Genomic DNA, 1153433 nt, shown 5'->3' on the forward strand with positions numbered 1-1153433 from the left:
TTAACATAACAGAGTTAGCCTGGGTGAGTTTCTCAAGTAATCCCAGCTGTTCACTTATCCTTTTAGAACGTTCAACTAAAGGTAAAATAAGGGATTTAACCAGGTGTTCGATATTTACTAGCGAGCACTCTTTACTCCTGTCATCGTTAAATGATATTTCTACTATGTCATAAAAGGGGCTATGATGTTTAAAACCAATTTCCTCAACCTGTGGTAATCTATTAATCCTGTCCTCAGTCATCTTGTCCCTGCTTTTTGGTGAAGCGACTTTTTTCTTCTTGGAACTTCCGCCTATCTGTTGCTTTCCACCGTGTTTGCGTTTCAAATTAGGGGCAGAGTCAAACGCGTGTTCTGATGTAGTTTGTTCTATCATTGTCTTAGTCGCCATTTGCGGGCTATTACTAAGGCCAGAGACAGCTCTTGGATAAACCATAAAAGAGTCAATACTAGGGTCTGGCCCACTTAAATCTAGTATGGTAGATAGATCTTGCTGTTGCTGGGGTATGGTATCATTTTGAACACAAGTGGTAGGTGGTTGATCAGGAGAAGGTGCTAGAGAAATCCCCCAGAGTGATGATCTTCTCAAAAACATAGGGTCAAGGGATAAGCGACGTTCAGTTAGGGCTATCTCCTTCTCCAATGCAGAAGCCGCCCTTGTAAAGAATGCGTCTAGGATGCCAGTTAAACCCCCCCCCCCCCCCTATTCCTCAGCTTTATCCCTTTCTGGATTTTAGGTGCCATTGGCTGTGTCTTAAAGACTATGGATGTATCAAAGTTCTAAAATACGTAAACAAAAAGAACAAGTATTTAAAAGCAATAAAATACGATTAATCTCATTTCAAAAAGGTCTTACAAGTACGGGAAACTCAAGGGTAATGGCCCAGTCCAGTCTCTTCCTGTCTCTGACTGGCTCAGACGGGCCCGCCCTTGGCCCGGGCTTCGCCCGGCTCGTCCCGTGCGCGTCCCGCGATACGTGGTGCTGGTGCAGGATTTAAAGCACCTGTGGAGGGCGTGGCGGGAAGGTGCCTCCTGGCCCCGATGTCTTGTGGACGATGTAGTTTTAGCCTCCCTTTTGGCCACCGGTCCCCCGAACAGCAAGCGTTTCCCGCGGAGCGGGAAACGCGAGAGGTGGACAGATATCAAAAGTCAAATGGCGCTGCAATGACGGGGAGCGTGGTTCTCCTCCTTGTCGTGGCCCAGCTATACAGAGAACAGTCCGATTCACAACAGCAGCAGCAAGAGTTTCCCGCGATACGCGGTGCTGGTGCAGGATTTAAAGCACCTGTGGAGGGCGTGGCGGGAAGGTGCCTCCTGGCCCCGATGTCTTGTGGGCGATGTAGTTTTAGCCTCCCTTTTGGCCACCGGTCCCCCAAACAGCGAGCGTTTTCCGCGGAGCGGGAAACGTGAGAGGTGGAGAGATATCAAAAGTCAAATGGCGCTGCAATGACGGGAAGCGTGGTTCTCCTCCTTGTCGTGGCCCCCGCTATACAGAGAACAGTTCGATTCACAACAGCAGCAGCAAGAGTTTCCCACGATACGCGGTGCTGGTGCAGGATATAAAGCACCTGTGGAGGGTGTGGCGGGAAGGTGCCTCCTGGCCCCGATGTCTGGTGGGCGATGTAGTTTTAGCCTCCCTTTGGCCACCGGCCACCCAAACAGCGAGCGTTTCCCGCGGAGCGGGAAACGCGAGAGGTGGACAGATATCAAAAGTCAACTGGCGCTGCAATGACGGGGAGCATGGTTCTCCTCCTTGTCTTGGCCCCCTCTATACAGAGAACAGTCCGATTCACAACAGCAGCAGCAAGAGGTTCCCTGATTACTTACATGGAACACGAGCACACAAACAGATCTATTGTTAGTAACGTTGAAATGTATGGGCACACACATAACATGTCTCAGCATCGCAGCTCTGAGGATTATTTGTCATCTTATGGGTTTAAAGACTGAACCCAATGGCACACTCTGATGAAGGGGTCACTGGCTCCCAGACTGCGATGTAGTTTTAGCCTCCCTTTTGGCCACCGGCCCCCCAAACAGCGAGCGTTTCCAGCGGAGCGGGAAACGCGAGAGGTGGACAGATATCAAAAGTCAAATGGCGCTGCAATGACGGGGAGCATGGTTCTCCTCCTTGTCATGGCCCCCGCTATACAGAGAACAGTCCGATTCACAACAGCAGCAGCAAGAGTTTCCCGCAATACGCAGTGCTGGTGCAGGATTTAAAGCACCTGTGGAGGGCGTGGTGGGAAGGTGCCTCCTGGCCCCGAAGTCTTGTGGGCGATGTAGTTTTAGCCTCCCTTTTGGCCACCGGTCCCCCAAACAGCGAGCGTTTTCCCGCGGAGCGGGAAACGCGAGAGGTGGACAGATATCAAAAGTCAAATGGTGCTGCAATGACGGGGAGCGTGGTTCTCCTCCTTGTCGTGGCCCCAGCTATACAGAGAACAGTTCGATTCACAACAGCAGCAGCAAGAGTTTCCCGCAATACGCGGTGCTGGTGCAGGATTTAAAGCACCTGTGGAGGGTGTGGCGGGAAGGTGCCTCCTGGCCCCGATGTCTTGTGGGCGATGTAGTTTTAGCCTCCCTTTTGGCCACCGGCCACCCAAACAGCGAGCGTTTCCCGCGGAGCGGGAAACGCGAGAGGTGGACAGATATCAAAAGTCAAATGGTGCTGCAATGACGGGGAGCATGATTCTCCTCCTTGTCTTGGCCCCCTCTATACAGAGAACAGTCCGATTCACAACAGCAGCAGCAAGAGTTTCCCGCGATACGCGGTGCTGGTGCAGGATTTAAAGCACCTGTGGAGGGCGTGGCGGGAAGGTGCCTCCTGGCCCCGATGTCTTGTGGGCGATGTAGTTTTAGCCTCCCTTTTGGCCACCGGTCCCCCAAACAGCGAGCGTTTCCCGTGGAGCGGGAAACGTGAGAGATGGACAGATATCAAAAGTCAAATGGAGCTGCAATGACGGGGAGCGTGGTTCTCCTCCTTGTCGTGGCCCCCCCCCTATACAGAGAACAGTCCGATTCACAACAGCAGCAGCAAGAGTTTCCCTGATTACTTACATGGAACACGAGCACACAAACAGATCTATTGTTAGTAACGTTGAAATGTATGGGCACACACATAACATGTCTCAGCCTCGCAGCTCTGAGGATTATTTGTCACCTTATGGGTTTAAAGACTGAACGCAATGGCACACTCTGATGAAGGGGTCACTGGCTCCCAGACTGCGAAATTATCCTGCCTGACACTGTCAGTGATATCCTGGAACGTCAATGGACTGGGGCACAAGAGAAAACGGGGACTAGTTCTACAGTACCTGAAACAAAAGGGCCCCACGGTCGCACTGCTTCAGGAAACACATTTAACGGGCGGGGCCTGCAAAGCTCTAGACCGGTGGGGGTTCAGAATGGTCACCGCGTGGAATTTACATCCGGATCGCACGGGGTCGGTATACTGGTCCACAAAAGCTCCCCACTGGTGATACGAAAAATCTACTCCGATGACCAGGGCCGCTTCACCACCATGTCTTGTCAATGGGAAGGACGCAGGTACAACATGGTCTCTGTATACATTCCCCGGTGCTTCACCAGACGGCCTTCAGAGACCTGGGTAAATTCCTATTAGACCTTCCGGAGGGAGAGCTGATCCTGTGTGGGGATTTCAACGCTGTAGTGGACGCCTCCATGGATCGCAAGCCTCCTAGGGACGCTCACAGACACAATCAGGCCCTGAGGGACTTCTTAGATCTGATGGGACTGACTGATTTATGGCGGCTTAAACACCCTACAGATTGCCAATATACCTTCCACTCAGGGGCACACAATAGTCTTTCACGCATAGACTATTTATTGACGCTAGCTGCCCCCCCCCCCGAAAAAGTGAGTGCAGTGGAACATCTGCCGCGAGGCATCTCTGACCACTCCCCGATACACCTCACCTATAAAACGCAGGTGCCTAGTCGGCAGCGGATCTACCCGCTATATGCAGGCTATCTCCAAACCCCTAACATAGCTAAGGCCCAAACGAAATCCACTGAACAGTACTTCACAGAGAATACACACTCAGTAGATTCGCCGAGCATTTTATGGGAGGCCTATAAGTCGGTGATCCGCGGTCAGGCCATCTCTGCCATTACTCAACACACTCATGAACGCATGGAACACTTAGACACACTGGAAATGGCGTTACAGAGGGCGGAAGTGCCACACGCAGAGACTCCCACTGAAGTGACAGCACAAGTCTTATCACTGGCAACCCAGGAATACAGGGCGTGCCCATGGGACAAGCGAAAACTAGACACATAAACACCTTACACAGAGTGTATGAACTGGAGGACAAGACAGGGAGGATGCTGGCTTGGTTGGAGAAAAAGGAGAGAGCGAATAGATGCATCGCACAGCTGACGCTAGGAGACGGAACCATCACCACTGACCCCCAGCTTATTGTGGAGGAGCTAGTGACTCATTACGAACGGGTATACATACCACGGGCCACGGCCACAGTGGAAGACAACATGCAATTTTTGCAAACTATAGAATTGCCCGCGTTGCCGCTAGAGGATATGCAGGCGTTAGAAGCAGACATCACGGCTGAAGAACTGGGATTAGCACTAGCTGCCCACCACACGGGAAAGCCATGGGGCCCAACGGCTTGCCAGTAGAACTTTACAGAAAGGTGTCAGGTACCATCACACCTCACTTACTCGCCATGTACAATAACTGCCTGGGGCAGAGAATCTTGCCCAAAGATCAGAGACTAGCGACGATCGTGGCAATTCATAAACCTGGCAAACCTATGGCACAACCATCTTCTTACCGCCCGATCTCACTGTTAAATGCGAAGGTAAAAACACTGGCAAAGGCACTGGCGCTCTGGCTACAGCCATACCTTACAACCTTGGTCCATCCAGACCAGTCTGGATTTATGCCTGGCCGCAACACCTCCCTCAACCTATGGCGCCTCCATGGCGTAATGGCCCGCATATCCCTGATAAAAGAAAACACAGCCATCCTTTCACTGGAAGCCACGATGGCGTTCGACCTTGTCGAATGGCCGTTCCTCTTTGCAGTGCTTAGAAAGTTGGGATTTGGACCCAAATTCTGTGGGTGGATTGAATTGTTATATACGACGCCGCTGGAACATGTAGTAGCGAACAGACATGTCTCAAGGGAAATTATGTTGGGGAGAGGAACGCGACAAGGTTGCCCACTGTCCCCTCCCCTCTTTGCCCTCATGCTGGAGCCTCTGGCTGCGTGGCTGAGTCAGGAGCCACAAATTCGGGGGATACGGTGGGAAGCAGACTGGAAGTACCGGGTTTCCTTATATGCCGACAATGCTCTAATATACCTAACATCCCCGGCAGAGTCCCTGAGGGCCCTAATGGATATTTTTACGGAATACGGGACAATGTCCGAATATACCATCAATTGGTCAAAATCACTATCATATGTGCTGTAGGGGCCTACGCCCGAGCTGCCTCCGAGATGTACACTCCTAATTGCAAGCAACGGATTCAAATATCTGGGGATATATGTCACCCCGCAGGACAGTGTGTTCATGACAGAAAACCTAACAAAACCCCTCACACAGCTCAAGGCAGACGTCGGACATTGGCGGTCTCTGCTGTTGACACTGCTGGGGAGGGCGGTGTTATTCAAAATGTTGGCACTACCCAGGTTCCTCTACGCCCTCCAAAACACCCCTTTCCCGGTCCCTCATTCTTACTTTAAGGTCATTGAGGCGGAATTCACCTCGCTGTTGTGGGATGGTCGACCACCCTGTATAGCGCAACACAAGCTGGTACATAGCTGGTATGACGGTGGCATTGCCCTACCGGATGTGAAACTTTTCTATTGGGCTTCGCAATTGATGATCATAAACTAGTGGCTGCATGTCCCCCACGATGAGCCAGCATTCCGGTTAGACAGGGCCCTCCTTCCTGCACAAAACCTGATGAAAGCTCTCTACACTAACACGAAGACACATACTCACAGGTCCCACCGCACACACAATTAAAATCTGGCACACCGCGCAGAGGGCGCTGGGATGGGAGGGAGCACTAACACTCGCCACTCCACTTTGGGAGACTCAGCGGCTCGGCACATTAGTAAACACTAAAGGGTTCAGACAATGGGACCTCATTGGTATTTCGATGATTGGAGACCTTTGGGTACGAGGAGAGGTACTCACCTTTGAGACACTACAGGCCAAATATGACACGGGAGATACAGAACATTATCGATATTTACAAATTAGACACACCCTTCAACGTGCAATCCCCCAGGGCACCACGTTGGCTGATTCCTCACTCCTTGAGGATAGAATTCTAACAGATTACATGGAGAAAAAAGCTATCTCACAAACATACCAAAAACTAGTCAATAATCAACCAGATCACACCCTGACTCTTCGGGCCAAATGGGAAGCAGACCTGGGAGACATAGACGACACCGATTGGTTGGGCGCATTGGCGTCGGCCCGTGAGGCTGCGATCCCATCGTGACTCAAGCTGATACAACTTAAGGTGTTACATCAGGTGTACTACTCCCGCACCCTCTTACATAGGCTCGGGCGCGCACCAGATCCATTCTGCCTTAGGGGTTGTGGGCAAGTCGGGACATTTTATCATGTAATATGGGACTGGCCCAAAATACAATCATACTGGGACGAGGTTACGACGGAAATATCGAAGGTGGGGGGGGGGGGCTGAGGTCCGGCGAGACCCCCGGTGTTGCCTCTTAAATATCTGGCCACCTACTGACCTACACTTAGCACTGCAAAACTGGGCGACACTGGGCATGACCATCGCTAAGCATAACATTGCCAGACACTGGGGTTCAGGGTCACCGCCAACAATGAATCAGTGGGGCACAGACATGGACATTGCCATGGTAGCTGAAAAAGCGGTCTACACTCACAGGGGCTGTCCCAAAAAATGGTCCAGAATATGGGGAAAATGGAACGAATCAAGATGGAATATCTGCGATCCGCCACGCGCGACATCAACCCCAGAGAAAAGCCCATGAGCGGGGGCCAGTCTAAAGGGACAGAGCTATGGGTCCACATGCAATGGTACAGGAAGAAGGGCGACATGAAGAACGGTATTGCATACGTTAATGGAATGTTGAACTGACGGGGTTCGACTGTACTCTGTGTTATGATATGTAATTTGCTCAAATTATGCACAGTTGGAGAAGATTGCTGTTTAATGATATTCAAGCTGTTTGTGATTGTACAAATACGAAATGATAATAAAAATGTTAAAAAAAAAAAAAGTATATTTATGGCTGAAGGATTTATTGACAAAGATAGCCAAGGGTTAGCGATAATTAATGTAGATTTACAATGTAAATTCAGATATGCTGAGGAATCATTTATGTATAAAATCTCTCCTTGACCTTGGCATCTAATATCAGATGTATTAGCGTTAATATTTGTGGCTTAAATGATGCCTGGAAGAGACAGAAGGTGGCTCATGGGCTGTGTCTACTGGGGGCCCCCTTTGTCTGCCTCCAGGAAACGCATATTGAGGGCTCACAGTTATATCTATTGGACACACTTGGATATAAATTAATTGGGCGGACCTCCCAATGTGCATGGGTGAGAGGGGTGGTGTAAAAGGGAGACTGGGCGGGAGGAGGATGTGTCCCCCTCAAGTGACTGGTGGGTTGTTGACTCTGCCTTACCCCCCTCTTTTCAATTACCCCAGAAAGACTGGTGCACGGACAAATATCCACTCTTCTCATCGCCAGAAGAAGACACGGGAGACGGCTCCTTTAACTGGGCGTATATGAATGATGAAGCCACGCCCCGTCTAAAGGAGTAGCTGAGCTAGGAGGCCACCGTCCCCGCGAACGGCCGTGCCACACTCCCGAGGGAGGAGTGTGGCTTAGGCAGACACCTAGTGAAAAAGCACGTGTGCAGCGGTGACCCTAGCACTTCCCCGGTTCCTCTTGGGCATTTGGACCGAACAGCAGTATCCTGATAGCCTCTTCTCTGTGTTCCTTTCCCGCATGGCTGGTGGTGAGAGAAACCCAGGACCAAGACGAGAGGAATAAAAGCAGGAATAACAAGGCCATTGAAACTGTAACCGGTTGGAGGGATACCACAAACACGGATCCGGCAGAATCTGCAAGAGAAAGACTCACGTCCCGTTATAATAATAATAATAATAATAAAACATTTATAAAGCGCCTGGCTGCACAAAACTGTGTGTCCCCGCGCTAACTGCTAATACAAAACAATTCCAGAGGAGTAGTGGCGTGGAGCTCAGCAGAAAAATTACTTGCTAGGGAACAGATGAGTTTTTAATTTTGCCCTAAATCTCATTTCGGAGGGTTCCATCCGCAGGTGGAGCGGAAGTGCATTCCAATATTTTGTGGCCAGGTAACGGAAGGATTTACCTCCCATTTTAGCTTTTGTGATACGGGGAAGTTTAAATAACATCATACCTGATGATCTTAGATCTCTAATCGGGCGGTGAATGGTGAGAAGACTTTTCAGGTAGTCGGGGCCTCTGTTCTGAGCGATACGGTGGGCATAGCAAAGGGTCTTAAATTTAATTCTCTCTTTAATAGGGAGCCAATGGAGTTTGGATAAGGCAGCTCTGGTAGATGTTTTTCTTGGGAGACCGAGCACCAGTCGGGCTGCTGTGTTCTGTACACATTGTAGTTGGTGAAGGCCTTTCTGGCTGAGACCTATCAGGAGGGCATTTCCATAGTCCAGATGAGGTGTTATCAGAGCATGGACTATTGTTTTCCTGGCTTCGGTGGGAAGAAGGCCAAGTACCTTGCGGAGGACTTTTAATATGCCAAAGCATTTTCCCGTTATTTTATCGACTTGGGTCTTACCGGAGAGGTCGGAATCCAGCATAACGCCTAGATTTCTAACCGTCTCTACGGGAATAGGCAGTTTGCCCAGTTCACTGGGCCACCATGCATGAGACCATGCAGAGACATCTCTCCCCACCACCAGAACCTCTGTCTTATCTCCGTTCAGACGGAGACAGTTGTTGTTCATCCAGGTTGCTACCGCCGACATACAGTTGGAGAAATTGGTGGCAAGTTCTCTTCGATCCGGGGTCAGCTTGAACACTAACTGGGTGTCGTCAGCGTAGCTGACAATGCCCACCCCAAAATCCTCTACAATGTGTGCCAGGGTTTCCATATAGATGTTAAATAAAGGAACCTTCATAAAAATGAAACCCTACTTACCCAGAACAAGTCGCCTGTCCCTTCCTGTAACCCCGCCACAACTGGTGTCAGAAGTAAGATTATCCACTTCCATCCCGCCACCCAAGATGGATCAAATTACTCAACATCTAATTAAGTGACAGGAGAAGTTAGAGTGGGCCATCGAACGTCAAATGAGTTCAGCCCAGGCTGACCGAGAGGTATTTAAAAATACAATTTCGGCACCGATTGAAGGACTGCAGAAAGTCATGCAAGAGGCTGGCTCGACCCCAGTAGTAGAGAGGAGGGGCCCCATGCCACATCCATCGGGGGTCTCCCTACGAAAATACGTAATGGGAGATGATCCAGACGCTTTCCTAACCAATTTTGAAAGGGCGGCCAGGGCCTGTGGGTGGCCAGAAGACAAGTGGCCCTTCTTCCTGGCACCCCTATAATCAGGAGAGGCTCAAGCAGCCTACCAAGTAGCCAATGCAACAGGCAACACTCCTTATCGGGAAATTAAAGAAATCATACTGGATCACCTTGGACTTGATTCAGAAGCCTACAGAGTCCGCTTCCGCAAGGAGAAGGGAGTCCCGGGAGAGAACCCTAAGACCCTGTTCTTCCGACTGAAAAAGGCCGCAGACAAGTGGCTAAGACCAGACTGTAGACGCAAGGAAGAGATCATGACTAGTATATATTTAGAGCAGTTCATGGAGGCCCTCCCCTACAGAACTCAACGTTGGTTAAAAGAACACTTGGGGCTTACAGTAGCACAAGCCATAGAAATGGCGGCCAACTACTCTAGAGCCCAACCACGCACCTTTCCTTGGGACAGTGAAAAATCCACTAAGACAACTCTCAACCTCAAACAGGAGAAGAAAATCAAGACTGGTCTGGAGCAGCTTAAGCCTAAACCCTTCAGATTTGACCCTACGCCTATGAAAGGAACACAGTGCTTTGAATGTGGGGCCATATCGCCCGCATGTGTCCTAGAAGAAAAACAACTGAAGAACCGATGGAGGTTGGGTACATCCCTAAGGCAGTGATGTACACAGCAGAAATGGGACCCTCCTTCTATGTATGTGTGCAAGTTAACAATAGAAGTATAAGGGCTTTATTAGACTCTGGGTGTAGGCAATCGGTCATACAGAAAAGGCTAGTACTGACCCAACCACTCCTCCCAGATACTACAGTCCACATTAGGTGTGTTCATGGTGACGTGAAGCCCTATCCCCTGGCCTAGATGACAATACACCCAATCGGTAGGAACCCCTGTACTGTAAGAGTAGGTACGGTAGAGTCACTCCCGTAGGACCTAATCATAGGGGTGGATAATCCCGATTTCCTATCCTTGTTCCAAACCGAGCTAAAAGAGGTAGAAAAAGAAAAGAATCTCCCCCGACCGGCTTTGATATCCTCTGAACCCTGGTTACTTGACCGGAATTTCAAATTCGCTCAGGCTAATGATTCCACCTTTTTTAATGCCTGGGAGTCACCACATGTAGCACTAATGTCCCCTCCCGACACCTACCCTAGATTTACGATAGAGAATGATCTGTTGTATAGGATAGGAAGACCGAATGAACCCCACCAGTTATTGGTACCTAAAGTGTTCAGAGAACAGGTACTCTTTTATGCGCGTACCCACCTGACCGCCGGACACTCAGTGCAGAAAAAAAACACCCCAAAAATAACCAAATACTTCTATTGGCCAGGCATTTATAAAGAGACCGAGGAGTATTGTAAGAAATGTGAGACCTGTCAAAAGAGGAACATGTACAAACCTCCAGCAGTACCCCTACAGCTCCTTCTCATTATAGGGAATCCCTTCGAGAGGGTGGGAATGGATCTAATAGGGCCTCTTCCCCGTACGTCAAAAGGGCATGTCTACGCCCTGGTTATAGTAGATTACACCACTCGTTTTTCTGAGGCTTTTGCACTTCGAGCTCCCACCACTAAAAACTTTGCGGAGAAGCTGCGAGAGCTGTTCTCAAGAGTAAGCTTCCCCAAGGAAATACTTACTAACCAGGGGACAAATTTTGTGTCCCGTCTAATGAAAGAAGTATGCAAGATGTTAGACCTACGCCACATACGCACCTCGAAATACCACCCCCAGACCGATGGTCTGGTTGAACGTTATAATCGTACCTTAAAGACCACGTTAAGGAAGATGTTATCAGTAGAGAACAAAGGCTGGGATCCACTATTGCCCCTGGCCCTCTACGTACTCAGGGCCCATGTGCAAAGCAGTCTAGGATGCTCTGCATTTGAAATGCTTTATGGATGGCAACAACACAGGACCTTACTTGAGATCACTAAGGAAGCCTGGGAACAAGAAGGCGTGACAGAACAAAGGACGTTGCTGGAGTATACCCAACAACTGAAGTCCAAACTGGGGAAGCTACGAGATCTGGCTTACTCCAACTTGGAGAAGAGTCAACACCAACAAAAGAAATATTATGATCGTGGAAAAAGATGGAGGAAACTATCAAAAGGATATTGGGCATTGGTCTTACTTCCATCCTCGACCAAGAAGTTTCAGAGTGAATGGCTTGGACTCTACTCCATCACCGAGACACTGGGGAACTCCACCTATAGGGTACACATATCCCCTTCAAGAAAACAGTGTTTTCATATAAACCTGTTAAAAAAATGGACAGGTCCTTTACCTAAATCCTCTCAGTTTGGTCTCCCCACGTCCTCAGATGTCTCTACCCTAGAACAACTGCCGGTGAACCAGGATCTGTCCGGAGACATGAGGAAAGAGTTACTAGAGACCCTACAACCCTTTGCACAAATGTTTTCCGACACTCCAGGGAGGACCCATCTAATCGAACACAAGATAGAGACAAAAGAAGGAAAATGTGTAAAACTCAGAGCGTATCGGATCGCCGCCGCAAGGAGACAAGATGTCAAATGGGAGATACAGGAAATGCTCCGGTTAGTAGTAATACGACCCTCCAGGAGTAACTGTTCGTCCCCGATTGTAATGGTGTCAAAACCTGATGGGACGACCAGGTTCTGCATGAATTTCCGCACTTAAAATGCTATACCCTTCTTCGATGCCTACCCCATACCTAGGGTGGATGAACTAATCGAACTGATTGGGGAGGCTCATTTCATCACCACGTTGGACCTGACCATGGGTTATTGGCAGGTCCCCCTAAGAGAGGAGGACAGATGAAAGACCGCCTTCGCCACCGAAGAAGAACTGTTTGGGTTTAACGTCCTCCCCTTTGGCCTCCACGGGGCTCCTGCAACATTTCAACGGTTGATGGACGACATATTGATCCCATATACAGCTTATTGTTCGGTGTACTTAGATGGCATTGTCATCTTCAGCAACACCTGGAGAGAGCACTTGAAGCACGTGAAGATGATTTTGACAGCACTACAAACAGCCGGACTACACGTCAATGCCAAGAAATCGAGGGCAGCGTACCCTAAAGTCAAATATCTAGGATTAATGTTAGGGGAAGGAGTAATAGCCCCACAAGAAGAAAAGATTAAGGCGATGCTGAATACCCCCTTTCCCTCTTCCAAAAGAGATCTAAGAGCTTTCCTAGGCCTGATAGGCTATTATAGGAGATTCCTTGATAACTTCGCCAACATGGCTAGCCCCCTCACAGACCTGTTAAAAAAATATGTTAAAACATCCCACATACTGAACCCCCCTGAAAGCGCTCAACTGACCTTTCAGCACCTAAAGGAAGCCATAACCACGAGTCCGGTGCTGATACCACCCAACTTTAGTAGACCATTCTCCCTGGCTACAGATGCCTCCAACACGGGGTTAGGGGCGGTGTTATCCCAACTAGGTTATGACGGCCTGGAACATCCAATCCTGTTCATTAGCAGGAAGCTACATCCTAGAGAAAGCAAGTACCCTACCATAGAGAAGGAGTGTCTGGCCATACCATGGGCTGTTGATAAACTCAAATACTACTTAGAGGGAAGATCTTTTGTCTCGTATACAGACCATGCACCCCTTCAATGGATGTATAGACACAAAGCCCAAAACCCAAGAGTCCTCAGGTGGTTTTTATTCCTTCAGCCTATCTCTTTTGAAATGAAGCACAGGATGGGCACTCTAAATGGAAATGCAGATTATTTGTCCAGGTCCTCTTTTCTCCCTGATCGGGAGAAACCAGGGGGAGAATGGGTAAAAGGGAGACTGGGCGGGAGGAGGAGGTGTCCCCCTCAAGTGACTGGTGGGTTGTTGACTCTGCCTTACCCCCCTCTTTTCAATTACCCCAGAACGACTGGTGCATGGACAAATATCCCCTCTTCTCATCGCCAGAAGAGGACACGGGAGACGGCTCCTTTAACTGGCCGCATATGAACTATGAAGCCACGCCCCGTCTGACGCAAGAACCATGGGATTGGCCAAAAGTGAGGAAGAGCTAAGGCCAGCGTGTGACAACACCCAGGAGGAGTACGGAGTTCGGTTGTTGGAGAAGGAAGAAGGAGTTGGTTACCGGAGCGAAGGGGTACGACGAGCACTAGCTGAAGTAGTAGCTGAGCCAGGAGGCCACCGTCCCCGCGAAGCGCCGTTCCAAACTCCCGAGTGAGGAGTGTGGCTTAAGCAGACCCCTAGTGAAAAACACGTGTGCAGCAGTGACCATAGCACTTCCCCGGTTCCTCTGGGGCATTTGGACCGAACAGCAGTGTCCTGGTAGCCACTTCTCTGTGTTCCTTTCCTGCATGGCTGGTGGTGGGGGCAGCCCAGGACCAAGACGAGAGGAATAAAAGTAGGAAGAACAAGGCCATTGAAACTGTACCCGGTTGGAGGAATACGGCAAACACAGATCCGGCAGAATTTGCAAGAGAAAGACTCACGTCCCGTTATAAAAGAACCTTCATAAAAATAAAACCCAACTTACCCAGAACAAGTCTCTGGTACCTTCCTGTAACCCCGCCACAGGTGGGAATCTTGTTACAGAATAGATCTTCACTACAGCCCATTGGTTCCTAGGTCGATCCTCGTGGAAGTTGGGTTTTGGTTGAATGTCGGTTACCCTCAGGGTTTTCATTCACCTTATGCTCTGTTTATGGGTGTACTGTAGATGATCCTAAAGTATTCTACTTTCTTAACAACAAATTAGCTCATTGGCCCCTTCCTGTGATTCTGAATGGAGATTTGAATATCAAATTACCCAGCGACTGTGGGGGGAGTAATCAGTGGAAATACACAGGTTGAAAACCTAAGGTATTTCAAGCCATTAGGAACTTAATGGATACGCATGGTCTTATTGATGTCTGGGCCTCTCTGAAACCAAGCCAGCCTGGTTATACTTGCTACTCTGCCCCCCCATCTTTCACTAGCTAGGCTACATTATTTTTTTGTTTCATCCTCTCTGATAGACAAATGTGATATTGATATTGCTCCTCACTTTTTGTCGGATCACAATCCTCTAATTTTAAATATAACAGGGCTACCCTCTCACAAAGAAGTCTCTTCATGGAGCTTTGAGCGAGCGCTTCTTAAAGATGATGGGTTTCAGATTTATATGTGAGGATGGATCTATACATTTCTGGCTGAAAACATTGGTTCTGCCCTGTAATGATTGTTTGGGATACACTAAAACATGTGTCAGAGGGGAGACCATACAACTTCTGCAAGGAAAAACAAACAGGAAAAAACTAATTTTGGCGTTTCAGGGAAAGCTTGCAAAGCTGAAAACAAGTTAACTGAAGTGTTCTGAAAGGGCGATGATACAGAACTGGCACAATTAGAAGCATTGGGCATTAGGGCTAAAATTGGTACTATTTTGGCCGAGAAAGCAACAGCTAAGTGGGCCACTTCAAGAGAAAAAAAATACGAATGTAGTGAGCTTATCAGCCATCAGCTAGACATTAGAACAGGGCAACAAGTAACCCTTAATGCAATACAATCAATACAGATGCCCACAGGGATAATAACGAGCGAGCCCAATAAAATTTGATTAGTCTTTCACGAATTCTATCAGAAACTATATTCCGAAGATGGTGGTGAACGCAAGAGCAGACAAGGGAAAAAATAGATAATTACGTAGACACGGTTTCCTTAACGCAACTTAGCCCAGAGGATCATGACTTATTAGAAGAACTTCCTTCATTAGAAGGAGTTACCACGGCTTTATTTAAGCTACCTGATGGCAAAGCGGCCGGACCTGATTGTATCCCCGTGGAATTTTATAAGATTGTTTTTCCAAAATTAAAAGATCTCTTTATGACTCTAATCGAGCTAATATTTAATGGTACTTCTCTACCTGCGTCCTCGGCAACAGCTAAAATTGTTATTTTCCCACCAAAAAGATAAATCACCTGTACAAATGGGCTCCTATTGCCCAATTACTCTCATTAATGGGGATTCTAAAAATTTCGCTAAGATCTAGAATATCCTCTATCATCAAACACCTAGGGCTCCATTAGGATGACGGGCGGACTTTGCCCGCCCGTCATCCCATCGTAAATCGGGGCCGCCCGCCCAAAGGGCGGGGGTCCCGACATTGCCATTGACATTGACATTAGGATGCGCCCGCCACAGTGGCGGGCGCATTCCTCAAATCAACATTGTGGCGGGCGGTGCTCACTGCACCGCCCGCCACAATGTTAAAAACAAATGCACGCATTTGCATAATTGAAGCAGCAGGCACCGCGCGGTGCCTGCCGCTGCGATTATGCAAATGCAGGGGGGGTACCACAGGTACCCCCCTTGTGCCACCCCCCTTTGGCCATCACTCTGGGGGCCCACAGGGGCTCCCCCAGAGTGAACACCGCATGCCTTTCCGTGGCGGCATTGCCGCCACGGACAGGCATTGAAAAATGCCTATTCTAATATGGATGGCGGTGTCTGATAGACACCGCCACCATGTTATCCCTTTTCCGCCCCGGCCGCAAGGCGACCGGGGCTGAAAACAGGCGGGCGGTGTTTCCCACAGCTGCGGTCCCCTCCGCCATCGTAATATGGCGGGGGGGAATGCAGAGAAGGATGTCGGGCGGATTGCCTCCGCCAGGGTGGCGGTAGCCACCGCTACCCTGGCGGAGGAAATCCGCCCGATATCCTAATGGGCCCCCTAGTTTCTAAATGGCAACACAGGTTCATCCATGAGAGAGACACTATCGATTACATTTGTCGTACTGTTACATTACTCAACGCCGCACAGACTACGTTTGCGTTAATATTGCTTGATGCTGAAAAAGCATGCAGTCGGGTCTCCTGGGAGGTCCTGTGGAGAGCTATGGGAAAGATGCACTTTGGGATTAAATCTATTCAAACAATAAAAGCCCTTTATTACAGTCCTACATCTAGACTATCGATCAATGGGCAGGCTACTGAGCAGATAGTAATTTTCACGAGGGACGGGACAGGACTGTCCCTGCTCCCCGTTACTTTTTGCTTTATATATAGATCCCTTAATAAAACAACTCCAAAACAACCCAGACATTAGGGCTATTACTAAATTCGACTTATATACTAAAATTATGGCCTACGCTGACGATCTGGCCCTGATTACTTCAGATCCAGAAAAAGCCATAACAGCTATTGAATCAGAAGCTCAAGAATTTGAAAAAATATCTGGTTATGCTCTAAACAAAGACAAAACCCAGGTTATAGTTAACGAGAAAATAAAATGGACTGACAAGAGAGTCGTTACCAGGGCAAAATATCTGGGTGTAAGCATAGCTGCGGACATAGATTCAATAGTCTCAGGAAAGCTGATCCCCCTGGCGGCAGAAACAAAAAGAGCTTTGAACAGATTGAATAACTTGCATTTGACCATAGTAGGACACTGCAACGTGTTAAAAATGATTTTCTTTCCAAAGTTACTTTACTTTTTTAGAGCCATCCCTTCATTACAAATGAACTACTGCAGAAATTTGAACAGCTCTATTCTCAATTTATCTAGGCACATTCACAACCCAGAAGAGCGTTTAGATTTCTATCCCTTCCCCGGGACAGAAGGGGTTGGGCACTCCTTAACATAAGATTATATTATTGGGCTACAGTTCTGCAAAATTGTTCTATATTGATGCAAGAACAACTATTGACCTCAACAATGCCACTCCCGACTCCATTTGAATTACTGCTTGGGCCTGAGGCCTGGGGATGTTTGTGGCTTCAGGTGGAATATGGCTATTATAAAAAGGTCAGATTTAAGTCTTTGATGGGTACATTCAAGGTTTTTTCCTCTGTTCAGAAACTTTTGGGTCTAGGTAATCTGAATTATTATACCCCTACCAATCATAACCCTAATCTACCCACTATTTTTGGGAGATCTTATTTTCAAAACTGGCTTAATTCTGGCATTCTTAAATTAAGGGCCTTCTTTTCAATCAAATGGATACAATCTGAGCCATATTGAGTCTTTTGAATATCTCGCAATCAAGGATTTCCTGACCCCTACGACTGGCGGGCCCTGAGGTTTTATTCCCAGCGACTTAATTATTAAATTATGCGAATCCCCATGGCACGCATCAGGTATATCTACTCAACCTTGAATAATCTTATGCCGGATGACCTGGTCAGAGTTTCTTTTAAATTGCAGCAAAAAATAGATACTACTGTCAATGATTTTAGTGTGGCACCATGTGCTGCTCAGAGTGATCTCCTCTCAGCCAAGCTTCAGGCTCAGCTTTTTAAAACTGTGTTTTTCCTCTAATTTACACCGAGTAGAATTGCAAAATGGGGGACAGGCCGGGGAACGCTATGCCCCAGATGTGCGGAATTTAAAGCAGACTCTATACATATGTTTGCCTCTTGCACACAATTGGGGCCTCTAATTAATCAAATACAGTACTTTTTTAAAAAGGTCCTATTACAAGATATTCCACTATCACCTACAACTATCGTGTTGGGTATTCAGGATACTGTTGACAGAAAAAATGGTGGGCTTTGATATTTGTTGCCATGACAATTTATAGGCTATGTATTGCGTCAGCATGGATTGATCCAAACCCTCCATCATTCTCTCAATGGCTAGCCCGGCTTATTGCCTCATGTAATCTTGAGGAAGCCATCTACTCCAAAAAAAGGCATGCCTGTCAAAAAGAAGGGTTTATTAATATGGGAACCCCTATCTAGGTGGCTCGCTCAAATCAGTGACTAAGTTAAGGTTTTTTTTACACGTAGCTTTGAGGTCTCACTGAGCCCAGGCCCAATTTTTGCTTATTTGAACTAACAATGATTCTCTTTGTATGGATTATGCTAAAACTAACCGGCCATCTAGATGGATTATTGTTACTCACTATATCAACTTATCTAGATCATATTTGCTTTTGGAGAGTAGGACACTATGGTATGGTTAAAAGATTTGTATTTTCTACTACCTGGCCATAAATCGCTACGGTTTCTTTAATCTAATGATACACTCTGGATGGCTGAGCTGTCTGATCCAACTTGCTCAATTTTACACTGAGAGAACAGGTCTTTTTAACTGCAGTTTTTTAGGCATGATGTGCTTGATGACTATAGGCTCACATTTGAAGTACTTGCACTTTTATTTTTATACTTTCCCTAACTTAGGAATTAACTTTATATATATGCTTCAAATTGGTGAATACGCAATGTCTTAAAAATCATGTTTATGCTTACGATGTACAGGAATTATCTCTCTACTCGTTTTCCATTTTAAGTGGCTAATATATTTTTGATGTTTGAATTTATGAGGAGGGTGAGGGGTGAGGGGGTGGCTGAGGTACTTAACACTACTGTGTTTCTTTTTTCGTTGTTTGTACTGCTTTAATAATACAAAACAATGAAAGGATTTACTCCAGACTTGAAATGAAATTGAAACTTTCCACAGAAAGAGTGATTTGCTGGTGTGGTATAGTCAGTTTTGAGAAATTGGTGTTATAAAAAGTTGCAGAGGAGATTTAAAGGGTTAACTCTTTTGTATATCTCTGCTTTTCGAGATTTGCGAATTATTTGCGAGACCAGTAATACCCTGAATGGAATAAAGAGACTTTTCCCCATCTTCCCTTTTAGAACCACAGCCCCAGGACATAATTTTAGGTGTTGGGTATTCATGATTAAGGCATTAAGATAATTACACAGCAAGTTTCAGAGTATGAAGCTTTAAGTCAGATTCTGAATGTAAAAAAATTAATAACGGGCCTGGCCCACGCACTATGAGCCAACCCATGTGCATCAGCCACATGCCAGGCACTGTACCCAGTCTCTTCTGCTTGCGGTACAGTCAAAATATCGAGTTGTAAATATCGACCTACACAAATATCGAGTTAGAAATATCGAAGGTAAAGAATATCGATGTCAAGAATATCATGGGACAGAATATCGACCCTAAGGTAAGTAATATCGATTTTTTTTTATATCGATGTTACTAATATCGAAGTCAGTAATATCGATATCAAATATATCGATGTTAGTAATTTCGATGTTAATAATATCGATATTTGTACTATTGTTATGTATTTTAGTTTGTATTTAATATGTATGTGTTATATTTTTTTTGTTGAGTATTTTACTTGTTTTAAGTTATATGTGAACTATTTTCATATATTTATAATGTTATTTTTAAGTCAATTTTATGTTTTAGTACCGGAGCGGGTTGTGGGTTTATAGGGGAATAGGGTGGGAAGTAATTTATTTATATTAAATTAATTATTACTTTTTAGGAATTATAAATTAATTTTAGTTAATTTAAATTATGTTTAGTTATTTAAAATATTAAAACATTAATAAATTTAAATATAAAAATTATTTCTAAGAATGTTTTACTTAATTTGTATGGTATCCAACGCTTTCCCTACTGTTTCACTCTTTGGAGTTGGAATAGTAATTTTTACCCCTACGCTATCCAACGCTTTCCCTACTGTTGCACTCTCTGGAGTGGGAATAGTAATTTTTACCCCTACGCTATCCAACGCTTTCCCTACTGTTTCACTCTCTGGAGTTGGAATAGTAATTTTTACCCCTACGCTATCCAACGCTTTCCCTACTGTTTCACTCTCTGGAGTGGGAATAGTAAATTTTACCCCTACGCTATCCAAAGCTTTCCCTACTGTTGCACTCTCTGGAGTTGGAATAGTAATTTTTACTCCTATGCTATCCAACACTTTCCCTACTGTTGCACTCTCTGGTGTGGGAATTGACATTTTTACCCCTACGCTATCCAGCGCTTTCCCTACTGTTTCACTCTCTGGAGTTGGAATAGTAATTTTTACTCCTGCGCTATCCAACGCTTTCCCTACTGTTGCACTCTCTGGAGTGGGAATTGTATTTTTTACCCCTACGCTATCCAGCGCTTTCCCTACTGTTTCACTCTCTTGAGTTGGAATAGTAATTTTCACCCCTACGCTATCCAGCGCTTTTCCTACTGTTGCACTCTCTGGAGTGGGAATAGTAATTTTTACCCCTACGCTATCCAACTCTTTCTCTGCTGTTGCACTCTCTGGAGTGGGAATAGTAATTTTTACCCACCCGCTATCCAATGCTTTCTCTACAGTTGCACTCTCTGGAGTTGGAATAGTAATTTTTAACCATACGCTATCCAGCGCTTTTCCTACTGTTTCACTCTCTGGAGTTTGAATAGTAAATTTTACCCCTACGCTATCCAACGTTTTCCCTACTGTTTCACTCTCTGGAGTTGGAATAGTAATTTTTACCCCTACGCTATCCAGCGCTTTCCCTACTGATTCACTCTCTGGAGTTGGAATAGTAATTTTCACCCCTACGCTATCCAGCGCTTTTCCTACTGTTGCACTCTCTGGAGTGGGAATAGTAATTTTTACCCCTACGCTATCCAACGCCTTCCCTACTGTTGCACTTACTGGAGTTGGAATAGTAATTTTTACCCCTAAGCTGTCCAACGTTTTCCCTACTGTTGCACTCGCTGGAGTGGGAATAGTAATTTTTACTCCTACGCGATCCAGCGCTTTCCCTATTGTTTCACTCTCTGGAGTTTGAATAGTAATTGTTACTCCTACGCTATCCAATGTTTTCTTTACTGTTTGACTCTCTGGAGTGGTAATAGTAATTTTTATCTCTATGCTATACAATGTTTTCCCTAATTTTGCATTTTCTGGAGTGGGAATAGTAATTTTACATTTTACGCTATCCAATGTTTTTAATACTGTAGATTTTTTGGACATTAAATAGTAGTTTTATTTATTATTTAGAATGAATGTAGATAATGTATTATGTTATTAATTTTTAAAATATTGAAAGTATATTTAATTTTTTGATTTATTAAAAATAATTATTTACTTTTTTATGTAATTATTTTATTTGTGGTGATCTATTTGTAATTTATAGTATTTTTATATAATTTATAAGTAATTATAGTAATTATTAAAATGTAATATTAAGTAAATATATAATATATATTTTACATATGTGTTTAATAATGTTATATTATTATATATCTATTATTTATTAATTTTAAACATTACTAAATATTTTTAACAATGTTTATTTTATTTATAAGTATTATTTACTTTTTTTTACACATTATATTTTAACAGATATAAAACGATATTTTTAATTACGATATTTTTAACATCGATATTTTTGTTTTGATATTTTTGTACTTACCATGTTGTAGATAGGATGTCGATATACTTGCCTTCGATATTCCAGCCTCGATGTTTCTGTAGGTCGATATTTTGTCTGTCGATATTCTGTCATAGATCCCTGCTTGCAACCAGCACCTGCATCATAAAAGAGAACAATAAAATTCACTGGAAAACCACAGTTAAAAAGTCATGGGTCTGGCTCAAATGCAAAAAATCACGAAGACTCACTCAATATGGTTTCCATTGCACACAACACACACCATCATTTGTTCCACCTGCTGCTATGTTCAAAACAACAAAAACAGGAAACAAAAAAGCAACGCAACACAGTGAACGGCGTGAGGTATGGGGTGTATTGTCTGCGTTTAAGCCAGAAACATAACTCAATTTTTAAATGTGTATTTTTCAGTGACACATATATATATATATATATATATATATATATATATATATATATATATATATATATATATATATATATATATATATATATATATATATATATATATATATATATATATATATATATATATATATACAGCAGCGTGTTTCTTGCACAGGAGGTTCGGAAAACTTTTTTCTACATTATTTTCAAACATTAAGGTGGCGGCCCTGAAAAGGATTTTTTTTTTTAGGGTTTGAGCAGTGATCCGGATTTTATTCACTTTATATATTGATGTAAGAACTCTTGCACGGATTTTAATTGACAATTCCGTTGATGGGGATTCTGGACCTTGTAGTTCTACTAGCCAGTAGAGGCTGCCCGGAGGCTGACATTCAGGTCGCAAGTGCACTCAGTTGGTGCAATTTGAGCCCCATGTACTTATTACGAAACCGTTTCTCCCAAATGTGTTTCAGATGGTGCATGTTAACAGTAATGATATCAGTTTCCTGCCATACTCGCCGCTTCTGTTATCTAGGGAAATGTGTTCCTTCTAATCATGTGACTAGATGTGTGTTTCCGACCTTCATGACAGCAATAACGAGCACATCTTTTAAAGTTGGTTTAATTTTATAGATATATTGGATGGGCTGCATATTTTGAGAGCTTTGGTGCCGAACTTGCATTAATTACTAACTCATTTAGGAATGTTATTTTTTTTTATATGCCACTCTCCCAGTCTGATAATGCACTGACATAATTTATATGATAGGACATAATTTATATAATAGGATGGCTTTGCATTATGCGGCTTTTGTATTTATTAACTTGCATTATGCACTTTACCTGACTAACATGCTATGTATGTTTTTCCAAACAGGAATTTACCTATGTAGTCAGTCAGAATACTTTATTTCGCTAAATCAATATCATAAAAAGATAACGGTACAGTACAAAATATACATTATTTACTCAAATAGAGTAAAAAATGTGTAGCCATTAAAAAATTTCCAAAGGATTTCATAAAATTACATAAAATCAGAGTATAAAAAACCATCAACCAATTTAGTTACCCTCGCTATCAATTTTACAGGGTGAACTAGCATCATTCTAATTTACAACATCCAAGTTCATTTAGGTACAATTAATCCTTATCCTGATCCGGGCAGCACCCACTAAAAAACAGGCAACATGAAAAATAATACGGTGGCTATTTAGTAATTGTAAATACAAGAGAGCAGGCTTAACTTGCAAGAACCCTGCCTCTTTAAGTATAGGAACCAAAAATGTCATCCTTAATTCCGTATAATGTCCACAGAACATCATGAAATGCATTGTGTTCTGAGTGGAAAAGTTGTCGCAGTTACATGGCATAGCATTTTCCGGGGTACTCCAATTAGGGAAGTAGCCTAGATTCAGGTGGATCAGATTAAAGCGAAAGCGAGTTAAGAGATACCTGTGATAAGGACGGTTCACCATATTAAGGTAAAGTTCGGATCCTGATAAGTTAGCTACAATGAGGGTAGCCCTTACAGTGGGTTTTCTAAGTTCTAAGTCCTCTCTCTCCAATGCCAGCATCTGTGACATGGCACCCTTAATTTGTGTAATATCCTTAGATGTTATTAACTCTGGTGAGGAGAAAAGCTCCGGTCTCCCTAGTTTATAAAAACAATTTTTAATATATGTCAACCACCGGATCTTACTAACATTTTCTAATAGGAGACAATCTTTCATGATAATGTGGTTCAAGGAGATTTCCTGATTCAGCCAAGTCTTCATCCAGCATATTAAAGGAGCCATTTTTATCATGTCAGAAATTAAGCCTACCCCCAAGTCAGAATGGATGGTGCATAAGGGAGTGGACTGTGGCACTGTTAGGACTGTTTTTCATGTTAATCAGTACCTGCATTAGAGGGGAGGGCTATATATACTTTTGAAATTTAGGCGCCAAATGGGATTGACAAAGCCTGCTGCGCAGGCGAAACACGTCTTTCTGTCTTTTGCGGGGTCGTGGGAGACCTGAACCAATAAATTTGCCCTATTCCTACCGATCATGAGTACGTGCCATTTATTCTCCGGAGCGGATGGATGTTTGGGATATATATATATATATATATATATATATATATATATATATATATATATATATATATATATATATATATATATATATATATATATACATACATATATATATATATATATATATATTGGAAAGTGGCCTTTTTTATGGTCACCCCCCACTTTTTGCTGATGGTCATGACTCTGATAGTGCACGGGGGCCTGCTGCCCAGACCCCATTGCCCGTGCTCTCTCCCAAAATTGTTATGTCTGACTTGACAATCCCAAAATAGCAAAGACTTTACCCCCTTATAAGTCCTCAGTATATACAGTACCAAGGGGAACCCAGGGCATAGGTGGTAAAGGGGCCTCCAGGGCTGCAGCATAGTCTTGTGCCACCCTGAGTGACCCCAGCAAAATACTGATAGTAGGCCTGCCATTGCAGACTGCAGGAGCAGTGCAAATTGCTCACACTCGACTGTGCCCTCACCATGGATGCCACAGTCCAAATACTATTTTTAATATATGTCAAAACCCATAAGGAAGGCCTCCTGAGCCCAGGAGGCAGGGTGCAGTAGATTAGAGGTGAATACATATAAGTGCAAGCTTACATGTCCCTAAAGTGGCTTCCCCCAGGGGCAAAGCAAAGGGACCCCCAAGGGGAAGGTGGAATCGATCTCAAAAACGCAATCAAACACAAGCGGAAATGCCAACTCAGTAATAAATCTAACTAAAACAGTGTTAAATCGGCAAGAAGAGGCCGTATTGTCCCTGGGCTTGTCATTTTGTCCACCAAGTGACTTCAATTATGCAGATGCACGAATGGACACTTATAGATTTATTCGTAAATTGAAACTGAACAAATTCCATTGCCTTCAATCGAAAAAACAAAATCCTGTAGAGACTAGAAGCCCCACTTTGCTGGCCGTATGGGACCAAGATGATTTGAATGAAATTTGGTCCCTACAAAAGGAAACTATTGGTAGCCAAGGAGGCGATTTCAACCTGGAGAGAGACAATGCAGCTGCGGGTTTAACGTCTTTTAAACCGAAGTCCACGTTCCAACCGGTAATGCTCCATGACAATATTGACGTTTATCATGACTTAGTGGTAAAGGAGCTCAAACATCTATACATTGCCACTAATAGTAGACGCCACAAAATCACCAAACAAAATTGGAGCTACATACAACTGGTTAACAAATTGAGCGCGGACAATAATATATTGGTGCGCCAGGCGGACAAAGGGGGAAATGTTGTTTTGTGGCCCCGGGAGTTATATTTGGAAGAGGCAGAAAAACAATTAAACGACATTTCCTGTTACAGAAAAAGCAATTGGCCCACCCTTAGAGCAACATGGGGGGACCAAATAGCGAAACTGCAGGCTTGGAGGAGTGGGGGAATTATCACTGAGGACGAATTTCGTTTTATGAAAAAAGAGCATCCAGTGGTACCTTCTTTTTATTTAATCCCCAAAGTTCACAAGGACTGTAACAGACCTCCTGGGCGCCCAATTATTTCTGCAATCGATAGCTCCTTGGAGAATGTATCTAAATACATAGACTTTTTCTTACAGGATTGGGTCAAAGGATTGGGTTCTTATGTTCAGGATTCTACAGACTTCATTCGTAAAACAGAACAGTTGGTATGGGGTCCAGACTTTTTGCTTATGACCCTCGATGTTTCATCGTTGTATACCTCTATTGGCCACTGAGATGGTCTCAAGGCGATTGAACATTTCTTGAACAAACGTCCTATATATTATGGGGTGCACAACAGGATGCTGTTATCCATGGTTCAAATGTGTCTAGAGCAGAATTTCTTCTTGTTTAATAATCAAATTTACCAACAAATAAGAGGTGTCGCCATGGGGGCCTGTTTCTCCCCCAGCTACGCATGTTTGCACATGGGGCTGTGGGAGGAACAGGTCCTGGCGGGGGATCTGCGAATTATCATGGAACAGCATGTGTTCACCTACTTAAGATATATAGATGATCTATTTTTTGTTTGGAGAGGGACGGAGGAGGTAGCATTGTTGAAAGGCTGAATGTTAACAGTTTGAATTTATGTTTTACATCATGCATTCATGCAAGGACTGTCAATTTTTTAGACATGGAAATCTATATTGATGACAACCGCATACAAACGAAATTATTTAGAAAGCCCACAGTGGGCAATACCATCCTGCATGCAGCCAGTCACCATCCCAGCCACCTGATACGGAGCATTCCCTATGGGGAAATGTTACGTATCAGGCGGATCTGCAGCAGCGGTGAGGAATGCGAGTTAGCTCAGGAGGCGAGCAAGAGTAGATTCCTTGCCAGGGGATATTCGAGATCTATAGTTGAGACTGCCCAAAAAAGAACTCAACTAATATCCCGGGAGAATGCTCTAGTCCCCAAAAGTAGAGAGGTAGATACATCCCCGGCTGGGGATGTTATCAGACCACGCATGATTGCTACATATAGCCGGCAACATTCAGCCATTAGAAAAATATTTAATCAAAACTGGAACCTCATATTGAGTGATCCAGTTATTGGCAACAAAATATTGAATAAACCACTCCTCACTTTCAGGAAATCAAAATCTATGGCCAAGGCATTGGTCAAAAATACCTTGGAACCACAAATGTCGGCCACTTGGAAGGCCTTAGGCAGCGGATTTAAGAAGTGTACACAATGCAAGGCGTGCAAATATGGGGTCAACAAGACTAAATATGTTGTCCCATTTTCACAAACACCTAGAAATATCACTAAACGCCTACATTGCAAGACAGACTATGCGGTCTATGTGCTGGAGTGCACTTGTGGACTCAGGTGGATATATGACGTTACAACGCGTACTATTACAACGCATACCATTACAACGCATTTTTTACAACGCAAAAACTATTACAACGCATGTTTTTACAACGAGTACTATAACAACGCAAAATAGTAAATGTAATGTAAAAATACCATTACAACGCAACAAATAAAAACGCATACCATTACAACGCAAAAAATCTAATTATATATATATATTTTTTTTGTACAATAAAACCTGGCACGGAATGCAGGGAAAATAGGGGTTTTGGGTGGGGAAGTGTATTAAATAATGAAGAGAGAAACTACCATATTATTATCAAACCTGTGGTAAAAAAAAATAATACTCGAGTATTAAAATTAATACTCGGGAACTTAAATTAATACTCTTTCTGTTAAAAATCATCTAATTTTACCAGACTACTTTTCGAAATCGAAATAAATATACTTAAATACATTTATTTACACAATATTAATCACAAAACAAATTCGATCATATATGACATAAAAAGTAGACGCCATTTTGAGACAGTATTTTATAGATTAGTCCTACTATTATTTTTATGAATTAATACCACAACACATTAACCAAAATGGATGCCAAAACGGCACAATAAACGCAAAGCAAATATCTTTTAAGTAATTTTTAAAATAGACTTTTACAGAGAAATAAAGCAAAGAAAAAAAAACAGATCTAACGCATATTTTATAAATTAAAATAGAGTCAGTGACCCAAACTTATAAATACGAGCCAGACACCATTTTAGAACCAGTTGATCCTCAACTACCCGAGTGACCAGGCGTGAAATCTGAACCTCTGACCTATTCACCTTTACAAATCCGTTTTCCAAACTGAGCAAAATAATTAATCGATTATCAAGTAAGTAACGTTATTAGTAAACGATATAACAAACTAAGTAGATAATTTTTAAAGAATTTAGAAAAATGTTAACAGTTATTATTAATAATATTTAAAAATGTAATTAGCATTCAAAATATATTTCTGAATAATATTAAACAGAAAAACGTGAGGAAAACCCATATTTTATTAATACACGAAATATACATTTCTAAATGCAACTATTTTTCTAAACAAAAAATTATTAACGCAATACTATTTTTTGGAATAACATATGATTATAATGTGTTTACATTAATAGTCAACTAAATCACGACTTGACCGAAAAAAAACGTGTGACCACAGAAAATATTCTTGTCAAGACTACCAACAATACTTGGCGATAATAAATAAAAGGTACATAATCACAATTATTTCGAGTACTTTAAAATAAAGTAGCCGAAATAAATCGCTTAATAAATACCTGTTTTTAATTATTTTCACAGAAAACCTCACTTCATAAATAAATACAATTTGATAACTAGCTGAATAAAGTCACCCAACATCTTAAGAAAAAGGTAACTAATTTTAATTTCAGTATCAAGAAATACAGAAATTAGATGAAACAATCCTAGTGTAATTACTAACCCATAATATAAAAAGTTGAAACCATATCCTATATTTTTCAATGTTTTAGATACGTAAACCGAGCTTTGGACACAGTAAAGAAAAATTCATCCATTTAAACGAAAATCAAACAGCAAAGCTTCGTTTCAAAAGGTAAATTGAAAAAAAAAAATATTAATGAAAATATTTTGAAATGTATATCACTTTATGTTTAAAAAAAAAATTTCGAGTGAATTTAAAGGATTTAATAAAAATGTATTAATGTCTATGAGAAAGTACTGAATAGTTTAGAGGTAAAAAACACCATTCCAAATACAAGTGAGTGCTGCTGTACAGAAAAAAATAGATAGTATAGAGGTAAAAATTACTATTCCAACTCCTAGAAAGTGCTGTAGTAGGAAAAGTGCTGAATAGTATTGAGGTATAAATTACTATTCCAACTCCGGGTAACTGCTGTAGAATAAAAAATGCAGGATAGTATAGAGGTATAAATTATTATTTCAACTCCGGGTAAGTGCTGTAGTAGGGAAAGTGCTGGATAGTATAGAGTTGTAAATGACTATTCCAACTCAAGATAAGTGCTGTAGTAGGGAAAGAGCAGGATACTATAGAGGTTTAAATTACTATTCCAACTCCAGGTAAGTGCTGCAGTTGGGAAAGTGCAGGATAGTATAGAGGTTTAAATTACTATTCCAACTCCGATAAGTGCTGCAGTAGGGAAAGTGCTGGATAGTATAGAGGTATTATTTACTATTCCAACTCCGGGTAAGTGCTGCAGTAGGGAAAGTGCTGGATAGTATAGAGGTATAAAGCTCCGGGTAAGTGCTGCAGAATGAAAAGTGCTACATAATATAGAGATTTAAATTAGTATTTCAACTTCGGGTAAGTGCTGCAGTAGAGAAAGTGCTGGATAGTATAGAGGTATAAATTACAATTCTAACAGCATTGAAGTCCAACAAAACAGAACGATCAGGTTAATTATAAAAATGTCAACTATATTATCTAACTCTATCAGTGCACATCAATGAAATGAATAATAAATAGAAATACATGTAAACATTGTGCTTTTACATAGTCTCTCATTCTTCAAAAAGCATAAATAAGATATTTTTTTCCAAATTTTATTTCCAAAGTACTACCCACAAAAATCAATAACCAGACAAACAACAACCAAAGGAAACATCCACATCAATTACACCTTTCCAGTGATAAAAGCACCAATCTCATAAGTAAGTCAAAGTCATAACAATTGATACACATAACAATAGTCCATGAAATGCAAATTTTTATTTTTTAAAAGTAACTAAAAATAAGTGTAGCTATACAGAAAATGCACAATTAAGTGCTACAGTAGGGAAAATGCTGGAGAATCTATACGTATAAATTACTATTCTTAATCCAGATAAGTGCTGCAGTAGGGAAAGTTCTGGATAGTATAGAGGTATAAATAACTATTCCAACTCCGGGTAAGTGCTGCAGTAGGGAAAGTGCTGGATAGTATAGAGGTATAAATTACTATTCCAACTCCGGGTAAGTGCTGCAGTAGGGAAAGTGCTGGATAGTATAGAGGTTTAAATTACTATTCCAACTCCGGGTAAGTGCTGCAGTAGGGAAAGTGCTGGATAGTATAGAGGTATAAATTACTATTCCAACTCCGGGTAAGTGCTGCAGTAGGGAAAGTGCTGGATAGTATAGAGGTATTATTTACTATTCCAACTCCGGGTAAGTGCTGCAGTAGGGAAAGTGCTGGATAGTATAGAGGTATAAAACTCCGGGTAAGTGCTGCAGAATGAAAAGTGCTACATAATATAGAGATTTAAATTACTATTTCAACTCCAGGTAAGTGCTACAGTATAGAAAGTGCTGGATAGTGTAAAGGTTTAAATTACTATTCCAACTCCAGGTAAGTGCTGCAGTAGGGAAAGTGCTGGATAGTGTAGAGAAATAAATTACAATTCCAACATCATTGAAGTGCAACAAAACAGAACTTTCAGGTTAATTATAAAAATGTCAACTATATTATCTAACTCTATCACTACATATCAATGAAATCAATAATAAATAGAAATACATGTAAACATTGTGCTTTTAAATAGTCTCTCATTGTTCAAAAAGCATAAATAACATATTTTTTTCCATATTTTATTTCCAGAGTACTACCCACAAAAATCAATATCCAGACAAACAACAACCAAAGGAAACATCCACATCAATTACACCTTTCCAGTGATAAAAGCACCAATCTCATAAGTAAGTAAAAGTCATAACAATTGATACACATAACAATAGTCCATGAAATGCAAATTTTTATTTTTTAAAAGTAACTAAAAATAAGTGTAGCTATACAGAAAATGCACAATTAAGTGCTACAGTAGGGAAAATGCTGGAGAATCTATACGTATAAATTACTATTCAAAGTCCAGATAAGTGCTGCAGTAGGGAAAGTGCTAGATAGTATAGAGGTATAAATTACTATTCCAACTCCGGGTAAGTGCTGCAGTAGGGAAAGTGCTGGATAGTATAGAGGTATAAATTACTATTCCAACTCCGGGTAAGTGCTGCAGTAGGGAAAGTGCTGGATAGTATAGAGGTATAAATTACTATTCCAACCCAGGGTAAGTGCTGCAGTAGGGAAAGTGCTGGATAGTATAGAGGTATAAATTACTATTCCAACTCCAGGTAAGTGCTGCAGTAGGGAAAGTGCTGGATGGTATAGAGGTATAAATTACTATTCCAACTCCGGGTAAGTGCTGCAGTAGGGAAAGTGCTGGATAGTATAGAGGTTTAAATTACTATTCCAACTCCAAGTAAGTGCTGCATTGGTGAAAGTGCTGGATAGTGTAGAGAAATAAATTACTATTCCAACTCCGGGTAAGTGCTGCAGTAGGAAAAGTGCTGGATAGTATAGAGGTATAAATTACTATTCCAACTCCGGGTAAGTGCTGCAGTAGGGAAAGTGCTGGATAGTATAGAGGTATAAATTACTATTCCAACTCCGGGTAAGTGCTGCAGTAGGGAAAGTGCTGGATAGTATAGAGGTATAAATTACTATTCCAACTCCGGGTAAGTGCTGCAGTAGGGAAAGTGCTGGATAGTATAGAGGTTTAAATTACTATTCCAACTCCGGGTAAGTGCTGCAGTAGGGAAAGTGCTGGATAGTATAGAGGTATAAATTACTATTCCAACTCCGGGTAAGTGCTGCAGTAGGGAAAGTGCTGGATAGTATAGAGGTATAAATTGCTATTCCAACTCCGGGTAAGTGCCACAGTAGGGAAAGTGCTGGATAGTATAGAGGTTTAAATTACTATTCCAACTCCATGTAAGTGCTACAGTAGGGAAAGTGCTGGATAGTATAGAGGTTTAAATTACTATTCCAACTCCAGGTAAGTGCTGCAGTAGGGAAAGTGCTGGATAGTGTAGAGAAATAAATTACAATTCCAACATCATTGAAGTGCAACAAAACAGAACGTTCAGGTTAATTATAAAAATGTCAACTATATTATCTAACTCTATCACTACACATCAATGAAATCAATAATAAATAGAAATACATGTAAACATTGTGCTTTTAAATAGTCTCTCATTGTTCAAAAGCATAAATAACATATTTTTTTCCAAATTTTATTTCCAGAGTACTACCCACAAAAATCAATAACCAGACAAACAACAACCAAAGGAAACATCCACATCAATTACACCTTTCCAGTGATAAAAGCACCAATCTCATAAGTAAGTCAAAGTCATAACAATTGATACACATAACAATAGTCCATGAAATGCAAATTTTTATTTTTTAAAAGTAACTAAAAATAAGTGTAGCTATACAGAAAATGCACAATTAAGTGCTACAGTAGGGAAAATGCTGGAGAATCTATACGTATAAATTACTATTCAAAGTCCAGATAAGTGCTGCAGTAGGGAAAGTGCTAGATAGTATAGAGGTATAACTTACTATTCCAACTCCGGGTAAGTGCTGCAGTAGGGAAAGTGCTGGATAGTATAGAGGTATAAATTACTATTCCAGCTCCGGGTAAGTGCTGCAGTAGGGAAAGTGCTGGATAGTATAGAGGTATAAATTACTATTCCAACTCCGGGTAAGTGCTGCAGTAGGGAAAGTGCTGGATAGTATAGAGGTATAAATTACTATTCCAACTCCAGATAAGTGCTGCAGTAGGGAAAGTGCTGGATAGTATAGAGGTATAAATTACTATTCCAACTCCGGGTAAGTGCTGCAGTAGGGAAAGTGCTGGATAGTATAGAGGTTTAAATTACTATTCCAACTCCAGGTAAGTGCTGCATTGGTGAAAGTGCTGGATAGTGTAGAGAAATAAATTACTATTCCAACTCCGGGTAAGTGCTGCAGTAGGGAAAGTGCTGGATAGTATAGAGATATAAATTACTATTCCAACTCCGGGTAAATGCCGCAGTAGGGAAAATTCTAGATAGTATAAAGGTTTAAAATACTATTCCAACTCCGGATAAGTGCTTTAGTAAGGAAAGTGCTGGATAGTGTAGAGAAATAAATTACTATTTTAACTCAGGCTATCTGCTACAGTTTGCAAAATGCTGGATATTCTAGAAAATTAAAATAATATACCAAGTAAGTGCTACAGTAGAAAAAGTACTAATACAGTAGGGAAAAACCTGAAAATTTAAACGTATAATTCACAATTTTTAATCCTTGATAGTTGTTCAGTACTAAAAATACCAGAAATTGTTGGAGTATATTTTACAGTAATCCAACACAAATATCATATACTAAACACAAAATATTTGTTATTTATGCAGAAAATAAAATTATGAAATATTGCCAAAAATTTTAATATCAAATATTTATCTTTTCAGGAAATGTCTACACATCCTACCGCTAAATACATCAACTCCAGGAAAGGTAACCGACTCCTTAATCATGCCGGTTACATTTATTGTAAGGAAAGGATAAGTTTTCCAAGGAATCATTGGAGATGCGTGCAATACTTTACAACCCGTTGCAGCGGCAGAGCGGTTACGGTCGATGATATTATTGTAAGAACAACCAACCATAACCACTCTGCCTCTGCAATGGAAGTTGATGTAAGAGAAACAGTCAATGAGATGAAAGTAATTGCAAGCACCTCCAATGATTCCACAGGATCCATTTTGAGAGAAGTTGCTCAGCATGTCCCTACCCATGTAGCTAGTAATATGCCTACCATTCATAATTTGCGTAGAATTATACAACGACAAAAGCAGGCAAGTAATACTCAAAGTAATACACCACATACCTTTTCTGATATAATTATACCACATGAACTTACTATTTCTTTTGCTAATGAACCTTTCCTTCTGCATGATAATGAAAACCCTCAAAAGCGTATCTTAATTTTTAGTACTCCCCGCAACCTTTTAAAGCTAGAAAGTAGTGAAATTTGGATGATGGATGGGACGTTTAAAAGCACGCCCCATCCATTCAGCCAAATTTATACTATACACGCAAAAATTAACAATAGTGTAATTCCCCTAGTGTATAGTTTGCTGCCTGATAAGACTTCTGCAACTTACACAGAATTTTTAACTGTGATTAAATCTAAAACTAACCAAAGCCCTAGGAAAATAATAATGGATTTTGAATTGAGCATGATCAATGTGATCAACAAAATGTACACGGATACCCAAATTCAGGGGTGTTCTTTCCATTTTTCCCAGGCATTCTGGCGTAAGTTACAAAAAACACCCTTGGTTACAGAATACTCAACAGACAGCAAACTTCAAGTTGAATTAAAAAAACTAACCGCTCTTTGTTTTGTCCCTCCCGAAAGTGTAGACGAGTACTACACTGCCATTACAGAATATGAATATTATTTAACAAATGAGGATAAATTGGCACCAATTCTAAATTATATGGAAGACACATGGATTGGACACCTAGGCAGATCGGGTCGCAGGAGGAAGCCACGTTTCCATGTGGAGTGGTGGAACTGTTATTCGAGTTGCCTATAGGGAGAGGCTAAAACAAATAATGCCATTGAGGGATGGCATAACTCCTTCAATCATGTAATTGGAAAACCCCACCCGAATTTCTACTCATTTCTGGAAACTTTGAAGAAGGAGCAAAGTTTCCAAGAAATGAGAATATCTCAAACTCTCACAGGTAGTCTAAACTCACGGATTACTCAAAGAACTAAAGAAATGTCTGAACGACTATTGGGACTTATACAACAGTTTTCGTTGTGTGTGGCTCTAGATTACCTTGAAAATCTAGCTAACATCCTGTCTTTTTAAATACATATACACATTACTTTCCTGCTTTGCTCTAAATTTACTCCCTCTCTAATTTAAATTGGCAAAATTACCATTTTCTTTCTAAAATTTACTAAATTATATGTTGGGTCACCTATCTTATTTTTTACAAATTTTTGAAATAACTAATTTTGTAAAAAATTTTTAAATCATCCCCTTACATTGAAATGATTTTTGTAAAAACAAAATAATAATCGTTTTTTAATTCAAATGATTATTATCCAATATTTTTTTTATATATTAAACAATACATTTCCTCAAAATCTTTCAAAAAATGATAATGCATTTTTGAAAATAAAAACTCTTCTTCTTTTCACTGTACCCCGTACAATTGTTGATAAAATTATTTTTCAAATAAGTACGCTGATATTTTAATAATGTAAGCTATATTGGCATATTTTTTCAAAATTTTCTCGAAATATAGTTACCAAAATTCTTCTATCTGCTTCAACAAACACTCTATATTTTTGATCAAAAACTAAATTTACAAAACTTGAAAATACAGAAAATTATTTTACCAACAATATATTTTTTTTGTTTAAAACAAGTGAACATCTTTTTCTAATTTGGTAAAACAACACATCCAATATATTTTTTTGTCAAAAATCAAATGACATTTTTTTTTCAAAGGAAATGAACGTATTGGTTATCCTTTAAAATCAATTACAATTGCACAAGATCAATTCAATTGTCTAAATTAATATCATCTTGATATATCTAGAATAAAATATATCAAGTAAAACGTTTTTCCTATTAATTCACTACTCTAGGTATTCATCCAAACCAGAAATTAGCAAAGTTTGTATATTTTTTTCTAAATGTAATAACCAAAAAATAAACCATAAATGCAAGCTTCACCATATTTTTCAAAAATCGATTTAAAACAATTCTACCTTCATAATCTTTTTAAACCGTATTATACAATACTTCCAAACTAAAAATCAGAAACCTTTTACTCCAACAAACAAAACAACATTTGAAATATCAAAGTTTACTATCGATTAATCTTTTATCAACAATTATGTAAAATTAATTTTCATAATCTTTCTTTCTCTATACTTTTGATACTATCAAAAATGCATTATAATACATTGCTTACAAAACGATTTCAAATTTATATTACATTTATAGAAAATCACTTCTTCTCCTTTAAAAACAACTATTTCAACAAACATTTAAGTTTGCGATCTTCCCCCACCCACAGACCCAACATAGGCATATTCTAGATATACGGTTAGCGACATGTCTTCATATTTTACATTATTTACTTTTTGAGCAACCTCAACTTATCCTTTCCTTACAATAAATGTTAATCGTTTTAACAATATTTAGAAAAAAGAAGGTTTAAAGTGTTTCCTACCTGGACGTAAATCAGCTTCCAGCTGCTTCCTGCTCCGATGCTCCACAAAATGGCCGCTTACGCTTACGTAAATGTCATGACGTCAAAATGTGCTGCAACGATAAAGGAAGGACTACTGTATATTTATATATATTTCTATTATTGTAATAAAATTAGTTTTTTTAAATATTATTTCGTTATGTTATAAAATGTGAAAAAATATACATTAATACAATAAAAAATCGTACATATTTTCTGTATATTTATGTAAAATAAAACTTCAACTAAACTTATTTCATCATATGTTTATTGTTTTTATTTTCAAAAGCATTATATCTTTAAAAATACATTACTCTTCTAAATTATCTACTTTCATAACTTACCTGTTTTCTTCTTTCTACTCCCTTATTTTCCTTTTCATTCTTTGTCTTTACTTTAATGTAATTCCGTACCGCTATACACATAACCAGAATCCCGGAAATAAAAAAAGGACAAATTCACCCATAGCAAACAATGGTAAACCGTGGGAACCTAAAAAGAAATGATAAATTTAATTTTATTTTTAAGTATAATTTTCTTAAATTTAATTATTAATTAAAAAAAAAATTAAATACAATTCTATTCATTAATACTATAGTATAATTTTATTTTTTCTAACTTATAAGATTTATTAAATATTCATTAATTTAAACAAAGTTTAATTTAAATTCATTACATTTTCTCTCTATTAGTCTAATATGAAAATATTTTAATTTTTAAATAATATTACAATATTTTCATCTAATACTCAAGTATAAAAAAAAATTTTTTAATAAATGTATTAATTAAAATAATATAAATTATTTTAATAAACAAAATAATACTCTTTATAATACATTTATAAAAAATAATACATTAATATTTATAAATTATAAATTAATACTATAGTGCCCTTTTAATAAAATAAATAAATACTCTAATATTCTTTTTAGTTTTTAAAAAATTTAAAAAAATTAGTATAAAGTAATAATTTTAATAAATTAAAAATAAATATTAATTTGAAAAAAAATGAAATAAAATAATAAGTAATAATTAAATAATTATAATTTATCAAATTATAAATTTAAATAATATAAAATAAATAATAACATACATTATTTCTCTTTATAATAAATTAATTAAAAAAAAAATAAAACAATAAAATGTAATATATATTAAATATAAATTAATACTATAGTACCCAAATTAATACTCTATTTAATAAACTTTTAACATATAATAAAGTAATATTTATTAATTAAAAATTAACACTAAAGTACCCTTTTAATTAAATAAATAAATACTCTTAAAATCTAATAAAAATTTGTAAAATAAACAAAATACATTAGTATGAAATTATAATTACAATAAATATTTAAATAATTTAAATAAACACATATTAATAAGAAATGCGTTGTAAAAGTACCTGCGTTGTAAAAGTACTGGCGTTGTAACAGTATAAGTTATAAAAGTATGCGTGGTAAAAGTATTTGCGTTGTAAAAGATGCGTTGTAATGGTATTGCGTTGTAAAAAATGCATTGTAACAGTTGTATACCGGACTCAGGTATGTGGTAGTACCCGCTTGCCGGTCCACAAACGTGTGCTCCAGCACATTAGAGCCATAAACAATAAAGACCAGGCCTACCCAGTGGCTAGGCATTTTGAACAGGAGCATAGTTCTAATCCGGTGCATTTATCATATTATGTAATTGACGCAGTGTGGCCAATCAAGAGAGGTGGGAATCAAGATGCGAAAATCCGTCTTCTCGAGACGAGATACATCCTGGAGTTAGACAGTAAGCAACCGCATGGGCTGAATGCAACAGAGGATCTGTACACCTGTTTGTGAATTGTTATGATTCACGTGTGTTTAGACCTCAACTGCATTTAATACTAGTTGGATATCCTCACATTTCCCTCAAGAAAGTAGAATTGTTATAATGAAGTGCAAAGGGCCATTCCACAGGGACGTATATTACATTTTACAAGATCTGTCAAATTTGTTTCTGGAGGGAGGGAATTGGGATTCCGATTTACTAATTTGCTGGTTTTGCACTGTTGAAATGGTATTTGTTTTTTTATACATGATGAAAAATATTTTTCCATAACAATTGAATACCGCTTTTACCTCATATTTTGATTATAAGAGCTTTTCAAGTAAAGAGGGGCAACCCCGGAGTTGTATCTGTGGGATTGGTTATTAGCTTATTTCTTTGAATAGAATTTTGTTTATTTTGAAGCACTTTTTGCACCAGCACTTTAGAGAAAAAAATTAAATATTGCACTTCTTCAATTGCCGATGACAAAGGAACTAAACTGTTAAATGACTGCAATTTTCTAAGGGTTTCAGCCCACTGGGGCTTGATTTTTTACAATGTGCATTGTACATTTGGGATGTGAAATGAGCAATGAGATAGTAATATTTATATGACCTAATATGATGTGATATTTGATCACTCCTACTCATTGTTTTACCTGTATTCATACAGAGATAATTAACAGTGGTTTTTTAAAAATGTTTAAATATGTATTTATATATTTTATAAATTTAGCCACTTGTACATCTAACATTGTATTATGAAATTGTATGCAAATGTTAACGCATGAGAAAGTAGTATTTTTTCCATGTTGTTATGACCCATTTGAAAAGTTGCGCGCGCATTAGCACTTTAAAAGATCGGCATTGGCTCTCAGCAACTCGCCATGTGATCAAGCTTTGTAAAGGCGAAACGCGTAATGGCGGCGGCAGGCTTGCTGGCAAGAATAAATCACCTCGATTAAGCACTCATCATTGGGTCTGTTCTTTCGTCATTTCTTGATTCTGGGACTGAGGCGGCTGCTTCAGCTTGTGGTGACGAATTTGCGTGCATATATGTGTATATATATATATATATATATATATTGGAAAGTGGCCTTTTTTATGGTCATCCCCCACTTTTTGCTGATGGTCATGACTCTGATAGTGCACGGGGGCCTGCTGCCCAGACCCCATTGCCCGTACTCTCTCCCAAAATTGTTATGTCTGACTTGACAATCCCAAAATAGCAAAGACTTTACCCCCTTATAAGTCCCTAGTATATACAGTACCAAGGGGAACCCAGGGCATAGGTGGTAAAGGGGCCCCCAGGGCTGCAGCATAGTCTTTTGCCACCCTGAGTGACCCCAGCAAAATACTGATAGTAGGCCTGCCATTGCAGACTGCAGGAGCAGTGCAAATTGCTCACACTCGACTGTGCCCTAACCATGGATGCCACAGTCCAAATACTATTTTTAATATATGTCAAAACCCATAAGGAAGGCCTCCTGAGCCCAGGAGGCAGGGTGCAGTAGATTAGAGGTGAATACATATAAGTGCAAGCTTACATGTCCCTAAAGTGGCTTCCCCCAAGGACAGTTAGGACAACTGCAGGGTAAAATTTAACTGAGTGTTGTGGCTTGGCCTTGGGACACACTTTACCTTAACCCTGCAAGGGTACAAAGCAACTCAACCTGCAACTGACCGATAGTCACTAGTGTTTTTTCCCATTGACCGCAGAATCACATTTTCACTGTATTATTATCCATTGATTTTCTATTGCTTCAAAAATCTATGACTCTTATATGTATGCTATTCCTTTCATTTCAGTGTCTAAATTAAGATAAAAATACAGTTTGTTTTTATAAATTGGTGTTGGATTTCTCTCGAGTCGTGTCAATTACTTATTGTTGGAGACTGGCCCTATCTGAAAGGTCACCGAAAACTTTTGCCTTCCTCCTCTTTCAGCTGAATTCTTTTTGTTGGCTTTAGGACTCTGAGCACTTTACCATTGCTGACCAGTGCTGAAGTGCATTTGCTCTTTCCTATAAACATGGCTATATTTGGTATGTCCACAAATGGTATATTTAATGTACCTGTATGTCCTTAGTAGAATGCACTACTTGTGCCCGGGGCCTGAAAATTAAATGTTATTCATGGGCCTGCAGCACTGATTACGCCACACGCAAGTAACCCTTTAAATATTTCTCAGGCCTGCCACTAGAGAGCCTCTGTGTGCAGTTTTACTGCCATTTCGATTTGGCATTTGAAACCATTTGCCAAGCCTTAAACTCACCTTTTTTTTCACGTCACCCCTGAGGCTGGCCCTAGATAGCCCACAAGCCAGGGTGCTCTGTGAGTAAAAGGTAGGACATGTACTTTTAATGTTTGCATGTTGTGGTGGGGAAAAAAAACTACATTTGTTTTTCACTACTGTAAGGTCTACTCCTCTCAGGTTAACATTGGGAATTCCTTAATATACTTTTAAGCTGTATTTCCTGATTAGAAAGGAGTAGCTGTTTCATGTTGTATATCTTTGGAATGGTAATAACAAATCCTCTTTACTGGTAAAGTTGGATTCAACATTACTATTCTAGAAATGCTACTTTAAAAAAGTTTACATTTCTCTGCTCTTACAACTCTGTGTGCCTGCAGCATGTCTCCAATATACATCTGAGGTTGGTGACAGCTACACTTTGTGTATTCCCTCTAGACAGCCAAAAGCACAGGAAGGTTAGGTGTGTCTGAGTAATCATCTGCATTCTGACGGCTCTTCCTGGGCAGGAAGGGAGGGAGAAGCTGACACACCTGAATAGGCACTGTCCTATCCCCACACAAAGGGCTGATTATCCCCCAGAGCTAGTCTGGCGCCAGGACTGGAAATAAAGGGCTTATGTGCACTTCAAAGACTCTTCTTTGAAGTCACCCCCACTTCAAAGGCACAACTGGGTATAAGTGCTGGGGCTCTGACCCCACCAAATCAGAGACTTCCGGAATTATAAACCAGATTGTGTCAGAAGAATTGCTATGCTGCATCAAGGACTGACACTCTGCTTGACTGCTGATCTGGAAGACCTGCTTTTCTGCTGTGCTGCCCTCCTACCTGCTGCTCTCTGACCCTGCTGAGAGAGAGTTGGACTCTAATTTGTAAACAAAGTGACCCCCAAGGGCTTGTTGGCTTGCCTCCTGTTGCTTGAGACTCAGGGCTATCAAAGTCCCGACCCCAGCTCTTGGTCTGGTCCATTGGAAATGGACCCAGATATTTGCACCAGAGAAATTGGTGCATCTCCAGTCTGAGTGTAGCAGAACGGGTGCATCACCCCTGTTGTGGGAGTAGAATTGGCACACTGCTCTCGGAACCAACACATCACCTCCATAGTCCAACTCATCAGAACAGCCATTCGCTGCTGCAGCGGTGTGGCTAGATCTACGCATCCCCTTGACTGTATAAAGAAACTAGACGCATTGCAATTCGGAACCAACGCATTCTGGCTCAGCGTTTCATTCATCATTGCCGCCACTGCGTGCAGAAAATCAACACATCACCTCAACCACAGGCTGACATCGACGCATCGCTCGTCTGCACCCAGCAGCTCGCTGTTGCAACCAGGCTCATGGTAAAGGTCCTCTGTTCATTGGGCCTGTGCTCCATCGTGGTCAGCCTGTGCTGTTGACTTTACACTAGTCCTGTGTGCCCAGATAACCCCCATTGGTGATCTTCTAAGAACTGGAAACACTTTTATTCTTTAAATATCCATATTTCAACTTCTACATTTTGAATTTTTGTCATTTTAGTATTGAATTATTTATAGAATTATTGTCTATTTTTCTAACCTGATGTGGAGTCTTTTTGTGGTGTGTTCATTGTGTTACTGTGTGTTGTCTTGCACAAATGATTTACACATTGCATCTTTAGATTAGCCTGACTGCTCTGTGCCAAGGTGCCAGAAGGTGGACACATGCAATCTTTTAGTGTACATCTGATTTACCCTGACTAGGACTGTGGTTCCTGCTTGAACAGGGTGCATACCTCTGCCAACCAGAAAACCAATCTCTAACACTTATTCTCCATGCTGGTACTCTGAAAGTCTTAACACATATTCCTCTAGTAAATCCTGACTTCTCTTTGCCACACTACTAGGACTGAGCTGGTGATCTATTAAGATGAATCCAATAACCATCTTTGTGGTATCGTGAGAGTATTACACGGTGAGGACTAACCCCCACACCACATAATACTCCATATACATATATATAGGTAGATCAGTGTTTTCATCTGGAAGGTTTTTTTTTGTATTGTTTGACGAATCTCCATGAAACTTTCCCAAAAAGTGCTGTTTGTTTTCCAGTGTGTTCATTGAATGTTTCCTGGTGTTCCATCAAGCTGTTGGGGAGCGAGAAAAAAGGGGAATCCTTAAACGCAAAATCACCATGCATTTTCCATAGACTTCTTTAGGCAGGGCTACATCAAAAACTACGGAACAAAATTACACCATTCCGTTCAGCAGTTTAAAAATTAAGGGTAAAAATATTTGTATATCTGGACAGTTTAGTGTTGGGTCCGCAAGAGGCTTGAGAGGATCTTGCAGGAGCGCAATTTAAAAAATAGAGCGATCTGATTGTCCAAGGCAGCATTTTTTCTCTAGGGGCCATCTCACTCCAGCAGGAGCCTGCCTCTTGCGGGAGTGAGCACTCTGTTTGTCTGCCAGCAACATGAGAAAAATATTGCTTGGAGCCATTATAGAACTCAGGGACTTAGTCTCCTGTCCTGAACTTTAAAAACAAAATGATTATAAGGGGGCAGTTTAGCGATACCTTACCCTCTAAGTCCTATGGGGGACCCAGAGGGAACCCCCCCCCCGGGTGCCAAAATAGCAAACAATCAGCAGTTATTTGTCTGCAATCTCGGGAGACTTCCACAGGACCGCAGCAAAACCCAAAAAATGACAGCTGCTGTTTTTTTTAACTATATGGGGAGTGAGGCATGAGTAGGGCACCCCTCCCCTTGCCCATTTTGGGTACTGGGACTCCAGCCCCCATGGCAGGGTTGAAGATTTAAGGGGAGTGGGATTGCAGATGATACCCAAATAGTAGTATCTCTATCATCTAAGGATAACCACAAAGGAGAATCCTTCAACACCTGTCTTCCTCAAGTTTCATCTTGAATGAATATAAACTCACTAAAACGTAATGGGGACAAGAAGGAGGTTCTGCTGGTAGACAACCACCCCCATCCATGGGGTCCTCATCTATGGCCATCAACTATGAGTCTCATACTTTCTCCAATTTATGTGGTAAAAACTCTGGGGGTATGGCTCGATGACAAGTTGTATGTGAGAAAACCAGATCAATAATGTAACTGCTAATGTTTTGGCATCCTTTTGGCATCCTTAAGCAGTTAAGGAAAATATTAATATGCCTCCTGGTCCCTGCTCAAAGAACTGGAGTCCAGATCCTGATAATCTCCAGACTGTACCATGGTAATGTATTATACCTGGGGGCTGCAAAATCTCTGCTCAAATGGCTTCAGATAGTACAAAATGTGGCAGCACGTCTTCTCCATCCACCGGGATTCACCTCATCAGCTAATATCTTACATCTTATATACTCTTCACTGGCTGCCAATTGAACGTGTTGGGGATTTGTATATCTAGGACAAACGTTGTGGAACACCTTGCCACGAGCATCGAGAGTCTGAAAATCTCTTACAGTTTTCCGCAAACTGCTCAAAACATGGATGTTCCCACTTCTTCTTTAAAGAGTTATCCTTTGTTCTTGGAAATGCTTGTTTTAGTGAGGAGACTAGCACTGGGAAACCTTTTTTAGTTTTGGAAGCCATGCGCTTTACAAATCACACAAATAAATAAATAAATAAAGAGGGTCTGTGCGGCCCTCCTCCCCAAGCCAATTTTGGCCCCGGGGACCCCGAACCTGGGTCCCAATTCAATTGTTATGGAGAGGGAGTATGTGGCCCCCCTCCCTAGGTCAATTTCGGCCTCAGAAACCCCATCCCCTGGGGTCAATCAAATTAATTAGGTGAGGGGGCATGCAGCCCTACTCCCCATGCCGTATTCAGCCTTGGGCACTCCATCCCCCTTGACCACTGTATTTTTTAAGGAGAGGGGGAACGCAAACCCGTCTCCTTGAGCCTTTAACTGGCCCTGGAGCCCCCATCCCCAAGGGGCATTGCTATTCATTAAAGGGAGGGGGCTGCACGGCCACCCTTCTCAGCCATCCCCCAGTGCCGGCTCACATGCTAAGTCCCAGGGAGTCCACCCTTGGACAAATCATTTTCCCTGCTCGCACGTGTATGGGCAGGAACACATGGATTTGCTCCCGCCTGGCGGGAGCATTTTTACAACTGCTCCCAGTGGGAAGGGGCTTTAAAAATGCTACCCCCAGATGGGAGCAGCCTTTTGATCTGTTCCCCTACCTGCACTCCTGTGGGCAGAGAAGCTGAAGATATCACTCCTGCCCAGAGATAGCTGCATAAATATCTGCTCTCTGCAGGCTGGAGGAAACCAGCTTCCGCAGCAAGCTAGGAGCAGGGTGGGGCCGCTGGGTGCCCTGGGCCTCCCCACAGCCCCCAATGAGATGCAAGGTGGATGCCTTGGGTGGGCACCAGGGCACCCACCTATATTAAGCTGAGTACCCTGTGGAATGGGTTCCCGGGGACCAGAATAGGCCCTGAAAAGAGGGCAGCGCATCCCTCCTCCTCAATACATTTGTGCCCCCATCCCCTGGGGTCCAATCTGTTAATTAAGAAGAGGGGGCCCTGTGCCCCCTCTCCCGTACCTTAGAAGGCCTTGGGAACCCTATTCCACAGGATCATGGTTTTGTTTTTAAGGGGAGGAAGGCCATGCTGCTCCCCTCCCCGAGTCTTATATGGCCCTGGTGACCCCCTTCCCCCATGGCCACATTATTTTAAGGTGGAGGCCCAGGTAACCATCAAGGGCACCCACCAAAAAAACACGTTGGAGTTGCAGGGGGAACCCCAGGCCCTGCAGAACCAGCTGGCTCCCCGCATGCTATAGAAGTCAGCATTGCTTCCGCCGCAGGGAGCAGCTATTTATGCAACTCTCTCTGGACAGGAACAATACCTTGATCTGTTTCCCTGACTGCATCAGTGCGAGCAAGGAATCAGATCAATAGTCTGTTCCCAGCTGGTGGAAGCTTTTTTAAAGCTCATGCCTGCTAGGACAGAATTTGTGTTTCCTCCAATCTGGCAGGAGTTTTAAAAATGCTCTTGAGAGGTGGAAGCAAATAAAAGCTTCTCTGCCTGGATGGTGCGGGCAACGAAGCAAGCTGCTGTGTTCTGCTGGTGGGCTCACTGGGGCACAGAAATGGGGTCGCCAAGGCCGTAAAGGCTCCAGGAAGTGGACTGCACAGCCTCCCATCCCTTTGAAAGTATAGTAGTGGCCTTGGGAAATGGGGTCCCAAGGGCCAGTTTTAAAGACTTGGGGAGGGGAGCCACAGGGCCCCCTTCCCTTAAAAAATACAGGGGGGTGGTGTCCCGTGGGCTGAATACAGCATTGGGAGGGGGGCTGCGTGTACCCTCCCCCAATTAATTAGAATTGACTCTGGGGATGGGGTCCCATGTACCAAAATCAGCTTGGGGAGGAGGTCGTGCAGCCCCCATTAAATAATAAACCTGGCCCTGGGTGATGGTGTCCTCAGACCCAAACTGTTCAGGATGAAGGGTCCCCTGACCAGGAGAAAAGAAAGAACCCACTCATCTTGGATAGTCACTACAAAACAGATTGCGCTCCAATATACCAGTGATACATTCACCTCCATCAAGGATTTCAGATAATCTTTTAACATGCAATTGTAGAGAAAACAAACTGTCCATCAGCCTGGAAAATGTCAGGAACATAGCTGGATACTACAACCGTGGAAGGGGCAGGGTCAAATGGGCGGAGCTTGTAGGTGATTTGGAGCCTTTGCATACTCAGCAGCAAACAGGGAGAACTATGGCTCTGCTCTCAGATGAGGAGACAACAAGAAATAACCCACGCATCTTGGACAGTCACTACAGAAGTGATTGCTGTCCAATAAATCAATGATGCATTCACCTCCATCAAGGATTTCACATCCTTTTCGATGTGCAATTGTAAGGAAAAAACACTGTCCATTATTAAAAGGAGGGGGGTCCACGTGACCTTCTCCCCAGCCATATTTTTTTCAAAAGGGAGGGGGCCTTGTTGCCAACCTCCTGCTGTGCACGACCAAAGGCTGTGCGAAGTGTGGGGTTGGCTGCCTGTGAGGGGTTTGACATAGGGCTTGGACAGAGGCCAGGTCTTGTGGACAACCCACCGCCATGCACAGCAGAAGGCTGTGCTAAAGTAACGCTATAGTTAGGTGTGATAAAAAGATCTGTTCTTGTTTAAAACAAACCCTTACATATTTACTGAAAATACCAAAGGTTAAAGTAATGTTATAGTTAGGTGACTATGTCAGTGACATTACCATAAATGTGTTGAGCTAAAAAAAACAGAAATTCACCAGTTATAGTAAGTAGAGCTATGATTGGCACCCCCCATATTCTATGACAACCATTATGACATCACTGACGGCATCTCAAATTACATCCTTGATGAGATCCCTTAGGACATCATGCAATGAGTGTGTTAGTTTGTTTTATAGTTTACACAATAGCTGTAGGAAAGTGCCTTTTTTGTATGGTCAAGGCCCACTTTTTGCTCAAATGCTGGTGGTTATGAGTCTGATACTACACTGGAGCCTGGTGCCCTGGCTCCCAGTGCCAGTACTACCTCCCTAAAACTTTTATGTGTAAATCAACAGTCCCAAGTGACAAGGACTTTACCCTCTTATGAGGCCCTAATACATAGTACCAGTGGTACCCAGGCCATGTGTGGTAAAGGGGTCCCCGGGGCTTGCAGCACTGGTTGAGTCATCCTGAGTGACCCAAAGAAACCACTAGCAGCAGGTCTGTCATTGCAGCCTGCAGGAGCAGTGCAAACTGATTGAACTCGACTTTGCCCTCACCATGTGTGGCAAAGTCAATGCCTATGTCTGATACATGGCAGTCACCCCTAAGGAAGGTCTCCTAAAGTCTAGGAGGCAGGGTGCCTTATTTCAAATGTGTGGACATATAAGTACAAGCTGATATGACCGTATAGTGCCCTTTACCATTAAAGGACATAAGTATTAGACGGTCCATAGGATAACATGGCTGGCACCCAGGCAAACCCGAGGTTGGCAATTCCATTATAGTACCGCCTAAATATGTTGTGTTTGCTACCTTACTGAGAAAGGGTGAAGAGTACCCCCTGGTTGAAGAAGTTCTGGCCAAAATAACCAGTGAGACCAACTGTTCCTTCTCGGGGCGGGAGTGGGAGGATATAGCTCAGTTAGGAAGTAAGGCCCTCAGAGCAGCCAATTTCAAAAGGATGGCCTTTTATCTCGGTGGTTGGCCTATTTTACCCCGAAAGCTCTTAATAAACGTTTTCCAGGAGTGGAAAATAAATGCTTTCGTTGTCAGGCTCAGGCGGGGGCGATTGGCTTCATATATTTTTTACATATCCGAAATTTGAAACTTTTTGGCGTAAGAACTTTTTGTCAATAAGCCAGGCCATTAATAGAATGCTTTACCCAGAGGCCGAGGTGGTTTTTTTTTTGGCATCTCCAAAAAAAAGGTCAGATCTAACCAAAGCTGAAGAGACACACATGGCGATCTGTTCCCTAGTAACTCGTTTCCTAATCCTCCAAAATTGGAGGTCAGAGGATGTACCATCTTACTCAAATTGGGTGAACAAAATGCTAAAGACAAGGAGGTTCGAAGAGGCCTACGCCAAGAGAGTCGGGGCAACAAAAAAGTTTACTACTGTTTGGAAGTTCTCTGATATCTGGGAATCTATGACTGATATTTAGCCCTTTAGCACTCTGCACTTTATTTCTGTATGTTTAAGGATAGTCAAATTGCATTTTAATGCTGCAGGGCTCATTTGCCTGGATAGAATGTTTTTTCAATTAATGAATATGATCTATATTGGGGGGGAAAGGTAAACAACATCAACAATGATGTTTAACCCCGCAATATTATAGTATGTAGCACTGTTAGCACTTTTGAAATTAGTAGGAATGTTAGCACTTGGCACTTTCTTCTTTCATGTTTACAGGAAGATACAATGATATTTTATGTAGCAGGGCTTCGTGATTGGATAGAATGTTTATTCGTTTAATGAATATGACCTGTTTTGGGGGTAAAGGTAAACAACAACAATAATGTATGCAATTGGTCAACCCTGCTGTATTTTAATATCTAGCACTGTTAGCACTTTAGAAAACATGGTAGTAGGAACATTGTCTTCTGTTGTTTCTTGATAATGTTATTGACCAGAAGATCTCTCTAGACTTCGCTTGTCTTTCTTAAAGTTGTTTTATTATTATTCCTGATCATCGATTACTGTATATTGTATAAATTGCCCATCTGCTCTGCTCATTAAAAAAAAAAAAAAAAAAAAAAAAATATATATATATATATATATATATATATATATATATATATATATATATATGTTGTGTTTGGTATCAACAGCACGCCTTCTCACCCCTGACATGAATCTTGTGTCAAGAGCGATGCAGCATGCAGCTAGATGGCTCCCTTAGAGGTTGCCCACCTGGTTGCCCCATCATCTCTGTGCTCTTACTGGCAAGCCCGAGTTTCCCACATTTGCTGCAGTCAAGACAGGATTCTGACCTCCTGCCAGGCAGTGTGATCACTCCCAGGAGTCAAGAACAAAGGCTTGAGCAAGAAGGAGGTCATACCTCCCTCCTCCTAAGCAGGCTAGTGAAGTGGCATATCAATGCGGTGAGCTTCAAAGGCTGCACCAACTCTGATATGCATCAGGGCTTACTACCAGAGGAGGAAACAGCCCTCCCCATGTCCCAGGCGCATTTGCACCTGGACCGGTGGGAAAGTAGTTAGTCAAGGAGGTGTACGCCCCTAAAAGGCTAGCCACACCTACAGGGTAGGAAGCCTGGTCTGTTGAATAAAATTAGATTTCTGCCATCTTTAGGAGTAGCAGAATAGAGAAATCTGGATAGAAAAGGTGACCCACTCCGGGATGTGGTTACCTGAGGGGAAGACTAACTGTAGGGACAGGCCATTGGCTACTTGCTCCCACATCACAAATTCTCCTAAATCTAGGATTTAAGGAACACCCCTGACACCAGATCTTAAGTTCTGAACAACCTGTATCAAAGAAGACAGAAGAAGAAACCAGTGTCAGTGTCAACTGGACTTGCACAAAGGAAAAGAGAGATACCCTTCACCAGTGGCAATGCTCCTGGAACTGCCTGATCCCGACTCGTCCTAGGCCATCTATTGGTTCCCCCAGACAGAGGCACCCCTGTAGAAACCTGAAGCATCCTCAGACTCCCCAGGACTAGTGGGACTAGTCCCCTGCAAATGGCAGGTAAAACAACGCTCTGGATTGGAAGAATCACTGGCCATCGGGTCCTGCAAAGGGATCCCCAAATCCACATGGTATTGTGCATTGTGGGAACTGAAGTCCTGCCTTCCACGAAGTTACAGTCGGCTACTGCATTACCCATGGCCACTTGACTTCGAAGTTACTTTCTGTTCTACTTGCAGTTGCCAAGGCATGTTGGTCACCAATCCAGCAACCCGGCCCCTTTACTTGACGCTGCACCTAGATGGAACTCTATCCGACCATCGACCGACATCAGCAACCACCCCATTGTTGTGTTTTTGCATCTTTTTACCCCACAGCACAGTTTTAGCAGTGAAAGCAGCTCTCTCTCTCTCATCTCATCTTCAGCACCAGGGACAGCCAGGACAACTCTGCACAAGGGCTCCACAAGCCAGGTTGAATTGAATTGTACTGGTTTGGTCCTGGAACCCGCATCACCTTTCCCCTCGAAGGGTAGCATGGAACTCAACCTGTAAGTGACTAATTGTCACTAATGGTTTTTCCCATTGACCTTAATGATAACGTTTTACTGTATTATTTTGAAATGATATTCTATTGCTACAAAAATCTATAACTCCGGGTATATGGTATGCTATTCCATTTATTTTGGTGTCGAATTAATATAAAAATACACTCTTTTTATAAAGTGCTGTCATATTTTTCTTGAGTCGTATCAATTACTTATCGTACATGTTGGTACTCTGTAATGTTTAACAAATGCTCCTCTGGTAAAGCCTGTCTCCTCTTTGCCACACTACCAAGACTGAGTTAAAGATTTATTAGCTTGAATCCCAGGAACATCTTTAGTGTATCGTGATATTATTACATGGTGAGGTCTAGCCCCATACCACTGAATACTGCACCTTCCTACAGTGGCGGGTAGGTACCATATTACTTTAATACCTAATTTTGTGCAGCCTGTGTCCAGCTAATGGGTGTAAGTGTTTATAAATGCATTGCTCTAAATTCATCATAGGTGTGTAGAAGTATTGAACACATTATAAATCTTTGCCGCTGTGTGCAGGTGACAGTTGCCAACTTACGTTCAACATGTTCCACACAAGTTTATGTACTACATACCAAGTATTGTAAGCAGCCTTGAGCTGTCATGAGTGATGTCATCAGTGATGTCACTGACCATGTTATGAGTGATGTAATAGGCGAGGTCATAAGCAGTGCATTGCGGGGGCGCAAGTTAAGGTTAACTCAGGTAACTGCAACAGCTGAATTTCTCTGGTTTTGTACGAGTGAAATGTCAGTCTGACTATAACGTCCGTGTAACCTTTGTTTTCTTGGGTGAATTTCTAAGGTTTTTCATCCTATTTGCTAACTATAACATCCCTTTTAACTTAGTTTTTTTAGTCTATTTCTAACATTTTTTAAATGCTAATTCCTAACTATAACGTCTGTGGAACCTTTGCTTTTTTTGTGAATTTCTAAGCTTTTTTAAATTCTGTTTGCTAACTATAACATCCCTGTATCCTTTGTTTTTTATAGTGAATTTCTAAGGTTTTTTAACTAGTAGTTATGTCTGCAGAGTGGTGGACAAAGAGGCTGGGCCTTCAACCAGCTCTCTGGAATTCCGCTGCGTAGGACTTACAGGAGGTACCAGCAGAGCATCTTGGCCCCAAAGGTCCCTCAGGACTCAAGTGGTCTTCATCCCCCAACCAGTAGTGCACCAGGAGGCGTGTTTGCAAAGTGGTGGAGAACGGAGGGCATGGCCTCTGAAGACCTCTTAGCAATCCCATTGTGTGGGACTTACTGGAGGTAACAGGAGGGGTAGTTGGCCCCCAAGGCCACGTAATTGGGGACCTTGGTAAGGAGCCTCAAGGCTCCCGCGGTCCCTACAAGCTACCCCCTCCTGTGGGAGCCGGCATTGTTTTTGGGTAGAGGGAGCTGCAAACATCCAGCTCCCTCTGCCCAATGGCAATTCTGCTCTGCTTTATGGAAGTGAAAGCATTTTTCATGCTCTTGCTTCCATGAAGTGAAGCAGAGTTTGCTATGGCATGGCAGGACCGCTGCTCCCGTCATGCCATAGCAAACTATAATATCTAATGGGTGGGCAACCCGGGACATTGCTGGAGCAGTCCCTAGAGGGTGACGGTCCTCAGGGACATGCATGGCTCCTGGAGAGGGGATTGCGAGGCCCCCCTCTCATCTTGTAGATAGTCCTGGGTAGTTGATGGTCCCCAGGGCCAGGGGTCCGCAACAGACCTCGTCTGTACATAATTTGTGCCCTGGGAAGATGTCGGTCCCCGGGGCTGCGGGGAGGTTGTGTGGCCCTCCATATCACAATACATTACCACCGGATGCCCCTGGGGCTGCGGTGGTCAAGAGCCCCCCATGCATTCTATTATCCATATAGTGCCGGGGAGGTGGCGGTTCCCGGGACTGCGTGGTGGGCTGGAGCACCCCAAGCATTCTATTATGTATTTGGCCCCGTGGAGGTGAAAGTGGCAGTCCCCGGGACTGCAGGGGCCCAGTGACCCCCGCATTAATAATTCAATTGCCCCTGAACCTGGCCCACCGGGGGCCTAATTAAACGAAGCGCGGGAGACCGTGCTTAGTTTTTTGAAAATTTTTGACAGGATTGCCGGATCCAACGTGACTACAGCTGAATTATTTTAAAGAAAAAAATGCTTTTTTGGCCTTGGGTGGTCCCTGTGGGACCCCCTGAACAGGCCTAGGGTGTCAGGGTGTTTCTACTCTGCGCCCTTTTCATTTTTGTCACGTTTTGTCTTGTGATTCGGTTTAACCGAGTCACAACATGGCTGCAAACACTTCCTGGTTTGAAGTGTTGGCAGCTAATCAGATCTTAGGCACAAGATCGAGAGGGTTCGAGGATCCACTGTGGTCACATTTCTATATCTGATAAATATTACACATTTTAAGGAACAACTGAACGGTTTAACACCATTTAACAAAAGGAGTGCTTTCTGGACCAAAAGCTACCTTTTTGCCAATTTTGGTGTGATTCCGTTCAGCAGTTCTGGCTGTAGGGACGTCTAAAGTTTCCTATGAAAATGAACATGAAGAAAAAGCATTTTGGGACCCCCTTTTTCTCGGTCCCCGCTTGACAAATCACCCCGAAACTTTCAACACAGCAGCTGCAGTGAGTGGCATATTAGTTTTAAAATTTCGTGAAGATTCGTCAAACGACGCCAACAATGTTGGCAAATGAAAAAACGCTTTTTCTATAGAAACAAGGTGCTAACTATAACTACCTACCAGTGACTGCCAGTAGATAATATATATATATATATACATATCTATATATGTATATATATATGTATATGTATGTCTATATTCACTGACAAAAACAAAGGTTACAATAATGTTATAATTAGGAAATAGAATTTAAAAAAACTTAGAAATTCTATGAAAAAATCAAAGGCTACTGGGACGTTATAGTTAGGCTAAGATTTCACTCGTACAAAACCAGTGTAATTTAGCAGCTATAGTTACCTGAGCTAACTATACCATTGGCCCCCGCAATGGGCTGCTCATGACCTCACATATTGTTAGAAATGGGATTTCTGGTTGGCTAGGGCTTGCGCCTAAGCCAGGCAGCAACCACCACTCTAGTCAGGGCAAGGGAGTTACACGCTGAAGATAACCCCTGCTTACCCCGTTGGTAGCTTGCCACAAGCAGTCAGGCTTATCCCAGAGGCAATGTGTAAAGCGCAACACACTCACACAGCAGCAACACACTAGAAACACCACAAAAGGAACTCCACACAAGTGTATATAAAAATAGCCTTTGTATTATCATAAACACATTAGAAACATAATCACAGATTTACACTGTGCCAAATGGCACTGGCAATATTCACAGGGGATTATATACAAGACAGGGCCAATTAGGCCACTGTCAGAACCATCACAATGCAGGTAGTAAATATAAAACACAGCCAGTAACTACTGGTACCATAATGACCTAAGCATTATCATATTAGCATTAGACACAATTCTAAAATATCATAACATGACATTAGGCGTAAACACATTAGGCCCAAATCTCATTAGCATAAATACATTACGCATAAGGCCTCACCAGCATAAACACCTTATGCAATAACCTCATAAGCATAAACACATTACGCATTAGGTATCGCCAATATAGACACATTATGCAATCACCTCATAAGCATACATACATTACGCATTAGGTATCACATAAGGAACTTGCGCCCTACCAACATAGAACTGACCCCAGACCAACTGCCCTTCTGCTGGGGCTCATATGCCCTCTGTCCAAAAATGTCAGGGCTTCTAGTGGGGCCTTCCAAATGGCCCTTTTGCTGCCTATGCAGCCAAAGCAAAGTGGGCCCTGCGCTGGGGCCTGGGGTGCTTCTCACCCTTTCCTGCTGAAAACACAAATGACCCCAAGTCCCACTCCGAGACTTCTAGAAATGATCTGGCCCCCAACATAAATCACACTGGCACCAGCTGTGCCTCTGGGGTCCCCACTGGGACGTCCAAACCAAATTGCACCAATGTTGCAGCTGCCCACTGTCCGGTGGGGCAGCTGTGGCAAAATTAGCCTGGCACTGTGCCGCCTGAGCCCCACTCCCGGACTCTTAAAAACAAAGGTGCCACCTAACATTGCAGCAGCCTGCTACCCTGCAGGGTCACTGAGGCAATGGCACCAACTCGGCACCAACAGTGCTCACCGGGAGCCCCACTCACCGGGGCTCTCCGTCGCTACTCCGGTCCTCGCGGGGAACCAGAGAGCCAGGACATGGACCTCCGGCTTTCTCGTACCTGCTATCAGGCAGCATCCCTTCACTTTGCAAAGTGCGGGTGGCTCCTGCCAGAAAAATAAAATACTCATGCGGGTTGGACACTCGCTCTTCACTCGAGGCGCGGGGTGGGCCCTTGCTGTAAATAAAACCAAAAGCTGTAATGCGGGGTAGGCTCCAGCGTAGAAAAGAGCATGCAGAGGCAGTGTGGGCACCCGCCCTCAAATAAACATCAGTGCAGGGTGGGCACACGCTCCTCTGGCGAAACATGGGAGAATCCCCACGTCGGGATTCCCTCGGAGCACACACCACAGCCCTAGCGCCGCAGGGCATTTTTTGGTACATGTTATGCGGCGGTTCCCTGCTGCAGAGGGATTGCACCACTCCAAGCCATTGGAGTGTCCATGAGGGGAGCAACATCCCCTCCTATACGAGTGAAGCAATGAACTTGATCGAATGCGGGCAAAATCTCACCCAGGCTCAATGGAGGGCCACAAAACTGAGTCCTAAAGTATGTGCAGCGGACTGGACCCACTGGAGGGTATGAATGGGCTTAATTGTAACTATGAATCCCAGCGTGAATCAAAAAATACAAGTACTATCTAGCAGATGCACTGGAAGCCAATAAATTATTTAAACACGCAGGGAAGTCATGGTTCAGCCGTCAATTACCTTCTGCTGTCCCGGCCTCTGATGAGAAGCGATACCGGCTTTAAAAAGTGTCAGTCAAAGGACTTGAAATAGGATGTGAAGCTGCCAGCATGTTCTAAAGATTGTTTTCCTACCTGCTACGTTGTGTGGCCTCAAGCTTCTGGCCATTTTTTGGTACATGTTATGCGGCGGTTCCAGGCCACAGAGAGATCACACCACTCCCAGCCATTGGAGTGTCAATGAGGGGGGCAACATCCCCTCTTGTAAGAGTGCAGCAGTGAAGTTGATCGAATGTGGGCAAAATCTCATCTGGGCTCAATGGAGGGCCACAAAAAGGAGTCCTAAAGTATGTGCAGCAGATGGGACCCACTGGAGGGTATGAATGGGCTTTATTGTAACTACGAATCCCAGTGTGCATCACAAAATACAAGTACTATCTAGCAGGCGCACCAGAAGCCAATAAATGAATTAAACACGCAGGGGAGTCATGGTTCAGCTGTCAAATACCTTCTGCTGTCACGGCCTCTGATGAGAAGCGATAACCACTTTGAAATGCATCAGGCCAAGGACTTGAAATAGGATGTGAAGCTGCCAGCATGTTCTAAATAAAGGTTGTTTTCCTACCTGCTACGTTGTGCGGCCTCAAGTTTCTGGGCATTTTTTAGGACATGTTATGTGGCGGTTTCAGGCCGCAGAGGGATTGCACCACTCCCAGCCATTGGAGTGTCCATGAGGGGGGGCAACATCCCCTCTTGTACGAGCACAGCAGTGAACTTGATCGAATGCGGGCAAAATCTCATCCGGGTGCAATGGAGTGCCACAAAACTGAGTCCTAAAGTATGTGCAGTGAATTGGACCCACTGGAAGGTATGATTGGGCTTAATTGTAACTACGAAAACCAGCGTGCATCACAAAATACAAGTACTATCTAGCAGGCGCACCGGAAGCCAATAAATTAATTAAACACACAGGGGAGTCATGGTTCAGCCGTCAATTAACTTCCACTGTCACGGCCTCTGATGAGAACCGATAACGGCTTTGAAACGCATCAGTCCAAGGACTTGAAATAGGATGTGAAGCTGCCAGCATGTTCTAAGAGAGAACTCTGGGTAGTTCTCAGTTTAGGTGGAAAGCAGCTCCTATTGGAGCACTCTCAACACCAGTGACACTCTAGATCTGCTCACCTCAAATGTTTGTTTTTCTATCAAAGTCTTTAAGCATAGGATTAGCACAGTGCCATCCATGCCGAGATAGAAAAGGACAAGGTCTTTTGCCATTTCTATAGCAAAGTCTTTAAGCATACCATTTGCCGAGCTGTAAAATGACAAAAGCCATTTATCACTCCAGGCACAGTATTACAGCTATGAATTGGTAAAATACCAACTCAAGCCAGCCTGAAATGAGTAAAAGCAACCCCTGACACAGTGTTTAAAAACTTTGATAGAAAAGCAGACATTTGAGGTGAGCAAATTTAGAGTGTCGCTGGTGTTGAGGGTGCTCTATACAGGAGCTGCTTTCCACCTAAACTTGGGAACTACCCTGAGTTCTCTCCTTCTTTTTTGCATATAAATAAATATATATATATATATATATATATATATATATATATATATGACGAAGGCAAGTGCTGAAATGCATCTGTTCGAATTTCTTTTTGTGCAATAAACCCTGAGAAGGTTTAACCTACTGCGAGTGCTGGTTTTGTCTTATTGACTGTGGAGCGTTAATATATATATATATATATATATATATATATATATATATATATATATATATATATATATATATATATATATATATATATATATATGTATATATATATATATATATATATATATATGTATGTATATATATATATATATATATATATATATATATATATATATATATATATATACATACATTAAAGGAAAGGGCACATTTTTATGCCTGGGGACCATCAAATCCCCGGGAATTATGTTTCTATTGCGGGGACCTCCACTGAGCTAACTACCAAGAAATCCGAATGGATATATCTCCTTGTATTTGCGTCCATAGTGGAGCAAGTTTCTTGCCTCACGATATGGGCTGGGATGCCGACAGAGACACCCCCCAAGTATTCAAATCCTCTGTGGCTACCATCACATCCTTTGGCAGTGTGCCCAGTTCACTTGCTCCTTGCAGTAGCAATAGGATTGATTTGCAGGCACTCATAAACAGACCAGATGCCTTGCCAAATATCATATTATTTGAAGTATTCTCGGTCCTGTGCTATTAGGGTAATTGAGAAAAAATAGACCAATGTCAGCGTATACTGCTATGTGATCTGAGATCTCCCTGGACCACTCGAATCCCCGGACCTGAGCGTTGATTCTAACCCAGCCTGCCATTAGTTCCAAAGCCCCCAAGGACCCCCAGGAGTAAAGTGGACTTCATTCCCCAACCAGTAATGCGCCAAGAGGCATGTTTGCAGAGTGGTGGAGAAAGGGGGTGTTGCTTCCAAAGACTTTTCAGCAATCTGGCTATTTGGGACTTACTGGCGGTAGCAGGTTTTTAAAACTTCAACACCAGGGACCCATCCCCAGAGGCCCAGTATTTACATTTTGTTTATAAATTAAAGGAAGAGGGGCCGATTTCAGCCCCGGGGACCCCATCCCCTTGGGGCGCGGCCTCTACTCTCGGTGTCCTGGTCCCACCCAGTTCCCCCATTCACAACTGTTTGGGATATATATTGTTTGCGCATACATGAGCAGCATTAAGATCATTTATGAGAAAACAACTACCTGATTACTGTGCGCATTGTTGGAACAGTTGATATATGAATTAGTACCTTCAACACAAATGAATGTGGTTAATTGAGGAATTTCTTTTTAGAAATCTGATAAGTGCATAGTTAGACATATCACTGTGTCCAGCCTTTTAAGGAGTACTTTTTAACTTTTATAAAGCATTTATATTTATTCTTATCTATATTTATATTTATATATTTATTGAATGAATGATGCTTAAATTATTACGCAAGATGATTTGCACAGTTCTCATGTTGAAGCTGCTAGTAGTAACTTGTTGCTTTCCATGCTGAATTTTGCACTATGATGTTGTCATTTCCTGTTGTGACACCTTAAATGCCGCCTTTTCCTGTTGCAATGCGTCATGTGATCAAGATCCGAGTGGGGTTGAAACTCGTAATGGCGGACTGGTTGGGCGATTAAATAAAGCACTTTGATTGGCACCATTTTCGGGGTCCGCTCTCCGTCATTTTCTGTCCAAGCGAGGCAGCTGCAGGCGGCGATTTGCACCTATTTGAGTACCAAGAGGCTGCAGCGGTACGAGCAGAACCCCTCCCCTCTTTGGGCAGAGCAGCAGGAAGCAGCCGGTTCTGGTCACCCGGAAGTGATTTGGATACTCCGGCAAGGAGGAAGCTGCAGGAGCCCCTGGGAGCTGTGTATTGACCTACCTTCATCGCGGAAGTCGGTGCATCCCGTGTCGGCTGACCCTAGTGAGCATCAGGCAATCTGTTGAGGTAGGATCCAACAGAATTTCCAGTGTGGAGTGTGCGCAGCGTCTGCTTTGGACATTGTTTCAAGTAACCAACGACCCTGATAGGTTTCATTTTCCGATGCTCCACCCATTAACAATTACATATGCAAGTTAGCATCATGTGTCTAACTAACGAAGTATATACTTATGCCTTTGCGTTATTTTTACTCTTCATGTGATTATTCATTTATGCGTGTGGTGATATTCAGTTCCCTTAGCTTAGCTTGTGTGCCTCCATTTTAAGTATTCCTCTGTGCCTGCGAGTCGCACTCGCTCATTCCCCCTCTCGTAGGAATAGAAAAACCCTAATACAGCAGTTTTTCGTTTCTCAGCTAGCTGTGGCCGAAACTAACAAGTTCCTTATCAGTAATGTTCTCATGCGCCAGAGACGCTGAGGCCTGGCTCTGCGGCCTTGGGCAGAGATATCCAAATGTTGCCTTTGCAGGTGCAGATGCCTCTTGTATGATGCCATTGTTCCTCTCTCTGGGGTTCAGTATTTTTCCAGAAGGGGCGTGTTTTGCTTCGCTGTACCATGTTATAATGTATTGCTGTGATGATATGAGTTAGTCCTCTCGGCGCACTCTCAGGGGTGAGGTCGGACAGGGCCCTCTCATATGGGAGTTTGTGGCCTAATAAAATACCTTGTTTATTCTTCTCCACTGTCCGGCTGACTTCTTACTGAGTAACTGTAAGTGAGTGTGGTATTCACTCGGGTGGATTTGAGCCACGCTTATCAGATGGTGCCCGAATAGGTACCCCGCAATTAGGATCTTTCTCACCCGTAAGTGGGTAGCAGAAGACCGGGGACCCTCTGGTCGGCACGGTGGGTCCGGGTACCCACTTTGATGCCGAGCTTGGTTCTCGCAGCGCTGCCCCACCCTGCTGATCGGGAGAGGTCCCTGTTCGGGATCCTACGCCGGGGTCCGGAAGGCGGAACTTGGAGCTGACCGTGTTGGTCCTGGCAGCCGGAGGTGGAGAACGGTAGAGGTCGGTAACGCATACGGAAGGTGAGTGGTCCGACTGTTGTTTGAAGGAGCTGGGGTGCTCCGAGAGACCAGTGTGTCTTTAACGGTTGGAGGAGCCGGTGTGCTCCTGGGGCTAGTGTGCTCCAGGGAACTCAGAGTGCGAGTGGCGCTCTGACAGACTTAACAGGAGGTGTGAGGACGTTTGTTTGCGGTCATCCGACCAGGTGGCACTGTGGTGGAGACGTGGCTAATTACGGGTAGGTCCCGGAACTCACCCCGAACGCCTAGAGTGGCAATTTGGTAGGTGTGAGTCCTAGGCCTCCTGTGGTAAAGTGCGTGGCGATCCGCAGTGCCGCTCGAGTGGCGGATGTGTCTTTTAGCCTCTGAACAGTTAATGTACTGTTCAGTCTGTGGTAGGGTCCAGGTTCCCCAGGACTTGGTCGACGGGCCTTGTCCCATCTTGGTAACACGTGTTGAGCAGGATTTTGATGTATAAAATATATGTATGTATGCGTTAGGAGCGGTTGTGTAATGGGAGATTGGTGAGCAGATGCGAGAGAACTTGTGACAAGGTGTGATTGTATTGGTGTGAAGATGCCGTGTTTCAGTAAGTTGCGGTGTTTTGGATGCTGCTGCCGCGCCTCGGATTCTAGATTGGCTGAAAGCCAACCCGCCCCGGTGGAGGGCTCTCCTAATTTCGATATGTATGTGAAACATGGATTGACCCCGATTTTGTTTAGTACCTTGTGGCACAGATATACCAAGGGCAATGTGGATTTGCAGTGGCCATTGACGGGCTCTTTTGATGTGGCAAAATTAGATTATTTACAAGACAGACTGTTTGCTAGGCGTAGTCGTCAGAGCATGTTTGATTCATTACGGTTATGGCAGAAGGAAGTGAGAGATCGTCAGTTAAGGGAGGAGAAGGTGGCCCAGAAGAGGGCAGCGCAGACGATGGCACAGAAAGCGAGAGAGCATACAAAGAAAGAGAATGAGCAGCAGATTGAGCGCGCAGATAGGCTTTTCAGGCTGCAGGAAAATAAAAGTTATGTAGTACGAGAGGATGAGCAGGATGAGATGGAGGATGTTTTGAGTGCCCGGCCCCCTCCCCCTTATTCCCCGCAGTCATTGTATCCCACGTTGCCGGGTTCGGCTTCTTCCGGTGGGGTTTTGGATCCACAGGCCAGTGCCCCACACCCGTCCGGTGCGTCATCTTCTGTATCCCCATCATTGCCTGCATCCCTTGTTTCTTTGCTTGCGACAAGTTCACCCGCCCCCTTTCAGTTCCCCTCCGCACTTCCCGCTGCCTCTGCTAGCGCTACTCCCAGTCAGGAGTTGTTAACACCGAATAGAGGTATGGGGAGTGGGTTGCTCTCTCAAGTGCGAAAACTGCTTACGCGCTCTACAGTTGGCTTAGATGAAAAAACGGTGGTGGCCAATCAAGCTTGTCAGTGGGCCAGAAATAATATTTATTCGTTTGAAGACATTTGGTCCACAATGAAAGATTATGAACCCTTGATGCAACAGCATGCTTTGTGGCATATGTCGACGACGTTGATAATGCTATGGGAACAGGGGTATGGAGGAGCGGCACCCGCAATTCTGCATGACATAAAAAATGGAGCTTATAGGGCTAACACTGGGGTACGGGAAGTGATGCGAAGTTTAAGATACATGTTAGAGTATAGAAATGAATTACCATCTGCGGGTACACCCCATTTTCCTGGGATACATCCAATGCGTGAGGTACATCCTATTTTTCACCCTGAAGTTCCCGAAGTGATAGATCCAGTAACAAATGCTGTCACTAGGGCTCGTATAGACGCCCATTTTCAAGAACAGTGGGTATATACGCCATGGAAAAGAAGTGAGGTGTTAGCTTTAAAGGCTCAGTTGCCTGATTCCAGAAAAAATCCGACTGCCTATTATAAAGAATTGACAGAAGCTGCATCCTCGACTGTTATGAATTTAGCGGACATTGAATTATTCTTCGGATTGTTAGTTCCGGTGGACGTGTGGAGACAGGTGAAGGGCACTGATCACACGGAGGAACTAGGTGGTACCTGGGTGGAATTGCTGAATTGGGACAAGGAACGAAAGCCAGGGGAGAAACCGAAAGCAGAGACTTTAGCGTTGCCGGGGCGGATTATTAAATACATGCACTCTCTCATACCCCCAAAGAAGGTGTATTGGGATAAGTTGACAGCCTGTAGACAGAAAAAGGACGAAGCTGTTTCTGATTTCTTTACTCGGTTCGAGGAGACTTTTATGGACATCAGTGGTCAGGACATTTCACAAGATGGAGGGTTACGACTTTTCGTTAACAGGTTCGTAATGAACTTGTTACCGGAAATATCGGCGAGGTTGCAGGCGTCAGAGAGTACGTGGACGACATCCACTCCCTCTGGCATTTTGAGCATGGCTCAGTATTATGAACATAGAGAGAATGAGAGTAAGGACAAACAAGAGAAGAAAGCCAAGGATTTGAAGACAAGGGTTTTGTTACAGCAGGTGTCTAAAGGTCGGGGACGAGGTGCCTTACCTACGGTAGCGGGGCGAGGGGGAAGTGGTTACGGAAGGGGTGAGAAGAGAGGGCGATTGGCACAGATTCAGTGTGCAAAATGTAAACAGGAAGGCCACTGGTGGAGAGATTGTCCAGAGCTTCAGTCGAATGCCGGACAAGGCAGAGGGCGAGGTCGATGTGATTTTCGAAGAGATGACGGGCAGTCTGATAGTGTGAGGAGACCAGGAGGAAATTGTTTTGACGGAAGCAGGGATCGACAACACTTTCAGAGGGAAGGTGGACAGTATTATAATGATGACTATACGATGGATGACTTGACCGGATTTTCCCATAACTCGGACAGCGTAGGACAGAGCGAGGGACCGGTTTCTGTGGATGTTGATCAACGAGGACCCTATGTGACTGCAGATTTGTCAGGGTCCCAGCAGAAATGTTTGGTAGATACGGGTGCAATGAAAAGCTCAGTGGCTCGTTCTCAGGTCCCAGGGGCAGCTCTGTCTGGCAAGAATAATATCTCCGTGGGGTTCTCAGGTACTCCGGTGATTAGCCCCATCTCTAAACCACTTGCTCTTACGATTGGCCCTTTTACTGTTGATTCCCCTTTTCTGTTGACTTCAAATTGTGGTGAAAATTTGTTGGGTTTAGACTTGTTGAAGAGATTGCATGCTACCATTTATTGTTCTCCGGACGGTGTGTACCTCACATTGAGTCCTACTGTTGCGCGTGCGCAGCAGTGTTTTTCAAAAGATGAACAACTGCCGGCCGAATTTGAAGGGATTCCAGAGAGCTTATGGGCTAATAGCGATACTGATATGGGGAAAATGGATATTGCCCCTGTGTCCATCAAGGTTAAGGTGGGAGCTCGATTGCCCAGAATACCCCAATATAAGACATCTAGGGATGGCGAAAAGGCCCTATTGCAGATAATACAGGATTTGATTCGGTCAGGAGTAGTGGAGGAAACGGACTCTAACAGGTGTAATAGTCCTATCCTTCCGATTCTTAAAAGACAGTCAGCTGATGCCAGGGATGATGCACCTGATGTCTATAGATTTGTGATTGATTTACGCCACATTAACAAGGTGGTTGAGCCCCAGTACCCAGTACCCATTAACATTTACATATGCAAGTTAGCATCATGTGTCTAACTAACGAAGTATATACTTATGCCTTTGCGTTATTTTTACTCTTCATGTGATTATTCATTTATGCGTGTGGTGATATTAAGTTCCCTTAGCTTAGCTCGTGTGCCTCCATTTTGAGTATTCCTCTGTGCCTGCGAGTCGCACTCGCTCATTCCCCCTCCCGTAGGAATAGAAAAACCCTAATACAGCAGTTTTTCGTTTCTCAGCTAGCTGTGCCCGAAACTAACAAGTTCCTTATCAGTAATGTTCTCAAGCGCCAGAGACGCTGAGGCCCGGCTCCGCGGCCTTGGGCAGAGATATCCAAATGTTGCCTTTGCAGGTGCAGATGCCTCTTGTATGATGCCATTGTTCCTCTCTTTGGGGTTCAGTATTTTTCCAGAAGGGGCGTGTTTTGCTTCGCTGTACCATGTTATAATGTATTGCTGTGATGATATGAGTTAGTCCTCTCGGCGCACTCTCAGGGTTGAGGTCGGACAGGGCCCTCTCATATGGGAGTTTGTGGCCTAATAAACTACCTTGTTTATTCTTCTCCACTGTCCGGCTGACTTCTTACGGAGTAACTGTAAGTGAGTGTGGTAAGTCACTCGGGTGGATTTGAACCACGCTTATCAACCGTATTTCCAATCGGGTTTAATAAGTAAGCCACAAACACAGCCAATATGTCCGCCAACCCGTTGTGCCATCGAGAGGAGGCAGCCAGTTTCATGTTTAACGACTCCCCGGCTGGGGGGTTGGTGACTGTTGAAAATGTTATTATTACACCAGGAAGCCCCAAAACCAGGAAGATGTATAAAAGATTGGAGAAATCAATGCGCTCAGAACAGTCCAAGTGGTGGGAGCACAGGTCATTATCCCGCTACGTGGAGGTCGGAAGAGTGCAGAGAGAGCTGCGGATTACCTTAGCGCCCAATTATGAGAATCCCGACCCGGCAATGCTTTCAGAATGGGGGGAATCCAATCTTAAATCGTCAAGCAAACTCATAACAATATTGATCAAATACGCGGAAAGTGACCGCGCTAAATTACAAATTCATATAGAACTATTGGAAGTGGAAATTGATAAAGGAGAAAAAAACAAGCAGACAAAAAACTAAGAAATGATATGCTGGCCCGCTTGAGTAAGGATGAGGAAGTTATAAAGAGAAGGAAGGCTTTTAAGTTTGAAAGGGATCGGGCAGACTATCAGAATGGTCAAGTATTTACGTATGCCCACAGATACTATGCGGTAAAGGCACGAGCCAATAGACCTTTTCAAAGAAAATCAAGCGAGGCTACTGTGGCATCTACCTCAGCTTCGGAGTTGAGCTCGGCCGCTGAAAGTGACCCAGAGGTCGATGTTACCAGGGCGCAAAAACTGGGGTTTACCAAGCTATCCCTAGCACAGGAGGTCGACTGCCTGTGCCAAGCCAGACAAGATACTTTGAGGCCCCGCAGGCCTCCTGGAGCCAAAAGCAAAGACTCAACTTCAAGCAGAGCCAGAGACAAAAATGTTATACAAGAAACCAAAAGTGTGGGCAAAAAAGCAACACGGGGCAGATGGAACTGATTCCAGAACAAGAATCAGATACAAGCACAAACTCCAACACAGTAATTAACTTAACTAACGTGCCATTGACAATGGCGGAAACAACGGTCCTGGGATAATACTGTCATATTGCCCACCCTGCAATTTCAATTACGCGGATGTGAGGATTGACACCTATTGGTTCGTGAGAAAACTCAAGCTGAATACGTTTCATACGTTGCAACCCAAAAAGAAAATGGCTTTGCCTGCAGGTGAGAATCCTACCAGCCCTTCCCTCTTGACAGCCGGGGACTTGAATTTGTTTGAGGATGCTTGGTCTCTGCAAAATGAGCAAGAGGGAGCAACACTGGACAGTGAACTAGTGCAGTTGGGAGACAGAGGGGCTTGTGAAACGCCCTTCAAACCCAAATCAGTCTTCAAGCCAATCATGCTGCATGACAATTTGGATGTGTATCACGAGCTTGTCACCCAAGATTTGAAAAAATTGTACATTTCCACCAATAAAGTCCGCCATGGGATTAGTAAAAATATCTGCTACAAGCAACTTATGAGAAAGTTGGAATCTGATACCAACATCATTGTAAGACAGGCGGACAAGGGGGGCACTGGGGTCCTATGGCCATGCCAGCTTTATATGGAAGAAGCTGGACTACAATTAGCGGACACAGCGTGTTACAGAAAAAAGCAACATACATACTGTAAAAGCGGCACGGAACGATCATTACCTCAAACTACTTGCTTGGAAAAATGGGGGGGTTGTTAACTGATGCAGAATATCGGTGTTTAAAGAAAGAATATCCAGTCATCCCCACCTTTTATCTAATACCAAAGGTTCATAAAAGCAATGTAACACCGCCTGGTAGACCCATCATCTCTGCCATATATAGTGCAATGGAAAACACTTCCAAGTATATAGACTAGGGATTGGGTCTGGGGATTGACATCCTTTGTACAAGATACATCTGATTTCCTACGTAAAATAGCGCATGTAGTGTGGAGCCCAGATTTGCTGTTTATGACTCTTGATGTAGCATCACTCTACACTTCGGCACTGTGATGGTTTAAAGGCAGTAGAGCACTATTCGAATTTGCCACCGATGAATTGTGCGGCACATAACAGAATGTTGATTTCAATGGTATCTGCATGTCTTGAACAGAATTTCTTCCTTTTTAATAATCAGATTTACCATCAAGTTTGGGGAGTCGCAATGGGGGCCTGCTTCTCCCCCAGCTACTCTTGTTTGCACATGGGGCTGTGGGAGGAGCAGGTCCTGATGGGAAGACACAAGGCGACTATGGAGGAACATGCTATTGTTTATCTAAGATACATTGATGACCAGTTTTTTATTTGGAGGAGCACAGAACAAAGTGCGAATGAATTTGTGAACATACTTAATGTAAACTGCTTGAACCTACACTTCACATCAACTATAAGTGCCAGATCAGTCTGTTTTTTAGATGTAGAGGTGTATGTGGACAACAATTCTTTAGCAACGAAATTATATAGAAAACTTACTGCTGGCAACACAGTCCTCCACGCGTCGAGCCACCACACACATCATCTGATACGCAGCATCCCATATGGTGAGGTGCTGCGTATCAGGCAAATATGCAGCTCAGATGTGGAGTGTGAGATTGCACAGGAAAAATTTGACAAGAAAAATTTATTCTCGCTCGCACACCATATCTTACTGTGGTTTCGAACGTTGTAGCGTGCCCCAGGGTGTATCCTCCTTCAGGATACTCTTTAAACAAACTGATAGCGTGGCCCTTAACCTGAGCAACGTCCCCTGGTCACAGCATGAAACCCATTCCTTGGGCTATGCAGATTATGTCATTAATCAAAAAAAATGTTCGTATTCCTTGAAGAAATCTGGGTATTTATTTTTTCTCTTTCATGAAAGTTGTATCATCACATTCATATTCAACAATCCAGCCTTGTGAATTTCTAAATTATAATGTCCATGTCCAATGCATTTCGGCTAGAAGCTAGCCTTCATCAGGGACTGGGATCTATAAACAAACAGATATGGGGATATATCAGGGACCTAGGTCATAATACAACAGTAATTCCTAACCTAACATAGTGCAAGCCAAGTGTAGTCAAAACCAGAGTCAAACAGGTAGCGTATATAGACTGATAGGATATGAAGGGTGAAATGAAATAGAAAAGCTTCCACCACAATACTCGTGTGAAAACGGAAAATGAATCGTGCACAAGTAGATTAACGCTCTAAGTAATCCGATGTGTCCATCCGGGAAGATTATCAAACGCAGAAAAAATTACCAATTAACTTCCACCTAACATGCTCGAAATTACAGCAAAGCCGATGTGCAAGAAAACGTGGTGTTGAAGATTCGTAAAGTGCCCGAAACCTGTAAAGTAAAGGAATATAAAACGCAGGGAGGGATAGTTTAAGCCGCTTACCGGTGAAGTTAAATAGCGTGCCCGTGAGCCGCTTCACGGAGGGTGTGTTAACTCGTACGAAGAGCCCTCGTTTACTGGGTGCATAAAGATTAAACCAAAACATAAACAAAGGACCAAGTTCCGATGTGAGTCATGGAAATAGAGAACGGGAGTGTAGACAGCTAGAGAAAAGTGGTGCCATAATGGAAAAGTATATAGAGTGTGTTAAAACGGGGAAGAAACCAGAAATATCTGAAAAATACATGAATCGACAGTAATCTGGAATTAAAGGCAAGTCATACAAAATTAAGGTAACTGTAATAGTGCTAAAAATTAATAAACAAAAACATATAAATGTTCATGCTACATGATCAGTCTCTTGGAAAAGCAAAACAGGCAATTATGAGACAACATGCAGAGTCCATGCTAGTAACAAGATATACAGCTCTCATTAAAGGTAACATCTAAATTCAGTTCTTTCATTCATTCCGGTCGGTTTCAGTGTTTCCAGTTTAAAAATCCAGAAGTTTTCTCTACGAAGCATATTGTTGTGGTTATCAACACCTTCACACTTTCGAACAATTTCAAGAATGGTGAATCTGAGTTGGCTTACATTATGCGAAGCTTCACAAAAATGTGTTGCAACTGTGGATTTAGCCTGTTTATTCCGAATGTTTGATTTGTGTTCATTCAGCCTTACTTTCATCTTTCTCTCAGTTTTGCCCACGTAACCTTGTCCACAGGGACATTTTAATAGGTATATAACATTCGCCGAATCACATGTTGCAGAAACACGTAGCTTGATCTTGTGGCCTTTGCTAGGATGCGTGATCACATTCCCTCTGATGATGTTGTTACAGTGACTGCAGTTATGGCAAGGCAGAGTGCCATTGAAAGCTTCCTCTGAATTCTTGGTGCAAGATTTAATCATGGTCCCCAAATTTGTGCCTCTCTGGTATGCAAAAAGAGGCATTTCGTTGAATATATTATTGAAATCAACTTCTTGGGCTAATATCGCCCAATGTTTTCTAATGATGTTTTTGAAAACTTTGCTCTTGGTAGAGTATTTAGAAACCACCACAGTTCTTGTGTTCTCTTTTTTTGGAGTTTGAATCAACAAATTGTTCCTATCCTTTTGAGCACATCTCTCTTTTGCTTCATCCAATATTTTCTGGGGGTATCCTCTTTCTTTGAATCTCTCTTCCATTTCATGGATTCTAATGTCTGATGTAACTGGGGAAGAGACAATCCGTTTCACTCGCAACATTTGCGAGTAGGGCAAGTGCGTTTTCAGAGGATTGTTGTGAAAGCTGTTGTAATGCAACAGATTGTTGCGGTCAGTCTGTTTTCTGTAAATGTCAGTTTCAAAAAGTGGCCCATTTCTACGTATTTCCACATCAAGAAACGTGATTTTATTGGCACTCATTTCAGAAGTAAATTGTATGCGTTCCTCACGTGAGTTGAGTTCAGTAATGGCATTCCTTAAATCTGGTACAGAACCGGACCAGATCACGAACATGTCGTCAATATACCTCAGTATTATTTTGGCGTGAGATTTCCATGGTTCTCTATTGAGGATATATTTATTCTCGAAGTATTCCATGTATAGATTCGCGTAGACCGGAGCCGCCGAGTTTCCCATGGCCGTCCCGGTCAACTGCAAATAATATTTACCTTGCCATTCAAAATAGCTGTGAAAAAGAGTGAAATGAAGGAGCTCCATAAGGAACACTTTAAAGTCTGAACACACAGAAATGGATTCAAACCCAAATCAGTCTTGATGTGGAAATACGTAGAAATGGGCCACTTTTTGAAACTGACATTTACAGAAAACAGACTGACCGCAACAATCTGTTGCATTACAACAGCTTTCACAACAATCCTCTGAAAACGCACTTGCCCTACTCGCAAATGTTGCGAGTGAAACGGATTGTCTCTTCCCCAGTTACATCAGACATTAGAATCCATGAAATGGAAGAGAGATTCAAAGAAAGAGGATACCCCCAGAAAATATTGGATGAAGCAAAAGAGAGATGTGCTCAAAAGGATAGGAACAATTTGTTGATTCAAACTCCAAAAAAAGAGAACACAAGAACTGTGGTGGTTTCTAAATACTCTACCAAGAGCAAAGTTTTCAAAAACATCATTAGAAAACATTGGGCGATATTAGCCCAAGAAGTTGATTTCAATAATATATTCAACGAAATGCCTCTTTTTGCATACCAGAGAGGCACAAATTTGGGGACCATGATTAAATCTTGCACCAAGAATTCAGAGGAAGCTTTCAATGGCACTCTGCCTTGCCATAACTGCAGTCACTGTAACAACATCATCAGAGGGAATGTGATCACGCATCCTAGCAAAGGCCACAAGATCAAGCTACGTGTTTCTGCAACATGTGATTCGGCGAATGTTATATACCTATTGAAATGTCCCTGTGGACAAGGTTACGTGGGCAAAACTGAGAGAAAGATGAAAGTAAGGCTGAATGAACACAAATCAAACATTCGGAATAAACAGGCTAAATCCACAGTTGCAACACATTTTTGTGAAGCTTCGCATAATGTAAGCCAACTCAGATTCACCATTCTTGAAATTGTTCGAAAGTGTGAAGGTGTTGATAACCACAACAATATGCTTCGTAGAGAAAACTTCTGGATTTTTAAACTGGAAACACTGAAACCGACCGGAATGAATGAAAGAACTGAATTTAGATGTTACCTTTAATGAGAGCTGTATATCTTGTTACTAGCATGGACTCTGCATGTTGTCTCATAATTGCCTGTTTTGCTTTTCCAAGAGACTGATCATGTAGCATGAACATTTATATGTTTTTGTTTATTAATTTTTAGCACTATTACAGTTACCTTAATTTTGTATGACTTGCCTTTAATTCCAGATTACTGTCGATTCATGTATTTTTCAGATATTTCTGGTTTCTTCCCCGTTTTAACACACTCTACATACTTTTCCATTATGGCACCACTTTTCTCTAGCTGTCTACACTCCCGTTCTCTATTTCCATGACTCACATCGGAACTTGGTCCTTTGTTTATGTTTTGGTTTAATCTTTATGCACCCAGTAAACGAGGGCTCTTCGTACGAGTTAACACACCCTCCGTGAAGCGGCTCACGGGCACGCTATTTAACTTCACCGGTAAGCGGGTTAAACTATCCCTCCCTGCGTTTTATATTCCTTTACTTTACAGGTTTCGGGCACTTTACGAATCTTCAACACCACGTTTTCTTGCACATCGGCTTTGCTGTAATTTCGAGCATGTTAGGTGGAAGTTAATTGGTAATTTTTTCTGCGTTTGATAATCTTCCCGGATGGACACATCGGATTACTTAGAGCGTTAATCTACTTGTGCACGATTCATTTTCCGTTTTCACACGAGTATTGTGGTGGAAGCTTTTCTATTTCATTTCACCCTTCATATCCTATCAGTCTATATACGCTACCTGTTTGACTCTGGTTTTGACTACACTTGGCTTGCACTATGTTAGTTTAGGAATTACTGTTGTATTATGACCTAGGTCCCTGATATATCCCCATATCTGTTTGTTTATAGATCCCAGTCCCTGATGAAGGCTAGCTTCTAGCCGAAATGCATTGGACATGGACATTATAATTTAGAAATTCACAAGGCTGGATTGTTGAATATGAATGTGATGATACAACTTTCATGAAAGAGAAAAAATAAATACCCAGATTTCTTCAAGGAATACGAACATTTTTTTTGATTAATGACATAATCTGCATAGCCCAAGGAATGGGTTTCATGCTGTGACCAGGGGACGTTGCTCAGGTTAAGGGCCACGCTATCAGTTTGTTTAGATTGCACAGGAAGCCAGTAAGCTTTGCTTTTTGGAAAGGGGCTACTCACAAAATATGATTGATAGTGCTATTAAGAAAACGAGAAACCTATCTAGAAGTGATACATTGATCCCTAAAGTCAAGCAATCTGTGCAAAATAACACTACTTCTAGTATTCAATCTAGGGTTATCTTAACTTTCAGTAGGCAACATCAGGAGCTCAGGAAGATTTTCAACTGTAACTAGAACCTGGTACAGTGGGATCCGGTTATCGTGGTCTTGTTGCAAAGAAACCCGGACTAACGTTTAGAAAATAATTCTCGATGAGCAATAGTTTGGTGAGCAGCAGTCCTGAGGTGGCCATTTCAACAACTTGGATGGCTCAAGTTAAGGGATTCAGAAAATGCCTTAGTTGAAGGCGTGCAAATTTGGATGCAGCTAGACCCATGTTTCCAATCCTTTCAAATCTGAACCAATCCTGATCAATAAAAGATTGACGTGTAAAACTGAGTTTGCCGTCTATGTGCTGGAGTGTCCGTGTGGGCTCAGGTACATTGGTAGTACCAAGTTACCGGCCCACAAAAGGAAACTCCAGCACATTAGGGCCATTACAGGTAAAGATCAGGCCTACCCTGTCGCTAGACATTTGGAGCAGAAACATGAGAGTAACCCGAATTTTCTTCACTATTATGTGGTGGATACGTGGTGGTAATCGGGAGGTGAAATTGCGCCTCCTGGAGACACGTTACATTTTAGAGATCAATACAAAAAATCCGGCTGGATTAAATGCTAGTCAAGATTTTTATACCTGTTTATAGTCTCCCATGTATGGTTATTAGGTAAATTTTAATGTGAGCTCACATTACGAACCAATTGAGAAATAGAGCTGCTTTGTAAATATTCAAATAGGTATTTGTAAATAGGAGTGTCTGTAATAGATTTCTCTGTTTACTTGTTTTATATAATTTTGCACTGTTTTGCACATAATTTTTGTAGCAGCATTTTGTAGATAAATTACAGGACATTATTTATGATGGGCATAGGTTGAAAAAAGGCCCACTTGGGCATAATTGTTTGCGCATACATGAGCAGCAATAAGATCATTTATGAGAAAACAACTACTTGATTACTGAATTAAATTGAAATGAGTCCCAAAATAACATGCAGGAACCGAACCCACTAGAGGGTAGTAAAATGTGTTAAGCAACTACATGGCCCAGCATGCATTGTTGAAAATGAACTCTACTAAAAGAGGGTACACCTGAGACCAATGAAAGTTTTTTTGAAAGCAAGCGGGGAAGATGGGACAGCAATGGACTTTGTTTTCCTGCGTGGGCCTCTGATGAGAAGCGTAAATGCTTCGAAACTCATAAGGCCAAGGGACGGATTGTCGGGATGGAAAGCTGCAATGTTTCCAATAAAGGTTTTGTGAACAACCTACGGGCGGTATGCGGCTTCATCTCAGAGCACCTTGTGGACATATATAGATATATATATATATATATATACACACACACACATATATCTTATATATGTAAGCTTACATTTCCAGTTTTCTTAACACCGGACTCCGACACAGCAAGAAGGCTGGTAAGAATATCACACTCTTTAGTTTATGCTGTTGTAACGCGTTTTGGCAGTATCTCCTGCCTTGCTCACACACTGAGCGCCATATATATAAAACCTTGTGGTGGTCACAAATGGGTAGGTATAGTTGAGATAGTGTTTCCATGGGAATTTTTTTTTTTTGTGTTGCTAATAACTTAGGCACCATTTAATGACTCTCCATGAAACTTTCCAAATAGTGCTATTTTTTGACTGTATTGCACATGGAAAGTTTCTGGATGTACCATCAAGTGGGGGCTGAATAAAGAGGGGTCCAAAAATGCTTTTTCCCCATTAATTTTCCCATAGGAACTTGAGACACAGCTAAAGCCTAAACCGATTAATGGATTTAGAGAAATGTTTTCAGAAAGCTAGATATTGGTCTAGAAAGAGTGCTCTTTGTATTTTGGTTTAAATCCGGTCAGTAGTTTTTGAGCAGTGTATGCTAAAAAACTTTGTATATCAAGAGACGCAGAACGTCTAAAGCTGAGATCTGATTGGCTGCCACCACCACAAACAGGAAGTAGTGGCAGCAAAAAAGTTTTAAAAAAGACTTAAGGGGCAGGGTACGGATACCCTGACCCCTAGTCCTGGTGGATTATCTACAAATCTGTGATGAAAAATGTTGAAAGGAGGAGTCGTAGACATCAAGTTGATTGCTTCTTCTTTATTCAAGATTAAGGGTTACAATGCAGCGACACCGACCACAGCAGGAACCTCCACCTTCTACCTTCAGCAACCGTCTCTCACTCACTGCCCCTACATTCTCACCTAACATCCATTCCACGCATTCCACACGTGCACACACGACACGCGCAGACACACACACGAGACATACCATGCGCACACACACACACTACATATACAACCAATACCACACACCCTCCTCCTCACAAACTTGAACAACATCAAAAGAACTATCCTAACTTAAAATCAGAAAACCGGACAGGCATCTTCCTTGTCCTATTACCACGACGTAGGGTCTCACCACCAACACCAGAATTGGCACGAGGTGAACCAACGTCAACAATATCTCCAACACTACCTCCTATGTCACATCTAGTACTACAGCCGCCAGAACTACCAGTTGACACCACATCCTTCATTAATCCAAAATCATCACCTAGCATGTAACCGCTACACGCTCCTTCATTAGCACCGCCAGAACGTGAGACACCACCAGATCCCACACCATCTCCCTCATTGCAAAAACTCAATTGCCGAAAATTCCACCTCTTGCCATCCTCCAATTCTACTGCACTACCAAACACCTTCACTACTCTCAAAGGTTTGGACCATAAGCTTTCGCCCTTCAACACAATCCTGGGATTCTTTACTCTAACCATTTGGCCAATTTTAACTAAAGGCCAATTAGAGCTACCTCCATGATACTGCTGGCTACGATCTTGATACCTTCCAACCTCAGCTCTGATCTCTTTATCAATATGACTATTATTACATAACATTTTACTATTCCTTTTCCTTAACCACCAAGGAACTAAACCAGTAAATGGTTTCCTGCCTCTCAAAATCTCAAAGGGAGTTTTCCCTGTGGCAGAATGCGGCGTGACACGATATGCAGTCAACCTCTCTCGTAAAGCTTTCCTCCAAGGTAAACCTGCACTCAATGCTAATTCAATCACTTCCTTAACCACCCTGTTAAAGCGCTCAACTTGACCGTTACCTTCAGGATGATATAATGATGATTTGATGTGCCTGATACCCATTACCGCTAGAAATTCTTCCATCTTTTGCGAGACGAATTGTGGCCCATTGTCCGAAACCAGAACTTGTGGTACACCTTCCCTAGAAAATACATCCTCTAAAAACTCAATGACCACATCCGTAGTCATCCCATTTACCATCCTGACTTCGGGCCATTTTGAATAGTAATCAACTAATACGATAGCATAACAATCCTTTGCTGATAAGGCTGAAAATGGACCCATGAAATCAATAGCCACTTTTTGCCATGGATACTCAGGTAACTTCACCATAGTTAAAGGCACACTCAATGGCTTTGCCACCTTATCACTGGCGTTACAAATTTTGCAATTCCTTACTAATCGATCCACCATGGAATCAATCCCTGGCCACCAAAACCATTCTTTAATCCTTCTTTTAGTACTAGACATACCGCCGTGCCCCATGTGACTCTTCTCAACAATGTCCTGTCTTAAGCTAATTGGAGGTACAATTCTGTCACCTCTTAAAATAATCTCATTAACCACACACAGTTCATCTTTAATTTTTGACAATGCAGCACATTCACCCCTCAAGTTGGACTCTCTTGGCCAACCATCAACTATGAACCGTTTAACCTCTCTCAAAACAACATCCTTATCCATCTCACACATCCAAGATGTTTCGGAGACAACACTATTAATATCCTTCTCATCTACCAGAAATACATCCTTGACGGTAAAAGCTATTTCACAATCGCTATTGGTCCCAATACCTGTCAAGTCCCCATTCGGTAACCTTGACAAACCATCTGCAACAACATTATCCTTACCAGGAATATATTCCATCTCAAAACTAAACATTTGTAATTTTGAGGCTAAGCGAGCCAACCTAGGAATCAAGTTTTTCCCACCTTCAGGTCTCAAAATATTTACCAATGGTTTATGGTCAGTGCAAATTTTGAACTTTTTCCCCCACACATACATTCTGAATCTTTCAGCAGCCCATGAAGCAGCCAATAACTCTTTCTCTATTACAGAATAATTACGTTCTGATTTTGTCAATGTGCGTGAAGCATACGCTACTACCCACTTCTCTGACTTGACATGTTGAGAAAACACAGCACCAATACCATAACCAGATGCATCCACAGATAGTATACATTCAGCATTAGGTAAGAAGGGTTTCAAACATGGTGTTGTAATTATTTCTTTCTTCACCTTCTCAAAACATAACTTTTGATGCTCACCCCATTCAAATGCTACACCTTTTTTTAACAATAATCTTAACGGTTCAACTTTAGAGGCATAATTTTCAATAAAACGAGAATAAAATTCCGTCAGTCCTAGGAATGACATCAGTTGTACCTTGTTCGTTGGTTCAGGGACAGCTAGAATAGCATCAACATGACTAATTTTTGGTCGAATACCATCTTTAGATATGACATGTCCCAAATACTCCACTTCAGATTTTCCAAAAACACATTTTTCATTCTTGATGGTCAAACCACTATTTCTTAATGCATCTAGAACGGCATATAAGCTCTCATCATGACATTCCTTGTTCTTTCCATATATTAAAATGTCATCCTGGAACACTTTAGCATTTTTAATGCCTTGTAAGACTCTGCACATTTCTCTTTGGAACACAGCAGAGGCACTTGCAAGACCGAATGGCATACGTTTATACCTAAACATTCCCTCCGTGGTAATGAAGGCAGTACAATGTTTGGAATCATCGTCTAAGACAATTTGGTGATAAGCACTCGTCAAATCTATCTTGGAAAACCAAGAAGATCCACTGACGGAAGATGTAAGTTCTTGCAAATTTGGAAGAGCTACCCAAATAGCTTCATTTAAACATCTTAGGTCGACACACAAACGTAAATCGCCATTAGATTTAAGAGAAATCACGACTGGCGAAACCCAATCTGAGCTTTCAACTGGTTCCACAATTCCATCCTTGCACAATTTCTTAAGTATTTCGCCCAATTTTTCTCTATAGCTAATAGGCACGTTTCTAAGTTTCTGCCGAACAGGACATACACCTTCTCGTAAAATAATTCTGTGTTTGAATCCAATCATCTTACCAATACCATTAGAAAATACCTCAGGAAATTTTTCCTGAAGGTTCGCATAACTGTCACTCTCAACGCAATCTTTCTGAATGGCATAAACAGGGCAATCTAAACTAGGATCAATTTTCATGCCTAATTCAAATATATGAGGCCACCCCAAAATAGTTGCACCTTTGTTAGCCACATAAATTTTTCCTTGGCACGAATTGTATCCAAAGGTTATTTTAGCTAATATGAACCCTTCCAATGGTATTTTGTGACCAGTGTAACTACCAGGGTGTACATCAGGTCCCATTAATGATCTATTGGGCCAAAGAGATTTAAACAATTCCATGCCCATAATGGTATACCACGCACAAGAGTCCACCATGACTTTTACTTCCAGACCATCGATGTTAACAAAACAAGATGGTAACTTTTTAACTTTACTCGTCCCTTGGACTAACTCATCGTGTACGCTACATATTTCACCTACTACATGAAAAGTATTATCTTGGTCATCCAATTGGACACAATTTATATCATCTTGCTCATCATCTTGGAGAAAATTTACCTTAGCTTTAAAGTTATGACACACTCTAGTGAAATGTCCCTTTTTTTTACAATTAGTGAATATTTTATCAAGAGCAGGACACCACTTGTAATTCGCTAAATGGTTGGAGGAGCCACACCTATAACATGCGAACTTCTTTTGCTCATTACCCTTCTCATAACTTTTCTCATTACTCTTCTTGTTAGGGTAATAACTGGTAAATGGTTTGTTCTCACTCTTAAATTTAGGTTTCTCACCCTTATTTATCACATTAACTGAACTAGATTCAGAATAATTGTTCTCATTCCTAACTTCACGAATACATTGATCTGAAATTTCCACACCTCTAGCTACTTCAATAGCATTTTTTAACGAAGTACTTCCCGATGACCATAACTTTTCTTGGATTTTTTTAGACTTAGTTTTCATGAGAATTTGGTCGCGTAACACCTGGTCATAAGTCATGTTTTCAAATTCACATGTCACAGCTAAACCTCTCAAGGCTGACACAAATTGATCAATTGACTCATCCACTTTCTGAGCTCTTGAATAAAACTTAAACCTTTCCATGACAACATTAATTTTCCTACCAAATCTCTCTTGCATTTGTAAATTTTTGAATTCCCTTAATCCTACAGCGCCAAGTCTGTGTTTAAGTAAAGACACTTTCCTTTCTTGGGAACACTCTTCTTCTTCTAAAACTTCAACATACGCTTCAAACATATCAATCCATAAGTCCCATGCAATAGGAGGTTCACCAGATTCTGCTAGGAAAAATGGTGGTGGATGAATTGAAGACATTATAATTAAATCAAATATAAATGCACAATAAATAAAATATAAATGCACTAAGAAGAAGAGCAAAAAAAATAATAAATGTAAGTTAATGTAAATATTTATCTCCTGATGAGTATAACTCTTGCGCAAAAAGTTCACCAAAGTTCCATGTAAATAATTGTATTTGAATCTGGCAAGTTTGGGAAAAGTGTTCACCAAAGTCTCAAGGAGAATAAAAAAAAATGTATTAAAAATTTCTAATAGCTTACTTAAAATATTTTTTTTCAGGAAGGTAAGAGTTCCTTGACGTAAAGATGTGGATTTATATTACCGCTGGATCAGTTTCTTAACGTGTTAGCGCTCAAACAGTTTCTCACTCGTTCGTTGCGATGTTAGAGAGAAAAAATATTGGTTGCTAGGTAACGTTAACAATAATAAGATGGCCGCCACGTTACGTTACAGAGCGTGATGATGTGACACGCTAATGACTCACTACGGAGGCTCGTAGAGAGATCTAGCATGTCATTCAATGGGAAAGAGTTTGGAACACAGAATGGCCACGCCAAATGACTCACGCGTCAATTGATTGAGGAGCGCGATCCATCCGAAAGATGCAGGTTGTAACGGCATGCATGGTAAGGCATAAACGAAGATACAAACTTTGAAAAGGAAATTTTAGTTCCACACCAGAATACGTAGCCGAAACGTGCATCAATGTCCGTAACTCAGGAAATCAGCAGAAAACCATGTAATAAATCCAGTATAATCCACAAAAATATCATAGAAGTTGAAAATTAATTTCAAAGATGCTCAGTGTCGCTGCTCCCGCTCGTCGCCATATGTTGAAAGGAGGAGTCGTAGACATCAAGTTGATTGCTTCTTCTTTATTCAAGATTAAGGGTTACAATGCAGCAACACCGACCACAGCAGGAACCTCCACCTTCTACCTTCAGCAACCGTCTCTCACTCACTGCCCCTACATTCTCACCTAACATCCATTCCACGCATTCCACACGTGCACACACGACACGTGCACACACACACACGAGACATACCATGCGCACACACACACACTACATATACAACCAATACCACAAAAAACAAAAAAACAAGCACGGGATCCCGTTGTTTTTTACAAAAAAACAATCCAGTGTGGGCCAGGGGGTTCATTTTTGGGGGAGGGTGCACATGTGCCCCCCAGGCCAAGTTCGACCCCTGACTTCTAAGTTCTTCCAAGTTTGACCCCTCTCCTCAGGCCAATCTTGGCCTTGGGGACCCCATCCCCTGGGGTCCAACATGTTATTTAGGGGAAGAGGAGCAGATGGCCCTCCTCCTTGGGCCGATTTCGGCCCCAGGGACCCCATCCCCAGCATATTTTTTGAGGGGAGGTGGGCCATGGGACCCCCGATCCTCTGAAGTCCCTGGAACCGAAAAACAAAGTAAAAGGGTGGGGGGCACGTGGCCCCCTACCTGAGCCATTGTTGGCCCCAAGGAGGCCAACGCTTGGTGCAGACTCACTAGCTATGTCCTGGGTAGCCTATCCCCGGGACATAGCGGTTTCTCTGCCCACACCAGTGTGGGTAGCGAAACCTGTGTTTGCTTTTGCTTTCGGCATACATTTCAAAACTCCTGCCTTAAGGGATCAAACACAAAGTCTGGGCCCAGCAGGTGGAAGCTTTGAAAATGCTCCCGCCGTCTTGAAGCAGACTTTTGTTCTGTTTTGCAGCCTGCACTGATGTGGGTAGGTAAACAGATCAAAATATTGCTTCTGCCGTAGGGAGCAGCCTTCGTAGCTGCTCCTTCCAGATGGGAGTATGGCCGGCTCCTACTGCACACGAAGAGCTGACTGGGGATGCAGGGGCATTGAGGCTCACCTGCTGAGCCCAACAAGTACATGGTGGGTTTCCTGTGTGGGCACCCTCCTTTAAGAAGTGCTAGCCCCGGGGAAGGGGTCATGGGGTCGATAGTGGTTTGGGGAGGCAGCCCCCTATCCTTAATTTTTAGTAATGTGCCTGGGTGATGGGGTCCCTAAGGCCTAACTAGGCTCGAGGGGGGCATGCAGCCCCCTCCCCTTTTATTAAAATAAACAGCCCTGGAGAGGCTAGTGAAGGGAGGCCACAAAGCAGTCCTCTCATTTAATTTAAAAAAAGGCCCGGAGGTATGGGGTCCCAAGAGCCTAACAAGGCTCGAGAAGTAGGGACCATGCGACTCACTGCCCTCCGCTTTAATAAAAGAAACAGCCCTGGGGGATGAGGTCCCTAGGGCCTAATAAGGCTTGAGTAGGAGGACTATGGGGCCCCATCCCCTTTATTTTAAGTGGTGGCCTTGGGGGATTTCATTGACATGGCCTAATAAAACATGTGCTGGGGCCCCCCTCCCTTTAACAAAGAAGTCTGGGGGGATAGGATCCCCAGGGCCTAATGAGGCTTGGGAAGAGAAGCACGTAGCAGCCTCCATTTTAAAATATAAATGGCCCTGAGGGATGGGGTCCCCAGGGCCATAATAAGTTTGGGGAGGGGCTGTCCATGCACCAGGCTTTGTGACCATCCACTCAAGGCCAAAGGCATGTGCAGCATGGAGTTGGCTGCAAGTTGGGGCCAGACCCTGCGGTCAAGCCCCCGCGGTGCATGACCGAAGGCCCTGCACAGTGTGGGGTTGGATGCCTTTATAAGCATTGGTCATTGGGCCTGGCTGGAGACCAGGCCTTGTGGCCAACCCCCGAATGCACATGGACGAAGGCCATGCACTGCGTGGGGTTGGCTACATGCAGGAGGTTGGCCCCAGGCCCTGGCCATAGTCGGGGGTTGGATTTACATACGATAATTAAATATTACTTTACGTAAAAAAACTAGAAATTCACTGGAAAAAAAGCTTTAAGCGATATTATAGTTAGAAATTGTAATATTAAGTTACTCTACATACAAAAAAAACATAGAAAGTTGCTGAAGAAGCCAAAGGTTAAAGGGACATTAAAGTTTGGTGAAAATGTATCTATAACTCATACCCTCGCCATTCACTGATAATCACTGATAAATACCTGACATATTGTAATAGGGTCGGAAATATTTTACATCTATTTTTTTAATCATTTATATTTTTTTAAATAACATTTTATTTATATTTATATACATATATACTGTTGTTATGCTCAAGTGGGAATTCTGACCCCCTCCAAAATTCAACATTTCCCCTACTAATGTCATATTAGTAAATCTAACTTCTCTAAAATCTAAAACTTTCCCTACTATTGCTTATGTTGAAGCAGGAACAGTAAATCGAACCTCTTGATAGTCCAATGCGTTACCTACTGTTGCAGATGTTGAAGTGGAAATAGTGACATTAACCCCTCTAAAATCCAACACTCCCCTTACTGTTGCTTATGCTGGAGTAGTAATAGTACATCTTACCCCTACAAAGGCCTACGCTTTCCCTAATGTTGCTCAGATTGGATTGGGAATAGTAAATCTGACCCATCCAAAGTCCAATACTTAACCTACTGTTGCTTACTTTGAGGTGATAATAAAACATCACATCCTTCAAAGTATAATACTGTTGCTTACATTAGAGTGGGAAAAGTAAATCTGACTTTTCACAAAGTCCACCACTTTCCCTACCATTGATCAGGTTGGAGGGGAAGTAGTGAATTTGACCCGTCCAAGTCAAAGTTTATCTGATTTTTTTAATTGGTTTAATATATTTGATCTTTTAATTGTAAAAGTTAGTTTAATGTAAATCATGTTTTTATTATTTATTTTTTGTAGTAAATGCTTTATTATATTTTTTTCTAACGTTATTATATAACTAATTTTTTTAATAGCTAATGTTAGTAATTATTATACATTTTTATACGTTTATTATGTTTTTCATTTTGTTGCAATTAATTTAAGGTTCATATGTATGTATTTTATGTTTGTAAGCTATATATGCTTTAAATATATATTTTTATATGCTAAGAATGTATATTTAAAAAATATATTTTCATATTCACTTTTATAAAAGTTAAGTTAATGTAAAATAATTTAAATTTTATACTTACATATTTGTACTTACATATTTGTGATGATATTGTAGTTTCCTATATTTTTGGAGATTTTTTTGAATTTACATAGAAGTATGTAAAGGACGATATTTATGTTATTGATATTTTTAGGTCATATTTTTGTTGCTGATATTAAGTCATACAATTATTGTTTAGGCCAAACATGTAGGGGATCAAACAGCGCCTAAATATCTTGATGTTTTCAGGTTTAGTGGATCTTGCAGCTTGGGAGCATTCTCTGGCCTAGATAGACAACAACCCCCACCCCCAAAACAAGCTAGATGGCCACCCAAGGTGAGTACGTGGACCCTGATGCAGGACTCCTGCCTGATGCAGTTCTCCTCGGGCATCTTTGCTTCTTTCTTGTGGGGACCAAGGACTAGGGTCTGGCTTTTCTTATTGCCTGTGGCTTTTTGACACTTAGTCATTACATTGGAGCTCAAACAGATGCAAATTCTTTGATATCCTCCATCCATGCTGTGAAGACACTTTGGAGGCTCCGCCCACTTTCGCAAAGAGTTCCAAGTCCTCTCCTGCTGCTATCGCAGGTGTATTCTGCTTATCCTACCTTGGCTACTTCATTGCCATTTCCTTCTCAGCGGCACTTTACTCATGTGAAGCCCCTTCTGATGTCCTTCTTAAGTTATTGGTAAGCTCTGTGTCTTAACCCGTTACCCACGGTGCGGGCGTTTCCGTGCGCGGGTGGGGCCGCGTCGGCCATTGGCCGACGGCAGCACTGGGGAGGTAGTGCTGCCGTCGGCAGCTAGGAAAGGGTTAAAGCACAGTCTAACAGCCTTTCCTGGTAGACCTGGTTGAAGGTCTCAGGTTTCTTGTCACTGGCAAGAGAAGTTGGTATTGAATACCTCAAATCTCAAGCAAATAGAGTTCCTTGTTGTAACTGAAAGTTGAGACTCTGGATTCTGGTAGAGAAATCTTGATATTCTTATGTATGTTTCTGTGCTATAGTTATACTAGAATTACTGGCAGACGTTATGTTTTCCAACAGCTCTGAGACGGGTTCTGGGCAGTTGTGCCCCTGTTTGTTTATTCCATTTTGACTGGTCCAGCCAAGGTATTTGTTTCAAGGTGCTAGCAGAAAGTATAATGGTACTGGGAGTCTCCAGGCAGAAGGCATCTAAAGCAGGGGTACAACAGAAAAGGCGGTGGTCCATTTTAACTACCTGTTAACCTATGGGGGTTCGCAGCTCCAGTGAACAATGTACCAGGGAAAGGCAGGGACAAGCTCCCTTGCTTGAAAGTGCCCCTCCATCTCCGCTCCTTCAGGCTCAACAGTCTCATCCACTGCAAAGGATCTCCTAGACAAGGGAAGGTGAAAAGGCCTGTCCTTTCACTGTAAGCTGCATTTCTGTCATCACTGTCAGTCACGCGCAACACATTGAGCTGACAGTAGTTGCGCTCGACAAGGAAGGTGCATATAGTGTACCTGCTCTAGGTGCTAAACCACGTCACAGAAATGCATCCAGTGCACAAGCATGGTAGACAATTTAGACATGAATACTCAGGATGGGCCGACGGGGCAAAAAGCCAGAGTGTGCTGTGAGGGACTCAGTGCGGGGCCCCATGCTAATCAGAGTCATGCAGGGACCTTGTCCTTCCCTCAAATATCCTTAATTTTAATTCATACCACAATTCCTTCTAGACACTATTGGCATACCGATACTAGAATGCCTTCTTATATGCTTAGGATAATAGCGCCTACAATCAGTTAAGTCTATGTTGTTAGTATATTACTATTTGCATTCATTCATTTATTAATTAATTACAAAAATTATATTCCATAATCAACTTGCATGAGCTGTACAGTTTTGCAAAACATCCCCTATCATTTTGTTACATTTTATTACAAACCGTGGTTTGGGCCAGTGATGTGAGATTATAACAACACCGACTTCCCCCAAACATTTAATAATATTTAGGGCAGCGTTTATTGTCTTATGTTTCGGTGCATAGAAGTTTATTTTGGTGAACCACCTTCAGCATGATAATTAAATCCTACAATTTACAGGGGCCATACATTAACAATCCCATGACAATCCCAGCACCAAATCGACCCCACGAGTCTAATTAGAACTTCTTCCGAACCATGGGCATCCGCAGAAATTTTTCGGGGGGGGGGGGGCTAACCTGGCAAACGATGGGGCGTGGCTAATTTTAATCAATAGGGGCAGGGCTACAATGGCAGACAATCAGGATCGGGTAATGCTCAGGCCAAGGTGAGAAAAAAAGTGGTGAATTATGTATTTGAAATTGGACAACAATTAGAGCACCCTTATAAACCCTAATATTACCCCTCCGGCCCCTTAAAACTCATACATTCCCTGATCCCTAAAATTAGCCACCTGGCACCCCAAAACCCATAACCCATACCCACCCTGAACCCTAAAATTGTCCCCCTGGCACCTCATAACCCATACCCGCCCTGAACTGTAAAATGTCCCCCCTTGCAACCCAAAACCCATACCCACCCTGAACCCTAAAATTACCCCTGGCACCCCTAAACCCATATTCACCCTGAACTCTAACATTTCCCCTGGCACTCCAAAACCCATATCCGCCCTGAACCCTAAAATTACCCCTGGCACCCCAAAACTCATACCCACCTTAAACCCTAAAATTATCACTGCCACCCTAAAACCCATACCCACCTTGAACCCTAAAATTACCCCACTGGCATCCCAAAAGCTGAACGCTACATTGCAGATTTGCAAGCCAACTGGCATGGGTGCAAATTCAGGACAGTGAGTGTAAAAATTCAGGACAAAGGGTCACAATTCGGGACAAAAATTCAGGACAGCAGTTTAAAATTCAGAACAAAAGGTAAGGTTTACAGACATATACTATTGCGCAACCTTCTCTAATGTAAGTAAGTAAATAGACAACCACTAAAGTACAAGTGAAAATAAGTTTATATTAGGTTGAGACAATTGTGCACTTCATGGTTTGTCAGTATACGCGCAGCTTTAAGCAAATGTGCAGGTCTTTTTGTGGTAACAAAACTGCCCCCACCTTTCCTGCTCCCAGAGAAAACACCCGATGCCCGGTCCAGCCAGTCTGGCCTTGAAACCACCCTCCAATAGCACCCCTCATCCTCACATAGACCCTCTCTCATCTGTATTTAATTTCTTCTATAGTGCTAGTCATCCCAAGTATGTGGGGCAGAGTTTTGGAGTGCCTTACAACACACACATATTATAAAGAGACAATCACTCATATAAACGGGAAAGTCAATGTATAGGAAATGTTACTTAAGATAATGGGGCTTGCAATGTGTAATCATACTTTCATCCATCATTCAAACTTTCACCATTCATTCTGTCCTTCCATCTGTGTGCCCAACAATGTCCATATTCATCCATTTACAAACCTATCCATCACGTTTCCTTCCATCCATCATTTCACTTATCTATCCCTCAATCCACCCTTTTACTCATCCATCATCCATCCATCTACCCTTTCACTCTATCCATCCATACACTCATCCATCCACTCTTCCACCCATCCATCCATTGGCTCATCCATCCAGCCATTCACCCGTTCACTCATCCATTTACCCATCCCCATTCCTCTTTCAATTCCCCTTTCACTTAGCCATCCATCCTTCCAGCCACCCACCCATCCATCCACTCATCCACTCATGAATCCATCTATTGAACCTATCATTCATCCATCCTTTCACTCATCCATCCACCCTTTCACTCCTTCACTCATTGATCCATCCTTTTGTCCATCTACCCGCCCTTTCACTCTCTCATCCAGCCTTACATCCACCTTTCACTCATCCATCCATCCCTTCACCCTTTCACTTATCAATTCATCAATCCACCCTTTCCCTTATCAATTCATCAATCATATCACTCATCCATCCACCCATTCACTCGCCCGTCATCCACCCTTTCACTCATCCATCCATCATTTCACTCATCTATCCAGCCATTCATCCACCCATCCTTTCACTTACTTACTCACTCACCTTTTCACATTAATTATGAGACCTATCAAGAACTCCACCCTTGCTGTAGTTCCTAAAGCAAGGAGTGGGGTGGAGCAGGGTTCTCTATGCCCATTCACATAGACAATATGAAAAAGTGGAAGGCATGAGTCATGCATAATGCACAGTGCCTTGACGTGGGGCGACTGACATGGTGTGGTTTCCAGAGCGTTAAGTGGGATGAAAAAACTAGGGGGGTCTCTCCAAAAGGGTGTTTAATGTAATAAAATGTGTGGCTTAAAACACATAAGCTAAATATCTGTGCTTAATATAATGGGCTGCCCAAATGGTATATTTGTTGCTTCTGTCATTGCATCCAGATATATAATACAACAAGTAACGTTACACTTGGAACAAGTAACGTTACACCTACAACAAGCCAGAACTATTGGCTTTGTCCATGGTTGTTAGTTGCATAAAATAAAAAAGCAGTAACCATGGCTGCTATACTATAACTATAATTCTTTCCTTTCAACTTCTTTCCCCGCCTTCCTTTGGCTAACTGGATTCTCAGGTAGCAGCAGCATTGGCGTTTTTGCACGTCTGTGTGACAGAATGCCCTGCCCTGGCCCGAGACTGGAGGAGGCCACCACATGCTGTGCCAGCCCAGACTGACCCATTGTCATTCTGTATGTGGCAATCAGCCCCACACAGAATGATAGTGGGCGGGTGGGGCTGCTCTTGTGCACAGGGGAGTGCGAGGCGGCCCCATCAGGGAGCTGAGGCCTTTTGCAGGGGAACAGCTCTGTTCCCTGCAATGCCTAAAATTAAGGTGTCTGTAAAAGGGATCCTCTTTACGGACGGTTGGATAAGGTCCTGCCTGAGGATGAGCCCCAGCGTCAGGCCTCCCTCCTGGATGCATTTGTGCACATGGGCGTGCGCAGGGGGGACAAGGAGAGGTGCCCCAGGGGGAGCAAGCACCCCTCCTTGCCCCCCCTGCAGACGCCCATGTTCCGAACTGTACTGTCCTCCCAAGAGGTGGACAGATGCTAACACGTACAAAAAATAGCATTTCTGGTATCGAAACCAACTACACAAACCTCACAAATGTCAGTTTCTGGTATCGAAAACATCTACACAAACCTCACAAATGGCAGTTTCTGGTATCGAAAACACCTACACAAACATAGCTGCCAAGGTTTCAGATTGACATGTGTGACATTTTCATAATTTCACTGTAATTATGAGTGACATTTCAACGACTGTGCGTGACACTTTCTCGCGTGCAAAATCAAGCAATGACGACGGGGGAAACCACCTATAAATATCATTAATTACACCTATTTGAGCAATGAGATGGTCTTTAGGATCATATGTTTAAACACACGTAGTTAAGATGAAAGGGTTTAGACCAGACTGGTGACCAAAAACTCTAAAAAGCGATAAAACAGGCAATTGACTTTCCCATCTATGCATGAAGGGACTGGAAAAATATCCCTGTATCCATCAGGACTGTCTCAACACTGCTGCAACTGAGGAAAGAGTTGTAGACGCACCTTTTTTTAAAAACATGACAGCACAATGCAGTAATATTATATGTCTCCCCAAAGAACCCAGGTAACTCTCCCATCACTTGCTGACTGCACTTGTGCCTTTCTCCACTTGCCTTGGTTTGTGCTACAAAAATAGCATATACTTAGAATAATCTCCCCTCACAGAAATAGAACTTCAGAGTACACTACATGGACAGGTGCAAGAATGCAAACGTGTTGCTTAGTTATATATGGCGACTACCAACTAGAATGTCATCAGCAGAGATGTGATGTTAAATACAATAATCAAATAAAACAATCTTTTTATTCAAATAGTAGCACTACAGATCTGGATAACAATGTTGAAGTTATTTTAAAATACTAATGTATTGATTTGTCAGTGCACGCTTAAACAAATGAAAATAGCTAAAGTGCTGTTGTACCTTAAGGAATGTCAGCCGCTCTACAGGCGAGAATCGCAGAGGCTGCTCCCGAAGGGGGCTCGAGAGCCGGCGCCATAACCAGCGCCGTGCCCCCTCCCCCCGGACAAACTGGTGGGGCGGCATTTTGGCGCGAAGAGGACAAAGAGGCCAAAATAAGCCCCCCTCCCTTCCCCCCACAGCGGCGGCCAGAGCAGCGACGATGACCCCCGGCCAATGAGGGGACAGGGCGGGGATCCAAACCCCCCAATGGAAAGAGGGCCGCCCTGGGGGCAAAGGCGAGTTGAGGGACACATAACCACTGCTTCCCCAGGCTTTTTCTTGTCATGATAAGGAATACAGCATGGGGGTATATGCGCCATACAGGAGGGAGTGGGGCAGAGTACGAAGGTTATCAGACCGGCTGCAGATACAGCTCTGCCTGTGGTTGTTTCTCTTAACCTTTTCTGTTTATTTGCTATCATTCTGGTACCCAAACTGGCTTCTAACAGTGCGCGTGCCTGGAAGCCCTCACTGCCTGTGCCCTTACCTAGCTCCAGCAGTTCCTAGAGGCCCTGGCTGCCTGTGCCATAACCCGGGTGTAAATGTCCGAAAATCCCCCGCTGCTCTGCAGACAGAACACGACAGACATGGCGAAAGGTTTCAGGCTCCCCCTGCATTAGTCTAGCCGCTCTCCGGCAGAGATAGCGCCTCTAATACGGGAGATGGGCTGAGCTCACAGAAACGGAGGCTTAGGTACGGGGGTGGGGGAAGAAAGAGGGAATACATGTTTGATTTCTTTACGTTAATTTTGATATAGCGTGCACATTTATGTAAATACATGGATGGTTATAAACAGTTACAATCCTAGAATTAAAAAATTGACAAAAGTAGGTTACACAGTAGGAATTTACAATAGTGAAACTATCGGTAAGTACAACAGTGAACTAGTGCTACTTGTGAGCAGCAGCAGCACTCACCCGATGTCGAGGAGCTGGTCTCTTTCAATGCCAAGCGGCGAGTGTGACCATAATACTGCAACTATTGTCTGAAAGAGGACTGCTACTTAAAAGGCACCCAGTGTGACACACGTAGTTGTGGCGTGGGGAAGACTGCAGCGCTGTCACCGTACGAGTCAGCCAGCTCCCTGCACCTTGACTCAAGGCCTGGACCCGTGGCCTCTGCCATGGTGTCACACTTGCTTGAACCTGGAGTCAGGAACTAACACCCTGCAAACCTGAGTGACTATCCACAGTGTCACAACCAACCTAAGCAGGGATAGCAGGTAATAGGGAGAACTTCACTGTGAGCTCGATGTTGTGCCGTCCCGCCCGTCTAACATCGCGGCTGGGTTAATATTATAATACATGATCGCGCAAATAACCTCTCCACGCATGTCTTAGCGTAAAAGGCCATTTATTAGGACAGGTATGACAACCAAATTTCAACATAACATCAATAACAGTTAAAAATCTCCTCCAAACATCATCCATTCACATACTCCACTACTCACTCCAATTCACACCACAACCTCTTCACGCATACCATTCACTTGCCCCCTTTCACCTTCATCCTCCTCCAGCATCTCCCGTCATCTCACCTCCATCTACCACCCCCCCCCCATCCTGCACTTGTAACCCCCTCCCCAGAAGGGTAATTCTGCCCGTCATGGACTCCCCACCCCTCCCAAGTTCTTCAAACACTCTCCCAATGTCAACCCATCCTAAACTGGCACGCCAAATAACTTATAGCAAAACGATAACACTGCCACTACCCCACTCCTGGAAATTTGTAGGGTGAGAGGGCGGACAAACTAACTGCTCCCTGCGGCACCGGGGACAGGAAGAGGAAGGACTTCCTCCCCTGTCCCCTTATGTACCCTCCGTAAATCCCCACCCCTAAGCCCACCCCCAGCCTATCCCGACATACGTGCCCTAGTATCGCGCGAACACCCCAGGGGAAGACTGGTCTGTCGACCTCACTTCCCCTGGGGGCCGCATTGCCCCTCCTGTGCAGGCAGCAGCGCATTCAGTCTCAGACACACTATGCACGAGAGGGACACCGCGCACAGCAGTCAGTCCAGCTGCCGTTTCTGACCGACCTCTTCACTTCCTGTTACCGGAGGACTTGAGGTCATATTCCCGACCCCTCCACGGCGCCACAGCCTATAACGCAACGACCGCCGCGCCGGGGTCTCAGTATTAATTGGGCTGCAGTAAGTGACTCACAGTGACTGACACTAGCCGCGCAGCCGGCGCAGCGCGGGCGGGAATCTTGCAGGCACCCGGGCAGATATTGTAACATTGTCTAAGAGCAGATCTTTAACTATTGAGCAGCTGCTGCTGGCAAGTGAAGTCTGCTGCAGCCCGGGGCACACATAGGTGGCGGCGCGAGTAGGCACTTGGAGTCGTGGGCAGCCAGTTTCAGCACTGGCAGCAGAGTGTGGACAGTGACAAAAATGCGTGACAATGCATTTCAGTGCGGTGATGCGGGAACACCACACTGAAATGCAGTAGCGTCACGCCTGATGCGTGATACTTGGCAGGCCTGCACAAACCTCACAAATGTCAGTTTCTCTTGCTTGGCTCCCAGTTTGCCTTGGCATCTCCATGCAAGCAGTGGAAACATCAGGTCTGGGTCATCTTTCTCCAGCTCATTAAATGTTCCTTTCCCTTTTTAAATCACAGAGCAAGTAATTTCCGCTCTTACCGACACAAACTTTCCAGTCACCGTTGTGGTCCAAATATTTAGATAGCTAATTGGACACAAGATTGTATTTCTTGACAATATCATTAAGCAATATCCGTCTTCGCTACGTATGAAATCTGTTTTTTGTATAACTGAGAAATGTACCTGAGCCCCACAGGGAATGTAATTTAGATAAAGCGATGCACCTATGGATGTCAGTTCATCAAAATGACTGGGGTAGTGGAAGTGACGTCACACGCCCTTTCACTTTCACGTTCACTCACTCACACACATGCTTAAGCACAGGGCTTTTAAGTGGGGAAAAACTGGGGGGTGCTCTAAAAGGGGTGTGGCAAACCTCTTAAAGGGGTGTGGCCTATCCAAGTAGGGGCGTGGTCTAAATAAAGATATGTATGGCGGATGCTTAGACCCGGCCCACTTAAAGCCCTCTTTTTACTGATCTGTGTACCCTCTAACTTTTCGCAAAAAATAACTTCATGCATTCATTTGACATAAATGACTAGCACATTTTACTCTGGCCACATCCCTGACTTTACACATGTCTTCACTTTAGGTGTCCTCCAGATGGTTGGTGGAAAGCATGTCGCAGAAAGAAAGCACACACCAGAAATGGGGATAGATTTCATTTATACCAACCAGCATAACTCCTCAAATTTTTTTTTTTTAAGTCTAACAGTGAAATCCCCCAAGTTGAAGAAACTGACGAGTACAAAATGTGCACGTCTATTAGACTGACTGACCTACCTGTTGAGCAGTGCAGAGTGTGGGGCATTTCAGAGGTGTTCTTACGTTTTGAAAGAGAGGGCTGGTAATTACTAAAATATGTTCGGAACTATAATCTTCCACCGTGGCATGCAAGGGGATTTTTTCTGATCTCATGGGCCACTCTTTCTGCCAATGATATCACAATAAGTCATGGCAACGACTCCTATATCTAAGCAGCATTCTTTGTTATCTTGCTAAGAAGCTGACTTGACTGCATGCTGTGCTTATTGTATGAATGATGAATCTGTTGTGTTTAGGTGCCTGATCGCAGAGTATTGTTCTTGGAAATCAATGGGCTTTCTTTATGTTATTTCTTTGCACCTGCTCTGTTTTTTGTAAGTGTTGTCTGCAAAGAGCCAAGTGTGGATTTTGCTTTGCCATTTCGTTCTTCTTTCCCTTCTTCAACACTTCAGATTTTCCCTAGAGCTGGCTGTCTGGTGTGTAAAAAAAAGGTAAAGTGTTGGCTGGTAAAACAAAGGTATAGCTGCTATGCCGTTTTTCTGAAACACAACAATAGTAGTGTTTTAGAAACATAAAGCCCGCAGAAATACCAATTGAGGGTGTTAGGAAGTGCATAAAGAATCAAGGGACAGTGAAAGAACCAATGGGAACAAAACAGGCGTGGAAACATCGAGAAACAAAGGAAACAAAACAAATCCAAGGGCTAAAAGAGAATCAAAGAACAGAAAAAGACTTGGATAACAACCGATTTTAAGGGCAGAAAAATAAATGAATGGGAAAAGAATCTAAGGTGACAACATCGGAAGATTAAAATAAGAGAAAAGTTAAAAAAAAGAATAGAAAGAGCAAACAAAAACTGGAGAGAAAGTTGTTCAATGGTGATAGAAAGAACTGGACAGAAAATTAATCGAAGAAAAGGAAATAAATCAAAGGAGAAAAGAAAGTAAAATAAAAGAATCAAAAAGGGGAAAAGGAACCCAAACCTTGCTTTGTAAAATAATGAAAAGAGGGAGAAAAATAATGAACTACTCCAGAGAAGTGGTTATGAACAAGTTGTACTGCAAGAGTAGCAGAGCACACTGTTTACAGCTTAAGGTGAAGGGAAAGATTTGATTCATTACTCCTCCTCCACCCAAGAGACTTCCGTCTATTTGAGACAGCAGTAAAAACCATGAGAAAATAAGTGTACATGAGAATTCAAACTCTGTTCAAGAGGGGTGGAAAACAACAAAGCCCCGTTAACATATAAATGGTCTTTTAAAGACATGTGAAGTACTCAGGTGCGGCAGTGTGTGTGCCCGGGAAGCTGTCTCAGCCCAGGCTGACACACACAACGGGGGTGGGGCTGAAGCCCTTTGAGCACAATGGGCATTGCACACCTGATCTACAGCATACACAAAGGTCAGAGGCCTCAGGATCTAGCCTGGCAATTCCAGCTAGAGCAAAATAAGTTTGGTGCAAGGAAAAAAAAAAGAAAGAAAACGGACTACCTCTGCGAGGACCAAAAATAGAGCCAAATAGAGACCTGTTTCGAGGCCCCATGAAAATAACTGCCGGTGCTCAGACCCAGATAGACCCGGCTCCCTTAAAGCCCTGCTTACACACCTGCATCCAGACATGCACATACTCCCACATAAACCTACTTTTGCAGCAAGCACACACACAACAAACTTTTTAAATAAATTAGTTTACTTACCTCAGCTGCCAGGGAAAGTCACATACCAGCTTTTTTACAGTAATTGACTATTCTATTGTTATTTACTAGTAGTGAAATGAAACAATTACCGAAAACAGGGAGAGTAGAACCCTAACTGACATCCATTATGGCGAGCTCCCTTTCTGTGTACCAGGCAATGTTTTTGGCACCTCTTAGCCCAGGGGTCGCAAATGTGGTGCCAGAGGTAACAAGGTGCAAGCCTGCAACCGGTGCCATCCCCTAAATGACATCCATAGACGTACAAAGGCAACATTTTTTAACCCCTTTGCCACAGGGGTAATACCCCCACGGCGCAGGAGGGGGGCTGCGGTACTTGTGACAAGCCCAGCTCGTCATGAGTCACAGTAGAGCTGTGCTCATGATGAGATGGGCTCGTCACAGCCCGGCCCACTGATTAATTCTCCCGCACAGGTGGGGAATCAATGGCGCGTGGATGCTCCACTGCAGTTATGACGAGTCCAGCTCGTCATGAGCACAGCTCCACTGTGCCTTATGACGAGCTGGGCTCGTCATGAGCATGTACCGGGTAAAGCCAAGCGCTTCCACAATCATCTGTTCTGTACAGAGCACAACAAAAATATTTTAACAAAAGATAAACAGAATTATTGAAATAAAAGGAGAGTAGAGATTCTAGGCAATCATTCCAAAGGAATAGCACTTTAACACTGAGCGTCAGGTTTACTAACAAGTGGAGTACTACAGCCCAGCAAGCAAAGTTCCTTCCCTGCATTGTGCCACATGGAGAGAGCAGAACAGTGTCATATCTATAAAGAATTGGTGCAGTTCTGCCCTCTCCATGTGCTGGCACACTTTGTGCAGCCATGACCCAACACAGTCACACTTGTGCCATTAAGCAAGGGTGCTTGTGTTGTGGTTATAGGATAGTTCTTGTGCGGGAAGGGGTTCCTTCTTCCATGAAAAACACTATCCATTGTAGCTATGTCTCCTTTGTATGTGTGCTGCAGAATGCATATAGATATTTCCCCGGCTTATGGCAGCCTCAGGGGGTTCATGATTTTGGAGTAAAATCCTTGCCTACAAATCTTTGTACATATGAGTGTGGGTCAAAATCCATAGGTGTATACACCAATACGCCCATGCACCACAAAGGGAACCTGTCCCTGACGCAAAGTCTGCGTTTCGCTACTTTTTCTTTTACAAAGCAATGCAAATAGCCTTTAGCGTTTCTTTGTAAATACCCAGAAGTTTTTTGACTCAGACCTGCTTTAAAACAGTAGTGCAAACCTGATACAAAACCTTTGTAAAATGTGGGCCTAAATCCTCGGTCTACTAGGAAATAGCTCTATGCAAGGATAGTTCAAGCAGAACATGAGCTAGTGCCACAGGACTACTGGACGCAATAGCAGGAAATTGCTTATTGTTGCATTCCATTGCTTCCAATGCCAAATAATTTATGCAGATTGGGTGTAATGAGACATGTAGAGTTCAAAGCTCCCAAATCACTGCCTTACATCCAAAATTCATCAATAACCTCATGTGAAGAAGCGCTGCTTAGCACAGATGACAATAGGTCCATAGCCTTTCTCCAAATGGAAAGAGGTGCAAACAATAGGCAAAATTCAGATGCAAAAACGCACATAGAGTGCCCCTCCCTTTTCCCTTAGCCAACCATAATGGAGGTTGGAATATGCAAATGTGCAAACACAGACTCAGGGTACGATTACAAGTCTGGCAGTCCACGGACTGCCAGACTCGTGAGGGCATAGCAGTGGCGGTTTCCCGGCCGCCCTTTAAGATTCGGGCAGTCGGACTGCCACAGACCCTCCGCATCTGCCAGGGAACCGCCATTCCCTGGTGGTGTTTCGGTGGTCAGGAGGCTGCAATATGCTTTGGGGGGACTGCTGCATGTATTTAGTCTCTGTGATTCCGGGATCGCAGAGACTGAATACCTTCCATCTAGAGAATCACAAACATTACCTGCCTACATAACTAAATTAAGCCTTGAAAAAGCCCACGGCCAATAGGCCACTAGGGCCAAGCATGTGTCGGCTGCCATTTTTGTGTATGGAATAACAAATAAAGACCACACACGTAAAACCATCAAGGAACGTTTGATAATCTTTTTATACTAACGTTGACAAATCGAGAGGGCACAATCCTCCATCTCCCTCTACACTTACCCCCATAATGGCTCTTGGGTAAAGCCTTTTGCGAGGAATGTGCCACAACACAATTAGGCCCTGACAATTATAGCACCAAAGCCCAGAGACTTCCACCCAAACAGTTCACTATATGTAATATACTAACGTTTTAACAAAAAACCTCTAAATTTAATGCATAGTACAATAAATGAATCTCAAACTACAAACATATTTAAAATAATAGAAGATATAAAATAATATAACAATGTAAAATGTTCTAATTCTAAATTTAATTTAAAACCACTAAGACAATTAGCTAAAGATATATTTAAATACAAATAACATTAAAACACTTCCCACCCAAGTGCCCTATAACCACTTAACCCATAGTTTAAATATAAAACTATTACATATCCCAAAATTCATGAACCCAACATTTGCAAATATATTTTTTATATAGGAATTTTAAAAATGAAAATGTCATTTCAAAAAGAAGAATGTTACACAATCGTCATTTAATATTTCATCATTAAAATACTACCCAAAAATAAGATCCCCACCCCAAAAGAACCTTAAAGACAACAAATACGATAATTAAGGTTGTACTACTCACCCACGAAAAATCATTACCCCATTCTCCAATAATCTCCAAAACCCATAATATTTTAAAAACGTAATTATTCAGCCTAGAATAAATTTAGCTAATTTTTGAACAAATTTAAACATAGTTCAAATTTGATTTAAAATATTTTTGAACTATTTAAAATAAACTAATAATTGTTTTTTAAAAAGAGAGAAAAACAAAAACAACCTTAAGCCCCAGAACAACCCAAAACCAAAATATTCAATGATAAGAGCTTAAAAGATATACCATGACAAGAAACAACGCATTTTACAACAATTATTTAAATAAAATACATTTAATAAACACTGAGTACAATAATATGCGTAACTATATTAAATATCACAATTTTTCAATGATCAATATTTTAAATGTCCACATTATTGACAAAAATGTTAAATAATATACATACCCCTAATGCCCCTCAATATTTTTATAGTTATGATATTTTGACCACAATATTATGTTCAAAAGATATTTTGAAGTCGATAGACAAGTATTTCAGGACCAGAATAAAATAAATAAATTGGGCAAAGCCTAGCCACTGCTAGCCAAAGGAAGTGTAATACTTCCTAATGCCTCTTAAACATGTATATTAAATTAAACAAAACTAGATATTTTTAAAAAAAGAGAGAGATATAAGGTGGAGTAGAAAACAATAAATACAAGAACTTCGGTAGAACTATCATGTACATAATATTGCACTGCCCCATCACAGAAATCAGTTGTCTCTCCTAGACTGTTTTATTAGTGGGCTATTTTGAGAAGATGATCTTAAAGTTCTGTAGCAATTCCTGAACATAAGATTGGGGAGCTGGTTACGATCCGATGCTCAGGAATTGTAACAGTGAAATGTTCTGTTTGTGGAGCTGGATTTGGTATCTCTTTTCTCCACATTTAACTGCTAAATACATACATATCCAAATTTTAAAGTCAATGTGGTAATAAGCTAATTTGGCTTCATATGTTTCGATAGGGTAAACCAATATGTAATGCCTTTTGCATTTGCTGTCACCAAGATTGCCTGGAACTAATTGATCACTGGTGAAATTCGTAGGTCTGCATGAATCATTGTTATAAAAGGTTCTACATTTATTGCTAAAACCAGTGGAGAGAAAGGGCTACTTTGCATGTCCTACTTGCTATTGAATAATAATAATAATAATAATAATAATAATAATAATAATAATAACAATAACAATAATAATAATAATAATAATAATAATAATAATAATAATAATAATAATAATAATAATCGGATTAGCCCACCAGTGCCTACGTGCCCACCAGTGTCTCATGCATGGTCTGAATAAACTGAATATCAGTTTTTGATGGCATAGCATTAGACATTAACCCCTATAAATACTGGAATGCCACCCTATCAAATGCTTTCTCGGAATCTAGCCTAATCACAACAATAGCTGGTGTTATGGTCACCGAGATAGCAAACACCATGCTGTATTTAATTGTTCTGTTATGTCCCTACTGAATATATACACATATTGTAATTTTGAGTCTACATTATGAATTAATTGTACCAATCTATTTGCTAAATCTTAAAAAATATATTATGATATCTACATTAAACATAGATAAAGTGATGAGAACTACACCCAGCTTCAGGCTTTCCTTTCTTATGGAACTCTACAATACTAATGTTTTAGCCAGGATTCATGGAATGGGTTAGATACTTCTTATTTTTAGAATAATATTCTGAAGAATAAGAGTAAGGCCATTGGAGCACATCTTGTAAGACTGTGGCCTGATCGCAAGCAGACCATGTAAATCTGACACCATGGAATTTGGAATTTATCAGATCCGAACACTATCAGTTTTTGAGGTTTGTGGATTAGCATGCAGATTTGGTTCTTACTGCTCCAAAACTCAAATGTACTGGTAAATACTGGACCTTTTCCCTGTTTAAGTCCTGCAAGTTTGACTTGTCAAAATTTGAAATAATCTTTAACCACCTTATAATTACCTGGTGCGATAAACATTGCAATCTCTGCTCAAACAGGTGTGCAAGGATCACAATTTAACAAGCCACTTGCCATCAGGCCCTTAGTCGAAGGACCATCCTCCTAGAGGTCTTGGTATTTTTCAAGTTGTTAATGGTTGAAAGTACTCCTTTATAGGATGGGCAGTCCTGTTTGCCAAACAATAGAAGTCTCTAGCATATGGGATGTATACTCCTGAATAATGTGATCACATTTTTTAGTTGGAGCTTCCCCATCCTTTGTATAGAGTTCCTTGTAACAGCCAAAGCAAGCCTCAAGTATCTCCTGCTTCTCATTGGTAAATTGTTTTTCAATTTTGCTCATTGAATTCATGTGTACAAAGGCACATTTTTCAAGATGTTTTGCAATGTTATGTTTAAATGGGCTGATTAGAAAGAATGGGTACTTGTAAGGATGTGCATTTGGTATATAGATGGATACATAAGGGTATGCTGTCCGTGGGAACCCCATGTCAGTAAGGAGAAAGGGATTTGATGATACCCAAACTTAAGCCCCTCCCTCTGCCAAGTTTGTACTCGTGTGTAAGAAATGTATTATTCATAAAAAAGATTCAGTACAACAGACAAAATAAAAATTTAAGAAGATGTTAAGAAGAGGTCAACATTTCTACATATATATTTTGGTAACGGGGAACATCCTTTACGACGCGGATGTTACCCCGCGCTACCATTACGACGCGTCTCCACAACTTGCGCTGGAGGGCGCTCAAGGACAAGGAATAGTTAATTTACTATTCCAACACCTTCCCTACTATCCACAGGGACTGATGTTGGAATAGCAAATTAAACTATTCCTAAGTCCGCACCCTACAGCGCAAGTCGTGGTAATGACTTGCATTGTAAAACATGCGTTGTAACGGTATGCGTGGTAATAGCCCGCGTCGTACCGTCATACATCCTATGGTAACTACATTGAAAAAAAAGTTCTTTTCTTATATGATTTGTAGCTGAAAATGTTTTGGAAACTTATTTTAACACATTGTATGAACTTGTGAAATACTACAGTCAAGGCTTTTCTGAAGACCTCTATTCCCAGATCTCTGAATATCAAACTCTTGGGAAAATGCAACTACAGTAGACCATTTGGAATAACTGCAACATGGTTACAAAATGGCATTTCATCTGGTGAGGGACACCGAGGTCAATAAGCTATCGGTAGGAACTACCAAAGTAAGGTGGTATACATATGATGACAGCAACTTTACCTTTGGCCATCCTGTTACAGTTAGAGAAGCATAAGGTAGTCCTTTAGATGAGCAGCAAACCTGAACTGCTGTCAAACCAGGGTTCAGCAAGTCATTTACAAGGCTTAACACTTGCATCCTGAGGCCCACATGACTTCTGGCTTTGATGCTTTTAAGGCTGTCTGGGCAGAAGGTGATTCGGTGTGAGAGTCAGCTTGCAATAATTTCAGAATAAAGGTCCTAAGGTCCAGAAAAGGAAATAAAAATATCTAGAATTAATTTAAAACAAATGAATAGAGGAAACACAATAGAAGTGGAACAGCAGGCTTTAGAATACAGGAAACGATCAGTGAAAATTGAAAAGTTGTGCTTTTGTTTAGGAACTTAGAATAAGAAATGGATGCATGCGCGGGTACACGATTTTGGTAACTGGTCTTACATTTTCAAAACAGGTTTATGCTGGGATTTCACCAGGCTTATCTGTTTAGTTTACATTTTGTAGTGAATAGTGATGTGTTCTGTCACTGATGACATGAATTTCAGATTTAGACCTTTGAAAGCATTGAACCTTCTTTGGTTTCTTAAATACTGCAGTACTTCATTGACCTCGAGGTCTTACATGCTGAAGTGAAAAACTTGTGCACCGCAATTACCTTGACCATGAGGAACATTATTACCAGTTGAACTGAAGGCGGGGCCAGGAAAGGCGCAGCCGGACCCATTGGCGGCCAAGGGGCAAATGCTGCCCAGAGGCGGCAAGCCCTAACCCGCCGCAGAGCCCGCAAAAGGAGGGGTGACCAGGATTGGTCGCCCCAAAGATAGCCAACACCCCCCCCCCCCCAAATTAGTGGGCGAGTTTGCAAGCAGCTGGGGGGTTTAAATTAGGGCAGAAGGCCCTGAGTTAGCACACAATGCTCCCCTAAAAAGAGAAGAAGGAATCCCACCACCCACCCCTAAGGTAGCGGGAGTCGCAGCCGCAAGACAGAGGTGAAGCGAAAGAAACCCAGGAAAGATATACAAAAGAGAGAAAATTTACTAGAGCTAGATGGAAGGCTCACACGGTCTCCTTGGGATGCCTCATGGCAGGGGCAGTGAGGGAGCTAATGACGGCACACAGCCACAGGCAGAGTAGATCTGATGCTCCCACAGGGCCCTTGGGATGTCTCAAGGCAGGGGGACTGAGGGAGCTAAATAATAGGACACAGCCATAGGCTGAGTAGATGAGATGCTCACGCAGGGTCCTTGGGATGCTACACTGCAGGAGCCCTTGAGGAGCAGGTGAGGGTCCGAGAAGGGTCGAGGGCAAGCGGAACGGCACTTGCAGCCCAGGCAGGTCCTGACGGACACCCACCAAATTCGGTAGCAAGATGAAGCCTGGAACCGCAGACACAGAGGCCTGGCCAAAAGGGCACCTCGCAAAAGCTATACTGTTTTGGAGCGAATATTAACAACGAATGTACAAAGACAATAGAAGTTTACAATAACATGGATGTTATGAATGACCAATGAAATTGCTAAATGTACAACCATGTTATGCCTAAATAAACTGCGACCTTTTAAGGCACCAAATCACGTTGTCAGTGGTGTAATGTAGCGGTAAAAGGGACGCAGTTAAGCGGGCGGGACTCGCCCCTGGGAGGGGTTTAGCAAAACATGTCTGAGCAGGGAATGAAAGCATCGCACTCACCCGCCTCAAGAAGGTAGGATTTAGTCAATTAATCACTAAGTTCACTACTCAATGCTCAATTTGAAAACAAAACACCTCACTGGCACAAGAGGTGCATCTTGAACTTCCTGGACAGCAGTTGGTTGTAATAAGCACATGATTTATTGGAGCTGCAGGAAAAGGGTGCCACATTGGCTCTTAGATTGTAATGGGTCGAGGTCATTGTCCCAATGCCTCTGGGTCACAGCACTCTCATAGGAGAAGTACCTTTTGATTTCTACATAATTGAGGACTCATCAGTGGCACAAAAAGCCTGTCAAAGATGTGGAATGGTTACAGAGTGCTTCAAAAACATTTCTACAAAAATCTGAACTTTTATGGATGTATGAGTAATATTTTGTATACGATGGTAATTATAGAGAGCTCATCCAGCTAGAGAGCAACCTAGTGAAGTATTCATGTGATTTAAGAACACATATAGTAGACAGGGGTGAACATCATTTGAGCGGGACTCCTGCTTGTAGAGGGAACTGGCAGCCCTTAATTATGATGCATAAAATGCTATTTGAACGGTTGTGCCTTCAGTTCTTTTCTGGATTTCTGGAGTGACTGTGTAAGTCTGATGTGTTGGGGTTTATTGTTTCATACAATAGACGCACAGATGAAGATGTTAATCTCCAGACTTTCTTTTGCACTTCTTCATATATAGTTTAAGCTTCAATATGTTGTGCTGGCTCCAGATGTTCATTATATTGGCCATTTAGAGCAAAACTCTATTAATTAGTGCTTTATTTATGAATCAACATGTCTTGAAGGTATTTAGGGGCTGATATTAGAGGTGGACCAAGGCGGCAAAGATATATAGGATAAAGTACGTCCTTATGTACAGTATAAATATATTTCAAGCCACCTAGGAGTCGCATGACTCTATAGAGAAACAAGACCAAAGGCTGAGTTCCTTTATAAGGTCATAGAACTCTGAGGTGACACTTTCACCCCTCAAGTAAACCGCTTAAATCCTTGCACTTTTATATGAAAGAGTTAGCTTTGTTGCAGCTATTAAGAATACAAGTAGAATCTAGTGTGAAATAAAGCAGTTAGTAACTTGTTGCAAAAAATTATTAGAACCAGTTTACTGTAAGTCAAATTAAAATGAGCTGAGGCTCAGCCTGTATTGAAAAAGTAAGAGAGATTCAAATGTCCCCGTAATGACCTTTAGTATTGAAAAAATAAACATGTTTTCTAAATATCTAATTTTTCCTCATGTATGTTTTAGAAAAACAAATCATAGGAATAAAAAGGCATTTCTCATTGCATACATAGCACTTTACAAACTGAAGCTGTAAGTATGCTGTAAGTTGTAAGTATGCTCTGTGACTTGCTATTCTCCTTGGCTGTTGGCTCCGGTAGGAGAAATAAGGACAGCACAACCCAACTCTAATAACTTATTAGTACTGCATACAGCAGTATACAAGAAAACACCTACATGGGTTTTGTAATATAACAAATCAATTTGCAAAGTTACATCAGTTTAAACAGAATCTAGAATTTAGAGCAATTGTGGTGGGGCGCATCCCAACCTCCTGGCAAGAGGCGGTAGTGGTACCGATTTTTAAAAAAGGCAATAAGGGTGACCCGTGCTGCTACAGGATATCTTTAATAGATGCATCCTGCAAACTGATGGGCAGAGTGATATTGGCACGCCTCGAAACATGGGCGGAATCTGCAGGTATTATCGTGGATTCCCAGTATGGGTTTAGGAGAGGTAAGGGAACCACTGAACAGTGTCTCAATTTCGCATTAATAATGGGTAAGTACATGAAGGCCAAGCATAGCTGTATCCACTTGGCCTTAATGGACTTATCCAGTGCCTTTGACACTGTATGTAGGGGTAAGCTGTGGCAAATGATGGAGACCATGGGGTTTGAAGAACCACTGGTCATCCTGCTTCGTAGACTCCATGCCGCCACATCAGTGAGAGTTAGATTAGGTTTAGGTGGGGAAAAGACAAAATCTATTCCATCTACCGAAGGTGTCCGCCAGGGATGCATCTTAGCCCCTTTCTTATTCCTGGTATACACTAATGGTCTAGAAAGCTTTTTGCTGGACAGTGGTGTCGACTTTCCCCAGGCTAACGGTAAACGGATACCGATGTTGTCATATGCAGACGACACGGTCTTAATGACCCTCACTGCTAATGGCATGCAGACTTGTCTAAATGCCTTTAAAGTCTTTATGGAAGGTTTAGACCTCGGGGTCAATTTCGCTAAGTCTTTTGCTATGGCCTGCGGTCCGAAAGGGGTAAAATCTCGCAGGTACATGGTGAAGGACTCTATTATTGCGAAAGTTGAAAATTTTAACTACCTGGGTAATCTATTTAACAAAAAACTGAATTTGGATTCCTTAATCTCAGCCCGTGTACAAAAGGTTACACAATCGATTGAGGCCCTCTTCCGCTTTTCTAGTAAATTTGGTCAAAGGCCGATTCTAGAATTGATAACTCTATACAAAACTAAATGCCTTTCTGCCGCAACATTTGGGGCAGGAGTGTGGGGGACCCAAAACTGTGACAGGATGCAAGTCATGGAAAACAAATTTATAAAGCGTCTCCTATCTGTCCCATCTGGTACCTCAAATAGCTTTTGCCATGAGGAGGTGGGTATTGAGTATGTGAGCGACATCATTCATGTGTCTCCTTTGTTGTTATGGTCTAAAGTTTGGCAATCTGAAGAGCTGAAATTGACAAAGGAAATCCTGCAAGACTGCCTTAAACTTGACAAATCTATGGAGATCCCATGGTTGTAATACGTTAGGAACACTTTTTATAAGATTGGGTTGGGGCATATGTTCCAAAATCCTGACATGGGTGGTAAGGACTCCAAGTTGAAAATTAAAAATGCCTATTACACCAGTTTAGGTATTTTGAGAAATAGTGAGCGGGCATTATATAAGAGGGGTAAGCTGCAGCAGTAGTTTTACCTATCAAATATCATGCACACACAATGGCGTTTTTATCTGACAAGGTTTCGTCTTAGCTCATTACATTTTCTTTTTGATTTTCCAAAACAAGGGGGGTGGTGTGAGAGGCTACCCCGTTGTCCCTGCAATGATAGGGTTTCACAAAGTACTCTGCACCTTATTCTTTTTTGTGCCTTGTATAAGGACTCAAGAAATCAGTTTATTAAGCCTGTTTTGTTAACCCTAGGATCCCGCTATTATAAAGAGGGCTATGAACATTTATTGTCCTTGTCAACTCCAGTGATATGTAGTGCTGTACTCAGTTTCATTAGAGTGGCCCTCGTTATCAGAAATCGATACTGAACAGTATTATGAGTGGTAATTCTCTGTAAAAGACCACTATGTGGATTTGTTACTTAAATGCATATGCACTTTATGGAATGTGTACAAATTTGAACTGTTTGTCTCAAATGTATTGTAATCACAATATGCAATATGTATGTTGGTTCTTAAGATAACTTTATGTTTTAAAAATGTTATTGATCTTTTTTTAATCTGTGTACACTTTTATGATTCTATCCATGAATCGAAATAAAGTTATTTGAATTTGAATGTGAATTTGTATACATAAAGGCCTTGAAATAAACCCATCTAAAACCAAATATATGACTCTGAACCCCCACAAGTGTTTAAAAAAAAACCTTGTCTTAAACAACCAGCAACTAGAATATGTTGAAAGTTTTAATTATTTGGGAATTACTCTGGAAAATAAAATGGCCTGGAAGGGACAATTAGAAAAAAGTAGGATAACGCAGAGCTCGATCCCCATATTAAAAAAGCATAGAGCTAGTACTTCCAAGGCTGTTTCACCAGCTTTGGAAGTATATAAATTTAAAGCCCAATCGGCAGCACTTTACGGGGCCGAGATTTGGGGATCTCACTGTAAAAAGAAATTTGAGCGGGAAGAAAATAAATACTTCAGACAATTGTTAAAACTTCCAAATAGGACACCTTTGTTGCCAGTTACTATAGACTTGAATATTAAACGCACAGATCACTGTGCTGTACTAAGACCACTATTGTTCTGGATAAGGATCTGAGTGACCCCAGAACTAATCCATTATAAAGTTGGCCTGGAGGAAATTACAAAGGTGAATTGACCAAGAGATATCCCATGGCTGAAACACATAATGTCCTGGATGCAAACATTAGGCCTGTCCCACTATTGGAGCGACCCTCAAAATCTCACGCCACTTTGCAAAAAGAATCTAAAATTGACTTATTGGAGTTATATAGCCAATAGCCTGTTGAACAGTGTTACTGTGGGTTCTTTAACTCTAAGTTTCCTAGCTTTTAAAGATGTTGATAAACGAGAACCCTTTTTAGATGAGATAGAACCACCACTGGCAAAATCGCTATTTTTACAATTCAGGTATGGAATTTTGCAAATAGGCGCTAATACATCTAGCTGGAATAGAGAGAAAGGAGAAAAGGGAAGTGACCTTTGCCCCATATGTACAAAGCCGGGAAAATGATGTGCACATATTATTTTTCTGCGCAGCATATACTCCTGCGAGGAAACGCTGGATTAAACCACTTTGCAGGCTGTTAGGCACCAGGAGCTGTAGTAATGCCTACGTATTTTAAGAACTGACTCCTCGCAAAAAATAGTTTTTGCTGTAAGCAGATTCTTATTTAATGTATTCTTAACAAGGAAGAGAAGGGAACTAAAGCTATAAACGGAAAACTGTTTGCTAGTTTATAACATAGACCAAGATAAGCACTTGCAGTTTCAAATGGTCAAAGCTGTATGATTCATCCGTCCTATTTTTGTAAATTTTTAATGATGTAAAGGTTTTTAATTTGGTAAATAGATGGCCAGCATGTTGATTTTTAATGCTATTTAAGGATTAGATAGGTTTTATGGCGAAGCTGAGGCAGTGTATTTTAAATCTTATTGTAGAATTAAGATCGATGCCCCGTCCTTTGTGTCCTAACCGCTTTTGATTACATGCGAAATCATGGAGGAAGTATTGAAAATGTATTGTTTTTTTTAAAAAATGGTATCTTTTATGGTTAAAGGTTGACGGAAATAAAGATTAAATGAAAATGAATCTAGCACATGTACATGAGCCCCTGTTGCTCTCTTTACCACTCATATTCTCTAGCCCAGAGGCTCCTGCTGAGGAATGAAAGTCGTGGGACGAATATTTTATCCCATTGGCATGCACTGATAGAAACCAGCAGTGCCCTTAGGGCCAACAACAAAGGCCTCAGCATGGTCCATTATAATTTTTTTTTTAATGTGTGCCAAGATTGAAAGCTTTGCCGGCTGCCCAGGGTCCACGAAGGAGACCCGCCAAGAGGGCGGCCGCCTTAGTGCCACAAGAGACAAAGGAGGCAGCCTCCCTGGGTTTGGGACCATCAGGGGTCCTGTGTGCCGCATCACTTCCGGGTAGTGGGGTTGGGGGGTGAGGTACATATACCTCTTCCTGGGGGTGAGGTACATATACCTCTCCCAGCCCACTGGGCACCCTCTTTTCCCACAACCCCGACGCCGTTTCCCTCCTTACCGCATTCCTGGCGTTCAGGCAAGGTGTGGGGGGGTTCTGTCTAATGTATTATTTTGTGTTGCAGGCGGAGTTACAGGGCGATCCAGAGGCTGTAAGGTACAGAAGGGTACCCTCTGCACGAGCACAGTAAGGGTGCTAAAGCCAAACAAATATCCCCAGGGAGGTCTGCACGTTGGACCCTGGAGGAGCGACGGCGCCCCATTAGTCCTACGGGCGGTTGTGGACCTAAGCAACCGGGGTTTGCCTGGAAGGCTCCGCTCCCCTCTGGGACGGGAGAAAGGGAGTGGACTGGCGGTCCACCGGTGGGAGGGGTCACCCCTCCCCCAAATCTGACATACACCGATTGGATTGGCCACAGTGTAATTTGGCTCATCAGGTGGCAGGCGGCGAGGGGCTGCCTGCCCTGGGATCGCCCGTAAGATAACCCACCAATCTTGGCATATTTGTAATGCTAATAAACCTGCAGCAGTTTTCTCCACAAAGGTGTATTGTCTGGTTATTTCTCTAGGAGATTGCTGTATGGGGGGATGGGGAGTGTTGCAGATATTGGCACTATGAACTTCACACAGTCCAAGTTTCTCACAGTGCCTGTCAGTGAGTGCGGCTATGTGACTCGGAAGGCAGACTCCTCTAACCAATCCAGGCACTGCTCTCATGCTGGTAATAATGTTAAGCAGCATGAGGGAAGTGGCTGGAGCAGGCTGGTTTGACACTCCCTCGGGTACTGGGGGTCGGTGCCTGCTTTACACTCAGCTGTCTAATACAACATGGGTTGGAGAGGTTTAAAGTGTGCATGTCAGACTGGCCATCTCAAGACAGCCAACCAAAGTGACAGGCACACTTTAAACTGAAGAGTCCACCACTCCTCCCTGCTTCCAATCAGCAGCAATGGCCCGCCTGGCCGACACTACACTCAGACTGGGAGCAGTGAAAAATAAAATGATAACTAATTCAATGTATCACTGTTTTATTTTTCACTTTTGCTGCTCTCAAAGGGGGTGACACTCCTCTACCCTAAAGGAGGAGCCGATGTTGCTCGAATCATTTCTCAAACCAGGCCTTCTGTTTCCACAAGCATAATTCTCCAACTGATGCCCCATCCAGTACCTGCCAACCAACATTGGTACTACCAAGCATTATTGCATCATTCAGAAACCTCTTATTTAGGCATGGCACATGATCTGCACATTTAAATCACAAGACTTCACACAAAACTTCATTAAAGCCCAAATATCTGTCTCCTTCAGCTATGTTGACTAATCTGAAATCTTCTGCAACAGCAAATTATTACTCTCAAGCTCTCAAACTGTCACTTTGGGTGCCTTAATACAGTGGGAGTCCTTGAATTCTGATATCTGGTTAGGAGATCCCAAATTCCTACTCAAGCATGAGCTTTCAATAAGACAGTTTGAGTATCTGAAGCACTGAGAGTACTGGTAATCTGACCTTCAAAATTAAGATCTTGCATTAGCATCAAAATCCAGAGAGAGTATAAATCCACTGCTATTCACAAACTACACTTCTTTTTTGGGGGGCGGGGGTAGTTTTGTATAGCATAAACTAGACCCGAAGGTATCAGAGTGCTTTACATGAGCACCAGTTGCATTGCATGCAGACATATTCATTTTTTTAGACACAGGGAGATTAAGTGATTTGCCCAGAATCACAGGATGTTGAGCGTCCCTGCCGAGACTCGTACCCGGTTCCGCAGCTTCGAGGTCAACTGTCCTAGCCATTAGGCCACATACTCTCCCCAAAGTTACTACTGTGGAAAAAGAACCAAAAACAGAAGTAAATGCACGCCAGCCCAGGCTTGGAGTAAATCCAGAACCACACATGGTCACTTATAGGTACTGCAACACACTCCCATCAAACACAATGGAGCCAGGGACCAATAAAAATACCTCCTTTGAACTAATGTTAAATAAATACTATTTAGAAATGTGTCTCACACACATATAGTGATTCGTAATGGGGTCGCTATTGACCTACTTCATCAATATTCATGAGGTAGGTCGCAAATTGGGGCAGTGGCAACACGATCCACAGCCAGGAAACAAACACACTAGGCCACCAGGGATCCATGTTAGGGGGTCAGCCATCATGGAAACGGACCTACCACCCCTGAGGGACAATTGTTTTTTTTTGTTTTTTAAAAGGTGTTTTTCCCCTGGGAAGCCCAATCGCTTCACCAGGGAGCGCAAAAAATTAATTTGAGTAAAAATCAAAAGAGGAGAATTTATCAGGTGGCTTAATTTGAATTTGAATTTAAAAATACTTGTAGAGCGCACGTACACTGAGTCAGTTTCATGGCGCTGGTGAGGTCCCTGGGTGAGGATAGATAGGAGAGCTAGGTGCCAAAGGCCTGCTGGAATAATAACGTTTTTAGTGACCTCCGAAACTCCATGTAGGAGGAAGAGAGTCTTAAAGGTAAGGGGAGGTCATTCCAAAAGGTGGGTGCAAGTACGGCAAACTTCTGCCCCCCTGCCCGCTTCTTTTTGAACCGGGGCGTAGTTAGTAAGGCTAGGCTAGAGGAGCGGAGGTCCCTAGAGGGAACATAGGGAGAGATTGCCGAATTGATAAAGGCAGGGGCTGTGCCCGCTCTTGCTTGAAAAGTTAAGCACCCTAGCTTGAACCTGGCTCGTTGTTTTATGGGGAGCCAATGTAAGCTCCTAAGCAAAGGGGTCGAATGATGGGACCTAGACAGGCCAAAGACCAGGCGGGCAGCCTGGTTTTGTACTAACTGTAGGCGCTGCAAAGCATAAGCAGGAGCTCCGTTATAAATGATGTTGCCATAGTCAATCTTTGACAGGACCATGGCCATCAGGATCAGTTTTAGTGCAGAGGTGGAAAAGAATCTGGCAACTTTCCGAATAACTCGTAGTGTAAAGAAACAAGAAGAGACCACCGAATTGATGTGTGAGTGGAGAGTTAATTGGTTGTTAAGCATAATCCCGAGAGTTTTAACTGAACAAGAAGGGAGAGGAGGGGGTCCAAGTGAAGAGGGCCAAAAGGAAGAGGACCAGGGATTGGCAGCACCGCCCGTCGCCACAAGTTCTGTTTTATCCGGATTGAGTTTTAACTGATTGGTGTTCATCCAGTCTCGGCTTAGTGAGTTTCTCGGCGATCCACAGCCATAAACATGTTTCTGGGAGATCTAATTGGAAAGGTGTGATTCTCCCTTTTCCAATTAGGTCTCCCTGAAATGTGGAGAGGGTTTTTTTTACTTTTTCCCCATCGGAGCAGTAGAGAGCACTCCGCTAATTCTACTCGTCACTCCTGTGGGGAATCTTTGACAGCCAGAAAACCCACTAGGCCACCAGCGATCTATGTTAGGGGTCAGCCCTCATGGCAACGGGCTGACCACCCATCAGGGACAATTTTTTCTTTTTTTGTAAATGTGTTTTTCCACTCGGAAGCGCAATCGGGATGTCAGGGAATGCAAAAAATAAATACATTTAAAAAACAAAAGAGGTGAATTTTCGAGGTGGCCTAGTGTGTTTCCTGGCTGTGGATCATGGCGCAACTGTGATCCACAGCCAGAAAACTGTTTCTGGGAGATCTCATTGGAAAGGGGAGATTCTCCCCTTTCCAATGGGGTCTCCCTGAAATGTGAGGAGGCCTTTTTTGACTTTTCCCCCATCAGAGCAGTAGCTCACTCACCTCCTTCTGCTCGTCACTCCAGTGGGGAATATGTATTGTCAGGGCGCCTCTCCGTGCGCTGACTTCTCAGGTGGGTGGGAGGGGGAGTGGGGTTGACACAGAAGCAATTCCACATCCCCCCACCCTTTGTTTTAAAAAAGGAATCCTCTAGCGCTTGGGATCCTTTCTAGCCCTCTCCAGTGTCTGCCAATGGCTAACAGATGCACTGGGAAGGGAGGGCAGCCGTTGGCCAATGCCACACTTATAGGGTGAATAATGTAACATGTATTTTAGGTAACATGATTTTAAATATAAATACATTATATCCTATTTTTTTTATATAATTTGAAATGTATTAGATATAAAATGTGTTGTGGGTTGTGCATTATTTTGAGGATTTGAGTGGGTGGTGTTTTAAATTGAAATAATGTGATATTGCTAATTCCAATGTTTACAGTTGTATGTTTTTTTATTAGCTAAATGATATACATTTATAATTAATACATGTTTTTTATATGAATTGAGATATATATTGAAATATATCTTAAAATACTTGAGTTGGAAGAGTAAATTGGACTCCGTAATATAGGCACTTTACACAATGTTAGTGGGACGTGAACTGGAATAATAAATACCCTCTGCTCATCCTCAAAATATTCAATTTCTCCCAGCATTTGTGGAATTTGAGTGAGAATAGTAAATGCTTCCACCCTGCACATATGCACTTTTCCTAATGTTTCTAGATTGATTGATTTGCAAAGGCAACATAGCTATGCAGTATATGCTTGTTTATCGTTGTTTGTGAGATTTGAGTTACTATATCAGATCCCTTCAAAATATGCACTCTCCTAATGTTTGTGAGATTGGAGTTATAATATTAAACCAGTATCTTGCAATGTGAGCACTTTACACAGCGTTTGTCAGCTTGGAGTGAATAGCAAATAATAATCCCCACATATATTTATTTTCAACAATGTTTCTGCTATTGGAATAATAATAGTAAATCGGACCCATCCAACAAGTGTATGCAGCTTCCTCAAAGTATGTTCAATGGGGTTAGAATAGTGAAGATGACCGCTCTCACTATATGCTTTTCCCCTTTTTGCATTTTTTGGGATTCTATTCAGACTAGTAAATTAGACATCTTTAATATATGCACTTTCCAAAATGTTTGTGAGCCGGTAATTAGAAGAGTTGATCAACCCTCCATTAAGTATACTTTCACCAATGTTTGTGGGATTGGAGTTAGGAATGTAAATCAGATAATCTTAAACTCTTAAAAAATACTTACACTCACTGGATGATGTCATCAGTAATGCCATCAGTTATGACATTTGAGATGTTGTCAGTGATGTCACTGACCATAGTATGAGTGATGTAATATGTGAGGTCATAAGCAGTGCATTACAGGGGCGTAAGTTATAGTTAGCTCACGTAGCTATAACTGCTAAATTTCACTGGTTTTGTATGAGTGAAATTTGAGCCTAACTATAAGGTCCCTGTAACTTTGTTTTTTTTTCAGTATATATATACATACTCAAAGACAAAAACAAAGGTTAAAGCTTAGTTATAGTTAGGAAAACTTAATTTATTATTTCTTTATTTCTATACAAAACCAACTTAAACGACAGAAACATTAGAAATTCAAACGTTATGGTTATAACTTTGTAGTTATAACCTAAAATTATACTATGAGTAGGGGTATAGGGAGCTTTTGCAGTTGCACTACGTGGAATCCTGCAGGGTTGCATACAAACTCTGTGGAATTCTGCGGAGTTCTGCGAGCCGGCAGAGTTGCTCAAGTCGCCCACCACTGGCTTTGAGTGGCAATATAAAAGTGCCAAGAAGCCGGCAGGCATACGTTGGACTTATTAAGGGCCAGATGTAGGTAAATCCTTTTTTCCGACTCTTAAATATCCACTCATACCGAATCGGTATTTTAGAATCGGAAAACGGGATGTAGATAAAAAATCGGTAAAATATACCGATTCGGTACCAATCGGAATATCCAATCGGTATTTACCGATTCTGTAAATACTGAATCGGTAAATCCCATTCATTCCTATGGGCCTTCTGGCCCATAGGAATAAATGGGATTTACCGAATCAGTATTTACAGAATCGGTAAATACCGATTCGGTAAATACCGAATCTGTAAATACCGAATCGGCAGTTCGAAATATTGACATGTGAGCCTGCTAACCAATCAGGGACACCCACCACACCCCACAACAAAGGCCCAGAGTAACCAACCAATCAGAATGAAGCAACCCTCCCCAGTACCTGGAAGTGGCCACACCCATGCAGGTGCAGAGCAACTGAACAATTTGCAGAGCAGGAGGAAACTGAGAGGAGCTGGCTGTCCAGAGCTTACCTGGTACACAGAATGGAGTCTCAGGAAGGGCAAAAGGATGGTGGAGAGCGCAAAATAAAAATAAAATTCAGCCCAGCAGAACTGCAGGTGCTTGTGGAAGAAATTGTAATGCACAACACCCAAATTTTTGGGAAACAGTCTCTGCATGTTGCAGAGTCTGTTAAGAGAAACACATGGCTTGACATACAGGCAAAGGTCAATGCCATTGGGGTGACGCACAGGGAGATCGATGACATCAAGAAAAGATGGTACGACCAGCGCATCATCACCAAGAAGAAGATTGCTGCTCAAACAAAGGAAGCTGGTGTAACAGGAGGTGGAAAAAACAGAGCACCAAAACTAACTGAGCTTGAGGAGCTCGTTGAATCAACCCTGGAGCCAGAATGCATACATGGAATTGGGGACTTGGATAGTTCTGCCAGAGCAACAAAGAAACAAGGTAAGATGCATGTACCTCAATCCCCACCCATTACCCTGACCCCCTTCCCCACTGTGTGTACGCATCATACTCCTGAACAGCTTTTACTGGGGGCCAGCAATGCATCATGGGAGGCGTAGTCATAGTCACATACATGCAATGCATATACCATACAATTCAGCAAGGCATGCCACACACAACTTCAAGCACACAATGTACACTAGGCAAATGTGTGTAATCAATTTATTGAAGTAATACAAACAGGTGAATAATACCATTGGCCCTATATCCATATGTTTTCACAGGAGAGTCCTCATGCAGTACAGCACCAGAAAGGGAGGAGAGGGCACCAGCACCTAAAAGGAAGGAGAAAAAAAAACGCAGGTCATAGCGCTGTAGAGGGAGACAACAACACATCCCAGGAAGCCTCAACACCTGAGCGAGCCACAAAACCTCTGCAGCAATCCCCTCTATTGTTTGGAACCCCTGAGTTGGAAGCACCCCCACTTTTGCAAACACCAACGACCAAGGGCAAGGAGGGCTGATGTGCCCCCTCTTAGAATTCTGCAAACCTCAGATGAGGAGGATGAGGAGGGCGAAATACAAAGCATTCCACCTGTGGCTGACAAGGCCAGGCAGCAGAGATCAGCAGGCACTGCGCGGGCCAGTGTCCTTGGCAGAAGGGCATGTGAAAGTGGCGAGGGGCAGGAAGGAGAGCGGCTTCTGTGGGCTGGAGTCCACGATGGTTAAAGTACAGCGTCTGCAGGCGAAGTCAATGTTGGCCGTGCACAGGCAGGTGCGCAGCGTCAATTACAAACTGTCACACAGTGACAAAGGAATAGGCAACATTGCTGGGAGCATGGAGACAATTGCCAAGGGGATGTCAGACATAACTCATTACATGGCTGCACAGTCTGAAAAGTTGGACAGGGACAACTTAGAGTGTCGCAGAGAGCGGCAGTGTATGCGGCAGCAGTCCAAGGCCCTTAACCGCTTTGCCACAGCAACATCACTGCTGTGCCGGCGTTCCATAACCATGCAAGATGCAATAGTGCACTGCTGCACAGAATTAACAAGGGGTATGGGTGGAGTCACCTCTGCAATGGAGCAGATGCTCACGAATCAAACAGGCACTGCTGGTGACACAGATGTGGAGGAGACAGAAGGGTCCACCAGCAGGAGTGGCTCCAGCACACCTGTACCAGAGATGCGCAGGAGCGTCAGGCGCAGCAATGCTGAGTCAGCCCCCAGCCAAGATATGGATACCCAGCCTCGTAAATCCCACAATGTAGTGCGTGGCCGTAAACATTAAACAATGCCTTAACCCAGGACTGCTCACAGTGAGGGTAACTGTGCACACGCAGTCATGGACACAGACATTGTAGGACAATGGTGTTTGTTAATTTGCATGCTGTAGTGAAATTTAAACCACATTCTTCAAACACTACACCTGTCTGTGTCTCATTAATTACCTAGAAATAACGACGTGTGATCTCTGCCCGTCTCAATTTACCATCTGTTGCTGCTGCTCCTGTTGCTTGGGGCTCTGCCTGTTCTTGGTCATCATCAATGTCGTCGTGATGTGTCACCTCCACCTCTGTGCCTTCTTTGGTGGCAAGATTGTGCAACATGGCACAGGTCACTATTATCTTGCAACACAGGATGGGGGTGTACTGCTGTGCACCTCCACTCTTGTGAAGGCAGCGGAACCTGCTTTTGAGTAGTCCGAATGTGCGCTCCACTACGTTGCAAGTTGACCTGTGAGCCACATTATAACGCCTCTCACTCCTGGTAGATGGATTGAGGTAGGGTTTGACCACAAAGGAACGAAGGGCATATGCACTATTGCCTATGGGGAAAAAGAGAGCACCATTAGTTACATATGCATCACACATACATCTGCCATGACTATCAGGGTGTGTCACTGTTGTTTACCTAGCAGATATCCATCGCCAAAATTTTCAGCAACAAGCTGTGTGTATATCCCACTATTCTGGAAGATGTAAGAGTCATGGGTACTACCTGGAAATTTGGCCACTATGTCTGTGATGATGTTGGCAGCATTGTATATGACCTGCACATTGGTGGAGTGCGTTGACTTATGGTTTCTGTAGATGTGTTCAGTGGCTGCAGGTGGACAGAGTGGAATGTGGGTGCCATCTACGCAGCCTATCACGTGAGGGAAGTGTGCCAGTTGAACTTCCGGAAGAATCTTGATAGGCAGCTCTGGGACACACCACCAACTGCAGCAATCACACTCTGGTAGCTCCCAGAGGCAAGCAGGTGTAGGCTACAGAGCACCTGCACATGGGGTGGGATGGCGTGGGCCCTGGGTGTTGGGTGATCCAGGTATGGGTGGAGGTCCCTAATCAAGTCCAGGATGGTTCTGGGGTGTAGCCTGTACCTCTGCAGTATCTCAGGCTCAGTCAGTTGGAATAGAGTGATCCTCTGCCTGTAGACCTGCTCCTCCCTTCTCCAAACCCTCTCTCCTGCTGCCTGTAGCCATTGCCGCCTCGCAATCAAATAGAATGCCGCCATTCTTGAAAAAATGTTGCATTTTGGGCCCTTTTTTATAGGCTGCACCTGGTTACCACCTGCTTTCAATCCATGGTAAATACTGACTCTTAAATACCGAATTTCATTGAATTCTGTATTTTTTCCCTTTGCTACATCTCGATGGGCCTTTTTTACCATTTCTTATTTACCGATTTGGTAAATAAGAACTCGGTAAATAAGGATTCGGAGAATTCCGATTCGGAAAATTACTGACTCTTATTTACCGAATCGGAACATTTTTGGCACCTACATCTCCAATTCGAAATACCGGTCGGAAACGGCCGAAATGCCCGAATTTCGGCCGTTACCGACCGGTATTTGCCTACCTACATTTGGCCCTAAGTGCTTGAAGGACTCCACGTAACATGTACCTACAGTTCTAAATATATTTGGGTTGCTGGAGCATCAGGGTGCAACAGGTGCAAAACTGCAGGGAGCACCAGAGCGTAAATTTACACAGAATGTGGCAGCATACATTTGCAAATGGAGCCTGAGTGGAAAAGTACCCTGCATCCAGCAGACTGCAAGTACCCACTGTGCTGTAATGTAACAAGATCCAGAGTGCAACAGAGTGAGGGTGCCGACAGCTGCACCATACCTGTGCTTATGATGCCCAGGCTGCGCTAGCATGACAATGTGTGCCTACCTCTGCGTAATTGTGCCCAGCCTTGTATCTAGCGTGCCAAAGCAGCCATGTCTAAAGTGCTCAAGCATACATGTGCCCAGTGTATCACAGCAAACATGAGGCCAATGTGCTGCATCATACTTGTGGCCAGGGTTTACTACAGGATTCTGCCCAGTTGATAAAGCATGTGAACAGATATAATCTGATTTTATCTGTGCAGGTAGAACAGCTCTGAAGCCTTTTAGGCACTCCGTAGAAAAGGCGCCATTCGAGAAGATACAGAAAGTACCATTGACAGTCCGTAACACAAGCTGTCATAATTAGCTATTAAATGTAAATGCACCAAAACAAACGTGCATAATTCAAGGGCCTTCTTGTTCCGGTGCACCGAAGCTGACAGAACAGAAGGAGCATGAGGGAATAGTTAAATGACTGAAATAACTACCATACCAGGCTTTGCTCGAGCTGAACAGACAAGGTATAACTACCAGTGCACCCAAGGGGCTTCATTTTATTCCAGTCACACAGGACAAGTCCATTCTGTTTCTCACCAAGCATGGGATGTTTCCACCAACTAAAATGGCCCTTCAGGAATGTAGTCAAATTGCACATTTTAAATCAGGTTTTCAAATCAGGTGACAGGAGGATGTGCTACCGAAGAAACTCCAGAAAGCCACGCTGAAGAGTCTACTCAACAGCACTGGTCCTCTTCACTGTCACTGGTGCCTGCCGCTGGCCTCAGGTCCTGGCTCACTCCGACAGACATACAGCTGCCCCAGGGGCTCAGATTTTAGCACACTCAGTCACTCATCAAAGCCTGAGTCACCATCTTGCTGGAGCCAGCCCACTGCTGGAAAAAGTTGCGAGGTCTAAAACCAAGAAACAAGCACAACTCCCTGTGCAAAAAAGCCCAAGGCAACTGCAAGAGCTACCAAAACAAGGCCAATAAAACCAGGAAAGTATAGGTGAAAAGTAATATGTGGTGGTGGGTACCGGTAAACTCCGCTACATGACATAGGCGGGGATTTTGCCAAACTCCACCCTCCAAGCAGAATGCGGAGTGACAAAGACTCTGTGAACTCGGCCGGCAGAGCGGGGTTTACCGCCCACACTTTAATGTGAGCGCTTCTCAAAATGTACTATAACTCATACACCTCCATACAAAGTATTGTCAACTCATTAGCCATGTTTTCAGACCCCCCTTTTTCTTTGTATCTCCTTAACTAATCACCACAAGATTTTGCAACATCAGTCAATGTAGACAAATGAATTGGTCTACAAAGTTTTGTGGCAATTCATCAAACTGTAGCAAAGTTATTACCAATCAAAAATCCAAAGAATTCCTATCTCTTAGAATCCTAATTATAACTATAGAATAGTGACCACCACTCGATAATATATTTCACTATGACAGTCACTATTTATTTTTTGCTATGCCTATAACTTCGGCTCATGTGGGTGGAACAGCACCAAATTTGACACTCTCTTGGCACAGTCACCTTGCTAAGTTTTGCGCAGGTCAGTGGCAGGAAAATAGTTATTTTGGATCAAAATAGAAGTGTTGGCCCAATGTAGCTGTCATAGGAAATCTTCCTGGCGCCTACCACCAAAATTGCTAAATGATTTCACTCTTTACTTGGCTTGGAAGAAGAAACTTTGACTTAGAAGTCTTGCTTTTGTTTATTGGCTAAAATCAGTTCAATAGGTTCTCTGAAGAAAAGTGTACATAAAAGATGCAGAGTCAGCTTGAAAGTGTTAATAACTTTGTGTATATTGCCATTTTAGTCTGTGTATGGTACACACGCAAGTCTGCGTACAGCAAAATTAAAAAACAATTAAGGCCACCCATTGGATGAGGGCGCTGTTTGTTTCCATCATCGGTTTTGGGTCTTCTACCTAACATATAGGCCATGGACCTGGGGCTGTAATTGGCTGGCTGCAAGAGAAACATTTCTTATACAGAAGCCTTAACAGGACGCGGGGCATGGTCCCTATATCCCCCTTCAGAAAAGTCACATAAGGGGGAAGCATGAGCACACATTGACTTCCAGCCCTAAGTAGGGAACTGTCAATAAGCCCCCAAACATTAAAATGTAAACAAAATTATCAGTGTCTCATTGTCCACTAACTTTTGGAGATGTGTAGTGCACAAATCTGAAAACTAGACAGTTTTCTATGGACTTCATCTTTAGGGTACTGAATCTACAACCTAGTTATCAAGGCCACAGACCGCTGCCTTCTCCATTTTAGGTATTTTAAGTCTGCAGCCTTGAAACTAGTCTGTGGACTAACAGCACATTGATGGTCAATTACAATTTAAAAAAAATACTTTATCTGCATTAATGTCCCCTTATATGTGACCTCAGATCAGCTACAATTTTTTGTGGGTCTATGATGATCTCAACTTTTTTCAATGAGTGCCGAGTCTGAGGCCTCTACAGTAGAACTGTGGACCCGATATACTTAGCAATGAGGGCATGTGTTCCTGCATACTCCATGGACATCTCTGGACTATTTTACATTTTAAAGGGCATTCTGGGTTCCTCATTAACTGAAAGCTCAGGCATGCGTACAACACAGAACAAAGTGCTATTTCTTTGCCAACAGTAGTCATGTCTACCATTTTGTTAAAAGCTTGAGATCTGACATGGAGCTGCAAAGACTCATCTATTTCCTATCAGAATGTTGCAAACCAGAGACAAAGATCCACAAGGTCCAAGTTGCCAAGATGGTGGAAGTCGTCCAGTGTCCTAGAATGACTGCCAATGTGGGACTAGGGAACAAGGACTCTGATGTTTGGTAGAGGCTTTTTTTTCCTGTCCTCAGGGAGACAAGAGACAAATGCATACCCGGTCACATGTATGATCTGTGAAATAATATAGGGAGTGGGAAGAAACACTCAAACTGAACCACAAAACAGAGTGAGAGACGGAGAGAGCGAGTGCAGAAGTGCTAGAAGAGGAAGGTATGCCAAGCATTCCTGCAGAGATAGTGGACAAGGAACAAGAGGAAGGAAACCCACATTTGAAAATGTTTGCAGTCTGTTACATGGAGTGTAGGTTTCACATGTGACGGATTGGCAAAAAAAGAAGAATATCAAAAGTTCCATTAATAATATAAAAAAAGTTTAAAAGTGGCTGTTTGCCATAACAGTTCTTCAAAAAATGTTAACAAAAAAAGTTTAAAAACAGAAAAACATTCTTCTGAGAACTACCATCAAAAAACAAAGAGCTTGTCTCTATTAACTGATTGATCCTACATAGCTGCCCATGGTGGGTGTGCTGCAAGGGCTGGCCAGTAGCAAGGCTCTTTGGTCAACTATCGCTTCAGGTGCTTCTCTCATCCATGTGCACCAGGGATATGGTCATTCATGGCGGGTGGGGTTCAAGACCCGTCAGCAGACAGGTCTCTGTGGCCATCTCCTGCAGTGCCTGGCCTTACACAATGATAATGAGCTGTCAGTGGTGGATTGGACACAGTGCCTGACCACAGTCAAGTGCTGAGGCAAACCTGGAAACCATGCGCAGCAGGATTTTGTGGCCTGTAGCAGTTTGGGAACAGGGGCTAACTGCAGACAAGGTCCTTCGCCAGCCCCTGCTGCATACAACCAATGACTGGGCACAATTGGGCTGGCTTCCAGATGTGGGATGAACATAGGAGCTAATGGTAGCCCAGGGCCTGTAATCATCCCATGCTGTGCATGGAGAAAGGACATTTGCATTACAGTATGGATGCCCATGGCATGTTGGATACAGGGCCTCTCCACCACAGTCCTGCGTGCATCCAACCATTGATTCGCCCAGTCAGCGGTGACTGGATTCAGAGCTATGTCAAACTCCTACTGTGTACGGCCAAAGACAGGGTTCAGCAGAAATTATGAATACAATTTAGCACAAAAACCCCTATAACTTCGATGAAATCCCACAGTTGGGAATTGAGTTATGGTTCTGGCTCTAAGCTGAAAAAAGCACTGAAATTTGCCATTATAGGACACAAAGTTCAAAAAACCTATTTACCATGGTCTGATTATTCAGGTAAACAGTGTCAGGTGAAGGGTGCTGGCTGTTAGGGCCTGGAAATGGTTTATGGTCCAAATCTCTGCCTCTCCACTTTTAAAACTACAAGTAAGCAGACACTCATTTATTCAGTCGATATCAGCATTTCCCATACTATCGGTCGGGACCCACTGGTGGGTATCAAGCCGATTTTGGTGGGTTTTGAAAGTCCGGGTCTATACATAAGTAATATTTAAAATAATTAGCCCTGTTAGTTTGTGCACCAGTGAAAAGGTAATAAATAATGTCCCCAGGTCCATTTTTAAAACAAGCCCTTGCAAGTATTCCCAATCAAGACTGCAGGTGAACCTGCAAATATTTGTTGCTGAAGTTTATGTACTTCACAAAGCCATTTCAACAGAGGATGTGCTCACTATACGTGATCAGATACAACTATACCACCATAAAGCCATTTCAACAGAGAATGTCCTCACTATACTTGATTTTGGACAAACCACTTAATCTCCCGTGAGTAAAATAAAATGAATTTTACCTTGTGTAATATAATCTGGTGCTTCTGTAAAGCGCTACAATGCCCAATGCTCTGCCTCATGTTTGCAATATATAAAACTAAAGTCCAAAATGCACCACACCACTGGGGCTTGTTTTAACACCTAAATGGATGAGGCCTTCCCCAAAATTCTGCTGCAGAGGGTGTTTCTCAGATTTGCTAAACTTGCTAGTATCAACAACAAGATTTTTCAGAAGCCTTGTGATTTTAGTAAATGGTTGCCATATGCTAACACCCAGCTCCGAAAAGTGTTCCAGCTCCAGGCTCCAATGCAGTTCACCATGTATCACTTTTATGGGCAGATCAATATGCTCTCCAAAAGTTGATATCGAAAGCAGCATTTTGCTACATATTGTAGGCATTGCATAAAGGATGCTGCCGCTGGAGAAACAAATCAACGTTTTTTTTCCATGGCCATTGAAGAACATCTATAGAAAGAACTCAGACTTGTGAAAAAATAAAAAGAATAAAACAATTATGTTACATAAAAATGTTTTTAACGTTTTAAAAAACTACAAGGTTAAAAAACAGTAGTTCAAAATAGTAAAAAAATAAAAACTTTACAAAAATGTAACATGTAAGTAATTCTTTATTGTTTGATTTAAACAAATGATTACAATTAGAACATTACTGTCATGTAAAAAAAACAATTCATCAATCATTTTAAAATGTAATATTTTATTTAGATAGGACCATTTCAATTCACAAATTTGCGAATTATTATACAACTGTACACAAAGATGCTTCCTTGGTTACATACCGTACTGGGACATTGATAAAACATATACACATCTTTATCACAGTCTTTCATTGGTCATAGTAAAAGTAACATATAATGATCAAATAGTACAATAAACAATTCAATAAAAACTGTAAGCATATGTACCATAAACAATGCAATAAGAACTGTAAATAAGGGCCTGGTCAGAAGAATTATAAATAAATAAGGGGCTGATGAGCAGAACTGTAACATTATGTACCGTTGTGCAAACGGACAATAAAGTGCCTAAGTGCTTACACATGGTCTGTAGAGTCTAATCACACAAGTAACTAAAGGACTGACCACCAAAGAACCATAAAATAAAAGGCCATAAAATAATTCAGTAAAACTATAAACATTATGTACCATCATGAAATGTTTTAATTGTAATGATTTGTATTAATCAAACATTAAAGAATTACTTACATGTTTACAAAAATGTAAACTAAAAGATTTTTTTTAAATGTAGATAAACAACAGACAGAAACAAGAATTGGCATAGCCAATATGTCTCGCTTTTGGGACCTTCTAAGTATTTAGTTATGCAGCACAATATATTTGGTGCAATAACATCAACTATTGCATGGCTAAAAACATATACTGTCCCAAAGGCGAGACCTATTGGCTATGCCAATGCTTGTTTTTAGAGGCCTGGCATGCAGTTTTAAATGTAGGCTGGTAAGAAAGGTGCCAACCCGAGGGGCAAAGTCTAGAGAGAAATAAGATAGGAAGAGAGGTGAGTTATAATGAGGTAGCATACATAGAAAAGTGAAGCACAGAATGACGGTTCATGTAAACAAAGTAGTGAGGCAGAGAGGCAGGTAGAGCCGGTGGGAAGAAAAATAGAAAGATATGAGAAGTAGAGAGGTGCAGATGAGGTAGAGAGATGAGGCTTATACAGAGGAAGGGTGAGGGAGAAGTAGAGAATGGTGAAATAGGGTGAGAGAGACAGATGTATTAAACGAGCGAGACATTGGAAGCAGAGAGAAACAGCGAAGGAGATAGAAAGAGAGATGAAAGCAAAGGGAGTGATAGATGGAGTGGAAGAGGTAGAGAGAGCATTGTAGAGAGAAAGAAATAAAATAATGGAAAAGGTGACATCAATTAAAAGAGAGACATAGAAGGCCAATAGGTGAGGTAAATTGAGAGGCTAGATAGTGTATGAGAGGTCGGGAAGAGAGAGAGGAGGCAGTGAGTTGTGAGGCAGAGAGAAATGAAAGAGAGAATGGTGAGGTAGAAAGAGGCATGCGAGAGGTAGAGAAAGGTATGGTGTAGATGGCAAAAATGATAGAAAAAAATGATAGAAAGGGTAAGATAAAGAAAGATGAAATTGAGAGGGAGGTGAAGTACATGGAAGAAAAATGAAGGGGGTTGAGATGCAAACAAAGCAGCAAGATGCCGAAAGAAGAGAAAGTAGAGAGAGAGAGAGAGAGAGAGAGAGAGAGAGAGAGAGAGAGAGAGAGAGAGAGAGAGAGAGGCACTTGAGGAGAAGAGAGGGGCAGAGAACTGACCGAGAGCTAGAGATCTAGAGGAAGGATCGGAGAGAGGTGGCAATTTGAGGTCATGAGAGGTAAATGCTGTGGGGCACTGAGGTTTATTGAAAGAGAGGTGTGACATACAGAGAGAGTTTAAAGGTAGAGCAATAGTGCGGGAGGTACGTAGCCGTGCATAAATAGACAGGTAAAAAAGGAGAGTTTAGGTAAAGGAATGAGACATGAGGCAGAAAGGTGTGACAGAGAAAGAAATGTATTGGGTGGTATAGAGAGGTGACAGCTAGTCACAGAGTGTGGTATGTAGAGAAGTAAGTTAAAGAGAAGGCCAGGGATTTAGTCTCTGGTCAGGTAAAGAAAGTTAACTTACAACTCCTAGTGAGATATGTAAGGCTACTCACTGGTTGCATGCAACATGCAACACCTTCGTTCAGAATTTTAGGTTGATGATTAAAATGGGAGAAGAAAAACTATGCCCACACCAGCAATTAGCTAGTAAACCAGGAGTGACAAATAATGTTACATGAACCAAAGTAGCTTAGTATAGATGTACAAACCCAGCAATAAGTAAGGAGAGTGGTGAAGATGCAGGGGGAAATGATATGCAGAAGAGTATTGGAGGATAGGTGAAATGTCTGAAAAAGAAGTAGAGGGTAAAAGAAGGAGTATGACATAATTTAAAGTTACAATCATCTTCCAGAATACACAGCAAAATTGGATATGAGAGCATCGCTAATTTTTATACCCCAGAAAGAGTAAGCGCTAGTGACAGGCATTACCGTTCAAAGAATAATAGGTGCATAACATGTATGCATTATGTGACAATATGTAGCGCACCTCCAGAACAAGGTCTCAGTCAAGAAATTTTCCGATCCCTATATAGCTGCTATTAAATAAAAAAATCTCACCTTACCAAATATGAACTGACTGATGTTAGGAATATATAGAAATAAAAGGTACGTGAATTGCTGCTCTCCACTGGAGAACTGTATTCTTCTCTGATAATTTCTGGCATTCATTAAAGTTCAGTGTGCGTTCTGGTGTCCTTAACAGACTACAGGTCAAACACTCAGAAGAACAGCCACCGACAAGACGATTTGGCTAGTCTGAAAGCATTCAACGGCTACAATGCCTGACCCATAGCCATGTGGGGCTTGGGGTGGGCATCCGACCGTAGGGAGGTCCCCCACCCGGGCGGTTTGGGAGGGGCGGGTGTGGTTGGTTAGCAGCCCTACCTGCGGGTTTTTTATAAATTGGGCTTCTTTTGCCTACCAAATGGAGCCCAAGCATAAAGGCTTGTGGCTCCGCCTCCCAGCCACCATTTTTGGCTTGGTGACCTGGTGGCCGGGAGGTTACTGTGTAGGAATTTTTTGTAGGAATTTGTTGAATTCTTTCTGCGTATATAATGGCATCAGAGGATTTCAGGGTGCTTCAAGCCATTCGGCTTCTCAGTGAGGCAGGACGTCTCGATCTTGTTATTGGTGATGTAGCTGGGCCGTCGCGTCCTCAGCGGCAGGCCTCAGCTGGTGTTGCGGCGGTGCTGGCAGCCTGAGTAACGCCTAAGCGCCCGAGGCACGAAGGGGTAAGTGACCGGGGCCGTTCTCGCACTAAGAAGGCGGCCCGGGGGATAAAGTACAGTGTTCTGTTGTTTGTGGGCAGCTGGGTGGTACGGGCCGAGATGAGGAGGCAGTGCAGCGTTCATGTGACGCTGCGTTTGAGGGGGAGGTGCCGCAGGCGTTATCTCTTCAGCCGGCGGCTCCTGTCAGAGCCGTGTCAGCCCCCGCACCACGAGTGAAGCGGGGCGTGAAACACAGAGGTAAGAGGTGCTCTGCTTCTGCCTTCGCGCTCAGTGTTCAGGAGCCGGAATTGGGAGGGGGGGCGGTGTCGGTGTGCGGCGCGAGGGTGACAGAGAATGTGCCGCCTCAGGCAGAATTATTAGTCGGGAAGGGACAGGATGTTTTTATCGTCCCTCCCCTTCGCGAGGCTCAGTCTGTTGGTGTGTTTGTGAGGGAAGAGGAGGGGGCTGGCTTTAAGACGCCGGTTCGCCCTTCTCGGTTGGAGCAGGAGGCAGGCATTGTGGATGAAGTTATGCAGGAGGTGGGGGAAGGTTTAGCTGGAGGGAATTTTGTGCCTTTCAGCCCACTTTTGTTTTCTCTACTAGTTTCTACTAGAGGCGAGGTTGTTTCTTTCCATAGTGGCTCAGTGGGTGAGGGGGAGTGGGCACAGGTTGGGGGGTGGGGGTAACGCTTTGGAGTCTCAGGGTCCAGATTTTGGCATTTTGCCCACAGCCCCTCTCATTTCTTCCTCGGGCAGGGCTATTTCGAGGAATGTACTCAGGGTTGATACTGGTTCTCCTTTTCAAGTGGGAGGGAAGAGGCATGGTGTGATGGCTAGGTCTTGGGAGGGGCTTGACGTTTTTCCCTCTTGGGCGGAAGGGGTTCGAGAGGCTGGTTTTGGCGAGAGTGGCATGGGGTTTGGTCCACAAGGCAGTTTTGGCGGTACTTTGGATTTTCCAGGTTTGAAGGTAGGGAGTAGGGGCAGGGATAGGGGGATCAGGATTCAGCACTTCAGGAGAAAGGAGAGAGGAGTGGTCAGGTTTTGGGTCCGGCGTCAGCAATGGTGCAGGCAATGTTGGATTGGAGCAGTGGTGAGGAGGAGGGTGAACCTTCCCCCCCTCCTCATAGTGTCTCTGTTCAGGCGAGGGGTTCAGTTTTGCAGCGTGGTGAGCAGGCGAAGGTTCAACGGTCTGGGGGATGTGTGGCAGGTGGGATTGAGGAGTTTTGAGTTTTTGGTAGTAAGGGACCCGTCACATCAGTCCAGCCTTTTTCTTTGCAGGTTAGGGAGCGACATGGAGCGGCGGACTCGGTAGGGCGAAGTGCGGCCCAATGGCGCAGCGGAGAAGGGATGGTGGAGCCTAGCGCCGCACATTCCTTACCATCGGGGGATCCCGGCGCGGTCAGTAAATGTAGGTCTGGCGCGACCTCGCTGGCCCCAAGGTCTCTTCAGCATCAACGGATGGACTTGACAGCCGAAACATTTCTTAGGAGTGGTCAACTTTTGCGGGAGTACCGGCGGTTACAGTCGGCTCCCCCGCCAAGTGTACAGAAAAGGGTTGGTAAGGGCAATGCAGGACCGCAAAGTTACGAGACGGTGCATAAGAAGTTGCTGGTGTCAGGTCCTTCCCAGATGGAGGAGTCTTTGATTTTAGACTATGATGATGATAGCCCGGAAGAAGGCGAACTGCGTGATAATGTGACTGGGGGGGGGGCAATTTCATGTTTCTCATAGTCTTTTGCAGGCACCGGTGGTGGTGCGACCAAAGAAAGAGTGTCCGGACCATGTCGAGAGCGCGGCCCCTCGGTGAGGGTTCCTCGGATGGTGGACAATGTGGAACACATGGCATGGAGATACACCCAGGTGAGCTTTCTGAACCACAGGCCAAACCAAAAATGGTGTCTGTGGGGACGGGGTGGGAGGCGGTGTCTGAGGGAACTGTCGGCAAACTGCATAAAGGTCGTTATGTTAAGGATCAAGGGGTAGGTACAAGTGACGGGGAGGGAAGTCTGGGCACCAAGGTTGAGAGTACCATGAACACTGAGGCTGTTGAGATAGTTAAAGACACTCTACATAGTAAGGAGCTAAAAATAAAGAAGTTACCCTATATGGGTGTTACCAAGCCTCTAGGAGCTCATTTGATGTTATCTACAAAAGAGAGAATTTGGAAGGATGAGTATGTTGAAATATTGAAACTACTGCATAGGGAAGTACGTTCTAAAGAAAGTTCAAAAGAGGAGGAATATGAGTTGGCCAAGCGCCCAAAAGTCCCCCTGACAATTGAAAACTGGACGGCAGCATTTTTGATATACGCTAGCGTGTATTGTGAAAAGTTTCCTCAGCGCTGCATATCTATTTTTAAGTATATGGATGTTATTAGAAAAGCACAGATAACGGGTAGTGGTTTTGCGTGGGCCCAATATGATGAGGAGTTTAGAGCGAGAATGGCCTGGGAACCTGAGGCGAAGTGGGGAGAATTAGATACGGATCTATGGCAGCATAAGATGGGCGCCTCGGCCGGTGGTAAGACAATTTTTACTGCTAGTGGCTTACCGTTAGTTTACCGGCCCTTTCAGGGAAAACCCACCCGGGGAGGGGTGGGAAGTGCAACAACAACACAGTCTGGGATGGGAGCATGTTGGGACTTCAACAAGGGTCTCTGTACTAGAGAATACTGCAGATTTCGTCATGAATGTTCACAGTGTGGCAAAAGACACCCCTTGGTTAAGTGTTGGGGCCTCGGACTTCAGGCGGCCAGCAGTGGACACAGCAGAGTACTAGCATCTCAGGTCCTTCACAACATACTCAGTCAAATAAGGGAGGAAAAAATAACTCTGGGGTTGGGCTCAAAGGCTCGTACGCCGGTTAATTTGGAACAGCTGGCATAAGGTTTGAAGGAGTATGGGGATGCTAGGGCACAACAGTTTTTGTTGACAGGTTTTCAAGAAGGATTTCATCTTGGTTATTCGGGCCGCGGCTGCAGCGCTGGTCCAAGAATTTGAAATCAGCGGACGAACACAAGGCACCGGTACTGGATAAACTGAATAAGAAGTGCGGGAGGGAAGAATGGCAGGTCCTTTTGACGAATGGCCTTTGGATGATTTGATTGTTTCACCCATTGGAGTGGTTCCTAAAAAAGGATCAGGGCAACACAGATTAATACAACATTTGTCATGGCCAGAGGGGTCCTCGGTTAATAATTTTATTGATGAGGAAGCTGTCTCTGTGTCCTATTCTTCAGTGGATGTGGCTATGTCACTGGTAGTGGTGGCGGGCCCTTCTGCAGAAATGGCAAAATGCGATACAAAGCCTGCATTTCGATTGCTTCCAGTCCATCCTGAAGATTGGAATCTTCTGGGGATCCATTTCCATGGGAAGTGGTACGTGGACAAGGCATTGCCAATGGGTTGTTCAATGTCCTACACCCTTTTTGAAACCTTTAGTACTTTTCTGCAATGGTTTTTCACACAACACTCTGGACATAAGTTAGTGACACACTGTTTAGACGACTTCTTTTTCGTTGGGTCCCCGGATTCATCTGAATGTCAGGCAGCTTTGGTTACATTCCAGAAACTTATGGACCTTTTGGGAGTACCATTGGCACCGGAAAAGACAATGGGTCCTTGCGCGACCATGTCTTTTTTGGGTATTGAGATTGATTCACAGGCAATGCAGGCCCGCTTGCCAGTTGAGAAGAAAGAAAAAATGCTGGAGCTCTTGGAGTCAAAGTTGACAAAAACAAAGGTTACAGTCAAAGAAGTGCAGGTTTTGTTGGGTCATCTTAATTTTGCATGTAGGGTGGTCAGAGCAGGTAGGACTTTCTGCAGGCGTCTGGGTAGGGCTCTATCGGGGCATCACTTGCCTCATCACCATGTGCGTCTATCATCTGGAGTCAAGGAAGATCTGCATATGTGGATGGCTTTTTTGCACTCTTTCAATGGTGTTCCTTTGTACAGGGAGGAGGACTGGGTGTGGGACGTACAGATTTTCTCTGATGCGGCAGGCAGTGATGGTTTTGGTTTGTATTGGCAAGGCAAGTGGTGTCTGCAGAAGTGGCCTGATCGGTGGCAAAATGGGGGTAGGAGCATTGCCTTCTTTTAATTGTTTCCAGTGGTGGTAGCATTGACGCTGTGGGGGCAGGAGTTGGCTCACAGGAAAGTGCTTTTTCGGATTGACAACTTGGCTGTTGTAGAAATCATCAATAGACAGTCAGCCAGGGATACACAGATCTTGAAACTTATGAGTCTTTGTGTTGGGTTGCCTTAGGTATGACATCAGCTTTAGGGCCTTACACATTCCTGGTGTGGACAATGACATTGCGGATGCTTTGTATCGTTCGCAGTGAGATAGATTCCATGGGCTAGCTTCGGAGGCAGACAGGACACAGACCCTCATGCCGGAGCACCTTTGGAGTGTAGGCGACACAGGGTCATACAGTTGGTGGTAGGTTCGCTGTCTTCGTCTACTTGGGCGGCATATGACCTGGCTTGGAAAGAATTCTTGTAGTCTGGGGCCTGCAAACGTGAACTTAGCTGTAGACGGTCAGAAGATGTTGTTCAGTTTATCCCTGATTTAATGGATAAAGGCTTAACCAGAGTCACCATAGCAGGAAAGTTAGCTGGCATTTCATTCATGGGCAAGCTGCTTTGGGGTTACTCTATCTCTGCTGGGGAGGTAGGGAAGAGAATGTTGGAAGGGTGGTCCCGGGAGCGGGGAGGGGAGCAGTCGGTTAGGAGCCCCTTGTCATGGCAGAATTTGGCCCGGGTATTAGAGGCATTGCCATGTATTTGTAGGGATGCTTTTGAAGCGTGTCTTTTTGCAACGCTCATGGTTTGGATGTTTTTGGTGCTTTTAGAGTTTCTCAATTGTTGGGTTCCAAGTTGCATGGGGGGGTGGGGTGGGGGATGTTCATTTGACAGAAAGAGGTGTCCATATTTGGCTATCTCGTTCGAAAACTGACCAAAGGGAAAGGTATTTGGTTGGAGGCAACCTCCCCTTCCGGAACATGGCCTTTACAGTGGGCTCGGAGTTGGTGGGTGGTTTCTGGGGGGGACCTGGAAGCTTGTGTATTTCAGCATGCAGATGGATCTAAGGTCACAGAATATCAATTGCGTATGGTGCTGCGCAAAGCTTTGCGGAGTATCGGTCTGGATGATAAAAAATATGGTACTCATTCTTTTAGGATTGGTGCAGCGACAGAAGCTCATAATAGGGGCTGGTCGAAGCAGGACATCATGCGCTTAGGGCGTTGGTCATCTAATTGTTTTCAGCGCTATGTGAGAGATCAAGCGGGGGAGGCGCTTGCGTCATCCTCTTTATCTTAAATCTGATACTGATTTTCTCTTTCAGGTTCCGTGGCTGGCCCCTGTTCAGTGGCTATGTCCATATGGATTGTGGGGCATTCATTCGTGAAAAGAGCCCATGTTCAAGCATGCAATAGCTACTTTGCTCCTATGCTGGGTTTTAATGATCGTTTGTTCAATGTACTGTGGAAAGGCAAAGGGGGCATGCTTTGGAAGGAGTTAATCCCTGCTTTAAATTCTTGGTTGGTGGGGGATATCTGTCTGGATGTGTAGGTTATCCATCTGGGGGAAAATGATTTGTGCGGGGTCAAGGGTGTAGTTTTTTTGAGAGCGATGAAGAAAGATCTTTCTCTTTTGAAACAGCAGTGGTCAGGTTGCCATGTCCTGTGGACTGAGTTGGTTCCGCGGAGGTCTTGGGGAGGCGCGAATAAGCCTAAGGCGATAGATAAGGCGTGTAAGAAGGTTAATCTTGAAGTTTCACGAATCTGTAGAGGTTTGAGTTTTGGTCGAGTGTCCCATAGTGATATTTGGTATGATACTGTGGAATTTTTCCGTGGCGATGGTGTTCACCTTTCTAGGATTGGTATGGATTTGTACCTTTTAGAGTTGAGAGAGGTTTTGTCACATTGTTTGAAGATTCAGGAATTTGCTAGATAGGTTTTTCCTTTCGTTGCTGTTAAGTTTGTCACTGGTTTGGGGGGCAGATAGCAGGGGTCTTGTTTTTTCCCCCCCGCTTTCTGAGTGGCGGAAATTAGTGGTTTTTGCCAGGCTTGGCATGATTGTAGTTGGCATTTGTTGAGATGAGTAGAATAAACAGCAAAAAAGTTACGTGGACGCACAAATTAGGAAGTGGATAGATAGAATCAGTTACCACAACCAGAACTTGTTTCAAAAAACATAATAATAGGTGAGTTAGTAAACACTGTGAAAAGAGAACCCTCAGGTACCAACAAAAGTCAGTAACCAGTCATCTTCATTGGGTCCTTGGTGTGGGTACGTGAATTAGTACCATATGGTGAAAAGGTGATAATTAAAAGGAGTTATAACAATTCCCAAACCTCAAGCATTCCTTTCAATAAAGGGATAGTATATGCTCCATTAAAAGCAAGTGTGAAAGCTGCAGACATAAAACGGTTGAGTTAATTTGAACCGGATATGTCCTAAAACGATTATACAAAGGTCAACATGTTTCTGCTTTCATGAGCTACCTGTCAGCTCAGCATTCGTCAGGACCATACATACCCCAACCGACGTACGACGCACGCTAAGCCGCCAACTTCAGGGATGGGAAACAAACTACTATACTCTGCAACACAGGAAGTACCGTGTGCAGGCCCTCAAACATTAGAGGGGTATCCCATCTGAAAAAAGGAAATAACCAGAAATGTGAAAATTGTGCGTTTTTCAACAGAGTGTTACATTTCAAACAGTTTTTTACATTAATTGAAGACTGTTAAATCCCATCCTACCTAAAACACAGAGGATGGTCAATTTATAGTGTGAAGGTAACTCACCACACCCAAAGTGCAAGGGAGATTTTGTGTGATATCAGCGCAATCAGGCAATTATGCCATGCAGGCCGAACACAAGGAACACACCCATGTTGTACCTGGATTATTTATACGTTTTGCGGTGTGTCAATGCACCAGGATACAGTGTGACTGGCGTAATTTTTTAGAACAGAATGAACAGTGGATTACATGTTCGCCCCCGGGATTTGAATCGTAACACCCTTAATGGTGTATGATCACCAGGGTTTTGCAATATTAACTGCCCTTAAAAATGAAACAAACATTAAGAAAAACACTTTTCACTGTGGAAGATCAAGAGTATTGTAAATAAAATAATAATGGCATTTGAACACTCACTTTGCAATTACGAAAAGGATACAACAAGGGCTTGTGGCAGGGGAAAAATTCACACCCAGAGTATCTGTAAAGGCAAATGTTCATATTTTGTTGAGTTGGGGCATTGTCAGGGGAAGTTGGGCAGGATGATTTGTTGGGGCGGTTACATAGGTTGGGGTACCAAGAGTTGTTGGAGGGCAAACGGGGAAGTTTGTGTTATGGTTTGGGGGATTGGATAAGTTGAAATGAATATGCAGGGTTTTTGCATTGTTTGAATTTTTAATAATGTTATGAATGGGAGGGGCGGGGTTGATGACATTTTAGGGGCGGGGACGGTGATTGGGGGTGAAGGAAATGTCCTATTTAGTGAGGACTAGTTTTGTGAGGCGTTGGCCGAGGTTTTAATGTGTAAATGTGCACCTGTTTCAATAAAGCGGCCTTTTTCACACACAATATCTGTCTGTTGGTCTGCTCACCGCCCACCCCTCCCTCCCAAGACTTTTATTTCAGACAGCGCGTGGCTGCTGAGCGCCGTTAATATCAGATAGTGACATAGTTCCGCCCCAGAGCCACGGAAACGCTATCACTGGCAGAAGAGGGAAGAATGACCAGGAAGTTCGTAAGGCTCTGTTCCTGTTAGGTTAGCAAAGACCTAAAAAAACAGTGATTACCAAACCGGAATGAATATGTAAAACAAAAATACAGCTTTAGTTTGAAGTAAAGAGAAAGGTTTCAATTTTAGATTCACTCACAAGCTCCAAATATGAATATAGTCTTGATGCTATTGGCATTGTAAATGACAATGCCTTGTATTTATGTTTTAAAAACAAAAACAAAAATAAAAGGCATTGTTAAATGCAATGTCAATATCTCATGATTCTCGTTTTCTGTTTTATTGGCAGTGGCTGTGAGAAAGAAAAGGCGGGGCCGACATCGGCCCGCTGCAGTTATGGCGGGGCGCACCGGCCCCACCCGCTACCCGGGTCACCTGGTGACCCGGAAGTGATTGAGTCACTACCGGGTCACTAGGGAACAAAGGTCAGGCCGGTTAGATCCGGCCTGGCAGAGGAGGGGTTAAAAGGCCGTGGAGCGGGAGAGTCTGCATCTTTGGCTCCTGCGCGCCACGGCCTGCCCTTCCAGCCTCTAGGAGGCTGTAATTCTTTTCTTGTTCCCCGCAGGCACAGCACCCGGGCCACTGGGGGCCCGTAATTTGTTTTCTTTTATCCCCTGCAGGTCTGTGGCGGAGTGGTGCAGGATGACAACCGGCAGAATTGACAGGACCGGAGTGCGATTGGCGGCAAACGGTGCACAGACATAATATCGAGTCCAAAATATTGTTTGGACATAATATCGACAGGACAGAATATAGATAACCAAAATATTGTTTTTAAGGTAAGTGATGTAATATCGACTGTTAAAAATATAGAAAGTTAAAATATCGAAGTATATAATATAGATAGTTAAAAATATCGAATTTTTAATAATATATAATTTTTTATAGTGTATTTTTATGTTATTATATGTGTGAAAAGTGTGTATTTATGTTATAATGAATTTTAATTAATGAATTTTGTTTTTATAATTATTGCGTAATTTAATTCTGTAGCGGGTTGTGGGTTTATAGGGGAATAGGGTGGGAAGTAATTTAATTATAAATAATTAAATATGTAAATTTATTTATTGATAGTAATTTTTAATTAATTGTTAATTAATTTATATTTGTTAATTATTACATTTTAATTGGTAATTAATTTTAATTAATTGATTCATTGGTAATTATGTTAAATTTACTCATTTTTTTTCTGCAGCTGGTTGTGGGTTTATAGGGGAATTGGGTGGGAAGTAATTTAATTATAATTAATTAAATATGTAAATTTATTTATTGATAGTAATTTTTTATTAATTGTTAATTAATTTATATTTGTTAATTAATAAGATTTTAATTGGTAATTAATTTTAATTAATTGATTAATTGGTAATTATGTAAATTTTACTAATTTATTTTCTGTAGAGGGTTGTGGGTTTATAGGGGAATTGGGTGGGAAGTAATTAAATTATAATTAATTAAATATGTAAAATTATTTATTGGTATTTATTTAGAATTAATTATTAATTAAGTATTTATGGGTAATTATAAAAAATGTATTTGCCAATTAATTTAATTTAATTGATTAATTGTTAATTATGTTAATTTTAATAATTTATTTTCTGTAGCGGGTTGTGGGTTTATAGGGGAATAGGGTGGGAAGTAATTTATTATTAATTAATTAAATAATTAAATTTATTTCATTTTATTTAATTGGAAATTGTAAATAATTGTTAAATAATTTTTAATTATTAAATAATTAATTGTTAATTTTTAATTGATTTGTATTAATAGGTAATCAATTGAAATATTTATTGTTAATTAGTCATTTTAATATATTAATTATTATATTATATTAAAGTTTTAATTATTTTTTATTAATTATTAATAGATATTAATTTATAAATTTTTAAATAATATATGAAGTATTTACTTTCCCTAATGTTGTATTCTCTGGAGTGGGAATAGTAATTTTAACCCTTACGCTATCCAAAGCTTTCCCTACTGTTGCACTCTTTGGAGTGGGAATAGTAATTTTAACCCCTTCGCTATCCAACGCTTTCCCTACTGTTGCACCCACTGGAGTGGGAATAGTAATTTTAACCCCTACGCTATCCAACACTTTCCCTACTGTTGCACCCACTGGAGTGGGAATATTAATTTTAACCCCTACGCTATCCAACGCTTTCCCTACTATTGCACTCTTTGGAGTGGGAATAGTAATTTTAACCCCTACGCTATCCAACGCTTTTCCTACTGTTGCACCCACTGGAGTGGGAATAGTAATTTTAACCCCTACGCTATCCAACACTTTCCCTACTGTTGCACCCACTGGAGTGGGAATAGTAATTTTAACCCCTACGCTATCCAACGCTTTCCCTACTGTTGCACTCTTTGGAGTGGGAATAGTAATTTTTACCCTTACGCTATCCAACACTTTCTCTACTGTTGCACTCTTTGGAGTGGGAATAGTAATTTTTACCCTTACGCTATCCAACACTTTCTCTACTGTTGCACTCTTTGGAGTGGGAATAGTAATTTTTACCCTTAAGCTATCCAACGCTTTCCCTACTGTTGCACCCACTGGAGTGGGAATAGTAAATTTTACCTCTACGCTATCCAACGTTTTCCCTACTGTTGCACCCACTGGAGTGGGAATAGTAATTTTAACCCCTACGCTATCCAACGCTTTCCCTACTGTTGCACTCACTAGAGTGGGAATAGTAATTTTAACCCCTACGCTATCCAACGCTTTCCCTATGCTTGCACTCTTTGGAGTGGGAATAGTAATTTTTACACTTTTGTTATTGCACGTTAATAATATTGGCTATTTTTTAATTATATTTTGTTACTATATATATGTTTTAACAAATATGAATTAAAAAAACATTTTTTTACATTTCAGTAATTATTTAATTATTATAAGTTAATTTAAGTATTTTTAAGTATATTTTAGTAATTCATTTTTAATATTATTTTAATTTAACATTGTTTTTAGTAAAGTCGATATTATTAAAAATTATATTTTAGTAAACGATATTTTTAACTCGATATTTTTGTACTTACCTGTTTGTAGATAGAAACTCGATATTTTGTCTGTCGACATTTTTTCAACTATATTCTTGATGGTCGATATTCTGTCCCTCGATATTATGTCAGTGATCCTCGGTAAACTGTTGGAGTCTCAGAAGCAGCTGTGGCATGGGCAGGAGCGGAGTTGTGGCGTGTACTGCGGCGAGACTCCGGTGGGGTGCGCCGCCCCGCCCGCGAGCGGCTTGGGCTACAGCTTGGAGTGAAGCGCCCGGCGGTGGCTCCAAGCGTGGGCATGGTGTCCCGATGTCAAGGTTGTTAGGTGAGCGCAACAGCTACTGTGTAATGCATGAGTAGCGTGCTTAAGATGTGGCCTAAGGGTTAGTTCGATGGACCTCAAATATGGGGATGTGAGTGTGGCTCAATTGTCAGAGCTCTCACCTTTGGCCTGGGAGACTCGGGTTCGAGTATCAGTGAAGGCAGTAAAAACAAATGTTTAATACTGCGATAATAATAATGGCTGTCTGTAATTTTCTCAAATGTAATGCAGTTTAAAAAGAACCGGGTATGAGTATCGGCAACGACGCTCACATCCCGTGATTCTGGGCAAATCACTTAATACGGTGTAAAGCGGCGTGCAAGTACGAGGCGCTATTCGTGGTTGGAATGCGTTCACTCAGTGGTGGCTCGCGTGCTTGACGCTCAGTAGTGGTTCTACTAGACCACACATTAGGGGATGCAGTGAATGCATGCAGGGACTCTGGCCTTCTGCCCTTGGTAGCCCTGACTGATTGCCCAGTACAAGAGAGTATGGTGCCCACAGGAAATTCAGACACGCTTTTCAGTTTAATTAAATGGTTACCAGGGTGGAGTTAGCAATCGACATCAGTTCTGTGGGTATTGCACATACCGCTGTTTGAAACTAGTTCTTATTTTAAATACTAAGGAAGCTTATTTGTGCTGGTTTCAGTCCTAAACACAGTTTTATTAAGGATAACTAACGACATTATGAAATGCGCTCTCTCTGAGAGATTAACTTTGAGGCACTGGGCAAGAACTGCCCTTCCGTGCCAGATTGCCCCAGCAGAATTTTTTGCATCAATTTCCCTTTCCTTGCCAGACTGGCCGTTAGGCAATATGGTGTAGATTAATTTTCCATATAGAGGCTTGAGGCACCCACCTCATCTTGGCCCCTTGATATCTCACAGGTGCAGTTTTACCATTTGAATGACTGATACTTTGGGGGGCACAGAAGCTTTGTAAAGTTGGGACTGTTGGAAGTGGATTCCAATGTATATTGGATAAAGGATTAATAGTTGGATTCTACAAATCAGCCATTTCCGATAATGACTTTAGGGGATTTGCCCGGCATAGATACAAATGAAGGACGAGTGGCACACGCGCACACATAGCCGTTTATAAGCTTCTCGTGCGAATAGATTTTGAACTACCAATTGGGAGCTCTCGTGTGTGCAGGCCAGCCTATTTGGAACCATTTTCTTGGGTGAATACCTTTATGCAAAAAATGGTGTATTCAAGACGAAAAAGTGTGTAGTTTCAAAACTCATAAGCTAATTGATGATTCACGTGGGGAGAATTATTACTTTTATGCCAGGGGCACTGCAGCTGTGGCTACCATATTTTAGCTGCTTAGAAGCATTCCAGGGTGACAACATTTTTACCTTAGTTCAAGTTCAAGTTCAGGAATTTGTATAGCGCACTACTCACCCAGAGGGTCTCAAGGCGCTTGTGGGAGGGGAGTACAGGCAACCCTCCGTGTTGCACTGAGGTGATGGCTGGTAAAACTTGCAGATGGGGGACACTAGTGTAATTATGTTTCATGTGGTCACTAGTAATGTTAGTAGCTGTCAAGGAGTTTCATGGAACATAGGCAGCTCTTATAAAACAAAAAGGTTGGAGAGTCCTGGCCTATTAGATTGCAGTGTAATAGCATAGTTCGACTTAGTAGAGGACTCATTATTGTCCTTCTCCTCACCTTTCCTAAAACTGTGTAGCATCTGGTTCCACTGTTAAGTGCTTTGCTGCCCTCAGTCCAAGCTAATGCTGCATAAAATTAAAAAATGGAAAAGATGTGTATGTGTACGAAATTGATACCTGTATCAATATTATTGAAAATTCAATTTCTGGTGTTGCTTGGTTTCTTGCTGCTTCATTCCACCACTAGGGTCATTGCTTCACAACATTTGGGATCCCCATTTTATTGCCTCGGAAGTGGGAGATTTGTATTTGGCCCTAAGATCACTCATTGATTGTTGCTGGGGGGAATGTTTTATTTCACAATTATAAGTTGAAGTATAACCCTTTAGAATTACTATTATTTGTATCCACTGATTTTTATAGTTGAAGCAATCTTGGTAAATTTCGCTATGCTAATACTCCCTCTCTTGGGTCCTCCTTGCGAGTAACGTGTATTTAAGTATAGGGCTAGGCGATGGTGCGAAAGCCAGTTTGCCCGTACCTAGATTTGTCTTTACCGGGGTATTAAATCAATGGGAATAACACACAGAACAGTAAGGGTGTTTTTAGTTTTATTATGGGTTTTGAAAACAGTGACGTGTAAAAGACTCCTATCTCATTTATTATTAGGTGTAGACCAAAGCACTAAGCTCAACAAGGCACAGGTGTTGAGAGTGCTCTATACTGGAGCTGCTTTCCACCTAAACTTGACTACCCAGAGTTCTCTGCTTCTTTTATTGCATAATTTATGCAGCACTCTATTCTGAACGAGTTGTGCTTAGACTTAAACTGGGTGCCCCCTTGTGTCTGGACAGAGCTATACCTCTCGGAAGGCTCTAATGAGAGTGAAACACATGTCAGGGGTTGTTTTTAATCATTTCAGGTTGGCGTGGATGGTATGTTACCTATCCAAGGCAGTACTGTTGTGCATGGAGGGGTAAAAGGGTTTTGGGACATTTTACAGCTTGCCATGGATAGCACTGTGCTAATCCTATCCTTAAAGACTTTCTGATGAACTGGGAAAAGACTGTGTCCCTTTCTGTCCTGGCGTGGATGCTATTGAGCTGATCCTATGCTTACGGACTTTGATAGACAAGCAAACATTTGAAGTGAGGTTATGGGCTTCCAACATCATGTCTTATTACAACTATGCTGGATTTACACCTCTCAGTCACTTAGCTTCAGGTCAACCAGCCCTGAAAAGAGCTGACGCACTATTACACTATTGCAAGCGCTCTCATTTGAAAGTACGACATCAAGGTTACTCACGTAAGAACAATGGTACTGGGCTTAGCGGGGGGATCTTTAATAAGGGCACTGGAAGAGCTCCAATTTATACTCCGTACCATCCTTAAGTAACCATGAAGGCGCTATTGGTTTGTTGTAGATATGGCATATGCCTTCGGTGGAAATTGTAACAATAACTAGGTTTACATTTTTTTCTGGAAGCTATAAGGGGGGGTGACATGGCCTTTAAGCCAAATGCTGGTAGTGGGCTTGCACCACTGGTAGGGCCTCCCCCAGGGGTGTCCCTGTGAAATGTGTTTTCAGACTTATCAATGTAGGGTCAGCTCACGAAGTTAGTGAATTACCTAAAAATGGCCCAAATCTTCTTTCTTTACATATAGTTTACCTCTGGGGTGGGCTCCAGGTTTCAACAAGGGGTTGTTACTTACTGAGGGAGGTATGCTTTGCATATTACAGCTCTTTCTGTACATGGTGGGGAGGGCAGGCCTACTGGTGATGTCAAAACAGTACACCCCAGGCCCTGTTGTCATACCTTCACGGGTATCCCTGCGCACAGTTGCAGCGGTACATAGGAATTTGCGGCCTGTGTCTAACGCCCTAGGCTCCATGGGCTGGTACACATAAGCTTTTGGGGGGGGTGTCATGTCATACAGATACGCTCATACACGTATGTGTTGACAGACTTCGGGAATACCAATAGCATTGGCCTGGCAAGATATGTGCTTGGCGGCAGCATACCTTTTAGTAACCATGGATGCGCTATTTCAATGCACTTCACACATTGTACTGTCCTTAAGTAATCATGTAGGTGCTTAGGCATTCACTGTAGACTCCAGGTCTATTCCTTAATGAAGATCATACTACCAGACACCCTTACTGTAAAACTAATTTAAATGCTCCGCATGGGACACAAACTGATGCTATGCTAAACACTTGCAGTTGCAAGTTTGATGGGAATGCATCTGGTGCTAATCTTAGCTAAGGCTTAGCATGTGACAGCAATGTAATACAGGCATGTGTACTGCATCTTTCGTCGGGAAGCCAGAAACACTAATCGTTTGTGTTTGTTTTCCATTTATGTATGACCAGATCCAAGGCGGATACCTAGGAAGTGCTCCCCACCGCAACAACTGCAGGAGGTGGACAGCCAAGGGGACCTGTACATCCGGAACGGGAGTGGCAAGCAACAGCATTGAGTGTGATGGGCGATCAATTCAACGGCTCAAGCGGTCCAGCATGAGAAGGTGCTACCCATGCATGATAGCTAAAGTGTGTAATTGTCACCCATTTGTTTTGCCAGTTGTGGGAAATGGGCAGTGCACTGCATTACAGGTATATACCATCACAGCTTGACCAGGAGCACAAGTATTACAGGGGAGGCGTCACAACAACACCCTTGTTTTGAAACAGTTACTGCTATGATGGCACCTGTGCTCGCGGGCGCCTTCATAATTGACACTGCGTGGTGTTAGGGGGCTCCGTAGTAGGAGGGTAGGCTTGCACAGAGCTTAGCCTTACAATGGTATAGTTACATCAACAACAATTAGCATTGACAGGGGAGATGTGAATATCCGGTGCACCATGATACTAATGATGGAGACCAGGTAGTGGCTCCAGGAGGGTGTGTCAAGCTCTTATGAGTAGGCCAGCCCCAGCATTATGACCCTGCAACTTGAGCAGGATTGGGTGGTCAGGACCACTGAAGTGGGTTGGTTTTACGCATCTAAGGCCAAGATACGCCCTATCACAGCGACTCCAGGGATTCCAAAGTTGTGTCTGTCCGTCCAGAGTAGGGAATGAAACCTTCGGAAAGATCTTTCGGCCCAGTTAGTGGTGTATAGTGGGGCGACATGTTGGTGCACCAGGGTACACCAGACATTGCAGAGCCTCCAATGGGAGGAAGTGAGTCTGTGAGGCCATTGGGCCCCCAGAAACAAATACCTAGTAACAAACTGCTGAAGCTAGCTAGGGCTTGACACTTACAGACTATAGCTCACGGGTGGATCTGGGGGGAGCCGTGCTTCTTAAGAAGACGGTGTCCATTTGTTCATACCGTGGGATATAGCCGTCACAGGGAACCTTCTTGCCTAGTTAGGGGCGTATTGGGACATGGCATGACCCTGCAGTGAGTTGGTAGGGCCTGATAGTTGGGCTGAAAAATATAATGGCTTGGCTAGGGGAATGTTGAGGCAGGGCATGACCTTTCAGTGTAGGAGGGTAGGGGGGGGCCAGATAGTCGGTCAACTACGCTGGCCTGTGCGGTAAGGTCATGATTGGTGAGGAGTTAATATAAGGTCCTTAGGGGGAGGCGCCATTCTCGAATGGGTCGGCCAAAGGGAGGGACATGTGGTCTCTCCTAGAACTCCAGGGGCAGTTACAGCCTACATGGGTGTAGGGGAGGGGAGAGTCACGCTTTCTCTAGGCTGGTTGGCCACCCCGCACGTGCACAATGACGCCAGTAAACAGCGCAGAGATGCAAGGGCCCCCTTGAATGGAGTTAATACAGCGTACAGGGGTAACCGGGGGGCAAAAGTACCCTCACGGTAAGTGGGCCCTCTGCGCATGCGCACTTCGACGGTAGGGCGGGGTTAATAGGGGCGTACGGGGGTAACCGGGGAGGGGGTATACCCCCACGGTAAACGGGCCCTCTGCGCATGTGCACTCCGACAGGAGGGCGTGGTTAATAGGGCATACGGGGGTAACCGTGGAGGGATGTACCCCCACAGTAAACGGGCCCTCTGCGCATGCGCGCTCCAACAGGAGGGCGTGGTTTAAGTGATAAGGATCTGACACCAGTTAGTGACCTTGCCGTAGGCCCCAAATAGGATACGCAGAAAACAAATATTGTATAATGTGTCTGTTACGTTAGATTCTATTCTGATAGGAAATACCTTGTACTAGAAGTATGTTAAGGTTGGCCATCTGATATCTGTATATATCAATTGTAATAGTCATGGAACGTTTTCTGCGTAATTGTATAAATATTGTTTATTTAAATTTTTGTTTTATTTGTATGTTTTTAATAAATACGGCCGGGGGGTTGTATGACCCCCCCACCTCCAAAGAAATCCCTCTCTTGTCCTGGTTAATAATGTTGGTTAACGGAAGGGTGTGTGTCCTCCGGCAGTCCCTGGCATACATCATGAGTCTCGTGGGAAAAGCCCGTCTGCCATTTCCCGAGTTTGTGTGCTGGAGAAGTTGAACCCCGAGGTCAGGTTTTTAGTTAAAGAGCCGGGTGTCAGTTCAATATTTCCCTTATTCAGAGATGTCTCCGAGGCTGGACGAGCCACCAAGAAGCACATGATCTAAGCGCCAAGAGCAAATGCCAGAGAGGAGCAGCATCACTATTCCAAGCTAGGCACCGTGCAAGGGACATCAATCACTTGTGCAAGAGGCCTTGGGTATACTACACACCAATAGTTACCAACATATTCTTTTTGTCAAGGAGAGTGGTGAAAAGTGTCAGCTGGAGAATCTCCGAACTCCTCCGTCACAAGTAACCATCAGCCATCTTGTAGGGGGGCACTTTAGTGCTACGCTCATGCACAGGCAGCTGATAGTGGCGCTGGACACTGGTACAAAAGACTGAGTGGTGGCGCTGGACACTCGTTCAAGAGGCAACGGTCGGAGGTAGACTTAATGAGGAGCTGGGCAGTGAGGCTGGATACTCGTGCAAGAGAGAGAGAGCGGTCAGGCTGGACACTCGTGCAAGAGAGAGAGAGCAGTGAGGCTGGACACTCGTGCAAGAGAGAGAGGGCACTCACTGCTCTGTTTCTTTATGAACGCCAGTAAAAGACCCATTTCAAGAAGGACGTTTTTCATAGGAACGGACGCAATCCTGTTCTAACATCAGCCCGCACCCTTCAACTAATAGATCTGTCTGATTGGTGTATGACAGGCTTTCCTGATGCATGGCGATCTATTATTTGCCAAAATGTTCGGAGTTTAACGTGACGTTTCTTCCAACTGGTGGAATCGGCTTGTGAAAGGAAAACAAACGGTTTCGGTTGGCGGAGCCGCGCCTGAGTCGACTACAGCTAGTATCTGGGACAGAGAAGTGTTTGTGGCAAATTGCTTGTAGTGGCGGCACAGACACCGGAAGTGGGCAGTCAAGACCAAAAGTATGGTTAACAATGGGCACCTGGGGTGCTAAAAGTGGCTGGTGAGAACGTGAGTGGTGCGCACAAAAGTGATTGGGTGCTGTAAGGGTGGTGTGCGCGCACCATGACGAGAGAGGAAAGCCATATGGCACCTCTGATCGTCATTGTGCGCGTAACTGCACGCTCTATGCCACCAAAAAAAGCTTTGGTAGGATTTCTAAAACTCCACTGCTAAATGTCTCGCCAGTCAGCGCATGCGCTGGTTCAGGCGAGACCTAAAATCAAATCATCCAGAAGCCAACGCCTGCTTCTAATCTCATCTGCCCACAACCAAAGGTTGTGTGCCCAGGGGAATCAGATAGGATGCTTGCAAAGAGTTGGGCACAACATCTGGGCAAAGGCCTGGCCCAGCGACGAACCCCCTCCTGGATATGGCCAGACTTCATGTGCAGTAGGGTTCCCCACCTAAAGTAGCAGTTAAACATGCTACATTTAGAATATGATCAAACAACCTGATAAATTCACTGGTTAAACAAAAGTTAAAGTGATTTTAGGGTAGGTATGGAAATAAGACCTTAACTTACATTAAAAAAACTAGAAATTCACTGAAAAAAACACAAATGTTAAAGTTATGTTTTAGTTAGGTGACAAAATGATACAATACCTAATGTTTCAAAAATAAAAAATTACAAATATTCACCAGTTGCAGTTAACTCCACTAACCATAACTTACGCCTTTATAATGAACTGCCTATGGCCTCACATATTACACCACTCATGGCATGTTAAATGACATCATTAATGCAGCTTCAGAGCACTATGTGTAATACAGCAACTTTGGGCACATTGGTTCTGTATACCATCACCCTGTGTATATAAAGGTCTTGAAAACTGCAGAAATAATACAATATGGCATTGTTTTCGTTTATATGGTACCTAATCTGTTAGAAGTATTGTAAAAGTCATAGCTGTGGCCTTGGGAAGCCTGCAATTTATTATAGATTTATTTATTTTGCAAAGTTCAGGAGACATTAAAAGAATGTGTAATAAAAAGTTAAAATAAAGCTGTGTAACTGTGCATATGTTGGTTAAAAAAACGTATGAGTACAAAAACTAACCATTACAAAAATAAATTCAAGACCCCAGGAATGGAAAGCAGAGATTTTTGGCCTACCAGCCCTGACACTAACAGCTAGATTCATGAAGCCAAATTACGATCGCAATAGCTGCGAATTAGCAATTGCGATCGCAATTTCAATGAAAGCAATTCATGATAGGGAAAAAAGCTAAATTGCGAAATCGCTAAATAAAATTTGCGAGTTTGCAAATAAAATCGCAGAATCCTGGAACAAGCCCATTTGCTATTCTGAAATAGCGAGAAACCATGGATTCTGCGAAAACATTAGCGAACTCGCAAAATAATCGCAATCGCCATTCATGAAAAATCGCAGATTGCGAAAAACCCGAAAATCGCTTTTTGCGACGCGCAATTTAAGGAGAACCCAAACCAGGTGGTAACCAGTAACAAAACAAAAAAAATGAAAAAAACTTTAGCAAACTACCAACAGGTGCAGGCCTGACCAAACACACTTAAGGACATGCAGCTGGAGCCTGAGGACTCTCACAATGCCAGGACTCTACATGGTGGTCAGGCGGCGAAGGCTACAGCGAGCAGCACGGAACAGACGTCGTATCCAGGAGCGGATATTCCGTCAGCGGGTCACCCTTCTGGGCCAAACCAGGGAGCAAATTTACGCCAAGTACCGCCTAAATGGGGCAATTATCATCAAGCTGATATGGGACCTAGACCCCCTCCTGCAGCACCCAACAAGGAGGACCAATGCCGTTCCCACCCATGTGCAGGTATTGTGCAGCCTGCACCTACTGGCCTCCGGAAGCTTCCAGGGTATAGTCGCTGTTGCAGGGTGGATATCCCAGCCCACCATGTCCCGCTGCCTAAGGAATTTCCTGGAGGCCATGCTGACCCGCCTACACCACTACATCTCATTCCCCACCAGCCAACAGGACTTGAATGACATCAAGCTGCAATTTTACAATGTAGCACAATTCCCACATATAATAGGATGCATTGACTGTACCCACATCCACATCTGCCCACCAGCACAAACGGAATACATGTATCGCAACCGCAAGTCCTACCACTCCCTCAATATCCATATGGTGTGCAATGCAAAGACAATCATCACGGACATAGTGGCACAGTACCCGGGGAGCACACATGACTCCTTCATATTCCGGCACAGTGGCATTCACACACGACTGGCCAGGGGAGACTTTGGTGAAGGACACCTACTGGGTAAGTACACATGCCCCACAATATTACACTGTGATAATGTAGCTGCGCAGCACAGGCACTCACCCTCTGCTCCTATCATTCAGGTGACAGCGCTACGCTCTCCGTGAGTACTTCCTCACACCATACCTCAACCCTGCAACACCACAGCAACGGCATTACAATGCAGCACACATACGCACAAGAATTTGCATTGAGATTACATTTGGCCTTTTGAAGAGCAGATTCCGCATAGTGCACAAGACTGGTAGGGCCATCAAATACGAGCCTGAGGTCTGCTGCCGCATCGTGGCCGTGTGTGCAATCCTCCACAACATTGCTACCAAGCGCAGGATACCTGTAGACATCTCTGGCAGTGAGTCGGAAGGGGACAACCGACCACCTGCACATGTGCGTCACGCACGCAGTGAGAATCCTGCAGAAGGACACAGGCGCGGCAACCAAATCTGCATGAACTATTTCTAGTGCACCCACTCCCCACACCCATTACTCAACTCATGCATGACAACATAAATAATGACATGAGTCAGATTAAGTTAGTCAGAATTTTTGTAATTGTTACTGCACAATAAACTGGGCATTCTGCTAACTGGTACATGAATGACATATTGCGTCATATGTCTGTTTGTCTGGAGGGCATGCTTGTAGCGGCAGCATGTACCCTCATGCTAATGTTCAACAGTTCAGTGGCGCCTCCGGGTAGTTGCCCCCGACCTCCTTTCAACGTCCTCCTCCTGATTTTGACGTGAGGCAGCAGAGGGCCTGCTGCTGCGGCGGGGTGCTACAACCGGAGGAACGGACTGGCTGCTATGGCTAGATGTAGCCTCACTGGTGTCGTCAGCCCCCCCCCGCCTGGCCATGGTCGGTAGCATGCATGCCCTGCACAGCTGTTGACACCTGCTCCAGAGCTCTTGCGACGTCCTGGCAGCACTGGACCATTTGGACCTGCATGGCCAGGGAGCATCGCGAGAGCTGGGAGGTGGTCAGGGCCGGACTGGGAACCAGAACCGGCCCTGGCAAAGTGCTCGGCTGGCCCCCCTCTCCCCTCCGGGAGGAGAGGGGAGGGGGGAGAGGTGCGACCGCGCTCTATGACAGGGCTGGTTTTCGGCCGTTTTTGTTACAGAGCCGTTTTTGCAGCATAACGGCCCTGTAACAAAAACGGCCCCAGGGGCCCAAAACCGGCCCCCAACCATGCGGCCCACCGGGGAATTGCCCGGTGCCCTCAACGGCCAGTCCGGGCCTGGAGGTGGTGTCCCCAATTTATAGTTGGACCGCGTGTACGCTGACAGGCGGGTCAGCAGCTGGCGGTGTCTGCGACGATTGAGATCCCGCTGGCTGAACATGGCCTGTGTGTTGGCCTCCAGAGCTGCTGTCATCCTATCCATACGGTCTGACATGTGTGCTACATTACGGGCGGGCTTGTCCAGTTGGAGGTGGATGGCCGCAAGATGACGGTCCTGGGTTTGGTGCACATGTAGCATTCTGCGCTCAATGGAGAGCCCACCTGGATGCACGTTTCGGCCCCTGCCAGCGCGGGAAGTGTTGTTGCACTGCTCCCTCACCAGTCCGCTTGTCTGGCTCCTCACAGCCGCAGGGCGGCGGGTTGGTTGGCGAACTGCTGCTGGTGTTGCAGGCCCCACTGGTGGTTGTGTGACGCGCAGTGGTACTGCAGCGCCTGTTGGCACAGAGGTGGCACTGGCCACAGGGGCAGGTGCGGCAGCTTGCCCTTATGGTCCGGGCTGTGGGGTTTGATGTGTGTCTCCCTCTGTGTCCTCCGTGATGTCCTCAATTACCAGGGCATCGCTGTCTGTGCTGGGGACATCAGCGCCACCTGTGATGTAAAGTGGACATTGATTAGTGACATGTTTCTTACACATTTAGGCTTGCTACATGCATGCAGACTACCATTCCCTGACTCGCTACAGGATTGACTCTCACTGAACATGTCTGGCTTAATGGTGCAGGATGGCAATTGTGGTCAGACTACATGTCCCACAATGCAATAGCGCTTTAGTGGTGTGCTTTGGCTGCATGACTGGGGTTCGATATGGGATGCACTGGAGTCATGGACATTGTTAGGGGACAGGGGGTCGCAGTCACATGGCACTTACCTTGTGTGTCTTGGGTGAGTCGGGAGGAGTCAAGCTGGATCACACCCACGCAGGCCTGTGGATTGATGGTGTCCTCCACTCAGTCCTCCAGTGGTGTGTTCGGTGGGACAGTGGGCTCCCCTCCACCTGTCGCCACACGCTCCCCAGCCTCTCTGCAATCTTTTCCTTTGCCCGCCCTCTGAGGTCATACCATCGCTTTTTGAGCTCGTCCACGGAGAGCTGGGTCACCCCCACGGAGTTCACTTTTGCGCGGATGTGCAACCATATGCGCCTTTTATCGGCCTCAGGCACCCTTCGGGAGTCTTTGCCAAAAAGCCGATTGTGGTCCTTAGATACTCCTTCAATCAAGTATTCGAGCTCTTGCTCAGAAAATTTTATTTTCCTCTTTCTCCCACTGGTAGATCCACCTGCTGCATCATGTGACATGCTTGCCACTGGGGTGTCTCCTGCTTTACTCCTGTAGGCACTCTGGAGGGGAGCTCTGACACTGCTGCTTGTACTTCAGCCTCTCACTGCTGAATGAGGGTGGAACCTGCCTACTTCCTGGTTGTGATGTCATCACTGTGCTCAGGATGCGACTTCCCGTTTTTGCGATCTCGGTAATTGCGAGATCGCAATTTCAACACGGGTATCGGCCGATTCTGCGATTATTTACCGATTTCTGGGGACTCGCTATCGCCGATTGGGGGCGGTTGCGAATCGCATTTTTTTTTCGCAAATATTCATGAATTCCGTTCTGCGATTTCTTAATTGTGATTTGCTTTTTCTCGCAATTTAGAAATCGCAGAATTTGACATTGATGAATCTGGCTGTAAGTGAATTACTTTTTAGTCAGATGTGCACATTTCCATGAGCCAAAGGCACCGCTCACAGTGAAGACTGCCAGGGACGTCCATTGCCCCATGCTGCATGCTGTGGTGGGTCAGAAAAAAAATGTGGATGAGAATTGAACAGTGCAATGGATGAAGGAGGGATTGACCGAAAATCCCCATATGTTTTTATACATGTATGCATTTTTATTTTGAATTTGTGGGAACAAGTGAGGCTGGTTAAACAGCTAAAACTATCTCTATGCCAGCCCTAAAAATGCAGTGATTTTAAGTGATTAACTATTTGCTGGAAGCATGTACTGAAAGCGCTCCAGGCAGTCTCGGGATATTGTGTGGTTAGTGATTGGTACACCATTAATTATAAAGTGAATAATTAACTTGGAAGTCCTAATTATGTCAGTCTTGCAGTTTCCCAAAAGAGCGCTACGAGGTAAGACACATTTTACTTTGCCGATCTTTTTAATAGAAATTCTTTTAAATCATAAGGCAGGCGCGAATGTACTGTTTTGTGCAATAACTTTGGCTCTAATGCGACCAACTTTGAAGTATAATTTCTTCATTTGCATTAAAAAATGTGCCTGTGGGCTGCCAAAGCGAATCTTTAACCGCTATGATTGCCATCAAAGGCGTCTTTTAGTGTAAAAAAGCTATACGTGCCCGATCATCCTCATTTAATAAACACAACTTAAATGGGCTGTGGGAAAATGTGCTCTGCATCGATAATCTTTGATTTTCATGCTCCGTGTACGCGTGCCTCGTTCAGTGAAAGCATTCTTCACAAATCCTTATATTGGAGGCATTTATCTTTTTCCACTGTCTTATTAAATAATCAATGGGCAACAGCGACTGAAATTCTCTTCTTGTCGAAGCTATCATGACGTAAATGAAGTAACTGGAGGCATGAGAACAATTGAACACGATTTGACCGTTCTCTTGAGTGTCTGGAAAGACTTATGACGCAGGTCAATTTAGAAACTCAAGAATACAGGACGACATTTTCTAAGGGGTGGATTGAGTAGGTCAGCAGTGCTAAAGACCCCATCAACTAACGGCCCTTAATTCTAGTTGACCCTATATCGTGTGTGCCACCTTCATTCAGAGCTGGCTAGCCAATAGCTGTGGTTGAATTACTAAACCGATGCGTACTATGTTAATACCTATATGTTTTATGTTAAATGTGGCAAGTCAGACAGGCATGGAAGCTCAGGCATATGAACCCTTCGAAAGATCAAGAAACGTCTTATTGCAAAAAGGCCAGACTGGGAGGCTGGATGTCGCATAAAAACAACATGGTGGCATTTGGTAGCTGCGTAATGGCACGAAGAGCCGGGTTGCACTGCTCTAAAGCAACAAGGCACATTTGGCCGTACATGCATATATATATATATATCTGTGTGGCATAGCATGTTTGGTGCCCTTGTGTTTGTCGACTACTAACAAACAACCTTTTGTTGGCGACATGTTTTCGTGACATCACCATTATTTTTAAGTCCTTCTCAAAAGTTGTAAGAAGCGTACATTTTAACTTTTAATTTTACACATAGGAAATTACCGCCTGCACAAAATTCATATACTTAAATATAATATGTCCATAGCCTTAGATGGCATTGCTAACTGGACCCTTTACTCTTTGCTCGATTGCAGTTAAACATTGATCATTTTCCGTGCTTGCAGTAGGGCCCATGGCGTCCTTGCTTCGCCATCAAACTTATAACTCAAACAGCGAATGGCTAACGGATTGTAAAATGACGTACATAAAGGACTGACTGTTTTAGGACAGAAATAGACACGCGTGGGTAAAATGTTTCCCTGCATAGCACCGTCTGCCATATTTAACCTTGAATCGACGAATCTACGGAAGCCTGAAAAGGCGGGGCACGACATGGGGTTTGCTCTCGTAAGGTCACCTTGCTGTTAATAGAATGTCGGCTCACAAAGGGCAGTGCCATTTGCTTACATTAGCTCTCCCAGGTGGGCACATTTCCCAAGGGAATCCGGCTATCGCCTACACGCATTGGGTGTTTTAAAAGCAGCCAGAAAACAAAAGGCGTACAAATGGAACGGATTAATGCAGACTTCAATGCAAATTCAGCAGGAACTAAATTACAGTTTATAGACGCGGTGCACCCTGCATCTAAACCCCTCGCAGAGTATTGTGAACGTGTACTAAATGTTCTAACAGCCAGTTTTCACAGAGGAAATGTTGGTAGAAATCTAAAATCATCTTAGTGACTTGTATCAAATCATTTTCATGTTATGACAAGTAACAATAGGAAACAAACATAAATTGTTTGGTAAAAAGTAAACAACCCTATAAGGCGAAGGGCTAATGGCATTTAGCCAGTTTTTAACTATCTTCCTAGTTTGCAGGTAAGAGTTTGAAAGTGACTATATATCCGCCCACTCAATAAGGATGGGTGGACATAAAGCCATTTTTTTTACTGTCCACCTCTGCCAGGTAAACAGGGGCAGTTAATAATCCCCCCTCACTATGAGAGATGACTTCCATGGTGAAGGAGGCATTTTCTTTTTATATTAAAAAAGAAAATTCAGGTTTGGGATTTTCTTTTTGAAAATGAAAAAAGAAAACAGTTGGATCCCATGGATCCATCATGTTGAAGGAGCCCTGCACCAAACAGCGAAGAGCATTGACAGGAACCGCCCTTACGGTGGTTCCTGTCAATGCATTATAAATGACCGCCAGCCTGGTGGTCATTTATAAATTCAGTGGGTAGTCCCTCCACCAGGGGGATGGAATAATCTCCACCCCTTTGGCGGTTTAAGGTGTCATCCGTTGAATTATTTTCCCAAGAAAAAATAATTTAGTAAAGTGGAAAGCACAAATATAAATAATTCTTGTTTCCAGAGTCTTAAATGGAAATTTTGGCAACTAGATTACATCTTTATATTACTGCTTTATTAGTGTCATGAAGCATCTGGCATTTCACTACGCTTTGCTTTGGAGTCATGAGAGCCAGAGTTACAAAGAGACACATTGCAACCAATGGTCATAAATTGTGCACTGACTATATGAGACCTTTCTATCTGACCTATGTACTAATATATTTTGCTGCCTAATGAATATTATTTAGACAGGTCACTTTTTGTGAACCCCTGTGTTTGGATACAAACAAAGTGTGGATGGTGTGCAATGGAGTGGAAGGAATAGCAGACCACCATTCCTCATTTGCATTCCTAAATGGGAAACCTTTTTTATTTTTTAAAGCAGTCCCATGTCCTGTAACCTCTTAATGCAGGTGTCGGCCAACACCCACACTCCCTCCCCAGCCGCTGGCCAACACTGGGGGGTGGGTGAGGGGGGGGGGTATAAAGGCCCCTCTCGTCCTTTGCACAAGAGGGTTTCCTTTTTTCTTAGTGCAGCTCTGATAGCTTGACAAGAGCTGCTCGAGCAACCTAAGTATTTTTTTCTTTGTAATGATGATCAGCGTGAAGGGTGCTCTGAGGTCCTTACATCTAAAAGTGAAAGTAAAACAAGCCGAAGGGCTCATTTTACTTTCACTCCATCAGTGCTTGGGAGGAAGATCTCAGCCCCTGAGCACTGATCCTCTGAGGAGAGGTTTCTTTGGAAATGGGGGAATCTCCCCTTTCCAATGGTATATCTGTCTAGTTGATTCCTGCTTGGCATCGCCACACGAGAGTGATGCCTAAGCAGGGATCAACCCACTAGAGTCTAGACACCAAAGATTCTGAGAGAGAGCGCCCCTTTGGCAAGGGCTTATCCTACTTACTTACTTTGATAACTTTATTTCGGTCTCAAAGGACCATAAAAGTACAGGATAAAAATACATAAAACAATACATTCCAGTAATAAATAACATAGAATATACTATAATCATATATATACACACTCTTATTTACAGGTATAAAAACAGCATATTTAAAATTCCAATTAAATTAATCACAATAGCTATCAAAGAATACATTTAAGTTCATAGAATATGTGGATCACAGCTTATATCTTTAAAAAGGTTCTGCGTATTAACCACATTCCATTTAAGAAACGGGAGACGGCAAAAACAATAGGAGGATGTGTGTCGTATTTTAGTACTCTAAAAGCATTTTCACATTCTCTGTATCCCATATTCCTGCAAATTTGTTTCACCCAGCGATTACGCACCAGCTGGTATTCAGGACAAAAGAAGAAAACGTGGATTTCACTTTCAGATTGTTGTCTGCATGCTGGGCACTCTGGGTTGTTGTTCGAATCCCATTTACTAGTAAATGCCCTAAGCGGCAGACAACCCATTCTGAATTGCAAGCACAACTTCCTTGCCGATGCTGGATATATAAAGTCAAGGAAGTCCTCCTTTTTATACTCCTCTTTTATTTGGAGGAACTGCGTAGTCAGTCTACCCACTGATGAACTAGCGTGAAGTGCTGCTAGATTGTAATGCCTATAGTGATGAACCAAGTACGCCCTAGAAAGGGCCGGACATGCTACATCAGGTGAATCCCAGAGCTCTGGTAGGCCAATCCTACTACAAAGAACCTTGATGTGGGATAGCCACGGAATTTTCTTGTGTCTAATTGCTATCCACACATCCCTGAGCTCATTTCGGTAGGAGACCAGTTCCGGGACAGACCAGAGTCTTCTTCAATAGGTAAGTGGCCTTAATGCCACCTCCTCCTCCAGAGGGAATAGCACCCAAATCCAGCCTAAGGGGAACTAACGGGGTACTCACTGGCAGTCCTAGCAAGTTCCTCATAAATGAGTGTTCTACTCTAGCTAGGCTTGAAGGCCTATAGTGCCCCCATAGTTCCGCCCCATACATAGACGCCGCTCTCACTTGTACTTTGTAGGTTTCTATCACTGGGGCGGCCGGCTTGTAGAAGGAAGCTCTATGTAATTTAGTTAGCCCACCCACCGTTTGGGTCAACTTTAGAGCAGACTTAGCCACTTGGTTGTCCCATCCCAGATGTTCCTCGAGAGTGATACCAAGATACTCAAAGGTCTCTACTCTCTCTATGGATGTTCCGTTCAATACTGGGTTTGGGCGCATCTTCCTGAGGGGGTTAAAAATCATAAATTTCGCTTTGGCTAGATTAATCTGAAGGCCTTTTGACGCACAGAATTCTGCAAAGCCATCCAGGATGCGTTGAATACCCGTTGATGTCCTGGACAGTAATAAGGTATCGTCCACCAACATCAATGCAGGTACCCTACCTGAGGCTAGTCTAGGGGCATCAATGTCCTTTACACCTAGTAAGTGGTCTATGAGCCCTTTAATGTATGGACTAAAGAGGGTGGGAGCCAACACACATCCCTGGCGCACCCCCTTTTGTACCGGGAAGCGAGCCAACAATTCCCCATGTTTCCCACATCTCACCTGGGCAAAGGTTTCTGCATGGAGCCTTCTCAGCACATCAAGAAGGTAATGAGGGATGCCGAGGTCCAGAAGGACTGTCCACAGTTTGTCCCTAGGGACCAGGTCAAACGCCGTCCGCAGGTCCACGAAGATGAGGTAGAGGCTACCACCCTCTACACTCACTGATTTCCAGTATATGACCTGGAGGCGAAATATCTGATCGTTCTGAATCCACGCTGTGGGGTACTCAAAATCTAATTTTCCCCTTCCCAGGTCTGGATCCTTTCCAAAATTATTCGTCCCATCAACTTCTGGGCAATATCTATTAGGCTGATAGGCCTGTAGTTTGATGGTAACAAGGGGCAGCTTTTTTTGTGGATGGGTACTATCTCTGCTCCACGCCAGGTATCTGGCGGGTCCATCCCCATTAGGATGGAGTTGAACAGGAGACAGAGATAGGGGGCCCAAATTTTTGGTTCTGAATGAAATAGGTCCCCTGGCAGTTTGTCGAGCCTGGGCGCCTTGTTAGGTAACAACTTGGCAATGACAGATTCGACCTCAGTGATAGAGATCTCCTGCACCCCCCCCCCCAGTCGATGCTTGTGGAGGGAGTACAGGGTTATCGTAGCCGAGTCGTCATCGTCCGAGCATGCGTACAGGGTTCCGAAGTGGGCTTCCCATACTGCTGGAGCTATGTTGTGGGTAACTGCTGTTCTATCTTCCCTCCCCCCGTTGCTAACTATTGCCCAGAATGATTTCAAGTCCTTGTGCAGTAGGGCTAATCTCAGGTTCTCCCACTTGTCCATCTCGCAAGATTTCCTTTCCCTTTCTATCACCTGCTTGTACTGCGTTAGTAGTTCCTTGATCTTATGCTTATTCTTAACCTTAATGGCTTGTATTAGGTCTCTTTTCTTTTTACAACAGTTGGCATTGTACCAAGGGTGGGTCGGCGCCCGTTTTTCTTTAGTGCTCCCTTCCGGGTAGAACGCCTCGAGCAATTTAAAGGTCAGCCGATTGTGAATTTCAACAGGACTATTAGCCCACCCTACTTGGGAGCTCCGCATCCCAGCCCTGGCCATTTCAATGAGATGCGGGACAACCTGCTGATATATATGTGCCAACTTTTTCGGGGAACCCAATATATGAGGCCACTTAACTCTCCGTCTATTATTGTGTAGCAGGAGAGGTTGTTGGTCTGGGTTGGGCTCTGCTTGGTGGTTTGACAGGCCCCAACTCCCGGGCTTAAGTGTCATTACCAGGGCGTTGTGGTCACTGTCGTGCCGCCTTAAAATCCGAAAGTCCAACACCCTATCCCAAGATATAGACTCAATCATAATATAATCTATGATTGATGTTTGCCCTACTCTATTAAATATTGATAGGCCAGGTCTATCTGATTTTGATCTACCAATACAGGGCCTCAGGGATAGGAAGAGAGTGAATGAAATAATTTGTAGAACCAATGGCGTCCATGCTTTGACTGGAGGAATCATGGGGTCAGGAATGTTCCAGTGCCGATTTTCAGCATCCAGATCATCTAGGCCAATGTTACTGAGGGGTTCGAACTGGCAATTAAAATTGCATCTAATAGTACAATATACTCTGGGTTGAGGGACAATATATATTCTCTCAAGTCATTTATAACAGTAGACTCTTGCCCACTCTGGGTTGGCCTGGAGTAGATGTTAATTAGGGCGATGTATTTTTTAATTGGGAGGGTTAAAAGGACACATTGTATATCGAGTGAATTTGTTGGCAGCTGTTCTGCTTTGGCACCCAGGTGCGTGCCCACCCATATGCTTAATCCACCCGATGGTCTACCCCTACCCTTTGTCGTGGCCAGTATGTTAAAAGTAGCAAAGCCACTCCGCTGGTTTTTTTCCAAAGCCTACGTCTCCTGCATAAAACAGATGTCGTGTTTGTCTATGAACAGCCCCCAGTCTGGTAATATTAACTTGTTTTTCATCCCAGCCACATTCCATAAGAGAATGCTAATAGTGCCTTTGGCCTCCCCAGCCCTAGTCCTCTTATTAGTGCCACAGCTTACTAGCCCTGGCGGGTGGTCGTCCATTTGTATATGTGTCCCACCACCCCTCTCGCAGCTGGCCCCACTATACCTAGGTTCTCTGTTTCCAGCCCCCCGCAGTCCAGTTTTCCCAACCCAACCCCTTTGGTAGCGTTATTCCAAGCTCACCAAACCCGCTAAAGGAGCACCCTCTATTGATACAATTTTTTTTCGCGAATGTGCCCTCTCCCCCCAGAATCCCATGTTGTAAAAAACACTTCATCTTTGCAAAGCCAGCCTTGACCTCTAGGGAACTCATCGTCAACATTGGATATATTCAAACTAGGCCCCGACCGTCAATCTACTAGATCCAGGGTACTATATCTGTTGTTATGGTGGAACATTTCACGTGCCAACGAACGATTTTGAGACCCCTTCCAGTTGGCATTACCCAGTAAGGAAGTGCCGCTATGATTTTCCTCACCCCCCCCGTACCACCCTTCTCCTATTAGGTTCCGGGTAGAGGTTGCAAAAAGCAACCGGATAAAAATAGGTTAGGGGAAACGATTGTATTTGCGTTTCTGGGCTACCTTCCTCCCAATTACAAATATGCTTAACGGCCCAACTACTCCTAAAGTTGATGACAACGCAATCGCCCTGTATGTTTTTAGCCCGGGACCCCACCCAGTCTACACGTCTAGCGAAGAGAATTTCACTAGATCCCTGGTTAGGGAGGGGCCTATTATGGTTTAACCAGTGAATACATTTATTCTTTAGCTCATTGTAGGCTTCCGTTTTCCCCAATAGCAAGCTAGGGACCCCAGCCAAAACCTCCACATAAGGTATGGACTCGGGCGGGAGGTCCAAGCGAGGTAGCTCATTCTTACAGACATCAGAGGACCTTGCCCTATCGATCATATTTACTGCTCGATCAGGGCTTCGGGCCCCCCTGTCCCCTCCTCCCTCCCTGTTCATATCAATTCCTAGTGCATTAGAAACAGCAGGAGCAGAAGGCATTGTATGTTGATCGCCCAAAGGAGCAAGTGGAACAGGAAAAATCATTGTGTCATTCATTACTTGCTGACAACCTAAATTGGTTGGCCCTGAAAAGCCCCGGCCGTTACTAGTACTGTCCACAGCCCGCAGACCCTCCCCACTCTGTGCTGAAGTGCATAGTGATTCAAGATGGGAGAGTCTGTGTTCAATAGAGTCCAGTCTTTGTAGATGGTAAGGCAAGTTTCTGTAAATGTTTGCTCCAGTTTGACCAAGAAATCTCCCCTATTCTCAGGAGGGATCATATCATCAATGGCAGGATTAGTCAGCGGTGCATTTGCCGTTGGCTGTACTGCTTCCGTGTCTGTCACAATAGGATTACTCTCTTCATTGCCACGTTTCTGCATTTTTGTTTGTCTATTCAGTAGCGCAGTTCCTCCGCACTTTCTTTTGACTACTACATCAGGCACCTTTTTGGTGGTTCCATGTCTATTATCGGATACCGACTGTATTGACAAACCCGATCTGGTTGTTCCTGGGCTTTGTAGGGCAATACATGAGTCAGTTGTAACCGTTGACACGGTCGCTGTGGGGTTGGGCGACCCTCCTACTATATCTACTGGCCGGTTATCTTCTCCTTGGGATCTTAGGGATCCATCGGGCATGGTTTCGGCCGTTATGTGAGCCATTGGTGAAAGCTCCTGGGCCGAAATTTGAGTCACTGGCGAAAGTACATTAGCCAGTCTACCCAGTGATGACCGTTTCTCAAAGATTGGCTCCATAGACAGCCTTTTTTCGGTTATCTCGATCTCACGTTGTAACACTGATGAGGCCCTTACTAGGAATTTGTCTAATGTCCCCACAATGGTACCACTGGTGGGCTTCCTTCTTCCCTTCCCCAAGCCCGCTGCAGTCATTATCCTGGTCGATGTTGCAACAGTGTCTCTAATATCTGATATCAAAAAATAAAGTTGGCAGCTATGAGACAGTGGTATATGAGAATTTGTAGTGAACTGACCTTACTATATTGTTCCAGAGGGAGTTCAAGAGGGGGGCCCGTCCCGTCCATGGTCGTACTCGGATGGGGTCAGACGGGCCCGCGAGCCCGCGCGCGTCCCACGCCGCGGGAGTCTGCGCTGTAATTTAAAGCCCCGGGGCGGGAGAGATGCCTCACACCTCTCGCGGGACCGCGCTGCCCTTCTGGGAGATGTAGTCCTGGGCAGCGCGCGGTCCGCTGGGTAGAGGAGGCAGCAGGCGAGCAGCAAGGGTCCCCCCAACAGGCAAGCAGTCTGTTAAACAGAAGAACCCTCTCGCGTGCAGCCAGAGGCAGCATGAACAACAAGAGGGTAGCCAAGGTGGGTGTCCGTTTCCGAAAGCGCGTCCCCAAGGGCTTATGCTCCCACCACCTTGCAAAAAGATTCAGTCTTTCTGCCTTCGGAGTCAAATGGGGGTAATTCCTCCCAATCTACTCCAGTAGGGAGCATAAAGCCCACTAGACACCAGGGTAAACATTTTAAAAAATAAACATGGGGAGGGCTGCCATGGCCTGGCCATGCACCCACCCCAAAAACAACACAGACAGCATTTCTGCCCCCAGAGTGAAAAAAAAAAACATTGGGGTGGGGCTGGCCACCATGAGCATGGCTGTGTCTCCACTCTAGTTACCCCCAATCTTCCCCCGGGGGGGGGGAGCAGAGAGTCCACTAGACAGCGGGGTGATTTTAAAAATAAAACCATAGGGATGGGGGCTGCCCACCATAGGCATGGCCATCCCTCTACCTTAGAAAGGGCACAGACAGTCTTTCTGCCCCTTGGTGGAAAATGAGGGTTATTACTCCTAAAATGCCTCAGGGTCAGAAATCCCAATAGACACCAAGGAGAAAAGCACCAAGAAAACGTTGTGGTAGAGGCAGCCAACCATGAGCATGACTATACCCCCAAAGTAAAAGGGCACAGACAGTCTTTCTATCCCCCGGGTTGGATGGGATGATTACCCCCAATTTGCCCAACTGGGAAGTGGGGGTAAAAACCACAAGACACCAGGACAATAAAATGGGTGTGGGGGCTGCCCCCATGGGCATTGGTACACTCTTACCCCCAAAAGGGGCACAATAGTCTTTCTGCCTACCCTGTGAGGTGGATGTTGGCAATTACCCCACTAGTCACCAAGGATTGCATTGATGTAGTATTTGTTGATGGGATAGTTACCCCCAATTTGCCCAACTGGGGAGTAGGGGTAAAAAAACAATAGATACCAGGAAAAAAAATGGGTGTGAGGGCTGCCCCCCATGGACATTGCTACACTCTCACAGCCAAAAAGGGCACATCAGTCTTTCTACCTATCCTGGGAGGTGGATGGTGGCAATTACCCCCACTAGGCACCAAGGATTGCATTTATGTAGCATTTGTTTGTGGGAGGCCCACATTTGCCCCTGTGGGTGGCAGAAAGCCCAGTAGACACAAGAACTGAAAATGGCACCAAAACAAACAAAAGGAGGGGCAGCCTACCCCAGCATCAAGCCATACCCCCACCTAAAAGGGACAATAATGTCTTTCTGCTCCCCTGGGGACAGATAGGAAGTTTGTCACAATTGGGGAGGTTGCCTCAAATCTGCCCCCTCTGGGGAAGATAGCCAACTAGACCCCAGACAGTTCAAAAGAAAAGGGTGCATGTGCTGCACTCGACATTAGACCATTCTCCCACCCAAAAAGGACAAACCAGTATTCCTGCCTACCATGGGTAGCCAGGAGGTTTGCCCTCAATTTGCCCCTTTTGGGGGGAGCAGAAAGCCCACTAGACAGTGGGAAACTCAAAACAGTGGCAAAATTAACAAAAGGAGGGGACGGCCTACCCTGGCATCGAGCCATACCCCAGCTCCTGAAGGCGCAATAGTGTCTTTCTGCCCCCCCTGACGCAGATAGGAAGTTTGTCCCGATTCGGGAGGTTGCCTTAAATCTGTCCCCGGAGTGTCGAAACCCCACTAGACGCCAGGCATTTTGCATTTCGGGTAAAGGGTTGCGTGCATTGCACCATGTCTGTGCCTGGTAGGTTTTCATGGGTGGTGGCCCAGCACAGCCCCAAATACAGAAGCGGCCCCTATATCTGATCTCTCCACTTAGAGCTTTAGGGCCTTTTGTGTGTTGGACTCTTGCTTCACACACACAAGTCGGATACCATTGTTATTGGGAGACATGCAGGAAATCTGGGTGCTATGAAATTTGTGGATCCCCACATATTCTGGAGGAGCTTTCCTGCACAGGAATGTGAGGAAAGTGAAAATGTATGCTTTTAGTCAAAGTTTAAGGTTTGAAAAGGCTTCTGGGTAAGAAAACCTGTCAAGAGCCACACAAGTCACTCACCCTAGATTCTGTTAGGTGTCTAGTTTTTTTTTTAATTACAGGTTTGCTAGGTTTCCCTAGGTATGGACTGAGGTAGGGCACAACATCCACAGCTATCCACTTTGCAAAAAAGGGTCAGTTTTGAATAGAAAAATGTGATATATCCATGTTATGTTTTGAGCCCTTTCCTGTCAATGGCACTAGGCGTGCGCATAGAAGTGAGGTAACTTTATTTGGGACAGTATGAGGAATGTTGAGTGTAGGAAAGTTTGTGGCTTCTTGCTCCAATACATTCCATTCCAGAAATATGAGGAAAATGTGTTTTTTCAGACAAAGTTTGAGATTTGAAAGGCATTCTGGGTTAAAATACCTTGTGAGAGGCAGACAAGTCACCCCTCCCCCACGGAATCCACCAGTGGCCAGTTTAAAAAACTGTGCACATATGCTCGGTTTTCTGCTAGACCTGTCAGCCATAGGGTGGTCCCCGCCAAACCTTTTGCCTTACTCCTGCATTTTTCCTGATCTCATGATTACTAGCCTTAGGACTCTGTGTATTTTACCATTGTTAACCAGTACTAAAGTGTATGTGCTCTCTCCTTTAAACATGGTAACATTAGCTTATACCCAAAAAAGTGGTACTACATGAAACCAGGGTTTGTAAATATAATGCTAATAGTGGGCCTGCAACATTTATTGTGCTACCCACTTAAATAGCCCTTTAAACATGTCTCAGGCATATGTGTGCAGTTTACACTACCATTTCGACCTGGCAAAAAATACCTTTTGCCAGACCTAAACCTTCCTTTTTAATATGCATGAGTCACTCCTAAGCTATGCCATAAATAGACCAGAGGGCAGGGTGCAGTGTATTACCAAAGTTGGACATGTACTTTTAACTTTCAAACGTCCTGATAGTGAAAAACTCTCACATTTGTTTTTTGCTACTGCTAGGTCTACCTCTTCCTTAGGATAACATTGAGTTACCTTATTATATTTAATATGTAATAACTTTCAATTGGGAGCAGAGACGACTATCTAGTTTGGTGTCTAAAGAATTACAATTTAAAGCCATCCTTATTGGTAACTTATGAAAATGTCACGTTTCAAAAGTTGTGATGTAGAAGAGGGGTTAAGCCCTATATTGATAGCCAGAAGGGGCTTGATTAAAGTATTACGAAAAATAACGAAACACTGTTTTCTGACAACAATTCAAATGTATAAACAAAATCAATAGCACCACCACTCATAAATAGTGCATTCTCATGGTGAACAATAATCAAAGTAGTGCAAAGAATCAATTTAGATAAAGGAAACTGTGAACATTTAAGCATTAGACCAGTCAGTTGATTTCTGAAATGTCTAAACAGTATGTTCACCTATTACACATGATTTAGTTCACTTTTTGGAGAGATGCTAGCCATTGGGAATAAGCTTAGAGGCGATTGGGGTTGAATCAATGTTCACTGCCCCTCTGCAGTATCTATGCTCAACTTTTAGTTAGTCCCTCATGGTGAAAGAAAGAAAAAACTGCTGACGCGTTTCAAATCCCAGTTTCATTCATGGGATTATCTTCAGGGTATTGACATGGTGTGATCTGCAATTAACAAACATAAAGGAAAAATAATCAGTGGTTTGGGACCTTTCTCTGTGTCACCTAGCTGATTCATAAATTATATTTATAATACTTGAATTAATTTGGAGATGTTCTTTCTGGTGTTGATTATTATTTACTTTCCAGACGTTTTTGACACAAGTCTTTTTCAGTATGAATGGGGAAGAGTTGCAGTAGTGAAAGAATCGATTTTAGTGGAGTGTTATTTAAAAAAGGGGAGGACAAGCTTTTGTCAACATACTTGGCAAATCAGCTTACTTTGAATGCTACATTGTATTCATTTTGCTTTCGAAGCATGGAGAGCCCTTCTGCTGCGCTATAGATTTTCTTTCTAGAATGGGAAGGCATGAAAACATTGTTTAATATAGCCTTGTAGCCCGCCATAGCGGGATATAGCGGCTATTAAAAGCCTTCTCCCGCATTAAAGGCCCAAGCCGAAGGCAAGGGACTTTAACAAGGGACGGGACTTTAATAGCCGGTATAACCCTGCTACGAAGGGCTATAAGGCTATTAGAACATTCTGCAACTAGAGGGCAGAACGTTCTAACAAATTAAACAAAGGCTTCTCGAAGCTCGAGGGGATTTAAATCCCCTCAAACTCCGAGAGGCCTTTGCAACACACTGGACTGTTGCTCTGCGAGCCTTTACCGGCAGGTAGCGCTCCATTGTCTACAATGGAGCTCCCAACATTCCAGTGTTCTAATTTTTGTTTCAGCATGGAGCAGTGCCTTCTATTTTGTATTTGTGAGGGAAGTAAAAAAGAGTACTTAATGATTTGAAAAGAATTCCTCATGCCGCCAGCTGACCGAGCAGATATCTCCTTTGGACTGAGCTCACTACTCACTTGTTCGTTCATTTCCGGTTACACCACACTTTTTCTTATTTCTTTTCATCAGAGCCGGAAGTGCTCGATATGGTGTGTTCTGGGAAAGGTAGTATTTTGCCGAAGGCAGGGTGTGTAGCTTTTGTGAACGTAAGCTGGTCATGCTTTGAACACATTTGTGTTGGTTGATATTGTGGTATTTTTGACAAGTACTGTAATAACTCGTTCGCCTTCATTAAATTTGGCAGTCATGCGTTAGTTGTCATTTTTGACAACTCAGACATTTTATTTATCCCTTTCTAGGCACTGTTGAATTTCAAAATGAGATACCCTTCGTTTTTTCGCCAATGCAGTTTCGACTTCGCCACCTCGAGGTGGTTGTTTTATTGCTGATAGCACTGTCCATACAAAATCTTTTTCAGTATATTTCTTTTCAACAAAGTGGGATACCATTGGAGCTGTGAAGACCTGCTTTTTAATCCTGGAATGCTGCTGTACCATTCTTTGATTTACTTGTTGGTTCGTTTTCCCAATGTAGATCTTTAGACATGGGCATCGAATTGCCTAAATATAATTTTTTGTTTTGCAATTGGAGAACTCTTTGTGAATCTATTTAATGGAATTATGTATGAATTTAGTTCCCTCTACTGTGTTTTCGCAAGCTGAACAATTGCTGCATTTATGGTGGCCCACTATAGGTTTTATGTTCCATTGCGCTCGGAAGTCTTTTTTCTGCAATTGAGGTGCCAAATCCGCACGTATACTACTTTGACCAATACTTGTATTTTTTTCACTGCAAACAAAGGCTGTTCTAAAGGACATTCCAAATGTTTCAGAAGATGCCAGTTTTTCAAAATCATTGGCTGAAATGTGTTGGCATGCGGGCCATGTGTTGAGACACAGACTAATTTGTCTATTGTTTTTTTGCTGTTTTTATGAGCAGGTTTTCTCGCAGTGCATACCATGCTCTTTTGGTCGCATATTTAAGAATTTTATTTGGGTAGCCTCTGTCTCTTAGTTGGTCACAGAATACTGCTGCATGGATCATGAAGTCTTCTTTCCGACCACAGTTTCTTCTGATCCGTAGTAGTTGACCATATGGGAGATTGTCCTTTAAATTTCTTGGGTGAGAACTTTGGTAGTGTAAAATTGTATTCTTGTATGTCGGTTTCCGGTGCAGGGTGGTAACTAAATGGTGCTCATACGGGATGACTTCTACATCAAGAAAAATCAGACATGTTTTGCTTTTTGTGGTGCCAAATTTGATATCTTTATGTCTTGTGTTTAGTCATCCATGAATTGTTGAAGGTCATCTTCTGAGCCATTCCACATGCACAAGATGTTGTCAATGTACCGGTACAATTGGTGTAATGCTTAAATGTTTATACACCTGAATTGTTGTCACAAAACAGTGTTTTGTTCAGTTTCAGACTATAGAAATTGGTAAAATGATACAAAGAAACTTTGAAAAAATGGTTAAATAAAAAAAAACCACAACCAAGGATTATACACATTGGCCCTAAGTCTGTTTAATTAAATAGCAGCACTCCAAAAGTTGTAGCCAGATTCTTTTGCTTTCAGAAAGTTGGCATGTTCTTGTCCCAGCCATTTTGTGCCTGCAGCCTGTATCCTGAGTATCATGACTAGGTGTAGCTGGCAGCTGGTCTTTGTGTATTGCTCCCAGCCAGTGAGACAAAGGGGAATAGCAGCGGGAAGGATGGGCCATATCTGACTTGATGATGGGGAGGAGCTGTCATCTACCACACTTGCAAATCACAAATGCACTGCCCAGCACACCCACAAAGGGCCTTGACACTAGTCTTTTGTGACCCCAGACAAGCTGGGGCCAGGGCAGGGAGGCAGGAATGACCAAACACCTCTGAGAATGGAAGCCACCAGAACCTTCTCCTACTTAAAAGTAGGCACTGTGCATAAATAGTGGACAATCAGATGTAACTCTACAGAGCACCCCTGGACCTGTGGAAGACTCAGGACTGTTGTGCTACTCTGCAAGGACTGATACTCTGCTGCCTTGCTGCCCTGCTGCCTGAGTGAAAGGACTGAACCTTCATCTTGAACCCAGGACCACCTGATTGACTCCAAGGGCTAGTTGAATGCCCTCCTGGTCAGATCCTCAGGGATAGAAAAGGCTCCCACCATCTTGAACCCAGCACTTGGACTTAGTCTGCTGTGAAGCTTGCCCCCCAAGTGATGCCACCTCAATCCTGTTCCCTTGAAAGTGGGCCTGAAGGTGATCTGCGAGCTCAACTGTGGTCCTGTATGATGCAGCACATCACAATACATGTCCTCAAGGCTGCTTCAGGACTGCTCAGCTAGACACATCCACGGCGTAGGTCCTCGCAGTACAGCTTCTTTGGAACTGCCACTGCACGATGCAACCTCGACGCATGCCTCTACATTGCAAGCCCCTCATCAGCAGCGTCCTCGAGAAAGATGCAGGACTACTCATTGTCGCCTTGCAGCTCCTCAGAACCGCTTCTGTGATATGCGTCCTAGACGATGGAACTTCCAACACTCCACAATGAGGATTTAAGGTACAGTGTTCAACGGGCCAAACATGGTCCCTGTATCAAGCCCACTCTCCAACGCAGTTGCCATGAACTTGTGACTTTGTCCTGGTCCAGCGCAACCTGAGATAACCACAGTTGACGCTTTGTGATCATAGGCTCTATTTTCACTTAAATCTTTAAAATTCCATATCTCCATGATTGGATTTTCAGTTTTGATCTAAAATCATTTATTAAAGTTCACTCTATTTTTCTAAATTGTTGTGGCATTTTTCCTATTTTGTATTTTCACTTTATTACTATTTGAAGTCCTGCATAAATACTTTACACATTGCCTCTAAGTCAAGTCTGACCGTCTTTGTGCCAATCTACCAGAGGGATAAGCACCTGTTATTATGGGGTTTGCTTCGTACTTAACCCTGACAGAAAGGGTGTTTGCTGCTTTAGTAGGGTTTGACCCCCCTCACCAGTAACCCAATTTTCATCATTACCCTAGGTGCCAGCTCTCCTAGGGCCCAAAATCCACAGCTACCTACTTTGCAAAAAACAGGGAGTTTAGAGTGGAAAGATGTGATGTTTCCATTTTGCGTTTTGGGACCTTTCCAGCCAGGGGCACTAGGCCTACCCACATAAGTGAGGTACCATTTATATCGGGTGACTTTGAAGACTGCTAGATGAAAGGAAATGTACAGCTTTCAACAAATTCCAGAACTATCCATCGCAGAAATATGAAGAAAATGTGTTTTTATAGTCACAATTTGAGGTATGCACAGGATTCTGGGTGAAACAAAACTCGTGAAAGCCATGCAAGTCACCTCACCCAGGATTCCTCCAGATTTCTAGTTTCTTTTGAATGTGCAGGTTTGTCAGATTCACTTGGTGGCGGCTGCGATAGGGCCCAAAATCCACAGCAACCCACTTTGCAAAAAAAGGGTCAGCTTTGAGTGGAAAAATTAGATATTTTCATGTTGCATTTTGGGCCCTTTCTTGTCACGTGTGCTAACCCTGTCCACACAAGTGATGGGCCATGTTTACCTGGAGACATGGGGGAATGCTGGGTTGAAGAAGGTTTGTGGCTTCCAACAGATTGTAGAACTTTCCATCACAGAAGTGTGAGGCAAATGTGTTTTATTAGTCAAAGTTTGAGGATTCTGTGTAACAAAAAAGGCGAGTGGGAGCCATGTGTGTGACCCAACCCTGGATATCCCTATATGCTTAGTTCTAAAAAATGCACATGTTTGCCAAGTTTCTCTAGTAGCTGCCTGAGCTAGGGCTCTAAATCAACAGCTACCCACACTGGGAAAATGGGTCAGTTATCAGTGGAAAAATGTGATGTGCCCATGTTGCGTTTTGGCCCATTTCTTGTCACATGCAGAAGGCCTACCCACACAAGTGAGGTACCATTTGTATTGGAAGACATGAGAGAACATATAATATTAGAGCATTTATTATTACCAATTGGATTTTGCTGCACTTATGCCTTCCAAAAGTAAGTCAGTGTGTAAGAAAGAAGACATTTTGAAAAATGCCCTCTGAATCACATGCTAATAAGGGTGCCCACTAATTCAGAAATGTACAAATAACCACTGCTCAAAATTTCCATATCTGGTACCCATTTCGGAAATACATAGGTTTCCTTGACACTTAATTTTCACTCTACCTATTTCACCATATTAATTGGTCTATACTCGGTACACAATGAAAACCCATTGTATGGTGCAGCTCAGTTGGCTCTGGGTACCTTGGGTTCTTGGAGAACCTACAAACCCTACATATCCCTACAACCAAAAGGGGCTAGTGAACGTAATGGTATGCTGCTTTTATAAATCGGGCACTATGACAAGATACGTACGGATGAAAACGATAAAAACAAACAGTAATTTCTTCCTGCTCATTTCATTATTTCTTTATTTCAATAGTTATTTTCTTTAGGAACACCTTGAGGGTTCTACACATATGACCCCTTGCTGAATTCTGAATGTTGTCTACTTTGCAGAAATGTATAGCTTTCATGGATCACTCATGGTTTCCACCACAAACTGGAAGTAGGTTGAAAGCACAAAAAATAGGAAGAATAGGCCACCTCTTTAAAAAGGTTCAAAACTTTGGTAAAAAAAGAGTTTTTTTTATTCAGCTCGTCATTATCCTGAAAGCTGGGAAATTGTGATTTTAGCTCATTAAACGTTAGTTAATGCCATTTTTAGGGAAAAAACACAGACTCTTTTACGCGGAGCACTTTTTTCCTACTTTTCCTCCAAAACTCAAAATCTAGCTATATTTTGGCCATTTGGCCAACGGAGCCGCGTTGACTTTATTGAAGCTGCTTAGTAATCCGAGACGGCGGCTGCCGTTTACTCGGGTTTGCGATTGCTGAGTCTTTTGTTCTGGTGAACGACGTGGGAACGCTGAGGGCTCGCGCCTCTTTGATAGAAGCGGCTGCTTCTGTGCTATTCCTTCCTACGCTGTACCCGTTTATTTGGGAATTATATTTCGGGCTTTCTGCTTCGCTTTAACAGCTGATACGCTGCAACCTTACCTACCTGTTTGCTTGCATCCTGCACTGCCACTGCCTTGCTGTGACCTTCCGCCGCCTCCCGCTGCCCGTGTGCTCGCAAGACATCTGAGCTGGGCTGCAGTGAGGAGCGCGGTGAGGGGCTGCGACTACAGCTACCAGCAGCCCTTGGGTCCCACACCTGCGTGACACCGCCTCCAAGCGCCAGGAAGCGCTTTAAAAACACGCCGCCCCTGCAGAGCGGGGCTTTCTGCTTCGCTTTAACAGCTGATACGCTGCAACCTTACCTACCTGTTTGCCTGCATCCTGCACTGCCACTGCCTTGCTGTGACCTTCCGCCGCCTCCCGCTGCCCGTGTGCTCGCAAGACATCTGAGCTGGGCTGCAGTGAGGAGCGCGGTGAGGGGCTGCGACTACAGCTACCAGCAGCCCTTGGGTCCCACACCTGCGTGACACCGCCTCCAAGCGCCAGAAGGCGCTTTAAAAACACGCCGCCCCTCCCTCGCGGGACGCCGGGCAAAGGGCGGGCCGTCTGTGGCCGTCCGGGGACGCCGGAGGACGGGACGGGCCACACCACTTGGCTGTTTAAAACCTTGCATTACCCTCCAACTAAGCAAGCAAGGTAAAATCTTAATTATCACACTGTATCCTGTCAGCCTAAGCTCAATTGTTGACCAGGGCATACAACGAAATAACAACTGTGATACAAACCAGTCAGTAATCAAACAGGTTATTACATATTACATACTATACAGAACTTCCATGGCCCTGAAAAAATTAAGATCAAGAACAATATTCTTAAAAAGAATTGGAACGGAGGAGGCCATTAGGAAATCATCTGATAAAGCGTTATCACAGGGTCGGTTATCAGTCACTCCGGCTATAACCAATTATTTTTCAGGTCTTTCACCTAAGCAAACAGTAATACCTTTTGAGCCAAAGCCAGAGATGCACTCAGAATTACTGCAACCGAGTGGTGAAGTCTTATTTACACCTAACAATTCACCACTGGTTGAAAATTTGAGTACTCAAAGATCAGATAGCGATTCAAAGGGAATTTTTACTCCCCAAGATTCTCTAAAAACAAATATCGAAGAGTCGAAATCTAATCCTGAAACTCTTGCAACTAACATAGCTCGATCTGTGGACGCAGAAGAAATTGAAGGTCATAGAAACAAAGTAGTAACTAAACCCCAAGAAGCACTACTAAATACAGGCAACTTGTCAATTATCTTAATGGAAGAATCTCCTGAAACTGAAACTGATCATGATCTAGAAATTACCCCAGATCCTTTTATCATGGATAACACGAGTCTACCAATACCAGTAACACCTATGTCCAAAGCCCTCTTTTCTCTACAGGAAATCCTGGAGTCAGTTTTAACTTTCCTGGGCCACATATTAGAAAATTCGGACCAAACCTTGGATGTCCAGATTGGCTTACTCAAACATTTAGTAGGAGAAAAAAGAAAGAAAGAAAGCTTGGACGGGAAAAACACACAACAAACACTTGGCAACAACCAAAACAACAAGAGTGAGAACACAACGACTAAAGGCACAAAAAAAGACGCAACTACTCAAACGCCTGAACATAAGTCACGAGAATCACTTATGAATGAACCCCGAAAAAAACAGGAAAACGAGGCCATCTATTCATTGAAAAAACTTTTCAAAGAACCAAAAACAATTAGACAATATCCAATGTTTTCAAATACAAAGGATAACAACTTTATATCTAAACCTGATGAAGGAAAAGGAGATAATAATTCAAAAACAACAAATGAAAACTCAGAAGAGGAAAATATGGAAAAAATTATAGAAGAGCAATCAGGCCAAAATGGGGCTAAGAATCGAAGAAGAAAACCGCAAAGAAGAATACAAAAGAAAAAAGCCCGTAAATTAAGATTTCAAAACCCCAAAATTTATCCCAAAACTGAGGATAAACAAACAAAGGAACCAATCATCGGTGCCCCTCTTAATGAGGGTAAGGAGGACAACACAATTATTCAAAATTACTCACTACTAAATCCTAATGCGGGGGAATATCTACCAGTTAAATCTTATACACAAATATGTTCAAGAAACCAAGAAGTAACTCAAAATTCTGAAACAAATTCCTTATGTATGGAAGGCCTATCCTCAAAATATCTCCTGTTTGAAGAACTTTTCCCAAATGACAACGAGCCTTTAAACCGAGGGAGAATTGTTAACCTATTACAACAGATATCATCACTACGATCTCTGACTAGCAGAGAAATTGCACTGGTGTCCTTTCCAAATAAATGTCAAAACAAAATAGCTATGGTTACTTTCTGGTCACCTACCTTGCCAAGGATCATTCTAGGAGACAAGGAAGTTATATACAAATGTGGGTTTGACGTAAGAGAAATATCTGATCCTAATGAAGTCAAACCTACGGAAAGACAACCAGGGAATACAGTACGAAATCTGAATATGTTAAGTGGTAATGGGAGTATATTCCAGCAAAAAAACTCAACTTCTCATGGAAAAGAGTCTCTGAAAGTACAAGTACATAAAGGTGCGAGAATAGTGTGGACTCAAGATTTACAAGCGCAAGAACCTTTAGCAAACATTCAATCCTGGGCATGGATCTCAGAAACATTAAACAGCAAAACTAACTCTTACCATCATCAACCTATGGTTTAACCCTGGCTCTAAATTTAATATAGTATCTTGGAATATGGCTGGAAAAACTGACAGTAAAATGATTGATGCTATAAAAAATCAACCAGACATTTTAGCTCTACAAGAAACTTGGTCTACAAATTCCTTTAGTATAAATGGCTATTACGTATACGACACTCCAGCAAAGGAATCAAAGAATGGACACGCCAAAGGGGGGTTGGCAATACTCCTTAGTGAGGAAGATCAATGGGACCAAGAGATCATTGAGACCAACTCTGTTCATGTACAATGTATTAAGGTCCTAATGTATACCAACGACTCAGACAATCGAAGATCATTATTATTGTTTAACGCATATTTTCCCCCTGGTTCCAAGGGAGATAGTATCTTTTTAGAGAATATGGAAACTATGTTACAGATACTTGAAAGTCTACAATATCCGCAGTATCTAATAATGGGTGATTTAAATGCAAAAATTTCAAACAAAGATATCAGTAATTGGGCAAAAATGTACAAAGAGGAATCAGTAGAAGTGCCCATTCCTACATTTCCAATAGGAAATCGCTCAGACTCGAGAGGCAAAAGTCTATTATCGACCTTACCCAGTCTAAATGGGACTATACTAAACGGCAATGTGGAAGGCGACATTCCGGCAACAACAACCAGGCGGGGAAATGGTACCAAGTCAACACTGGACTATTTCATCTGTGAATTTGATCTCTTTGAATCATTTGATCATTTACACACAATTTTTACAGAGGAGAGTGATCACGCTCAGTTACATCTAACCTCTAATTGGATAGCTTCTCCCACCCCGACCTGTCACATAATTCACCAAGAAAGCTGTGTCAATATCAATCCCACCCAACGGCACATATTCTGGAATTCTCAAGCCCTAGATCTAATCAGCTCTTTAATTCCTATCTTGCCAGTATTAACTGATGCTTATTCCTTAGATCCAATTACCAACTTTGAATACACAATTAATAAACTAAAAAATATTCTCTTAGATGGATTAACAAAAAAGGCCAACGCAAATAACAACAGAAAACACATAGGAAACAGAGTGTGTAATTCATCATTGGCAAAAAAACTAAACAAGCTAATCAGAGCACAATTCCTGAAGTTCTCTCTATCCACCAAGTCGGACATAAATAGACTAAAGAACAAACTAAGAAGAGAGAAAAACGGCAAGAAAAAGAAATTCCATGATAAAAACTGGATTGATATCCAGAAAGCCTCAAAGAGCCATAATCAAAAAGACTACTGGGCGTTAATTGCTACTATAACAGGGACAAAAAAGAAACTACAACCAATCCCTGTTACACCCCAAGACTGGGAAATGTATTTGACAGACCTATACAAAACCAATTTGAACGTCACAGAAGTGTCTGATGCTGCTACGAGTCGAGTCGAAAGAATAAGCTTGATTGATAACACCACACCATTTTCAATTGAATTGCACATAAAGAACGCAAGAGCTACAGGTGCATCAGGTCCAGATCAAATTCCCATTAAAGTACTGCAAGCTAATCCAAAAGAATGGAGCCAAATGTTGTGCCCCCTCTTCAATCATCTATTTAAAATACAGCAAGTTCCAAAATCTTGGCAGGGGAGCATTATTATTCCAATCTTTAAGAAAGGAAACAAGAACGTTGCAGGCAATTACCGCCAGATAGCATTGATGGATGCTACGGGAAAGATCTTTGATATCTTTATGTCTTGTGTTTAGTCATCCATGAATTGTTGAAGGTCATCTTCTGAGCCATTCCACATGCACAAGATGTAGTCTATGTACCGGTACAATTGGTGTAATGCTTAAATGTTTATACACTTGAATTGCTGTCACAAAACAGTGTTTTGTTCAGTTTCAGACCATAGAAATTGGTAAAATGATACAAAGAAACTTTGAAAAAATGGTTCAATAAAAAAAAACACAACCAAGGATTATGCACATTGGCCCTAAGTCTGTTTAATTAAATAGTAGCACTCAAAAAGTGGTAGCCAGATTCTTTCTCGTAATGCTTTCAGAAAGTTGGCATTTTCTTGTCCCAACCATTTTGTGCCTGCAGCCTGTATCCTGAGTATCATGACTTGGTGTAGCTGGCAGCTGGTCTTTGTGTATTGATCCCAGACAGTGAGACAAAGAGGAATATCAGCTGGAAGGGTTGGCCATATCTGACTTGATGAGGGGGGGGAGCTGTCATCTACCACACTTGCAAATCACAAATGCACTGCCCAGCACACCCACAAAGGGCCTTGACACTAGTCCTTTGTGACCCCAGACAACCTGGGGCCAGGGCAGGGAGGCAGGAATTACCAAACACCTCTGAGAATGGAAGCCACCAGAACCTTCTCCTACTTCAAAGTAGGCCCCTTGCATAAATAGTGGACAATAAGATGTAACTCTTCAGAGAACCCCTGGACCTGTGGAAGACTCAGGACTGTTGTGCTACTCTGCAAGGACTGATACACTGCTGCCTTGCTACGCTGCTGCCTGAGTGAAAGGACTGAACCTTCATCTTGAACCCAGGACCACCTGATTGACTCCAAGGGCTAGTTGGCTGGCCTTCTGGTCAGATCCTCAGGGACAGAAAAGGCTCCCACCATCTTGAACCCAGCACTTGAACTTAGTCTGCTGTGAATCTTGCCCCCAAGTGATGCCACCTCAATCCTGGACCCTTGAAAGTGGGCCTGAAGGTGATCCGCGAGCTGAACTGTGGTCCTGTATGATGCAGCACATCACAATACATGTCCTCAAGGCTGCTTCAGGACTGCTCAGCTCGACACATCCACGGCGTAGGTCCTCGCAGTGCAGCTTCTTTGGAACTGCCACTGCACGATGCAACCTCGACGCAGGCCTCTACATTGCAAGCCCCTCATCAGCAGCGTCCTCGACAAAGATGCAGGACTACTTATTGTCGCCTTGCAGCTCCTCCGAACCGCTTCTGTGATATGCATCTTAGACGATGGAACTTGCAACACTTCACAATGAGGATTTAAGGTACAGTGTTCAACGGGCCAAACATGGTCCCAGTATCAAGCCCACGCTCCATCGCAGTTCCCATGAACCTGTGACTTTGTCCTGGTCCAGCACAACCTGAGATAACCACAGTTGATGCTTTGTGCTCATAGGCTCTATTTTCACTTAAATTTGTAAAATTCCATATCTCCATGATTGGATTTTCAGTTTTGATCTAAAAACATTTATTATAGTTCACTCTATTTTTCTAAATTGTTGTGGCATTTTTCCTATTTTGTATTTTCACTTTATTACTATTTAAAGTCCTGCATAAATACTTTACACATTGCCTCTAAGTCAAGTCTGACCGCCTTTGTGCCAATCTGCCAGAGGGTTAAGCACAGGTACTTAACCCTGACAGAAAGGGTGTTTGCTGCTTTAGTAGGGTTTGACCCCCCTCACCAGTAACCCAATTTTCATCATTACCCTAGGTGCCAGCTCACCTAGGGCCCAAAATCCACAGCTACCTACTTTGCAAAAAGCAGGGAGTTTAGAGTGGAAAGATGTGATGTTTCAATTTTGCGTTTTGGGACCTTTGCAGCCATGGGCACTAGGCCTACCCACATAAGTGAGGTATCATTTATATCGGGTGACTTTGGAGACTGCTAGGTGAAAGGACGCTAGGTTGGGACGCACCGATTGCTACCTCATATACTACCTCATATACTTTGATTGTTACCTCATACACTTTGATTGCACACTAATGTCAATGCTACCTCCATATATATATATATATATATATATCAATATTATACTTTTACCTGTATTTTGTTCACTTTTGTAACCTGCACCCAGTTCACTTTCTCTTTGGGACGCACCGATTGCTACCTCATATACTACCTCATATACTTTGATTGTTACCTCATACACAGTTCACTTTCTCTTTGGGACGCACCGATTGCTACCTCATATACTACCTCATATACTTTGATTGTTACCTCATACACTTTGATTGCACACTAATGTCAATGCTACCTCCATATATATATATATATATATATATATCAATATTATACTTTTACCTGTATTTTGTTCACCTTTGTAACCTGCACCCAGCTCACTTTCGCTTGGGTCGCACCGATTGCTACCTCATATATTCTGATTGCTCTCTAAGATCACTAATATCATCTTGATTCTGATTGCTACCTCATATATTCAGTCTGCTCACCAGTGTCACTTTCGTTACTTGGAATTTGTTTGTTTGCACTTGTATTTTGGCTCCTGTATATCATTATTTTACACCCTCCTGCGCCTACCTTTACCACCATCCCAACATGGATCCCATCGGCAAACACACATATAAAATCAACTACCCATCATTACTCAACAAAAAAGCCGCTAAGCGCTTTAAACATAACTTCCTTAGGACCCACCCTGAAACCCCCTTTGTCGACACCTACTTCTCATCGGTGAATGGATCCATGAATATTGACATCATCTTCCACACCACACGAAGAGCCCAATGGAGAAAAGCGTTCCGCACCTTACTCTCCGTCTCCTCTACCAGGAAATCCGCTCATGGCTTAACACTCTCCATCACACCATCTCAACTCTTCCCAGGCAGAACCACCATCACTATCTACAACAACGGGATTGTCCTAATTCAATCCTCAGACAGGAACCTGGAACTACTAGACAACCTGTTCCCCACCTTCAAACAGCACCTCTCCAATCCACGGACCCCCACTCATAGCACCCCCAGCCCTCTCAGCCCTGCCCACACAGCCTTCAATCACAACCCGTCTAACATAGGTCAGCCCCAAAACGACTCGCACCTCTCCTCTACCCCCAGCACCCTAGTCACTCATTCACCTACTGTACCTACCCCACACTTCTCAATCACAGACATAGATCTCTCCCCCGTTACTCCCAGCACCTTAGTCACTCACCCACCTACTGTAGGTACCCCACACCTCTCAACCACAGACATAGACCTCTCCCCCATATACACCAGCCGCACACCATCACAGCAGAGGAACATCTCACACCTCTCCCCTCCCCCCTGCGCGGTAACCAGTCACCCACCCTATCGTACTGCCCAATTCATACCACCCGTTCATATTTCCCAAATTCCCCCATGCACTGGCGAAGATCACCCCCCGTGTTCATTCCCCTTACCCCCACCCTCCCCACCCCCCACCACACGACCCCTGCGAACGTCGCAGATCCTTCTGTTATCAATCACCCATCCGCAGAACCCACCCCCACTGACTTGAGCATATCTCCCACGTCCCACGACATGACCAACTCTCACCCTTTCTCCCCCCCCACTCTCACTCCCCACTACCCCACTCCATCGGCCAGACTCACGGAACACACCACCTCTCTCAACCTCACCCCTTATCATCTATCCCCTCCCATTCTTAGCCCCCACCATCCTACTGTCACTACTTCCCTCTCCAGCCTACACTCATCCCTCAACGCACTAGCGCCACATTCCACAAGCGCCATCACCCACACTATCAACCACCCCCTGTCCTCATCCTCGCCCCCGGCTCACAAACTCTCTCTCCCATCGAATGCTACCCCACCTACTAGGACCCCAGAGCCGTGCTCCATCGCGCGCACTTCCTGCCCCATTCGATCCAGTGCCAATCCCATTACCTTACTCAAACACGCACCCACTGCTCTCGCTTCCAATTCCATCCCCAACCCAACTCTGGACATGATCATCTCCACCCTCCTACAAGTCAAAGAAGAGCTCCATACCATCAAAGAACTTCTTCTCACACACCCCAGGCACCCCCTACCCTACACTTCCCCGCCCAACAAGGACTCCACTCGCCCCTCAAACCATTCCACGCGTCTCTCCCCGCGCTGGCCCTCTATTCCTGATCGCAAGGCCACCGGCCGCCCCCGTCGCACCTCAAACCCCCTCTCGGGCCGAGACTTACACACTCTACTCTGCTCATATGGCCCAGGTCCCACAAAACGCCCACCCACCACACACCTCCCCATACCCACGATTCCTACAAATCCCCTCAGGCCACCCACATTGAACAACAGGAGCTCTGTCCCCTGTAATCTCAAAAAAATCCCCCTCTCCTTAGAACATTCACCCACTCTCCTCACCCCTAGACTAAAGTGTATCCTGCTCAACTGCAGATCGGCCCGGAGACACTCCCCTGGCATCGCGGATCTCATCTTATCAAGGGACCTTGACCTAGCCATTCTGACTGAAACGTGGCTAACTGAAGCATCCACACCTATAATGGACATATTAGTTCCCCCGAACTATCTCATTATTAGACTAGACAGGAATGGCAAGACGGGTGGGGGAATCGCATGCATCTACAGGAGCAACCTCGCTATCACTGAAGGCCCCTCCCCCTCCCTCTCCTCCTGCGAACTCATCTGCCTTGATATTACTAGTGAGGGCAAACCTGTGTGCTCCCTTCATGTTATTTACCACCCACCCGGGGACAACCTCCCCTTCTCCCAACAACTAATGGACACGATATCCACCAACGCCGGTCGACAGCTCAATCAAATTTACCTGGGAGATTTCAACCTCCACTGGAACGACCAGAAAGACGCAGTGGTGAAGAGCCTTAAGAGTTTCCTCAACGCGCTTGACCTCACCCAAATCTGCAACGGTCCAACACATGAAAAAGGCTCTACCCTTGACCTTATCATCGCCAAAGAAGACTCTACCCAGCTGGTGGCAATCGAACCATGTGACTGGTCAGACCACCACATCATCACCTTCTTCATCAACGAAAAGGTCAAACTTAACCCAGCTCAACCTGCCAAAACCAAGATTTGGAAGAGGGACATGAAGAATCTCAACCCAAACTCCTTGCCTGCCCACACAGGCAGTCTCCTCCTTCCCCCGATGGACGTCTCTGATGTGCACTCATTGACGGACCACTACCTAGACACCATGTCTGCCATAATCAATGAAGCCGCACCCCTGCAACTGAAGAGAGTAGCCACCAAGAACTCGAACCCATGGTACGATGGCAGCCTCAATGAAGACAGACGTGCTATGCGCATGGCTGAGCGCTCGTGGAGATCTGACCCCTCAGCACTGCACCTTAGAGCGCTTAAGAGTAAGAGAAACGCCTACTTCAGAAAAATCAAACGCTCGAAATCAGTCTTCTTTAGCCAACAGCTGGATCAAGCTAAAAACCGACCTAAAAAACTGTTCGAGTTAGTCAAAACCCAAACCAAAACGCAACCTCCACAACCTAACAACTCAACAAAGGCTATTCCAAGTTGTGAAGACTTTTCTGCTTTCTTCAAACAAAAGAACGACACTATAAGAAGTGATCTCCTCAAGGATGTAAGTCGATACTCCGGCTCCATAGGCATAACTAACACTCAACCTAAAAACAACGCTTCATGGTCGTCCTTCGACACCTATTCTGAAGAATCAATTCACAAGCTGCTTGTCACCTTGAAACCCGCCAATCACCACACAGACCCCCTACCTGCCAATGCGGTTAAAGCCCTCACCCCCCTGCTCCTCCCACTCTGGACTAAAATCATCAACTGCTCCTTGCAACAAGGGCTCATCCCAGACTCCCTCAAGATTGGGCAAGTCACGCCTATACTCAAGAAACCCACAGCTGACCCGACCGACCTAAACAACTATCGTCCTATCACCAATATCCCCACTCTGGCAAAACTGTTAGAAAAATGCGTACAACTCCAACTGACAAAACACATTGAGCAGTTTGAGCTCCTCAACTCTCACCAATCAGGATTCAGAGCAAAGCATAGCACGGAAACGGCCATGACACACATAATTGATGATGCCCTCCAAATCCTTGATCACAATGAGTCTTGCCTCCTCATCCTTCTTGACCTCTCCTCAGCATTTGATACTGTCAAACACGAGAAACTACTGGAGCTCCTAAACACCAGGATGGGCATATCCGGGACTGTTCTCAAATGGTTCACATCCTTTCTGCGCAATCGGTCTCAGAAGTTCAAGATCAACAACGCTCTGTCCTCACCTGTGCCAGTAACACTAGGCGTCCCACAAGGTTCCTCCCTATCCCCCACACTGTTCAACCTTGTCATGGAACCACTCACCACCTTGCTTCAATCTTCAAAGGTACACTTCCATATGTACGCAGATGATACTCAGCTCTACCTCAAGCTTCAATCCCCTGAAGACATCAAACTGTTGAATACCACACTAAGAAAGACCCAAGCTTGGCTGGCCGACAATCACCTCAAACTAAATGCTATGAAAACTGAGTTCCTTCTGATCTCTCCTCCTACGAAAAAGGCCATCACCCAAACATGGCTCAATCATCTAACCGCACTCAATGTCCAGCCCACCATCGTGGACTCCGCGAAATCCCTTGGCATCACACTGGACTGCAATCTCGACATGCAGCAGCATATTAGCAAAGCAACTAAAGGAGCCAACTTCCAAATCAACACGCTGAGAAAACTCAAACCCTTTCTTCCACCCAAGGACTTCCAAACTGTTGTTCAAGCCTTAGTCATTCCTCGGATAGACTACGGTATTGCGGCTCTCAGCGGGCTCCCCCTTACAACAACGGCTCCCCTAAGAGCCTCCCTTAACGCGGCCGCGAGACTCATCACTGGCTCAAGAAAACACTTGCATATATCCCCTGATTTAAAATCCCTAAACTGGCTGCCTATTGAAGCCAGAATTCAGCTGAAAATTGCCTGTATGACGCACTCGGCCATACACCACAAGTCACCCAACTACCTCACTCAAAAGCTGACCATTTCAGGAGGCTCAAGATCCAACAGAAGCACAAAAACCCTCCTCCTGAAACCACGGAGATTCCGGAAGGAAAAAACATACAAACGCTCTTTCTCAGGAATGGCGCCTAGGATCTGGAATGCACTCCCGCCAGAAACCAGGCTTATCCCTTCCACTGTACTCTTCAAGAAAGAGATGAAGGCCATCCTTCAGGCTAAATTCACCTGAATTCTATTGATACTGGAACAATGACAGTACTTGGCTCCTACATTAGCGGCCTTCTGATTGCTTACCTATGCAAGTCTCTTTTCGACTGCTCTCGGATCTAAATCATCGCACGGATGCTATATTATTGGTTTCCAACTTGGCTATTGGGTTGTACACTATGACTTGAGTGCCTCACTAACGTGCAACGCACCCATTGCTGACTACTACTCTGCTTTCACACTGTGTTTACTCACCCTCTGGGGTGCTATAATCTTACCCGATTGGACATTGTACTGCTTCCATATTATGGTTTCTTGATTGTTATTAGTCTGCATACTCTTGTGTGATTGCTACCCTATTTTGCAACTCACTGACTACTGAATTTTATATTGTTTCAAGAGTCTTGTTTACCCTACCTACTGTTTATGTAAAGCGCTCTGATATCTGCAAAGATCTTGTTCGCGCTATATAAAACCTTAAATAAATAAAATAAATAAATAAATGTATAGCTTTCAACAGATTCCAGAACTATCCATCGCAGAAATGTGAAGAAAATGTGTTTTTATAGTCACAATTTGAGGTATGCAAAGGATTCTGGGTGAAACAAAACTCGTGAAAGCCATGCAAGTCACCTCACCCAGGATTCCTCCAGATTTCTAGTTTCTTTTGAATGTGCAGGTTTGTCAGATTCACTTGGTGGCGGCTGCGATAGGGCCCAAAATCCACAGCAACCCACTTTGCAAAAAAGGGTCAGCTATGAGTGGAAAAATGTGATGTTTTCATGTTGCATTTTGGGCCCTTTCTTGTCACGTGTGCTAATCTTATCCACACAAGTGATGTGCCATGTTTACCTGGAGACATGGGGGAATGCTGGGTTGAAGAAAGTTTGTGGCTTCCGACAGATTTTAGAACTTTCCATCAAAGAAGTGTGAGAGGAAAATGTGTTTTATTAGTCAATGATTGAGGATTCTGTGTAACAAAAAAGGCGAGTGGGAGCCATGTGCGTGACCCAACCCTGGATATCCCTATATGCCTAGTTCTAAAAAATGTACAGGTTTGCCAAGTTTCTCTAGTAGCTGCCTGAGCTAGGGCTATAAATCAACAGCTACCCACACTGGGAAAATGGGTCAGTTATCAGTGGAAAAATGTGATGTGCCCATGTTGCGTTTTGGCCCATTTCTTGTCACATGCAGAAGGCCTACCCACACAAGTGAGGTACCATTTGTATTGGAAGACATGTGGGAACATATAATAATAGAGCATTTATTATTACCGATTGGATTTTGTTGCACTTATGCCTTCCAAAAGTAAGTCAGTGTGTAAGAAAGAAGACATTTTGAAAAATGCCCTCTGAATCACATGCTAATAATGGTGCCCACTAATTCAGAGATGTACAAATAACCACTGCTCCTAATTTCCATATCTGGTGTCCATTTCAGAAATACATAGGTTTCCTTGACACTTATTTTTCACTCTACCTATGTCACCATATTAATTGGTCTATACTCGTACACAATGAAAACCCATTGTATGGTGCAGCTCAGTTGGCTCTGGGTACCTTGGGTTCTTGGAGAACCTACAAACCCTACATTTTTTTAAAATTTGTTTTATTCACACAGTATGCAACGTAATGCAACACATTTAGCAGAGCATCGTCATGGCATATCTATACATATTAAATGCACTAATGCAACAAAAGACTGTGTTTTCTTTTCTAATACAGGTTGAACTATTCCCAACGAGTTGAAACGCATTTACATCCCCCCCAACCCCCCCCCCCGGCACTCATGGTACATGGAGTATTAAACAATTGCAGTTGGTGCCCATCAGGCAAAGTCTCTTTCGCTGTATAGTAAATAAAATGATTCTCCGTCATCCTCCCAGTAGACATAATACATTGATGTGCGGAATACATCGAAGTGATCTGCATCTCGGGCCTTGCAAGGTATTGGGGCATCATAGACTCTATTTACTGAATATCAACCTTTTGTAGTATGTTCACCTTTCAGTGTGCCGACGTTTCAAGGGATATATTGGTCTCAGTCATCAAATGTTTTGGAGTGCGTTTCGAATTCTCCTAGAATCGCGTGCCAGTCTAGAGAAATGTGTGTTTTACTCAGACCCCTACGTTCTTCCCTCTGTAATTCTGCTCCTTCTGCTTTCCTCCACCTCAGTACTTCTCCACGCCAATTCTCTATATCGGGTGCCCTGGCTGATTTCCACTTCATTGCTATTGCTCTTTTCGCCAGTAACATAGCCAGATCTGTGAATCTTGTACCCACACTCTTTTTCTTTTCGGTATGACCCAGACCCAGAACCCCATACATTAAGGATGAGTATGGCCTACCAGGTACCACCGCTAGCAGTAATTCATGGACCTCCCCCCAGAACCGGCAGAGTCGGGGACAGTCCCAGAACATATGCATTAGGCCTGCATCTTCCTTTCCGCATCTGGGGCAATTGTTTGTCGCATCCGGGAACATCACGTGTATCCTGTGGGGGGTAAGGTAGGCCCTGTGTACTATCATTAATTGGATATATTTGAACTTAGGGTTCTGTGCCACTGTTTTGGGATATTTTAGCACCCTTTCCCATTCTTTGTCCCTGAAGGCCCTACCTACGTCCTCTTCCCATCTGGCCCGGAGGGGTTGTAAGTGTATCGCTCTGCCCGACCGTATCCCATTTGTAAGCCATTTCGTTAGGTGACTACCCGTCCCCATGAGGTATTGCATTGTGAGTAGAGGATTAATGTCTGGCTCCGTCCCGGCTCTTGCCCAGTGTACAGTTATATAGTGCGCTACCTGTGCGTGCATTATAAACAGATCTCTCGGGTATGGTGCAAGTCTGTGAAGTCCATGTAGGTCAGTTGTTTCCCTTCAGAGAAAAAATCTCCGACATTTTGCACTCCTGCAGCGTGCCACTGTCCCAGTCTATGTTCCGTCAGTGTTCCCGTCCCCAGTGGTATTCCCAGTAGTGGAATCATGGGTGTGTATGTGGACGTTCTGTTGGTGTATTTTACAGCCCTCTTCCAGTGTTGCAGTGCCATTCTCAGAAATGGCGGGGCAGTAGGCGGTATTTTGGCTTGCGGTAGAAGGAGACTGTGTATAGTTCCTCTGGCTCTGTCGGAATCCGACATATCGAGTTCATGCAGGTTGCGGCCCGCTAACCAATAGGCTAACCATTGCAATTGGCAGGCATAGCTGTATGCTATCAGGTCAGGGACTCCCATACCTCCTCCGCCTGTCGGCAGCTGTAACTTAGCCAGACTTATACGTCGCCTACCAGTGCCCCATATCAGTTCTGTCAGGACCGTATTTAAGGCTTTAAAAAAGTGTGGGGGTACTAGTATCGGTAGGTTCGTGAAGAAATATAGAAGTCTGGGCAGCACCACCATCTTCGAAATTGTAACTCTACCAGCCACCGACAGCGGCAGTGTGGTCCAGAATCGTGCTTGTGCCTGGTAGCTTGTCTCCTTTCTGGTGAAGAATTGGCTTGGTAGTTTAGTCTGCCCTGTTCCCATGATGCACTGGGCCAGGGACAGACTGATTTGCATATAGCCAGGTTCTGAGCTGGGATGGTGCAGTGAGATAAATAACGGTGATGGATCAAGCCCTGATCTTTGGACTGGGTAAGAGTGGTCTGCTTAATTCAGACACTCTGTTCATCACCACCCCCTTTTCTGAATTGTGCTCGTAATGTGTCAAGGGCCCGACCCAAGTTACCCTCTAAAAGGTCCTGTAAACCTGAATGCCCAGGTATTTAAAGTTCTCAGGGGCAATCCGGAAGCTGTGCGGTGAGAAGTGTAGGCGATCATTTACAAGGGGCTTGTGGAAATAATAGCCATAGGACTTACTTTCGTTAATCATAAGACCCGATAGATTCCGGAAGTCATTGAATAATTCTGGGAGTGGCGTTAGGGGGCCCGATACGTCGTTAAGAAACAACAGTATGTCGTCCGCATAGGCGGATATAATATGTCTGGTATTTCGATTAGTTATTCCTCTGTGTATCGCCACCGCCCGCGCTTTCAACAGTAAGGGTTCCAACGCGATGATAAAAAGCAGGGGTGATAGGGGGCACCTTTGTCTGGTTCCCTTCGCAATGGCGAACGGCTCCGAGACACACGCGTTGGTACGTACTCTCACTGTAGGGGCGTGATAGAGCAATTGCACCCATGCTACATATTCCACAGGAATGCCAAATTTGAGCAGCACTGCGAACATGTAGTCCCACCTCAAAGAGTCAAAGGCTTGCCTGAGATCTAGCGAGATACACCCCTCGTTTGCTCCCTCATTCCCTTGCGTCATCATCAGTTGACTTAACCTACGTAAGTTTAATGCAGTGCTCCTCCCTGGCACGAATCCGTTTTGATCCGGATGTATGAGATCTGTAATGCATTGTGAAAGTCTCATCGCTAGTAACTTACTGAGGATCTTAGTTATAATCCGTATTCAGTAAGGATAACGGTCGGCTTCAGTAGGGAAACTATTACTGCCTGCAGAGTCGAAGCTGGTAGAGCACCATCCGCCAGGGCTTCTCCGTACCATATACGCAATCTCAGGGCCCCCTACAAACCCTACATATCCCAACAACCAAAAGGGTCTAGTGAACGTAATGGTATGCTGCTTTTATAAACCGGGCACTATGACAAGATACGTACAGATGAAAACGATAAAAACAAACAGTAATTTCTTCCTGCTCATTTCATTATTTCTTTATTTCAATAGTTATTTTCTTTAGGAACACCTTGAGGGTTCTACACATATGACCCCTTGCTGAATTCTGAATGTTGTCTACTTTGCAGAAATGTATAGCTTTCATGGATCACTCATGGTTTCCACTACAAACTGGAAGTAGGTTGGAAGCACAAAAAATAGGAAGAATAGGCCACCTCTTTAAAAAGGGTCAAAACTTTGGTAAAAAAAGAGTTTTTTTATTCAGCTCTTCATTATCCTGAAAGCTGGGAAATTGTGATTTTAGCTCATTAAACGATTGTTAATGCCATTTTTAGGGAAAAAACACAGACTCTTTTACGCGGAGCACTTTTTTCCTACTTTTCCTCCAAAACTCAAAATCTAGCTATATTGTGGCCATTTTCTCAGTCCCCAAAAGGAGAATCCACAAACTCTGGCTACCTTTAGAATCCCCAAGATGTTGTAAAAAAGGACGCAAATTTGGCATAGACACCTTATGTAGAAAAAGCTAGCTACCCATGATAGCCAAAAAAGAGCTTGAGACTGGGGGCAGAGGGTTGCCACAGCAGTTAAGGGTTAAAGGACCCAGTGCTGCTTTAAATAATTAAATAATATAAAGAATAATTTAAAAATAGCAAATTAGTGAAGACATTGGGTGAAGCTGGCACTACTTCCTTGAGAAGGTGGTGCTGGAGACCACATTTGTGGTAACAAACCACTGATATATCTCATTCTGATTTTCACTTGGGAGGGGATGCCAACTTTTTCTTTGCCTCTTCTTTACTTATTTTCCCTCTGGGTTTGCCCCCACTTCCTTCACCTTGGCCTTCCCCTCTTTTCTGATTATTTGCTTGCTGACTCAATTGAAGTTCCTGTTGTTCTGCCATTTTAACTTGAGCCCACATTACCTTTTCTTCTCATTTCTTCTGTTTATTATCAATTTCATCCTCACAGTATTTTGCATACTTGAGAATTTCGCCGACAGGCTTCGCTTGCCAACACAGTTTATGCTCTTTAATCGTTTGGGAGATTTCAGGTTTTAGTCCAGACACAAACCGATAAATAAAATGTGTCATGTCCTTATTATCAATGTTTTCTAAACCACTGTACTGTTTAAATACCTGCAAGATGCGTTCATAATATGCATGTACAAATTCATCTTTAATTTGGATGGTTCTGTCTATTTTTGTCCAATCCGTTGCTTTTTGAGGAATCTTTCCCTTTAAGTAAGTTATCACCTGATTGTATTTCTTCATAATTTCCCCGAAAGGGGCTCCTGTCTTTGGATTTCTAGGGTATTCATCATTAGGCCAATCTATTGTAATTTTACACTCAGACCACAAATCAGCTGGAACAACGATGTCAAATAGACCATCTAAATCTTTTAAAAATAGTTTTGACACTTTCACAAACCTTTCAACTTCTACCATTCTACAGGTTTTTCTCTAAGCTTTGGGAAATCATTAGTAAACAATAAAATATCCTGTCGGGACCATGGGACATGCACATAACCACCTCCTGGCACTTCTCTCATTGGACACAACCTTTCGACCTTTTCTGCTTCTTTTAGTAAATACTCAAAAGACGCTTTATTTGCCTGTACCTCATCCTCTTTCTTTGTACATCTAACTTTCCATTTATCTAGATCTCCCCATTTTTGCAACAATGACAACAATTCCTTTATCTGCAATTTACGACCTGACACATTCATGTTTTCCAAATCTTTGTCAGGAAATTCAGCTCTATACGGTTTCTGCAATACCTTTGATTTGCCAATGTCAATTCCCATTTCCAAAGCCAAATTCATTAACTTTTCATGATATCTTTTTGTATTGCGAGTAATACTTCTGCATATAAACAACAATTCATCTTCATCAAATGAGTTCAGTCTGTCCAATCCCACATTTCCTGCTTACCATTTCTTCTAATACCACCCTCAGTTTGAATATGTCCAATACCTTTGACAGTGATTTAGGCTCCTCTATGTTTCGAGTCCATCTATCTAATTCTTCTGGGCTTACTACAGTTGCATGTCTCGTTCCTGAGGATGTCTCAATCTGTACCTCTTTTGAACATGGGAGTGTAATTTTCCTGATCGAATCACTTACTGGTTCTTGTATAGGTAAATCCATTAAGGAAATTACTGACTCACATTTACTTGCTTGATAATCAACTATTAGGGTTTCTTTTCTTGGCTGAACTATGGGTGTAGTCAGAACGGGAGTTTTAGAATTAGCTTTCTTATCTCCATATAAAGGAACTACGGGACCTATGGTTACATTCATTCATTAAATCTTTATTTCCGTTAAAATAAACCATAAAAGAGTACAGCACAATAATTATACAGTCATCATGAATTAAGGCACCGAAGGAATAAGAGAACTTGGTACAAACAAAAGAGGATCTACGCAGTAAAAGGGTATTAGAAAGCATTACAGACACAGTTTAAGTTCATCGATGAGGAAATCCATTTTTTAAAAATATAAATAAATACAATAAATGGTAATTTCAAAAGACTTAAAAGATACCAGAAGCTAATATAAGAACGGGCAAAGTGCATAAGAATCCAGATCATGGCAGTATATAAACATTATACAAGGAAGCAATAAGACTTAGAGTAAAAAGTGACTTTAGTACATATCCATCTTACTTAGCATACTATCATTCAGTGAATGAGCTTTTGAAACCAGATAGTGTCTTTTTAGTACGCATCCTGATGATAATATTTCATTTTTAGGCCATATCTTTTCCTAATTATTGCCACAGCAAGAAGAAAACGTCTCAGACTAAATACTATAGTCTGTGACGTGTCCCCCTTAAACACACTTTCCCCCTCTTTAATTTTCAGGAACCCAAGGAGGAGGCAAATGGGTTTGATCAACTTTTTCCTGGCTAGCAGATATGCAGGGCAAAGGAATAAAACAAGGGCCTCATCCTCCCTAACGCCCATATCACACAGTTCGCACATATCAGTTTAAATGTTTGCTATGGGCCCCTTGTTACACACCCACTTTGATGTTCTAGATTTAATTTGTAGAATGCCATAGCGATAGTTTAGATAAAGTGATTTGGCTATTGCGGGCAAAATTTCATCCATGAAACATTCAAATTTGCTTTCAATTTTTACATCAAAAATTTTTTGGGTCAATTTACCAATTTTAGGATTTTGTAAAGTGCAATTATGGATAAATTCCCAATACCTTTTCTTCAAAAGTTTCTTTGAGAGGTGGGTGAGGGAATCAGGGCCTATCTAGAAGCTATATAGGCCTAGTTTTAAAAGCCAACTTTCAATGTGGACTAACCAGGCCAACCGAGTGGCGATCTTTATTTGTATTATTTCCTTTAATGCTTCTCTATAGTCCACAAGCTCATCAGTAGCCCATAGGCGAACCCAGTATAGCAAGGGACGTAGGGAGGCATAGTCATCAGAACGGCGTATATTCAGATCCCAAAATAAGGGGATTAGGGGGGTGCAACCTGGAACGGCTAATAGTTGTCTAAAAGCTATTTTCTTGTAGAGAAAAGGCATCACTTCCTGCGTGGCCCCACAGTTCTGCACCGTATAAAGTGGCCGATTGAGCTTTATACTTAAATAGCTCAATTGCTGGTGAAACTGCTCTGCCATAGCTATTCTTGTATTTCCTAAGTCTGGGAGCTTGATTTTGTATTAATAATAACCTAGATTTATCTAACTGTGGTTTCCAGCTCATTTTAGTATCAAGGGTAATACCTAAATATTTAACATTTTGAACTTTTTCAATCTTTTTATTATTTACATTAAAATCTTTGTGAGGGCTAATCACCATAACCTTTGTTTTTGAAGAGTTAATTTCGAGGCTTTTATCCGAACAATAAGACCAAAACTTATTCAACAAGTTCTGCAAGCCTTTAGGGGTCTGTGAGATTAAATTCGTTTCATCCGCAAATAACAGTGCCGGAACGGCTTGACCACACAACTTGGAAGAGTCATGCTCGCAGCCCAAGAGGGTGTCTGGAATGTAATTTACGAAGAGAGAGAAGAGTGTTGGCGCCATGACGCAAACTTGCCTAACACCTCTCCTTATATCTTTTCTCTCTGTTAACTCTCCGTTGGGTCCCCACCTCACTCTTGCATAGTTTCCCTCAGGCAGCCTCATTAATTGATGAAGGATGTCCGCGGGGACACCCATGTCCCTCAGGGCTCCCCATAATTTCCCCCTCGGGACCAAATCAAAGGCCGCCCTGAGATCCACAAAAGCAACATATAGGTGAGAATTCCTTATATTAATGTGTTTCCAAATTAAACATAAGAATCTAAAAACCTGATCCACCATACTTATTCTAACTCTAAAACCTGCCTGGTATTTTGTAAAAATAGAATTCTCCTTGATCCACACATTCAATTTGCTTAAAAGTTGACGGGCAAACATTTTTTGGAGGACATCTATCAGACTAATAGGTCTGTAGTGTGATGGATTGCATCTGTCTCCCTTCTTAAAAATAGTTACAATTTCTGCACCCCGCCATATCTCCAGAATTGGAGCTCCTCTTAGGATCTCGTTACTGAGTAAATTAATGTACGGGGCCCACAAGAGGTTCTCGTGTTTCCAGAGGTCGCCAGGTATTCTGACTGGACCCGGGGCTTTACCCTGTTTGACTGCATTGATAGCTAATATAGTGTCAGCCAAACTGAATTTTAGGGATGTGTCACGGGTGTCTAGTTCTGTACTTCCTTGTATACACTCTTCATCACTTCCACCACATGAATACAATGTTGAGAAGTGTTTTACCCAGACACTTTCCACAAGGAACCTATCCCTTGATTTGGTTCCTTCTTTGGTGCCCCCTGCAATAAGCTTCCAGAACAATGATTGGTCTCGCGATTTGCATGCTAAAAGCAAATCCGACCATACTTCCTTGTCCCAGCCCTTTTTTGCTAATTGGATGTTTTTTTTGTAAAGCTTTCTTTTGTCCCTGGTAATATTTATTTGTTTCCCTTTAACAGCTTTTATTAACTCTGATTTGGCCTGACGACAGGCTCTGTTGTACCAAAGTCCTTGCCTCAGGCAATTATTTTGGCAGGGTTGAACTTTTTTTGTCTCTTTGGAGAGGATCTCGCTAAGCTGCAGCGTCAGTTTCCCATGCACTTCTATTACGGAAGGAGCCTCAGTATTGATGGCAACTAATGGTGACATTAGTGTTACATAGAGGTTGTACATTTTCTTGATGATATCCACATTGCCCATAACGGCAGGCCATTTTAAGGTCCTGCGGTTATTGGACTCTATGGGGTAATCAGATGGGTTGTGATCACATGAGAGCATCTCCGTAGGGGACAAAAATAATGAACCATGCACAGTCAGGACAAGGGGAAGGTGGCCACTTTCAATACGGTTATCTACCTTCAAATCCAGGAGCATTGACCATAGGCACATAGAGACCAATATATAGTCTAAGTGGCTGACATAACAACCTCTCTTGAAGGTAGGTTTACTTGGGCAATCTGTTGGTAAGCGCCCGTTACCGGTGCGTAAGCCGTGTTCAATTGTCATTTTTAGCAGTTGGAGGGCACCTTTTGTGCAAGCTATAGCATTGCTTGCATCGATACAGGGGATATTATTAGCATTATCTTCTTCCCCGTGAATATCTTCCAAGCCCATGACTGGTTCGAACTTCCTATTGAAGTCTCCACCTATGATAAACACAGTCTTATGGTCTAAAATAGAAATAACACTATCCAACTGGGCTATTGTTTCTGATTCTTTATGTGGCGTTTGTGGTCTGTTATAGATATTAATTATACAGATTACTCGTCCGTTATGATCTTGAGATTTTATAACCAAGATATCAGGACAGCTAGAATCTATTTGTTTAAAAACAATGCCCAATGTGATTTGTACCCAGATTATCAAACCACCAGATGGTCTGCCTTTATTTGTTTTTAAAGCTGGTATATAAAATGACCTGTATCCTACTTTAAAATAATTCTACTCCCCATGTTTCCTGGAATAGGATAAAGTCCCCGGTATTGATACAATCATTCCATACTGGGTCAGATTAATTTTTCCTTATTCCAGCAATATTCCAGGAAATTATTTTAGCTTCATTTATATCCTTGCCATACAGTTGTTCATGGTTCATATCTATATCCCCTTCCGTTATCGGTGTTAACAGGTTAATAGAACCCGACTCATCCATCGAAACTGGGTAAACACCCTGAATGGCTACATTCCTTTTGATATGACTAGTCTCATTTCCCGGAATAGCGTTATCTGTTGAGGTTATTGTTTCCTTTCCATTAGTCAGTCCCAGTCAGTCAACCTCTTCTAACCCATATAATTCTGCAAAGCGATTTCCCGTAGCCATCAGAGGATAGGTACAAAACCCTCCCTGCATCTCTACATGGGCCATAGTTTGTTGATATCCAAATAGTCGCTTTGTCTTTGAACTATAAAAATATGTGAGGTTTTTTATCTGGATAGGGCCCCGTCCATAAAATGGTGACCATTGCAGATTAATCTTGCTACCTTGCTATCCCTAAAGTTAACAATAATTGTGTCACCCTGTATGTCTTTAGGTCTTCTTCCTATCCAGTTAACCCTCCTTGTAAACAGTACTTCTCCATTCAGATGTCTAGGAATCGGTCTGTTCTCATTTAACTAGAATATCACTTTGTTTTTTAATTCTTGATACGATTCTGGTTTCCCACTTTTTAATTCTGGCACTCCAGTGAGCACCACTACATAAGGTAATGACTCTGGCGGTAGGTCAACCGTAATCAATGGGGCTTTTAAGTTACTATCATGGTTATCATTATGTTTTTGTGTGCCTTCTAAGGGAGGAACTTTCTCCTGTGTGCTTTTGCCTGTACTAATTGCTGTATGTTGTGTAGTCTTACCAGGCGCTTTTTTATTCTGTTTATTGTTAGTGGGATCCTTCTGGGATTCTACTTCTACCTGTTTAGTAATAGCTGCGCCTGCCTGTTTGGTGGTGGCTACGGCGGTTATAATCCCTGTGGTGGTGACAGGATCCTTAGGAGGGGGGACCATATTCACCATTCTCCCTCTAATTTCATGTTTTATCAAATTTTTTAATGAGGTAAAATTATCTAGCGTTAGTTTTTCTAATCTCTCCAATTCATCGTTTACCAGTTTTAGCCTTTCAAGGAGGGGAAGGATCAGAGACTTTACAATATGCTCGATTTGTGCCACTGACCCTCCTACATCCTCTATGCTGGCAAGTGGGAAAGATCCTGGGCAGACACCCCTAGTAATTGGGATAGGTCCCTCTACAACACCATTTGGCCCTACCTGAACACTACCTGTGTGTGACCCTGATTCAGAGTTTACAGGATCCGCCGTTTTCAGTACTTTCTGTTTCCGCCCTTTCTGTACAATTTCTGTCTTTTTCCTTTTTATAATCCCTCCTGTATTTGCTCGAGTTTGGGGACGTCTATTAGTCATTTCAGATGATGGAGCGTCATCATTAAGAGATGTCTCCTGTCCTAGAGATATGGCAATATTACTTAGGAGGCTAGCTTCCTCATTAGTTGGTCTACAAGGTGGCCTAAATAGCGCATCAGAGGGGTTTCCCTGCCTTAAAGGGCCCAAGAGAGAATTATCTAATAGGGAGGAAGAGTCTGCAGCTAGAGTTTTAGGCAGCAGAGTAGGTGTTTGTGAAAGCCTACTAGCCCTGGAGAGCAATACAGGGGGTGGATCTCTTTGTGGCGAGGTAGTATTATTGCTCTCTGCCCCCAGTAAATCAACATAAGAGTCCAAAAGTATGGAGTCAATAGAATTTACCTGTGCTACAGTGGTATTGGAATGTAACAGGGACAGACACATATTTGGGGGGAGCGAAAGGCATCTCTCAGTACTTTCGATAGCAGTTACGACTACGCCAATAGTTTTCTGTAACATCCTATCAATAGCAGTCAAACTTGGTATTGGGGTAGTGGTACATTTTTCTGTCTGGTACTAGACCGTGTAGCCACAGGGGTATTTTTACCCATTGTTTAGAAGTCAGGAGCAAAAAAGTGGAAAGAACCTTGGGTTTAAGGAGAGTATCCGAATGGAACAGTTTAGCAAAACCAAGAGGGATGGCCCAGCCCAGCCTGGACAGCCCCGGACGGCTACAGATGGCCCGCCCTTTGCCCGGGCTTTGCCCAGCTAGTCCAGCGCGCGTCCCGCGACGCGGAGGGAACCGCGATATTTTGAGCGCCTCCAGGTGCGGAAATCAGCGTGGGTGGGCGGGGAGGAGCCACCGGGAATTGTGGGGCTTGTAGTGCCCCCACTCTGCGGCCGCTTGGTAGAACTGGCGGCGGCGGGGGGAGCAACAGCCCAGGTCCAGGTCCCAGCGCGCTCACAGTGCGATACAGCAGGTGAAGGGCTTTGGCTTTGTCAGCAGCGAAGTTCCAGGGATTCTGAAAGTCGGAAAGCAGCACTTGATACTAGCAGCCCACTCCACCGAGGGAGCTGCGATGTTTTGAGCGCCTCCAGCTGCGGAAATCAGAGTGGGTGGGCATTAGAGGAGCCACCGGGAATTGTGGGGCTTGTAGTCTCCCCACTCTGCGGCTGCTTGGTAGAACTGGCGGCGGTGGGGGGGAACAACAGCCCAGGTCCAGGTCCCAGCACGCTCACAGCGCGATACAGCAGGTGAAGGGCTTTGGCTTTGTCAGCCGCGAAGTTCCAGGGATTCTGAAAGTCGGAAAGCAGCGCTTGACACTAGCAACCCGCTCCACCGAGGGAGCCGCGATGTTTTGAGCGCCTCCCGGCGCGGAAATCAGCGTGGGTGGGCGGGGAGGAGCCACCGGGAATTGTGGGGCTTGTAGTCCCCCAACTCTGCGGCCGCTTGGTAGAACTGGCGGCGGCGGGGGGAACAACAGCCCAGGTCCAGGTCCCAGTGTGCTCACAGCGCGATACAGCAAGTGAAGGGCTTTGGCTTTGTCAGCAGCGAAGTTCCAGAGATTCTGAAAGTCGGAAAGCAGCTCTTGATACTAGCAACCTATAGTTACGGGTATTGCCAGTGCTTCAGGACTTGTATTTAACTGTGACATTTTCTGAATTAATTCACTACGCTCTTTAATTAAAGCTTCCTTTTCTCTCTCTTGCAGTACCTTTTCTAAAGAGGTTTCATGTATTACACTGCGGAACTAAAGGTGGTTTTAAAAACGGAGCACTAGGAGTAACTCTCTGAGTTTCTTCTTGATAAGGTGGCGGATTTTTCATTAACAATTCATCTAAATATTCATTTTCCGAATCACCACTAGTCATTAAATTTCTCTTTGTCCCTGTACTTTTAGTTCCTGAGAGTTCTTCTGTGGTAAAAACAGGATATAATCCTTCCAGTAGCATGGACTGTCTCCACTTTGTCATTTGCTTATCTCTTGTCTCTTTTGGAAATCTGGGATAAAATTTGCTCCAATTTCTGTCACTTCTGGACCTGTCTTGCTCAAACGCCTCTGTCTCCTACTCTTCTAGAGCTTCATATTGCGTTAATCTTGGTCTGGGATCTAACTTGTTCATACAATTTCTTAAGTTATACAACATTCTACCATTGAAGGTAAAATGTTCTGGAAATGCCAAAATACTGTCTTCCTTGGTGTACTCTATCCAGTTCTCTAACCACACGCATGTTTGATAGCCCCTTTCCACCATCATGTATGATGAGGGCGTATTAGGTGGTGGAATAAGAATCCCTTTAATAACTTTGCCTTTTTTAAAATATTTCCTTATTCTTTTAAAAAGTGACATCTTATTCTTTTCTCCGTACATGATATAAGGTCTTCCTCTAATTTGTTGTTCTCTCGCAAATCCTAAATATTTTCTATCAGGACAATTTCCTATAAATGCTGGATCTAAATGCCACTTATACCACTATTTAAATTTGTACGAAATGTCAATAAATTCAATTAATTCAGTTTGTTTACTTTGCAGAAATATTTCTCCAATACCAGCGCGTCTCATCATTTTAATGACCAATGCGGTTTAGACTTACAATCAGCGTTAACCAATGATTTGCGCTGCTTTTCTGTGACGTGGATCTCACTCTCTGCACTCACCCCTCCTTTACAATTTTCTCATGGTTACACACCCGCTGTTTCTACCAATCCCAGCATGGCTCTATATGACATCAGTGCAGCACCCGCAGCTGACTCCCTCCTTTGCAAAGTAATACGACAATTTAATTTCTTTAAAAATTCAATTATACATTTCATTATTTGACAACATGAAAACATTCCCTACTGTGCCTGATTGACTAAAGGAAAAGAAAAGATAATTTCGTTCACACCGAGTAAACCTAATTCCTTCTACTCTTCACACACTGTGAGTAAAAACAACCTTCTGTTTACTCTTCACTTACGCAAAAAGAACCTGCTACTCGTTCAGAATTACCCTTTCTAGGTGATATAAGACCAAAGTTTCACCAGCAAACTCCTTGCTATCAATCACACTCACTTGTATACTAGAAAAATAAACCCTAACTAGTGCTTCAAGTTATACCTAACTTTACGCAACTATTCCTCTACGCAAGTAACCTCACAGCAGTATGGCTTCTATTTACCAACTGCTTTCTTTATCCCCGGATATTCCATACAACATTTAACAACACAAGCAGTTTTGGTTAGCACATAAATCAATAAACAATCGATAATCAATAGTCATTACACAACTAACTGCCTATTTTTAACTAATCCCTAACCATAGCTCTGCTACCAAGAAAAGTATACTGATAGAGCGCGGGGACCTACTAGCTCAGTTTACCATACTCACCTGGGGCCCATGCAACATTCACACTTTGAACAAGCAGTCCTGCCTAACCAATTACTAAATTTAGTCACCCTATCAGTTTGCCCAGAGGTTCGATTTAGGGCCTATACCTGTAAACCATGACTTACCAATCCTCGTCACCTTACTATGAGTCCTGTGAATCAGAGAGTTAGAATAAACAGGCAGTATTTAAACACAAGAGATTTTCTGAGTCAAATGAATAAAGGCCACAATCTCGTGACCATAAATTTTACAAACAAGAATATAACCAGTAGGACATAAAGTTTGTAAGGAATCACAGTAACACATTTAGACATTGGTACCTGGGAAGGGTGAGAAAGGGAAATATCACAAGGACATACCACATGTATTATATTTACCTAGAATGGTGCAATGACCAATCCTGGTCACAGGCTGGGGCAAAGAGCTCAGGACCAGGCTCCTGACTAATCAGGTGCCCATGAGACAATTCAGGTGCAGATCAGGACAGGTGATCTCAGCTAAGTGAAACACCAGCATCACACCCCTCTCCCTAGGAAAAGCCAATTAGTACCCCGATTGGGTAATCGTTTCTTCTGACAGACTGCTCCGCCAGCACCTCTGTTCTCGATCGCCTATTGAGTGCGTTGGGTCAGTGACAGGTCAGCTATTCGGACAAGTCGGAAAATTTCTCTATCTAAACCTACCTTAGTTATACCATTTTGAGGGCAATGTACCACCCCTAAATGTTGCAAATCTATGTGTTCCCCTTCAGTGATTGTTTAGAAAGACAAGGAGAGGTCATCACACCATACTAAGATGATGTAATTTCAGTGTGATTCATATTAATTGAATCCCCACCCACAATTTACTTTCCCATGATTTTATTCCGCCCATCAATTCTGTTCGACAAGTTTGATACAATTTATATGATTTCAGTTCCTCCAGAGGTCAGAAGGGCATTTTCTCATAGACATCGTGGGTAAGATGCTTCTTGGCTGAGGTTCAATGTCAATGCTTCATTTTCCGAATCACCACCAGTCATTAAATTTCTCTTTGTCCCTGTACTTTTAGTTCCTGAGAGTTCTTCTGTGGTAAAAACAGGATATAATCCTTCCAGTAGCATGGACTGTCTCCACTTTGTCATTTGCTTATCTCTTGTCTCTTTTGGAAATCTGGGATAAAATTTGCTCCAATTTCTGTCACTTCTGGACCTGTCTTGCTCAAACGCCTCTGTCTCCTACTCTTCTAGAGCTTCATATTGCGTTAATCTTGGTCTGGGATCTAACTTGTTCATACAATTTCTTAAGTTATACAACATTCTACCATTGAAGGTAAAATGTTCTGGAAATGCCAAAATACTGTCTTCCTTGGTGTACTCTATCCAGTTCTCTAACCACACGCATGTTTGATAGCCCCTTTCCACCATCATGTATGATGAGGGCGTATTAGGTGGTGGAATAAGAATCCCTTTAATAACTTTGCCTTTTTTTAAATATTTCCTTATTCTTTTAAAAAGTGACATCTTATTCTTTTCTCCGTACATGATATAAGGTCTTCCTCTAATTTGTTGTTCTCTCGCAAATCCTAAATATTTTCTATCAGGACAATTTCCTATAAATGCTGGATCTAAATGCCACTTATACCACTATTTAAATTTGTACGAAATGTCAATAAATTCAATTAATTCAGTTTGTTTACTTTGCAGAAATATTTCTCCAATACCAGCGCGTCTCATCATTTTAATGACCAATGCGGTTTAGACTTACAATCAGCGTTAACCAATGATTTGCGCTGCTTTTCTGTGACGTGGATCTCACTCTCTGCACTCACCCCTCCTTTACAATTTTCTCACGGTTACACACCCGCTGTTTCTACCAATCCCAGCATGGCTCTATATGACATCAGTGCAGCACCCGCAGCTGACTCCCTCCTTTGCAAAGTAATACGACAATTTAATTTCTTTAAAAATTCAATTATACATTTCATTATTTGACAACATGAAAACATTCCCTACTGTGCCTGATTGACTAAAGGAAAAGAAAAGATAATTTCGTTCACACTGAGTAAACCTAATTCCTTCTACTCTTCACACACTGTGAGTAAAAGCAACCTTCTGTTTACTCTTCACTTACGCAAAAAGAACCTGCTACTCGTTCAGAATTACCCTTTCTAGGTGATATAAGACCAAAGTTTCACCAGCAAACTCCTTGCTATCAATCACACTCACTTGTATACTAGAAAAATAAACCCTAACTAGTGCTTCAAGTTATACCTAACTTTACGCAACTATTCCTCTACGCAAGTAACCTCACAGCAGTATGGCTTCTATTTACCAACTGCTTTCTTTATCCCCGGATATTCCATACAACATTTAACAACACAAGCAGTTTTGGTTAGCACATAAATCAATAAACAATCGATAATCAATAGTCATTACACAACTAACTGCCTATTTTTAACTAATCCCTAACCATAGCTCTGCTACCAAGAAAAGTATACTGATAGAGCGCGGGGACCTACTAGCTCAGTTTACCATACTCACCTGGGGCCCATGCAACATTCACACTTTGAACAAGCAGTCCTGCCTAACCAATTACTAAATTTAGTCACCCTATCAGTTTGCCCAGAGGTTCGATTTAGGGCCTATACCTGTAAACCATGACTTACCAATCCTCGTCACCTTACTATGAGTCCTGTGAATCAGAGAGTTAGAATAAACAGGCAGTATTTAAACACAAGAGATTTTCTGAGTCAAATGAATAAAGGCCACAATCTCGTGACCATAAATTTTACAAACAAGAATATAACCAGTAGGACATAAAGTTTGTAAGGAATCACAGTAACACATTTAGACATTGGTACCTGGGAAGGGTGAGAAAGGGAAATATCACAAGGACATACCACATGTATTATATTTACCTAGAATGGTGCAATGACCAATCCTGGTCACAGGCTGGGGCAAAGAGCTCAGGACCAGGCTCCTGACTAATCAGGTGCCCATGAGACAATTCAGGTGCAGATCAGGACAGGTGATCTCAGCTAAGTGAAACACCAGCATCACACCCCTCTCCCTAGGAAAAGCCAATTAGTACCCCGATTGGGTAATCGTTTCTTCTGACAGACTGCTCCGCCAGCACCTCTGTTCTCGATCGCCTATTGAGTGCGTTGGGTCAGTGACAGGTCAGCTATTCGGACAAGTCGGAAAATTTCTCTATCTAAACCTACCTTAGTTATACCATTTTGAGGGCAATGTACCACCCCTAAATGTTGCAAATCTATGTGTTCCCCTTCAGTGATTGTTTAGAAAGACAAGGAGAGGTCATCACACCATACTAAGATGATGTAATTTCAGTGTGATTCATATTAATTGAATCCCCACCCACAATTTACTTTCCCATGATTTTATTCCGCCCATCAATTCTGTTCGACAAGTTTGATACAATTTATATGATTTCAGTTCCTCCAGAGGTCAGAAGGGCATTTTCTCATAGACATCGTGGGTAAGATGCTTCTTGGCTGAGGTTCAATGTCAATGCTTCAGCAATTTCAGAGTCAGAGTGCGCGTGCGCGGCATCATCCAAGATGGAGGATTTAACAATGTTCAGGCCCAAAGTACGAACTAGTAACAAAGTCAAAAAGAAACATATTAGAATACAAAAATAAATGAATGCACTGTATACCACTTATCTGTACTCTAACCCCATTACTTTATCTTAACTTTTGCATTAATAGTTAAGTAGAAAGAACAAGCTTAGTACAAGCTGCAGCATAAGCGTTAGCATGTGAAATTTAAAGCCGCCATTTCTGGCACTAGTGCGCAGAAGCGAGAAATTCCCTCCAAGGCAGAAAGACGTCACACCACGTTAGTGTGACAGACGCATGCTCAGTACAGTTCCCACGTTTTTGGTGGCCATATTAATACATTTGAGTTATTGTTAGTAAAAGCACATTGTCAAGCTTCCCCTAGATACTAGTAATGTCGTATAGTGCAGATGTTAATGAACAAAACATGTTGGTAAATATATTATAGGTTATTTAGAGAGGGCTGAGTACAAGCAAGTTTCTATATATGTGAAACCTTGCTCCATCAACACAAACAGCAACATACTTAGGAGTATGTATTAGCAGTCGAGTAGAGGAAGTGATCAAATTAAATTATGAATCTTTACTTAAGAGGGTGGTTGCTAAATTGCGTAGTTAACATCGCCTCCCTCTTAGTGTAATTGGTAGGTGTAATATAGTAAAAATGAATATTCTCCCCAAATTTTTGTATTTATTTTGTAAAATTCCGCTGAGGGTACCGTTGGCATTTTCCAAACGTAGTAGATAGTATTATTTGGAGTTATCGGCGTGGAGGGAGAGCACTAGGGTATATTAAGCTGTCATATAAGCAGGGCGGTTTTAAACTACCAGACTTTAAACTATATTTTTGGGCTGCATTTGTTGGCCGAATTCAAAGCCTGCTTCAAGGACCCGATTTTGGGACAACTTGGTTTTCGTACCAGGTGGCCTGTGGTCCTGCCACAGGGTTTTTGCTATATAAAATGGCTGACCCTAACTACTATAAGAGGGTTTGTTGTAAGGTGGTTAGGGACATTGTTAGGATATGGCAGGATGTTGCTATGGCATATTCTTTTCCAAAGCTACATGTGTATATTAGGCTTTGGGGGAACTCCTCACTACCTGAGACATTTCATGCCTCTTCGGAAAAGGTGGCAAAGTAAGGGTCTAGTACAGTTTGGGCAATTGTATGATGTGCAAGGGTTCCAGACGTTTGCCGCTTTAAAAGAAGAGTATGGAATATAGGACAATACATTCTTTAAGTATTTGCAAATTAGAGATTATTTTACTCTGGGACTTGGTTTATTACAGATGCCCTTTTCATCGGAGGTTTTGTCCGCATTTCTTCAGATTATAGGACGAGGGCAAATAGGTAAAATATATCAGGCACTGCGAGCTAACGCAAGTGATGATGGGATGCAGATTGCATTAAAGCGAAGTTGGATGTTCAATACAGTTATAACTAAAGAAGTTAAACAGGAATCGTTGGAGACTTTAGATTTAGCAGTTGCATCTGTGAATCTGAAATTGCAACAGCATCGTGTTTTATTCATGCTATACTACACTCCTGAATTTATCTCTAAATGGGCTGTGAAACAGTCATTTTTACTTAAATCGTATTGCCCGAAATGTCACTGCCTTCAGTGAAGGTGAAGGTGGAAGTCCACAGATTCACCCATGTGGCCTGATTGTTCGGGCACCCTAAGACGGCAGATTGACTACGCAGCCGGATTGGATGTGATTAGAAGCTTTGGAATCTGGTGATTCACACCCGGTTTCGACCTGCCCCCTCCTGAGTCAAGCTAACAAGCGAGGAACTTCCTAAAGGTCCTGGACTGTAGGTCATTTGCAGACCGTACATGAAGTGCTCTCATTATACATTGTCCTGATGAAGACCCCAGAATGAGGCGCGAATAACTCTTGTAACAAGCGGGGTCGAAACGTAGACTACACCATCACCTCAAACTATGGGACTTAACTAGAATTGAGGAATCCATCCCATGTGTGAAGAGATTTAGGGAACTATTGATCTTGTTAGACTGTAAAGGTCTTCTTCCAATTGTACTGTGATTGTGTTATTGTCACACCACCTTTACCCAGTCCCCCACCTCCCCAATCACCCCCATCTTACCCAAATACCCTTTTCTCTTCCCTCACTGAGAGCACGCTCAATTTTAATAGTATATAGATAACTTTGACTAACAAGAGTTATTCATGTATTTTGTTGACCTAATACTGTGAGTAATACTTTTGGAGCTACATAATTGATTTTGAGTCTCCACTATCTTTATGCTCATTAAATTCATATTTTGCTAAAGTTATATGTTGATTATGTGATGAATTTTTGCTTTTCATTTACCATTTGAATGTTTGTAAGTCATTTCTTATTTGAATTATCAAACACTGACCTTTTCTCTTTTGTACTTAACCCATGACACAGGTCAGGCAGTTTTTATCAAGTTCAGTTGTGGAGCAACCAATTCCTTAGGGTATTTTCACGCTCCTGGTTCATCAGTAGCCCTTAGGTTGAGGACCGGGAAATACATTATATCAGATTTCATGTGTCCTTGTTAGTCACAATATAAAGTCTGAGGTGATCTTATCCAGTGAGAAATATTGATCCTCTTCAGGGATATGATGAACCACTTTTGAGAGTTAACTTTATTTTCTCATGATGTTACCATAGAGGCTATATGGAAGGTAAAATGAGGCAACATTTTCTATAAATTCACAATGACTTCCTCGGTCACATGAAAATTAAGTCTGATATTCTTGTATGTAACTTGTCCTTTCACCAGAAGCGTCAGACTGTCCCTAATTTTATACTGGAGCCTTCCACTGTGTTCTAATAAACAACTCGAGCACTAGCATTCTGGTTTCATGACAAATACTTTCAAGGTCAGCAGCAGTCTCTCAGTGCCCCCGTGTGCTAGTGCAGCTTCCCACAGTGCTCTAATAAATAACTAGAGTTCTAATATTTGTATTTATGACAAATGTGTGGCACACTTGAAGCCGTCTTGATTGAATCAAATCTGTATATCCTAAACCATTCCTTTGGAAATGAACAAAATAAGGAGGCTCTGTCTATCATAGAAAGTATTGTTAGTGCTGTAGAAAGCTAAAATGAGGACAAGCAGGTGGCGTGGGCAGTGGCAGCATAATGGACCTGATGAGCAGGAAGTAGGTATCAGGGGCATGCACACAGACAACAGAGTCCAGGGGGAGGAGGGCAGTTGCTGCAGCGCCTCCAGGGACGCAGATGGCAGAGGCAGAAGCAGCACAATGCACCATGGACTGGAGGTGGGAGGGGGAGAAGGACACACATATGGATTACGGAGGGGGGGGGGCAGGTGGGAGGAGGGTGGGACAGAAAGCTGGCTAGACCGGGCAGGTGGCAAGGGGAGTGGCAACAAATGGATCTCTGAGGGCAGGAGGAAGGTGGCAAGGGAAGGGGCATGCACACAGACACAAAAGGGGATTTGAAAGGGGGAAAGAGGCCACAAGCTGACCAATCATGGCTGGCAGCATGGGCTGGAGCAGCATAATGGGCTGCAGAGAGCATGGGGACAGGGCAGGTGCACACTCATGACAACGGATGGCAGGGGAGAGTGTGACAGGGACAGCCAGGCGCCTACAGAGGGCTGTCAGCACAATGGATAAGCAAAGGGCAGGATTGAAGGTGCAGAGGAACCTACAATGAAAATCGAAGGCAGCAGGGAAGACAGGGGCAGCAAGCCTACCAGTCTGGGCTGTTGGATGGGGCAGTGGCAGACCAATGGACTGCAGAGGTCAGGTGGGAGAAGGCAGAGGCACACACAAACACGCAGAATGGAGGTCAGCTGGAGGGGGCAGGGGCAGCAAACTGACCTCAGTGGGCACGTTGGCAAGGGCAGGCACAGCAAGCTGACCATGGAGGGCATGCAGGAGAGTTAAAGAACATTTAGATGGAGAAATGAGTGCATGTTGGCAGGGGCAGCAAGCAGAGGGAGGGCCGGAATTGGCAACAGCAGCACCATCGAGCAGGGAAAGCAGGAGGGAGGGAGCAGGGGCATGCACACAGAGAATGGAGGGCAGGGGAAAGAGGGCAGGGATAGCGAGCTGGCCACCAAGTGCAGGCTGGCAGGGTAGCACAGTGGATTACACAGAGCAGGAGGGAAGGGACAGGGACATGCAGAACAGTGGCTGGAGGAAGTAGGAGAAGCAAAGTCTTCAAGTTTACTTCAGAGAACAGGATGGCATGGGAAAGGGTTAGAAGTTAGGGGCAGGGGAAACATATGGAGAATTAGGGCATGGGCAATGGGGCAGGGACAATGAGCTGACCATGGAGGGCAGGCTGGCATGGACAGGGTCGGCAAGCTGAAAACACATGGCAGAAGAGTGTTGGCAGAGCCAGAAAGCTGACCATTCAGTGCAGGTTGACATGGGTACCACAAATAATCATGAAGGGAGGGTAGGGGCGTGTGAGCACTCACATGGAGAACGGAGGATGGAGAGCAGGGGCAGCAAGCTGACCACTGATAGCAGGCTGGAGGGGGAAGGGATACACAGAAGGAGAACAGAGGACAGAGGTAAGGGAAGCAGGGGCAGGTAGCTAAACATGGTGGGCAGGTTGGCATTGGCAAGGGATGCACAAAGGATCACCGAGGGCAGAAGGGAGCAGATAGCGACTCACACATGGAGAACAAAAGGCAGGGAGGAGGGATGAAGGACAGGAACAGCAAGATGACCACAGAAGTCAGATCAGCATGGGTGTGGGCATCACAACAAACTATGAAGGGCAGAAGAGAGGGGGCATGGGTACACACACAGACTGTAGGGCAGACATGAGGGCACAATGGCAACAAGCTGACCACAGAGGGTGAACTGGCATGGACATGGGCAGAAAGCTGACCATGTAGGGCCGACAGAATGGGGCATGGGCATGCTGATGGAGAACAGAGGGCAGGTAGGATGGGTGCAGGGGCATGAGCAGCAAGCTTACTGTTCAGGGCGGGCTGCCGAGGGAGCACCGCAAGTTAACCAAGGAGGGAGGATGGATGCTGCAGGGGCACGTAGACGGGAAACAGAGTACAGATAAGAGGGGAGCAGAGGAGCACCAATCTGACCACAGAGGTCAGTGTGCCGTAGGTTGGCCACTCATGGGAGGTGGGCCTGGGCCAACCCCCACTACACATCAATCAATCAATCAATCAGTGACACTTATAAAGCGCGCTACATACCCATAGGGTCTCAAGGCGCTGGGGGGGGGGGGGTGCCGCTACTGCTCGAACAGCCAGGTCTTCAGCTTCACATGACCAATGGCCATAAGCAGTTGGGGTGTTGACTCAGTATAATTAAAAAAAACTCCAGAAATTAATTAGAAAAACATCAAATATTCATTATAGTTAAGTATGGCAATATGATCTTACCTTTTATTCAGAAAAACTGAAATTTACTTCAAAAAGCAAAGGTTCATGTGAAGTAATAGTTAGGTGTTGAAATGGGTTAAAAGCTAGCATTTACAAACCAAAACAAAACCCACTGAAATTAGCCAGAGTTTAGTGAACCAAGTAGAACTTGTTCCACCACCATGCACCGTGTATGGCCTCTCATAGTATATCACTCACAACATGCTAAATGACATCATTGATGTCATCACTAATTGCATCGCTGATTACATCATCCTATGAATTTGACAGTTTTCTATGCACTTTTCATAATTAAAGGTGTTCACAGAGGAACATGTAGACTCTATTTTCTATCAAACCCTGTAGTGCAAATGGGTGTAACCGTTAGCAATTTTCAGAGCATGAGGCATATCTGAGAAATCAGCCATTTTTAGTAGAGAATTTTTTTTACTGGTATTCAGGTGCATAAGAAGCGTAATGTCTATGTAGACATTAATGCGATCAGCAAACTATGTAAGAGTAAACTCATTGGAAATTACTTCAAGTCTAAGTTACCTTTGTGAATTGACACGGTAAGGTCGATGTACATATTAATGCAATCAGCAATTTATAAAACCTTTAAAATCTGTCAAAAGCGTGTTTGTGATTATTTGTCTTAATGACATGTACCTGTTATCTACCCCATCTGGCACCACATTTTAAGTCAACTGCTTTACATTAGCCACTGATAAGGTATTCACAACCAGACCCTCTGTAGTTTTTCAAATACCATACACATATTCCTGAGATGAGCCAAATGGCATACAACTTTAGGACAACACTTACACCTTATAAACCACCATTTTATACGGAAATTGGCAATAGTACTACACAGCGACTCTTTAACGTTGCGTGTGCACAGAAATCCACAGGTGAATAATGTATTTTAATGATGAGTGTTTGTTTTTCTCATGTATTTCGGCAACAGGGCTTTGATTTAAGCCACAACCTATTTGTAACATACGTCTACAATTCGCACTACGTGTGCTCTGTCTCTACTTTGTGTAAATGAAGTAATGTGCACACTCTGCACCGTCCAACTTCCACATAGTGAATCAGACTTGCCTCGAATACTGCACTATTTCAATTTCAGACATGCACCTATATATAAAATCAATCTATACTGCATATATTTGTGGGTACCTACATCATTTTTTAATATATTCTAAGGGGGTTTATACCGAAATTAGAGAAGCAGTAGCTTTGATGATGTTATGTGAGATGTCATCAGCGATGTCATACATGATGTCATTTGACATGTTATCAGTGATGTCATTTAACATGTGCTGAGTGATGTGATATGTGAGTTCTAGTGGTCTCAGAAAACTATAACAGGTGAATTTCAGAGTTTTTTTTTTCATTTTTAAATGCTAGTTTCACCTTATTTCAACATCTAAATAAAACATTAATTTAATCTTTGATTTCGTCAGTGGATTTCTAGTTTTTTTTCTAATGTAAGCTAAGATCTTATTAGCATATCTAGCTATAATGTTGTCACTGGGTAGTTATAGTCAGGACCATCTTTCCATTGCAATGTATTATTTGGTTTGCTATTAACTTTGGTGTCATTTGAAGAATCTTCACCAAACTTCCCAAAACATACTCTCATTCACCTCAGCTCCTTGCTGGAAAGTTCCGGGGTGATCCGTCAAGCGGGGGCAGAGAAAAAGGGCAGGTACCAAAACACGTTCTCCACATGCAGTTTTCCATAGGAAAATTGAACAACGATTCAGGAAAACCTGCTGGACAGAAGTACACCAAATTTGGCAGAAAACTAGGGGCCATATGTAGGTAAATACCATTTACCGATTCTAAAATACCGAATTTTAACGATTCGATATTTTAAAATCGGTAAATGGTATCTAGGTATTGATTCGGTAATTTTTACCGAATCGTTAAAATTCAATAAATACCGATTTGGTATTTACCAATTCGGTATTCCCCATTCATTCCTGGAGGCCCATAGGAATGAATGGGAATTACCGATTCGGTAAATAAAGACTTACAAGGGTGGCAGGGTGTCACATTGACAACCTGTTGCACCCCTGAATAGTGCATGGGGGCATGTATGTCTGCCACATGGCACTTTTGAAAAAGCACAAATTTGCTTTTTCACAGTTTTTCGATATTTACCACCAACTTGTAGTTGGTGGTAAATAACAAATCCTTGAATGACAAATACACTCTTTTGAGTGCTCCCTACATTAGGGATTCGGTAAATTACCGAATCGGTTTTTAAGAATTCGGTAATTTACTGATTCCTTAAATTACTGATTCAGTAAATTACCGAATCCTTCAATTTGGCCTGAAATTCGGTAATTTCGGCCGTTACCGACCGGTATTAGGCTACCTACATCTGGCCCTAGATCTTTACGCAGAAAGTGTGCTTTTTGTGATTTGATGTAAATCTATTCATTAGTTTTTGACAATTTTCACAGAATTTCTGCACGAAAATATGTGCAACATATAAATGCAGTGCACAATCTATTTTGATAGTACAACATGACAACTCTATCACGTGAGTTTGCTTGCTAAAATGTATGGGCAACTAATATATTGAAGAGAGAAACTTTTCTTTTCCTGTTAAATGTTTCGAACTTGCCTTTGCTTAAAGCTGCAACCTGCCTGAAATGTATGTCTGCAACTCTTATTATTCGTGCACCATCCTTACCTTGGTTTTATAAAGTATTTATGGATACAAAACTTTACTTGTAGTTAAAATGTGCACCATTTAACTTTTATCACAATGAATAACACTTGTGTTCAGGACTGCACTATTACTATTTTGTACATGCGCACATAGACGCTAAACTAACAAAAATGGAAGCGATGTTAATTGTCAAATTCAATACAGCATTTTCCGGGTTGAATGAAATGTCAGAAATGTTCAAACTCTGAGTCAACACCCGGAAGCATTGCACATTGAGGACGCCCGGCAGTGGCAACAAAATTCTGCTCCGCACTGACGCGACCCACTTGAGGTAAGAACCGCTACTCCAGCCAATACATAGAAACTTTACAACAGTCACACCGTTGTACAAGTTCTAACAGGAATTTTCGATCTAATTTCCAGATACATCTTCGCTGACGGCTATCCCCGGCTACAAAGAGCCATTCACTGTCTTCGAGGTGAGAGCACTCCTGCCCCCCTCGCCCCATTTGATCACGCCCCACCACCGCGGTAAACTTACAGGCTCCTTTGTTACCACAGAGAGACAGCGCCCGCCAGGCGGACCTTACATTCAACTGCGGGATACAGACTCGCTTTGACTATGTAAGCACAAATGAGAAGTGTATGTCTGCATGTGGTGTGACAAGTAAATATGTTTCAGTAGGTAATGGTGTTATACATTTCTTATGACAAATGGTTGATTTTCCTGGACACGCACACACTTTATTCTGGTTTCCATTTGACTGAGAGGTAAGAGGCACTAGCTGGCAGTAGGAAAATGCAGTGTAGCTTTATAGTTGAAACAGCATACCAATAAGTTTCCCCTTTCTCTTTTACAGACCTTGGTCCTGACGAGAACTCACTAATTGCTTGAGTTCGAAACGCGTAGACTTTATAAGCCTAAAACTGAAAAACAAAACTGTGATAAAAATCTTAAACGTTTTTTTGACAAAATACGAATGTTTTTGGCTTCTTTGTAAATCTAAGTGATTACATTGTTGAAATAATTCATATTGTTTCTTGTTGATGTGTTTGTATATATAGTGTAAATAGTGTGGTTTGAGAGTTGTATGACTGACCGTGTGTGATTTATGTTGTCCAAAGTGTCCTAATTTTGCTATTTGTAAAAATTTCTTATTTTGAATATATGCCATTTGTTGTTGTACATACGGTCTTAAATAACGAACTTGAAAAAATCTGATTTCTTTTGAGATAAAAATAAAATAACTCTAATTTGAAATAAAAATAAATAAATGACACATTATGGTCAATATAAACATTTGTTTCATCTCTGATGTTTAACCAAAAATAAGGTAGGCAAGTCTTTAGCAGCACGTGCATCTTCTGTTGTTTATTATCACATACACGCTCAGGCAATTTTTGTCTTACATGATTCTGTACCATTCACTGTTCGCTTTTTTATCTCAGATGATGTATCAGTTTATAGAGTAATTTGAATGGCAGTACATTGGATGATGTCATTAATGATGTCATCAATGATGAACTAACAAAGAGTTCTCTACAGAACAAAGACTGAACACACCCTTGGTTTACCATGCCATGTGTATTTGACTGCCCACAAGCATTTTGCTATCCTCAAAGGTACAAAACGGTGCAAAAGTAGTGACTAGTAGGGCCACCTGGGGGGGGGGGGATTACTGTGTCTGGACGTAATGACTTCTCCATGACGAGTTGTGAACAGAGCAATGACCGTTCACAGCACAAGCTTACCTACCCATGTGTAGTTACCCACAAGAGGTTGGCTGTCAGCAATGGATCCAGAACAGGGCAAAAGCAATGGATCCAGAACAGGGCAAAAGCTGTGCATAAGAGGGGCTGTGCTTGTTAAGGAGACTTGAGTATCTGAAAGGAGTGGGCTGTCTCTGAAGGGTTGTGCACAGGGCAAAGACCCTGTATGGCAGAGGCTTTCTCACCAGAATCCGGGTGGGTGCCTGAAGGGAATAGTCTCTCCATGAGGGCTTGTGCCCAGAGTGAAGTCTCTGCACAACTAAGGCTTACCCACATGTGCGCGATTGGTTGCCCACAAAAGAACAGCTAGCTGTGAACAGTTCAGTACAGGGTGAAGGCAGTGTGTAGGGGCTTCACCACCCAAGGAGGCTTGAGTGTCTGGGGGATTGGCCTCTCTGTGAGGGCTTGCACCCTGGGAGAACGCAGAGTGCAGCAGGAAATTGCCCAGTTGTGTGCATTTGATTGCCCACAAGGGCATTGTTTGTCCACAAAGGGTTCAGGACAAGGCAAAAGCTGTGCTTAAGGTTTGGCTTCCTAAAAGGCCTTGAGTGTATGAAGGGAGTGGACTTTTTCGTGCCCAGGGCAATCACTGAGCACAGGAGGGGCTTGCCTGCCCACGTTTGCTTGTTGGCCCAAGAGAGGTTGGCTATCTGCGAAGGGTTCAGTGCAGGTCGCAGGCTGTGTGTAGTAGGAGCTTGGCCACCTAACACGACTAGGGTGTCTGGAGGGACTGAGCTGCCTGTCAGGGCATGAGCAAAGGGTGAAAACCATGCACCATGTGCGGTTGACTGTCCACTAAAGATTCAGAGCAAGGTGAAAGCTGTGTATAGTAGGTGTTAAAGAAGCTTGTGTGTCTTTAGGGAGTGTGCTCTCCATGAGTGCTGCATAGTGTGAAGGCCGTGTGCAGCAGGAGCTTGCCCACAAATGTGTGCTTGCTTGTTGACAAGGAGTTAGCTGTCCACAAAGAGTTCAGAACAGAGCAAAAGCTGTGGGTAGTGGAGGTTTTCCCACCTAAGGACTTTTCAGCGTCTGGAGGAAGTGGGCTCTCTGTGAGGGTATATGCATTGAGAAAGACCATTTGCATCAGGAGTTTGCCAAGCCATTTGTGATTGGTTTCTCACAAGAGATTGGCTGTCTGTGAACAGTTTGGTAGAGGGTGAAGGCTGTGCAAAGTAGAGGCGTGGGCACCTAACGAGTTTTGGTTGTCTGGAGGAAGTGGGCTCTCCATGAGGACTTGTGTGTGAGGGGAAGATACTGAAGAACAGAGACTAAGACTTAGCTGTCCTCAAAGGGCTCAGCATAGTCTGTAGGCTGTGCAGAGTGCAAGTTCAGCGACCTTACGGAATTGGCTGGCTGCAGGAGGTTAGATTTGTTCCCACAGGAGTTTGGGTACTTTTGTTTGCAGTTTTTCAGTGGTGTTGTGATACTCTCACAGGATCCAGCATGGAACCCAGTGTCATATTTCAAGAGTCCCACCGGCCAAGTGGGGGTACGCACTGAGTCCTGTAGGAGTACCACAAAACCATGGAGCTAAAGTTTTGTTGGGAGGGCGTCCCTCTAGGACCCCTTTCCGCATAACTGTCAGGGCATCAGGGTACCACTACCCTACCCCTTTATTCCTTAATATGTGAAAACTTCAGGCCATGGGATTGAGACTCCATGTCCTGTAAGGGCTGCCACAACATCTCTGTTTAAGTTGCAGCTAGCTAATCAGATCGCTCAGTCCTGCAGGACCGATTGAGATGACTGATGAGGAAAAAAGCCCTCTCTGGTTATTAGATCACTCTGTTTTTTTAATGTGCAATATCGCAAAAGTACCGCAGTACTCCTGGCAGACCAACTGTCCAGATCGTAGTATATTTTGAGCATTCATCTCTCAAGGATGACAGAACAGATATACACCAAATCACACAAAGCATGCTGTCTGAGTAAAGATCAAGCTTTCTGTAAAATGTGATATATTTCTGTTCAGCCATTTTAACTGTATTGCTTCCCACATTCCCTATGGGAAATGTGTTTTGGGGCACCCGCTTGATAGCTCACCCCACAACTTTCCAGTAGGGAGCTGAGGAGTTGAATAAACCTTTTTTTGTAAAGTTTACATTACATATCTGTATAATATATACCCAGTGCTGGTCGTCACTGGGTAGTTAGAGTTAGAGGATCATGTTTCCATAAGAAATGTATTTTATGTGTTGCCATAACTGTGGCACAATGTTACAAATATCCATGAAGCATTTCAGAAAGGTGCTACTTTGTGACTAGTTTCCATATGGAAAGTTTAGGGGTGATCAGTTTAGCAGGAGCTGAGAAAAAAGGGGGTTCCCAAAACACGTTTTCCCTATTAATTTTTCCATAGCAACTTTAGACACAGCTGCAGCCCAAACTACTGAACGGATTTACACCAAATTTGGCAGAAAGCTAGATCTTGCTCCAGAAAGATTGCTTTGTGATTTGGTGCAAATCTGTTTAATAGTTGAGCAATTAATGCTCACAAACGTTGTATATTTCACATAGTGGAGGTTCCACCCCATGCCACCCCTGTGTATGTCACTCTACTGTACACCACTCCACTCTATGCTACTCCATGCCTTTCCACTACACGCTATTACACCGTTCCAATTGACACCACTACTCTCCATGCTATTCAACTCTATGCTACTCCACACTACAGCACTCTACGCCACTCTATGCTATTTCATTCTATGCTATTCCACTGTATGCCACTCTACACCACTACTCTCCATGCTATTCAACTCTATGCTACTCCACACTACAGCACTCTACGCCACTCTATGCTATTTCACTCTACACCACTCCACTCTATATCACTCCACTCTATGGAACTCCACTCTTTAACATTTATTTCTACACCACTATTTGCCACTACACTCCACATTATTCCCTCTATGCCATCCAATTGTACGCCACTCCACTGTACATCACTCCAGTATATGCTATTCCATTCTACACATTCCACTCTATGCTACTCTACTGTATGTCACTCCACTCTGTGCCACTCTGCACCATTCCACTCTACACTATTCCACTCTATGCCACTCTGCTCTATACCACTCCACTCGACACTATTCGACTCAATGGGAATCCACTCTACACCACTCCACTCTATGCTATTCCACTCTATGCCAGGCCACTCCACTCTACGCTATTCCGCTGTGCGCCAATCCACTCCACTCTACACTTTTCAACTCTATGCCACTCGAATCTATGTCACTCCACACTAAGCTATTCCACTTTATGCCACTTCCCTCTATATCACTCTACGCCACTCCACTCTATGCTTTTCCACTCTAATCCATGCCTCTCCCTCTATCAACTCCATTCTACACTATTCCACTCAATACCACTGCACTCTATGTCACACCACTGCATGCCATTCCGCTCTATGCTGTTGAACTACATGGCACTCCACTCCACTCACTCTACGCTGCTCTGCTCTACACCATTCCACTCTCCGCTACTCCGCTCTATGCCACTCCACTCTACACTATTCGACTCTCTGCACTCCACTGTCCACCATTGCAATCTACACCACTTTAGTGTATCCCACCCCACTCTATGTCTCTCCATTGTATGCTATTCGACTCTATGGTACTCGACTCAACACCACTCTATTCCACGCTTCTCTACGGTATTCCACTCTATGCCACTCCACTGCACACAACTCCAATGTATGTCACTACACTGTACGCTATTCCACTCTATGCCAGCCCACTCTATGATATTCCAATATACGCTGCTCCACTCTATGCTATTCCACTCTAAGCCACACCCCTCTACACCCCTCCCCGTACACCACTCCATTCTACGTTATTCTAATCTACGCCACTCCACTCTGCACCACTCCACTCTATGCTGTTCCACTCTATGCCACTCCCCTCTATGCCACCCTATGCCACTCCACTCTATGGTATTCCCCTCGATAGCACTCTAAGCCACTCCAGTCTATACTATTCCACTCTACACCACTCCACTCTTCTAAGTGCCACTCTACGCTATTCCATTCTGCACCACTCCACTCTATATATATCTACACTGCACGCACTCCACTCTATGCCGCTAAACTATATGCCACCCCACTCCACACCACTCTACGCTATTCCACTTTATGCTGCTCTGCTGTATGCCACTCCACTCCACACCACTACGCTCTATGCCACTCCACTAAACGGTCTTTGACTATATGCCACCTCACTGCACACCACTCTAATGTATGCCACTCAACTCTATGCCACTCCACTCTATACCACTCCACTGTAAGCTCTTCTACATAATTTGACTCTGTGCCACTTTATGCCATGCTACTCTACCGTATTCTACTCTGGGCCACCACACTCTACGCAATTCCACTCTGCACTATAACACTCTGCAGCACTACACTCTATTTCACTGCACTATAAAATGCTCCACTTTACACTCCTCCCACTCCACGCTATTCCACTATACTCTACTGCACTCTACTCTATTCCACTTTATGCCACTCCACTCTGTGCTACTACACTCTATGCTATTCCATTCTACGCCATGCCACGGTACACCACTCAATTCCACACCACTCCACTCTAAGCCACTCCACTGTACTCTATTTCACTCTATGCCACTTGGCTCTATGCAATTGCACTCTACATCACTCCACTCTACGCCACTCCGTGGAATGCCACTCCACTCTACACCATTCCATTCTATGCTATTCCACAATAGGACTCTCTACTGCGAATGACTCTATGCCAATCAACTCTACTGTATTCCTCTCTACCCACTTAACTATACTCCACTTCACTACATGCTATTCCACTGTATGGCACTCACTCTGTGCTACTCCACTCTATTCCACTCAAGTATATGCCACTGCACTCTACACCACTTCACTGTACTCCATTCCATAACACCTCACTACACAACACTATGCTCTGTGACACTCTACTCAACTCTATACCAGTCCACTTAACGCACTCGACTCGATAACACTCAACCTTACATTGTGAAACACTTTTTTATTAAAAAATAAAAACCATTGAAATTCAATGGAAAAAAACAGAGTTCAAAGATTTGTTACGGTTAAGGAAACTTTACTTATTCCTTATACAAACCAAACTTAATCTACACAAAACATTAGAAATTCTAAAGTTATAGTTATACCTTAAATTTATCATTGACACATCACCTGTGTGATACTGGGAGCATAGTGGCACACGGAGACGTATTGCAAGTTGCAAAATATTGGGCAGTATTGCTTCATACAAGTCAGCACTGCATGAAACTGGGAAGTGTTTCATCACTTGGAAAAAGACAGTGAGAATGTGGACGATGTGACCTAATGGCTAGAGCGGTCAATCTCGAACCTAGGGAACCCAGTTCGAGTTTGGCAGAGACGCTCAGCAGCCTGCCATTCTGGACAAATCACTTAGGGCCAGATGTAGGACGGCAAATACCGGTCAGTAACGGCCGATTTCGGCCGTTACCGACCGGTATTTGCAGATGGAAATGTAGGGGCCTGAAAATATAACAAATCGGTATATTTACCGAATCTGTAAATTTACAGATTTGGTAAAATACTGAATTGGTATATTTACCGAATCAGAAAATCTAGATGTAGGTGGCACTGTAGTTAGTGCCACAGGCCCTTACCGATTCGTTATTTACCACCAAATACTATTTGGTGGTAAATAACGAATTCCTGTGTACATGCACATCTGTGCATGTACCATGTGGCACACATACATGCCCCAAGGGCATGTATGTGTGTCACATGGCACACAAGCCAGAATCAGGGGTGCAACAGGGTGTCAAAGTGACACCCTGTCCCCCTTGCAAATTCGGTATTTTTACCGAATCGGTATTTACCGATTCGGTAATTAACATTGATTCCTATGGGCTTCAAGGCCCATTGGAATCAATGACAATTACTGAATCGGTAAATACCGATTCCGTAATTACCGAATACTACAGAATTGGTAAAAAATACCCAATTTTTAACTACATCTCATTTACTGAATCTAGGGCCAGATGTAGGTCGGTCGGTAACGGCCGAAAATCGGTATTTTCGGCTGTTACTGACCGGTTTACAAGTTTTGGCATGTAGGGGGCAATATTTTACCGAATCGGTAAAATTACCGAATCGGTAATTTTACCGATTCGGTAAAATAAAACATCGGTAAATTTACCGATTTTAAGCCACCCATATGTAGGTGGGACTCTTCAGAGTCCCAGGAGCCTTAACGAATCGGTATTTTACCATCAAAACCAATTTGATGGTAAAATACCGATTCCGGTGTGCATGCACATGTGTGCATGCACACCTATGTCATGTGACAGGCAGACCTGCCCTTAGGGCAGGTATGCCTGCCACATGGCACCTGTGCCTGTTTTGGGGGTGCCAGAGGGTGTCAAAGTGACACCCCCTGCACCCTTGTGAATTCTTTAATTACCGATTCGGTAAATACCGAATCGGTAATGCCTAATCATTCCTATGGGCTTCAAAGCCCATAGGAATGAATGGGCATTACCGATTCGGTATTTACCGAATCGGTAATTATAGAATTGTTAAGGATTCGGTAACGAATCCAGATGTTGGGACCTACATACCATTTACCGATTTTGAAATACCGAATCGGTACAATTCGGTATTTTAAAATCGGTAAATGTTTTTTACCTACATCTGGCCCCTAGAATACCAAATCGGTAAAATTCGGTATTCTAGAGTCGTTAAATGAGAATTACCTACATCTAGCCCTTAATCTCCCCGTGCCTAGCACAATCAATGTGTCTGTCTGTAAGGTCACTGGTGCTCATGTAAAGCGCTCTGATACCTTCGGGTCGAGTACATGCTATATAAAACTCCAAATATATGTAGTTTAGGACACAATAGTTTCTATTGGCACCACACAGGTTTATACCATGCAAAGTGAAAGTCAATGGCCATGGTACTGGTAAGTTCTCCTGCTACTTGACTCAGACTGATGAAACACATGTGAAAGTTGCACATAAATTAGCTCCTGAATTACGGCATGAGTAAAATAAACACCACTAACACTTTAAAGGACTGTAAGGATAAAGAAGCTATATGTAAAGCGGTGAAGGCAACCAATTACCTCAACATAGACTCCTAGCTGGGCATCTAGTATCCATCAAATCACCACAACCTTAACATGAAAGATCCACTCTGCCCTAACTCCAGAAGTGTGTGAATTAATGGATAACGAAAACTGAGAAAGCACATTGGAACAGAAAGAAACTTTAAGGAAATATACAAAATTGCATTAAACTTGGATGGAGTTTGTGACTTCTGTGTTTTTTTTTGTTCAGGGATGGGTTATGCATAGGGTGATGAAGGTTTTTAAGGGTCAAAAATAATTTGTGGTTAGGCTTAGAAAAGGGCTTTTCAGAGCTCAAAGATGGGTGGAGAGTAGGGGAGGTGAGGGATTTTTAGGGTTTATGGATGAGTGGTGTTGAAGTGTGGGAGGTGTTTTTAGGTTTGAGGGAAGGGTGACATGTAAGGGTGTGGAGGAGTTTTAGCATTCATGGATGGGAGGAGTTTAGGGCTGGTGAGGGGTTTTAAGGTTCAATTATAGATGGCAGCTGGGATGGTGAAGAGTTGTTAGGGTTCAGGCTGGGGTGGAGTTTACGGTTCTGAGGGGTTTTAAGGATTTAGGGATAGGTGGAGTTTAGATGTAGAAAGGGTTTTTTAGAGTTCAGGGATCAAAAGTTTAGGGTGATGAGGATTTCATATGGGTCATGGATGGCTGGTGTTTAAGGGTGAAAATAGTGTTTTAGGGTTCAGAATGGGTAGAGTTTGGGTGTGCTGAGGTGTTTTAAGGTATAATGAAATGGGTGGGGTTTTTAGGGTTCAGGAATGGATGAAGTTTGAGGTAGTGGGTGATTTTATGGTTCAAGGTTGGTAGATATTTGCAGTAGAAAGGGGTTTAAGGTGTCAGGTATGGTTTAGGTGTGGCAAGGAGTTTTAGGGTTCAGGTGGTGTTTAGAAGTTTCAAGCCGTCATAGAAGGATGGTGTTTACAGGTGGTGATGGGTCAATGAATTAATAGCAATCCAAAGTAATTGTTTGACAATGTAAAAGAGCTAAATATGAAATAATCTCCCCTAAAGTAAAGCACTGAAATTGCTATCTCCAACAAAACTATTCTGAACAAAAAACCTGCAACCATTCCATTTAGACTTAAAAAATAAGCCTGTTTTGACCAAAAACTCCTTCTATATATTGGTTTTTATGAAAAAGTAAATACCACTCATTTTGAACATTTCCTTTAAACAGTTAAGATGAAACGATATTCCATGAAATTGTTTTCCTATGAAATCACATACAACCCCTAACTCAAAAACATCTTCATCCCCCCCTACCACTGATATATCAGCTGTAAAGGGAACAAAAGGTAAGACTCACCATTTCACAGCATCTTCAGAGAAGACTTAGCTGCAGCTTCCTGGGTGTACATATAGTTTCTGCCTGTGTGAGTTACTTGGCCTGGAAAATGGGTCATTAACCACAATAGCAGAATGTCTAGTTGCTTCTTCACTGCAAACCGGGCCTTTTCTCTGACCAGAGTGTCTGATCAGAGGTCTGGCAAATGCCGAGCTCCTTTTCAGAGCACCTCTTTCTACCAAAATGCCCCTCCCAAGATCTGCTCTCTCAATCCACATGATCACTATCGCTGTGCCACATAAGGCCCACCCAGACTGAGGTCCCTTCTTAGGTATCTGAAAGCAAGTATAAATTAACGATCTTTTCGGTTGCCTCCAGAGGATCCTGAACCACTTAATTAATTTTGTTCTAAAGCTGCCTGCAGGTTTTTCCACCTGGATCGTGGGATCTTCATTTTTGTGCTGCTCCAAAGAGTGTCCAGGATCTCCCCAGGAGCCTATCTACAGCACTCTGTTCACAGCACACCTCCTGAATTCCCTCACTTCAACTAGAAAGAAGGAAGCACTTGCCTATCTCCAGTGTAACGAGGGAGACTTCAGTTCTCCCCAGTGCATATTGACTTTCCCTAACTTGTTTTCCATAGTAGCAACTGTTGATATCCTCTATCCTTGATATCAACTCAATGTGTTTTGCATTGTTAGACTTCAGTAAGGTCCACTTGCTTCATGTGAGGGGTGTCTCTTCCTCATTTAGTATCTCATTGGTGGGTAGAATTGTGTGTCCATTACAAGATGCCGGGCCTTGGCTTGAAGAACTACCCTCAAGCATACTTCTTATTTCGATGCTCTTGGAAGCTCAGGTGGAGGAGTGGGGTCGACCAGAGGGGCAAAAGAAAATAAAGACAAATTCCTTTGAAATAAATCCCCTAACAACTCACTGTAATGTCCCATAGTGTAACTTAGAAAAAGTGAAGAAATAGTGCTAGCCACTCTCCTTGCATAGGCAACCACTCCAGTGTAATCCCCAGGTTTTAAACGGCTGAAGAAATATCTCCTTCTCAAAGTCTGCCCTTCTGATTCCACCACCAACACCTATGGCCTGATTACGATCTTGGCGGATGGGATACTCCGTCTCAAACGCCCTATTACAAGTTCTATAGGGTATAATGGAGTTGTAATTTGGAAGGTCGGGATATCCATCATGATTGTGATGGAGTAACCCTGTCTGCCAAAATCATAATCAGGCCCTTTGTCCCTTTCTTTTCCACTTCACTGTGGGCTCTGTGTTATTCTCTTCGGCATCTGTTTGTCTGTTGCTCTCCCCACCATCCAGCAGTCCATCTTGGATTCTACCACCTGTTCCGGGGCCTCTCCCTACGTTCCCTTTAGGTGTGGGAGAGGGGAGAAGCAGGACCTGCCAAACTGTAATCTCTGTCCCTAGTTGTGGTTCTCTTCAAAAATACCCACTGCCACCACTACCCACTCCTACTTGGCCCCTCAATCTCACATTCCTTAGAAGTTGAGGTTGAGGTTGTGGTGCTGGATCCAATGTTTACCCTTTGAATTCCTTCCTTTTGATACTCTCCTTTACAGCCTCCTTCAGGTACAGTCACATAGATAAAACCCTAGTTCTTCAGTTTCTTCATGAATCTAATAGTTTTCACCCTTCACTCCTGACAAAGGAGGGGATACTTTCACTTAGATTCCTTCTTCATTGGTCCTACCTCTGTCATGCTATTCACTTCATGATACCCTTCTCTGCCTGTTCCCTAAGTAGATATAACATTGTATCCTACCTCAGGGTAAAGTGTTCTGTGCTCTAAACCCTGCATTGAATTCCACTAGTTGATTGTGAGGAGGTTTATCTGGCTGGCACTCTCTTCAAAGTGAATTGATCCATGCTTTATTCCTTTTCCTTGTTGCAAAAGCCTGCCTTATCCGAATCTTGTTGAAGAAATAGAAACCTTCTAAGGGGTTCACCGATACGCCTGGAGCTTAAACCAACAAAGAAGAAATTGGCACGGATGCTGTAATATGAAAAGAACATTTTTAATAAACTCACATGAGGGAGACTGCGGTATACAGTACCCTCAGGTTACTGTAGGAGACAGTCTAAGGAGTACAGAGAACAGGGGCCTTATATATGCATTTGTTACATAGTCAGCATAAAACCAAGGGGAGTTTCTGGCACATACAAGCATGGTTATTGACTAATATGGGTGTACAAATTTGCTTTCTCAACAAAGTGGGAGGGGAGACTAAACTGAACACATCAGTAAGAATAGCCTGACAGTTCTACACTAGGAGCAGGTGCATTCTACGAGCTAGGCCTTTCTGAGCATGTGCAAGGCCCTGGAAGAGGAAGAAAGCACATGGTAGGCACATGGCTAACAAAAATCGCTGGCAAGAACAAAATGGCTTTTAGCTCATGCTAACAGCGATTCCTGCAATCTTTAACAGGCGGTCCTTTTAGCATGAGCTAAAGACATTCCTATGATCTAGTAGGAACATAGAAAATATTTTGCACATTTATTCTCATACATTCATCAATATCCTAATCCATTGCTAGGTGGGCATCTTTCATTCTAAACATTTCATTAAGCGGGTATATATAAGGTACAAAGGAAACAGACCTTTGGGTCATAATTAACATGCAGATAGCAGGAGAGAGTAATGACTATTATTACAAACAGAACTATCAATATTTTTCAACCCCCAGCAGAAAGCAAATCCTGGAACCATCTAGTCCAATTCTATGTAAAAAACATTTGCTCCTATATGTTTCAGTGACCATCTATTTCAATTTCAGAGTAGCCAACAGCACATATCTAATAAAAACATTTTCAATAGACTTTTCCAGTGTTCCTTTTATGAGGGCTAGAGTATTAATTAATATTCTCAAGGAAAGGGCAAAGTAACATTTGTCAACGGGTCAGAAGAACGTTTCTCTTGCAGAGAAAACATTAATCCTTTTTTTTTCCTTATTTTTTTTCCTTTTTTATTCAGATTTTTACAACATGTTATTTAAAGCCCTTGGTTCCCACCCCCCCCCCCCCCCACCCCCCATGAGGACAGGTATTTCTAACATTATTTACAAAGAGATTTACATTACACAAATACAAATTCCTAAAGAGGGGGTAACAGAGAACAGAAAAAAAAAAAAAAAACATATTAACATCAAAACCCAATACACTATTGATCATACATTTCATTTTGCGATGATTTAATGAGACAGGTATTGGTATTCTCAATGAGGTTCAGTTGCGTTATTTGGTGGATGAAATTTTTTAGCATTTATCCAAGGCATTTTTGAATCCTATATTCAATGCGCCTGTATCCAATCTAGCAAAGGTGCCCAGATTTTCATGCCTCTCTGCCGAATATTACGCCCCTTTTGTTTATAAATGGCTACCTCGAGGCTACATGTCGCAAGTAATCTAGCCTTCCATTGGGAAAAGGATGGTGGAGTGGGATCGAGCCAGGCTGATGCGACACATAGTCGAAAGATTGCCATTGCCACGAAGATCACCCCTTGAACTTGTCTAGGCCGATCTTTATTAGTGATGCCCAGTATAATCTCTTCAGTTGTCATGTTAATCCCAGCGCCGGTGATATCAGCAAGAAACCCAGATATTTCATTTATAACGTTTGATAGAGTATTACATGTGGCGAACATATGCACAATGTCTGCAGCAGGAAATGCACATCGCGGGCAAGTAGTGCCCTTACCTGTCCCCCATTTAGCAACTTTATACGGTGTATAATACAGCGAAAAGTATGTTTTATAGAATTGTGCCTGTAATTTTAAGGACATTAAGTAAGTAAGTGACAGGTCATATGCCATAAGTGGAATGCTAGGTGGAACTTGTAGTTTAATTTGCCATTCCGCCCCATGTTTGTCCATATCATCTGGGAGCAAGGCATTAAAGTTTTCATAAATCTCGCCAATTCTTGGGGGCGTGTTGTTGCGCATATTTTCTATGATTTGGCATATTTGAAATTTAATACGACCACCCCCTTTTTTTAGCAGGAAGTCTCTCACTTGAAGATATTTAAAGAAATCCCTGTTGGGGATGTTGTAGTCTTTTTTTAATTCATCAAATGATTTCAATCCCTGAGTAGAGTAGAAACATCCGAGTTGCTCTATCCCTAGTGTACACCAGCTCTGTATATAAGAGTCATGAAATATTCCTGGAAGATCTGAATTCTGAAGAACCGGTGTGTAATGTGAAAATCGCCCAAGACCAAGTAATTTCTTGACCTGTCTCCAGACTTTGACCACATTGTTGATGGTTTTGAATTTCACCCTTTTAAGGTGATCATCATTAACGTGCCGCCAGAGACAGCCAGTACTCCCATTCCCTAGGATAAGTTCTTGTGGAGTAGGAATACTCAGATCATCTGGGTTAGATTTTAACAATCTTGTGCTGTAATTCATAACTGTAGCCCAATAATAAAGCATGAAATTAGGTAACGCCCACCCCCCACGCTCTCTAGGTAGTGTGATCCATTTTAGTGCTCTCCGAGGTTTACTATAAACCCATAAAAATTGTGAGAACATTCAATCTATTTTCTTAAATACATGTGGTGGGAATTCCAAGCAAATTGCCCTAAAAAAATATAAAAACGTAGGAAAAAAAAACATCTTCACTAAATTTGTTCTACCTCCGATAGACAGATGTAGGTTATCTAACCGTGACAATTCTCTCTTAGTGTGTAGCATAAGTGGCTCCAGATTGTTATTTACAATATTCTCAACATTGGCACTAATGCTAACACCCAAGTATGTTGCTTTATCAGTTATTCTCGGGTCTCTCATCACAATCTTAGTATTAAGCACGAGCAGTGTCTTGCTGGAATTTAGCTTGTACCCCGAAGCTCTACCGAAGTTATGTGCTTCATTTTCAATGAGATTCATAGCAGTTGTAGGATCCCCTGTGACAATAGCAATATCGTCAGCATACGCTAAGCATTTTGTTTCTAAACCGCGCACACTTATAGGGGCAATTAACACGTTTTTTTCGAGCCTGTGTATGAACCCATCTATGTACATGGCAAAAAGGAGGGGCGAACAAGGGCACCCCTGTCGTGTCCCCCTGTTAATTTTAAAATTGTCGGTTAACTCCCCGTTAATCAATACCCTAGCACTGGGATCAACATATAGCTGTTGGATCGCTGTAATATATTTCTTACCTATGCCACAGTTTCGCATGGCGGCCCACAGGAACTTCCAGGAGACCCTATCAAACGCCTTCTCTGCGTCGAGCAGTATAAGCGCCATAGGGTCTCCTGTCGTTCCCGTGTAGTCAAAGAGGGATATAACTCTTTGCACATGGTCAGTTGTAGATCTCCCTGGTATAAACCCATGTTGTCTTTCAGAGACTATATTATGAATCCGAGGTGCTAGCCGTGACGCTAATAATTTGGAATATATTTTGGAATCCCCATTAATCAATGTAATTGGTCGATACGACCCCATTTCCTGGGGATCTTTGTTTTTTTTGGGGAAAACTATTATTTTTGCATGTGACCAGGATTTCGGGGGATTCCCGCCTTCAAAGATGTTTTGAAATAATTCAGTCATGATAGACTTGAGTTGTGGTATAAATTTTATATAGAACTCAGTCGGAATCCCATCTAAGCCTGCAGCTTTTCCAGTTGCTAGGGAGTTCATAGATAGTAGGATTTCCTCCCAGCATAATGCACTATCTAAGATTTCTTGATCTTCTAATCCCAAGCCCTCTGTAATAGATGGTTCAATATAGCTCATGGGATCCTCGCATGCATTCTCATCCTCATGATATAATTTCTGATAGAATATTTGAAAAGCTTTTCTAATATCTGCAGGATCTGTCTTCAAACCAAGCGTAGGATCATTAATTGCTTTAATTAGGGTACCGGATATCTCTTCCCGAGTTCTGACCGCTAGATGATGACCCATTTTCTCCCCCAATTCATAAATAGTCTCCCTGCTGGTAGTTGCTCTCACAACTGCGTTCTCAATTAGAATTTCCGATATACAGTTTTTAGCTATTGCCACCTTATTCACTTCCCTGTCTGTCTTCTTGCCATCCTGTACTGCCTTGATCAGGTCTTCTTCCGCGATCCGCAGACTTTGTTCCAGGGACCTCATTTTTTGTTTATCTAAATTGTTACGTCGGAATGAGAATCGCATAGTTTCACCCCTGATACATGCCTTCATAGTGTCCCAAACATTTTCTATTGAGGTGGACCCCAAATTGTCCTCCAGAAAGGCCGGAATCCAGTTCCTCATATGCGTGCAATATTCCTCATTATTCAATAGCGCTCTTTCGAACGTCCAACTAGTAGCTGTGGGTCTATTGGCCCCCACTGTTATAGTTAGTTCAAGAGGATTGTGGTCCGAGAGAGTTCTCGTGTGTTTTTTTATTTGGCAAGTTGATTTTAAAGCACAGGACATGAGCATATAGTCCAGTCTTAAATGTCTAGAATGCGGGTAAGAATAATAGGTATAACCAGGATTCCCCGGGTATGTCTCTGACCACCCATCTATTAATCCATGACGTACACACAAATCATTCAGAAATTGATATACCTTTCGTTTCCTACCATTGTAAACAAAGCCTGGGTCAGCTAACCATTCGTTAGGTAAATGGATATTAAGATCTCCACAGACAATAATAGGGAGGGGCCAATGTACCAGTTCGTTAGAAATATTGTTCATCACTTCCTGATCATCACTAATATTGCCATAAACAGTGCATAATGTCAATTTATTTTTCCCTTTATTATAGCAGCACTCAGTTATCACAAATCGTCCGAATTTATCCGCGATTGAACGCGAGAACTGGATCCCTCCACCCTTCGCCAAGATGGCTACCCCTTTTGTACGTGACCCCTGGGATGTAGCAGAGATAAGTCTATATCCAAGTGTTTTCAGAAGATATTGTTGTGATCCCTCAATGTGAGTCTCCTGGAGACATATAATATCTGCTGCAGATAGCTTAAACCCTTCTGCCACTTTCTGCCTTTTCTTAATATCATTCAGCCCGCATATATTCAATGAAAGTATTTTCAATTTAGTCATCCATCTCTTTCAAAGTTACCATATAGATCAAATGCGAGCCCTGGATCCAGCCTTTCCTCATCAGCCTCCATTCCCATCTCCCCCTGTATATTTTTTGTGCTCCTTGTGTAAGATCCGATTCCTGTCCCCACCCTCCCCTCTCCCCCTAAAACCCCGTTGGATCCCCCCCGTCCCTACACCCCCCACCCCCCCACCATCTAGTGAGACTGCCTGGTTCCCTTGGAACCAGGTTGTGGGCATCGAGTGATTCGTTGGCAGCTAGTGTCACCGCATCCTGACCCCTGTCGCTGTGGGAGTTTCGGGGAGGTATGTTTTTACGACTTTACATTTTCTTATCTTCATTGTATATAAACATAACATCTGTCTATATAACATAAGATACCCCCCTCCCTCCTGCTTTCTCAAGATGTCTTATTCCTTATGCCGCGGTTGCCTGGTTAAAAAGATATTTAGTAACAACATATTTTTAGGTATTTTTCCCCCCTCCTTTTTTTTGGGTTTTTCTTTGCCATCTTTATTTTTTGTAATCTCTTCGAGATAAGTTTGTGCTTGAGGTTCGCTAGTGAAGCTTCTGGTGACACCATTATAGATAATTTTCAGTCTTGCAGGATTCTGTAGAAATACCGTCGCTCCCAACTGTTCAAAAGGATCAAAGAGTTGTCGCATTCGCCATCTTCTTTCCACTGTCGCATGGGCAAAGTCTGGTCTGCTAAAAAATGTATATCCTTTGTGTTCTCTTTTATGGGTTGGGCGTGCCAGGTCAAATATTGCTTCACGTAGGAGGAAATTGCCAAAATACACCAACATTGCTCTTGGGTACATCTCTGATGAATGGGATCGTTTATTGAGGGTTAGCGGAAAGCGATGGGCCCGCTGGATTTCTTTGTCCCAGTCCCAGGTGGTGAGCTCCGGAAAAGATTCTTTAAAGAGCGATATCATGTAGCCCCTGGAGTTGGTCCCCTCGACTCCCTCCGGAATTCCCAAGAGGCGTAAATTATTTCTCCTGGCCCGATTTTCTTGATCCTCCACTTTCACCATCAGGTCTCTCACAATCCCTTCATGCTCTTTTCCCTGTTTCTGTAGAGCGGATACATCCTTTTCGAGGCTCTCTGTCCGTAACTCAACCGATGCCATTCTATCTGATATTTCTAGACAAGTTTGCCCCACCTTATTGATTGCTCCTTGAAGTTTCTTATTGTCAAGTTTCACGACTTCTTGAAATTTCATAATTGAGTTGAATACATCGCCCAGGGACGGTTCAGTTTGGCCCCTCATCACATCGGGTGTTTTATGGTCAGATACGTTTGTATCTCTTAGCAAGTTGTATTTTGGATCGGACATTGATGTGCCTTGTGTAGGTGGATTCCTGTGGCGATGCTCTATCCGCTCAGTGTTACTTCCTTGATCCGTGGTATCTTCATCAATAAATTTATTATGTCTCCTTAGTCTTCTTTTCTTTTTATCTTGTCTTTTCTTTGCACTGTTGTCTTTAGAAGAATCATCCATCTTTTTAGAGTTGGAGTAGGAATTGGAGTCAGAAGATTCTAAGTTTTCAGATTGTATCTGTTCCTGGCTTAGTCCATGTGGTTCGCTTGATGTGGACATCCCCGTCTCATATACTTCCGACTCTGATAGTGACTCTGATTCAATTTCAGATCCATCTGGCAATAGGGTTATATTGCCAGGATTTCCCTCGAGGCTTCTAGGTGGATCTGTAGTGTAGTTCCTAGTTTCCCACTAGGCCCTGCGCATTGGAATAACATAAACAGTAGTATCGACGTGGAACTGCGGATATTCCAGGCCTCCACTGACTATGCTAAACTTAATTGGGTTGTGTTACCAACTAGCTCAGAGGTCACTGGAAACTTTCTTCTCTGCATAGGAAGTGATCAGCTTCCTTGGCACAGACAAGAAGGGATTCAGCTTTCCAACAACCGTGCAACATGACAACTTTGCTCCTCAGATCAAGAGTCGATCTCTAGGGTCGTGTGAAACAATAGACATAGATTTCACTCAGTCAGTCTAGTGCAGTTTATTTTCACGAGATGTAGAGAATAGAGAGACGGGCGTGTATCAATAAAGGTTAACATTTATTGAACAGTCTTTCTTCTCGTACAAGAGAAATGTATTGCCACAATTGCAATAATTGTTATTATAAAAAGTACGTACAGTAAGATAAGTATTGCGAAATAGAACTGTAAAAGCATTGATATGGTTTCTTAGCCATACAATGGTTTAAAAGTAATAAAACATATATACAGTCATATATACATTAGGCTAACATACTCAACTGGTGCTTCTAACTAAGCCTACCCCAGTGTGCCTGACCTAAGCCTAACACGTGGAAGGGGAGTAAGTAAGTAGCTTTAAGTTAAGTTGGTTTTGCCAAGGTTTGTTTCAAGAATTCTCGTCTAAGGGTTTAGTCAACACCATACCTCTGAATAGAATGATGGAGGATTGGTATCTCCTTCAGGGGTCTCTCTCGATATCCCAGTCACCCGCGAGGGTAAACCGGAAGCGCCGGGACTGGATTTCTCTGCACGAGAAATGCAGCGGCTTCTCTTCAGCGCGTCGAGGAAGGAGGGGTGACAGCGTCCGCGGGCAGCTGGAATCTGCTGGATGTCTTCGCAGAGGACGGCTGTTCAGCTCCTTAAGCGTACTGCACCATAGTTCGCGCTGTAGCGGCGATAATGGTAATCAGCAGCTTCACCACCACAGGATAGCAGGCTGCAGCGACAGAGTGCTAGATTTACCAACACAGGGTCATGCAGGCAGCCGGCATCAGCAACAGGCAACGAACTCGCATTGCTTAAGGCAACGTTGGTAATATTTATACCTGACAGGTGCCGGGTTTGACGCAAGTTTGCTGGACATAAGACGTCAATTAAAGATGTCACTAGGAAGTGACAGTTATCAGTTGCTCATTAGAGTTCCATTACTAATCAAAACATAGCAAGCGGGGATTTCCAGGTTTGCTGAGTTTTTATCTTGTTGAAGAACTCGGAGTGTTATCTAGGAATATCAGATAGTGACTGCTGCTCTGTCATTGCACTAATTGGTCGCAAAGGAAGTAGCAGAGAGTCATGCTGGAATGTGGCTCTGTTCGTGTGAGGCCAGAGATGACTTTTCAGAAAATCGCACTTGAACGGTTATGCCAATATAGGGAATAAATGGATTTATAGCCGAATAGGGGCATAAGGTCACAGTATCGATCAGGAACCTAGATAAGCACGCAACACCCACTCCACGTTTTCATGTCCATCAAAATTACTAAAACTAAGCAATAAGATGCATGTGTAACATTGCCCACCCCAAAATACATAAATGCATTCGAAATAGGCGTACTTGTAATACATGGAATTTAGGTACTGTACGTTTTTTTAAAGCATAATAATCATTCAAAAAACTATTGCATATGAAATCAATGAACGATTATGCAAAAGGAATTACACATGAAGTATCTCTGACAGAAGAAAGGCGAGATAAATCATCACATAAAAATGCATTGTAATAACATGTGTGCTAGAGGCTGGTGTAATATTGTTATGTCTCTAGATGTGTTTAGAAATAGAAGTGTGAAGCTTCTGTTCTCTAAGAATAATTTTTACGTTAAGCAAAGAATTGTTCGTGCCAAAAGAGAGGGTCAATATTTAAAAAATTGTCCAATTCAAAGAAAATAGATTTCCAAAGCTCCTGGCAGTTTTTGTTGATCAAAACTGAAGGCCGAATTCAGAGTTCATGGGAACGCTGTGTGTCGGAAAGCTTTTAAAAGTTATTGTTTCTCTGTGGGTGAGAACATCGTATCAGACAGGCTCTCAAAGAATTGGTCTACAAATTCAGGTGATAGTTCAACCAAATTAGATAGCGCTGTAACTTGGCAGGTGTGAGAATGATTGCTGTCATCGAAGGCAGGACCAGCAATGCTCACAGAACGTTGTACCTGGATGATGTTGCTTTTGTCACTCGCTCCACTGTTACCACTTGGCTGTAGTACAGGAGTTTCCACAAATGCCGTCATCAGGATTGGTAGCCGCTGGGGACAACACAATGCGTGAGCCGTTATTGGACTGAGCAAAGTATCGACGTCCATTGGTACTGCTGATGGAAGTGAAAGACAGATGTCCAACACACATTCATCACCGCAAAGCATACACCGTAGCACAGGTAAAATGCAATTTTGCCATATCGGTCTGAATGAAAGGAACCAGGTCATGTTTAGATCTCTCAGCCTGGCCAATCCGAGGACGTTAGTTATCCTGTCCCTGTAGCGCATTGCTAGGATTGTCTCTTCCATTCCCATGGGAGCTATGTCTGAGCCGAGGTTTGCCATAACGTAGCAGGAGGATCAAAAATAGAATCCCTGCAACGAGTCCCAAAAATAGTGGTATGCCGCCAAAAATGGAGTGCACAAAATTAGGAAAGATTCCCAAAATTGCCTGGAAGGGTGTTAGCAGTCCCGTAAAGACTGTCTTAAATATGCCTGGGATGCTTGTTGCACTAGACATGTTAAGGAGTTGGCTGAACATTTCTACGAAATGCACGGGGCAATTTGTTGATAAAAGGTCATGAACCTCAGTAGCCGTCCTTGCAACTAGAAGATCATACGTCTCTTTAGATGACGTTATAGGCACGGTTGTCTGTAAAAGTACAGATTTCATTTTGCTTAATGTATCAATTCGTATAGAATAGAGATTCAGACGAGGCCAGATGGGAGTCACTATGTCTGGAGGCCCGCTCGGAAACAATGCTTGCATACAACATTTGACCATTGACGTAACTTGTATTAGATAACTTTTCCCTGGCGTCAGGCCACAACATCTGTGATCCGTTCTAAGAATGTAACTCCCGTTTGCGAGTTGCATAAAGAAGGGCTCTATCTGAGTTGCAGGTGTGACTAGCTGGTGGCATGAAAGGTTGTTTGAATTTCCATCACATGCTCCGTGTAAATTAATACCCTGACACAAAAGTATACCGCTTAGTGAATGCTTACAATTTTCACCACTAAGAAATACATTTTTGTCACTGTCACTATAGCAAGAATGAGTGTATGGTAATTTCCATTCGGATTTTACATATCCCTTACCCAATTGTTCATATTGGCCAGCAGGTATGTACTCAAGGCACTTTTTAAATCGGAAAGTTGTTATCGGAATTGTGATAATTCCGTGTATTATCCATTCAATGACAGGACTCTCTGACATTGTCAATGGTAATCTCTCGAGTTTTTGGATGCTCAGGATTGTATAGTCTGCTCCTTTCTGTGCCAAACTGATCTGTTTATCAGTAAGGTTAAAACTGGAAAATAATGACGTTGTGTTGATTAAACGCCAAGGCACATAGCCTGAACGAAGATTTTGCAGCGTCCAGCCTAATTCTATAATAGAGCGTAATTGAGATTGGCCATGTTGTAACATAAGCAAATCTCTGTCTATCATATCAAAGGCAGAGGATACAATATTGTCCAAAGAATATATTCTGGAAGACAGAGTCGTTAACCCATTGTCTACCACAGAAAGTGATTTCTCCAAATTAATACGATCAATTTCTCGTATTTTTTCAGCAGTTTCAATTTGCTTTACTTTCCAAGCCTCGTTGTAAGCAGCATAGATACTGGTCGCTATGAAACGCTTTTGACGCTTTGCGTGGTCCAAGAATGAAATCGCGCAAATCAGCACCATCTTTTATTAAAGACAAGTGTTGCTTAATTTCAGCCAGTGTGGACGAGGTTAGCCATTCAAGGCAGAGCTTCCCTACACTGTATGTTGTTATAATCCCTGGATGTTGTCTCTGGGAGTATCTAGGGTCTAATCTGGTCATTTTTAACCCCTGTGTTTTATTCAGGAACCTATCTTGACAGCTATTTGTGTCTGTAGGCCAGATTAACCACTTTTTCCAATCAGGATGTGTTCTGTTGAAATGTAAAATTTGTGACACGTCTAACTCAATATCTGTGGTTGCATTTTCAGGTATTGGCTTTGGTATAGACGGTGTTTTAAGGTCTTTGATCTTAGCTAGGCCAAGACAAAATGTTTGGTGTATTGTGTCATTTAAAAATAACATTTGTTCAGGTATCATGCAGGTTCTAAACAGTGCTTCAATGCCTTGCACCTGCCATTCTTTTGTACCCCAAATTGTTTTCGTTTCAATATTATTTTTCCAATAATCAAAACCAAATGTCATCATTCTATCATAAAATGCTTCTGAATATATCAATTTAGAATTTGTCAGCATTGTTTTCATTCCTGTTTTATCTAACAGTTTGTAATAAAACGTTTCTGCATCACTGGTGTTAAACCCTGAGAAGTATTTGAATTTCTCAAAAAATGCTTTAGAACTGCTTTTAGGTGGTGTAGCACAATGTTCCCATTGATTATACATAAAAACATTTCTAGGCTGTGCAGATTTATGCAAGTAATGATCCCCATAGTGGGTATAACAGAATAACTGCTCATAACTAGATGAACCTTGTAAATAATCATGATCTGTGAATCTAGCTGACATTACTAAATCAGACATCATGTCATTAATACTGTTAAAGTCCCAATCATCAGAGAATGTACTAGGTGTCACAAAGTCACTTAAGGAAACCTTTAGTTGATGAGGATACTTCAGGATTTCGACCGGACCATAGATCTCATAGTCTGTTTTCTCCCATACTACCCCACCAGGTATTGGAATTGCTGTGACATTTACTGTTGACAGTTTTCTTTTCTTCACGTGGGATGATCTGTGTGGTTTCAGGACTAGGTTGATGTTCTGACTTGCTCTGTCCATTGTAATATATTTTCCTTCAATGAATTTTCCCAAACACAGTACCATTATGAGCCAAAGCAGGAGGAAAAATACACCTAGACCGAACCAGAACTCTAGCCAAGGGGAAATTAGGTAGATTTCCTTCAGTTGATGAAAGAGTTCCGTTGCTTTTTCTTTAAAAGTCTTTTTTGTTTCTGGCATCACTTCGGGGTCGTTTAAATCTTCAGAGAAGTTGTCGAAGTTGATGAAATAACCAGAGGCAGTTCTGTCAATTGATGGGATTGTTCTTTCAATCTGTCTTTCGGTAGCACTTTCTGATGCCACATCATTGTAGACTTGTGTTGTTTCTTGACGAACTGTTTCAATCTGTGTTTCAAGAGGCACGAGTTCCATGGCATTATTGCATAGTCCTTCATTGTGCACTGCAGGCCGATCGAATGTGATGAGTCTTTCAGTTTGAACCTCTTGGATTGTTGCAAGTTTGGGTATTCTGTTGTTTCTTGGGAGTCCACTGGGCCTACTGTTGATTATAGGCCACATGCTTGTGGTTTTACCAGATCGATAGACACGACTCTGTTCTCCTTTTTACCAGCAAGGGGCGGTAGCACAACTGATCTTGTTCCGGTGACTGCTAAGACAGGTACTGCTTTTCTGTAAGAAGGCCCAAATTCCTTCTTAACCGCGATCTTTTCTCTGACTAGATCCCCAATCTTTGGAATCCAGACAGGCCTTGCTGGGGCTGTTGCGGGTGGTGCCTCGTCAGTGGTACTTGGCTGTTGCTTTAACTTTATGTTGCTTAATGATTTTCTTGTTTCATTCAGTTCCTGTAAAACAGCCAAACGGTCTTTTACATCAAAGTGCGTTGTTTTTTCTTGTACCACTGACATCTGACTATCGAGGTCCTGAACGCTCATTCTAATTCCGAACAATAGTTCGTATGGGCTGAAACCTTTTAGAGAATTTCTTGGCATGTTGTTAAGACTAGTCTGGACACTTATTAAATGTTTGACCCACCCAGCGCCTGAACCTAATACCTTCGCTGTTATAGATTGCTTTATGTCACGTTTTTTTCTTTCTACCACACTATTCCCTTCGGGGTGCGACGGACAAGAATACCGCAACCCAATTCCCATGTGTGCTTCCAGTAATAGGAAGCCCCTCCTGCTCCTGTTTGGAATTACTCTGTCCCCCACTCCAGGGATTCGAGCAAAAGGAACGGAGTTTGCATCGATTATGTATGCATAATTGAGTGGATAGTTTACGGGTGGTGCTGCACAGTCGCCTTTTACGGTCGTTTTTACTGCTAGCATGGTTTCCCCGTCTATGTACTTATCTGTACGCTTTTTTGTTGCTACGGAAGCCGGTTTAGTTGCTTCCGCTGTGGCTGTATTAGCCAATGAATTCCCTGCAACGTGAACGCCATCACGTTGAAGACTCTGTGCGTGAATCACGTGAGTCTTTTGTAGTTCTTTGTGTAAAAGAGCTACCTCGTTCCAGAGCAATTTATGCTTTATTGTGGCACCTGTGTCATCTTTGTAGTCGTTTTCGATCCAACTCTGCAGTTTATTGTTGTAAGAGTTGACGCAAAAATGAGAATCGCACACTATAAGTGTCGGGAATTCACGTTCTGCATTTTCGAGCGCCATCTTTAAAGATCTGATTTCAGTTCTTTGAACCGAACAGTTTCTTACAGATTCAGTTTTTGTTACTTTCGGTCTGAATTTACCGCACAGCCAACGACCTTTAATGATCGCACACGCTGCATTGTAGGATTTTCTCTCTACGTTAAAGTGCTGTACAAAGCTATCTGTATAGATTATACAGGCGTATTGTGGGAGAGGCAGAATTTCGATTGGCAGAGGATATTCTTCTTCATATTCTAAATCATTCAGTTCTTCAAATTGCGGGCCGAAATAGTATTTCACATCTTCCGCTCCTAGAGAATCTATGTACTGTATCCATTTCGGATCCAGTGACACTGTAGGCAGGTTTACTGGGCTGAATAGCGCCTCGAAGGCGGATTCCGCTGTAAGGATATTAATCCGTTTGCCGTGTGCTAGTTCTCGTTCATTTGCTAATGCGATTTGCACTGCGTTCACAGTTCTGTCTGTGTGACTGAATGTTTCTTCTGCTTGTGTGTACAAGTGAGATTTAATTGAAATAGGTACCTTTTCTCCCTCATTAGAGGTCAGGTACGTGAATCCGCATCTTCCTGGGATGACTCGGATTACAAGATCACGTGTGTTGTCACGTGTATCTAATTTGGTTTTTGCTAACATGTCTGTTTGCAGCGATCTCAAAATTTCTGTGTGTTTTTGAGTCCAATTGATTTGTTTTAAATCAGGTTTTATTAGTTCGTAGAGAGGTTTAACCCTCTCTGCGTAATTTAGTATGTAAGTTCTTCCGAAATTCAGAAAACCCTATATTGATTGTAAATTCTTCAGCGTTTTTGGAGCTTGGAGTACAGCGCACTTCTCTAAGAAGTTGTCCGCTAGGCTTTTCCCTTCACTTGATAATTCGTATCCTAAAAATAGTACTGTCAGATGGGCAATTCGGGACTTTTTAAAGTTGAATTTGTAACCCTCTGCTGCGAACCCAAGTATAATGGTGTTCACTCTTTTCAAGTGAGTATCCAAGTCGTCGTCTGTGAGATAAATATCATCTACGTAAGATAATGCTTCATCATCATAGATTTGTAGTAACTCTGTTACCCTAGCTGAGAATAGTCCTGGGCTGTTCTTGAACCCTTGTAGGAGTCGACAGAATTTTTTCTGCGACCCAAATGCAGAGAAAGCGGTCAAATATCTGCTTTCTGGTGCAATGTTTTGACAAAAGAAACCATTAGATATGTCTAATGTCGTTTTGTATTTTTTCCTAACTATGTTATTCATTAGGGCTGCACTATGCGAGTTTTGTACTGCAAAAGTTTTGCAACATGTATTAAGATGTCTGTAGTCCAAAACTAGACGATATGAATTGTCTGGCTTGGAGACAGGAAACAAAGGATTGTTCATTTGAGAGGTGCATGTTTCAATCACCCCCTGGTACTCAAGTTGATCTAAGATCTCCCTGACTTGTTTTTTAGCTTCTTGCTTTATGGGATACTGCCGTTGGGCAGTCGGTTCACTTTTTAAATGGATTTTGTGAGGCGGTGAATCCTCATCCCATCCTACATGATTTTTATATAATGCAGGTGCCTGGGCCACTGCCCATTTCCTTGCATAGGTATATTTTTTGTGAATCGGAATGTGATTCGAGAAGGCAGGCATAATCACTTCTTCGCCACGAGGGCACTCCCTGACAAACTCTGGGGGCCAATCTTTTTCAGCTAACAGAATATCATAGCCTTTTGAGAGCTTATCCCAAAATAGACCCTTAATTTTCCTAGTCTTATCACCCTCCATACGCAATGTTATTTCGTATATTTTATGGGGCTCGCTAAGTCTGGCGTCGGCAGTTTCAACCTGAATGAATTCATTCGTGTCCACTGTCTCCAGATGACTCATCAAGATCTTGCGCGCTATACTGATTTCTGCTGCACTGTCCAACATTGTCAATGCCCACTCCCCGTTTTTCAACTGTGTCCTCAGTATTCTCGGCATGGTTGATTACTCTAATACTGGCTACCTTCTTTTTCTGAAATTGAGATTTTTTACTCTGAGCAGGTTCCTTGTCTTTGGACTTGGTGTGCTCTCCTGGGTCTGACCGTCCTCTTCTTTCCGAATTCTGTGGAAGAGATCGAGAGGGACGTGTATCAATACTTTGATATCTATCAGGTTTTTTCAGATTATCCCTATTTCTAAGGTTATATCTTTTCTCAGAGGGCTCCCGTTGGGGAGACTGGCGTTCTCGAGTCAGAGTTCTTTCCCTCCGTCGAGGAGACCTTCCTCTGGACTGGAAAACTTTTTCCTTGGGAGTGGATTGTTTATTTCCATCCCAGCTCTTTTTAGGAGTGTTTAAATTATTTTTAATAAATAATTTTTCAGGATTTTCGAGCAGTTGGGGCTTAACTGGTTTTCCACCCAAGCTGTCTCTACCTAATTCTTCATAGCATTTTTCTATGATTTTTGCAAGCTCAACAGGATCTTTTATATCTGTTTCCCTCAACTTCTGGCGGATCGCCACAGATGCTGCTTCTCCTTTAATATTGGCTAATAATATAGCCGTGACCTGCTTGAAGTCTTTCAGTAATTTCATACCTAGATTTAAAGCGGGCTCTGGACCGAATTCATTTTGAATCTGTTTTAGCACTTCTGGTATTACCGCCATAGACGGAACACCGTGTGTTTTTGTGTAAATGGAAGCAAAGACTGTACCCCAAGTGTCACAGTCCTCCACGTGTGGTGCGATTCCCATAGGAAGGCAGATGGTCAAGATTCTGTGTTTCTCAACAGGGGTAGTATCAGGAAATACTGCCTCTATTTGAGTGATTTTCTGGGCTAACCAGAAAGGAATTTGTTCCCGTTTTACGGGTGTTTTACCAAGACATGACTGTATGTTCTGTGGTGTGATTTTATTTGTGTTCCCCTGATGAGGGGTCAGCTGTGGTGTATTAACAGCTGGCTGGACTGTTGCAGTCCGCATTACATATTGGACTAATTGCCTATGTATTTTTATTAATGTGTTTAGCTGTGCTAACAGCTCTTCTCTAGACATTCTTGCAATGTCAGGATGTGGTGTGTAGCTGGCTAGAACCGGCCACGTGGCTCCTGGTCTACCTAGTGGACCGAGCCTGGTAATGTGATCAGTATGTTTTAGGGCGCCATTAAACCAGAGCAGGTGCTCTTGAAATTTAAGTGGGATTTCAATCTCCTCGAAAGGAGCGTACTCTCCCGGAGGTTCCTCTATTTTGTAATAGTGAAACTCTTTTGTTATTGCGTTTACCGCTGGAAAGTTTATCCATGAATAGAATACCTCTGTCTGCCGATACTCGTGAGCCTCTATCACGAAAATTACTGTACCACCTAGAGGTGTCAGTCCGTTTTCTATAAGTTTTAAAGTTATAGATCTTCTTAAGTGTGCCGGGATGATTATTGCATCCGGGTCTGTGTATTCGGGACCTTGCTGAGTCGCATCTGCTGCGGCCCCAGTGGTTCCGTTATTTTCTACTGACATTTTATAAATGCAGGTTTTGCAGAGTAGGTCTCCAAGGAGACAAAGATTAGGTGCACAATATTTTGGAACACTGTATCCTTCAACGTTGAATAAACCAGAGCTTTACATAGGAATCTCTTCCTACTAAGGTCGGGCGGATTTTAACCTTTCACCCACTCCAGACGTCTATTGGAGTATTTACGGGAGAAAGGGGTGTGAAATATGCACGACTGAGTTACTCTACAAGTCTTGCGTTAGTTTATCGCCTTACCAAACGTTTGGGCGCCATGTAGTGTAGTTCCTAGTTTCCCACTAGGCCCTGCGCATTGGAATAACATAAACAGCAGTATCGACGTGGAACTGCGGATATTCCAGGCCTCCACTGACTATGCTAAACTTAATTGGGTTGTGTTACCAACTAGCTCAGAGGTCACTGGAAACTTTCTTCTCTGCATAGGAAGTGATCAGCTTCCTTGGCACAGACAAGAAGGGATTCAGCTTTCCAACAACCGTGCAACATGACAACTTTGCTCCTCAGATCAAGAGTCGATCTCTAGGGTCGTGTGAAACAATAGACATAGATTTCACTCAGTCAGTCTAGTGCAGTTTATTTTCACGAGATGTAGAGAATAGAGAGACGGGCGTGTATCAATAAAGGTTAACATTTATTGAACAGTCTTTCTTCTCGTACAAGAGAAATGTATTGCCACAATTGCAATAATTGTTATTATAAAAAGTACGTACAGTAAGATAAGTATTGCGAAATAGAACTGTAAAAGCATTGATATGGTTTCTTAGCCATACAATGGTTTAAAAGTAATAAAACATATATACAGTCATATATACATTAGGCTAACATACTCAACTGGTGCTTCTAACTAAGCCTACCCCAGTGTGCCTGACCTAAGCCTAACACGTGGAAGGGGAGTAAGTAAGTAGCTTTAAGTTAAGTTGGTTTTGCCAAGGTTTGTTTCAAGAATTCTCGTCTAAGGGTTTAGTCAACACCATACCTCTGAATAGAATGATGGAGGATTGGTATCTCCTTCAGGGGTCTCTCTCGATATCCCAGTCACCCGCGAGGGTAAACCGGAAGCGCCGGGACTGGATTTCTCTGCACGAGAAATGCAGCGGCTTCTCTTCAGCGCGTCGAGGAAGGAGGGGTGACAGCGTCCGCGGGCAGCTGGAATCTGCTGGATGTCTTCGCAGAGGACGGCTGTTCAGCTCCTTAAGCGTACTGCACCATAGTTCGCGCTGTAGCGGCGATAATGGTAATCAGCAGCTTCACCACCACAGGATAGCAGGCTGCAGCGACAGAGTGCTAGATTTACCAACACAGGGTCATGCAGGCAGCCGGCATCAGCAACAGGCAACGAACTCGCATTGCTTAAGGCAACGTTGGTAATATTTATACCTGACAGGTGCCGGGTTTGACGCAAGTTTGCTGGACATAAGACGTCAATTAAAGATGTCACTAGGAAGTGACAGTTATCAGTTGCTCATTAGAGTTCCATTACTAATCAAAACATAGCAAGCGGGGATTTCCAGGTTTGCTGAGTTTTTATCTTGTTGAAGAACTCGGAGTGTTATCTAGGAATATCAGATAGTGACTGCTGCTCTGTCATTGCACTAATTGGTCGCAAAGGAAGTAGCAGAGAGTCATGCTGGAATGTGGCTCTGTTCGTGTGAGGCCAGAGATGACTTTTCAGAAAATCGCACTTGAACGGTTATGCCAATATAGGGAATAAATGGATTTATAGCCGAATAGGGGCATAAGGTCACAGTATCGATCAGGAACCTAGATAAGCACGCAACAGATCAGTCTTTTCCGACTCTACTGCACTCGGGCTGAGAGGCATTTGTACCAAGGCATTTGGAGCAATGAGATTCTTTGTTTGTATAAAATCTTTGAGTGGTGGTGCAGTCAGATCTATAACTGGTCCTTTAGGTTCGGCTGGTTCAGCCCTGCACGTCTCTGTTGCTGGTCCAGTCGTGGTTCTCCCACTCATAGCTGCTGGGATCTTACTCCGATTACTGAGTGTTTTGGGCAATTCACTTAGGTTACTTGGATTGCTGTCAATCTCTGATATTTTCTCTTGCGGGGTTTGTCCCTTAGATACTGGTGTAAAAATGGTTGAGATCAGGGGTTGAGCTTCGTTGGCCTGACCACTAATTTTGGCCGCTGATTTCAGGTTTTTAATCGCCTGTAGCCGCTTGGCTTTTTTTTCCTGTAATTCCAGCTTAGCTGCTGCCTGCAGGTTATCAGGACCCTCTTCTGTGTTATATTCCTTGGCCATATCTTTTGCTTTGTTTTCTTTGGTCTTATCTTTTGTTCTGTCTTTCTCCTTGTCTTTCTCCTTGTCTTTCTCCTTATCTTTCTGCTCTTTCTGTTCCTTCTGCCTCTCTTTATCTTTGTCGATATTTTTGGATTTTTCTTCCTTATTTTTAGTCCCTCTTGTCTCCGGTCGCCGTGTTAAATTGGCCGGGCCTTGCATGCTTACATCCTCGAGCCGAATACCTGCCCCCCGTGTACTTGTCACAGTTAGCTCACTCTGCGCTTGCAAGGGCGATTCATAGCCTTCTGTTTCAGCCATGCCGGCCACTCTCTTCTCACTCTTCACAGTCTGTCTCTGACACCGCTGCTGTCTTTCTTGGATTTTCGTGCACCAGTTCACATAAGAGCAGCTTTCTTTCACATAAGAGCAGCTTACTTTCCCAACAGTTCTTAGTCTCTGGCTGTTTTCCTTTAATTTTTCTTTTGTTTTTGCTTTTGATGAGCTCCAGCACAGAGACAAGCAAGAGAATCGTTTCCCAGTGCCACTGCTCCACAGTAGAGACACGTATCTCAAGATTGCTTTCTCTTGGCAACCAAACCCACTGATGCAGCAGCCTGCATGGAGACACAATGGGACTAAGCCTAGCCCTAACCGTGAGCTCCGTGTATGTTTGCCCCGCATCGAAAGCTGTCTTCTGATGTTTTCCCTGGTGTCTCCCTGACAACGTGACCACGTGACCCGGGAGAGCAGTGGAGCACCGAGGCTTTGGAAAAAGTCGATCTGCCTCGTGGTTAGACCGAGTGCATCGGGGCAATGTCAGTGAGCTCCCGGGCAGTCTCCTCTCTCCCTCTCTCCCCCCTCCTGGTAAATCTTGCCAGCGGCTTTACCTATTTCAGATTTCTCTTTCTCTGAGCTCCTGAATCGAGGCCACCCCCCCGCGCTTTCCAGTTGAGAAGCGATGAACCCCGATCGCGGTAAGTTGACAGTGGGAAGTAATGAGGTAATGAAGCAACAGAGAGAAAGCAGAGAGCCGCAGAGAGCCGCTAAAGAGCCGTAAATAAAACTGAGTCTCATGCTCTCATAGATCCTGTCCAGATCCGGTGCGGCATCTTATCGTTAATAGCGGTTTAATAGTGTAGTGTATATTTTCTTCCAGACAACAGAGTACTCCGGACACTATGTATATGTCTTGTGATTAATTGCTGCAGGATAGATAATAGACGATATACCGACAAGCAGACAAGCATGCGAGCAGCAGCTATAATGCGTAAGTGTGTGAATAGGCTTTTCAGAGTTTTCGCAGAATTTTCACACAGTCACCCTCACCAGACCTCTAGCAGCCTTTAACAGCCTTTAACAGCCTTTAACAGTCTTTTACTAATTGCCGGTAACAGTCTTTTCACCTTATTGCAGGTGGTTACTGCCGATAGTTAGGCTTATCCGTGTCAAGCCGTGCAATTTAGCTTATCCGTGTCACACAGTGTGCTTATTGTGCTGTGATTATTGTGCTGTGTGCTTATTGACTGCCCGTAGAGGACCTCCTCAATTTTATCGGAGCTTACTTGTTACTTATTACGCATGTACAGTCTGTCTGTGTCCGTCTCTATCCCCTGGCTGGGCTGGGCTCCGGCAGGCAGGCAGGCAGGCAGGCAGGCAGGCTCCGACAGTCAGGCAGGCAGGCTCCGGCAGGCTCCGGCAGGCTCCGACAGCTAAGGTGCATCCCTTCCCCACACTTCGTTCGTCGCTCGTAGACTCTCTTGCAGGTGGCTCACAGGGGGCTCATAGACAGGTCTCTGGGTACCGGGTAGTACAGAATCCATTGCACTACATTAACCACGGCGATGAGCGGCAGTATCTCATATCAGAGTCTATATCTCCATCAGGATTACCAGAGGTCAGAACCTCGCAGAGACACAGCTTGCAGCAGCGATCACACCGACGCCATCTTCATCTCGTTCCATTCCTAACGCAAATCTTAAAGCAGTCAGACATATTATTACAAAAACAATCCTGGCTGCAGGGGACCAGGAGGACCACAGACCATGAGAATGGACAAGGAGCTGCAAAGGGCTGCTCCTCCTCAAAAATGGGACGACTGAAAGGGTACATTACTAACAAAAAGAAGTCCTTGGGAAATTGAAGCCACAGTACAACCAGCCAGAGGGAAGTCTTCTACCTGGGTCCGTTTGAGCCTCACAGGCAGGCTCTTGTTGTTCCCACCGAGGAGCTCAACAACTCGCAATTCAAGGAAACAATCACGACTCACTTTGAGAAGAAAAAGTTTTTTTTTCAGGATAGGGAAATCACCTTCCAGGGCAAATACCCGATCCTGTCCAGTGTCTCAGGCAGTGCACCAGTTTTCTTCACTTTAATGTAACAGACATGAAGGGCACATCACCTGTACCCTAAACGCAAATCCTTTCCTAACTCCTGTATTGCCCCGCTGGGGCACTGCTCTTTTGTTGGGGCCACAGATTGTACCTAGTGTAGTATCCCTTGATCAACAAACAGAGGTGTAAACTTTCATTCACTTTGGGATAAGGATTCAAAGGCTTATTGCTGGGATCTCTGAAGCAACCCTTGTTTCAAAAGGGGGTCACCTCAAGCAAAAGCCTCCTTGCCGTCCTTGTCGGTCTGTGACTCTCTCAGCTGGGCATCAAAAACTTGATCCACAACTTCTCCTTTCTGATTTGTGACCCCGTCTTTCGCCCATGACAGTGGCAGGGGTACACACTTCCCATCCCAGTGCTTCCGCCTACACTGAGGTCCTAATTGCCAGCAACGCCTCGCTGTGTGCTGGTTACCTTCACCTTGGCTTCAAGCTGGACTGGTGCTTACTCCCCAGGCTGGATATGATGGCCGGGCCCCTCTGGCAATGGTTGTAAGGCAGCAAAATATCTATTGGTAAACAGAACAAAAGGTCTTTAGACAAGGCATACAAATAATCTATCAACAGAGAGGATAGTCTCAGAATACTTCCTAGTTTTGGGGTGCCCCATATATTAGCAAAGCACCTAAGAATCACTTCATCTATCTGAGAAAAAACGAAAACCCTGGACCTATTACACTATTTGAAGCAGCTAAGGAAGTCTGTGTTCATTTACTAAATGCTGACGAAAAGAGAAAAACAATACAGACGCACTCTAAATCCTTTCATTTGTATATTCCTATATTATTCATCTGAAGAACCCTCAAGAAAAGGAAATTCTTAGAACAAGCATTCTTTTGTGCTTCTTGTCTTAACAAGCTTGTGTTTCATAAGTTATAACCTTTCACTACTTGTACAGGACTGCAGACACTTCTAAAATGATTTTTCTTTCATGAAGACACCTACATTATACGCTTAGGACCATGCTCTCATGTTATAGGTGCAGCGGGAAAAATCTAAAACTGCTAATTTAACAGGGATTCTTATTACATAAAGAACTTAAAAAAGCTTCAACATAGTGGGTACATACATTTCTCCAGCAGAACATGTTGTGACAAACAAACTCCTATAAAACAATATTTTCTTAAAAAAAATGTTTGCTGAGGATCACATGGGTGTCTTTCCTGCATTCTACCTTTCACGATCCAAACTGTGCAACATCAGCTCTAATAAGAGCTGTCAGTTTATTTACACAGATTAGCTAATAAAAGACTTACAATGCCCTTGCAAAACTGTATATAACATGAGAATAACATATAATTCCCCTTAAAGGTCAAATAAGGGATCATCAATCTAGACTACTCATCCTTTCATAATTTAATCAGACAGGATGGGCAGTAACATAGCATATATATATATATATATATATATATATATATATATATATATATATATATATATATATATATATATATATATATATATATATATATATATATATATATATATATATATATATATATATATATATATATATTATATATAATATATATATATATATATTATATATAAATATATATATATATATTTTTTTTTCTTTTCATTTTATTAAATGCTAAGAATTTTAAAACAGTATTACTGAATAGCCAATTAAATGTCTCATGGCTGTTTCCTAGACAGCTTAGACAGGCTCAAAAGAGAGTGAGCGAAAGAGAGAGAAAACATAGATTTGCTTACCCTTAATTTTCAGAAGAGCTAACCTCCTTCCCCCATTTCGACAGTAGATAAACCTGAAACAGGTTTATCTACTGTCAAAACACTATCTACCCCTATTTTGGCCAACTGGGCACAAACAAACTTGTAGGTGGTAAATAACACATTGAGCTAGCTAGAAAACATTAAGAACCAACCACCAAATCCTTTCGCAATTGTACTAGTGTAACATGAGGGCGAATGAATGCAAACTAAATCCCATTGCCTCCTTATCTCAGCCCTTGCACAGTAATCTTTAAGCTAAAACCATTATTTTTATATACATGGCAGAGCTGTGCTCTACTAAGGTCCCACATACACCACTATCTTTCCTTCTGTTCATGGGACTGCGCAAAAACTTGCTTTTGCCAAAAATAGTAAGCAAAGCTTCCCTTTCTCTCTCTGCGCTGTCATCTCGTCTTTCAGAATTTTTCAGAGGCCGAAGTGTCAAAGCAAACCTTGCTCTTAGCTCTGCTAGGCTGCTAAATGCAGAACTCGACCTCTAATCCTTATTAGCTGTCTTATTTTGTACAAGGCTTTTCTATATGGTTTCTCCAATCCAAAGTAACTCTGCAGACTGACAGCTGAAAGGCAGTCCTGTTCCGTTCCTGTTTGCCAGTAATTTAAAGATAGGATAATAACCTCTAATGGTTTTTCATACTTTTTTCATTTGTGTGCAGTGTGTGGTGTGCTTTTCTAGCAGTATAGAGGTCAGCTGCTCGTTCTATACTTACATGTGTGCATTACTGAAGCATGAGATCAGTTTGAAAATTGCCCTGAGTGGCAGAACTGCTTTTAAAAAGTAAATGTTGCCCAAATTCGACTTTGGTGGTATCGACTTTGGTGGTAGGGGCACTGCACTTAAAAATGGATAACCTACAATGTTTTGGCATATTAGAGACCCCAAGAGTGTTCTCTAGATATCCTAGGAATGGGGGATCAGAAATGTATAAGGTACACCCTTAAAAAAATGAGTTTTGTACACCTGGGTAAAGTGACATTTTACAATTTATTCCCCACCTTGTGGGTAAAATACTGCTAACATTCCAACTTTGATGCTAGGAGTCACATATTATTCACAGTAGGAGTATTAGATATTATAAGGATCAAAAATGATTTTTAGTGCAATCATTTTTAACCAAAAAAATCCTCAATTAGTAAAAAAAACAATTCTTAATAATGATCACCAACCCTTTTGATGGTTCCACATATGAAAAGCAAGCCTCATTCCTTTCCTATCAGCTTTACATGCATTCATTTAAAACACTAAGCACAAAAGCCTTACTGAAACATGAAAAGTCTGCGCCACTTTTAAAGGACATTAGAACATTGGAATGTTGGGAGCTCCATTGAAAACAATGGAGTGCTCTGGGCTTCTAATGGCTGGTATAAGCCTGGAGCTCCAACATTCCAATGTTTCTTTGTTCACAGCTCTGGTTGTGAACAAAGGTTTCAGGGAGCCTGAGGGGATTCCAATCCCCTCACGCTCCTAAAAGGCTTTGTTTTTTTGTTATAACATTCTGTCCTCTAGTGACAGAATGTTCTAATAGCCTTATAGCCCTTCGTAGATGGGCTATACCGCTATTAAAGTCCCTCTTCCTTGTTAAAGGCCCTCACCTTCGGCTCGGGGCCTTTAACGCTGGAGAGGGCCTTTAATAGCCGGTATAGCCCTCTACGGCGGGCTATAAGGCTATAGTAATTATTTAACATCAGAACCACGGATGTGCTTATTTAAAGGCCAATAAGAAAGAAAATCCCTTCTTTTAATCTTTTTCTCTGTTATCCAAAATAATGAAACTGTCTTTTCTAACTTTTAAAATCAGCAGTCTTTAATGCACGACTTTATACCAGGTTTGCACTAACGTAAGATCTAGTTGACCCAGAAGTTTTCCTTGTGGCTTGGGACCAAGAATAGCCATGTGTTATTGACTCAGCTGTGCTCTGACCAGCTGGCGCCAACATCTCACACCTTTCAATCCAGCACAAATATATTGTTCTGTAATGTGGTCTTTATTTCAGCAACAACCAATTCACTCAGATTATGTGAATGCCTTTTAATATGTAATACAATGCATCTAAGGAGAATGCTGTAACATTTTGTATTTTAGTTCTAGTTATTGTAAAGCACACAATTTCGTTTTTTTTTCTTCCTTTCTATGAGACCTATTTTATTCCTATTGAATGTGAATTCTAATGTTATCTTTAGCATTGTGGCAATTTGCACACATGTATAGTTTCCTACTTTTTCAATTTTAATAGTAGCGTGCAGCTATTTAACATATGTTACGTAATTTCATTTCTGGATTTTTTTAAAATGTAATTTATTCAATGACATTTTGCATAACAGAATGATGACAACAAAAAAAACCACATTGAGCTCATTCCAGACATTTAAAGTAGGGGGGGTCATACACTCAGAACACACGATACAGCGCGCTTCAGGCAAGCCATTCTCACACAAAGAGCGCAATCGCTACTCATTCACACAAGTACCACTGGTATCATACCACATAGACATTCAAACACACAATCAACCCACAAATCAACACTTAGAATAAAACCAAGAGACAGCCCACAGACTGTACTTAAACCAAACCTCGTAAATACTAATTGTAAGTCATATCTACAAGAAAAGCTCTCAAAAGTCGTCCAAAAGACTGCACAAAGGCAGCCCAAAGACTGTTCCATGTCCAAGAAGCTAAAAAACACCAAATTTGCCTGTTTTGCAGGAAACCTTTTATGTATATATTTAATCCCATGGTGTACTCACTCACCAAGGAAGAAATACCTTTTTCAATATACCTAAACCTATTTAGGTATCCCCTCTAGGGTAACCGGCTGAGTTCATTCAAGGTTCACATTGGTACCTCCAAAAAAAAGCAGCACACTCTTCTATGTGCGCTTAAAACAGGCATGCCATGAATATTGCAGCATATACAATATTATACAGCAGTGGCATTTAACACAATATGCGCCGTTACGAATTTTCACAATTTAGAGAAAAATCTCTTCATTACCTGCCTACATAAATTGCAAATTACATATATCCAGACACATCACGTAAATCACGTTTTTGGCCAAACAAGCAAACAAATGTTGACGACCTTACCAAGCACAAATCTCCAGCCTCTCACTGCCAAGTTCTGAGTGACCTAACGGTCGTTTTCGAATACTCACGCCAAAGAAGTTCTCAGTTGGGAGCGGCAAACACTTGGAGGATTAGATCAGGAAGACCAGAAATATACTGGGATGCAAAGACAATGAATCTCTGTGTGCAGGGTACCTCCTCATTAGATTCCTGTCCTGTCCTCCTAAGTAGATTCCTGTCTCCCGTCAAGACCACTCCTGTGGATAGCCGCTTCTCTGATGAGGTGCACGTTTTGGCGCCATTTGAAGAAATAGAAACCTTCTATGTGGAAAGTGAGCCCATATTAGTATCGATGCCCGGGCTGCTGGCGCAAGTCGCCTCTTAGTTCCCATTCTGAATAGTTACTAAATAAAGAGACGGGCGCTGGAAGCAGGAATCACAAGAACAGAGTTTTATTTCTCATGAGGAGAGCCTGTCATTTCGGACACGAAACACAGTGTCTTTCGGGAGGTGCTCTAACAAGTGTTCTGAGACATCGCCTTTTATACCTTACAAAACACTCCTTATTACAATAATGACATTGTGAAACAAGGAAAAGACATTCCCGTTATCCTCGTGTCAATCCCACCCCACATGAATCCACAATAGAGACCCTTGAACTGTCGATAAGAGAAGGGGCAATCACACAGCTGAGTGTTCCGCTGATTATTAGGATGTGTGCGCCTGATCGTATCACAAGGGGTGGGGAAGCCAGGATCAATAGTGGGTTCTTTGAAGAGGAGTGACTCCATACAATGAGGGGCAATAAACAGTATCTTCCGGCTTAGGCGATGGCCTCGGACATGTGTGGACAGTCTATCGCGGAGGGAGGGTTTACTAACAGAGGGGTTATTAATGAAAGGAAAGGAGGTATTGGTCAGGCGCGGCCGTGACTCCCAAGGACAGAGTCTTGCAGAAGAAGGAGGTTTATGACTTGTCCATGTGAGGGGGGAGGGGGGGGGGGAGCCAGGGTGCGCACAGGGACAGAGTCGCACAGAGAGAGAGGTCTTATGACCCGTACATGAGAGAACGGGGGCAGTCAGATACAGCTGGGGGGTTATGTCAGCTGAGGCGAAGGATGCTTCTTCAAGAGGAAATGGGGGGCTTTGCGTGGGTCAAGCAGGAGGGTTGCTTTTCGTAGCAGGGTCGCGCAGAGGGAGAGAGTTTCATGGTCTATGCATGTGAGAGGGGGGGGGGTTCAAATACGCACAGGAGGGAAGCCGGGAATTCCAATGAGCGGGCAAAAGGCCATGGTGCCTAAAAATGGCTATCAGGTACATGTGGGCACGGGCTTTTACTGGCGGAGTGGTGCGGTTAACGTACAGGGAAGGGAATGGGAAAAGGCAAATGAACGCCGCTTATGTACATCAATTTCGTTATTTTCCACAGTCGCCACTTTTTACATAACAAAGTTCATTTTCCCTATTCTTCCTAGTTAATGGGCGTACATATAAACATGTGTGGTTGATGAAACGGCATTTGTCAATACTAACATATTGCATATAATCATGAACAGTTGGTGTGATTGGCAGAATGCAGCACATAGGAAATTGCATTTGCAAACGTACTTCATAGCATAAATGCTTCCGACTTTCTCAAAAAGGTGACCAATGAACATTTTGACCAAGTAGTTGAGGGAGGAATTCAGTCCAACAAGATCTCTTCGTCACAGTGTCTTTTTAGCAGTGAGCCATCACTGGTAGGCTCTAGTCCGTGTCCTTTCGTTGGCGCTGTTGAGCACCGGCGGTGGAGCTATAGGTCCAGCTCGGATCCATCCTTACGCGTTGCAGGGTGCGGTCAGTCCTCTGCTGTTAGACCACAGTCCTGTTCCCTAACCAATCCTTTCAGTGGCGCCTTATGCTCGGCACTTATATTCCTGTGGCGTAACCCCATTTCCACCTAAATGCTGTTCTTCCTTTTGACAAAAAGTCACGTGGAAAAAGGGGGTATGGTTCAGTAGTCGATGGGAGAGAGAGAGAGCGGAGTGGGGTCAGATTTCCTGGGACACACCAAAGGGACCAAGGGAGCAATGGATAACAAGCAGGCAAGCCCATCAACCGGGCTTGAAAAGGGGGACGGAGGCTTCAGGCACGCGTGGGTAGGCGGACAGAGGGCTTCAGGACAGCCTTTCATCCTTTCGTTTACCACATTGGAGAGTGCTGCCTCGTCCCGTATTCCTGCTGTGCTGTGGCTCCACCTTTGGTCGAGGTCGCATGTGTCCCATGATCTGCAGCCAGGCTGTATGTCACGTCCGACCCTTCTCCTCCGATGATCGTATATCTTTGAAGGGGTAAAAACAAGTTTTTAGGGAACTGACAGGAGAAGAGATTTTTACATTCGAATTCCACCCGCAATCCTAGCACCTGGGTGTTATGCTCATTGGTCATAGTCAGAAGTCTATTACCGTGAAGTAAGTATGTGGGTATTTCTACTGTGTTTGTACCAAGTCTAATCGGCGTTCATTCATGACATATATGGACAGAGGTCAGACTCCTATCACTTGCATATTTCATCAAAAAACTCAAAAATAAACATTCAGGGGAGACTCGTCCTTCCAACCCGAGCCTTAGCAGTCTTACATTTCCCTTTTTAGAGCCAGCCAACTCTTTTAAACAGAGCGAGGGTGCAATCATCGAGAGACAGGATTAAACAAGTTTCTCTCGAGGGGCGACAGGTACTCATGGCCATTATATATATCGGGGACAGCAGCTGGGATCAATCAAGTGGGGCGGGGACGCCTTGGGCATTCGCGCTTGGGTGCAAAGGGGGTGGGGCAATCTGGGCATTGGGGGTCAATCTAGACGTTGGCGCTTGTCTCTGATGAACTAAAAATAAGGTGCCATTAACATATAGTTCCCCTATAAAAGGTCAGATTGGGGGACCTTAGTCGTCTTACCTGTCCTTTCTTTCTTAGCCAATTCGAGTTTTATTCATTTTGCAGAAAGGAGAGGTAGTAATATGGCGAGATACAATCATTTTAGTTTCTGTCAATTTCACTGAACACCTTCGCGTTCAATGAGTATCCAATCAGACCGGTGCCAGCGAGGCACAATTTTATCACAAAAAGGAAGATGGAACAGGGGGACTCTCGTAGAAAGTGAGAGTCATCCGCAACCTAAACGAGCCATTCAGTACACGTATGACATGTAGAGAGAGAGAGAGAGAGAGAGAGAGAGAGAGAGAGAGAGAGAGAGAGATAGATAGAGGGGGGGGGGAAAGAGAGAGAGAGAGAGAGACGTGTACGAAAATAGGTCATTTAGTGTGCTCACAACACAGAACAGCAGGGGTCAGGTAACAAAGAGACGCAAACAGAGGGAAGACACAAACTCCTACACTACACACACACACTAAAACAAGGGAAGACAGTACCTGTTTTACATAAAAAGAAACATTCACGACAAAACATAGAACAGTTATTGGCCATAAAGATCTTTTTCCGCATGCTGCGCATCTTTAATATCCTATTTCTCTACTTTCTGAGCTCTTTTTACCTCTTCCTCCTTTTCCTTTCTTTTGCTATCTTTGCGAGCGTTCTCGATCGCTAATACTTACACCCCGGTCGGCCGGTCAGAAATTAACCTGGTCGGGCTATTGCCCACGGTTGGATCTTAAACCACTTTGAAGTTTCTCCTTTTGGTGAGAAGTTCTTCAGGCTGAGGCAACGGAGGGTATTGATCGGGAGAACAGTCGGACAGCTTGGCTAGATCTATAAGAGTGCGAGAAGGAGGTGGTACATTTCGAACATCAACAACATTCCTACTTTCCCAGACGGGTGGTGCCTAGGTAACCCTTACCCCGGAACTTTTCCTTGTCCTTTCCCTATCTAGTAAAACGTCATAGGTGCACTATCTGGCGTGCTGGTTCGAGTCAAATTTCGTCATACAGTACTAACCCGTCAAGTTTCTATGTCAGTCCTTCCTCCCAGTCGCTATGTTCTAAGGAGGAACAGTCATATCTAAGTCTACGTCTTTCGAAACTCGTCAGCATAAGTACTATACTCAGGCCCCCTCCTTCCCCTTTCGTCGGTGGTTTGATCATCACTCCTTCATACGTCAGCCGATGTTCCGGTGCAACCTGCAGAAGGGGGGGGAAAGAAGGGGGTGGGGGCAGCATTCAAAAACACATCAACGCGCATAAATCCGAAAATGTTTTTACCTACCACATACTTGACCTATCTCCACGGGGTGCATTCTCTACCATCTCGGCGCTTGAGCCCAGAGGGACCAGTAGTGTTAGATAGATAATCATTGATGGTCTGCATACCTACATGAATCACTTGGTCGTGGCCTTTTAGGTCATATGCAAGGGTGGTGGTCAAGGGGTATTTCTCTGGTATCGTTTTAAGGGCGTCTTAAAACACTTTTCGGCTGCCTGCGACGCATAATGTAGCTGCTAAGTGTCGGGCCCTTTTTAACCTTCAACCTTAATCATGCTGTATGTATTTTACTTATGTCGGTGACAGTAGCCATACATTTCAATAACATTCATAAATACAAACGCTACGATAATATTTGCGTGTTCAAAGATTTTAATGAAAAGGTTGGTGCACAAATACGGGCCTACAACCCAGTGGGCCGGCTACGGAGAAGACTGGGACTGTGCATAAGAGGAACGAAGTCGGTGGCCATCTATTTCACAAAGTGCGGCAGTGCAATGAAAATCGTATCGAACCTTCTTAAGGGGCAAGTATAATGCGTGTCAAGCTTTCAATAATATCATCTCATTATCCTACTATTTACTCAAGACCCAACGTATATCAATTCATTGTCTAATGCTCAATCAGTGCCTATTTCATACCAATTCATTGCTTCCAACACATAATTAGTACCCACTCTAAATCAGTTCACCGTCCCAGCACATAATCAATATCCCTCTTATATCGCTTTCTTTTCCAAGCACATACTCAAGATCCATCTTATCCACTTTCATTGTCCAAAAACTGCACACATATCTTGGAGCATCAAAGCTGAGCAATCAGGGTGCAACAAGGATTTTTTTTAAAAAAGTCTCATGTTGTATCGGCGCCATTTTGGGCGAGGTCAGGCAAGTCCCAATATAGTCAGATTGCCTCCACTGACTCGTGGTTGGATCAGAACTTCTTTTGGTAGTTCAAAAAGTTTTTCGCAATGGGGTAACAGTCTAGCAATATGGACCATCAGTCAAAGAGTGGGGAGGGCGGCAACAATCTTTCCTACCGGGTCATTCTGGTGTTCCACCGGAACTGAACAAGTCTGTATCTTTGCTGCATTTTAGCCATTTCCAAACTGAGGCTGGCGCCGGCAGGAGTGCGCCGACGTCTCGTGGCTCCATCGGAGGACGGGGGGCGGGGGGCGCCTCTTGGAGAGGTAGGCCCCCCCCGGCTCTTTTAGAATCTTCAAGGTTGAGGAGCACAGGGCGTGTGCCCGTCCCGGGCAAAAACCCGCTTTCTGATATGGACCCTCTTCAAGCAGGAGCGTTGGGGTGTCGCTGGAAGCCTCCACCTGGAGGGAGGTGGGGGAGGCTCGTTCGCGCCGCCTCCCCCTTCCCGCGACCCCGCGCCGTTCTTCGGCTCCAGCGCTTCGGTATTGGCCGTGCCAGGTAATGAAGATGGGGGGGGGTCGGAGGCAGAGGCAAGACATCCCCCCCTTTTCCGTGGCGGGACTACCTGCAACTGTCAGCGGTTGCCGCTGTGGCTGGACTACCTGCAACTCTCAAGGGTTGCCGCTGTGGCGGGACTACCTGCAACTTTCCAGAGTTGTCCAAGACATAATTGAAAAACGCTGCCGACCTCGCCTTGGCTCCAGTCTTCGATGTGGCCGGATCAGGCAAGAGAGGGGGGGGGGGTCGGTGGCTGAGGCAAGACATCCCCCCCCCGTGGCCTGCAGGGCAGCAGAAGAGGGGAAAAGGAGAGACCATTACGATTTTTCGGGCCGTCCGCCCTACAGCCTCCCCTTCCGATGGCGGCCAGCCAGGCCCTGCTCTGGACACGCGCTAAGGCCTCGCCGTCCGGATGGGCATAACCGCGGACCTGTTGCACTTCGGGAGCTTCCGGAATGGGGGTAGGTGTTTTATTGATTTGTATCTATTTCATGTTACCGTTATTTGGGCCTGGCAGACAATGAGGCAGACATGTTGGGAGCAGGAATAGGCAGTGGAGCCTAGCTACCTCGTGGCTGTCTTGCTGTCAAACTTTCCGCCATTTTATATTTCTTATTACGAACTGTTTCTAATGTTTCTTATTTTTAGTGAAGTCGAAAGCTCATCAGGGGGTTACTGACTTAGCCCGATTTCTTTTTATTTTTCCTTCTTTTCCTTAGCGTGTTTCGAGCTAAAGTTTCTGTTAACAGGGTACGGTGATCACTTCATATTTTATATGTCCTTTTCATTAGGGGTACTCCTGGACGGACCAGGTGAGTTACCTCCAATAAATGGTCCGGGTGGAACTAGATTATCGATCAGTGGGGAACACATGTCCCTTCATTATGGTATCATCCTGGGTAGGCCTGACGAATCATAAAGGGGCATAACCTACCCTTTACTACTTGCAAAGACTAGACAGAATATTGCTATTCCACGTTATTTGCAAACAGAAAATACCTCAAACGAACAATTCCTTGGACAACAATGTCCAGTCAATCAATCAATCAATCAGTGGGGAGAAAAACAGGCATGACGGATTACAACGGGGACAAACGTCTGCATTACCTGCCCTTCGCTATCTGCAAAGGGAGACAGAATATTCCTATTCGTCTGTTTGTGGACAGGGAAGATCTCAAAGAGCAATAATCGATTATTAATCGATATCAAACAATCAGTGGGGAGAAAGGTAGGCATGACGAATCATAAAGGGGCATTACCTACCCTTCTCTATCTGCAAAGAGAGACGAACGTTCCTATTCGCCGCTGTTTGCAAACAGAGAATGTCTCGTTCTCAAGAAGAGAACCAATATTTCAAGTAGCCACCAAAGCTAAATGAACCAATAAACAAACAATATCAGTATTCAAATACTGATTCCAATACAATCAATCAATCAATCAGATGGAAAAAACCACCCTACCAATCAGGCGTGAAAACACCCTACTTAATCTTACCCGGACCGGACCATGCGGACGGTTCTTCGTCTTCCTCCCCCAGCGCCCGATCGTTCTCTTACTCTATGCAGCATTCCTGTGGGATTCCAGTCAGGACAATAGGTCACTCGAGAGAGGTCCGTTCAGAATCGGTGAAGTTCATTCAATCGGCAGCCGGACGAGGGCCCTCTCAAGGCAGGTATACTCCAATCGTTTAGATGTTCACCTCATCGTCTGGATCTCTCTTACTGGACCTTATGTCACTGATGGGCCCTACGTTGGGCGCCAATTGTGGAAAGTGAGCCCATATTAGTATCGATGCCCGGGCTGCTGGCGCAAGTCGCCTCTTAGTTCCCATTCTGAATAGTTACCAAATAAAGAGACGGGCGCTGGAAGCAGGAATCACAAGAACAGAGTTTTATTTCTCATGAGGAGAGCCTGTCATTTCGGACACGAAACACAGTGTCTTTCGGGAGGTGCTCTAACAAGTGTTCTGAGACATCACCTTTTATACCTTACAAAACACTCCTTATTACAATAATGACATTGTGAAACAAGGAAAAGACATTCCCGTTATCCTCGTGTCAATCCCACCCCACATGAATCCACAATAGAGACCCTTGAACTGTCGATAAGAGAAGGGGCAATCACACAGCTGAGTGTTCCGCTGATTATTAGGATGTGTGCGCCTGATCGTATCACAAGGGGTGGGGAAGCCAGGATCAATAGTGGGTTCTTTGAAGAGGAGTGACTCCATACAATGAGGGGCAATAAACAGTATCTTCCGGCTTAGGCGATGGCCTCGGACATGTGTGGACAGTCTATCGCGGAGGGAGGGTTTACTAACAGAGGGGTTATTAATGAAAGGAAAGGAGGTATTGGTCAGGCGCGGCTGTGACTCCCAAGGACAGGGTCTTGCAGAAGAAGGAGGTTTATGACTTGTCCATGTGAGGGGGGAGAGCCAGGGTGCGCACAGGGACAGAGTCGCACAGAGAGCGAGGTCTTATGACCCGTACATGAGAGGACGGGGGCAGTCAGATACAGCTGGGGGGTTATGTCAGCTGAGGCGAAGGATGCTTCTTCAAGAGGAAATGGGGGGCTTTGCGTGGGTCAAGCAGGAGGGTTGCTTTTCGTAGCAGGGTCGCGCAGAGGGAGAGAGTTTCATGGTCTATGCATGTGAGAGGGGGGGGGTTCAAATACGCGCAGGAGGGAAGCCGGGGATTCCAATGAGCGGGCAAAAGGCCATGGTGCCTAAAAATGGCTATCAGGTACATGTGGGCACGGGCTTTTACTGGCGGAGTGGTGCGGTTAACGTACAGGGAAGGGAATGGGAAAAGGCAAATGAACGCCGCTTATGTACATCAATTTCGTTATTTTCCACATCTAAGGGATTTACTGATCCACATGGTCCTTAAACCAACAAAGAAGAAATTGGCACTGAAGCTGTAATATGAAAATAAATTTTTGTAATAACCTCACATGAGGGAGACTGCGTCATACAGTACCCTCGGATCACTGTAGGAGACAGTCTAAGGAGTACAGAGAACACAGGCCTTATATATGCATTTGTTACATAGTCCGCATAAAACTAAGGGGAGGTCCTGCCACAGACAAGCATAGTTATCGACTAATATGGGTATACAAAATTTGATTGCTGAACAAAGTGGGAGGGGAGACTAAACTGAACACATCAGTAAAAATAGCCTGACAGTTCTACACTAGGAGCAGGTGCATTCTACCAGCTAGGCCTTTCTGAGCATGTGCAAGGCTCTGGAAGAGAGAGAAAGCACATGGCGAGCACATGGCTAACTAAAGTGGCTGCCAAGAACAAAATGGCTTTTAGCTCATGCTAACAGCGATTCCTGCAATCTTTAACATTTTGACTGTGTTTTAATTCCACGGTGGTGAAATGGATGGCTTTGGTTAACAGTGCAAGTTTATTTCCTTTGAGGTAACCCATCATATTTCCAAGCCCTATTGCCAGAGCTCTTTTCATCCCATGCTTAGGGGGTCGTTTTTCCGTCACAGTAGGAGATTTCTGAAAGCGGTGAAGCATAATATTTGGCTCAAATTTCAGTAAGCAAGCAAAGTGTGTGAGCACAAATCCTCTAGTAGCGTTCATGGAAGGGTAGGAAGGCTATGAGAAAATGTTCCAAAAATTGGGTCAAATAATACATTTTAAAAGTGCAATTTTCACTCATCTGTGCTCCAAATCCCTTGAATTGCTAAGCAAATGAAGCATGATGCTCCCCAGAAGTTGACCCGTTTTTTTATAAATGTGCAGTGGGTGCCCTTCATGTCATTAATTGCCGCTATTGTGCAAGGGCCAAAATGTTGTCATAGGTGCCCCCCCTAATCCATAGATACCCCACTATGCTAAGAACCAGGAGTGAAATGTCAAATGATATCTCTAGCATGTCAGGGCCAGCATTGTGTTGTGGTCCCCCCACTCCAAAAAATGACTTCCAGTATGGCTGCACCAGCATTTTGACACAGGTATCCCTTACGAAAAGAGCTACCACTAGTGTGTCAATGCCAGCATTTTGCCAATGGTGGCTCTTATGCAAGGATTTAGCTCACATATGCCAGAAACCAGAATTTTTGCTATGGATGGCCCTATATGCTAAGAATTATGTTCAGAATCCCTTCACCATTATTTAACCAGAGGTGCCCCATATGCCAATAATTACCTCTAGTGTGCCAGAGCTAGCATTTTGCTATGGGTGCCCAGATAACCCAAAATCTACTTCAAGTAAGCAATGGACTTGCATTCCTCACTCACACTCCATCATTCATTCACAGTCACCCCCTTCACTTATTCTAACTAGGGGTGGGTGGTGAACTCTGCTCTGCCATGCCAGTGGAGTTCACAGACTTTTGCCACTCTGTACTCTACTTGGAGCACAGAGTTTGGTGAAACAACTCTGTCGCTGGAGTCTGCCAACCGTCAGTGGAGCCGAGTTTACTGGTGCGCACACTGCACACCCCTACTCAGCACTTGACCCCTCTCTGCGGCTGATGGATTCCTCTCTTCCAGAGACTCGACAGTGGATTACCGTCGACGGACACGCACAGACCGCCAGGTGGTCCACTAATGAAAAGTTAGTGCAGTCATTTTATTGATACGTCTGTTGCTGGGAGTGCGACACTATCAAGGCGTTATGGTGATTCTGCTTGTGATCTGAACCTCAACAGCTGAGGCGGTCAACTTCCAGAAAGACCAGAGACAGAAGCATCCTTGTGGAAAGCGTGTCGGTTTCATGCAAGCTATTTTCTGTCTAACACCATAAGGGCTGGGTAAAAGTCAGTCACCAACAATGTGGGCCTCAGTAGCAGCATCTGCAGCGATGGGAAACCGCTCTCTAAGCGCCATCCAGAATGTCAAATGTTTCAATCCGTGCACTAGCCCATGGAGTGTCACTGTTGCCAGTCATGGTAGCCGTATGTCACTCACTCAGTGCTCCAAATGGTGCTGCACAATAGTGGTCATTCGTTTGAAAAATAGTAAATACCTTGAATTTCCCCGCTCCATCCCAAAGCTTATGATTTCATTTAGCATGTGTTACACACCATTCTCAGCTTTTTACGTTCAAGAGTTCAAAGCTGATAATAACACGGGTATGGTGAAGTCGCAGATTTCAGCTATATGGCTTAGTACAGTTGGGACAAACTATAACTCCCAGAAACCTCTTAAGAAGTGCATACGGAGCATGGGGTGAAGCAGAGGAAGTCAGAGTTTAGTAGAGGCGGAATGGAGACAACAAAAAATGACAGAGTCTGCCCAGCACTTCCAGCTTGAAGGAAGTAGCCTACCTGTTAGGGTGTTGGACTTCAACTCTGGGGGACCGGGTTAGAGTCTCAGCAACGATGCTCAACAGTCTCTGATTCTGGGCAAATCACTTAATCTCCCTGTGCCTAACAAAAATAAACATGTCGTCATGTAACACAACTGGTGCTCATGTAAAGCACTCTGATACTTGATTTCGTGTCAAGTTCGCGCTATATAAAACTTCGAGAGAAAAAAAAAGGAAGCACCTCACAGCCCAAGTAATGGGCTGCAAAGTGCTGAAAGAAACCCGGCATGAGGCCCTGCAGGAACTCGCCCATGCGCACATCGATTCCATCAACCAGCCGCTAGGAGACGGACTGAGCCTTGCATTGCAAGTGAGATGGGACCGAGTGCACATGTGCCAAAATACCTTTTATATTAAAATAAGACCCATAACCGATATAAAAATGTACACATGCAAATTCTTTTGTAGTACTTTCCAAACTAAATAATGTTTTGTAACCTTGCAATACAACACTACCAGCTCCTGTAATTCCACAGTTTTTTGACAACTCAGTGAAATTCTGCAGAGTGAAACTTCGCGAGCTCTGGCCAGGCCTAATTCTAATACACTCAGACTTCCTCACTCACACTTACTCCTATTGATTCTCACTCTCACAAACACTCACACATGTACACCCGGTCTTTCACACTCACTTAATCTCACTCACTCCTCCTCTCTCAATCAAATACTTCTCTTCACTCATTCATATTCGATAGCATTCTCCCTCTCTCACACACACTCCATAACTCACTAGCACTACTTCTAACTCATATTTATACCCTCTTCCAGTTGTTCAATCACACTCACACACACGCACACACATGCGCACACACACACACACACACACACTCACACACACTGGTATGCACACACACAAACACTAATTCTGCTTGGTAGTCTTACCGTGTAATACTATCACTATTCCCCAAAGATGGTCTTTGGATTCATGCTAATAAATCCTTAGCTCAGTCCTGGTATTGTGGCAAAGATCATTCAGGCTTTACTAGAGGAACATTTGTTACGCTTTCTGAGTACCAACATGGATGATCAGTAATTGACACGACTAGTAAGAAATCTGACACCAAGTTATAAAAAATAAAGTGTATTTTTATCTTAATTTAGACACCAAAATGAATGGAATAGCATACATTTACCCAGAGTTATGTATTGTTGGAGCAATAGAAAATCAGTGCAAAATAATACAGTTAAATATAACATTGAGGACAATGAGCAAAACCACTAGTGACAATTGGTCACTTGCAGGTCGAATTGCGTTGAACTCTTGCAGGGTTAAGGTAATGCAGGTCCCAGGACCAAGCCACAACAGTCAGCTGACATTTCACCCATGGAGCCCGGGTGCAGAGTTGTCCAGGCTGTCCTTGATGCTGAACGGGAACTGCTTTCACACTGAGATGGTGCTGTGGAAGAAAAAGAGGCAAAAAGACAACAATAATGTGGTTGCTGACATCGGTCGAAGGTCGGATGGAATTCCCTCTTATTGCAGCTTCAAGTTAAAGGGTCAGTTGCCATACTGGCAACAAACAAGCCTTGGGAACGGTAAGCTGTATTGAAAGAAACTTTGATGTCCGTAAGGAAAGGGGAACGTGATAGCTGCCTGTAACTTTGTGGAATAAGGAAAAACAGTGGTCCATCAATGGGGAAGTGTGAACCTCTACTCCCTTGGAAAAAATTGGTTTAACCATCAATATATTGGTTCCATTTATAAACAAGACTGTTTTCAATTTGTTTAACAATAGAATAAATCAGTGCAATTACAGGTTGAAGCCAATATGTAGGTAAAAAGGTGATCCCAAAGAGAGCAATGTTGCAGTTCAAGTGGAATAAGAGAGTGTAAAGTGCACTGGTGCTATACAGTCGATATACACAAATATTGACTGATTCAGGATGTAAAGGTGGTACACACTCTGACACGGGGTGAAATGTACCAGAATCAACTCTAAACAGTGCACTATTATTAGGTCAATGTTTTAAACCTATGAATACAATTTAGACAGAGAATTTCCAGCCAGAGCACAGAGAAGCTGGGGCACCCAGTGGGAAACCTCTCAGATAGCCTCCCGGTTACATTCCACATCCCCCAGGGCACGAGGTTCATGTCAAGCGTGAGAAGGTATGTTGTTTGATACCAAACATGACATATTTCAACTGTACCATAAAGGAGCTGCCAAACTCGAAACTGCCCGGGTGGCAGCCCATGTTATCCTATGGACTGCTAACACTTGTAGTAGTTTCCGATGGGGAAGGCATCTATAGGGACATATAGGCTTGCACTTATATGTTCTCACCTTTAATAAACTGCACACTGCCTCCTGGGCTGTGGAGGCCTTCCCTAGGGGTGCCTGATATGTATTAAAGATAATGTATTGGCTGTGCTACACATGGTGACGTCATCATTCGAGTCTGAGGAGTTGGCACGGCTCCAGCAGTCTTCAATGGCAGGCCCACTGTCAGTAGTTTGCTTGGGTCACCCATGGTGGCACAAAACCATGCTGCAGCCCTGGGGATCCCTTTGCTACCTATGCCCTGGGTACCCCTGGTACCATATACAAGCGACTCATAAGGGGGTAATATCTTTGCCAGTTTGGGATTACCAAGTCAAACATAACAGTTTTGGGAGAGAGCATATGCACTGGGGTCTGGGCAGCAAACGCCAGTGCACTATCAGAGTAAGAACCATCAGCATTTGGAGCAAGAAGGTGGGGTGACCTCACAAAAAGGGCACTTTCCTACACTCACATTCACTCACATCCTCACTGTTCTCATTCAATTTCATTCACTCATAAACACATTTATAAAACTTACCTTGCTCTCCTGCTGGTGACTCTTCCAAGGTAGCAGCAGGGAAAGATTCTAGTTCTGGAAATAGGAAATTAGAAACTGGTTAATGGCCAAGATCGTGAGAGCATATTAACATTCATCTATTTGGGCATACACTTAAATTCTAAAAGAGATTAGCATGGTAAAATAGGAAGTGCTGCACTCATTTTAAGAAGGTCATCTAACACTTTATTAAACTTTAATCATAAAATTGGAAGTCAATCCTTGAGTTTACTATTCAAGGTATATAGCAGCAAGCCCGGCAGTGTATGGAGCAAACCTATGGGGCTCTGGCAAGTTTCTGTTAAAGTTGGAACCTTGTACACCACTGGTCGGTTTGTATATGGAAATGGATATTTCTGACATTATGGCACTAAGGCCTGTGTTGTATTCAGGGCCTGCCGGCACAGGTAAAAGTGGCGGGCAGGCAGAGGGCGAGGCAGGTTGGGAGAGGGGAAGTCATACAACAGAATAGGTATAATAATATAAATAAATAATGCCTAATCCGTCGTCTGTCGACTTCCCCGTAGCACCCTGCCCTGCTCCCCCTCGCTCACATGTGATTGCCCCAGCTGGTTGTATTGGCTAAGCATTACCAGGATCCACCACAGGGAAATACACCTAAAAGCCATAATAGAAGTATCTCTCCAGGGCAAAGTCTACAAAAATGTTTGGCCTGCCCATCTTTAAAAAGTCTCTTAAAGATAGATTTTCATCATTTATGACCAATCCTGTATTGGTTTGTCTAGATGCAGGCAAACAAGCCAAAGAGACATATTGGTTGCTTAAGTATGGGAGAAAGTTTGAGTTTTCAGGGATATCATTATTGACCACCAGTTTTTTTTTTAACTAAAAAAGTCAGTTGAATTGGAGTGTTTATCTTGATTGTATCAACTGGCAGGCATCTCGCACTTGTCTTGAATTTAGGTTGGATACCATTCCTAATGCAGTTATTTGTCAAAGCTTAAAAAAGCCCCTGCAAGCAATTCGTTCTGCAGTTGTGAACATACTGGACATGCAGAATACACTTTATGGTTTTATTTTTAAAGAGACTAGGGTTATACGTCACAGCTGGATATTTTCTTTATTTAAGTCATTCTGTATAACATCATGTACTAAGACACTGGCACTTTGCTACAGAGCAGACCATCCTACAATATTCATGTCTGTAGCAAGTTACATTTGGGAGGCATGGGCCATCTTGAAAAAACAGTAATGTGATTAAACCTTGGATCATCGACATGTCCTGACGATTAATGGTGCTTAGTGCACTACTAATGCCTCATTTTATCATCAATGTGTTTTAGAGTTATCATTGTTAGAGTGTTATGACTATGAGTATTCTATGAATGATTGTAACTTTTAACTACATTTCTTATTGTTATTGTTATTGTTATGGCTTATCCTGAAGACTATAAAATATCATAACATGTGATTTCATAACTTTAAGGGCGTAGCCGGACTGCAGAGCAGGGACAGGATTATGACAGTAAGACCTAGCTCAAGCCCTCTCCCAAATGCAAAAAGAACAGATGATGGACGGAATGCTTAATTAATCAAACATTCACCCCAGACACAGATCTGGGTTAAATCCATTTTTTTTTGCTCACCACACCTTTCCAGTTTAGACCCAACCATATGCTAATCCGTCTTGAACCTGCTCCCCATGGGAACAGTCTGGCCCAAACTGCCAGGCCAGGTCCTCCCTGGTCCAAAAACAAGCATCCTGGGACCGGTTTCGGGGTATCACCACTCATCAGCCAGGCTAGCTTTAATCTGGTGGCAAGCCCTCTCTCAGCTTCTGATGGGGCTGGAAGCACAGCCCTGTTAGATGTTGGGACAGGGTTTGAAATTCCACCCCTGCCACTCTGCCTGGATTCTCATTGGGCACGGGAATGCACTGATTAGTGCCTCTGCAGACAAACCAGTTTTAGCAAATATACAATGCTGCCTGAGGCATGTGCAGTATGTCAGGTGATTAATATAGTTGGTGCCCATGTGAGGGGACATGGCTGAAGTAGTCCCTCACACATGCATAATCCCAGTATTCATTCACAGAGTGCTGTGTTCTTAATTAGCACTTTGCAGGTGGTTCATGATGTAGCACCATCAGCCCTACTCCTCTCATCAGAAGCCAGGAGAGGACTTGAGATCTGACCTTCACACAGACAGTGTACATGAAAACATAAATGAAATACATTTCACTCTGAGCAGTTCTCTGGGCTATTCGGTGGTGACTCACAGGTAGCTGGGTACCAGCCTAACCTTACTCTTGATGAGGCAGCACTGCCCTTTTCACCGGAGGGTGCCATTACCCACTTTCTTAGTCACTAAAGGGCTGGCAGTTGGCTGGTTCATTCTAAAACCCTGGGGCATATTTACAAGCTCCTTTCGCCACCGGAGCATCACTTTTTTGCATCACTTTTTTTCACGCTAGAGGTCTAATACCATTTCCCATATTTACAAGGTGTGGCACTAAGCCACTTAACGTGGCTTAAGGCCACCTTGTAAATATGCCCCTTTCTGCCGCAGTCCTCTGCAGCAAAGGGGCGTGCAATGGGTGTTGCTGTGGCTGTTCCACCGCAGCACCCATTGCTTTTTAACGCTGCCCCAGATTTACAAGGCTGAGGCAGTGCCAAAAACAGCGCCATCCTAACGCCATGCATTACCAGGTGTTTAGAATGGCAATCTGAGGAGAAATTATTAATTTCTCCTCATTTGGTTTCGCCTTCCATTCTGCAACGTACATAGAAAGAGCAAATCACCATGAATAATTGTTTATGAGCAGGAAGGTGTCCCTTCCTGCACATAAACAATCGCCTGCAAGCACAGGCACCCTTGCAACATGGAAAAAGGGTGCCTTCGCTGTGGTAAACACAGTGTAGTGCCCTATTCTTTTGAATTTGCTGAATTTGCTGAATTTGCGCACAGCTCTGACCTCCAACATGTTTTTGTGACAATGCCCCCCTGCTCTAAGGGCCTGCATCACTAAGAAAGCAAGTTCCATTAAGCAAATAGATCACAAAAGCACAGACTTGCAATGAAGAGCTAGAGCAATGAGTCAGTCTCTGAGTTTGCTCACCCCTCCTTCCACATGTAACAAACCCAGACTCTACTAATTAGTTGGCGGCAAACGCCTATGCTTAGTAGGGACCACACCGCCTGCAACAGCAATCCTTCGGGTGAGTCGGTGGAGACTGTGTCCACATCTCCACTCTCCTAGCGCTCCCAAGAAGCAGAGGAATACAGTTCTCACAGTTTTACTCAAAGAACAATGCGCCCACTGATTTACACCACCGGTGGGACAATGCCACTGTCAAATTACAAGATCTCCTAGCAGGTCCTGTGGCTCATCATAGATCATCTGGGCCACACTCGAAGCAAACTTTTGATTCAGTATTTACCTCTCAAAGAATGATTCTTAGGAGGGCTGTGCGCCAGCATAAACTGATTGGAACTGTACAACTGCCAACAACTTAGCCTCACTGTGAAAGGCCTTCAAGAAACTCTCATGGGAGGCCAAGAGACTAAAGGATCAGAATGAATGGCTAAAAATATTTGCCTTGTTAAAGGGCAACAATCAGTCCCAGTTTTGGAGTTACATGAACAAGCTCCGTTCCACGAATAAGATGATAGGAAACGCAGTTCGTGAAGAAGATTGGGCCCTGCACGTGTCTCAGCTATACCGCAACGATGCCTCGGATCCCGTGGTGATTGCATTAAGTGACCGTGCTGATTCCATCCATACAGAAATTCACGAGCTGACCACTACCGCTGAGGTCTCCAAATATCTGCGAGCCATGAAGAACGACGGTGCCCCAGGGCCCAACGGCCTGCCTGCTGGGGTTTTTAAATGTGCCCTGGTAGAGTGGGCGGAATGTCTGACCCCCCTATATAACAACGTGTTTAAGTCATGTCAGCTACCTGACTCCTGGTTAGGCTCGATTCTGTGCCCCATATTTAAGAAAGGAGACCCCTCGTCACCGGCCAATTACCGACTCATTGCCCTACTAGATCTAGAGGCAAAGGCATACGCCCGGTGTCTTCTAAGGTCACTCGAAAAATGGGTCGCAGAAAGTAACATCATACCCTATTACCAAACAGGGTTTCGGGCATCGGCCTCCACAATAGACAATATCACAACCCTAGCCATTCTGAGTCAACAAGCAGCACAAAAAACCATCTCCTACTTTACTGCTGCTTTATAGACTACAGTGCGGCCTTTGATAAAGTATCTCGAAACATCTTATGGAGGAAACTGAACAAGTGGGGGATTCCGCAGAGCCTTCTAGGAGCACTCATTTCCCTGCATAAGAACACGTGGGTGCAAATTAAAACTGGCCCAAAGACTATCTCTTCAAAAATTGCTACAGAAGACGGGCTACAGCAAGGCTGCGTTCTTGCCCCTCTCTTGTTCAATCTTTATACAGCCAAAATTGGAACATTCTTGGAGAACAGTAATCTTCTTCCGCCAAAACTGGGCCCTGCAAAAAGGTCTTTGCACATATTACAATACGCTGATGACATTGTAATAATGGACCAAGCAAAATCGGGTCTCCAAAGAGCCTTAAGTATGCTCCACATATACAACACCGTCATCGCCCTTAAAATCAACCAGGAAAAGACCAAGGTACTGATATTTGGCAGATGCAAGAATAAGAAAAGCTTGAAGTGGAACATTGGGCCTACCAGGATTAAAACAACCCTAAAATATAACTACCTGGGAGTCTGGTTCAACGAGACGTCTAGACCAGCAACTCATCTAGCCTTGAAGAAGAGAGCAGGAACAATTACATACTCCCTGACACGATTGAACCTGTCCCTGAGCAGCCCCTCTGCTGCACCCATTTTGAAGGTGACCAAAGCCACTCTACTTCCTGCCCTAACCTACGGGCATCAGGCCTTCCCCGGTGCATGCTCTGTTAGTCTTGATCTCGCTCAAATTACCACCTTTAAAAAAATCTTCCATCTCCCAAGTTTCATCCAGCGGGCAAGACTACGTTTGGAGCTGGGCTTACAAAGACAATCAATCTACTGTGCGGCAGACACCCTGAAATATTTTATAAGGTCAGTAAAAGCCAGTGATAATACCTTAAAATCCCAGCTAAAAGAAACTCTTTCTAGTCCTGGTAACCCCTGGAACACTCAGATTGAAAAGGCCATAATAGTGCTAGAGATTGACAACTTATCTCTCCTTTCAGACACCATTCCATACTCAGTCTGGAAAAAACTTATCAATAAGCAGGTCAAACTAATCTCCCATCGGATGGCCCCCTCAGGCTGTAAAAGCATCTACCATTTTGCTTCCCTTGAACAATTCTTACCTTCCTGGGAAATCGCAACCTTATCTCCAGGAAAACTTAAATGCAGCAGCACGGAAGAACATAATGTTTATGCGACTCTTAGGCCTGCGTTCGACGGCCTTTAACAGATGGGCTCCAACAAGCGAGGGGGGGGGGCTTGCAGATTGTGTAATTACCACTCCGAATCATGGCTGCATCTCCTGTGCTGTTGCCCCGCCCTGGCTGCCCCCAGAAGGTCTCTCTTAAAACCTTTGTCTTTAAAATGGGGCATCAGAACATGCTGGGAGGCATCGGCCCTGTGATTTACGTCTACAGACATTCAAGTACTTGCAAGGTCTGGAAAATATGTGAGACTTTTGGACAATCTTTTTTTACCTCCTTTGATTCCTGTGTTTCCATCCCCTCCCCCTCAAAAACTCATCACAGACTTTTTCTGTCTCCCGGTTTAGAATCTTATGTCATAATTTATTTTTTATTTTAGGTCTAGCAAAGTAATATGTTTACCTTGACCTTGGCAAATATAAGACTTTTTCCTTTACAATTGTAATGGTCATTAAGCCTGGAGAGTTGTCTTTTAGCTTTGTTTCTTTTAATATGATAAACGTGTAAATGCTGACTTTTATAGCAATGGTTTTAAGTAACTGTGCTAAAGTAATAAAAACAAACTATATAACTTGAACCTAAACTATACTCAAAGAGTGTGTGTATTAAACTTTCCACAGGTTGGGCGGGGGGAGCTACCAGTCACCCTCATCAGCCAATCAATAAGAGCAAAAGTGGCTAACATGAGTTTTGAATCAAGTAGAACAGCAGGAAAATCATACCCCAAACATCGGTCACAAATTTAGGAGGCGTGATTACGTGGAAAGTATTTAAACATATATTTACCGTGTGTTATCGAATATTTTTTATAGATATGCTACAAAATGAATTCAATGAAAATAAATGAATGTTAACATATGATATTTTGCTTTGAAAGCCATTAACATATTGTGGCTCTCCTTCACAGGCAAATGATACATCTTAGCATTGTCCTAAATCCTCTGATCCCCTTGTTGTTTGCCACAGGGTATTAAACAGCATGAATCCTGCCTGGAAACTGACCGCCTGGAATCTCATTTTTCAAGTAAGCAACCTATTTTAATAAATTCACAGCATGTTACATGAAGTTAGATGGAGACCCCAGGGAGTGCATGATGGAGAAAAATGGATCAGGTGTTGAACTCACGCCATGATTGGAATAGGACAAAATGATTGCTGGATCTTGATTGCTTTCTTGAAGGAACAACCTTTTGCTAGGAAATCTAACCTCTCAACCTCCAGGCCATGAGGTGAAGATTTATCAAAACCAGTATTGATATGGTCAGCAAGCTAAGCTGGGAACTGCACACTGGGAGAAGTGAGAATGGACTTAATGATAGTTTCATAAGAGAAAACCATGACCTAAAATGGAGCTAATCAGATAACTTTCATTGTCTTGTTCCTACTTGCTGCAGGCACCCCTCAGAGTACAGGAATGGGAGGGAAGGCATAAATGAGCCTCCTAACTATGCCAAAAAAAGATAGCATCCATGCCTCCAAACCAGATCTGAAGTCAGGCAGTCCTGTCAATCAACAGCTGAGAAATCTGCCCAAAGAGGCATGAGTGGACTAAGGCAAAACAAGAGAGTTGTCAAGCATTCTTTCTTAGTGTAATATGCGCTGGGTTGTCAGTGGCTGTAGGAAAGCAGAATATTATGTGGTATGGCTGGGTGTTCTTACTATGTAATATTACTACAATACCCCAAAGATGGTCCTTGGAATCACACTAATAAAACCTTAGCTCAGTCCTGGTAGAGTGGTAAAGACAGACCTGCCTACTTGAAAATAAAATTGGCAGTTTTAGAAGGGGATGTGGCCTTGGAGGGGGCGTGGCTGTATGCTTAACTACCTTTGAGGCCAGTCTGTCCCCATGCGTTGCCCCCATAGACCTCCTTCCCCCCTTTCGACAATACACAAAGGTTGCTGGGGGCGGCAGGCGATGTCCTGGGGTGTTTTCACATCTCCTAATGGACATTGGCTGTTTACTGCCTCCAAAGAGGAGCTGGAAATCTGCACTCTTCAGTCTTCACAGCTCCTCTTGCTTGCCACAAAGTGATTTTGACTCCTCAACAGGTGATCGTGTGAAAAGAGTCTAAATCGTGTGACACAGTCACACCGTCTGAGTTGGCAAGTCAGAAAAGAGCATCCAGGCTTTACTAGAGGAACACCAGTCGTCCTATGGGTGTACACAGCCTGCATAGCTAATTTCTGCCTTGCCCAGGTGCAAGCACACCTAGGGCAAGGGGACAGCTGTTTCCTCCTCAGGGGGACAGCCCAGATGCATCTCAGAGGCAGTTTGGTCTTTGAAGCTTACCTCCTTACTGACCCAATGTACTAGCCATCTGGGGATGAGGGAAGTGTGACCTCCTTCCTGCCTAGCCTTTGTCTCTGACTCCTGGGGGTGATCACACTGCCTGACAGGTGACGAGAACCCTGTCTTGGCTGCAGCAGATGCAGGAAAGTGTGGGCTGGTCAGTCAGAACACAGTAAAGCCAGGGGCAACAGGGGTAACCTCTTAGGTGCCCTCTGGGTGCATGCCATGTCACCCAGGGCATGAGAATCTTGTCAGGGGTGAGACGGTATGTTGTTTGATACCATGACTTATTTTAGTGGTACCATAATGGAGCTAGCAATCTCGAGGGTGCCCGGTTGGCAGCCCATGGTATCCTATGGATCTCTAACTCATACACCACTATAGGGACATATAGGCTTGCACTTACATTTATGTACTTTAAATATAAGACACCCTGCCTCCTGGGCTAAGGAGGCCTTCCTTACGGGTGTCTTAAATACATTAAAGGCAGTGCATGTGACTGTGCCACACATGGTAAGGGCAAAGTCGAGTTTGAGCAGTTTGCACTGCTCCTGCAGTCTGCAATGTCAGGTCTGATGTCAGTAGGTTGCATGAGTCGCCCAGGGTGGCACAAACTCATGCTGCTGCCCTGAGGACCCCTTTACAACCAATACCCTGGGTACCCCTGGTACCCTATACTAGGGACTTATAAGGGAGTAAAGCTTTGCCAATTTGGGATTGCCAAGTAAAATATAACAGTTTTAGGAGAGAGCACAGGCACCAGGGTCTGCACAGCAGACTAAAGTGCACCATCAGAGCCATAACCGTCAGCATTTGGAGCACAACGTGGGGGGTGGCCATACAAGAAGGGGCACTTTCCTACAGTGATACAGCATAAAATGATAGGGTCATCCTGAAGAAGGACATGAGGGAACCCTGATCCTTGCATGTTTCCTAAATTTTCATTACCCATCGGCGGAATGGGGCCCCCTGAAGAGTTGGGGGCCCAATAAAGTGTTGGGGGCCCCCATGTGCCACAGTGACTGCTGGGGCCTGTGTTACACCCCTGTGTGTCCTCAGAAATGGGTTATTAGGCTTGGCTATTGTTAGATGATGTGCAATAACCTAGTTAGAGAGTAACAGATAGCCCCTTCCCCCGAGAGTGAACATGACTCTTGGAAACCTCACCTTTTGTCTGTTCTAATATTGCACTTACGTGAAAAAGAGGATCAAAAATCTGAATAGCCTACAAGATGACTATTAGCTCCCTCTAACTAAGCAAGTGGATTATTCCACAATCCTTGTGTCACCTGATCCTCAAACATTGCTTTCCATGCCCTGAGGCTGGCATCAGTCCTGAATAACAGAGGAGCTGAACATGATAGCAGAACCTCTAATCTAGTGAGTTAGGCCGGCTCAGCTACCTGCTACCTCTCTTCAGACCACCAGTGAGACAAGTATCATGATCACATTTATTTTGAAAGTGGGAGACTACGAGCAAGTGTGAGACATACAGGGGCTTCATTTAAAATCAGACTAATGGGACGAAGCAGGTTAAGACTGCAATAAATCCAGACTGCAGCGTGTTGTTAAATCATTGGGTAGGTTTTGGATTGTGGAATGTCACTAACAATGTATGAGACCCGGGTAATTGTAATTTTGAAGGGTCGGTTGCCCAGATGCCTGGTCAATTGGTGAGTGGTTCTGGTACAAATAAAGGAATGCTCAACTTTCAGAGTCCGATTGGCCTTTTACGAGGGACTAATAGACTCAGCACATGCTGATCCCTGACTATCGCTTGCTGCTGCTCAAAAAGTGCAGTATAAGCTTCTGTAGCACAGAAGCTGCCTGCCATAGCCAGGATACCAATCGGAAGTGCATGCAAAGGTTGCCTTCCTGAAGAACAGGCTCAGAGCTGGCACAAGGGGTTACTTTGCTTCACTGATCAGAAATAAGCGCTTTCACATGATGGCTCAAAGCAGCAGGCATTTGACTGTACCTTGAGGAAAGGAGCATCAATCATCTCTAGCTCTGAATTTGGAGATAACTCACGAAGGATTCCACGTCTCCTTAAAAAAAAAATTTGGAGCAGAAGATAGACTGCAAGGATAATCAGTTAGCTGGTAGTACACCAGGGCCACAGTAATTGAGGGGAACCAGCAATTCATCTCAAAGATAGGTTTATGAACATATGCATTCTTTAGAGCAAATGACGCCAAAAGTTCCATCTGGATGCAGGTGAAGATGGCATATAGGTAGAGTCAGCATCTTTCATGGCCAGGAAGAATATATAAATGTTCTCATTTAAAGACTGCCACTGCATGAAACCCCACCTATTAACTTTTGCACAAGGAGCAGATATGAAAACATCCCCATATCATGATCCGTAAGGGGAGCAACTGATATTGTTATCTCCAGTATGGATATATAGACATGCTATGAAAGGAGATTCCTCTTGATCTGGCATCTTAGAAAGGGAGTCTAGATAAAGGAATCCCTCTGAGATATAGCACATAAGTCTAAGCAGTAGTCCTTGTTGCTCAGCTTGAGATACCACTCCTCAGAAATGGAAGTAGCTGAAGGACAAAGGGCAGACATTGAATTATGATATTGGTTGAAGGGCAAAAGGCAGGCTCAACCCTAATGGCAGTTCATGGGCAAGCTGTGCATATTTATAGATTTGGTACTGGTGGAGGAGGAGGGGAGCTACAGTTGACATGTACATTATAGACAGCCATCGGATCCTGGTCCAGCCACTTTCAGGAAAAAGAAAATGGGTTGCCTAGGTAGGCCGGTGTATGTGTGAAAGCAAACTAGCCAAGTGAACTTGAACTCTGGCACACAACTGAGAGAAAGGGTACAAAGTACCCTAGTTCTATGCAGCTTTCACCTAACTTGAGAAGACATAATAATTTTTCTGCAGTTATCACCTCTTCTGAGAAGCTTCCATTTCCTATGATATGTTCCAGTTGTATGGTCAGGCAGCAACCCCTGATCCAGATGTGTCTGTAATAGAACAAAGTCCCTTGAAGGTCAAGTTGAGAAGAAATGTGACTTGTTGCTCCATATCTCGCGAATTAGTCATCCCTGCCCTGGAACAGAGAAAAAAGATGCTAAAAGTGGTTGAGCAGTAATTAGGTGCTGAAAGCAAAATACAAATTAGTTAGTAAAGAGCAAGCCAAGATTGAAAATAATCTCTTTATTTCACTTTCCACCTTGGTGGCCATATTTATTGAAGCTGCAGCTTCTCCACACCATTCTTTTAATACAGCATTCCTGACTGTGCAGGGAAGTGGCAATGTCCCTGGATCTCCTTAAGTGTGGAAGAAAACCCCAGCTTCAGGCTAATGTGTTGTGATACTTCCTCCAATTGAGAGCATTGGTAGCGATTTCCTTTGATTTCAGGCTTTACTCCCTCCCTCAGGTCCTCATCTTCTTCCATGTATGCTCTCCTCTGTGATGGTAGTGCTGCTGTTCTGTTGTCACAGCCTGATTATTCATTATTGATAATGCATGCTGCAATATGATCATTGGCTTAGGCAATATGCTCATTTGTGGCCCAATTAGCAACTACTGCACAAAAGATGGCTGCAACTCGTGCACCTACCAATTTCAGTTAACATGAGCTGCTCCCTATATTGCACAACAATTACCCTGAAAAAATAAATAATCAGCTCAAGCATCTAGCATTACCCTTTATTTTGATGTAGCAATTCACCATCAGTAGTGGTCTTGTTTCCTTCTACTTTCCCCCACCAGAACTATGCGGCTTCTTTACAAGCCCTTCCACCACTGGTACATCACTTTTTCTCTCATTAAAAGTGAGTTACCAGCGGCGCAAGGCACTTGCAAAGAAGACCCTATGTTTTTTTATAAAGAAGGAACATGGAAGGTCCAATTTATTCAGATATTTTTTTCTTCAAAACTCCCTTCCCATAAAAATGATTAGTCTTCTGTGAGTTTTGGAGACTAAAAAGTTTTTTTTTCCGCATTGTGAAATATTTGTTTTGATTTATTACCCACCAATTTATATTTTAGTCCTCAAGGGAGTCAGCCATGACACATAAGGATGTTGCTACATTTAACCATCTGCAGCCTTAAAGATGATAACAAAGGACTGTTTTTAAGTAGGTCTTCTGCTACACTTGCGTGTGTTTTTAAACACCACTGTCACCTAGATTGACTCACACTTATCCAATCTGAATTATTTTGCTTGAATTTTCTGAGCTCTTTTGTGCACTATGGGCTCATTTTAGGCATTAGTTTACCCACCATTCCATGAGGTCGTTTACAGATCACCTCAGCAGGACCCTTAGGATAGGCAGGTCTGACATAGATGGGTCTTGGAAACAGGAACATGTTCTATCTACGGATCTGTCAGTTCCATTGTCTAAAGCCTTTAGAAAGGATTCCCCTATGGTCTTTGTAAGTGTCAAGGTCAAACACCTCAGGTTTTTCTAAAAGATCTGTTTAAAATGAAGAAGTGTAAGTTCATCAATATAGAATCAAGGATAATAGAGTTGTCTTATTAAATCATAATCAGCAGAGGTCCACCTTGATGTTGGATTCTTTCTTAGGGGCCTCTATCCTTTCAGTGGTGCATTGACAGATACCTTGCTTACTTAACTAAGCAAATTAGACACTGAATTGCTGCCTGCAAATTCAGTTTGGATTCCTTCACAAGACCTGAGCCAACAAGTGTGTGTGAGAGGAGGCAAATGACATGGTATTTGGTAGCTACTTGTGCAAGCACTAGTTGACCAACAGAAGAAGTCCACCTGGTTGATTGTGTTGTGACTTCATTCAGTATGATATGCAGTACCATTCTTCGGGTTACATCGAGCATACCCATGCTAGCCACTAACGCTGTCCAGGCCTTCGCATTGAGTAAAAATGCACTAAGGTGGGCTTTTAGAATAACAGAGTGTTGGACAGACAAGATAATAATCTTTTTTAATATGTCTTCAACAGTGGAGCAACACAGGCCCCCGCGGTGCGGCGTGGGGCCTGAGCTGCAGGGGGCCCCCTCAGCACAGTACTCTGGACATAGAGCTGCTGATTAAATCCGTTGCGGGGGCCCCTCCATGTCCCTTGCACGGGGGCCCCCTCAAGTTTTATTACCCCATTGGTCTTCAATTATATGTTGCAGAGGTCATTGTAGTGTCTTGCGACATTTAATGAAGGAACCCTTTTGGCTCCTAATGGCTTCTATGGAGCTGTGATGTAGGTGTCAGCTCGTAACGCAATGAAAGATTGTTTTTTGGGATGTTGAGTTCGTACTTTCATGCAGCAGAATAAGGATGTGTAATACTAACTTCCGTGTGTGGCATAGGCATTGGCAGGTACCCAAGCTGGGGTAGACGCTACAAATGGTGGTGAGATAGGGGATAAGTAACCTGAAGAATGACTATGCTCTCCCAGAGAGTTTGCCGTGGTCCAAGAAAGCTGCTTGGACATGCCACATACCGCTGTTGAAAATCAGAATCATTGCTTATTGCATGTGGAGTCAAAGTGCAAAAGTGCTGGCTAACAAAACAAGGAAGAAAGAAAGGAGACCAAGAAGAGTAGGAAGGAAAACACAGAAGGCATGCCTACTCCATCTATGCCCTCAGAATTTGGAACAATATGCACATCGACATAAAAACTACCCAGACCCTTCTATAAATTAGAAATAAGCTGAAGAAATATCTCTTCAAGTGTCAGTGACCTCTTAAGTGCTTGATTGCTTTTTAACTAGATTTGTACTATACAAGTACCCCTACATATCTTGATGCATAAATACATCTATACATATACGTATAGGGTCTGATTCACAAAGGTAAATTACACTTTTGTGTTAGTTTACTAATGAAATTAATTTTTTCATTGATATAGACATCTTCAGAGAACCACAATATGTTAAAATAATATATAATATATATATATACGTTTTTCAGTTCCATACTACCACAATATAGAAATACATTAAATACAGAAGAGATTATTATTCCTAGTTTAAACATCTCTAAAACAACGGAAATTCATCTGGTGGGGCTCTTATTAGCTCAATCAAATCCATAGTTTTAGATAGGGGAGAGCTGACCTGACGCCGAAGCTGTTCCTGGGCCGCCCTCTATCCCTCACGCTAGAGGGATACCGCCAAAACCACTACTTCTCGCCGCACCCGCTTCGCGGGTGCCGCAGCGCGGTAAGAGGCGAGGGGCTTGACGCGCTGGTGGAGTTGCTGCTATCCAGGACTTGGGTGGAGTGGAAGAACTTTTGGCGAGTTTGCGAAGGGTGGTGAGAGGCAGGGACTTGTTAGACCAGGAGTCCCTGCACAGCCACGGTGAACTTGGCCGCGCCCCCTCGAAGCCACGCCCCCCACCCAGCTGAGTCTTAAAAGTGAGTGAAGCAAGGTCTACGGTGGGAGAGCTGACTTGACGCCGACGCTGTTCCTGGGCTGCCCTCTATCCCTCACGCTAGAGGGATACCACCAAAACCGCTACTTCTCGCCGCACCCGCTTCGCGGGTGCCGCAGCGCGGTAAGAGGCGAGGGGCTTGACGCGCTGGTGGAGTTGCTGCTATCCAGGACTTGGGTGGAGTGGAGGAACTTTTGCCGAGTTTGCGAAGGGTGGTGAGAGGCAGGGGCTCGTTAGACCAGAAGTCCCTGCACAGCCACAGTGATCTTGGCCGCACCCCCTCGAAGCCACGCCCCCTGCCCGCAACGCTACCTATTTTAATAACACGGTCGGCGCATAGCGGAATGCGAGCGGAACGCCGAGCGAAGCCTGGGCAAAGGGCGGGCAGTCTGTGGCAGTCAGGGGCTGTCTGAGGCTGGGCTGGGCCACCCCTCTAACATCGGTATCTCACTTCAGTGTGGGTGGTCCTTCTAACAGCCGTGAGAGTACCTGCTCCTCCTGTATATTTTGAGTTAATGTCTACACGCTCAGGGAAGAGCTTGAGGGGAGGGGGCGATGTGTGTCCAAGTGATGTTATAGGCACCATGGATACATTTATTACACGGGTAGCAGTTGTTATTGAGAAGGAGATAGCTATGACGGAGCGGCGACTTTCGCAGGAGCTCCATCCGTCTAAGAGATCATCCTTGGGTTCCATAGCTCTGGCTGAGTCACCCATAATCAATTCTGCCCCCCCTTTATCCCCTCCTCACATGTCCCACTTGCCTGATGAACCGCGGCTTGCCTCACTGAGGGCTAGTATCGACAGATTGGAGAGCCTGGCTGCATCATCTATTCCCCCTCCTGAGGTTGACGGTATTGAGGCACTCCCACCTATTGTTTCCCCTGCTGCTAAAACCGGCCCTGTGTCTACCCCTCTTACAGCTGTAAATTTTAAGCCCCTGGGCAAACCGCTATTGGTCTCTAAGATCCCGGCACTTACAAAAAGGAAAAGGAAAAGGATTGCTAGCCCGTGTAAAGGAAGTTCCTTGAAACTGTTCAAGAAAGCACGGAAGCAGGGTTTCAAGGGCTTAGGTTCCAAATGTACAACAACTTCCTCCTCTTTTACTAAGGGGATGGGTTCCACCTCAGAAAATGTAAGTGCACCTCCCTTTCCTGCCCATCAGCCTTTGTCTACTTGTGCCCCGGCTACCATTGTCCAAATTGAGGAGCTGTTGAAAACATTGCTGTCTCCGATTGTCTATAGAGTAACAGGGTTGGGAGATAAGCTAGACAGGTTTGAACAATCAACCCTAGATAGCTTCTTCTCGCTGAAATCACTCATCAAACTGCACTCTAAGTTAAGGGAGGAGGGGCAGGGAGGGTCCTCTGAAAATAGTAAATCTATGGTGTCGCAGCAGGCTTTACCTGTTGCATCCCCTGTGGCTAGTGTGGTAACCCCCCAGCCGACCTACAGTGCACCCGTAGTGCCGCTGGAGGTTCGCTCGGGGAGCGCTGGTCGAAAAGCGCAAGCTCTTCCCAGTGTCCCAATGCCCCCTAAAGCGCCGGGTTTGAAGCCGGGTCGGGCTGAGCTGCCTGGCGGGAGTGGTTCTGTTAAATCAAAGGGAATCCCAAAGGGGACGGGCAAGGGTAAAGCTACTTCTCAGGTCTGTCCAGTCAAAACTTTGTCTACTAACTCTGCCCCTATACACCCACAAACACAACCATCAAACGTGGCCCATAAAGTCGTAGCTGTCAAAGCTGCGCCAAAATCTCGCCCAGTGAATTTGCCCCCAGATTGCCACCCGTATGTTGCGGTCCTTATAAATGTTCCCACATTGAAGGCTGGTCAAAATGAATCCCCTCAAGCTTTATTAAACAAAACAATGCACTGGCTTAAACTCGACTCTGGCGGTGTTCCAGCTGTGACGGATCCAGTTCTCAGGATTTTCAGCTGAAACATCGCGGGAATCGACAGGAAGTTGGAGTTGCCTGACTGGAACGCCCTTGTGGAGGGATATTGCATCTGCATATTTCAGGAGACATGGGCTATGGAGCCATGCCATAAGGTGGGCTATTCGTCCCATTCTGTTCCAGCGGTTATGTCTCTGGCAGGGAGGGGGCGCCCTTCGGGTGGCCTCCTTATTTGGGTTGCAGTCTCTCTGGATTGCAGGGTGGAGGAACACCCCACAAACTCTCCTGATATCCTCAACATTATGTTAAGTGATTCTCTGGGTTGCCTGCTTTTAGACATTTTTAATGTCTATGCTAGAGGCACTAGGGGAGGAGTGCATTCGCCCACCATTGCACTCTTGGAAGATCTCCTAAGGCAACGGCCGAGGAAATCTTGCACTTTGGTGGCAGACGATCTAAATTGCACGTTCGAGCCCCTAGGCCTTGATGACATGTTAGGCATAGAAGAGGAGGATGCGAGGAAGGGGATTCCGGCCCTGGCTCTGCCCCCCATTAAAAAGTGGTCGCAAGTGGCGTTGCAGATCAACGCACTCAATTTGGAATTCGATCTGAGGGTGGTAAATGGGAGGTCCAAATCTGATCTGAAGGGCGCACCCACATACAATAGGCCCAACCATACGTCGAGAATAGATTATATTCTTCTCGACGTATGCTTATGGAGCACCCTTAGCGACATGGAGATTATCCAGAGTATTGAGAGCAATCATAATCTTCTCTCTCTTGTCTTGTCTCCGGAGTGGCTAAGGGGTAATGATGGGTCTCAACAATCATTGTTGGTATCCAACCCCCAGACGACCAGTGTATCCAACTGTGGGAGGCGGTTAAAATGGCCTAAAATCACCCTGTCTAGTGAGAAATTAACTGCCTTAGGGGCCCTGCTGGCTGCAGCCCAGAGCAATTTGGGCTCATTGCTTAGTGTACCTAAGGAGGCCACGCAGGTCTTTTGTGGCTTAATTGGGGAACTGAGCAAGTTTTTCATCTCGCCTAGCGGTGCCTCGGGTATGACTTACAGGAATAAATCCTGGACTAGACAGGGATGGTATACGACCAAATGCAGGACCTTGAAAAAGGCCTTGATAGGGGCTGTTAAATCTAAATCCCCAGTAGCAGTTAGGGTAGCTAGGAAGGACTATTTTCTTACCATAAAGGCAGCAAAAAGGGAGTGGGAGGAGAAGTTTTGGGAAGATCTTTTGGCTGCAAGCAAGGAAAAGGATGCAAGGGGCTTCTGGAGTTTGATCAGAAATAGGAATAGGCCAGGTGCTGGGCAAGGGCAGTCTTTATTTGGCCTTTATTGACCTGAAGACTGCCTTTGACCTAGTACCTAGGGAGGAGCTCTGGAGGGTTTTGCAGGGGCTGGGGTTGCCCCCATACATCCTGTCGCTTCTGATTAAACTTCATTCAAACAATTTTGCACAGGTGCGGTGGGGCAAGAATGGGGAGAAAACCAACAGGATTCCAGTGTGTAGGGGTGTCCGCCAGGGATGTGTGCTGGCTCCCACACTATTCTCATTGTATGTGAATGGTGTGGTTGAGCACCTGCTTAAGGAACCAGCAGATGCTCCGTCTCTGGCGGGCTCCCGGATCCCCACCCTGTTCTTTGCAGACGATACCCTGCTTATTGCAAAGACACCACAGGGTCTCCAAAAGCTCCTCACCCGCTTCCAGGAGTTCTGTTCCCTTAGGGGCCTGACAATCAACGTAGATAAGACCAAATTCCTGACTATGAATCCTCCCAAAAAGCTAGGGCCCCCTCCGGTTCTAAATACTGTTCCCCTGGAGAGGGTCCGTGAGTATGACTATTTGGGGATTCGCCTCAGCAATTCTATGAGTTGGACCCCTCATATCCAAAAGATGTTGCTTAGCCACAAGAGGGTGACTGGTGCCCTACTCAGGGAACACCGCTCATCCCCCAAACATTGTATCTCCCCGGCTATAGATATATACAAAGCCAGAGGGGTCGCTGCTGCACTGTATGGGGCGGAGTTGTGGGGCTCCACAAACCTGGAGGTATTGGCCAAGTCAGCAAGCAAATTCTTGAAAGAACTCTTGGTGCTTCCATTGAGTACTCCGACATTACCAGTGCTTCTTGACTAGGGTTGTAAACCAATTGCGGACCAGGCGCGGTTACGGCCTCTGCTTTTGTGGGCCCGCTTGTGGAGGGTCCCGGAACTAGCCTCCTATGCAGCAGGTCTGTCTGAGGTAATTGCAATGGAGGGATGGCATCGAATCAAATGGCTACGGGATGTTAAGAGCCTGTTGGTGGGGATCTATGACAGAATTTCGACAGACAGAATTTCGACCTACACAAATATCGGCGTAATTATATCGATAGCAAAAATATCGACGCCCTATGTACAACATGGATTTACAAAAGGGGGTGGTGATGAACAGAGTGTCTGAATTGAGCAGACCACTCTTACCCAGTCCAAAGATCAGGGCTTGATCCATCACCGTTATTTATCTCACTGCCCCATCCCAGCTCAGAACCTGGCTATATGCAAATCAGTCTGTCCCTGGCCCAGTGCATCATGGGAACAGGGCAGACTAAACTACATTGCCAATTCTTTACCAGAAAGGAGACAAGCTACCGGGGACCGGTTTCTGGCATTTCGGCCTCTTCGGCCCGGCTTGCTTGAATCCTGATGGAGCAGTGAGAAAGGGACTCATGTCTGAGTATACCCTGCCACACCTATAGTGGCCAAAATCGATTTACAAAAGGGGGTGGTGATGAACAGAGTGTCTGAATTGAGCAGACCACTCTTACCCAGTCCAAAGATCAGGGCTTGATCCATCACCGTTATTTATCTCACTGCCCCATCCCAGCTCAGAACCTGGCTATATGCAAATCAGTCTGTCCCTGGCCCAGTGCATCATGGGAACAGGGCAGACTAAACTACATTGCCAATTCTTTACCAGAAAGGAGACAAGCTACCGGGGACCGGTTTCTGGCATTTCAGCCTCTTCGGCCCGGCTTGCTTGAATCCTGATGGAGCAGTGAGAAAGGGACTCATGTCTGAGTATACCCTGCCACACCTATAGTGGCCAAAATCGATTTACAAAAGGGGGTGGTGATGAACAGAGTGTCTGAATTGAGCAGACCACTCTTACCCAGTCCAAAGATCAGGGCTTGATCCATCACCGTTATTTATCTCACTGCCCCATCCCAGCTCAGAACCTGGCTATATGCAAATCAGTCTGTCCCTGGCCCAGTGCATCATGGGAACAGGGCAGACTAAACTACATTGCCAATTCTTTACCAGAAAGGAGACAAGCTACCGGGGACCGGTTTCTGGCATTTCAGCCTCTTCGGCCCGGCTTGCTTGAATCCTGATGGAGCAGTGAGAAAGGGACTCATGTCTGAGTATACCCTGCCACACCTATAGTGGCCAAAATCGATTTACAAAAGGGGGTGGTGATGAACAGAGTGTCTGAATTGAGCAGACCACTCTTACCCAGTCCAAAGATCAGGGCTTGATCCATCACCGTTATTTATCTCACTGCCCCATCCCAGCTCAGAACCTGGCTATATGCAAATCAGTCTGTCCCTGGCCCAGTGCATCATGGGAACAGGGCAGACTAAACTACATTGCCAATTCTTTACCAGAAAGGAGACAAGCTACCGGGGACCGGTTTCTGGCATTTCAGCCTCTTCGGCCCGGCTTGCTTGAATCCTGATGGAGCAGTGAGAAAGGGACTCATGTCTGAGTATACCCTGCCACACCTATAGTGGCCAAAATCGATTTACAAAAGGGGGTGGTGATGAACAGAGTGTCTGAATTGAGCAGACCACTCTTACCCAGTCCAAAGATCAGGGCTTGATCCATCACCGTTATTTATCTCACTGCCCCATCCCAGCTCAGAACCTGGCTATATGCAAATCAGTCTGTCCCTGGCCCAGTGCATCATGGGAACAGGGCAGACTAAACTACATTGCCAATTCTTTACCAGAAAGGAGACAAGCTACCGGGGACCGGTTTCTGGCATTTCAGCCTCTTCGGCCCGGCTTGCTTGAATCCTGATGGAGCAGTGAGAAAGGGACTCATGTCTGAGTATACCCTGCCACACCTATAGTGGCCAAAATCGATTTACAAAAGGGGGTGGTGATGAACAGAGTGTCTGAATTGAGCAGACCACTCTTACCCAGTCCAAAGATCAGGGCTTGATCCATCACCGTTATTTATCTCACTGCCCCATCCCAGCTCAGAACCTGGCTATATGCAAATCAGTCTGTCCCTGGCCCAGTGCATCATGGGAACAGGGCAGACTAAACTACATTGCCAATTCTTTACCAGAAAGGAGACAAGCTACCGGGGACCGGTTTCTGGCATTTCAGCCTCTTCGGCCCGGCTTGCTTGAATCCTGATGGAGCAGTGAGAAAGGGACTCATGTCTGAGTATACCCTGCCACACCTATAGTGGCCAAAATCGATTTACAAAAGGGGGTGGTGATGAACAGAGTGTCTGAATTGAGCAGACCACTCTTACCCAGTCCAAAGATCAGGGCTTGATCCATCACCGTTATTTATCTCACTGCCCCATCCCAGCTCAGAACCTGGCTATATGCAAATCAGTCTGTCCCTGGCCCAGTGCATCATGGGAACAGGGCAGACTAAACTACATTGCCAATTCTTTACCAGAAAGGAGACAAGCTACCGGGGACCGGTTTCTGGCATTTCAGCCTCTTCGGCCCGGCTTGCTTGAATCCTGATGGAGCAGTGAGAAAGGGACTCATGTCTGAGTATACCCTGCCACACCTATAGTGGCCAAAATCGATTTACAAAAGGGGGTGGTGATGAACAGAGTGTCTGAATTGAGCAGACCACTCTTACCCAGTCCAAAGATCAGGGCTTGATCCATCACCGTTATTTATCTCACTGCCCCATCCCAGCTCAGAACCTGGCTATATGCAAATCAGTCTGTCCCTGGCCCAGTGCATCATGGGAACAGGGCAGACTAAACTACATTGCCAATTCTTTACCAGAAAGGAGACAAGCTACCGGGGACCGGTTTCTGGCATTTCAGCCTCTCCGGCCCGGCTTGCTTGAATCCTGATGGAGCAGTGAGAAAGGGACTCATGTCTGAGTATACCCTGCCACACCTATAGTGGCCAAAATCGATTTACAAAAGGGGGTGGTGATGAACAGAGTGTCTGAATTGAGCAGACCACTCTTACCCAGTCCAAAGATCAGGGCTTGATCCATCACCGTTATTTATCTCACTGCCCCATCCCAGCTCAGAACCTGGCTATATGCAAATCAGTCTGTCCCTGGCCCAGTGCATCATGGGAACAGGGCAGACTAAACTACATTGCCAATTCTTTACCAGAAAGGAGACAAGCTACCGGGGACCGGTTTCTGGCATTTCAGCCTCTTCGGCCCGGCTTGCTTGAATCCTGATGGAGCAGTGAGAAAGGGACTCATGTCTGAGTATACCCTGCCACACCTATAGTGGCCAAAATCGATTTACAAAAGGGGGTGGTGATGAACAGAGTGTCTGAATTGAGCAGACCACTCTTACCCAGTCCAAAGATCAGGGCTTGATCCATCACCGTTATTTATCTCACTGCCCCATCCCAGCTCAGAACCTGGCTATATGCAAATCAGTCTGTCCCTGGCCCAGTGCATCATGGGAACAGGGCAGACTAAACTACATTGCCAATTCTTTACCAGAAAGGAGACAAGCTACCGGGGACCGGTTTCTGGCATTTCAGCCTCTTCGGCCCGGCTTGCTTGAATCCTGATGGAGCAGTGAGAAAGGGACTCATGTCTGAGTATACCCTGCCACACCTATAGTGGCCAAAATCGATTTACAAAAGGGGGTGGTGATGAACAGAGTGTCTGAATTGAGCAGACCACTCTTACCCAGTCCAAAGATCAGGGTTTGATCCATCACCGTTATTTATCTCACTGCCCCATCCCAGCTCAGAACCTGGCTATATGCAAATCAGTCTGTCCCTGGCCCAGTGCATCATGGGAACAGGGCAGACTAAACTACATTGCCAATTCTTTACCAGAAAGGAGACAAGCTACCGGGGACCGGTTTCTGGCATTTCAGCCTCTTCGGCCCGGCTTGCTTGAATCCTGATGGAGCAGTGAGAAAGGGACTCATGTCTGAGTATACCCTGCCACACCTATAGTGGCCAAAATCGATTTACAAAAGGGGGTGGTGATGAACAGAGTGTCTGAATTGAGCAGACCACTCTTACCCAATCCAAAGATCAGGGCTTGATCCATCACCGTTATTTATCTCACTGCCCCATCCCAGCTCAGAACCTGGCTATATGCAAATCAGTCTGTCCCTGGCCCAGTGCATCATGGGAACAGGGCAGACTAAACTACATTGCCAATTCTTTACCAGAAAGGAGACAAGCTACCGGGGACCGGTTTCTGGCATTTCAGCCTCTTCGGCCCGGCTTGCTTGAATCCTGATGGAGCAGTGAGAAAGGGACTCATGTCTGAGTATACCCTGCCACACCTATAGTGGCCAAAATCGATTTACAAAAGGGGGTGGTGATGAACAGAGTGTCTGAATTGAGCAGACCACTCTTACCCAGTCCAAAGATCAGGGCTTGATCCATCACCGTTATTTATCTCACTGCCCCATCCCAGCTCAGAACCTGGCTATATGCAAATCAGTCTGTCCCTGGCCCAGTGCATCATGGGGACAGGGCAGACTAAACTACATTGCCAATTCTTTACCAGAAAGGAGACAAGCTACCGGGGACCGGTTTCTGGCATTTCAGCCTCTTCGGCCCGGCTTGCTTGAATCCTGATGGAGCAGTGAGAAAGGGACTCATGTCTGAGTATACCCTGCCACACCTATAGTGGCCAAAATCGATTTACAAAAGGGGGTGGTGATGAACAGAGTGTCTGAATTGAGCAGACCACTCTTACCCAGTCCAAAGATCAGGGTTTGATCCATCACCGTTATTTATCTCACTGCCCCATCCCAGCTCAGAACCTGGCTATATGCAAATCAGTCTGTCCCTGGCCCAGTGCATCATGGGAACAGGGCAGACTAAACTACATTGCCAATTCTTTACCAGAAAGGAGACAAGCTACCGGGGACCGGTTTCTGGCATTTCAGCCTCTTCGGCCCGGCTTGCTTGAATCCTGATGGAGCAGTGAGAAAGGGACTCATGTCTGAGTATACCCTGCCACACCTATAGTGGCCAAAATCGATTTACAAAAGGGGGTGGTGATGAACAGAGTGTCTGAATTGAGCAGACCACTCTTACCCAGTCCAAAGATCAGGGCTTGATCCATCACCGTTATTTATCTCACTGCCCCATCCCAGCTCAGAACCTGGCTATATGCAAATCAGTCTGTCCCTGGCCCAGTGCATCATGGGAACAGGGCAGACTAAACTACATTGCCAATTCTTTACCAGAAAGGAGACAAGCTACCGGGGACCGGTTTCTGGCATTTCAGCCTCTTCGGCCCGGCTTGCTTGAATCCTGATGGAGCAGTGAGAAAGGGACTCATGTCTGAGTATACCCTGCCACACCTATAGTGGCCAAAATCGATTTACAAAAGGGGGTGGTGATGAACAGAGTGTCTGAATTGAGCAGACCACTCTTACCCAGTCCAAAGATCAGGGCTTGATCCATCACCGTTATTTATCTCACTGCCCCATCCCAGCTCAGAACCTGGCTATATGCAAATCAGTCTGTCCCTGGCCCAGTGCATCATGGGAACAGGGCAGACTAAACTACATTGCCAATTCTTTACCAGAAAGGAGACAAGCTACCGGGGACCGGTTTCTGGCATTTCAGCCTCTTCGGCCCGGCTTGCTTGAATCCTGATGGAGCAGTGAGAAAGGGACTCATGTCTGAGTATACCCTGCCACACCTATAGTGGCCAAAATCGATTTACAAAAGGGGGTGGTGATGAACAGAGTGTCTGAATTGAGCAGACCACTCTTACCCAGTCCAAAGATCAGGGCTTGATCCATCACCGTTATTTATCTCACTGCCCCATCCCAGCTCAGAACCTGGCTATATGCAAATCAGTCTGTCCCTGGCCCAGTGCATCATGGGAACAGGGCAGACTAAACTACATTGCCAATTCTTTACCAGAAAGGAGACAAGCTACCGGGGACCGGTTTCTGGCATTTCAGCCTCTTCGGCCCGGCTTGCTTGAATCCTGATGGAGCAGTGAGAAAGGGACTCATGTCTGAGTATACCCTGCCACACCTATAGTGGCCAAAATCGATTTACAAAAGGGGGTGGTGATGAACAGAGTGTCTGAATTGAGCAGACCACTCTTACCCAGTCCAAAGATCAGGGCTTGATCCATCACCGTTATTTATCTCACTGCCCCATCCCAGCTCAGAACCTGGCTATATGCAAATCAGTCTGTCCCTGGCCCAGTGCATCATGGGAACAGGGCAGACTAAACTACATTGCCAATTCTTTACCAGAAAGGAGACAAGCTACCGGGGACCGGTTTCTGGCATTTCAGCCTCTTCGGCCCGGCTTGCTTGAATCCTGATGGAGCAGTGAGAAAGGGACTCATGTCTGAGTATACCCTGCCACACCTATAGTGGCCAAAATCGATTTACAAAAGGGGGTGGTGATGAACAGAGTGTCTGAATTGAGCAGACCACTCTTACCCAGTCCAAAGATCAGGGCTTGATCCATCACCGTTATTTATCTCACTGCCCCATCCCAGCTCAGAACCTGGCTATATGCAAATCAGTCTGTCCCTGGCCCAGTGCATCATGGGAACAGGGCAGACTAAACTACATTGCCAATTCTTTACCAGAAAGGAGACAAGCTACCGGGGACCGGTTTCTGGCATTTCAGCCTCTTCGGCCCGGCTTGCTTGAATCCTGATGGAGCAGTGAGAAAGGGACTCATGTCTGAGTATACCCTGCCACACCTATAGTGGCCAAAATCGATTTACAAAAGGGGGTGGTGATGAACAGAGTGTCTGAATTGAGCAGACCACTCTTACCCAGTCCAAAGATCAGGGCTTGATCCATCACCGTTATTTATCTCACTGCCCCATCCCAGCTCAGAACCTGGCTATATGCAAATCAGTCTGTCCCTGGCCCAGTGCATCATGGGAACAGGGCAGACTAAACTACATTGCCAATTCTTTACCAGAAAGGAGACAAGCTACCGGGGACCGGTTTCTGGCATTTCAGCCTCTTCGGCCCGGCTTGCTTGAATCCTGATGGAGCAGTGAGAAAGGGACTCATGTCTGAGTATACCCTGCCACACCTATAGTGGCCAAAATCGATTTACAAAAGGGGGTGGTGATGAACAGAGTGTCTGAATTGAGCAGACCACTCTTACCCAGTCCAAAGATCAGGGCTTGATCCATCACCGTTATTTATCTCACTGCCCCATCCCAGCTCAGAACCTGGCTATATGCAAATCAGTCTGTCCCTGGCCCAGTGCATCATGGGAACAGGGCAGACTAAACTACATTGCCAATTCTTTACCAGAAAGGAGACAAGCTACCGGGGACCGGTTTCTGGCATTTCAGCCTCTTCGGCCCGGCTTGCTTGAATCCTGATGGAGCAGTGAGAAAGGGACTCATGTCTGAGTATACCCTGCCACACCTATAGTGGCCAAAATCGATTTACAAAAGGGGGTGGTGATGAACAGAGTGTCTGAATTGAGCAGACCACTCTTACCCAGTCCAAAGATCAGGGCTTGATCCATCACCGTTATTTATCTCACTGCCCCATCCCAGCTCAGAACCTGGCTATATGCAAATCAGTCTGTCCCTGGCCCAGTGCATCATGGGAACAGGGCAGACTAAACTACATTGCCAATTCTTTACCAGAAAGGAGACAAGCTACCGGGGACCGGTTTCTGGCATTTCAGCCTCTTCGGCCCGGCTTGCTTGAATCCTGATGGAGCAGTGAGAAAGGGACTCATGTCTGAGTATACCCTGCCACACCTATAGTGGCCAAAATCGATTTACAAAAGGGGGTGGTGATGAACAGAGTGTCTGAATTGAGCAGACCACTCTTACCCAGTCCAAAGATCAGGGCTTGATCCATCACCGTTATTTATCTCACTGCCCCATCCCAGCTCAGAACCTGGCTATATGCAAATCAGTCTGTCCCTGGCCCAGTGCATCATGGGAACAGGGCAGACTAAACTACATTGCCAATTCTTTACCAGAAAGGAGACAAGCTACCGGGGACCGGTTTCTGGCATTTCAGCCTCTTCGGCCCGGCTTGCTTGAATCCTGATGGAGCAGTGAGAAAGGGACTCATGTCTGAGTATACCCTGCCACACCTATAGTGGCCAAAATCGATTTACAAAAGGGGGTGGTGATGAACAGAGTGTCTGAATTGAGCAGACCACTCTTACCCAGTCCAAAGATCAGGGCTTGATCCATCACCGTTATTTATCTCACTGCCCCATCCCAGCTCAGAACCTGGCTATATGCAAATCAGTCTGTCCCTGGCCCAGTGCATCATGGGAACAGGGCAGACTAAACTACATTGCCAATTCTTTACCAGAAAGGAGACAAGCTACCGGGGACCGGTTTCTGGCATTTCAGCCTCTTCGGCCCGGCTTGCTTGAATCCTGATGGAGCAGTGAGTAAGGGACTCATGTCTGAGTATACCCTGCCACACCTATAGTGGCCAAAATCGATTTACAAAAGGGGGTGGTGATGAACAGAGTGTCTGAATTGAGCAGACCACTCTTACCCAGTCCAAAGATCAGGGCTTGATCCATCACCGTTATTTATCTCACTGCCCCATCCCAGCTCAGAACCTGGCTATATGCAAATCAGTCTGTCCCTGGCCCAGTGCATCATGGGAACAGGGCAGACTAAACTACATTGCCAATTCTTTACCAGAAAGGAGACAAGCTACCGGGGACCGGTTTCTGGCATTTCAGCCTCTTCGGCCCGGCTTGCTTGAATCCTGATGGAGCAGTGAGAAAGGGACTCATGTCTGAGTATACCCTGCCACACCTATAGTGGCCAAAATCGATTTACAAAAGGGGGTGGTGATGAACAGAGTGTCTGAATTGAGCAGACCACTCTTACCCAGTCCAAAGATCAGGGCTTGATCCATCACCGTTATTTATCTCACTGCCCCATCCCAGCTCAGAACCTGGCTATATGCAAATCAGTCTGTCCCTGGCCCAGTGCATCATGGGAACAGGGCAGACTAAACTACATTGCCAATTCTTTACCAGAAAGGAGACAAGCTACCGGGGACCGGTTTCTGGCATTTCAGCCTCTTCGGCCCGGCTTGCTTGAATCCTGATGGAGCAGTGAGAAAGGGACTCATGTCTGAGTATACCCTGCCACACCTATAGTGGCCAAAATCGATTTACATGACCCTTGCTCATTGCACCATCAGGATTCAAGCAAACCGGGCCGAAGACGGCTGTAATGCCAGAAACCGGTCCCCGGGAGCTTGTTTCCTTCCCAGTGTAAGAATTGGCTTTTGTAGTTTGGTTTGCCCTGTTCCCATCATGCACTGGGACAGGAACAGACTAATTTGCATACAGCCAGGTTCTGAAACTGGGATGGTGCAGTGAGCTAAAAAACGGTGTTGGATCTAGCCCTGATCTCTTGACTGGGTGAGAGCTTTCTGCTTAATTCAGAGACTCTGTCCCTCACCACCCCTTGTTGTAAATATTTTTGTCCACCCTAAGCGTGGAAGGGTATTCTCAGATGTGAGACCCTTGCTCATTGCACCATCAGGATTCAAGCAAACCGGGCCGAAGACGGCTGTAATGCCAGAAACCGGTCCCCGGGAGCTTGTTTCCTTCCCAGTGTAAGAATTGGCTTTTGTAGTTTGGTTTGCCCTGTTCCCATCATGCACTGGGACAGGAACAGACTAATTTGCATACAGCCAGGTTCTGAAACTGGGATGGTGCAGTGAGCTAAAAAACGGTGTTGGATCTAGCCCTGATCTCTTGACTGGGTGAGAGCTTTCTGCTTAATTCAGAGACTCTGTCCCTCACCACCCCTTGTTGTAAATATTTTTGTCCACCCTAAGCGTGGAAGGGTATTCTCAGATGTGAGACCCTTGCTCATTGCACCATCAGGATTCAAGCAAACCGGGCCGAAGACGGCTGTAATGCCAGAAACCGGTCCCCGGGAGCTTGTTTCCTTCCCAGTGTAAGAATTGGCTTTTGTAGTTTGGTTTGCCCTGTTCCCATCATGCACTGGGACAGGAACAGACTAATTTGCATACAGCCAGGTTCTGAAACTGGGATGGTGCAGTGAGCTAAAAAACGGTGTTGGATCTAGCCCTGATCTCTTGACTGGGTGAGAGCTTTCTGCTTAATTCAGAGACTCTGTCCCTCACCACCCCTTGTTGTAAATATTTTTGTCCACCCTAAGCGTGGAAGGGTATTCTCAGATGTGAGACCCTTGCTCATTGCACCATCAGGATTCAAGCAAACCGGGCCGAAGACGGCTGTAATGCCAGAAACCGGTCCCCGGGAGCTTGTTTCCTTCCCAGTGTAAGAATTGGCTTTTGTAGTTTGGTTTGCCCTGTTCCCATCATGCACTGGGACAGGAACAGACTAATTTGCATACAGCCAGGTTCTGAAACTGGGATGGTGCAGTGAGCTAAAAAACGGTGTTGGATCTAGCCCTGATCTCTTGACTGGGTGAGAGCTTTCTGCTTAATTCAGAGACTCTGTCCCTCACCACCCCTTGTTGTAAATATTTTTGTCCACCCTAAGCGTGGAAGGGTATTCTCAGATGTGAGACCCTTGCTCATTGCACCATCAGGATTCAAGCAAACCGGGCCGAAGACGGCTGTAATGCCAGAAACCGGTCCCCGGGAGCTTGTTTCCTTCCCAGTGTAAGAATTGGCTTTTGTAGTTTGGTTTGCCCTGTTCCCATCATGCACTGGGACAGGAACAGACTAATTTGCATACAGCCAGGTTCTGAAACTGGGATGGTGCAGTGAGCTAAAAAACGGTGTTGGATCTAGCCCTGATCTCTTGACTGGGTGAGAGCTTTCTGCTTAATTCAGAGACTCTGTCCCTCACCACCCCTTGTTGTAAATATTTTTGTCCACCCTAAGCGTGGAAGGGTATTCTCAGATGTGAGACCCTTGCTCATTGCACCATCAGGATTCAAGCAAACCGGGCCGAAGACGGCTGTAATGCCAGAAACCGGTCCCCGGGAGCTTGTTTCCTTCCCAGTGTAAGAATTGGCTTTTGTAGTTTGGTTTGCCCTGTTCCCATCATGCACTGGGACAGGAACAGACTAATTTGCATACAGCCAGGTTCTGAAACTGGGATGGTGCAGTGAGCTAAAAAACGGTGTTGGATCTAGCCCTGATCTCTTGACTGGGTGAGAGCTTTCTGCTTAATTCAGAGACTCTGTCCCTCACCACCCCTTGTTGTAAATATTTTTGTCCACCCTAAGCGTGGAAGGGTATTCTCAGATGTGAGACCCTTGCTCATTGCACCATCAGGATTCAAGCAAACCGGGCCGAAGACGGCTGTAATGCCAGAAACCGGTCCCCGGGAGCTTGTTTCCTTCCCAGTGTAAGAATTGGCTTTTGTAGTTTGGTTTGCCCTGTTCCCATCATGCACTGGGACAGGAACAGACTAATTTGCATACAGCCAGGTTCTGAAACTGGGATGGTGCAGTGAGCTAAAAAACGGTGTTGGATCTAGCCCTGATCTCTTGACTGGGTGAGAGCTTTCTGCTTAATTCAGAGACTCTGTCCCTCACCACCCCTTGTTGTAAATATTTTTGTCCACCCTAAGCGTGGAAGGGTATTCTCAGATGTGAGACCCTTGCTCATTGCACCATCAGGATTCAAGCAAACCGGGCCGAAGACGGCTGTAATGCCAGAAACCGGTCCCCGGGAGCTTGTTTCCTTCCCAGTGTAAGAATTGGCTTTTGTAGTTTGGTTTGCCCTGTTCCCATCATGCACTGGGACAGGAACAGACTAATTTGCATACAGCCAGGTTCTGAAACTGGGATGGTGCAGTGAGCTAAAAAACGGTGTTGGATCTAGCCCTGATCTCTTGACTGGGTGAGAGCTTTCTGCTTAATTCAGAGACTCTGTCCCTCACCACCCCTTGTTGTAAATATTTTTGTCCACCCTAAGCGTGGAAGGGTATTCTCAGATGTGAGACCCTTGCTCATTGCACCATCAGGATTCAAGCAAACCGGGCCGAAGACGGCTGTAATGCCAGAAACCGGTCCCCGGGAGCTTGTTTCCTTCCCAGTGTAAGAATTGGCTTTTGTAGTTTGGTTTGCCCTGTTCCCATCATGCACTGGGACAGGAACAGACTAATTTGCATACAGCCAGGTTCTGAAACTGGGATGGTGCAGTGAGCTAAAAAACGGTGTTGGATCTAGCCCTGATCTCTTGACTGGGTGAGAGCTTTCTGCTTAATTCAGAGACTCTGTCCCTCACCACCCCTTGTTGTAAATATTTTTGTCCCGCAGCGCGTCGTAGCCTGCCTGTGGACTGCCCGGAGGAGCCAGGGAGGAACGCGGGGGCAGGTAAGAGAACCAGCGGGGCTGCGAGCTAGCAGGGGACTCCAGCGACCAGGAGCCCCTGCGCGCCCAACTAGCAACACCTGGGCTGCTCTCCCCGCTGGCCACGCCCCCCCGCCAACGGAGTGAAAAGTTGCCGCTGCCCCTGTGCCTGTGGGACACCCTTTTTGCGTACTTTGCTGTAGGAGGAGGAGCGCGTTGTATCAGCTGCCCAGCGGACCTGTATTGAAGCCCACGACTCGCCGGACCCGCTTCGCGGGTCCCGCAGCGCGTCGTAGCCTGCCTGTGGACTGCCCGGAGGAGCCAGGGAGGAACGCGGGGGCAGGTAAGAGAACCAGCGGGGCTGCGAGCTAGCAGGGGACTCCAGCGACCAGGAGCCCCTGCGCGCCCAACTAGCAACACCTGGGCTGCTCTCCCCGCTGGCCACGCCCCCCCGCCAACGGAGTGAAAAGTTGCCGCTGCCCCTGTGCCTGTGGGACACCCTTTTTGCGTACTTTGCTGTAGGAGGAGGAGCGCGTTGTATCAGCTGCCCAGCGGACCTGTATTGAAGCCCACGACTCGCCGGACCCGCTTCGCGGGTCCCGCAGCGCGTCGTAGCCTGCCTGTGGACTGCCCGGAGGAGCCAGGGAGGAACGCGGGGGCAGGTAAGAGAACCAGCGGGGCTGCGAGCTAGCAGGGGACTCCAGCGACCAGGAGCCCCTGCGCGCCCAACTAGCAACACCTGGGCTGCTCTCCCCGCTGGCCACGCCCCCCCGCCAACGGAGTGAAAAGTTGCCGCTGCCCCTGTGCCTGTGGGACACCCTTTTTGCGTACTTTGCTGTAGGAGGAGGAGCGCGTTGTATCAGCTGCCCAGCGGACCTGTATTGAAGCCCACGACTCGCCGGACCCGCTTCGCGGGTCCCGCAGCGCGTCGTAGCCTGCCTGTGGACTGCCCGGAGGAGCCAGGGAGGAACGCGGGGGCAGGTAAGAGAACCAGCGGGGCTGCGAGCTAGCAGGGGACTCCAGCGACCAGGAGCCCCTGCGCGCCCAACTAGCAACACCTGGGCTGCTCTCCCCGCTGGCCACGCCCCCCCGCCAACGGAGTGAAAAGTTGCCGCTGCCCCTGTGCCTGTGGGACACCCTTTTTGCGTACTTTGCTGTAGGAGGAGGAGCGCGTTGTATCAGCTGCCCAGCGGACCTGTATTGAAGCCCACGACTCGCCGGACCCGCTTCGCGGGTCCCGCAGCGCGTCGTAGCCTGCCTGTGGACTGCCCGGAGGAGCCAGGGAGGAACGCGGGGGCAGGTAAGAGAACCAGCAGGGCTGCGAGCTAGCAGGGGACTCCAGCGACCAGGAGCCCCTGCGCGCCCAACTAGCAACACCTGGGCTGCTCTCCCCGCTGGCCACGCCCCCCCGCCTATCACATAGTTCCACCAATATAAGACGTGCAGGAACACCGCTTCGCGGGAGCGAGCGGGAGCGACCGGGAGAAGCCCGGGACAAGGGCGGGACCGTCCTAGGCCGTCAGAGGCCGGAGGAGGCTGGGCTGGGCCCCCCCTCTTGATCTTTTCCTGCACCTGAAATCAGGATATGCATACGCCCCCCCCACGGGAAACTCCCGCCAGGGAGGGAGCCTCCTGCTCTGGGACACTGGACAATTATTTTAAAGCCAACAAAGGTGACACTGACTCGGAAGGTTCACTCGAGCAACGTAGGGCGGAGCGTAGGCGCTCCATTGAATCCATGAAAAACAGGCCATTGTCAGATATCACCCCCCACCCCACTACCCAGGAAGTAGGTGCGCTATCCTCTAGCTTAGATATATCTACAATGGAGGACTTCCCTGCTTTATTAAGGGAAGATGCTACGACCCAGGGGTTACCATCTGAAAAAATCATAGAGTCAGCCCCTTTAGAGATCTCCCACACTCCCGTGGATCTGATAACCCAAATCCAACCAGCACTAATGGCCAATAAAAATAAGCCCAAATTAAAAGTTATGGCTGAGATACATAGGCCCCCACCCAGTAAACGGGCACGGAAATCAGCGGGGGGACGGGGGAAACCTAAAACATCACATCTGGACTTTGGCAAGAGTAAGACTAACTCTATTACATTGACCAAGAACACGGAGTTAGCCCCACCACCCAAGCTCTTAAAGCCCAGCACAATCCCCATTTCCAAAGAGCCAGAGGCTAATACACCGAATACTAACCACCCTCTCTTTGCAAAGGGGAGTATCGAATTCTTACTCCGCTCCCTCCTGCAGCCTATCACCGATAGTCTCAAAAAAATTGAGATCAGGCTTACCTTACTAGAGACTTCTCTTACCACTCTTAACTCTCTAGTAAGTAAACAGACAAAACCAGCGGGAACCCAGTCCCTGGGTGGGGGATCCACTTCAACAGAAACTGCAGCTAATGCTAGCAAAGCCCCACTTAAAAGTAAGCCACCAGCAGCCCCCCTGCAACCTCTTATGTCTGTGCAACTCCAAGTACAGCATAATAATCCAAGCAACAGACCTATTCATCCAGCGGTTTTAGCTCCACATAGCTCACAAACGGAGCCCACTGGAACAAACCAAGACGGGGTCATTGATCTTCCACCAACACCAGGCTGCCCAACTCCTAGACCACGGAGGCCAGATCTCCCACCCGAGGCCAATAGATTGATGGTGGTCTTAGCAGGTGCCCCCCATCTAAGATTAGGAGAACATGAGGACTATCAATCCCTCAAGAAGAAGGTAATTAAATGGTTAAACTGGAACCGACCCCTGCCTTCTCACTTTAACAATGAAATCATTATGGTGAGGAGGGTGCCATGGCTGGGGAAGACCAGGAAAACCATAGTGGGGGATTGCATCATGGTAACCTTTAAAGATCCAGGCACGGTTCGACACATCTGTGAAGGAATGAACCGATCCCTTGATTCCACGATACAAACCCTCCCAGTATCCTTTTTCTTTCCTCCTATCCCTAGGCACCAGGTTCAAACTTATGACAAATGGACAAGGGTGGACTATAGATGCAACCATAAAGGCTCAATCCATCGCCCATACCACCAACCACCGGATACACCCTTTTGCGACTTCAATCGCTTTAACTGTCTCAATGGGCTAGATGGGGTCGACTGACTGACCACCAATAATTCCACACCAGGGGAACCTGACTTCCGTGGCCCTTCGGACCCCCAGATGAGGTCCCCCGTTGCAATCCCTGGCCCACTAAATGACTCATTCACCCTAGAACATGGCCAAACTGAGCTATTTAACTCTGCCACTGATGGAGAAGCTACTGAAGAGCGAATAGCTGTAGTTCCCCCCCCCAACGGAACGGGGGAGTCTGGATCCCTGGACCCACATCTTCCCCTTGCCGTAACACCCCCAACCACAGAACATTTGAGGATAATCTCCTGGAACATCGCGGGACTAACCAATAAGCTGGAAGACCCCACATGGGGAAATTACATAGAAACTGGCGACGTATGTATGTTCCAGGAAACCTGGGCCAGAGAGGACTGTGAGTATCCAGGGTATGCATCCTTTTACATCCCAGCCAGGTGGGAAGGCAAAGGCCGACCCTCAGGGGGTCTCATGACATGGGTAGCTGCACATCTGGGTTGTGTGGCTACAAGGCTCCCATGCGGCTCCGATGATATCCTCGCGGTCACACTGACATGGCCAAACAAAGTCACCCTCCTTCTGGTCAATATCTATTCCAGGCCCATGGGAAAGGCAAAAGAATCACCGGCTTTTAAGGAACTGTCAAACTTTTTATCTGAACTGCCAATTGATTCCTTCTACGTGGTGGGTGGAGACTTTAACTCCCACTTTGAGCCACTTCCCGGGCTCCAGGAAGGTTTTTTATCAGAAGAAGAGGAGAGGTGGGCTGTACCAGGGGCTGATGTGACACCACCGAAAGCTTGGACCCCGTTAGCATTACAAATTATGGCTCTCACGCTAAGGTATGGTCTTAGAGCGTGCAATGGGCGAACTACCTCGGACACACCAGGCAAAACCACCTATAATCGTCTAGGAAGGGAGTCACACCTAGACTATATTTTGATCCAACTGTCGAGGTGGCCATTAATACAGGATTTCAGGGTTACCGTCAGGGGGGATAGTGACCACAATGCACTCGAGTTAGACCTCGCCCACCCAGCACCGCAAGGTCTAGCGACCCAAGAGGTAGGGAATCATCTCTCTCTCCTTATAGATAACACCAGGAGAAGAATTAAGTGGGAGCAGATGGTCACAAACAAGGATAAAATCCCTCAGCTTTATAAAGAGATCACCCCAATCCTAGAAATGGTTGGGGCCCTCGATAGTGTGGCTAACCAAACGGACATAAGGTGTAAATTGTCTGACGTCCACAAAATACTCATAAAAGCGGTGGTACCCCATCTGACGTGTAAAACACAAAAGTCAAAAGCGAGGCCCATAGGCAAAACACAATGGTACAACAAAGCCTGCAGACGAGCTAAAACAGAACTGCTTGGAGTTATTAAGGAGGGCATGGGAGGGGACCACCTCAAGCAGTGTAGACAAGCTTACAAGAAGCTTCTCATACAAGCTAGGATAGAATGGGAGGAAAGTCAGTGGGAAGTGCTCACAAAGGCCCTAGCAGTTCAAGACCAACGACTGTTCTGGAGAATAGTGAATGGGGGATCTGGGAGTCTTCGTTCGGCAGTGGAGCCTAACATAGCGCCGGGAGTGTGGCAGGCCCACTTCGAGTCGCTATATAGTGCCGAACCTGGAGAAATTCCTGCGAGAATTGAAACAGTGACCCAGGGCTTGCAGGTGGACCAAATAACACTGAGTGAGGTAACAGCTGCAATCTCAGGCTTGGCTGCGGGGAAGGCGCCAGGGCTGGACGGCCTACCGGGAGACCTGTACAAGCAGGAGCCCACCGTCTGGGCGCCTTACCTCGTAACCCTTTTTAATGGTGTCCTTAGTGGGATGGAAATCCCTAGTACTTGGCTGGGGGCTGAGGTGGTCCCGATTTTTAAAAAGGGATCTCCCCTGCTCCCAGCCAACTACAGACCAATTAGCCTGATAGATGTAGCACAGAAGCTGTTTGGAAGGGTCCTCCTGAACAGGCTACAGGATTGGATCGAGGAGGTGGGCGCCCTTAGCCCATACCAAGCAGGCTTCAGGAAAGGGATATCAACTGTGGACCAAGTTTTCAGATTAAATCTGATTTACTGGAGGACAGCCAGGTTTGAAGGCGGTAGTTTGTACACGATTTTCGTGGACTTAAAAGCCGCCTTCGACCTTGTGCCGAGGGGCAAACTTTGGGCCATTTTAGCAGAGATGGGCGTTCCACCAGATATCCTACTGACTCTGCAGAGGCTGCATCACAATAATTACGCCCAGGTGAGATGTGGGAGGTCGGGAGAGCTAACAGACAGATTCCCCGTGGGCAGAGGGGTGAGACAGGGATGTGTGCTGGCGCCGACCCTGTTTTGCCTCTTCGTCAACGGGGTAATCGCCCATCTAAATGCCACCGACCACACAGATGCCCCCAAACTGAATGGCAATAGTGTACCCGCAATAATGTTTGCGGACGATACACTATTGGTATCCAAAACACCCATGGGCATTCAAAAGATACTGGACGCATTTGTGACCTTCTGCCAGGATAGAGGGTTGGAAATCAATGCCTCAAAAACGAAATACATGGTATTGAACCCAAAAACCAAGCAGCGCCCAAACCCCCTACTGGGTCCAGCAAGACTGGAACGAGTTGACACGTTCGAATACCTCGGGGTGACACTATCTGAAAACATGACCTGGGAGAGCCATCAAATCAGGGCAAACCTTAAGCTAGTTCAAACTACTGGGGGAATTTCCCGAATGATGACTGGTGCTACCTACCGCCCTCTGGGGGCCCTAATCCAGATATATAAAGCACAGGCTAGGGGAGCTATTTTATACGGGGCTGAATTGTGGGGGCACATCCCATGTCGGAATTTGTCACATACAGAAAATAGGTTTTTAAGGCAAATTACCGCACTTCCTCCCAGTACACCCCTTCTCCCCCTGAGGCTTGACTTAGGGATACGACCTCTTGCCGACGAGATAAGCTTAAGACCCATCGCCTTCTGGCGCAGGCTATGGAGCAGCGATAATCTCGCCGACTACAGGGCGGAACTAGTCGAACTATTGAAACATCCAAAGGTGCTCAGTATCCCCTGGGTCCAAAACATCCAGTCAGTTTGCATTGATATGGGGCTCCCTGAATTGTGGACTGAACCAGCACATACAGCACCAAGAATTTCCAAGACACAATTGGCGAAGCTGTACCACGAGCATAAAAGGGTAAGGATCATAGCTACCCAGACGGAGGGGTCCCTATCCTATACATTCTTGCAAACCAAGGATCTGTATGCATTCGAGAAAACTTTGGACCCTGTTTTCCCCATATTTTCCAGGAAGCTATTTCTCCAGTGGAGATACAGCACACTCCCACTACGGTCCTTTTGCAGCACATGGTCTAAAACCCCGTCCACCAAATTCTGTCCTGTTTGTGCCGACAAAGAGGAGAACGACTTGCACGTGATCTTCTTTTGCCCAGCATACAGGGCAGCAAGAAAATACTGGCTATTGCCTTTGATTAAAAATCTGGGTGGAAGAGAATATAGACCAATGTATAGGATTTTGAAAAGTGATGTCTCCGGCCCTATTGTATTTGCACTCTCCAAATTTTTTATGAATGTGTGGCACACGCGTAGTCGTCTTTTAAAATCTGTTGGGTAAGAGTGCAGAATTGCTACATCTTTTTTTTTTAAAAAAAAAACAATCACCTGTATTGTCTGGCTTTGATTTTAAAATTACGCTTTGATGGTTTATGATTGTGTCACAATTTATGCGAATGTATTGTACATGTTTCTTTTATGACCGCATGGTCGAAATAAAGATTTAAAATGAATGAAATGAAAACTGACCCTGAACCCTAAAAATACCCCTTTACCCAAAAACTGAAAACTGACCCTGAACCCTAAAAATACCCCTTTACCCAAAAACTGAAAACTGACCCTGAACCCTAAAAATACCCCTTTACCCAAAAACTGAAAACTGACCCTGAACCCTAAAAATACCCCTTTACCCAAAAACTGAAAACTGACCCTAAACCCTAAAAATACCCCTTTACCCAAAAACTGAAAACTGACCCTGAACCCTAAAAATACCCCTTTACCCAAAATTAATTAATATTACAAATAAATTACTTCCCACCCTATTCCCCTATAAACCCACAACCCGCTCCAGTAGTAAAACATATAATTTAGTTAAAAATATACATAAATTATCAATTAATTAATCAATTAATCAATTAAAATAAATCATTGCCAATTAATATTTAATTGCAAAATAATTTAATCATTGAAAAATAATTATTTAATTACAAATAAATTACTTCCCACCCTATTCCCCTATAAACCCACAACCCGCTGTGGTAGTAAAACATATAATTTAGTTAAAAATATACATAAATTATCAATTAATTAATCAATTAATCAATTAAAATAAATCATTGCCAATTAATATTTAATTGCAAAATAAATTAATCATTGAAAAATAATTATTTAATTACAAATAAATTACTTCCCACCCTATTCCCCTATAAACCCACAACCCGCTGTGGTAGTAAAACATAATATTTACACTATATATTTTTAAATTATAAAAACATATTAAACACATATTATAACAATTAATTTAAATACTTAACTAATATTTCTAACACATATTAGTAAATCGAAATTACTTACATCGATATATATGCTATCGATATTAGTAATTTCGATATTACTTACCTTAGGGTCGATATTCTGGCCATCGATATTCTGGACATCGATATTCTGTCCCATCGATATTAGCAACTCGATATAAGTGTAGGTCGAAATTAAAAACTCGATATTTTGACTGTTTACCGTTGGTGGAGCTGGGCTTAGAAGAATCCTGGGTTACTCGTTCTGCTCCTCCAAAAGCCACCCTGAAGAAGCTATATTGGGACTGGATAGCCTCTAAACTCATTCGCAATCCTAGCCACTGCAACTCGACCGCAGCATTCTTGAGAATTAAAGACGTGGCCGCATTTGAGCCTTACCTGGACCTAATCTCCCTCCCACTGGACAGGGCTCTTTATTTTAAACTCAGAGTGGGCACCCTACCCTTTGGCAACTTGATGTCCAGGTGGAGATCTTCATCTTCCCAGTCCTCACCTTTCTGTGCTATGTGCTTGACACGGGTAGAGACGGTGGCACATCTCTTCTTCGAATGCCCGGACTATCGTGCTCCAAGGAGGCACTGGCTAATACCATTGTGCAGGCTCTTAGGTACACGACAGCATCTGGTGGCCCTCCGCATTTTATTGACTGACACATCCCCGCCCATTGTCTGTGGTGTTTCAAAGTTTTTAAAATGGGCATGGGTGATTCGTGCCAAAAGGCTTGCTATTCCTAGTGCTTGGACGCCTCCGGGCAGCAAATCGCGCTCTACAAATTTACATCTATTCTATTCTATTTCAATTTAATTCTCTTTTTAACTATTTATTGTACTATACTTGACTATTTTAAAATTCATAATCGTATGTTACTATAGGCCTTGAGAATGTATTTTTGTATGTATTGCTTTCAAGATATTTACGTATTGAAATAAAGCTTTTACAACACACAACATATATTATATTTTGTGCAAATAGGTTTTAAAAATCGGGAGCGTGCATCAACCAAGCAGCTATTGGGACAGACAAATAGGACATATACTGAATCTTGGATTCCTCTGCTACACAGATCACATTGGCCGGTTTTATCAAAATTACTGCCCCAATTTTTTGTTATATCTTTTAGTGGTAATGCCCTCAATCTGAGCATCAGGATGCAACGTCTAACCTTATGGTCCAGTGTGACTCTATTCACAAAGTTATTTTACTAGTATTATCTTTACCACTGGGGAGTCCTCGCACATGAAAAGATAGGACAGTCCTATCTCATTATGTGCACAGATTCCGCAGTTGTACAGATATTACTAGTAAAATAGCCTTGCGAATAGCAAACAATCGTAAACTTGCACAAAAGTGTACGTTCGCCTTTGTAAATCAGGCCCATACTGCAAACAATATTGTGTTATGATTTAATAAAATCTGTGAACTGAAAGAAATAATTTCTTTGGCAGAATTGTGAGGACTAATTCTAAGATTAATACCAAGAAGGGTGATGTATGGTTGTTTTCAGCGGAATGGGATTTCATTTTGCATATGCTATGTTATAGGTGAAAAGATTATGAACACATCTCCTGATGTCTGGTAGATAGATGAGACAAAATAAAAGATGTCTTGACTTATTAGGTGCTGGTAAGTGCAAAATCTCTAAAGGAATTTGGGATTAATGTATTACTTGACTAACAATGAGTTTTAGAAGTTTAAAGCCCTCATTAACCAAGTTGGATGGAATTTGGCGCCGGGAAATTGAGTGTATCAGAAATTTCCAGCACCAAGTTCCAACTATGCTGAGTTTTACCCGAGAATAGGCAATAAGTGCTAGTACCGGGAGATACTGGGTCTTTTACTGGGCAGCTTTTTTTCATTCTGTCCCCCCAAAAAATGGCTGACATTTTTCACTACTTTGAGCTGCCCGAAAGATTCACCGCAAGTGTAGGAGGAGGAGCAGGAGTGGGTGGATCAGCATGTGGGCAGGTTTATATCAGTCTGGGGTGGACGTTGTCTGCTCCTCCTTTACTGCTGCAGGGGTCGGGCTAAAACCAGGGCCGGACTTGCTGTTGCAGGCACCAGGTGTTTCCCGGTGGGATGGGGCACATTTTTGCCGGTGGGGTTCTTTTTTTTTTTTTACTGGGGACCGGTTTTGCAGCAGTGCTGCAAAATTGGCCCATTGTAACTGCACATCAGCAGTGTCGCCCCCCCCCCCCCCATCTCAGCTGGTGGGACAGACGTAATTGCGATCCCAGCCCAGCTCTGGCTGGGACCGGGCTCTACTGATGCCTGCAACCCCAAGGGGTGTGGCTCGGTCAGTAACTTTGGGGGGGTGCGAGCTTCAGATTTTCCAACAATCTCCCCGGCATATAATGTTACTATACATTATACAACACAGAGCACATGAAAGGGGCTAAAGGGGCAGTGGAAAGGGAGACAAATGCAGATTGGTAGGGGTATTAAGTGAGAGAAAACACAATATTTTGTAAAAGAACCATCATTTCTGAAGCCTTTCAAGGCAGAGAAGGAGAGAGTGTGTGTGTGTGTTCTTGACTAAAAGCATCTAGACCCAACTATTTTCCTGAAAAAATTATATGGGGTTGTCACACCTCAACCCCCCCCCCCCCACACACCCCTCCCACCCCCTGAAGCTATGCCCCTGCCAGCCCCTGCTCCTTCAATTGCAAACTCAGGCCTGTTAAAATAGGGGCTGGAGTTTGTGCAGCTAAAAGGCTTGTAATTATAGCGCTTTGAATATTTTCTCCTGGAGTTATCTCACTGTGTGAAATACCAAAACTGAGATTGAGGGCCTTAATAGTGATACAACAGTCAGATGACCACTGAGAGTGTTTCCAAAAGCAAGTGTAGAAATTCTACTGTCACAATGGAAACGTGTGGCCAATACTTACACATATTTCAAAAGGACTTAAAACACTTATTTGGCCAATTTCGGTCAACTGCCTGTTTCACATATGTGTTTGCTCACCAGTAACACAGCCTTTTGTCTTGGGCAGATTTTGACATTGCAGTCAACCTTCCAGTTCGTCCAGTTGGTCCAGATAGTAGAAGTTCCTGAAAACTATGATGGACTATTTCCTTGGTATCTCATTAAGGTATGACCATTGTTTCTTAGGTTTATTTCATTATATTGCAATTGTGTATTATTGTATAGTGCTACTCAAATGCACTCTACATGGAACCAGGGATAAAAGTTGCATGGTCCAGCAGTGGACAAAGGTAGTATTAAGCCCCCTGCGCAGTAGTCTTTGCTTCATCCGCATGACAGTGATCCATGAGGAACCTGTAGGACCAATAGCAGATCTGACTGATGTGGTCTAAGTAGTGTGTAAGCATCAAGAACCTCTTCAATACATTTTCAATCTGTGCATTTGAATGTATATAGACTCTGTTTTAATAGTGGCACAGGACAAATTGTAACTTTCTGCACCAGAGACAGAATATTCTCCTTTCCCACCTTCTGCCTGATTGGATTCACGGGTCAAGGTATGTCGATGAGCCATTTCATCAATATGCCCTCACAAATTCTGTTGCATGGGAGTAGGTAATGATGATGTAGAGGACCCGGACATCTCAAATGGACTTCCTTACTGCCTGACAGAAGTGCATACAATGCCACCAGCCATCTCAAGAGTCTTCCAGTCCATGCAGTTCTTATGTGGCATAGTCAGGAGTGATGTGTGCTGTCTTGGATGAGTCTTGTGGATAATACAGTGGTGTCCCACTGATGTTCCTAGATGGATTAATGCTTTCTGGGCCTCTGACTCTCGTGAAAATAACATCTTGCATCCAAGTACCCATACCAGTCTTTGTGGGGTTGGGAATGTTTGTTGATTCTTCTCCTCCAGTTCATCATCACCAGTTTTGGCCCAGAAGATAATTAATAGAAGGCAGCTCTTTGGGTCCCACGCCCTTTCCAGTCCCTCAAGTGAATATGCTGGTGGGATGCAACCACTCTCCTTGTGGCCACTGCTACTACCTTCTTATTCTCCTATATGCTATTTAATAACAACTTTCCTTTTTCCCCAAAAGCTTCACAATTTGTTCTGCTTTCCTCGATATGGAATGAGATGGGAAGTTTTTCATAATGTTTTCATGATTTATCCCCTGCTATGTTGCCAGCTAAGAGGATCAAACTTCAGGTGGAGTAAAACATTTTGAAGGCCAGTTTCCTTTCATATCCTTAGGATCAGATACCTCTGCACCTTCTGCTATCACTGCCATGTGGGCGATAAATTAACTAGCGTTAGACCCAGTGTTCCTGAAGCTCATGACATGTTTTTTCAAGAAAAACATATAGACCAGGCAAGTACTACTGGGAGGTCAAATAGAAAATAAACTTACTATCACTGGTGACAGTGACTAGCACTAGTACATTTAAATTAATAACAGAGATAAAGGAAGACTTCCTATAAATCAGCCTTTTGACGAGATTTACCTCTGAGACAAAAGTTTGGCGCCAGTTAATGTTCCTCACCGTATTATAGGAAGTCCCAGAGGAGCCAAAAGAAGAAGGCAAATAAGTGAAAAATGTGAGCTAATTGATACTGGTCCATTTTTGGCCTGTCCGTTACCTCTGACAAGGATGACTGAAAGTCATCCATTTGCTCGAAGGTTAGTCCGGTAAATATATGGGGAGGTGGAGTGCACTGTACGCCACTCTACACAACTGCACTGTATGCCACTGTACTGTACCCTGCACCACTCCACTCTACTCTGCACTACTTCGCTCTAAACCACGTCACTCTATTCTGAATCAATCAACTCTATGCCACCGCACTCCACGCCACCAGACTCTACACCATTTAACTCCACTCTGCGTCACTCTATTCTATGGCATTGCACTCCATCCCACTGCTCTCTAAGGTGCACCACTCCACTCTATGCCACTCTACTCTACTCTGCACCACTTGACACCACTGTACACTGTTCCATTCTACTCTAACCACTGTGCTCTACACCACTACACTCTATGCCAATGCGCTCTACACCACTTTACTCAAATTCAATGCACTATACGCCACTGCACACTATGCCAATCTACTCTGTACCACTGTACTCTACACCAGTATACATTACTCTGCAACACTCTACTCTATGCAATCTGCACCGTATGCCACTCTACTCTACACCATTGCACTTTACATCACGGCACTCTATGCCACTCTGTTCTTCTCTGCACCTCTGCACTCTACGCAACTGCCCTCTACACCACTCCACTCTGCACCACTCCACTCTATGCCACTGCAGTCTATGTCACTCCACTCTACATCACTTCACTCTAAGACACTCTACTCTGCAACACTGAACTCCCAGCCACTGAACTCTATGCCACTGCATTCTACACTACTGCACTTAACTCTGCACCATTCTTCACTACACCTCTGTACTGCATTCTACCCCAATGCACTGCACACCACTATACACTATTCCACTCTACTCTGCATCACTCCCCTCTATGCCACTGCACTCTACACCACTGCACTGTAGTCCAATCCACTCAAATGCACTCTAATCTACTCTGCACCATCTGATCCTATGCACTGCACTCCACGCCACTCTATGCCACTGCAGTATAAGTCACTCTAATCTACACCACTGCACTCTACCCGACACTACTCCACTCTACGCCACTGCACTCTACTTTGAAACAATCTACCCTACACCACTGCACTCTATGACACTGCACTCTATGCCACCCTACTCCACTCTGTACCACTTCACTCAACGCCACTGTACTCTGCACCATTCTACTCTACACTACTGCACTTTATGCCACTCTACTCTAAACTGATGTACCTTATGCCACTGTACACTTTGCTAATGCACTCTACTCCTCTTTACTCAAAACCAATGTGCTCTATGTCACTCTACTCTACTCCACTGCACTCTACGCCACTCTATTCTACTATGCACGCTACACTCTACATCACTGCTCTCTATGCCACTCTACTCTATACCACTCTACTCTATGCCACTGCACTCTATTCTACTGCATTCTACTCTGCACCACTTTCCTACACTCTACGCCAGTGCATTCTATGCCATTACTCTCTACTCCGCTCTACTCTGTATCACTCCACTCTACACCACAGCACTCTACACCACTGCACTCTACGCCACTCTAATCTACTCATCGAAACTGCCCTTTACGCCTGTCCACTCTGCACCACTGCACTCTACATGCCGCTTCACTCTACGACACTCCACTCTATGACACTTCACTCCAAAAAACTCCACTCCACTCTACTCCACTCTGACTCTCTACTCCATTATACTCTACTCCATTCTATGACACTCCACTCTATTCCTCTTCATGCTATGCCCCTTCACTCTATACCCCTCCACTCTACGCCCCCCCCACTCTATGCCCTTCCTCTCCATTTATAGCCACTTCACTTTATGACACTTTACTCTAGGCATCTCTACGTTATGCTATTCCACTCAACTCCACTCCACTCTGGCACTTTAACCACTCTATGCCACTATCGGACACTTTATGCCACTCTATGCTTCCCCACTATATGCCCTTCCACTCTATGCCACTCCATTCTACAACAATCTACTCCACTATATGCCACTCTATGACGGTTTACAACACTCTATGCCAAGATATGATGCTCTATGCAAATCCCTCTATGCCACTCCATGCCACTCTACTCCACTCCACTACTCCACTCTACAGCACACCACTCTATGCCACTCCACTCTGCTACCCTCTACTCCACTCTACGCTACTCCACTCTACCACACTCTACAACACTCTACTTCACTCTATGCCATTCTACTCTACTACATTACACCACTCTATACTACTCCACTCTACGACAATATACTCCACATCACTCTACTCTACGACACTCTGCTCTACTCTACGCAATTCCCTCTACACCACTCCACATTACTTTACTGTACTCTATGCCACTCTACTCTGCTCTATGCCACTTCACTCTATGACACTCTATGCCTCTCCACTCTATGCCACTCTATGACACTCTACTCCTCTCTACGCCACTCAACACTATGACACTCTAATCCACTCTATACCCTTCCACACTATGACATTCTACCCCTTCCATGACATTGCAGAACACTCTACGAAACTCCACTTTATGCCACTCTACTTTACTCCACGCCACTCCAGAACAATCCACTTTACTCTGCACCCCTCTATGCCACTTCACAACAGTCTATGCCACTCCACGACACTCTGCGCCACTCCACTCTACCCCACGCCACTCTTCTTTATGCCACTAACTGCTATCCATGCTGAACAGTATCCAGGCAGGTGTATAACGTGGCTACCTCACATTGGCAAAGACAATAGCTCTTGCACAGGCGAGAATAATTAGATTTGCCAATGCTTCTTCAGGTATTTGATTCGCTAATGGGGGCCCTTTTGATTTTGGTGCCTGTGACTGGTTTTTGTCCCTTTACGGCCCTGTGTGAGGGCAACTCTCACTCGGAACCAAGTTTTACGTGAATAGCAACATTTCACTAAAATATTCAAGAATGTTAAATAAAGGACCCTGTTATTAGCGAAACTGGAGATTTAAGAACGTTTTTCTGCAGGAAAGATGTTACCTCCAAACTGAGCTGTCCAGACATGTAAGTTCACTTTCAAGCTGATGACTGTAGAGGAGAAGGTATGTAGCAACTTTACAAATACAAAAAAAGTAAAAGTTTCTGCACAAAGCTATAACTTCTGCAGGGTAAAGACACTCAATCTAAGTCCTCATTTAAGACCTAGTAAAAACCTGCACAAAGTAAATTTACTCACAAATACAGACCATGTTGATATATGTCAAGGGCTGTGATATATGTTACCATCATCAATATACTTATTGATCTTGCTACATGTGACACTGGCTGGTGAAATTCCCATTCTTCACATAAATTTGTGGGTGAAGTTTACACTCCGCATATCCTTGTTGATAAGGACTGTGTCAAGGAAGAGTTGTACTCCCTCTAATGAGGTTATGAAGATGCAATTCCCCAGTCTTCAGTCTGTGCTGCTGCATTTCCCCTCACTGGGAAATGGTCTGCACTGGTGGTTTGAATAATCAGAAGCAGACTGGGAAGATATTCACCAGTAAAGCACCAAAGGAAACCTCAGTTAGCAAGGTGGGTGCCCAATGCCTTAATAGGAGTGAAGTGAAGTCTGTGACCATCAGATTATATTAATGACACATATACTGACTGTTGCAGTCAAGAAAGCATCAAAGCTTTAATTTCTGGTCAAAACTCAACTGTAGATGGCTTTTACATACTAGCTTGAAATACTGATTCTGATGGGTACGTTGATACAAAAAGCCTTTAACAATGACACTTTAACGGTTGAATATCATTTGACACTACATTCCTGTGCCACATATCAGTTACAAAATATATTATCTCATTGGGAGTAGGTGTTCTACTTTAACTCCAATGGGATGATATTTATGTAAACAATATTTTTAACACAATAATATGTTAGAAGAGAGCCTTCCTTGATATGATTTACTGGTAATACGCCCATTTGAACATGTTGTAAAATTATTTTTCACCTAGGTGATGACATATTTTATGTGTACATATTGTCGAAAAGATATTATTATTTTTTTGTCCTCATTACGCAACAAGTTAAAGTTAGGAGATTATCAGGGTCCCTTCTCTTGCTCCACGCTTTCCTTATATTCCCCAGAGTCTAGATCTTTCCAGGGTATCAGAGAAAGGGAACCCCTTACTTACGTATACTTGTAAGGAGAAGGATTCTTAATTCGATCTGGGGTGAGCTAGCCAATATGGCTCCTCCTGCATTGTCGAAAAGATTACATGAAACTCCAAGGCCACCTTGTTTTACTCACAAGAATTGTTTCACTGTGGACTCTGTGGATACACTTCTACTGAATTCTCCACAAAGTAACTGACTCTTTCTTTTCAGGTCAATATCACAACGGATAACTACTACAACATTGACCTGGCTGGGAATGAGGAAGGCATCTTCGGCATTGATCCAGAGTCTGGTTTCCTGTTTGCGATTAGAGCCTTTGATCGAGAGAAGCAGGATTCATACACACTTCAGGTATAGTTATTGAATAGCCTTCTGCCGCTGCTGGGACGTAAGGCCCAATACAACCCAATAAACCACAGAGGAGCTTATGTCAATTTTTCTCAAGAGAGGTTGCTTTCTGATGAATGTACCAACAATCTTAACAGTCTTTGTCTACTTTCCCTGTAGGCTGTTTTGAATTACTTGTATTCTTCATATGTTTATGCAACCAATCATTTAATGTAATCAAATTATATCAAAATCTATTTTTAGGAGTTCATCACAGACCATGGAAACAAAATTCAAGAAATCACCTATGAGTCTAGGTGTTTAAACTGAAACTACACATCATCAGGCCCAGAAATCCACTTCCAGCCTCATAAAAGATGTCAGTAGAAGTATCAGGCCTACATGATGCACCCATTGCCTAGGAATCTTGTACCTGAAAACTCTACAAAAATCCAGTTTTCGCACATAAGGCTTGGACTCAAACTGTCATTTCATTTACAAAACAGAAAGACCTTGAGTGTCCCATTTGTTGAAATCCCTAGATTAGGAGCAGTTAATAGGGCCACTTTTAGCTCATTTATATTGGGGTTCTTCTTTTCGAGGTGTTTTGGAAGTCAGTTTCATGACCAGAATTTTAACCAAAGCAATCTAGAAGTTAAAGACGCTGAACCTCAGACCCATCCGGGTAGAGACACTCCCAACTGCTGTATAGACATCTTGCTTTAGGTAACAAATGCAGGTGTAATATGTTGTTGATTCCACTCTGAATATGAGCTTTAGTCAGCTTCCTCAATCCTGATACCCTCTTAAATAGGCTGAAGGATTTGGCATAGACCCTGGGCAGCAGCCTTCCACTGTTAACATATTTTATTCTGGACAGTTGGCAACATACAACTGTTTCCTTTAATTAATCACCCCACGGTGTCCTACACTCTTCAAATAATTCAAACTTTGAACTCTTACATTGAGGTAACACAGAGATTTTAGCCGGAGAACTGTCAATCTCAGCTGGGAAGTTTGGGATTAATTATATTAGAAATATTCAAACTCAGGCAAGACAAAACCCATTGAACCCAGTGATTCTCCACATTTGTAATCCTGCTAATATCATGTTCACCACTTAATATTTTAACGGAGTTCCTCATTGGGATCATAAACTACCCAACCTCAGCCTGACGTATCTAGAAGAAAGACATCTTTTTCTGGGAAGGAGCATAATCATTATTTGATTCAGTAAATGTTACCAAAATCTATTCTTCTTCATCACACTCTTTCCTGCAATTTATCCTTTGACCATCACAAAAGCCAGGACCAAGGTCAATACTGAAATTATTTACATATAGTTGTTTCAACCAAAATAAAACCTTTTGAACCATTTTCTGATGAGTCATAAAAAAAACGTCAAGAATTTCAACACCCCCACCCCCCAGAAGAATACACCCCATACATGTGCTGAGTGACCTACCCTGACTTAATGAACCATGAAGGGTGCACTTTAGAGACCGATCTGGAGTTCATGGAAAACATAAAAATGGTTTCAAAAATAATTATGCCATCCCCATATCTAAATATGTGAATAGCCTACATTTAGAGTAATTATTGGCTCTCAAAGGGTCTCTTGAGGATTTATTTACTCTCTTATTGATTGTCCATTGGAATTTGCAGTCTCATCTCATTCTAGTCTATTTCTGACCTGCTTTCCTAAGGTACTCCTCCCTCCACCAAAGTTTTTAGATGCAGGGGCTAATATGCTACATAAGAAGGATACATCTTAAAGTATTTTATGCACATCATTAGCAGTTTGGTTATGGGGTAGAAAGCTTCCATAAGCACTGAATTAAACTTTTTGTAATGTGTGTGCCATCTTTCAAGCCTGATTGTAATGATATAAATCAAAATATTAAGTACATTTCATTTGCCCATCATGCGCTTTATAATTAAACTGTCAAGTGTTCCAGTAGAAATGCAAGTGAATCGCATTTTATTGCAGCATTTCCATAGCACTTTCCTACATCTTGCCACGGTCTCAAAGTACTTTGCAGACCAGAGGTCAGTGGTGCGATTCTGAGGTGTGCGGCTGGGAAGAGGTTGTTGATATTGATATCTTCTATTACATCTGTGCTGAGTTGCATACAAGTGGGGGTGTTGATGACCTGCCTGACCTGCTGAGGTTGATCAACTGGTGTGGTTTCTCCTTTGTGAGTTAACTGAGGCGACTAAAAGCCACTTCTGAGTTCTAGGCTTAGCTGAGATTTCAGTGGCCACCAGGTATCTCCCATGTCAATCTTACTTTTCAATTTGATTACTTCAAAACTTGATGTAGGGTTTGTGTGCAATTGCTTGGTGTTGTAAAGCGTGATGGTCGTCCGCAAATGAGACGTTGCTTTCTAAGCTTTAGGTAGTACAGAACACCGCCGCACATCTCATCTGTAACCTCTCCCCTGGAACAGCATCTGCTCCTCTTCTACAGACCCTACATTGGTTACCTGTGAGAAACAGAATTATCTGTAAGATCTGCTGTCTAACTCACAAGGCTCTCTACGTGGTAAAGGGCCTACTTATCTATCATCAAAGCTCACCAGCTATACCCCTTCCAGACTCCTAAGATCATGCGGCAAGGCTTTGCTTAAAGTCCCCAGGTTCAGAAAGGCCAGATCAGGACGCAGATTGTTTTCCTTTCTCGCCCCCCACTATTGGAGTAAATTGCCACTGCAATGATGTATTTGTGAAGACCACTTCCATTTCAGGATAGTACTCAAGCCTCATCTATTTTAGGATAGCCCCCTTTATCTGTTGTCCTGGTCTCGCGCAGAGAATCCCCTTCGGGGGTGCTCCTAGCGCGTAATAAATCAGAATAACATAACAAGGTAAGACAGTAATCATGTTGGGATTTCGTTCTAATTTGCTGTGGCCATGTTAGCTTTGCCCAGTCCTTCTTTAGCTGAGATTGATTAACTCTCCTGCATGGATGTACTGGGGTTTTCAGCCTGCCAAGTATGTTGTTGCAGGACCAGTTATTGGTTGTGATTGTACTGTGCTCATGCTTCAGTTGCATGGGAGTTGGTTGCAGGGGTGTTCCCAAGCAGGTACATCGTTGGTGTGGTTTTATGATGTATCGGAAGAAGGAGATTTGTAGATATTGATCTTGTATCTATGTGATGGGCTGTAGTGTTAGTTGTAGAACGCCTTCCTGGGTGTAGGTGTTCTGCAGGAGTTCTGTTTCACTTTGTGTGTTTACTGGTTTTCATAGTGTGTAACCTAATACAAAAGAGTTTATGTACCTGAGAATTTGGCAACCACCTTCATGTGTCTTGAATGCGTGAATTTTTTTAATACTTTAGGGCTTAGAAATGATGGCAGGGTCAGCATTTTTGTGATGCAAGTTTGACGGTAGATTTAAAACTGTTTTGAGAATTTGTCTACAACAACATTTACTGAGTTTGGCTATATTATGTGTGCACGATTTATGGGGGTCATGCACCTACCAACTTAGATTTACTTTATTTCTTGTTTCAACTCTTATGGTGTTCAGCTCTGCACAATCTGATGTGTCATTCACCAGTTACCCTTTGTCACAAGACACATGTATTCCTAATCCTGTTTTCAGTTTATAGGTGCTATTTAATAGGTATCCATTTTAAGGCCAAATGTGTGTCATCCAATGCGCTGCCATAAAGACATGTAAAATTTGAAGTATACATTTAAGATGTATGTATGTATGTATGCATGTTTTGGAATGTCTAATGGAGAAGCTAGCTGCCTAGCAATGGAGTAGGGAAACATCCTTGACCTGCCTTTATTCCCCAGTCCCTACCCCAACTGTGACGTTACCACATGTTCCTTTTCCCAGCAAGTCTTTACAACGACTTGCTTTGGGGAGCATGTTGTTGGACTGGTGTTGGATTTTAAGTCCAACACCTTCCCTACTGATACACTGACTGGAGTTGGATTATTAACTTATACTATTCCAAAATCCAGTGCCCCCCCCCCACCCTCAAGGCAAGTTGTGGTAACGACTTCCATGGTAAAGGAACGTGTCAATGTCGCAGTTGGGGGAAGTGACTGGGGAGTAAAGGCAGGTCGTAGTTCTCTGGAGTAAAGGCATGCATGGGAAGTGCATGTGGGGGTCCGACATACATCCAATGAAGAAGTATACAAAGAGGAACCCCATTGGGGATACATGGGACAGGGGAAAGAGGGATGAGGTTGAGCTAGTGGGTGGGGCAAGAAACATGCCTTTCTGAGGTAGTGTTCAGTTTCTTCCTGGATTGTAGGAGGGAATGTTGTTCCAGAGCCTTAGGTGTAGGTTGAGAAAGCTGGTTTTCTTGTTTTCTCATTCTCCCAGTGTTTAGTTTCTAATCTGGTGATCCTGGTGCTCCTTTCCTGTCACTGACCTCCAGATATTGCTAGATTGTTAGATAGGTAGATGGGGTGTTTATGTAGAGGGCCTTGTAAGTGATGCAGCTAATCTTGAAGAAGATTGGGACTTGCAGGGAGAGCCAGTGTATATTGTTTAGTCCGAGGACCATGTGGTTGGATTTCTTCAGCCCCTTAATAAACTGTGCAGTTGCATGAAAAATACCTTTCAGGGGACTGAGCGTGGTCTCTGAGATAGTGTTGTGTGGGGTTTTGACTTCATTTATCCATTTATCTGGGAAAGGGTGAGGGCTTGAACTCTCATTCAAGTCTTCTTCTGGGAGAAAAGATTTTACTTTTTTCATTAGAGTGATTTGGAATCAGGCAGTTTTGGTCTTGGCAATGTGTTTTTTTGTGAGAAAGTCTTGACTGGAGGGTGAATTCAAGGGATTTGGCCACTTCTGTCAGTTGGGTGTTGAAGTCCATTAAGTTTAAGTTGGAGAGCCATGGCTGAATCAGAGATTGGTGTTGTCGGCAAACAGAAGTAATTTGTTCTTTGTGGGGCTGAGCATCAGGTACTTTGTAGAAATCCAGGTTTCAATGCATTAAAGGTAGGCTTTGAGTATCTCTATGTCTCTTATTTAGGAGATTTTGAAATAGATTTGGATGTTGTCAGCATACTGGTAGATCCTGAATGTTGAAAATAATGTGTGACTGGATAGAGCCCTGGGGAACTCCGCATGTGACAGGGAGAGTTTGCTATCTGGTAGCTCTTATCTAAATTAGGAGCTGTTGGCCCGTGAGGTAGGATGTGAACCATTGTAGGATTGTGCAATTGAATCCCACGTGAGTTTTCAAAGTGTAGATCAATGCTGGAAACTCAACAGTGTCAAAAGCTACAGAGAGACTGCAATGGACAAGGACACAAGTCCTTTTTTCAGATGAGAAAGAGGCGTCAGGTTCTTGGACTACAGTGCTTTTAATATTACAGCATGGTCTGCACCCTCATTGATAGTTTTGGAGCAGGTTATGCTGGCTGAAGTTGTTGGGTGAAGACTATCTTCTCAATTTTTCCAACAAATGGGAGATAGGTTATAGGATGGAAGTTGGCACGGTTGGCTGGACCTAGTGTAGGCATTTTCAGCAGGGGAAGGATCTGTCTGGCGTTGAGGGTGTCCAGGAAAATGCCCTGGGTTAGCAAGAAATTGACAATGTGGAGAAAGTGTGTGAGGGCTTCTCATTGCAGAGACTTGATTATGGAGGAAGGAAGCACATTATCTTTGTAGGAGGTGGCTTTGAGTAAGTTCAGAATGTTGGGAAGGCCTATGTGGGAGACAGTGCTGAAGGATGACCAGTCAGTTGTGTGGTGACTGGGCATTGGTGGTAATGTGATTGATGACGATAAAGGGTCTATAACTGCACATTTGCCACTTATAACACTTGTGAGTTACACTACATACACAAGGACTGGCAATGATGGGTGTACGAACAGGAATGTAGACAGATATGTGTGTGCGGAGAACAACCAGACGGACAAGCACATGTATCCATGAGGACTATTTGACTTTGGAACAGTTTGTGTTATCTATGATTGTGTGACAGCGTGCTGCCTGTGTATTTGTTGTCTGGGGACTCATATCTGCCTCCAGTGTTGGTCTGTGTATGAACTTTAGAAAAGCCAAACCTGTTGACTTTGCCACTACTTATTACTAATATAGAAAGGATAAAGCGAATGGAAGGGGCAACAGGCCAGATGAAATCACCTGGAATGTACTCCTGTATGTATGAGGTTTTCATAGGCACCGCGGCAATAAAATAGAAAAGAACTGCTGCAGTCATGAAAACTGACTTACAAGGGAGACCTGCATGTCGTTTCCCAGGCCATTTCGTATGTATATAATTATGGGCATGTATATACCTAGAACCGAGCAGAAAGAAAGAAATAAAAAGCCAGTGCAGCCTTAGATGATCAGTGGCCAGTTTTCACTGAGCCCACAGTGGGATTCGGAAATGTGTAAATGCATTGATTCAATCAAAGTAATACTGTCTCTAAACAAATGAATATTTCTAATCAGGCCACCGCAAAAAACCGAGAGGAAGAAATGTTCCCTGAAACTGTCACCATTCGAATAATCATAAAAGATAAGAATGACAACAAGCCGCTATGGACGAAGGACGAATTTCATGGTATCTTGAGCAAAGGAACCAAGCAAGGTAAGAATGTGACCGTCTAAAATAAATGTACCTCAGTCTTTCAATTTACAAGAAATCAGCTTTGCGCTGTATATGCCGTTACCCCTTCCCTCCGTTTAATTTCTAATGTTGTTGTTACTTCGAACTTCCAAGGCCCGGGGCGCGCGCTGACGTCGCGTGGCACCACGGCCCACCCGTCCCGTCCGCGTCACCCGTGGCGCCAGGTGCCAGGTGTGGATGTGAGCAGCAGAGTGTGGCGCAGCGCGGGATTAGCCGGCCTCTTCAGCTGCCATTTGCGGGAACCGAGGATGAGGAGAGACGGCGCGTGGCAGGTTTTTCTGTCCCCCCTGGCTGGAGAGCTTTTCTCAGATGTCACTACAAAGCTTCCCGCGCTCTGACGGGCAGCACTGAAATGTCAGGCCGCAGATAGGCTCTTTTTAGACTCCTTATCGCGCGGGCAGCACTGTTGTTCTATCCTTAGTCCTTAGATAAACTTCAAACTCACATTTGCAGATTACGGTCCTTCCCGCAGTGTTGCTGAAAAATGTAGGCGTGGCGTTACATCCATAGGACGAAGGCCCGTTTGTTGCTTAACCATTAATGATTGTCAGAGTACACCTTCTGTAGATCTGATGATGACTGGCACATCAGGTGTTCGATAAGCCTCCCCCTTACTGTGCCTGAATTGTCTTTTCCACACACTCTTTAACGGACAGTGCTATGAAGTGCTATGCAGCATATTGAAGGAGCAGGAGACAAAGCTGAATTAATACTGTCACATGTATTCACTCTTACTAGGCCCTGGCCCACGTATGCTCAGTGAGAAGCTTCATTGTGGTTTTGGACTCCCACCTATTCATTCTTAGGGCCAGACTGGGAACGAAAAGTAGTCCTGGTAAAAATGTTCAAACTGGCCCCTCTCCTCTCTCGTTCATCCTAGGACCGGTTTCGGGCTATCAACCCTCATCAGCCAGGATAGCTTGACTCCAGTGGCATGGAGAGCACTGGACCCACGTCTGGGCATACACGTCCCACTCTGGGTGAAAAGTGAAAAACCACAACTGGTCCTAGGATGCTTGTTTCTGGTCCAGGGAAGACATGGCTTGGCAGTTCGGGCTGGACGGTTCCCATGAGGCACATGGTCAAGACTGATTTGCATATGGCCAGGTCTAAACTGGGGTGGCATGGTGAGCAAAAGAATGATGGATTTAACCCAGATCTCTTGACTGGAGTTGAATGTTTTGGTTTATTCTGCATTCCGTCCATCAATTGTGTGTCTTTTGCTTTTGCTCCCTAAGTGCGCCAGGTATGCCCGGACGTGGGTCCTCAGCTCACTGTGCCACTGGAATCAAGCTTTCCTGGCTGAAGAGGGGTGAAACCCAAAAACCTGTCCTAGGATTCTTGTTCCGGGTCCAAGGAGGACCTGGCTTGGCAGTTCGGGCTGGACTGTTCCCATGAGGCACAGGGTCAAGACTGATTTGCATATGGCCAGGTCTAAACTGGGGTGGCATGGTGAGAAAAAGAATGATGGATTGAACCCAGATCTCTTGACTGGGGGTGAATGTTTTGATTTGTTCTGCATTCCGTCTATCAATTGTGTGTCTTTTGCTTACCCGAGTTACCTATGCCAGAGGGGCCGGGTGCATAGGGGTCAAGTGGTGTCGGAAACCTTAGTTGTTTTCAATGGAGTGCTGGGAAGAAGTACTGCTGCAGTGAAGGTGAAGAGTGTCTGGTGGAATCCAAGCCTGGATTCTGGAAGGAAGGAACCTGAAAGCAGAGGGTACAGAATCTGGGTCACTTCAGGTGACCAGGGGCTCGGTAGTCGAATGCCCACTGATGTCGGGTGCTTCAAGTGTGATGAGGGAATGCTTGCCTCTGCAGCCACGAGGACCAGGAGATGTCAAGGATGGCCAGGATCTGGAGGTGAGCTGTGCCATGAAGGATGTCGAGTGCTGAGGGGTTCGTGTCCAGCTGGAACACCAATCAAGCCTTGGCAAATGCAACCCATGCAGGAGGACAAACAGCTTACGATGTGGATCAGCAAGGTCCAAGGGACTCTCCAAGCAATGGAGAGTCAGGGCATGGCTGGAGTAACCAGGAAAGCCCAAAAACAAACAAGGTGACCCTTGCCTGGACCCACCTGGCCAATGGACCAGGAGTCGCAAGGAAACCTCAAGCAAGTTTGCGAAGTACCAGCCCACTGAGCACTCAGTGCAAGGAGGCTGGAGTTCTTCAGTGCAAATACTGCTCTGGGTCAGGACTATATGGAGTCCAGTGCACAAGCTCAGGAATTGCCAACAAGCATATGCACTTGCAAATGTACGTAGTGCACAGGGGTTCAGGTCACGCAGTCCCCACGAGGGATACTGACCTCAGAATTACTGAGAGGGCAGATCGACCTCAGGGACCTCCTGTCTTTCTGAAATCTTCAGAGTCCTCTGGAGCTCTGGAGCAGCAAGCTGGTCCAATGCGCTTAAGTGCCTGCTAGTGCAGGGGAGTAACCCTGCATCATGCAGACAGTCGAAGTACTTGGTTTCTTCTTAGTCAAATCTTGTCCAAGTAAAATCTAAAGTCCTGTAGGCAGGTAACCCACTTTATACCCATGGGAAAGGGTTGGACAGATTCAGTGGACCCTCCTAGGGGGGGGGCTGGACAGAGGGGTGGCTACACCCATGTCCTTTGTCCAGTTTTGCACCAGAGCAGGAGCTAACAGCTCCCAGAACTGGTTTGACCTGGACTATGCACAGGGACACCAAATGTGTGCACCCACCGTCCCAATATACTAAACCCTGTCTGGGAGGTGGATTGTAATGCCTTCTTCTGCTCGAGCTTGGCTCAGAGGCAGGAGGGCAGACATGTGTCTGTGTCCGGGTCGAGAAAGCTGGTACCGGGTAGTCCAGTGACCCACAAAGGTTACTTCTGAAGGGTGGAATCATACCTCCCACACCAGTTACTGGTCTGGAGGTATGATTCCAAGGTGTTTGACCAAACACATCATGTTTCTTTTCAGCCATTTTAAAGTTAGCATTTACTGCAAGGTTATGATGCAACTTAACCTATATGTCAGGCTGCATCACAGACAACCCCAGAGAATGGTCTCCAAAGGCTGCAGAGGAGCTCTACTCATGCAGGGGCACCCTCTCACGTTAAACCCAGCACCCTGCCTTCAGGATTGATAAGGCCTGCCATAGGGGTGACTTAATGGTTTTTAAGTGTAGTGATGTAGATAGATGTAGTTAACCTATATCTAAGTAAGTGGTGCAAGCACCAGCTTACACAGGTTGATGTAACTGACCTGGTGTGTCATTTTGAATGCCCTCCCATGGGTGGCATAATAAATGTTTGAGCCCATGGGTGGACTCTGGGGTACCTATGCCCAGGCACATGTGTACCATATACTAGGGACTGATAAGGGTACCCCAGTATCCAATCTGGAGTGTACCTAAAGTACATACATAGCAATGTAAGGGAGAAAGCAGATAGACTAGGGTCCTGACTAGCTGGATCCCAGTCAGACTGGTCCAAAAACAATGAGACATCAGCAAAAAGTTGGGGTAACCATAAGAAGCAGATACTACTTTCACACACTGGTCTCACATTATCCAACCAACTGTCTCAAGCCATAAAGATACTTGACATGGATCAAATTTCCCTACCTCCTTCACTCACACTGACAGTAAAATAAAGGATTAGGTTTAGTACTATCAACAATCTTAATAAGGTTACCAGTGGAAAACTTAAATACACCTTTATACTCACTATTTAATTTTGGTCATTTATGTGTATTGCTTTGTGAAGCTCCCACAACACCACAAGTCTTTTTCAGACCTCTTAGGGCTGCAAATAGATGTAGAAACATGAATTCACGAGGTTCAGGGGAAAAATTTAGAGGGCTGCAAGAATTTACAGAAGAGAAGGATTTTGTGGACAGCCCAATATCAATGGAATGCATGTCCAAGCCTGATTCTTGAAGCCCTTGACTTCAGGAGATGAGGGCAGGAGGCAGCTCAAAATGATGGTCAGCTGGAGTTTTATGGAGGCAGAATTCCTCAGGAAATGAGGGGAAAAGGTGCCAATGTGCAGCATAATGTGAATGAAAATACAGACCAACAGAGCAGGGCTCCTCTCAATGGGGCCTTGGACCAGACTGATATAGGTATTCTTGTCCGTGGCCTCAACTGGAGACTGGGCAGTAGCCAGCTGAAGGTGATCGTATACATAAGACACTCTGGATGCTAAATATCTAAGAAAGCAGGAGAATGAGGCCAAACACCCACACACCAGGGCTCCTCTATTGTTAGATCTAGATTTAACAAGTGACCATGACATACCTTCAGCAACCATGATCGAAATGCTGATTTCCCTCGAGATGGTGTTGATAAAGTTGGCCAGTATTTATAGTGTTGCTGTACAGATGAAACACCATGGTTCAAGAAACTTCACTATATATCAAAATGTGTAGATTGAGGAGATGAGATGAAGGATGAGGTGGAAGCAGATGTAAACGAAGTGCGGAAGAATACTCAGGCAGACCTAGAGCACATGGTAAAAAGGCTTGAGTAAGTGTGTACCCTTTTGAGACTGAGAACAGTTCCTGAAGCGGCAAGGAAAATACAGGGAAGGTTGTAATTCCAGCTTTAATAATTCAATCATGTTCTCAGATGCTCAATATTTATAGTTGGATGTCTGGTTTAAAAAACAATAATTCAACAGGGGGAAAGCTTCAAATAGCACCCTTCCCAGTATTGGAGCCATGCAGAATTGCAATGACCTCTGTTTGTTTTTTATTCTACGCTACACGTCTTTAATCTTATGTATCTTTTGATGTACAAAACAAGAAATATGTAAAGGTGGGCCTGGCCAACATGCTCGTACTTGGGATTTTAAATCGTCTTTCTCTATCGCGCAATATATGGGCGCCAGTATGCAATTCAAGTTTTTTTTCAGGCTATCAGGTGCAGTTGCGCCATGAAAAAGGGATTGTGTGACTATTTCATTTGTCCTTGAAGTGAGTGAAACTCAGTCTCTGGTGAACGGCTTGAAAATTGAAGTTTTGTCACGATCCCTGTTCTTACTGTGGATTGGTACAATTGCAGGGACACAAAGTTGTGCTCGGAAGCCTGGCAGTTGGCTCTGATGAATGTGAAGACTGCCAAATACCAAGGCTGTGTAGTCTTGATTCCACCTCATGGCTCAGACACTCCCTAACCCTTAATCGCCCACTTGGAAGTTCTTTTTTATCCCTTCTTTCTTTCTTGGTCACTGTTTTTCCATTTTTCTCACCCTACTTCTTCTAATATTTTGTATTTTTATTTCTCTTGCTCTGGATAAAAAATGTGTGCGAAAAATAAGTGCAAGTCCTCAAAAATGAGTGCTGGTGGGCTTCACTTGCAACCACTGGCTCAAATTAGGCACTGGATGAGCCTGCGTTGAGAAAACATAATAATAATCCACATTTGTAAAGCACGAACAATCACCCGTAAGGGTCTCTAGGCGCTGGGGGCCTACACTGTGCCTCATGCATTGCTTTAATCCAAACTCCCATAGCATGTGTGGAAGAGGGAGGCAATGTTTATCGTTGTTATTTTTGTTTTAAACAATCGGAGTTGAAAATTAATTTAAAAAAAACTTTCCTGAAAGGAGAGAAGTGAAGTTCTACCAAGAAGCCATTTTGTGTATTCTGCTGAGTGGTGGAAAAAACAGGGATTTGGCTGGCACTGTTAGTGATGTGTAGATATTAAGTTGGTGTGGTGCATGTGGTGAGACTTCATGATACATCACTTCAGAAAAGGTTTAAAATGACTGTTGCTATTAGACAAGCTCTTCTCTGCCCCTGCTTGTGATGCAGGCTTTTTCAAACAGCTGGAAGGGAGGCAGTGACAGAACAACAGCGTACTTGGAAGATAGTAGCACTAAACATTTATTTATTTTATTTTATTTTGTCAATTTGTAGGGCGCGACAGCTACCCAAGAAGGGTTTCCCGGCGCATAATCTAAGGATGATACAATCTTCACCAACACCAATTTAATATGCTAATACGATGTAGAGTGGGGTGAGGTAGTCATACAAATTTATAACACTTGAGTATATGATGTGGCGGAAGGAGATTTAGGTGTAGCAGTGCAGTGGTAGGGCAATGTAATTGTGGGTGAACATGTTTCTGGTAATCTATATCTTCCTAGTGTGTTAAATTCTACTTCCACAATATATACTGCACAGGCCAGGGTATGAACAAATTCAATTTTAGGTGAATGTCCTATGCCTACAGAGGCTCCTCTTTGCTTTTGTATTTTCACACATACGCGGTTGAGTCTCTCATTCTATATAGAACTTCAGTTTGGTGTGGTAGTCTGTAGTGCCTCGCCTCCTACTTCCACAACAAGATCGCAGATATTCACAACAGCTTCAGCACTCAACCGACGCACGCCACGACTGAACCACCGCCCCCCACCACCACCCTCCGTGCCTGGACCCCGATCAGCACCGAAGACACCCTCCGCACGACGAACTTCTTCGACTCCGGATCTCCGACCGACCCCTGCCCTCACCACGTCTTCAACAAGGCCGACGCTGTCATCGCACCCCACCTGCGGGACATCATCAACACCTCCTTCGACACCGCTACCTTCCCGTAGAGCTGGAAGCACGCCAAACTCAGCGCTCTACTAAAGAAGCCATCAGCCGACCCCACCGACCTCAAGAACTACCGCCCCATCTCACTGCTCCCGTTCCCTGCAAAAGTCATCGAGAAGACCATCAACAAGCAGCTGGCCGCCTTCCTCGAGACGAACAGATCCCTCGACCACTCTCAGTCCGGCTTCCGGGCCAACCACAGCACCGAGACCGCCCTGATCGCAGCCACCGATGACATCCGAGCCCTGCTTGACAACGGAGAAACAGCAGCCTTCATCCTCCTAGACCTCTCCGTGGCCTTCGACACTGTCTGCCACCGTACTCTAGTGCAGCGCCTCAGCAACATCGGAATCCAGGAGAAGGCACTGGAGTGGATCATCTCCTTCCTTGCCGGAAGGACATAGAGAGTCCACCTCCCCCCGTTCAGATCTGAAGCCACCGAAGTCATCTGCGGCGTTCCTCAAGGCTCCTCGCTCAGTCCAACCCTCTTCAACGTCTACATGAGCCCCCCGCAGACATCGCACACCAGCACAACCTCAACATCATCTCCTACGCCGACGACACCCAGCTGATCCTCTCCATCACCAACGGGCCCGCCACCGCCAGAGCCAACCTTCACGAAGGGATGAAAGAGGTAGCTGAATGGATGAAGAACAGCCGCCTGAAACTGAACTCGGACAAGACAGAAGTCCTCATCCTGGGATCTTCACCCTTCGCCTGGGACGACTCCTGGTGGCCCCCGCCCTAGGCAGCGCACCCAAACCAACAGACCACGCACGCAACCTCGGCTTCATCCTGGACTCCTCCCTCTCCATGACCAGACAAGTCAATGCCGTCTCCTCGTCGTGCTTCAACATCCTGCGCATGCTACGTAAGATCTTCCGGTGGATCCCCACCGAGACCAGGAAGACGGTCACCCAGGCCCTCGTCACCAGCCGTCTGGACTACGGCAACTCCCTCTCCACCGGAACCACCGCCTAACTCCAGAAGAGACTCCAGCGGATCCAGAATGCCTCAGCACGACACATCCTGGACATCCCCCGTCGCAGCCACATCTACGGACACCTGAGAGACCTGCACTGGCTCCCGGTCAACAAGAGAATCACCTTCCGTCTCCTCAACCACGCACACAAAGCCCTACACAACCAAGGCCCAGGATACCTCAACAGCCGCCTCAATTTCTACGCTCCCAAACGCCAGCTCCGATCGACCGGCCACGCCCTCGCCGCCGTCCCCCGCATCCGAAGAGCCACCACAGGGGGACGGTCCTTCTCCTACCTCGTCGCCAAGACATGGAACTCCCTCCCGACCCACCTCCGCCTGACCCAGGACCACCTCGCCTTCAGGAAGCAACTCAAGACCTGGCTGTTCGAGCAGTAGCGGACCCCTCTCCCCTAGCGCCTTGAGACCCTCTGGGTGAGTAGCGCGCTATATAAATGCTTTGATTGATTGATTGATTGATTGATTGATAGTGGGCTGCCCACGTGTTTAGGTGACAAACTAGACGTAGCCGAGATGATTTTATGTAGTTTATTGAGTCCATAAGTAGATGTTACAGCAAGCCCATAAGTAGAGTAAATACAGAGCCCCACCAGGAGCAGCCTCTTAGTTGCTCAGCCCATCTTCCAACTGACCACACACAAACCAGGCACCCAAGCATTCCATTCACACTAACATTCTACATGGAACACCCAGGATACTACATAGTCTTGAACCACAACTTGATCTGATTGACAGTACATTGTTTTTTACTATTCCATCATTCAGAAACTTATGAGATCAGAGATAGGAGCAGTAGTCTGTCTGATAAATCTTGCTTACTTGTCTTTTATCTGATGCCTGAAGCAAGTATTTAATTTACAGTGGTGCTCTGCATGCTTTCACAAAAACTGCAGGTCCGTTTTAGAGAATACGACCACTGTTTAATAGCTAGATAAAAAAATATGTGCAGCACATATCTTAATGAGATTGTCCTTTTAGGACAAGAGAACAGAAGTAAGGAGATAATATTGACTTATAGGGGTTGGCAGAAAACCTTTAGAATCTCGAAATAGGTGAAATCTAATTGTTTTTATCAATTGGTTTGAAGATTATATTTGGGACATAAAAACCGATCAAATCCATTCTGAGGTGAACCAGAGAAATTTGTGAATTTCTGGAGTTTCCTGCTAGCTATGAAAACGTGGAGTAAGGAGAACCATGCGAACTTCTCACTGCCCGAACTGCGCATAAACTTTCATTGACTCACCCTACTTCCCACTTATCGAGAAATAAAACACAAAAAGTGCCACACCATGTGCAAATCAAATTTCTCTTTAGAAATTAATTTACAATGCATTATCTTACAACCTATACTCTCAGTGATGATTTATTATTAGTTAATACACATAAGTGATGTACTAACCTATTGACTACGGATTCGTATTTTCACCTTCGGGATACCTGATCAGTTTGCAGGTAGGCATGTTCACAACATCATTGTATATCTCATTAAATAAAGCTGTCACTCATTACAATATGGGTTCTTGGTTGAGTCTGTCTGTATGGGATTGTGTAGGTCTATTGTGTGGACTAGAGAAGGAAACTGCAGATGAGATTCTTTTAATCTTACTGCCCTTGAATGGTTCTTTGCATGTTCTTTCTGAAACCTATTTCAATGAAGTTAATGTTTGAATTGTAAATGGATGTTGGTGGCTAGCACTCTTCAAATAATGTTTGATTGAGTCTTAAGACTTAAACATATAATTTTTATGATTTGTTACATTTTAATGGTTTTTAGTTTGTAAATAATGCACTTTGTAAATTATGTGTTTTCTATTTTATGTGCTGAAAGGTTTCATGAACTATAATTTACAAAAATAATAATAAAATCTAAATAATCGTTTTTTAATCAATTATGGGTACAACCGTAGGAATTTCAGAATGCAATTTCATGTGCCTAATGTAGCAAAGGGTTCTGTGTTAGCAAAGCCTATGAGTTACACAACTGCTGGCTTTGTTATCACAAAACTCAAAGTCAGTGTATCAAAGGTACATTGTGAGTCGCAAATTTATTTTTTGCTCACAATGTACACATTGTGAATTGTTAGGAAAAGGGACTGTGAAAGGGGTGTCCCCCATTCTTAGTGAATTACATTGTGATATTTCAAATACAATATAAGCTACAAATTATTGATAGGGTACCAGGACCAGAAAAGGTGTGGTATCCATTCGCAAAGTGGAAGCTGTATTTGAAGGATAATTTCCACCTTGTGAATATGGGCTGTGGGCATTGTGCCCCCCTCCTCTAAATGTTATATGGATCATAAATTGTCGATCCTAACCCTTTAAGCACCATTCCTTGCACTTTAACGAATAGGTGTCCCAGTTCTGGAAGTCTGCAAACTCCTATTCAGTGGAGGTAAGCTGGCTGTCTCATGGGTTCATCACTACAATTTTGGTCGGAATCCTGCCTCATTATTATGCATGAGACTTGCTTGTGCAAAAACTACAAAAACTTCAATTTTGCACTGCAACAGATTAGTACATCCATCACAGCGCTAAATAAGCCTCGAGTTGCAAACCAGTCAAGGTGCAAAAATTGTGATTGCTTTGAAACCCAATGCTTAGTACATTGGAGTCTATATGTTTTCTTTTGTTTTAAGAACAAATTGTTTTGACCTTCATGAGCACGAACTATAACTTTTTTTTAACAGGTGTCACATTTATGCATATTAGTGCAACTGATCAAGATGATGAATCTGCAGCGAATGCCGATTTGCGATATAAAATTGTCGCTGTTACTCCAAAGACGCCTTCTGAAAATATGTTTCATATTGATCCAAAGACTGGAGCCATCTCATTAACGGAGGAAGGTAGGATCTCAAGTCGCTACTGGGCTATCTTGCTAAAGCAACATTGACACTCCTGACTTGCCTTTCACTGTAAGCCGCTGAATGTGGATTTGTGTTCTGGGGGACTCAGTTAAAGTGATTGAATCTTCCAGGGCTCACAGGTCACCTAGTTCTAAGTGTAGTAGTCCATCTAGTCCAGGTTTTTCCCCCAGCATGTTGGGATTTGTGGTTCTCTTTACCCATTATAAAACCAGGATTACAAGTCCCATAATTCAAAGAAAATTCTTCAACTGGATGAGATACTCATGAATGGAAATGGGAACCTTCAAAGCTCAGATCTTTTAATAACACCCTCTCACCGGTGCATTGAAGCTAACACAATTTTTTTTATCTCCGCAGTTTCTTATTTCATTTTCATGTGTTCTTATGTAGGAAGACTTTTTATGTTTTGTCTTATGTTGGCCCGAACTGCATCCTCCAATGAGCCCATAAGAGCACCGAATGCAGGAGCTCCTGTGCATGGCAGACGAGGAGGGTTGATGGAAGGCCAGAACTGTACATGTTTGTAGGTGAGAGGGCAGCATTCGGACACCTAACGGATGGGAACCCAGGTGTATAAGTCTATTCACCACCAGTTTTGCTTCGGGTCGTTAGCTGCTTGTAAGGTAGCATCATATCAACATCACTTGCTCTCACTTAATTTCACTGCTTCCAACACTCATCTTTCTAAGCACGCTCTCATCCGGGGAGTTCTGTACTTGAGACAGCTCTGCACCCTCTACCTCTTACATCCTCCGGATCAACATCCTCAGTATCCTGGTCCTCACATCGTGGAGGCCAAACAAAAGCCATGGTAAATCCAATCAAATCCACCTAAACAGTTATGCTTTCAGCAGTTTCCTTAATCGTAGGTAGCTTGCATCCATACTTTCAGGACAGAGTCATGGGAATTGCATAGTTTTTACCATTGTACTCCAAGCAGCCAACCAATGTGCATTTAGCTTTTGGAGAATCGTAGGGGGAACCAAGTCAGGACTGGCAGAGTGAAGAGTCATCATGGGATTATTTTATCCAAGCTTTTTGTTCCAATGTGGCTCATGAGTGATGCTGAGTTTTCCCTTTGACCCGATACTTCACCGGAAGCTGGTTTCAGGGCTGGTTTCACATGGTTATATTTCCTCAAGTTTAAAGACATCCTGGTGGCTTCATTTAGGGTTTTTGCAGCCGTCTGTGAGCTTTTTTGATGGGCACATTGCAGCAATCCATGCATGCCACATCCAGACATCTCATCAACTCAATCAGGTCTGTAGACTGCAGGAGTATAAGAATATTTTGAAAGATAGAGAGTTGCGATTTGACACCTCTGACTAAAGCGTTAATTTTGGGGTGCAAATGAGAGATTGGCATACAAATTAATTTGAAGGGTCATGAATGACTCTGACCGAGATGGTGTAGACCCCATGTTTATACCATCCAGGCAGCACTTGGATACCCCCACCGGGTGATTGGCGAGCCCTACAAATACTGATTGATTGATTGATGAATTGATGCCTATGCAGTCATATCAGCATTTCCTACATATGCATGCATTTTGGTGCTGGCATGTTTCCTGCACCACATAGTCATATATATCATGCTAGCATGTTTTATGGCAGATACATCCCTTCTTGTGATTATGCTCATTGTGTTGATATCCATGCTTCTGTTATCATATCAGTTTGTGTCGCAACGCCCTAACAAAAAATCAAGCATCAATTTTTATATAAATCCAGTCTTTTATTAATTCATCCTACCACAATGAAATTATGCACCATAGAAAACCTGCCTGGCCTTCCTGTTCTAAAGCCACACGATAATGCTTTGCATTGTTCTAGTGGTTTTGTTCTGAAATGCATTAGGAGACTTTGATCTAATTAATTCACTCTCCTAATGCTGCTGAAAAGAATAGGCTATGCACGTCAAGGCCATTTGGATGTGGTTAGAAGATGGAATCACTCCTTAAAGCATTGAAGCAACAATTGATGTTTGCTGCATTTGACCTGTATGAACTCATAGTCACAAAAGTCAAACATGGCATTCAGACACATACAATCAACATGCAATGAAGGATGAAATATGGAAGAATGAAAGATGAGATATATTGAAGAAGTTACAATACAAATATTTCAGGAAGCATCTCAAGGCTATATTTTCTGACTGCAATTTGGAATGTAAAGGCTTTGACAGCACTTACTGTAAACGAGATCACCGCTACTTCCAGAAAAGTAGTGTGGAAGCGAAGAAAGGAGCCTTGGGAGGAAACTCACCACTGACGCTTTGTTGTTGTCATAAGGCTGCTTTAATCAAGGGTGCAAATAAAAGACTATCCTTCAGCCTCTTGCTGCACAAACAAATATAGCCTAACAATGTTCTAACACATGAACTAACCCATACCCCCACCCTGGACAGTTCCCACCTCAATTAACAATCTTCTTTTTAACTTAAATTTGACCACTTCCATTTCTATGTCCCCTTCGGGCCTCCTGGCCTTTCCACTGCCTCCACTGCTTTTCCACCTAACTGGCTTGTCCACCCTTGGATCAATCATACACTCCTTTACTTTCTTTACTCTTTCCTTGTTTTCAATTATACCCTGTCCTGTACCCCTAATCCCCTCCTTAGCACCATTTGAACTGACACCAGAAGGCCTCTTCCCTGAAGTGATCCTGTTTCTCCACAGCTCAGCGTGCTTGCTCCCCCCTACCATAATCTCTTGTTCTCCCTTTTTACCTGTTCCAAATAAAGTTGGTTCCCCAAGGGGGACAAATTAACCCCATCATTCCTGAACACTTGTCAGCTTTTATAAGCTGTGTCTATGTGCTTAACCACGGCTATCTCCTATACCTTAAAAAAACCTCACATCTCCCTGTTTACCTCCCTCCGGGACATGTTGATGACCACTGGCTTGCGTGTCCCCCACCACACTCTCTGGGGCAACAACTACATCCACATCACTACTATCTTTGGCTATAGCTCCCTCACTAACCCCAAATCCTTTTACATTATTTTTAACAGTTCTGAATTTGCAGCTTGAAATAAATCATTCTCCCCCAAATGTATCAACAGTGCATTCAACAGGACTATTTTTCTCTCAGCTCCCACTGTGCCTGTATCATCTGCCTAAACCTTATGCCACCTTCTCCAAACCATCTCACCACTACCTCATCTGTGTCCAAACCCAACTCGACACCTTCCGTCCGTTGCTCTGCCTGCACTCCTGCCCACTCAAAGATGGAGTGGCCGCTGACCCAAATGTCCTTTTTTCAGCTATCACCTCTTTATCCCACTTGCTAGTCAAAAGAACATTACCTCCAGTCTGAAACCCCCATTATCGGCTCACATATCCTCCCATGCAGTCATGCCTCCACTTCTCCAACTGCTTAATCTCTCGCTCTCCTATACTGCTTCCGAAGACCTTTGTGGCTGCCCCTATATGGAAAGTGTGTTCCAAAATATTCCCCTTTCCTTCTTGTCAAACAGTCTCAGTACTTACAGCACCTGCCATGCCATCACCATTCTACCTTCCTCTCATACTAACAAGGGGCCCCTCTGGCTCCTCCTTTTTACCAACCATCTTTTCAGTGCCCACACCTTCATCTCTCCTCTACAGCAACCTAAATGCATTTTCCTTTTTGATCCATCTTGCCGCATGCAAAGACACACCCATACGTTTCCATCTTGATCTTCATGTCTCCATATCTTCCTGCTGAAGAACTCACAAAACTTCGAGTGCCCCACTTTAAACATCCTGAATGCCCCAGAAAACATCAGACGCATGAAAGTCTTGCTTGTTTCTTACCTTTCCCCAATATCACCTCGGTTATTGGTATTCTCCAATCCCCCTTCTCCCATTGCGGCCTCACCTAATCTTTCAATACTCTCTTTACCATTCCCCCAAGAGACAATTCTTGTAAAATTATGTGTCTGACATTTTCCCAGTTATAGCTACCTGTGAACATTGATTAAACCCCATCACAAATCACAGAGCATCATCCTGTCTGCATCACTGGGCATCAAGTCCTCAGTCCTTCTTTGCCCCTATTCCACAAGCTCGCTCCAAGTACGTCTGCCCTGTGAACTCCGCTAGTGATTTTTCCTGCAGCCATCTGACTCTCAACCAGGGTCCCACATCTCGGGTGGCACTGCTGTCATTGCCTTGTCTGCTTCTGGGGCCAAACAACTGATCCTCTCTCACTGCGAATAAGACTTGGGATATGGATAACCTGGAATCTCATGTTCCAATGTAATAACATCAACTCAAATTCTTTCAGCAGTCTCAATACATACTGATCCTTTGTGGTCTGTCTTTCCATCACACAAGCCACTGCCCCATTTTTGACCTAGAACGTCACCTTTCTCTTTAAGTTCCTGACCCCAAAGTCTCACAGCCATTAAAACCAGGGAAAATTCCAAAAAGGTTATACTGTATCGTTTCGAGTATCAACACCCTTGCCACCACACCTCTTCCCATTCTAATCCAGTTCAAAGCCTCTCTTTCCCAATGCATCTGACAATATCTCTACCATCCAGACTAGGGGTTTATCCCACTGCCAAACTGTCACTCTGTTGTAAGATGATATAAAGTGCAACCACATACCTACGTCCAGTCACACTCTGTCATCCATATGCATTCATGGAGCTTCAACATTCCTCTAATTGCAAACTCTGTCTACTGAATGCTCTACCAAGTGCCACTACTTTGCGCATATAGTTAAGATGCTCTAGTATCTGATGAATGAAAAGCATCCCACACTTTTTCTTACTCAGTCCCTGTGACAGCAGGTCCAGAGGTGTCCTCAATTTGTCTGGGACAGGCACAATTTCACTGTCTTAAAGTCAAGTTCATTGCTCAAAAAACGTAAGCATGTAGAGGATCCTTTCATTTTGTCTTCTGCCAATCGAATTCCAAGGTGCATGGTCATCTCCTTGAAATGTGTCAGTAGTCTCTCCCACTCCTGTCTCCCTTCTTTTGTTCCAACCATTTGAAAGTCTTAAGGCAGTGCTGCACATGTTATGATTTTTCCACTTCCCCCATAACCTGTTCAGTGGATTCTGTTTGGGTACAACCTCAACCATTTTCCCAGTACCTTCCCCTTAATTGATGCAGCTTCCTGTACCAGGCACCCCACCCATGTCACCTTGCTGTGGCCCTGGTCCCCCACTGTAGTGAAATATTGAGTTTCTACTGTTACACTTGTGGCAATTGTGTCTGAATTTGCATGGTTATCTCTAAGAAGCTCCCTTCTAATAATTCCAGTATGTGCCAACAACTCCTGTCCGCCATGTATGTCCCACCACCCCAGTGTGGGACACCTGGAAAATGCTGTAGAAGTTGGAAACCATTTGCTGTGTGCAAGGTTTGCAGCCATACGTTGGAACCATAATTCATTATCTAAGGCATCCAGTGCTTTGGACGGGATCACGCTCCTTTAGGACTGGAACTCCTTGTCATATCTCAAGCATGCTCGCCCCCCAAAGCTGACATTCGATGTCCTGATTTCATCCATGTATTTCCATAACACCGCACTTCTATCACTCATGCAGATTATGAACGCTGCCATCCATGTGTATATATTTGTGGGAATTCACATATGTTTTGCCAGTTTCCAACTGCTTCCCCTTTCCCTTTCTTTTCCCTGCTTCTCTTCAATGACTCTTTTAAGGTCCTTTATCCCTACCACCATTCACACCCATACTCACTCACTTGTCTTTCCCTGCTCCATGTCCTGGCACTGCTTTCCGTGACCTCTTCCACCTGTTCCAATGTGACCATTCAATGCTGTCCCTACCACTTCCTTTTCTGCCTCTGTTCCATCCTGCTCTGTCTCTGAGGGCTATCCTCTCATTCTGTGCCAGTGTCATGGCCCCTTTTCCATCTCCTCAGCTCCTCGCCCCGTCTCTCTGCCACCCGTCCCCTCCTGCCTTCTTTTACCCTATAGGATTCGTTTTCCCCAATGTGCCTCATTGCAGCCTCAATAGCCAGGAACTCCTGCTCACTTGTCATTGCTGTTCATAATTTAGCCATCTACTTCCTGTCCTCCTCCATCCGTTTGTGCTCTCACCAACTGGCCACTCTGTGGCAGATTTCTTTTCTCGAGGCATGGGGTGCTTGCTCTAGAACTTTTACTCTGCAGCACCGGAATCCTGGTCCTCCATAATGGCAGGCTACTCTCACCACCCTAGACTGCATCTTGGGTGACCCTTGTTCCTGACACCTCTTCTCTGATCCTGCTTGTGGCGCTCTCTATCCTCCCTCTTCCATATTTTAGCTGAGTTGGGAGCACAATTGAGTAACTGGGGAACTGCTTCCAGGTAATCTGCTTGCTGCCTGTAATGACCGGATTCTCAGACCAAGAATCACCCACTCACCAAGATACAACCAACCCGGCCAAAACGTAACACCATCCCTTCGCGGACCCTATTTACAATGGTTCCTGAATACTTACCTGGGAATGGGGCACTCGCAATATACAAGCTTATATCATCAAAAACACTACTAGATCTAAGGGGTTACTAAGAATTGTCACTAATAACTACGGAATTCCATGTCCCATCATATGATCTTACCTTATAGCCCGCGACAATCTGGCCCGGACTATTCTACCCTCCTTCTCATGGTGGAGAGCAGCTCACTATACCACACCAACCACAATTGGTGTTCTCATTAACGCCCTATCTTGAGCGATCTCACTACACACCAATCACAATTGGTGCTCTCATTAATGCCCTATCTTGAGCGATCTCACTACACACTATCCCCAATCGGTGCTCTCATTAACGCCCTATCTTGAGCGATCTCACTACACACCAATCCCAATTGGTGCTCTCTTTAACGCCCTATCTTGAGCGATCTCACTGTCCAATTAATACCTTCTCTCTCTCTACTGGGGAAGTTTCTTTATACCTAATATTTACTGGGGGTCTATCTTATATAAATTGTTATCCCTCATGTGATAGATAGATCTGATCCTCTCACACAAGAACTGCCAAATTGTTACACTTAAGAATTATTCCCTGACATTCAACTCACATCAATCTCCAGCATCAGTTACCTGTAGGAAGGGAATCGCCCATCCTTCCATACGATAGCACCTGGCTGTAAAGAAAGGTTAGCTTTATCATAGAAACAATACTCAAGTATGTGTTTGTTACAAACTGGGGTCCCTTTATTACACAATAACAGACAAAGAAAACATTATATTATAAAGTCACAATACTACCTAACGATCTAAGCATAGCCTGGAAAGTAAAGGAAAGAATTAGTATAGATGCGTTCTATAATAGCAGGACAGACTTCACCTTATAATTACGGAGTCCGGTTCTAGCTGTCATCTGGGTCCCTCTCTCGTCTGTGCCTTGGCTATTCTCAGATTCTACTCTGCACCCAAGGATACACGTCTGCACCTCTATGCTCCTTCAAAGCACTGGAACCTTTCTCTCGTCTTCTTCTCTGTTTCTCAGCTCTGCACCGATTACTTTGAACTGGCTTCCTCTCTCCCACAAACTGTTTTCACCTCCAAACTTCAATCTAATGATATAGTTTCAGCCGCTTTGGAAACCATCTATTCAACTAACTTCTTCACTCTGATTGTTCTAACTTCGACGGTTAACTATCTCCAACTGCTCTAACAGACTGACTCACGATGTAGCTTCAGCCGCTCCAAAAGATCATCGGCCTTCGATCGCTCCAAACTCCAACTGTCGACTGCTGCCTCTCCTCTCTACACCTCGATAATATAAAGAGTTCCTTGTTCAAGAAAATGTCCAGACAATAACCTGCCGCCCACCAGATTCCTGTACTAGGCTCCGGACCTCCGGCGCTCCCACAGTGGCCAACTGTTGTTTCGTCTAAAACCCGAGCTCTGCTTACATTCCTCCGATAAGGGCCAGCTCTGACCGGTTCCTCTCCAGTGAACAACAGCTCATAACTAAAACATCACTCTTGACCTACAAGCGCCTCGAGCAGCCGAGGCAGGAAAGAAAATGGAATCTCTCTCGTTTGGGCCCTGTAGGCCCGAATAAGCTGAAAGAGACGCATAGCTCTATCTAAATACATAAGCAAGCCCTACCAATAGGTAATATAATATCAGGAATAAAGGATCTACCCTCTAATATAGGCCTTCAGGCCCGAAAATGATAAGAGGACATATTATTATGCCAAAGTCAATAGGCTAACCCTAAGAATAAGCCGAAAATAGGGATCTATCCACTATACTAAGATGGTAGTAGATTAAAGTCACCATCACTCAGAAATAGGACAAAATATCCGGTCACTACACTTCACCCTTGACTTTTGTCAACTAACATCTGTCAAACTGAGCGAACGTCTGATGAAGAATAATAGGAAACAAAACTAACAGACCTAGACATAGTGTGTGGTCTACAAATTTGAATTAAGGAAGGGACACATTGAATAGGGGGTCATTTGAAGCGCACACAGCCTACCTGACCACACGCCAGCACTCTGCCTCTGCCCCTGGGTTGCCAACGCTGTAAGTCTCGCCGCCATCGACATCCAGGAGCGGCTGGAGACTACAGCTCCCAGTGGGCTTTGCGCGGACTTCCTGTCCCCGCTGTCTTCGCGCCCGGAGGCGCTACAAAGCGGAGCCTTGACCTCGGTGGAGCGGGGGTCATTTGAAGCGCACACAGCCTACCTGACCACACGCCAGCACTCTGCCTCTGCCCCTGGGTTGCCAACGCTGTAAGTCTCGCCGCCATCGACATCCAGGAGCGGCTGGAGACTACAGCTCCCAGTGGGCTTTGCGCGGACTTCCTGTCCCCGCTGTCTTCGCGCCCGGAGGCGCTACAAAGCGGAGCCTTGACCTCCGCGTCGTGGGACGCGCGCGGGCGACGCCGGGCGGAGCCCGGGCAGAGGGCGGGCCGTCTGTGGCCGTCAGGGGCCGACAGAGGCTGGATTGGGCCACGTCCCTTTCTTTTCTTTTCCACCAGCCGTGAGGACATACGCCCGGTGCCTGTCCCCGTTCTGTTGCCCAAACCATGTCTACCCGTTCAGGAAAGCCTCTCAGGGGCGAAGTTGACAGGGGATCAAATGCCGCGAGCCCTGTCATAGGAACAATGGACCGCTTTATCACCAGGGTAGCGGCGGTGATTGAAAAGGAGATCGCCATGTCTGAGCGGCGTCTATCTGAAGTATACCTCCCCTCAAGACGCTCATCCTTGGGGGCAGTCGCCCAGTCGCTCACACCTGCCATCGTCCGGGTTCAAGCGGGTACCCCCCCTAGTGTGGTCGGCGTTCCCTCAGAACCCCCCCATTTGACTGGTATAGAGCAAAATATAGATAGGCTGGAAAATCTGGCCGCTCTTCTACCTATAGTTACAATGGAAGACGGTGGCCCTAGTAACCTGTCCACATCATCACCACCTACTCCGACAAGTGATGTCATCAGAGTTCCTGAGTCCCCAAAATCGCTTGTACCCCCCATAGTTACATCAGACAGGAAGTTAGTTGGGGCTTCACCTATCACCGTGACTCCTGATATTAGGCAGGAGTTTCTCCCCTTAGGTAAAAAGTCACGTAAACGCAAGAAGGGTAGGCTAGTGAGACAGGCCGCCCTCTACCAAAGAGTAAGGAAGTCTCCTGTATCTAGTACGAGAACTACAAGGGGTGCCCCTATGCTGAACGAAACAGATATAGAAGGGGATGTACTGATCTCTCCCAAGGGGTCACACTCAGCCAAGGTCACAAAGCCAACTGACTTAGTAGCAGCTGAAAATATTCTGGAGAAGGTATATACCCTCTTAAAACCGTTACTAACACAAGTCAAGGGCCTAGGAGAGAGGATTGACAAACTAGAGCAGTCAACCCTGGACGGGTTTCACTCACTCAAAACAACAATCAAACAAACTACTAGAGTGACTGGAAATAAGGACGTGGGTGCAAAGGGGAATGAACTACCAGCTCATAGTGGCCCCAAGCCCCTAACATCTCAAAACAAAGCTATTCCTAATAGTCCAGTAATCCCAACTCCTAAATCTCCTCCCCATCCCAAAGCAGGCCCAAGTCACAAGGGACTTTTAACACATACAGAGCCTGAGAAAAATAAGTCAAAGCCTCTTCCACAAAAACAGCAACAGACAACTAGTGGTAAAAAGGAAGTCCAACAAAAAACAGAGGGGAGCAGCAAACCCAGCGGGTTAACGACAGGGAAAGCCCCTAGGCCTGTAACCCAACATTCTGCCCCAACTACCTCCCCACCGGCCCCCAGTAATCCACCACGACGGATCCCCCCGATTAATCTCCCACCAGACTGTCAACCTTTTGTTGCTGTCATGGTTAATGTGCCTCCCCTAAAGGATGGCCAGATGGAAAACCATCAATCACTCAAGAACAAGTGTATCCACTGGCTGAAGGCAAACAAGCCAATCCCCCTGGGTGTGGACGGCATTATCCTAAGTGTCCGCAGAGTGGGATGGGTGGGGCAAGGGAAAAAAATGCAGGAGGGGGATTGTGTAATCATAAACTTCCAAGACCCCAGAGTAGTACCATCCATCTGTACCCCTATCAAAAATATGGGGGCCCCGGGGGTTAAACTAGTAGATCTTTCATATTTTTATCCTAGGCACCTTGTTATCCCTAATGGAGGAAGTGTAGGTTCCCCTAATTCTGGCCAAAATTGGGTTGGGGTTGTAGGGGGCAATAGGGAGAATCAAATGTGGGCAATTGGCCCCTGCTGACTGGAAACAGCGAGCAGAGTAGACCCAGTAGGAGCACCACCCACCCAAACAAACCTTGCAAGTTGAATGGGAGACTCTATAGCAATTCCACAAGATCCCTGCTCTCCTCGGATATTTAGGAGGAGTCCTACAGATAGGGGCTTCCAGGCGCCCAGCGACCTTCCAGCTGTGACGGACCTAGTCTTTAAGGTTTTCAGCTGGAATGTCGCAGGGATTGCAGGAAAACTGGTTCTTCCAGATGTTACTGCATGGGTTGATGAGCACTCCTTGTGCCTCTTCCAGGAAACATGGAGCCTGGTGCCGGTCCATAGGGTGGGATTTTCCTCATATTCCTCTCCTGCGCGAGTCTCGGAATCTGGGAGAGGCCGACCTTCGGGCGGCCTTCTTATCTGGGTCGCGGCTTCTCTAAACTGTAGAGTAGTGGACTCTCCCACAGGTTCCCCGGACATACAAAATATCACCCTTATAGACCAAAGGGGAAGAATTGTTCTAAATATCTATAATGTGTATGCACGGGGTACAAAGGGTGGGAGAAAGTCTCCAGTAATAGCTCTCCTCGAGACCCTGTTAAACAACACCCCCCATAAGACACGCACCTTGGTTGCAGGTGATTTGAACTGCACGTTCGAGCCCTTGGGCTCGGACGTTTCCCTCGACCAAGATGAGGAGGATGCTAGGTGGGGGATCCCGGCACTGGACATACCACCGATCAAAAGGTGGACAGAAGTGGCGCTCCAGATATACTCCCTGAGTCTTGAATTTAACCTAAGGGCAGCGAATGGGAGGACTTCCTCGGATAGGGGGGGTGCCCATACCTACAATAGACCAGGGCACACCTCTAGGCTGGATTATATTCTAATAGACGTGTGCTTATGGTCTTATGTAAGGGACATGCAGGTGGTCCCTTCGACAGAAAGTGATCACAACTCACTCTCCCTAAAAATGGAACAATGGTGGCAACCCTTAAGGAGGGCCAACATCAACCTGGCACCCGTACCACTAGATGAATCGGAAGTCACCCCATGTGGTAGAAGAATTAAATGGGCGAAACTGGTTTTATCCGAGGCAAAGGTTGGGGAAATTCAATCCCATCTAAACCGTGCGGTAACATCTCTCGGAACCTCCCTAGAAGGGGTGGGTAAAGCGAGTGGGTTATTTGTCTCCCTGATTGAAGCCTTAACCAACGTGTTTACCCTGTACTCTAAAAAGCCGGGCAATACAGGAACTAAAAAACCAGTTGAGGGGTGGTACACCCAAGCATGTAGGGGCCATAAGGCAAAGTTAGTTGAGGCAGTCAAATCCAAATCCCAAAGTGTGATCCAGGAAGCAAGGAAGGCCTATAAAAAGTCCCTTAATTTGGCTAAAAGGGAGTGGGAAGATAAATATTGGGAAGACCTACTCCAGGCTAGTAAAAACAGGGATTCAGGGGTCTTTTGGAATCTTATAAGTAAACGGAGCAAATCCGACGCAGCCATGAGACCCTGCAACATCCCGCCTCAAAACTGGGTAAAACACTTTGGGTCCCTATACCTCCCACCAGATGGGGATCTGTCTGTGGGGAGGGACCTCACACTGGCAATTGAACCTCATGCCTATGACCTCTTCACTCCCTTAGAGATCGAGGGGGTTATAGGCTGGGTAGCACCACGCAAGGCACCGGGCCCGGACGGCCTTCCGGGTGATCTCATGAGGGCTTACCCAGCGGAATGGGGAAGGATCATAGCTGCTCTCCTAAATGATATTATGAGGGGAGGAGTAGTGCCAGAATCCTGGAAAGGGGCGGTGGTTGTCCCTATTTATAAAAAAGGGTGTAGGGAAACCCCGGGCAACTATCGCCCCATAAGTCTGATAGACTCCACCCAAAAGATAGCTGGTAAAGCTATCCTTGGTAGGATTCTCCATTGGGTGGAGGAGAATAAAATCCTATCAGACTTTCAGGCAGGTTTCCGGGCTGGTATGGGGACTATAGAGCAGGTGTTTAGGCTGTCCCTTTTGGGGTGGAAGGTGGTGGAACTAGGCAAGGGTAGTCTTTACTTAGCCTTTATAGACCTGAAGACTGCCTTTGACCTAGTTCCCCGGGAAGAGCTCTGGAGGGTCCTTCATGAGTTGGGATTACCACCTTACATCTTGTCCCTTCTCATAAGCCTTCATGCCCACACCTTTGCACAGGTCCGCTGGGGTAAAAACGGAGAGCTCACTGAGAAGATACCAGTGTCTAGGGGCGTAAGACAGGGCTGCGTCTTGGCACCCACCCTATTCTCGTTATATCTGAATGGGGTGGTAAAACATCTTCAACAAGAACCAGCCGACGCCCCCTGTCTTGGAGGTGTCCGCATCCCAACCCTGCTTTTTGCGGATGACACGCTCCTGATCTCGAAGACCCCACAAGGCCTGCAGAAACTATTAACACGATTCCAGGAGTTCTGTGATGCAAAAGGGCTAATAATAAATGTGGACAAAACGAAATACTTAGTTGTTAATCCACCTAAAAAATTGGGCCGCCCACCTACACTCAACTCTATCCCCCTAGAGAAAGTAGCCGAATTCGACTACCTTGGTATCCGGATTACGGACAGGATGACTTGGGCAAACCACATTGAAAAAATGGTTCTTAACCACAGGAGAGTAGGAGGAGCTCTCATGAGGGAATACAGAGCCTCAACTAGGAGATCACTTACCCCAGTACTCGACATCTACAAGGCCAAAGTAGCGACATCAGCCTTGTACGGGGCAGAACTGTGGGGCCACTGCCGACTGGATGCTCTAGTCACAGCAGAGAGCAAGCTTTTAAAATCCTTCATCTCTGTTCCACTGAGCACACCATCAGTACCAGTGTGGATGGACACGGGATGTAAAAACATCAAAGATCAGGCTCAGCTTCGCCCGCTCCTGTTGTGGACACGGATTTGGAGGAGCGAAGAATTAAAATCCTATGCTGATGCCCTGGGAGATATAATGAGCCAGGGGGGTTGGGCTAAGATAAGATGGTTAAATGACACCAAAAAGCTTTTGGAGAATATCGGACTAGGAGATTGCTGGTCATCCCGTTCAGCCCCCCCAAAAGAAGTTGTCAAGGCGCTTTTTTGGAAATGGACTGCTGAGCGTCTAATCACAAGCTCCAACCACTGCAGGTCCACTGCCGCCTTTCTACAAATTAAAGACACTGTGGCCATTGAACCCTACCTGGACTTGATCACTCTCCCCTTTGACCGATCTCTTTATTTTAAATTTAGAGTTGGTTCCCTCCCGCTAGGTGCTCTGGTATCGAAATGGTCATTAGCGGCCCGTACTTCTCCCAACTGTGCATGTTGCCCGAGTAAGGTTGAGTCCATTGCGCATGTTTTATTTGAATGCCCGGATTACGCAAGGCCTAGGAGCTTCTGGCTGAAACCACTCTGCCGAAATATGGGCACACGCAGTCATTCAGTAGCCTTGCGTATCCTAAGCACGGACACTTCCCCCCCCATTGTGTGCGGAATAGCTAAATTATTAAAGCAGTTTTGGCTCATTCGATGTAAGAGATTGTCAGTAGCTGTTTAATTCTCTTTTTAGTTAATTTATTAACGGTCTTTTATATCCTTTTATCTCTTTTAATATTTCATACTGACTTCTTGTGGCAATGATTTTTTTGTACATTGTATTGATTGTATTATAAATGTGCTTATAAGATATCTCTGCATATCGAATAAAAGCTTATGACTGACTGACATTGAATGCAACAACAAATAGCAACTAGAATACAAATAGCAATCAAGACACCCCCAACACTTGACGTAGGGCGTGCAATTCAGGCAACCAACTGAAAAGCCAATCAAACCACCCTTGATCTATGTGTTGCCTAACTTCCTCAGTTAATTCATGAAGTTTATCAATGTGGGACTGGATGGATTTGGAATGGTCCAACAGATTAAAACAACAAAGGCCCTCAAAATCTAAGCAGCCATGACCATGTTTAAGCAAAAGATAATCTATTGCAGCTCTATTTTGTAAAATGGCTCTACACTCACCTTGAGCATCTCATAATAGGTCAGATAAAACAACAGAAGTATGGTTAATAGATTTGACCATCCAGCAAGCCAATTTCCCGATTGATTTAGCATTGTATACAGATAATGCAGGAACACCTAAAATAGAAAACGCTAAACTAAGGTACTCAGATGGAGAGAATAAATGTAATGAGGAATCACAATTGGCTTTCAAAGATGGGGCATCACGTGTAGTTCGGGAAACAGCATTAGGATGTGAAGAAAACATTCATAAACTCAATCTAGTAATAGCACATGGACCTCCAGTAATATTAGCAGGAATATAGGGACAAGATGAATTGCCACATGAAAATAGCCATCCAGAAGGTAATAGTACCATACGATAGTGACTAGGGGTAACTATAAGACGCCTACAAGTCATATAATTTCTAACAGAAGTAAATGATTTAGATAGTCTTTCAAAACATAGAGTTCTTTCATGGGCAGTAAATGAAGTAATATTTTTCTGTCTCAATTGAACGCACTTGCCTATGATTTTAGGATCACAGGTCATCAAAAAGCAAAGATCACCCTCGGTAATATTGTAGGTTGTTATTTGGGAATTCAAAGGGGGCAATAAATCAGGCAAAACCGTGCATAAAGCACAGTAATCATAGTCCGCAAAATCACTAAAAATTACATTGGGATGAGCATTTGATAAATTGAAAATATGGGCAAGTGTCTCCATGGAAGCTGGGACAGCAACCAAACAGGTCGCTAAAATATCAGTCACTGAATGCATAGGGGTCAAACAGAAATGATTAGAGTTAGTTAGTTTCTTGGCTAGAGACGTTCAAAAATTGGATGACGAATCCCACGACGCAGAAGAACGACGTCTTCGGTCCAAGGAATTATTCCAGTCCTGGGGGCTCTCCCGTCTCTCGGCGCAGCAAGCCAAAAGGAGTCCAGCGACGACACTTCCGACAGGAGCAGTCCAAATGATGGTCTAGGAGAACGAGATCAAATACAGGTATTATTCATTCTCGCAAATAACATTTATTAGCTGGGACAGCTTCCCAGCTATCTTGCCCTGGCCTCATAACTAGGACGGTATTTTCCTGACCGGTTGCAATTATTTCGGCCTGTTCAGGGCGATTTTTAGGCGACTGAACCCACACTCTCGCTCCGGGATTGTCAGTGGAGCCAAAACCCTTTTTTCCACAAACAGATAACAGAGTTGGGGCAGTACCTTTTTGAATCTCACCACTAAAAACAGGCATAATTAGCAATAGAGCAACTCGGTCTGCTTTGTGTATCAGTAAATCAGAATCACCACTGTTTAATAGGATCACTTTAATCTCTCTTTGATAATCACTGTCAATCACACCTCCGAGCACCTGGATACCTTTTAAAGCCAAGCCAGATCTCGGGGCAATTAATCCAAAACTTCCAGCAGGTATTTGGACACCAATGTTGGTCTCCACAACAGTAATGTCTTCTTTCTTTAAAGTAATGGTGTTTATAGAATGCAGGTCCAAGTCTGCAGAACCTGGGGTTGCTCTGCATGGAGCCAAGGCTCCAGGGGAAATTTCCCAATACATCACTGTACTCTCCACTGTGTTAGGTTTGACATCAATAGCTGGAGGAAATAAACACATTAATGGGGATTCAGAATTCAAATAAGGACGATTATTCAAAATTAACAATGCATCAAACAAATGAGCTCTCCAGTTCCTATAATTGTCCTTTGATAACCTACATAATTGATCTTTCAGGAAACCATTCATTCTCTCCACAAGGCCTGATGCCTGTGGATAATAAGATATATGAAACACCCATTCGATGTTGTTCTCCACACAAAATTCCTGCACTAGTCTGCCTTTAAAATGAGATGCATTGTCAGATTGCATTTGAAGTGGAACACCTTAGTACAACATGATTAATTCTAACGTTTTAATAGTATTTATTTGAGTAGCTCTCTTACAGGGAAAGGCCACTAAAAGACCACTGAAAGTATCTACAACTGTACAAATATATTGACAATTTTTACTCATGGGAAGAGGACCAATATAATCTATTTGCCAAATCTGTGCAGGTGATTTTCCTCGATGCAATTGACCTCTTACAATTTGGGGAACTTCTCGCTGTCTAGAGTGCTGCCATATGGGGCAATGAAGTATGACGTCTTTAATCAAATTGAGAGGAATATAAATTCCTCGGTCAGCAGCCCACCTGCTATTTATTCTTTCTCCAAAATGTCCTGACTTCTGGTGGGCCCATTTCGCCAATCCCGCCAAATCAAAATCTTGTTTGTCCACCATTGCCTCAGAAATTTTAGATTTCTCATCTGCAATTTGGTGAAAGAGTTTGTCAAGGGATTCTACATGTGTGTGTGCATCAACATGAAAAACTGTCACATTACTCTGAGGAAGTAGTTCCCAAATCTCTTGCCATAAATGTTTACCCCAATTCTGGAGAAAGGTGTGCCTGTTTCTAAATGCGCGTTATTGCCAGCGTGCTATAGGTGCTTGCAGCGCTTTTTGCATTTTAAAAATACCCGTTTTGCATTTGTGTAAATTTATGTTATTTAGCCCCTGATTTTAATGTTCACTATAGCGCCCACACACCTGCACCATAATTGTGCCCCCACCGCTTTGTAGAGCGGAGTAATTCCTCTGAGCACCGGCTACTCGTGGTGTCTGGCCGCCATCTTGGAGGTGATCGAGACCTTCACTGTGCCACTCGCCTGAGCGCTCTAGTGCTCAGCCTATTAGTTCAGGTGAGCCTCTACTTAAGGCGAACACCTTGAGGAACTCGCCCCTGGAGAAAGGTGTGCCTGTTTCTAAATGCGCGTTATTGCCAGCGTGCTATAGGTGCTTGCAGCGCTTTTTGCATTTTAAAAATACCCGTTTTGCATTTGTGTAAATTTATGTTATTTAGCCCCTGATTTTAATGTTCACTATAGCGCCCACACACCTGCACCATAATTGTGCCCCCACCGCTTTGTAGAGCGGAGTAATTCCTCTGAGCACCGGCTACTCGTGGTGTCTGGCTGCCATCTTGGAGGTGATCGAGACCTTCACTGTGCCACTCGCCTGAGCGCTCTAGTGCTCAGCCAATTAGTTCAGGTGAGCCTCTACTTAAGGCGAACACCTTGAGAAACTCGCCCCTGGAGAAAGGTGTGCCTGTTTCTAAATGCACGTTATTGCCAGCGTGCTATAGGTGCTTGCAGCGCTTTTTGCATTTTAAAAATACCCGTTTTGCATTTGTGTAAATTTATGTTATTTAGCCCCTGATTTTAATGTTCACTATAGCGCCCACACACCTGCACCATAATTGTGCCCCCACCGCTTTGTAGAGCGGAGTAATTCCTCTGAGCACCGGCTTCTCGTGGTGTCTGGCCGCCATCTTGGAGGTGATCGAGACCTTCACTGTGCCACTCGCCTGAGCGCTCTAGTGCTCAGCCAATTAGTTCAGGTGAGCCTCTACTTAATGCTCACCCCTCCCGCGCAGCGGTGACGCGCAGCGGGGGCGCCTGACTCGCTCCTGAGTCAAGCCAGAGTCTGCCCGTCTGCGCCCGTCAGCGCTAAGGAGGCGTGAGAGGCGGGAGACTCTGTGTAAACACCGTTGTTTACGACCCAGGTATGTCGAGGGACTTCCTGTTATCTTATCGAGGACCCCTAACCCAGTGTAACTGTGTTATTCTACCCCATAATTGGTATGGGCCTGTTTGTTGTGCCCAATGTCATATGACAATAAATCCTGAACCTCCTGTGGTAACACCCTCAGACTCGCTTATAGTACGGGGTGGTTTAATTAATGCACATTCTCTACCTAAGAATGCCCAGAACATTTATGATCTAATTACTGATTCACATTTGGACTGGCTCCTGGTCACAGAAACATGGCTAAAGCCTTGGTGTAATCCTGACCAGGCCATAGCCCTCCCACATAATTTTTTTGTACAACGCCTGGATAGACCTGAACAACGGGGAGGAGGCCTTGCAATTATTTATCGCAATACTTTTAAATGTTCTTCTCAAGAACTGCCGGATATAAAAGGAGCAGAGGCATTAGCATTTTCCTTGGAGATTCACGACACTTTCGTTTTCTCTGGGGCTCTTATCTATCGTCCCCCGGGGTCTTCTTTGAAGTTCTTGGAAACTGTAGGCGACACTCTAAGTGATTTAACACTCAGATTTTCCAATTTCTCCGTATTTGGCGATTTAAACTTGCACCTTGAGTCCCCAAATGATCCTGGAGTTAGCTGTTTCATGGATATAATTGAAGTGTTAGGACTTACACTTGTAAACCTGGAACCCACCCATCAGGCGGGACATTTATTGGACTGCATTTGCTCCAACTACTCCAACCTGAGAGTCAAATCTCCCTGCCCCCAAATATGGACAGACCATTTTTTTTATCCCTTTTAATATTGTTGGGAACCTGAAACCTACTTCTAATTCTACGAAGTGCATAAACAAACCTATATTTAAATCTATTCCTGATTGGAAATCACTAGCCAGCAGACCTGATGTGATAGATAGTCTAAAAGATAGCATACCGTCCCTAGTCGATATCACCTCGATAGATAATCAGGCTTTCTGTAATTGGATTGCCAATGCGGGATTCCTGCTAAAGTCATCCAGAAATAATAATGCTAAATCTAGTAAGAATAAAAAAAATGCCCCTTGGTTTTCAACTACCTTAAAACTTGAATTAGGTGAAGTTAAAACCCTGGAACGGAGATGGCGTCGAAATTATGATGCCGATGCTCGTAACAACTACATTGTAGCGAGACGGAAGTATCACGCAGGAATAAAAGCCGCAAAAAAACACACTATCTACAGGCCTTGTCTATGGCAGGCCAGGAACAAAAAGCAATCTTCAAGATTGTCAAGGATGTTATGAATCCCTCAGCCCTATCGCAAAACATTCCACCATCTCAAGATCTTTGTAATGCGATATCGGAATACTTTGATAATAAAATCCTGGCTATTACGAAGACTTTTCCATCAGAAATAACGGTAACTGTGGACACTGAGCAGACAGTGGAGACGACAATGTCCCCCTATTTTGATGAATTTGCTCCAGTATCCCTCGAGGAAACTGCTAAGGCAATTCTGGCAAGCAAATCGGGATCTCCTTTTGATCCCTGTCCCCCTCCGGTGTTGCATCTTTTAGTAGAGACGGTTAATCCGATGATCAATAGGATCATTAACTCCTCTCTAACTACGGCAAGTGTTCCTAATGAGTGGAAACTTGCAGCTGTTAAGCCCCTCCAAAAAAAGGCCCTCGCAGATCCCACCACCCTTTCTAATCTACGCCCTATTTCCTTGTTACCTGTTATATTCAAACTGACTGAAAAGTTTGTCAATAGTCAACTGACCAACTTTCTGGAAAATAACAACATTCTCCATCCCAATCAGTCAGGATTCCGGTCAGAACATTCTACCGAGTCAGCACTGCTTTTCACCGCAGAGACCTTACGGGCAGCAACGGATCAAGGAAAGAAGGCTGTCCTTATCCTACTTGACCTGTCGGCAGCCTTCGATACGGTCTCACACAACATCTTAGAGGACCGGTTGGCTGCCGCAGGGGTAGGAGGACAGGTCCTGGCATGGTGTAGGAACTTCCTTACCAATCGACGCCAAGTGACAGTGCTAGGTCCATACCAGTCTGAGGCTAAAGACGTCAGCTCAGGGGTTCCCCAGGGCTCTAGTTTGAGCCCTGTCCTTTTTAACCTTTACATGGTACCCCTTATGAAACTGATCGCGTCATTCCAGATCAGTTCCATTTCATACGCTGACAACACTCAACTCATACTGGTGCTGGATAGGGAATGGCCTGGTGCCGAAGAAGATCTTAAGGATTGTCTTGCAGCCACTTTTAAATGGATGACTACTAACCATTTAAAATGTAACGCCGGAAAAACTGAAATCCTACCAATAGGGAATCATAATCTCTTTTCCCCAAATCTGTGCTGGCCGGCGGAAGCAGAAGCTCCCCCCAATACAATCACTTCTGCCCGCAACTTGGGCATTAAATTTGACAATCAGCTATCTTTTAAACCCCAGGCTGTGGCAGTAGCAGGCATGTGCTTTCAGATCATAAGAGCATTGAGGAAGTTTTTCGATCTACTTCCATTATCAGCGAGGAAAACTGTCGCAGTTGCCTTAATAATTTCTAGGTTGGACTATTGTAATGGACTATACGTTGGAGCTAATAAATCTGTCCTCCACAGACTACAAATGGTCCAAAATGCGGCAGCCCGCCTGGTACTGCGTTGGCCTCGTAAATCGTCAGCCTCAGCAGCACTTAACACACTTCATTGGCTGTCTATAGGTAAAAGAATTTTGTTTAAACTTCTTTTAATTACCTTTAGGGCATTTCACCAACGAGGCCCAAGTTATATACACAGTGGGTTTAAAAGATACCACCCTACGCGCTGCTTGAGGTCTGCCAACCAGAACCTGCTCACTCTCCCTCGGTTCAAGCTGGCGACTAAAGGTGGCAAGCCCCTCTTTGTATTGGGGACCAAAGCTTGGAATAAGCTTCCTCTCTTCTTACGCTCTTTTTCCCAAGAAGCCCCTTTTAGGAAGGCATTTAAAACTTGGATTTTCTCTCTGCCCAACGCTACATGTAGGACTCTGCTGTAATCGTGGTGCAGAATGCAGGACTCCCCTTTCTCTTCCAACTCCTCTATCTGAGTTGTGTGAGCGCCAAGATACTCCTTGGAGTGAAAGCTGCGGTTAGAAATGTCCCTTACATTACATTACATTCTCTTTAGAATGCAGTTTCCAGTCATGGGAATACCATGTTGGTAACCAAACCGTTAAACCACTAGCAGTGGACCAAGAATCAGTGAAAATATGACATGTACCGGGCAGCTCCTGTTTCAAAACTTGATAAACAGCATATAGTTCAGCAAATTGACTACTTTTTCCTTCACCTGTGGTACTTAGCAATTTCTGTGTTATCTGATTGTAGGATACTGCCTTCCAATGTCTCTTCTCTCCAATGTACCTCGCTGAACCATCTGTAAACCACACTTGTTTTCTGTCCTCCACGGACAAATCATCAAATGGCTTACCCGGGGATTCCTGTACTATAGGTACGAAGAAATCACTTTCTGCCTCTCCTAACGGCGCCAGCGCCACTTGCTCATGTAGCATCGCAACGCCCTTCGGTCCTACACGTGCTCTGTCTTGTATATACCATTTGCATTTAATCACACTTGCTTCTTGAGCATGTCCAATCCTATGAGTTTTTGGTGAACTCAAAACCCATTCCATAATAGGAATTTCAGGTCTCAAAATTACATCATGTCCCAAAGTCAGTTGCTCGGTATCCACCTGAACCCAATAACATGCAAGTAACTGTTTCTCAAATGGTGTATAACGCTCACCAGCATCGGGTAACATTTTAGTCCAGAAACCTAACAGTACTTTTGTACTACCTTGTTTTTGCCACAGACTCCAATTCGCATAAGGTCCTTGCACAGACACATTCAAATCCACATCACCATCACGTACAGGCCACAAATCCAAAGCATGCTGAATCGCTTCTTTCGCCAAATCAAACGCATCTTGCTGCAGTTTATTCCATTCAAACACATTCTTTTTACGGGTAACTTTGTACAAAGGGGCTAATATCTGACTCAAATGTGGGACATGTTGACGCCAAAAGCCAAATAAACCAATAAATCTCTGTGCTTCTTTTCTGTTGCGAGGAACTGCAAATTCTGCAATTTTCTGTTTTACCTGCGGAGTCACTTCTCGATTCCCTTCATGCCAATTAATGCCTAAAAATTTCACACTTTGTGCTGGACCTTGCAATTTGTCTGGATTAATTTCCCAACCTCTACTTTGCAAATGAGCTACGATTAGATCTAATTGGGTCTGAACTTGTTCCTGTGTTTCACCCTGAATCAAAATGTCGTCAATGTAATGACACACATGTATTTGTGGACTTATCGGTTTTCAGTTAAATGTTCTGCCGCCAGCTGCTGACAAATCGTAGGACTATGCACATAGCCCTGGGGAAGACTTCTGAACGTCATTTGACGTCCATTCCATGTAAAACTGAACTGTTCTTGACACTCGGGGCAATTGGGATGGAAAAGAAAGCATTAGCAATATCAATAGAAGCATACCAAGTTCCTGAATGTTTTTGAATTCTCTCAATTAAAGTAATAATGTCAGGTACTGCAACAGTTAAAGGGGGTGTATGTTTGTTTAATTCACGATAATCAACTATCATGTGCCAAGAATTATGACTTTTACGCACCGGCCATATGGGATTAATCCAGGCAGAAGTAATCGGGGTTATAACTCCTGCATACACTAAATCCTGAATTGTAGAACTGATCTCTTCATGCCCACCTGGAATGCGATACTGTTTCTGGGAAATTACTTTTGTAGCTTGAGGGGTTTTTACAGGAGGAATTCTCAAACGACCAACTCTCACGGGCTTTGATGATATGTAGTTCCTGTCTCCAAATCGATAACATCCATCATCTGAGTGTAATGTCATACCTTTCAAAATGTCGATTCCAATTATATATTCAAGAAGGGGTACTACTAATACAGAATATTCTTTTCGGGGGATTCTACCTATTTTAATTTCAACATTAGCTTGCACTGCTGGAGTTTCTTTACCACCTAAACCAGTAATTGTGAAAAATTGTCCTTTAAATTTCTTTGGGTTTCCATAAATTAAAGTGGCCTCCGCTCCTGTATCTACCAATGCTCGGGCCCTCTGTATGTTACGATGTCTCCAAAAAATGTCAATATCTACATAGTGTCTATTATCTCTGTGAGCCCGAAATGCGTTCAGGGGCTTAACCTATTTCCTAGTCGTTTTTATTGAGTTCCAAAGCCCAGGTCAAATCAGGATAGAGACTTTAAAATCTTTTAGGTAGTGTCACCTCTCGTTCACACTTATTTCCCTCACAAAATGGATTTTTGTCACCCACAAAATATTGTGAATTTCGCTCAGAAAATCTGTCGTCTTTCTCTCATTCTCACTTTAGGAGATTCATCCCTCTCCTCTCTATGTCTGCTTTCAAAACGCTCATCTCTACCCCTCTCTCTCTCTCCCCTTTCCTTTCTCTCACGTTCACAATAGGGAGACACATCCCTCTCAGACCATCTTCTGCCATTCCTGTCAGACTTGCCACGGTTTTTGTCATCCTCACTGTCATCAGAATAAGCACGATCATAATCCTGTTTACGCACTCGCCTAGCACCTTCCTTTTTGTCCAAGCCACGTTTGTGGAACATAGCCCACAATCGATTATTCGGCTCACCATCAATATCTTCTCTTTTCACACCATCATCCAACAAGGCGAGAAACATGTCACGTCTAGTAAATCGATAATCACCACCAGTACGACCCTCGGGTCTGGATTGTCTGTCCGGTTTCAGACACTCACCCAATTCACCAATTCACCAATCCACCAATTCAGCCACTCACCCAATTCACCAAGTTGACGCACAACCTCAAGCACAAGAGACAAAGGACTGCCAGTTTGATTAATCAACAATGTTATCACGACCTGCTTATAGGCAACAGGGGCGGAACGAATGATTCTATTCCGCACAGAAGAAGTCAACAAGCCATCCATCAATCTGTCAGAAGTACCTAGAAAAATCGCTGTCTTCATCACCTCCTCTTTCAGTCTCTGCGAGGCATCTCTCAAAGTATACCACAGCTTATCATTCAAAGACCAATCAGATTCAGTAGGATATTTTTGATTACAACCCTCCGTCACTAATTGAAGCAAACTAATCTGACCATTATTATTATAATTCCGAAAATGATCTTGAACAGTAGAATCGGAACTCAAAGAACAGAACTTCAGCGCATCTCCCATACCCAGCACCGAAGACACCATCCGCACGATGAACTCCATCCACTCCGGATCACCGACTGACCCCTGCCCTCACCACATCTTCAACAAGGCTGACGCTGTCATCGCACCCCACCTGCGAGACATCATCAACACATCCTTCGACACCGCCACCTTCCCTGAGAGCTGGAAGCACGCCGAACTCAGCGCTCTTCTCAAGAAACCCACAGCGGACCCCACCGAACTCAAGAACTACCGCCCCATCTCGCTCCTCCCGTTTCCAGCCAAAGTCATCGAGAAGACCGTCAACAAGCAGATGGCCGCCTTCCTCGAGACGAATGGATCCCTCGACCCCTCACAGTCCGGCTTCCGAGCCAATCACAGCACCGAGACCGCCCTCATCGCCGCCACCGATGACATCCAAGCCCTGATGGACAACGGAGAAACAGCGGCCCTCATCCTCCTAGACCTCTCCGCGGCATTCAACACTGTCTGCCACCGCACCCTAGTACAGCGCCTCAGCAACGTCGGAATCCAGGACAAGGCGCTGGAATGGATCATCTCCTTCCTCGACGGAAGAACACAGAGAGTCCGTCTATCACCGTACAAGTCAGAGGCCACCGAAGTCATCTGCGGCGTCCCTCAAGGATCCTCTCTGAGCCCCACCCTCTTCAACGTCTACATGAGCCCCCTCGCGGCCATCGCACGCCAGCACAACCTCAACATAATCTCCTACGCCGATGACACCCAGCTGATCCTCTCCCTGACCAACGACCCCGCCGCCGCCAGAGCCAACCTGCACGAAGGGATGAAAGAGGTAGCCGAGTGGATGACGACCAGCCGCCTGAAACTGAACTCGGACAAGACGGAGGTCCTCATCCTGGGCTCCTCACCCTCCGCCTGGGACGACTCCTGGTGGCCTCCCGCCCTGGGCACCGCACCCAAACCGACAGACCATGCGCGCAACCTGGGCTTCATCCTGGACTCCTCCCTCTCCATGACCAGGCAAGTCAACAACGTCTCATCGGCATGCTTCAACATCCTTCGCATGCTACGGAAGATCTTCCGGTGGATCCCCACCGAGACCAGGAAGACCGTCACCCAGGCCCTCGTCACCAGCCGACTGGACTACGGCAACGCCCTCTACGCCGGTACCACCGCCAAGCTCCAGAAGAGACTCCAGCGGATCCAGAACGCCTCAGCCAGACTCATCCTCGACATCCCACGAACCAGCCACATCTCCGGACATCTGAGAGACCTTCACTGGCTCCCCGTCAACAAAAGAATCACCTTCCGCCTCCTCACCCACGCACACAAAGCCCTACACGACCAAGGCCCGAGCTACCTCAACAGCCGAGTCAACTTCTACGCTCCCAAACGCCACCTCCGATCAGCCAACCACGCCCTCGCCGACGTCCCCCGCATCCGAAGAGCGACTACAGGAGGAAGGACCTTCTCCTACCTGGCCGCCAAGACCTGGAACTCCCTCCCGACCGACCTGCGCCTGACCCAAGCCAGACCCCCCCCCCCCCCCCCCCCCCCCCCCCCCCCCCCCCCCCCCCCCCCCCCCCCCCGCCCCCCCCCCCCCCCCCCCCCCCCCCCAGCGCCTTGAGACCCTACGGGTATGTAGCGCGCTCTATAAATGTCTTTGATTGATTGATTGATTGATCCAACATGAGGCCAGCAGCACCTATGGGCTCAATGACAACATACCCTGGGCGTCCTTATAACTTACCAAGGTTGCGCTAACAACAACCTATCTGCCCTCTTAAACACACAGTGCTTTAAAGTTTGGACTCCATTCAATACAACTATTGATAGACATATAGGCACCATAGGACTACATCTTCCCCTAGCCCCTCGCTAGGTTGACATTCTTATACATATGTTGCCCTATACATCTGGAATGTACACTCCGGGACCAGTCATTTACGCACATAACAGACATACATGTGGGTCATACACCAACCTTTGAACCCCCCGCGTGTGGATTGACAACCTCCTAATCCTATTATTGTTATGCCTCAATGCATAGTATTAATCAAGAGGTTTGTTTACATACATCGTGATATGCTTTTTAACTATAGCTTATCTCAACACGTCCTCTTGTGCAAACACATTTAAATTGAGGGCGAGAATCACATTATAGTAATGCGCAAACAATAAGCAAAGCTGATACAGCGCGAACAAATGCGGGCGATGTGGTTCGCTTCGCGCATGCGCACTATAAACAGTGCGGTCGCTACCGCTGACATACGCGAGCGATGTCTTCGCCTCGCGCATGCGCAATGCATTCCCGCTTGGCGCATGCGCGATTTGTTCAATTCGGCCCAAGATACAAATCGCGCCAGAGTGTCAGCGCGTAGGCTTGAGGCTAATTATCTGCACATGCGCGTTTAGCGTCTGATGTAATTGAGGATAAGAGTCAGGCAGCGCCAGCCAATAGGCATTGCCCTTCCATAAAAAGTGCAGTTTTTTCGCGCTAATTGACCAATTAAAGCGGGTATTTAACAAGGAAGCTTTCACAGCTTAAATCACCTCCACTCCCACTCGGACGCTGGCCATTGGGGTACCGACGGACAGGTATGGCTCCCTGTAAACCTAAGATCTAGCAACTAGGAATACCATTTTAAGTCCTGTTTACTCAATTGTTGTTGTCCTGTAGGCACCAATCTAGACCCTTTGGTCTCTCCTATACTATGCTCTCAAGAAACTGTTTTGTGTAGGTTTAGCCAGTACCTATAGCTCAACCATTTCACAATCAACATCATCCCCAAGCCTGGTCATGACCATGCTTTCTGTTTGGGTTGAGTCTCTTCTTAATCAACTAGTATTTGTTAGGATATCCATATGGATAAGTAGAGTATGTTTACTCTGTACCTCAATAGAACCTTCATCTGAGGCCACTACACTTTTTCCATCCCTAACAGAGCGGGGCCTCCTTCTTCCCGAGTAGGTGCCGGGTGAGGTGAGGTCTTCTCCCACAGAATGTTGGGTGAGTAGAACATAGATAAACCAATACTGTGTAACTGAATCAGTTCCAAATCAGGAGACTTATGTAGCTTCTGATAGGCGGAGAACAGTCTTCTGCCGCCCTGCCTATTTTTGTTGTGTTGTGTTTTTAATTTCCATTATATCACTAATGTCTCTCACACTGTTTTTTCCACTTTAGGAAAATCACGACCAGTTGGATAAACACCAGGGAATACTTTGGGCCCAAAGATCTGGTAGGATTAATCCCAAATGTTAATATACTTTATATTTCACACAGTGCAGATGCGTAACATCTAGTGGTCCTGAAGAAAGCTTGGACTAGTGGTCCTCCCAGCTGAAACATGTCGACCTCCACGCACTACGCCATGACATAGTTATTCTTTAAGACTATGAGGTGTTGTTTTTACTCTTGACCCTGGACAATACTGAATAAACATATTTTTTGTCCCAGGAGCCAATTTTATTCACTTCTGTTCCTTTTTGCACGAGCACTGCACTCCATCAGGTCCTACCTCTGAAATACTGTGGTTCAGAACAACACCTTCCAGAACCTATGTCCGCATCATTACTAGGTGCATTGGGAGAAACTATGGTTCATGGTTTACATCCCACATGACGACACTCCGCCAATAAGGGTGGGCTGATGGGAATTTCTCTAACCCAGTATTATCACTGCGAGGACATGTTGGTTTAGTGGTCTTTTTTGGCATGACACAGCACGTAGGCAAGCAATCTGACCAGGTAACTCCCGTTTGTTTCTTCAGTTGATAAAGGGGTTTGAGCTACCGTGGTCATTAAACTTTCCCCTTTTGACCCCCCTACCTTCTTTTTCTAATCTCTCAAAGTATACCACAGCTTATCATTCAAAGACCAATCAGATTCAGTAGGATATTTTTGATTACAACCCTCCGTCACTAATTGAAGCAAACTAATCTGACTATTATTATAATTCCGAAAATGATCTTGAACAGTAGAATCGGAATTCAAAGAACAGAACTTCAGCGCATCTCCCACATCCAACATGAGGCCAGCAGCACCTAATTCAAAAAGACGCACCATCCATCTAAGTAAGGCTTCACCAGGCCGTTGTCGAAATCGTACCAACATGTCACTAACCTTCTGTTGTGTAAAATCTTCCAAACTATCCAAAGCAACCCCATTGGGATTGCCAGGAGCCTGTTGTAATTTTCTTCGAAAGACAGGATGCGCAGAAACTTCCGCGCGATCTTCACATTTAAACCGATCATCAGATGCACAAGAAGCACACGATTTACAGTCACGTTCAGTACGAGAAGGTTCACGCCTCTCATTCTCCTCAGCCGAGGAGCCAGACTCATTCGAGTCCCAGATATTACCATCCCACTTATCAGGGTTCCAATCGAGCCCTGCTTTCGCCACAACCAAACGCACTTTCCTTTTACTGACTCGACCACGTCGATGTCTGTATTTGTATTTAGCAATTCGAACAGCAGCTCTTTCCGCAATAGTCTGGTATGTATCAAGTTTGTCGGCAAGCAATTTATTCTGACATCTCAAGAGAGTATAAGCATTCTGCACTTCAACAAACTGATCTTCAAATTATTTGCATTGACGCTGCGACTTCACAAACTTCTCATGTACAAGCCTGTACGCATACAACAAAATCCAACCTCTCCGTCCTAGCTCCTCGCCCTTCACAATCAGTGCTTTCTGTAAGCAAGCAATCTCCTGAGCCAGATCCGCTGTTTCCAGACAAGAATTCCAGCTCTCACTCAAACCAGTACAATCAGCCCATTCAATAGCTAGCGCCTCATAAGGCGTTGATTCCCATCCGGGAATATCAATAGGTAATTTAAGAGTAGATTTTGACCTTCTCAAAAACATGGTACCAAAAGTAGATATATATACAGAAATAAACAAAAATATACAAAAAGAACCTCCGCACACGCCGAGCGCAAACCAACAAGATAACAACAAAACGCGTTACAAGGCTTTCGTAAACTGTTGTGACGCCAAATGTAAGGACCGGATTCTCAGACCAAGAATCACCCACTCACCAAGATACAACCAACCCGGCCAAAACGTAACACCATCCCTTCCCGGACCCTATTTACAATGGTTCCTGAAAACTTACCCGGGAATGGGGCACTCGCAATATACAAGCTTATATCATCAAAAACACTACTAGATCTAAGGGGTTACTAAGAATGGTCACTAATAACTACGGAATTCCATGTCCCATCCTATGATCTTACCTTATAGCCCCGCGACAATCTGGCCCGGACTATTCTACCCTCCTTCTCATGGTGGAGAGCAGCTCACTATACCACACCAACCACAATTGGTGCTCTCATTAATGCCCTATCTTGAGCGATATCACTACACACCATCCCCAATCGGTGCTCTCATTAACGCCCTATCTTGAGCGATCTCACTACACACCAATCCCAATTGGTGCTCTCATTAACGCCCTATCTTGAGCGATCTCACTGTCCAATTAATACCTTCTCTCTCTCTACTGGGGAAGTTTCTTTATACCTAATATTTACTGGGGTTCTATCTTATATAAATTGTTATCCCTCATGTGATAGATAGGAATTCCGATCCTCTCACACAAGAACTGCCAAATTGTTACACTTAAGAATTATTCCCTGACATTCAACTCACATCAATCTCCCACATCAGTTACCTGTAGGAAGGGAATCGCCGATCCTTCCATACGATAGCACCTGGCTGTAAAGAAAGGTTAGCTTTATCATAGAAACAATACTCAAGTATGTGTTCTTTACAAACTGGGCTCCCTTTATTGCACAATAACAGACAAAGAAAACATTACATTATGAAGTCACAATACTATCTAACAATCTAAGCATAGCCTGGAAAGTAAAGGAAAGAATTAGTATAGATGCGTTCTATAATAGCAGGACAGACTTCACCTTATAATTACAGAGTCCGGTTCTAGCTGTCATCTGGGTCCCTCTCTCGTCTGTGCCTTGGCTCATCTCAGATTCTACTCTGCACCCACGGATACACGTCTGCACCGCTATGCTCCTTCAAAGCACTGGAACCCTTCTCTCGTCTTCTTCTCTGTTTCTCAGCTCTGCACCGATTACTTTGCACTGGCTTCCTCTCTCCCACGAACTGTCTTCACCTCCAAAATTCAATCTATTCAACTAACTTCTTCACTCTGATTCTTCTAACTCCGACGGTTAACTATCTCCAACTGCTCTAACAGACTGACTCACGATGTAGCTTCAGTCTCTCCAAAAGATCATCGGCCTTCGATCGCTCCAAACTCCAACTGTCGACTGCATCTGCTAACTGTCATCTGCCTTCCTCTCCTCTCTACACCTCAATAATATAAAGAGCTCCTCTTTCATGGAAATTTCCAGACAGTAACCTGCCGCCCACCAGATTCCTGTACTAGTCTCTGGGCCTCCGACGCTCCCACAGTGGCCAACTGTTGTTTCATTTAAAACCCGAGCTCTGCTTACATTCCTCCGATAAGGGCCAGCTCTGACCGGTTCCTCTCCAGTGAACAACAGCTCATAACTAAAACATCACTCTTGACCTACAAGCGCCTCGAGTAGCCGAGGCAGGAATGAAAATGGAGTCTCTCTCGTTTGGGCCCTGTAGGCCGAATAAGCTGAAAGAGACGCATAGCTCTATCTAAATACATACGCAAGCCCTACCAATAGGTAATATAATATCAGGAATAAAGGATCTACCCTCTAATATAGGCCTTCAGGCCTGAAAATGATAAGAGGACATATTATTATGCCAAAGTCAATAGGCTAACCCTAAGAATAAGCCGAAAATAGGGATCTATCCACTGTACTAAGATGGTAGTAGACTAAAGTCACCATCACTCAGAAATAGAATAAAATATCCGGTCACTACACTGCCCTCAATGTAGCGAGGACAGCTTCGGTCTCTAATTCGGATGGTGCACTGGATGCGTCCAACATTTCACCTGTTCAGGGAGCAAATGCTGGAGATGTGATACCTCAACTGCAGCACCGGTACTACACCTGCCAATCTCCTCTCGTCTCCCTGGGCTGACAGGGCGGCACCCGCACCTTCCGCCCAGGCCCCTGCTTAGCAAAACATTGCAACTTCATTGCATTGATCATGTTGTACATTAACTGGTTACACTAGCCACATTCATCGTAATATTGGAGCAGATTGATAAACTTCTCAGCAGGTGCTAATTTTTACAAATGTGTTATTTTGTATGTTGCATATTGGAATTGTGTGCTATTTTGCTCTAATTATGCAGCAACAAAAATGTGTATTTGTGCTTAGGGACGTATTTAGAGTTTGTAGACAGGATACTCCAACAAAATGTGACAGATATCCCACCTGCTATATTACAAGTGCAATCAGATATAGTGAACTTGTAATAGGGCGGACATTTCATGTGACTGAGTATCCAGTCTGGCTAAACTCTAAATATGCCCAGACGTGGGTCACTTGCTCACTTTGCCACTGGATTCAAGATAGCCCGAAACCGTACCCAGGATGCTAGTTTCCGGTCTAGGGAAGACATGGCTTGGCAGCTCGGGCTGGACTGTTCCCATGAAGCACAGGGTCAGACTGATTTGCATATGGCCATGTCTGAACTGGAGAGGTGGAGTGAGCTAAAGAATGATGATGGATCCAACCCAGATCAGTTAACTGGGGGTGAGTGTTTGATTTGCACAAACGCTCCGTCCATTATCCCCTTTGATATTGCAAACTCTAAATAGGGCCACATATACAAAGGCTTCTTGCAATCTCAAAAAGTCCAATTCACAGAATTAGGCCATTTGAAACTGAAAAAAGGCATCTTGGCATGTAAGAACCCAAATTGCACTTCGATAACACATTGCCAATTAACAATTTGGGTTTCTGTCTACATATCGAAATGGTATTTGGAAGGTGTGTGTTTAGGGTGTCCTTTCCAAATGCAGATTCACAGTAATATATGACTACTGAAAGGGAGTGGTAAGGCATTTGCAAACAGGAAGGGGTCCCCAAGGAACCCCTTCCCCTTGGTAAGTGTTGACAAATGCATTTCTTAAGAGTAGGCAGTGAAATAAAGAAACACTGCTGTTGGTCTCTTGGGGTCCCCAAGGCCTTATATACCTCAGTTTTAAAGGTAGGTGCAACCTGTAAACAGATCATGGAATACCCAAACACATAAGCACAAAAAGGGCAGAGGTGGCACTCCAATATATCTGTGTTTCAGTCAGACAAATTGAGCACAAAAAATGATCAGCCAGATATATATGAAGGACTTAGGGCCTGCTTTAGTGCTCAGCAGATGACTTACTCCATCACAAAAATTAGGGCTATCCTGCCCACCCTATTACAAGTACTATTGGATACAATGCACTTGTAATACGGCCCATTGGTTATCCATCAAATTTGTGACAAAGTAATCTATCCACCGAACTGTAAACCAGGCCCTTACTTTTGGCCCTGCAGTGATATGTGTGAATGTATTGCCCTCAGTGCTTACCAAACTTTGCTGGGAGCTGTAATAAAAACATTTAAAAAATAGTATTTCCATGATATTATTTGTCTTTGGTAAATTAAATAAGTTGTTGTTTAAATCATATTGTCATGGAATCTCGAATAATTCCAGGAATCTACTTTGTGGATCATTTAATTCAGTTTTGAGATGTGTAGAACGAATGAAGAGCTTCTTGACGGGGTGCACTAATACCCAGAGAACCAATTTCTCTTGATTTTTTTCTATTTTTTTTATGATTAAGCAAATCCTATTAGCAATTTCCAAAGTGAATATAAATATGTAGTTAACTAAATTCCCAAAATTCTAAAGAACCTTAAGTTAATTCTGCTTCACCTTTTTCTGCACGCTTAAAGTCGCAAGCTCCCATTATACCCCTACATCCCGATAAACAGGTATGAGTTATTAGGTGCATTTGGTCTTTGAGTGGAACTTGAAGTTTTCACAACCCGTGACTCTAGTTAGGTCACAGAGACGGCCATGATCCCACTTTAAATTGTTCCAGCACCACTGCTGTTCTAACCAGTTCAAAGTAATTCTGCTGAACCACTATGTGCCCATGCAAATCAGCTCACCCATGCCACGGATTGGGACCCTTATAGGCCCACCATTACATTTTTTTAAGAAAAGTGGAATTTAGACCTGCAATGGAGGTATGGGCATGGGAAACATCCGACTGGCCCTCTCAACTTCTAGTAATGTATGATTGACTAAATGATGGTTGGGGGAATCCAGCATATAGATTAGAACTGTCCCCCTGGCCTGGACTATGCCCTCCACGTCCTCTACCTAGCCTCTCTTCCCCAACATCTCCTCAAGCCCACCAGATTGGTAAATCCAATAGGGTGCACTGCGCTTCAAACGAATGAATGGGAGAAGAAACCAATGCAGCAAACCCCACTTTCTTAAAAGGCATTGGCTCTGCCAAGTGTTGCAGCTAGACGGATTTGACAAATGGGACAGAATAGGAATCATCAACCTAGGTGACATATGGCAGGGATCTTCAATTAAGTCATATCAGGAACTGCAGTCCCAATCCACACCCTCAGCCCCCCAATTAAAAAAATACCTACGGTTAAGACACACACCCTGCCACCATCAAGAAGGAATTGTAAAACCCCTGGTGTACAGGCTGGTTGAGGCTGAACTTCTTCAGGGTGCACTGGGAAAAGGGGGATCTCCCAGATATACTGATCAGTTATATTCAATTTCCCAGACAAATTTGACTCCCTCAAACAGAGATGGCAAACCTGGGTGGGACCATTGGATGAAGCCGACTGGCGAGATGGAGACATGGGACCCTGCGTCCTTGTCCTCTCTTCCTGTTTGAGTCTCATCCAGCTCAATTACCTACACACCACTTACCTTACACCCAGATGGCTGTGGAAAGTGGGCAGTTGGGCCGTGCCAGAACGCTCCCGGTGCTCCTCACTGGATGCAGAATTCTATCATGTGGTTTGACCATGCACAGTGATAATGCACTACTGAAAAGCTGAAGGAACAGTGTTAACTAGGGCGCTGGAGATGCCTGTGTAGTTCTCCCTAGAATGGCTTTGTTAGGCATTCTGGAAGTCCTTGGGTGAATTGGCACAGAGCACACACTGGTGACATCACTTCACTAGTAGCTCAAAGGGACATTACACACAACTGAAAAACTAAGCAGCCTCACAGCACTTTTACATGGCATGCTGCAATGGGTTGCTGTGCTAAGAGGGAAGAACCTAGTAACTTTGACACAGGCTGCCCACTTAAGCACGCTAAAGTATGGGGAAACTGGTGGAGCTACTTTGGACTATTTAACGAACCTTGCAGTGGTGATTGGACAATGTTTGCTGTTCCTATCCCAAAACAGGGATATTGTAAGATGATGTTGGGCTGGGCAATTCTGTTTTGTGATGCAACTACTAAAAATAATTACAGTTTGGGTATGAAAAGTGTAGTTTAAACATGTTCAAAACCATGCGGTATGGAGGTTTGTGAATTCCAGGAAAGGGTAAGGCAGAGGTCTGACAAAGATGGAAGCCAGTAGACATAAGTAGAGGAGGGCACCGCTCACCAGGTAGGGTCTCCATATCACTCAGCTGCACTTGTAGAGTTTGCCTTGTACAGTCTTCCATCAGCGTCTGATGAGCGGGAAGAGAGGGCTCCTGGGACAGCATTTGTGACTTCCTGAACTGCCTGGGAACTTCCAAGCCAATAATTTCAGCATCAGAGCAGGCCAGCAGAGCCTCAACTGGGCATTAAGCATGTACCCAGATTAGACAAATTGAGAAGTCTCAGCTCCATCAAGAGGAGGTATCAAGATAAAGTCAAATAAGTATTGGCAAGATCTCCAATAAGCTACTTGCTGCAGGATTTCATATCTGGTTAGATTTTTGGGCAGAAGCCCAGTGTTGATTACAAGTGCTGAATTGTTAACGTTTGACATGCCAACCAATCATTTCGGACCAGTTATCCTTGTTCTGGTAAGTCAACATATTTTTAAGGGAGAGTCAAGATTCCACTGCCTCTGTTGTTCACTGCGACCCCCGAAATATCACTACACAAAATGTAGTCTTAGGATTCTGGCAGACAACCTTGTGTATCTCAACTAGATAGACCCTTGAAATGAAGAAGCAGAATTATAACTGTTCCTGTATTGACTGGGTGAATCATCAATTTTCACTTCTTATATAATACAAATATTGACAAAGTTAAGGAGTCTTGCCTTGAAAAGCATGCAGTGTTTTTATGTATTTATTTTGCATTCACATAAAGTAGGAGGTAAAGTTTTACAAAGTAAAAAAGAATAAATGAGTAATAAATAAAAAAAAGAAGTAATGAAAGAAGAGATTGACCCACCAGCTCTGGCACTGTAGAGCACTACTTTTAACATGCATGTGAGCAGAAAAAAAAGCCTATCACTCGCAGTCGAAGAAAGCCGATAACTTAAGTGGGCAGACCCATTGCCCATTACTTTATGCAGTGAAGGGTGGAAGCAAAAGTTGAATGACAATTTAACAGGCAATTGGATGAAGAGTGTTGACTCAAATCTCCTCTGTGTTTGTATATATGAATATGTGTTTGGTCAATATGAGAGGCTGGTGAAACAGGTAATGGTTTCTTCAGGCCAGACCTAAAATATATTTTTACATTTATTTACTGGTATCGCCAACGGCAGGCATAAAGGAGATGACCGCTCGCAGACGCTCCGATGTTTGTGGTCATTAATTGTTGTAATCAGAATCCAAATAAGAGTCTTTAGTTTTTGCATTTACATAAAAAAACACACACACACACTTTTGGATTTTGTTTTTAAAAGTTTGATGGATGGTACCGTCATTTTGACAGTGCCATCTGTCAAACTTTTAATACATTGACAGGAACCGGTGCCACTGGGATTCCTTCCTATGTTAAGAGATGTCCGCTGGGCTTAAGGGCATCTCTAACTTTGAAGGGCAGGGGGCACTCAGTACAGCAGGAGTAAAGTAATATGACGTAGTAACGGATTTACCTCCATCCACCAAAGTCTAAATTAGGCCCTGATTCCTTGCTGCAGGTCATCTTTGAGCTGACTGCATATGGCTGGACACAATACGGCAAGCAAGGAAAGGGCAATCTTTAACAAGAAGTTTAACGTCATGTTAGACAACCAGACAGACTTGAGAGGAAAATATGATATTAGTATATGAATTGAAGATACTTGTATAAACAGTTAATCAAGTTAGAATTTTCAGGTTGCAGTCAGTGCGTTTAACTCATCACTATTGCCCTGTTTTCCCAAAGTGTTATGGTTGAAGAGTGCAGGCCTGCTTTTCGTGGTTTGCTTCAGATCCATGTTTTCTGAGTCTGCAACTTTTGTCTTTTTTGGTATTGGCTTATTCTTTAGTCTCATTAACACCTCACCCTGATCCCATTCAAATCCGAGCTGTGCAGTAGCTTTTAGGAACAGTGGTAAGTACCTGAAAAGAGGATTCAGTCTGCTTTGCATTAGAACCCAACTCTTGAAGCAGGATCAACTTCTCCTACACCAGCAGCTGCAATGCACCATCTGAGCACCGTAAATGGGACTGTATACTTCTTGCTTTCCATCCTTCTTCAGGCACTAACCAATAAAAACATGATTGAAATACGGCGTAAATGTTATTCGCTGCTGGAGCGGCCACCTCCAGTGGCAGGAGGCAATTCTGAGCAGCAGAGTTTTCAGATGCCAGTTGGTACTGGATTGACTGTACTGCTAAGCGGAGTCGTCAAGCTTTATCGCATATCGCTGCATGGGACGAAAGAGTTTGGAAACAGATGCTGGACTGAATGTTTCAAATTGCAGTACTTATGAGAAGAAGAATTTTTAGTGTAGTAAATGTCAATTGTTTGGAAATTTTAAGGTTTAGATGGCTCTACTCCACCATTATCATCCCTCCTTTGTACTCTGTCAACAGTCTTGGTTTAAGTCAGGGGGGTAGGGATGAGTCTGATGAGCGCCAGATAGTGGCTGTGTTGTTGGGTGAGGGGGAGTCACCGGATTTGATATCTGACCCTGAAGAAGAGGTCGCACATCAGTCTGCTCAATCTAATCTTGCTGGTGTAGTGGTTTTGGACTCTAAAGTCACAGGGCAGACTGTATCCCAGAACAAAGTAGAGATTCTCTCCTGGAACATTGCCGGGTTGCGGGCGAAAAGAGGGGACACAAATTGGATGGCTTATTTGTCATTGCATCATATTATTGCGTTGCAGGAAACCTGGGAGGCTAGAGATCCCTACCACTTGGATGGGTACCATTCTTTTAGTGAAAACGCTGAACTATCTGCAATGGGGAGATCGAGGGGGTCTCGTTACAATTTAGCCTCAAAATGTGGTATAAAACGGAGCTGGTTGTGACAAATTCCCCAAACATTTTAGCTGTAAAGCTTGTAGGTGATAATCTTCCTGCAATGTTAGTGGTAAATTTGTATAATTCCTTTACAAGGATAGATGAATTGGACCATTTGAAAGCACTGTCTTTATTTTTGGATGATTTTGATGTAAATATTCCTCATCATCTTTTAATCCTTGGCGATTTTAATACTCATGTATGTCATCTGAACTGGTTGCAAAGTATGGAGCACGAATATGGCCCGCAGGTAATTACCCATTTTGTGCACACAAAGAGCGGGATGTATCTAAAGAGTTTTTTATCCGCCCATTGCTTGTTTTGCCCTTCACAAGCAGAAACCCTGTGCCCTACCCCAACCTACATAGGTCAAGGTCACTGTAGTACTGTTGACTACATTTTAATATCATGTCTTTTGACGGACCTAATAAGTTCTTGTTGCGTCAGACAGAATGGTCTGAGTGACCACAATCCCCTCACGATGGACATTAAAATAAAGGCCCTTGACAGTGAGGCACAACCGACCCTTATTTCTAATTCTAATATAGCTACCAAATGCCAGGGTCGCAGGCTAAGATGGGAGGTAATCACTGCAGCGGACTTCCTTGAAAATTTCTATAATAGCAATTCTGAGGATTTGAGCACATGTCTAAATACGGACTCTGGGGCAAGGGTAATTCTAGGTGCCTTTGAACGCATCACAAAACAGATAACGGATAACTTAAGTCGGCGTGGCAAACCAAGGCCTAAGAAATTTAAAAATTAGTTTGACCAAGCGTGCAATACTGCTCATACAGCACTTTTGGAGGTGTTGAAAGAGTCTGAAAGGGACTCCATCAGGATTGCAGAGGCGAGAAGGGCCTACAAAACCGCAATTAAAGCAAGGAAAATCGAGCTAAAAGAGATGGCTTGGGACGCACTCAGTCAAGCTAGATTAATAGCCCAGTATTTCACGAGACAGATAATACAATCAAAGATTGTCTCATTCCCCCAGAAAAGTGGGCGGATCATTTTAGTGGCCTATACACCGAGACCTGTCAGACGCTGCCCACCACTCTTGGGAACAATATTCAGGGCCCAAAAATTAATTTTATTGAGGAGGAAGTAATGGAGGCCATTGTGTCAACAGCAAAGGGGAAAGCACCAGGGCCGAACGGGGTGCCAGCGGATTTATATAGGGCGGATCCTAGTCTATGGGCGAAGATTTTAACCTCTGTTTTTAATGCAGCCTCTAAAATTGGTTTCCCAGCGTCTTGGGGTAAAGCAGTCATAGTCCCAATATTTAAAAAGGGCTCAAGAGAAGACCCGGCCTGTTATAGGCCCATCTCACTGTTGGACTCTGCTGCCAAGATAATGGGAAAAGTTGTACTAGCCCGTTTTACTGATTGGTTGGACAAAAATTCAGTTGTCTCGGAACTTCAGTCCGAATTCAGACAGGGAAAAGGTACAACAGGCCAATGCCTTAACATACATCTGCTCATAGGGAAGTATACAGTAGCAAAGCAGGGTGACATTCATTTAGCCTTCATGAATCTGTCCACTGCTTTCAACCTTGTAAATAGACAAAAGTTATGGGCTTCCCTTCATGACATTGGGCTGGAACCTGTAATGATATCTTTCCTGGCTGCCATCCATGAGAATAACACTGCAGAGGTCCGTTACAATGATAACGGGATTCTAACAGAAGCTTGGCCAGTAAAACGAGGGGTAAGGCAAGGATGTATCCTTGCTCCTTTATTGTTTACGCTTTATATTAACAACTTGGGTAATGCACTAATCTCATCCTGTTAGGATATCCCAAGAGCCGGCTCAAAAATGATCCCTGCATTATTGTATGCAGACGATGCAGTGTTAGTGGCAAGAACGGCAGGAGAGTTACAACTGCTTTTAGACTGTTTTATTGATTTTATGGACTCTCTAGATTTAATAACTAATTTTAAAAAGTTGCATTCAATGTCAATAGGAGGAGGACAGGCAAAAAGGGTAACATTTTTTTGTAAAGGGCTAGAGCTCATTAAAGTACCAGCCTTCCCATACTTAGGGATTATTTTTGACGATAGAAGGTCCTGGGTCATGCAGCGTGCCCTCAAAAACAATACCCTTGTTAGGGCGACTGGGGCTTTGTTAGGGTTTGCAAAACGGTTAGGTTCTAAGCCACTTCCGGCCATCATGAAAATATACAATGCTAAGTGTGTCCCAATGGTGCTATATGGGAGCGAGGCATCGGGCCACACAGATGCTAACGAAATCCAAGCGGCAGAGAACACCTTTTTTCGTAAGTTGTTGTCACTCCCAGCCTCTGCTGCTACGTTTAATAATCATGAGGACCTTGGTGTGGGCTACATTTTAGATCAGATTTCCGTGGCCCCACTATTAGGCTGGCTAAGAACTTGGGCACAGCAGCCACCTAACCTAAACCAACTGGTCATCCAAGATTGTATCTCTTTAGACAGAGCCCTTGATATCCAGTGGTTACGATATGTCAAAACCCAATTGGATTTATTGGGTAGCCCTGATCTGTTTACTAACCCTGGGGTATTAGGCAAGGCAGCCATTAAAGCCATACATTTTCAGTTTTTGAACAGGGTAATGATGATGAGGGAAGAAAGGGAACTGCAAAAACCCTCAGTCAGGAGCTTTGTAATGCTAAGTATAGGGAGAGAAATTCAGCCATACTTGACCTATCTAAACAAGCCTTATCATCTGTATGTATTAATAAGGTTCAATTATAACATGCTCCCATGGCTATTATCATTTCCAAAAGGCTTCACCAAGGAAGGGGCCCTGGGGCCCTGTCCTTGTGACAATTTCTAGGAGCAGAATACTTTACATATGGTTTTTTTCTGCGATTTTTATGTTTTATTGCGCAAGAAATTCATTTTGCCATTGCTAAAGGGCCGTAACTTTGAGCAAGTTAGGCCAAATTTGGCCTATTTGCAAATGTTGGGATGTGCTTTGGGATAGCTAGCTACATCACGGGGGCTATCAGGCGAAGAAATAAAGTACAGACATAGTTGGACCTTTCCTCCACCTTCTTACCTATGGTGACTTTTTAAATAGAAACTTTGTGATGTGATGCTCTGGTTAATGAATTATGGGTCTTCATATGGAAAATGTAATGGGTGATACATTTTTTTAAACTTGCTTATTTATTTGAATGCCAAGTGTTTTTCTTGATGGTGTTATGTTTACTTGTAAAAGTGTCATTTATATTATATGGTTGTTTATAATGTGTTATTTACCCCATGAAATATTGCTGTGCTTTGATGGTTTTAAATTTTTAACCAAATAAAGCAAAATTTGACTTTGAAAAAAAAAGTCAGGTGGTTATGGCAGAACAAAGTATTTAAATCTGGGTATGCTGATCTATTGTAAGCTATCCGGGGTGTGTGTTTTTGTTTGTCCGCGTGCATGTGTCCATGTGTGTTTGTGTGTGTTTGGACATGGGTATGTGTGCATGCATTTGTGTGTATGCAAAGATGCTCATCCGGAATCCTTGATTTGCATTTTGGCATTTTTTCCTGAGACATTGCCATTTCATTAAGTAGTAAAGTCTGTGCAGTTCACTAAATCCTGCTGCAGGCAAGGTTTCCCACTCATTTTGTAGGAGGATTGTCCTCATAAAGGTAAAGTTTTTTTATTGCTCCTGAAAAAAATGAATTTTTAGCAACCTTTCAACCACTTTTCTAAAGTAGCACATGCTTCATTATGTTAAGTAAGTTTGCACATTTTAAAGAAAAACCTAACAATACTAGAGAAAACAAAACATCACAACTTCACCCTGCAAATATAAACAATTATTTGGTTATTCTAAAGTAATAATGCAACGTATTTATATCTAACCTACAGGGAGCTTGTTGCTTCGTTCATCAGTGGTAGACAAGTATCATCTGGATGTACAGGTCAAAGACATGGGAGATGAATCTTTAGGATATTTTACTCCAGGGAAAGCTCACATTGATATCGTTGAAAATACATGGACCCTCTCGAGTCCAATTCATCTCCTAGAAAACCTGAATGAAACACATCCAACAGTCATAGCAAAAGTAAGTATAACAAAGGTTTATGTTTATTTAAGTGTAAGTTGTGATTGTTGATTCAGAATGCATTTGATCCAAAGCAATGTATACTTTTAACTTAATTACAAGCAACAAAGTCTAACATAAGTTAGGGAAAAGTGAAGGAAACAAGAGGGACGGTATAGGGTAGAACATTTTCATAATAGCTTGTGTGTGATCCTGGAGAAATCAGCTTTCCCCAAAACTGAAGGTAAGCATCCACCTTCCATTACAGAGGTAAACATATTACATTGTTACGTTATTTTGTGTGTCATTTTATAAAGTGCACTGCTACCTTCAGATGTCCTGCTATGATAGTCAAATGTAGGTGTGAATACCCAAAAAGGAAAAGGGAAATTGACAATTTTTAGTCATTTTTTAAGAGTGAAATGGTCAGTCTTGGCTTTCAGTCTTACAGGCAAAGCATTCCATTGCTTTGTGGAAAAGACAACAAATGAACATCCGTCTTCTGGCCCTGACCTTTTTGAAGTGAGACACCAATGATCCACTGGATCAAACAGCCGCCTTTACTAGGACCTCAAACAAAACGTATTCAACACTGGATTATACTTTTTTCGACTCAGAGATATTTGATAAGATCATGAGTCATTGCATAATACCCAGAGTCAAGAGCGACCACCTCCACCAGCATGTAGAGCTCCAAGTTCACACCGCAAGAGCTTCCCACGACAAGGATCTCATGGTTCAACCTTGTGCTTGCAACCTAAAATGCTTAGCCTGGAAAGGAAGGGCGACTGGCGAGATAATGAATTTCATAATCACGTTTACTTCCCATATATCGGACATCGAAAAGGAGCACTGGACTCACTGGGAGACACCAAAGACAGCTGTGCTACTGATGAGCAAAGAGTCCAGGACTATAGTAACCAATTCTTTCCTTTATGTGTATATGATGCTGTCTGAGTTCAACCCACTACATAATGTGTGTGCCATGACAAGCAAATGTGACTTATCAATCATAGAGAATTACTGACTAATACCAAAGTTTGTCATCAAAGTCATCCTGACGTGGTAAGGATGACACGTCATTATCATATCATCCTGGAGATGCTCATATCATTGCTAATGGAGGGAAATTTGTTTTTAATGTAAGAGACCTACAGAAAATAGATATAGAGGCAATAGGTTTGGGGAAGAAATACACCAAATGGTCAATTTTTGGGTAAATTGTCAGTTTCAGGATTACAGCATCTGTTGGATATCAGGAATAGCAGAGGTACATTTGGCTGACATCATTTATTAATATTGTGAGAAAATCATCGATCAAAGCTGTAGCAATAGTCTTAGTTGACAGAGAAGGATTTCCAATTGATATGAAAAATGAGTTAAATGATGAATGAGCACACCTTGAACCAATGACTGCAAGTATGATCACTCTCAGGTCTAACGGAAGTAATTGGCGCAGTTGCAGGATGAACTGACGCCTTGTGCATTCAGCTATGTTTGTTGGCATTCAAACCATACTGATGACCAATTATCATCTAGGAGACATTTTTAATTATTCTCCAGGGTCTCCAAGGAGTTTAAGGAGTTAAACAAACTGTAGAGTAAATGAATGACTATTGGGAAAATGTTGGGGAATGCGGGAAATAATGCCTGAAGCATTGGGATGAAACAAAAAATTAACCCAATGCATTAACTCTTTTACTATTAGTATGTGATAAATTAGTACCAGAAGCCATACACACATGCTTTGGATTTCAGATTAGAGAACCCAATTTAGAGATACTAATTTCAAATTCATCTTTTTAGTTTCTGATAACATTTAAATACAGATTACATGTGTCTACAAAGTTTGGTTGCGGTATTAAGAAGTTGCCATATTATCAGTTCTTTTGTTAACAACTACTGTTAATGCATTTGCTTTTAAATAGTCCTATGCCCAATAGGTTGTAATTTGGGTATGATGTAAACTCTGTTACATTCTTTACATTGTATTATATTTTGTATATTTTTTCTTCAATGTACAGAGCACCACTATACCTTTCTGTGTCTAATTTGCACTATATATAGTTTATCTCTGTAATACCTGGGAATAAAATGAGGTCACAATATGAAAACTAGATAACATTTCAGTAGAATATAACAGCCCACAAGATTCCTTCCAATCTAACATCCACCTAAGCCAAAATGTGTTGGTTAAAAAGTACTGAGGGAACACATTTAATAGGCTGGTACACAGGTATGTGTGATTTAGATAGGGACATAATATATACCTGGACCCATTATTATTTCAGGCAGCTGGACTGAGAGCTCAGTGGTCACAATTTGAGTTTGTGAACAGATCACTGTAGCACCTGTTGGTTATCACAGTGAGCATCAATGCTCACCTCATGTGCAGCTGCAAGGAACTTTTCTGAATGCAAGGCAGGGCTCAAAGCATCGGCATGGAAGTGGCAGCATTTCTACTTTTGAGGCGAATATGGGTCAAATCTGTAACCTTTACCAGAAGTCAGGTGTGGTACCAGTTACTGATAATGTCAGAGTTGGGTGCCCTCATCTAGGTTGCATTGACTCACGCACCAATTTAAGCCTCACTTTTGCTTTTGCTGTACTGGCAGCTGGACTGATAACCAGAAGCACCTTCTCCAGCAATGGTGTCATGATGCAGTCATTGGTGATCCTGAACCTTTACCTTAGTCCTTCCTTCCCACCTGTCTGATGTCAATGTAATCTTCAGCAGGCATGCTGGTGGTGACAGGTCCACATGTCCTCTGCCTTATCAGCCTGCTTTATGGGTCAACTGATGTACCTGCATCTGGTTTTCGAAGTTAAGATGGTTCTGGAACGGCCACTGCAAAAACGTGAGATACATCTATTATGTAAGGCAGTAACTTCTTTTAGGATAGAACATGGATCATTGTCATCTTCACAATTTTTCTCTGGGTCACAGAACTCATGTATACCTTTAGCTTTGAGTTGTATGTGTGAAAATAGTTGTTTTATGGCATGGACACCTGTCTCATTGCCTAATTGTGAACTACATAAGCTTGCTGCCATATCAGATTCTGCACATATCTTGTGCCAGCAGGCACATCTCAAATGGGTGTGTGCTGTTGTTTAAATTGGGATGATGCACATATGGTCTGGTACTGAGTATTCTGGGATGCATACTGAATTAATAATGTTTGACACTATGGCCACAACTCTGTCTACTTGGCATGAACACCTCAGATACACTGTGCTAGTGCCGATAATTCCCAATTGCCCACTCATGTGGATGATAATTTGGCATATGTTCATGCACAATCTAGTAGTTTATGCATGCCATGGATGTGTAAATGTTTAGAAACAATGTATACTTGTAATGTGTGGTAGCAAACAACAGTTAAGGTAAACATGTCATGTGTGGCATGAAGGCTTATTTCCTCAAAGCACTATGGACGCTTTGTCTTTTTATTCAAAAGCAAAAAAATCAATTTACCAAAAAACTAATTGAAAATTTACATTAGTCGAAAAATTGGCAGAAAATATGAAAATTCTAGATAGTTATGATGGTTCAATAAAAGTTTGATTTTGCACACTTTGGTAGATGGAAGAGGGAAGGATGAATAGTCCAGGAACAGTCTTGTTATGTGTCTGCTCTGACCAAAGGTATTGTGTCTAATCCTTAAAATGTTAGATTGGCTGTTTTACTGTGATGCATACACAATATTGATACAGTGTTTAAAGTCTGATGGTTGTATTGTTCGAATGAGGTAGTGTTGTGATCACTGTTCCCTATAAGGAGCACGCATGTGCGCCCGCGCTCCTATCTCGCCTAGCGCGCCCAGTGGGGTGTGTGAAGCGTGCACAGGGGTAGGTAAATTCACCAGCAAGTGCCTCCTAAACTTGATGTATTTCTTTTGTTAAAAGGGCACGGTTGCGCGGCATATTGTATGCTTTTGTAAAAGTATTCATGCTAATCGCAGCACCCGTCTTGCGCTGAAATTAATATGATTACTTTCAGAAAGGCACACAATCTGCCCTGGAGCTCCACCCTTTGAACAAAAGAAATTCAGCAATGCCCCTCCCCCAAGGTTAGAGATTGACTAGGTTTGCACTTTAAATACAGGCGAGGATGCCTCTCCCGCTCTTGAGGTTTTTTTTTAGTGTAAACATTCTCTTGGATAAATAATCATTCTCTTTTCATTCTGCATACCACACTCAAGCCATGAATACATTTTCACCCTTTTCTACAGCTCTCCACTCGGGTTCAACACTTCATTCCACCCTCGTCCCAGTTCCTCCTGAACCCCTGCTCTATTTTCCACATAGTCGTCCTTTGTATGCCTTCTCTAGCAAGTTTGCTTATGGTCGGACTATCCTGGTTTTGCACCAACGGCTGGACTAATAGTTCAAGTATGTGAGGCATTTTTCGGTCTGTTTGTGGACCGGTTTTCGGGTTCTGGTGGGCCACATTTTACTGTTGCTTTTCCAGTTAGTACCACAAAAATTGCATGCAGCAAGCACAAAGGAATGCAGGTCCCATACCTATACAAATGGCTATACAAGCTAAAAACTGACCGATTAAAAACTGCGGCCAAAATTTTAGCTGGCTGATTAACAGTGCCACTTTAATTTTACTGACTAGGCCTATTTTCTGTTCAAGTTCGACCCTGCGTCCACTCTACAAACTGTACATCCTCCAGCCACTTGGTCTCCATTCTTTGCATGCGCTCTCTACTCACAACATACACTGTCCACCCACATGGTGTGCCCTATTCAGTGCCGCTGTCAACCCCCTGCTTTAGCGGAGGCAGCTCAGATGGGGTTTTTGATGGGGCTCTTTTGTCTGCAACTCGGCAGATGAAAGGTGGGAAGGTGAGTGGATGAGTGAAGTGGTGGATGGTAGGGAGTGAAATGGTGGACGGGTGAGTGAGTGAAGGGGAGCATGGATAGGTGAAAGAGTGAAAGGATGGATGTAAGAATTGAGGAGTGAAAGGGAGGAAGGATGGATGAATGGACTGGCGGATGTGTGAAAGGATGGATGGCTAGGTTGAAAGAATGGATGGATGGATGGATGGATGAGTGAACAGGAGGATAGATGGATAGTAGGGTGGATGAGTGAATAAATGTAAGCATGGATGAATGAGTGAAAGATGGATGTAGGGATGCATGAGTGAAAGGGAGGAAGGATGGATGAGTGAAAGGGAGGAAGGATGGATGAGTGAAAGGGTGGATGGCTGAATGGATGATGAGAGAAAGGATGGATGAGTGAGTGAAAGGATGCCTCTGAGTTAAACGATAAATGGATGGAGCAATGAGTGCATGTGTGAATGGACTGAGTGAAAGAGTGCATTGGTGGATGTGTGGATGAGTGAAAGGTTGATTTAAGGATGGATGAGTGAAATAATGTATGGATAAGTGAAAAGGAGAATATATGGATGACTGGATGAAAGGGTGGACGGATGGATGAGTGAAAAGGGTGGATGGATGAGTGAGCAATAGAATGAATGAATATAAGTGTAAATGGATAAATGGATAGAAGTGTGAATGGATGAGTCAAGGGATAGATGGCTGAACGAAAGGGTGGATCGATGGATGAGTGAAAGAGATGATGGATTGATGGATGAGTAAAACGGTAAATGGATGATGGATGGATGTAAGTGAAGTGGATGGATAAATGCATGGATGAATGAGTGAAAGAATGGAGGTAAGGATGGATGAGTAAAGGAAAAATGGATGGATGAGTAAAAGGGTGGTTGGATAGATGAGTGAAAGGGTAGATGGCTGGATGAATGATGGATGGATGAGTGAAAGAATACATGGAAGGACTGAGTAGATGGATGGATGAGTGGATGTATGGATGAATGAAGAGATGGTTGTATGCATGGATAAGTGAAAGAATGGATGGATGAGAGATAGGGAGGGTAGATAGCTGTCTGGATTAAAGGGTAGATGGATTGATGAAAGGATGAATGGATGTATGAATGAGTGAAAGGATGGATGGGTGGTTGAGAGAGTGATAGGATGAATGGATGAGTGAAAGGATAAATGGATGGATGAGAGGATAGATGGGTCAAAGGGTGGATAGAACAGTGAAAGGGTGGATCAATGAATGAGTGAGAGGGAGGATGGATGGAGTGAAAGGATGGATAGATGAGTAAAAGGGTGGATAGAAGCATGAAGGGATGGATGGATGATTGGATGGATTAATGAGTGAAAGGATGGAATGGGTGGTTGAGAGAGTGAGGGGATGATTGAATGATTGAAAGGATAAATGGATGGTTGAGAGGATAGATGGGTCAAAGGGTGGACAGATGAGTGAAAGGGTGGACCAATGAATGAGTGAGAGGGAGGATGGAGGGAGTGAAAGGATGGATAGATGAGTAAACGGGTGGATGGAAGCGTGAAAGGATGGATGGATGGTTGGATGGATTAATGAAAGGATTGATTAATGAAAGGGGGGATGGCAAATGAAAGGATTGATGACCTAATGAAATGAAAGATATGTTAGATAGATAGGTTTGAAGATGGATGAATAGATTTGCATTTGGATGGCTGCATGGATGGACGGAATGGCGAAGAACAGAACATTGGATGAAAGACTGAATAGAAGATGGAATGTAAAGGTGAAATGGTGATTATCAGCGAGTGGATGGAAGAATGAATAGATGAATGGATAGATGCTTGGATGCAAGAGAATAGCAAGCCCTTTTGGGGAAGGTCCAATGACTTGCTTCACTTGCTTGGTGTCATGATAGTTTTGGTTAGAAGTGGGAGTATTTTGTTTTTCTGGCTACTTCCTTGCCTATACTCCATATAATTCTACTTTCGAACCTTTTATCCACCATCTCCACTCACCAAATCCGATCTCTACAATGTACATTGTTGTCCACATCAGGCATCTTCTCTATGCTGCACATGTCCTCTCCACTGCTAAAAGCCATATTTATCACTGAACGCGCATGGTCGAGTTCCTGGCGCACATAGCCATGGCTGTAGCGCACAGAGACCTTACACTGCTGCACAGAGAGGGAAAGAATTGGAGGGAACATTGGTTATGATTGTGTTTACATTTTCCAAATTTGAGCTTATGCAAAACATTTAATCTACTCTTTGTAGGGTGCGTCTGGCTCCAGGATATGATTGCATAGACATAAGAGGGCCATACTCAATAAATGACACTCTGAAGTCTTTTCCGCTCAATGTTTCTTGTTCCTCCAACATCTTAAAAAATGTAATACTTTACAAACAGCAAGTGATTAAGTGAATATTATGTAGCATGATAATACAGTTTAAGTGAATATGTGTGTGAGTGTATATATATATATATATATATAAATATATACATGTGTGTGTGTGTATATATATATATATATACACTATGTATATATACATACATACATACATATATATATATATATATATATATTTTTTTTTTTTTCACTGAAAACAACATAGGTTTCAGTCCTTATATAGTTAGGAATTAGCATTTAAAAAACCATTGAAATTGCTCCTATATAGTTAGTTGTACTAACTTTATTTCGCGCACCCGCAATCCACTGCTGATGATGTCACATATTAGATCATTCATGACATGGTCAGTGACATCACTGATGACATCTCAAATGACAGTGAAACAAAGGTGCAAAACACGCAAAGGGGGCAGGGTAGAAGCCCCCTGACCCCCTAGGGCTGCTCAGGGGGGTCCCACAAGGACCCCCCAGGCCCCAAAATTTTTTTCTGGTTTTCCCCATGGTACGCTCAGGGTACGCGTACCGGGAAGCGCACATGGGAACGCAGCCAGCGCTTACCCCGCAAAAATTTCTAAAGAAATAAATCATTTTTTTGCCCTTCAGGGTCCTTCTAGGCCCCCTTCAGAAAACCTAGGGGGTCAGGGGGTGTCTACCCTGTCCTCTTTTAATAATTTCCCCCTTTTTATTTTCACCTCTTGTGTCTCGATTCTACCGAGACACAAGATGGCGGACTCTCTGGACTGTTCAGAATGTTGACAGACATCCGAGAGCCAATCAGTTTTCTGCTCGCGCACTCCCGTGGCGCGCCGGGTGCACTCCCCCGGTACGCGTACCGGGGAGCGCTCGGAGCGCGCCTATAGATATATATGTGTTTTTGAAGTTAATTTTCGAAAAAACCACTGGAGCAATTTTCACCAAATATAGCAAAGGCACATCTGCATACCAGTCCCTACAATTTTGCAAAGTTTGGTGTTATTCCGTTCAGCGGTTTAGGCTGTAGCCTTGTCAATTCGTCCTATAAAAATTAACATGGGGAAAACACGTTTTGGGACCCCCCTTTTTTCTCGTCCCCCACTTCACGAGTCCCCCCGAAACTTTCAGGGAAGGAGCGGAGCTGGCCTAAATTTTGAAAAATTACATGCAAAATCCCTTCCCTGGGCTGATTTTGGCCCCAGGGATCCGATTCTCGGGGCCAGGCCGTTTTTGAATGAGTATGGGGGGCACATGGCCCCACTCCCCAGGCCAATTATGGCCTTGGACACCCCATCCCCTGGGGCCTGGCCTTTTTAAAAACAGAATTTGAAACTTACGGGGGCGAGCGACCCCTCCTCCTGGTGAAGGACTGGGTTATTTAAGACCCAGCGGTGCCAGGGGACAACACCTGAAACCTTCGTGGGTAACCTGCTCCGGCGTATGAAATGACAGAAACGCGGGACACTTCCTTCGACGTCAAAGATTCAAGGTTTATTTACTGCAGGGAACACAGAAGTCACAGGAAGTACAACAAGTGTAGGTTCGAGGAGACTGCTTCAAATTGCTACTGTGGATCGCTCCTTTTATACACATTTCTCCCATAGGTTTACATGGTACACAAAGGTTTACAACTTGGTTCCCATAATTATCCCCGAGAGGGGTCGCTTTGGTCACTTTGATACTTTCAAGGTCCGGAACATAAGTGCGGAAACATTTGGCGGTTCCCAACTGTAAAAACCCATCTTCCCACCATTAGTACATTCCAATCGGCAGTAAAAACAGATCGAAGAAGGAACAAGGACAGGTGCAGAGGAAGATGGAAACAGTGGGGAGATTGGAAAGGGTGTAAAAGGGAGGTATCGGGAAACACGAGCTACAGGCATCAAAGGGACGTGCCTAATGAGATGCACGGCTGAGACAATAGACCGGCACGGCAAGATGAGCCTCGAGCGGGGCCATCTGCCTTACAGTATCATCCCCCTCGTCATAAAGACACTTTCAAAGGACATGTGTCTTCCGCAAGAGTCTTGAGAATCCCAGGGCCGCGAAGCGGACAACGTCCGTTCGCTGGCTACTTGAGGGCAAGAGACAAAATGGATGCCGTATCTAAGATGGAACCCGTGGGTACAGATAGAAAAACCCACATAACAGACGAACGGTTTAGGTTAGCACAGCGAAACTGCGTACACCCACTAAACTCGTCATTTGCGGTTCATAGATACCAGACTCGACCATATTCGTACGAGTCGAAAACACCACTTACAATCGTCACGGAACCTCAGACGCTCCTTTTGCCCTCATGTAGGCAAGCACTAGTCGGAATCATACTCGATATTCATCAGACCATCTAGATGTTGTTGTAACATAGCTCTGTCCAACCGGGCTCCCTTGGTAACAGGCGGCTGTCTTATACACGTCGTAGCACAGAGGCCACATAAGGCAGGACCACACTGCACACAAAAGCAACACGTGAACAGGAACGTCACAACAACTCCGATAATCATCAGAATCTTCCAACCCCAAGTCGACATCAGGCCCCAAAACCACCCAAGTAGCGTCCAATCCCCTACATCCACGTGTATGGATTCAGAGATTTTATGCAACTTTGAGATGGCTTGATAGACGGTCGGAGCGTTATCTGGAATGAAAATACAGCAGCTCGAATGGATCACCTTACATACCCCACCTCGATCTGCTAAGATCACGTCTAAAACCATACGGTTTTGTAACGTCATAAGCCTATCCGCCTGAAGTTCTGTGGTGATATTACCAAGGGCACTGGCAGTAATATTAGCTGTCGATTCCACCACTCGAGTCAACTGTCTCAGGTTCCTACTATTAACCATAGGCCCCCAAAACGGGAGGAAACCCTTGAAAAAGTCTCCTACCTCTTGACCGGCAGTGTCCTCTTCGCTAATTACGCCTCTCACAACTCTAGTCTTGTGATAGTCTGCGTCTACAGTGAACGTCGGAGGCAACAGATTTGCGATAAAACATGAGCCCACAAAGTCGGAGGGCAACCATGCATACGCACGATCATGGCAGACAAAATATGTACCCTTGGCAGCCAGAAACACAGGGGACGAGACCATCGGCAGAATGTAATTCTCGGTGCAAGCACTCTCTCCAAGTCGAGCTTTCGATCTTCGGCCACGACCCATTAGACAGAAATTACCAATGTGGGGTACGACCCATATCGGAGGCGAGCTTCTAAGCTGTTTTACACTCGTGAGCGCACTATACTCGACCTTACTCAGGACCCTATAGGCTTGTACCTCTTCCTCTGGGATGAGCGACGGCTCATAGATATCTCTATCCAAATCTTCTATCGCTATAGACAAAGGCTTATGATACGAGCCAGGGCCAAAGTAGGGAGAACGTGGCTCTCGACTAGGGTAAGAATCTAGTGCGCTTCGAAACATTGTTTGGAATGCTCGAGCCGAACCCTGGGAACTATACGGTAAGACCAGATATGGAATTCCCTTATCCGTGGTATGTGGCATCAGCCCACACACCCAACAATTAGTAGTGTTAACCACTAACTGGTGCTGATGAAGGAGCTGAATAAAGGAATTATTTCGGAATTCTGCACGTCTAGCCTGTTCGTGTTCGGGTAAGATATGGAAAGAATGAGGGGATACAGTAGAGGTAAGTTTAGGGTCAGAAGTTGGAGTAGGTATGGCAGAAGGTAAGAAGTACGAATCATGTAATACACCCCACCCGCCAATAGTGCAGAAACAGTCAAAAGCAATACGAATACTTGAAACATAAAACATTTGGTACGAATAAGTTGTTGCAGTTTGAATCTTTGCGCCTGAGCTTCTTCCAAGTCCATCAGCTTTGAAAACGCCATCCCCTATAACCGTCCGCAACGTTTCTTGACGCACTTCGTTCTGTGTAGCAATAGTCAATCCCTAGGAGTTCCCAGGAACCGACGGTCTTTAACCTAGAGTCAAGACCTACTAACCAGAAGGAAGTACACGCGCGGCCCTACGGCCTTTATTCACAATGTATATACAAAAAGTCTCTCAGCTGTGGAAATAAAAATACATGTGGAACGAAACTCAATATATACAAAAATAATTACAATGATACGGGTGTTCAGACTGATCGTGGAAAACGGGAAAATACAATTGTCAAAAAAACGAAATCTTTTATTTGTCCTTAGTGCTGGATCGCAAAAAGTATCGAGTTTTCCCAGGACGTGTCTGTTCATCAAACAGAGGATCCGATGAGGGAACAGAGTTCTGCTGATCAGTCGAAAGTTCTGGTCTTGAGTCTTTTGGTGGCAAATGTTCAACAAAGTCTTTCTGCTGCACTGAGGATTCTTCGACAGGTTGTGCGTCGCTAAAAGGTACAAAAGCCGGCAATCCTTCGGATTCAGCTGAAGCAATGCCCCTCCTCACCCACGAGTCTGCCGGTAAAGGTATAGGAACTTTCTTCGTATGGGTGGCATGCACCCAATTTTTCCGGCCCTCTAGACGGACGGCAGTTCTCGTGGCAAGGAGGACCTGGTAGGGCCCAGTGAAGCGGGGTTCCAAATTCTTCTTACGGGCAAAGTTGCGTGTTACCACCCAGTCTCCGGGCTGGAGCTGGTGGCCTGGACCCTCCGTCTGCGTCGGCAATGCTTCGTAAACCTGTTGGTGAATTAACCTCAGTTTAGCAGTCAGATCATGAAGATAATCAATTAACATTGGATGCTCAAGACTAGAGAACACACCCGGTCTAGGGACCCCCCAAACATTCGCAGGACGACCGAACACTATTTCATAGGGACTAAGCCCTACTCGGGAGTGTACGGTTGCCCTTGTTGACAGTAAGGCTAAGGGTAAAGCGTCAGGCCACGAAAGACCAGTCGTAGCCTGAATCTTCGCTAGCTTTAGTTTAAGGGTGCCGTTATACCCTTCAACCAAACCAGCTGACTGGGGATGATTGGCGCTATGGAATTTCTGATTAATTCCAAGGCCCTTACACACACTCTTCATCACACTCCCCACAAACTCACTTCCGTTATCAGACCATACAATCCGAGGCATTCCATACCGAGGAAAGTATTCCTTCAGTAGGATTTTCGCAGTCGACAGGGCAGTATTGTCTTTGAGAGGATAGGCTTCAATCCATCGGGAGAACGCGCAAACCACAACTAAAACGTATTTCAGGTTGTTGCATTGCTCCATATGGATGAAGTCTAATTGAATCACCTCAAAAGGACATGAAGGGGGAGCAAAATGCCCAGGAGGTGTTGGGGTTCCCTTACCAGGATTGTACAACATGCATACCATACAATTCTTAACCAACCGTTCAGCACATTTCGTGATACCATCATTCTTCCACACAGGGGACAGCAACTTACAAATACCTTTCACGCTAATATGTGCTAACCCATGTGCCATTGTCACAACAGCTAGCACATACGCATCCGGCAACATCCATCTCTTATGTTCCGACAAATCAACCCAACAACCATTCGCATCCAACTTTCCCGTACTTTCTTTCCACTTCGTCTTTTCAGTGTCGGTGGCCTCATTTTGAATTGCTTTCACACTTTCGATAGTGTCTTCACACATACTAGTCTCTGTAGGCCACCTAACCGAACTCGTCACATACATTCGAGTGCTAAGGTTCCGGGCAGTCTCCTTAGCAGTCTCATCCGCAAATGCATTACCACGACCAACATCATCCGTCACCTTACGATGTGCACTACATTTAACAATCGCTACCTGCTTAGGCAACGTAAGTGCATCCAAAAGATCATTCACAAGCTGTCCATGCTGAATCTTCGTGCCATGCGACGTCATAAAACCTCTCTCTCTCCACAACCGTCCAAAACTATGGGCGACGCCAAATGCATATTGGCTGTCGGTAAACACATTCACACGTTTCCCTTTCGCTATCACACACGCTCTAGTGAGAGCAATCAGTTCTGCAGCCTGGGCAGAATTCAGATTCAGTCTCGCAGCTTCCACAACAGTATTCAAAGTTACAACAGCATACGCAGTAGTCACGTCACCATTTGGCAATTTAAAACATGAACCATCCACATACAAAGTTCCATCTGGATTTTCCAAAGGAGTGTTTTTAAGGTCCACTCGACCTTTTGTTTCCTCCTCAGTCCTCAAATAACAGTCATGTTCTGCTATTTCATCTGACTCCGTGCTAATTGGTAACAAAGTCGCCGGGTTCAGAACATTGCAACGTTTTATCTGAATATGACTTGCCAACAGCGTCAACTCGTACCCAGACAACCTCGCACTCGTCAAGTGCTGAGTTTTCGTTCGATTCAAAAGAGTGTCGACTGCATGCGGAACCATCACCGTAAGCATATTATCCATGACCAATTCTGCTGATTGTCGGATGGACACCGCAGCTGCCGCTGTTGCTCTCAAGCAACTCGGCAATGCTCTAGCTACCGGGTCCAAGGTGGAGGAAAAATATGCACATGGACGTTGCTTACCACCAAAAGGTTGCGTTAAGACACTCAAAGCACAACCTTCCCTCTCGTGAACATATAATGTAAACGGCTTGCTGTAGTCAGGAGTACCTAACACAGGAGCCGAACACAATGAGTCACGCAATTCAGAAAAACTTTTCTGACATTCTTCCGTCCATGGTAAAGTAGTTGAAACATCCTTGCACGTAAGAGCCACCAATGGTTTCGCTAGCAATGAAAAATTTGGAATCCATTGCCTGCAATATGACGTGATACCTAGAAAGGCACGCACATCTCTTTGGGTTGTTGGCACAGTCATTCGCGCAATTGCTGCAATTCTCTCTGGGGTCAACCGCCTTCCCTCGTTTGACAATAAGTGACCTAGATAGGTTACTTCTTGACAACAATATTGGAGTTTAGAAGGTGATACCTTGTGATGTAAGTCACAGAGATGTTGCAGCAACAACACCGTAGCAATTTTGCAAATGTCCTGAGTATCTGCAGCCACCAATAAGTCATCGACATATTGGATTAAGGCCGCACCAGCCAGCAACGTAAACGCATCCAGTTGACCCTTCAAGGCTTGACTGTAAATCGATGGACTCTCACAGTAGCCCTGAGGAGCACGTTTAAACCGGAAGCTGCGACCACCAAGAGAGAAACTGAAAAGGTCTCTGCTTTCTTCGGCAATCGGAATGCTAAAGAAAGCATTCTTCAAATCGATCACCGAAAACCAAGATGCAGAAGCTGGAATCAGAGTCAGAAGCGCCGTGATGTCAGGCACAACGGGGAACTGAGGAATCACAATTTTATTTACCTCCCGTAAATCGATAACAAAACGATAAACAGGCGGTTTCGAAGGATCAGTACGTTTTAGAATGGGCAGTACAGGGCTGTTGCACACGTTTCCCCGAGTTTCTTCAATTACATCTTTCTCAATCAGATCATAGATGATCGCTAACAGTGCTCGTTCACCATGAAGAGAGATTCGATACTGGGGAATACGTGGCAATCGTACATTTGATTTCAAGTGAACAACATAAGGGGAGATGTCAAGCAGGCCCACGTCATTGGGACCTGTGGCCCACAAAGATGCAGGAAGAGAACTCAATTCCGGGGGAAGCTTATCGAGAGACAAGTACATAGGAGAGACAACCCTCTCACCCAAAGTAAGCTTTACTCCCGCAGGAGAACAATACAAAGTTGCATACAAACGTTTAAGCAAATCCAGGCCCAAAAGATTTTCACCACAACCAGTAGTCAAAATCAACGGAGCTTGAAGCTCACGAGGCCCAATTGTAAGGGGCAAAGGTCGCGAAACTGGATTGCTAACGGGGGCGCCAGAGAATCCAACCGAAACATTTGTTAAGCCAGACAAAGGTGCGCCAGGGAGTTTCGAATGCATTATGGAACTTTTCGCTGTACCAGTGCTCAACAGAAAAGGCTCAACGACGCCCGATGTAGCAACTGCGACGTAAGGCCCTCTCTGATCAACCGGAACTGATACCACTCCCTCTCCTTGTCTATGGCTGTCCTAGTAATTACTGTCGTCAGTTCCCTGATCGACGTAATAATCGTCTACATTGTACTGCGCAGATCGTCCTTGCGATGATCCACGTTGATCAAAACAGTTATAGGAATTTGATGAGTTATCTGAACGATCATTTTGAGCACCACGACCCCTACCACGTGATGTCTGCTGAGAACCACCACGACCTTCTCTAGACGCATTACCACTATTACGATCGTTTAGAACAGGACAGTTAAATTTTAAATGACCGTCCTGTCTACAATAGGCACACTGATTGTACCCTAACGAAGATCTTTGGGAAGAGGACTCAGTTCGAGATTGCGACCTATTCGATTGCGGCTGCGATCTATTTTGCTGCGAAGCATTCTGATTCGAACGCGGAGGATACGCCTGCTGCAACAACACTTTAGTTTTAAGTTCTTTTGTCTTTTTATCAGCGCGGTCGTTCTCCTCTTTTTCTCTGTTCTCATAATACGGTGCCGTAGCCAATATTTGGGCCGAGGTAGAAACAGCCCACGCACTCTCAGAATTTTTTAATTTATTGCTCAAGTTGGGCAATAAGTTTGAGACAAATTTATCCACAAACAACCGCTGACCACCCTCAGTGCCCATGTCCTGACCACTATGATCGATGAATGCCTCCTCAAATCTCGTAAAGACATCAGAGACACTCTCGTCCTTCTTCTGTTTACAAGCTGACAATTTGTCCCAGTTCACCCTCATAGCTGGCATAAGTGTTTTCATTAGGGTAATGATTCTCTGAGGGAGAGCAGCAATCAACTGTTCAGGCTTAGCCTCACCAATCTGTTGTGTATCTGCCGCAGTAAGAGCAGCCCAATCACCGCCTAATTCGTTAGCATGATCTTCCTGACGAATCTTAGCCCATACCGGTTGCGGTACGACATTGCCAAACAGCATATCGATATCGGCAAGATTCATTATCGTAGCGTCTACGAGCTGCGACAATTCTTTATAGTACCCTGCAGGATTTTTGCGAGGGTCAGGCAAAGATTGCTTCACCTGCAATACTTCCGACCGTTTCCATGGGAGATGAATCCATACTCTCTGGAAATGTGGCAGAATCGGCGGAACATGAGCAGCATCACCCGGCATCCACACTGGTGGAACTTCACGCATGGGGAACTGACCAGACGCATCTAACTGTCTCTCAACGTCCTCAACGAACAAGGCTTGAGGTATCGGAGAGGGACGGAAAGATAACAACCGCTCAACAGCGCGTCGAACGTTGGTATCCACTATCAGTCCGTTCGAGAACTGAAGCTGTAGATCAGACAAAGCGGTCAATACATTATCAGATGCATCAGCCGATATTTGATCGCGCAGAACCTTGCACATTTCTTCGAACACGTACCTCTGTGTCGGTACATTGAATTGACAGAACGTATCAAATACAGCACGTGGAGGATTTCTAAGAGGGTGTGTCATCCAACCCATCGCCATGTTATACAGCGCAGCACGTTCCCTATTACCGGGAAGCTGACTACGTCTTTGAGGACCGTCTGAACCAGCGGACCCAAGAACAGGTCCAAGAGAATTAAAGAAGCTAGCCGCAACAGGAGAGGTACGACATCGAGTAGATGGAGAAGTATAGCATAAGGGATTAACAAGAGAAGGGGTAGAAACAGAAGAAGCGACAGGAGTAAGTAGAGTAGGAGCAGTAGCGGGAGCAGGAGTATGCGGAAGCGGAGGAGCAGTAGGAACAGCAGTAGGCAAAGGAGCGGGAACAGTCGGAAGAACGGGTACAGGTTGAGGAACAGGTTGAGGAACAGGTACAGGGGGACCCACAGGAGCTGCGGTACCCTGTACATACGGAGGTGGCGACTTCATAAGATAGGACATTAAAGGATCCTCAACTAATTCTTCCTTGTTATCCGACTCCCTAGGCAAAGCCGGATAGCATTTATCTATAGACATACGCTGTAACCTATCAAATACTTCCTTTTGCTTATCCTCCTTATCACGCTGAAACTGCTTTGCTTTCTTTACAATGACAGCAACACCATCTCTCTGATTACGTTTAGTCTGTCTGATCTCTTTCTGTCGGGCTTCTTTACGCCACAACCGAAAGGCATCAAACATGGCCGGCCTTGACTTTTTCTCAAACAATTTAGCCTCAAGATTATCTAAAATCGGGGTCTCAAAACTACCATGAGGTGGCCAACTAAGGACACCATCTTTTTTAGTGTAACAAATCCAGTATTCATTAAAAGTAATCGGGCCTAGCCCGTGCTTACTGTAGAGCTCATAAGTGGGAGTTCCAACCGGAGGTATCGGACAAGAGTCCTCCAGTCGGGAATCCGTACCACAACGTCTGAAACAACTAAACAGAGTACTGCGACCAGGCATCTTGCACACTAGCCGAGTTCCACAAGCGTCAAGGGTTACGGGATTTGCCAAGTCCCTGCAAAGAGCAACAACCCTCGGTTTTTGGCAACTGCAGATGTCAAATAACACAACAAAGAACCAAGTACTAAGAACCACAAATGCAATGGAACCATGCAACAACTAAGAACCACAACTAAGAACTCTGGGAGCGACCCACAAATACTTAACTCAAAGATCGATGGCGTCACCAGGAAGGCCCGTCAATCGTCTCGCTATACCAAGGTCTACGCCAGGCGCCAAAACAGGTCTACAGTCAGGGCAGCAGTCCGTCACAGCCGTCAGGAGGCGGGAATCTTCGCGGGAAAAGTCTTCGGGCCACTTATTTCGACAACAGGATCGATGAAGCGGAGTGCACCTTCCCTCGGAGATTTCACACGAAGTGCCTCACGATCGTCGGGCTTGGACCGGTACCACTGATGCAGCCCCACGTTGGGCGCCAACTGAAGGACTGGGTTATTTAAGACCCAGCGGTGCCAGGGGACAACACCTGAAACCTTCGTGGGTAACCTGCTCCGGCGTATGAAATGACAGAGACACGGGACACTTCCTTCGACGTCAAAGATTCAAGGTTTATTTACTGCAGGGAACACAGAAGTCACAGGAAGTACAACAAGTGTAGGTTCGAGGAGACTGCTTCAAATTGCTACTGTGGATCGCTCCTTTTATACACATTTCTCCCATAGGTTTACATGGTACACAAAGGTTTACAACTTGGTTCCCATAATTATCCCCGAGAGGGGTCGCTTTGGTCACTTTGATACTTTCAAGGTCCGGAACATAAGTGCGGAAACATTTGGCGGTTCCCAACTGTAAAAACCCATCTTCCCACCATTAGTACATTCCAATCGGCAGTAAAAACAGATCGAAGAAGGAACAAGGACAGGTGCAGAGGAAGATGGAAACAGTGGGGAGATTGGAAAGGGTGTAAAAGGGAGGTATCGGGAAACACGAGCTACAGGCATCAAAGGGACGTGCCTAATGACCATATTCGTACGAGTCGAAAACACCACTTACAATCGTCACGGAACCTAACTGGGCCAATTTGGCCCGGGGCCCAGCCTCTTCTTACAAAGAAAATATGGGGAGGGAGGCCACGTAGCCCCCATCCCGAGCCAATGTTTGGCCTGGGGCCCCCCTCCTCACTATACAAAGTTGATATCCTATGTTAAGCTACCCCCACTCCTAAATATCCCTCTCTCCCACAACAACTTAATTCACTAGTAGAGTAATTGCCCTAGAGCTGATCAACCACAACTGAGGCCTTTAAACTCCCCTCCCTTTTTACTACAACTATTCAGCCTGCATTGCCTCTGTCAACAACAATAAACTTTAATAAACCATGGCAACTACTCGGCCAACTGCCGTCTAGAAAAAGACCCCCCCATGCGCCTTTTTCTGCCCCTCCACCTTGGAACAAACAACTAATGCATGCTCAAGACCTTAGCAAACAATAGCTTCAACTGTAGCAAATACAATTTCATGTCCATGAAGGACAAATGTACCCCATTCCAAAAATCCCATGTCCTCATAATGCAAATCAGATTGCTGAACTCTACCCAAGCCAACCTCCCTAAAAAAAGAGCAGATTTCTCTATTGGTGTCTGTAGCTGCTGGCATAAGGTCCCTACACCAGACTCTTCTGAGCCCAAACTCTGTCCATAACACATGACAACCAGCCCACTGCCTCTGAATCTCCTTCAAGTCCTCCTTCATAGGTTTTTTTTTAATGCCAAACCGATCTGCACTACTGAATCATTCTCGCCTAAGTATAGCAACAATACATCGGGACACTTGCCTCCTACCAGCAACCTATTCAAACATGGAAGAAGCTCCCTTTTCCCATGCCAGCTAATAGAATGCATGCCAAGATTAAAGCCCAAATTTGCATAATGATTGCTGATTTTCACGTCCACTTTAATAAAGAATGCCCCACAATCCAGATATTCAAACCAACTGTCTGAGGCCCTGGAACAGAACCTGCAAAACAGAAACAAAAGTTCATAGCCCGATCAAGTTCAAAACCCCCTACTCGCCCTAACATACCGCTGGAATTAGTTGAATGACCATCTTCCTGGGCCTTTGACAATTTCTTGACTCCAGGCCCGCCTCCCTGCGTCTGTTAACCATCCCTACACAAAAGGAATGTGGCTCAAAGCCTCCTGCATCTAAGCCCCGGAGCCCCTGCCCCTTGCACAGTATCGCTAAAAGTTTCAATGCTAACATCGGCTTCCCATCCCCATATTGAAATACCCCTCCCCCCAAGCACCTCTTGAGTACTAAGAACTAACCCCAAGCTGACAAGGCAAAACATAGTTACAGGATAAATTTGGAGCAGTATGCTCCTTCCCTGCCCCCTTTGATCAGTCTTGGACCTGTACAGCCAAACACACAGACCTTCCTCACACCAACAGACGTTCTCCCAGAGTACCCGGCACCCCCTAGCCCCCCAAGAGCGCAGGTACCCGAAACTCATCAAAGAACATCCAGGTCATCAGTGCTGAAAATACTACAGTCTCCCCTTTTCTGCAAATCCTTGGCAACACCATAAGCACCTCACACAATAGGCTCACAGTCATTGGTCTCCTCCTCTGACCAAACCAACTAACTTCCCTGGCCCAACCTTCCAAAATTAATCTCCTCTTGACTGGACTTTGTCTATTGATGACATGATACATTGGACTACATCCTCCATCCCAGCCCAGTTCTCCTCCCTCCTGCGAGATCCACCTGCTAAAAATTCTGACCAGCCCTGTGCATGAGCTGTCCTCGTAGAGACTGCTAGTGAATACAGTACTAACCAAAGCATCCTCTGTCTCCTACTGTCCAAAGGCCCTGAGGTATCCGAGTCCTGATTTTGTTTGACTCCGTGGCCAGCCCATGGAATTTCTCCCACTCTGAACCAGACAAAGCATCAGCAATGTCATTGTCCACACCTGTTCCATGTCTAGCTCTAAGCATCACACTTCTGGCACCTCCACACAATGACCCTCAGCAACTTCAAAACGTGTGCATCCCTAGCTGACTGTCTGTTGATCACTTGCACCACCAACATGTTATCAATGCAAAAGAGAACTTTCTTGTACAACAACTGGTCTCCCCATAATGTCACTGCTACTACCAAGGGAAAAAATTCCAAAGGCAATACTGAGGCCACCACGCTTCCACCCCAGTGGCAATTCCTCTGCACACCATTGCCCCTGCCAACGCAGACCAAAGCCTTCTGTTCCATCTGAAAATATCTGTGTTTCCCAGTCCACCTCTGTCAATGCTGCCAATGGAATCCCATTAAAGGATCAAAGAAAAACTTGCCACAACCTCAGGTCCGCTTTGACACCTGCTGACAGCCTCACCTGATGATGCAGTAAGGGCAAACCCGACCGTGACAATCCCAATCTCCTACAAAATGTCCTCCCTGCTCTCCCCACCCTGACTGCACCTCTTTCACCGTGACTTTCGCTTTAGCCAGCATCACATCCAACAGCTGCTGCATTGTACATGTTTTATCCGCAACACTCTGGCTTCCATAAACCCCAGAATCAATCTAAAACCGAAGAAAAGACAGCACCGTAATGGGTCAAACTGTCTTTTCCAGTGCCCGCGGTACTCCAAGCTCCCTCCATGAGCTTGTGAAAACCTACCAGCTGATGCTGGCAGTCCGCAGATCAGGGGTTTACCACAAAAAAGAAGTCAACCATGTAATGTGTAATGTGCTTAGGACCTGTGTTCCATATAAAGAGCCATTGTAAGAATGTGTTGAATCACTCTGTGAGAAAGTGCCATCTCTTCTTGCCTTGGTATGCCCCCACTTTTTTTCTGAACTGCTGATGTGCTTTGACTGAGTGTGCCCTGTGTCCCTGCCAATCAGGTACCCAGGGCCTGTGTTCCTTCCCTAAAAAGAAAAGCTATGCTGAAACAAAATACCCAATTGGCATCTCTGGCCACCTGTCAGCCCCTAGTAAATGGTACCCTAGGTACCCAGGGCATGGTGACCAGAGAAGACCCCTGAGGGCTGCAGCACTTATTGTGCCACCCTCAGGGGCCCTGTACCCTGGCACCCACACACTGCCTTTGCAGGCTGAGTGCCTAAGTGCAGAACTAAAACAAGAGTCGACATGGCACACATCCCTGTGTGCCATGCCCACAGACCCCACTGCCCTGGCATACTTCATTCACCCCTCTAGCTTGGTGCCCTATGCCAGAGGTGAGGGCACAGGTGCATGAGCCCTATGCCCCTACAGTACCCAGGGCCATTCCTGGGCACTGTAAGTGCAGTGATGCCATTTAAGAGTATATGGTGCTGGGAGGTTGTCATTACGCACTCCACAGCACCATAATGGCTACACTGAAGACTGACAAGTTTGGTCCCAAACTTCTCAGCACATTAAACACGCACTGATGCCAGTGTGGGATTTAATGTAAGATGCATGAGAGGGCATCTTAGAGATGCCCTCCAAAACCCGAACCTACAATCCACGTCTGGGCTGAGTGGCTGCAGAGGCTGCCACATAGCAGACATGTTGCTGGACCCCTGGGTGGAGAGCCCCGCTCTCTCCTGGGCCTTCAACAATGCACATCCTGGGCGAGGTGCTATGTCTCCTCCCCCAGGATGGACAGGGGGAAGCTTCAAAGGCATACCGCCTCTGAGAGCTTCTCCAGACCATTTGCTGTACCCAGCAACTACCCCCCCACCCATTCTACCCCCACTCTGACTGGAAGACTGGTGGGAAAAACTATGTCAGGAAGGAAGGTGTGCCAATCTATGCCAACTCCACCCCTTAGGTGGAGGAGGCGAGGTGAAACACGACCCTGGGCTCCGGCCATCTTGTAGATGGGGAGCCCTGCTCAATCCCGGCTAGGCTCCTGCCCCCCTCCCACAGGAGAGGAACAGGCTAGGGGGTGTCTTCACCCCAGGACAGGGACCCATTGGTCCCTGCTCTTGCCCTACCTGTAACACCCCTAAATTTAGTATTTAGGGGCTCCTTGAACCATCCTTCCTGAGATCCCGATATCAAAAAGAAGAAAGAAGATCAAGAAGAAGAAGACCCGCTGCGCAGGACAGCAACAACTGACTTGGCCCCAGCCCTACCGGCCTGTTGATCCTGGAACCTGCTCCTGCCTAATCCCGGTGACCTCCACGGACAGCAAACTTTGGTACACCCAGAGGACCTGCCTGCTTTGACCCTCTCGAAGATTGGGACTCCCATCAGCAGAGGCTTACTGCAACAACCCACCTGGTGCCCACCAGCCAACTCTGCACCAGCCGAGCCTGGGCCAGGCCAACACCAACCAAGACCAAGAGGATGTCCCCCCGGAGACTGGGACCCGAAGTCCAGTGCCCAAAGACCCTCCTCGACGAACTAGCTGATGCCTGCAGACTCAGAACCAGGAGCCCCCCCAACCACGACCAGCTGAGGGTAAGCTTTTCCGACACCCAAAGACATCCCTGCACCCGGTGCCCTACAGCCCCCTTTGCGTCCCTTTGGGGTACCTACCTGTGCTCCAAGATCCCAACTTACCTCTCGAAGTGCTGGTCGCCCCTGGAGAGTCTCCATCCCCGAGCCTGCAGCCTTTGTTCCCTTTTCAAGATCCTCATTGGATAACATTGAGCGCCCGACGGCTCAAAAGCACCCTACACCCAGCCGCCCGACTGCTGCTGGCTGTGACCTCTTTGTCCTATCCTACTTCCCCCCTTGCCCTGAGCAAGGGACCAGGAGCCCAGCTCCCAGAGCTGCGTGGCCTGCTAGCCAGCAGCCACCAACCGAAGGCCCCCTTTCCCTCATTGGATATCATTGGGCCTACCTACCTCTGCACCCGGCCGCCCCTGTGCCTCTGGGACGGATCTAACTGTACTTACCTGACCCTGGGAGACCCCTGAGTCTATGCCCAGAACCTTACCTTCAACAACCAAGTACTCACCTGGAAACGGTAATTCACTTACCTGCCTTTGGATAACATTGACTCATTTTGACTCGAAAATTTTCTGTGTGAAGTTTTGAAAACTGAAAATATTCTTATAAAATCAGCCAAAGTCCGAATTCCGAAGTACTCACCTGGGTTCAGGGTAGAAGCCAGTACTGTACCTTTCAGCCCAGTACTGAAGCACAAAAGTAATCCCTAGTGGGGTTACTAGTAATCTGAGTGTCTACTTTTGAAAACTGCAAATATTCTTTAAAAATCATACGAAATACTGAAACGCAATTACCTACCTGTTTTGAGTTAAGACCCCAGAGCTGGCCCTGGGAGACCAGTGCTGGGTTACAAAAGTAACGCGATCGTACTTTTCATGCAACCTGAATTTCCTCCCATTGAATAACATTGTGAGATTTACATTGAAAAGTCTAAGTGCGAACTTTTAAAACAGCTTTATATTCATGAAAATTCACTACAGTAACTAAAACGTTTTTGCTAATCTGGTTTCAGCTTAGACCCCAGGACTGAATCTAAGACCTAGTCCTGGAACTCCCAAAGTAATCTATAATGTAATCAACTGTACTTATATGTAGAAAACCCATTGAGCTCAATGCTAAAATATGTATCAGGACTGTGTTGCTTACTATCAATACTGTAATCATTGTGTGCACAACCTTTATTGTCCCTTTGCAAAGGATTTACATGAGAGTACTCATAACCTGAAAAGTATATTTTTATAACTGTTGGTTCTAAAAATAAAACAACTATATCTGTGGATATAAAAACAATTGACCTGGAGTTCAGTCCTTGAGTGTGTGAAACCTTTTGCTGACTGAGTGTGTACAACAAATGCTTTACACTGTCCTCTGGTACTGCCTTACTGCTCGACCAAGCTACCACTTTGGCGAGTAAGGTCAGTTCTGACTTTAACCTCTGTTATACCTCTGGGGATGGTGGACTCTATACGCACTGTACTTCATTCTAGTCCAGTATATATAGAGCCATTTTCTCACGCACTCGAAGAGAGCACACAATATTAAATAGCCCATGGGGAGTGCCTTATCCACATACCATTTATCTTTGAACTGTACCACCAAAAGCTGTAAGTCAGGAGGGTGTACGACAACAAATGGAAAGCCAACTTAATGTCGCTCCTAGCCATAAGCACACCCTATCCCACTCCTTCCACTAATGATAGGGCCACATCCACTGAGGAGTATGATACTGAGACCTGTTCATTTGGTATGAAATCATTAACTGACTGGCCCTCCGGCCATGAGAGGTGTTGGATCAACCTGAACTGACCCAGCTTCTTTTTGGGTGCCACTCCTATAGCGGACATAGTTAAGTCATCCATCAGTCAATCAACAAAGGGACCTGCCATCCTGGCCTCCTGAATCTATTTGTGCAATTTGTTCCTCCCCACCTGTCTGTGTTCGCTGGTTGATGAAAAATTAGCTGCCCAGCGTTGCATCCTCGGGCCCTCATAAGCTAGCCTGAACTCCCGAGTAAAACTTGCAACAATAGCCTCAAGTTGTCCTTCTGGTCATATTAGGTCATATTAGAAAAGCCAAAATTCCAATCTGTCCAGCTCAATTGGCATATATGCCCTTGCCCCAGGTCCCTATCCACCACTCCCTGTCCTGTGACCAGTTGCCTGCTCTTGATGCTGTACTCCCAAAGTACTTTGCTACTGCCCATGTCCTGCTGAATAGCTTGACTGACCACCTGCCCCCAAAGCAATTGAACAAGGCGTGTCTGCCCACGCATTTGGAACATTCATGACGGCATTTGCAATAATCCCTCATGCAGAGCCCTTTATTGAAATCCCAGAAAGCTCCCAGCTGACCACTTTGTCCTTTGCTTGACACCCCCACCCCTCCGCGGGTGGGGCGGCCCCTAAAGGGACGATAAGCAATCAACAATAGCCATAAAAATTGTTTTGTAAAATTTTACCAGCCCCGTAGTATGCTGCCATCAATCAGTGTCAATCTCACCCCATTGTGCCCCCTGATCCACTGCCATACAGGCCCGAATTCATCATCATATTGTGCCCAAGCGTAACCTCCGTAGTTTATGAGGGCTTTTCTGATGACGTCCATATATTTAAATAATGCAACCGATCTCTCCCGGATCGTTTCACAGTAATCAATCAATCAATCAATCCTGTGTTTGTTAAGCATGACTACTCACCCGTAAGGGTCTCAAGGCGCTGGGGAGGAGGGGAGGAGCAGGTTCCAGTCCATCAAGGAGAGGGTCTGTCGAAGAGCCAAGTTTTGAGGTTTCTCGTGACGGTGAGGAGTGATGTAGTCTGTCTGAGGAGGAGCAGTAGGGAATCCAGGGTCTAGCCGCGAGGAAGGAGAAGGAGCGGCTCCCGGTCTGGTCTTTCTGGTGCAGGTAACCATGGGGTAGGAGAGCTGGACTGATCGTAGGGTTCTTTGGGGTGCGTGGAAGTTACAGTACACACCAGCATAAATACAAAATGCTGTCGTCCGATTCTCTATCATCACTGGCACCTTTGGCTGCTTGTACAGCTTGAACCCTTCCTTCTTTGAACCTTCCTTGGTCCTTAACTCCCTATTTGAGAGTTTCAGCATCTCCACGTAGTCCCACTTCCATATCCTCTCCTTAGAAGGCCGACTGAGAGGAGCCCCTACAGAGCTCCAAAAATCCACTCGCATTTGTGAGCCAGATTTAATTATGTCCTACTCGTCTTTTCTTGTGAGTAGGAAAATAAACTGAATTTTGACCTCTGTCTCTGAGAGCAGAGAAAATGCGACAAGAGAGCAAGATTTAGAGGCATCTTTATAGCTCACAAAGTAAATGAGCAATATAAATGCCTTTAAATCTTGTTAACTTGTTACATTTGCTCACTATCATCGACAGAGGTCAAGTGCATTTCAGTTAGGTAGAGTAGATTTTGTAGGTTACTAGACCTGCAGGTCCAGTAAAAATTAAATGATTTTTCGAGCACTGCCCTAATGGTTTCCATGTCCCAATGTATGGCAGGTTTTCGATTTTCAACTCTTTGTTCTCCAGTTTGTCTGTCTTCCCTGCCTTCGTTGCCTTCTCGTCCCTCTTGTCACCCCCCCCCACCATCTCTGTACCTGCACTCATCTGAAACTTTGGTTCTAGACCCAGGTTATTTTTTGTGGCTTCGTTTTCCCTGTGTTACCCAGGACCTCTTGGTCATTGTCCCTGTGCCCCAGGACCAGTGCTCTTGCGGTATACTGTGCTCTTCTGTACTGACATCAGTGTCCCTTACACAGAGACATTTCCTTAAGCGGGCCTCCCAAATCACCAGAGGCTCCTTCGCCTCCACCCCAAGGGATACCATTTTAGCAGCGTTCACCCTGCGTTAGCTTACCAGGCGCCAAAGTCGGTGCCTGCTCCGGAACTCACTGCCTTGCCATCCCTTCACACTGCAAGGCTCCACCATGTCTGCCTTGAGGGTGTGTAAACCTGCATCTTGCAAAAAAATATGGCCAGATTGATTAGGGGCACCCTTCTGCCCAGAACCTGTTGCCACGATCTCAACTTTACAACCTGAACCTCATCCTCATCTCTCAGTTCACCCTACTCCAGACTCTCTCCATCGTAAACCAACATTAGTAACTCAAATGCATCTTTTAAAACCACCTGTTGGGCATCCTCATCCATCCACCAATGTGTGTGTACATCATGTTGCACCACTGCATTTTGAACCAACTTACGCTGGGGGCTATACCCTGCACTCCCAACCTTTACATGGCCAAATTGGCACTGGCGGGCTGCCTGGGCCCACATGGAGCCCTGTGGCCCATCACCCTTCCCAGGGGCCCTATCCTTATGCAGAAGCGGTCCCTCTTGGTCACCTGAGTGCCTGCATAATCGGGGTCCGTCACAGTGGTAAACACATGAACCCTGCTGCAGCTACCCGCTCCACTGCCTTTCCTGATGGGGCAACTGTTACGTGGCGGTGTCCCCTCCGCCAACAGCTTGAGGTGCCCACTTCTTCAAGAAACCTCATCGCCTGGGACACCTTATCTTCACTGGACATGCCTGTAGACATCACAAGTAAATGGAATAACAAATTAACTGCTCTCACTAATAAAACTAGCACAAAGGCACCAACTATCAGGTACTAGCCAGCGTGTCACAATGACAAAATGGTGGCTGGTTCCGCAAAATGTCTGGCTATATACCCCTGGGCTACATATGTACCCCAAAAAACGTCCAAAGCCCGAGCAGTCGTCCGACTGCTCCACTCATTCAAATTACCTGAGGGGCCGACCATGCTATGGTCGGCTGCCCCAATAATCCCCATTGGCTTTTGGCCAATATGCATGCGAAATTTTGTGGACAAAGTCCTTCATCTTTGGTTCTCCTGAAGTTTATTACTTTTTATCAGATACATTAATCCCTTCCGTGCTCCCATCGGCCGTTGGCCGTCGCGAGCAATACCTGGCTACAGCCAACGGCCGACGCAGCCCCGCCCACTCCTCAGAACGCCCGCACTGCGCCGAAATAACGGCATAGGTAAACGGGTTAAATGTCCGCCTGTTTTTGTTTAGTTGCTTTCGAAGCTAATTATCATATTTAAAGATTCTAAAATGCCCACTAGAATATGAAACTATTGCTCATTAGATTGAATATATTGTCCCTTAAAATGTAATCCTTAATTATTACAACCTCTGTTCATAATCAATCGAAATTAATATTTAAAATAGTTTTTAAAACATTAAGGGGCAGATGGATCATCACCATCATTTGCGATTCTAAAATAGCGATTTTTGAGAAATCGCTATTTGAGAATTGGAATTTTGGATGTATGTAGAAATCGCTATTTTTTAGCCATTTCTTAAAATTCCTTAATTGCGATTAGCAAATTGCTAATCGCAATTAAGGAATAATTTCCCATTCATTTCTATGGGCCAGGAGGCCCATAGGAAGGAATGGGAAGTTATTCTGAATTTGCGATTCGCAATTTGCTAATCGCAAATTGAGAATAATTTCAAGGGTGCAAGGGTGTCTTAAGGACACCCTGCTGCACCCCTGAAATTTACATGTGTGCGCATATGGCACCTTTACAAATGCCAAAAAGTGCATTTGTAAAAGAATTCGCAAATTACCACCAACTACAAGTTGGTGGTAATTTGCGATTTCTTAGTGTGAAATCACAAAACATTATTGTTTCTTACATAGCATTTAAGGAATCGCTTTTTGCGATTCCTTACATGCTTGCGCAAAATTAAGGAATCGCACATTTTGCGATTCCTTCATTTTGCGATGTGATTTTCTTCCTACATCGTATTTGCCGATTTTTTTGTCGCAAACGCTGCTTTTTTGCGAATCGCAGCGTTTGCGACAAAAAAAACGGATGATACAACTGCCCCTAAATGTGTTAAAGACCAAGGGAGTGAAAATGCTTTTTTAAGTAAAGTGACTTTTTAAATAGTAACATGGAGGCCAGTCACCAAGCAACAGAAATGCAAAGCAGTTTTATTACTGTAGTGACGAACGCCACATGCCGCTGTTCTCGATGGAACTCCAGAGGGAATCCCCTAGGAATGAAGAATGGAAAAAGCTTTCTTAAAATAACACTCCCGTTTTCAACCACGTTCCCAACGAGCCGCCTTGGCGTTACGCCACAGGGCGAATTAGACTTGCAGAGTTTGCAGGGAGGACAATTCGGCCATTGTGGCTTCGGTCGCATCGCTTTTACGTGAAGTCATGTTCACTATAAAAAGTGCAGCAGGCAAAAAACAAGGCAATCAAGAAACCCATTATAGATGTAACAAACTTTCCAACCTTTATTTCTGGAAGAAGCTTCCGAAAACCGTGAGTCCTTCCTTTAGTTCGCAGGACGCTGGAGGGTCTATAGAAAACAGTCAGCATCTGCCTTTGCCCTTCTTAGGCACTGTTCTGCAGAGAGGGGTCTCCATATTGCAGAAACAACTGACAAGCAACGTGTCACTGCGTGATGCTCAGTCTAAACAGACGTGTTTGTAGCTGAAGCATTTCCATGGCAACAACAAAAATTGTGTTGCCGTTTACTTTGATGCTGAATGTACGCAGTCACTTTAGTTAGTGCTATTTATTTAAACCTGACTGCATTTGCACACAATTACCATTTAATTATGTGTGGACAGTTTCAACTCTATGTCATACAGGTACCAATGTTATTGCAATGAACCATTCTTGTATATAGAAAATGATGTCATCGTGGCTCCATGAACACCCAGCTAGAAGACAACCATTTTGGAACGTAGTGTTTTTTTTTATCTAGTTGGAAATAAGAGAAAATAATATTTAAAAGTATGTCAAAATCAATCAACGCATTTATTTTATTTGATTAAAGTACAATTCGTCAAGGCATTCAGTTATGGCCAGCATAAGTGCTTAACATGTAAAAGAATATGCGTGCAGGCCCAACGTTTTGCCCAGAGGTCCACAACAGCCCCTGCTAAAGAGGTCGGAGTACCGACCACCATGGCTGCAAAATCTTCAATCCATCCCACACCTCTTTAATCCACCACCACCACCTTCCTCTTTATCTCACTACCGGCCTGGTTTCTTCCAGTGTCACGGTTTGCTCAGCCGTACTTGTCTTCCTTCTCCTTTCCCCCTTCTGTGTTTTTCACTCTTGTGCGCTGGGCAGTGGCGGCTCCTCCCTAAAGCAGAGGAGCGTCGCCCCACTGCTATTTCAGTAGTGCATAAAAGAAAATGATAACAATAGGACGTTTGTAACGGGGTGTACAAAATGATGCCTCGCATGCAGAACTCCATGTCTCCCGGCGAGGGGCTACGTTGTGAAAAGGGGAAGTTCGAGGGGAGGTCCGAGCTAACTATTGTTCCACCCCCTCCCCTCTCTCTGTCACAATTACAGAACCCGTTCGCGAGCTGGACGGAGCCGAATGACCTGGACTGGCCCTTTAACTCAGAAAGACAGGACGAGTGGGAGGAGCCGACTGACCTGCCCTGCCCCACAAAAGGAGATCCCGACGAGAAACAGGTGTGCTTGTTCACCTGGAGGACGGAAGGAGAGAGAGTGCAACAGACGGAGATTCAAGAGGAGGAAGGTATCGACCGGAGGAGGACCGAAGTACTGGTGAAGAGACCGGGAGAAGACGTCGGAACCACAGAGAGCAGAACAGCCGGTGAACAACTCAGGAGTCGGACCCCAGGAGAAGAACTGCGTGCAGAGTCGGCGCCTGCCGAGGACGGAGGAAAGCCAGGAGGCCACCGTTCCCACGAGCCGCCCAGCCACTCACCCAGGGGAGGTGCGTGGCTTCTCCAGGTACGTGACCGTTTGAGGGGCTGGGTCGGAGGTCAACGTACACTAGGTACAAACCCGCGGGACGTATAGTTTAAAGGTGTTACTCATGCACAGGTCACCACCGCTCACGCGTTAATTGGAGCACCGGGAGTCCCCTCACTACCCTCCCCCTCACCTCGTGATTGTAGAAACAGACCCTGATACTGTTCTTTCTTTTCTTTTCCTCTGGTGGGGTGATCGCTGGAGAGCTACTCCTCAAGTCGGGACGGACTCCGAGGACGAAGAAAGCCCTACCCGACGACCGGAAGGGAACCGGAAGAAGGAGAAGGTCGTACATCGCAGACGGAGTAGAAGCCGTTCACCGAGGAAGTTTCTTAACAGACAAAGCTGTACCGATCAATTACTTGCTTCAATAAAACCGAAGTTACCCAGAGCTCGCTTGTTGCCCTTGTCTCCAGCGCCGCAACCCGCTCCAATTGTAACAGTGGTGGAGAATGCGGGTAGTCTAAATCTCGATATAGGGATGGAAACCATTCTGCAGGAGCTCGTGAAGGGACAGGAGAAGCTAGGATGGGTGGCGGAACAGCAGTTAACCGCAGCCCAGGCCGACCGGGAAATCTTGAAGAAAGCCCTCGCCGCACGGGAGGAATTGCAACAACCCTGGGTAGATCCCGTGGCCACAGGGGGATCACGGGGAGAAGGTACTATCCCCCACGGCACCTCGGCAGTGGCTTTGCAGAAGTACCATGCCGGCGACGACCCGGATGCGTTTTTGCTGAATTTCGAGAGGGCCGCCAGGGCCTGTGGGTGGCCCATCAGCAAATGGCCCTTCTTCTTGGCCCCTCTCTTGTCAGGGGAGGCGCAAGCCGCCTATCAGGTCGCCAACCCGAATGGGGATACATCCTACAAAGACATAAAAACCATCATCCTCGATCACCTAGGGCTGGATCCCGAGGCCTACCGCATTCGGTTTCGTAAGGAAAGAGGCACCCCCGGAGAGACACCCAAAACCTTATTTGTGAGGCTAAAGATGGCCGCCGACAAGTGGCTGACTCCTCAAACCAGCACGAAAACCGAGATAATGGACCGCATATATCTTGAACAGTTTCTGGAGGCGCTTCCGTTTGCAACACAAAGGTGGCTCCGCCAACACCACAACCTGTCTACAGCAGACGCGGTGGAAATGGCCACCACATACTCAAGAGCCCAACCCCGCACCACGGGCTGGGAACACGAGCGCCACCCGAAGTTGCCCGTAAAAACGGAGAGACGACCGGTACCGAGGGCCATGGAACCGCCAAAACCTCGTCCTTGGAAGCCGGAGGTGCCCACCAGCTCTGGGCCGCAATGTTTTGATTGTGGAAACTGGGGCCACATTGCCAGGTTTTGCCCCTCAAAGAAAAACCAAGATGAACCGATGGAGGTGGGGTACCTGCCAAGGACAGTCCTGTACTCCGCCGAGATGGGGAGCACGTATCGGGTAAGTGTACAGGTGAACGGAGTGGTCATACAGGCTCTACTAGACTCGGGGTGCAGGCAGTCAGTTATTCAGACCCCTCATGTCCTTGAGTCACAATACCTAAGATCGCAAACAGTAGCAATAAGATGCGTACATGGGGATGTGCGGACATACCCTCTAGCAAAGTTGCCGATACACCCCAAAGGCGGGCCACCACAGTCAGTACGCGTAGGCGTCCTAGATACCCTTCCAGAGTCCTTGATCATAGGCACAGACAATCCACAATTCCTACACTGGTTCAGGCAGAGTTTGGGAAAAGGGGACCAACATTCACCATCTCCGAAACCAGCTCTTCTGACACCTGAACCCTGGGTTCTGGATAGAAGTTTCAAATTCGCCCAGATAAATGACAGCTCCCTCTTAAACGCTTGGGAACAGGCCCATAGAGAGACCGATGACCCTCACCCCAAATACCCCAGATTTATCATTTCCAAGGACCTTTTGTACCGTCAGGCTAAAGAAGGTGAACCCGAACAGTTGCTGGTGCCTGTCTCTTACAGAGAACAGATCCTATTCTTCGCCCACTCACATCTAACGGCTGGACATACCGGGAGCGAAAAGACCACGCAACTCATATTACGGTTCTTTTACTGGCCCGGTATTTACAAGGATGCACAACGGTATTGCCAGGAATGCAGTATCTGCCAAACCATGAATATGACAAGACCTCCCGCAGTGCCTCTCCAACCGCTCCCCATTATTGGGAAGCCGTTTGAAAGAGTCGGTATGGATATCATCGGTCCGTTGCCCAAAACACGAAAAGGGTACCAGTATGTGCTGGTCTTGGTGGATTACGCCACTAGGTTTCCGTAGGCCTTCCCCCTCACGGCTACCACTACTAAGCAAGTAGCCGATAAAATGATCGAACTGTTTAGTCGTGTGGGATTCCCGAAAGAACTGCTGACCGATCAAGGGACCCCATTCGTCTCCAGGTTGATGAAGGAGGTATGCAAATGCTTAGACGTGCACCAGATCCGGACCGCAGCATACCATCCCCAGACGGATGGCCTAGTTGAGCGCTATAACCGCACCCTAAAGACCACCTTGCGGAAAATGCTAGAAGTGAATGGGAGTGAATGGGACCAAATTCTTCCCTTGGCGCTATATGTCATACGAGGTCAACGACAAAGCAGTCTGGGCGTTTCATCCTTTGAGCTGCTATATGGTCGTCAGCCCCGCTCATTGATGGAAATGACCAAAGAAGCCTGGGAGAACGAGATTCCAGAAGAAACTTCAGCTACCCTGGACTATGCACAGAACCTCAAGTCCAAACTGGGGAAGCTCCGCGACCTGGCATATACCAATATGGAGAACAGTCAAGAAAAGCAGAAACATTTCTACGACAAAGGCAAGAAGTGGAGACAATTGAGGGTAGGGGATTGGGCCCTAGTATTATTACCCTCATCCACTCAGAAATTTCGTGCCAGTTGGACAGGGCCTTTCCGAGTTAGCAAAACCATTGGGAAAACCACATACAGTCTCCAAATCGGACCCAGAAAGACGCAAACCTACCATATCAACTCCCTAAAGAAGTGGCTAGGAGCCCCCCCAACCGACGATGGGGGAATAGAGACTAATAACGTTCTGACAGCCTCTACTCGAGACCAGCTGAATATCAACGATGAGCTGACGCAAGCGCAAAGACAGGACATACAGACCATCCTGAAACAGCACGAGGAACTGTTCGCGGATCAGCCTGGGCTGACTAACCTGGCAGAACATCAAATCAACACTCCGCATGGAAAAGTTATCCACATAAAACCCTACAGAGTGCCTGAGGCCCGACGGGCAGCCATACAGAAAGAAGTTCAAGACATGTTGGATCTAGGAGTAATAAGGCCTTCCACCAGCCAATGGTCCAGTCCAATCGTAATGATTCCTAAGCCGGACGGGAGTCGGCGCTTCTGTATGGACTTCAGAGCCCTCAATGAGATATCGGAATTTGACGCATACCCAATTCCCAGAGTAGATGAACTTATCGAACGCCTCGGGGAAGCCCGATACATAACAACGCTGGACCTTACCAAAGGTTATTGGCAGGTGCCTTTACGGGAGGAGGACAAGAAGAAAACCGCCTTCAGTACACATGAAGGACATTACGAGTTCACCGTCCTCCCGTTCGGTCTTCACGGGGCACCTGCCACCTTTCAGAGGCTTATGAACACCGTACTGGCCCCCGTTTCATCCATGGCATCAGCCTATCTGGACGACATCGTCATTCACAGCAAAACATGGAAAGAGCATTTGCAACACATACACCAGGTGTTTCAAGTACTTGAGAAAGCCGGACTGAAAGTGAACTCCAAGAAATCACGGCTAGCCTTCCAGAAGGTGAAGTACCTTGGGTACGTCTTGGGACACGGCATGATAGAACCACAGATAGAGAAGGTCAGAGCTATTATGGACACTCCTTTCCCCTCCACCCGGAAAGAGATGAGGGCCTTCCTAGGGTTGGTCGGGTACTATAGGAGGTTCATCCCTCAATTTGCCAATATAGCCGCACCCCTTACTGACGCCCTCCGCCAACCCGGTAAGTCCAACTCCCCCATCAAGCCCTCTGAGAGCATGGCCGATGCCTTCAATCAGTTAAAACGAATCCTAACCACTACCCCGGTGCTCACATCCCCTGACTTCTCAGTCCCGTTTTTGCTACATACGGATGCCTCTGAGTATGGAATTGGTGCCGTATTGTCCCAAGTTGGTAAGGACGGACTGGAACACCCCGTGGTATACGTCAGCCGCAAGCTCTTTCCCCGAGAACTCAAATATGCCACCATTGAGAAGGAGTGTTTAGCTGTGAGATGGGCTATTGAAAAGCTAGCATACTATCTAGAGGGTCGACCATTCCACCTGTACACTGACCACGCTCCCCTCTTGTGGATGTCCAGGAACAAATCTAACAACGCAAGGGTGATGCGCTGGTTCCTGGCCCTCCAGCCGTATTCCTTTACGGTGCATCATAAGAAGGGAACTGAAAACGTTAATGCGGACTACCTGTCCCGTCATCCCCTCCCCGATCGGGAGCGTCCTAGGGGGGAGGTGTGTAACGGGGTGTACAAAATGATGCCTCGCATGCAGAACTCCATGTCTCCCGGCGAGGGGCTACGTTGTGAAAAGGGGAAGTTCGAGGGGAGGTCCGAGCTAACTATTGTTCCACCCCCTCCCCTCTCTCTGTCACAATTACAGAACCCGTTCGCGAGCTGGACGGAGCCGAATGACCTGGACTGGCCCTTTAACTCAGAAAGACAGGACGAGTGGGAGGAGCCGACTGACCTGCCCTGCCCCACAAAAGGAGATCCCGACGAGAAACAGGTGTGCTTGTTCACCTGGAGGACGGAAGGAGAGAGAGTGCAACAGACGGAGATTCAAGAGGAGGAAGGTATCGACCGGAGGAGGACCGAAGTACTGGTGAAGAGACCGGGAGAAGACGTCGGAACCACAGAGAGCAGAACAGCCGGTGAACAACTCAGGAGTCGGACCCCAGGAGAAGAACTGCGTGCAGAGTCGGCGCCTGCCGAGGACGGAGGAAAGCCAGGAGGCCACCGTTCCCACGAGCCGCCCAGCCACTCACCCAGGGGAGGTGCGTGGCTTCTCCAGGTACGTGACCGTTTGAGGGGCTGGGTCGGAGGTCAACGTACACTAGGTACAAACCCGCGGGACGTATAGTTTAAAGGTGTTACTCATGCACAGGTCACCACCGCTCACGCGTTAATTGGAGCACCGGGAGTCCCCTCACTACCCTCCCCCTCACCTCGTGATTGTAGAAACAGACCCTGATACTGTTCTTTCTTTTCTTTTCCTCTGGTGGGGTGATCGCTGGAGAGCTACTCCTCAAGTCGGGACGGACTCCGAGGACGAAGAAAGCCCTACCCGACGACCGGAAGGGAACCGGAAGAAGGAGAAGGTCGTACATCGCAGACGGAGTAGAAGCCGTTCACCGAGGAAGTTTCTTAACAGACAAAGCTGTACCGATCAATTACTTGCTTCAATAAAACCGAAGTTACCCAGAGCTCGCTTGTTGCCCTTGTCTCCAGCGCCGCAACCCGCTCCAATTGTAACAACGTTATTATCATTTTATTTTTCTATGCGGCACTCAGGGGCGGGGCTGGCCTCTGTGACGCCATTGCAGAGTGAGGGGTGGTTTGCACTCCTCTAAGTGCGCATGACGGCTTGGCCGGCCCCAACATAACCTGCCTCCCAGGCACTGCCTGAGCTGCCTCAGACCAATCACGACGCTTCTCATGCAGCGCTGTAATTGACTGGGAGAGTCCAGAAGCCTGAGTGCTTCCAGTGCTTCCAACAGATCTGAAGAGGACAGAGGAGAGATGTGCGGCAGTGAGGCAGAGAAGGTACTTTTTTTTGTTGTTTTTTTTTTTTCCATTCCCCCCCACCCCTATTCGGAGGCAGCCACCACTGGCTCTGGGTCAACCTTTGATGAGGGAAAATAATTGTTCATACCCAAAAATGAGTACTGGTCGCCCCCACCTGCAACCGGCTCAAATTAAGCACTGGACCATACAGATATAGAGTACTTGTGGTACCATATATGCCAATGGGCGCGATTTAAGAGGGAAACTTCTGATTTTTGAAGCCAACAATTGCTTTATTTTAGCTGTCCTCGCCTGAAACATGCCTCTGCTGCAGTAGAAAAATACTCTCGATTTTTCTCTCCAAAAACTGCTCCAACTTTTCTGTTTTAAAATGTTTGCAAGTATGTGATAGGGCCTGAACTGCATCTTACATAATATTTCGGAAACGCATGGCCACAATAGGAAAAACAGTTTCTCCTGTCTCGCTCCTCGCCACGAACCAGCGCCAACCCTGAACACAGGCACGCTCGGTTCACGATTTATCATCTGCGTGGGCCACACTTTCAGGGTGGCAAGCTGGGCACAGGTCCTGGAGTGGTTGGCAAACCTTTCGTGTCTGATTCACACTTTGGGTCTTTGACAGTCGACAAGAGGGAACATACAGTCTTTATGGGAATACCACTCTTTTTGAATGCCAGGATTTGCTTGTTATTTGATTTTGCCTCATTTCTGATTTTTGCATTTTTACAGTTCATAACAATTCAGTTGATTCCATTTATTCTAGGTGAATTGGAACAGCTACAACGTTCATTACCTTCTGGAGGGGGATTTCGCGAAGGATGTATTTGCAGTTGATCCTGAAGGAAATATCTATGTAAATCAAGAACTTGACAGAGAGGAGCAAGCACAGGTAAATGGAGCCAGAGTTAGAGGTGCCGGGATGTGCAACTCCTACAGTTGTAAAATGGTTCATTCTGCACCAAGATGCTCATTTCATGGCAGGTATTAAGGGTTGAGAGCACTTCTCTTCTCAATATGCACCTATCTCCGTGGTGGCATCATCTTGTGTGTTTTCTCCTGCCACCTTTTCCGTGATGACATTCCTAGGCATGAATGTTCTCGCATTGTTCTGATACCTCTCCTAAGCATGCCTGTTGGACATTTTCTGGTAGACCCTGTACTTTCCCTCAGAGGACTCTACATATCTGAGCACAATAGAGATTCTCTCTGGATATTTGTTGCTGACTGTATTAGAACATTGGAATATTGGGAGCTCCAAAGAAGACAATGAAGTGGCTCAGGGCTTATAATGGCTGGTATGAGCTTTCTGCTCCAACCTTCCAATGTTGGTCTTTCTGTTTCTCTCTTTTTGAATGTAGAGCATTGTACTCTCAGTGGGTGGGATGTTCTAATAGCCTTAAAGCCCTTCTGCCTCAGGCTGTACGATTTGTTAAAGGCCCTCCCCCTCATTATAGGCCATCGCCTTTGATTTGGGCCTTTAACTTGGTTTCAGGGCCTTTAACAACCGATATAGCACTCGGCAGTGTACTATAAGGCTATAGTAGCTAATAATATGTATCCCCATCCAAAGTGAAGAGTAGCTACTTGCACCAAAGCAGGCTATGGAGTGATAGAGAGCTTTGAACCTCCTCCTCTCTACTGGAATTCCGAAGGGCTCTGAAGCCCTGGCTATCGACTGAGCTCCCCCGGCCCAAGCAACTGGATACTGCCCCACTGGGTGATTAATCGCTACATATATATATATATATATATATATATATATATATATATATATATATATATATATATATATATATATTTTTTTTTAATGATTATTTGTTATCCGAGAGTTGGACAGCTCTGAGAATGGCATAAACAACACAATAGGATTAGAGTAAAAAAAAGGTTCTCAGCCAAGATTGACTCCAAGACACTAAGTCATCAGCTACTAATGTGTGGTTATTTACTTCGCAACTAATGCACACAATGGCCACTCAATCGCATGATAACATGCTCTTATTTCACGCTTGAAAACAAAGACAAGCGTTTAATAAATTTCCTCTTGTGTTGCCAAATGCCGGACACCGGCTATTCTAAACTCAAAGATAAGCTTTGAAATAAGCGAGGCTTTTTAAACTACTATGCCCACAATGCATCACAATGTGCTAAATGGTGTCATTAGTATAAATGTTGAACACAAATGATGGCCAACTGTTTGTTAACCGTGATCAGGGACAGTGGATGTCCGAAACGCATAGGTGAGGAAACCTACAGGAAATAAATAACTGAAGTTAAAACTTGGAAGTAGTGTGCGGCATCTTCTTAATTGAAGTTTTCTTGCTCAAGCATTAATAGCGAGGCTGTCCTACACCTTGCCGCCAGAACCAGCTGTACTGCTGCTCCCCCCGATTAGGACATTTGCTCGTGAAATATATATATATATATATATATATATATATATATATATATATATATATATATATATATATATCCACCGATTGATTGATGTTGACTGATTTGATTATGTAACAAGAAGAGACCTTTTTACCTGTTCTCCCGGGGGAGGGTTTACTGCGTCCTTTCATCGTGACTGGGCACCTACACATACCAAGTATATTTTGCGTGATAACACATTTGTGTTACATGTATGGAAGCCACGGCGTGCATAAGTGTTGTCCCCTACAAGGACACAGTGAATGTTACTCAAGCTGATTGTACCCTGCATCAAGGTTGCTGTAATCTGTACCTGCACCAGCCCCTGGCAGGTGTACTTTGGTGCCTGTGAAGTCTAAACCTGGAGCTAAAAGGCCTGCTGCTATGCCACGCTTGGAAAATGAGGAGCCATGCTGCCTGGCGTATAGAGGAACAGACATTTTTAAGCTCACACTAGTGCTTTAGAACAAGGGGTGAAAGTACCACTCAATGTAATTGTTGGAAGATTTGTCCGCGGTTTGGTTTTATTTGTATCATTATTGAAAATGTATGATTGTTTCTTTTATTTTATTTCTTCCTTTTATTTAAAGTCATGTTGACGGGCATGAACATGCTTTGGCTCTTGCCAACCATTTTTGCTCACTTTTCTTTATATCCATTTTATTGATTTGATTTGAATTTTAGGCTACTTAATTTTAGATTTATGTCCCTTTGTTTTGTTTGTTCTTTTCTCTAAATTTGCTAATTGTTTTTACTTCTCCCTCAGTGTATCTTTCAATTTCCTTTAGAGACTGCTACAGCAAATGAGTGAGAGGTAGAGATGCAATCATCTGTTGGTGGATGAATGTTCATTTTTTGAAGTTTAATTCTTCTAAAATTGAGGTTCTGCTCTCACCATTAGGAATGGACAAGTTGAATAATGCCCCCTGGCTAGCTGTCATCAACTGATGCCCCAGTCTTGCATACATTGCAAGACATTTGAGAGTTTTCGAGTCTCCTTCTGCTGAATTTACAGGCTGCCATCGCGGGCAATAGCTGCATTGCTCAGCTCAGGGTTCTGAAAATAATCTATCGTTTTCTAGATTATCATATTTACTCTCCTGTGGTGAAGGTTCTAATCCAATTAAGACAGGACTATATGAACCCCGTTTATCTAACTTCTCAGTCAATCTGGTTCAGCACCTCTAACTGGATCCACAACGGAGAGGTCAGTCCAATTTTGAGATCCAGGTTTGAACATATTACACCAGTTTTGCAAGCACTCCTTTAGCTACCTATTCGAATAGAACTACCTTTTAGGCCTAAGACTATAGTGCACAGGGCCATCCATTGGACTTTGTAATGTCAGAATTTTCATTTTCCTGGCATTTTGCTGTCAGAAATCTTCACTCTGCTGCCCACTTCATGCTCTCGCTTTCTAAGTCTAGGTCTATCTGTAATAGTGACAAAGACTTTTTCCACAACACATCTAATCCATGGAATCCCATGCTTTTACATTTATGCTTTGAAGCTACCCTATTCGTTTTTAGAAACATTTTGGAAGCCTGGCTTTTTATTCAGTTAGGTTATGTGAATTTATAAAGTGTGGTTAATCACCTATGAGGGTATTCAGGCACTGAGAAGGGCAGGCCTAAGCTGTTTCGTCTGGAAGAGCCATGTCTTGAGGTTCCTTCGATAGTCCTTGGGGAAGAGGCAGTGTCTGAGTTGTTGCGGGAGGTCGTTCCATGTCTTGGCTGCGAGGTATGAGGCGAAGTGTCCTCCACTTCTGGTCTTCCTGTTGCCAGGGAGGTGTGCTCTTGACTGGGACGCAGATTGAAGGTGTCTGGTGGGTTGGCAGAAGTTGAGGCGGTGGCTGAGCTAAGCTGGACTGGTGTTGTGGAGAGGTTTGTAGGTGTGGGTGAGCCGCTTGAACGTAAATCTTTCTTGGACTGGGAGCCGGTGGAGATTGTTAAGGTGTGGAGAGCTGTGGTTATTTCATGGGATGTTTAGGATGAGTCTGGCAGTGGCATTCTGGGTGGTTTGGAGTAAGCATGGGCGGAAAATCCGTTCCGCTCGCGGATTTTGCGGATTTTCGGTAAATTCGCAATCCGCGAACGCTCGTGAATTTACAGAAAATCCGCAAATTCGCACGCAGCGGATTTTTTTTCTTGGTGATACAATTTTGCGGCGTGCGGCGTTCACTTACCGTCATTCAGCGTTTGCCGAGTTATTTTTCTCGATATTTTGCGAGTGCTGTGCCATTTTGGATCTTGCTGCGGGATCCCGCAGGAGTTTGGCGACGCATCGCGAGAGTTCGCAATTGCGAACATGTAGGTGCGGCGGGCAGCAACAATCTCGCACTCGCGAAATTACAAAATTTGCAATTCTGCACAAGAAATTCACTAGCAAGCAGCATAGACCTTCTGAAAATGATGATTTTTATCAGAATAACTCCTCAGGTTGACATTTGCCTGCACTTTTTTGGAGTTGAGGCCTTTTGACTTTCTTTGGATCACTTTTGGATTAGAAATCAACTTTCACAAGTAAGTTTGTTTGGGGCATTACAGTTGCTGTTCTGCAGAAAAACGAGTTTTGCATAACTGAAAGCACTCAGCAGGTGCAAAAGTTCACTCATCATTAGTAACCATTCCCTGTAGTACTTCCTGAGGGGCCCCTCCAGAGTTCAGTTGCCTATGTTTGTTTGGGGCATTACAGTTGCTGTTCCGCAGAAAAACGAGTTTTGCAAAACTGAAAGCACTCAGCAGGTGCAAAAGTTCAACTTCAAACTCATCATTAGTAACCGTTCCCTGTAGTGCTTCCTGACTGGGGCCCCTCCAGAGTTCAGTTGCTAGTTGCAACAATTGTATGACCCTGCTCTGACCCTCACAGCAGGCTCATAGAATAGCTACAAGTAGGCCACAAAGGTCCTGGAAAAAGAAATTGCACTGCAACAGAAAACAAATTACAGATAAGGAAGCAGGTGCCAGACTGGAATTTTAAAACAGTGACACATTAATAAATCAACCCCAAATGAATTCATGTCAGTTGAAGCAGGGCAGGTGTGCTTGCTTTCCCCCCCCATAATCTACAGTGGTGATGAACCAGAGGGTGGCATTGATGTACCAGAGGGTGGCATGGGTGAAACAGAGGGTGGCAGTGGTGAAACAGAGGGTGCTGGAACCTGTGATGATGAACCAGACGTAGAAACAACATAGTCGCGACCGTTGCGAGCCGACAAGTAAGTTCGCAATTGCGAACTGGTACAAAACCCTCGCGAACTTGCAGAAACCCTTGCGAACACAAAAAAAATCCACAAATTCGTGAGAATTTGCGGAGTTTGCAGATTGCGAGTTCGCAAATACGCAAATTCACGAACGCCAGATTCGCAAAATTCGCCCATGCTTAGTTTGGAGTCAAAATAAGACATTGGCTGTAATTCGGATGTGGAGGGCATTTCCATGTTCAGGTCTACTTGTGATAATACCTGGGTGACTGTTTGTCTGGTGGTCAGTGGAATCCACTTAAAAATCTTGCGTAGCATTCGCAGAATGTGGAAGCATGATGAGGAGATGGCATTGGTCTATCTGCTCATGGAGAGGTTTGTGTCCAAGATGATCTCGAGGTTCTTGGCATGGTCCGCAGGGGTCAGTGGGGGCCAAGTTCGGAGGGCCACCAAGAAGTGTCCCAGGGGGAGTGGTTGTTGCTGAAGTTAGGACTACCCCGGTTTTGCCGGTGTTGAGCTGGATCAAAAACAACAGTTGATGGACAGAATGCAGAACAATGTCATACATTCACCCCAGTACAGAGATCTGGGCCTAAATCCATTGTTTTTTTGCACTCCATACCACCCCAGTTCAGACATGGCCATATGCAAATCAGCCTTGACCATGTGCCTCATGGGAACAGTCCAGCCCGAACTGCCAAGCCATGACCGGAATCATGCATCCTAGGACCGGTTTCTGGCTATCAGCCGTCATCAGCCAGGATAGCTTGACTCCAGTGGCGCATCAAGATTCCTAGTGTGGTTGGATGGGTGTTCCTGTAGGGTCTTGGTTCAATTTTCTTCTGATATTTTGCCACAGTATCTTAATGGTGCTTTGGGGTTTTCTGGTGTGGTGGCTTGGTGCGCAGGTATCTTAAAATGTATGATGCACAGTCATGTGGGTGGTGGTATCCTGTTGTTGTTGGAGAAAATAGGGTAAAGGGTGTGGCCTGTTGTGTGGGTTGGTCCTTGGACGAGCTGGGTGAGACCGATGTTGCTGAGGCTGTCAAGAAGGGCTGTGGAATGCAGGTCTCTGGTGGTTCCTGCCTGCGCCTCATCCCTGGTGATCCAGTGGGAGAGCCTTGCTCTTCTGCTGGTCCGCTCTGCCAGCCATCTGTAGCTTTTGCCTGTCTTTGTGTGCCTCGTTTTGTGCCTTTTCTGTTGCCTTTTTTCTCCTCTGTGCCTTTCTGTGCCTTTTTTCTCTCTTTGCCTTTATTATGCTGCTCTCCCTGACCTCTACTTAATGGCGACTGCTGTGTGACAGGGTGAGAAAGACCTCTGCCCTCCTGGTCAGGGAAACTGCTCTCCCCCCACGCAGCATCATTGTGCCTCTGCCCCAGCACCTTCTGCCTTCCAGGGAAGGTGTTTGGAGTCCCTCCTCCACCCTCGGGCTCCTGCCTGCGCCTCATCCCTGGTGGTCCAGTGGGAGAGCCATGCTGTTCTGCTGGGCAGCTCTGCTGACCTTCTGTACCTCTTGCTTGTCTGTGTTTACCTCGTTTTGTGACTTTTCTGTTGCCTTTTTCCCTCTGTGCCTTTCTGTGCCTTTTTTTCGCTCTGTGCTTTATTGTGCCTTGTTATCTCTTTGTGCCTTTATTGTGTCTTTTTTCCCTTTTCACTGCCTTGTTTTCCACTTCGCTCCCTTCCCTGCTGCTGCTGCTCCCACGGCCCCTTACCTCCTGTGTCTTCCCACTCCCGCCTCCCAGCTTCTCTCCCTTCACCGACCCCTACTTAATGGCGGCCGCTGTGTTGCCACGCCGCTGGTGCGCCAAAGATGTGCCAAAGGCAAGCCCATCAGCATCCGTCCGTGACCCGACCACAACCAGCACCAGGGACCCTGGTCCCCCAACCCACCATTTGCTATGACTTCAGCAACCCTCCACACACTCAACCCCGGAGGAAACAACAACTGCCAGCTGTCGACACCGAACACGATTCAAGGACAGTCCTCCTGCCAACACTGCCACCGCACCTTCACCCACCTCCGAACCCCCACTGCTACCGCCAACCCACTGGATGCCAGCGCAACCCAAACCCCTGAGCTGGATCCTCCTCAATGTAAGCTCCCTGCACAGACATGCAGTAGAAATCTGGGATCTCCTCAACACCAATGGGTACGAGATCCACAGGAAGGACTGCCCCAACCACCCTGGAGGCCGCTGCACTGTCGGCTAAGCGGCAGCAGTGCAAGGTGGCCGAAAGAGCTTGGCGGATAAAATATGACCCGGAGGCCAAGCTGACTTATAAGACTGCGGTTAAGGACTATCACCGGGACATTCGCCTGGGCAAGAAAGCCTACCTGGCAGGGAGGATAGAAGCTGCCTCCAACTCCTGTAAGGAGATTTTCTCTATAGTTAGAGAATTTATATCTCCACGGTCTAACATCTCTGAGGAGAGGCCCTCTGATTCCTGGGCCTCCGATCTGGCTAGTTTTTTTACTAGCAAGATCCAACTTATACAGGATTCTTTTCCACTGGCTGTACCCGCGGGGCTGATTAATTCTGAGGCCAACCGACCGCCCCCGGCCTCGCCAGGCGTGACGTTGGGCGTGTTTCCATCTATATCTGCGCCCGCCTCTTTAGCACTTATGGGCAATTTGAAATCAGGATCGCCCTTGGACCCGTGCCCTGCTAAAATTCTGGCGAAATTGGCCGCGGTGATTAATCCACTGGCTAACCCGCTACTGAATCTCTCGCTGAGCCAGGGAGTGGTTCCGCAGGCTTGGAAGCAGGCAATGGTCATCCCGCTGCTTAAGAAGCCTGGTCTGGACCCAAAGGCCCCAGTCAACTACCGGCCTATCTCCCTGCTACCAGCTCTCACGAAAATTGTAGAAAAGCACGTGCAGTCGGTGCTGTCCAATTTTCTAGAGACGAATGAGATTCTGCATGCCACCCAGTCGGGCTTTCGCCCAAATCTCAGCACGGAGACTGCGCTCCTTGAGGTCTCAGAAACCGTCAAAGGGGTGCTGGATGCAGGGAGAAAAGCCATGCTGGTGATGCTGGATTTGTCGGCGGCCTTCGACACCGTCCCCCATGATGGCCTGCTCACCAGACTCAGTGAGATTGGACTACGGGGGACGGTGCTCAGCTGGTTTTCGTCCTTTCTAGCCGGCCGCCGGCAAACGGTCTGGGCCTCGCCAGATTCCGCCGTGATGCCGCCTCTGGGAGTTGGGGTCCCCCAGGGCTCTATCTTGAGCCCGGCCCTCTTTAATATCTTCATGACCCCTTTGGCGGCGTTGGCGGAGTCGTTTGGGGCCCGGATCGTATCCTATGCAGACGACACCCAGCTCCTCTTCTCGTGCAAGAGAGGAGGAGACTTTGATGGGGAGAGTATCCGGGATTGCCTTAGGGCCGTGTTCGAATGGTTCCAACTGAACAGCCTCAAGTGCAATTCCGATAAGTCCGAGGTACTCTTCTTTGGGTGTGACATGGAGCCAGATTGGCAGGCATGGTGGCCGACTGGTATGTTCCCCCCCACTTGTTCTTCCCAAGTGGCTAAGAACCTGGGGGTCAAGATGGACAAGGGGTTGACTATGAAGTCCCAGATCCTGGGGTTGTCGGGCACCTGCTTCGGCCTCCTTAGGATGCTGCGGAGGTTTCTTCCCCTTTTGTCGGAGGAGCACAGGAAGCTGACTGTGCAGGCCCTGATAGGCTCTAGGCTAGATTATTCAAACGTTCTGTACCTGGGCCTGCCAGAGTACCTGCTACAGCGGCTCCAAGTTGTGCAGAATGCGGCGGCGAGAGCGATCTTTGGCTTGAACAGACGTGCCAGTGCTGCGGGCTTACTGCAGACCCTGCATTGGCTCCCAATCCGCAAACGGATTGCCTTTAAGGCTTTGACCTTGACATACAAGGCCCTCCATGCGACGGGAGCGAAGTACCTCCAAAAGAGACTTGCCTTCTACCGGCCGGCTCGCTCTCTGAGGTCAGAATCCCTGTTTTTAGCGACTGTCCCACGAGTGAAGAGAGCGCGCCTGGGAGGTCGCTCCTTTGGACTACTGGCGCCACAGCTGTGGAACTCTCTGCCTCTTACACTCCGGGGAGCCACCAGCTTATTAGCTTTTAGAAAAGGCCTCAAAACCTGGTTGTTTACCCAGTAGGCCTTTTTCTTGTTCTGTTTTGTATATCTGTGATACTTTCTCTTTTAATGTGTTATGTTAGCAGTCTGCAGCCCTCCTTTTAAAAGCGCCGGGACACTCTTTTTGAGTAGCCGCGCGCTCTACAAAAGCCATTATAACATAACATAACATAACATAACATAACATAACATAACAGGTGGACTTGCCATCGTACGCAAAAACTCCCTCTGACTCACTACAGCCAGAACAAACAACTCCTCATCCCCTATGGAACACCTCCATTTCCAGATCAACTCCAGAACGACTCTACGCAGTACCACCACCTACAGACCTCCTGGACCGTGCGCCACATTCACCACTGCCATCGCAGACCTCATTGCGCCCCACGCCCTCGCATCCATGGACTATGTACTTCTCATAGACTTGAATTTCGACGTTGACAACCTCAGCAAACCCAACTCCACCACCCTCCTGTACAACCTCGCCAACATCAGACTTAGACAGCTCATCACCACCCCCACCCACAAGGCAGGACACAACCTCGACCCCTTCTTCGCAGGAGGAAACAACATTTGCTTCATCCACACCATGCAACCCCTCTGGACTGACCACCACTGCATCCACTTTTCCTTCTCAAAACCAACCGCACACAAGCATACACCACCCCCCCCCACGCAGGAACTGGAGCATGATCACCGAAGAGCACCTCAACTCCGTCCTCAATCACGCTCCTCTGCTCACCACGACCGATGCCAAATCTGCAGCCAACAAACTCCACAGATGGATCACCGACTGCGGAAACACACTCGCCCACCTCCAGAACTCCAACACACAATACACCATGAAAGTCACCTGTTCTCCACCGACCTCTGAGAATCCAAGTGCTTGTGCTGATGACTCTAAAAAGCTTATAGGAGCAGCAAAACCTCGGGATCACTCACCGCCTACAAAAACGCCATGACAGAACACCACCAACTCAGAACCGCGAAGAATACCTTTATCGAGTACAGAATATTCTCCAACTCCCGCAACTCTTCACAAAACCCCCCAGTGAATCATCCAGTGTCCCTCCCTCCAAGGACCTCTGCAACATACTTGGCTCCTACTTCCATCACAAGATCAGGACTTTCAACGACAACTTCGACGAACAGTACCAAGGTTCCAACACCACACCCACCACCAACAACGCCACCCATCCTACCATCACTGCCTGGTGCCCTTCTCCACAGAAGACACCACTAAGACCATGAGGAGCATAAAATCAGGAGCCCCCACCGACCCCTGCCCACCACACATCTTCGAGAGACCGTCATCCGCTATAGTACCCGAACTACGACATACTATCAACTGCATCTTTGAAACAGGCAGGTTGCTCGATGACTGGAAACATGCAGAAGTCAAGCCCCTCCTCAAGAAGCCCTCCCCAGACCCAACGGACCTGAGGAACTACTGACCCATCTCTCTCCTCCTCTGCGCAGCCAAAGTCACTGAAAAGATTGTCAACATCAGCGCACGAACTTCATTGAATCCAACTCGATTCTCGACACTCCCCAATCCGGATTCTGCAGCAATCACAGCACCGAGACTGCCTTCCTAGCAGCCACGGACGACATCCGCACACTCTTTGACCAAGGCCACATGGCTGCCCTCATCCTACTAGACCACTCAGCAGCCTTCGACACCGTCTCTCACCCCACACTAACCGCCAGACTCCACAACGCCGGCATACAGGGTACTGCCCTAGACTGGATCCACTCCTTCCTCAGTGGTTGAACTCAAAGAATCAGACTCTCACCCATCCTCTCTGAACCCACAGAGATCAGCTGCAGAGTACCCCAAGGATCCTCAATCAGCCCAACGCTCTTCAACATCTACATGTCCCCCCTTGCTGCCATTGACAGAAAACACAGACTCAGGATAGTATCGGACGCCGAGGACACCCAGCTCATCCTCTCCCTCAACAAGGAACCCAACATCACCAGACATAGTTTCCAGGATGGAATGAAAGACGTTGCATCCTGGATGAGCAGCAGCTGCCTGAAGCTCAACTCAGCAACCCTCCCACACCCACGGACCATGCCCGCAACCTCTGCATCATACTCGACTCCTCCCTCACCATGAACTAACAGGTCATCGCTTATGGACTGGATGAGACTGAGTTGCCTCCAGCTAAATGCAGGGAAAACAGAGGTGATGGTGGTTGGAAAACAGCCCTCTCTCTGGTCGCAGCATTGGTGTCCAGAAGCACTAGGACCTAGTCCAGTGCCGAAAGCCAAGGTGAAAAATTTGGGAGTGTGGTTCGACGAAAATCTTTCCTTCTCTGAGCAAATATCTGCTGTGGCCAGGACATGTCTTGGCATTTTAAGGATGCTACGTAAGATTCTGGACCTCCTCCTCCTGGATGCTAAAAGAACTATTGTACAGAATTTGTTCCCTTCTCCCCTTGACTATTGCAATGTCCTGTATTTAGGGGTGACTGCAAAAAATCTTAACATCTTGCAGAAGGTCCAAAATGCCACAGCCCGGCTTATCCTGAATGTCCCAAGGAGGGCTTCAGTGGGAGAAGCTTTGAAGGAACTGCATTGACTCCCTATCCGTGCCAGAGTTACCTTTAAGGCCTTATGCTTTAGTCATAGGATCCTTAGGAAAAGGGTGCTGCGTTTCTACTTCCTCTCCTGACAGTCTATCAGCCTGCTCGTAATCTGAGATCGTTTGGTAGTGCAAGAATGACAGTGGCCAGGGTGCGGAAGACGCGGGTTAGCGGGAGATCCTTTGGTTTCCTGGCAGCCAAGTCATGGAATGAGCTCCCAGTGGATCTGAGGACATCTGAGTAGGAGTCTCTTTTCGCAAGAAACTGAAAACCTGGCTCTTCCGTCACCCCCCGGGATGGCTAAAGTAGTAGGGTGCCATCTTGTGTGGATGTCCGCGCTCAATGGGGGGCAGCTTGGGAGGGTCGCTGGGGTTCATTTATGGAAGGTAGTGTGCGCGACGGCCGTTGGCCGACGCCAGCAGCAAAGGGGTTAAGTACATGATTGTGACTGGTTCCCACCACAGAAATACCCTATTGCTACTGCTTGCCACTCTCTCTGAGGCATGCAATAGGGTATGCACAAGACTTCTCCCAGTTGACCTGTAGGCCTGAGAGTGTACCAAAATGCTATATGGTTCTAAAAGCCCCTTCGACATCTTCTGCCGTACCTCTTAGGTAAAGCATCATATCATCTGCATAAAGCAATAGGTACAAGTACTTAGTAATGTGTGCTTCGACAGAGGACATTGGCAAACAATTCTAGCCCCATCACCAATAATACCGAATACAGCGGGCAACCCTGGGTGCCCCTGCCCACCACGTAACTTTCAGAAATTACGCTCCCTATTTTTACATTGGCCATTGGGTTTGTGTACCACAACAGAGTCCATCAAATAACCCAAGACCCATACCCACCATTTATCATATAGAGAAAGTCCTTTTCAATGTATATTGCCAGGGCTAAGTAAGTTGGAGGGAGGGCAGCAGGTAAAGTAACACCTGTATTAGTTTTCTGATATTGTGGAAAGTACTGTATGTGGGGAGACATCCTGACTGGTCAGGGTGAATTAATTCTTGTTAGCGAGGTAGTAGGCTGTTGGTCAGAATCTGACTAAGAATCTTATAGTCCACATTCATTAAAGAGAAGCGCTTGTATGATTTGACTACTTCGCAGTCCTTCCAGGTTTGGATGGCCCATATATCACTGCCTCTCAGATGGACAGCAGCAGTTCCCCAACCTCACTAGCCATGTTAAACAGTTAAGCAGGGGACTAGCCCAGTGGCATAAGTCACACAGAATTCAATGGGAATTTCATCTGTTCCCAGTACCTTTCCCCTGCCATTGTCTTTTTATGTGCACATTTAAGGTGTGCACTTCCAAGTAGTAGTAATATTCTGCTTTGTGGCAGTATGGCACCTTCCAAGCATCAACTAGATCCCACTGAGACATCAAATCCTGAAACCCCAAGAAATGTTATGAGGGTCTGTGCTGGTAAGGGGGTGTGTGTGTGATCTATCTAGCTCTGTGTTTGTAACAGAGTTTTAACCCCCACCCAAACAATTAGCTGGCAATGGAGAACTGACAAGCAATGGAGCTTGGCTATCCAGAAAGCTGCACTGGTCCACATTGGGAGCATATATGTTGAGGAATCCTGCATCTCTCCAGTCCAGCTGTTTCACCAGTAGTATATAGCACCCTTCCTTGTCCACAATTTCCAATTGGGGCTTGAAGAGAACCCTGTGGGTATCCATATTGAGACCCCCCTCGCAATTGCAGAGTATGTGGGGTTATATACTTTACCTCTCCGGCGTTTCTGCAGGGCCTGGCCCTCCAGACTGATCACATGCATCTCCTGTAGGAAGGCTACCTGATCCTTCTGGTGTTTGAGATACTTGTGTATATTATAGCACTTTCTCAGCTATTAATTAGGCCTCTCACATTCCAATTGTATTACTTGCATGTCCATCGTCATCAAGAACAATCGCAACCGCAACATTCCCATCTACCAATGCGGCATTTTGTGGGTGTTCTGCCCCTGTCACTTCCTGAGTCACCCGCAATGAGCAACCATCTAACCCAACCAAATATGGCCTAAACTAAAGAAATCCCCAACAACTTCAACTCAGGACTAAGGAGTCAAGTCACCCTGTCCAAACCAATAGAAGGTTCCATATCAGCGAGTCTGCAATTAGACCCCACTAAACAACTCGATAAGCATCACCCCAGCTACCCGAGCTCTCAGGGGGAATCTAGAGTACACCCGCAGCTCATGTGCATCAAGCTTGCCATTGCCGCCAGGTCCACTACCCCACTAGGCTCCTTGAATGAATGCTATTATTGAAATATTGCCCAATCAGTCAACCAGTCCAAAGAAACTTTAGACTCTCACACCAGTATGTGCAACATTTTGGCTTATATTATTATTTCATCTGCATTCGACTGGGTGATTTAAGGCAGCAGGGCACTGCTCTCAGAGTCTGCCTTGGTGCTACCCTCCCTCTCCGAGCCTTTCTGCTCTTCTGCACTTCTTCGCTCTGTGTTCACTTTCATTTTTGTGGGTTCGGTTGCTCAGGCCCTCTTTTCGCATCTTCTCTTGCGTTGCTGCCCTGTCTGCCATGCCATTATTCCTGTTGCCTTCTCTGCTCTCCTACAAATGGCCAACCAGCCCTAGGCCTCCAGGGAATAGTAAAAGAAATGGGCCCTGCCTGCCAAATGAATCCACAGTTTAGCAGGGAAGAGCAGTGTGTATTGTAGTTCCTAGGGATCTCAATAGCCTTTCTTACAGATATATATGGGGTCCTTAGCTTTTGGACTCTGGCAGTGAATTTCAGAAAAAATGGAAAATCTACAGTTGCCAACTAGCAATGGGTGATTCTTTCAGATTGCTCTCTCGAGAAAGTCACTGGGCCACTACTGTGTGTGGAAAACCTTCTAGTTGAGGGGGTCACTTTGGGACTCTGTGCGCCCTCTCCAGGGCATAGAATATAGACAACCCCTCTAGACCACCACCTCCTGTAGCCAGTCCTCTAGGTATGCTATCATGGATGACCCTCAATGTTCCAGGCCTTTTAGCCCTCCATAGAGGCACTCACTATGAAGAAGCTCAGCTGGAAGCAGCAAAGGCCAGCTGCAGCCCCCATGGCTGAGGCGTCTAGACCTTGTGCATGGGGCTCCTCTGTCCCGCTGTCCATATTCTTCCTCCCCCTGGTTCCGCTGTCAGGAGGGGGGAGGAGGCTTCTGTGATGGCAGGTCCCTGCTGGTTGAGGCAAAGGACTTTGGCCCTCACTTCTTGGTCCTGATATTGGGCCCATCATTCATCTTCCAGGTGGCCAGCCTTTGCTGCCATCTTGGTGCGGGGTCACAGCAGGGCTGTCGGCTTTCACTGTGATTCTCCTGTTACGTGCGGCTTCTGAAGCAATTATCTTGCACATGGTGGGTTTGCTCAGCTTGAAAGCACTCTGGGGGACTACGTTGTGCCGGGGTAAGGTGTCTCACTCCATAGCCATCCAACCTCTAAAATCAATTGACTTAACATGTTTTTTTTTGCCCGGCTTACAAATCAGCCAGAAAGAAATGGATAAAACCAATAGCTAGGTGCCTCAGCGTTAGAAGAATGAACGACATGATGCGAAATTAAAAAACGATAACTTGCGCCTAATAGTCTTTGCCCTTAGCCGATTCATACTGGCTGTCAACTTCACAAGGGAAAATGGAGGGAAAAAATTATAATTCTTCAGTCGTTTGCTAGCCCAAAGCACCCATATGGAGGTAACGCTGCTGTATCTGGCAAGAACAATCTCGATTAAATTTATAGAGGTATTTATGTATCTTAGCTAAAAATAAACGTTATTGAAATAGCTTCGCTCCTGCGTAAAACTTGAAGTATTTTTACTTTCCTATCCATTCTGTATTGAATTGGCTCATATATTTTTAGTAATGATCCAATACTCTTAAGATTTGACAGCTCGTTCCCAATATTTGCACTTTATAGAATGTTTCTTTGAACTTTTTAACCTTCCCTGCCTTTTTATTAATCAAGATTTAAAATCCACTCAAGTGTATGATCGAGTCTAATGGTAGAGTACAAGATATTGCTCCGTCAAGAATGTATTGCATATGAACATTTTAGGTACAAGATATTAATATAGAACAAGCTTTATTTTCACCTTGATTACATTGCACATGCAGTTTAGAAGCGGCTTAACTCCAGATTGTTAAAACCAATTGATGGAAATGATCTAGACTGAAAATTAATTGTAATGAACCATATGTATATAGACTAGATGTAGTTAATATCGGAGGAATGTTTTCAATTTGTTTTACTCTGTATGTATTGCATTTCATTGGCTTTTTACTTTTATGACCTTATAGGCTGAAATAAAGTATTTGATGATGAATTAATTTAACATAACAAAACATTTACATTGGCTAAACTAAGCCGGCATTGGTGTTTGCTCTGCAGGTGTGCTTAAGGGTTCCTACGGGTGTCTGGGCCGTCTGGAGCTGGCCGGGTCATACTGCCTTTGCCCACTCTTGCATGCTCTTTTTAACCTCTGCCATAATGCCTTCAGACAAAGGGAGGCTACATACTTGTACTTTACAAAACCTAATATCCCTTCTGTGAGCGAGCCTGACCTTTCCACTATTCCTTCCAGTTCACAAGGCGAATAATATAAGCTGCTCCTTATGCCTTTTCCATAGCTAAGATATATAAATACCCACTCTGCGGTTAGGCATGCATTGGAAGTATATAAATTGATTATCAATGAAAAACTCGACATTTTCCTTCTGACTGAAACACGGTATAGCAGATCGCTGGGCCCAATTCACAAAGGGCATCAGCACTCATGGAGGAGACCCCGCAGTCATGGCGGGGGTTCCTACAATTGTGGCAGGACCTCCGTACTGCAGTTACCCTTTGTGGATATCCCGCCAGAAGTGTGGGCCTACCCACCACGACTGCGGGCCTCCACCACAAGTGCAGAGGCCCTTTGTGAATCAGCCCCTTAGTGTTCAACAACGCAGCGGCTATACAGAGGGATAATTCCATCTTTTACAGGTGACATTGTAGCTGAAAGAGAAGTGGTGGTCTAGCAGCTGCAATCCAGTCTGGCTGGAAAACTAAACTATTCAACTTAAGGTCCTATTCCTCTCCTCGTTCAACTGATGATGTTTAGAGTTTCTCCTTCTTCTTAATCTGTGACTATCTTAGTGGTCTAGTTCCCCTAATTATTAAATTTACTTTCATTGATTGCCTAACTGATTTATTTATAATTTTGATGTTGAACATAGATAGGATGGTCTCACCAGATGGCTTTAATTACTAGAGCATCCCAATGATTGAGCATCTAAAACTCTTCCCAATTTGTTATGAATTATATTATAGTGCAACAGACTCTCTGCTCCACCCATAATGAAGGACACACTCAGGATGCTTCCGGATACCTTTGTTAATAATGTAAGAGCCAAGCCTGTGCCATGGCCAGACCATCTTTTTTATCCAATTTAAAATCACTCTGCAGATGTTTAAACCTAGGCCAGTAAGAGTAAAATGTATTGTTCAGTACTCGGCAAATGTCTCTGCTCCTTCCTAGTCAGAAACTACGAAATGCTGTCCTTATCTCTGATTTGCTTTACTGATCAATATTCCGCATTCTAGTCGTGGATTATGAGTGCGGCAGGCACCATTTCTCCTCTGACATTCCCTAGTTAAACTCTATCACAGAAGCTGTCACAATGCCTTAAGTCTGATTTAGCCCTCAAGAAAACAAATGCATGCTGAGCAGAGCGTGCCTGCCACTGCCTCTCTCGACAAGGACCTCTGAGTTTTATGTAAAATTGCTCGAAGGAGCCATAAAAGCATACTCCACCCTTGTGAGACAGCATTTTACTCAGCCAAAATTCTGGAGGTGTCCTATTCCCTGAAATCTTACTCCCATGTTATCAAAAAACTTTCTGATCCTCCTGCATACATCCTTTGATTATTTATTTCCTTTCAAGAGTTTGTGATGTTACCAGCAAGGATTTTGAAAGCATGATTAACTTTCAAAGGGAAACACTATCCTGCTCCAAATCGTCCACATCCTGTTCTCTTACTTCTCACACTTCCTTTAACTTGTTTAATTATTACACTTCCTTGAGCAATTCAATGGCTTCCCAAAAATGTAGAGTTCCATATGACCCTACCTAGTATCCTTGATTTAAAAGGTTTGGCGCTGGTTATTCTATTCCTTCTGAAGGAGATTCTTAATTTTGCCTGTGCTCTGGTATTATACCAGATCAATTTAAAAAACTCAAATTATTCTAGTAAAGAAAAAGCTGAACGATTTTCCTTTGGAGTTCTCAAATGTTTGCTTTATTTCTTTTTATCCGATTGTGTTAAACGGCTAAAACATTATGCCCCCACCATTATCTGAAGTTTCTCTGAGAAGGTGAGTCTTTATGATTCCCATCAAGCTTGGTTCAAGAAAAGTCAATGCAGGAGTCGGTTCGGCCATCTGCTCTAGGCACTCTGACACAGGCGGGGGCTCACGGTGATGTAGCAGCTCTAATGCTCTTGCATCTGTCTGCTTCTTCTCACCATTGACCACCTCCTTGTTCTTGATTGCCTGGCCCGTGTAGACATTGCTGATGAAGCATGAGCTTGGTTCGAACCTCTCTTGACAGACCGCTTTCAGAGTTATCTCGTTCCACTCAAACTTTCCTCACCAGATTTTGGTATCCTCTGGTCTCTGCCTCGCCTCCATATTTTTTTTTTTTTTTTAAACCTTTATTCATGGAGAAATCAGGAAAATACATCCCTTACATATGAAACACATACATACATAGTACAGATCTGCAATGGCTGGACAATACCGAGTGACTGTACTATCGGGCCTGGCATCAATGTCAATACACATTATCACATCAATATTCACAGTACGCAGTGTGCAGTAATACATCCATCGTGAAACCTGGTAGGGGCCAGCAATTATAACATTGAAGTCATGTTCGGTGCATCATGTATCATAGCAGAGCAACTAGTCAACGTGATATCATCATGTCGTTCAGAAACACCATCCAGTCTTCATCGGATAATCTTACATAGTCAGAACAGAAGCAACTCCGTCCTCAGCAGGGTAAGCAAAACCCCCAGTCCTCATCATATGCTGGGCCCAGCTATATCTCCCAACGGCATGCAGTGAGCACAGTGTATTATACCCAACCTTGTGTGGTGTGGGGATCAGTCCATGTGTGTGATGATGACACCCCCGTGCCAACTTAGAACGCCCGCAAGGGGTACCCTGCCCGTGCTCCGACCCACAGCGCCTAGGGAACCTTCATGTCGTAGCTGCGCAGTGAAGTGTGTTGTCAGTAGCCCCCTTAGTGTTCTCAGGACAGCCGCATAGCAGTATTATGTCTACACCCGATGCGCAGCAGTAGGGCAGGCGGGGCCCCACCCGCATCCTCAGTGAGCTATTACCCAATCCCTAGCCAGTACCCTGTTCAGGACTCTCCTCTCAGACTATCGTCATCAGAACTCCCACTCTGGTTCGCTTGAGACAGCCAATAGAGCTGAAGTGGACTCCAGATATCCCTAGGTCGACAGCGCACAGGCATGAGCTCAGCATAGATATTGTGTTGTTCCTGACAGTACGTCATATCATCAATCCATTCCTTAAACTTTGGAGCCCTGCCTCTCCCCCATCTGCAAGCCACTCTCCTTTTTGCCAATAAGAGTGCTACATCCACAAATCTACGAGATGCCTTAGGGACATCTTTAGTATAGCCCAGTATCATCGTGATGGGGTCCAGTGGAACCACACCGTCAGTCATGACTTGAAGCGCCGCGTGCACCTGGGTCCAATACTCCTAAACCGCTCCACATTCCCAAGCAAGGTGGAGAAATCCTGCTCCCTCTGCGCGGCAACGAGCACATCTGTCATTATCCGCTAGCTTTAGCCTTAACTTCCTGACCGGTGTGAAATAAAATCTCTGTACAAATTTGTAGTGGATAATTTTGAGTCTGCAGCTAGACGAAACGTTCGCTGTGACGGAGCAGCAATATTGCCACTGTTCGTCAGTTACTTCAGTGCCTAGTTCTGCACTCCAACTGGCCCGCGCTCGGGGTGCAGCAGACACTCTGCGCGATCTGATGTTGGTGTACAGCTTCGACACCAGATATCAGTAGCACATGCAGGGGCAATACCACACCCGGCTCATCTGGAAAGTGTGGGAGGATCTCTCGCATCCCCTGTCTAAGTCTAATGAAATAGAAAGTCTCCAGTGGCGTCGGGGAACCACTCTGAAATATCTGGTCTTTAGTGCGGAACTGCCCTTTGGTGAACATATCCCCCCACGTGTTCAATTTGATGCGTTTGCACATTGAACGGAACCCAGGTTCCTGTAACAGGGACAGTTGCGGATGGTACGTGAGTGGCATAGCCGGTGAGTACAGCAAAGGGGCGTCAAGTGCCCGTGATACTCTCCTCCAGGCGTCCACAGTGCACGTAACTGTGGTAGGTGGTGTCTCAATGTCTCCTGTTCTGCCCTGTAGCATACCATTGAGCGGGAGGGGGTGCACAATGCATTCCTCAGCCGCAACCTGTGGCATGAAGGGCTCAGGATGAATCCAGTGGTATGCATGTTGCGCCTGCGCGCTCAAGTAATAGGTTTCAAAATCTGGAACGTCAAACCCGCCTTTGTCATATGGCTGCGTCAGGGTGGACCAGGGCAGCAGTGGCTGTTTACCCCCCCAGAACAGTCGCAGTAGTTCTGTCCGCAGTCTCTTAAAAAAATATGAGCCCGGGTAGTAGGGTACATTTTGAAAGATGTATAAAAAGCGGGGGAGCACCACCATCTTTATCAATGAGGTCCTGCCCGCCATTGAGAGCGGCAGGGCCACCCATCGTGTTACGTTATCGGCCAGTTGAGAGATAGCCACACCATAGTTAAGTCTAATTGTTTCCTCTCTATTGAGTGAGATCGTGATGCCCAAGTAGCAGACGTCCGAACTGCACCATTCCAGGGGGAAGTCTAATTGGAAGTGCTGCACCGCAGCCGTGAGGGGGAAGAGTTGCGATTTCTTCCAATTAATGTGTATTCCGGAAAGCCTGCCAAAGACAAGGAATTCCCGCAGCAACGGGTTGAGATTCTGTTGTGGGTCTTTCACATAGAGCGTCACATCATCAGCGTAAAGCGATATCCCTATCTGCCTCTGGAAGCAATTGAATGCGCTAAGTTTATGCAACTGCCGAATCCGGCACGCCAATGGCTCAATTGATATGGCAAACAGGAGGGGGGACAGTGGGCACCCCTGCCTGGTTCCCCTCGTGATCGGCATTTGGGAGGAGAGCACCCCATTAATGACAACTCTGGCCACAGGTGCGGTATATAACAGCTCCACCCATGCAATGAATATCTTGGGAAACCCCATCCTGCCCAATATGGCCATGAGGTATTTCCATTCCACCGAATCGAATGCCTTAGTGGCGTCAAGAAATATCGCAGCCATCGGTATCTCAGGGGCTATGGTGGGGATGAGCGAAAATAGGGTGTGCAGATTGTGCGACGTGGCCCGTCCCAGCACAAATCCAGCCTGGTCCGGGAGCACTATTGTGGTCATGAGTAGCGACAACCTAGCCGCCAACACTTTTGCCAGTATCTTCGCGTCACAGTTAAGGAGAGATAGTGGTCTGTAAGAGTCAGTATCTAAAGGGTCCTTGCCTGGTTTCAACAGCGAGGTAATCGCCACTTCTCTCATCGACCCCGGCAGTCTCCCCACCTCCAATGATTCTTCAAAAACTTCCTTGAGTACTGGCGCCATCGTGTCCACATAACATTTATAAAATTCGGCCGGTAGACCGTCTAGCCCTGCCGCTTTGCCATTGCTCAAGGACAGTATGGCATCCCGTATTTCCTCCACCTCTAGAGGACCTCCAAGGAAGGCCCGGTGACCATCTGTGAGCCAGCAAAGTGCAATGTCATTCAGAAAGTCCCCGAAATCCACTTCGCCCTCCTGCTGTGTGGAGTACAGTTGCTGGTAGTGGTGTAGGAAAGCCTCCTGTATCCCCCCAGTGTCCTGACATCTCTTGCCCTCCTTAGTGGTGATTTCTAGAATATGAGTGCTGAATCGCTGGCGTCGCGTGATGGCAGCTAGAACTTTACCTGGTCGTTCCCCTTCACAATACCTCCTGGCTGTCCAGTATTTTCCCCTGAACTTCACTTCCCTGGCTGCCTCCTCCTCAAACTCCGACAACTTCTCCCTGAAGGCCTGCCTCAGTGCCGGATCATCCCCCCCAACCATTCCATCCTCGAGAGCCTTAAGTTCCGACTCCAATCTGGTCAGTGTGCGAACTATGTCCCTCAATATCCCACAGCTTTTAGCGATTGTGACCCCCCTTATAGTGACCTTAAATGCCTCCCAGATCACCTCAACGCTATCCACCGATCCCTTGTTTCTGGGGAAAAAGGCCTCTATCTCTTCGCCAAGCTCAGTCTTAAAAACCAGATCAAGTACGGCCGATGGGAACAGACGCCAAGGTGGACGAACCCTATTCAACCCCGGCACAGCTAGTGTAAGCAGAACCGGGCAGTGGTCTGAGTATGTCCTGGGCAAGTGTTCCACCTTGTGTATTCCACCCCCCAGCCCCCGCGATATAAAGCAATAATCAAGACGTGCCCATGTTCGCGCATGTGCTGTGAAATGTGTGCCCTCTCTGCACTCAGGATGGGTAAACCTCCAGCTGTCTAGTAAGCCCGCCTCAAGGAGTATCTCCTGTAGTGTATCGCGCGCTTGGACATTGTACTGTCCACTTCCGTCTGACCTGTCTGCGCCCGGGTTGAGTGCAAGGTTGAAATCTCCACCCCAGATAATGTGTGTGGCATCAATTTCGAGTATGTGCCCCCAAAGCGTCGTGAAAAACCCTGGTGTATCTACGTTGGGTGCATAGCAGTTTACAATTATCACAACCTCCGTACCCAACCTCCCCCACAAAACAACGTATCTCCCCTCGACATCCAACTTCGCCCCAAGTTCCTGAAATGCAAGCGATTTCCTAATCAACACTGCTGTCCCTCTAGCATATGTAGAGTATGATGAGAATTTCCTAATGAGGGCCCACTTACTGGCAAACCGGGGTTCACTTCGTGGACGGAGGTGGGTTTCTTGCAATAAGGCTATTTGCACCTGATGACGATCCAGAAATGCAAGTACATTCCTACATTTCCTCGCGTCATTGAGGCCCCGCACATTCCAAGAAATCACTGATATTCTATTCAATGCACTATCCCCCATCACACCAGATGAGACTCAAGTTAGCCAGCCCTCTCAGGCGTCCAGCCCACCAGCCACCAACAGCACCAACCAGCCGCAATGTAACATGCATCTCTTGCAGTTTCCAGTCTGTACCCCAGCATGATCTTTGAGAAACATCCCCCCCAGACTCTCCATGGTCAACTCCCGCAAGCCAACAAAAACGGAGCGAACGTGCCCCACTACGAGACAGCACCCTTGCCTCCCCCCCCAAGAACAGTCAAACATCCCCCTGCCCAGGCCTCCCCCCTCCCACTGAAGCAACCCCAACTTGCCAGCACTCCATCCCCACCCTCCGCCCCCAGATCCCACTTTCGAAAATAACTGCAAACTAAGAGGGGAACTCCCTTCGAGGGACACCCAAGGTGCGCACCGACTCACCCCCACATCTCCATCCTGCCCCCCACACCTCATAAGGGAACAGTTAGAGAGGAGGGGCGGTGCCTGGCTAGCATCACCACCTGCAGTGTCATACCCGTCAGTAGCATTTCAGTCTCTCACGGCTCCTCCTGTCCAAGAAGAACCACAGTATAGTCTACCTGAGTGCGCTGCTGCAACACCACTCTAGTACAGTCTGTTACCAGGAATCAGCTTTCTTCTTGTTCTGCTGGATGATCCTCAGCTTCGTCCTCGTCAGCATTGCGCCGCCCCCCTCCAGCTCGCCTCAGTTTCTTTACGTAGTCCTCCACTTGTTGCGGAGTCGTGAAAAAGTGTTGCGTGCCCTGATGAGTGATACTGAGTTTGGCCGGATAGAGGAGGGCATAGTCTATCTGCATATCTCTAAGCTTTCGTTTGACTTCGAGGAACTTCCTACGCTGCTCCTGCACGATGGGGGTGAAGTCCGGGTATATCGAAAAATTCACTCCATCACATGACAAGTGTCTATTCGCACGCGCCGCGCGAAGTGCAGTGTCGCGATCTCGGTAGTTGAGTAGGCGGGCAATTATAGGCCGCGGTGCGGCTCCCGGTTTGGGGCGCGGACCAAGGGACCGATGTGCTCTCTCAACCATGAATTGGCCGGAGAAAGCGTCCTTCCCAACCGCCGCCAAGAGGATTTTCTCAATGTAGTTCTCCATACGACCGGTGTTGGTCGATTCCGGCACACCAAGGACCCGTATGTTGTTGCGCCGACTGCGCGCCTCCAACTCCTAATTTTTCGCAGCGATTACCCTCAGTACATTGTCCATCCGTGACAGTCGCGTTTCATGAGACGCAGTTGTGTCTTCAGTCCCCGAGATGCGCCTCTCCGCCTCAACCAGGCGTTCCTCATGTACTTCTATCTTTTGAGCGACGGGATCCATCCTCGACGACAGGCGGTCTACCTTATCGACAATAGTGGCGAAGCCTTGTCTCATCTCCTCCATCATTAACCGCATTTCCGGGGATGGCGACATGGTAGAGCCAGTTGTAGTGGCGGGCCCACGCTCTCCTCCGCTCTCAGCAGTGTTACGCGTGACTTTCTTAACAGCAGCAGGTTCAAAGGACAGTCTCGGCTGCCTATTATCTTGTTTCTCCATGGCGCTCCTTTTATAGGGCCCGAACGCCGCCGTGAGACACGGCTGGTGCAATCCTCCCTACTAGGTGTAGGCCCTGTGTGTGGTTTCAGGTCCAGGCGCAGCCTCTGATGAAGCTGCTGGTCAAAGGCTCCTGTGTAAAGGGCTGAATTGTGCGCGTTATTCCCAACTCGCACCTCCAACGACCAGTTCTACGGCTCTACGAGCAGCCTCTTCTGTGGCCACAAGCCTTGTCACAGGATGATTGCAGGAACTCCACGTGTGCAACGCCTCGAGTGTCAGAAAGGGATCAGAGACAAGCCCCTTATGCGCACATTCACCATTGGTCGTCCTCGCAGCGTGGATCCACCGAGTGTGGTCAGGAGGGGCGCTGGGCAGTGGTAGTACCCTCTCCTGCCCCACCCCGTCGCCTATGACAGGTCTGCGTGCGGGGGAAATTCACCGCGCCCTTCGCCAGTACTCCGGGGTGGTCCGCAGGCCCCTCTCATCAATAGGCGCAGCGCAGCTCTCCGCAGCAGTCACGATGCCCCTGAGCCGCCAGTCGCTCCGATATGCCACACCCCAAGCGATCTCACATTAGCCTTGATATGGCATTCCGCTCCTCACTATTCAGGCGGTCGGTCCCCTACAGAGCGCCCACAGGTGTCGGCAGGGCACAGCAGTCAGGTCCACATACGCTTGCGGCCCCAAGCGAGCAGCTCCGACACCGCCCGTATACTTAGCGCGGGCCCGCCTCACCAGCGCCGCGGCGTGTGTCCTACCTCCCCTCGCAGCACTGTCAGGGAGATGCGGGTCTCGCTCCGTGGGTCCGCTCCCCGCCCAGGCCTCCTGCGGAATGAAGGTCGGAAGGTTCCGATCCACCGCGCTGTCCCAAAAGGTCCGCAGTGCAGGCCAGCAAGCCACGCTCGCCCCCCCCCCCCCCGGAACGCTCAGGCCAAGGGTCCTCTCCCCGCGTGTTGAGGGGGTGCTGGGTGTATTAGTAGCGGGGGGGGGGGGTGCGTCATACCTTTCGGCAACGTGCAGTCACTCCGACGGCCTCAGCTGAACAGGGCACTGCAGACGCCTCGGCGGCCTTCCTCCTCGTGGCATGCCCCGGCCTCTCGTGAAAGTCCGCCCGGCCAGGCGCAGCACCGAGCTCCAGAGGTAGGGTGCGGTCAGATTTCAAGCAGCTCTCATTCCGCCGCCCTGCAGCGCTGGAACTCCAGATTCACACCGAGGCCGTTTCACATCTCTGTGCACACTCGAGCCAATTTGTAGACGGGTAGCTACAGGTTAAGAGGATACATTTAGGATATTAACAGCCAGGCGGCTGGAGCCTCACAGGAGTGCGGCCATTCAGCTTGTGCGCCCTCTAGCGCCCCTCGCCTCGCCTCCATATTTGTTTAACATTTATTTTGAGCCTCTGGCAAGTCTCATTTGTTCCTTTGATTTCCATTTTTATTGGTATGCCAACAATGCTCAGTCTGTCATCCACCTTAATAGTGAGGGATCAATGGCTGCAGTGTTTCAAGCATTTTTAATGCAGGTCAAGGAGCAGATGTATGGCTTATACTAAATGCTAGAAAGGCAGAGATATAGGCGTAGCGTGGAATATATATCTTTTTAGATCAAAGTAAAAGTTATTTCATTTTAGACCATAGGTCGAAGATGTACAACTATATCTGCATGGCTGAATCTCCTCTTGATTAGGCAAAGGCTTTTTACTTGGTTCTGTTAGATTGTTTCCATCTAAAATTGCAAGTGATTCCAAATGTAGTGACCGGCATCATCATGCCACAGCTCTGCTTCTCTGGTGCTAAGCTTCTACTCTAATCTCTTTCCTGACTTCATAGTTGGGCCTGTGTTGAATTTAAAGCATTGTGCGCAGAGTATATATCAGTTTTTAGATCTGACCTATAGAAAGCTTTAGCTGTCTCACCAGCATCACATTAAAAAAAATCATAATCATAATAAAATTTGTACATATACATATACAGGTTTTAATTTAGCCCACGACAGTCTAGAGATGGGGCAAAGGATCAGCCCACTCCAGCCACCGGATTTCTACACTGTGAGTACACATCAGCTTGAAAAGTATTTTAGTGCCAGAGCTGGTGCCCAATGTCCACTTTCATTTCATGTTTTAATATTTATTCTTGCATTGGTTCAGTTTACATTTTTTTCCAGCATGTACGCGGCATTTAGAGAGAATAGGCCAGTCCTAATGGTTTTATCAATGCTTGTTAGTAAAAATTACTTGACTTTCAGGGGTTGTAAGAACTATATACATACAATTACAATTAATAACTTGTAGAACAATCTCCCTGTATATATCAACTGCTCTAGTGCTACTGTCAACACGTTACGGATGGGCGTACTACCTCTGAAGAATGGCAGTGTGGAATGTGTCGATGGCCACATAAGAAAAGAAAGGCTTTTGATGAAAACACAGTAGCATGTTATTTTCAAAAGTCAAAGTCGGGACATGAGGGAGAAGTTTTCCTGGTGTCTCATTTTGTTTTTGTGTGTGTGTAAACTAACATGCTGGAGTAGATAAGACTTGACAGCTCCTTTTACCTACTAATGGTGAGTCAAAGAGATTAGAGGAAGTAACTGGTTGTCAGTGGGGTTATAAGTAGAATCCAAGGCCCTGGGACACTAGGGGCAAAATAAAGTACTTGGGTAACAGGCCCCAAAATCCTAAAGGCGTCAGTTTCTTCTGTTTTAAACCATACCCATACAAATGTTTTATGTTATTCTTCAAGACTTGCTCATCATGAGCTTTTTCACCCAGAATAGCTCTATCTGAACCGTAACGTGAACTGTAATAGCTGTGCAGGTATATTCTAATTCGGCGGATTAATTACAAAATGCAATTCCCAAACCTAAAGCTGGAAATTGGTCCTCAGCCTCAAATGTCTCTCTGTGCCACAATGGCAGAGACCTCCATACAAGTAGGTATAAGGTTTTGTAGTACAAGTGGAAATAACCGGGGAAGTGGTGGGCAAAGTGGGAATAAGGAATCAAAAATGGGTGGGTTTTATGAGGGACATGCTTATGCAAAACGCACCTAAAGAGTAATACCACTGCAATTCACAAAAAAAGAACTTCTAAAGTTACTACAACCCTAAAAGTGTAAATATAAATTAATCTAAACCAGCCTTGGACTAAGTCAAGCACCACACATGGCCAACCATGTGTACTGCAATACTCTCCCATAGAAGACAATGGAGGCATGCAATTAAAATAGCATTCATTCGGAATTAATTTTAAGGGGCTGATTTCGATGTCGGGCAGAATTGCTTCTGCCTGACACCGACTCGGTCCTGGGACCGACCAACACCCGGTCGGCGGTCCCGACCAGCCCATTACAATGCGACCAAACACTGTTCGGTCACATGCTCCCTTTTCTCAATGGGAGCTCATGTTACAGCCATAAAACGGCCGTAACACAAGCTCCCATTGAGAAACAGGAAGTGCAGTTCATCCCTGTACCTTGTGGCAGGCACTTCAAGGTGCCTGCCACGCGGTGTAGGGATCAACAGGATGGCCCCAAGCACGCTTTCTGACATGGTTTCCACTGGGCATCGAAATCTCAAGGGTGGAAAGGCCCACCCTTGAGATTACTGGCTGGCTTCCCACTGCCGGATGGGCTCCTCAAGCCCATTGGAAGCCAGCCGGAATGACCGGCCGGTTTACTTTCCCACCACCTAGTTCATAATTAGATGGTAGGAAAGTAAACCGAGCGGCCTTTTAAGATGCGGCCCTGAAGGCACTGACTATCAGTCAGAGCCTTTACGGGACACGTCGTAATCGGCCCCTCAACGTATTAAACTATTTCATCATTCAACTTATACTCACTGAACAAAACAAAGGTTAAAGTTTGTATTAGTTAGATGTATAAATAACACAAGAAATAATGTTTAAAAAACAAAAAATACAGAAATTCACCAGTTATAGTTTACTGTGGCAACTATAACATGTGCCTCCACCATGCATTAATGATGAATTCATGTATTATATCATTTATGACATGTTAAACGACATCATTGATGACATCAATGATGATTATGTATATATATATATATATATATATATATATATATATAGATATATATATATATATATATATATATATATATATATATATATATATATATATATATATATATATATATATATATATATTTTTTTTTTTTTCCCCATAGATTTATTTATCAACTCCCTCCTAAACTAACAAACTAACATGCTTGTGTTTACTTATTATATATTAAAAATTACAAAACGTTATGTGTAGAATACATTTAAATTAGTTAATTTTTTTAAATAAATAAAAGTTACATTTATTTTCAAATGAAAAACTGCTATTAAAATATTTAATCATAAGATTATTGTTATTGTATGTTAACATATAATCATTCAACATTATGTTAAATGTATATATTTTTAATATGTCCAAATCATTTAATTTATTTTAACATTATTTGGAATGGGGTTCTTTTTTTTATTTTCAATAGAGGGTGTTGTAGTTCGAGTGTTTGGCCATATGTGCTGCTGCACTTAGTCTAGATGTGAGCTCTGACTGTTTAGGACCCCTTTGGCTGTAGTAGATTTACACTCTTAAATTTGGCTCCACTCGAGTTGTAGGTGGTCGGTGCATGCAAATCTACACTTTGTATTCAATTTATACTCAGAGTTTGTGAAAAGCCAAAAGTAGTAAATGTGTTACAAAGAGTAAGAAAAAATGTACCTGTGAAGATTTGTTCAAGTGGACATTTACCTTTTTTCCACAATGTCCCCAACCAACAATTGAGGTGCAGACAAATGTAGCTGCTAATGAAAACCTTTCAAAACCTTACCAACCTGATTTTGACCCTTTCATCACCAAGTTCATCAACAACTTTTTCCAGTTCGGTTATGTGCCCCAGCTGCTGCAAATCTTCTAAAGAATGTCAGAGCAAACCAAGATATTTATTGCCAGTTATCACTTGATCTCTGACCTTTACAGCCTTGCCAATATACTTAGTTCCATGGTTATTACGCAAGCATCTGCTCCCTAGGCACAGCACAACATCATCTGAGTAACTTGCAATCAAGAAATTACCCACTGTAAAGAATAAAGATTACGATCATCAACATTCAGGAAAAACAAATTACCACTTATTTTGTTTCAAATCTGTTTATTGAGAATACAAGAAAAAAAGAACAATGAAGCAAGCAAGATTATCATAGGTCAGAAAAAAGGAAGAGAAGAAAAAAGAGGAGGAAGATAGTATGAAAGGGAAAGAAGAGGAAAGGGAGGAGAGCAACATTAAGTATTCCGAAAAATCGGCGAGTGAAAGCTTAGGAAGCAGACCTGTGGTGCGTCACAAAGCCATCATTGATCAAAAGCAGCTCCCCATGGGAGGGCAAGGCTATCCTGCTTGCGGAAAGTGGTAAAGTGATGGAGGATTCCATCTGGAGGGGAGGGCTGCGTAATGTATAGGCGTGGTGAGCAAAACATCCCACATCTAGAAACTGACCCCCTGTGCGTGGAAGTAGGCATGGAAAGGAGAGGAGTGTGACTACTTGTAGAGGCAACCCCGGGTAGTGAAAATATTACTCAGCATTTCTATTGGGGCCCCAGGGTCTGTCCGCAGCAGAGGGGAGCAAGTTATCCTCAAATTGGTGTAAAGCCCGAAGCTTCGGGGGCTGAAGATGGGCATGGTAAAGTTTGCAAAAATAATCTATCAACAGTTGCCAGAGTTTAGTAAATTTGGTGTCTCGAAATTACCACTTTTGATCAAGGTCAAGCTTGTGCATATATCTGTCTTGATCTCTCAACAGCATTTAATACAGTTTACTCTTTGAATAATTTGTATTCAAATGTAGTGTTGATGGTACTGTCTGTCAGTGCTTTTCTGCAATCCTAACTAAGAAGATGCACCAGGTTGAACTTGTCTCCTTCCTATCCTGTTTCACTATTGTCATTTGTTATGTCCACATGATTCTGCTCTCTCTCCAACCCTCTTTGACATCTACATGACTCCCCATGCAACAACTTATAGAGCTCTGAATTGTGACATCACATGTATGTAGTCAACTTCCAAAAACAATATCAGTCTCCAGCAATTTTGGTGATCATTCAAAAGTAATGGATTGTCTTGACTGCATCTCCTTTTCGGCCACGATGATGTACATTCTCTCCCATTCAATTGTCTTCCTTCTGTGTCTCACCACAACTCTCTCTCAAAACGTCCGCTTCTTGGGGGAAACAGCCATTACAACTCAACTTTCACAATGCACTACCATTACAACAAAACTTTACCACGCATGCCATTACAACGCAGATGCTATTACAACGCATGCAATTACAACGTAAGTATGGGTAAGAATTTAATTTAATTTTAACACCTACACTATCCAACATTTACCCTACTATTACACCCCCCTGGAGTTAGAATAGTAATGTTAACCCCTACACTATCCAACATTTACACTTCTATTACATTCCCATTGATTAAAATTTAAAAAAAATACTTACCCATACTTATGTTGTAACGGATCCTGCGTTGTAAAAGTTTTGTTGTAATGGTAAGCATTGTGAAAGTATGCGTTGTAACGTGATACATCCCTTCTTGGGCATTGGCTGTGACTTCAGTCTCTTATTGATTCTTCAAGTGAAAAATGTTGGTTACATATGCCTTCTTTCATCTACACATCCTATGACCACTCTTCATTCTTTTAAGTCTACCTCAAAGGATCGCTTTTGTCTTGTAAGTGGTAATTTCTAAAATTAACTACTATAAAGGTATTTATGTGGGCCTCTCCGCTAAAACTGATGAAAACTTGTGAAGTCTTAAGCTATGCTACACACCTCCGCATTGAATTGAAATGCAATCACATAACATTTGCTCTGAAAACATATATTTGGTTCCACCCAGAGCAAAGGCCGAACCCAAAATCAAAAGCCTTGCATACATGGTCAGGCACAGTCCTACCTCATCCTTTTAAAGAAGATCATTCCATTGTCAAAGCTCTTCTCTTTGAACGTCTTTGAAATTTGCTTCCTCTCCATTCAGAAGAAACAGTTCTCAAGGGCAGTAAATAAGTTACACACACTTGCAGGCTTTTGGCATTTCCTTGTCCTGCAGCTCAAATTCTAACTTTCCTATATGACTTTCCTCTGATACTGCTATCTAGCTTTTCAACCTCCAATTGTAACACTGCGAGGAAAATGGTCTATTTTATGGTGTGGATGTGCAACTAGCCAATGGCCTACCAGTTCCCCTCCTACCCAATGACGACTTGCTGCAAAGTGTGGCTTCTAGCTAGCCCAGAATGTGCTATTCTGTCCACTCCCAACATGTCAGAACCCTTCTCCTGATGTATGGAGCGCCCTAGCCCAACGCAGTGTGTGGCTAACTGGGGGCTACATACACAAACAAGGTTGACAAGTTTTTTCCTTCTCAGCCCGAAATGCCAGACTGCCTGTAAAACAAAAGGGCAGTCCCTTCCATAAGGGATTGCCATACGCAGTTTGATGTAGTGGGGGGCTGAACTCGCAGAATTTGATTCAGCGAAATTCCATGGAGTTACATTAAAACTCTGTGAGATTCTGCAGAGTTCACCAAAAGGTGGAAATAGACATATTGTGCTGCTCGCACTGTGATTTAGTGCCAGGAGCATGTTCCACACTGAAAAATCTACGTGAGTGGCACCACGCATCATGCCAGAGGACGCAGCTACTCTAGTTGATTTTGCCACTGCTCGTGTAGATTTCCTACTCAAGTGGCAGCCTTCTGACTGCGAGCGGTCAAGACTGCCCGCATTAGAAAAATCCTACTGGATGTCCTCCTAGCGACTGGGAATCACACTAGGGCACACCAAATCTCGCTTGCCAGATTCCCGTTCTGGGGTCAAGTGCGAGAAAACATTCCGCCACGCGCGATTAGCAAAATTTGGCCAAAATTCCATGTTACTCTTGGAAGTTACCGAAATTGTGCCAATTCCACAGGCAGAACAGAATACTTCGTCCACCCCTAGTTCTAAGGCCTAGATTACAAGTTGCTTGTTATATTCAAACCAATGAGCAAACACCTATTTATTCATGGGTCGTAAATATGAGTTTGAACGTATTTAACACATCCAATAATTATCGGATGAATTAAATACCTCAACTATCAGTCAAACCAGCCAAAATGTAACAGGGAAAATCATACGGTATTTACCACACCATGCAGATTTCGCTGCGTTAAACACCCAAATATGCATGTTATTCCCCATAGACTTGTTATAGGTGTTATTTATGGCACCTGATAAATAATGTTTCCTTTAGTATCATTACTTATCAGGTGAGATACATTACACCTAAAGTTGTAATCAGGGGGTTAGGCGGCTTTCCCTTTGAAACTTGCCTTTTAGGCTGCCACCAATACTGGTTGTGTTGCCTGGAGGAGGCCATACCTCTTTGACAGATCTTACGTTGCTATTTGTGCAAAAGTTACATTAAACTTGACTCTAGCAACAAGTTGGGTGTAATGCAATGATTGATTTGATGCCTTGAAGTACCATATTTAGTAAGTTTCATTTAAAGGTTACCACTGCTGAGTTGTCAACATGTAACTCGATACTTGCCGATGGGGATACTAGCCTTTCCAAACTATAAACCACAATGCAGAACATATAAAGTTCATAAAAACGTATCCTCCTTTTTAATATAATACACCCTGCCTGTAGGGTTCAGTAGGCCTGCCTTGGGGGTGACTTATACATTTTAAAAAGCAAGGTTTGGGCGTTGTCATTGGTTTAAATGGGCAACGTCGAGTTAGCATTATAAAACTGCTCTGCCAGCCTGCAATGGTGCGCTGGGAGCTATGGTTTGCTCTGTCACTGTCGGGGTGGCATAATAAGTGCTGTATGGCACAAATAACACTTTAACTTACAGGCCGTGGTATCCCCTAGTACCATACACTAGGGACAAATAAGAAAGTTAACTTATGCCAATTGAGGGTGAGCCAATTAGACACATACCTTTTTCAGGGTTAGAGTGCCGGCTCTGAGGCCTGTTTGCAGCTGGACTGAGTGCACCTTCAGAGTGGAAAAAACAGCAGCATCTGCTGAAAAACGTGGTGGTGATCATGCAAAACAAGGCATTTCTTTACAAACACCACCCTAAAGTTGCCTCAGTGCTACACTGATATACAAAATTATTAATAACATAATAAAATAAAACTTCTCATATAACTCAGTCAATATTTGGGAACGAAAAGTATTGCAAAAGTCTGTGTCAGGTAAAGTCAGATTATATGACTACTAGAGTACTTGAAATGTGGGGAAATGAAAGACTTTTACAGAAATCCGAAGCTTGTGCACTCCCCACACATATTCATCAAAGTATGTGCTTACTCGGAGAAACATGATGTAGGGCTATGACCTTTGCTGTATACGGCTGTTCTTCTCGTTCCGCTTCATTTCGTTGGTGAATGTCAGAGCACCAGCAATGTTCCTGTTCTTTTCAGTTGTTTCAGTAACACTGTTGATTTATGAATTGCACAGTGGCGTCACTGATGACGGCAGTTGCAGAGGACTATAACAAAGTTCATTGGTAGAGAATGTAACTAAGTACATTGGAAGAGAATATCACCATTTTCAGTGCTGCTCACTTACCAAGATATATGTATTACATTTTAAATCTTTTTTAGACTTCTATTTTAAGTATGTTTAATCATGTACGTAATATTGCGCATCAACATTTCAACTAATAAGTAAGTGAAGTTTGGCATTATTAAACTTCGAGAAAGCAGAATGTGCCACATTTCAGACAAAAATGACAGCCTTTTTACGGCTGTGAGCAAGACTATATAAAAATTACATGTAATGGCCTCATTTTGCCAGGACTCATTGAAATGTTAGAATGCAAATACCGAGGTTAGGTTGTGAATTAATACTTAAGAAAAATGGGTACTATACAAAACAACGATTGCTTTATTTAAAAGCAACCACAGGCGGTGGCAGTGGCGGCCACTGAAAATCTTAGGTGGTGGGGAAAGCCGAATTGGGGGGGGATTTGGAATAATTTTAAAGGGGAAAAAAAGAAAACTTACCTGCCGCTCCAATCCACTCCTGCTGACGCTGCCTTGCTGCTGCTCCTCTCGTCACCGTCGGGCTAGAAGGGGTTGGCCCTCAGGGCACAGGCTCCACACCCAATCCAGACCCAGAGCAGCGACAGGATTGGTCTGAGAGCCTCGGTTTGTGCTCAGATGGTGCATTGGAGCATGTGCCTTTTCTTCAACCCTGCTGTGTAACACAGCCGGTATAGAGAAACATAAGTGAGCAGGTATCCTTGGCCAGCCTAGGACGACCAGCCAAGCACACATGCGCACTTATGAGTGCACTCTACTCCTCCCTGACATGCCCGGCCCCTCCCCACCCAATAGTTATCGTATTGCGGAGATCAGACAATTTTTTTTTTCAATAACTGTGTTATTGTCATTTTATTAATCTTCTGCTGGCACGGGCTGAGGGGGGAGTCTCCACCGCCATTGCGGAGGAGCCGTACCTGCATGGTGGACTTCTGACCTCAGCAGCCACCATCCCTGTAATGGCTGCGATTCCTAGTAAGTCACAAAGTGTGAAGTACCTTTTTAATATTAATAAGGTAGGTTGATTTGCGACCCAATAGGAATTGGTATTTTGCAAACCGACCTATTAGTACATAGGTCGGTTTGCAAAATGCTGCATCGGTAGCAAAAATACTGGTCACAAATTGCGAGCAGTATTTTGCGAACAGCGCTTCGTACATCTAGCCAATTATACCTTAAAATATTTTAGTATTGATGAAGTTTTAAATTCAGGCAAGATGCACACCAAAGTCAATCTGAACAAATCTGCTGTTGCAGGTGTTAAATTTTATGTGCTAGATAGAACTGGATTCTTTACAGCAGGAAGTATATCTTCATGAGTACTTTATGGTATGAAGAAACTCTGCCTTCAAACATAATGGATGCATTAGCTTTTTACCCTCTTGGGTTGATGCTGAAATAATGATATTATGGTATAGAGACAAAATATCGACTCCAAAATATCGACTGGACATAATATCGAGTTTTAAATATAGACTGGACAAAATATCGACTGGACATAATATCGACTACAAAAATATCGTTTTGCAGGTAAGTGAAGTAATATCGACTGTATAAAATATAGATAGCAAAAATATCGATTTTTTAATAATATATAATATTTTATAGTGTATTTTTATGTAATAATATGTGTGAATAGTGTGTATTAATGTTATTAAATATTTTATTACATGAATTTTGTTTTGATAATAATTGCGTAATGTAATTCTGTAGCGGGTTGTGGGTTTATAGGGGAATAGGGTGGGAAGTAATTTAATAATAATTAATTAATTAATATATGTTTGTTAATATATTTAATTAATAATTAATTGATAATTAATTAATATTAATTAGTTAATTAATTAATATAATTTTGAATATATTTTGTATTAGTAAATAATTGTTAATTAATTAATTGTAATTAGTTAATTACATTAATTAGAGTAAATTTTTTATATATATAATTTTGTGTTATTTTTAAGTAATTAATTTTGATAAAATAATATTAATTATTAAAATAATTACACCTAATGTTCTAATATATTTACTTTATTGTTATTGTTAATTAATAATTAATTGGTAATTAAATAATATTGATACATTTTGGGTAAAGGAGCATTTTTAGGGTTCAGGGTCAGTTTTCAGTTCATGGGTAAAGGGGTATTTTTAGGGTTCAGGGTCAGTTTTCAGTTCATGGGTAAAGGGGTATTTTTAGGGTTCAGGGTCAGTTTTCAGGTCATGGGTAAAGGGGTATTTTTAGGGTTCAGGGTCAGTTTTCAGGTCATGGGTAAAGGGGTATTTTTAGGGTTCAGGGTCAGTTTTCAGTTCATGGGTAAAGGGGTATTTTTAGGGTTCAGGGTCAGTTTTCAGGTCATGGGTAAAGGGGTATTTTTAGGGTTCAGGGTCAGTTTTCAGGTCATGGGTAAAGGGGTATTTTTAGGGTTCAGGGTCAGTTTTGGGTTTTTAGGTAAAGGGGTATTTTTAGGGTTCAGGGTCAGTTTTGGGTTTTTGGGTAAAGGGGTATTTTTAGGGTTCAGGGTCAACAAATAAGATTTTAAAAAATTATTTTTATTATTTTCATTTATTATTTTATTATTATAATTTAATTTAAGTCGTTTTAAGTATATTTTAGTAATTAAAATTTAATATTAATTTAATTTAACACTGTTTTTAATAAAGTCGATATTTTTTACATCTATATTTTTGTTAACGATATTTTGTACTCGATATTTTTGTACTTACCTGTTTGTAGATACAAACTCGATATTTTGACTGTCGATATTTTGTCCACGATATTTTGGCAAGTCGATATTTTGTCAGTCGATATTATTTCAGTGATCCTGATATTATATCACGCCTGGAATAGTAGATCTCTGTTGAATATTGACCATTTAACATTCAAATACAAGCTGCAATTCTGCGAGCAAAGAAGATATATTTTCAAAGGAATAATTGAAGATGTTACTGGCACATAAGTATTTGACTCTCCACTCTAACTTGTTTACGTATTAAAAAAAGGCGAAATAGTCGGCTTCAGTTATTCACAAACTTCTGAAAGCCTCTGGTAGGAATACCTTTTGAGAATTTGTAACATGTGCAGTTTTTGGTATCCAGACAAGTCATCCAATCTCTGGGAAGCGAAATATCCCAGAATGAAAAGTGTGAACTCCTTTACAATAACATCTGACTGCACCTTTTCTTTTCTGTGCATCAGAATTATGTTGCTGAGCAACCTTCTGGATGTAAGGGTGTTTGCTCTATGTCCTATTGTATGTATCAGTTTCCCCCTCGAATAAGAGAAAAGATTTTTCATGAAAAACAACGGAAAAAGCGGAGGACCACGTGCTGATGCACAGAACCATAAGCAGGCTGTAGAACTCGTAGTAAAAATCACTTCACTGTATTAATCCACAGCAAGTATTGCATCAATGTGCGCCAGTTATACAGTTCTATGTGAGTTTGCTGCGAAATTTGAAAGGGGTGAAGACCGGCAGCGGCCGGTGCAGGTAAGCGCGGTGGGGCGGGGCACTGCGGGAGGATGTTGAGATACGACGGAGTAGGGCAAATTAAATAAATAAATAACTCCTATTCTGTCATCTTTTGACACCCCCCTCCCCTGCAGCACCCCACCCCACCGCGCTTATCTGCATTGGCCGCGGCTGGTGAAGACCGAATTACTAAATGCAGTGTCTGCTTCTCTGACAGTGTCAGAGTGGCCTCGTGCCCTGTCATCCTGTACTATTTGCGGGTAAAAGATTGTTGAGCAACTTTGCTGAATGCCAGGAAGGAGCACCTATTTGAACCATGGACAATTAGCCTTATGCCCAGCTGAGAAAGGCTTCCATGTCTTGAAGTGTCCAAGCTTTATCAACCGAAGTAAATGCGAAAAGATACTTGTTCAGTTCCTCAATTAATTGATCTACGTAAAGAGGTCAATCTGCCTCCTGATTATCCTCTGAAGATGCCATCTCCTCCATCTTAGTGGTCATTTAGAACCTGGCTGGGTGTGCACTCGCGTAATAAGACTTGAGGGGGCCCCCCTACAAGGTACGTGGAGGGCCCCCCTCCAGACTAAATCGGGAGCTCTCCGGCCAGAGTACTGGCTGAGGGGGCCCCCTGGAGCTAGGCCCCGCCGCACATTGGGGGCTGCAGGGGCCTGTGTTATACCACGGGGGGGGATGTTACCAGAATATCATAGTCAGAATATCGTCTGACGTAAATATTGTGTCCTAAATAGGCTTTACAAAAATTAGCACCACATTGGATTTAATATTACAAAATCAACATCAAGGTGGTCAATATACTTGCAAACCTTTTTTAGGAAACAATATTTATGTCAGATGGTATTTTGGCATAGAACTCCGGGCAGAGTGGTAAATATGCCTAATAATCAGGTTACAGGACATGTTCACTACTCTGCTGTATTACAACATTGAGATCCCATGAAATCCAATTGAAATCATTGTGAATGTTTTGCTGCAGCTGAAGGTGTATGCATTTTTGTTATTTACACCTGTACTAATGAATAGCTTAAAGGAAAAATAATGGCTCATAGAAGTGGTACTAATAGTCTGGAATATTTTACATGACCCACTTGTAGTTCATGTTAATGAATGGACTTTTCCATCTCTCAGGTAAGGTTGCAACATTGATGCATTCTGTGAGAATGTTGGTGTATTTTATGGTATGGTTGTGCGACCTTACTGTCTTATACACCCATAACTGTCTTGGGTCCAATCAGGCTCGTTTGCCCTGGGTAACTGTAGCTTTGAACAGCAAGGCTTAATTAAGCAAAGGCACTAGTATAAAGCATTGAGAAGCACCAAACAGCGAAACAAGAAAGCCACACATGAATAAAGAAATCCAATACCAATTTATGAAAATAGATTATATTTCTATAAATCTTTAGACACCAAGATGGGCGAAATCCACAGGAGGATACCAGAGATATAGATAGCTTTTCAAGTAAAATGCTAATCTTAGCTTTTTAGTCCACAGCACAAACAAGCATTGGTGACACTGTCGTTGGTTTTTCTGTTTTAACTTACCTCGATAAGTGTGGCAACATTACTAAAAACATTGTTAGGAGCCATGTCGGCAGCTTACACATGGTCCCGGATGTCATAAATTATCTGAGGTGCGACACTATTGAAACACAGTTCCCACAACCCTATTATTGTGGCCGGCATTTGGTTGTGGGCATGCTGCTGCACAAACGGCTCATAATCTTTCATCACAGTCCACACATCCTCCACGCTGTAAATCGGATTCCAGGTCCAGTGTGCAGCCTGATCAGCCACCATCATTTTCTCTTCATTTCCCACATCAGATCGAATCAGAACCCACCCCATTCGTTCTAGAGCTGCTGCCCAATTCCCTTTGTCCGGTCCACTCACCGGCGTCCCAATACTCAGCAATGTCGCAGAAGAGACATTTGAGGAAGAACCAATAGATAAAGGGGCATGCACTATCATTATTAATGGCTATGTTGAGGGTGTGAGGGATGGAGAGAGAGCAGAAGCTGAAACAATAGGCGTAGCAGGGAGAATTGTTTTGTTATGTTATGTTATGTTATGTTATGTTATGTTATGTTATGTTATGTTATGTTATGTTATTTTATGTTATGTTATGTTATGTTATGTTATGTCATGTTATGTTATGTTATGTTATGTTATGTTATGTTAATTGTGAATTTCTAAAGAGCACGTTCACCAGCAGGTCTCTTGGCGCTAGGATTAGAGTAGGAGAGATCGAAACCGAAACAGTCTAATTATGTGCTAGAGTAAAAAGCTTCCTTTTGCCATACCTGAGGAGAATCAGACATCGACTGCCTACTTTGTTTTGCAAACAATTTATCCTGCAGGAAATTCAGTTTTTGTTCCTAGAATGGCACCTGTTAGTGGCCACTGCAGCTCGGCATTGTCCCTCGTATATTTGTGCAACAATGTACTAAACATAATAGGGCCATTGCTGTGCTTAACATACATGTCAAAATTCGGGGTGCCTTCCAGAGGTGCAGGTTGTCTTTCCTCCAGTCGAGCCTCAGCAGAACAACAAGGCACCACAATTTGCTCAAACAAGGCATCTTAACAAAAGACACGTTCACTATTTGTACCAGACGAATAACTTGCAAATATACCCTCTTTTCCTTTTTTTTATAAAGAGTTGGTCCTCAGACCGCATCAAACAAAAGAAACCAAGAGTCAGTCCTCAGACTGTACCAAAGAGACAGGCTCATGCCCCAGGCATTTCCAAGAGTAAGCTAAATTCCTTATGTTGCCTAGCAGAGTGTCCGCAAACATTCTGTATCTAAACGGTCCGCAGACCTACCAAGTTCAAGCAAGCCAAGAAATGGTCTTCAGACCATACCCAAGATTATTCAAAATGGGGCCATATTCACCAAGAATCAAGACAAACTCAGTTGGTGCACACAGGTCGAACAAAGTTATTCTCCACTCCCGACTCTTTGGACCAAACAGTCAGATCCAAGGGTTCGCATTTCAGGACCAAGCCGGGATGACCACTGGGGGAGGCACCACCGGATCAGACAGGCGGGCAGCTCTGAGAAACTAATATCTGTCTTGTGGGAATCCCCGATCCGCCCATCTGACCTGCCGCTGCCCCGTCCTGCACACCCGTTTGCGGGCGAGGATGGGCCACCTGGTGGATCCCTGTTCGGGCACCAACTGAAGGAAGTGACCCGCATTTGGTCACCCGGGTCACTCACAACCACCTCTCATCCTTCCACAAGAAATGAAGAGTCGATGAAGCAGTAGAGAATACAAACCAAGTTATTTATTAGTATTGCACTGCAGCAGAGTCCAGTCTGACCAGCCTCACGAGATAGCTGCCAAGGGACAGACTTCAGAACACTTGGTAAAATATAATATGCATTTCCAAGACCCCTAAAGACCCACTCAGGCTGGAATTTTCCAGCTCGGGCACTGATGAACAAAGGAGGGACAGAAAGAGGAGCTACCACCTGCAGAACGGATACATGTTATCACATTTTCAAGGTAGGCTTGTTCAAGCTCAATGCTCTCTAGTGTGTGAGCAGGGCTATGGTACAGGAAAGGCATGTGAAGACAGGTTAAGCTATTCATTAGTGCATTATGATTCAACCTTTAATACGATAAGAAGAAGTAATTGGGCAGCAGATTATCGCTGAGGCAGGCAATTAGTGAGACAGAAACTTACTTTCCATCATAGTACAAAATGTCAGCTAAAGACTAAATGGCGCCACAAATGCTAACTCTCACAATGCTAGAAGGAGGCAGCTAGGTGCATTTGCAGTCCAACATGAGTGGGTTCTGTACAGCGCACTGTTGTGGCCTGGGTATGCTTACATCTATACCACCAGATTGTGAGTAGCTGCAAAAGAAGACGAGAAGTCCTGGTGAGGGGGGCTTACAAGGCACACTGTTGGTGCCTGCTTATTTTCCCTGTGAAAAGCAACTACGGGATGGCTCTAATCAGCAAGGCTGAGCCGGAGTATCAATGAACAAAGGAAGGTGCCAGTGCTGATATTAATAGTATTCGTACAACAAATGGCCAAACAGAACTTGAAAAAATCAAGAACGGGAATTACTACTTAATAGTTTTTTATTTTAGCATTATTAGGAAAAAAGAAGGCTTATATATTTTCTCATTTTTTACAGAGGGACATATTTACAAAAGGACACATAAAACTCAAGAAAGTGATTATTATTCATCAGTCATACAGTATTCCAGACATATCACAGACATTCAAAACACATTCACACCACTCAGGGACGGGGACTAAGTAAGACATAAACTACAATCTAAAAATATGTACAATATATACTACAAGATAAGCAGAAGGCCACAGTCTGCGGACACAGTTTAACAAAAACTGAAAAAACAGTTAATTTTTATACTGTACAATCCTAAATAGATCTACAAACAAAACCTTCTTTTTGCTAAGAAAACTTGGTATTGTACTAGCGACTAAGGGAAAACAACTGGATACTCTTGTCGCTCTCGCAGACACCATGTGGCAAGGGCCTACGCGTTTCGAATCCCGCTGATTTTCCTGGGATTCTCTTCAGGGCCTTATGTAGTATCTATATGGCAAAGAAAAGAATGAAACAGAGGAGAAAGGCATATTAAGGACAAGATTTTGCAAGGTTACATTTTTACAAAATAAAGAGACCAAACATCAGAAAACTTGGACAAAGTGCTATCCCATAACTCTCATATCTTACCGGTGGGAGAAAATCCGACTTGGAGAGGGAGATAGGGGGGAGGGTGGACTTCAATTGTCTTTATCTACAAGTGCAATGGTATTTGTTGGAATTAAACATGTTGCGGTGTGGATTGGGGAGGTTCTTAAACAAATCTGAATGCCTACTTGCCTGGTGTACATACTGTGTAGGCCTTAGTCTTAACAAGGAAAACTGGAGCACGATGGAGACCCAGGGTAAAACGAAGCGAAGCACAAGGTTTCTACCTGTTAGGAGAATGAGGCTCTTTAGACTCAGTTCTTACTCGTCATATGGTGATAAAAAGTCCGCGTTTATAATCATGCTTACCAATGGAAGGTAGTTAACGTGGCTCCAGGCAGCAGAATTGTTTTAATTGTTTGTAGTGTTAGTCTACAAAATAGAAAAAGCGAGGGTTATTAGGGCGCATAGGCCAGCGCGTTTAATGTAGAACACATGACGGATAACTATTACCTAAGCTGGTCTGAATGTATCCAGCAGGACGATTTGGAAATGCCCTGGCGATGCAGCTAGTATACGATCTAGAGAAAGGAACAAAGAGGTTGGTTGGTAAATGGTCAATCAACCAAAACATTATATAAAGCGGCCGCCAAATGATTGTGCTTACCGCTATCCTTAAAAGACGGGCGGTAAGGTAAATAATCCGAAATTCAGTTAGCAGATGCCTGGAAAAATGGAAGATGGCATAAGGCGGGGCATATTAATTTGCCATATAACTAAGGAAAAGTATAGACAATAAAGCTTACCGCCTAGTTAGTAAACAAAAGCTTTTCCAGGTTCGAGCCAACACGCTGAAGGAACTTGATTTAAGTTATGGCTAAGATACAAGAAGAGCCAGTTTAGTACAAAGTCATTCAAGTGAAAGAGAAGAGAGAACGGCAAGGAATGGAGGGGTTGGGGGGGTTTGCTTACTTGTTTCGCCTTCCGACGGCCGCCGGTCCGCTCGCGTTACAATCGGCACTAATCTCCAGCGCATGCGTGTAGCAGACCCGGAGATACTGCTCTCTGAAATTTATACGGATTGAAGGCGCGCTTTGACAGCTAATGCAAAAGCCCGGGCTGGAGTCAGGAGCATTGTGTAGAGGTGACTAAAATGTCACGAAAAACTATACATAGATGTATACAAAGATTTCGGCAAGACATTTAGCGGAACACGCAAAGGGCGCGTTCATCGCAGAGCCAAAAACGAGGAGGCGGAACTAAGATCCTCGAGCAGTGTAACTAAAGATATATCACCAAACTTGGTAAAATAACCTTATAGTCTCTACATGTGCAAGTTCGTGAGTCAAAAATAAGACGTGGGAAGGCTTGCATGGGGAAAAGAAGCCATATGCATCACTACTTGCATTGAACCTGGCATATCTCCTGTAGTGGTCTATATATAACAAATGGTTAAGAAAACACTTGGTGCTCCTATTTACCAGGGGACGAAATCAACAGCTGGAAATTCTGCAGTTAAGTTAATGTTGTCATAATTTAAAAATTTCGCTCAGTTCATTAAGACCGGACGTGGTCGTGTCAAATTTGACAATAAGGTAGGCCTCTCTTTTGGACAATTGTAAGTTCATGTCACCCCCACGGAGATCTTTTTCAATAGGTGATATCACCGTCCATCTCAGATCGCTGATCTTATGTTGCATTTGTGTCCAATGTTGCACAAGTCAAGAAGTGCGGCAACGCATCGCTCAACATAAATCGAGACTGAGACATAAAGTTGAAAACGCACCATTGGTGCAACATTGGACACAAATGCAACATATCAGCGGGATTCGAAACGCGTAGGCCCTTGACACATGGTGTCTGCGAGAGCGACAAGAGTATCCAGTTGTTTTCCCTTAGTCGCTAGTACAATACCAAGTTTTCTTAGCAAAAAGAAGGTTTTGTTTGTAGATCTATTTAGGATTGTACAGTATAAAAATTAACAGTTTTTTCATTTTTTGTTAAACTGTGTCCGCAGACTGTGGCCTTCTGCTTATCTTGTAGTATATATTGTACATATATTTAGATTGTAGTTTATGTCTTACTTAGTCCCCGTCCCTGAGTGGTGTGAATGTGTTTTGAATGTCTGTGATATGTCTGGAATACTGTATGACTGATGAATAATAATCACTTTCTTGAGTTTTATGTGTCCTTTTGTAAATATGTCCCTCTGTAAAAAATGAGAAAATATATAAGCCTTCTTTTTTCCTAATAATGCTAAAATAAAAAACTATTAAGTAGTAATTCCCGTTCTTGATTTTTCAAGTTCTGTTTGGCCATTTGTTGTACGAATACTATTAATATCAGCACTGGCACCTTCCTTTGCTTATTTTCCCAGCTGCGCCGCCAGATTGCGGGCAGCTGCAATGTCAGGGGCATTTGGTGTCTACAGAGAGTCATGGGTGAGTTGCACCCTCTCCCCCATTTTAGTACAGGCCTGTTGGGGCGAGTACTCTGCTGCATCGGCAGCCAGAAGGCCAGTTTAAAGGTCCATGCTAGTAGAGCCCTGACTTTTGGACCGAGGGCATTGCGGGGAAGCCCAAGATGGGCCCCCGAGGTTAAGGCCTGTAGGCCTGATGGTCACCCCCTATGTTTAGGTGGGGCCTGAAGTGATGTGGTGTAAGGATCACCTAGGGTGAAGTATTATCCTCAAGAGGGGCCTGCTATGATTATGGGTGACAGACTGCACTACTATTGATTATGTGTTACAATAACATGCTATGATGGGTTTGCATAATGTGTTTATGCTAAGTACAGTATTTACCAGTAGTTACTGGTCGCTTTGCTAACTGTGCATTCTAATGGTTATGACAGTGGCCCGATTGGCCTTGTAGTGTATATAATCCCTGTAAAGTCATAGCTAGTGCCAGGTGACACTGTGTACATATGTGATGGTGTTCTAATGTGTTTTATGAGTAATATAAAGGCTATTTTTGATATAACTTTGTGTGGAGTTTCTTTTGTGGTATGCCTAGTGTGTTGCTGCTGTGTGTGTGTTGCGCAAGCGCTTTAAACATTGCCTCTGGGATAAACCTGACTGCTCTGTCAAGCTACCAAGGGGGTGAGCAGGGGTTATCTTCAGTGTGTAACTCTCTTGCCCTGACTAGAGTGGTGGTTTCTGCCTGGCTTAGGCACATGACCAGGCCAACCAGAAATCCCATTTCTAACATTGACCATCACAATCAAGATCAAAGAAGGTATCTCAGTGATAACCAGACTATAAACCAATTGCCACACTTTCCATCACAGCGAGCTTCGTGCTTCACCTGTGCTTCATATCCAGATGAGAGAGTGTTTTGTAAGATCTATGAACTCTGCCATATGTAAGTGATCAACCCCAGGGCCCATTGTGGGCTTACTAAGGCTAGTATGAAGTGAATCTTTATCATCATCCCATCACAAGTGCCACTGCAGAATAAGCTCCCCTTCACAAAGCAGACACCATGTTCCAACTGGCCAAGAAACAACTAATTCATATTTTCAATAAACTTCAGAGAAATTGTATGTACATAGTGTAAGTATTTTAAGACATTGATCATCTTAGTCACCTCGGTAGATCTTTGCTTTTACAAAGTAGAATAAAAGAATCTAAGAAATATTTACCTCTACTGTAGCTGTAAGAAAGGAGGACTTGTGAGCTGCATTTTTGGAATCTTGTAGACATATGTATAATCACATTAAGTTACCACTGTTTTGTTTCCAATGTTTTTTCTTTCTTAATGGGAATTGTAGTGCTTTATGACAGCTATTGAATTAAAACAGGGCAAGGCATTTAATTATAAACTCACAGTCTGTGCCTAGAATCCATATTTACAATTACTAGCCATTCTTCACCATTCCTCATTAAAGTTTGACAAAGCTTTTCAGAAGTGAAATGAGGAAACAACTATGATCTTGTTCATATTAGTACTTTTTTGGACAGATGTTAGAAAATTGAAGGAGTGAACTTTCACCTTGTCGTCTGAAACTGGAGGGGATCACCGCTGTTAGACTAATAGATCAACTTTAATGGCAGGGCATCATTTTTTATAAACAAACACTACAATTTCACCTACTTTATTTGCAACGAGTCATCTAATTTTTGCTTTCAGATCATATTTATTAGTCAATTAGCTAAATCAGACACCTAGATCATACATTTGCTTAATAATGGGGGCAGCTATCTTCCATATACATGTGATGATTGAACGCGCAAGATCTGGTTGGCTAAGGCTGGGTTGGATGCTTCAGAAAGTATTAGATGCAGCGACAGCCCTGGTTGGCTCCACATAGCTGGTGGAGAGGATGACTTAGTTGGAAAATAAACAAGTATTTCTTTTTAATGTATCTTGATAACCTACAGATAAAGTTTGTGAGATATTCGTTGCGATTAATGGTTAGACATCAAATGTATCTACATGCATTCAAATGGAATCAAAAACATTAGTTACTGAGCACATTGTTTTAAATTAGATTTCTTTCGTGATTACGATCAATCTGCCATCAATATTTGAAACCTGAATGAGTCCCTGCTCAGATGCACAATAAGGATAGAAATGTTAGCATTTGTTGACTATCTTTAACTAATTGCCTGTTATCATTTGTGTTGTTGTGTTTTTATTTTCAGTACTTGATTTACATTTCTGCGGTGAATGATGATGGGGTTGAGTATGGTGACCCACTACAGCTGATGATCATAGTGGTCGATGAAAATGACAACACCCCTGTATTCTCGCAGAAGGTTTATTTTGCAGATGTTCGAGAGCAAACAGAAAAAGGTGGGTTTGCAGTCCTGTGTTGCATGCTAGGACACATTATCAATAAAAAAGACAGAGAAGAAGCACCTTGTCACTGCAGAAGTAGGTAAAGAATTCTATTCTTTCCAGCAGCTCCCATTCATTACTTCTGTGACTCAGTGCCTTCTGGTTAGGTTAATAGTACTCTAGTATTAAAGGACAAAGAAAAAAGGTAATTGTGTAAATGCATTTTCCAAACTATGTAGTGCTGCATAACTGTTATCCCTCAGATAAATAACTAGTCAACTTTTCCGGATCACCAACATGGATATAAAAATATATCTTGTGAGTTACTTTAAGGTCTGGATTATGTGTGCCCTGGTGGGGAGTGTGATATTTATCTGATAATCTGATACCCTGGGGTTTGGAATTTAACTAGTGTGATAACTATTGTCTCTTGGGAGCTTTGCTCTTCAAAATGGGGCACAACATGCAGAATATTATCCTTTTCCCACAAAAATCTGCATGCCTAGGTATTTACCTGCCTTTTTCTAATATATATTTAAGCATGTCTAACCTTCTGTTATAAACCTACTAAAAACTGTGGGGGTGAGAAGTTTACCCCGTCTTGTAATTACTGGGTGTGGTAAACTACGCACCACTTTTACTTCCCAATGCTGCTCAAACTTTGGTTTGAGCAAAGTTGGAATTAGGAGTCCCAAGCCTGTTTCCCTGCCCGCAAACTGCCCGCCTAAGGTCACTGCCATACTCGCTGGGGTGGAACTTCATCTCCCAACTTTCCTGGCAGTCACATGGGCCGAGCAGAGCACTAGAGGCATACCACAGCGCAAGATGCAAGTGGGCCACACCCAGATGAAGACCGGGCCAAGAACAGGACATACCTCTTTCTCATGCTCCTCTTCAGGTACTGTCGCTTTGTTATTACTAGGTTTTGGATGGTTGGGCATAGCGGGCAGTAGTGGACATCTCGAAGGAGATTGAGCGGGCTGAACGCCACCTGCTGCTTTCCTCCAGGTGTCGCTACTAGCCAGTACCAACCTTCCAGGGTACCCCTAAAGGTCATTCCTGTGGCAAAGTTAATGCCTGGGCCATGTTGTCAAGTCCTAAGGCAGTTGCCTGCTGATGCCTCCCCGTTATCATAGGTGCCAAGAGGTGCACCTAAAATCAAACATAATGGTATAGGCTCTATGGGCCTGTCAGGCAAATGGAAGAATGCATCTGCTGGATCTAAACCAAAAAGGCCCTGTGTCACAAATTTTACCCTGAAGCTTGTCTTGGAGCCAGGGAAAGAGGGCACTCGCCTGGGAAAAATAACCACACTTGTTGCAACTTCAAGGACTCTATTTTAAGTAAGCTTGATCCCATTTACGCCTGCCTGGGGGCCATTGAGCCAAATTAGGCTGTTTAATTCCCCACCTAGCTGCCAGTCAACCTACTGGGGTGCTGCCAACCGAGGAGGGCGAAGGGGCAGGGTCAGCAAACAATAATGCTGCACCTGGGGTTATTGCTTCACCTGCTGTGGTCACTCATCAAACATCAGCTCTTGCACCTGTACCTGCTTCAGGGGCTCCTCATGTAGGAGGTTCAAGCCACTTGCGTATTTCCTGGCAACCTCCCATCAAGGAGTCTTCCACCTACAAAAATGTGTCTCATTGTGATTTGCCACCCGCAGCCTGCCCTTATGTAATCATCCTGGCTGATGCCCCAGGGTTGCTCCCAGAAGATAAGAAATCTGGGTTAGAATTCATTAAAAATATTGCACTTTGGGTACATGGGAATGCTGGATGCAGAGGCAATATTTTCCCTGAGAGTTTTATGGCAAGGAGAGTGGGATGGGTGGGAGACATGCCCAAAGAATTTAGAGGGATTGCATTATTGTTACTTTCTGGGATCCCAGGTTCACCTGTGATCTCATCTGGGCCGCCTAGCGAAGTCAAGATACTTCCCTGGGCTATTTTCATAATGATCGGGCTTTGAGCCCCTTTGGGAGAGAGAGACCTCCCCAACCCAAATCTGCGCAGCCATCCTTATTTAGTATACCTGTGTAAAATCTTTTTTCTCTTCTAGGTGATATGTCAGATAATGATTGACTGGCTTCCATTAATGTGACTAAGAACTGACCTGTTGAGAAATCCAGGAGAAATTATTCATTACTACAGCATGAACCTAGCCCTTTGAAAGAGCTGCCTGTTAATGGAGGCCAGTCTGTGAAAAATTCCTCCAAACTCCCTCCGCCAAGGATCCTGTGGTGTCAGTTATACGTGCCCACATCATCAAGGCTCTTTTTAGGAACCTTGCTGGGTTAGCCAGCAAAATGGGTTGTGAGGGGTGGGTTAACTTTACTCTCGGTCATAACACTATATTTACCAGGAAACTTGGACAATCTTTGCCTTGATGGGTATCGCTCCTACTCTGTTCCCACAGTCCCGTCATCGCAAGGCATAGCCGGGCTAAGGGATTGAATCAAAATCACCCTGGATTGTAGAATCAGTGTGATCCACTCTGCCTGCATTTTATTCCAATAACTTCTTTTTACATGGCCTAATGATACATATATTGTTTTTGTACATTTTTACAATGGTTTCTTTGTGCATGGTAATTGAACAGATTTTAATATAGTATCAGATGTTATTGTGGACCTAAAAGTCAAACTTTCTTATTTGTACAAAGCATATGATATCATTTAGGTGGGGATTTTAATGCCAAACTAGGGTTGACACAGCTGGAAGATGACCATTAGCCGGGTGTTATCATCAGTTTAGAGCACATTCCCCTGCAAAGAGACCGGCGAGGTCCTGCACTGCTCCATCTGATTAAGATATTTGATTTGGTTAAGGAAAATGAAGTCTGTGACCCTAATTACTCAGACAAATCCACTTTTTAGAGGGGCGAATACTCTTCCGTCATTGATTATGGTTTTGGAATATATGACATTACAACGCAAACAATTACAACGCATGATTTTACATCGCAGTTTTTACAACACAACTACCATTACATCGACTGATTTTACAACGCATACCATTGCAACGCATTTTTAAAACTATCATTACAACGCATGCCATTACAACGCATTCCATTACAACGTGTACCATTACAATGCGTAATATTTTTAATGCAACAGTAGGATAAGTGTTGGATAGTGTAGGGGTAAAAATTACTATTCCCCTCTAGTGAGTGCAACAGTAGAAAAAGTGATGGATAGTGAAGGGGTAATAATTACTATTTTAACTCCAGTGAGTGCAACAGTAGGGTAAGTGTTGGATAGCGTAGGGGTAAAAATTACTATTCCCCCTCCAGTGAGTGCAAAAGTGGGGAAAGAGTTGGATGGCGTAGGGGTAAAAATGACTGTTACCTCTGCAGTGAGTGCAACAGTAAGGAAACTGTTGGATAGCATAGGGGTAAAATGTACTATTCCCCCTCCAGTGAGTGCAACAGCAGGGAAAGTGTTGGATACCGTAGTGATAAAAATGACTATTCCCACTGCAGTCAGTGCAACAGTAGGGAATTTGTTGGATAGTGTAGGGGTAAATATTACTATTCCCAACTACCCCAAAACCCATACCCATCCTAAAACTTAAAATTCTCCATTACTAACCTTATCATGCGTTGTGATGATATGCATTGTAATGGCATGCGTTGTATTGGCATGCAATGCAAAGTCACTTGCGTTGTAAAAGTTGCGTTGTAAAGGCATTTCGATGTAATGCCTGTGTTGTAATGGACGTTTCCATGTTTTTGTCAAACGAGAATTGTTGGCTAAGGTGGCTGGGGCATCAATTGCTCCCATCATTTAAAGTGACCACAAACCTCTATGCCTAGATCTTTGTCTATCAAGGAGGATCGGAGGAGTAAAGAGTGCGGCTTCAGAGTCATTAACAACTAAGTCCCAGGGCCTGCGCTTGGCGTGGAGAAATGCAGACGTGAGCACCCTTTTGGCTAACTTATGTATGCAATATTTGACCCTGGTGTTCCACTGCCTTACTCAGTCTGCCACTTTAGTGAGAGGGCCAGTTTATTTGTTCATCTGAATTTGTTGGTCAAAGGACTGTTATTGAAGCCCACTGAACCCAGGTCCCCAGAAATCAAATGGTTTGGCCCGCCCAGTAGGAAGGTATACACATTACTACACGAGGCCCTAAAAGAGTTACCTAGGGATCTACATAAAATGCAAAGATGCAGAGCGGTATGTAAGGCAGCATTACAGAACAGGAACAAGGAACTGGAAAATGAATCCAAGGGGTAAACTGATAGTGGCATTTAGGCTGAAGAACATCAGGGCTTTTTGATTGGAGGCAAGTGGATTGGGTCAGCAAATGCTAAGCCTAACTCTGTTGTCACTATCATCGTCCAGAAGTCTCTGTGGACCACTTTCAGAAGGTTTACAGCTTGAGGGCCATCCCTTTAGTCTTGGAATTCACACACTAGGGAGTTTTGGAGGCAATTAAAAAGAGCCCACCCAAGACAGCGCCAGGCCTGGATGTTGTCCCTATTTACCTGAATAAATCGACGCCAGTCCTTTGGGCCCCTCTGCTCTGTAACTCTTTTAATGCTGTTTGTAAAGTGGGTCTCCCACAAACATGGAACACAGCTGTTATTGTGCCAATGTTTTAGAAGGGTAGCCCGCAATCTCCTCAGTGTTTTCGACCAATATCCCTGTAGGATTCTGTCATGAAGCTGCCAGGGAGAGTTGTCCAGGAGCACCTCCTTGCTTGGATCAAGGCGAAGGACACGCTTTCGGAGGTGCAGTATGGGGTCCGGAAGGGACTCAGTATGATGGAGCAATGCCTAAATTTACATCTGCTGGTCAGTTAATATGCTGTTGCTAGGCAGGGCTCGGTCTACCAGCCCTTCATGGATCTCTCTTGCACCTTTAACAGCATGGACAAGTTGAAAAGTTGGGGGATTTTATCTGATCTGTGGGTGGATGACAAACTGTGCAGTTTTTGAGAGCTGTTCACTTTGACCTGTCAGCATCAGTTAGGTTTGGCCCGTCAGATGAACAGACAGATAGTTGTAAGCTAGGGAGAGGGGTGCGTCAGGACTGTGTTGTGGTGGCTATACTGTTTCTTCTGTTCATCAGTGGCCTTGGTGCAGCACTCTCCAGTACAGTTTCGGATGCCCCCTCAATTGGTAGGAAAAAAGTCCCAGTTTTAATATACGCAGATGGTGTGGTTTCATTATATATAAGGTTCCCTGTTATCCCTTTTTTACTGATTTTTTAGGATAAATACAGACAGAAAATATTCATTTTCTTATCTGTATTTATTTTTAAATGTGGATAAATACGGAAATTGGGTTACTTTTTGAGCAATTCTAAATACTGTCTGGCATGACTGCCAGGCCAATAGATGTGTGGATTGATAGATAAGGGGGTTAAAAAAAGAAAGGAATTTTAGTAAAGAGGCTTTAACCGCAGTAGATATGCTCAAGGTTCATACTGAAATGTGCATGTTTTCATATAAGTGCATTGATTTATCTTCTGCTAGTGTTCACAGCACTGGAACCTGGCAGACATTTAAATATTAGTGCATATTTATCGGTTAAATAAATGTGGAAATATACTAATTTCGGCCTAATTTTTCCACAAAAAACAAAATAAATTTGGATAAATACAGATAAAATTAGCAAAAAATAAATATGGATAAATACAGACGGAAATGGCAAAAAAAAATACCATAAAACCGGGAGACCTAATTATCTAGAACCCCCAGTGGCCTTAATGTTTTATTCCAAGAATTTGTATCTTTCATGGGGACATGGGCCTGGTTAAAAATCAAGCGACAAGTTTTATTATGGTATGCAAGCCTAGAATCTACAAGATGCAGGGCATCGTTTTGAATGTTCAACCTTTCCCACACCATAGAGTTCTCATACCGGGGGCAGGTATTAATGCTAGGGGACCTTGTATAGCCAAGTCGAGGCAGCAATGTGTAAATACGGTGGGCTACATCTTCAATTTGACCAAATGTATTGGGAGAAAACCTGTAGCCCTTCTAATGAAAGTCAACAAGAAGCTGTGCCTTCTGATCCTTACCCATGGTACAGGTATCTGGGGGTATTCGAACACTAGCCTCCTCCAAGTGGAGCAAAATAGGGCGCTAAGGGGATTCTTGAGTGTTCCACCTGCATGTTCCACCTTTGTAGTCCATCAGGATCTTGGGATGGAGTATGCCGAAGATGCCATCAAGTTGACTCCCTTGCTTCTATGGAGTTCTATCTGGGCTAACTCGCACACCTCGCTAAATACAGAAATTATTGAGAGTCTCACATGCAAAAGAGGCATGAAAATCCTTTGGTTTGAAAATATCAAAAACAAATTAACGAAGCTGGGTAGGCCGTCTCTCTCCACCAACCCCTCTTCCATGCATAAAAATTGATATTTTGTAGATTAAAACTGCCTTCAAATCTAGGCTGAAAACACTGAGGGAGGACCTTGAATTCAACAAACGGTCCACCAGAGAGTATGCGAAGGTCCACCTTTCCCCTTCCCTGGAGCTTTATCTTTAGTGGATCGATGGCTCATGGAATAGGATACTGCTTACCAGGTTTAGGTTAGGATTTGTGAGGTGCATCCCGGTTTCTCTTCTGGCCAATTTGATTCTTCAAAAGTCTTGTTATGTCCATGTGACGTAACCTCCCGCAAAGTCTTACACATTTTACTTTCTTCTGCAAATTTTTTATTGACATCACAAAACAGTTCTGAATTCCAATTATACGAAACTGGGGGATCAGAAACTTCAAGATTAGCACTTGTGTACTTACAACAACTAGATTCCACATCTAACTGCATTAATATTTGCTGTTTTCTGAAATGTGCAGTCAGCAGAAGAAAATCATTAATGTTTTGGCAGGATGGTTTATTTTGTGGAGGAAAGTTATATGCACCTTAATAAATTTTCTCCACGATCCTGGCACTATGCACTGCACTTTATTTGAATCCTTCAGCTTTGCAAGATAATAGCCTGTGTGTGATTTACTGCCTGTTTTGAGAATAATTTTTATACCTGTGGAGTTTTGCGTCCTGCAGGTTTTTATATTCATTTCTTTTTGAACTCCTTTTAATATATATTTATATTTCATAAAAGTGTTGGATTATTATGTTTATCTTCTATACTTTTATGGTCACATTTGTGCCCGAAATAAAGTGAATTTGAATGTGACTGCATCCCACTTGTAATCAGGGCCATATATGAAAATGAATTGTGGTCTGAGTGAGAAATGCTGACTTCTGTAGTGCCACTGAGAATTGGAAATCTATGCACCAGCGGGCCCACGTCTGTAGAGCACAGTTAGAATGCACTATTGTTTGGATATGCATATGCATTGTTGTACAGGTCACAACTGAGTTACTTATGACATGACATGAGGCTGGAATTCCTATGGGTTCAGTTCAGGAATATCACAGAAGAAGCATTTTAGTCCTTTTCTCAGGTCCTTGAGTTCCAGTACTGGGACAAGAAAGACTTGAGGGTCAATGTGGCATACCTTTTGGAACCTATAAATAATTCCAAAGAGCAGCAGAGTGTCAACTAAGTTCTGGCAACATTTACATTTGTCAAAATTATCAAGCAATTTAGTTGTGTCTACCATAATTTCAATTGTCTGAGGGCATTACTTAGTACAAGTGAATGAGTACTGTCCAATTCGACCCTTTATGAGAAAAATAAGTGTCCTTGACATAAAGAAGACTAATTACTGATGAGGATACTGGTCAGGATTAAGCAGCCATCATGGCCATCACTGTATATCTACAGTGGCCTGGACTATGAGCAATATGGGCCAAGGCTGGAGCATTCCTGAGGAACACATCTGAAGATCAAGATTTCATACTCTGTGCAGTCAGAATTACAATCTTTTGAAGATAGAAATAGCAACCCAAGACACACCAGTTCTGAAAACACTCAAAACCAGGATTGAAAACCAGGACTGCAATTAGTTGTCATCCAAGCAGGACAGCCTTGGGTATCAAGCTGCATGCATCATAGAAAGGCCAACGAAAACATAAATAGCCTGTGTTGTATATTCCTGTTCATCAAGATTTCAAACCACTGAATGTCAGAATTACAAACCACTGAGAAGTCTCTAAATCTCTTCAAAGATCCTTCAGTAATCCTTGTCCTTTCCTGCAAACTCCACTCAACTTTCTCCTAACTTTAGTCGCCACAAATCTTGAATACCTGTTATTTTACCTTGACTGTCAATTGCGATTCTCCTATTAACATGACCAGAGAATCTGGATTTCATTAAAGACACGGAGGCTTACATTATGCATTAATCCTTTAATGCTACTCACAACAGCCGCTTACATCACAAAGGTAAAACAAAGAATTAGATGACATCACGTCAACAATATAAGGCATGAGCAGGAGTAGAGCTGCCTCTTTTAAATGCAAAGGAACGATGAGAAGTCAGGATAGCAACTTGGTATAAGGACGGTGAAGGGGTTAAAATCCGGGTTGAAATCCATGGAAGGAAGTGAAGGAAGGATGCTGGATCCATTAATTCGAATTATCTGAAAATAAAATGAAGAATGTCAAGTGTCTGATGAAAATCAGAAGAAAGTCAATAACAATCGATGTAAGCATACTTAAAATTGATAAATGAGTACACATCAAGAATATAACCCAAAATATATACTCCGTCCAAGGGAGGGACGGGAGGGATAATGTTAGCCTCCATGTCTTTAATGAAATCCAGATTCTCTGGTCATGTTAATAGGAGAATCGCAATTTCATTACAAGACAAGGAGGCTACATTATGCATGTTGGTAGCCATGAATAACAGCATCAGAGACATGTTCAATTGGTTTGCAGTAGTGATGCGCAAAGGTAGAAGCATTAGACCAATCTGCACACTTAAGATTTGCTGGCCATAGCACTTCATAGAGAATGAGCTTGAAATTTAGAGAGATCAATACCAGCAAAGCTCATAGCCAACTTAACCCACCTAGCAATAGAGCAGGAAGAGATGGGTTTAAAGGGTTTGACATAGGAAACCAGAAGTTGATTTGCATCAGGAGGATGAAGTTCTTCCATTCTTGAGTTATATTCCTTCATGCAATCAACTACACAAAGCTTTTTGCAGAGATTAAAACGAGGGTAGAAAATGAAATCAGACATAGTTTTAGTTCTTCTTTAAATTTCAAATTTAACACCAAACATGTCATAACTCCTATAAGAGATATATAGGGCCTTAACATCGGATACTCTGCGACAAGAAACCAGACATAAGAGAGAGGCAAGTTTAATTGAAAGACATTTTCTGTTAAGAAAGGGAGTTATCAGGCCAGGAGCAAAAAAGGTCAAGCAATAGTTTAACATCCCAAACAGATTGATATTTAGGCCTAGGGGGCCTTTTAAGTCTGATACTTTTAAGGACTCTACAAATAATAACATTCTTACCTACCGTCTTACCGTTGACAATAGAGTGTCCTGCGGAAATGGCAGACCTGTAACAGTTAATAGATCTATAGGAGAGACCACTGTCGAAAAGTTCCACTAGGAAATTGACTATATTAACGATAGGAGCTTCCACTGGATCCAAGTCCCTTTCCAAGCACCAACTAGACAATTTTTCCCAGATGTTATTATATCTGTAGTGTGTTCCAGGTGATCAAGATTCTCCGAGGAGTGTGAGAGCAGATGACGAAAGTCCAGACAATTGGTTAGATTTCCTGACACTTTCCAGGCAAGAAGGTTCAGGTTCCCTGAAAGAACCAGGTGGTGATCTTCTCCGTTTACGTTTAGGAAGAGTCCTTGAGAAGCCGGAATTGGGAGGGGAACGTCGCAAGAAAGTTCCAGAGCTGTGGGGAATCAAGCTTGAGACGGCCAGAAAGGGGTTAACAGGACTAGAGAGCACTGTTCCTGTCTCACTTTCTGCAGAACCCTTTGGATCATAGCAAAGGGGGGAAAGGCGTAGGGGCGGAGAGGAGCCCAGGGTTGCAGGAAAGCGTTGACAGCGAGAGCACCCGGGTCTGGCATCCAGCTGAAATATTGTGGAAGTTGGAAGGACAAACGGCTTGCAAAAAGGTCCACATCGAAAGGACCTAAATAGTGAGCCAGAGAATTGAAAACGGTCGGATTGAGTTTCCAGTCACTGAAATCTACTAGGAATCTCGAGTTCCAATCCGCTGAGAGATTGGATTTCCCGGGGAGGTACTCTGCCCTCAGGGAGATCTTGTGTTCCAGACAGAACATCCAGAGTTTCTTGGCCAGATCTGATAGGCCGGCAGATCTCGTACCGCCGAGACGGTTGATATACGAGACTGCGGAAACATTGTCCATCTTCAGGAGAACGGATCTGCCCTGAAGAGATTGTCTGAAGCTCATCAATGCATAGAGCACGGCCATCATTTCTAAGAAATTTATATGGTGGGAAGACTCCGAAGGGGTCCATACACCACCAGTGTCCTGGTCGAGGAGACGAGCACCCCAACCATGAAGGCTGGCGTCTGACTCTAGAACAAAGTCTGGAGTTGAACCAAAGATAGCTCTTCCATTCCAGGCATCCAAATTGTCCAGCCACCAAGAAAGTTCCAGTCTGGCTTCTTCGTCCAGAGAAACCTGGTCTCCGTACCAAAGACCGGATCTGAGAGCTTTGGCTTTCACTCTCTGAAGAGCACGGTAGTTCAGGGGACCAGGGAAGATAGCTTGGATCGAGGAAGAAAGAAGACCAAGAAGTCTGGCCAATTCTCTGAGGGAGAGAGACTGATGTTTGAGGACAAATCTGATCTCCTTCCGAATTTTGGCAATCTTCTTGTTGGGGAGTAAGATGAGATACCTGGACGTGTCCACAGTAAAGCCTAGGAACTCCAGAGATTTGGAGGGTAGAAGGATGGATTTTTGCTTGTTTATAATGAACCCAAGGCTCTCTATGAGGTTCATGGAGGTTTGCAGATCTTCTAGAATCTGTAAGTGAGATTGGGACATTAACAAGATATCGTCTAAATAGATGATGAGACGAATACCCCTGGCTCTTAGGACGGAGACTATCGTTCTCATGATCTTGGTGAAACACCAAGGGGCGGATGAAAGACCGAAAGGGAGGGCCTGAAATTGAAAAAGCCAATTGTCCCAAATAAATTGGAGAAAAAGTTGATGTTCTATTGCCATGGGTATGGTAAAATAGGCATCTTTTAAGTCCAGTTTGACCAGCCAATCTCCTTTGAGTAGAAGGTCACTGAGCAGATGGATGCCTTCCATCTTGAAATGACGGTAGACGAGGTACTTGTTTACCTCCCGAAGGTTTATTACTGGACGCCAACCCTTGTCTTTCATTTCGACTAGGAAAAGGGTGCTTACAAAATTCTTTTGAGACCAAGGAACCTCTATTATTGCGCCCTTCTTAAAAAATAGAAGAAACCTCTTCTTTGACGATCTCTAGATGTTCTGAAGAAAGAACCAGAGGATTGGGAGTGGCGGATTTGAAAGGAATCTCTGTGAAATCTATTTTGAAACCCTGAACTGTTTCGAGAACCCACGGTTCTTGAGTCAAAGATTCCCAGACGTGAATGAAATGTTTGAGCCTGCCCCCGACCTTTGGAGGGGGAGAAGAAAGAGAAGCACTTACTTTGGGTGGTGTTGTTGGAAGCACCACGAGCGGGGAAGCCTCTTCCGCGTGAACCTCTTCCTCTCTGTGGGAAGTACTGTCTGGTGTTGGAGGGGTAGAAGCCTCTACCGGATGAACCTCTTCCTCATCCGTAAGTGAAGGGCCGGAAATTCCTTCGGCCGGAAGAACGGCCTCTTCTACTGGCCTGACCAAAAACATGTTTCATATTGTTTCGGGCTTTGTCCAAAGCTGTAAATGTTGCGAGGTATTTGCCAAGAGTTTTAATCATATCCTCTCCAAAGAGGAGGCCGTTTGGCTTACACGATGGCTCTTTTTCTGCAAGATCCCCGAGTTTCGGGTTGATTCTAATAAGCACCTATTTCCTCCTTTCAATATTGAGGGAGGAATTAGCATTCCCAAGGAGTACTATGGCTCTAACCTTTTATTAGGTTTATATCCAAGGGTGTGTTGGAAATATGCGATTCCTCAGCAAGGTCGAGGATCCTAGTAAGGGGGCCTAGTAGGTCAAGAAGACGATCTTGACAGGCTTTAAGAGCCCTTTCCAGGCCTTTTCTTGGATCCTTGCCCACCTTAAACAAGAACTTAATCAGGTCGGGGTCTAAGTTAGGTGTTTGACAGACTTTACCCTCTATGAATGGGCGAGGACACTCGGACCTCATGGTGTTACGCGATTCTCTTTCTAGAGAGTTTCTCAGCCATTTGGTCACGAATTTAGCTACGTGATCGTGTGGATACCACTTTTTACTGTTAGGGTGGGAGATGTTTTTTGGGGAGAACATTTCCTAACCGAGAGGGTCGAGGATCGCGTCCTTCGACGAGGGGGAGGAATCTGCCTCTGAGAAAGTGTTAAGGTCCCAGTCATCAGTGTCTTGCTCATCAAGATCCAGGACGAATTTGTCGTCGGGATTGTCGAAGAACTCGTCTTCCTCAGAGCTGTGATCGACACGAGCACTGACAATAGTTGAGCCGCTGAGGGTGCCCAGCAAATTCGTGCCACTAGGGTCACCCAAACCATGCGTGCCGCGAGGGGCAACCTTACCTTTTGGGGTGCTTTGGCCTCCCATGCTTTTTGAGGTGCTTGGACCTCACATCTCATTTGAGGTAGCGAGACCTCCATCAGTGCTTAGGCAATGTTTAGTTTTTTTATTAGCCTTAGAGTGTTCAACTTCCGGATCGGAAGTGTTGTCATCAAGTAAAAGGGACCTTTTATTAGAGATGACCTCACACAAAGTATCTAACATGCAGGACCTCATTTCCTTTTGAAGGAAAGACTTGAAAGCGTCGCTGTTATGATTGGGCGAGTTTGCCACAGCGTCATCTGACTCTAAATCAGACATGGCAGGTAAGTAATATTATAAAGCTGAGGTGTTAAGAGAGTTATCTCTTTTATTATGAATTAAAATTAAAATTAAATATTTTATAATAACTAAATAATTATAAATAACAATAAGGGGGTGTTTTAATGATAATAACTAGTTTAAGTATTAGTAAGTAAGGTTATAAACCACTTTTTTTATATATTTTTTATTTATGAACCTAAACTAACCTAACCAAAGTTCTGTATTAATTAGGGTAAAGTTAAAAGGCCACAAAATTGAGGGTTGCGCTCGAAAGGCAGGAAACAGCTGGTTGAAGAGTGCAGTCGATAAAGCCCAACTTGAAAGGGCAACCGAAGCGCTCAAGCAGCTTGACGACCGAAACGGAGGAATGGACCTTAGCAGGTACACAGCGTTGCGCTTCTGTTGCCAAGGTCCATTCCTCCGGTCCCAAGGGCAGAGGTGGCGATGTCGGGCTTAGCAGGAGGTTTTTGAAGAACCGGTATGTTGGGGAGAGCGGGAGGTGATACAACCGGTATCCCGGTAAGGTGAGACAGACTCAGCCACAAAGGCGGCAGGAGGCAGGAGTGCGCACAACGCGTCGGTACACAAGGGGAACCTTGGAGTGGAAGGGAAACAGAAATCAACGACCATAGATTGGAAGTCGAGGGAGGGGAGGGAGGGGGGATCGCAGCGAGACAAAGCGATCAAGGGAGGGGCGGGGAGCGAGACACAGCGCGAATTCAGGAAAGGTGCCATAGCTTGTCAAAATACCTAAGCACATTGTAAAGTATAAGCACCATATCAATATAATATACAATAATATACAATAAGCAAAAGGAATAGATTAAGAAGCAAGGTAACAACAATAAAGGATTGAAGAGTAGTACTTATCTGTTGTGAGCCGCATTTAAAAGAGGCAGCTCTACTCCTGCTCATGCCTTATATTGTTGACGTGATGTCATCTAATTCTTTGTTTTACCTTTGTGATGTAAGCGGCTGTTGTGAGTAGCATTAAAGGATTAATGCATAATGTAGCCTCCTTGTCTTGTAATGAAATCTTTATCTCCCCACTTATCTGACATTTCTTTCTTGACTGTGTTGACTATCTTCATTCATCTGCTCCTTAAACATGAATGAAACCCTCACTTAAACTTCTATTCTAGTTGCTGCACATTCAGAAAGGCACATTCTGTAATTTGCTTTATGGATGTCCCATGAAGCTGAGGGAATCCCCTTTCCAAATTTCGAATGTAACAATTACAGAAACATGCAGTATGGGCTGTAGACGTTGAGCGACAGCATGAATAGCCATTACTCATGGCATGGTTTTCAGCTTTTTCCTTGAGGGAAATACTTTAGGAAGGTACATGGAGAGACTCAGGGGTCCACCATGGCACACACCTCACAAACAGGATTTATGATAATGTACTTGGTTTTTTGAAGAATGGCCAGAAAGTTTCTTCTAAAAGTTATGCATCCTGTAGAGTACTCTGTCGGAACATGGGGTAAAACAGCTATGAATGGGACTGATCAACTCCTGTACATGCATTGCAGGGCAAGTGTCAATTTCATTGAGAGACCTGGCTTTTAAAACAATAGCAATCGACATTTGGAGATACATACCTTCATAGGAACAATGTTAGAGATTACAATTGGACAACATTAAAGCTCAAGACAATATGTTCCATGCCAGAGAAAGTTTGCCATTGACATTCGATTAAAATGCCCTGTTCATTATTTCCAATTCAAACATGTGTAATTTGATTTGAACAACAGTGCTCTCAATATTACAACAAGAAAATGTCAACAAAGTTACCCATTTTATACTTGTTGAATCACTGACAAAATATCGATCAGAATATGGACGTACAAAAATATTGCAGCAAAAATATCGAAATCAAGAATATCGACATCCTATCTACATTATGATAAGTACAAAAATATCGGAAAAAAATATCTATGCCGAAAATATTGTTGTTAAAGATATCGTTTAAAAAAAATGTAAAATAAAGTAAATAATACAAATAATTAAAATAAACACAGTTAAAAATATTTTTAAATATTTAAAAATTATAAGTAATATATATCATTCAAAAATACAATAAACATATACATATAATATATAATATAGACTTACTTATTAATATGTTTTAATAAACATTTTAATAACTTCTAAATTGTTTTAAAAAATCTTATGAATTATCAATAAATCTATGCACATAAAACAATAATATACATGAAAATTAAATAAAGATATATGACAAATAAAAAAATATATATTTTTAATCTTTTTAAAATAAATTATATACTACATTAGCTAAAATAATACACAAAATATTAGATAGCGGAGGGAATAAAATTACTATTCCAACTCCAAACAGTGCAACAGTAGTGAAAATGTTGGATAGCGTAGGGGTAAAAATTACTATTCCCACTCCAATGAGTGCAACAGTAGGAAAAGTGTTGGATAGTGTAGCGGTTAAAATTACTATTCCGACTCCAATGAGTGCAACAGTAGGGAAAGTGTTTGATAGCTTAGCGGTTAAAATTACTATACCCACTCCAGTGAGTGCAACAGTAGGGAAAGTGTTGGATAGCGTTGGGGTAAAAATTACTATTCCCACTCTAGTGAGTGGAACAGTAGGGAAAGTGTTGGATAGCGTAGGGGTAAAAATTACTATTCCCACTCCAGGTAGTGCAACAGTAGGGAAAGTGTTGGATAGCGTAAAGGTTAAAATTACTATTCCAACTATAGTGAATGTAACAGTGTGTGATATGTAGGATAGCGTAGAGGTTAAATTAACATACTTATCAATTAAATAATTTTTGTAAAATAAATAACATAATAATAATTAATTAACAAAATATTATTAATAAATACCAATAAAGTTAAATTAATATGTACTTAAATAACATTAAATTACTTCCCACACTATTCCCCCATTAACACTCAACACACTACACATCAATAAAACACAATTAATTTAATTGTAAATTAATCAATTAATAAATATTTAGCAATAAAAAAATAATTAACAATAAATTAATAATCAATAACAATACATTGATTATAATTGATATAAATATAAATTAACTAATTGATAAAAATGTATTACCAATTAATAACTGATTAACAATAAATTAATGATCAATAACAAAAAATAAAAACAATAATTAATTAAATAATTTAATTACTTCCCACCCTATTTCCTTATAAACCCACAACCCACTACCCATAAAAAATATCACACAATCAATGTACCCAATAATCAATTAATAACAGTTAATTACCAATTAATAATTAATTAACAATAAAGTAACAATAACAATAAATACAATTAATAATACATTAATTATCATTAATTATCATTAATATAACTATAAATGAACACAAAATAATTACCAATTAATAATTAATTAGCAATACATTAATAATCAATAACAATAAATAATATATTAATTGAGTAATGAATTAATTAATTTACTTACCACCCTATTCCCCTAGAAACCACAACCAGCTCTGGTACTAAAACGCAAAATGTACTTAAAAAAATTACTCATTTCTAAACATTTAATACATATTTTTAAAAATTATGAAAATACATTAAAATAAAATGTTAAACATACATATAAAATACATACTAAAATACACACTAAAAAAAATCGATATCATTGACGATATTTTTGCTAACAATATTACTTATTTCGATATTACTTACTTTGATATTAAAAAAAAACAATTTGACTTACCCTAAGGTCGATATTTTGGTCCACGATATTCTTGACTTCGACATTCTGTCCCTATGATATTAAAAACTCGATATTAAGGTAGGTCCATATTTAAAAATCGATATTTTGACTGTACACCATCGTCGTTCTCATAAATATAAAATAATATGCATCATACCCAGAACTTTGTAGGAGACATGGCTGTTAGGACATTTCTTGCACACATGCTATTTTGAACTATACTAAATATCTGCTGTATGAAATAGGCAATGTTTTTAGCCATGCTCATTCCCATTAGGGGGCCATGATAAATTCCACTCCACCTGTAGAGTTGACAGAGTTTTGGCCACTCTGTGTTGCGGCTGTAATGCAGAGTTCCGGTTAAACTCCGCTAACCTCCATGTGACGTAGTATATTCTCGCGCACGGCTCGCCAATGTAAGTTGGTGAGTGCAGGCAAGAATTGGCAACTCCTAGCATGATTTTCGGGCACTAGAAGGGCATCCAGTGAGATTTTCCCAACAAGGGCAGTGAGAAAGGTGCCACTCAAGTAGAAAATCTACTTGAGTGGCAGCAAAATCAATTAGAGCAGCAGCGCACTCTGGTGGGCTACATGATGCCACTTAAGCTTATCCTTCAGCATGGAATGAGCTCCCGGCACTAAAAATCAGCTCAAGAAGAGTGAAATGCCGATTTCCGCCCATTCTCAGAACCCCGGGGAATCTCGTGGAGTTTTCATGTAGCTCAGTGGAATTCTGTGGAGTAAAGTTCCACAAGTTCTGCCCACCCCTAATTCCCATGCTCCTTCAGACAGAGAGACAACAATCTATCAATCAATCAGGATTTATAAAGCACAGCTAATTATCCAATAGGGTATCCAGGCGCTTGCAGGTCCTGAAGGCTTATTCAAACAGCCAGGTCTTGTGGGCCATTTGGAATTCCGCGGTGAGGTGATGGTTCGGAGATGTGTGGGGAGGCTGTTCCAGATATTTGCTGGGATGTGGCAGAAGGAGTGTCCTACACTTCTGCTTCAGCAGATGCTGGATATATGGGCAAGTGAAAGTGAGGTGGAGCATAGTCTTCTCAATGGTTGGTGGAAGTTCAGGCGGTGGTTTGGTGTAGGAGGGTCCTTGGTTGTGCAGAGCCTTATGTGCATGGGTCAGCAGCTTGATTTGGCATCTCTTCTGTATGGGGAGCCAGTGGAGTTGCCTGAGGTGGGGTGTGATATGGGTTCGTTGGGGAAGGCTAAGGATGAGTCTGGCTGCGGCGTTCTGTATAGCCTAAAGTCAATGTCGGTGGTGTGTGGCGATTCCTACATACAGGGAATTTCAGTAATCCAGTTTGCTGATGATTAGGGCTTGTGTCATGGTGCGTCTTGGGTATAGGGGTAGCCAATTGAAGATCTTGCGTAGCATACAGAGAGTGAGAGAGCAGGCGGAGGAGATGGTGTTGATCTGTAATTTTATGGTGCGCTTGTTGTCAATGATGATTTCGAGGTTTCTGGCGTGGTTGAAGGGAGTGGGTTCAGGTCCTAGGTCTGATGACCACCAGATCATTCTATGTGTTGCTGCGGTTGCCAAAGATCAGTTCTCCTGTCTTGTCTGTGTTCAGCTGCAGGCCATTGTTCTTGATTCAGTCAGCGATGTTTGTCATGCATCTGTGGAAGTTGGTTCTGGTGGTGGGGTCGTCCTTGAGTGAGAGGATGATTTTGATGTTGCTTGTGTAAGAAATGATATTGAGACCGTGGGATCTGAAGATGTTGGCCAGCAGAGTCATACATGTGTTGAACAGAGTGGGGAAGAGGGATGGGCCCTGGGAGACACTGCAGGTGATCTTCTTTGGTTCAAAGGTGAAAGTTGGGAGGTGGAGCCTCTGCATTTTGCCGTGAGGAAGGTGATCCATCTAAGCGCGCCCCCTTCAGTGCTGATGTGGTGAAGTCTTTCAATCAGCGTGTGGTGGGATTCAGTGTTGAAGTATGCTGAGAGGTTGAGAAGGATTAAAGCTGCTGTTTTTCCTTGGTTGATGAGGGTTCGGATGTCGTCAGGGCTGTGATCAGGGTAGTTTCTGTGCTGTGATAGCTGCAGAAGTCGGATTGGGAGGCGTTGAGTTGCTGGCTCCGCTCCAGGTGTCATGACTTGATGTTCATAATCTTTTCCAGTACCTTCGCTGTGAATGGGAGCTGGGAGTTTGGCTGGTAGTTTTTAGTTTACCGGGTTTGGTGGAGAGTTTTTTGTGTAGTGGTGTGTCTACGGCATCTTTCCAGGCATCGGAAAATGTTGCAGTAGTGATAGAGGTGTTGAGTAGAATGGTGAGTTCCTGGCTGATGCTTTGGCTTCTGAGATTGAAGATGTAGCACATGCATGGGTCTGTGGGCGCTCCCTGGTGAATGGATTTCATGGTGGAAGTGGTGTCATGGGTGGAGAGGATGTTCCAGGTGGTCCGTGTGTGGTTTGTGTTGGTTGCAGTGGTGGTGTATCTGTCAAAGAAGTCCGTAGGTGTATGTTGGGGTTCCAGGTTTCTATATATAGTTGCAATCCTGTCGTGGAAGAAGTGGCCGAAGTTGCTGCAAAGCTCCTTTGAGGGTGTGATGTTGTTTTCGCTGGCAGTTGGGTTGGAGAATACCTTAACCATGTTGAAAAGTTCCTTGGAGTTGTTGTCGCCAGTTTTGATGCGTCCTGCAAGGGCTGTCTTCTTTATTGCCCTCAGCTAGCGTGGTATAGGGTGAGGGAGGTCTTGAAGGCTGCCCTGTCAGAGGTGTCCTTGCTGGTATGCCATGTCCTCTCCAACTGTTTGATGTCTTGTTTTGCTGTGCTGAGTACTTGGGTGTACCAGCTGGCCTTTTTGGAGGGCTTTCTCTGGATCCTGTTCTTGATGAGGACGATGCTGTCTGCGCAATTGGTGATCCAGGCATTGTAGTTTTTCACTCCCTGTTTGTGGTTGGTGGCAGTAGCAGGGTTGGAGGTGTTGTGGGCAATCGCCCAGCTGGCCTCTGAGATTTTGTTCCACCTTCGGTGGGGCCCGTGATCATTTTGGGGGTGGCGGGGTGGGGGACGGAGACACTGAAGTGAACAATGGAATGAACAGTTCATGTGAGTTCTGTGATATGGCTGCATTTTATGCGGTTGCTGGAGGTGAAAATTGGGTTCAGCATGTGTCCTGCAGTGTGTGTGTACGGTAGGGGACAATCTGGGTCAATCCAAGGCTCCTCATACTGTCAATGACGTGCAGTGTTTTGTCATTGGGGTTGTCGATGTGGAAATTTAGGTCGCTGAGGAAGATGTTGTCCTTGGAGTCTAAGTTTAGGGGCGCAATGAAGTCTGCAATGGTGTTGCAAAAGATGGAGCGCTGGCCTGGTGCTGGTTTGCAAGAGTGCCTCTGATGCTTGTCTTGTTATCTGTGTGGAGCTTGAAGTTGAGATGTTCCATGGGGGTGGTGTTGTTGGTGGTGTTGGTACACTGTATGGTCGCTTTGAGGATGACGGTTGTTCCTCCTCCTGGCTTGTTGGTCCGATCCTGGTGAGTGATATTATATCTGTCGGTGATCACTGTGGCAATGTCTTGAGCTGATATGTGGTTGAGCCATGTCTCAGTGAGGAAGATGATGTTGGGTGTGAGGGTGGTGATGAAGTCTCATAATTTTGTAGAATGCTTGCATAGTCAGCAGGTGTTGAGAAGGGTGTATGCTTGTTTGTGTTTTTTTCAGGTGGTGTCTGTTGTTTGTTCGTGGTGTGGGACTGGTCAGTGGGCTGATGTATGTGCAGTGGCAGGTGAAGTGACTATGGGTGCAGGTGAAAGGTCCTACCATGGAGCGTGGGTCGGTGCCAGTGGCAGTGTTTGTTGCGACGTCCGGAGTCGAGGGTGTCGAGCTTGGCAATGGTGTATCTTCGGGGGCAGTAGGCCAAGGCTCATGATACTGGATGCTGTGTAGACGTGACCGCTGTAGACGTGCTTTTGCTTGGCATGCCTTTGGTGCAGCAGCTGCATGCCCCCTGCAAGAGTCTGCTACGCGGTTGCGCTGCGTCCTTTATTAAGTCGGTACTGGGATGGGTGAGGCTTCCGTTGGCGGAAAGAATGGTGAATGAGAAAAACCCCAGCTGGAAAACCTGAGCGGCTGCACTGCCACTGGATCAGTTTGGAACAAACAGGAACTGAAGGCCATAGACAAGGGGCAAGCTAGGTAATGATTCAAAAACTATCATATTGCACACAATTTTTCACACTCTGCTCTTTCCTACAAACCAAACTTGTTCCCTCCCTGTAGAAAGTTTTGCTGGGTATCAGATTTATATATGCACAAGCTCTGGCTTGTAAAATGTAAAGTTTTAAGATGCTCATATCTCTGAAGCCCAAGACACACTGATCACGCAGAAATGAAGAACAGGATAAACATTCAATATCACACACACACTCCCATCATACGCCTGGTTGCCCCTAATCAATGTTTATTCTGATTTGCAGCAACATTCTATCGCCAAACGCACATTCCAAGACAGTACACAAGTCAATCTCAAACATTCAAATGAACAGCAGGGCAGAGTGGCCTCATAGTTGGCAGAATGCAGTCAAACCAACAGCACGGCCGAGCACAGCAATATCATACAATATCATACACGGAAGAACCACTCCAATATCTCTAGCATAATCTCATTGCCCCTCGTGTGCATAACATCACATCACTATCACCCTCCTGGACTCTCATGTATAGATAGAAAACACTTTATTCCAGTAGAACAATGGACCAACAAACACCCAGTGGCGAAAAACATGAGTTCTTCCCTACACCTACCCATACTCTTAGGACTGTACAAATAACTCTCAAGAGCAAGCACAATTTACCTTCACATTAATCAACAGAACCACTTCCAAACTAGCAATTGAACATACTGTTTACTAGTATTTCACCTTCAAGAAACACCATACACGACTGATGACCTGCCCAGTTCTCTTCAAAATGGCGCCCAGTGTGAGAATGCCCTATGAAGCCATAGAAATGGTAATTAGCATAATGCGATTTCTGTACAAAATGGCGCCCAGTGTGAGAATGCCCTATGAAGCCATAGAAAAGGTAATTAGCATTATGCAATTTCAAATAACATAACAATATAAAGTATCATTAAGTAATAAGTGTTATCAAAAACCAAATAGTTAGTTTAAAAAAATACCTGCAATCAAAAAATAGGGTACCTGAAGCATACATTTTAAGGGATAGCATCGATAATTTAACCAAGTATGTTAATTCCTGCGTTTTACACTCCTATTTGCTTTTGTTTGATTTGTTCCATGTACAATTTGACAATCAACTGTGACACACACTGTAATCGTCTTCTAGAATTATCCAATTTTGATTATATTGAAAATAAATACATTAGTGTTTTATTGTTTTACTATTCAAAGGAAGTTTCAATATACTAAACCCTCAAATAAAAGCATGGATTAATTTAAAACAAAATACGAAATAGCTGCAAAACGTGAGTCAGATTCTGCTGAACACTTTATGTTTTATGTTTGGTTACAGGCAGTGCACTGATGCACAGAGATGTTGTTTTAGATGGTATTTACATGGACTTTCTGATCTGACATTTCATCCTGTACAATTTCTGTGCTGACAGGTACTCAAATTGTCCTAGTGAGAGCGGAAGACGCCGATGATCCCGCCACAGACAATGCGAAATTATGTTATAAAATACTTGAGCAAGATCCGCCTGTTCCCAATAATTTCATGTTTCACATCGAGAAGGATTCAGGCGTGATAACTCTACAGGATGCGTCACTGAGAGCAAGTACGTCAACGCAGTACACCTTACGCGTCGAGGCCACAGACCTGGCCGGAAGTGAAGAGGGTGAGTCTTTGTGAAGCATGAAATGAACTGTTCATGGACTCAAGGGGCCAATTATATTAATGATAATCCTCACCACGCGAGTAAATGATAACGACGAGCAAATTACAGTCTCCTTTGGCACAAATGTCATGCTGGTCACCTGAAGCACAAGCAGAACATGTGTCTAGTTGTTACTAGAAACTACTTTGTGAAGAAATAGGCAATGTCTGTAGACTTGCTGTTTTTTAACCATTTAATCAAGAAATAATGATTCTAAAATGACCATGTAACACAGTTTTTTACACTGTAAGTAGGATTTTTGCCCTCCTGCAGGGTGCCCTGCTGAGCATCTAACTCATATCGAAGACTTTAAGTGGGATGAAAAAAGTGTGTGTGGGTGGTCTCTAAAAGGGGCGTGGCCTATGTAAGTAAGGGAGTGGCTTAAACACAAACTACATTTCTGTGATTCCCATAGTCTGGCTCCCGACCTCTATTTTGGTGCCTCTCCGAGCTTTCTGCTTGTGCTTCCAGATATTAACACAACTGACATACACCTAAAACCAGCCAAAACTATTGGCTTTGTCCATGGTTGTTAGCTGCTTTTGATAAATGACTAGTAACAATGATTGTGTTGTAAATAAGAATGAAAATGTTTCAATTCTGAAATTGTACGACTGTGAATGAAACTTTACTCAGGCCTGTGGAGGGGGTAGTGGCCTTCAGAGTGTCTCAATCACTCCTGTTATGTTCACTTATAATCAAACTATGCACTATACACTATAGAAGAGTAATATGCTATACAAAAAAACACAATAGCTAGCACTCTTAGGAATGCAAGATTAAGTAAAACACGTGAAATATAATCAGGAATTAAATTGCTGACATTGATTACCTTTACGTTTTTAACTTTCGTTGTTCCAAAATCGATAAGTGTTATGCCAGTAAAGTTAAGGACATGAATATAAGGCCTGATAGGGACCATTTGAATGTCTGTTTACATAATTCTAACTGGATTTGAGACCCAGAGGGACCGGCCCAACTTAAGCCCTGCTTACATGCACAGAGGTCCTGGCTTGGAAAATTGCCACTTATACTGGACTCGAGGTGATCGTATAATCGTTGACACATTAGGTATCCTGCATTCAGTGGCGAAGCAACGGTGCCATGGGTCACAAAGACAACAAGGAAAATGGGCCCCCATCGCCCTCTACTTGGCAGTGAAAAAATCAATAACGGGGGTGCAGTGGACCCCCCCCCCCCCCACAGCGTTTGTGCCCAGTGCCACTACACCTGCTGCACTATTGTCATCTACGCCCCTGCTTTCACGTTTGGATTTATTTGATCATTTCAAAGCTAAAACAATTTGGGAAAAAGATTGCACATGGAAATTTAACAGTACAGTAACGATTATATAGATGAAAGGCCCAATTGAAAAATATTTGTTTCTGAATAACTCTTGTAGTACGGCAGGGTTACCCCTGAGTTCCAAGAACGAGCCTGGAAGTAAGCCAGGAGCTTGTTTCCGGTCCAGGGAAGGCATGGTTTGGCAGTTCGGGCTGGACTGATTTGCATGTAGCCATGTCTGAACTGGGGTGGCAGAGTGGGCTAAAGAACGGTGATGGATTAAACCCAGATCTTTTGACTGGGTGTGAGTGTTTGATTGATTCAGATGCTCCGTCCATCACCACCCCCTTTTGTACCACTTTTGGCCGCCATAAGTGTGGCAGGGTATGCTCAGAGGAGAGTCCCTTGCTCACTTTGCCACTGGATTCAAGCAATCCGGGCTGAAGACGGCTGGAATGCCAGAAACCGGTCCTCAGAAGCTTGTTTCCAGTCCAGGGAAGACATGGCTTGGCAGTTCGGGCTGGACTGTTCCCATGAGGCACAGGGTCAGACTGATTTGCATGTAGCCATGTCTGAACTGGGGTGGCAGAGTGGGCTAAAGAACGGTGATGGATTAAACCCAGATCTTTTGACTGGGTGTGAGTGTTTGATTGATTCAGATGCTCCGCCCATCACCACCCCCTTTTGTACCCCAATATGAAACAAAAGCAGTACAGAAAGTGTGGATGGCGCATGTGGGTTGATCAGCACTATGTGGTCAATCCATGTACCATAAGGTGCTCGAGATTTTAGTATATTTTCAGTCATACTTTTACAAAAAGCTAAAGTGCTGAAAGAGCATAATTCACCCACATCGTAGATATAAGACTATGATGCATAGCTTTTTGCATTTTATACACTAGGACACTTTGTGTGTGGTTTCAGTAGTTGTTTGTTTCTTTCGTCACATCAGCAGTTAATTGTGACACAGTCATATGCACTTTGTGTTGTTATTGACTGTAATAGAATACGTGTTTTTTAACGATTCCAACGTTCCTAACTACAGTGGTGAGTAAATCAAAATTTTTATAAAACAGACAATCCGAATTTTGGATTCACCTTTTTGGGTGATTATCAAGTAACACATATTCATTTATCAAGTGGGTTTACATGGATATTCATTTGGCCAAAATCAGCTGACCCCCAGAAACGTTTTTCATATATAACATTAGCAAATTAATTTTAGGGTTCCCTCTCGCCAGTTACACTCCTTGTCCTCAAAGTGGAAGGCAGAAGTAATGCCTCACTCGTGAAAACGACCTACGTTATCCCTGTGTTATACAGAGGAAATGGAATCATGGGTGGTTGGAGAAAGGGCCTGGAAGGTTTGATGATAGGGGAAAAGGTAGGCATATGAGCTAAAGGGAGGAATAACACGTCATGGGTGACATCTGATGCAGGCCCGACTGGCCGTAACGGGCATCAGGCATTTCCCGTTGGAGGCTGGAAGGGTGGGGGCCGGTTTTGCAGCTGATGTGGCTGGTTTTGTTACTGAGGGTCGGTTTTGCAATAGTGCCGCAATATTGGCCCCAGTAGCAAAAGCATCAGTGCACCCTCCTCCTCCCCCCAACCTACCAGGAGGGCTGGTCCACCAAAATTGCCAGGGCTGCTTTGGTTGCCAGTCTGGGCCTGACTGAGGGTTCACCACACATCTATTAGTAGAGAGTGATAAATAAACTGTTGGTGAGTTTTGGAGGTAGGTCATTCACTTGATTGTATATGTTCAGATTTTGCCTATGGCAGTGGTTAATTTGTAAAAGAATAAGTGCCAGAGCCCAAAGCTCTGCTCACAAGCCTGCAGTCAGCGCTATTAAATCTCGGTGCACCAAATACAAAGGTTGTTTAGCCTTGATTCCGCCGGATGCATCTTTCAATCCACTCCCAGACACTCCCTGTCGCTTCATGCCGCTCTTGCAGGATCCTGCTTTCTCCTTTTTTTTTGTAAAGGTCTTTCTCTTTCTTGTTTACCTCTAGTTTGTTTTTTCCTCTCTTGCTTTTGGCCAATGTCTGATAAGAAAAATAAGTGTTAGTCGCAAAAATTTGTGCTGGTGCGCCCCACCGGCAACCACCGGCTAAAATTAAGCACTGGCTATGAGCATGTCTGAAGACAGGGATTGGATTTAACTCTAGTCATCTGCATTACGATTCCTAAATTCTCCTGAAAATCTTCTTACCTACTAATTCTGGACTTTTTTCAGGTAGTGGATGATTAGTCTTCATTACCCTTGTCTTTCTTGACCCATTAAACAGCAGTTGTGGAGCATGAGCATTTCATTTAAGCTTCCTTTATACAAGTACAACAGCATTTCACAACACATGTTTATCCTTGGCTTCTATGTGTCTTGCTGCTGCCATACGTCTGTGCATGGTATCCGAAATTTGACACTTATCGTCTGGCTTTTCCTTTCAGAAGTTACTCTTCAATAAAGTTAAATCCCCCATTTCAGTAGCACTTTTCTCTAGTTGGCTTGGGTCAACATCTGGCCTCCTTCACACATGAGCACCACTTTTTGACCTGTCTGCGGCAATATTTCGTTTTCTATTGCTTCGCTCCATTGTTTAGCCTGCTTATAACTACATCGGGTTCCTTCTTGCAACAGCTCCTAAGCTTATCCCTCTGACTGTATTGTCTCCTCCAGATGAGGCACTCGCTCTCTATCTGCCTCTGGATCTTTCTAATGAATAATATCCTTATGCACTCATGAGACCACCTTGGGGGAGCAAACGTTTACACTTGCCTCTTGTCTTCTGCCCTCCTGTGGGCTTCTTTTCCTCCCAGAGGCATGTGGCCATTGGGTCAACATGCTCAACACTGCCCACCCTTAATCCCTTTACCTGGACGCAGGTGCCACCTGCCCAGTTCCACTTCAAGTGTGTTTTACGCACAGTCATACCTTTGACCCTGCGCAACTAGATGTATATATTTTTTTGCACTTTTTTTATAGCGCTAACTCGACCCGATTGTATAGGATCACTTGTCATGAGCACCAGTTATTTACATGAGCACCAGTTACGTTACACAAGGACACATTAATTTTTGTTAGGCACGGGGAGATGAAGTGATTTGCCCAGAATCACAGGGTGTTGAGCCAACGGCGAGGCTCGAACCTGGTTTCACAGCTCCATAGTCGGCAGCCCTGGCTGTTACGCCACATTCAAGTTGTCAGCCTTTTCCAACGGGAAGTGGGCAGCCTCTCATCTGCGCTATTGAAGGTGTACCCAGGTACCCCTGTTGCCCTCTCAGGCTTCTGAACCTCTGCCAGCTCAAATGGTGCCCCTTTGCTACCATTGCTCCGACTGGCATACCTCAACCTCCACTTCAATCTTAGGACGCAAGGGGGCTTTTCTCCCCAGATGTTACTTTTCCAGTTTCTCCAGAGACCTGCATTGAGTCAAGTCACAGCAAAACCTGCAATTGATTCCTCTTCAATATGGTGGCCATTCTTGCACTAAATTATGAGGGTTAAAGATGTTTTTGGCCGTTTATGTGGAGCTCATGTGACATGCTTCCTATTCCTTCCTTTCCCCGGCACGCCTCCATGAGAATTCATTGTTATATGGATGAACTGTTAGTTTACAGCCGTCAGTGGCAAATCAAAAACAGGTAAAATATCGCGAAAGAATCAAAAACTTCTCAGCTGGGCTCCATAAGCCCTCAAGCTGCTTCGAACCTCCCTCTATACTTTATGTGACAACCGACCCTAGTGTGGTCTGTCGGCAGGCAGATCGGTTTGGTGCAAGATTCACGTAATTTTGATAACTATGCAATGCATAATAAAAGACTCTTAATCACCACATAATAGCTGTTAATGATCTATGCTTAAATCAAATTTCCCTATATACTAGTACCGAAAGGTGACTGCACCTAAACTATGTGTCTTGTCTTGGGAGGATAAAATAAAGACTAACTCCTTTTGGGACGATATTGAATGCCCCTCTGAGATAAAAGTTCAAATGTTGGTTCCTTGTAGACTGTGCAAAGTATATTCTTGGTAGAACATGAAATCATCCTTGTTTTCTGTAGTGTACTGGACAACTAAATTGGTAACACATTTCTTTAAAAAAGGTAGCATTCAATACCTTCTGTCAAAGACAAACATATGTGTTGCCGCATAATATGACAGATGGCCATACCCCTTTTCCATGCCGCATGTGTTACACTCCAGAAGTGACATCATCCAAGGAGGACCTGGCTTGGCAGTTTGGACTGGACTGTTCCCACTGGAATCAAGACTGATTCGGATATAGCTGGGTCCAAGCTAAAGTGGCATGGTGTGCAAAATAATGATGGATTGGGATGCGACCGAGAAATTACCAGTGGCTGGCATTAATTTGTGCCTTCCATCCATCACTGTTTTGTATCCTCTTATTTGTCAACCCTAAATGAGACGGGTTGCCCAGACGTAGGTCCCGTGCACACTGTGTCAATGGAACCAAGCTATATCTGGCCGATGTGCCCCAACTCTGGTGAAACCAGTCCTGGACTGTTTGTGTTCCAGTTCAGGGAGAACCTGGCTTGGCAGTTCAGGCAGAACTAGCCCCATTGGAGCAGAGTCAAGACTGATTTTCATATATCTGGGTCCAAGCTGCGGTGGCATGAGGTGCAGAATAACAGTGGGTTGGGATGTGGTCCAAGCAATTACCAGTGGCTGAGATTAATTCAAGCATTCTATTCATCACTTTTTTCTATACTTTTGTGTCACCCTAATTGGGGTGCGAGCACACTGGGTCACTGGAAACAAGCTATACCTGGCTGATGAGCCCTAACTAGGTTGAACCAGATCCTGGTTTGCTTGTGTTCTGGTTCAAGGAGGACCTGTTCGGACTGAGATGATATGATTTGAGCAGGGTGAAGGCTGATTCACATATAGGTGAGGCCAAGCTGAGGTGGCTTGGTGTGAAAAATAACAATGGATTGGGATGATACTCTTGTTTGTCCATAAGTGGGATGGGTATGCTGAGACACAGGTCCAGTGCATACTGTAGCACTGGAACCAAGCTATACCTGGCTGATGAGCCCTAACTAGGGTGAAACTGGTCCTGCGCTGCTTGTGTTCCGGTTCAGGGAGAACCTGGCTTGACAGTTCAGGCAGGACTGTTCCCATTGAAGTAGGGCCAAGATTGATTTGCATATATCTGGGTCCAAGCCGAGGGGGCATGAGGTGCAGAATAACGATGGATTGGGATGTGGCCCCAGGCAATTACCAGTAGCGGAGAATAATTCAAGCATTCCATCCATCACTTTTTTGTATACTTTAGTGTGTCACACTAAGTGGGACGGGTATGCTCGGACGTGTGCCCCGTGCACACTCTGTCCCTGGAACCAAGCTGTACCTGGCTGATTAGCCCAATACTAGGCAAACCCAGCCCTGCGTTGCTTCTGTCATGGTTCATGGAGGACCTGGCTTAGCAGTTCAGAAGGGACTGTTTCCATTGGAGCAGGGTCAAGACTGATTTGCATATAGCTGTCACCAAGCTGAGGTGGCCTGGTGTGTAAAATAACAATGGAATGGGATGTGGCCCGAGTAATAACAAATGGCTGAGATTAATGAAGGATTCCATCTATCACTTTTTTATATACTTTTGTTTGTCGCCCCATGCTGAAGCACTAGCATCTTACTCAATTTTAAGCTTGAGTTTGATCTTAAAAACTACTGCCACTGCCATAATGCTAAGACACAGCTGCAGCTCTTTTCTCAGCCACCTGATGAAAGAAATTATGTCTGATTAACAACAATGTGCCAGAAGATGAAATGTCTCAATCTCTGAGGTTACACAAAGCCAAATCAGGTGTTCAGGGGGCTCATTTACTACCTGTCTTCTTCTTTCTGTTTATTAAATATTCTGCATCATAAAATTGCAAATGCCACAAGACCAAGACTGAGCTAGCTCGGAGCTCTAGTTTCCTTACATCTCCCACCTGCAAACGCCTCTCCTCTATTCTCTTTCTGTTTGACCTCTTTGATATATTTGACACAGTTTTCCAATCCACTATGCTTCTTAGTCTTATCTATCAAGCTGTAATCGGTGAGGCACTTGACTGCTTCTTTTATGGTTTTAAATATTCTTTCTCTCTCTGCTGGTACTGATTGCGCCTGACACCTTTGGTGCCTAGTCTGATAACACAAATGATACTCCATTTTTTTAATTCCTCTCCCTTACACCCCTTCTTCAAATTAACATTTTAAGATTCCTAAAACATAAGACACTGGATGACTACATTTACTAAAGTGAAACTCTTCAAAAATGGAAATCCAGTAACTGAATGATTGATTGATCATTCCTAAAGTGCATGTTACCCAAAAGGGTGTCCTGGCACTTGATTCAGACTGAGAGGAGGAAATAATATGCCAGAAAAATATGTGTTTTAGGCTGTTGATGGAAGATTAAAAGGGAAGGAATGGACCTGATGGGGAGCATAACTGAGTTGTGAGCTTTATCCATAAGATGTCCGAAAGATCTACCACTTACACATTGTATTGTAGTGTATTGTATTGCAGCATTTATATAGCCCTATGTGGAACACTGAAGCACTTGTCTACGTGGTTGTAGCATGCTACACTGCATAGAGCCTGTGGTTGGAAGGATTTCATCTTTGTTTTGATCTCGTGTGGGAAGTGTTTCCATGTTGTGCGTGATGACCACTGAGGTTCAATTATCTAATGGGACACAGCGTCTAGCAGTGTGGTGGATGATGAAGTGTGAGACAAATATGCAATTTTATGGTTTCCAGTATGCTGGCAAATTTGGAAAGCTCTGCAGGTCCATTTATGATATTTCTTATGCTTTAGTCTGCTGCTTAGCTAGGTACTGCACGGGGTTGTCCAATCTGACATCCAGACCTGCCATGGTTGGAGGGAGAGAGAAGTAGAGAGATCTGTTGGGATTGGCATTTTTATTATCATCCCATATCTGAGTGTCTTTGTGAAATGTAAAGAAGCAGTCAGATTCTATAGATATTTGGAACCTGCAGTAGTGGACTATGTTGTAGTCCTCTGAATTGTCCAGAAATGTGTAATAGATTTCTTCAGTTATTCCATGCCTGTTCAGTTGGTGATGCCCTATTTAAGGCTGAACAATGCTGGTGGTTGACAACCCTCACAGCAGATATGTCTTATGTGAATGTAAGAGGTTTAAGTTATAATTTGCTGCTGACTGCTGCATGTTATAGTTGTAGTATTATTGTGGGCCATAACTTTTATATCGGCAAGTACATAGCTATATAATGCATGGCGAACCATATGCCAGCCCTTCTTAGATTACCTGCATATCGAAAACAGTTTGCTGGTTCAGTTGTCTGCAAATTGTGGGTTGCAAGATGATGATTGCACTTACAGTGCAACTATTTTGTGGGCTCTGTTGTCAGGATGTGGATAGTGCAGTTATCCAGAAAATAGCCATGTTTTCAACATGATAGTTTGGTTGGAAGAATGGTTTAAAAGGTGAGATGTGGAAGCGTTGAGTCACCGGATGGGAAGTAGTTAATTGAGGCTGCAGTTCTACATAGGGAGCCAAAAGAATGATCACAGTTGCAGGGATTGCTCCCCACGCCTTCTCCATTGAGTTTAAATGTGGTTGTAAACCTCACCTAGGTAACTTAAGTTAATATAATTTATACAGTGCACAAATCACCCCTAGTATGGTATGTCGGCGCCTGGCCAGAAGCACATATCAAGCAAGAAATTACTGTTCTAAAAGAGCACTGTCTTCAATAGTTTTCTAGACTTGAGATGACCCATGCACATACGAATGTGCAGAGGCAACCGACTCCAATACAGATGGGCAAGATATAAAAAGGATGTGCCTCCTGTACCGGTTTCTGACACGTGGGAGAGTCAACAGCACTTTGTCAATAGATATCAGCAGTCTAGGAGGGCAGTAATGAACGAGTCAGAATGATAGATAGCTGGGACCTTTTCCAAGTAAGGAATTATGTGTCAGACAACATATTTTAAAGAATTTGCTGAGGCCAGAAGTGCATTGCCATAGCCCAAACGGCGGATGACCAATCCCTGTACCAGGGTTTGCCTCAGAGGAAGGAGGGTAAAAACTCTCCTCAGCAAGCGCATTGTGTAGAAGCATATGACAATCGTAGTTGAAACCTGCTCCTTCATGGAGCGAGTTTGGTCCAATTGGATGCACAGATTTTTTTGTTCACTTGTGTAGGACTTGGAGCTATGCCAGGTTCTGAAGTCCACCAATCAGAGGACCAAAGCTGTTGAGCCCCACCAAACAGCACAATTTCAGTTTTGTCAGCTTTCAACTGAAGGTAGCTAACTGTCATCCAATCAGCAACTGCTATCATCCCGGCTGGAAATTTTATTTTAGTTTTGGCCATATCTTCATCACAGGAGACAATTAACTGTGTAGCATCTGCATAAGATGTTACATTGAATCTGAATACTTTGCTGATCTTAGCAAGGGTGGCCACACAGATGTTAAATAAGGTAGGGCTAAGACAGGAGCCCTGTGGCACCCCTTTGTCTAATAGAAAACAATGTGTGGAGGTTGTGACCCTTCATCAGGGGAACGAAAAATGAGTTAATACAGGACCTTAGCAAACGATACAAATCAAAATATATCACATGTTTATCGTACATAACACATTTAAATTAAACATGCATGATTGAAATGCAGTATGTGTGGTTCTGGACTATATGTACATAGGAGACGGGTAGGGGTAATTAATACATGTTAGATTGGTTCGTAAAAGTGAGAGGTACATGCAATGAATGCTAAGTGCAAAGTATCGTTAAAAGGGTAGAGGAACAGAGGACTGAATCTGTAAACAAACAGGGTGTCATTACATGTCGAAGAGAAACGCTGATAGCGTGAAGAGTGCTAATCTCGTGGGGTGGTTAAACTCAAATACAGCATCAGGGTACCCCTCATATGCCTGTATATACATGTCTAAATTTGAAACTGATTTCATCCTGAACAACCCTGACTGGCAAAACAATTTGATCATTTTCAAACGTTTCATTGACGACATATTCGTCTTATGGCGGGGAGACCGAACTCAGCTTGAAAGGAACATCACTATCATGAACACACGACATAAGAGAATCAAATTTACCCACAATATAAACCATGAATCCATCGTTTTCCTGGATGTGAAAGTCAATATGACAGATTTTCAATTCACAACTCAAGTATACACCAAACCTACTGACAGGAATTCGAGTCTCCTATTTCAAAGTTTTCACCCTAACACGCTGAAAAAGCATTTACCAACCTCCCAGTTGATCAGATTAAAAAGGATCACTTCTGATCCCAAACAACTTGAGATAACATTTAAAGAACAAATGACCAAGTATCAACAAAGAGGATATCCCATGAATATTCTCGAAGAATCAATGAAAAGAGTACAAAACATCTCTAGAGAAAAACTTTTTCTACCGAAAACCACGACTTCAGAACTGAAAACGGTCTGTGTGTTAAAATATTCTACAGAGGCCATGAAGATAAAAAGAATAATTAACACTCATTGGAGTTTAATCAAAACGGAACCGGATCTAAAAGGCCTTTTCAATGAACGCATCACTTTTGCATTTCAGAGATCCAAAAACTTGAAAGAAATCTTGACGACCACAAAAAATCCTAAAACTCTCCATAAAGGAATGTCGAAATGCCTCAACTGTACCCACTGCAACAACGTTTTGGTCGGGAATAAATTTATGTATCCAACTCAAGGGCATGAAATAGAATTGAAACACACCAGCACATGTGATACAAAAAACACTATTTATGCAATCAAATGCCCGTGTGGAAAAATTTATGTAGGCCAAACCGAAAGAAAAATCAAGGTGCGTATAACGGAGCAAAAAAGTAACATCCGCCTACACAACATGAAATCTACTGTTGCCACCCACTGGATTGAGGCAAAACATCAAATATCCCAATTGAGATTTACGGTTCTGGAGGCAATTCCGCAGCACAGTGACATGGACCCAACTAAACAGAGATTAAAAGCAGAATTTTTCTGGATAAAAAAACTCAATTCTTTACAACCTATTGGAATGAACGATCGTATTGAATACTCGGGCTTTCTATAGATAGCATCCTATCAGGACTGTTCTGCTCCCCGAAAATTTGATTGACTACCATTTATATATGAGATGTTAACATGATGTTTGAATACCGCATTTGACATTACTCTATTCTCTACCTTATGTTTTATACAGATCGTCTGTAAATTTGAACACCATAATGTATTGATCTTCCTCACTTGTTCTCATCATGTCGAACTTAACACACACTCTTTTATTCCATTGTAGTCTTTTTCACCTCAATCACATTAATTGGTAGTTCGTTTTTCTCCACTTTTTTTTTAGAGAGAGTCATTTTCCCACGAGTTTACCATGCTGGTAATTCATCACGTCACCACACATATCTTTAGTCGTTCGCAATTAACATCTTTTTTAACAACTACATTTTTTCTATTACGGAATAGAGTCTGAAAAGTCTGTCTTCGACTTTCATGGAAGTTCACACCTCGTGACCGCTATATCTGTTGTTTTGTATTACTTTACACCCGCGAACTTTTGGCAACCATTTACGCTCTGGAGTCAACTTTCACGCAGACCTTTAGTAAGTTTCTCATTTTTGTACCCTGATGCCGTATTTGAGTTTAACCACCCCACGAGATTAGCACTCTTCACGCTATCTGCGTTTCTCTTCGACATGTAATGACACCCTGTTTGTTTACAGATTCAGTCCTCTGTTCCTCTACCCTTTTAACGATACTTTGCACTTAGCATTCATTGCATGTACCTCTCACTTTTGCGAACCAATCTAACATGTATTAATTACCCCTACCCGTCTCCTATGTACATATAGTCCAGAATCACACATACTGCATTTTAATCATGCATGTTTAATTTAAATGTGTTATATACGATAAACATGTGATATATTTTGATTTGTATTGTTTGCTAAGGTCCTGTATTAACTCATTTTTCAGGCCCCTGATGAAGGGTCACATACACCGACCCGAAATGCATTGGGTGAAAGAACAACATTTAAAAATGGATTGCTAAACGAATATGTTGAAATACCCTTATGATATATAATAAGGAATGAAAAAGCGAAGCGAATAAAAATGGAAATAACTTCATGATACATTTGTTGACTTCATGTTATTGAAAACCAGTTAAAAAATTGGAGAAGAAACAATCTAGTTTCATGTTCAACTGAGCGCACAATTATGTGAAAGGTGACTCAACCTCCACACATTGTTTTCTATTTAATAAGGCACGATCAGGCATCGTGTGACAACTGTCAGCGCCACGAAAAAATCAAGAAAGTTTACATTTAACGAAAAGGAGTGCATAGGGATCAAAACTTTTTCTATATACCCCTTTGTCTAATGATATAATGCTGGATTTATAAGAACCAAGAGAAATTGTTTAGGTACAATTGGTAAGAAAATATTTAAGCCACTGTAATGCCAAGTCCTGGATTCCTATCTCCTGCAGCCTATGGATTAGCCTGGGATGAGAGACAGTATCAAATGCAGTTGGAAGGAATGTTGCATTTGGGAGCATCTGAATTGGTCAGTCACAGCTACCAGGGCTGACTCTGTACTGTGAGCTTGGCAAAACCCAAATTGTGATGGGTCCAAGATCGTATTGTTCTTAAGATATTCTGTGAGTTGCCTGTTAATTTGACCTTCTAACATTTTACCCAATAAGGAGAGAAGTGAAATTGTAAATAATTCGCTAGGATCAAGGGACACAGGTGTGTCTTCTTTTGATTTGGCATAACCTGGGCCTCTTTCCAAGCCAATGAGATATTGCCTGTGTTAACAGATAGATTGACTATGGAACATATGGCCGGAACAAGTTGCTTTGACAGGATAGCCGTAATCCTTGAAGGGCAAGCATTAAAGATCCACACCTGTGAAAACATGTATCCCACCTTCAACACCTTACCCAGAACGTGTAATTTTACTTATACCTATGCAAATATTGTAGAGAACATTTCATAATGTGCTACCTTGCAATATATGTCTTCTCACTTTATTTAGCAATCTACTTACCATCCACCACTCAAAATATTGTAAATCACCAAATTATCTTTATACAACCACCCAAACTGCAAGTGTCATTATGCACATCTCTTATATAAAATGGCCTGCAAAGCATACATTTTGGAATAGAATTATCAATCCCTTATGTTTATTATTCATTTATTTATTTTAGTGTTTTATAGAGCGCAAACTTGACCCATGAGGGTATCAGAGCGCTTTACAAGGTTTACAGAAGTGAACAAAAAAGGCTTAGAAATACAGAAGTATACAAAAACGATTGGAGAGGGGCAGGGTTGCTGCACACATAGGGGAATAGAGGGACACGTGTGTATGGCTACAATTACAGTTAATCAGTATAAGACTCCACAGTTTCTAGGTGGAGTTAGTAGAGGTGATCTGAGGAAAAGGCGATAGTCATAGATTAGTCAGGCTCTGTGTAGTGGTTGAAGGCAGAGATTAGGCAAGGAATTCACCCATGAGGAAAGTTTTGGCCTCCTTTTTCAAGCATGCCAGAGAAGGGATTCTTCTAATGGCGGGTGGGAGAGAGTTCCAAATTATTGGTGCGTCCCCGGAGAAAGCCTGATTGTAGTTTTTTTTCCCCAAAAACAGGCAGGTTGGAGCAAGAGGTCTCCGGCAGACTGGGAGTTCCTGCTTCCTCCAGATACCACTAGTTTCTTTGCAAGATCAGCAGGGGTGTTAGCATATAGAGTCTTGTGTGTAATGCATGCCAGTTTCAGCTGTATTCTGGCCTCGAGGGGGAGCCAGTTCAAAGCTTTCAGATGTGGAGAGATGTGGTCAAATTTCCTTGTGCCAGTAAGTAGTCTGGTGGCCTCGTTGAGGCAGGCTTTTAAAGGTACAAGGGAGATCTTGGGTAAACCCGAGAGGGTGGAAAACCCATATTCCAGCATAGAGATGACTAGTGCTTGGACTGCCATTTTTAGGTCGGGAGCATTGATGAAGGGTTTCAGCTTCCTTAGGTAGCTCAGGTGAAACCTGGCTGATTTAGCCATCGAGTTGATGTGGTCTTGCATGTTCAGGTTGCAGTTGAGGATTATTCCCAGAGATTTCACTGAGTCCATAATGGGCAGTTTAAGGCTGTGATGGCCTTGATCCACATCTGAATCTCTGGGTTGGCTTTTGTAGGGGAGAATAGGAGAAATTTGCTTTTCTTTGCGTTGAGTTTGAGTTGGTTAGAGGCGAGCCATTGGACGGTCAGTTTCAGGGCCTCATATAGGGAGAGGATCTCCTCGAGCGATTACATTTTTATGCATATTTGGGTGTCATCCGCGTACATATGGTAAGAGATGTTAGCAGTGCAAAGTACTTCGGTAAGCGGCTCTAAGTAAAGATTAAAGAGGGTGAGGGACAGGGTTGATCCTTGAGGGACTCCAACCGTGACCGGGGAGGGAGCTGAAAGGTTGCTGTTAATTAGGAATATCTGTGATCGGTTGTGGATGAAGGACCTAAACCATTCTAAAACAGAGCCATCTAAACCCATCCTGAGTTTGAGGCGTTTGAGTAGTTTTTCATGGTTGACCGTGTCGAAGGCCGAGGATAGATCTCGGAGGATTAGAAGGCAGGTTTTGCCTTGGTCAAGAGCTTGGAGGGCATCGTCCACGATGTGGAGCATGGTAGTTTCAGTGCTGTGTTCAGGTCTGAGTGGAACTCATCGAGTAGGTGGAAGTTGTTGATGTGTTGACTTAGTTGCTGTTGTACACACTTCTCTAACACTTTGGCTAACAGATAGATATTGGAGATAGGTCTGAAGTTGTCGGGGGAGACTGGATCCAGCAAAGTTTTTTTTTAAATGGGGAGGACTTGGCTGGCTTTCAGAGAGTCAGGAATCGATCCCTGCTAGAGAGAGGCGTTGATTATTGCAGTCCAGCTAGGAACAATGGATTGGGTGGCAGCAGCGAGGCAGTTGGATGGTAGTGAGTCATTAAAGTGATTGTTCGAGTTTAAGGTAGAGAGGATTTTAGAGACGGAGTCTTACTCATAGTACTTGAAGTCGGTCCAGCATGCTTGATTTTTAGGTGAGGCCAGTGGGGGCAGCGCGGAGAGAGGGGGCAGGTCAGCAAGGGGTTGAGAATATGTAGCGGCAATGAGTTCATTTTCTAAGACTGTAATTTTATCAGCGAAGAACAAGGAGAATTCCTCAGATGATATTAGAGACTTAGGAGTTTCTTTCGGTGTTTTAGCCAGTTGATTTGATTGGTGTTTGACCAGTTCAAAGAGCTTGCGGGTTCTATTCTTGGCATTCCTCAGTTCCGATCTGAAGTATTCTTTTTTTTAATTGAGGATGTTCTTGTTGTAGGCGTTTCTCGCCTGGCAGAGAAATTTTAGATGCGCAGCAGAGGGGTGCTGTCTCCAAATTCTTTCAGAATGCCGGAGGGATCTCCTCTCCATGTTGAGGGATTCAGTGAACCAGGGGTTTCTGTCTTTGATGTGTGTTCTTTTTAGTTTTAGTGGGGCTAGGTCATCCAGAATGTTCGATATAGTCGCTGAGTAGTGATCATGGAGGTCACTGACCATTGGTATAGGCGAGGGGGGGAGGAGGTCAGACTTACAGCGAGCCTCCAGTTTCCTGTGGTCAAGTTCTTGCTGTCTCTGACCCAGCGTTTGGCAATTACTGGTTGCGGTGCCTTTGTCTTGTGGGTCCCTGGTAAAAGGAAGGCAATGGCGTGGTGGTCAGACCAGTCACATGGGTCTATGGAGATAAGCTTGACTGATTATTCCTTAGAGATGATCCAGTCCAGGGAGGCCCCTTTTGAGTGAGTTGGCAGTGAGCAGGCTTGAGTCAGGGCTTGATCGGTTAGGAGGTCTTTAATGGCATTGACGTGAGGATCCTTGGGATTGTTCCAGTGCAGGTTGAAATCACCAAGGAAAATCTCTTTGGCGTCGGAGGAAATCTTAGTTGTGATGATTTCCAATAGGTGATTGGTGAAAGAGTTGTTCAAGCCTGGAGGATGGTAAAATATGTACTACTGGGAGGTGACCATTTAAAATTCTAACATTTGGGTAAGTATACAGTTGTTTAATTTCAATTTGTTCATTTATTGGTTTGTGATATGTTTCAAAGAGATCCTCAGATCAGAAAATGTAAGCGCATAAAACGCCACTGTACAATATTGGACTCAAAATAAAGCAAACAGATACAAAGATGAAAATTACTTTAAATGTGTGATCTACAACACTAAGTAAAGTTTCTTTATTTTTATGGGCATTTAAATCCATTTATAAAGCACTGTTCTCTTAACTGCAAATGAAACAGGATTGGCATATCTCTGCTGTTTTGTGTAGGTTAAGTGATGGGAGATGGACATCAGACTTAAAATTGTTAAGGATTTAAGAGAGTAGGGATGAGGACGAGGAAAGCTCACAAAGGAGTTTTAGATGAATTTGGCTAGATGATGTATTAATTAGGGGTGGGTGAAGAATTCCGCTCCGCTGGTTGAGTTTGCAGAGTTTTGCCCTCTTCACGCTCTGTGAGGCGCGTGGAGTTCCGCAAAATGCCCGATGCAATGCAGAGTTTTTTCTCTTGTGCAGCTCACCAGCTGTAAGTTGGCGAGCGCTCTTGAGACAAAAATCACTCTGAAACTCTTCTTAGCGGGATTTCTTAATGCGGGTGGTCACAGCAGGTCGCGACCGCTCATGTTGAGAAATCTGCAGTTCGTGTTGAGGAAGCTTCCGCTCGAGTACAATGTTTATTTGAGTGACGTAAAGCAGCAGCTCCCTCCAGGATGACGTGGAGTGCCGTCCGCGCTGATTTTACAGCACAGGACAAACTCCTGGTTCTTAAAATCAGTGCGAGCAGTGTGACTTAACATACTCCGTCTCTGGTAGAAAACCACGGAGCGCGACTGACCAATTGTGGTCAACAGCAGCGTTAAGTTTATATTGTGAGGGCCTGAAAGATCTTATGTCTCCTGCATGTGCATGCAAAATCCCTTGACTGAATTCCATAAGATTGTTATTGGGGAAACTGGAGTTGATGAATCTTTGGCTCTCTCCTGAAGAGGTGCTCAGATATGAAAGCTAGTCTAAATGAAACCTATTGGGAATTTGCTACTTTCCAAATAGCTGTAACCAATAGAGGTTCTCTGACAAGGGATTTCCTTGATGTAAAACCATTTCCATGTTTTGAATCTACCATTGATGAGATCATGCTCCCTTTGGTCCATAAACTGCATCTTCAGTTTAGGTACAGAACACTTCTGATCAATAAATCTTGTAGCAACTGGTCCAGAGCGGCATCTAGGAATGGTCTATGTTCGGTCTGTGGAGAGGCCACAGAGTCGCTACTGCAGATTCTGTTATTTTTCCCAGCTTACCGGTCACAAAGAAGAAAGTGGGTAGCCGCCCATGTAGGAAGTTAGGTACTGGTTGACTCATGGAGGCATATAGAATCTTCTGTACTGATTTAATCGGACCAATGGTTTTATCAATCTCCAGTTTCTGAATGTCAGTTTGGATCTGGTGTAGCAAGTGTGTACAAGCAGGAGCAGATTGGAAAATGGTAAAGTGTTGGCCCCACTAAAGTATAAAAATGTGCCAAGCTGATGGGAGCATATGCATCTAAGGTTTTAACATTATGCTTGTTTTGTTAGTTGCCATGCGAGTAATGAACTGTGAGATTGTATGTCCTATTGAGGTTGTCGGTCTAAGTACTTCATTGCTATTTGCACATTTTGTAGCATGGGGTACCAATACGAGGTATAACCCAGCTCCTGTCTTAGAAAGTCTTTTCGGCAGCAGCGGAAGTGTCATATTAGGAAGTTGTGTCTAAGACCCTCTGATTTGATGTGTGCTACCTCATGTTGATCTATGTACAGCACCAAGTCCTTCTGTTTTTTCTCTGGTTAGTTTGTTAGTTGAAATGTTTTTAATAACATTCTTATTTTTTGCACTTTAAATCTGTAGTAGGTACGTTGTCAACGTGTTTTTATCTTTATAGAATTATGTATTTTGAGATTTTGGTCTTCATGATAATGTTTTTCTAATTATGTAAAATTATGTAAAATTTCTTGCGATCTTTGGTGATATAGACTTTTAATCTGTAGGGATGTTTTCACGTCTTTTATGCATGTTGTACTTTTATGCTCCTGGGGATCGTAACAAAGTTATTATGATGATGATGGTATGTGGTGAGGGATATTCCAAGCATCACTTCGGGTAAGAGTTCAGGGTAATTTGGGAGACCTGCAAGAATTATACCCTCGTCTGTCATTTTAGCCAGTGGAGCAAATGTTGTTCTAAGATGGCAGACAGTCAATAATAGACAAGATGTCAATCTGCGTCCACTGCTCCGAATGTCCACTTCCTTATTTATGAATGATGGTTGCACCCTTACATTAGTAAGGAGATGTATTTGAATTTAAAAATATTTTTAGAGCGCGCGTACACCAGGCGGTTTCTTGGCGCTATGTATTACTACTACTCAAGGGACAGGAAGGCTGAGGGACAAGGGGAAATTAAGAAGGGAAGGCTTGGGTAAAAAGGAAGGTTATGAGATCTTTGCGAAAGATGGGGTACTCGGAGCAAGATCTCAGACGGAGTGGGAGAGAGTTCCAGAAGGCCGGGGCCGTGGTAGAGAATTTGGAGCCTCCCCATTTTTTACGTTTGAAGCGAGGGACAGTGAGGAGTTGGTGAGTAGCAGAGCGCAGTTCTCTAGACGGGGTGTAGTCGTGAATAGCCGTGCAAATGAAAGACGGGGCAGATCCAGACCGGGCTTTAAAGATGATGCAGCCCAACTTGAATAGGGCACGTTGCCGGACAGGGAGCCAGTGTAAGGTTTTGAGAAGGGGCGTGACATGTTGAGATTTGGGCAGATTGAAAACCAGACGCGCCGCCTGGTTTTGGACCAGCTGGAGGCGCCTCACGAGGTACGCTGGCATGCCATGATAGAGGGCATTGCCGTAGTCCAAGCGAGACGTCACCATGGCCAAAAGTATTAGTTTGAGAGCGGATGGGGAAAAAAACCGGGATACTTTGCGGATTGTCCGGAGGGAGAGGAAGGCTGAGGAAACGACCGCACTGACTTGAGAGTGGAGGGAGAGTTGATTATTGAGTTTGAACCCAAGGGTCTTGACAGAGGGAACGGGAGTGGGTGGGGAACCTAAAGAGGGCGGCCAGAAAGAAGAGGACCAAGGACTGGAGCAACCACCCGTCAACACCAACTCCGTTTTGTCGGGATTGAGTTTCAGGTGGTTGAAGTTCATCCAGTCCTGGATAAAAGTCATGATAGACTGAAAATTAGATATTGACACGGGGGAGGAAGAAAGAGAGAAGATAAGCTGGAGATCATCTGCATAGTTGTAGACAGAGACCTCCAGCTGCTGTAAAGCAAAAATAGGGGGGGCAATGTAAAGGTTAAATAACAGTGGGGACAAGGAATATCCTTGGGGGACCCCACACTGGACTGGGCGAAAGTCAGCTGAGTACTCACCCAAGCGAACTGCTTGAGTGCGCCCACTCAAGAAGGAGGATAGCCACAACAGGGCCGACCCTCCGATTCCCGCCGCCTCGACACGTGAAAGTAAGATGGCATGGTCCACCGTTTTGAACGCGGCGGAAAGATCAAGGAGGACCAGGGCCTGGGGCTGACTAGTATCCATACCCTCCCTGAGGTTGTCCAGGACAGATATTATCACTGACTCTGTAGAGTGTGCAGGGCGGAATCCAGCCTGCCTGGGAGCCAAGACACTATTGTGCAACGGGGGCACCAACTATTTGCTGATGAGCAAATACAGTTTGGAGCAAATAAGGAATCCCACCTGGAGTCTCCCACAGCCCTTTCAATGCTCAAAGAGGAACTCAACTTCCACTGACAATTTATTATTATTTTGCATGTATAAATGCCTAAGTTGTCTAAGTTGTGGAAACATTTAGAATTCCAGAAATGAGTCTGGGGGGAAGTATATAAAAGCTATACTTCTCAGATATCTGTACCATCTGTTAGTGACAGCCACCAGGATCAACGCCCCCTTACCTTTTTGTCAGAAATTGTGGGGGAGTAATCTAGGACAAAATACCATGTGCTCAACTATAGAACTGAAAATGCATTAGTGCAATAGTCAACTGAAAGGTAAACAACAAAGTAAACACTTCAGAATAGATTGTTGGAGGTCACGAGCTTAGACCAATGAAGTGCTTAATTTCCGCAGGTGGGTGCATGGGGTGGGCACCTGCACTCATTTTTCGGGATGAGTGCTTATTTTCCATCATCAGATTTTGTCCCAGAGCAAGGGAGAGAAAGGCAGAAAAGGGAGAAAGGGGAAGGTGAGAAAAAAGAATACTGTACCAAAGGGACTTCTCCGGGAATTATATGAATCGGCAAGAGTGACATAAAGAAACAAGAAGTGCATTATGGTGGAAGAAGAAGACCTGGTGGAATCAAAACTAAGCATCCTGGATACTCAGCCATCCGGGCACTCAGGATTGCAAGTGGTGGAGGTGTGTTTCTAATTATGACATATGTTAACATTTGCCATGAGTGGTATATGATGAACCATACCTGGACCGATAACATTCAATCAGTTATTGACGAGCCATGCTTAAGCACAACACAACATTGACTGGCTACATGAACACATAGACACTTGGTATTAGCTGTAGACAATAGAGTATACTTGAGTATATTGCAGGCTCTGCTATTTGGGGATTTATGGGCACGTGGGATTGACTGACCTGTGAAGGGGCAACCTGGGATCATGATATTGACTGGTAATTAAAGTGGCTTACTTTAGCCAAATATGGCATTGACTGGCGTAGGATGGATCACAAAGGAACTCGTGATGGCAAAGACTGGAATACTTAGGAGCATGATAGCTTTTACTTGCATGCCATTGTTTCCTAAAATGATATGTCTTTTGATGACAAAAATTAGGAATTTACTGAAATTCACATGGTGACATTCGGGGACAAAATGATTGTACTTTCTGAAAATTATATGCTAGCATTTGGAAAAAATATGTTTATTTACGAAAGTATAAAGCTAGTATTTGGGGAAAATTAATGTGCTTTCAAAAAATTACAGTTTTATTATAGGGCCAGGAACACAATCAGTTTATTTATTCTAAAACTAAATAAGTACATTTCCCAATCATTTGAAGCTGATTAGAGCGTTTCTAAAATATTCCAAACTGATATTTGAATGATAGCTAAAGACGATTTGGGTAGATTTATTCCTGATTTAATGTCATCATTCTCTTGGTTTGAGAGAACTCAGTCTTTCCGCTTCAGTTGTTATTTCAAGACACATGTGAAGGCAATCCATATATTTAAGGAAGCCCACTTATATAACATTCTGATAAAATTCATTTGTGTCTATCTGCTCTGCTAGACCAGAGTCTGAAAGGCCACATTCATCTGGCTTTGTTGCGGTTGTAAAAACTGTTAACGTGATGGATAGCTCTGCTGTCTAAGGTTGTGGGTTGAGGAATTTGAGATCTTTTAAGTTTCCAACCATTCCTCTGAACTTATTCAATTTGGAATGGGCAGGAAGGGAAAATTATATTAGGTGAAAATCAAACTGGTGAACAATACATTAGAGGACTGTCGCAATTCATCCCAGAATTATTCAAAATGGCGGTCAAACCTTGGCTTGTTGGTATTTTCATTTGATTAACTGAGCTGAGTTGTAAGATTTTATTCAATTCCATTATTTTCAAAAGATTTTTGGAAATAAACTGTCCATACTGGGGTTTGAACATTGGACAAAGAAGTCTTGGAATATTTTGCAAGCATCCTGTCGGAACTACCTTCAAAACCTTAGACTTTTTCACCCTTTTCTATGAGGAAAATTGGGTTGTAGCATGCACCATTTGGCACTATTTACACAAAACTACCTGTAATGTGGCAAACACCTCTGGACAGCAGGGGGAGAATTAAGGTGGTGTGAGGGATCAGGCTTTCATGTTTTCCACTCTCAGTCTGTGAGGGGGTCAGGATTTCATGCTTCCCTCGCTGTCTGTGAGGGGTCAGGCTTTCATGCTGTCCTCCCTCAGTCTGTGAGGGGGTTAGGCTTTCATGCTTACCTTGCTCAGTCTGTGAGGGGTCAGGCTTTCCTCCCTCAGTCTGTGAGGTGTCAGGCTTTCATGCTTCCCTCGCTCAGTCTGTGAGGGATTAAGCTTTCATGCTTTCTTCTCTGTCTGTGAGGGGTCAGGCTTTCATGCTTTCCTCTCTCAACCTGTGAGGGCTCAGGATTTCATGCTTTACTCGCTGTTTGTGAGGGGTCAGGCTTTCATGCTTTCCTCGCTCAGTCAGTGAGGGGTCAGGCTTTCATGCTTCCCTCACTCAGTCTGTGAGGGGGCAGGCTTTCATGTTTCCCTCGCTCAGTCTGTGAGGGGTCAGGCTTTCATGCTTCCCTCTATGTCTTTGAGGGGTCAGGCTTTCATGCTTTCCTCTCTCAGTCTGTGAGGGGTCAGGCTTTCATGCTTCCCTCGCTCAGTCTGTGAGGGGGTCAGGGTTTCAAGCTTTCCTCTCTGTTTGTGAGGGGCTAGGCTTTCATGCTTCCTTCGCTATCTGTGAGGGGTCAGGCTTTCATGCTTTCCTCGCTCAGTCTGTGAAGGCTCAGGATTTCATGCTTTCCTCGCTCAGTCTGTGAGGGGTCAGGCTTTCATGCTTCCCTCGCTCAGTCTGTGAGGGGTCAGACTTTCATGCTTCCCTCACTCAGTCTGTGAGAGGTCAGGCTTTCATGCTTCCCTTGCTCAGTCTGTGAGAGGTCAGGCTTTCATGCTTCCCTCGCTCAGTCTGTAAGGGGTCAGGCTTTCATGTTTCCCTCACTCAGTCTGTGAGGGGTCAGCCTGTCACGCTTCCCTCGCTGTCTGTGAGGGGTCAGGCTTTCATGCTTCCCTCGCTGTCTGTGAGGGGTCAGGCATTCATGCTTTCCCTTGCTGTCTGTGAGGGGTCAGGCTTTCATGCTTTCCTCGCTCAGTCTGTGAGGGTTCAGAATTTCATGCTTTCCTCGCTGCTTGTGAGGGGCCACGCTTTCATGCTTCCCTCGCTCAGTCTGTGAGGGGTCAGGATTTCATGCTTCCCTCGCTGTCTGTCAGGGGTCAGGCCTTCATGCTTCTCTCTCTCAGTCTGTGAGGGGTCAGGCTTTCATGCTTTCCTCGCTCAGTCTGTAGGGGGTCAGGCTTTCATGCTTCCCTCACTCAGTCTGTGAGGTTCAGGCTTTCATGTTTCCCTCGCTCAGTCTGTGAGGGGTCAGGCTTTCATGCTTCCCTCGTTCAGTCTGTGAGGTTCAGGCTTTCATGTTTCTCTCGCTCAGTCTCTGAGGGGTCAGCCTTGCATGCTCTCCTCGCTGTCTGTGAGTGGTCAGGCTTTCATGCTTCCCTTGCTTTCTGTGAGGGGTCAGGCTTTCATTCTTTCCCTCGCTGTCTGTGAGGGGTCAGGCTTTCATGCTTCCCTCACTCAGTCTGTGAGGGCTCAAGATTTCATGCTTTCCTTGCTGCTTGTGAGGGGTCAGGCTTTCATGATTCCCTCGCTTAGTCTGTGAGGGCTCAGGATTTCATGCTTTCCTCGCTGCTTGTGAGGGGTCAGGCTTTCATGCTTCCCTCCCTCAGTCTGTGAGAGGTCAGGATTTCATGCTACCCTCCCTGTCTGTGAGGAGTCAGGCTTTCATGTTTCCCTCTCTCAATCTGTGAGGGGTCAGGCTTTCATGCTTCCCTCGCTCAGTCTGTGAGGTGTCAGGACTTCATGCTTCCCTCACTGTCTGTGAGGGGTCAGGCTTTCATGCTTCCCTTTCTCAGTCTGTGAGGGGTCAGGCTTTCATGCTTCACTCGCTCAGTCTGTGAGGGTTCAGTCTTCCTTGCTACCTTCACTATCTGTGAGGGGTCAGGCTCTCATGCTTTCCTCTCTCAGTTTGTTTGTGAGGGGTCAGGCTTTCATGCTTCCCTCGCTCAGTCTGTGAGGGGTCAGGCTTTCATGCTTCCCTCACTGTCTGTGAGGGGTCAGGCTTTCATGCTTCCCTTGCTAAGTCTGTGAGGGGTCAGGCTTTCATGCTTCTCTCGCCCCATCTGTGCCATTTGCACACTGTGATTACTGTTGAAAAGTTCAGCTCCTGTCACTGTAGAGAGCATTTTTCCAGAAGGAAAATGAAATGTAAAAGCTTTCTTGTTCTCTGAGCTTCCCATTTCAATGATCTCCTTTGTACAAAACAAACCATCCTTAATGTGTCAAAATGAGCAGCTCATCTGTCCTCTGCCGGGTCAGGTAGATGACAGCTACCACAAGACAACCAAAGGGATACAAATAAATATAGCAATTATCTAAAGAAAGACCTCAAATAAAAAAAATTCCACTTGTTTCACTTTAATGAACCTGCTCCTTCTCCTGTAGGCTTATCTACAACTTTAATTTCTTGTTTCTTTTACCTGCAGGTCTCACCGACACTGCCACCGTGATTATTAACGTAGTGGATGTAAATGACAGCCCTCCAGTGTTCTCGAGAACTAAGGTAAGCATACAACACCAAACAATAAACCTAAAAACATAAATTAATGCTAGGAGTTCATAGTGCTGCAGATATACTGAGGGTCTCTCACAGCTGTAGTAGGGGTAGAAAATATTTCTCTGATAAAGCACAAAGGCATTTGATACTGCTTTCTCTAATTTCCTACCTCAAATAACAAACAGAAAAAAGAAAAACAGAAAATGAATGTCCTTTCGTTAGCCTTCCATACTAACAGGCTTATTTACAAGCCCCTTGCGTCGCTGGTATGTCACTTTTCCACATATAAAAAAAAGGTTTGTGCCAGGGCTGGTAGATAGTTGCCAACTGTACTCACTTTTGGGACAGTGTTGGAGTTGGCCCTTTTTGCAGGGTCATCCCTGCACTTTTTGCCTTCCTCCTGTATTGTTTCTGACCTGTTGTTGTTGGTTTTAGGACTCTGGGCTCTTTACTACTGCTGATCAGTGCTAAAGTGCATATGCTCTCTGTATAAAGTGTAATGGTAATTGGTTGTCCATGATTGGTATGTTTGCCTTACTAGTAAAGTCCCTAGTAAAGGGCACTATGTGTGCCAGGGCTGGTAATGCAAATGCTACTAGTGGGCCTGTAGCACTAATTGTGCCACCCACACAAGTAGCCCTAAAGAGAGAACATAGGCCTGCCACTGCAGTGCCTGCACGCAGTTTGTTAAACTGCCTTGTTGTCCTGACAAGTGCACCCACTTCACAATACCAATTATAACCTAGGTCACAGGCAATCTTCTCTTAAATTGTTTAGAAATGATATCCCTCACGTTGCAATCAATTACAACTACCTCCCCTCTTTTAATGATTATGGGGTAGGGGGCATATCAATCTCGTGCCCAACTTAAAAATGCCTGTCCATTTAAAACAGACAGATGTGAAATCATATACCACTGTGAAAAAAAGTGTGTGGAAGCGAGATGGCACCTCACGGGCGCACCACCAATGGGGCACCTGGCAGGTATTCACCAGGATAGCCCTATTATCATCATTGGTGCCATCAAGCTCAAAGAAAAAGTGTCCAAGTGAAAACAAATATGTTTTTGCGAGAGCAAGTGCAGTGGAAAAAAACAAAACACACTAAATAGTGTCACACAACATAAAACATACGCATACAGCACGGACACACAAACTTTATTCCTGTTCTTTCGTGCTGATTGCATAGATTAAAAAAGTGAATCTGGCTACTACTTATGCAGCCATATTCTACTTGCCGACATGTTTCATTGCCATAGTGTTCGTTTGGCAATTTCTTCAGGGCATACAGTTTTTTAAGCCACTGCTTTGGACACCAGGGCTTCACAACTGTCAAAACTTAAAAAATAATCCAAATTCAGATTTAATACCCTGCCATGTGGGTATGCAACTACACACTGCTGCGCAGAAACGCTCTGTACTGCTGTTTTTCGATATTTACCCTCTAACAGCAGCTGTCTCTCATACTGGCCGAGAGTTACTAAAAACACGATAGACTAACTCCTTCTGTGAGTTGTCTGTCGTCCCCTTCGTATTCTTAACTGCAATGAGACAACATCGGAATATGTCTTAAATTATAAGCATATTTTACTTCCCAATCTTCTTCCTCATCTGTTCTGAAATCCGCAGCTATTTAGACCCCCCTTCCACCTTACCGATAGTGGAAGACCAGCCGGCATTCACTCGACCCGTGCAATGTTCGCGGCTGCCAGCCGTTCATTTACACAATGACGCGAGCGAAATGCCGGCCCTTATTGGCTCTCTCGGTCTCGCGTTACTAGCGGCCATCTTGGATTGGGCTCTTAACCATAAGGGCTATAGAAAAGTGTACACTCCTTCCTCCATATCGCGAGATCTCGCATTTAAACATTTTCTTATCACAGAGCTTTTCACTACAGCAAAACTTTATTGAAAGCGCTCGTGTATACAAAATGTAAACTGACAATTCTCATTTTATCTGAAATTGGACACAGCGTGCAGCGCTCGTTCTCCAAGTATGAATATATACCTTAAATGAGCCCCAATCCAATCTTTATTAAGGCCTCAAATCCAACCTCACATGTGGGGTTGTCCACTCACATTTGTTAAAGATGTTATATTTGGGGGGCGTGGCCAAGATGGCGGCTTGAGAGGACGTGGATCGCGAGGCTCCCCGGCCCTGTGCCCCAATCACACGTTTTTCTGGCTGCCACCCCCTAGTGCACCTGCCCGAATCTAGCGCTTGACCCCCCTGCTTACTTGGGAAACCTCCGGCCGGGTCTCTCTGGCTGAAGATCGCCTGTGCCCCGCTTCTTTGGCCGCCGGAGAGGACCGTGTAAGGGCGACGAAGGTTTGAGCCCTTCCGCCGCACGTCCACGCTACAGCGGCTGCAGGCGCTGGACTGGAGCGCCGTAGGGGCGCATGGCGGAGCACGGAGAGGCGGCTTTGGTGACCGGCGGCGGATAGCCGGGAAGAACAGTGCGCCCTGCCCCCTCCGGACATAGCACGCCCCGCCGGAGGACCACCGGCAACTCCAGGCCCCGGCGTGGGCCTGCCAAACGGCCAGGCGGGTCTCATCCTAGCGGTCCTGCAGCGGCTTGCATCGCGCGGGGCACCGGCTGCTGGCCCCGCGCGCCCCACTGGACCTTCTCCACCTCTTCAGCTGCCGCCGGAGGTAACGCGCCGGTGTCGGAGCCGGCGGTTCCGCCCCTTCGAGACCTTGGGCGCCCCGTCGGGGGACCTCCGAACACTTTAGGCCCCGGCGTGGGCCTACCGAGCGGTGGAACAGGACCTACCCCACCGATTCAGTGGTGACCTGCACCGAGCGGAGCATTGCCCGCCCGCCCCCTACGACCCGCCGGAACCTCCCCCGCACCTCTGGCCAGCAGCGGGGGAGACGCACCTGCATCGAGGCCTGCCCGCCCCGGCCCTCCCGATTGCTGTGTGCCCCGCCGGAGGCCGCCAGCCACTCTACGCCCCGGCGTGGGCCTGCTGGGCGGTCGGAGTGATCCCCGCCTATTAAATCCACTGCGGCGGACATCGAGCGGGGCAACATCGGCCCGCCACCCGGCACCCCCCCTGGAGCCTCCCTGCCCCCTCAACTGCCAGCAGAGGAGACGCACCGACGACGCAGGCTTCCCCCCTGCCGCAGCTCCACGCTTTGACGGCGGCCTCTTGGACGGACGGCGTTCTGGGGGAGCACATTGCGACACGAGGTGAGCTGAGCCCTGCGGATTGCGGCGGGTGGTTGGGGACAACTAAGCAACCCTCCCCCCCGGTCCCTGCATTCCCTGTTGGGTGACCCTCGGCTGCTGTGGACACAGACGCGGGCCGGCCAGGACCTTGACCGGGCCTTCGCCCATCGGGGCCATTGATACCAGCTACCTGCCAGCTGCCAGCTACCTACAACCCACCGGGGCCCCCCCCACTCCACCGCATGGGACATCTGTAGACCTCCCCGCGCCTGGGGTTCCTGCGCCGCCATCCAGATTGCAAGGCCTTCCTGCTCCTGACACCTGAGCACTGTTCCTCCGCCTGTCGCCTGAGTGCTCTTTCTGGGCCCGCGTTGCTCCTCCTGCCTCACGCACCCCGGTGAGAACTTCTCTCGTCATAGCACGCTGGCCCTGGCCCGGTATAACCTAGCCACTCCTGCCAAGGCAACCTCCCTTGCCGCCACGCACACCGGGTACGACCTTCGAGACTCCCCACGGGGGGCTTCTGCCTCAGCTCACCGCCCCTGGAACGGCATGCGGATCCTCTTCACGGGACAACGAGCCTGACCCTCCGCACTCACCCCGTGACGGCTCTACGTCGCCCGCTGCCCTTTACGGTCAGCCTCACCCCCGCAGCTGGACAGTCACTCGAAAACCCCCGACGACACCCAACGGCCGGGCCTCATACCCTGTCTTGGACATCATGACGCACTCTAATCGCAAGGGGACCCGGAACGTTATAGACCTCATGCATAAGGCAGCGCCGAAAGGGGACAAGGCTCAACCACTGCTGTCCCCGAAACCCCCCGCGAGCCCTCAGACGCCGGACGAGGACTCCGCTCCCATTACTAAAGCCTTCCTGGCCTCCCTCTTCAACACATTACGAGAGGACTTTCAGACTCTGAAACAGGACCTGGCGGGGGAGCAGCGTGAACTCCGTCGTGACATTGATGGCCTGGGAGAGCGGGTTGCCTCCCTGGAGGGTGCTGATCAATCTCGCAGCATGGAGGTGGAGAGACTACAGCAGGAAATCCTGCGACTTCGGGATCAACAGGTGGACTTACAATCGCATTCCGAAGACTTGGAGAACCGCTCCAGGCGAAATAATATACGGGTCAGGGGCGTCCCGTTGAAAGCTGAGGCGGACAATGTGACCCAATACCTCCAGGACCTCTTCAGAGACATCCTGGGTGAGCCGAGTGACTTTGAAATCCGAATCGACAGAGCTCACAGAGTTGGCATGGCACGCCGAGCACCTGCACCACCTCCGGACATCCTGGCATTCCTCCCAGACTTTCCTCTGAAGGAACGCATCCTTAGAGAAGCCAGGAAAGCGCAGCCCTTCAGATTTCGAGATGCCCCTATAGCCCTTTTTCAGGATCTCTCTAACATCACCCTGCAAAAGCGTAAGTCTTTCAGGCCTGCAACGGCCTTCCTGCGGGATGCTGGGATACCCTACTCCTGGGGTCACCCGTTCCGCCTGATCTTTAAATGGAATGGCTCCCTTCATCAGCTCAGGTCGCTCCGTGATACCTGCTCCCTGCTAGGGATCGACATGCCAGAAAGCTCAGCCTCCAGAGACGCTTCTCCTACCCGATCGCAGGATGACCCATCTCGTCCTACAAGAGACGGCTGGCAGACAGTGCGCGGGAAGAGAACTCCGAGATCTATCCCGAAACCGGACCCGGTCACGGTCGCCCAGGAACGTGAAGCGGCTGTACAGGAAGTGGCAGATAACACAGCACCCGATCTGTAGAACATTGACCTTTTGGGGGTGTTCTTTTACTCGCACTTAGCTTAACTGGGGATTGGGCCGGGGAGCCGCCAATTGGGCTGCAGCCATGGTACCCCTTTCATTGACTTTCTACGGACCTGTGCCTTGCACAATTAGGCCCGAGACTTTCACCAGTTTCAGTTGGGGGGGTTGTTCTTGGGAGGGGTTGTTCCGGGAGGGGGAGGGGGAATCAGAGGAGGGGGGTCCAGGACTCGAGGGGAGTTGGACGGGTTCATTCTGTTGGGGTTAGGGTGGCCTCGGGGGAGAGGGGACGGAGGGTGGGGACCAGTACGCCATGGGACCTTTACAAGCATCAGGGATTGCCTACATTCTCCGCTACCATGCAGCACCCTGCACTACTAAGCTCGACTGCTTCCACGTGCCTTAGTGATGGCTGATACACTTAAAATCCTGTCTCTTAATGTCAAGGGCCTCAACAACCCGATTAAGCGCAGGGCTATCATCTCCTACTTGGAGAACTCTGAAGCCGACATCTGCCTGCTGCAAGAAACCCACCTCTTAGCTAAAGATTGGCACCGGCTGCGCTCCCGCGCCTTCCCACAGCAATACTTCTCCTCTTTCCCGTCAAAGAAAGCTGGGGTGGCTATACTTGTATCGCGGCGCTTCAAGGGCAAGGTAGGTGCCAAAATAGGGGAAATTAGGGGACGCCTTCTGGCCCATACTTTCCAAATAGGCGCTACCACATATGCGATAGGCTCCATCTACTCCCCCAACACGGGTCAGGAACCCTTCTTGAAGACCGCAATCTCAGAAGCGCTTCAGGCACCTCATGCCCACATACTCGTAGGGGGGGACCTCAACCTCGTCATGGACACCAACAAAGATAGATCGGGGCACCGTTATGGAGACACCGGGGCACTTTCGCAAAAGGGCATGACCTGGTTGCACGACAGAGACATCTCAGATCTTTGGAGGAAGACACATCCCACCGCAACACAGTACACGTTTTACTCTCACGTACACCACACTTATGCACGCATAGACCACTTCCTGGGCTCATCGGGCCTTATTCCTTAGATCGCCACGGTGTCAATTGTCCCGGCGGCCCTCTCCGACAATGATGCGTTGGAACTGACGCTTACTGTACCCAAATCGCCACGCACTCCGGGCTCGTGGAGACTTAACGAAACCCTCTTACAGAAGCGGGCAGTTACCCGCCAGCTTCACAAATGCATCTCGGATTACTTGGCCACCAACGACACCCCATCTGTATCGGTGTCGTCCTGATGGGGGGCCTTAAAGGCTGTTGTGAGGGGGGAGCTGATAGCAATATCGGCCGCAGATGCCAAACTTCGTAAAGAAAAAAGGGAGGACCTCTCCAACAAAGTTGCGGAGTTGGAGAAAGTACACAGCCGCACATGTGCCCCGAGAATATGGCGCCAACTTAAAACCGCCCGGGCTCAATTGGCCAGCCTCGACACTGACAGGGCAGAATTTGCTGCTCTTCGCCTCCATCACACGTACTACGTGGGGGGCAATCGCACCGGCCGGCTCCTGGCCAGCGCCTTGAAAGCCAAACTCCAGTGCTCCAAAATCACGATGCTACTGGACGACTCCGGCAAAGCTATTGCTGAGGACGCACAGATAGCCTCCGCCTTCCGCTCCTTCTATGCCTCTCTGTACAGCGCGGATATGGCATCACCGACGGCCATTGACGCCTATTTACAATCTGCTAACATCACGCCATTATACCCGGCGAGCACGGAAGCCCTGGATGCCCCCATCCGCGCCAACGAGATTCTCGCTGCCATCGCGTGCCTCCGCCCGCTTAAATCTCCGGGCCCTGACGGCTTCTCGTCGGGCTTTTATAAGTCCTTTGGCTACATCTTGGCACCTATTCTCGCCAGACTGTTTAACTCCTTTGAAGGCCCAAGTTCCATACCGCCCGATATGCTTGCAGCCGACATAGTGGCCTAAGCCAGGCAAACCCCCGATGCATTGCTCCGCGTTCCGCCCCATCTTCTTACTCAATCTGGACCTGAAGCTGTTTACGGGGGTGCTTGCGGCTCGTCTGGGTCCCTGCCTCCCGGGCATCCTCGAGCCGGACCAATCGGGCTTTGTCCCGAACCGCCAATGCAGCGACAACACCAAGAGGCTCCTACACCCCGTGGACAAGGCTCATTTTCAGGTCTCAGACTCTGCTCTACTGGCCATCGATGCGGAGAAAGCTTTCGACCGTGTCGACTGGACCTATCTTCGGGCTGTACTGCGGCGCTACCACCTGGGCGACCGGTTTCAGGCCTGGATTGCGAGCTGCTACCACCGTCCCTTGGCTCGTGTCCGACTGGGTGGCCTCAAGTCAGACCCCTTCGAGATACAGAGGGGCACCCGCCAAGGATGCCCTCTCTCACCCCTTTTATTTGCTCTCTACGTGGAACCTCTGGCACAGAAAATCCGCGACAACCCTCACATCACGGGAATGTCTTTCGGCCATGAACCCCACACAGTGGGATTGTACGCAGATGACATAATCGCTAAGCATGGGCGAATTTTGCGAATCTCGCGTTCGCGAATTTTGCGGATTTGCGAACTCGCAATCCGCAAAATCCGCGAATTCCCGCGAATTTGCGGATTTTTTTATTTTTTTAATGTTTGCACGGGTTTCTGCAAGTTCGCGAGGGTTTTGTACAATTTCGCAAATTGCGAAATTGTACAAAACGCGTGCGAACTTGCAGAAACCCGTGCGAACACAATGTGCCCAGTATGTGCCTCTTGTGTGAATAAAAGGTCAGAGAAAGATCAGTTCAGCAGATGAAGAGAAAGAAGCTCCTGGTCACAGGAACAGCACGGGTATTGCGCTCGTGAAAGTCAAGGATGCAAAGCCTATCCAGCATCACAGCTGATTTTCCACGGTAGATTTGGGAAGAAGGCACACCTGTTCAGCCTCGACGACGCTCACGATTGTTTTTGGGCTAATGAATGAGTCACTGAATTTGAGCATCAACTAGTTCGAGCGACCATGTGTGTGTTACTATGCAATCGCCCCGAAGGGCGCAGGGGTCCCTTGAGTGAGCTGTCCATCATAGTGGGTGAATGGCGGGAAGACGGTGCAAACCGCGAGTGTGTGGGCGGGGCCAAACGGGCAGGGCTACCATGCGAGTTCACACATGCTTCTAGTGTGTATAAAAGGTCAGAGAAAGATCAGTTCAGCAGATGAAGAGAAATAAGCTCCTGGTCACAGAAACAGCACGGGTATTGCGCTCGTGAAAGTCACGGATGCAAAAGCCTCTATCCAGCATCACAGCTGATTTTCCACGGTAGATTTGTGAAGAAGGCACACCTGCCTCGACGACGCTCATGATTGTTTTTGGGCTGATGAATGAGTCACAGGAAGGGCATGGTAAATATTTTAGGATGGCGCCGGCAAGCTGCCAGCGCCATCCTAAAATACTTACTAAATTAGCTTCAACAGGAAGCTCTAATAGATAAAATCGAGCACCTGCTTTATTTTATCTATTAGAGCTTCCTGTTGAAGCTAACTTAGTAACTATTTTAGGATGGCGCTGGCAGCTTGCCGGTGCCATCGTAAATTAGTTACAACAGGCCAGGCTTCAACTTTTGCCCCCGGAAAAATCCGCCGCTCGCGGATTTGCGAATTCTCGGTAAATTCGCGGGAGTTCGCGGATCGTGAATTTACCGAAAATTCGCAAAATCCGCGAGCGGAACGGATTTACCGCTCATACTTAATAATCGCTGCTCTGGACCGCCCGTCCAGCTCAATACCGGTGTTCCTGGTGGAGCTGGAGAATTTTGGCGCGGTGTCAGGTTTCAAGGTTAACCAGGGAAAATCCCTGATACTGCCTCTGGGCAGTCATGCTCTTCCTAACAGCTCGTCGCTTAACTTCAGATGCAACCTGCAGTCCACCGCCAGGCTTCCATACCTGGGGATCACCTTGACATCTTCCACGACCTCGACGGTCAATCACAATTACTCTACTTTATCTTCCCAGATCCGGACCGACCTCGCGCGTTGGTCGAAGCAACCCCTCTCCCTGCTTGGCAGGATAGCGGCGGTAAAGATGTCGGTCGTACCCAAAATATTATACATCTTCCAGACTCTCCCGGTATCACCACCACCGGGAGTGTTAGCTGACATCCAACACGACATTCACCAATTTGTGTGGGAGAGGAAACGTGCCAGATTACATAAGCAAGTGGCGTACAGAACTGTTGACGAGGGTGGCCTCGGGATCCCGAATCTGTTGCAATATTTCCAGGCCTCGCAAATCCGATATCTGGTGGAATGGTACCCACCCGAATCCGAGAAGAGATGGCTCTTCCAAGATAGAGCAATGGCTCAGACCTCCTTGTGGAAGATACCGTTTCTTGCTCGCCAGCACAGACCGCGTTATCTCCTCCGCTCTCCTATCACCCGAACCACTATGGCAGCCTGGGACATGGTGGCGGTCAAAAGGGGCCTCACGACCTTCCCATCCCCACTTACCCCTCTCTTTGACAACCCTGCGTTCCCGCCCGGCACGGACGCTCGAGCTTTCCTGCAATGGCGCGATACACCTTGCCGATCGGCTGGACACCTCTTTGATTTGGAGGGGTTTCTCTCACTCGCCGACATCTCGCGAGATTATGGAGTGGATAAGCCTCACATTTTTCAATATTTCCAAATTTGCCACTGGCTCTTGCAGCCGGACATCGCCCCTCTGGTCAGCCGGCAAATGACACCGTTCGAACGCTGGCTTGTGTCGAAGGACTCAGATAAGCACCTTATCTCGGATCTTTATCGGATGCTTTCCCCTTCTGCCGACCCGGCTAAAACTGCTGGTCAGCGACGATGGGAAGCCGAGCTCGGAAGAACTCTCTCCTCAATAGAATGGAACCACATACACTACAGAGCCGCCCGCACTACGCGCAACACCAAGGCTAGGGAATCGGCAATAAAACTAGCTATCTATTGGCACCTTACCCCAGCGAGACTCAATCAAGGTAACCCGACTCGGAGCGCGCTGTGTTGGAGGGGATGTGGCGACCGGGGCACCCTGACTCACCTTCTGTGGGAATGTCCCGCCTTGCAGGAGTACTGGAGGGCTGTCTTGGACGACATCGATTCCACATTTGACACTGAGGTCCCGCGCTTCCCAGCTTACACGCTCCTAGGGCTCCCCAATGTGCTTACATTCCCCTTGAGATCAGCTCGCGGCAAACAGATGGGCATCGCTATGCAGGCAGCGTCACAACACATCCTATCACTATGGGGCTCTACTATCTCACCCACCCACACAGGCTGGCTACACAAACTATGGTTCACGCTAGGCATGGAACGAATCCAGGCCACGCTCACGCATACCTCTGACTCATTCCGAACTACCTGGCAACCGCTCTTGACGCTGCTATCCAGGGAATTCCATGAAATCACCTGCCCGAAGTACCTTCACATCCTACGCCTCACAAACAGTATGGTGGACCAAGCACTGCCCGAGGCGCCTTGACACACTCTGGCTAGCTGCGGCACACATGACCACTATGGAAAAATGGCGTACTGGTAAGGGTGGGGGGAGGGCGTTAGAGTTGGGAGTTGGGGGGTGGGGCGGGTTTTCAGAGTTGTCTTCTTCACTTGCTGCTCCGACTAGGGGCTTGTCTCGATCTCCAGGCACCGCCTTTCCATCTGGGCATGATCAACCTGCTTTCCTGATGCTTATTAGAGAAGACATGCTTGTCTGTCTCGCTTGCCAATTTTGCCTGCTGATTGTTTATTGCTATACCCTGCCTGTTTCTTCTGATTTGCAACTCAATAAAAATACTTTGACATTAAAGATGTTATATTTGAGTGGTATTGTCATTATATACATTTATCAGCAGACTTAACCTGCCCAATGCCATTGTTGCGCTTCTGCACTCTTTCTCCATATGTCCAATGATTGATGGATCTATAATGTATTCATAAAGCACGCAGATTTTCTATATCTTCAAGATGAAAGTGTGTATATGAATTAACACATATCTTTGCATTATCATGCGCTTCTTCACCAACGCAAAAGAACATTTACATCAGACCAAAAGGTGCTACCTGGATATCAATGCAATATGTTCCATTCCAGGAGTTCATTTAACCCTCTCTGCTCACTTTTCTCCTGATAGATCCATCTTGCCTCTTTCGTGGCAAGTAATCTATCTACCGTTTGAGAGTCCCCTGTCACTTTCTCTAACACCACCCATGTAAATGTGTGTTTGCTCGTGTGACAATGTTGGACCAACTTCGTTGTGAGTTTGCCTACTCTTATAGTGCTAGGGATCCTTAGTTTCACCTTGCGCGTTGTAAGGCCAATATATTGAAGGCCACACTCACACTGGAGTCTATACACCACATTAGTGGTGTTACAATTGCTGAATTGTCCCAGAAACCATTCTTTTCCAGACTGTAAAGTTACAGTAGATGTTTTTGTGGTTAACGGACAAACAGAGCAACCGCCACATGGAAAATGGCCTTTGGGGATGGTGTTGTTTCTCAGATCCTTACCTGGCTTTACCCTCGTATGCACCAACTTATCTTTTAAATTACATGATCTTCTAAAGGCAAAACGAGGGGGTGGCATCTTGAAATCATTACTTGACAACACAGACCAATGCTTCCTGATTGATTGCCGTATTTTTGTGGCTAGGGGATCATATGTCATAATGACTGGGATGCAGTCATCCTTCTTTTTTGAGTTGGTCTCTAGCAAAACACTTCTTGGGGTGTTTAATGCCCTCTTTTTAGCCTGCTTGATGACTCTCACGGGGTAGTTTCTGTCTTCCAGCTTCTTACTGAGGACCTTAGCCTGTTCGTTGTAGCCAGCTGTGGAGGAACAATTCCTATGGTACCGGAGGAATTGACCCACCAGCAGATTGTCTCTAAGTGCCCTTGGATGGTATGACTCATATGAGAGCAGAGAGTTTCTGTCGGTGGGTTTATGATGGACACTAGTTCTGAGGCCACTCTCACTGGCCTCAATATCCAGATCTAGATACACAGCTGTGTTCCTACTGTAGGACCATGTGAACCGGAGGCTTTGATCTTGCCCATTCAGCCAGTTAAGGAACTCCAATATTGTGATTTCATCTCCAGACCAGACGCAGAGCACGTCATCGATGTATCTCCTCCAAAGGCGCACATGTCCTTTGAAGGGATTGGTGGTAGAGTAGATGACGTGCTCCTCGAACTGGCCGACATAAATGCATGCCAAGCTCGGTGCCATAGTAGCGCCCATTGATGTTCCGGTGGTCTGGAGGAACAGGCTGTCTTTGTAGCAAAAGAAGTTTCGTGTTAGGGCAAGTTCTATGCACTGTAGAACGAAGCTTTGGGGGGCATCATAGAACCATTCCTGTGCTGCTAGGGCTCGCGCTGCTGCCACCAGCGCGGCATCTTAAGGAATACAGGAGTTTAATGACTCAATGTCGATAGTAACTAAAATTTCTTTGGAAGGGTCAAATGTCATTTCACTCAATGTATTAAGAATATCCATAGTATCCTTCACAAAGGATTTTTGAGTGATAACAGATTCTCGCAGGAAGTAGTCGGCAAACTGCGATAGCGGCTCTAGAACCGACTGGATTCCTGAAACAATAGGCCGGCCCGGCGGAGGCCAGGTCGGCTTATGTATTTTCGGTAAGATATAGAAGGCGGGAGTCCTGGGGTTGTTATTCACCAGGAACTCCGCCTCCTTAGATGTTATCCACTTGTTTTGTTTGGCAAGGCCAACCAGACTTTTTATGATTTCCAACAACTCAGGAGTGGGATCTTTCTTCAAAGGTTGGTAATTGACAATCGATAGACTTCGGCCTCATAGTCGCAGGTGTTTAAAACGACTATTGCCCCGCCCTTATCAGCACTCTTTATTGTTATTTCAGCGTTATTCTGCAAAGATTTAACTGCTTCCCAGTCCGTTTTGGACATGTTCTTAAAACTCCTCTTATTATTATTAGATTCAAAAAGTTCGATATCTTGCAGAACTTTAGACTCAAAAACAGCCACTTCTGGTCCTTTCGCTCCACTTGGGGGGCAGAAAGTAGAGGGTCTTCTTAAGTTGGTATTGAATCCCCCTTTCTCCTCATATGGTTGTTTTGCAAAAAATGTTTTAAGTTTAATTTTTCGAAATGTTTCGTGATATTCCACTCGACATTTGAAGGCGTCATGAGTGGGGGACGGGACAAACCTGAGTCCCTTATTTAGAACTTTTTCCTCATTATCAGACAGGTGATGACTCGACAAGTTGACTATAATGCTCTTCATAGTGGTTTCTTCCCCCTGCTCTGAGTTTGTCGTGGGGAGTATGTCTGCCATTGTGGCGGTGGGCGGTTGCCCCGTCCTCTTCCCCTTCCTTGTTGGCCTGTTCCCCTGTTCGCCCCTTGTCCCTGTCCTAAAAAAGAACGCAAAAGTACTCCAAGATCAGCGTTGTTAGGATCCTGTTGGTTAAACCTCACTCTATTTATCTGTGGCACTGGCTCTGGTTCTTCCTCGCTCGATGTATTGTCGTATATCCAGTTGGCAGGGGTATGCCTTTGTTGTTGTCTGCCACCCCGCCCTCTACGTTGCGTTGACCCCCTAGGTTCTGCTGTTCAGGTCCCGTCTGGTAATGGGAGTCACTCACAGACGGAAAAGCCCACTCATGCGTATATCTCTGCAAATTACGTTGGAGCCCCTTGATCTTTTGATTCACCATATAATTTTTATATTCGTCCAGGTCTTCTTGTATTTTACTGAGGTGTTCTTTTACACCTGTGAAGGTATTGTCACGATTGATGCTTTCTTCTAGTTCTAAAATTTCCTTAAGTAACTCTTCGGGCTGTGCTAATAATAAGAATTAGCCAATCCCTCGTGCACTTGTTGGCTATGTAGCTCCAGTCCAATCTAAACTTTTTGTCATCTAAAAAAATTCTGGGTTCTATTCTCACAAGTAAACTTGCTGGGGAGGCTCCTGCTCTATAATACTCTGACATTAATGCCCCATGTAGGGCGATCCTTATATGTTTTTTCTTAAGATTGCTAAATTTTTCCCACTCCTCTCTCACAGAACTATTCCCTAACAGGGGATTATCTGGGAATAGGGATGGTCCAGCTAAAATTGCAGCAATTTGTTCAACTGTGAATGCCAAACAGTTTTTATCCATTATATACTGTTGACATTCACTATCGGTCTGCGCAGCAGAGAATACACTACACACAGCAAGGGTACCTGATAATTAAAAAAAGGGAACACAAATGGGCTGGATTTGCTAGTGCACCCACTTGCCAGGCCTTACTTTTTATGCATATCAGACACCCCTATGGTTGGTCTAGGGTACCCCTCTGCTGGGCAGGGTCCAGTGTATGTGAAAGGTAGGACATGTACTGAGGTGTGTACCATGTGCTGACAGTGAAATACTATCCATTTCGTTTTTCACTGTTACAAGGCCACCTTGCCCATAGGACAAAATGGGGAGGGCTGTGTAATATGTTTCCAGCCTATCTTCCCATGGGCTTAAGATGGAGAGGTGACGTTTAGTGTGCCTGAACTCACAATTTAATAACACATCTTTTCGTTAAGCTGGTTTTTGCATTGTGTGTTTAGAAACCGCGCTTTTAGAAGTGGCTGTTTTTTTTGTTCTAACATTTCTGTGTGTCTCTGCCTGGTTGTGGATTGACTGTCTGAATGTGAAAGGATCTGGGAAATGTCTTGACCCAGGGGAGGAGGTGAGACAGCAACAGGCTGACCTGCATCTGGAGTGTAGTGGGGAGGACTAGCCCCTGGAGGTGAAGAGGCCTGGGCTGCTGTCATGAAACAATGGCTCCCTCTCCTGCTGAGTGATTGAGGATCCAGACTCCCACTATTAAAGGAAAAAGGTGTCACTGGCAGGGGGACACCCAGAATTGGTTTGGACAGGGGTCAGTGCCCCCCTGAACACAAAGACTTCAAAGACATTTAGAAGTATCACTATGAGAGCTGAAACCCCTGGACTTTGGACTGATCAAGACTGAAAAGGATTGAAAACTACTTTGTGGTCAAGACGAACCTCTGCCAAAAAAAGAACAGCTGGTGAGACTGACGAGAAGGACTGACCCTTGCTGTGTGTTCTGGGGCTGGCCTGCAGTTTGCTGATCTAAATGAGTAGAGGCGAAGGGACTTTGCTCTGTGCTGTGTTCCCTTGCTTGAGAGGACTTTGCTGTGTGATGTGTCCTGAAGTAACTTTTCCCCAAGGGCCCGAGGAGAGCTGGCTCCCTGTTGTGGCAACTCAGGAACATAAAAGTTTCCAAGTGTGTCTCAGCGACGCTGTGTACATGTGCTTATTGCAGCCTGAGACCTTCGTAAGAACTGCCCCATGATCGTGTGCACTCGGAGTCCAAGTGAATCTCGAAGACAACAACTCCCTCGATCCCTCACAGAATGGCTTTCGAGCCAAACACAGCACCGAAACCACCCTCATCGCAGCCACAGACGACATCCGAACACTACTGGACAACGGAGAAACAGTGGCTCTCATTCTACTCGACCTCTCCGCCGCCTTCGACACAGTCTGTCACAGCACCCTCAAACAACGCCTCAACAATATCGGAATACAAGGAAAAGCGTTGGACTGGATCGTCTTCTTCCTCGCCGGAAGAACCCAGAGAGTACGACTTCCCCCATTCAATTCAGAGGCTACCGAAGTCATTTGCGGTGTACCACAAGGTTCATCACTCAGTCCCTCCCTCTTCAACGTTTACATGAGTCCACTCGAATACATCGAGCGTCAACACAACCTTAACATCATCTCCTACGCTGACGATACCCAGATGATCCTTTCCCTCACAAAGACCCTAACTCCGCCAAAACCAATCTTCACGAAGGTATGAAAGAAGTTGCCGAATGGATGAAAACCAGCTGCCTAAAACTTAACTCAGACAAAACGGAGGTGCTCATCCTAGGATCATCCCCCTCTGCCTGGGACGACTCATGGTGGCCTTCGGCTCTGGGCACAGCACCCACAGATCACGCACGCAACCTGGGCTTCATCCTAGATTCCTCACTCTCAATGACCAGACAAGTCAACGATGTCGCATCCTCCTGCTTCAACGTACTTCGTATGCTCAAAAAATCTTCCGTTGGATCCCCTCCGAGACAAGAAAAACTGTCACCCACGCACTAGTCACAAGTCGACTGGACTACGGAAACACCCTCTACGCCGGAATTACAGCCAAATTACTGAAAAAACTCCAACGTATCCAAAACGCATCAGCGAGACTCATTTTGGACATCCCTCGCCAAAATCACATTACCGGCCACCTGAAAGACCTCCACTGGCTCCCCGTCAACAAGAGAATAACATTCCGTCTCCTCACCCACGCACACAAGGCCCTCTACAAGCTAGGGCCCGAATGCCTCAACACTTGACTATCCTTCTACACACCCACCCGCCAATTAAGATCCTCCGATCAAGGCCTCGCCGCAATCCCGCGCATCCAAAGATCCACCATGGGAGGTAGATCCTTCTCCTACTTGGCGGCCAAGACCTGGAACTCACTCCCCACCCACCACCGCCTTACACAGAACCACATCTCCTTCAGAAAAGAACTTAAAACCTGGCTATTCGATAAATAATGAACCCCTTCCCCAAGCGCCTTGAGACCCTCTGGGTGAGTAGTGCGCTATATAAATTCTGGAACTTGAACTTGAACTTGCATGTGCTTCGTACGGCCTGAGACCTTCGTGGGGTTTGCCCTGTGATCGTGTGCACCCGGAGTCCAAGTGAGTCTCAGCGACTCTATGTGCATGTGCTTCGTGCAGCCTGAGACCTTCGTGAGGATTGCCCTGTGATTGTGTGTCCCGGAGCAGTCTTGTTCTCTGCTACGATCAACAGCGTGACCAGAATTGCTGCGATCGTCATTGCCATCAGCCCAGACTGCTATCCCCAGAGGAGCTGTGAGAATGCACTGCCGCCGGCCAGTGCCTGTCGTTGCCAAGGAGAGACCTTGAACCATCACCATCGGAGGTCCGAATTCCACTGCCCAAGATCAACAAAGTCGCATCGGAGGCCCTCGCAGCGAGGAGAGGAGAGTGAGACGGTATCCCCCAGGTAACGCTCAGCGTGCGTGCGTGTGTTGCAGCCTGGGTTGGAGTGCGGCTACACACTCTCGGCCTCTCCAATCTTTGCTGTGCGAGCCTCCGCTCAAGTCCGTATCTCTGCCCGTACTTGCTGCGGAGTGGCAGTACTGGGGCCGGAGTGTGGAGCTGCACTTTGTTTTCCATCATAACAGTGTTGGGGGCATATTTTGGCAGTAGCTGACCATGAGTCAGTAAGAGTGGCATAGAGGCCATCCAGAGCACCGCGATCGGTGCCGGAGTACATTATTTTGGCATTACGAACTGCCTGATTGTTGCATTACAAATTGCATCATTTTTGCATTACGAACTGCCTGATTGTTGCATTACGAATTGCATTATTTTTCCATTACAAACTGCCTGATTGTTACATTAAAAATTGCATTATTTTGGCATTACGAACTGCTTGATTCTTGCATTACGAACTGCATGATTTTTACATTGCGAAGTGCTTGATTCTTGCATTACGAACTGCATAGCACTGCATTAGGACTGCATTGGAACATCGAGAATTGCTCAGTAATACTGCAAGAACCTACAAGGGCTTGCTGGCCTAATAACCGGCAAGGTGAAATATTACAAATACGCAGATGTTGGATTTTTATCGTGTGGTCTCATTGCATATATTTATTTTTATAAACATAAAATCGTTTTTAATGAAACTCGTGTGGAGTCCATTTGTGATGTTTATCACTGGGTTACTGAGAGCGTAGTTGCAAATACTTTACACATTCGCCTTGGCGATAAGCCTGGCTGCTCGTGCCAAGCTACCGAGGTGATGAGCAGGGGCCATCTGAGAAGGTGTCCTTCCTTTCCCTGACTAAGAAGCAAGGGTCCCTATTTCGACTAAGGTACCTACCTCAGCCAACTAGAGACCCACAATTCTACCAGACAGGGCTTAGGTTTTATCATCAGATTTTAACTCAGAGTATGAGATAGAAAGGCGACCCAGGGGTAAGAAAGAAGAGGTCAGAAAACAGCAACAATGGGAGAAAACAGGGAAGCAAAGTGACATGCGAATCTGAGATGAAGGGACAATAAATGCAAGATGGTGGAAAAAGAAGCATGAAGTTCAATCCAAACTAGGAAGTCTTCGTTTTTGGAAACACTGGTATTTACTGGCAAAAGGGACGTATAAAATATTTGAGTCCATGATTTTTTTTTATTTCTATGTTTATTTCTTCATTAATTATTTTAAAACCCATGCTGATTATATGCAGTGATATATACCAGTATATTTCCTGCAGTCAGGAAAGCTTCTAGTTTGTTTTCCTCATTCTCAGTGATATTAATTTTATAAGTTTCTTTGACATAACAAGTGAAGTAGAGTTTTTGTGTTTAATTCCTGAGAAAATAATATTTTATTTCGCACAACAGTTCTTAATAATCCGGTCACCCTTAAACTGCTTTCTGCCTCTATCTTCACACATCCCTTTGATATATGTTTGGAGGCTATATATCTTTCCACAATTGCTCTCCGTGTTTTATTAATTTGAAATTACTGCGGTTATGCATCAAATAAAAACAAGATCATTTTGGTATTAAAAACCGTGCACCTACCTCTGGTAAACATCCTTTACAACGACTGCATTACAACACAGTCTATTACCCAACATTTTTTACTCCACAAAAACGTTTACAACGCAGGGCTTTACTCCAAAAACCATTACAACACATTCCCCATTACAATGCCCCAGTGGAGTTATAGTAAATTGCGTTTTAATGGATAATGCGTTGTAATGGAATGCGTTGTAAAGCCCTCATTGTAAAAGATTTTGCGGAGTAAAAAATGCGGGGTAGTAAAGAGACATATTCCCTGCCTCTTATTTTACTTGCGTCAGATCAAGAATGAAAACTGAGACCCACGAACATTGCCTGAAAGCTCAAACCGTCATGCTTTCACTGTAAACTTCTTCAGGGGCCTTCAAACAATCTACAGAAATAAAAACAGTCTATTGGGAGTCGTTAAAAGTAGTAACTCTCTTTTTTGTGTGTAGTCACAAGCCCTGGGTGAAGCAACAACAATTTGCTCAGTTGTTTATATGGACAGAGCAGGAGCTCTGACCACCTAATTGGTGGTTTGCTTTTACTCACTGGAATAGCAGAAGATCCAGAAATCTGTGCGACATAACACTTGTGCTTCTTTGGATCACTTACTGATGCAAATGAAATGACAAATTCGATTGGTTAAAACCAACATTGCCGTTGATTGGGGTGCTCCTAATCAGCCTCCTTAGGCACGGGCCTGCGTTCTGTTGCATGTGCTTCACCCAGTTAGTCTGGCTGGAGCTGAAGATAACAGTATTTTAGTATATAATTTTGCCCTTACCATAAACTCTGTAATGCTTCATGGCAATAAGAAATACAGAAGCTCCCCACCCTGACCAGTGCCCCCTTCTGAGTTCACATGCAAGACCAGCTAAAAACGTAAAGTGGAGAGGACAAATAGGAAATTAATTGACAGCCGGAAGCATCCCATGGCCTGTCCTTGTCTCCCGTGATGGTCTCATGGTATTATGGCGCAAACCTTTGACTTAGTCATATGCTGACACCTCACTGTACTTTAGACTTTTGGAGATATTTGAGTCTCTTATATGGTATGGCTGTGCGGCCGTACCATGTAATACACCCACAAAAGCTGTCTTGGTCCCAGTCAGGCTCATTTGTAAAACTTTAAGCTCAATCCTGGGAAGCTATGGCTGAGAGAAGCAAGGCTTAAACTGATGAACAAGTATAAAGCATTTAACAGTACCAAACAATGAAATAATAAAGCCACATGGAACAAAAGAAATCCAAAACCAATTTATATAAATAGATGCGATATTCATGAATTTTTAGAGCCCAAGATCAGTAAAATCCACTGAAGGGTTTTGGAGATACAGATTTTTAAAGAAAATGTAAATCTCAGTTTTACAACAAACAATCATAAAGTTAGAAACTTTTGAAAAGTTTGTAAGAATTGAGTTTGCCTACTCCAGCCCTGCTTGGGATATCAAATCCGACAGGGAGAAGGTCTGGCGAGTTGATAAGGAGTATTCGAACGGGAAACAGCGTTTACAATGCTTTCATTACATTGCGCTACTATTACAACTCGGTCGTTACAACGACGGCGTTGTTAGTACGTGATACATTTACATCGCAAGTCATTACAACAACATGCAGTAGGGAGCACTGAGGTATAGGAAATGAATTCCAACACCTCCCCTACTGTTGAGCAAACTGGAGTAGGAATAGTGATGAATACTATTCCTAAGTCCAGCCCGTGTCCTAGTATAAGTCATTGTAATAACTTGTTTTATTTACAAGTTTGTACCGCGCTGGAATCGACTCCCGGAGGAGTATCACTGCGCCTGTGACCTAGATAGCGTTTTCAGCAAGTCCAGAGGAAATGATTTATGACTGAAACAAAAAGGTCTTAAGTTGTTTCCTGAAACTCAGATGTTCTGTAAGCATGGGCGAATTTTGCGAATTCGCAATTTGCGAATTAGCGGGTTTGCAAATTCGCAATCCGCAAAATTCGTGAATTTGCGGATTTTTTTATTTTTGTGTGTTCACGGGTGTTCGCGAGGCCCTTTGCGTGTTCGCGGGTGTTCGTGAGGCGCTTTGCAATTTCGCAGGGTTTTTTTTTTCTTGCCTACTTAATCACTGCCACCCTCTCGTTTTTTATGCCCATCTGCCCTCTGTACCACTCGTTTCTGTGCCCTTCTGCCCTCTGCCCCACTCATTTTTTGTCCCCTTCTGCCCTCTGTCCCACTTTTGTGCCCTTCTGCCCTCAACCCCACCAGCCCCACCAGCGCCATTCTAAAATAGCTAGAAATAGCTTCAACAGGAAGCACTAATAGATAAAGTAAAGCAGGTGCTCCAGTTGAAGGTCAAATTAAGTTACACAATCATTAATCACCCCAAGTTTGGGGTGATTAATGATTGTGTAACTGAATTTGAGCAGCACCTGCTTTACTTTATCTATTAGAGCTTCCTGTTAAAGCTGACTTTTGTAACTATTTTAGAATGGCTCTGGCAGCTTGCCGGCGCCATTCTAAAAGAGTTACAAAAGTCAGCTTGAACTTTTGACCCAATCCGTTCCGCTCGCGGATTTTGCGGGAAATTTGCGAATCTCGCGGATTGCGAATTTACCGAAAATCCGCGAAATCCACGAGCGGAACGGATTTTCCGCCCATGCTTAATGTTCTGTGCATTTCCTAAGTGACAGGGGTAATCCATTCCACAAGGTGGGACCGGCTAGGGACAAAGCCCTACCACCCTGCCTTACTTTTTTAGCAGCTGGCACTGTTAGGAGCAGCTGGTTACTGGACCTGAGAGATCGCACCGGAGTGTAAGGTACAAATTTGTCTGTCCAGTATGTTGGCCCTAATTCATTTAAGCTCTTATGGATAAGGCAACAGATCTTGAATATCACCCTTTTCCGAACAGGGAGCCAGTGTAATTTATCCAGGAGTGGTTTGGATGGCGTTCTTGGAGGGGCATTTAAAACCAGCCTTGCTGCTGTATTCTGCACAACCTGGAGTTTAGCTTTAACTCCCTCGTTGGCTGACAGCAGGAGCCCATTGCAGTAGTCTAAACGGTTAAGGATCAGAGCCTGCACCAAGGTTTTTCTGGTGGCATCTGGTAGCAAGGGGAAAACTTTTCGAAGAAGGCCGATCACATGAAAGCAAGTGCCCACCACTGAGTTGGCATGTTGCTTCAGAGAAAGATCTCGATCCAGGCGTACCCCCAAGTTTTTCACGACCAGTTTGGGTTCAGGTACTGGCCCAAGATCTTGCGGCCACCAATCTGGGGTCCATAGGATCTTAGCTTCTCCAAGCAGCAGGACCTCTGTCTTCCCTACATTGCATTGAAGGCAGTTTGATGACATCCATTTGGCTACTGCCTTCATGCCATTGGAGAAGGAGACCTTCACTTCGTTCGTGAGATGCCTGAAAGGGTACAGTAGCTGGGTATCATCCGCGTAAGATACGGGGATGAAACCAAACTCTCTCAGGATATTTGCCATTGTAAATGCATTGCGTACTAACAACGCAGTCATTGTACCGACCGCGTTGTAAAAGCACACGATGTAATGCATCGCAATGTAATGAGACATATTCATTTGAACAGTTACCCACCCACCCAAGCATTTTCCAGTCAAGTTTCAAACTTTACAGCGTGATTGTCAAAGACTTCAACCGAGTGGTCCTGATGCTGCGGATGCAGGAGATGGAAGATGCTCAAGAATGCTCTGGGTGCTGTGCAGTCAACGGGGGTACCTTCGTGGTTATTCCTCGGTCCACGGGTCAGGTGAGGTGACTTTAGCCAGAGAGATCAGAGTCCCTTGCAGTCCTCTTTAAGACAGCAGAAGTCCACCTGCGGCCCCATGAACAGTGGTACAAGTGATATCCTTTGGTGGAGGCTAATGTCCCTCTTAGGCAACTAATGTGCACTCAGACAACACTCCTGGGTCTGGCGGACTCAGATGCAACTTTTGGCCATCGAGGATCGGTCTCTTGGGGCACCCAGTGGCAGCCAGTGATGACTTTCCAGAATTGTGTATTGACTTGACAAGTTGGACTAGTTCAGTTTTGGTGTCCCTAGTGCTGTTTACAGTGTTTACAGGGGGATCAGCCGACTGACCCTTGTAGTCATCTCTCTGGTCTGGGGCTTGAGAATTACTTTTCCCCAAGCCAGGAACCACAGTCACAGTCCTCTCTTCGATAGCCCAATGTCCTCCAGGTGCAGTCCAGAAGACGGTGCTTCTTCTTGTTGTCAAGTCAGTGGTCAGCATTCAGGAAGTAAATACACCAAAAGCGCTGGTAGAGGTCTGGTTGACTGAGTGCATCTGAGATCGGGAGACGTGGCTGCGCACACGTCTTCTGAACTGGTGGCTGCAGGTATGCCAGAGGTTGGCAACCACCAGGTATTAAGCTGTGAAGTCACAGTGTGGCGTGGACTGACCCCTAGCCCTGAAGAAGTTGCTGATAAAGAGTAATAGGCAATGAAACATGTTGGCTTCATATATGTTGAAATGAAGCTCGACAGTAGCTCTTTGTTTTTAATGTGAGGAGACACCCAGCAACTAATAAAGTTGACTATAGTGCTAAGAGGTGCCTAGATCGTTTTTAGAAGGCTAGAACAGTGTATGTAGGGATTCTAGCTCAGTGGTCAGGTTTTGATAGGTAGTTGTAGATTGTTTCACTATTCAGTTGAACACATTACCTGCACATTTATTTTTTAGTGGGAAGGCCCAATGATGATAAGTGGAACACACTGATGAATACCTGTCAGCAGTTACCTGGTGGTTGTTTCAGTGAGGTCCCTTCCCACTTTTCACACACTTTTTTCGCAACACTTTTTTAGTTGAGAGGGTGTTTGGAATGGGTGTTGGAGACACAGTCAAAGACAGCATTTTAGGAAGGAGATAGGAACACCCTGTTAGTACTGCAGAGGCGTTGCGTACTATAAGTATCCTCATCAGGAAGGGAGACAGGTCAATCAATCAATCAGGAGTTTTTTAAAGCGCAACTGCTCACCCGTAAGGGTCTCAAGGCGCTAGGGGTGGGGGGGGTGTAGGTTCCATTCCATCAAGGAGGGGGTCTGTCGAAGAGCCAGGTTTTGAGGTTTCTTGAGAAGATGGGGAGCGATGTTGTCTGTCTGAGGTGGAGTGGAAGGGTGTTCCATGCTTTGGCTGCGAGGAAGGAGAAGGAGCGGCCTCCCGATCTGGTCTTTCTGGTGCGGGGGACCTCGGCGTAGGAGAGCTGGGCTGATCGTAGGGTCCTTTGGGGTGCGTGGAATTTAAGCCGGCTGTTCAGGTATGCTGGTCCGGTGCCGTGGAGGGCCTTGTGTGTGTGGGTGAGCATCTTAAAGGTGATTCTCGCCTCGACGGGGAGCCAGTGGAGTGTGCGCAGGTGATGGGAGATGTGGCAATGTTTTGGCAGGTTGAGGACCAGTCTTGCGGCGGCGTTCTGGATGTTCTGTAGCTTGCGGATGAGGTTTTTGTTTATTCCGGCGTAGAGTGCGTTGCCGTAGTTGAGTCTGCTGGTGACCAGGGCGTGAGTGACTGTCTTTCGGTGTTCGAAGGGGATCCATTTGAAGGTCTTACGAAGAAGGCAGAGGGTGTGGAAGCAGGAGGATGAGACAGAGTTGATCTGGCGGTCCATTTTGAGCTCGGAGTCCAGGATGATTCCCAGGTTGCGTGCGTGGTCTGTGGGGGTTGGCGGGTTTCCGAGGGCGGTGGGCCACCAGGTGTCGCTCCAGGCGTCGGGGTTTGGGCCCATGATGAGTACTTCTTTTTTGTTGGTGTTTAGTTGTAGGCAGCTGTTTTTCATCCATTTGGCAACGGCCTCCATGCCTTCTCGAAAGTTGCGTCTGGCGGTGTTGGGCTCGTTGGATAGGGAGAGGATGAGCTGGGTGTCGTCTGCGTATGACACGATGTTGAGTCCGTAGGTTCTGAGGATGGGGGCAAGTGGAGCCATGTAGACGTTGAAGAGCGTCGGGCTGAGGGAGGAGCCCTGGGGGACTCCGCAGGTGGTAGGTGTGGGGTCTGAGAGGAAAGGGGGGAGTCTGACCCGTTGCGTCCTGCCGGAGAGGAAGGAGCAGATCCAGTCGAGGGCCTTGTCCTGGATTCCTGCGTCGTAGAGTATGCGTATTAGGGTGCGTTGGGAGACTGTGTCGAACGCCGCTGATAGGTCTAGGAGGATGAGGGCTACTGTTTCTCCTTTGTCCAGTAGGGTGCGGATGTTGTCTGTTGCAGCGAGGAGGGCGGTTTCGGTACTGTTGTTTTTTCTGAAGCCGGATTGGGAGGAGTCGAGGATGTTGTGTTCTTCAATGAATGTGGCGAGTTGGCTGTTGATGGCTTTCTCGATGACTTTCGCTGGGAAAGGGAGCAGGGAGATGGGTCTGTAGTTTTTGAGGTCGGTGGGGTCCGCTGAGGGTTTCTTCAAGAGGGGGTTGACCTCGGCGTGTTTCCAGTCGTCGGGGAATGAGGCGGTCGCCAGGGAGCGGTTGATGGTGTGGCAGAGCATGGGTGCGATGGTGTCAGCGGCTCTGTTGAAGATGTGGTGGGGGCAGGGGTCCGTGGGGGCCCCTGAGTGGATTGACTTAATTGTCTTCAGTGTGTCTTTGGTGGTGAGGGCTGTCCAGTCATCGATCGCTGGTTTCCGCGTGTCGGGTGGTTGGTGAGGGTTCAGTGTGTTGGTTGTCTTCGTCGAAGTTGTCGTAGATGCTCTTGATTTTGTGGTGGAAAAGGTGCTGAGTTTGTCGCAGAGGTCTTGATAGGGAGGGATGTCGGTAGACTCGCTTGTAGGTTGGGCGAACTCCTTGATGATGCTGAAGAGTTCCTTGCTGTTGTGTGCGTGGGTGGAGATTCTGTCTTCAATCGCTTTTTCCTCGTTTCTCTGATGAGTTGATGGTGAGCGTTGGTGGCGGCTCTGAAATTGTTGTGGGCTTCTGTGGATTTGGTGTTTCTCCAGGCCTTTTCGAGGCAGCGGCATGTGCACCTGGACTCTCGAAGTTCGGTGGTAAACCATCTGGCTTTCTTGGCACGGGTATTGTTGTTTTTCTTGAGGGGGGCTGTGGTGTTGGTGCTGTCCGAGATCCATCTATGCAGGGTTCGGGCTGCGGTGTTGGGGTCGTCGTTTTCCGCGATGGTTGGGGTGGAGTTGTTGAGTGAGGAGATGAGCTGGTCGTTGGTGATTTTGGTCCAGATTCTTTGTGGAAACAGGTGCTGGTGTCTGTGGATGGTGGGTGTTCTGAAGGTGAAGTGGACGCAACGATGGTCGGTCCATGGGAGTTCGGTGGTGTGGCTGAAGGTGATGGAGTTTCCTGTAGTGAAGAGGGGGTCGAGGGTGTGTCCTGCTGAGTGCGTGGGCTCGGTTACGATCTGGCAGAGTCCAATGTTGTGGAGGTTGTCCAGGAGGCATGTGGTGTTGGGGTCCAGTTGATTGTCGAGGTGGAAGTTGAGGTCTCCCAGCAGGGTGTAGTTGGTGGATGCGATGGCCTGCGGGGAGATAATGTCCGTGATGGAGTTGGCGAAGGGTCCGCGGAGTCCAGGGGGTCGGTAGATGAGGGTTCCTCGGAGGGTGGCAGTGGGGCTGGCCAGTATCTTGAAGTGAAGGTGTTCCATCAGTTCTGTGGGCTCGTCAGGGAGTGTGCTCAGGCGGAGGCTGGATTTGGGGACGATGGCGATTCCTCCTCCTGGGTGGGTGGGGCGGTCCTTCCTGTAGATCTTGTATCCTTGGGGGATGGCGATGGCGATGTCCGGTCCTGAGGTGGCGTTGGTCCAGGTTTCGGTGAAGAATGCTACGTCCGGGGTGGTGCTGTTGAGGAGGTCCCAGATTTCTGTGGCGTGTTTGTGGAGGGATCGGACTTTGAGGAGGATGCATTGCAGGGTCTTCGGTTCGGTTGTGTTCTTGTGGGCGGGTTGTGCTGGATCCGTGTTCTTGGCGGTGCTGCAGATGTGCCGGCAGCGGTGACAGCTGAAGGGTCCATGGGTGTCGGCTGGTGATGCTAGCTTGCAGTTGTTGTTGCAGTCTGGGTTGAGTGCGTGGAGTGCTGCTGGGTCGTAGCGTTGGCGGGGCCGAGGTCCAGGGTTCCTGGTGCTGGTCGCGGAAGGGTCGCGGAAGGGTCGCGGACGGGCGCAGACGTGCTTGCCTTTGACGCGCCTTCGGTGCACCAGCGGCGCGCCCGCAGCCGCGCAATGGCCGCCATTAAGTAGGGGTTGGGGAGCGCTGGACAGCTGAGAGGCGGGAGTGGGGAGAGGAGCTGGATTGGGCCGGTCGCGCTGGGGGGGGAGGGGCCGCGGGGGCAGCAGCGGCGGGGAAAGGTAAAGGGAGGAAAGAAGGGATAAAGAAAAAAGGGAAAATCCGCAGAAATAAGGCACAAAAGAGCAGAGATGCAGAAAAGGGCAGAAAGGTGAAAGATGGAAAGGGTAGAAAAACGAGTGAAAACGAGTGAAGGAGCAGAGGGAGAGAAAGGGAAAATGGGCAGAAATAAGGCACAAAAGAGCAGAGGTGCAGAAAGGTGAAAGAAATGGTAGAAAAACGAGTGAAAACGAGTGAAAGAGCAGAGGGAGAGAAAGTGAAAATGGGCAGAAATAAGGCACAAAAGAGCAGAGATGCAGAAAGGTGCAGAAGGGTGAAAGATAGAAAGGGTAGAAAAACGAGTGAAGAAGCAGAGTGAGAGAAAGGAGACAGAGGTCCACTGGACCACCAGGGATGAGGCGCAGGGAAACCTGCGGGTGGAGGAGGGCCTCGATCACTAACACTGAAGAGTGCAGGGGCAGGGGCACCTCACTTATTGGTGGAGCTGCGAGGGTGGGAGAGCAATTTCACTGACAATGAGTCAGTGGTCTTGCTCGCCTGTCCCCGCAGTGGCCGCCATTAAGTAGGGGTCGGGGAGGGCTGGACAGCTGGGCGGCGGGAGCGGGGTGAGGAGCTGGATTGGGCCGGTAGCGGTGGGGGGGGGGGTCGCGGGGGCAGCAGCGGCGGGAAAGGTAAAGGGAGGAAAGAAGGGATAAAGAAAAAAGGGAAAATAAGCAGAAATAAGGCTCAAAAGAGCAGAGGTGCAGAAAGGTGAAAGATAGAAAGGGTAGAAAAACGAGTGAAAACGAGTGAAGGAGCAGAGGGAGAGAAAGGGAAATGGGCAGAAATAAGGCACAAAAGAGCAGAGATGCAGAAAGGTGCAGAAGGGTAAAAGATAGAAAGGGTAGAAAAACGAGTGAAGGAGCAGAGTGAGAGAAAGGAGACAGAGGTCCACTGGACCACCAGGGATGAGGCGCAGGGAAACCTGCGGGTGGAGGAGGGCCTCGATCACTAACACTCAAGAGTGCAGGGGCAGGGGCACCTCACTTAATGGTGGAGCTGCGAGGGTGGGAGAGCAATTTCACTGACAATGAGTCAGTGGTCTTGCTCGAGACATCATATCAGATATAGAGCAGGTTTGTTTGAGAATATGGATGTGAGTGGAGGGTAACCTGTGTCTTTTCCCTCTGAGCTCCTGTTTGCAATGGGATACTCCAAATTATGTCAAGAAACAGAATGTATAACTTAAAAATGGTGGAGGAAGTGGATGAGCTAATTCATAACTCTGAGAGCAAAACTGATGAAAATACAGACAAGGTTGGTAAGATGAGAACAGGTTAGATGGACTGGTATCAGCACTTGTCAAGTGCCAACAGAAGGTCAGGTAAGGTTCACTAGGGTGGGGGTTGAGGGTGACCTGGGTGTGGTAACTTTTGGCGAAAAGATAAAATTGCACTAGTCTTCAAAGTAATAGACCTAGAGATTCTATTTTTCTGTTCACCATTTTGGTAAGCGAAGATTTATCACAGCGGAACGCATTACTTAGCCAGAGTGTGTCTGTCAGCTCTCACCCCCTATTACCATTGGCAAATCGTCAACTGATTTCAGATGTCAAATAGTTCCTCAAAACTTTTACTGGAAGGTTAATAGATCCACTTGTTGCTTGAGTTAGAACTTGTTACAAAAAACAGAAGACAAGAGGCGTTTGGCTAAACAGGAACAGTTTGTTCAATTAAACATCACGGCCGGGAGAACAGTTACAGGCATGGAGTCTGAGGACTGTCTCAATTTACAATCGGTAGATGTCCTTCTTATATACAAAACACAACAGATCATAAAAGCTTCTGGCATCCCATATATGGTGAAGAATGTTGGTTGCTGTCTTTGAAGTCAAAGGTTCAAAATAAGCTTTATTCGATATTCAAAAAGAAATATCATGTAAGCATACATAGCAATAAATTTAAAAAGATGTCAATAATTTAAAAAAACGTACCATTTCAATTTAAAAACATCAATTTGTCAGCTAAAAAATACAATAACCAGATAAAAAAAGCGTTAAAAAAGGCATCAATATCACATAGACCATTCTAAACATTTCCTAAATTTAAGCAATAATTTTAAAAACTGTTCCATTATAAAAATCACATCCCTATCTTCAAGCTCTTGTAAGCGCTCAAAAGCGTTTTTACAGGACCTCACACCCCATCTCTTAAGTAGGGGTCTCAATAGAGCTTTCCTGGGAGTCACGTAATATCTACAGAATAAGATGGTATGGATATTAGATTGTGATGAAGTATCGTCACATGGGCAAGGACACAGAATACGAGACCAGTCATTACAAGAAGGGAATGTAACAAGACGAAAGAAGGAGCCCAATCTTAATCTGGTAAGCAACATTCTAGAGTAACACGAGTAATCGGTGGAAAGATATAGTTGTAGCCCCTTGTACGGTGTCACCCTTTGGTATGCCTGGATATTTTTATATAGTTTTTGCTTGTTCCATCTTTTTGTTTCCAGGTAATCCATTAGGGTCTTTCTCAGGATTTTCCTTGAGATATTTTCCAGTGCCAAAGGATCTGTGAACAACTCTGGACGCCCAATTTCATCAAAGAAGTTTTTGACATAGGCCAACCATTTAGATTGATTCAAATGTTTGGCCCCCTCCTGATTTAAAATGTCTAATATCACTTCTCTGTTCAAAGCAGTCTCGGGGGTGGTCCAGATTTTATGCCACAGAAGAAGGGGCTCGACTTTGATTATATCTGATATGTACGGTAGATCTAGCTCAATGTGCATCATATACACAGAAGTTGCTTTTGATGTAGCCAGAAGATACCTTAAGAAGTAGTTTTCCACTTTTTGTATCGATGAAATATTTTTATCAATTCCCCAAAGACCGGCCCCATAGGTTGCTGTTGAGGCACATTTTGCTTTGTATATAGTGATAAGCTGTTTTACCGGCCTCCCCCCTATTTTTCCAGCAAAGTCTCGAACCCCGCCGATTGCTCTAACAAACGCGAGTTTCCTCTTCTCAACTGCCGACTGCCAGGATACTTTTCTATGCAGACATATACCCAAGTATGTAAAATCCTCCACTGTCTCCAATCTTTGGTCCTCAATGAATACGGGGCATGGGATTTTTTTGTACTTCTTACTACATAGCATTGTATAGGTTTTCCCTATGTTCACTTTCAGGCCCCTATCATTCATAAAAGCAGTAAATGCCGTAACCGCTTTTTGTAGCCCCACTCTTGTTTGGGAGAGAATTGCCGCATCGTCTGCATATAGTAGGATTGGGATGGATTGACCTCCTACTTTTGGGAAGTCACATTCGATGTTTTTCAAATGTTCGCCAATGGCGTTTATATAGAGCGAGAAAAGCAGAGGAGCTAAAATGCACCCCTGCCTGACCCCTCTATTGATGTTAAATCTTGGCGAAGACTCTCCCTTTGGGCCAAATCTGACTCTGGCTCCAGCATCTCTGTACAGGGCCTTAATGAAAAGGAGGATTGATGGATCTATCCCCAGTTGTTCTAGAGTATCCCATAGTTGTTCATGAAGGACACAATCAAATGCTGAGGTTAAATCTATGTACGTTATGTACAGGCTTCTCTTCTTGATGTCGACATATTTGGACATGATGAGATGTAAATTGAGGGTCTGTTCTACTGTTCCTCTGCCAGACCGGAAGCCATATTGTAGGATTGACAGTATGTTCTCAACTTCCGTCCATTTGGTTAAACGTTTCAAGATGATGCGCCCAGCGATCTTCATTAGGGTGTCAAGCAGGGAGATGGGCCTATAGCACGATGGAGAGTGCCTGTCTCCTTTTTTGAAAATGGGTATTACTATTGCCTCGGCCCATGATGGAAAATGATCAGAGGCATTTGCAGAGTTCAAAGCAGAAGTCAATAAGGGGGCCCAAAGTTCTATTTCTGCTTTATAAACATCTGCTGGAATGGCATCCGGGCCTGGTGCTTTCCCAGTTGGGCTCTCCCTAATAGCCAGCTCAACCTCCTCATACGAGAAAACGATGTTGGAATGACTCTCCCAGAAAGGTCTTATAGTTGATGGAGGAATTTGCTCTGATGTAGAGTTATTTGAGGATATGGGATTGCTATATAGCTTTTGAAAGTAAGCTGCCCACGTCTCACCATCGATTGCCAGGTCCAGACTCCTCTCTGGCATTTTTACCCATGGAAGAGGGGTGTTGATGAATTTCCAAAAGGCTGATATGTCCCGGTTTTCGGACGTTGTCACCAAGTTCTGCCATGCTTCCGCCTTCAGTGCCTTTTTTCTATTTTTAATGGCTAGACGGTATCGAAGTCTAGCCTGGCGTATTTCTATGAGTGGTTTTGGTGTCACATGCAACAGATTTTTTAATGACTTTAAAGCCCTGGAACAGTTTTTATCGAACCACCCTTTTGGAGCGATGGGTCCTGTCTTGAACTGACGCGTCAGTAGTTCTTTTAAAGTGGCCTGTATTTTGAGGAAAGCTTCACGAATGACATGGGGCTTTTCAGTGATGGACAGACAGATATATACCTCCTCCCTCCTCTTGTTCACTAGGTTTTTCAGGAGGCTAGTTGGGTTGATTTTGTCCCATTTGATAGAGTATCCATTAGTAGCCCCCATTTTGATAGGTTGTTCATAATTAACTTTAGAGTTATTTTGTATGGTAGTTGGAGAAGGTAACTCGACAATTAGAGACAGAGGATAATGATCGCTATGTAGGTGGTCAAGAGTGTCCCAGCAGAGTATTAACGGGGCATGATTTTTTGAAAAAAGTATAAAGTCTATAATAGAGTTTGTTCCTCTACCATGAAAGGTTGGTTTGAAAAATCTTGGGGTGAAAAGTAATTCATTTGCAAAATGTAGATTGAATGAGGCCAAGAAATTGTTTAGTGGCTCCCCTGATCTTGAATGTTGGAAGTGGCTAGAAGTGGCGTCATCAGGATCAAACTCCTGTGTCTGAAAAATATCACACACGTCTTTTGAGGCGTTTGGGCAGATGTGACAATTAAAATCGCCCATAAATGCTATTGCACACTCACCCCCAAAAGTTTCTTTGATTGTTAGCAGCGCATGGTGTAAATCGTCCAAAACTTTCTCCAACTGCTCTAAGGCCATATTATTATAAAAGTTGACAATTAGCAGTAGGAGGGATGGGCCAATATCCATAACAATTATTTGGAATGAAGCTCTGAGTAGCGTTTTTATAATCCTGTGGCCAACAGCAACGCTAATATATGTACAGAGTCCCCCTTTGTGTCTACCCTGATTACTCACAATCGCCGGTGAGTGAAACATCTGGAAACCCAGTAGATGAATAGGGGAAATCACCCAAGTTTCCTGGAAACACAAGATAGAATAAAGGTTTATCGCATCTAACCAGTCCGGTTGTATAACTTTCGAAGAAAGTCCTGCCAGATTCCATGAAAGGATCTGCAGTTTGGATGTTATTTTCCTATTTTCCACATGGGTAGAGAGTATATTAGCAATGGATTTTGGCCCCAAACGAGGCGTTGTTTTATTTGTGCCCCATTTATTACTTTTTTCTCTTATTTCCGCCCCGTTTTCTAGAGGTTTTTTAATAGTCCTATCATCCGGATAACCCTGAATGGGGGATTCATTGATGGTTATACTAGCAGATTTCTCGCTACCCCAATTATCTTCTTTCCTTTGAGAGAGTCATTCTACGTCATCAAGACCGTAGAGTGGCTCATAATAATTGTGACAGGCAAAATTCCAGGATGGGGTTATGAGTCGAGGACCTTGAGCATATCCCACAGGGTAATGTCTTGAAATCGGAAATCGTTTACTTTCCCACATATATTCACTATTTTGGTAGTCACTATAAGGGGGCAGTATATGATCCCCTACTGCATACCTTAAGGGATGTTTATTTTGAGTTGGTCTTCTAAACTGTTCAGAAGAGAACTTGTCAAAATGGGATTTGGATTGGTATGACTTTGGGGGCATTAGGGCTTCAGGGTAAAAGTAAGAAAGTGATTTGGGTATTATTGGTCCGCTGTTAAAACCTGAGAACCAATCAGTAATATGTGTGGTGACTCTAGGATCTTTGAAAGTGATGATTATTACGTCGCCCTCTATATCTTTAGGGCGAATACCGACCCAGTTTGTTCTTCTCACCATGATTATGTCACCATTTATGTGGGGAGGTAGAGGTCTGTTTTCTTTGAGCCAAAAAATCACCTTATTTTTAAGACTACTGTGGTTTTCATGACCTCCTGTAACTGATAATGGGAGAACCCCCGTTAAAACAATAACGTTTTGTGATGCAGCTGGGGGTAGATCGACATTCCTTTCACGTGGCCGTTTTTCGGGAGTAGGACGGTCTTAGTCATGTCTGATTTAGTTTTTGTGTTGCCCATTCTTGCAGAAGCCATAAGGGAGTTTATTTGTGCAGATTGCGCCTGTGTGTTGAGAGACGCTTTAGATGGGGAAACTGGGATTTTATTTACTGGCCTCGTCATGGTTGAACCTGTTTGTTGAGTAGAGGGTCTCAGGTCCTTCATAGGTTTTTGGACCGTGGTCGTTTTTTCTATGTTGGGCGTTTTCTCTCCATCTGTAGAACTTGGGGCATCTGCTAAGACCTTGGTGATTTTTCCTGTATTATGGATTTTCTCTCCATTTTTAGAACTAGAAGCATCTGCTGAATCCTTTTTACCTGTTCGGATTTGGGTCGAGCATCCTATAAGGGTGTCCACCTGGCTTCCTATTCTCCTCACTCTCTCAACTATTGGAATTAGTAGCGCCTTCATAAGGTGTTCCATTGCGTCCACAAAGTCTTTAATGGAAGGAGGGACACAAGAGGTCAGTGTATCTCGAGGTAAGGTGGATGTCCCTTCTACTATTTGTAACAATTCCTTAGTAAGTAAGTCCTTAGAAGTCTTTTGGGCTAGGGAGTTTGCTTTAACTGAACCTCTTTTTCGGCGCTTTTTTGGAGGTGATCGAATGATGACCTGTTTCCTTTTAGATTGATTTATGGGAATCGAAATTTTTTCTAGCGTTGGTATAAGGGGCGATGGATGAAACATTGTTAGCTTTTCCGTCCCCATCGATGATGGTACTTCTATTAAGTCAGGAACATCGAGCTCTGCGACCTTTGGCAGGTTTGGGGTAACAAGATCGATAAGATCAATACATGCAGTATTAGTAATGATAGATAACTTTGGTGGAGATGGACCAGATAAAACATTTTTCGGGGGAAAATAAGATTGAAAAAGTAAAGGAACATTGTCCGTATTTATTAGGTCTTCATCTGTATTTTCCAGAGTAGGATTTGGTGGAGAAACCTCAGGCGTGGGTGTGAGGCATGGGTCCAGAGTGGTATTTTTGAGGTGCTCTATGGATAGTCGCCGAGCGATACGGCGCTCGGCCAAAGCCAGGTCTCTATCTATTTCAGCAGTAGCTTTGAAAAAGAATTTATCCAGAGGACCCAGAATAGGGCCACCTTCTGCATGAGTTTGAGCATCTGTAACAGATTTAGCCATAATCGGTGGTCGAGGGAAGTAATAGACTACTACTCACGTAATGGGGGTAGCCAAGCCAAGCCTTGTCAGGCCTTAGAGGGCCGTAGAGGGCCCGCCCTTTGCCCGGGCTTAGCCCCGGGCGTCCCGCTCGCGTCCCGCAACGCTGGGGGCTCGCGGATTTAATAGCCCCTCCCGGCGCGTGTTACGCGTCAGGGAACGCGCCGCCGCTGAGGCTGCCGGGATATGAAGTCCCGGAGCGGCGGCGCGACTGGTGGCGGTGTTTGTGGTGAATTCCTCCTTTCGCGATTTCCTCGGCCTGTCAGCAACCTCTCGCGTCTCAGACCTTGCTTCAGGTAAAGATATGCTTGCGTGTCCGGTCCCCCCGCTCCACCGAGGGCTCGCGGATTTAATAGCCCCTCCCGGCGCGTGTTACGCGTCAGGGAACGCGCCGCCGCTGAGGCTGCCGGGATATGAAGTCCCGGAGCAGCGGCGCGACTGGTGGCGGTGTTTGTGGTGAATTCCTCCTTTCGCGGTTTCTTCAGCCTGTCAGCAACCTCTCGCGTCTCAGACCTTGCTTCAGGTAAAGATATGCTTGCGTGTCCGGTCCCCCCGCTCCACCGAGGGCTCGCAGATTTAATAGCCCCTCCCGGCGCGTGTTACGCGTCAGGGAACGCGCCGCCGCTGAGGCTGCCGGGATATGAAGTCCCAGAGCGGCGGCGCGACTGGTGGCGGTGTTTGTGGTGAATTCCTCCTTTCGCGGTTTCCTCAGCCTGTCAGCAACCTCTCGCGTCTCAGACCTTGCTTCAGGTAAAGATATGCTTGCGTGTCCGGTCCCCCCTGTCTTTGAAGTCATAAATGTTCAAATGGTTACAACAGGTGGGTCTTGACCTCGTTTCGACCCAGTATGGCCAGTAGATACTGTGTCCTGATGTCCAGCATGGGGAGCACATGATCACTATGTGTACTAGGTCCTCATTGGCTATGTGTTCCTAACTCATGGGGCATCTGACTTATTGATATTTTTTGGCGCACGTACCCCCTTCAGCCTTGTGTGCTTTATTTGGGCAATCTCCCATGACCATTGTAATGGTTCTGTTCCTATCTCTGGGATTCATTAAAAGTTTCCTGCCCGAGTGTTTGCCTGTCAGCTACGCACTCTCCCAACTGCGACTTATCAATCAGTAATCCTGGGCCTAGATCTCAGGGCCTGCTTGACTACATATTTTTGAGTCGAGGTTGATGTGGAGCTCAGAACAGGTGATTCTATTAGCCTCTTAGCAGCTATGGAACGTCCAGCTCCAGTGCTGAACGTTCCATTGCGCAGGTGAGGTTCGAACGTCCAACGGCCGACGGCAGCACTCCTGAGGTAGTGGTGCCGTCGGCCGTTGGAATAGGCGCAGCACCTAAGAGGTTAATTAGGATGAGATTTCATGTTTATCAATAAAAGCATAGAATTTCCATATTAACACACTCACACACCCAAAATAAAAACAGTGAGACATAAATAGTTTTGTGGGTGGATCCAAGATGTGATTGCCAATGCTTGATATTTTCTGGAGCAAAAGAACTACTGGCTTAAAGAGGCTGACTTCAAATCCTTTCAAGGAAGTATAGTATACTATATGTTAACCATGAATGGTGCGCACTCCATACACTTCAAATGTAAAAAGAATATAAATAGTTAACTATTCATTGACATGACATTTTTACATCTGGATTCATGCACCTGCTTTAAATTTCACATGCATAAATTGTTATACATGTGTGAGACAGTAGAAATCATAACTACTTTTTTGTGGTACTTCTACAGGTTCTTTTTAGAATTCTGAAAAGTAGAAACATTGTTAGAAATGTGAACGTATTCACTAGGAAGAAAAAGCCTATATATACACATTTTTTTATCTTTGTGCATCAACTGCTAAATTCTGCCCCAAAAGGGCTAAAACACTGAAAATTAAAGGTACGGCTGGAAAACCCGCACAGACTCTATGCCAGGGGACAGCTTCGAAACGCCCAGACAGCATCAGGATAATACTTGACTGCAATCAAATTCGATGTCTCTGCTTTTCCTTGTTTTTTTTTTAATCAATAGGACTGTAATGAAGTTAACTTAAATCGAATTCGGCTCTGGGGACACAGTTTAATAGAGGCAAGGGTGTTCTCCTTGAGGGCGAGCTGAGGCGAAACCTTGTCCTGCAGGGGAAATGAATGCAGTGGCATTTTCAGTGCAGCTTCAGCCGTGATGTTGTGCTAACGGGTGACCTTTAGATCCCGTAATTCATTTTCCAGTGGCGCTTTTCTCATCAGACGACGCGAGCTGCCTAATGTTTGTACTCAAGAGGGGCCGGGATCATAAACTTAGCACCGCATGCTTGGAAACTAGATTCTATTAACGAGCTGTCGCGTGAGTGTTGACACCGGACAGTGCTGTATCGACTGTACGAAAAGCGAGCGCAAGGACCTTCTGCTCTTCACAAGTCTTACTTTTTATCTCCCTAAAGTGGGAGGCCACTGTGTTTGAACCGCGATGTACTCTAAAGACCGTGCAATTTCCATTGCGTTTTTCCAGTTAAAGAAGGAATGTGTTTTTGTTTACTATTTTTTTTATCTCTCATCCCTTTTCCTGGTTCTTCCTTTCATCCTTTTTTATCCCCCCCCCCCTTCTCCACCCCCTCTACTTCTTCAGGTCCTCCGTCCTCGTGCTGCTTCTAGCCCTTTCTCCTAGAATTGCACTTGAATCAGAAAGGGTGAAGCAGGCGACCTAGTAGGGTCTAACCCAATGATGGCTGTATACCCCAGGGTCGGCCTCGGACAGAAAATAGGCCCGGCCCCAAAATACAAGCGGCCTCCATTAGTGAATTAGGTTGCTAAATAGGTGCCCCGCGTTTACGAACTGGAGCAGTTTTGAACTATTAAGGACACACTGTATACGTTTTGCAAGGTATGGAAGACTGCATTGATTTTAGCTTGCTGCAGTCAATGTTTGTTGTATTATTAAGGAAACAACAGGAAATAACTGGGTCCAGCAGATCATAAAATAGGCCTACAAACAGCCAAGACAAACAGCCTTTAGACTAACCTGTCAGACCAGCTATCCAGGCACTGCTGATTGCCCTACAGGCCAGTCCGACCAAGGTATATTCTGGCCCCAATGTCTGGATCGTGACTGACTTGGACCGGACTGAAGCACAATGAAGGTGAAAGATTTATTTCTGGATTATGATAATAAGGGCTGGTTCTCACATTTGCTGCAGCGAGATCACACACCACAAACAAAAAAAAACAGGAGCCGCAGGCAGCGCTAATTTGTTTTGTACTGGGTACCATGGGGTTAACATTGCAAAGGTTTCTATGGCAGCTTCTGGTTCTCAATCCAAAAATCAGGCCCGCTTAATTTCTTAGGAGCAAAAGTCATGTACCATGAAATACACTTATTTCACAATTTTTGTCCACATATAGCAAACTTGGCTCCTAACGAGTTGCAATTGCATATCTTCAGTCCATTGTCTGGGGTCTCTCATAAGTCAAGTCAAGTCAAGTCAGAGAATTTATATAGCGCACTACATACCCAGGGGGTCTCAAGGCGCTTAGAAAGGAGAGGAGGATTACTTGTCAAATATCCACGTTTTAAGTTGCTTTCTGAATGCTAGGTGGTTCTGGGTAAGGCGAAGGTAAGCGGGGAGTGAGTTCCATGTTTTAGCAGCCAGGTATGAGAAGGATCTGCCTCCCATGGTGGTCTTGTTGATGCGAGGTACCGTGGCGAGGGCTTGGCTGGAAGAACGTAGTTGGCGGGAGGGGGTGTAGAAGGACAGTCGTGAGTTGAGGCATTCTGGTCCGATGTCGTAGAGTGATTTGTGTGCGTGGGTTAGCAGTCGGAAAGTGATCCTCTTATTGACGGGTAGCCAATGGAGGTCTTTAAGGTGACCAGAGATGTGTTCGTTGCGTGGGATGTCTAATATGATCCTGGCTGAGGCGTTTTGGATTTGTTGGAGTTTCTTCTGGAGTTTAGCGGTAGTGCCTGCGTAGAGGGTGTTTCCGTAGTCCAGTCGGCTCGTGACCAGAGCATGGGTGACTGTTTTCCTTGTTTCGGTGGGGATCCAGCGAAATGTTTTTCTGAGCATGCGAAGAATGTTGAAGCAGGAAGAGGATACGGCGCTGACTTGTCTGTTCATTGAGAGTGAAGAATCCAGGATGACGCCTAGGTTCCGTGCGTGGTCTGTCGGGATGGGTGCTTTTCCGAGGGCTTCCGGCCACCAGGAGTCGTCCCATGCAGAGGGGGATGTACCTAAGATGAGGACTTCTGTTTTATCTGAGTTCAGTTTCAGACGGCTTTGTTTCATCCATTCGGCAACTTCTTTCATTCCTTCGTGTAGGTTAGTTTTGGCGGTGCTGGGGTCATTGGTGAGAGAAAGGATTAGTTGAGTGTCATCCGCGTAAGAGATGATGTTGAGGTTGTGTTGGCGGGCGATGGCCGCGAGGGGGCTCATGTATACGTTGAAGAGGGTGGGGCTGAGTGAGAATCCTTGTGGTACGCCACAGATGACTTCAGTGGCCTCGGACTTGAATGGTGGAAGGCGGACTCTCTGGGTTCTTCCGGAGAGGAACGAGGTGATCCATTCAAGTGCTTTTCCTTGGATTCCGATGTTATTGAGGCGTTGTAAAAGGGTGCTGTGGCAGACTGTGTCGAATGCTGCAGAGAGGTCGAGGAGGATGAGGGCGACTGTGTCTCCATTGTCCAGTAGAGTTCGAATGTCGTCTGTTGCTGCGATGAGGGCGGTCTCAGTGCTGTGTTTTGCTCGGAAGCCGGATTGTGAGGAGTCGAGGGATTTGTTGGCTTCGAGGAAGGCGGCGAGCTGGTTGTTGACAGCTTTCTCGATGACTTTGGCCGGGAATGGAAGGAGCGAGATGGGGCGGTAATTTTTGAGTTCGGTGGGGTCCGCTGTGGGTTTTTTCAGAAGGGCGGTGAGTTCAGCGTGTTTCGAGTCTTCCGGGAAGGTGGCGGAGTTGAAGGAGCAGTTGATGACGTCTCGGAGGTGCGGTGCTATGACGAAGTCTGCTTTGTTGAAGATGTGGTGAGGACATGGGTCTGTGGGGGATCCTGAGTGGATGGAATTCATCAGGCGGATTGTGTCCTCAGTGGAGATTGGGTTCCAGTCGTTAAGGGTGTTCACGGGGGGGAGAATGTTCAGCAAATGGTAGGGTGGGTTGGTTTCCGGGTTGGTTGTCGAAGCTGTTGTGGATGTCTGCAATCTTGTTGTGGAAGAATGAGGCTAGGGAGTCGCAGAGGGCTTGAGAGGGGGTGATGTCGTTGGAGTTGGCCGAGGGATTGAAAAATTCCTTGACGATGTTGAAAAGTTCCTTGCTGTTGTGGGCGTTGTTGTCAAGTCGATCCTTGAATGCTGTTTTCTTGGCTTTTCGGATTAGTTGGTGGTGAGTGCGGGTGGCGTTTTTGAAGGCGTCCTTGGTGCTAGTGGTTGGGTCTTTTTTCCAGGCCTTTTCAAGGGAGCGGCAGAGTTTCTTGGACTTCTTAAGATCATCGTTGAACCATGAGGCCTTTTTGCTGCCAGGTTTGCTTTGACGTTTTTTCAGTGGTGCTAGGGTGTCGGCGGTGTTGGATAACCATAGGGTGAGGTTGGCGGCGGCTTCGTTTGCGTTAGAAGAGTGGGCTGGGGCGTTTAGAAGGAGCGAGGCGGAGATCTGGTCCGTGGTGATTTTGTTCCAGTTTCTTTGCAGAGTTGGTTGGAGGTGGTTGGTGGGTTTGGGCTTGTTGTAGGTGAAGTGAACGCAGCTGTGGTCAGTCCAGAGGAGGTCCGTAGTGTGGCTGAAGGAGACATGATTGCTGGAGGTGAAGATGGGGTCGAGTGTGTGACCTGCGATGTGGGTGGGGGAAGTGACTAGTTGTTTAAGTCTGAGGTTGGCGAGGTTGTCTAAGAGGGTGGCGGTGTTGCGGTCGTTGATCTTTTCTAGGTGAAAGATGAGGTCTCCCAGAAGGATGTAGTCTTTGGAGGGGAGTGCGTGTGGGGTGATGAAGTCCGTGATGTCTTCACTGAATTTTGCGCGGGGACCTGGTGGTCTGTAGAGGAGGGTGCCTCTGAGTATGGTCTTGGGGTCGATGTGGATCTGGAAGTGAAGGTGTTCGGAGTTAGCGAGGTTGGCGTCAGAGCTGGTTGAGATGCGGATTGATTTCTTATGGACGATAGCGATTCCTCCTCCTGTGTGGCCGGTACGGTCCTTGCGTGTGATCTTATAGTCTTCAGGGATGGCAATGGTGATGTCTGGGGCGGAGGAAGCGTTCATCCATGTTTCTGTTAGGAAGGCGACGTCTGGAGAGATGGTGTCTAGTAGATTCCATAGGTCAATGGTGTGTCTGTGGACCGATCGGGTGTTGAGAAGGATGCACTGTAGGTGGTTGGGGTCGAGAGTCTGTGGTGTGATCGTAGCGGAGATGTTGTCGGTGCCGCTGAATTTGCAGGAGTAGCAGGAGAAAGGTCCATGGGTGTGTCCAGGAGCGGCTTGGACGCAGTTGGGGGCGCGACCGGGGTCAAGGGCTAGGAGGGTGGCGGCATCGTAGGTAATGCGGGAGGGCTGGGCAGCGCGAGGGGCAGGGGGTCTGGCGCTGGGCGCGGTCCAGGCGCGGACGGGCGTAGACGGGCTTACCTTTGGCGCACCTTCGGCGCGGATTGGGCGCGGTCGCTGCGCGTGAACGCTGCGCGCGGGGGGAGCTGTCATATATGGATAGTGGAGGGGGAGGGGCGAGGGCGTCTCAGCTGGGAGGCGGGGCGGGTTAAAGGGAACGGAGCACAACAACAACAGCGTTAAAATGGAGGGGAGGGCAGAGCAGGACGCTGGGGGAGAACACAACAACAGTGCGCAGATGAAAAACAGAGCAAGCCAAGCAATGAAAGCGCTATATTTATCACAACAACAGTGCGCTGGGGGAGAACACAACAACAGTGCGCAGATGAAAAAAACAGAGCAAGCCAAGCAATGAAAGCGCTATATTTATCCTGGCGCTATAGAAGTGAAACTTTGTCCCAGATCGCTTTTTCAGAAGCCAAACCACGTTACCGCTTTGCAGCGCTGAGGCAGGGGAGCGACCACTCGAGGCTGGAGCGAGGAGTGGATCACGTCGCGGCGAGGACAGGGGGCGCTCTATAATGGTAGTGGGAGGGCGTCTCAGCTGGGAGGCGGGGCGGGTTAAAGGGAACGGAGCACAACAACAACAGCGTTAAAATGGAGGGGAGGGCAGAGCAGGACGCTGGGGGAGAACACAACAACAGTGCGCAGATGAAAAACAGAGCAAGCCAAGCAATGAAAGCGCTATATTTATCACAACAACAGTACGCTGGGGGAGAACACAACAACAGTGCACAGATGAAAAAAACAGAGCAAGCCAAGCTATGAAAGCGCTATATTTATCCTGGCGCTATAGAAGTGAAACTTTGTCCCAGATCGCTTTTTAAGAAGCCAGGGGAGCGACCACTCGAGGCTGGAGCGAGGTTCCTCCATAAGCACCGCCCCACACACTTTGCAGCACAGAAAGCGGGAAAAACAAAATGGTAATAAAAAGATTTAACTACCATTTTATTTTTCCAGCTTTTTGCCAAACAGAGAGGGTAGGACGGGGCCAGAGCGTAATTGCTGCTGTTTGGCAGCAATGACGAGTGGCCCCTTTAGTTTGAAGTGCTCATGTCGGTGTGGCCGCCTACCTTGCTACGGCCAGAACAACATGGCAGTTCAAAGTCTCCAACCCAGCTGTCTTAGACAGCTGGGTTGGAGAGCAAGTAGATGCCTTCATCGCCCTTTGGAGCACTGAGGCAGCTTGCCCAAGCCAACCCAGATGCTTCACTCATGCTGTTTAACTGCATGAGAGCAGCATCTGGATTGGATAAGGACATTTGGTAGCTGTGGGACCACGCGCTCGGAGGAGTATGGAGCCGGGAACTGGAGAACATGAAGAACGTGCTGCAAACTAAGGTAAGTGAACTTTTACAGTTTATAAATGTTTTCGTTTATTTGTATTTTTTTTATTGCATTTAGGTCGCCCACTTGCCTCACCATTTTTGTCGATCACCACCCTCCTCTGATTGTGAAGTTGAATTAAAGAATCCACCTGGGATCAATTTAACTCACAACTAAGACAAAGAGGAGGACGTCATGACAACTATAAACTAACACCATAATTATTCAAACTCCTTTTACTTCAGTCTACTGATGTTCCAACTGTACAAGTCCCAGTTACTCTTTTTGAATAATGTTGTTAACATTTCCAATACAAATTTGTGATTATTGCAAAATGGTAAATTTAAGGAGCAGAGGGGGTCCATCAATCAGATTTAAAGTAAAGTATTACATGCATTGTACACCTGGCTTCAAGAATCATTTGTCAGGAACACAATGCAGGGCCCAAAAGAAGATGAATAAAAACTCAAAACTTCTAGAGTCCTAGACCAATAAATGGGTCCAGAGGGGAAGGCCTAGTCATCATAAGCTGTCTATAGGTAACGAATAACCATAAGGCAAGATTCTTTCGTCTTGACAGATCTAAAGTGGTGCTTACTTTTGCAGTAAGCAGACCAACATGAATTGAGTCATACTGAACCTTTAATTTTTTCATGTTCTACAAAACGAGATTATACAGTAACAACCAGGAGGGAGGTAAATAGGAACTGACAAGTAAATCCAGGGTGGCATTTTCGGATTAACTTGAACGTGAAAGGAAAGGAAGGGATACCAAATCAAATTAAAGAGATTCTGTTGGTATACGGTATGCGTGTGTGTGTTGTCAAGTTTCTAAGCCAATCCTCATGTTTGGAGGAGGCTTGGTGTCCCCATTGTAATAAGACGCACATCTTAGCAACCACTACTGACGTGTCTGTCCATGTCTTTCAAAGCTTCATGATTTCTTGGATCTCAGCATCGAAAAAAGGTGAAAGTGAAGCATCTGGGTTGTTTTTAGATAGCCATACAGATGTAACCAAGTTGGTAGGTAGCAGAGTTGGCATCAGGGGCATCATTAATCAACTTTAGCAGTTTTTGTGAAGGGTGTGTGAACCCGTGCAGTTCTATGCAACATGAAACATTTACGTTGTTGTTTATGGGTACTTCGAATTTGATTGGAGATTCTGGCCTCCAAGAAACTCATAAATACAATCTGAGGCGGTAGAAGGACAGAAAGGAGAGTTGGAGAGACAGGGACATGGTGAGAAGGATGGGCAATGGATGAATGGATGGATGCAGGGATGGATGGACAGAGGATGGATGGAAGGATGATGGATAGAGAGAAAGATGAATGGATAGAGAGAAAGATGAATGGATGGACAGAAAAGATAGATGATAGATGTAAGGAAAGAATGGATGGAGAGGTGGATGGCAAGAAGAAATGACGTATTGTGGATGAACAGGGGAAGAAGGAAAAGACAAAGGCCAATGGAGAGAAGGAAGAACAAAATACCTTTGCCCAACCCACCAGCGAGTCCACCGACATCCCTCCCTTGCAAGACCTCTGCGACAAACTCAGCACCATTTTCCACCACAAAATCAAGAGCATCTACGACAACTGCGACGAAGACAACCAACACACTGAACCCTCACCAACCACCCTGACGCCAGCAATCGACAACTGGACAGCCCTCACCATCGAATACACACTGAAGACGATGAAGTCAATCCACTCTGGGACCCCCATGGACCCCTGTCCCCACCACATTTTCAACAGAGCTGCCAACACCATCGCACCCATGCTCTGCCACACCATCAACCACTCTCTGGCAACCGCCTCGTTCCCTGATGACTGGAAACACACTGAGATCAACCCCTTCTGCAGAAACCCTCGGTGGACCCCACCGACCTCAAAAACTACAGACCCATCTCCCTGCTCCCGTTCCCAGCGAAAGTCATTGAGAAAGCCACCAACAGCCAACTCGCCACATTCATCGAAGAGTACAACATCCTCAACTCCTCCCAATCCGGCTTCAGAAAAAAACACAGTATGGAAACTGCCCTCCTCGCCGCAACAGACGACATCCGTACCTTATTGGACAAAGGAGAAACAGCAGCCCTCATCCTCCTCGACCTCTCAGCGATGTTCGACACAGTCTCTCACTGCACCCTAATATGCAGACTCCACGACGCAGGGATCCAAGACAAGGCCCTCGACTGGATCCGCACTTTCCTCTCGGGCAGAACGCAGCGGGTCAGACTCCCTCCTTTCCTCTGGGACCCTCCCTCAGCCCTATACTCTTCAACGTCTACATGACTCCGCTCGCCCCCATCGTCCGAACCTATGGACTCAACATTGTGTCATACCCAGATGACACCCAATTCATCCTCTCCCTATCCAACGAACCCAACACCGCCAGACACAACTTTCGAGAAGGCATGGAAGCCATCGCCAAATGGATGAAAAACAGCTGCCTACAACTAAACACCAACAAAACGGAAGTACTCTTCATAGGCCCAAACCCTGATGCCTGGAACGACACCTGGTGGCCCTCCGCCCTCGGAATCTCACCCACCCCCACGGACCAGGCACACAACCTGGGAATCATTCTGGACTCCGAGCTCAAAATGGACTGCCAGATCAACTCCGTCTTGTCGTCTTGCTTCCACACCCTCCGCATCCTATGTAAGACCTTCAAATGGATCCCCCTCGAACACAGAAAGACCATCACTCATGCCCTGGTCACCAGCAGGCTCGACTTCGGCAACTCACTCTATGCCTGAATAAACAAAAAACACATCCACAAGCTATAAAACATCCAGAAAAGCCGCCGCAAGACTGGTCCTAAACCTGCCAAGACACTGCCACATCTCCCAGCAATTGCACACACTTCACTGGCTCCCCATCGAAGCTAGAGTCACCTTCAAGATGCTAACCCACACTCACAAGGCCCTCCACGGCACCGGAGCAGCATACCTGAACAGCCTATCCAAATTGCACGCACCCCAAAGGACCCTACGATCAGCCCAGCTCTCCTACAGCATGGTCCCCAGCACCAGAAAGACCAGATCGGGAGGCCACTCCTATGCCTTCCGCGCGGCCAGAGCCTGGAACGACCTTTCGCTCCACCTCAGATAGACAACATCGCTCCCCATCTTTGCAAGAAACCTCAACTAACTTCAAGAATGGATTGTAGCTTCTGTCCCTCATTCTGCTACTCTCAATGGATTGTCTGTGCCGCAGACAGGAAAGGGGCATTGTCTTGATGGCATCCCACTGCAGTGACCTAAACAAGGTGCCCCCTATAAAATGTGTTAAATTGGGCCATTTATCAGCAAACATAAGCATATCTAAGCTTTGATGAGCCATCAATTACTTTGGTGCAAAATGCCCAAATATGGTTCTTCCTTTGAGCTTTATTTCCCTTTAATGTACATTAAATGCAGCAAATTAATATTTGGCGTACAAACGGTGGTACGATTGCCACATGAAAATAGCAGTGTGAATCTAGGATTGCCAGATCTACCTTTGCGCCAACCATGATGAAAATGATTCTCAAAAAAGCTTCATATTTACCACTGTACATATACGACGAACATTATTCACAAAACGTTTTAAATCTACCACTGTGCATATACTCCTATGAATGGGCGTCCCTTGACTGGTCTAAATCTACAACCATTTCCAGGTGAGAATGAGTTAGGTGGAAGGTTTTGAGTGCTCACAAACAAAAGTGTCTCTGAATGTTCACAGACTCACAAAGAAAATCACACCTTGAGCTGACCTCTCCCAGCTCCCCAGCCATTGCAAGGGACTTTTCCTACTTACCATCATGTAGCAGTATCACAATGGATTTACACCTACAATGTCTCCTTTTGTGAAAGTACTGAATATGTAGGCTGAACAATTTTTGAGGGGAACTGTATTTTGTTTCTAGTTCTGGGCGCTGTAGCCTTTATTGTAGCCTTTGTTTTCTCACTTGGACGAACACATCATAAAATCGTGATTTCTAAAAATGAAAACCCGGTTCTGGATACCTGCTGTTTTGTATGCATGTGGAGGTGATCTGGGATCCCTAAATTTGACATATGCTACTTACTGTGCATGCAGAGAGGGCCAGGATCAGAAAGGTTGGGTGGGTGAAGCTTTCCATCACCCAAAAGAAGTAATTCCACAAAGGGATGTCAAGCATTGATCAGATATTGGCACCTACCGACTCTCTCCACTTCAGATGGGATCTTCCTTGCGGAGGGGCAAAGCTTCACGTGGACACGAATCCGGACTCTCCTTTGCACCAATTAAGCGTCCATCTGCCCGCCCATCTGTCTTCACTCTAGATTCTAGCCACATTTTTTTTTGACAAGCGCAAGTGACAATGCTGCCAAGAACCTGCGGTGGAGCAGTATTATTCATAAAAATATAGTACATGAGAAAGGATAAATAACATTGGTCCCATCTGGTCTGCCCATTCCACTGCCTGCCCACGGCAACTTGGCTCAGCAGAGTTTCAGCTTTACCTTTGTGATTTCAGCACTATTGTTCCCATGTGCTTATGCAGAAACATAATCACTATGTGGTTCCAAGGCTTGTCTTTCCCTTGTCAATACTAATGTCCCCCTGTCTTCTTTTGCAGGATTTTTAATATACTTTAATATGCTTTTCTACCACTTCCTTTGGGAGACTGTACTATACATTCACCCGCGTTCCTTGAAAACAGGATCTATTGGAAAACGTCAGCCTTCCTACATCTCTAATGATCAAAGTGCAAAACAAAATACAATTACAACTGTGCATTGACACAAAGTTCCAGGAAATGTGGCAGGGAACTCCCTCTGGTGCTCTGTCTGGATTTGTCTCCAGTCCTATTTTACTCTCTAGGGACTCTCTCTCACACAGGTGGATTACCAAGCCATTGGTGGCAAATTTGATCATGACTTGAAACATATTCAGAGATTGGTGGCGTATCTGAGGCCTCTCTTAGGAATACTATGTGACTGAAAGCGAACCCTGTCATGCCCCGAAGCTCACAAAGTGAGGAGTAGAAGATATATGCTGTTCCTGGAAATGACCGAGTGAAGGATACCACATTTGGGTAGGTGCTGATGATAGTTATTGAGTGATTAGCACAGGAGTTTGTATTTTTACTAGAAATGCAGTCTTAGAACTGGAACTAGATGGCACTATTTGAAAGACCCGGGGGCAGGCCAAGCATTACCCACCAAGCAAGAAGAGGCTGAGCATTGAATGGACACTGACATTCCTGTTGTGTATGGACCTCAAACTGCACTTCATCAACACATAGCCAAAGGGATATGGATACATGAATTCTTCATCCATCTGTCTGTCCATCTGAAACTGTCCATCTCTGTAATGCTGCTTGCGTGCTGTTTGGCTGCATGGCTGTTATGTGGGACTATATGTGTGTTCTTTCTGTGTATGTTTATGAAGAGACCTACGACCTTTTAAAGACTACCTCAGGCACTGACAGAGGCGCTCAAGCAAGTCCAAAATCGACCTTCACCACCTCCAGTGTAATTATGTGTGATAACTGTTTGGGAGCCATTTTACACCTTGGCCTCTTTTCTTGTCCAGCGAGTAGTGCCTCTGTTATTGCTCCTACTCATTCCCTCTGTAAAGAACTGGCTCGTGTCTGACATTTACGAGCATATAACAACTGGAAGCCCGCAATCCTTGTATAAAAGCATGTCTCTAATTTCCTTATTACAGTCAACTTGTGACATCTCTAGTCACCTGTAATAATAAAATGACATAGCTGTTCAACTGTAATAAGTTGCTAAAGTTGATTAGTTGAGTTGTAATGTCATAATACCTGCTGCCAGCAGCCATGGTAAGAGGCAGATCACAGAGCGTAATTACAGCTTCAGTTCAAACTTCTGTTCTGTTTTTATTCAACAAATAGTGATAAGTAGAAAGGAGATATTTATTTTTTTAATGTCATTGGTCATTAGAGGTGAGTCAGGATTTCTCTGCATGTTTCTAAGCTTCCTGAGCTAATCGGTGTTTAAACTGACACATTAAAACGCTTTTAATATATTTTTGCAATAAATAACTTAATGCTTTTTGAGATATTTAATTTAGCACTATGAAACTTTTATTTTTGATAATTGTAAAGAAACGATTGTTTTTAGCTAAAAGAGCAAGATGCCATGGATTTAAGCAGTTTGCGGGAAGAGTGAAATGATGATGTGACCATGTATTATGAGGAATGAAGTACCCTCTGGTGTATGCACAAAGGATATTGAAAGCCATGGCAGAGTTCCATGACCTTAAAAGGCAACTCGCTCTTTAGCCTTGTTCCTCTATATGGTCATGAAACTCCTCATTGACTTGCAATAGCCTAATAATGTACATCAAGGGATAGTTCATTCTGTACATCAAGGAGAGAAAACACAGAAACTAAAAAGGAGACTACTACAATCGTCAGTTCCCTACGTGCCATGACAACTTTTGAGACAGAGACTTTCCTTGAATATTCAAATTTATGAACCGCAGTTGACCTATACCTGATACTAGCCTTACGGCTAAAACAGTCGACCTCGAAGCTGGGAAACCAGGTTTGAGTCTCGGCAACGACGCTTAACATCCTGTGATTCTGGGCAAATCACTTTATCTCCCCGTGCCTAACCAAAAAAAATATGTGTCCATCTGTAATGAAACTGGTGCTCATGTAAAGTGCTCTGATACCTGATATCTTCGGGTCTAGTTCGCGCTATATAAAACAAAAAAAACTTCAGGGATCGATTTGTTATATCATCAACTGGTCACTAGTCGTTTTATCTCTGTTTTTAGCATTGTGATTGCATCTTTTCTTTTTTGATCCTGGTGAAATGATGCCTGTGGTGGTAGTGAGCGGTACAAATAAATATATTCATTATATAAATGAGTAAAATAAATAAAATGAACATTGTTCTGCGTAATGTCAAATAAGCAACGCCACTGAAAATATTGCTCGATGACTTTCCTTTTTGATATGTGGTTCGATTGAACTTTTAAACAGATTAAGGTTTTACATTGGAATTCCCCCAGTGGCATTCAGGGTATTTTGTAGTATTCATTTTGTTTGTTCTGGGTCTCTGGTCCATTTAATATCCTTTCTAAGATCAAGAACTGGCCCTCTGTGTAGATGCCTGCCAAATAGGAGCTTTGAATGTGGTCTGCTATATCTGAAGGAGCTGCAGTATAGATTAAAGAGAAGAATCCTACATGGATCCATTTCTGCTACTTTTGCTACCTGTGTTCATCACTATTTTCAAAAAGGATTTACATATCCATTTTCTTGTGAATATGCAGGGAAATATACATTAAACTCCATACTGCTAAACCGCGGAACATTGCCTGACCTGAGGCTGCATTTCTCTTGGGATTTTATGTAGTCGCAAAATTGCCTCCACTTTTTTGAGCTTTGCTCTTTTTGAGTCATCTTTTCAACTTTGTTACCTCGGTGTAAATAGAAAATCCATCGATTATTTATTTGTTTGGTTTTCTGTTTGTGTAGAGTTCTATACAGCTATGTGTATATTTTTGTTTACTCCTGCGTATTTTGCAGTGATGATCTGCGTAAGGTGAAGTATATGGCAGTTAGTTTTCTATGTGAAAAATGAGAGTCCTATTGAATAGTTGTCTGTCATTAGCACCAGATTTAAAGACAATAGTGTGTTATGACTTTACTGAGTTGTAACCCTGGTCTTGTTTAACTATTCCCACCTTTTCTCAGGTTGCTGAAAGAAAATCATCGTCCAGTGTCAAATGTCAGGCTCCATCTTCTGAGGAAGCTTGTTTATTTTACTTTCTCTGACTTCAAAGTGAGAGGTTTTATGTGACAATCGTGCTACTGGCATGGGTACTGAGGGTAAATCTGAAGTGTGGAGAAACAAATATTTAAATACCATCAAACATATTACTACACTAGGTGGTGACATTTCCACACATTATATTTTGTGCGCTGTATACTATTATCAGTAAAACTGTATTGTGTGCAAATGTAATGGTCACTTCAATTGAAGATGTGTTGTCTGTAAGGGCACTGTGCTACCACACCATGTATACTGCACTTTAACCCACTACACTCTACTCTTCACCACTCCACTCTATGCTACTGCAATGTACACTGCACCACTCCACTCTGTGCCACTCTACTCTACGCTGTACCACTATATGCCACTGCACTCTACGCCACTGTACTATACACCATTGCACTCTACGAGAGTCTACTCTTCAACACTGCACTCTCTGCCACTGAAGTCTGTGCCACTCTACTCTATGCCACTGCACTCTACGCCACTGCAGTCTGCTCTGAACCCCTGTTCTCTATGCCACTCTATACCAATGCATCCTATGCCACTACATTCTATCTCACTCTACTCTGCATCACTCAACACTATGTAACTTCATTCTACCATGCACCATTCCACTCTACACCCCTCTACTCTATGCCACTGCACTGTAAGCCACTTCAATCTACTCTGAAACAATCTACTCTGTGCCACTGCACTCTACACCACTTCACTCTACTCTGAAACAATCTACTCTGTGCCACTGCACTCCGTGCCACTGTTTTCCACTCTGCACTATTCCCCTCTATGCCGCTCCTCTCTATGCCACAGCACTCTAAATCACTGCACCCTACACCAATGCACTCTATGCCATTGTACTCTAAGCCACTGCAATCTAAGCCACTGAACTATATGTCACTCTATTCCACTCTGCACCACTGTACTCTGCACCACTACTCTCTATGCCACTTTACTTTGCACCACTCTACTCTATGCCACTGCACTCTATGTCACTCTACTTTAAGCCATTGCACTCCGAGTCTACCCAATTCACTCTACATCACTTTACTCAAAAACACTACACTCTACGCCAAGTACGCTGTACCATTGCACTCTACCCCACTATTCTCTGCAACACTCTAAGCCACTGCACTCTATGCTACTCCATGCTACACCACTCTACGCCATTGTGCTCCATGTCACTGAACTCTATGCCGCTCTATTTTACTCTGCACCGCTGTACTCTATGTCACTGCTCTCTACAACACTCTACTCTGCAACACTCTACTCTCCGTCACTGCAGTCTATGCCAATGCACTCTACACCACTGCACTCTAAGATACTCTACTCTGCAGGACTGCCCTCTCTGCCACTGAACTCTATGCCACTGCACAATATGCCGCTCTACACCATTGCACTCTACATCACTGCGCTCAATGCCACTCTATTCTACTCTGCACAACTGTACTGTATGCCACTGCACTCTACACCACACTGCGTCACTCCACCTTGCACGCCTCCACTCTACCCTACTGCACTCTGCAGTGCACCATTCCCCTCTACTCTACTCTCCACCACTCACCTCTGCACCACTCTACTCTATGCCACACTACTCAATGGCACTGCATTCTATGCCAAATCACTCTGTAACACTTTATTCAAAACCAATGCGCTCTACGTCACTGCACTGTATGCCAACCTAGTCTGCACCACTGTACTTTAAGCTGTGTCACTCTAGGCAGCTCTAATCCTCTCTACAACACTCCACTCTATGATGCTCTCCTCCATTAAACTCTACTTCACTCTATGACACTCTATTCCACTCTATGCCACTCTACACAACTACCTCCACCCAGTTCCAAACTTCACTCTATTTTATGACACACTATTCCACTCTACTCCATTCCACTCTATGCCACTTCAGTACTCCACTCTATGCTCCTCCACTCTATGTTACTCTATGCCACTCCACTTTGAGACTCAATGCCACTTCCCTCTACAACACTTTACTCTATTCTCCACCACTCCATACCATGCCATTCCACTCTACTCCACTCTATGCCGCTCCACTCTATGACAATTTTCTTTGCTGTACACCACACTACTCTATAACACTCTACTCCACTCTACACAGCACCCTCTAGACCAATCTGCTCTGCCATATGCCATTCCACAAAACTGTATGCCACTCCACTCTATGACACTCTGACAGTCTACTCCATTCAACTCTACAACACTCTACTCCACTCTATGCCCTTCCACTCTACAATACTATGCTCCCTCCACGACATCCCACAACATAATATCACTCCACCCCTCCCCATCACTCCACTTCACTCCATGCTACTCAACTTTACTCCACACCACCACTCTCTACACCACTGCATAACACCCTACTCTACTGCACAACATTCTACTTTACGACACTCAATGCCACTCTCCACAACAATATGCCCCTCCACTCTACGCCACCCCATGAAACTCCACTTCACTCTACTGAACTCTACTCTGGACCACTCCACGACTCTCTATGCCACTTCATAACACCCCACTCTACTCTACAACATTCAACTTTACGGCACTTCACTCCACGCCACTAACTTTTAGCTTTGCTGGTGTACCACATGGCTAAAACATATTGGCAAAGCCAATAACTTTTGCATAGGCAATACCTGTTGGTTTTGCCATTGCTTGTTATATATTATCCGTTTTATCACAGAATTGCTTGGTCCCAGTTTTAACTGAATTTTGTTGTCTAAGGACGTACAGATCTTGAATTGATTCTATTCAGTACATGCATTACTTTGCTTAATACCAGAATAGAATCATCTTTTCGTCTTAGGATAGATGGCACTGAAAGACATCCAGGTCACTGAAATACTTCAGACTCTTTTGGTAGTAATATTTTCAAGGCTTTCTTTGCCATCTCTTCCACGTTCAAGGCTATTTCATACATTTTAGCAGCCACAGCAGCTTGTCTTTATCTGGTACTGTCAATAAGCTCATTTTCTGCTGGTGATTTCAGTGTCACAGTGACTGCATACAAAAAACACTCAGAGGAGGGACCCATTGTAGGTCTTAGGTTTAACTGACCTTTAGATTAGTCTTTGCCTAATTGTTTCTGGTGGTGACATTTTCTCTTAGTCTCTGGGTTGGTGATAATGTTGTTATTGTACATGCCGAAAGCAGAACTATCTCCTGTCGCTGATTTAGGACAATTAGAAATGGCACTGAGGATGGTGCATTGTACATGTTTAAAGACAAACTATTCTGTAGCTGAAGAGTGATGAGCAATAACTGAGAGGCATCTGTTTGACACTTGATTAGCAGAACGAGAGGAACAGATTTTAGAGGCTGAGGGTACCACCTCCCTACGTACATAATGCAGAGATAAGCCCCTGGTTCTCATTGGAGGGCGTTTAGAGACATTGAAATCATGGATGTCTTCCAGAGGAATGCTGGTCAGATGGTTTCACTAAAGAAGGATGAGGGTCCGCACCCATCAAGCTGCCCTAGCCTCCGTCCAGTCCTCATCTTCGAGGGTTCCTACATCTTGTTCGCACGGCCATTCGAAGTGCTGTGAAAATGTCAGGTGCATGGCATACCATGGAGTGATAAACTTGTGATATTGTTTGGGCCCTAGTTCCTTCATAAGCCGTTTGGCTTCCAAGGGGTTGTGTTCTGGAAGCTCACCCAGCCCAGTGATGCATAGTGTGAGTGTGCCTTAATTGTTAATATCAATAGAGCTGACTGGGATGCAGGGTGGATTCTGTCTGTAGCGTCTGATAAGTTTTGAGTAGAGTGCACTCCAGTAGAACCCCAAGGGTGGAGTTGCCAATGGTATCCCATTAGCGGAACCTTCCAGTGCCACCTAACTAAGGGTAGATCCCTCTTTTGGTGGTTCTGACCTGTGAGCTTCTTGTCCCAACCTATGGCTGTCAGGGAGCTTTCCACATTTCAATGATGACCACTGTCACCGGGGGGATTGACTGCAGAATTTCCCCCCATAGAACATTCGACGAAGAGTTGCCTCTTGGAGCGCCCATTTTTCTAGAGCATAGGCTGGGTTGCCTTGTGTATCATATAGCCATTTAGTAATGACCACTAACTGGGATGTTGTGCTTTGTGCTTCAGCGACTGAGATTCCCCCTTTGTAGGTGTACTTGAAGCAATCAGCGAGAGCTATTTGGGGGAGGCATTGCTCCCATAGAAAATTACAAAGCATGGAGTGGATCTTCCGAAAAAAGGGCGTGCGGAGTGTGTACAGGTAATTCTTCAATTAGTACACAAAGTAGGGAGTGAGACCATTATGAAAATGGCTGAGGGCCCCATGAGAGTTAGTGGGAGTGTGGACTAGCCCTTGACATCTGCTGCTGCCTAGTAGCAATTGGATATTCAGCATCCAGGCAGTTGTCACATCAGTTGCAATGTGCACCCCAAGATATTTGATGCTTTGCGAAGCTGCTGGTATGCCTGTTGCTCAACCCAGAGCCTGTATAGGGGGAGAGATGGGAAGGACCTCTGATTTATTCAAGCGTAAGGTTAGGCCATAAATATCTCTAAATATTTGGAGGATTTGGAGCACTTGTTGGCCCAAAGTTTTAGGGTCGGTCAAAAAGATAATTGCAATGTCTGCATATAAGGCAGTTCTATTGGAAAGGCCAGGTCCCAATTTAAAGCCTGTCACCTGTGTGTCAATTTGAAGCCATTCTACCAGGGGTTCTAAAGCAATGACCAACAAAAGGGGAAATAGTGGGCATCCCTGCCATGTGCCTCTTTCAATGGGAAATGGCTCAGACGTCTCTTTGCCTAACCTGACCTGTGAAGTCAGGCCAGTGTAGAGGAGCTTGATGTATGTGTACCAGGGAGTGGATGACTCTGGCCAATCTGTTGGCCAGTGCCTTGACAATGATCTTGACTTAAGTATTTAGAAGTGAGATAGGCAGTAAGAGGAACATATGTGTGTGGGTCTCTGTGAGATGAGGGTTCATCTAGCACGATGGGTATCCGAAAGTCTCGGGTGCTAGAATGTTGTCGACTGCTTCCTTCAGGACCTCACTGAGGGGTTCGCTCAATTCGTGCATGACTAGCTTAAAGAATTTTCTCCGGAAACCATTGTGGCCTGACGGTTTACCAGATGAAAGCGGGCTCAAAGCGCTGGCGAGTTCTTTACCTGTGAGCTCTACCTCCAGCAATCTCCTCTCAGAAGCTGAGAGGTTTCAGAGGGGTAGGTCCAAGATGAACACCAGGAGCTTTTTCTGTAGCGCGAGACGCCATCGGGCGGTGCCGTGAGGGAAACGGCTTGACATACACGGAGGCGGTGGCGGGAGCGGACCGGCAGAACAGCTTACCGGACCACACTCCCCAGCAGCCTCAGGGACAGCGCGCCCGTGACGCGCCAGGAGCGCCAGGAGGCGCTAGAAAACGGCTGACACCCCACTCGCCACGCGAGTCGCGCGCGGGAGAAGCCCGGGACAAGGGCGGGCCCTCTGTGGCCCTCAGAGGCACGAGGAGGACGGGACGGGGCCACCCCCTATCGCCATTTCTTTAAGGTACTTTCTTTTGGCCCATTGGGCAACATCGGGCAACCTCCATTCGGGAACTGTGGATACAGAAAACACTGTTGGGACTAACTGCCTTTTTTGCTAGGTGTCAATGACAATTGTGTCTGTTGTTCCGCGTAGCAACCCATTTCTCTGAATAAGGATAAGCAACTGTCAGCATGTCTCCAAGGGGCACCCGCAGCAGAACAGCTGCCACTGTGACTGGCCCCATTGACCTTTTTATAACGAAGGCCAATGATGCCATCAATCAGGGCATTAGCCTTTTAGAACGCAGGGTATCACAAGATCTGGCGCATGCCAAACGTTCCTCACTTGGCCTTATTGCCACCGCCACTACACCTGCACAAGCTATGCCTAATAACATCAGACCCCTACTTGACGTATGTGCTGACATTCGCACCATCCCCAGCCAGGTTAACCTCTCAGCCTCCATTCCCCTGTTAGATTCAGACACCGATATTAGCACAGACTTGGAAAAAACCCCTGATTTACCCATCAACCCCTCTCCCAAAGTAAAATCTGCTGATAACACCAGGCAAGTGAGAGGTAGGCGAGAGGGGGCAGTTCAAAAACAGAAATCACATGCACCAAAGCCCCGGGTCACCATGGTCAGGAAACATGGCCGGGCACATAGGAAATCTGGGAAAAATACCAATTCTGTCCCTAACCACAACACGACCAGGGTTACGGTAATATCTCAGGGGGATGAAAGTGAAATGATTCAGCAGGGTAGAACAATGGATACTAATGATAACACAGATAAGGCATACGACCCTCTGCTGGAAAGACTGGGGGAACTATTAAGCATTTATTTATCCCCCATTGAAAATAGGCTTACTCGAATAGAAAAACAACTAGCTGAATTGAGTAGCCCTCTTAAGAATTTCCTAAAGGAAGGTCCTGCAACAAGTACAAATAACAGCAACACCACCAAAATAGCAGGCTCCAAAACAAATATTCCACAAGCACCTTCAACTATCCCAAATAACGCACACAAAGTTGCACCTGTCGCACTGGCCAATGGTCCAACTACTAAACAAAAAGCAGCAACATCGCACACCAATAGCGCACCGACACACAAAAGGAAGGACCCTGGCACCAATACCATCCCTAATACTAAACCTCCAAATGTAAGCACCACAGGTCACCCTGCAACTTCAACAAGCAACCCTATCTCGACCCAACCCATTCCAAAAACACCTAGACAAGTTCCTGCCCGCATTAACCTCCCACCGGAATGCGGTGCATATGTACTAGTGTTAGTAAATGTCACCAAATTAAGAAAGGATCAGGATGAAAATCCCACATCACTTAAAAACTGTGAATCAAAGTCTCGGATAGGGTGTCTTTGTGGGTGTATGTCCCGGTGTAGTACTGTGCGAGGTGGCGGGCAATCACTTTTTCCCCACTAATTTTGTGTCCTGTATGGGTAAGCAGGTTTGAGGTGTCTGTTGCAATTGTATTTGGATGTGGTTTATGTAGTTATGCAGTTTCTAAGTAGGGATGTTTATACTGTAGTTCTAAGTATTGGATCTGCATTTCCAGGTCTCGGGTTGTCTGCCATTTCTGATGCTGCTTCACATTCAAATAATTAGTGATCTCTCCTTGAAGGGTAGCCAAAAGGGGTTTCAATAAATTGCTAGGGTAGGTGATACATTTTCGTTTGGAAGTAAAATATGTGTCTATCGAGTCTCCTATGTGTGAGGTGGATACAGTGTTGCAGCGGGACCTGGCAGATAGTCTCCAATTTGAGGGAGTCCTCTGGTAGCCGGTTCTCAGGGTGATCATCAATAAGGAGTGGTCAGGGAGAATTCAGGGTAGGATTAGTGCATCTAGAAGTCTGTGTGCATCTGTCTTAGGAATAAATAAGTAATTTAGACGGGAAAGGGTGCCATGTGCCTCAGAGCAGTAAGAATATATTTGCTCATCTCGATTAAACCAATGCGAGGTGTTGAAGAGGCCCAGTGCCTCTAAGAATGTAGCTAGTAGGGATTGCCAGTACCCACACCCCCATGCGTGTGTGGTCGATCAAGAGAGTCATCCACCAACCCGTTTCAGTCCCCTCCCAGCACGAGGTGGCCTACTGGTAGTTCCCCTACCAGTTTAGTAATTATCTCTTTGAAGGAAGACATTAGGAGAGGTGGGGCATAGATGTTAAGTGATGATAGTGATTCACCATGTAAGAGGCCTGCCGTGGCTATGTATCTGCACCTTTAGTCAAACCATAACTTTTGAACCTCAAACCAGAGGTGGACTTTGGCCATTTAACAGTATGGCTATGCCCCAGGCTCCCCTCACAAATCCAGGAGTGATCTATCTGTTTGTAGCCATATTGGGCCAGAAAGGGGGTTTTGTTCCCCAGTAGGTAGGTCTCCTGGAGAAGTGGAATATCAGCGTGGTGCTGTTTTGCACTGCGTAGGATCATGGTCCTTTTAATTTGATCTAATAGGCCATATATATTCCAGGACATGAGGTTAATCCAGGCATGCAGGGTTGCATTAGTGTTTGGGGTAATCTAGGAAGGGAAGTGTTGTGGGGGGGGGGGGGGGGGCGCGCAGTGTCAGCCATCACGAATCTCCGGTGTGCCAACTTCAGAAAACATCAAACAGAGCTTGGAGCCACTGCTTCCCTCCCTATTCCTCCAAATAGTGAAGTATCTGTTGTGGGGCAGATTAACCCACAATGCCAAGCAGACATCTCAGGCATTGGGCCCCAATATGTCCCTTTCTCAAAAGAACTAATATCAGTGCCCACAAACCGAGTTAGTAACTGTGATGGTGTAGTAGGTGGATCACGAGTTGCAAAGGGGGGCAGGAAAGCATGCTTCTCATGCCACACCCTAAATCTCTTGGTTCGTATTGGATGAATGACAGTGCAGTGGTCTTCTTACTAGGAGATTTTAAGAAAAGTCATAGATGATATGGCAGCATGTCTCATCTATCTCCCACTGGACTTCAAGATTGTCACCCCTGTCACACCAGGAAGATCAGGAGCGGCCCTCCCTATGCCCTCAGTTGGTGATTGCTGTGGGAGGGTGGGAGGGGGGGGACGTAAAAGTCTCTTAGGAGAGCGCCTTGAGTCTCTTGTTGGTGGTGTGTGCAGAAGGACGTGGACTGTCGCATTTGTCCACTAAAAGATATCTTTGGAGGAGTCGAAGAAGAGGGATTTGTCTCTGTATAGGACTTTGAGTTTAGCAGGATACAGCAGCATGTATTGGATATTTAGGCCTCACAATCTCTTTTTAGCGGTGATGAAGGATTTGTGTTGATTTTGGACCAGTTTGGTATAGATCAAAGTTTCTTGAGATTGAAATATTACAGCCGCCAGGGATCTCGAGTGACGGAGGATCTCGTATCTGTCTACATAGTTCAGTAAGTGAACTACCATGGTGGGAGGGGGGCCCCCGGAGGATGCCTTTGAGCCAAAAGACCAGTGGGCCCGCTCAAACAAAAACACAGGGCGAGAGGGCATCTGTCAGCAAGATCGAGCACATCCATTGATAAAGGAATTTTTCAAAGAAGGATCCACTGCAGTCCTCAGGGAAGCATACAATACAGAGTGCAATCCTTCAGGCCCTCCCTTCTGAATCCACCATGTACACTGCTAGTTATTTAGTTGTCGAAGTTAGTCTCTTAAATTTGCTGCATGTCGGTCACCATGTCTTCCATGTCCGAAACTCGGACTTCGGTTTCTGCTAATATATCCCGTCAGAGTAGTGTAAGATTGGTACTGACCATTCCAATGTTGGCTTTGAGGGTGTCGTGCAATTAGGCAATGCCTGCAGGGATTTTAGTGGTGTCAGGGTCCTCGTTGCCAGGGCTGCTCCCATCACCCTGCAATCAATCTGTTGTCCCCTTGGTGGTGTGGGAGAACTTGTCCAGCATGCGGTGTTTGTTGGATTAGGGCATTTTATCCTTTTCCATGGTGGGAGGCTGGTGCTGCGTTAAAGTGGGGCAGCACGAGCAACACTGCCAGTCTTGATGTAAAGCACTAGGCCCACACATCGCGGTAGCGGGCTGTAGGGGTCACTGCGACTCTTACATTGCCCACGTCAGGTGCAGAAAAGAAAGATGCCACAGAGTGAACCATCAGGCATCTTGAAGGGAAGAACGTAAAAAGAGGGCGGCTGTGCCCCAGGGGTTGAGGATCCACCACCGCAGAATAGCCCCTTCCACACTGAGGGATGTAGGCGGGGATTCTTCATTGGAGCCGGTAAGACTCAGGATTCTGCAACTCCAGAGCAAATGAAAGTTAGTCACAGGTAAGTTTGGCCAAACTCACTTGCTGGAGTCTCCTGCACTGTCTACTGGACCACAGGTAGTCGATGTCAGTGAGCTGGAGGGTTGGCTGTGACTCCAGGTCCACCAACCAGTTGCAGCTTCCTCTCCACTCCCCAGGTCTCTGTTGGGCCCAGGACCTGCCCTCCACTCAGGGGTGCTCCACAGTCTATTGTTTCCAGTTGGGGCCTCTGGCTCAGTCCCCTGTGTCCAGACCCACCCGCTAGGATGCCACATGCAGCACTCAGGCCCAGCCCAGCTGTCTGAGAATCAGACCAATAGTAGGAGGACCAGTCTCACCTCGCTCACCAGGACTGAGTGCTCCACCAGCCCTCTTCTTGTCGTGGCTACTCCAAGGAGCCCCAAGCCGCTGTCCAGGCATCCACAGCGTCTGCAGCTCTTCCCCCTATTTCCAGGAGAGCAGCATAGTAGGATTAGACTGCGCTGTTGGCAGGGTGGTGAAGGCTCTGAGGTTGGCGGCGTGGAGCCAGCTCAACTTACAGCTGCTATTCTAGGCAGCCAAACCACACTTTTGTATATGTTGATTTGTGCATTTTTTGGAGGAACATCTGTGTGAACTAAAAGCACATACTTGAGACTGACTTAGAACATGGCAGAAAGAGGCTACCAGCTTCCCCTGCCAGATTGTCCACAACCCAAGGAGCACTTGATTTGTACATTCAGCGGGGTGCAAAAAGTCCTCAAGCTATAGTGGTACTTGCTGCCCGATTCTATCCATGGTGTCCAGGAAAGGAAGTAGGTTGTGCGGTTACTAGGGCCCCTTTTAACTCAAGCTTAGTGGAAGTGTTACCTCACTGATACACCTTGGACTGTCAAAGACTCCTGCTAAGTCTCCCCTTGAGGATCAGGAGTGTACAATAGGGTGGAGGGGAATACCCTGAAGTCTCGGAGGCCCTGAGTGTAGAACAAGAGTCCGAATCATCCTTGGAGTACTGCCCCACTTTTGCTCGCATACGTCACTCAGGCCTGAAGCAACCCTGAGAATTCTCACAGGGCTACTACACATATAACTGTAATTGTAGGACTAGTCAGTGGATTACACATGTCCATAGGACTTTAGGAACTATAGAGCAATACTATTCACCAAAACAATGTGTGTAGGCAAACTCCGCAGCCTCTCGTGCAGATAATCTTAAAGAAGAAGAGCATGTTGCAAGCGCCGAGTAGCTAACCACTTGTTCTTGCAGTTGTCAGTAATATTGAAGCACATTAAAGCAGATTATTTATTAAAAAAAATAAAAAAGCAGTCACCTGTCCCTACCTTAAAGTTTTATTTTTTTAAAGTAAATTTTTGCATAGAGCTACTACATTGGCTACGGAGGGAAACTGGACAACAAGCGCTTTTATGAACCACACCAAACACTTCAAAAATGAAAAATAACCTGTGTCCTGTGATCGGTAATACTTCCTGTGAAAGTTTGCCTTAGGAGTTTATTTAATGCGTTAAAGATCAAGAAGCAGTAAAGGATGTGGGATGTGAAGCTTTCCTGAAATGGGTTTCTCCTTAAAAATACGTAGAAATTAAATTAAAAAGTATGGTCGGTAAATCTGCTTAGAGCAGGTGTCTCCAACCGGTCGATCGCGAGCTACCGGTAGCTCGCCGACCCCCTGGGAGTAGCTCGTGCCTCCTATCTCATTATTAAGACGTGAATTTGCATTTTATTTTGTATTCCATCATTCTCTTTCATTGCAATCAGCCCTTGCCCGCCCTGACCCAAACCAGCTGCTCAGATTGGCTAAAGTGAGCTTAGCTGGGGCGGGGTGGGCTGAAGAACGTGACGTTCTTCCTGAAGTCACGCTTCCTGAAGTCATGCGTCACCTCTTTTCCAGGCTGGCATCGCGCTTCGTATTCCCCATTTGATCCTCCCAGAGTAACTACAAGGTAAGATGGCCCATGGCCGAGCAGCAGCATAGTGACTTGTTAAAATTAACTCCATGCAAGCAAGGCCCTTTGCTTTGAACGTCGCTCCCACCGCGCTTTAGATCTGCATTCAAAAATAAAGCGCGTTGGCAGGCGACGTTAAGATCAAAGGTCCTTGCAGGCACTGGGCTGCTACCGCTGTGGCAGCCGGTGCTAAAATGCAAGGTCCTTGCATGCACGGAGCCGCTTTCACTGACTTCACTACACTTTCATTTGCCTGCGTGCTGTAGTCACTGAAAGCAGCTCCGTGCATGCAAGGAACTTTAATTTTAACATGGGCTGCAACCGCGCTTTACATCTTGCTTAAGTAATAAAGCGCAGTGGCAGCCAACATTCAAATTAGAAGTCTTTACATGAACTGGGCAGCTACGGCGCTTTATATCCTTGCCAGCACTAAAACTCTTTGACTGTCATGCAAAGGCAAATATATAGCGTGGGATAGTAATCAGTGAAAGTTTTCACTGATTACTACACCACGATATATATTTGCCTGAAGTTGACAGTGAAAGCTGCTCAGAGCATGCAAGGATCGTCGGCAGCCACCGCGCTTTACATTTTCTTCAATAGTAAAATGCGGTGGCAGCGGATGTTGCAATCAAAGGGCCTCAAATGCACTGAGCTTCATTTTTGTAATTTAACTGTGGGGCAATTTGAAAACGAAGGTCAGACTGGCCCCGCAGGGGCGCAACTAGGTCTTAATTTCGGGGGGGGCTAACATGGCAGGTGAAGGGGCGTGGCTAATGTTAATCAATGGGGCGGAGCTAAAATGGCAGATAATCGGGATCGGTTAATGCTCAGGTCAAGCCGAGAAAAAAATGTGGTGAATTCTGCATTTGAAACTGGACAACAATTAAAGCACACATTTTTGTTAATTTGATGCATTTATATGCTATTGTCTTATGAAAAAGGAACAGAATGTACTGAATTAAAAGGCCAATTTAATATATTTTACTAAAAAGCACTTTAGGAATACATTATAACCAATTTTCACAATGCCATTTCAAGGCGACGACCCTTTTTCGCCAGTTCATTAACAATTGCTTCTATAGGAGGACAATGTGCACGTGAAATGTTTATCATTGCAAGTCCAGAGAGTCGTTCTTGCCCCATTGTTGACCGAAGATAGGTTTTCAGTCTGCAAAGACAACTGAAGCACCTTTCTGGGGATGCGGTTGTCACTGGCAAAGTGGCAAATAATTTTAGCAGGCAGTATATGTTGGGATAGAAGTCAATGTGAGCATGAGTTAAGGTATCCATTATATTCCATGGCCTTTCCTCAATAGGTACCTTCAGCCATGTCATTACCCACATGTCATATTCATTTTTAAGATCCTCGCGTGTACCAGGTAAATCGTCCTCATATATGTCAAGAGCATCCTTCAAATTTTTAAAAGACTCTTGGGTGACAAATCTTGGTACCAGATACTGCATTGTACAGGCCTTTTTCACATGCTGGCTGAATCTTTCTGACAATTCATACAATAAATTGTCTATAAAAGGTAAAAATATTGAAATCCTAAAGTAGGCTTCAGGATCACTAGTCTTGTAATTGGCCCGTTGTGTCTGCCTGCCAGTAAGGCGTGGCATTGTCTGAGGTTCCCCTGCTGTGGTTTGGGCTTTAACGAAAATCTCATTAAATGCTTCTTCAGCTTTGTCTCTGCTTTCTTGAATCACCTGCTTGACTGTTTCAATCTGTCCTATGCACTCCAACAGATCTGTATTAGGATTTTGGAGTGCAGCTGAAACAGGAAGCAGTAGCCCAGAAAATCGTGCCAGGATGTGTAATGCAACAATGAAGTTATGGGACTGAACAGCTGCGAGAAATTGCTCAGCCTTGGAAGAGGCATTGTGATCTTGCCAATCCGAGATCTCAAGCAAAGAGTCAACCACAGCTGGGTACATATCAACAAAACGAACAACCGATGCATTCCTTTCAACCCACCGTGTCTCACATAAACCACTTAACAGTTTCATTTTTGTATCTGGCAAAGTAGCAAATTTTGCCTTTAGGACAGCCATCCTTTTCACAGAGCCTCTTACAAAATTAGACACTTCTTTAAGTGTTGAAAGACAATTACGGATTTGACGTATTTCACATGAATGTCCAATCACAAGATTCAGTGAATGACTTCCACAATGTACATAAAATGCCTTTGGCACACGCTCTAAAACTTGCGCCTGTGCACCTTTAACAGAACTTTTCATTGCAGCACAACCATCGTATGCTTGCCCACGTATACAATCTAAATTCAGGCCATATGTTTCTAAGGAAGTGAGAATTTTCTTTCCAATTTCAACCCCTGTTCCGTCCTGAAGCTCTTCGAAGCCAAGGAACTCTTCATATACAGATGTACCTTCTATAAAACGAATTACTAGAACAAGTTGCTCGATAGTGGAACTGTCAGTTGTTCCATCTGCTAAAATGGCAAAAAATCTTGCATTGTTTGCGCGCTCCACCACTCTATTTCTCATTAGAATGTTGCAAGCAGAGATGATCTCATTCTGAATCTTCCAACTTGTATAAGTTGCATTAGAGGGACACGTTGCCAGATGCCATGCCAGAACTTCATCACCAGCTTGAAGTCGTAGGCGCAGAGCAGCACGGAAATTGCCATCATTCTCTTCGGGTTCCTTTGAAGTAATAGGTTGTCCACTGTCTCTGTGTCCTCGAAGAGCTATACCCTGTTTTGCACAATGGAGTACTGATTCCACTATTGGCACAAGTCGTTTTCTGTTTTCCAAAATAGTTTTCTTCCAGTTGCTCTCGATCATAGTTGTAACAGCAACAGACTTTCCTTCAAAAACAGATGAGAAGTCAGCTGCCGCTGTCATACTCTCTTTGTGATACAAGGAAGAAGCATGGAAACGAAAATCACTTTGAGCATGTTTCCATTTTGTTATGGGCCGAAGCACTAATTTCCCCACAGCTTGATGAGAACCTCTTCCAACTTCTTTACGGGCAAAGAGTATACACATCTTGCATAAGGCCCCCTCAAGTTTAGCACTGTAGGCAAGCCATGGGCGATAGGTTTTCAACCATTCATGTTGAAAGCGACGTGCTTGATTTCCCTCTTGAACAACTGGAAACTTGTATGATGTCTCTGGCGTCCAGGAAGAGTGCAAAAGTTGGTAGCGTAAATCATCTGGGATTGATGATGAAACTGTGCTGAGTCTTGAAACATCTATACATACTCCTATATCTAAGATGGATGAACTCTTCGACTTTTCCAAACATGGACTACTAGTAGCTGGCATACCAGTGGTTGTATATGCAGGAGACTCAGAATGAAGAAATGCTGAATGTTCTTCAGGAGTGTAGCCGGAAGCTGGCAGGGCAGGTTCTTCGCCTGAATTAGAACATGCTGTCAAAGGGTCTTGAGCGGCTGGCCGACGAGTGAAAAAATCCTCTATCTTTCGCCGCTTAACATTTTGTGGTCCAAAGCCTCTGGTGTTCAGCATCCTGCTGTATGCGGATAGCGATCTCTAGTGAAATATAAAAAAGGCCCTCAGGTCACTTACTTAATTATTACAAAACTACGGGGGAAAGAATACTGTAATTTTGTACAATAAACCAACATTAAAAAGCCAAGAAATACAAGTTAAACACCCAGTACCTCTCTAAATTATCCTAAAACTCTTTAAAGAAGCAAGCTATAAGTAGCCTGATTTTCTGTACCATTATGATACCACACACTTACCACATGTCTAAAACTTCAATGAAATGGCTGGAATTTCTTATAATATGAAAATGTCCAATGCAAATCAGCCCCAAACAATTATGCAAAACCACCTGGATACATAATTATAAGATTACAGTTTCTAATGGTTGACGCAAAGATTTCTGCCCTCTATGCTTTCAATGTACGCTTACCTACAGAAAGAACAGGCCTCACAAATATTTAAGCCCAGATTTACTAAGCTTTCATGCACCACAACTTGGCAAGGGAACATGTTGTGCTGTTTTGCATCAAAGGCAGAGAGCAGAAATGTGCCATATTTACAAAAATATGACACATTTCTGCTGTCTCCCTCAACTGGTGCTGCATAGTGCCAATGCAGACATCATGGTGCAACGGTGCCTGCGTTATGAGCAAGAATTTTTCTGTGAAGGAAGGGATACCTGAATGCAGCTCACATGGAAAAAGGAAGCAACAAGGATAAATAAAGATAATTCTCCTCGTAACGCCTGGGCGGCGCACCATTTGGAAGCATTCCCAGGTGTACTGGCCGAAGTAACTGTGGCATTGTGTCAAAATCCATAGACAGATGTGTGGGAATGCCCTAGCTCCACCCATGGAACAACTTCCCAACGCAAGGTAACTCAAGGCAGCTCAATACTCTGGAGTTACTAAACCACGCAAAACCACAAAAAGTGGCCTTTGTGTAAGTTAGGTAAATCCCATTTAAATGGGTAAAATTATGGCAGCGTAAAAGGAAATCAGAATGGATGGATACAAGGGTGAAAGTTTAGTAAATCTAAATGTGAGAGGATGGATGCGTTGGTGAAGGGATGGTAGAGTAAATAGATATCTGAGATGGTGGCTAAAAGGATCGGTGTAAGGTTGGCAGAGTAAATTGAAATCAGAAAGGATGGATGGTTGGATTGATGGATGAAAGGATAGCAGATAGTATAACACACACCTACCCGATGTACCAGCAGGTTACAGAGTTCATTGAAAAGTGTGTTTACCAAATGTGGATATTATGTTCTGCTTGACATGCATTTTTGATACACTGCATTACCTGCAGGAAAATCTCACATTCGAAGAGCCAATCAACATACTTTGGACGTGCTTAAAAAAAGTGTGTGTGTTGGGCCTCATCAATAATCTGAAACTCATTGAAACCGAAGAGCACCTGCTAGCGGAAACTTCTTGGCACCCGAAATTAAAGTTACTGAGAGGTGTCTGCAGCTATTTTGGGTTGAAAAATTAATCACAAACTGGGCAAGTAATTTGAGTCTATAATCGTGCAACTATTATTTTTAGAAAGGTAATCCGGAACTAAATTTAATTTTAGATTATTACGTAATGTGCAGGTCTGTAGTACTAGATAAGAAGTTACCAGACTATGACATATATTAGTTCTGCTAACTCTTGTGGATCCATAAGATCAGATTGAACCATCTACTGCTTCCCCCCATCATAAGCAGGAGCCAGGATCCAGAACACAAGAAATAAACCACCAGCATTATAAAGGGACCTGCAGAGCTAATAAGAGCTGCCAGCATAAAATATATTATAGAAATGGTCTCCTATCTTGCACACTTCCTCATCAAATCACACGACTAAGCACGGATTCCCATGGCTCAATAACTGCACCTTGGTATTCATCATGAACTACATGGAGATGCTTTTCACAGAGGCTTAAATAAAGACAACACTCTTCCAACCACACACCCACTAGGTGTAACCTGCTACATGCATGGATAAGTGCTCAGCATCGCACAAATGTATGACAACATGCCATCACAATGCATGTCTTTGCAACGCGGTTGTAATAACTCAACAACTCAAGTGCTGTTACAACACAATACCATTACAATACAAACTCTTACCACGCATATGCCTTTACAACAAAAGTATATGCGTGGTGAAAGTTTGTTTTAAAATATAACTATGTTACAGTATAAACGCTACATATATATGTATATAGGTTTATATATCCCTGTAAATGGGTTATTTTTTTTGTAACATGTATATATATATATATATATATATATATATATATATATATATATATATATATATATATATATATATATATATATATATATATATATATATATATACACACACACACACACACACCCATCCACATTTCCTTAAAACCCTACAACCCTTCAACTCATACCAACCCTAAAATTGCCCCCCTGGCACCCCAAAGCCTATACCTACCCTGAACCCTAAAATTAACCCAAAACCCATACCCACACTGAACCCCAAAATTACTCCTGGCACCCTAAAACCCATTACCACCCTGAACTCTGAAATTACCCCCTGACACCCTAAAACCCATACCCACCCTGAACCCTAAAATTACCCCTGGCACCCTAAAACCCATACCCACCTGAACCCTAAAATTACCCCTGGCACCCCAAAACCCATACCCGCAGTGATCCCTAAAATTACACCCTTGCCCCCCAAACCCATACTCACCCTGAATCTTAAAATTACCACTAGCACACCAAAACACATACCCACGCTGAACCCTAAAATTAACCCCCTCACACCCTAAAACCCATACCCGCCCTGAACCCTAAAATTACACCTGGTACCCCAAAACCCATACCCATCCTGATCCCTAAAATTACCCCCCCCCCAGGCACCCCAAAACCCTTACCCACCCCACACCCTAAAATTACCCCCTGGGAACCCTAAACCCATTACCACCCTGAACCCTAAAATCACCCCCCTGGAGCCCCAAAACCCATACCCGCCCTGAACCCTAAAATTACCCCTGGCACCCCAAACCCCATACCCACCCTGAACCCTAAAATTACCCCTGGCACCCCAAAACCCATACCCGCAGTGATCCCTAAAATTACACCCTTGCCCCCCAAAACCCATACTCACCCTGAATCCTAAAATTACCCCTGGCACACCAAAACACATACCCACGCTGAACCCTAAAATTAACCCCCTCATACCCTAAAACCCATACCCGCCCTGAACCCTAAAATTACCCCTGGCACCCCAAAACCCATACCCATCCTGATTCCTAAAATTATCCCCCCCGGCACCCCAAAACCCATACCCACCCCACACCCTAAAATTACCCCCTGGCACCCCAAAATCCATTACCACCCTGAACCCTAAAATCAACCCCCTGGAGCCCCAAAACCCATACCCGCCCTGAACCCTAAAATTACCCCTGGCACCCCAAAACCCATACCCACCCTGAACCCTAAAATTACCCCTGGCACCCCGAAACCCATACCCGCAGTGATCCCTAAAATTACACCCTTGCCCCCCAAAACCCATACTCACCCTGAATCTTAAAATTACCCCTGGCACACCAAAACACATACCCACGCTGAACCCTAAAATTAACCCCCTCACACCCTAAAACCCATACCAGCCCTGAACCCTAAAATTACCCCTGGCACCCCAGAAACCATACCCATGCTGAACCATAAATTACCCTCTTGCCCCCCAAAACCCATACCCACTCTGAACCTTAAAATTACCCCAGGCACCCCAAAACCCATACCCATGCTGAACCATACATTCCCCTCTGGCACCCCATAACCCATATCCACCCTGAACCCTAAAATAGCCCCCTGACATTCCAAAACCCACACCTGCCCTAAACCCTAAAATTACCCCTGGCACTATAAAACACATACCCACGCTGAACCCTAAAATTAATCCCATGGCACCCCAAAACCCACACCCACCCTGAACCTTAAAATTACCCCTGGCACCCCAAAACCCATACCCATGCTGAACCATAAATTCCCCCCGGCATCCCATAACCCATACCAACCCTGAACCATAATTCCCCCCTGAAACCCCATAACCCATACCCACCCTAAACCCTAAAATTGCCCCCCTGACACCCCAAAACCCACACCTGCCCTGAACCCTAAAATGACCCCTGGCACACCAAAACACATACCCACGCTGAACCCTAAAATGTTCCCTGGCACCCCATAACCCATACCCACCCTGAACCCTAAAATAGCCCCCTGACATCCCAAAACCCACACCTGCCCTGAACCCTAAAATTACCCCTGGCACACCAAAACACATACCCACGCTGAACCCTAAAATGTCCCCTGGCACCCCAAAACCCATACTCACCTTGAACCCTAAAATTGCCCCCTGGAACCCCAAAACCCATACCCGCTCAGAACCCTAAAATTACCCCCTGGCACCCCAATCCGTAACCCACCCTGAACCATAAAAGTACTCACTGGCACCCTAAAACCCACACCCACCCTGAACTCTAAAATTACCCACTACCACCACAAAAAAAAAATGAACACTACAAACTTACACTACATTTGCATATTTGGAGGGGACTGTCCTCTTTGACGTTTCTATGTATGTAAGTCAAGAACAACATTCAAAGTAACCTAGACATGCAGGCAGTAGATAATGCTGTACTGAAAAATGCATTAAAGTTACTGGGACTTACATAAATAAAAAACTGCTGCCTGCTCCTCTGATACTATACTGTGGAGGCTGGCTGATCAGCAGCACTGTGTCCTGGCATCCAGTCCCTCGAAGGTCTCAGAGTAGATAGGTGGGGGTCAAATGGCTCCTGGATTCTCCTTGCCTGGGCCTCCTCTGCTTCTTCCCTGGTGCCCTTGGATGCGAAAATAGAAAGATCCATGGCCCTGTTCACCATTTATCTGGTGAGCAGCGCCTTGGATGTGAATTCCATCCAAGTACACAGACAGCAGGGGCAAAGGGATGGCCAGTGCAGGTGATGCTTTTCCTTTGTAAATTAATTCCTGCTGGCGTCATAGCCCAGGGGTTGCTGTCTGCGCACTTGTATGAAATACACATCTATACAAGTGCACAGACAGCACCCCATGGGCTATGACGCCAGCAGAAATTCCTTTACAAAGGAAAAGCATCACCTTAACTGGCCAGCCCTTTCCCCCTGCTGTGCACTTCACACCCCATGCTCACAAGCGATCAAGTGCTTAGGTGAAATCCCTGCCTTCAGGCAAGGATTTCACCTCGCGGCGCCACCGTAAAGAAAAACAAGAGGTGGGGGCAGGAGGTCACTCACTGAAGCAGAGGCTGGCTGGCTCGGGCTGCTGGGCCTCTCAGAAAGCATTAAAAAAATCATTCTCCGATCGGATGCTATCTTGCACCATTTCAGTGCGTGTAATCTTAGCCCGGGCAGAGGAGGCGACGGGGGGGGGCTGAAGCCCGGTGAGCCCAATGGGTGTTGCGCGCCTGAACTGGGGCCACATATAACAGTACATCGAAAATATGTACTTGCACTGTCAACATTAATGAATGAATATTTGTTTGAAACATGAAGTTTCGTCTTGCTTTGCATATTTCCCTTCTTCTACACAACATTTGTCAACATGCAGAAACAGGACATTGCTACCAGTCAAAGACGGAGTCCCTTTGATGGGTGTTTGTCTTGTTCTTCTCTGCGTTTTAAAGTCCAGACTGCAAAATTAATGCCTCACAATGTCAGAAGGGAAACTACATTTTTACTTTCCAATCTCCTACTTTTGCAGTAAGGCACAGGCTCCAGATGAGTAGGGACCCATCAGACATTTTGTTAGAGGTGCGCAAACCCAAAAATTAACAGGTAGAGCAGAATGGTTTTTGAGATGAAGAAAATTAAAGTAAATTCAAATATGCACTGGCAGCCCTCAACATTTTGAGCAGGTGAAGCACCATGGCTGGGATTGTACACAGACAGATTGATGCCCTCACATTCAAAACCTTTTTGAAGAGGTTTACACCTGTGTGCCTTAGGGGTATGTAGAAATTGTGGGCAGAGGACGGCAGTACTGTTAGTGAATGGCTTTTGAGAAAATAGAGATGTGCTTAGTGTAGGATGCAGAAAATGCTGGCATTTGTGAAGTGCAGGACGAAGTGTGAGAACATAATTGAGTTAGGGGTGAAAGCTAGACTGCAAAGTAAGCCCTTGTAAAATAGACTGCAAATTATGATTTTGATGAAATAAAAGGCTGCCAAGAGATTGGAGTTGGATTTCTGGAAGTAGAGGACTGGGCAGAGGGTGCAAGGCTTAGCAGACAGTATGTTGCTGTGCTGAAGAGAATGAAGAACTATGGCTATGCGTTTTCTGGACTTTGCAGAGTTGAAGTATGTGTTATAGAACTGAGTGAAGTGCTTTATAGTGAAACTAGGGTTGCCACCTTTCCAAATACCGGCCATTTGTTGCTGTTTTAAGTTTTAAAGTACCGAGCATGACAAAAAGTTTTATGTATTTTCCTGTAACATAACTTTTCTCCCTTTGTTTACTTTACTTTATTTGATAATGAAGTAAGGAGAGGCCTTCTGTTGCAGCATTTTATCTATTCTAGCTCTAAATAATCCAATGTTTGGCACTGAAGCACTTACCTACATGGACTGCAAGCTATGACATGTGTACCGTGGGTGGTTGTACATTTTTTCTTTGGTTAGTGATCCTATGGGGGAAGTGTTTCCTTGTCTTCCCTGGTGAACACAAATAATTAGGCTTAAAGTCAATGAAGCTGGATGTGGGGGGATGTCTCAGAAAAATGCGCGAGTTGCTCGGCCTTTAGTAGCTCACAGCGATTTTTACTGATCAGAAGTAGCTCTCACTACAGAAAAGGTTGGAGACCCCTGGCTTAGAGTAATGGGAGAGAAAAATTCTTAAATTTCTGCTTACGCAGCTTAACCTTGTGTGACAGTGAGACATCTACTGCGCCGAAACATCTTGTAAAAATATTTTAAAAGGAACGCAATACTGATTTTGTTTAAAGCGATCACTTAAATTATGTTTTAATGCAGCAGTTAGATTTTTATTTACCTTCACTTTGTATTCAGATCGGCGCCCCTCATCTGTCCATAGTCCCTCACTCACATTTATTTTATTTCTTTATACAAATACAAACCCTAAAAACTAACTAACTAACATGTCCCCCCAAACCCCTAGAAACGAAACCCTTTTACCTGTTTCTGTTTTGAAGCTCCTCTGATCAACGACTTGCACGTGGTTCAGGCTAAGTCGTTGTTCGTGCAAGTCGTTGTTCAGCTTTCGTGAATCCGGAACTTGTTGTTCCAGAGTCGATGTTTCCCATGTGTATGGACGGGATTAGTGGTATGGTGAGGATGCCCAATTTCCACCCTCCCCTCCCTCACCCCCAGCACTGCCTGGATGTCTGGGGCTATAGCACGACCACTGCTTATCGACGGCTGCTGTTTAGTATTATTGAAGTTGGACGTTTTATTTTGATAACCGTTAAAATGTGTTTAGGGCGCAGGAAATACTGTTGAACGCTCAGTAGAATTTTGCCAAATAGGCAAAGCAGGCCACCAGACCTATGAGCCCTACTCCTTTTAAGGGCCTCACGACAATGGATCACAATAATATTGATTTGATCGTGAAAGAAAATAACAATCAAGCTTTCTTAAATATTGCCTTCAAGATATCGAAAAAATTAATCAACTCAAAGAAACGAAAACTTTACACTAAATAAGTTATAGAGAAAATACTGTATTAACGTAATGTAACCATTAACAACTTACAGTACATAAACCTGAGACATCCGATTCACATAACAGTTTGACTCTTAAAACCTCATCTTCTGGCAGCTGTCAGTTTATAAAAGAATCCGGTCCATAAGGTATTAGGAGAAAATTTGTGAGGGGGGCCTGTAATTCCAACTGCCTATGGCCTCCACAGGCTTTAATCCAGCACTATGAATAATGATTGGTAGATGGTTCAAAACATGAGAGTTGCAACATGTGAAGGGAGGGGATTGGATTCCTAGAACCGTGGTGATGCAGAATCCTCTCCCCAAGGAATGGGCTTCCTTTGTTAACGTATGTATCAGTATTGGCTGTACCATACTGGTCTCTGTATGTTGAGTGTAATCTCAATAAAGGCATATTAAAAATAACATGTATAGTGGATGTATAGTGGATCTGTTGATGTGTTAGAGAAGAAGATTTGATTGGCCACTAATGCAAGGGTAAGGGAAGTGTTGAGATTTCTTGAAATGGATTTCTGTAACATGTTGTGTCTTTGTATTAAAACATGTAAATATATTTCTTTCCCTACAGTATGGGCCATTTATAATTCCGGAGGATGCAGAACCCGGCATGCTGATTGCCACTATTCCTGCTTCAGATGAAGATCAAGAAATTGAGTTCTACCACACAAATTTTACTATTGAATCTGGCAATGAAGATCGAAACTTTGCAATTGTTACTTCTCGTGAAAACAGCACAGTCAGCATCCTGCTTGAGAAGGTACTTGTGTTGTTTTATATTATGTTACAAACTCTGATACAGTGCTGCATGTTTGGCTTCACAGCGCTCTGTCCCAGTCTTTGTGAAACTGCAGGAGCTCACTTCAGAAACAGAAGTCTTGAGAAGGCTCTTACAACTTTTGAGGAATATACTTCAAAAGCTACACCAGTCACAGTTTTTCAGGCATGCTTCTGAGGAAGTATTATGACTCTCTTTTTTATATAGATGTTAGCTTTCCCCAAAGTGGAATTGGCGATGCAGTACTATTCTGCAGTGACGTAGCTGGCGTTTTATGCCATTTTTTCTCAGTGGGCAAAACATTTTTTTTTTTTACAGTTGCGCAATCTATTGCCCTACTCCACTTTATTATCTAGGGTTATTCTGTTGCTTTTCCCATAAAGAAAATCCATTTAATTCAGCCCTTGACTGGTTTAATCTCTCACCACTTCCAGGGTGGAAAAGAGTCGGAGAGGAATGAATAGATGTATTTATGACTTTTTTTACAAACCCTCCAGGCAAGGCAAACCAAACATTGAACCACTCACTACCCACCCACTGAGTGAGTTTTAATCCTGAATTATATGTCAAATTAGGGTTATCTTAAATCTCACTAAATGGATTTACGGCTATGTCGCATTTTGTGGCTATCTAGTAGTCAGAAACCTACCAATTTTTGACGGATTTATAAATTGGACATTTTGTTTATTGTTGCCCATAACTGCAGTAAGGGGACATTGTATACAGTTGCAGCTTCCATCGATAATACACTGTCCCTTGCTCTTTTCTTGTCGAGCAGTAGAACACTTTATGGGATGTCCAAAGTGGATGTCAAAGTTGGATCAGAAATATACCTAGCAAAGTTGTATGGAAGCAAAAATAGGGAGTGTAGTGCTGAACAAAGGATTTATGGACTGGACTGAGAAAATTAGACCTGGTGGCCTTGATTCACAAAGACTATGCAAATACTAGGTGGGTTTTGATCTTCTAGTATGACAGGAACATCACAAGAGCAAATTCTTGGTGACTTTGGCATGTGTATGTTTACACTGGAAGCCAGCCTTGGCATAAATGGACAGGGTGGCAGATATATTGTGCCGCTTACTAATGAAGTACTGAACTTGTTGCAGTCCTTTACGGAAGTATAGTCTTCAGGACTTCAATTAAACGTCACACTGTCTCTCTAGTCTAAAAATTGAAAAGGTCAGGACTGTCAAAGAGATTTTGAAGTAGGAAATGCAAGTTGCCAGAACATCTATCTTGCTGTAATTTGATTTGAGGAACTTGGAACTCATTCATTCATTGACAGCAGACATAAAAGCCCAGAGCTGGCTAGTAATGACTTGACCTTTTTTGTGTGAAAACCGATGTTTTATTCATTATGCATAAATAAGTCACACCTAGGCCTGGAGTAAAGCACGCCTACGTACAGAAAATGCACTGTAAATCAGACCTAGATTTTCAGTGTAATTCACATCGACGACACTAGTAAAATGGAATTAATTAATACTTGTTTTTATATCTACTGACATGGCCATTTTCTCCCCCCTCGCCACTTCCACCTTGCTTTTTCCTATGGTTTCCCACTGCTTCTCTTCCCCCCAATATCCATTCTTACCCCACTGTTGCAATCTTGTACTCATTTTTGAGCTTTTAGTGTTAATGCATTGGCTAGTTTATAATGTATTGTTCTGTTCAAATAGTTGTGTCATGCCCTGTAATTTTTGGGAAATACCGCATAAAGAAATATAAAAATGAAGAAAAAAATAGGTACAGGTACTGATACAAAACGCTTTGTGAGTCAGAAACAAAATGTCTTGTACAATACACCTGGATACAATTGGGTTTTGGTGTATCTTTTCAATCACAAATAATGGAAAGTGTCACTGTTCTGAATATAACAAGGGAGTGTGTATGTGTTCAACACATGAAAAAGGTATGCACTAGTTCTAGGCTTGGATACAAAGAAATACACAAGGCGTGTTTTATGCTGGAACAGGTTCATTCTGTTTGTTAGTATTTTCGGTATTTTCTATATCCTGGACGAGACATAGAAGGGTTATATATGGTGATAAAAGGCATAAGAAGCACACAAAAAAAGAAAAGACACAGTTAATAATTTGAAATTAGGTGGCAATGTAAGTGATACAGAAGGGCAGAATTAAGATGGCCAGCCTTGTGTACAATGTAGGTGATTATCAGGTGTGTGTGTGTGTGTGTGTGTGCACGGCGTGTGTGTGTTTGTGGCCACGTGCCTGTGTGTTTGTGTGCACGCGTGTGTGTGTGTGATCTCAGTGTTTTGTCCAGCATCATAGATGATTGAACATCAAGGAAGATGTCCTTGGAAGAGTAGGCAATTCTACACCAGTGCTTGGAAATTGAAACACATTTACAAAGATTTCCATTCTGGTACATGAAAAGCTACAGTGTTCGAATTCGCTCCTCAAGGATGAATTTTAAATGCAAAAATGTACAATACGTGTGTCATACACTTAAACTTACGTATGAATCTATAAATATAGGTAATATTTGTTTTGCATCTAAATATAAAAAGGTAAGATGCATACATTTTAACCAGAATAGCTACGCAATGTATATATTATGCGTGTATAAAAATACTTACAATGGAGTCCATTATTGAAAGCGAGAGGTGAAGGAGATAGTTTCGACGTTTTGATTTTTAAAAGTGCATTAGATGTGTTTTGCATGTAAATATGAAAAGAAGATTAACATGCCATTATATTCTTGGAACAGAATACAGTCGCGGGAACAGGCTCCATTTTTTCAGATGGAATTATTCATGAAGCATTCTGTGCTTGATTATGAATAGGTACACATGTTGACCTCGAATTAATGCCTATTTCTGGTCATAAACTGAATTGTGTGACGAAAATTGAGCTCATGCGCAAAATGCATGCGATTCAAGAATGCGCAAAGAAGACGATACGCTTGTTAAAATGTACAAAGCACATATAAGCAGTGGGTTTGTGCAAACAGAGAGGCTCATTTGCAGCAAAGGACTTGCTCTAAATTTACTTGGATCAGAAATACCTTCACTGGTCCAAATGTAAGGGTAGAACAAGATAGCTAAATGTTGACAGTTTGAAACTCATATATTTCTGAAGGCAATAAAGCTAGAAAAAAAAGTATTTGTTGTCTAGGAAAAGGGATTGGAAGGAGTCGATGACTGATGAAAATGTGAAATGGCCAGAGGAGTGGTGCTCATTTGTGTTGACCCATCGCGCCACATAGTGGAGGATTGGCATCGGGAGTGCTCCAGGACTGCAATATGGCTGCCTTAAGTGGCCCAGAGAGGTAGTCTACTGCCTGAGCTCTTAGCAATTCTTTACCAGTAGAAGTAAAACCCTCTGAAAATCTAGAAATAGTGAGCTAAGATGGTTAGCACTGTGAATGTGCAGATTGAAGAATGCTGCTGAGCTATAACATTGGCAAGTGATCTTTTTCTACCCTTTTCCTGGAACACTTAATCCAATCAAGCAGCCTTCCAGAAAGGTTTGAAGCAATCAAGATAATCAAGGTGGCACAGGTTGGTGTGGCATGGGCAGTGAAAGGGGACTGGCCGGCTGGCAGATTGTGAAACAGTGTGCAGAAGGTCTCGATGCAGATCAACCGGCTGAGCATGGTCCTTGGCTCTGAGTGAAATATGCAAAGTGTGGCCACTGAAGTGCAGCAAGGTGCGGGGTGGTGTCGTAAGTTTCCACTTTTCAGTAGGAACTGTTAGTTTGTTGGACACCATAAATGTTGGGACAGTGATAAACTGATTCCATGCCCCCTCTGGATATATTGGCCTATAGACTTGCTGGCTCACAGTGCCACCATAACTACCTCATAACCTGGCATGGTAACAAAGGATTTGGGCAACCTGAGAGCATGGCAACCCTGACTCCCCAAGGAATCGTGTTAACAGATCTAAAACCTTTTTGCTTAGTCAATCGTGCTCACTCAGCGAGATACACAAGAAAAACACAAAGGGGTGTTTTCAATTTTTCTTTAACCATTGTGATTCTCGTATAAAATATATGTGCAGGATTGATTCATAAACAGAAGCAGATAAAAGTGATTAGCAACATAAGGGCAGTGAAAACAATGAACAATTCCACCATTGTGCTAAAACACTGTATATATGCTGATATATAAGTCCTGGGTATAGTGTACTCCTACTGTGCGCTCTCTAACCTAGTTGTCTAGGGTGGATGTTCTGCCAAGAATCCCCTACTGGATGATCCAAGTCCCCATTACCTGAAGGCAAGGTCTGCAGGCCCCATTTTGGTGACAAGTTGGACTTCTCTCAGACGGTAAACAGAAATCAGCTGGGCTGGAGCTCTGACACAGAAATGACTTCGCAATTACAGCAGAGTGCCCCTCTAATCTGAGCATAGAAATGCATGTGTATTTATGACAACATCATCCATGCTTCCGTGCTGAGGCTTCAGCCAGGCTGACATTGTTTATTGTTATTGTCTTTGTGATAGCCCTGTCAATCCATCAATCAATCAGGGAGTTTATAAAGTGCACTACTCTCCCGTAAGGGTCTCAAGGCGATAGGGGGGGGGGCAGCTCCAGATCAGTTGAAGAGCCAGGTCTTGAGGTCCTTCTTGAACGTGTGCAGGGTTGGGGAGTGTCTGATGTTCACGGGGAGCTCGTTCCAGGTTTTGGCTGCGATGTAGGAGAAAGCTCTCCCACCTGTTCTGTTTCTGCAGATGCGGGGAATTTCTGCCAGGGCGAGGTCGGCAGAATGGCAGTTCCTCTTGGGTACGTGAAAGGATACTTACTCATTGAGGTATTTGGGTCCAATGTTGTTGAGGGATTTGTAGGCATGGGTGAGGAGTTTGAAGGTGACCCTCTTCTCGACTGGAAGCCACTGGAGGTTTCGTAGGTGTTGGGCCATGTGTTTGTGACGCGGAGTCCCAAGGACGAGTCTGGCAGCGGTTTTCTGGTTGGTCTGGACTTTGTGTATTAGAGGTCTGTTGATTCTGGCATATAGGGTGTTGCCGTAGTCCAGTCTGCTGGTTATAAGCGCTTAGGTGATGGTCTTTCTGCAGTCAGGGGGGATCCATTTGAAGGTCTTATGGAGGATGCGCAGGCAATTGAAACTGTTGGAAGCGACGCCGTTGATCTGGCGGTTCATGGAGAGGGAGGAGTCGAAGAAGATGCTGAGGTTTTGTGCGTGGTCTGTGGGAGTGGGTGGATTCCAGAGTGCAGAGGGCCACCAGGCGTTGTCCCAAGCAGAGGTGCAGGGTCCGAGGTCGAGGACCTTGGTCTTATCTGAGTTGAGCTTCAGACAATTGTCTTTCATCCAGGCTGCCATGTTCTTCATTCCTTCCTGGAAGCAGAGATTGGTGTTTTTGGGGTTCTTCATGAGTGAGGGGATGAGCTGGGTGTCATCAGCCTAGGATACAATGCTGAGCCCATGCTGTCTCACGATGGCGGCGAGGGGGGCCTTGTAAATGTTGAAGAGCGTGGAGCTGAGCGATGATCCTTGGGGTACTCCACAGTTGATATTGGTGGGTCGGAGAGGAAAGGAGGGAGTCTGATCCTCTGGGTTCTGCCAGAGAGAAAGGATCAGACCAAGTCGAGGGCGGCTCCTTGTATCCCGGCGTCATGAAGTCTGGCTGCGAGAGTGTGATGAGAGATGGTGTTGAATGCTGCAGAGAGGTCTAGAAGGACGAGGGCCGTGGTGTGTCCCTGGTTGAGTAGAATGCGGATGTCGTCGGTGGCGGCAAGGAGGGTGGTCTCGGTGCTGTGGTTGCTGCTGCCCTGTTACCTTATGGATGAATAAGAAGTAACAACAATTGCACAAGGTGTGTCTAGGCTTTGTACTAAATATTCAAGGTGTCATGCTAATGTCTTATTTTGATTTAATGTTAGTGTATTGTTAGTTTTAGTTTATTTAATTTCATGTTACTGTGCTATATTTAACCCTTTCGATGCTCATGACGGAACGGTTCCGTCATGAGCATCGGTTGAGCTGTGCTCATGACGGAACCGTTCCGTCATGACCACACCCATTTGCATTGGGGCTCAGCACCGGGGGTAAATCGGGGCCGCATGGATGAGGTTAAATAAATATTTTGAAATATATTATTTTGTGTGTATATGTTTAATAGTTATTTTTAAATATTTAAATGAGTAATTTAGTATTTACAGTTTTTTTTTATATAGTAGTTAAGTGGATTTTAATTGTAGTTATATTATCCTATTTATTGATAACAACATTTTGGTTGTCAATACTATTATACATATTTGGGTAGTGTTCTGTATGTTGAAGGAGGTAACAATATTATGTGTTTAGTTTTGTTTTCAGTATTTGGGTAATTTTGATTTTTTTAACAGTGGTATTTTTGTGATTGATATGTGTGGCTTTATTGTTTAAGTATAGGATGACAATATTTTTGTGTTCAATATGTTTGGGTGATATTTCTGCATTTTGATATTGTTGTTGTCGATATTGTGTCATACAACCGTGCAACAGGATACTTATAAGAGCCCATGATTCGTGACCTGGGTGAGTTTGGATTACTTTCAGACATCAAAAGATGTTGTTACAAAGCAAGCTAAAATATTGCTGCCTTATTTGGAGAACATTGTATTGTCTAATTAAATATCAGTCGTGAGAACTACAATCGTAATGGTTGCTATGCCAATATAAAAATGCAGCTGCAAGTTCTTAGGGAGCAATAACAATCAGCACCTTTTGTAAGATAGCATTAGGAATTATTTTATGCGTAATGACAATTCAACTTCAGTACTGGTAGTATGGAATGGAACTAACACGGTCTTTCAAGGAGACTGTATTTCAAATATTGCTAGAGAGTCTGCGGAACAAGAATTTATAATTCAGAATCTTGTCAATCCGTTGTCCATTTGCTACTAAAATGAATAGAAACAAAAGGAACAAATGATGGACACAATGCTGAACAATGCAAACATTCAACCCAAGTCACAAAGATCTGCATTTAATCCATCATTCTATTGCTCATCACGCCACCCCAGTTTGGATCCAGCCATATGCAAATCAGTCTTGACCCTGTGCCTCTTAGGAACAGTCTAGCCCGAACTGCCAGGATAGGTCCCCCCTGGACTGGCAATAAACATCATGGGACCGGTTTCATGACATCACCCCTCATCAGCCAGGATAGCTTGAATGCAGTGGTGCAGTGAGCACGGGACCCACATCTGGGCATACGCTTTCCCCTTAGGGCGATGAAAGCAAAAGAAACAAATGATGAACGGAATGCCGAACAATGCAAACATTCAACCCCAGTCACAAAGATCTGGGTTTAATCCATCGTTCTATTGCTCACCACGCCACCCCAGTTCGGACCCAGCCATATGCAAATCAGTCTCGACCCTGTGCCTCATGGGAACAGTACATCCCGAGCTGCCAAGCCTGGTCCTCCCTGGGCCGGAAACAAGCATCCTGGGACCGGTTTCAGGGCATCACCCCTCATTAGCCAGGCTAGCTTGAATCCAGTGGAGCAGTGAGCACGGAACCATGAGTCGCTAATGCCAATGCACAACAGTGCCTCATCAATATTCATGAGGCACTCGCAATTTGCGACCCCATTGGGAATGGCTGGCCGTCCCAGGCATGGGGGCCTGTTGGGGTCAGCAGACCAAAGCAGTAAAAAAAAATGCAACCTGTTTTCCGTAAAGAAAAACGTGATGCATTTAAAAAAAGAAAAATGGAACATTTTTATTTACTTTTTTAAGGGCCGGTAGTGGGACTACTGCCTGCCTCTAAAAAGTATTTTCCCCTGCATTCACAGAGAGGAAGAGGTTCCCTGGGGATCCCTTTCCTTTAGTGAGTTCTTTACCATGCTCTTGAGAGGGGGGTAAATTGCGAGTGTTTTGCGACCGCAATTGTAGTCGCAAAACTTTCTAACATAGGGTAGCTAGCCCCTATTAGGAAGGGATGTCCTTTGAACGCCCCGTCCTAATAGCGATTCGCAAATACTATTTAGAGAGTCGCAAATAAATTGCAACTCACTAGATAGTGTTTGTACATGGCCCATTGATATTTTTTGCTTGCGCAAACGGGTCGCACACCCGTTTGCGCATGCAAAAATGGGTCGTACATCTGGTCCGATATGCAATAATTTTGCAGTTTCTGTGATTTCCTAATAGTGATTCCTACAAAGTAGGAATCGTTATTAGGGAATCGTAAATAGGAAATGCCATTGCATTCCCAACTACGGGTAAGATAGGAAATGGCTTCCATTTCCTAAATTGCGATTTCCTATTAGGAAATCGTAATTTAGGAAATCCAAACCCAAGCGTGCCTCTGGCCTTCAGGCCCTCCTGGATGCACCCTGAAATGCGTTGTTCACATGTCAGTGCACACCTGCCCTAAGGGCATATGTACGCTTCATGTCAAATTAAAAATATGCACTTTTAAATAATTTTTTTAATTTTGCGCAATGGTTACCAAAATTTGGCTCACTGAAAGAGAAAAAGGATTCACTAATTCATGAATCTTTTCAACAGTAACAGATACATTAATTGAGCTAAACATATATTTCATAAGTTTCCTTAAGAGATACCAGTGACATTTTAGGGCATTGTGTTAATATATGTGGGAAATTGTTCGGTCTGAATGTTGGCCGTGCTCTACAGTGAGCCATATTGGATTAAGGAAGTCCCTGAAGAGTTCTCTGTCCTGGGGCTTCTACGTTTTACAGATTAAAGGCCCAGATGTCCTCAGATGAACGTGCGCTGGCAAAAATCTTCATTCATGTATTCATTCATTCCAAACCGCTCATTCACGTTAGTATCACACATTTCACAGGTCTTATGAACACTGACTAAACCCCAGAGACCCAAAGTTACAGGTAGATATGTTTGAAATGAGAGCTCGCGCCTCAGTGCACTGATACTTCGGGAAACATAATTACATCATTTCTCCAGGGTTTTCTGGGAAAAGTAGCCCTTGAGGCCAGCAATGAGCAGCCCCCTGTGCTCTCATTGAAGATGTCTAAATACATTTGAGCTCGTTTTACGGCAACTGCTCAGGGCATGCCTACGTGCAGACATAATCATGTTCTGTCCTATGTGTTTTCTTTGGAGTTTGTCTCCACTTGACATAAGCAGTTTTGTTTCAAGTTGATGTAATGCTCTGTCCTGCTCTGAGGTTTTTCTCTGGTGCTGTGCTTACAGATTTCTTCAATTACTTGGCCTCTTTGTCCTTCTTGTAATAGACGACCACCAGTTACTGACTGTATATTTACCAATTTAAAGTCTCTGTGGGGGAGGGGGGGTTCATTTGGGCCTCCTATGGCCCAAATGATTGTGGTAAGATGGCTGAGAGGGTGTGGTGAACCTCCTTTCTTCATATCAACACCCCTGTGCGTTATTGAACCAGGTATACTGCGGTAGGCTGCATCATGTCTCTGGCTGTACAGTGGTGGCAGTTTACTGTTCATACAGCCACCTGCTAGGTCTCAGAGGTTCCTTCTATAGGAAAACGTGGCTTCTTTTGCTGCCTTTTGTCCGTCCTACAATATCGATATTAATGTATATTGCCACTTGATGTGATTATTGTTATTATTATTGTTAATACTACTGGAAATAGTAGTAGTATTCCTATTATTATTATAATTATGTAATAATTATTATTATAATAATAACACACCGTCACAATCAACTTTCTACACAATAAAAACATGTCACAGACCATACCACAGCATTCCACTCTCAACTATTGGAAGGTTTAATACAAATCTATTTCATGTACATAAACAAACTCGTCTCTCTCCGGTCCTGAAGGCTCTACAATGTCTTCGAATAGAAAGAAGATCGTCCTTACACTACTGTTCATCGCAGAGACAGCGATCAATGGCAAAGGACCAAAAGTAATTCAAGCAAAAGTCACAAAAAACTCCCAACTGAGAAACGTATTGGTGGCACTTCTTTCTATGTTAAAGCCACAAAACTATGAAATGCCCTACCTGCAAAGATAGAGTCAACAAAAAATCACTTAGAGTTCAGAAAGATGTTTAAGACCTGGTTATTTCCAATGTAATCTAACAAAGAATCCACGTGGTCTAATTGTCTGCATTACCCTCCTGGAACCGCTAAGATTAAGGAAGCGCTAAAACAGTAGAATCCCTTTACGAACAAAGCTTAATACCAGGGAGAACCACATACCCCTCAAATCTTACCACACACGCATCTGTCTCAATCAACCACATATTGGAATGATCAAAGCAAAGCCCAGGAATTGTCCTCTCTTCAAAATTGCCCGATACAGACGTAAACAACACACTATCTGGACAGACCACGTGATTCAGTACCCCTACTTTTAAAAAACAAGCACAAAGTCAAATCATTTCAATAATTCTTAATATCTAAGTAAAAAAGGACAGGCTCTATCAACATCATCAACAGTGAAACTGAACACTGTAAGATGCAACAACTTATATCTGCGGTCACAATTTATCTTCTGCTCCCCCTAGATTACATTCTATATCAATATTCCAAAAACACTCAGCATGAAAATTGACCTGATTTGCAGCTAGGAATTATTCTATATCCTACCTTTCATTTTGAATGACACTTTTCTTAAACTCCCTCCTTCACCTGCCTTAGTACTCATCAGAGCGTACCCTACTCTATCACAGGCCTGCAGCCTTACTATACTATACTATACTTCAGTAAACTAACCTTAACCCACCTTGCAAATCATAAACGTTCCTTCTAAGTAACCATTTCATTTTCTAACCTGTCTACACATCACACTCCCACATATCACAATGTCTCCTTCTGTGTAACCCCTCCTTGTAATGAAGAACCGGGCTTTTAGAACCCAGCGGCGCCAGGGACACGCCCAAAGTCTTCGGGTTCTCCTGTCTTGGCAAACAGAGACATGGAATACTTCTAGGTGGCGCAGAGATCAAATTTATTAGCTGCAGCTAGTAGCAGTAATCCCAGCAATACAACACGGTGTACAACTCAAGAAACTGCTCAATTTTGTAGAGCAAGACATCAGTATTTATACACAATATTCACATTACAAATGGACACCCACTGCAGCAAATTCTGACCAATAGAAGCACATTTCTATACATTATCACATTCCAAAAGGCTCACTTTACATTGTACCAACCCCACAAGTTAATTATTGGGAATGTCCCAAATTCAATTTCCACAAGCCGGACAAACCCATAATTGATAGCACAATGCATGTAACGAAGGAACATAAAAAGGAAACAATGATAGATAACGAGCAAGATAAGGCATGTGTAGAAAAGCTAAAACTTAACGATGTCATGAACTTTGACTTGCAATCTCAGATAGCAATCAACTAAGGGAATTGGCCTCGCAAAGGGTCAGTTTCAGATAAAGAGGTCAGTTCCTTACAATGCACCTTAGAGTCAAGGAAAGGTTTAGTTAATAAGTGCATGAACAACTAAGCCCATGCAACTTCGTTCGTCTAGTTACCTCCATGGGCCTACGTGATGGCAACACCAAAATGGAGGCACAAACAAAATGGAACCCATATTCGAGACAAAGTCTCTGAATACGTAATGAACTCGCTAGTTAACATGACGAATTCACTCCATATTAGCCGTACTTGCTAAATACGGTACGACATCAACAAAATCGTGACGGAACCATAACATCACAGGACAAGGCAGAATTTTACAGAACCTCAGTAATCTCACAATATCTAAACTCCTTCATCCTAATTACTTATCCTGTTAATCTCTTATTAATTTAATCCCTTGCTAGAAACTTGAGGAAGGGCTTCAGTTTCCTCATAGTAGAGGACTAATCTATAATCAAAAAGATTTTCAACGGAGGAGCTCTGCGTGCGTCCAAAATGGCCGCATGAGCTTAGGGCTCCCGAGAACCCCGCTGCCCCCGGACATATCCTATCACCTATCCTGTTGCCTGACGGCGAAATGCTGCAGCGGAAGCGGAGCGGTGCCGGGCGCTGAAATTTGCTTCCTGCACGGCCGCCGTAGACCGGAGAAAAAGGGCCGGGAAGATTGTGGCCTGCTTGCTCAGAAGCCGGGGTCTCGAGTTGGCATCAGACCCTGGCCTGAGTGTGTCAACAACGGGGCCGGAAACCGGAAGTCGCCGGCCCGGCCCCACATTGGACCCGATTTTTCTCCCAAACTCAGTGGGCACCCCCCTCACCCCGGACATACGCCATCAGCTGGATTAAGGGAGAGGCATGCCCGCACCACTGCAGCACAAGTCTCCACGGTAATTGCACCGCAACCCCGGCCCCATGAGCACCATCTGCGCAATATAAAGGCTACGGAGAGCGAGCTGGAGAGCAGAGTTGCGGACGGGGTGTCCCCGATTGGAAGTAAGGACACCTGTGGCTGTGGGGAATACCCCGGAGTATGGTGTGCAGGTTGAGTTGGGCGGATGTGGCGCAGGGGACAGATAGCTGGAACAGCTGTGGCTCAAGCAGGAGATCTGGAAAGCCTGTGAGTCTGAGGAGGACTGCCACCTAATGAGGGGCTCCGACTGCGGAATCTCATCCAGATATTTGGACATTGCGCTGGTGACTGGGAGAGTGCGCCGACACGGGCGAGCAGAGCGATCTTACGCTGTACCCATTGTCTAGCGCCACTGTCGCAAGAACTCAGTCACTGAGTGTCACACTCATTACTTGACCTGAAAATGGCGACCAAGCCTGACGTGGAGAAACAGCAATCTAAGGCTGCTAGAGGGGCCAGATACACTCAAGCCAACAAGTTGGATCGATACACACAACCCAGAGGGTCGCCTACCATGTTTGGGAAATCACAAGATGGAAATTGAGAGGCGTTGGCCGCTATAACGAAGCCTATGCTACAGGATGTGATGGCCGCAATCGACGGGGTGAAAACCTCCCTTGGTCAGAAGATGGAGTCCTTAGATCACAAGCTGGACACGGTCACTATTGAGGTTAACTTAATCCGAGTGGACCTCACCAAAACTAGTGAAAAGGTAAAGTCGCTAGATATCTAAACGACCAGTCTTACTGATGATGCGGCACAGCTGCAACAGGAAGTTCGAAATCTTAAAGCCTCTGGGGATATCGCAAGTCGCAAGTTGGACGAATATGAAGGAAGGGCCCGTAGAAACAATGTGCGCATTATTGGAGTACCGGAGAAGGCCGAAGGTCAGGCCGCGGACCTTTTTGTTGAGGACATCATACTCAATCACCTGAAACCTAAAGGCCTGGGAAATTTCTTTACAGTGGAAAGAGCACACAGGATTCCAGGAGGGAGACCACGACCCGGAGCTCCACCCCGGCCGATGATTGTGAGGGTGCTCAACTTTAGCGACAGAGACGCTATACTGCAGGCCTCCCAAACTGGGGGCCCCCTGAAGTACGAAAATTCCACCCTCAGTTATTTTTCGGACTTTACTCAGGCGGTACAGAAACAGCGGCAAAGCTTCATGGGAATCTAAAGGAGGCTTCGTGATAAAGGGCTAAAATATGCCATGATGTACCCTGGCAAGTTGAGAGTGGAACATGAAGACAGGGCTTATTTCTTTGACAACCTCGAAATCGCCTCAGACTGCTTGGAGAGTCATTCCTCCCGGGGTGAGCCGCGGAGACCGAGCAGAGAGGACGAAGAGGGCTTGCAAGAACAAGAATAACGAGCAACATTGTTGCCGGTGGTGTTGGACTGGGTTGGGGGGTGGACCATGGATGAAACGTTTCCGTGAACATGTTTTTTGTACATGTGGATTAAACAGGTACAATAATATCCTAGGGGTCAGGCGGGGAATCGGATGGTCGTACTCCTCCTCGGATCTACTTTTCGATAGTTAATTAGTTAGATTTTGGGGCAACAGGCACACTGCGAGTTGGGGCAGGCGAAAGCCGTGAGCAGGGGTGCAGGGTGGGAGGGCGGTAAGTGGGGATTGTTTGTGGGGTGGATTATTTTTTTTTTTTGTATTATTGGTTGTGTTTTTTGTTATTGTTTACCAAGGCATCGAGTTGGAACGTAGAGCGTTGATGTTGCAGTGGTCGGAGGATTGTCACTTCCTTTTCATCTTTGATGATGGGGGGTAAGGAACTGAAGGTTTTGAGTTGGAATGTGAACGGGTTGGGGGACAAAATCAAACATAGTGTGGTTCTCCAGTATCTTAAACGACACGCTCCTGATGTGGTTCTACTTTAGGAAACACATTTGGTAGAGAATTCGTGTAAGGCGATGCATAGAATGGGATACAGGTTGGTGGCGCATGCGGGATTCACTTCGGGCACCAGGGGGTGGGAATCCTGACCCGGAAGGCGCTCCCGTTGGTGATTGACTCTATCCCTGGGGATGACAGGGGCAGATATGTTGGAGTGACGGTTCGTTGGGAGGGGCACACCCTCTCCTTGTTGTTGGTTTATGTACCCCCAGGCATGCAAGCTACCACTTTTGCTGACTTGGGAAAGGTTCTTCTAGATCTCCCGAGGGGTCTACTGATTTTTGGGGGAGACTTTAACGCAGTGGTCTCTGGAGTTATGGACAGATATCCTTCGCGGGATATGGGGTGGGTTCAGAGATGACTGCCTGATTTCCTCGATGCCATGGGTCAGGTGGATGGCTGGAGACTGCTCCATCCGGACCAAAAGCAATACATCTTTCATTCTGGTGCCTATGGTAGCCTTTCCTGATTAGACTACTGCCTCGTGCCCGCAGCTCACGCGTCTTACGTTGTGGAGGCGATACACCTTGCTAGGGGCATATCTGATCATTCTCCGCTCTGGTTCCGTTTCTGTGTTGCTTTGGGGTCTGAGGGTAGGGTAGCTCCCATTAATCCCTGGCATCTGCGTAACCCTAAAATCCGGAGGGACCTGATTAAGGCTCTAGATCATTATTTCCTAGAGAATGAGGGGTCGGTGTCCTCTTCGATCACACTCTGTGAAGCCTTTAAGACGGTTCCTAGGGGTCAGGCTTTATCATTGATAGCGGGAGCGAAGAGAGACTGAAACAAAGAAATTGTTGAAGTAGAATCTGAGATAGGTCGCTTGGAGGTGGGGCTGGAGCAGGAGGTGACTCGTGCTAAACTGCACATCCTGAATCTTAAGCACCTCGAGTATAGATCGCTGGTCACTGATAGTGCCAGAGCCCTGAGTAGAGAGCAGCAGGGTCGGCAGTATGAAGTTGGAGATAAGGCAGGGAAACTTATGGCTTGGTTGGATAAGAAGGATAGGCTGGATCGTGTTGTCCCGGAGCTTGTGACAGCAGACGGAGCACGACTCACAGATCTCCAGAGTATAGTGGATAGTTTTGCGGATTATTTTCACACTGTGTACACCCCGGTCTTGGAACTCCCGGAGGAAGACTCCCACTCGCTGCTGCGAGACTTACAGCTTCCATGCTTGACTAGGGAGGACCGTGATTTCATGGATAGTGCCCTCACCACGGACGAAGTAGCCCAGGCGGTGCGCTCTTTGAATTCGGGTAAGGCATTGGGGCCTAATGGGCTCCAAATTGAGCCGTGCAAGCTTCGACCTGATAAGATAGCTTCCTACCTGAGACGTATGTTTATCCATGCCCGGGAGAAGGGGAAACTTCCCTACGATCAGAGAGTAGCTTCTGTTGTGGTTATTCATAAGGAGGGTAAGCCAAAATCGAGTTGTGCTTCATATAGACCTATTTCGTTATTGAATGCGGAATCAAGATCCTTGCCAAGCTTCTTTCCAATAGATTGATTAAGGTGATCAGAGGACTGATACATCCTGATCAATCTGGTTTTATTCCTCAGAGGAACACAGCCCTAAACTTGCGCAGGTTACATGGTGTGATAGCCAGGGCTCATAGCCTGATGGAGCCTGCCATAATAGCATTGCTTGATGCAACAATGGCCTTTGATACTGTAGAATGGGCGTATTTGTGGGCAGTCCTGGCTAAATGTGGCTTTGGTCCCCACTTTATCCGCTTGGTGCGTTTGTTATATACTGAACCCCTCGCCCAGGTAGTGGTGAATAACCGGGTGTCGGCGCCATTTTGTCTGGAACGTGGCACCCGACAGGGTTGTCCCCTCTCTTCCCTTCTGTTTTCGTTAGCTCTTGAACCTTTAGCGGCCTGGATCCGCTGGGAGTCCTCTATTCGGGGTATCCGGTGGTCCCTACAGTGGGAGGACCAGATCTCTCTGTACGCGGACAATATTTTACTTTACCTGACCTCGCCTAGAAAATCCCTGCACATTGTTTGCGATGTGTTGGCCTCCTTTGGCAGGAACTCGGGCTGTCCATAAATTGGGGGAAATCTCTTTTGTTCGTTCTTAGTGGGGAGACTCCGGTTCCCCGCAAAATTGCCCGATTCAGATAGCTACAGACGGGTTTAAGTATTTGGGGATATTTATTTCATTAGACCCCACAATCCGTTATGAGAGCAATCTCCTTCCCCCTTTGGTTAGGCTGAGAAGCGACGTGGCCAGCTGGAAGAGGCTCCCTCTCACCCTGTTGGGGCGTGCGGCCCTCTTTAAAATGATGTCTTTGCCTCGTTTTCTTTATGCCCTTCAAAATACATTAGATGTAGTGCCAGCTAGTTATTTTCGAGAGGTTGAAGGGTTACAGCGTAGTCTGTTATGGGAGGGTAGACCCCGGATTGCATTAGCCAAATTGACGCTTCCATGGTATGACGGAGGTGTTGCACTCCCTGATATCAAGCGATACTATTGGGCCTCTCAGCTGGCAGCCATTAACCTAAGTACTTATGGGCCCTCCCTCCAATCCTGGATACGCGATGGATAGATGGCTTCTCTCTGGAGGCAATTATAATAGGGCACTCTACGCTAAGTCAGCGGGGAGGAGCTTGACGGGCCGACTAAACATGCAGTGCGGATCTGGCGTGATGCCACTAGCTCTTTGGGATGGAGGGACCGATTGACGCAGACCTACCCGAGGCATCACCTCTTGAAGACAGAATTTTAGATAGTCATCTGCCCGAGATGACTATTTCCCTGATTTATAAGAAGTTGATTGATCATAGGGCGGATCTCCTGGTAGAACTGAGGGGTAAATGGTTTCAAGATGGCGTTGAATTAGATGATGAGGACTGGCAGTCTGCTGTGTCCTCACCAAAGGAAGTCGCGATCCCAGCACGATTGAGACTTGTTCAATTAAAAATACTACACAGGGTTTATGTCACAGGGCCCGCTTGGTTCAGATGGGGCTGTCTGATACAGGTTTGTGCAGACGGGGGTGTGGTCTCGTGGGTACATTCCTCCATATCCTTTGGGAATGTCGATATATAGCCGAGTATTGGAGTAGGATACATGATATTATGCAAGAGGTCTTGGGAGTGGCGGTGTTGCCGGAGACGAGGAGATGCCTCCTTAATATTTGGGAACCTACTGATCTTAATTCAGCGCAGACTAAATGGGCAACACTGGGTGATATGATAGGGAAAGGAATATAGCTCAGCGGTGGGGATCTGAGAGGCCACCCACCCTTGAGGAATGGAAAGAGAACATGTTGAAAAGACTGTTTATTTGGCGAGGGGGTGCCCTCGTAAGTGGGCATCAGTGTGGGGGTTGTGGAACCGCTACAGGGGGGAAATTTGTGTGCCACCTGTAGATTCTCCCTTTGATATTCCCGCTTCCCCGTGATTATTCAATACTTATGTACCCTGTTCCCAGTTCCCCCCCCCTCCTTCCCTCTCCGATGAGATGTGGTGCTATATGGGAGAGTGTCTCCTCTGTACTATGCCTTTCTTTTTTTATGCCTTGTCTTAATAAAAAAGAAATATAAAAAAATAAAAAATAAAGATTTTCAACAATAATTATTAAGCCCTGGATTCACCACTAAATTTGGCCTACCTGCCATAAAGTGCTTTAGCTCCTCATCTGGGGTAATGCGTGTTATATAAATACAATTGCAATACATAATAATAATAATAATAATAACCAGCAAAGCTACCTCTATACCTCTATATTCTTTATTCTCACTTCACTCTAACACAAACTCTCAGATTATGATCCATGACATGAAAAGGAAAATGCACGTACTTACGGAAAAGAGGCTGACTAAAGGACCAGATATCAGGCATCTTCACCCAACAGAGAAAAAAGCTCTAAGCAGCCACTTGAAGTTCCAGAAAACATATCTGCCTATGCTTTTCTACTCAGTTTACGGAAACTCTTGCCATTTGCTGCTGGTATAACTATAATGGTGTGTGCCTATTGGCTACAACGAAACTCTACCGAGACTGAGATGCTACTCATTGGTGAAGGTGCCAAAACTATGGCCTTTTGCTATCGTCTCACCTCTGAAAAAGAGAGACCCACTCTTGTGGGTTGGAAATCACAATAAGTGTTGGAACAAAAGATTTAGAGTTACAAATATAATTATCACAGAAATAGGATCTGGACTTAATTGGCATAGTGTGCAGTTTGAAGGCACCCCCCCAAGCAGTGTTTAATTTGAGCCGGTGTTTGCAGGTGGGGCCCACCAGCACTAATTTGTGGGGGCTGGCACTTATTTTTCCTCATCAAACTGACTCAGAGAAAGAGAGAAAAAACACAAAAGGGGAAACAAAGAGGAAGAGAAAGACAGAACTACAGCGATAAAGGGAGAAAGCAGGGCTGAAAAGGAACCTGCAGGAGTGTGATAAAGATGCCGGGGGAATCTGGCTGTGGATTAAAGAGGCAAGAGGTGGTACTCAGTCTTAGTATTCAGAACCTTTGAAATTCATAGTGCTAGCTGCAGGTTTCTGACCAAATGTTGGGTCCCTTCACTTATTGTTTTACAAAGTAAGCACGGCCCCCAGGCATACTTGGTACTTCGCTCAGGTTCCGAAATTGGATGTTCTATGACTGCTGCACTCTGAAGGAGGATGCCTGAGAGTAAGGTATCAAAACTAACAGATGTAAGATATAGGAAAACCACAGGAACAATCAGGAATGGCAAACCGAGGGAACCAAGAAGAAAAAAAAACCACAAAGGAGAAGGAATAAACAGAAGTGGGAACTGAAGTGTAACTGATATAGGCGTAACAATGGTTGTTGGCAGATAGCTTTCTTCTGTACATGGTTAGTCTTTATACCTTGTCTGCCTTTACTAATCCAGAAGTACTACTGATACGGCCAGATCTAATATGGTGGATGAAGTTTGCCCATATAATGTGCATCTGTATTTTCCATTGTCCTGTTCTACACCTTTTCCAAGTATGAAGTATATGTGTTTTATGGGCTGCCATTTCTGGTAGCTTGACACTGGGTCCTAGCAATATGAATGCCACCAACAATGAAAATAGATAAGCTGCTTCCTTGGGCTATCCGGCTAAATTAAGAGTTGTGGCAGGAGATAAGGTGCATCTGGTCACCCACAACTTGGAGCTTTGTGAAGCTGAATGAGGATCCAAGTCTGCGGCTGCTGCCACCCAACATGAAAGGTCCTACCTGCTGGAGGTTATGGAGGAAGGAGATACTTCACTTGCATTTACCAAATATCGAGCACAGTTACTCTCTCCCAGATTGTTGCATCCCTTTGTCCTACATATTGGTCTGGGATTGCAGTCAGCATTAGATCATTGGAATGCTCAACATTTCAATACTTGTCTTTCTGTTTCTCCCTATTTAATTTAGAACATTCACTGGTTGGGATATTTCAGTAGCCTTATAGCCCTTCTGCCTCAAGCTATATCGGTTGTTAACGGTCCTCTCCATCATTATAAGCCCTCACCTGTAGCTCAGGCCTATCACTCAGGGCCAGAGCCTTTAACAACAGACACAACCCTCTTTTTCTCTGCTACTCAAGGCGCACAAAATACAGGGAATTATCTAAAGAGGTCAGAGGTTTCTCTCACCCAGGAGCTGTTCTTTGGAATAACCTGAAAACAATTTTGTGTTCCCTGATGAAGCCTCACAGCTGCATGTGCCAACATATGAATAGCCAAATAAATACAACATATGTTTTTAAACTGCTTATACTTGACACATTTCTAACATCAATTTATGTTAAAAGATCAACATAAAAATGTATATTTTTGGAACTAATAATTTAATTGTGGGAAGTGATATAAACGGATTGTAATGAAATAAATTTACCTGGTATAAGCAACAAATAGGGTTGTGAAAAATTGGCCTCATGTGGTCTTTATCTGTGTTCAGAAACACATGTAAAGCTCTGTGCATGAATCCTCTGATTGCAGAAACTGGACTACGAGAGAGTTCAAGAGTACACACTGGTCATCTCAGCCAGGAATGATGCTGAGCTGCAGGGAGCGGAGTACGGCCCCAGCTCGACGGCCACCGTCCTCATCTTGGTTGGAAACATTAACGAAGCTCCAGTCCTGACCCAATCCAAGTATGAGGTCAGTGTTCCAGAGAGCCTGGAGCCAGGGACGGTACTACTGACCGTCAAGGCTTCTGACCCAGACATCACCCACACACCGGACTTAAGGTAAATGTTTCGATATCCCTATTTTTAGTTGTGCTGAAGTGATGCCTATAGCGTCAGTAGGGTTGCATTGGTAAGAGTTGGAAAGGGCAGGCAGGATGTGACGTTGATTGCTTGCTGCTTTTATGGTTTATGGATTACTCCATGTTTAAAGGTATCCCAGTATAAAAAACAATACAGATATTAAAAAGAGGGGTAGGACGTGATCCAGCGTCACTATAGAAATTCTGTCACTCATGCGTCACCATTCACTACCTAATACTCACCATTCTAATCAATAACAAGGCCCATACAACTTATGACAGAATATCATGAAGCTGAATCATGTGGCCTAATTATTCACACTATGAAACTCATATGTACATTATTTACAACTGCAGTATAACGTTTATATTCATAGATAGACATGGAAACATTTAATTGGACCACTGAGGCCAATGAGATCAGCTAATGGTAACAACTACATAATCAAGACCAGCTTGACATTTTAAATCTTTTATTTTTAAAGTTTCAAAGTTTCAAAATCTTTATTAGCTCATTTATTAATCTCAAACATTTTTATTAAATCAATTTTAATCATTAGATTATTGGCTCAAAAGGTCCAGCATTTAAAGTTTGCACAGAGTAAATGAATTAAAATAAACATCAACTCTAAGGCCCAGATGTAGGTAAAATAGATTTACCGATTTTTAATTACCGAATTCTACTGATTCGGTAATTAAAAATCGGTAAATCTAAGGGGTGGATATGTAGGAACATCCAGATGTTCCTTTTACCGAATCAGTAAATATCTGTATTTACCGATTCGGTAAATACCGACCGGTAATGCCCAATTCATTCCTATGGGCTTTGAAGCCCATAGGAATGAATGGGGCATTACCGGTCGGTATTTACTGAATCGGTAAATACCGATTTTGACAAGGGTGCAGGGGGTGTCACTTTGACACCCTCTAGCACCCCCAAAAAAGATTCGGGGGCCATGTGGCAGGCATACCTGCCCTAAGGGCAGGTCTGCCTGTTTATGGCACAGGTGTGCATGCACACATGTGCATGCACACCGGAATCAGTATTTTACCATGAAGTTGGATTTCATGGTAACATACCGATTCTGTAAGGCTTGTGGGACTCAGAAGAGTCCCACCTACATCTCATTGTTACCGAATCGGTAAAAATACCGATTCGGTATTTTACAGATTCGGTAAATTTACCGATCGGTAAATTTACCGAATCTGTAAAATATGTGGCCCTACATACCATTTTGTGAATCTCGGTCGGTAACGGCCGAAAATACTGATTTTCGGCCGTTACCGACCGACCTACATCCGGCCCAAAATCCCTATGTTAAGCTTTCTGACCTGAAAAAGAATAATCATTTATGAAACATTCAAAGTTCTTATGTGTCCAAAGGAAAACGGACAGCACTTCGCCCTCAGGAAATTCAGACTCACTAATCTAACTAAATGTTATATTCTAGTAAAATGCAGCAACCTAATTGGTTGTCATCCATCAGACCACCGAGAGGCCAACGCATCATTTCTAGTGACATCATTATGTCATTGTCCATTGACACAAAGCAACACTGACTTCCCAGAGTTGCAACATTAAACTAAATGTTCATAGTTATTTCCTCCAGGATTTTAGCCAAGCTGCCGCTACACGCTTCCTTGGCCTTGACGCCTCAGCTTTCGGAGCTTGATGCACACATCATCCATTGTTTGAGCTTCTGCACGTTTCCGTGGAAGTTTTTCATTAAAAACACCATCACTGCTGTGCTCAGCTCCTTTTAGTCAGGCCAACCAACTTTCATTAGATCTAGGCCTCAAACCTTTCACTCGAGCTAGTATTTAAACAAACACAAAAGAATGATTAATTCAGGTAAAATAAACCCTTCTGTTGCCCACCCTCCATTTCTAATATTTAACCCATTAATATATGTCACCTAGCAGAAGCACACAAATAAAGCACCACATTTAATATCTACCATTCTTCTTAAAGTCCAGCTGGATTCTTTATATATCTGAAAGAGTAAAAAGATAGACGAACAGAACATGGAGAGACAGTCACAACATAGACTTACATATAAGCACACATAATAGAAGCACATGCCATAAAATGATCAGCCACATTAATGATGACAAAGACAATAGGACGAACAAGACAATGTTAATTATATGTTACAAAACAAACTCGCAAATGCAACATGAGCACATAAATGTAAGTCCCGCGTGTTTGTGAATGCAATTTTACTCTAGGTTGATTTAATAATACAAATCATGCAACAATTCATTAATAAATTAGTTCATGTTACAGAGAATTAATTTCACGAGTCAGAAATAAAATGAATTCTGAAACTCGTTCCGTCAACTCCCTCATCTGGTGATTTAAAAATCACCAAACAACACCCAAAATTTAGGAAATTTTGAACCCAATTTAGAGACGTCACACATTGAATTCTTTCAATATTAGTCTCCCTAAACCCCTGTTTCTGCTGTTTGCTCAACACTTTCAAACTAAGCCCTTCGCATCTCTTCTAATTCATATTCCTTCTCCTGTTCCTTTCTGAGTTTATAAATCCTCCTCTTTTCTCTCTGATGCTTCTTCCTTTTGTGAATCATGCAACTAATTTTAAGCAGCAATATCACTATAATGATGACAATTACTGGATAGAGCACTTTGCCAAAGATGGAGCCACCAATTCATGAAAACCATTCTTTTATTGCCTCCATTCTTTTCCCTATTCGTTCTGTAAAACTTTCTTCTTCCAGGGGTTCTATTTCTTCATGTAACTGTGTAATATTCTTAATAAGCAACTCTATATTCCGACTCTTGTCAGGAATATAAGTACAGCAATCCTGAACATGTAAGACCCCACAGACTCCTCCCTCCTTTGCAAGCAGAATGTCTAATGCAAGACGATTCTGCATAACCATGCTTCTAGTAGCAACAAGTTCTGTATTAACTAATTGAAAACCGCTTGCAGTATCTGTTGAAAATCGAAATTTGCCTAGCTTATGTAACGGTAAATTTCAATTCTATTAAGGACACGGAGGCGAGGATTATGCTATATCTTCCTTCGCTTTATTAACATAAAACTCCACAGCAGCTTAGGAAAATATTCAAACAGTGAACGAAAAATGCTTTAAGTCCCAAAGCATTTGAAGGAACGTTTTAACAGTCCAAAACCACAACTCCCAAGAGTCTCTTGTGTCTTGCTAGTCCATAGTCCTTCCATCATGTCTATCACAGCTAGAAAGCCAGTCCTCTCTTCCTCTTCCTCCTCTTTCTTCGCGCAGATCACGCATTGGCCTCATTGATCCTGTTTAGCACCCTCGTTGCCTGCCGAAAAAAAGGACAGCGTAAGCGAGGCGGCACAGGAATGCAATAATAAGGCAAAGGAGTACTCAAAGACTAGTCACAGTACAAGCACTGTATAAAGGAAAACGCTTTACTTACTGCCATACGGGTGGGTAGAGAAACCACTGTGCATCCTGGGTGGGATAATCCTCGCCTCCGTGTCCTTAATAGAATTGAAACTTACAGTTACATAAGCTAGGCAAATTTCGATTCTATGTCAGGACCGGAGGCTTCAGATTATGCTAGTTCAAAGCTTACTTACCACCAACTGGGCTAAATCCACCACAGGTTTAAAGTAAAACCTCTTAAAGGTGGAATCCGAGGACCAATCCGCAGCTCGCATTAGATCCTCCAAGCGAGCACCCACAGAGAACGCCTTAGAGGCCATGGCCCCTCTGGCAGAGTGTGCTCCAAAAAGATTTGTATTGATGCCTGCTTCTTGCATGACCCAACGCACCCACCTAGCAATAGTGGGGGAGGAGACAGCTTTGTGTGGCTTCCGCAAGGCAATCAACAATTGACGCTCGCCCGGGGGGAGCAATTCTAAAGTTAAATCCTCATATGCTTTGAGGCATTGCACAACACACAACTTAGGAGTGTCTAGAAAAGCTGGATAGGAAATGGATCGTGACGACGTCTTAGTGCGCCGACCCACGGTAAAAGTAACCCCATCCGGGGAGAAGATGCGTGCAGATATATCCAGGGCACGCACGTCAGACACACGTCTACAAGAGACTAAACATAACAGCATGGCCAACTTTGCTGAGAGTTCCTTAAGAGACAGATAGGAGTTGGCCGGCCATGAAAGGAATAAATTCAGGACCAAATTGACGTCCCAAAGGACGGAATACCTGGGCTCTGGAGGCAATGCGGGTCGAATAGCTCGCAGAAGACGACAAACAAAAGGATGCTCACCCACCGGAGAGCCATCGATGTTGTCATGGCCTGCCGAAATCGCTGACCGAATCGCATTAATTGTTCTGTAGGCAAGGCCCTTGTCGGCTAGTTCAGCCAGGAAATTTAGCACGGGAACGAGGCCCGCGACCAAGGGATCCAAATCCCTTCGTAGACACCAACGCATCCACTTAAGCCAAGCGGATCTGTAGCGCTTCATCGTACTATCGGCCCACGCTTTGGAGAGAAGGTGCTCAGCTGACCCCGAAAGGCCCGGGAGCGTCCAGCGTCTCCTGAGAGCCTCCACGCCATGAGGCGAGGCGGGGCGAGCCCCACACGATGAGAGGATGCGGTTCCTGATCCGGATTCCTCAGGAGCAGAGGAAACAGGGGGAGTAGGATTGGAAAATCCCAAGAAAGTTCCAGAAGAACCGGAAACCATACTTGAGACCTCCAAAGCGGCGTAACCAACACCAGCTCCGCTCCTTGGCGGCGTACTTGGGCAGCTGTCCGCACCACCATGGAGAACGGGGGGAACGCAAACGGTTTTTCCCGACTCCAATCCTGCAGAAAGGCGTCCGTGGCCTCCGCAAGAGGGTCCGGCCTCCAACTGAAAAAACGCGGCAGTTGGTGGTCCAGACGGGACGCAAACAGGTCCACCAAGAAGGGACCCCAAAGGCTTTGTAGCCACCGGAAGACTTCCGGATCCAGTTTCCACTGACTGGCATCCCTGAGGTACCTGGAGTGCCAATCCGCTACCTGATTGGCCTGACCTGGCAGGTACTCCGCCGTCACAGCGATGTGGCACGACAGGCAGTAGTCCCAGAAGTCCTTCGCCAAATTCGCCAGAGCGCGGGAACGAGGACCCCCTAGATGGTTCACATAACGAACCGCTGAAACATTGTCCATTCTCAGTAAAACACAGGCTTTGACCGAATCCTTGGTCCAGCAACGGACCGCGAAGGAGCCCGCCAGGAGCTCCAAACAGTTGATATGTAACCGTTGTTCGTCTGAAGACCAGGCGCCGCCGGTGGAGAAATCCCCGCACCGAGCGCCCCAGCCCGACCTGCTGGCATCGGACTCTATGACTAGATCTGGGGCCGACCCGAAGATTGCCCGACCATTCCACGCCTCCATGTGAGACAGCCACCAAGACATTTCCTCCTTCACCTCCTCCGTGAGAGGAACCCACTGATCGTAGCTCATCCCTCTCCGGAGGTGCTGAGCTTTGAGGCGTTGAAGCGCCCTGTAATGTAGGGGCCCCGGAAAAATCGCTTGGATGGAGGATGACAGAAGTCCTACCACCTTGGCGACATGCCGCAAAGACGTGCGATCCTTGGTGATCGTCTGCCGAAGCAGATGTCGGATCTTCGCGATCTTCCGGGTCGTAAGGCTCAGAACCGCCTCCACCGAATTCACCACGAAACCCAGGAAGGTAATTTTCTGAGTGGGGGTCAAAACCGATTTTGAGCCGTTGATAACGAACCCCAGTTTCTGAAGAAGCTGTACGGCCTGTTGCAGCTGCCCAGCCAAGACCACTGGACACTGTCCCATAAGGAGGATGTCGTCCAAGTATACCAACATCCGCACCCCTTGACCCTTGAGGAACTCCACCACCGGATGCAGTACCTTTGTGAAGCACCAAGGGGCCGATGAAAGGCCGAACGGCAGCGCCGTGAACTCGAACACCCTGTCGTTCCACAAAAACTGAAGGAAACGACGATGCAGCGGGTGGATAGGAACGACCAGATAGGCATCCTTGAGATCCAGCCTCACCATCCAATCTCGAGGGAGGAGCACGTCTCGAAGGAGGTAGATACCCTCCATCTTGAAGTGTCGATAGATCAACCACCCGTTGAATTCTTTGAGATTGATCACAGGTCTCTTGCCCCCATCTGTCTTGTCCACTAGGAAGACATTGCTGAGAAAACCTTTGGGGTGGCGCGTTGATAGACGGAAGGCCCCTTTGCGAAGCAACTCTGAGACCTCTCCGTCTATCAAAAGTGCGTTGGACTCCGAAAACACCATCGGACGTGGGAACACTGCTTGAGTGGGTTGGTCGTAGAACTCTATGTGGAACCCACGTATGGTTTGCAAGACCCAAGCGTCCGCAGAGAGCAATTCCCACTCCTCGTAAAAGGTTGCCAACCTCCCTCCTATCGGAACCTGATCTAAACAAAGTACACTCACCGGAGGTATTTCCTTGTCCGGAATTCTTCCTGAAACCTCTGCCGCCGAAGCGTTGCCCTCTGGTGGGATAGAAATTATTGAAGTTTGCAGAGGTCTGGTACTGGCCTCTGCCGGAGCCTTGCCCTCTATTATTGGCCTGTTGGCCACGGCCGGTCGCGCGGCCCCTACCGCGACCGGCCCCTCCAGAGAAACGCTGGTGAAAAACGCGTTTGATGCTGGACTGTGCCTTGTCCAGCGATGTAAAAGTGGACACGAACTTGCCCAGCTCTCTGATAAAGGGCTCGCCGAAGAGGCCTCCCTGGGCTACCGCGCCCGCCTCCAACGAGGCCAGATCCCCCAGCTTAGTGTCCAATTTAATTAGCAATGAACGCCTGCGTTCGGTGGACAGGGCGCAATTGGCATTACCCAGGAACACGATAACACGTTGTGCCCAATTCGAAAGCACCTCTGGGGAAATGACAGTGCCATTCGCCTTCGCTTCCTCCGCCATGTCGAGGATCTTCGTGGCAGGCCCTACGGCATCTAGCAACTTATCTTTCATGAATTTCGCCAAGAAGGTGGTCATCTTCGCATCCAACTCGGGGGTCATAGCCACCTTCCCTTCCAAAGTCGGCCGCGGACATTCCCCTCGCAGACAACCTCTGGCCTCCTTCTCCAGTGGCTTGCGCAGACGTCCTGCAACGAACTTCGCCATCGTCTCACCCGGTGTCCAAGCCGCGGAACGCGGATGAACAATCTCGTCCGGGTCCAACATGCCCGACTCATCCCGAGGGAGCTCCGTGGCTGAGCTCGATGGGCGCCAAGAGCGTACCGACTCCCCGTCATCGTCAGTGTCCGGTGAATCATACACTGGTGAAGCGGGGGCCGTGGCCACGTCCCCTGTAGCGTCGGGGTTCGTCAGGGGAGCAGGGGGCGCAGCTGTTGCCTTTGCCAAAAAGGCGTCACGGAGACGCTCAAAGGCGCCCCTGTCCACCCCCTGTGCCTCCGAGGACGGGCCTTCCCTGCAGGGTTTCTTCGGTGCGGGCGGTTTCCCGCTCGACGTTCCCGGGGGGTCAGTAGTCGCCCCCAAATGCGCGGATGCTAACTTCGCGCATTCCTCCACAATGCGTGCGGAGAGTCGGTCCTCCATGGGCCCCACCACCTCCGTCACACAGCGGTAAATGGAGCTATCCACCGCTTGGTAGAACTCATCGTCCTGTAGGTATGAATAGGGCTCCTCTTCATACTCCCCTTCCATCATGAATTCACAGAAACAACCCTACAGGCACCCAACAGGGTGTTAATCGAGAGGCAACTCGAATTTGGGCAGACAAAACTGACTGCGATCACTTTGTGGGCCAACAGGCGTGGCAGGTAGGGCTGCACCGACCCCCCAGCGCGCCGACTCTCCTCACCGGGACCGAGTCTTGCTACCCCTCAAGCGCGCTATGCCACACAAAATAATTGAGGTGCACAAAAGGCGCCCGAAGGCGTTTCACGCGGTCTATGCCGCAATACAGACCCCAGCGGGGCGTCAGAAACAAGGGTTACAGACCCGGGAAACCAGGTGTCAGAGGGGCAAGCGAGGGCAGGCTCCGGCGCAGGCAGACTCCTCAGCGCGGCTCCCATAACTGAGGAGACGCGCCGAAGAGCCGGCGAGACGCGTGGGCGCCCTCTGGCGGCTTTATCAGTCACCGCACACAAATGGGAAAAGAAAAAGTCGCGTAGGAACGAACAGAACGTTCCCGCGACCGGGGACTCTGCAATGGAAAAAGCAAACCATGTGACGAGCCCCCAAAAAATCGTATATACAAAACAACCAGTAAATATCACATAAAAGGAAACATGAAAAGCACTTATCTGGCTGCGGGAGCAGCGAAGAAAGAGGAGGAAGAGGAAGAGAGGACTGGCTTTCTAGCTGTGATAGACATGATGGAAGGACTATGGACTAGCAAGACACAAGAGACTCTTGGGAGTTGTGGTTTTGGACTGTTAAAATGTTCCTTCAAATGCTTTGGGACTTAAAGCATTTTTCGTTCACTGTTTGAATATTTTCCTAAGCTGCTGTGGAGTTTTATGTTAATAAAGCGAAGGAAGATATAGCATAATCTGAAGCCTCCGTGTCCTTAATAGAATTGAAATTTACCGTTACATAAGCTAGGCAAATTTCGATTTTCAACAGATACTGCAAGCGGTTTTCAATTAGTTAATACAGAACTTGTTGCTACTAGAAGCATGGTTATGCAGAATCGTCTTGCATTAGACATTCTGCTTGCAAAGGAGGGAGGAGTCTGTGGGGTCTTACATGTTCAGGATTGCTGTACTTATATTCCTGACAAGAGTCGGAATATAGAGTTGCTTATTAAGAATATTACACAGTTACATGAAGAAATAGAACCCCTGGAAGAAGAAAGTTTTACAGAACGAATAGGGAAAAGAATGGAGGCAATAAAAGAATGGTTTTCATGAATTGGTGGCTCCATCTTTGGCAAAGTGCTCTATCCAGTAATTGTCATCATTATAGTGATATTGCTGCTTATGCTGCTGATTTTGATTGAATTCATGGTAATTCCTACCATAGGAATAACAGCACCAAAGATGTCTCCCAGGATCTCTGTAAAACTTTCTCTTTTGTACCTATTCAGGTGTTCACCAAATTCAAATGTACCTTTTTCATTTCTGTCAACATGAAACAAATTTGGAAAAACTAATCCAAGATAACATGTCCCATACCAATGGTCTGGGAGGCTAAAATATGCCTTATTACCACAGATAAAATAAATTCCAGGAAAAATTGGATCCTTACCACCTTTAAATCCCCATCCCCCTACGATACGATAGGTATCCTCACATTGACTAGCACCCACAAAAATTTTATCATAAAGTGTGTTATCTCTTCTAATGCAAAATTTACCACTAACTGGTTCATCTATATGAATAGCTGCATTTGTGTTAACACCGTTAAGCTTAGCGTCCTCCATTTGCCAGTACTTGGACTTAGCATGTTTAAGCATCTCATTTCCCTTGTAAGCAGCCCTTCTCTCCTCAACCATGTTCAGGAAAGTCTTTTCTTCTGCTCTCATTTTGCATGTTAAATTATTTCTATAAGCATACTCGTAATTGAGTTCATTAGTAACCAAAAAGAATTCCCTCTTCTGTTTCGCAGGCCTAACTTTGTTTAAGCTATTTACCAACTTTGAGATTTGCAAAAACCTCATCAAAATCTGAGTAATAATATTCCAGACGACCAGTTTGATAAAACAGGCTAGCAATTACACTGCAAGTAATGCCATAAGTGAGGGGTGACATGTTATAAGTAACCCCCTCTGAGACAGAAGCAGGCAGCTTTACACAAACATAGCAATCTTTGGCATTCATTACTTTGACATATTCAGACAGAAGCCTTGAAAATGAATTGCTAGAGAAATCTCCAACAGAACTATCTTGATGGATCTCTGGATTATGCTCAATAACTCTGCTAGACTTGCCAGCATGTTTCTCATGTTTAGTCTCTACCTTACTTGTTATATTAGTCTTGAGTTTCTGTTTGTCAATACCAAAAGGGTACACTACAGCTAATATTAACCAAACTAAAATTAATAAAACCACACAAATTGAAGCCATTTTGCAACATCTTCTCAAAATAGAACACCTTGAAGTATCTGAACTAGGCATTTTGAAAAACAATCAAAATTGAAAAACAAAAATTTTAAATAATGTAAATTAACTAAATTGTAAATGTAAACTAAACTATATTCCCCCCTTTTAAATTTAAAAAAATAAATAAATAAACCCTAAACAGCTTTTCTTCGACCTTGCGTCACATGAATATGTGCTCTTCAGCTAAACACAATTCCTTCGACCTAAAGTCACCTAACACATTTTCTTCAGCCTTATGCCAGAAATCAAAAATCCCTATCTAAAATTTAAACGACATCAATCTTTGTCACTAGCTTATTCTTCCAAATCTTCTTGACTACTGCTTTCCACCTCAACAATTGGCGGTATGATAATGTAAGTCCACTCTGGAGACTTATACTTCTGATTTGGCTTTATTACTCTTCTTGTCTTTCGAGTAATTACTTATATTTTCGTATTTTTCTCGTCCTTCTTATCAGTCACCTCCTTGACTAGATACTTCGTTGATCTGCTCTTTTGATTTCTTCACCAGTTTGAATTTCAAATTATCTCCAGGCCAAATATCTCCTTTCCTCAGGATTTTCTTCTTTGGCACGTTTTCATTACATTCAGCTTTCCAAGCTCTTTTTCTGAACTTTCTTATTTCAGATTCTTCATCACTTACATCAGTGTCTGTATATGAGACTTCAAATCTGTACCTAGGAACTTCTTTACTCGGCAGCTTCACTCCATTAGGAACAACATCATCCTTACAGCTGGTACTTGGTAATTCTTCCTCCTCTTCAGGGATCACCTTTAGCTTCCTAGTTTCAGGTTTCTTGCTCCTGCACACAGAGTTACTTCTTTGCCTTTCAATACTCTCCTGGATTAGATTTCTATCTTCCTCAGAATCTTCTGCTCCTGAATCTCCTTTTTCTTTTTGAGATTCTTTTTCTAGCAGGTCTTCATCAACATCTTGATTTCCAGTTTCGATACTCAGATCTTCTTCATTCAAGTTCTGATTCTCATCTAGATTCTCCAGATGTTGATTTTCTTGCTGATCATCAGACTCAGGATCTTCAGGATCTCCTTCTGAATTTGAATCAGTTGTTGTCTCACTATCTTCATCAAGGTTTTCAGGAGGTGGTACACAAATAGTATGGCTTGCATGCACCCACCTTTTCAGCCCTTTGCATTTGACTGCATTTGTCGTGACCAAAATCACTTGTCTTGCTTTTTGCCACCTTGGTACTAAACAATTTCTTCTTCGATGAACTTTAGTCCTCACCCAGTCTCCGGGCAACAAATCATGAGCTTGTTCTTTCTCCTTGGTAATTACATCTGTTCCCACCTGATGAAATACAGAATTAACTACATCAGATAGATTCTGACAGTATTCAATGATTGCACTATCATTAATACTCAATAGTTTGCCAACTGGAACAAATGCTTGCCTCATTACTCTTCCCATTACAATATCATGGGGACTAAGGCCTGCCTTTTTCTCTGGAGTGCTTCTTAATGACATCAGAACAAGTGGAAGAGCATCTGTCCACTTTACTCCTGTGGCTAGACACATTTTTGAAATCCTGTTTTTGATAGTTCCATTTATCTGTTCAACAACACCTGATGCTTCTGGTCTGTATGCACAATGCAGCTTTTGCTCAATGTTTAAAGATTCACAAATCAATTTCATCAATCTATTTTCAAAATGAGTTCCGCAATCACTTTCAATGGTGACTGGAAATCCGTACCTAGGTATGATCTCCCTCAAAAGCAATTTTGCCACAGTGACTGAGTCATTGTGACGAGTTGGGAAAGCTTCCACCCATCTTGAAAACAGACAAACAAACACAAGCACATATTTTAGCCTGTTGTGCATCGGCATTTCAATGAAATCCATCGGTAACCTGGTAAAAGGACCACCCTCCCGTCCTATGGTTCCCATGCTTACAACAGTTTTCCTATTTGGATTCATCTGTTGACAGGTCAAACATCTTTGGCAAAGTGACTCTGCAATAATTCTAAATTTTGGACTGAACCATGTTTCTCTGAATAATCTGATCATTGAATCTCTTCCTAAATGCCCTGGACCATGGTACATCCGTGCCATGTCAGCAATCATGCAGTTTGGCATTACAGGCCTTCCATCTTTATAAACCCAAACTCCATCTTCCTCTCGCTGTCTGCATCCTTTTTTTAACCATGTGTTTTTCTCTTCATCATCTGCCTCATCTTGTAATTCTTTTACCTCCTGCCATGTTTCAACTACAGAAATTAGCATGAGAGAATTCAATGTGTGACTTTTGTCTTTTTCCCGATTGATTGAATAATTGTTCTTTGCGCAGTACCTTGCGATTTCATCTGCATAGGCATTGCCTTTAGTGATATAATCTTCTCCCTTCCTGTGAGCCGCACACTTGACAACAGCAATTTACTCTGGTAACTGAATGCCAATGATCAATCTCTTGATCAATTTTGCATTTCTGATTGGCGTACCAGCAGAGGTTAAGTAACCTCTTTGAGACCATAGCTGTCCATAATCATGAACTACGCCATATCCATACAGACTATCAGTCACTATGGTTACCTTTTTGCCAGCTGCTTTTTCACAAGCTCGAATTAAACCAATTAGCTCTGCAATTTCAGCAGAACGAATTCCATCAAGAGGTGAACCCTCAACAACATCTGAAACTGTACACACAGAATATGCTGCTCTCAGGATTCCTTCATCAGTTCTCAAACAGGAACCATCCACAAAATACACCAGATCTGATTCAGGTAAAGGAACATCTTTTATGTCCTGTCGTGGTTTTGTACAGTAATCTACAACATCCAGGCATTCATGATCAATGTCATTTTCATTATTTACCTCAGTAACGACTCCATCTGGCAATAATGTGGAAGGATTTAGGCTTACGCATCTTGCAATTGAAACATTATCTGATCCCAGAATTGTTTTCTCGTATTTTGTCAGTCTGCTACTTGTCAAATGCAGAGTCTTACTTCTAGTAAGAAGAATTTCAACTGAATGAGGTACATATACTTTTACAGGAAATCCCATAATGATACCCTCACTTTGTTCAAGACTTACACTTGTTGCATCCACTGCTTTTAAGCAACCTGGCAAAGCTTTTGCAACAGGATCCAAAACAGCTGAGAAATATGCAATTGGCTTTCTCAGTTTTCCATGTCTCTGTATCAAAACAGATAATGCACAACCTTCCCTTTCACTGCAGTACAGTTCAAATTCTTTCTCATAATCTGGCATACCAAGAGCTGGAGCTTCACATAAGCTTTTCTTTAATTGTTCAAAAGCTTCCAGTTCAATTTTTGACAATCTGATTGGATCTTTTATGTCAGCTTTTGTTAATCTTTGCAGTGGTTTTGCAATTACTGAAAATCCACTAATCCATTGTGGACAGTAACCAACCATTCCTAGAAACATCCTGACCTGTCTTTGTGTTGTCGGAGGCTGAATTACTCGAATCATTTTAATTCTTTCAATTGTCACTTGTCTTGTTCCATTTTCAATTCTGTGACCAAGATACTTTACTTCTTGTTTACAAAACTGCAATTTTGCAGGTGACACTTTATGTCCCTCATCTGCCAATCGATTTAAAAGAGTAATGGTGTCAGTTACACAATTTTCTCGTGTTTTTGCTGCCACGAGCAAATCATCAATATACTGAAGCAGTGTAGAATTTCCAGGCAATATCAGATCTTCCAGATACTTTTTTAATAACTGATTAAAGATAGATGGACTCTCAGTATACCCTTGTGGGATACGACACCATGCTAAAATACGATTCTGGAACCTAAATGCAAAAACTTGCTGGCTTTCTGGATGCAATGGAACTGTAAAGAAGGCATTACACAGGTCAATGACTGTGTACCATTCTGCGTCATGCGGAATCTGATAAAGAATTACCGCAGGGTTTGGAACAATTGGGCAACATGGAATAACAATTTGGTTAATTTTTCTCAGATCCTGAACAATTCTATATGTTCCATTTGGCTTTTTAATACCCATAATCGGTGAATTACATGGGCTGCTCTCAATTTCTTTTAGCACACCCTGACTTATGAACTTTTCAATCACTGGAATGACACCTTCAATTGTCTCATCTTTCATTTTGTATTGAGGAACATTTGGAAAATCTATTCCCTGCTTTACAGTAATTTTTACTGGATCTACATTTTTCATAAGACCCATGTCATTTCCAGTCAGATCCCAGATTTCTGGATTAACTGGCTTTTTGAGCTCCTCTGGGAAATCATTTTTATCAAAAACAGGAAACAGTAATGTCTTTTCTTCATCAACCATCAACATTGTCAATTTATAAAGCCCATCTTCTTCTGATGTTTGCATTTCAATGCCATCTGGTGAGCAATATATCTTGCAATTCATTTTGCATAATATATCACGACCCAACAGATTCACAGGACTGCTATCACAAACTAGAAACCTGTGTTTATCTTTGTAATTTCCAATTTCTACTTTAACTGGTTCTGTTAAACTTGTTTTAATTTGCTGATTAGCTACACCTACAACTTGGATGGTTTCACCAGAGAGAGGAAGGTTTTCTATTTCTGCTGATCTAACAGTAGAACGGGTAGCACCTGTGTCCACAAGAAAAGTGATATCTTTATAATTCACTTTACCATTTACAAATGGACCAGACTGATCTACCTCAAGAGTGGGTCCAAGCACACACTCTTCTTCCCCGCTCAGGCACCGTCATGAGTAATCATTAGATGAATCACTTTCCTCTTTCTTCTTCAGCCAAAACTGTTGTGAAGCATTTGACAAATTTACTTTTGACACACTATTTACCTGATTACCACCACAGAAACCTGTTTCAGGTATAAATCTTTGAGCATTTACACAATTCGGGAATGGTGCTTGTGGAATTTGGCTCTGCTGAATTTGGCTCTGCTGAAACTGGCTCTGCTGATTTGCTACCTGTCGCTGTAGCTGCCGCTGCTGACTTAACTTGTTTAACTGCTGCTGTAGCTGTTGCTGCTGATTTAACTCATTCTGCATCTGTGGATTCAATGAAGTATTTTTAAAATTTATGGGCGGGTTTTTACACTCGCGTTTCCAGTGTCCAATTTCGCCGCAATTAAAACATGGGAGCTTTTGTTTTAGCTCTTCAACATTTACATTAAATTTAGGCTTGTTATTATTATTAAAATTATTCTTGAATTTGCCTGGATTCTGCTGCATAGAAGCTAACTGCTGTTACTGTTGCTCCGCTACCTTCACTTGTGCCCACATTGCCTTTTCCTTGAGGTTTTTCTGCTTTGCATCTATTTCATCACTGCAATATTTTGCCTTTCTCAGGATGTCATCAACTGAAAGTGATTGCCAGCACACAATTCCGTTTCTAATCATATCACCGATTTCAGGTCTCAGGCCATAAACAAATCTGTAAATAAAGTGGCTCATGTCCTTTTCACTTAATTTTTCATAGCCACTGTACTGTTTGAAAACTAACAGCAATCTTTCATAAAATGAATGTACTGATTCTTTTGGTTCCTGATTTGTTCTATCAATTTTGACCCAGTCCACTTCTTTCAGAGGAATTTTCCCTTTCAGCCAATAAATTACTTTATTATAAATGTCCATGACATCTTTTGATGGGGCACCTGTAATTGTGTCTCGGGCAGGTTCTTCTTTTGGCCAATCTACAGAAATTTTGCATTCTGTCCAAAGATCTGATGGGACAACAATGTCAAAGAATCCATCCAAATCAATCCACAGAACTTTTGACACCTTTATAAATCTGTCTACCTGTCGATACCATTCGACTGGCTTCTCTCTTAAATGAGGGATATCATTGGTAAACAACAGCATATCCTGTCTGGACCAAGGAACATGCACATACCCTCCTCCTGCTATTTCCTTCATTGGAAATTCTGAAACGATTTCATCTCTCACTCTTTTATCCTGTTCTTTATTCTTTGACCATTTTATTCTCCATTTACCTAATTCACCTAGTTTTCTAAGAAAACGTATTAATTCTTTTATATGGACCATTCTTCCAGCAGCATTGAGATTGTCGATATCCTTTTCAGAAAAATCCACTCTGTAGTGTTTCTGCAAATGTTTCTGTTTGCTAAAATCAATTTCTAATTCAGCAGCCATTTCTTCCAGTTGTTCATACCTGTTTTTCGTTTTCCACTCAATACTCTTGCAAATAAAAAGAAGTTCATCATCCTGATACAATTTTAAACTGTCAGTACCAATTGTGCCAATAATTAATTCTTCTAAATCAGCTTTTAATTTTGCAACATCAAGCTTTTTATAATCAGGTGCTTCTGGAGACAATGTATTTTGTGTTAAATCTATTCTCATTAGGCTTCTCTCTGACGGTCCTGGATCTGATTCTGCAACAGATGGCGTTTGTGAACCTGACAAACTCCCATTTAAAGTTAAAGTTGGCATCATAGATTTTTCTCTATGTATCTCTGAAAGTTCCGAATAAAATCTTTCAGCCACTTTTTGAATTTCTGTATTTAATGGAACTGTCAAAGCAGAATGTCTATTTTCTCCTTGATCAAAAACTGGTACAACAGGACCAATAGTTACTGGTACTGTTGCTGCTTCCATGCTTTTTGTCAATTGTTGAATTAAATCTTCCTTCGCTTTATTATAACTGGAAATTTCTGGCATGTCAGCATGTATTCTTTCCTGATTTCTCCCAAAATTATTTTCCTGTTGAGAAAATCTATTTTCTCTAGGAGTACTACAATTATTTATTGACCCTACTCTTTCAGGTAATTTTAAAAATCTGGGAGAACCTTCCTCAGCCTCCCTAGGAGGTGCACTTGGAGAAGTTCCTGTAGAAACTCTCGGGGTAGATTGAGAATCTATTTGATAAGGTGGCGGTTTGCGTTTAGTAGCATAAATGTCTTCTAAAACTGCATCATCTAATTCCTCATCAAGTCTCTTTTGAGCTTTCTTTTGTTCTAGATCCTCAGTAATCATTATTCTCACTGGGTACAGACCATCATACATGTCTGCCTTTCTCCAGCGCCTCATTTTGTCTTCATGTGTTTCTCTATTTAGAATATACTTTGAATTTCTTGGTGCCAAACATTTGCTTTCACGTTCAAGTTCCATCATCTCAACTTCCCATTCAACCAATGCCTCAAATTGTGTAGGTCTAGGCTTCGGCACAAGATCCATCATTTTTTCTCTCAGGTTTCTCAAAACTTTCATGTTAAATGATCCATCTTCTGGCCAGGCTAATACGCCATCATTTTTAGTATAATGCATCCAATTGTCAAACCAAATTACAGTATGATAGCCATATTCACCTTCCATATAGGCTGCAGGTGTTTTGTACTTATGAAGTAATTTACCACCATGCGTTTCAATTTTCTTGTCAGGTATAAACACATTTTTCACTTTCTGAAACCATGAAAGCTTCTTTTTCTCATTATCATTCCAATAACTCATGTTTTAAATCAAAATCGTTTATTCCGTAAGCTTCGAAATATTCTCTTGGTGTTCCGCTATTCCAGCCAATCCGTTCGCGAAAGAAACCAACAAGCCAATCAGGTTAAGCCACGTCACCACCTTGCTCAACCAATAGAAATACAGTATTCAGAACTGACCAATCTGGTACTAGCTCGTCACTGTCACGTGAACCAATCAGTGCGCTTTCTGTGACGTATGTTAGCCAATCACAGCGCGAACCGAAATGACGTACACTGCCGCTGCAGCTTCTCTGCGTGTTACTCCGTAAACTCACCCCTCCTTTACAAAAAATTTTCACAGCGCCATTTTAAACAATGTTTTCCAATGAATTTTAATTAGTAACCACAAATAAACAAACCACTTGTCTGTTTCGCTAATAAAGGGATAGTTTTACAAACATTCAGGACTCTCTCCGCATAAAATAGACGACGCTATTTCTATACGATCATTCACGCATTCATACGAAAACCCTAATCATACACACACGAAATCTTGGCAGGACTTGAACCAACCACAGAAAACATCAAACGTTAATAAGAATAGACAATGCTATCTCATCCTTCTCTCAAGCTTGGATAAATCCTACTACTCTTTTCACAAAAAGTTTTAAAACGGGCTCACCAGGTCCCTATGCTTAATGCTACGATTTCATAGACAATCCTCACTATTACATTCAACCAGTCATATCTAAGGTCCCTAAACTTGTGTTGTACGCCCACAACACGTGATATATTCTATACCACAATTTTTGAAACAGAACAAATGCACTGTGTAACTCTTCTAGTCACACTACTCTTTGCCGGCAAATAACCAGGAATTTTTCACACTGCTGGAAAAAATCCTTTTGACTACATACAACAAGTGAACAAACCTACCAACATATTTTAGACATGTATCCTATGTAATTTACATGTAACATGTATGTTACCATAGCAACCGAACTCTGCTACCATAAGAATTGATCCAGCGTCACTATAGAAATTCTGTCACTCATGCGTCACCATTCACTACCTAATACTCACCATTCTAATCAATACCAAGGCCCATACAATTTATGACAGAATATCATGAAGCTGAATCATGTGGCCTAATTATTCACACTATGAAACTCATATGTACATTATTTACAACTGCAGTATAACGTTTATATTCATAGATAGACAAAGAAACATTTAATTAGACCACTGAGGCCAATGAGATCAGCTAATGGTAACGACTAAATAATCAAGACCAGCTTGACGTTTTAAATCTTTTATTTTTAAAGTTTCAAAGTTTCAAAATCTTTATTAGCTCATTTATTAATCTCAAACATTTTTATTAAATCAATTTTAATCATTAGATTATTGGCTCAAAAGGTCCAGCATTTAAAGTTTGCACAGAGTAAATGAATTAAAATACACATCAACTCTAAATCCCTATGTTAAGCTTTCTGACCTGAAAAAGAATAATCATTTATTAAACATTCAAAGTTCTTACGTGTCCAAAGGAAAACGGACAGCACTTCGCCCTCAGGAAACAGTCAGCCCCGCTCCCCTCAAAGGGCTAAACTTTTATACCTTTCAGACTCACTAATCTAAGTAAATGTTATATTCTAGTAAAAGGCAGCAACCTAATTGGTTGTCATCCATCAGACCACCGAGAGGCCAACGCATCATTTCTAGTGAAATCATTATGTCATTGTCCATTGACACAAAGCAACACTGACTTCCCAGAGTTGCAACATTAAACTAAATGTTCATAGTTATTTCCTCCAGGATTTTAGCCAAGCTGCCTCTACACACTTCCTTGGCCTTGACGCCTTAGCTTTCGGAGCTTGATGCACACATCATCCATTGTTTGAGCTTCTGCATGTTTCCGTGGAAGTTTTTCATTAAAAACACCATCACTGCTGTGCTCAGCTCCTTTTAGTCAGGCCAACCAACTTTCATTAGATCTAGGCCTCAAACCTTTCACTTGAGCTAGTATTTAAACAAACACAAAAGAATGATTAATTCAGGTAAAATAAACCCTTCTGTTACCCACCCTCCATTGCTAATATTTAACCCATTAATATATGTCACCTAGCAGAAGCACACAAATAAAGCACCACATTTAATATCTACCATTCTTCTTAAAGTCCAGCTGGATTCTTTATATATCTGAAAGAGTAAAAAGATAGATGAACAGAACATGGATAGACAGTCACAACATAGACTTACATATAAGCACACATAATAGAAGCACATGCCATAAAATGATCAGCCACATTAATGATGACAAAGACAATAGGACGAACAAGACAATATTAATTATATGCTACAAAACAAACTCGCAAATGCAACATGAGCACATAAATGTAAGTCCCGCGTGTTTGTGAATGCAATTTTACTCTAGGTTGATTTAATAATACAAATCATGCAACAATTCATTAATAAATTAGTTCATGTTACAGAGAATTAATTTCACGAGCCAGAAATAAAATGAATTCTGAAACTCGCTCCATCAGACGTAATACAAAAGTTACAATGTTACGCTTCTGAAAAACCCGGACACTTCCCAGTGTTTCCTTCTGACTTTGTTGCTAACTTTCCTCATCTCCTACCTCTCCTCCAAAGCATTAACTTCTACACTCCTGTTTTCCTACCTTTTGCTCTCCTTCTACCCTTCCCCCTCTTTCCACAAATGTGTCTCCACTCCACGCCACTGTTGATCCTTCAACTCTTCTAATGTATTTGCTGTGTTCCCATATTATCTGTTCTTTCCTCTCCAACTCCCTCCGTCTATCACACTCCATCTCTTTTGCCTCCACTGTTGTTCCTCAATCTCTACTGATTGCTGTCTTCTTTTCTTCCTATTTACACTTACCTACATGGCAGCCGCACCGCACCCTTCGCCCTACTCTGCAAGTGGTAGACTGATTGTCATTATCTGCACCATCACACAGAGGTAAGCGGGTGTCACAGGCCCCTGATATGACCCCCTTCTGCACTCCTTCTTTCATGTGCTTGTGCAGAAGAAACTCTGCAAAGACGTGACTACCTGGTACTGACACACCTACTATTCTCTGGTAACCCTACGTTATGGTCAGGTCTCCTTAGACTAATACCTACCTACATTCCTTCTAACTGAATACTACTACACCAAAGTGCGAGTACAACCCGGGCATTTCGTTATTCTAATAGTGCACTACATTTCTGTCCATGTCCATTTTAACCACCTACAAGACCTCTCCCATAATGACCTGTAAATCCCAACTAGGTAAGATATTTTATAGGGTAGCATGGGTAGGGTAGCTCCTGCTATGGCATAAACATGTCCTATATGTCACACTAGTTATACTCAGTTGTAAAGCTAGTTGTACCTAGGCTTTCCTGTTTATAGTTTCTATTTGTTGTGTTTGTTCAAAACTCATAGAAAACGATGGTTCTATGTGTTGCATTTTTTTATGGCATAAAAATTCACGGGGCAGTGGTTTTCCAGTACCCATAAAGAATGTAGCTTTTATTTACTTCGTTCACTCATTCTTTCCTATTGAAAAGTATTTCTTCCCTCTTCCTGCTCCTCATCCCTTATGTCTACTCTTTCCTTAAAATTGCTTTCATATAGCTTCATTATATCTCTCTCCTCATTGCCTACACTCTTTCCCAGTACTCATACTTGCCTTCTCTGTGACCCATGTCAAGAATGTCCGTGGCTGGTGATATGGCTGCACCTCATCAAGATTTCATTGCAGCAAATAAACTGTTAACTCTGGGCATTCGATGCATCATCCTGCTGCGCTTTTATTTAGCTAAATGCAAAGATTATCCGAAAGAGGATTTTCTACTTGGTACATAAGGTTTGAGTTGTGGGTTATTCAATGCTCCATTTTGAAAGCCAGTGAGTGTTACATTGTCCTGTCCTGTCCTTTGTCTCAAACTACCAAGAAATAAAAAAAACTAATAAATGCATTGCTCCTGTCTCCTCTGGGCCTTTCCTGCTGTCCCCGGTCAAATGGGAGAAGCCAGCTGAGAAATTAATATGCATAGCGTTGGGTATATGGCTGTTGGGGTCTGAGAACTGAACTGCAGTGTGAAAAAAACAGATGACCTAATAAAGAAAGGTCATGGTCTACAGGATATGTGTCCAGTAGTGACTGGCAGGGAATGAGGGTGGAAGGGCAATGGGGCGAGGGGGACAGAAAAAATAAAATACCACTTACCTCTTCCGCCAACCGCGTCTCTCCTAAGCTTCTCTGGCGAGTCACGGAACCAGGAAGCACCCAGGCTCCCCATAGTCAATCACAACCCTGGCTCCCCTATGCCAATCACAATGCTTCATGCAGTGTTGTGATTGGTGAGTGCTGTGGTTTGGCGCCCTGATGGGGACTGGGGGCTGGGCATGTTCCCCACCAGGCTGTGTAATGCAGCCTGGTGGGGCACATGCAAAGGGCGTATGACTGTTTGACCAGAACAAGACGGCTGGCCAAGCAGTCATGTGCACTTGGAGTGTGCAAACCACTCCTCCCCCTGTGCCTCCAGCCCCGCCCGAACACAGCCCGAACCTGCGAAAAATAAAATACCAATAACGTCTCCTCCCCCTGTGCCTCCAGCCCCGCCCAAACCCAGCCCAAACCTGTGAAAAATAAAATGCCAATAACTACGTTATTAGCACTATATTTTCCCTGCTCAAAGGGCAGTGCAGTGATGCTCTTCCAACTTAACGGAGGATCAGCCCCTGTATGTTTCGTCATTTGATTGTGTAGGTCACATTAAGAGTGAATTGGGCTATTGCAACATAAGAGGTGAACTGCTAAATGCCAGAAGACCGCAAACTGAGGTTTGCATACTTTCATGAAGCTTTCCTTTCTTGTTCTCATGCTTTTTATTACATTGTTGGGCCATGCTTACTAGATATTGGGCTTTGTTCTCAAAGATTTTCATTCTTGTAGTCCACTCTGCTTACTCCTGAATTCTTGAAATTCAGGTGCAAGTCTGGAATACTAAAACCACAAGTAACATCTACTCACTGCAAAATCTGTAGGAATCAGGTCTATCATGTCCATTTAGCAGTCAGCATGATGACTGCTAAGCATTCATCTCTGCCAGGCATGTTTATTTGAAAGCAGCATAGGGGCGCGTGTGGTTCTATGGGAAATCTGTGAATATTACACTAGCTAATTTATCTGTGCTGCATTTGTCCCGCAAAATACTGTTCTGGTGCATTTTCCTTCTTGTGTGGGAAGAACAGCGCTGCTAGTAAAGTTGCCATTAAAGGCAGCATGCAGAGATCATCAAACTAAATGCAGACGAGGTTAGCCCTATTATCAAAATGGCAGAGACAGGAAGCTGGAAGTAGATCCTGGGAGCACAGGTCCTCAGAGATGGTCCCTGGGACAGATCGGGTGGCTTACCAAGGGCCTCGAGGGTGGCAGTGTGGAAGCATCAATCATAGAAAAGGGTTTAGAAACAGGGGTTGGAATTATAATGCTTTGATCCCAGGGTATCCAAGCTGCATAAGTGCTGTAAAATTTCGTTTTTTTCCAGATTCCACTGAAAAACTAATATTTGCTCTCTGGCTGGGGACTGGGTTAGAATCGGTTTTAACGGAAAACCAAAAACCCTTATTATACTTCATAGCTCACGTAATCACTTCTGAGTGTTGATAGTTCTCTCAAGGGTGTGGGAAGGGCTGTGTCAGGGGTCCTGGGTGACAATAGCATGTGTCACATTTATATCGGGACACAAAACCAACTCCGCCTTGGGATTGTTCATTATTTTTGATTACTCTAACGCTTCACAATATGGCACCTTGGAAATGGTAAGTACTATAAAACATCAGCATAAACTCATTTGGTTCAGAGGGGGGAGAGGGGTTTGTTCACCGATTTGCTGTTTAGATAGGTATGCGTGAAGATGAGAACAGACCACCGAGAAGCTGATCTCTGACATAGAGGTATTGAATGCAATCTATGAAAGTTGCTGGGCACGTAGAGCGCAGTTGCCCTTGCGGTGACAGCTATAGGTGGTGAGGAGCCGGGAGCAGGACTGCATAGTTACAACCATGATTGCTGACAACCACTGCTTAAGATATTTTGGGACACTATTGTTGATATCTACTGCTACTAATTAACAAGATGAAAGTGAATACAAATCTGTTTACAAAAAATAAATAAACTCATTCGGTTCAACGTTAAATTAGAAATCTTACAAATGTAATTTAAGGTATTACATAGAGCAGGGATACATGCATGCACCAGCAAAACATGTTCACCTGTAGAATTCAGCTAATATCTCATAAAAAGTAAAAACTCAGTATTACAATTTAGGAGTACTACAACTCAAGAGTACTCAATGTCTCTACTATTGAGAAGGAGGCTTCCTCAATTGTGAACGAGCTTACAACACCTAGAGCAATGGAAACTAAAATTCCTTTCAGTGGCGGCAAGTAATTTTAGGAGGGAGGGGGTGGACGGGACAACACACACAAACACACTCACAATCATGCATTCACGCATGCGCACCTCCATTCACAACACTCATGACCAAATATTTATACAGACACGCATGCACACACCAAACATTACCTTTTTTTTAAAAAATCAAACTTACCTGCAGCTCTGCCTTGGAGGTCCCAGGATGCTTGGGACTGCTGCCTTCCCTCATTGGCTGACCTCATGAGTGAAGGCAGCTGTCCCAAACCGTCATCACAGAGTGGGATGCTGTCGGTGAGACTGCTGACCTCATCTAACTCTGTGATGAAGTGTCACTGATTGACACTCGACCCTGGGCGCTTCAGGGATTAAATCTGAAGCACTCAGGTGCTAGGCAATGAGTGACGCTTCCCCTCGTCACGAGGAAGAGGGCCTCGAGGTCCTTTGGTGAACTCAGGAGGTCACGCCCACAGAAGCTGAGACATCCTCGGCCCATCAAAGTTCAGTTAAGACAGCCAGGAGCCTGCACGTGTCTAGCTCCTGGCTGCCTGACCTGAAAAGTAACAGTGTCCTTCAATCCGACCTTGGCTCAGCCTGACAAGCGCTGTTCTTAGAGACAAAAGCTGAGGGGGCATGGCCCCTCAGCCTCAATCTGAAGATTCCTCCTTGCTGCATTCTTTCTGATGAGGTTTGAGGATGCGTGAGACCATATTCAAGAAAATGATAGCAGCTGTGCTCTGGGCGATGGTTGTGCTGTTGGAAATAATAAGGTACAGTTAGGCAGTTTCATCCCATGTCTGGGCTGAGGTTAGGATAACACTTTTCTCCTTGAGGTTGATGTTTGTCTTATGAAGCATCGAACAAACAGCAGCAGAGCTGGTTCTCGACTTCGAATCACTATTATTAACAAAGCAATACGACCTACCCGTTAAATAGGTAGATGTGAGTGTCTTTCAGAAAATGCCTAAGTTGAACCTTAATGTGCCATCAAGTTATCAGCCGACACCAACCAATATCATGGAAAAATACAAAAAATATTACTGTCTTTCTTGAGAATGTTGAAATTCTGGACCCGTGCAGGTAGTGTTTTGCCTGCTTAGAGGTATCAGGAGAGTACTGGTATTGGTACTGAATATAAACACTGCACACCGCCCCGGCGCACTCTTAATGGGCCTATAAAGGGTCAAAATGACAGCAGATCCTTTTATTCTGAGATTCTTCCCATTAGCCTTCCTTCACTAGCCCTGCACCCCGGGCTCTCTGGCTGTAAATAGAGCCATGCCTATTCACAGGCCTCGGAATCTCATTAGTCGGACCCGTGAGGGTGAGGTGGGATTACGTATTGCAGAGTAACCGCATTGGCGGGCAGGCAACTTAATAACGTTGAAGGTAATGAGAACAGAAAGGAGGTGAACTTGGAACTGAGTGTACCGTGCAACCTACCTTCACCTCAGCTGCCCCGGATGACGAAGCTATTTATAAAATCGCCATTTCATGCGCGCCAAAGCGACTGAACTGTTAACATTACAGGGTGTGCGATACAAAAGACTTTATCTCTTTTTGCTGCATTTTTATTTGAAATCACTGTATTAGAAACTAAAACAGATGAGCGTTTCATTTAAACCCTTCCACCCGACCGTGTTTTACCACCCCTCATTGGTACACAGGTCTCATACTGGATTAAATATGCACTGTGCAAAACAGGGAACATATGCCTTTTTTGCACCGATTTATGCGTGCAAAATAGTAAATCCAGATAATTTTCCCTCTCCATATTTAATTTTTTAGCAAAGTTCGAAAATGGAGCAAAGTGAGTCTGTTGTACTTTCATTGTTTTCTATAGAAAGAAATGAGACTGTTAAACCCTCTTTTCTGCTTTTCTTTATTGTCAGTGTTTGGAGGGACCATTTTCTCACTCACCCACTTCCAAAATGCAGTTTCAGAATTCAAAAGTATTTAAACAGACTCCTAGTAGACTTGCACTGCAAAAGCATTCTTTTTATTTTGAATTTGAATTTTTTTTTGTGCTCTACAAATGTAAGTGTCTCTGGGCACCTATCTCAACCAAAGTGAGAGTGCATGCTCTCTGATAGCACGTCGTGAGCAGAAACGTAGACTCAGTCTTGACCACTTTTTTTAAGCTTAGCTATGGGCTTATGGGTAATATCCTCTGGCAACAGGTTCCATTGCCATGGAGCGAAGGCCGCAAACTTCCGTTCCTTTCCAATGGAGCTTGTGACTTGTGATTCTCAATAGCATCTGGTCCAGGTGGATTTTATGCAAAAACAGACGCTCCTCTTCCTCAAAGGATTGTACTGCTGAATATCACAGCAACAATACTGTTTAGTACTAACATCAAGGACTGAATATTGAGGGGCAAAACATCGAAAGGGAATTGCACCTAGGGAAGAATGGATTTACTATACCCAGTGGCATAGCTAGACTAGTTGCTGCCCGTGGTGGTCCCTGTATGGAAGACAGGGGTGGAGGGGTGGGGCTGCTGGCGATGCCGCAGGAAAGAGCGGGGGAGTGGGGGAAAGGGAGACCACTTCCCCCAAAACCTATGCTGCCCCTCCTTGCTACACCACTAACTATTCCTAACTCCACATATAAATGTGCCTTGAATATATATGTACCATTGAGTGACCTATATGTGGAGTTAGGTATAGAAAATCTAGACTTACCTGTCTATATTTTATGTTCGATATTCTGTCCTCAGTATTCTGTCCCAGAGACATTGTTGATTCCATATTCAGGGGGGCGCACAAAAACAAAGAGGGTTGGATCACAAATAAAAGTGACGTTATTTCAAGGCCATGATGGTAAGTTAAGGCAGTGCTTTGTGCAAACAACATTTACAAACGTATTATGAAAGAAGGTTTCAGCAGTTCGTAATGTGTGTTAAGAATGTTTGTGTATATTTGTTGTGTGGCATTTTTGGCAGTGATACTAACTATAGTGTATGCTTTTTTTATGTTGCCAGGTCTTTTGGCTAGATTATTGCAATGTGAGGTTGTGTTGTATTGTGGTTGTTAGGTTGTGTTCTCGTTTTACTGTTTTGGTGTGTTGTGTCCTGTTTTGTTTGTTTTTAGGTTGCTTTGTGTAAGTTATTGGGCTGCATTCAGTTTTTATGTATTTCTATGGAGTTTTATATAGCGCAAACTTGACACAAAGTTGTCGGATATCAGAGGGCTTTACATGAGCACCAGTTGCGTTACATGAGAACACATTAATTTTTGTTAGGCACGGGGAGATTACTTGATTTGCCCTGAATCACAGGATGTTGTGCGTCCTTGCCGAGACTCAAACCCGGTTCTCCAGATTTGAGGTCGACTGCCATTAGGCCAACTTCTCTTCCCAACAGGTACTGTTGTTTTTGCCCCAGTATTGGAATTTTCATAGATTCCCATGGTTTTGTATCATTCCCCGTCGTCGGAATGGGAGTCTCGGTAACAAAAATATCATAGCAGAAGGTACAAAAGAGAAAGAAAAAGGCCTAGGCCTCATTCCCTTTTGTAGCATATCACCCTCTTTTTGTAAAAGAGACCAAACTCTAGGCGTCAGCCAATCAGACGTGCCTCACCCCTTAGAACCCTCCAGAAGGAACCTCAGAGCCTTATATTTTCTACTGCACGTTGTGCTAGGGAGTCTCCATTGAGCTCTGCTCTTTTCAACTCTTTAACACCTTGGCTGCTAGGTGTTTTCCCCTCCTATGCTAACTTTTCATCATTCCTACTATTCATGATGAGCTCAGCTCGTCATCAGCACAGCTCAACCGTGCATCACGACGAGCTGAGCTCGTCATGAGCATGGAAAGGGTTAAAAAGGATTTTTACAGTTTTTTCTCTTCTGAATTTCTTCAGGATCTCTTCAATTTGACTTCAGAATGGATGACAAGGAGAAGAAGCCCCTTTTCAAGCCCTGTTCGAACTGTGGCAGGAAAAGGTTGTTTGTTGAAGACAAACACAAGGACTGCATCTACTGCTTGTACCCAGATCATAATAAGGCAGAAGACTGCAAGATTTGCTGCACGCTTTCTACCAAGACACTCCGAGATCGTGCTGGTAGACTGTTAACCTGGCTGCAGAGGCAAAAGGAAAGGAAGCATGGATATTCTAGTGATAGTGAGGAGTCTTCTTCAGCTGTTTCCTCAAAAAGGTCAGTTAAAAGGGGTAGAGGTTCTCCATCTTCCTCTATAGAACACCCCTCTAAGGCTTCTAAAAAGACCCCCAGAGAGTCTAAGAGCCTAAGTCCAGAAAAATCTCCTCACCTTGGTGTAGAGGAGAAGGCAGGACCAGCTATGGCTTTTAAGGGTGAGAAGACAGACCCAGCCTTCAAAAAACCCTCTTCACAATCTTCAGAGAGGAGTTCTAAATCCTCTACGACGAAGACGTCGTCGACGGGGGTCCCGTCGACGAAGAAAATGAAGCCGGAATTGAAATTGGTCCCGTCGACGGGCTAGTCGACGGGAGAGTCGTCGACGAAGATATCGTCGTCGAGGAAGAAAGCGTCGACGGAACACTCTTCAACGTCGACGGGAGGTATGCCGACGACATCGTCGACGAAGGCTTCGTCGACGGGTACAATGACATCGTCGACGAGGAAGACATCACCGTCGACGAAGGTGACGACGATGACGTCGTTGACGATTTCGACGACGGCAGTCTCGTCGACAAGCGCGACGACGACGACGACTTTGACGACGACGACGGCAGGCTCGACTGCGGTTTCATCGTCGACGACATCAACCACGCCAATCTCATCGACGAGAGTAGTACCATCGTCGCCGGAGCCGTCGACGATAATTGCTACGGAGAGAAGAGTGACAGTCTCACTTACAAGGATAACGCCAGAGGTGACGTCTCCAGGGAGAGTGACTCCTTTACCTCCAACTTTACTGTTTGAACAGTGGGAGTCAGATGAGGATGGCCAGGACTTTTTTGAATATGCCAATAGTCCATCCCAACTTATGGTCAAGTGTCAGGACACAGATTCAGAGGGGGCATATGACCAAGGCGAAGAAGAGTATCGTCAAGGGGCTCACTCGCAGGGATTTACAGAGCAGGAGATGGTTTCAGTACCAACTTCATTCCTGCAGGACCTCCATAAGATGTTGCAGGACTACAAATCCAAGGCAGCTGGACCAGTTCAACGTCCAGCGACACCTACGGATCCTGCCTCTATGGCTATTCCGGTGATACCGGTTCAAGCATCCCCTCAGCCGCAGCCTTCAGTTCCACAAGCTTCTTCGAGGCCGGCAGATAACCAGGATGACAAGGAATCCTTGGATGAGGATCAAGAGTCAGACCATTACACTGATGAATATAATGTCTACGTCATCCCGGACCCGGCATCTCCAGTTGCGGAGCCGGTGGATTCCCCTCCTGCAGACATAGGGGGTTTTCACCAGTTGATGGAGAGGGCAGCAGGAAGATTCAAGTTGGCAATGCCTGCGCAGACAACAGATTGTTTTCTTTACGATTTTAAAGAAACTCACCGAAAAACGACAAGGTCTATACCAATTGTTGACTATTTATGGGAGGAAGGCGTTAAGGCGATGAAGAATCCAGCGACGGTGGTGTCTGTGCTACCGCGTCTGGATAAAAAGTACAAAGCACCGGATGACGGAACCAGCTGCCTTAACGGGCCACCCTAAACCAGATTCAGTCATTTCGCAGGCGGCACAGAGGAAATCACGAAATCCCTCTGCTCCATTGACGGCTCCTCCAGATAAGGAAGGACGGAGACTGGATAACGCTGGCAAACGGTTCTCGTCAATGGCTAGCCTTTTAGTGCGAGCTGCCAACGCTCTGGCAATATTGGGGAGATACGACCACCAGCTCTGGTGTGATGTAGCCCCGTTCCTGGAACAGCTTAATCCGGAATCCACTGCGGAGGCAAAGAAAATCTTGCAGGAAGGGGAGGCAACTTCCATGGAGATAATAGACTGTGCCATGGACATCGCGACAACAGCTTTTCATACTTTGGCTGGAGCGGCAGTCCTACGTCGCCAGGGGTGGTTGAAGGCTACCTGGTTTCGACCAGAAATACAGAACAAGGTCCTGGATCTTCCCTTCGATGGAGAGGCGTTATTTGGTAAACTAATAGATGACACTCTCCAAGAGATTAAGAAGGACACGGAGACCGCCAAGTACTTGGGCACTCTCCAGTACCGCAAGTCCCCCTTTAGGGGTTCAAGAGGCAGAGGAAATAGTTACAGGGGATCTTACCAGCAACAACGCTATTCCTCTAATGGATCTGGTTATCAGCAGAACCGCCAGTCTTACCAACAAAGACAAGGCCAGTCTTCAAATTACTCTAGGCCCTACAACAAGGGCAAACAGGCTCACCGAGGACGGGATACGTCCAAACGCCAATAGCGGCCTCCTGGCTCTGCCTACTGTTCCCTCCTCCAGGAAATCATCAGTTGGAGGCAGGGTAACCAAATACCTTCGAAATTGGTCAAAAATTACATCGGACCGTTGGGTGATCAACATCATAAAACGAGGACATACTTTGGAGTTTACGGAAGTCATTCCATCAAAAAAGCTACGTCTCCTGAGGCTCCAAGTTCAACAGATGCTCCAGAAGGGAGAAATAGAGCCGGTCCCCACCAATCAAAACAGTCAAGGATTTTATTCCAGGTTTTTCCTGGTAAAAAAGACGGTGGAAACATGGCGCCCCATTTTAGATATCAGGGAGCTAAACACTTATCTCATCTCCCTGTCCTTCCGGATGGTATCATTCAGGCCATATTACGGATGATCAGCCCGGGGGATTTTATGGCCACGCTCGATCTGGAGGACGCGTACTTTTATGTCCCAATCCACCCAGCACACAGAAGGTTTCTACGATTCCCAGTAGCCAAGAGCCACTTTCAATTCTGGGTTCTACCCTTTGGTCTTCGCTCTGCGCCAAGAATTTTCACAAAGGTGCTGGCGCCGGTGGCAGCATTTCTGCGAAGACACCATTACCAAGTTTTCCCCTACCTGGACGACTGGTTACTGAAGGCCCCGTCCAAAGGAGCGGCGCAGGACGCTGTTCGGGCTTGCACCAATTTGTTTCAGAATCTGGGGCTCACTCTGAACAGAGAAAAGTCCTCCCTGGTTCCCTCCAGAAGGGCTCGGTTCCTAGGGGCTGTTTTGGATTCAAAGCTCTCAAAAGCTTTTCCGACCCGGGAAAGGAGAGAGAAACTGGAAAGACTAGCTCGAAACTTTCAAGGAAAAAGGTGTCTTTCAGTACGCCACTACAAATCTCTGCTGGGGGTAATGCCATCTTGTATTCCCCTAATTCCTCACTGCAGGCTCCGGATGCGTCTCTGCAGGAACAGCTAGACCTCCAATGGAAGCAAGTTCACGGATCCTTCGAGGACAAAGTGACCGTCACTCCAAGGATGAAAGAAGCAGCATTATGGTGGGCACATCAAAACAACTTGTCCCAAGGTCTATCCTTCGCAAACGTCCTATCTCCTCAAATGGTAACGACGGATGCATCATTGGAGGGTTGGGGAGCAGTGATGCAAGATCTGCATGTCAGCGGCCATTGGTCTCCTCGCGAGCAGAGGCTCCATATCAACCTTTTGGAGCTAAGAGCGATCAGGCTAGCTCTGCAAGCTTTCCTTCCGCGACTTCAAGGTTCACGAGTGCTGATCAGGACGGACAACACCACGGCCATGCATTATGTGAACAAAGAGGGAGGAACCAGATCTCTTCTATTATCGCAGGAAGCGCAGCAGATCTGGGAATGGGCAATTCATCACAAAATCTCACTGAAAGCAGAGCACTTACCAGGAGTGCTGAACGAAGACGCAGACAAGCTGAGCAGGTCATCTTCAGTAAGCCATGAGTGGGAATTAAACCAGCAGGTTCTGGAACAGCTCTTCAGCAAATGGGGCAGACCGGAAGTAGATCTCTTTGCCACACCGACCAACAAGAAATGCCGGTCTTACGCCAGAAGATGTCACCACCGGGGGTCGTTAGGGAATGCCCTTTCGATAGCCTTGTCGAGGACATTTGTTTACGCTTTTCCTCCCATTCCCCTGATCCCGCCCCTCATCAGGAAGATGAAAATCGAGCCATGCAGAATGATCTTGGTAGCCCCGGCATGGCCGAGACAATTCTGGTACACAGAACTCCATCTGATGTTGCTAGTTCCTCCGTTGCCGCTGGAGGATATTCCGGATCTTCTCACAATGTCCGAAGGACAAGTTTGGCATCTAGATCCACAGTCGTTACACCTGACAGCATGGCTCCTGAGCAGCGAGAGTTCATGAATCTTCCCCTTTCCAGTGAGATCAAAGACGTTCTCTCCCAGGCAAGAGCCCCTTCTACAAACAAAACTTACAGATTGAAATGGAAAAGGTTTTGTGTTTGGTGTAGGAAGGAGAAGATAGACACTTTTACTTCAAAGCCTCATCAACTTCTGCCTTATCTGTTGTCACTGGCTAAATCAAATCTGGCCCATTCATCAATTAAGGTTCATTTAGCGGCCATTTCGAGGTACAGGAGGTCGGGATCTGGACCTTAATTATGGTTGTCTAGGATAATCAAGCAATTTCTTAAAGGCTTGTTCAGAATCTACCCACCAGTGAGGCCTCCGCCACCGACTTGGCATTTAAATTTAGTCCTTTCTCAGCTCATGAAAGCTCCATTTGAGCCGATTCATCGCTCTGATTTGAAGTTCCTATCTTGGAAGTTAGCTCTCCTCTTGGCCCTCACATCAGCTAGGAGAGTTGGAGAGTTACAGGCCCTCACCACCCAGGAGCCATTCCTACAATTCAAAAGAAACACTGTAATCTTGAGATTGAACCCAAAGTTCATTCCCAAAGTACCATCGGACTTTCACTTAAACGAGCCGGTGATTCTGAAAACGTTTTTTCCTAACCCAGTTACTCCGGCGGAGAAAACACTTCACACTCTGGATGTGCAACGGTCCTTAAAATTCTACTTGGATCGCACTAAGGGGTTTAGGAGATCTTCACAGTTGTTGGTTGCCTTTGGTGGTCCAGGCAAAGGTCTTCCACTGTCTAAACAGGGGATCGCAAGATAGATCACAGGTGCCATTCTTCATTGCCACGCTGCAGCAGGGAAACCTCTGGCTGGCAGGATTCGTGCTCATTCGACAAGATCAGTGGCATCTTCAACGGCCCTCTTTGCGGGGGTGCAAATTAAAGACATTTGCAGGGCTGCTACCTGGAGCAGCGTGCACATCTTTACTAAGCATTACTGCTTGGAGTCTTTACAGCAAGACAATGCGGCTGTGGGCCACGCTGTCCTGAGGAACCTCTTCCAGTGATTGGTGAGCTTTTCCCTTCTATCCCACCTTCTGTTGATTGCACAGTAAGTATGGGCGGAAAATCAGTTTCGCTCGCGGATTTTGCGGATTTTCGGTAAATTCGCAATCCGCGAGATTCGCGAATCTCCCGCAAAATCCGGAAATCCGCGAGCAGCGGATTTTATGGCTTGCTCGCACTGTTCGCGTGAGTTCGGGGCTTCCCAGTACAACTTCGCGCCCCGCGAATAAGCGCTAAATTGCAGAAATACGATCTTAGCAAAACTGAAACTACTTACCAGGTTCAAAAGTTCAGGCTCATCATTAGTAGCCATTTCCTGTAGTGCTTCCTGAGGGGCCCCTCCAGAGTTCAGTTGCCTACTTGCAACTATTATGTGACCCTGCTCTGAACCTCAGAATAGTTACACATATGCCACAAAGGTCCTGAATTACAGCTAAGGGAGACAAGCAGGAGCCAGGCTGGAAGTTCAAATCCATTAATCAGCCCCTAATTCATTATTGTCAGTTGGGGCAGGGCAGGTGTTGTAACTAATTTTGCAACAATGAAAGCACTTAGCAAGTGCAAAAGATCACTAATCAGGAAGCACTAAGGAAGCAGGTGGCAGCTAAAAAAATATTCTGTGACACATTAATCAGCCCCAAATTAATTCAGGTCACTTGAGGCAGGGAAGGTGTGCTTTGCTTTGCCACAATAATGTACACTGACTGGACAACCAGAGGGTGCTGTCATGAAACAGAGGGTGGCATGGGTGGGCCAGAGGGTGGCATGAGTAGTCAGAGAGTGGCAGTGGTGACAGAGAGTGGCAGTGATGAAGAAGAGTGTCCCAAACAGGCTGGACACGTAGAAACAACAAGTTCGCAAAACTTGCGACCCGACAGGTAAGTTCGCGTTTGCGAAATTGTACAAAACCCTCGTGAACTGGCAGAAACCCGCGCGAACACAAAAAAAAAATCCGCAAATTCGCGAGAATTCACGGATTTTGCGAATTGCGAGTTCGCAAATCCGCAAAATTCGCGAACGCGAGATTTGCAAAATTCGCCCATGCTTATTGCACAGTTGTATTTCTTGTATCGTATTGACTGTTGCAATGTATTATTAAACAAAATGTATTTGTGGTGTCTAACTGCTTGCTATTCTGATACAAAAGCATGGGAATCTATGAAAGTTCCAATACTGGGGCAAGAAAACAAATTACTTACCTGTAACTTTGGTTCCCCAGTATTGGTAACTTTCATAGATTCCCATGCGCCCACCCACCTCCCCAAGGAAAGCTCAGCCTTTAGCAGATATGGTGTCGGATATACAACGGCTACGAAAATCTGAGGCTCTGAGGTTCCTTCTGGAGGGTTCTAAGGGGTGAGGCACGTCTGATTGGCTGACGCCTAGAGTTTGGTCTCTTTTACAAAAAGAGGGTGATATGCTACAAAAGGGAATGAGGCCTAGGCCTTTTTCTTTCTCTTTTGTACCTACTGCTATGATATTTTTGTTACCGAGACTCCCATTCCGACGACGGGGAATGATACAAAAGCATGGGAATCTATGAAAGTTACCAATACTGAGGAACCAAAGTTACAGGTAGGTAACTTGTTTTCTTCTTTAGCGAAGTCAACACATGTTATGTTTCCAGCAAGAAGCAGCACTTGCCTTTAAAGTGTCTGTGACAGGCAACAATTGACCACCCTCTAAGTAGGCAAATAGCTCTGCTCCAACTCTTCAACTATTTGAGACACTAGTCAGCCTAAAACTGTGCAACGACCTTGTTTTAAATAGGCACTTGCAGTGCTCACTTCATGTGATCCAGGCCGAATCTTTCAGGTTTTGCAATGTGCTGAGGTTGACTTGTACGGCTGTTTAGTTCTTCCAATTGTCTGTTGCCATGTGTTGCCAGCAGCACCCACACTTCACATGATTCGGCAAACACCTCTTACCCACGTAGATAGTCAAGTCAAAGCCAGCTTTATTTGATTATAAAAAATCTTAAAACCACACAGAAATATATACATCGACCCTTGCATTCATTATATCATAAATAGCCACAATGAGAGCATAGATAGTCAACATAATTAGATGTGTGAACACATGCGGTGAATTCACTAACTTCAAAATATTTTAAAAGATCAGGTGTCATTAGTCACGTGGTAGAGGTGCCCGATATGAAGATGAATCCAGCCATCATATTAGTAAACACATCTCCATAGACTGATTTGTTCATTGGTTGTAGTAGTTGTCATGTATTTATTTTAAAATTGTCGAAATGCCAGATCAAGACCTACTGCTAAGCACGCTTTCAGATATTACTGAGCATACGCTAAATATAAAACGCACGTAATACGCTGAAGTTCTAACATGAGGAACTAAGGTCATGTAGGTTTGAGGCATACATGGAACATAACTGCCTTTTACTGTCAAAACTGGGGAAAGTGCTCATTTTCATAGGGATGTAAAAAGTTTTTATGATGAGGGCAAAGTTTTGCATAGTGACCGGTTATTGACCTTCACTTAGTTCACAGAGTATCTTGAGTGACCTTTGCGTATGCCCATTCTTCTCTCACCAGTGTTAGTTGGTGCCAGTACCAGGAAGCACTTTGTACTTGTGTGTTGCTTGCATAGCTTTTTCACATGTTTGCTCTGAAGCTGTATTGTGTTGGTAACTCACAAGCGTGTTGCATGCAAGTGCATACCATGTTCAGCTTTTCCACATCCGAAACTCATCACTTGCGGGGAAAGATATGACCCATCCTGTACAGTAAGTCATTTGTAATAGATCCGGACGGGCAGGTCTCACTATTCTGATTCCACTCCCTCCAGACCATCTTAATATCACGTGTCAAAATGGCTTTTGTCACACTTGCTCCCCATTGATTTTGCATCCATTGTTTTTCTCATAAATACACACGATTATCTTTTCAGAAAGACTCCCCATGCAAAGTCAATAGCGAGACTGATGAAATAACTGATGTGCGGATTGGTAGTGGTTTCACAGATGAGCAACCTCTTAGGCCATCTTCTTTATTCGGTTTCTGCTACTGCAAAGATGTAGAGAACATACATGCATGTCTTCACATATATGTATGCATTTATGATGCTTCATATAGCATAAACCTTTCAACAAAATATCAGATTACTTTAAAAGCTGGATGTAGAGAGGAGACGAGCAGAAGAGAGGGTACGGTGGAGGCTGCAGAGAAGATAAGGGTAATTACCAGTTGGGGTCCATCATCTGCAGTCTTACATGTGGATGAGCTTTAGCTCCAAGAGGGACATTTGGTCCTTCCTGAGAAGCAGGATCTTCCCGGATCTGGACTTGGCAGGAGTTACGGATTCAAGCAGCATAGCAAGAAGAGGCAGTGTGTCTTCTCTTCTCATTCCTGCATGTTTTTATCTCAGTCCTGTTGAGGTTGCTGCTGTGAATGTTACATAGTCCACATAGTCCACATAGCTTGATCCTCATTGCCATATATTGTGGACTGCTTGAGGCAACCACTTTGTGGATGATGCATCAAAATCTGAAATTGGTGTGGGGTATTAGAATTCACTGCTTTCCAGTAGATAACACACCAATACCATTACCTGCTTAGCCAATGTAGTGCAACAATTCCGGAAGTCAAGACCATGTATTATTCCTGCTGTCTCCCATAAGCCGCACAACTCTGCAGGAGAAAATATGACTTTTCTCATTTCTCATTTTAGACCCCCAAAGCCGTCGCTGTTCCCATACTCTACAATGGGGTACTCACCCATATTTCCGCCTTTCAGTAACACTGTGATCTTCATTAGAACACTCTAGACTAATTTGGTACTGGCAGTGTATCATGACCAAGGGCATTGTATAGTACTTACTCATAGGAAGTGGAATCGACCAGCCTGCATCAACCTCAAAGTTGTAAACTCAAAATCATGGCAGGAAAAGTTGAAGGAAGCAGAGGTGGAGAAGCTACTAGTATGGCAAAGGTTTTTTTTCCGCCATACTAGCAGCTGGACTTATTAGCTCCTAAATCTTAAAAAAAGATCTTAATCTTTACTATCGATAATGACACTATCGCAATTGAAATAGAGGAAGAAGTTGGATATCAGCACCTGTTTAATTCTTGGCCTCTTCATGGAGAGAATACTTCTACAAGGGATGGCATACTTGAGTCTCCATGTTGACAATGATGTGCACTATGCTTGTATGTGCCTTTTGTATGCTGTTTGCTATAATCTTGGGCTATCTACATCTCCTTAATACTAGCATATGTGAGGCATGGGGATCATTTGGCATTTGGTGGGTAGCCTACCTACTGTCCAGATGAGTGTAGTCTCTGTCCTCCACGGTGGAGAGCAGTCTGCCATATTATAGAACCACACTTTCCTGGAGGGGATCTCCGGGACAAAAATCCATCCTCTGATGGCGGGTGCACTTTTTGCCATTGCTAATGCATAGGAGGTTGTCATGTTTTTTTCAGCATGCTCGGCATTTGCTTTTCTTTTTCTGAAACATCCCCCAATGTTTCTGAGAAGAAACATTCAATGGCCTTGATGTGCAGGGAGATTTCTTCTAGTGATTGAGAACCACTGATTGTTCACCTGACTGCGTGCACCATTGACCAAATTGCAGGCCTTCTACCTCCCTAAATAGAGCAGGGTGACCGTCAATGTCACATACTGGCCCAGTGGCGATGGGTCATGAGGTCAAAGAAAGTAGAAACACTGTGGTTCCTGTCCTCTAAATTTGGTGAGGAACCACAAGTTTGCAGACAGGGCATCAGCATTTAAGGAAGGATGTCCCACTTCCACTATAATCTAAATGATTGTCTTAGTGTTGAGAGATCACCCTATGAACATGGACCAAAATGTATCCAATTCTTTCCTTTCATTTCCTTTTACAACTCATACTTGGAAGTGTTAGATTTGTTAAATGAGAGCCATAGCCTAGAAACGTGGGGCATATTATCAAGGGGGTTTATCTCCGCTTTTTTGGCTTTAAAAGCCAAGAAAGCGGAGATAAAATTATCTCCCTATTACCTAGCTGTCACTAACACCAGTTACCGACAGCTAGTAGGAGATAGCGACCATCTTGGGCCCCACTTTGCATGTCAGTGATATTTATCACTAATGATATGCAAAGTGGGCGTGCCAAGATGTTAGCGACTGAAAACAGTCGCTAACATCGCTATCTCCTATTACCAACTTTGGGAGATATTCGCGCTAAGCGCGAATATCTTCAAAAGCTAACACCTGCCCTGAGCAGTTCTTAGCCATGTTATCCAATGGGAGGTGGATAACTTGGCTAAGAGCATTAGCTCGGTAATGCATGAATATCGCTGACTTTTCAGCGATATTCATGCATTGCGGCGATTTTTATCGCATTTGCGATAAACCTTGGTAATACCAAGGTTTATTTACGGTAAAAATCGCCGCAGCTCAGCGGTAAATTTTTGTCTCTAACCAAGCAATAGCGATATTTATCGCTATTGCTTGGTAATATGCCCCATGATGTTTGGAATCTGTAGATAAATGTCACATCTCTAGTTTCAATAAAAACTGGGGCATTGACCTTACCAGGTTTTCTTCTCAATTAATCAATCACCTCGGATTTTTAAAGCACAACTAATCACCCGAGAGGGTATCTAAGCACTGCGTTCCTGATGGGCTCAGTAAATAAGCCAATTCTTGAGTCTCTTTCTGAATTCCTGTAGGGGAGGATGCTGTTCAGAGTTGGAGGGGGCTGTCACTCCAGGGCTTTGCGGCAGAGTAGGAGAAGGAACGGCCTACACTGTAGCTGCTTAGGGATTCTTTGTGAGGGAAGCGGAACAGGTGTCTGGGGGGTTGGTGGAAGTTCAAACGGTGATTGAGGTATGCTGGTCCGATGTTGTGGAGGGCCTTGTAGGTGTGTGCAAGCATCTAGAAGTGGCATCTTTTATGTATAGAGTCAGTGAAGTGAGGGGTGATGTTGGTACGTTTAGGGAAGTCAAGGATAGTCTAGCAGCTGCGTTCTGAATATTCTGGAGTCTCTTCACAAGTTTGATGGTGATTCCTCTGTGGAGAGTGTTGCTGTAGTTCAGAGGGCTGGTAACTAGAGCCTACGTGACGGTTTTCTTGATGTTTATGGGGAGCCATTTGAAGATCTTTTGGAGCAGGTGAAGGGTGTGGAAGCAAACAAAATAGACAGTGTTGAACTAGCATTTCCTAGTGAGTTTGATGTCCAGGATGATGCTGAGGTTGCAGGTGTGATCTGTCACTGTGGGTCCGAGTTTGGCAAGCCACCAGGTGTCGTTCTATGGAGCGGCGTTGTTCCCAAAGAACAGTACTTCAGTCTTTTTCCACTAGATCTACATTTGTCTTGGATGCAACAAAACATTCTGTGACATGGACTCTTTACAGGCACAAAATATACTTTTCCTCCAGAATTGGTAACATATAAATATTGCATGCAAATTCAGAACTGTATGAAAGACCAGGCCTTCAACTCCAATGAACACCCCCAACATTGTGCTGTCATCAAAACCAGGGCCTCACAGCCCATCATTTTTTCACAGTTCTATAAAGGGGAAACGTGGCCCAAGAACAGTAGAGAGCTTTACTTGAGTACCAGATTACACTGCACATTTGTTTTTGGCTAGGGAAACGAAGTGATTTGCCCGAAATCACAGGATGTGGAGCTGAGGCCAGGACTTAACCCTGGTCCCTAAGTTTTAAAGCCAGAAACTCTGACCCTCGGCCACATAATCTCTTCCCCTGCTTTTCTCTTGGATCAACCTATGACACCATCCAACAACCGCAACATCAGAAGGCGTTCGCAGTGACGCATAGTGCCTAATTGAAAACCTTCAGTAGGTAGCTACAATCGGAAGCTTTGATAGCTTCTTGAAAGCAATACAAGAGCAAGCCTTCAGCATGCTAATACACCATAGCATAACCAAGATAGATAGCTTGGGAGAGGCCATGTATGTTTTTGCAATGAGTAAGGCAATTAAAACGTTACCAACTTTTCCCTTCTCCACAAGAATATACATTTTAAGAATAGTTACAAAAGTGTATGTATATGAAGCCTTTGTGTAATACGGAAGGAATGGGATGATAATAGTCTGTATTTACAATCTCGACCCATGCACTACTGTTATTACACACCAATATTAGTTGAGTAAGATGTCTAGCTATCCATCACCCCCACCACCAAAACTATTAACTCATAAGTTCATACGTGGGCCTTGCGAATATGAAAGAGCTCCTACGGTTACTTAATTTGAAAGAAACCTTAAGTTCGGGAGCCATAGTATTTTCTTAGGATTTCGCCACCAGCGCTGCAAATGCTGGTGTTACCACAGAGAAAGGTTGTCTAATCTTCGACCCCATTCCAGGAGGGAGACAGTGTATCATGGGCCCTAGTGCAGGAACGGAAAGGGCCCCGACTCCCCCAAGCCACTGTTTGAGTTGTGAAATACAGCAAAAATCAGGGTTCGTTGGGCACCTTAGGCCCCTGGGCCCCGGTGCTACTGCACATGCTGTACCAGTTGAAGCGACTCCCCTGCACTTCAAATGGCCTTCTTTACAACTTGCAGTTTCTTTTTTATCTCTCCTTTCTCAGTTTGTCGACGTTTTCTTCTCTTTCTCTCCCTCCTCTTCCTCCCGTTTCTGCAATTGTTTCTATTGCTCTGTATCAACATAATACATCTTGGTCCCTTGAAATTATCCCACTAGTCTACCACCTGCAACCACAAGCACACATTAAGCACTCTATTTTATGTTCACCTGTCGGGGTTTCCTGTTTTTTAGCTACTCTCTGAAAAACGACTCGAAGCAGTGGCTTTCCATAGACGAACATTCTGGAGAGATCCAGCTTCGGCACGTGCTGGATCGCGAGAAGGGAGAGGAAATCTACATCGTACAGGTGATCGCACAGGAAAAAGGTAAGATAATTAATGGTCTGCGTCCTTTCATCAACTGACAGCTGATTCAGACTCCCTTTGAGTCCAGGCAATTTAAATGTCTAATAAATGGATGGTAAAAAAACAACACGCACGGAGGACTTTACGCTGTAAAACATTATTAATTCATAGGTTGACTCCATTGACATCATCCCTCTGGAGGGGCTCGTCATACCCTGTGCCATCTCTCGGCGTTGTAATTTGTGTCAGGTGAAGGCCGTTGGAATCTAATGGCCTTCTGATGGCAGCTCGCGCTCTCCGAAGCTCGCGCAGCTGATTGCGCGCGCTCTGTACACAAGCTGATGACTCACGGGGTGTCACCCCGGCTCTCGGAACTTGGCAGCTTCCCGTAATGAAGGACCGGGCTCTGAGCAAGAACTAGGGGCTGATTCACAAATCATGTGTAAGGAATGGGGGGTGTACTATGCGATCATTCTTTTGCGTACTCGTGCATGCAGCAGGTGAGTGCGATGGAGTGGGGCGTGGGATTCGACAGACGACAGAATAGAGAAAATTAAATAAATAAATCATATAGGGGATATTAAATAAATAAATAAATACATCATATTCCGTGGTCTCTCGACATCCCGGCTTAACCACGCTTACCTGCACGGACCACTGCTGCCTACATGTCTTTGTGAATCGCCCCTAAATGTCCAACTCCTCAGTGGGGTGGGCCTGGGCGAAAGTTAAATTACACCAGTGCAATTTGCTTAGTTTTGTGACTTTTTCATTAAGCTTGATGCGCAAAATTCCAACAATTACGCAATTATTCCCCTACACATAATTACGCGCCATTCGTGGCAAAAAATGATATTCATAGTAAAAATTTACTGCAAAGGCATGTGACCAACAGAACACGAGGGGCTGTTGTTCACAGTGCATTATTTAAATACATTCAAGCTCCAAAAATTGACCCAAAGACGCATTCACAGATTTACATTTGACATATTATGCATAATTTCGGCAATTTTCCACGTAATTACGCAAAAGGAAATAATGCAAATACCGCACACCATTATTAGTCCCTAGGAGTAAAAGTGAAAATAAGGCATAGTCCTATAGATTTATATTTACTAGATATGACAAATCTATGAATTTCTCCATTTTATTTGAATGTTTTAAATGTTTTGGAGCTAATTCACACAAGCATGTAAGAGCATATAAAAGAGTTCCACTTTACGCACTGCCTGTGTGAATAAGGCCTTTTGTGTTATTTGTGTAAAAGCACTTTTACCCCGAGGGCTGCACATTCTAAAGAAAGAAATTGTGAAAGGCATGAAAAGTGGAGGAATAAAGGGTGAAAAGAAGGAAAGGAAAAGGACTGACGGAAAGGGTAGAGAAAAGAAGGGTGAAATGATGGATTGAGGGACTAAAAATGGGTAGATGGAAGGGTGAAAGGATGGATTGAAGGCTGTATGAAGGGACAAAAGCATGCATATATGGGGAAGAGTGAAAGCATTGGTGGATGGATGATGGGTGGATGGTTGGCAGGCTGGAATGATGAATGGAAGAATGGATAGGTGGATATCTGGTTGATGCAAAGATGGGTAGATTGATGGATGAGGGGGCCAAAGGGTGGCTGGTTGGGTGACTAGAGGTTAGTAAAGGAGTATGTAATGAAGAAAGAAATTTATGAGCAGAAGGGTGGATATATGAGTGTAAGGATGGAAGGGTGAAAGGATGGATCGAAGGCTGTATGAAAGGACAAAAGCATGTATAAATGGGGAAGAGTGGATGAATGGGTGGATGGCTGACAGGCTGGATTGATGAATGAAAGAATGGATATGTGGATATGTGATTGATGCAAAGATACGGCACATTGATGGATGAGATGCGAAAGGGTGGCTGGATGGGTGGTTGGAGTGAAGTAAGGGAGGATGTAATGGAGAATCAAATTTATGAGCAGAAGGGTAGATAGATGAGTGGAAGGATGGAAGGGTGAAAGTATGTGCAGAAGGGTGAATAGATGAGTGGAATGACGGAAGGGTGAAAGGATGTGCAGAAGGGTGGATAGATGAGTGGAAGGACGGAAGGGAGGAAGGATTTGCAGAAGGGTTGATAGATGAGTGGAAGGACAGAAGGGTGAAAGAATGTGCAGAAGGGTGGAAAGATGAGTGGAAGGACGGAAGGGTGAAAGGATGTCCAGAAGGGTGGATAGATGAGTGGAAGGATGGAAAGGGAGAAAGGATGTGCAGAAGCGTGGATAGAGGAGTGGAATGACGGAAGGGTGAAAGGATGTGCAGAAGGGTGAATAGATGAGTGGAATGACGGAAGGGTGTAAGGAGGTGCAGAAGGGAGGATAGATGAGTGGAATGACGGAAGGGTGAAAGGATGTGCATAAGGGTGGATAGATGAGTGAAAGGACGGAGGGGAGAAAGGATGTGCAGAAGGGTGGATAGATGAGTGGAAGGACGGAAGGGTGAAAGGATGTGCAGAAGGGAGGATAGATGAGTGGAATGACGGAAGGGTGAAAGGATGTGCATAAGGGTGGATAGATGAGTGAAAGGACGGAAGGGAGAAAGGATGTGCAGAAGGGTGGATAGATGAGTGGAAGGACGGAAGGGTGAAAGAATGTGCAGAAGGGTGGAAAGATGAGTGCAAGGACGGAAGGGTGAAAGGATGTCCAGAAGGGTGGATAGATGAGTGGAAGGACGGAAGGGAGAAAGGATGTGCAGAAGGGTGGATAGATGAGTGGAAGGACGGAAGGGAGAAAGGATGTGCAGAAGGGTGGATAGATGAGTGGAAGGACGGAAGGGTGAAAGGATGTGCAGAAGGGTGGATAGATGAGTGGAAGGACGGAAGGGAGAAAGGATGTGCAGAAGGGTGGATAGATGAGTGGAAAGACAGAAGGGTGAAAGGATGTGCACGGACTGATCAAAGGTTTTGTGACTGGTGGGTTTAAGGATTAAGGATTGATGGCTGTAAAGATGAATGGATTAATGGAGAGATGTATAGATACGAAAAATTAATGAATAAATAAAATATTTATCATCTCAGGGTCCGCCTAGAAAGTATCTTGGTGCTAAAGCAGAAAAGAAGGAACAAGGATCATAAAAATTTCCTAGCTGCAAATCAGAAGACGTAAGAAGAGAAATAGTCAAAGGAATTAAACATATAATATGTTTTTAATTTTTTGTGAAATATCACATCGTCAGACGTAGCACAGATATAGAGGTAATTGGTTTCAAGGTTTGGAAGACACTGATGAGGAACATTTCCCAAGGGGTACTCGCTCTGAATGGAAGAACTGAGGGACAGTGCAAGGGGGTTGGCCGGACTGTATCTAGTGACAGAAGTGACAAAAGTGCCTGGATAGCAGGGGCCTGCATAGAAGCTAAGGCTGCATCGATCTAGCACAGGGATCCTAAGACGAGAGGACGGATGTAAGGGCGAACAAATGGTGGAATTTGGTTATAGGATGAATGGGTGAATAGATGTACGAATTGAATAGATGGAGGAAGCGATGAGTCGAAGGATGGGTGAAAGGATGGACAAATGGGTGGATGAAAGGATGGATGGTGGATGGGTGAAAAGGTAAAAGATTGGACGGATGGATGAGATGGATAAATTAAAGTTTGAAAGGATGGAAAGAAGGGGCGAATGAAAGGATGAGTAAAAAGAAGGACAGATGAAATACTGAAAGGAGAAGTGGAAAGATAAAAGGATGGATGTATTGGTGAAAAGATGAATGGAGGGAGGAGTGAAAGGATGGATGAAGAGAAGTCTGGATGGATGAAAGGATAGGTGAAAGGTTGGTGGATATATGGAGGGATGTATAATGGATGGGTAGTTGACAGAAGAGTGAAAGGATGTATGGATGGGAGAAATAGTAGATTTGTAAATAGAAGCGTTGATTGATGGAAAGGAAATACAATGGATTCGGGGAGTCGGATTTATAGAAGGATGTGTAGATAGCTGGAAGGAAAGATAAAAGGGTAAAGGATGGAAGGATGAACAGATGGATATTTGGGTGAAAGGGTGGATAGGTAGCTTGGTGTTAGAATTGGATGGCTGGATTCCTGGGTGAATTGATGAATGGGTGCGAGGGTGGATCGGTGAAAGGACTGTTCAATGGGTCAATGAGAGGATGGATTAATGGATGACTGTTAAGGTGTGTTAGACCCAGCAGTATCTGGCTGGCTGGGACGCATCAAAGCCAGTTATAATCCACTGTCCTAGATAGGATGAGAACGATCCACTTTTCCGATACTGTACTCACCCTTGGGTAGCTTAGCACAGAACAGTCAGACCTATCCTCAGGGTCAAAGGGTAAAGTATTGGCTCGGCACTACTCTTGCAACACACTTTATATGTTAGAAATAGACTCCACACTGTGTGTATAAAACACTGGTCTTTGTATTACACACACATTGAAATCAACACCACATACACTTCGAATATATACTTTACAGTTACATGCAATTGTAGAACTCTCCTATCAGCAGCAGAATGGCATGAACAATATATGCACTGTTCATAGGTATTCATAAAACATGACATTCCCAATATTTCATACCCCTTACTTCTGCAATGGTCAGGAAAATCTAAGACAAAAACAGTAACTCTTTTCACAGAAATACATTGCAAACCTTGTGAAACTGCGAGGTTGTTCATAGATTTTCATGGAGAATGCTTCACTCCTGTTGATAAGATATAGGCAAACAGCTTTGTTTTTTGCAAAATGTTAGCCTACAAGACGTTACTCAAATATTATATTATATTATATTCTCGCATTCACTTATGTTATTCGTTATGGTGCAATTTTGAGACCATCTTTATTTAATCAGCCATTAAGGAAAATGCATTTAACACTCAAGCATAATTTTCTATGCATTAAGGTATAATTCATGCAACACACGATTCATATTATTGATGGCATTTTCTCTAATTAGGGTTTGGTCCTGTTACGCACACTTTTGTCTCTGTCAATAAAAGAGTTTTTGGTTCAGCTTCCTTCATGTCATGGGTTCTAAATGCCAAATCTTGAAAGACCATGTCCCATTGGCCTTTCAGAATATGCATAAATAAAATAGAAGCTGTAAGGTCCCTTCAACGGACCTGAATATGGATTGTTTACATAACCATCAGTTATATGAAAAACGTGATTTTGTGCGGGCTTCGATGAGAGGCCCATGTTTTTTTTTTTTTATAGCGAAAGGAGTCCTGGTAAATGCAATACGGCTTCGCCCCCAAAGCCCAAGTCATTCATGCCTTGTTCTGCTTAATTTGAGCTGGTGGTTCCCGGTGCGGGTCTCCGATTCTCATTTTTGGTGACCGGCACTTATTTTTCTGAATTACATTTTTATCGAGAGCATGACAGAGAAAAACGCACAAGGGTTAAAGTCTAGGAAGATTAAGACGGAAAAAATTTCACAAAGGAAGAAAGCACCAACATGCAATAGTGAGAGAAAGAGGCGTGGGGTGTCCGGTAGTGAGTTAAAGAGGCATGAGGTGGATTTATAGCCATGCAGCCTTTGTATTCAGCCTGCCGGCATTTAATTCCACCGGCCGCACCTCCATCACTATTTTGCAAATTAAGCACTGCGTCAGGTTTGTAGGCCTAACTTCACAAGCTCCCATACTGCAGACAGCACAACGTCCTTTTCCCCACACTTCCATTGCATAAGCTGACAACATTGGAAGATTCCAAACAACTGTAAAAAAAAAAGGGGGAAAATGTTCACTCAGAGAAATCATGTAATTTTTTCTGACATGGAAAGTCAAAGTTTAGGTGTGGCACCATGTTAATCTATAACACTCTCTAACTTGCAATAACTGCAAAATCCAGATCAGTAAACCACCATTCCCGTACATATTCTGGGTCCCGGAATTAAAGCTAACCCATTTCACACAGCACCATTCTAATAAGACAACGAAACAAGCCCTTATTGATTAATTAAATGTACTGTGCTAGGCTTTTCACCCCTTTATTAAACTGCATTGAAAATAAGAACTTCCTTGGAATGGAGTAACAGCTATCCCGATCCTATGTAACGGGGTTGGGTGCCACATTTTAGACATTCATACTGCTGGGACATGAATTACCAATCGGGTTGTGGAATGACCTCCATGTAGGGAATACTCAGTCAAAGGTTGCTTTCCCTGAAACACAAACCAAAGTTGATAACTGGCTGTCAAGAATCCTATCTCTCACCATATTTTATGTAGTCTTGAAATGGTACACTCCGTTGATTAATATCCTACATAGACGAACCAGAGAAGGAGCTCATAGGTTATCTGCAAGGTGCATATAGCATACCACACACAACTTAGGTTCATGTGGTGTTAAATAATAATGCAACACAATATACTCCTTCAATTTCTAACATTATATTTCCCAGCAATCCTTAGCCAGCAAATTCTCTCTATAAATATCTTGTAAACACGCACATGCAAATTGGGAAGATTGTAAAGTGCAGGCAATCAAAGGGGCATCTTTAGGCATAGTGATGTCAGTTGCTTGAACTTTGACATACCATATAATACCATACAAAGAGGAGCGTACCCTCTCATGGGAAGGTTTCATCCTGGCAATGGAAGTTGATCCACTAGCTCTGGGCAAGATCTGAGAAGTGTTTGCCTAACTTCGTAGCCCACTCTTCTAGAGCCATTTTCAGAAGGCCCTTTTCCAAGCACCTAAAAACCTAGATGTTTGTGCGGAAGTTAGTTTCTCTGGACATATTGGGAGACTACAATCCTTTGCTTTTTATCCAGTGGAGATTCCCTCTGGCTCATGTCTCCGTACTGAGTCTTCTGAACAAAAGCTTTTTTGAAAACCATATTAAAGAATATTTGCTTTTACAAATTTTATTCCTGGCTGTTTCCGTCGGGAATTACTTACCAGCACTATCATAATTTGCCTCCTATTGGCAGAGTTAAGGCAAATAGTTATATGGAATTTGGAAAAATGTATCATATTGCAACACTGATTGCCATTGATAGCTAATTGCTAGCCCAAAGGAACTCCAGGGTTTTTGATGATGGTTGTCAGTTTGACATTTTTACCTTGCTTGCTTATGACTCTATTTAAGTCTTTCATTGTCACAAACTGTATAATAACTGTTTTGGATCAATTTAGCTGTAATCATCTCTAGTGCATCCACGTTTCAAATCGTAGTAAAGATGTGGGCAGAATATAGCATTGGTTCAAAGATCCATCTAAATCAACAAGGGATTGGCAACCGTCACCATAATATTAAAAGGTCAGTCCTCACTTCTGAATACATGGTGATAATGCACAAATATAGGTGTTACGCATGGTGGGTGAGAGGAGGGGCCCTCGTGAAACAGTACAGTCTAACTTGGTAAGAGGGGAACAAAAAGAATTTAGAGGAACACTTGCGGTCCACACCAACAGGAGTACATGGGATGTATATGACTGAATGTAGCCTTGTCTAAAGCAAGTGGTGGTCCACAGTATCAAATACAGCTGTAAGCACAGGTGTTGACAAACTGCCTCCAGCTGGAATTTTTAGATATTATTTGTACTATTGCATGGTGCTGTCTCTGGCCTGTGAGATATCTAAGGCCTGAATATGATCTAGATGATTCTGTAGCTATATGTTTACATATTATTCCACTGATTACAGTATGGTCAGCTATACATATGTAGTTATGTAGGTTCTCCGGAGTCAAACCTGTTCTTTTAACGGGGGGTACCAAAAGCTTGTGTTTTTTATTGAACATTTTCATTTAGCTAGTACATACCTGAGGGAAACAGAGCACTTTACAATAGGCACCAATGTGATGACAGTATAATGTATACAGTGGAAAACGATAGAAAATTGAGTGAAAGATACCTTATAAATTGAGGGCTGTAGAGATGAACAACAATTATATCAATATCAAAAATAGAAAGGGGTGGGGAGCTAAAAAGAGGTCCAGAATTCTTGCTCCCAAGAACAACATGACAGTAATGAGGGGTAACTGTTCCTGTAGTGCTTAGTCTCAGGTAGGGTATGTGGTAAGAGGGGGGATCCTCCTTAATAGGAAGCAGTGCCCTCACACATCTGTGAAAGTGTCATGCTTCATCATCGGACTTAGCTACTCGTCGGGTTGGACCTGCAATACCCCACTGGCCCCGCGAGAAGGCTTTTTAGGCGGAGATCTTTTGAAAATAAACTGCAATGGTGAGTGTGAGTGTGTGGGAAAATAAGAGGAAAAAAGTGAATTAAACTAACCTGAGTGGTACCACAATGTTGTATTAAATCCGGGGTCCCCATGGTAGGGATAAAAAATGTATGTAGATTGTGTGCTTCTCGTGAGGGAGAAAGGCAATCTACCAGAAAGTATGAGTCTGGTGAATAACAAATATAGTCAGAGGTACCTGTAAATCGAATTAAAGATAGGTCAGTGTCATAGCAATGATTTCAGAATAAACAAACTATCTGCAGTCAAGCTGCAATAGTATCAGGTGATGAGCCAGCATCTAACAAAATGCAGCATCAGTGCTTAATTTGTAACATAATAAGTGTTGGAGCCCAAAGTTTTACTCGGAAGCCATCAGGCGGCACTGATAAATGTCAGGATTGCCAAATACCAAGGCTTGTAGTCTTGATTCCACCCCATGGCTCTTTAACCCACCACCGGACGCCTCCCGCCTTTTTATCTCATTCTTGCATATTTTTCACTGTGTTTCTATCTTTTTCTTCCTTCTTCTTTCCCCCTTTAATGTTTTTCCCTTCTTGCTCTGGATCTCGAGGACTACACTCTATTGTGCTGAGGCATAAAGGATGCAAAGAGCTTCGGAAAGGTAGAAAATCGCCAGCAACAGAGAGAATCAGGAGACTGGTCTTTTGGTTGAACATTTCTATGAGAGATAGTGTGTCTTTTAAAGGTATTGCATGAATTTGAAGGCGGGGCTATTAGTAGAAATGAACATAGGTCCTTCCTCAAATCTTTTTGTCGAAAACAATGTTTAATTTTTTTAAATGTTTTTGCTCTTTGCCCTTCCCACCCAAAAATAAAAAGAACCACCCACAATATCAATATAATAGCCAATCACTGGGCCCCCCAACCATGAAGCAACACAGCTATTGATTCTTATAGAGATCGCATTGAACATGAAGTTGTCACATACAATGAATACCTTCAAAATGCTATCTCATTGCAGGTGGGGACTGAAAGAGAATGATAGTAAGCACATTTACTGATTTAGAACAGACTTTGCTTGATCACAACTGTGTTAATGAAACCTTTACGTTTTCATAACTCACAATTAAACAAGTCCTTGAACCCTTTCTTTAACTCACAGTACTACTTCACTACATACCCTTACAGATACTTCTACTATGATCTCTGCTGACCACTTACACAGGAGGACACTTCCTTGGGTCTACACAAACTCTTCCTAATGTGGCAGGCCCAAATTTGTTTCTCGTTTCACCACCACATGCACTTTATTTTCTTTCTACATCATTTGACGCACAAGGCTGACCTAAAAAAAACTCCTATATTGATCTTGTGAGTATAACAGTCTCCAGTTCTTCTGTTAGTGTATGTCAACGAATGTATGATGTTACAACACATACATTTACAACGCATGCCATTACAACGCAGTTTTTACATCGCAACATCCTTTACAACGCACTCCATTACATCGCATGACCCTACATCGCATTTTTAGAAACTACCTTCACAACGCATTCCATTACATCGCATTATACCTTTACAACGCATACCATTACAACGCATACCATTACATTGCATTTAAGGTAAGTTTTGAATAGTACAGGGGTAAAAATTACTATATTAACTCCTGGGGGTGCAACAGTAGAGTAAGTTTTGGATAGTGTATGGGTACTATGCGTTGTAATGGTATGTGTTGTAATGGTATGCGTTGTAATGCCTGCGTTGTAGTGACATGCAATGTAGTGTCATGCGATGTAGTGTCATGCGATGTAGTGTCATGGTTTGTAATGCCTGGGTTGTAGTGACATGCGTTGTAATGGATGTAGCGATGTAATGACTGCGTTGTAAGTGTAGTGCGATGTAATGGTTGCGTTGTAAAGGATGTTTCCCATGTCAACCTCCTGCCTAATCACCAGTTTTCACAAGGTGCTTCATCAATGTCAATGTACCATGCACATGAGCCCACTATCACCTTCACTGCAACTCCACCCATTACCGAATCACATCCAGGTAGGGCACTATCTTTCCTGAGTCTTCGCCCTTTCTTTTCATTCCCATTGGGATTCCATTTTGACATAGCATTTATGCTACAATATACCAGTACTTCTAGCTACAAATCTAGATTCCTACCAAGGGTGCTGCGGGTCCTACTGCAAGCAAAGAAAACGGACTCCAATGACATTCCTATGGGCAGCAAAAACATATTGGAGCACTTGGACTTCAGAAGGCCCCTCACAGTCCTGGGCATGGTGCCACTCACTCCATCTGCTCCACCATCGATAGATACGCCCTGCTACTAGCTCCTTGTAATGTAGGGATGGACCACGCCCAAAACCTTCTGTGAACTTTCTTTTATTTGTTTTCAGTTATGTGCTCAAGATCGAAGTCAAAGCCATGACTTTCAACTCTGCAACACACTAGTCAATTGTGTCTTCTTCCCTTTGATCCCCTCGAATAGAATTAGCAACTCTGCATTAACTTTTTCCATACTTTTCTTGCATTTGTTTTATAGTTATTTGATGCATTTGCAAATCTCCTCCATGCTTTAATAAAGAGAGTTGTCTTTGGTGACCACGCTCCCTTTTTCAAAATCAACTACCTAAACTTTAAAGAAATCCATCCACATATCTCATTCAATAGATAGTTCCCCGGGCTTTGATAAAAATTGTGAATGTGTTTGAACATTCGACATTTCACTATACTGTGTACTTTGGAGCAAGACACAAAACATTAAAATAAAGTATACAGTGTGGTCTTTTTAAAGAGCCCCAGTAGATTGTTACAAATGTTAATTCACTCTATAAAAAATTAATTTGTTGAAGAGCATCAATGCAAACATCCTTCCATGGCCCAATACGCCACCAACTGTTGTCCCTTTCAAATATTCACATCTACATTCCATTCGATGCCACATCATCAGTAGCGGCCGGTGTGCTGGCGGGGCATGCAGGTAGTGGGAGGGTGTTAAAAACTAAAAATAATAATAAAGAAAAGTACCTGCAGCCAGTTGCGTCACACTCTTCTGCTCCTCTTCTCCAGGTGACACAGGCTCCCAGAATGCCCTGCGGCCAATCCTGAAGCTGCTCTCATGCATGGGAGGAGCTTCAGGATGGGCCTGAGTGCCCTCGATTTACACTCCAAGATAGACTGAGACTCTGTGCCTTCTCTCGACCTCAGCAGCGTTGCTGGGTTGGAGAGATCTTTCACTGTGCATAACAGTTTGGCCGGCCTGAGATGGCTGGCCAAACCATCGTGTGCACTAATGGGAGTGCTCTACCGCTCCCCTAAGTGCCTGTCACCCCCCAGACCCGGCCCCCAATACTTGTCAGGAAAGGAATAATAAAACAAGTGTTTAATATCAGTTTACTTTTCCTTTTCTCTTATTTTTGGGAGGGGGAGGCGCTGCACATCATCCATTCCTCTTAACTCCACCATCTAATACAACGTTCTAACACCGACGGCATGCACACATGCCACACTATACATGTAACTTGCTTCTGCCTAAAGGAAGTTCATTGTTGGAAGGATAGTGTAGTGAATTGGGTTGTTGGTTAAGGGGGTGAAAACCCTACTCAAGCAACAAACACAATCCTTGTCAAGGTGAACCGCAAAAGTCATTAAATTAGCCTGTGCATAGCCCTCTGGTAGTTTGGTACACAAGCAGTCAAGTTTCACTTATAGGGACTGGGTAAGTATTTATGCTATCATATCACAATAATAGGGCTTCTGTTCCTAGAGAGGAAGAGAAAGAATCTAGACAGGTTGTGTGTGACTAAGCAAGGGCAGGGGGCAGTCAACAAGACTGTCTCATGCTGCCCTCACACATTCCCAAGGGGATGTCATGCTTCATCATAGGCTGTGCTCCTCGTCGGGCCGGCGCTGCAATGCCCTAGGGGTCCCCCGAAGGGTCTCTTTAGAGGAGATCTTTTGTTGGAAAATGCTGTACGATGAGTGTATGAAAGGTAGTAGGTGGTGTAGTGAGTATGAAAATGTGGATTAAAACTGATAGGGGAGGTCACGAAAAGTATTTATGCCCACACAAGCAGTAATATATTAAAACACAAAGAAAAATCCTAAACTGATTAAAAAAAATAAAAAGAATTTTAATAAATAAAATGACACCAAAACAAATTAAATAAACCCAATCATTAGAACCTGAGTTATAAATTTTTAAAAATGTTAGGGAAATCTAGCATCTAAACGATCAATGGCATCCTGCCATTTATGCCTTAAGGGCCTACCTTAAGAGTGACTTATATATTTTATTTATGAATTTTTCAAAAACAAATATACAGGTACAGGCAGTAAAGCATATCCAGTGTACAGGCATGAGCAAGATAGTAAAAGCAATAAGGCAGATGTTAAGGCCATTTGAAAAACAATGATTCACAGAGCAATACGTAACATTAGAGGCAATACAATGACTATTGCGATAAATCACACTCACTTGAAATCTCTATTACTCCGGATGTTTCAATGGATTGCAAACAGTTAAAAGAAAGAGCGGTCTGTGAAAGTGAATGGGCAAGCATAATTCAGGTGCTTACAGCATTGGCAGTCTGTGTATTGTCGGCATCATCAAGTGGGTGAGAAAGTAAGTATGCCATAAGGGGCCCCCAGTTGTCGTGTCGACGTGAAGTAGTGGGGAGCAATTCAGCAAATGTATATGTCTGTTCCTGCCAGAATACCATATCCCGGATCCATTCCTTAAATTTAGGTACCCTGCCATGCCCCCACCTGTATGCTATTCGCTATTTAGCCAAGAGGAGGCTGAAGGAGACGAATTTCCGGTGTGCCACTGTCAGCTTCTGAGTGTATCCCAGTAGGGCGAGAAGGGGAGAGAACGGGAGACATATGCCCACATGCATCAAGGGTTTTTGCATTCGCAAACGGTGCGAATCGCAATTTTCGGCCGTTTGTGAATGCAAATCCTTTTTTGGGGGATGCATTAAGGTTTTGGCTATTTTAGCAATTTAAGAAATCGCAATTATTTGCGATTTCTTAAATTGCAATAGCATTTAAGAAATCGCAATTTTGCGATTTCTTAAATGCTATGCATGATCATTTAGAAATTGCGAATTCACACTTTGGAAGGGGTAAATTAGCATGAAGTTAAACTTCATGCTAATTTACCGAAAACTTTCAAACATGCACTAGTTGCATATTTGAAAGTTTAAATTTACACACACACATGTCCTTGGGTCATGTGTGTGTGTAAATTGCATTTAAACTTATATTTCGGGGGTGCAGGGAGGGGTTCTTTGGACCCCCCTGCACCCTTGAAATTGCATTCACATTTTGCGAATCGCAATTTGAAATTCGCAAAATATGAATGCCTTCCCATTGATTCCTATGGGCCTTTTGGCCCATAGGAATCAATGGGAATTGCGAAATCGCAAATTAGAATTCGCATAATATTTGCGAATCTGTAAAAATTGTGATTTTTACAGAATCGCAAAAATTATGCGACTAAATTGATGCATCCCGTTTTACGATTCCTTATTTGCGATTCCCTAATTTTTGCAAATAAGGAATCGCAAAACCTTACATTGATGCATGTGGCCGAATGTGATGTAATTTGTTCTAGAGTTGTAAGTAACTGATGCCAGTACTCCTGCCCTGCACCACAGTCCCAGGCTAAATGTAGGAAATCTGCCCATCATGACACCACAACGATCACATCTGTCGCTGTCTCGTTGTTTATAGCGGTGGAGTTTGGCTGGTGTATAGTATGTGCGATGAAGGTACTTATAATGTAGGATGTGAAGGCGGCTACTGGACGAGCTTTGTTCCGTCTGCTTGCAGCAATAAGTCCACTGCTCTTCAGTGAGGACTAGACCCATCTCAGTGGGCCATTTGTCTTGAGCAGCGCTCTGTGTAGGGCCCTGGGCAGTGTAGAGCTGGTGATAGAGTGGAGAAACTAAATGTGACGCTGTATCACTACACAGTTTCATGCGCAGTGGGGCGATTTCTGGAGGCTCCTGAAGGTAAGTGGGTGTGTGCTCCTTGAAGCCCTGTCTCAAATGGACATAAAGGAAGCTGTGCATCAGAGAGGGCGGCTGCTTAGAAAAGAGTTGCTGCGATGTGCGGAATTTACCGTTAAGGTAGAGATCTCCCCAAGTCGTAATCCCAATTTGAGTTTGGGTTTTTCTGAAAACCCCCTCCTGGAGGACAGGCATTTTTGTATGACAGACTAGAGGAAGCAGTGGCGAGTATAGCATGGGAGCCTGGGATCATGTGACAATAGTCTGCCATGTTATGTTATGTTATGTTATTTTACACTTGTAAAGCGTGAACTGTCGCTCCGAAAGGAGCATCCTGGCGCTATAGGAAATAGGGTGAGTGTAGTGAGAGAGCGCTAGATTGCATTCAGCACGTATGAGTCTGCTAAGTTAAATATCCAAGTTTTAAGTCTCTTCCTAAAAATGGATTCCGTGGGCAGCATTCTCAGGACATTGGGCATGGCGTTCCATGCTTTGGAGGCCAAAACAGTAAATGTTTTTCCGCCTTTCCTTTTCAGGAGAAATTTCGGGGTGTTCGCGAGGTTGTGCCCTGCTGACCTTAGGACTCTACTGGGATTATAGCGGGTGAATCTGTTTACTAAATACTTAGGACCGATATTATTTAGGGCTCTAAAAGTGGTCAATACAATTTTAAAAATAATTCTTTTGTGGATCGGGAGCCAATGCAGAGTTTTAAGTGCTGCGGATGCTGTAGATTGCATTAATTTGTTTTTCCTTAGAAAGGAAAGAGCCCAAAGATACAACTTGTGTTTTTTCCGAAAGGAACAAACTGATCCAGTTGAGGGCACTATCAATAATGCTGACACTTCTCAATCTATCGATGAGTATTTTGTGGGAGATGGTATTGAACGCCGCCGATAAGTCAAGTAATATCAAGACGGCGTTCTTTCCCTCATCTTGTAAACATTTAATGGAATCAGTCATGCCATGCCTTCACTGTGCTGATGATTGGTGATGAGCCTCCTGTGCGCGGTGTGGTGGTAGTAAATATGGTGCCCTCAAGTGGTATGGGATCAGATAGCCAGTGTTCAGTAGCTACTTGCGGCATGTATTTGGGAGGATGGAACCAGAAGTGAGCGTAATGAGCCTGTGTCCATGTATGATAAAGTTCGAAGTTGGGTACATCGAACCCTCCTTGCGAGTATGGCTTAGTAATTGTGTCCAATTGTATTCTAGATTGTTTGCCACCCCAAGTAAGGCATATCGGCTCAGAGCGAAACGCAGAAAAAAAATGTCTGCCTGGATCATACGGGATGTTCAGAAATAAATAAAGGAGTTTAGGGAGGGTTACAATTTTTATGAGGGAGGTGCGCCCGGCAAAGGAAAGGGGCAGGGTGATCCATCCCGTGACATTATCTCTGATCCCCCACGCCCATAGTTAAGTCGCATCAGCTCGTCACTGTCTTGCAGTGACATATACACCAAGATACTTTACTTCCTCAGTGCACCATTTAATGGGGAAGTCGGGGCGAACCTTGTAACCAATGTTGTGAGGGGAAAATGTTGGATTTTTTACAGTTTATATGTATACCGGAGAGCTCTCCAAAACAAACAAATTCCTGGATTAAGGTTAAGTTGTGGCTCCCTAACGTAGAGCTGATGTCGTCCGCATATAGGGAAATCAAAATGGGCGGGAGTGGGCATTGGAGTGCTTTGTCATGGTGCTATTATCGTATCTTAGCGGGGAGTGGTTCAACTGCCAGGGCGAAAAGAAGGGGAGAGAGCGGGCAGCTCTGTCGAGTGCCCCGGGTGATGGGGAAGGAGGGAGAGGAGTGGCCATTGATGAGATCGCTGGCTTCGGGATTAGTATATAACAGGCGAACCCATGAGAGGAATCTCCTAGGCATACCCATGTTTTGGAGAATTACAAAAAGATAGTCCCATTCAATGGAGTCAAAGCCTTCGTGGCATCAAGGAAAATGGCCGCTAAAGGGAACTCTGGGTCAACCGACCGCAAGATGGAGAAGAGCGTGCAGATATTATGCGATGTTGCCCGGGCAGGGATGAATTCAGCCTGGTCTGGGAGAAAAAAGTTCCTCCATGAGTAGGCTGAGATGATTGCCCAGAATTTTTGCAGGGATTTTGGCATCTGTGTTGATTAAGGAGAGGGGGCGGTACGAATCACAGCAGTCTGCTGCCTTATCAGGCTTTAGGAGTAAGGAGATCAGGGCCACCCTTGAGGACGGGTGGAGGCTAACCAGCTCCTGTGCTTCACTGAAAATCTGCTTGAGAATGGGGAGCAGCTGATCAAGGTATGTTTTGTAAAAGTTGATGGGGAGGCCATCAGACCCATGGGCCTTCATTTGCATTACTGCCTTGCGTATCTCATCATTTTCAAAGGGTGCATCAGGAAACTCCCTCTGCGAGTCTCCAAGCCAGCCAAGGGTTATATCTCAAAGGTATGAGGCAAAGTCCGGGGGATCATCTCTGCGGGCACTATTAGATCGGTATAGAATTCAGTAAAGGTATGCAGGATATCTAGACTGTCCCTGTGGCGCACACCAGTAGGGTCCTGAATTTCAAGGACATAGTTAAAGAACCGGGATAGCCGAATGACTTGCGCTAGTGCTATGCCGGGGCGTCCACCCTCGGCATACCTGCGCGCTGTGTGATACTTCCCCCGAAATCGTGCCTCCAAATTGGCTATTTGTTAGTAATCAAAAACTTTTTCCTGAATGTCGCCAGTCGCTGCCCAGAGTTATCACTCCAGAGGTCGCTCTCCAGTTGCTTAAGCTCACTTTCAAGTGTGCACAGGATGTGACAGAGGTCTCATAGCACCCCAAAGCTTTTAGGCATGCAGGAACCCCAGATGGTAACCTTAAAGGCCTCCCAAACCATTCCCATCACTGTGACGGAGCCTATGTTATTTTGAAAAAAAAATCGGTGAATTCCGGCCCAAGTTCAGCCCAGAAAGCGGTATCAAGTAATGCCTCCGGCATCAGTCTCCAAAATCTGGGTAAAGAAATCAAATTGGGTGGGGCTATCGTTATGAGTACTGGGGAATGATCAGAGTCAGTCCTAGCGAGGTGGACTGCTTGTTTGAACCACGGGACCACCCCACAGGAAACCACCCAATAGACCAGGCTAGCCCAGGATGCGTGCGATGCAGTGTAATGGGTGCCCTCCCTTCCATCTGGGTGCACATGCCGCCATGTGTCGGTGAGTCCATGAGCTGTGAATATGCCCGTCAATGCCTCTTGTGTCTTAATGTAGTGCGAGGGTAAAGGATTAGACCTGTCTACGGTGGGATGTAGTGCGGTGTTAAAATCTCCCCTCAAAGGATGTGAGTGGATCTTATTTGAAGTATGCGCCCCCATAATGTGGTGTCGAAGTCCGGATCATCAACATTGGGCCCATAGCAGCACACCAGCATGACTGATTGAGTACCCAATGTACCCCCATCATACAGCTCCACCCAAGAGAGTCCAGCTGTGTGCCTCCCAAGATAAAGGAAGTATTCCTTTTTACAAGGATAACAGTACCTCTGGAATAGGTAGAGTACGAGGAGAATACTCGCTCAGTGGCCCATTTGCTGGCAAATGTAGGAGTATGAGCTGGATCCAAGTGAGTCTCCTGTAATATCGCAATATGAATGGGATGCCTATCCAGAAATGAAATGACTTGTCTGCATTTCCGGGGATCTGCACGTTCCAAGTGATAAGATTTAGTTGTAGTGCCTCAGTTTGGGTTGACATAGCATTTTAATATAATATTGACGTGGTATGCTCTGTGAAAATAGGAGGAAAGTTCACCTTTGAATATGGATCCTAGGTCTACCTGTTGGAAAGGAGTGCAGTAAACAGCATTGCAGATGAGCCCCCAAACCACCCATACCCACAACGGCACCCCTAACGTGCCAGTATCGTTATCCCAACCCAAATCCAAACAAAATTGCACCAATGCAACAAAAGAGATAGTAATACAATGAGTACTGAGGGAACACCTGTGTGGGGAACGCTAGTGTGCAACAATAGCCTCCCCTTCCCTATAGGTACAGAGCCAATCCCCTGATGGTGGGGGAAGATGGGATGAAGGGGGAAGGTGCTTGGCATAGTTTGCTTTGTGAATTAAAAAAGCACAAAAGGAAAAGCAGGAGAGTGTGCCCGCTAACAAAATAGCAAATGACAGGCATGAGTTTGTGGCACTTATATGTCAATGTTTTGCAGTTCATCAAAAGCCAGTCCTCTGCGTTGTGGTAGGAGGAGGTGTCGAATGGGCAGCGATGAGCGGTACTGCCACTTTCCGTCAGTCCTCCTGGGTCTCACCCAGATGTAGAGCATCTGGACTGGTAGGAAGACCACTGTCGTCAGCAACACAGTGAGGCAGGGTTGCTGAATTGAGAGAGGTGCAACGTGGATTATCAGTCAGGCCTAGTGATGGGGATTGAGACAGATGGTCCTGGGATTCTCTGGAGGGTGGGTTCTTTCTGACAGTGTGAAGGAAGTCGTCTACTTGCTGTCCATTGGTGAATAAGCGTTGCTTGCCGAGATACGTGACTCGCAGCCGGACTGGATATAAAAGAGCATATTCAATTTGCATCTTGCGAAGCTTCTGTTTGGCAGGTAGAAACTTGCGCCATGCCTCTTGGACCGCAACTGTAAAATCTGGATATATGGAGAAGGTAGCACCTTCGAATTGTAGATTCTTGTGATCTCTGGAAAATTTCAGAGTGGTGTCACGGTCCCTGTAGTTGAGGAGGCGAGCAACTATTGGGCGTGGATTTCCTCCCGGGGGAGGGCGAGGGCCAAGGGAGCGATGTGCGCACTCCACAATCAGCTGGGTGGAGAATGCTTCTGCGCCAAAGGTGGTGCGCAACAGGCATTCGACAAAGTCCTATATACACCCAGTGTGGCACTTTCAGGGATCCCAGTGACATTGATGTTATTTCGCCGACTGCGTGCCTCTAAGTCTTCATTTTTGGCTGCAATTATTTTAAGTAGTTTGTCCATTTGTGCCACCTGTTGCGTCACTTGGGTTGTGGCATCCTGGTTGTCGAAGATCCATTTCTCTGCATCTTTGAGCTGTTCGCCGTGTTTCTCCACCTTCAGCACTATGTAGTCCATGCGGTTACTCATGGAGTCCATTTTACTTAAGAGATCCGTAAGGCTGTGCTGCATGGCCAAGAGGAGGGTTTTGACTTCATCCACTGGAGTTGGCAGAGGATGTGGGTTTTTGCGCATCCATGGATGTCTCCGGTCCTTCAGAACTGGATCATGTGGTAACTTTCTTTGTGTCAAACGGAAGTTTGGATTTTCGACTATCTGGCTTCCCCATGGCAGCAGGAGCACCCGGTGAAAGGACTGCATCTATAGTGAGGACCTGGGGGTAGGTCCCGTGCAGGAGTCTTCGCCAAAATAGGTTCGCTCAGGTAGACCCCCGTGCATAGCAATTGTGTAGAGGGCAGGTTCAGTATTGTAATTCAGGCATGTTGAAGGGTACAGAATGTGCGTGTCGTCAATGTCGCTGGGCTGATCTTAGGCCAAATATGTAGGAGCCTCAGTGGCAGGCCGGCCCGAGAGAAAGCTCACAAAACGGTGCAACACAGGTACAAAAAAAACTGTCCGCAGAGTGCCCAAGGAGATGCGTCATCCGGATGTCCGGTGTGTGGCTGGAAAAGACAACTGCAGTGCCAATGGAGTTCTCGGTCCACGCTACAAACGAGGAAGGCCGCGTGATCTGACAGTGGAACAGACACTGAAAAGATGAATGTGACCTCTGTGCCCATCCAACACCATCCCACGAGCACCAACAGAGCATGCAGCAGTAGAGATCCCCGGCGTGACGGAGAAGGGTTGTAGAAGCTGAGGTGTCGCGCTCAAAGCCAGGCTCTTCAAAAGGCGGTAGCAGTAGGTGGCACAATGACGAATGTGCAGCCAGGGGTGTAGAGCTGCTGCGTCAAAGTGGCACCCAGGAAGGTAAAGTACTTACAGTCGGGGGTCCTCCAGGGCCGGTCCGTGACCAAGTACTGGGGATATTGCCATGCAGGCTCACTGTAGTTGAGGAGTTGTCCAGGTCTTAAGATCACGCCGTCCGTGTAGTGGGCCGGTGATGACCAGATCAGCAGTATCCACCCCTCTGTGCAGGATATATGCTGGCCCCGTATATCTTGAGGGGAGGGGGGGCGCAGCAGGAAGGCATGGTGATGCAGGATAATGAGGGCTCTGCTTTTCAGGTGGGCGGGCTGAAGCGCGGCGTTGCCGGGGCCTAGCTGACACGTGGAATCCCCGGCCCTCGCCTTCCTGCTCCAGCCGTCAGTGAGGCTCCGTAGGTTGCCATCCTCGCTCTGGGCTCAGAGCACCGCGCCATCTCGCAATGTCCAGCGGGGGCCATTTGTGCTATTTCCACGACCGGAATGTAGCTGCAGGTATCGGGAAGCACAGCAGGCACTTTTCACAAGGTTAGTGTGCATATGAATTAGGATAAATGATGGATTTTGCTGCCAAGCGTCCGGAGCCTCACAGGCGTGTGGCCATCTTGGTCGTGCACCGCCTAGCGCCCCCACAGGAGTGACTTCTATATGTATTAAAAAAGGAAGGTTATGGCAATTGGAAAAAGGTTTATTTTTCTGTATTACCTGTGCAATGGCAGACCTGAGACGTGGTTTAAAGTGCTACTTTTTAGATAGCACAATAAGTGCTGCAGGCCCACTAGGAACATTTTGATTTACAGGCCCTGGGTACATTTAGTGCCATATACAAAAGATTTATGTGCCAATCAGGTGTAGGCCGATATTACCATGTTTTAGGGAGAAAGCAAAAGCACTTTATCACTAGTTAGCAGGGGTAAAGTGCACAGAGTCCTAATACCAACAAAAACAAATTCAGAAAACAGGAGGGGAGAAGGCAACCATTTTGGAGGAAGATCAACAAAGGATGGCAGGTCTAACAGATAAGTATAAAATGCATAGCTCCATTAGACTCTTACACTATTGGCAAAAGTAGCACAAATGGCATATGTCCCACAATAGCTTTAGAGCTAATTTAGAGTTGAGCGCAAATAGTGCACTCCTCTTTGACACCCACTCTTATCATGCACTTTTGCCAGGTGGTAAGAGCAACTGTAAACTTTTAAACAGAGGTAATAATGCTTTTGATCTTGTCTATTACTTAGGTCCCAGCACACTCCTGAGGTAGTTGTTGTGCTTTAGAAATGTTTTAACCCCTTCGATGCTGATGACGATCTCAGCTCGTCATCAGCCACGGGGGGCGTGTGCGGATGACGAGCTGAGCTCGTCATCTAACGCGGCTTTTACAAAAAAGCCGCGTAGCGGAAAAATAACCGTTGCAGCGATGCGGTTAACATACCATAACAGTGTGTTGATGTCAACACTACCACTTACTTCAGCACTCTCACATGCATTGCTGCAGGCACAGAGGGTGCTTTAGGATAGAGACAGAGGGAGGAGGAAGGAGCATGAGTTCCTTTGAACTTTTTTGCCAGGGCTGCTTCTGGTTCTAGTTCGTTCCTCTTGAGCTATACAGAGCCGGATTGGCTGTAGCGGGCATCCAGCGTTTCCCCGGGAGGCTTGAAGGGTGGGGATCGGTTTTGCAGGGGTGGGGTCTGGTTTTTCTATTGGGGGCTGGTGTTGCAGTGGTGGTGCAGTATCGGCCCCTGGTAACAAAAGCAGCAATGCTTCACACTGGTACCCCACCCCCACCCAGGGGGAAAATTGGTCCGACAAAATTGCCAGGGCTGCCTTGGGTTCCCAGTCCAGCCCTGGCTATCAGTACTCGATTGTATAATCCATTCGAGAAATGCAAAGTGCAATCGTTCAGAAGTATATAATCATGACCCCGCTGAGGTGCTCGCTTTGCGAAGCCATTTCCTTTGTGAAAGAGCTCGCAGCTGAGAATAAACGCTACCGACAGGATTCTAGGTAATGCGCCCGCTGACAAGGCAATGCAAGCCACATAAGGGCATTTCTAAAGCAAAAAAGCATTACTCGTGGTATGACATCTTTTATAAATATATAGTTCTATTGTGGATTGCCGAGCATTCATCAGAAGGCCTGTTATTAAAACCGCCTTTCAGTTTCAATTGGCAGGAGGGGTTAGCTGACTTACCTATGACTCACGCGCGCTGTCACCAGCAGGACAGACTTCTGTCAAAAATAATGCCTTAATTTTGACTTCCCAGTGCTGGTGCTTGACTGAAGAGAAGGCAACCTGCTTTGTATTCTGCGTGAGCTGCGTTGCGTGGGCGGAAGCAGTGATGTGACTTTGTGTAGATTAGTTACCGTAATGCATCTGGCCGCATTTGTTAAGTGGATTGTCTTTGGTCATTCGATGTTTATTCTTGTGTGCGCATCTCTGCGGTGATTCACACCTCCCGGATGACATCAACAAATGCAGGATAAGAAAAAGAGAACAAAGGAAATTACAGTTCTCTCACTTCGTTTACCTCACCCTTGGGCATGACGCAACGAGCTTTTTTTTCCTTTCAGTTGAAGTATACAATGCAGCTGGGAGATCAGGTTTCAGAGATGGGCAACATATTTCTTTATAACGAGGGAGATGCATCTTCGCATGACGCTTGTAATCAAATGCCAACATCTAAAAGCAGAAATTGATAAAGCGCACAACAGTACCGGATGGCTATGAGGGATTTTGTATTCCCATCGTCACCTATTTGAAGGGGCCAAGATGGCGGATTAGCAGCAGCCGAGTGCATAGCTCATTCCGGCTGTGCGCATATTTAGCCGCAAATTGACCAATTAAGATCCCGAATTTCATTACATGGACATTTATTTGACTGCAGCATGGTCTGGTGTTGAACAGGAGTGACGTCATGGAAAATAACCAGCAGTTGCATAGCCTCTTCTCTCCTCATGGAAGTGCAGCATTGCCCCATGAATAAAATCAAGCCCAGGGTTGAGACCCCCAGGCCCTGTGGGCTCTGGGCAGGGGAGTCCATGCACACCCCTTCCCAGGACTATAAATTGAAGATACTAATTCTCCTGACCCCCAGGCCCTGGCCCACTGCAGGGGTACTTCTAAAAAATGAGTGGGGTGCCACATGCTCGGTTTCTCCACGGGGTGGGTCATAGTTCACCAACAGAGGCGGCTCCTTCATGTCGGCTGGGGAGCGTCACCCCACTCCTTTCCCTCAGTGCGAGAAGCAGAAACTAAAATGGTATTATAAATACCATTTTATTTTTCTGCTTCTCGCACTGCGAGAAAGCAGAAGGATGTGGTTGGGGGCGGGCGGTCCTGCTCTAGGGCAGGGGAGGAGTGGCTTGCCCACTGTTGTGGGCGCTGACTGTTTGGTCGGCCCTCTGGGGCCGACCAAACTAGTCATGAAAACTCTGCCTTTTCTCCATGTGGGCTGCATACAGCCTACATGGAGAAAATGGCCTCCCCATAGATGCCTGGCTGGGCGGCATCCCGACCAATCACAATGCTGCCATTGCAGCGTTGTGATTGGCTTAGGGAGGGGAGGGAGGCTTCTTGCTTCCAGGAGAGGAGCAGACACGACGCTGGACATGGCCGACAAAGGTAAGTTACCTTTTTTTAAATTAATTTTTCTTTTAAATTAAACTCCCCCCCCCCCTCCTCGAGCGACCCCCACCCATGAGTCATGCCGGCCTGGACTGTTTACCAACCATAAAAAGGCCATAACTTGGGCCCCATTGGGCCGATACAGACAATCCTCTGCTCATTTTACTGCTGATGGTAAGTTGTAACTACCAGGAACAGTTCCTGTTTGCCTACTGGCCTACAAAGCTGTGTATCTTGCAGGGAGCTGGTTCTACTGGCTCGCTGCACAAGCTCTCCTCCTGGTCTCTGTTCTTGGGTGTAGAAGTGCAGATCATTCCCCAACTGGCCCACAGAGGGGGTAAGGGGGCCAGCCACACTGGCTGTTGGAGTGACCCACTGGTCCTAGGGTAACTGTGTAGGCAGAGTCCTTAGACCTTTAGACTTTCAGGGGGTTTCTCCTTACAGTTTTCTGTGGCTGTCACTCTCTCAGGGTCCAGCAGTGAAGAGCACAAAACACCGACAGCCCTTTCTCTTCCTTGTGCAAGCGATCTTAAAGGGGATGGAAAGTTCTAAAAGTTCTAGGAGACAGGCACCACTGGCTAATCCCAGGTTGCCACATCACCTCTCCACCCCTGTTTCAACCCTCCTGCACAGCATGGGACAGTTAAAGGTGGCATCATCCAGGAGTCCCTGGTCACATCTGCTCCTGGGGTCTCAGCTCCCTTTCTCACAAACATTACTGCCGGGGCCTTTCCCACCAAAAGGCTCCTGTGTTGGCTCCTTCCAGTTGTACAGACATCCTCTTGGAACTCTCAGATTTGGTTTTCTCGCACATTTTTCATGCCATTATGATATATCACCAGACTTTGTAGGCCAAAGGGAAGTGACACTGCACTCTAAGGCAGTGTTTCCTCTATGTGTACAATAAAACTGTCACTACAGACAAAACAGTAAATCAGACTGCCTTTCCCTATGACTCTATGAGGGTACACTAACATTATAAGGCCTACTCCAGGTCAATATCTATTGTTGCAGACTCCTCCCTGCACTCTGCACCAGGCTACCTGTGTGCAGTTAGAGGGGCTGCCCACAGCAGTGGTCTCACATGCACAGCCCTCACACACATGTGCACATGTGTTTACGTGTAACCAGCCAAGTGTCCCTTACCCGCGCTGCGTTGCAGCAGCCTCATTATAAAAGGCAGACGCTGGTGATAAACACGTTACATGTTATGTACTATAGTTGGTGTTTATGTTTTGGCCTGAATGTATGCAGAATTAGCATAGTGAACACAGTTCCGTTTTTGTCATGTCTTTCATTATTCACCCCTCCTACTAATTTTATTGACCCTATATCATACCACCTCAGTAGGGCTCAGGAAGACTGGCGGCCATTTATCTCTTGATGGAGCCCTAGATAGTGTTTAATCTTTCCCACCACATGATCGGGGGTTTGCTCAACATTCTGTGGTCAGCTGATGTTGTTTTCCTTTTAATACTATGTGGAAAAAGGTAGGGCTAGGACCTTTCTCAAGATTTGCCCGGCGCTAACCGCCCTTGTACCATTCAAGTTTACCAAGCAATGAGGCAGGCGCCGGAGACCAGAAGGCAGGAAACAGAAGTTTATTCCGACGGAGCAGAACACATCAGATCAGACAACAAGGTATCGTCTCGAGGTGCTCTAACAGCCTCTCGGAGGCCTGGCCTCTTATACATTGGTTTATGGCATGTGACCTTTCTTTATTACAATCAGAACTTTGTAAAGCAAGGAAAAGACATCCCCGTAATCCTCGTGTTAATCCCACCCCCATATACCTTCACAATAGAGGTCCTCAACCTGCTGATAAGAGGAGGGGGTCATCACGCAGCTGAGTGTTCCGTCGAGTCTTAGGATGTGTGCGCCTGATCATATCACAGGGGGTGGGGAGGCCTGGATCAATAGAGGGTCCTTTGAAGGAGAGCGACTTCATACAATAAGGGGCAGTAAATGATATCTCCCGGCTTAGGCAGTGGCCTCGGACCTGTGTGGACAGTCGGACACGGGGTGAGGGGTCATCAATGGAGTGGTATTCATGCTGCGTGGACAATCCAGCGCAGAGGGGAGGTTTATCAACAGAGGGGCATTCATGGGAGGAGAGGAGGTGTTGGTCAGGCGCTGGCGTGACTCCCGAGGACAGGGTCATGCAGAAGGGTCATGCTCATAAGGAGGAGGGAGGGGGAGCCAGGGTGCGCGGAGGATGCTTGCTGGGTCAGAGGGGCGCGCTGGCGATCGATCGTGGACAGGGAGACCATGATATCTAAAATGGCTGCCGTGCACGTAGTACAAAGGTGACCTAGAATGGCTGCCGTGCACGTAGTACATAGGTGACAAGCTGGCGCAGATGATGTTCAGATCGCAAACTAAAATTCCACAGTCCTCCCTTTTAACATGTCTCGCCAACTTGTCAGTTCGGATTTATCCCCATAAGGCCACGTATTTCTACTTCATAGAGGGGGCTCATGTGCTCATTTCGGAAGTCCAAAGTCTTTGGGCACATACAGTTAGAAACAAGGCCGAACAAAGGTGGCAGACATTGGATACCTAGGCAACACCCACATAATATCACAACAGGTACCAGCACGAAGGAAAACAACTTCCAACCCCAATTCTTCAAAGTGTCCCAAAACCAGCTCCCAAGCGACCATCCTTCCTGTTCTTGGTGAACCTCTGAGGACAGTCTGTGGAGGTGTTCAATGGCTTTGTAGACTGAAGGCGAGTTGTCTGGCACGTAGGTGCAGCAGCTGGATCCGATGATGCGGCATGCTCCTCCTCGGTCGGCTAGGACCACGTCTAGGACAAGACGATTTTGAAGGGTCACGAGGCGGACCGCCTGAAGCTCCGCAGTGTTGTTAGCGAGGATGCCAGCCGTGATGTTGATCATTGTTTCTACTGCCTGGGTCAGGTGTCGTATAGCACGGCTGTTTGCCATTGGGCCCCACAGAGGAACAAGTCCCTTTGCTGCATCCAGGAACTGTGCTCCGGTGGAGTCGGCTTGTCCAAGGTCGTCTGCACGCCTCTGCCGGTGGTGGTTGGCAGGGGCTACATATGTGGGTGGAAGAACGAAGGCAATGTAACAGATACCCTTCCAACCCTTCGGGAGCCAGGTGTAAGCTTTGGTGCCACACACAAAGTACATGTTCGGAGAAGCAACAAAGGAAGGGGGGTCAGCTGAGTCCAATGTTCTGGTGATTCGGCAGGCGCTGTGACCCACCAGCTGCGTTCCATGGCCTTCGAGACACACGAGACCTGTGACATTGATAACAGACAGGGCCACAGTTAGAGTGGCGGTAGTTTGCTTTTGCAGATGAGTGAAGGTGGTTCTGGCTGGATTGTGGAGCACCTGTACTTCGACTCGTTCTTTGGCTGGGATGTCTTTGAGGAAGGTGGCGCCTGCGAGCGCAGGACACAGAGCAGCAGGGGTCTTTCCGATTCTATTCAGCCAGAACCCAGAGTAGAAGTGTGACACTGTCCGGCTGGAGGTGGCGTTGTCCCTGTGGCTCTCTTGCATGAGGATCAACCAGGCGAGGCAAGAGCCGTGAACTGAGAAGGGTGAAGGGATGAAGGGGATGGAGTGTCCAGTGGCATGCGGGAGCAACCCGCAGATCCAACAGTTCGTAGCATTTGCAGCAAGGTTGTGTTGGTGCAACAGTTGCACGAAGGAATTGTTCCAGAATTCCCTGCGCCTTTCTCGGAGCTGAGGCGACAGAGAGATTAGGTGATGCTCTTTCAGGGGTGTTGGCTGTGCAGTAGGTAGCAATGCCTCATGAGCCGGTGTGCTTCCCTCCAGAATCCAGAAGGAGGTCATGAGGAGGAGGCAGAAGAGGAAGACAATGAAGAGTGCAATTGTCTTTGATTTGTGCAGGTTGTCAGTCTTTGGATTTCTATACTGGGTATTTCCCGTTGCTTCCATCATCTTCTTATCTGGCGCTTCCATCATCTTCTTATTTGGCGCTTCCATCACCTTCAAGGGGCTCGGTAGTGGGCAGAACCACAGACTTCGTCTAGCTTCTCTCCCGGCGACCCTTGATTGTGTGTAGGTCACCGTTCTGAGATTTAACTTAGTCCGTGGCCTACTTAGCCGAAGCTCCCTCCTTTCGACGCAGGAAATACCCTTCTCTGGATGGCACAGTGGGATCAGAGAATTTTGCAAGTTCGAGTGCCTCAGTATCGGGATAACAGTCCAATATCGGTCGGTCTTTGCTCAGGAGCTCTTCTTGGGTGCTGACGTTTTCTGTCGTGGCCAGGTTTGCAGAGACCTTTCGGCAATGATGCGCGTGCAGCCAGTGCTTCTTCCCCTCCACTCGGAGTGCCGTTCGGGTGGTGATCAGCACTTGCCAGGGGCCCGTCCACCGAGGTTCCAGACTCTTGGTTCGCTGGAAATTTCGTATCAATACGAAATCTCCTGGTTGGATGTCGTGGCCGGGGCCCCTGGAAGCATCGGGGATGGCCTGCTGCACCTGTTGATGAATGACAGACAACGTTTTAGTTAACTTGCACAAATAATCAGACAGTAGGACGTCCGGGACGTCATGAATGGAGGTCGGTTTGGGAGCAGTCCAGAGATTCATCGGTCGCCCAAACACGACCTCGTAGGGGGTCAAATGGTGCTTGGTGGGAGTGGAGCGCATCGATAACAAGGCCAGTGGGAGGGCATCCGGCCAGTTAAGTCCCGTGGTGGCCACTATTTTTGCCAGTTTCAGCTTCAGTGTGGCATTATGGCGTTCCACTAGACCGGCGGATTGGGGGTGGAAGACTGCATGAAATCGTTGCTTCACCCCCAACCCCTTTAGGATTAATTGGATAACCTCAGCTATGAAGTGGGGGCCATTGTCGCTCCATAAAATTCGACAAAGGCCATAGCGAGGGAAGAATTCCTTTAGTAACACTTTGGCAGTAGTCATGGCAGTGTTGTCACGGGTTGGATAGGCTTCTACCCATTTACTGAAGGCACATACAATGACTAGTACATACTTCAGGTTTTGGCATCTCTCTAGTTGGATGTAATCCATCTGAAGGACCTCAAAGGGGTGATTGGGGGTCCCAAACCCTCCCCGGGGCACTACAGTTCCTTTCCCGGGGTTGTGTTGCAGGCAGATAAGGCACTGCTGAACTAGACGTCTGGCTGAGTCAGGGATTTTGTCGTTATGCCAGACTTTGGAAATGAGTTCGATCATGGGTGCAGATCCTATGTGTGCGGGGGAGTGAGCCATTGTCAGTATGGGAATCAGATATGAGTCGGGCAGCAACCATTTGCTGGCATCCTTCGTTCGCCAACAGCCCTCCTCATCCTTCAAACCCACCCTTGCCCACTTAGTCAGCTCGTGAGGGGTGCTGGCCGATTGTATGTCTCTGATCATTATCCTTGTGTCACTCCATGTTTCTGCTTGTGACCTGGTCAGGTACATGCGTGTCACCGTCCTATTCTCAGCTGTGGTTCGTGCAGTGATGTCGGCCAACGCATTCCCTTGTCCGACTAAGTCTGTCACCTTTTTGTGTGCCTGACATTTGATTACCGCTAATCGTTTGGGGAGGAGAACTGCTTCAATCAGAGCGGAGACTAGATCTCCGTGGAGGATCGGGGTGCCGTGGGATGTCAGGAATCCCCTCTCCCTCCACAGGAGCCCAAAATGGTGGACCACTCCGAAGGCATACTGGCTGTCCGTATATACGTTCGTGGTGGTCCCTGCGGCTATGACGCATGCTCGGGTGAGGGCTATCAGCTCTGCTGCCTGGGCAGATCGTTGTGTGATGCAGGCTGTCTCAACTACTGTTCGGGCTGTCGTTACTGCATAGGCAGCTGAGGTGGTGCCATCTGGGAGTTTGATGCATGAGCCGTCTACCCATAGCTCTCCATCGGGGTCAGGAAAAGCAGTGTCTCGGAGGTCAACCCTACTCCTAGTTTGTTCGTCCGTGAGGGTCACACAGTCGTGGATGGGAGGAACGTCGGGGTCAGTCTCAGGCAGGGGTAACAATGTGGCAGGATTCAAAGTCGTGCATCTCTTTAGTGTGATGTGGGGTGCAAGTAGCGTCAGTTCATACCCTGTCAGTCGTGCGCTAGTCAGGTGTTGGGTCTTTGTCTGATTCAAGAGGGTGTCGACTGCATGGGGTACTAGCACTGTGAGGGAGTTGGAAAGTACGATTCCCTCGCTCTGACGGATAGAGACAGCAGCGGCGGCTACTGCTCGAAGGCAGGCAGGCAAAGCTCTGGCTACAGGATCAAGAGTGGCGGAGAAGTAGGCACAAGGGCGCTGCTTAGGACCAATTGATTGAGTTAGGACAGACAATGCGCATCCCTCCCTTTCGTGGGTGAAGAGGGAGAAGGGTTTGGAGTAATCCGGGGTTCCTAGGACAGGCGCTGAGCAGAGTGCATCCCGTAATTCCTTAAAGGAGGCTTGACACTCAGCGGTCCAAGGAAGCGGGGAGGGGACATCTTTGGTCAGCAAGGCAAGTAATGGTTTCACAATGAGGCTGTAATTAGGCAACCACTGTCTGCAAAGAGAGGTTAGGCCAACCAAGGAGCGGACCTGCTTTTGTGTTTTTGGGATGGGGGTGTCTAGGATGGTTTGGATTCGGTCGGGTGTAAGTTTCCTCCCTTCTTTGGACAGAAGATGGCCTAGGTAAGTCACTTGAGGCTGGCAGAACTGTAACTTCTTTTTGGAGACTTTATGGCCATTTTCTGCAAGGAAGTGTAGGAGTTGGACGGTGGCTGTCGTTGCAAGCGGGGTGGTGTCGGCCGCCAAAAGGATATCATCGACATATTGGATCAACACCACTCCCTCTGGTAGCTGGAAGGCATCCAGCTGTCTTTTGAGGGCCTGGCTGTAAATGCTGGGACTTTCAGTGTATCCCTGGGGAGCTCTACAGAATCGGTACGAGCGGGATTTTAAGGTGAAGCCGAAGAGATAACGGCTGTCTGGATGAATGGGGATAGAGAAAAACGCGTTTTTAAGGTCGATAACAGAGAAGGTGGTGGCAGTGGACGGGATGAGGGTCAGAATGGTGGTGATATCAGAGACCACAGGATATTGGGGTACAACCACTTTGTTAATCTCTCGCAAGTCGATGATGAAGCGGTACGCTTTCTCATCTCCTTCACCTTGCTTCTTAACAATAGGTAGGATTGGGCTGTTGCAGACGTTGCTAACCACCTCTTCAACCACTCCTGCATCTACCAGAGACTGAATGATCGCTACCAGTGCCTTCTCACCCTCTGGCGATATCCGATATTGCGGGAGTTTCGGGAGCATAGCGTCCTGTCGTACAGTTATGTGAATAGGATCAATCATCATTCGCCCCACATCAGAGTCATTTTTGGCCCACAGGTACGGAGGCAGGGTGTCGAGCAGGGACGGGTCAGCGTCAGTTATGGAGCACATGTGTCGTGGGGGAGGGGATCTGGGCATGTCTGGGTTGTCGTACAGGATGACTCGTATTCCATCTGGGGAACACCTAATGGTAGCTCGAAAATGTTTCAGTAAGTCAATACCCATAATGGCGTCAGGGGAGTTGGAGGAGAGTAGAAATGTCGCGTCAGTAGTGTTGTTTTCTAGGTCAAAGGAAATAGGTACGGACAGGGGGTTAGTGGAGGGCGTCCCATCGAAACCTATCGACGTTATGTGTGAGCCAGACAAGGGTGCCCTTGGAATCAGTCGTTTTGATAACACACTACGTGTCGCCCCAGTGTCTACCAAGAATGGAGACTCTGTACCCAAGACCTTAGCGGTGACATAAGGACCTTGCTGGTCAACACAGAGCTCGACTGGATCCCTCCCTTGCCCCTGGCAGTCCTATGCAAAGTCGGGGGCATGTTCACCTTCGGACAGCTGATATTGGTTCTGTCGGGGACGGTCAAACGTGTTCAGTCTCCCTGATCTGTCATTGCTGGTGTCGTTGGTGCTCCCTCGTCCTTGTACTCTATTTCTCGGGCCACCTGCCACATCCCTGGAATCCCTATTTCTATTCATTTCTAGCAGAACCGGACACTGGAATTTCCAATGGCCGAGCCCTTTGCAGAAGGCGCATTGGTCAGTGCTAATGTCTCTCCGTCCAGTGTGGGATGTTGGGGTGTGATCTTTAGGAGGTAGATCTCTGGGGGTGGTTGATTGGTAGTTCCCCCTTTGGTGTTCCCGTCCTAGCGCTATACCCTGTATCTGGGCTATCATTACCCTTTCCTTTAAATCTTTCTTCTTTTTCTCGGACGCCCTATCATTCTCATTCTTTTGGTGCTCGTAATACTGAGCCATCTGAAGGATAGCTGCGGGTTTGGAGGCCCCCCAACTACTCTCACTCGTCTGCAGTTTTTGGGAGACTTCTTGTGTTAGTCCCTTTACATAATTTTGCACAAACAGGTGCTGTCCGGTTGCGGTGGTCATGTCTTGGCCACTGTAGTCGGAGAACACTGTCTCAAATCGGGAGAAGTATTCTGACACATCTTCCTGGGGTTTCTGTCGACAGGCCGTGACTATCGACCAGTCTACTTTTCTTTCCGGGACCAGGGTTTTTAACTTCTGGACCAGTTTGTCTGGGAGTTCCAGTATGTCCTTCACTGGTTTACTCCCCGGCTCTCGCTGTCTATCTAGTTTACCGAGTTGGTCCCAGGTATGTCCAAACAGATCCGTGTGGTCAGCCTTCCGGATTTGCCTCCACACATCAGCTGGCAGGCATAACCCAAAGAACAAGTCAATATCTGCTAAAGTCATTATTGTCGAACCCAAGGCTGTGCCTAATTCGGTATAAAATGCCGTCGGGTTCTTTCTTAAGTCGGGCAGGGTTTGCTTAAAGGTTAGGATGTCTTGTCGGTCCCATGGTTGGTAAACCCAATTGTACACAACCCTCCCCTTTGCATTTTCATTATTAATATCATCGCTCGTTCCCTGGCCCCGTGGCGGGATCCAGTAAGGAGCCGCTTCTCTGATAGGCATCATAGTATTGGCTACTTCTGCCGAGGTTGTTTCAGGGACCGTAACCTTGGCTTCTGGTTTCTGTTCCGCGAGGTGGCGGAAGACCTCAAGCATTTGCATGAAGAGCTCCGTCGCCTCACGTTCAGTCCCATCTCCAACATCAATCTTCCTATACAGTGTTGTTAGTTTAGCGGGACCCTTACTCTGATACCTATCTTCATACGCGTTCAGGGTGTGGTAGCTGAATCGCAAAATGAAATGCCGTCTGTGGCTGTCGGCATGTGAATTATATATGCTCATTGTGTATTCTTCGCTCTCCCTTCGTTCTACCAATGTCTTTGCTATTTCGTTGATCCCATCCCGCTCATCTTTGCTTAACCTACTTAGCCTGGCTGATGATTGTTTGCTAGCCTCGGGGTCGTCTGACGAAGTTGTTAATGTGGCTGGTGCGGAGGCCGTGAGGGCCGGTGCACTAGCGCTAGGGTCACTTTCACTCACACTCGGGGCTTGCAGGTTTTGTTGGCTGGGAGCATATGGAGGGGGCATGTAGATGATTGGGGGACCTAGCAGTAACTCATCGTTTGCCCGTTGTTTGGAGGGTAGTTCAGGGTAGAGCGCAGAGGGGGTCCTAACAGGACATTGGCCTGTTGACCCTGATTCTTGGTTTTGTGTAGCTTCTTTTCTTTCTTTTATTTCTTCTTCTAGTTGTTTTGCGGCTAGGTGGGCTGCCTTTCGTAATTCTTTCCCTATTTTTGCTTCTTCTCTTTTCTTTCGTTGTTCCGTTTCCTTGCGCCACATGCCGATACTGTCGAGCATAGTGGGCGTGGTCTTATTCTTCTGGAGCGCTATTTCTAATGTTTTTATTTTATTTTCACTAAAGGAACCTATCAGTGGCCACTGACTTTCAGGGTTCTTTTTCGTATATTTATGCCATAGTTTAGTGTAAGCTATAGCGACTAGTCCATACTTAGTGAACATGTCCTTATTAGGGGTGCCCTCCAGTGGAGCTGGATGGTTCATCTCTAATAAGCGGTCCGGGCTAAACAGGCTACCAACCAGTGGGGAGAAGATAGGCATGACGGTTTACACCGGGGACAAAAAAGTCTGCACTACCTATCTTATCACGGCGGGCAAAGACTAGACAGAATATTTCTATTCTCCGTTGTTTGCCGGCGGTGAATACCTCAAACGAACCAATACCGAACAATCGGTCAATCAAAACAATTCAGTGGGGAGAATAAGTGGGCACGAAAAGTTATTGTTACCCACTCTTTCTCTACCTGCAAAGAGAGACCTTGTTCTTCCCTGTTTGCAGACAAAGAATCTCCAGACAATAATCCACGAACGACAGTTCGGGAAACAGTGGGGGAGGAAAATAGGCACGACGGATTACAACGGGGACAAAAGTCTGCGTTACCTATCCTTCACTGTTTGCAAAGAGAGAGCCTGTTGTTTTTCTCCGTTTGCAGACAGCGAATCTCCAGAGGTTTCAACAAAGCGTAATACTAGTATTATCCAAACAAAAACAATTTTCCTCAATTCGTCGTGTTTACACGACCTTACCCGGACCGCATGGACGGTTTCCTGTCCTCTGGATCCAGCGCCCGATCGTCCTCTCTCCTTCGTGATGTTCGTGGCACTCCTGATGGTTCCCAGTCAGGACCGTAGATCACTCGAGAGAGGTCTGTTCAGAACTAGTGAAGGTCGGATGATCGGCTGTCAGACGAGGGTCTATCGGACACGAGCTCTTCCCGATCGTTGCAGTCGTTCACTCTGTCGTCGGGACCTCTCCCACTGGATCCACGTGTCGCTGATGGGCCCCACGCTTTGGGACGCCAATTGTGGAAAAAGGTAGGGCTAGGACCTTTCTCAAGATTTGCCCGGCGCTAACCGCCCTTGTACCATTCAAGTTTACCAAGCAATGAGGCAGGCGCCGGAGACCAGAAGGCAGGAAACAGAAGTTTATTCCGACGGAGCAGAACACATCAGATCAGACAACAAGGTATCGTCTCGAGGTGCTCTAACAGCCTCTCGGAGGCCTGGCCTCTTATACATTGGTTTATGGCATGTGACCTTTCTTTATTACAATCAGAACTTTGTAAAGCAAGGAAAAGACATCCCCGTAATCCTCGTGTTAATCCCACCCCCATATACCTTCACAATAGAGGTCCTCAACCTGCTGATAAGAGGAGGGGGTCATCACGCAGCTGAGTGTTCCGTCGAGTCTTAGGATGTGTGCGCCTGATCATATCACAGGGGGTGGGGAGGCCTGGATCAATAGAGGGTCCTTTGAAGGAGAGCGACCTCATACAATAAGGGGCAGTAAATGATATCTCCCGGCTTAGGCAGTGGCCTCGGACCTGTGTGGACAGTCGGACACGGGGTGAGGGGTCATCAATGGAGTGGTATTCATGCTGCGTGGACAATCCAGCGCAGAGGGGAGGTTTATCAACAGAGGGGCATTCATGGGAGGAGAGGAGGTGTTGGTCAGGCGCTGGCGTGACTCCCGAGGACAGGGTCATGCAGAAGGGTCATGCTCATAAGGAGGAGGGAGGGGGAGCCAGGGTGCGCGGAGGATGCTTGCTGGGTCAGAGGGGCGCGCTGGCGATCGATCGTGGACAGGGAGACCATGATATCTAAAATGGCTGCCGTGCACGTAGTACAAAGGTGACCTAGAATGGCTGCCGTGCACGTAGTACATAGGTGACAAGCTGGCGCAGATGATGTTCAGATCGCAAACTAAAATTCCACAACTATCGATGGGTAGCAGAGACAGTCGTACCAGAATGCAAATTGCTATTATTGGGGGCCTTGAAGAGTTTAGACGTTAGCTAGTTTGGGTCGTCTTTTCACTGCTACAGTCCATTGGAATATGACCAGATGTGAGTGTTAAGTTTGGATTTTGGAATGAATTGTTTATTTACTACGTACATTTCCATATGTGTCTTTTAACAAATGACTTCTTGTCAGCCTAGGTAGAGTTGGGTGGACTTTGTATATGATAAATTCACTTATACTCTGGATCTTTTAGGGCTAGCTAGGTGTAGTATGCTTTTGTGCAGTGTTATTGGAATAAATATGTTGATATAGAGACCAAGAATGTTATTGTATATTAGGATACATACTTTGATTGCAGTGATAGTTCATGAAGTATACCTAGCACAAACTGAGCATGAGCTGAAAGGTAGGAATTTAGGCAGGTTAAATATTTGAAGTAGTCGAACTCTACTTTTCCCAATATGATAACATTGCTGGAGGAGTTCGATTGGGTTCTGAATTCAATATTAATCAGAGAAAAGCAGTAATATATGCATTTTCCAGGATGATATTGTTATTTGTGCTTGATAAACGCCTGTCTTCCTCTGTGGGCAGGATTCCACTGCATTTTGCTGGACTGCACTTGGGGGCCAATTACAAATGTCCTGTGATCCTGAAGGGGTCAGTGACAGACATTAACAAATGAAACTACAAGACCTTTGGAAAATCCGTGATTCCTGTGAAAATCCCATGAAGTAAAGGGCAAGAAGCAGGTGAAACAGGACTAATGTCACCTTCCTGGTAAATACTCATTATTATTGGGATCCTCGGGGTCTCACTTGAACACCTTTTATCTCTGTCACCCTGGCGTAAGTAGTGCCCCCTGTGTCTGTACCTAGATGGCAGTGGACTTCATGGAGCTATCACTGGGACCCTAACAATGAGTTCCTTGTTCAGCTATTGGCAACAATAGATTTAAGCTGTTGTAAGCTCTGTGTCCATTGGTGCATGGTAAGTAGAAACTTTTGGTGTATGTCAATGAACAGCAAATGTGAGTAGGGCATGACCTCATGTTCCATCTGGAGCTCGTGAAATAATGTTAATCAGGTAATATTGGCAGTCACTTAATGCTTAACTGACATAAGCAAGGCATGTTTTTGCCCTTCACATCTAGCAAATGTGGAAGATACCAACAGTGTTGTTTCGCTTGTCTTTGTGCATCAGACTTAAAATATATAAGCACATAAAAAATATTCAGAGTATTACCAGCATATTTTAAATATAAAGAGTGGTGACTTCTGGAAAAATGAAATGAAAGCTGCAGATGAAGGTTAAGACAGTGTCATGGACTAAGTGGATAAGGAGCTAAAGATCTGAGGGACTCCATGAACTCTAAATGTAATGGAAGGGATATAGTAGGTTAAGGGAGGAGGGCCTCACACAGGATGAAAACTCAAATGTTGAAGATTCAGAATAAGCATGGCCTTTGCGGTTTGTCATGAACTGAAGATTCTCGTTAGAAACAGAGGAAATGTTGGAGTTTTTATTACCTTAATTGCAAGGTTCTCCAAAGTCGGTCCTGGAGGGCCGGATTCATGCCAGATTTTTAGCGTACCCCATTTAGATAAATGTAGTTATCTTAAAAATCTGGCATGGATCTGACCCTCCAGGACCGGCAATGGAGAACCCTGTTTTATAGAGTAGAGGCAATTCCAGTTCTGTATTATTGTAGAGAAACTCAGGCAGGTAGCATTCCTCACACTCCAAGATGCTGTAGTCATTTAGAGTCTCATTCAGAGATATTGCTCCTTTTCCCTTTGTCTAAATCACATGGGCTAATATATCTTGGACCAACATTAGCATGTATCCAGGCTAGGATTTATATCTACGACCTCCCTTTTTTAAGGCCATGAGACTTTGATAATAACAATACTGTTTATGTCTTTTATTGTAGCTGGGACTGTTGGTAAATATTATATGGGCTTTTTCTTTTGCCCATGGAAAAGTAAAAGGCAGACAGGGAGAAGCGTAGGGAAAGATACTTTTTCCTTCAGCAGGGGGAGCTTCTTCTGGTCTCCGATGCCAAAGAATGGGGTGGCGGATGGGGGCTGGGCACAGCTGCTGCATGCAGCCCCTGCAGCTCCACAGTTCCTGCTAACCTTTTTGTTATCCAGGCCTGTAATTATGATTTCAGGACCAGAGACACTGGAAAACTTGTATTTACCCAGAGCAGTACACCCCACCAAAGACATTTCTATAGGCTACTCATTCTGGGACCACCACTTAGCTTTTCCCAACAGAATGTTTATTCTTCTATATAGGCCTTGCATACTCTGGAGTCTTGCTTGTTCTCCAGTGAAGCATGCTATTCCGCAGAAAGGACCTAATTCACAAAGGTAAATTAAGTAATAAACATAAATTTCAGCGGCAGCTCTTCCGCTAAGGTGGAGGAGCGCCACCCCACTGCTTTTTGAGCAGTGGAAAAAAGAAAAATGCAATGAAAATAATGCTATGTTATTATCATTTTATTTTTACGTAGTGAGGCGGGGTTACAGGGCGGGGCTGGGCTGTTGCCGCAGCCAGCAGGGGAGGAGTGGTTGGGGCTCTTAAGTGCTCATGATGGTTTGGCTGGCCATCTTGGGCCGGCCAAACAGACCTACGCACTTTGCATGTCCTCCACAGGCTGTATTGTACAGCCTGAGTGGAGAACATTCACAGGCTCATAGTACCAGTCTTATCGCCGAACCACTGCGCTCAGACCAATCACTACTCTGCTATTATGGTGACAGCAGTGTCGTGATTGGCTTAGAGGAGCCTGTATGTGGTTCCTGCTTCGGGCAGGAACAGAAGAGGATGGAGGTAGTGTGAGGCGGTGGCCAGTAGCAAGGTAAGTAATTTTAAATTTATTTTTCTATCCCCCCACCCCACCCGTACTACTCGGTATCAGCCACTACTAAGAAGTTTTGTACTAAATTAACCTTTTTTCACCTGCTAGATATTCATATTCATAAAGGGATTCCCTGCGAGTGTAATCCATTTGGCATGTGCAGAGATCTGCCAGCAGTTTGGAATTCTATGCACCTGTAAATCTCACTAAAGGGTGAACCTGGGCCTCTAGTTGCGACTTCTAGGAATGTTTACGAACAGAACTTTTTTTCCTTATTAATCTTGGCCTGAGCAAATTGAAAGTGTAATTTTTAATAGCTAATCAAGTGTTGGAAAGGGTAGATTTCAGAAAACATGTATTTCCATCATGATTAGAACAATCACAGATGGACGTGTTTGCTCATGTGCGTGCTGTCTGTGTCATTGAACCCAAGTTCCCCCCCCCCCCCCCGGGTGCTGTTCCAAGGCTCTCTGGTAAACACGTTTGAATCGGATGCTTCTTGTCCAGCTTCAGCGATGATTCTGTTTACGGCACGCACTAATGGAATTGTTCTGGGATCAGGCCTCAGGATGTCTGAGTACTAGTGAAAGTTCGGTACGACGATGGCTGGAAGCACTTTCCAACACATAATACACAGGTTGTTCCCGGAAGAGAGTTATTAGAAGTGTGAACGATTGTGATCCACTTTTTAAAGCTATGGTTTAAAAATATCACCTTTTTAACTTCACCTTGCTTTGGACATTTATTTGAGATAATGCAAACCTGCTTTTAAGTAGAGAAAACAGTTGCAGTGGAAAAACAAGAACACACAGAACTTTTTCACTACTGAACTGAGCTAACGCATGCACTTCGTTCCAGTTATTTCCCAAAAGGTGTTTTAGGTTGATTCAAACAATGTTTTGCAGGAAGTTTTCAAGGTTATCGTATTCCTGCCTACTTGTACGTTAGTTTAAAAAAAGTTCTCCCTTCGCACTATGTTTAGAAACACTCTCATACATCACCCCACATTTCCCTCCACAGCTCTTTCAGGCCCTCTCCCCTCACAAATCTTAATACCAAAATCAGCACTCCATCTTTATATCCCCTTGCAGAAGCCAGAGCGGACTTCTGTAGGAAAGTACCCTTTTTATATGGTCACCCCCTCACACACCTTTTGCTCCAATGCTGATGGTTATGACTCTAAAAGTGCACTGGAGCCTGCTGCCCCTGCCACAGTGCTCTCTCCCTAAAAACTGATATGTGTGAATTGACAAAGACTTTAACCCCCTTATAAGTCCCTAGTATATGGCACTAGTGGTACCAAGGCATGGGACTTAAAGGTGTCACCAGAGCCTGAAGCACTGTTTATGCCACCCTGAGTGGTCAAGTAAACTGATGACAGCAGCTCTGTTATTGCAAACTGCAGGAGCAGGGCAAACTGCTCGAACTCAACTTTACCTTCACCATGTGTGGCAAAGTCAATGCACTGTCTTTAATATATACCACTCACCCCATGGAAGGCCTCCTAATCCCAGTAGGCAGGGTGCATTATAATAAAGGTGAGGACATATCAGTGCAAGTTTATATGTCCCTATAGTGGCCTTTACCATTAAAGACTACTATAAGTGATAGGAGGTTCATAGGATAACATGGGCTGGCACCCGAGCAAATTCGAGGTTGCCAGCTCCATTATGGTACCTCGGAAATATGTCATGTTTGTTATCAAACAACATGCCTCATCACCTCTGACACGAATATCGTGTAGAGGTGGGCGATAAACTCCTCTCCGCCGGTGGTGTTTGAAGAGTTTTTCCACTACGCTTGCCACTTAGAGCGCTGAGTTTGGCAGAAAAAACTTTGCAAACTGACGGGGGAGCGGAGTTTCATGGCGCACTTTCCAGCTATTGACTTTGCATTGCTTGTAAATCTGACAGTGGCTGCACAGCAGCACATGCTTTCTGTGGACCTTGAGTGTTGAGTGCGAAGGAAGGAGGCTGGCTCAGACCTGCCTTGAGGGGTCTGTCACCATGGCAACTAACTCCACTCTAACCATCCCCAGTTGCACACCATACGGAGTCCCTACAATTGCTCTTGCGTTGGGGGGGGGGTGTAGAATTGTGCTCTAAGAAAGGGGGTATTGCACTGCCAGAGGTTACTCCCCTTCTGGCTGCATGAAGTGGGCTCCTCCTCCTAGTGAGCCTCAAAGATAGAGGCCCCCATCTGCGGCTGTCACTCCCTCCCCGTCTTGCTGCTGCCCAGTCTCTGCCACTTACTCTGCTTGTTCCTTGTTCTCCCTCTTGCTGCCCCCTCTGAACCTGTGTGAGACTTTGCTTTACCCTTGAAGGGTTTCTTGGTGGCAGCAAAGCAGGACAGACATGTGTGGCTGCTCAGAGGGAAGAGGAAACTGAGGCCAGCCAGCAGCACCTGGCCCCGAAAAGTCTGCTTGGGAAGCCTTGCTAAACTTACAGGACTAGGAAGACACCAACCACAGATTCATTGGGCTGAGGACAGTTTAAGGTTAAACATATGTTCATTATACTTGATTTTTTAAGTTATTGCACAGTTTGTATTAGTCTTCAGTTCAAGCATAACATAGTTTCTGTTTTGCGGTACACACCAGTGTAATTTTTCCAATAAAAGGTGCCCCAGCCTGACCTCCATTTGTTTCTAGATGAAAGTCTTTACCAGTACATAGATAGCTCCCCAAGAAAATGTATTTCTTTTCCAGCTATGTTTGCTTGAACTTAAAGTCATTGTTTGTGTGTCTATAAATCTGATAAATTTTTTGAATACACTGGTGGTTGGTTTGAGTGTAATAATATTTGCCTCATGTACGTTACATGCGATTGTGTTTTCAAGCACTATTCAGGTATTTTTAGCCATTCTTTATAGCAATATGTGGTCTGTGTAATACATTATTTATGGGTTCTCCATGTTATTCAGAAGTGTTCTCAAATTAAGTTTAATATTCTCGAATACTCGAGATTTTGGAGCATTGATGACACGTGCCACTTGAGAGACAAGGAAGCTTTGGACTACAGTTCCCAGCAGTCTAAGCCATACATGTGCGGGCATTCTAAAATTCTGATGCTTTTCTTTGTGTACACGCTGACTGTAGCGCAAACGCCTAAAAAAACAAAACATCTTCATTCCAGCACCACAACAATACACTTGGCGACAGATGATGTTACTCCACCAGTCAATCTCCTTGATGAAGTGAGTGAGTCCCCGTTGGCGTAAAGAACTTAGCTGCAGTCAGAACATAAAAGGATGGTATAACTTGCCATGTTCTTTGCGGGCATCTCCGAGTGCTTAGGTGCTTCTTGATGTTACCCGCGACTACTACATACAATCACATGAGTGATAGCTGCTGCCTGAATCATGGTCCTAATTATTTATTACTAATAATTGAGTACACCTGAGCTGCTGATGATAGCTATAGACATGAATAACTTTCCCCAAATCAAAACAACATAATTGGTGTGGTCGAACAATACTCCGCCAGCGATCGGCACTCTATCAAATTCATCAGAGTTTTCCAGTTACTCCGTAGAATTGCGCGTAGTGAATCGCCGCAAACTCTACCCAGGGCTAATATTGTATCAAGGGCGATGTGACATGCACCCAGGTGGCTCCCTTAGAGGTTGCCCCCCTGATTGCCCGAGCCTTTTCTGTGCTCTGGCTGTTAGCTTGCAACTGCTGTCACCAAGAGAGGAATCTGACCATCTGCTAGGAGATGTGAACTCAACCAAGAGACAGAAATAATGTCACGGTTGAGAAGGAGGTCACACCTCCCTCCCAGACAGCATGGCTAGTGAAATGGTACATCAAGGCGGTGAGCGACAAAGCCTCCCCCACCTGTGATATGCAACCAGGCTGTTTCCCAAAGGAGGTAACAGATTTCCCTTGGCACATTTGCACCTGGGCAGGTGGGAAAATTAGGTATTCAGGAGGTGTACACCCCAGAATGCTAGATAACCCTCTAGGGTAGGCTACCTGGTGTGTATTGTTTCCTCCATTTTTAAAAATGGTAGAATAGAGGTTGTGGGATGTAAAAGATGATGCACATCCACGGATGTGATTACCTCAGGGCGGATTAGCCACTGGGGCTAGTAGTTTAAAATGTGGTGTCTACATTGATATAAACATCTGCTTTATTTTTATACATTGGTTTCAGATTTCTTTTAAGTCATGTCAATTCCCTTTCATCCATGTTGGTTCTCTAAAATTTTTACCCCCTTTTGTGCTTCTCATAATGCCTGACTACTTTTTTCCACTCTACCAGGACTGAGCTAAAAATGTATTATTGTGAATCCAAGGACCATCTCTGGGACATTGTGAGAGTATTGCATGGTGACACTTAACCAGCATCACCACATAATACTCCACCTTTCTACAACGTCTATGCAGTCCTAAAAGCTCTTCCTTGCCCCTCAACAGCTTCTCACCAGCCCTCTTTTAAAGGCCTGAAACATGGCTTACCCATAACTCAGGTAAGTGCCTGACACACTACTACAAGTCAAATCACCCTACAGTGTCCCCAAAACATCTCTCCTCTACTATAAATCAAACCTCTCCATCCCTACCAAAAAGGTAATAGGGTGTAATCCTGGAGTTTATCTCACTGTACTTCCCTCAGAAGTGGCTATAACATGTGTCTCATTTCTTCTTTTTTTGCATTATATTGAGGAGATGACAGACACATTCCACATGCATATTCAGTGGCAAACATAGCAGTATGTTGTGGCTCAACTAGGCATTCGATGTCACTAATATAATCATAGCCCAGTTAGGCTATGGCACAGTTTAGCCTGTTCTTTGACAATTTGGTTTATTCACTTATGCAGCCGGAATCTGGTCTCTTCTGCCTTTCTCACAAGCGAAATTGGTCCTTTCCAGCTAGTGCTTTCTTCTATGTGAGGTTTTCTTAGTTCATATATATTGCTGCACTCAATCAAAGATGCAAGATTCTATGTAGCACCAAAAAGAGATTATTATGAATCCACTCACCTTCTCATGAACCAAATCTTGAGCTTCTTGGAGCAAGACTGGGGAATTCACTGCAGTCATATACTAATGGAATTGTTTCAACTGATTGTGAGTAAGCAGAGCCTATTGAATTATACAATTGTACGTCCTCTTCATTTTTTGCATAGTTATAGTTTTGCCCCATTTTCCACATAATCCATCATAATGCATTACCTGTGGGACAATTTGCACATTTCTAGCTCAAATGGATCAAAGGACACAAACATAATGTGTGAAATATTGTGATGTCAAAAATATTGAGGAGCGAAATATCGCAGGTAGGATCATTACAAAATATATAATTTGTAATATTTTCATTAAAAATATCATTGTGTGGTATATCGATGTAATTAATTTAATTGTTTTAAGTGCATTTTGTGTATTTTTCAATATAATGAACTTGTTTTGAAATTGTTAGAATTTTTGGGGTATAATAATTTTATGAGCGGGATGTTGGCTTTATAGGGTAATAGGAAGGGGAGTAATTTGAAAAAGAACAATTCTAAAGTTTGTTATGTTTAAAATTGTTATTGTGTCTATCTTTGTTATTCAAACATTTATTTTTGTAATACTTTTTATGAACTTTTAAAATATATTTTTAATAGTTCTTGCATCATGTATAATTGGTATTTTTATTTGTAATGTTTTAAAAAAATTATATTGTGATTTTTTAAAAATCTTTTATTAATGCAATTTCATGGTCATAATTTCTTAAAAATATTTTTGTCCTTGATAATTTAACATTATATATATTTGTATTTACTACATTTAATCTTTTTTTATTTACAGAGGTTTTGTGTATTTCTTATGATGGAGTTTTTAATTCTAAGTTATTTAATACAACGTTTTAAGGAATGTTTTATTCTTTTACATGTGCTTTTTTATTATAGTTATTAATTTTAGGTTTAAAATAAATAAAGTCAAGGTATTTAATATTTTGGTAGTTATTTGCATTACTTTTTGTAATTTTTGTGTGTTTTAGGATTGTGAAAATGTATTTTTCTAAAGTATACTTTTTAAAGTAATGTATATTATAAATATGTCGTCTTAGTTAATTTGTTAATTTAAAGTATAGCATTTTCCTTATTGTCTTTAAATTTGGGGTCAGAAAGTCTACTACTTCCACCAATATGATTATGTTTGGAGTAGGAAGGGTAAATTATGCTCCCCCTCCAAACATCAACACTTTCCCAAAAGTGGTTACATTTGCAATCGGAATAGTTAAGTTGTCCCCTCAAAGTCTAAAGCATTCTCCACTATGGTTTCATTTGGACTGGGGATAGTTGATCAGAACCTCCAAACTCTAACACTTTCCCCAGTGTTGTTGAGTTTGGACTGGCAGTAGAACATCTGAACCTTCCTAAGTTCAACAGTTTCCCCAATGGGGTCACATTTGGAGTGGGGATAGTGAATCAGAACTTCCCAAAGTTCAACACTTTCTTCAATGTGGTTTAGTTTGGAGTGGGAAAAATAAATCTGAATCACCCAAAGTTTAACACTTTTCCAATGTGGTTAAGTGGGAATACGAAATTGTATCTCCCCAGGGTCCACCACTTGCCCCAATTTGGTTATGGTAAATCTGAACTCCCAAATCATAACGTTTTCCCCAATGAGGCTTAGTTTGATGTGAGAATAGTAAATTGTATCTCCCCAAGTCTAACACTTTACCCAATTTAGTTACCTATGGAGTGGTAATTGTAAATCTGAATGCTCCAAATTCCAAAACTTTCCCCAATGTGGTTATGTTTGGAGTGGGAATAGTAAATCTGAACCCCTGAAAGTCCAGGTCTGCCCTGTTAGTGCTCTATACATTTTTTATACATCACGCTTTCCACGTACAATTACTTACTGTACTTTACTTTTCTACAATTACAGCAGGTGTTTTAGAGTTTTCCTCATTTCCAAGGAAAAACACTACTTATAATTCAGGATATTTATAATTACATAGTTGTAGTGTACATACATTTTTAATTGTAGTTATCCAATTTGTAACAAAAAATTGTACAGCGATTTTAACAAACATCATCCGTTAGATGCTTTGTAGTTTTTATAGTTTTTAAACATTGTTATTTTTTTTAAGTACTCAAAACTTGGAAATATATTTTTATCAGTATGTTTAACATGTTTTTACATAAAACATTTTTGTACATTTTTGAAACATAGGAAAAGTTACCACTTTTCCATATTACTTAGTATTTTATGAACATTATTGAATAAAATACATTTTTATTTAACATTCATTTCTATGGCGAGGAAGTCTTTTTTTTGTTTTCATTTTACCACCATTTTTTCTAGTTTCTTCAATTTTATAGTCTTTCTTTGTCATTTTGGTCTGTTCCTGGAGGTGCAGTTGTGGTTATCCCTTTGTCACTCCGGTTCAGTTAAAACTATTTAAGCATATTTTCTAAGGGTTTACTGCTAGGGGGGAGGTGTTTACATGTAATTAGGCTAGTACTGATACTGTGTTAGTGTATTTGTATTTGGTGTACTGCGTGGTAGACCTTATTGTGCATGTGATGTTCAATTGTATTTTACATGTGTGTTCTATGTGTTTAAAACTAATTTTAGTTATTTTTATGGTTCTTTGGTTTGTAGTAGGGGATGAGGGTGTGTTTGGGTAGGTTCATATGTTTTATTTCTTTTACAGGTTTTAATGTTCAGAAATCTGGGGTTTATTTTAACCTGCATGTGTTTTATTTTTTATTTTAGGAACAATACTTGGATATCTTTTACCCAAACTTATTTTTTACTATATCCTTCCTTTTTTGGTTGTTCTGGAACATTTATTTATTTATTTTGGTTTAAAATGGTTTCTTTGGATTATTCGGCTGATGTTGAATGTTTCTAGAGTATATTATTGCCTTTTTGGGGCTCTTTTTTGTCGATATAACTTGGGATTTTAATATTTGAGTCATCATTCACTGACCAGGACTTCAGCTATTAAATCATAAGTGTTAACTTATTTTATTCATTTATTTTATTGACTAGGAAATATTATTTTCTTGCATGTTATGTTTCTTTATTTTATGCATATACATATGATTTTTATGATGGACAGGCTTATCCCGGAGGCAATGTGTAAAGCATTTGCGCACGCACACAACAGCAACAACATCCTAGGCACACCACAAAAGGAACTCCACACAAGGTTATAGAAAAATAACTTTTGTATTGTCAAAACACATCAGATAGTAATCACACAATATACATTGTGCCAACTGGCACGGGCAATATTCACAAGCGATTATTTACAGGACAGGGCCACATGGGCCACTGTCAGAATCAGCACTTGGTAGAAATAGCACTTCTAGAACATAGAATATAGGATATAAAATCACTGTAGCACAAATGAGCAAATATAGCACACAACCAGTAACCACTGGTAACTGGTAAGTACCACCTACGCAATCCTAACCACCTTAGGAGAATGCCACGGTGGGAACCAGGACCTCACTAGGACCACCTGTACTAGAAAGAACAACCACCTATGTATCACAATACAATTAGGGGTATAAGCAAGAACACATTACACATGATGCATCACAAACATTCAGAGGTGTAGGGAAGGAAAACACATGATGCATAAAACATACATTCAGCGGTGTAAGAACAAGGCGCATGATGCATCAAAACACATTCAGAGGTGCAGCACAGGAAAAACACATGATGCATAAACCAACACATTCAGAGGTGTAAGAACAAGGAAGACACATGATGCATAAAAACATTCAGAGGTGCCAGAACACAACTCAATAGCGCAAAAACACATGATGCCTAAAACATTCAGAGGTGTAGGAAAAACCACACAATTGGCAAAACTTACATAAGCCACCACCTGTGGCAGTCCCTAGGCCAACTGGCCTTGTTGGGGCTAGGACGCCCTGTAGTCCAAATGTCAGGCAGGCTGCGCAGGCAGCCAAGAACACAAGCCTAAATGTGGCAACTGCCCACGAAGTGCTGGGCGGTTGAAAAACTGATGATGCCAACGTTGGAGCCTCGTGGGCTCAAGAACACAATGGGGCCAAACCACAGCATGGGAGCCTCGGGGCTCTGAACAACTAAAATGGCCCTCCTGAGCCTCTCAGGGCTCGTGAAACAATGTGGCCCAGTCGCCGGAGTCCTACTCGGGGGACTCTGAAATAACAATATGCCCCCAAGGGCCTCTTGTGGCCCCAAACGACCACAATGGCACCCACGAGCCTCTCTGGGCTCGAAACGCAATGCCCGGCACGTTGGAGTCCCTCTCGGGGGACTCAGAATCACTGAAATGCCACTCAGAGCCTATCTAGGCTCTACACATAACTGCGGCGTCGTTGGAGTCCCACACGGACACTCGAGAAGAACCAACTGCCCTCGGAGCCTCAACAGGCTCAACACACTGGAGGGGAGGGGCGGGCACCGGCAATGTGCCCCAACGCCCTCCTCCCCGATACTGAACTTAGGGCCTCACTCACCGGGTCTCCGTGCATCGGCGGCTTCGCTGGGGCTGCGGGTGGGGCTCCTTTCCCTCGGGGGAGCCTCGCTAGGCTCTGCACGGCTGCTGCAGACTCTCTCTCGCTCCGAGGCTGCGGGGCGGGACTTCCGGCCGGGCCGCACTACCATTGGCCGGCCGGCCAAACCACTTCCGGGTCGTCGCAGGCAGCGCGGCGGCCCGGCGGCCTCTCTGTACAATCCTAGGCTGCGGCAGTGAATTGGAGGCAAATGCCAGGTGGGCACCGGCTTCTTTAAAATAATAAATCGAGGTGGGCACTCGATCGGGCCACAACCAAAGCGCTCCCAAGCGCTGTAAGTGGCAAATGAAGCGCTTCCAGGCACTTAGGCAAAGATAAAGCAAGCGCTATAGGACAATCAACAGCGCTCCCAGGCGCTAGAGCAAAAAGGAAGCGCTCCCAGGCACCAAAGGGGCAAAGGGACCAACAAGCCCCCAGAAAGGACCACACAGAAGAAAGCAGGTCCCAGCACCAAGGCAATCTCAAGATAAAGCGCTTCCCAGGCGCTAGGGGGGCAGAGTCCATCAAGCCCCCCAGGGAGGACTCTCAGCAATGCAGTCCAGCAGGCATCCAGGGGCTGAGCAGGGCCCAGGGAGGCAAGCCTTCCCCTGAGCCCAAGCAGCAGCACGCCCCTGGCAGGATTCAAGTCAGAAACAAGAAAATTTTGGAAGGGGACACAGCCCCTTTTTATACAGAGAAATCCTTTGTCTAGCCGGATGCAGGCAGTGTGAGAACCATCTACAACTGGTTATAGGGAACTCCTTTCACTGTCCAGGCTAGGGACATCAGACGCACCGCAGGGGGTGGAGCCAGCATTGTGTGGGGAAAGCCCAGCCCTATTCAGGCCCAGGTGCACCCCTCCCCTCAGATCAGCGTGCTAAACACTCCATTTACCACCGGGGCAGACCCTCCCAGACTCTTGGAGCCAGGCTCACCAGCCAATCACACGCCAGAAACAATTTATACAAATATGCCAACTTCTAAAAGTAGCACTTCTACACTAGACACAATCATGCCACATATATCATTGCGCATCATTCAATCTCACGAGTTCGCACATACCAAACTCGACCCTGCACTCCCCACACATCAGGAACTACCATGGGCATACATATTCCCATTTCATTCCTATGGGAAGGCAGGTCACTCACCACACATACACAGAGAGCTCGCGCACTTTACACTGTACCACAGTGAAAAAGTGCACAGAGGCCTAAAATCACCAACACCAGGTCACAGAAACAGGCTAGGAAAAAGCCAAAAGTCTTGGGGTGAACCTGCCAAAAGGGCCGGTCCAACAATTCATTTTCATTATTATTTTGGATGTCATCTAGTAACAACATGTCTTTTTTAGGCATTATTAGTGAGAGTAGTGTGGTATGTCTATTTCTGTGTGTTTCTTAGGTCCTACTGGTTCTTCTATGTATTCTGGTAATTAAACTTTTTAGGGTTGGTATGGCAGGAAGTTGACCTGTTGCTTTCGCAGGAACGTGTGGTGTAATGATTTTAAGAATTGGTTCTATTGGCTGTTGTGAGTTCGTATTGGCCTCCTTTAAGCCATGAAAATATATCTGACTTCTATTTCAGTAACAGTAGGAGAATGATTATGTTTCCTAATGCTTTCAACTATTTCATTTTAGTGGTTTCCCTGCCTTAGCATGCACTTGAATGATATTTTATGCATTTCCAGTGTGTTTTCTTACTGGTGGTACCCTCCTTACTATTAGTATACCTTCTATAGTTTAATAACAGCTTCCCTTTTTGTGACTATGATGCTTATTTCGATATTGGGCAGAATTGCTTCCCCCCAACACTTACTCGGTCCTGGGACCGACCGACACCCGGTCGGCGGTCCAGACCAACCCATTATAATGCGATTGAACACTTTTCTCAATGGGAGCTTGTGTTACCACCATAAACCGGCTGTAACACAAGCTCCCCTTGAGAAAAGGGAGGTGCAGTGCATCCCTGCACCCGTGGCAGGCACCTCAAGGTGCCTGCCACATGGTGAAGAGATGAACAGGGCCTCCAACCGAAGGACGTGCACCAAAGGGGGCCCTGCTGGCGGCCCCCAAGCATGCTTTCCGACATTGATTCCATGTCAGACAGACCGGCATGGAAACTATGTTGGAAAGCGTGCATCGTATTCTCAAGGGTGGAAAGGCTCGCCCTTGAAATTACTGTCCGGCTTCCGACTGATGGATGGGCTCTCTGAGCCAGTCGGAAGCTAGCTGGAATGACCAGCCAGTTTACTTTCCGACCGCCTCTATCATAATAAGGCAGTCAGAAAGTAAACCAAGCGGTCCATTACGATCAGGCCTTTTATGTATTGTGTTTCTTACAAAATTTTAGTTGTGGGTTTAGGTGGACAGAAAATATACATTGATTAAGTTTAAAAAGTGAAATTATATTAATGACAGCATCATTACATTGCAGGTGCACATTTGAACTAATAGTCTAAATGTTGTCTTTACTTCGTTTTTATTGTACAACTCTATTTTGCACATTTGCTTGATGGAATTTTAGCACAGTTGTCTTTTGTTGTAGACTGTGGAGAGGAAACATTTGTTAGCTCTGTCAGTTTAATTTTTAACCTAAAGTTTAGTTTAGGGTTTGTTTGTTTTATTTTATATTTTACCTGATCCCAGTTCTGGTGCAGGTTTGGGACCAACCAGAGCAGCTCACCTACCAGGATCCATGATGAACTGTAAGCTAGAATAGCTAACGCTCTCCTAAATCCCTCCGGTCCTACAACGAATATGCACAACATTTACACTCTCCTGTTAGCTACTCATATTTATGTGCCTAGTTCTCACTTTTTTTTAATGTAACATTTGTAAAGCTCTATATAAAACTTTATAAATAAAAAATATTTTAAATCTGTAAAAGCATTATTTTGTTTCTATCTTACTTTTGTGCTTTGGTTCCTATGTGTACGTTGGAGGTGGTATTTTTTCATTTTTAGTTATTTTTATGTTTGTAATAATATAATGTAATATTGTGTGATTGTTGCTGTGTTTCATTACTTTTAATGAGTAGGTGATATTTGCTATTTCTTTACCTTTATTTACAATATTGTTGTATTTTTGGAATATTTTTTCCATGATATATTTGTCATCAATATTTGTGTTTTTACTGTTTAAGTACAGTGTAATGATATTCATATTTTCAATATTTGTTTGACAATATTTATGTATGTTCATATTGCTTTTCTCCATATAGTGTAATGCATACAAAATCACAGTAATCCAAGTTGGCATGAAGTAAAAGGTCCATTGCAGTAGTTGGCTGGACATTTTCTGATGAATTTTGCTGAATTTTGAATGAAGTAATACTATCACAAAATGTGCTATATCACACCGCAGAATGTGGCCCTTCCCTGCTGCATAGTTTCAGTGCCCCTGGGAATTGGTCATAGAGACAGATGGTAAGACAGGAATGCGTAGGAAGGAGGACAAGTGACCTGATTGTCTCTGCTACTTGTCATAAATAGACACACATTGTTGTGTTATGTTGAATCTTAAATTGCTTTTAAGGAATGTTCCATTTACAACCAAGCTGCAGTGAGTCTGCCTTCTCTTAATGTATAAAGAAAGTTTCTGCCTGAGGTGACAGTACTTCCGCTCTACTGTATACAAGAGCTGCCTGCCTAGAGCGGGTACTCAACAAGGAGAAACATCCAGAATTGGCAAGAGAAGAGTTGTGTATTTGTGTTGGTTGTAAACAGAATATTCCAAGAGGAGGTGATGGCTAGAATATTCAAAATGGTGTGTATGGAGTTGTGCATAATATCTCATGAAAAGCTTGGTCACTTTACTTGCCCTGTCTCCATTGCTGATGGCAACAGTAGATGTCTAGAGCCTGCACCAAACCACAGAAGACTCCACAGTGAGCCAACAGTGTGTTTTGTCTGCAAGTGATAGGCTAGTAGTTGCTCATGCCTTCCAGGAGAGCACGCTACTAATGTTGCTGCATGTAGGAAACCTCAAATACTACTTCGCAGTGGAGGCATCAGTGTTGTCCATAGCCAGACCCCATCAAATATCCCCTTTGTAGCTAAAGTTTTGAAGAAAATAGTCTTGGCACAGCTTACAAATGACTTCAAACACCATAGTATCTCAGGAGACTGAAAATCAGGCTTGAGATATAGAAGCGGAATACTATTCACACTCCTAAGTAATAATGAAGAGCTACTCATCAAGGCAGCTGAGATGATTTCACTCAATTTATCAGATAGCTTTAACACCTTAACAATAATTTTTTTTTACTACTGAGAACTAAACCTTTGCTCTTTATGCTCTTTTATTGGCCTCACCAATTAGAACTTTAGCTACTCTGTTTATGGCTAGCGCAAGTAGGGAAGTACATACTATGGGCTAAATTACAAGATTTAATGATCGGATAAATCATATTCAGAACTCCTCATATGGCAGTCTCAATAAATAACACAGTGTTAAAGGTGACGGCACACTGCAAAGGTGACCAAGTGATATAATGTGGAAAATATGTACAGTGAACAACTCACAAAAAAGTATACAAAATCCAAAATTAATCAACCAGCAGGACATAGCTATATGTATTGCGCATACGAGAATGAAAAATCACATAATCCTTCCAATTAATGAACAAGTGGTTGATATCAAGTCAATGTTTTGACTCTAAGGTAAAGAGTTTGAAAGGGTCTTCATAAGGACAAATGTAGCTACCTGGCCTTTTAGCTATATGTCTCCGCAGACAAGATATGGGGAGAGTAATAGGACCATTGGAGTCGGTCAGTTGTGCAATCCTGACAATCAGACTACCCGTAAAGGCAGAATACAATGCTGATGATCTCTGTGTGCATGTGTCCCACTATGAATGTGAGGAAAGTTCTGGGTCACGTAGATCCTTAGGATTACAGGGTTTCCCCACGTTGTTTATTGGTCTTCTTAGTATCACAGTAATTTTGATCTGAATATTTTCCAGCAGGAACACTTCTTATTAGATTTGCACCAGAAGAAACTACCCGTCTATGCTCAATAGCCTTCATTGTAATAAATCTGCTCATAATCTTTTTCTCATTCATAAGCAGTGTGAATCTGTGGGAAAAAAATCTTAACCCCTCACTTTGACCAAAGTGGTAAATCAATGTGGTCACTTTCCTAGCATATGTGAGGTTATTTGTCTAGGTGGCCCTGCCTTTGACTGTTTTGTGGCCACAGCTCCCAGCATTTACTTCTGCTTATTTTGGCCACCATTTGTTTGCCTGATGTATCTGTTAGGTTTTAGTGAAATTTGTTATGGAGGGGTGTCTTTAATGTGTGTTGAGACAACTTTTCTACTGTGTGATTTGATGTTTCCCTCTACATGCTCTTTGCTTTTTATTGAATATGTTGTTATCGTTTGGGAACTGGGAACGACCGACCCCCTGTCTCATAAAGTGAGTGCCAGGGAGAGAGCTGTGGCTATTGGCCATTCCCATAATAGAAACATGTGTAATTAAACTCATAAAGAAGGTAGAAGTGTGTTTAAAAGATGTGAATAGCTATAGGGCACTCCACATTTCACAGGGTGGAGTTTATCCACCTTGCAAAATATATTGTAGATAGCAAAAATCTGTAAATTGGTAGGATGCCACAACATATCAATATAATAAATGGGTTGTACACCAGTAACAACTCTACAGTTTCAGGGAATGCTTATTTTTATAGATGTTCATTTACTTGCCATGGGAGTATAGTGAATGGCAAGAAAAAAAATAACAATCTGAAATTCTTAATGTAGCAGCATTTCTTGTCAAATTGTACTTTTTTTAGTGAATCTCCTCCCAGTAAGCCTTGTGGTGCCTGAAAAGTTGATGTTTCTCGTCTAAACCGATATCCCATGCATTAGACATGATTCCCAATTTCTTTGATGGTAGTCTTCGTGTTTAGATTTATAGGGGAAATTACATTGTTATTTAAATCATAGCTGATTAGCACAAAGTCCTGGGGAACAGAATTTGACACATTTTTGTAGTAAGCACCCTAAGGTCTTTTGAATAACAATCCCTGTGGGGCAATACAACTAATGTATTTTTTTAATAAATTTTTTATGAACATAGCAATGGATAATCAATGGTACAGAACATCTTTTCTTATTTTTCATTTTCAATAATCATTTCAATAATTTAAAAGACTTAAGAGAAAGAAAAAGAGAAAAACGATTTTTTTTATATATATATATCAGACATGAGACACAAAAATTAGGAAGAGGTGAAGAAATTCATCAAACACAGAAAGGGAATACAATCAACAATGTTATCAAGAAGGGTCTGTGCAAAATCCGCAATCTATAAAGTGACACTGCAAAAAAGTGCAAAAACCTGCAATAAAGTGCTACTGCAAGTGCAGAAAGCTATAATAAAGTGAAATCTAGAAAGTGCTAGTGCAGTCGAATGTATAAACCCTTTCCTTATCTCATCCCTCCTTTAATTGTTCCAAATCCCCAAAATACTTCCAATTCCTTTCAAACCTCCTAATAGAACCTACTCTGCCCGCATATGCTTTTTCAAAAAGACAGGTTCTCCTTATCTTATTGAACCATTTTATCAGTGATGGAATTTCCCTTGATTTCCAATTTTGTAGTATTAAAGAGCGAGCGACCTCACATGATATAAATATAAATACCTCTTCAGATTTGTTAAACCTGCTCCTATCCTTGCTTATACCAAACAAGACCGCTTCTACCATAGGCGAAAATGATTTTCCAATGTCCAATTCAATTTCTGCAAATATCTCTTTCCAGAAAGACTCCAGCATCGGGCAGGCAAAAAATGTGTGATACCATCCTCCCTGACCATGTGCTAAGCATTTAAAACACTTATTTTCTGTTCCAGGAAACATTCTTTCCATAGCCTCAGGCATATATTAAGCTAGCCAACGGGAAAAGAAGGCCATCCTCTTATAGTTAGCAGCGCGCAAAGATTTGTTTCCCAGTAAACAGAGAGCCTCCCAATCTTTCAAAGAGAAAATACACTGGGTCGAGAGACTTACTTTATTCAAATGTTTATCAATCAATGGGGATTGACCCGAGCAGTGGAGCATTTTATACCACTGCCCTATCCCGCTGCTCTTCCTTCCGTAAAGGGTATTTAGTAAGTTATTAGGGGCATTCAATTGCAACTAACTAATGTATTTGATCAAACACTTTCATACATTGTTATGCATGGCTCTCAAAGAGAGCCTTTATCGTTTATATCAGTTTCTAAAACTGCTAACTCACTGCTATGACATTGCTTCACACTCAAAAAATTGCCTATTTAATGTCACTCAGAATCCTTCAGTGACAAAACATCCCAGAAACTCACTGTCACACACCTATAATTCTATGTTAATTATGGCATTCATAATATGCCTTTATTGTTTACATCCATTTTAAAATCTGGTAATTTACTGCTACGACGCAGCAACAGTTGATATCACTCATTCCCCACTGTTTCTGCGTATATACATCATAAAGGGTTGTCTGAGAGCCTGTCAGTGAAGCGCTGCTTGTCTGCTTTGACTGAAAGCAGAAGGCACAGCTACAGGAGGTGGAAGGAAGGTAGAGGTTGTTGGGGAGGATTAAGGATGACAGGTAAGGAATATTTTTTCACATGTGAGTCAGGGATGAGAGGTGATGTCATATATGGCTCTCCATTACTCCCCAGCCCATGCAAAGCAGTTGAAAGCAGAGGCAGATGATTTTGGGGGGCATAACATACAATTATAGATTGGTCAAAAGTGAATAACAGGGTTGTTTTTCCCCTTAGAGTTCTGAGTGCAATCATAGACAACTTGAGCTTCTCTCTCGTTGTCTATTTGATGTCAATGAGAACCCTTTGGTGAAAATTACCCCCATAATTCACTGTTACCCATCTAAAAATGTATATGTTGTACACTACTGTCCTGCAATCTACTGTAGGAATGCTGCTGTGATCTTCCCTTGGAGGGTATTCAGCCTGATTCTACCCTACTTGTTCTTGTTATGTTTTTGTACTGTAGATAATCATTAATAAAGGATCTCACTTCACAATATTTGAAGACTGTCGCTTTGGAGACAATATTCGGAGATCTGATCTTTATTTAATGAATTGAGTGATCTTTTTATTTCTTGCTTTCTTTGTATCTTGTGCATGTGTTTTTTTTACTCCCATTTTTTATAAAACCACTAGTGATAAAATGAACAAGATTTTCCAAAAATCTGATATACAACTGAGTTTCCTTTACCTTAATTGGAAACCATGTTTATGTAAAAGGCAGTGTCGTAGATTACATTAGCAAAGAAATGATGGGTCAAACTTTGTTGTTTTCATTGTTGATTATATCTCTTCCAGTAAAACTGCCAGTTATCTCATTTATGTATTAATAGTATCATAAAATAATAAACCTCTTAAAAAATTCTGGTATCTTCCATCTGGCACACATATTGACATTTTCTGAAATTCCAAATGCCAACCAACCAAAATGTCAACAGAAAAAAATGTTACTGTGTCTTCATTTGCAGCCAGCCCATCAATATCAGCAACAGCAGAAGTGGTGATCCATATCTTGGATGTCAACGACAACTCCCCAGTTTTGGTTGGCGATTATTCTGGAAAATATATGTGCACTCCGCAGAGAGATAAACAGTCCATTACTATTAGCGCCTTTGACCATGACTCGGTGGAACACAGCATCCCTTTCATTTTCACCCTAGCCAATGATCAATCAATTCGAAATAATTGGAGACTTAGCTCCATTAATGGTATGTATTCAAGAAAGATCCTCAACATATTTTCTCCCTCTCTTTGAATTGCTTATCTTGCTTTGCAACTCATCTAATGGACTGCTGTACTCGTTTTTTGTTCTTTCTCCAAATTATCCCAGATACACATGCTTTACTTACGATGGGAAACACTTGGTTGGAACCAAAATTACATATTGTGCCTATAATCATTACAGACAGTGGAAAACCATCGCAAAAGCAGCGTATTCACCTTCCAGGTAGGAAGACATTTGCCACGTCAAGTGAAACAGCTGTAGGAAAATGACATGATGATAAGGGTTCCAGATAAGGAGTTCTTGGATCCTTTGAAAAATTAAAGTGATTAGTGTAATTGATGAGAAGACAACTCCAACTGTTTACTTATTTCTATCAGATTTCTCTTGTTTGTACTAACATCTGACTGAAAGTGCCACTTGTTTTGAAGGATCCTGATCAACTGTTGTTATATATTGACTTGGGCTGATTGCATTACAATAGAGCTAAATCAGTGGAGTACCTCTATAATGATGGTCAAAGGATGGGAGTTGACAAATCCCTCCTTTGTGATGGGGCGGTTGTTTTATCAGAATAACCCACCTCATATGTCTCAAGGGACAGTCATAGATTTTACATTAGAAAGATGTAATAGGTTGCAGAGATTCAACCAAATTCTCCTGACATGACAACTTTGGAGAATCCACAAGTCTCACAGAAAACTGTGATGTTGATATGATTTAGAAAATAGACTATTTTCCTTTTTAAACAAAATGCAATGAAACACAGCACGATGCAGAACAACAAAAGTCACATAAACCAATGTCTACTTTTTACAATTTCAGTATCATTTTTAGCTAAGACTGGGAGCTGCAAGGAAAAGTGATCTGGATAGAAGGCTTTCCATAGCAATATTTTGATAGCACGTGCAACAGTCTTTCTTTGAAAGGTTTTCCCACACATTTATATTCCTAATAATGAATGGTGAGGTGGGATGTCCCACCTCATTGCACATCATTTCCTGCGTGGGTGACTCTAGGGGGAAATCAGGAATCTGAAAGCTGGGCAGACACACTCCAGTTTTAGCCTTTCATAAGACTCCACTGGCAGGAGCCAGAGAAGGCAGACAGCATAGTTTGAGGAGTGCCAGGTCTGCAGGAATATGATGTCCCATGCCCTGTCTGGAATGACTGTTAGAATGTAAGCTGGAGTGAGCGGGCACTGGGCCGTGGCCAGTTACCACTTAGTATGGGTAGCAGCTGTCAGTGCATTGTTTAGCGAGGAAGAATACTTTGCAAATACTTATTCAAAGTTGCAAACTATCAAGCCTTGAAACGTTGTCCACCTATAATTAGTGCCCATAGAATGCAATTCAATAGGGATCTGTCTATAAAGATAGACTTGATTAGGTTTTCTCCTAGGATGCACCACAGTGGAATGTGTTACTATCATTAGAGTGCAGTGTGGTCAGGCAATGTACATAAGACACAATGTTGTGTGCTGAGGTAGTCAAAACAACCATGAAATGTGGAAAACGCATTAGAATAGTGCAATATAGGTTCTAGCTACATCATCAATACAGTCCATAAGTCAAGACAGAACGCCAATCAGAACTTCAGAAAACTCTTGCTTTCCGTCATTTCAATATGCATATATTTGAAGAGAAGAGTTTTGCTATGTATTATTTGTGTTGACTGTTACAGCTAAAACCCACTTTCACAAACGTAAAAAGGAATGTACATTGAATATTACAAAGTGTGTGTTTGTGCTGTTTTAGCAATACTGACATCCAAAATTGAAGCTCCCAGAAACAGTCCAGTTTGCGACGTGCTATATACAAACGATTTTGTTCCTATGGATCAATTGTTACACATAATAATACCATGTGTATCCAATGCCAATAGGATTTTGTTTTACCAGCCTAGGCATTAACAGAGCACTTACAGGATATAGGAACAAATGTCTTAAACTAATCATCGAGAACAACTATATTGACTTTCAGGGCACACTATGTAATTCACTAAGATATGGACAACATAAAGATTGGCAACAATAATTTAATTAAAAAACAACAAGGCTGCACACCAAAATATGGGTAAAAAATAACATTTTCAAAATATCTTATTGTAATTTACATAAATATCAACATTTATAAATATTTCTTACTAAGAAATTGAATTGACAAATCATGTTTAAGAAAATACCACAATGATCTATGAACCCAGAAAAAAATATACAGCAACTTAGAGACATCATCCTCAAACACAGTACAGAAACTACACTCATCGTACCACCGACAAGCTCCACATGATTCTTGACAAAGGTGACACAGCAGCCCTCATTCTCCTGGACCTACATGCAGCATTTGACACAGCCTCACACCCTATCCTCATGAAGCACCCGCACAACATTGGCATTGAAGGACCTGCTCTATGCTGGATCTGTTCCTCCATCTTAATAGAAAGAACAGAAGTCGACAGCCAAGCACCTTACTCCTGGGAAGCCCGAAAACTCATCTGCGGAGTGCCTTGAGGTTCATCACTCAGCCCCACTCTCCTTAACCCATACATTATTCCTCTGGCCAATGCTATCCGCGCATACAAAATCAACAACCTCTCTGACGATGATGACACTCAACTCATATTCTCCCTCTCAGATAAGACCCCCAACACAAAAAACAAGCTCATCACCTGCTTGACCGAAGTCACTAACTTGGTGATGCACAACTATCTTAAGCTCAACACCAACAATAAGGAAGTAGTGATCTTTGGTAAGAATACTTCACCATGGGACTCCAACTGGGTGCCAGTCAAACTCCCTCTAAAACCCAGAACCCATGCCAGGAACCTCAGAATAATCGCACAAGTCAACAGTGTCCCTGCATCCTGCTTCCACTTCTTAAATTGCTGAGGAAGATCTTCAAATGGCTCCAAAGATCACACTCTAGTCACCAGCAAGTTGGACTATGGGAACACCTTCTATGCTAGGATCACCAAGCAACTCACTAGAGACTCCCAACTACACAGAAATGGAGCCGGCCATGGCCTCAAAAGGGTTCTCCCTACCAAGTGAACTGGTGACTCATTACATCCTGAAGAGTATAGGAAACGGATTGGTACCCCGGTCTCAATGGCTAACCTTGGTCCTTATTCAGAGAGGGCACACAGTTTTGGGCCTCAGTACTCACTCCTTTGTATGCCAATTGCAGGTTCGTCGAAGATGTTCCTGAGGCATGGAGAGTCTCCTTGTTGCAACATATTTTTAAGAAAGGAAACAGATCCATGAAAATATTTCTTAATAGCATTAATGGACATTGAGGGCAAAGTCTACGCCAGCACTTTAGTGCAGGAGTTTGCAAGTTGGGCATCCACCGGTGGGCTGCTACCCTTCTTCCAAAAAGGTTTTGAGTGGGATGGTCAACAGTGGACAACATCATCGCCTTCTCATATCTAATCCAACAAGCAACAACCCACACAACTCTCCCTATCTTTGCCTGTTTTATTGATTACTATGCAGCCTTCGACTGAGTCATACGGAACATCCTCTGACAGAAACTAGAAAGGTGGAACATATGTACCAAACTATTGCATGCCATCATGTCCCTCTATACTAGGACTTTGGTAAGACTCAAGCTTGCGGGGAGAGACAGCAACAGCAACAGCTAAAATCGCCACTGATGAAGGGCTAAAACAGGGCTATGCTTTGGCCCGACTCCTATTCAGTCTATACACAGCTGACCTGGGCCGGTTCTTGCAGGGGCGACCTTAGGCACGCCAGAAAGAGGGAACAGCAAAATCCATCTCATGCAATATGTGGACGATTTGGGATCAGATGTACGACCATTCACTTTAGTGAGTCGCAAATTGCGCCGAATTGTGACTCACAGTTTGCGACTCGCTAAAGTGAATGTACAACAGTGTCTCAGACACTGTTTGTGATTCTGAATGTGTTCACAAATTGCTTGCCTCATCAATAATCATGAAACAAGTATAATTTGCGACCCCATTGGGAATGGTTAGGACTTACATGAATGGTGGCCTGCTGGGGTCAGCAGACCACCATGTATATGACTGCTTTTTAGGTCTCGGTCTGATCCAGCGCATGCGCTGGTCCGGCCGAGAACATTTAGTAGCTGCTTTGAAAAGTGCTACTTTGCCAGCAACCAGCTTACTATCACGTGCGCATGCGCGTAATAGCAAGCTGGTGGCCGGCAAGGCCACCAGCCTTGCCGGCCACTAATTGTAAAGGACAAACAATTTAAATATTCCTTCCTTTAATTCAAACTGTATATCAAGATATACAGTTTGAATTAAAGGAAAGAATATTATTTATTCAAGTCCTGAAGAAGGTGGCATTATCAAGTTGGTCCCACCGAAATGCGTTGATGCATAGTTTCTCTGTTAAATTCGAAGTGGGACAAGAAACACAGAGGCCAGACTTTATTGCCCCTTGCCTTGTTTACAATTATTTCGAATTAACTTTGCAAAGGCACAGTTGATTTGCCTTGTTTGTGATCCTTCCATGCAATATTTAAGTCGCGCCATTATTTTGTACTGTTTCATGTAGGATTTTTTAAATTGTTTGTCTTTTACAAGTAGAGTGAGTCTAATGAAATGCTTTTATGATGTATTGAATTTAATGATTTGATATTGTGATTTTTTATCTTGACCTTTTATTAAAATGTATAATGTTTTCACTTTTGTTTGATTGTATTCCTTATGGAGGTGTTCCAAGTATATTACATATTAAGCTGATAGTATTGTGTTTGAATGGAGTGAATTTAAAACTGGTGTGTCCAAGGGAATCTTTTTATTTGCTTGTCAATACAGGTGCTCTGTCTCTTTGGACTGTTTGAGCCCCTCTCCTTGTTTTCAAGGTTTTATTTACAAGGTCCCAAAGGCGAGACCTATTAGCTTTGCCAATGCTTGTTAAATATTGTACTCGATCAAGCTGACTGAAGTGGCTTTCTCTGAATCTACATGCGGAGCGCTGTCCCGCTCTTCTAATCTTCTACCGAGAGAAACTCCCAGTGCGTTGTCACTGTTCATCCACAAAGGGATTCTACAACGCTACTGCTGTGGCGTAAAATAATTTGAGCCCCTCTGGCCTACCTACATACCCCATTGGATTGACAGCCTTTCCTCACATTGAGTATCTGGACGGGTCCTCATGTGAGTAAACCCTTTCCCTCCATTCTTCACATGTGGCACATATTTTTCACAAGGCTGCGCAATCATAAATTCAGATGTCCCTTCATCAATAGTTCTGAAGAGACCCCACATTGTTTTGTGGGTCGAAACACCATTGACAAACAGAAGAAGCAAACCATTTTCCCAGCACATATAATTGAATATAGTTGCTGTTCATATGAATTTATTTTCATAATGGTCGACTTGTACAAACTGTGGAAAACTTGTATATAATATTCACATTGTCACTTAGGTTTAGGTTCCCTTTGTCACTTGGGACACTATGCACAAATGTTGTTTTGATGTATAATGTTTACTCCTAACAAAACCGTAGTACATGACATTGAGACTCGCTATAGATTCGCAAACACTATCTTGCGGGTCATTGACTTGCAAAATAGCATTTGTGCAGTCGCAAACGGGCAGATCTCTCGTTTGCTACTACAAAAACAGGTCGTACATCTGGCCCCTAGTGCTTCTGAATCGTACGAAGGTTGGCCTACAAAAAACCCTCAATACATTGTATACGTATAACATAACTAACAACCTTTTAGTCAATGCCAGCAAAACAAAGATCGTTATCTTAGGGCAATATTTACAAATAAGGTCCAGAAGGTGGTGCTTGAGGGCACAAAAGCTAGAGTGTGTCCAAAACTACAATTATTTGGGGGCATGGATGTGCGAATCAGGGAGACCAATTCTACATCTACAAAAAATAAAGAGGAAAGGAAGGATGGTTACGCATGGACTCAGCAAACTAAACTCCACCCTTGACAGCCAAAAGACCAAAGCTATTCCGAGGGTGCTATGTGCAAAACTTCTCCCCTCTGTTAACTACACCCAGCAGGCATTTTACAGTATGTTATCAATAGAACTTGAAAAAATAGAATGTACAGCTTACAAAAAAACTGTTTCTTCTGCCTTCCCATGCAAGAACACACTGATTGGGCTTGAGTTCGGCCTCGTCCAGCAAAAACTTGAATGCAGTCCAATAAACTGTATGAAGCAATGGTCTGCCACAAAGTATCTAGCACCTTAATCTTTATTATTTGCAACACTGGCCACTGCGAATAAGCTGTACAAAGTAGCGGCCTGCCACAAATTACCTTGAATGTTAACCCTTGCTTTTTGCACTAAAGATCCCAACTGTTAAGGATATCAGCTACTTTTATAGGTGCCATTATGGACTACATACTCAAACGTATTCCTCTATGCACCATCTAGTGGCTTGCATTTTATATTATCCTCTTTTCAGCAGTCTCAACACTAACAGAATTCAAAATTAAGATGGTTGGAACCCAATAATACCTTAATCAAGAACCTGTTGATATAACTAGCAGACATCACAACCAATAAAATCCCATGCCAAACCTCTCTGGAGAGAAAGTAAAATATTGCATGGGAGAACCATCTGATAACTTAAGCATGGTAAGTGTACATTTTTGGACTTACCTCTATTAAACAGAAAACCTTCTAATAAACTAAAAGCATAAAATGACACATTTGGCAAAAAATGACCCCATCATATTTCCACTACAGATGCATCACCTGGAAAAACTTTGGAAATAAAAATACTATCGAATAATACAAATAAAAATGATAAAGCCTGGATAAAATAATTAAAAGATTATTCATCCAAAAGTAACAATGACTAGCACATTTATATCTATACTGAAAAAAACGGTAATATTTTACCTACCAGTAATTAACATTTTCTCACTAAAACATTATTTTTAAAAAACATAAATTTCAGATCCAAAAATTTCAAGTGAACTGACATGCAACCTTAAATAAAGGGTCGCTTGAGAGGCGCACCACAAGATGGCCTCCTACTAGGGAGTCTCTACCGTCCGCCAAGTTAATCTGGAATTAATCTTACCATCCTGCAGTGGGTGCCCCTGGGAGGGACTGGCCCCATGGGTGTGTAGTGGCCCCAGGGAATTAGATATTTCTCTTCTGGGTTTCTTGCCCATGCAGATCCACATTGCGGCTGAAAAGCTGATAGCTACGGAGTGAAACCTGGGATAACTGTGGCCGGGAGGCCGGGCGGCTGGCTGAGGGGGTGCCGTCAGGGGACTGGTGGAGCCTAGAGGCTCTAGAGCAAGAGCATCGCTGAGTGGGGGCCTTGTTTCTATACTGCCCCCCCAAGGTGAGTGATTTGGAGCTTTACTGTGACAAGGCTGCTGTGACACAAGGAGACGGCATGCCAAGTGCTGAGGTCAGACGTGCCTCTGCATTGGGGACCACAAGGAGTGAACCGAGGGCGGATGGTGCTCTCTTCGTGAAGTCAACTAGCTCATTGAGCAGCAGCACTGCAAAATGCTCTCAGCCTGCCCAGGCCTATAAGGATGATCACTGGCATGACTACTGGGGCACATGATAGATGGAGAAGGCGCACCCGCCTGTGCGGCTGTGGTGCACTGAGGAGTCGGGTCATTTCCGTTGTTTACTTTGGCAGCCATTCCTTGTGACTGCTGCCTTACATCAGTCCATCTGCCCATCAACCAACATCCATTCTCTGTGATTACTGTGTGCCAGCCTGGGTCCACGAGACTGAGGATTGAATTGGCCACGAACTTCCTGGACATTAAACCTGGGCACAGCTCCAGAGCTGTGTGTAGTCCCCTGCCTTTTGTTGTGCTATTTGGAAGGCCTATATCTGAGGATACTAGTCTGCTTGTGCCCCCGAGTACCATGGGTGAGGTGGGACTGATGCCTTCTGTGACCAATTGACAAGGGTCAGCTTTGTCAACCTCGATGTTTGGGTTTCTTCTTGGAATGCCATCTGGCACCAACAGTGCTCTCCCCTGCTCTCCCCCTCCTCAAAACCACATACTATAGACTATCAGCACATTGGACATTTTTGCACTACACCCAGATGACAGTCCTGCATTATAGAGCCAATCACCTGGCGCACCTTGAGCACTTGGTGGCACAGGAGAGGTGAGAGCCTCTGGGTGGGGACCCCCCTGCCACAGACTCAGACCCTGATATGAAAAATCTGCTGGCTGAGGTGCGACAGAGCTTGCACACAGTGGACTCAAAAATTGATACCCTCACCAACAGACTGGATCACATGAATAATAAGCTAGAAAAGCATGACAATCACCTGGGCCAGCTGGAGAAATGTGTGCCCGACACTGAGGGTGCTGTCATAATATGCTATTAACAACTTCTATGAATGGAAAAGGTCCTGGATTTCATCAAGACCAAGAATTAAGATTTAGAGGCCTGCTACCGAAGGAACAATATAAGGATCTTGGGCCTACCTGAATCTACCGCCATGGGGAAAATGTCACTCTATGTTAAGAAGATGCTTAAGTCCCTGCTTGGTGAACAACTGACAGGCTAGTTCTCAGTGGAGCATGCTCATCACACATTGGTCCTTAGACCTCTGCTGCGAGCCCTTGTGTGCCCAATTATTGCTCACCATCTGTATCACTGCATTACTGGGACTGGGACACCACCCTGCGGTTATAGACGGAGTCTTCGGAGCTCCATTATCAAGGAAACAGAATCTCTGTCTACCACAGTCCTATTCAGGTGTCAGTGTCAACTCCTCCCACTACTCCAGCTCAGAAAGCTCAGGAAGACCCATCAGCCGGGTGGTTGGACATCAAGATATGTGGGGCACATCTCAGCTCCTTTTGTGTGTGACTGTCTAGAGTGAATTCACAAAGGCAAACTGTCATTCAACCCAGACATGTATTCTAGGGACAGGCAGAGGAACAGAATTGTTGAGCAACTTTCTAAAAGTGGTATTTTCTGACCTCAATTTAAAAAACGCAACTTCACAAAGTATGTGTTTTAAAATTGGGAGTCCAGGGACACCAAAATCCAATTTTCTATCAGCTCCAAATTGGAAGACTTACTTGTAAAATGATAATAAATGGGAGAGGTGGGAGAGATAGGCCTTGGTGTAGTGAAAAACAATTTCACTACCAGGACATGTGATACACCAACATACATGTCCTACCTTTTAAATACAGTGCACCCTGACCTCAGGGCTGCCTATGCCCTACCTTAGGGGTGCCTTACATGGAATAAAAGTGAAGGTTTTGGCCTGGGAAGTAGATGTACTTGTCAGGTCGACATGGAAGTTTAAATCTTCACACACAGGCTCTGCAGGGGCAGACCTGAGACATGTTTGGAGGGCTACTAATGTGGGTGGCACAAACAGTGCTGCTAGCCTACTAGCAGCATTTGATTTACAGGTTCTGGGCACACATGGTGCCCGGTACTAGGGATCTACTAGTAAATCAAATATGCCAATCATGGAGAAACCACTTACCAACATACTTTAGACATAGAGCACTTGCATTTTAGCACTGATAAGCATAGTGCCCATAGTCCTAGAACCAGCAAAAACAAAGCTCAGCACACATCAAAAACTGGAAGTCACAAGCAAAAAGACTGGGGAAACCACACCAAAATATGCCAGGTCTGAAAGTGTTGAGCCCTACAATTGGCATTAACCTTCTAGGTCCTGGGTACACGTTCTATGCCATATACTAAGGACTTATAGACAAGTTCAAGTTCAAGTTCGAGCATTTATATAGCGCACTACTCACCCAGAGGGTCTCAAGGCGCTGGGGGAAGGGGTTCAGTATTTGTCGAATAGCCAAGTTTTGAGTTCTTTTCTGAAGGAGATGTGGTTCTGAGTAAGGCGGAGGTGGGTGGGGAGAGAGTTCCAGGTCTTGGCAGCCAGGAAGGAGAAGGATCTGCCACCCATGGTGGATTTCCGGATGCGCGGGATTGCGGCGAGGGCTTGATTGGACGATCGTAGTTGGCGGGTGGGTTTTTAGAAGGACAGTCGAGTGTTGAGGCATTCGGGTCCTAGGTTGTAGAGGGCTTTGTGTGCGTGGGTGAGAAGGCGGAAAGTAATTCTTTTGTTGACGGGTAGCCAGTGGAGGTCTTTTAGATGTCCGGAGATGTGATCTTGGGGAGGGATGTCTAATATGAGTCTTGCTGACGCGTTTTGGATGCGCTGGAGTTTTTTCTGTAGTTTTGCTGAGATTCCGGCGTATAGTGTGTTACCATAATCCAGTCGACTCGTGACCAAAGCGTGGGTGACAGTCTTTCTTGTCTCGAGGGGGATCCAGCGGAAGATCTTTTTGAGAATGCAAAGTACGTTGAAGCAGGAGGACGAGACGGCGTTGACTTGTCTGGACATCGAGAGAGAGGAGTCTAGGATGAAGCCAAGGTTACGTGCATGGTCTGTGGGTGTGGGTGCTGCGCCCAGAGCGGAAGGCCACCAAGAGTCGTCCCAGGCTGAGGGGGAAGATCCTAGGATGAGCACCTCCGTTTTGTCTGAGTTGAGTTTAAGGCAGCTATGTTTCATCCATTCGGCTACTTCTTTCATGCCTTAGTGAAGGTTGGTTTTGGCGGTGTTGGGGTCTTTGGTGAGGGAAAGGATTAACTGGGTGTCGTCGGCGTAAGAGATAATGTTAAGGTTGTGTTGACGCGCGATGGAGGCGAGAGGACTCATGTAGACGTTGAAGAGGGTGGGACTGAGTGATGATCCTTGTGGTACGCCGCAGATGACTTTGGTGGCCTTTGAGTAGAATGGTGGAAGTCTGACTCTTTGAGTTCTTTCAGCGAGGAATGAGATGATCCAGTCCAAGGCTTTTCCTTGTATGCCAATGTTGCTGAGGCGATGTATAAGGGTACTGTGGCAGACTGTGTCGAAAGCGGCGGATAGGTCGAGTAGGATGAGGGCCACTGTTTCTCCGTTGTCCAGGAGTGTTCGGATGTCGTCGGTCGCTGCAATGAGGGCGGTTTCAGTGCTGTGTTTGGCTCGAAACCCGGATTGGGATGGATCAAGGGACTTGTTGGATTCGAGGAAGGCAGCGAGTTGGCTGTTGACGACTTTCTCGATGACTTTGGCCGGGAAAGGGAGGAGGGAAATGGGTCGGTAGTTTTTAAGTTCAGAGGGGTCTGCTGTGGGTTTCTTCAGAAGGGCGCTGAGTTCGGCGTGTTTCCAGCTTTCTGGAAAGGAGGCAGAGTTGAACGAGCAGTTAAATATGGCAATTATTGGTAAGGCTTCATAACCATTTTTAAAGTGAGGAGCATTGGCACATTACTCCTGTTTAGCATCAAAATAAATAAAGCAGATATTGAGGGGAAACCATCAAATGATGATTATTTTTTACAATTACCAATTGCATTTTGGAGATCAGAAATAGATAAGTTAAATAATAATGGTGCTAAGACACAGCCATTTTGGTACTAAATATATTAGATAAACAAGCACTTAACAATAGTTATTGTTTTACCCAAAACAATACTGTGCAGTATTTTAATTACACAGCAGTACAGATGGCATTTTTAAGGTTCTTACTTTTTCTCATAGAGGACTACACTCATTGGAATCAAATCTGGCTTTAAAGTCTACATGCCAGCTAAAGCAACAGTTGGTTTTACAAAAAGGTTGCTTAGCTACCTCCTTTAAAAAATAAGCTTGATCCTACTTCTTTTACTGGGATTCATTTCTCACCCTCTGCTCATGTGTACACTATTCACACAAATGTTAAGAACATTTCTGAGTTCACATCCATCAAAGAAATTAATCTATATCATGAGTCTCTGTTAGCTCCCTTTTATTAAAAAATATTTAGAATTGTACAAAATCAAAACAATCAAATGAAACAATATTTTAAAATCCACCTACAAAAGGCCACAACTGCAGATCCCACCAACCACTATTATACCCAAATATAATTCAAGATGGGCTGTAGGGGGTAGTTGCCTCAGACAACTTCATCTGTACAGCAATCCCTTCAATTTCTGAATGAGTAATTGCTTGAAATAAATGCAGGCAAACATCATATTTCTGGCTATTTCCTTAAACTGACAATTTCAATATTGCCCAAAGTAGTCTTTCCTTCCCAAATTAACTATTTTATTTCCCTTAATGACTTCTAAGAGTAAATGCCATATATATATATATATATATATATACATATATGTGTCTATATATATATATGGGTGTGTGTGTGTGTGTGTGTGTGTATATATATATATATATATATATATATATATATATATATATATATATTCAACACACTCCACCAGCGTCCTCCTTCTAGCGATATCAGAAAGAACGACACAGGAGCCGTGGCCTCAGTAAATGGTGAAGTTTATTGCTGATACAACACGTTGTATCAGCAATAAACTGCACCATTTACTGAGGCCACGGCTCCTGTGTCGTTCTTTCTGATATCGCTAGAAGGAGGACGCTGGTGGAGTGTGTTGAATTCGAAGGGGGTGGCTACCCCTGCCTTGAGCCCGCCGAGACAGAGGCAAGGGTTCAGCTACAACTTTGTGTTTATATATATATATATATATATATATATATATATATATATATATATATATATATATATATATATATATATTTAAGAAAGCTAGAAAGCTTTGCTTCTTCTGTCTCCCCACGCCCAAGGCAGAAGATCGCTGTAGCCGGACGTAGTTACCGCAAACAAAGTTCAATAAAGTGATCACTCAGAGGTAGTGTACTCATCAGTGGATGGCTTAATATATCAACTGATGAGTACACTACCTCTGAGTGATCGCTTTTTTGAACTTTGTTTATGTATATATAATATTATATCATATTATATTATATATATATATGAGTGGGTCAATTCTGAGTGCTAATAGGTAAAAACTAAATGGAGATCGTCTCTTTCATGAAAACAATGGCATGTCATTAAACGTTAAAGTTAAATTCTGCTAGGAAGTATTTGAGATCCTTTAGGTTGTTTGCATTTACTTAAGGATCTATAATATTTCTTAGCAGAATCTAACTTTAATGTTTAATGCGATGCCAATGTTTTTATGAAAGAAACAATCACCATTTAGTTTTTGACCATTAGCACTCAAAATTGAACCATTCTGCTTTCTTGTTAATAAAGCATAGTCGGGCAGCTCCGTTGCACCCATGTAGATTTTTTTTAAAACAGCTATTCAAATAATGACCTAAATGAGCAATACTATTATAGTAAAGAATTCAATAAAAAAGATGGAGAACATTTTATCTTATACTTAATCTGTTTAATCTTAGAAACTAAAGACTTAGAATATCTAGTAAGTAAATTTAGCGGCAACTCAGTGGAGGATAAGTCTAGTATCCAAACTGCTGTAGATTTTGCTTGTGGTAAAAATTTCAGATGTTGTGGATAGTAACCACTTTCTACCTGTTAAGAAGTTTAAAAATATCATTATGTATGACATCATAGAGACATGATCAGTTGGTTGATCTTACATTTTCCATTCTTCATCAGAATATCAGTAAACGAAGATGCCAGGATGTTTTATAAACGGGATTGCATTGGGATTCAGGGAAGAAAAAGCATAATTGATTCATCTCACTCAGGACCAGTTGTAGGTTAAAATCACCATTTAATATCATGTTGGCATGAGACCATCAAAATCAAGCTAGATGCAAGCAAAGTTCATAATAAATGCTTGTCACTTAAAAATATTGTTCTCTATGCTTCTAGATTAACTAAAATAGTCATCACATAATCCCCAGCTTCTGTTTAACTAAATAGAACTAGTAGCAAGTAAATACATTTGTCCACAAAGTTCAAATAAAATCTGAAGAACAATTAGACTTCAGAACTCATCATTCTCCAAATACCCCACTCTGTCTGCTGCCACATAGCAAGCTTGTTACCCCCCTCATATGCCAGCCAACCAGTAAACTCACCCTGCCTCCAGAAAGGATGTGCAGACGAACTGCACTCCACATTCAGGAGATGATGAGAGTCTCAAAGGGGCATCAAATTTTGTCTTTTTTGCTCAGCTATGCCCACTTATTGGACACCTTGGATCCTCAAAAATGTCTGCTGAAACGAATGGCACAGGGAATACAAAGCCACTAAAGGGCCTACCCGCCTGACACTCTCTAAACAGCATTGGCAGGAGAGCTACTGCCCAGAGCTTACTCCGCCCCTCTCGTCCTCAAGTAAAAAACTGCGAGATTCATGAGTCCAAAGGTCCACGTACTAAAGAGAATGCTGGAGATCGAAGGAATGAGTGCTGGCAGGGGGAAGGGTGGGAAGAAGGCGCATCTGGCAGCTACCTCAGTCACAAGCAATATGATGTCAATAGTCTCCCACCCAAGGAAGGAAGCACGCTTGACATGTGGGCAGAGGTAATATGATCTGGTGTCTATGCTTTACCTGAATCAGTCTCCTTAAGATTGTGGCTTGGTTACAATAAGGATTATAAAGAAGCATGAACCCCCTCCAGCCAAACAAGCCTACATTGGGACCAAAAATGTATTTCATCTGACACAATAAGCGTTGTAAAAACCCCAGTGCTTTGTTTGCAGTAGGGTCAAACACATGTCTGGTTATGCAATCCAAACACGTTTGGATCATTGTCAAAGGCATCATATCCCTCACGAGGCATACAGAAAAGAAAAATAAAGATTGTTTTGTGTGCAGCAAATAAAAGATATCTGTGGCCTCATTGCATAAAAATATTTGTTTTAAATCAACCAAGTTCCTAAAACATTAATGCACGTGGATATCAGAAACCACAAGAATCTATGGCCTACATGCATCAAGCGTTCTTGCATTCGCAAACAGCGCGAATCGCAAAAATCGGCCGTTTGTGAATGCAAAAACCTTTTTGGGGATGCATCATTTTTTTTCATTTATCGCAATTTAAGAAATCACAATTTTTTGCGATTTCTCATATTGCGATAGCATTTAAGAAATCGCAAATTTTGCGATTTCTTAAATGCTATGCATGATTTTATTTAATTTGCGAATTTGCAATTAGGAAGGGGAAAATTACCATGAAGTAAAACTTCATGGTAATTTGCAAAAAGTTTCAAAAATGCATTTTTGAAACTTACATGTTACACACACACATGCCCTTGGGACGTGTGTGAGTAAAATTTACTTACGTGACATTCCAGGGGTGCAGGGGGGGGTCCTTTGGACCCCCCCTGCACCCTTGAAATTGCATTCTCATTTTGCGATTCCTTAATTGCGAATTCGCAAAATGAGAATGCCTTCCCATTGATTCCTATGGGCCTCTAGGCCCATAGGAATCAATGTAAAGCGATTCCTTATTTGCGATTCGCAAGTAAGGAATCGCAAATAAGGAAAATTAAGAAATTGCAAAAACTTTTGCGAATTTTTAATGCATAGGAATTTGCGATTCCTAAATTGCGATTCCTTAATTTTCGCAATTTAGGAATCGCAAATTCCTACAATGATGCATGTGGGCCTATGCTATTTAATGTAGGGAATCACCGAAGATTGAGTGATTCCTTAATATTACCGATCTGGTAAATAGATAATCACTATTACATATTTGGTCATCTCAAATTAGCTAATGCAAAGCCAAGGGTGCCCAGGGACCTAAAGCCACCCTAAAGCACTGCAAAAAGGAAAATGTGCACATGTTAAGTGAACACATGCTTTAGGTGCATGTGGGCGCAACATGGCACTTTGAAAAATTCATTTTTCCAAATTTGCACATGGTTACTATTGACTTGACGTCGATGCATTTACCTAAATGCTCTATCTGCATTTAGAAAATGCTTGGTACCTGTGCTAAGGAAATCATAATTTGCAATTCCTTATTTGTAGTCGCAATTTATTAATCATAATTTTTGTGATTACCTCAAATTGGGACTGCAAAACCTTTCTTACATCATGTAAGGCTATTTTGTATTCACATACGCAAGAATTTTGCAGTTTGCACCGTTTGCAAAGGCAAAATTGTTTCATACACGTGGCACCTTATCAGACAGAAGAATGTAGTCTGGATCACTAAAATGGGGTAAGTAGTCACCGCCCCCACAAACACACACAACACTAGAGAGTGATTTGCCAACAACTTTAATGCGGAGAATTTGTTGCATGAAACAAACTGAAAGACAGCAAATGCAATGTTTTTTTTTAATGAACCTTACCCCTCAAGTATCTGAGTATAAGGTCACTGACTGATCATAGCAGTACACAGAAGTGCTCTCACCCTTGGCTATGTGTCAGCGAAAATAGGCGGGCGTGAAAGAAATAGTGTAGTGCAGTGTTTGCAAAAGTGTGTTTATAATAGTCTTGCTTGTATGTCAACGGGTTCCGCATGTCTGTTATTCGCCATGCCAGGAACTGCCTTGCGTTTATATTCCCGCACAGTGATGATCAGCCCGTTCTTTCCTGTGGGTGTCACTTGAAGTGATGTCCTTGTAAAACGTAGGACTCCTGCCTCCTGGATCCAACCTGTCAAAGATAAGACGTGACGTGACGCACTTGGAGTCTGCTGAGGCCTAGTTCTTTCACTGATCGAGCTCTGGGTGGCTGGAAATGGAGTGAGTGCGTTACTACAGGGAAAACAAATACTTTCAAGCAACAGGCTGTAAGGAGAGAAAGTCATTCAGCAGCTGCGTGCACAAGAGACTCGTACAAAAGAGTCCAGCTTTTCACAAACAGTGACCCGTGCTTGCAGGGTATTACTAGGGTTCCGTCAAAAAAAGGGGGACAGTGGGTTTTGGCAGAGGTACAAACGTACATGCCCTAATATACTGTGAAAAAATAGAGTACGGAGTTCCTCAGGGGTCATGGAACACAATGGAAGGGGATGTGTGATGAAAGGTTGGTTGGAAGTCCTCTATGGAGGGGAATTCCTCCTTTTGGAACTAGGACCCTCACACTTTTATTCTACACGTTTGATAACTAGAAGTATCAAGCTACAGTGATCAAGCCGTAGCTGATCTATATCGAGGTCATGGATATACTTAATGAATTGTTGTCTGATGTATGATGATCAAAGCACAAATAATATATGATATTTTTCTAAATATGTTCCCTCCATAGGCTGGCATCTTACCTGCGGGTACAGTTCCCGTAGAACCACTGTATGGTATTTAGTTACACATATTATCACTAGTTTTAGATAGTTTAACACAGTCCTGAGGAATCACCACAGATCATTCATGACTATCAGGTGAGAAACATGTCAACCACCTAAGAGTAGAGCGCATTTCCGACAACCTTTCATCACATATCCCCTTCCATTGTGTTCCATGACTCACTGAGGAACTCCGTACTCTATATTACAAGGGTTGCCACGTGGCCAGTTTTATACAGATATGACTAGTATTTTAAAGCTCCCGCCGGCTCAAAACTAGGAAAAACACCTGGTACTTTTCCCTCTTTTCGGTACAAAATGTAAACAGTAAATGGAAAAAGAAAATACTTTTAAAACATGTTCTACAGCTGCCTTATTGACCCTAGACTGATTGACGTCGGGGAGGAAGAGTGGCTGCTGCTGCACCTAAAGTGCGCATGACTGTTTGGCTGACCGTCTCGGTCTGGCCAAATCAGGCATGCGCACTTTGCATGTTCACCACCCAGGCTGCATTACAGCCTGGGAGGAGAACAATTCCAGGCTCCCTTTCCCTCTCGTAGCTCCACAACGCTGTTATTAACAGAGTTGTGATTGGTCAGGGGAGTTTGGAAACCTGGATGCTTCCTGTTCCTGTTTACTTCGAATAGAGGCGGCATCTGGTGACGGCGAACAACAGGTAAGGATTCTTATTTATTTATTTCATAACACCTCACACCTACCCTCCCCGCCACCATCCTCTACCAGCTGCCACTACTGCTAATTAGAGTAAATAAACACAGAAAGGAAATGTTAACCCCTTCCATGCTGGGCCGTTTCCGCCGCTGTGCGGTAAACAAAAGAACAGGGCGGGGCCGTGACGAACCCCAGCCGTCATCAGCACACGAGCGCCACAGAGCGTGACGGCTGGGGTTCGTCACCAGCATGGAAGGGGTTAAACTTGAATATAGGCTATTTCATGCAAAGCTCTGCTTAAGAATCATGTTCGGGCCTTTTGCTGACTCTTAAAATGTTAACAGTTGGCCAGTATTTTACAATGGGAAAGGTGGCAACCCTATTTATTGCCCACCCCTTAAGTATTTTAAAGTTGCCTCACACTCTCATGAACCCAACGTTATTAGCAGGTCTAACTAATACATTTATATTCCCTATTCCAAAATCTCACCCACTTCTTGTTCTGCCTGCCCACACTATGCCCAGACTGGCACCAGTTTCAGTAATTTTCTCTGCTTCCCTGATGTTTACCTTCCCTGCCCTTCCTTTGCCTTAACCCTTTTACTGCCAGGGTGTTTGCACTCCTCTGGCCAGAGCTTTCTTTAAAATATCGGCAAAACGTTGTTCATACACCCATACAACCTATATGGGGGTTTTCCATAGATTCAAGGCTGTAAATTGGTGCAAACCGTTCTACAGTATTTCATTGCAGCCTGAAAATATAATGAAAAATGCAGAGGGATTTTCATTTTTTAAAGACATTTACTGAATATTTAGTTGCATTTCTCAAAAGAACAAACATAAATCCTGGAACACTATCTAACAAAATGCTGCCAGGAATGTCTGAAGTGTTGCAGTAGTACCAACTATGTGTGGGTTTTCCTAAGGAATGACAGAATCACTGGTGGTGCACTATTTATTTGGTGACAATTATCAAGCTCAGGATTATAAGTGAAAAGTACAAAAACAATCTGTATTCTAATTCTGTTCACACTACCCAATTCAATTCATGAAGCTTTATTCAGCACATGTAAAATGACCATAAAAGCACAAAGGAAAAAACGTAGTAATAGCAAATACATCAATACCAAAAAAGTTTACAAAGCATATTACAGACATGAATCATTAAAAACACATACTTTTCCTGGCATTAATACAGTAATTTAAAAACGTGGATGTATAAAAACAGATATCAGCCGATTGCAGATTAAAAATTAAAGTCATTGCCTGCTTAACTGTACGCACACCATATTTTACGAACATCGGTTTCAAAAAGGCAGTACGTAAATTCGAGTACAGTTTACAGAACAGTAAAAAATGCAAAGTGCTCTGAATAGAAACGCCATCACACATGCATGGCCCAACGGGTGTTTCTTGAGAGCCGGAAGGGCCACCAAATGGTGTGCCATACCGAATCTGAGTCTAGTGAGCACAAACTTATGAGATGGCCTAGTCACCATGGCTAGATACAAAGGAAAACCTTCTACCATACTATATCTGGTGTAGAGCACGACAGTGGTCAAGGATCCGTAGGCTAATGCCCGCTTCCTCACCCTAAAGGCCAAGAAATTTCTTTTCAACTCAGCTTTGGGTATCCTAGATGCTGCACTTGGATCAAGCAAAAGATTCAAGTTAAATATCTCGGAAAAAGAACCAACAACTTATTTTACCCAAGGGTATCTTAAGATGTTTATCCAGTGATAAACAATCCTCGATTATAGACCTGTTAAAAGACTTTTCAGCCTTAAGCCAAATAGAACGCCAAATCATAAGTGGCCTTAATGATAACAGATCAATTAAATAATTTATATCTAATTCTCGGTGGATTAACTCAGTTGGAGCGGAAATTGGTAGAGACAGGAGCTTTTTTAAGAAAGAATTTTCCTCTATTTGCAAATTATATTCGCATCTGTGGCCCCATACACCCGCCCCATATAATGCGATGGAAACACATCTTGCTTGATAGATCTTAAGCATATCCCTGGTTCGTCGGTCCCCAACCTTAGCAGCAAATCTAAAAACTCTGTGGGCATTTTTGGCCATTTTATTCCGGATATTATTAAATTCTTCGGTCCATTTCCTGTCTTTAGAGAAGGTAATACCAAGGTAACAGAATTTGTCTACCTGCTGCACCTTTTCACGATCAATAAAAAAGGCATTAAAAAATGTATTTTTTACCTCGCAGGTCATAGTGTGTGTTTTCCCCTTGTTGATAACTAGTTTTCTGTCCTTGATAAAGGAAGAAAAACTGTCAATCAAGCGCTGTAGTCCCAAAGGGGTTCTAGAAAGTAGAACAGCGTCATCGGAGTATAATAACACTGGTACGGGGACGCCTTTGATCTGGGGGGCATCTGCATTAATCTTTTTCAGATTGGCGTCGATTCCATTAATAAATAATATAAAAAGGAGGGGGGCCAATACACAGCTCTGCCAAATCCCTCTTTTAACACTAAATTTTGGGGTGCATTCATCTTTTGTACCGAAGCGCACACATGTTTGTAGGTTCCCATACAACTTGGCGAGAAAGAAGATTATGCCCTCAGGAGCTCCTAACTGTAGCAAGGTTGGCCATAAGATAGAGTGGTCTACCATGTCAAAGGCACTACTTAGGCCAGCAAAGCCGAGGTAAAGTGAGCCAGGTTTTGCTTCAGTATATTTCCCGATCAGTAAATCAAGATTGATGCACTGATCGAGTGTACCCCTGCCCTTCCTAAAGCTATACTGGCTATCAGCCAAAATGCCCTCTCGCTCGACCCATTCCTCTAACCTGACAAGCATGACTCTACTCATGATCTTAACTGAGGAGTCAAGAAGAGTAATGAGGCGATAAATCTCCACATCAGACCTACTGCCCTTTTTATGAATCGGGACAATGATAGATTCTCCCCAGGTTTTGGGAGCCTCGGTACACACAGCTGGATTAAAGACATTAGCCAGAAGAGATCCCCACATCTCAGGTGCTGCCTTATATACATCAATCCGCACCCCGTCAGGGCCTTGGGCTTTGCCCCCCTTACTTGCACGTATGCCAAGTTCAACCTCACCAACTGTTATATCCAACGGTAAAACAATCCACCTGCTAGGGTCGATATCTACATTTCCATTACTATCAAAGATGTTAGAAAAGTGAGCGACCCACCCTTCACTCGGGACATTGGAGGTCAACTCTGGTCTCGTTTCGTCTTTTAGGAAAGGAGAATTGACTGTTGCCCAAAACAGAGTACTATTGGATAACTCCGCTGCTTGATTAAGGGAGTCCTAGGCCTGCTGCTGTAACTCACTCTTCCTCTGTTTCAGTGCAAGCTTATAATCCACTCCTAGTTTGGTAATGGAAGTGGTGTCCCTGGGCTTTTTTGCAAGCGCCTGTTTGAGTTTAGTTAATGAGGTAGTGCATAAGTGATCGAACCAACCTGGTCCTTTACTACGCTGTCCGCCATTATGTTTAGTGAACCTGGCATCGATAGAATTATTAATACCAAGGAAAGAGATTAAAACCTTCTCATAATCAGCGCTATTTTCAAGGATGAAGATAATATCTACCAAACTATCCTTCACTATAGAACTGATTAAGTCATGGGCCTTATCCCCTGCCCATCTTAATCTAACTCCATTGGGTCTGTGTGGCTCTACATTGGTGATTGTAATTCCTACTTTAACCGAGCTACTGCCCCAAAAGATAGTATCCAAGATGATATGATTATGAACGCTTAATGTGGTTACTTCAATTCTGGGGGGAGCACAACACGAGATAATATCGGAAGAAACAATCACATGGTCGATAACAGAGCTAGAATGCCGGTTTTTAAAAGTCGGAATGGTTTGGCCATTTACATCTTTCGAATAGTCCAAAATTTCCAGGTCATAACAGCCCATAAATTTGTGTAGTGCTTCCCCATAGCTGTTATGTCCAAAATGCAAATCATCCCACCCGGCATTATTTGTGACCCCAAAGACCTTTTGTGTTGACAATTCACATAATGTGATATTAAAATCACCTACCCAAATAAAATAAAATGTAACATTCCCTTCTAAACATAAATTTTCAATGGCACTAGCCAGGTTGGTTACTACTGTCACCCTAGTATTATCAAAAATGTTATTATAGTAATTTAACAGTAGAATATTATGAGCTTTGTCCTCAAGAAGCCAAAGAATCTAAACATGATCTCCCACAGTTATATACTTTTTTATTACTATTGGGCGAAGAATAGATACTAATATCAGTAAACCACCTTTCGCTCTCCCTGGTCCAGTTCCCTGTGCTTGCAAATTATAAGAAACAAATCCCTCATAACTGACATCTTCCCTGCACCACGTTTCTTGGAAACAGAGAATATCGCAGGTGTTAATGAGGTTCGTCCAGCCTAGAACATTCCCCTTAGATTTTAATCCTGCAACGTTCCAACTGACAATCGTAATCCCTTTACCCCTTATTCCTGTGCCATCTGACATAAAATGACCGTTAATACCATCTCCCTCATTTTGGTTTCCATAGCTCTGGGCCCCACACTCGGTAGTCAGACTTAAATTGGCCATCACATTTAACTCCGGTGCTATGATATTATCAACTGTCTTATATAACTGAACACTTCGGGTCTCACAGAGTTTGGACTGGCCGTCCTGGGCAAGTCAGTCATTTGCATCCAAGGAGTTTAGAGCATGGAATCGATTTTGAATCAGGATATCAAAATGTGGCCTATGAGAAGTTGGATAGAGCCTGGTACTTTTATTGTCATATGGGACTTTGTTAAGGTGGCTATAAAAAAAGCCAAGTGAGCGCACGCACACACTATTATCAGGGGTCGGTAGGGAAGCTGCTCTAAGCAAAACAGTGGCGGCGTGTTTTGGGTGCTTAAAATTAACAATAACACAGTCGCCCCTGCAATTCTTCCTAGAGTTCCCTATCCAGTTGACCCTTCTAGTAGTCAATACCTGATCAGAGTAAGCAGTTGGAAACCCACATTGTCTATGCAGCCAAGAAACTGTTTTATTTTTTAGCGATTCATGAGATTCCTGCTGGCTCTGGCTCATACGGGTTTCGGTGGGCGGTACATTAGTTAAAACCACCACATATGGTGCACAATCAGGAGGGAGGTTAATAGAGCGCCTTCTCTTCTCTTCAGTCCATCCCACTTTATTCTCATCTGGTTTTACGGCCTGCTTATCCAAACAGGCCGTAAAAGGGGTGTTCTGCTGATAAGCGTGGCTCAAATCCACCCGAGTGACTTACCGCACTCACCTATAGTCACTATATAGGAAGTCAGCCGGACAGTGGAGAAGAATAAACAAAAGTCTTTATTAGGCCAAACAACACTCATATGAGAGGGCCCTGTCCGACCTCACTCCTAGGAGTGCGAACAAGAGGACTGACTCTCTGCATCACAGCAATACATTATAATGCAATACAGTAAAAGGGGTACGCCCCTTGTGGAAAGTTACCGAGCCTCGGACCAGTGGACAATGCTCTCATACAGCAGGCATCTGCACCTGCAAGGGATGCATCATTATCTCTACTCAAGGCCATGGAGCTAGGCTTCGGCGTCTCTGGGCATGGGAACATTACTGATAAAGAAACTTGTTAGTTTCGGCCACAGTAAGCCGAGAAACGAAAACTGCTGTCTTAGTGAATTTCTGTATTCCTGCGGGAGGGGCATATGAGCGAGCAGGGCCCGCAGGCACAGAGGGATACACAAAATGGTGGCACACAGGCTAAGCTAAGAAACTAATATAGTCACACATACATTTGAATATAAGTCAGGAATACGAATAATAATTCAGCAAAGGTGCATATACAACCTTCATTAGTTAGTCATATGATGCTAACTCGCACATCATCAAAGGGCAATTAGGGTATCGAAAAGTGAATTCTATCAGACCCTCCTTTTAGCATCATTGGCTAACTATAGCCTCATTTATTTGCCAAAAGGTAGTGCCGACATCCATTCTAGGGGCAGGACTTTTCTACACCCTTATTTATTTCTTTAGTCCAGGACATCCTCTGCAATAAACATCAACCAACTTGCATCAGCAGGAATTTCAGTAATCATAGAAGTGGTATATTGACCAGGTAACTTCTCTTTCGGACGTAAATTCGTAGCACACATTGAGCAACATGGAGGGAGGCAATATATGCAAAGGCAGCAAGTCAGAATTACACTCACCACACCAACCAAACCCATCAATATTTTCCAACCCCAGGAAGAGAAGGCACCCCAGAGCCACCCCTGTAAGGACCATGTCCCATTATCCTGATGTAGTTCAGTCGCTAATCGATGTAATTTCTGTACGGCCAAGTTAACAGTCGGGGCTGAGTCAGGTATATAAACGCAACAAGACGTCCCAATGACGCGACAGGCCCCGCCCCTATCGGCTAGTATGACGTCAAGCACCATCCTGTTCTGGATCGTAAATAATCTCATAGCCTGAATCTCGACAGATATGTTAGTCGTAATGTCAGCTTCGGTGAGAACTACCTTTTCCATTACCCTAGACAGTCGTCGAATAGCTCTGCTGTTAAATATCGGACCCCAGAAAGGTAACAAACCCTTAGAAAAATCAGTCCATTGTTGGTACGAGGTGTCCGTCTGATCAACGTCATCTACCTGAAGTTCCCTCCTTTTACGCTGCTCTTGCGGCTGCTCTTGTGGACTGGGGAATCGACGATGAGTTTTGTGATAATCAGAAGGAGCCACATACACAGGAGGAATCATGTAGGCTAGGTAACATACCCCACCCCAACCCTCGGGCAACCATAAGTATCCATTATCTCCACACACGAAATAGATGCTGGGTGGGGCAATCAAAGAGGGGCTGAGAGGCAAGCGTATCGAAGCAGTCACATTACAGGAGCTATTACCGACTTTGATGGGACCCCTCCCCTCTATACAGAAATATGGAGAAGGACCTACCACAGCCAGGGGTATCAGAGACTTGGAACTGTTGTTACCCTTCGGGGGGTGTCTGTAGGACAGAGAAGCATTCAATTTCAGGAAACTTTCCCTAAGTTTGTCAGTATCATTTGGTGTCAGAAACCGGCCCAACTTTTTCTCACATGTCTCTATAAATTTCTGGTCAAAACGTCCGTCAGTATATATTCGTCCAAGGGAAGATGGAGGCAGAGGGCGTACTCGCATTGTCATTGTCCACCCCCTATTCTGCAGTCGAGGAGTCAGGGAATCTGGCTGTTGGAAATATTTAACAAGACCTATGAGAGTATACCACCCCACACAACTATTCACTGGCGTCAAAGGGAGGGCAAGAAATCTGTCTTTCTTATAGGCAGCAGAAGGCAAGAGCCCACAAACCCAACAATCTGTCAAGTTGGTAGTGGCGTGTGCATGGTGCAAAGTCTTAATAAAAACATTTTCTTTATAACCTTTTCTCAACATTCTTTCACCATAATCAACAGTAATCATATTATGTTCAGGAACGGCAGTGGGTGTGGGTGCAAACACATGAACGGGGTAAGCTTTATCCAGGAAAAACAATATTCCAAGAGTCACTATAAAAGCAATCAGAATAATAATGATGACCACGATCTTTCCTTTTCGGGGAAGGGCCAACCAGGGGGAATTAGGCACAGGTCTCGGAGGAGCCGCAAAGGGCTGCTCCTCATCAGGAATGGGGCGTCCAAAAGGATACATTCTCAAGAACTTTCAAAATATACCAAAAATTAAAAAGAATGAAAAACACTTCTACTAAGAAAAAATAGTCCCAGACAATCCTCAACCGGCCAGAGGGGTTCTTCAACCCTTAAAAAGGGATCTTCTCCCTGTGTCCTTCAAAGCCTCACAGGCAGGCTTTTACCGTCCATACCTTATTCCAACGTTGCTGTTCAACAATTGAAAACAAGGGAGCACTTAATTCGGGCCCCGCACCACTCTATAGTCTCATAACACACAATCTTCGGCTAAACACCAGGGCTCTTACAGGTCCGTCCCTACCACTAAATCTTCGTATTCAGAAAGTCCACTAAGCCCTTCTTCCACTGTTTAGTCCATCATATTTCAGCACTGTTACTTATTTTCTTCGGGGCCGCAAATTATATCGAGTGCTCCCTGGCACTTCGGGGTCAGTGAACAAGGCAGGTGTATCTGTGGCAGATGCTGGACTCTCTGGTGTCTCTTCACTAGTAGCAACAGGAGTAGTAGAGCTCACTGAATTCTCTATTCCGCTTCGCTCTTCTCCAATCAGTGAAGCATCCGAGAAAGGAGCATACCTTGGGATATTTTCATGCTCTTCGTCAGCAATGCCATCCTTTACCCACTGATCATAGGGCAACGGGAGCGGGACCCTTTTCACATGTGAGGCGTGGGTCCACGCCTTCCTTCCGTCCACCCGAAGTGCAGTACGCGTGGTGAGGAGCACCTGGCGCGGCTCCGACCACCTTGGCTCCAGACAGGACTTCCGCTGATATCTTCTAATCACAACCCAGTCCCCTGGGTTGATGGAGTGTCCAGGCCCCTCCGGCAACGGCTTCAGAGTGTCTGCTACCTGCTGATGAATAGAATGAAGATCTTTAGTCAAAGCATACAGATAATCCGTCAACAATGGATATGGTACTTCTGTGAAACATTTAGGCCTGGGCACTCCCCAGATATTGGCCGGACGGCCAAATACCACCTCGTGGGGGGAGACGCCCATTTTCGCATTCACAGTAACTCTCGTTGAAAGCAAGGCTAAGGGAAGGGCGTCTGGTCAACGGAGACCTGTACTCTCACATATTTTGGCCATCTTTAATTTGAGCGTGCCGTTAAACCGCTCCACGAGTCCTGCTGCCTGAGGGTGTAAGGCTGAATGAAATTTTTGGGAAATCTGTAACCCTTTACATATTTGCTTCACTAGTTCTGCATTAAAGGACGTACCATTATCACTCCAGATCACCCTAGGTAATCCAAAGCGAGAAAAATACTCCTTGATCAACATTTTTGCAGTAGACATGGCCGTGCAATCTTTCGTTGCGTACGCCTCCACCCACCTACTAAAGGCACATACGACTACAAGGACATACTTCAAGTTATTGACCCTTTCCATTTCGATGTAATCCATCTGAATCACCTCAAAAGGGAAAGAAGGGGGTGCAAAATTTCCAGTTGGGACAGGGGTACCCTTTCCAGGATTATGTCTCAAACACACCATGCACTGTCGAACCAAGTGAGTGGCCACTTTAGAGATATTCTTATTGCTCCACACTGGGTCTAACAATTTACAAATGCCCTTTGCACTAACATGAGCAGGCCCGTGCGCCATCGTCACTACTGGAAGAACATATGCATTCGGGAGTAACCATCGTCTCTTATCGGTCACATCTGTCCAACATTCATCCGCATCCAATCGTCCCTGTCCATCCTTCCATGCCCTCAATTCATCTTCTGTCGCTTTTCCCTGTATGTTCTTTACACTCTGTACAGTGTCTGAGAACATATGAACATCTGGGACCCATCTAGCTGGTCCTGCCACAAACATTCGTGGTAATTTTTCTCTAGCAGTCTCTTTTGCTGTTTCATCGGCGAAGGCATTGCCTCGTCCTACATCATCCACTATTGTCTTGTGTGCGCTACACTTTATCACAGCCAATCTTTTGGGTAGTGTCAATGCCGCTAGCAGTCGTAATATCAGTGGACCATGTTGTATGCGTTGTCCATGAGAAGTCAGGAATCCCCGTTCTGCCCAAAGTCGCCCATAATTATGAGCCACGCCAAAGGCGTATTGGCTGTCAGTATAAATGTTCACGTCTAGCCCCTCACTCAATTCACATGCTCTCAGTAGGGCTATAATCTCAGCAGCTTGGGCAGAATTGTAAGGTACCCTAGAAGTCTCCACTACCGTCTGTAATGTTGTTATTGCGTATGCTGCTGTCGATGTACCGTCCGGCAATTTAAAACAGGACCCATCCACATACAACTCCCCGTCTGGTTCGTCCAAGGGTCTGTCTGTCAGATCCACCCTCCCCTTTGTCTCCTCTTCGGTCCTAAACAAACAGTCATGTATGTCATCGTCCCTTGTATCTGTGGGGATAGGTAACAATGTGGCCGGATTCAGTGTAGCACACCTTTTGATCGTCACATGGGGTGCAAAAAGAGTCATCTCATAACCCGTAAGACGAGCACTAGTTAAGTGCTGCGTCTGTGTTCTGTTCAACAAAATGTCCACAGCATGCGGTACCATTACTGTGAGATCTGATCCCAATACGAGCCCTGCCGATTGTCTTATAGAGACCGCAGCAGCCGCCGTGGCCCTCAGACAACTCGGCAGTGCTCTTGCCACATTGTCAAGCATTGCGGAAAAGTAAGCGCAGGGTCTCTGCTTCCCCCCAAAACCCTGAGTTAAAACAGACAACGCGCAACCTTCCGCCTCATGTACGTAAAGAGCAAAATGCTTCTGGTAATCAGGTGTTCCAAGAACAGGCGCAAAACATAAAGCCGTTTTTAGTGACTCAAACGCTTCTTGACATGCGGGGGTCCAGGGTAGGGGCTCGCGCACTTCCTTGGTAGTCAGATACAATAGGGGTTTTGTTAGTAACGCATAGTTAGGTATCCACTGGCGACAATACGATGTTATGCCCAAGAACGCGCGCACCTCTCGCTGCGTGTTAGGTACAGTCATATTATTAATAGCTTTTATGCGCTCTGGCGTCAATCTCCTCCCCACTTTTGAAAGGAGGTGACCGAGGTAGGTGACCTCCGTTCGACAGTATTGAAATTTTGGAAGGGACACTTTATGCCCTCTTTTAGCCAAATGGTGGAGCAATTTCACAGTAGCATCCCGACAACCCTTCTCGTCGTCCGATGCTATCAGGATATCATCCACATACTGCAACATGACGTTGCCAGATGGAAGTTCCAGTTCATCCAATTGTGCCTTCAATGCTTGACTATATATGCTCGGACTCTCAGTGTACCCCTGAGGAATTCTCTTAAAGCGGAAGCTTCGGCCAGCCAATGAGAATCCGAAGAGATAACGGCTGTCTTCATGTACTGGAATACTGAAGAAAGCATTTTTCAAGTCTAGGACAGAGAAATATTTTGCTGAGGGAGGGATCATGGTCAATATTGTAGTGATGTCCGAGACCACCGGGTACTGTGGCTCCACTACTCTATTTACGTGTCGCAAATCAATCACAAATCTATAAACATCAGGAGTATTATCAGTAGCTTCAGGTGACCGTCTTTTGAGGATAGGTAAAATAGGGCTGTTACATATATTCGAATCAGTCTCTTCCACTACACCAGACCGTATTAAATCTTGTATTATTTGTAACAGGGCCTTCTCTCCCTCCCTAGGAATCCTGTACTGTGGAACCCTGGGTAATTTCGCTCCCACCTTCACTCTTATGGTCACCGGGGCAATATCCATTTTACCTACATCTGTATCATTGACAGCCCACAAGCTGTCGGGTATGCCTTGGAATTCAGGTGGTAATGGGTCATCTTTCGAAAAACACTGCAATGGACGGGCAACATTCGGGCCCAAAGTGAGATACACGCCGTCTGGGGAACAATAAATGGTGGCGTGCAATCTTTTCAATAGATCCAAGCCCAGCAAATTTTCCCCACAATTCGATGTCAATAGAAACGGTGAATCAACAGTGAAAGGGCCAATCGTTAACGTGAGAGGTTTAGAAATGGGGCTAATCACCGGAGTTCCTGCGAAACCCACAGAGATGTTATTTTTGCCGGACAGAGCCGCCCCTGGGACCCTAGAACGAGCCACTGAACTTTTCATTGCACCCGTATCCACTAGAAATTTTTGTTGGGACCCCAATAAGTCTGCTTCGACATAGGGTCCCCTCTGATCAACTTCCATAAGTACTGGTCCCATGCTCTGTCCTACGCTGTCCTAGTTGTGGGAAAACCCTGTCAAATCGTCCACTGAGTAATCATCATTATAGTACTGACCACCTCCCCTCTGCAACTGTTGTCTGTCTGCACCATTGTCAAAGTAATTTCCTCCCGGTCTCCCGCCTCCTTCTGATCGTGTAGCCTGTCTCCCAAAATCACCACTACCTCTTCCTCTTCCTCTCCCGGGACCAGCGTTCGACTGAAGCAGTGGGCAATCCCTCCACCAATGCCCCTCCTGCTTACACTTCACGCACTGGTTTTGCCCCAGCCTTTCCCTACTCTCCCCTCTCCCAAAGCCGCCCCCACGACTCGGCGCTGCACCCCTTCCTCTGCCTCTAGCCACTTGCTGCAACAAAACTCTTGTCTTGAGATCCTTAGCCTTCTTTTCCTGCTTGTCCTTACTTTCATTTTCTCTGTGCTCATAATACTGTGCCATACTGAGAATGCCCGAAGGAGAGGACGTTGTCCACGTGCTCTCCGACGCTTGCAGTCTTGCTGAAATTTCAGGTAATAAGTTCATGACAAACCTGTTAACAAAAAGCCGTAACCCGCCATCCTGTGACACATCTTGCCCACTAAAGTCTATGAACGTTTCCTCAAACCTCGTAAAGAAGTCCGAGACTGCCTCATCCTTTTTCTGTTTACAGGCCGTCAACTTGTCCCAATCTACCTTTTTCGGGGGAATGAGAGAATGCATATATTTTAGTATGCGCCCTGGTAAAGCTAAAATCTCAGCCTTCGGCTTCTCCCCTGGCTTACGCTCCTTGTCCCAATCCTGCAACTCCTGCCACGTACCTCCTAACTCTTCCGCATGGTCAGTACCTTTCACTTGCCGCCACACATCAACCGGGACCAAAAGCCCAAAAAACAATTCAACATCAGCCAAAGTCATCACAGTGGAAGACGCGGCTTCTGTCAGCTCTTTGTAGTAGGCAGTCGGGTTCTTTCTAGAATCCGGCAGCTGAGCTTTCAATGATAATACCTCACTTCTCTTCCATGGCGTATACACCCATTGCTCCTGGAAATGTGCATCTATCCTGTTCCTGGTAACAGCCTTCGTTACTGGATCTAGCAACTCGGGGACCTCGGGATGAAAAATAGGGTGCACCTCGCGCATTGGGTGGAGACCTGGGAAATGGGGTGTGCCGGCAGAGGGTAATTCGTTCCTGTATTGTAATAGTGCACGTAAACTACTCATCACTTCTTTCACCCCGGTATTCGTTCTATAGGCTCCAGCCTGTATATCTCGTAAAACCGCTGGAGCCACACCTCCATACCCCTGCTCCCATAGCGGTATCAATACATTTGACATGTGCCACAAAGCGTGCTGTTGCATCAAAGGCTCAAAATCTTTCATAGTGGACCAAATATCTTCAAACGAATAAATATTATTCCTGGCCCACTGACTTGCCTGATTAGCCACCATACTCTTTTCATCTAAACCAACTGTAGAACGCGTAAGCAACTTCCGTACCTGCGAGAGTAATCCGCTACTTGCGCCTCGACTCGGCGTTAGCATCTCCTGACTGGGGGTGGTACTAGCTGAAACAGTAGGGAGTGCTAAAGAAAATTGGGAGGGTGCGGGTGAAGTGGTCTGGAGTAATGAAACAAGGGGTGTCGAGGGCGAGTATTGTTGGGGGGCACTTGCTGAAGGACCCGGAACTCCACTACCGGGGGCTGGAATTGGCAAGGAGGGATACAAGGGCTGCGGGGCATAAGGGGGAGGGGGTCAGGTATTCAAAATGTCTTCCATATCATCTGGGTCGTCCTCTCGCACTACATAACTTTTATTTTCTTTCAACCTACAAAGTCTATCTGAGCGCTCCATACGTAGCGCATTCTCATTTCCAACCTGTTCTCTCGCCTTCTGCGCCATAGTCTGGGTGGACTTTTTATAAGCCTCTTTCTCGTCTCTCAACTTGCGTTTCCTGGCCTCTTTCTGCCACACTCGCAAAGAATCAAACATACTCTGACGGCTACGCCTAGCAAACAGTTTGTCTTGCAAATAATCCAACTTATCTTCATCGAAAGAACCTGTCAAAGGCCATTGTAAATCCACATTATCGGCAGTGTACCGGTGCCACAAAGTACCAAACAAAATCGGGACCAATCCATGCTTGACGTACATATCAAAGCTTGGAGTGCCTTCAGGGGGTGCAGGTTGGCTTTCGGCCAGTCTAGTATCTGAGGGTCGACAACAACATCCAAAGCATCGTAACTTACTAAAACACGGCATCTTTACTTCAGTATGAAAGAAACACTTCACCACAGGCTACGTTACCTTGAGTCGCTAGCTCGAGCTCGTTCATACACATATATAGACATACATTAGGAAACCACACTCGCACATCTACAATACCTCCAAACACGTGTTATCAGATGGGACAAGGCCCGTCGACCAAGTCCTGGGGAACCTGGACTCTACCGCAGACCGAACAGTACCCTAACTGTTCTGAGGATGGGGAACAGATCCGCCACCCGTGCGGCACTATGGATCACTGCGCACTTTACCACGGGAAACCCAGATCTCACCTCCACTGAACCACCACTCTAGGAGTTCAGGGTAAGCACCGGAGTCTGCCCGCAATGAGCCACGCCTTCACCGCAGTACCACCCGGTCGGATCGCTACAAACAATACATCTAGATATTTCCCCAACCTCGTCAAGTCTGTCAGAGCACCTTCTCGTACTCTGAGTTCCCCGGAGCACACTAGCCCCAGGAGCACACCGGCTCCTCAAACCACTGGAGACACCCTAGTCTCCCGGAACACTCCTGTTCCTGAAACAATCACAGGTGGACCACTCACCTTCCGTAGGCGGCACCGACCTCTACCGTTCTCCACCTCCGGCTGCCAGGACCAACACAGTCAGCTTCAAGTTCCGCCTTCTGGACCCCGGCGTAAGATCCGAACCGGGACCTCTCCCGATCAGCAGGGTGGGGCAGCGCTGCGAGAACCAAGCTCGGCATCAGATGGGTACCCGGGCCCACCGTGCCGACCAGCGGGTCCCCGGTCTTCTGCTACCCACTTACGGGTGAGAAAGATCCTTATCGCGGGGTCCCTATTCGGGCGCCATCTGATAAGCGTGGCTCAAATCCACCCGAGTGACTTACCGCACTCACCTATAGTCACTATATAGGAAGTCAGCCGGACAGTGGAGAAGAATAAACAAAAGTCTTTATTAGGCCAAACAACACTCATATGAGAGGGCCCTGTCCGACCTCACTCCTAGGAGTGCGAACGAGAGGACTGACTCTCTGCATCACAGCAATACATTATAATGCAATACAGTAAAAGGGGTACGCCCCTTGTGGAAAGTTACCGAGCCTCGGACCAGTGGACAATGCTCTCATACAGCAGGCATCTGCACCTGCAAGGGATACATCATTATCTCTACTCAAGGCCATGGAGCTAGGCTTCGGCGTCTCTGGGCATGGGAACATTACTGATAAAGAAACTTGTTAGTTTCGGCCACAGTAAGCCGAGAAACGAAAACTGCTGTCTTAGTGAATTTCTGTATTCCTGCGGGAGGGGCATATGAGCGAGCAGGGCCCGCAGGCACAGAGGGATACACAAAATGGTGGCACACAGGCTAAGCTAAGAAACTAATATAGTCACACGTACATTTGAATATAAGTAAGGAATAAGAATAATAATTCAGCATAGGTGCATATACGACCTTCATTAGTTAGTCATATGATGCTAACTCGCACATCATCAAAGGGCAATTAGGGTATCGAAAAGTGAATTCTATCACTGCGTAGCTATCTCATTGACGCATGACCCCCCTCAGATGGAGCAGCTTTACTAACACTAACACTAGTGCTCTCTGCTGGAACTTTAGAGCTTCTTGCTGAGGCTTTACTAACACTAGTGCTCTCAGCTGGGGCCTTTGAGCTTCTCTCTGAGGCCATATGGGTGTCCAAAAGGCCCCCTAATCTTATAACCTCAGCAGAAATCTGGTCAAGTTTAGCCACTAGGGGTTTAATAATCCCTTCTATTTTAGAATCAATGACACTAATCAAGAAATTAAATTGCCCGATGTCCATTGTAACTGAGCCGTCTTTAACCGTAGACTCCCCATCCTCAGCAATATTTTTAAGTGCTCTTTTTTAGTGTTACGGGTTCCCCCTCGTTTAATTTGAACTTTCCTGCATGCTCTAGCCACTCTAGGGGCAGGGGCCTGGGAGCACTGTACCGAGGTAACAGGGGAGTCGTCCAGCACAGCTTGATTGGACATCAGTTGCTCTGGCACTTCCTTGTCGATAACATCGGGATTATTGAGACCACTATTATCATCTAGTGCTGGTGGGACTAATAAGACTGGCAGGGTGGGGACTACCTAGACCTAAAGATAATCGCCTATCATTATTAATTTTGCTGAACACCTTAACTAGGTAATTATCTAGTGTAGCCAATACTGCTGGGGTTTTCACAGATTTCAGTTTAGACATATTTAAAAAATATAACTAAGACAAAACTACTATTAATATCCGAAAGCTATCATGAATTGCACAAGAAAAATAAAAGTAAGATTATATCAGCGCCTGTTCCTGGTGGCACAGAACTTTTAAGAAGCACTAATAGTAATACACCACCAGAGTAAATCACAAAGTCTCACAGTGTAGGGGTTAATGGCCTCGACAACATCCAGAGTCCTTGGCCCAGCCCAGCCTCGTTCTGCCCCGGACTGCCACAGACTGTCCCGCCCTTGTCCCAGACTGCTCCCGGATGCTCCCGCGCACGGGGCGAGAGGTGTTCCCTGCTGATAAGGCGCCTCCTGGCGCGTGTGTGGCGTCAGTCCCGCTGCGCCGAGCCCCGGGGCAGCTGGGTGATGTAGTTCCCCAGCTGCGTGTGGCAGCGGGTGGATGGCGGCGGATGTTGAAGCCGTTCCCCTCACGGCAATTGTCAGGAGGTGGGTGCGCTGCTTGGCAAAGCCATTTCCCTCACGGCTGAAGTGTGGCTTGGTTTGTGTGCCCCCAGAGCGCTTCGGCGCTCCCTGCTGATAAGGCGCCTCCTGGTGCGTGTGTGGCGTCAGTCCCGCCGCGTCGAGCCCCGGGGCAGCTGGGTGATGTAGTTCCCCAGCTGCGTGTGGCACCGGGTGGATGGCGGCGGATGTTGAAGCCGTTCCCCTCACGGCAATTGTCAGGATGTGGGTGCGCTGCTTAGCAAAGCTGTTTCCCTCACAGCTGAAGTGTGGGCTGGTTTGCGTACCCAATGTATTGGTTAAAGTCAGACCTGCCTTGCAGAGAGTGGCTTGCCAGTAAAACACTCTGAACACGATGTTTGTCAGATTTTTAATAATTTCTATTTCAAAACATAGGAATTCCCTCTAGTTTTATTTGTCTAGGAACATATCCCTGCTAACACTTGACCCCTAATGTTTTTTTTCCTCAGGGTCTCCCAAGTGTGAAGATATAATACATTTATGGGTTTTTATTGGTTCAGTGTGCCCACAGGTGATAAACTGGGTGCATTGCATTTTGGAAATTTGGAAATCAGCTGCAAGCAAACTGTAAATTATAGATACCCATTGTTGTACTTGGGCCTTTCTAGAGGGTCATCCCCAGACTTTTTGCCTTCACCCTCCTGTTTTCTGAACCGCATTTTTGTTGGCTTTTAGGTGTCAGTGTACTTTACCACTGTTAACCAGTGTTAACTGCTCGTGCTCTTTCCTTTAAACATAGTATAATTGGCCTGCATCCAATTGGCATATTGAATTTACTCGTAAGTTCCTAGTAAAGTGGTGCTACATGTGCCCAGGACCTGTAAATGAAATGCTACTAGTAGGAATGCACTGAGGCAAAAAATGACAGGCGAAATGCTGAATCAATCAAACATTCACCCCAGTCAAGAGATATGGATTAAATCCATTGTTCTTTTGCTCACTACACCACCCCAGTTTAGACCCAGCCATATGAAAATCATTCCTGACCCTGTTCCTCATGGGAACAGTCCTGCCCGAACTGCTAAGCCAGGTCCTCCCTGGACCAGAAACAGGCCTCCCTGGGGCCGGTTTTGGGGTATTACCCCTCATCAGCTGGGATAGCCAGAACCCAGTGGCACAGCGAGCAAGGGACCTACGTCTGGGCATACCCATCCTACTTATGGAAAAAGGTGTCATGGCAACAAACGATGGACGGAATGCTGAGCCAATCAAACATTCACTCTCCACTCTAGAGATCTTGGTTAAATCTATTATTCTTATGCTCACTATGGCCACCTCAGTTGGACCCGACCATATGCAAATCAGTCTTGACCCTGCTCCTCATGGGAACAGTCCATCCCAAACTGCCAAGGCAGGTCCTTCCTGGACCGGAAACAAGCATCCTGGAACCCTCATTCCACTTAGGGCAAAAAGTGTTGCGGCAACAAATGATGGATGGAATGCTGATCACTTATGGTGCCACCCAGTTAAGTAGCCATTTAAACATGCCTGGCCTGCGGTTGTGTGCGGTTTTAAACTGCCATTTCGACATGGCAAAATAAACCTTTTGCCAGGCTCAAACCTTCCTTTTAATACTTATAAGTCACCCCCAGGATAAGCCCTGGACAGCTGAAAGATCAGGGAGCAGTGTATTTAAAAAGTTGGACATGCACGTTTAAGTTTTACATGTCCTAGAAGTGAAAAATTCTTACATTTGTTTTTCACTACTGTTATATTGCTGCCATCCTCATGCTTGAATGCCCTGCCTGATCCTGGTCCTATCTCATTCACAATCTGACCATACACTGACACTGGGAATATCTTACCTGATTACCCCAACCTCATTGCAACCCCCTACCTCTCTGGCCCATTTTACACCCCTGTACAAGTACCTGAATCATATAATCTCACCCTGTATTATCATGTCTTTGACAGTCAGACCTTTGTAATCCTAGGCCTCATTGCTTCAGATATCCTTGGCACGCCTTAAAACAAGATGGCACAACTCACCTAAAACAACAGGCCTCCCCAGGTGGACACCATTACGTTTCCCTTGAAGGAAGACATAGTATCCCTCTTTATCTACGTAAACTCTTTTGACATCCAGTAGTGTTCCCAGCTTTACATAGTGTACCCCCTCATGAAACCTGGCCCCTCCATCTCCTTTACAGTTTTCGCCACTTCTCCTCTCACCAAGTGATACTCCTGAAGAAGGGCTACATCCACACTTCTACGCCTCAAAACCACAGAATCTTGTAAGATTTGCCAGCAAATCCCATGTCTCTCACTTTCCAGGTAAGGAATTATTATTTGGTTATACTTGTGGTCATTGTGTGTGGTGTAATTGTATCTTCTTTTTACACCCACCTCATCCCAGAAACTGGAAACCTCCTGTGCTATTCGGTGTCAGGCACCTACTTCTTAACCCTTTCGATGCTGATGACGAGCTCAGCTCGTCATCACCCACGGGTGTCGTGTGCTGATGACGAGCTGAGCTCGTCATGGTGCCACTAAAATGGCATTTTCCAGCACAGGGGGGAAAACGCCCAGCAGCCATGTGGTTAAGGTTGTGGCTCTGCACCTCAGTGGAGTATATAGTATGAGTGCAGCAATGAAACTGGGTTTACACACAACAAAAATCTGCAATTCTCCATCCCCAGGTCAGATTGACAGCAGCCTTCTGTCCAATAAACTGCAAATTTAACATTAATCTAGACCAAAGCTAGTACAACTCTAACAGTCAAGGGGCTTTTGATGGTTGGCAGCGTGGGTGATTTTGTGCTAGTCTACTCTGTCTCTCATTCCCACTGATAGGATTATACAAGGATTATCAAGCCAGAAGCTTGATCACATCATCTTTTAACTAGGAGGAACCATTATTACCACAGCATTATGTACAGTAGTAACAACGCAGTAGGCCATGATTTTCTTACAGCTCTTAATAGTTTCCGCTCATCAGGGACCTACTATGAGTCAGTACCAAACTAGGCTTCATTTGGGGCTCAAGTATTAATCCTTGCTTTCTTGGCAGTATCAGAGCCCAGGCTCTCAAATGTGGAGTCAGTGTGGTGTCAATTTTCGGTCTGTCGCAGCAGTGCATGAAAGTCTCAAGAGCTGCTGTTTTTTCCTGTTCGGTCTGACTCATGGTGGCCGCTTGGATTATGCAATTACCCTTCTCCGGAGACAGGATGCTTCAGGAGCAGGTGACTTGCTTGTCTATTGCATCAGCTCTTGCTATATATTTCTAAACCAGTCCTCGGGCTCTTTTGATTAAGTAAAGACTGTGTTGCGATCGTCAACTATGACTTTGAGTCGTGCGGAAACCAGGAGCATAAACTGAAGGCCAGTCTCTCATAGCTCCTTTGTGCCATCCAGAAAGGAGGCTCTTTGCTAGCAACTGAGGCGTTCTTGACCTAGAAGCTGACTACCTTTCGGACATCCTGCAATACCAGGTTTCTATTATGAGAATGCAACAGGCGCGCCACTACCGGCTCTGTTGCGGAGTTCTTTCTTTGCACTATTACCAATTCTTAAAAGTTCAACAGTCCTTATGGGGCCCCCTCCTTTGACAGCCCTTCCTCCAGAAATGAGAACATGGCCTTACTCTTCACTTATTCTGGCAAGCAAACAACCTTAATATGTGTCAGCGACTACATCCTTCTGATTCGTCCCAGGAGTTTCAATTCACCAGACTACCCTATTGTGTCGCCAGCAGGATCCAAATGTCGTGCGCAGGCCCATGCCTACAAGCAGTCCGCAGGACCCCTGGCTCCTTCTGAACCCACTCACCAGCTGTGTGATTGAGTTGCCTCAGTCAGTGCAGGCTACCTTTTCAGTGTTCTGGGTATCCAATGACCCTACCAGCCCCAGCGTCGTTCCCCAGCACCGTGCATGGTCCCTCCAAAGGGGCCCCCTTCTGCACCTCCAGCTTTCAGTTGGGATCCCCCAACAAGGTTTGTCAGCCTCGTGTAGATTATTTCCCAACAGATGGGATCCAGTTGCCTCTTTTGTTGAGGCATCCACTCCTGTATACTAGACCCAAGCATGTCTGAACCGTGTAGTCTCCACCTTCTGTAGTGCCACCGCCCTTGGGCCTCATCAAGGACCTGGGGCCACCTCTGGTGAGCTTGACCACTCAATCTCCTCATGGGCACCCAGGGAGGTGGGCAAGGATTCATCTCCCCGTAGAGGAATCCAACTATCCCACGAGGCCCACTTACCAGGATCGCAGAGATGGAAAGCCGGCCGATGACATCTTGAATCCACCCGATGCAGGACTTCTCAGCCACTGGACCACAGACACCAGGAGCACTGCAGCTGTTAGTTTATTTACGCTGGGTTTCCTCTCAATTTCAGACAGCCCAAAGCCCAGATATCAGGTGCTCCCAGCTCCTTAAACCTCCAGGACGAGCAGGGATCGGAGGCGGATGGCAGAGCGCTAAAAGAAGTGCAGCCATTGTGGTTCATGGCTAGCCACGGCCCCCCATTCTTTTTTGTAGTTATCCTTGTATGTTTAAGCTATCTCTTGAGGTGAAGGTAATTCAAAGTCAGGAGTATCTATTCATTGTACCCATAACAATCATATTTTCCTTTAAAATTCATCAAAACTAAAAAAGGCTCTCTATTTCTATTCCTCTTCTACGTACACCTGCATGCTAGAAAGCACCCATGAAGTTCTAATATAATTATCAGAGAAAGTTGATTTTTTTAAATGTAACATTTTTATTGTAATATGGCCACTGCATTTAGGTAAGTAAGTAAGTAAGTAAGTAATATTTATTTTGTGTGTGAATAATTAAAATCTTTACAAAAATATAAAACGCCATATGGCAATATAATTGATGTAAAATACAGCAATTACTATCATCAATTCAAGGTTGTTATTAAGTCCCGATAAGTCTTTCAAGTGTGCTTGAGTCCTTCCTTCATTAAATCGAAGAACTTCACAACCTGACAATTCAATTTAATATCGCTGGAGGAAAAACACAGTTTAACTGCCTGCCTACAGGTCCGAACGGCATATAATCTAAAAAAATGTAGCATTTAGGTGGCAGCATGTTTTCTTTTTTTCTTGTTTTTATTTTTGTGGTGAAGAAAATGAAAGAGTATAACCACAGCACTAGTACAAAGAGGTCAGATATATTTCGCTTATAAAACTAAAGACTGGGTGTTTAGAGAGATTCGGGGGCGCTCATGTAAGGTTTACACACAATTTAACATGAACTCACAATATCCTACCATTCAGTATGTATCGCCGTGCCTTCAGAAAGGGAGAGTGTACACTCAATCCCTCCTAAGGGATCAATCTAAAAGATTGAATACAAATTACAACAATTTTCCGAAGCACAGGCCACAAATAAACTGACAGTACAGAAAAATATACAAGTTGATCTTCATATTATTATGCTTTTCTTGTTTCTTTATTTTGTTTCACGTGATCAGTGTTCTTCCACTCCCTTATGCCAACGCGTTTCGTCGTTATGGGGTGTGAACCCACGACTTCCTCAGGGCTGGAAGTAATACATAAAATCACTCATTTGTATTTATGGATATTAATAACATCCATCACCAATACCATGCAAAGCACCCTCCTCTATGTGCGTAAGGGGAGTATACATACGTGTGCAGCATTTATCAAATAGTACTCAGTACATTATCTCTAGTTTTTCAACATTATCTATGCATCGCATTTAGTATCAATTGCGTTCTGATGATTGAGTATAAAAGTCAATTCTACACCAAGTGAATAAGTGTTTTTGCATATTGGTTTTTCAGTGCACCATTACTGTTGATAAACCTCCCGTGAATATTGTCTAAACTTTTGAATCACACTGAAAAACAGCACTAGTACCTTATGTTTCCTGTACCTTTCAGAATTCTGTGAAAAATAAGTCAATAGCAACACTATTTTAGAAATAGAAACCACGGAGGCACGAGAACACAATATAAAATCATAACGAACCAACTAATGGTAAGAGACAGTATCTTACCTGTCCCTCACAGTCGCTGAAGGTATTTTGTTTGTTCCAGGGTAAATGATCCCTTTCCTATTTAAAAAACTTTGTCCAGTATCCAATATTTCAACCTTAAAAATGACCTATGTAATAATTCACTTGTAGTTCACCCCACTATCAAGTATAAGCACTATACTGCTTGTGTTTACTTACATATAAATGCGCCAATAAGAATCAGACAAAAGTCCACTTCCAATCTCTCTCCCGGTGGTCTCCCAACATTCAATTATTCAACATATGCCTAAAACAAGTACATGTGTGATTATAATCATGTACATATATCTACCGGGCACAACCACCAAACATACTCTCTGCCCGATCAAAAAAGAGCTTGAGTGCAACTTACCTTAACATAACTCCAATATATCCAAAAGAAATACCGGTCCCTGCGGAATCAATCCTTCCGCCTAGCAATCCTCCAGTCCCTGCATTATAGGCGATTTCGAGACTGCGGCGTCTTTGGATACCACAAGATAGAGGAGGATCACAGGTACGTGAGGCCCGTCCAAACATGGGGAGCCGAGTTTTATTTTAAGCATAGTCGAGTGATCTTTGAGACGAATATGAATCCTCTTTATACATTACAGGTCGCCTATATTGCAGGGACTGGAGGATTGCTAGGCGGAAGGATTGATTCCGCAAGGACCCTTATTTCTTTTGGATATATTGGAAGTTATGTTAATGTAAGTTGCACTCAAGCTCTTTTTTGATCGGGGAGAGCGTATGTTTGGTGGTTGTGCCCGGTAGATATATGTACATGATTATAATCACACATGTACTTGTTTTAGGCATATGTTGAATAATTGAATGTTGGGAGACCACCGGGAGAGAGATTGGAAGTGGACTTTTGTCTGATTCTTATTGGCGCATTTATATGTAAGTAAACACAAGCAGTATAGTGCTTATACTTGATAGTGGGGTGAACTACAAGTGAATTATTACATAGGTCATTTTTTAGGTTGAAATATTGGATACTGGACAAAGTTTTTTAAATAGGAAAGGGATCATCTACCCTGGAACAAACAAAATACCTTCAGCGACTGTGAGGGACAGATAAGATACTGTCTCTTACCTTTAGTTGATTCGTTATGATTTTCTATTGTGTTCTCGTGCCTCCGTGGTTTCTATTTCTAAAATAGTGTTGCAATTGACTTATTTTTTGCAGAATTCTGAAACGTACTGGAAACATAAGGTACTAGTGCTGTTTGTCAGTGTGATTCAAAAGTTTAGACAATATTCAGGGGAGGTTTATCAACAGTAATGGTGCACTGAAAAACAAATATGCGAAAACACTCATTCACTTGGTGTAGAATTGACTTTTAAACTCAATCATCAGAACGCCATTGATACTAAATGTGATGCATAGATAATGCTGAAAAGCTAGAGATAATGTACTGAGTACTATTTGATAAATGCTGCACATGTATGTATACTCCCCTTACGCACATAGAGGCGGGTGCTTTGCATGGTATTGGTGATGGATGTTATTAATATCCATAAAAACAAATGAGTGTTTTTATGTATTACTTCCAGCCCTGAGGAAGTCATGGGTTCACACCTCATAACGACGTAACGCGTTGGCATAAGGGAGTGGAAGAACACTGATCAAGTGAAACAAAATAAAGAAACAAGAAAAGCATAATATTATGAAGATCAACTTTTATATTTTTCTGTACTGTCAGTTTATTTGTGGCCTGTGCTTCGGAAAATTGTTGTAATATATTTTGCTTATAACTGTTTCCCTTTTCCTTTGTGCCCTGAATTTTTCCTTTTGGCCAGAGCGGGGCTGAGATCGCAAACGAGCCCTGGCAATTACGTCCGACCGGCGGGTGGGGGGGGGGGGGTCTGGCGGGAACACTATTGCTGCTCTTGTGTTACAACAGGCTGATTTTGCAGCATTGCTGCAAAACCGGCCCCCAGTAACAAAAACGGCTCCCACTGGTCCAAAACCAGCCCCCACCCTTTCGGGCCACCCGGAAACACCCGGTGCCCGCTACCACCAGTTTGGCCCTGCTTTTAGCTACAGTATGGCCACTACCTCGACCTTCCATAATCAGTTACTTACAATACCTGTATATTCCTCTGATAAACTAGTTTCCACCCCCCAGCTCAACTAAGCATCCTAGGTTGTTGCTTTGAGTATTTTTATAGGTCTCGGTTGAAAAAGCTTCTGCACTACCCTATTCAATTGTTTGGATTTTTATCCATTTAAAATATTAGTGCTATAATTGAGCTAAGTGGTTGAAACAGCATTGCTTTTGATAAATTCATTTTATGGACTAGGAGTTAGGTACTAACTTATTTTGCAGCTGCAAACTCTGTGATTCATTAAATAGCTGCATTTGGTACCTCAAATAAGTTTTTCCCCATAATTAGGGCACACGGACAGCTACCTAGATATTCCTAAAATTGCTAATTTGGAAAAGTATATAAATTGAATGCACGTGGCAGTATATTAAAGCAGCCTGACTATAACACCATCCTTCCTGTTTGTGCTATGAATGGCTGCGGAGGCAGAGAACAGTTTGTGTTAGGAACAAGCATTGGCAAAGCCTATAGTGTTGTAGGTGCAAAAGATATTTGTTTTGTCAATGTCTTTTAGTGATGTTGTGCAACAGCATTTTTACTGGGTGCCAATTTTAGGCGTCTGGAAACTTTTACTGGCTCTTAAAATCGAATTGCAAATGGATACCAATTCACAATTTGGAAGGGGTGTGATGTTTGCATCACTTACGATTTGCAAATCGGTATGAGATCTATCCACGTTTTACAATCGTAATCCAGCTGCAAATCATTGAAAAATTACTGATTTCTGAGTTGGGGTGGTAACTCATTTACAAAAGGGAAGATGTTTTCTCGTACCCCTTCACCGTTGTGAATATAAAAAAACAAAAAGGTTGTTGGGGAGTAGGCTGTGGCCCAGGGAACCACTGCAAACTCCCAAGCAAACCTTAAAGAAAAACTCAATTTTTATTTTATTACAGATCCATTTCATTTCAGGGATACTGTCTACATTTAAAAATAGATAATTTACTTTATTTAAAGGCAATATCAAACATGGTGGTCGGCTGACCCTAGCAGGCTACCATCCCTGTGACGGTGACCAATTGTAGTGATTCGCAAACTGTGACCTGACCCCTTTAAAATGTATTAGGCAGGGCGGTGTATGCCTCCCTACAGTTCCTTATTTTTCAAACTGACTTACTAGTACACAGGACAGTTCGCAAGATCAGATTCCACTATGCAACCACTTTTTGTGAATGGAATTTTCATTCATCAGGCCCTGTGATTCACAAAACTCTTTCATCAATCTGCACCTGCAGCATTACACTCTCACTTGGGTGCAGATTTTAAACTTTTAGGAATTAACTGAGAATTCCATAAGTACTCCTGGAAACTCCTGACAGGTTTGCAGTCCTACTTCAGAAAACTTTTTAGACTTACTATTGTGACTATGCAGTTTTACTTACACTTGCGAAATTCTATGAGATGCAAATTGTGTATGCTGAAAAGCATTCATATTTGTAAAATGGCTGTTATTTTTTCAAACTTTTTTCTCCGATGAGAAATACTTCCTCTTACACATCCGCCAACTTTGAGGGTTTTTCCTTTTCCTTCCCATTGTGGAAAGGAATTTACATCTCCCCTATCAGGAAAACATTTCTAACCAATTCAAGGATGTGAATGAGTTGGAAAAATACTTTTGAATAACCACAAGAGTTTTTTAAGTGTGTCCAAAATTTCCAGGGTAATCCCGCTCAGGACTGCTCTTTGCGCGCCCATTTCTGGGATTTACTTACACACTGTAATGCACAATCATGGTGTAATGCTGCACATGCATGGATGTTATTTAGAGGTCACAGGTGCATCCACTAGCTTGCCCCTGGCAACCCCTGGCATTGCCTTTATGACATCTGACTTAGAGGCAACATCATTGCCAGGAGCACAGGGCCCATATGGGCGTCATGCTCTCCTCTTTTGGTTTTCCGCTCATGTTTTATTATATTAATAGTGGATAATTCTATATTATTCACTATTAGGGTAATAAAGAAATGAACTACAATTATCTACAATATCATCTTTGTTGGCAGCAGAGGTAAGTCAAACAATTTGCCTTTACATTTATATTTCGTACATGTTTGTGGGTTAGTGTGTTTATTTAAAAGAGAGCATGTGTATCTGTGTGTTTGTGTAAGTATTTAAGTGAGTGAAAGTGGTGAGAATATGTGACAGGTAGTTCATGAGACTGAGTATCAGTAAGTAAGTATGAGTGAATCATAGCAAGTGAGATTGAGTGAGCGAGTGCAAGTGTGACTGCAAGTGAGTGTGAATGATTTTAAAAAATGAGTGAGATACTGCGCGTGAGAATTATTATGAATAAGTGATAGTGAGTGAGTGTAACGAGTAAGGAGTGATAGTGAGTTAGTTTAACTGTGATTGAGAATGAGTAAGTCAGGGTGAGAATAAGCAAGAATGAGTGAGTAAGAGTGACTGTGAGTAAGACAGAAAGTGTGGGGGACTGTAAGGGTTGATGTGAGTGAGAGTGAGTGTGAATGTATGGCTGAGAATGAGGGAGTCAAAGTAAGCGAGAATACCTGATAGTGAATTAATATATGAGAGTGAGAGTAAGACTGATGGCAAGTAAGATTGAATGAGTGAGAATGTATGAGTGAGTCAGAGTAAGAATGACTGGGAGTGACTGCAAAGGAGAATGTGTGTAAGAGAGTGAGTGAGAATAAATAAGTGAAAATGAATGAGAATGAATGAGTGACAGTGTGAGTGAGAATGAGGGTGAGTGAATGTAAGTGAGAGTGAGTGAGAATGTGGTGTTATACTTTTGTGCCTGCCAATGGCCCTGGCATACCGAAGCGAATCATCTTTTATAGAGGCACAAAAGAGCCATATAGAGTGGCCAAATACTGGCGCTGGCATACTGGAGGTTTGTCTCCAAATAATGGGCAACCAGGGTAAAATCCATTACTGGCATACTACAGGTAAATCTTCGTATATGGGGGACCCATGGAAAAAAGCTGGCATAATTGAAGACATTGTTGACATGGGGGCACCGGTGGCAAAAGGCTGGTGCTAGCCACACTGGAAGTAATTCTTGGAAAAGGTTGGACTATCGTGGCATATGTGAATGAGGCAACCATGACAACCTGACATACTGAGGTATTTTCTCTATGCAAGGGTCACCTGTGGCATATTGACAACATGAATGACACAATTCTGCCACTGGCGTATTATGCAATTGTTGGCATAAGAGGGGGGGACATGACAAAATGCTGGCCCTGACACACTGGATATAATTTTTGGCATGTGACAGAAATCCATAGGACATTTTGAAGAAAAAGGGATCAAATCCTGGGGAGTATCAGGATTCACTGTTTTGAAAAACCATTAAAGGACTTGAATAATTAATGAGCGCCCTTACAAAATGTTAGCAAACATATGTGAAAATTGTGCTTTAAAATGTATTATTTGACTGCATTTTCTCACAACTTTCTAGGGGGAAAACCCCACAAGAAGAGAACTGGTTCAGTGAAATCACTCACTGGCTTCAATTCAGGCTAGTATTACACATCACCACTTTCAAAGATCATGTCAGCACTTAATTATATATAGAATCTACAAAAAACCTTTGTCTGTGTTGTTTTACTTATCATGCAGTTATTATGGAACATCAGCATTGTCGATTATGTGACATTTTGAGGGTAACATGACTTCCTAGGAAGATTCAGGGTCAAAGATAATATGTTGTCACTTCCTGTGATGTCATTAAGGTCAAAAGGTATGTATTGTAACTTTCTCTACCACTGGTGTTTGGGTGAACCGACCTCCATGAGCCAGGAGTAAAAGGATTTACAAGTGCAAGGTTAGCTTTCGTAAACACTTTGTAATGGTAAATCAACCATTTGCTAGTTATAAATGGGACCCATTGTCTTCACATTAGAAAACGTTTCTTCACAGCGTCTCCGAATATCTTTGCCAGCATGCCTTTGATGACTGCGGGCCAAGAAAGAACAGTCCCTTTATACAGAAACAGAACTGTATATAGTTACACGATTTCAATAACAAGGCTAATGAAAACCTACGTGTGCTTTTTATGCAGCGACGAGGCACTATTGTTTATACTGGCGCTGAAAAACAGATGTGTTTGACAGAAAATTCATCGTTAGCATCCATTTTTCTGGGGGCCTAATGCCTCGCTTTTAAGTGCATTCCCACTGTTTCTATTTATGAAACCGTATTCTTTTCTGAGTGCCAGGACAAATACTCTGGAAGGCAGCCTTGTTTATGTTTCAGCATGCTGGTTGCAGATAATTTATTTTTGATGCCAAGGATTACTCATTCTTGTAAAAGTTGTGGAAAATACTTTTTACTTCCACAAACTGGATTATGATCTATTTCTAAATCTATTTTAATGGACTTTCCCTTTCTACCAACAAAGACCCCGCTTTAAATCAAATTGCAGCTCTTACAAAATAACATCAACAGCTCCTTCACTGCTGCTGCATGAGGTAATAGCACTACACACAATTTTACTAATCCATTTAATGCTTCAATTTTCTAGTTTTCACAAGTGGCGTGATCATAATAGAAGATTTTTGAGGCTACAGCCATTCATAATGGTTGTGAACACCAGGAATGTTTTTTTCACCCAGCATCAGTGTGTTAGGAGAGTTTATAGGGAGACATAATTTAGAACGAATGCCGTACAAGGCATTCCATTACAACGTGGTCGTGACAATGACTGCTTTGTTACATCGCAAACCATTACAATGCAAGTCGTTACACCGACTTCCTGTAGGGGGCAGAAGGTGTTGGATTTAAACTCCAACACCGTCCCTACTGGTGCACTGACTGGAATTGGAATACTAAATTATACTATTCCAACATCCAGTGCCCCTACAACATGTTCTTGTAATGACGTTGTAGTGTAATGTTATTCTTATGTCGTTCTCTTCTCGTGCTTATTGTTCTTATCTCGTGAGCACATGTATGAGCGCATGCACAGAATGTACACATGTATTCTTTTGAATGTAGGGCGCCTTCAGAAGCCAGGCGTCCGTTGTGTATGTTCAGTTGCTGCTTGGACTCCTGGCTGATGAGGCGCTCCTCCTGTGATTGGAAACCTACTAATAAACCTCTTTTGGAATATAATCCTTTTCTGGGATCTTATTAAGACTACTTGTCCTTTACATATTGGCGACGATCGGGATTGTTTCCATCACCGACCCACGCAAAGGGATTTTCTTCTTTTGCCATTTGACGGATTTTACATTTTTTTTTTTGGATCTAAAAAAATCTCTCCCGTCAAATTTGGATTTGGATGAGCGATTCTATGCTCATTTCAGACACGAAGTGGATTGTTTTGTCGAGATTTATACTTTGGAGGAGCGGATTTGAATTTTGTTCTCGACACTTCCGATCCTGAGAAACTATTTGTTGTTCGACCGACTTTGTGCTGATGATTTTGGTCGGAACCTAAAGACTCAGTCTGGATTGTCATTTCATCCTTTGAAAGAAAAGAAAGAAAGTCCGACGATGCCCGCATTTTGAATTGCGCGCTTACCGGTCTCCTTGGAACGCCGGCATCGCGTTTTCAGAACTCCGACATCGCATCTTCTTCACGCGAAGGCGGAACTCGAAGCTGGGCTTCGCTTGGAATTCTTGGAATACTCACGACGCTACGCACTACGTACGGCGGCCATTTTGGTGAAGTTTGAAGCTTCAACCATGGTTCAATACTGCGTGTGGCGCTTTACCGACGATTCACACGTCTTTCTTTATTAACTGCGTGTGACTTCCTCGGCGATTCACACGCCTCACAGTCAAGTGTTAACAGTTGTATCTGGAAGCTGTATTTGGAACTATTAACGAAGCCTTTTCTTTTCAGCAAAACGTGTGATGATACAGGTTTTACGTTTTACTTTTGTGAAATAAGTCTTGCATTTTGGTTTATTTGCTAATTCTAATATTGCACATCCCGTATTTTATTTTCTGAACATTTACTGTTTATTATTTATAACATGTCTTCAGTTAGGGAAGTCACTCAACCTCCTTCTTTCCTGGAAAAGCCTGGAAAACGTACATTGTTATGGTCTGAGTGGTTTGGCTTATTTGAAAATCACATTATGGCAATTGATGCCTCTGACTATTCTCCTCCTAGGAAGTTTGCTCTTCTCTTTGGCAGTCTTGGGTTAGCTGCTCAGCGCATTTTTAAGAGTCTGGTACCCATTCCACCTCCAGCCGCTCATTCTGGGGATAGTGAGTGGAATGTTTATATAGAGGCTATCGACAGATTAAAAAATCAGTTTGAGGAGTCTCCTAATATCATGTTGGAGAGACACAAATTTTATAAAAGAAAGCAAAAGGAGGATGAAAAAATTGACGAATATATATCTGCATTAAGGGTGTTAGCGATTACCTGTGATTTTGGCCCTTTGCTAGATAATTATATTCGGGACCAATTCGTGTTCAATTGTTCCTCTACCAAGGTTAAAGAAAGAATCCTCAGTTGTAAGAATCCATCGTTATCTGAAGTTATTGACCTTAGCCTTAGTATTGAAAGATCAATAACTTCTACCAAAGCGATGTCAGTTGATACTTCCGCTAAAGTTAATTTTATTTCGGACGAAACATCTGAGGAAGGTCTATATGCTATTTCTAGTAAAGAAAATAAGGAGAAATGGCAAAGTAAAACAAATGGTAACCTGAATAAACAAAATGTTTGTTTTAGATGTGGATCCAAATTTCACATTGGGAATTTTAAGGGGTGTCCTGCCATGAATAAACGCTGTGTTTTGTGCAAAAAAGTGGGACATTTTCAAAAGGTTTGCAGGTTCCAAAAGAAATCTGTTAAAGTCAACTATGTAGATATGGATGAATGTTGTGACAACTTTGATAATCTGATGTTAATGGTGGAGTGTGAGGATTCCGAACCTATTAAAGGGCCTTTATGTGAAGCCATAATTGACAATGTTAAGTTACAAGTAATGGCCGACTCTGGAGCTCCTATTACTATCCTCAGGGACTCTACATTTTTTGATTAATGGGGAAATGATATGAAATTAAATCAATCAGATGTCAACTCGAAAGCTTTCGGGGAGAAAGATATTGACATGTTAGGCTTCTTCTTAGCAAACGTTCAAGTCCTAGGTAGGTCCATTGTTACAAAGGTCTATGTGGCAATTAAAGGGAAAGATATTGTAGGTTGGAAGGACCTCGCTAAGATGGGCTTATATCTTGTCCCGGGTGATGAGAATCCAATTAAGGTCCGAGAGTTCCCTATCTGTTTTGCAGAGGATGCTAAAATTGATAGAGCTGATCTTTTAAATGAGTTTAAAAATGTGTTTAGCAACAAAATTGGCCTGGTGAAGGGGGCGGAGCACAAGATTAGACTTATTCCGGGAGCATCTCCTGTTTTTCATAAGGTTCGCCCTGTTCCGCTTAGCGTCAGGGCTGAACTTAAAAAGATGCTTGAGGATTTGGTTAAAGACAAAATTATAGAACCTTCAGAATCTTCTCAATGGGTTGCGCCCATCGTCATAGCACGCAAGAAAAATAATGAGATCAGGCTATGTGCGGACCTCAGGGTCTCAATAAAAACATTAAAATTGACTGTCATCCCCTTCCTAAAATTCAAGAGCTGTTGGCAAATCTAGGTGGAGCTAAATGGTTTTCATTGTTGGACTTAAAGTCCGCTTACCATCAGATTCCCTTGTCTAAAGATTCTCAAGAGTTAACAACCTTTGTTACACCATTCGGAGCTTTTAAGTTTCTGAGACTTCCATTTGGGCTAGCTTCAGCAGCTAGCGTTTTTCAAAGGTTAATGGACTCTTTGTTTGGGGATCTGGTGGGGGTACAAGCATATTTGGATGACATTTTGATATTTGCAAAGACGATGGATGAACATAATATCCTTTTGAAAAAAGTTTTGTCCATTCTGGGAGGTAAAGGTATGACCGTCAGAGAGGACAAATGCAAGTTTGGGGTGTCCGAATTGGAGTACTTGGGTCATTCAATTTCAGAATCTGGCATTAGACCTAAATTTTCGGTGGTTAGGGCTCTGATGGAAGCTAAACCGCCAAGTGAAAAAGATGCTCTGCGTTCATTTTTGGGACTGGCAGAGTACTATGCCAGGTTCGTGGAAGGTTACGCTCAGGTGGTGGAACCACTGCGGTTACTCCTTAAATAAGGTCAAAGATTTGTTTTGACCAAGGATTTAGATGAGACTTTTGCTAAAGTCAAGGATTTGATTGTTTCTGCACGTTCCCTTCAAGCATTTAGGGACGATTCCATGTGCATTATTGCGGTAGATGCAAGTATGAAAGGCCTTGGAGCTGTGTTATGTCAACAGGTAGAGGGCAAAGAACACACTGTAGCCTTTGCCTCTAGATCCTTGAAAGATTTTGAAAAACACTACAGCACAATTGAGAGGGAGGCGTTGGCCTGTGTGTGGGCGGCTCAAAAGTTTAAGATGTACATCTGGGGCCGCAAGTTTGTGATTCTATCTGATCATAAACCCCTTTCATTTATTTTTAGCAAAGTTTCTGGTACTAATAGTCTTTCTCCTAGGCTGACTAGACTGGTCTCTAAACTTCAGGAATTCAACTTTGAGTTAAGGCACATTGCTGGGGGGAAAAACTTCGGAGCAGATTGCTTGTCCAGGATGTTGATGGACAAAGATGATGAGGATGACATGGTGGAGGAAGACGTGGAGTGTGTGTCAGTGGTGGACGCTGTTGAGGAATGGAATTCGGTTGTGTCTGAAAATGATTGGAAGGAGGCTAGTGAAAAGGATGGTATTTTGTCCCAAGCTTTGAAGTTTTCTGCTAATGTTTGGCCAGAGGTTAGAAACCTATCTGGGGATTTAAGGAATTTTGCTCAGGTGGCAGAGGAACTTTCAGTCAAGGATGGAGTTTTGTTGAGAGGCGATAAATTCGTTCCTCCCAGTGGGTTAAGAAACACTATTGTCAAGTTAGCCCATGAGGGTCACCTTGGTGTGACCAAGACTTGTATGAGAATCAAAGCTCATTATTGGTGGCCGGGTATTGATTCCCAGGTAAGAGCAACTGTTGACAATTGTGAGGAATGTTTATTGTCTGATAAGCATTGGAAGACTCATCAGACCCCATTACAACCTTCTCAATTTCCGGGGATGGCTTGGGAGAAGGTTGCTTCAGATTTCTCCGGTCCGTATAAAGTACTTCCTGAAGGGAAGAGATACCTTATTTTAGCAATTGATTATTTCTCGAAGTGGATGTATTATAGATTTGTAGAGGCTCAGGATTCAGATAATACTATTTCTTTTCTGGAAAGATTGTTTCTTTTGGAAGGAGCCCCTCGAGTCTTAGTGACCGACAATGGGACCCACTTTGTCTCAGACAAAATGTGTACATTTTTGAAAATCCACAATGTAAAGCAGCTGAAGGTGGCGCTTTATTCGCCCTCTTCCAATGGACTGGTAGAGCGTGGTAATAAGGTTTTGAAAGAAGGAATTCAAACGGCCCTAGCTTCTGGTGTGGATGTTTTTAAGTTTTTGGAAAAGAAAATTTGGAATTATAATGTCTCTCCTCATTGTATGACTCAAGTGTCCCCTTTTCAATTGTTGCGGGGTAGGGAACTACATTCTCCCTTGTTTCCTGCTTGGTTAAGGAAGGTGGAGGGCAAACAATTTTCTTCAATTAGGGATAACATTGACTTTACGGTTAAACAGAAGCAGGCAGTAATGAAAGAGAATTTTGACAGGGCGAAAAACGTGAAGGACGTTCAAATGTTTGTGGGGGATTGGGTTATGATCAAAAAACCCTATAAAGTTACAAAAGGTTTGTCTATGTTTTCAAGTCCAGTTCGAATTCTTAAAGTCAGCAAGAATGCTGTTTTTCTGGGGGACAAAGGCTGGTGGAACGTGAGACAATTGGCAAAGTTAACTGCAGACCAAGCAGCCCTTATTTCTAGGAGGAAAAATGTATCTACTCAGGAGGGATGTGATTGGTCACATTGGTTACAACCAAATGTGGTTCAATCAAATGTTGGTTTAGATCCTACTTCACTTTCTTCCTCTAAAGATTCCTCTCCTGCGCAAGGTTCTGTAGTTACCCCTGCAATCCCATCTTGTAGTCGCAGTGGTCAAATCAGAAAACCCCCTGCAAGATATAACGAATTTATTTCCTTTTAGGTTATTTTATTATTACCCTTTCTCTGTATTTTTGCATAAGTGGGAAGGTGATGTAGTGTAATGTTATTCTTATGTCGTTCTCTTCTCGTGCTTATTGTTCTTATCTCGTGAGCACATGTATGAGCGCATGCACAGAATGTACACATGTATTCTTTTGAATATAGGGCACCTTCAGAAGCCAGGCGTCCGTTGTGTATGTTCAGTTGCTGCTTGGACTCCTGGCTGATGAGGCACTCCTCCTGTGATTGGGAACCTACTAATAAACCTCTTTTGGAATATAATCCTTTTCTGGGATCTTATTAAGACTACTTGTCCTTTACAGACGTGCATTGTAATGGTATGCAATGTAACAACGTGGTCATTGTAACAACCGCATTGTAATGGAATGCGATGTCTTTCATGCGTTGTAACGTCGCATATTCAGTTTATAGTTACAACTATCTTAAAAAAATGTGTAAGATTGTGATTGTTTTCTGTTCTCTGTGGAAGTGTTGATGGAGCTCGTAAGAAAATGGAACTGTTATTTGGATGATGAATTAATTCGAGTCATCAAGCTGTAGATCTAGAATTGTTCTGAGCATATACCGTCTTTGTCCTGGCCTTTTTTCGTCATTGATGAATCTTTTTCATCCTTCTCTTAATCCTAACAAAGCAGTTTTTTCCTTGATCTCCGGGAACATAATAGATCTTTCACTGACAAAATAACTCGCTCTTATGATGCTCCTGAAGACCTTTACACCAAGTAGGGCTAAGTAGCAAGATAGAGTAAGTGAAAATGCAACAGGTTATCCTTGCAAAAGAGGCATCATTTTTGTAGAAATTAGATGGACTGTGTGAAATCAATTTCCCCAATCATCCGTGTGAAGATTTATGTGAAGGTTGACTTTGTGTACAAACGAAAATGGAGATACCGGCAGGAGATTAGTTTTGAAAGATGATGTCTTGCAGAAGTGGTAATACGATTTAGGCACTAGAATGAGGAAAGCACATTGGCATCTTAAGCATTATCTGGGAAAGCTATCCACTGATCTGGGAGTGGAGGGTGGTGTTGGGAGCGCATTCGATTTAGGATTACAAGATATTTCACGTTTTGCTCCTGACTGCTTCCTAGCATGGTTGTTAAACGATCTGGGTGCAGATTTTATTATGACACACTGTAAGCAGTACTAGCTAAATGGTATTCTTGGAATGGCTCCCTTTTAATGCCCATTCTTAACCCCTTGTGTGCTTCGGACAGCACCCGGCTGTCCGATGTCATGGTGGGCTTGTGCTGACGACGGCCTGGGGCCGTCCGAATCCGGCCCACTAATTAAAACCCCGCACCGCACGAAAATTCACGCCACGCTGAAGGGGTTAAGAAATGTCGAATGAATATGACTGTGATTTGTAGACTTATTTTGCTTAAGATGTCCTATGTTAAAAATCTTCAGCAAACAATTACTATCCCATTTTTAAGCCTGAAACACTGGTCAGAATCTCCTTTTGATTTTGCAAATAGGATTGCGTCACACCTGAAAGCTATTAATCTGAATTCTAGGTCTCATCTTGAGGGACCTGCTTTGTTCAAGAAGCAAAATCATTGTTTTCTTAGCTGATTTAGCGGTAATATGATTTTGCATTTGGAATGTGAAAAACACATTTGCTCCTAAAGTGGAATCTGACAAAGCCCTTCCATGGTTAAGAAAGGGGGTTGAGGGAGGGAGGGATGGAGCGATGGGGCTTGGTCATGGTGGTCATATCTGGTGTGAGAGATATTTCATATTTTGCCCATGATGTACTGCAAAGGATATTTGCTAAAACATCTAGGGGCCGATTATGATGTCAGTCGGAAACCCTCCAAACCCTAATTAGAATCTTTCTGACTGCGGTCAAAGGTTTTCCGACCTACACAGCCGGTTTGTTGTTCGACCACACAATTAAGATGTCGGCAGTCGAAAGTAAACTAGCCGGTCATTCCGACCAGCTCTCGGAGTCTTACTGCTGGTTGGACCAGCTCCATAATTAACCCTGGGCGTAGTTCGCGAAGTAGCGCCACACGAAGTGCGCTTCGCACTACGCGAGCTATGCGTAGCACTACGCGAGCAGCGTAGTAGCATGTTTGCAATGTGCAAGATGCCGTTTTCAATGATTGCACAGTGCGGACAAGCATCCAGCACTGTGCAATCATTGAAAACGGCATCTTGCATAGTGCGAGCTGTAGTTTTCTGCCACTCGAGTAGATTTTTACTCGAGCTGCAACTTTCTCAATGCGGACTGGTAGTTTCTCATTGCGAGCGGTCACGATCATACGTGACCATACGCAATGAGACACCTGACCTCCTCGCGTTGGGAATCTTGCTGGGAGGTTTATTTTCCACGCTCACGATTGGCAACTTGATGTTGCTGATCGCGAACGAGGAAATAGTCTCGCCGGGATGTCATTTTGCTTTCTTGTGGTCGCCAACTTGACGTTGAGGACCGCCTGCAAGAAAAAAATAACCGCTGCACAGCGCTACGCTACGCGTGTTTGCACTGTGCTATGTGAAATTTGCGTAGTGCGATGTAGAACAAACTTCGCAAACTATGCAAGCGTAGTGTAGTGCTTTGCCCAGGGTTAACCGTAATCCCGTATGGACAGCGTTTCAAGGTCAAGGTCAGGATTACGATGTCGGTTTCCCATCAGCCTTTCCCATGCTCCTGATTTGGCCCCCTTGCCTCTGCGGCCTACGGTTGTTGTTAGAGGGTGTAGCTTGAGTAGCCCCCTGTAAGAGCTTGCACTGTGTGGCAGGCACCATGAAGTGCCTGCCACGGGTTGCAGGGTTTTACACCCCCATGTCTCTATAAGAGCCTGTATTACGGTTGTAACACAAGATCCCAGGCCACTGATCAATAATTATTGTTCGGTCTTGCCCAAAATGATTTTGGGCAAGGTATGTTGAACCTTGCTGGGCTTATTGCACTTTGATGGTGTCCACAGTGGAAGAGAAGACAGCAACTTCACCTTACTGTGCATTTATTCTGAGATTTGAGTCAGGGTCTGGTATGGTCGGTGATTCTGGGTTACAAGTGCTCAAACACCACTTCTGTAAATGTGGTAGTACTCATGTCTGAGAGTCTATCTACTGATGAAGATTTTGGATACCTAAGTTTAAGGTCGTATTATTGAGAAATAATCAAGCCAGCATCACGGCTCTTACCATCAGAAACATGCATTTTATCTTCCTAAATGTAGACACAGAACCTATAGTTGCTCTACCAACCATCAGTCCTATCCTCAATATATTTTAAATTCACTACACACTCTTAGTCTCTATGGTTACTACTCGAGACATCTAGTCCAAACTTAAACAGGAATGTCATCCCAAGAATACTGTGTGGTTACTTTACAGCTCATCAGCAAAGGAACTTTTGAGCAACATGATGAATTACAAGGAGCCTTTTGAGAAACTGCACTTTGTGGTATATTTAGTATAACTGCAACAGTACTACTTACATACTGCAAAATGCTGTTCGCAACCATACGTGCAGAGACAGCCACCTTGTATGTCTTTTCAATGCAGAGATCTCCATCCCAATTATGGATATCACTACACACACAGGTATAGATTTTAGTAGTAACCGTGGAAGGAACCCTGGGGAGTGACTGGAAAATGGGGAATACTTTCTACTAAATGGGTGGTCAATAAATAGGTGCAGGAAGGGGCTTAAGAAGGGGTAATAAGGAGTTTATTGAGGTTTGCAAATACAAAGCCCTTCCAAAAAAGAGTAAGTCCATTTCTATTCACAAGCTGCCCTTCTAAAGCTGAAATGGATCCACAATAGTTGTAAATGTACTTCCGCCTGTCATTAAGTAAGTCCAGCACCACACATGGCCACTCACAAGTACTGAAACACAGTGCCATAGTAAATAATGGAGTCCTGGACCTCAAATAACATCTCATAAAAAATAATACATTATTCATAGTATATGTAGATATATTTGTTTTGTTAAAAGTTATGTTTAATTTAAATGTATTTTATTTTAAATGAAATTAATATTAAGTTTCTGTTAACATAATTATATATATTTTTCAATAAAGCATATCAATTAAGTAAACTTAATTAAACCAATACATTTTACTAACAAACAATGATTATTAAATATCTAAAAGGCAGTGAGAGTGTAATGTTGTAAAAAAATAATTTAAATAATAATGATAAATTAATTGAATATATTTTTTCATTTAATTAACTATTAACATGTATTAGATGAGTTAATGTGCTGTAGCATTTTACTGTGTTAGCTCTAGGCCATGGGTACTCACAAACTTTCTCTCGGGGGCCAAATTTACAGTGTGGTTTGTGTACGAGGGCTGCACCAGTGGGGGCGAGGTCAGTGAGGGAGGGGGCGGAGCTAGAACAACAAAAAAACCTGTGACCATGAGGTTGAACACAGGTCCCTGCAGCAGACGCCTTCGTCCACTGAGCTACCATACCCGGCATACACACCCCTCTCTCTCTCTCCCTCTCTCTGTCTCCCTCACTCTATCTCTCTCTCCCTGCCTCCCTCCCTCCATCCCTCTCTCTCCCTCTCTCCCTCCCCGGTCTCCCTCTGTCTCACTCACTCTGACTGTCTCACTCCCTCTCACTCTCCTTTCCTCTCCCTTCCCTCTCCTTTCCTCTCCTTCCCTCCCTCACCCTCACTCCCTTTCCCTTCCACCTATTCCCTCTCTCCCTCCCTCACTCCCCTTCCCTCACTCCCCTTCCCTCACTCCCCTTCCCTCACTCCCTCACTCACTCACTCCCCTCTCTCCCTCCCTCCCCTTCCCTTACTCCCTCACTTCCCTTCCCTAACTCCCCTTCCCTCACCCCTTCCCTCACTCCCCTTCCCTCACCCCTTACCTCACTCCCTCCCTCCCTCCCCTTCCCTTACTCCCTCCCTCGCTCCCTCCCTCACCCCCTCCCTCATTCCCTCCCTCCCCTTCCCTCACTCCCTTCCCTCACTCCCATTCCCTCACTCCCCTTCCCTCACTCCCTCACTCCCCTTCCCCTCACTTCCCTTCCCTCACTCCCTCCCTCACTCCCCTTCCCTCACACCCCTCACTCCCCTTTCCTCACCCCCTCCCTCACCCCTCCTTCATTCCATCCCCTTCCCTCACTCCCTCACCTCACTCCCTTCTCTCACCCCCTTCTCTCACTCCCTTCCCTCACCCCTTCCCCTTCCCTCACTCCCTTCCCTTCCCTCACTCCCTTCCCTCACTCCCTCACTCCCCTTCCCTCACTCCCTTCCCTCCCTCTTCTTCCCTCAATTCCTCACTCCCTTCCCCCACCCCCTCACTCCCCTTCCCTCGCTCCCTCACTCCCCTTCCCTCACTCCCTCACTCCCTCACCCCCTTCCCTCACTCCCCCTTCCCTCCCTTCCTCACTACCCTTCACTCACTCCCTCACTCCCTTCCCTCACCCCCTCCTCACTCCCCTTCCCTCACTCCCTTCCCTTCCCTCCCTCCCTCCCTCACTCCCCTTCCCTCACTCCCCTTCCCTCACTCCCCTCACTCCCTCACTCCGCTCTCTCCCTCCCTCCCCTTCCCTCACTCCCCTTCCCTTACACTTCCTCACTCCCCTTCCCTCACCCCTTCCCTCACTCCCCTTCCCTCACCCTTTCCCTCACTCCCCTTACCTCACCCCTTCCCTCACTCCCCTTCTCTCACTTCCTTTCCCTCACTCCCTCATTCACTCACTCCCTTCCCTCACTCTCTTATCTCACTCCGTCTCCCTCACTCTATCTCCCTCCCTCCGTCTCCCTCCTACCTCTGTCGCCCTCCTCCCTCTGTCTGTCTCCCTTTCTTTGTCTCCATTTCTATGTCTCCCTTTCCCTCCCTCCCTCTGTCTCTGATCTCTACCTCCCTCTGTCACCCCACCCTGCCTGTGTGTCACCTGGGCTGAGACAGCTTCCCCAGCCTACTTCCCCAGCGTGCACAGACACAGCCTCACCCGAGCATTTTACAGGTCTTTAAAAAGACCATTTGCATGTGGATGGGGCTTTGCTGTATTTCACCTCCTCTTAGCGCCCCTGCAGCTCCACTCTGGCCTCGTTGGAATTAATCGCCCGGCCCCCACAGAGCAGCAGAGTGTTTGCGGACACTCTTTGAAAACACGGGTACGATGTCTCATGGTCCGCGGTCCGCCACGGAAGGCTTGCCGGGCTGCTGCCGGCCCGCGGGCCGTACTATGAGTACCCGTGCTCTAGGCCAAGGTCGATAATAATTATTTTATGCTACTTTACATTTTTAGTTTACTTTAAAATATTTTAAAATTGTATTAATATGTATTACACTTTAATTTTTTTCCCTATACTCATTGACATGTTGACAGTTACTTGGAGTAACTTTGCACTTGTAAAGCTTGTTCTTGAAAGCTACACTCCCAGTTTTGAGAGGGGTGGAGACATGAAGTTTGTACGAAGTAGTATATTTACACTCCAGCTAGCAAAAAAGTGTGAAGTTACTACTAGGTGCAGAAGTCAGTTTACACATGAGTAAATCCACACATTTAGATTTACCTTTGAGACTAAGCTTGACGCCTAAAGGGCCAGTAACCATAGTTTCAGTTTTTGATTGGCATACGGAATTCCAAAGCAGGGATGTCTGAACCCAGAAGCCTCAGCTTCCGATTTTAATAAAGTATATATAAAACACAGATAGCCAAAGCACTGGGTCAACAGATATCAGAATATAACACTGTGCTGATGACACTGGATTGTAATAAAACAGTTTGCAAAATGTGATGCAACTCTGACTGTCTTACACAGTGAAAATAGTGGAAATTAATGATGTTTGTGAATAGAGGAAAGGAGGAGAAAAGGGTACCAATTACTCACCCAACCATCAGTGCCATTGTCAATATATTTTTAATTAACCACTTGCCTTTATTCATTACTAGTTTGAACATCAAGTCCAAACCTAAACAGGAATGTCATCCTATGAACATTGTGTGGTTATTCTAGAGCACATCAGACAGTCACCTTTTTAGCAACATGAGTAATTACAAGGAACAAAGGGGCCTATTGGCAAACTACACTTTGTAATACATTTTGGCCTTATTATGATGAGACTTGGAAAGCCTCCAACTACAGGGTTTCACTTTCGACCGTCGCATTATCATGCAGGCCGTCGAAAGTGAAGCCAGACGGTCATTCCGGCTTGATTCTGACGGGCTCGGCCAGTGGGAATCAGTTGGCCAGTCAGAGACCTGACTGTAACCACCGTAGGGATTATGATGTCGGTTTCCCACAGGCTTCCCATGTTGGGCTTTCTGAAATGGAAAGCCTGGTGGAAAACGACTTTAGGGGCCCCTATCAGGGCCCCTTTACCCTACAGCCTCTGCTTGGGGGACAAGGGGTCAACTATGGTGCCCTCTTGTTAATTCCTGCTCCATTTGGCAGGCACCTTGAGGTGCCTGCCACGTGGTGCAGGGATGAACTGATTCTCCCATTTCTTTATGGGAGCTTCTACTATGGCCGGTTTACGGCCGCAGCACAAGCTCCCATAGAGAAATTGGAGTATGTGACAGCACCATGTGTGGTGGCATTGTAATGCTGGAGTCAGCCCCTAGCAGAACTACAATAGTACCGTTCAGATACTACAAAATGTTATTCACAGACCTATGTTCAAAGATCTCAGTCTCATCTATCTCTTCAATACAGAGATCCCTGTCCCTACTGAGATCTCCAAATACATAGGTGTACATTTTATATGGCTGAGATACCCGCCACCCCCTCTCAACACAATCCCCAAGGATGGGAAACCGGAAACGGTTCTGAACTTTTGGAAGGCGGGAGGGAGTGACCCTCCCGGCCGTATTTATTAAAATATGAAACAAAATCAAAACATTAAAATAACAGTTTCATATTATGTACAATTTCATTTCCACATTACGATGTTTGGCTAACCTTAACAGATCTCTAATACAAAGGTTCTCCTAGCCGAACTAACATCCTACAAAACATTTGACTTGAAATTGTACATCCTAACGTTAAGGGCCAACGGCAAGGTCGTAACCGGTGTCAGATCCCTAAACCAGAAATACCACCCTCACTTGTGAGGGGGCCAACCGCACAGAGGCGTACCTCAAGTGCATCTACCAATTTCCCTTGGACTTGACGGGGGCCCCAATGAACTCGACGCCATTTAACGGTCGTACTAAGACTCATGTGAGGTGTCTAAAAGGTAGCGTAAACCCCCTCCCGAACCCCACACAACTTACCCATCTGCAGTCGCAGATGTCCTGGCCCTGGGAAATTCCCCAGGAGGGCCCGTAGCCCCTCCTATCCAGGAAGGGGCCTTGACCACCTTTCCTTTCCTTCCGGCGGCCTATCCTTAGACGGGACCGCCTCCCCGTTGAGGGGCCAATGGCCACCTCCCCCGAGCGCTCCCATCCGTAATGGGTGACGCCCCCTCATAGGGATCTTCCAATTACTGCTCACCGATCATGACCTTACCGCCCGACAATAAATACAACAAATCTACCTAACTTACTAAATTACAAAAACAATTATACTTATTATAAGCATGATTACTGATCAAACACTAGTGCAAAATACTTTATTAGCAAAACATACTGAAAGTGACCATCTTTATTGCATATTCAAAAATATCACGACAATCATCATAACCTGCAAGAAATATAGTTACCACATCGAAACTTTATTCAAAACAACTAGCTGTCCTCAGGGGCTGGTGGGTGGGTCAAAATTGGCTCTTCGTTCCGTCTCGAGCTCACGTGCAGCGGGGAGGTGCAGCTTCAGAGCACAGGAACAAGAGGATGCTTTCTTGGCTTGTTGCTCCTTTTATCCGTCTTCAGGGCGGGCGTAAACCCGCCCCCGCCTGCCTCCGAGGGCGTGGCCGGTCGCGTCAGTGTCTAGGACAACCCACTCCAGGGCGGGAAAAGGCGCGCCCCGGCTACGCCGCTTCGGGCATACCAGCCGAGACTCGCCTCCCGCCCAAGATGGCTTCCCGGGGGGATCGAGGTACTCCACCATACGTTCGGGGGGACCGAATGGTCGCCCCTTTCCATATGGCTGAGATACCCGCCACCCCCTCTCAACACAATCCCCAAGGATGGGAAACCGGAAACGGTTCTGAACTTTTGGAAGGCGGGAGGGAGTGACCCTCCCGGCCGTATTTATTAAAATATGAAACAAAATCAAAACATTAAAATAACAGTTTCATATTATGTACAATTTCATTTCCACATTACGATGTTTGGCTAACCTTAACAGATCTCTAATACAAAGGTTCTCCTAGCCGAACTAACATCCTACAAAACATTTGACTTGAAATTGTACATCCTAACGTTAAGGGCCAACGGCAAGGTCGTAACCGGTGTCAGATCCCTAAACCAGAAATACCACCCTCACTTGTGAGGGGGCCAACCGCACAGAGGCGTACCTCAAGTGCATCTACCAATTTCCCTTGGACTTGACGGGGGCCCCAATGAACTCAACGCCATTTAACGGTCGTACGAGGACTCGTGTGAGGTGTCTAAAAGGTAGCGTAAACCCCCTCCCGAACCCCACACAACTTACCCATCTGCCGTCGCAGATGTCCTGGCCCCGGGAAATTCCCCAGGAGGGCCCGTAGCCCCTCCTATCCAGGAAGGGGCCTTGACCACCTTTCCTTTCCTTCCGGCGGCCTATCCTTAGACGGGACCGCCTCCCCGTTGAGGGGCCAATGGCCACCTCCCCCGAGCGCTCCCATCCGTAATGGGTGACGCCCCCTCATAGGGATCTTCCAATTACTGCTCACCGATCATGACCTTACCGCCACAGGCCGGATAGTTGACCGGCTATCTGGACCCCCCACAACCACTCCTGCCTAAAGGTCATGTTATAAACTCTTTAACCAAGCTATTAGGTCCCCTATGAGTAAATAATTCCCCACCCAGGACAAATGAACACCATCCCCCAAATACATACTGTCCCCTTTGATACAACCATGCGAAACAGAATGCAGTGTACTTGAACGAAACAATCTACTCACTTTGTTATTTATTTTCCTTACTGAATGATTCAGAGCAGAAACCGAAATAGCCCCCCGCCACACTTTTCGTGGGATCATATGAGACCATGCAATTGTGCACCCTGGAACTCTTCTTGCAAACCAACTTACTGTGGAAAGCATCGCCTCAAGAAGAAGTCGTCTACCAGTGGCCACCAAATCGTTGCCCCCAAGATGGACTATGATTATAGACGGCGGTGACCTTGTCCGCCCTAACAAACCCTCGAAAAATGATTGAAACTGGTCAATACAGAGCCCGCCCTTTCCGTAGAAGGACACACTGTACCCGTATTCCCCAGCCACGTGAATCATGTCACCTGCTTTGAATACGTCCGCGGCACGCCTCACGTATGAGTGGCCCATGACCCACACCTCCTTTTACACAGCCGGTGATGTCTGACCGCTGGTCCCCAGGTGTCGGGTCGACTGCACAGTCCGCCCCGCCTCGTAGGCTTGCGCAACTGAAAAACCAAACAAAAACAAGAAGCGTGAGTACATCATTACAGCTTCACAACATGTGCAACCGCACATACCTTTTATAACAGTTCGAGGACCAACGCCCCACACGTTTTACCTCTTCTACGCTCAGACCCCTGGCTGTAGCCTCTGTAGCAGCCCCTATCCGAAAGGAATGGGTCCCAAACTCGCCGGGGTTCAAGCCCGCTGCCGAAATCGACATCGCAAGCACCCGCTGGAACTGAAACCTCGTCAGTGGGGTGGTATCAGCGTGTCTCAACAAGGTCCCCCCCAATGATGCCACCCTCAGCGCTAAATATTCCTCCACGCAGACAACAGGGCACATGGGAGACCCGGGAATCCTCTGTATGATTATGCAGTCCCCAATCGCACCCTGATCGGTTTTGGACCTGACAAACGAGACAGATATCGTCTCCCCTTTGACCTGAATGTGCTCTCGGCACAGTCCCCCCATCGTATCCTGCTTGTTCTTCGCCACTAGTTCGCTTACCCGCATAGCCCCATGGAATGCTAGCGCAAAAGCGGCCCTGAATAACGCTGTTTCATACTGGGATGAACACGTTGCAGGGAGTCCGGATAATAACAGGACCAACCTATCGGGTGCCTCTCATCCACTCTGCGACCCTCAAGGCGTTGCCACCCACGTAGCGCTTTTTGCACCACGAAAGACGCTGTCGGGTCCTGGATCCCATGAGCCCTTGCCATAAAGGAAATGGCGGCCCGATGCCTCTGGGCCGTAGCTACTGATTTGCCTGCCTGATGTAAAGACAGCAGGAATTTTACTACAAACTCTTCCTGGCCCCAAAGCTCCCCCCTAGCAGCCCCCAAAAAGGCCCAATAGGAATGGAACGCCCCTTCATATGCCTTCCTCGTCCTGGGTGCTAAACTCTCTACCACGAGGTTTTGTAGTTTGGGGCACCGAGAGACCAGAGAGCTTCGGGAAAGGGTGCCGCCACCGGGTCCGCTGTGGGCAGAAAACCCCAGAAGGCCTGCATACGGAAACGAGAAAGCGCATCAGCCGCTTGGTTCATTACCCCCGGCACATGTCTTGCCTTAAATAGCACATTCAATTGCATACACAGTAACACAATTTCTTTGAGCAACCTCAGAATCCATTTGCATCGTGCTGCCTGACTATTGATACACTCGACCACGGTCATGTTATCAGACCAGAACACCACAGAGTGATCCCGGAACCCCTCAGGCCAAGTTTTCAGGGCCACCAGAATAGGGAAAAGTTCGAGAAAAGCAATGTTACTTGTCAGCCCGTCCTCGTGCCACCATGACGGCCATCTTTGAGCTGACCATTGTGTGCCAAATATTGCACCAAAACCAATACTCCCTGCCGAATCTGTCCACAGCCCCAGCTCCTCGGAGGACACCGCCGGTTTGTTCCAGACAATTCGACCATTGAAATCCGCCAGAAATGCCAACCAAATGCGCATGTCCTGGCGAACCTCTGCCGAGAGCCTCGTGCGGTGATGACCCTCCTTCAGGCCGACCATGGCTTGAGCAATCGAGCGGGAAAAGGGGCGGGCCATCGGCATTACTCTCAGGGCAAAATTCAACTGGCCCACCATTTGTTGCAATTGATGCAGTTTTACCTTAGTCTCATTAATACACGTTTCGAGGGATGCCCTGAATTTTAATACTTTTTCCCTCGGTAATCGAAAACAACCTTCCTCCGAGTCGAGCTCGATCTCCAGAAACTCGAGGCAAGTCGAGGGACCCACAGTCTTACCTGGCGCCAATGGCACACCAAAATGGTTCATTAAGACACAAAATTCATTTAAGGCCTGTCCACATTCTGGATCCCCGGCTGCCCCCAGGAACAGAAAGTCATCGAGATAATGCATAACATGTTGAAAACCCGTCTTCCTTGTGAAGACCCATTGCAGAAAACAACTGAACTTTTCAAAATAGGCACAAGATATAGAGCATCCCATTGGCATACATCTATCCATGTAATAGGGACCCTGAAACATGAAACCAAGGAGACGCTGATCGTCTGGGTGTACCGGGAGCAACCGGAACGCTGACTCGATGTCTGATTTTGCCATCAGCGCCCCGGGCCCCAGGCGATTCAACATGGCGACGGCCTCATCGAAAGATGCGTACCGCACCGAACACACTTCCGGGTCTATCGCATCATTCACGGAAAGACCACGTGGGGCTGACAAGTTATGTATCAGCCGAAACTCACCCGGGTCCTTCTTGGGGACCACCCCTAAAGGGGAACAAACAAAGTTAGCAACCGGTGGCAAATCAAATGGGCCGGCGACACAAGCTTGAGTCACCTCTTTCCCAATCTTCGCCTGTACCACCGCCGTATGCTGCAAGACCGACAGTTGATTCTTACAGTTTGCTACACCCTGAAAATCCCCCACTGGGATGCGGAAACCATATGAAAACCCGTTCCGCAACACCCCAGCGGAAGCATGATCCGGGTATTCGTTGAGCCAAGGAATCATTGCCATGGTATCAATCGGGGTAGGTAAAGGCGCCCCTCGGACTATATCAGACCTGTTTGGCGCCTCCCTTACCACCGTTATCACCCGTTTTGGCTCTGCACATGGACTCAGGATGGGATGGCTGCCCACACCCCCCACACTCATGTCTGAATTTGCATGACCCCTGGGGCCTCGTACATTTCCCTCTGTTGAAATTCCAACAAATCCCCCTTTTACCTGTGTTGCCACTCGGCTTCGAGTGGTACTCGTTACCTGCACCCGTCCGAAAGGGCGTCCCCGAGTATTGGCAGGAAGATTCAGCCCCGCTACTCCCTAACAATGGCACTTTCAACATTCCTGTACTCTCCATCTTTTGCCATGACACGGAGTCGTAACAATCCCAAGTCAAAATTGGGTCATGTTCTTTAGCTTTTCTGAAAAGGTTGTCATAGCAAAACCACTGATTGCCCCCATACGCTACGGAATACTCCATGATACGTGATTGATAAATAGGCAACTCGGTCAGCAACTCGGGCCTGCGCTCGCCCATAATGGAGGTAAAAATGCCCCACGCTCTGCCCCAAGTACCAATGTTTTCGTCAACCTTAAAGGCGGCCATTTTTGCGCGCCAAACACTCGGATGCATGAGCTCCTTTTGGCTCTTAACATGCTCCATCTCGTAATGATCGGTAAGCAAGGAAAAAATGTTCACATACTTATTCGCCCAAATCTTTTCCTTAATTTCCATCGGAACATGCTGAGCCACCTTTTCCCTCCGCGAAGGGACAGACCCCTCCCCCGCGATCGGCAGTGGCCGCTTACCTGAACCAGACGCATTTTTCGCCGCCGGAACCGGCGGGGTAACAGGAGACGATGCCTTCGCAGCCTCCCTAGATTCCCGCAGCTGCCTCATCACTGCCCTGGCGTCGTCAGCCGTGGTGCCCTCGTTATCTTTTCCCAACCATGCTGCCAATTGTGCCGCTAACTCGGGCGGCATATCTTCCCCGCTCACGGGGGTGACCACCACGGGGATCGGATTCCCCTCTTTCGGCACCGGGGTTGGCTCCTCAAGTGGGCTATCGGGGACCGGGGTTTCCCCCCCGAGTGCCCCTCTTCTGGACCTCTTGCCTCTCCCACCTGGGACTGCTCCCGGCAAAGGCCGTTTCGGTCCTCCCTCCCCGTCCTTAGCCGCCATCTGCTTCTTCAAATCGGCTACCTCCTTCATGAGCATGCGGAGCATCTGATCGGTGCTGACCCGCTTTCCGACTTTCTTGGGCATTCTCAGATGGAATCTCTGTAAGACAAAAAGAAAGATTACAACGCTCAAAATTGGCTCTTCGTTCCGTCTCGAGCTCACGTGCAGCGGGGAGGTGCAGCTTCAGAGCACAGGAACAAGAGGATGCTTTCTTGGCTTGTTGCTCCTTTTATCCGTCTTCAGGGCGGGCGTAAACCCGCCCCCGCCTGCCTCCGAGGGCGTGGCCGGTCACGTCAGTGTCTAGGACAACCCACTCCAGGGCGGGAAAAGGCGCGCCCCGGCTACGCCGCTTCGGGCATACCAGCCGAGACTCGCCTCCCGCCCAAGATGGCTTCCCGGGGGGATCGAGGTACTCCACCATACGTTCGGGGGGACCGAATGGTCGCCCCTTTCCAGTAGTAATTGTGGATGTAGCCTTGAGTGAGTGGCTGTAAATGTGGAATGCTTTCTACTAAAGGGGCAGCGTTAAGAGAGGTGTAGGAAGGGGATTAAAGAGGGATAAGAAGGGGACTAGTGAGCTTTGTAAATAGAAAGGACCTACCACAAAAGAGTAAGCCAGTGCACAAACTGTACTTCTAAAGCCAAAATCGACCCAAAATAGATGTAAATGTACTCTAGCCAGCCTTGGATTAGGGCCATCACCAAGCATGGACACTCAAGAGTGTTGCAACACAATGCCATAGTAAATATTGGAGAACCGAAAGGGTCTTGGCTCCTAACTACAGCAAGGCTGAGCCAATATAATACGTAATAAACACTACACTTGCCAGTGCTGGGGGGCTTATTTACACACTATTCAAATGTATAGTATACATGACAAAGACATGCACACCTGCTTTATGAATTGCAGTTTTTTATTTTTCTTATTTTCTTTTTATGCCTATTATTTTAGGTCTGCATCATTTTTAGTTTTATGCATGGGAATACAAAACATTCTATGTACATATATATACAAACAAAAACAAAGTATACAAGTGATTGGGTATGTACAATAAATCATCAACTTCCATACAACTCATTCATGGCCTTCCATTCATACAAAACACACACACTGGTCCCAGTGCCAAGAATAAGGTGTTGAACCCTTAGAATACAAATTTATGAGTTTGTTCCTTTCCCTTACAGTTATTGTTTGGTCCTGAAGAGAACCCTGACAGTCACAGGGCTCGAAACGCGTCGACCGACCAGATCCCAGGTCATTTCCCAGAGTTCTAAAAAAAAAACCCCTAGGGGAACACGTTAAAAGACTGCTTTGTTTTCTTTTGTTTTAAAAGGTTACAATTTAATCTGAGGTAGACTAAAAAACGGACTTTACATTTGATGAACAAAAAGTGTATTTTTGGCACTGGGACCAGTGTGTGTGTTTTGTATGAATGGAAGGCCATGAATGAGTTGTATGGAAGTTGATGATTTATTGTATGTTAGACCTGGCACCTTGGCGTGAGTTTCCCTTCCACTTTTTGCTGGTGTGCCTCCGATGTTTTGCTGGTTTTCCGATACTCAGGGCACTGCGCCACGGCCGACCCGTGCCGCAGTGCAAGTGCTCCCTACTGTAAATTGTACATGCGATTGGTATCCATGATTGGTTCATTGGATTTACTGTTAGTCCCTAGTAAAGTGCACTAGGAGTGCCAGGGCTTGTAGATGCCAATACTGCTAGTGGGCCTGCAGCGCTGGTTGCGCCAGCCACAGAAGCAGCCGTAAGATGTGTCTGGGGACTGCCACCGCAGAACCCGCGTGCAGTCTCCTACTGACATGCCGGCTGGGCAAGTGCAACCACTTGCCAGCCCCTGAACCTTCCCTTGACTGCATATTAGTCACCCCTATGGTAGGCCTGCGGGCAGGGTGCATTGTAGGTGTAAGGTAGGACAAGCCCTGATGTGTGTGGCATGTCCTAGTAGTGACTTACAACTAAATTCGTATTTCACTATTGAAGGCTACCTGCTCCCATTAGGCCAGACTGAGCTGCTGGAATTATTACACCCTATAATCCCAGCAGGCTCAGGGAGCATGGTAGAGAGTCGTGTTTAGTATGCCTGAACTCAGGATGATGAAATATTTCTTTTAGTAAAGTTTATTTTAATATCCTGTGTTTGCAAATGCTACTTTTAGAAAGTTAGCATTTGCTTGCCTAACGATTTCAGCCCGCCTCTGCTGGTATGTGTATCTGACTGTCTGGGATGTGTGAGTGACAGGGCTGGGGGATGACAGGTGGTGAATGCGCAGATTACACCTTAGTGGGAGGTAGGAGTGGCTCTTGACTCTGAATCTTGCTGTGCTCTGCCACCACAATGCTGGCTCCACCCTCCTGGGGAGCGACTGATGACTCAGCCGACACCTGGCCCAGGAAGGGCGAAGCCCCCATCAACAAGGTACTCTGGCTGCCCCTGTCCGCACAATGCTGGCTCCACCTCCTGTGGGGCGTCTGATGCGCCTGCCCCTCACACTGAAAGCAGAAGCCGGAGTACACCCACCAGAGTGCTCAAGGACTGAAAGTGGCTATGCAAAGGCCCCCCTGGCCTGCGAGAACAAAAGAAATGCAGTATAAAAGAAGGAGCCTTGCTCCTTGTAAATTAGATCCTGTTTGGGCTACTGAAGGAACTCTACCCGACGAGAAGGACCGGGAAGGACAAGGAAGAGTGCTGACTCTTGCCTGAGTCTGGTGCCTTGCTGCAGAAGGAGAGGAAAAGAAAAGACTACGAGAAGACTTTTGCTCTGAGAAACTTTGTGCCAAACTCTGCTGAAAGATCTCCAAGGGCTTGCTGTTGAACTTGCCCCCTGACCAGCGCCCCAGGACCAGTGGGCGCTACATCCTGAAGAAAAGCGACTGTGTGTGCTGCTTATCGCTGCAGTACTGACAGAGGGGTCTGGGAGCGCTGGGCAAGCCTGCCACGCTCCCCCGTAATCCAAGGCATCGACATCCCCCCAAGCATCGTGACCGGGGCCCAAAGCAACAGCAAGAGCAACGTGAGGTCCAGCCGCCGCTGGCCCGAGCACCGTGACCGCAACTGCACCGGGAGCCCGAGAGCAAAGTGAAGGAGGACCCGTCCGGTCCAAGCTCCCGAATTGACTGTGCTTCGAGCCGTCAATCCACCTGCGAAGACGGACAGCCGCCCTGTGATAACTCCCCTCTGGTCGGTAGCCTGCCCGACAGCTCAGCTGTGAGTGCGCAGCTGCAACCGGTACTTTGGCTGGGTACGTCCTGCACTTGGGGACCGTACTGCCACTTGCCGCCACCACACAGCCGCCGCCTCCAGGGTCGGAGCGAACGAGGAGGAAAGGACCCTGCCGCCACAGAGCACCGCCGCCCCGGATGACCCGAGACCTGCCCGGCTGAGAGCCGCAGCGAACAGCGACCCCGGAAAAGCAACGCGACGTGGGACAGCTCCCCTGGAAGCCGCTTCTCCACAAGAATTTGAAAGGTACTGTGTTGTATCCTCACGGTGCGAGCGTCCTGCAACTCGAGCTTGCACCGCGCCATCTGCTCCCAACGCGAGCCGCCTCTGAAACCGAGGCTCACACGGCTCCTGGCCCTCGAGGCCCACGCAGAGAGCGCATTGAGGCGCTACGAGACACTGAACCTTGTTGAACCTGGGCAGAAGGCCCGAAAGATTGCTTATTGCTAAGAGAGAACTGTGGCAACCTGAACTTAAGTAAACTGGAACCGCTATTGAAAGTTTGACAACTGTATTTACAAGCCTGCTTGAAATTTATATAACAATATTTATTTTTACAAATACAGTTTGGTGTCATTGTGTGGTGGGTTGGTTGTGATGGTGTGATATTGCAGATGTTTAACCCTATGTGCCCCAAAGATTAGCCTAAGACTGCTTAAGCCACACTACCTAGAGGGTAAGCAGAGGTTGTCTGGAAGGTAACCCACAGCCCTGACGAGGAAGAGAGAGTCCCTGCTTGTCGCTAGTGCTACACTGCGCCAACTAGAGCCTCCCCCTTCCTACATTGGACGCAGCGGTGAGGATTTTCGAATTTACATTTGCAGTGTCTATACCTTAACTTCTGACCATTGCACAGTGATTTCAGTCCAGTTACTTGGCCACAGGTTTGGTTGTAATTTTGCCGAGAGAAGATCCCTAGCGAAGAAACCATGCCTGGCACGAAGAGCCTGGATGGAGCGGAGTCCACGACCTCTGAGATGTTGGAGGTGGAGTGGGACGCCGCAAAGCTGGACAAATACTCAAAGAATGAACTGAAGTTTTTCTGCAAGAAACTCAAGGTTCCGCACGCCGGTTGCAAGAACAAGCCAGAGCTCTACAAGGCCCTGAAAGCCTGGATAGAGTCCAGAAAGGCCCCGGAGGATCAAGATGCCCTCGCGGAGCAAGATGCAACTGAGGAGCAGAATGCACCTATGGATCTGGTGGATCTCGAAAGGCAAGACAGCGTGCACAGCTTTGGTAAAGGCCTGTCGCCAGAGGAGCTGGCAGACAGGAAAGAAACGAGGGATCATGAAAGAAAGCTGGCAGAATTAAAAATCCAACTGGAGCTTGAAACCAAAAGAATGGCGCTGGAAGAGCGAAAGCACCAAATGGATTACGAATTGAAAATGAGGGTGATGAGTCTAAAGGAGAGAAACTTGGATCATCCTCCCTCTGGTGGCAGCACAACGCCGGTGCAGGTAGAGTCAAGAGTGCACATCCCCAAAGATGTAGTTAAAGAGTTCTTTAAGGGGGATGACATAGGACAGTGGTTTAGGGCATACGAGGTAGCCATGTCCTCCCACCGGGTCCCTGACAAGGATTGGGGAGCGGGGTTGTGGGGAAGGTTCCTTAGCGAAGGGCGAGATACCCTGCTAGATTTGCCCGTTGAAAACCAGAGGTCCTATTCCCACATGAAAGAAGCTTTAATGAACAGGTACGGGCTTACCCCTGAAATGTATAGACAGAAGTTTAGGGGATGTACTAAGCGGCCTGGGAATACGTATGTGGAGTATGTGACTTATTTTTGCAGAGCACTGGATGGTTGGGTGAAGGGTAGCAAAGTGAATGATTTTCAAGGTCTCTTTGATTTAATTGCATGGGAGCACTTGTCTGATCACTGTTTTCCTGAGTTACGCCAACACCTGATCGATAGCAAGCTGTCCAACCCGAGGAAGCTTGCTGAGGAGGCGGACCGCTGGCTCAGCACCAGGGTCCACAAGGGTCCAGTGGGAGACTCCGCCAAGAGTGGGCAGGGTCCCCAGCAGAAGAGTGGGGGGGACAAGGGAAAACAGAAAGGGTTCCAAAAAGGCCCCCAAAGTAATCCCCAAGGGGACCAGCAGAAAGGTTCTCAGCCTCCCCCACCCCCAAAGCAGAATGGGGCCCGACAGGTAGACCTGTTCCAAAGGGGCCCTTCAATTGTTTCAAATGTGGTGAGCCGGGGCACATATCCAGTGACCCCAAGTGTCACCTGTTTGGAAAACCAGCACCCACTGGTGCTCCGCCCCGTCAAGTGACTAGTGTTCACTTAGGAGAAGAAGTGATGGTCCCGGGGGGTGGAGATCCCGTTCACATGACCCTAGTCTCACTAGGAGACAGTGAGATGATCCCTACAAACTACCTGCCCTCTAACACTAAGAAATATGGGCAGGTGGTGATCATCAATGGTAAGGAAGCTGCGGCTCTTAGAGACACAGGAGCCAGTGTGACTGCAGTGAGGCAGCACCTGGTGTCTCAAGAGCAGGTTGTACCCCATGCCTACTGTAGGGTTATCAATGCTGATAATTCAGAGAGTCAGTGTCCGATGGCTCAAGTTCCCTTCGAGTGGGGGGGGGGGGGTCTCTGGTACTCTGCAGGTCTGTGTGAGGAAAACCATGCCTGTTGACTGTTTGCTAGGGAATGACTTGGAGCACTCCCCTTGGGAAAAGGTGGAGAAGACGACTCACCTGCGGATGGTGGGTCTGCCTGACTGGGCGTGCGTGACCACCCGGTCAATGGCAGCTAGTAGGGGTGATCAAGAGGTCCTGGGGCCTGAAGGAGAGGCCCAGGAACCGGCCTTAGGGAGAAGGCGCAGGGGGCACGGGAAAGCGGCCCCTGAAGTTCCAACGGTCCAGGAGGAAGCAGACCTTGAGGGGGATGCCCTGGAGCCTACAGGAGAACAGATTGCCGAACTGGGGGACCTGCCTGAGCTGACCCATTGGCAGCAAGAAGGAGGACCCTCCAGGGAGGAATTCTGCAAGGAGCAGAAAGAATGCCCTTCTCTCGTGGGTATGCGGCAGCAGGCTGCAGACCAGGCCAATGGTGTTCAGGCCAAAACACATTATGTGTACTGGGAGAACGACCTCCTGTATTCAGAGCCTAAGGCTGCGGAACCTGGGTCAGCCCGTGTGCTGGTGGTACCCCAGAAGTTCAGAGCTTTCCTACTGGGTCTGGCTCACGATGTGCCTTTAGCAGGACATTTGGGGATGGACAAGACCTATGACAGGCTTGTCACCCACTTTTACTGGCCCCAAATGCACAAGAGCTCAGACGCTCATTGTAGGACCTGTCTGACTTGCCAGGCAAGTGGGAAGAGCGGAGGAAGGAACAAGGCTCCCCTCCAACCCTTCCCTGTGGTCGGTACGCCATTCCAGCGAGTGGGTATTGATATTGTTGGGCCTCTGGACCCCAAGACAGCCATGGGCAACAGGTTCATCCTGGTCTTGGTGGACCATGCCACCCGGTACCCTGAAGCCATCCCTCTGAGGACAGTGACGGCCCCCGTGGTGGGACGTGCACTGATGGGAATTTTCTCACGAGTAGGATTCCCTCTAGAGGTGGTGAGCGACAGGGGGACCAACTTCATATCCAAGTATATGAAGTCCCTTTGGCAAGAGTGTGGTGTAACTTACAAGTTCACCACGCCTTACCATCCCCAAGGAAACAGGTTGGTTGAAAGGTTCAACCGAACCCTGAAAGGCATGATCATGGGCCTAGAGGGTCCAATGAGGCGTAAGTGGGACGTCCTCTTACCATGCCTGCTCTTTGCATATCGCGAGGTACCACAGAAGTCCCTAGGGTTCAGTCCCTTTGAACTGCTGTACGGTCACCCCGTGAGAGGACCACTGAGTTTGGTAAAGGAAGGCTGGGAGCAATCTCCCAGGAAACCTCCCCAGAATGTATATAGCTACATGCTGGCCTTCAGAAACCAAACCAGGCGCTTCAGACAACTTGCCGAGGCAAATCTGGAAGCAAGCCAGGAGGAGATGAAGCGGTGGTACGACCAGAATGCCACTCTGGTCGAGCTTCAGCCTGGACAAGAGGTGTATGTCCTGGCCCCAGTGGAACCCTGTGCCCTTCAGGATAAGTGGACAGGTCCATTTGAGGTTGTGGAGCGCAAGAGCCCAGTGACATACTTGGTGGACATGAAGACGCCCAGGAACCCTTTGAGGGTCCTACATGTCAACCGCCTCAAGCCCCACTTAAGAAGGTCCGAAGTGGGCATGTTGTTGGCAACTGAGGATGGAATGGAGGAGGAGTCGGAGCCTCTTCCTGACCTCTTAGTGGCCTGTGAGAAGGACGGGTCAGTGGATGGAGTTAACCTCTCACCCACCCTGACCCCCGAACAACAGGAAGACTGCCGCCAGTTGCTGGGGCAGTTTCCGGATCTGTTCTCCCTGGTTCCGAGTGTCACAGATTGGTGCGTCCATGATGTGGACACTGGAGACAGCTTACCTGTGAAGCATAAGGCTTACAGAGTGACTGACAGGGTCCGGGCCTGCATCAAGGAGGAGGTCTCCAAGATGCTTGCCCTTGGGGTGGTTGAGTCTTCCAGCAGTCCTTGGTCCAGCCCCGTGGTCTTGGTCCCAAAGGCTGCTGCGCCGGGAGCCACACCCGAACTCCGGTTCTGTGTGGACTACAGAGGACTCAATTCAGTCACGAAGACTGACGCGCACCCCATCCCCAGAGCTGATGAGCTCATTGATCGGCTAGGGGCTGCCCGGTTCCTCAGCACGTTTGATTTAACGTCTGGGTACTGGCAGATCGCCTTGACCGATGGGGCAAAGGAGAGGTCAGCATTCTCTACACCAGATGGGCATTTCCAGTTCCGGGTTATGCCATTTGGAATGAAGAATGCCCCTGCCACCTTTCAGAGATTGGTCAACCAGGTGTTGGCTGGGCTGGATGAGTTCAGTGCCGCCTACCTGGATGACATCGCGGTGTTCAGTGGCACCTGGCCAGAACACCTGCGACACCTCTGGGAAGTGTTGATGGCCCTGCGCAGAGCAGGCCTCACAATCAAGGCAAGCAAGTGCCAGATTGGGCAGGGTTCCGTGGTGTACTTGGGACACCAGGTGGGGAGTGGCAAGGTAGCACCCTTGCAACCCAAAATCGAGACCATCCTGGCTTGGGAACCCCCCAAGACCCAGACTGCGGTGAGAGCCTTCCTGGGGCTCACTGGGTATTACAGGAGGTTTGTCAAGGGTTATGGCACGATTGTGACCCCCTTGACAGAGCTGACTTCGAAGAAGCAGCCCAGGAATGTGATTTGGACTGACACCTGTCAGAAGGCTTTTGACACCCTGAAGACTGCCATGTGCACGGCGCCCGTGCTCCTGGCTCCTGATTTCTCCAAGGAATTCATAGTGCAAACAGACGCTTCAGAGCATGGTGTAGGGGCTGTTCTTTCAGAGATGACCAACCCGTAGCCTTCATAAGTAGGAGGTTACTTCCACGGGAAAGTAGGTGGAGTGCAATAGAGCGTGAAGCATTTGCTGTGGTCTGGGCGCTGAAGAAGCTAAGGCCCTACTTGTTTGGGTCTCACTTCCGAGTTCAGACGGACCACAGGCCCCTCAGATGGTTGATGCAAATGAGGGGTGAGAACCCGAAACTGTTGAGGTGGTCCATTTCTCTACAGAGTATGGACTTTACGGTGGAACACCGCCCTGGCACAGATCACGCCAATGCTGACGGTCTGTCCAGGTTTTTCCGCCTTAGTGATGTGGAACTCCCTGGGGAAGGGTAGTTCCCCCCACATTTCAGCTGGAGGGGACACATGTTAGACCTGGCACCTTGGCGTGAGTTTCCCTTCCACTTTTTGCTGGTGTGCCTCCGATGTTTTGCTGGTTTTCCGATACTCAGGGCACTGCGCCACGGCCGACCCGTGCCGCAGTGCAAGTGCTCCCTACTGTAAATTGTACATGCGATTGGTATCCATGATTGGTTCATTGGATTTACTGTTAGTCCCTAGTAAAGTGCACTAGGAGTGCCAGGGCTTGTAGATGCCAATACTGCTAGTGGGCCTGCAGCGCTGGTTGCGCCACCCACAGAAGCAGCCGTAAGATGTGTCTGGGGACTGCCACCGCAGAACCCGCGTGCAGTCTCGTACTGACATGCCGGCTGGGCAAGTGCAACCACTTGCCAGCCCCTGAACCTTCCCTTGACTGCATATTAGTCACCCCTATGGTAGGCCTGCGGGCAGGGTGCATTGTAGGTGTAAGGTAGGACAAGCCCTGATGTGTGTGGCATGTCCTAGTAGTGACTTACAACTAAATTCGTATTTCACTATTGAAGGCTACCTGCTCCCATTAGGCCAGACTGAGCTGCTGGGATTATTACACCCTATAATCCCAGCAGGCTCAGGGAGCATGGTAGAGAGTCGTGTTTAGTATGCCTGAACTCAGGATGATGAAATATTTCTTTTAGTAAAGTTTATTTTAATATCCTGTGTTTGCAAATGCTACTTTTAGAAAGTTAGCATTTGCTTGCCTAACCATTTCAGCCCGCCTCTGCTGGTATGTGTATCTGACTGTCTGGGATGTGTGAGTGACAGGGCTGGGGGATGACAGGTGGTGAATGCGCAGATTACACCTTAGTGGGAGGTAGGAGTGGCTCTTGACTCTGAATCTTGCTGTGCTCTGCCACCACAATGCTGGCTCCACCCTCCTGGGGAGCGACTGATGCCTCAGCCGACACCTGGCCCAGGAAGGGCGAAGCCCCATCAACAAGGTACTCTGGCTGCCCCTGTCCGCACAATGCTGGCTCCACCTCCTGTGGGGCGTCTGATGCGCCTGCCCCTCACACTGAAAGCAGAAGCCGGAGTACACCCACCAGAGTGCTCAAGGACTGAAAGTGGCTATGCAAAGGCCCCCCTGGCCTGCGAGAACAAAAGAAATGCAGTATAAAAGAAGGAGCCTTGCTCCTTGTAAATTAGATCCTGTTTGGGCTACCGAAGGAACTCTACCCGACGAGAAGGACCGGGAAGGACAAGGAAGAGTGCTGACTCTTGCCTGTGTCTGGTGCCTTGCTGCAGAAGGAGAGGAAAAGAAAAGACTACGTGAAGACTTTTGCTTTGAGAAACTTTGTGCCAAACTCTGCTGAAAGATCTCCAAGGGCTTGCTGTTGAACTTGCCCCCTGACCAGCGCCCCAGGACCAGTGGGCGCTACATCCTGAAGAAAAGCGACTGTGTGTGCTGCTTATCGCTGCAGTACTGACAGAGGGGTCTGGGAGCGCTGGCCAAGCCTGCCACGCTCCCCCGTAATCCAAGGCATCGACATCCCCCCAAGCATCGTGACCGGGGCCCAAAGCAACAGCGAGAGCAACGTGAGGTCCAGCCGCCGCTGGCCCGAGCACCGTGACCGCAACTGCACCGGGAGCCCGAGAGCAAAGTGAAGGAGGACCCGTCCGGTCCAAGCTCCCGAATTGACTGCGCTTCGAGCCGTCAATCCACCTGCGAAGACGGACAGCCGCCCTGTGATAACTCCCCTCTGGTCGGTAGCCTGCCCGACAGCTCAGCTGTGAGCGCGCAGCTGCAACCGGTACTTTGGCTGGGTACGTCCTGCACTTGGGGACCGTACTGCCACTTGCCGCCACCACACAGCCGCCGCCTCCAGGGTCGGAGCGAACGAGGAGGAAAGGACCCTGCCGCCACAGAGCACCGCCGCCCCGGATGACCCGAGACCTGCCCGGCTGAGAGCCGCAGCGAACAGCGACCCCGGAAAAGCAACGCGACGTGGGACAGCTCCCCTGGAAGCCGCCCGCTCCACAAGAATTTGAAAGGTACTGTGTTGTATCCTCACGGTGCGAGCGTCCTGCAACTCGAGCTCGTACCGCGCCATCTGCTCCCAAGGCGAGCCGCCTCTGAAACCGAGGCTCGCACGGCTCCTGGCCCTCGAGGCCCACGCAGAGAGCGCATTGAGGCGCTACGAGACACTGAACCTTGTTGAACCTGGGCAGAAGGCCCGAAAGATTGCTTATTGCTAAGAGAGAACTGTGGCAACCTGAACTTAAGTAAACTGGAACCGCTATTGAAAGTTTGACAACTGTATTTACAAGCCTGCTTGAAATTTATATAAAGATATATATTTTTACAAATACAGTTTGGTGTCATTGTGTGGTGGGTTGGTTGTGATGCTGTGATATTGCAGATGTTTAACCCTATGTGCCCCAAAGATTAGCCTAAGACTGCTTAAGCCACACTACCTAGAGGGTAAGCAGAGGTTGTCGGGAAGGTAACCCTCAGCCCTGACGAGGAAGAGAGAGTCCCTGCTTGTCGCTAGTGCTACACTGCGCCAACTAGAGCCTCCCCCTTCCTACATTGTACATACCCAATCACTTGTATACTTTGTTTTTGTTTGTATATATATGTACATAGAATGTTTTGTATTCCCATGCATAAAACTAAAAATGATGCAGACCTAAAATAATAGGCATAAAAAGAAAATGAGAAAAATAAAAAACTGCAATTCATAAAGCAGGTGTGCATGTCTTTGTCATGTATACTATACATTTGAATAGTGTGTATTAAATAAGCTCCCCAGCACTGGCAAGTGTAGTGTTTATTACATAGTAAATATTGAAGACATGGATTTCAAATACAACCACAAAAGAAATAATGCTAAATAAATTAACTTATTTATAATATATAGACATATTTTTTATAATGTTGTTTAATTGCTATTTATTTTGTTTCAAAATAATTAATATGTAACTTTTTACAAATATAATTGAATTTAGTTTTTAATAAAATATTAAATTAGATCAAATTATTAAACCAATACATTTTACTAACAAACAATGATTATTAAATATCTAAAAGGCAGTGAGAGTGTAATGTTGTAAAAAAATAATTTAAATAATAATGATAAATTAATTGAATATATTTTTTCATTTAATTAACTATTAACATGTATTAGATGAGTTAATGTGCTGTAGCATTTTACTGTGTTAGCTCTAGGCCATGGGTACTCACAAACTTTCTCTCGGGGGCCAAATTTACAATGTGGTTTGTGTACGAGGGCTGCACCAGTGGGGGCGAGGTCAGTGAGGGAGGGGGCGGAGCTAGAACAACCAAAAAACCTGTGACCATGAGGTTGAACACAGGTCCCTGCAGCAGACGCCTTCGTCCACTGAGCTACCATACCCGGCATACACACCCCTCTCTCTCTCTCCCTCTCTCTCTCTCCCTCTCTCTGTCTCCCTCACTCTATCTCTCTCTCCCTGCCTCCCCCCCTCCATCCCTCTCTCTCCCTCTCTCCCTCCCCGGTTTCCCTCTGTCTCACTCACTCTGACTGTCTCACTCCCTCTCACTCTCCTTTCCTCTCCCTTCCCTCTCCTTTCCTCTCCTTCCCTCCCTCACCATCACTCCCCTTCCCTTCCACCTATTCCCTTTCTAAGTCCATTTTAATTATTTTAAATGTATTTACTTTTAATTTTACATTGAAATATTTTAAAATTGTTCTGTTTATTAAACTTTAGTATTTTCCCCGGTGCTCTGCTAAAGGGAGATCTGGTTGACATGTTGACAATTACTTGTTGTAACTTTACACTTGAAAATCGTGTTCTAGAAAGCTCCATTTCCAGTTTTGAGGAGGGTGGAGACATGTAAGACATGTAAATTTACACTCTGACTAGTAAAAAAGTGTGAAGTTACTACTAGGTGCAGTAGCAACTTCACACGTTTTTGCTAGTCGGAGTGTAAATTTACTGTGAGGTGCAGGAGGAGAAAAGGTTAGACTAGGGCGTAGGTTAGGAAAATAAACATACTTTATAGAACTATAATGATATTATGTATTTATATGGTGAATTCAATATTAATAAATAACAATGCAAATGCTACATTTAAGTTTCCAGAACATGAGTGATATGTTTTAATCAGAAACTATTAGGTGAATACTGATCTCTGAGATGGTAAGTAATTTTTCTGACTCAAATTATATGATATGTCAGAGTGTAAAGCTTAAAACAAGTGCAATATTCTAAGACCATTATTTGTGTAACTTGTCTTAAAACGTTCATGGGACTTTGTCTCAATGCCCCAAAGACCGAAGTTTGGCAGTTTGGCCAGTCGGAAACTCAAGTTTAGCTGTTCAATGGCTAGCTTCATTGAGCCACCTCCATAAAAAATATGAGAGGTGTGCAATCTTGGTGTTTCCTTTAATTCTGAGCTGCCCGGCAAATCCCAATCGAATCTCCCTTTGTGCATTCTATTACCCAGGACTACAGAGTGGGTTCCTCTCTCTATTGACAGTGCCTCTCAAGGTTAAACTCATTCCAGACATAGCAGTGCCCAAGTGGAGACAAGCATTGCAAACAAATTATGATGCTCCCAGATTTGCCCTCAACCCCTTCCATGCTCATGACGAGCTCAGCTCGTCATGCAGTACACTGCTCGTGTGCTCATGACGAGCTGAGCTCGTCATGAACAATGGGATTTACAGATCCCTCAGGACAGGAGGGGAAAAGTCACAGCACCCAACAAAAGAGGCAGTACATCTGTAAAGTCTGTGAACATGAGTTCTTTATAGCTCAGAATGAATTCTGAGTACATTGCAACACTTATGTACCATATCAAAACTGTTGAGTGCAGTGGCGGGAGGCAGGAAACGGGGGGGTTTTCTGACAGCTGCGTCTCTCCTCTGCTTCTCTGCTCTTCTTGACTCCTGTCCGGAAGAAGCTGCAGGAGCACCTGGCACACAGGCTCCCCTGAATCAATCACAACGTTGAAATACACCTTTGTGATTGGTCTGAGTGCTGTGGATTGCCACTCAGATCGGGACAGGGAGCCTGTTCATATTCCCCACCAGGCTGTCCATTATAGCCTTGTGGGGAATATGCAAAGTGAGCATGACTGCTTGGCCGGCCAAAACAGGCGGCCAAGCAGTCATTTGCACTCAGTACACACAGTCCACTTCTCCTCCCACCCTGAGCCACCAGTCCCAGCCTGCCTTAACCCAGCCTTCAGCAACCAAAACAAAATGATAATAAGCTTGTTATTATCATTATATTTTTCCCCTTTTCACTGCTCTGAGAGCAGTGGGGTGAGACTCCAACGCCTTAGCGGAGGAGGACCCACTGGTTAAGTGTTTTTGTATAGTGCTACTTACTGTCAGCAGTTCCTTGGGCATCTTATCTCTTTAGGTTCTTGCAGGCAAACCAATATTCTGTAATTATGAGTCTATCTCATGGACTGTCTCCGTGGGTGGGGCAGGCAGATATCCATCCTTCCTCTGGCCCATATAAGTGTAGCTGATTTGATTTGTACGGTAAAACTGCAGATTCCACAGCCAAATCCATACAAAATGGCTGTCATCGGTACCTAGACTGTTTGGTAGACAACAATCATGGTTGTGCTCCTTTTTTTCTTAGGGGCAGAGCTCAGAGGTTACAATGGGAGGAGGATGCTATTTCAAATTGGAGGCAGAGTGGAAGCCAGCACTCTTCGGGGGGTGGCTGATTTCATCTCTGAGCCCCAGGGCAGTGGCGGATTTCATCTGTGAGCCTTAGAGACAATAAGGGGCAGATTTACAAGCCCCTTGCATCATTTTTGCGCCGCTGTTGCGTAACATTTTGTGACACAGTGGCTGCGTAAAAATGCGGTCCTTTACAACGGAACGCTCTAGGGAGAGGCATCACGTTGTTAAGCCCTGCATCACATTATACCTGCACCAGGTATAATGTATGCAATGTGGGTGTTCCCATGCAAAAAAGCCTCGTAGAAGTGATGTAGTGAAACCTACATGATTTCACTGCGCCACTTCTAGGACACCACTGCGTCAAAACCTTGCATAAAGTGTGACGCAGCACAATGAGGATAGGCCTCCCCATGGATTGCTAGAGTTGCGTCGTTCTTGCGACACGACTCCAGCAATGCGTGACTTTTGCGCAAACAGATGCTTCAGAATTTCTGAAGCATCTGTCAATCCTTGCGCTATGGTGCACCATATTGTAAATATGGAGTATCCATGGTCACACAAGGAATTCTCAGAGAGGCACAGGGAAAGTGACACATCTCTACAGTTGCATCATTTTCTTGTAAATCTGCCCCTTATAATCTAGAAGAAAAGTGCTACATTGCACTCACTTCCAAGTAGTAGGCACGGTCCTTCTGAGGGTGACATCATACTTATATTAATAGGATGAGATGGATCTCAAAGGCAATTATGCAAAATGCAATCTTCCTTGTATACTAGCAAGCAGTTTACATGAGACCAATAGCTCGATACAGATCTCCGAAGCACTGCACACCTTTGTGAACGAGGAGGAATTAAAAGCCTCCCTGAGAAAGCAAATATAACATACACCCAGCAAATCTGAACCTCAGGATAGGTACTAAAAGGGTAATTTCTCCCAAATGCATTATGATTCATGCCTCAATTAAAGTATTAAAGTATTAAATGCCACAAAATGTCTGAATTTATTACTGTTATCTGCAATAATCCCTTGAGATGGGTACAGTTTTAATTACTCTGTAATAGCTCTTTAAACTCAAAGTCTGCTCATTACTACCTGGGTCGCTGCTCTTTGCTAAGGCCTTCAAATGCTCAATGCACTGTCGGATGAACCACTAAATCACTACACTCAATAGAGATCTTGTTCCTTTCAAAAATAAGAATGAACATAGATATTCGTGTCGAATTAGTCTTGAAACTTTAACATCGTTAACCTCTTCTGTGCGTTGGACGGACCTCGGCCATCCGACGTCACGGTGGGCGTGTGCGTCAGATGGCGGGGCCGTCCGACTTGCACATGCGTAGAATTCGCCCGTAAAGCGAGAAAATGTGCTCCACATCGAAGCGGTTAATAGTGGAATTGTTTATTGTCTCAGAAATCAACATGCCACTATCCCATTATTGTTTGTATTTACCCACGTGCTGAATTAATTAACATTGTATTATTTACTGAAGAATTGTATGAACAACTACCTGTTCTTACTACTGCAGTTTTGCCATTTCTTAGAACTGTAAATGCTAGGGGCCATATCTATCAAAAATTCACGCAAAACAATGCAACGCAGCAGGCTACCTTGCTGCGCTGCGTGACAAGTTAAGGGAAGGAATGCACTGTATTTACCATTACATGCCCCATTTCTGTCCTTTCCTAGCTCTGGCACACTTTTGGCTGCCTAGCACTAATGCAGGCAACCTTGCGTCATGTTGCAATGGTTACTGTGCTGCCGGTAGGATTGCTTTTGTTCATGAAGGGACGCCTTCCTGCACAAAAGCAATCCTCAGAGATATTTTCCTCTTTCTACGTGTGCTGCAGAATGCAGCATTCTTAATAAGAGGACACAACCAGGAGAAATAAAGCTATTTCCCTTCGTTGCACCTCTGGTGGGAAAGGTGTACAATTCTGACATTTTCCCGAGGTCTACCAATGTTAGTAAATCTAGGAATGTCTCAGAATCCATGGGTTGATGTATGGGAACACCCACGCTCCACCCATAGCACGCCTCCCTGCCGCAGAGTAATGCAAGGCAGTGATTTGAGCTGCCTTGAGATACTTAAGATTTATCAAGACATTCTGGGCCACTCAAGGTGGCTTTGGTGACTTGATAAATCTCATTCAGGTTTCAAGACACAAAATGGGCAAGGGCGACACAAAACCTTGATAAATATTCCCCTAAGTTAATAGAGCTCCTTTTCTCAAAGTCGATAAAGTTTATTATCGATTCGGTTCGGCTCTTGCAACATTGTGCAAGGGTGCCTGCACTGGCGCTAGGCAGCTTTATTAGCACCAGCGCTAGGGGAAACACAGGTGTTCACCACATTTTTGTAAATACAGCATCCCTGCATTTGAAAAATGTCGGAGCGCAGTGTTACCTATTTTGTCATACCACGCGCTCTGGCATTTTGTTGTAAATATCACCCCTAATGTCTAAAAACCAGGACTGTCCCAAACCCACTCTCATGACATGGGGCTACTCGTTGTCTATGCGAAAGCCTTTGCAAAGGCACACAAACTCTGAGACCAAGCGGACAAGGCATTTGTCAATTTTGAGAAAATACCTCATTACCCTCAGCCCCTAACTCAGGCCTCCCTTTGCAAATCTGCAGAGTTGCAATATGACCCCATCAAGATCTTGGAAGAGCCAGTTTTCCAAAATTCGAACACAGTACTTTTATTTTGGTTTCTTCACCTCTTCGTCATTTTTGTCGGGATGGCTTGAACCCACTACTCTGTATTTCCAAGTTATGCTGCCTGCAGCTTATTGACTAACTCATAAAGTTACCCAAAAATCATATCTCAGCCTGATTTCTTTGGAAACGAGTGCACAGTCTACTTAGACACCTATGTGCTGCCACAGAACGAGATCATGACACAGTCGGAAGAACTGCCGTTCTTTTTTTATTGTGCGAAAAATCTCTGCTGCGGAGGTAGGTACACATGGTGACTGTGAATCTGCACATGAAACTTGCACCTGTGAACATAGACATCATGATTTGTATTTACTAATTAGCAGTGGTGGCTCCTCTTAATGGGCTGAGGGGCTAAGCCAACTGGTTTTCTGGCAAGTTTGTTTGTATTCCACCAAGCGTAAATAATAATCTATTATTCACTCTAGGTATGCTAAAAAGGCCAGTCTCCTTCTATCCAGCAAAGATCTCTGTCTCATGGCTTCCACAGGAGTACAAAGGCGCCTGCGCCAGCCTTCAGAGAGATCACTAGGGATGTATGACGTTACAACGCATACTTTTACCACGCATGCCTTTACAACGCGGTTTTTACAACGCATGCCTTTACAATGCATAGTGCTTTGGGGCGCTGGATAGTGAATAGTTTAATTTACTATTGCAACTCTAGTCACCGTGGATAGTAGGGAAAGTGTTGGATAGTAAATTAAACCTATTCCCTATCCTAGAGCGCCCCCCAGCGCAATGCGTTGTAATGGTTTGCGTTGTAAAAGTTGAATCGTAAAGGCACTGTGTGGTAAAAGTTGCGTTGTAAAGGATGTTTTCCGATCACTAGAGTTGGAGATTCTATCAATGGCCATGGGGCTCTGGCACACCTCTGTGCCTCCCCATTTGTGATGTGCTAAGCGTCACAGCTGAAGGTAGACATGGACATTGCGGACTTAAGCCCTGCAGTGTCTGTGGCTACACGCCAATCAGCCTCTCACCACCCTTTCTCAACTTGTCACAGAATTGGAAAAGGGTGGGGTGAAAGGGAATAGTCTAAAACCTTAAATCTGCGACTGTGCAGGTTCGAGCTTTCAGTTTTTTTGCCCCCAGTGCTGGAAGGTGAAAGGACGAGAGTTTAAGCGGGGCCTGCAGCAAGGTAAGTAGAAAAAGAAAAAGCTGTAAAGCTATTCAGTGTTGTGTGTTGTGCATATGGGTGTGTTTGTGGGCAAGAGTGTGTCTGTGAGAGTCAGCATGTGCAGTGTGTGCCTGTGTGTATGTGAGGAAATCAGTGGATGAACTCAGTAAGGGACAATAAGTGATAGAAAGAGTGAGTATGAATATAAATGAATGATAGTGATTGAGGGAGAATGGGAATCAGTGAAGCTGATTAAATCAGAGTGAGTCTGAATGAGTGGGACTGAGTAGTAATGAGTGAGAATGATTGTGACTGGGTGAGTCAGTGAGATTGAATGAATCAGAGCAAAATTGGTTGACTGAGAATGAGTGGAAATAAGTGAGACTAAGTAAAATTAACTGACAATGAGTGAACCTTAGTGAGCCGGAGAACAAATGAGACTGAGTGAGTCAGAGAAAGAGTGAGACTGAGTCAGAGAATGAGTGAGACAGAGAGACAGAGAGAGTCTGAATACATAGGATTAAGTGGAAACAAGTGAGGCAGAGTGAGACTAGGGGAGTCTGAGTGGGATTAAATAATAAATGAGTCATAGTGAGATTGACTGAGTGAGAATTAGTAGGTCTGAGTGAGAATAAATGTGAATGAGTTAAACTAACTGAGAATGAGTTAAACTAAGTGAGTGAGTCAGAGTGGAAATGTGACTAAGTAAGAATGAGTGAGTCAAAGCCCAAAGAGAAGCCAGGTTCGCTCACTGCAATTTGAGCCAAAGATTACGCCTCACCACTTTTAAAGGTCACCAGCCACCACTGATAATCAGGCCCTAAGAGTACAAAGTACTCCTCGATTTTGAACTCTGGCTTCGAGAGAAGTCTGAAACTTTGAGCAATTGATGGTGATCTCTTCAGGGTTTTAGAGGAATCCACAAACAAGCATTTTAATCAGAGGCTGAAAGTGCTTTAGTAAAAGAATTTGCCATCAGCATCACGACTGTCACCTTTTCTGTAAAAACATCTGCTTGATAAGACATTTTCTTTATTTTGCATTATAACTATATACTTTGGTTAAATGTAGTAGCCCATCTATGGTTCTCATTACACGCTCAGGGATAACGTTCGATCCGTGTGCAAATGCTTGCTTTCACGGGGGCTGGAAATATAGGTTATGTGACAATTAGCATGCCTTTACAGTTTTTCTATAATAGATTTTGGCAAGTCATACCTGCCGAACTTTACTGAAGAAAAAGACCTGGAAAAATGGCAAAATATGGAGAATATAAATACAAACTATGCATGCTATTCTTTTTTCCAATTTGAAAACTTAGAATATGAGGTATTTACCACACATGGTAAACGCCTCACCCTGGGGTAATAGTATTTACTACATGTGGCAAATACCCGACTCTATTCTGCCCATATTGTAATGAGTGCCTATGTGTTTCTGAAATATGTTCACATAAAGGTGGAGTATAATTCCCTGATGAGGCTGATCAAGGGCGAAGAGGGTAATGTACATAGGCCCTTTTTATCTCACTATTGGCTTTGTGTTCACTACTGTGCTTCGTCAAGTGGCAGACCCTCAAGCTCAAGTGAGTATTCAATACACATCTAATGCCTCTTCAGGTGCAATTTGGAAACTGAAAGAGCTACTATAGAATAATATTAGGTGTACGTTGGTATGATGTCCTTTTATGTCCTATCTCAAGCCACATTCTCTCTCCACGTGTTAATTAAACTCTGCGGTGCTGTTGATTCAAATATTCTGGACTGATGTAGTGGAAGGCACCCCGCTCAACATAGTAGTGGAATGTACGTTCTCGCAATCCTCATCCCTGACATTAAAGAAAGGAGTGAGAATTGGCTCACAAAGGCCAAAATTTAAGGTAGACTATTTAGGTCAACGTATATATTAGATTATATGCAGCACCTATTGACCGCATTAAATTATCCTTGGTAAAATCTTAACAGTTTGTGATAAAATGAAAATCTACATGTCTGTTAGAATAAAGGTCTATTCTCCAAGTTGTGCATTACCTTAATATTTAACTGTTTTTTTTATTGTTCACAGAGTTTTATATAGCACAAACTCGACCCGAATCAGGTATCAGAGCGCTTTACATAGCACCAGTTGCATTACATGAGGACACATTCATTTTTGTTAGTCACGGGGAGATTACGTGATTTGCCCAGAATCACAAGATGTTCAGCGTCATTGCCAAGACTCGAACCCAGTTCCCCCGATTCGAGTTCGGCCACCCTAGCTGTTAGGCCAACTCCTCTCCCCATTTCTTTCCATTTTCATTAATTGCAAAAATCCGATCACTCGTTCCTAAAGCAGTAAGTGGCATCTTCATAGGCAACTGGGGATAAATTCCCATTGAACTCCTAAACGGAGATTTCAACCATAGTTCAGAAAACTCTTGTAAACAATTTTAGTCCCTCTAATTGTGCATGTCTGTCTCACAAGTCTGTCTATTGTCTTTGCACTCTAATTCAATTTTCAACATAAGGAAAGGGAAAGGATCAGTGATACTTTGAACAGATGTTGCTATTTCTTCTACATGGCCCTTCCCATTTTTGTTTAGCACGCGTGTCATTCCCTGTCATTCTGTGTTTATGTTTATGAAATGCCTGTTGTGAATGGGAGATCATTTCTGATGAGGTGGGAGTTTTGCAGTTTCACTTAGTGAAGATGATGGATACTTATAGTGGTCTGAGCACACTTGGATTTGCTCCGCTAGGTTTGAGGTTTTGAGGTTGTACGTGAACATGAGGTCCATAATGTGCTCAGCTGTGTGTGTGGTGGGCAACAACCACTTGTGTGAAGCTAAGAGCCTGCATGTTATAGAGGAGGTCAATAGCAGGTTACTTTTCAATCCAGCTAACAATCTTGACACATATTTTGAGGAAATGTTGTACTAGCAACACATGAATAAATCAATCCTCTTCCATTAGTCTTAATTAGTTTCAACATAGAGTCAAGAAAACGATTCAAGAACTCTATTTGGGTTATCTCCAATTCAATTTAAAATTGAACTGTTTTTCTGCATCCATATTCATCAATAAATTACCCGTCCATGATATGATCACTCTTTTTCAAATATGGCACAGCTAGTGTTGAAACTTTGCAAATTGAGGATGCTCCCTGGTAGGTAAACAATTATCTCTACAATTCTTAAGGTATAATCATGGCTTCCACAGCCATTTGGCCAAGTTTCTGCCCAATAGGATTTAAAAGCCATATCAAAAAATGTATTCCACAGTCCACATTAGTGTGGAATTTATGCCAGTGCCCGTGCTTAACTGATATTTAGACTTTTGAGCAGGGCAAGAGAGAGAAAGGCAGAGAAGCAGAAGGAAAGAGTACGCTTAGATGAAATAGAAGCTACTAAACTGAGATTAAGAAATACATGGTTTATTATCAAGGAGGAAGAGGCATGATGTGGAAGCAAGAACAAGATTTAGGAGATGATTTATTAAGAATTTTAAGCACTTGTGGTGTTCAAAGGGACGCAAAGCACTGCGTCGATTACCTCACCATCATAAAAATGCAATGCATAATTTACACAGTGCCAAATCATACCCAACTATTAGAAATTTTTGAGTTTACTTTTTCTTAAAACTTTTCTAAGCTCCTTGGATTTATGTGTTTTTTACAAAATCATTGGCCGGAGCCAAATCTTCTTCCTCTAATGTATTGTTCATTTTATGCTGATTTTATTTTCCAGATTGTTTAGCAAAGGGAATGTTATTACTAGTGAACCTTTTAATGAAAAATAGGCAGAGCAGGACGAGAGGACTTGATACTATGGAAACACGGCCATCTTAATCAAATTAAATCTTGTAACTCCTGCCAACGTTTCTGTGATCTCTTTATATATTTTTACTTGTTCATTTGCAAGTGGTAGTAAACAAACTCATGTATACATCACACGATTTCAGTGCAGTTCTTATTGCCAGACATCTTTTCTGGCATTTATCTTCAAGTTTGTCAGAACATACTCCTCCCCGCTAGATAACCTTTAAGGCCAATTTACAAAGTACAAGGTATTTCGTTTAGGAAGTGGTACTACAGGATTTCTCTTTTATATACTCATACATGTGAGTGGGGTTTAGTTCCAAAAGAACTTATGAACACCGAAATGCAGTACTACAGGAGTACTCTATTACATACTTTTGCATGCCTTTATGATTTGTCCCTGAAACGTCTAACTCCGAATTATTAAAAGTGCAAAAAAGAGCACTGTCATTTCTGTTAGTACAAATTGAATATACGTATTTACTGAATATATTACCATTTTAATGCCATTTTAGAGGTTTTGGGGCCAATTCACTAAGGCTTGTAATTGTATATAAAAGAGCAGTGCAGGAGTACTACTTTCCTTACTCCAAAATCCCTTCCCGAATAAGCTCTGTTTTTGAACTGGCTCTGCAATATCCAATTTACTTTTAGGAACAAGCATTGGCAATGGCAATAGGTCTCGCATTTGCAAGAGTTTGAGCTATTGGCATTATAAATGACTTAGGGCCAGATGTAGGTCACCTAATATCGGTCAGTAACGGCCGAATTTTCTGAATTTCAGCTGTTACCTGCCGGTATTGGGCTACTGAGATGTAGGTGGCCTCAATTACAATTTCGGTATTTTACCGATTCGGTATTTTAAAGAGTCTGTAAATTATCGATTTCTTAAAATACCGAATCAGTAAATTACCGAATTTGCAATGTAGATAGCACTCAAATGAGTGCATTGCAAAGGTAAGGATTCGGTATTTACCACCAACTACAAGTTGGTGGTAAATATCGAAAACCTTTGCAAAACCAATTATTTTGCTTTTACAGCAGTGCGATGTGGCAGACATACATGCCCTTAGGGCATACATGTCTGCCACAAGTGCACCCATGCACTATTCAGGGGTGCAACAGAGTGTCAATGTGACACCCTGCCACCCTTGAATGAGTTCCCCATATTACCGAACCGGTATTTACCGATTCGGTGATTCCAATTCATTCCTATGGGCTCGCAATTTGCGAGTTGCAATTAAGGAATGTTTAGGAATCGCTATTTATATAGCGATTCCTACATGCATAGGCTTTTGTGATTCCTTAATTGTGATTCCTTAATAATTGCAATTAAGGAATCGCAAAAGCCTACCTTGATGCAGGTGCCAGTTAAGTTTTACTTTATGGATTCTCATGGCCATTCAAGCTAGCTGTTTTCCTGCACTATTTCTAGGAAAATATTTTTGCTGGCGATAAAAAAATAGGACACTTCTTGATATGGCTTTCGGTGAGCTCCCATATGATCCTGAGGAGATTCCACAAAGGTGACCTGGTTTCAATAAGGGATATGTGACTCACCTTTGGTAGCTCAGTGTGAGCATCAAGACTGTTTACAAAGGAAATATGTATGCTTGTGTTTTACAGAACAGCCAAACAGCATAACTGTTAAAAGACGAAAGAACTAAACAGTAGGCCATAATTTTTTTTTATTCCGCTCGGGGAAATGGCAAATTTGGTAACTCCACGTTACTCTTGTAATGCAGATTTCCTGCCAAATTCCAATAATCGCCACGAGGCAGAATTTTGATCGCATTCGAGCAACGCAATGACGCAATCAAGCGTGCGTGTGAGCATGAGCGAGATTCAGTGGCTCCTGGCACGATTTCCGGTTGCAATGGAGCCTACCGGCATCAGTTTGTTAACGTTGGCAGTCGCGAGCGATCGTTGCTGCTTCTGGAGTCAATTTTCTATTCGAGAAGCAGCTACATGAACTCAAAAATACCTTTTCAAAAGAATATTCCATCCAAATGGATGCTTCAAGTAGTTTATTTTAGCACAAATTGTGCTTTTTTTGTTTACTTTTTTAATAGGAAGTGCCACAGAGACTCTAACTTCCTCTTCTTGTCGAGAAGTCTCCTCCCAGTGCTTTGTCCATCCCCTAGTCACTCTCTTTGTCTGCGCTTCCTGCTGCATATGTCATTGGATTTTAAAGACTGTTTTTGTGACACATCAATCAAGTAAGTTAAAAACAACTTTTGGATAAGGGTGTTTTTGTTTGATAGAGGAGATGCACAAAAACACATTGGTACCTTTTTAGTTAGTTAATCAATTTTTAAATTTGATTGTGGTTGGCCTGGAGTTGCAATAGGGGCCTATTTTTTATATTCATTTTTTTAGTTTTTAGAAGTGTAAAAGTTGCACAGTTAAGTACTTTTTTTCCATGTTTGTGAAATTTGCACTAATTATTTATTTTTCACATGTGTCCTAGTCTGCCCACAGGCCATCCAACCAGTGCTAGGCATTGGGTTTATAAAACAACAGTTTCTGTGGTAAATGTTGTTTTAAAACATTTATGTTTGGATAAAAATGCAAAATGTGCTTTTTGGAATGTCAATTTTTTTCTGCAAACTGTTAAAGTTTATTTTGGTGGATGTATTTCTTTAATGCCTCAGTAAGATGTGTGCTATTGGGGAAATTTTATAGCTGACTTAATTTTCATTTTTGTCACTGCTAAATTAATGGTAGTGTTTTTTCACTTTGTTTACCATGCCTTCTTTGTTTATTGGCCAAGTGGCAATGTTTTTGTCTGGCCAATGTGTGTGTGTGTGTGTTTGTGTGTGCTATTGTCCATTTTTTATATTTATCCTCCATGCCATGCGGCCGGCAGCCATTTGGTGTAGTCAGGGTCAATAGGCCTGCTTGTGTTCTTTGTTGGTCATGCATCCTTGCTTGATGTTGTTTGAACATGTGGCCGGTGGCCATTTTCTTTAGTAGTCTGTGTGCTTTTTGCCATAGGCCTGCATGTGTTCTTTGTTATCCATGATCCTTGCTTGTTGTTGTTCGAACATGTAGCCGGTGGCCATTTTGCATAGTAGTAAGTGCGCTTTTTGCCATTGGCCTGGATGTGTTCTCTGTTGTTCATGCCTCCTTGCTTGTTGTTGTTTGAGCATGTGGCCGGCGGCTATTTTGTGTAGTAGTCAGTGTTCTTATTGCTAAGACCTGCATGTGTTCTTTGTTGTCCATGCCTCCTTGCTTGTTGTTCTTTAAACATGTGACTGGTGGCCATTTTGTGTCGTAGCCACTGTGCTTTTGCCATAGGCCCGCATGTTTTCTTTGTTGTCCATGCCATCTTGCTTGTTGTTTTTGAACATGTGGCCAGAGTCCAATTTGTAGTAGTCGGTGTGCTTTTTCCATAGGCCTGCATCTGTTCTTTGTTGTCCATGCCTTGCTTGTTGTTTTTGAACATGTGGCCAGAGTCCAATTTGTAGTAGTCGGTGCGCTTTTTCCATAGGCCTGCATGTGTTCTTTGTTGTCCATGCCTCCTTGGTTGTTGTTGTTTGAGCATGTGGCCGGTGGCCATTTTGTGTAATAGTCAATGTCCTTTTCCCATATGCCCGAATGTGTTCTTTGTTGTCCATGCCTTCTTGCTTGTTGTTGTTTGAAGATATGGCGCGGCCATTTTGCAGTAGTCAGTGTGTTTTTGCCATAGGCCTGCATATGTTATATGTTGTCCAAGCCATTTTCTAGGACATTGACTGAAAAGGGCAATGCCTTTTTGTGTCTTGTTCATTATTTTTCCCTGATATCAGTTTAATGAGCTTGAAGATGATTGTAGTATGAATGTACAGTGTACATATATCTTATCTGCATTTTTCCATTTACCCCGTACTTCCATAGGATTTCTCATGGTTCCTAGTGAGAGACCAGCAATTTTATTTTACATTATTAGTTTTTTTCCCTGCACCCCTGTCTGTGATAGGTCTCTCAGGCCATGGGTGCACGCCATCAATAGTTTAAAAAAAAAAGATTATTTATTTATGCCCTGCACCCCTTGACTGCAATAGGCGCACACCAGCATTACTTTTTGAAGGATGATGCAATTTTCCCCTGCATCCCCTGCCTGTTTTAGGCACACACCCGCATGAATTTCTTTAAAGATTATTCAATTTTTTCCTGCACCCCCTACCTTTCACAGGCCTTAGAGACACATAAAGTAAAACTTTCAATCTGTATAGTATTTAAATGTTATATAATTATGGTTTGTAATGGATACACTATTGTGAATTATTTGTGATGTTACCTCTCTAAATTATATTCTCTGTGGATTCAAACTGCAAATGCAGAGTCCTCCTTCACTTCTGCTTGTTCAGCTGAGTGGCAACTACTAGACCTAGGAAAGAACTTGAATATGGCCCAAAAGAAAAGTGTTCCAGCCAAGAAAGTGGCCAGTGAGTGGGATAAGAAGAAGGATATTGCCATCACTGATGGGCTGGCCTTCACCACTTTCAGGAAATGTGGTGTACCTCCTGCACCCTCCTCTGGGCAGTAAAAGGCTGGAAGCAGCACTTCTGCAACATCAACAGCACCACCCCAATTAGCCCATGTCTCTCAACCATGCTGCCTGAACTGAACTGGATTTGTCTCAGCCGCAGAATAGTATCGAATCATTGCAGGAAAGTGAACAGGAGGCGCAGCCAGTAACAGTTTTGCCTGAAGTAGAAGCAGAACAGGAGGTTGAGCTTCCTGCTGAGCAAGATGTTGCTCCTTAATCATTGGCTTCACAATCTCCAGCAAGAAAAAGAAAGGGTACTCCATCATCTTTTCTAAGCCCCCTTCTGAGGAACTGGACATGGATTGGACCCTAGCCGAGTTTGAGATCCCCACAGAAAGCCTTAGAATTATGGAAAGTGCCAGTGAGGTGTTGCAGGGATTCTGCCCAAGAACAGAACTATGTGCAGAATTATAGGACCTGGGTGTATAGGGACCTCCCACCACCTTAGTACCCAGAAGCCCAGGACCGACTAGCTAAAGTATCTCACTTGCTCTCCTACTCACTCACAGTGAAACAAGTGATTAGACACCCCAGGATACACACTCCCAGATCACTTAGGAATCGCAGTAACAAGACACACCCTTTTGCTCACACTCTTGTACTTGTCCACAATAACGTCTGACAGAGACACAGATCAGTTTAAAATATTTATTTTAACTTACGTGCCATAACATGCAGTATATGTGCCACAACTAGCAGGGAAATGCATAGTACAAATATAGTCGGCATAGCAGCTAGTCTATATATCATGAAGGGAGATGTCATCATGAAAAGACAATGGAGTAAAGACAATAGAGGCTAATCTCCCTCCCCTTGCTAAGGAAAAGTATTATTGCATATTAAAATATTTCTGGGCTTTCTCGGCAGACCCCTTACCTTAGCAAATATATGGGAGATCTACATCATAGGTGCTGTCTTGCACTTCTCCCTGGAAAGCTCCCTCTCCAAGTGTGTGTTACCACTTCGTGTAGCCCCATAAGACCAAAGTACATTGTCCCAAAGAGCAAAAGAGCAGCCGCAACAGTATGTTTTCTCTATGTGCTAAGGCCTGACCAGAACAGAATAACAAGGGGCATTGTTTATCGATCTTGCTCACAATGTTCAAACTAAATTCAGAGAACAGGCAGAGAAGGTACACAGCAGACTGTTCTCATGTGAAAGGTGCGAACAAAGTCATTTAAAAAATAAAGCTATGTAATAACATGTGCAAAGCTGCTTAATGTCTGCAGAGCGCATGCTAACTTAGTGGAGACGGCCATATTCCCAGGGCCACGTGACACCCTCCCCTTGGGCAGGTCTGTAGCTCCTAGGTGAACAGAAATCCAAGGTAAGCAGAACCAAAGAACCAAAGCGCATTGTTGATAAGCCAAACAGCGATGAAAGATCCAATATCAGGATATATTTTGCGAAAAGCAGAAGAATATGAAAAAAGATAAGAAAAAAATTAACAGCCTTCATAGTGTTTCCCAAAGCACAGCTACAGTGGTTCCTCGGAATCAAATATATCACATGCACAGTGGAATGCTATCCACTCCAACAGGCCATCGGAATCTTCCACAGTAAAGAGGTACGCCATCCATTTAAGCAAGTCGAATGAACAGACATGCTCCTCCTATCCAGAAGCAGTCAGGGGCATTTCCGGGCAACCTGCATGATATTTGATGAAACTCTGATGCAAGAGGCGCTGTGCATGAGCACAGGTACTCAAGCCTGCAGTGACTCCTGACATAGGATCATGCATCAAACCACTAACCACGGAACAGTCCAGTTCATGGGCCATCAACTGACCCATGAATGTGTCACAATCCACTGCTGTGCGTGATGTATTGGAGAAGAAGACATCCAGGGCCCAATCGAAAGGACACCAGAGGCAGTAGAACACAGGTTACACGCGGATAAAGTAGGCATAGCGGAAGGTCAGCCTATATCTGATCCTAAGAGCTGCCAATGGCATCAATCCAAAAAGTTGCTGCACCTGTTCACGGTACAGCTGCAATTTGTCTTGGTGGGACTGGACCACAAGACGGGCATCCATTATGCAGTAGTAGAAAAAGAACCAGCACTCCACAAACCAGCAAGCACACTAGGGAAAACCCTCCAAAGGCACTGGAAAAAAATGGAATGAATAAAATCCGGTTTTACACCAAAAATAGACTGAAAGGATGTAACAAGGCCGGATCCCACAAGTTTAAAAAAGTGTGCAAGGCCCTCGGTATCAGATGCATTAAATATTTGGTGTATTAGCTCCCCGAAATGCAGTGGGAGATTTGTGTTTAGTAACGAGTGAATCTCACTTGCGGTTCTCGACACCTGCAATTCGAAGGTCTCACGAGCTGATGTGAGAGCCACTTCTGGTTGAAACAATAGCACTTTGAGTCTACTTAGCTTACTGAAATTTGTTTTCAGAGTTGGAATGGTAGGCCAAAGTGAACTATCTACAATCCCATGCGGGGTGGAAAAAGAACATTACTGCAACACGTAACACGTTTTGAAACCGTTACTCTATACGGGATGCCTGCCCCAAAGCTGCAGTAATTGTGGTTATTCAGGATAAGATAACTATCGTTTAAAAGCAAAGTAAGCACAGGAATGATAGCTAGGACTAGAGTCCCTTTAAAAAAAAAAGCTAAATTAGGGGCTGAAACATTGTAAGCACCAGGAAGTTTAACTTGTTTACAGACCAGGAAGTGTTTTACCACAAAATCTCAATCCTCTCCTGTAAGGAAAACCTCATCAGTCCTTTGACACTGAAATGTGAAAGGTAATGACCATAATTTATGGATATAACTGCTCCCAAGATGCTCATATCTACCAACAGGATAGTGTTTCATGCAGGCCATGAACTGAAAGAGTGAGATAGGCAATGAAATAACCCCATGTATTAACCACACAGCTGAATCAGTTTCTGTCACAGAAAATGGTAAATGTTCTAATTTCTCAATATGTAGCATTGTATACATTGCGTCTTTCATTGACATCAACTTCTGTTTATCTGTCAAATTAACCCCTTCCATGCGGCCTCGATTCCCCTGGTGTGCTGTAAACAACACGAACAGGGGCGGGCCGTGACGAACCCCAGCCGTCATCAGCACACGAGCACCGTAGTGCAGGACGGCTGGGATTCGTCATCAGCATGGAAGGGGTTAAATTGTACAAACAGTGATGAAGGGGACGTGGCCAGGCAAGATGGCCGATCGGACCTAATCCGTCTCGGCTCCCGGTCCACGCGCGTTCAATGTGACGAGAAGTGCGGTCACAGGCATCCAGAACCATTGTCCTCCGAGTTCAAAGTGTGAGAAGATGTGAGGTGCCCACTGAGGAGGTTTTTGGAGCTTCATCGCTTCAGGGAACTGAGAGATTTTTGCCGGCGTAGCCAGGGAGAGGGAGCGCAAGCCTCACAAAATGGCGGCGCGACATCCGCGATGCAGCAACCCTCGCTAAGCTGCTATGAGACGGCTCGGGGAGGACGCACCAACAGGGATCGCCCCTCCGATCCAGGTACAGTCCATGCATGCTACGCTAGCGGTAGTGGAAACGACCCCTGACACCGATCGTATGCTGCGTCCTCCACCATTGCCTGACTTTAAGAGGGCAGCTGCCTCTTACCGAGTGGCGGTAAACTTCGCATTCCGCGTCTGAGGCTCTAATTCAGCTGGCGATTCCCACAATGAGGGGCTTATCTGGGGCAATCCGTGCCTCCCTCATGCCTCTCTCCCTCATACTGCTGCCAAAGGTTTGTTGAAAGCTGGCCCACTGCGGGTCCACCACCCGATACCCCTAGGGGGAAACCATCACTGCGCACCCGGTGACCTCGTATGGACGCTGTGTGCCCCATTGAGGGCACCCTCTCTGGGCTACAGCTCAGCTTGTCAGGTGGATTTTCGGGGCCCCCCGGGGGCCCGCTCGACTGCTGCAACGCATTTAGCTGTTGGTCCACACGTGCGAATGCTGCACACCTCCTGACGGCGAATGCCTGGGGTGTCTGATTGTCTCTGAGTATCCTACCTCTACTTTGCAGGGCAATTCCTGACCAGCGCCTGGTTCGGGAAGTCGAACGCTAGCCTATGACACCCCCTAGCCGCCTCTCAACCCTCGCAATTCCCGGCTTGCGTGCCTGGCCTTATAGGTCTTAGCCCTATGCCGCCTAAGAAATCAACGGGCAAACCACCGGCTAAACTTTCAGATTTCTTTGCCGCAGCGGAAAAGCGTCAACACTACGGGCGAGGTGGGCGCATCAGCAATGGCCCTCACAAAAACTGATCTCCCGGCTCTGTTTAAAGTCTTTCAAGCTGAATTGCGCAAAGATATCAGTCAGGATATCAAATCCTCTATAGATCAACTGCGCTCAGATCTGACAGAGCACTTGACCTCCCTCCAGCAAGATGTAGATTCCATGGGCACCAGATTCCTTGATCTTGAATCGCACCACCAAGAGCAAAAACAACTTTCTACAGAGCTCCGGGAAGATGTTCCCTCCCTCCAGGACCAGCTGCAACAAGCTCACCTTAAGGCGGAGGACCTTGAGAACAGGGCTCGAAGGGAGAAATCTGCGTCAGGGACTTGGAGGAGGCCCAGAGGGATTTGACCTAGAGGCCTTCCTGGTGGGACTTTTCTCGGAAATTTAGCCCCTCAGACCCTCAAGATAAAATTGGATGGAGCCCATTGAGTGGGAACGCTGTCACACGGAGAGAAAAAGCGGCTGCGCGACATCCTAGCAAAATTTCACTCCTTTAAAGTCAAGCAGGCAGTCCTTCAGGCCGCTAGGACGAAAGACTCAGTCTCCTTCCAGAACCACTCCTGCACCATCTTCCAGGATGTATCGTCGGCTACTCTTGCACAAAGACAACTCCTCAGGCCTATCACCAGTAAACTACGTGAAGACAAAATTTGATACCGATGGACTTATCATTTTGGGATCTCCTTTGAAAATCAGAGTAAACGACGCCATATCGTTGAACAGGCAGGAGGGGATAGAGCTGTTGGGCCTTCCCCCAGGAGAGGACACTTCTCTGAACGGTAAATCTGGAGAGCCTTCTCGAGGCTCAACTTCGGCTTCAACATGGTCGACTGGATCGCGAAGGGGTCGACAATAGCCAGCAATCTTCTGGACTATGGGTTACGCGTCTGCAACTTGCCATACCGACTGGGCTTTGCGACGTCTCTGACAGCACTCAGGACACTCACCAGAGAATGGCTCTGCTTTGGTATACCTTGGCATTGGGACGCTTGATCCTTCACGCATTCACTATTACTTCTGCATCAGTCTCATGCTTACGTAGTGGGAGGAGTTGGGACTGGAGGCCTATCTGGGTACGGCTACTGCTACCATCCTGATTCCTGCTACTTCTTGTTTAAAAACAAGATAGATTCTCAGTGACTAAAGGTACTCTGTGAGACTCAATTGTTATTTTGTATGTTTTTTCTACGGGCTTGGAGGATACTTATGTGCTAATCTGATCATAGACCTGAACCTGAGGCGGCCTCTTGTGGTTTTCTGACCAGCCGCACAAATAAGCATGCGTCGTTACGCTGCGCATGAGCGGGCATGGACGGGGTCCTCGGACCTGTTGTTCCCCCCTGGTTCCGGCGGGTTCTTCTTAGACCCGCAGTGGGGCTGCTATTGTTCTTTACACTGTTTATTCAGTTCCAATGGTTCTCTTTTGTTCAGGGGTCGAGGGGTGGGTGTGGGTGGGATGTGGTGACAGCTTTTTTACAAGTGTGGAAGGTGGTGGGACTACTGGGATAACACAACCAATGGGAGCAGACATAGCAAGGCCTCTGGGAGGGCTTTAGGGGGGATTCTTGAGGGATGGGGTACACTACGGGCGCTATGTAGTGCTTTATTTATTTATTTCGCATACTTATAGAGCGCAGACCTGTCACCCAAAGGGCATCCTGGCGCTTTGATCAGAGAACCCCCGCACTGGACAAGCACAATCACACAGCCATTACTTGGGAAAGAGATGAGTCTTTAAGGCCTTCCTGAACGGAAGATAGTCCTTATAGCTCCTGAGAGTGAGTGGGAGAGAGTTCCACAATTTGGCTGCCGCCACTCTAAATGAGCGGCCGCCCATCCTCACTCTTTGAAACCTAGGCACCACCAGAAGGTGAGCCGATGACGACCGCAAGAGCCGTGGGGCAGAATACCATGCAAACATGTTTTGTAACGGGGTAGGGCCCAGGAGGTGTACCGCTCTAAACACCAAACAGGCCGCTTTAAATTGGACCCGTAGATCTACCGGGAGCCAATGCAGATCACGAAGCGCAAGAGTAGAAGAGCTAGATCTGGGTCGTGAAAGGGCCAGTTTAGCAGCCATATTCTGCACCCTCTGCAGCTTCCCTATCAAGTTTTTTGGAGCCCCCAGGAGAAGACCATTACAATAATCAAGCCGACTTAAAATGGTCCCACGGACTACTTCCGGCCTGGACTGAGCGGGAAGCAGAGGCAAAACTCTGCGTAGCATACGGAGCAGCATCATACATGTTCCCGTGGTTTTATTGACATGTAGGTCTAGTTGTAAGTTAGGGCCAAACATGACCCCTAGATTACGAGCTGACTCCGATGCCAACACTGGTTCGAAAAAAGTGCTAGGCCAGAAATCGGTGGGTAGAGCCCGCGGGATCCGGTCAGTGCTTTGTTTTTGCCATGATGCCAATTGTCCTTGGAACGTGGAATGTCAAGGGGCTTAACTCTCCTCAGAAGCGCCATAAGGTGTGGAAATATATTGTTGCTCATAATCTTGATGTAGTGCCTCTACAGGAAACACATTTAGCCAAAGCCGAGGACACACGCTTTCACCACAAACAGTTCCCACTCATATAAAAATCCTCTGCGCACACTAAACACAGAGAGGTGGCTATCATGCTCCACTCTTCCATGCAATTTCAACCACTGGGGATACAGAGTGATAAGGACGGCCGTTGGCTCATGATCAAAGGACACCTAAGAGGGAAAACGTGTACCTTTGCAGCAGTCTACGCCCCCAACACTGGGCAGACGACCTTTTTACATTCATTCTTGGGGAAACTGACAGACTTTATGGAAGGCCCAATTATTCTTATGGGTGATTTCAATTTGATATGGCAAAAGGATCTAGACAGCTCACACTCACACCGCTCAGTTCTGGGCTCTTTTTCGGAGTCCACGCAACAATGCCTTCATGATTTGGGGCTTTTAGACGCCTGACGTACTCTTTTGCCACAGACGCGAGATTACACCTTTTACTCTCATGTCCACCATACATACCTACTCGCGCCTCGAATATGTCTTTCTCAGTCAATCCCTACAGGGGGCTTTACAAGACGCCCACATTTTCCCTCTAACGGTATCCGATCACAGTCTGTTGTCTATTAGCCTCGATTGATACGGCCACGACACAACTACCAGGTGGTACTTCCCCCCATCGCTTCTTCGAGATAAGGACTCTTGTGCTAAATTACGAGCAACTATTGCTACTTTCTTTGAGAATAACAAGCCAGAGGACACTTCAGTGCAGAACACCTGGGATACCTTTAAAGCTGTCATTAGAGGGGAATGCATGGCACGTAACGCAGCATTGAATAAACAGAGGGCTATTGAAAGAGAACAACTTGAAAGAGAGCTGGGTGCCGTTGAGCGTTCTCATAAACTCAATCCAACAAGACACACTTTGCGCAGCCTCACAGCGCTTCGGGGTAAATTCAGGGCTATATATAATAATAGGGCGGAATTTACTTTACTCAAGTTACGACAGCTCTCCTACACCCAGGGCAACAAAATTGGCAAACATCTTGCGAGGCAGTTGAGAGACAAACGGGAGAGGGAATATATAGGAGGTATTGCGGGATTAGCCGGGAAAGATACACATAAAGATGGGGAAAAAGCTGCTCTTTTTGGTTCTTTCTGTAACAACCTCTACACGGGGGACACTTTAGACTTAGAGTCCCAACGAGATTACCTTAGAAACTTGCCCCTTCCACAGGTGTTGGATGACTGGAATGCATTACTCACAGCACATTTTACAGAGACCGACGTAATTACAGCCATTTAAGCCCTGAAGGCCCACAAAGCACCCGGGCCGGATGGTTACACCACACTCTTTTATAAAACCTTTGCCCCTGACATTAGTTCCCATCTTGCTCGTCTTTTTAACACTATGGCAGAGGACGGTATAACCTCCAATACTATGGCTGAAGCCGTGATCACGGTGATACTCAAACTGGGAAAGGACCCCCAACGCTGCGCTTCCTATTAAATCGCCCTATTAAATCTAGACACAAAACTTTATTCCTCGATCTTAGCTAAACGCCTGAATGACCTTATGCCTATCCTTATACATCCAGACCAGTCAGGCTTTATCAAAGGATGTCAAACACACGATAATACCCGTCGAAGTATTCACCTTATAGAAAAGGCCAATAGGCATCAACTACCTGCGGTTTTGGTGGGATTGGACGCCGATAAAGCCTTCAACAGGATTGATTGGCCTTATCTCTTCCAAACTCTTTCAGCATTCGGATTTTCGCCCACATTTCTTACTATGATTAAAGCTAACTACCTTCACCCTTGCTCTAAAGTGGTAATCAATGGGGGGCAATCTTCCTCCCTCCACCATTCCAGAGGCACCCAACAGGGGTGTCCCCTTTCTCCCTTACTCTTTGCTCTCAGCATAGAACCTTTAGCGCTGGCGATTAGATCCAACCCTGGAATTAAGGGGGTGGCTTTCACGGGGAATCCCATAAAATCTCCTTGTTCGCGGATGATGTCCTTCTGTCTTTGACTGAGCCAGCTACTTCTCTCCCAAATTTGCATTCGGAGCTTGAACGCTTTGAAGCTGTTTCGGCTTTAAAATTAATATAGATAAATCGTACATATTGAACCCCACCCTTCCTCCAATTGAGGTCCGTTGTTTCCAGGCTCTCACTCCCCTTCCTTGGGCCACATCTTCCATACAATATTTGGGGGTTCAACTGACTTCGAGACTGGAGGATTTTTACACTGCCAACTTTCCTCCCCTACTTGCACACATTCAGGCAGATCTCTCAAAATGGAAACCCCTCTTTCTGTCTTGGTTGGGTCGCATTCACGAGGTGACGATGATGCTTCTACCTAAGCTCCTCTACTTGTTCTAATCCTTGCCTATTGAACTGGGGTTGACTTTTTTCGAAAGTTGAAGGCCATGATCCTATGCTTTATTTGGCAAGGAGGCTGTGCTCGCTTCTCTCATTCAGTCAGTCAGTCAGTCATACTCTTTATTCGATTTTTGCTAAAATCATAAAAGGCATAAAACAAACACAATACAGTATTTAAAAACATCACTTGATCACGTTAAAAAGAATGAATTTCTACATAATGATTACATTTCATCAGATTGTTGCATGCAATAGTTTTAAAAATGTTTCCTTTAAAAAACAAATTTGAGTTAAAACAGGTCAATCTGGGGTAGCCTTTTTTTTCTAGTTCTAAAAGCCGAAGTTAGATAGCAAGCAACACTAAACATAGTATAAGTGTCTGTTAACATTTGAAGGAAAATTAGGGCTGGCCTTATTTGAGTAAAGCCCGCTGCCTTCAGAACAGGGAATAGATATTTCTTCCTTTCAGTGCTATAAAAATCACAGAAAAATATAAAATGAAGGGTGTCCTGAACTGAGAAGTTATCACAACCGCATGGCGGACCATCCTCAGGTTTTGACCACACCGGAAAATTTCCTAAGGTATAATGAATTAAATTCATCCTAAATTTGGTCAATAGGAGTCTATGCAGAGGATTAGTCACGGTTTTTAGGTAAGGTTCCATGGTGGGTGAAGTAATTAAAACAGTATGTGCCCTTACCATGGGTTTCCTCAGTTCCAGATCTTCTCTATCCATACGGGCCCTATCCATAAACATCCGCTTAATCCACCCAACATCCTCCCTCCTAATGTTAGTTGGGTCATTAAAAAGTTCCGGTCTCCCCAGCATTAATAAGGTAGATTTAATAAATTTTAGCCAGGGAATTCTCATGGCGTTATCCCTTGCGATGACGTCCCTAAGGATGGCATGATTTAACGTCAGCTCGGGATTCAACCACGTTTTGACCCAAAAAAGGAGGGGTGCCAATTTAAGTTTATCAGAGATGTATCGTAGGCCTATTTCCTCATGAATAGAGAAGGTAGGTGTAGAGTCTGGAACAGATAAAATATTCCTGATGATACCGTTTTCCACCCTCTGAATTTTTGCCGTCTCTACGTAGCCCCAAATCGCAGATCCGTACATAGCGATTGGAACGCACTTGCTATTATATATTTTAATCACAGCCTCCATTGGTTTTGCTCCCAATCGCTTTGTGAAGGCCAGCAAGGCTGATGAGGATCGTGCTAAGCTGAGACTTTTAGCTGTGACCTGTGGAACCCAAGACCCTCTGTGATCAAAAAGGACTCCCAAGTAAGGAAAGACTGGGACCCTAGAAAGGGTCTCCCCTTTACATATAAAAGATTTTTTCTGCAGCATGTTAACTTTACGGCCAATGATCATAGTGTGGGACTTGGACACATTAATTTTCAAGTCTAGGTTCTCCATAAAGGAGCCAAAACGGTCCAGAAGAATCTGTAGGCTAATCCCTGTTCGCGCTATCAGGACGGCATCGTCCGCGTATAGGAGGGCTGGGATTTGAGCACCTCCTACACGTGGGACATCCGCCAATCCTGTTTCAAGGTATTTCCCGAGACCATTTATATAAATAGTAAAAAGAAGGGGGGCCAGGATACAACCCTGTCGCACCCCTTTTTCAGAATTAAAACTTTCTGTGCACCTACCGTCCCTGGTGACTCTTATTTTTGCCTTAAGATCTTGATGTAGCCTTGCCATAAATGCCACCAAGGGTTCCTCTATACCTAAATCTAATAGGGTAGTCCACAGCTTGCTTCTATTCACCAGGTCGAAAGCCGAGGAGAGGTCCATAAAGGCCAGATAAACTGTCCCCTCCCCGGCCACCGTATACCTGGAGACTAGAAGGTGGAGGTTGGAGCATTGTTCCAATGTCCCCCTATTCTCACGAAAGCCATATTGGATATTCGAGAGTCCCCCATGCAGTTCAATATTTTCCCTTAGTTGATTCAAAAGGACTCTACCTAAGATTTTAAAAGTAGAGTCGATAAGGGAAATAGGGCGATAGCACCCAGGGTCCTCCCGATTTCCCTTCTTAAAGATGGGGACTATTATGGATGTTGCCCAGGTTTGAGGTAGGCATCCTTCGGCTGCTGCTCTAAATACTCTGGTCAAAACTTTACTCCAAAGTACTGGACAATATTTAAAAAAGTCTGCCGGGACACCATCCGGGCCTGGAGCCTTATTTTTTGTGGTATCCGCAATGGCTTTAAGGACCTGCTCTTCCGTAACTACCACTGTGGCTGTACAAGAAGTCGCCACAGTAGTACTTGGACAAACTGACGGTTCACCCCCGTAGATCTTACTAAAATGCTGTACCCATCTTTCGTCTGGGATTACACAATCTGTGTTCAGATTGTTCTCTCCTGAGAAAAAGGAGTGGTTAATAATTTCCCAAAACTGTTTACTGTTTTTTAAAACATCTACATTGAGAAGATCAGTCCAAGCATTATTCTTGATTTCATTTTTCCTTGCCCTCACGATGGTTTTATAGGCCCGTCTTAAATTAGAGATTAGTTCTTTGTCCCTTTTTTTGGCCCTAAGAGCCGTTTTCAATTCTCTATGTGCCCTTGAACATTTGCTGTCAAACCATTTGTGGGGCTTTGGGGGGTACTTAGATTTAGGTTTTAAAAGATCCCTAACAGTTTGTGCACAGATACAATTAAAAGCTGCAACAACCTGAGGGTTCGAGGCGGTATGATCTAGACAAGTTTCTATAGGTCCCTCAATTTTGGGCAGTAGGGTTTCCATAAACCGTTCCTCCATGGCCATACCCCATCTAAGTCGTCTGCCCTGATCACTGGGCACCGTCAAGGCGCAAACCCGGGGCTGATCCACCTGCCTGCGCCATAAGTCACTCCAGTGTATAGCAGTTGACAGAGGGTTATGATCACTATGGTGTGAGACAGTGACTTTATAGTCACTTGCCTTTGAAATTAAGCCTACGGTCATAAATATGTAATCAATTATTGTCCCTTTGGTTGTACCTTTGTACGTGGGGAGCTTCTCATTATTAGCAGTTTTAAAAGATTCGTATAGATTGGAATTCGCACACAATAGGTCAAGTGTCTCCCCCATTTTGGTGTGTTCAAAGTGAGGAATGCAGGCTCCGTCAGGAGAGTCTGCATCTAATGATTGGCAAGGCAAATGACATTTGTGGCTATTGAAATCGCCCATTAAGAGAATTTCGAAAGGAGTATGTGAATTTTGACTGAAGTTATTTATCAAGTTCGCCAAACAATGCACATGTTCATATTCATTTGATCCACCCCAAGGATTGTAAAAATTAATTACTAGTATAATACAGCTTGGGGAGACTGTCCACTCTATTGCTAGGATGTTTGGGGAACCTGAATTCAATAAGTTAAAAGATCCTACTAGATCTAACGAAAAAAGTGTGATGAGCCCCCCTTTTGCTCTCCCCGCGTTACTGGTGCTGGCAGGTATTGTGTAACTTAGAAATCCATCTAAATAAAAAGAAAGTGAAGTGTCCCACGTTTCTTGTAGAGCTATGACCTTATGTGTAGAAATGTATTGGGTCCAAGTAGGGTCAGATGTTTTAGCTCTTATTCCTGCCACGTTCCAAGTCATGAATGTACATGGTAGGGGGGTTACCCTCTCAGGCATAACTATTATAGGTGATGTTTGAGGTAAAGGTAGTCAATCGTTGGTGTTCAGATCACTTAGAGGATTAAAACGATTTACCAAATCCATAATAGGGCCTGTGTTATGGGACGTTGATCGATTTCGTTTCACATTCCTAGTTACAGTTTGCCACCCGTTCACTGATGGGACCGTAATTGGGGGGGGCATCCTCTGTGGATAAAAAAGGGGCTGTGGGGGATAAAAGAAACCTAGTGGGACTGCCCTGAGGTTATCACTTTCCTTAATATCTGATCCATCCCAGAACAAAGTGCTCGGGCAATGGTCGTTGTTAAAGTTTATCACTACACAGTCACCTTTCACATTTTTAGCCCGTTTTCCCACCCATCCTACCCTTCTAGCGGCTATAATACTGGAGGATGTATTTGAATCACCACTGCTGAAATCATCACACCATTTTTTTGCTTTTCCAATAAGTTCAGGAGTTGACTCCTCCTCTCCTTCCCTTAGCGGGGGCACCCCTAAGAAAACAGCTACGTAGGGTACTACCGCTGGGGGCAAGTTTAGATGGATCTTGCTTCCAGGAAAATTAGTAGCCCCAGGTGTTGAGTGGATCTCCTGTGGAATAATGGGTGTGGGAGGTTGGGCAACCTGTGAGCCTGCTATAACTGATTCCATGGGCTCAGTGATAGTCTCAGGTGGTGGTAAGGGTAGGTGTTGTGCTCTGTGACAATCTACGGCCTTTTTCTCGCCAAGATGCAAGCTATCAAGTTTTTTCGCGATATCATCAATTAGCACACATTTTTTTAACAAGCCATCAAGACATGTGGTCATTGTGTCTACTATGTCTTTTGCAATTCCCACTAAAAGGGGTTCAATCCGTTCCTCAAAAAGAGCCTCGATAAGATCCTTTAGAGACTCCTCCATCCCATGAGTGGCTCGGGGGGGGCCTCCCTCTTCTTGCGTTTTTTCGAGGGTGATTTTAAAGTTCCCAAAGTGTCCGGGGTCACAGTAGGGAGCAAAGTTTGGGATGCACAGGATTGAGGTAAAGTGGAAACAGTAGCAATTGTGGGTTTTGTTATAATGATGTCAGGCTCTAAAGGGATGGATTGTATTTCAGATGATGTGGCTGGGGGGGGAGATTTAGCAATCAAGCCCAGTTCTAATTGTGCTGTAGCAATTTCCTTGGTTAAAGCCCCCACCGCAGAAGTAAGATAGGACAGAATAGAGTCAGATTGTTTTGCCACTTTTGCTTTTTTTCCGCCCTCTTGTGTGGTAGCACCGCATTTCCGCTTACCCATATTTGCAGGAGATGTTAGATGGGTGGCCCAGCCCTGCCTGGTCTTGCCGTGGACTGCCGTAGACTGTCCCGCCCTTGTCCCGGGCTTCTCCCGGTCGCTCCCGCGCGCGACTCGCGGGGCGAGTGGGGGGTCAGCGTTTTGCTGGCGCCTCCTGGCGCTTCTGACGCGTCACGGGCGCGCTGGCGCCCCAGGGGCTGCTGGGAGGTGTGGTCCGGTGGCTCCGGTTTCCCGCTCCCGCTCCTGCTACCGCCGTTTCCCTCACGGCTTGGCCCGTTGGCCTGGCAAGGCTGATGTGAGTGTTCTTGGTGTTCCCCCAGGTCTCGCGGGGGTCGGCGTTTTGCTGGCGCCTCCTGGCGCTTCTGACGCGTCACGGGCGCGCTGGCGCCCCAGGGGCTGCTGGGAGGTGTGGTCCGGTGGCTCCGGTTTCCCGCTCCCGCTCCTGCTACCGCCGTTTCCCTCACGGCTTGGCCCGTTGGCCTGGCAAGGCTGATGTGAGTGTTCTTGGTGTTCCCCCAGGTCTCGCGGGGGTCAGCGTTTTGCTGGCGCCTCCTGGCGCTTCTGACGCGTCACGGGCGCGCTGGCGCCCCAGGGGCTGCTGGGAGGTGTGGTCCGGTGGCTCCGGTTTCCCGCTCCCGCTCCTGCTACCGCCGTTTCCCTCACGGCTTGGCCCGTTGGCCTGGCAAGGCTGATGTGAGTGTTCTTGGTGTTCTCTCATTCTTTTCTGTGCCGCCCCCGCAAGGATGGTGGAGCTGGACTACCCGACATCCAATTATACTACAAAGCTGCGCAATTACGGGTTCTGGTTGAGTGGTCACAACAAGAATCTGAGAAACATTGGTTGCACATGGACCGCAGCGTGACGGGCAGGACAATCTGGGATTTGGCCTGGCGCCCTAGACAACATAGGCCTAAAAACACTTATATTAGCACACCCACGGGCACCACCTTTAAAGTTTGGGATTCTGTCTCGGGTGACAATGGATGGACTACGTTTCCCTCCCCCTTCACGCCGATTCACTTCAACCCCGCCTTTCCCCCAGCCCTAAGTGAGGGTCCTTTTGACGCTTGGAGGGAGGGAGGTTGCCTGGCACTGACACACCTATTCCACAACTTTGACCCTTTGACTTTTGATAACTGTCAGCGAGACTACGGAATAGGACATTCAGAAAGATATCATTACACACAACCGATGCATTGGGCCCTTCACCCTCCTATACAAGACTCTGCCACCCGACCACTCACACAATTTGAAGCCTTCCTCACTAAGATCAGCTCTATGAAAGGGGTGATATCTTTTATATACAGCTTACTTCTCAAAACTGCTCTGATCCCGCGTCCACGGTACATGTACATGTGGGAAGATATGTTACACTGCCCTATTTCTGATGAGGAGTGGGCACACTTATGGTCTGATATTACTAGTTTTAACCATTCTACAGAGCTTAGAGAAGCCCACTTGAAGACTATGATGGATTGGTACCTTCACCCTGCCAAGCTACGACAAATCTTCCCTGCGACATCCGATAGGTGTTGGAGGGGCTGCGGACTGTTAGGAGATTTTCAACACATATGGTGGGATTGCCCGCCTATCCGCCCCTTCTGGGAGGAGATTCTGGCACACATAAAGGAGAAGATCCTGGGATATCCTATCCCCATTACCATGGCAGGTGTCCTCTTGGGGCTTCGAGACCCATCCCTAGAGCACCAGACTCGAGCCGATAAAACCATAATGTGGCTTTGTATCGGAGCAGCCAAGATTAACCTGGCGGCCGCCTGGAAAAGACAGGAAGCTCCGGCTATGTCCTTATGACATGCTCAAATGTGGAGGTTGCTCAGTTTGGAGCGTATGTCTGAAATCTTTAGAGATGACTACAAGAACTTTGAGTATAAATGGTGTCCCCTGGTTGTCTTCCTTTCGAGAGGCCTCCCATCCGCAGTATGTCCTGCTTCCATAAGAGCTTTATACCTCTTACAATTCTGATTAGAATGTTAGTGTTATGTGACTTCCACACTGTATGCTTGCTGCCATCACCAAGGGGAGGGTGGGGTTCTCCTTTTTTTCCTATTGTTTTAACCCCCTTTTTGTTTAACTTGTTCTTACATAAGGAAAAACACATTATATATATGACTCTGTCATCTTTTGTGTTGGGTGTGCCCTGCCTAGGGTGTGTAGAGTTTGTAATCACAGAGAATGGCTGACACCCAACGAACACGTGTGCCCTGGTCTTGAATTTGAAAGAACTGATTTCAAGCTCCATGATGTTTAGAAGCTGCATTGTTAGAACCGGGGTCTCCAGTTGGCAGAGGTATGCACCCTAGTCCAAGTAGGGGCCACCGCTTCTGACCTGGTAGCTTGGCGCAGAGCAGCAAAGGCGTAACTTCAGAGACAATGTGTAAAGTATTTGTGCAACACCCGTCCCCAGTACGCAGTAAGACACGCACAAAAAGGCACTACACCAATGAATTAGGAAGATAAAAATATCTTTATCAGTATTTTCAGGAAGCTCAACAATAAAAATACATTCCACAGGAATCAGGAGCTCTTAATTGTCAGGTTTGTCACAAGGAAAAATAGTCATCAATTCTGGTAGTACTTTAAGGGACTCTACTCCTGAAATTGCCAGTAAAAGGTACGGTGGTGGGGAGAGTCCTGTGGGAAAACAAATTATAGGCGGAGGGCACTGAGGTCTCTTAATGTCAGCACTGTCCCTAGCACGCTGGGCCTCTCCCCCTATTTGTCCTGGTGTCCGATGTGCTCCAGTTCTCTGCAGGTCGGCGATGGATGGCAGAGTCAGCTTAAGGGGGATGACCTGTAATGACCTCCAGCGCAGACAGTCAGCCCCTCTTGTTCACAGGAGGTACGGGCCGTTATCAATCAAGCAAAGTCACCAGCTCCGGTGGCCCTGTAATGCCAAGTCCCCGGTGGTGTATTACTGCTCCCGCTGATGCACCACGGAGTATGCAGGTAGACCGATAATCACGGGCAGGCCCACTACTAACCATGCCCACAGTCTCGGTGCTTAGAGAGCTCAGGCCCCCTTACGCTGGGAAAGGGCACCGCCGTGAAGCTCCTCTCTCCCCTGAGGCTCTCAGTCCGCAGCGCCACTTGCCCAGCCGTGAAGCGGGGAAGTCCTTTCTTTTCTCTGTGCGGCCTCACTCCTGATCGCTCCTTGTTGACCAAATCCTGGCGCGGCTCCTGAGAGGATGCTCCCTCGTTACTGGGCAACGATCTCCACCGGGCCCAATACCAGCACGGCTCCTCTATGATGTCAGAGAAGCTGCGCTCGGGTTTCCTGAGGCTCCCAGGTCCGCCGGGGTGATTCTGGATGTAAGGCAGCGCTCTGCTTCACAGCGCCTCAATTACAACAAAGCACTCCTCATCGCATTCCAGTCCCGGGCAGCGGCGGTGACTTAAGAGTTGCAGCGCTTTCCTTCCACAGCGCTTACAGTGTCCCAGGGTCCCCAGTCGCGTTGATGATTTCCCGGGTCCCAGCACTTCAGTTTGGCCACAGCGCTTTGTAGCCCAGTTCAAATAAAGCCTTCCAGCGCAATCAGGTGCCAGGGCAGCGGCGGTGCTTTCTGCCACACAGTGCTTCCTCCTCACAGCGCCTCACAGTTCACTTAGGATCCCCAGGTGGCAGCTGTGATTCCCAGTGCTGCAGGGTGACTCCTGGGAAGGTGATAGATGGCTATTGTCTTTTTAGTTCAGTTCCGCAGCTGAGCAGTTCCACCAGCTGCAGGGACAGTCCTCTAAATCACGAAGGGTGTAGTCCCAGGAAGGCAGTCCTTCTGAATGTTGTTCAAAGAAAAGTAGTTCCTTTGGGATGTTGTGGAGACACTCTGGTGGCGACGTTGCAGTCTCCCATGCAGGGCAGGATCAGCAGACAGTAGGGCAGCTCAGCAGGTTGTGGGGTAGCAGTTCCTTGGAGCAGCCAGCCTCCTTCCCAGTGGCAATCCTCTTGCGCAGCAGTCCTCACTCCAGCAGGGATTCTTCCAGGTCCAGCAGTGTAACAAAGAAGTTATATATCTTTTAGTCTAGGGGCTAGAAGGTGGTAGAATCCTCTGGAAGGGTCTGGGGGCTGGGGCTTCTGGATGAGTCCAGGGAGTTCTGGTATGTTCCCTGCCTTCCCTAACCTAGCTGTCACAGTGACAAGAGACAGGCCGTTAAGGCTACAGTGGGCAGCCCATCACAGCTCATCCCAGGGATGAAGGTGTGAATCACCACTCTCACATCCTAACCCAGGTAGGCTATCAGTATGCAGATGGGAGGGGGAGTCTGCAGTGCCCAGTCTAAGTGTAGGCAGTAAAAGGTCCACTTTCTAACAGAGGGATCCCTAGCGTCGGAGTGCCCAAACCCCATATATCATTGGAAAGGGGTCCCCACCCCGCTTTCAACAAGACCAAACATGACTAACTTATTAGGTCCCAGTCAGAAGTTTTCCCATTAGGGGGGTTCCCAATGCTAGCCTATGAAGAGTTAAGCCCTACTGCAGTAGCAGGGGCTCGTGGCAGATATGCCAGCCTCACAAGGTTTTAAGGGAGAGCACCTGCACCTCAGCGCTGTTTTAGCAGTGGTGAGGAGCCCAGAGTCCTAAGTCCAACAAAATGTAACATAAAAATGAGAGGCAAAAAGGGCCAAAATGTAGGGGAGACCACCCCAAGGCTGACAGGTCTAACACGTGTCCCCCCAGCTGAAAGTGAGGAGAACTACCCAACCTCTAGGGAGTTCTCATCACTAAGGCCGAAGAACCTAGAGAGACCGTCAGCATTGGCGTGGTCTACTCCGGGTCGGTGTTCCACCCTGAAGTCCATCCCCTGTAGGGAAATGGACCACCTCAACAATTTGGGATTCTCGCACCTCATTTGCATGAGCCATCTGAGGGGCCGGTGGTCAGTCTGAATCAGGAAGTGGGAGCCAAACAAATATGGCCTCAGCTTCTTTACAGCCCAGACCACCGCAAAGGCTTCTCTCTCTATCGCGCTCCACCGCTGTTCTGGGGGAGTAGCCTCCTGAAGATGAAGGCTACTGGTTGGTCCCGTCCCTCCTCATTGAGTTGCGAAAGTACTGCCCCTATGCCATGCTCTGGGGCGTACGTTTGGACAATGAACTTTTTAGAGAAGTCAGCGGCCCTGAGCACAGGAGCGGTGCACATGGCCTGCTTTAGAGAGTCAAAGGCTTTTTGGCAAGCCTCTGTCCAGATCACTTTTCTAGGTTGTTTCTTAGATGTCAGCTCAGTCAATGGGGCCACAAAAGTGCCATAACCCTTGACAAATCTGCGGTAGTATCCTGTGAGGCCCAGGAATGCCCTGACCTCAGTCTGTGTTTTGGGAGGCTCCCAGGCCAGGATGGTTTCTATCTTGGCCTGTAGGGGCTGCACCTTGCCCCCGCCCACCAAGTGTCCTAGGTAGACTACTGATCCCTGCCCTATCTGGCATTTGCTAGCTTTGATAGTCAGGCCTGCCTGCTGCAGAGCCTGAAGCACTTCCTGGAGGTGACCCAGATGGTGCTCCCAGCTGCTACTGAAGACAGCTATGTCATCCAGGTAGGCAGCAGAGAAGGCCTCTAAACCAGAGAGGACCCGGTTCACCAGTCGCTGGAAGGTGGCAGGAGCGTTTTTCAGTCCAAAGGGCATCACTCTAAACTGGTAGTGGCCCTCTGGGGTGGAAAAGGCGGACCTCTCTTTAGCTCCATCTGTTAGGGCGATCTGCCAGTACCCTGACGTGAGGTCAAAAGTACTCAGGTATCGGGCAGTCACCAGTCGGTCAATGAGCTCATCCGCCCTAGGCATAGGATAAGCATCAGTCTTGGTCACGGAGTTCAGTCCTCTGTAATCCACACAGAACCTAAGTTCTGGTGAGGTGCCCGGTGGGGCAGCTTTTGGTACCAGAACCACCGGACTGGACCAAGGGCTGTTGGAGGGCTCTATGACCCCGAACTCCAGCATCTTAGTGACCTCACTCTGGATGCTGGCCTTCACCTTATGTGACAACCTGTAAGACTTGGGCTTGACAGGGAGGCTGTCTTCTGTGTCCACATCATGGGTACACAGGTGGGTAATCCCATGGATAAGGGAAAACACTGAGGCGAACTGCCCCATGACCTAGCGATAGTTCCTCCGTTGCTCAGGAGTCAAGGATGGGGAGAGAATCACTCCCTCCACTGACCCATCCTTCTCTTTAGCAGCAAAAAGGTCCGGGAGAGGTTCACTTTCCTCTTCCTCAGCCCCATCAGTTACCATCAGTAAGGTGAGCTCAGACCTCTCATGGCGGGGTTTGAGGCGGTTGGCGTGTTGCACCCTGTGAGGCTGCCTGGGGGTCTTAAGGTCCACTAGGTAAGCGGCCTTGCCCTTCTTCTCCAATATCTCATAAGGGCCTGTCCAGCGATCCTGGAGGGCACTACGCTGTCCAGGTTCTAGCTCCAATTCTGGTCATACCATTCCTTCATCAACGCCTGGCTGACCTCTAAGTTGTCAGAAGCTTGCTTCCACAATTTAGCCATTTGGCTGTGGAAGGCCTGCATGTAGCTCACAGCATCTTGGGAAGCCTCCTTGGAGTCTTCTCCCACCCATCCTTCACTAAATTGAGAGGTCTCCTAACAGGGTGACCGTACAAGAGCTCGAAGGGGCTGAAACCCACCCCCTTCTGCGGTACCTCCCTGTAGGAAAACAGCAAACAGGGCAAGAGGATGTCCCACTTTTTCCTCAGGCCCTCAGGCAGACTCCTGATTAAGCGTGAGCGCAAAATCCGTTCCACTCGCGGATTTTCGGTAAATCCGCAATCCGCGAATTTACCGAAAATCCGCGAATCCGCGAGCGGCGGATTCGGGGGGCAAAAGTTCAAGCCTTCAAGTTTGAAGTTGTAACTATTTTAGGATGGCGCCGGCAAGCTGCCAGCGCCATCCTAAAATAGTTACTAAGTTAGCTAAGTTAGCTTCAACAGGAAGCACTAATAGATAAAATAAAGCAGGGGCTCGAGCACCTGCTTTATTTTATCTATTAGTGCTTCCTGATCGGTCTCTGACCTTTTATACACACAAGAGGCATGAACTCGCATGGAAGCCCCGCACGTTTGGTCCCGCTCACACACTCACGGTGTGCACCGTCTTCCCGCCATTTACCCACTATGATAGCTCACTCAAGGGACCCCTGCGCCCTTCGGGGCGATTGCATAGTAACACACACATGGTCGCTGGAACTAGTTGAAGCTCAAATTCAGTGACTCATTCATCAGCCCAAAAACAATCGTGAGCGTCGTCGAGGCTGGGCAGGTGTGCCTTCTTCCCAAATCTACCGTCGAAAATCAGCTGTGATGCTGGATAGCGGCCTTTGTATCCTTGACTTTCACAAGAGCAATCCTCGTGCTGTTCCTGTGACCAGGAGCTTCTTTCTCTTGATCTGCTGCTCTGATTGGTCTCTGACCTTTTATACACACAAGAGGCATGTGAACTCGCATGGAAGCCACGCACGTTTGGTCCCGCTCACACACTCGCGGTGTGCACCGTCTTCCCGCCATTTACCCACTATGATAGCTCACTCAAGGGACCCCTGCGTCCTTCGGGGCGATTGCATAGTAACACACACATGGTCGCTGGAACTAGTTGAAGCTGAAATTCAGTGACTCATTCATCAGCCCAAAAACAATCGTGAGCGTCGTCGAGGCTGGGCAGGTGTGCCTTCTTCCCAAATCTACCGTCGAAAATCAGCTGTGATGCTGGATAGAGGCCTTTGTATCCTTGACTTTCATAAGCGCAATCCAAATCCGCGAATCTGCAAATTCGCGAATTTTGCGGATCTGCGAATACGCAAAGCCGCAAATTCGCGGATCGTGGATCTGCGAAATACACCCATGCTTACTCCTGATCATGCCCTTCGGGGTCTTGTTAAATCTCTCCACAAGACCATTGGTCTGTGGGTGGAGAACTTATAAGTAACCCCACACTCCTTCCACATGACATAAAATTGGTGCCCCTGTCGGACACCACCTCTTAGGGGAAACCCACTCTGGTAACCATCCCCATCAGGGCCCGGGCCACTGCAGGTGCAGTGATGGCTCTCAGAGGAATAGCCTCTGGGTACAGGGTGGCGTGGTCCACCAGAACCAGAATAAACCTGTGACCAGAAGAAATCAGTGGATCCATAGGCCCAACAATGTCGATGCCCACCCTCTCAAAGGGGGTGCTAACGACAGGTAGTAGTTCCAGGGGAGCCTTCAGATTAGCCCCTGTTTTCCCACTAGCTTGGCAGGTCCGACAGGTCCTGCAGAATGTATCTGAGGAGATCCTCATCTGCGGCCAATAAAAATGTGGGACAAGCCTAGCAAAGGTCTTGTCTTGGCCCAAGTGTCCTGCCAATGGGATCTCATGAGCCAATTCCAAAAGAAAGGCCCTGTAGCACTGGGGGACCACTAAGGCCCTTGATGACCCATGCACAGGTGCCTTGGGCTCATTGTAAAGGAGCCCATCCTCCCAGTAAATATGATACTTCACGGAGGCATTGCCTGCTTCTTGGGCTTTGGCCTGTCGCCTCATGCCCTCAAGTGTAGGGCACTCCTTCTGTGCCCGGCAAAACTCCTCCCTGGTTGGCCCTCCTTCCACCTGCCACCCTGCAGGGGTAGGTAGGTCCCGCAAGGGAGCAACGTCCCCCTCCGTGGGCTCTGGTGCGGCCTCCTCAGGTGCCCCATCCATCTCACATTGTGACCGCCCCTGGGCGGACTTCCCACGGCACCCGGCTCCTCCCTTCTTAGCAGCTGGCTGGGCCATTTTTCCAGGCTCCAGCCCTGGCTGACTCCCTTTCCGGGCAGCCATAGACCGTGTGGTAGCACAAATCCAATCCGGTAACCCCAGCATCTCCACATGTGCTTTGAGCTCTACCTCCTTCCAGGCAGTAAGCTCTAGGTCATTCCCTAACAGACAGTCCACTGGTATGGCAGGGCTCACAGCAACTCTTAAAAGGCCTGAAACCCATCCCTACTCAAATGGAACCTGTGCTATGGGATAGTGACCCCCCTGTTGTCAGCCATCACAACTGGGTGGAACGCATCAGGAATTATTTGCTCGGGGACACCAGCTGACTCCTTACCATAGTCATGCTGGCACCTGTGTCCCTCAGGGCATCTACCCTCGACCATTGAAGGTAACCCGCTGCCTATTCTTGGTAGTATTTGAGGGCACATGGACCTTAGGGACCATCTCACTGTCTCCCAGAGACACTAGGACAAGCCCTGCCCCCTCACTCCCATCATCAAGGGACAGCTCCTCCCCAAGCACTACACTAGCCACCCCAGGGTGTTTACCTCCAGATGGGGCTGGGACCCAGACCCTTTCCCTTGTGAATTATTTTGGGGGCCTTTGGAGAACTCTTTCTTTTTATCTCCCCTATTTCTTCTGGTGGGAACTCTGACCACCCCTTTGGGAGTCCCCCCAGAACCCTTGTTGGACACACTGGTACTGACCCAGGTGTCCACCTCCTCCGCAAGCTTCCTAGGATTGGTCAACCAGGTGTTGGCGAAGCTCTGGAAAACATTTCTCTAGAAGGTGCTCTCTTAAAAACAAGTTATAATCCTTCATAGACATGCACATTGCTGCCCCGCACCCAGCCCTCTAAAGCTTTACTAGCGTAGTCCAGGAAATCTACCCAGTTCTGTGTGGGAAGTTTGTGGCTATTCCTAAACCTCTGCCTATACCTCTCAGGGGTAAGACCGAACCTCTTAAGCAATGCTTCTTTCATAACAGAATAGTTGGTCTGGTCTTCCTTTTCTAGGCTAAGGAGTGTGTCCCTAACTTCCGGAGGTATGTACTTGTACAACCCCCCCCCCCCCCCCCCCCCCCCGGTGACTCTCTGGGACTCCATGGGCTCTTAGTGACACCTCAAAGGCAGCTAACCACTCATCAATATTATCCCCCACCTTAAAACTGGCCATCACATCTTTAGGCATAAAGACCCTGGACTCACGTGAAGCTTCAGTAGGTATGCTGCCACCATTCTTGATGCTGTTCTACCCTGCTTGTAGGGCTCAAATTTCCAGTTTCTTCAGGTTGAACTCATGGGTAAGTTTCCTCTCCTCCATGGCCCACCTTTCTTTCTCACGCTCCCTTTCCAATTTGGTGAGTTCCAATTTAAACTGTCTCTTCTCTTTCCTGTCCTCCAATTCCTCTGAGGACAGGGTCCTTACTGACACACTACTGCCTGCCCTGGATGGTATTCAACATGAAGAAGGGGAAAGGGCAGTTCCTGTTTAGACTATACTACCCCTGGCCCCCAAATAATAACAAATGTTCAGACAAAGAGGGGTGTGTAGAGTACGCAATAATCACAATTAGGACAAATTTCTCAATTTGGAAAAACTGCCCTCACTCACATACTGAAGTATGTGACATGCTTCATCATAGGGCCTGCTACAAACGCCCTGGTGTAGCCACATCCAGGGCGGAGCATTAGGGAGGGGGAAAAAATAATAAATTCCACACTACTAGACGTACACCAAAATAGTTTCAATACAAACAACACGTAATTCAAAATGAGGTGAAAAGCTGTGTAGAACACCCTGTGGCTGAACTGATAGTGCGACAAAAAAGTACAATATGAGGAAGTGGTTAAAACTGATTAAGGGTGCCAATAGAAAAGAAATACTTTATTCACCATAGTTTGGTACCCCTACCAGGATTAAAAGTAAGAAAAGGATGGGAAATGTCTTAATGAGAAAATGAGGTTCCTCAAGACTTCCCTCCTACCACTGCTGAAGTCAACATGTTTGACCGCTAGATATGTGCCTCGAGAGGTCACGCCGGTCTTCGTCAGGACTGTCGCGATCAGCGCCACTGTAGGCCCCTCCCGTAATTCGGTCCGTGGACCCTCAGAAAGAAGTATGTCTACTAGGTCCGTACTCTTCCTGGTTTTGTACATCCTAAGTGGAGGCTGCTCCCAATAGTGGGGGAAAACATTCATTGTAAGGGAGGAGAGAGAGCTTGATAAAAAAAAACGGTTCTTATAATCACTCTCTCTACAGTCTCTTTATTCATAATGTTATTCATGATGTGTTACAAGTTGAAAATAAAAACTGTAGCAGTAACAGTGTATCTCCTATGCTGTCCCCTCGGGGTTTAAAGCATCAATCAATCGTTCATCAATAGTCACGGATTGTGATATTTATTGAAAAGCAAAACTCTGCATGCTACCAAACCCACTCGGTGTATCCCGGTACATCCCCCACACACTCACACACATGCAAGCCAACCATTATAGGGGTGCAAGATTGTTCTGACCCCCGAAACGGGTAGGTATACCCCCTTATTTTAAAATTCACTGAGTTAATAAATTGTATAAACCCGAACTGGTGTCTGACAGGAGGGTCTCCCGAGAACACAATCTGGAAAAGAGTAATGTCGGAAGCTATTGTATTCAGTATCATCACGGCATCGGTAACTCATCGGCGGTGCCTCCATCCGCCAGTGAGCACATCGGGTCAATTGCTCTCAGACCAAATTCTCGCCCCCTCGTCCCTCTCCTTACCGTTCTGAGGGCTAGCCCTGCCTTAGCTGGCTGTGAGCCGTGACACCGCGAAGGTGGAGTGCGCGGTGTCTGATCAGTATTTAAGAACAAACTCGGCTCTAACGCCGCTCCACCCACGGCGGCCCACGTGCTCTGGGAGTTGTAGTAAAGAGCTCATCGCCACGCTTTAAATGTTAGCGGTATCAAATAGGTGTTCCAAGGTAAGTTGGGCTCAATTACTATTCCACCCCCGGTCTTCCATGTATAACACACGTGTTCACCCTGATTTCCGAAACAGCGCATCTCTGCCAATCTAGGGCACTCGGAGTTGTGGTATTCCGGCAATTGCCTGCGCTACTAGTCTCCCACGTGTATGCACCCTCTGAGGATCACTCAAGGTCGGCAATCCGTATCCATGAGAAATGACTTTGTTTAAATCATGAGTAATATAGGGAAAATAGACGTTTCAATGTGTATCTATCCAAACTGTTAAACAGAGCTAACTAGTTCATTCCCTATCCCACTACGATGCCATCTGTATGCATTTAGTCACGTTCCATAATGATCTCGCTAACCATTGGAATCCGACCCATGCCCCACATATGATGTTATAATGAACCCATTATGCAGAAAAATATGATCTGTATGGGATGATGGCATATTGCTAATGGGTATGAATCTTATCGTCCAAAAAACCATTGAGGACATTGAGAAACCTAATTATCATAGTACATAGGTGTCAGATCTTTCTGATGCAATTTTGTATCACAGCAGATTATCTAATTTCTCCCCAGGGTCTGCCAGGGAATGTCATCATTTAGTCCCACCAGGTGACTCCTAAGGCGATACACCCATCTCTGTTTTCGTTGGAGTAATGCCCTCTGGTCACCTGCTTGGTGTCTACCTGGTCGGACCCGCTCTATCACGGCCCATCTTAGATCTTCTATGCTGTGTCCTGTTTCTTGGAAATGTGCTGTTAGTTTCGTATTTGTCTTGCCGCACCTTATCGTGCTGCGATGTTCTGTGATCATAACCTGAACCTTCCTACTGGTCATCCCTGCATACCTTCCAATGACATGGACAGGTTGTTAGGTACATCACCCCGTGGGAATTGCAGTTAGAAGGTGACCTCTGTTCCTAGGGAGACTGCTACTGAACACATGGCTACTGCAGATTTGGCTGCCTCATCAGCCATCGAATTACCAAGAGCCTGCGCTCCCACACGCTGATGTTATAACATATGAATAATTTGTGGGAGTGGCAAACATTCCTTAAAGGGCTGCCACTCTGACCCAAAGCGTTTTATGCTTTATTGTGCTTCCTTTAGAATCGTGGAAATCATTTTGTGTCCAGAAGAATGAATTATCATTGAAGGATTGTACACAGTAAAAGGAATCGCATACTACCAGGGTGGGAACATCAGGCTCAGCAAATTCAAGAGCCAAAACCAAAGCACACAAGTCAGCCAATTGTGCTGTGCAGTCCACAAGAGACTGTGTGTGCACCTAGGAGGATTTAAAATCACCATCAACAATGTTGCCTGCCACAATAGTGCAAGCAGCTGAATAAGCATGTTTAGAACCAGTGGCATGCGGTGCAGACCCATCAAATAATGCATTTGTACTTATCAAGAAGGAGCAAAGATTAAGGAGAAGGATGAACATGTTCCTATTATAAAAACGCCTGTGTTTCCAAAGAAGGATCAAAAATAAAGTTTACATCAGCCGACGTCAATGAACTAGCCCATTGAATCCAACAGGGATGCAAAGCCTTAGAATTTGGAACTCGCCTTTGTGACAGCTTCTAAATCAAAAACAACAGTTGATGGACAGAATGCAGAACAATGTCATACATTCACCCCAGTACAGAGATCTGGGCCGAAATCCATTGTTTTTTGCACTCCACACCACCCCAGTTCAGACATGGCCATATGCAAATCAGCCTTGACCCTGTGCCTCATGGGAACAGTCCAGCCTGAACTGGCAAGCCATGTCTTTCCTGGACCAAAATCAAGCATACTAGGACCGGTTTCTGGCTATCAGCCGTCTTCAGCCAGGATAGCTTGACTACAGTGGTGTGGAGAGCATGGGACTCACATCTGAGCATACCCATCCCACTCGGGGTGACAAATGCAAAAACAACAGTTGATGGACATCAATTGTTGTTTTTATAATAAGTTAATAATGAGCTTGACTTACTGGGGTCAGCAGAACCATCTGCCGCTGGTGGTGACAGCCACTTGGCCCTTGGATGCCCTCATTCCCTTGGGTGCTTATGAAAGGAATAAATATTATAAAAAAAGAAATTAGTGGTACTCTCTACAAAAACATTTTGACCGGAACATCATTTTACTTTCGAAATCAGAAGGCCTCATAGTTTCCTAAAGCTAAAACTACATTTTGAACTACTCATGCATTGCAACCAATGATCTTTGCGTCTCCGCTCCCTTTGATGTGTCGATTCAGTCTCCCTTTGCAATGCATGCTGCACACCATGGACTGTATGAGCTACCTAAAGACACAGAGAAGAACACTAACACTCGGATATACTACTATCTTAATAGTGAATGGACAGGACTCAGATTCCCTTTTTAAATCAGCCTAAGCAAGCAACCTAGTTAGCTCACGCTGGAACAGAAACCAGACAGTTTCATTCATTTGACATCCACTACACTCCAACATGTAACACCTTCTCTGTCAGGCTAACACCATACACCCCTACTCTCAGGGCCCAGATTTATAAAGGGTTTGGGTTGTTTTTCTTGCCTATATGGATTGTTTTTGTGCAGGGAGGTATCCCCTTTCTGCACAAAAATAATCCAGGATGCTGTGTAGTGTGGCACCCTTGCACCATGGAGCAAGGGTGCTTGCATTGGTGTGGTAGGAAGCACCCGGTACACCTGCGTAGGGGGAGAGCAGGAACACAACATATCTTGATAAAGTAATAAATATGTTGCATTCCTACCCTCTCCCTTTGATACAGCAGAGCAAGTTGTCATGCTGCCCTGCTCTTCATTCAATTCTGATAACTCTGGGCCCTGATGCAGTCAGCAAAGTGTATATATAATCCTGTTGTATTACTTTGCATGCCTACTTCTTTCAGAAGAAATACAGTGGACATAACTGCAAGTACTCTCTGATGCTAAAAGTGGATTTTTTTATGTGAGTGGCACACACTAATATTTAAAAAAAGCACTTGCCTGAACTGAGCATGGTACCAAGCTTATATATAAAATGTCCCTTTTGCACCAGAAGGCACATGTGTCCATGTTAATTGTTCCAAAGATATATTTATATATCTATTTTATTTTTAAATTTATACACATATATATATATTTCTTCACTAACAAAACCAAAGGTTACTGGGATGTTATAGTTTGGAAATAACATTATAAAACCATAGAAACTTACTAGTAAAAAAAACAAAGGTTGCAGGGACATAATAGTTAGGAAATAACATTAAAAAACGTTAGAAACACTGAAAAAAACAAAGGTTACAGGATGTTAGAGTGAGGCTCAGATTGCACCCATACAAAACCAGCGAAATTCAACAGTTATAGATACCTGAGCTAATTATACATTATGCCCCATAATGCACTGCTTATGACCTCACATATTACATCACTGATGACATGGTTAGTGACATCACTGATGACATCTCAAAATACATCATCCAGTGATTGTGAGTGTTTTCTAAAAATGTATGAGTGTTAAACATATACACTAAGCTACTACGAAAGTTAGAAAAGTATACTTTGTGTACTACAAATGAGTGATACTATTTCTAACATATATTATGTGAGGGGCTAGATGAATGTGTGCATCCGTTTATGAGTGGGTGTGTGAGTGACTTTTTGGGTGTGTGAGTGCGTGTGTGAGTGATTGTATGGGTGAATAAGTGGGTGTGTGAGTAGTTGTATGGGTGAGTGAGTGACCATGTGAGTAGCTGCATTGCGAGTCAGTGGCTGTGTGAGTTGCAATATAGGTAAGTGACTGAATGTGTAAGTGGCTGTATGGTTCAGTGAGTGGCTGTTTGAATGGGTGTTTGCTTAACTGAGTGGGTGTGGGAGTGGCTGTATTGGAGAGTGACTGTATGAGTGGCAGTATGGGTGAATGACTAGACATGTGAGTGCTTGTATGGATGTGTGAATGGGTAAATCTGTGGTTGTGTGGGTATACAGTCAAAATATCGAATCTTTAATTTCGACTTACACTTATATCGAGTTGCTAATATCGAAGGGACAGAATATCGATGTCCAGAATATCGATGGCCAGAATATCGACCCTAAGGTAAGTAATATCGAAATTACTTATATCGATAGCATATATATCGATGTAAGTAATATCGACATTATTATTATGTTTCTTATATAGCGCCAGAATCGACCCCCGAAGGGGTATCTCCGCGCTTGCCTTGGGAACCCGTCCTGGCTTTTCCCTGTGAGATAGCCCCTACAGGGCATCCCCAAGGTGAAAGCCAGGCATCCCGCCGCGGGGGGGCCGTTGTGGAGATTAAGCAAGCTTAATGCCCAGAGTTGCAGAGTGTAAACCCATGATTAGGTCAGGCACGGAAGCGAGAATTATCGAGTCCATGGACATTTGAGCTCAAGACCCTGCCGCGTCGGGAATTGAACCCTGGTCCCGGGTCTGACCTCTGCCTACTTATATCGATAGCATATATATCGATGTAAGTAATTTCGATTTACTAATATGTGTTAGAAATTTTAGTTAAGTATTTAAATTAATTGTTATAATATGTGTTTAATATGTTTTTATAAATAAAAAATATATAAAAGTAAATAATATGTTTTACTACCAGAGCGGGTTGTGGGTTTTTAGGGGAATAGGGTGGGAAGTAATTTACTTGTAATTAAATAATTATTTTTTAATGATTAATTTATTTTGCAATTAAATATTAATTGGCAATGAATTATTTTAATTGATTAATTGATTAATTAATTGATAATTTATGTATATTTTTAAGTAAATTATATGTTTTACTACTGGAGCGGGTTGTGGGTTTATAGGGGAATAGGGTAGGAAGTAATTTATTTGTAATTAAATAATAATTTTTTAATGAATAATTTATTTTGCAATTAAATATTAATTGGCAATGAATTATTTTAATTGATTAATTGAATAATTAATTGATAGTTTATGTATATTTTTAACTAAATTATATGTTTTACTACTGGAGCGGGTTGTGGGTTTATAGGGGAATAGGGTGGGAAGTAATTTAATTGTAATATTAATTAATTTTGGGTAAAGGAGTATTTTTAGGGTTCAGGGTCAGTTTTCAGTTTTTGGGTAAAGGGGTATTTTTAGGGTTCAAGGTCAGTTTTGGTTTATTGGGTAAAGGGGTATTTTTAGGGTTCAGGGTCAGTTTTCAGTTTTTGGGTAAAGGGGTATTTTTAGGGTTCAGGGTCAGTTTTCAGTTTTTGGGTAAAGGGGTATTTTTAGGGTTCAGGGTCAGTTTTCAGTTTTTGGGTAAAGGGGTATTTTTAGGGTTCAGGGTCAGTTTTCAGTTCTTGGGTAAAGGGGTATTTTTAGGGTTCAGGGTCAGTTTTCAGTTTTTGGGTAAAGGGGTATTTTTAGGGTTCAGGGTCAGTTTTCAGTTCTTGGGTAAAGGGGTATTTTTTGGGTTCAGGGTCAGTTTTCAGTTTTTGGGTAAAGGGGTACTTTTTAGGGTTCAGGGTCAGTTTTGGGTTTTTGGGTAAAGGGGTATTTTTAGGGTTCAGGGTCAGTTTTCAGTTCTTGGGTAAAGGGATATTTTTGGGGTTCAGGGTCAGTTTTCCCTACTGTTGCACCCACTGGAGTGGGAATAGTAATTATTGTTAAGTAAGTATATATTATATATGATTTGTAAATATTATTTTTTTTATTAAATATGTGTTATTTTTTTTTTACCATTATTAAATATATTTAAATATGTTTAAGTAATTTATAAGTATTATTTACAGTATTTTTTATGTTATTTTAAACCCCCCAAAAAACGATATATTTGACAACGATATTTTTAACATCAATATTATTTTTTCGATATTTTGGTATTTACCATGTTGTACATAGGGCGTCGATATTTTTGCAATCGATATAATTACGCCGATATTTGTGCAGGTCGAAATTCTGTCTGTCGAAATTCTGTCATAGATCCGGGTGTGTGAGTGACTCTTGACAGGCTTTATGGATTAGTGAGTAGCTATGTTGTTGAGTGAGTGGAGGAGTGAGTAGCTGTGTGAGTAACTATGGGTGAGTGAGTGGCTATGTAAGAAGGTGCATGGGTAAGTGAGTGGCTATGTGTGTGAGTGAGTGGCTCTGTGGATAAGTAAGTGGGTGTGTGAGTGGTTGTACAGGTGTGTCAATGAATACATGAGATGTTGTGTGGGGGTGTGAGTGAGTATGTGAGTGGATCTGTGGATGATGTCATGAGTGATGTCATTTGAGATATCAGTGATGTCACTGACAATGTCATGAGTGATGTAATGTGTGAGGCATTGTGATGAATAAGTTATAGTTAGTTCAGGTAATTATAACTGCTGAATTTCACTTGTTTTGTGTGAGTGAAATTTGAGCCTAACTATTACGCCCCTGTAACCTTTGGTTTTCTCATTAATTTTCTAAGGGTTTTTTAATGTTATTTCAAAACTATAACATTCCTGTAATCTTTGGTTTTGTTAGTGAATTTCTAAGGCTTTTTCAATTTTATTTCCTAACTGTAACCCGCAAACTTTGAGAGTGGATGTATGAGTGAGTGCGTGATTGTCTCTATGGTAAGCATGGGCGAATTTTGCGAATCTGGCGTTCGCGAATTTGCGTATTTGCGAACTCGCATTCCGCAAAATCCGCGAATTCTCGTGAATTTGCAGATTTTTTTTTGTGTTCGCAAGGGTTTCTGCCAGTTCGCGAGGGTTTTGTACCAGTTCGCAATTGCGAACTTACTTGTCGGCTCGCAACGGTCGCGACTATGTTGTTTCTACGTCTGGTTCATCATCACAGGTTCACAGCACCCTTTGTTTCACCACTGCCACCCTGTTTCACCCATGCCACCCTCTGGTACATCAATGCCACCCTCTGGTTCATCACTGTAGATTATGGGGGGGAAAAGCAAGCACACCTGCCCTGCTTCTACTGACATGAATTAATTTGGGGTTGATTTATTAATGTGTCAATGTTTTAAAATTCCAGTCTGGCACCTGCTTCCTTATCTGTAATTTGCTTTCTGTTGCAGTGCAATTTTTTTTCCAGGACCTTTGTGGCCTACTTGTAGCTATTCTATGAGCCTGCTGTGAGGGTCAGAGCAGGGTCATAGAATTGTTGCAACTAGCAACTGAATTCTGGAGGGGCCCCAGTCAGGAAGCACTACAGGGAATGGTTACTAATGATGAGTTTGAACTTTTGCACCTGCTGAGTGCTTTCAGTTTTGCAAAACTCGTTTTTCTGCAGAACAGCAACTGTAATGCCCCAAACAAACATAGGCAACTGAACTCTGGAGGGGCCCCTCAGGAAGTACTACAGGGAATGGTTACTAATGATGAGTGAACTTTTGCACCTGCTGAGTGCTTTCAGTTTTGCAAAACTCGTTTTTCTGCAGAACAGCAACTGTAATGCCCCAAACAAACTTACTTGTGAAAGTTGATTTCTAATCCAAAAGTGATCCAAAGAAAGTCAAAAGGCCTCAAATCCAAAAAAGTGCAGGCAAATGTCAACCTGAGGAGTTATTCTGATAAAAATCATCATTTTCAGAAGGTCTATGCTGCTTGCTAGTGGATTTCTTGTGCAGAATTGCAAATTTTGTAATTTCGCAAGTGCAAGATTGATGCTGCCCGCCGCACCTACATGTTCGCAATTGCAAACTCTCGCAATGCGTCGCCAAACTCCCGCGGGATCCCGCAGCAAGATCCAAAATGGCGCAGCACTCGCAAAATATCGAGAAAAACAACTCGACAAACGCTGAATGACGGTAAGTGAACGTCGCACGCCACAATATTGTATCACCAAGAAAAAAAATCCGCTGCGTGCGAATTTGCGGATTTTTGGTAAATTCGCGAGAGTTCGCGGATTGCGAATTTACAGAAATCCGCAAAATCCGCGAGCGGAACGGATTTTCCGCCCATGCTTACTCAATGGTTGTGTGAGTGGGTATGTGAGGGTCTCAGTGGGTCTTGAAGTCGGTGCATATTTGTCTCACTGGGTGTGTGAGTAGGTGCATGAGTGTCTGAGTGGCTCTGTGAATGAGTGCATGAGTGTCCAAGTGGGTCTCTGAAGGGTGTGCGTAAATGTCTGAGTGGGTATATAAGTGGATTTGTGAGTGTCTGAGTGGGTCTGTGAGTGGGTGTGAGAGTGTCTGAATGGGTTTGTGAGTGCCTCCATGCATGTGTGAGTCAGTCTGTGAGTGGGTGCATGAGAGTCTGAATAAGCCTGTGAGTGGGTGCATGAGTCTCTGACTGGGTATGTGAGTCTCTTAATGGGTCTGTGAGTGGGTATATGAGTCTCTTAATGGGTCTGTGAGTGGGTATTTAAGTCTCTGAGTGGGTCTGTGAGTTGGTGCATGAGTCTCTGAGTAGGTCTGTGAGTGGGCATGAAAGAATATGAGTGGTTCTGTAAATGCTTGCATGAGTGTCTGAGTGGGCCTGTGAGCTGGTGTAAACTTCTGAGTGGGTGTGTGAGTGGATGCATGAGCATCTGAATGGGTCTGCGAGTGGCTGTGAGAGTGTTTGAGTTGTTCTGTGAGTTGGTGCATGAGTACCTGAGTGGGTTTGTGAGTAGGCATGAAAGTGTCTGAGTGTATCTGTGAGTAGGCAAATTACTGTGTGAGTGTGTCTGTGAGTGGGTGTATCAGTGTCTGAGTGAGTCTGCCAGTGGGAATTTGAGTGCCTGAGTGTGTGAGTGAGTGTCTAAGTGTCTGTGTGTCAGTAGCTGTGTGAGTGACCGAGTCATGGAGTAACTGTCATCATGAGGATGTTTTTTTTGCGTCCTTTCCTCAGCAGCACCCCACCCTGAGGTGAGCGTATCACCACCACTGGGGCGTGGGACCTTTCATCATTAAACTCTTTTCTTGCCTTCCATGGGTGTTGGGGAATGGGGGCTCAGGCTGCAGTGTCCGGTGTCAGTCTAAATGAGTAGAGCAGGATTAAAGGGCACTGATGTAGCCCAGATTCCTGTGGCTGACAACCGTTGACAATTAACTCTATTTTCTAAAAGGCAGATGTCAGCATGGCAAGTGTGTCAGATAGATCACGTTATTAGGAAGTGAATGGGTTAAAGGGCTTGGGACACCAAGTTTGTGCTTAAGGATCGATACATGGCTGGGCCTTTAATTCTTTTCATGCCGGAATAAGAGTAGGGATCCCAATCTGTGCTCTGTATTTTGCCAAAGGCTCATCATGGCTCTAAGCGTGCCTGTAAATCTCCATTGCACTCCCTAAATTGCTTGTCTTCAAAACAACTGCAGCCCATGAGTTAAGTAATCTCCAGCTGGATGCCACACCCTCCCTTTGACAAAGCATGAGGTTGCAGAAAACATGGTTGTGCTACCAGGGTTATAGTATCAGTCTCAGAGCACCGTGAATATAAACGGTGGCCTGATATCCTCAGTGGATGTTTGTCTGATGTAGGAGCCATGATTAATATGTAGTTAGGAAAAGTCCCAGAAACAATTCATTTCCTTAGAAATGAGTTACACCACACTTTTCACTATGTTTGTCCCTAAGTCCCACATTGAGAGAGGTCCGTATTCGACGTGCCCAAATTTTCTGATTAAAAAAACACACCTATTTTGTAAAACTGTGCAAGCTGCTCTTGGGATAGTGATTTGGATCTTGCGCACCAATATTGTACGTCTGGCTCAGTAGCAGTAATTATCACTAGCATGCAAACATGCAATTTTGGAGAGATTGAAGAGAGAGGAATGTCTGACAAAATATCGATAACACAAATATCGATATACAAAAATATCGAAGTAATATAGGAATCCTATCCCTAACAAGGTAAGTACAAATATATCGAAAATAAAATATAGAATGACAAAAATATCGTTTTCTGTAAAATATCGTTTTTTAAAAATAAAATAAATATCTAATATTAACAAAATAATACTTATAAATGTAATAAACATATGTATTCATTAAAAATGTACTATAATATTTAAAATTAATACATAATGTAATACATGTAATACAAATTAATATTAATAAATATATATTACATAATATATTTTTCATTAATAATAACTCTAAATTAATTATTTTCATAACTTATAAACAAATAAAAATATAATAAATTACTAATACATTTATTTACATAAAATAATCACATAAATAACAATTAATAACAACATAATACTAATAAAAAAGCTAAATACATTTTAGATAGCGTATGAGTAACAATTACTATTCCCACTCCAGAGAGTGCGACAGTAGGGAAAGTGTTGGATAGCGTAGGGGTAACAATTACTATTCCAACTCCAGAGAGTGCAACAGTAGGGAAAGTGTTGGATAGCGTAGGGGTAACAATTACTATTCCAACTCCAGAGAGTGCAACAGTAGGGAAAGTGTTGGATAGTGTAGGGGTAAAAATTACTATTCCCACTCCAGAGAGTGCGACAGTAGGAAAAGTGTTGGATAGCGTAGCGGTAACAATTACTATTCCCACTTCAGAGAGTGCAACAGTAGGGAAAGTGTTGGATAGCATAGGGTTAAAAATTACTATTCCCACTCCAGAGAGTGCAACAGTAGGGAAAGTGTTGGATAGTGTAGGGGTAACAATTACTATTCCAACTCCAGAGAGTGCAACAGTAGGGAAAGTGTTGGATAGCATAGGGGTAAAAATTACTATTCCCACTCCAGAGAGTGCAACAGTAGGGAAAGTGTTGGATCGCGTAGGGGTAACAATTACTATTCCAACTCCAGAGAGTGCAACAGTAGGGAAAGTGTTGGATAGCGTAGGGGTAACAATTTCTATTCCAACTCCAGAGAGTGCAACAGTAGGGAAAGTGTTGGATAGCGTAGGGGTAAAAATTACTATTCCCACTCCCGAGAGTGCAACAGTAGGGAAAGTGTTGGATAGCGTAGGGGTAACAATTACTATTCCAACTCCAGAGAGTGCAACAGTAGGGAAAGTGTTGGATAGCGTAGGGGTAAAAATTACTATTCCCACTCCAGAGAGTGCAACAGTAGGGAAAGTGTTGGATAGCGTAGGGGTTAAAATAACATACTTATACTTTTTTTTTTTTTTTACTAATACAATTATGATCTATTAAATAAATATAAAACATTTACAATACATATACATAATTATTAAAAACATGATTAGCAAAATATATGTAACCTAAAAAAATCATGAAAAACATACCATTTTATAATATTTAATTACCAATTAATAAATAATTAACAATTATAAAATTAACTTAACAATTATTTTTAATTCATTATTACTTAATTACATTAAAATTAGTTTCCACCATATTCCCCTATAAACACACAACCCGCAACATAACACATCTATCAATTAATGAATTATTTAAAATTAATTACCAATTAATTAATTATTTACCAATTAATACAATTTAATGTATGCTTCCTACTAATTAATAATTAATTCTACATAATAAAATTACTTCCCACCCTATTCCCCTATAAACCCATAACCCGCTACAGAACATATTTATCAATTAATCAATTAATGAAAAATAATTACCAAAATAATTAAATATAATTACCAATTATTTTAAATTAATGTATGATTTCTACTAATTAATAATTATTTCAACATTATTAAATTACTTCCCACCCTATTCCCCTATAAACCCATAACCCGCTACAGAACATATTTATCAATTAATCAGTTAATTAAAATTAATTAAAAATAATTCTCAATTAAGTAATTAATAATTCCTACTAATTAATAATTAATTTAACATAATTAAATTACTTCCCACCCTATTCCCCTATAAACCCACAACCCGCTACAGTACAAAAAGACAATATTTAATTAAATGATATTAAAAATTAATAATAAAACATAATAAATACAATATAATATACACAAAATTTATTTAAAAATCGATATTAGTAACATCGAAATTATTTACTTCGATATTACTGACATCGATATTTAAAACTTCGATATTACTAATATCGATATTAAGAGTGTCGATATTACTTACCTTCTATATTATGTCCCATCGATATTTAAACTTCGATATAATTGTATATCGAAATTTAAAACTCGATATTTTGTCTGTGTACCAAGAGAGAGATCTGGTAGTAGGAAGAGAGAGAATCATGCCTGCCTTTCAACCTACTTTGCAATAAAGAAAGTCTCTTTTCAATGTGGTTTTACCCATCACCCGCTCTTTCCTGTTTGACCAAATGGTGTGATCCTCAGTAGATACTTTATTTTTCCAGCTCTTCCTTTATTCATTATCACATATGAGAGCACAATCAAACTTGTGAGTTCTAGATTACAAACATTTCTAATAAACTGGACTAAGTTGAAACGCATTTGGCAGAGAAGATGTGTAGATATGTTTGCACTGTAAGACCACTGCTGCCACGCCTGGCTAGTTATTACAGCCAGGGACCCTGGCAGCCAGTTCTAGATGAGAAACTTGTGGCCACCTACAGTCTACTACGTATCTGTCAGCACTATGTGCAGCTCACTTGCCCACCTTGACCAACAAACCCAGCAGAAGGCACTCTCTTGCTCAGCCTGGCACTGGGAGAGTGCAAGATTTCTGGTGGCATAAAAGGTGAGAGTCCAGCAAAGCACAGATGAGTGCTGTAAAATCATGGGGAGAATAATAATGTCTTTCAGAGTGTATTTGAGGGGGTCAAATACATCACATGGCTTTGAGAACAAAATGTTCTACAACTATTTTGGTGTTTCATCTTCAGGTAACCATATATAAAACTAACCATAGTGCACTTTAAATGGATTATGTTTATAAACCATGCAAGTTAAATTGATGGGACGATGCAGTATTTTTTCTTTTACCTTTACCTTATGAAAACGTAATTGATTAATACAATCACTGTAGACTGTCTGTGTAAGTAGAGAGGAACAGAATTGAGCCCTGGTTGCCACAGTGGGGTTACTGACTTCTGTATTCGTAGTGCTATGAGGTCCTAGGAAGCAATTAAGACACAATGCCAATATGCAATGGTTGTCTTAGAAAGCAGCTGAAGCTCAGTGACCTTCCATTTCAATGGATTTTGCAGCAGTGCCAAGATCTTTTTTAAAGCTTCTCATTGCTCAAAAGGGCGTAATTTCTGATATTAATGTTTTTCTGTGCACTAAATTGCTTGGTTTTACATGTGGAAAATTGTTATTCTAAGTGTCACACATTTGGCACTTGAATGGGACTGATTAGTACACCGAAACCAAGAGAATGTCACACATAAGCAATCAGAACACTTGGCAAGCTGTGGCCCAAGACACATCCCAGCTCATAAAAATGTAAACAAATATATTATAGTTAGGAAATAACATTAAGAAAATATAAATTCTCTGAAAAAACACAATGGTTAGAGGGACATTATGGTTAAGAAATAGAATTTAAAAAAACTTAGAAATTCACTGAAAAAAACAAAGCTTAAAGGGACGTTAGAGTTAGGCTCAGACTTCACACGCACAAACCATAGAATTTCAGCAGTTATACTTACCTGAGCTAACTATAACATATGCCCCTGCAATGCACTGCTTATGACCTCACATATTACATCATTCATGACATGGTCAGTGACATTACTGATGACATCACTGATGATAGCTCAAATGGCATCACTGATGCCATCATCCACAGTACCACTCACACACCCACTCACATACCCATACAAGCACTCACACACCGACTCATAGATCCATGCAACCACTCACACACCCACACAACCATTAACACACCTGCACAACCACTTTTATACCCACTCACATACCCATAAAACCACTCACACATCCATACAATTACTCACACACCCACACAGCTACTCAAACACCTACTCACATACCCATACAACCTTTCACACGGCCATCCAACCACTCATACACCCACTCACATCCATACCACCACTCACACACCCATACAACCACTCACACACCTACTCACAAACTTATACAACCACTCACACACCCTTTACACACCCAGCAAACCACTCATAAACTCATTCACAGATCCATACAGCCACTCGCACACACAAAACCACTCACACACCCATACAACCATTCAAACACCCCCTAGCCATACAACCACTCACACGCCCAAACAACCACTCACACACCTACTCACACACTCATACAACCAGGCACACAGCTACTCACATACCCATCAAACCACTCATAAACTCATTCACAGACCCACACACCCACTCACACACCCATTCAACTACTCACATGCCCACTTATTACGCCCCGCTGTGCACTGCTTATGACCACTCACATACCCAGTCAAACACCCATTTACAGACCCGTACAACCACTCACACACCCACTCACACAGCTACATACCCACTTAAAAAGCCACTTGCACACCCACTCACAGGCCCATATAACCACTCACACACCCACTTGTTACATCCCCACAATGCACTGCTTATGACCTTGCATATTACATCACTCATGACATGGTCAGTGACATCACTCATGACTTCTCAAATGACATCACTGATAACATCACTGATGACATCATCCACAGTACCACTGTAAACACATCCACTCACACACCCACACAACCACTCATACACCCACTACAATACCATAAAACTGCTCACATACCCTCTCACTCATCCATAGAGTCACTGACACATGTTTGCACTCACCCACACAGCCACTCACTTACCCATACACTTACTCACATAGCCACTCATTAACCCATACAGTCACTCACACAGCCACTCATTCACCCATACAGCTACTCACATATCCACTTATTCCCCCCTACAGCCACTCACAACCCCACTCATTCACCCATACAGCCTCTCAACAGAGCCATTCGCTGGCCCATACAAGCAATCATGTACCCACTCAGACACCCACACAACCACTTACATACCCATTCACATATCAATACAAGCACTCATATGACCACTCACTCACCTACCCCCAACCAAACACCCTCTCAAACAGCCACTCACACCCATACAGCCACTAACATATCCAGTCACTCACTCAGCCACTTACACAGCCACTCAGTCAACCATATAGCTACTCACACATATACTCACCCACCCATATAGCCACTTACATATCCAGTCACTCGCCCATACAGCTACTCACACACTCACTTATTCACCCATATAGCTACTCACACATACACATATTCACCCATATAGCCAATCAAACAACCACTCACACAGTCATACAGCCACTCACACACAGATACAGACAGTCACACAACCACTCATATCACATATGTTAGAAATAGTATCACTTATTAGTAGTAGAGAAAGAATAGTAATTTAACACATGCAGTAGCTTAATATTTATCTTTAAGTCTCAGAAATGTTTATGGAATACTTACAATCACTGGATCATATCATCAGTGACATCATTTGAGATGTCATAAATGATGTCACTAACCATGTCACTGACCATGTCATGAGTGATGTAATATGTGAGGTCATGAGCAGTGCATTGTGGGGCCGTAAGTTGTAGTTAACTCAGGTAACTATAACTGCTGAATTTCTATTGTGTTGGCAATGGGAAATTTGAGCCTAACTATAACTTCCTTATAACCTTTTGGTTTTTTTTGTGAATATATATAGTCGTCACTGGGTAGTTATAGACAGGTCAGCGTTTCCATGCAAAATGCATTTATTGTGCTGCTAATAAATTTGGCACCATTTGACAAATCTCCACAAAACTTTCCAAATATGTGCTTTGCGTGCAAGACAAGTTTGTGGTGGTAGTGTTTCTCAGAAATGAGAAAACGTCCGCATATATAAGTAATACAATACTCTAAACACGTATACGTGTATTGTCACTTATAAACAATTTCTGATGTGAGGTGCACTGTTATCCTGTCAAACACCCACCACCAGGAGTGTTAAATTAGTAAAAAAATTAATTCTTTTACTAATGTCGAATACCAAAAAGAAAACAGGCATTGATCAAGCACCCTCACAAGATATATAATGATCCAAGTACTAATCATAAGTTTGTAAAATACAGTTCATTGATAGGAGAAAAGTTTCCAAAATAAGGATCCAGAGTCAGGAGTTAGACTTCAAATCTTTTATTTTGTATTCATTAAAATTATTTCCAGCTTGTCCTTTTTGGTATGTGCTTTGCGTGGCTGGGGCTGGATATAAATATCATACTTAAACATTACTTTATGTTAAAAAAAACTAAAAATTCACTGAACGGTTAAAAAAACATTATAGTTACGTATGATAAAAAGATTTGTATTTGTTAAAAAAAACTTAGAAATCCACTGAAAAAAAGCTTTACAGTTAGGTCAATTTGTCCATGACAACATTAACATTTAAAAAAAGAAATTCTCAAGTTATAGTTAGTAGCACTAACCCTAACTTGCGCCACCACCATGCACTGCTTATGACCGTACATATGATATCCCTCATGATATGTTCTATGACATCACTCATGACATAATTGATTACATCACTGATTACATCATCAAATTTGTGTTTTAGAAGGCACATCTTTTTGGCAGAGTATGGGTGACTGTGTCTGCTCAGCTGGCCTCCTTCCAGAGGAGAATTCAAAATTATGATAGCATTTACCAATTCTTCTTTATCTCATATCTAATCAGGGTCCTGTGTGCATACACTTTTAAAAGCATCCCAAATAAAAGTAAAGTACTCATTGTCCACCACTTAGTATAATTTCTTTTCCAGTGTCTAAATCAGAATGCATTGTAATTACTATGGGCAGATTTTTAGGAGCCATGTGCACAATCAATATTGTCTGAAACTAAAAGGAAATAATTTCTCAATGAGACTGGTACAATTATGCAATTTCATTTGAATACATTTGGCAGCACATATTCAATAAAGCATGGCATGCAGCCCTAAATGAATATATTTCTGATTCTACCGGCCAGTTCCTGCATTTGGTATATTTACTTGTGGATTAACCATCATAGTGCATTAGCCTCACATTTTCCTAAGTAATTTAGGCAAAGAAAGAGGCAAAGGCTTGAGTTACAAAAAAAAGAATAAAATCTACTTCTGCTGATTTCAGAATACCATTTGCATACTTTTATTAATTTTCCAATGTCACAGAATCTAAGGGAATGATATATTTTTGGCCTGCTTATTTGCTGATTAATTTTTACAGGAATGTCCTTTCTTGCTTGATTTTGCGTTCTGTAACCAGGGGTGTAATGGACATCCTCAAGGGCCCTGCGGTAGGTGGGATCCTGTGCCTCATAATTTTGAGGGGGGTCTACTCAGCCTTGCGGATGAGTTGCATAGCCACATATGTCATTATAAAGTGAACCCCAGTTTATATACAAAACCTTTGGTCAATGTCAGCTTCTTATCCAAAATCACTGTGTTTTCTGGGACTTGCAGTGTTATCTCCACATGTCTATACAAGGAATTAAACAATGGAGTTTGTAGACTTATTTTTGCAGAAAAGTAGGCAAGCTTGATGAGACACTTGTCAGCTCTGCCCACATGTCCCTTCACAGCTGCTGTGTTATAGTAGGCTGTGAGGTAGACTTGCATGTGTTCTGCCTGGTGTTTAATTTGTAAAATAAAGAGTGCCGGTGTCTGTAGTGCTACTCAGAAGCCCGCAACTGAAGCAATTAAACGTTGGTGCACCTAATACCAAAGATGATAGTCTTAAATCTACCTCATGACTCTTTAATCCACTACCAAATGCTCCCTGCCCCCTCATCTCACTCTTGTAGGTCCCTGCTTTCTCCTATAGTGATGTTTTTGTGGTCTTTCTCATCCTCCTTCTTCCTGATCTGTGTGTTTTCCCTGATTCATAAAATAAGTGCAGGTCCCTAAAAATAACTGCTAGTTGTACCCCACCAGCAATATTAAGTACTGGTTCTGCCCATCCACTACTGTTTTCATGAGGAAGGCTCGCTCAGCCGCTGTCCAAGTTCTACTTGTTTTGTGAGGGATGCTTGCGGTGCTACTTGCTTTTCATGCTGTTCTTATTTTGGTAAAGGAAGCTTGGTAAGTTGCTGCTCATGGTTTTCATGTTTTGTGCAAGGGAGGCTTGCACAGTGCCTGTCCATGCTGTCAATAGCTGTTTTGAATGGGGGTTTCCACTACTTTACCTATTTTGTGAAAGGGAGGCCTACAGAACTGTTCCCAGATGTAATATTATGTATTGCAGTCTAGTGTTCGGGGGGTGGAGTCGTGGGGGGAAGAGGAAGGGGAGGAGCAAGGGACAGGAACGGGTTAGTTAGAGTAGGAACGAGGTGGAGAGTGGGCTCCATAAATAAAGCTCCCTTAAATCAAGATAGTGTCCGCCTGTTGTTGCGAGGACGACACTACAGCTGGCGACGAGGGTGGGATCATCGCACTGTGCCACTGCGCGGATCCCAGGAGCTGCGTGACCCGTCCCATGAAGCACATGCAGAAGGTCGCCGTCGGGACAAACGTGCCCTGAGCGAGTACCGCCGCTGAAACTGAAGCGGACAGCCTCGCGTTATATGCCCCGTAGCTCCGTGGCCGGAAAACCACGTAGAGCGTAATTCTGAAAGCACTGTCGAGCGCTGAACTTTGGGTGCTCACCCCAGATGCGTGGTGTCGTGCGCGGTGAGTGAAGATAGGGACGTCGGGAGCCCACCCCGGTCCTACCTGCTGCTTGACGTCCTCCAGGCTGAGTGACATAGACACGGGAGCCCCTGGGGAGGATTTCGAGTTCCAGCGTGATGCGCGCCTGCCTGGTGAGTGCTCGACTGCAATCAAAACTGAAAAGGAGCCAAATCTCGTGACACCCGAGATTTTGAGTTCAGCGGCCATCTTGGAGTCAGGCGACTCCTCCAATCCCCTGTCAAGGATCCAGGGCGGCCATTTTAAAGTCAGGCAACCAGACTTTTGGCCACAAACACAAGCAAAGGCAACAGTAAATGCAACAAGCACAGGCAAATGCAAGAAGAAAATGCAACAAGCACGAGCAAATACAATTTGTGAAGGCAACAAGCACGAGCAAAGAAAAGGCTGGAAGAAACAAGCACAGGCTAAAGCAACACCAAATATAATAAGCACAGGCGAATACAATTGATAGACGCAACAAGCACGAGCAAATGCACATTGTGAGAGCAACAAGCACTGGCAAAGGCAGCAAGAAATATAACAAGCATAGGCAAATGCAACTAATGAATGCTACAAGCACGGGCAAATGCAAATTGGGAGAACAACAAGCACGAGCAAAGACAAAGCCAAAAGAAAACAAGCACCAGCAAATTGACGCCAAATATAGCAAACACGTGCAAATACCTATAGCACAACAAGTACGAGCAAAGACAAGACCCCAACGAAGTACAAACAAGATGTCGACATCACCGCACAGGAGAGCGGTTGATCCAGCTGCGGCCAACGGAACAGGCATGATGGGTGTCTCATATTTACGCCCCCCAGAGCCACTCGCACTCGTAGCTGGAGGAGGAATGGGCCTCAGGTGGCAAGAATGGTTCGAGGACTTTGAGGATTTTATGCAAGGCTCCCAAGTAACCGATGAAGATCAGAAGTTGATTGCACTGCAAAACTTGGTTGGTAAGGAAATCAGCAAACTGATCAAAGAACTGCCTACCGCAGACGCAGGATCATATGCCCTGAACAAAAAGTTCCTACATAAAAAAAACGTGGACTATGAAAGATACACTTTTAACTTGGCCACCCAGGAAAAGGAAGAACCCATGAGTACGTTCATGACAAGACTTCAACAACTCTCTCGATACTGTGAATTCAACAACTTATCCACGGAGGATGCTATCAGACTACGGATCATCGAGGGATGTCAATCAGAGACTCTCAGAAGGCGCCTCTTGAGGAAAAGTCACACATTAGATGAAATTGAAGAAATGACCAGAGTACACGACCAGGCAGAGGAACATGCCAAGAAAATGGAGGCGGGACGCGTAGAGAAGCGTGAACAAGCCTATCGACTACAAGCGAATACTACTCGCAGACACTTTAGAGACAGGTGAAGGACATCAAGACCCAAATCTCATCACAACTACACAGGGTGCAAATGTCACAAATCCAGCTGAAGAGACAAGAGACGGGAGCGTCCACTCAGATGCTACCGGTGTGGATACGATTTTCCACACACAGATGCCTGTCCTGTGCTCGGACAGCAGTGCCGGAAGTGTGGGAGAGAAAATAATTTCGAGAACATCTGTGGAGACTATCGGAAGGACAGACAGAAGGAACAGTGAAGGTCATCTCGCCCCACCACCACGCGGCATCATGCTAAAGCAGTCCGAGATCGCCAAGGATCATCCTCTGGCTCCTCCCAGTCGAGCCGAGAGTCTCGAAAGTCACAGTGGATGAGATCACCTTCACTGGAATCAAGGTCGGCGTCGCCTGTGTCACCGGACAGTGACGAGTATATCTGCATGGTGGCTGAGCCAGACCAACTCAAGAAGTATCCATGACTGAACATTTGTGTACAAAAACACGCGACCAAGTTTGTACTCGACAGTGGCGCATCACTGAATTACATCCCAGTAACTGAATACCGGAAGATGCAGCCGACACCTCCGTTGAGCCCGGCACACGTCAGAGTATACACATGGATGTCTAAAAAAAAAACTTCTGTGTTTGGGAAAGTTCGCAACCACACTCGCACACAAAATCACGTCTGTGCAAGCTCACATCCATGTCATTGAAGAACCAGAGGCTGATTGTCTCCTCAGCTTGCCCACCCCTGACTGCCTCCGATTGGTTGAAATCCTGTATCGGGTGAGCGATGACCCCAACATCATTCACAAATTTCCCAAGCTGTTTTCCGGGCTCGGGAAAATGGCCCAGCGTCAAGTTCGTTTACACATTAACGAGCAGGTACCACCCATCACGCAACATCACAGGCGGGTCCCATTCCATCTTCAACAGGCCGTGGAGGACGAGATTCAAGAATTGCTACAGGCAGACATCATCGAGCGGACCTAACGCCCCACCCCGTGGGTGTCACACGTGGTGATTGTGCTGAAGAAGGGCACCCCTGGAAAGGTGCACCTCTGTGTTGACATGAGGGTCCCTAACACTGCAATTGAACGAGAGCGCCATCCTGGGCCACATTTAAGCGACATGATCTCGTCTCTCAATGGTGCTCGAGTGTTCTCCAAGTTAGACTTAAACAAGGGATACCATCAGCTGGAACTGCACGAAAAATCATGCTATACCACCTCTTTCGCCACCCATCTCGGACTTTTCAGATATAAACGGCTCAGTTTCGGAGTCTCCTCTGCTGCGGAGATCTTTCAGGAAGCCATTCGCAAGACAATACATCACATCCCAAATGCACTGAACTACAGTGACGACATTTTGGTGTACGGTGCAAATGTCCAGGAACATGACACGGCGTTAGACAGGGTTTGCCATGCCCTCCTTGAAGCGAACCAACACTTAACAAAGAAAAAAGCGAATTTCATAAGTCTACCTTGAAGTTCTTTGGACACATATTTTCTGGAGACGGGATGAAGCCTGACCCTGAGAAGGTGGCAACTCTAAACGACACAAAAAAGTCCACAAGACATGAGTGACATGAGGTCGTTTCTAGGAATGGCAAGCTGCTGTGCTAGGTATATAAGAGACTATGCCACCATTAGCTATCCATTGCGAACTCTCACTAAGCAAGGGCAGCCTTTCAAGTGGACACCCCAATGTGAGCATACTTTCCAAGAGATCAAGAGAGCTGTCGAATCGGCTGACAACCTGGCCTACTTCAGCCCCAAGAGAAAAACTGAGATTACAGTGGATGCCAGCCCGGTTGGTTTGGGGGCTATTCTCGCGCAATTTGACCATGACACAGACCAAAGATACATTGTTGCATATGCCAGCTGAAGTTTAACGGACACCGAAAAGGCTTATTCCCAACCAGAGAAGGAAAGCCTGGCCATAGTGTGGGCCTGTGAACACATTCACATTTTTGTATATGGCAAGCACTTCACGTTGGTAACTGACCATCAAGCACTGGTTACCATATTTGCCAACCCAAGAGCCAAGATGCCACCTCGGATAGAACGCTGGGGCTTACGGTTGCAAGAGTACACATACACCATCATCCACAAACCCGGGAAATCCGCTAATCCCGCCGACTACATGTCGAGACATCCCCGGATCTCACACACTTCTGGACCGTCCCTAGCGGAAGAGTACATTCACTTTGTGGTTGATCAAGCCAGACCACCGGCGGTCCCACTGAAAGCCATCTGTGAGGCCACTGCTCAGTATGCTGTTCTGCAACAGGTGAAATGACGACTACAGACAAGCACATGGCGACATTTCAATGATGATGACAGTGGAGGTCCGAGTGACCGGCAAGAATTACAGGCATTCAAACACGTGACTGATGAACTATCAGTCACCGAAGAGGGACTCATACTGCGAGACCACAGAATAGTCATCCCCATGCAACTTCGCCATGGTGTGATCAACTTAGCCCATGAAGGTCACCATGGAGTGGTGGCAACTAAAAGAGCGCTCCGAGAAAGAGTATGGTTCCTGCTACTCGACCTAATGGTGGAACTCACTCTCAAGGACTGTCCTCAGTGCCAACTCGTGAACCAAGGGGAGCCCCCAGCTCCTCTTCAGATGTGAACAATACTGAGTGGTGTCTGGCAAGAACTCGCTCTAGATTTCTATGGACCCCTTCAATCTGGGAAGTACGTCTTGGTCCTTATGGACGAATACTCAAGATTCCCCATAGCACATTTTGTTTCGTCTACCAACGCCACTAGCACCATTGATGTTCTGGATGAAGTATTTGCTGCCTGGGGAATTCCGAAAGAGGTCAAAACAGACAACGGACCACTGTTCAATGGTCAAGAGTTCGGGGAGTTTGCTAAACATCTCAACTTTAAGCACTGTAAAATTACTCCTTTGTGGCCGCAAGCCAATGGAATGGTGGTACGTTTCATGGCTACTCTAAAAAAGACATTCCAGCAGGCAGCGCTAGACAAAAAGGATCCTCAAGTGGCTCTGAACGAGGTCCTGCGGGCCTATCGCACAACTCCACATGCGACTACAGGCAAATGCCCCGCCACCCTCATGTTAGGACGCCCAATCCGGACTCAAATACCTACCTGGGAAGGCACCTTACAGTCTGCACCAACCAACAGTGAACATGAGGACCTGGCTGTCACGGATCACGAGAACAAGGACAAGATGAAGTCGTACACGGACGCCCGGCGGAGAGCCAAATATCCATCCATCCACGAAGGGGACTGGGTGTTAGTCAAACAGGAACAACAAAGGAAAACAGATTGTCGGTTTCGGGCTGAACCCTTGGTAGTAACGCAACAGAAAGGAACCATGATAACTGCGGAATCTGAGAACAAGGGGATCACAAGCAATGTCTCGCACTTTCAAAGGTGCTCTCTCGCGGTCAAGAACGCTCTTGTCAAGACAACAGACAGACCAAACAAAGAAGTGTCTACAACAGACTCTGCATTGCTGATGCCTGAGGAGCGGACTGAGTCTGAGCCTGGAAATGGAGATATCCAAGCGGACCGTCCGCAGATCTGTGCGGCTGATTGAAGAACTGTAAACATAGTTGAAGTTAATTTTATTTTGTTATTAAAGGGGGAGATGTAATATTGTGTATCGCAGTCTAGTGTATGGGGGGGGGTGGAGTCGTGGGGGGAAGAGGAAGGGGAGGAGCAGGGGACAGTAACGGGTTAGTTAGAATAGGGACGAGGTGGAGAGTGGGTGCCATAAATAAAGCTCCCTTAAATCAAGATAGTGTCCGCCTGTTATTGCGAGGACGACACTACACCAGAGATGTACATGTTTTGTGCAAGAGTGGATTCTGCTCATGCTGAACCTTCTCTATGTTACGGACATTTGTTTGCACTATCCCTGTCTATGTTGTATCTTTTCTTGGAGTGAGGTAATTTTCATTTATGTTTCAGACCTAAGGGCCTACCATGGTGATGGAGGAAAATAAAGGGAACTAGAGAGTAAAAGAAGCGAGGGTAAAGAAAAAGGGGAGAGAAAGAAATGTAAAATAGAGGTGTGGAATATGATGAAATGTTGAAAGGAACTGAGAAAATATCAGAGTTAAGAGAAAGGGAAGGGAAAGAAAAATAGGATAAAGCATGAAAGAGAGAATATCAAAGATGGGAAGGACTAGAATGAGAAAAAAAAACAATAGCACCAAAAAAGAAAGATAACAGTGAAAGAATGGAGAGGGAAAAGAAATATAAGATAGGGGGAAGAAGGAAATAGAGGAAAAAGACAGGAACATACGTAAATAGAAAATGCATAATAATGATTTTAAGAAGGGGGTGGCTGGTAGAAAGGATAATGACAGTAAGAGGTAAGTAGAACATTGGGAAAAGAAGAAAGAGATATGCCCTAATCAGAACAGAAGGCAAACAAAGGAAAATGGATGGGGCTATCCAGTGCAAGGTAGTTAAGTGTGTGATGGAGGGTGGACAGAGATGTAACAGGAGTAATGGAGAGATGATATGGTGAAGATAGGTGACAGAGTACTGGGGGGTGTGTGTAATGCATGGAAATAAAAATGAGTACTGAGGGGTGAAAGAGGAACTTGAGTGAGTTGAAAGGGAGATGGGAAAGATACAAATAGAAGGAACACAGGGAATTATTACACAACTAGTTTGATAGAAGCTGTAAGGGGAATGCGAGTATGAGAGAGGAAGAGTTTATGAAACTGAAGAGATAGGGGTTATAGAATGAGGGATTTAAAGGGGAGAAAAGTGACAGTGGTAACTAAGCTGGAAAAGAAGAGGGGAGGGGAGGGAAATATAATAATCAACTCGGTCAGTGCACTGAGCCTACAGCTTTAACGAACTGTTCAACTTGAATTGCACAGTTTTTATTTTTACAGTTTTGTATAGTGCAAACTAGATCCGAGACATCGGGTATCAGAGCGCTTTACATGAGCACCAGTTTCATTACAGATGGACCCATGAATTTTTGTTAGGCATGGGGAGATTAAGTGATTTGCCCTGAATCACAGGATGTTGAGCGTCCTTGCCAGGACTTGAACCTGGTTCCCCTGCTTCGAGGTTGACAACTCTAACATAAGGCTACATCCTCTCCCCTACAACTATTTTGAGACTTTTAATGATGGATACAACAAGCTGGTGATCCAGTCCTTTAATTCTATACAAATTCATATGGATTTTCCATGTCAGGATTCCCTGGATTACTATAACCATTTGCTGATGTTCCCCTCAAAAGGGTAAAGACTTGTGGTTCATGACCCTTTCGTTTAATGGGCGAGTGGTTGCTGAAGAGGGGGACACAAGTTCATACAATTTTGATGCATGCATTTCTTTTGAGATTCTGATTGTGTTTCTATAATTTCATAGCAGTCACCAACACCGGGAGACAGGGTTTTCAGGCTGAGATGGGTGTCCTCTGAGGTGCCAAACTCAGAAAAGTTTTTGTCTTCTCTTCCGCCATACCCTCTCCTTCTCTACTTCCTGTTACCCTTCAGCATAATCCATGGACACCTATTTCTATTTGGGTGTAGGGGGTTGTTCCTAGGAAGTATTGTGAGGACTAGCTTCACTCCTGCAGATCCCAGCTCCAAGGGGTGATTAGAGACTTGACAGGCCTATACCAACCTGTAGCTTTCATCTTTAGGAGGCTACTTCTCATGGAACAGAGATAAAGTGCTATTGAGAGGGATGCCTATGGTAGGGCACTGAAGAAACTCATTCTATGCTTGTTTGGGACTCACTTCAGAGTTCAGATAGACCACAGGCCCCTCAGATGACTCATGCAGATTAGGCGTGAGAATCCAAAATTGTTGAGGTGGTCCACCTCCCTACAGGGAAGGGGTTTCATGGTGGAACCCCATCCTGGACCCAACCATTCCAGTGCTGATGATTTTTCCAGGTTCTTCCACCTTAGTAATAAGAACTCCCAGAAAGTTTGGTAGTTCTCCCCACTTTCAGCTGGGGTGGGGGGTGGGGTGGAACACGAGTTAGACCTGTGAGCCTTAGGGTGGTCTTCACCCAAACATTTTTCTTTGCCTCCCTTTTTTGCTGACATTTGTTTTTGCTTTCTTTAGGACTCTGCACACTTTACCACTGCTAACAAGTGCTAAAGTGCCAGTGCTCTCTCCCTTAAACATGGTCAAATTGGCTTACATTCGATTAGCATATTTATTTTACTTATAAGTGTTGTAGAATGGTATACCATATACTCAGGGCCTGTAAATTAAGTGCTACTAGTGGGCCTGCAGCACCTACTGTGCCACTCACTTAATAACATCCTTAAAACAATCCCAGGCCTGCCATTGTGCTACTGCTACTGTGAGGCCCACCAGTCCCAAAAGGATAACATTGGGTCGGCTTATTACATTTAAAAAGTAATAACTTTTTATTGGGAACAGGTGAGCATTTCATGTTTGGTGTCTGAGAAATTGTAATTAAAAATCTTCTTTAATGATAAAGTCAGATTTTAAATTACAATCTTGAAAATGCAATTTTTAGAAAGCTGGCATTTTCCTGCCCTGAACTGTTTGGTGCATGCAGCTACTCCTTAGTCACATGACTGGGTGTAGCTGGTAGTTGGACTTTGTTTATTCCTCCCAGATAGCCACACAATAGAGGGATTAGTTGTGTCAGGATGGGGTGCAGAGCTGGGCACAGCTCCACTGACAAATTAATAGGCTGCGCTCTGCTTTCACACAAAGGACTTGTCACCCCTGCATTTTTTATGCAGCCAGCTTGGAGCCTTGGCAGCAGAGTCAGGAGACTTCAAACACTTCAAAGGGTACTCTCTAGAAACTTGTCCTACTTCAAAAGAGGCATCATGTATAAAAAAGGGCCCTCAGACCCACTCTTCAGTTCACTTTTTGGACCTGTGGAAGCAGAAATTCTGTTCAGCGGCCCCTCGGCAAAGGCATATCCAACCTCCTGGAACTCTCACCGGCTACAGTCTCCTGCCTCATCCTGCTTGAGATTTTATTTCCCAAAAAGGGATTTAGTGTCAATGTTAAAATCTTCACCGCAACCTCATTCAGCTTCCTTCAAATGACGTTGCTTTCTCCTCTGACACCACCTGCAGTCTTGCCCTGCTGAACTTTACCACCTCAGAACTTTTTCTTCAAAATGTCTTTTAAGTCCGAAGGTAAGCGCCTACTGGGTCCAATGCACTTCTTGAATCCGACTTGCGCTCTATCGCAGTCTGCCATATTTTTTGACTGTGAGCCAGACTTGCACGACTAGATGTCTGCAGTTGGTGCTTTGATCTTTTAGGTGCTAGTTTTTACTAAAAATACTACAAATTCATAACTCAAGTTCTACTGATTGAATTTTTTTTGTTTTGGTGTCAAACAGTTTATTACATTTTACTCTATATTTCAAAATTGGTGTTTTGTGTTTTAACTTTATTACTCTTTGTGTGCTGCATAATTACTTTACACATTACCTCTAAGTTAATCCTGACTGCTTTTTGTGCCAAGCTACCCAGGGTAAAGCACAGGTTAATTTAGTTGACTTTTGTCGTTCACCATGATGGGGATTCGTGGCTGCTGTTGCATGAACAGTGGCCAAAGCCCCCCCATTCAACAACCCAATTGCACACAACACTCAATTTAAGTGTGCAATTCAAGTATGAAAAGCCATTAAGAATGGCGGTGAATACCCACAAACTAATGATTCAGTGGGTATTTGCCACACTTCTTAGGCAGTACTCTTTCTCCACCTAATATTCATATGGAAACAGCTAGCATGTTACCACCCTTAAACCTTTAGTTACAATAGTTGAAAATACACAATGTTTATCTGCAGTGTTGAGTGAAATTTAGGGTCTGAAATTCCTCAAGTAAATAATTTTAGAATGATCATGATAAATCCAAAATAAAGTGGTTATAAGTTACATTAATGAATGTAGAGGGTTTAGGAATTCATCCCTATATTAGTATTGGGATCTAATTGTTAAACACTGAATCATACGGATAAACCACTTCAAACTGTTTTCAAATGCTGACTACGGCACACATGCAGTATAATCAGTTCCAGTGAGCATTTTACTGCTCAAACCAGTGTCCCAAAGGTGAAAATTACTCAAGAATTCATGAACAGAAACAAAATGTGCAAAATATTGGAAATCCCATAAGCAGGGTTTATGCACTATTGCACTTGTGTTAAAGAAAATGTCGATTCTCCAATTAACATGAAGAGAGAATCTTGATTTCATTAAAGACATACGGAGGCTAACATTATGCAAATACTTTTATTTGCTGCCCAAACATGCAGCCCTTTAAAGAATACTATTACATCACAATAAATAGAACTTTAACATGTAACAACTAGGATGAGCAGGCTCCTATCTTCCTCGTGGGCTGCGATGACACAGGAGTACAGTGAAGAAATTTAATCGAAACAATTATTCCTTAAAATTGTTATCTGAGAAGGAACAAAAAAATATCATATAGTGAAAAGGTAAGAGACAAATATCATGTTTTCAGATATAATAAGAAAAACATTTGACATCAATCAACCCAAACCTCTCAGGGAGAGGAGGGTGGGATAATGTTAGCCTCCTTATGTCTTTAATGAAATCAAGATTCTCTCTTCATGTTAATTGGAGAATCGACATTTCATTACAAGACCGGAGGCTACCATTATGCATGTTTAAAGCCATGCAAAGCTGCACCGCTAACATGCTCTATCGGTCTCAAGTAGAACTTCGAGAAGGTATTTGCATTAGACCAATCTGCAGCTTTAAGTATTTCGGGCAGAGAACCTCCAGCCCAAAAGACTTTGCTAGCCATTGCACCTCTAGAAGAGTGAGCACCAAACCTAGATAGATCTACACCTGCTTCATGCATAATCAGGCGTATCCATCTCGCTAAAGTTGCTGATGACACTGGTCTAAAAGTTTTAACAAAAGATAAAAGAAGTTGATCACATCCAGGAGGTCTATAAACTGAAATCTTATTTTCATAACACTTCATGCAATTAACAACACATAGTTTTTCACATTCATGAAAGAAGGGATAGAAGATAGATTCTGACATCGTTTTCGTTCTTTTCCAAATATCGAAATGAACACCTTCAGAAGAATAAAATCTGTAGGAAAGATCAAGAGCTTTGATATCAGACACCCTCCTAAAGGATATTAAACATAATAGGGTTGCTAATTTCATTGAAATTCTCTTAAGGGAAAGTAACTCATTAACTGGCCAGGACAAGAAAAGGTTAAAAATAAGATTAACATCCCAAAGAGATTCATAGCGAGCTTTAGGAGGTCTCCTAAGTCTAATACCCTTCATGACCCTTTTGATTAGTGGATTACTTCCAATAGCAAGGTTATTAATCAAACAATGACCTGAAGAGATGGCTGACCTGTAACAGTTGATGGTCCTAAAAGAAAGACCTGACTCAAAAAGATGAGCGAGGTAATTAGCTATATATTGTAAAGGACATTGAACGGGATCCAGATCCCTTTCAAGGCACCAACCAGACCATTTGTTCCATATTCCTCTGTATCTCTTTCTGGTCCCAGGGGCCCATGATTCTTCCAGTAAGCTTTTAGCTTCTCCTGAAAGTTCAGAATATCTCCCTGAATCCCTGATATCCTCCAAACAAGAAGGTTAATTTTCCCCTCCAAGACTAAAGGATGTTCTTCTCCATCTGGGCCTTGTAGAAGACCCGGACAACAAGGGATTAACCATGGGAAGTCTACCGCCAGTTCCATTACACCGGGGAACCATACTTGGGATTTCCAAAAAGGAGTCACCAGAATTATGTTGCATGATTCGAGTCTCAATTTCCACAACAATCTCTGAATCATTGAGAAAGGAGGGAAGGCGTAGCAGCCCTTCGTCCCTTCCCAAGGTTGGAAAACGCGTTTGGGTCTGGCCTCCAGCTGAAGTATTTCTGAACTTGGTTTGTCAAACGGCTGGCAAACAGATCCAACAGGATTGGACCCCAAACTTCCTGAATTAGATGAAAAAATCTGGGATTTAGCATCCAATCGCTGGAATTGTGAAGAAAACTTGAATTCCAGTCTGCTCTCAGATTCAAGGAACCGGGAATGTAATCTGCTCTCAGGGTGATTTTGTGTTCCCAACAGAAATACCATATTTCCTTCGCGATATCCGAGAGATTTTTGGATTTCGCGCCACCCAACCGATTTAAGTAAGAGACGGCTGAAAAATCGTCCAAACGGATTAAAGTATTGGAGTTCTTCAGAAGTTCTTTGAAACTCATAAGGGCATTTAAAGCTGCCAACATTTCTAAAGAGTTTATGTGGAGGGATTGTTCTGAAAAAAGACCATCTCCCACCGGTTTCTAGGTTGTTCAGACGAGCACCCCAACCACGGTTGCTCGCATCTGATTCTAGGGTAAAATCTGGTACATTTCCAAATATAGCTTTTCCATTACAAGCTTGGAGGTTGTTCAACCACCAATGCAGGTCTTCCTGAGCGTCTTCTGAAAGGGGAAGGGAATCTTCGTACCAGAGACCCTTCCTCAGGCCTTGAGCTTTCAATCTCTGCAAGCTCCTGTAATGAAGTGGGCCCGGAGAAATTGCCTGTATAGAAGATGAAAGGAGACCCAAAATCCTGGCTAGGTCTTTCAGGCGGATAATATCTTTTGAAAGGACGTAGGAGACGTGTTTTCTGATCTTGGTAACCTTCTGATGGGGAAGGATTAGGCTGGATAGAATAGTATTGACTTTGAAACCCAAGAATTCTATTTCTTGAGCATTTTACTGCTCAAACCAGTGTCCCAAAGGTGAAAATTACTCAAGAATTCATGAACAGAAACAAAATGTGCAAAATACTCGAAATCCCATAAGCAGGGTTTATGCACTATTGCACTTGTGTAAAAGAAAATCTACCAGCCCTAATTTAGAGAGGATCATGTCAGGTCTTTATGCCAAGGGCATACAACCCTGGATTAAAGAAATAATGTATGATATACATACTACAGTTAGATGATCACTAATCAAAAGGTTATTGGCATACTTTTGCCATGTTGTCTCATAAAAATGGCTAACAGCCTTTTTTGCCAGTTCTCACCATAAGCAGACTATGCAACTAAGGGACTTATTCCGATCTGGGTCGGAAAGCACTCCAAACAAGCAGGGGTGTTTTCCGACCGAACCGGACTCCTGCAGTCCGACCGAGCGAGTACGTTGCGGCTGTATGCCATCGGACTCGGTTCGGTCGGACTCCCATAGAAGTCAACGGGAGCCGGTCGTACGACGCGTGCATGGGCTCCCATTGACTGAATGGGTACGTCGCGGACAAGTGCGCCCCCTACAGTGGGTACGCGTCGGTGCCATCCGCACCGTACTTGCCTGTGTTGGGGAGACCCATGGGTCTCCCCCCTGTGTCCGAGTCGTAAGGCTGCGGGTAACAGAGGGTCTGACGCGGACTCCCGAAGTCCGACTCCGGGAGCTATTGTGAGCTGGACGCTCCTACTCGATCTGGCTGTCCGAATCGAGCATCGTACTAGCTCAGTCGTGAAACATCTCCATTGTCCACTGCGGTTTACTTGTGACCGAGTCGTACGGAGCGGCTCGGACACGGAAACGATTCGGACGGAGTTTTCACGCTTGTTCGCATGGTACTTCGATGTCCGGACCCGTGTAAGACTTCAACGGAAATCCAGCCTCTGAATCGGATCCGCTAATGCCAAACCCGATTTGGTGCCCTTCTGACCGAGATCGGAATCAGCCCCTAAGTTTTTAAATCCTGTTCCATCAACATAGTAAATGAAATACTTCATCAGATTGTGGAACCTCAGAAAAATAACTCTGAAGTAGCCTGTGTTCTAGGAAGATAAATGCTTATGGTAGCTACTCACAAGAGACAATCGGCCGTATGTATCAAAGGGTTTTAATAATTCTGTGTCTATGGGAAAATATGTTCATACATATGGCCCAATATTTCCATTGGGGCAATCCTGGCACAACAGTGAGATCCCTGCTCTTTGCCGAACATCACTTCCCACAGCCTTAATTTTATTAGAAAGACCAGGACTCACCCATGATAGAGAGAATCTATGCCACTTCATAGTACAAAAATCATTTTCCATGGATTGGCAAAACTGACACAACAGTTGCATTGCCTTCAATTTTTATCCTCATTAAAAATATTTGGCTTTGAGATTGATCAAAAGTAGAAGGCATCCCAAAGTCTTTCCTTGGTTATATGTCATGCCTCAAATAGAAACGCAATAAACTTGCAAATTCTTGTTTGTGTATGTCAATATATCAACTGCTTATAATACAGAGATATGGATCATTGTGAATGACTACATTTTTCAATGTGACTTGTTCTCAAACTATTTTGTCTCATACTTAGGTGCATTTTCCTTCATCATATATTTTATTTGTGTAAACAAATATATAATGAATTAAGAAATGTATCTATAGAAGTGAAACAGCGCTCTTTTGGGGTAAGGTTAGCAAGTAGTTTAGAGATCCCAAAATGCTATGCACCCCCTAAAACATAGTGGTGACATTATGACCTTGTTCTACTAATCCTAACTGTAATAAATGTATTTTTAATGTTGTGTATTGCTGGGGTAATGCTGAACATTTACAGAGGTGATTTGAGCATAGGAGCGTGGGGCCGTTGACCCCCTGACTTCCCTACTACACACATACACACCCAGTACACTCCCCTCTCACGCACGCTTTCCACTCTCGCCTTGTTTGGGGATGGACCACGACAGAGCTCTCTCTCCCAGCGTGACAGCAGCAGTTCAAGGCTGTGTTGACTGAACTGCGTTTGTCTGATAGGCCGGTGTTTTCAATGTGGCCAGCATGACATGCGCAGTTCAGGCTTCTGCTATACCAACTGAAAGGCAGCTGAGAAGCATAAGCACTGCCCTGTAGGTCTTCGATAGAGCGCTATGATTTCCTGCTCCAGCCAATAGGAGAGCAGTACTTGGATGGGCCTGTTGCTTTTATCCAGCAAGCAGTGCAAGGCAGGTACCAAACATGTGCTGCAGCCTGCAGAGGTAAGTTTATTTTAAATTGTGATACTTTGAAAGTACTGAATTCCTGTGATAATCGAAATTGAGTCCTTGTATAACGTAACTGGTACTCATGTAAAGCACTCCAAAACCTTCCGGTCGAATTTGCGCTACATAAATCTTCAAAAGCAAAGTCTAATTATGTGCCCTACCACTGTTGAAAGGGAGCAGCCGCAACTAAACATTTATTGTTATGGTTTTAGATTGACTTCTCTACGAATTAGAGCATAAGAGGATGGGACCTTTAAAAATTCATCAAGCGTAGTCATCTAACAATATAAGACCATACCTTCTTCAGGACATCTTTCATGTATGAAACATTGTTGCAATGAACACAGTTTGTAAAATTGTGATGCACCAGTCAACTTCTGTGAACCAACAATATGATTATTTCATTTCGGGAGGTGAAACAAAAGCAGGATTGCAATTTCAGAAAATAACATAACTGTGATGGCTCCTAAAAGACTTATGAAGTTTTGAAAAAAAAAGTCTGGAAATACCTGAAAAATACCCTTCCTAGGTACTGATGTTCTTCCGGTCTCTTCCCCTAAATTATGACTGCTCATTCGCCCTAAAACTGGAGGCATTTAAATTGATAGCCATCTACATTATATTCTTTCAGGGGTCTGAAATGGAACTCTGAATGCATACTCAATTGTACAATGAGTATTTCTAATCTCTTTCCTTTGTTTTCCAAGCACATGTTCTTGGTTGTTCCATGACATGCTTGTCTCAATCAACGTTTCTTTATTCCACCTCGGGGATTTTTAAATATTACAACATATAGTTACAATGTAAATTGCACCTCCCGATCTTGAAACGTCTCACATCATTCTCCACTCTGGATTCTCCTTTCGAATTCCTTCATTCAGGTGTCTATTTCAATTTGTTTAACACCCTTAGATATTTCAAAGGAATTTTTCACAATGAATGGTCTATTTCAAAGAACACCTACACCATGCTTTGCTTAGATTTGACAGCTTTACAGGATTATTTTCAAGAAACATTTCTCACTACTTCTCTTCTCTTTTTAGGTTTCGCCTAGAGAAGACTACGCATGCGCAGCTCTCGCCGGGACAAAACTGATGTTTCAGAGAATGGGGCTTGAACCCGCCCCTCCTCTCCATTGGCTGGCTTCCGAAATGAATGCCAGCCATTGGAGGAGAGGGGCGTCACTCCGTTCAAGCCCCGTCTTTTTGGGATTGAGGGGTGCGTTTTTTCGTTTTTTTCTCTTTTTCTTCCCATTGGCTAGAATTTTACATTCCAGCCAATGGGAAGCGTAGAGACAGAAAAACACGCTCCTCAATCCCGAAAATGATGGGCGTTTCTCCGAGCCATTTGTGAATGACCTCGGAGAAACATGTTCGTGTGGAGTGCTCCTCTCTTGCCTTCCGATCTCCGGAAGGCAAGAGAGGAGCGCTCCACACCATCATGTTTCTCCGAGGTCATTCACAAATGGCTCGGAGAAACGCCCGTCATTTTCGGGGGGCGAGTGCTTGTTTTTAGAATTTGTTTGACATGCATTGCTTCGTAGTTCTATCTAGTATTAGCCGAATCGCTTTGCCTTCCTCAATCTGCTACACTCCTCCTTTAGGTTTAATGAAAGAATCGAGCCTTTCAACAAAGGAGAGTGATCAGCGGGCAATTCGTGAGAGCTGAGTGACATCATTACTATCCGGAAGTCGGAGTAATGCATGATGACATCGGACTACAGGTCCTCCTAGCTATCAGAGGCACAAGATAAAGTACCTCCTAGGACAATCTTGGCACAATCTGTCCCGATTTCTTCTGTGCATCACACCTTCATAGCTGAACCACTCTGTGAAAGGACTTTACTACAATTACCTCTTTATTTTTATATCTTATGAAGAAGATTTTTGTTTCTTTAAATGCCACGCCTTGGAAAAGCTATCCATTCGTCGACCCTCTGGAGCTCGTGACATTTTGACTCTGGCCCTCATGTGATCCACTCCACTCTTAAGCATCCAGGTGACACCGCCGGAAAGGGCTGGCGGCAGGACCTGATGAGGCGCCCTGAGAGGGCGCACCTCGCGGCTCGCGCCCAGTACAGGCTTCAAAGGGCCGGAGGTGCCGCACGCCGTACACCCCAGGTGAAGCCGGGCCTCTCATTACCGGACGCTGCTTACGCTTGTCAGATCGAGATCTCACAGAGAGTGCACAAGAGACCTCGTGCGGCGGAGGGGGAGTTGTTAGAGACAGAAGCTGTCATTATGTGAAAGGGTCCTCACTGTGCGTGGGCGGATGCATCAAGGAGTGTGCACTGCACACATACAATTACATGTGCACTGCTCTCGAGTACTGCAGCAGCTCAGTGGGCGTGCACTGCCAGGGATGAATTGAAGCTGCTTTGACAGAAGGTGGCTTATGAATGTCGTTTCAACTACCCCTCTCGCTTCTCAACTACCCCTCACGCTTTTCAAGTATCCTTTGCACTTTTCAACTACCCCTCATGCTTCTCAGCTATCATGCTTTTCAATTACCCCTCACGCTGCTCAGCTACCCCTCGTGCTTTTCAACTAATCCTCTCACTTCTCAGCTACCCCTCGTGCTTCCAACTACCCCTTGCGCTTCTCAGCTACCCCTAGCGCTTTTCAATTACCCCTTGTGCTTCTCAGCTACCCCTTGGGCTTCTCTGCTACCTCTCGTGCTTTTCAACTAACCCTTGTGCTTCTCAGCTACCCCTCATGCTTTCCAACTACCCCTCGTGCTTCTCAGCTACCCCTAGTACTTTTCAATTACCCCTCGTGCTTCTCAGCTACCCCTTGCGCTTCTCAGCCACCTCTCGCGGTCCTTGTGTAAATACAGTTTTCACTCCCACTGTGCTGTTGTCCGAACCTGTTAATCTCACCCGAAGTCTTGGCACGCGTGTTTGAAAGGCCAATGCAATTTATAAAACAAATCCGCTGAAATAGGTACACGTCTGCCACTTTTTGGCCAAATTCTTCCAAATCCAGCCATTGCCCTTCTTTGGCAAGTGTGGGGCTGTGTGCGTGGGGCTGTGTGTGTGGGCCTCTTTGTGTGGGGCTCTGTGTGTGGGGTGCTGTGTGTGGGGCTGTATGTGGGGGGCTGTGTGTGTAGGGTGCTGTGTGTGGGGCTGTGTGTGTGGGGCTGTGGGTGTGCGGCTGTGTGTGTGGGGCGCTGTGTGTGGGGCGCTGTGTGTGGGCTCTGTGTGTGGTGCTCTGTGTGTGGGGTGCTGTGTGTATGGGGTGCTGTGTGTGGGGCACTGTGTGGGGTGCTGTGTGGGGCTGTGTGTGGGGCTGTGTGGGGGCTCTCTTTGTGTGTGTGGGGGGCTCTCTGTGTGTGTGGGGCTCTCTGTGTGTGTGTGTGTGGGGCTCTGTGTGTGTGGGGGGGGCTCTGTGTGTGTGTGGGGGGGGCTCTCTGTGTGTGTATGTGTGTGTGGGGGGGCTCTCTGTGTGTGTGGCTCTGTGTGTGTTTTATTTGGGGGGCTCTGTGTGTGTGTGTGTGTATGGGGCTCTGTGTGTGTGGGGGCGTTCTCTGTGTGTGTGTTGGTGGGGCTCTGTGTGTGTGTGTGGGGGGGCCTCTGTGTGTGTGTGGGGAGGCTGTGTGTGTGTGTGTGGGGGGGCTTTGTGTGTGTGTGGGGGGGGCTCTGTGTGTGTGTGTGGGGGGGCTCTGTGTGTGTGTGTGGGGGGGCTCTGTGTGTGTGTGTGGGGCTCTCTGTGCGGGTGCAAATACAATAGGTCTTGCATTTGCGAGAGATTAAGCTATTGACATTGTAAATGACAATGCCATTTATTTATCTGTTTTCAAAACCAACACATAAATAAAAATGTTGTCATTTACAATGCCAATAGCTCTAACTTTGGCAAAGGCGAGACCGTTGCATTGTAAATGCTTGTTTCCCCTTATTATTAAATTCTGTCATTGTCACTGTTTTCATACCTCTTTTCTCTTCCCCTTCTAGATCTTTAATTTGATTAACGGCTATATTGTTGTTTATTGTGTTCACAGTAAAGTAATCCATGTACACTTTCAAATCAGTTTATGATTGCATTTGCCGCTCCATACCCAAAATGTACATAGGTCCATTTTTTAGGTCTTGGCTTTCGCAGCGCGCATGCGCTGCAAGCCAAAAATACCTTTTTCCGATGCTTAGGCTTTTCAGTCAAGCACTTGCACGCATTCCATTGCCATCAATGGCAACGCGTGCACATCAGGAGATTCACTCGCGGGAGCGCGCCACCATCTGGCAGCAATTATCGCTCCCGCGAGTGAATTGCGCCCGCCCCTCCCCCCCACCGCGCGAGGCTCCCGTGTTTGTGCTTGTTTTCTTGGTTCCTGGCTGTGCCTCCTTGTTTATCGTTCCTTCTGTCGTTGCTGCCCACTGACCTTGATTTATTTCAGCTACTCAGGCAGCCAATCTAGGCTATAATCGGTGTTAGTCTCTTAAGCGCCAGGACACCTTCCTCGCATTTGCAAGCTCAATAAACTCTATAACATAACATTTAAAGTTATTTGTTATGGGTGAACTCATGATTGCTGCTCTTCACAGGTGCCAGTTTGCCTTGCTGCTGGCTCTGCGGCGGACTCATCCGCACACCGAGTTAATACATATTTGTGTGCTGTTCGTTTCAGTTACCATGCAGGAGCACAAAGTACTGAGTGCTGACAGGCTAGACCTCGGTGACAATTCTGTTTTGCCGTGCTCAGTAACAACGGGTTTTTGCAAGAAACCGCACAGTGTCCACCCAAAATGTCAATACAAACGATGCCGGCCGCTCAGTGCGGGTAGGGAGTCCTTTCATTCCACTTCTGTATGCCTTGCCTGCACACTTTGCCGATGTACCCTAATAATCATGGCTGGCACAGCACAGGTTTCCTTTTATAGAAACTTTTTATTTCACACGTAAAAAGTAGAGAGAGGGAAACTCTCTGCGAAAAATTAAAAATCCTGTCGAATTCTGGATGAAATCCATTGTTTACTTATTTTCGTTTCCTCATGTCTGATATTTGTCACTTTTGCATTCTGCTTTGAGGCGACAGAATGTCTCAGTGTGATAGATGCTCGCCGCTGACAAATGCGGTGATCCCAAGGTCACAAGTTTCAATTCCAAGAGCCGAATCAGCCTTCAGTCCATCTGAAGTTGATAAATTAGCAAGAGACGACACCACACTTCAAACTTCAGGTGCTTTTACCCCTGCTGTCGGGGAGTGGAGCCATTTCTGCACTCCCAAGAAACAATTAATTACTACAGCTTTCGACTGGAGCTATTTGTAGTGCCAGAGAGGGAAACCGCTACAGCAGCCTGGGAGTGGAGCCACCATTAGTGCCTGGGTGTACAGCCATCACTAGGGCTAGAGAGTACCTGGGTCAGGGAGTCAATCTATCACGAAGTGCAATCATCATTCATGCCTTAAAGAGCAATCTCACTAAAACCCAGAAGTGCAGCTATCACTACTGCCTGAAAGTGTCAAGGTCAGGGGATACCCAAGAGTTCAGTCCTCATCAGTGTCTGGGTGTCCAGATATCACTAGTTGCTAAGCGTGCTACCCTCACTAGTGCCTGAAAGTACATACATCATTCGATACTTCGACTATAGTCATCACCAGAACAGTGTACTGATGGGTTGTGAGTGCAATGTGGCTTAAACCAACAGTGTCCTGCATGCTGAATCCTCTTCTGGTTACATTAGAAGCATGTACCCACACCCAACATGTCTGCCACTTACAGTCTTGCCTATGATGAAGCCGCCCAGCATGGCCGTCAGGACGTATACACTGTGACACCCCCTCACTGGCTGACAGCCGTTAGAGGGGTCATGCTGCTTGCCAGTCTAAGGCTGCGTTAAACCCGGCACACGCAGGAAGACAGAAGGCAGGACTTGGACCCTGACTGTACCGGCAGCTTGTACTGTCTCACCTCACTTGCCATCGGAGGCTGCCCATACTTTACAGTGGCACCATGCTGCTGTCCCTGGTGTTGCACACCTATTCCTTGTGCTATCTACTCCCCACTTCCGTGATGATGGGATCGGCGCCCACATACTTGCTGGCTTGGGGGGTCTGGCACGTTCTTTCTTGCATGCTGCCCGCCGGCATATACCACCAAGTGGATGACCGTCTCTACACCCTGTACCAAAGCATGGTGCTCTTCTTCTTCGAGAACTACACCGGCGTGCTGGTGAGTTCTGCCACACCCACCCGGCTCAATCATTGTGCACACCCACTGTGGTACAGGACACTTTTATCCAGCTTGGCACAAGACACGTCCATTCTAGTAGCAGGAACCAATACACCCCAAGCTACTTTTATTTAGCTCCCGCTTTCCGCTCTTATAACTAATTATTGGGAACTTTCAAGGCCATGTTTAATTAGGTGAGAGTGTTGTTTTTACTCTCATCCTTCCCTCCTCCTAACACAAGCTCTTTCAGCAGCACGAGAAGAGACGCGTGTGCTTCTTCCGGTGCTTAAGGCTCATAACCCCCCCACCCCCGTCAAACGCACACACACAGTGAAGGTCATGTAGGTGTACAGAAGCACATTGCGTTCTCTGCATGCTGGTTGCAGGGAAGCCATGAGAGGCGAAATTGAGTAGCATAATTCATGAAGTAGTGAATACACAGCTGTTTAGTGCAGAGTGTTGCATTTTGCCGGACGATATATTTAGGGGTGGAGTAAGTGTTGGAAGCTAGCAAATGGCGATTTTCTCAGATCTTGTTTGGGGTAAAGGGTACCCAGCAAAAGCTAAAATGTGCGATGTCTTGAATTTAATTGGAGGGACTTCCTCTGCGTAAATAGACAGTGGTTAGCTCAGGAAGTGAGTAGGCAGCTGTCAATATAGCGTGAACCACATTTTGGTTTGGCATTTTTGACTTTCTATAACACCATATAGTGTCACCACCCAGCGGCGTCACTAGGGTTGGTGTCACCCAATGCGGGTAACTCATGGTGTCACCCCCTCACGACTTACCCCATGAACCCATGATGGACCTCCTCCGAGTCCACCAGTGCTAAATAACGGGACCATACAGAATGGTTTCAGTTCTAAATCCCACATTGCCCCATCCCTAGTCACCCCCAGTCCCCGCCTCTCATTTGTCCCAACTGGTTATGCTATTTTCAAGACGGTCTTTAACAATATTTTGCTGTGTTCTTGATCTGTTCTAACAATTCTGTAGGTTCAAAGAAACCGTGTTCTAGTTCTGCTCTACTTTGATGTGGCAGTCATCCGAAGTTGATCCTGCTGTGTTCTTGATCAACTAGCAATTACGTTTGGTACCATTCCTGCTGCTGTCTTGATCTATTATGGTTGTAGTCTGCTTTTCTTCATGTAATGTTCTAGTTATTTCCCTGTCTGTGCTCTGGTTCTGTTTAAGTTCAATGCTTTTTTTGCACTTTTGTATAACTCACTGTGCCTGAGGTCTGAGTTTAATGTAGCTCTACTCTAAGTTTTCTCTGATTTCATTACTGGTCTGTTCTAGTTTTATTTTGGCTGTATTTTTCTGCTCTAGTCAGTGTTCTGTTGAAGTTTCTTTGTCTGCTATGGATATAAACTAGCTGCACTCTGCTTTGCAATGTTCCAGATCTATTCTGTTAATAGCATGTTTTAATTGTAGTCTGGCCGTGTCTTGGCTCAGCTTTAGTTCTATTCAGGACCCCCTTTATTTAAATTGTTGTTATATTCTGAGTCAACTTGAGAGTTCAATTATGTGCCTGTTCTCAGTTTTTTCCGTTAGATGTGTGCCATTTCCCCGCAGGACGGACTAAAACCGTAGACCTACCCTCCTCCGAGGAGACGAACCGCACTCTGCTCCGGCTTCTCTTCCCACTTACCACGTGTGGGTAGGTCTAAGGTTTTGGTCCGTTCTGGGGACAGGGTACCGACAAACGGGGTGCCAAACATGGGAGAAGACCGTTGACGACATTTATTGATCTTAGTAGGGCCCCACTAGGATGCAGCAGGATCTCTCGGCCTGCTCCCAAGTTCCCTGTGGAAGGTAGTATCCTGCCTTACCACAGCGTGTAGCACAGTTTTTTTCCCTTTCTAGGTCCTGATGAATTGCTACAAAAGCATGAAACATGTCGACCATTAGGTAGAACATACTACTCTGGATCATTGCACCAGTGTGTATTTTCTCCTCATTGTTTTTAGTAAGGTAGCTAACCACACCATTAAAAATACTTAGTGGATTATCTAACCTTTTTTCATTATCACTTTCCCCTTACGTCTACACTTCCCCTAAGGCCCTCACACCCACATGCACCAACTGGCAGGAACACAAGATCTCTGATAAAGAGCTCCTTTAAGGGTGCCCGTCAGATATTGCACCGCCAGACTAACGAGGAGCAAAACCCAGATGATGAAGCATGACACCTACCTTGCTGGGTATGTGAGGGTTTTAGTTCCGATAGGGGTATTCCCTTTCCTTTCCCACCTTTTGCTTGGTTCTTCTAATTTCACCCACTTTGGGGAACAGTGTATCCTTTTTGTTTACAGAAACACATTAGGTCCCAAAGGTGAGACCTATTGGCTATGCCAATGCTTGTTTGGTTTAGCTACCACCTCTCGGACGTATACCATATTGTGACTGATTTTTCCACCACTGCTGTTTGTTTTCAACCCTTTTGCTGCTTGACAACCATCAAACTGTATCAAACTTTCATGCTAGCTTGTTTAATTTTCTATGGGAGATTTGTATGCTTTGCCGCCTTTTCAAACTTAGGAGTATACGTGTGTTTTTCTCAACATATTGCTTTTCTCTGAAACACGCATATCGGAAATCCTTTCCGGGTTAATTTCAGAACAAAATCAATTAAACAAAAGCCGTTAAATTTACTTTCTGAAGAATGTAGGACTCCTGGCATATGAACACCTGTTATAATTAGGTCATGATCTATTTTACAGAGCGATTAACCGAACAGTACATCTTCCATAACTAAGAGATCATCAACTCATTTTTCTTTAATAAACATATTAAATTAGTGTCTTCCTTTCCTCCCTTTTTCTCCTCCTGTGGTGCCCTTGCCTGCATAAGTTGCAGGCAGGGATCTCAGCCGAGCTTGCAACTCCCTTTGCTTCACCAGCACCTTTTGGGGTCTGTAAACATTGGGTGCCAAGTTCCCCAGAGGTGACCAACTTCCTCTCTTTCCCACTCCTAATCCTTCCCTGACCCAGTATCCTCTTGAACAAGTGCAGCACCTTCCTTCGTCACTGGCACTGCCATACCTGGCGACCTCTACATGTCTTTGAAATGGCTTTATCTGGGCTCAGAAATAACATCTTCCTGTTTCGCCTTAGTGGAACTACTTGGGCCATGCTTGGCCCTCAGCTTCAGAGGTTGCATTAACCACTTATGGGGTTGTAATGCGGATCTGCTATTTCTTATTATTTTTTTAAATTTCAGTAGCCTTAGTTGCAACAAAAAAGCCCCTTAATAGTGTGTACATTTTTGCATTTGATTACGGTACTCAACATTTTCTAATCCTTACAACGAGGCCAGATGTGCTGAAGTGGCTGTTCATAATTCCCTCACTCCTGTGTTCTTTGCAGTCCAGCCTGTTGCCCCCCGATAGGGATTGTTGACCCCAAATATGAATAAAACTAGGTTTTAATCAAATAGGACACAAGACGTCTGAGCAGGCAAGCATCATTTTGAAGCATTAGGACCGTGCTCTGGACATACCCTAAACTCATCGATGCTAGCCACTGTACTTGAATATGGTATGCTTGCACTCTTCTGATTGGTCGTTGCTGGTCGCCCATCAACTCCAATACAAATTCCAAAACAATATTACCCAGTTTAGTGGTGGATCTTTTACTAAATTCGTTTAGATGGTAGGCTGGGTTGCAGGGAATCAAAGTTGTGGCGTTCAGGTCATGGCAGATGTTAGCAGTACTGTACTCCAGGGGTCACCTTTCCTGCTAAGTATTTGTGCCATCTCCTGTGGGAAAACAGATTTAAATAGCAATAACTTTTGATCCTTTCAATTAAAATGCAGAAAAACTGAGAGTGGCACGGTGAATTGCAAGTGAGGCTTAATTAGTAAGTGCATGTATGTGTTTTATAGAAAGTATTTGCAGATTGAAAAGTTATGTCTATAAAATATACAGTAATATTTGGAAAGCACAACTGTAATTTAAAATGGCTATTTGCCTGAAATTAGCATTTTGCTTGCTCTGCACTAATTTCCCACACAAATGTGGGCAGTCTGTTTGGACCTAATCATGATGGAGCACACAAAGTGGGTTCAAGCATCACACCCAACTTTTTGGTATAGCGTTGGGTGCAAAAAATGGTATGCAAGCGGAATCTGCCCATTTGGCACCTCGGATGTTATTGCCCGTTTTGAGCTGTGCTAAGATTGCGGGTGTTAAGACAGAACATCGGAAAGAAAAATATTGTGGGACTAAATATTGTGTCAAGAATATCGCGGATAAAAATAATGTGAGGGTAAGTTTCTATAGGTAAGCAAAGCGTCTCCTCTGCTATGACGGGAGAGCATTGCGTCACCTGCCAGCAGCCGAAAAAAATTAAATTAAAACAATAATAAACCCTTGTTAATTATCGTTTTATTTTTCTCTCGGAGGCGAAGCTTGGGGGTGGGTCACGGTGAAGACAGGCTGGAGGGGGAGTGTTGGACACTGATATTCAGTGCGCATGAGGGTCTGTCCGGCTGTCTCAGGCCGGCCAAACCTTCATGCGCACTAAAGCTCTCTCTAACCCCAGATGCGTTGCCAAGTTGGAGAGAGCAGGCACAGGCTTCCAGTCTCACTGGGAGCACAAATCCTCAGTGCTCAGGCCAATTCTGACGCTGCTTTTAGAAGCATGAAAGTATCATCAGGATTGGTCGCAGTACACTCTGGGAGCCTGTGACTGCCAAAGAGAGGGGCGCAATGCGGGGTGCAGGTAAGTGTTTTTTAAAAAAAAATGTTTTATTTGTTTCTCCCTTCCATCCTCCCACTGTTCCCAACCTCCCCTCACTCCGCCACTCTATCAGAAAACCGTCTGCTAGTGTATAACTCCACATATATGTACTTTAACGACATATACAACTTCAAGGGATGTAGATGTGAACTTTGAAATAGAATAGTAAATCTATACTTGTCTATTTGCTTTTACCGTCTCGATATTTTGGCCCTCGATATTTTGAACACAATATTCTGTCCACACAATATTTTGTATATGATATTCTGTCAGTGATCCAGGATTGCATGTGTCCTATGTGCAGCCAGTTTCACCTGCTGCAAATCGCAGGAGCAAGCGCCAGTGGTCTGAGCCTAAACTGCAATCCTTTTGTGGGCACTAGGAATAGTTGGTACCTAAAGGAGGGTCACTGATTGTGTCCTGCTTTTGTTTTAGTATAGGATAGTGTACTTGTTATATCCTACATAATTATTTACCATGTATTCCAGTCTTGCTGCCACTAGCTGTTCAGCCAGAGTGTGTCTTGCTTTTAGAATGTTGGTGTGACTGTGATGCGTGGAATGCCTGGGTGACTGAGTGGGGTGAATGTGGCAGTTGAAGATGGGCTGAGCAGCTAGGGAGGCTGCTCCTGGTGGGGCTGGTTCCACACTAGGCTGGCTGGAGTACAGAGATGTTGTTACCTTAACTGATGACTTATTAAAGAAGACTTAAGAATACATCCTGGCTCCTGGTGTCTTTCTACCAACAAGTCAACAAAAAGAGAGGTAGGGAAAGGAGTGAACACTCTTAGTCCCCACTGTAACTAGAAAGAAAACAACAAAAGAGTGTTCCTTGGTTTGGAGACACAAAAGTGAAAGAGCACAAGAGACCAACAAAGCCCATTAGGTTTGTTTAGAAAGCCCTCACTCACCGACCTAGTCGGTGACATGCTTCATCATCGGGCCCCACTGGGTGTGACCGAATGTCACCCCAGTGTGCTACAACGCCAGATTTACTGCGGAGTGGGTAATGTGAAGATGTGAGGGCTATGTGATGAATTAAGTGAACAGAGTGAGATGGTGAGTTAAAAATGCCTTGTATGTATCAAAAATTGATTTAATGGCTGATCATCAAGGGCAGAATTAAAAAATGTGTTGGTAAACAAGGCCAACTAATTTGGATGGTCTGTTTCCAATAACATTAAGTGAAAGTGGTTGGTCAACATGTTTCTGCCAATGTTGGTATAGTTAACCTGGCATTCGTCAGGACCTAGAGTGAATAAACCCCGGCGGTATGGGCACGCTAAGGCCCACCCTGCCAAGGGACGTGAAAGTAAAAAATGTCTGTAGAAGTGCAACATAAAAGGGGGGCTTCACCGAACAAAAAGGCGGGAGGCACACACCCTCCTTGTCTCAAGGTCAGAGACAATAAAAATTGCGTGCACCTGTGAATGCAAGAGGGTACAAACAGACATAAAGAGCCAAACAAACAATTAGTTCTTGGTCAATGAGCCAACAGATTTAAAACCGGTGACTTGTGCTCCTGTAGGCTAACAAGTGCACAACACACGACTAGTAGCAGAGGTGCGTGGCTCTGCCTGTGGCTGTATCTTACTTATCTTACTTGATAGCATTAACAGTGTCAAGCCAGTCTCACGTGAAGTACATATCGTTTGAGCACATAAGTACAATGCCCATCAGTGCGCGTGTGTAATATCATGCGCTGTGAGGAAGATACGTGAAAAAATAGGGAATGGCGGTACGATAGTGACCTGAACCGTAAAACAGTAACACGCTCACTGTTAACAACCAAGCGATCAATGGGCCAAAGGCCTGTGACCACTAACCCCATCCAAACAAAACTAATGGGCTTTGTTGGTCTCTTGTGCTCTTTCACTTTTGTGTCTCCAAACCAAGGAACACTCTTTTATTGTTGTCTTTCTACCAACAACACAACAGTACTTAACAGACACCATTCACTAAGTTAGTTTGAGCGTATGTTGAACCATTTGAGCTGGAACATAAGTGGCAATCGGACTCATGTCTAGATTGACACTGTCAGACCGTCTTGGATTTTTTGGCAACAGCAATTTCCATGACGGATATTTTAAGCTCATACTTACAATGTTAAAAGAAATTTTACAAGTCCCAGAATTCGCAGTTATGACTAAAAATCCTGCACAGGCTTGGAGACTGAAATGCCATGGGTTCACTTTGTAGCCACTCTAGAATGAACATTTATTTTTCAGAATCAGAGCTGTATGCAACGTCGAAAGCAGGTGCATTTCAGTGACTTTCATTAGACTTGGTACCAAATGTCCTGAAGACATCAGACTGGCAGCCCAGCGGTAACCAGAGGCGAGTTCTTATCCCGTGGCCAGCTCCTAAAGCGTTGGTTTACACAACGAATCGTCTTAAGTGGAGATGGAAAGATTTTATTATGAAAATGTTTGTGTCTTTCTATTTTTGACTTGTTCTCTAGCTGTTTTTTTTAAAACATTTCCATCTCAGCGCAAGGGTTTTAATGAAAGTTCACTTCTTACTCCATCACCCTGATTCTCAAAACAAGTTTCTTGGCTTTTTCACTGGTTAGGTTTATTGATATTACTGTGTTTCTAGAGGCGTGATAATTGATGCAGGATGGCAGTGTTTGACATATCTAATATGTTATGCAGTGGTTTGAAGCACAAATCCTTTAATGGCTGGTTAAGTGTCTAGTCACAATTCAAAATGTAATTTTCAGTATAACACACAAATAAAAAGATAAGAACACAATATTAATTCCGTATTGCCCTGTGTTTTATCAGTCAGTCACATAAACTTTATTCGGCCAATTGCGGCCATAAAATTACAGATATTAAAACATTACATAAATAAATAGAGCAGCTTTGCAAAATTCAGGACACATTCGGGGATAATACAGTTATTTTAGAAGGTACATTCCAATGATACGATGCATAAAACATATTTAAAAGGGCCGATGGGTCTCATGCTCAAGACATAAAAAAAAATGTAAAGTTCAAAAATGGGATCACATCCTAACATACATATATGAAAGAGGTGGGGTAGTCAATAGTAGGCCATATTTGTCTCTAACGCCCCGTGAAAGGCAGACAAAAGGTCCCACTGCCTTGCAGTTCTGCTGTATCAAGCGAGGGTATTCTCGTCTGGGGGGGACGCAGTGGGCCACAAAAAAAATAACATGGCCTGTAATGCAACTCTGAGAAATTACCAATGGTTGGCATTCATTCAAGCATTCCACTCATCCTGCTTTACTTTCCTTTGTGCAGGGGCGGCTCTAGGTTCATGGTGGCCCTGGGCAGGGAGCGTAGGTAGGGGGCCCCGGAAGAGGGGGTCCGGGTGGGGTGGAGCGCGGAGGCCAGTGAAGAGGGGGGATCATGGTGTTTGGAAGTTGTATAGAGCCAGAGGCCACCAAATCCCTGCCAGGGGCCCCCACAAAAATATGTATCCATCCTCAGAGGATTATTATATTAAGGATATTATTAATGTGATGGCCCCTGGGATTTGGTGGCCCTGTGCAGGTGCACATCTTGCACATGCCTAAGGCCGGCCCTGCTTTGTGTGACGTCCGGAGTGCGATGGTTGTGCCCAAAAGTGGGCCCTGAGCTGACTGTATAGAATCCATGCTGCACCTCACTGACGAGGCCCAAACATGTTGAAATCAGTCTCAGATTGCTTGCTTCCCATTTAGCAGTAACTTTGCCTCGCAGTTCTGGTGCACCGCTGTTTTTGAACCAGGGCCAAGCTTGATTTCATGAGGGTGTTCTTGCTTAAAAGTGGCAAAATAGACAATAACATGATGAATTGTAATGTGGCTGAGATTAGTTCAGGTATTCCACCCATCAATGTTTTGTTCTCCTCGCTACCTTGTGCTAAATAATCCGCTAAAGGTTTTGAACTTGTCTGCATTGCAAAGGTATTTGAGATAAAGTGGAAACGCCATCTTGAATGATCTTTAGTTGTCATTTATTTTCATGGATTTTGTTTTTGTGGGCATTTTTAGTGTTGTTTCGAGAGGTATGGCTACTTAAAAAAATACTCAATGGCCAAGTGGCAAATAGTATGAACATTCATTCTTAACACTCAAAGACAAAGACTATGACAAATGCAGCGTCTGTTTGAGAGCATTCAGCAAAGCCTGATGAGTTTGGGGCATAGTGGCTGCTTAATGTTACCATATCATTGAAAAGTAATTACACAGTGGGGGAAACATGGCTGCGAGCAAGATATCCGTCATGCAATAATGCTCTAATCGACTCTGCCATTTATCCACCTTCATTATGCACAGAGGTCGAAGGTTAGCATCTGCAGTGAGACCAACCAGAAGGGGAAGCAATTGTAGTAGAATGACAGTGGCGTGAATGGCTGAGATTTTCCACCATCAGGCTAGAGGCACAGTGGAAGGAGATCTGCCATGCGCAACCTGCACCATCTCTTCCTGGTGTTGAGCCATGGGATCTGGTAATGGTGCTAACATATATGTAATGTAATGTAATGTAATGGTACTTGTATAGCGCACGAATCACCATGAGGTATCTCGGCGCTTGTACGAATACCGCTGAGGAACCCTTCCTGGCTTTTCGCTGTGAAGTGCCCACTCCTGGGCACCCCCAAGGTGAAGCCAGGCATCCTAGCGTTGTTCGGGCCATTGTGGAGATTAAGCAAGCTATTGCCTAGAGTTGCAGAGTGGGACCCATGTTTAGAATAGGCACCGAGGCGAGAATTATCAGGTCCGGTGAAATTGAGGCCAAGAGGCGGGAATTGAACCCTGGTCCCGGGCCAGACCTCTGCATCAGGGTCTGCCGCTCTAACCATTGAGCCACACTTCTCCACGTATGATATCCCCACCTAGAGGAGAAACACTAGCTCCAAAGCTCTACCCTAATACCCTGGATATCTGCGATGTTGGTAGGTGGCATCCAGATGACCCGAGATGGTGTGGTAATGCCAGGGCCTGCATGCAGAGGGGATACTGATAGAGTCGGACCCACGCACCTCACCGATACCCGGCTCTCAGCCAGAGGGAGCCTGTAGACACACAACATGGTAATGACTTAGCCCCTGACAAAATATTAACATCCTACCGACAACCCTAGGAGAGGAACATGAAAGCAAGCGAGTGTCTTCACAGTACCTCACAAATTACTGAACATGACAGGGATTTCAGGGAGTGATCTAGGATAATATCCTCAGCTACTGTGGTGAAACGTCTAGTCAAATCTAGGTAAACCAATTTTGGGATGGCTATGTGGATTGACAGACTTTTATGTATTGAGGCCTACCTCTTACTGACCTCTGGGCTTCTTTCTTGAGAAAGTGACATGTAACTGGGAACGACTAGTGCTGCTTTGACTTACCTTGACTCTTTGGGACCAGTGTCAAGTATTCTGCCCTGGTATAGCGCACTTCCCTTTACCCTGCATGCAAGTTGGGCCACAAACGGTGCTATTTCCAGTCCAACTTGTTTGTAATCCTAATCTGGTTACCTGGCAGACATTCGTAGATACTTAGCCCCCCTGCATTGTTACCATGTTTGCCTCGAGCAGTGGATGTTGGAGAATTGTATAACTTGTTAAAATGCCTCAGCGTTGGACAGTAGAACCTTCTCCATCTACTGCTATTGGGATGCCCACCTGTCCATGGGAAGACCATACACACCAGACTCTGGACTAGGGTAGGGAGGTCTGAAATGTTTCACCAATGCGTTTCCTCGTTCCTTGACAGATGACCCAAAGACAAATACTCTTTGTGGTGGTCTCTGGCAAACTGGCACACTCCCCCTCAATGGCAGATGATACCTTGGAAATGATTTTACAGGAACTCACCACCATTAAATTACCTATAACGGCTGTACAAGGAAGTACAGTGAGCACAATCCAAGTTACATTACAGTATTCCTGACCTGATTGGACTCAATGGGAAGATGCACACATGTTGCTTAGGACCAACATCAGCGTTTAATAGAATGCCGAATCTGGGACTTGAGCTGTGGGCGCTCTATAAGAAACCAATGGAAATGGAGGCCAGAAGCAGATGCAATCATATCAGGATTTTAGGAATACCAGAAAAAGTGTAGAGCAGCGAGGAAAGCATGTCCTTTATAGGCAAGTCCTACTCCTGCTTTATCCTTCCCTGCTATATTTCCCACAAGCACATAAAGTCTAATATGGGTTCCCACCCACAAATGATTCTCTCATGCCTATCAGTATATTGAATGGCCTAGCGTCTCTTTCATCAACAGTCTTGTCAGATCACAGGGTTACCAAAAGAAAGAATCGACCACATGATATAATTTTCAGGAGATTTCACTGATGAAACAGCCATTTAGAGAAAGACATTTCTAGCTTCCATCCACAATTTCAACACAGGGACATCAGGTATGGTCTTCTAGAGCCTGTATCATGCTGATCACAGTGGACAGTGGAAAAGGAGGTTTACAACTATGAGGACTTGGAGACTAAGAAAAGCCCCCATTTAAACGTAACAACCAGTCCTTATTCTTTGACCTTGCCTGGCGACACTTTTTGAAACCTACATAGCAAAGCAGCAAAATACTCTGGTTCCCCTGTCCGATTCCCACCATTTTATGCTTTACTGCACACTCTTTGGGGGTTTGCAAAATTCCTGTGACCGTGGACAAGCGGTGGAGTTGTTCCCAGATGAGACCTCCTAATTCAGACATGATCAGGTCTGATGACTTGATGGTCTTGAAATTGGTACCCTTCACGCTGTCCTCTTTCCCACTCCTCTCCCATAGCGCTTACACGTTTGGATGTTACGCTCCCATAAGGACCATCCATTGTCTCACCCTACGCCATTCTACCCCTTGCCAGCCCCCCATTTGGCTTGAGGGTCCATCTTGTATCTTTTGACCCTAAAATGCTGAACAAGAGATTGATAGGGAAAGGGTATACATACTTAGCCTTATTTATAACCGCAGGCCACTACTTGTGTGCCGATATCCCCTGTACTATATGATACCATTCATGAGAACATAGTTAAAGAGATACATACCCCATTTAAATGGATACCAATCTATAGTCAAATGCATTAGGCATTACCCAAACATTGGGTTTATTACAAGTATAATGGTTCATGGCCCTTTGCTGTTACTCATAAACTTGGTCGCCATGCAATGGCACAAATAGTATTGTTGAAAACTGCCCTCACTCACACACAAATGTGTGTGACATGCTTCATCAGCGGGTCTGCTTACAATACACCCTGACGTAGCCACGCACAGGATGGAGCATAGGGAAGGGGAAGACAAACAACATAAAAACCGTCCTAATTGGTGCTAAATCAAGTGACTGGGAACAGTGATAGACAAAGTGAGGTGAAATAGTGGCTAAAACTAGCTTGTAGGTATAGAAGTCCAGAGGAAGACCGGTTTGACCCCTTATTGGGGGCATGTTGGCACAGTCAAAACATGTTGACAATCACAGCAGTTTAAGGAGGGGTGTTAGGAGTACCTAGTTAGCTCTAAATATGGCCATCCTTCACGATTTTAAATCTGGCTGGGGGACCCTCGAATAAAGTTGGATTATAGGATACCCACAAGCCAGTTTTAGCCACTATTTCACTGCACTTTGTCTATCACTGTTCCCAGTCACTTGATTTAGCACCAATTAGGACGATTTTCATGTTGTTTGTCTTCCCCTTTCCTATGCTCCATCCTGTGTTTGGCTACGTCAGGGTGTATTGTAAGCAGACCCAATGATGTGGCGTAGCTAGCTGTTGTGCTGGTCACTGCATTTGCAGCCCGGTATCCTCATGAAGACCGGGAGAGGTGGGGGGGAGTGGATGCTGCAGGCGCACAAAGCCCATAGGGCTCAAAGGGCTTCAGCCCCCCCGTCTTGTGTGTCAGCCCGGGCTGAGACAGCTTCCTGGGTACACACAAAGACAGTTTTTGACCTGCTGTGGGCTGGCTGGTCTGGCATTTGTCTTATCATAGCCGCACCCAAGTACTTCACAGGTCTTTTACTTGTTAACGAGGCTTTGTTGTTTTTTTACCCCTTCTGAGAGCCCCTGAATCTTAACTCTGCCTATTGCTGGAAGTATTAGCCCCCCCCCGAAATCTTTAGTAGCCCCCCCCTCCGAAATTTGGCTCTAGTTGCGCCTCTGGGGTGCTGGCGAGACCAGCGCCAGCCAGCCAGCACAGCAGCAGGTAAGGGGGGAGGCCGCCACCCCCAAAACTCATGCAACCTGGGGCAGACCATCCCCCACCCCCTCTTGCTACGCCACTATTTGAGGGCTCACTGGCTTTGATTACAAGTGCCATGGATTAATGCCATAATTATCCCACTTCTGCATTGTCATTACTGGGGGTGACAAAGTAGGTAACTAGTATTAACTATTTGGGGAGAGTTACATGCATGAATCTGATAGTCTCGGACAAAATTTCTGTTACGCTTGCATAATCTCACGAAAATTGTTATGAGAAATTCTTGATATTATGCATTTATGTCGAGATGGCATAACTAATACATTTTAGTGCTAGTGCTTCAGAACAATGTGAATGACCAGAACAAAAGCACTTCTGTTTTTGCTGTATTACTTTTTCCTACGAAATGCATCCCGCGCCCAAATTTGGTGCAAGGACGCATTTTGCACCTAAAGATATCACTAAATGTCAATTTTACATTTAGCGAATTTTGCAAAATGTTTGCAAAATTTCACATAATCCTGCAGAAAGAATCACACAGATTTCGTACACACCTAGTTTCCTGCATGTTTTCCCATGGTATTTCATACAATCATTGTGGCTGCTGCTGTCAGTAGACGAAATATATGTGTGAACAACCCAAACTTGTAATTCCGATGGGTCAGGTACTCACATTACTGAGCCCATCGGAATTTACAGGTGGCAATTAGGGCCACAGTGTCAGCGTGCTTATTGCTTTCAGAAAATGAAGAATTGCAGTGGCATTAAAAAAAATAGTTGGTTAGAGATATTGGTAGGCAATGATTATCTGTATGCTTTAAGTGTAAATGGAAATGTAAAGATTATTGCATAAGTATTAAAAAGGCCTGAGATGCTAACACTCGTACAGCCTAAGGTGTAGCTAAGAACAAACGTTAATAGTGTGAGAAAACATATATGTTTGTTTTTAATTGTGTTGTATGGCAAACTTAACATTTGTACAGTAGTTATTTTTAATGTGATGAGAAGTAAATTACTTAAAACTTTGACACAGCATAACAAATCAGATGCTGCAACCTCCTTTCATCTCAGATGTTTCTCGTTTAAGAGAACCATGGACCAGGTAACATATCATGTGCATTTGTAAAGCGCACGTTCACCCGTAGGCATCTTGGTGCTGAATAACAGATGTTTATTGTTACCCAACTCAATAGTATTCATTTCATCGACCTCAGATAGATGAAAGGCTAAGTGGACCCAATGGGATTTGAACCTTTGACCATGAGGGCAAACACAGGTCCCTGCAGTGGACACATAAGTTTATTGAGTCCACTGAGCCACCAGACCAGGTGGATAATGTCCAACAATAGGTCTGGTTATAAGTTTTGATACCATAATTTCACACATGGAATTACCTGTACCAGGGCTTTTGGTATTTCTTGCATTTGAAATTATAGGGCCATAGCAATGTTGACCCTAAGAAATGAAAATTATGGGAAATTGGTATTACACCACTGATTTCCATAGCTTAACCGCTTGCGCGCTAGCGGGTTTTCCCGCTGCGCGCTGAAATTTGAAAATTGCCGGTAACGTGACAAAGCCAGCTCGTCATGCGCGCAGCGCCGGTAACGCCCATGACGAGCTGGCTTTGTCATCCGCATCGAAGGGGTTAAGATCTATTTTTGACACATTTCCTACATGGGATTTCGACTTCTATTTGCAGCTAAAATGTCCATGGTAGGACAGAAGACATCAGCATAAAGTGTTTTCACATTGCTTTTAACTTGATGCAGCTGGTAACCTCCAATGCCAGTCACACCTGAATAAGATGTAAAAGGGCAAATGTCAATTAACCTTGGCATGCTAATTGGGTAAAACCTGAGGGATTTGTATAAAATCCTCCAAAATTTGAATACACCCATAAAACCTTCAATGCAAATGGATGGGTAAAGGACTAGGGGCCATATGTAGGTGGGGTAATACCGGTCGGTAACGGTGAAATTCGGTAAATTTCACCCTTACCGACCGGTATTTAGGGATTTGAGATGCTGGAGGCTGCAAATAAGGAATCGGTAATTTACTGATTCTTTATTTTAAGAAATCGGTAAAATACCGATTCGTTATTTTAAGGAATCGGTTAATTACTGATTCCTTAAAGCCTATGTAGGTAGCACTCAAGTGAATGCATTTTAGCCTTAAGGATTCGTTATTTACCACCAACTATAAGTTGGTGGTAAATACCGAATACCTTTGAAAAAGCAATTATTTGCTTTTTTCTCAGTACCATGTGGCAGACATACATGCCCTTAGGGCATGTATGTGCGCCACATATGCACACATGCACTATTCAGGGGTGCAACAGGGTGTCAATGTGACACACTGACACCCTTGAATATGTTCCCCCTATTCGTATTTACCGAATCGGTAATAGTGAATGGCTTCCTCATCCCCCATAGGAATGAACGGGAATTACCGAATCGGTAAATACCGATTCAGTAATACCGAATATTACCGAATCAGTAAAATTTACCGAATTTTTAGCTACATACTATTTACCGATTCTTAAATACCGAATCTGTAAAATTCGGTATTTAAGAATCGGTAAATAGAGATTACCTACATATGGCCCTAGATCCCCTTGATTGTGTATCAATATCTAACACAGTTGCAAAGGAGGTGTTTGAAAGTTTGTGTCCTTCTATAATTTAGTTTGTATCATCTCTGATTGCAATTACTCTATTTAATCTATACATTGACTTTCAATTCAATAGTCTGCTCATTCACTGCTGTTGTTTAGTCTCTGATTACAAGTTCAGAGTGTAATTCCAATCCCTGTGCAATCAGAAGTTTGTGAAGAGAATGGAATTATGATTTGTGTGATAATTATCACACACTCATGGATTTGAATGAAAGATTCCTGCAAAATCTATCTAGGAAGAAAGGCTAGACAAGGAAAAGCATCAGAATATGGTGAGTTAACTACCAATTCTGGACTTTGTGCCTCATTTCCAAGTTGAAAACTGCCCCCTGTTATGTACAACTGCGCACCAGGTCCTTCGCAGCTGAATAGATCTCAGCTTGCATGGCAGCAGTATTTCTCCCACAATTTATGATTAATCAGCAGATAAATTCAGGCAGATGAACCTGCAAAATAGTAAGCAAAGGATGCTCCGCTACCTATAGATAGAGATATCAAATATGGACACATCAACATTGTTATCTGGTGGAGTACCTTCTTGTTAGACCTGGCATCATTATTGTTTTGTCCCCTGTCTTTTTTGCTTCGGACCTCCTGTTTTTGACTGTTTGCTGCATTTAGTTTTGTTGGTTTTAGAACTCTTGGCACTTTACCACTGCCGATCAATGCTATAGTGCAAGGGCTCCCTGTGTAAGTTGTGATTACGATTGGTTATTCATCATTGGCATATTTGATTTACTGGTAAGACCTGAGTTAAGTGCACTATGTGTGTGTCCAGGGCCTGTAATTCAAATGCTACTATTGGGCCTGCAGTACTGATAATGCCACCCACACGAGTAGCCCTGCACCCATATCTCAGACCTGCCAATACAGTGTCTGTGAGTACAGTTGTAAACCATGTCGACCTGGCAAGTGCATCCACTTGCCAGGCCCAAACCTTCCCTTTTGCTTCATGTAAGCCATCCCTAAGGTAGGTCCAAGGTAGATCCACGAGGAGAGTGCAGTGTATGTGAGAGTAAGGACATGTACTAGTGTGCTGTACATGTTCTTCTGACAGTGAAGTATGGCCAATTTTGTTTGTCACTATTGCAAGGACTATCTCTCCCATAGGTTATCATTGGAGCTGCCTTGTAACATCTTACTACTGTAACTTTCTATTGGGAAGAGATGGAGATTTGGAGTTTGGGGTAATTGAACTCACAATTTTAAGATGCATCTTTGGTGAAGTTGGTTTTTAAATTCCATACTGGAAAGTGCCACTTTAAAAAGTGGGTATTTCCTTTCTTTACCAATCTGTGCCTCTGTCTGTCTGTGGAATCCATATCTGGTTTAGACTGACAGTTGGGCTGCTTGTGCATTCCCTCTAAACAGTCACCCAAAGGGAGCTGAGGTGTGCCCTCCTTGTCCTGATGGCCCATCACCAGACTGAGCTAGAGTGGTGGGAGGAGTTGCCATCAACACCTTAATAGGGCTCTGCTTGTCCTCACACAAAGCTATCTTCACCCCCTGTAGTTTGTCTGGAGCCAGGTCAGGGAAAGACAGGGTCTTATGCACTACAAATACTTTCCTTTGAAGTCTGCCAGAATCTGGTATAAGTACTGGAGCTGTGACACCATAACTTCAGAACACTTCTGGACTAAGAGAAGTTTCTGCCAAGAAGAAGAGCTGGATGCTGTAGGAGGGGAACTGCCAATCTGGTTGTTGCTTTGTTGTGCTGGCCTACTGATTTCTGCTTCTATCTTGGGCAGGGAAAGGACCCACTTTGCTGTCTTATCCTACTTGCCAAGGTTTTCCAAGGGCTTGTGTTTGATTGTTTCCTGTTAAGGAGTCCCAGGGCTATCGAATACTTCATCTGCAGCCCCTGAACTCCTCTGCTGGGAGTTCTGACCTGCCAAGTGGTGCCATTTCCAGTTCTGGGACCTTGGAGGTGGTTTTCCAGCAAGAAACAAGGAAAATCCATGCATCGACCTCCAGCCCCTGTTTTTCCTGATGCAGCACCACTGTGCGGCTGAAAAACCAACTCATTGCTGGGAGACGACCTTTACTACATGGGAGTTTCACCACAATAGGTTTACAACGCAGGTTTTACAACGTAAGTCGTTTCAAAGACTTGCGCTGGAGTGCGCACAAGCTAAGGAATAGTACGATTAACTAACCAACACCTTCCCTACTTTATGTGACAAATAATATTCCAAAACACAGCAGTGAGATAAAATGGTCCCACAGAACATAGGCAAGCAAGTAGTGAGTTTTTCACAGAGCTTGCCCATTGTAGTGCAAACAGAGCAGTGGCTATCTTGGCTTACCATACTTTGGCAAACAAATCTTACATCTCCATCGAGGCATACACCACTGTGACCTCAGCACCCTCTGAGGAGATTGCAGATAGAGATAGTGAATACACATCACACCTGTACCTTTCACATGATCTCTCTACTAGTCATCATGAATGCCAACATCTTCTAGTATCCCTGGAGTGGCATCTAGTTAGTTACTTGATACAGCTGTGAACAGGACTTTGATAGGCCAAGCAGAGATTCTGGCTTCATCTCCTTGATTGATTGCTGTCATTGAAGTTACAGAGCTTCAACTGCAGATATGGTGATAACCTCCCAGGATTCTTACCATCCTCATTCACTTTCCAACTCATGTTTTTTTTATTAGTCACTGTTTTGTAATTAAATATCATCTATTTTTCCGCAGAGCTCTAGAAATGTCGTTTGACATTGTTCTAGAGACGTTGCTAGTCTGTGTAAAACACAAGTAAATAAATAGGACAAATAGAGAAATTGTCTTTCCATAGAAAGGAGCTTGGTCAAGAACAAGGATTCATTGCCCTTTAATCCGAATTGTAAACAAAAATAGAGTCTTAAGACTATTAAATTTCTCTCAAGAGCTGTTATATGTGTCAAGTACACGATGAGTGGGACATTACAAACTGACAACCTGAGCTTGGTCGTTGATAACAGCAAGAATCCATATTATTCAGGCACCTCGTCAGAGCACTCCCGCAACTTTTAATATAACAGGTTGAACACTGCTCCACCAGCTCCTTCACCAGTAAATCTTATCATTTGTTAAGTAATCTTTCAGTACCCACTGTTCACGGTAAAGATAGAAGAGGTATACCGTTGTCTACCATTAAGCGGCTCAATAGATCTTCATTGCTGATTGGTGATAACACCAGGTTGCATATTACATTTATAAGGCGCACAGTCCTAGTGGGCACAGACTGGCACCATGTGCCCCTTTTTAAAATAAAGGGGCGGTTGCAGGTGCAGTTGTATGCTAGAATATCATATACAGGAATATTGTTTTACGTAAATATTGTGTACTGACTATCATTTATCGTTAGCCCAGGAGATAATGGCAATATGCTATTAGTGTGCCTCTGAACCTTCCCAAAAAACAAAAGAGCCACCATGCAGACTCTGGAGCACCATCTCACCACAACAGTGGAAGTCGTGGAACTATTACATGCTGATAATTGAAAGTGTTTCTTTGTTTGTATGCCATATGTCGTGCTTGGTGCCACTACTTCATTTCAAGTTCCAGTATTCTGGCTCCAACCTCACTTCACTCCTGGCGCGACCAAGCCCAAGTGCCATAGAGCAAAAAAATAAAAAGAGGAAACAAGGAGAGTGGATTGCTTATTTTTCTTGACCCATTTTTGAGAAAAAAGGGATTGTTGTGGCACTTAGATTTGCATTGATGGACAGGGGTGTTGCTTCAGAGAAGGTGTTTGTGTTGTGACACTCCCCAAATGAATGCATTCTTGGCATTTGTGTCTGGGGCCCCTGAGTTGGGTCTGAAAACTCTCTGTCATTGTGCGAAAGTGCCTTTTTTGTGTGGTCACCCCCCACTTTTCGCTCCAAATGCTGGTGGTTATGACTCTAAAAGTGCACCGAAGTCTGCTGCCTAGACCCCAGTGCCTGTGTTCTCTCCCAAAACAGTTATGTTTCACTTGGTAATCCCAAATTAGCAAAGACTTTACGTATGTCCCTAGTATATGGTACCAGTGGTACCCAGGGCATAGGTGGTAACATAAAATGGTATTTAAAATGCCATTTTATGTTTCTGCTTCTCCAGTGCAAAAAAGCAGTGGGGAGACGCTTCTCTGCTCTAATGGAGGAGCTGCCCCTGCCTTAGAAGTTGCCCACCTGGTTGCCCCAGCTTCACTGTGCTCTATCTGACCAGTCATCAATTTTCCACGCCTGCTGCCACCAAGACCTCTTGTCAGGCAGTGTGATCAAGCTGGAAGCACGCTGAAATCAACGCCCTCCTCAAGAAGCCCAAGGCGGACCCCAAGGACCTCAAGAACTTCCGGCCCATCTCCCTGCTCCCGTTCCCGGCAAAGGTCATCGAGAAAATCGTCAACATGCAATTGGCCCGCCACCTGGAAGACAACAACATCTTGGACCCGTCCCAGTCTGGATTCAGACGAAACCACAGCACCGAGACAGCCCTCATTGCCGCCACAGACGACATCAGGCGCCAACTAGACAACGGCGAAGCATCAGCCCTCATCCTCTTGGACCTGTCAGCCGCCTTCGACACGGTCTGCCATCGCACTCTAAAGACACGCCTTCTAGAAGCCGGAATCCAAGAGAAGGCCCTTGACTGGACCACGTCCTTCCTCTCCGGCAGACCCCAGAGCGTCCGCCTCCCACCCTTCCGATCCGAAGCCACCGACATCATCTGCGGCGTCCCCCTGGGCTCATCTCTCAGCCCAACACTGTTCAACGGCTACATGGCCCCCCACGCACAAGTGGCCCGCCATCACAACCTCAACATCATCTCCTACACCGACGACACCCAGCTCATCCTCTCTCTCACCAAAGACCCACACACCGCCAAAACCAACCTGCACAAGTGAATGAAGGCTGTCGCCGACTGGATGAGGAGCATGCTCCGCAGGATCTACAAGTGTATTCCGACTGAAACAAGAAGAACGGTAACACAGGCCCTCGTCAGCACAAGACTGGACTACGGCAACGCACTCTACACAGGAATCCCAGCCAAACACCTACGACGACTACAACGCGTCCAAAACGCCTCCGCCCAACTGATCGTCAATGTCCCCCACCGCAGCCACATCACCCCCTACCTGAGAGACCTACACTGGCTCCCCGTCGACAAGAGGATCACCTTCAAGCTTCTCACCCACAAAGCACTCCACAATGCCGGACCAGCCTTCCTGAACAGCAGACTTAGCTTCTACACCCCCACCCGCCAGCTCCGCCCCGCCAGCCTTGTCCTCGCCGCTGTCCCCCGCATCCAACGAACGACCTCCGGCGGCAGATCCTTCTCCTACCTCGCCGCCAAGACCTGGAACACCCTCCCTACCCACATACGGCAGACCCAAGACCTACTCGCCTTCAGAAGACTCCTCAAGACCTGGCTGTTCAAGCAGTAGCAGCACCCCCCTCCCCGTAGCGCCTTGAGACCCTCATGGGTAAGTAGATTGCTTTACAATTACTCTGATTGATTGATTGATTGAACAGGAATGAGGTCACACCTCCCTCCTCCCAATAAGGCAAGTGAATTGGCACATCATGGCAGTGAGCTTCAAAGGCTGCATCACCTCTGAAATGCACCTGGGCTGTCCCGCTGAGGAGGATACAGCACTATCCTTCCCCTAGACGAGCTTGCACCCACGCAAGGTGGGAATTTAAATAAGCAGGAGGTGTACCTCAATGGAGGCTGGCCAAACCTCTAAGGTGGGCAGCCTGCTCTGTACACCTAAAATGTAATCCTGTCATCTTTAGGAGGGGCAGAAATAGTGAGTTTTGGATAGGATAGGTCACCTACCCCACTGGATGTGGTCCCCTCAGGGCAGATTAGCTACAGGAACCAGTTTCCCATTGGCTTCCAGCTTCCACACCCTAACTCCCTTAAATCCAGGATATAAGGGACTCCCTGACACCAGAACCTCAGATCTGAATAACTTACTTCAAAGAAAGACCAAGAGGAGACTGTGTCGATGACAACAAGACTTGCCCAAAGCACAAAGCAAAAGAGGGATACTTTGTTTCTGAAGACACAGACTTGGAACTGAGTGAATGACCCTTGTCCATGGCTAATTTTCAACACTCCTGAAGAGTTTTCCCTGCTCTATTAATCTGCCTGTAAACCCTTCTCTATTTGTGACTGTAGACATCGGGCAGACAGTCGATGTTGGAAAGTAGGTTATTAGCAGTGGTAAATGTTTATCTACCACTGGCAATAAGGCCACTAACACAATATAGGGCTTAGTACAGGTATTAGAACATTATTCCCATGCTCAACCCTAGGTACCTTGGCTGCCAGCAGGTAGGCTTAACTTCAAAGACAGATATGTAAAGCATTTAAAACCACCAATTCAGTAACTAATTGACATACAACTCACAATAACAATCCAACAACAATTTATAAAAATAGGAAATACTTTTATCTCTAAAATTACACCAAAAGGAAAACAATCCAATGTAGGTAACCAGAGACTTGAATTTTTAAAGATTTAGAAATATATAGCACATAGAAGCCTATAGCGCCTATTGGGACATCTAGTCATGCTAGACCGGGTGGAAGTCAAAGTTTAAAGCCGCTGTGATGGAGCTCTGTCGCAGCTACCCCTTGCAGTAGGTCTCGGTCAAAAATTATACCTTCCGACTTAGAAACTTGTGGGTGCTTTTATTCCTGGGGTCCCTCGCAGCTCTCAGCCAGTCCGGATTCGGTGAGGGTTCGCTGGCTTGCCTTGCGATGAGCTCCCGGTCAAACTTACAGAAATTCGACCTCCAGAACTTTCCAGCTGGACAAACCAGGGATCCAGACTGGCTCGTGGTTGAAGGTGGGCGGCTTGGCTCTTGCTGTTGGTCCCAGTCACCTTTTCTACCTTAGGAGTTCGAATCTTTTACAGAGCTTTTTCTTGTGGGAACCCTTGATGCTTTTTACCAGCCCAGATTTGATGAGGGTTCGCCGGCTTGGGTTTCAGCTTACTCCCGGTCAAACTCTGGAAGTCGGACCTCCTGAGCTTTTCAGCGGGACGAACCTGGAGGGCAGACCAGCTTGCGGGTGAGGGTCGTCACCTTGGCTGGCCAGGTCAAGTCAGTCCACTTAAGGAGCTGTGACGGGGTGGGTATGCAGGACCCCGTGGCAGGGGATCAGAATACGCTGTGGTGGGCAGCCGCCCCTGTTTCACATCCCTCCATTGCCTGCATGCAGCCCCCTGATAGCCCGGACAGAGACGAATGGAAGGCGGGAGACCCGGACTACTGGTGGCCGACGGTGCAAGAACAAGAACCCTACGCCTTTAAGGGATGGGAGACCGCCTTGGGAGACACACCCCCATCTTCCCACGTGACGACGTCAAAAGAGCCACAGGAACAGGAAGAGACGGACAACGTTTCCCCTGAGTCGAGTGGACGCGAGGAGAGAGCAAGCCGCTGCACCGCAGAGAAGGAGATCATGAGAAGCCCTGCAGAAGAGATCCTGAAGAGCCCAACAGCCGAGACCTCGAGGAGCCCAGGAGACGAGACCGAGAGGCCGGGAGAGCCGAGGAGGAGCGATTCGCCCCGCCACACGCCCACGGGAGGAGTGTGGCTTAAGCAGGTACGGGGGCGTATGGCGGGTTGGATGGGACAACGTAGTCTACCCCCATTCTAGCAAGTGTACTGCCCCTTGTACCGTCGGCCTCCCTTTCCCCTCCCTCACGAGCACAACTCGGACACTGAACCACCTTGATCTCACACGTGTGCGTGCACTGGTTTCCCTCACCCCCGGTCCCTTAAGAGAGTGATGTATACCTGAGCCTAACCTCCGGTTTCTCTTGCCCCCCCCCCCCCGGTACCGGCGGAGCTGACGTCAGGAGAAGACCGGACCCGTGACCTCGACACCCTGGAGCCTCCCAGGACTGCCACCTACGACCCTGCAGCGTTTGCGCGGGAGCACCTCATGAGCAGACAACGAAAGACTTACCCTAAACCCTTAAAAATAAAGCCTTCTCTGAAAAGTCTACCCCAGTATTCAGCCTCTCCTTCTGTAGCAGCGCCCTTGGAGTCTCCCGGGGTGGTAGAAGTAAGCAGCAGTAGCCCGGTACCCTTCCCCAACCCCCTACATCTGGTGTCAGAAGTGGGATCAGAAGACCAGCCCATCTGTACCAGTGAGATGGACGCCCTGATCCAGCACCTCATCAAGGGCCAAGAGAAGCTCGAGTGGGCAGTAGAAAGACAGTTGTCCTCAGCCCAAGCTGACCGGGAGTTGTTTAAGTCCACGATTTCTGCCCAGCTCGAGAGCCTGAAGAGCGTGCCGCCTCCGGTGATAACTACTACGGGCGAAGCCCGAGTCCATAGTCCGCACCCCTCCGGTATATCATTGCAGAAATACCTCCAAGGGGAAGACCCTGATGCTTTCTTAATGAATTTTGAAAGGGCCGCTAGGGCTTTGGGATGGCCTGAAGAAAAATGGCCCTTCTTTCTAGCCCCTTTGCTCACAGGGGAAGCCCAGTCTGCCTACCAGGCCGCGAATCCATTGGGGACAACCCCCATACCGTGATTAAAGGGGTAATACTGGACCACCTGGGTCTTGACCAGGAAGCCTACCGAGTGAAATTCCGGAAAGAGAAGGGCCTCCCTGGAGAAAACCCGAAGACCCTCTTCTTCCGACTCAAAATGGCCGCAGACAAATGGCTCACCCCAGAGACATGCACAAAGGAAGAAATCCTACACAAGGTGTACTTAGAACAATTTATGGACGCTCTTCCCTATGCGTCCCAACGGTGGCTGCGTCAACATTCTGGGCTGGGAATCGAGCAAGCCATTGAAATGGCCGCCAACTATGCCCGGGCCCAACCAAAGACTCTCGCCTGGGACCACGAGAAACCAGCGAAGCCACCCTTAGCCATAAAGACGGAGAAGAAACCAAAACCCCTAGGGGATTTCGGACGGGTCAAACCCGCTGGAGCGTTGTCCCCCATGTTGAGAGGGCCACAATGCTACGAGTGCGGTGAATGGGGACACATCGCCCGTCTATGCCCCCGGAAAAGACCCCCCCCTGAGGAACCCATGGAGGTCGGGTACCTACCCAGAACGGTGCTATATTCCTCCGAGTTGGGCTCCTCTTTTTACGTGAGTATGTGGATGAATGGCTTGCGAGTAAGGGCCCTGTTGGACTCGGGGTGTAGACAATCGGTAGTGCAGGGACACCTGGTCTCCCCTAGTCAGTACGTCCCTGGCTCACTAGTCCACATTAGGTGTGTTCACGGGGATGTGAAGCCCTACCCCCTTGCCACCATCACCCTCACCCCCAAGGGGAAAGGTCCCTGTACAGTAAGGGTTGGGGTAGTGGATACCCTACCGGAAGATGTGATAGTGGGGGTGGATAATCCCGATTTCCTTGCCTTATTTAGGGACACTCTTGGGCGCCCCCCGATTGAGGGGAAAATCCCCCATCCCCACTTCCTGGCTCCGGAGCCCTGGATCACAGACCATAGTTTCCGATATGCCCAGGCTGAAGATAGAACACTGTTCAATGCCTGGGAGAGCGCCCATGCTCCCCAGGGCACCCCTAGCTCCGTGTACCCCCATTTCAGCATAAGGAACGGTCTGCTGTATAGACATCCCCAGGAACACTGCCAACCCCAGTTAGTGGTACCCCGGTCTTTCAGGGAGCAGGTACTTTTCTATGCCCACACCCACCTCACCGCAGGGCACTCGGGCAAAGAAAAAACCACCGAGAACATCCTGCGGTATTTCTTCTGGCCTGGCATTTACAAAGAGGTACAGAACTACTGTGCACAGTGTGAAGTGTGTCAAAGAAAGAATACGAACAGGCCAAGTGCCACGCCCCTACGTCCGTTGCCCATCATTGGAACCCCCTTCGAACGAGTCAGCATGGATTTGATAGGGCCTCTGCCCAAAACAGCCAAAGGACATGTATACGCCCTGGTTATAGTGGACTACGCCACGAGGTTCGTGGAAGCGTTTCCCCTAAGGGCCCCCACCACCGCAGCTATTTCCGACCGTTTCATTGAATTATTCGCTAGAGTGGGTTTCCCAAAGGAGGTGCTGACGGACCAAGGCACGCCGTTTACGTCCAAACTCATGAGGGAGGTGTGCAAGACACTGAACATCAAGCACCTAAAAACGTCAGTCTACCACCCACAGACCAATGGGTTAGTGGAGCATTATAACCAGTCTCTGAAAAACGTCCTCAAGAAGATGATGACAGCGGAAGGACCCGATTGGGATCGGCTGCTGCCCCTGGCCCTGTACGTATTAAGGTCTCAAAAACAGAGCAGTCTCGGGTGTTGATCGTTTGAACTGTTATACGGAAGAATACCCCGAACATTATTAGAGATAACAAAGGACCTGTGGGAAGCGGAGGAAATACAAGACCAACAGTCCATCCTAGACTACACCATGCACTTGAAGAGCCGGCTGGGCAAGTTAAGAGGACTTGCAGCATTGAATCTAGAACAAAAGCAAAAAGAACAAAAGAAGAACTACGATAAGGGGAAGAGAATGAGGCGTCTCTCGGTGGGGAAATGGGCTCTAGTCTTGATACCCTCGATAGGCGGAAAGAACAAAGGGGAATGGCAGGGTCCTTACCAAGTGGTAGCAGCTATTGGAGATACGACATACAAACTACAACTGTCGGCAAGGAAAACCCAAAGTTACCACATCAATATGCTGAAGGAGTGGTTGGGACCTGCTCCCAGTGGAGTACACCTGGCTGGTACCACAACAATACCCCAGCTGGTAGTGAATCCGGAGTTACTCAAAGAGAAGGAGCGAGCTCGGACGCAAGTGCTGCAGCCCTTTTCGGACATCTTTTCGGACCTCCCCGGTAAAACCGGCCTGGTGGAGCACCGCATCACTACCGAGCCGGGGAAAATCGTGAAACAGAAACCATATCGGATCCCCGAGGCCAGGAGGGCAGCAGTGAAAAAGGAAGTCAGAGAGATTTTGGACTTGGGTGTGATCAGGCCATCAACCAGTGAGTGGTCCTCGCCGATTGTGATGATCCCCAAACCGGACGGGACAAAACGGTTTTGCATGGACTTCAGGGCTCTGAATTCGATATCCTCATTTGACACCTACCCCATCCCGAGGGTGGATGAGTTGATTGAAAAAATTGGGGACGCAGTCTACATCACTACCCTGGACCTCACGAAGGGGTACTGGCAGGTTCCCCTCCGTGAGGAAGACCGGAAGAAAACCGTTTTTGTCACCGATGATGGTCTCCACGAATTCACCGTCCTGCCATTCGGCCTGCACGGAGCCCCCGCCACATTCCAGCGCCTAATGAACCAGGTCCTACGGCCCCACCTTCGTTATAGTTCCGCATACCTGGACGACATAGTGATATTCAGCCGAAGTTGGGAGGAGCACCTGGAACATCTGCGATCCATTCTGGCGGCACTACAAAACGCCGGACTACATGTCAACTCCAAAAAGTCCCGAGTAGCCTTTACCAAAGTGAATTATCTGGGGTACGTTTTGGGAGATGGCCACATCGCCCCGCAGGAAGCCAAAGTAAAGGCCATTGCAAATATGTCGTATCCGACTACAAAAAGAGGACTGAGGGCCTTTTTAGGCCTTATCGGATATTACCGACACTTTATACCCAATTTTGCTGAGACGGCCTCTCCCCTTACAGACCTGCTTCGGAAGGACGTCCGCCCCCGGGACCTAGCTGCTCCCTCCCCGGCGGCCCTCAATGCCTTCTCCCTCCTCAAGCGAGCCATGACCACGGCCCCTGTGTTACTATCCCCGAACTTCGAAAAAACCTTTGTCCTGGCCACAGATGCCTCAAACGTAGGGGTAGGAGCGGTACTGTCCTAAACAGGGCCCGATGGTAGGGAACATCCAGTAGTGTTCCTTAGTAGAAAACTGTATCCCAGGGAGACTCGGTATACCACCATAGAGCGGGAATGCCTGGCCATTAAGTGGGCGGTGGAGAAGCTACAGTATTACCTGGAAGGCAGGCCATTCATCCTCCATACCGATCATGCCCCTCTACGGTGGATGCACCAGCAGGGTAGCCACAATCCCAGGGTGCTGCGCTGTTTCCTCTCTCTCCAGCCCTATACCTTCACGGTTCAACACAGGAAGGGGAAGGACAATGGGAACGCGGACTTCTTATCCCGGGTGTTTCCTCTCCCCGATCGGGAGAGTCCAGGAGGGGAGGTGTGTGACGGGGTGGGTATGCAGGACCCCGTGGCAGGGGATCAGAATACGCTGTGGTGGGCAGCCGCCCCTGTTTCACATCCCTCCATTGCCTCCATGCAGCCCCCTGATAGCCCGGACAGAGACAAATGGAAGGCGGGAGACCCGGACTACTGGTGGCCGACGGTGCAAGAACAAGAACCCTACGCCTTTAAGGGATGGGAGACCGCCTTGGGAGACACACCCCCATCTTCCCACGTGACGACGTCAAAAGAGCCACAGGAACAGGAAGAGATGGACAACGTTTCCCCCGAGTCGAGTGGACGCGAGGAGAGAGCAAGCCGCTGCCCCGCAGAGGAGATCCTGAGAAGCCCTGCAGAAGAGATCCTGAAGAGCCCAACAGCCGAGACCTCGAGGAGCCCAGGAGACGAGACCGAGAGGCCGGGAGAGCCGAGGAGGAGCGATTCGCCCCGCCACACGCCCACGGGAGGAGTGTGGCTCAAGCAGGTACGGGGGCGTATGGCGGGTTGGATGGGACAACGTAGTCTACCCCCATTCTAGCAAGTGCATCGCCCCTTGTACCGTCGGCCTCCCTTTCCCCCCCCCTCACGAGCACAACTCGGACACTGAACCACCTTGATCTCACATGTGTGCGTGCACTGGTTTCCCTCACCCCCGGTCCCTTAAGAGAGTGATGTATACCTGAGCCTAACCTCCGGTTTCTCTTGCCCCCCCCCCCGGTACCGGCGGAGCTGACGTCAGGAGAAGACCGGACCCGTGACCTCGACACCCTGGAGCCTCCCAGGACTGCCACCTACGACCCTGCAGCGTTTGCGCGGGAGCGCCTCACGAGCAGACAACGAAAGACTTACCCTAAACCCTTAAAAATAAAGCCTTCTCTGAAAAGTCTACCCCAGTATTCAGCCTCTCCTTCTGTAGCAGCGCCCTTGGAGTCTCCCCTGGTGGTAGAAGTAAGCAGCAGTAGCCCGGGACCCTTCCCCAACCCCCTACAGGAGCTTTTTTCTAAAGTTGTCCCAAACTTCACACAACATCTTCATGAAGTTCCCCAAAGGGTCCCAAAGGGTCCCAAAGAGTCCAAAACTTACTCCAAGGTTCTAGAAAAGCTTCAAGATGGTCCTTGAAAGTATGGAACTTCAGTTCTCACAATCCACTTGGACACAACCCTTCCAAATCCACTGATAGTACTCCAGATGTCGAATTTTTGGTGGTGATATTCTAGGTGAGCTCTATTAACCTGTAGCTTGCAGGGAGTCCGCTTTTCCACCGTTTTTAAGCAAGTTAGGTCCATAGAGCTGTAATTCAGGTTGTGCAGCAGGTGGAATCTTCAGAGTGCAGGGCCTGGTTGGTGCCAATCAAACTCCTCAACATGGACCCTTCTTCTCTCTTTAGTTTCAAACAGCAGATCTTAGAGGCTGTGCCCATCTCAGATACTTTCTCCAAGTTCTCTGGGTCAAGCTGGGGGGCACTCCTGTCCAATGAGGTGCAGGGTAACACCCCAGGGTGTCCAAAGTGTGGCACTATTTTCTCCCAGAGGGCACCTTTTCTCCAAAATTCATAATGGCTGATTTTCCACCTGGGAGAGAAGAGCTGGCTAAACGCCCCCCCCCCCCGAATGGTTAATCTCCATAGTCTGGTCCCCTTGCCTCTGCTCATTCCTTCCTTAATCCCTCCATCTGGAAGGGTTCAAAGAGGAGAGGTGTAAATTGAAACTGACTTCTTCCGCGTGTCTCCTCCTCCTGCTCAGGCATTCCTAAGTTGCAGAACCCTGCCCTCCCGGAAGAGCTGGCTAACCCCAGGGGCTATTTATCACCTCATCAAAGGTGCCTGGCTAATCCACTTAAATCTGACCAATCAGGATTGACCACTGGAAGGCTGAATTTTTGGCTTACAGACAAGAAACTCTTATAACTTCTTGTCTGTACACTTTTGGAGAAATTCAACAATACCCTATTGTTGGATTTCTCAATACCCTTCTAGGAAGTCTTTGGCATTTGTACATGATTCTCCTAGTGGGAATTATTAGTTAATAACTTCCTGCCGTGTTAACATATGTGGCAAGGGATTTGCAATGGGAAAAGAGACTTGGGGCATTTTTCCTTCACCAGGGTTTACAAAACCATATTTTATAAGGACCCTGCCTAGATCTACAGGACAACACACCCTAGGGATAACTAGGGGAGACTTTAGGGGTTCTGAATATGTACAAATATTGCAGATCCTCACTCCAGGGTGCTCCTAGCACAAAAGTCAATTTTGAGAAGCACTTTACCACAATGTGGGGAGTGAAATGTACACTTTTACTAAACTGAGGGCAAATAAAACTCATTTTATAAGGGTCCTCTCTATAAATACCTGACTTCCACCTCTGGGACACCTAGGGAAGACCCTGAGGGTACCTAATATGCCCAAACATTGTAGTCTATCAATTTGTAAGTGCCCCAAACACCAAAGTCGAGTTTGGGCATAATTTGCATTTTAAAAACAGTGCTGCAACATATGGCTGCTTTTAAACTGGCCTCAGGCTTCAGCAGTCCACACTTGCAAGTGCAGAAAGGACTGCTGGCCTCCAAACTGCCATGCTCCATTATATACTTGGACCTTATAGGGGAGGCCATTCCAATCATAGGAGTACCCTAACCCATAGTGTATCCTAGTGTATTTAGGTGTTTTCAATGTATTCTAGGAGTCTCTTTCAGCATAGCACTGGCCCTGGGCCTGGTTAGGCAGAGCCCAGGGTCAGTAAAAGTCTGTTACCACCAGTACCAGTCAGCAGTAAAGTTGGGGGGGGGGTGCCCAGGGCACAGGATGCCTTTGCAACAGTTAATTAATTAAATTACTTTTAAAATGCAAGAAGGAGAAACATGGAGCCCTGCACACATGCATCGATTTGACAACTCTATCATCAAGGCTTCTTGTAGCAGAGACGAAGAAGAGTGCATGCAGTGAAATTCCATTTATAATGAGTGATTCATGGCAAGGTCTTCAGTCCATTGTGCTTCACATGACTGTAGTCATGAGTTCCAAGGGATAACTACCAGGCCCAGGTGGGAAGGGTAGGAAAGATAGCTTTGAGCGGTGGTGTGATAACCGTCAAATGTATGCTCAGGTTGTTGGCTGAGTTTGGAGGCCGAGTCTGGTCTGCTGTGCTGTGTCTGTGAAAGTTTTTCTGTTCCTTCTCAGTTCACTAAGAGGTTTTAACTTTTCCATTTTTGCATCAGCATCTAATTCAATGAGTACTTCTGTGGGTTCAAAGTTACTACTTTTGTAGTATATATATATATATATATATATATATGCTGTGTCTGTCCTGTGTTCTTATTAGGAGTATTAGAATATATATATATATATATATATATATATATATATATATATCCTATTACTTCTGCAACATTGAAATCATGTAATGGCACTCCGAGTAGGGTTGCGTTAATTTAATTCGCAACATTGAAATCATGAAACAGCACTTTGAGTAGGGTTGCATTAATTTAATCAGCCAGGAGAAAAAATTACAATCATTGCCAGTAGTAGGCTGGAAAGCTGAGCAAGTCTCAAGTTTTCAGGCATTCTACTGGCAATCGAACGCCCAAAAGGTGATAGGATGTATGTTTGAAAATAGTCTAATCAGTAGCAATTGCTCTGGGTAGCATTCTAACTCTTCCTCACTATGTGCATGCTACCTAAAGTCTTGAAGTGGCTACCCCTACACAGGAGACGCACTGTGACACAGGCCCTCATCACCAGCTAACTGGACTACGGCAATGCCCTCTGCGTAGGAAAATCGCTGCACACCTCTTACAGAGACTTCAGACCATACAGAACGCCACAGCCAGACTCAACCTCGGCCTTCCCTGATGAACCCACATCACACCCCACCTCAGGAAACTCCACTCTCTCCCCATAAAAAAAGATGTCAATTCAAGCTGCTGACCCACACACACAAGGCTCTACACAACTAAGAACCCGCCTACAAGACCACTTCCTGAACTTCAACCAACAATGGAGAGGACAACACTCTGCCTCCCTCTCACTTGCCCATACTCCCCACATCTACAAAAGCAGAAGTGGAGGATACTCCTTCTCCAGCATCATAGTAAAGTGCTGGAATAGCCTCCACATACAACTCTGGACCATCACCTCACTTCCGGAATACTGTTTTTTATTTTTTTATTTCTTTTAACAGTTTTTTATTTTAAGCCATGATAACAAAAAAGAATACATAGGTATGACCTTTCAACCCACTCACCCTCCACCCACCACAAAGATGAAACAACAGTGTATTGAAAAGAAATGACGGGCGCAAAAAAGAAAAGAAAAAAAAAGGAAAAAAGGGCAAAAGAGAGAAAGTAAGAAATCTAGGTAGCACAAAGCTGTCAGGTTTGAAGAAAGAAAAGGAAGGATAACGAAGAGAGAAACAGAAAAGAAGAAAGAAAAAAAAGGAGAAGAAAAAGGAGAGAAAGAAGTAAAAAGGCAGAACATCCTAGAAACAAAAAAGAAAAAAGATTATCTTAATGCCCCGGTTGCTGCAACCATGAGGATAATTTTTCCCACACCTCCAGGCCCTTTTTCCGACTCTTACGCCCCTTTCTGGCATAGACAGCTTTTTCCAAATGGTATGTGGCCACTAGTCTGGGCAACCACTGAGAAAATGAAGGGGGGTCAGAATCCAGCCAAGCGGAGGCAACACAGATCCTCCAAACTGCCATAGCAATAAAACGAGTCCATCGCTTTTGATCCTAGGGGATTCACACTGGGTCCCCAGCAAGATAACTGTAGGGTTTAATTAAATGGACTGATTAGTGATTTCACTTAACAATTCCTATATAAGAAAAAAGTGTTGAGGCAAGTTTCGGACAAGTTGCAAAAATGTGGATTGAGTCGGACCCGAAATCAGAGCACCGAGGGCATAATGTCCCTTTGCCTACTCCCCACTTGGCGATCTTACTAGGGGTAATGTACAGGAAAAAAATTGTTTTAAAGTGTTGTGCCTGCAGCTTGGCTGAAAGTAAAACATTTTGTGAGAGGGCTAAAGAGTTATAAAAGATACTATGAGGGGAATCAAGTTTTACGTGCCTTTTGTCTGTAATGGTATGTAAGTCATCTGGGATTTGTCTATTAAGGATGTTATATATAAGACCAATTTGGGGGTCGAGGCGTTGCGCAGTGTGTTAAAAAGCTCAACTTCCTTAAACCCAAGGGCCCCCCCCCCCAACCTTCCTAGAAAGAAAATCATAAATGGAAAGATACCTCAAGGCATCTTGGTTTTTCAGACTGAATTTAGCTTGCAAGTTTGAGAAAGATTTGACTCCCTCACTGGTGATGAGATCCCCTAGTTTTGTGATGCCAGCCTTATACCAGTCGGAAAAGTAGGACGTTCCAAAGATAGCTGGTAGGTTGCTATTGTTAAGAGTGACAGAATAGTAGTTGAATCTATCCAGCCCGAAGGTTCTGCGGATGTTGCGGAAGACTTTGTAAGAGTTCATTAGGGTCTTAAACCGCACGCGCTTGTAGTATCCAAAGGACATCTCTCGGAGCCAGCATCCCCAGTGCTGTTTGCCCAGCAGAAGTTGAAAGGATGAAGGAGGTCCAGGTGCAGGAGGGAGGGGTGGTATAATATGATGTTGGGAAAGGACCAGCCTCCTCGTTCTTTCGGAAGCGATAGCTGCTTTAGTGCCCACCTAGGTTGGGAGTAGGCCCAAATAAATTGTGTGAAGATTTGTTGGAATTTGAGCAGATTTGCTTTGTTAAATTCCTGGGGTATGGTACGAAAGAAATATAGAGGTTTAGGAAAATATGTCATTTTTTAATGACATTGTATCTGCCCACGAGAGTTAGGTGCAAATTGTCAATTTGTTTTAGGGCCTTTTTGGTATGAGCAGCAAGCGGTGTTAGGTTGTCTGTCACAATTTTGTCCATATTGGATGAAATGCAAACCCCAAGGTATTTGGCCTCTGGTACTACCCTGCTGTCTACCCAGCTAATTAGGTTGTTTACTATTATTTGTGTTTTGTTTTTATTCAGGGCATATCCGGATAGTCTCCCAAATTTTTGAGCCTCCTTTTCTACAGCCATTATAGTGTTTGCAGGGTCAGGGGAGGTAATGGCCAGATCGTCGGCGTGGGCCAAGATTTTAGTGTTAGTACCCTGGAAGCTGACTGGTAAGATGTCAATGTTTCTTTCAATTTGTTTGATAAATCCGTAATCCTTGGGCCACATTTTGCATTTTATAGGATTTGTTCAACCCACAAATGTTAACAGAAACAATTTGTAGTGAATCTATACTAGCCATCTAGGAGGGAATGAAAAAAAAGCGAAAAAAAAGGTAAAGGTCCTTTGATTTTTGCTTTAGAAAATAATTTGTATTTATGAGTGCCCATATATGTGAGTTAAACAAAGTGCCCTTAAAGCTTCTGCGCCCGAATTGTTTCTTAAAGTGCCCGGCCCGCCCACCCCACCCCACCACTCACCCCACCCACCCCTTCTTTGAGCAATCAGGAAAAGCCTGAATGATGGTAGTCAGACATGAGCCCTGGCTGTCTACCACGCAATAAAGAAACCGGTTAAATCTTTGATCGGCTAGTGGGCCTGTAGAAGAGAAGGCAGCACAAGAAAGCGAAGTAGTTTGAATTTAACCAGAGTCTCGGTTGTCTCCTGAAAGGAAGAAAAACATATATGTCCCATCGGTGACAAATTAAATACGACTGAATAAAGTCAACAACAGAGTTTGAAAAAAAAATCTGCCATGTTTAAAGCCATTGTCCCAACCCGTGGTATTGTGGAACTTCTGGTGAGAAAATAGTAAACAATCTGTTCATTTGGTTATCTGCTGTTCTTCTTATTTTTCACCTCTTACAGATATTCACAAGCTTTTATCTTGGAAAAAAAGACCTTGGTAGCTCCATTGGAGATTACTTTAAGCCTGGCAGGATTCATTAGGTAAACTTTGGCGCCCTGTTGCTGAAAAGAAGAGATCAGTTGCCTCAGACGCCATCTCCGTTCCACTGTCTGGTGGCAAAAATCTGGCTTGGCGAAGAATGTTATCCCGTTGGCCTCTTTCTTGGAATTAGGACGGGCCTGTCTTATATTAGCTGCCTAAGGAGGAAATTTCCAAAGTACACCAGAAAGACCCTTGGTTGTCCTCCAGTTGCACTGCTACTGCTGTATTGCCATTTCTGGTAGAATGGAAAACGGTGCGCCCTCTGTACCTTTCGGTCCCAGTCCCAGCCCTGGTGTTCCGGAAAAGAATCCTGTAGTAGTTTTACAATGAAGCTTCTGGGGTCGTCCCCCTCTTTCCCCTCAGGGAAAGAAGGGAGTGGAGGTTGTTCCTGCGTTGACGATTTTCCTGCTCCCCCATCTTGGACATTAAATCTACAAGGCAGGTGGTGTTGGACTCGGTCTGTTGTTTAGAAGCACCAGATCATGTCACTTCCGGAATTCTGAGTGGCCCTCGAGACATGGCTATTCGAATAAGCCTCCGGGACCTGCTAGGACCTAGATACCATATAGGGTGATAAGCAGCAGTTTATAAATAAAGATCAATTGATTCCTTTTTTCCCACCGTGCCACCGCAGATGGAGGCCCACCTAATGAAAATCAGTACTAACCCTGCTCCTCATAGAAACAGACCGTCCCAAACCATGACCACCTCACTCCTCCACTGTGCAGCCCACTTCTTTGTTAGTTGGTAAATGTGATTTACACCCCCTTGAATCACACTGGCTAAGCTATGCCCCTGTTCATACATAAATACAAGTTAATCAGTGTGTATGGGATGTCTGAGTGTAGTACTTATATGTATGACTAGTCAATAGAAAGGGGCCTCAGTTTACTAATTTAAATTGCAATTGCAAGAAGGCACCATGCCAAAGAGTTCAGCAAGAAGTTGGTCCTGCTGACTCTGTGACTAATGCACAAAAAGATACCAGTCATGTATGATTGCTAGATATATGTTCAAAAGTCTTCCCATTCTCCCAGCTACGTTTTGAGTCAGACTGAAATGCTAAGTCAGATTGGTTGGGTGGTCATCCACCATTCTTGATGGATTTACTTCAGATCACTGTTGGCAGAATAGATAACATCCACCATCTGCCAAATTCAGCATCAGCGGTTAGCTAAACCATATGGTATGAGAATAAATCTGCCTTTTAAAAAAAACTTACCATTACCACTCTCTTCTCCACCGGGAAAACTATCCAGGCAAACTGTATCATGTTCCTCCGGTCCCTATACCTGTGGTGTGTATTTAGTCCATTTCTTCATGATGTTAAAAAAGGAGACTAGCCCTGTGTAATGAATATCAGGGAAGCACAGAAAGACTTCAAAAAAACTTTTTATGCATTAATTTTGCCACTTTGTTTGCTGTGCCTCCTATGAGATATTTTACCAATTGTGGTACATAATTGTTGAAATAAATTGAAATAGAATTATTTGTGCTTGTCTTGATAAAGAAGCACCTACATACGTGTGTAGCTCAACTCATTGTTTTTGTTTCTTTCCAGTGACAGTATGCGTATGCAATAGTATAGGGTATTGCATGATAGAGGTTGAGGAGATGGCAGGTATGCCGACAGTCTTCTCTGCAGTTGGCATCACTGTGGGCACCCTTGGAGCTATAGGTATGTTATGCAAATTCCAATTATAGAGTAATTGTTTTTTCAGCTACAAAAAAGTGTCTTTATTTACAGATTTCCATTATAGTTTCAGGCCATATGTGCAATTGTATTGTCCCGTTGTCGCTTTTCAAGGAGAGAAGACAGTTTCCACTCTAATATGCCTATAAATCATTTTTGTGTCATCTAATGAGTTATACATCATTTCAAAATGTCAGTCACAGGTTATGTAGAGACCTCTTTGGCCCTGCTTCACTGAAGCATTGATGTCAATTGGTCCATTTTGATACGGTTGGCCTTCAGTCAGTGCTAGTTTTCCTTTTCAGCCAGCAGGAATTATGTTTCCTAATCCAAGTTTGACCCTACACATCCTCGCATGCTTGATGCTCTGAAAAAAATGGGACTGAGTGAAAGTCACCTATACGACATGAGCTAGTTGACGATTATGGATGAAGCGAGGCTCGAACAGTTTTCCGAGTAGATCCCACTTTAAGAGCCTCACATCTCTATTTGAGAATGGAGCAGAATAACCAATGAGCAGGGGAGGTCACTAGATCCTCATGCGAGATTGAGACTTATTGTAAGCCAATCCAACAACCTTAGAGGGTGAGAATCCTGAAAAGCCAACCACCCAGAAGATGAAAAACATCAAAAGGCCACTACCTCGACCGGCTGCATGGTAAGCAGCTGAAGGGTCAAGCATGCAACAGTACAGCAAGTTTCTTTTGACATTGCCAATGATGTGAGTGGAAATGCAAAATTAACAAGGGACTACTTATAAAACATAGCCCTACTCTTATAGATTTAATGCTATGTTTTGAGTAGATATCACACTACCCCGCAAAGATCTGAGGAGTACTCCTGACAATGTACAACAGACACAGATTTATGGTCGTTCGCAAGGCATAATATACTCATACAATTGTTCACGAAGTGGAAAATCTGCATCAGTAAATCAAGTGAAAATACACATTTACACATGAAACCTTTTTTCCAACACAAATATATTTTTCAGTTTGGACACCATTCTTCCTCTACACACCATGACATCGGTAGTGTTGCCTTCCCTTGCCCAGCACTTACTCATGCCTTAAAGTGTAGCTTCTGTACATCTCCAGGGTGGGATGCTATCTGCAAAATGTTCCTGTATCGCATAAACCTACACGTTTGTGGATTTTCTCTGCACTTTGCAGGACTATTGCTGTAACAAAGTAGCTCCATCAAGGACCACCAGGTGATAAGTAAGTTAAGTTTTCTTTATTGAACACCTCAGCAAACAGCCTCCAGCAAATGTCACTTCACCATGGGTCCAATCCCTTAAATTCTATCTCTGAGGTTCTTCAATGGAACCTGGTGATGCAGTGCTGACAGCTCAAGATATCACACATCTCCCTTCTTTATAAACAACACTATTAAAACAACATATGTCTATCATATATATTAATTTATGTTATTAATTAGTTGATTCTTCGTATGTACGAAGAATTAACTAATGAATTACAGAAATTCACAATAAATAGTTTCTAGGCATTTAACAAAAGAAAGTGAAAAATACACATTGCTTAACTGCTGACTTGTTCATCTAGATACGAAGGCTTTTTCCATAATTTCATACTACTCTTTATATTCACTGTATCATTTACAGGAGAACTTGTATATTTTCCACTCCCTCTGAAATCCTCTTTGGAATGCTCACTTACACCTTTTCGTTGACACTTCAGAATTTAGAACCCCAATACAACTCTTGTTTCAGACCATTAGTAATACTAATATTCCTAGACACCTTCCTAATCATCTGTGCCTTACTAAATTTGGACCACTGGGCACATTCAACTGGGGCTCTTATCTTTACCAAATCCCCTAAATGAACCTCGGCTTCTTTAACACTTTTTCTTGAGTCAAAATATTTTTTCCTCTTATGTTGTATGTCAATCTCACACTCTCTCTTAAATTGCCCATACCATTGTATCTCTATTTTTTCCCCAAGTCATCCCGAAGGTCATAAACTGTATATATATATATATGGAGTCGTTCCTTTAAAAAGTTCAAACTGACTTTTACCAGTAGAAGAATGGGCTGTCATGTGATATGCAGGGATTCTTTGTTGCAGCTCCAACCTCCAACCAAGAGTATTAGCTTTATCTAACTAAAACATTATTTCATGTCTGAAATATCCACTCAACAGCTTCATTCATTTGAAGGTGGTAGGAAGAACTTCTGTCAAGAGGTGTACCACAAGTTCACTCTTTATTTTTACAGAACTGAGCTTCATTGTCTGAGAGAATATGTTTAGGGGAATTCTCTCTCTTGAACACCTGTACACAAGCCACTTCCACCCACCTAGAATAAAGATCTACCAAAGCCATCATATAGGGTGTATTGTGTCTACCTCTTAAAGTTCAAACTATGTCAATTGCAACTTCTTCTCACAAATGATCAGGAAGTTGCCGGCAAACCATGGGTACCTGACTAGTAGTTAAAATCGTATCTCTATGTTTGAATTCCAGACACTCAAGTACCAATTTTCTACCTGAATATTTATATCAGGCAATCAAAAGTCTGCTCATAAGCTTTCTGTAGCCTTACCAATACCTAGATGACAAAGATGAGCTTGTGTTGGCAACTGGTTTCTGAAGCTCAGAAGGGGAATCACACGAGTATCCATTAGCAACGATCCTCTGTCTGCAGGCAACCCATTTTTTATAATAGCCCATGGTTTACCTTACAAATCATAATGATCCCCTAGGCATGCTCTTACTACATCCATTAATTCCATATTATTCATCACTTCTTCATTCCGCTATTCAGGAATCATCCCCAATATGAACTCACACACATTCACTTATTATTCTAAAAAATCACCCAGAGGTTCTTCTATCTCTGATCTATTGGCAAGTCTAGACAGACAATAAGCTGACATATTTCTAATGCATATCAAAACGAAGTTCCTATAGAGCTATCATCCACCTATTTATTCATGATGAAATGGAGCTCAGACCTTTCTTCATAAAAATCTCTTTCAGTGGTTTATGATCATAAAAGACTGAAATTGGTGCTCAAATCAAATTGTATACTTTCTCAATGCCCTGAAAATGGCTAAATCTTATTTTTCGATAACAAAGTAGCTTATTTCTGAACCCCTCAAACACCTAGAGACACATTCTATACACTTTTTATATATATTTTGGGGTGCGGCTATTGAAGGTATGAAAGCCATGTTCAGTTTTGAAATTCAGGTGAGCATCATTTTTGTTTTCTTTTGGTATCTTCTCGAATTATGATTTGTTACCTTGAGACGTTAGTAAATTGTCTTTTTATTTAATCTTACGTGCTCGCAGAGAAATTTGTTAAGTTTGGCTTAAAAGCACTGCACTGACTTTTTTAGACTGGGTAAATGCAATTAAATATACATCAAATCTCAAAAGGGTTAATTGGAAAAGGAAAAAAGATTTTTGGTTGCCTTGTATAGGGTGGTTAGACAAGTTGAGACAATAGAGACCTATTTGTCCAATGATTATGCCTTTTCGCAGAAGAACATATCCCTCGGATCAGTTGCATGGGCCATCAAGTAAGGGAAACTGAACTGACTAACTGTGAGGGTATCTGTGGAAAATGCTTCCATTAAGATCAGATCAGAATCTATGCACTGCTGGTGCCAATCATCCGAATGGGGGGCCGCAGAAAAAGTATAGTAGATTCTGGGCACATCTAATGGCGTATGTGGACTAAAAAAAATATTTTTTTTAAAAAAGAGACACATTCTATAAAAGACTGTACTTCGTCTCTCTTTGTTACAACACCGCTCCTAGACCCTTAGAACTAGCATCTGAGATAATCATGGTCTCTTCACCAGGAATGAAGGCCTGAAAACTGGGTGCATTTTTTCAACTCAATTTTTAAGAACTCAAATTCACTTTGGCATCCTTGACCTCACTGAAATTCCACATTTTTTCCTAAAAGGGTTCTTAAGTATACCAATTTGTCTGCATAATTCTTAATAAACCTCCCATAATACTCAACCATGTCTAAAAATGAAATCACTTCTTCCTTTAAACAGAGTTCCTTCAGGTTAACAATTGTTTCAACCAATTATTTTTTCAGCCTAGGATATTATGCCCCAAATAATTAACTTCAGACATACTAACTCTGTATTTATCCTTACTAAGACTCAGACCCTCCTCCATGCGATTACACAGCAACATACGCACTCAACTCTCATGCTCTTTTACAGTACTTCCATAGATTAACACATCGTCTTGGTAGCACTGCACTCCATTTAGCCCTTTCAATATTTTAGCCATCACATGTTGAAACTCTGAAGCAGCAGAATCAAGTCCAAAAGGTATTCTCTAGAATTTATAAGCTCCCTTGGGTGTAATGAATGCAGAAAGTTCCCATGAACTAGAATCCAACTGTACCTGGTGACAGCCCGCAGGCAAGTCTTGAGTGCAAAAATAATTAGAAACTGCTTAGGTGTGAGTGATCTCATCGATGTTGGGCATGGAAATATGCCCCCTATCACTTCCCTATTGAGTGCCCTCTGGTCTACATATAGACAAATATCCCCACTAGTAACTACAATTCGGGCCAACAATTCAATGGCCTCAACTGGTTCAATTTCCCTAAGGTTCATTAGTTTCAGCAACACTGCTTTGAACACTGATAGGAATCCATCTGACCTTAGCCGTCACAGGAATATCTCCTTTTTTAAGCCAGATTTGATGATTGTAATACTTCAGGAATCCTAACTTATCCTCAAACAGCTTTTCATATTTATTTATATAATCTGCTGAATGAGGAACCATCTCTTGTATTTGGAGTTGGGAGTTTAGTATTAGAATTCGAAGAAACACCCAAAAGTTTTTGATGGGGCCATTCTATCAAGGCAACCCCCTTTTTGATACATACACTTCCCCAACACCATATTTACTGCCTAATGCCACACAGGAATTAAAAAAATAACCCTTGGCTCCATACATCTATGCTTCTCAACTTGATCTTGTCATGAAACAAAAGATCACGTTTTCTTAGAAAGTATAGTCGAATTAGAACACTAATCACATTTCAAGGGTATCTCAACATTATCCACTTTCACAATATTGCTCAGAAGATCATTAGCTTGACAATTAATTTAAAAAATAATTTCCAGTAACACTTTCTTCACCACTCGATTTTTCTTTCTTCCTTTGTTCCTACAGCATTTGATATAATGACCCTTTTTCCCACATCCATTACAATACGCAAGAAGAACAGGACACTCTCTTAAATTAGTTATATATCCACTCATCCCATACCTGAAACAATCCCCGAGAACTTATTATTCTCATCTTTATACTTTTCTTTACATTTGACCTCACAAACTGCCTTTTCCACCTTATCTGACTAAGAGTGGAATTTATTCTTATATTTGCTCACCTCACTGACAAATTGTAGTACATGTTCAACTCTTTTTGCTACTGCCAACACCTCTTCTACTGGCGGTTTACCTTGAGCCACAACTCCTCTCTCATATTGTCAATCTAATATTTGAACTCAAATTGAGCTCTACTCCTTTCATCAGTTGCAGCTCCAAATTCACAGGTACTGGCCTGCATCCTCAGCCTTGTCATATCCTTCTCAACTGATTCCTCATTCCGGTTTCTCTTAAACCAAATTGGTAACGTTTCATTAGAGTTCTCACTCGTAAAAGATAATGTCAATCTAGCTGAAGCAAACAGATTTCGTATTTATTGAGATTCCTCCTCTCGTCAACGTTGAGTTCGACAAGGTCTCTAAAACTTCCAGAACCATCTCCCCCAAGGGGGTGATCATAAAGGAGTACTTCCTTTCTGCACTAAGACTCGTACAGCAAATCCTGGAATAATGACTAAACATCTTTTCCCATTTACTCCATCTTATAGGTGGCTCTTCAGGGCTTCTCAAAATGAATGGTCGGGGTATTACATTGTTGGTTATTGTACTGTATGTAAAGTAACTAAAAGTACAATAAACACGAAACAAAACACAACAGAATAATAAAGTTTTGGTTAGGCTGTGAAATATTTATGGTAATTCAAACAGTATCGCCTACAATTGTGTTAAGCATAGAACACTTGCCTTAACAGTCAATACCTCCCTATGGTCTGTCAACTGCTTTTAACAAACACACTGCCATCTATACAGTTAAGATTCAATGTACCCATCACCACACAAAACAGGCACTTGAAGAAAAGCAAGTGTGTCTCTCACTTCTTGGATCACGTATTTTACCCCAAAACAGTGGTCTTACATCCTTGAACTTCAGTTTTGCCAAGTTTCCAATAGTATTTTTTTTAAGATGATGGATCTTGTTCTACAATGTACTGCCCTTTTTTATGGTAAAGCGGTGGGCCAGCACACACCTCTGGGATGCAAATGCACTCCACGTACAGCTCACTGCTCAATGTTGTGTTGTTATTATGGCTGGTAGATCTTTTCCTCTCATCCCATCCATATCCTCACAATCTTGCTTTGCCAAATGTTTTACAGCAAGTCAGGCTGCAAACTGCGCTGAAACACAGATTCAGTTCATCACCGGCCCACAATTTCAAACAGTACAAACTCCAATATTGACCTGCCAACCCTTCAAGTATTTTATGTGTGTTTTCCTTCTCACAATTCTGTCCCAGTAACCTCTTATCTTCCAAAACCAACACTCAGTGTTGAAATGTCTATGCTTGCATGTCACATTCTGAAACATCTTCAAGTTGAGGTGTGGTTCTCACTTATGCTGCTCTCTGCTACACTTATCGCCAGTGTAACAAAGTGGCTTTATCAAGGACCACACAGCAGAAAAAGTAAGTTAAGTCTTCTTTATTGAAAACCTCAGCCATCAGCCTCCAGCAACTGTCATTTCACCAAGGTTTCCATCCCTTAAATCATATCTCTGTAGTTTTTAGATGGAACTTAGTGATGCACTGCTGACAGTTCAAGACGTCATAATTACCAGGGCTTCACCCTTCACCCGCCAGTTCCTTTCCATTGCCTAAGGGCCAAATTACGAGTTTGGCGGTTTGCGAGAGGGTGTGCCCTGCTCCCGCACCGCCAAAGCCGTGGTTGAACCACCGGCTGGATTAGGAGTGTTCTCCTGTATGGCGAGCGGTTCTTTGGCGTTCCAATGTGAACAAAGCTATGCAAAGCCACAGAAAGCGGGCTCACAACAATGAAAACCGTGGCAGAGAGGAAACTTGTAATATGCTTGGCGGGACCACTGTGGTGCCGTCAAACATATTGCGGCCAAAAGACCACCGCACCACCACCAGGGATCTCTGATAACTGGCAGTTGCGGTGGTCTCAGGGCAGACAGAATGCCCTGGTCATAATAGGGCAGTTGTAAGACCACCATCAATGTTCCCCTGCAAGTCTGGCAGTCTGTGAACGGCCAGACTCGCAGCGAGGCCCTTAATCTCAGTTTTCAAGCATATTATTCACAGCACAATCATAAAATTCCACAAATCTTGATTCTATGCATCTGGGTTTGGTATTTTCAGTAGTGTTTCCATTTTATGCCCACCTACAATTTACGAACTTTTTGTGCACTTAACCTAAACTTAGGTATACAAAACATATAGGAACATGCTCACACAGCAGAGACCAGATGCTAATTCAAAAAATGTGGCAGATAATTAAAAAACAATTTTAAATCTGTGACAGACAGGTTCATAATTTGAGGATAGAAATGAAGAGGTAGGAGTAATCCCAAAGCGTTCATTAAATCAATTATAGTACTCCTACGTCGTAGGTAACAAGAAAAATGAAGAAAGACAGCTTGTAATCACCTTTTAAAAGGAAAATAGGAACACTGATTACTTTGCTGTGGTGCTGAGAGAAAGTGAGAGGAAATGAGAAAAGATTGGAGGGATGAGACTGCAAAACATTAATCTACAGGTTATTTAAATCTACCACGTTAATGCTTCCATTAAGAATTCAGGGTTTGAAAGAGGGATAGCAAGAAGAAAAAAAACACTAATAGGTTTATTAAATCTGATTCTATTTCCCTGTGTGTTTGTTATTAAAAGACAAAAAAGAAAACATTGATCTTTTGAAAATTAATGACTAATTTCTTGCTTTAAAATAGAGCGTTCCAGTAGAGGTTATATGCAAACATGTCAATTAGGAGGACTGCAAGAGAATAATATAAATGTACAGGAACGGTAGTTTATTTGTATTCCCTTGTCTTTGAAGTCCCTAGAAACCTTACTGCCTCAAAGGATTTTTCTGAAGTCTCTCAATTTTTACTCCCCTTGACAATTATAATAGCTGTTTCTTGTTTTTGCTGTCGGCAAAGTCAATCTCTCCAGGGTTTTCGCACATAAAATCTGAAGCCCCGATTTACTAAAACTTTCACACAAAGATTCAAGGGAACTTGCTGCACTGTGTTGCATGAAAGGAAGAGTGCAGAAATGCGTCACATTTATTAAGATATGATGCACTTCCCATCTCTCCTTTCGCTAGCCCACTTGTGGCAACCTAGCACCTATTCTGGCATCCTTGCGTAATGATCAATGGGTGTCTGTATTGTGCTCAGAAAACTTTTGTTGCAGGAAAGGATACCTCCCTGTACAAAGACAGCTCTTAGCGGCCTATTCCTCTTTGTATGTGTGCTGGCTGCAAAAAAACGATGGATTTAGGCCCAGATCTCTGTACTGGGGTGAATGTATGACATTGTTCTGCATTCTGTCCATCTACTGTGGTTTTTGCGGCTGCGGAATGCAGCGTACATTCAATGAGGAATAACAAGGAGAAAGAAAGATATTTCTCCTGTTAGGACAGTTTCGAGGAGGCGCACCATTTTTGCCCCATCCCAAGCTTACAGACTTTAGCAAATCTGTGTGTGCATCAAAATACATAGGTGGATACGTAGGAACACCCATGCTCCACCCATGTACCTCCTACCCAAAGAAAAGCAACAGAAGGCAGCACTCTGCGCAGATCTGCATTACTTCTTTGTTTTACAAAGCTATGGAAAGCCACAGAAAGCAGATTTACACTGCTTTGTAAATTCTGAAATACATCTTGCATTGTGGCTGCGCCAAAAAAGTGGCGCAGCCATGACGGAACATATTAGTACATCTGGGCCTGAATTTCTTCTCCGCCCCACATCAGGTCTCAGTAGGTCAAATCCGAGTGGGGGTCATCCTCTAAGCTCTCTTCATGCCTCTTGCGCAGTGCCAGTTAGTAGTCCTCTAGAGACTTCGATCTCTGGGGTACTGAGTGCATGGGGTGAGGACAGAGCGAACGCTAAGGATGGAATGTCTGTAAGAGCTCCATGAAGGAGCTCCTATTCTTCTGCAATGTTGTCTGGTTATATAAACCTATGAATATGAGTTTGGTCATTCCTATCAGCACTCCTATGAGCGTGACTTACACGAGCCATGGTGATCTGTAAACCTGAATACTGTACCCCCGTTCGATAGTTACCATAAAAAAGCATTCAGAACTGCCAAGTCATTCTAAACTCAGAAGTAAACATATTAATCCTACTCTGATATATGTCTCATTAGACAAAGCCTGGCTGGGGGAGCTATTTAGTGTAGAAGGTGTCCATATACAAGTGTTCATCATTTGTCAAATTTAGGCTGTACCTTCATGTGTCCACACTTCCAAGTGGGTGTTATGTTTGTGGATAGACCACCCCATGTTGAAAGACTGTGTAGGGGCGTTCACGAGACGGATCCCGTGAATAGACCTCACAGCCAAACGCAATAAAGATGTCCAGGACCCGACCTTGTGGTTCCTTGGCCAGTTGTTAACCATACCGAGCCTGTGCCTCCTTTATTTAAAAAGTTTCCGAGCGGCCTTGCGCCCCCACCCCTGCAACAGACCCAAAAGTGGATACAAGAGAACACTCCGGATGCAACCGCACTGACGGGAGTTGAGGATGAGAAACAGTTTTTACTATTAGTGCCAATATCTGCAACACTCCCCATCCCTCCCACAGCAATAATATGGAGAAATAATCAGACAAGATACATTCTTAGTGGAGAAAATTGCTGCAGGTTTATTTGCATAACAAATATGCCAACATGGTGGGTTATCTTACGGGTGATCCCAGGGCAGGCAGCCCCTCACCGCCTGCCCGCCTGATGAGCCAAATTACACCGTGGCCCTAGCCAAACGGTGTTTGTTAGTTTTGGGGGAGGGGATAGCCCCTACCACCGGTGGACCGCCAGTCCACCCCCTTACTCACGCCCCCTCAGCTAAGGGAGGCGGAGAGTTGCAGGCAACCCCCGGTTTCTCAGGTCCACAACCGCCCATAGGACTAACGAGGCACCGTCGCTCCTCCAGGGTCCAACGCGAAGACCTCCCCGGGAATATTTGGCTTTCGCACCCTTACTGTGCTCCTGCAGAGGGTACCCTTCTGTACCTTACAGCCTCTGGATCGCTCTGTAACTCCTCCTGCAACACAAAATAATGAGTTAGATAAACACAACCCCCCTGCCTGTACGATGGATAAGCGGTGAGGAGGGAAACGGCGTCAAGGCAGCATGGAAAAGAGGCCGAACAGTGGGCAAGCAAGGTATAAGTACCTCTACCCCGCCCCCTCCTGCCCTGAGGTGATGCAGGCATGCAGGACCCTCGAGGGTCCCCAACACTGGGAGGCTGACTTGTGTGCCATCCTGTGGAACTAAGGGGGGGTCGCCCTCTTAGGAGGGCCCCCTTCGTGGGCCCAGGGCAGCCCTGCATAATGCCAATATCGGCAACACTCCCCATCCCTCCCACAGCAATAATATGGAGAAATAATCAGACAAGACACATTCTTAGTGGAGAAAACTGCTGCAGGTTTATTTGCATAACAAATATGCCAACATGGTGGGTTATCTTACCGGCGAACCCATGGTAGGCAGCCCCTCACCGCCTGCCCGCCTGATGAGCCAAATTACACCGTGGCCCTAGCCAACAGGTGTTTGTTAGTTTTGGGGGAGGGGATACCCCCTCCACCGGTGGAAAGCCAGTCTACCCCCTTACTCACGCCCCCCCAGCTAAGGGGGCGGAGAGTTGCAGGCAACCCCCGGTTGCTCAGGTCCACAACCGCCCGTAGGACTAACGGGGCGCCGTCACTCCTCCAGGGTCCAACGCGAGGACCTCCCTGGGAATATTTGGCTTTTGCACCCTTACTGTGCTCCTGAAGAGGCTACCCTTCTGTACCTTACAGCCTCTGGATTGCCCTGTCACTCCGCCACAGCACTGGGTGTGGCCACCGTCACCCCAGGGCCCCCTCCACGATAGGCCTAGTTACCTACACCCCGCTGATTCCAAGGCCTCCCCCAGATCAAGCAAATAAGTCTATTCCCACTTTGGACAGGTGTATCCCATCTTCATCAAAACACTGTGTGGACTTGGCGTGCAGTAAGCCATGCCGGATAAAACCAAAACTCCTTTGCTCTGTAAATTTACACATGGCGCTGTTAAGCCTCCTGCACCAGGTCTCCATGGCTTCCCCCTGAACTCGCCACCTGCCACACCTGCCGGGCTTTGTTGCCTTACAACTCCAAGCAAACCTCCATTATGCGTTGCACCTGAAACTTAGTAAGGGCCGTAACTTCTACATGCACCAGCAGGTAACCTTCTGTTGCCTGACATAATTAATCATGCCTTCAATACCCGTTCACTGCATGCAATGCATGCCTTTTATCTGGGGTTGTCTAAGCCCTTGTTTACCCACAAACTCACACTGCTCCTGGCACTGTACCCTTCTGCTTGTGTATGCCAAAGAGCACCCCAAGTACAGATACTTGCCTTCGCTTGAGGAATGGACATGCCACCTTTCTTAAGACATGGTACCCTTCAGTGCTTTAATACTTTGCTTTCTCCCAACTAAGGGACAGCGCAACCCTGTTAGCTGTCAGCTACCCCAAACGGCCTAACTCAATGGCTATGGCAAGGAATATTGTACACTGAAGCAACCTGTAACCTACCCCTGGGTCCAGTGAGCAACAGCCTTTCCAAGGTGGACCAGACCTTTGCACAACCCAATTTGAATGCTCAACCCTGGCGCACACCAGTGTGGTGTCAACTCAGGTTTGAGGCAATGTTCGTATAGTGCCTACTATAGCAGTCACTGCCCCTATTAGTAGTGACTAACATCCCCACAGGCTTACCTCTAGTCCTGACCCAGGTAAATCTACCTGCTGACCAACTGAGGCCCTAGGTGCGTAAACCGGCAATAGCCCTAGTCCGCTTTGTTATCCCCAGACATGCTAGCCCTCCACTGCAAGTAACCTCGTAACTAGGAAAAGCACGGACCAGCAGATATCATGCATTAAATCCCCAGCTACACTTTTGAGGTATGTAAACCAGGCCCAGACTCTGCTTCTCCTTGCTCCAGGTGTAGGTGTGTTTGCACTTTCAAGGTTAGCCTAGATGTATGTTCCCCTGAAGTCTAGTATGGGACCTGATACATCCTTAAAGAAATGCCTACTCTGTAAAAGGAGCCATTGGCTCTCCATGTGTTTGTTTCCTGTTCTTACCGCGTTGTGAAGAAAGCTTGCCACCTGAGGTTGACCCGGGCTAATCCAAAATTAGTAAAAAGTTGCCCCCAAGAACATAAATCTGCCCCATGCTAAAGGATCATGTGTGCAAGACCTGTCTCCTTGAGTTCAGGGCTTGCGGAATACCTCCTGCTAGCATAAACTTCTGGATGCCTTACAATTAAATACAATTGTTTGCCCCGGGTCTGTCGAAAGAGATTGACATTCCAATATTACTAATGTGCCAGATCCAAATCCATTCCTGTGTTTGTTTCCCGTCCCTGCCGCATAGTCAGGAAAGCTAGCCCTGTGATGCATAGTCTATGAAAACAGAACAGGAGTGTTTTTGGGCACCCTCACCCTGGGGGGGTATCCTGGCACTGATTAACAGGTGTTTATTGCTACCCAAATCAGTGGTATTCCGTTATCGCCCTCAGGAGGAGAAAGGCTGAGGAAAGCCAAACTAACTAATAAGATGGGGCTTAGAAAAGGAATGCTCCCATGCGATTCCCCTATGCCCCACCTTTTCTAAAAGGGGGAACGATTGGTGGGTTACGCTCCCATGTCCTGCCTCCACTCGTCCCCGGCTGCTAAAATGCTAACTTGAAGGACCGGGGAGGTCTGTAGCTGTCCTGTCCTTGTTAAAATAACAGATGAAAATTCCTTCCACCTAACCTGATCACAAGTCATCACCCCACTGGTGACTATTACTACATTCTTGCCGGACCCTACCGGCCACCGTTGATTCAAGTGACACCAGGTTTCCACTCGTGCGACACACCAGGAGATAGGTAGCCCTGACAGAACAGGTCATAAAACAGAAGAAACAACTATGTTCCCCGATGCTACTCAGGTGTCATATTACGTCTTTGAACATGAGCTGGGGGACAGCCGGCCCCGTAAGAGGCATTGGTTTGGCATGTTCTCCTCTGAATTCTCCGCTATAGGGGCTCCAGATAGTATCAGGTGTGCATTACGAGTCTTTTAACAATGGTGCCGCTCACGGAGTAACACGGTGTGTCTTCTGCTAACTGCGGACTTTGTTTCCCTGAGGACTTCGTGGGACCTTTTTGCCTGTTGTGAAGCTGCAAAGTGCGGGCAGTGAAGGGGGAGAGCAATTTAGATTCCTACAGCCGCCGAGGGACTGCGAGGTCCAGCAGGTTTGGAATCACGCAGCTGCTGCCTCCTCCCTCGGCGTCCCCGCCCCCCCCCCCCGCCTGTAGTGTTAAAATCGCGCTCCGAGTCCCGCGCCGCGGGACGCGCGCGGGACACAGCCCGGGGCTTAGACCGGGCAAAGGGCGGGCCCTCTAAGGCCCTCGTTGGCCAGAGTTGGCTGGGCTGGGCCAACTCTCTTTCGCCTGTTGTGTGTATGTTGGTCCAACTCAGCTCTTGTTTTTGTTGTTATAGGTTCCAGCCATGCCATCCCCGGCTCTGGAGGGCACTTCTATGAAACTGGGGGGGGGAGTAAAAAATGGGACCTTGGATAATTATTTTTCCCTGGCTCTGGGTGATGGGGACAAGGAAACCTCCCTGGCCGAGCGCAGGGCGGAGCGCCGTCGCTCTATTGAAAACTTGAAAAATAGGCCCCTTGCGGATATTTCTATTCCCCAAGAGGAAGGCACCTCTAACATTAGCAAGGATATATTATCCCAGGATGGTGGCGTCCCCCTTTTGCTGAGGGATTGTACTCCTAACCCCAGTATATCCATTGAGCAAGTCCCTAGCGTCACCCCCCCCCTTAGTCCTAACTGTGTGACTGTTGATCTATTTACCCCCCCCCCCCCCCCCCCTGTAATTAAAGCTAGGAAAGCCAAGCCAAAGCAGGCTGTTATGTCAGAGGTGCATGGCCCCCCTCCAAATAAACGTCGAAGGAAGACGAGGGGAGGCCAGGTTAAAACCAAAATTCCCCACACTGATTTTGGGAGAGCCTCCAAGCCACCCCCAATCACTGAAAGGATTTTGGTTGATGTGCGCGAGTCGCGCCCAGTCAGGGGTACCACCACTACTGACCCGATTGATGCCTCAGTGAATAATCTTTCTAATGCTTCACTTCCGGGTGCCCCTTTAGGGAACTTGGAATTTTTACTCAGGTCACTGCTCCTCCCCATTAGCGAGAGCATTAAGAAGGTGGAAATTAGACTCACTATCCTGGAGGCAACAATAAGCAGTATGAAATCCTCGGCTAACCCCCAGGGTAGACCCTCAGAGTCTAATCCGCCTCCAAATGTCCCTCCTAATCCCCCAATCCTTCCGGCTAACCCGGGACCCCCTCTGGTGACTATTGCTGCCTCCTTTCCACAACCCCTTATGGCTAATTTAGCCCCGGCTCAACAAAGCAAATCTACTACCTCATCCTTTCAACCTGTAGGCCCAGTCTCCCATGTGACAACTACTGATAGCACTGTTCCCCCACCCCTAGAGAAGCCCGCCCCTAGACCCCGGAGACCTGATCTCCCCCCAGAGGCTAATGGTTATATGGTAGTTATGGCCAGTGTTCCCCCAATTGAAGTGGGCGAAGGTGAGAACTTTCGCTCACTGAAAAGTAAAGTTATAAAGTGGTTGAACTGGAACAGACCTCTCCCGGCCCACCTTAATAACGAAATCATCATGGTGCGTAGGGTTCCCTGGTTGGGTAAAACTAGAAAATCCATAACAGGGGATTGTATCATGGTGAGTTTTCGCGACCCCAGGACTGTTCTCCATATATGTGCTGGGTCAAATCGTTCCCTTGAATCCACCATCCAGACTTTGCCAGTGTCCTTTTTCTTCCCCCTATTCCTAAGTACCACGACCAAGCCCATGATAATTGGACGAGGGTTGTTCGGAGGGGCAGACATTTTGGCTACATACCACGACCGGCTTTTCAACCTCCGGCGACACCCTTCCATGACTATAATCGATTTAGCTGTCTCAATGGTCTGGATGGTGTTGATTGACTGCCCCCTGCTCCTGATTACACTCTACCCTCTCCGGGCAATGGTTTTGTTGTAAAAACTGGCATTAGTTCCTCCATTATCCCCATCCCAATTATTGTCCCGGTGCATTTACGCCCTCAGGGAACAGGAACTTTAACAACCAACTTAGTCGTTGACATGGGTCTTAGTCTGGTAATTAGAACTCCTTTTACCTCCTCTCAAGTGCCGGTAACTTCGCAGGGAGTTATATCAAATGCCCCTGCTGTTCTTCCTGTTCCAATGGCTCCCCTAGCTGTTAATAATCCTTCTATTACCCCTGTTCCAGTGCCTTTTAAATCTTCCCCCTGTCCCCCCTGGTTTTAAGTTTGCTAGCTGGAACATTGCAGGATGGAGTCAGCATATGACGTCCCTAGGATGGAGAGTAATCCTTTCAGACTTTGATGTCCTATGTCTACAAGAGACTTGGGCGACCACTGATGTTAATTTTGATGGTTTCGTGTCATATAACAACCTGGCACAAAGGTCTAGTATGGGCAGGGCTAAAGGGGGGTTAGTAATTTTACTTTCTGTAAATTTTCCAGCCCGTATGAAGTTGCACCAGCCCGTGGGTCACCATTCCCAAATTTTAATACTAGAACATTTAAAGGGACAAATGATAATGGTAATTAACCATTATAATAACTTGTTTGATGTATCCAATACCTCGGTGGTGGAGGAGTTGGGTTCTGCCATAAGTAACATCCGAAAGGGAATCCAAAAACCAATGGATCTCATCTGGGGAGGGGATTTCAACATTCGCACCTGTCCTCATTCATTCACTCGAATTTGTGGATTTGACGGGGATAATGGGGAAAACCGGGCACACTTTGTTCATTCACCTTATGGTGATTCCCTTAATTTTCTCATGTTAAGCTTGGACCTTATGATTCACTCTCCGGCTTTGGATGTTGATGGCAAACCCGTCCCTACCTTCGTAGGACTGAACTCGGCTTCTGTTATTGACCATTTATTGGTCTCTACTCACCTTGTTCCTTTTTGTACGGTTCCCATTGTTGATGATCTTGGAAGTAGCGACCACAATGCCATCACTATGTCGATTTTTGCTTGGGGGTTATCAGTTAACAGTCCCCACCCGACAGTTGAAGACGCGACTCCTTGTAGACAGAATGGTATCCGTATAAAGTGGTGTTTGGACAATTCCGAGAAGCTGCAGGTTAAAATTATTGAAGCTGGGTTTGCCGCAATTTATAAATGTTTAGATCCAGAGGCCCCCTGTGAGTGTATTATAGCCTATTTTGTGGAGCTCGGCACTGTTATAAAAAACTGTCTTACTATCACCAAAGCCAGAATTAAGAAGGAAAATGTGGGGTGGTTCGATAGCTTGTGTACTAAATCCCTGCGGGAACTTAAGCAGGCTTTAGTTATACACCCCAGAGATAGGGAGGCTATTAAATCCCTTAGACTCACCTATAAAAAGAATTTGATACGTAGGAAGCAAGAGTTAAGGGAACAAGCTTGGGATGCTTTCGCTCAAGCCTCAGCTCTGCGTGATAGTAGGCTCTTTTGGTCTACAGTCAATAGTCCCTTTCTTGCAAAAGAAGATTTCCCTATATTGTCAGCCCAGGTGAGCGAAGCAAATTGGGTTGCCCACTTTTCTGGGATTTTTAACCCGCCCAGGGAGGACAGTGTTAGTTATTCTACCCCGATGCCCAGAATGAAGTTACCCCTGGACATCTCACTACCTGAGGTCGTCACTGCTATTAGTCGAAGTAAAGGGGGAAAGGCTCCAGGACCCGACGGGGTCCCGGTCGACCTGTACAAATCCAACCCGACACTCTGGAGTCCACTCCGAACCCAGGTGTTTAATGCTTCAGTCCTGGAGAGCACACCACCTACTTGGAGTGAATCTATAATCTTACCCATCTACAAGAAGGGAGATAGGGCGGTAGTTCTTGGCCTCTCCTCTATCTCCCTTCTTGATTCCTCCCTTAAGATCATGAGTAGGGTTCTCTTGACGCGGTTGGAGGAATGGGTAGAGGAAAACAAAATTTTGGCGGAATCCCAATATGGCTTTCGCAAAGGAATGGGGACAACGGAGCAGTGCATTAATCTTGACCTCCTTATCGGAAAGTATACGAAGGCGAAACAGGGTTCTCTTTTTCTCTGTTTCACTGATCTTTCGAGTGTCTTCGATTTAGTGGACCATAACTTGTTATGGTCCACTTTATTGGGTATGGGTGCCCCCCCAGCTATAATACATTTCCTGGCCAGACTTTATAATAAGCTATCAGCCCAGATTCGTTTTGGCCAGGCAGGTGAATGCACAGAGAAAATTAAGGTTAAGTCTGGCATTAGACAGGGCTGTGTGTTGGCCCCCCTGCTCTTTTCCCTTTTCATAAATTCTATAGAATCCAAACTGAAGAAGGTTGAGGCTGACTCCCCCCAGGTTGGTGGCAATGCCGTGCCCGTCTTGCTATATGCCGACGATACGGTACTACTCTCGCGTACTCCAAATGGGCTCCAAAAATTAATGGATTATTTTTATGATTTTATCAAGGAGGGAAAGTTGAAAATCAATAACACTAAGACTTACATCATGGCTTGTGGTAAACGCATGAAACTTTTAAAGCAGTTCCATTTTAATAATCATAAAATAGAGGTGGTGGATAGATTTTGCTACCTTGGAGTGACTTTTAATAATAAAGGGACCTGGGCGCATGAGCTCTCTAATGTAAACGCTAGGATGGCTAAAAGCTCCTCCGGAGTTTTTTGCTTTGCTTCTAAGCTTGGTAGCCGCCGCATACCGGATATGCTTGATATCTATAGGGATAGGTGTGTATCTATTGCTCTATATGGATCAGGTATTTGGGGCTACTGTCCGCACAGGGAACTTCAAGTCACCGAGAATGGGTTCCTTAAAAGACTCTTTTGTTTACCTCCCTCGGCTTCCAATGAACTGTGTCACAGCGAGGCGAGTTTGTCTTATCTAACAGACCTGATGGGAATGAGACCTTTAATGGTCTGGAGGTCAATTTGGGCTAAAGACGAGACTGATTTTACCAGGCAGATCATTTTGGATTGTCTTAAAATGAGCAAAGTTTGCAATATCCCCTGGTTAAGTTATGTTTCATCTTCTTACAGTCATATCTTTAACCTCGACATTGTCAATGATCCCCATAGTGCTGTTACTGTATCTAAAAAGGAACTCAAAAAAGTCTTTATTGGGGCCAAATCTAACTTACGTAGGGCAAAATGTAATACCATGTCAACCTATGCATTATATTATTCTAACTTGTCGGAGGGCAAGGGCATGCCTATGTACCTTAAATGTATTACCAAGCAATCGCATTTGTTTGTTCTTACGAGGCTAAGACTTGGTATTGTACATAATTTAGTGGCCTTCCCAGTGATGAAACTTCATAGTCAATCCCCCTGCCCCTGTGATGGCCAATCTAGGCAAAGTACCTTGCACTTTATGCTCATTTGCCCTTTTTATATGTACCTTCGCCGCTATTATCTTAGACCTGTTTTTAGAAAAACTCAGTGTATACTACAGCCCAAGCCCTGAAATTGTTATTTGCACTTGACTCCGCTGATACTTGTTTTTTCACTGCTACCTTTTTACTCAAAGCTGTTTCGCATAGGAAAAGTTTGGTGTTTTAATACCTTTCTTAAACCCCGATATTGATGAGTTTTTGTCACTTCCAATATAATGTGTATTTTGTGTATCTTTTACTGTATGCTTTTGTGATTGTTTTTAATAATCGAATAAAGCTTTGAAATTGAAATTGAATGGAGTCTTTTAACATGGACCCAATGACTGATTATACTTAGGTGACTGACCCCGCTATGGTTCGCCCTGCCCAAGGACTGTTGCAATTAGGAGCATGGAGCCTAGCAATGGGCATCTTTATGAAAGAAACCAATAACTGGCCACGCACAAACCATGGACAGACTCCAGCTGACTCTGCAGTGAGAAGTTGGGAGAACACCAGACGGTCAAAATGCAAGAGACTAGAATGCAGCCAAGCATCAATAACAGGGATAGTGACATGTGTTTTCCACATTGGAACCCATCAGCAAATCCCAATATTACTGCAAATCCTATCTGACACCCACCATTTCTTATTTTGAGGTCCTGTGCTGGTCTAAGGGATACTTTTTAGGATGTTGCAAGGAACCAACACAATATAACAATTAAGGCAAACAGTAATTAAAACCATCTGCTAGAGAAATACAAAGCTATCAGGGGGCCCTGGGCCAGGTCCCACTTCGCCCATGCCTGTGTCTCTGACCCGATGCTCCCTCTGCTTGCCTTGGCGCCTGCACAAATACCCCATCCGACGAGGGTACCACCCGGATGGGAACACTATTTGGGTCATTGCACACAGTTTGGAAAAGCATACATGCAAAATTATCATTGAAGCACCCGGCGCAAGTCTCCACCAGCAAACATGAAGCTCAAATTGCTCCCCCCATAGGGCTGAGAGGAGCTAACCATGTTTTTGCCATTTTCCGAGCCCCTTTGGATGGAGAGAAAATTACCCTTCTCTGCGTAGCAGCTAGTCCCATTGGACACCAGTGCCTAGAAGGCACCAGCAAGTCTTGGACAGACAACTTGTGGAGGGTCAGACTGGTGTAAGCACCCCAAGTCTTATAAAACGGTACTCGATGTCGGCCCGTGGAGAATAAGTGATTTGCCCGCAAAGATGAGGTGTTGCACCAACGCAGAGACTCTAACCAAATCAAAATGTCAACTCAGTTCTTGCGATTAACAGACTAGAAGGGTTCGAGCCGAGTGGCAGCAATGACAGGGTCAAAACCAAACTACCAAATTAAAAAGTATGACGCCTCTCCGAAATGGTCCCCTGAGACCTGGTCAGGCACCTGATGGACCAGTACCCGAGTGGAACCTACTAGACGGCCATGTAATAGTAACCCTAAATGCAGCACCTCTTGCCACACTCATTGATCATGCATGCAAATGAAAAGGAGAAATACGGCGGCTAAAGGCGGATTAGTGTCGATCAATATACGTAATAGTGCTGAAATTAAGAGCCGCGACGTTCACAATAAATTGACTACTTCCAAATGCCTGCCAATGAGAAGAGCCCATCATGCTTTACCAAAGGAGATGAGTAGTCCATGGGATACCGCTAAACGTAATAAAATTTGCATCCTAAACATGTGCAAATAAGAGTGGCCACGTTGAACTTCCAGTGCAAGCACTCTTTGCATATGGTGGCAGCGACTAGGGACTCCTCAACTAGGGACCTCCCTCCCCATCTGCTACCCCACATGGAGGACAATGCTCAAGCACAGCTCCTCCCTCAGAATCCAAAAAGTGCTGTAGCAGGCACCATTGTGCTCGGGAAGTGCAGCTACCCCACATAACCCGCATAATTCTTTAAAAAAGTTCCAAATATTGACCTCCAATTGGTCGCTCCTCTACAAACTGAAGGAAAAAGGGGGACGCAGACCCATGATTTCTCTCACAAAACATATTGAAGCTTACGCGCCGGCAGCGTGCCCAAAATGCCATCTGAGGGTTGCCCACCACTGGGACCCAGGAGAGTCCCACGGTGGGTCATCAGCAGTCGACAAAGAAATGCTGCTCTGACTGCCACCTAGGCACTGTGTGTGATCTCATGTGCAAAGCATTGTCAGCTCCGCTTAGTTTCCAGCTAGGCCATTAACATTGCCTCTTTCAAAATCTATTCCGTGACCCGCTGTGGCACCTTTAACGACGGTGATGACTGGGCGTCTAATCTTTGCCTGTCTCTCAAAACATTCTAACCATGGTGCTGAAAAACACTAGCAGAAATAACCCTGTAGAGAAACTCGTTATCAATAACTGCCGTTTCGGAACATGTACCAGCATTGAAACTTGCTCGCCCGTGCCCTCTCGGTCACGGAGTCCACTTGGACAGACAGGCTGCAGCCTGCAGTACCGGTCGGGGCGTATGCGAGGGAAATCTGTGCTACTACTGGCAGTGAGACCGAAGAGGAGAGGGCTCACTTGACCGAGAAACCCCAGGCCTACCCCCACACTGAGCCCCGCATGGTCGGGCCCGGCCTAGCGCTATCCAGGCTCAGTCATAATTGGAGGCGGCCCGGCGAGGCTCTACCATGGCACCACACTACCTCGTATTGCCTGGACGAACCACAATACCCTTTGTTAGCTCACCAATAAAATTCTTCCTACCTATGCCTGCACCGCGAGACCAGCCTGAGACTGCATCGTGCCCAAGGCACCCGATGGGGTTGCGCTCACCTTCAAAACCCCATCCCTTGCTCACACCCGACACCAGATGGAAGGCCAGACAACTTGCCACAAAGTTGGGGGGCCACAACCCTCAAGCACAAAACTCACTGCACCCAAAAGGGTGAAACGTACTGACGTGTCTGCCAGCGTGTTTGGTGGGATCCCAGCAGAACCAAAACAGCGTCAAGGCAGCGCACACACCCTCTGCCGTTTGTTTCCCACACTATGGCAAGTGCTCACCTGCTGCGCACCCGCTGTCCCATGCCAGGGTGCTTGAATTTGTGGAGCTGCAACAGGACATAGTCCCAGGCAGCCAAGGCCTCAACCCCCACTTTCTCCATACTGCGGCAACGCTAACCTGGGAACAGAGGCTGCCCTTTCCCCAAGGAGATATCGCCAGGAGGTAGGAGTAGGAAGGCCCAGCAGCCACCTCCAACACCGACCCCGCATGCTTCTTGATTGACCCATGCTACTGAAACAGTACCCCCGACCCACCAGGAGTACGGAGAAACACACCACCCCCGTCCTCTACTCGCGGAGCTATTCCGGTGTGATCCCCTTTCCCGGGACTCCCATTACCATCGAATCACGTGAGGGGTCGTCCAAAATCATAGTACCCGGCACTCACGCAAAACCAGACACCTGTGGTGCTGGTGGACCACGTGGGCAAACAACACGGCGTGGAGGCTCTGGGCAAATACACACCAGGACTACTCAGACTGTGTTAGATTGCTGCCTGCCCCCGACAATAACCCCAGAAGGGTCAGGTCGAGCGTGGCGGCTTCCAACAACAACACAACCTCCAAGCTACAAGGTCTACATCCCCGCAAGAGGAGGCCTGTCCACTCCAGAATGCGCACCCCCGGGGATAAGGGGCACAACTCACCGCACACAGAAGCTGAGCAGGGATGCAACCAGCACGACGCCAGACCAGAGGGTCCCGTGGAACCTCGGTGGTAAAAGTGGCCTCAAACGGGGGGCGCGTGAATAGGAAGTTAAGGGGGTAGACCTACCCTGTGGACCCGTGTCGGTGAGGGCAGGAATCTGGCCTCTGACTCCGGAAAACAAAACACTGTGCCCCACGCAGCAACAGGTCCACGCGGTCCGGGGCCCTGGTACCGGAACAGCTGGAAAGTGAGCAGCAGAAGGGGGGTAGTATTGCGACGCTAGCACCCCCTCCCCCCCACTACAACAGTCCCGTGCGGGCTGTGGCCCAGAGATGACAAGCAGCTACTGTCCCTGCATAGCAAAAGCTAAAGGGGAAGGACGCAGTAAAATCGGCTCACGACGGCCGCAATCCCAAGACCCCCCATTGCCGACCTGAGTGGAGGGCAGCATCGCTGCACATGCTGGCCCCCCTCCTCACCCTGGACACACCCAGGGATACACAGTGCCGGGACCAGGCCAGCGCCCGATGGCATGGCAGAGATCTAGCCAGGGATGAGGGATGTAAATGTAAATGTAAATGTACAGGAATTTATATAGCGCAAATCACCGAGCGGTTTCTAAGTGCTTGCTTAGGGAACCCGTCCTGGTATTCCCCTGTGAGATACCCCCGGCAGGGTATCCACAAGGTGAAAGCCAGGCATCCCACTGCGAGGGGCTGTTGTGGAGATTAAGCAAGCTATTGCCCAGAGTCGCAGAGTGTGAACCCGTGAATCGAGTAGGCACCGGAGCGAGAATTGTCGAGTCCATGGACATATTAGGACTCAAGACCCCGCAAGCCGGGAATTGAACCCTGGTCCCGGGCTGACCTCTGCTTCCAGGTCTGCCTCCTCTAACCAGTGAGCCACACTTCTCCACCCAGGAGCAGACCTACCCCCCCCCAACAATGGCGGACCGCGGCCTCTGCAATGGCCGGGCTAAGAAGCCCTGCCTAGTGAAATTTGAAGGGGGGGGGGGGCTATTGTACTCACCGAGTACAGCTCCTGGAGGTCTGGCACCTAAACTGCATCAAGGCAGCATGGAAAAGAGGCCGAACAGTGGGCAGGAGTGGTATAAGTACCTCTCTCCACCCCCTCCTGCCCAGAAGTGATGCAGGCATGCGGGACCCTCGAGGGTCCCCAACACTGGGAGGCTGACTTGTATTTATTTATTTATTTATTTATTTATTTATTTATTTATTTATTGACATTTGTAGAGCGCGGCGAATACCCGTGGGCGTCTCGGCGCTAGTTAAGGGATGGATCAGCAACTGGGGTAAAGAAGATATACAAGGCTATTGGTCAAATAACCACGTCTTTAGCTGTTTGCGGAATGTGAACAGGGAGGGACTTGCTCGGATATGTGCAGGAAGGGTGTTCCAGAGTCTAGGGGCGGCAACCAGGAAACGCCTGTCGCCCCAGGTGACTGTTCTAGTGCAAGGCACAGCCAAAAAGTTCTGAATAGAGGAACGAAGAGATCGGGTTGGGACATGATGGAGAAGATTCTGTTTGAGAAAGTGGGGACCTTGATTATTGAGTGACTTGTAAACAATACACAGCGATTTGAATTTGATACGGCTGCGTATCGGGAGCCAATGGAGATCCCTAATGATGTTTGTAACTGGTGCGAACTTGGGGATCCCAGCCAGCATTCGTGCGGCTGCATTTTGGATTGACTGCATCTCATTTGTCACTCGGACTTGGGCATTTAAGAATAGAGCGTTACAATAGTCCAAGGAGGACAGGACTAGTGAGCTGACCAGTGTTTTCCCGGCCGTGTTCGGTAGGAAAGGTAGTATTTTCCTAATCATTCTCAATTTCATATGAGCTGAAGCCGCAGTTTTATTCGCATGTGCCATAAAATTGATGACAATTAATGTAAAGATAAGAACCTTGGGAAACATACCACGTTATTGTTTCCTTTACAGAATCTAAGGAGTCCCCTAAAAGAAATCGATCTGATGATCAGATAATAGAGACTGCACAACAACAAAGGTAACAATACCGTCAGTTGAACAGCTTTTGGTGAAGCATAAAAGAGGGTATAAAACTGATCATGCCCTATACTTGCATTCATGTAGGTACCCAGCCCCGAAGCCCTGAAGACGAGCCTGCCAAGTACACAGACAGCCTCAGAAACGCGTCGGCTTACAGGCTCTTGACCTCCATTCATCTTAAGTCCGAATGTTTTTCCAGCGCATAAGGCTTTCATGTTTAGATAAATACATTGAATATTGATTGCACTAGTGGCCCCTTGCGCTATCAGGCCAAAAGAAAAAGAGAAAAAAAACTTTAGTGGCCTGACAGAAAGTATGTGGACAGGGTACTTCTAACCTGAATGATTTATTATTTCTTGAATGTTTGTTTTGTGGAAATTATTTAAATGTGTAATTCTTTTTTGTGTTTTTCTAAGTGATGTGTAATTTGAGTTTGTAAATATATGTGTCCTAGTGCAGGACAGTAAGTAATTCTTCGGACAGCTTTAGTACTTGTAAAAATCATTGCATTTACGTTTTTTGAATTCTCTAAAAAATATATATGTTGCACATAAGGATTAAATACCTGAGTGCAAGATTCTGCCATAAATAAAAATTGAGCAGAACCAATAAATGAGTGACCGGGTCTCCTTCTTCTTTATAAATAAAATTGAGGCCAGCATCGAAGATGACGCCTAGATTTCTCACTTTGCTAGCTGGACTCGGCGGGGGACCGAAAGATGGTGGCCACCAGACAGGTGACCAGCCCGGGGAGAGGTGACCGAAGATGACCACTTCAGTTTTTTCTGAATTGAGTTTCAGACAATTCGTGGCCATCCAGTCACCTATTGCCATCATTCCTCTCTCTGAATCGATTGGCCACTTCATCCCCGTCCCCTTTGATAGCCAGTACCAATTGGGTGTTTTCGGCGTAGGAGGTCAGGCTCATCCCAAATGCTTTGATGACATTTGCAAGGTCCGACACGTAGATATTAAATAGTGTCGGACTCAGGGATGAGCCTTGAGGGACCCCACACGGCAGAGACACCTTCGATGATTGGTAGGGTCCTAGAGATACTGCTTGTGATCTATTGGCCAGAAACGATACAAGCAGGTCCAGAGCAGTTTTCTGGACCCCCAGTCGTTCGACACGGTTGACTAACATCTTGTGGTCGACCGTGTCGAAGGCCGCCGAAAGATCCAGCAGTACCAGGAGTGCTGTCCCCCCCTGGTCTTGTATGGCTCTGATGTCATCCGCAGCCTTTAGAAGGGCAGTTTCTGTGCCATGACATTTGCGGAATCCGAACTGGGTGTTATCGAGCAACTGGTGCTGCTCCACAAATTCCGACAGTTGCTGATTCATGGCTTTTTCTATTACCTTAGCCAGGAAAGGAAGACTGGCTATCGGACGATAGTTTTTCAGGTCATCTTTATTCAAATTGGCTTTCTTTAAGAGGGGTTTGACCAACGTATGTTTCAGAGAAGCCGGGACAATTCCGGAGCTAAACATAGTGTTGCAAACATGAGTTATAGCCGGTATCAACGTGTCCATAACTGGCATAAGAACTTTGAGCGGACACGGGTCTAATGCAGAACCTGATCTGATTCTTGATCTGATCAGACTCCTTGTCTGATCCATAGTGAGCTCGACAAAGCAGGTCAGTGTGTTATCCCGTGAGGTGGAGGACAAGGATAGTGGTGTAGAGTCCGTGTTTAGAGAAAAAGCTTGATAGATGTCGTTAACTTTTTTGAAGAAAAAATCAGATAAGGCGTCGCAAAGATGTTGTGAGGGAGGTGGTGTGAGGTCGTGCGTGCCACCCGACAAGCGTTTAGTGATGTCGAATAACTCTTTGCATGAGTTTTTGGCAGTCTCAATTTGTGCGGCATAATAGGCTCTTTTCGCCTCTGCGATCATCTGTTTGTACCGGGCAAGTGAGTCTTTATATAATGATTTACTTTCTGGGTCATAGCGCTTCCGCCAAAGTCTTTCTCTTTGTTTATTTAATTGTTTCTGTTTTTTAAGTTCATCCGAGAACCAGGGAGCACTGGGGGAGGCTCGATTCTGGGAGATAGATTTTACGGGCGCTAGCTCAAGTGTTGCCTGATTGATCCAGGTATTGAACTGATTTATGGCAGCGTGGGGTCATCTGACAGCAATGGCGATGTTCTAGCCAGGAATGTGTTCAATGTCCCCGCCTTTATGTCCTTCCATGCTCTCACCTGTTTGGGGCTATTGTTAACAGCCCTCCTCTTAGAGGCATCGGGGATAGCTAAATGACTTAAAATGGCGTGGTGATCGGTCCATGCCAGGGGGAGGACATCTGCAATATGTAGCGACTCAATATTAGTAAAAATGCCGTCAAGAGTGTGACCAGCGTCATGGGTAGGGGCAGAAATAATACAGACCTAGTGTTTCTATGTCCGCTAAGAGGCATGCAGTGTCTCTGTCACTACTTGATTCAAGGTGGAAATTAAAATCGCCTAACACTGCAAAGTGATCTTCAAGGGCTATGGATTCCAATATAGACCCTAGGCTGAATAAAAATGGGGCACGTGCTCCAGGTGGGCGGTATACCAGTACGCCTTTAAAATTGAAGAGGGGTGTGAGCTTAATACTAAATAGTAGGGCTTCGCAACATGTGGATGGTATCGGTGTGGTCCTGATTGGGAGGTAGTCCCTGACAATAATTGCTACCCCACCTCCCCGCTGGCCTACTCTGTCCTGTCTATGTATGGTGAACCCACTAGGGACTGCTATAACCAAGTCGGGGTCCGAGGCACCATCCGTCCAGGTTTCCGTGATAAACAGGACGTCCAAGTGGGCATCTGTTATTAGGTCTGCAATTTCTTGCCTATGTTTGCACATGGATCGGGCATTGATAAGTGCCAAGTGAAAAGTGGTGGTAGGAGGGGGCGGAGTAGTCAGGGCCTTAATTTTGGAGTTGACAATGTGTGTCCGAAATGAGCAGTGTGAACAGTGTGTATGCCATCCTGTGGCACTAAGGGGGGCCGCCCTCTTAGGAGGGTCCCCTTCGTGGGCCCAGGGCAGTCCTGCATTTGCCCTCCTAAAAAAAGTGTTGCAGAATTATTGCTTAAAGGCCATATTTCTATAATAAGGGAAAACAATTGTAAAGAGGCTTTGATATTGTGCAAAAAAAAGAGGCAGAGATAATTAAGATCCAGTTATCCACAGCAAAATCTAAATGCAAATCCTGGAAACGTCGTAAGAGGGTAATGTAAAAATTGATTTGATGATAATTTACTTTTAGTATAGCTGAGTACTCTACTTTATACATTGTATTTTATGTCATGAATTTGTGATGATTTATAATAAAAAAATATTATTTGAATTATGGAAATAGTTAGCATGGTTTCATCAGATGTACCCCTCCCACAGAGAGTTGCTTTGTGGAATTAATACTCAGAATAAACAATAGTTGATTAATTCATTAATTGACTGAATCCTACCCTTTTGACTGACAATTCGAGCATGCATTCAAATGAAACCCTTGTCGCCTGCACACATGCCCATTTATAAAAATGTTCCTTGGTACATTAAACACAAACTAAAACTGTGGTCTCCACTGAACTTTGCAACCTGAGATCAAAAGACATATCGCTGCACCCATAGTTGAAAGAGCTAGGGCTGGGGACGTTCATCTGCCTTTTGAATGACTAAGTTCTGAAATCCTCGTGGGTGAGACACGTTCACTCTTGAAATTCAGAAAGGCTATTAAAGCGCTCATCTTGTAAGCCGCATTGCCATCTTTATTCATACAGCGTGCAGATCCGTATGAGGTTGCCTGCAGGGACATATCCTCAAGGGGGGTGTTTGGGGTGTTACACCCCCTAACAAATGTACTTTCTGATCAATAGTTGGTAACAGTTGCTTTCAGTCCGGTATGGTGAGATCTCTGTCAGATTTAACCAGGAATGTATACATACACACAGACAAAAGCATGACCTCTCTCTTTTTCTCTCTCTGCTTTGAAAGCCCTTAAAAATTGTGGTTCTTTTACAAATGTTTGTGTTTTCTCCTATCAAACCGCTTTCCTCCCCCTTTCCACTGCCCCTTAGGTAGGGAGCGCCTAAACTAGAGCATTGTCAAGGGCACATTTGTTCCGAAGAGAAGGACCCCAGTGCCATCCTCTCTCACATGAGAAGTGTCTCAGAGCGACTGTCCCTCAAAGTAGGAACATCTTTGAATCAGAGACCCTTAGAGAACAAGCCTACTTTGGAGATAGCTGTTAATACTCTGGGTAGGGTCATAGCTGTACAAGTTCAAAAGGTTTCAGAGTCCCTGTCCTCGAATCTATGAATGTCCGAGGGTTAGAACAGGGGCATAACAAAGCACCCTGCAGCCCCTGCTGCCCCCGCAGTGCAGGCGGCCCAGCTCCAGGGGGCCTCAGTACCGTACCCTGGCCTGAGCCCTCCTGAGCAGGTCTGGAGGGGGGGCCCTCCATGCAGCATGCAGGGGAGCACCCCCAAATTTCATAACACCACTGAGTTAGAACACTCAACCTAGGAGAGTTAGGGCTCCACACATCTGCTTAGCTGTCTGTAGCACAGCCGGCGCTGTGGCACTGGGACACAGGGATGAGAGTCCCAGTATTCCTCAATTACAGATGTCTTTTATTACTGATTCCAGGCACAGGGAAGTCCATTTTACTTGTTTGCACTGGGGCTTGTGACCTCCTTCCTACCTTTCATCGATAGACCCAATCTCACTCTTCTAGGGGACTTTAATTTTCCGTTTAGAAAACTCTCGCTCCAGAGATACTTTATCCCTTGTAGAAACCCTGGACGCATGTGGCATGACCCAACTCGTGGACAGTCCTACTCACTCAGCAGGCTATACGTTGTATGGGGTGTTCTCTAATGATTCCAGACTAAAGACAGGTATCCCGATCCCCTTGGCCTGGTCAGATCATCGGGCTTTGCCCATTGAGCTTATAATACACAGTACAGCCCCCGCTCAATCGGACTCAAAGAAATGGGGACTTAAAAGAAATCTTAGGGAGATCAATAATGAAGCCCTAGCCCCATTTTTGTCTAGACTTGGCTCCTCCTTAAATAAGGATACTAACTCTGTGGTAGGGGAGTTCTCTAATATCATCATGGAGGCTGTAGATATCTTAGCTCCCGCTAAACAGCACTACTCCGCTAGAAAGAGCCCTTCTGCGCCCTGGTTCCCTGACAAGCTCAGACAGTTGAGGCAGGGATGCAGAAGACAAGAGAGGCTCTGGCGAGGTAATCTCGATCCCACTGAGAAGATAAAACATAAACATCTCCTAAAAAAATATAAATTAGCGGCTATTGAGGAAAAAAAGACATTCTATGTTAATCTTACCACCTCCCTGAAATCTCCCAAAGATCTTTTTAAGATTATTGACTCCGTCTCTGCCCCCAAGAACATTGATCCTATTGTTGAAACACAGGAGCTCAGTGACAAAATTTCCACCTTCTTCCACACTAACATTGCCGGCATTTATAACTCTCTGGAATGTCTTAATCATCAGCTGGATCTTGTACCTGAGCCTAGTCTGCTCCTTCTCCACCCTCCGGCTTCTGTAGCAGGGATCCAGGCTTCGGAACCTGGGCCGAGTCTGTCTGTCTTTCCGCTTCTCACCCTCAATGAGACTAACCGCCTCCTCGATAACATCAAATCAGGCTCTCCTTTAGACCCTTGTCCGCTTAAAATCCTGAAGGCCTGCAGGGAGGTGGTTATTCCCCCTCTTCTTGAGGTGATAAACCTGGCAATTACGGAGGGAACCTTTCCCCTCTCCTGGAAACAGGCAGTCGTCAAGCCTCTCTTGAAGAAGGCCTCTCTTGACCCCGCAGTACTGAAAAACTTTCGACCGATTTATCTGCTTCCGGCCCCCGCTAAGATTCTTGAGGCCCATCTTAATCACCACCTTACCACCTTCCTGGATGACTCAGGCCTGCTGGACATTTCGCAGCATGGCTTTCAAAAGTCCCATAGTACTGAGTCTGCCCTTATGGTGGTCATTAACAACATCCGCTCGAGGGTCGATAGGGGCGAGATTACTCTTCTGGTCCTACTCGACCTTACGGCAGCTTTCGACACCCTGTCTCCCCTGGTCCTGGTTGCCAGGCTTAGGGAGATAGAAGTTGGAGGCCCAGCCCTTAGTCTTCTTACTTCCTTCCTACATCAGAGGGAACAAAGAGTGAAGCTGGGTGACTTTTTGTCCTCCCCCAAACCAGTGCAGTGTGGGGTGCCCCATGGATCTTCCAGAAGTCCTACCCTCTTCAATATATACGTCGCCCCACTTGCCAGGGTAGTGAGGTCGTATTGTTTTGAGGTGTTGTCGTATGCCGATGACACCCAAATCATGGTATCCCTCACACAGTCTGTGAGTGAATCTGCCCTCAACTTCAGAACCTGCATGGAGGCAGTTTCTCAGTGGATGATACGAAATTTTCTAAAACTCAACGGGGAGAAGACGGAGGTCTTGATATTTGGGGTCCGCCAAGACATCTGGTCTAATGACTGGTGGCCGTACTCCTTGGGTGTTTGTCCTACTCCCTCCTATTTCGCCAAGAATCTGGGGGTCCTGATTGATACCTCTCTCTCCTTTGACCATCAGGTCAGCAGGACGGTCTCCACCTGTTGTGGTATCATCAGGATCCTCAGAAAGATCGCAGCCTACCTCTCTCCGGATGCCCGAAAACAGGCTGCAGTGGCTCTGGTCTCTTCGAGACTGGACTACTGTAATGCTCTGTATGTGGGCATGAATGAGAGCCTTATACATCGCTTACAGATGGTGCAGAATGCTGCGGCCAGGATGGTGCTCAATCTTCCTAGGCTCTCCTCTGCAACCCTGGCCAGGAAATCTCTTCATTGGCTCCCTGTCAAGTCCAGGATTACATTTAAGCTTCTTTGCCTTGCTCATGGGGCGGTTTATGGCTCTGGTGCAGAGAGTATTAAGTCTCTCCTTCATCCCTATTCTCCCTGCAGGACCCTCCGGTCATCTTCAAAAAATCTCCTATTAGTCCCTAGATTTGCTGAAGCAAGATGGGGAGGGAAAGCCTTTGTCACCATTGTTCCTAAGCTTTGGAACTCTCTTCCAACTGAGTTGGTGGGATTACCCTCTCTGGCGCGTTTTCGCAAAGAACTGAAAACTTGTTTTTTCTGTCAGGCGTATTCTTAGATGTGTACTCAGTGAACTTGAGACGGTCTTTCCAGTTTGGGCACCTTGATGCCCTTGGGCTAAGTTGCGCGGTACAAATTCTCATTCATTCATTCATTCATTCATCACACGTCCTACAGACCAGAGAGGTGTCTGAATATTAGCACCAGAGACTGACGGCATGTGTGAAATCCTCGGACCTCAGACTAGGAGGATCTCAAAATTACAGCCCTTAGGACTCGTTATTTCTCGCAGTATAAGCATATCGGAACACTTTGGACATAAAGGGCCTCAGAGTAATAACACTTTTGACTAAGAGTGACTTTGAGTCAGAGATGCAAGGCTTGAATGTTTGAAATTCACCCTTCCGGGATAACATAATGTTAGAGTTGTCTCCTCAAATTGTGAGTGTCTTATGCCTCAGTGAATTAGAAAAGCCCTTTGTGGAAGTATCCCAGATGCAGAACCCCTTAGGCAATTAGGGTATCAAGTCAGATTTACCCAGCAATAGTCAAAATCACGACTCTGCCTCAGCAAGTTTCAGGCAGAAAATGATTTCTAAATAACTGAAGCAAAGCATTTTGCACAAAAAAACTAAAACCCTCTTCATATTCCTAATATTTCATTATATGTAATCCTAGCTCTGAGGTGCAAGCGTTTCTGCTACTCCCGTCTGTTAAAAAACTGTGAAATGTCCTGGATCAATGAATCTTTCTATGATATTGTCCTTGCTCTGTCTTCAAACTGCTATTTCCTGGAGCCACCGCCATATTAAAATGACAATGATATTAACGCGACAAATATTCTCCCGTGGGTTTCCTCATCATGGTTAGATTTCCTAAAGTATACAGAAGTGATGGGTGGAATGCTTGAATTATTCTCAGCCACTGGTAATTGCTCAGGGCTGCATCCCAGTCCATCGCAATTTTGCACACCGCGTTGTATGCAAATCGGTCGTGATTGTGATCCAATGAAAACAGCTCAACCCAAACTGCCAAGCCAGGTCCTCCCGGAACCAGAACACAAGCAACCCAAGACCGTTTTCACCCTTGTTATGGGCTCATCATCTGGGCATAGCTTGTTTCCAGGGCCATCCCGGCCATCGGGCATTTCCCCTAGAGGCTGGAACGGTCGGGCCAGTTTTGCAGCAGTGCTTAACACTTCCACCCCCCTCCTGAGTCTGATAAATTTGCCAGTGCAATTTGTGTTCTTTGTCTGGTCCTACTTGGTTCCAGTGACACAGTGTGCACGGGACCCACATCTGGGCATACCCGTTCCACTTAGGCTGAAATACAAAAGTATACAAAAATTGATGGATGGATTGCTTGTAATAATCTCGGCCACTGGTAATTACCCGGGCCACATCCCATTCCATCGTTATTTTGCACACTATGCCACCTCAGTTTGGACCCAGCTATATGCAGATCAGTCTTGACCCTGCCCCAATGGGAACTTTTCAGCCTGAACTGACATGGTTAAGCATGGGTGAATTTTGCAAATCTCGCGTTCGCGAATTTTGCGGATTTGCAAACTCGCAATCCGCAAAATCCGCGAATTCTCGCGAATTTGCGGATTTTTTTTTGTGTTCGCGTGGGTTTCTGCCAGGTGGCAAGGGTTTTTGTACAATTTCGCAAACGCGAACTTACCTGTCGGGTCGCAAGTTTTGCGAACTTGTTGTTTCTACGTGTCCAGCCTGTTTGGGACACTCTTCTTCATCACTGCCACCCTCTGTCACCACATGCCACCCTCTGGCTCACCCATGCCACCCTCTGTTTCATCACAGCACCCTCTGGTTGTCCAGTGTACATTATTGTGGCAAAGCAAAGCACACCTTCCCTGCCTCAAGTGACCTGAATTAATTTGGGGCTGATTAATGTGTCACAGAATATTTTTTTAGCTGGCACCTGCTTCCTTAGTGCTTCCTGATTAGTGATCTTTTGCACTTGCTAAGTGCTTTCATTGTTGCAAAATTAGTTACAACACCTGCCCTGCCCCAACTGACAATAATGAATTAGGGGCTGATTAATGTGTCACTGGATTTGAACTTCCAGCCTGGCTCCTGCTTGTCTCCCTTAGCTGTAATTCAGGACCTTTGTGGCATATGTGTAACTATTCTGAGGGTCAGAGCAGGGTCACATAATAGTTGCAAGTAGGCAACTGAACTCTGGAGGGGCCCCTCAGGAAGCACTACAGGAAATGGCTACTAATGATGAGCTTGAACTTTTGAACCTGGTAAGTAGTTTCAGTTTTGCTAAGATCGTATTTCTGCAATTTAGCGCTTATTCGCGGGGCGCGAAGTTGAACTTGGAAGCCGCGAACTCACGCGAACAGTGCGAGCAAGCCAAAAATCCGCTGCTCGCGGATTTGCGGACTTTGTGGGAAATTCGCGAATCTCGCGGATTGCGAATTTACCGAAAATCCTCAAAATCCGCGAGCGGAACGGATTTTCCGCCCATACTTAGACATGGTGTGCAAATGACAATGGATTGGGATGTGGCCCAGAGTAATTTCCAATTCAAGCATTCCATCCATTACTTTTTGTATACTTTAGAATAAAGTTTCAACATTTTGGAGGTTCATAAACAATGGCAGGAGTACTCAAAAAAACCTTCAGCAGTTAAAGATGTCAAGGAGTATTTCAATTGGAAAGCCTGCACTCGAAAATTTCAATTACACATCTAACCACTGTCTATCGGAGGGAAAAATATTTTCGCTGTGAAGAAATATCTTCGCATATACCCTGATGAAATAGGGAGGTGTTCATTTTTCCTCTCAGTGAATGAGAGGCCTTTAGCAGGAGTATTTGTTTACACACACTTTTACGGAAGACTACATCTAAAATGTTTGTATTTAAAGATCCCAGTCCCCTAAAACCCACACCAAATCCTACATTTTCAGCCGGGAGCAATTGATTGATGTTCCCCTACTGTAAATGAAATTTAAAAATCTAACAATCCATAAATCCTCTTTCTGTCAATCAAATTGTAGAATTTACTATTATAATTGAAGTTTCCACTTGAATGTGAAAAGTCAAAAACCTTTCGTGATTACCGGGGCAGTCTGGTATACACAAACCTTAAGGATAAAAAAAGACAACTAAATAAATCTCTCAGAATAATGCAAACCCAGGGCTCACAACCCACCTGGCAGTCCCTGACAATAATTAAACAAATGAAAAGAGAAACAAATGAAAAATGAAAGGAGATCAGAGTGGCTCGGCGAACGTACTACAAGCAATTCTGGATGAAAATGCTGTAAATCAGCATGCAACGAAACTCAAAACAGTTTTGGGCACAAATTAATCTTCTATTAAATGGGAAAAACTGTCATTTCAACTCTGACATAAATGAACATACATGGAGAGCCTACATAGCAGCCATATTTAACAACCAGATGATCCAGGGTGCTTCTGTTAATAGTGAAATATCGAAGGTGACGTGGACTAATACAACAACTCAAAAGAAAACTCCAACTAAAGGGACCCGAATGACCATTATTCAGAGATTAAACTCCCAGGCCCTAGAACCCAGAAGCAACTATAAAATAGACTATACAACCTGTACATCAAAACCGAAAATTCACCTCTATTCCCAACTCAAACAGTCAGAAGCCAAACTCCAGCCTGGTACACCTGAAACAACAGGGCCCGGCCCACTAGACTATCATCTACAGATCACACAAAAACAGGTATCGAACGTCATAAAAAGAAGAAATAACCGATGGGGCCCTGGGACCAAATGGCCTGCCTGCCCAGTGCCTTATTTAAAAAAGACCCAGCTTTTTGGTCCAACCATTTAACCTCGCTGTTTGCTTATACACTGGAGACTTCTACCATTCCAGACTCATGGCGAGGAAGCATCCTACAACCAATATATAAATCAGGGGCTCGTTCAGATCAATCCAATTATATTATAGCCTTAATTGATGTTGAGGCAAAAAGTTACACTGCAAATCTATTGAAAGATCTAGAGGACTGGGTCAATAGTACAAACTTGATCCCTAACACACAAACAGGTTTTCGAGCCGGGATGGGCACCCTAACAAATTTGTTGGCTGTAATACTCCTGGCAAATCAAGCGATAGCTAATTCAAACATTTTGTACACCTGTTTTGTAGACCTCAAAGCAGCTTTCGACAAGGTTCCTGGATCTATGTAATGGGCTAAAATAAAATCTTGGGGAGCTCCCACAAAATTGTTAGATGCAAATATCAATCTTTACTCAAAATCCTGGGTCCAAATAAAAATGGGGTATGGTCAAAGCCTAACAAGCAAAATCATGGCCATCAACGGTGTAAAACAGGGGTGCGATCTGGCTCCCTATTTATTTAATATTTACACAGCTGACCTTAACACAAGGGGATCCTCCAAAACTGGGCAACGTTCAAACATCAAGCCTGCAATATGCCAATGACATCGTGTTTATCTCCCAAAGGCCTCAAGGCCTACAGCGATTGATAAACCAACCAGCAGATTGCACAGCCTCAGACCAACTAGTTATACATTTCCAAAAAGTCCAAGGATATGTGTTTCTCAAGCTGACATAAAAAAATTTACCTGGACGAATAACAGGCACCCCCTGGACCAGGTGGGAACATATAAATATCTGGGCGAACTACTAGATCGAAAACTTAACTGTAAGGAATACTTAGAATTATGGAAAGTGAAAGCAAGAGAGCTACTCTTTGCATTTAAAACCTTGCATAAAAAACGTAGTGACTGTTCATCAAACCCATTTGCTAAATGTTGTGACAGCAAAATTCTTACCATCAATTGCGTGTGGATCGAAACTCCTAAACACAAATGACTCAACAGTCTTAAATACTGCACAAACCTTTTTAGGAATTTATTTTCAATTCCGCACCATATTTCACAAGCTCTGATCAGACTGGAATTCGGGTTAAAAAAACAGATCCCAACAAGACAAGGGACCCTTACCAAATACTATTGGAGAATGAGGGCAGCAGAGGAAGACTCCCTAGGACATTACTGCTGGCTAGAGGTTGAAAAGCAACCCAGACTGAGTTACTCAGTTTACAAATTTGTAAAACAATCCATTGCAACTCTAAAACTAGAGGGCGTTTGCACTTGACTTAAAACACCAACGTATGGATGGTGATACCAACATATAAAACGCTAAAACCCCAATCATACTTGATAGAACATTTCGCACAAATCAGAAAAAACAAAACTGATTTTATTGAGACTGGGTGTTTACCCATTGAAAGATCTTATCCCAAAATAGAAATGAGCACGGCCCACAATGGATTGCCACCTTTGTGGACACGGAGATGAGACATTACTCCACCTACTAAGTATCTGTCCCGTACTACTATCCACACAAAAAGTACTCCTACGGCATTACTGAAAAGAGAACAAATAAGGACTTGTATGTCCGCCGTAATAAAATGTTTAGGAGGCTCGACAGTACAATTGGCATGCAAGGCTATAAAGTTTCTGAGCATAGCGGCATATGAACTAGAAAAGAGCGATAGACAACTTGAACCGGTCGGGTACGCAAGGTAATAAAGTGCAGTTGACCATTTTGCAGTCCATTTGTTTACAGCACTATGCACTTTACCTTGGAGAACAATGGGAAATTACCAAGGGCACCTGCATTTAATCTCAGATCACTGAGACAAACCTACTTTTAGCAAAGTACTTCATAAAAGGAACATAATTTGACCTTGTTTTAAGACCCATCTATTTATTGAAAGACCATCGTTAATTATACTTGCCTACCGCTCTATGACTTCTTTCAGAGATCATGTACATTGTGCACCGGTGCACAGCTCGGGCAGATTACAACAAGAAGTCAGCTTCTTTTATAGCTTGTCTGGCTACTAACGAGTCTGTAACAAATCAGGGTAAACAGTCTTAACTTGTTTTAATATACATTTTAATGAGATTCAAGTCAACTAACAAATCGAAATATCTGTTTGTGAATTTTATGTATATTAGTGGATGCCCCTCCTTTTTTTAGGTCTCGCCTATTCCATTCCGCAAGGAATGAATATGCGAGTCTAATGCCGTCAAACCAAGACTTAAACCCAAGGCTCCCAAAAAGCGGATTTCCAACAGTTCACGTGAATCATGTGACCACAAGCACGCGCATTTCCCCACATGAAAGGCATCAGTCTCCCTCCCACAGGCTTCCCCAGCATGCGCTCGGCCGGCCTCTGCCAGTTCTCCTCCCCTAATTATTCACTTAACTTTTCATGGCCGCAGACCATGACTCGCATCTCTACTCCCCCCTGGTCTCACATCAAAGGCATCAGCCTCCCACAGGCTTCCTTCCCCACTCCCCAACCAGGCTGCCTCGCATAATTGCATCAGACCCGAGCCACCTGTCATCCTCTTCCTTTTTATGCCCCCCTCTCCTTTACACTTCAGTGTTTACACCCGTCTTCCTCTCCTCTCGCTCACTTACGCTCTGTGTTTATTCTCTCATTTTCCCCTAATGTTACTCTCTATATTAATGCGTCACTTCCTTTTCCACGAGCTCGTAATGCATGTGTTTTGTGTGTAATGCGTGTGTTTTGTGAGCTTACATGCGCCGACAGGTTGCCAGTGCCAGCCTTCCTTCCCTCGTGCACGCTGCAGGGGACGCAGACCGAGCTTTATTCACTTCACTTTTCACAGCCGCAGGCCGTGACTTGCATTTCTACTCCCCCCTAGTCTCACATCAAAGGCATCAGCCTCCCACAGGCTTCCCTCCCCGCCCCCCCGCCTGCACTCCCCAACCAGGCTGCCTCGCAAAATTGCATCAGACCCGAGCCACATGTCATCCTCTTCCTTTTCATGCCCCCCTCTTCTTTACACTTCAGTGTTTACCCCCATCTTCTTCTCCACTCGCTCACTTATGCTCTGTGTTTACTCTCTCATTTTCCCCTATTGTTACTCACTATATTAATGCGTCACTTCCTTTTCCACAAGCTCGTAATGCATGTGATTTGTGAGCTTACATGAGCCGACAGGTTGCCAGTGCCAGCCTTCCTTCCCTCGTGCACGCTGCAGGGGACGCAGACCGAGCTTTATTCACTTCACTTTTCACAGCCGCAGGCCGTGACTTGCATTTCTACTCCCCCCTAGTCTCACATCAAAGGCATCAGCCTCCCACAGGCTTTCCTCCCCGCCCCCCGCCTGCACTCCCCAACCAGGCTGCCTCGCATAATTGCATCAGACCTGAGCCACATGTCATCCTCTTCCTTTTCATGCCCCCTCTCCTTTACACTTTAGTGTTTACCCCCGTCTTCCTCTCCTCTCGCTCACTTACGCTCTGTGTTTATTCTCTCCTTTTCCCCTATTGTTACTCACTATATTAATGCATCACTTCCTTTTCCACGAGCTCGTAATGCGTGTGTTTTGTGAGCTTACATGAGCCGACAGGTTGCCAGTGCCAGCCTTCCTCCCCTCGTGCACGCTGCAGGGGACGCAAACCGAGCCTTATTCGCTTCACTTTTCACAGCCTCAGGCTGTGACTCGCATCTCTACTCCCCCCAGCACACCCGGCCTCACTTCTCCTCCCCCTAATTACACTTCTTTCACAGTGATCCGCTCCCTGCCCCCCGGTCGCTTGTTTTGCTTCGGCTCCTCTCCGCCCACTTCATTTAATAGCCCTCCCCCAGTGCTCTTCCTGCAGTTTTCTCTGCCCACCATCTCCAAACCTTGTTCCTTTAGCTGTTCCCACTTTAATTCCCTCCCACCCTTCTCTAATCCTTCTCATCCTCATGCTTCTCCGCTTAAGTCTATGCACCCCTTCCCCTCCTCCATCCTCGTTTCCTTCCTTCTCATCCTCCTGCCTCTCCTCTTAAGTCTACTCACCCCTTCCTCTCCTCCGTCCTCGTTTCCTTCCTTCTCATCCTCTTGCCTCTCCTCTTAAGTCTACTCACCCCTTCCCCTCCTCCGTCCTCATTTCCGACTGTCTTCCTCCTTCACCTTCCTTTCTCTACACCTTTTCCTTCCTCCTGTCTTTTTCCTTCCACTTCTTTCATTTTCCTGTCCCCTTTCAGTTATCATTCACCTCATCTGCATGATACCTTACAGTCTCTGCCACTGACTCACACCAACCATCTACGACCTCGAAACACATCCATGCACAGCTGAACAAAGTTAGCATTTCAAATAGGATCCTCCCGCCAGGTTTCTTCACACTTTCCTCTCACTCGTCAACCCCAAAAACAACCCAGCATACCCTATCACTCCACATTCGATCACATAAACATGTATTAGCAAGGCTACTGGACTTTACACTGCACATTGGCAGAAAATATATCACATCACATCATACCACATGGCTCAGTACACACTGCACAAGGACCACTAGATGGAGCCATCCTGCTTAATGAATGGTTTGAAATTCCACATTTTAACAGTATAGCGCCTACCTTCTTTTCATACACCCCTAGCTCACCATCTCGCCAGGACACTATACATACAACCGTCCGTTCCTGCTGCCGCGCGAGGCACGTCGCTTTACATTTAAACAGCGTGGGACTCAGTAATTCTAGGGGCATGTTTGAAAGAAATACTACAAACTCCAATTCTTTAGGCAACTTGCACTCTCTCTCCCCAGCTTCAGGTCCTGCCCTCACAGAAGTATAGTGCCTACCTTCTTTTCATACATGCCTAGCTCACCATCTCGCCAGGACACTATACATACAACCGTCCATTGGGCCCATCTCTCACTGACTTTAGTTTTTTTAACTCCTAGAAATCCACTCGTTAAGTCTCATTACAAGGTACGTTCATTTGTAAATGCGAATGAATGGCTGGGGCCTAGACGCAACAAGCAGGGTGTGTACTTTAGAATCTGCCTCGCCCCAGGCGTGTGCACGAGCAAGTAAAGTCTACCCACCTCCAGCCACGAGCACCCGGTGAAATCTTATCAGCAGGGATGATTACTGCACTCCCATGGAAACCAGGCAAAGAATTCCACTGATTTCGACATCGGAGTGAAAAACACAAACATCACAGTTTAAGGTGACATTTCCTTGTGGGAAAACACAGGTATCTGCTTTTAAAGCCGACTTCCCATGGGAATTGCTTCTTGATAAATCTAGCTCCTTGATTTTATATAGCGCTAAATTGCGCACTACTGTTGTTTCTAAGAACTGAAAATAATCCAGATCGTGACCACGGCCTCACTTCGCAAGTTTACAAATGCTAAGCGCTGCAAATAACTGGACTAAATCTCAACGAAGCGTGAGCTGAAGGATGGAAGGCAGAGCTGGCCTTGCGCGGATTCATAACTGTGAGCTGAAGCATACTTACATTGTTTACATTTAAACAGTATGGGACTCGGTAAGCACATCTTTATATGGCAGGGGAAAGATATTAAAAGGATCGGCGACTTAATCTGTGTCCCCAGCAAGAAATGCAGAGAAGTCAGAACATAATTCTAGGGGCATGCGTGCAGCCCATGGCTAAGGGCTTGTCGCCGTAAGTTATACCCTAAAACACTGACCTGCCCAACATACCAAGCATCTAAGCCAGGTACAAGCCCCCTCTCTCTCGCTCTCTGCTCTGGCTGTCATTACAGAACCAAGACACGGTGTGGCTTAACGCTCAGAACTGCCGGCTCCGGGCTTTGAACGTCTGCTGAACATCCTGTGATTCAGCGCAAATCACTTACTCACCCCTTGCTTGCTACAAAAGAATGTGTCCCTGTATGACATAACTGCTGCAGCATCCCTCAGCGCTACCCCAGCATCACTCAGCGCTCCGCCAGCATCACTCAGCGCTACTCCAGCATCACTCGGCGCTACCCCAACATCACTCAGCGCTACCCCAGCATCACTCAGCACCACCACATTATCACTCAGTGCTACCCCAGCATCACTCAGCACCACCACATTATCACTCAGCACCACCACAGCACCACTCAGCACCACTACAGCATCACCCAGCACCACCACAGCACCACTCAGCACCACCAAAGCACCACTCAGCACCACTACAGCATCACTCAGCACCACCACAGCCCCACTCAGCACCACCACAGCATCACTCAGCACCACCACAGCATCACTCAGCACCACCATAGCATCACTCAGCACCACCACAGCACCACTCAGCACCACCACAGCACCACTCAGCACCACCACAGCATCACTCAGCACCACCACAGCATCAACCAGCGCCACCCCAGCAACACTCAGCATTACCACATCATCAGTCAGCACTACCCCAGCATCACTCAGCACCACCACATTATCACTCAACATCACCACAGCATCACCACAGCATCACTCAGCACCACTACAGCATCACTCAGCACTACCACAGCATCACTCAGCACCACCACAGCATAACTCAGCACCACCACATTATCACTCAGCACCACCACATTATCACTCAGCACCACCACATTATCACTCAGCACCACCACAGCACCACTCAGCACCACCACAGCATTACTCAGCACCACCACAGCATCACTCAACACCACCACAGCACCACTCAGCACCACCACAGCACCACTCAGCACCACCACGGCATTACTCAGCACCACCACAGCATCACTCAACACCACAACAGCACCACTCAGCACCACCACAGCACCACTCAGCATCACCACAGCACCACTCTGCACCACCACAGCAACACTCAGCACCACCAAAGCACCACTCAGCACCACCACAGCATCACTCAAGGGCACCACAACATCACTAAGCGCTACAACAGCATCACTGAACGCCACAGCATCACTTGTCCCCAAAACAACATCACTCAGCGCCACCACAGCATCAATCTGTGCAACCATTCAACAACAACTGGTTCAAGCTTTATTACAAATGTCATAAAAAGATTTTAAATGTTTTCACTTCTGTTCTTGTTAAAACATTGTGATTTGTCAGATCAATACATGTAAGAAAGGGGAAAACTAAACATGTACCTTTACTAATGCTATAGATATAAAATTTGCTAACTTTATAACTATTGGCATTTCTAATAACAAAATTAATACTTTTATATTTTGAAAAACATAAACAATAATTAAAAAATATTTAAATTTTACACACCAAAAGCTCAAACTTTTCTATTGCGAGACCTATTGCATTGCAAATGCTTGTTATGATTGACCCAAAACATATAAAAGAAATTTTTCACGGGCACTTGAATGTGGAAAAACATTTGTGAACTGGAAAAATATACAGTGTCATGTGCATCAAATATTGTATTATTTTATCACATTATAGCGAATGTCATGAACAGACCTATGACATCGCGAAATCCATTGTAATTTTTGTATTTTCTTTTTAAGGCTTCTTTTTGCTCATCATATTAGGACGTCTATCCCTTTCCAATAAAGACAGAAAACGAAATGTTTCAGATACAATTCCATTAAAGTCCACGGCGTAAACGAACAAAGACCAGGACACCTGCATTTGAAATGATTATGAAATGATTGCATGCTGTGTGATATTGGTAATCCACAAGCCTCATACATTTTTACTTTGATTTTAAATTTCTATGTACTAAATCTTTAAAGAAACGTCTATCTTTATATAGCTTCATGACAGCTGAAGTTCTAAATAAAATGTGTGAAATATTTCTCACTTAGCTATGTGTTTATAAGAACTAATTTCATGATAGTAATCCGTTGGAGGCAGAAGATTCAGGTCTCTTCAGTGTGAAGCATCAAAAATACTGCTCTTTGCCAGAAACCTTGGACTAACTACATCTTTTCATGCCACTTAAAGCAGCCGTCCCTATTTGCAGCTGCGAGGTTCTCATACTTAGCTCCATCTTGCTCACCTCAAAAATATCTATGAAAAATGTAATATTAGAGAGAGCAAAATGTACAAAAAAATCTTGGGGTAATCTGAGCATATGGAGGCGGCCCGCCAGCCTACAATGTGAACATAGAGTCAGGTCTCCCCTTCGCCAGGTGGGACCACCTGCCATATATCTTTGAGATCTCTGCCTGGTGGACGTCATTGGCTTCTCTGCATCAGGCAGTGTGGTAAATGGACAGAACGCAGAGTAAGTGGACGCCATCTTTCCTTCGCCCGACTCAGCATAATTTTTTTGATTAGTGAAACTAATTTCCAAAGCGGGAGTTTGTTTCAGTGCAAGAAAAAAGTAATGGCCTTTGTGTGCAGGGAGTCTTCTCCCTGCGCCTGGGACCCAAGTATGTTTTTCCTGCCCAGATTCACCATGCATAGCATGGTGACGGTCTAGTGATGGCCTGCTGACTGTCTTCCTATTCCCACTAGGCCTGGGCGAAGTTCGGGGAGTCCCACAAAAAACTCCTTTGCACTACTCAGAGTTCTGCAAGTGGTGGAGTCTTTTACGTTGTGCCGTTCGCAGGGATTTTTTGTGCCTGGTGTTTGTCCTTCACTGTAAAATCACAGCAAATGGCACAACATACAGCAGAAGAGGGCGCTGCTTCTTTCTGCTGCTCGAGTAAATGTTCTACTCGAGCGACAGCTTCCTCAACACAAACAGAAGGTTTCTCAACTCGAGCGGTAGCGGCTATCTGCAATGGCCGGCATTGAGACATATCACTGGGAGGTGTTCTAGAGTAAGATTTTCCCCGCTCGCCAACTTAAGTTTGGCAAGCGCGAGTGAGGAAAAAAACTCTGACCTGCAGATGTTTTTGAAACTCCATGCACAACGCTTAGCGCTGAGTGGGAAAAACTCATAAAACTCGCAAACAGAGCAGAATATCACCCCTAAGCCTAATTGCCACCACTGTGAGATGATGACCTTTTGCAGGATGTCCGTCAGGTCAAGCGTTTTTAATACTGGAGTCAGTTGAGGCTGTACCGTTGGACGTACTGAGGTTCCTCACCCATGAATAGAATGGGTGAAGTTGAACTCCAAGTTAGCAGGGTGGACGCACTGCCCATATATGCTTGTGGTTGCATTCCAACCAAAATCCGCAAACAGCAGTGAAAGAACACGGTTTTGCGACCAGTGTGGCTTCCACATCAGCACTTCAAATAAAATTATTTCTCAAGAGATTTACATGAGCCATGTGTTAGACTCAAAAGTAATGTCATACCCTTGACACCAATCCAAAAGGCACTTATGTACATTTGCAAGCTATATTAATAAAAGACAAGAACTAGGAGGTGATCACTAATGCTGGGAAAGGAATGGATATACCAATCAGCATATATAAAATGGTAAAGAATATTCTGGGAAGCAAATTTACTGTACAGTGATTGCAAACACTGTGGACATGCTCTTGCTTCTGGCTGTATTCCAAGACCAATACAATTGTGGGCCGCGACTAGAGTTTGGCAGAGTAAAGTGCTGTGTTTACGGTGGTGGCACCTCAGCTGGTACTGCTGTCAGATACATCTGGCCTGGTGGCCCATCCACCACACGACTGTCAAGTCACGGAGACTGTCGCCCATCCCATATATGATGTGGAAAACATCAGTAGATTTCTCTGCCCAGGACAGCCATGTGCGCAAGGGTCACTAATATTTGGTTTCTCAAGAACAAACTCCTGCTTGGGAGTTTTTTCTTGAAGAACAAAAAGTTTGCCGACAGACCCAACAAACTAGTGTCTGCTTCCAAACTCTCCAGCCTTTAGGGCAATCACCCCAACCATGATTCCTGTGAAGGTTTACAGTTCCCTACCATTCAGACAGAGATCTCTGTATGTGGTGGGCGGTCCTCTGTCAGGTGTGCAGGGGTCATAGCTACTGCTGACCTGGTTGGTCACTCGCCCAGATATAATTGAGTCTATGTAATATTGCCATCAGCTGCATATCCTTAAATGTCTATATATAACATTTTTATGTTAGTAAACTGTCGTCATTTATTTGTTTTTTTCCTTAGGTATGGAATATGTTTATAAAGAAGTAGACAGCATGTGTTTCATTCCCATTTGCACTTTCTGAAATCTGAAAACATCTAAAACATTTTATCAGACAAATATAAAAAGAATGGCCAGCAAATGTAGTTATAATGCCAAATTGAACCACTTAGAAATGCAATAGGAATCTTTCACCAAAAAGTTCTAAAGTCACCTTAGTAATTAATTATACTAATAGTAATGCAAAGTGTTTTAGGACCCAGGACAACTCCCAAAATACAAATGCAGCAGGTAGAATTATTTAGCAATTTACTCCCAGTGAAATGGGAATTTATCTCAAAACGAAATGTTTGCATTTTTGCTGTTGGAGAGGAAGGTGGATAAAATGCAGAGAGGTGGGTGGTTAAACAAAATGTGAAGAGTTGGGTGAAAGAAAATGTTGAGTCCTTGCCAAACTATAAGCAAAGTGTCTGGTGTAGAGGAAGTGGAGATAGGGCAATGCACAGTAGGTTTGACAGGTACAGAGGCAGTAGTTAATTTGCCCTGGTCATTGCCGTTGGACCCATCCATCACTTATTCTAGAACGCTGGAGGCCTAATTCACAAACGCTATCCTACACTTTTGAGTACGTTTTCACTTTGGAGTATGTTTACTACTTTTCAGTATTCACTAAATCTTAGTGTAAGTTAATAATAAATGAAACAAACAGTAGTAAGTCCATCACTAAAATGGCCAACCACAGGCAATTCAACACCGTCCTAAGAATAATAACAGACATAATAAAAACCCCATAGAAAATAATGTTAAATTAAAGGAAATTATTTAAATAGTACATAATATAAAAATACATAAATGAATGTGAAAAATTCATAAAATAGTACATATGTAATATGTGATTAACAATATTTTCATAAGCAATTCAGATTAAACAAATGATGTAACAATACATTTTATAAAAATGTATGACATCATGTTTAAATATTTCTATACATGACAACATTTTAAGTAAGAATTTATTTTTTAATTTCAACTTCAGAAAAATAATTTTCATTACATTTATTTCCAATACTCTTTTTTATGAAAACATTATTTATTAGTGCAGCAGCATTTTTTGTTGTACATTTAAAGTAAATATATAAAATGAACTTACATGATTCTTTAACATAGAAATATTTTTAATATTTAATTTTGTGTAAAAAAAATCAATTTTTCCTATAGTTTACTATAGGGAGACTCCACCGTCAAGGTGGAGATCATTGCATGGTAAAGTATAGGGAAAAATGAAATAGTTAATTCAACTCGAAAATAAATATTACATATATTTTTATGTTAAAGATTAATGTGAATTCATTTTTAAAAAAATGCCACAGCACTATTACATAGAGTTTGCATTAAAAATCTAACTTGACGTATTGATCATAATTGTCTCAGAAGGAGAATATCCCCACATCTGCCACAACAAGAGTTTGGCTTGCATGCTTAGCTCACTTGTACAATCCAATTTGAGTTAGGTATTTATGCCCAACACTTTAGAGGCTCACCAGTCATCACTGCCTGCAAGCAGATCTGGTGCTAGCAACAAAGACTGTGAGTAGCTCCTGTTTGAGGCAAACAAAACGTTAAACAAACATTCTAGTGCCATAATACTCTATACTGGGTAGAGAGACAATGCTGGCAACAGTTAGGGATGTTGAATTGGAAATATTACAAGAGTGGTGGTGATCTACCCATGTATGTTGCATGAAGAAATTAAAGATGCACCTTGAGGCTTGCGTCATGTGGCAAGTGTTTGTTCATCATAAATAATTGGCAAATAAATATAAACATGGAAATGCCTGAATGCTGACTAAAGTATGTTGTGTTGCAATGGGCATGGTAATTGCCGATTAAATACTCTCAGAAGTCTCTAACTGCCCTGAACATCAGAGCCTTAATTACATATTTGGTGTGCTGTCTCTGTTTGCGCCATGGTGTACCCTTAAATAAGTGGAGTAGACTGAGGTACGTTAGACATGCACTCTCTAGGAAAGAAAGATGGCAGAGTGAGTCCCCTATTGTGAATGCAGCTTAGTGAAACTTCCCATTGGCTACGTGGCTCCTCACACTCCCGTACTTAGGGGCTGAGGCTTAGCCCGGTTCAACATGGTGAGACGACGAGCGTATAGTGAGGGGGGGCCCTCCAAAGCCCCCCCAGACAGCAGCCTGCCTGCTGGCTTCTCTACGCTTGTTTACCTGCTTGTGCTGACAGATAGATGGACCTCTTTAAACAGGGGGTAACCCTAATAACCCTCTAGCATAAGGGTAAATGTACAAATTTCAATAAAGAAAATAATGCTTCAGGAAAAATAGCAACAAAATATAGTAGGTTGAAAGGATAGTTATACATTATCTCTTCACAAGGAAGAGATCATTTAAGTATCCCTTCAACATATTGTATTTTGTTGCTATTTTTCCCGAAGCATTATTTTCTTTATTGAAATTTGGACAGATAGATGACGGCACAGTGGCTCCATAGCGGTACGGCTTCACTGTGGTGGCTAAACGAAGCGGTGAGTGGTGTAGGCGCTCGACCACAGGCATCAAACAGCTAGCCGCTCACTGAAAATCGATGTGGTGGCATGGCTCAGCTGTTACAAGTAGTCAGTTGTATGCAGGCAGAGCAGCGCTCTGGACACATACTGGGCTGGCGTTCTATTACATTATGCGACTGCTTCTTGAGATACATTCAGAGCCTCAGCAATTACCTGTTAGCTGCCACTCATGTTACCCCCTTGTAGCAGCTATGTCCCTCCACATACTTTGGTCCAGAACGGGCGAGGACATACCATGGACAATTTGGCATTACTTGGCAGTAGCCCTATTCCTGAGGAAGTTGGCACAGGCAGGCACGAGGATCAAGATGTTATAGTAGACCCTGAATCCAGCTCTCAGCTCGGTTGACCTATTCTCAGATTACTCCGCTCTGGCAGGGCCAGGGGATACTCCAATCCTGTGGCTCAGTTAACTCCCTCCCTGGACCAGAAATGGCTGAAGCCGTTATGTCAGCAGTACAGGATGGCTTGGACGAAAAGAGTCCACCTTTAGCTTGCATTTTGGATTCAAAGAGGGATGGCCCCCCTGTAAAATCATTGGTCGATCTTAACGGTCTTGAGGTTAAAGACAAGAGAAACAAAGTTGGTGAAAATGAGAGCCATTCATCAAGTACTGTCAGAGTCGGCGACTACTCCCTTAATGTGGTGACTACTTCAGCTATTCAAATACCTCAGGAACAGGAGCAGGCTTACCCTCTACCAAGTATCAGTAATGACAGAAAATATAATATTGGTACACTCCACAATCCGGATTTCAACCCTCTAATCAGTGGAGCAGTAGGCCTGGATTGTCTAATTCCATCATTTTCATCCTCTTGTAATGATGGGTCAGTGGAATCTGAGGGTTCCATCCCTGCTTCTTTAGATCCGGCCCTCCAGGATGTACCTGACGATATTCTGCCGGAAGCATCATCACAGTCAGAAGACATGGCTCGAGAGGCTGGTGGTTATAGGAGCAAGGATGAAATAATGAAAGTCTCTGCTTGTACGCCAGTGGGGGTGGTGGTGGAGGGGAAGTCCCAATGGGGGAAAGTTCCTAAAACTACCAGAGGGGCCAAAATGGGCAAGAGCACAAAAGGCCATGGTAGGGGTGTCATGCATCTCCCCACTTCTGTTGCTGGTCGACTTAAAAGTGATGTTTCAAGCAAAACGAAGACTGATGCCAGCTTTAGTCCTTTGCGAAAGTGGGTGGTATCGAAGGGTGAAGTCAAAGCTTTTGTTTCAAGGCTCTTTAATTCTGGCAGTATTGTCTCTAATTCACTGACGAGGGACGAGAGTGGTGATGAAGAACTTACCTCTCCCACAGTGGTCTCAAATGCTCTGACAGCAGTTCTCAGTCAACAATTTGGATCTGAGGGGGACGGAGAAAAATTGGCTGAGACTAGGATACATCTGTCCCTGGAATTTCAGGTTCAAGAAAGGACAGCACGCCAAGCCCTGAAGCGGGTTACTCCGAGCACTGTGAGCCGGACATACCCTCTCTGCTATCTTAAAGGCGCTATCTCTACAAAGAGCTGAAGCTCAAGAATATTACAGTCAAGCAAAGGCAGACAGTCAAGATATTAAGATTGCTCTTACTGTAGTTACTAGTAAAGTTGCCTCTTTGTCTACTGACGTTACGGAATTACAAGAGCTGGTGGCGCTAGTTGAAGAAATTAACACTCATACTGCAGGTGTTGCTAAAGCAAGCGAGACTCAGGTGGCCTTGCTACAATCTAAGGTTGAAGACCTTGAGAACCACCAACGGCGTCACAATCTACAACTTTTTGGCATACCAGAGGGGAGAGAGGGCTCGGATCCACTGACAAATATCGTCAGTCTGCTCTAACAAGCATTTCCTGATCTTTCGGATTGGGACATGGACTCCCAAGTTCAATGGGCACATTGCATACCCTTTACTATTCCACAAGGGAATCATGACAATCCATCTCAACCATGTCCCATTTTGAATTTTTTGGGCAACTACTTGCTGCGTTAAGCAATTTACACTAAAGCGCACCCTTTGTCTCCTGTCAAATTGTACACTATTACTATCTTTGTACACTCGGACTAGTTTAAGTCCACAATGGATCGGCGTTGGAGGATGCAACAGTTAATTGACCCTTTTAAATAGGTGTGTTCTCAAGTCTATCTACAGGAGCTAGCTTGCCTGAAAACTATAAGAAACGACCGTTCGTATTTCTTCAATACTGGACAGGAGACCAAACAGGCTCTTTCGAAATGGAATGCCGAAGCTGCGGGAGGAGACGTTTCAAGTGCATTGGCTTAGAAAGATAGAAACTGAATACAACATATATGGTTGCTCACCTATTTCTCCCTACCCTCCCTTTTCACTGTCTTAATATCCCTCACCTTTTTTTTCTCTCTTTTTCTTTCCCCTTTTTCCTTCATCTTTATTCCTCTAGACTTAGAATTGAATTAAAAAGGAGGGAAAAAACTCGCTAGGGGTGTGGGAGTGGGAACAGCTATCAATGAGTGTTTAAAAGGGGGGTTTCTTTTCTTTACCTGTTGCAGGTATGATGGGAGGATGTGGGTCCGCTGGGGCCATGGGGGGCTGGCTTGATATCCACTAACGCTGTCAGTCAGCGACAGGTCATGGTGGGATAATTCCTTTCAGCTGGTACTGGGGGTGACTGGGGGGTCCCTTCAGGACAAGGGGGGGGGTGCACATGATGGATGTAGGCTTTCCACTGGGTGATGGGGGTTTGGGGGGTGCAGGAGTAAAAAGCCATTTAACAGTTAGAAGTGTAGGTGTCCAAATTAAGATGTCAGAAGTTCATATTATTCAATGTCAGACCTAAAAATGATGTGATGGAACATCGCAGGGTTGAACCAGTCTCACAAATGGCATTTAATTAGGGAGGAACTTTTTATTTTGAAACCACAATTAGTAGGCCTAACTGAAACCCATTTAGCATATAAAGATAAGTTGTTGCTTGGACAGCTTGGTTATGATGCATTAGTATGTACATCACAGACAGTCTCTATTTGGGAGTCGCTATACTGAAATCAAGGACACTAGCAACCACAGTGATGCGTTCATTGTCAGATAGCAGAGGGAGATGGGCTATCGTCCAGCTGCTGATAGCAGGTCACACCGCTACGATCTATGCCATATATGGTCCCAACTCGGATTGCCCTGAGATTACTTGGCTGGGAAGGGGATTTTATAATCTTGGGTGACTTTAATTGCATAATGGACAGTAAAATTGATACCACTAATAGCTAGAGTCAGGAACGAATGTCTAGAACTAGAGCAGCAATTCAGGAGCTCTTGCACATTCATAAGCTTGACAATGCTTGGCGAGAGCTGTATCCTACACTGCCAGGCTACACTTTTTACTCACACCCACATAAACAGTACTCCCGTTTAGATATGATCTTCACCAAGAGGTCGTTTTTGGAAAATCCTCCGGTCGAGGTCTGTCCTAAGATCATTTCTGATCATAATCCAGCCATGCTGACCCTACAGAGATAACTTGAAGCTAGAAAAGCTACCTTTTTCATTTCCGAGACACTTACTTAGTAACCCTCAATATGTGGCAAACATCAGAAGGGCTTTGAGGGAGTATTTAGATAATAACCTAGGCACAGCTTACATTTCAAGTGTTTGGGACTCTATGAAAGCGTTCATCAGGGGTGAAACTTTACGTTTCATCTTGGTTCAAAATCAACAGTCTACCAAGGCGACCGAACGGACTCGGCGAGAACATTTAGATTTAGAGCTCCAGCATGCTGAGGCAATTACTGCTGGGGATACTAGGGCTCAGGTTATCTACCTTCAGATTTTAAAAATACATTTTAAAATCAACAGAGTGTTAGTGGATAGGATTGCTTCTAACTATCATAAACATAAAACTTTGCAATACGAATACAGGGTGTGGGTGGGACGGGTGCTAGCCCTTTAGATTGCTGATCAAAAGGCAAGGACCAATGTCAAAATTGTCAGATGGGAGGGTGGTCAGTCATTTAGTCAACCACAGGAAATACCAGAGCAATTTTGGTTCTATTCTGATTTATATTCAGCTGCTCCTTCATTCTGTCAACACACCTGCTATGAATACTTGCAGGTAGCGTCTGCCTAACTTGGACTGCCCTGACGATGATGAATTGCAGAAAGACATTTTGTTGACTGAGGTTGAAGAAGCTATCAAGTCCTTACCCTCTGGTAAAACTGTTGCCGATTATGCCATTCCACTCAAATTCTATAAGGTATTTTAGGATTTATTAGCTCCGGTCTATCTACAGCTCAGCTCGGATATCATAAATGGGGTCGATGCGCCTGACTCATGGAGAGTAACCAACATTGTGGTCTTCCCTAAAAAGGGGAAACCGATCGACGATAGAAGCTGCTAGTGTCTGATATCACTAATTAATGCAGACGCCAACATTTTCTCAGAAATTCTGGCCTCCCATCTAGCTTCCTTTATCCAAAAGCTAGTATCAGCACAGCTGCATGGGTTTGTCCCTGGAAGAGATACAACGACCCACATAGGTACTCCTATAGCGGATTTCGACGTCTCTTCTAAACTTAACATACAAATGGGCATGATCATGCTTGACATGGAAAAGGCGTTCAATAGAGTGGCCTGGGAGGGCCTGTGGCTTACTATGCAGTCATTCGGCTTTGGCCCCAGGTTCATCTCTGCGGTACAGAAGCTGTATAAAAAGCCGGTTGCCAGAATCAAATTGAATGGCTTGACAACAGCTATTCTTGATGTACAACGAGGGACACAGCAGGTATGCCCCCTGTCCCCTCTGTTATTTGCTCTTTATATTGAGCCATATATAAGGCACTTACTTCTTAATGGAAGGATTTCCCCCGTATGTCTCGATGATATGGAACTGAAGGTTACGAGGTGTGCCGACAATATTGCCGTTTACTCTACTAATCCGGGTGACGCCATTACACACATTATGCAAGCGTCTGAGTTAGTTGGTTCCTTCTCAGGCTACAACCTAAATGTCGCTAAGTTTCAGACAGTCATCAACTTTTCAATCTGATGCTTTCCCTGCAACACAGGGGGTTACTCGGAGTGCAATTAATCTTGGGGTATGTATCTGTAGTCAGGTTATGATATTGTCACATTAAACTATGACCCCCCTCTTAAAAACTGTTGCAGCTAAACTGCGTAGTCGGCATCGGCTCCCACTCAGTATTTATGGGAGGTGTAACGTTATAAGAATGAGCATCCTCCCTACATTTTTATATCTATTTCGCTCTATACCACTACGCGTCCCCCAGTCCTTCAAGAAATTGAATAGTGTTATAGGTAGGTTCATATGGGCGTACAAGCGTGCTCGACGTTCTCTCAAGTTTTTGAGATTAACATATGCACAAGGGGGTTTTAAACTCCCAGATTCTCAGCTCTATTTTTGGGCTTTTTTTCCGGTGGGCTCTGCGGCTTGCTTTGCGAACTGGATGCTGGTCCAAGATTGCTATGTTATCAGCTTGCCTGTGGCCCAACAGTGGGGTTTATGCTGTATAAAACTTCTGACCCTAATTACTTTAAACGGGTAAAGTTTAAGGTATTCATAGATATAAATCGGATTTGCCTTGATATTTGTAAGCAATACTCTCTCCCGTGGCCGCATCATTACACAGTGCTATGGGGCAATCCAATGATGCCCAACATATTCCAGGACTGTACTAGAAAAGACTGGCAATATAAGGGTATCACCCGATTGGGCCAACTATATGATGGACATGGGTTCCACTCTTTTACTGCAATTAAGGACAAATTTGCCCTCTTTCAAAACATTTTTTTAAAATACCTACAGGTTAGAGATTATGTTATATGTGGCAAAAAGTTATTAACAATTTCAAACTTGTCGAAAATACTGGTCGGAATATATAGGCGTACTGGCCATGGGGTAATCGGCTCAGCCTATCAGAAATTTTTGGCTTGTGCCAATGATGATAGCTTACAGGTTGCAGCTAAACTTAGGGGTAACATTAAATAATTTAAATTTGCAACAGCATCAGGTTGTATATATGCTATATTACACCCAGGCAGTCATATCTCAGTGGGCTTCTTGTAATTCGGAAAAATAATTTTGTCCGAAATGTCGGGTATATGCCTCAGACCTCAGGCATATGTTCATTGACTGTCCAAAGCTTGAGGTATTCTGGAGGGGGGTCTTTGATATTCTCAGTTCACTTCTGGGCCCTAATTACCAGCTTATTGAAAAAGAAATGTCTCTTGGGATCAGAAGTGAGGCTGTTAGTGACTGGAGCCTTCTGGCAACTATTGATATTGTGTGTGACCTTTTATGTATGGCTAGAGATAAAAGATGCCCTACTCTGCTGCTGCGTCTAATTGCCATCAAATCTATAACTCCTGAGGCGGAAGTCGGGAGTCCTCATTTTGTAGCCACTTACTCTGTACTCTGTTTTATTTCTAAAAACTTCACGCACTATTTTTGAACTGCACTGTTGCTCTCAGCTTACCTTATTCAGACGATTAGGAGCAGAACAGGGGACGCTGGGAAACTTAGGGATAAATGGATACCCTTGAGTGTACGCGCAGCGGACACGCGCCAAAGGCAAGCCCGTCTGCTCCCGTCCGCACCTGGCCCGGGCCCAGGGCCAGGACCCCTGGCTCTACAACAAAAAAAATAACCAATCCTCCTACGCTAAAACAGGCAAGTAAGACAGGGAATTACAACTATAACTCTGACTTCCTGAAGGCCCTTAATAATTCTCAAATACCCAATTGCGCCAGAGCCCTCACTATCACTGATCCTTCAATCTGCACACATTGCGGATTTCACTTTACCCCTAATTTTGACGTAAATATACTACACACTGGAAAGCAAATAACCCCCCGATCTAAACCATACACTATGACTAGCATAAATTGCCTCTAGCTCCCCAAACACAAAACTAATATTTTTGACCTACTTCTGAATGACCAACCGGATGCAGTTTTCCTCACAGAAACCTGGCTCCATGAGAGCTCAGGCCCTGACATAGCAATAGCCCTACCTTCCAACTGTGCTATAGCAAGAGTAGATAGAACAAAAAGGATAGGGGGTGGAATTGCGGTAAAACTTCAGGTGCACTCTGGAGCAGCTACCCATTACTGCATGCAAAGCTGCACTATTTAAACTTACTCTCTCCCCCAAATTCACTTACTCTGGAGTGCTAATATATCGACTCCCAGAACACCTTGCTAACTGGATTCCCACTTTTATGGAAGTGATTTAATCTTTAGCCACAGAAAAAGGCTAATTTCACAGTATTAGGAGACATCAATCTACATCTGGAACACTTTACCTGTAAAAATAGTACCAGGCTTATCTCTGACATGGCTTCCCTAAATCTAAAACTACTAAATTCCGGTGCGACCCATATGGCTGGGCATCTTTTAGATCCCATTTTCTCTAATCACCTGCACCCCTGCCTTACCAACTAGTTGGTCTGACCACTATCAGATAAACTTCACTCTGACCTCTCCATATGATAAAAACACCTCAAATAACGCAAAAGGAACAGGGGAAGCACAGAGAAACTGGAAAAAGTTAGACATCGACAAATTTAATGAATGTCTTGAGCCCATAAACCAACCCTAGAGCAAAAAGTTGGCCCCCTCGCTGAGACAGTGTAAAACTGGCTTTCAGAAGCCATTGACACCGGCCTCCCACCATAAAACATAGAAAAAATGTCCATCGTCCACCGGCGCCACGGTATAATGAATCTCTAAAAATTTCAAAAACTAGCTGCAAGATCCTTGAAAGAAAGTGGAGAAGAGACTATGACCAATCTTCCAAACAGGCCTATAAAACAGCTCTGAGCAAATAACACAAAGAATGTAAACAAGCTCGCGCCACATTTGTGAATTTACCCATCTCAAATGCGTCAAACTGTGCAAAAACATTGTTTAACACAGTAAAAGAACTCGCCGGCTCGGACACCTTAGCCAAACCGCCAATACTGACCCAAACTAAATGCGAGGAATTAGCAGCCTTATTCATAAATAAAGTTGAAGGAATATACCAAGAGATTGTCTCACAAGATTATGTACATGATAGCTTAGCGAGTCCAAATGCATCCACCTCAGTGGCACCTCATCCCCCCGGAGTGCAAGAACACAGTCATTGCGATGTGGACTGCGTCCTAACTGACTGGCCCCACCGTACAATGGAAAATGTGAATGTACTCTTGAAATCAATTAAATCAGGATCACCGAAGGACCCACTTCCTGCCAATATTATCAAACAACTAAATCACTCCGTGCTATCAGTCTTAACTCGCCTTTTAAATGAATCGATCAATGAGTCAGTGATTCCCCCCAATGGAAAAACGCCATGATTCACCCACTATTAAAAAAGCCTAATGCAGACCCTGCCGATACCAAAAACTATCGTCCCATATCATTGCTTCCGATTCTATCAAACATTTTAGAAAAACACATTCATATACATTTGACGCAATATGTAGCAACACATCACCTACTCCACCCTTCACAGTCAGGTTTCAGAGCTGGCTTCTCGACTGAAACCACCCTCCTAGGTGTCACGAAAGTTATACGTCAGAACTTAGAAATAGGAATACGCGGAACAGCTCTCAAATGGATTCAGGCATTCCTTTCAAATAGAACCTTTCAAGTTTTTTCCCAAAACGCTTGCTCCAAATGTACTCTTTTGCACATGGTGTACCACAAGGCTCCATCTTAAACCCGCTACTATTCAATCTCTATGTAAAACCTTTATCTGGCTGTAAAATCCAGGCTGTCAATCTACTCCTACGTAGATGATCCTCAAATCATGTTTTCACTATCTGCGCAAAACCCCAATGATACCTCCACACTCAAGACAGGACTAAGAAACATAGCAGCCTGGATGCAATCTAACTTGTTAAAATTAAATGGAGAAAAAACAGAGGTACTAATACTGGAAAAGCAGAAAGATCTTTGGAGCCCACAACACTGGCCAGACAAAATGGGCACCCTCCCTACCCCCGCATCACAAGTGCGAAACCTAGGCGTACTCCTTGATGACACCTTGAGTATGCATGCCCAATCAGTAAAAGTCGCGGCCACTTGTTTTTCCATCATCAAATGGCTGAGAAAAATTTGCTGGATCCTACCAGAAAAAACAAGGAAAACTGTAGTCAATTCCTTAATCACCTCCCGGCTTGACTATGGAAATGTCCTCTATGTTGGCTCAAACAAACAGATCATCCACAGATTACAGATGGCCCAAAATGTGGCAGTCAGACTTCTATGCAAAGTCCCAAAAAGAGAATCGATCTCCGCATGCCGACGTAAACTACACTGGCTGAACATTGAAAATCGTTTGAAATTTAAAACACTCACCTACATGCACAAAATTAAATCTGGAACAGCCCCCAACTACCTCTGTACTTTGGCCAAACCCTACATCCCACCCAGAAATCTAAGATCAGCCTCCCAAGGCAGTTTTGTAGTCCCTAAATACAAATTGACACGAATAGGAGGAAAATCCTTCACATATTTAGGGCCATCTTATTGGAACTTCCTCCAAGTCTCGCTTAGAAATGAAACAAGCTATTCCAATTTCCGTAAGTTGCTTGAAACCTGGCTATTTGACAAATAAAGATGCCCAGGCGCCGCCTTGTCATGGCTTTTCTGTCTGCGACGGGAAACCCTTTTGGGTAGCCGATGCGCAATATAAATAAAAAAATAGAGCTTGGGTAGATACTACCAGTCCCAGTGTTAATGAGTTATGAGTTCTACTTAGACAGGTTTATGAGCTAAAGCTAGAGGACCACGCTCTTGGCTCAAATTTGGACGGATCTTAACTGATCAGCTATGGTAGCAATAGGACGTTGTCTACCCATGATGATCTTTTCTTTCATATTACCCATGGCTCCATGACATAAGTTCTTTTCTTTCTCTCATCCTTCTTCTCTTCTTTTCTGGGTCTTTCTTTTTCTTTCCGTAAATGATTTTATTGTAGTCTCTATGTCTTTTTTTGTTTTTGTAAAAGAGAATCTTTGGATTTATCTACTCTTCTAATGTCATATATATAATGTTTGTCATACATATGGCTAAAAAAAAATAGAAATGCCCTGTCTTCAGTGAATAACTCTAAAAGTTGGCACCTGAGTTTAGGAGAGCACATTAGTGAAAGGCAGGGACATGATTTAAAATGACAAGGGGTGAAAAGAATATGTGTCCAAACAAAATCAAACACCTAGATGGTACCCTACCAGTATATTGTGTTTTAAATGTCATCCTTAAAAATACCCAAGCCTGAATATCAACTACTGAAATATAGCGTAGATAAGAATATTCAGGCTAGTATAGATTTCAAATTCTTAACTCCACATTTAGTGACCTTGATGATATCTATATTGTCAAGGTATGTTGATGCGGGGTTAAGAATGGCCTATTCTCATAAGTACATATACTTAACCTTCACAATATTGTTGTAGTCAATAGTCTTACTATGATCATTTTGTAGAAAGATAATTTTGAAGGGTGAGACTTTTGTATACAATATTTTAACACACAACCCAACAAAAATACCACATCATCAAAAACATATTGGTTTGTCCAAGAAAATGTGTTTTGAATGGAGGTGGTACACTTTCAGCCGAATAAAACAGGGGCTGTGTTCTCAGCTCCATTTTTCAATACCTGGACATGAAAGGTACATTTTAAGCAAGGATTATACCAAATAGCACAATTTGTCATTGTAATGGGTGCAATGGACTGTACCCATGTGAAATCACTAGCAAGCACTGCTAAACTCCATTGCAATTGCAAGCACCCATATTCTATGAGTGTGCAGAATCTATGTGATTCCAGCAGCTGCGTCACCAATAGTGTGGTTGAATACATTGGAAGTGCAGATGACTGATATATCTTCTGCGTCTCTACCATCAAAACAATCACCAGTTTCAGCATAGCATTTATGGAAATGTTCTGCTGCCTGGTAAGTGAACATTGTGCATTTAAATTTTCAATAATAAAATAGTATGAGCATTCGTTTAAAAGGTTACACAATAAATTCAGTAGCATATACAGCAATACCTTTTGTATCTTTCTCAGGATATTGAATGTATCCACATTTATGTTTTACATAATAGACACAAATGGAATCAATATTGTTTCTGAATGTTAAATTGAATCTGAGACAACTGTGACAATCTTCTAATGTGTGTACTGTATGAAAACAAATCATAAGTTACATCAGAACAGTCATGTGTTAGCCTGAAATAGTGAAGATAATATGTAACTCATTATTATTAGGTATTATAAACTCTCATTTTTGTATTAATTTTAGATAATAAATATAGTTGGATGTCCTACATTTGTAATGCTCATAAGGGAACATACCATAACAACTTATGATCATATTTTGTAATAAAATATCTGTTTGGTGGCAAAACTATGTGTTGTAGCTTTAATACCATGAACATACTCAACATACCTATTCATACATCAAAACATCTTGTTTTTTTCAAAGATCTGCAATTGAAATTCATTTTAAAATGAAACTGTCATTTGTTACCCTTGATTTAGATGTAATGTATAAAATGAACTTAACAAACATTTGTCTTCATATTATCCTTTTGTCTCCTTTTAGCAAATTGCAATTTCAAAAGAAAAAAAAACATTGGGTTGTCATCGTTTTATTTGTGTTTCCTTTAAAGTTTAAATTGGTTATATATTTTTTTAAGGGGGACCTTAATATCTAGAAATGTACACTGTCAACTATTGATTCAGCATTTGACCCTAAAGAATTGAGTAGCATTAGTCTCTTTATTGAGCGTTATCTTCCACTTATGTTGGCTGCCAGGAGGTGGTAGTCGAGCAGGGTTATATCCTCCATAACTGGAGAAAAAGATTGGATTGAGTAGGTGCCGTCCAGTACAGGCTAATGGGATTGGCAGAACAAGGCTACAAGTCCAACATCAATGTGCTGATGTTGTGGCCCATGAAAGAGATTTACTTCACCATTTGGTGACAGAAGATAATGGACTATTAGGTAACTTTATTATTTTTATTTATGTAAATATTTTTGTATTAGCAAAATACATTCTCTAAAATTATCACTCATAATTTGCTAATATCGTGTGTCATATTATAAATGTTCCATTTAGCAAAATTTTATATACATTAATATAAGTCACTTTATGGATATTATTAATTACTATTCAAATAAATAATAAAATATAATAAAGATGTTGTATACAGAATTTTACCAAATAAAAAAAGCATATGACTGATTTAAACGTTAAATGAGAAATATAAAATAGATACATAAACCAAAACTTAAGTACCTAATTTAATTAGATTTCACACACACACAAACACACACACACATATATATATATATCAATCCACCTCCCACGGCGACACCATAGAAGGAAGCACAGACACAAGTGGTTCAGGATTCGGCATCACTTTATTTATTTGTTGTCGCCCTCAATCCCAAGCACCAGGAGAGACGCGTTTCAGCCTTCAAGAGGCCTTTGTCAATCTAATTTGGTATGCTCTATTGCTTCACTTATAAAGCCCTTCCCACCTGACTAATGCATGAACATAAAAAACATACTATAATATATGTGACTCACTAACGGCCCAAATGTGTCATATAAATGCTGTCCACAGGCAAAAATCGGCACTAATACAGGTAAGGCATAACAATGAAACTAAATAGTATGCACAATGCTTGCATGTTAGTTTGCTCATCATACAGAAAAAAGCAGACAGCATGAATTAATTAACCATGAAAATCGCCTAGAACATTTGTAACAATGGGATTAATGCGTGCTTACAAGTACATCACCAAACTCATATATATATATATATTTCCTGATTTCGCCTCTAGCACACAGGATTCGAATCCCAAGAGACGATGCAGACCCAAAAATCGTGCTGAATGTTTCTTTATTGTAGTTACTCGCCCAACACCACCGCCATGACGCGTTTCGGTCCCTCTCGGACCTTGATCACATGACACATCACATGGGCAGATCAACACCTTTTAAAGTGACAGTGCAATTACCAATGTACTAAACATGGATGAAAGACTCAGTCCCTGCTTAAATGCAATTATAACTGTAAAATACAGTACCAATTGGCTTAGGCTTGTTGTACCAACCTCCTGTGCAAATATTGCTGTTAAATACAATACATATAAAGTGCAAAACGTGCCAAAGTCATGTGCAAATTTGCGATACGAGTAAACATTCACAATAAATATTCGCAACATCGAGTAAAAGACATCAATAAATAATTAAATTCATTATCCATGATAAAAACATCCCATTATTGAAAACAACCAGATAAAAGGAACTTTCTAGAATATACGCATGATTTTAAAATCTATGCTACAAAAGTCCTCGATGGCTGCTTCAAATAATGGGTCTAGTTCACTCGAAAACATGAGTCACATCCGTGACTGGCACATAAGGAGAGTGGTATTTAGCCACTACCCCTGCAGGAACATGAGAACAATTTCTCTTAAATAAAGCCCCAGTGGGCATACTTCTAATCATCCACCAACTCAATATATATCAAAACAGTGTATTCACCACCCTAAACCCAAGATATCTTAAACAATAATAAAAAATGTGGAATACTTAAAATTAATTCATTTTACATGCGGCATATTGACTTATTCATTGTGGAAGGACACTTGAAGAAATATACAATTTTAAAACCACCTTGAACCTCGGATATAGATTTATAAAAACGTATAAAAATCTTCTGTTGAATACAACCCATTAGGGCTCTTAGTGTCCATCTCAAGAATGTATTTTGTTCCCAATCTTCTTAATCTAGTATTTCTGTCACCACCGCGCCTCAGGGGTAAGATGCAATCAACAATATAGTATTTCAGCAGATCAGAATCCTTTGCATGAACTGCAGAAAAATGACAAGCCACGGGGTATGATTCATCCCCATTTTTAATAGCCCGTAGATGTTGGAGGACTCTCTTATGACATTGGGGTCTAGTGCTCCCTACATATTTTAATCCGCAGGGGCACTCCAATACATAAATCGCATATTCCGTTTTGCATGTAAGTTTTTTATCTATTTTCCTAGGTGTACTATGGAACGGGCTATGATATTCAGTCTTGTTAATCCCCTGCTTACATGCTTTACAAACAGCACATTTGATAAAGCCCTTACTTTTCATCAGCCAATCTGTAGAAGATTTAATTTCAGGACTACTGGAAACCAAGGTGTTACTCATGGAGTTAGCTTTTCTGAAAGTCAAATTGGGGGAACGTGAGAGTTTCTCCCACAAAATTGGATCGTTTTAATCAGAGGCCAATTCCTGGTAATAATTTTCCTAATAGCCTGATGCTGATCGCTAAAAGTTAGAATGAGTCTCAAGGGCTGTTCATCAATGGGAATGTCTTTGTTTTTATCTCTAGTTACCAATGCCTGAGCTCTACTTTGCGCATTGGCTCTTCTGGTCGCACTGTCAATGACCTTGGGGCTGTACCCCCTTTCGATAAATCTTATCCTACATTCCTGCTGTGCTTTTACGGCAATCTGAGTCTACACTACAGATTCTCCTGATCCGCAACATCTCCCCGTAAGGGATGCTGCGGATCAGGTGGGCCGGATGGTTACTGTCTGCATGTAGCACTGAATTGCCCGCCGTGCTTTTCCTATGCAATCTAGTATTAAGAGAGTTCTCGCACACAAATATCTCAACATCAAGGAACATGACCGAGGACTTACTGATGTAGCTGGTAAACTGTAAGTTCATGTCGTTGGTATTAAGTGAGTTAACAAAATCTAGTGCTTCATTTTCAGTTCCCCGCCAAATGAACAATAGGTCGTCAATGTATCTAAACATATGTGCTATATGATTGTTGACAAATGAAAGATTTGCATCTAATAGTGTCTGTCTTTCCCATAAACCCATGTGCAGGCAGGCGTAGCTAGGGGAAAAACATGCCCCCATAGCTACGCCCCTGATCTGTTGGTATACCTGTTTGGAAAAAAGAAATAATTATTCTCCAGACACATGGTAATGATTGCTATTAGCATTCTATTATGTTCCATGTAGCACATGGAACGCTTCTGAAGAAAATAGTCTACAGCCTTCAAGCCGTCCCTATGATGTATACTAGTATACAGCGACGACACGTCCATAGAAATGTGCACCATGTCCTCACTCCATACCACGTTTTCCAGTTTCCTCAATAAGTCACCTGTGTCTAATATAAAGGATGGCAATGTCCATACACAGTCCTGCAAGAAATGGTCCACATACTTGCTGGCATTTTCCATCAGACTACCATAGGCAGAAATGATAGGCCTGCCAGGTGGATTCAAAGTACTCTTTTGAACTTTTGGTATGAAGTACAATACCGGCATTATGGGATTGTCATTTTTCAGAAATGTATACTCATCTGCTGACAATAATCCCGCACTTCTCCAGGCCATCAAACATGAGTAAAATTTGTCCCATGCCGCTCTTACCATGCCCATATCACAACGCCTATAACATTGCTTGTCGCCTAGTTGTCGCTCTGCCTCCTCACAGTACATTTTGCGGGGCCAGAGGACAATATTGCCCCCTTTGTCTGATTGGCGTACGACAACTTCAATGTTCTTGTTAAGCTTGGCCATAAGTTTGAAATAAGCATTGTCCTTGGCCGTGTATCTCTTTTTTGCCTCATTTTGTTTTTTATGAAGGGTTTTCAACTCCTGTGTCACCTTATCATGGAAGATGTCCACATTGTCGCGGATCATTATTGGGCAAAATTTAGATTTCACCTTGAATGCTGTAAGGGGTCTTCGCGTAGTAGTCGTTGGCATTTGACTCAAAATATCATCCGTGACATTAACCTCCTCACGTAGCTGATATAAGTCTTGCATGAGGCCAATATCATGTACTGCAATACCTGGTACCTCCTCCACCGTGTCCATTATTGCTGTTTTATTCTTTGTGCTTCCCTGGAGTAGATGAAACTTTTTGAGTTTGATTTTTCTCACAAAACTTAAAAATATCCACTTGACAGTCAGCATAATTAAAGTTGCCTTTAGGGCAAAAGGACAAGCCCAATGATAAGACGGATGTTTCATTTTCTGTCAGTTGTATATCCGTCAAGTTTATTATGGTTTGGGATTTTCCCTGTGCACTAGACGATTCCATCATTGATTCCATTGTTTTTTTGTCCTTTTGGTATAGCGCTTTTTGGGAATTGTACCGCTATTTGTGACACTGCCGGCGTTCCCACCTCCTGCTTTTCCTTGACTTGTTGTTTGTGCACTTTGTGCATTTTGAGCCCTGGAGCACAGTGTTTGTCGTCTGTCCTGGCTCATACAGTCCACCTCCTGCGCCAAGGTGAATTTCTGAAAACCCGCTCTCTGCAATCGTGATGTCTCGTTGTCAGACCCACTTTCAATAGCTGAGCTAAGGTCAGTTGAGGAACCAGCAATAGAACTACCTGCTGTTGCCAAAACTTCATCTGGTGCTGGTGGCTGAGCTGTCGACTGTTTCTGTGTTTGAATTTGTTGTTTCTTACTTTTGACAGAGTCATACCTTTTGGCAAATGTAAAAACCTGCCCGTTTTCATAGTCCCATCGATCCCTTTGGAACTTAAAACTTTTCAGTTTTTTAATTATTTCCTCTTCGCGGGACAGGCGTGCCAACATATCTTCTCTAAATTTATGTACCACTGTAGTTGATGTTGATGTTAGTGATACATTGGGCACTGATTCCACTTTTGCAATCTCCTCATTCAGAGTCTCAATTTGACTCTGTAGTTTGAGTCTGTCGCTTTCGGGATATTTTACAAGCAACACCACTAGTCTTTTTGAGGAATCAAGTTTGATCTCTGCCCAGTCAGCCAGCATCTTGGGGTCGGGATTCTCGTAGCTGGGGGCCAGCATTATGCGTAGCCCCCGCGGTATACGACCCACCTCCAAATAACGACTAAGGGAGCGATGCTCCCACCACTTGGCTTGTTCAGCTTTCATTAGTTTTTCCAATTTTTTGTACATCTCACGCAGATTACCAGACGAGTCAGTTTTAGACGATATGCTTTTGTCAGAAACTTCAGCCCCGCGTGGAGCATCAACAAATAAGTCAGAGGCTGCCGCCTCCCTGTTTCGTAACATGTCGGCGGACATGGTGTAATACAAGCTTGGGGCTGATGTATACGCCTCCCGCTGCCTAAATATCAGCGGAAATGGCGTATAAAGAATTAACGCACTACTCCCTCACTGTATGATGCGAGCTCCCTGATGCCGCTCCGTTTCAGCTGCTGGTAACCGGAAACCGATCCTCCAGCTCGCATTCACCTCGCTCCAGGGACACTCCTCTCGCTCGACGGGGGCAACCATGGCTTCTTCTATCCAAGGATCAAAACCAACTTTCGCTGCGGCCGCAGTCCTGAAGCCAAACACTTCCTGCCGTCCGGCCCAAACTCCAAGGGAGGGGTCACGCTGTTACCGGGGAAGTCAATCCGGTAAGCAAATTTCCTGATTTCGCCTCTAGCACACAGGATTTGAATCCCAAGAGACGATGCAGACCCAAAAATCATGCTGAATGTTTCTTTATTGTAGTTACTCGCCCAACACCACCGCCATGACGCGTTTCGGTCCCTCTCAGACCTTGATCACATGACACATCACATGGGCAGATCAACACCTTTTAAAGTGACAGTGCAATTACCAATGTACTAAACATGGATGAAAGACTCAGTCCCTGCTTAAATGCAATTATAACTGTAAAATACAGTACCAATTGGCTTAGGCTTGTTGTACCAACCTCCTGTGCAAATATTGCTGTTAAATACAATACATATAAAGTGCAAAACGTGCCAAAGTCATGTGCAAATTTGCGATACGAGTAAACATTCACAATAAATATTCGCAACATCGAGTAAAAGACATCAATAAATAATTAAATTCATTATCCATGATAAAAGCATCCCATTATTGAAAACAACCAGATAAAAGGAACTTTCTAGAATATACGCATGATTTAAAAATCTATGCTACAAAGGTCCTCCACGGCTGCTTCAAATAATGGGTCTAGTTCACTCGAAAACATGAGTCACATCCGTGACTGGCATATATATATATATAATACATTTTACATATTCAAGGGATATAAAAAATAAAAAGTGCAAATACTTAAGGCCTGATTCTGATGCGGGTTGGAAAGCTTCCTGACCGAATCGGTTTGGAAATGGTTTCCGACCAGAGTATATGCATCTGGATGCTTCCCGATCCGATTTGGTTGGACTCCCCATGACTTCAATGGGAGCATATGTTCCTAACCGCATCATAATTGGGCCATCGGTCAGTAAGACATGTTCCCCATCCGATTTGGAAGGAGCAAATGCTGTTAGGAGGCCTTCTTAACCACATCAGAATCAGGCCCTAGGTGGGAATGCTTTCCAAACCATTTCAGAATCAGGCCCTTAGTATTCTTGTGCAGTATGATATTAAAAATGATTATTTCTTTTTATCTATTGGAGGACCACCACCAATTGAACTCAAAGACTTTAGGTTAGCAGTGAATCAAAAACAGAAGGTAAGATTGACACTGATTTACGAAATGCCAGGGGTAGCGTAACACCATATGACCTTTGAACCTGGTTCCATTAACAAAAGTGAAATTAAAAAGTCTAGATTAAATGTTAATGAAAATAACAATTATTTCATGTGCATTTTTCTATTCAGTCAAAATTGTAAAATTACTGATGCCCCTGAAACTGTGAAATACTGGGCAAACACTAAGAGGCAACTTTTCAAACATTTCACACAGCATGGCAACCAAAGTAGTTCTGCTGCCTTGTGTGAAAGGGAGAACAAAAAAGATATAGTGCTGTTTACCTCTCTCCCTGCGCTGCTACAATTCAGGCTGCCATGCACTAACACACACAACCTTGCACAATATGGCAGGGGTGTGTGCGCTTTATTTTATTTTAGAGTTTTATGTAGCGCGAACATGACCTATATAGGTGAAATAGGGCTTTGCATAAATAACTAAGGAAGGTATGATAAACAGTAGGCAGTATACAGAAAACATAGTAAAAGTCATGAGGAACAATAGTTAAGTAAGCAAATGGTAATAGGGGAGATAAGAACACATAGTCAAACGATAGTCAAACAAAATTGGCTTGAGCAAAATCCGATAGATGTCAAAACTTTGTGTAGATGGCTGGGGAACGCAGGAAAACCGCTGATCTCAGGGGAGTGGGCAAAGGCGTGATGACAAACAGGCAGGAAAGAGTTGCTCGTGTGGAGACGGAGGTGCGAAAGTTCTCAGTGTGAGAGTAATCAGATGGATTGTAATATTTTTACTTTTTCTTTCCTGAAGGTGGATGTGGATGGATTGCATCTGAACTCAGGAGGGAGAGAGTTCCAGATTTTTTAGGACAATTCCAGAGAAGGATCGGTTGTAAGTTTTCTTCTTGTTGAATTTTTGTGGCTTGAGTAGTAAGGAGCTTATACTTCTGGAAGTTCTGTTTCACTCGATAGGGTCAGTTTTTGGGTCAGGTAAGAGAAGGGATTGTGGTGCAGTGTTATATGCATCATACATGCAGTTTTGAGATGATCCTAGCCACATAGGGTAACTATTTCAGTGACTGGAGGTCAGGGGTGATTCTGATCCCTTTTTTTTATCTGGTGACAGGCCTAACTGCCGCATTCAAAGTAGCCTTGAATGGTGCAAGTATGATTTTTGGGAGGCCAACAAGGGTGGCGCTACCATAATCTAATTTTAGTAAGAGAAGTGCTTGAACCACTGTTTTGAGGTCCACCAAGAAGGGGGCGGGGGGTTTAGTTTCCTTCATGTATGCAGCAGATGATTGGCTGCTCTGGTGGTGGCACTGATGTGCTTTTGTATGAATATGGTATGATCCAAGATAATACCTAGGTATTTAGCATAAACAATGATGTGAGGGGATGCAGTTCAAGGCAGTAAGATGTGGGAGCCAGTCTTTGATACTAGGGGCGATGGCGGGTGGTGAGATCAATAGGAATTCTGTTTTGAGGCCATTGAGTTTGAGGTGGTTACAAGTCAACCAATGCTGTGTTTTTGTCAAGGTGTTTTGAGGATATTGAAGTCATCGGGAAAGGCGATTTTCATGCAGAGTTGAGTGTCTTCCGCAAACATGTCGTATGAGATGTGGGAGAGTTTGAGGATTTTGTTTAGGGGCTCCGTGCATAGGTTAAATAATGTTGGGGAGAGAGTAGAACCGTAGTATATGCCAAGCAACACTGGCGACTCATGGCGACTGATCAGATAGAGATTGGTTGATAAGAATGTGCTCAGATCTATTGTGAAGGAAAGAGGAGATGTTCTGTCAAGCATTTTTTCCTGTATTGCAAGACGACCCTTCCAGTATAAAAACTATGCTTAAATACTTTTCCCACTTTGTATGTGTGCTATACAGTTCAGCGTACATGCAAAGTTGGAAAAATGTGGAGGATTGTCGCATGGGAACATCCATGTACCACTCATGGTATGTCCCATTGACGCAAAGTAGCGCAAAGCAGCTCAGAGAACTATTTTGCCTTACTTTAGGCAACTTTCCAATGCAAATCATGATTTGCGTAGCAAAGTAAAGCCCACCAAAGCACTTTGCACTAGGTGTCATTATGGGACTTGCTGGAAATAAACAGGCACTCTTATTGAGTGTACTGGTGTTATTTTGAGGGTCAGACTGATTTGCATATGGCCATGACTGAACTGGGGTGGCGGAGTGAGCTACAGAATGATGATGGATTAAACCCAGATCAGTTGACTGGGGGTGAGTGCTTGCAATGTTCAACACTCCGTCCATCATCCTCTTTGGTTTTGATTTGTGCACCCTACGTTGGCAGGGTATGCCCAGACGTGGGTCCCTTGCTTACTTTGCCACTGGATTCAAGCTAGCCTTGCTGATGCTGATGACGGCTGATTAGCCAGAAACCAGTCCCAGGATGCTTGTTTCCAGTCCATGGAAGGCATGGCTTGGCCGTTCGGGCTGGACTGTTCCCATGAGGCACAGGGACAGACTGATTTGCATATGGCCATGTCTGAACTGGGGTGGCGGAGTGAGCTAAAGAATGATGATGGATTAAACCTTGATCAGTTGACTGGGGGTGAGTGCTTGCAATGTTCAACACCCCGTCCATCATCCCCTTTGGTTTTGAGTCATTTCGAGATAGGCATACAGGCACCACCATAGTTGTTACAATAATTATAAGGCTTTGCAATTTTGAATGGATAGAAAAATGAACATTCAAAGCCATTATTTGTTTTTCCAATAAAGTCTGAGGTCCAGTAATTTTTAGAAGAAAAAGGAAACATTTGTAATCTTATATATGCATTTTCATTCTCAAGCCTACCAGGCAACTCCCTTCCACACACACAGTGCTGCTGTCTGTGCATAGGAACAGTGATTTGTTAGCTAAAATATCCTAAAGTCATACCTGAGAGATAGCATGATAGGCTCAACAAGTTTCCTTTCCCCAGATAGTGGTGTTTTAATGTGAGCTAGGCGAAGGGAACAGTGCACTGTTTCCCTTAGACTTTCCTTAACTCTGTCAGCAAATGCGAGGACAGATGTGTACAGAAAGTATCCTTTTCAGAAAAACCTGAGCCAACATGTAAAATCACATATATAAAACACAAGCAGACTCTGATATACATGTATTTAGCGCTGCAGAACAGCAAACCAATAAAATCTAGTTTTGTCCTGAAGACAGGGGTCGCAAGCAACCAGCCAGGGGTCACAGCTGCAATCTAGGGGTTATGGTTGCGACCTCTGGCGCCCCCTAAATTACATCTATTGCTGGTATGCTTAACGTACTTTATATTTATGATTTTACGACGTTAAATAGTTTCTTTTCAATTTCTTTTAGCTGTAAAGTGTATTTTTTAAAATATTTTTTTACCAACATTTGATTATACTGTACTTCTTTTTCAACAAAGATCTGAAATTATGCCCACAGGTGTTCCACGAGGTACTGGAGATGTTGAAGTGGTTATCTAGAGTCATGTGTGTGGGTTGTTATGGTTTTTCAGATGATGCTACTGCTGCTGTGAAAGATATTGCGGGTTGGCGAGTCCAGGGACTGGAGTACAGTCAGGGTGTGTTTGATTTGATAATGTGTTTTATGGACCTTCATGAGACATTCTGGTGCAAACACAATATCCATAAAGTAGGTCACAGCGGAGTAAGGCAGCTCATGGAGCAATACGCTCTCAGTAATCAGATGTAAGTTCATTTTGATTTAAAAGGGAACTTATCATGTTTACGTACAAAATAATGAACCAAGCTGTTTTGTTGCTAAGTGTTTCTTTAGGGATAGATAAGTGCCAAGGGACACTGCAAGAGACTTGGCAAATATTGAAAATAGGTCTTCACATACTTCCAGGTTTATGTTCTGATGCCAAGTTTCTATAATTTTAAAAATTTGATTTTCAAGCTAATCAGCTGGCAATTCGTATTGGTGGTCTAAAGCTTCAGGTAGATGTGAAACATCCATGTGTGGATGAGTTGCAATGCTTTGATGAGGCATTGAATTTTTAGAGCAGGGATATTAAGTACATTTAAAAAAAATCATGAGGGCAAATGTAATTTAAGCCAAAAGTGCCTAAATAGCGTGGTGGTAAATAACAGGAGACAGGATGTATAATTTTTTCTGGATCATGGAAGTGCTAGCGTTGGTTGCATATGTGATGTGAATTTTCCATGTATCACATTCAATTATTTTAATGTTCATCATCATCAATCATCAATGTTGATTGGGGTTGAATTTTGTGTTCAAGATTGGTGAAATTTGTGCTAATATTGCTTGCATGTGTAATGTTTCTCTGTACACAGGTGAAAATCTATGATATTGTAGTTAGATGTCTATGTGCTTTTGCACACTCGAACCCTGTAATGCTCCCACTAGCCAATCAGTTTCTTCTGCATGCCTCACGCTCTAGGGGCCCTTCTGGGCTTCTCCTTTTGAACAGTCTCTTCACCTTCAAGTCCACTAGGGATATAGCTGTTCCATATGGGAAGATTATAATCCTTATACATTTCTGAAATTACTTGCAAACTTTTAAACAGCCAATAACCACTTTCAAATCACAATTGAATGCAAGAAGGCATTCTTTTGAAATCTCTAGATAGTTTTTTGAGTTTTGTGCATGCTTTTTTTAAAACCACAATATTCCACATCTGACACCTGTTGATGCCTCTGTGCTCTTGAGGTAGTGGATGATTGGGAAGCCTGCCTGCACAAGCTGCTATGAGCCCGCTGGGGAGTACCACAGCCCCCAGAGTTACCAGCGGCAGAACTTGCCAAAGCCACGCAGCCAACACCGGAGGCTCATGCTTAGTCTGCCTGGGACTCTCGCTTCACAGGAAGCCTGCCTGCACAAGCTGCCCCGAGCCCGCTGGGGAGGACCGTCACCACAGCCCCCAGAGTTATCAGAGGCAGTTGCCACCCACGCCACGTAGCCCACGCCCAGAGGTGCGTATTTATCTGCCTGGGGCTCCCGCTTCTCGGGAAGCCCGTCTGCACAAGCTGCTCTGAGCCCGCTGGGAAGGACCACTGCTCCAGGGTTACGCTCCTTCTTTGACGGATGTGCCCTGGCGCGTGCCCGGGCGAAGACTGGGCCACGAGTCTGCGCCCATCAGCAGCCGGAAGAGGCTGGGCTGGGCCTGCTTCTTGTTTTTGACATTGAGGTCCCCAGTGGTCCTGGGGCCCAGGATAAAAGTGATAGATGCAACACGGTGCCAACGTATAAGGAGCAAACCAGCTGATAAGTAAGTGCTAGTGCTGCTTTTTTGGAGTATTTGGACGGCTGCTTCTAAACGCAATAATGGTTTCGTGCAAGATTGGAGGTAGAAAACCTCCTGTTAAACCATCGGTTGTAACCAAGCAGGCCACCATAGACTCCTTCCTAGCGCGTGTGGTGGGTGCCTTCTTAAATAAGGAGGTAGACCAGATAGTGCTGCATTTATCATTGGGTCCATCTGGGTTAAATGGGGAAGGCCAACTGGTCATACCTGCAGAGGAGCAAGCCTTAGGAGCACCAAACAATCAGGGCCAGGAGTGTACGAGTAAGGAACCCATGGAGGGACGGGGGGGCTCCAATGCGACTCAACTTCTGAATACTCCGGAAGGGGCAGTATCTCTGACTTTACAACATCGGACACCCTCGACACCAATCCCTGGTTTTCTTCCTCCTGTGGCAAAACGGAAAAGAAAGACCCAGAGCATTATGCTTACAAATGAGACCATCCAGGGCCCGCCAGTTTTTCACGGGCCTTTTGACCACTGCAATGACGCATAACCCCTCGTGGAGACCGTTTTAGGACAAATTGATAGTTACTATAAATGAGTTTTCATTGCTGCTTACAAAGATATTGATTACTTGGAGGGAAAATGGAAACTGTTATCTCCCACTTACCGCGCACACAGACTACAGGGGACAAGATGGTACGACCCAAAAATGCTAAGATGCTTAATGATAATACACCAGAAGGTAATGGTGACCAACCTGGTACAAGCTCAGCTCCTAGTTAGATTCTGTTGAATCCTAGGGGCAACCAATCGATAGGGCCCCCTAGCCTGACCTCCATTTACACATCTTTTGTAACCCCAAAGCATGCAGCACAAATCAATAAATATACATCCATTAATTATGATCACCCTCAAGAGCGAGTAACCATTAACCTCCCCGCAGCATTCTGCCCATATCTGGCTGTCCTGATAAATGTTCCCCCTCCAAAACCCTGTGATAGAGAGACTGCAGAAGGCCTAAAGAATAAAGTGGTTCACTGGCTCAGCTCTAAACATTTGTTTTCACACGCTAATGCACAACAAATCGTATTTACATGGAGAGTGAGGTGCGTTGGCCCACAACCAAAAATATTTAAGGGGGATTGTATCGTTGTTCATTTTAAAAATCCTAGTATAGACTGTGATATCCACGAAAAGGCAGTATTATTACCATCGGTTGACCGAAATATGGCTATCTTCCCATTGGGGTGTTTTTATCACCCCTCACAAAACGACAATCATTTTTGCGCTGACACCCAAAATATACAGGCACCAAGGCCACACTATCCACACTCCCACGATCTGTTCTTGTCAAATAGATACCAAGCACTGAGCACCATGAAAGACAATGATTGACTCAGTTGTGAAGAACATAATGTAGATGACTCAGTGGCATCCTGTAGAGAGGAGGCATACAAGGTACAGGAGTGCACCATGTCCCCCAAGGGCAGTAAATGTGGTCTTGAATTGGCAATCGAATATAAGAGGGAGATATCCAAGCCTTAATATAATAATACCAATCATGATATTTGTTTTATTCCTAGTTCAGTACCAAGTGTGGCTACAATCACGAGCCCAACTGATGGTCTGTGGGAGGAAAATGTACGTTCGCCACATGGAATGTGAACGGGCTTAATAATAAAATAGGGAACACTGATTGGATTAATATTATGTTTGAACTCAATATCTTATGTATGCAAGAAACTTGGTGTACGAAACCGCCATATGTCGAAGAGTGCTCCTCATACTTTCTAGAAGCAATAGCATCATATGCTGGGCAGGCAAAAGGGGGGCTTTTCATTCTTATTTCTAATAAAATCCCAGTAACTGTTAAAAAACTTTTTTACCCGGATCCACATTTTCAATTACTGTGGTTGAAAACAAAGGGAGAGAAAGCTTTGTTTGGTTATAATACCGTTTTTGATCAGACACGTAGTAGAGTGGCAACGGCACTTGATCATTGTTCGGAATCAATTTCAAGTTCTATACATGCACATTTTATACTACTATGGGCAGGAGATTTTAATGTGCGGGCCTGTGCATTATCTGATACCCGTGCCTTTGGCCGTGTGGATCAGGATATAATGGGGAGCGACCATTTCTGTAATAAAGAGTATGGGGAGGCCTTAAACTTCATCATTGTTAAAGATGAGCTACAGCTTCTGAGGTACGATTGTGATGCTAATGCAAAGCAAATCCCAACATTTATTGGGAGGAATTTGGCCACTACCAATGATCATATATTGATATCTGCATCAGCAAATGTTTCATGTGGCACACCCATCACAGCTATGGCGGCTCTAAGTGACCATAACCCAATTTCATTATCATTCTATTTTTGGGGTAAGCGGCGCAATTCATTTACTATAGCAAATAACATCACCGCAAGTAGGCCAAATGGCGTAAGAATCAGATTGGAAGAATCCAGATCTAAGCTACCTCCCGCTGCTGATGTGACCCCGGGGCCCGAGGGGGAGCAGGAACCACAACCCTCAGCCTGCTTTGCCGCGTGGACTCCCCCTACGCACTCTGCACGCACCAGGAGGTGCTCAAATACTAGCCAGGGCTCCCTCAGCGCGGGGGACCGATTTAAGTTACCTGTCTTTGCTGCTGTGACCGCAGGTGCCCGAGGGGGAGCAGGAACCACAACCCCCAGCTTGCTTTGCGGAATGAACTCCGCCTACATACTCTGCACGTGCCAGGAGGCGCTCAAATACCGGCCAGGGCTCCTGCAGCGTGGGACACGTGCGGGCGTGCCCGGCCAAGGGCAGGCCCGTCTGCGCCCGTCAGAGCCTAGAGGAGGCTGGGCTGGGCCACCTCCTTAACATTCACACTTCAGCTATCAATATTGGTAAGCGCAAATAACCTTGTAGCCTGGATCAGGGGAGAGCAAGAGTAAAGGTGCCCAGGAACTCAGCTTCCATTATATCGTATTTGACCTCCGCAGTGGGGGCTTTAAACAAGGAAACTCAAAGTGCTGATGTTGAACTGGGGTGACCGTTCTGGGACAAATACTCTACCACCTGTCAATCCTTAAAATACTGTTATTATCGAGTCAGGAGCCTCGTCTAGTGTGTTGGGAACAAAGGGGGAGGGCCCCATAACTAATGTTAGAGTGCCACAGGGTGCAGAGAGAGAGAGACCAGGAAGAGACTTTGAGAGTGGATGCACCTTGGCAGAAGGCCCAATTGCTACACCCAGAGGAAAAAAAGGTGAAAAAGAGATCCACTAAACACTGACACTTAACTGCTGACATATCTATTAATCATGCTGGCGATTTGGACTCACTAGTCCAATCAGCTGTCCGTAAAGTTATGGGGAACAATTGAACTTATGGTTGGAGTCCGTTTTCTCGACTACTGCCAAAGACATTATATACTTCCTTAACACTCTTGTAAAGGAGGTAATGGGGAAATTAGAGCGCCTTGAGACCGAATTAGGGGGGCTAAAAAACAAAACAACTGTGTGCCATCTAACAATTATGTCCCTACCCAGCTACAAATGCATTCTATAGCAAACAAAAGAGATGAGGGATTTGTTAAACTAACTTTGTCCAGGAATAGTCCGGAGTCTATTCCCATAACAAATTTAGGTGCAACCTCCGAGAGACATGTAGTGGGCATTAACTGTAATCATATTGAGGCAGTTGCAGGTCCTGTGCCCAACGATGAGTCCCCGGATCAGGGTAGGATTCACGGCAATCAAGAGGACAATAGGGTGGTAAATAGCTGCAGACTCAATTTGCCACCAGAAGCTACTCGCTTAGTTGCTATTGTCATAGGGGTTCCCCCGCTTAGAGAGCACTGTCTGGAATCTACTTCCGAGCTGTTACGTAAAACTAAACACTGGTGTGATCAACATTCTAGCAGCAGGGCCAGGGTTTCCTCGCATATCATAATGGCTAGGAGAGTGGGTTGGGTGGACCATAGGCCTAAACAGGCAGTAGGCGACTGTATCGTTGTCAACTTTGATAGTGCAGACATAGCAGGGCAGTTATTCCAGGAAGGTCCTAAGGAAGACCAGGGGGGCATTAGGGCCTTACCCCTAAGTTTTTTTATCCACCACAGCTATTTGGCAGAACTCAGCGGGGGTTGGGCCTTCAGTAGACAACAGGGGGTGTCCTTCTCTCCGACCAGGTCCCAGGTAGGATATTTGACCTGATATGGTCCCCCACAGGTCATCGACCTTACTTAAACTGCCAACATTGCCCACTGAGATGCTAGAAGGTGAAAACAGCTTAGCTTGCCCAAACTGATTCCGCCATTAGTTCTCCTAGATGAAAACAACTGACTGGAGCCTTCTCTCTGTCATCAGAGCTCCATTTGTGATACCCTTAGTGGTCAGGGGACCAGTGTGAATGAATACTCCAACTGTAAGATTATTAGCTGGAATATAGAAGGTTTGGGGAGTAAAATAGATGATTCCAGGTGGCTTGATTTCATAAAAGAATACAATATCGTTAGTTTACAGGAGACCTGGGACCTGGAGAATAATTTTTGGGTGGATGGGTTCATATCCTATGGTGTGTCTGCACGGCCTTCTTCGTCAGGCAGAGCAAAAGGGGGTCTCTTAATGTTAATCTCACTTAAATTGTCAGGAACTCATAGTAGGGTGGATGTTGGTTTTCATAATTGTTTGGCAATTGAATTCACTTCTATCAACACATCCAAAATGCTGTTTGTCAATTTTTATAATTCTGGTGAGAGTAGTTTTTTAAATGATCATATATGTAATTTGAAATGTTTTTTAGAGGAGTATAAATTGAAGCAAACAATTTATTATTCTATTTTAATTATGGGCGATTTTAATACTCATCTGTGTGATATGAACTGTCAGGTTGAAGACTTTTTAGGGACGGAAAATTCTTCCAATCCCCATTTCGAGCATACACAGTATGGGGAATGTCTGGAGGATCTTTTGGCTGTAGTACACCTTATTGAACCCAACTCTAATGCAACAGAGCCGAGGATCCCCACTTTTCAAGCTCGAGGGCGGGTTGCCATAATAGATTATATATTTAACTCCCTGTTTTATCATCCCAGGTAATTTTTAACAATGCTAGGTGGTCACATTTTAGTGAACATAACCCAATTCTACTAGTGCTGGGCAGGGGCTGTGGCCTAAAGGGTTAACAGGAAATGCAGGGTACTGAGACCTGCCTAAAATCATCTGATATGGGACGGAGGCTAAAATGGGCCAAAGTACTCCCGGATCTTTTCTTTTAGAATTTCTGTGAGAAGATTGAGGACAAGCTTGCATTCTGCCTTGACAAATCTAATCAGGGGTTGATGTACTCACAGATTTTGAAGGCATTTGCGCACAGGTAGTGTTAGGCCCCTCCTTGCCCACTAGAACTCAGCAAACAACTGGTGAGAGATGGTTCGATAGTAACTGCTCTGAAGCACACCGTAAGTTGGTAGTCGCATTGAAACAGGACCCACGAGACCTCGGTTAGAAAGTTGTATAAGTCCGCCCTAAATACCCATAAAAATAAAATCAAAGAGGATGCATGGAATGAATTATTACCAGCAGAGGTCCTGAAGGATAGCTCTAGATTCTGGCCTATTGTAAATAAATCTTTTTTTTCTAGAATGGAGAATTCCCCCCTAGAATGTAACATCACAGAAGCACAATGGTTCTCCCATTTTGAATATATATATGAGGCCCCTCCACTTTGGAGTCACCTGCTAGTTTAGAACATACAAGGAACCCCCCCTGAAATGGTTTTTAACGAAGGTGAAGTAGAACTAGAAATAAAGCAAATGACCAGTAACAAGGCCCCTGGACCGGACGGTGTCTCGGTCGAATTATATAAACAAAACCCAACTTTCTGGCCAAAATGTGACAAAAGTAAATAATGTGCCAAGTCAGCAGGGTTTCCCGTCATCGTGGTCATCTTCCATTATCATCCCAGTTTTTAAAAAAAGACAGAGAAGGGACCCACATTGCTACAGGCCAATATCTTTAATTGACTGCTTTAAAGTATTAGGGAGAGTGATTTTAACTAAGTTAATGGACTGGTTGAACTAGAATTATGTTTTAACAAACCTCCAATATGGTTTTAGACAAGGAAGGTGTACACTTGATCAGTGTTTCAATTTACACTTTCTAGCAGGGAAACACACATTGGCCAAAGCGGGGACATCACAGCTGGCCTTTGTGGACCTTTCCTCGGATTTTGATCTGGTAAATAGGTCAAAACTTTGGTCCATTCTGATAGATATGGGAATAGATCAATATTTAGTTCACTTCTTGGCTGACTTACATAGGGATCTCTCCGCAAGGGTGAGAGTCACCCAAGAAGGTAATTGCACAAAGCACTTTAGGCCCGGAAGAGGCATCCGTCAGGGATGCATTTTAGCTCCATTGCTTTTTACTATATGTATAAATAATTTAAGAAAGTTTTCAGATTCCGCCAGCTTAGATATTCCGCAAATAGGGGACAGGGTTATCCCTGTGCTCCTATATGCGGATGCCGCTGTATTATTGGCCCGTACAGCTGTAGGGCTTCAGAGGCTTTTGGACTCCTTTGGGGCTTTTATGAAATCATTGGACCTAGTAGTTCACATAGCTAAATCACAAACAATGACCATGGGTCAGAGACCAAGAAAGCCAAAATGTTTCTATTGTGAAGGAGCAGAGCTATCTAGGATGACCTCTTTCACCTATCTGGGGGTACTATTTTACGAAAGGGGCTTGTGTGTACCCAACAGAAAGCTAAAGAAAACGCGATATCAAGGTCTACAGCTGCTGTTCGTGGTTTTGTTCAGCCATTGGGGGCCACGCCAATCGCAGCTATGCTTAATATCTATAGGTCTAAATGTATAGCCATTGCAATGTATGGATCTGCCATCTGGGGTTACAAGCCGGTGGAGGGGTTACAGACAGTCGAAAATAGGTTTCTACGCACTCTTTTGTCTGTTCCCCAATCTACCTCTACTTTCGAAATACATCAAGAGTTAGGTGTTAATTATGTATCAGATTGGCTGAGGCTGGCCCTGGTGGTTTGTTGGGTTAAGACCGGAATGAATCCAGAATTAACTCTGAATCATGAGATCATTAGGGATTGTCTCTCCATGGAGCAAGTTTGCAGTATCCCGTGGCTACAACATGTTAAGCAAATCTTATATAAACTAGGGCGTCCAGATCTCTTTGATTTTCCGGACAAAATAAGAAAAGAGGATCTGGTGTGGCTAAAAACACATTTTTGAATTTATTGCCGGTTGAGAGAGAGGTGAGTGAGCTAACGAAACCCTGAATAAAAGCCTATTTTTTGCTAAAAATATCTCCCCAGATCGAACCTTATATGACAATTTTCACTAAGCCCTTCCATCGCCTGCTTTTAACTAGGTTTCATTTTAACTTGATTCATTTTTTAGTAGCAGATTCGCAAGGTTGGAGCAGGGGGTGCGATTTAGGCCCTTGCACATGTGATAACTTTTCAACCCAGGACACTATGCACTTTATAATGTTTTGTGATCATTATAGTTTTATCAGTAGCAGGTTTTTACTTCTAATTTTAAGGGGAAAATGTTTTATACAGGTTAGACCTGCCTTACTTTATCTGCAGATGTTGAATGATCCTTGGGAGGTATTTAACATTGCGAGTTACCTAGTCCCAGCCGTTAGACTCAGGAGAAAACGGTATCTCCTAACAAGCGTTTCGAGAATACCCGTATGACTAAATGATTACTGTTTTGAAGCTAGCATTTTAATTTTGAAATGTTTTTTAATTTTTATCCTAGCTATCTGTCACCATATATGTATTAATGGCAACTCGGCTTGTTTATGTGTCAATGAAATCTGACTCTGTAATGTTTTTTAGGTTGCCCATATTTATTAATGATTTGTATTTTAGATGTTTTTATTGTGTAGTGTAATATGTTGTATGTGTTGTACTTTTATGGTTTTTACTAACTGAATAAAGTGGTTTGACTTACTGACTGAAATGGGAAGAAGATGATCCTAACATTATATAACAAAAAATAGTTAAGAAGAACTAAGGAGACTATTGTACCCAATTTGCTAATAAAGATGTTTTTTATATCATTAGCGCTATAAAATCACTCCTGACTTGCCACCCTACTAGAGTAGGGAACACCAACAGGGGATGGTTTGATGCCACCTGTACCAAAGCACTTCAATCTTTCAAACATGCCTTGAGTAGCTACCCGCAGGATACCTTGATCGTTAAGACATGACGCATTTAATATAACCAGGCTTTGGATGCAAGTAAAAAAAAACACTACAGAATAAAGCATGGGATACTCTTGCTCTTGCGGCAGCGACTATGAACATTAAGTTGTTCTGGGATACTGTGAACGCCCCTTTTTTTTAAATATGAAGATATCCCGGAGTTTATTCACATTGTCCCCTGTGATAGTTGGGTAGCACATTTTTCCGACATTTTTAGACAGAATACCAAGAATGCAACCAGGCATTCATGGAGGCCAGAATATGACTGGGAGGCTGAAGAGGTCGAAATTTCTCTTGAAAAAGTCATGTTGGCTATACAAGACAGTGCAGGGGGGCGGGCTCCTGGACCAGACGGAGTGCCAGTTTATGTATATTATCTGCCCGACCTCTGGAGGCCTTTCTTGACTAGGGTTTTTAATGTAGTGTTGACTGGCAGTATTCCATCTTCCTGAGAGACATCTATTATCATACCAATACATAAAAAGGGGGCTAGAGCAAACCCCTAAAATCATTTCCCAATTTCACTCTTAGACACCTCAATGAAGGTAAAGAGTAGAGTCTTACTGTCAAGGCTGGAGAAATTGGGCATCTGAAAAATCAATCCTGACCCCGGTTCAGTATGGTTTTAGGAAACAACTGGGGACCGTAGAACAATGTATTAATCTTGTACTCCTAATTGGGAAATACACCAGGGCCAAACCAGGTACTCTATACTTATGCTTTGCAGATTTGAGCAGCACTTTTGATTTAATAGACCATCATTTATTACGGGCATCACTGATCTCTCTAGGTGCACCAAGACCAATTGTGGGGTTTCTCGCACGTCTTATTGAGAAACTATTCAGTCAAGTTCATTTCAGTCTACAAGGGGAATGCACGCCAAACTCCAAAGTCGGGCATTTTATTCGCCAGGGCTGCCTATTGGCACCACTTCTGATTTCACTTTTTATTAACCATTTACAGTCCCTGCAGGCTGTTGCTCCCAAGACTGTAGGGCACTCAATACTAGTGCTGCTCTACGCAGACGACGCAGTACTCCAGGTCAGAACACCAGTGGGCCTGCAAAGATTGATGAATGCTTTAGGTGAATATATGGCTTCCTAAAAAATGGTCATTAATAAAACCTAAACATTCATCATAATCTGTGGTCAAAAGCGGAAACCATGCAGAACTTTTTTTTATTAATAATACCCCAGTAGTTTCAGTCAATTCTTTCTGCTTTTTGGGGATTTCTATTGTAGGTAATGGCTCATGGACTCTACATGTACTGAATACTAGTGTCAAAAAGAGCACGGATTCCCTGGCGATTTTTACGTTTGCCTCTAAACTGGGTAGCAGACCCATCAGGGAAATGGTAGCTACATATAAATACAAGGGTGTGACTACTGCTATATTCGGGGCTTGCCTTTGGGGCCATGCGAACAGTTATACCCTTCAAATTGAGGAACACAAATTCCTGAAACAGCTTTTATGTTTGCCAGTCTGTGCAGCCAATACCATAGTTCATAACAAGGTTGGCTTGCAGTTTATAGAAGATCACCTTTTGTTGGGACCTTTGCTATTATGGATATCACTTTGGGCTAAGGAAAAGATCGGCTTTACTAGAACTATTATCCGTGACTGTTTAGCCTCAGATAAGGCCTTAAATATACCCTGGCTATTCTACATTAATTCTTGCCTTGGTAAATTGTTCAATCTGACAATTTGGGCTGACCCAAACAATTTACATCATTATCTAAGAATAGGACTGTTTTCCCAAACTAGGTTGGACAATCGTGAGCCAGATGATTAGAACAAATCAACAGTAATATTATATAAATCCTTGGATAAGGAGGAGGGGAACAACAACTACCTGGTATATGTAACCAATATGCTGCACCAATTTGTGCTGACAAGGTTGGGGTGTGGTATTGTGCATCACCTTGTTGCCTTCCCCCATATGAGGTTATGCCCTTCTGATATATATTTTTGTCCATGTGATGGTCAGAGCAAACAAAGCACCATGCACTTTTTATTGTTCTGCAAACTGTTTTGGAATTTTAAGTCACTCTATTTGAAACCTATTTTTGTTGCCCAAAATATCAGATCTCATAAAGCTGCAATGAAATATTTGGTGACACTATGTAACCCCTTTTTGTGTTACAATGTTGCACTTTTTATATTGAATGCTATTAAAATAAGAAAAGCATAGTGCAATGGTTAAGGATATCCATGTACTTTTAATCTTTTTTAAGCAGATTTATGTATTTTCTTTTAGCTTGTATTGACTGTTGCCTAAATGCCATATACTAATTGCTTATATGAACTCTAGAAGACGATTGGCTGTATACTCTAATGTGTTTTATGTACTAAATAATTTAGAGTTTTTGACCATTTGACCGGGGTTTGCTTATATTTATACATCTGTATGAGTTTTTATCAATGTACTTGTAAGGTTGTATTTTTCTTCAACCGAATAAAGTTTATGAATGAAAAGAGTAGTTATGGATGGTTGAGATGTTACTACAATTTAATTGGATGTAATAGTTGCTGGCTGCTCAACATTAATGCCCTTAAGCACTACAAAAATTAGATGCATATTTTATAAATTTAAGCAATGCAAAATGAAATAGGTCCTTATACTCAGTGCATATTGGCAAGTGCGTCAAGTTCATAAATTATAAATAAATAATCAGTCGTCAAGAATTCTTAAACAAACAAAGGTTGACACATATAATCATTAAGAGGTACTACTTTCACTAAAATGAATGATTACCATTATTTGATAAATATATATTAACACTGATTACCACCATCCTCTGCACAACTTTCCCTTGGAAATGTAAATTCAGAAGTTATATTTATGTTGACATAATGAATCAGAGTAATCACCAAAAACATTATCAGGCTTACAAAATCAATTATAAACCAAAATAAAATAACCACAATTTAGAAAACAGTTTAACTTGACATGACATGTTGTACTTTACCATTCTCTTCTTCATGATGTACATTCATACACTTAATGATGGCGCACACTTTTGTATTAATTCATTGGTTCCATAAGCTCGGTTGCACACTCATTATGATTTTGTGGCTATTTTACACAAAAATATAGGGATTATTCTACATGTTTGTGATAATGAGAAATATACAGTTACACCATTGTTGGTGTCACTCAATCTTAAACAAAATGCATTTGAAATAATAATACTAATAATAAAGACAATAATAATAATAATAATAAATGCCTTGGATAATGTTTTTAAGATTTGTTACATTGAAGCGTTCAATGAAGCATTCAGAACAGTATCAAATTTACATTGTTATATTTCATAATTTAATATCTACTCCGATCATTTGGAACTCAATTAATTATGACACAATTAACTTATACAAATATAAGTGTTGAACCTATTTGTAAATTGAATTTTTGTAATAGATTAAGTCTAAATTAATTTTGTTTTTGGAGTTTTGTCAACATGGACCATCAATTGAAGTTGCAACTCCGACCATATGAGGAGAAATGCAAGCTCTTCGGCGAGAAGCGAGAATTCTTTTTACATGTTTTATGTTTGTGTCCCTCATTGTTAAACGTCGCAGACATTTGTTACACCTACAATTTAACTCCCCTGGGTGTATTGTCCTGCAGGCAGGCTGTTATAGCAGCCTTGAATCTGCTAAACACAGTTTTCGATGTCAGGCTGGTCAAATGTATGTCAGCATTTTCGCAGATGCTGAAACAACAGGAAAATGGCCAAGGAAGTCAATGCAGTTTATGATTCTGACCTTAGAAATTAGGAAGAAGAGATTTTATTTTTATTTTTTAAATCTCCGTGCATCTGTTATTAGCTTCATGTGGCTTTCAAAATCTTAGAATATGCTTGTTTCCAACCCCAGTCTCCCAGGCACATCAGCCCTTTGTAGACAACATTGCACCTTGGCCATGTTTTAGCACGAAATGATAATGCCATTTTTATTTAAACATTTTTTATACTGTTGTATATATTGGTACATAGACCGTTTATAGGATTTTATTATGAATCTGTTTTGTCCCTTAAGTCAGACATCAAGTTGTTTGTTTTATGTTTGATTGATTGCAAAGGTTTTTCTTAATGAGCCAATAAACTCTTTGTACCTAAGTCTAAATGAAATCACTGTACATTTAAAATTTTATGTGGTGATGTTTAAAAATTCAATCAAATTAAAGTAAACAATGAAATGCTATACATGTTATTGAAAATCAATTGTAGTTTTATTGTATTAAAGTATACAAAAATATCAAGCTATGACAACTTGATAACTAAGGGCCTCATTTTGATGTTTGGTGTACCACCACCGTCAGGCCGTCAATTGCGGTCTGCCCAACATCCAGGGTATCGTTCCGACTGTCTGATTACAATACCAGCTGTAGGAGCGATTTTGTTGGGGTACAAGACCGCCGCCTCTGACAGGCTCACAGAGCCCGTCGGGCCGGCGGTCGGACACTAATCTCTACAATGGAGGCTGTGCCTATCCAGGCACCTCTATAGAGATTACGATGTCCTTATTTCGACTGCCTTTTCATGGCGGTCCCACCACCATAAAAAAGCAGACAGAAACAGACTTTGGTGGGCCCCACGCAGGGCTCCCATCCCCAGTGGTCCACTAAGTGGCCAGTGAGGCACATGTGGTGCCCCCCATTCATGCAGCATTTGGCAGGCACCACATGATGCCTGGCACACAATGCATGGATGTTTGAAAAGTGTCTGTTTTAACTGCAGGCTTGTGCTGCTGCCATTTTCCTCAGCTACAGCGTAAGCTTCAGTACAAAAAGGCACATCCTGACCACCACGCTGGCAATCCTGTACTAACCGGACAGGTGGGACAGCCGACTCCTTGTCAGATGGACACCTGCCCACAGCGATGGTGGTCGGACACTCGTCCAACTACCATTGTAATGAGGAGCCTAAATATTTATGGTTATACAGTAATCTTCAAATATTATGGTACTTTCTGAACACATGCTATCAATTCTTAAATTATGAAATGTTACATTTTAATGTCCATAAATATGTAATACATTCACATATGCTATAATGTTTTTATATTTTTATTTTATGGAGGGGAAATCAGGAGAGTGTCAATGATTTTCTTTCATGCATTAATAAGAATCAGGAAAATCTGAGATTCACTTCAAATGTAAGTGCAAAGGAGGCAGAATTCTTAGATGTAAAAATATATGTGAAAGATGGTCGTCTTGCAACAAAACTCCACAGAAAGAGCACTGCTGGCAATAACATCTTGCATGCCAGCAGTGCTCATCCTCGACACACCATTGACAACATTCCTTTTGGGGAGTTGCTCAGATTAAAAAGAATCTGTAGTACTGATCATGATTTGGAGGTCTGCACAAATGAAGCCCTTGATAGATTTAGATGTAGGGGTTATAAAGAGTCGGTTCTTAGAACTACCATCCAGAAAACCAATGCTAGAACCCGTGAGTCCTTGTTTTCCACCACCAATAATGAGTCAATAACGACAATTGATTCAAGTGAGGAGCAAACTCCCAGACTAATTACCGGGTATAGCAAACAGGCCAGACAGATTAAGTCTATTATAAAACAACGCTGGCCTGTCTTAAAAACGGATTTGGTTCTGGCCCCTAGGCTTCCAGACAATCCTGTTGTCACTTATCGGAGGGGACCCTCCAGATCAGTCACGAATTCCCTGAGCTTGACAAAAAAGAGGATTGGTTGAAATCCCGGCCGGGATTTAAACGTTGCTCTACTTGTAGAGCATGTAAATTTGGGAAAAATACCTCCCAATATTCTACTCCATTCAGTCCGGTTGCCAAGGATATCAAGGGTACATTCAACTGTAAGACTGACTTTGTTGTCTATATCCTGACATGCACCTGTGGCCTTAGATATGTGGGCAGCACAAAGCTACAGATGCATGCCAGGATACTTCAGCATTTACGTGCCATCGTTAATAATGAAGGCGCGTACCCAGTTGCCAGGCATTTTAAAGCAATACATAACAACAACTTACAATGCTTGGAATATTATGTCATTGCCTCTGTTTTAAAATCTAGGCGGGGTGGTGACAGGGAGAAAATGCTGAGGAGATTTGAATCTCATTTCATTATTGAACTAGACAGCAGATTTCCTAATGGATTGAATACAACGGAGGATCTACATGTTTTCCTATAACCTATCCTTAATCAGTTACTTGATTATATGTTATTATCTGTTTTGATCTGCCTCACCCTATTAAGATTTGCTATGAATTTCATTACATGTATTTTACACCTTTTTCTGTACTTTATGCACAACTTGTTTTTTTCATTATTCACTTGTTCAAAGGGCTCACATTACTTTCCCTATTGTTTTTGGGACACAGACACTATGATAATTTTTTGGTTTGTTTTCATTAGAGATATTTGAGTAGAATATACTTTGGAAGTTGGTTGATGAAGTCTTTTTATTTTTGCACAATTGGAATAAATGTTGTGCATCAGTGCTGTGAATATTGCAGTTAAATTACCAATGCATTTATGTAGAAACTTAACAAACTGCGAGTGAAAAATAGACAATGTGTTTTTTTATGGTTACATTCTCATCGATCAGATCTATCCAATAATGATCTTGAAAAAAACACTAATTGAATTCGTGCAGTGTACCATTTAAAAAGGATGTTTGTTCATTAGCCTGACGATCTGTGACCAAGGGCGGACGCCCGAAACGCGTCAGATTTGGTAAACTCTCCTTTCTAATAAAACCTGCCGAAGGAATACTGGGACTCGCGTGGTCTTTTCTATTTTCTGCCTGCCTGGTGGTTACGTGGTGAGAGACTGCTGTTTTTGAATATGCTATAATATGACTTCAATCACTATGTCCTGTGGCATATTCCGTGTCAGCAGTGTCAGGCCCTTCAATCACACCAACTACCCTGAGACCAATCACTGCTGCAACTTGATCCTTCATATGACTCTGAATACCTGCTGATTCAGATATATCATGATGCCATGGATGCACATTTGTTGTGGACTAATTTCTCCTTTGTAATAATATTATCATGTCACGTTTTGGGCACTCATCCATATTCTGCATTTATTTTGTGAAGTATGGCTTTCCATACTGTTGCTTTCTTTGCTAGTTGAAGCTTTGGTGCCATAAACGTGTGATTTGTCAGGTCTGGTTACCTCAGATATTAATATTTCAACCTCTTCCTGTGATAACTGTATATTCCTTTTTAGGTCAAAGCCTGCATTGCAGGGCATGGCCCTGCTGCAGGGAAAGAGATATTGTGAGCAAGGGGATTTCAGTATGGCCTGAAGCCACGCCCCTTTTTTCCATTGGCAGGCCTCTGGAAACGGAGGCCTGCCATTGGAAAAAGCTCCTGTTTAGCAGATTTGTCTGCTCTGCATCCCGCCTCTCGAGGACTCCATGACCTGCCTTACGGTAGCACGACAATATTTTCAGAAATATTGCCTTGGCAACCATGATGCAGGTCAGGGAGTCCTGGAGGGGCTGGAATCAGTATTGTGCACTGCAAGTAGCAATTATCACAGCATGAGACCCCACTTATCACAGCATGTCAACAGGCGCCCCAGGCTGCTGGAGCACTCAACTATAATTAATGTGCAGTTGAGTGCTCCAGCAGTGTGGGGCGCCTCTCTGCATGCTGTGATAATCATCACTTTGTGGCCTCATGCTGTGATAATTAGGGCGGCATGCTCTATTTGCAGCACTGAACATTTTCAAAGAAGGCGAGGCAGTGACATTCATTGGAGACACTCACCCTCACGCCCTCACCCCCCTCACTCGCCCTCACCCCCTCACACCCCCTGACCCCTCACACACCTCCTCACCCTCACACCCCTCACTCTCACACACCCTCACACACCCTCACCCTCACTCACCCTCTCACCCTCACACACCCTCTCACCCTCACACACCCTCTCACCCGCACACACCCTCTCACCCTCACACCCTCTCACTCACACACACCCTCACCCTCACACCCCCTCACCCTCACACTGCCTCACACCCCCTCACCCCCTCACACCCCCCTCACCCTCACACCCCTCACCCTCACTACCCCTCAACCACCCTCACACCCCTCACCCTCACACCCCCTCACCCTCACACCCCCTCACCCACTCTAACCCTCACACCCCTCACATACCCTCACACACCCTCACTCACCCTCACACCCCCTCACCCTCACACCCCCTCACCCCCTCTCACCCTCACACACCCTCACTCACTCTCACACCCTCACCCTCACACCCCCTCACCCCCCTCACCCTCTCACCCTTACACACCATCACCCTCAAAAACCCTCACACACCCTCACCCTCACTCACCCCCACTCACCCTCACACACACTCACACACCCTCACATACCCTCACATACCCGCATTGCATAACAAAACATTGCATAGCATAACGAAATACAGCATAGCATAGCATAACAAACAAAAGCAAAGGATAGTAAAAGCACAGCATAACAAAACAAAGCATAGGATAGCAAAACAAAACATAGCATAACAAAACAAAACATAGCATAGCAAAACACAACACAGCATAGCATAGCATAACAAAACACAACAAAACATAGCATAGCATAACAAAACATAGCATAACAAAACAAAGCATAACATAACAAAGCATAGCAAAACAAAACATATCATAGTAAAACAAAACATAGCATAGCATAGCATAACATAACACAACAAAATATAGCAGAATAAAACATAACATAATATAAAACAAAGCATAGTAGAACAAAACATAGCATAACAAAACATAGCAAAACACAGCAAAACTTAGCATAGCATAACAAAGCAAACCATAGCATAACATAACAAAGAATAGCAAAACATAGCATAGTAAAACAAAACATAGCATAGCATAACATAACACAACAAAACAGCATAACATAACAAAACATAGCATAACAAAACATAGCAAAACACAACAAAATATAGCATAGCATAACTAAACACAACAAAACATAGCATACATAACAAAACACAGCATTGCAAAGCATATCAAAACATAGCATAGCATAAGAAAACACAACAAAACATAGCGTAGCATAACCAAACACAACATAGCATAGCATAACAAAACAAAGCTTAGCATTACAAACATAGTATAACAAAGCATAGCATAACAAAACATAGCATAACAAAACATAGCATAGCAAAATAAAGCATAGCATAATAAAACACAACAAAACATAGCATAGCATAACAAATCATAGCAAAACACAACAAAACATAGCATAGCATAACAAAGCATAGGATAGCAAAACTAAACATAGCATAGCATAACATAACAAAACAAAGCATGGGATAGCAAAACAAAACATAGCATAGCATAACAAAACATAGCATAACATAACAAAACATAGCATAACAAAACCCAACAACACATAGCAGAACAAAACATAGCATAACATAACAAAGCATAGCATAACATAACTTAAAACAAAGCATAGCATAACAAAACAACAAAACACAACAAAACATAGCATAGCATAACAACACACAACAAAACATAGCATACATAACAAAACATAGCATTACAAAGCATAGCAAAACCTAGCATAGCATAACAAAACACAACAAAACATAGCATAGCATAACAAAATACAACATAGCATAGCATAACACAACACAACATAGCATAGCCTAACAGAACAACGCTTGGCATAGCATAACAAAACATAGCATAAAAAAGCATAGCATAAAAAAGCATAGCATAACAAAGCATAGCATAACAAAGCATAGCATAACAAAGCATAGCATAACAAAACATAGCATAGCAAAACAAAGCATAGCATAATAAAACACAACAAAACATAGCATAGCATAACAAAAAATAGCAGAACAAAGAATAGCATATCAAAACACAACAAAGCATAGGATAGCATAGCATAACAAAACAAAGCATAGGACAGCAAAACTAAACGGAGCATAGCATAACAAAACAATGCATAGGATAGCAAAACAAACATAGCATAGCATAACAAAACATTGCATAACATGACAAAACATAGCATAACAAAACACAACACATAGCATAACAAAACCGCAAAACACAACAAAACATAGCATAGCTTAACAAAACACAACAAAACATAGCACAGCAAAACAAAACATATAATAGCATAGCAAAACATAGCATATCAAACACAACAAAACATAGCATAGCATAGCATAACAAAATATAGCATAGCAAAACAAAGCATAGCATAATAAAACACAACATATAGCATAGCATACAAAACATAGCATAGCATAACAAAGCATAGCATAGCAAAACATAGCATAGCATAACAAAGCATAGCATAACAAAACATAGCATAGCATAACACAACATAGCATAACAAAAGATAGCATAGCAAAACAAAGCATAGCATAGCAAAACACAACAAAACATAGCATAGCATAACAAAGCATAGCATAGCAAAACACAACAAAACATAGCATAGCATAAGAAAACAAAGCATAGGATAGCAAAACATAGCATAGCATAATAAAACAAAGCATAACAAAACATTGCAGAGCATAACAAAACATAGCATAGCAAAACAAAACACAACAACACATAGCATAACAAAACATAGCAAAACACAACAAAACATAGCATAACAAAGCATAACAAAGCATAGCAAAACACAACTAAGCATTGCATAGCATAACAAAACAAAGCATAGGATAGCAAAAAAACATAGCATAGCATAACAAAACAAAGCATTAAATATCAAAACAAAGCATAGAATAGCAAAACAAAACATTGCATAGCATAACAAAACATAGCATAACATAACAAAACATAGCATAGCATAACAAAACACAACAACACATAGCATAACAAAACATAGCAAAACACAACAAACCATAGCATAGCTTAACAAAACACAACAAAACATAGCATAACAAAACAAAACATATCATACCCTAGCAAAACATAACATAGCATACCAAACACAACAAAACATAGCATAGCATAACAAAACATAGCATAGCAAAACAAAGCATAACACACACAACCACACACACACAACCACGCACACACAACCACAACCACACACACAACCGCACACACAACTATCTATCATTATCTATCTATCTATCTATCTATCTATCTATCTATCTATCTATCTATCTATCTATCTATCTATCTATCTATCTATCGCCCGTACTCTATCTATCTATCTCCCTCACTCTATCTGTCTATCAATCTATCACCCTCACTCTATCTGTCTATCGATCTATCGCCCTCACTCTATCTATCTGTCTGTATCTATCTGTCTGTATCTATCTATCTATCTATCTATCTATCTATCTATCTATCTATCGGCCTCACTCTATCTATCGCCCTTACTCTATCGATCTATCGCCCTCACTCTATCTATCTATCGCCCTCACTCTATCTTGCTATTGCCCTCACTATCTATCTATCACCCTCACTCTATCTATCTATCTATCTATCGCCCTCACTCTATCTATCTATCTATCGCCCTCACTCTATCTATCTATGGGCCCGATTCACAGAAGGAACTTAAGACTCAATCCTAAACTTACTACTATTTTGGTATTCACAGAATGCACTTACTACTTTTGGCATTCACAGAATGAACTTACTACTTTTGGTATTCACAGAAGTTAGGATTTTGTCTTAAGTTTGTCTTAACAGAAGTTAGGATTTTGTCTTAAGTTTGCCTTAAGACAAACTTAAGACAAAATCCTAACTTGTGTGAATACCAAAAGTAGTAAGTTCATTCTGTGAATGCCAAAAGTAGTAAGTGCATTCTGTGAATACCAAAATAGTAGTAAGTTTAGGATTGAGTCTTAAGTTCATTCTGTGAATCGGGTCCTATCTATCTACTACTATCTATCTATCTATCTATCTATCTATCTATCTATCTATCTATCTATCTATCTATCTATCTATCTATCTATCTATCTATCTATCTATCTATCTATCTATTTTGCCCTCACTCTATCTATCGCCCTCACTCTATCTATCTATCGCCCTCACTCTATCTTGCTATCGCCCTCACTCTATCTATCTATCGCCCTCACTCTATCTTGCTATCGCCCTCACTCTATCTATCTATCTATTGTCCTCACTATCTATCACCCTCACTCTATCTATCTATCTATTGCCCTCACTATCTATCGCCCTCACTTATCTAGATACTGATCGCCATCACTCTGTCTAGCTATCTATCGCCCTCACTCTATCTATCTATCGCCCTCCCTCTATCTATCTATCGCCCTCACTCTATCTATCGCCCTCACTCTATCTATCTATCTATCTATCTATCTATCGCCCTCACTATCTATCGCCCTCACTTATCTAGATACTGATCGCCATCACTCTGTCTAGCTATCTATCGCCCTCACTCTATCTATCTATCGCCCTCCCTCTATCTATCTATCGCCCTCACTCTATCTATCGCCCTTGCTCTATCTATCTATCTATCTATCTATCGCCCTCACTCTATCTATCTATCGCCCTCACTCTATCTATCTATCCCACTCACTCTATCTATCGCATCACCACAGCATTACTCAGCACCACCACAGCATCACTAAGCGGCACAACAACATCACTATGCGCTACCACAGGATCATTGAATGCCACAGCATCACTAGTCGCCACCACAAAATCACTCAGCGCCACCACAGCATCAATCTGTGCAACCATTCAACAACAACTGGGTCAAATATGTTGTCTCAATGTTTCAAGCTTTATTACAAATGTCACAAAAAGAGGTTAGTATTTCACTTCTGTTCTTGGATTTTCGTCACAATAAAATACACTGAACATATTCTTCACAAAAGTTATTTACAAAAGTTTAAGCTATTGCCATTATAAATTACAATAACTTTTATTTAAGTTTTAATTATTAAAAAAAATAAAAGCCATTGTTATTTGTAATATCAATACATCTAAGTCACGTGAATACAACACATATTGCATTACAAATGCTATAGGTGTCACAAGTTATAACTATTGGCACTGTAAATGACAAAGCTATTATTTTTGCTATTTTCAAAACCAACACATAAATAAACAAGCATTTGCAATGCAATAGGTCTCGCATTAGGAAAGTTTGAGCTATTGGTATTGTAAATGACAATTTTTTTATTTATGTGTTGGTTTTGAAAATAGCAAAATTAATAGCTTTGTCATTTACAATGCCAATAGTTTTAACTTTTGCAAATGTGACACCTATAGAATTTGTAATGCAATATGTGTTTTATTTACGTGACTTAGATGTATCGTTATTACAAATAACAATGGCTTTTATTTTTTTTACATAATTAATACTTAAAAGTTATTGTAATTTATAATGCCAATAGCTTAAACTTTTGTAAATAACTTTTGTGAAGATTATGTTCAGTGTATTTTATTGTGACGAAAATACAAAAACAGAAGTGAAATATTAACATCTTTTTTATAAGAAAGCTATGGTAACAGGGAAAGAAAGATAGTATCCAGGCCGAAAGAGACAGACAGAAAGACTGACTAGCCTGTCCCTTAGTGTTCTTTGCATGTGGTGAGATTCTAGTTATGTTACAGGAACCTTAAGTGCACATATGCCAATAAGGTCCCCTTGGAGCCAGGAAGATAACAGCATCAGACTGCCAGCCTCTCATAAATTCATAAATAATAATCGGTACATTTTGATCAACATAAGTGTCAGATCTACAGCCTCCTCATAGGTAAGGTTCCAGGCTCCAAGAATATCTGGCACCCACCCATCCGACTGGACTCTAGCTGCCCCGTTCTATAAAAATGTACATTGATATCTCCTCAGGGGCCCTGAAGTAATGGCGAGGTAACATGTAGCAGTTTACAAAACTCCTAAAAATTCTAATAGTCAGCTGCGTGCTACTCGCCGAAAAAAGCGCTTCGACGCCTGGTCAGAGTTAGTTAGCGCTATATTAATGCAATTACTATTACTGCAAAACAAATAGTCTTTCCTCTCTCCCACACACACACCACAATGTATCTGTACTGAAGAGCCACCCGCACCAAATACCACACGAGCCTGGCAGGCCTCGCTCCGGCCCTGCTCAAGCGGTTGATGGCCTGTCATGGAGGCGGCACAGCCGCCTACGGTACATACGTGGCTTCAAGAAACTCAAAGCGCCTCACACTGGGACCCTGTCGGTTACAGTACACAAGGTTGGGTTGATTTCTTTTGGGGGATGAGGGTGGGAGTTACAGGAGATTAAGAGGGTGGCCAAAAATCACAGGACGTTCAGCAGCATTGATCAGTTATTTGAACCCTTTATCAAGCCCTCCTCCGAGAACTTCCTCCCCCTCCTCCACCGATGCAGGCAAGATGAAAGAGGAAAAAAAACAAAAGAAAGCAGGCTTCCTCGTCATGTACTAAGACAGTGGGCCAAAAGTAAACATTTCGGCATTTTCTTCAATTAAGAAAACTAAACAAAAACAAGCAGAACGCCTGCACTGCATTAATCTCTGGAGGAGAGGCTGATGTCACTGAAGTCCTGGAGAGCTGCAGCCAATCCCGGCGCAGCCCTCTGATGACGCGGCGGCAATGGCTGAAACTATTCTTTTTTCAGACGATATTTTTGTTACCCATGTTCTGAAGTACTTCCTTCGTTTTCATATGACTGTGATTGTGTTTGCTATCCGGTTGCTTTAATACTTGCACATGTGGAGTGAGACATTCAGATTCAGGCACCCGATTGTGGAACTTTTGTCTTCACAGCCTGCATTTCATCACAAATAGAACTACCTTTAAAAACGAGTCCTCACCGCCTTCCCTCGGACGGTCCTGGTGGGCAAAATCCAAGTCACAGGGGCAGTCCGAGCCTGGAGAAGCGAGCTCCGTGTGCCGGCGCCGCTGAAAGCTGATCTTGCGGCGACCCGGAAGCTCTTGCCCGGCCGGCCAATCCGCTCGCGGCCGACCGGAAGTCCCGCCTCCCGAGGTCCGCGAGCTGCTGGCGCATGGAGCGCCCTGCCGTCCGGGGTAGCCCGGGTCCCCAGGAGGGGGCCGGGGAGAAGGAGGAGTGTGGCGCCTGTTGTGGGGCTCCTCTGACCTGAGGGAGCCCCGATTTAGAGGATGAGACGCGCCGCGCGGTGAGTAGCCCCGCCGGAAGAGAGCAGTCGGTGAGTGGGGCCCAGGGCTGATGTGAAGTGCGTGCGTGCCTGTGTGTATGCCTGGGGGAGTGTGGGGGTGGGGAGGTGGGAGTATGTGCGTGGGTGTGTGCGTGAGGGAATGTGTGTGCGCATGCGTGACTGTGTGTGATTGAGAGAGAATGCGAGGTAGGGGATAGTGTGCCTGTATGTGTGCCGTATGCCTGCGTGTGCATGCGTGCGCCTGTGTGTGTGTGCGTGCGTGCGTGCATGCAGAGGGGTGGGGGCTGCCTGTGTCTGTGTGAGAGCCAGGGCTTGCACCACGCATGCGCAGCTATCAGAAGCTCGCTCCCGAGGTGAAATCCGACCTCGTCAAAGCGCGCGTCTGGTAGCTGTCCACTCTCCTAAATACCGGCAACATAAGTTGTCGAGCTGATGCATTCATGCTTCGCATGAATGCCACATCAGCTCGACCTAATAAAAGTGCGTGTTTTTTTACATTTTATTTTTGCACACTGTGAAGGCATCCATCGCTTGCACTCTGCTAGCTTCATGATGGCGTACACACAGTTGCACTTGAAGTCGCTAGGTGGCCGTCGGTTCTGAAGGTGGGTTGGGAAGAGAATAAAGCCAATGGCATATTTACGTCTTCTGGCGCATCTCTGCAAATCAGCAGGTTTGCGCCAGAACAGATGCGTCACGTAATCCCCCCCCCCCTGCGCCACCACAGATGCGTCTCATTTACAATGCGGCGCACCAGGGTGCAAGGAGGGGCAGATGCATGACGCATCTTGAGGCGCACGGGCGACTCATTGCTGGAGTTGTGTCGCAAACGCGACGCAACTCCTGCAATTCACAGGGGCCGCCCATACTCCACATGGTGCCTCACTCCTTACTCCTGCTTCAAGCAGGCGCAAGGATTTGACGCAGCAGCGTCGTAAAACTGACCGTCAGTTTTACGTGGCTTTCCTGCAAGGGAACGCCCACCCTGCGACAGAACGCCCACATGAAACCTCGCCCACATGAAACCTGACGCATGTTTCATGTGGCGCAGGGCATTACAACGTGACACATCTGCCTAGATGCGTCACGTTGTAAATAAGTTGCAACGTGGCGCATGGTTTACGCCGCCGCTGCGTCACAAAAGTGACGCAACTGCAGCGTAAAAGTGTTGCAAGGGGCTTGTAAATCTGCCCCCCAGTATTTAAGTAAACGTGGCCAAGCAATCACAGCCGACAATATTACTCTGAATGTTTTCATTCCCCTTAGAGTTAGACAGATCTGCTTTTGAAGGGAACATTTTTACATTTTTGTTTCTGAGGATATCTAGAGACCTTCGACCTGCAGTTCTGAACTTCGACCTGCTGATCTGTCTCGTGAGTTGAAAGCGCTCAGGGCAGTAGTCCAGCCCTGTGAATACCAAAGCGTCCTTTGCGACTGTGCTAGCAGTTGTTTAGCCTCAGAGAAGACACGTGTTGTCTGGTAGGCGGAGGCAAAGGAAATGCCACTGTAAATTGCTGGGTATAAGCGTCTGCCTCTGTATTTTGTACACTTGCCCCTTTCCATTATCTGCTTAGGAAAGATGGACTCTGGATGGACTGGTTTGTGACGTTCTGGTGGGCTCTCCAAATACAGGGTGGGGCCTCTAGTTACAGAAAGGTCGCCACTCCTTGTTTTACGGATTACTGTCTGTGTGGCCAGTTGTGATGATAAAACGCGTGCCACCGGGCCGCTGCAGCTACACAGAGCTGACTCCCACCATTAAAACGATTTCGATGATTTATTGAGGGGATTTCAAAAACTTGCAGGTCTCGCTGCGCATGAGGCAAGCAGGTTTCATTATTCAACCGAAAGGCACATATAGTTTCGATCTTGAAAGGGTGAAGCCGAGCCAGCACTGTCCCAATTTATACCGGTACCTTTAAGCCTGCACAGACCCCTGTGGCTCCCTCACACCTTCTGCTGTGAGCTGTGTCTTACCAGCTTCAAATATCCGACTGCACATTTTCAATGAATTCTGTTTTAGAGGGAAATATAACCTGCTATCTTCATCTAGCGTTTATTACCGCAATTCCTTTTGTAAGCACTGTAAATTACCAGTGTTTATCCCCTTATATAATGTAGCTTGATTTATCGATTCGGAAGCATGAGAAACCGATTTGGCTTTGCCGGATTTCAAACTCATGATGTCAGCATTGAGCAACTACTTCCCTGCCTTTTTAATTATATTGGAAAGTACCACCGGCGCTGCCTGTACACGTGCATTGCCAGGCGTTGCTTGAATGAGGCAGGCCTTTGATGTTGAAAAGGTTGTGAAAATAAAGCTCGAGAAGACCCAACCCCATCACCCTCAGATTCATGGCTGCGCCCGGCGTACAGGAGTATAGCTACAATGGGTGCAGCGGGAACAATGGCACCGGTGCTCGCAGCCCTGATGTGTCCATAGACTCGTGATAATTCCTGTAGTTTACTACCGCAACAGCAGTCAGCGGGGCCATTCTCGTTGCTTGCATCCTTGCTTCAGTACTGCTAGCCTGACCGCCACACATCTCTCGGGATAGGCCTGGCTTAGATAAATCGGGCGCCCATTGCCCTGCCCATCATTCTGCTGCCAGTCAGGATTGTCGCTGCTCATCCACCGCTAAAGCATGTTCGATGCCGGAGCAGGAACCAAACGGGAAGCCTGGAGCGAGGCGGCACCACAGCACCTCCTCCTCTCAGCCACAAAAGAGCAAACAGAGCGCAGGTGCTCCTGGGACGGCCGCCTGCTCCCAGGGCTTAGGCAGCGAGCGCTATGCACTTGTAAAGTCATAGCCTGGGACTAATCCGGCATGTGCGCTGGACGCATTGTGTGATCTTGTGCAAATGCCGCGATCTCGGCTCTCGGATGCAGTAGCACATATAACTATGCAAAAAAGTTTGAAAGGAAAACAGTGGTCTTCATTACAAGGGTTAGCGCCTTCTGTATGCTTTGCCAGGAGGATAGGGTGACCAGATTCTCAAAACAACAAGATTTAAACGAACTGCTGCACGCGCACCAGCGCGAGACACCGCAAAAACGATCCCGTTCCCCAGGTTCAGGCGTGAGTAGTGCACGAGGTTGGAGAGCTCGAGACGCCGCCGTGAGCGTGCACGTAAGCAGGGGAGGATCGCCGGAGAAGACATGGAGCCTGATGCCGATGCCGAGACTGACCTGCTGCAGGGGGAGAGTGACACGCGGAAAGAGCCAGGTGAGTGGGGGTGTGTGGTATTGGTGGGGGAATGTGTGTGTGCATGTGTCGGAGTGTGCCGCTTAGTTGTGTGGGGTGGGGGGAGGGGGGGGTTCTGTGCACTCCTCTGTGTGTGTGTGTGCGCGTGATTGAGAGGCGAGAGGCTGCCTTGCTGTGCACAGTTGGAGCAAGAGATGTGCACGGCTGGGGGGGCGGGGCCAGGGGGCGCGTCCACGAGGTGTAATCGGCGCTCGTGGCCATATCTAGGTCGCTTCACAAGGAACTCGGTAACAATAGGTCGAGAGCTCGACCTAAAAATGTGTCATTTACAATACCAATAGCTCAAACTTTCCTAATGCGAGACCTTATGCATTGCAAATGCTTGTTATTAATCCCTCCTGTAAATCCTCCAGGGTTGTATCATATGTACTTTGAGTTTTTTTGTTGAGTACCTCGCTGAGTTGCTTTCAAGGATCTCAGCTGATTCGCACACTGAATTTTATGCTCAGTTTCAGGTGCCTCCTCCCTCTTGGAACAGTCTTCCAGTGCTTCCTCTCACCCCTCTCCCTTAATATTTCTTAGTGTTTTTGCTCTTGGTCAGACGCGCTACTTCTGTGAGCTCAGCTGGGCAGTGTCTGGAGTCTTATCTTCGGCACACCCAGGTTTTTCACAGGTCTTGAAAGACCATTTGCATATTTACATACCTTTGTAAACTGCTTACTATGGCTTAGTTTTCTTTTTCTGTTTCCAGTACCTCTTGGCCCCTATTCTGCCTATTCCTTACATTTGTATTTTACATTTACTGCCGTAGTGTGAGAATGCATTTTATGAAAAGGAATATAAAGTAGGGTTGCCAAAAGAAAAATGGTGGCCATGTGTCCTTTAAAGAGCCTGGAAAGATCTTATCTTGACACTAAATAGGGTTATAAATAAGAACAATATGTATTCATTTGTAATGTGAGTTTTCTGTCTTTGTCCCCTTTAATTATCAGTCATGGATCATTCAGGCAGCCCGAGAACACAAGTGAAATTGCTTCCTATTTATATTTGCTGTTTGAAGTATGCACAGATAAGTGGTAAAAAGACGGCCTTGGGTGACTGTTTATTTTTGTACCATCTGGGACATCACAATAATGAGCTTGAGGTTCCGTGACAATTGTAAGTGGTGTTTTCGACTCGCACGAATATGGTCGAGTCTGGTATCTATGAACCGCAAATGACGAGTTTAGTAAGTGTGCGCAGTTTCGCTGTGCTAACTTAAACCGTTCGTTTGTTATGTGGGTTTCCCATCTGTACCCACGGGTTCCATCTTAGATACGGCATCCATTTTGTCTCTTGCCCTCAAGTAGCCAGCGAACGGACGTTGTCCGCTTCGCGACCCTGGGACTCCCAAGATATTTGCGGAAGACACATGTTCTTTGTAAGTGTCTTTTATGACGAGGGGGATGCTGCTGTAAAGCAGATGGCGCCGCTCGAGGCTCATCTTGCCGCACGGACTTATTGTCTCAGCCGTGCATCTCATTAGGCACGTCCCTTTGATGCCTGTATCTCGTGTTTCCCGATACCTCCCCTTTTACACCCTTTCCGATCTCCCCACTGTCTCCGTCTTCCTCTGCACCTGTCTTTGTTCCTATTTCGATCTGTTTTACTGCCGATTGGAATGCGCTAATGTTGGGAAGATGGGTTTTTACAGTTGGGAACCGCCAAATGTTTCCGCACTTATGTTCCGGACCTCATGTGTTTCAAAGTGACCAAAGCGACCCCTCTGGGGGATAATGGTGGGAACCGGGTTGTAAACCTTTGTGTATCATGTTGTCCTATGGGTAAAAACTGTATAAAAGGAGCGATCCACAGAACCAATTTGAAGCAGTCTCCCCGAACTACACTCGATGTACTTCCTGTGATTTCTGTGTTCCCTGCAGCAAATAAACCTTGAATCTTTGACGTCGAAGGAAGTGTCCCGTGTCTCTGTGATTCGTACGCCGGAGCAGGTTTCCCACGAAGGTTTCAGGTGTTGTGCCCTGGCACCGCTGGGTCTTAAAGAACCCAGTCCTTCAGTTGGCGCCCCCAGGTGGGGCTGCATCAGTGGTACCGGTCCAAGCCCGACGATCGTGAGGAACTTCGTGTGAAATCTCCGAGGGAAGGTGCACTCCGCTTCATCGATCCTGTTGTCGAAATAAGTGGCCCGAAGACTTTTCCCGCGAAGATTCCCGCCTCCTGACGGCTGCGACGGACTGCTGCCCTGACTGTAGACCTGTTTTGGCGCCTGGCGTAGACCTTGGTAGAGCGAGACGATTGACGGGCCTTCCTGGAGACGCCATCGATCTTTGAGTTAAGTATTTGTGGGTCGCTCCCAGAGTTCTTGGTTGTTGACACTTTAGCGAGTGTTTTTGTTGTTAACGCGGTGTGAGTGTTTTTGTCGGTGACACTTTGCTAGCGTACTTTGTTGTGTTGTTTGACGACTGCAGCCGCCAAAAACCGAGGGTTTCGTTCTTTGCTGGGACTTGGTAAATCCTGTAACCCTTGAAGTTTGTGAAACTCGGCTAGTGTGCAAGATGCCTGGTCGCAGTACTTTGTTTAGTTGTTTCAGGCCTTGTGGTACGGATTCCCGACTGGAGGACTCGTGTCCGATACCTCCGGTTGGAACTCCCACTTATGAGCTCTATAGTAAACATGGGCTAGGCCCGATTACTTTTAATGAATACTGGATCAAATATACGAAGAAAGATGGTGACCTTCGCTGGCCACCACATGGTAGCTTCGAGGCCCCGATCTTAGATAATCTAGAGGTTAAATTGTTCGCGAAGAAGTCGAGGCCGGCCATGTTTGATGCCTTTCGGTTGTGGCGCAAAGAAGCCCGACAGAAAGAAATCAGGCAGACTAAACGTAATCAGCGAGATAATGTTGCTACCATAGTGAAGAAAGCAGAGCAATTTCAGCATGATAAGGAGATTAGGGAAAAGGAGGTGTTTGATAGATTACAGCGTATGACTATAGATAAGTGCTATCCTACTTTGCCTACGGAGTCGGAAAAGAAGGAAGAGCCAGTTGAGGATCCTTTAATGTCTTATCTTATGAAGTCGCCACCTCCGTACGTACAGGGTACCACTGCCCCTGTGATTCCCCCTGTACCTGTTCCTGCACCTATCCTTCCTTTGCCTGTTCCTCAACCTGCACCCGTTCTTCCGATTGTTCCTGCTCCTTTGCCTGTTGCTATTCCTACTGCTCCTCCGCTTCCACATACTCCTGCTCCCGCTACTGCTCCTGTTTTGTTAACTCCTGCTGTTGCTACTGTTTCTACCCCTTCTCTTGTTAGTCCTGTGTCCTATACTTCTCCCTCTACTCGTAGTCGCAATTCTCCTCTTGCGGCTAGCTTCTTTCATTCGCTCGGACCTGTTCATGGGTCCGCTGGTTCCGATGGTCCTCAGAGACGTAGTCAGCTTCCTGGAAACAGAGAACGCGTTGCGCTATATAATATGGCGATGGGTTGGATGGTAAATCCTCTTAGAAGTCCACCCCGTGTTGTCCTCGAAACATTTTGTCAGTTCAATATACCAACCCAGAGATACGTGTTTGATGAAATGTGTAAGTTTCTTCGCGATCAGATATCGGCCGATGCGCCTGACGAGGTGCTGACCGCCCTGTCTGATCTTCAGCTTCAGTTCGCGAATGGACTGATAGTGGATACCAACGTTCGACGTGCTGTTGAGCGGTTGTTATCTTTTCGTCCCACTCCGATACCTCATGCATTGTTTGTCGAGGATGTTGAAAGACAGCCAGATGAGTCTGGTCAGTTTCCTATGCGGGAAGTTCCACCAGTATGGATGCCAGCTAATCCTAATGCTCAACCTCCGGTATTGGCACATTTCCAGAGAGTGTGGATACATCTCCCGTGGAAGCGATCGGAAGTGTTGCAGGTGAAGCAATCTTTGCCTGACCCTCGCAAAAATCCTGCAGGTTATTACAAAGAATTATCGCAGCTTGTAGACGCTACAATCATGAACCTTGCCGATATCGACATGTTGTTCGGCAATGTCGTACCGCAACCTGTATGGGCTAAGATTCGGCAGGAAAATCATCCGAATGAATTAGGTGGTGATTGGGCTGCCATTGTGGCGGCGGATGGTTTACAAACTGGTGGAGCTAAACCTGAGCAGATGATTACTGCTCTTCCTCAACGAATAATAACGTTAATGAAAACTCTTATGCCAGCTATGAGAGTAAATTGGGACAAATTGTCAGCTTGTAAGCAAAAGAAGGACGAGAGTGTTTCCGACTTCTTTACGAGGTTCGAGGAAGCATTCATCGACCATAGTGGTCAGGATATGAGCACTGAGGGTGGTCAAAGGTTGTTCGTGGATAAATTTGTTTCGAACTTACTGCCCGATTTGAGCAATAAATTAAAGAATTCGGAAAGTGCATGGGCCGTTTCTACCTCAGCTCAGATATTGGCTACGGCACAATATTATGAGAACAGAGAGAAAGAAGAGAACGACCGTGCTGATAAAAAAACGAAAGAGCTAAAAACTAAAGTGCTGTTGCAACAAGCATATCCTCCGCGTTCAAATCAGAATGCATCCCAACAGAATAGATCGCAGTCGCAATCGAATCGATCGCAGCCACGTAATGATTCCTCCTCCCAAAGATCATCGTTAGGGTACAATCAATGTGCTTATTGTAGACAAGAGGGTCACATTAAATTCAATTGTCCTGTTCTAAATGAAGGTAATAGTGGTAACTCGTCTAGAGGAGGTCGTGGTGGTTCGCAGCAGACATCACGTGGTAGGGGTCGTGGTGCTCAGAATGACCGATCTGATAACTCCCCTAATTCTAATAATTGTTTCGATCAACGTGGATCGTCGCAAGGACGATCTGCGCAGTACAATGTAGACGATTATTACGTCGATCAGGGAACTGACGACAGTAATTACTAGGACAGCCATAGACAAGGAGAGGGAGTGGTATCAGTTCCGGTTGATCAGAGAGGGCCTTACGTCGCAGTTGCTACATCGGGCGTCGTTGAGCCTTTTCTGTTGGACACTGGTGCAGCGAAAAGTTCTATCATGCATTCGAAACTCCCTGGCGCACCTTTGTCTGGCTTAACAAATGTTTCCGTTGGATTCTCTGGCGCCCCCGTTAGCAATCCAGTTTCACGCCCTTTGCCCCTTACAATAGGGCCACGTGAGCTTCAAGCTCCGTTAATTTTGACTACTGGTTGTGGTGAAAATCTTTTGGGCCTGGATTTGCTTAAACGGTTGTATGCAACTTTGTATTGTTCTCCTGCGGGTGTAAAGCTTACGTTAGGAGAGAGGGTTGTCTCTCCTATGTATTTGTCTCTCGATAAGCTTCCACCGGAATTGAGTTCTCTTCCTGCGTCTTTGTGAGCAACAGGTCCCAATGATGTGGGCCTGCTTGATATCTCACCTTATGTTGTACAGTTGAAATCTAATGTGCGATTGCCACGTATTCCCCAATATCGTATCTCCCTTGATGGTGAACGAGCACTGTTAGCGATCATTTATGATTTGATCGAGAAAGATGTTATTGAAGAGACACGGGGAAACGTGTGCAATAGTCCTGTACTGCCCATTCTAAAACGTACTGATCCTTCAAAACCGCCTGTTTATCGCTTTGTTATCGATTTACGGGAGGTGAATAAAATTGTGGTTCCTCAATTTCCTGTTGTGCCTGACATCACGGCGCTACTGACTCTGATTCCAGCTTCTGCATCATGGTTTTCGGTGATTGACTTGAAAAATGCGTTTTTCAGCATCCCGATTGCCGAGGAGAGTAGAGACCTTTTCGGTTTCTCTCTCGGTGGACGTAGCTTCCGGTTCAAACGCGCTCCTCAGGGCTACTGTGAAAGTCCATCGATTTACAGTCAAGCCTTGAAGGGTCAACTGGATGCGTTTCGGTTGCCGGTCGGTGCGGCCTTAATCCAATACGTCGACGACCTATTGGTGGCTGCTGATACTCAGGACATTTGCAAAATTGCTACGGTGTCGTTGCTGCAACATCTCTGTGAGTTAAATCACAAGGTGTCACCTACTAAACTCCAATATTGTTGTCAAGAAGTAACCTATCTAGGTCACTTATTGTCAAAGGAGGGAAGGAGGTTGACCCCAGAGAGAATTGCAGCGATTGCGCGAATGGCTGTGCCAACAACCCAAAGAGATGTGCGTGCCTTTCTAGGTATCACGTCGTACTGCAGGCAATGGATTCCTAATTTTTCATTGCTAGCGAAACCATTAGTGGCTCTTACGTGCAAGGATGTTTCAACTCCTTTACCATGGACGGAAGAATGTCAGAAAAGTTTTTCTGAATTGCGTGATTCATTGTGTTCGGCTCCTGTGTTGGGTACTCCTGACTACAGTAAGCCGTTTACATTATATGTTCACGAGAGGGAAGGTTGTGCTTTGAGTGTCTTAACGCAACCTTTTGGTGGTAAACAGCGTCCATGCGCATATTTTTCCTCGACCTTGGACCCAGTAGCTAGAGCATTGCCGAGTTGTTTACGAGCAACAGCGGCAGCTGCGGTCTCCATCCGACAATCAGCAGGACTGGTCATGGATAATACGCTTACGGTGATGGTTCCGCATGCAGTCGATACTCTTTTGAATCGTACGAAAACTCAGCACTTGACGAGTGCAAGGTTGTCTGGGTGCGAGTTGACGCTGTTGGCAAGCCACATTCAAATAAAACGTTGTAATGTTCTGAACCCGGCAACTTTGTTACCAATTAGCGCAGAGTCAGATGAAGTAGCAGAACATGATTGCTACTTGAGGACAGAGGAAGAAACAAAAGGTCGAGTGGACCTTAAAAACACCCCATTGGAAGATCCGGACGGTACACTGTATGTGGATGGGTCATGTTTTAAGTTGCCGAATGGCGATGTGACTACTGCTTATGCTGTTGTAACGTTGAATACGGTTGTTGAGACTGCAAGATTGAATCAGAATTCTGCCCAAGCTGCAGAGCTGATTGCTCTCACTAGAGCGTGTGTGTTAGCAAAAGGGAAACGTGTGAATGTGTTTACCGATAGCCAATATGCGTTTGGTGTTGCACATAGTTTTGGACGATTGTGGAGAGAGAGAGGTTTCTTGACGTCGCATGGCACGAAGATTCAGCATGGACAACTTGTGAATGATCTCTTGGATGCACTGACGTTGCCTAAGCAAGTTGCGATTGTTAAATGTAGTGCGCATCGTAAGGTGACGGATGATGTTGGTCGTGGTAATGCGTTTGCGGATGAGATTGCTAAGGAGACTGCCCGGAACCTTAGCACTCGAATGTATGTGACGAGTTCGGTTAGGTGGCCTACAGAATCGAGTATGTGTGAGGACACTATCGAGAGTGTGAAAGCAATTCAGGATGAAGCCACCGACATTGAAAAGACGAAGTGGAAAGAAAGTACGGGAAAGTTGGATGCGAATGGTTGTTGGATTGATTTGTCTGATCAGAAAAGATGGATGTTACCGGATGCGTATGTGCTGGCTGTTGTGACAATGGCACATGGGTTAGCACATATTAGCGCGAAAGGTATTTGCAAGTTGCTATCTCCTGTATGGAAGAATGATGGTATTACGAAATGTGCTGAACGTCTGGTGAAGAATTGTATGGTGTGCATGATGTACAATCCTGGCAAAGGAACCCCAACTCCTCCTGGCAGTTTTGCTCCCCCTTCATGTCCCTTCTAGGTGATTCAATTGGACTTCATCCATATGGAGCGATGCAATAACCTGAAATACGTTTTAGTTGTGGTTTGCGCATTCTCCCGATGGATCGAGGCCTATCCTCTCAAAGACAATACTGTTTTGTCTACCGCGAAAATCCTACTGAAGGAATATTTTCCTCGGTACGGAATGCCTAGAGTCGTGTGGTCAGATAACGGAAGTGAGTTTGTGGGTAGTGTGATGAAGAGTGTGTGTAAGGGCCTTGGAATTAATCAGAAATTCCACAGCGCCAATCATCCCCAGTCAGCTGGATTGGTTGAGGGGTACAACGGCACCCTTAAACTAAAGCTAGCGAAGATTCAGGCTACGACTGGTCTTTCGTGGCCTGACGCTTTACCTTTAGCATTACTGTCAACTAGGGCGACTGTACACTCCCGAGTAGGGCTTAGTCCCTATGAAATAGTGTTCGGCCGTCCTGCGAATGTGTGGGGGGTTCCTAGGCCAGGAATATTTCGTGATCTTGAGTACCCAATGTTGGTCGATTATCTACATGACTTGACTGCTAAACTGAGGTTAATTCACCAACAGGTTTACGACGCATTGCCGACGCAGACGGAGGGTCCAGGCCACCAGCTCCAGCCCGGAGATTGGGTGGTGACGAGAAATTTTTCACGCAAGAATAACCTGGACCCGAGGTTTACTGGACCCTACCAGGTGCTCCTGGCCACGAGGACTGCTGTTCGTCTCGAGGGACGCAAGAATTGGGTGCATGCCACCCATACCAAAAGAGTCCCCATCCCGTTGCCAGCAGACTCGTGGGTGAGGAAAGGCATTGCATCAACTGAAACCGAAGGATTGCCGGCGTTTGTACCTTTTAGCGACGCACAGCCTGTCGGAGAATCCTCAGTGCAGCAGAAAGACACTGTTGAACAATTGTCAGCAAAAGACTCAAGACCAAAACATTCAGCTGATCAACAGGACGCTGTCCCTTCAACGGATCCTTTGTTTGACGAACAGACACGTCCTGGGAGAACTCGATACTTTTTGCGATCTAGCACTAAAGACTAATAAAAGATCCTGCTTTGCTGTATTGACAACTGCATTATCCCGTTTTCCGTGATCAGTTTTGAACATTCGTATCATTGTAATTATTTTGTATATATTCATTGAGCTTTATTCCTTACACTTTTTGCTTCCACAGCTGAGAGACTATTGTTTTGCATACATATATATTGTGCATTAAAGGCCGTAGGGCCGCGCGCGTACTTCCTTCTGGATAGTAGGTCTTGACGCTAGGTTAAAGGCCGTCGGTTCCTGGGAACTCCTAGGGATTGACTATTGCTACACAGAACGAAGTGCGTCAAGAAACGTTGCGGACGGTCGTAGGGAATGGCATTCTCGAAGCTGAATGATTTGGAAGGAGCTCAGGCTCACAGATTCAAGCTGCAGCAACTCAGTCGTACCAAATGTTTTATATTCCAACTATTCGTATTGTTTTTGACTGCTTCTGCATTATTGGCGGGTGGGGTGTATTACACGATGTCTTACTTCTTACCTTCTGCTACACCTACTCCTACTCCTGACCCTAAACTTATCTCCACTGTTTCTCCTCATTCCTTTCATATGCTACCCGAACACGAACAGGCTAGACGTGTAGAATTCCGCAACAATTCCTTTATTCAGCTCCTTCATCAGCATCAGTTGGTGGTTAACACTACTAATTGTTGGGTGTGTGGGTTGATGCCACATACTACGGATAAGGGAATTCCATATCTGGTGTTACCGTATAGTTCCCAAGGGTCTGCTCGAGCATTTCAGACAATGTTTCGAAGCGCACTGGGTTTCCACCCCATTCGAGAACCACGTTCTCCCTACTCTGGTCCTACCTCGTATCAAAAACCTTTGTCGATAGCAATAGAGGATTTAGATAGCGATATCTATGATCCCTCGCTTATTCCCGAAGAAGAGGTACAAGCCTATAGGGTCCTAAGTAGAGGTGAATATAGTGCGTTCACCAGCGAAAAGCAGCTTAAAAGCTCGCCTCCGATATGGGTCGTACCCCACACTGGTAATTTTTGTCTCATGGGTCGTGGCCGAAGATCGCAAGCCCGACTTGGAGCGAGTGCTTGCACTGAAAATTACATTCTGCCGATGTTTTCGTCCCCTGTGTTTCTGGCTGCCAAGGGTACATACTTTATCTGTCATGATCGTGCATACGCATGGTTGCCCGCTGACTTCATGGGCTCATGCTTCATTGCAAATCTGTTGCCTCCGACGTTCACTGTAGATGCCGATTATCATAAGACTAGAGTTGTGCGAGGCGTAATTAGCGAAGAAGATACTGCCGGTCAAGAGGCAGGAGACTTTTTCAAGGGTTTCCTCCCGTTTTGGGGACCTATGGTTAATAGTAGGAACCTGAGACAGTTGACTCGAGTGGTAGAATCGACAGCTAATATTACTGCCAGTGCCCTTGGTAATATCACCACAGAACTTCAGGCGGATAGACTTATGACGCTACAAAACCGTATGGTTTTAGATGTCATCTTAGCAGATCGAGGTGGGGTATGTAAGGTGATCCATTCGAGCTGCTGCATTTTCATTCCAGATAACGCTCCGACTGTCTATCAAGCCATCTCGAGGTTGCATAAGATCTCCGAATCCATACACGTGGATGTAGGGGATTGGACGCTACTTGGATGGTTTTGGGGCCTGATGTCGACTTGGGGTTGGAAGATTCTGATGATCATCGGAGTTGTTGTGGTGTTCCTGTTCACGTGTTGCCTTTGTGTGCAGTGCGGTCCTGCCTTATGTGGCCTCTGTGCTACAACGTGTATGAGACAGCCACCTGTTACCAAGGGGACTCGGTTGGACAGAGCTATGCTACAGCAACATCTCGATGGTCTGATGAATATCGAATATGATTCCGACTAGTGCTTGCCTACATGAGGGCAAAAGGAGCGTCTGAGGTTCCGTGACAATTGTAAGTGGTGTTTTCGACTCGCACGAATATGGTTGAGTCTGGTATCTATGAACCGCAAATGACGAGTTTAGTAAGTGTGCGCAGTTTCGCTGTGCTAACTTAAACCGTTCGTTTGTTATGTGAGTTTCCCATCTGTACCCACGGGTTCCATCTTAGATACGGCATCCATTTTGTCTCTTGCCCTCAAGTAGCCAGCGAACGGACGTTGTCCGCTTCGCGACCCTGGGACTCCCAAGATATTTGCGGAAGACACATGTTCTTTGTAAGTGTCTTTTATGACGAGGGGGATGCTGCTGTAAAGCAGATGGCGCCGCTCGAGGCTCATCTTGCCGCACGGACTTATTGTCTCAGCCGTGCATCTCATTAGGCACGTCCCTTTGATGCCTGTATCTCGTGTTTCCCGATACCTCCCCTTTTACACCCTTTCCGATCTCCCCACTGTCTCCGTCTTCCTCTGCACCTGTCTTTGTTCCTATTTCGATCTATTTTACTGCCGATTGGAATGCGCTAATGTTGGGAAGATGGGTTTTTACAGTTGGGAACCGCCAAATGTTTCCGCACTTATGTTCCGGACCTCATGTGTTTCAAAGTGACCAAAGCGACCCCTCTGGGGGATAATGGTGGGAACCAGGTTGTAAACCTTTGTGTATCATGTTGTCCTATGGGTAAAAACTGTATAAAAGGAGCGATCCACAAAACCAATTTGAAGCAGTCTCCCCGAACTACACTCGATGTACTTCCTGTGATTTCTGTGTTCCCTGCAGCAAATAAACCTTGAATCTTTGACGTCGAAGGAAGTGTCCCGTGTCTCTGTGATTCGTACGCCGGAGCAGGTTACCCACAAAGGTTTCAGGTGTTGTGCCCTGGCACCGCTGGGTCTTAAAGAACCCAGTCCTTCAAGCTGGCAACCCTAATTAAAGACTGAAAGTTTGTTGCAGGAATAGCACATTATTTATTTACTCCACTCTCGATCCCTGATTAATGCCATAATAGCTATAGTTTAACTTCTATCTGAAACCCTTCACCACCGTCAAAAACATGCTGAGTTACTTCACGTCTGGGAATGCACCCTGCTATCAGACAACTCACTCCTCATTCTCACCCTTCACTTTCACGCTCACCCTGCACTCACAGCAATCACAATGCACTTACACTGATCACCATGCACTCACACTATTCACCTGCTTACCCTGCACTCACAGTGATCACTCTGCTCTCACAATGCACTTGTGCTGTTCACTCTGTACCTCACCCTGCAGTCACACTAGCATACTACTCAACCTGCTCACATGTGACACTCACCTTTCCCCCTCACTGCTCAATCTGCAATGTCACTCAAACAAGCCCATCACTAACCATGCATTCATTTATCCCACTCTGCACTTACATCCGCACCCAAAATCATATGGTAACCCTCACTCACCCTGCAGTCAATCCTCTTATCCGACTCTCACACTGTTGCATCGCTCACCGTGCACTCACATGGGCACTCCTGCCACCCACACAGTGCAGAGGGTTAATGTGCCTGCTACAAAGAACATGTACTATGCAGATCATAGAACTGAGTGTGAGTAAACTATAAGTAGCGCTATAAAAAAATGAAATGTTTCTCAGAAAGGTGCTATAGAGAGATGAGGGTCATTGTTGGTGAGTGGTAGTGAGGGAATTCATGGAGAAGGAGGAAATAGGGGAGGGAGCACCAAAAAAGTATGTTGCACCATGTGTGACTAGTGATAGTGCCAGTCCTGGCTGAGAGTATTAGACCCCCACCCGAAGTTTGGGTCCAGTTGCACCCTGCTCTGGGTTGTGTGTGTTTTTGAAACACTGCATTATGCAATAAAACTTTTAGTGAATGCACACAGTCCGTCACATCAGTATGAATTGCGTTTGCTCTTCATCGTACATCATTGCGTCATAATTGTTTTTTTTAAGTAGTGCACAACATTAGTGGAGTCAAGAAATGTCACAGTAATATGGGACAGGGTGAGGGTGTCCAGCATGAATCTGGATGGTGCTATCTTGTAAAAATTAATTAATTCTGCTGTCCCTAGTGGAGGAGCAAACCTGCACCAGCACCGAAAACATCACAGGGCGGAAAGGTGGAGCTGGTTTCAAACCACCAGTCCATCGTTCAAAGCAAAAGATTCTGGTCTGGGAGGAATCCCCCTGCAGGCAGGTGCACTGTGTGACTGCATCAGCCTTTGAGGGAGGGAGAGGGACTAGAATAACTGACTGTGCACCACTTTGTATGTGGCATACAGTCAGTGCCCCTTCTGACGACCTGTTTGGCCAAGTTCCCAACATAAGCAGTATGGTGCACAGAAGCAGCTCCTCGGATAAGGCAGAGGAGCGTTCCCCACTGATTTTGAGCAGTGCAAAAAAAGGAAAAATAATATAATAATAAAACAATGTTATTATCATTTTATTTTTTCCTGCTGAAGCCAGTTTTGGGTCAAGGCGGGCTTGGCTGTTGTCACAGCCAGCAGGGGGAGGAGTGGTGAGTGCACTTAAGTTCGTATGACAGTTTGGACGGCCGACTTATGCCAGCCAAACACTCATGCGCACTTAGGATGTTCTCCACCAAGCTGTATAGCACAGGCTTTCTCTCCCTGTCTGAACCCTGAACCACGGCACCATCATGCTGGTGACAGCAGTGTCCTGATTGGCTCAGGGGAGTCTGGGAGCCTGTGTGCTTCCATTTCATAGAAGGTCAGGACGGAGGAGAGGAGGCGGCCGTCCAGCCGTCCAATAGATAAGTGATCTTTTCTTTTCTTTTTTTTTTAACCCTCCTTCCCCCGCCTCACCACTACTGCCCGGAACAGCTGCCACTGATACGGTAGAGACAAGGTGTCCCCTCATTTGCATGGAGCCAGGCTCCAATGTAAATGAGACAATCCATATAACAGAAGAGGCTAAAAGCGTCAGTGACCCCTTCCCTAAACCCAAAGTGCCTCCCCCGGTGCCACACATGCCCAATGTGCCCAGGGCATTTTGTGCAAATTATCCCCAAGTGGCTCGTTTGACTAAAAAAATCTGCGCTTGACCCAATGTTCTAAGGTTAAAATTCCAGTGTGTCCACTCAGCCTTTCATCCTTTCAAGTTGTTAAAATCAGTACTATTGTTTTTGGTAGCACTAGACATCTATTTCCTTTAAGTAGTTCCAAGGCACCTCTTCGGGCGTGAATGTTTGCTGTTTGAAGATGGAACCTGCGGGGCAGCGGGCATGGAGTTCTCGCGCAATAAAACAGACCACGCAGTGTCAGCGTAAAAGGCCATTTTATTAGACCAGAACTGCGAATCTGTACATAACCATAAATCAACAATAACAGTAACAGCAAACCCCCACTCACACTTCCCCCCCATTCGTTTCATTCACTCCGCGTCATCACCAAGCCCTAGAGGCTCCAAACACCCTTCTCTTGCCCGTCCATCACCGTCTTCCAGCCCCCAGTCATTGCAACCTTCCATTCACGCTTCTATCCTGTGCAAACTCCCCCCCCAAGGGATGGGTATGCCCGCTCTTGACCCCCTGTCCCTTCGAATCCTGCCTACAGCAGCTCTGGCCTAAACTGGCAACGCTATGGCCGACCCAAAAAAAAAACACCTCTAACTGCCGGGTGGGTGGGCGGCCTTTCGAGCTCCCTCCCGATGGTGCCAGGCGCAGAAAAGAGGAAGTTCCCTTCCTCCCCCGCGCTTAAGTACCCTCCCCCTAACTCCTCCCCTTCCCCTACCTGGCCTATCCCCTGCGCGAAAGACCCCGGGGGAAGACTAGTCTGCGACTCTGCTTTCCCCGGGGCCCAGCATCGCGCAATAAAACAGACCACGCAGTGTCAGCGTAAAAGGCCATTTTATTAGACCAGAACTGCGAATCTGTACATAACCATAAATCAACAATAACAGTAACAGCAAACCCCCACTCACACTTCCCCCCCATTCGTTTCATTCACTCCGCGTCATCACCAAGCCCTAGAGGCTCCAAACACCCTTCTCTTGCCCGTCAATCACCGTCTTCCAGCCCCCAGTCATTGCAACCTTCCATTCACGCTTCTATCCGTCCTGTTCAAACTCCCCCCCCAAGGGATGGGTATGCCTGCTCTTGACCCCCTGTCCCTTCGAATCCTGCCAACCAGTGAAACCCCCTGTAGGGCGGTTCACTGCCCCACCCCCCCCCACAGGGCCGTCCGTCCGTCATCGCACAGTTACTCCTGTCGACACCAGATAGACTCGTTCCACAACCTGCTCACCACATCCCGCAACTCCATCATGTACCACGCATTGCCCAGGCGAGACAAGTGCACACAGTCCTCCCTAAAAGCTAAAGGCTCCTCCAGTCGAATCCCAGGATCTGCAATGACCTTAACATCCCTGTCCGCACAGTAGAGTCTCATTGCTCGATTAAGTTTCCTCCGGGCCTTCTCAATGGCCCCGTGTTTCACCGCCCCCCTCCACACTTTCCTGGGGACCAGCTCCGTCCAGGCAATGCAGGCCCCCGCCATCCTTGATTTCAACACTTCCAAGTCCCTTTGCATAAGTTGTAACAATGCCAATCCAGACAGTTGCACCAGGTCATTCTCTCCCAAATGAATGATCAGCAAATCCGGGCATCCCCTCTGTGGGACCATCTTCGCGAGCCAGGGCAGTAGTGCCCCCCATCGCATTCCGCTCTTTCCCCACCATTTCACCTCGTGCAATTGTCCCTTCAGTCCCAGGTTACGGCCGTAAACCTGCTGGTCCGCATATTTGGAAGCCCAGTGCACGAAGGAGTGTCCAACGATCCAAGTCACCGTCCTACCGCCCGGGCCACCCACGCAACCTACGAAGAAAAATATGTTAAAACAGGCAACAAAACAGTGCAATAGCCAACAACCTGCCTGGGACCGGACTACTTCCTCACATACCTCTCACAACAGCGCGACTTCCAATGCCCAATCCTCCTAATCCTGTCCCAGGACCAACCCAGGCGAGCCGCCGCAGTCGCAGCCCCAATACGAAAGGAATGAGTACCGAAACCAGCACCATCCAACCCCAAGCGTCCCAAAGCCATACGCAACACCGCCAACAACTGGCCAGCCGTCACTCTCGCACCAGACGCATGGCAGAAAATCTCACCGACTCGGTCCCCAGCCGTCCCCGAGAAAGACCTCCACTCCAGAACAGGGCAAACCGCCCTGCCAGACTCATTCAACCACACCTATTTGCCCCGGCCCACTTGATCCGTCTTCGAGCGACCCAGCCAGATCCCCAAACGCCCCGCATCCCCCCGCACCTCCTCAAACAACCTGCCCGCCCCCCGTCTCGTGCCCAACAGTTCAGACACCCGGAACGCCCCAAAAAACATCCACACCATGCACAAACGAAACAGGCCCACCTCAACCGGGTCATAACAGCATTCCGGCAACACCCCAACCAGCCGAACCAACAAATCAAACGTCACTGCCTCCCGCAGCCGACCCCCCCGCCCCCCTCTCCCGGCCCCACCCCGCAACATGCGAGCCAACACCACATCCTTAGTGGGGTCAAAACCCAAGAACAAAACACCGTAAAAAGAAATTCCAGCCAACTTCCCGGAGATCGTAGCCGCAGTCAACCCCCAATCCATACAAGCCAACACGTAACCCCTCAGGCCTTCCAACACTGCCGACTCCCCACACACGACCCCATCCACCGTCCAGCCCATGAAAGTACTAAATTCAGACCATGCCAGACGATAAGTCCTCCTTGTGGTCGGAGCCAATGAACCCTCCACCAGACCAATCATCCTCAGTCCCCCAAGGCCCAGATGCCGGCCGGCAGCTCGGTCTTGCAGGCGTCCGCTCCCGGCGCCAGGTGCCGGAACCGCTGCCACTGCGAACGAGACAAAGCATCCGCAATAACATTATTCGCCCCAGGGACATGCTTAGCCCGAAACACCACATTCAGCTGCAGGCACGCCAACATGAACCTGCGCAACAGCCGCAGCACTCGCAGGTCCCTCGCCCTCTGATGATTGACCAGTTCCACCACCGTCATGTTGTCAACGTGAAAGAGCACAGACCTGTTCCGAAAGTCCTCCCCCCACACCACCAGAGCCACCAGCAAAGGGAAGAACTCCAAAAAGGCAATGCTCCTGCCTTGCTTGATCCAGGAGGCCGGCCAGCTCTCCACACACCACCTGCCATCCCAGAAAACACCAAACCCCGCTGACCCAGCCGCGTCAGAGTAAATTTGGCATTGCCAGACCGCCCTTTCTTCGTCAAAATCCAAGGACACCCCATTGAAATCCTGCAAGAAGGTAAACCAAGTTCTCAAGTCCGTCCTCACCCCCAGGGAAATCCTCACTCTGTGATGTGGAAGCACTGCCCCCGACATAGCCATGCCGAGCCGCCTGCAGAACGTCCGCCCTGCCCGCACCACCCTGCACGCAAAGTTCAGGAATCCCAGAAGCTTCTGCACCGCCCGCAAAGGGATCCACCGTTCCGCCACTGCCCACTCCAGACATGCCAGAATCTCCCTCACCTTGGTCGCAGGCAGGCGCGCCATCCACTGTACCGAGTCCAGTTCAATCCCCAGGAAAGTGAGGCAACAGCTGGGACCAGCCGTCTTCTCGGGCGCCAAAGGCACTCCAAACTGCAAGGCCAAATCCTGGAAACGCGACAGGGCCCTGCCGCAATCCCCGGACCCCGACCTCCCCAGGAAGAGGAAATCGTCCAAGTAGTGAGTGACTTCACGGCACCCACTGACCCGCACCATGACCCACTGCAAGAAAGTGCTGAAAAGCTCAAACAGCGCACAGGAGATGGCACACCCCATGGGCAAAACCTTGTCCACGTAGATGGCACCCCCAAACTGCATGCCCAAAAGCGCAAAATCCGCCGGGTGAATAGGCAGGAGACGGAAAGCCGACTTAATGTCACACTTCGCCAACTCCGTACCCGGCCCACAATCCCTCACCAGGCGGACCGCATCGTCCACCGACGCATACAGCACTCTCGAGTCCTCTTCCGCAATGAAGTCATTCACCGATCGACCCTCCGGCCACGACAAATGGTGAATCATTCTGAACTCCCCTTCCTCCTTCTTCGGCACCACCCCCAATGGAGAAATGATCAGGTCCGGCAACGGCCAGTCAGTAAACGGGCCAGCCACTCTCCCTTCCGCCACCTCCTTTTCCAACTTCGCAGCCACTACCCCCGGCAACTCTTGCAGACCTCAAATTCTCAGCCCAACGACGTTCCCTGGGACCCTGGTAGCCCACCCGAAAACCCTCGGTGAACCCCCAGAAGAGCCGCCCCGCGGCCTCGCGATCAGGGTAGCACGCGAGCCACGGGGCCATCGCCTCCGCCCTAACCGGAGTAGGCGCCCTTCGGACCAGGCTGGCCCCGCCCCCTTGCGTTCCTCCATTGTTCGGAGGGGGTGGTGAGCGTGAGGCACTGCGTAAGGGCGTGTTTGCCGCCGCACTTCGAGCACTCGTGTTTGAACTTACAAGGGTACCTAGAGCAGAACCCCCGATTGTAGCTCCAACATGCCCCAGTGGAGGAACCCCCGGGCTTAGACGGCTGACCTGACACAATGGTGCTGGGCACTGTTCCACCCCCGACCCCCGCCCTGGGCGGGACGCGGCGGAAAAGACCGATACAACACCGACAAACCACTGGCGGTGTGTGTAGACGCCGATGAGTGCGAAGACGCCATCCACTGCATCCAAAGCTCCTGGTCTACCTCCCCCCAACTCTTCTCCGGATCCGCGCTAACCCTGGCCCGAAACTCCTCATCGTAGCTCAACCATGCAAAACCCCCAAACTGCATCTGGGCCTTGCGAATGATGTCCATGTATTTAAACAGCGCAATCGCCCGGTCCAGATACTTCTGGCATAGATCAGGAAAGCCGACGTCCAATTCTCCATGGTCACCGGCACCCTAGGCCGCCTCGTCAACTCCCACTCCTCTTCTTTAGAGCCCTCCTTGGCCTGAACCTCCCGATGAAGCAACTTAAAAACATCCACAAACTCATGTTTCCAAATTTTCTCCTTTAGCTTCTCCGACAAGTGCGAACCAAGAGGCATCTCCAACCCCATATAAGGCATCTTCTTAGGCACCTTCACCCCCTTCCTCTCCTCACCATCTCCCTTGTCCGTCTGTACCCCCAAAGTGACCGACTTACCATCCACCTTCTTACCATCCTCAGGTGGACCGCCGCATGGCGTCTCCCCCTCCCTCACAGAACCGTCCCCCACACCCACCAACCGGCAGGTGCGTTTCCGTCCGTCCCCCCCCCCGAGGGGCGTCATCCCAAGCTGCCCACCAGGCTCCCTCACCTGTGAGTGCCGGCGTCCGCTCCCGGGGCCTTCCTCTGGACTCCGTCCCCCGGACCGCCACCGATCCGGTCTTCTTCTTCGGTCCAGTCTCGACCTGCAACACACCAAGGTCGTTGCCTCCCGCTGCGCCACCTATGCCTTCCAGGTCATCCCGCATCTCCCCTTCTTCCAACTCCTCACTCTCCGCACTGTAATCCAGCTCAAGCACCGGTTCCAGATCCACACCTTCACAGACCACTTCCTTCACAGCACGCTTCACACCTTTCTGCACACTCCCTCGTCCACGCATTCCAGAGACGCCACGTGCCGCAGTCGCCCGATCCCGCGGTGGAGGGACAGCCGCAGCGGACCGCCCTACTGCTTCCGGCCTGCGTTTCGGAGCCGTGTTGCGCCCCGCAAGGCCCCCCGGGCTCTGCCGACAACCGCCGACTTGGATCCCCTCCCGCCCCTCAGGTCGCTCGAACCTGAGTGGGCCCCGGCACCATCGGGCCTCAAAGCCGTCCCGGCCGTCCCTACTCCCGCCGCACCCCCCGGAGGGGGAGCGGCCTGTCCTGCCATATTCGCTTTAGCTCTCCGGGCCTCTTCCTCCTGCCTCTCCGCCTCCCGTTCCTCCTCAGAGGTGGGGGTGGGTGGACCCTCAATCTCATGGCCCCAGTCTGCACCCACCCTGGCACGCGTCGCCTCCGCCCACCTGACCTCCTGAATCTGCTCCAAAATCCGCTCCCCGCGGGACCTATCCTCCCAAGAAACAGAACCCCAAATCTGGGGGGGAGGGGGCGGGCAGTAGCCAAAGAAATCACCCCCTTGGGGAAAGAAACCCACCTGCTGGAAACCTTGCACCCAACCAGGCCCGCCAATGGGGACCAGAGCGGGGGACCCGCTCCGGCCCGCCACACCCCCAGGCGCCACCGGCCTCACAACGGCCGGTGTGCCCGCCCTGGAACCCCTGGACAAGTCAATGGGGGCCTCCTCCACCAATTCCCTCGCCTCCCGAAACTCAACCCCAGGACCTTCCCCCTGCAAAACATCACCGGCAAGGTGGCCGTCAGGTCCGTGGGCCCCATCGCCACCCGGAGACCCAACCAGGACCAAGGCAGGCCCAGCCGGGGAACCCACCCGCCCCTCCCCCCGCTGTGCGCCGGCCGGCACCAGCAGGGGCCCTGGGGGCGGAAGCACGTAAGGCGCGGCCATCACGGCCGACCCCGAGGCCCCAGGCAGAAACTCAAGCGGGGGGAAAGCTTGCGCGGAGGTGCTCCTGCCCTTCCCGCCCCTCGCCGGATCCTTGGGAACACCGCCCCCCCCTCCTGACCTCAGACCCCCCTACCGGGTCCAACTCGTCCTCCTGGCATGCAAACACCGCCGCCTTAACCCCGGCCGAGGCGGCGCGTGTGCCCCTGGTGGCCCCCACCCACGCCTGGTCCATGACCCCCGGCCTAATAAGGTCACCCCGGCCGGCCCTCGCAAGCAAAAGCAAGGCCTCACTGACCTGTTCCGCAGACACACCAGACATCCTACCAATGACACCGCCTACCAAGCGAAAAATGGAAACCCAGCTGCCGTGAAACAGCACCGAACAAAAAAGTCCTACTAAAATTAGCACTAGGCCTCACAAAAACTATTCCCAACTAACTCCTTTCGAGCTCCCTCCCGATGGTGCCAGGCGCAGAAAAGAGGAAGTTCCCTTCCTCCCCCGCGCTTAAGTACCCTCCCACTAACTCCTCCCCTTCCCCTACCTGGCCTATCCCCTGCGCGAAAGACCCCGGGGGGAAGACTAGTCTGCGACTCTGCTTTCCCGGGGGCCCAGCATTCTCGGAGGAGGATGCACACATGATCCCACACCAAACCCAGGGCCAATGCAAACTCTCCTTTTCATTCGCATTTCCGAGAAGCCCTTCCATGTGTTTTTTCCATATCAAATCAAATTCACTTCAGACGCAGAAAGCAGGTGATGGCATGTTCATTATTTATACAGCACTTGCCCTGCCGTCAGGCCAAAGGTCAAGGAGGAAATGCAGGAGAAAGAAGAGCGAGGGAGCTCGGATGAGAGAAGGACGCAGGGGAGGTCACTGAATTTAGTATTCTTGTCCTGCACCTCCCATGGCACTAAAATGAATACATAAGCATTGGAAATAATAAAAAAAAATGTTTCTCTGAGAGTGTATAATCTATAATAGGCACATATGAAACAGTGCCCCTTTTTAATGGTCCTTTAGAACTTTCCACGACGCAGGGGTGAGAGGTTCAGTTAAGGTGGTGCGATCCGGCACTGCCACGAGACAGACGTAATTAGATGCTCGTTCACCTCTGAAGTCGGAGCAGGCGATGAGCGGAAGTGGGAACGCGTTACGCACACGTCTGTGCGGAGGCTGCAGGGCTGACAACCTCTGCAAGGCCTGTCATTAAAGGAGAAAGTGCTATTTGGCCATTTTGACACTCTGGATGACGCATTTTGAGAGCATTTACTGAAATAATAATTCTGAGAACACAAGATAGCTTTTTATACCGAAGACGGCGATGAATTCAGCTTTGGAGCATTGTAATCTTCATTCCAAGCAAGTCAACAGTTCATTTTCCTATATCTAAAATATGTGGCACCAATTTTATTTTGAAATGCAACACAATGGCAATCAAAAATGTATCATGTGCACTTGGATCGTCCATCTCTTATTGTACTAAAGACTTCGTATACTGCTGAGACTCATCATTATCAAAAATACTTTATTTCGGTTAAAAACCTTAAAAAGCTGTACATAAATTAAATAATCACCATCACACAATTCATTGTCATAGTGTTACTAAAGTTCATCGTAACACAGGGAGGTAAAAAAAAAGAAACTTCACAGAGAATGTGTGTCAAAGCACAGTCCAGTGACAAACACCTAACAATTGGTCAGCTAAGACATCCGACTATGCTTGTAAATCTACTGATAGAACCTGTAGATCTAATGTTGTAGAGCAGTGGTTCCCAAACCTTTGACTCCTGCGGACCCCCATTGAGTCACCACTGGAAACCGGGGACCCCCAGGCAATTTGTAGGATTTTAAATTCAAACATTAAAACAGTAATTTAAAAAAAAAATAAACACGTGTGCACACAAAACAAATACTTGGATTAGTAAGTATTTTAGGGGAATATTTACAAGCCCCTATCACCATGAGAATGTCACTTTTTGCGACGTTCCCATGGCGGCAGGTGCTTCGCTTTATTTACAAGGCAGCGTTATCCACTTAACCTGACTTAACGCTGGCTTGTAAATAACACCCCCTTTCACCCAATGCTTAGCGTTAAAGGGGTGGGCAGTGGGTGTTGCGGTGGGCGTTCCACCGCAACACCCATTGATTTTGACACTGCCCCCTATTAACAAGGGCAGCGTAAATGGGAGGCAGCGACAAAATTAAGACCAGGGAAAACCTGGTCTGAACTTGGCGAAACAAGGAGAAATGCTTTTATTGTCCTAGTTTTTGCCAAACGCCTTTGATTGTGTATGTTCAGGAAGAAGACACTTCCAGCACATAAACAATCTTTTGAAAAAATGACATTTTGTAACTTCTATATGTGCTGCTTAATGCAGCACACATGGAAGTGACAAAACGGTATTTGAAAATTTTTTATGGGCATGAAGGGGGACCTTACTGTACATAAACAATCTGCCCCTGCACGCAGACGCCCTTGCACTACGGTGCAAGGGTGCCTGCGTTGGCACCACAAATTTAAGTTTAGCGTGAGCGTAGGGGAAACACAGAGCTGCATCATATTCTTGTAAATATAGGTGCAGCCCTCCGTTTCTGAAGTGGCGGAGCATGTCGGTAAGCCAAATAGGCTAACGACTCTCACTGCCACTTCTGTAGTATTTTATATTGAAAGAATTTGGAAAAAATGAAGCTAATTGATGGGAAGGTTGGTGCGGCTTCTCCGCGACTAACTTTTAAATGGTTGGTTTTATTTAGCAGTACGAGGCTCCTGCTCTTGCCAGGGCCAGACTGGAAACCCAAAGCAGCCCTGGCAAAAGTTTTCAGACAAGTCCCCATAGGGTGCACACCAAGTGCAGTGAGTGAGCCTGCCCAGTACAAAGGTTTTTTTTGGGATGCACCCCCCAAAAAACATTTAGTAAACAATGGTGCAGTCTACAACACAGTTATCATTAGATATTGAATTGTATTAACTTTTAAATAACAGTAAATTAAGTCCTTACTATGCACCAGAATACAACAATCTTTTTTGGGGTTCTTCAATAATTCCCCCACTATCACCCTCCAACAGTATCTCTCATCTCTCCATAGGCCCTCTGTCACATGGGGAAACATCCTTTACAACGCAACTTTTACCACGCAGTGCCTTTACATCGCAACTTTTACAACGCAAACCATTACAACGCATTGCGCTGGGGGGCGCTCTAGCATAGGGAATAGATTTAATTTACTATCCAACACCTTCCCTACTATCCACGGGGACTGGAGTTGGAATAGTAAATTAAACTATTCACTATCCAGCACCCCTCAACACTATGCGTTGTAAAGGCATGTGTTGTAAAAGTTGCGATGTAAAAGCATGCATTGTAATGTCATACATCCGTCACATGTACTACATTTTTTATAGCATATCTATTGTATGAGAGAGAGCACTTTACATCACACACATATAGACACAGTGAATCATACATGTAAATCAGTGTATAGAAAATGTCACATAAGTCAAAGGGGACTACAAGGTGTAGAATTCACGTCATTCATACAGTGATTAGCATGGACTTTGACAATAAAAATGCATTTCCACCCAAATAAACATTTTTAGCAGTATCAGGATAATGAAAGACTGGGAAAACATGTCACTAACTTGTACCTTGCAGTTTGCAAGCAGCTCTTTGATGACCGTTTATAGCCCACTGTGATAGATTAAGATTGTCACTTATGAACTGCACAGTGCCAAAATAATCTAGCTCTGTTTTTTAAAATGCATTATACATGTTTTTTGCAGTAGGCATGTTAACCCTCCGTGCTACTTTTGATAATTTAAAGCAGCCACTGGACAAAACTCATCTCTCCCCAGCAGGTACATTAATCACTGGTGTAATCTTGACACTTTTATTGTTGTTTGAAAACTGCTAATTATACAAGATACTTTCAAGTGCTTTTAAAACTGCTGCCTGCGGACCCCCTGGAAATGTGTCACGGACCCCTGGGGGTCCGCAGACCACAGTTTGGGAAACGCTGTTGTAGAGGATAACCCCCTTGTGCCCAAACATACGTATATAATAACCCGTGATGATGCATCAAACTGTATACTGCACAAATAACATATGATAAAAGACATCAGAAAGTGCATTCATAATGTAAAGTAATATGCAGATAAGAAAAAATAATGAAAATTCTTTAAATAAAATAAAAGTTCAATGACTCGAGCATGTGCTAAAAGAAGTTAAAGCTCTTGACTTTTTATCTTTCTAATTAAGCATACAATGTGCAAAAATTTGCTCAGGCCAAAGACGATAAAAGGCGAAGTATCGGTTAAAAATAATCTAAGCAGTGGTTGAAAAGTGTGGAAACCCAAGGTATGACACAAAGGTCTAATCCACTTGCATCTAGGTTTTGCATACATTAGACAAAAAATAGAAGATGTTCGATATTTTCACCAGCACAATTAGTGCACATTTCTCATAAGGCCCCGTTATTGGAGCCCCTTTTCCACTCAGCTATATGTCTATTGATTTTAAGAACCCCAAAATTCAGCGGTATAAACAAGGACCTTGCCAACGGTGGTTGAATAGAATCTCCATATGCTTACTACCTAAGAAATGGCTTATGAAGGACGAACCTGTTAGCGAAGGTGCACAGAGAGGGGTATCTATGTGGGACAAGTTGGATATAGTCCCAAAATGCAGCTTTACCTGTTCCTTTAGAACTCTGAGTGATTATACAGAGGATAGCCCATAAATCATCTAGGCCCAATTCCTGATACCATTGACAATGGAAGATTAATGGCACCTGTCAAAGACATGATCTCCTTTAAGGTTTACCTATGTGCATGCAGTTCCTCGGTGGCCCATAACCTAATTCAAAATAATAGAGGTCGCAGGACAGCTTGGAACTCAATACGTTTAAGGGGGATGTTCATGAATAAGGTAATTAAAGGGGTTTTCTGGGAAAGATAACTTAATGATCTTATGAAATTATTTTCTTGAACAGCTAGACAGGCTACAGATGAGGACCCCAGATTTCAGCCCCACAAAGTGCAGCTGTTTGGCCTTTGGTCTGCAGACCTCAATGGCTGGGTAAACAGCTCTGAATTAGGCGCCTTGAAAATAAAATCAAAATAGCACCTATCCAATGGGTGAATGTGGCCTTGCTCTTCTCTGAATATGGTTGCCAACAAAGTCTGTCATCAAGCTTGATTTCCAGTTACTCAGAAGAAGCAACTCTGTCTGGCACCTTATCTCCAAGTCTAATTTTTCCCTTGTAGCTCTATTGTGGGTTGAGGATCATTATCTTTGGCATAGAGAAGTTTATTTCCAAACCCTTTGTTGTAAACTATGATTGACAAGAGGTCAATAAACATTGAAACAAGTCAATCTTGTAATATGTAAAGTCTTTTTTTGAGTTAATATTTTCAGGTAATAATGACAACTTCAGTTCAACCAATGCATTTGGTTCTTCCCAGAGAACTTCATCAGGGCTTGAATTATAGTTTGGTGGGATCTCGATGATGGTAAGTGGATAGTTATCCAAAGTGAGTGCTCCATTGTGAAGTGCTGGGCACAAATGGGCTAAGTAGTGCCCAAAGCAAAGAGTCTTGGGTAAAGCAAAAAAATGTCCTCAACAGAACATGTCTTTAAGGTCCAGAATAATCGCTCCCGGGTATTGCTCCGGAGACAAGAGGGAATTCCCGGGGCCAGGTAATGCCAAGAAGGATGAGATCCGTATTCTCGGTCCCCAAGTAGCAATCCAGATAGTATCTGGAATGCTCTTTTCTCCAGCACACTATGCCTCTATGTACGCAACTGAGTGACCTTATGACAAAAAAATGAACGAAAGTGGGACTTTTTTTCATCACACAGCGCGTACTATAACATCTTATTTTCAACATGCACTTTATATATTCAGTTTTAGTCTCTTAAAGACCCTTCTCTATCCACATTGGACCCCACAGCTTAAAACGGCACGTTTTGCCTTTAAGAATTCAGATGTGCAAATTGGACGCTGAGACGACGTACGTTAATAACAGACACCATGTTCTGGCGCGAAGCATTAAACAGTCAGATGCGGACCATGTCAGTGCGAGCGGACTCGCGGTAAGGTGAGAGGGGAACTGGGGGTTTGGCACTGTGTAGGTGGACAGTGTGGCACATTCTCCCCCCTTTTATAACAAAGACAATGGAGGGTCTTTGTTTTTCGTCATGCGGGGAAGGAATTTCATAGTCATGGGCCATGCAGATAGGGTCTGTTTGTTATATTGTGTGTTATTGAAGAAGGCTGCCCGTTATATTTCCTCAAGCCTGTGTCTTTAACACGTAGTGGTCTTGTTAGGTTTATGGCCAGATTTGATTCAAGTTGGAAGGATGCAGGCCGTACATTAAATGGGGTTTTTACTGTTGAAGTCGGCATTAGCGACCGCCTAACTAGGATGATGCTGCTAGTGGCACGCGATATTGGGGGCATCTTTTACTAGAATCCATTTTTCAAATGATTTTAATTGAAACACATGCTTAATACATGATGGAATCTCATGGTCTTTTTTTTTAAACTTTTTTATTGAAGTTTTATTCAGTATTATACAGTATACATCATAAAGTAAAACTTTCACAGAAACCTGTAATTACATTCATTTTCGATTTAACCCAATATGTAACAATTTACTCAAAATAACACCCCCAAATTTGATCGAACTTTTTTGTACCCCGACTCTTTTAGCATATAAATGTTCACTTTACCTAACCCTTTTAATTTTTTCAAACCTTTCCTGAAACGTCGGAACTTTTGTTGAAAGACAGTTCTGTAGCAATAAAGATCTAGCAACGGCCATTATAATGTAAATCAATTTTGCCAAATAGCTTGTTAATGTGCATTCGGGATCATATCCAAATAAAAGCATTTTTGCATTAAATGGAATTAATAACATATAATAAGTTTTTCGAAAAATAGAGATTTCTTCCCCAAAAAACTTAATTTTGGAGCAATACGCCATAATATGAGACCAATTGGCCTGCTCACAATTACAATGTCTAAAACAACTAGCAGATGCATTATTATACATTTTGGCAATGATTACTGGTGTGCGATATAATAGCCATTTGCTAAAATAAAGCATTCAACGCCAATTGACGCCACGCAAAACGCAGAAATTAAATTGATTAATAGTTTTCCATATTTCAGTTGATAGTACTAGATTTTCCTGTGTATACCATTTACGGATGGCTTTAGAAGTCAACTCATCCTCCCAACTCTGTATCAGGCACTGTTTCCATTCCCCAGGTTTCTTCACCTGATCGTTAACAAAAAGATCCAAAGCTAATGGAGAGGAATTATTAGAAATAGTACTGGGGTCTAATTGCATCAAAGTAGGGTAGATCAAGTTAATGTAGTACCCGATTAACAAAAAATTGCCAGAGATCAGACGTATCATATCGTTAACAGAGAACCAGGTCCCATTCCCCAGAAAATCAGATAACGTTTTAAACCCTGCCTGACCCCAGTTTCTATAACAATAGGATCGATTTTCATCCTTAAAAAAGAAAAAGCGCCAATTAAAGGAGTTGTTAAATGAAAAGGAGGAAGCGAATATCTCTTATGCATAGCATCGCGCCGTTAAAAAAAACAATTTAGGGTCTTGTAACGAACAAATTTGGGTGATTTCGGCACAAGCAAAGGGGATGGAATTTGGATTTCTGAACATATTAAATCAAATTTTTTTTTTAATAAAAACCCGGTGCCTGGGTTTATGTTTTTGAGTCTCTCTAGGTACTGCGCAAAGTAAGCGTAATAATAATCTTTCAGATTTGGTAAAGAAAGACCTGCATATTCAGTCTCTGCAGTTAAAGTCCGTAAGTCTATTCTAGGCGTTTTTTTTCACCCAAATGAATTTGGAAAACATAGATTCTATTTTCGAAAAAAAAGAACCAGGCAAATAAACTGGAATTGATGAAAATAAGAAATTAAAAAGTGGAAGGATTGACATTTTAATCAAAGCAATGCGGCCAAGAATAGATAACGACAAAGGGTCCCGACAAGCAAACATTGAGTGAACTTTTTTAATTAAGGGAACAAAATTAAGTGAATATAAGTCCAGGATATTAGAAGAGAGCAGGATCCCCAAGTATCTTTTCGGTTTTGAATTGGTACAGCCATGTAAATCTATGTGTAGGACTGGGTCCGCCCCCCCACAAGCCATTATTTCAGTCTTTTTTTTATTAATTCGATAGCCTCCCAGGGCTTCGAACTCTTCAAAAATTTTGAGAATATGTGTCTGTGATGCAAGATCGGGTTGAATTATTAACATGATACCATCTGCGTTAAGTTTGATCTTGGCCATGGCAGTAACTGGTGGAGTGATCTGAAGACAATTCCTAAGGGAACAGCTAGTGGTTTGATAAAAAAGGCAAAAAGAATAGGTGACAAGGGGCAGCCTTGCCTGGTGCCGCGTTGAACTGCTATTGAGCCTGCTGATAATTTATTTATAATTATGTTTGCTCTAGCACCCATGTACAGATTCTGTATTAAATTAATGATATGTTGTGAAATAGCAAACTTTCTTAAAATAAAAAAGGGTGTCCCAAACCACCAAATCAAAAGCTTTCTCTGCGTCCAGCAATAGAACCAAGGCCTGTATCCCCGTGATTCAAAATAATCTAATGCCTCAACTAAAAAGTGTGTGTTTGTGAATAATTGTCTGCCTATAATGAAACCATTTTGGTCGGGTTGGATCAACTCTGCCGTAAAATTATTGAAGCGAAGTGAAAGCAATTTGGTGGTTATTTTGTAATCTGAGTTTAGTAAGGTAATTGGCCTATATGAGTTCGGATCTTTGGGTTCTTTCCCCTTTTTCAAAAAAACTAATGACTGTACCTTCATGGAAGGATTCGGGAATTTGCCCTCCTTCAAGCATTGAGTTTAATATTAGCAAAAATAAATCACTAAAAGAGCTAAAGAAAACTTTAAAAAACTCTGAAGGAAGGCCATCGGGCCGCAAGCCTTACCTAATGGAAGGTCTTTTACCACTGCTTCCAATTCTGCCTTAGAAAATGGTTTTTGCATATGTAGTTGATCTTCAAGGGATAGACTTGGAATTTCATGTCGCCCTAAGAAATCAGATAGCTTTTGATGATCGATAATGTGTTTTGTAGTATAAATTCTGTCGTAGTGTTGAAGCATAATAGAATTTATTTCGGCCTGAACGAATGTATCAATGTGAGTCACAGGATCTTTTAAAGAATTAATCATATTTGAGGCCGCCTGCTCTTTTACTTGCCAGGCTAAAAATTTCCTGTAAAGTTACTCTCTTCGTATACTTTTTGTGATTGTTTTCGGAAGACCTTTTCACTTTGTTCATAGTAATGGGCACTAAGCTCATGTTTGGCTTCCCTCAGTTGATTTAAAACATCGCAATTTGGATTACGATGTTTACATAATGTGAGATCCTGAACTTTTTGTAGCAGAGAATTCCTAGTGATTTTCACAGCAGACCACTCAGCCGCATCTTTGCTAATAAGTATACCCCGTATAAAGGCCTTTAAAGAATCCCAAATTATATGAAGAGGGCCCGTAGTTGTATTTCGATCAATATATTCCACAATCTCTAATTTTAATGCAGATACCCAATTCATATCCTGTAGATACATTTTATTAAACATCCATCTTTTCGCAACTTTAATATTCTCTTCATAGTCAAAATTGATCATCAACATGGCATGGTCAGAAAAAACATTATGATAGAATTTCTGAGAGCTAAATTTGAGCTGTCTAGAGGCAAGAAAGAAATCTATGCGGGATGAGGATTTCAACCTGCCTGACCAGCAGGTAAACTCCATTTTCCGTGGATTTCTCAGGCGCCATAGGTCACATAATCCTAATATCGATATATAGTTTAGCATAGTCCTAAAAGATCCAGGCTTAGACTGTCTTTTAAGGGACGAAGTGGAATCTAAATTAGAGTTCATGAGTATATTAAAATCACCACCTATAACGATGTCTCCACCTACCAATAACAGAGATTGAAACAGAGCATCATAAATCTGGGGACTATCCTCTATAGTGGCATAAAAGCAAACAAAAGTAATTGGAGTACGATGAGATTTGAATTTGCATGAAGCCCAACACCAACGACCCGAAGGATCGCTTTCTGTCTGGACAATCTCAGTCTCTAAATTTTTATTCAGAAAAAGAGCGACTCCACGTTGTGAACCCATTGCGCATGAAAAACCCCGGAACGAAGCCCAAGATTTAAACATATTAAAATCCTCTTTTTTTGAAACAGTAATATGAGTCTCCTGTAACATTACCACTGCGGGATTTTCAGTCCTAATCCAAGATTCTATTGCTCGCATTTTTCTACCGTTATTCAGGCCGTTCACATTAAACGATACCAATTTCAACCCCTTATTGAGCGACATGGTACATGATTTACTGCAGAAAAAAATACAAAGATTTTAATCACAAAATACCTTATTTCACGTATGTATATACCAAAGTGCCTAGAAAGTGAATTTTTACAAAAACAGTTCTACTGCAATCAACCTCAATTTTTTCAAATTTTACCCCCATTGTCCCAACCCCCACCCCCGCCTTCACCTGTGGCCCTCTTCTTCCTGCACTCTCCCACGCTGGCCACTGATGCTCTTCCCCTATCCTAGAGGTGTCTTTGTATAACACCCCATAGCCTCCCAGCAACCCCTCCCTGACCACCTACCCGCCCCCTCCAAAATTCGGTCAGCTATCTTTAACCAGGCGACATTTTACTAACCAGCTCTTGTGCCTCTGCAACATTGGTTAATAAATGAAGTTTGCCTTTGATCAACACCTTAAGTTTAGACTGTTGTGCGATTGCGGCCTGAGCTCCCTTAGCCTTGAACAAATGAAGTAGTTTAACGAACTCTTTTCTGCGGCGAGCCGCAGCGGCAGACATGTCTGAAAATTTCCTACATTTTGCTGTAGCATTGACTGCAAATTGACCTTGTTTAATGGCCCTTGATAAAATGGTCTCTTTTATTCGAATATCAGCAAAATTCAGCAGGATCGTACGGGGAGAGCAGAATTGGGAAAAGGTTGGGCAGGTACCCGATGGGCTCGGGTGATCATCAGGTCGCCTTTGAACTCTGGTATGACTTCATGTAGCAGAAATGAGGACACCCATTTAACCATATCAGTCCCCTCAATTTTCTTAGGAACCCCGACTATTCTGAGGTTTGATCGATGAATAAAGTTTTCAAGTTCATCAAGCTTGACTTCTAAGGCCTTAGAAGATTTAGAGGCACTTTTGCCATCCTTCTTAACCTGAGTCATCTCATCCTCTAGGACTGAAATCCTAGCTTCAGCTTCCTGAAGGTGGGGGGGAAGAGTGATACAAGATCTTCAATTTTATCCAGACGATTCTGGATCCCAACCAATTCAGCTCTTTGGAATTGCTTGACTTCGCGTATCTCATCTAATATCAGATTTAACATATCTTTAACTCATAGTTGCAGTGACCCAACCGTCTGGGTGGTTTCTGAATCCATGGCTAGAATAGGGCTTAGTACTCCCGCCCCTTCGGTTGAACAGGTTGTCGTATAAGTAACAGCTGAGCCTGCTGGATTATCTGTATTATGCATTGAAGCGGTTACCTCCCCTGCTAGAGAAGGTACTGCCTTTAGAATTGAAGGATAGGTCAATGGTGCATCAGCATTAAGAGATAAAACATCAGTCTGCAAAGGCTCGGTGTCAGAGACTGTAATAACTAGGGCAGGGCCGGCGTCTGAGTCAGATATAATCGTAGCAGAGTTATTAGCAGCTAATGAATTGAGCTTGGCATCAAAAAGAGGTAACTGCTTCAATGGCTTATTGGTAGTCATAGTACTTCTTAAATGTAGATTACCTTCCGTAGTCTCTTGGTGTACTTCTAAGGTACTAATGTTCCAAAATGTGTCTTCCTCAGAGGTCAAGAAAGAATCCTCCTCCCTACCTTCTTTGGCTGCTAATCTGGCAGCTGCTGCTGCTTCTTCTTCTTCCGCTTGAAGGCGACGAGCTCTGGCTCGTACTCCAGTAAGTTTGCCCATTAAGACGGCAAGGCTGCCGGCGCTGTTCTATTCCGTTCCGTTCCGTATTTTCCAGGAAAATATCTGATGGGAGATGGGAAATGTAGTTTGCTTTCCTTTCCCAACTTCAGCAGCAAATGGTCGTATTAAGCGCTGAGACTTCACTATTTTCAGGCGCCCAGAGCCCAAAGCGCTGAGCCCAGCTAAACTTGAAATCCTGACTTTCCACAAGGAACCACCTGATAGAGAAATGTTTGTAGAAGTATCTGCTTCAGCACAGAGACAGACACAGAGCCTCAGGTTTAGCGCTGAATCAACTAGCTTGCCAAATGGATACTACCGCCTCAGTTCAAGGTAGCACAAAACCACTGCAGCCACAGTCTCAAATTCTCCTCTTAAGGGTGCCCCGTACTTTGACACAGCAGCGCGAGGAGATAAGCATGAGTGCTCGCCGTACAGAACGTTTGCACCCGCTCCCACTCCTGCTCCTGCTCTCGTCTCCGCTGTTATTCAGGGCTTTCGTAAACCAAACCAAAGGCGATTTCCTCGGAGCCCCAATGCCACAACCGCCGCTGAACCACAGCTCCGCTGAAAGTCGCCGCAGTAACCAGTTGAAAGGCGAAACGCCGAAGTACGAAACAGCATAAAATTAAAGAACACCATCGGGGCACCGCCCATACTCCGCCATGGCTATCGCGTTCAGGATGGGCGGGGCATGGATCAGGCGGATCGGGTAGGGGAAGCACAGGTGCTAGGTGGAGGCGTGGGGCTCCACCATAGCGGCCCAACCATGGAATCTCAGGGTCAAAGGGGCCATGCCGATAAGACCTGTCAATTAGATTGTTTGTTATTGAAGAAGCCTGTTCATTACATTTCATCAAGCCTGTGTGTTTTTATCAGTACAGGTTTTGATTTGTTTATGGTCGGATTTGATTAACGTTGTAATGGAACATTGGCAGAGCTTGACTTGGTATATCTACTTTAGCACTCCTTGTCACTCGTTTACACTTTGGATAATAATATATGCTGTTATCAAATCATAATAATGACATCACTGCAAATTATACAGGGCATGGCGCAAGAGAAGGGTCCTGCTGCATTTTTTATTTATTTGAAAGGCACTTATTGAATAGCCTACTTGGAAATAGGTTTTATAAAGTCCTATGGATTTATTTGGGGGGCTACTCAAATCAGTTATGGGGTCCTAACCTCATACACTCTGCTACTCTATTCTTTTAAGGCACATGAAGCCAAGTAATATTGAACTGACCCTGGATGCAGGAGGGAATAGTTCAAACTGAACAAATGCACTGGGGTGAAGGAACTAAACAGAGTTGACCAAAATGACACCAGTCATTGAAGAATATAACTAGATATTATGGTATGTCCCTTTTGGCTGCCCTTATTTCTTAAATATCCCCTAAGAAGAATATTACTACCAATGTAATTCTTTTGCTTCACTTATGATTTAAACATACATGGTGTATAAACACACTTTACAAGCAACAACGTGGGACGGTCCGTTCTTTTCACAACTATCCCTTTGTACACTGTTTCCTTATTTTTGTCTATTCTCATGACCATGCCACTCAGTTATTACATATTGTACTGTGTTTGTTTTTTAAGTGTCGAAATTGTCCCTGTTTGTGTATGTGAAACCTTTTTGGTCTAAATACTGTGGTGTTTTAGATACATGAAAGTGTTATTGTCCGTCACTTTGAATGTTGTATTTTGTTGTATTATAAACTATATGTTTAGTTATGTCCCACAGCCCTAATGAAGTCCACGGAAGTTGGACAAAATGCGTTGGCTGTTTGGCTGTTTTAACAATTTTGATGTGAAGAATAAAAGAATTTTGGAATTACAACAATTGGATAGACATAATCATTCTGGAACTCTAAATTGGTGGTGCAGTCCACGTTTGTGATTGACTCAGCATTGGTCTTGGTGACTGCTCTCTGGAAATAGAAGGAGTGGTGGATGTGCACACCCCATGATCACAACACTTAGAACATTGAACTTATTGCCGGCGATTCTTTTTGGGGGGGGGGGGTGCTTTTCATGCGTATTTTTATGTGTATGTTTGACTTGCTGTTTCGTCTTGGTAATGTATTGTATGCATTGATATTAAGTCAGTGATCTGAAAGATAGAAAAACAGTGACAAAGAGAAACAACAGGGAGGAAAAAGACCTGCAGGAGTGAGATAGAGTCAGCAAGTGTCTGGGGTGGATTAAAGAGGCGTAAGATTGAATTAGTCTTGCTATTCTGCAATCCTGACATTCAATGCCACCTGAGCCTGTTCTGGCTTCTAAGAATAGTTCTGGGCCCAGGCACGTGCTGTTTTACAAATTTAGGACTGTCTAACCACTGACTCAAAATAAAGCCAGTACATAGCTCCTGTGTGGAACAAGAAGCACTCATATGCAACACCGCCCCACAGCCCCTCTAAGCCACAAACCATTGGCACAAGGTCATACCTATCAAAGCATCTGAACAGGACATCAGCTATGAAATACATCCTAAACACAGAACACTGGTTTAAGTCAAGACATGTATTTTTTCAAAATCACATACAGATTGTTACACACACTTCAAAAATGCATACAAAGCAACACAGAGGTACACGTAACAGCGGAGATACCAAACTCAAGGACACATGCCACATACAAATCAAACTTCAGAAAGGGCAGCATGCACAGCATGCTGAAATAGAAGGAAATAACAGTCACAGAAGTCAATGAACCTCAGTCCATAACACATTTCTGTGGAGACAATTCAACAATAACAGTGCAAACTGTATTACAGATCATGTCTCAAAATGTGCAATTCACAGCTATCACATACCAGCCAATCATCATCCTAACACCTGATCTTCAATGTGTACCTCCTGCTAAACCACAAAACCTTCACCAGAATGTCACAGAGGTTGTGGGCAGAAGGAGAAAATTTGCTACCATCACCTTCACCAACCTCAAAACATCAAAGCAGGCACTGTGTACCTCCCAATCCAAGAGACTATGACTGCACAGGATGAAGTTGGCCCAGAAGTCAAACAAGGAGGAGGCGGCCACATATACCTCCAGCCAGCACACCACTCAGAATTTGTCAACAGAAAATGTTATGCCTGCACCTACCCACTTCCTGCCAACTGTAAGGAGATTAATAGTGAAATACATCAAGTAGATGGTAGACATCTGCAGCTGTTAACACCACAGTGTCAAATGGAAGGTGAGCCCTGGAAAATGAATCCCACAGCCGTGTGCACGTGCCAATCTGAGGAAACACATAAAATGTACAACCAAGCATGCCAGTATTATTCCACAATAATCGCCTGCACCCCATGTGCCAAGTGTGCTGCCGACTCAAGGGGCACAAGTTTCACGGAGAAGAAGGGGAAACAAATGAAAACATCAACTGACATGGAACAGAAATGAGCAGAGCAAGCAATAACGTTGGGATCAAATGACAGGTCGCACTGATGGAGTAAGGATTCGCACGTAAAGCGACTTGCTCTTTCTCATGAACCTCGTTAACTTGTAATAGTATTAACCAACCCTGTTCGTTATTAAAATGTCACTTTTCTAGTACACGTGGGTGTCCCAGAGACGCTTGCTTATGTGTCTATTAATCCTAACCATGCTTGCATACTACAGAATGGCCGCTTCGCAGAAATTCAGTCTGCGCATGCGTCGGTCATACCCATGTGATGTGACGCACTCGCAGATTTGGAGGGAGAATACGCTCATGCGCATTGTAGCTAAACATGGCCGCTTGTCTGTAACCACACGTTCTGCTTGCCCACGCTGCTTTGCATTTCTATCTATTTCTGCTTAATCATTAATCGCTATAGTTATTATGAAGTAAGGGGTGCAGTGTATATTATCATGGTGTACAGTGTATTCTATTTTTCTGTGTTATTAATTTGTTTTCGCTTACTTTTCATGTACCACGTCTCCATGGGCCTGGGAGAGGGGGTAACTCCATCTTTGAAACCTGTTCCGACCCTGTCACGTGATGAGGGAAAACCCACACAGCGCAGAAGCAGAACCAAGCAAGCTGGCTTCTGAAGCAAGATGTGCCTGGGAAACTCACCTCTAACCCAGGAGAAAGCCTCGGATGTTCCTAAACTTGCAACACATGTATAAAACTCATGTGTGTTCCATTGTTTTCCACCTTTCTTGAATCATGGGAACTGGAATGTAAGGGGCGAGTACGAAAATGTAATATTCATCATGGGAACGTAGAATTTTAGGAGGTAATAGTGACCTAATCACCTCTCCTGACCAATCATAAGCTGGGACCCTGTCACTTGCAACATTTGTGGGTGGTCTGGGGACCCAAGAAGAGTATAACTAGCCTAGTTTAGTTAGGGAAAATTGTCCGACTTGTCCGAATAGCTGACCTGTCACCGACCCCACGACTCTATAGGTGATTGATACAGAGAGCTGCGGAGCGCTCTGTCCGAATTTCCACAAACTCCAAGGGGTGGAATTAGTCTTAAGTGCTGGCGGAGCACTTTTGCTGGGAGATTCGAGAACCCAATCAGGGTTATTGGCGGATTCCGTGCAGTGAGAGGGTAGCGCAGGCGTTGCATCCGAAGCTGCAGGTGTTGGTCGTGCCCTTTAGTGAGCCCAGTCCTGACCCAAATCCTGAGGGGTATCCTGTCCTGATATTCCATGAGCTGTACCTGCTCACCTACTGGCATCCTAAATCCTTGAGGGTCCTTGTCCTCGACTTTTCCCGAAGCTGACCCGTGGCCAGGGTTAGTCCTCATTCCTGTCCTAGGTAAATATACCTGTGGGTGTCCGTCAACTATCCTTTCCTTCCTGTTCTTTAATAAAGCCTCTATGCCCATGATATTTCTCTCTGTTCTCTCTATTGATGCATTTGCAAATTGTTTGTTAGCATGTTCCATTTTTTCCCTTTCCTGTAGGGCATATTTGAAAACTGTTTTTGCTTAAATAAAGTGTGATGAATATTTAGGATCTAAGTTAGATAGATTAAGATTAGGGTTTGAATCACTTATAGGTTTAGAAATTCACTGACTAATATGTTTTAAACTTACTGTCCCTAGTTTAAGCCTGAAACTGAATAGCATGTTCCCTGTTACCCTTACCCAATAGAATCCCAGTTGCCTTCAATGGTGTTTTCCCTCATCCATAGTTACATAATTTTTGTGATTCTGCTTATTGATGTTTTTATCAGCATTTGCCTTATACTTTTGTCACTTTAAACTTTACATTCTTACATAAAGACTTTAAAACGCCTCAGGTGTCTGTGGTCATTCAGAAAATTACAAAGTGATGTTAAGTGAATAGACTAAGTATTTAGAATTATCTCGTACCTGTCCTCAAACAGCTCCTGATCCATCAGGAAGAGCAAGTGCCTGTGGTAAGTCAGGTGCTATGGTAATAGTGTTACAGGAAACACATATAGAATACTGATAGTGGCGTATAACTCACTCGACTCACAAAAATTGTATTTCGTAATCACGTCATGGGCCCGAGTGCGTGAAAATATGGTAAACTTTGAGACTGGTGACCTGCGCGCTCTATCAGTATTTTCTGGTAGCAGAGCTATGGTTAGGACTAGTTAGGATAGGTAGATAAGATAGTTACTGTTGAACCGTGAAAAATAAAATGTGCTGCTGATTTTTATATGCTGCTATGACAAGGATTGTTGTTTCATTTAAATGTCATAGAATATGTTTATTATATGTTATGAAATATTGAGTATATTACTAACCAATTGTGAGTAATTGTTTTATGTTGTGGGGATCCCCGGGGAAAAGAAATAGCAAGTGGTGAGTAGAATCCACTTGGCTGCAAGGTCGCTGGCTAGGAGGGAGATTAGTGCATGGTTAGGCAGAACTGGAAGCGCTAATTAGGATTTTTTTTCTATTGATGTGTAAATGTTAGCTACCAAAACCGGGGTGAAACTCCCGTTGTGATATCACCTAGTAAGGGTCACAGACGGCAGGAGTAATAGGTTCTTGGAGCTTGAATGACAGCAAGGGAGGACATTGGTGAAAATTGACTTAGTATATATCCCGGAAAGAAGTGGATTAGTCAAAAGAGTAGCAGGTTCTCTATTGCTTGTGTGAAGAGGATAGGCGGAAGGGATCTATCCGTAGTGAATGAAAAGTAGACAAAAGTGGTTTACTTGCAGTAAAAGAAAAACTCTCTTTCTTTTTAAAACCCTCAAGCACCGCGGCAAACGTTGTACGTTGTTAACTAAAATCTGCACTTGCACTTTAAGAAAAATTCAAAGTTTCCGTTACCTTGTGAAGGAGGAAGTCGGTCGCAAGGCTGCGCTGACGTCACTCTGTGCCACGCTGGTATTGGTTGAGCCAGTGGGTGTGTAGCGAAGCCAGAATTGTAAAGGAGGGGTGAGTGCCGCAGAGTGAGACCATGTCTCACGAAGGGGCCGCGCACCCATTGGTTGACAGATTTTGCAACCTCAGTGCTGATTGGTTGCTGAGAGTTGGAAGACGCACTAGCATTGGAAGCACAAAAGTAAACAAAATTAATCAATCCGAGCTTGAAGATAGTTTGGAGAGGTGTATGTGGTATCCCGAATTCTTACCTAATCCGCAAAACCTAGGTTTTTATAAGGAGCAGATGCTAAGAGGCGGGCCTTACAATATGTACGGGGGAAAGAGAAAATTGACTTTTGCCGAAAAGATCAAGAATAATTTCAAGAAAGATAAACCCATTAGAACTAGAGAGGGTGTGATCATTCCACCTCCTAATACTCCCGCATCCTTCATGATGTTTGACAAAGGGTACCCTACTTGTGTGTGGTTGGAAAATTGGGTAAAGTACACTGAGAATGATGGAGTCCTATCATTTCCCCTCATTGGTACTTTTAATGGTAGAATCCTGTTTAACTTGAGAACCCGGATGAATGAATTACACCCCGACCCAGACTAACGCAGTACGAAGCTTTAGAGGAATGGGAAATTGAGGCTCTAGAGCGAGACAGACCCCGAATGGATAAGGGAGTGAGCAAATGGTATCCAAAATTACAACGAGAAACAAAGGAACAGAAGATGAAGCAGTGGAGACAAAATATGATGGTTGAGGGACTGTTTCCGATGTTTGGGGTAACCGAACAAGCAGGAGGGAAAAAGACAGAGAAAACTCGACATCTAATGGCCATGGGGGATTCGGAGGATGAATATCTGGAGGATTTGTTGATGAAAAATCCACCTCCTTATGCTGAAGCTTCAGGAACTCTAAGTTCGAAAAATCCTTTTCTTCCCCATTCCAGAAGTAGAAGGGCAAGCGAGACAGATGTAGCTGGCACCGGTAGCAAACACAGTAATAGTGATGACTTTTGCAGACCTAGTACAGCAGTCCCAAATTACAGACCTTTTGGTGAGGATAGACCAGGGTCAGCCATCCCCACTGCCCCGAATATATACCCTCCTTTAGTGCCCCAAATAATGCATGCCAACTCGTCGGAAAGGGTTCTACATGAGAGAGAAAGAGACGCCCTGATTAAGCTGCGAAATGATCTAATTCAGACTATAGCTTAGATACATCCCAGTCCTGACACCCTGACAATCCCTGTAACTATCGGTCCTGCTATACCCCTTTACGGGGATTGGCAGGCTAGTCCTAAAACTCCAGTCATTACTCCCATTCCAGCACCCCCCAGAAAAGAACCACTCGTCGTTGATGACCAGGCAAGTGAGTGTGAGTCTGTAATCTCCCTAATGGATCTGCCCATAAGAGAGCCTGGGAGCAGTGAATCTCGGTCAGGGAGTCAGGCTAAGGCCAGGGAGGTCCTAATCGAAACAACATCAGGGATCAGGAGTGCTACAGTGGTGACTCCCGAGGAACTAGATAGATGGACTAAAGAAATGGATCGAGAAACTTCCCCGCCCAAACCTTTGGATATTTACAGGCTAAGGATAGAAATGGAGGAGTTAATGGCCGGAAATGTGGGATTAGACAGATTAAATACTCTTAACGAAGAAGAGTTGCTGTTTATCAGCAAAAGCCTTACCCGGAATACTAGAGTGCTCCATGAAAAACTAATGGACGCTGCTGCGGACATGGGAATTGATGTAAGTCGATCCAAAGTCTTGCAGAAACCTTATAGGGCAGAATTCTCAGATAAGGATTTAGAAAACATGAATGTGTCAGGAAAGAAAACTCAGATAAAGGAATTACTGAACATACTGCAGAAATGGGGAGATCTGGATAAATGGAAAGCCAGGTTGGCAAAGAAAAAGGAAGACAGTAGGGTAAAACCAAAGGCTTCTGAATTCGTGTTAAAAGAAGTAGACCAAGCAGAAAAACTGTGTCCCATGAGGGAAGTGCCAGGTGGGAAATATGTACATGTCCTGTGGTCTCGGCAAGACATTGTGTCGTTTACCAACGACTTCCCAAGATTGAGGGAGAAGCCAGTGGAGGGGTATAGGCAGGTGGAGCGGTTTGTGAAAGTCCAAAAATGTCTCCTGAAGGACCTGGATGGGTTCTTTGACATTGTAGTTCCTGTAGATGTATGGACTGATTGCAAGATAGCCATTGATTGGCCCAGTGAAGAATTACCAAGAGAATCCCGAACTGGAGCTCCTTCCCCAGATGTAATGAGAAAATATGACCAAGTCATACAATATCTAAAAGAAAAGGTACCAGCAAAGGAAACAGATTGGACCCGAATAGATAGAACTACCCAGGACCATAATGAAACGGTGCATTCTTATTATGAAAGGCTATTGCAGGTATTCAAGACCTACAGTGGCATCGATAATATTGAAATGAAGGACATGACTCATTTCATTTATCGATTCGTATTGGGTTTGAGACCAGAAATATCCCAGTGGATTAGAGATAATAAAATCTGTTGGCAGGGAAAGCCCATAGATGATGTCCTCAAGTACGCTAAGTACTGTGAGGATGAAATGGAGAACAAAAAGAAGGCCCTTAAGGAGAAAGTGATGTGGGCACAGGTGAAATTGGCCGAGCAACAAGAGAAACAGTTAAATAAAATGAATAGCAATGCTCCAAACACTAACTCTGGGCGGGGGAGGGAAACCTCGAGTAAAAATGAGTAAAGAAGAGGCTAAGAAGAAATTCCCCTGTCACGGGTGCGGGCAGATAGGGCACTGGAGAGACGAGTGTCCACATTTGCAGGCTGGTAATGCCCCCATAAATGGTTTAAATCCACAGGTGCAGAAAGAGGGGCCACAAAAGAATCAGCAACAGGTAAATCCACCTCCATTGCCTAGAGCTCCTAGACCTAATTATAAGAATCAGGCTCAACAGAATGAGAGGGTTGAAGTATGGGAAGGACCGAATGAGAGAAATCCGGCAACCTCACAATTCCTGTCAAATGATACATTCCTCTGTGATGAACAATACTGACGGGGCCTGAGGGGGGAGGAAGGGGAGTGCGTGCTTGGCGCCTCCCTACCGGTAGACCAGACAGGGCCATACATTGAAGGAAAGGTTGAAGGAAATGATGTCACCTTTCTGTTGGACACTGGTGCTACCCGTTCGACAGTGAGAACAGCGGACGTTCCTAACCTACCCCTCTCGGGAGAGGCAATCCAAGTAGTGGGCGTATCAAATCAGATAATTAGCACTCCTGTAACTGAACCCATGGAGATTTTCATAGGGAATTTTAAATAAATGCACAGATTTGTGGTCTGCGATTCCAGTCCAGTAAATCTACTGGGACGTGACTTGTTGTGCAAAATGAACTGTACCATCTTTTGTACCCCAAAGGGTGTTGAAATTCAGACCCAGATGAAGATGGCCTGTACAAACTAATGTTGCTAAGGCCTGATACAGCAGTTAAAACTCTGACCATTCATGACTTACCTGAAGAACTCCAACAAAAGGTGATACCAGAGGTGTGGGATTTCACCGGGAGAGATGTAGGATTAATGGCAAATGTGGACCCAGTTAAAATAGCCATTAAACCCAATGCTACCTACCCGAAAACTAATGAGTGCAGAGGTGAAAGCTGGAGTCGCACTCGAAATAAACAGATTATTGGAGGCAAACATAATACAGGAAGTAATGAGCAGTCCTTGTAATTCACCCATAATTGGAATTAAAAAGCCTAGCGGAAAGTACAGGGTAGTGCAGGACCTGCGAAAGGTGAACCAGATTGTTGTACCCTGCTGTCCCATTGTGCCAAACCCTGCAGTAATCCTGTATCAGATTCCTTGGAACGCAGAATGGTTCACTGTCATAGATCTATGCCACGCATTCTTTTCCATCCCATTGCATCCAGACAGCAAATTTCTTTTCTCGTTTGAGTTTGACAGTCATGTCTATGTCTGGAATCGTGTCCCTCAGTGGTACACAGAAAGCCCCTCTATCTTTTATCAGATTCTAAAAAGATGCCTTGAATCTTTAGTTCTACCGAAGGAGTCTGTCCTGGTTCAGTACATAGACGACCTTCTAGTGGCGTCTAAAAGTCAGAGCGACTGTGGTATTGACACCGTTGCCCTGCTGAATCATTTGGGCAGAGGTGGACATAAAGTATCCCCTGACAAATTACAGTTTTGTAAGAACTCAGTGAAGTATCTGGGACACCAAATAGAGAAAGGAATCAGAAGAGTTACTTCAGAAAGAATTAGAATAATTCGAGATATGGAATTTCCCAGAACCCAGAAGGAAGTCAGAATGTTCCTAGGAGTTGTGGGGTACTGCAGACAGTGGATTGTGGGATTTGCTGTTCTAGCCAAACCTCTGATAATAATGACCAAGAAAGGGGCAGATGATCCAGTTAGTTGGGATGATGAAAGCATGACAGCCTGGATAAAATTGCGAAACTGTCTGTGCTCTGCTCCTGCACTAGGCATGCCTGATTACTCCAAGAACTTTGAGTTATTCTGTGATACACGAGACAATTGTGCACTCTCAGTCCTAACCCAAGAACATGGTCTGACTAGACGTCCAGTGGCCTATTTTTCAGCCACTCTGGACCCAGTGGCTGCTGGGCTTCCCGGGTGTCTGAAGGCAGTAGCTGCCACAAGCACGAGTCTGGAACAGAGTGAAAACATTGTCATGGGACATCCTGTAACGGTTTATGTTCCACATTCAGTTGTGATTCTGTTAACCCGAACCAAGACCCAGTATCTCACTCCTAGTCGGCTGACTAAGTATGAGAGAATTCTTATTGGTGCAGAGAATGTAATAATTTCCCGATGCAATATTTTAAACCCTGCAACTCTGTTGCCCCTCACCCAAAATGCAGAAGTGGAGGGTGAGATTGAGCATAATTGCATTGACCTAACTGGGTTTAGTACAAGACCTCGTCCTGATATAAAAGAAACGGCCCTTCCCATTGAGGACCTAGTGATGTTTGTGGATGGCTCCTGTTTGAGACATGAGGATGGTGGGTTGAGTGCTGCCTATGCTGTAGTCACACTGGAAACGACCCTAGAGGCATCCTATCTAAGTGAAATAAAGTCTGCCCAAGTGGCCGAGCTGATCGCATTGGCCAGAGCTTGCAAACAAGGGAAAAATAAACGAGTAACCGTATACACTGACAGTCAATACGGCTACGGGGTTGTTCATGACTTCGGCCAGCTGTGGTTGCAAAGAGAATTCATGACTTCCTCAGGTACCCCTATCAGAAATGGAAAAATGGTGCAAACCCTACTGGAAGCAATCATAACTAAATTGGCAGTAGTCAAATGCGCTGCTCACAAATCTGGTAATGACAATGTGACAGCCGGAAACAGATACGCTGACCAAATTGCCCAGTACTGTGCCCGATACAAAATGTCCCTGAAAATCAAATTATGGGGGGGCGGAAACAGCTGCCAACTTATGGTGTTTGAGAATGTATCTACCTGGAAGGAACTGAGAGAGTTGCAGCAAGCAGCAGAGGAGGATGATAAACACAGATGGGAGACTGAGGAATGTCAGCTCAGGGAAAGGGATGGTGTTGTGGTTGACAATACGGGTGTGCCTGTGTTACCAGATAGTATGGCTCCCCCAATGGCCTGGATGATTCATGGAGATACCCATATTGGAAGGGACGCAATGTGCCGTGTGTTTGACAAAGTGTTCTACAATTCAAAATTCAGGAATATCGCGGAGATGCTTTGCCAGAGGTGCCTGGTGTGTCAGCAGTTCAACGCAGGAAAGAGGACTGTGGTAGAGCAAAGTACAATTGGAAAGGCAAAAGGTCCCTTTGTCAGACTACAGGCAGATTTTATACAGTTGCCTATGTGTAAAGGATACAGATATGTCTTGGTAATAGTTTGCCTATTCTCAAGGTGGGTGGAAGCATACCCAGCAAAGAAAAATGATGCCATTACTGTGGCCAAGTTGTTACTCAGGGAGCTAATACCTAGGTACGGTTTTCCAGAGACAATTGAAACAGACAGAGGTGGGCACTTTGCCAACGACATCTTAAAAGAGCTCTATACAGCATTCAAGATTGAGCCTAAGCTACACTGTGCTTATCGTCCAGAGGCTTCTGGAATAGCCGAACAAGTGAATGGCACTATAATGTCAAGATTGGCCAAAATGTGTAATTCCACAAAATTAAACTGGATAGAAGCTTTGCCCCTTGTCTTGATGGGATTGAGGAGCATCCCAAACCGAAAGACAGGCCTGAGCCCCCATGAAGTACTAATGGGAAGAGTGATGCGACAGGCATGGGTACCTGGACACAAACTGCTGAGTATTTCTGATGATTTGGTGCTAGAATACTGCAGGCAGCTGGGTGACCAAGTGCGTTCTATCTCTCACCAGATTGGGGAGACTGCTGTCGAATGGCCAACCGCTCCAGCCCATAAACTGAGACCTGGAGATTGGGTTGTGTTGAAGAAACACACCCGGAAGAGTTGCCTTGGACCAAAGTGGGGAAAACCGAGGCAAGTGATCCTTGTAACTACCACTGCTGTAAAGTGTGCTGGCGTGCCGAAGTGGATCCATGCCAGCCATACCAAGAAGGTGACCGAAGAAGAGGCGGCTGAGGCTGAAGGTGGTATAGCTGAGGAGACTCCAGACGAGGGTCCGGATCTAGCTGACGTAATACTACCGAGCACCAGTCAAGACGAATGGTTTCCAGCCGACGACCTGATTCTTGATCCAATAAGAACCAGAAAATATTCCTACCTAGATAGAGAGTGGGATAGTGAGGGCGAGACAGGATTAGAAGGAGAAGGTCAGGTTATCGAGAATCACGTCAGACCTGATCAGGAAATAGGCCAAGTAGGGACAGACCAAGTCATCGACACTCCTCCAGAGACTCCAGAAACTGAAAAGGGACAGATAGTAATTAAAGCTGAAGTTCATGCGGAAGAAAATCAAGGGGTCGAAGTGCATGAACCGGAACAGATAGAAGTAGACGAACGTGTTCAGGAAGCAGAGTCTAAATCGGTTGAAAATCAAAATCAAGTACAAAATATACCTGAACAAGGCCAGCTTAGAAACCAGGCAGAAGAAACTGATGAAAGACCTGGAACTAGTCAGACAGGAAGGGAAAAGGACACTGCCAAAACAATAGTGCCACAATGGAGTGAAAACAAAAGAGTTCACGAAGAGGGTCAAGTTTCTTCGACCACTAAAAGGCTCAAGAAGAAAAGTGGACCAAGATATATAAAGAGGCTGAAACTAAGATTGAAAACTGTAGAAGAGAAAATAGAAGACCGAAAAAGAGCTGCTAGTGAAAGACAGAGAGCCGGAGCTCAGCAAAATAGACGCAGTACCAGAGTGAAGAGACTAAATAAAAACTATCGGAGTCCTGAATGGACCTATTTGGTGTTGGAAGAAATTGACGACCCTGAAGAGAGTGACAGAAGCGATCAAGATTCAATAGAGGATCAGAGCTCTGAGGTAGAGGACCCACCTTGAAAAGTGAAACTGCGTAGGCCTCTTGTATTAAGAAACAAAGAGGGGTTGGAAAGCCACCTGTAAGCAAAAATGTCTGATTCAAATGTAAATGGAAGACCTAGAGGGAATTGTTGTAAGACTTGCTGTAAGATATGCTTATGCAGCGTAGCAATAGTTATAGTAGTATGGATAGGACTAAAGGTCTTTATACCTTTTATGATAAGTAAAGATACTAACCTGTACCCTACTAAACCGATGACCCCAGATTCAGAAGTTGTACATACTGAAGAAACACCACAAAGTGTAGGAAGACGTGACAATTCAGTCAGCCTGAGACAAACACGACCTGACTTAGAAGCACCAGATGAGGAAGGACTACATTTTCACAAAATGAGCAACAGATCACATTTAAATGTCTTTGCAAATCTTTTAGTGCATTACGTAGAAGCTATGGAAATAGAAGATTGTTACGTGTGTATGAAGCTACCCACTTCTGTAGCTGAAGGCGTGACCTATCATCATTTACCCCTGACCTATGGAATTTCCTATAGTATATTAGCAAGCTTATTTTATAGAAGCACTTTACAGTACTATAATTCAAACACTGAGGTGATTTTTTCTGAACTGCCTATTCGGGGACACCTGAATATTGTGCATGTCAGAAGCGAAGTGACTCGTTACATGGGAGAATACTTTCTGACTATAGGTGACATAGATTTGAATGAAGCTCGAAGAGATAATTTGACTTGTTCATTACATGAGCAAGAAAAAATGTTTTTGAAAATGGCAGAAAAGAGAAGGGAGAATTTCCAAAGAAAGGCCAATGATAAGAAACAGAAAACCCCTAAATGGGCTGAAAACATGGAGGGCTCCTCAAATGGCGAAGCAAATCCTGCGCTGTTGCTGGATTTTGAATGGAAAGGGAAACTCTGTCTTCATAGAGAAAAGACTAGTTATTATAACAATGTATTCATCGGTTCCAGTGAATGCGAACATAATTACAAGGTAATTGGAGGTTGGGGTTTCAAAAATGGGTCAGAACCTGTGTTTCCCGGAATTTATTATATTTGTGGAAACAAGGCTTATTTCAAATTGCCGGATCACTGGTATGGAAGCTGCTATTTTGGCATTGTCTTCCCGAAAATATACCATGTGAACAACGCTGCTGGAAGCAATGAAAATACTAATGGTTTAGTGCATAGTAGACGTGAAAGTGTAGGAGAAATTATAGGTGATATATTTAGTGCACTGATACCTGGAGTGGGAGTGGTTCTGAATACTCACCGTATCTGCAAATTGTCTACAGTAGTGGATCGGTTGTCAACTGACACTGCTGCTGGATTCCTGCTGGTCAATACTGAAATGGTTGCGATCAGATCAATGGTTTTACAGAATCGCCTTGCTCTTGATACCTTATTGGCAAAAGAGGGCGGAGTCTGCAGAATGCTGAAGGCGCAACATTGTTGCACTTACATTCCTGATAAAAGTGTAGAAATTAAGAAATATGTACAAAACATAACTAATTTGGAAAAAGAACTTAAACCACTGGAGGTTGGAGCAACTTGGCTTTAATGTGCTAGCAAAAACTAATCAAAGCACAAAGACAAGAGGTGTGGCGATTCTAGATAGGAGACAGGATACGTTGGTTAGGAGGAAAAAGGAGGATCAGTGGGGCAGATGGGTTATAGCAGAATTAAGATTCAAGGGGGAAACTATCACCGTTGTCTCTGTTTATGTTGTTGTATAAAGCTTTATTCGAGATAATTCTCATAAAAGCACATTATAAAGTTTAAAACATTACAGGATAAAACATAACATTTACAAATGTAAATTCATTTAAACATTCTGTGCAGCTCATACAATACAGTATTAACGATAAAATTTATATGTGTCAAGTAATTGCACTTTAGATCATATGTTAAAAGGAAAACCTGATTATCTAATCCCCCCCAGAGATCGTCGCCTGATTGCCCAGGCCCATCCCAGGTATTTGGCTACCCCAATAACTATCGATTCCTGGGTTGTTGTGCACAAGATTCTTAAAGCCACTGCACTGTCACGTGTCCCCAGGTTTTTGCATACAGGCGTAAGCCATATTCTCCTCGGTAATGAGTATGCTTGACATACAAATAGGAAGTGGCCTACACTCTCCACGGCATTGTCACAGGCTGGGCATAACCTATTGGTCGATCTATGCCAACCTGCCGTCAGTTTCTTTAAGGGGATAGATCCGGATCTTAACTGAAAGACGAGCTTCCTATCCATTGGTACCGTAATAGTATCCCAATAATTTTCTAGGATAGGAAAGATTTTTGTCTCCAGGTAGCGACCAGCCATAGAGTCGGACCTAGCGTCTTTCAACAGATTACCACCCACCCAGTCCCAGTATTGTGATTTGAGGGCTTCTTTGCTTGGGAAGTCTTCTCCCTCAGGGTTATTCCAAAGATTGGAGAACCCTAAGTTAATCAGCATGGCCTTCAAATTTTTGAGCCATTTTATCTTGTGGAAGATATCTTCCTTGATTATCCAAAGAAAACCCTCCGCGTATTGTCTAATTTCTGGAGTCGTCCAAAGACGTCTCCAGTAGAGGACAGGGCGCAATCGAGCTCTGTCGGCGATTGGACGTCTACCCAACTCCAGAAACAATGGGATTAAGGGGGTGCTCTGTGGAAGTCCTGTGATCCCTCTCAGGAACTTGTTCTCGGATGTCTGCAAAGCCACAAGATTGTCCCAAGCCCATAACTCCGCACCATATAAAGTGGCACCTAAGACCTTTGCATCGTATACTATGAGTGCGGGTTTAATCGGTTTTGTCTTGGATTTGCGGTGTTCCCCCCTCAAAGCACCTGAAAGCTGTTGGTGTTTTAAGACCACTTTTTCCAGATGATGCGACCAGCCAACGCCCTCTGCTATCTGTACCCCCAAATACGTGAACTCTTTAACAGTATCTAACCTGCTATTATTTAGGGTTACCTTAGGATATATTCTGCGACGTGGGGTAAAGGCCATCAATTTTCCCCACGTTCACTTCCAGCCCATGCTCTGTGCAAAAAGCATCAAAAATGTTTAGTGCACGTTGCAGCCCTGCAGGGGTCTTGGACAAGATAAGGGTGTCGTCAGCGAACATCAGGATCGGAACCCTGGTGTCCACTAACGACGGAGCATCTACGCTTGCCTCCAACATTCTCTTGACAATCCCGTTGATAAATAACGAGAAGCGTAGGTGGAGCTATGGAACAGCCTTGTCGGACACCCCTTTCAACTGGGAAGTCAAAGGTTGTCTCCCCGTTTCCACCCCACTGTACTCTTGCAAAATTGGATTCATGCAGTCGCATGATTAGTGTGAGCAAGTCGACAGGAATCCCCAGCCTTTGCAAAACCAACCATAGCTTAAACCGGGGGACTAGGTCGAATGCCGCCCGCAGGTCGACAAACGCGACATACAGACAGCCCCTTCCTAGTAGAACCGTCTTCCACCGCAGTATAGTGAAGCGGAAGACCTGGTCAATAGTGCTGGTTGCTCGCCTAAATCCAGCTTGGTATGGAGAAAGGGCGTTGTTGTCATCAACCCAGTCCATAAGCTGGTTTGCAACCATTCTCCCCACTACTTTTTGCATGGTTGCTATTAGGCTTATAGGCCTATAGTTAGCAGGCAGTGAGCGATCACCCTTCTTGTGGATGGGAATAATGATTGCGCCTTTCCAAAGGTCGGGGACCGCCTCCCCCTTGGCTAGGGCATTCGCTACTAGAAAGATATACCTCGCCCATCTTGTTATGTCGTATTTAAAAATATCCGGGGGTATCCCGTCTAGCCCTGGCGCTCTCCCACATTTCACGGAACTAATCGCAATCTCTACTTCACTAAGGGAAAACAAATTGTTGATAGCATAAACTGGCGTTATGCCCTCGCCCACCCCAGGGTGGATGACTTCAGCATACTGTGGTCTAAAGTAGTCAACCCAGGCGTCTTCTGCTACATTATTATCTGGCTTAGCAGGGCCACCTCCTCTACCCCACTTGATAATTTTCCAAAAGGTCCTGGAGTCCTTATTACTAGAGGCCTCTTTTAACTCAGCCCAGTGATCTTCGTCCCATTTCTTTTTTGCTCGGTAAATGGCCATCTTGTACAGTTTCCTATTCTCTTTTATTGCAGCACGGTCCCTATTCCTAATAGATTGTCCGAGTTCTAGTCGTGCCGATCTACATTGGCAATCAAACCACCTTCCGACATCGTTTGTTTTCCTCCCTTTTTTGCTCTTTATAAAGAAACATGGCTTGAGGAGGGAAAATAACTTGTTATGGATTTCGGTGATGCCCCTGGCCCCAGGAACTGTTGGGTCTGCCGTCTCCATTGCGAAAATTGCACTATCAACCTCGCGGTTGATATAGGTCATGGTAGCCTCATTAGCCAATACCCTTGGCCATTTTAGCCTACGTTCATCGTTACTCATAACTGGGACTTGCTCATTCGTTAGATGCAAATTTCCCACTCCAACGTTCCACCACCTATGGGTCGCACAAAGGGGGTTATGATCACTTTCAACTCTGGGCCTAATGGCCATGTCAATAACACCCTCCCACAGTTGGAGACTACATAATATATAATCAATTCTGCTCCTACTGCTACCGTTGTCAAAAGTACAACTACCCTCCTTATCCCCTGGTGTTCTCCCGTTCAGCGCTTTTAAACCATGTTCCATACAAATGGCATTTAACAATAAAATGTCTTTTGTCCACCGATGTACGGGTTTTAAGCATAGAGAAGGTACTCCCCAAAGATTGTCTTCGTCCTTCCCTAAAGGATCGTTTGTACAGTCCAAAGGTTCAAAAGTCCTGTTCAGGTCCCCAGCTATTATCACCATGCTGTCTTGGGACTTGGTTTCTAAGGCAGCAGACAACAACTCTAAGGTAGAGGAATTGGTTACATTGTTACCTCTTGCATAAACGTTATACAAATCCATTGATGAACCCTTGCCTGTGGAGATTCTTAACAATTGTAGATCACTGGTTCCCAGGTCCAACATTTTGGTGGTGATGTGCAAGTCCTGTTTTATCCAAACAGTGAGGCCTCCCTTAGGCCGCCCCCTTCCACCTTTTGATGCTGGTATATAATAGTTTAAATAACCAAAACAGAAAAGGGGGTCACAAGCCCAGGTTTCTTGGAAGCAACAGACATCAAACCCACTGATATAATCCACCCAGGATTGGGAATCTAACTTACCACCCAACCCCGCAACATTCCAAGATAATAACGTACCAATGCTAGACTCAATCCCATCATGATTGTTAATATTGGAGAACACTTGAGCGTTCATCGGGCTTTCGATGTTGTTAGTCTGCTTCCCATAATTATCAGTGGGATCAACAATCGTGTTAGCTGTTATTAGGGGTAATGTCACAGCATTAGCATTTGTATTTTCCAGTCTAGTACCACCTTCTTCAGCAAAACTCTCCATCTCTATGTAACCAACCGTTAAGCAAGTAACAATGGTGTCAGCGTGATCGCCACAAACCCCTTTGGACTCATTATTATTCCCTCCTGTCCAACTGTTCCTATCTTTGTTATTTTGTCAACATCCCCATCCCGGGTCCTGCCATCCTACATGAGGGTTATAATTTATACATGTGGTATGATTGTGGCCAAATGAAGGAGCTGGTATGGAATTGACTGGCCACGGAACAGTAGGGGGGTTTAGGGGTTCATTAAGCAGGCTAGTCGTTACACTGGTTGGGCGGGGGTAAAAAAAGGTAAGGTCTACAATTCCAATACCTCCCTTGTTTGTTCCCCATCCCTGCCTAGTTATCCATCCCGCCACCCTTGGGTCTTGGAAATTAACCACGATACAGTCCCCACCTAAGGTTTTCGGTGTATACCCCATCCAGTCTATTCTCCTTACCCCTATGATTAACCCATCGATGTCACCTGGCAGAGGGCGATTTTCCCTTAACCAGTGCATGATCTTATTTTTGAGCATCTGGAAAGTTTCTCTCTGCCCTATGGGTAATGGTGGTACATTTATAAGAACTGCAACATAGGGGAAGGAATCTGGGGTAAGATTCACCGGGGGTTTTCTGTGGGGTGGCTTTGTCAAGGGAGGTGGGATTGTTTTAGAAGCTTTAGGAACGGGTTGGGGTGCAGGTTTCAACATCTGCTGTTTGTTATTTGGTTGGGTTGGTGCTGGAGTTTTACCTACAGGAGGGCATACATTAGCCCCATTCCCAACCACAGGATTGTTTGAAGCTATCTGCTTATTGTTGGTTGCTTTTGCAGGTACAGAAACTTTGTCCACTTGGGGGCATACTGTAACCCCTACGCTGGTAGCAGATGATGGATTTTGAGTCTGGGGTACCATAGACTGTGGAGGATTTGTAGTGTTAGGCTGAGATTGAACAGAGCCTACGTGTGCTCTATCAGCTCTATCAGCAGATTTTGTGGTTGTATTGACAGTAGGGTTGCTTTGCTTCGAAGGTAAAGGGGAGTTATTTTGAGACCTTTTTCCCTTGTCCTGAGTAACAGGGTTAGTATGGCCCTGGGACTTTGTACTTACATCCACCCTAGCATTAGCTTTAATCAAGGATTTTGTGGAATAGAAATTGTCTAGAGTTGCCTGTTCAAAGTGATTTAGCCTATCTGTAAGCTTGACAATTCTATCCTCTATAGGGGTAAGTATTAGTCTAAGTAATTTTTCCAGCTCTGGAAGCACATTTGCAAGTGATAGCAGCTTATCTTTAATTGGTAAAGCAGAGTCAATACAAGTGTTCTCTTCTATATCTTGGCTGTCCGAAGGAACGAGATTAATGCGCGGGACACTTTCTATACTATTATTTTCTTCAGTGACAACCTCTCCAATGTTCACAGTTTTGTATAACTCTCCAATGTTCACAGTTTTGTGTAGCTTCCTGTGCTTTTGAGGGGGTTTGGCCACCATTTTAGATTTTCTTAGTGGGGCTGATCTTTTCCTTTTGGACCGAGCTTGGGTTGAGCCAATGTAACCTGAACACCAGAGTCAGGGAGCAATATAGGTTGGATGTTACTCCCACAGGAATTATTCAATTCTGTTATAATTTCCTTGTCTGTTGTTTGTGCCTGACCATCGAAATGTTCGTTCGCAGCTGGGAGATTTACTGAGGATAGAGGAGTTACCAGGGTGGGATACGTTAAAGTTAAATGCTTATCCGTAGAGTTCTTGAGTAGTTCTATTGATAATCTGCGCTCTGCGTGCCTCTCTGCCAAGGATAACTCTTTGTCGATTGACAACGAACGATTAAAAAAGAATTTGTCTAAAGGGCCAATTGCCAGAGGTCCAGACTCAACCGGAGGAGTTGTCAAGTGGCTGTTAGCAGTACTTGTCGGAACAGACATTGCCATAATTCCCACCAATCAGAAACAATATGTCTATATCACTTACTGGAGAAGGTGCTATGGGTCACCTATAAGGGGGGTGGCCCAGCCCGGCCTCCTGCGGCCCCTGACGGCCACAGACGGTCCCGCCCTTGTCCCGGGCTTCTCCCGGCGCCCTCCCGCGCGCTCCCGCACAGCGGGAACTATGGACTGTTTAGTACGCTGGTGGCGGCTATCATTGGTTGGTGGACAGGGGGGTGTGGCCAGCGGGGAGAGCAGCCCAGGTGTGAGGAATGGGCGCGCAGGGGCTCCTGGATACTGGATTCCCTGCCTGTGCTCGCAGCCCCGCCGGCTCTTCTGCCTGCCCGCTCCTCCGCTGCAAACTCACCACAGTCAGCAGCCTTCGATGTCCAGGCGCTGCGGGACCCGCGAAGCGGGTCCGGCGAGGTAGGGAACGCTTTCAGGGGTCAGGAATCAAGTAATGAGAACAAGGTTCCTCAGGGAGGTCGCACTTCCACCCAGCGACACGGAAAGCAATGCAAGCAGTTCCCAGGAAATCCACAGGTCAAAAGGCACAACCCGGTTTTCAAGCACTGAAGCGGGGGGCGTGGCCAGCGGGGAGAGCAGCCCAGGTGTGAGGAATGGGCGCGCAGGGGCTCCTGGATACTGGAGTCCCTGCCTGTGCTCGCAGCCCCGCCGGCTCTTCTGCCTGCCCGCTCCTCCGCTGCAAACTCACCACAGTCAGCAGCCTTTGATGTCCAGGCGCTGCGGGACCCGCGAAGCGGGTCCGGCGAGGTAGGGTACGCTTTCAGGGGTCAGGAATCAAGTAATGAGAACAAGGTTCCTCAGGGAGGTCGCACTTCCACCCAGCGACACGGAAAGCAATGCAAGCAGTTCTCAGGAAATCCACAGGTCAAAAGGCACAACCCGGTTTTCAAGCACTGAAGCGGGGGGCGTGGCCAGCGGGGAGAGCAGCCCAGGTGTGAGGAATGGGCGCGCAGGGGCTCCTGGATACTGGAGTCCCTGCCTGTGCTCGCAGCCCCGCCGGCTCTTCTGCCTGCCCGCTCCTCCGCTGCAAACTCACCACAGTCAGCAGCCTTCGATGTCCAGGCGCTGCGGGACCCGCGAAGCGGGTCCGGCGAGGTAGGGAACGCTTTCAGGGGTCAGGAATCAAGTAATGAGAACAAGGTTCCTCAGGGAGGTCGCACTTCCACCCAGCGACACGGAAAGCAATGCAAGCAGTTCTCAGGAAATCCACAGGTCAAAAGGCACAACCCGGTTTTCAAGCACTGAAGCGGGGGGCGTGGCCAGCGGGGAGAGCAGCCCAGGTGTGAGGAATGGGCGCGCAGGGGCTCCTGGATACTGGAGTCCCTGCCTGTGCTCGCAGCCCCGCCGGCTCTTCTGCCTGCCCGCTCCTCCGCTGCAAACTCACCACAGTCAGCAGCCTTCGATGTCCAGGCGCTGCGGGACCCGCGAAGCGGGTCCGGCGAGGTAGGGAACGCTTTCAGGGGTCAGGAATCAAGTAATGAGAACAAGGTTCCTCAGGGAGGTCGCACTTCCACCCAGCGACACGGAAAGCAATGCAAGCAGTTCTCAGGAAATCCCATGTCTCTGTTTATGGTTCCACAGGAGATGATCCGGATATATTCCAGTTTTTAGACACAGAATTGGCGCAGTGGCCAGAGCCGATTATACTCTGCGGTGATCTTAACCTCCACGACATTGACAGTAGTTTTTTAGACCCTGGTAGAAAATACCCAGGGAGGAAGAAGAGGACTTATAGGGCCTTGGCAGACATGGTAACTCATAACTCTCTGGAAGATCCCTGGTTAAAATGTCATCCAAATTTAGATGGAAGCACCTTTTTCTCAGCCCCCCCATCAGATATTGGTTAGGCTGGATTACTTTTTAATTTCAAGAGGACTGATGGATAGGGTAAGAATAGACAGGGAACCCAGAATCATATCTGATCATAGTCCGCTAGTCTTAACAGTAATAATTGGGCAAGGGAGAAACAAAGAGCTAAGACAATGGACATTTGATAGAACACTGCTCCAGGATCAGAGCTATAGGGAAACTATGAGTAACTGGATTAAGGAGTACTGGGAGATAAATAAGGGCACAGCAACACCAGGGGTAGTGTGGGATGCTTTTAAAGCTGGAGTAAGAGGGGAAACCCTGAGTTATGTAATTAAGGACCAAAAGATGGAGAAGGTAAAAGCCGAACAGGCTAAGAGACTAATCACGGAAGCAGAGGAAGCACTTGCTTCAGCCATACAAACACGTTCTCCAGTTGACCAGATCTTATTGAAAATAATTGCTCTTAAAGCCGAAGCTATGGACGGGATGGCTAAAAAGACAGTAGATAGATATCTAGTAAATAAAGAAAAAGTATATGAACTTAGTGAAAGAGTTGGCCATATACTGGCTGTACGTGCTAGGCAAAGGGAAGGGATGGCTGATATCAAGGAGATCAAAAATTCCCAGGGTATTATGGTAAAGGAAGCTGAACAGATTAGAGAGGTATTCAAACAATTCTACACAGAGTTGTATACAGAGGATGGCCTAGAGAGAGAGGAGGATATAAGTAGGTACCTAAGAGAGATAGCGCCCCCAGAATTAGCAGAGGAGGACAGGAATGGGTTGGAAGAGGTATTTCAGTTGGATGAACTGGTCACGGCTTTGAGGGACTTACCATCCGGGAAGGCAGCTGGCCCGGACCAGATCCCCGTAGAATTTTACAAAGCTTTTCAACCAACTCTTTTAAAAGAAATGTTTAATGTCATGCTGTTAGCACAAAAGGGCGAGTGCGCCCCAGAATCATGGGGCGGAGCAGATATCATTGTAATACCCAAGAAGGGAAAACCTCCAGATGTTCCGGGGTCCTATCGCCCCATCACTCTAATGAACGTGGATGTCAAGGTGTTCTCTAAGATCCTGGCTAAAAGGTTATCTAGAGTAGTGGAATCATTGGTAACCCCCTCCCAGCATGGGTTTATTCCGGGTAAAGGAACAACTCAACATACTAGACAGGTAATCACGGCATTTGATGCAGCAAGTACTCTAGGAGACCCTATGGCAGCTTTGTTTCTGGACGCCGAGAAAGCATTCAACAGGGTCTCCTGGAGGTACTTATGGGCAGTTTTGAGGTGGAACGGCATAGGGACAGGATTTATTAAGGCCCTGCAGACATTATACATAAATCCGGTGGCCAAAATAAGGGTTAATAGAGGGCAATCAACCGCAGTTAATATCAACAGAGGAACAAGGCAGGGGTGTCCATCTTCTCCCCTGCTCTTTGCTTTATACCTTGATCCATATATACGTAAGTTGGAAAGTAATGATCAGATTCCACCGCTAGTATTAAATGGATGCAGGTTTAAAACGTTAGCGTATGCAGACGATGTGGCCATCTTGACTTCAAAACCCACAGACGCTATTAGGGCAATTGAAGAAGAAGCTATTCGATTTGGGCAATTCTCAGGATATAGCCTGAATAATACTAAAACCCAGATAGTTAAAAATCATTGGGTAGTATGTAATGATGATAGAGTTGTGGGAGCAGCAACCTATTTGGGGGTGCAAATTACAGCAGAGGTAGATATGATTGTTAAAAATAACATGGAACCTTTAATAGCCCAAGTCAAAACGGACTTAGAGAAGATGAATAACCTTCATCTATCACTGGTAGGCTGTACCAATATCATCAAGATGATGGTTTTACCTAACTTTTTGTACTTTTTTAGGGCTATACCCCTTCTGTTTGAAGCCAGCTGGTTCAATGGCCTTGAGGCCATATGTAACAGGTTCATCTGGGCGCACGGTAAGACCCGGAGGGCCTATAGGTTTATGACACTTCCTAGGGAAAAAGGGGGATGGGGTGCACCAGGTTTTCGTCTATATTATATGGCAACTGTTTTGCAATATTTGCAGGGATTAATTGGGGGGAATAATGATGATGAAAGAATGCATAACATGTCTACTGAGGTGTACGCTGTCGTGCTAGGGGCAAATGCTTATAATTGCTTCTTAAAATGTACAGATTTTAGCTACTTTAAGAGAACCCAGTTCAAGGCGGTTCTGGCGGCTGTAACTGTGTGGAATGCATTTCTAAAGAAAGTTAAGATGGGGAGGTATAATAGATATGTGTCTTTGATTAACAATAGATCATTCCCCATGGAAATTTTTGCTGATCAGACGATGGCAGAGTGGGCAGCAAGTGGGATTAGGCAAATAGGAGACTTGTTTTCCCAGGATGGTTTCAAACAATTTTCAGATCTGCGAGATACATATGGTCTAGACAATAGGGTTTTTTTTAAAGTATTTACAGATTAGGAGTTTCCTTAAAAACAAAGTGGGAGGCCCTGCAGGCTTTGATAAAACTGAAATAATGGAGAAAATTAAGTTGATGGGGGATTGCACAATTAGGTCTTTCTATGCAAGTTTGTAAAAAGGAAAGTCGGACGACCTAGAGAAATTTAGTACGAAATGGGCAGACAAATTAGGAGATGAAAGTAATCTGTTTTTTGAATCCCTGAATTTAGGACGCACAATACTAAGCGCAGCCCCTCTGCAGTCTCAGCATTATAAAACACTATATTTTCTTTATTTTACTCCTGCAAGGATAGCAAAATGGGGTGGTAGTACAGGAATCAATTGCCCTTGGTGCGATGCGTTGGAGGCAGATAGTATACACATCTTTGCAACTTGTCCCCATTTACATTTATTGATTAAAGAGATAGAGGGGTTCTTAGCAAGATCCTTGGGTATACTGATTTCTCTTACATCATCTTGGATTATGCTAGGAGTGGCTAATGGGGAGCAGGATCAGCATGCAGAATTTTTATTTGTTGCAATGGCTGTTTACAGATTGACAATAGCCAGGGCTTGACTAGATAAAAATCCCCCAAAATTTCAAACCTGGTTGGCAAATATGTTATATGCATACAATATAGAGAAAAACATCTATGCTCGGAAAGGGAGGAGAGGAAGATGTTTGGGCAGAAGGATCTGGGAGCCCTTAAGTAAATGGAAGGAGATGCAAAGCAATGATGAATAGGGAAAAAGTTTACCTTCCGCTTTTTTCCCTTGTTTATTTAATATCCCTCTAGTGTTTGAACAAAGTGTTAAAACAACTTTGACGAATTTTTTTTTTGAATTATATACGTACCAATGATTGAATTTATGTAATAGAAATTAAGGAAAATATTGTAATTGTTAAAGTGTATTGTATGCAAGATAAACTGTGCTTAATACGATGAATAATAAAAATAAATCAATTAAAAAAAAATGAGAACAAATAAATAAATAAATAAAGAAATACATTGAGAAAAATCCTAATTTTAAGACTTTCGGTATTCACAGAAGGCATTTAGGAGTCCTAAAGTTAGGAGTCCTAACTTCTGTGAATACCGAAATGAGTAAGTTCTAATAAAAAAAAAAAATAATAATAAATAAACCACTGGAGGTTGATAGTGCCTGGAAGAGACTGACTGATGGTCTCTCCTCTGTGGGTAGTTGGTTTACTAACATAGGCCGCAGTCTCGTGGGAAAAATACTGATGCCAATAGCTGGAATAAGTCTGATTGTGTTCATTATAATAATTTGCTGCAAATGTCAAAAGTGTAGGAAGAAGTATACAGTGAATAAGAGAGGAGTCAAGAGAAATATTGATGAACTTGAATTAGAAGAGTTAAGAAACCAGATTTATAAAAAGGCCAAAGGTTTCCATCCTAATAAGGATGCTGAAAAGAGGCTTAACAACAAATTTGTTGAAATAGAAATGAGTGAAATGTGAGAAAAATGAAGTTGGCATCTGTTTCCATTAATAGTGATGATAGTAAATATCATCAAAGAGGGGATTGATGGAGTAAGGATTCGCACGTAAAGCGACTTGCTCTTTCTCATGAAGCTCGTTCACTTGTAATAGTATTAACCAACCCTGTTCGTTATTAAAATTTCACTTTTCTAGTACACGCGGGTGTCCCAGAGACGCTTGCTTATGTGTCTATTAATCCTAACCATGCTTGCATACTACAGAATGGCCGCTTCGCAGAAATTCAGTCTGCGCATGCATCGGTCATACCCATGTGATGTGACGCACTCGCAGATTTGTAGGGAGAATACGCTCATGCGCATTGTAGCTAAACATGGCCACTTGTCTGTAACCACGCGTTCTGCTTGCCCACGCTGCTTTGCATTTCTATCTATTTCTGCTTAATCATTAATCGCTATAGTTATTATGAAGTAAGGGGTGCAGTGTAGATTATCATGGTGTACAGTGTATTCTATTTTTCTGTGTTATTAATTTGTTTTCGCTTACTTTTCATGTACCACGTATCCATGGGCCTGGGAGAGGGGGTAACTCCATCTTTGAAACCTGTTCCGACCCTGTCACGTGATGAGGGAAAACCCACACAGCGCAGAAGCAGAACCAAGCCAGCTGGCTTCTGAAGCAAGATGCGCCTGGGAAACTCACCTCTAACCCAGGAGAAAGCCTCGGATGTTCCTAAACTTGCAACAAATGTATAAAACTCATGTGTGTTCCATTGTTTTCCACCTTTCTCGAATCATGGGAACTGGAATGTAAGGGGCGAGTACGAAAATGTAATATTCATCATGGGAACGTAGAATTGTAGGAGGTAATAGTGACCTAATCACCTCTCCTGACCAATCATAAGCTGGGACCCTGTCACTTGCAACATTTGTGGGTGGTCTGGGGACCCAAGAAGAGTATAACTAGCCTAGTTTAGTTAGGGAAAATTGTCTGACTTGTCCGAATAGCTGACCTGTCACCGACCCCACGACTCTATAGGTGATTGATACAGAGAGCTGCGGAGCGCTCTGTCCGAATTTCCACAAACTCCAAGGGGTGGAATTAGTCTTAAGTGCTGGCGGAGCACTTTTGCTGGGAGATTCGAGAACCCAATCGGGGTTGTTGGCGGATTCCGTGCAGTAAGGGGGTAGCGCAGGCATTGCATCCAAAGCTGCAGGTGTTGGTCGTGCCCTTTGGTGAGCCCAGTCCTGACCCAAATCCTGAGGGGTATCCTGTCCTGATATTCCGTGAGCTGTACCTGCTCACCTACTGGCATCCTAAATCCTTGAGGGTCCTTGTCCTCGTCTTTTCCCGAAGCTGACCCGTAGCCAGGGTTAGTCCTCATTCCTGTCCTAGGTAAATATACCTGTGGGTGTCCGTCAACTATCCTTTCCTTCCTGTTCTTTAATAAAGCCTCTATGCCCATGATATTTCTCTCTGTTCTCTCTATTGATGCATTTGCAAATTGTTTGTTAGCATGTTCCATTTTTTCCCTTTCCTGTAGGGCATATTTGAAAACTGTTTTTGCTTAAATAAAGTGTGATGAATATTTAGGATCTAAGTTAGATAGATTAAGATTATGGTTTGAATCACTTATAGGTTTAGAAATTCACTGACTAATATGTTTTAAACTTACTGTCCCTAGTTTAAGCCTGAAACTGAATAGCATGTTCCCTGTTACCCTTACCCAATAGAATCCCAGTTGCCTTCAATGGTGTTTTCCCTTATCCATAGTTACATAATTTTTGTGATTCTGCTTATTGATGTTTTTATCAGCATTTGCCTTATACTTTTGTCACTTTAAACTTTACATTCTTACATAAAGACTTTAAAACGCCTCAGGTGTCTGTGGTCATTCAGAAAATTACAAAGTGATGTTAAATGAATAGACTAAGTATTTAGAATTATCTCGTACCTGTCCTCAAACAGCTCCTGATCCATCAGGAAGAGCAAGTGCCTGTGGTAAGTCAGGTGCTATGGTAATAGTGTTACAGGAAACACATATAGAATACTGATAGTGGCGTGTAAACTCACTCGACTCACAAAAATTGTATTTCGTAATCACGTCATGGGCCCGAGTGCGTCAAAATCTGGTAAACTTTGAGCCGGGTGACCTGCGCGCTCTATCAGCACCACAAATACAGAAGTCCCTGGTGAGAAGACACACCACCGAGTTGGCAATGCGGCAAGCGCAAGATAAGTGTTTTTTTAAATTTTTTTTTATTTACCTTTACCTTGTTGTCATCTGTTGACTCCCCCGCACCCCGCCGCACTGCTCTTACCTGCACGGGCCGCTCCTGCACACCCCAGTGCACACATTTCAGGTAGACCTTCATATACATTCGTGAGACCAGTTCATTTGGTGGCATGTTAACCGGTGAAGTAATCATTTTCTCATAATTCAGCACTCTGCTGTCATTATTCAGGTAGTATCTTTTGTTACTATGTTTTACTAAGTTTACGTTTGTTTTATGTTTCATATTATTGAAATGTACCATTGCAGTTTGTAACATATGCTTGCAGTTTGGGTTTTTTCTACTTCAGTTCTGCAACACTTTGGGCCGTTCAGAAACTCAGTGAACTTCGGAGTGTAGCCTTACTTACCATTACATATCGAGACACTGCTTCCAATAAGCCTTGGAAATGTCTCTATAATAAGATACGAGTCTGTCAGCGCCAGGATGCCTTTCTGAGGTGATAGTGCGCTTTAGAAGTGAAATAAATAAGATTGGAAGACTTCAATGCATGCTGGGAGATCCTATCTAGGGAGAGACTGGCTTTCAATCTCTGGTTTGATCTCAAAGACTTGAAAACTGCTGCAAGGGCCAAGGAGGATCTCTCCTAGCTGATCCTTAAGGACACAGGGGTCTGAGCCCTGCCACTGGATTCTACTTGCCCCGTGAAACCTATGGAGAGTGCAGAAGATTCTGGATGCAGAGGAAGATGTGTGAATGAGTAGACCAATTTTAACTGCCCATGTGAGATGTCTTGCCCGTTTCTGGGGCATGAAGTAGATCACGTGACCCAAGGTGTTGGCACTGCAGTAAAGAAATCCTATAAACTAGCTCTAATGAGAAATGACGTGTGAACATGAACTCAGGTTGAGCAACCTAAACCCATGGACTGGAGCTGCAGAAACCCATTTGTAAACATGGCGTGAATAATAAGCTACAAAACTTTGGGTAAATCTTGAGGCCTAGAAAAGTTTCATCTCTGGGTAACCGGGACAAAGTTCCAGGCCATCTTGCGAAATATGCAGAGTCTGCAATACTCTGCACTTTTTGCCATGAAGCTCAAGGCAACTGCTTTGAACTTTGCATTGTGTCCAGTTTGGGCACATTTTCCAAATGAAGATTTTTAATCCCCAGAAAAACGAATTACTATGGTAAACAGTTTGACCAGGAAAGTTCTTCAACATTTATCCTGTCTGTCCTTCATCATGGGTCAACATTTGAGAGTGCCTAGGTCCAAGTATTCCACTGTTCATAGTCTAATATTGTTTTTTAAACTCCTGTTATATTAAAATGGAAAATTGTATGCCTTTCTAGTATTTCCTGATTCCAAGTCACTTTTTCTTTATTTCTGTGTCATTTTACTGATTATGTTTTAGTCTTGATAATTAACATTATTTCGAAAGGTAATGTCAGTACTATTTCAACGTATTGTTGTTTTGGTGTTCTTGGACATGCATGTATTTTTCTCTGAGGAAATCATTGTAACTTTTGCTAATCTATTGAGGACCAAACAAGTGTTTATCACAGAAACCAATTTACCTAATGGGCATCAAATTATCTTAGCGTTGTCTCTGCCACAGCTCACAAGAAGATTATGGCCGCGTTATCAGTAGTTTAACAATCCATAATCTCACCCCTGTTCTGCAGGAGTTTGGTTTGGCAGCCGAATTGGAGTCATGATAAACTGGACCAAGTCTGCCCTTTTTAGGTTTTGCCTAGCCAATGCTTACGAAGTAAGCATTCGCTAGAAAAAAAACTAATGAGTATAGTATAGGGGTTGGAATCCGCCCCCGTCAACCATTGGTTAGCTCCATAAATGGAGGCTATCCATTGGAAGACTGGCCTGTCCGTCAATGCAGGACCAGATTTGGGGGCGTTCCCGAGATTTTTTGGCTTTTGGCGACGTCACGCTACGTCAGCCAAAAGCCGAGAACGCCCCCGAATCTGGTCCGGCATTGCCGGTGTTCCTGCCTTCCTGCCTATTGGTGGGATGAGCCCCCTCAGTGCCGCCGCGCTAGGATTGGTTCTCGAGCCGCCGCATCATGAGCAAGAACGAAGGAGATGCCCTCCCATTGGCTGAGGCGGTCGAGCCCCCTCAGTGCCGCCGCGCTAGGATTGGTTCTTGAGCCGTCGCGTCATCGCTGGAGCCGCCCTACGATTGGCCGCAGCTTCGTTCTGTGTTCTTGATTTTGCCGGCTTAAAATTATAGACCGTGAAGACAGGTTGAGGGTAAATGTGCTTAGAAATAAAGACAGTGAGTATGGTTTCAAAGTAAAGGAAGTTCTGTTGTAAAGTCGGCAATGACGAATTTTAGGTAAAGACAGCCCAACGTGCGGCTCGATGGTTAATTGCACATTGACACGCTTCAAGTGCTGGGTCACCCCTCTGCCCCTCTATCACCCCGTGAGATAAGTTGCTGGCGCTCGAGAAAGTCTCTGCATGCTCATTTTAGGCTGGTTTACAGACGCCCACGGATTGCTTGTCAGATGGTACAGGGCTGTGTCGTGATTTTAACGTGTAAAAGGAAACTATGAGACAGAAATTGAGACCCCTCGGCAGTATGTAACGTGTCTGCCCCTGAGAGCTGTCCGCCCCCCTACCGCTGCCTCGGCTCCCGTTCCCGCACCCCCGGAGACCCACAGCCTGCATTATATGAAGTATGAGTCACGGCAGCTGCAGGACACATGCGAACAACACACTCGACAGACACGTCTCCCCGTGTCCCAGCAGCGCCTTTAAATTGCATTTTGGCCATGAAGGGCTTTCCTGGGGGGAATGTATGCTTTCATTGAAGCGCTATATGCCACGAGCATGCATGGCGTCCTTGAGCCTCCGCGCAGACATAACGAATCCGGGATGACTGCTCTCGACCTGCTTTTGTCTATGCAGCAACTTCAATTTCATTTTTTTAAATATATTTTATTGCAGCTTTATATTAAACGCGCGTGACATTACCAAGCCGTGATTTGTGGGCAGTGCGCGTGAACGCTTTGTTTAATTTTTAGTTCAGAACCATGTCTTACAGCCGCGCTCAGAGCCCTCTGCGGCCGGGATAGGTGCGTGACGTGTGTGGAGCGCACATACTTATGTGCTGGTTTATGTTTTGTATATTATTTTGTAAATGTGCAATGTGTAGAGCATCCCTCGAGGCTTTTGCAAGGCGCTCTCTCTCCGTCTCTTCCCAGAGCGCCATCAGACAATGCTGTCATTGCCTGGGCTAGAAAGAAAAAAAACATGAAACACTGGGGAGGAATGGGGTTAACTCTTTATCAGCCGGTGCCTAACGGTGCTCCTTACAACCTGCCATGAAACCATCACTGCAGAGGAGCCAAGCAGGCCTTCTATAGGTCTGGGCCTCTCAGAATCAAAAATAAATGTTTTATTTGTTCAAGTTAGTTTCTACTAGACGAGAGGCAGTGTCCCTCATACCTCTGAACAAAGGATACTTGAAACCAAAAATCAATGTTGGATCACAGGAGAGGATGACTGATGTCTTGTTGGAAGGCACCTGTACTAGCCAATGCATGAGGCACAGAAGCAGCCATTCATTTACAGAAAGAGCGCAGGCTGGGGGAGACGGGAGCCTGCTAAAGAGACCGCCTGGCTCAATTATTTGGTAGGCATCACTGGGAGCGAGACCGAGCTTTTGTGAAAAGAATTTACAGAAACCACTAAAAGATTGTATATTCATACTTAACAGAACAACGGGGACACTGGTAAACAGCCTGCTGGGAAGGGACAGATGGGATCTCAAGACACACATACACGTGGTTAGCTCTGGGTCTGCATTTTCCTAAAGATGGGAAGGAAGAGGTGCAAATCTGTTATGCAGACAGACTTTGAGAGGAGCATCTCTCCTAGGGAATGCAGGGCTCAAGGCTGCAGGAAGAGCTACAGCTCTCTTCTGCAGACAGCCTTTGAGAGGTGCGTCCCTCCTCAGGAATGCACGGCTCAGCGCCTCCTGTGAGGAGCCTGTCCGCCGAGGACAGATGGGAAGACCTGCCGAGGCTCCTGTTTGCCATCAGTGACGGGTAGGGTCGGGGTGAAAGGGTTAATGTTAGCACTGAGCAACTGGCAACTCGCTCTGTCACTGGCCTGTCAGTACCGGCCCCTCCCCTTGAGAGCTCAGGGGGCGGGGCTTTCTCCTGGCTGGGGAGTCCATAGACCACGCGTAGGCCAGAGGGAGCACAGGTGTTGTGGTGGTGGCGGCGGCAAGGGTGTGGCTATTGTCAGTACAGCCAGTGCAGTGGGACCAGGCTCGGGTGGTAAAGGACCGGCGCACCACAATTATAGCGGTTTCTTAATACCAAGTGCTAGCCAGGGGCTCAGAGTATTTGTGGCACGTGTAATGCCCGGGGCAGAACGCAGTCCCGTAAGGGGTCCCGATAAGCCCAAAGTCTATGAACTTCTGTGAGATAGGGAGCGTCAGGTGCCCCTGGCCTCCTTCTGCAGCAGGGCATCACTGCATTAGTCCACCGGTTATGCAACAAGGAATTTGCATGGGGTTTGTTAAGCCCCAAGACCGATTCAAAACACCCACAATGCGTGTACACCACAGTGTGGCTCCTTGAGTGTGAGTCTGTAGTGTGTGAGGACGACAGAGTAGTAGAGAGGTGTTGCTTTTGGGACAGTGGCATTCGAGAAGCCAGTTTAGAGCGCACTGTTGTTCTAAGGGCGGCGGGGGGGGGGGGGTAATTGCAGACATTGGTTTAAATTGAGCAGTCAGTCGGTGATCCCACTCGACTGTGCAGTGTGAAAGGGTAGACACAACCAACAGATGCCAGAGACACACGAACATAGAATTAAATAAATAAATACACACAGACACATCAGTGAGAAAGGTTGCTTTTATTTAAAGTTACAATTCGTGCCTCCCTGTTGCCTTCTTGTGCCTCTGTTTTCGTGTCTCCCTGTTGCCTGCTTGTGCCTCCGTTTTCGTGTCTCCCTGTTGCCTGCTTGTGCCTCCGTTTTCGTGCCGTGACTCTGTTGCCTGCTTGTGCCCCTGTTGCCTGCTTGTGCCTCCGTTTTCGTGCCTGTGAGACTGAGTGCAGGCTGTGAGTGCAGGCTGTGAGTGCAGACTGACTGTGCAGACTGACGGACTGTGCGTACCTGTGTATGTGTGCAGCTATGTGTACAAGAGCTAAGTCATGCTGTGTATGTGTGTGTGATGCTATATGTGTATTATGCTATGTGTATGTGGGGGTCTGTAGCTGTGTATGTGTGCAGATGTGTCCAGGAGCTGAGTGAAGCTGTCTGTGTGTAATGCTATGTATGTGTGATGCTATGTATGTATAATACTGTGTGTGTGTGTGTAACTGTGTCTGTCTGTATAACTGTGCATGTCTGTAGCTGTGTGTGTATGTAGCTGTGTATACAAAGCCTGTCAATGTGTGTAGAGGACGAGCTCTGTGTGTGTGTGTATAGCTCTGTGTACATATACCTATGTGTGTATAAGTGCAAATGCAATAGGTCTCACATTTCGTAACCATAAAGCGATTTACTAGTAAACGACAAAGCCATTTGTTTATCTGTTTTACAAAAAAAAACATAGGTGAAAATTTTGACATTTACAATGCCAATAGCTCAAATTTTGTCAAAGGCAAAACCATTGCATTGTAAATGCTTGTTTCCCTTGACATCTGCCACTCCTAGGTTCGCTACGGACTTCCCTCTGGCGTGGGTGGATTTAGCAGTCCTATACCTGTAAATCTGGGCCAACAGGGATACCATGGACGTCTGGTGGGATAATTATGGCTAGACTGTTATCTGGCTTGAAGACAGAGTCAGGACTGCCCATCGCACTGGCCAGACTCGTGGCTATAACCAAAATGGTGGCATTGCCGAAGTTTCTCTACATTTTTGCAAATATACCACTGCCGGTGACGAGGGCCCTCCTTTGCCGCCTCGAAACCTTAATGATTACGCCAGTGTGGGGTGGGAGGCAGCCTCGGCTATTCTGGGAAGCGCTGACGTTGCTGTTTGAACATGGAGGTCTTGGTGCCCCTGATTTTGAGCTATATTATATAGCAGCGCAAACACAGTTTACAGGCTCATGGTTCCACCCGGTACTGCACACCCCGCAGGTAGCAGTAGAAACTGACATTGTGGTCCCTTGTCCCATTAATACCTTTACAGTTTACCCCAGTTATGAGCCCGATGGCTGATTTGGATACAGTGGCTTGCACCATTGGGGCATGGGATGGACTATGTTGCAGGGCCCGCTTGCGCCTTCTGTACTTGGCGGACATCCCCTTATCTGGAAACCTTGCCCTGCACCCCATCAGTCAATTGGCGAGTATGTAACCAGTTGCACCTCATGCAATTGTGAGTGATAGGAGACCTCTACCCGGATGGTTTCTTCATTTCGCTGGTGGATATACAGGTGCACAATACATGCACACCCTTAGATGTCTACCTTTATTATAGACTGTGTTGGTCCCGCAGACAGGTGCATCATACTTCCCCAGGCACCTTGTAATCTTGTGGCGCTTGATTTTCTTCTCACATCTTTCTCGTGAAGCCAATTGATCACACGCCATTACTGACTAGCAGTGATGCTACAGTTGCTAGTACATACAAATTCTCACTTCTGACTACCTGCTTTACCTCGTCCTCCTTAAGTATTTGCATCGTTTGCACCGTATGCCACTTCTACTGCACCCCATGGATTTGCGCAACAATGCACGCTGCGTGCACTGCAGGGATTAAAGGGCTGGGTTCCTTCATCTGGTGTGAAATGGCCCGCACATAGTGGGATACTGTGAACGACTGCGTAGGGTTTATTACTGTCATTACGGCACATGTGATACCCCAGTGGCCAATATACAGACCTCCCAGGATATAGCTGCATAAATTAGTAAATTTAGCGGCACAAACACATGAATTTAGCAGCACAAAAATTGTAATTTAGCGGCATTTTAGCAGGGAATTATGTTTGTTTCTTATTAAAAGCAAAACAGAAATTTACCCCAGTGCGCCCAAATTTTTTAAATTTTAAAAAGAAATAAAAATGTTCCCCCCTCTTTCTCTCGCTCTCTCTTTGTCTCTCCCTTCATTCTGTCTCTAGCTCACTCTTCCTCACCTGCTAAAAACTGTGAGTTCAAGAAACGGCGCTAAATACTTCATGTAAGCTGTTCCAAAGCACCATAAATAATAAAGATTACCATTGCTTAGTTTATGCTACTCAATTCACCTACCTAAAATACTGAGGATGCCTTGCTGACCTTGACCTTCAGAACACTGCATTTTCATCTGACATTGAGGCCTAAGTGCCCCAAGACTCACATTGTATGCCTCAAGTTTGCTATGATTTTAATGCTGTGCTTTCAGAAAGGAAGTGCAGTGAAAGGAATCTTCCCATCTGTCATTTGAAATGTGCAACCTTTCCTTTCTGAGTATCATCCCATGCTTAGATACTGGTTTTCTTGAACGGGCTCCACCACACCATTGAGTACCCTAACATGAAACGAGTACCCTAACATGGTTTACTGTGCTATGAGTTTGTGAAGTACTGATGCATTGGCCAATGACTGCTAATTCATTCATGGCTTAAAATGGGCACCATTATCAAAGAAATACCCTGGGTGACAGACCTTGGGAAATGGGTGAGCAGAGATATAGAAACCCTGTCAAGTGCTGATTTCGCAGGCAGTTTTGTAAAAATCGCGGTATTTTTACAAAAGTGACGATTTCGCGGGCACTTTTGTAAAAATCGCTGCATTTTTACAAAAGTGCCGATTTCGCGGCAAAGCACAAAATCCCGAAATCCTGGAGGGTCTGAATATTGGCCCTATTAGGGTATGTGAAGGATATTCCTGCCGCTGTTCGTAGACTTACTACGCTATTGCTGCTCTTGGCTAAGTGATGGTTTGTGATGTCCTCGGGCCATACCGCAGTGCCCTCTGTTGATACTTGGCTAGCTGAAGCTCAGGCCCGGACTGGCCATAGCGGGCACCGGGCGTTTCCCCGGTGGGCCGCCAGGGTGGGGTTGGTTGTGGGCCTCTAGTGGGCCATTTTTGTTACCGGAGGCCGGCAATATCGGCCCCCTGTGACAAAACAAGCCAAAACTGGCCCTAGCAAACAGCTCGGCCACACGCCCCCTGCCCCACAGGGGGGCCAGCTGAGCAGTTTGCCAGGGCCCGTTTCGGTTCCCAGTCCGGCCCTGCTGAAGCTGCATTCTATCAGGAGTCTATGAAAGACTATTGAGCTTTAATGCTGGCACCCAACAGACCAAATGACATATGGGCACCTTTCGTACAGTATATGGTAGCCAGGGCGAGAGGTTGTGGGAGGGCACCAGAGACTACCCCATGATGCTGATATGACCCACATCATTGAGACCTACTGATGATTGCTGTCCTTGTGGTTTTGAGGCAATGATTCCCTGTGACATTTTATAGCTCCCTGTGTGTCATTTGTCAACTGTGATCTGACTTTGTTGTGAAGTCTACATTTTCTAAGTACTGTTTTGTTTTTGCTGTATCTAAAAAGCTAATAGGAAAAGCTAAATAGGTGAATATTTAGGATTCTAACAGACAAGTGACTCAGCATCCCCATGTCATTTGATTAGGGGCTTTGGGGAACCTACTACCCAGTGTTTGAAGCACAGAGCACTATTACAATTGGACTAGTTAGGGATTAAATTGGTCACATTTTCAATGAAAGAGACTACAGGTTCCAAAAGAGGACTAACACAAAGTACAGTCACAGAAACTAGGAAAACTTCAAGGCCCTTTTTATTAAAACCTGCCAGTCCGTCATGTTTTTCAGTTGGCAGTGGTATGCACGACCAACGAGCACCCTCGGAAACTTCACGATCACAAGTTGGGACAGAAGAAATGAGATTTATTGGCAGAGTCAAACTGCCTTTTCAGTACATAGCGTCAGACAATAAAGGCTGGACAGAAAATTTCAACAGTTGAGGAATCAGGGTGACCACTGATGGGGAGTATTTCCTCATTTTACAAACTAAATGCATTCAACTAAAAAGTGTAAATTTGACACTGAATCACACACGGAAACTAAATGGAAAAATTGTGGTAGGTTATCATATTGAGGCATTATAAGCATACACAAAAATTAATTAAATCTATTGATTTGACTTAGCCTAACTATGGATGCCATGTTGACTTTACACGTTTTAGACAAGAGGCCTGTTTTCACATTTAAGCTGTTGTTTTGTATGAGATGTGTTTCTGCTCCCTACTCCAGGGACTGTACTTTTCCAGAAACCCTCAGTTGGCTTGTGAACAGGAACATGTTATGTATTAGACAGTTGATAGTGAGGTTCTCACCGCGAGGAGAGGAGATGCCAGGAAAAGCGACTTGTGGGAGGAACTGTCTAAACCAAAAGATGTGATCAATGTAACAATCCAAGGACATCATTCTATGCTCCATTCTGAAGTTTTTAGAAACTAGGGAGTATACCTGCTCCCAGAGTTTGCTGGGGTTTGATTGATTGGTGGGAACGAGAAATGTAAAATTTGTTACAAATGATGTCTTGCTAAATTATATTAGTGTGTTAACCAGGAGAACCCTTTAGCGACCTACCAGAGGAGTTCTCTGTCTTTCAGAGAGCTTCCCTTTCTCACCCACAGAATAGAGCTTGCAGATTTTAGGGATGGCTACTGGCATTTAAGCTACATTTTCCATCGTTTGAATGCTAAGGTTTCATGCCTATGCATTATTATTCTATCATCATAGTTCTTATTTGGGTTTGTGAAACTGACACCTTGCTCACTGAAATTCAATTCCTTTTCATGTCCAAACTTCATTACTTTAGATTAGAGACTGTTCTTTATGGAACACACTGTTGTATTTTCTCTATATTATTGGTAATTTTAACTAATATAGTACTTTATCTTGTCCTGAAATATCCAGTAATGGACTATTTGAATTTGTAAATATGACGATCAAATTGAATACTTACTAAATAAAAATTTGACTTGAATTGATTTGTTAAAAAAAATTTAAACTCACACCAAAGCTCTTTATCGTTTCTTGTGGAGCCCCAAATGGACTTCACTGTTGATGGTGTTTGATGTAAATGATTGCTCCTTATCATCTCTTATCATCTCTCCTTGTCGACTTACAAAGGTCAATAACCAATGCCAGGAATTATTTAACAACTATGCTCAAAGATTGAGGCAGAAGGATCTCGCTTCGTCACTACTATCAGTCAACAGAAGGGTTTATTCAGCCTTTGGCTGAAGAGTCGAAACCTTAGTGGCACTCTAGGGCTGGAAAAGCTTAGCTCCCACAAAGGCAAGGATAAGCATGGAATACTCTTGGGTCTTTACTAACTGGATGGGAGACAGTATTTATGCTACTTCCAGGGCACACTGGGAGAAGACGGAGACAACAAAGCTCACACTTTTTTTTTTAATTCAGTACAGAATTCAGCTTGCAAGCCTTTCTACTGCCTTAACAGGCTATTACAGACCAGTGGAAGGTCTGGCACCAAATGGGTTATGGAATGTGAATTACATTATCCAAGGCCTTCTGGTTCTTAGGTAACTCCCTCCACAGGCCAGACATGAAGCAGATTTCAGGGGGTGTTGCAGGGCACAGGAGGTGTTCACAGTCAAAGGGATGTATATTGTACCAACCCCTCACATAAGTGAAGGGTGTTCGAGAGAGACCTCCTTAGACAGCAGCATGCCACCTGCCATGTCACCGAAGAGGTCCAAGACAACCACCAAGAAAGCCACCATTTTATGCATCTGTCAATAGGTCCTTCATAGGACACCATTCACTGCACACACTGTCTCCCAGCCACCCAACAGACCAGTACCACACAGCGGACACCACTCAGCCGGGGACAGTGAGCACCACAGTTATGCAGGATTGCCTAGAGTTTGCCGGAGGGTGCCAGTAGGCTGCATCCATACTAGAGGTACCAGGTCAAAATATTTCTGATTCTACACTTATGATCACTGGTCAGCAAAAGTCCATTGTTGGAGTGGTGTGGCTCACTGGTTAGAGGCGGCAGACCCGGAAGCAGAGAACGGCCCGGGACCAGGTTTCAATTCCTGACACGGCAGGGTTGTGGACCAGGGTCAACGGACTCGATAATTCTCGCCTCGGTGCCTACTCTAACCAGGGATCACACTCGGCAACTCTGGGCATTAAGCTTGCCTCATCTCTACAACGGCCCCCCACAGACGCCGGGGATGCCTGGTTTCACCTTGGAGATACTCAGAAGGGACCATCTCACAGGGAAAGCCAGGACGGGTTCCCCAGCGGTCTTCAGTGCCAGGACACCCCGAGATGGGGGTAACAGTGCGCTTTACAAGTATCATCATTACATTACATTTTATATTCTGCTATAAACTAAAGATGTGTACACTTGTGTACATCCCCAACTAATAGAGCATGTAGCTGGCAAATCATGGACACCTCCAACAGACTGAAGAACATTGTAAGCTAAAGAACAGCTGAACCTATTCACAAAGGCCTTAATTGCCAATTCAGTATTCAACAGTTCCCGGAAAATACGTGCTATTAACGATGAACACAAAAGGTATGAATATTGGATTTTTCAAACCCTTTGTTGAGACAATCTGTTTCTTTCAACCGCTGCAGAGAAATGCTGGCAAAACTTGCATTATTCAAGACTGAATTGCCTTTAAATAGAAATGTCTTCAAAACAACATTGTATGATGGGGAAAGAATGAGGCTATATTATGTTTTTCTGCTTTAAGGATTTTTCGGGATGCATTGATTTACGTACCCCCTCGGGTCGCTGAGACAGGACAAATTGAGCTTGATTTGTGTATAAAGAAATATTTCAGAATCTCCACTAAAATAGAGGCGGATAAAGAAAGCTCTAACTCGGAAACTGCACGTGGATTGGAGCTATTATACTAGCTGTCCAAACTTTATTTAATTCCTTTTGCTGTAATGTTGTTTGTTTAATATGTCGTTGTTCATAGTTTCTAATGACATATTTTTAACGCCCAGATAGATAGAATAGCTTATAAAAAAACACTCCTGCACACTGTGTAACATAAGGTCTTGGCTCTAATTCTAAAGTGGGATAGATTTACTAAAGCGAAATTTGATACATGTGCAATTCGGAGATTACGGATATGTGAACAATGCAGAACTACTGACAGCACAAACGAAAAATAGAGATATTTGCATAGATAACAAGAAAACAGAACAGTGCAAGGCTAAACAAATGAGCAAACCGAACGTATGCAAATGCATGCACGTTGATGTCCATGTACCGATATCCTATCCACAATATATCTAAATTATAAAGATGTTGTGTTACTAGTGTTTATATTATTTTTGAACAGAAAGACCTACAAGTAGTGGAAAAAATTCTGACTCCTGGGCAAAGGGAGTTTGCCCAGGGATCAGATTTCGGAGTAGTGCAGTTATTCCCGCACTCCACAATGTTCACCAAGATAAATCAAGAGAAATTAATCAGGTAAAAAGGCCAGAAAAAAGGTAAAATATGGAAATTGGTGCTGTAAACGCTAATTTTCCATATATTATGCCACCATTCCCACCATAAAACTCGGAAAATGTAGTATTTAAGGTACCTGGTACAAATGTCACACCCCCAATTAAGGGTATTGACTGGGTGTAGTAAATGCCACCCCATCTTGCATTACTCGTAAATGAGCTGCATGTGACCAATGAAATTCTCTTTTCTGCATAAGTCACATAAACATGGCATGGTAAGTCCCACTGCATCATTGAATATGATCAAGTCTAATTTCTGTGTTATTTTATGCTACACAAGAATGTTGTGGCAGAGCTAGTTCTTGAATAAACATTAAAGAAAATGTAAGTTCCAGTTGCACAAATGTAACCTCATTAATGTATTATGTGGATGGATAGTTGTGGTCACCCCTTGATATTGTGTTTTTGCCATTCTTGGCTCCCCCTTGAAGGAAGTATCCCTTAGGGTCACCCAGGTTACTTACAACCACCTGCTATGCCTTCCCAAGAATGAAGAGTTAGTCAGACAGTAGAGAATACAAACTTACATGTTTATTAGCAATACTCTGCAGAGGAGTGCATCATGACCTGTCCCCTAAGATGTCTGCTGAGGGGCTGGCCCCCCAACAGTCTGCAGTGAGTAATCATTCCTCCCGCAAGGCCTCCAACCATGCCCACAATGGAAAACTATCGGCCTGGGCTGAACATGAACAAAGAGGCACAGTAGGATGAGCTAACACTTGCTAGATGGGTACATGTTATCAGGGATTCAAGGCTACGGTGCTGGGTCTTAGCATCTCCTAACGTGGGAGCAGAAACATTCGGATAGGCATGGGAGTGTAGAATGGCCTATTGATTAGTAAGTCAAGAAACAGCCTTGAACTGAGGAGAAAATAATAACGAAATGCAGTGTTCTACTGAGGCAACTAATACGAGTTATGAGGCCTAACTCAGGCACAGTCTAAGCAGCCTAATAGTGATTACGAAATGCAAAATGGAGTCACACTTGCTAAGTGAAGCCTGCACATTACAGAGATAACTCAGTGGGTTGCATAATGTAAATACAAATGGCATCTATTTCGCCACACACTGCTAACCTAATATAGCATGAAACGAGTGTGTTGCAGGAATGGGTATTTCAGCATAACAGACGCTCCCTTTAGCATGCTTGGCTAAATGCTTTATTGGCTATCCGGTAGGGTTTTTACAATTCTAAGGGGGGGCAAATGCATAAGTACTCATGTGACAATCATGTAACAATGGAGAAGAAAGCAACACACTTAGTATAGAAATCCAACTAATACTCGAAAATGCCCTTGTCTATGAGCCTCATATCCTGCATATCCTGCATCATCATAGTAGCGACTATATTAGAATTTAGGAGAAGGGGTGAGCTTGCTCACACAATAGGTGCAACATGCTGGAAGGCAATTAATACACAAGCAACAGGTAAAGATGACACCTGCAATAGCTATTAGGACAAGTAGTATCTTCCATCCCCATGATGTCAATTGACCCCAGAGCCACCCTGTGAGGGACCATGAACCATTATCTTCGTGCATGTCTGAAGCACGTCTGTGTCATTTCTGTATTGCAGAGTATACAGTAGGGGCACTATCAGGAATGTACACACAGCAGCTGCTGCCGATGACGTGGCAGGCTTCACCCCTATCAGCCAGAATGACATCTAAAATAATCCGATTTTGGAGAGCAACGAGCTTCGTAGCCTGAAGATCGACTGTAATAATGTTCAGTATACCTGTAGTAGTATTAATAACTCCCTCAACTACTCTGGCAAGGCGACGAATATTACGGCTATTGAACATGGGACCCTCAAATGGCAGAATGCCCTTCTTTATGTCAGTAAATTGCTATAAGGAAGTATCTGTCTGATCGATATCGTCTGTATTGACTACTCTCTTAAATCGGGAGGCTAGGACACCCCTATGCTGTAGGCGATGAGTTTTGTGGTAGTTGGGAGGGGCTATATAGACTGGGAGAAGTAGGTAAGAAAGGTAGCTCCGCCCGCGCCATCCCTCAGGGAGCCACACATAACCACGAGCACCACAAAGTAAACATTAGGTGGCGGAATCAAGGGCAGATTTTGTGGCATCCTCAATATGGAAGTGGTGTTGCATCTACTGTCCCTCATCTCTATGTCTCCCGCCCCTTGAACACAAAAAGGAGCCAGTACATCTACCACCGCCAGGAATATGGGCTTATCTTCGGTGACATTGAGGGCTTGGAAGGATTGGTAATATTCTGATACATTGAATTGCGAAAACCTATCTCTATCTAATTGCCTTTCTACCTCAATCTGCCACCCTGAGGCAAGAACTCAAGAATACTCAATCACACTGCCCATCTCCTGGGGAAAAACCAGGTGGGGACCTATGCTGGGAATACACATTTATTATCAAAGAACAGGAACTGATGCCTCTTTGTTCCAAGGAGTCAACTTGAGAGAATGAGCTGATAAAACTAAGTAAGGCCAACCACCCCTCACAACTCTTAAAATAGGATAAGGGCATAGGCAGCAAGTTCTCACTTCGATGCTTGACAGAAGGTAACAAACCACACACCCAACATTTCATTGTATTATAAACAGCATGCGTTTGGTGCAACCTCTAAATAAAAACATTGTCCTTATTGGACTTCCGGTGTTCTTCTTTGTGTGGCGCTAAGGTACCAAAAATATGTTAAGGAGGTGTTGGCATAGTACTTATCCAAGCATGCACAGGATATTTCTCTTCTCGGAAGAACAGCACCCCAAATATCACTTGCAGGGAAAGTAAAATTATTACACCAAACAGTATTTTACTCTTAGTGGACCAAGAGGATCAAACAGGCCCGTCTGAAGTTGGACGCAGAGCTGCAAAGGGCTGCACCTCATCATTGATAGGGCGACCAAAGGGATACATTTATAAAACTGTAAGGGCAACTTATATGTGTCACAAGGAAAAAAATCACAAACTGGAGCCACTATTGCAACAACAGCACCAGGGGAGCGCAAATCACCTCGCTGGCAGGCTCCTATCGTTCATCAATGGCGGTGCTATGAAGCACTTCCACGGAGGAGCTGCGAGATCGCAGCCCTTGCAGAAAAACAAATCCTCTTCTTTCAGGATAGGGCACCTCCCTCCTTGGCAAGTACCCTCAACTATCCTGTCCAGTGTCCAGGGCAGTGCACCAGTGTAGCTCACTCTAGCCTAATACAGGCACCTTAGGGACAGCACCTGCGCCCTAAGCTCAAGTCCTTCCCTAACTCCTAGACTGCTAGGCTAGTGCACCGTCATTCTTTCGGGGTTGCAAATTATATTTTGTTATTCCAGGCACTGTTTCACCAACAAAAAGGGGCAGAAACTCAGGTTCAGGTGGGCATCGAGACACAGAATCGGGTGTATTAGAAACTGTGTTATCCGGGGCAGCCCTTATCTCTGGTGGGATCACCTCGAATAGGGCTGTATCACCTTCTCTTACATCTGCGCCCACCTCAATCGGTAATCAGAGAAGGGAACGAAGCGTTGCACCCTCTCTCCTTCCTGATCAGCGAAGCCTTTGTTGACAGTCATACGGGAGCGGTAGAGGTATCCGTTTAACATGTGAACGATGATTCCAGTGTTTTTCTGCCGTCCAATTTCACTGTTGTGCGTGTGGCGAGAAGAACGAGAAGGGGTCCCTTCTACCTCCGCTCCAAACAGTTTCTCCGCTGAAAGTTTTTGACAAGCACAAAGTCACCGGGCTGTATTTGATGCCCGGGCCCCTCGAGTACTGGCTGCAACATGGCGTGTATCTGTTGGTGAAGAGAACGATGATCTTTAGACAACTCATACAGATAGTCTACAAGCAGGGGGTACTCTACTTCAGAAAAGCACTTGGGTTTTGGAACTCCGTACAAGGACAACCCTTTTCTAGAATGTGCTGTCGCTCTGGTATATAACAAGGCCAAGGGTAATGCATCTGGCCATCGCAATCCTGTGGTTTCTTAAATCTTCACCAGTTTCAGCTTGAGAGTAAAATTGTACTTCTCAACCAGGCCTGCTGACTGGGGGTGGTTCACTGCATGAAACTTCTGCTTAATACGCAAGCCCTTGCACACCAATTCAATGACTTTTGAATCAAAATTACTTCCGTTGTTACTCCAAATCACAAGTGGCAATCAATAGCGCGGGAAAAACTCTTTTAGGAGTGCCTTCGCCGTCGCCATAGCTGTATTCTCTTTAGTGGGATAAGCCTCAATCCATTTTACTGAATGAGCAAATCACTACTAGCACACACTTCAAGTTGTTAACTCGTTCCATTTTGATGAAATCTATCTGGAGAACCTTAAAAGGGAAGGAAGGCGGTGCAAAGTTACCAGCGGGTATAGGAGTACTTTTCCCAGTATTATGCTTCAAACAAATGATACAATGCTTCACTAGGTGTGTGGCTACCTTAGCAATATTATCATTCTGCCATACTGGGTCTAGTAGCTTGTGTATTCCTTTGGCACTGATATGCACTGGGCCATGGGCCATGGTAACAGAAGGGAGCACATATGAATTGGGCAGCAACCATCGCTGTTTCCCAGACAAGTCAGTCCAACACCCTTCCTCATCCAAACGACCTGCACTCTCCTCCCACATTGCCAATTGATCTAGAGTCACCTCACCCTGAATTTCTCTGACATTTTCCAATGTGTCCTCGAACATTCCATTGTCTGGGACCCACCTAGTGGAACCTGCCACAAACAACTTTTTCATCTTTGATCGAGCTGTCTCCTTAGCTGTCCGGTCTACAAACGCACTTCCGCTCCCAACATCATCTGTAATGGCTTTATGAGCACTATATTCCACTACTGCTAACTTATCGGGAAGTGTCAATGTGAACAGCAATCTATGTATCAATGGGCCTTTCTGTATTCGCAGTCTGTGCGAAGTCAAGAACCCTCTCTCCGACCAGAGGTCCCCAAAATTATGAGCCACCCCAAAGGCGTACTGGCCATCGGTGTAGATATTAACAGCTAGCCCCACACTCAACTCACAAGGCCTAAGGAGGGCAACCAACTCAGCAGCTTGGGCCGATTGGTGTGGGATACAGGATGTCTCAACTACAGTGTGTAATGTTGTGATTGCACAGGCTACAGTGGTGGTGCCATCTGATAGTTTGAAACAAGAGCCATTGACCTAGAGTTCCCACTGGGGGTCAGATAAGGGAACACCAGTCGGGTCTACCCATCTTTTCGTTTCTTCCTTAGTCTGAAATAAACAGTCATGGACATCATTGTCCTTTTCTTCCAAAGGGAGGGGTGGTAACATGGCTGGGTTCAGAGTAGCACATCATTTGATGGTAATGTGCAGAGCAAACAAGGTTAATTCATAGCCAGTCAGACACGCACTAGTAAGGTGCTGTGTCTTTGTCTAATTCAATAGCGGATCCACAGCCTGAGGTATCATTACTGTGAGATCAGTATCAAGGACGAGCCCTGCCGATTGTCCGATAGAAACTGCCACTGCCGCGGCAGCTCTCAGACAGCTCTGGAGAGCTCTGGCGATGTTATCGAGCATGACAGAGAAATAGGCGCAGGGTCTCTGCTTACCACCAAAACCCTGTGTTAAGCGTGCAACCTTCCGCTTCATGCACGCAGAGCACAAAATGCTTCTGGTAATCAGGAGTACCAAGCACAGGAGCAGAGCACAGCACAACCTTTAATTGCTCAAAAGCTTGCTGGCATGCAGGTGTCCCAGGCAGGGGTTAATGCACATCTTTGGTGGTCAGGTAAAGAAGGGGTTTCGTTAGTAGGGAATAGTTAGGGATCCAGTGGCGACAATACAAAGTTATCCCAATGAGCGCACATACCTCACGTTGGGTCTTAGAAACAGGCATATTAGTAATAGCAGCTATGTGTTCAAGTGTTAGTTTGCAGACCTCCTTCAACAGTAGGTGACCTAAATAGGTGACCTCCTGTCGACAATATTGGGATTTTAAAAGTGACACCTTGTGTCCATGGTGTGCCAAATGCAACAATAATTTAACTCTGGCTTCTTTGCAACCATCCTCAGTGTCCGAAGCCACAAGGAGGTTGTCAACGTACTTCAACAGCACATTACCAGAGGGGAGCTCCAAAGAATCCAATTGAGCTTTCAAGGCTTGGCTATAGAAACTAGGACTTTCTGTATAGCCTTGTGGAGCACAGCAGAATCTGACCGGCTATTGCAAATCTAAACAGATATCTGCTATCCGTATGGATTGGTATGCTGAAGAAAGCATTCTTTAAGTCGATTACGGAAAATAATTTTCCTGATGGGGGAATCATTGTCAGAATCATGGTAATGTCTGGAACCACAGGGTACCGTGGAACCACGATCTTATTTACCTCTCTAAGGTCGATCACAAAACTGTAAACATCAGGGTGGGCATTAGAAGAATCCAAGGGTGTCTTTTTAAGAATAGGAAGAATAGGGCTATTACACATATTCACCACTGTCTCCTCAACCACACCAGACTTAATCAAATCCTGAATTATCTGTAGCAAAGCCTTTTTTCCTGCCTGCGAGATCTTGTACTGTGGAATGCATGGCAATTTGGCATTGTCCTTTATCTGAATGGAGACCGGTGGGATCTGAAGCAACCCCACATCCGGGTCCACTGTAGCCCACAGTGTGGTGGCACGTCTTTGAACTCTGCAGGGAGGGGAGCATCTTTTGCGAAGCATTGCTTTGCACAGGCCACCTGTGGTCCAATAGTCATGTATACACCATCAGGGGAACAAAATATTGTCGCATGTAATCTTTTTACGTCCCAACAAATTCTCCCCACAATTGGACGTCAATAAAAATGGTGAATCAACTGTGAAAGGGCCAATAGTCAAAGCAAGAGGTTTGGAAATGGGGCTAACAACCGGCACACCCGAGAAACCCACCGAAACATTATTTTGGCCAGACAGAGCTGGCCCGTGACCAGTGAATGGGAAACAGAGCTATTCATAGCCCCTGAATCAGCTAAAATGAATTTGGTTGTACTCTGTAAATCAGCAGTGACGTAGGGTCCGCGCTGATCTATGGGCATCGGAACTGGTCCCTTGCCCTGTCCCTGGCTGTCCTAGCTGTGAGACAACCCAGTCACCTCATTCATGTCATAGTCATCGTGGTAGTACTGCCAGCTCCGGGGGTCGTCAAAATAGTTCCCACTCTGCCTATTGTACAATGTGTCCTCTGACTGCGTCCCTCCTTGGCCTCCTCCTCCTCGTCCACGTCCCCTAAACCCTCGACCTCTCGGGCCTCCCCTTTCTGCAATAACTCCGGGAACACATTCCGCCAATGTCCCTCCAGGTTACAATACGCACATTGGTTAAGCCCAAGGAGTGTACTTGAAGCACCACCCCTATTAGACCTGGGCAACCGCAGAGCCAAACCCGAACCTCTGCCTCTCCCCCTTGCAACCTGCTGCATCAACATCCTCGTCTTCAGATCCTTTGACTTTTTCTCCACCTTCTCTTACTCCACATGCTCTCTATGCTTGTAGTACTGTGCCATACTCAAAATCACTGATGGGGATGAGATTGTCCAAGTACTTTCCGAAGCCTTTAACCTGATTGCAATCTCGGGAAGCAAATCAGTGACAAATCTGTTAACAAATAACCAAACACCACCCTCCTGTGACAGGTCCTGACCACTAAAATCTAGAAACACCCCTTTAAATCTAGTAAAGAAATCCAACACACTTTCATCCTTCTTCTGATGACATGCAGTCAACTTATCCCAGTCCACTCTCTTTGGCTGGATAAGGGAGTGCATGTAAGTGAAATACGCCCCTGTAAAGCTAGGAGCTCCGCTTTCGGCTTATCCCCAGGCTTACGCTCCTTATCCCACGCCTTGACCTCATCCCATGTGCCACGCAACTCTAGCGATGATCCTGCGTATGAACATGCCTCCACATATCTAAAGGTACCAACAGACCGAAGAACAATTCAATATTGGCTACCATCATCACTGTGGAGGAGGCTGCCTCTGTCAATTCTTTATAATATGCAGTTGGGTTTTTCCAGGGGTCTGGCAGCTGACTCTTTAGGGATAGGACCTCACTCTTCTTCCATGGAGTATAGATCCACTGTTCCTGAAACCGAGGGTTGACTCATGGTCTAAGTACAGTGTCCGTAAAGTCACGCAATTCTGGTATTTCAGGATGGTAAATGGGATGAACCTCTCTCATGGGGTGCTGTGTTCCTATCGTCGGAACCTTTTGGAGCAATTTTCCTCGGTAACCCACCAGTGCCGTTACATTGCTAAAAATCTCATTGGGAGCCATACCCTTTGCATATACCCTGTCCCATATGTCATAGATGATCTGCAGTGCAACACCCTAAAAACATTGTTCCGAAAGTCCTATTAATGAGGCTGACATGTGCTTAACCCGTTCGCGGCTAGGCCTTTCCCCCCCCCTGTGCTAAGCCTTTTCTTTGGCTATTTGGGGTAGTGCGCGCTTAGGCCTCTGTAACTTTTTGATCATATAAGGTATCCTCACCAATTTTGCGTCACTTTCTTCCAATATCATGGGGATTGTAAAGGTTCCCAGGGTTTGTGGATTCCCTTGGAGGGGTCCCAGAAATTAAGCAAAATACAGTAAAAATTTTGTTTTTTTTCAGAAAAACGATCTGCAAATGAAAGCCTCTGGATTTTCCCCTGCAAATGTTATCAAAAAAGAATTTGTGGGGCTGAAATTACCATTTTACCAGCTTTTAGGGAATGACAGTCTTTTGTCAGAGAACCAACATTTTTCACACAGTTTTGGCATTCTTCTGGGACATAGCCTATTTCTGCTATTTTTAGTGCTTTCAACATCCTTCCAGTTAATGGTAAGAATGAGTATGAAAGCAATAATGGATCCAGGCTATACATTTCAGAAAGTATACAAAATTCTGAATTCAGAAAGGGGTCATTTGTCTAAATCCATATAGTTTCTTTATAGAAACTAACAGTTAAATTTTGGAAAAATTGAAAAATAGTTAAACAAAACAGCATTTTGTGTCAACGTTTTCACCTGTAACTTCTTGTAAATATTACAGCTATTTGAAAACAATATACCATTACATTTGCTGGACCTTCCTGGTTGTGGGGATATATAGGACTTGTAGGTTCACCAAGAACCTGATGAACCCAGAGCCAAAAACTGAGCAGTAACTTTAAATGGTATTTTATTACGTACCGGGTTTAGAGCAATTATTCTGGGAAAATGTATCCATGGAAAAATCGGTATGAAAGACACCTATCTATTTCTGAAATGGGTACAAATTATAGAGTTTAGAAACAGTACATATTTGCACATTTTTAAAATTGGGAATACTCATACTAGCCTGAGAATTATTGGTCATTTTTCAAAATGACTTCTTTTTAACACAATGTCTTTCATTTGGAAGAAGAAATGCATGAAAAATCAATAGGTAATAACAGTTGATTTATAAATCTGAATTACCATAAGTCTCCCGATAAAAACCAAACCTCACTTGTGTGGGTCGGCCTTGTGCCCGCAACAGGAAACGGCGCAAAACGCAACATGGTCACACCTCAATCTCGCAGTGAAAAATGACCCTTTTTTGGCAGATTGCCTAGCTGTAGTTTTTCTACCCTAGCTCTGCCGGCACCTAGGGAAGCCTAGCAAAACTATACATTCTTGAAAAGTAGACACCCGGGGAATCCAGGATGGCGTGACTTAACTACCTCCCACCAGGTTCTGTTACCCAGAATCCCTTGCAAACCTAAAAAATTGTCTTAAAAACACATTTTCCAAAATTTCTGTGGTGGAAAGTTCTGGAATCCGCGTGGATCCACAAATGTCCACCCACCCTGCGTTCCCCAAAGTCTTCTGAGAAAAATGGTACCTCACTTGTGTGGGTTGGCCTACTACCTGCGACAGGAAACGGCACAAAACACAACGTGGTCGCACCTCAATTTTGCAGTGAAAAATGACCCTAGTTTTGCAAAGTGCCTAGCTGTAGTTTTTGAACCTTAGCTCTGCCGGCACCTGAGGAAACCTAGCAAACCTATACATTTTTAAAAACTAGACACCCAGGAAAATACAGGATGGGGTGACTTCACTGCCTCCCACCAGGTTCTGTTACCCAGAAACTCTTGCAAACCTAAAACATTATCAAAAACAAATATTTTCTCCACATTTCTGTGGTGGAAAGTTCTGGAATGTGCATGGATCTACAAATTTCCTTCCGCCCTGCGTTCCCCAAAGTCTTCTGAGAAAAATGGTAGCCCACTTGTGTGGGTCGGCCTAGTGCCTGCAACAGGAAGCGGCACAAAACCCAACATGGTCACACCTCAATTTCGCAGTGAAAAATGACCCTTTTTTGGCAAAGTGCCTAGCTGTAGTTTTTGAACCCTAGATCTGCCGGCACCTAGGGAAACATAGCAAACCTATATATTTTTTAAAAACACCAAGGGGAATCAAGGATGGGGATACTTGACTGCCTCCCACCAGGTTCTGGTACCCAGAAACCCTTGCAAACTTAAAATATGGACAAAAGAAATAACATTTTCCACACATTTCTGTGGTGTAAAGTTCTGGAATCTGCGTGGATCCACAAATTTCCTTCCACCCTGCGTCCTTCAAAGTCTTCCGAGAAAAATGGTACCCCACTTTTGTGGGTCGGCCTAGTGCCTGCAACAGGAAACGGCACAAAACACAACTTGGTCACACCTCAATTTCGCAGTGAAAATGTCCCTTTTTTGGCAAAGTGCCTAGCTGTAGTTTTTGATCCCTAGCTCTGCCGGCACCTAGGGAAACCTAGCAAACCTATACATTTATGAAAACTATACACTCAGGGGAAACCAGTATGGGGTGACTTGACCTCCTCCCACCAGGTTCTGTTACCCAGAATCCCCTGCAAACCTAAAGAATTGACAAAAAACACATTTTCCCCACATTTCTGGGGTGGAAAGTTATGGAATCTGCATGGATCCACAATTTTCCACCCACTCCGCGTTTCCCAAAGTCTTCTGAGAAAAATGGTGCCTCACTTGTGTGGGTCAACCTAGTGCCTGTGACAGAAAACGTGTAAAACGCAACGTGGACACACCACATTTTCACAGTGAAAACGGAACCTTTTTTTGCAAAGTGCCTAGCTGTTGTTTTTTAACCCTAGCTCTGCCGGTACCTAGGGAAAACTAGCAAACCTATAGATTTTTGAAAACTGAACACCCAGGGGAATCTCGGATGGGGTGACTTGATGCCTCCCACCAGGTTCTGTAACCCAGAAACCCTTGCAAACCTAAAAAATTGTCAAACAAACATATTTTCTCCACATTTCTCTGGTGGAAAGTTCGGAATTTGTGGGTATCCACATGTTTCCTTCCACCCTGCGTTCCCCAAAGTCTTCAGAGAAAAATGGTACCCCACTTGTGTGAGTCGGCCTAGTGCCAGCGACAGGAAACGGCGCAAAACGCAACATGGTCACACCTCAATTTCTCAGTGAAAAATGACCCTTTTTGGCAAAGTGCCTAGCTGTAGTTTTTTAACCCTAGCTCTGCCGGCACCTAGGGAAACATAGCAAACCATATATTTATGAAAACTAGACAGGGGAATCCAGGATGAGGTGCCTTGACTGCCTCTCGCCAGGTTCTGTTACCCAGAATCCCTTGCAAACCTAAAAATTGTCCAAAAAAACACATTTTCTCCACATTTCTGTAGTGGAAAGTTCTGTAATCTGCGTGTATGCAAAAATTTCCTTCCACCCTGCGTTCCCCAAAGTCTTTTCAAAAAAAGGGGTACCCCATTTTTGTGGGTCAGCCTAGTGCCTGCGACAGGAAACGTCGCAAAACACAACGTGATCACACCTCAATTTCGCAGTGAAAAATTACCCTTTTTTTGGCAAAGTGCCTAGCTGTAGGTTTTTGAACCCTAGCTCTCCTGGCACCTGGGGAAACCTAGCAAACCCATATATTTATGAAAACTAGACACCCAGGGGAATCAAGGATGAGGTGCCTTGACTGCCTCCCACCAGGTTCTGTTACCCAGAATCCCTTGCAAACCTAAAAACTTGACACAAAAAACTAATTTTCCCAACATTTCTGTGGTGGAAAGTTCTAGAATCTGCGTGGATCCACAATTTTCCACCCGCTCCGCCTTCCCCAAAGTCTTCTGAGAAAAATGGTACCTCACTTGTGTGGGTCAACCTAGTGCCTACGACAGAAAATGGCCCAAAACGCAACGTGGACACACCACATTTTTACAGTGAAAACGGAGCCTTTTTTTGCAAAGTGCCTAGCTGTAGTTTTTGAACCCTAGCTCTGCCGGCACCTAGGGAAATCTAGCAAACCTATATATTGTTGTAAACTAGAGACCCAGGGAAATCCCGTATGGGGTGACTTGACTGCCTCTCACCAGGTTCTGTTACCCAGAAACCCTTGCAAACCTAAAAAATTGTAAAAAAAAACATATTTTCTCCACATTTCTGTGGTGGAAAGTTTTGGAATCTGTGTGTATCCACAAATTTACTGCCAACCAGCGTTTCCCAAAGTCTTTCTTGAAAAATGGTACCCCACTTGTGTGGGTCGGCCTAGTGCCTGCTCCCGGAAACGCTGCAAAATGCAACCTGGTCACACCTCAATTTCGCAGTGAAAAATGACCCTTTTTGACAAAGTGCCTAGCTGTTGTTTTTTAACCCTAGCTCTGCCGGCACCTAGGGAAGCCTAGCAAACCTATACATGTTTGAAAACTAGACACCCAGGGAAATCCAGGATGGAGTGACTTGACTGCCTCCCAGCAGGTTCTGTTACCCACAAACCCTTGCAAACCTACAAAATTGTCAAAAAAAAACAAATTTGCCCCACATTTCTGTGGTGGGAAGAACTGGAATCTGCATGGATCCACAAATTTTCTTCCACCCTGCATTCCACAAAGTCTTCCAAGAAAAATGGTACCCCACTTGTGTGGGTCGGCCTATTGAATGCGACAGGAAACGGCACCAAACACAACGTGGTCACACCTCATTTTCACAGTGAAAAATTACCCTTTATTGGCAAAGTGCCTAGCTGTAGTTTTTGAACCCTAGCTCTGCCGGCATCTAGGGAAACCTAGCAAACCTATACATTTTTGAAAACTAGACACCCATGGAAATCCAGGATGGAGTGACTTGACTGCCTCCCACCGGCTTCTGTTACCCAGAATCCCTTGCAAACCTAAAAATTGTCCCAAAAAAACACATTTTCTCCTCATTTCTGTGGTGGAAAGTTCTGGAATCTGCTTGTATCCACAAATTTCTTTCCACCCTGCGTTCCGCAAAGTCTTCAGAGAAAAGGAGTACCCCACTTGTGTGGGTCGGCCTATTGCCTGCGACAGGAAACGTAGCAAAACGCAACATGTTCACACCTCAATTTCGCAGTGAAAAAGGACCCTTTTTTGGCAAAGTGCCTAGCTGTAGTTTGTTTACCCTAGCTCTGCCGGCACCTAAAGAAACCTAGCAAACCTATACCTTTTTGAATACTAGACACCCAGGGAAATCCAGGATGGGGTGCCTTGACTGCCTCCCACCAGGTTCTGTTAACCAGAATCCCTTGCAAACCTATAAAAAATGAACAAGCCTAGCTGTTGTTTTTTAACCCTAGCTCTGCCGGCACCTAGGGAGGCCTAGCAAACCTATACATGTTTGAAAACTAGACACCCAGGGAAATCCAGGATGGGGTGACTTGACTGCCTCCCAGCAGGTTCTGTTACCCACAAACCCTTGGAAACCTAAAAAATTGTCCAAAAAAAACAAATTTGCCCCACATTTCTGTGGTGGAAAGTTCTGGAATCTGCATGGATCCACAAATTTCCTTACACCCTGCATTCCACAAAGTCTTCCAAGAAAAATGGTACCCCACTTGTGTGGGTCGGCCTAGTGAATGCGACAGGAAATGGCACCAAACACAACGTTGTCACACCTCATTTTCGCAGTGATAAATGACACTTTATTGGCAAAGTGCCTAGCTGTAGTTTTTGAACCCTAGCTCTGCCAGCATCTAGGGAAACCTAGCAAACCTATACATTTTTGAAAACTAGACACCCATGGAAATCCAGGATGGAGTGACTTGACTGCCTCCCACCGGCTTCTGTTACCCAGAATCCCTTGCAAACCTAAAAATTGTCCCAAAAAAACACATTTTCTCCACATTTCTGTGGTGGAAAGTTCTGGAATCTGCTTGTATCCACAAATTTCCTTCCACCCTGCGTTCCCCAAAGTCTTCAGAGAAAAGGAGTACCCCACTTGTGTGGGTCGGCCTATTGCCTGCGACAGGAAACGTAGCAAAACGCAACATGTTCACACCTCAATTTCGCAGTGAAAAATGACCCTTTTACGGCAAAGGGCCTAGCTGTAGTTTGTTTACCCTAGCTCTGCCGGCACCTAAAGAAACCTAGCAAACCTATACCTTTTTGAAAACTAGACACCCAGGGAAATCCAGGATGGGGTGCCTTGACTGCCTCCCACCAGGTTCTGTTAACCAGAATCCCTTGCAAACCTATAAAAAATGAACAAAAAAATACTTTTTCCCCACATTTCTGTGATGGAAAGTTCTGGAATCTGTGTGGAACAACAAATTTCATTCCACCCCGCGTTCCTCAAAGTTTTTTCCAGCTAAAATTGAGGTTTGCATGGGATTCTGGGTAATGTAACGTTGGGGGATCTACGCAAGCCATACCTCCTTGGAAGCCCAGGGTGTGTACTTTCCAGAAATGTGTGGGTTTGGTAGGTTTCCCTAGGTGCCAGCAGAGCTAGGGTTCACAAACTACAGCTAGGCACTTTGCCAGAAAAGGGTCATTTTGCACTGTGAAATTGAGGTATGACCACGTTGCGTTTTGCACCGTTTCCTGTCGCAGGCACTAGGTACCATTTTTCTTGGAAAACTTTGTTGATGTTGCCTCAAAATGTTTTGGGCCCTTGCCTCTCGTGGTTACTTGGGCCTCCCACACAAGTGAAGCACCATTTTTATCTATAGACCTGTGGGAACGCTAGGTGGTAGGAAATTAGGGCGAGCCCAATGAAGCCACGCTTTCCCACACAAAAATGTGTGAAAAAAATGATTTTTTTCAGCTAAAATTTACGTTTGCAAAGGATTCTGGGTAAGGGAACATTGGGGCATCCACGCCAGCCATACCTCCTTGGAAGCCCCAGGCTATCTACTTTTCAGAAATGTGTGGGTTTGGTAGGTTTCCCTAGATAGCCGTCGAGCACTGGGACAAAAATCCAGGTCACCCCCCTTGCAAAAGCAGGGGGTTTTGACATAGGCAATTTTGAAGTCGCCTCACTACGTTTTGGGCCCTTGCCTGTCGCGGGTACTTGGGCCTCCCAAACAAGTGTGGCACCATTTTTATCGGGAGACCTGGGGGAACGCTGGGTGGTAGGAAATTTGTATGAGCCCAGTGAAGCCACACTTTCCCACATAAAAATGTGTGAAAAAACTGTTTTTGTTTGCTAAAATTGAGGTTTGCAAGGGATTCTGGGTAATAGAACGTTGGGGGATCCATGGAAGCCATACCTCCTTGGAAGCCCCCAGGTGTCTACTTTTCAGAAATATGTGGTTTTAGTAGGTTTCCCTAGATGGCGGTCGGGCACGGGGCCAAAAACCCAGGTGAGCCCCCTTGCAAAAGCAGATGGTTTTGACATAGGGAATTTTGAAGTCTCTTCACTACGTTTTGGGCTCTTGCCGGTGGCACCATTTTCATTGAGAGACCTGTGGGAACGCTGGGTGGTAGGACATTTGGGTTAAGCCGGGCCGAAGATGGCTGTAATGCCAGAAACCGGTCCCCGGAAGCTTGTTTCCTTTCCAGTAAAAGAATTGGCTTGGTAGTTTGGTCTGCCCTGTTCCCATGATGCACTGGGCCAGGGACAGACTAATTTGCATGTAGCCAGGTTCTGAGCTGGGATGGTGCAGTGAGCTAAAAAACGGTGATGGATCAAGCCCTGATCTCTTGACTGGGTAGGAGTGTTCTGCTTAATTCAGATACTCTGTTCATCACCACCCCCTTTTCTGAATCGGTTAACCCAATGAAGCCACGCTTTCCCACACAAAAATGTGTGAAAAAAATGATTTTTTCAGCTAAAATTGACGTTTGCAAAGGATTCTGGGTAAGAGAACATTGGGGCAGCCATGCAAGCCATATCTCCTTGGAAGCCCCCGGGTGTCTAATTTTCAGAAATATGTGGGTTTGGTAGGTTTCCCTGGATGGCCATCAAGCAAAGGGCGAAAAACCCAGGTGACCCCCCTTGCAAAAGCAGGTGGTTTTGACATAGGCAATTTTGAAGTCACGTGACTACATTTTGGGCCCTTGCCTGTCAGGGGTCCTTGTGCCTCCCACAAAAGTGAGGCACCATTTTTATCGGGAGACCTGTGGGAACGCTGGGTGGTAGGTAATTAGTGTGAGCCCAATGAAGCCACGCTTTCCCACAAAAAAAGTGTCAAAAAAACGGATTTTTCAGCTAAAATTTACATTTGCTAGGGATTCTGGGTAAGGGAATGTAGGGGATCCACACAAGCCATACCTCTTTGGAAGCCCCCGAGTGTCTACTTTTCAGAAATCTGTGGGTTTGGTAGGAATCCCTAGATGGCCGCCAAGCACAGCACCAAAAACCCAGGTGACCTCCCTTGCAAAACCAAATTGTTTTGACTTAATTATGTGTTCAGTTCTACAGCGTGAGATTTTTTGGGACAATATTGCATGGAATTTGTGACAGACATTTTCAAGTTTGCAGGACATTGTAGATAAAAAAAATAGCTTGGAATTCACAAAAGAGACATCACTATGTACTCCCATGGGTTAACAATAATATCTTCATTTAGTAGGTTATTCTTAGATGGAATGTACACCTTAACAGAAACACTCAAAAGACAAATATTCCAACACAGCTATCTATTCCTCAAACACACACATACTAGGCATGGGCGGAAAATCCGTTCCGCTCGCGGATTTTGCGGATTTTCGGGAAATCCGCAATCCGCGAGATTTGCGAATTTCCTGCAAAATCCGCAAATCCGCGAGCAGCGGATTTTGCTCGCACTGTTCGCGTGAGTTCGCGCCCCGCGAATAAGTGCGAAATTGCAGAAATACGATTTAAGCAAAACTGAAAGTAACTACTTACCAGGTTCAAAAGTTCAGGCACATCATTAGTAGCCATTTCCTGTAGTGCTTCCTGAGGGGCCCCTCCAGAGTTCAGTTGCCAGTTGAAACTATTATGTGACCCTGCTCTGAACCTCAGAATAGTTACACATATGCCACAAAGGTCATGAATTACAGCTAAGGGAGACAAGCAGGAGCCAGGCTGGAAGATAAAATCCATTAATCAGCCCCTAAATCATTATTGTCAGTTGGGGCAGGGCAGGTGTTGTAACTAATTTTGCAACAATGAAAGCACTTAGCAAGTGCAAAAGATCACTAATCAGGGCGCACTAAGGAAGCAGGTGCCAGCTAAAAAAATATTCTGTGACACATTAATCAGCCCCAAATTAATTCAGGTCACTTGAGGCAGGGAAGGTGTGCTTTGCTTTGCCGAAAATAATGTACACTGGACAACCAGAGGGTGTGGTGATGAAACAGAGGGTGGCATGGGTGGGCCAGAGGGTGGCATGAGTAGTCAGAGAGTGGCAGTGGTGACAGAGAGTGGCAGTGATGAATAAGAGTGTCCCAAACAGGTTGGACACGTAGAAACAACAAGTTCGCAAAACTTGCGACCCGACAGGTAAGTTCGCAAATTGCGAAATTGTAAAAACCCTCGCGAACTGGCAGAAACACGGGCGAACACAAAAAAAAAAAAAAATCCGCAAATTCGCGGGAATTCGCGGATTTTGCGGATTGCGAGTTCGCAAATCCGCAAATTCGCGAATTGCCAATCCGCAAAATCCGCTCATGCTTAACACATACTGGTTGGATTTGGCACGAGGGCGAGTGATGGTTCAGTACATAACATTTTATTAACAAGAGATTTCAATCAAATGAAATGCTCTGTCAATAATTAAATACATAAAAACCAAACCAGTGACTCGCAACTCGTGAGCTGTAAAGCCACAATAAGGCACCAACCGTTTTACAGGCTATTCATGCACCTTTCATACCTGATACACACAAGACCATTCACACCAGCCGGGAGCAAAAGCAACACATTACAACTTTCACAAAAAGGGACAATGTACACCCTGCTTCAGAAGGAGAAAAAAGACAAATATTACTGCACAGCCATCTAATCCTCAAGCACACACACATACTGGTTGGATTTGGCACGAGGGTCAGTGATGATTCTGTATATACAATTGTATTAGCAAGTCATTTCACAAAAATGAAATGCACTGTTAATAATTGAAAGGATGAGAAACTGAACCATTGACTCACAGCTTGTGATCTGTAAAGCCACGTCAAGGCACCAACCTCTTTACAGGCCATTCATACACCTTTCATACATGTGTGACACATAAAAAACATTCTCACAGCCAGCCGCGGGCCCATCACATTACTACACTCACACCAGCAGACAGCGCCTTTCAAGGGCCCATCACTTTCACACGGCCACATTCCTGACACAGCAACTACACAAAGTGATGGACTGCGTGGTGTGGCGCTTAGCTAGCAGTGTGTGTAGTGGAATCTATGACAGAATATCGAAAGACAGAAGAATACCGGCCTACAGAAACATCGACGCTGGAATATCGAAGGTAAGTATATCGACATCCTATCTACAACATGGTAAGTACAAAAATATCGAAACAAAAACTATAGATGTTAAAAATATCGTTATTAAAAATATCGTTTTTTATCTGTTAATAATAATGTGTCAAATAAAGTAAATAATACTTAAAAATAAAATATACATAGTTAAAAATATTTAATAATGTTTACAATTAATAAATAATACATATATAATAATAATACATTAATTAAACATATACATAAAATATATAATTTATACTTAATCAATTATAAGTTTTAATAATTATTTAAATTACTTATAAATTATTTAAAAATACTATAAATTACAAATACATCTACACACATAAAATAAGAACATAAAAAAGTAAATATGTATATTTAATACATTAGAAAAATATATATACCTTCAATATTTTTAAAATTAATTAAATACTACATTATCTAAAATAATACAAAAAATATTAAATAGAAAAATAAATAAAACTACTATTTAAAGTCCAAAAAAAATTACAATAATGAAAACATTGGATATTGTAAGACGTACAATTACTATTCCCACTCCAGAAAATGCAACAGTAGGGAAAGTGTTAAATAGAGTGGGGGTAAAAATTACTATCCACACTCCATAGAGTGCAACAGTAGGGAAAGCGTTGGACAGCGTAGGGGTAAAAATTACTATTCCCACTCCAGAGAGTGCAACAGTAGGGAAAGCATTAGATAGCGGGTGGGTAAAAATTACTATTCCCACTCCAGAGAGTGCAATAGTAGAGAAAGAGTTGATTAGCGTAGGGGTAAAAATTGCTATTCCCAATCCAAAGAGTACAACAGTGGGGAAAGTTTTGTATAGCGTAAGGGTAAAAATTACTATTCCCGCTCCAGAGAGTGCAACAGTAAGGAAAGTGTTGGATAGCGGGTGGGTAAAACTTACTATTTCCACTCCAGTGAGTGCAACAGTAGGGAATGCGTTGGATAGCGGGTGGGTAAAAATTACTATTCCCACTCCAGAGAGTGCAACAGTAGAGAAAGAGTTGGATAGCATAGGGGTAAAAATTACTATTCCCACTCCAAAGAGTGCAACAGTGGGGAAAGCGTTGGATAGCATAAGGGTAAAAATTACTATTCCCACTCCAAAGAATGCAACAGAAGGGAAAGTGTTGGATAGCGTGTGGGTAAAACTAACTTTTCCCACTCCAGTGAGTGCAACAGTAGGGAAAGTGCTGGATAGCGTAGGGGTAAAAATTACTATTCCCACTCCAAAGAGTGCAACAGTACGGAAAGTGTTGGATAGCGGGTGGGTAAAACTTACTATTCCTACTCCAGTGAGTGCAACAGTAGGGAAAGCGTTGGATAGCATAGGGGTAAAAATTACTGTTCCAACTCCAGAGGGTGTAACAGTGGGGAAAGCGCTGGAAAGCGTAGGGGTAAAAATTACTAATCCAAATCCATTGGGTGCAACAGTAGGGAAAGCGTTGGATAACGTAGCGGTAAAAATTACTATTCCAACTCCAGAGGGTGCAACAGTAAGGAAAGCGTTGGATAGCCTAGGGGTAAAAATTACTATTCCAACTTCAGAGGGTGTAACAGTAGGGAAAGCGTTGGATAGCGTAGGGGTAAAAATTACTATTCCAACTCCAGAGGGTGTAACAGTAGGGAAAGCGTTGGATAGCGTGCAGGTAAAAATTGCTATTCCAACTCCAGGGAGTGAAACAGAAAGGAACCTGTTAAATAGCATAGAATTTAAATATAGCATACTCATTAAAAAAATGCATATATAAAATAATGAATAATTACATTTTACATAAATCTACATCATTTACAAACAATTAATAATTATTAAAAGCAATTACAATTGAATAATTACTTAATAAATTAACAATAAATACCAATAAATATTAATTAATAAATATTAGTCACCAAATAATAAATAATAAACAATAAAATGGTTTTCATTACAAAAAATATTAATTATTTAAAATTAATTCAAAATGAAAAATTATTAAATAATAATATTTTTCATAGCAAATAATACTTTTTATGAAACATTGATTACCAATTAATTAAACATAATTTCCAATACATAAAATTATTTACCAATTAAAAAAAATAATTATCAATTAAAATAATTAATTGTCAATTAATAACTAATTATAAATAAAATAATTATCCATACCAATAAATAAATATAAATCCTTAATTATTTACAATTATATTACTTCCCACCCAATTCCCCTTTAAACCCACAACCCGCTACAGAAATAAAAACAAAAATTAATTAAAATTAATTTATAATTCCTAAAAATTAATAATTAATTTAGTATATATAAATGACTTCCCACCCTATTCCCCTATAAACCCACAACCCGCTCCGGTACTAAAATATAAAATGTACCTAAAAATAACAATATTAATATATAAAAATAGTACACATATAATTTAAAACAATTTGAAATACTTAACAAAAACATATTACACATACATAATAAAATACATAACAATAATACAAATATCGATATTAGTAACATCGAAATTAGTTACATCGATATATATGCTATCGATATTACTAACTTCGATATTACTTACATCGATATAAAAAAAATCGATATTACTTACCTTAGGGTCGATATTCTGTCCAATGATATTCTTGACCTCGATATTCTGTACCTTCGATATTTCCAACTCGATATTTTTGTAGGTCGATATATAAAACTCAATATTTAGACTGTGTACCGTGTGTAGTGACCAACAGAAAGTAACTACTCACACACCTCCAGCCGAGCACCAGTCCACCCACACCACCATCCAAGCACCAGGCCATGCACATCGTCAGCCTAGCACCAATCCACGCACACCGCCAGCCAAGCTTCACTCCACGCACACCGCCAGCCAAGCTCCACTCCACGCTCACCACCAGCCAGGTGCCACTCCACGCACACCACCAGCCAAGCACCACTCCACGCACACTGCCAGCCAAGCGCCACTCCACGCACACTCCCAACCAAGCGCCGCTCCACACACACAGCCAGCCAAGCACCAATCCACGCACACCGCCAGCCAAGCACCAATCTACGCACAACACCAGCCAAGCGCCAGTCCACGAACACCGCCAGCCAAGCGCAGCCTACACACACGGCCATCACATTTTGAATTTTTTTTACAAAACAAACACAAACAAATTGAAAATAGACACAAATCTACTAACACAAAATGTGAAACTAAATACATTGCACTAATGTCAACCTTAAAACAGAACACAAATTTTAAACAATACAGACCAGGCAGTTAATTTTACTGCTCATGAATAATGCCAAAAATTATTTTGTGTGTGGTAAGCTCTATAACAAGCAGGCACACACAGCCCAGGGTTAAAAGGACACCCAGGGGGGCAGACAAAGTCAGTGAAATTGCCCCCAAAAGGCGGAGCGACTTTTGCCCAAGGGGCCGCTCCCCGAACAAACAAACACTGCAAAATCCACACACAAAAAATCCCTGGTGTCTAGTGGGCATTCCTGCTGCACGATCATGCAGCAGGAATGCACAAAAGAGAAATTGAGGGAAAGGAAAACCGTTTCCTTTCCCCAATGTCTCTTTCTTCACATCCCTCCCTCCCCAGCCCCAAAACGTACCTCTTTCTCCAACGACGCGCAGGAAGCAAATGGTTTCCCTGCGCGTCGGAGGAGAAAGGGAACCTCCAATTACATCAGCGCGCCTCGCGCGCTGACGTTATTGATGATGCGGGCGGTGGGGGGCAGGGGGAGGAAGGGGAAGGTTTTCCCCTGCCTTCCCCCTGAAAAAGATTAGGATCTGGCAAGCACCATGGGAGCGCGAGCGCTCCCCCGGTGGGTGGGTCTCATGGCGCGCTGAGCTCATCATGAGCACCCGAGGACTGTATGCCATGACGAGCTCAGCTCGTCATGAGCATACAAGGGGTTAAGAGCATGCTGCTGTATGAAGGGCTCGTTATCTTTCATCACACTCCACACATCTTCCACACTATAGATCGAGTTCTGAGCCTACTGAGCTGCCTGATTCGCCAACATTTGCTTTTCCTCATCACCCACAGCAGAATGTACCAACACTTTCTCCATGCGGTCTCGCGCTGCTGCACAATTCGCCTCATGTACCCCACACGCAGGTGTTTCAACATTCGGCAGTCCTTGGGGTGCCACACTCACAGGGGAAAGAGCAGATTCAGAGACCGGTATCATCATGTAGGGAGACAGGGTTGTAGGTGGGAAAGGGGGAGGAGCAGTTGATACGGAACTGACAGACAGGGCGGGAGAGCTAACAGCACCCTACCGTGTGACTGGCGTGAATAGAGGAGAAGCGAGTGGGGCCGGTGCCAAAGCAGTAGTGCTAGAAACAGAAACACTAGAGGGAGCGGCACTAGGGGCCGAAGACTGGGATGTCAGAACTGTTGGGTATATTCGCTCATGGGCATAAGGAGGAGGAGGGTGTGAATCCAATAGCTCTTCAACAAAATCATCACCCTCCTCTCTAGTAACATAACACTTATTTGTCTGTAACTGAAACTTTCTATCTGCGCATTCTATGCCCTTCTATATCTTTTCTCTTTCATAGGCTACTGCTTTCTGCATTATAGTTTGCGTCTGTCTCTTCCGAGCCTCTTTTTCTGCTCTCATACGGCGTTGCTTTACTTCTTTCTGCCACACTCTTAGCGAATCAAACATCAACTGCCTGCTCTTTTTAGGGAACAATTTGTTTTGCAAGAAATTCAATCTTTGGTCATCAAACGAACCATTAAGTGGCCATTGTAACTCAGCATTGTCCCTCGTATACTTATGCCACACCGTGCTAAACATAATATGGCCAATACAGTGTTTGACGTATACGTAAAAATTTGATGGACCCTCCAGAGGCACAGGCTGGCTGTCTTCCAATTGAACATCAGTAGAACAAATAAAATCTCTTCTATTCCAAAGACACTTTCAGAACTAATTCCTTCCTTCTCAGACCCCGCCAGGAAGTTCTTTAGTCATTGTAAATTTGTCATGTATATTTATATTTTTGTTTGTACATTCTGTGCTTGTTGTGTTTAATATTGTGTTCCTTTTGCCTGCGTTGTTTTGATTCTATGGCCTGCTATTTTTGTTTGTTTCCATTTTTGTAATATTTCTCTCATGTAACGTAACTTGTTCTATTGTACAGTGTTCTGACACCTTCGGGTAAAGTCTGCGCTTTATACAAATGCATTAAATAAATAAATTAAATAAGTAAATAAACATCGACATCCAAAACATCTAAGCTTACTTAAACAAGGCATCTTAATATAAGACACACACACCATCCCCAACGAACAAATACAACATCAATGAAAATAATAGAAGGAAAATAAACAAGAGAACAATTGTTCAAGAACCAAAACTAAACGGTCCGCAAACCGCCCACTGCAGTCCGGAGACTGTACGAAGTTCAAGAAGACAGGCTCTAGCCCCAGAACTTTGCGAGAGGAAACCAAATAACCAGTTGGCCTGGTAGATTGTTCACAAACACTATGGGCTCGATTCCGGTCCGGTAAAAAAATCCACCGTACGATTTGTATTCGCAGCCCTTTCCGTACGAATCATACCCGTCCGTCCGAGTCGCGTAGTACGATCCGCATTCCGTGAATCCGTCCGAATCGTCGCGATCCGTACGTATTGCAAGGCTGAGACTGTGAACCGTACGACTCGTATACACGCCGTACGACCCGGCGAGTACGATCCGGACCGGGGAATCAGGATGCGGTTCATACGGTCCACGCCAGGTAAGGGTGATTCGTACGGAAAAGCGCACGATTACATACACCCCGTACAGCGCGTACCCCCCCATGATTGCAGGGGTACGGCACGTACCCCCCCTGCAATCATGGGGTGTACGAGCCGTACCCCCATTGTACGATCGGTATACGAGCCGTACCCCATGTATGATCGGTGTACGAGCCGTACCCCCATTGTACGATCGGTGTACGAGCCGTACCCCATGTACGATCGGTGTACGAGCTGTACCCCCATTGTACAATCGGTGTACGAGCCATACCCCATGTATGATCGGTGTACGAGCCGTACCCCCATTGTACGATCGGTGTACGAGCCGTACCCCATGTACGATCGGTGTACGAGCCATACCCCCATTGTACGATCGGTGTACGAGCCGTACCCCATGTACGATCGGTGTACGGGCCGTACCCCCATTGTACGATCGGTGTACGAGCCGTACCCCATGTACGATCGGTGTACGAGCCGTACCCCCATCGTACATGGGGTATGGCTCGTACACTGATCGTACATGGGGTACGGCTCGTACACCGATCGTACAATGGGGTATGGCTCGTACACCGATCGTACATGGGGTACGGCTCGTACACCGATCGTACAATGGGGGTAAGGCTTGTACACCGATCGTACATGGGGTATGGCTCGTACACCGATCATACACCGATCGTACAATGGGGATACGGCTCGTACACCGATCGTACATGGGGTACGGCTCGTACACCGATCGTACAATGGGGGTACGGCTCGTACACCCCATGATCGCAGGGGTACGGTGCGTACCCCTGCGATCATGGGGGGTACGCACCGTACCCGGGGGGGCCGTTCCGTACCTGTTTCGGCACAAACTCTGCTTTTACGGCTGTTTTCAGCTCCCGTAGAAAAAGGGTCGTACGGTGCGTACCCGACACGTATCGTACTTGCTGGGTCGTAAAAACCAGCTGTGAACCGTACAGATGTCGTGTACAGCAGGTTCCGAGGGAGAATTGTACGGAGATTAGAGTCGTACGGTGTCTTGTACGACTCGTACGGAGTACGGCTCCTGGTACGAATCGTACTTCGTCGTACGTACGGGGGACGTTGCAGGGTACGATTCGTACGGGAAAAATGCTCGGAACAGCTATTCGGAGCGGTTTTTCCCGAATCGGAATCGACCCCTATGTGTCTTTCAATAAGGGTCTGCAAAACCACCATGTTCAACCAAGACAGCCCAAAAGACCATGCCAAGACACAGCCCGTTGGCTTGTACCGTCCAAGCAAGGCAGTCTAAGGACTGCTATTCAAAATGTGAAGTGGAGGCTGGGCACACCTTATCTCTAAGTTTATGTAACTCAATTACACCGTTCTAGTTTATGTGTGCTGCTTAGGTTAGCACAATGTCCATTTTGTGCTCGTCTAAAATACTAACAAAAACCAAGCGAAACCACTTGACCTAATGCGCACTGTTGCACTTCCTGCTGGAGTGCTACTGTTCAATTTATCAACATAAATCTTTCCAATTGTTAAATAACAGAACCATTACATAATCCAAACAATCATTACATAGTTTCCTTCATTGGTATTTACTTGTTTTTTTCAAAAAGTGTATCACTTGATAACCAATGGTAAGTATCATTGGATTACATTTTTTCATTCCTAGTTGTGGCATTAACATTTTTAAACTTGCTTTCGACGCCCTATGCATTTCGGGCCCCTTGGCCCTTCCTCAGGGGCTGTATCTAGAAAAAATCAGAATAAATCACATTGTTTGTTGAGGTCCTTCAACAATGTAGAGTATGCAGTCAAAGAATATTAAACAGAATAAATCTGTGTGCAACTACTTATATGCATGCCATTATTGTGAGAAATGACTGAAGTAAAGAAATAGAAAGGTCGTATTTTAATGTTACTGATGAAAAAAGAAAAGAAGAAAGAAAACCTTATGCCCTACACTGTGCCCTCGTACCCCAGGGGGATATGTGTACTACCTGTGTCACACCCTCTTAACTAGGTATATGCCCTTGCACTATTGTTACCAACCTCAACTCTATGTAAACCTGGAGTCATTAGTACTTCACTGGGCGCGTTCTAGTATCTGAACTGGTTCTGAAATGCACAGAAAATACCACTGAGTTGTCACTTCACGGTTACTTACACTTCTTACTACCGAGGTGCTACAAACCAGTCGTACCTTGGTGTTTACGCGTTGATTTTAGTCAGTCTTAATGAGATTGCCGTGTTGCATCTAGGGACGTTTCATCGGATTAATCCTCGTGCTAAAAAATACGGAGGACAAAGTTCAATGACGGCTCCGTAGAAGGATACGAGCTCTAACATCTACAGGGATGTGGGAGGGGGCGTGGCTTGGACGCCGATGGCGATGGTCGCCTGAGAGCTCGGCTCCGGGACTGAGCCCGTGATTATCCTGTAAATCGGAGGCCGTGGGGCACCCTAACCCCCGCAAACCGTTGGTCGGACCGATTGGGACCTGCCGAGGCATCTGGCGCAACTCGAACATGAGTTGATCCGACGGAAAATCGAAGTTTGTGGACCCGCGGAGTGCGACTCAACATGGCGCCCGGACCTCTTTGTCCCCTTGGTCGGGACCTTTAGACTGGAGGAGCATCGCTAGCTACAGCGCACCCTCCACCCTTTCATCTCCCTGTGATATGATGGTCTGGGGGCCGACCTAATTGGACTTTGGCAATGGGGATCGCTCCTGGATGATCGGAGGCCCTCACTATAGTGGACCTCGGCCCACGGACGCCTGGTGGCCCTAGCTGCGGTGCCGACCCCCTGAGCCGCACCTGGCTGCACCTCCCCGATCGACTGACTTCTATGGGCAGCACGGCCCCTTGGCGCCACAAAATCTCCGGTGGTGTTGGTGACCCTCGCTCCAGGTCCTCATCAGCCAAACGGGCCTGCCCGACCTGGCGCCGATTGTCTCCGCCTCCTCCTCGGTGCCCCCAGAAGACGTGGTGGTGGCGCGGCCCGAGGCGGTGGAGATCCGATAGACCCTGGAGACGGAGATCGCCGGCCCTCGGCCCGAAGACCACTAGCCGAGAGGGACATAGCCGACGCCCGCACTCGGTGGCGCCTCTACCTAGCTCCCCACCGAGTGATCCCTGCGCCATGGGGAAACCGAGGGGAGCCAAGGGGACCACCCCAGCCGCCTCAGACTCGGAGGCCCCGGACAAAGAGGAACGTGGAGACCCGGAGAGTTCTGGTGGCGCACCGTTGCAGCAACAATTTGACCGTGTCCTGGAGGCGATCGCGACCACACGCTCGGCCCTCCAGCAGGACATTGCCCAGGTGGCGACGAGTCTGGGCCTCCGTAGAGCAGATCACGGCAAGCTTTCGGATAGGGTCAAGGAAGTGGAGGGCTCGATAAAAACCTTGGAGCCAGCGCAGAGGACCCTGGCCGCGACAATGAAGGATGCCCTATCCCGGATTGATGCCCTGGAGCGGCGAGCGGAAGACGCGGAAGGCCGTAACAAGCGAAACAACATTCGAGTGGTGGGCCTGCCGGAGAAGATTGAAGATGGCGACATGGTGGCCTACTTGGAAGCCTGGCTACGAGACACGGTGGCTCCGGAGGGGCTATCCTCCTTCTACACCCTGGAGCGAGCGCATAGAGTCCCAGCGAGGCCACCGCAACAGGGCCAGGCCCCGCGACCGGTGGTGGCGCGGTTATTGCACTTTCGGAACAGAGACCTCATCCTTAATGCCGCCAGACATAATGGCCCCTTCAAGGTGGCGAACAGCCAGGTGAATATCTTCCCGGACTACACCTATGAGACCCAACGCAGGCGGTTCTCATTCCTGGCGGTCAAGCATGAGCTCCGGAGCGAGGGCATCCAATACTCGCTCCTGTTTCCTGCAAGGCTCCGCATAATTGTCGATGACAAAACTCAATTCTTTGATTCCCCGGAGGATGTCTGTAACTGGCTCGAACTCTATAGAGCCGGGAAAGATGGCTTTGGCTCCTCATCTCAACTAGCAGTGGAGCCTGGACAGCGACGGCGGTCCAAGAGAATTCGGAGTCGCCGTGGCCGGTCAGGCGGACCCTCGACTGCGGAGACGTCGACGGAGCGGAAGGGAGTGTTGGAGGTGTTGTCTGCGCTGTCTGGCTCACGGGACGGTACCATTGAGGAGGAAGCGGACCCTGGTGACGAGGGGGTGCCAACGGACTCGGAGGAATCGGTGACCGATAGCGTCCACACGCCGGTGATCACACCGAAATCGGTTGAGGACCTTCTGGATGGACAGGGTTGACGGGGTGAGCTGCATCCATTTGGGTGGGGGCCCACAGCGGGGGTGGCGGGGGCCGGTGATTGCTCATGAATCCCGGGGAAGTGGGGCTGGGGTGCCTTGCTCGTGTCCTGAGGGTTTCTTTTACTGTTTTGGGCTAGCTTTAGTCCCGGTAGCCCGAGCATCGAGGGCCCACTGCCAACGCCCAGCCCGCACCTGGCCCTTAAGGCCTTCCTACGGTGGCGACCACAGGATTAGTCGGGGATAGGGGGTTTGCTGGGGGCATGGTTTGGATGGGAACTAGATGGTGCTATTTGGGTCCTGTTCTGGGGAGGGTGGGCAGGGGTTTGGGTCGAATTGGGGTTGTTGTGTTTTGGTTGGGGAAAATGGCCGCCATCAGTGCTGGGTCGATTGTTGCTCTTTCTTTGTTGGGACCCAGATGGGGAGACTTTGCACGAACAATGTGGGACAATGGCTGATGTTGCTAATGTGAAATGCATTACTTGGAATGTACGGGGGCTTCACACCATTTCTAGGCGTCACAAAGTCCACGCCTATTTAGTGCGTAGGGGAGTACAAATGGCGCTGCTGCAGGAGACCCATCTTAACAAGGCGGAAGGGGCGGCGCTACAGCGTAGGTGGAGAGGGCAGGTCTTTTGCACTTCGTACTCCGCGTATGCCAGAGGGGCGCTAATTTGGATCAGAGCTGGGGTTCCTTTCCAGGTCACGAAACCAGTGGTGGATCCGGAGGGGCGCTATGTGGCCATTTCGGGCACTCTGGGGGGGAGGAACCTAAACGTTTGCTGTGTTTACACGCCCAATGTGGACCAGCTTGCCTTCCTTTCCAGGTTATCGGGCTCGTTGGCCCACTTCTTCTCGGGCCCCTCCTGCTCGGTGGGGATTTCAACTCAGTAGTAGATGTGGAGAATGACCGCTCGCATCCCCCCCTCCCTGACTCTCCGGTTCGCCGTGTGGCTAAAGGCCGTAGGGACTCGCAGACACACTGGGGTCTGACGGATATCTGGAGGGCACAACACCCCGACACTAGAGACTATTCCTACTTCTCAGGCCTGCACGAGTTACACGTCCGACTAGACGGATTTCTTGGCTCGACAGAATTGGTTTCAGCGGCGGTCCGGTCTGAATATTTGACCAGGACCATCTCAGATCATAACCCTCTCCTGCTGGACCTTCGTTGGTTTCCGGGGGTGCCTGCGGTGCCCACCTGGAAGTTGCGTCCTGAAATCTTAGAGGACAGTGTATTCAAAGCGGACCTAGGAGATAAGATCTCGGAATACTTTGCGTCCAACGGGGGCACTGCGAGTTCGAGGGCGCTGGAATGGGACGCTTTTAAGGTGGTGGTAAGGGGCTTCTGCATCTCCAAAAAGGTGGGCATGAGGCGAGTTATCCTTGACGACTTAGATACAGCTGATCGGAAGCTCCGCGAGTTGGAACTCCGCCGCCCCGGGCGCCCTGAACTCCAGGAACGCACGGCGGAGGCGAAGGAGGCGGTTGCGGCGGAGGTCGAACGGCTGCGCTGTTTTGACTATAAGGCCTATACTGTTAGGTCCCTCGCAGAAGGGGATAGATCGAGCGCATTGCTGGCATGGCTAGCTAATCCTACGCGCCAGACCTCTCTGACGACGTCCATGCGCACGGCGGCGGGACCGAAGTTCACACCCAGCCTGAGATTCTGGGCTGTTATCTGCACTACTACGAACGTTTGTACCGCAGTCGTTCTGCCAGGGACCCTGACCTGCTCGATGATTATCTGCGACCCCTGGAGCTCCCAATAGTGGAGCCTGACGTAGCAAAAGCCCTGGGGTCCGACATAGAACTGGGGGAGATTCGCAGCGCCATTAAAAAGATGGCGAGGAATAAGACCCCGGGACTGGACGGCCTTCCTGTCGAATTTTATGCAGCTTATGCTGATCTCTTGGCACCGAGGTTGCTGATAGTGTATAGAGAGGCGAAGCGGATTGGTCGGCTCCCCGGCTCGATGTGCGAGGCCTTAGTGGTTCCCCTCCTCAAACCGGGAAGGGACTCGTCTGATCCGGCGTCCTACCGTCCTTTATCAATGCTGACGGTCGATTATAAAATACTGAGCAGCATCTTGGCTTCGAGGCTGCTAGGTCACATGAGCTCCCTGGTCCATGAGGACCAGGCTGGATTCATCCCCAGGCGAAACACGACCATGAATATCCGTAGGTTGTTCCGCTTGCTGGGAGAACCGCTCGTGGACGCCCCATGTCCGGTAGTCCTATCAGTAGATTTGGAGAAGGCTTTTGACAGCCTAGAATGGGACTACCTGCGCACAGTATTACTGCGCTTCGGCCTCGGCGAGGGTTTCGTCAGATGGACCATGGTCCTATATACCTCGGCATCGGCCAGGGTTCGGGCAGGCCCGCTGATCTCCTCACAATACCCGGTGGAGAGAGGCACGAGACAGGGTTGTTCATTATCCCCGCTTCTCTTCGCGTTAGCAGTGGAGCCACTGGCGCTGCTGCTCCGATCGGGGGCCCACTACAATGGCTTGTGGACGCCTTCGGGCCCACACCACATCTCGCTATATGCCGATGACCTGTTGCTCTTCCTTGAGGACCCGGTTGCTGCCCTGAATGGAGCTGCGACGGCGCTCACGGCGTTTGGGGAGGTCTCGGGCATTCGGGTGAATTGGGCTAAGACCTGTCTTTTCCCGGTTCGCAAGGGCACACCTAGCCCTGATATCAGTAGAGAGATTAGGTGGGAACCTGACTGCTTTAAGTACCTGGGGGTGTACGTCTACCATGAACCGTCTGACCTCCTGGATGGGAACATAGCTCGCAGCACTCGAGCGCTGCGGGGTAGCATGGACTTCTGGGCTACTCTACCGCTCTCGGTAGCAGGGCGGATCGCTTTGCTCAAGATGGTGGCGCTCCCCCGGTTGCTGTATTATTTCCGGACGCTACCGATTTGGGTCCCGCCAGCCACGTTTCGACTGTTGCGGTCAATGGTGGTCGGTTTCCTCTGGGGTTCGGGCCGCCGAAGAGTGGCCCTCAAGACCCTGATGAGGCCGAAAGCTGAGGGGGGACTTGCGGTGCCGGACTTCGAAAAATATTACTTGGCAGCGCAGCTGCAGACCCTCACCCAGGAGGTCGCCAGGGAATTCCGAGGTCCGGAGGACAGAAGGGGCACGGGGATGGCCAGGCATGTTCTCTCCTTCATAGCGCTGCGCCAGCGTTTGGCCTTGCAGGACTTGACGCTTGAAGAGAAGACCATTCGCCTGTGTTGGAACCGAGTCCACGCCCGGGGCCAGTTGCGAACACCGTATGCACCCGAAATACCTTTGGGTATGCTGACGGCCCTGCCTCACGGCGGTGATTGGTCACGGTTAGCGGACTGGGAGGACGCGGGCCTACAATTGGTGGGTGACCTCTACGAGGACGGGGCGCTTTTGCCCTTTCAGGAGCTCATTGATCGCTTCAAGGTTCCTCGCGGCGACTTTCTTTTGCACTCGGCCCTGGTCCGAGCGATCCAGGCGCACTGGAAGCACGGGCAGGAGGAACCCCCTACTTCTCCGGTGTGCCAATACGTCATGATGTCTGCGGGTACGGTGAAGGCGGTCACTTGCCTATACGGTAGACTGCTCAACGAGGGGTTGGCCCCCCTCACTACTTTAAGAACCCGTTGGGAGGAAGACATAGGTAAGGAGATCCCAGAGACGACCTGGTCCCAACTCATGAGGCGAGCCTGGAAGGGCACGCGCCACGCCCGCTTTCAACTGGTCCACTACTATGTACTCCATAGGGCATATTTGACCCCGGCAAAGATCCAACAGTATTTTGCCACGGGCTCCGTGGACTGCCCCAGATGCCAGGCGCCTGATGCAGACCTCCTCCACATGCTGTGGTCCTGTCCGGGACTTTCCTCCTACTGGCTGGAAGTGGGGGAGACCCTGAGGGAGGTAACGGGGAGATCCTTATCGGTTGATGCGGCAGTGGGACTCCTACACTGGTTTCCACATACCCCCAAAAACAAAATTTCTAGTAAATTCATTGATTTGGGGCTTCTCCTTGCTAAACGAGAGGTGACCAGGAACTGGAAGGCACGGGTTGGTCCGACGGGGGCCCGATGGCACAGCGAACTCTTGAAATGGGCGGCGGGAGAAAGCACGCTGAGGTACCAGGTAGCTAGGAGACAACACAACGAGAAGGCGCAGGAGGCAGCGTTAGAATGGGAAACATTAGTGCAGGCCCTCAGAGATTATTGCGCCCCCAGCGATTCCGAAAGTGAGGAAGCAGCTCGCCCCGAGTCCCGATAGGCGATTGCACATTACAGGTCTGTTGCTTTCCTCGTGGGTCCTCTCACAGATCCTATTACGGTTGTTGCCGTGCACTGATGGCGGGGTTGGGTAGGGGCTAATTTGGTTCATAGTGTTTTGAGGGAGGGGTTTTTCTTTTGGTTTTGTAGGATGGTTTAGAAAAGCAGATGACGGACAGTGGATCATCCAGACCAGCTTCGACTTCCTGCTGAGTCCCCATTGGACATCGCCGCCCGACCATTAGGTTGTGGGCTGAATGGCTGTGTAAGGGTTCATCCTGCTGGGGGACGGAGGGTTGTATTCCACTGATTTTGATTGATCCATGATGCTGGTCCGATATGTAACGATTTGCTAATTCCTGCAATAAAAATATATTTAACACACATCTACAGGGATGTGGCTTACCTTTCACTAATCCGATAACTCCGCGGAACTCCGCTGGGAGACGCCGGAGTTCGTGCTAGCTTCTTGGTGAAGGATCACGCATGCGTGTGCGGTACATTTTATTCCGATACTAAAAACGGACTCAGGCTTATGCTACGGGATTCTTGTGTGTATACGCCCGCCATTTGTAAGCAGGCGAGTTAACTTCACAAGTAGTATGTAACTGCTAAAAGATAGATAAGGGTAGAAAATAGAAAATAGAAAGAAAGAATAGCATGAAGGTGTGTGCTGTTTGTTGTGGATTACATGAATTATAAATCAACATTCAATACCATGCATAAAAATATTTTAGAACTCATGACATTTCAGCATAATTACATTCTCGTGTTTTCCTTTACATATAGAACACAGGTCGCACGCAGGCGACTATGGAGCAATTATTACAGATAGCATCCTAAATCTACTCGGTCGTTGATCCCTTTCGGATCTTGAGAATCTAGTTTCCTTATCCAAAATACTTCCCTTTGCAGTAATGATTTAGTCAAATCCTTACCAGGGGTGGGATTCACTACCTCGTGCACCTGGAATTTAAGCTGTGCTATAGTGTGCCTATTTTTGGTCCAATGTACTGCTAAACTGCTATTGGGATTGTTATTACGTATAGTACTTTTATGTTCTGATATACGTGTTTTTATCTTTCGTTCTGTTTTGCCTATATACAGAAGCCCGCAGGGGCATTTTATGGCATATATCAAATTCATTGAATTACAGTCTGCATTGTGCCTTGTTTTAATAGTTTCCCCTGTGTGGGGGTGCTTTACAGTGTCACTTACTATTACGTTATTGCACTGTACACAGTTGTGACATTTCCTTGTGCCTCGATAAGTTTCTTGGGGGTTCTTTGTTGGTAATTTTAGCATTTCTTTGATGTTTCTGGACCTTTTATACGCAAAAATGGGTCTTTCTTTGAATTGTCCTTGAAAATCACTTTCATTGCTGAGCAAGTCCCAGTGCTGATTAATGCTCTTTTTGATTTCTCGGGAACTGGTAGAATATTTTGATACAAAGACTTGGTGTTTTTTCTCAGGTTTAGTTGTGGATGTTAATAATGATTCCCTGGTTTTTTCTGCTACTTTGTGTTTAGTGTCCTCCAAAAGTGTTACAGGGTATTTTTTATGCAGATATTTGTCTGTGATGATTTCCAAGTTTTGCTCAAGTGATTGCGTGTCCGTGCAAATCCTCTTAGCTCTCAACATCTGTGAATACGGCAAATTTTTTATTACATTTCTAGGATGAAAACTGTTGTACATCAAAGCTGTATTCTTATCTGTCACTTTATGGTATACCTCAGTCTGAATTTCCATATCTTCTATTTTTACTAAAACGTCCAAGAAAGGAATCTTCGTGTTTACTATGGTCTTAGTAAACTGCAGATTTTCATCCTGTGTGTTAAGTTGAAGTATTTTCTGTTCGAGCATTTCTTTACTGTTATGCCATATTAAAAAGATGTCGTCAATATAACGACAATACAAGGTTATGTTGTCCATTCATTCTGGGTCTGCCAGTAAAAATGCTTCTTCAAATTTCGCCATGTAGGTGTTGGCATACGCTGGTGCTCCAGAAAATCCCATGGATGTTCCTTTGTTCTGTAAAAAGAACTCATTCTCGTATTTGAAGTACCCATGGTGGAGGCAAAAATGTAAGAGTTCCAATAGAAATACTTTGTCGGCTCTAAGTTCATCTTGTTTTAAAAGAGCTTATTCAACCGCTTCGATTCCTCCATTGTGAGGAATAGAGGTGTACAACGCTCTTACATCCAGAGTGCACATTAACATACCTTCTTTGAATTGAACTGTAGCTAGTCTTTGTAGAAAATGAGTCGTGTCTTTGGTGTACGAGTACCAGGTCTGTACAAAGGGTTGCAGAAAATGATCCAGGTACTTGCCCAGGGGTTCGAAGATAGTGCCACATCCTGCCACTATGGGACAAAAAGGTGGTTTCTGAAGGTCTTTATGGAGCTTAGGCAGCATGTATATGCTTGGTTGTTTGGGGTGCTGCACTGTTAGAAATTGTCTAGTTTTGGCTGAAATCCATTTCATGTTTTCGGCTTGATCTAATAATTGGTTGAGGGTCATTTTAAGGTCTTCTATTGGATCTTTGTCCAGTTTCAAATAGATTTCTGTGTCATTGATGTGCTCTTTGATTCTATTTTCATAGAACTTTTGATCCATATTAACAATGGCTCCTCCTTTGTCAGCTCTCTCAATTCTTATATTAGAGTTTTCGGCTAGTTCTTTCAAAATTTGTCTCTCTTACGACTGGTTTGTAGCACCTCGGTAGTAAGAAGTGTAAGTAACCGTGAAGTGACAACTCAGTGGTATTTTCTGTGCATTTCAGAACCAGTTCAGATACTAGAACGCGCCCAGTGAAGTACTAATGACTCCAGGTTTACATAGAGTTGAGGTTGGTAACAATAGTGCAAGGGCATATACCTAGTTAAGAGGGTGTGACACAGGTAGTACACATATCCCCCTGGGGTACGAGGGCACAGTGTAGGGCATAAGGTTTTCTTTCTTCTTTTCTTTTTTTACCAGTCACATTAAAATACGACCTTTCTATTTCTTTACTTCAGTCATTTCTCACAATAATGGCATGCATATAAGTAGTTGCACAGAGATTTATTCTGTTTAATATTCTTTGACTGCATACTCTACATTGTTGAAGGACCTCAACAAACAATATGAATTATTCTGATTTTTTTCTAGATACATCCCCTGAGGAAGGGCCAAGGGGCCCGAAATGCATAGGGCGTCGAAAGCAAGTTTAAAAATGTTAATGCCACAACTAGGAATGTAAAAATGTAATCCAATGATACTTACAATTGGTTATCAAGTGATATACTTTTTGAAACAAACAAGTAAATAACTATGAAGGAAACTATGTAATGATTGTTTGGATTATGTAATGGTTCTGTTATTTGACAATTGGAAAGATTTATGTTGATAAATTGAACAGTAGCACTCCAGCAGGAAGTGCAACAGTGCGCATTAGGTCAAGTGGTTTCGCTTGGTTTTTGTTAGTCTAAGGACTGCACCAAGACATTCAAGAGACCATATCAAGACACAGCCCGGAAACTCTTGTCATACAAAAATGACGCCATTTTCCCAAGAATCAAATCACTCACCTGGTGTACTCAGGTCGATTCAAATTATTCTCCACTGCCAACTCTTCGGACCAAACGGTCAACTCCAAGGTTTCGCCTTCTCAGTACCCCAGCCTGTGACCACTAGACGAGGAGTCGCCCAATCAGACCGGCGGGGCAGCTGCGAGAACCAAGCTCGATCACGTGGGGTACACCGATCCGCCCGACCGGGGAAACATCCTTAACCACGATGTCGGAACTACGACTTACCTGAACAACGAAGAGTTATCAACGAAGGGCTGAAAAACGAAGGTCGGAACCACGAGTTGCACATCACGGCAGGCTCCGCTCATTCTACATCCGTGGTTCCATTCTGGTCCGGGGTTCCAGTGCTGGAATTGGCCACTTACACAGCATGCTGCTTTGCCCTCCGTGCTGGGCCCCCAATGAATCGCCCCTCGGTCTCCTCACTGTAGGACTGCGGCAACCAGCTCACTCTTATGATGACTCGCAGCCAGAGCCAGCAGAGGACTTGTTTCCTTCCCCACATGCTCACTGCGATTGGGCTTCGTTCGAGTGATTCGTCACTCATCTCCGCCCAATCAAAAATCAGCCTTTGTTGCCCGCGGTAGTTTTGGAAATTAATGTTGACATTTGCATCTTGTAATGCTAATAATCATAATAATAATATTAATAATCTTCTAATGTCAGCCTTAAAGTTTCCTCTGCACCCTGGCTGACGTTTTAAAAACAGTATTGGGATGTAGTCTGGTTTTCTTCTGCTTGGATGAACAAATTGAGAAAAGCGTTTCTGGAATTCTTTGACATTCTAAGGTAGGTCATTTTGTTTTTAAAAAGGGTGTTTATACATGTGTATTTAATTTGATGTTTAAACACTTTTACTTCTTGCAACACGATGTACATATTTTATGGATAATGGTTTATGAAGTTCGTTTTTAATTTAATAAAATAAATCTTACTTAAAATGATTTAAACAATGTTCACCTATTATTTAATTTTTCAAAAAAGCTTGTTTAAATTATTTCAGACTAACAAGTCTACTTTAATTGTTTGCGCTTGTGCAGAGGTGCTCAGATTAATGTCTTTGTGCTCGTTACTTATGAGACTAAAAAGAAAATCACAGCTTTTCATTTTTTCATGATCGTATTGAGCACGAAGAAAGACACAGAATTAACTTGATGATTTAATAGAAAACGGTCTCAGAAATTAGTAATTGGCAAGTAAAAGGATTTTCGTTGTTAAGGAAGTCGTTATAAAATTAGTAGTGGTTAAGAATAGGTCATTGTTAAACTTTTGTTGTTTAGGAATTCGTGGTTCAGGAAGTAGTTGTTTAGTCATACAACCGCCCGACCGACCAGACGTACCCCGACAAATCACCTTGCGGGGTCCCTGTGTGGGCACCAACTGAAGGAAGTGGCCCTTAGGGGCCACCCGGGTTACTTACAACCACCTGCTATGCCTTCCCAAGAATGAAGAGTCGGTCAGACAGTGGAGAACACAAATTTACATTTTTATTAGCAATACGCTGCAGAGGAGTACATCATGACCTGCACACTAAGATGTCTGCCGAGGGACTGGCCCCCCAAGAGTCTTCAGTGAGTAATCATTCCTCCCAAGAAGCCTCCAACCACGTCCACAATGGAAAACTACCGGCCTGGGCCGAACATGAACAAAGTGGCACAGTTGGATGAGCTAACACCTGCCAGATGGGTACATGTTATCAGGGATTCAAGGCTATGGTGCTGGGTCTCGGCATCTTCTAACGAGGGAGCAGAAACTAGAAAGGTATGCGAGGGCAGAATGGCCTATTCATTAGTAAGTCAAGAAACAGCCTCGAACAGAAGATAAAATAATAATGAAATGCAGTGTTCTGCTGAGGCAAGCAATATGGTTAATGAAGCCTAACTCAGGCACAGTCGAAGGAGCCAAATAGGGATTACGAAAATCAAAATAGAGTCACGCTCACTAACTGAAGCTTGCACATTATGGGGATAACTCAGAGGGTTGCATAACGTGAATACAAATGGAATCTATTTAGCCACACACTGCTAACCTAATATAACATGAAACAAGTGAGTTGCAGGAATGGGAATTTCAAACCTAACACCTTGCAATGTGCTATTTTCTCCTATATTTTACCATTCGTGCAATTGGTGCAGGAGCATCGCTCGATATTAAAGCGCTGAAGTGTATTAGATGCGTTTGTTGTCAACAGTCTACACATTTGACAGTAACAAGACTTAGGGCCTGATTAGAATGATACATACAGTTCTAACCCCTGCGTACACAGGGCTGAGGAGGGCATCAGATACTTCATGACAAGTGAAGACCTCCCTGAGCTGTACGTGGATCATTAAAAACAAAACATAAAAACTAGAGGGCATATTTACAAGGGGATTGATTGAGCTGCTGGAACATCACTTTTGTAAACGCTGCGGTGGTGCAATGCCTTTCATGCAGCTATCTGCATAAAAGGGGCATGCAACGGGTGTTGCTGTGGAAGTTCCACCGCAACACCCATTGCTTTTTAATGCTGCCCCAGATTTACAAGGATCTGTTCTTTAAATGATTATTTATGTGCAGGAAGCTGTCCCCTCCTGCACATAAACAATAATTAAATAATGGTGATAATCGTCATTATTGATTGTTTATGTGCAGGAAAGGACACCTTCCTGCACATAAACAATCATCCCTGCAACGCATGCACCCTTGCACTATGGTGCAGGGGGTCTGTGTTGGCGCTAGGCAGCTATTTTGTAGCACCAGCACAAGGGAAAACACAGGGGCACGCCATATTGTTGTAAATTCTGCGCATCCCTGCGTTTTGTGAATGACGCAGCATGACGCTCCAAAACTTGCAGCAGCTGCGCGCCATTTCCTTGTAGATATGCCCCTTGCAGTGCAGACTTAAGGGATTTCATCTACGAACACCTCTCTAATGATGCAACAAAGTCTCTGTGTCACACAGCTTCGTGCAAGCACTGAGGCAGTAACAAAAGAGAAATCGGATTCCCTATAAGTGATTGGTGCACTGGACCTATTTGGCTTGTTTCTTCCAAAGCAAAGGAGCACATTTTCCATAATTAAAAAAATATGTTTTCTTAAAATGCAGATGGTGTGTGATGCTGGCTTTTTGACAGATAATTTATTAGCAGATCTACCAGGCTCTGCCAATGTCGCCTTCACATTGCCAAGCACCAGCCTTCCTTCTACAAATGAAACTGTCCAACATTTAGAACTGTCCATTTGAACCTACAAAAGCATCAACTGTGCTTGTGAATTCATTTCTAAGGGAAGATTTTCGATGCCTACATGCTTCTGACAGTAATCTCGTGTACTGGCGACCAAAGTTGTGTCATATCAGACTTGAATCTGCATAATCTAGCAATACAACACGGTGTACCAATGTCTGAGAATCAACATGTTCCCAATTCTTGAAGAGGGGATAGCAACATCAGTGTATCTGATCTACACCATTCATTTTCAGTGCGCTTTTCAACAGGATGTTATTTCACTTTCAAATTTAATGTTAGAGGCACCACATATCAAATTACATGGTTGTCTAGTCTGCAGGGTTTCCAATTTAGATGTAGATTGTAGACGTTTTATCAAGATTTGTTTCGGGTAGCGGTGGAGTGTCTACCAACTCATAGGTTCATATTGATTAACAATATTTGGATATTGGAAAAACAGTTGACAACTTGTCTGTTTCATCAATTTAAGCAATATATGTATATATATATATATATATATATATATATATATATATATATATATATATATATATATATATATATATATATATATATATATATATATATATATCTCCAAGTTTACTGCTACGATAAGCAAAGACACGCTCTCAGAAAGGTACAGCTAGTGGGAGTTTATTCACAAGGCATTACCTTGTGAATAAACTCCCACTAGCTGTACCTTTCTGAGAGCGTGTCTTTGCTTATCGTAGCAGTAAACTTGGATATTGACTAAACTCGGCGGTGGGATTGGCCGAGTGCAACACGCCACCTGACAATGGGATATGGATCCCGGAAACGAATCCTCTTGTAAAGTGATTGAATATATATATATATATATATATATATATATATATATATATATATATATATATATATATATATATATATATATATATCACTCAGGAAGTCAGCCTTACAGCGTGAAGAAGGACGACAGCGGACCCAGAAATTTCAGGTGCAAATTTTATTTAGTGCAAAAAGCGCCCCCGCACCATAGCCATGACGCGTTTCGGGTCTTCCTCGACCCTTGATCAAATGACAGCGCTTTGGAGTGATGATTCAAAATTTAAAGTGGCAGTGCACAATGGATAATCCACGTCATAATCGAGATAGACAAAATACTATACAAGCGTCATAAGTTCATATACTTATTTTTAACAAAGCAGCAATAAATATACTGTTTTAAAATAAGGTTTAAAAGCATTTCCCCAAATAAATATATAGGATAAAAATTGTTTAAAATATCATATATAAAAAAACATCATGTACATGTGCAAAATATTGCTGCTATAATAGCATATGACAACTTTCCACAATTTATCTACAAACTGATGTCACACTGGGGAAAACCTCCTCGGGGTACTAACTGTAAAATACAGGTTTTCTAACCAAAGACCCAAATGCCTTTCAGTATAGAATTTAATCCCAACATAAAACGCTGATTTTGAGAAGTATTTCATAATGTATAGTTGTCGGAATATAATCCAATGTGCAAAGCAGTGCAATGTAAACAATATAGGTTACAACCCGTGTATAAGTGCAAAAGTGCAAAACATGACTTAATAACATTTATAACACAATAAATGTTAAAATCAAATTCAAAAATATATTTGTAAAAGGATTAAAATGTCATTATCCAGTAGCTACTACAAATTCAATATAATCATTAATTTTTGCAACCTGAATCAAAGTGATATTCATTGACCTGTAATCAATACAATACTTGAAACCTTAGATTTTAATGAGTTGAATAAACATGATTGTATCCCATTACAAACATGTATAGAGATCCTCCCCTGCATTCCATCCATTGGGATGCTTACTATCTAAGTTCAAGATGTAATAAGTTTCAAGTTTGCGGAGAGCCCCATCCCTGTCGCCACCTCTCCTTAGGGGCATAACAGCGTCTATAGCATAGTATTTCAGTAGACTGGAATTTTGTTTATGATATTCCTTAAAATGTCTGGCAACAGGGTAACTCTCATCACAATGTATAATAGCTCTTAAATGTTGAAGTATTCTCTTATGGACTGGAAGTTTCGTGCTACCAATATATCTGAGCCCACAGGGACATTCAAGAACATATATCGCGAACTCAGTTTTACAGGTTAGATATTTTGAGATGCAAATCTCTTTCTTGAAAAATGGAGAGGTATAGGTTTTCTTATTAACCCCATTCTGACAGGCTTTGCAGTCAGTACATTTAACAAACCCTTTCCTGCTATTTAACAAGTCTGTCTTCACTAGGATTTCAGGGCTGCTACTAGTCAAGCTAGTCTGCATAGAGCCTGCTTTCTTAAACGTAATGTTTGGAGCCATGATCGTTCCCATTTTTAACACTGGGTCGTTCTTAATGAGATCCCAGTGTTTGGTCATAATTTTCCTGATGTCTTGATGTTGTTTACTATATGTAATGATCAGTCTTATAGTATCCTCCACAGGAACCTCCACATTGTTCTGTTTCATCGCTTTAGTAATTAGGGCCTCTTCTCTAGGCAGTAGTTGCGTGCGTCTTATGGCTGCCCTAATACTTTTATCCGAGTACCCTCTAGCTAAGAAGCGTTCCCGACAGGCAGATTAGGCTTCCACCATATCTTCCTGCCTGCTGCAAATCCGTTTAATTCGAAGCATCTCCCCGTAGGGGATGCTCCGAATTAAATGTCGCGGGTGATTGCTAGTGGCATGGAGCAAGGTATTGCCTGCTGTAACCTTCCTATGCAATCTGGTGTGGAGTGTCTGTTCATGAGTAAATACTTCTACATCCAGGAAGTTAACTGATGTTTTACTGATTTGAGAGGTAAATTTCAGATTCAAACAGTTTACATTGATTTCCTCAACAAATGCAGCTGCTGATGCTACTTCTCCCCTCCAAATCAGAAATAGATTGTCAATGTACCGATATATGCATATGATGTTGTTATTCAAGTTTTCAGCAAACTGTTGTCGGAGGACCTGCTTCTCCCACAGCCCTATGTGCAAACATGCGTAGCTGGGGGAGAAGCAGGAACCCATCGCCACCCCCCTAGTCTGCTGAAAACATATTTTATCAAACATAAAATAGTTGTTATAAAGGCACATTTCAATCATCGCCACAAGCATGCTATTGTGAGCATGGCAGTGTAGGGGTCTATTGTTCAAAAAATGTTTCACTGCTTTCAAGCCATCATGATGATTGATACTGGTATACAGGGAGGTGACGTCTAGCGTCATAAGCAAATAGTCCTCCCTGGACTGTATCAGTTCCAACTTCCTTAAAAAATGGCCAGTATCTTGGATAAATGTAGGCAAGCCTTTCATGTGGTCCTGCAGAAAGAAGTCAACATATTTTGAAGTATTTTCCAGGAGGCCACCACACGCAGAAATGATCGGTCTTGCTGGTGGGTTCTGGGCATCTTTGTGGATCTTAGGAATAAAGTATATACAAGGTATTGTCGGGTGATTGTTTTTTAAAAACTTAAGCTCATCCGAGCTTAACAAGCCCAATCCTTTCCAAGCTACTAGTTTTATGTAGAAGTTATTCCAAAATGCTTTAATAGTTGCAATATCTACACGTTTGTAGCATTCCTTGTCATTAAGATGCCTCCAAGCTTCCTCCATATACTTCTCTCTGGGCCAGATAGCGACGTTACCTCCCTTATCCGCCTGGCGAATAATCGCAGTCTTATCATTTTGTAGTTTTTTAACAAGATCATAGTATTGCCGATCATTATTAGTATAGAAGTTTCTGTTTCATGCCACCTTATGTTGCAATTTCTTAATGTTAGTGGTTATCAAGTCATGGTAATAATCAATATTGTCTTTCACCATAATCGAGCAGAATGTGGATTTGGCTTTAAAGTTTGTTAGGCCAGCTCCCATAGTTGGTTGCATCACATCACTGGCGGCCAATTGAGTGCTTTCACCCTGTAGATCCACAAGGTCCATTCTGAGGGCCATGTCTCCTGCAACTAAGGCACCTGGTCCATCATCTATAACCATAATGTCACTCATGGCTGGTTTGTCCTTGGTTTGTTTCGTTGCTAAGAACTTCTTTAGTTTTAATTTTCGCACAAATTGAAACACCTCCACTCTTGTTTGTGCGTACTTGAAGTTGCTGGCAGGACTATATGATAGGCCTAAGGATAAGATGCGTGTATCAACATCACTCAGTACAATATTGGATAAATTAACCACTGATAAAGCCTCTGCTGCAGCTATTGCCCCTGGGTTTGTTTGCGTTTTCAGTAATTGTTGTTTCTTTTCTTTCTTCCCCCCGCATTTGTGTTTCCTGCGTTGGTGGCGCTTGAAGTTACGGTATTTGCGGGTTTCTTTGTCCTTGGTCTTAGCGTATCAAGACGATCCTGTCTCATGCAATCGACTTCTTGGCCCAAGGTGAGTATATATATTACCACACGAACTCCCAACTTCGCCGCCAAGACGACCAAGAATTAGGAAAACGGACCACACCGCGAGGTAGAAATTAAGTGCTTTTTTACTTTCTCAGTGCAAACATGACGCGTTTCGTCCGGTGCTCCCGGACTTGATCACATGACATGTCATGACCCCAAAGTGCTTAAGTACCTATCCACAGCATACTATGCTCCTCCCCTCCATATTCATGGGTATGGAAAACAGACTATATCAATCAACGTATGTCTAATATATATATAAATATTATATAGATAGATAGATAGATAGATAGATAGATAGATAGATAGATAGATAGATAGATAGATAGATAGATAGATAGATAGATAGATAGATAGATAGATAGATAGATAGATAGATAGATAGATATCATCTACAAAATGAAATGTAAACAACATTTTGGAGTGTTTTCTTACATACATATGGGTGTGCAGACAAAATATTGAGTTTTAAAGAAATATCTAGTCCTAAATATCGTGAGTGAGTAATATCGACAGCAAGAATATTTTGGTCAAGAATATCAATTTAAGGTAAGAAATATAGATTTTAAATATGATTAATATAGTGTTCAAAAATATAGTTCTTTAAAATGTCGATTGTTTAATTAGTGCTATGTATTTTAGTATATATTTTAAATGTATGTTATGCAATATTTTTGTATAAGAATTGTTTATATTTTTAAATATATGTGTTAGATTTTTTGCAGTTAGTAATTTTCTTTTAATTGAATTTTGCGTTTTTTAGTTCCGTAGTATGTTTTGGGTTTCTACGGACATAGGGTGGGAAGTAATTTAATTATATTAAATTAATGATTATTTTTTATTTATTAATATATATTTAATTGGGATTTTATAGTGTTAATTGTGTAAAGTAATTTATCAATAATGAATTAATTTATTGTTAATTAATTAATTTTAGGTGTGTTTTTGGGGGTTTATAGGGGTAAAGGGTGGGAAGTAAATTTTTTTGATTAATTAATTAATAAATAGTTGTTAGTTGATATTAATAATTTATTTAAAATAAATATGGAAATTTTGTAATTACATTAATTGTTTTTTAAAATATATTTTATTGTTCTTTCACACCAAAACTGCAGAGAAAACAAGGTATTCAGTTCCTAATTCCATCATCTTCCACACATGTAAGAAAACAGAAATTAAAGCAGTGTTGTTACATCCAAATAATAATTCATTCCTCATAGTAATCCCTAAACACGATTTTTATGCCCAGTCTTTTTTTCCTCAGTCCTTTGATAGAGAAGAGACTCCACTCCAAATTGTATAAACTAAACATTCTGGCACGCCACTGATGAAAGTCCGGTGGATTTTCCTGTAGCCACTCCGTAGCTATACACAGGCGTGCGACGGTCATCGCAAAAAATATAAAATGACGATGCTGAAAGAGTGATTCCGGTATCTTATCCTTTGGAATTTTGCCCAATAACAGCATTGCTGGAGTAATAACAACCGATGTTTTGAGCACCAAAGATAAAAACTGTTCAAGATCTCCAATATAACCCTGAAGCTTAACACAGCTATAAAAGATATGTATCGCCCCAGCATCATTTTCCCCACACCGGAAACACTTGCCTTCGTTTCCTCCTCCCCATTTTGCCATTCTTTTAGGAGTATAATATAAATCATATAAGGTTTTAAAAAACTGGGCTTTCAAATTTTCAGACATTAAGGCCTCCTTCGATAGTATTAACAGGTCTTCCATTTCTATCTCTGGGTCCACTAGTGAATCTCTCCATTTTAACTTTACTTTTTCTATATCATCGTTCTTAACAGATAATAATAATTGATATACCACTCCAATTTTAACAGATCTCCTGATACCTACAATGACTTTATTTTGATCCATCTTCCCTCTTCGTCGATTTAGATAATCACGAATTTGTAAGTATTTAAAAAAAAAAACTCCTGGGCAGCGAAAACTGGTCTTTCATCTCCTCAAAAGTTTTATGAATCCCTTCCTCATTAATCAAATCTCCCAGGATCCTAATCCCTTTCCGCTTCCATATTAAAGCAATTGTATCCGAAAAGATACCTGGTAGGAGCCTATAAGCGCTGATGGGCGTATAATACGATAGTCTCCCTATCCTCATTATTTTTGCAAACCATTTCCAAACCTTAGACGCCCCCAGCGCTACCTTGAACCTGGTTAGTTTGTAATAACGCCCATCAATCTCTTTAACTAACGATTGCTTTGCACATGCACCTATTTGAATGTCAAAAATATTCGGGGCATTAGCCACATGGGTTCCTGACTCGCCAGTGATCAAAACCCTCATCCTTAAAAGAAAGCAGGTATCATAATACAAATAAAAATCTGGAACCCCCAGTCCTCCCCTCAAATGTGGTAAAGTCATGAAGTTCATAGCCCTTCTAGGTCTTTCTGGGCTCCAGATAAATTTCCCACACCTTGCCTGTAATGCCTGTATTTTATCTTTGGAGATTTCTAACGGTATAGACCTAAATAGGTACAGGACTTTTGGCAGTACATTCATTTTTAAAACATTTGACCGTCCGATAATGGTTAGATATAAGCGCTCCCATCTATCCAAAGATTGCCTAATTTTGAACATAAGCTTATTCCAATTAACTTCAACTAATTCAGTCATGTTTGCCCTTAGTAGGATACCTAAGTACGTTGCTTCCTTTACTACCCTACAATCTTGCCATACTACAGTCTCAGAGCAAAGAATTTGAGTTTTAGCCTCATTCAATTTATATCCAGCTACTGTACCAAAGACCTTTGCCAGTCACTCAATTTCTTTTATTGCAGGCCGGGGTTTGTGGTTGTCACGGCAATATCATCGGCATAGGCAAAAACCGAAAAGTAATATTAATCAACTATAAAGGGTGGGATCAAAACATTCCGACTTAATTGCTCTATAAAAGGATTAATATAAAGAGCAAACAGAAGAGGGGATCAGGGATATCCTTGTCGTGTACCACATGTGATTTTAACAGTATCCGAAAGTAGACCCATAGCAGATATCTTAGCCATAGGATGTAAATATAAAGATTGAATTGCATGAATAAATTTCTGGTAAAACCCCATCTCTCTCATTAAATTCCACAAATATCCCCACTGTACACGATCAAACGTTTTTTCCGCGTCAAGCAGAATCAGCGCAAGATCGTTCCTTTTCACAGCAGCTATATCAAATAAAGAGATGACTTTATTAACATGTTCTACCGTCCCGCTTTTTGGTATGAAACCATGTTGGTGATATGAAACTAAGGAGGTCATACAATGAGTTAACCGATTAGCTAATATTTTAGAGTATATTTTATTATCCACATTTAGCAATAATATCGGCCGATAAGAGCCTACTAACTCTGGCCGCTTGTCCTTCTTACAGAAAACTGCTATAGTTGCTTCGGCCCACGACCTTGGAGGGAAACCAAGCTGAACATCCTGAATAACTTCTAATAACTCCTCTTTAATATCATCATAAAATTGTATATAGACCTCACTGGGTATTCTATCAGAACCAGCTGCTTTTCCATTTGCAAGACTTTTCACAGCTTTTTCCACCTCTTCCCCTGTGATAGTATCTTCCAACCATTGTGCCTCTGTTGGATCTAGTCTTTTTAAACCCTCTTCTAACATCCCTGCCCAATCTAGTCCACCATCATCCACATCTTTCTGTTGATCATATAACTCTGAATAAAACTGCTGAAAGATCTTAAGTATTTCTTGTAGATCCGAATGACCCACCCCCGCAGAGTCAGTAATTTGTACAATATTTCTGGCTGATTCCTTTATTCGCAATTGTACCGCCAATTTTTTCCCTATTGCTTCACCATACTCGTACTTTTCCATCCTAGATGTTAAGAACCTCCTTGCATTATCTACAGACCAAAATCCTAGCACTTTCGCTCTATCCTTTGCAACTGTGTCCTCCAATTTACTTAAGTCGCTCAACCCACTAACTACCCCCAGCATCAGTAATGTTTCAGATTGACTTAATTGCTGATATAGTCTATCTAACTCCTGTCTCGCCTTCCTTTGTTTCTTGGATGAAAAGCTGATACATTCCCCTCGGACGCCGCTTTGAAAGTGTCCCAAATAATTGCCTGTGTAGTAGAACCCTTATTTTCCTGAAAAAATAGCTTAATCCACTTCCTCATATGATCCCTAAAATCACTATTTGCCACTAGCTTCCTATCAAATGTGAAATTAAACTGTCTAGGTTTGGATAAGCCCGCACCTATCTCCAGTACTATAGGAGAATGATCTGATGAGATCCTAGGGTACACAGTAATTATCGCTCCTTCTATTACAGAGATCGGGGCAAAAAAATATTCAAGTCTGACCAATTTTTTGTGGGGATAAGAATAAAATGTATACCCACTTTCCTGTGATCTTAGATTCAATAATGCTTTATATACTTTTGGCTTGCGGCCCTTGTACTTAGCGAACCCATCTCTCAGTGAACTAGTAGTCAAATTAATATTCATATCTTCACAAAGCACTACAGCCTGAGACCAGGTGGCTAATTCCAAATTCACTTCAACTAGGACTTTCGGGTCATCTAAATTTGCACCATAAATATTACATAACGTCAACTTTTTACCATCCACACAAAATTCTGCAATTGCCCATCTTCCTTTTTTATCAGCTAATGTCCTTCCTGATGTTACATTGTTACCCTTACACATAATAGCCACACCACGTATCAGGCTAGACTGCCCCCTAGTAATCACTAATGAAAATCCAACTTCTTTTAAGACATCTCTTTTTACCCATGGTATGTGAGTTTCCTGCAAACATAATAGATGTGGTGCAATATATCTTAATTCAGCGGCAACTCTCTGTCTTTTTATAATATTATTTAACCCCGATACATTTAATGAGCAAATTTTAAATCGTTTAGAAGCCATTGGTCATGAATGTAATATAAATTAACTTGTCCAAAACCAACAGCTCCCTACACAAAAAAAGAAGCAGGAATATAGAATCAAACCATTCCAATATGTTAGAATACTGAAACTACATAAACCTATAAATCCCTCTGTACCATACTCTTTACGCAGTTTGCTGTGTTCAAGAACATATTTTCCCCATTTTTCCTCCAACACCACCCATGTGCACCACCCTGCAGCCCCCCAACCCTGGTTCCCCCTCCTCCCTCCCCCCCAACCCTTCATTGAGGCTTTAGGACTTATGGTCCTGTTGATGCGAGCTAGCTCCCATCTACCTGCCTTCGCCCATGGGCATGTTATTCACTTTAGTGTCCAAAAAAATCAATATTTAAACCACTGCCGTCCGAGAAGGAGCGGTACAAAAAAACAACAATAAACTAGCAAAATAACATGAATTACTGGCCTATTGAGACATAGCCCAATTTATACACTTTCAATTAACTATTACATTAACCATTACATTGTGTCCATAAAGGCCTTAGCTGCCACAGCCGTCATAAAGAAATGGGTACTTTCTTTATACACAACTTTCATTTTAGCTGGGAACATCAAATAATCTTGGGCCCCCTTAGATTGGAAGTCTGGAATCAGTTGTCTAAACTGCCATCTCAGATCCACGGATTGTTTACAAAGGTCAGGGCGGACGAAAAGCTCACAATCAAGGGCATTAATTTTCTTATCCGGTCGTGCTTTGGTAAATATTTCCTCACGCGACAGAAAGCTAGTCTGTACTCTCTATATTTTTGGACTGGGCAGAGATTGGGTTCTCATTTAAAATTGTTGCTGATTCTTTTTCCTACGCGCTCACCCTATTCCCCTCAATCTCTTCTTCTTCTTCTACTTCAGTCGCATGAGCGCCATTAGATGTCTCCGCAGCAAACCCATTTGCAGTGTCTAATCCACTCATATTTTCAGCCACTTGTCTCCTTTCTTCCAAGCAATCTGTAAGAGCTTCCTGCCCCAGCCCATTTTGAACCCGCTCAATCAATGCCTCTACCAATTCAATAGGTACAGAATCTTTAACACAGTCTTTAGCCAAGGCAGACTTAGCAAATTTAGCAGCTTCTTTATTTTTCATAGTAGAGAATAACTCTGTTATACCTTTAGCGGTCTTTGCAGTCTCCTGCGCCATATTATCCTTCATTCGAAATGCACTAACATTGCTCTCGGTTTTTGATCGCGACAAACCCGTTGTTTTGTTCTGATGTTAAAAGGAAACCGGTGTGCCCTTTCCACCTCCCGCTCCCAGTCCCATCTTGTGGACTCAGGAAATTATTTCTTCAGCAGCTCAATCATGAAACCTCGGGGGTCTGACCCCTCCTTGCCCTCCGGAATTTGTAGAAACCCCAAATTATTTCTTTGTGAGCGGTTTTCTAAATCAATGAGCTTCCAATTAATGTCATCCTTGTTAGCAAGTTGTGCCGCCAAAGCCTTCTTCTGCCGCAGAAGCTCATCCTTCAACGTGGAAATGCGTACTTCAGCTTCATTTGCTCTCTCCAGAAACTCAGAGTGTGATTTGGTCAGACGCCTAACAGAGTTTTGAAGCTTTTTACACGAATGCTGGACTCTCAAACTGTCCTGCCTGTGCTCATCTCTATGCAACATCATGGTCTTATATATTAAACAAGTGAGATTTCCTTAACTTGCTCCTCTCCTGCAAAAGACAATCCTGTGGTGTCGGCATCCCTTCCTTTAGCTCCTTCTAGTTTATCTCCCTCCTGAGTTAACCGCAATCTGCGGACTGTTCCAGCATCATAGAAATCTGAGCCCTGATCTTCTGCTTCTGCTTCAAAACTGCTATGAAGACTATGCAGGCTTCCTCCTTCCATACTCATATGTGTGGCATACTGCTGCACAAGGTCCTCAGTTGATGACGCTGAGTGTTCTGACAAGGAGTAAAAATCAACAGAGTCTGTACTTTCTATATTTTTGGCCTGGGCAGAGATTAGGCTCTCATTTAAAATTGTTGCTGATTCTTTTTCCTACGCGCTCACCCTATTCCCCTCAATCTCTTCTTCTTCTTCTACTTCAGTCGCATGAGCGCCATTAGATGTCTCCGCAGCAAACCCATTTGCAGTGTCTAATCCACTCATATTTTCAGCCACTTGTCTCCTTTCTTCCAAGCAATCTGTAAGAGCTTCCTGCCCCAGCCCATTTTGAACCGGCTCAATCAATGCCTCTACCGATTCAATAGGTGCAGAATCTTTAACACAGTCTTTAGCCAAGGCAGACTTAGCAAATTTAGCAGCTTCTTTATTTTTCATAGTAGAGAATAACTCTGTTATACCTTTAGCGGTCTTTGCAGTCTCCTGTGCCATATTATCCTTCATTCGAAATGCAGCTTTCCCTTCTCTGTCCGGCTCCTTGGCTCGTGTCTCGCCTCGGATTGCATTTTTTGTTGCACTTGAAGCTGGGGCTGGGGCGAAGCCTGTCAAAATTGCAGACGTCGTGTTCTCCACAGATTCAGATTTGCCTTGTGTCTCTGGACCGACAGCCCCCTGCCCGCACCCCCTCCGATATTTAGGAGCCATTTCAATCCGGCACACGAACTTTCCAAACACCGAAACGCAAAAAACGGCCAAGACGCCAGTAGCAGTGCACCAGGTGAGCCTCCTTGTGCGGACTGCCCACAGCCTCCACCGCAGACTCTGCAGACTCCGCGGTCGAGCTCCGATCAATGCAGCAGCGAGAGGTGAGCACATTAGCACTCCGAAGAGAGCTATTTCCTTTTTTTCCGGAAAAAACGAAAGCCGCTTTTATCTCAAAGCGTTTGCAGAACCCAGCGAAGCCTTCTACCTCCCGCACCTATCTCGGCAGCTCAATGTCCGTGGGGTCCGGCAGGAGCAGCTTGCTCACGCGTCCAGCGTGGACGCTATCTTGCCTGATCTGATTCAATTACTTTTAGGTGTTTTTGTGGGATTTATAGTGGTAAAGGTTGTGAAGCGATTTGTGTTTAATTAATCAATAATTAGTAGTTAATTGATATTATTCACTTAATTGATATTTACTTAGGGAAATTGTTTAATTTTTTGTGTGTGGATTTTACTTTAAAAGGGGTAAAGGGTGGGTATTAAATACATTTTACTTACTTTAAAATTAGATGTTTAGTAGTAATAGTTTTTTAAAAAAAAAAAAAGGTTTAATTGTGTAAATGATTTTTTTACAGTTTAATTTTAGCTCTGTGTTGTGAGGATCATAGGGTTAATGTGTGGGAAGTAAATTAATTTTTATCAGTTTTATATTTGTTTAATTAAAAGTATTTCTTTAATTGCTAGCCAACATTTTCCCTACTGTTGCACTGACTGGAGTGGGAATAGTCATTTTTACCTCTCCGCTATCCAACACTTTCCCTTCTGTTCCCCTCACTGGAGTGGGAATAGTAATTTTTACCCCTCCGCTATCCAACACTTTACCCACTGTTGCACTGACTGGAGTTGGAAATAGTAAATGTACTCCCACCGCTATCCATCACTTTCCCTACTGTTGTACTCAGTGGAGTTAGAATAGTAAGTGTTACCCCTCCGCTATCCAACACTTTCCCTACTGTTGCACTGACTGTATTGGGAAATGTTTAAATATTCTTAAATAGTTTATTATTTTAATTTATAATATAATTTTTTCAAATTATACTTTATGTTGTTGGTGTATATATATATATATATATATATGTATATATATATATATATATATATATATATATATATATATATATATATATATATATAAGATTTGTCGCCAGACGCCACGGCGCCACCAACTCGTTCCTGTTGGCAAAGAATGACGAAGAGTAGAAACCCAATCTTGGTGCTAAAACAGAGGTGCTTTATTAGTGCATTTAAACGCTCAGCTTGCCTGCCATGACGCGTTTCGCCTGTATTAACAGGCTTGATCACATGATGTGTTTTTTAGAACAAGGGGAGGTATTTATAGTTGATACAGAGAGCGGACTGTTTCCGTTACTGTTCACTTTAGTGATGGTTAACAAGGAAACTGTAAAAAGACTATGGCTGGATGTTAATTAAAACTGCATGTGATGCAAAAACAACATAATACATCACATCCAACCATCTACACAATTTATACAATACTACAAATATGTGCAAAATACACAAATAATAATAAATGCATATGTAAAAATTCATTAAAAACATATTTACATATTATATTGTTTACGTTTTTAGTTTCCAAGTTAAAAAACATGTGCAGAATATATCCCCAGTGGGATAATATAAAGTACCTGTGCAATGTTCTCGCAACCTGTAAACTACTTGTTCCTCCTCCTATAGTGCAAAACAACTGTGCAAATATAGTGCAAATATAACCATAAAGTGTCTAGTGTTAATTTAAAAATTCATTGTTTAGGAAAAGAAGAGCCGCTAAAAAATGTATTTGTTTCTATTAGTTTCATTTAAGGTAGGTTATACTATTCTTATTGACCTCCACTCATGATAGAGAATAGTGGAGTCACCTCGGTATTACCTGGATAAGACATGATATGATTAATTTCGCTCGATAGGATTATATGTGCACCAACTCGTAATCCTCCCCGCTTAGAACGCGGAATCACGGGCGCAGACCAAACTTTTGTGCAGCATTATTTTAATTTCTCACACACGAATGACGCGTTTCAGCTGTCCAAGTGGCCTTGGTCACTTGACCATGCATACAACATTACCCATTTTAAAGTGCTAGTGCATCATTTTGGTGATAGAAATAGAACACATACCAATGACTGTTTGAATACATTTTTTGGTTTAAAAACTGAAAAGGAAGGTTTTTTATATAATAACAGCTTAAATGCGTAAAACCAATTGTTTCAGTAATTATAAACATATCAACATTTTGTTATTGAAACAAACATTACGATTACATGAGCTAGACTGATGAACCTGATTAATTTAGGAATGATTTTATTGTCTTATGAGCGCAATGCATTGTGATCTTAAAATTTATTTTTATTATCATTGTATTTTTCTGTTTAGAATAAATTGGCTGATCATCCGTTTTGTCCTGATGAAGACAAATGTTTTTGTCGAAACGCGTTGACACACGACCACAGCCTAATTCTCAACAATTAGAGAATCCTCTTGAAGACAAAGAATTATTTTTATATGTTATGAAGTCTTTTTTATATATTTTGAAAATAATCATATGAACTTCATGACTTAACATGTCTATTGTGTAATTTATTAACTTTATATGTATATTTATCTTTTTTATATATCTATATTAAAGAGTATCTCTTTTGATATCATTTCAGTGCATTGCAGTAATCATTTTTTATTTGTGTTTTTTGAATATTGTGTTTCATAATCAGCTAGCTCTTGTACTTCTAGCCTGCCTGGGTTTTTACCTTCACAAAAAATTGTAGTCCCTGACCCAGGAGTCTCATCCTTATCAGGGGGTCCTTGATACCCACAAGTTACAAACATTACTGCATACATGCTTTTCATTTCATTTCTCCTAAACTAACCTGGCGCACTACTTAATCCTTAAATCTATGTGCTCACTGTAAATTGTCCAAGAAAATATACAGTTATAAATCTCGGAAATTAAAACTAAAAATAATTTAAAACAATATCATCCAGTCACCTAATTACTTTGTTACGTATTAAGCAATACATAATTTCAAATTTTATGTTCTTCAAATTAAACTTCTGGCAAGTTTTTGGGTAAAATACCAACAACAAAATTTCATCTTAATGCACCCATAATCTTCACTAATTCTGTCAAAATATATAGACAGTCCTAAAATTTAGAGAAACATTCAATTTTAAAATTCATTTAATAAAGTGCTTTGGTGCTACAGTACTACGTATTTTAAAGTGACTTGTGCCTTAGTGCTAAATTTTAAAGTGACTAGTGCCTATAGAGTGTCAACAGGAAAAAATTATATATATTCGAAGAGTTTTGATGCAAGAGCATTTTAACACAGAACTTCGTATCACTACTTCATGGTCTATTCATTCGATTGGAGGATATACTTAAAACAATAAATATAAGGCCAGTATACACAAATCATTACCCAGTAACACGCTTAAAACAATCGATAAAAATAAGCATAGATAAAACCTACCCATGAAATCCTAACACCTATCATTAAAAACAGCGCCCCGAGAAAGCCTGTGCATACATGATTTACCCTCAAATTAGTCTTGGTATTGCATCAGGGAATCCTTATATAGCAAGTGCAGATTTTATCGATTCTGGCTATTCATTTCATAGTTAAATCAACTACAGAGGCAATTTCATGGTGTAATGACAACAATTACAGTTAAGGGAACTTCAATGCCACATTTGTTTTCTCATAAGAAAGTATGAAGGTCCTCAGTTGCATTGAGACCCCCTGGCCATTTAGAGTCAAACTCAAGTATGTAGATTGTTTCCAATCTACGAAGACTCGCTTCTCTGTCCCCTCCTCTCTTCATTGGGGGAATTGACTCTATGGCATAATATCGAAGAAATTTGGGGTCACTGTTATGGACTGTTTGAAAGTGTTCAGCAACTGGGTAGTTCTGGTCCTTATTTATAATTGCTCTCAAATACTGTAGGATATGTTTGTGTACAGTCAGTTTGGTGCTGCCAATATACTATAGACGGCATTCACATTCCAAGACATACACACAATACTCAGTCTAGCATGTAAGATGCTGTTTGATGTCTCTCATAACATCAGAGAAAGCTGTCCTGTAATTTTTAGTGTTAGTACCAAACTGGCATGCACGACAGGTTAAACATTTGTAAAATCCCTTTCCGGAAGACAGCCAACTTTCTTTTCTAAAATTCTCTTTACTATTAATGGCCAACGCATTGCCCATATTTTTAGATTTTCGAAAGGTTATAGCCGGATTCGAAGGCATAAGGTCGCCAATCACAGGGTCATCCTGGATGAAATGCCAGTTGCGCCTTATAATATTCCTCAACTCCTTTACTTGTTTGGAATATGTTAAAATCAAACGAACCGGCTCTGCCTTTCTACTTTCTACTCCTTGGCTCAAGTAACCTCTGTATTGAAGTAGTTCTTCCCTTGGTTTTAATTGGGATTTCTTCATGGCTGCTTCCACTACCTTACGACTGTATCATCTATTTAAAAACCTTGCCAAGCTTTCCGTCTTTCTTTCCTTCGCAACCAGTGGATAACCACATATACGACGGATGCGAAGCATCTCCCCATATGGTATACTTTTTATTAAATGTGGGGGATGTGCACTTGTGGCATGTATTTTTGTATTGCCAGCTGTAGGTTTTCTAAACAGGGTAGTTATTAAGATGTTGTTTTGTATTAAAACCTGTACATCTAGAAATGTTACTGAGTATCTACTGATGTTAAAAGTGAAATTTAAATTAAGATCATTTGTGATTAATATCCTCCACAAATTTAAGCACACTCTCTTCAGTCCCACGCCAAACAATAAATAAATCATCAATAAAACGCAGCCAGGAGACTATATTGTGGGTGCAGGTCTGTTCATACTTCCGCCTGAGGACCAGTTCCTCCCACCAGCCCATAAAGAGACAGGCATAGCTGGGTTAGAAATGGGCCCCCATCGCAACACCCTGCACCTGTTGGTAAAATTGGCCATTAAAAAGGAATTCTCATGGCCTCAATGTTGGCCAACAATACAACTAATACTTATCTTAACTCTGTACTATCTACATAATCCCTGTCTTTCTTTTTTAGATGATGATTTTTAGTGACCACTCACAGTCATTGATGGAATGTTCTTGCACACCAGTGGAGTTTGTAGGGGTTTGTAAATCAGCACTGTCACTGAGAGTTTGCTTAGGACTTTAACTGTGTGAGTCCTCAATTATATAATAGTTTTTCTGAAATAATTATGCTCTCCTCTGGGTCTACCTCAATTTTCTGAAATGTTAATCTACGGAAAAAAGACCAATAAGATAAATGTTATTAAAAATAGATTAATAAAAGGAAGGGCTTTTGTTAAATATGGTGCAACACAATTTTTGTATAAAAATATCTTTCGACATTTCTGTAAATAATGGTGCAACACAATTTTTGTATAAAAAATATCCATGTTCGGCATTTCTTTCAATTTCATGAATGACATGAAGAGAGAAACAAATTCACACTAGATGTACAGACTTTGTCCATTCCTTTACCTATTTTGTGGCTGTGTCTAAGCATTCCAAATTTGTTCGCCAGTGCTTTATTTTGGGATCAAATCTTTTTATTGAGAATGATTGCCAGGTACATTAAAAAAACTGATACCATAGACTGCAGATAGTGCAGTACTGCGCCGCCCGCACACTGCTACAGCTTCCACGCAGACTGTCAGTAAAAGCTGGACTAATTAGCCTGCATTGGTTGCCAGTGCGTCAGAGAGTCATCTTCAAGGCCATGTGTATTGCCCATCAGGCTTTTTGGGACACAGGGCCTATGATTATCCGTGGTCTAATAAACCAGTACCAACCAAGTAGAAACCTCCGATCTAGCCAGGCTTTTATGGCTATAGCCCCGAGAATAAAAAAGGCAAGGTCCGGCGGAAGGACGTTCGCCTACAATGCCGCCAAGACCTGGAACTTACTTCCCCTTCACCTCAGATCTAACCCCAACCTCTCCTCATTCTGAAAACAACTAAAGACGTTTCTGTTTAACTCCCCTCAGTAAACTTAGCCTGCTACTCTATCTCGCTACCTCTTTCTTTCTGGTTCCTACCTCAGTACTAAAGGACAGTAGTCATCAGTGGTATCGGCTGAACCCTATTGTGTTGGTTGTTAACCCCTTGGCCATGGCGGTAATTCCGCCGTGGCGCTGGGGGGAGGGGGGGCGCGTTGTGCCGCCATATTTATGACAGAAACATGTGTTTAAACAGGGGGAATTGAAAGTGAAGAAACTTGCTTCATAAAACATTAAGACATAATTTGGGTCGATTGAAAGTGGGGAAAAATATTAAGACTTAAGGCCTCAGTACGATGTCAAGGGGAAACGTTCCGCCCGACAACGTCTCGGATTCAGGATCTGACTGACTCACAGTCGGTGGCTCCACCGACTGATTACGATGTGTCTGAACACTGTTAGGAAGGACTCCCATTGACATCTATGGGAGCCTGTGTTCCGACCGACAAAACAGGCTCCTATGGGGAAAATGGGTGTCTGTAGAAAACCTTGCACCCTGTCACGGGCCCCCCATGGTGCCTGCCACACTGTGGATGGTTTTACAGGGTGGTCCCTTGGGTACCCTATTGTCCGCAAACCAGAGGATTCAGAATGAAGGGGGCCTACTAGGGGCCCCCAAAGTCAGTTCCCGACAGCCTTTTTGAGTCAGACGGACCGAGTCAGAAAGGTTGTCAGAATTCAACATCGTAATCTGTCGGCCGGATTGGATTCGGACTGACTCGGGCAGATGGGTTCCAAATCGATCTAGGGGAATCCGATTGTCGGTTGGAGGCTTTCTGACTGACATTGTGATGAGGCCCTTAGTGTTTCATATAAATATTTTTCTCCAATTTAAATTCTTTCCTTTAAAAAAAAAAGTCTGTATTTGTCAGTTATAAATGTAGCACAGTGTCTACTGGCTACTCGGAGCGAGAGGCCTACTTTTTGTAAATACAACACAAGGTGGTATCAAGACCACACACCCTTGGAATTCGACAGCCCAACCATTCATAGTGGTGGTCACCGGATTCTGAAGCCAACCTTGAGGGCTATATTTATAAAGGGTTGTGTTGCATGGTGCAAAAGTGAGCACCCCTTGAAATGTAATTTATCAAGCCACTCAAGGCCACCTTGCATGGCCTTGAGTGGCTTGATGAATTTGGAGTAACGTAATGTAGCGCAAATCGCTGTGTTGCTTTGCTCTGCCCCTTTCTTTCTGGTTCCTAGCGCTTGGACGCCCCCGGGCAGCAATCACGCTGTAATAAATTTACTTTTCATTTCATTTCATTTCAAAGCCATACAATTAATGCCTATCACACATCCTGACTTTCAACCTCACTCCCCCTTCTTACTCCAGCCCCCTGCTGGTGTCTCCAGAGTGATACTCCAGAATGATACTCCTCTACCTCAGTACTAAAGGACAGTAGTCATCAGTGGTATCGGCTGAACCCTATTGTGTTGGTTGTTAACCCCTTGGCCGTGGCGGTAATTCCGCCGTGGCGCTGGGGGGAGGGGGGGCGCGTTGTGCCGCCATGCTTGTGACGTAACCACGCCATCATGAGCCATGGGCGGGCTGTGCTTATGATGGCATGGTTCCGTCACGACTCCGCCCACTCACCAATTCGCCCGCACAGGCGGGTAATCAGTGCTGCGTGGGTGGAGCGGTCGCGGCCGCGGTATGACGGAACCAAGCCGGCATGAGCACAAGCCACCCGTGGCTCATGACGGCGTGTTTCCGTCACAAGCATGGAAGGGGTTAAACAGCAAGTGTGTAATTTTCAGCACCTACAATTACCTGGGGCATGTATGTTCCCTGAGTCCCAAGTACATATACGCTAAGAAAAACAAAGGTCTTCAATACGACTCATAGAACTGAACTATCTCCACCAATGTCCAGTGACTCCATTCCCCCACCTGCGGTTGTCCAGTTTTGCAGCACGGTGCTGTAATCACCAGCCTCACTGCACCCACTGGCAATGATATCTGCGTTCCCCTATGGGTCTGAAGGAGGAATGGTTTTTTTTCACGTACTCTAGGACGAAATTTCATCATCCCAAATGTCCTACGTCATGAGTCTCCAACTTTTTCTGTAGTGAGAGCTACTTCTGATCAGTGAAAATTATCGTGAACTACTGAAGGTTAGGCAACTCATGCATTGTTACCAGATACTCCCCTAGCCCAACTTCACTGACCTAAGCCTAATGTCCATAGAGCCTGATACTATGGTTTGCACAAAATACTTTGATTAGGGGCACTATGGTAGGGCTGCAGTGTGCATCAGTAAGAGCATTGTATTTGGGAATGAATGATCATGTGTGCGTATAAATGGGTATTTGTGTATGTGAAAGCTGATGTATCCACTCTTGGCATATGGCAAACCTTTTGCCAATGTCACACCAGTACATGTATAACACAAACATCTTACCATTTTTGTAAATGGGAGAAATTTGAAGTGCAAAAAAATGTTCTGCAAACATTTTCATAATATGGGTATAGGAACATTATATAGCACTTCACATTTCTCCCACTTAAAACAATAGCTGTATTTTTCAGTAATACAGACGGCACCGTGTCTACCAGCAAACTAGGAGCAAGAAGCCTGCTGTGTGTAAAGGTGACATTTTGAAATGGGAGAAAATACAGTTGAAGAGTTAACTTTATAATTTACATGGATTCCATAAAACTCATCATTTAAATGCACTTCTATTTCCAAGTGTCACATTTACAAACAGCAGGCATCTTGCTCTCAGTGGCCCATAGACAAAGTGCCATATTTATGACAGAAACATGTGTTTAAACAGGGGGAATTGAAAGTGAAGAAACTTGCTTCATAAAACATTAAGACATAATTTGGGTCGATTGAAAGTGGGGAAAAATATTAAGACTTAAGGCCTCAGTACGATGTCAAGGGGAAACGTTCCGCCCGACAACGTCTCGGATTCAGGATCTGACTTACTCACAGTCGGTGGCTCCACCGACTGATTACGATGTGTCTGAACACTGTTAGGAAGGACTCCCATTGACATCTATGGGAGCCTGTGTTCCGACCGACAAAACAGGCTCCTATGGGGAAAATGGGTGTCTGTAGAAAACCTTACACCCTGTCACAGGCCCCCCATGGTGCCTGCCACACTGTGGATGGTTTTACAGGGTGGTCCCTTGGGTACCCTATTGTCCCCAAACCAGAGGATTCAGAATGAAGGGGGCCTACTAGGGGCCCCCAAAGTCAGTTCCCGACAGCCTTTTTGAGTCAGACGGACCGAGTCAGAAAGGTTGTCAGAATTCAACATCGTAATCTGTCGGCCGGATTGGATTCGGACTGACTCGGGCAGATGGGTTCCAAATCGATCTAGGGGAATCCGATTGTCGGTTGGAGGCTTTCTGACTGACATTGTGATGAGGCCCTTAGTGTTTCATATAAATATTTTTCTCCAATTTAAATTCTTTCCTTTAAAAAAAAAAGTCTGTATTTGTCAGTTATAAATGTAGCACAGTGTCTACTGGCTACTCGGAGCGAGAGGCCTACTTTTTGTAAATACAACACAAGGTGGTATCAAGACCACACACCCTTGGAATTCGACAGCCCAACCATTCATAGTGGTGGTCACCGGATTCTGAAGCCAACCTTGAGGGCTATATTTATAAAGGGTTGTGTTGCATGGTGCAAAAGTGAGCACCCCTTGAAATGTAATTTATCAAGCCACTCAAGGCCACCTTGCATGGCCTTGAGTGGCTTGATGAATTTGGAGTAACGTAATGTAGCGCAAATCGCTGTGTTGCTTTGCTCTGCCCCAGAGAGGCATTCTATGTGTGTTGCGTAGGTTATCCCATTCAACACCCATGGATTTTGACGCATTCCCAGATTTACCATTACTAGTAGACCTGGGAATGCCCCAAAATACTACTGATGCGGAGAAAGCTTTTGACCGCAATCATTGGCTTTTTATGATGCTCGCCCTTAAATGTCATGGTTTTGGCCCTCCTATTCTGGTCCTTATTAATTTGTTATATTCTTCCCCCACTACCTCCGTATTTGCTAATGGCTCTCAATCTTCTTATTTTCCTTTAAAACGAGGCACTCGACAGGGTCATCCTCTTTCACCCTTGCTTTTTATTCTTTCTCTTGAGCCTTTTCTTCATTTCTTGCGTCACTCTCCCGTCTTTCAGGGCTTCAAACATAAGACCATTGAAATCAAATTTACTGCCTATGCGGATGACATCGTGTTATATATTTCAGATCCCTGTACCTCCTTACCTGCTTTTTCAGATCTTCTTTCCTCCTATGCCTCCTTATCCGGGTACAAATTAAATTTCTCCTAATCAGAAATGCTTCCACTAAATAAATATTGTTTAAAGAGTATGTTCGACGGGTCTGATTTTAAGTTGAATACCAGCAGTATCACTTGTTTGGGAATTAATTCTTCTTCTTCTATTGCAAAAATTATTGAACTTAATTTAGAAGAGGTTCTTTTAAAAGTAAATAACATGATAAGTAAATGGTCCCCCCTTTTCTTATCTTGGTGAGGTAGATTGGATACAATCAAGATGATGCTGCTCCCTGTTATTAATTTTTATTTGTCTGTGTTACCAGTGAGACTTCCTTTAAAAAAATGTAAGACCCTTAATGGGGTTTTGAGTAAACTTTTCTGGAATGGTCGAAAGGTCCGCATTTCCTTGATTCTTTTGTCTGCTCCTAAAGATCGGGGATGGGGTTCACTTTCCCGATTTCCGACAATATCACTCCTCCTTTTTAATTTGTCAAGTGCTATCATATCTTTCTTCCTCTGAGGGAATTTCCACTTCGGTCTGGCACAAATTGGAAGAATCCTTGATCCACCCTTTTCCATATTCTTTGTTAGCTAATTTTACTCACTCTCCTCATTCCTTTATTTATCCGACAATTTCTAACTTTATTTCTACCTATCATCCAATTAAGCGTAAATCTCTTACTCCTCTGCAGATATTCTTAGACTCACCTCTTTGGCATAACAAATTTATCAAATTGTACTATGTTTTGGAACAAATGAACTGAAAAAGGGATTTTCCTGGTTAAACACTTACTAAATGGTATGCTTTTTCTTTCCTCTCGCGAGGTTCAATCTAAGTGCTACTTACCTACCTCTTCACTACTTAGATATGACTCTCCGCGGTTGCTTTTAACTAACCAATTCTCTTCCCTCTCTGACTCTTCCACTTCTTCTTCAAACCCAATGCCAGAACCTTTACCCACCTCTTTCTCAACCCGGGCATCTCACATTTACAAATATCTCCATTTTTCCACTCCTAACCGCCCTAAAAGCAAGGTCGAACTCTTATGGGAATCAGAGTTGCAACGTACCCTATCTATTCATACATAGGACTCCATTTGGGCACGCTTACATCATACCTCCTGTGATGCAAGCACCACTCAAACCTTTTATTACTTTTATCAAATATTATTTTTAACTCCCTTGTCTCTCTCCAAGTATGGCTTAGATCAAGCCCCTTATTGCCGGTCTTGTCAACATAACCCTGGCTCATTAATACACTTCTTTTTTCTTCGTCCTAACACCTCATGCTTTTGGATTAAAGTATGTGAGTCAATCTCCTCGATTTGTTCTATTAAATTTCCCTTTGATATTTACTCTATATTCCTGGGGAGTAATTCTTCTAATTGGTATGGTTCTCGTCGAGTGGGCAAGTTTGTGGATCTGCTAATTGCTGTTGCCTTTCAGGTTATTGCTTCTAATTGGAAAGATGCCACCAAGGTCTCTTTTACTGCGTGGTGGAATCTTCTTTGTTATCATCACAGACTAGACAGAGCATTTGTTTGTACGTCTCAGCAACTTGTCCGAAAGGAAGCCTTTTGGTCCCCTCTCGCTAACTAGTTATCCACAGCTGCACTTCGGAATAAGGACTATTCCTTCGTTTATCAACCACCATAAGTATTATATTTATCTCCATCTTTTTCTTATGTACTTCTCATAAGTCAATGTTTGCTTCTAACCTTGCTTCTGTGATAACAAGAGATTTAATGATTGTACTGAGGAAAATTTAAGTATCACATTAGATAAGGATATTACTATATTTTCCTTCTTCCTATCTTTTTCTTTCTTCTTTCTTTCTTTTCTCTCTCCTCTTTCATTTCTCTTTCTCTCTTTTTCTTTTACCCTTTCTTTCCCTTTTTTCTGAAAACTGTAAAATGCTACTTTGTTTTAAGGTATAACTTTGTATTATTGCATTTAACTTTGGATGTATTCATTTATCATTGGTAGTTATCTTAATGTTGCTTATTCCTCTACACTGTATGTTCTGTTAGCTACTTTTTCCTGCTATTTTTTATATGATTATTGTTATATTGTTGTACCATTTACCTATTTGCTTCAATAAAGCTATTTCAACTAAAGAAAAAATACTACACCTTCCCAGGGGAGGCGTGACAAGTGACAAGCAGAAATATCTTTATTTCTCCTCCTTTCCTTTCTCTTTCTATGGGTGCTGCAGCCCACATAGGAAGAGGAAAATGGCTCAGTGGATTTTTTTGTGCAGGAAGGTGACCCTTCCTGCACAAAAACAATCCTGCTTGCAACGCTGGCAGCCTTGCACCATGGTGCAAGGGTGCCTGCGTTGGCTCTAGGCAGTGCATTGCGCACCAGTGCTGGAACAAGGCAGGAATGCTCCGTATTGTAATAAATATGCAGCATTCCTGTCCTTTCCCCGTAATGCAGCACAGCCAGGTGACTTGCAGCGCTGCGGACCAATTTGATAAATATTGCCTTAATTCTTTTACAAACTAAGCACTGGCTAGAAGTAATGTAATAATTATAGTGTGTTGAGATTTTTAGTTGCTCCATGTATTTTAGGTTTTTCCTATTCAATGGCACACACATTACTTATTTGGTATTAAGGAACACATTTTGTTTATTCTTAATGGTCTGTAGTTTTGTGACAGGGTTAAAATAAACGTTCGCATTGCATGGCGCATGTTTGACGTTAATGTCTATGACGGCGCAGATGAAGACTACTTGAAAAACCTAAGAGAGATAAATGTGTTGATGAAAATTAGAAACATTATTTGAAAGGAAAGCTTTGATAGTATAAACTTTTGTAGATTTAAACTCGCTTCATAGCCATTTTTAGGCAAACAATAAATCATAGATGATAGTTGACACAACTTTTGGGTCTGTATCAAGAAAATTAACAGGTTTCTACCATACATGCTGCTGAGAAGTTCCTGCTTTGTAATAATTCAAGCTCAGAACATTCCACACTCTGAATAGAGACCTTTTTTAAGTTTTACTCCAAGTATACTTAAGCATAATGTAAGCCCCTGTTCAAAAATGAGTTTTGCACCATGTGCTGTCCACCCTCCTCACAAGGAACCTAGCACTAAATATGCTGGGGCAAACTAATGGCCGCACTTTTTGGGAATTTCTGCATCTGTTAGCACAGTCTGTTTATTTGGTATGTCAGTCCATCCAACACTGCATTTGATTTGAAAAATGTAATTATTCTGATAAACTAACCCTGCAGGAAATTAGAGAATTTGAAGTGCCAGACATTTTATGTTTCTGGCTGTGGGAGAGAACAATTTAAGGGAGGCTTCTCCCAATGCTAGACCCTGGGGTCATTTATGCAGGGTCATGCAGTTTAGATTCGTACATGCACATTGGCCTGGCTTTAGGGGCTTCCATGAATGCTGCCACAATCATGGGTAGCCTTATGGCCTGCACCCACAAATATGGGTACACTTATATGCGCCCACAAAAGTCAGTGTGGGAGAAGAGCATGCACTCACAGGTTGGTTGTTAAGACCACCAACGTAAGAGGGTGAGCCAAGTGCTGTAGTGAACAAGAGCATGCTAGGCTGAGCAGCGCAGCTCTCACCAGGTACGTACATGCAGTTCACAGTCCTGCCACCAGTAGGCACTGGTGCACATAATGGAATTATGTGCCTGATTTCATTAACCCATTTCAGACCAATAAATACACAATAGAGTTCACCAGGGTACTTCCTAGGTCGATTAGAGACACAATTTATAAAAGAAACCTTGTAAACAAATACATGAAAGTACTGTGATTGAAGTCCTCATATTGAGCAAGCAACATCATTGTGAAATGTTCAGGAAGACAAGCTGATTTTCTGTAAATTTTCTGTAGGTCAAACTATAGAAACTGAAAAAAATCCTCTTAAAGCAAAGTAAGATAACTGCAGAGCATATGATGGAGGAATACAAATCCCTTAACAGCATCGGACACAAATACCTCAAAGAGCAAGTATGTTTCCACGTACCCAAGAGGGACCTCCGCTCCTCCGACCTCGCCCTGGCAGAGGTCCCCCGCATCCGCAGAAACAGAACCGGCAGGAGAAACTTCTCCTACATCTCAGCCAAGACCTGGAACAGGCTCCCGGTCAACATCAGACACTCCCCTACCCTTCACATGTTTAGGAAGGACCTCAAGACCTGGCTTTTCGACTGACCCAGACCTGCTACCCCCCCCCCCTCACCTCCCCCCCCCCAGTGCCTTGAGACCCTCACGGGTGAGTAGCGCGCTCTATAAAACACTGATTGATTGATTGAAGACAAGCAGACAGAAAAATGTTTTTTAAATTGTGAACACAAATGCAAGTTGTTCTGGTGGTGTAGTGCAGTGTGTGGTATAAGAGAGCTCCATCATATATTTCACAGTAATAGAGTTCAAGATATAAATGTTGCAATGGGCTCTAAATCAGTCTTGTCAGCATTCAGTCCACTTGGGCAACAGTTGACATTTCAACAATATTGGCAAACACCTTCAGGTCTTATAAGGACTAAGAAGGACGTATCAGTTAGACCTGTTGATTTTGAAAAGGGGAAATCAGTCTCTAAACAAAAATGAAAATGACCCAAGCATGATCAAAGAGTAGCAAGTCTGGATGCTCACATCATTTCACTACATGTATGATGAAATGACAAAAATAGAGTCAAGGAATATACTCTTGAGTACTATCATCTACGTGATGCATACCACGTTGGAATGCTTAACGTATGTATCATCGTTATGCAGGAAACACATGATCATTATGCATGGAGTCATCAAAATATTGTTGAAAATACAAAGTTACGCTGAATATTGCCATTCGGCCAAATACCACATAATAAATGCCATTGTGAGCCCATAAATTCAAATTGGAGCACCAATTGACTTCACTTAGGACAGAGATGTCAGAACTTCTATCGAAAAAGAACAGATGTAAAAGATTTACGTAATGATTTATGTTTTAGGGAAAACGTAGGCATGAGAGGAGCAAAATCATTTAGACTCAACAGTTTTTTCCAGGCACTTTTCTTGGGTCAGTCATCACATCAGGCTGCCACATTGTAGACATCTGAGGATTCAGGGATATCCGTAATATCCATGATATTTCTAAAATGTGACTTTCAAAGACGGCCGGCTCCAGCATTTTAAGTAACTGATTTTTCAGCCTGGAATAGGGTCACTTGAGCTCATATTATCTCCATCCTGTGGGCGGAGTTATGATTAGGATGGCTGGTGCAGTGGCACAGGGGCCCAAGGGTGTGAAGGGCCAATCGTGGCCAAAATAAGGATGTTTCGTATTACTCAACTTGGGTATAGAGGGTTCTTCCTTGCTATCATCAGAGCCCATGGCACCCTCACTACAGTAGGTGTCAAAAACACATCTGTTTTAAGGGATTTGGCTTAAGGGGCTTGTTGTGTCAGGTTAGCAAGGTGTGTAGATAAAGACAGCCGCGTAGGCCTTGTAAGTATTTTCTTTATTACAGGTGCCCTCCCTACTACATCAGTTCTTCTACTAGTGGCAGGGCCTGACTGGCCGTAGCGGGCACCGGGCGTTTCCCCGGAGGGCCAGAATGGTGGGGGCCAGTTTTGGACTGGTGGGTACTGTTTCTGTTACTGAGGGTCGGTTTTGCAGCTCCCTGTAACAAAAGTAGCAGCAGTGTTTCCCACCAGACCCCCTCCCTCTGGGAGCAGTCCGACTTGATTTCTAGGGCTGGTTAGTGTTCCTAGTCAGGCCCTGACTAGTGGGAGATAATATTCAAAAATCAGGGTCGGATTGGGATCACAATTTGGCCCGGGCACTGACGAAAAAAGTGGCCCACATTCAAGGGGCATGGGGCACATTTAAGGGGCGTGGCCCACATTCAAGGGGCATGCCCTTTCATGAAACACCATTTGGTTACTCTTTGAGGTCTAATTGGTAGAGAAATGTTTAGTAAATTAAGCCCAGAATCACAGGTTGTTGAGCAGACGCTGGGACTCAAACTTGAATCCCCATCTCTGCAACTCTGGCTTCAGGAAACATATGCCTAAGCACAGACCAGAGACATTTTAAGGCATGGGCAATGTGGGCTCTGGCCCAGGACCCCAGCCTTTCAGGGAGCCCCCTAATAGAGCCAGCTCTGTTCTGTATAGAATCTTGCCCTAATGACCATGTATACTCCTTAAACAGATTGTTTTAAATACAATTTTTTAAAATATATTTTTAATATGGGCGATGAGTAAGAACCTATTACAGAGATTTTTCAGAAAAATTGGTTTACGTTTCATGCAACATCCATAAAAACATGTCTTTGAGATCAAACAGGCCATCACACATGAGAAATGGGAGGATGTCACTGTGATTATTTTAAGTAATTTTAGTGAACTGCTACTGTGTTCTAATATTGAAAACACACGTCAATGTCCTTGAATATTAGATATAAATACATTAAGAATTTGGACAAGTATCGGAGCGCACTGTCCAGTGACCAGCTGAAAGAGGGCACCAAAGAGCTGAAATTGGATCATAAATTCATATCTGTTCCGAACAGGGGCCCCAAAAATATGTTTGACCCAGGGCCCCCAAAATCCGTAAGATGTTCCTGGCACAGACAAGGAATGAAAGTGGGAGGATACTGTTCTTACCCAGGACACAGGGCCAAGGTGACAATGGCCTACATGCTGAGCAACTAAAAAACAGCAAGGCCACTTTCTGTCACATAATTATTCCAGCCCTCCAGCAAAGGAGCACCTAATAAGCAGGAATCCCCTGCTATTATTAACCTACTCAGCCCTCCCCAGACCTTCAGCTCAGGAGCACATGAACTGCAGTGAGGCCCTTGCAATTAGTAAATTAATCAGCCCTCCCCAGCCCTCGAGGCCTCAGGGCAATGTCCGGGCAGGGGAGCACAAAACACAGCTGCTGGGTCATCCACATAAGCCAGGGGGAGGCTGAGGTGAAGATGGTGCAAGTTCCAAAGATCACCTGGCCCGCACAGCGAGGCCCATTCTTCCTGCCCACTATGCCCTGAATGTGAAGGGCTGTGGGCGAGGTGTTACAACTAACACTGTTTCTGGGCTGCGTGGGCCTCAGGGGTGCCGAGGTGAAAATAGCTCAGAGGCCTGAGCAACAGCTGGCCCCCAGGGAGGCCAAGTTTTGCAAACAATCATATCTCCTCAGCCCACCCCCAGGGTGATTGCTTTGCAGGGCAGGGGGTGAAGAAGAGGCCATAGCGGATAATCGCTGTAGGGCCACACAGTGAAGCTGTATTCATTTCTCTGTCTCTGTGCCCTCTGTGGGCCGTTTTTTCCCTCTCCTTTCCTAGTCCACAGTGAGCACACTCTGTGGACTGGAAAAGGGGAGAAAAAAAACGGCCCACACAGGGCATGGAGACACCGGCCCTTCGGCCCATGCCCGAATGCCCGCAGTGCCAATCCGCCCCTGTCAAACATGCTGTCCCTATGATGTCCCTTGCTGAAATTACCTTTCTTCCCTTCAGTTTCTGCCGTGCCCCACCTACCCACAGGAAGTGGGGTCAAGGGTCCTGCTATCATCCCAGGAATCCCCTTTGTCCTAATTACCTCCGAACATTAAAGGGCCTAGCCAGTGCACTATCACGTCCTTTCATTTTCAACATGAGCATACATATCGACGAACGCCAGAAATTAATATAACAAGGTGTACTCCTCAATTCTAGAATGGAAATCTGACACTATTCACTTGTCTCTAATTAAGCAAACATTTGCCTCTAATCCAAATATGCTGTTACGGCCCTTTTTCCAATGAAGATAAACATAATTTAGAGATAAGCTTTCTAGCTGGTTCACTGCCTTGTGCTATGAAAAAACATGGCAGGATCCAATCTTTCCAATCCAATATTTGCAAAAAAATGAAAAAGGCTTTTGCAGTGCACACAAAGTTTTGCAGGTATCTACAACATTCTTTTTTTTTTATTAAGGTGGAAAAAAGCAGACATTTGCACTCATATGTCATAGGAGTAAACATGAAATATTCTGTGAGTAATTCACACATGTACACATACATATAGGCCTCACACAGAAGAACTAACCAAATGCGGAAGATTATAATACATTTATAAAGTGGTGACCATTTAAGAGAGCAAATATAATTGATAGCTGTCACATTTGTTTAAAGAAACTTGGCTCTTCTATGATATGTAATCCACTGACTCCATAAAACAGCTTTCTGTTTTTCAATATTTGGGGTATTTATAGGAAAGTTCCAATATAGTACAGAAAGATGCAAAGAAATAAAAATAGAAAATTAAAAAGTTGCATACTTTGCAAATAGAAGGAAATAATTGCATCAGAATGCATATGCAGCAAAACAAAATACTCTCAACATATACATATTTTATTTTTAAGAAAATGGGTTCTCAGGTTGTAGCATGTGAGTCCTACCCCAGTAATAAGTCCAAAATCAGGATAAACAAGAATTTTTACTAAATAAACCTGGGCTCAACTCATGATAGCTATGGCGCATTGCAGCCAGGCTAAACGTAGAAAAAATATGTATTTAGCAGGGTAAACAGTCAAAATATTGAATTTGAAATATCGATATGGTAAAATATTGAGTTTTAAATATCAAGAGGACACAATATCGACTTTCAAAAATTTAGTTGTGCAGAAAATCGATAGGCAGGTAAGAAATAAGCTTTTTTATAATATCGAAGTTAGTAATATTGTCAGTCATAATATTGTTGTTAAAATTATCGATTTTGTTAGTGTTTTAAATGTTAGTATATGTGTTAAAAGTATATATTATTTTTGTAATGTATGTTTGATTTATTTAAAAGTAATGAATTTTATGTTAACTTATTTTTGCATATTTTAGTTCTGTAGCGGGTTGTGGGTTTATAGGGGAATAGGGTGGGAAGTAATTTAATTATAATATATTCATTAAGAATTTAATTGAATTGAATTGAATTGAATTGTCTGTACAATTAAAAGATTTTACTCTGAATTAATAGAGCACCAAGTAGATGATCTGGAAAAATATGAAAATAAATGGATGCAGAAGCTGGGGGTAGAGAAGGAACTTTTTCATAGGCCATTGGAATTAGGTCAGAAACGTTTGTGTTTACCACCACTTCAGGCACAACATTATAAGACATTGTACTTTCTGTATCATACGCCCGCCAGGATAGCACAATGGGGAGGGGTAGCTGGTGTCACGTGCCCAAGATGTGATAGTGCTGAGGCTGATTTAGTCCATATGCTTGCTACATGCACCCATTTAAAAACTACCCGGGATGAAGTGGAAGTATTCCTTAAGAGGTCATTAAGGATAGAGATTACCCTAACGCCAGCACTGGTACTCCTCGGAGTAGTGGATAATGCTATCCAGACACAGCATGAGTACTTTATCTTTATGGCTATGGTTGTCTTGAGACTGTGCATTGCCACAGCTTGGCTGGACCGTCTACCACCACATTCCACCAATGGCTAACGAAACTATTAGCTACTTACAACCTTGAGAAAGCAATTTATGCAAGGAGGGGTAGAAGAGGCAAGAAATTAGGAAAAGAAATATGGGAACATATACAAAGATGGAAGGAGAGAGATCCGGGGTAGGAGGTATTGAAAATTAATGTGTGTAGGATTTAATTTATTTTCTTGCTTTGTTGTCTCCTTGCATCGCTATTTTATTTGTATATTTTGTAGTCGTGTTTTGTATGATTTGTTATAACCTTGCATTTTAATCCTGAATGAATATCTGTGCCCTGTACAACAAAAGGGGGGGGGGGGGATGTGAATAAAAATATTTAAAAAATAATAATAATTATTGAATTAATTAACTATATGTTAATTCATTTTTGTGTAATTTTATTCCGTATCGGGTTGTGGGTTTATAGGGGAATAGGGTGGGAAGTAATTTAAATTTAATTTTAATTAATTAATTAATTGTTATTTTTGTATTTAATATTTTATATTGTTAATTGCGTTAATTAATTAATTATTAAATAATTATAAATTGGTTAATAATATTTAATAGTTTATTGGTGAGCGTTAATTTTGTTTAAAAAGTATTAATTAGTTATTAATTTGATAATAATTATTAATAATTAATTTGTCAATATGTTAATTATGTACTTTTTTAGGAGTGGGTTGAGGGTTGATAGGGGAGTAGGGTGGGAAGTAAAATATTTTGTATGAAAAATGTTAATATTTTTTATATAATATTTATTTAAAGTTATTTTATAGTGTTAATTGTGTGAATTGATTTATATTTGATGGTTATTAATGTTATTGTTAATTGTTATTAGTTAATTAATTGATCATTAGTATGTTTTTTCATTTATATTTTACAATATTGGTGGTGACGTTTATAGGGGAGTATGGTGGGAGGAAAAAAATGTTTTTATTAATTAGTTGTTAATTAATGTTCATTATATTGCAGGAGTGGGAATACTAAATGAATCCCCTATGCTATCTAACACTTTCCCTACTGTTATACTTGGTGGAGTGGGAATAGTAAGTTATTAACAACTTAGAAGTGGGACGTCATTACATCCCAACCAATTGCACAGCTAAAATACGCCACTTTGGCGATAATATTTCTTCATGGTAATCCTTTTATTCCTCTTATTTCATCCTATTCATTCATCACAAATTTTATCAACTTTCCTTTGACCACTTTCTGAATCCACACGCAGGACGTGAAATGCCATTTTCATATTTTCTATTGTTCCCACTGTGTCCATCCAACTTCAGAACACGGCTGAAATAAAAGTTAATCTCGGACAACATTTTATTCAATAAAAACACAATGCATTTCGGGCCAAACGCTCTTAGTCAGGGGTCACTATGAAAACAATCACCGAAGTGCATGTTTGATCAACACAACAAGTTACCTTGTTGCTTTATTTATATCTCAAGCATTTTACATGTAATCAGTCCCTCTTTTTTGCAAAGCCTCTGTTGCTGAAAACATTGGAAGGATAAAGGAATTTCCTGGGTTTCCTTGGTTAATCAGGAATGAAATGGTGTTTATATTGTATAATTTCTAGTATTATGTATTGCCTAATGAATTTGTTAATGAATATAATTTAATACATTTTCCACATGTTATTTTCCTACTATCTCAGTTGAATCCCACTTTGCAGGTACTTAGGAACTTTCAATGCTTTGTTTCAGAAAAGTACTATTCCTAAGGCAGCCGTTGTTTACAAAAACACTTAATCTACCTAATTTAGAGAGACCATGGGGCATATCAGCAACGAACTGTGATAACTATCGCAGAGCACGCTTAGCGTGCTTTTGTTTAACGCCAGCTATCACCAGATTAGATCGCTGAGATATTGCGTTATTTACAACGGTTATCTCCACGGCGATGTAAAATCCGGCGATAGCAGCAAAATGCAGGATTATCGCTGGGAATCCAGCGATAGAGGAATCCTTAGTGATAGGGATAAGTGGATTTAGCCGTTCAGTCCACCTCCCATGTCAAATATAGGATGGTCAGGATTTATACAGACGTGAATAACCGGCGATAACCGCGGTTAGCGTGGCTTTTCATATCGCTATGGGTGTCCTGGGCAGGCTTGTAAATACCGCAAAGGACAGATAGCAATATTTTTAATGTAGTTTAGTTAGGGAACGCCTACTTTGCATCTCATTATGATGTATATCGCTAAGATGCGTAGCATTAGAACATTGGCTGCTAACATGCGCTGATGCATTTTAGCGCCACCTTTTTAATAGAGCAATAAGATTATCGCTGTTTTAGCTGTAAAAAGTGCAGCTAAAGCGGCGATACTGCCCTTGATAATATGCCCCCAAAGTCTTCACGAGAGCTCTTTTGGGAACAAGCTATTCAAGAAACATTTAATATTCAAACTTGGAGCAAACTCTGACTTAGATTGTTTCAGCATTCAAGGTCTGCAAGTGTTACTCAATCATTCCTCTTTATATATAATAGATTACTGGTCACACCAATAGGTTTTTATAACCATTTCTAAACTATGTTGGTCATGTACAAATAAAAATTGGGCACTGCTTTGTGTGCTATTTTACTGTCACAGTATTAATGCTGTAGTGTAGTTCCTATATTCCCAATAGGCTCTGCGCATTGGAATAATATATCCTAGAGATCAGTCGTAGGACTGCGGTCGTCTAGGTCTCTATCGAATATATTAAACTTAATAGTGAGTGTCAGCTAGCTCAGAGGACACTGGAAACTTTCTCGAATACACAAGAAGAGATTTGTTTCTGACAACCGCATAAACATGACAACTTTGTTTCCCAAGAATAAGAAATGTATCTCTAGAGTCAATAGATAAGTATTTCACTCAGTCAATCGTGCATGCTTCGTTTAAACAGATGTGCAAAGAAATAGAGAGACAGGCGTTTTCAATAAAAGGATTTATTGAACAGTCTTCTTTCTCATGCAAGTAAGTTGAACTGCTACAATCGTAATGCAGGGTGCAAAGTATAATGCATACAGCGAGAACAATATTATAAAATAATACAGTAAGAGTATTGTATGGTTTCTAAGCCATATAAAAATACTTACATAAATAATAATGACTAAAAGTACTCAACTGGTGCTTCTAAAATACACCTACCCCAGTGTACCTAACCTAAGTCTAGTACGAGGGAAGAAGTAAGTGTGGTGTAGCATAGGTTTAGTTTTCTTTGCCAAGAATCTATCCAAGATTTCTCTTAGGTTCTAATCAGCTCCATACCTTAGTTTAGAATGAAGGAGGTCTGGTGTCTCTGTCTCGGGACTCGATTTCCCAACACCCCACAAGGGGAGCTTTTAAACACTGGAGCTGGATTCCCACCGAGAGAAAGGACAGCTTCTCAATCAGTGTGTCAGCTGGAGGGTCGGCTTCCTTCGGCACTTGCTGTAGCGAGCTGCGTCGGGCAAGTAGATAGTTGAACTGCTCCAAACCATTGTTTCTTGCTAGAGCAAGTGAAGGCATATTTATACCTTTAAGCTGCTTAGTTTGACGTAAAGTCGGGCATAATAACGTCAGTAAGGAACCCCAAGGGAATAGTAGTTCTTTGTAAAGTACATGAGTCCTTGGACAAATCGATATTCAAGCAAGGGGAGGTCCCTTACTGCTTAAGCCGATTTTCCAATAAATCGTTGTGACATTTTGGTATGGGTGGAAGTAGCCATGCCTGTATTTGGACTGCATGGGCTATGTCTAAATAAGGGAATGATTTCTATGCCTTTATTAGGGCAATGTGAATTGTACCTATATAGGGGCATGAATCAGGAAAATTCACTTGGATCCTAAAACACCATACAACAATGCATATTGGAATTTGTTGAGATTTAAATGTTCTGAGATATTTAACATTAACATACCATTATCTTTTGTGAAATATTTCTAGTTTTGTTATCCCATTTTTTTATATAATCAAATTTTATTGGTTTTGAAAAACAAGAGCACAATAATTCATTACAATATATATCATGTAGCACATTCCCAAGTTCTTCCAAGTTATTACCCAATAGACAGAATCTCGGTGTGCTTGCCACACAAGCCCTACTGTCCATCTCCATTCGGGTAGGGTCCCTTCATTTCGCCAATCCCAACCATTTGTCCCATAAACGATCATACTTGGTAGGTCATCCTCTCGCCACATACACTGGTTTTTCCTGCATGGCACACCAATCCACTCTTCAGTGCCATTCAGAGACTGATGGGGGGTCGGGTCCTTCCAGTTGGCCAATATGTCTTGCTTTCCTACCAAGGTGGCCACCCCCAGGAATGTTTTGTCAGCTCGGGAACCAACCAGCCCCTCTACAACCCCAATATCAGGACTACTGGAATAAGTGGGACCTCCTTGCTCAGTATGGCACTCAACTCCGTCGCTATTGCTGACCAGTATTGGGTAAGAGCAGTACCAGTCTAGACCATGTGGTAAAAATCTGCGGGTTCTGTCGCACAGCGCAGACATCTAGGGGCAGGAAGAAAGCCAGCTCTATACAAATGGACGGAGGTGAGGTAAACCCAGTGAAGGTAGAATATCTATATTAGGTGAAGCCGTACAGAAATAGTGATTGTTCAGGAAGCCATCAGGGCATTTTTCCAGGCCTCATCCTCCAGCAGTCCCAGGTTGTATTTCCATTGAGTCCTCATAAAATCTAAGTTGGAAGGGCAGATGTTAACCAGTGAGCAATAAATCTGAGGCACCCCTCCCTTACCCAGGTTTCCCATTAGGATTTTGGCTTCTAGCAGGCTTAACTCTGGAAATGTGGTGCCCCCTGGTACTAGGTGGGCTATGGTGGGTCAGAGCTATAGGTATTTATAAAAGTGGGTGGATTGTAGTGACTACATGCTTTGCAGTTCTTGGAAGGAGAGCATCTGTCCCCCTGTCCATATGTCTCCTCGGTATGTGATTCCGATTAGATCCCATTTCTGAAACCCCTCCAGCATTCCCACTTCCCGAACCCATTTTCCATGCCACAGGGGAGTCTGTAGCGTCAATTTATCCTTCCAGCGAGTATAGCGCCACGCATAACACCCTGCTAGTTGAGCCGCCCGAGTCATCTTGGGAGACTGTGAGGGATCGGGTCTCCATAAAGCATGGCCAGGATCCGGGAGAACCAGAGGCTCTTCAATTCCAGTTGGTGGGCTGGGTCAGACCATATTTCAGTAAACCAATCATGTATTACGAGGAGGCAAGTGGCCATATATTACGGGAAGAGGTTTGTCATTCCCATTGCCCTGTTGTTGGGCCCTCTAACAGTGCGTGAGGGCCATACATGGCCTCAGACTCCCCCCTAGGAATCATTCTAGCTAATTCACTGAATCATTGGCAGGGAAGGTGGAGTGGGAGATTCTGGATTATGTATAGGAACTGAGGGAGCACCATCATTTTGCACAGGCCGATCTTACCCAGGGGTTTAAGGGGAAGGGACTGCCAATGCCAGGAGGTCCTCTTTTGTTCGGGAAACAACCTTTACAACGCAACTTTTACACTGCACTACCATTACAACGAAACTTTTACAACGCAACATCCATTACAAGGCATGCATTTACAACGCAACCATTACAATGCATGCAACTACAACGCACACCACTACAACGTATGCCATTACAACGCAGTCATTAAAATGCATACCATTACAACGCATAGCATTACAACACATAGTACCCTTACACTATCCAACACTTACCCTACTGTTGCACCCCCTGGAGTTAGAATAGTAATTTTTACCCCTACACTATCCAACACTTACCCTACTGTTGTACCCCCTGGAGTTAGAATAGTAATTTTAACCCCTACACCATCCAACACTTACCCTACTGTTGCACCCCCTGGAGTTAGAATAGTAATTTTTACCCCTACACTATCCAATACTTACCTTACATGCAATGTAATGTTATGCTTTGTAATGGTATACGTTGTAAATGTAGTATGCGTTGTAGTGGAATGCGTTGTAAAGGTAGTTTCAAAGAATTTGTTGTAATGGCATGCGTTGAAATGGTATGCGTTGTAATGGATGTTGCGGTGTAAAAATTGCGTTGTAAAGGTATGCGTTGTAAAAGTATGCGTTGTAACGTCATACAGCCCTTTTGTTCTCTTGTTGAGAGTGTTAATATTGAGTGACCAGGTGAGTTCTGGCAGAAGTGCAACCCAAATACCCAGGAATTTAAAGGTGAGCAGCCTTATGGGGATATTTGTTTGTCATTCTATACATTCCCTTGACATGAGAAGGAGCACCAGTATTGACTTGGCTGGGTTCAGGCGAGGCTGGATGCCGCTTCAATCCATCAGAGGGCATGGAGTCATCAGGGACCAGAGCGTGCCGGGTCAGTAAGGAAGAGTAGCACATCCTCCGCATATAGAGCAATACGTTCTTCATAGGTTCCCTGCCATCTCCAACCCTGTATTTGTGCATCAGCATGGAGGAACCGGGCAAATGGCTCTATTGCCAGAGTGAAAAGGAGGGGGGACAGGGAGCAGCCCTTTCTCGTTCCTCTTCTAATGGGGAAGATCTCCGAAACGGGTTTGTAAGGACCCTGGCTGTTGGGTTAGAGTAAAGTACCCATACAAGCTTTCGGAAACATGGACCAAATCCAACGCACTCCAGCACACACTCCAAGTACCACCAGTCGACCGTATCAAAGGCTTTTTTGAAGTTGATCAACAATAAGGCGAGGTATAGAAAGAGAAGGTGGTGGTGGGGAAGTGCCACATGTAGGCGTCTTAGGTAGTGCCTCGTACTACGATGCGGCATGGATCTGCATTGGTCGGGATGTATGAGGGCGCCAAGTATTGGTTTAACACTTGTGGCCAGGATTGTTGCGTACATTTTGACTTCAGTATTAATGAGGGAAATTAGGCAATAGTCTGAGAAGCTGGCCGATGAGGGGTGTGTTTTAGGAATGACCACAATGGTGGCTATATCGATTTCTGGGGGATGGTACCATTCTTGCTCATCTTGTCGTACAGAGCATGAAGACAGGTTACTAGGGCTTCTCTAAATGCCTTATAGTACTCCGCCAGGAACCCGTCTGGGTCAGGTGTTTTCTTGGACATGAGCAGTGAGATTGCGTCCTCATTTTCTTCTCGTGTGATGGGGTGGTCCAGATGTTGGGCATCTAGTGTCGTCAGTCATGGGAGGGGGGCATTTTGTAAAAAATGGGAACCAGATTGCTATCCATTTTTAGTTGCACATCTAATTATGAAGTAAAGTTGTTACATCTTTTTATTGGTATTGCCTTTAGGCCAATAACATCTTGTTGGAAAGATGTTTCTAAATCATCCTTCTTTTCTAGATGGAATCATATATGCTGTTGCCATAGAATTGATCCTGTTTTGCTTTGGATCAAAACAGCAAGAATAGAAATAGTACATTATGATGACCTTTTACCAGTGACAAAAAGCGAAGAGTAGTTCATCCTATGTCGTCGCTATTGGACGCTTTCTTAACCCTTGTATTTCTTCACTGAAGAGCGCTGCAGAGTCTGCTTTGCCCCATTGGCTGATCATGTTCTGACAACAATCAGTACTTTACACCATCGGGACTTCCATTGGATTGCAATCACTTGTCAGGCAATTAGCAAGGCCAGGATGATAAAGAAGTCAGATGCCTGCCTGCTTTGCATCACTTTTAAAGGCCCAGCAGTCCATGCAGTCAAGATCCTGCTGACCTGTGAGATATGTAAGGGGTGTTGTACAGACTTCTGTCCAGAGCGTGTGGATGATCGGGATAGTCCTAAAACATATGTATTATGCGACCTGTAGGAGCACGGCATCTAGGTAATTCTGGCAATACTGTAGGGCATATTAGTGCAGTTTGACCAGTTATAGATAATCTCTCTGGAAAAGAGAAGGCTGTATATATTAGAAGCGTGCATTGCAGGAGACATTACGCGGATATACTAAACCCTACTTTGTTCTTTGGAGGTCAGTGTACGGCCAATGTCATGTTCTCATGTATGTTGGAGGGGAGGCAACTGGTCTACGGTTCTATGGGAGATGGCCTTGGTAGGCTAGGACATGAGTCTCCACCCAGTGCCCATTGTGTAGATCACCTGCATCAGGGGGTGGAAAGAGGTGATGCCCCATAACTGCTCAAATTCCGTGTTGAGACTCTTGTATGTCAGGAACTGACTCACTGGGAGTCCTGTTTGTTCTGCCATCAGGTGAAATGGGATGAGAGCTCCATTCTGGAATAATTCTCCCAGGGTTCCCACTCCCAAGGAGTCCCAGAGCTCCACGCTCTCATGGCCAACAGTCCTTCTGAAAGCACGTATGGAGCGCAGTAAGATCTCTGGCGCGTATGGTGGTATATTAGAGGAGAATCGTAGCACTCTACGAAGACTCTTAAATGCAACCCGAGGGAGGCTGACTGTTGGAGGACACGGGCGCATCAAACCTGATTAGAGCAGCTTTCGCCTGAGGTGCAGAAAACTTGACTCTGACCCAGATCACACCTCCATTAGGTTGCATCAAGATAGCTAGAGAGTTGGCTATTTGAGCAGTGCTTTGAACATTGGAGCTCCGAACCCCAAGTGATATTTCGGGAGCTGCACCTTGGTCTTCTTTCCTTTCTACTCTCTTTTCTAATAATTTTTTCTCAAAATATATATTGAAGATATGCACTTTCGTTTGCTTTTTACATGTTGCTCTTTATTTCTACAACTGGTTGTGTAGCTTGTGGTATGTTGAGCATTATGTTGAAATTGTTATTCCATATTTTCGGTTTTCACTATTTTATTAAAAATGTATTAAACCAAAGAAAAAAAAAATCTAAGTCTCTTTCAATCCAAAAAGACGCCACCATGGAAATGAGTCCTTGTGGATTAAAATTAGTCTGACAAAACATCTCATCCTGTCTCTCTGGTGACACATTCTCTGACTGATGGAGACTTTTGTTTTGAAAAGAAAAGTCACTATCTTTTAATAACAACATTGAGATCGAATTATACATGCCTTGAAAAGCTGAATGGCTTTAGGGCCCTGGGCAAAACACGTGTCAGCAGAACATTAAAAGTTGGGCCCTTTATGGATTCTATTTGGATAACCTGGTATAACTATAAATAGAAGAAATGCTTATAATTATTCTTTAAAAAACATCTGGAGCAATATTTCTGTTAAAGCACTTGGGCGTTCTGATTCCTCTTTATTTCAAAAGTATATTTCTACAACTAAGAAGGAGAGTCACTTACTGTCCAAGCACCATCCAAAAATGAGCTTCCTAGAATTAGAGATTAGTAGGTGTACGCAAAGATTTGCAAATACATCCCCTGTAGGAGGCACTCCTTAAATGTTCATCGAAATGATTCCAAAGTGAAGTAGTGTGGCTCACTGGTTAGAGGCGGCAGACCCGAGAGCAGAGGACGGCCCGGGACCAGGGTTCGATTCCCGGCGCGGCAGGTTTCTGGACTAGGGTCAGCGGACTCGATAATTCTCTCGCCTCGGTGCCCACTCTGATCAGCGATCACACTCGGCAACTCTGGGCATTAGCTTGCCTCATCTTCACTAACGGCCCCACCAGACTGCTGGGGATGCCTGGTCTCACCCTGGAGATACCCATTAAGGGACCATCTCTCAGGGAAGCCAGGAAGGGTTTCGCAGCGGTCGAAGCGCCTTGGGACCCTACGGGTAAGTAGTGCGCTATATAAATGCCTATACAAAGTTCAGATGTAAAGATTTATTAGTCAATCTTTAAAGATTTATTAGTCGATCTTCATTCATAAGGGTAAGTATTTCAATGATATTATCATCATATCACTGCGGTAAGCAAACAGTGTACCATGTACGTGGTAAACGCAAACTCCAATGCATTTCGGGCTGCACGCCCTTTGTCAAGGAGAGCTAGAAAAAAGAAGAAACAAGCCCAAATCAGGGAAGAAAGGAATGTGCGGATACGCTAATAGCAGGTAATTATATGTAAAGCAGGTGATTATTTTTATTTTTAAAGTGCCGATCAATATGGTGCTGGGGTCGTGTCCCTAAATAAATAAGATAAGGTCATGTGCCAAAGTTCAGAAAAGAAGTCGTATCCCAAGATTAAGAGGTCGTGTCCCTAGATTGAAAAATGCAAATGTATAACATGCGGGTCGTTAAACCTGTACACGAAAGGTAAGCCGGATAAACACGAGTGAACAATGAGAGTCACCGTGGGTGAACGTGGTGAATTGAGCGGGTAATAAAGTCGCGGTTCCCTAATGAGAACCTACGTGCGGTTACAGCACTTACTTCATAGAAGCCCTAGAATCCAAATGAGCCCAAAGATACACAAAAATCTCCTCGATCCACCTTTCCGACCCATTGTGTCAACCAAAGGATCAATACACGAACCTACGGGTAAATATATAGACAAATACATTCAACCTATGGTCACCAAATCCACCAGTTACATTAAAGACACCACAGAATTTCTCACCAAATTGGCCCAAATCTAAGTCAATGCCAACGACTCATTGATTTTGTGTACAGCTGACGTCAGTTCACTGTACACTTCCATACCCCATCAGGGAGGAATTGAAGCTGTCGAACGAGCCCTTCTTGAGAGCAGCATTGACCCCCTCATGCAAACTTTCATCATGGAACTTATGGTGTACACGCTATACCATAGCTACTTTCAAGAGAACGACAAATGGTACCTTCAGCTATCTGGAATGGCGATGGGAAATTGTGCGGCTCCCACATATGCCAACATTTACATGGCGAATTTTGAAAAAACATATATATACGCCAATGACACCTTCTATGACAAAATAAAAATGTATGTGCGATACATAGACGATTTATTTATTATGTGGACCGACTCACAAGAGTAACTCAACAAAGCATTAACAGAACTCAACACTAAAGATGAACGCATCAGGCTTTCATGGCAAACGAGTGACACAGAAATTTCATTTCTTGATGTTCTCATCAAGATCACAGAAAATGGAATTACAACCGATTTACATCGAAAAACCACCGACCGCAATAACACATTGCATTTCACCAGCTTCCACCAGGGATCACTTAAGAAGCACTTGCCCTTTTCGCAAATGTTACGCGTCAAACGGATTGTATCAGATGAACAGACTTATAACACCCGCATCAAGGAAATGCATCAACGCTTCCTAGATTGAGGCTACCCTGAAAACATCCTTAACGCAGCAGAAACACGAGTAGCCAACATCACCAGACAACAAAGCCTCTCAAAAAGATCAAAACCATCTAACGAACGCATGGTCCTGGTATCCAAATTTTCCACGGCCAGTAACAAATTCAAGAAAATTATCCTCAAACATTGGCCCATCTTACAATTGGAACCAGATTTTCGTGACATTTTTCACACCCCTCCACTGTTCGCTCACACCCGTGGCAAAAACATTAAAGAAATCCTCTTTACCCAAACACCAACCAGTCAAAACTATAAAGGAACCCAACCGTGCTTAAACTGCAGTAACTGCAATTGTATCATTAGAGGCAACCACATCAAACATCCTATGAAAGGCTATTCCATCAAATTACAAGTTAACGCGACATGTGACTCTATGAACCTGATCTACGCTTTGAAATGCCCTTGCGGAAAACTGTATGTCGGCAAAACCGAAAGAAAATTAAAGTTCGCATAAATGAACATACATCTAACATTCGCACCAAGCAAGAAAAATCAAACGTTGCCATGCACTTCCAGGAATCTCACCACACCATAGCACAACTTCAATTTATAGTTTTGGAAACCATCACTCGCACTGAAGGCATAGACAATCGCAAATCTCTACTTCAAAAAGAACTGGAATGGATATATCGCCTGCAGACACTCAAACCACATGGTTTGAATGATCGTGTGGAATACAGTTGTTATCTTTAATTGTTAATCGTTAGAAATAACTGCATTGCACTTTATTCTTTTATTCTTTTGTACATTTTAGTTCTTCTCTCCTCTGTACACCCCAGCCCTTTATGTTTACTTCTTTCCAACCCACCCCAAGATGGCACCCGCGCTCACTTTTCAGCTAGTCCTTTCTTGACTTCCCTTCTTCACCTCCTCCACCCACTCCAAGATGGCCCCGCATGCACTTTCCAATGAGTCCTTCCTTTATCCCTTGATCGTTAGTTTCCTTATTTACACACCCCCACGTTGGCCGCATGAATCGACTCTCAACACTTGGACCGCAGCAATGTCGCAGCGATTCACATGGCTATTGCCATGAAGTAAGTGCTGTAACCGCACGTAGGTTCTCATTAGGGAACCGCGACTTTACTACCCGCTCAATTCACCACGTTCACCCACGGTGACTCTCATTGTTCACTCGTGTTTATCCGGCTTACCTTTCGTGTTCAGGTTTAACGACCCGCATGTTATACATTAGCATTTTTCAATCTTGGGACACGACCTCTTAATCTTGGGACACGACCTCTTTTCTGAACTTTGGCACATGACCTTATCTTATTTATTTATGGACACGACCCCAGCACCATATTGATCGGCACTTTAAAAATAAAAATAATCACCTGCTTTACATATAATTACCTGCTATTAGCGTATCCGCACATTCCTTTCTTCCCTGATTTGGGCTTGTTTCGTCTTTTTTCTAGCTCTCCTTGACAAAGGGCGTGCAGCCCGAAATGCATTGGAGTTTGCGGTTACCACGTGCATGGTACACTGTTTGCTTACCGCAGTGATATGATGATAATATCATTGAAATACTTACCCTTATGAATGAAGATTGACTAATAAATCTTTACATCTGAACTTTGGAATCATTTCGATGAACATTTAAGGAGTGCCTCCTACAGGGGATGTATTTGCAAATCTTTGCGTACACCTACTAATCTCATATCTCTAGGCGCTAGACGGAAAACGCCACCCTGGAGTGCACCCATCCTTGTTTCAAACAAACATTCAACATCACTTTCTATCGTGCTGTGCACCTCCCACTCTTCCATTTTGTTCTTCCTAGAACTAGGCCATGGACAGTTCCACTAAACTTATGGAACAAAACAATCCTTATCGTTCTTACAGTAAAAAAACAGCAGATGTTACTAAAAGGGCTTTGTGAGGAAGACAGAATCCATTTCTGAAGCAGGGATTAGCAGCAAAACAAATCACTAAGCCTACAATTCCACTCGCAACACATGGCTGCCCATTTCCCTGTATCCCCCTGAAGCAATCGGACAAAGAATGCAGCATTAATAATGCCAAACCTAGAAAAATTCGTAAATTGACATGCCTTTTTGAAATTGGATTGTCTGATTGGTGCATATATTATGTAGCACATCAAGAACAGCATGCAGTGCCCGATTGAATGTGTAAGTTAATGAACTTCATGTCCACATAGGGAGGCTGTAATTTATACTGTCATCCTTTCCAGAGAACGAAAACTGATAATTATTTGTACACTGTTTGTCTGTAATAGTGCACTGTTGAGGCCTTCAGACAATGTAAACACCCTAGCCCCTCTAGTAGTGCAGAGGCAAAAGAGTGCTGCTGGGCTGAGGAACAGTTTCTTAAGAGCTCCTGGTGACTTATGGCTCCTGCGGGGGTGGAGGGGGGGGGGGGGACCAGCGCTAGCAGCCTTATTGCCCTCATCTGCGGGGATATCTTGTCTGCTTGGGGTCTTAATTTTAGACAGGGTAATTAGCGGCTAGTATTGCCCAGATATATGAAGTAGCATTTGCGCTTTACAAATTCATTCATTCATTCATGTATGAGCAATGCTGCTTAATTAATGACAATACAGCAGGAATGTAGCCATCGATAATGCAGCAGGTGAAGTGACACCACTGCCCTGTCATGTGAGGGGCCTTCTTCGTCCTATTAATGGCTGTTTTCTACTATCCAGTCAGGCTTAAGGAGGCCATTTTCCTTGCCTGCATTAAAGCCCACCCATGACAGCCTTGATACTTTTCTGCACAGCAGGATAACTGGACTGAGAAAGGCATATTTGAAGCTGACGCTAAGAATTAACCCTGGGCGAAGCACTGCGCTACGTTCGCGGAGTTTGCGAAGTTTGCGCAACTTCACACTACATGAGCTGCACGTAGCACAGTGCGAACACGCGTCGTGCAGCGTAGCGTAGTGCAGCGCTCATTTTCTGCTGGTTCGCGGTCCTGAACGTCATGTTCGCGACCGCGAGCAAGCAAAATGACATCCCGGCGAGATTCTCAACGCGGGAAGGTAAGGTTTCTCATTGTGAGTGGTTGCGCATGCTCGCGACCGCTCTCAATGAGAAACTACCAGTTCGCGTTGAGAAAGCTGCAGCTCGAGTAATAATCTACTCGAGCAGCAGAAAACTACAGCTCGCACTGTGCAAGATGCCGTTTTCAATGATTGCACAGTGCTGGATGCTTGTCCGCACTGTGCAATCATTGAAAACACATCTTGCACAGTGCGAGCATGCTACTACGCAGCTCGCGTAGTGCGAAGTGAAGTTCGTGTAGTGCGAAGTGCACTTCGCGTAGCGCTACTTCGCGAACTACGCCCACCCTTACTAAGAATGAATGAAAGAGTGAATGAAAACAATTTATAAAACATGAACTTCTGCCCAGAGGCTTCATGGTGCTATAGCTAAAAAGGCACAGTGTCATAGACAGACTGAGCAGAATACACACATCGTAAGTGTCTTTCTGAAACAATTGTGATTCTCAATTTGGTGCATTCCAAAGAGACTGCATAACAAGAAAGAAAGAGCCCACTCCTGGCCAATTGACTGGATTAATGTCCTGCTTATTTAAATCTGAAACTAACATTTAGAAGACGTAGGATTTCTAACATGAAGTGGAAATGTTGAGGACTTTAGAGCACCGTACGAGTGGCTAGGTACCTGGCAACTAGGATACATTACAGACAAATGCAAAGTTAAGCATTCAGAGCAGTGAAATTCAGAAGAAGGCTGGTAAAAAGTGGGTTGGGTGCAATTTATGACCCTCACATTGAGGAGGAAGTTTGATCTGAAATAAAAGTAAATCAAAGCGTTTGAACAGAGACAATGTAGTGGAGAGAGTTACAGAAATATTGAACAAGAGTTCAGTAAGAATTAAAAGAGAAGTTAAATCACCACTGAACAGGTGCTCAAAGAGGTTTCTTCTGTGGGTGGAATTCGTGACAGATGAAGAGAGATTAGAGAAAGGTCATGGTTGTGACTGGCACTGTAATAACATGTATTTGTATAATGTGGATAGAAGGCAGGAATAGATGGCATTTCAAAATTCTAGAAGTACAACTCTATTAGGACTGATTCAGAAGAACATTTTCAACTTTATGTGTCATCAACTTACACCTATAATTTTCATATGAATATTTAATGATAAAATGAGTACCAATGAGTTAGGAAACAATAAACATCTGTTATACAGCGCCAGGATGCCCCTCTGGGTGAATGTGCGCTTTACAAATACACATACTGTTATGTTATGATACATGAAAGCCTTCAGGAATACCCACGGATATCTACAAAAGTCATACATTCAAATCTGATACTTAGGCGTGCGGCTGTACACCAAAAAGGGGGGTTATCAGAGAAGACCCAATAATCCATAAAGCGACATGCACCAAGCAGAGATGCTGTTGAATGAGTAAAAAACACACCAAAAGGGCAAGAACGGGACCAGGTGACATAATCAGTAGCCATGCACCATTGTATTTATTTATTAAAGGCAGAGACACTGTCAACTGCTGAAGAAATACATCCCATGAAGGAGAAAGAATATGGAAGAGAAATTAAGACTAGCCACAATCCACTTGCTCCTGCTAGACCGAAGGAAGCTGACGTTTTGAGCAAGGGGCAGTCACCTCACATATTTTGCTGTAACGGCTGCTATGGAGCAGTAGTGGTGGGGTGGAGGGAGTTAAAGAAATAAATAAAAGGGAGAAAAAATAAATGTTTCACTTACCTGTCGGACATTGCCTTTCCTCCTTTCTCTTCAGTCAATGCAGGAAGCACACCGGCTCCCAGACTCCCCTAAGCCAATCGCAATGCTGCTGTCATCGGCATGATAGCAGCGACGGAATTGGTCTGAACGGCCTGGTTGGGCGCTCAGAGAGGTAGTGGGAGCCTGGGCATGTTTTCCACCCGGCTGTGCAATATAGCTGGGTGGAGAACATGCTACGTGGGCTTGTAGCTTTGGCAGGCACAAGAGGGCCTGCTAAACCGTCATGCGCACTTAGAAAGTGCACACCAACACACCGCACCTGCAGAGCAAGTACTGACAAATAAAATTCTAAGAACATGGAGTTTATTATCATTTGCTTTTTTCCTGTGGGGCAACGCTCCTCCACCTTAGCGAGGAGCCGCCGCTGATACTTTGTATTTACTCCTGATGTGGCTTCCACTGGCCTTCTGTTTTTAACAAACCAATTCATCCAATGACAGTGAAGTAATTCTGGGGTTGTTAAAAAATGCAAGGTTACACCAATACTGCAAGTTATTGCTAGAATGGCGGTAGGCTGAATGAGGCTGTCAATAGACTGCTCTCCATTTTCGACTATTATGTTTAGTCTCAATTCGAGGCTCTCTAGACCTGCAGTGACGTAGCAATGCATAAACCCAATTCATTCTCTCATTTATCCATAGGTTTTGTTTATGCATCCTAGTTGTTCACTTTGTTATTTGTAACGTAACAGCCTAGAGTCCTGCAAGATCAGTTGAACAGGCAGGTACATTTAGAAATAATCCTTATATATTCTGCTGGGGGTGGGTTGTGATGGGTCAACTTAAAGCACAACTCAGCTGTTCAGCTTTTAAGGGAGAGGCCCAGAGAGAACGCCACCACAGCGACGTCACAGAGCTTGAAACTTATTTTGGTGTGATTGACAGCTAGGCATCACCATCCGGATTGATTTGTCTTTGGGAAGCACCTGGCGAGGCGTCAAGCATGTGGTTTGAGCAGAAGTCATGCGTTCCATCTGCCGACTCCATGTTCTATTTCGGGTGAATTCCTAAATCAGGCATGGTTCCCAGAAGGCTGCGGCGAAAGCTGAGTGTAGAATGGGCATTGTCTGAGCTGCGTGGTGCTTAAAACATGATACTTTACACTGGGTGTCACGCGCAGACAAAAGTCACCCTCCCAGGTCTTTTCCGTGGGGTTAGTTTACCAGGGAACACGTGGGATAACGGCTAGAGCTGCTGACTTTAGATTTGGGGAACCATGTTCAAACCACCCGGCCTCGACTTGCCACGCTGTGATTATGGGTACTTAGGGGCATATTTACAAGGTCATTGCGCCACTGGACCGTCACTTTTTACTGTGCTTGGCTTAACGCTGCATTGTAAATATCGTACCCTTTCACATCATTTTCTGCATCAAAGGGACGCGCAATGGGTGTTGTTGTGGGTGTTCCACCACCACACCCATTGCTTTTTGATGCGTCCTCGGATTTACAAGGATCTGTAAATCCGAGGCAGCGCCAAAAACTAACGCCATTGAAAAGCAGGCGTTAGAGTGGTGCAACGAGGAGAAATCCTTTTATTTCTCCTCATGTTTTGCTCTTCCTATGCGTGCTCCATTCGGCAGCACTCATGGAAGGAGCAAATTGCCTTTAATGATTGCTTTTGTGCCGGAAAGTGTCCCTTCCTGCACATAACCAATCCTCCCTGCAAAGCAGGCGCCTTTGCATCATGGTGCAAAGGTGGTTAGAACTATGTAAAATACAGTTATCATTCTATGCCGTTTGATCCTATGTTATGACTGTTTTTCTCAGAGAATAATGTAATTGATGTGATATAACTGTTTACAGGAAACGTTGTCATGCAAATGCCGATAAAAATATGTAAAAAAGAAAAAATCATGTCGCAAAGGTGTCAAAGTTGGCGCTAGGCACCTTTTTTTAGCACCAGCACAAGGGAAAACACAGGGGTGCACTGTATTCTTGTGAATACAGCACATATCTGGGTTTTTGAAATTACACAGCACGGCTCTGCTAAATTGCTGATAGCGCCACATTGCATCATTTCTTTGTAAATATGCCCCAGGATTGCTCCCTGCCTATAAAAATGTGACTTCTGGCTCGAAAGTAAAGTACTTTATAAAACTGTAGGCGAAAGTAAAAGATTTGACACATGGTGTTTGCCTTCTGTTAGAACCGGCTGTCTCTAGTTGGCAGAGGTATACACTTCTGACAAATAGGGACACACCTTTTCTAGTCAGGGCAAGGGGATCACACCCTTCGATAACCCCTGCTCACCCCCTTGGTAGCTTGGCAGAGCAGACAGGCTTATCTCAGAGGCTGTGTGTTAAGCAATTATGACCACATACAGTAATACAGTGAAGGCACTACAAATGGACACGACACCGTAGTATTATAAAAATAAGTATTTTTATATAAGGCTTAGCACAAGACCAAATAACGACAAAACTGTACACAATCGCAATAAATACTCGGGGAAGGGAAAAGGGATAATTCAAAGGTAGGTTCTTCTTTAGCACAAAAGTCTTTAGTATCAAAGCAAATCTTCTTCTTGGCAATACAGTTCTTAGCAACAGGGTAACCCACACGGGGGCTACACAACGTCGAGGTAGTTATTCCAAAGGTTCGGCGTCGACCGCGAGGAGCGCTACGTCGAGCCCGGAGTCACACGGACCCCCAACAACACAGTACCTTTAGGAAAATGAAGCACACGATGATCAGCGGCGTCGAGCAATCCGGCGTTGCGTCTTCGGTGTCGATCAGGCCTCAGCAGGCGTCGTCGATGATGCGGTTGCACAGAATGAGCAGCGCTCACGGCGTCGAGGAAGGCACACAGTTGATGCGATCAGCAGCGGTGCAGACACGAGGTCCTCTGGAGCTAGAGCCGTACTCCCACTCACTGGTGTTGCTGCTGGCATCGGTCGGGCCCGGCGGCCGGTCGTCAAGGAAGCGGGACACGGGCCGTTACCCACTGCGTCGAGCTGGATTCGGCGACGTCCGTCGGCGGCGAGATTGCTGGTTCCTTCAGAGGTGCTGGATTCACGATTCCAGCAAATAGCACTTTAGCAGGTGAAGTCCTTTAGCCCTGTGACTTCAGCAGGAGACTGGCACTCTTCCAGTCCTTGGAGATTTTCTTAGCAAGCGTGAGAGTACACACCTAGTTCCTCTCTCCTGGTTCCTTGGCAAAAATAAAGAAGCACTGCAGGATTCCCCCAACAACAGCACACTGGCAGAAGGGGTAGGCAAGTCCTTAGATCAGCCGGCCTCTTGTCCTTGGTTACAGGGTTCCTTGTCAGAAGTGATCTAAATTCTGGGTTCAGGGGTCCTTCTCTTATACCCCTTTTCGGCTTTGATCCCTTTGTCCATGCAGGGGAATTTCCCAACATCCTGGGTCTGTTGTGGGTGGAGCCCGGCAGTAGCACCTGGCCTATTCACTGAGCAGGGCTGGGTCCTCAGACGCCCAGCAGGAGGTGGAGCCAGCATTGACACTGGCAGGAGCAGAGCTATCGGCCTCCTGGCAGGAGGTGGGGCTAGGATCGTCCATGGCAGGCACAGAGCCATCAGCCGCTTGGCAAGAGGTGGAGCCGGCATTGTATCAGGCCGGGCAGGCTATCAACAACTACTCTCCCCCTACTCTCAACGTAATGTCCCACTCATCCCACACTGACTCATCCAGACCTGTGGAGCCACCCAGATCCTGTCACACACACGCAAGACCAGCAGAAACCAGATATGGTTAGACAAGAAAATAGACACTTTCTAAAAGTGCTATTTTCGAACCCAGAGTCCAAAAACCATCCACACCAACGGATGCGTAATTAAACCCCGAGCTCAGGGATACCAAACTCGACATTGCACCATGCTCCCCGAGCCAGCTAGGATCATAGCATTAATAATCCCGGCGGCCCATTCTAATCAATGGAGAGCAGGTTACCTCGCAATAGTGAAGAACGAAGATGGCGGTAATTCACTATTAGGACATGCCAACTTGGTCAGGCGTGTCCTACCTTACACTTACAATGCACCCTGCCCGTGGGCCTACCATAGGGGTGACTAACATAAAGTCAAGGGAAGGTTTGAGGGCTGGCAAGTAGGTATACTTGCGCAGCCTGCGTGACAGCACTAGGCTGCACGTGGGTCTCGCAATGACCGACCCGTAGACATTCTTTTACGAGGCCGCTCCTGTGGGTGGCACAACACGTGCTGCAAGCCCACGAGCGGCATTTGTATTTACAAGCCCCGGCACTCCTGGTGCGCTAGACTAGGGACTGACAGTAAACTAAATAAGCCAAACATGGATACAATAGATACATCAATTTAACATAGGAAGCACTTGCGCTGTGGCACTGATCAGCAGTGACACCGCGCCCAAAGCATATACCAGCAAAACATCGTAAAACAGTAGAGGCAAAACAGAAAAAATGGAGGAGAGACTCAAGCCAATGATGTCAGGTCTAACACGTGTCCCCTCCAGCTGAAATGTGGGGAGAACTACCCTTGACCTAGGGAGTCCTCATCACTAAGGCGGAAAAATCTGGACAGACCATCAGCATTGGCGTGATCGGTACCAGGGCGGTGTTCCACCGTAAAGTCCATCCCCTGTAGGGAAATGGACCACCTCAACAGTTTCGGATTCTCACCCCTCATCTGCATCAGCCATCTGAGGGGCCTGTGGTCTGTCTGAACCCGGAAGTGAGTCCCAAACAGGTAGGGTCTTAGCTTCTTCAGCGCCCAGACCACAGCAAATGCTTCTCTCTCTATCGCACTCCACCTCGTTTCCCTGGGAAGTAACCTCCGACTGATGAAGGCTACAGGCAAGTCTCGGCCCTCTTCATTTACCTGAGCTAGAACAGCCCCTACGCCATGCTCTGAAGCGTCCGTCTGGACAATGAATTCTTTTGAAAAGTCGGGTGCCTTGAGTATAGGTGCTGTGCACATTGCAGTTTTCAGGGTGTCGAAGGCCGTTTGACAGGCATCAGTCCAGATCACGTTTCGTGGCTGCTTTCTGGAAGTCAGCGAAGTCAAGGGGTGCACAATGTTGCCTTAATCCTTGACAAACCTCCTGTAATAACCCGTGAGTCCTAAGAAGGCTCTCACCTGCGTTTGGGTTTTGGACGGCGCCCAAGCCAGGATGGTATCAATCTTGGGTTGCAGGGGGGCAACCTTGCCGCTCCCTACTTGGTGCCCCAAGTACACCACCCAACCCTGCCCAATCTGGCACTTACTGGCTTTGATTGTGAGGCCTGCTCCGCGCAGGGCCAACAACACTTCCTGGAGGTGGCGCAAGTGTTCCTCCCAGCTGGCGCTGAACACTGCGATGTCGTCCAGGTAGGCGGCACTGAAATCCTCCAGTCCAGCCAAGACCTGGTTGACCAACCTCTGGAAGGTGGCAGGGGCATTCTTCATCCCAAAGGGCATTACCCGGAACTGGTATAGCCCATCTGGTGTGGAGAATGCGGACCTCTCCTTTGCCCCATCAGTCAAGGCGATCTGCCAGTACCCAGACGTTAGATCAAACGTACTAAGGTACCGGGCAGCCCCCAACCGATCGATGAGCTCCTCAGCTCTGGGGATGGGGTGCGCGTCAGTCTTCGTGACCGAATTGAGTCCTCGGTAATCCACGCAGAACCGGAGTTCCGGTGAAGCACCAGGCGCTGCAGCCTTCGGGACCAAGACCTCTGGGCTGGCCCAAGGACTGCTAGAGGACTCAATCACCCCTAACGCAAACATTTTGGAGACCTCCTCCTTAATGTATGCTCGAACCTTGTCAGTCACCCTGTAAGCCTTGTGCTTCACAGGAGGGCTGTCTCCGGTGTCAACGTCATGGACACACCAATGAGTGACACCCGGAACCAAGGAAAACAGATCCGGGAATTGTCCCAACAGGTGGCGACAATCCTGTTTCTGCTCAAGGGTCAGTGTGTCAGAGAGGACCACACCATCCACTGACCCGTCTTGCTCTTTAGCACACAGGAGGTCAGGAAGAGGCTCACTCTCCTCCTCCATTCCAGCATCTGTAGCTAGGAGCATGCCCACTTCGGACCTCTCTAAGTGGGGCTTTAAACGGTTGACATGCAGGAACCGCAAGGGGTTCCTAGGAGATTTCAAGTCCACCAAGTAGGTGACATCGCTCTTCTTCTCCACAACCTTAAACGGTCCAGTCCACCTGTCCTTGAGCGCACAAGGTTCCACAGGGGACATGACCCACACTTCCTGACCAGGCTGAAGCTCTACCAGAGTGGCATTCCGGTCGTACCATCGCTTCATCTCCTCCTGGCTGGCCTCCAGATTTGCCTGAGCAAGTTCTCTGAAGCGCCGAGTCTGGTTCCGAAAGGCCAGCATGTAGCTGTATACATCCTGGGGAGGTTTCCTGGGAGATTGCTCCCAGCCTTCCTTGACCAGACTCAAAGGCCCTCTTACCGGGTGACCGTATAAGAGCTCGAAGGGGCTGAACCCTAGAGACTTCTGCGGCACCTCTCGGTAAGCAAACAACAGGCATGGCAAGAGGACGTCCCATTTCCGCCTCATTGGTTCTTCAAGACCCATGATCATGCCTTTCATGGTCCGGTTGAATCTCTCAACCAGCCCATTTCCTTGAGGGTGGTAAGGAGTGGTGAACTTGTAGGTTACCCCACACTCCTTCCACAGAGACTTCATATAGTTCGAAATGAAGTTGGTGCCCCGGTCTGACACCACCTCTCTGGGGAACCCCATCCGGGAGAAAACACCCATCAGTGCCCATCCCACCACGGGGGCCGTCACTGTTCTGAGAGGGATGGCTTCCGGGTACCGTGTGGCATGGTCCACCAAGACCAGGATGAACCTGTTGCCCAGGGCTGTCTTGGGGTCCAGGGGCCCAACAATGTCAATACCCACCCGGTCAAAGGGGGTACTGACCACTGGAAAAGGTTGGAGGGGAGCCGTCTGCTTCCTTCCGCTTTTCCCACTTGCCTGGCAAGTGCGACAAGTCTTGCAATGGATGTCTACATCCCTTCGCATCTGAGGCCAATAAAAATGGGTGACAAGCCTGTCATAGGTCTTGTCCTGCCCCAGATGTCCAGCTAACGGAACGTCATGAGCCAAACCCAGTAGGAAGGCTCTGAAGTGCTGGGGTACCACCAGCACATGGGCTGACCCAGGCTCAGCAGCCTTAGGCTCGCTATACAGAAGGTCGTTCTCCCAGTACACAAAATGTGACCCTGACTGATCACCTGAGGATTGGGCTGAGGCCTGCTGCCTCATGCCCACAAGAGAAGGGCACACTTTCTGTTCCGCACAGAATTCCTCCCTGGAGGGTCCACCATCCTGCTGCCAGTGGGTCAGCTCGGGCAGGTCTCCCAGTTCGGCAATTTGTTCCCCTGTGGGCTCCAGGGCATCCCCCTCAGGGTCTACCTCCTCCTGGACCACGGGAACTACGGGGGCCGGTTTCCCGCGCCTCCTGCCTCTTCTCTTCACAGCTGGGTCCTGGGCCGTACTTTCAGGCTCCGGGACCCCATCAACACCCTTACTCGCTGTCATCGAACGAGTGGTTGCACACACCCACTCTGGCACACCCAACATTTTCAAGTGCGCCTCCCTCTCCACCTTCGCCCAAGGGGAGTCTTCCAAATCATTGCCCAGGAGACAATCGACAGGCATGGCAGGCCTCACAGCAACCTGAAGAGTACCTGAAACTCCCCCCCATTCAAAGGAAACCTGAGCCACCTCACACTCTTTCTGGGAGTTGTCGGCAGCTATCACGGGGTAGAATGCGTGGGGAACCACCTGCTCTCGGGACACTAAGTGACACTTGACAGCTGTCACACTCGCTCCGGTGTCTCTGAGAGCTTCCACTCTATGGCCATTAATGGTCACCCACTGCCTATATTTACTAGTGTTACTAGGCAGAGGGGGTGGAGGGACCATTTGCATGTCTCCTAGCGAGACCAGGGACATCTCTGCGGGACCCCTCCCACCATGGACAACCATCTCCTCCCCTCCCAGGGCTACGCTCGCCAACTGACGGGGGTGCACGCGGCGGTGCATTCGAATCCTTCTTGGGACACTGGGGGTCATAAAACCGGTGTCCCACCTGCCGGCAACCGTAGCAGGTTAGGGGGCCCCTATGAACAGGTTTACCCGTCGGGCCCCTGGCTTCTTCTCAGGGGGAGGCTGGGAACCTTTCCCTTGGTTCCCTTGGGGATTACTTTGGGGCCCTTTCTGAGACTCCTTCTGTTTACCCTTGTCCCCCCCACTCTTCTGCTGGGGACCCTGCCCACCTTTGGCTGAGTCTCCCACTGGACCCTTGTGGACCCTGGTACTGACCCAGCGGTCCGCCTCCTCAGCAAGTTTTCTAGGGTTAGATATCTTGCTATCAATCAGGTGCTGGCGCAGCTCTGGAAAACAGTTATTCGACAAGTGCTCCCAAGCAAACAAATCATAAAGAGCTTCATAACTTTCCACTTTGCTGCCCTTTACCCAACCATCCATGGCTCTGCAAAAATAAGACACATATTCAACCCACGTCGTACCAGGCAACTTCTTACATTCTCTAAAAGCTTGTCTGTACTTCTCGGGGGTTAGGCCATACCGCAACATTAAAGCATCCTTCATATGAGCATACGACATCCTATCCGCAACAGGCATGTCTAACAAGGTATCTCTCCCCTCATTCTGTAGTGTAGTTCCTAGTTTCCCACTAGGCCCTGCGCATTGGAATAACATAAACAGTAGTATCGACGTGGAACTGCTTATATTCCAGGCCTCCACTGACTATGCTAAACTTAATTGGGTTGTGTTACCAACTAGCTCAGAGGTCACTGGAAACTTTCTTCTCTGCATAGGAAGTGATCAGCTTCCTTGGCACAGACAAGAAGGGATTCAGTTTTCCAACAACCGTGCAACATGACAACTTTGCTCCTCAGATCAAGAGTCGATCTCTAGGGTCGTGTGAAACAATAGACATAGATTTCACTCAGTCAGTCTAGTGCAGTTTACTTTCACAGTATGTAGAGAATAGAGAGACGGGCGTGTATCAATAAAGGTTAACATTTATTGAACAGTCTTTCTTCTCATACAAGAGAAATGTATTGCCACAATTGCAATAACTGTTATTATAAAAAGTACGTACAGTAAGATAAGTATTGCGAAATAGAACTGTAAAAGCATTGATATGGTTTCTTAGCCATACAATGGTTTAAAAGTAATAAAACATATATACAGTCATATATACATTAGGCTAACATACTCAACTGGTGCTTCTAACTAAGCCTACCCCAGTGTGCCTGACCTAAGCCTAACACGTGAGAAGGGGGAGTAAGTAAGTAGCTTAAGTTAAGTTGGTTTTGCCAAGGTTTGTTTCAAGAATTCTCGTCTAAGGGTTTAGTCAACACCATACCTCTGAATAGAATGATGGAGGATTGGTATCTCCTTCAGGGGTCTCTCTCGATATCCCAGTCACCTGCGAGGGTAAACTGGAAGCGCCGGGACTGGATTTCTCTGCACGAGAAAGGCAGCGGCTTCTCTCAGCGCGTCGAGGAAGGAGGGGTGACAGCGTCTGCGGGCAGCTGGGCTGGATGTCTTCGCAGAGGACGGCTGCACGGCTCCTCAAGCGTACTGCACCATAGGTCGCGCTGTAGCGGCGATAATGGTAATCAGTAGCTTCACCACCACAGGATAGCAGGCTGCAGCGACAGAGTGCTAGTTTTTACCAACACGGGGTCATGCAGGCAGCTGGCATCAGCAACATGTTCGCTCATTGCTTAAGGCAACGTTGGTAATATTTATACCTGACAGGTGCCGGGTTTGACGCAAGTTTGCTGGACATAAGACGTCAATTAAAGATGTCACTAGGAAGTGATAGTTATCAGTTGCTCATTAGAGTTCCATTACTAATCAAAACATAGCAAGCGGGGATTTCCAGGTTTGCTAAGTTTTTATCTTGTTGAAGAACTCGGAGTGTTATCTAGGAATATCAGATAGTGACTGCTGCTCTGTCATTGCACTAATTGGTCGCAAAGGAAGTAGCAGAGAGTCATGCTGGAATGTGGCTCTGTGGCTCTGCTCGTGTGAGGCCAGAGATGACTTTACAGAAAATCGCACTTGAACGGTTATGCCAATATAGGGAATAAATGGATTTATAGCCGAATAGGGGCATAAGGTCACAGTATCGATCAGGAACCTAGATAAGCACATGACACCCACTCCACGAATTCATGTCCATCAAAATTACTAAAACTAAGCAATTAGATGCATGTGTAACATGGTGTAACATAGCCCACCCCAAAATACATAAATGCATTCGAAATAGGCGTACTTGTAATACATGGAATTTAGGTACTGTACGTAGTTTTAAAAGCATAGTAATCATTCAAAAATTATTGCATATGAAATCAATGAACGATTATGCATAAAGAATTACACATGAAGTATCTCTGACAGTAGAAATGCGAGATAAATCATCACATAAAAATGCATTGTAATAATATGTGTGCTAGAGGCTGGTGTTATGTTGTTATGTCTCTAGATGTGTTTTTAGAAATAGAAGTGTGAAGCTTCTGTTCTCTAAGAATAGTTTTTACGTTAAGCAAAGAATTGTTCGTGCCAAAAGGAGAGGGTCAATATTTTTTTAAAAATTGTCCAATTCAAAGAAAAAATCAGTTTACCAAAGCTCCTGGCAGTTTTATGTTGATCAAAACTGAAGGCCGAATTCAGAGTTCATGGGAACGCCGTGTGTCGGAAAGCTATTCAAAAGTTATTGTTTCTCTGTTGGTGAGAACATCGTATCAGACAGGCTCGCAAAGAATTGGTCTACAAAATCAGGTGATAGTTCAACCAAATTAGATAGCGCTGAAACTTGGCAGGTGTGAGAATGATTGCTGTCATCGAAGACAGGACCAGCCCTGCTCACAGAACGTTGTACCTGGATGATGTTGCTTTTGTCACTCGCTCCACTGTTACCACTTGGCTGTAGTACAGGAGTCTCCACGAATGCCGTCATCAGGATTGGTAGCCGCTGGGGACAACACAATGCATGAGCCGTTATTGGACTTAGCAAAGTATCGACGTCCATTGGTACTGCTGATGGAAGTGAAAGACAGATGTCCAACACGCATTCATCGCCGCAAAGCATACACCGTAGCACAGGTAAAATGCAATTTTGCCATATTGGTCTGAATGAAAGGAACCAGGTCATGTTTAGATCTCTCAGCCTGGCCAATCCGAGGACGTTAGTTATCCTGTCCCTGTAGCGCATTGCTAGGATTGTCTCTTCCATTCCCATGGGAGCTATGTCTGAGCCGAGGCTTGCCATAACGTAGCAGAAGGGTCAAAAATAGAATCCCTGCGATGAGTCCAAAAAAATAGTGGAATACCACCAAAGATGGAGTGCACAAAATTAGGAAAGATTCCCAAAATTGCCTGGAAGGGTGTTAGCAGTCCCGTAAAGACTGTCTTAAATATGCCTGGGATGCTTGTAGCACTAGACATGTTAAGGAGTTGGTCGAGCATTTGTACGAAATGCACGGGGCAATTTGTTGATAAAAGGTCATGGACCTCAGTAGCCGTCCTTGCGACTAGAAGATCATACGTCTCTTTAGATGACGTTATAGGCACTGTTGTCTGTAAAAGCACAGATTTCATTTTGCTTAATGTATCAATTCGTATAGAATAGAGATTCAGACGAGGCCAGAGGGGAGTCACTAAGTCTGGAGGCCCGCTCGGGAACAATGCTTGCATGCAACATTTGACCATGGACGTTACTTGTACTAGATAACTTTTTCCGGGCGCGAGGCCACAGCACCTGTGATCCGTTCTAAGAATGTAACTCCCGTTTGCGAGTTGCATAAAGAAGGGCTCTATCTGAGTTGCAGGTGTGACTAGCTGGTGGCATGAAAGGTTGTTTGAATTGCCATCACATGCTCCGTGTAAATTAATACCCTGACACAAAAGTATACCGCTTAGTGAGTGTTTACAATTTTCACCACTAAGAAATACATTTTTGTCGCTGTCACTATAGCAAGAATGAGTGTATGGTAATTTCCATTCGGATTTTACATAACCCTTACCCAATTGTTCATACTGGCCAGCAGGTATGTATTCAAGGCATTTTTTAAAGCGGAAAGTTGTTATCGGAATTGTGATAATTCCGTGTATTATCCATTCAATGACAGGGCTCTCTGACATTGTCAATGGTAATCTCTCGAGTTTCTCGATGCTCAAGATTGTATAGTCTGCTCCTTTCTGTGCCAAACTGATCTGTTTATCAGTAAGGTTAAAAATGGAAAATAATGACGTTGTGTTGATTAAACGCCAAGGCACATAGCCTGAACGAAGATTTTGCAGCGTCCAGCCTAATTCTATAATAGAGCGTAATTGAGACTGGCCATGTTGTAACATTAGCAAATCTCTGTCTATCACATCAAAGGCAGAGGATACAATATTGTCCAAAGAATATATTCTGGAAGACAGAGTCATTAACCCATTGTCTACCACAGAAAGTGATTTTTCCAAATTAATACGATCAATTTCTCGTATCTTTTCAGCAGTTTCAATTTGCTTTACTTTCCAAGCCTCGTTGTAAGCAGCATAGATGCTGGTCGCTATGAAACGCTTTTGACGCTGTTTGCGTGGTCCAAGAATGAAATCGCGCAAATCAGCACCATCTTTTAATAAAGACAAGTGTTGCTTAATTTCAGCCAGTGTGGATGTAGTTAGCCATTCTAGGCAGAGTTTCCCTACACTGTATGTGGTTATAATTCCTGGATGTTGTCTCTGGGAATATCTCGAGTCTAATCTGGTCATTTTTAAACCCTGTGTTTTATTCAGGAATCTATCTTG

The 1153433-nt window shown here is 44.6% G+C and overlaps 1 protein-coding gene across 1 annotated transcript; it reads left to right on the forward strand.

The window, feature by feature from the left end:
- Nucleotides 1–147205: 147205 nt before the first annotated feature.
- On the forward strand, nt 147206–924400 carry CDH16 (cadherin 16). The gene is made up of 18 exons (XM_086947729.1): nt 147206–147231; nt 263259–263316; nt 298076–298174; nt 304003–304143; nt 310551–310689; nt 320998–321156; nt 362874–363070; nt 400406–400531; nt 447118–447268; nt 469474–469704; nt 494479–494555; nt 568143–568331; nt 588452–588702; nt 629661–629794; nt 686030–686269; nt 686392–686508; nt 881011–881127; nt 924104–924400. The coding sequence occupies exons 2-18, from the start codon at nt 263272–263274 to the stop codon at nt 924199–924201; spliced, it is 2511 nt and encodes an 836-aa protein (XP_086803855.1). The 5' UTR covers nt 147206–147231; nt 263259–263271; the 3' UTR covers nt 924202–924400.
- The last annotated feature ends 229033 nt before the right edge of the window (nt 924401–1153433 follow it).

The sequence above is a fragment of the Lissotriton vulgaris genome, chromosome 12 (genome assembly GCF_964263255.1).
Source record: "Lissotriton vulgaris chromosome 12, aLisVul1.2, whole genome shotgun sequence".
NCBI classification, from domain to species: Eukaryota; Metazoa; Chordata; class Amphibia; order Caudata; family Salamandridae; genus Lissotriton; species Lissotriton vulgaris.

Excerpts from the sequence above, each read along its gene's own strand:
- CDH16 (XM_086947729.1), top strand. The coding sequence starts at position 263,272 with ATGAATCCTGCCTGGAAACTGACCGCCTGGAATCTCATTTTTCAA. Across the intron at positions 447,269-469,473 it reads TCGAGAGCAAACAGAAAAAG|GTACTCAAATTGTCCTAGTG; the intron begins GTGGGTTTGCAG and ends CTGTGCTGACAG. Across the intron at positions 494,556-568,142 it reads CAGTGTTCTCGAGAACTAAG|TATGGGCCATTTATAATTCC; the intron begins GTAAGCATACAA and ends CTTTCCCTACAG.